General features: G+C 39.1%; 4 protein-coding genes, 4 non-coding genes and 1 pseudogene across 30 annotated transcripts; 5 read left to right on the top strand and 4 right to left on the bottom strand.

Moving 5' to 3' along the window:
• Positions 1 to 17120: 17120 nt before the first annotated feature.
• On the bottom strand, positions 17121 to 606268 carry MAPK10 (mitogen-activated protein kinase 10). Of its 9 annotated transcripts, none has more exons than XM_020902101.2 (15): positions 605925 to 606268; positions 364138 to 364252; positions 202122 to 202198; positions 188551 to 188622; positions 154146 to 154315; positions 109570 to 109699; positions 104870 to 104928; positions 103903 to 104041; positions 103039 to 103204; positions 100462 to 100533; positions 79148 to 79330; positions 74233 to 74357; positions 34119 to 34182; positions 32159 to 32236; positions 17121 to 18014 (listed from the first exon to the last, which is right to left on the bottom strand). In XM_020902101.2, exons 2-15 carry the CDS (start codon positions 364157 to 364159, stop codon positions 17872 to 17874), a joined length of 1500 nt encoding a protein of 499 aa, XP_020757760.1. In that variant the 5' UTR covers positions 364160 to 364252; positions 605925 to 606268; the 3' UTR covers positions 17121 to 17871. The 9 variants fall into 9 exon arrangements, with proteins under 9 accessions (XP_020757760.1, XP_020757761.1, XP_020757759.1 ...); XM_020902102.2 differs by lacking the exons at positions 100462 to 100533; positions 605925 to 606268 and adding exons at positions 90729 to 90800; positions 369591 to 370037; XM_020902100.2 differs by lacking the exon at positions 605925 to 606268 and adding an exon at positions 369591 to 370035.
• On the bottom strand, positions 493352 to 494091 carry LOC110142761 (ragulator complex protein LAMTOR5 pseudogene; annotated as a pseudogene).
• LOC139032073 (U6 spliceosomal RNA) lies at positions 558154 to 558260 on the top strand. The gene has a single exon (XR_011484622.1). It is a non-coding gene; the product is annotated as a U6 spliceosomal RNA (small nuclear RNA).
• Positions 561491 to 561600, top strand: LOC139032086 (U6 spliceosomal RNA). The gene has a single exon (XR_011484634.1). It is a non-coding gene; the product is annotated as a U6 spliceosomal RNA (small nuclear RNA).
• A 272-nt stretch (positions 606269 to 606540) lies between the features above and the next one.
• On the top strand, positions 606541 to 825307 carry PTPN13 (protein tyrosine phosphatase non-receptor type 13). Of its 10 annotated transcripts, none has more exons than XM_070458176.1 (48): positions 606541 to 607003; positions 660149 to 660268; positions 685844 to 686022; positions 699946 to 700011; positions 702977 to 703162; positions 708295 to 708382; positions 719610 to 720176; positions 735390 to 735485; positions 736391 to 736484; positions 743834 to 744053; positions 747428 to 747502; positions 747620 to 747794; positions 749963 to 750116; positions 750400 to 750538; positions 751257 to 751409; positions 754990 to 755172; positions 758073 to 758235; positions 762852 to 763269; positions 763406 to 763503; positions 765110 to 765166; positions 779162 to 779251; positions 779785 to 779892; positions 780292 to 780423; positions 781476 to 781939; positions 783002 to 783133; positions 784377 to 784470; positions 785303 to 785388; positions 786299 to 786452; positions 787815 to 788029; positions 788135 to 788233; positions 789568 to 789932; positions 790828 to 791011; positions 792720 to 792878; positions 793854 to 794025; positions 794127 to 794337; positions 796256 to 796326; positions 799130 to 799191; positions 802526 to 802619; positions 803310 to 803447; positions 803544 to 803632; positions 811335 to 811390; positions 812628 to 812731; positions 815905 to 816053; positions 816690 to 816780; positions 819008 to 819345; positions 821552 to 821767; positions 822720 to 822782; positions 824635 to 825307. In XM_070458176.1, exons 2-48 carry the CDS (start codon positions 660154 to 660156, stop codon positions 824728 to 824730), a joined length of 7458 nt encoding a protein of 2485 aa, XP_070314277.1. In that variant the 5' UTR covers positions 606541 to 607003; positions 660149 to 660153; the 3' UTR covers positions 824731 to 825307. The 10 variants fall into 10 exon arrangements, with proteins under 10 accessions (XP_070314277.1, XP_070314275.1, XP_070314276.1 ...); XM_070458174.1 differs by having other exon boundaries at positions 783002 to 783148; XM_070458175.1 differs by having other exon boundaries at positions 685841 to 686022.
• On the top strand, positions 796876 to 796982 carry LOC139032075 (U6 spliceosomal RNA). Its single transcript, XR_011484624.1, has one exon. It is a non-coding gene; the product is annotated as a U6 spliceosomal RNA (small nuclear RNA).
• On the top strand, positions 817957 to 818063 carry LOC139032081 (U6 spliceosomal RNA). Its single transcript, XR_011484630.1, has one exon. It is a non-coding gene; the product is annotated as a U6 spliceosomal RNA (small nuclear RNA).
• A 6899-nt stretch (positions 825308 to 832206) lies between the features above and the next one.
• Positions 832207 to 858711, bottom strand: SLC10A6 (solute carrier family 10 member 6). Its single transcript, XM_070458183.1, has 8 exons — positions 858622 to 858711; positions 857955 to 858399; positions 846292 to 846410; positions 844632 to 844720; positions 841347 to 841522; positions 835518 to 835675; positions 834042 to 834249; positions 832207 to 833797 (listed from the first exon to the last, which is right to left on the bottom strand). Exons 2-8 carry the CDS (start codon positions 858329 to 858331, stop codon positions 833788 to 833790), a joined length of 1137 nt encoding a protein of 378 aa, XP_070314284.1. The 5' UTR covers positions 858332 to 858399; positions 858622 to 858711; the 3' UTR covers positions 832207 to 833787.
• Positions 858712 to 892428: 33717 nt separating this feature from the next.
• C29H4orf36 (chromosome 29 C4orf36 homolog) lies at positions 892429 to 907883 on the bottom strand. 6 transcript variants are annotated; one of them, XM_020869533.2, is made up of 6 exons: positions 907707 to 907883; positions 899912 to 900275; positions 898783 to 898899; positions 897249 to 897406; positions 892794 to 892948; positions 892429 to 892563 (listed from the first exon to the last, which is right to left on the bottom strand). In XM_020869533.2, exons 4-6 carry the CDS (start codon positions 897311 to 897313, stop codon positions 892430 to 892432), a joined length of 354 nt encoding a protein of 117 aa, XP_020725192.1. In that variant the 5' UTR covers positions 897314 to 897406; positions 898783 to 898899; positions 899912 to 900275; positions 907707 to 907883; the 3' UTR covers position 892429. The 6 variants fall into 6 exon arrangements, with proteins under 6 accessions (XP_020725192.1, XP_020725191.1, XP_020725193.1 ...); XM_020869532.2 differs by having other exon boundaries at positions 897249 to 897386; XM_020869534.2 differs by lacking the exon at positions 907707 to 907883 and having other exon boundaries at positions 897249 to 897386; positions 899912 to 900289.
• Between the last annotated feature and the right edge of the window lie 31228 nt (positions 907884 to 939111).

Raw genomic sequence — 939111 nt, 5'->3', positions numbered from 1 at the left:
TGCAGTTTCATTCTCAGATCCTGCCACTTCCCCCCATACCTGCAATGCTGTCTCATGCACCTGGAACTTTCCACCTTCTTTTTCTTTAAGATTCTTTTTTTTATGGACCATTTTTAAAGCCTTTATTGAGGTTTTACAATATTGTTTGTTTTTGTTTTGGTTTCTTGGCCATAAGGCAGATGGGATCTTAGACTCCTCACCAAGGCTCAAACCTGCTCCCCCTGCATTGAAAGGCAAAGTCTTAATACTGGACCACCCACAAAGTCCCTCCACCTTCTATCATTGTGCCCATCGTGACTGCCACCCTTCTATCTGGCACACATCAACCATGTGTTTTTTCGTTTTTGTTTTTTTGTGGGGTTTTTTTTTTTTGCCAAATCAAATGTCAGTTCAGTTCAGTTCAGTCTCTCAGTTGTGTCCCACCCTTTGTGACCCCATGGACTGCAGCACACCAAGCCTCCCTGTCCATCACCAACTCCCGGTGTTTACTCAAATTCATGTCTACTGAGTTGGTGATGCCATCCAACCATCTCATCCTCTGTCATCCTCTTCTCTTCCTGTCTTCAAACTTTCCCAGCATCAGGATCTTTTCAAATGAGTCAGTTCATCAGATCAGGTAGCCAAAGTATTGGAGTTTCAGCTTTAGCATCCATCCTTCTAATGAATATTCAGGACTGATTTCCTTTCTGATGGACTGGTTTGATCTCCTTGCAGTCCAAGGGACTCTCAAGAGTCTTCTCCAACACCACAGTTCAAAAGAATCAGTTCTTTGGCACTCAGCTCTCTTTATGGTCTAACTCAAACATCCGTACATGACATAGCCTTGACTAGACAGACCTTTGTTGACAAAGTAATGTCTCTGCTTTTTAATATGCTATCTAGGTTGGTCATAACTTTTCTTCCAAGGAGTAATTGTCTTTTAATTTCATGGCTGCAGTCACCATCTGCAGTGATTTTGGAACCTCCCAAAATAAAGTCTGCCACTGTTTCCACTGTTTCCCCATCTATTTGCCATGAAGTGATGGGACCGGATGCCATGATCTTAGTTTTCTGAATCTTGAGTTTTAAGCCAACTTTTTCATTCTCCCTGTTGACTTTCATCAAGAGGCTCTTTAGTTCTTCTTCGCTTTCTACCATAAGGGTGGTGTCATCTGCATATCTGAGGTTATTGATATTTCTCCTGGCAATCTTGATTCCAGCTTGTGCTTCATCCAGCCCAGCATTTCTCATCAAATGTCAGCTCCCCTCTAAAGCTTCCTAAGATCTCAATGCAGGGTTAGTTATCTTTGCACTCCCAATTTGTATATATCTCTTTTACCCTTTTCCATCTCTGATTGTTTTCTTCACCAAGTTAAAAAGCACTTAAGGAAGCAGCAAAGTGGAATGGTAATTGCAGGAAACTGAGAACCAGACAAAAGTAAACATTAACAGCTAGAACTGAACATGGAACAATGTACTGGTTGGAAATTGGGAAAGGAGTACTTCAAGTCTGTATATTGTTTGTCACCCTGCTTATTTAACTTATATGCAGAGTACATCATGCGAAATGCCAGGCTGAATGAAGCACAAGCTGGAATCAAGATTGCTGGGAGAAATATCACTAACCTCAGATATGCAGATGACACCACCCTTATGGCAGAAAGCAAAGGGAAACAAAAGAGCCTCTTGATGAAGGTGAAAGAGGAGAATGAAAAAGCTGGCTTAAAACTCAATATTCAAAAAATGAAGGTCATGGCATCTGGTCCCATCACTTCATGGCTAATAGATGGGGAAACAATGGAGACTGGGCTGTTTCCTTGGGCTCCAAAATCATTGCAGATGGTGACTGCAGTCATGAAATTAAAAGATGCCTGTTCCTTGGAAGAAAAGCTGTGACCAAATTAGACAGCATATTAAAAAGCAGAGACATTACTTTGCCAAAAAAAGTCCCTCTAGTCAAAGCTATGGTTTTTCCAGTAGTCATGTATGGATGTGAGAGTTGGACCATAAAGAGAGCTGAGCACCAAAGAATTGATGCTTTTGAATGGTGGTGTTGGAGCAGACTCTTGTGACTCCCTTGGACTGCAAGGAGATCCAACCAGTCCATCCTAAAAGAAATCAGTCCTCGATATTCATTGGAGGGACTGATGCCGAAGCTGAAGCTCCAATACTTTGGCCACCTGATGCAAAGAACTGACTATTTAGAAAAGACCCTGATGCTGGGAAAGGTTGAAATCAGGAGGAGAAGGGGACGGCAGAGGATGAGATGGTTGGATGTCATCACTGACTCTATGAACATGAGTTTGAGCAAGCTCCAGGAGTTGGTGATGAACAAGGAAGCCTGGTGAGCTCCAGTCCATGGGGTTGCAAAGAGGCAGATGTGACTGAGCAACTGAACTGAACTGGACTGACTATGCCTTAGGCAAGATGCAAAATAATGAAAAGTCATTTAACCTTTGAGCCTTAGTTTTTTCATCTATAAAGTGGAGACAATAACTCTCTTACTTTGAGGTGATGTGCCCTGTGCCTACCCAAGTGCCTGCCACATACCTTGATTGATAGCTCTATTGATAAATGGAATTTCTTAAGGCAGCAGAAAGATATCGTATTGATTTTAAGTGCCTCTCCCTCCATCGTCACTGGACTTCCCAGGTGACACAATGGTAAAGAATTCTGCCTGCCAATGCAGAAGATGCAAGAGATGTAGATTTGATCCCTGGGTTGGGAAGATCCCCTAGAGTAGGAAATGGCAAACCACTCCGGTATTCTTGCCTGGAAAATTTCATGCACAGAGGAGCCTGGTGGGCTACAGTCCATGGGGTCTAGAAGCTCAGTGCAACTGAGCACACACACTCACCACCATTATTATGCCACGGAGTACCAGCATGGAGAGTTAGCAATAAATTTGGTCTTTGCTTTATAAGGGATACTGTTATTAATTTTAATTATAAATCTCTGTAATGACAATCTTCAGTCAATGCATGCCATGAGCAGCTTGTTCATCTGGATTTCTATTGGTTCTTATATTAATTCAGCTGAAAGCCTAGAAAGATATCAATGGCAAATTGACATAAGAATAAATTGGAAATAAACAGGAAGTATTTGCTACATTCTGCAGACACTTCTTTAAAACTCTTTAGACAGCTGTGATGAGTTTTACATTATGAGCTCAGGAAAAAAGATTTTCTTCCAAGTGTTGAGTCTATAGTATTGATTTTACTCATCAAACTATATGGCTGTGTATCCTTTAGTGAACATTTAAAATAGAAATGCCCATGCCATCAAGCTAACTAAAGTGTAGATTTTATATGTAAATTTATCATGAAGTGACTAAAAACTCCACATGGAATTTAAATAATGTCATTTCAATTTATCCACAAGCTGAGGATTCCTTTTACAAAATTAGATCAATGTTAGGTAAGAGAGTTTAAATCTCTTTTTAAAGATATAATTAATATGATGTTATAAAATTAATATAATTAATACTGCCATAATTTTAATGATATAATTATCTCTCATTGGAAATGCAGGTGCGGATTAAAGACTGTGGTTATTGTTCAGTTGATTTCCTTTAGAACTGTTTGGTTTGATCTACTTGCAGTCCTAGGAACTCTCAAGAGTCTTTTCCAGCACCACAGTTCGAAAGCATCCATTCTTCAGTGCTCAGCCTAGATTGAGGTGGTTGTTTAGTTGTTAAGTAATGTCCAACTGTTTCCAACCCATGAACTGTAGCCCGCCAGGCTCCTCTGTTCATGGGATTCTCCAGGCAAGAATATTGGGATGGGCTATCATTTCCTTCTCCAGGGCACCTTTTGGACCCAGGGATCAAACCCATGCCTCCTGCATTGGCAGGTGGGTTCTTTACCGCTGAGCCACCAGTGAACCCCAAGGAGCCGAACACAAACCCCAGTGTTCCTCACATTGCAGATGTGTGCCCTCTTGGTGTAGCATCCTAGAAGAGAAAATGCATGAACTTTTGCATTCAGAGACCTGGATCATAATCCCAGCTCTGCAGCTTATAAGCTTAAAGGAAGTTGCATCAAGTCTGTAAGCCTGTTTGTTTTTATGTAAAACAGGGATAATAATAGTGTCTTTTCCTTATTGGATATTTTTGAGGCATGAATAAGTGATTAGTACAGTATTTGGCATGTAGTAAGTGTTCTATAAACAGTAGCTGTCAGCCCCCAAATTACTCCAAATTGTTGAAAGGATGCTTCTGGAGCTCATAGCTGGATTCTGGCCTTGGGAAACTGACCAGCAATGAAACACTAGCATGCACAGCAGCAGAGGGTGTAATTGTGCCCCTGTCTCAAGGACTCTAAATTTTACCTTTTCTCGGATGGTCTGCCAGAGACTGATGACAAGAGAGAGGCAAGCTAAAAGCATCCTTTCTATTCAGAATTATATATATATCCATGTTATATCCATGATCTGGGAATAATATCTAAATAACCACCTGTAACTGTCCTGCATCAGTTTTGTCTATGTGGACACTGAGGAAGACAATAAGCATTAAATGTATTAGGTAAAATACAGCAAAAGTGCCTAGGGATGTGGGCCAGTGAACATGCCTACAGTCATATCAGCATCACCGTTAGCGAATATTCATTGAAGGATTCCACATTCTAGCCTAGCAGGAGGCTAGGTGCCCTGGGATACCTTGTTGCTTTTCAATTGTTAAGTCAGGTCCGATTCTTCGTGACTCCATGGACTGCAGCATGCCAGGCCCCTCTGTCTTCACTATCTCCCAGAGTTTGCTCAGAGTCACATGAATCTGAGCAAACCCCAGGAGATACTGAAGGACAGGAAAGCCTGCCGCGTTGCAGTTCATGGGGTCGCAAAGAGTCAGACGCAACTTAGTGACTGAACAACAACATGTCCATTGAGTCAGTGATGCTGCCTAACCATCTCATCTTCTGCCACCCGCTTCTCCTTTTACCTTCAATCTTTCCCAGCATCAGGGTCTTTTCCAGTGAATCGGCTCTTTGCATCAGGTGGCTAAAGTATCGGAGCTTCAGCAACAGCCCTTCTAAATGACTATTCAGGGTTGATTTCCTTTAGGACTGATTAGTTTGATCTACTTGCAACTCTCAAGAGTCTTTTCCAGCACCACAGTTCAAAAGCATCATTTCTTCATTGCTCAGCCTAGTTTACAATAATTACCACATGAGATGTATTGCAGATGTTAAAAGATCACAGAGATGAGGCTGGACAAGGCATTGCAGAGCCATGGCTTTGACATGAGCCCTGAAGGATGAGTTGGAGGTAATCAGACAGGGAGGCAGTTTGGGGCCAAGATCTCCCTGGAGCACATGTGAAATAGCATGTACAAAGGTGCTTGTGTTATAGACTCTAGGGAGGGAGCCTTTTCAAAGACACAAGATGACCTATCCAGCCTGTGCCATCAAGGTGGCCATCAACCTAACAACCTACTTGCACCCTGGGAGACTTAAAAACACACTTAGGTCCCGGGCGGCTTCTACTCTTTTATTCAAAGGAAGCAGCCAGGGTGTGTGAAGTGTTTTGCCTTGTTTGAATTCACAAACCACAGGGAAAGAGTGCTGGATCAGTGGTTCCCATGGGTCTCTTTCATTATTCTCTTTATAGTCTTCTTAATGGCACCAGTGGGAAATGAGCCAAGGGTTAGCACTGCCCAGCTGAAGGGCCTCTTGTTGCCAAGTGACTTGGATAACGAACAGTTTCCCGGGCAGCCTGACTTGACTGGGCCTACTCTAGAGCTTTAAGGGGAAAGTTTAGCCAATGAAAAGTGTGTTGTTTAACATCCCATTTATGGCTCAGGTCCAGGGCTGAACAACATTTTTTCATTTATGGACTATGTGTACCTGCTATCATCATAGACCCTCGAGGGTCAAGTCCAGGTGAGACCAGCCCACACAGGTAGGAGTCCTTTTGTTTTATATTAGGGGGTCCCTTTCTTAAGTGGAGAGTACAGGTAACAGGATAATAATGAATTGTTTGAGTGAGGAGTCAGATTGGACTATTTTCTTGGAGCAAAGCTATCTCTTGGCTCTGAGGGGAGCCCTTAAAGAATCTGTGAAAACACCAAGTCCATCCTAGCCCTCTCCTCCCAACAAACACGTTTCCTGCCTCCACAAGAATCATTAGAATTGATTATGTACCACACACCAAAGTCATCCCCAGGTCAGGCCACCACACTCACCCTCTGTTGTTGTTTAGTTTCCCAGTCATGTCTGACTCTTTCGTGACCCTATGGACTATAGCCTGCCAGGTTCCTCTGTCCATGGGATTTCCCAGGCAAGAATTCTTGGAGGGGGTTGCCATTTCCTTCTTCAGGGGATCTTCCTGACCCAGGGATTGAACCCACAACTCCTGCATTGGCAGGTGGATACTGATGGGCCACCTAGGAAGCCCTCACCCTTGTAACTTTTTGTCAAAGTATCTAATGGTCCATGTCGCTTGTCTCCACCTGTGAGCTCATCCCCATCTTGCTCAGCACATTCCCACATTTGCTTCAAACTCTGATCCCTCCCCCATTTCCCAACCTTTCCATTACACCTTCTAGATCTGCCAGCATCTCCTCTACATCTTTCCTGAAGCAGTTATATCCTAAAGACATGGCTGTTCTGCAGCCCTCTCCAGGATGGCCTAGTTTTCCTTTACATAACACAATTCAGCACAAATGATAATTCCCACAATTATCATTAGCCTGACGGAGAGGAAGGTCTCTCTTTGCTTTTTATTGCTACTTTCAGAGCGTCAATCTTCTCACCTCCCTAAGAACCTCCTTGGAAGCACATGTCACATGAAAGAGTATTTTTAGCATCTAATCAGTTGTTTGTGCTCACTTCTACTTCTCTGTCATACACCAACCTGGCCATGCAGCTCCTTGACCTACTTGGTCCTGAAAAATCTTACTCTCCTTTGCCCAAACATCAGCCACCTGTGCCCAAGGTTGACCTCACACCATGGCATTACAAAAAATTGTTGCTGTTCTTGGGTAGCTGAGTCATGTCTGACACAGTGACCCCATGAACTTCAGCATGCCAGGCTTCCTTGTCCTTCACTATCTCCCAGGGTTTGATCAAATTAAGTTCATTGACTCAATGATGCTACCTAATCATCTCTTCCTCTGTGATCCCCTTCTTCTCCTGCCCTCAATCTTTCCTAGCATCAGGGTCATTTCTAATGAGTTAGCTCTTCACATCAGATGGTCAAATTATTGGAGCTTCAGCTTCAGCATCAGTCTTTCCAGTGAATATTCAGAGTGATTTCCTTAGGATTTACTGGTTTGATCTCGTTGCAGTTCAAGGGACTCTCAACCTAGCATTTCATATGATGTACTCTGCATACAAGTTAAATAAATGAGGTGATAATATACAGTCTAACAATAGCTGCACCATCACCAAAATATCTATACCAAGCATCCACTCTCTGAACATCACCTCTTTTCTTTCTAGGTAGCTCCTTTTAGCACTATCACTCCAATAGTTCTTGAATACTTCCAAAGTATTCACAGACATGGACTTGCCTAAACTTTCACAGATTATTATCCCTTCATGTCATCCCTCATGTCATTGCTTCCCTCCTTGACCAACTTAGCTTCTGTGGTTCTCCATCATATTTATTTCTTGGAGTAGGAAATGGCCACCTATCCCAGTATTCCTGCCTGGGAAATTCCATGGACCAAGGATCCTGGTGGGCTACAGCTCATGGGGTGCCAAAGAGTCGGACATGACTGAGCATGCGCTCACACACACTCCACTCTCAAATTCCTTCATCTTCCCTTCCACCACTCCACTCATCTGGGAAGAAAAGAAAATAACTCAACTTTGGCTAAATCCAATTCCTGCTTCCTCCTAACCTTCATCTAAAAAACTAAACATGGCTGAAGGGCAGAAGGCCACTGATTGACTTGTCTACCTTATATAAAAATGGCTCATTTGTCTCTCATTGCTGCCCAGTAACTTATCTTTGTAATTTTTAAGGTCTATTTCACACTTCATAAGCCCCATAAGCTCTTTCTATCCTCATATTCAGCTGATAATCTTACTTATATAACCTTACTTACTGATAGCCTCTTTTTACTGAGGAAAAAAAAAAATCCACAAGGCACGTGAGATCCTAGCTCCCCGCAACCAGAGATCAAACCCATACCCCCTGCATTGGAAGGTGAAGTTTTTACCTCTTATGACTAGGAAGTCCCCATTTTAATGCTTCGTCATCATATCTACCAGAGAACTTACACCTGCAATGTACACACCATCTTAGCTCTTGTTCCAAAAACCATGCTGCCTGCTCCACCCAGGCCAATGATTCCTCTTTGAGAGCACACCTCTCCTTTTCCAGAATATTGCTCCTTCAAATAGATATTCTTCCTCTCTTGCATTAGATATTTTGCTCTTAAATATTAAGCCCACACACACACACTTACACTTTAGTAACTTTAAAAAATCCTTTCACCTTATCTTTAGGTCTAATTTCAACATCACTCTTTTGCTTCTACTTTTCAGGAAAAAAAAAACTTGAATTTTCTGACCTCATTTCTAATTTCTCACTTCCCATGTTCTCTTGAACTCAGTGGAATCATGCTTTCTTGCTCAAAATTGCAGAGAAACTGCAGTAGTCAAGGTCAGCCATGACCTTCATAAAATCAAGTCCAATTGTCAGTCTTCCATCTCCATCTCAGCTGCTCAGTGGCACTGTCCATGGTGCCCACTCCCTCATTTTTGAAACACTTTCTTTGGCTTCCAGGACAGCACGTGTTCCTGGTTTTCCCTCTGCTTCACTAGACATTCCTTAGAACACACTCCTGTTCCTGATTTCTGTATGCTGGAACAAGAGGTGCATTCATCTTTGGACTCTTCTTCTTTATCTATTTTCAGCCTCTTAAGGGTCTCATATAATCTCTTTCTTTCAATGAACACTTATAAACTGGTGACTCTCAAATTTATGTTTCAGCTCAACTTCTTCCCTACCTGCAACCTCATAGATACTCCAGCTATTTCACATGAACATCGAATCATAAACTGATATTTCCAACAGCAAACGTGAATTTCTTCACAAATATGCTTCTAACCCATCGTTCTCAGTCAACTGCACCATCACTTACCTTGTGGTTTAGATTTCTTAAAAATACAGTCATTCCTTGATCTCTTTCTTCCATATCACATTTCAATCCATCAGCAGATCAGATCTTGTCAACTATACCTTAACAATGTATCCTTAATTAGATTCTGACTCCAACTGCTTCTCAGCACCAGCTCTTCTTAGCCCAAGCTCCATCATGTCGTTTGGGATTCCTGATACACCTTACAATGGATTCTTTGTTTCCATTCTTATCTTTTTTCTTGACCTCCTCTCTCTACTCAGTAGCAAGGGAGATCCTTTTTAAAAAGAAATGGTATGGCATTTCCTTGCTCCAATCTATCCATCATCTTCCCATGATAGAATCAAATCCCAAGATCTTGCCAAGCTCTGACTCTTTCTACCTCTCCAATTTCATTTATTATCACACTTCTCTTGTCCATTCTGCTTTATTCATAAAAGGCAGTGTGTGCTCAATTTTGTCCGACACTTTGAGACTCCCTAGACTGCAGTCCACCAGGCTCCTCTGTCCATGGAGTTTTCCTGGTGAGAATACTGGAGTGGGCTGCCACTTCCTCCTCCTAGAGATCTTCGTGATCCAGGGATCAAACCCACATCTCCCCAGTCTCCTGAATTGGCCAGGCAGATTCTTTACCACTGAGTCACCGGGGAAGCCCTTTATTCACAAGACTGTCGTTCTTTATATACACAAAAGCTCTTACTCCAAGGCCTCTGAACTTGCTTGTCCCTCAGATATTAATATGACTCATTCCCTCACTTTATTCAGGTCTTTGCTTAAATATCACCTCTTCTGAGAACCTTGCCCTGATCACCTCATCCAAATGATACTCCTTATCGCACCTTATCCTTTTAACTACTCTGTCTGTTTTCTTAATGCTATCCAAGACCTTGAGCTTCCCTCCTAGCTCAGTTGGTAAAGAATCCACCTGCAATGCCGGAGACCCCAGTTCAATCCCTGGGTTAGAAAGATCCGCAGGAGAAGGGACAGGCTGCCCACTCCAGTATTCCTGGGCTTCCCTTGTGGCTCAGCGAGTAAAGAATCTGTCCACAATGTGGGAGACCTGGGTTCAATCCCTGGACTGGGAAGATCCCCTGGAGAAGGGAAAGGCTACCCACTCCAGTATTCTGGACTGGAGAATTCCATGGACTGTATAGTTCATGGGGTTGCAAAGAGTCAGACACGACTGAATGACTTTCATTTTCACTTTTGCAGTGTGCATAGAGCAGTCATGGGAAGACTGAAGTACTTAATCAATATCTGTGGCAGTGATTGAATGTTCAGAATTCAATGTCAAGTTCCTGGTTCACATATTCAGTGATGTTCTGAGTTGGAGTTTCTAACAGAAAATAACAAATGACTAAAATCTACCTTAACTTATTTTAGGGCTCCAACAACCCCCACAGACTGAACAAATTTCAAAGATTTGGCTTCCTATGAGAGCATCACTGCAGAGAGACTCCAGTATCTGCTGTGATGTTATTTACTCATTTGGATATTTTGAAATATGAGCCTCAACCTCAGCATTCAGGCCCAATAGCTCTAGGAAGAAACATGTATCAAAATGAATTTTATATTATGTAGCAAAAAGCATCCATGCTATTTTTGTTGTTGTTTTTTAGCCTCTGAACTTCTTATCTATTTCCCCCCAGGATACAAATATTATAAGTCATTGGCAAGGTGTCAAAATGCCATCACATTTCTCCCTTTTTCTGGAGACTGAAATTTGTTTGTTGTTGTTGTTTAGTTGCTAAGTCCTGTCCAACTTTTTGACACCCCATGGACTGTGCCCAGGCTCCTCTGTCCATGGGATTTCCCAGGCAAGAATGCTGGAGTGGGTTGACATTTCCTTCTCCAGGAGATCTTCCCAACCCGGGGATCCAACCCACATCTCCTGCATTGGTAGGCAGAATTCTTTACAGCTGAGTCACCAGGGAAGTCCTTCATTAATTGTACTTGTGTACAATTAGACAAAATGATAACATCAAAAGAAGCAGATTCAGTGTTTCATTGCTTTAAGAGAATAATAAAAATGGAATCATTCAAATCATGCCACTAATTTGAACACATTATTATTTTAAAAGAAAGTAATAGATGAGTTAAAGATTTTTTGTTTTAACCACTTATTTTTAAACTGTTAAGCTTTATTTACTCTGAAGTTGTGAAGATAAGAGCTATGTTGTATTTATCTCCTACCAAGGACACACAGAGAGATGTTCAACAAATGGCTTTGGACTGAATGAATGTGCCACATGAGAATGTAACTCAGAATTTAAATTAGAAATTTAGAGCAATTTTCTGAGAGCTTGATTTGCACCAAATCCAAGTTTGCAGAGTATTAACATTAAAAAAGAAGCAATTGCTTTTTGAAAGTCTTCCTTTTACAAAGGAAGCACTTTAATATCAATAGTTTCCTTAGTCCATGTAAAATATTATTGGTTTATAAAAATTGATTTTGTGTATAGTGGTTCATAAATAATCCTTTGACAAATGCAAATATAAAAGTGTTCATGAAAAGTAAATTGTGAGAGATACACTTTAATAGGAAGAATGTGGAGAGTTTTTAAGATGAATAACATTTTATATCTACTTTTGAGTTGCAGACAATGTGGATCATTGGGCAAAAAGAAGGAATATAGACAAGGATCCAGGGAAGGACAGAACTGGAAGTTCAGTGTCAAGGAAGTGAACCATGGAGTAAAATTTGAATCTTCTAAATTGCATTTCAGACTTATTTTACATTGGGTTTTATACTATGATAAACAGATCTTTAATATGTGACAAGAGAGGATGGGAAATTCCAAAGTGGGGTTTGATTCTTGTGTATGTACCATCACGCTTCATGTGCTTAGGAACTGTACATGTCTACAGTTTGTTTCAGTAACAAAAGAGAAGACAGTGATCTAAAAGGATGAGCAGATCGAATTCAGTCTGGACCTGCGGAGATGACATGCCATGTTCAGTGGTCACTGGCGTGAACTGATCTGAGACAATAGCATTTTCAGTGTGTTTTACTACTTGCAAATGTCTTCCAGGCATGCCTTTCAAAATTCGGGGATGAAAGACATGCAACAAATAGCTTTCTGATAAATCCCTAAGGTCAAAAACCTCTGCCTTGAGTATAACCGAGTGCAACTGCTGAGCAGACAGAATCCTCCTTCTAGGGTGGTTGCTGCACAAGCAAGAAAGGTAATTTTCAAGATATCTTTACTCTCACTGTAAATGTGGGCAAAACGACCCACATATTTGGTAACTTTTCATGGCACCTGGTATGCACCAATAACTCCTTTTGATCCTTTCTATAAGCAGTCTTATGGAATGTGATTCCCCTTCTGAATATTGTATTTTCAGGTACCTATACTCGGCCACTTTTAAACTTATTTTATTAACAGAGTAAAGATCTCTGATTTAAAATAGAAGCTATGCCAGAGATAACAAATGGCTTTTGGTTTCTATTTTTCTCCTATATCAAAGGTTAAATTGTGTTAACTCAAAAGAATAAGTAAGTTTATCTTCCAGATTTTCTTTGTAATAGTTAGCTGGTTAAATAAAACATTTTATTTACAGAAATAGAAGGCCATTCCTCAACTTTTTCAGATGTTTCCAGCTTAACATGGGTTTGGTGACCTTATCAAGACATAAAATCATAAATTCACCAAGGAGTAAGGTTGACTACTGTGTAGACACACACATACACACACAAAACAACTTTGACCTCTCTCTTGAGTAGTGACTAAACTGATCAGGACTTCTGATAAGTTAACCTGATATTTAACCCTGTTTTACTCACCTAATACCCTCAGAAAATTATTTTTTCCCTCTTCACCAATTTTATACCTTAAAGGAAACTTAGATGAGTTGTAGATGTACAACCAACATCTCCAGACAGAAATGAAGGCTATTTTTAGAAGAAACTAATCTCAAATGAAAGTAGAGCTTTCTACATGATCACACATGTATTACACACTCATTACCCAAAGTGAGAAAGTAGGTCACTCCTCATTTCTTATTTATTCCCTGGCACAATCAGACTGCACAATGAAATCATGTGATATGCATCAGAGCTACTGTCAGGACATAAAACCCAAGACAATGAGCAGCACAACAACAGTTAGCAACAGGCAAACTCCAACAAAGTCTGGGTTTGGATTTGGTTTTATGTTACTAGAAGCAGATTTGCTCTGTTTTTTAATAGTTCATAAGAAACAGAAATCACAATATTATTGACTTCATATCCACCTACAAAGAGTTCAAAAAAGCCAAAGCTCTCCCCCCATTCACCCTCTTGTTCCACCAACATTTTGAAAATAAAAAAGGAAAAAAAAACACAAAATGAAAAAGAGTGAGAAAGGACACAAATGATTTCAATAATTTCAATCCTTATTAAACATCACTGAAGTGCATTTGATCTATCAGGCTGACTTTCAGTTCTCACCACTAAGACCTTGCAAAGAAACTGGATGTGCGTTAGTTTTGCTTTCCAGGGTTGATCTAGAACTGTAAACATGAGATGTGTATGAATGTGTTTTAAGTCCATTTCATAAACAGGGACACAGGACAATTCTCATCATTTGTAATAGTCTTTGGAGTCCAATCATGCAGAGTTAACAGGCAGGTGTAAGTTAGGTCTTGTTGCAAGATATACATGGCAAGGTGAACATTTCAGTGCTAACTAGGGGTGGGAGATTTCTGTCCATTAGGATATACTGGCCATTGGTCCCACATAATCAAAAGTTAGATGTATAGGAGTTCATATACAGAGGTCTTCCATTTCAGCTTGCTGACCAAGGAAATGAGTCAAAGTGAGCCATTTCAGACAGCAAAAGAACTGTCCAAGTGCTAAAAGAGATAAAATCTTATATTTTAACCACATGGAAAATAATTAGTGTAACTATGTACATTATAAGTTGATTGTTGTTCTTAGAGAAAGGAGTTTCCATTCTGGGTTCAATAATCTCTGTGGAAAATACGCATGTTGGGTATTGTGAGCAGGGTAGAGGGTGGAGATTTCTCTTCAGACCCAAAGTGGTTAGAATCAAAGATTACTCAGGCTATTTAATCCCTTTCTCTGAGCTATACAAGATAAATTCTCTTCAGCTAACCTGGTTGATAGCATTCAACACAGAGCATAATGCTTCTAAGATTTAGATTATCATATGTTGAGAATTACATAGAAATAGATCTGGAATAATTTAGATTTTGCAATGACTGTTTACAATTTAAAGTCCGTTTTGCTTATTCTGCATCCCTCCTCCCTGGCAAGTCATAAAAGGATTTATCTAATCTCACCTATTCTACTTATTCTATTTGTCAAGACCTATTTTCTGATTTACCAGTCAGCTGCTATCAGTATCCTTAGGTAATATTTTTCTGATAATGATAACAGATTGAGAAAAAAACTATCCAGCTCCCTGGCCTTCAATTAAATAATTTACTTCAAGTGAAGGGAACAGACCAGGCCCTGGTCCACTTATGGGGTACATTCTCTCGAAGCTCAGTCATCAGATTCTTGAAGATGCAAGATTATTATCAGTTTTTATTCCACAAGAAGAAATTTGGTTATCAGGTCAGTGTATCTTTTTTTAACACATTGGCCAACAGAATACATATAGAAATATCAAAGTGGTGGTGGTGGTTTTGCCAAGCTCTCTCAAAAATCTAGTTCCTCCTGCACATGGACACGTAACTATCCCTCCTATAAAATACTACAAAACATTTCTTGAAGGATCACTATGAAACTACTTGCCCTTTAAGGAAAGTCAGGCTAACTTCATATTCCAAAAGGAACCCCAACCATAGGCAGGAACTTCACTTTTCCCTCGAGTGACCTGACATTTCCATACCTGAAAAGCAGGAGAGACCTTTTGAAGGAACGGTGACTGTACCAGAAATATTTGTTTTTTCAAGAAAATAAGACTCAGTACAGAACATGGTATGTTCTGTGGATCTGGTAACAAATAATCACGTCCTGAAGAGACTCCAATAGAATGGACCCAAGATTGTGAAGGGCAGGTGGACTTTTGCAATGATGGTTCTCTTTGTTGGCCTATCTCCTGTTGCTTTGATAATGTAGGACAATTAATTGTAGAAGCTGTCAAGAAGCTAACCCTTAGCTTGCTTTGTAATACGTGATATCTCAATATAAAGGTTGTTCCATTTTTCCTTGGCTGGAGGGAGTTCTGGCTAGAGGTAACCTGTTTCCAAGAGACAACAGGAGAGGCCAGACTAGTCAAGTTTAGAGAAGGAAGTAGCAAGTGGAAGTAGCAGGTATTGGGAGGGACTTTGGGTAGTTCTTGCCTGGTTTCATCTGAGTGGGAAAAAAAAATCACTTCCACATACATGAGAGAGAGTCTCACTGTTGAGTGGTTTGAAGATGCTGGCTGGAGATTTCCTTTTGTCTCCTGATGTCGTTTGGTGGCTGATGAAATTCTTCCTGGATTCTCTCTCTTTCAGCAGCTTCGTGCACTCTGCACTTAATCCCATGGGGTTAAAGAGTCAGGAGGGGAGAGGCCGCAGGGATAGCAAGAGAAGAGCACAGACAAAGGAGATAAGCAAAGAAATAGAAATGCAAAGAAGAGAAACTTCAAAGGGGGTGGGGGCGTGAGGGGGAGAGTTGAGAGAGAGTGACAGAAAGAAAACTGACTGAACTCATGTGAACGTGGAAGCTTTTTCTGATCAGATTGTCTGCAGTATTAACCAAAAACAAGGGCGGCAAGACAGAGACACTGGGCCACTTCTGTTCCAGGGGACGAGCTGCACAGTCTAATATTTTTTCTCTCCGTTTTGAACAAATGATCTCTTGTCATGAAATCTATGGTATAAAGCAATCCCTTATAAATGGCAGCATTGCTCCTGTAGCGATGGTGGGAGTTGATTCTATTGCTTAGGAAGAGATATGGCTCCCCTATCATTGTGTTTAAGGCAGTTTTCAGAGCACTGGCATTCTGGTCTGCTCTGTTTTCAGAGGGATTCCATTTGCCCGTCATCTCACACTCAACCAACCATCCTGTGTGTTTCACTTCTTCTTCAGGTGAAATACCACCACATTGGTGAGCACCAAAATGGTCAGAGTGCAAAGAGTTGTGATGGATACTTCACTAGAGTGAATAAGGGGAGAAGGGTTGACCTGGTCCTGTTATTGCTGAGAAGTTACCCTGGTCTCACCTTGTATGGAACCAGGATGTTTCACAGTGCCTCCTTCAAGTGCCTGGGAAAGCACTTTCATTTATTTTTGAGCTAAATTCAGGAGATTTTGCTCAACATTGACATCAATGCTTCATGGCTTTTAAGACACTCTATTGCTAAAGATATTTAGCAGCAGTAACTTATGGGCAGAGTTATTGCTGTCATGTCAACTTGTGGTACAAAACTCAGATGATCAGCCCTTCTTGCATTGTTGAAATTTATGAAAAAATAAATAAACATGAGACATTGGCCACGTTAAGGAGTCGGGGAAACCCCTGAGGAATGTCTGTGGATGTTTTCAAATACTAACCTGAGGATCGCCCTGGGATTTGGGTATTTTTTTTTTTTTAAGTAATCTTTTTTTTTTTATTTCCAGAAGAGGGAAGTAATATTTCTTCTCAAAATAAAACCTTGACAAGATATAAACCTGGAAAATAGCACAGTCATGGAAAACACAACCCACAATCTAAAAATAGCCTAGGCAAACTCATTTTTTGTTTGGGATACCATGTAGAGGCAGCCCCACTCTTTTTCAGAGAAGGGTTCCCATCAGATATGGACACACTAACCCTGCCTCCCTAAGCTGCCAATCTCTTCTCAGTTGTGACACATAATTTGCAAACGACAAATGAGGGTCTCCTTTCTAAAACAGGAATGTCGGTGTCCCCTAGAATCTGGGTCACACCTCCTTTAGTTCTTCCTCCCACATAGCCACACTACCCTAGTCTCTCCTACCCACTCACTACCGAGAAAAGACCCTCAGCTGTTATGCCTACCTTCCTTCTAAAGGCCAAACCATTCAGTACCTGGAAACTGTCACCCTCTCCCACCCCGCACTGTACATAAGCATCACATATGTTCTTTCTACAAATTGGTTTACAGGTGCCATTTAATCAGTTCAGATTTGGAAGCTACATCTTCAAGGGTCCAAGAGAACTCACTCCCTCCCCATATTCCACCCTTTACACATTTTCTTATAAGACATACAGCTTAATCAATTAACAAACTAAATAGCTTATATACTGGCAATATATTACAGATGGGTTTATGTCAGAGTAATAGATCACATGAAATGGACCATGTGGTACCCCAGTGCGTGATGTCTTGGGAGAGCCCTGAGGACACTGACAGTAGCATCTCTAAGTAAGTGGTGCTGTATGAATACAGACACATGCGGATCTGTATCTACATCCATCTGACTAGGCCAATAGGAGCAGGTAGATGCAAGATAGAGACACACATGCTGGATGGGGCCACTGCACACCTTGTCATGCCATTTGAAAGGGCAGTTACAGGTCACTGGTTCTGCAGCCATTAAAATTACACTTTACGGAGAAGGCTTCTCTAATTGTGTTTGATTTGCTTTCCATAGTAAAAGCATCATTGGAAGAATACCAAAGCAAGAGCAACTAGGAGTTAAATATACATTTGGCTTAGCTGCAATACAGAACTCTGCAGAAGAAGCAGGCTGAAAGATGTGTTTCAATTTTAGGCTTGGATTCTCTCCCTTGCCACATTCTTGTCATTGCGTGTCTGCGTTTGCGTGTGTGCGTGAGTGTCTGCGTGTGTGTTCCATCACATCATCTCCTGAAGAACGCTGGGTTTCGCAGGCAGGCGGCTAGTCACCTGCAACAACCCAGGGGTCCTGCCGAGGCTTCCAGGCTGCTGTCAGTGTCAGATGCCAGGGTCTGGTCAGTGGACATGGAGGAGATGTCGTTGACGGATGAGGAAGGAGGGAGACTCTCACTGCTGTTCACGGCTGCACCTGTGCTAAGAAAACGAAGACCAACATGACTAAACCTGGAACTAGACTCAGCTGGATATCACTCAGGATACAAGTGTGTGCACATACGATAAGGCAGTGGTCCCCAACCTTTCTGGCACAAGGGACCAGTTTCACGGAAGACAATTTTCCCACAGAGTGGTAAGGGGGGGTGGTTTGGGGATGATTCAAGTGCCTTATCTTTACTGTGTGTTTTATTTCTACTGTTATTATATCAGCTCCACCTCAGATCATCAGGCGTTATTAGATCCCGAAGGGTGGGGACCCTAGATAGGGGATGTCTGCCCCATCATTCTTTCGACAAGTCCTCATAGAATCACTAATCCAGAGCACTACATTAGACAGGTGAATGTGAGGGTAATAACACAGTGTCCCTGATCACAAGTTATTCAAGGGTTAATGCAGTAATTCCAAATTGAGACAGAAGTACGTCAAGGCTGTATATTGTCACCCTGCTTATTTAACTTATAATGTGTGGAGTACATCATGAGGAATGCTGGGCTGGAAGAAGCACAAGCTGGAATCAGTGTTGCTGGGAAAAATATCAATAACCTCAGATATGCAGATGACACCACCCTTATGGCAGAAAGCGAACAGAAACTAAAGAGCCTCCTGATGAAGGTGAAAGAGGAGAGTGAACAAGTTGGCTTAAAACTCAACATTCAAAAAATGAAGATCATGGCATCTGGTCCCATCATTTCATGGCAAATAGATGGGGAAAGAATGGAAACAGTGATAGACTTTATTTTTTGGGTCCCAAAGTCACTGAAGATTGTGACTGCAGCATGAAAATAAAAGACACTTGCCCCTTGGAAGAAAAACTATGGCCAACCTAGACAGCATATTAAAACGTAGAGACATTACCTTGTCCACAGAGGTCTGTCTAGTCAAAGTTATGGTTTTTCCAGTAGTCATGTATGATGGTAAAAGTTGGACTATAAAGAAGGCTAAGCGCCAAATTATTGATGCTTTTGAACTGTGGTGCTGGAGAAGACTCTTGAGAGTCCCTTGGACTGTAAGAAGATCAAACCAGTCAATCCTAAAGGAAATCAACCCTGAATATTCATTGGAAGGACTGATGCTGAAGCTGAAGCTCCAATACTTTGGCCACCTGATGGGAAGAACTGACTCATCAGAAAAGACCCTGATGCTGGGAAAGATTGAGGGCAGGAGGAGAAGGGGATGACAGAGTATGCAATGGTTGGATGGCATCACGGACATGAGCTCGAGCAAGCTCTGGGAGATCACGAAGGACAGGGAAGCCTGGCATGCTGCAGTCCATGGTGTTGCAAAGAGTGGGACAGACTGAGTGACTAAATAACAACAATGCAGTAACTGTCGAATTCTGCTCTACCCTAGAAATCACCTGTAATGCTTCTAAAAGAAAACAAAAAACTCCACTAAACACCCCATTCACCCTTTGCACCTCCCATATTATAATGCATCTGGCCTTGGGTAAAGTCAAGGCATTTGCATTTTTCAAAAGCTCCCCAGAGACTGATGTTAAAGGCTGAAGACCACTGTTCTATGAAGAGGGCAAATAAGTGAACACCTTTAAAGTAATCACCTGAACCTGGATGTTTTCAATTCAGGGAGGTGGTTCCCCCCCGCATAAGGCAGCAGGCTGGATTTTAGTTACTGACCAGGGATCAAACCCACACTCCATGAACTGGAATCACAGAGTCTTAACCACTAGACTGGCAGGGAAGTCCCACAGGCAACTTTTAAAATAAACACATATAAGCCCCTTATCCCAGAAATATAGGCTGACGTAGTTGCCAGAGATCAGAATTACTTTGAGGCTACAGTTATAAGAAAGGAAGGTATATGAAGTAAATATTATTACACCATCATTAATTTGACATCAAACTTAAAATCCAATCAGAAAAGCCAGGTAGGACTGTGGATGAAAGTTACCATAGACCAAAAAAAGAACAGAAGTCAGAACCACAGTCAGCTTCTTGAGTGTATGTTTACTTTTCATCAGGCTTGCTTACCTGGGAATCTCCAAATAAGAACTCTGAATTATTAACTACAAAAATTTTTTAATTGATCTGCTATGTAGGAATACAAAGATTTTGAAACTCTGAGGAGAAACTTGCTCATGGTAATCACTCAATAAATACTTATGAGCTACAGTTGTTTTAAGAACCACACAGGGGAGATTGTAAAACTGAATTAAACCACAGCACCCCGGAAAGCCCAATCACTTTTTCTCTTTATAGATCCTTTATATTCAAGTGATATGGGTGGTAAAATGTATGTTTTGTGAAATAGTTCACTATTAAAAATATATGAAGTATAAGCATCTAATAAAGTGAGACATATTTGGTGAAAATCATATATCCATGTGAATAAGTCACAGTAGTATTATCAAATACATCTAATAAGTTAGGGAAAAAAATCTAATGAAGTGGAGAACTTAATACAATCTCCTTGTTCCTGGAGTAGGTAGGTGATTAAAATGTGATAGTAACTGGAGACGATACACACACACTTAAACTAAGACAAATTATATGAATCCTTTTTAAATTGTTCTTTGTTAATTATAACCATATTTGTGCAACTTATATAAAAAATAGAGGAAAAAAAGACAGCAATATGCAACGATCCTCAAATTAATGATAAGAACTATTAAACATTTGATATATTACTTTCTAGTGTTTTTGCTAGGAATTCTAAGTATAATCATTTCATATATACCCTTTTGCATTCTGTATTTTCTTATCCAAAAAACCTATGCAATATTTCATGTTCTTTAAACTCTTAAAAGTATCAGTACCCCCCAATCTTAAATGTCTCTAGATTTTTAAATCTGTCTTATTAACATCTTCTTGTAAATAATTTTACTCTTATTATCATAAAAATATATAATGTAAAGTTCAGTTCAGTCCAGCTCAGCCGCTCAATCACGTCCAACTCTTTGAGACCCCATGGACTGCAACACGCCAGGCCTCCCTATCTATCACCAACTCTCAGAGCTTGCTCAAACTCATGTCCATCGAGTCGGTGATGCCATCCAACCATCTCATCCTCTGTCATCCCCTTCTCCTCCTGCCTTCAATTTTGCCCGGCACCAGGGTCTTTTCAATGAATCAATACTTTGCCTCAGGTGGCGATACTTTGGCCACCTGATGTGTATTTATTTAGTTGCTCAGTAAGCACACAAGTAATGTAAAGTTATCTGGCTTCAATTCGTTCCAGCTATATTTGATTATCTCCTTTACAGATATGGTGCAGAGCTAGTTCATTTCCTCTCGTGACATATACTAGTAGATTTCATAGGCCGACAGACAACCCTTGATTAAACAGCCCAACTGCCCAGTGCTGTTTTTTCCCTTTGATTTTAGATTCCATTATACCAACATCCTCATATTCTTTCATCAGCTTTGGTCTCTAATAATTGAGCATTACCATGATGGGCTTCTCAGAAACATCTTCAATTTTTCCACATCATTATTAAAGGGTAGAGATTAAAACTAGATGCAGGATTTTAATAAAGTCTTGATTAAATTATGGGCCGACAGAGTGAGATTACTGTCTGTTCATCTCCTGAATGATATATTCGTATACTACGGGTGGTTTTCAAATCACAGTACTAGAGTTTAGATTTAGTTTTACTTTGAAATATAAAATATTGCCCATATACCTTTTGTAACAGCTTCACTGAGACATAATTCACAAAGCTAGTTTGTATAATTCAATTTTTTTTAGGATATTCACAAAGTTGTACAATCATTACAACAATCAGTTTTGTAGAGTTTTTATCACCACAAAAGAAAATCCTATAATCTATTTCTTACCACCCAGCCCTAGGCCATGACTAAGTTACTTTCTGTCTCTATAAAATTGTCTGTTCTGAATATATCAGATAAATGGAATTATACAAAACATGTCTTTTTGGGACTAGTTTCTTTCACATAGCTTAATATTTTCAAAAGATTCATTTGTATCAATGCTTCATTTCTTTTTATGACAATAATATTCTACTGTATGAATATATCACTTTTGTTTATCTATTTATTAGATAATATCATATGATATTTGTCTTTGTCTGACTTACTCCACTTAGTATGATAATCTCCAGGTCCATCCAGGTTGCTGCAAATGGCATTATTTCATTCTTTTTAGTGGCTGAGTAACATTCTATTGTATATGTGTACCAAATCTTCTTAATGCATCCATCTGTAGATGGATCTTTATGTTGCTTCCTGTCTTGGCTATTGTAAATAGTGCTGCAATGAACATTGGCATGCATGTATCCTTTCAAACCATGTTTTTCTCTAGATATATGCCCAGGATTGGGATTGCTAGATCTTATGGTAGTTGTATTTTTAGTTTTTAAGGAGCCTCCATACTGTTCTCCATAGTAGTTGTACCAATTTATATTCCCACCAACAGTGTTGGAAGGTTCCGTTTAACCCATAACCTCACCAGCCCTTATTGTTTGTAGGTTTTTTTACGATGGCCACTCTGACTGGTGTGAGGCGATATCTCACTGTAGTTTTGATTTTCATTTCTCAGAATCTTTATCAACCGTATTTCTAGGGTTCCATAAGTTGCTGTTCCTGACTCTGTATAGCACAAATGCATTAGAAAGAGGCTCTCTCTTCTAACAGCCCCTCTATGAAATCCCCATTGCATTCTCATGTTGTATGGAAACAGCTTCTCTATATAGTGCATTCTCATGTTGTATGGAAAGAGTCTGTCTATATAGTGCTATGGGGAACGGGAATCTTGTGTCCTGTCTAGTGGCGTGCTGCCGTGGATTTAGTGCCTTTTGAGAGTCAATTATTAGCATTTCTTTCCAATTTTGCCCTCATCGATGACATATCAGTAGCTTGAAATTGATCACAGTAAGACTATTTACACAATAGAAATTAGTAATTGCTGCAATCACTCCATCTTTTCCAAAGAGATAGTTGCATGCATGCATGCTCATTTGCTCAGTCATGTTTAACTCTTTGCAACCCCATGGACTGTAGCCAGCCAGACTCCTCTGTCTATGGAACTCTCCAAGCAAGAATACTGGAGTGGGTAGCCATTCCCTTCTCCAGGGGATCTACCTAACTTAGGGATCAAACCCTATTGTTATTAAAAATTAAATCCCACAGTGTAATTTAAAAAAAAAACAACTTTTGCTTCTGTACGATTTTTTCTATTGCACTATACTATATGCCTTCTCAACTGTAGCCACCTCTGGCTTTACTGAATGATCCTCTCAAGTCTGTTTTTTATGTAGACAATAAATAAACTTTTAAACCATAAAACCAAACAAAATTAGAAGGTTCCAGACAAATATTTTGGCTTCAAGTTGTTAGTTTACTGCTAAACAGTTTAAGGCAATATGTTAAAAGTAGAATTGAACTGAATTGAACTTATCATTTCCCCACATATCCTAACAATGTGATAAATACCCCCTTCTTCCCATATTGTTTTCAAAGAAACCAGTAAAATACATACTTTTTAATAAAACTTTTCTTGTTAGTAAGTTCAGTCACTCAGTCGTATCTGACTCATTGTGACCCCATGAATTGCAGCACACCAGGCCTCCCTGTCCATCACCAACTCCCGGAGTTTACTCAAACTCATGTCTGTCCAGTCAGTGATGCCATCCAGCCATCTCATCCTCTGTTGTCCCCTTCTCCTCCTGCCCCCAACCCCTCCCAGCATCAGGGTTTTTTCCAATGAGTCAACTCTTCACATGAGGTGGCCAAAGTATTAAAGCTTTAGCTTCAGCATCAGTCCTTCCAATGAACACCCAGGACTGATCTCCTTTAGGATGGACTGGTTGGATCTCCTTGCAGTCCAAGGGACTCTCAAGAGTCTTCTCCAACACCACAGTTCAAAAGCATAAATTTTTTGGTGCTCAGCTTTCTTCACAGTCCAAATCTCACATCCATACATGACCACTGGAAAAACCATAGCCTTGACTAGACAGACCTTTGTTGACAAAGTAATGTCTCTGCTTTTTAATATGCTATCTAGGTTGATCATAACTTTCCTTCCAAGGAGTAACCATCTTTTAATTTCATGGCTGCAATCACCATCTGCAGTGATTTTGGAGCCCCCCCTAAATAAAGTCTGACAGTGTTTTCACTGTTTCCCCATCTATCTGCCATGAAGTTGATGGGACCAGATGCCATGATCTTAGTTTTCTGAATGTTGAGCTTTAAGCCAACTTTTCCCTCTCCTCTTTCACTTTCATCAAGAGGCTTTTTAGTTCCTCTTCACTTTCTGCCATAAGGGTTAGTAAAGCATTATAAATTTTTGTCAATAAATATGTCATTTAAATTAACTGAAAATACTAGTAGAGTTACACATAAAAAAATACTAGTTACTTTCAAAATTACCTGAAAAAAATTAGGTTTTATGGAAACACATAATAACCTCAGATATGCAGATGACACCACCCTTATGGCAGAAAGTGAAGAACTAAAGAGACTCTTGATGAAAGTGAAAAGGAGAGTGAAACAGCTGGCTTAAAACTCAACATTCAGAAAATAAAGGTCATGGCATCTGGCCCCATCACTTCATGGCAAATAGATGGGGAAACAATGGAAACAGTGACAGATTTTATTTTCTTGGGCTCCAAAATCACTGCAGATGGTGACTGCAGCCATGAAATTAAAAGACACTTGCTCCTTGGAAGAAAAGCTATGACCAATCTAGACAGCATATTAAAAAGCAGAGACATTACTTTACCAACAAAGGTCCGTCTCATCAAAGCTATGGTTTTTCCAATAGTTACGTATGGATGTGAGAGTTGGATTATAAAGAAAGCTGAGCACTGAAGAAATGATACTTTTAAACTGTGGTGTTGGAGACAACTCTTGAGAGTCCCTTGGACTACAAGGAGATCAAACCAGTCAATCCTAAAGGAAATCAGTCCTGAATATTCATTGGAAGGACTGATGCTGAAGCTGAAGCTCCAATACTTTGGCCACCTAATGGGAAGAACTGACTCATTCGAAAAGACCCTGTTGCTGGGCAAGATTGAAGGCAGGAGGAAAAGGGATGACAGAGGATGAGATGGCTGGATGGCATCACTGACTCAATGGATACGAGTCTGAGCAAGCTCTGGGAGTTGGTGATGGACAGGGAACCCTGGCGTGCTGCAGTCCTTGGAGTCTCAAAGGATTAGACATGACTGAGTGACTGAACTGAACTGACAAAAATTTACCAGCTAAAAGTTGCGTGTGTGTTTCTGCATGCACACTCAGTCACTCAGTTGTGTCCGACTCTTTGCAACCCCATGGACTGTAGTCCACCAGGTTCCTTTGTCCATGGGATTTTCCAGGCAAGAATACTGGGGTGGGTTGCCATTCCCTTCTCCAGGGAACCTTCCCAACCCAGGGATCAAACCCACATCTCCTGCATCTCCTGCACCAGCAGGCAGATTCTTTACCACTGAGCCACCTGGGAAGCCTAGAAGTTATCTAGCCAAAGGCATTCACAGTCTCAAAGGAAAATATTGTTCTGCTTTTTAAAATAAAATTATTTTCCTAACTCATCCAAACATAAAAAGAGACACAAAATATTATGAGAACCACTAGATTTTTTTTAATCACTGAAACATATTACTTCTCTGTATTCATGGCCATCAGCTTCAGTTGGTTTAGGGGCTGAGGTTTTTAAATAGAAAAGGTTATTGGGATAGATCTGTAACTAATTGGGAGAAATACACTCCCATGAGGTGTAGAGGAGAAGGAGAGGCTATATATTAAAATCACCAGAAAAGCTTTATCTTCCATTTAGAGATTCTAAGAAATCTCTGCCCATCTTGATGCTAAGCATCCCTATCTTAGTGAGTTACGGATGTAAACCCTAACTTCCAGGAGGTTTACTTCTCAGGCAACAGGGTGGTGAACAGGCTGAGAGTCTTTGTATTAGATGACCTTCTAGTTTGTTCTTGCTCTAACATTCTATAGTAAATGCTTTTAGAGGAAAATTAATTTCTATTCATGGGCTGTTATTCCCTCAGCAGTCTTTACCAATCAATTCAGAAAGCAAGCACCCATGCTATTCTTGAAAATAAATCACTATGCAAGTGAAATCAGATAGTAGAAGGGAATACAATTATTTATTTAGAAGTGTATCGGGGTTTAGATTTATTTCTTATTGATACACGACAATTCCATCAGTAAATTTCAAGCTTCTGTATTATTCTGCAAATGCACAATTTAACTTTCTATTTACATTTTAAAAGCATCACTAAAACATGAGTTTGGGTATTAGAACAATTTTGTCACTGAAAAACTGCATTAACTTATTGCCTTGCTGCTGGGTTTCCAGTGTTGCTGTGACTGAATATTAAGGGAGTCTATGTCATAATATTATTTCATCTCAACTATTTACAAAATAAAATGTGATATGCAACATTCCTGAGAAAAGGTGAATATAATGAAGAATGCAATAAGGCTGAATTTCCAAAGTTTTCTAAGTAATTGATTTCTCTTTCCAGCATAGTTTACTGCATACGTGTGTGTGCGTGTGTTAATTGCTCAGTCGTGTTCGACACTTTGCAACCCCATGAACTATAGCCCAGACAGGCTCCTCTGTCCATGGATTCTCCAGGCAAGAATACCGGAGTGGCTGTATACACACACACACACACACACATATATACTATGCACACATACACACACACACATGCACACACACACAGTGGTGTGCCAATAAAAATTTAGCAATTGGCACTTCGGGGGGTTTAAGAATGCCTTGATTTGTAGAGTCAGCCAATTTCTATATCTTACATCCTGCATGGTGGATTTCAAGCTACAATGTGAGGTCAGAAAACTCAGATGTACGCCAGTGGCTCTCATGAGCTAGAAGAATTGCTCCAGCACATGGCTGTCCTATGTCTCTGCATAATGCACAGAAATATATCAAACACAGGACTTCCCTGGTGGTCCAGTGGTTAACAATCTGCCTGCCAATGCAGGGGACACAGGTTCTATCCCTGGTCCAGGAAGATTCCACATGCCTCGGAGCAACTAAGCCCATGTGCCACAACTACTGAGCACTCCTATCGCAATTAATGAAGCCCATGCACCCTAGAATCCACACTGCTCAACAAGAGAAGCCACCTCAACGAAAATTCCATGCACTGCAAGTAGAGAACAGTCCCCTACTCACTGCAAATGGAGAAAGCCCACGGGCAGCAATGAAGACCCACTGCAGCCAAAAATACATAATAACTAGCTAAATAAATAAAAGAATAAAAAACGCCAAACACAAATATGTCACATAATAGGTATCCCACATACGATTTCTCAAAATCAAGCTGGGAAAATTTTCCTTTAAAATCATGTAGTGAGATTGAATCCACAACCATTTTAACTATAAACTGCTTAAACCAGTCCACTATAGTTTAGAGCAGGTGTAGAAGGTAGATAATTTAGTATTGTTACAGGTAGTTGGAATGGGTAAAAAATACTTTTGCCTTCTTGTGTGCACAAAGAACCTAAGGGGAATATTTTATGATTAATCGCTAGCATATTAAGCTAAACGGACATGCAAAAAAATTCAGGAATATATATTTCCCAAAGTGAATAAATCAAAAAACCAGCTGAAAACATGAGCAAAGCTTTATCTGAAGCATGAGCAAATGCCAGAAGCAACAATTTGTGTACTTGATACTCAGCTCATTTACCTTCGTGATAATTAATAGCTGAATAAATATTAACCAGCATAAGAACATACTGAATTGCATACTGCCTCAAAACTATATTCCTGTCTTGAATTCTGTCTTTGGGAGAGCACCAAGAAACATGTTGAAGAAAGACCTGAGCACCAATTTTCAAATTAATAAATATTTAACAAGCTACTATTATGTGTACGGGACAATACTCTGGTACCGCGTGGTACACAAAGATGAGTATATACAATCTTTTTCTCAATGAATTTATAATCAATAAGGGTAGTAAGACAATGTGTAAAATACAAGTACTAGTTGGACCAATAGGAAAAAAAGATCTTATTCTTTGGGAAGATATGAAAAGTCTTTTGGAACAGATTATGAAAAATATTTGGGGACAAGGTGGTAATAAAAGAACACTGTTGAAGGGGCAGCATTTCAAAACACAGGGAGCCAGTCAAGTAAGGCAGTGACAATGCAGGACCCTAGGATGGGTATAGTATCAAAATGTGGAAAATGTGGAATGTATTTCAGAGGGCTGTCTGTGTCAGTGAGAGGTTACTAGGCTTAAATTATAAGTGATGCAAAGCTATTGGAGGCACTGATCAGTAAAATTATTGCTCGACCTATAGTTTTCAAAGATCAGCTTAGGTCAAGACTGAAGTATGAAAAATTACTTCAAGAAAACTTTATTCATAATTGTGTTAATATCAAGAGACAGTAGCAACTAGATATAAGACATCTAGCAAGCAAAATGTTAAGGATGCAAAAAGTGACTGTCAGTCATAATGTGGGTATGGAATGAAAGGTCATTTATGGGTTTCAGGCTGGGAGGCTGAGAAAAACAGAGTTGCCATTAATAGAAATGGGAAAGTTGAGTCAAAATTTACTGCTGAGTGGGTGAATCTAAATGGAGAGGATGTGTTTGGTTTTAAACAAATGGAATATAAATTGGCAGCATCTCACGCATCCTGGCCCAGTATCCTAATTTCTTCATGACTAGGTTATACTCATCCTTAAATAATTTGGTGGAAAGAATTTATTTCACAGTCATTCCAAAAATAACAAACTATTCTGTAAACTAGGATTCGGTTTTATTCACCTTAGATATATTTCCTACAAACTTAAAAGTAATTACTTGGCCAAGACTCAGGTTCATCTATTCAGAGCATGTAGAAATTATGTCAATAACCTTAAATACTGTTCAAGAAAATGATCCAACACTTGGGATTAGTGTAGAATATCATACTTGAGCATTTTTTAATAGGCCCCCTCCTAAGGGTCATTTGACTGTTTTGTGGAACATAACTTTTTGACAATATTCTCAATAGATTAGGATCCAGATGTTTTATAACACTGTAAACTTGTAGAAAACTGATAAAGTAAAACTCTTTTCTTTTTCTGCCTAGTAGAAAAGATAAACATAAAGATAGGTTTGGTTGCTATGTAGGACATTTGCAGGTTTTGATTTAATTTGGTAATCTTATCTCAGTGTTCCTTTTTCCATAGACTACCTAATCTTAATTTCTCATATCTTCACTGAACTTTGTCATCCTGTCATTTCCCTCATTAAGAAGCTAAAAGAAACTTTGCATGTACTCACTTGCTTTTTGCAATAAGAAAAATGGCTTTAGTGATTAAAGAATTACGCTTCGATTATATACAAACTTTGTTCTTTTACCAAACGCGCAAGCCTTTCTTATGGCAGACCACTGATCCCATTCCTTTAAAGACTCGTTGATCTCACTTGTACCATCGCTAATTCCATTCTGCCTTCCCTGAGCTGTACAGCTTGCCTTAAAGGAATCATGGGAATACGAAGATTTTTGTAGAAGTGTTGTGAAAGTATTGAAAAGCAAATTTTGTATTTTTATGCCATCACAGATTAGCTGTTGTGAAGACCCGGCTGGGGTTGAGGGGAACGTAGAGGAAAGAAGCAGGAGATGGGGTATCCTGGAGTGGATAGCATGATTCTGAGCTCTTTGCAAAAAAGAAAGGAGATAAATGAACTTCCCTGGTGGTCCAGTGGTTAAGAATCGGGCTTGCTATGCAGGGGGTAGGGGTTTGATCCCTGGTTGGGGAACTAAGATCGAACATTGCCGCGGGGCAATTAAACCCACGTGCCACTACTGCTAGTCCATGTAGCACAACTAGAGGGTTCTTCTGCAGCAACAAAAGATTCTGCATGAGGCAATGAAGATCCTGCGTGCTGCAAATAAGACCTGATGCAGAAATAAACAATTTTTTTTAAAAAAAGATAAATAGAAGAAACTATGAAATTTGTCCTGTCCCATCTTGAAATGGGGCTTCCCTGGTGGCTCAGTGGTAAAGAATCTGCCTACAATTCAGGAGACCCAGGTTTGAGCCCTGGCTTGGGAAAATCCTCTGGAGAAGGAAATGGCAACCCACTCCAGTATTCTTGCCTGGAGAATTCCATGGACAGAGAAGCCTAGAGGGCTACACAGTCGTGGGATTGCAAACAGTAGCACATGACTAAGTGACTAACACTTTCTCTCTTACATCTTGAAATAGGGCTTCTTAGGTGGTGCTAGAGGTAAAGAAAGAATCTGAATCTGCTTGCAATACAGGAGAAACGGGTTAAATCCCTGGGTCAGGAAGATCCCCTGGAGAAGAGAATGGCAACCCACTCCAGTATTTTTGCCTGGAGAATTCCATGGATAAAGAGGCCTGGAGGGCTACAGTCCATAGGATTGCAAAGAGTCGGACACAACTGAGCAACCAACACTTTCACTTTCAACACTTCCTAAAATGATGTCACCCTTCATTGGATTCTGGAATTTCAACTTCTTAATGATTACAGGAAAAAGTATTCTGTTATGATAATTAAGTCAGGGAGTCTTTCTGCTTTAGCAGGTGTTATCTTGCTGTTGGATTCAATCTCTGGGCTCTTTAATCAGCAGCAGATAGAACAGGCATGTAAGTAAGAAACAGCTTCTACAGATTTGTATCAATATAGAGGCTGGGTTGAATAAATAGGGCGGCAAACAACCAACTCCGATGATTCCTTTAACCTTCTTTGATGAAAGGAAAGACTTGACATAGAATTGGACACTTCCCTAAGTCTAGAGGTGAGAAAAACATGTCATAACTGAACAGCATCTGTTTGGGTATCATGGTAGTTTAGGTTGCAAACTTGTTAAAAAGTAATATCAGCAGGAGGAATTGATTCACTCACCCTATTTTGTTTCCTGAAATGATTTAAATTGCATGGGAAAAATTATATATCAAAAGTAGGACACCAAATCTACTTTTCTCTAAGGTAATAATTTGCAGCCTACAGTTTTGTCAGCATGATCTGAGTGTTGTTTAAAGCTAATGATAAGTCATTACATTTTCTAAAACTATTTCTATATTCTCTTTCTATTCAGAACATCGGTCTTTGGAAAAATATATTGGCATTAATAAGTGTAAGTAAATTATCTCAAGTCATTCTAAAGTTCATTGGTGAGCTCAGTAAAATATGTGTATTACCTGTGTGTGTGCTAAGTTGCTTCAGTTGTGTCCAACTTTTTGTAACCCTATGGACTGTGACCCACCAGGCTCCCCTGTCAATGGGATTCTCCAGGCAAGAATAGGGAGTGGGTTGCCATGCCCTCCTCCAGGGGATCTTCCCGATCCAGGGATTGAACCCGTGTCTCTTATGTCTCCTGTGTTGGCAGGCAGGTTCTTTACCACTGGGAAGCCCATGTATATGTACCAATGTGTGTTATATTTTGTAGATTGCAAATGGAAAGATTTTTCTGTTCTGAGTTTGATTGGACCCCATTGTGGTTCAGGCTTCAACTACTGTCACATCAACCTTAGGAAGAGTAAACATTAGAGTGAATGAAGGAAAAGGTTTGGCTAGAGGGTTTCCTGAACTCCACACTGATTTGGTGGTCAAGAGGGCATTATGGCTCTGAATTTTGATGAGGAGCAGCCGCCCTTTAATCAGCTTATGCTAATATTTCTTCAAGATTCCTTGTCATTTTAAAGTTCTGAAAGAACTCATGCTAAATCATTATAGGCAGAATAAATGCCACACTAACCATCAAAAGTAATGAGACTGAAATCATTAGACGGAAACAGGTGATACTGGTTCATATGCTTGCTGCTGCTGCTGCTAAGTCACTTCAGTCGTGTCTGACTCTGTGCGACCCCATAGACGGCAGCCCACCAGGCTCCCCCGTCCCTGGGATCCTCCAGGCAAGAACACTGGAGTGGGTTGCCATTTCCTTCTCCAATGCATGAAAGTGAAAAGTGAAGGTGAAGTTGCTCAGTCATGTCTGACTCTTAGTGACCCCATGGATTGCAGCCTACCAGACTCCTCCATCCATGGGATTTTCCAGGCAAGAGTACTGGAGTGGGTTGCCAGTGCTTTCTCCGTCATATGCTTGATAAGCAATATTATTGACTGCAATCTCTTCTTAAGACCAAGAAAAATATGCAAGGACTAGTTTATTGGTTATTCATTGAGAGTGAGTACCTGAAGGAGAAGGCTGTCCTTTCACAACGCCATTCTTCGTCTTTTCTTCCGAGTTCATTACTTCCTTATAGATAAGTTCTGTAAGAAACAGTTACCAGTGTTATAAAAATCAGTTTTCTCCTTAACCCAAAGAAAAAGTCATTAATAACAAATAATAACATTTTGATGAGACTGAGTCAATTACAAATCAAGTGGAATTTTTTACTCTTCTATTGTTATGTGCTCAGTCATGTCCAACTCCTTGCGACCCCATGAACTGTAGCCTGCCAGGCTCCTCTGTCCGTGGAATTTTCCAGGCAAGAGTACTGAAGCGGATTGCCCTTTCCTCCTCTAAGGAATCTTTCCAACCCAGGAACTGAACCTGAGTCCCCTGCACTGGCAGGTAGATTCCTCACCACTGAGCCACCTAGGAAGCCCTATTTTCTTGCAAAAGGACACAGCCTGGCAAACGTAGGTGCTTAACAATGCATTCGACCAAATCAATGTGTGTAGAATACACATTACTTGTTTTCTGAATTCTTTGGGGATTTTCTGATGCATTTGACTTTATCTCTTATGGATTTTAATGGCTTAGTTTTGAACATCCATTTCTCTTTTATGTTCTCTCCCTAAGAGATGCACATATTCTCGTGACTTGAAATTATTACTTTCTATCCATTTCCAACTCTTACTTCATCTTTTTTCCAGACTAAAATTTTGGATTTGTAAAACTAAACTTGCCTAAAATCCAACATTAAAAAAAATTATTACCCTCATTTCCAAACTGGCATCCATTTCTGGCTTTCTCACTGCTATAGATAAAAATGTGTATATATTCATTTCTTTTTACTTTATCCCTTTTAGCTAAAAATTACTCTGTGCAATTCATTCCTGCTTTGCAATGGCTTACAATTAACACAATCACCATCCTTTACAGGTTTATTTCTCCAGTTTTTCAGAATTGAGTATATCCTCCTTGAGTGATATTTACACCCTATGACTTACCTAATCATGAACACTTGAGTACATTCTGATCCTTATTTAGATCAAGTCTTTTTCTGTCTATCATGCTCATCTTTTTAAAAATTTGATCTACTGTTTATATGAGCTTATTTTTCCATACTCTCCAATATGATCTCTTGAACAGCAGATTCTCCTAACTATCTTTATAGCACATTTTGCTCATTCTTACTCTTTGGTTTCCTCTTATATTTTCATTCTAGTATTTTCCTCTATTTTTTATTTTCCAAACTTAGAATTACTAATTCTTTCAAGGTAGCTCAAACATTTCTTTCCTTCTGATGTACCCTTTCTCTTCCTCCTCATTTTGAGCTAATCATTTGTTACAAACTGCATTTGGTTTTTTTCATATTTATTCTACTCTGTGGTTATTTATATTAGTTTAGCAATTCTTCTCTGCTTTTTTCATCCTGAGTATGATCTTGACCATATAGTATGTGTTTGGAAAAGTTTTGTTGAAAAAAAAAGATAATTAATATATTCACTCACTGTTTTCTTACTTTAAATGAGAAATAAGCTGCTTGGATGCATAAATTTTCATTTAAATTCTCAAGTCCTATATATTGAGTGAGTGAATTCAGATATTCACTCTTTTACTTTATAATGCCTAAAACCATCTCAGGCATAACATTATTCATTTAATGTGATAATTTTATGCACCAACTTAGAATGTTTAATTCTGATATTTTGAATTAAAGCTTAACTTTCACCATGATAAATATTTTGACAATCAGTACTATTTTTTTAATGTGTCAGTAATTAATTCCTTTCATTCTTGAGTAAGTGTAATAGTGCTATTAGTATGAAAAGACAGATGAAGTTAAGGAGTTTTGAAAATGGTCTAAGAGGATAGCCCTTAGAAAACCATCTGTTACTAAAGCATTTTAAAAGGAAAAGACTTAAAAATATTTTCTGAGTTTAAATAAAAGAAAAAGCAAACTTAATTAAGCAGCAGAATCACCTTTCCATTCTTCAATGGTGTGCTCTCTTTCATCCAGCTGTTTGTCGTATATCTGAGGTGGGGGCTGCAGGGGAAAAAAACAGACAATAAGCTTTCTATAGTAGCCTAAAAATAAACTCTTACAGTGCAGGAGAATATCTTGCTATTCACTGATTTTAGGGGTGATCAGAACCTCATATAAATTGTGGAGTAACTACAGTGGTGGAGGAGTTTAAACTGCCCCAACAAACTTATGAAGGATTCGTTTATATGCCAATATTTGCTGCTAACAAATAAGGCAGCAGAATCTAAAACCCGAGAGCTCACCTTCCAAAATCTTCTGAGTCAGACTGAAGTGTTACCAATTAAAGTTCAGTTTGGAAATGGCAACCTGCTCCAGTATCTTGCCGGGATAATCCCCTTTACAGAGGAGCCTCATGGGGTTGCAAAGAGTTGGAAACAACTGAGCGTGCATGCACTCACTCTCTTTAGAAGGCAAACAAGACACTTGATAACAAGGACCCAGAAGCTGCATTTTGTCCATTCACTAGCCCTCTAACAGAACCCTACTAAAACTATCCCAGACTGATGAGATTCTGTCCCACTTTTAGACCCCTGTGAAGAAGAGTCTCCAACGCCTCTCAACAGACCATAGTACTAGCCTCCAGTGTAAAGGAATTATTTAGACCTAATCAATTTTTATTTTTTTGAAGCATCATAAGACATTTTACACATAGCTGGGTGCCATATATTTAAATGGTTTAAGATATTTCCTCCCCTCAGGCAGAAGCAACTGCCAGTTCTCTAGAGGGGTTCAAGGTTCACTCACCTTGGACCCCTGAGTAGCCCCAGAGTTAACCCTCTCTAGGAAAAGGATGTGACAGAACTTTCAGCCTAACATATGGAATCTGCATTCCTCTTGCTCTGAGGAATTTGGATGGAAAAGAAGAAATTTTCACAAATTGAGGAGCCTTCCAGGAAGGAGGATCTCAGACAGATTCCCTAACCTCCTCCTCCCAAAGCTTGGACCTAGGGAATTCTATCATGGTGACATGGTAGCTCCAATTCAGCTCAAGGAACAGAGAAAGAAAAAAGATCTCCTGGAGAAAGAAAGAGGTAAGGGAGAAGGAGGTATATTGGCCAACAATGGCTTCAGTGGAAAAAAAAAAGAGCTACAAAACGTCTGGTGTCATGAGACAGGGGCCCCAGAATTCACGTTGTCCAATGCTCCAAAAGCAGCAATTTTTTATAAGAAACTAACAGTTGCTCAATAAAGTGACTCAGGTCTGTTAGGATGTGTGTACACATTCAATCACTCAGTTGTATCTCTTTAGGATCCCATGGACTGTAGCCCACTAGGCTTCTCTGTTCATGGAATTTTCCAGGTAAGAATACTTGAATGGGTTACTATTTCCTACTCAAGGGTATCTTCTCGACCTAGGGTTTGAACGCACATCTCCTGCATCTCCTGCGTTGACAGGCAGATTCTTTACTGCTCAGCCACCTGGGAAGCCTATTCACTTTGAGGACAGCCTTCCTCACAAGGGCTATCATAGGAAGACTTTGGACAAGATCTTCAGAGAAAGTTTCTGGCTTCGGTGGGAGGGTCTCTGACCTGTGGGCAGCACCCTAGTATCACAGGGTTCTTCTTTACTGTGTGCAGAATCTCTGGCAGCCTGCATCATAACAGACAGGAACATTCCCCTTAGTCTTAGTATGCTGGGCCGGTGTCACATATCATAGAAGGAGTTGGATATGAAAATGAAAGGCTTTGACCAGCTGTCGTGGAGCAGTTTAACACCATATGGAATTACTGAGAAGCAACTACTGATGAGGTCCGGCATTCCTTCAAAGTCTACGATTGCTACTGAGACAGAAGGTTTTAAACCAGCTACTGTGATTCCTCGGTGGCTCACACGGTAAAGAATGCTCTTGCAATACGAGAGACCTGGGTTTGATCCCTGGGTTGGGAAGATCCCCTGGAGGAGGGCATGGCAACCCACTCCAGTGTTCTTGCCTGGAGAATCCCCATGGACAGAGAACACTGTTGGGCTACAGTCCATGGGGTCGCAAAGAGTAGGACACCACTGAGCGACTAAGCACACACACCAGTTATAGAAATACGATGATTCAATGAGTGCATGAGTAAAATAAGGTTATCTTTGATAATTTGTGAAAATGTCATCTAAGTAAGCTAACGCAAAGCCGAACTCTGGTTATGTAAAGACACTTTTCCCAAGCGGCAGATTTTCTGCTTTGCCTCTTACTGAGCTTACAGATAGCCATGGTGAGGTCTTCTCTAAGTGAGCCCTGCCCAAGCCCCCAGCAGGGATGCACACAAGCTCTCAGAGCCCCCCCACTCCCTCCCCACCCACACCCCCGAGCTCTGGGCATTGTTGGTGCCTCTTCTAACAATAGACTCAGCTCAGGATCCTTTGCAGCTGACTTCTCCAAGCAGTGGATTTTTCAAGTTTCAAAACTGAACATGGCTCAAGAGTGTATTTCCTGCCAAAGCTCATGAATGCCATACTCTCTTTGCAACTAAACTGTTTGAGAGAGGTTTTCCTTGGAGCTTCAGCAGATCGCTGTTGCTGATGTAGAAAGCACGAAGTATCACACTCTGACTGCAAACTACAAAGAGAGAAAGCAGAGTACTGAGTCCAAGATGTTACCTTTCAACAAATCAAAAGGACTGCTTTCAACACACCTGCATTAGTGCTATGGTTGAAAGGGCAACATGTTTGTCTGTTTTAAAAGATGGGGTTTGATCACCTGCGATGGAAGGGTACTCCACATAAAGATGTTTCTGCATAGCAATATAAAATAGTAATTGACCAATAGTCCAAAAAGAGTAATGTCATACTCCAACATACATATGCACATGCTCAGACTGCTATCGTCAGCATGCAGCGGTCCATACACCGCCTGCCTTTCCCTGTTAAATGAAGCTAGGAGTCTATTGCTCTGTTGTTTCCTTTCCCCATCTTACGAAACAGGAAGGATTCTCTCTTGCCAGGTAACATTCTAAATAAAAAGGAAATGAGGAGTGGGTATCATGAGAAGTACCCCAGAGAATATTTTAAGAAAGTTTAGTAGATTTGAACAAATTGAGATGTGAGAAAATTAAGGATGAGAAGAAATTAAGAATAATCTATGAAGAATTATTAGAGCTTATATCTTGCATGCTTTTGCATATTCTTCAAGAGACTGATGATTTCTTTCCTCTTGAAGATTTGAACTCTGCTTATCTGTTTTAAATTCTTTGAGGAATTCATATAGATTGCATGTGAAAACTTCATATGGATTAGGTGTGTTTTATATCAAGGATACCACATATACATGTATAAATGGTTTCAGTTAAATTAGATAAACACATGGCCAAATACAAGTAACTATGAGTTAGTAGATATTGGAATTAACTTACTCATTTATTAAATTCATTCATTCAATAAAGGTTGGGGCACCCAGTATATGTATGCTAGGCTATATTAGAAATCGATTATTTTGAAAGTGAATAATGTGACTGCTGACTTCAGGGAACTCAGAATTCAGCAGGATAAGACTTATGCAAAACAGGTAATTAACATACAACATGAAAAATAAAAGAAATATGTAGGTGGTATATGGGAGCAGAGTGAAGAAACCCTAAGCAAAATCTTTCACTTCTTGGAGTAGATGACACTTGTACTAGTTCGGTGAGCAAAAAAAAAATATCTTGGCTATTGACAAGGAAAAGAAAAAGATGACTCTAGGCCACAGAATCTAGAAAACAGAATGATGATGGTGGTGAGGATGGTGGTGGTGCTGAGAATGGTGGTGGTGGTGAGGATGGTGGTGTGGTGATGATGGTGATGGTGGTGGTAAGGATGGTGAGGATGGTGGTGTGGTGATGATGGTGATGGTGGTGGTAAGGATGGTGAGGATGGTGGTGTGGTGATGATGGTGATGGTGGTGTGGTGATGATGGTGATGGTGGTGTGGTGATGATGGTGATGGTGGTGGTAAGGATGGTGAGGATGGTGGTGGTGAGGATGGTGGTGTTGAGGATGGTGGTGCTAAGAATGGTGGTGTGGTGATGATGGTGGTGGTGATTTGGTAGTGGTGGTGCTGAGAATGGTGGTGGTGGTGGTGTGGTGATGGTGGTGGTGGTGAGGATGGTGATGATGATGGTGGTGTGGTGATGATGGTGATGGTTGTGGTGGTGGTGAAGATGGTGATGATGATGGTGGTGCTGAGAATGGTGGTGTGGTGATGATGGTGGTGGGGATTTGGCAGTGGTGGTGGTGGCGTGTGTATGCTTTTCTGCTCAGGTGCACATACACACCAAGAGAACCAGAAGCATCTGTGATCATAAACTATAACTTATGTGGTCAGAAGGGACAAGAGGGTCATGTCTAGAGAAACAGATGGGTCAGAGAAAGGCTGGATCAAGAATGGTTTCAGTTACCATAACTGAAATGAAGACATCTTTCTAATGGGGGAGAACCCACTGAAGAATGAAAGACAACAGCATGGCCAAATCTATGGCCAGAGTAGAGAAAGACATAACTAGAATCACAGAGAAGAGTCAGGGAGCTGCTGCACCATCTAGAAAAAACACTAAAAGGTCTGGCTGGGGTGGAGAAGGTAAAAATAGATAGAAAACATGGATTTAAGAATCTTTAATTCTGGGGTGGGATGGGGAGGGAGATGGGAGGGAGGTTCAAAAGGGAGGCGATATATGTATATATATGACTGATTGCACTGAACTGAACTGAACTGATGGCTGATTCAAGTTGAGGTTTGACAGTAAACAAAATTCTATAAATCAGATTTTTTTTTAAAATCCTTAATAAATATTAATAAATCAAACTGCTAGAATTTTGTTTTTGATGGAATATGTGTGATGGGAAAGAGTGACTCCTAGATTTCTAAGCACAGTGCCTAGACAATGGCAATACTGGTGGAGTCAACTAAAACTATAGAGAGTAAAAAGATGGAAAATGAGATGGGTAGAAAAACGAGCCTTAGTGTTATGTGGGCAGAGATGCTTATTTGATAATCAAACATATAATATGACGGTCACAGAAATGCCGTTGGCTAGAGACACATTTATTTGAGACTATCAGCAAGAAGTGTTTGCTGAAATCAAAGCAGGGAGAAAGAGTAAAGGGCCAAAATGTCAGGCACCAAAATTTAAAGGTGAGCTAAAGAGGCAGGAAGTGGAGGGAACAAGAAGAGGGGAAAGGAACATTTACAGAAATACATGGAGAATGAGAATATTGCTACAGAGGTGAAGTGATCAGTGAGTTTCAAAAAAAAAAAAAAAATAGAAGTAACTGGAAGTTTCTTGTAAATAAAGGTTTTGGCTTTGAAAACACCAGAAAGGCATGATGCAAAGTATGCCTCTGAAACCCATAAAGGGTTCCAAACTTCAAAATTGCCATCATGCCCAGAAAGATCCAGATAGATTCTTGGTGGGGAACATTAATACAAGCTAGCACCTAAAAGACAGGAACAATATAGAAGAAATATCCTCAATGCTAACATGGATATGGTATACGAATAAAACAAAAAGGAACTGCAGAATAGATTGTGACATTGTGACACTAAAATAAAAAAAAGTTACAATGCTCTTAGATCTGCTCCCCTAACTATCTTTGTGTGTGCTAAGTTGCTTTAGCCATGTCCAACTCTTTGCAAAGCCATGGACTGTATGTAGCCTGCCAGGCTCCTCTGTCCATGGGATTCTCCAGGCAAGAATAGTGAGGTGGGTTGCTATGCCCTTCTCCAGGGGATCTTCCCAACTCAGGGATCGAACCTGCGTCTCTTATGTCTCTTACATTGGCAAACGGGTTCTCTTCCATTAGCACCACCTGGGAAGCAGAGCTTCATAAATGGAGATCACTCTTTTATATCTAATTCTATTTCTTCCATAACTAAATAAGGGAAGCCATACTGTTTTCTGAGAAGATACTATACACTAGGCTTTTATGTCCAGTATAATAATCCTCAGATCAGGAAACTAGGATCCAAAGAATTTTTTAAAAATATCTTGAAATTACAAAGTTAATTAATGATAGACTTTTGATTAAAAGTTTGAGAATATGAAGAATGATTCAGAGCACATAGTAATTGAGATGAACCTAAAATAAGGGATAATGAAACAATATCTAAACAATATTTAAATTAAGATCTTTGTAAAACAAGAAATGGAAACATAAGTATAGAGGTTTTTTGTATAAAGCATACATAGGATTGTACGTCTCATCTTGCCCAACACAGTCACCATGTAGGCTTGCTGTCCTCACAGTTATTAATAGACTTCAGGTCCTTCACTCTCATAAGTGCTTGGAGGACAATTATGTGAGCAGCCTACTTGGCAATGCTGAAATATGCCTATTAGGGATGTCAAGGATACTGCAATTGGGAGGGTGGAGAAAATAACTGAACTGCAACGTTTTTCTACCACTGGAGTCTCAACAGTTGCAGCTGTATCCTTTCCCGCTCAAGGACAACATGTCAGCATTTTCTCCCATTTTCTGCATTTTGGGCAATGTAAAATTCAGATTTAAAATGTCACTCTCACCAGACAGTACATAAAAGAGTACCTTTCTACATAATAGGATTGACATTAAAGAATATGGATTTGGGTGGCAATCTCTTGAGTTCTTATGACTGGGCATGATTTCTTGCTGAAGAGATCTTTTTAATCAGCATCTATTTAAATTCCTAGTTGATTCTCCTAAGATACAAGTTGCTCTCTCTTGCAACTTCATTTTTTTAATTGGAGTATAATTGCTTTATAATGTTTCCTTGGTTTCTGCTGTACAACAATGTGAATCAGCTATCAGTACAGGCCAGTTCAGTTGCTCAGTTGTGTCCGACTCCTTGTGACCCCATGGACTGCAGCACACCAGGCTTCCCTGTCCGTCACCAACTCCCAGAGCTTGCTCAAACTCATGTCCATTGAGTCGGTAATGCCATCCAACCATCTCCTCCTCTGTCGTCCCTTTCTCCTTCCACCTTCAATCTTTCCCAGCATCAGGGTCTTTTCCAATGGGTCAGTTCTTTGCATCAGGTGGCCAAAGGATTGGAGTTTCAGCTTCAGCATCAGTCCTTCCAATTAATATTTAGGACTGATTTCCTTTAGGATTGACTGGTTTGATCTCCTTGCAGTCCAAGGGACTCTCAAGAGTCTTCTCAACACCACAGTTCAAAAGAATCAGCTATAAGTATACATATACCCCCTCCCTCTTGAATCTCCCCCCTGACACCCCAGTTCCTACCCATCATCTCAGGGCACCAAGCTGAGCGCCCCGTGCTACACAGCAGCTTCCCACAAGCTACCTATTTCACACATCGCAGTATATATATGTCAATCTTACTCTCCCAATTCCTCTCAGGCCTCACTTCCCCCTCTGTGCCCACATGTCCATTTTCTACATCTGTGTCTCTATTCCTGGCATGCAAACAAATCCATCTGTACATCTGTACCATCCTTCTAGATTCTATATGCCACTGTGGCTGCTAAATACATGATTTAGTTGCTAAATCATGCCTGACCCTTTGTAGCCCCATGAACTGTAGCCCGCCAGGCTCCTCTGTCTTTGGCATTTCCCAGGCAAGAATACTGGAGGGAGTTGCCATTTCCTTCTCTAGGGTTTCTTCCTGGCCAAGGGATTGAACCTACGTCTCCTGCATTGCAGGGGGATTCTTTACCACTGAGCTACCTGGGAAGCCCTCAGATCCCCTATATATGTGCTAATATACAATATTTGTTTTCCTTTTTCTGACTTACTTCACTCTGTGTGACAGACTCAAGGTTTTATATCATATGTTTAGGTAATATTTCTTAACTGAGTAGGGCTCCCCTGATAGCTCAGTTGGTAAAGAATCCGCCTGCAATGCAGGAGACCTGGGTTTGATCCCTGGGTTGAGAAGATCCCCTGAAGAAGGGAAAGGCTACCCACTCCAGTATTCTGGCCTATAAAATTCGTGGATAGTCCATGGGGGTCCCTAAGAGTCGGACACAAATGAGTGACTTTCATTTTTCTTAACTGAGTAAAATGTATGAATTCTTCTTTCCTTAATCTTCAAGATAATCCCATTAGCAGCAGCATCGTACAAGGCTAGTGATGGAAGAGAATTGAGAGATTATCTAGTGCCACCTTCATTTAATTTGCAAATGAGAATATGAAAACTTGGTGGTCATAAGTGATTTGTCCACAGTCATAGAGTTAACAGAGGATGTCATAAAGTTAACAGAGGATGAGATGGTTGGATGGACTGACTCGAGGGACATGAGTTTGAGCAAGCTCCTGGAGTTGGTGATGGATAGGGAAGCCTGGTGTGCTGCAGTCCCTTGCTGTTGCAAAGAATTGGACCCGACTGAGGGACTGAACTGAACTGAATAGAGTTAATTAGCGGCAGAGTTACGAATAAAACATATTATCTCTTATGAGAAAAAATGGCATGAAGAATTCTTAGGGTTGAGGAAATGTTAAACAGAATAATTCAACAGTCACAAAAGATTTTCATTAATGACAAATTTAAGGATGCCACTCTGATTTCTGTTTCCATTTTCTGTCAGTCTATACATGGAACTGGATCTGGAAGTTACCACCTGAGTAGTCAATACATATTCCAAAAGGTTTTTTGTCACAATACCCTGGCCAACATCAGGATCTCTCCACACATGAATCCAGATGTGAAAGATCTAAATTGCACTAACTTGTTCTTTGTATTCATCTTTAAGCCCTGAATTAACATTTTTTTCATATCAGTCATGTTTCAACCGTATGACAATCATGAAGATGCTGATGTTTGCTTTCTGCTTATTTTATCCTAAATTAGCATACAGGATGATTTTGTTCTACCTTTTTTCTTGGTGTGTGTTTGCTCTCTTGTTGAAAATCCCAGTGAAAGCTTTAAATAGCATTGTCTTTCTATGTGTGCATTCTCTATTAATTCAGTAGCTGGATCAAAGAAAGTTATATTATGTCCTAGTGAAATATGCTTTGTTTTTTCGTATTAACCTTTGCAGTCTGAGCGCTACCAAAGCATGCATGATTTATGGTAAGGCTTCAACCAAGATAAGTGAATTTTAGTACAAAATGAAATCAGAAAACCTGTTAAAGGAAATGTGAAAACTTTGATTTTAAATGTCCTTGACTCAACACATACAGAGGTAAGTTTTCCAAATGTACTTAAAATTTTTGAGGAATATAACTTCTTACAATTTTAGCCTCCTGACTTGAAAATAAACATTTATATTGAATAATTTTTACACAGCACTAAATGATATGTTTGTTTCTTTGGCTAATGACACTGTTTGATATGTTCTATGAGCCTTGGGTTCGATTCCTGGGTCAGAAAGATCCCCTGGAGAAGGAAATGGCAACCCACTCCAGTATTCTTGTCTTAAAAGTCCCATGGGCAGAGGAGCCTGGTGGGCTACAGTGAATGGGGTCTCAAAAATCCAGACATGACTTAGCAACTAAACAACAAATTTTTTTCTGAAATCTTTATATTCCCTGTAGTACCAAGAACAGTTCATTATCCACAATGAGATTCAATGTCCCTCTTAACAGTCTTACAAAATTTACCACATTAATAACAGTATAACAGCACCATGACAACTATTAAAAATTGACTAAACATGGTTATTTGTGACAGTCACAATGTTTCTCTATTTTATGAACTTACTATGCAATAAACACTGACGTAGTGTCCAATCACCAAAAATATAATTGCCTCCAAAAGTAGACAACCCAGTGGCTTAGCGGTAAGGAATCTGCCTGCAATGTAGGAGATGGAGGAGGAAGTGACACGGATTCAATCCCTGGGTTAGGAAGATCCCCTGGAGAAGGAAATGGCTACCCACTCCCATATTCTTGCTGAGAAAAACCGCATGGACAGAGGAGCCTGGTGGGCTACAGTCCACAGGGGTGCAAAGAGTCAGATATGACTGAGCATAGTACTTGACCTTTGAAAAGTAGACAAATGGAGTGAAGTGAAAGTGTTAGTCACTTAGTCATGTCCAACTCTTTTCAACCCCACATACTGTAGCCCACCAGGCTTCTCTGTCCATGGAATTCTCTAGCCAAGAATACTAGGATGGTTAGCCACTCCCTTCTCCAGGGGATCTTCCCAGCCCAGGGATCCAACCCGGGTCTCCTGCGTTGCAGGCAGATTCTTCACTGTCTGAGCCTCCAGAAAGCCCAAGTAGACAAATGGCAGCTTGTAATACTTACCAGTTGATTTTTTTTTAAATTGCTTAGACAAGCTTGAGGAAGTACGTCTGTGCTCTTAAATAGAAATTAAACATTCTAATACTACAGATGAAGTAAATGCCCTTTAAAAGTCTGATGAGTTGAAAGTACTCTACAGTGAGGGAAGAAAGGTTAATAAAATCTGTCTCTGGAAACCAATCTGATTAATTCTTCTTTTTTAAGTCATGTGGCACTGGCTCCTCAGGGAGGAGCTGAGAAGGAGATTCATGAGAAGATGATCATTTGAAGATGTGCTCTCAGAAGGCATCCTATAAGGGAGGGAAGGAGGATGAACAGGGAAGAATGAACAACATAACAGTTAGTGACCTTAACAAGCGTTGTGTTGGTGCAGAAGTCAGACTGATCTGTGTGAAAGCATTAAGTGTGAAGTAAGAAATGAAGACTTCTGAGAGGGAACAACACTGTTGCAAAGTATTTTGCAGGAGGTGATGAAAAACTGAGAAACTTTTGACAATTTGGATTTGAAGAGGGAGACATGTAGAGTGACTCCTAGGGATTTGGTTCAATCACCTGGGTGGAAAGTAATGCCATGCATGGATTGAAAGGTGTGAAGTCAGGAAGAAAGAGGAATCAGTTTGGGGTGACAGGGGCTATGTCCAGCTCAAAATTCAACATGTGAATTTTGTGTTGCCAGTTAAATGCCAATCTAAATCTACGGCTAGATTTACAGATCTGGAATTCAGGACAGCCATGTGTAACAATGCATAGATTTGAAAGTCATTCGCAGTAACTAAAATTCATGTGGTGGGCAAGGAAGCCAAAGATTCCCTTGGAGAAAAGAAGTTAGGGCTATGGGAGAGGACTCCTGGGACCCCCCGTTCTAAGGGAAGAGAAACAACTCAGACAGCAGTGGTGACTAGAGAACAGGAAAGGTGTCATCACAGTGATCAGTGGGGAATGTATCAGGAAGGAGGGTGTTTATAGTCTATTCAAATGTCGAAGATGCACAAGCTGCCAATTTTCTTTGGACTTGGCCCTTAGGAAGTCACTGGTGATCTCCAGTTCACTTGCTCAGTCCTGTCCGACTCTTTGCGACCCCATGGCCTGCAGCACTCTAGGCCTCCCTGTCTATCACCAACACCCTGAGCTTGTTCAAACTCATGTCCATCGAGTTGGTGATGCCATCCAACCATCTCACCCTCTGTCATCCCCTTCTCCTCTTGCCTTCAATCTTTCCCAGCATCAGGGTCTTTTCAGATGAGTCAGTTCTTTGCATCAGGTGGCCAACATATTGGAGCTTCAGCTTCAGCATCAGTCCTTCCAATGAATATTCAGGACTGATTTCCTTTCGGATTGACCGGTTTGATCTCCTTGCTGTCCAAGGGACTCTCGAGAGTCTTCTCTAACACCACAGTTCAAAACCATCAATTTCAAGGTTTGAGACATGAACTAGAGTAATTGTGAATAAAGTCTAATTTTTTACAGAAACTTGACTATAAATTGGTGAAAGATACTTCCATTGCTAATGGGGTATTTAAAAAACATAACGACTGATTCTTTAGTCTTTAAATGAAGGCAGCCAGAGCATGTTTATTTGTATTAGTATAATTACCAGAGGAAACTGAAAGATGGGACACACACCACAAAAGAAGAAATGCCCATGCAGAAAAAGACGATACATGAGAAAGTACCATATCCTGAGCTTTCCTGGACTTTCTGTAACTGTCTCTATCTCAGCTTTCTCATTGTCATCCCGACATCATCCCCATTCTAGTCCCAATCACACTGAGTTGATTTTCACATATTACCTCATTTTGTCCAACTAACAATCCTCCTCTTCTAGGCATACAATTAAAGCACAAGGAGATTAAACAGTCTATCGGTAAGTAGCACAGGCAGCATTAAACCCAAATCTATCTGAATGTAAAATCTGTTGGTTTGTTTGTTTGTTTTTGCATTTTCCACTCAACTATAGCTTATTGTATGGAGCTTCCCTGGTAGCTCAGACGGTAAAGTTCCTGCTAATTTAACCTGTTGAAATACAGTTTTCTGTTTAAAAGTTTTCTTAACCAACCAAAGCAAGAGAGAACAACAGGGGGAAAAAGTCAATGCTGGCTCTAGCTGGAGGAACCCTCAAAATGCTATTACTTAGCATTACTGATACAAATCTCTAAGTCCCTGCGACAGACGGGCCAGTGTGTGCACTGTATTGTCATACTGCCACCTTGTGGTTGTAAAAAAACAAAAAGCAAACATTAAAAGCCCGAATTCACCATTTTTATCAAATTGCTCTCACCCAGGGGCTCTCAACTTTGGTTGCACGTTGAAATCAACTGGGAACTTTAAAAATGCTGATGCCTTAATCCCACCCCCAGAGATTTTCATATGATTGGCCTGGAGTGAGATCTCAGTACCAGGATATTTCAAAGCTCCTGGAGTAATTCTAATATGTAACGAAGATTAGGACCCTGTTCTAACTCCTTACACAGCAATCAAGGCAAGTTTTGTTATTTGCCTAAGTGTGCCTCATTTGTATAGATGCAAGAGTCCCTTGGACTGCAAGGAGATCCAACCAGTCAATCCTAAAATAAATCAGTCCTGAATATTCATTGGAAGGACTGATGTCGAAGCTGAAACTCCAATACATTGGCGACCTGATGCAAAATGCTGATTCATTTGAAAAGACCATGATGCTGGGAAAGATTGAAGGTGGGAGGAGAAGGGGACAACAGAGGGTGAGATGGTTGGATGGCATCACCGACTCAATGGACACGAGTTTGAGTAAACTCTGGGAGTTGGTGATGGACAGGGAGGCCTGGCATGCTGCAGTCCATGGGGTTGCAAAGGGTCAGACAGGACTGAGTGACTCAACTGAAGAGAAAATATTCAAGTGCTTTCCTCTTAGCCTTTAAAGATATCTATTTCTTGAGAGAGAAAAAATGTTTTGTGAACAGAAATCATCACGTGCTATGGTTTTGAAGAACAGGAACAGAGGTTTGTGGATTGTAATCAAAGTGGACCCCAGATGTGTATCTTTAATCAGATTCAGTCTTTGCTGAAAGTCAGAGAACTCACAGGAACAATGGAAAGCGCACAGGGCTCAGAGCAACCTTGACTCTGACACTAGGAAGACAAGCGACCTTGGGCAAATACCTAGCTTACCATGTCTTAATTGTCTGTAAAGACTTTCATATGCTGCTTTATTCAAGAGGAAACTACTTTCACATGCATAACACGTAATTCAACACACCTCTCTTGAGAACTTGCACTGTGCAAAGCTTGGTATTATATATAATGTGTTACATATGGAGAGCATGGATGTTGTTTAGAGACACCAGAGCACTAAGTGACCAGAGGAAATATTAAAAGCTAATAATGCAAACTATAATTATAATGCAAACTGAGTGTAACTTTGAAACTCAATTTAACAACATTCCAGTGGTTTGATAACGAAGTTAAATTCAGTTTTTTTTTTTTTTATTCTATATCTTTCTCAGATGTTAGGTCACAAATTTATTAGCTTTACACCATTAAAAAGTTTAATCATGTCTTGAAATTGGAAATTCTCTTTACTGTTCCTTGGAAGCTAAATTTTTGTGTGGTTCTTTAATCATAAAGACCAAGTCATTGCACAATGAATCACTCAGTATCCAAGTCATAAATTATTTTCATTCATTCATTTAACATGTATTTATTAATCAACTACTATATGTATGTCATATTGAATCCTACCATCCTATGCCTCAAATCAAATCATTTATAAGTCATGTTTATTGTTAGCTTCTAAAAGTGTCTTGAATGTTTTGCCCGGGGAATACACAGAGAAAACTGTGATTCAAAAAGATACATGCAGCTCAGTGTTCATTGACGCACTGTTTACAACAGCGAGGACACGAAAGCACTCTAAGTGTCCACTAACAGAGGAGTGGATGGAGAAGACATGACACATATTTACAATGAATATGAGCTGTGGATGGACCTAACGACTTCCATACAGACTGAAATAAGTCAGAGAAAAACAAACATCATATATGACCACATCTATGTGGAGGAGAAAGGGACAACAGAGGATGAGATGGCTGGATGGCATCGTCGATACAATGGACATGAGTTTGAGTAGGCTCCAGGAGTTGGTGATGGACAGGGAGACCTGGCATGCTGCAGTCCATGGGGTCGCAAGGATTTGGACATGACTGAGTGACTGAACTGAACTGATGTATAAAACAGGTAACTAACTGTGCAGCACAGGGAACTCTACTCTGCTCTGTGGCGACCTAAATGGGAAGGACATTCAAAAAAGAGGGAATATGTGTATATGCACAACTGACTCACATTGCTTACAGCAGAAACTAACACAACATACAGCAACTAGACTTCAACAAATTTGTTTTAAATAAAATTAAAAAAATATTTTGCTCATGTCTATTCTCAGGCTGCCATTAGTTCTAACCTATGTCTCTACAGATTTGTCTTCCAACCTTCTATCTCTCTTTTCTCTACTCGAATCTCACATTGTGTACCCAGGGACTTGTGGTTCACTTGCCAAGTCCTATTCGACCCCATAGACTGCAGCACGCCAGGCTTCCCTGTTCCTCACCACCTCCTGAAATTTACCTGAGTTCATGTCTGTTGAATTGGTGATGCCATCCAACCATCTCATCCTCTGGGAATGACCTTGCAGAAGTTCAGATCAGATAATGCTATTGTTCTGCTTGCTAGCTTTTTTTTTTTTTAAGAGTAGTTGATTTACAATGTTATATTCGTTTCAGGTGTACAACATGGTGATTCATAATTTTTATTGATTATACTCCATTTAAAGTTTTATAAAATATTGGCTATATTCCCTGGTGCTGTACAATACATCCTTGTAGCTTATTTATTTGATACATAGTAGTTTTGAATGGCTTCCCTTCATCGTTAGGATAGAGTACAAGCTCCACCATGTTTTTCTTCCTTGTCTGGTCCCTGTTTACCAGCCCCAATTGTTTCTCAACCTTCTCCACTGAGTCACCCCCAAAGATCTGCAGTTCTCCCAACCCTCTCTTGACTCAAGTATTTTGCCAACCCTTTCATCTACCTTTCTTTCATTTGGATGACCCCTGCTTTATTTTTCATCTATTTAGATATTAATCATCTAAATTTCATCTAAAATTCATCCAAAGAGCCATCTCTAATTCACATTACTGAGTTGAGTTTTTTTAATGTGCTTCAGTAAGCTTAAAATTTGGACTACTTGTGACAATGTTTATTGGTTTTACTTCTCACTAGATTGTGGGGACAAAGTCTGAAGGACGAAGATTATATATTCATTCATCAGAGCCAAACATTGTACTAAACACATAATAGATATGCAACAAGGCTTCTTTGAGAAGATAACATTTGAGCAAAGAACTAAATTAAATAATGGAGGAAGCCATGTGGATTTATATTTTATGATGTAAAAAAAAAAAATCTGCTGTCTCTTCAGATTTCCCTGGAAGTAAAAGAAACAGACAAAGAATGATGCTATATCTTATCAATAAATACATGTAATGTGTGTAACTGGTGGTACACATCTGGACTACATTTAAATGTTCCATCACATGCCCAGTCCTTATATTTCACCAAACCATCTAAGTCAGATTCCATGCCAAATACCCAAATTCAATCTACATCACATTCTCTACTATCAGATAGCAAAAAAAATTTCACCATTTTCAGGAAACTTACAATCATTGTGAATCAGGTAACCATTTAGGGATGGAGAGAGATGGAAGGATCTTGATTCTTCCTTTGCCTCCAACTCCATATGGAGGAAATATGGCACAATAAATTTGGTTAAGATAGCATTAGAGAACAAATTGTTTTATCTGAATCAGCTAAATAATTGGTGATCAATGCTCTCAAAGACTTTTGTGAATTACTAGTCACTTCTTTTATGTTACCTGTAACTGGCACTGAAATCAAATTGTCAAACCAAACTATCAACCATCTGTTTTACCTTTGGTGGCAAAGTTAGCTTACAGCCATAAATGGCTGTAAGTACATGACAAAAACACAAGACAGAAACACTTAGTAGGTAAAGTGAAAAGTCTGCTCACAACGAACATTAGAGCTGTGGAGTTGGGGAGACAGATCTAAAAATGGATCATTTCAGCATTGTACATGATATGATGATGGCATGTGGAAGGTTCTAAAGAAATAAAGTGTTAACTTAAAATTCTGAGAAGCAACAGCTTTTACTGCAAGTCTTGCCACAGGCAAAAGGCCATATTAGCCTCCATCACACGTTACAGGATAAAATTAAGGAGCTAGGAAAAACATCCTGGTTGAAAAGTCAACACATCAAACATAAATATAAAGAGTCAGCCTATTAAGACCATGTGCCCTTTGCACCTCTGTTGGACAGTCACAAAGCAGAAGCAAAAGGAACGAGGGGATAAAAGCCCTTCAGCCCTTCACTCCATTATCAGTAACACGACTCAATAGCGATTTATTCTAGAGACATTAACCAGAGAAAACCACACTCCTCTAGTTAGCATAAGTGAGTACAGTAGCCCAGATAGGAATCCATGATGAATACAGAAACATAGTTACAGAGTTAGAAACTCTATTAAGGAAAACTCATGTGCCTATTCTTTACTTCCATTAAAGGAAGGTTATTGTATTTTAACATAAAAATCCATCTTTTTCCTATTACAAAATAGTGTTACTAATTTAAAGTATACATTTTTTAAATTATGAGTTTCTACTTTTTTGTCTCGCCTAGTAGTGATCTCTCTGAAAAATCTTGGTGGTGGTGGTTTAGTTGCTAAGTCCGTGTCCAACTCTTGTGACCCCATGGACTATGAACCTACCAGGCTCCTCTGTCCATGGGATTTTCCAGGCAAGAATACTAGAGAGGGTTGCCATTTCCTTCTCCAAGGGATCTTCCTGACCCAGGAATTGAGCCTGTGTCTCCTGCACGCAGGCAAACTCTTTACTGACTGAGCTACAAGAGGAACCCAAGAACATGACATAAAGATTTGGGATTAGTGAAATTTTTCAATTTTCTGTGTAAAGACTTGTGCTAATCTAGTAATTACTGTTCCTTCTACCTAACTTGGGTTTCCCTGGTGGCTCACTGGTACAAAATCTGCCTGCAGTGCAGGAGATGCAGCTTTGATCCCTAGGTAGGGAAGATCCCCTGGAGAAGGGAATGGCAACCTACTCCAGTATTCTCGCCTGGAGAATTCCATGAACAGAGGAGCTTGGTGGGCTATAGTCCATAGGGTCACAAAGAGTTGAACGTCTGAGCAACTAACACACATGCATCCTACCTACCTAGATTCAATACACTTGGCACATTATATAAGTAAATGTTCATGCACCATTTTATAAACACAAGATGGTTATCAGGAAAAAAGTAGCAAATATTGTAACTTCATTTCTATTCTAAATTTCATCAATACAAACATTATTAAAGAATTTCCTTTATGAAGAATAATAGATGTTTTTAAGGAAAATCATGACATAGTGCAACAACCACTGGTTTAGAACCAAGGTTTTTAGCTGTGGACTGTGTAAAAGTCATTTTTAAATTTTATCAAGTGGGAATAATGGTACCTAGAAATAGTGGTAGGGGTTCTTCTTCCAGGGATAACAGGAATATAGATGGGAAGATTAAATAAAGTAGTCAATACGAAGGTGATTAAAACATTTCCTTAATTAATTATTCTGAGAACTTGCAGTGTGCTAAGAACAAGTAGTTACACAGATGATGCAATTGAATGAGACAAAACCATTGTCTTCAAATTGTTCCTAGAGCAATTATTTCTAATGTATATACATACGGTGGGAACAGAATGCTGGGGTGGGTGAGTGGATGATTGGATAAGGAACAGAATCACCTAATGATGAAGGATTATTTCCTATTGATTTGCTCACAAGATTCTAGCATACCACACACATTCCATCAAGAATTATTGCCCTGGGATTTCCCTGACCTAGTGGTTAGGTTTTCTCTGCTGTGACCTGAGTTCAATCCTTGGTCAGGGAACTGAGATCCTCCAAGTCTTAGAGCACAGATAAGAAAATGATAATAATTGCCTTAATGTGTGTTGATGACTTGATCATTGTTTCTCAGGTACACTGTGGAAGATACAGGTTGAGAATCACAAGTTTCCTCCTTGTAAACACAATCATAGAGAACTATGACCTAATGTAAGGCATAACTATTGTCCCTATTTTTCCTCTTAAAACATTTCATATAATAGATTTCCTTTTTTAAAAAGAGCATGCCTTTTCATTCAGTAATGAGATATGAAAAAGAAAATAATTCTAATTGAGATTTTTGTTAATAAGACACAAATAAACAGCATTTTCACTTCCCTTATGTCATAAAGGTTAAGACCATTAGGTTGAAACTATTTCAACTACACTCACAAACTAAACAGTCCCTCTTTAGTAACACCATGTATTTTCAAATTTATTGAGCATTTTCACATATAATATCTTATCTATTAAGACATTGTTAGATAGGAAAATTCATAGATAAAGATCAGCTGTGACAATTATACCACCAAAACATCCAGAATCTATCATTCTTTTTTCATCCCCACTGCCACTGAAGTTCATTTTATCATCATCTTTTATATCAACTACTTCACCAGCTTCCTAACTGCTCTTTCTGATAATAGTCACCATCTCACCAGTCAGAAAGAATGGTCAACCTCAACAGACATCTCTGATCAATATTCCTACAGGCATTCATTCTGTTTTCAGTGTGGGTTCTCTCTGAAAATGACTTAAAGGTGCTTCCTGACCTGGTCCCTTCCTTGGTCACACTGAACTACCTCAGAAGAACTGCAAGATGTTTTTTCTCTCTTGGTCTTTGAACATGTTGATTCCTTTAAATAGAAGATTCTATGCTTCAATCTGTTTCATTTGGCTAACACTTCCCCATCCTTTTTGATCCATTTAAGACTTTCTTTCCTTCTGAAAGTCTCACAAACTGGAGTCAAGATTGCTGTGAGAAATATCAACAGTCTCAGATATGCAGATGATACAACTCTAATGGCAGAAAGTAAAGAGGAATTAAAGAGCCCCTTGATGAGGGTGAAAAAGGAGAGTGAATAAGCTGGCTTAAAACTCAACATTCAAAAAACTAAGACCAAGGCATCCAGTCCCATCACTTCATGGCAAATAGAAGAGAAAAAAGTGGAAACAGTGACAGATTTTATTTTGGGGGGCTCCAAAACCACTGCAGACGGTGAAGTGCAGCCACAAAATTAAAGATGCTAGCTCCTTGGAAGGAGAACTATGAGAAACCTAGACAGTGTATTAAAAAACGGAGATATTACTTTACCAACAAAGGTGCATATAGTCAAAGCTGTGGATCTCACAGTAGTCATGTACAGATACACGAGTTGGACCATAAAGAAGGCTGAGTGCCAAGGAATTGATGCTTTTGAATTGCGTTGCTGGAGAAGTCTCTTGAGAGTCCCTTGGAGAGCAAGGAGATCAAACCAGTCCATCCTAAAGGAAATCAACCCTGAATATTCATTGGAAGGACTGATACTGAAGCTGAAGCCTCAATACTTTAGCCACCTGATGCCAAAAGCCAACTCACTGGAAAAGACCCTGATGCAGGGAAAGATTGAAAGCAAAAGGAGAAGGGGGCAGCAGAGGATGAGATGGCTAGATAGCATCTAATGGACATGAATTTGAGCAAACTCCAGGAGAGAATGGAGGACAGAGGAGCCTGGTATACTACAGTCCATGGGGTCCCAGAGAGTCAGACACAACTTAGCAACTGAACAAAAACAAACATTATTCTTTTGGCTTCTGTAGCACTTTGTCTTTCCTTTTAATATAATTTACTGGAGAGGTCAAAATTTCTCATTTACTTGTCTATCAACACTGCTATATTATAAGAAACTAAGTAATAAGAATTAAGCAATTTTATAATCATAATTAATGAATCCTCAATGACTAATTGTGATTGAAACTAAATGAAAACTTAGGGAATTAAAGGTAACATAAATCTTGAGCCCAGGTCTGACTGTGGACTGTGAGTGGTCTCCACTGGGCTCTGCCATCCCCCAGATAATGACTGTGGTCTCCAGACTCTGTAGCTCCCTGTTTTCTCCCATTGCCTAGAACCCCTTGGTTTGAGGAAGCTAGGTTATATGCCTCAATATTATAAATTAACTCATTGCAAATCTTTTTTTTTTTTTGCTTATATTTTTGCTAAGCTTTCTATTTGGGGGTGGAGGGGCTGCCCAGATAGCTCACCCCACTCCAGTACTCTTGTCTGGAAAATCCCATGGACGGAGGAGCCTGGTAGGCTGCAGTCCATGGGGTCGCGAAGAGTCGGACACAACTGAGCGACTTCACTTTCATTTTTCACTTTCATGCATTGGAGAAGGAAAAGGCAACCCACTCCAGTGTTCTTGCCTGGAGAATCCCAGGGACGGGGAAGCCTGGTGGGCTGCCGTCTATGGGGTCGCACAGAGTCAGACACAACTGAAGTGACTTAGCAGCAGCAGCAGCAGCCCAGATAGCTCAGTTTGTAAAGAATCCACCTGTAATGCAAGGGGCCCCAGTTCAATTCCCAGGTTGGGAAGATCTGCTGGAGAAAGGATATGCTACCCACTTCAGTATTCTTGGGCTGCCCTGTGGCTCACCTGGTAAAGGATTTGGCTGCAATGTGAGAGAACTGGGCTCGATCCCTGGGTTGGGAAGATCCCCTGGAAAAGTGAAAGACTAGTATTTCAGCCTGGAGAATTCCATGGACTATACAGCCCATGGGGTCACAAAGAGTCAGACAGGACTGAGTGACTTTCACTTTCACTTTTCTATTTGTGGGGAAGCGGCTCAATACTTAAGAACTCTGTGAGTGTATGTGTAAGAATTCTGGCCAGGGATAAACTTTTCTTTGAAATTATATAGGAGTCCCAAGGCAATGAAGCAGGGAACATGAGCAAGCTTGCTTCAGAAAAAGAAGTGGTAACAGATTGCTATAACATGATAACAGCATTCTGGTGCATATGTCATGAAAAGAAGTCACCAAAAATGCTTTTTGCTAGACTTAGTCCATAGTAACAAACATCTTAAAATAAGAAATTTTCAGAAAAAGTGCCCAAAGCGTAGCTATTTTATCCCTTGCTACTTTCAGAGGAGCATGAGGAGTTCAGTTTTCAAAAAGTACATAAAGATGGAAATCATATCCTCCCTGGAATTAGAAACTGTGGGGAATGTCTCTTGGTTATCAATTAAAAACATTTGCATAAACAATAAATTTCATCCTTTTACAACATGTTGTGGGTGAATATTCCACAAATGACACTGTAAATCCCAAATTAAACCTGCAGCAAGTAATAGAAGTGGTTTTTATCATTCTTAAGACTGCCTTGCCATTAGAAAGGGACATAATAATTTTATTATACTACATACTCTGTGAAAGACCATAAACTTTTAATAGACTTATAAAAAGGGAGTGTAACCTTTTCAATATTCTGTGTCATCGTTGGGTGAATCCATTCCACCCTCTCCTCATGCAAGATGGATGCCCCAGGGCCTAAGCAATGGTTCCACACTCATGAAGAGAATGTTCGGATCCAGCCTTTTCCCTGAATTTAAAGGTTACCATGATTTAGCACTCAAGAGCGCTTCCCTGCCACCCTTTTTCTGATTCTACAGCTCCTCAGATTTCCAGACTATAGACTTCTGGTCTTAGAAGAGTTCTGCTGACTTCATCTCTGTAGCTTTCGTTTGGGGCTAAAAAAAGTCAAACTAAACATCATTCAGGTTTAATAGCTTTGTTCTCACAGGACCACACATTTGTTTTCAGCACCATTAAGGATTATAGTTTCTTATTATTTCCCTAGAACGTGAAATTTCTCAATTTATTTCCTAACCTTGATAGCATGAGGTGTTGTTTAGTCTCTACGTCATGTCTGACTCTTGTGATCCCATGGACCGTAGCCCGACAGGCTCCTCTGTTCATAGGATTTTCCAGGCAAGAATACCGGAGTGGGTTGCTATGGGTTTCCTTTTCCTTCTCCAGGGGATCTTCCTGACCCAGGGATTGAACTTGAATCTCCTGCATTTCAGGAGATCTGCACTGCAGGCATATTCTTTACCACTGAGTCACCAGGGAAGTCCATTACCTTGATAGCCTATCCAAATTTAAGCATGAATTTAAAACAAGATGACTAAGTTGACCCTATGGTCCTCCCTGCATAGTGAAGAAATTAGGCCTTTTTATGTGTTTTAGCTGTTCATTTGTTTGTTTCTCTTTTATGTTGCAATAAACATATCCACTTTCTTAGAAAACAGGCAAAATTCCAAAAATCTTTGGAGAAAAACACGGTAGGAAAAAAATGGATAGTGCAAAGGAAGCAAGTCTTTTAACTAGGAGGAAAAAAATGGAAGCCAAGTATGCAGAAAACTGAACAGTTCATTCTCAGGAAATCTGTTCTTCATTGCAGAACAATGCCATCATGCAGCTATACACCAACCTGCTAACTGAACCCCTGAAAGTTCCATAGCACAAGAAAAGAGCTAGCTACTTGAAAAGTAGATATTGACTATTAATTCTACTTAGAAAAAAAAAAGTGCCATTTTTAACTTGCTTAAAAACACAGAAAACCTTTTCATATCTTCAATAAACTTTAAAATCATAATGAAATATGGAAGCATAGTACTTATATTTACCTATCCTTTGTCCCAAGAACACCCACCTAAAAAAAGTAGAACTTTTGTAGATGAAGGACCTTTCCATGCAAATAAAAATTACCTCAAGGGCACAACCTGAGATTTTTAAAGCAGGACATTAACTCTTTTGGCTACAGCTATGACTGATAGCCAAATCTAATAGTCAATTACACATGTTTTTGTAGCTTCCTCATCCAAAACTTTCTGAATCAGACTAATGTTTTTTAAAATATTGATATTAAGAATTGAATTTTAAGGTAAAAACTCTAAAATCTCATAAAACTCATGAACTATATCCCTAGGAAGATGTGCACACATAATTATAGGCATATAATTTCAGTACGTTTGCACCAGCCCTCAGAGGCTCATCCAAGGAAACTCTAGGGATAAATGAATGCCCAAATAAGAGAGCTTAGTGCTAGATCATGAGCTCAGCAGAGTAGGAAAGTGTTTCCCTCATTTCTGCACCTTTAACTATGGAATGGTGCTTAACAAAGTAGACATGCACAAATAATTTGTTACATTGAATTGTGCATGCTGGCATGTGCATATTAAGGGATTTTTTTTTTAAGGAGAATATACTTTTTAAAAGTTTATCATACAAATAAACTTCCTTGAATCTGGTAGACATAGGACAAAGAAAAGGTTTTTTTAAGTAGCAAACAAGAGCAGGTTTAGAAACTTGAACAGAGCTACCCACCAAATGGACTTCCCTGGTGGCTCAGTGGTGAAGAACTTGCTTGCCAATGCAGGAGATGTGGGTTCAATCCCTGGGTTGGGAAGATTCCCTGGAGAAAGAAATAGCAGCCCACTCCAGTATTCTTGCCTCAGAAATCCCATGGACAGAAGAGCCTGGTAGGCTACAGTCCATGGGGTCACAAAAGTCGGACATGACTTAGCAACAAACAACCCACCAAATAAGCATTACTGCTAGAAATAGAACAGAAAGTGAAAGTGAAAATCGTTCAGTTGTGTCCAATTCTTTGGAGACCCCATAGACTATACAGTCCATGGAATTCTCCAGGCCAGAATACTGGAGTGGGTAGCATTTCCCTTCTCCAGGGGATCTTTCCAACCCAGGGATCGAACCCAGGTCTCCTGCATTGCAGGCGGATTCTTTACCAGCTGAGCCACAAGGGAAGCCCAGAAATACTGGAGTGGGTAGCCTATCCCTTCTCCAGCAGATCTTCCTGACTCAGGAATCGAACCGGGGTCTCCTGAATTGCAGGTGGATTCTTTACCACCTGAGCCATCAGGGAAGCCCAAATATGACAGAGGTGGCCTTTAAATTACATGCATACTGATTTATACATGTAATTTAATTTATATGTAGTTCAGATGTATAATAATTCATATATGTTTTATATAATCATTAATATGTGTGCCTTGCAGAAAATATCCCCACCTCTGCAGAGCACTAGCAGTTTCTTTATCAATAAAGGTTCTATATTAAAAGCACCCATAATGATATGAGGGTGGGCAGGAATGCCTTACGGCTACACTTGAACTTATAAACACAGTAGTTTAGAGGATATTCTTTTAGGACAGACAAAAAACGGTGGAGAGGGAACAGCTTAGTTTGACTATTTCAGTAACACAGTGGGTAGTCAAACAAAGCCGGAATGCAAATTACCAAGTAAGTTAGGTTTCCTAGAGATGGGTGATTTTTATGACTTCTACTTATCTCAAGGCAAAGCTGTCCAGCAGAGACTCTCTCTTCTGACTGGCCTTTCTTTTTTCCTCTTTAGTCTTCCTCTTACTATAAAATTTGGTAAGTTTTCATTGACAGAAAACCTTACAAGTTCCAATATTAACTTCTTTGCTTATCTCTTAGAGGCAGTTCTGAAAGGGGAAAAAATTCACTTTTTTTATTTTCTCTCTCACAGCTTGTGGATTATACTACCTTGTGGCATCTCTTAGTCAGATGCCACAGTGAATAATCGTTCTTTCTAGGATGAAAATATTAAGAAAATAAAATGTGCTCTCACAAATGCCTACTCCTGTGAGTAAAGTGGGTGGATCTCACAATAACTAAAGTCATCTGGGAGAAAAGAAACAAACAAACAAACAAAAAAGATTTGGGAGAAGCTGACAGGGACATTGTAACTCAGGCTTTCAGAGATCACCAGCTGTGGAATGTTCTAGAAAGATAATTTCCATTCCCTTCCCATATTTTTAAAAGAATTCTCCTCTAGTGGTCTATTCAAGAGATTAAAAATATTCACTGCCTATAGGGTCCAACAGAGGAGCCACAAAGGATGAGATGGTTGGATGGGATCACTCATTCAATGAACATGAGTTTCAGCAAACTCTGGGAGATAGTGCAGGACAGAGGATGCTGGCATGCATCAGCATGCTGCAATCTGTGGGGGGTCACAAAGAGTCAGACACGACAGAGGCAGAACAACAATGGTAATATATGAAAAGAAAAGCCTGATCCCAGACTCTACCAGTCAGCAAAACAGGTATCTCCTGAGAATAAACTCTCCAACCACTCCACTTTTGACACCTGAGAAGTATATACATTCACTGAAGTCTGAATCTCCCAATGATTTGAAGTCAAGAAGGCTTTTCTTCTGTAGAACAATTTGCTAAAATTAGAGACGAATGAATTAGTGTTTGAGCGAAGTATATGTTCTTCTTGTAAGTTATGTAGGGAGAGGGGCCGCTAAGAGCAGGTGGCTAAATCTATCTACAACAAACATTTTGACAAGCTCCCGCCAGCATGGCATCAAAACAACCCCGATGTGATTCAAAAGATATCTTCACTCTAGCAGCTGAGGCACTGGGTACATGAACTGTAAGTTATATTTTTCTCTAGCAGGCAATTAGTAAACTGCTCACATTTTGCTGCTGAAAAGACTCCACCAGCATGAAGAGATGGAAATGCAGAATTCCACAAATGGCAGATATTAGGAATTAGAGACGTTGATTTAACTTTCACCAAGCAAACGAGAATCCAAAAATACACGTCACTCTTTTCTATAATTAAATATATCATCAGAGTACATCAGATTCATATCCATTGTAAGCTCATGTTTCTTCCTCCTTATTTCTAAATTTATATACATTCTGTGTATAACAGACCTACTCAGAGTTCAACTCCACAACAAAAGGGTCTTCTGTGACAGATAGATGGCACTAAACTATTTCTCAAAATAAGCTTGCAGAGAGTCGCACTAGCTTTTTCCCAGCATGATGCCTGCTGCAATAATAAGAAATCATAAGACTGAAAGAGGTAGTCCTGTGTCAGGACAGATGGAGAGAACAGCTGAGAGAAGGATTCAGCCAATTTAATAACTCCCTGTGAGTAGAATAAATCATATTGAAAAGAATTCAGAGGAACATTTAGTCTGGAAAAAAAAAAGAATTTAAATGATGGCAATTTTAGAATGGAATGAATAGAATAAAAATGTTTCACCTTACAACATCACACGGTAGAAACAAAAAAACAAGTGACCTGAACCCCAATTATAGACCAGACTAGTGACAAACGCTTGGGAAGCATTTAGACTGATTGTCACCTTTAAAACACATAATGCATGCTAACATACTAAGGAAATGAAATCCATGATGTTAAGTATTTGAGGAACCATTGTTAATTATTCTTCCCTCCCTCTGAAATGGCAGTTTATCCTACTTATGAAAATATTTAAGAGAACTTATAATTTTTTATATTCTTACAATGCTAGAAACAATGTGGAAAATCTTTTTTGAGAACAATTTCCTTGATACAATCTCCCAGGACTTTCCTGGGAAAACTCAATTTATATTCTTTATTACACATAGCAATATGTCTAGTTGCAAATATGGAAATAAAAAACTATTTATAAGTTTTCCAAATTTTAATCCAAGCAGAGATGACAATGTGATTGAAATTATCTAAAGACAAGTAAAAGGATTTTTTTTTTTCCTTACCAAAAGTGAGTGCACCTAACATCAAGAAGCAAACTAGTAATAATATCCCTGGTAAAATCCCAGGTCATAGCCAGAGACATAGTGTCATGTAGCTTTTTGCTTTAAAGAAAAGCACTGAAGGCTTTTTATCCATTAAATGTTAAAAGACACTAGTTATCTTACTACACTGGTGAAATAGAGTTTTTCTTCCCCAATAAAAATTTTAGATTACACCAGAAAACTCTTAAATAGCATAAAGATTGCAGGTTATTTTACTTAAGGGCTTCCCAGGTGGCTCAGTGGGTAAAGAATCTGCCTGCAATGCAGGAGATGCAGGAGATGCAGGAGATGTGGGTTTGAAAACTGGGTCAGGAAGATCCCCTGGAGGAGGGCATGGCAACCCACTCCAGTATTCTTGCCTGGACAAATCAATGGACAGAGGAGCCTGGTGGGCTACAGTCCATAGGGTTGCAAAGAATCAAACACTACTGAAGCAACTGAACATGCACACATGTTTACTTATATATGTAAAAGTTTTTTCTTTCTATTAATAGTTGAGAGTTTCTATTAAATTTTCTATCACAAACTTCATATTCAAACTGGCTCTTTCTCAGGCACACTAAAGGCAAAAAAAAAAAAAAAGTAACACCCATTAACCCTTTAAGCATGTGTCTATATTCCCCAGGCAAAATCAGGAAACAAAAAACAGTGGCTTGTGAATTTTAGATTGATTACTTATTCAGAAGCTGTCTTGAGGAGATGGCCTAACCTTTTGATATTACTCACCAAAGAGAAATGTCAGTTACAAAGACTTTAATCTCCTTTCCCCTCAATAGGAGAGACACAGCCTATATAGAGAGCTGTTTTCATTTATAACTCTTTTATATCATCTCTTATAGATACTTCATGTTTAATGGTGTTAGACTCATTGAATTAATAAAGAGATTGTAAAATTTTGAAGCAAGAACATTCACCTCTTATCCAGTGGTTTATCACCAAAATGTAAACTGCTGAGGCTCTTTGAATGTGAGGGGCATCGAGTTCATATTCACAGTGGCTCATATTTTTCTCATTCCTAAATTTACATTCATTCTGAGTCTAGCAGAATGCATTTAATGCATTTATAATTGAAAATATTTATAAGCCTATTCTTTACCACATTGTTTTAGGAACTTCTTATGGACTCAAGAGAATTTGGTAGAAGATAGCTGGTTAAACCATAGTTAGTGAAGATAAAGATAATATGAACAACAACTCATTCATGAAGTAAGTAATAGAACAAGTTAATACATGATATTTGTAATCAAATAATATTAGCTTTTACTATATATTCAGGAGAATTAGAGGTAGAAAAGGAGAATAATTTCCCACCATCATCCTCAATAACTTGAATTATTTGGAAGGCCCCAGAGAGTCAATATATTTATAGATGAACCTTTAAACTACACATGAAGTCTTTACTTAGTATGCCAACTTTAGGATTCTTTGATTATTCATTAATAATCTATGTGTTACAGTTACTAAAACATACATAGGACACTGATTTGTATTGAAAGTCAAATAGTTTTTTCAATATCATAGCTAGAGATAGACTATCATAATTTGTTAAACAGGTTTCAAAGTAATTGATGCACATCAGGTCAAGGATTGGAAGATGGTCATTGCTATCTAGTTATACCTGGTTAATGTTGAGGGACAATTACTACAGATTCTTCTTACATTCAGAATCTTACATATTAAACAAGTTAAATAGTCAAGTAAGGTAGATAACCCACATTTGGAGTCATTTAGGTCCAGGGATGATAAGTTATAAAATTCCCAATCAATAAAAATCTTCATTAGCTATTAACTGAATATTCAAGACATATTCAAGAGAATTAGAAGATCAGTAAAAGCAGGCACTATTTTTGTTTTGTTTTGTTTTTAATTCACTGCTGAATCACCAGAAGCTAGGTCAGTGTGGGACACACAGTTTGGGTTTAAAAAACATTTGCAGAGTGAATAAATACTAAATTGTTAATAAATAATCAAAACAAATGTGAATAACTCTGTAGAAGCTGGATAAAGAAAAAGGGCCAATAAGAGAAGGAAAGACAAAGAACAAAGAACGAACCAAGAAGTGAACGAGAAGAAAAAAATGACAAAGTGGTCTTTTTTGGTGTGTTTTACCTACTTGGCAACAAAAAAGTAGGATGAGAACAACCTAAAGGAAAACAGATAGCTGAGTCCCTCATGTCCCCATGCATGGGCCGTCCAGCATTGGCTCCACAAGCTGTAGGCTCCTCATCAGCCATACAAAAAACAACTGAAAAAGTGATACCAACATACACAAGGAAGTACACATATTCCATTGAAAATCCAATGAGAAATGCTCTCTTGCCAAGACACTCAGGTTGGCATAGTATTTGTGATTTCCTGGTAAGAAATCACAAGACAATTGGGAAAATGAAATAATTATTAGGAGTATCTAGGGGTAATGTTTATTTCACTTTTACCCAGTGAGATCCTCTCCCAACTGCCAGAGTCTTCTCTGCAGATTAAGTGTGCCTAATCAAAGAAATGCAAAAGAGCGTCTGATGAGATCTTACAAGTAGCTGAGAAAAGAAAAGAAGTTGAAGGCACAGGAGAAAAGGAAAAGGATTCCCATCTGAATGCAAAGTTCCAGAGAACAGCAAGGAGAGATAAGAAAGCCTTCCTAAGTGATCAATGCAAAGAAATAGAGAAAACAATAGAATAGGAAAGACTAGAGATCTCTTCAAGAAAATTAGAGATACCAAGGGAGTATTTCATGCAGAGATGGGCAAAATAAATGACAGAAATGATACGGACCTAACAGAAGCAGAAGATATTAAGAAGAGGTGTCAAGAATACACAGTAGAACTATACAAAAAAGATCTTAATGGCCCAGATAACCACAATGGTGTGATCACTCACCTAGAGCCAGACATCCTAGAGTGTGAAGTCAAGTGAGCCTTGGGAAGCATCATTATTAACAAAGCTGGTGGAGATGATGGAATTCCAGTTGAGCTATTTCAAATCCTGAAAGATGATGCTATGAAAGTGCTGTGCTCAATATGCCAGCAAATCTGGAAAACTCAACACTGGCCACAAGTCTGGAAAAAGTCAGTTTTCATTCCAATCCCAGAGAAAGGCAATGTCAAAAAATGTTCAAACTACTGGACAACTGCAATCGTTTCACATGGTAGCAAGGTAATGCTCAAAATCTCTCAAGTTAACCCCTAGTGAGCTGAGAACTTCCAGACTTACAAGCTAGATTTAGAAAAGGAAGAGGAACCAGAGATCAAATTGCAACAAATGTTGGATCATAGGAAAAGTAAGAGAGTTCCAGAAAAACATGTACTTCTGCTTCATTGACTATGCTAAAGCCTTTCACTGTATGGATCACAACAAACTGCAAAATTCTTTAAGAGATTAGGTAATACCAGACCCCCTTACCTGCCTCCTGAGAAAACTGTATGCAGGTCAAGAAGCAACAGTTAGAACCAGACATGGAACCATGGACTGGTTCCAAATTGGGAAAGGAGTGTGTCAATGTTGCATAGTGTCACCTTGCTTATTTAACTTATATGGAGAGTACATAATGTGAAACGCCCGACTGGATGAAGCACAAGCTGGAATCAAGATTGCCGGGAGAAATATCAGTAACTTCAGATATGCAGATGACACCATCCTAATGGCAGTAAATGAAAAGGAACTGAAGAGCCTCTTGATGAAAGTGAAAGAGAGAGTGAAAAAGCTGGCTTAAAACTCAACATTCAAAAAACGAAAATCATGGCATCCAGTCCCATCACTTCGTGGCAAATTGATGGGGAAACAATGGAAACAGTGACAGACTTTATTTTCTTGGGCTCCAAAATCACTGTGTACAGTGATTACAGCCATGAAATTAAAAGATGCTTGCTCCTTGGAAGAAAAGCTATGACAAACACAGACAGTATATTAAAAAACAGAGAGGTTACTTTGCTGACAAAGGTGTATATTTGTATATCAAAGCTATGGTTTTTCCAGTGGTCTTGTATGGATGTGAGAGTTGGACCATAATAAGGAAGGCTGAGTGTTGAAGAATTGATGCCTTCAAATTATATAGTGCTGGAAAAAACTCTTGAGTGTCCCTTGGACTGCAAGGAGATCAAGCCAGTCAATCCTAAAGGCAATCAACTCTGAACATTCATTGGAAGGACTGATGCTGAAGCTGAAGCTCCAATAATTTGGCCACCTGATGCGAAGAGTCGACTCATTGGAAAAGACCCTGATGCTGGGAAATATTGAAGGCAGAAGGAGAAGGGAATGACAGAGGATGAGATGGTTGGATGGCATCACCGACTCAATGGACACATTCAGCTCAATTCAGTTCAGTTGCTCAGTCATGTCTGACTCTTTGCAACCCCATGGACTGCAGGTGCCAAGCTTCCCTGTCCATCACCAACTCCTGGAGCTTGCTCATACTCACGTCCATCGAGTCAGTGATGCCATCCATCATGACATGAGTTTGAGAAAACTCTGGGACATGGTGAAGGACATGGAAGCATGGAGTGCTGCCATCCATGGGATCGTAAAAAGTCGGACATGACTAAGTGACTGAACAACAACAGGATAGTCAAATTTAGAGAGTCAGAAAGTACACTGGTAGATGCCAGGGACCAGAAGGTGGAGTTGGAGTGGGGAGGGCAACGGAGGTAAGCAGTTAATGTTTAATGGAGACAGAGTTTCAGTGTAGGAAGTTGAAAAATTCGGGAGATAGATGATGGTGAGAATTGCACAACAATGTGAACATTCTTGGTGCCACTGAGCTGTACAGTTAAATATGGTTAAAATTTAAAAGGAGAGAGAGAGAGAGAAAAGCATATCTGCTCTTGACTTTTGCCCTGTGATCAGAAAAATGTTCTTAGCTTTGCCTCTGTATACATGCCCTGTAGGGTGGTATCTGCTCAGACCTCTGACCTTAGAGTACATGTTTCTCCTGAACTGGTCCGATGTGCCCGCCCTGCCCTATGTGATTTGTTCACATCTGAGTCAGCCCTCACTCTGGATTGCTCAGACCAAGCTCTGGAATCTGTGCTATTTTAACACAGGCTTCTGATTCTCTTTTCGATGCTTTCTGATTCCACACCTAGCCCTATTCGACTCTCCTCCTCATGGTTTCTGATCTGTGTGTCTGTCGCTGTTCATAATTGTAGAGTTGATATTCTGGATGCTGATATTGGATGAACTGTAGCACGAAAACATTCTACATTGATCTTTAAGCTCTCATTTAAGATTTACGTTGAACAAATTTCTAGACATACGCAACATTAAAATTTACATATCCATGTCACAAAAAGATTAAAAATAGTGCATATTTCCTGTATGGTTGGTCATCTCTTCCATGTGCTCACTATGGTAATGACCAATAAGATACAAAGGCAGACAAGATAAATAAAATAATGTCAGAGAGTAACACTGCTCAAAGAACATGAAATCTATGATGGCCTTGCAGTAAACAGTTTGTAATAGTCAGGTTAGCTTGTTCCTATACTTTCACTGCTCACAGAAATAACATAATCCCTAGAGCAATGTAATGGTAAATATTAATAAAACATTTAAGGCTCTATTAATTACCTTATGTTATAAATAGGCAGTAAATTTGTAACATTACTGACTATTCTGGGCTTACATTTTCTCCATGCTTATTTTAATTGAACTTCGGCACTAATACATGTAAGTGTACTCTTGTTTCCCAGGTTAGTCTCTCACTGGGGAGCTGACAACCAGGTTGTTTAATTTAGGGTCTATATGGTAGATTAAATTCCCACACAGCCTTGTCCCAATTCCCAAATTAATCTTGAATTGGCTAAGAAATAACAAATAAGTTCAGCACTGGCTTTGCTTCCCTAATCACACTCCGTTGAAACTGGATTGGATAAGCCACATCTCTTCCCTTGATCTCTATATGGATGGCATGTATACTTATATTCCCAACTTCTCTCTCTAGTCCATCCTCAGCTGAGGCCCATGTTTCAAGCCTCTCTTCTAGCATTCTCTCCTGTCACTTTGACTCAGTCACCAGGCAGAAGGTTTGGGTTGCCTGCCACACCTCCTCTATATTTTCAAGTATCTGTGGCTTGCCAACTGGAGGGCAGAATTCTCAGATACCAGCTGCCTGACTGGTTCAACCTGTCCCTCTGTCCAGTTTCCCAGAGTGATGTTTTGACCATTTAGGACTGTATCTGGGCTTCTCAGAGACAGAGCCTTCCAACAGTGGACCTGGTCACTGTTGGCCATGAGCATGGCCCCCAGGAGCAGTGCCTCCTGAGACAATGGTTCTAGTGTCAGGTCAGAAGCCTTCCTTTTTATCATGAATTGAGAAATGAATGTCCTTCTCTAACATGGTAAGTTCCTAATTGAGATCCTCATGATGATTACCTTGAGTATTTATTTACTTGGCTACTCTGGGATCTTTGTTGTGGCATATGAACTCTTAGTTGCGGCATGTGGGATCTAGGTCCCCGGCCAGTGATCGAACCTGGGCCCCCTGCATTGTGAACATGGAGTCTTAGCCACTGGACCACCAGGGAAGTCCCATGATGATGCCTTTGAGTTTGGATGTCTTTGGTTTGGTGGCCAAGCATTTCTCCCTCCCTTCCTCCTCCCCTCCATCTCCCTCCCCCATCTCCAACACAGAAGAATTACAGATGCCCTTAGTAAGTTTCCTATAATCATGAGCTTTCATAGGGTGCTCAGAAGTTTCTGAAAAAGCTAAAACTATGTTTTAAAAAAAGGTCACATTTCATACTCTTCTTAAGTTCCTTTTTTATATGCCCTGAGACAGAGTTAATTGACTCCTCCTTAGCTTGCAGTTCACAAAAATCCTCCTAAAGTGTATCCATATGCTTATTCTCAGGGGTTGCAAGGTGACAGTCACCCTGTATCCTAGCAGGGTCTCTAAACTCAAGAATATGATAACAAACAAGGCAGCTGATCCCTACTGTCTCTGTATTTCCCTCCAACAGAGCACAGAGAAAATGTCAAGCTGATTCCCTAAAATTGTCCTGACTATGCACTAGTTTCTTAAAGATATCAATAGTTATAATGAAGATTTGTGAACAATATAATTTATCTTTGCATGCATGCTTGCATTCTCAGTTGTGTCTGACTCTTTGTGACCCCATAGACTCTAGCCCACCAGGTTCCTCTGTCCATGGAATTTTCCACCAGTGTCTCCAGCAATGGCAGGTGAGTTCTTTATCACCGAGTCACCTGGGAAGCCCCATAATTTGTCTTTATGTTGGCTTAATTTAATGGCACTGGATTTTCTTATACGTGGAGGGTCTACATCAGCAAAATAAATAAATAAATAAAAGCCAACTGTTTAAAATTTTATAGGAACTAGATGGATTTTAGTGATTTTTTAAAAAATATAGAGTATTTCTATAGTTTCTTGACCAGCTCCTCTTTTTCAACAAATATATCCATTTTTCTGAACATCAAAAGGTAGCAAAGGCTTAAGCAGGCTTCCCTGATGCCTCAGTCAGTAAAGAATCTGCCTGCAGTGCAGGAGACCTGGGTTCGATCCCTGAGTCGGGAAGATCCCCTGGAGAAGGAAATGGCAACTCACTCCAGTGTTCTTGCCTGGAGAATCCCATGGACAGAGGAGTTTGATAGGCTACAGTCTATGGGGCGGTAGAGTCAGATACGACTGACTAACACACACACAGCAAAGGCATGCAAGTAAAAATCATGATAGTAATAGTAATGATAATGAGAATAAGAATTTGTGTGATATTTTCTGGTTACCAAGCACTGTACAAAGTACTTCATCTACATTAACTCTAAATTCCTGAAGTACACTCTACAATATGTATGATTATTCTCCATTTCTAGTTAAGAAAACAGAGCTGAGACAAGAAACTTGAATTAGGCCAGCTTGTAAGTGACAGAACAGGAATTCAAACCTAATGCATCTTTCCACATCTGTGATGATGCAAACAACTCAATAAATGGCATTTATGTCTGATATCGAACTCTTCTTAACGAATACTGAAACAGTGAGAATACCTCCCAATCATTTCATGAAAAAGTATTGACAGTAAACGTGGCCTTTGTGTTTGAGAAACATATTTCTGTTGTTCTGAACATTGCTTGAATAAGAACTTCCTAATAATCTGAACAGTTCTAACTTCAAATTTGATGTGCTGTTACACAAAGAGATGAATATTAACCTTGACATTCAACTTTTTACACTTTCAACTTCATTGTTACATGAATAATTTTCTCTCTTAGCGTTATGACAGCATTCATATGCTCTTCTCATTTCAGTTTGGTAGTTTGGCACTTTTGGAAATGTGATAAGATAGCTTGTAGTATGATTAACTGATTAATACACATAGCATTTCTCTACCCTCTATTTTTCCTGAAGACATCATATTCTTTTGCACTTTCTCCTTTATTTCCCTCTATTTGCCCCTCTTTTCCTCCAAAGAAGCTTACTTTGGCAATATTGAAATGACTGAGAAAAAGATTCTAGCCTTATAAGTACCCTAAATTTGATCTTTCTATACTTGAGAGGAATTTTTCATAAGAAGTTAAAATTAATTTAAAAACCCATTGAAACTATTCATTAATATGATGTTATAGATTCTAAGCAACTGTCTCTTTTATAGGCAACATAATTACCAGTGAATTACAAATACAGACTTTATGACTCCAATTAAACTCTAGGCCACAATCCATTAAAAACATATTATACACATTACATTACATGTAAGGAAATATATGCAACATGATTCCAGCTATCAAAATAACTGAGCAGTAATTTCAAATAATTTATGTTTATCTAAAATTTCATCAGCATAACCTCAAAAATCATCAGAGAAAAAAACTCATGCTTAATTTTCAGATATATCTACATCATACTTTTTCTTACTTATTTCATTATTTCACTCTACCCCAGGAATATATTTGAAGTATTTCCCAAGAATGAGAGATTGGAAGAGATTCTAGTTTTTAGTTGTAAGAACACTAGTTTTTCCAGTTTTAAGAGCATTAGAATTAAACTAAGAATATTTAATTTTAGGGATTTTATTTAGAAAAGGCAGAAGAACCAGAGATAAAATTGCCAATAACCGTTGGGTCATAGAAAAAGCAAGAGAATTCCATAAAAAATCTACTTCTGTTTTATTGACTATGCTAAAGCCTTTGACTGTGTGGGTTACAACAAACTGTGGAAAATTCTTAAAGAGATGGGAATACCAGACCCCATACCTGCCTACTGCAAAACCTGTATGCAGGTCAAGAAGCAACAGTTAGAACTAGACATGGAAACGTGGACTGGTTCAAAACTGGGAAAGGACTGTCAAGGCTGTATATTAACCCTCTGCTTATTTAACTTATATGTGGAGTACATCATGAGAAATGCCAGGCTGGATGAAGCATAAGTTGAAATCAAGATTGCCGGGAGGAATATCAATAACCTCAGCTATGCAGATGACACCACCTTAATGGCAGAAAGCAAACAAGAACTAAAGAGCCTCTTAATGAAGGTGAGAGAGGAGAGTGAAAAAGTTGGCTTAAAACTCAACAATCAAAAAATGATGATTATGGTATCTGGTCCCATCATTTCATGGCAAATAGATGGGGAAACAATGGAAACAGTGAGAGACTTTATTTTCTTGGGTTCCACAATCACTGCAGATGGTGACTGCAACCATGAAATTAAAAGATGCTTGCTCCTTGGAAGAAAAGCTATGACCAACCTAGACAGCATATTAAAAAGCATAGACATTACTTTGCCAACAAAGGTCTGTCTAGTCAAAGCTATGGTTTCTCCAGTCATGTATGGATGTGAGAGTTGGACCATAAAGAAAGCTGAGCACTGAAGAATTGATGCTTCTGAACTGTGGTGTTGAAAAAGACTCTTGAGAGTCCCTTGGACTGCAAGAAGAACAAACTAGTCAATCCCAAAGAAAATCAGTCCTGAATATGCATTAGAAGGACTGATCTGAAGCTGAAGCTCCAATACTTTGGCCACCTGATGCAAAGAACTGACTCCTTAGAAAAGACCCTGATACTGGGGAAGGTTGAAATCAGGAGGTGAAGGGGATGACAGAGGACAAGATGGTTGGATGCCATCACCAACTTGATGGACATGAGTTTGAGCAAACTCCAGGAGTAGGTTATAGACAGGGAAGCCTGGTGTGCTGCAGCTCACGGGGTCGCAAAGAGTCAGAGATGACTATGCAACTGAACTGAACTGAACTAAACTGAGTTGAAAGTCTAGAAAAAAATCAACTGCAAATTCACATAAGAATACATTGGAAATAAATAAGTAGTATCAAGGGTTCACTTGCTACATTCTGTGTACACTTCTTAAAAACTCTTAAGGCAACTGCAATGATTCTTACATTATGAGTTCAGGAGAAAAGATTTGCTTCCAAGTGTTGAGTCTATAGTATTGGTTTTACTCATCAAACTGTATAGCTGTGTATCCTTTGTGCTGTGCTGTGCTTAGCCGTTCAGTCATGTCCAACTCTTTGCAACCCCATTGACTGTAGCCTGCCAGACTCCTCTGTTCATAGGGACTCTCCAGACAAGAATACTGGAGTGGGTAACCTTGCCCTCCTCCAGGGGATCTTCCAAACCCAGGAATCAAACCAGGGTCTTCTGCATTGCAGGTGGATTCTTTACCAGCTGAACTATGAGGGAAGCTCATGCATCCTTTAGAAAACATATAAAATAGAAATACAGGCAGGAGGAGAAGGGGACGACAGAGGATGAGCTGATTGGATAGGCATCACTGATTCAATGGACATGAGTTGGAGCAAGCTCCGGGAGAAGGTGAAGGACAGGGAAGCCTGGTGTGCTGCAGTCCATAGGGTTGCAAAGAGTCAGACACAGCTGATTGACTGAAGAACAAAATTTTGTAAAAATCAAGTCAAGTGACTAAAATTAATTTGAAGCAAATTAAAATTTCATCGTCATTGTAAAGCTGCTTAAGAAAGAAGGTCTTAAGAAAATGTTAGAATGTTATACCTCAGTTTCCACATAGGAAAGTCATTTATCACTGAATTATTTTCTCAGAAATTTTGTAATGCTTAAGAACTGGGTAACTATGAAAAATTGCTTTTTTAATATTATGTCCATAAAGTTTGATTCTACCTGATCTTTATTATCGTCCTTTAGCTCTCAATTGCCCAGTAAAGAAGGGATGAGAATTAATGCCAGCTTGAACCTAGCATCTCTGACACAGTGAAGCAGAACAAAAAAGCCAAAAAAAAAGTAAGCTTTGGTTGGGCCGGAATATCTTGGTATATAGTGAAGTTCACAAGAAAACAAATAGAAAGAGTATTTCAAATAGAAAATTCATGACCAATTCAAACAAAGTAATTTGAAGGTACTATGAAAGGTACTAAAGGAAAATGAGATCATTTAGCACAGGTTTTCAAAGAATGTGAGATTTTGATGGGAGAAGGTAACACTGTTGATAGTAACGTTTAAAAGAGGGACAGAAGGACATTCCTATTGGGAGGCCTATTGAACACATATGTGCAAAACAATAGCCCTGTTTCCTGAGCAGCCCTGGATCTACTCAGAGAAAAGGAGATAGGCAAAAAATTAAAAAGTTATGCTTCTGAGAAGCTTCTTATACTATGTCTCGATGGAAAATATGGAGATATACCTTCCTATGGCAGTCAACTTAGAACCAACCTGAGACAGTGGCCTTATTGAAATACCCAATTTTTATTATCTAATTTATGCAAAGCTTCACGAAGGCACCAAGAGCCTAGTAAAAGCTTTACAATCTAAATGTTCTGCTTTTGCACAATGAAGGAAACTATAGGCAAGGTGAAAAGACAGCCTTCAGAATGGGAGAAAACAACAGCAAATGAAACAACTGACAAAGAATTAATCTCCAAAACATACAAGGTGCTTGTGCAGCTCAATACCAGAAAATCGAACAACCCAATCAAAAAGTGGGCAAAAGACTTAAACAGACATATCCAAAGGAGATATGCAGATGGCTAATAAACAGATGAAACAGCATCTTTTGATGCTCAATATCACTCATTATTAGAGAAATACAAATCAAAACCACAATGAGGTATCATCTCATGCCAGTCAGAAAGGCCATCATGGAAAAGGCTACAAACAGTAAATGCTGGAGAGGATGTGGAGAAAAGGGAACCCTCTTACACTGTTGGTGGGAATGCAATCTGGTACAGCCACTTGAGAGAATAGTGAGGAGATTCCTTAAAAAACTGGGAATAGAACTGCCACACAATCCAGCAATCCCACTGTTGGGCATATACCCTGAGGAAACCAGGATTGAAAGAGACACATGTACCCCACTGTTCACTGCAGCACTATTTATAATAGCTAGGACATGGAAGCAACCTACATGTCCATCAGCAGATGAATGGATAAGGAAGTTGCGGTACATATACACAATGGAGTATTACTCAGCTATAAAAAGGAATCTATTAGAATCAGTTCAAATAAGGTGGATGAAACTGGAGTCTATTATACAGAGTGAAGTCAGGCGGAAGGAGAAAGACAAATACTGTATATTAACACATATATATGAAATTTAGAAAGACAGTAATGATGATCCATACAAGGCAGCAAAGAAGACACAGATTTTCAGAACAGACTTTTCAACTCAGTGGGTGAAGGGAAGGGTGGGATGATTTGAGAGAACAGCACTGAAACATGTACATTTCCATATGTAAAACAGATGACGAGTACAAGTTCGATGCATGAAGCCAGTGCTCTGGGACAACCCAGAGGGATAGGGTGGGGAGAGATGTGGGGGGCAGGGGGGTTCAAGATGGGGGGACACGTATACCTGTGACTGATTCAAGTGGATGTATGGCAAAAACCATCATGGTATTGTAAAGTAATTATCCTTCAATTAAAATAAATAAGTTAATTAAAAAGAATAAATGTTCTTAGTACCACAGTTTATTAAAACCAGGCACCTGATCGCAACAGAGGCAAAGAGACTTAACCTCTAATACATTTTTTGTTACTTAGTTTGCATCAAGAGAGACTGATTATTAAACACAAGGAAGAGATACTAGTGGGGTTAATAATTTAACAAAAACTAGTGGAAGCATGTCATGAATAGCCAAGGTGTTGGACTGAATCACCGTCTCACATAGGAAATCCTGAAAAAGAAATGCAACTCAAAACATAGGTTGAAGAAAATAACTTTTAGAAGGGAAGATAGTTTTGTGACTTAGGAATTTTATGAGAATTCTTTTGGATTCTAACTCTCTTTCATTGCACACGTGGAGCACCAGTTACAATGATTTGCTTGTGGAAAGAAAATAAAACAAGCCTAAACCTTACCGCCTCCACTTCAGCAGGGTCGTACCAGACATTGATGTATGGATGTTGTAAGGCGTCATCCACTGATATCCTTTTTGCTGGGTCAATCACTAGCATCTTTGACAGCAAGTCTCTGGCTTGGCTGGCTGAAAAAAAATGAACGAAGAAAAAAATTTGTTAAATTTTGATTTTGGCAAGGACATTTTTTGGAGGGAAAAATATTTTTTAAAAAGTCAATTAGCACCTTCCTTCCAAACATCAGCTAATTTCACCAAGTGTTTAGGGAAATGCAAAATGAAATAATGAAATATTTTTTATCCATCAAATATGCACAAATAAAACATGGCATAATATTCAATAATCTCATTCATGTTAGTTGCAGTGTAAATGGATAAAGATTTTTTTAGAGGGCACATTTGGGAGTACTTTTTGAAATTTTAAATGTGAATACCTTATGACCCAACAGTTGTACTTGTAGGTATACAGTCTAGAGAAACAATTGCACATGCTCAGGAAAAGCATCCAGAAAAGATGTTCACTGAATCATTGTCAAGGATTAAACATTTTAAACAATCTAAATGCTGCTGTTCTCAGTATCTAAGTCATGTTCAACTCTTTGCAACCCCATGGACTGCAGCACACCAGACTTCCCTGTCCTTCACTATCGCCTGGAGTTTGCTCAAATTCATGTCCATTGAGTTGGTGATGCTATCTAACTATCTCATCCTCTGCCACCCCCTTCTCCTCCTGCCTTCTATCTTTCCCAGCATCAGGGTCTTTTCCAATGAGTCAGCTCTTCTTGCCAGGTGGTCAAAGTATTGGAGCTTCAGCATCAGTCCTTCCAATGAATGTTTGGGGCTGCTTTCCTTTAGGATCGACTGGTTTGATCTCCTTGCAGTCCAAAGGACTCTCAAGAGTCATCCACCTGTACCAATTAGCTTTGGCAGTTTTAAGCCTGGCAGGCTACAGTCCATGGGTTCGCAAAGTGTCAGACATGACTGAGCAACTTTCACTTTTATATGCATTTACATGGACATGGTATTAAGTGAAAAAATAACTGCAGAATGACCCATAGATCCTGATGCTACTGTATAAATCTGCCTCTCCCCAATAAAACAACAAACATTTCTCTCTCTTTATTTATGGATGTAAATGCATAGAAAAATTCTGCAAGGATCAAAGACAAATTGAAAATCATAGATACTTCTGAGAGGAAGAAAATTTGTACCTGTATTGCTTACATAATTAAAAATAAACTTAAAAGAATTGTTTTTTAAAAGGAAACAAAGTGAGTGTACACCACTCATTTTAAAAACTTCAGAGCTGCATAAAAGGACAAAGCAGTATCTAGAAGGAGGCAAGGAAGTTACAGGTGACTTTTTGAGAATGGGAGAGATAATGAGGACTTTAATGGGAGCAGAAGCTTCAAGGACAGAGAAAGTGGGGCAAAACTGAGAGAAAAAATCCATAAGACTTAGTAACCAAATTGATGCAGGGAATCTTATTTATTTTATTATTCAATTTATTCAATATACATTGTCTACTCTGTGCCATGTACAGTTTCAGATGCTAGGGATACAAAAAAATTGCACAGTGATAATCAGTAAATGTATTTATTTAATAACATTGTTGAGTGAAGTGTATTAGTTGCTCAGTCATGTATGACTGTGTGTGTGTGACCCCATGGACTGTAGCCATCAGGTTTCTCTGACCATGGGATTTTCCAGGCAAGAATACTGGAGTGGGTAGCCATTCCCTTCTCCAGGGGATCTTCCCAATCCAGGGATCAAACCATGGTCTCCTGCATCGCAGGTAGATTCTTTACCATCTAAGCCACCAGGGAAGTCCCTAATTCTTCTAAAGGATGCTCTAAACATATCTGAAAATACATTAAATGTTTCAGAAAATAGGATCCAAACTGATTTGGAAATTTTTATGATGAAAATATTCAATTTATTCCAAACATGGTAAAACTTCAAATTAAAGAAAGTAAAATCTAAACTGGTTTGCTAAATTAGGAAAAAGGCAGTGTGTTTGAATTCATGAATATGTACCAACTTTTAATTAGCAATTGTTTATTATTAATGAAATATGGTTAATTATAAAGTTTTGAAATTACATAAAACATAAAATCCAACCTTCCCCACCATCTGGAAGCAATCATTCTTATTATTAATGTATTCCCTTCTAGTTTTATGTACTTCTTCATAATTTTTATTATATTAGATTTAAAATGTGGCAATCTATTTTTCACATCTACAGCATTTGGATTTCTTGTGTTATTACATTTTAATAAAATATTCACATTCACTTATACTAATTATATATTTTTAAAAATCACTAGTTAAATTACTGGAAGATTTTTTATTTCTGTTAGTCATTTTTCTGGGGATCGCAATTCTAAACACTTAATTTCTGCTACTTCCAAATTGACACTTTGAAGTTCATAAGAATGACAAAAGTACAGAAATATACAATGATTTTCAGTATTAGTTTCTCTGATTGTTAACCTAACAGTTATTTAGGTTATAACTAACATTATAACATACATAACATATATAACATATAACATTATAACATATTATAACCTATAATTTAGGTTATGTTAGGTTCCTATAACATAGGAAATAACCTATGTCTATTTCATTAATTCAAGACCTCTTTGATTTGTAACTGATTTTATACCCAGACTCACACACTCCACAGGTTCTCATATCACCTACGTTTCTGCTCTTGGAACAGTAGGGGTTGGGGTGGTCTCCTCATCAATGGGAGAATGAACTACTGGAACACCAAACCATCTCACTAAGAAACGATCATCAATGCTGCTTGTAAAGGACAAACTGAGGAAGAGGAAAAGATTTTAATTCTTCATCTTTCATTCTTTTGTTTGCAAGTAAATGTCTTACGCTCTTTAATAATGGTAGAATAAATCCTTCCCTTTGATTATTTGTGTAATTCTTTATAATTTGTTTATTTTGTATTACAATTATAATTTAATATTATAAAATTCAGAGTGTGGCAGAGGTAGCTGAAGGAAGAAACCCAACTGTACAACAAAAGTGTCACAAACACAGGAACAACACTGTACATAATTTAAAAGCCACCAGATGAAAGTCTGGAGAAGATAATATGACCCTGGGAAGTTGTAACACTATATTTCGGTTTCTCCATCTCATTTAATTCTATATTAACCATAAATTAAGTCTGTACATTTAATCTGTAACTAATTGTCCACTGAACATTTGCAATAAAATTTCACAATTGTGTGTCCTTTTGGGGGGGATTCCCTAACAGCTCAGTTGGTAAAGAATCCACCTGCAGTGCAGGAGACCCCGGTTCAATTCCTGGGTCAGGAAGATCCTTTGGAGAAGGGATAGGCTACCCACTCCAGTATTCTTGGGCTTCCCTTGTGACTCAGCTGGTAAAGAATCCGCCTGCAATGCGGGAGACCTGGGTTTGATCCCTGGGTTGAGAAGATCCCCTGGAGAAGGGAAAGGCTACCCACTCCAGTATTCTGGCCTGGAGGATTCCATGCACTGTAAAGTCCATGGGGTTGCCGGGGAAGCTGAAGTTCCAATACTTTGACCACCTGATGTGAAGAGCCAACTCATTGAAAAAGACCCTGATACTGTGAAAGATTGAAGGCAAAAGGAGAAGAGGGTAGAAGAGGATAAGATAGATAGCATCACTGACTCAATGGATGTGAATTTGAGCAAATTCCAGGAGATAGAAAACAGAGGAGCCTGGTGTGCTGCAGAACATGGGGTCACAAAGAGTCAGAGACAACATAGCAACTGAACAACGATATAGATCCACTGGAAATAATAATTTTATAATTAATAAGTGTTAATTATTATTTTTATATCTAACAGTTACTGAGCATTTAGTATGAGACAGGCAGTGTTCTAAGCACTTGACAAACTATTCAACTAATCCTCCCAATGATCCTATAAGTTAGACACTTTCTGCTTTAGTTTGTTAAAGAAGGTACAGAAAAATTAGATAACTTGCTCAGGTTCACAGAGATTTTAAGGGATAGGATTCCTTTTCCCAGCAAAGGAAAAAAATCAAATTTGCTTCATATCCCAAATTTCTGAAATGTCCTAAGTTAGAATAAGAATTAAAATATTAAACTATTACTTATATTATACTTTATACCTTCCCAAATTTATTGTCTTCAGTCCTATAAAGAAGTCGTTATGATTCCCGTTTTGTGGGTAAGAAATTAAGATTCATTACTAAAGTTCATAATGGCAGACATAGTAGTAGAAAAAATTACTTATTAATGAAAGTCTTTATGTTGAAAACAAAATGTGAAAGTAAAAATCTCATTTGTCACTCTAAAATAAAAAATGGTGGTTAAGCATTTAGTAAAATATAAACAAAACTCAAACATCTATAGTTTCAAGATTTACAATGAAAATCTTGTGTTTAAAATATTTTCCAGAATATAAAAGTAACTGGAACAATTACTTCAATGTATATATAATGTTGTTCTTTTAGCGTTAACATTGCAAGATAATTTTAGATTCTAAATAAGCCCATGAATAGTTAACCCATACCACTGTCACACACTTTATTGCTAGTCTTCTCTCTAGATAACCAGAAAATTTTAAAATCCGTGATTACTCTCCCTTTGTAAGGAGGATCTTTTAAAAATACCTCCTCTTAAATTGAGGTTGTTGTTCAGTTGCTCAGTCATGTCCGACTCTTTGCCACCCCATGGATTGAAGCATGACAGGCATTTCTATCATTCACCATCTCCCTAAATTTGCTCAAACCCATGTCCATTGAGTCAGTGATGCCATCCAACCATCTCATCCGCTGTCGCCTCCTTCTCCTCCTGCGCTCAATTTCCCCAGCATCGGGAGAGGTGTCTCTACGGTCTGCATCACCCACGCAGTGGTGCTGATGTTATCCCTGAAGGGCTTACCTTTGAGTTTGTTGTGCTCAGAGTCCGCTGGGAAGAGGGAATCTGGAAAGAGCTTGGGGAAGGTGAGTCCTGCATACTTGGGCCGATTCTCCACATAGTTTCTTACAGTGGGTTGCAATTTCTTCATGAATTCTGGACATGGTGTTCCTAGTTGCTCAATAACCTTATTCCACTGGTCAATATCTGAGAATTGAATAGTTAAGGGCAAAAACAAGTGCAGGCCACCAGCTCTTGCCTTTCACTAGTTGGGAGACTAACTGCTTCTCAGAATTCTGAACAGTCAATAACACAAGTGAAGTTTTAAAAAAAACAACAAAGGACAAAAATATAAAATCAGATTGTCAGGCAGTGAATCCTCTTGGAATTTTAAATTCACTTTGAGAACACATACACTTTTGAGAAATTAGCATTACATAACAAAATATAATATCATTAAAGAGACTTTGGGTTGTGTCAATGGAAAGGTATGTAAATAACACAAGAATTTCTTTTATTGAGTTAAACTTCTATATAGCCATGTTATTTGGAAGAGAAAAATTATAATGACACATAATAATATTATCATGAAATTATTCCAATCATTTATTTTCTAAAAATGACAGATGAATAAATATTTTATAAGATTCATCTATATTTTTCTTAAATTCTTTATAAGATTCTTTTTTCCTCCTGTTCTCTAGAAAATGGGAAATTTCCTTGTCTGTTAATTTTTTTGACTCATGCACATTACAAATAGAATCAGTATGATAATAACTCATTAACTCTTCATCAAAGACTTAAAAGATTCTGTTTATCAAAGCAGTTGCAGTTTCATACCCATTTTCTTACTTCTGATAATAGTGCCTTGTATCCTGAATATTATAATATTCAATGAAATATGAAGGTAAACATAGGATGTTCAATTCAAGGCAGATTTCATCCAAGTGCCTGTGTTTCAAACGCATGTTAAACATGGGGAATTTTACAAGAAAAACATTACCTCTCTATGAAAACTAATACTTCCAAAACTGGGGGTCTTTGACAGGCACACCCACTAACTGAGATTTTCTTTTTCATCTTTCATAGATATTTTATATATCAGAGCTTGGGAATGATAAATACCACTCATGAAAACTCTGAACAGTCAACTGGAAGAAGTTGATTTCAAATAGATTTCCTTGCCATGTGTCAATGAAAGACAGAGGCCTTAGAAATTCTGAAATCCAATGCCACAGGCAGAGTTCTCTCCAATGTTGCTAATTCTATAACTCTATCTTTAAAGTTAATTCATTTCTGCTAATGCAATTTGTGACAGGTCAGGGAATGTTACTATAATATTATTTAATTAAGATTTATAAAACTGTTACCCCCAGTTTTTCTATAGCATTGAACTAAAAAAGATGGACAGTCCTGACAAAAGACAAAATTAATTATATTTAACAAAAATAAATATGTAATGCAATGTAGATAGGTGACTGAACAAAGGGAAAACCAAGCTAATTTGCAAATGCTCTTTTATTTCTCTTATAATCTAGCTGAATAAAATTTAAATTATATATCCTCTCAGTTATTAGGATGAAAAAAAGTATGATTGTGGAGTATCAAGAAATGAAGTAAAGGAGGGGAAAACTGAAGAATATTCCTTTACAAAATGATAGAAATAATTAAACAAGAACATCTCTCAAAAATTCATCTCCGCTTCCATGTGTATGAGAATATATAGTAGTAAATGAGAATCATTAGGAATAAAGTAAAAAAAAATGCAAAAAATTAAAGATTACTCTTAGACAAAAACTTGTTAATACTATAGATAATAGGTAAGCTAGAATTACTTAGATAAATTTTAAATAGAAAACATTAATACAGTTAAATAAACCTCAATGCTTATACTGTAAATTATGAAAAGAAATCTACTGTTTAATACAGTTCAGTTATCATGTACTAACAGGAGATTATTTAATCAGTGGTCAAGCTTCTTGAGAATTCTAAAGATTTGATCAGGGCAAAGAAGTTATCAGATTTTCTGTAAAGGAATCTTCTAACAAAGTTAGCAAAACATTCCCAACACACTAGTATAGTTATATTTAGCTAGCGGTATGGTGGCTCAGATGGTGAATAATTTGCCTATCATGCAGGAGACCCAGGTTTGATCCCTGGGTAGGAAGATCCCCTGGAGAAGGGAATGGTTACCCACTCCAGTATTCTTGCCTGGAGAATTCCGTGAACAGAGGAGCCTAACAGGTTACAGTCCATGGGGTCACAAAGAGTCAGACACTACTGAGTAACTAATACTTGAAACAGTTATTTAATTAAAAAGTGAATTGTTTTTAAAGTAACATTTCCAAAACAATTGCATGGTTTTTTCACAGTAATGTTTCAGAAAGAGTGAAAGTCATTCAATCGTGTCCGACTTTTTGCAACCCAATGGATGATATAGTCCACGGAATTCTCCAGGCCAGAATACTGCCGTTCCCTTCTCCAAGGGATCTTCCCAACCCATGGATTGAACCCATGTCTCCCACATTGCAGGCAGATTCTTTACCAGCTGAGCCACAGGGGAAGTTTAAGGAGAGTCAAACGTTCTGGAATTAATTAAACAAGAACTATTAAAATGTTTCTTATTTAAAGTTATAATTAAAGTCTCTAGAAGCATTCAGCATATCTTCCTACCTTAGATTGTCTTTAGATGAAACACTGTTATGGTCCTTGATGTAATGGTTTACCAAAAAGAAACATTAATCTCTTTATTATTGGCAATGAAATACTTGATTGTTCTAACTGTAAATATGTGGTATAGTCATCTCTAAAATTGGGTGCCTTTATTTTAACCAATCCATTTCAAGCTCTTTCTTCCCAAAAACATGACTAGTACATTTAAGCGCTAAGAACTCATTTTACAGGCATTCACAGGATTGCATCATTAACAACTATGTACTGAGTTAACCATGTCAGTTTTCTCTATAATCATAGTTAAACAAATACAATCCAATACTAGAAATAATATTTCCTGGCTCTAAACCCAGGACTTGTTCCAAGGATTCCAGTAAGAAAAAAGAGCAAGTCTGGAACTGATGTAGTAAATATTACTTTAATTTTGCCATAAAATTGATCGTATGCTTGTCAGAGGCAATCCCTCTTAAAGAATGCCTCTGAAACTGCTTCCTTAATCTATTAGGCCAACTTTTTCACATAAAACAACTAATTTTATTAACATTTAAATAGAAAATAAAGTGATACATTTTAAAAGAATTTTTTAATCATCAGATTTCCACAATGATTATACCTTTAAAAGTACAGAAAATTTTAACTAGGTTTTTATGATTTTATGTTAATTTAAAATAGTAAGTATTTTTTAAAAGAATAACCAAAATTATTTTTGTAAAACAATTTCTCTGCTTTAGAACACTAATAAGTCATCATTTTTCTACTATATGAGTAAGGATATGAATACCTACAGATTCCAGCATGTGCAGTCATCAAGAAAGCAAAAATGTATATTTTTGATCTACTAGTTCAGAAATCATCATACAACATAATTATCAAATGTATTTAATAAAAACTAAAATGTCATCTAGCAGAAATTACTTGACAATTTTCTCATCTAGTTCTAAATTCACTACATAAAGATAGTCATAAAAAGTTTGGTTTCTCAAATAGAGTATGATAAGATAATGCACAACTATTTACTATAACATCTTCAATAAGTAGCATTGTAATAGATGAAAGAAACAAAGTATGGATTATAAAACTGATTATTTGAAATCCTAAGACTGGAAATCATTCCAGCTAATTTTTGCCAGTTAGCCAAGAACTTACATTTAATGTCCTCCTTTTACATTAACTTCCTTGGTTAAGAAACTTTCTAAAATATATAACAAACTGCCTTGAGCCTAATGTATGAATAATGCCTGACTATTTTCTGGATATTTGGGGTCATAATCTACACCACGTACATTTAAGCTTTCAGAGGCTACCAAGTGGAATGAAGTGGCTTCCCTGGGGGCTCAAATGGTAAAGCATCTGCCTGCAATGCAGGAGACCCGGGTTCAATCCCTGGGTTGGGAAGCTTCCCTGGAGAAGGAAACAGCAACCCACTCCAGTACTCTTGCCTGGAAAATCCCATGGACAGAGGAGGCTGGTAGGCTACAGTCCATGGGGTCGCAAAAAGTCGGATGTGACTGAGCGACTTCACTTTCAAGTGGGATCATAAAGTGTTGTTTAGTGGCTTCATTTTACTATTAATTATTTTATCTCTGCTTTGTTTTTCCATTGATTACTTTTTCTTACGATGAATATGGTTCCAAGAGTTGACACCTTTGTGAATTCAGATTTGCTTTTTACTCTGCTCTATGCCTTATATTTAATATTCAGTGCAAAAATGTTGACATCTATTCACAACCTAAAGAATATCAGTGTTTGTCCCTAAATTCTTAACTATGCTTTTAAAGGCAATATTCTTTAAGAGTACTGTCTTTAGAAAAGTTCCAGGAGTGACTACTTTATCTTGCAAGCCAAGCAGCTACCTGGTTGGCACTGTGTTGAGTATTATCTGGTGACTTTATGTTAGCCCTGTATTTATATCTGCAACAAATATGCAATAGGAGGTGGAGGTATGCATGCCATGTGTTAGGCATCATGATAAAAAAAAACTGCAGTTCCCAAACTGAATATTCATAACTTATGGAACTTATAAAAATACAGATTGTTCCCCTCTCCCCATTGATCTGCAAGATTCTGATTGCATATGCTTGAGATGATATCATTAAGAAACATCACGGTAATTGCAATCCAGGTGGCCCCTGGTATATTTGAGAAATACTGACAATATCTTGTGAAAAAATAAGTCCAGATATAAGAATAAAGTACTAACCTGTTTCAGTTTTATGACACAGATTAGTTTAGGGTCAATTTCACCAAAAGATTATTCCACACCTTTTGCTATGGAAAACTTAGGGGGTTGTTCACATGGAAATATGACAGGGAAAGAAATCCTAATATTTGTTCCTTCTCCCCATGTCACTTTCCTGAAAATACCATGGGAAATGATGACAAGTGTCACACATAAGCTCCATGCAGAGAAAAAGGGGTTCTACTCATCAATACCTATAGAAGGATTGAAATTACATGTTGCCATCATAAAAATACAGGTTGATATCATGTTATATGGAGTGCTACTCATGGGAAGCATAAAAGCTATTCAGTATAAGTTCAAACTATTTGACTATTTTCCAGTAATTACTCCATATGCCTGTATGATAAAATTTGTTCTCAAAGAACTCTCACTTCTGAGGACATTGTAAAATTCAGGCTAGAACTATATCTATATTCATATGACAAACGTCTGGATTCAGCTTTTCATGGTTATGTCTTGAGTTTTTTGTTACTTTAAAAACATTTTTACTTTTTTTCATTTGAAAAGTGTTATTTTCATCTTGAAAGTCCCCCTCAAATTCTAGAAATATGAATAAGTGACAATGAAAGATTATAACAACTGTTTTCATTATAAATGAGCACAGGAAGGGGAAATATTATAAGCTAATAACACTTGGAAAAAGTCAAAGCTGACAGTTTGAGTAAAAGGCTATTTGTTCACTGGCAGCTGATTGCTCATGGAATACTGTGGAACATGAAATATCCAGAGGCTGATATTTCAAAGCAAAAAATATTGAAGAGACATTTCACATATAAGCAAATTCAATATATGTTAATATGTATCACAGAGTAGAATTTTCATTAAACTATTGAGGGTTAATCTTTAGGGCCACTCATTTGTACAGGTCCTTTACAAAATTCTGTGCCTAGTTTTGTATTTGTAATATTAATTTTTTCTTTATATAACACCTTCCTCCAACTGCATTATATTCTGGCCTCATAAAGACTAGATCTGACTCTACCTGCATTTTGAAACTGGAAGATGTCTTGGAAATTATTTAAATTGACATCTGTACTTTGTAACTGAAAAATGTTGACATCTTTTAAAATTGGTAAGTAAAATGACTTTAAGCAAAGTAACTGATACAAACAGCTCCTAACACTAAAAGAAATACAAAATTCTATTGAACAGTTTTGGTAACTCTCTACTCTGTTCAGTGAAAACCTCTCTGAAAGATTATACTCATTTCTAGATATAACACTATGTAAGAAAAAGGTTTAGAAGGGACAATGAAGTTTATATGAGGTAAAGAAAACATGTCATATGAGGCATACTTGACAAAACTTTTTATGTTTCAATTCAAAAAGAAAGGAGAAAATCCCTGCCTCTTCCACCCTAGCACTTTGATCCCTCTTTTCCCTTAGTTGTTAAGACCTTCTAATATACCATGCCTTTTATTTTAAATTTCATGATGACAAGGATTTTTGTCAGTTTTCTTTATATGTATATCCCTAGATATAAGCACATAGCAAGTGCTCAAAATATTTGTTGAATAAATAAATGTATATTTTATTCTCAATTAGAGTTTTTCAAGGAGATAACTTGAAGAATAGGGAGAGAAAGTATTCAAAGAAACAAAAATTGAGAAATTCCAGGAATTGGAGAAAGATTGAAATTTAGGTAACAAAGGGAATCCTGAGAGGTAAATAAAAAGAAATCCAGACCTAGTCACATGGGAGAGAAACAGCAACTAACCAAAGATCAAGAAAAAAATTACTAAATGAAAGAAGGGAAAAAAGACAGAATATGTCCAAAGATGACTATCACACTGACAGATAATTATTCAACAGTAATACTAAAAAGAAAAAAACAGTGGAAAAATACTTCTAAAATGCTGGAAGAAATAACTCTCAATCTAAAATTCTATATCCAACAAAATTATCTTTCTAGTAGAGAATACAGATCAGAAAATAGCTTTATCATCAAAGACTTCTAAAGAACTTCTAAAGGATATGCTTCAGAAGGAAAGAAAATAATCCCAAAGTAAAGGATTAAATTGCAAGAAATACTGATAAGCCAAGAAAATTATAATCATAAGGGTAAATCTAAACAAACTCTACCTTTACATAATCAAATGATAATGTTGACTTATGAGGTTCAAAGAAAACAACTAAAATACTGAGCATAGATAGCATATTTAAATTGGTACAGTAATGATCTGAATTATTAGTATGTGGTAAGATCCTTGTGTGTTCAGGAAAGAGATAAAAATTATCTGAATTAAAACAGAAATTCTCCACAAACTGAACTATAGATTCAATACAATTCCAAAATAAATGCAAATAGGGATCATTTTATAGAAGTTAGCAAGCCAATTCTAAAATATTTGAGGAAAAGCAATAGCTCATTAATAGCTAAGGTACTTCTAAAGAAGACAAAGAAGGAAGATACTTATCTGATATGTGTGTAGTATACACTTGTATTCATTAAGAAAGTGTAGTTGTGGTATAGAGATAGACAAAACAAAACAACTCATAATGAAACAGAATACAGAGCCAAGAATCTAACACCCTTTCCCCCTAAATGTGAAAACTTATGACAAAGACAGCATTACAGAACAATGAAAGAATTAGCTATTCTTCCTCAGTCAGTAACTGGAAATTAAATTCCTCTTTCACACCATACACTAAAATCATTTCTAAGTGAAGTAGAAGCTTAAATATAAAAGATTAAACTTTAAAACATTCACACCAAAACTAAAAGAGAATATAAACTCTTCAAAGCATTCTTAAGAAAGACAAATAAATACATGAACTATAAAAAAAGCAAATTGCAAATTCCAAAATCAATATAAAATAAAATGGCAAAATATTCTAAATAAGGGAAAGGATATTTACAACACATAAAATGGACAAAAGTTAGGTACCAGAATAAAGAAAGAACTCCTACAAATTAGTTTTTAAAAATACAATTTAAAAATTTGTTGTAAAAAACAAAAGATATATTACCAGGAGGAAATACTAAATGCCAGTAAATAGGAAAAGATGCTTGTAGAGAAAATATAAATAAAAGCTCCAATGAATAGGATTTTACATCCAAGAGATTGCTAACAAATTTAAAAACAAATCTGATGATATCAAGAGTTGGTTTGAATGTGGAGTAGACAGTTACTTTTATATATATACTGTTACTCTGGAAATCAATCTGATGTTATCAACACATAGTCAAACTTAAAATGTGCACACCTATGAGTTCTGGTGTGACTTCCCAGATAGTTCAGTGGTAAAGAATCCGCCTGCCAAGTAGGAGACTCAGGTTCAACTCGTGGGTGGAAAAGATAGCCTGGAGAAGGAAATGGCAACCTACTCTTATTGTTGCATGGAAAATCCTAGAGTGGCATGGTACATGACTTAGCAACTAAACAATAACAATGATCCCAGGCATTTATCATAAAGAATCTTGCCCATGTGCTCCTAGAAACATACATTCATTGTTTATAAAAGTAAAAACAAAAACTCAATATATTCCAAAGTCTATTTATAGAAGAACAGATTTATTGTATTAATTGAACATTCATATACTGGAATACTATACAGCAATGAAAATGAATGAACAATTTCTGATGTATCAACATGGATAAATCTTAAAAATATAATGCTAACTTCAAAAAAAGCTTGCTTTCCAAATAAAAAGCAAGTCACAAAATAATAATAGCACAATACAAAAAATGGATAAAACTAAATGATATGTTGCTTAGGGATAAATTTGTATGTGGTAAAAATATAAGGAAAGTCCAAGAGGTTGTAAAAACATGATTTAGGAATGCGGTAACCTCTGGGGAAGAGAGGGGATATAACTAAGCAGGAGCACACACAGAAAGTTCATAGGTATTGATAATGTTCTACTTTTTTAACCTGAGTGGTAATATATGTGTGCTCATTTTATTGATCTTTTCAAAAGCTATAAATTTAATATTCTTCTAATTCACTTGCATAATATATTTTGTAATTTTAAAGTAAAAGTGTCTGCCAGGGTGAAATTCATTAGGAGACCTCCCAATAGAAAAGTATCTCAGTAGTTGAATTCTGATTTTTCTGTAGAAAGTTAAACACATTTGCTTTGAATAAAAATTTAATTAAAATATATCAAAGTACAGCTACTAATAAAGGGCTTCCCTGGTGACTTAGACAGTAAAAAATCCACCTCCAATGCAGGAAACTTGGGTTCAATCTCTGGGCTGAGAAGATCCCCTGGAGAAGGATATGGCAACCCACTGCAGTATTCTTGCCTGGAGAATCCCATGGACAGCAGAGCCTGGTGGGCTACAGTTCATGGAGTCACAAAAAATCGGGCATGACTATGTGACTAAGCACACAGCACAGAAATACAGCTATGAATAAAGTAGCATAAAAATGAATTAAATTTTAAGAACTGTTTTTGGTTAGCTAAATCTCTCAAGGCTAAAAATAATGTGAATTTGTTTAGGTATAAAAAATAAAGGGTATAAGACCATACTTTTAAGTTTTGTTGTTATTTTATGTATTAAGAAGATATGTATAGCTCATATTGCACTGACTTTTATCAATCATTTATTTTGAGAATGTCTTAATATAAATGATTTGTTAAATAAAAATAATAATAAGACTGAATAATTACCTTTTCCCCTTCCCAAAATTTACAAATATATCCCTATACAAGAGCTCCATAAATAACCAAAAATAAAAATACCAAGCTCAAGTATTAAAAGTACAATCTGAGACTTCTTAACATTAGCAGCAACCCAAAGGTTTACTTATAAAGGATTTTGGTATCAAGTTAAGAAATGATAACCAAGCAACTTTAAAAAATAAAATGGATTCTAAGAAATGCCAATCTGTTTTAATAACTCAGTTGTGGAAATCTGATTTGATTTTAACAATTTTAAGAAAAGTAATGAAAATTAATCATTTTAATTTATAGGTGGCAAATAATTCATTTCAATCATCAATTATTCAAGCAAAATGAACTTCTAAAATATCAAAGAGTACAAAGTTAATATATTGAGTCTGTTTTTACCAAATGTCTAAAAATTAGGCAAAACTTAACTGTTTCATATTCATGTTCAAAGTACAAATTCAAGTTTATAATCCACAGGCCATCAGAGAAATCTTGTTTGTTTTTTTTCAATCTGAAGGAATTTAGTTTTTATCATGCTAACATACTTTTAAACAGTATTAACATAAACATGAATGTGGTAAATTTATAGATACTATTTAGTAAAACGTATATACAGAAGACAATACTGCAAAACAGGCATAAATTTTTTAGAAATAAATGTGTGTCATATAAAACTTTTAAAAATATTTTTAGTAAGAATAGAGTTAAAAGTAGTGCAGCTTTATTTTTAACTAAATAAAACTTTTCATATTAAGATTCTTATTCACAAAAACTGAGTGCCTAATTCAGTCAGTTTGTAAATTCGCAATACAGAGAATATATGCATGCATTTAATATATGTTACATATTAATCCCCAAAGTAAATGGCTAATTACATGGTTAAGCTACAATATTATTAATTAGATTTACTTTATACATTAAAACCCCATTATTATACGCTCTATTTTGTTTTCGAACGGTGATCATTTAAGTAATGATCGTTTTATCTTTAGTATGATAATGACATAATATTTTTGTAAGTGACTGTGAGTAGGATAATTAACTGACTAAATAAAATGTTATTATAAACCCATACACTAAATCACACTGTTCATATCTGTTTAATACTGCAAAGCCTATAGAATCTTTACTTGCTAATTATTAGCTGCTTAAGAGATCACTTTTACTTAACCAAGTGATATACATTTGTTTCCTTTGGATATTTCATGGAATCATTATTAATTAATGAGGTTTTAATCATTGTACTTGTTAATAATGTGGAGAGAATAAACACAGTAATGAAGCTATTATTCCTAGAAATTAAGGAAATGAGAAATATTATTTTATTTTATTTATTATTTTTTTTCATTTATTTTGATTAGTTGGAGGCTAATTACTTTACAATATTGTAGTGGTTTTTGCCATACATTGACGTGAATCAGCCATGGATTTACATGTGTTCCCCATCCCGATCCCCGCTCCTGCCTCCCTCCCCATCCCATCCCTCTGGGTCTTCCCAGTGCACCAGCCTTGAGCACTTTGTCTCATGAGAAAAATTATTTTAGAAGATCATTTTTTAAAGGAAATTCATTTGAATGCTCTCTGAATATGTGATAATAATAAACTGATTGCATTTATGAGTGAACATAAATTTAACTAATAAGATTTCCATGCCAAATGAATATTTCTTATGGTATAAAAGCATAAATTTTTAGTCTTAAACTAAAAGATTTTGTCATTTATTATCTAGCTATGGATATAACAACTGACACAACTGAACTAACACTTTTACAACAAAAAACAGTAAAACATAATAGAGTATATAATTGTTATTAGTTTCATAAGACTGAATTAAGGCAGATCTTTTGATAGCATTTGAATGTTTCATATGTGTTACAATATTATCTACATACAATCTTTCTAGGAGACAAGGTTACTCTACCATGATGCCAGCTGGTAAATGTTTGACATTGGAGTTTCATAGAACCCCTCTAAGGGCAGTGAGGATATACCATCAATAGTATTATATTGGAGACCTAATGGAATTGATTGAAAATATTACCCATAGAGACCACTGGCTTCTAAGAAGGATACGATCAGTGCCAGGAAACAGCACTGCACCTTTTATCATTTCTCCCATGATGCACCCTACTGACCACATGTCAACTGAAAACAAAAATGAAATGAAGATAAACAAGAAGACAGGAATAGAACAGCAAATAAACAAAAACACTTCACTACCCAGGCCTTGGAGCAATGGTCTGACCTTTTACTGACTGGATAACAGTGCTTTAAAACACTTAACAGTGCTTTAAGACAGTGGGGTGGGAAGAACACAAGAATGTCAGGGCCCTTTCTGCTATGCAACTGAACTAACCATGCCATTCAATGCCACCTAGTGTATGATAATATTACTTTGCAATTATAATGCAATGATTAATTTAGGTTCTGATTTAAAAGGTCTAATTTGCATTCATCTCCTAGAATCCTACTGATTTGTATTGTAAATTATTCTAGATTGTGTTAATGTGGGAAACATGCAAATTGGTTTCTCTTTCATTCTTTTGTATACCATACTTGGAGAAAGAAAAAAAAAGAAAGACTGAGCTGCCTGCAACCTCAGAAGAAAGGGTTTCTTTTACAAAACACACTTACTCTTATTTATAAATAAGAATAAATTTCCGGAAGTGAAATGCCAGTTCAAGAATGAGTGTTTTGGAATATGCTGGTTCAGTTTCATTGACTCTCACCAAAGAATTATGTTTTTAAACAGGAAGCTTTGTCTTATTCTCACAAAAACAATTGCTTTCTAACTGTCCTTGGTTACTCACGTGTTCCTACTGAAAACTCAGAAAGAAAGATAGGTCATTCTTATGAGGAAAATTAACCTAGAAGAATAAGGGAAGTTGAGGGGGAACAAATAGGGAAAGACATTAAGATAGCACACTAGAATTTTGCTCCACTTATTCTTCCAGTTATATATTGCAATTTGGCAGTGACTTTACAGAATTCCTTGAGATTCTTTCCCAGGTGAAGGTCTCACTCAGGTTAAACGCAAACTTTGACCAAATACCTAAACAGAGTTACCACTGCAAAGAAACGGTTATAGCTATGAAGGTGACAAGCATACCCAGAGAAGCAAATTTGTCTTGCTTCCATTTTAGGAAAGCAAGTGACATGCAAAAAGATCAGGAAAAGATAGAGCAAACAGTTGTGCATCCCTTTATTATTAATGCATTTGGAATTCAAGATAATATCTGTCTCACAAGAGGTTGGTATTGTGAGCACTTTGATTAAAGGGCAAAAAAATTCTCTAAAACAAAATTTGCTTTTGAATTGCAAATAGTCTTATCATCAAAGTGACCAGTCTAAGTTGTTATTTACTATGTATCTATTTTTTAGAGATACTGTGGGAGAGAGAGATTTTTTTTTTTTAAAGAGAGAGAACTAAAGGCTTAATAAGCAAGGTTTTCTCTTTTTTTTTTTTTTTTTTGCAAGGTTTTCTCTTGCCTGCATCAATTTAAACATTTGGGGATAGGTTATTTCTGCCACAAACCTATCTGCTAGTTAAAAAACATCTATTTCTATATTTTATTTAATGAAAAAATATCTTTCATGTTATGTCTGGCAGATATTCATTTTTTTTCTGCTGCAGAACCAACACCATTGCTTTCTAACTGTATGTGTGTGTGTTAGTCACTTAGCCGTGTACAATTTTTCGTGACCCCATAGATTGTAGCCTGCCAGGCTCCTCTGTCCATGGAATTCTCCAGGCAAGAATACTGGAGTGGGTTGCCATTTCCTCCTCCAGCAGATCTTCCTGACCCAGGAAACAAACCCAGATCTTCTGCATTGTGTCTGTCTGAGCCAGCAGGGAAGCCCAGGCTTCTAAATGTATCAACTTGGCCAAGTTACTGCATCTTTCTTTTCATCCTCTGAAACCTGGATGATAGATAGCATTTATCATGTAAAAAATTTTTTAAGACTTAAAAGGATTATGCCTGGTAAAGATCCTTCCACATTGCCTGGCATATTAAGTTCTCAATAAACGTCTGTTATGTATCATGTATTTTGTATATATGTATATTAGAATTAAATATACATAGAGAAGGCTTATTCATTTAATATTTATATACTATTATACTATATCCTATATTAATGTCTATAATTAAGAAATTTTTCCAATAAGGGAAGCTTACCACTCACTAAGCAATCCTTTTCACTGTTGAAACCACTTTGAAAGGCACTCCACGTATTAAATCACAGTTGACTCCACAGAATTTCTCTCCATTATCTAAATCGGAATTATCTTGTTCTCTAATACAAATAATAATCTTAAAATAGAATCTATGACCCCTGACCACTCTTGCAAAACTGACAAATTTTCCTCTTTCAGAATAGAATCCCTTGTGTTTTCTTCCCCCTCATCTATGCCTTTAAACAGCAAGAGTAACAGCAGATGACCTACAAGAAGTCTTAGTTCTGGGGTTACTTCAATCTCACTTGCTGGTTTAATAACTGCTGTGTCTCCCAGTTCTCACTTATGTGACTCTGCAGGATACAGATATTCCAAAGTAACAGCAGATCATTTTTGGAAATATATCTTCATGATAGAAGCTACAATTTTAGACTTAATAGATCACAAAGCTTTTGTGTGAAAATAATGCAGAGAGATACAAACTCAAGATCTGAACTACTAATGAAAATACTGAATTCCATTTTCTTTATTTAATGTACCTTTTTTGAGTTATAATACCCTGGAGACCTCTCCAAATTCCAATTTCCATTTAACTTTCCTCACAGTTCACTATTCCTACAGACTCCCCATGCTGTGCCACAGAAATGCTAAGCCTTATGCCTGGCCTGGAAGCTAAATTGGTAAAGAATCTGCCTGCAATGCAGGAAACCACCTGCAATGCAGCAGACCCGGGTTCAGGGTTCAAGCCCTGGGTCAGGAAGATCCCCTGGAGGAGGAAATGGCAACCAACTCCAGTATTCTTGTCTGGGAAACCCCATGGAGAGGAGCCTGGTGGATTAGAGTACATGGGGTCGCAAGAGTTGGACGTGACTTAGTGACTAAACCACCACCACCATTATAAATTACAAAAGGGGGAGTAGATGCACATGAGTCTATATAGATTTTTATTACTCAAGACAGGATGAAATGTCAAGAGAACGTCATTGCAACAGCTACCAGTGAGGGATTTTATTAATTAGTCATCACAACTAAAATAAGAAATAGGTAATAAAAGAATTTGGTACTAGATCTTTTTAAATCTTTTGGGGATGAGGGGTGATAGTCCTCCCTCAACTAATACATCTATATGCTTATCAAGCTGAGACCAGATTATTTTATGAAAATTTCAAGATATTCCAATGAATACTGACTGTGCATAGACCTTAGAAGAAATTGGCAAATTCAGTCACAGTTGGAAACTGGATTTTGTTGCTCTCTGAGACAGTCTGATATGGTATCTGAGTCTCCATAAGATGTTTGTACACTAATGCCACCCAGGCAGAATTCTAGTTCCCTCCATGATTCTGATCATTACATTCCTCTCATCATCAGTATTTCCAGAGAAAGCAGATTCATTTGCAATTGTGGCACACAGAAACTGATTTGCTTTCCTTTAAAGGAATGTTTAGTAAAGTTTTGATGTTACTAAAATATGGTTATCAGTCTTCTAAGGGAGAAAATCTCAAGTGTATCATTTGTCAGGCATTAGGTTATGCTAAATTATCATTTTTCTACTCTAGTCGAGAGATAGAAATAAAATAGCATAGGTCGTGACAGTTTAAATCTAAATATTTATTGTTGTTTAGTCGTGTCTGGCTCTTTTGCAACCCCATGGGCTGTAACCCACCCGGCTCCTCTGTCCATGGGATTTCCCAGGCAAGAATACTGCAGTGGGTTTCCATTTCCTTCTCAAGGGGATCTTCCTGACCCAGGGATCAAACCTGCATCTACTGCATTTGCAGGCAATTCTTTACCACTGATCTACCAGGGAAGCCACTGGTGAAGAAAATGGCAACCCACTCCAGTATTCTTGGTTGGGAAATCCCATAGACAAGAGGAGCCTGGTGGGCTACGGTCCATGGGGTTGCAAAGCCTAAGACTTGACTTAACAACAACAAGGTTGTGTCAGTTTAAATCTAAATATAGAAAGCACTTTATTGCTACTTCCACACCCCAGTGGCTTGTTTTGTGATTTATGATGAAATATTTTTTGGACTATGTGAGCTTCTATCCAGCAAGCTGACAAATGTTTCCTGTCTAGGAGATTATGCGGTTCTGATAACACAATTATGAGCCCACACTGCTTTTCTCCTTAACCTAATTATATCTTCATTTAGCATAGGATTCAGACAATGGGTTTTGATAAATCTTTCAACAAGCACTTCAAAGTACAATAGAAGAAGATTTAATATGGTTTTCTAAAATCAAAACACCACTTCTTTAAAATGTTTGCTTTAAAAGTTCAAAATTTAATTAGATATTTTACAAAAACACATTGTTTTAAACTTTAGTGCAAAGATAGAATTATGAAAAACTACAGATATGCATAAATAAACTGTGAATGTACATATTTTGCACCTGTGGATCTAACTAAGAAAAAGAAACAACACTCATGGAACACAATGCTAAATATTCTAGTTCCAAGAAACAGAGGAAGATTTTTCTCCTTGGGTCTACCTATTCAACTTGGTTTTCTTTCTTTATAACTTTTATGGCATCATATTAATTTTTAACCTTCATTTTATAGATGTTATACCATTGATTTTCTTTTTTAACAAAACAGAATAAAATCCATTGAAACTTACTATAAAGAAGAAAATCTTTAGCTTTATGTTAAACTATAAATAAAACTGTAGACTAATAATTTTCAAAATACTCTGCCATAAAAAGGCTTAAGTCATTTTTTATTGCACCAAAATATTTTAAATTGTTATCTTTAAAATCTCTATAATTCTGCAGTGTGTATAAATAGGGAATCTGAAGAAATCCTAATGTTGGAAAAAAATTTTTTTTTCTTTAAACTTTTCATGTTTTGATGAACACACAGTAAACGCTTGGCTCTGAATGTTTCACATTATCACCAAATTAAATACAAGCTCCCTGAAGATTGGGGTAATTATCCTCATTTCATTTTACACATCAACTTGCAGAAGTGCTTCAGTAAGTGACGAACTACTCATTTTCTTTCCTTTCACTGTCTAATTCACAGATAATTTTGATTTCTCATCACTTGAGAATTTTTTTTCTAGGTGGTCTTTTGGTTATTTCTATTTTTTAATAGTTTATCTAATTCAATTTGAAGGTTATATTTGGGCTAAGGTGCCCCCAAACTAATTCCATGCCATAAAAATTGGAGTTCTTTATATTTTAAAGTTATTTATAGGTATGTGTATGTTTGTAAGTGGCTTCCCAGGTGGTGCTAGTGGTAAAGAACACACCTACCAGTGCAGGAAACATAAGGGACGCAGGTTCAATCCCTGGGTCAGGACGATCCCCTCAAGGAGGCATGGCAACCAACTCCAGTATTCTTGCCTAGAGAATTCCATGGACTGAGACTGGCGGGCTACAGTCCATAGAGTCGCAAAGAGTCAGACATGACTGAAGCAACTTAGCACACAAAACACGTATGTTTGTAACCATCTAAACATCTAATGATGATACTATATATATATATATATATATATTATATCATCACAGCAATTCTGTAAGGCTGGCAAAGGAGGTATTATACAAAATACATTGAAACTCCTAGGAGATGATTTATGACTAAAATGAAGAGGACCAGAGCCAGTTCTTGGAACCGTTATGCTCTGGAGTCTCATCTGACTGCTGAAGGGAGAGAGTCCCGCAATAGGTTACCACTGTTCGTGGACTTCATCCTAAGAGCTAATCAGGCCAAGGGCAGTTGGAATGGAATAGCACAGTAACGACTAAAGAATCTGTTTTGTTGTTTATAGTTTTACCCTCTCAATTAGTTCAGTTTATTTTTAAAGATCTTCCAGTATTCTGTCTACAGAACTATAGACGGATAAGGAAAAGCAATATGCTTTTAAACCTTTCTATATCTATTTTTCGGGGACAGGGGCTCCTGGGGGAATTGACAGTCCTGGTGGAGCTATGTGCATGGTCACCCAAATGCTTCTGCAAGGCATTGAGGTCCATTATCTCAATTTATTTTTTTCTGTTCCACCACCAAAGCTGGTTCTCTGTGTCCTCCCTCACTTTCTGCCCCCTCTCAATATACCCTTCTGACCTTTTATCCCAGTTATGCCTTATCCTGCCCTCTAGTACAGTGGCCCAAACCTTACTGGCACCAGAGACCAGTTTCATGGCAGACAATTTTTCCATGGACCAGGGATGGGGAGGAGGATGGTTTCAGGATGATTCAAGCACATTACATTTATTATGCACTTCATTTCTATTATTATTACACTAGCTCCACCTGAGATCATCAGGCTTTAGATCTTGGAGGTTTGGGACCCCCCACTCTAGTATACTCTGGCCTCCTCTAAATTTCCTGGGAGAGGAATTTTCCTCTTAACTCCGTACTTCTTCCATCTGCTCAAATCATCTCAGAATCTTCAGCTTACTCAGATTTTCTTAAAGTAATAAAGGGAAGAAAATTAACAAATTCATGGTGAAAAATATTCTCTTAAGCAAATACACTGAAAAAGAAGTTAAGTCTTATTTTTTCAAGTGTTTGTGATTATTGGCAGTTTGCTTATGGGTGTGAAAGAATGACTATTTTAAAATCCTGACTTTATTTAAAGTTATAAAGTATGTATTATTTGAGATAATGTTTTATTACTGTAATATTAGGTAGAAGACTCAGACTATAACAAAATGTATTAGTTGCAAAAGATTATTAGGAAATAAGCGAAGTTATTTCAAAGACGGAAGAAGGATTAAAACTATCTGTACTAGATAGATATAATAATCCACAACCTCCAATTTTTGTTCACCTTACTTTGATTATCCCTAATTTTCATTTCGTCAAGCTTAGAAAGATGTGATATTTAGTTAATCTGAGGATGTTTTCTTTATTTCTTCAAATATATAATATTTTGGCAAATCATTCCCTATCCCTTAATAACTTGTTTTCTTGGAAAGATTATAAGTGCATTCTTTTCTTTCTAACTGAAATTTCTCATGTCCTCAGAGGGAAAGCAAGAAACAGTGTTTTAGCAGCTCAGTTGTCAGCTTTGATTAGAAATAATATGCCTGAGGTCCAGAAGTTTCAAATGAATATGGTGTGCCTATTTATATCATTCTCCAGATCCAGAGAACTCTAGCCAGAATTCAAAATAAAGGAATACCACCTGACCTTGTTCAAAAAAGGTGCAACTATTTGAAGTAGAATAGAAATAAAAAGGTAGAAACAGTATATCTATTTAAAATGGATAACCAACAAGGTCCTTCTGTATAGCAGAGGGAATTCTGCTCAGGGTTATGTGGCAGCCTGGATGGGAGGGGAGTTTGGTGGAGAATGGCCATATGTATATATATGGCTGAGTCCCAATTTTTCGGAACAGTCCCACCTGAAACTATCACAACATTGTTAATCAGCTATACTCCAACACGAAATAAAAAGTTTAATTTAAAAAAAGATGCAGGTTTAAAGAAAGAACTGATATTACAGTATATACAAACTATACTGATACTATATGAGACTTTGGTAATCAAGAAAACACCATGCCCTGGTTAGGCTGTGGAAGGAGTCAGTGACTAAATAGTTCTTAAAAAAAAACCAAACAAACTTCCAAGAAAGTATCATAAAACTTCTGTACTATAAGTTATTATTAAAAGAAACAAGATCTTAATGAAATGTAGTCTTTGATGCCTCTTATATGATCATTGGACTATGTAAAGAAAATAGAAAATAAGAACCTGGCATATTTATTGTTCTCTAACTTGAAATTCATCATAGACTGAAGAATTATTAGTAATACTATTATTATGTCAACATATATGCTATGAAACAGGTTTTAATCATAAAACCATAATGAAAATTGAGTGTATAATTGTACATGTTTATATAATTAAGATACATAAAAACAAATACTTTCTAAATGTTCCTTTGGATATTACAAAAGCTAGCAAACTAATGAATGGAAAAGTAAATACGTATGTATGTATTTTGCCAACACTTTAATTTAATCAAGAAACTACCTTGTGATATCATCTGGGTCATGTCAATAGCCAAGAAACCCACACGATGTTCTTCAAAGTGAAAAGACAATTTTAACACAAGACAATAGCTAAAACTTCAGTTATCAATAATAATTTCTTAGGAGCTCCCAATTTTTCAAGGTGTTTTACTATTTTTACTTAGAATCCAGATTTTTTAATAGGAACATTAAAAAGTTCTGTTCAGAGAGAAGAATAACTTTAATTATGATGACTGAGTACTATAACATCGTTTTTCAGCCTCAGAGAAATTCAACAGAAATCACTCTGAATAATTCTAAGTGAATTATTCACTTAGATTGTTTTTTTTGTTTTTGCTTTGTCTGTGAAGAATCTTGGAAGTAGTCAAGGTATAAATTAGCATATACTGAACTCTGATATTACTTCCAGTAAATGCTGAAATCATTTCTTTATGCTAAAATATCGGTATGAGTCTTCTTCCCATAAATAAGCTCTATCAGGCCCCAAACTTGTGTCTGATCATCATGGTCTAGTGAGGTTACTTTAGTGTTCTGATCCCTTTATTACTGGTAGTAAGCTCTAATTACAAAATGATAATAACTTCATATAAAGATTAATGAAACAATTTCACCCAAAAATACAGCATGTAATAATCCATTGTTCAATAAGGATTTCTATGGTTTAGTTCAATTTTTAAATATGGTCATGACTAAGACATTAAATTATAATTTTAATTATAGGAAAATGAATTAATTTCAATATATTTAATGTGGAAATTATTTACCCATATTTAAGTAAAATTTAACTTAAGCAAGACATACTATCTTTACATAGCTTCCCCACTGACTTTTACATCTGCACTCGGGCTCCTTATCATATTTCATATCACCAGCTCATTTAATAATTCCAAATCAGAGCTATCTGTTCAAACAACTCCTGATGAAATCTAGCTAAAGACTCCGTGGTAGAAGGCAAATCAACACAGCTTTTTAAAAATTTACTACATCCCCCACATTGTTCATTTCATTTCTTTAATTCTAAATTTCATTGGAAAAGCAATTATCTATGTCTAAGTCACATCGCCAAGTCAAATAAGGAAAGCCTATTTTAAACCTATCTGACCTCCAGCAAGTTGACTATTAATTATGATTTTTAAATTGTGGAAGTTCATGTTTTAAGGAAGATGTGCCTTAAGACTGTATATAGTGTCAAGAGTAATTCAAATCAATATAGGTGTGGACAGAAGCTTAAGATGTTGGCAAGAAGAGAAATGATTATGCCTAAATTTGTCAAAGCATAAAATGGATTTAGAAAAAAGATGGGTAATACTTGCAAATAGTGACTTCTTTTGCTAATTCAAAATATATTTTAATCACTTGAGATACATTGGCCTTTCTTATTTATGAAAAAGAGCACTGCTATTCTGAGTTATAGATAAGAAAATAATTTAAGAAAAAAAACATCAAAAATGTAATTAAACTATTGAGATACGTAATCTTCAGTACTGGTCAGATTATAGAAATAATCACTTTTTTTTTAAATTGCAGTTACACCACTTACCCAACTTTTTGCTTCTATCTTTACTCTCCTGGTAAAATCATTATGTGTTTAAAGGGAGAGAGAACAAAACAGGTAAGGCTGCAGCAAAAGGTACAAGGATACAGTCCCTTCCTGGAAACAGGATTTTGTGGCGAACCATTTCTCCCATAATGCATCCCACAGACCATATATCCACTAGAACAGGAGAGAGGGAGGTGAAGAAAAGGGAGGAAAGTAAAGTTAACTAAGATAATTGGTCTCTGAAGGAGGAGGAAAAAGAACAGTTTTGATTAGAAGGTACAAATTTTTGTCTCCCACCAAAAGTTGGCCAGAAAGGTGAACTAAAACCAGCACTGTAATAGGACATAAATGATGTCTAGTAGAAGAACTCAAGTTTTAAAAATGACTTTGCGAGTGCCTTCGATTATCCTTTAGTGCCATAAAGTGGTAACGTGGACAAGCACCAGTTTAACCAAACTTATCTCCCAGTCAGGTGACAGCTCAAAGCCACCACAGGGTTTTCAATGTCATTCGCTGGAGGGAGAGAAAATAATCTTAATCAACTCTTAGGGGTGGCTATTTCCATTTTCTATTCTACCCAATTACATGAATAAGGCAACTAGAGACCATCTTTGTTTTGTCCAAAATAAGGTATATGCTGCCAAATCCAAGAAAATAGGAAATGGCTGAAACTATGGTTTAAAGGCAGAAGTATTAGTGACTTCTTTTACTAATTTGAAATATATTTTAATCACTTGAGAAATGTTGGCCTCTCTTATTTATGAAAAACAACACTGCTATTTTGAATTATAGATAAAAAAAATAATTTAAGAATAAAAAAAACACTGAAAATTTAATTAAGTCCTGATATTCAGGACTTAGTTTTTCCCTCAGAAGTTATTCTTATAAATATCAGTTTGAGTTACTTTTTGAAATACTTCAAGAAAAAAGATGTATAATTAATTTGCACATGTATAAAGGAGTCATGAAGGAAACAGTATTAATGGTGTTAAAAAGTTGTTATGCACATATGTTGCTTTCCCAGTTGCCATGCTTGTTAACGAAACATACTTCACCTTCTCCCACTAATCTTTACCTTCTTCCAACTCGCTTTTTAGTAAGGATGAAGGGAACTGGGCAAAAACGTTAGGCTAAAATGCTCCTTGAGGAAGGAAGGCAGGGTTCGGGGCATAGGAGAGCTGGCATGCCTGATGTGGGAGCAAGCGGGTTTTTGTGCGTGATAACCCTCATCCCACACGTGGGTGAGAGCAGCACAAGGGTGGTAGGTATGCTTTCTCCACGGATCCAGAGAAGCCAAAAAACGGAGGCAGAGACTTGCAATCCTTTCTAGTGAGGGAAGGACAAGGGATGCAATCACATGCCATTTGGGTTCAGCAAAGATCTGAAAACCATTAACAGCAAATTCAGACTCCCATACAGATTTTTGTAGATTCTTGAATTTTTTAAATTGGTTCCCACTTTGATTTTTTTTTTTTAATATGAAGAATGTATACAACTATGTGCTTTTCCAGAAAAGTTAGATGTAGTATTGCCTTGGAACAGGATTAGTTTTTTTTCCTCTTCCAAGTCAAAAGGAAACAGAACTCTGCCACTGTTCACCACAGTAGGCCTGACCTTCCTAAGAACTTTTTCGCTTCCTCTGCACAAATGCACAAAAGTACTGGCTTTCCTCTAATCTGAAAGGAACACAAGAAATTTTTCAAAATTTTGGTGGCCAGGGAATTTTCATAAAAGTACTGTGTAGCACCTACACATAAAAATACAATTATAATGATTTCTATAGAACTTATAGCTACTCAATAACTCAATAGAATAAAGCATCAAAATAAGTATGAAAGGTATATTAAGTATACATATACAATTCTGAATATATATCCTGAATATACTGGATACTTTTTAATACACCTCATTACTTGTTAGGGCTATTCTTTCAAAATAATACATTGCAGTGCTTTCTAAGAAGTATTTTTATAAATCCTCATTTTAATAAAATCAAATTGTAATATATTTTGAAGATTTTTTCCACCTTTTCTTTGCAAGTGTTCATGAATACTAGATTTTTCTTTATGAAAGCAGCAGTGTAAAATTTAAGATTTTTCTCTCTGTATGGTTTTGGAATTTATAAAAGCTTACCAGATAATTACTACCTTAACTATTACTTACAGAACAGTACGCATCCAACTTGAACAATTTGGATTATTCTAAAACGACTATGCATTGAGCATGTGTGAAGATTCTTGCTCCAAGGATTTGTGGTATCTTTTTGTTTATCTTTTCCTAGGACTAGAGACATCAGTTTAAGACATGACATGAAGCCAAATGGTAAAATGCAATAGATGGATTTCTTCCTGTTTATATTCACTGTGAGTTGAGCTGCCTTCTAAATATCAGTGTTTCTGAATATCTACAGCACATGTGCTCAACAGTATCCATATGACTGTTTAATCAGACTCTATCTATAATTCTTTTGAGTTATAACATTCCAGTGTTCTTCTAGCTATGCGTGCTTCTCAGAAGCATCCTTCATGTTGATTCTTCTTAGTAGTAATTTTTGAAAATCTCTGACTATGAAGGCTGTAGCCCTATTTTAAAAAATTCATAGACATGAGAGAGAACACTGCTCTTGACATACTTAGTTTCTTTACAGTTTCTGTGGCTGCTACTCAGAGGCATCCTTACCGTTCTCCTTGTAGCCCATTCCCAGAATGACCTCAGGGGCCCGGTAATAACGTGTTACCACATAGGGAGTCATCATGAAGCTTGTGCCTGCTGTTCTGGCCAGCCCAAAGTCTAGGATTTTCAATGTACAATCAGACTTGACTACAATGTTACTTGGTTTTAAGTCCTGATAATAAGAACAGAGAAGAAATTAAAAACTAACATCAAATGGCACATGTGATGTCCATCTACTCAATCAACATGGCATCTTGCAATAGCACTGATGGGCCTCCCCTCTGGCTGTAGAACCCTACATAAAGCCAAAGAGTATTGCCCCAAGGAAGCTTAAAATTAGGTTTGGGATTTTTTGTTTTAATATCCTCAGAAAGCTTTTTAAACCCAGAAGATAACTGCATCATTTTTACAATTTTTGGCTCATCTTGGGAAGAGGTTTTTAGGAAAAAAAAGAATCATTGATTGTCATCTGTTAGGTTTCTCTTTACAGCAACATAAGCCTTTTAGTTTATATTTCATTTCTAGGCCTGACAGAATAGCAGATCAGGGCAGCTGTCTTTATGGGACCAGAAACAAACAATGGAAATGAGTTGTCTTGTTTCAGCTGCACGTATGACCTCTGTCAATCAGAATTTCTGAGAAGCCTCGTAAGCTGACTTTCAGTGAGCTGAAACAAAACATTAAACAAAATCAGCTATGGTGTGCTAAAGTTTCCTCCTACACATTAGTGAGCTATGTGCCTATTCTATAGTAAAATAAATGAGGAAGTACATTATATTTAACCAAGCTCCCCTACATAAAGAATGTAATCTACAGTTGCTCTTTATTCTCCACAAGCAACTTAATTATAATTCTGGGCTGTGTTCTTACCCTGTGAATAATCCCAGCAGAGTGAAGGTGCTTGATGCCACACAACATTTGGTATAGTAGGTAAGACATTCGCTCGTGGTCTAACTCCATCTGAATCACCTGACACAAGTTAGCATCCATCAGTTCCATTACTAAGTAACTGCAAGGTAAATCCACATTGTTAGTTTCAAATCACAAGACCCATGAAGTCCTTCAAACAAGTCAGAATCCTCTTCTAAATCTCTAAGTCTTCCAAACTTTCCAGCTCAACCTCTAAGTGAATTAAGAATATGAAAAACTAAAAAAAAAAAAAAAAAGAATATGAAAAACTTGCAAGTATTGCATGCGTGATAGCCATGGTAACTCTACCACAAAGGTCCTAATAGAAGTAGCATTTACATGTGTGTAGTTTCTATTTGTGTAGTTTCTACCTTCATTTTGTTCTCAACTTTACCCTGAATTCCCTGAACTCTTTCCTGAGTATTAACATTACAAATAAGAAAAAAAAATTCAGAATAGAATTTTCCATTAAATCCAGTGTACCTGTGTTAAAAAAGACAACATGCTGTGATTCACTTATAATCACTATATTCCTGGTAATTTTTTTGCACAAAATCCAAGACACCACAAAAATAGATTAAGGATGATTTTTTTTTATCATGGCCACCATTAATATTTCTCAAAGTGAACTGACTCATTCTAGAAAGCTCACAAAATACATTAAAAATAAATAAAAATAAAGAATAAATAGCAAGCCTTCCTTGATTCTGATTGAACCAAGAGCATGGGACAACAAAACACAAAGAATCAGAAGGCCAGAAAATAGCAGAACTGTCTTTCCAGGAAGAAACATCAAAAAATGAGACTTCCGGGATCCCTTTCATTTGCTGCCAGTTCTTAAGGAATTTCATTCATTTGACTCTTGTCAACGTCACTTGTGTTACTTGAATGTTATACTCCCGCTTCCTTCATGAGTTGTGTTACTTACACATCTTGGAACTCCTCCAGTGTTTTCTGGGGTGTGAAGACATTTAATAAACTAATAATCTGAGAAGAGACAGTGGGATGGGAGGAGAGAAAGAAAAAAGGAGAAAAATAATTATTTGAAAAGCATATTTAAATAAGTACTTATTCCGCTCAAAGTCACATATTAGTACAATGATGGAAATAGAAAAGTTGGAAAATTTTTCTAGAACTGTCTCATAGAAGAATGTACTCAGAAGGAGTACGTGATCTATCTTCGGTTAAAATGCAATTATAAAGCTCAAATTCTTAGGCAGAAGAGTCAGAGAAGGTACATAATTGTGATTTTTCTATAGAGGGTGGTTCTCCTTGGTAAATATAAGGTGATAATATAATTAAACAAAAAAGGAGGAAAAAACATGTAAGGAAAGTTAAGCATCAGTGAAATATCGAGCAGGACTTGGCAAGGCTATATGAGGGTGTTGTGCGTGCTAAATTGTTTCAGTGGTGTCTGACTCTCTGTGACCCCATGGCCTGTAGCCTGCCAGGCTCCTCTGTCCATGGGATTCTTCAGGCAAGAATACTGGAGTGGGCGGCCATCCTACTCCAGGGGATCTTCCCAAACCAGGGATTGAACCAGCATCTCTTACGGGTTCTTCACCACTAGTGCTACCTGGGAAGCCCATGTCTTCCTCCAAATGAAAAGTTTGCTTTCTGTGTCAAGGAGATGTTCTAAGTCAAGGAGATATTCTAAGTCAAGAATTTTTCTATGTTGTTACTTTAGTTTCTTTTGCTCCTACTTCATTCACACTCCAATACTATTTAAACTAAAACTCCAATGGTATGTATGGGGAAAGGTATGTCTTACATGATATCGATGATGAGCTTAAAGGCAAATGTATTGTAAAAGTTATTAAAATTCTGGTTTTTGAACTTTTTTGTTCTCCTGCTTTAGTTATTTAATATACTAGGCAGTAAACAGAATAAGTAAACTTTAAAAGGAAGAAACCTTTGTCTTATGCAACTCAATTGCATATATAAGTTACTCAAAATTTTCTTTCAGCTAAATATTCTTTATTAATGTGCCAGTGGGAAATAAAAATAAAAACATAGAAAGCAATACTCTACTCATGAAATGGATGCAACCGTTTCACAAAAACAAGTGGAAGATTTATACATCTTTAAAACATGAACTAATGAATTTCAATAAAGTTCATAAGTGGTACACAAACAAGAAGTAATAAACAAGACAAAATGATTTTCAACATCTGAGGAACACAGTCAATTTAGGGAATGATTTAGGTCTTCAGTAGTTTTCATTTGTTGATAAATTACTGAAAAAAAATCACAATACTATCCAATGCTTATATACATATATATGTAGAGCCTGATGGTCTACAGTCCATGGGGTTGCAAAGAGTCGGACATGACTGAAGTGACTTAGCACACATGTACAGGTATATATACATGGCAATGGTTGTATCAAAAACCAAGACTATCTATTCTGAAGCAACCTTGCAGTATGGAATATGCATATAGAAATAAAACTGTCAAAATATTTTCAAACTTGTGATTAAAGTGCTTTGTTATTCTGTATACTTAGTTATGGTGTGTGTTGAAAAATATCTCCAGATCTCATTGGAACATATATTATGAGCCTGTTTTTATATTACCTCATTAATCTTAGAAAGTGATTTATTTTGCGTGTGTGCCAAGTTGCTTCAGTCGTGTCAGACTCTTTGTGACCCTATGGACTGTAGCTCACCAGGTTCCTCTGTCCATGGGATTCTCCAGGCAAGGATCCTGGAGTGGCTTGCCATGCCCTCCTCCAAGGGAGCTTTCTAATCAAGCAATTAATTTTGATATTTGTTCAAATGAAAACATCAGAAACTATGTATAGGACACACACATACACAATCCATACAAACAACTCTTAAAGATGAAAAAGTGCTAATCGATATTACCTGGTGAATAGATAATCTAGGTAATCTAAACTTATCTAGAAAATAGCATTACAATTTTAAATAAATCAAAGTTTATTACTTTAAAAGGTAAATTCCCAACTACACATTGTATGCCTTTTTACCATGTCCTTCTTGTAATACCTTCATTGTCTTTGATTTTCCTTTGAGAATTTCTCCTCTGTTCTTCCTTTGATCCCTTGTAAATCCTAATTCTTATTAATAACCAATTAAAAATCTTGTCTTTAGAAACAGATCATCACAGGTATTTCCACTTTAGTTCAACAATTTTCAGGCAGGAATCTGGATTCAGTTCCCTTTTATTCTAGCATCTTAAACGGCACAGCTATGAATCAATGACCCCACTATCATATCAGCTATCACTTCCTAGACAGGTGTGCATTTTCTAAACAGATTGTCTTCTTTATTATTAAAAATTTAATTGGCATAATTGCAATATTTTACATTACTTTAACAGCATTAACAGAATTCTGCATTCTGACTACTTTTAGTTAGTATTACAAGCACTAATGTGGAATTTACATTTAGTTGTAAGTGAACCTCCTCTCTATTAGCAAGTTCTAGAAATTTATTTCCATTGACTTATATATATATATGTATACAAACCTATGTACATACACAGATAAATGGAGTAGCATATCGGATGCCATTTAAAATTATTATTTCAACTTGGAAATCCTTTCAGGTATCATGAACATGAACCCCCATAGTCCAGTCAAGATTGGGGAATATGAGTCCTTCATATTGGCAAAGTAAGCAGGACTTTGTCCACAATGCCTTTATTGCATTACAGGGGCTGGAAGAAGGGTTAGGGAAATATAAATGTATGAAAACAAAAACTATAAAAAATTCCCATGTAGTTGCTTCATCATTTGTGTCCATCCATCTTCCACTGCCTATGATATTTCTCATCCTCTTTGTTATCATAAAAATAGATTGCATTGGTCATGTGGTTAATCTTGCTCCTGGCTTTATTTATCATACTCAAAGAACAAATTACTTTAGTAGAATGATTTTTCTTAGGAATCATCCTTTCTGTCATTTCTGTATTCCTTCCTAGAAGTATCATGTTCCTTGCTGGGCCAGACTAGAGATGGGTTCACACTTCATAAAATTTCTCTTTCTTAGTAAGGCCTTTCCTGCTCAACCTATTTATAAAAGAGTTACCTTATCCGTTCTGCACTGACCAGTAGCTTTTATCTTCCTTCTTTGCCTTGTTTTACTTGATAGACATTCTATACATAGATATGCCTATTTTGCAGACTGCCTTTCTCTCCTCAGTAGAATATGAGCATCACTTGGGCAGTGACTGGTCTCTCTTATCTTCATTGCTGTATTGTTAGCATCTAGAGCGCAATCTATACCTGGCACTTTTATTCAGTTAACAAGTATTTGCCAAGTGACTGAACTAAAAACTCATTAAAGTAGAGTAATAGAGGAGAAAAGAAACACTCTCATTTGGCCTAAATCCACATATTTTTATTTCAAATATCTTTCAACTACACACTCATATATTTGCTTCTACTTAGTGCCTTACGACAAATTCACCTATTTATAAAAGTGTACTCATAATTTCATATATTCTGTGAACTGACTCATATTCGAGAAAGACTTTGTAAGCAGTTAATATTACAGTTTTATAGTAATAATCTACTTTATTACATGTTTATATGTAACAAAATATATACTATATTTATTATGATTTATTTATTATTGTCTTTATTACAAGAAGAATTATCTCCCATTTATCCTTACTAAGAAGAACAAGAGCACAGAAAGAATTCTAGAGGCCTTCACCGGTGGTTGAAGATTATACTCTGAAGTGAAGAAAGCTCTGTAATGGTGCTCCCTACTGAGTTTCAATGCAAAATGCTTTTCTTTTTTGTGGCTGCACTGCAAGACATGTGGGATCTTAGTTCTCCACTGCAGTGAAAGCACAGCGTCTTACCCACTTGACCTCCAAGGAAGTCCCCGAGCAACGTTCCTGACAAACCTGCTCTGAATGCTCTGCAGATACGTCTCTGCACCTTTGCCCCATCCTACCAAAAGCAAGATGCCAGAGCGCAGTATGTACACTGAATAGCTGGAGGCCACTGCCAGACTATAACCAAAAGTAAAAGGAGATAAAAATCTTCACCTGCTAATAATTAAATTTAAATTACTATAAAGAAATATAGCATATTGTTCTTTAAGATATTTGGGGTTTTTGTTTGGTTTTTTTGGAGGGTTTTTTTTTTTTTTTGGAAATGCATGAAGTTTTTTTGTTAATCTGGAGTAAGAAAACCAAATATGGTTAATTTTTTTAATTATTTAATTTATTTTAATTGGAGGCTAACTACAATATTGTGGTGGTTTTTGCCATACATTGACATGAATCAGCCATGGGTATACATGTGTTCCCTGTCCGGAACCCCACCCCACCTCCCTCTCCATCCCATCCCTCTGGATTTTCCCAGTGCACCGGCTTTGAGTGCCCTGTTTCACGCATCCAATGGTTAATTTCTTAACAGGGAAATATCTATCCAATTTAGTCCCTCCATGCCATATGGTTTTTCAGATGATTTTTAAGCAGAAAGCTACCGTGAGGACAATGAAAGCAAATGTAGCATATGGGCAGGATAAACAATCTTAAGAGGCAAAAATTGCAAAGTAAAGAAAGCTTTTCCCACTCAAGTTGGCATACTGATCTTCTTTTCCCAATCTCACCACCTCCCACCACCAGCAGTTTAAAATACCAACTCACGTTTTTATGATTCACACACTTCATGAGGACCAGCTCCCGGTAGGCTCTCTTGGCATGCGTTTGGTTCTGAAAGGGTCTGCTGAGCTTCTTAATGGCCACATTTCTGTCAAGAACAGCATCATACGCAGCGCTGCAGAGACCCAAGAGCAATCCGGAATTAATAACAAAGGAGCCCTTACAATTCCTGCCTACCGAGCTAAGAGAAATACTAATACTAGTTTGAAATCCTACTCACATACCTGCTTCTCAAGACACATGTCAATCAACTGTAAATAAAGATGTAAGAGTGACTAGTATAGAAACCTTCTACTTGCTAGGAAAAGTAAAAGGGTATCTTGTCAAGAAAACAGCATGTAATTGCATCAGTGAGTAGGGGACAAAAGAAGAAAGAAAAGTGCTCGAATTTGCCACTAGCCATGTGACTGTGGCAAGGCATTTAATCTCGAGGGGCTTGAATTTCTCATCTATTAATATGTGATATTTAGCTATAAAACTTTATTGGTCTTTGATTATTTTAAGTAGACATTCATTCTTTCCCCATTCAGAGGAACCAGTTTTTAAGGCATGATGTTAATTGCCTTGAATGCACAGGTGGACTGATGTTCCAAGTGCATTCATTTAACGGTAACAGAGCTTGAAATACAGAATGTAATCAGAGAGAATTTCAGAAGCATAAATAACTGCATTTAAATACAAAGACAGAAATGAATGTTACTAACATTTTAAGCTTTCAAACCATTTGAGAATAATTTACCATGCTTTATGTTTCTGCCATACTCAAAGTACATGGGTCTAGGGGTCAATGAGGAAGTCAGTCTCTTCTTGCTATTACGTCTAATTAGCCCACTTGCAGTTTTTTCCATTCCTACAAATTTGGATTGTACTAGATTTTGTCTTAGTTGCCAGGAAGGAAGGCAGCAACCAGTATCCTACTGATTTATTGTGCTGGAAGTGACATTAACCATGTAGAGCTCCAGTCTCTACACTAAAAGATAAAGAAAATGATTGCTGCATTGCAGGATGACAGACTTACAAGATAAGTTTAGACACAGCCTTAGAGTTCATCTGGTCCATGCCTGCATTTATACTTATTCCTCTCCAAAATATCTTCATCAAGTTTTGCTCAATCTCTGCTTGAGCAGCTTCAAAAACCTGGGCTCCTGGACAAAAAGGCAACCAACTCTGTCGTTGGACAATTTCAAGGGCTAGAAATGTCATCATTCTAATGAACAGAATTGTCTCCGTGATTTCTATTAACTACGCTCAGCCTAGCCTTCCAGGGCAACTCAAAATAATGTCCTTTTTCATCATGCTCCGCTGTTGTGCCTAGTCGCTCAGTTGTTCCCGACTCTTTGAGACCCCATGGACTATTGCCCACCAGGCTCCTCCTGTCCATGGAATTCTCCAGGCAAGGACACTGGAGTGGGTTGCCATGCTTTCCTCCAGGACTTTTCATCATGACAGACCTATAATGATTGAAATCCACTAAAGACCCTGGTCAATCTCTGGCCTAATCTATAAGCACTCAGTAAGCACTCAATAACTCTTAGCTTTCTTTACTCCCCGCCCCCAGGTATTTTCTTTTGTGAGCTAAATATCACCAATGTCCTACTCCATTTGTCAGAATGTGATTTCAAGTTCTACTGCCATCTGGTCAGTTTCTGCTGAATATATTCCAGTCTGTGATCTCTGAAAGTGATGTTGTTCCTCTAATCATGGCATATCAGTGAAGAGTAGAGAAAGGCTATCAACTCCTTCATTCATTTACTTACTCATTCATTCTGTTGACAGTTAATACAGCTGAGTCTGCCCTAGCTCCTTTGATAAATGCATCTCACACTATTGATTCACAGTGAACCTATGCTAATTAGAAACACTGTCTTTTTAAAATCTTACACTGCTATTTGACTCTGTCTTTCAACACTGATACTTCTATTCTTGCGTTTGTTCTTGTTAACCTACCAATGGCAGCACAAGGAAAGGAAAGAGTCAAATGGGCCTTCATCTTTTAGGTAGTGTATAAGGGTAACAATGAGACAGGAAATAGAGGAACTGAACTTGTTTCCTGGAGATAACAAATTATATCAGCAGGAAACTGATCAGAACTGTCACCTTAAAGAGAAAGACTAAATTTAAAGCCAAATAACTAATGTCAAGTCATTAAAATATCTAAAGAAAGAATAGCAATTAGTCATGTCAGCCTAGGAAGGAGTAAGAGAGGCAAATTCTGGTACGACCTGGCAAAATAAATGCTTCTGATGTAGGGTTCTGGTGGCTCAGATGCTAAAGATTCTCCCTGCGGTGCGGGAGACTGGGGTTTGAAATCTGGGTTGGGAAGATTCCCCTGGAGAAGGAAAGGGCAAGCCACTCCAGTATTCTTGCCTGGAGAATTCCATGGACAGGGCAGCCTAGTGGGCTATAGTCCATGGGGTCACAAAGAGTCAGACATGACTGAGCGACTAACAGTGATTGACTGATGTTGGTCCAGGCATCCAGTCAGCCAGGTGGACATCCCTACTGTGGTAGTCACAGACCTAGGCCAGTTAGCAATCTAGTCTGTGTCTCCTTAGGCTGGTTCTACCCTCTGCAGTTGAAATTCTGCTCATCAGGCTCTCCTTCAGAATCCTGCATGCAAGAAATCTGCCCATATTTGATTAGCTTGACTACTGAATTTCTCGTAATTAAAAAATTTGGCATCTGGTTTTATGTGTGAGCCTTTAGTGAAGCTCATCAATGTGCATTTGAGTCCCTGAGATACTGAACAGATCCTGCAACACTGTAGGCCCATGTGGGATGACCGAGAAAATGTCACCTTCTGGGTATCTGGGCAGGTTCTGGCCAGTTTCTCCTAGAAGTGTTGTAAAGTTCTCTCTCCCTCTGGTACCTCTTTCTGAAACAATTCTAGGTCTGAATCAGCACTACTGCTTAATAGATGTGAAGTTATGAGCAAGTCACTTACACTTTCTGGCATCAATGTCCTCATACTTAAAAATGGAGATAATAACAAGATTATAACAATCTGACAAGATTGTTATAAGGAATAAATGAGGTAGTGATGTATCTACAGTGCCTCGCCTAGAGTGTGCACTCAATAAACAATGACTATTACTATTTTTCAAGTCAATGTCTTTGTTTCAGGGAAGAACAAAATCTGACTCCATGTTGGATCTGTTTCTTTTACTTTAACCTTTGTTTCCCATTGCTTTTATTTACTAAAAGGAAACTGTCCATACATAATGGCCTGCCTTGGGGAACCCTGCCCCTCTGCCTGAAGGTTAAACCAAAGTGTCTATGAATAGCTGACCCATTCCTGACCTGTGAATGGCTACAGGAAAGAAGAAATTAACACATCCCCTCCCCAAGGCTGGCTATTCCAGGAGATATTTAAAAGACTTTTGGCCTTTTTACTTTACTTCCTAACCTCCTCCACCTTTCCATTCTATAAAAGAAACTGGCATCCAGACCCCTGACAAGACAGTTATTTATTTTGAGACACTAGTCTCCCATCTTCTCAGTCTGCTTGCTTTCTGAATAAAATCGCTATTCCTTGCCTCAACACCTCATCTCCCAATTTTATTAGCCTGTCCTGTGGTGAGCAGAGTGAGCTTGGAATTGGTAATATCCTTGCTGGAGTCATTGTGTGATGTAGGGCAGGATTAAATATATATATATATATATATATATATATATATATATATAAACACACATATATATATGTATGTCATTCTTTTTTATATTTATGTGCTATAATTGGACAGGTATAATATCTACTAATTAGCAATTTTTAATCTTTCTACTAATTACAAATCAGTTATACTGCCATCTTGACCACATTTCACAAGTCCCACGATATAAAAGTCTGGGACAAAATCTTTATTAAAATCCAGATACATCATAGCCATACAGTTCTATTACCTACCACTTTAATAAGCTATTTGCTATGATTTATTTCTAATGAAACCCCTATTCTCAATGATCACTACATTCTTTCTTAATGGCTCACAGGTTTTCTTTTCTAACTAATGCTAGGGCCAATGTCAAGTTCAGCAGATGTCTCTTATGCGTTCTTTCTTCCTTCTAGAGAAATAAGAATGTTTGCCTATCTATGGTTGTATGGAACATGGTAGTTTGGCTCACTGAACTTCCACTTAACCCCATGTATCATGCCTTCCTATACTGAAGAGACTTGAAAGACATTCATACAATTCCCAGATGCTTTTACAGCTGGTATTCTGGATTCCAATATGGTTCTGCCATGCAGATGCAATCATGGGAGATTTGTAAGGCAAAAGCAAGGGTGGCCATCTTTTAACATCTCTCAGTTGACAGGCCTGGTCTCAAGAAGACCTGAAATTTACTTCTGAAGCAGTGAAAATTCATGCCATGCACCAGATTCCTGGGTGAGGGGAGCATCTGAAGAAAAGGCATTAATGGTCTTCAGGGACCAGCCATCAGGCCAGTGGTTTCCAGTCACCAGCATGATGGAGTAGCAATGATGGTAATAATGAGCACACAGTTCCAGCTCTGTGATTTTCAAATCTTGGTTACAATTATGTATTCTGGAAGTTCAGGTTTTCTAGGATAATCTCAGAGGTTGGAGCTCCCCTGGTGATTTGGCTCTCTTGTGTCTGGGAGCCATTCCAGGAAGCCCAGACTAGAGTCCACTTCTCCAGGCTTTCCAATGCACCCAATTTACCGAATTAAATCTTTGCTTATTTACAGTATTTCCGTCTCCTGCTATGAACCCTGGCTGACACTACTATCTTTCCCATTTTCTGTAATTTCTCAGTGATTACTGGCAGCAGTTTAGCAAATACATCTGCAAGTTGGCATCACTGATGCTGCATAGTCACAAATTAATGTCTCAAAGTTTTCCATTACTCTTAAGTTCTTCTTTTTTTGAATCTTGGTCTATAGAATATTACTTTATTTCTTTCAGCAGTTTTTCTTTTTTATTCATGTAGGTGAAAAAGAGATAAATCTTTATGAAGGTTTTCCAACAACTTATAGCAACTTTCTGGCAACTTTACTGAAAATTTTTGAGAAATTTCTTGACATACAGTACTAACTCACCTCCACTTCTACCAGGTTTATTCATAAAAGAAAGATATAGCCTTCTGTTGTTATGCTCCTGTTATTTAATCCAGTTTTATAATGCAATAAAGTTATGTTTACCGCCTTGAATAAATATATATTTATATAAACACTACACACACACACACATACACATCCTTGTAGGAAAGTCTGTTCTCAACATAAAATCAGCTTTCTGTCTAGCAACTGTAGACAACCTCTTGCAAAATTTTCTTCTTCCTAAGTCATTATTTATTTGATAATTTCTCTTGTTCCCCTTCCCTATCACATTTAAAATGTTGTTGATCAATATTAACATGTTAGTGCACAGAAAATAAAAAAGAATAAACCAAAAATCCCTAGGCGGGATGAAAAGAGCTTTATGTCTTAAAATAAAAATTTAAAAAACCTTATCATTGGAGCACCTTAAGATTCTCAAACCACAGATGGGAAGCCAAATTCTGTCCCAGAATACACACTGCACCCTTCACTGCTCTGTACCCATGTTACTACTATGTTCTCACTTTGGCTTTTATCAAAGGCCTGGACTTTTATTGAAAATGATCAAAAAGACTCTACCCAGTACCCTCAAATATCTTTTACGCCCAAGCTTTAGAGTTCCTAGCCATGCTATCAAGACACTGATTCCACCACAGAGAAACGCGTAGACCAGCCCACAAAATCACCTGCATCAGGGCTTTTGTTCTTTCGGCCAGAAATGCTCTTCCCACATCCCCACTGGCCTGACTCCATCTTATGATTCAGGTTTCAGCCTAAACATCATCTCCTCAGTAAAGTCTCTCCCTAAACCTCTTCTCAAAAGTCAGCAGTTGATCATTTTTGATTGACTAATTTGTCATTGAATGGCTTGGCTATATCACTTTGATTATATTTTGTTAGACACTTTTTTTCTTCCTGCTCATGGTCATTTTGGTTTATTTGCATTCATATCTTAATGCACACAAACACACAGACAAAAATATATAAATAAAATGAAGTTTTAAAAAGTTTTAAACTCATAGAAGTATTTTTTTAAAACATTTTATTGACATATAGTTGCTTTACAATGCTGTGTTAGTTTCTAATGCACAGCAAAGTGAATTAGCTATGTATAAATATATATTCCCTCTTTTTTTGTTTTCCTTCCCATTTAGGTCACCACAGAGCACTGAGAAGAGTCCCCTGCTTTATATTAGGTTCTCATTAGTTATCTATTTTATACACAGTATCAACAGTATATGTATGTCAGTTCCAAGCTCCCAATTCATCTCATTGCCCTCCTTTTCCCATTGGTAGTCATACATTTGTTCTCTACCTCTATTTCTGTTTTATAAATAAGATTGTATCACCACTTTAGATGGCAAGTAATAGAATTATGACTAAACAGTGACTTAATTATTAAAGGTATTCATTATATCATGTAACAGAAAGTCTAGAAATAGGCATGTCCAGGTTTCAGGAATACATTATAACTCTCATGGGCCACAGACACTTTGGGTTTCTGATTTTCTGCAAATTGTTTCTAAACATGTTAAAAAAAAAGCCAGTAACAGAAATCCATTAGTGCTTCCAAGGGAAGTGTAGGTGCTGCCATGAGCCACTAAGATGCCCCTTCAGGAACAAAGGACTTTGTTTATATCCAACTGCTGGGAACGCTGCTGGCACAGAGCCCCTCATCTCTCAGTCCTCTCTGGTTATAACCTCAGCTGAAAACAGCTGCCCAATCAAAGTAACACTCTCCTCTTGGGCAGCCTTCAATCAGCAACTAACAAATCCAGGATTATGAAAGCCTGGCCATCCTGCATCAACTCAGGAGAACGAGGAAGGCTCGTTCCCTCTTCAGAATTTCCAGTGGAGTCATCAGAGGCTTCCAGTGAGTTTCCACTGCAGCTGAACTTCTGCTTCTGCTTCTTTCCCTTCCTTTCCACTGCTATAAATCCCCAAAACACTCACGAATAAATCTTCTGCATGTGATCACCATCTCAAAGTTTATTTTCTGGGGAACATAACATTTGACAAGCAGTAACTTGTAGACAAATAGAGCAGTAAGCTGTGGCATTTGCCAGGATCTTTTTCTAAGCAAAAGGCAGTGTCCCATTATAGAGGAAGGTGGCTGGGCTCAGAGCTCAACACCAAGAAAGCCATTGATGTGCAACAAATGAACCTAGATGACCAAGCCTTATTATCTAGATGGGTTGTTTGCAGAGATGTGGGTGGACCTAAAGAGTGTCATATGGAGCGAAGTAAGTCAGAAAGAGAAAAATGAATATTGTATATTAACACATACATGAACCTAGAAAATGGTACAGATGATGCTATCTGCAAAGCAGAAATAGAGACACACACATAGAGAACAAATATATGGACACCAAGGGGTGAACAAGGGGTGGGAGAAATAGGGACACTGGGATTGACACCCACACAGTTTTGATACTATATATAAAACTTCCCTGATAGCTCAGTTGGTAAAGAATCTGCCTGCAATGCAGGAGACCCCAGTTTGATTCCTGGGTTGGGAAGATCCCCTGGAAAAAGGATAGGCTACCCACTCCAGTATTCTTGGGCTTCCCTTGTGGTTCAGCTGGTAAAGGATCCACCTGCAATGTGGGAGACCTGGGTTCGATCCCTGGGTTAGGAAGATCCCCTGGAGAAGGGAAAGGCTACCCACTCCAGTATTCTGGCCTGGAGAATTCCATGGACTGTATAGTCCATGAGGTCGCAAAGAGTTGGGCAAGACTGAGTGACTTTCACTTTCACTTTTTTCCCCCCCATAAAATAGATAATGAGAACTGACTGTATAGCACAGGGAACTCTACTTAATGCACTGTGATAACCTGTATGGGATGGAAGTTCAAAAAGGAAGAAATACATGTATATGGATGGCTGATTCATTTTACTGTACAGCAGAGGATGAGATGGTTAGGTAGCATCACCGACTCAGTGGACATGAATTTGAGGAAACTCCAGGAAATAGTGAAGGACAGGGAAGCTTGGAATGCTGCAGCCCATGGGGTTGCAAAGAGTCTGATACAACTGGGCAACTGAACAACGATGGCTGGTTCATTTCGCTGTATAGTAGAAACTACGACGTTGTAAGGCAGTTCAGTTCAGTTGCTCAGTCGTGTCCAACTCTTTGCAACACCATGAATCGCAGCACACCAGGCCTCCCTGTCCATCACCAACTCCCAGAGCTTGCTCAAACTCATGTCCATTGAGTCAGTGATGCCTTCCAACCATCTCATCCTCTGTCGTCCCCTTCTCCTCCTGCCCTCAATCTTTCCCAGCATCAGGGTCTTTTCAAATGAGTCAGCTCTTCGCATCAGGTGGCCAAAGTCTTGGAGTTTCAGCTTCAGCATCAGTCCTTCCAATGAATATTCAGGACTGATTTCCTTTAGTATTGACAGGTTGGATCTCCTTGCAGGCAACCGTGCGCCAATAAAAACTAATGTAAAAGATCCACTTTGCACTTGATGGATGACAGAGCTGAAGCATGAACAGCAAGGGGCTGAGAAGCCAAACCCTCTAAGACAGGACCAAAAGCAGCAGCTCTTCCAACACTAGATACTGAGCTAGAACTTTACAGCCCTCCAGCAAACGAGTGCTGTGGGAGATCACATGAAGACTGACCACATGGATGAAGAATGGGGGACTAGCTAAACAAACTCATCACCAGCGAAAATAGATGAAAGTGAGGAAGATGACTGTCTTAAGCACAAGGCAGCAATATTCTCGGAAATCGGGATGCTGGCATTGGGGAAGGACTGAAGGCTCCCGGTTAGAAGCTGCTTCATCTCAGTGAGATGGAATGATAAGTGCTGCTTCTCTTGCTTTTTCTTTTGTCTTTGTGACAGGTTGTCTCATGCCCACTCTGCGGCCCTTAGTCACCACTAAGTGTACCACCATGTATGATCCAGTCCATGATTTAACCTACAAAATTCACGGAGCTACCGGGCCGCTCCTTGATAGACTCAGTAGGAAAGAGTTTAGTTTAAAATTACAGTTTCGCTTGATAAGAAATATCTAGGGGTAAAAAGGCTGGTCAGACTGCTATAAAGCCTATAATGTGGTTAAAGAGATTAGTCAGAATAACAGTGCTACATTGATTTTGCCATGTGTGTGGCATCAATTTATAATTACTTATCTTTTAGTGTTTACTGAAAACTTTTTTTAACTTTTCAATAAAACCCTTTTGACAAAAATAAATAAAATTGAGACTGCATATTTAATTAAAATACCACATGCTGAATTTTCATTTCTCATGTTTTCTTGGGCATAACTAAATGAAAGCCAGAAAATAATTCTCCTCAAGAAACATCAGTATCTATTTCAAAAATTAGTAATTATTTTAAGACCATGCCCAAAGACAATGATTTAACACATGCATCTACATTGACTTAACACATGCACCTAAAATGCATTTGAACTATGACTTGTCATTTAGGTCAAATGACGATTCTAAATTAATTTTGCTTATTTTCTGTATCAAGGTGTATTTTTGGATATATACAAAAAGTTAAGCAAAAGTTTATATTAATGTGTTGCCACAGAAGAATAATTCTGAAGGCATTTAAACTATGTCTGTTTTACATCATTCTATCTGCTCTATGCCAAATTCTTCAAATATAAAATCAGAACTTTTCAATAATAATTGGATTTTACATAGTATATTAGAAACTATACTACAGTTTAGCTTGATTTTCTATAGTACAGTGGTTGTGATGCAAAAATAATTCACATTTGAGTCCAAGCAAATTGAAATATTCTACAAATCAAAATAAAATGTGCATATGTGCCAAGATTTACAAATAGAATATATACATGGTTAAAATAACTTTATTACAAAATTTTGGAGAAAAAGCTGATGTTGAACAAAAAATACAGATGCTTCTGGAAGGCAGTCGGCATTTTCTTAGCACCCCTCATGATTCTGGTTGAAGAACAACTTTTTGTAAATAAATCTTAAATTTCATACTGTTTTTCAAAATCACTTAGAAATCTTTAACAATAGTATCCAGTAAATGGAGCATCCCTATATACGTCAACTCTTGAAATTTTGGAAACAGCTATTAATATAAACAAATAATACTTGCAAATAGAAGCATGCTGAAATGTGGTGAAAGGAATTGATGCAAGAAAGAAACTGAACAAATCAAATAATAAAATCCTGTTTGAAAAAAGTTTCCTTCAGAAAGATACCAGTGAAATTGTATAAGAGACAGAGAGGGCAATGAATTTTCAATTGATAAAAATACATGAGGATAAATGAAGAATAATCATTTTTCTCATGTTATTTTTTTAATATTTAAGTAATCAATATAAACACATCTTAAATTTTTATTTGTATTATTTTAAGTAATTTAGAACAAACAGCTCTAATTTTAAAGTTGTTATTCGTCACTAAGTTGTGTCTAACTCTTTGCGATCTCATAGACTGCAGCATACCAGGCTTCCCTGTCCTTCAACATCTCCCAGAGTTTGCTCAAACTCATGTCCATTGAGTCGGTGATGCCATCCAACCATCTCATCCTCTGCCACCCCATTCTTCTTTTGCCTTCACTCTTTCTCAGCATCAGGGTCTATTCCAATGAGTCAGTTCTTTGTATCAGGTAGCCAAAGTACTGGAGCTTCAGTTTCAGCATCAGCCCTTCCAATGATATTCAGGACTGATTTCCTTTAGGACTGACTAGTTTGATCTCCTGCTATCCAAGGGACTCTTAGGAGTCTTCAGCAACCACAATTCTTTGACACCCACCAGTGTATTACAGTGAGCCCTTTCACTGCCAAGATTTTCCCAACTTACAGATACATGATATGATCCCCTGCTACTGAAGGCCAACTGTGCTTCCTGTTGAACAGGCTTTTGCAGGTTGTTCCCACAAGATGGAAGAGGCAGAAGCAAGGAATTGCTCTTCCAGGATTATTGCTACATTCTTACCTTTGGCCGTTTCCTGGCAATAAAATTCAAAGTCTGATTTCTATTTAATAGTTTTAAGTGCATATAGGTGAGGTGAGTGTCAAAGCCTGGATGATGGCAGAGTTAGCTAAGGACTGAACACTGAGCACATCATTTTTATTTGTGCAAGTAACTCTACTCTGAAGTGGCACCTCTCGAATTGGCCTTATAATAAAAAATGTGCTGTGTCTAAAATTAATGTAACTAAAGACAGTAGGATGTTCCTGTGGCTTAGAGGTTGCTACTATTTCTTGACACCTACCAGCTTAATGAGATCCATTAAGTGACCCACAGGAATCGCAAATGGTTCCTGCACACAGGACATATAATCATGTCAGGAATAAGCCTCATTGCCCAGCCCATGGGCCTACTCTCTCTTCTGCGCCTGGCCCAGCACAGTTTCTGGCTTTATGACCGCCCTCCATTAGTCTGACAGTTGATGCGGCACTGTCAACTACGGATGACCCCCAGCATCTCTTGACTCTGAAAATGTGTATTAGCTGTTGTTTACGGCCCCTGGACTTCTTTCCTTTGTTATTGTCCTGTTCCTCTTTGTCTACTGTTTATCTTTTTTTGTTCACTTCCCTGACTCTGGTATTTGGGCTGATCTTTATGAAATTGACTTCTATATCTACAACAGTTTATTTGTATGATTATTATGGTATAATTATCATATATTACCTTCTACTACATTTCTTGCTATCCTCAGAGTTGTGCTTCTTAGTGGTCAAAATCCTGAGGGATTTAGCTCTGTATACCCTACATGTTTGTTTCATGGAATTATATTTGCTGTTGCTAATTTTTTATGTCTAGAGGTTTAAAGATGTTAGGAAGATAGTATTGTATAAGTTAAGAACAAAAGTTCAAATAAACCAAGCAGCATATTTTGACTTAATGCTGGGTTACTCAAGATGCCAAGATATTATCCCTAGCTAAGATGTCTGTCTCAAAGCTCCTGACTCACATATATAACTACCTACTGCACACCCCTAATTAAATGTCTAAGAATTATCTGAAAATTAATATGCCTGTAACTGAAGAAACCCCTGATTTCTCTCTTCATCTATTTCTCTCTTAAACACCATTTGTTCAAAACAGAAGTCATCTTGATTGTTTTCTTCTCATCTCCTCCCTATACCCAATTCATGAAAGTCTGTATTTAATTCCAACATAAGTTTTCAAATTAATCCACTTAACTCTAACTCCATTTCCACTATCATGTGCTACATGTAGAGCAGAGACTCCCCTTAAACAGTCTCCTTACATTAACTCTTGCTTCTGAACAATCCACAACTCCCCATCCTCATAATCTCACTACTTTGTGTCTGAGAATTCTGCTTGTTTTTAGTGCTTATCAAGAAAATGAATAAAGTAACACAGAATTAAGAAAATAACTGATAGAACCTCACAAATTCTTACAAAAATTAAGTTAGCTTGACTTAAAAAAAAAAATCTGCCACACTGCTTGATTGTAAGTCCAGTGAGGGCAGGAGCCACCTGAATCTTGACCACCTTTTTTCTCCAGTTTTACTGGGATATAAATGACAGATAACATTGTATTAGGCCAAAGTATACAGCAAAATAACTCGATACAGGTATATATTGCAAAATGATCACCACAATAAGTTTAGCTGACATTCATTTCACCACCTGACTTAGTTACAAATTTTTCTTATGGTGAGACTTACTCTCAACCACTTGCAAAAATGTAACACAGTATTGTTACCTACACATACCATGCTGTGTGTTACATCTCCATGACTTGACTTATAGCTGGAAGTTTATACCCTTAGACCACCTTCAACAATCCCTCTCCCCACCCTCATTCCTATCTCTGGCAACCATCAATCTGTTTCTGAATCTATAAGTTCAATTTTTTTTTAGATTCCACATATAAGTGTGATCATACAGTATGCATTTTTCTCCAACCTTGTTAACAAGGTCCATCCATGTTGACAAAATGGCAGAATTCCCTTCTTTTTATGGATGGATATTATTCCATTGTGTGTGTATATGTGTGTATAGATACCACATTTTCTTTATCAATTCATCCATCAATGGGCACTTAGGTGCTGTGTGTTTAGTCACTCAGTCATGTCCAATTCTTTGTGACCCCATGGACTATAGCCCACCAGGCTCCTCTGTCCATGGGGATTCTCTAGGCAAGAATACTGGAGCGGGTTGCCAAGCCCTCCTCCAGAGGAATCATCCCAACTTAGGGATCGAACCCAGGTCTCCTGCATTGCAGGTGTATTCTTTATCACCAGAGCCATATGGGCACTTAGGTATTTGGTAAATAAGGCTGCAATGAGACTCGCTCACCTTTGTTTGCATTGAGAGCATAGCACAGTGTCTGGCATGTATTTTTAAACAAGTAATCTAATTGCTGATTGAAACATTCCTAATAGTAGAGCAAAATGAATTATCGATCTCAGATTTATAAAAACAAGAGTCAGCTAACTTTTAAATATTTTTGAAGTCATATGTTTCATCTTTAAAATTTATGTAAAATTTTTATTTTAATCACATATATATCCATATTTAATATAAAATTTCACCTCTTCATCAATACTTCAGTCTACATGAAATGTGAGTTCAAGGCAGGCCAGCCATATTTATCATGTGGCTCTGAGCATTCCTGCCAAGCTGCATCAGAACCCCTTCCCAACCAGCCTCTTACCCTGAACCACAAAGAATCCAGTTAGAAAAATGGGAGAGTAACATACAGGCTGTTTTCTTTCCACCACAATTTGATTACCATTTCTAGACAGTAATGTGACTGAAGTTTCTTCCACCAGTAAACGTTGTCCTAATATAAAATAATTTACCAGATGCACTTTAGGAAAGATCATCTAGGTTCATCCTCACATTGACAGATACTGATGGGAAGCCTAGGTAAACCGGAAATGTGAAGACTTGATGTAACTGTTAACTCTAGGTAAAAAAATAAAAAACAAACTATGCATAGGCAATTTTATTTTAGGGGGATGTTATTTAAGTAATCATGGAAACTCAAATGGGGTTTCTTACAATAAGAAGCCTTATTATCTATAAAGCACAGGTTGTCATTAACTTAGGCAGAAAAAAACCCCAGGTTGCTAAGTTTTATGCATGTAATAATCTTTTAAGATAGGCACTCTTACTATCACCATTGTTAAGGAGACAAAACTGAAACTTAATGATAACAACTGGTGTTTATCAGCTTCAAGCAGTTTTCCTCCCAATTCATTTTCTTCTAAAGTTCTTAAAACTTTCTATATATTAGCACATTTGATCCTCACCAAAATTTTATGAAATAAGTATTATTATGATTTTGTCATGGTTATTTTTGCTATTCCTGTAACTTTAAAATTATTTGAAAATAAAAATTCGACATCTTTATTATAAATATATAGAAATACTACACACATTTGAAAAATGAAAATGTAGCTAATATTACATGACCACGACATTGTGAGATCTCTTAATTTTCCTCCAGTTTTTATTATTAGAATTTTCTGTTTCCTTTACTATCTCTATTGTTAAAGTCAAAATTACAAATATTTGCAAGCCATTACACCAAGATGTCAGCCTTTCTGATTACTTCACAATTAGTTCATTCTTCATTCATGTATACATTCAATCACAGATAGTTAAATAATATTTATTTAGATAATTGAAAGAACTTAGAAAAATCACTTCATGATAATAACTAAAATTTACATTTCTCATCTGGACAGATGTTAGTGAACTTGCTGTATTTTTACAGAAAACTGGCAAACTAGTGGAGCTAAGGAAACAGACTCAGAATGGTTAAATAGCTTGCTCATAAAATAATTAGTACATGAGTGATCTGGGGATAAACTGCTCTCCCATTAAAGCTTTACTCCTTATGTTTATAAAAGAAACAAAAACTGAGCTTCCAGGAAATACCAAAAGCATATTTTTAAATAACAAATTTTCGATGTGATCAATTCCTTTGAGAAACATGGTAAAATCAGATAAATGGCTGGCAAATTCTGCTGGGGTTAGTCGTTTTTGTTTGCTTTAAACAAACAAGAAGATTGTTCAGCATAGGTTTGGTCTATAAAGTATTCTTCTCACAAAACCTATCTTCCTAAAAGCTTTAAACAGTGATAGGAACTTGGCACTTTAAGACTCTACATTGGAATTTCTTTGCAGAACTACCTAAAAAGGACCACACCCATCAAGTAAAAGTATTGATTTTACTCCTAAATGAGCGCCTGCCTCTTGCCGCCTCCACCTTCTTCCTGTCGGTTGGGATCATTAGCAACCTGCTTACTGACCCCAAATGGGCTTCCTGCTGAGCTGGTGTTAACAGCACTCCCACTGCATCCTGCTTTTATGGTTTGATGTGTGCTCAGTTTAGGAACCCAAGACACCCAACACTCATAAGCACCAAAATGGAAAAGAGATTTATTTATGTACGCTTTTTGTGATGCAGTCTGAGTTCAGAATGTACAAGAGTCACTTTAACAATAACAAAAATTCTCTTCTTGCAAAGGTTCTTTCTGTGTCACAGGTAAAGATTAAAGCATTGCGTGTGTATATATGCGTGTGTGCGCGCATGTATATACAAGCACATACACATGCATATGCATTTGTACTAATCATCTATTCTGGGACACCTTAATACAGATGAAACTATGTGAACACAAATTCTACGTCCTCTAGGATCATAGAAACAATACCTCTCTTTGTCCTTCGGCTACACATGACAAGGAAATGGAATTCCATCGTAACGTTTCTTTTTAATTTGAACTAATACTCAGTTTTTAAAATCAAGTTCATTTAAAATTGTTGCATGACTATCTCTTTATTCACTCAACAAAAAGTTACTGATCTGTCAAGGGTCTGTTTTTATTTATTAGATATTTTTATTTGGATAAAATAAAAAACTTCATAGAAGGTTAAATTCTGCCAGGTAGAAAATTAAGCAAAATCTTGCAATTATTTATTGAGATATATACAAAAAAAATATACAAGTTCAGTTTCTTATACTCAAAGCACTGTGACATATTAGGGATGACCTAACACAGGAATAAAATACAAACTGAAAAGAAAGAAAGAAAGAAAGTTACGTCGCTCAGTCGTGTCCGACTCTTTGAGACCCTGTGGACTGTAGCCCACCAGGTTCCTCCGTCCATGGGATTCTCCAGGCAAGAATACTGGAGTGGGTTGCCATTTCCTTCTCCAGGGGATCTTCCTGACCCAGGGATCGAACCAGGTCTCTCACATTGCAGGCAGACACTTTAACCTCTCCACCAGGGAAGCCCATACAAACTGAAAATATTAGCTAAAAAATGAGAGAAGAAAATACATTGCACTGATGGAAAAGTCTAGTTTTAAGGAGGATGGCAAATAGGACAATCGCTAAAGGTGATAAAATGATGTGGGATCTAGTTACAAGTGTAGGGATTAATTTTTATAGGAAAAATGCTATACTGTATCACCCAGAAAAGTAGCCTGAATAGGTTTAGATGACAGTACATACATAGGGATGGTGGTGGTGAAGAGCTTGCCAATGTTCCTTTCTCCTGGCTTCTAATTTTGAAGTGAAAAAGGAAGCAAGATCATCTGCTAAAAGAAAGAATGGGCAAAGCGGTATTCGAGTTTTGAGGGCAGAGAAAAGGGATAAAATTGTCACCTATAATGGTAGAAATGTAATGGACTAGAGTTCCTGAGTGCTGAGTGCTAAGTCACTTCAGTCATGTCCAACTCTGTGTGACCTTATGGACTGCAGCCTGCCAGTCTCCTCTGTCCACGGGATTCTCCAGGCAAGAATACTGGAATGGGTTGCCATGCCCTCTTCCAGGGGATCTTCCCAACTCAAGGAGGGAGCTCACATCTCCTGAGTCTCTTGCATTGGCAGGCAGATTCTTTACCAGTAGCGCCACCTGAGAAGCCCCAATAAGTAAAACTCAGAAAGCTTGAGTCACAGCCCATGTGTGTGTTAGTCTCTCAGTCATGTCCAACTCGTTGCGACCCCATGGACTGTAGCTCACGAGGCTCCTCTGTCCATGGAATTCTCCAGGCAAGAATACTGGAGTGGGTTGCCATTCCCTTCTCCAGGGGATCTTCCTGACCCAGGGAACAAACCCAACTCTCCCGCATTACAGGCAGATTCTTCACTGTCTGAGTCACAAGGGAAGGCCAAATGTGGAAAGTTTTGATACTTTTTGTTTTATTTTTTGGCTGCATAACATGCAGATCTTCCCCAACCAGGGATTGAACCTATGCCCCCTGCACTGGGAACTAAGAGCCTCAACCAATGGGCCCCTGGGGAAGTCTGGGCAGTAATAAAGAGATTCTGGGTGGGCAGAATAAAGTCCCACTTCATCTTTTGGTCTTGAATTTAGGAGCAGACAGTCAATATGACTAAATGTTTTTCTCCAGCCATGTTTGGTGGGGAGGAGTTAGATTAAACCAGCATTTGAGTTTTGCCAGGAAGGAAGAGAGGAGGATAGTTGAGTTTACGTATGGGATAGATTATAATATCAGCCACAATATCTCAGCTATGGAAGGAGGAAAATGGAGGTTATCAGGAGCAGAGAAATGAGGACAGATAGTAGATTGTAGGTCCTTGTAAAACTGGAAATAGGGTGCTAGTGTCAAATGTACTGGGCTTCCGTGGTGGCTCAGCGGTAAAGATTCCACCTGCCAATGTAGGTGGTGGGCTACAAACCATGGCGAAGCAAAGAGCTGGACACGACTGAGCAACTAACACTTCACTTTCACTTTCCCCCAAATTCATATGTTAAGATCCTAATGCCTAGTGTGATGCTGATTGGAAGTGGGGCCTTTGGGAGGCAATTGTGTCCTGAAAGCAGAGCCCTCATACACTGGATTAATGCTTTTATAAAAGAGGCCCCAGAGAGATTTCCTCTGCCATCTGCCATGTAAGGCTGCCACTAAAAGACACCAGCTATGAACCAGAAGACAAACCTCCACCAGACACAAAATCCTCTGGCATCTTAATTTTGAAATTTCCATGAGTTTGCATGTATGCTCAGTCGTGTATGCTCTTTGCAACCCGATGGACGGTAGACCCCCCAGGATCCTCTATTGATGGGATTTTTCAGTCAACAGTACTGGAGTGGGTTGCCTTATCCTTCTCCAGGGGATCTTCCCCACCCTGCCTTCCAGGCAGATTCTTTACCACGGAGCCATCGGGCAAGCTGAACTTCCCACAACTGTGAGAAGTAAATTTCTGTTGTGTGTAAGCCACACAGTTTATGGTATTTTGTTACACCAGCTGGAAAAAACTGAAACATGTGTCTACAGTTCTGCATTTGAGAAAATCTGAATAAGTAATTCTTTCTGTGGGTGTTAAACATATGAATCTAACATCCTGGATGGAATTTTAGGTTCAGACTTTGGGTGTAGAGTGAAGACATCTTCACTGCAACTCAATCCAATATTCAGCCATTACCAACAATGTGGCGCACGAAGTGAGGAGATACCCGGCTCCAAAGCTAAACATAGCACTACCTTAATCACCTTCCAGGAGCAGATTCTCTACTTAAAAACATTGATAGCTTACAAATAATGTCTCTAAGGCAACAAAAAATCTACACAAACTTAGAATGGGAAGAAAACTAATCCACTTAATCCAACATTCCACCAAAAGAAGAAATTTTATGTAAAATACAATATCATTAAGAAATAGTCCTCCAAAGAGCATAGTGCGTGATTGTATGCTCGCTCAGTCACGTCTGTGTCCAACTCCTTGAAACCTTATGGACTATAGACTGCCAGGCCCCCTCCATGGAATTTTCCAGGCAAGAATACTGCAGTGGGTTGCCATTTTCTCTTCCAAATAGCATGGTATTGGCGCAAAAGTAGAATTATAGATTAAAAACAGAATAGGGAGCCCAGAAATAAAACCATGCCCTTATAGTCAATTAGTCTACAACAAAAGAGACAAGAATACACAATGGAGAAAAGATAATCTCTTCAATAACTGGTGCTAGGAAAGGTGGACAGCTCTTGATACATGTAAAAAGTGAGATTAGGACATTTCCTCACACCACATACAAAAATAAGCTCAATATGGATTAAGGACCAACTGCAAGCTGAACACCATAAAAAATTAACCATAAAACCTAGAAGAGAACTTAAGTAGAGCATTCTGACATGAACTGTAGAAATTTTTTAAAAATCTATCTCCTAAGGCAAAGGAAATAAAAGCAAAAATAAACAAATCCAGAACAAAAAGACAACTTACTGAATGGGATAAAATATTTGTAAATGATATGATCTATAAGATGTTAATATCCAAAATATACAAACATCTCATATAATGCAATATCAAAGAAAAAAATCAATCCAACTAAATATGAGAGCAGAAGAACTGAATAGACATTTTTCCAAAGAAGATATAGAAGTGACCAACAGGTACAAGAAACAAATGCTCAAAATCATTAATCAGAGAATGCAAGTCAAAATCAAAATGAATATCACCTCATACCTGTCAGAATGGCTATTATAAAAAAAGAAATAACAAATGTTGGTGAGGATATGGAGCAAAAGGAACCCTAGTACATCATTTAGAGAAGGCAATGGCAACCCACTCCAGTACTCTTGCCTGGAAAATCCCATGGCCAGAGGAGCCTGGTAGGCTGCAGTCCATGGGGTTGCTAAGAGTCGGACACGACTGAGCGACTTCACTTTCACTTTTCACTTTCATGCATTGGAGAAGGAGATGGCAACCCACTCCAGTGTTCTTGCCTGGAGAATCCCAGGGATGGGGGAGGCTGGTGGGCTGTCTATGGGGTCACACAGAGTCGGACACGACTGAAGTGACTTAGCAGCAGCAGCAGCAGTACATCATTGGTGGTGTGGAGCCCTATACCAAGAACACAGGTTCAGAGCCCTGCCCCAATGTCATCTATGGAACTGACCAAGCACCATAGCAACCATTGCTATGAGCACCCCTGATCTAAACCGGCCAGATCCATAACCCCATGTTAGGTAAAAACACCCACCCTAACCAATCACCTAATGCCACTCTTCCAGCAGGAATTTCCCTAGTCTCGAGATTATAAAGATTGGCTACTGACCCATGAAAGGGTCAGCTCTCCCCGCAGCCAGCCCACTGTTCTAACAGTCAGCTCTCCCTTGAGCCTGTCCACTGTTCTAACAGTGTCTCTCATTCTAATAAACTCTCCTCTGCTCTCAATATGCCTCATGTCTGGAAATTATTTTCCAACCCACACACAGACCAAGAGAGGCAGAATTATAAGTTGGTGCAGTCACTATGAAAAACAGAATGGAGATTTTTCAAAAAAGCTAAAAGTAGAACTACCATATGATCCAACAACTCCACTGCTGGGTATATATCTGAAAAACAAAATGAAAACACTAACTTGAAAAGAAATATGCATTGTAACATTCATAACAGCATTATTTACAATAGTCAAGATATGGAACCAACCCAAATGCCCATCAACAGATGAATGAATAAATAAAATGGGAGATATATATATATATATATATGAATATTACTTAGCCATAATAAATGAAATTCTACCATTTGCAACAATGTGAATGAACCTACAGAGTATTATGCTTAGTGAAATGTCAGAAAGATAAATATTGTATGATATTACTTATATATGGAATCTAAAAAATACAACAAAGTAGTGAATATAACAAAAAAGAAGTAGACTCACAGACAGGGAAAACAAACCAGTGATTACCAGGAGGGAGAGGGGACAGAGGCAGAGTGAGATAGGGATATGGGATTAAGAGACACAAACTACTATGTATAAAATAAATAAGCTATAAAGACATGATGTATAGCACAGAAAAAAATAGCCATTAGTTTATAATAACTTTAAATGAAGTATAATCTATAAAATATTAAATCACTATATTCATACCAGAAACTAATATATTGTAAAAACAATTACACTTCAATAAAAAGAGAGAGGTTCATCCTGCCAGCTTTTGCTTAAAAACTATCAGCAACCAACTGCTTACATCTTCACAAAGAAGACCATTGATGAATGGTTCTGACTCTGATAAAGTTCTTTCTTAAAGCCAAATTCAACTCCTATTAATCCCTATATATGCCCTCTGGAGTCAAATGGAGTACATTTACTGATTTATTGACACAGGTATCTTCAAATATTTGAAGATATTTTCCATCTCCCTGAAAAGTCAACCTCTTGCCAAATTAAGTATCTCTAGCTCTAGATTCAACAACCATACCCTTCCTATGTGTAAGAGAGAAAAAAAGTGAAAGTCGTCCAGTCATGTCCAACTCTTTGTGACCACACAGACTATACAATCCATGGAAATCTCCAGGCAGGAATACTGGAGTGGGCAGCCTTTCCCTTCTCCAGAGGATCTTCCCAACCCAGGGATCGAACTCTCGTCTCCTTCATTGCAGTTGGATTCTTTACTTTCTGAGCCATCAGGGAAGCCTCTTAGTTAATAGAAATTCGTAATCAAATGTTGCAAAACATCAGTGTCTACTCCACCCCCTCTATCCCACGGCCATCACACACACATGCACACACACACACACATACATTATTTTCATCTATTACTTGCATTTGATCTGCAAGCTGATAATAACATTCGGGTGTTTCAAATTTTCCAAAGAAACAGAAGCCATGAAAATGAAAGAAATATTACCTTTGGCAATAAGAACTATAATTCTACTCATCATTTAAAGGAAAAGAAATTTATGTACACCTTCAGATTCCTACTGGCTGCAATGTACATACACACATGGGCATGAGTGTGTGCAGACAGATACACACTCACACACACACACATAGACACAAACTGCTGCTGCAGAGGCTTGAGACTTGGCAATTACTTCTCACGCTCCCAGGCCAAGGCTCCTAACAGATGCACAAGACATACTTCGCTAGGTGCTGAAAGCACTGTGCTTGTCAGCAGCAGTTTTCAAAAGGAGAGAAAAAGCATATTGTACATTTCCATAAATAGCAAATGGGCTACATAGCAAGGCTTAATTTTTAGCTAGCAAGACTTCTAATCATTGAATCCATTTTGTTTATAAAGAGGAAATCGAGGTCTAAGGAAGACAACCGACTTACCCAAAGATACACGGCTTATTTGCAACATCAGTTCTACAAGATTCTGTCTTATGTTCTAAAGATTCAGCTGCACTAAAACATACAAGTCAAGCTCAGCATGGTTAATGACCAAGACTGACTTAAAGAACCATGAAACCATCTTATAAAAAAGATACCATTTACAAAAAATGATGCTAGTACCCAACTCTGTGCGACCCCATGGACTGTAGACCACCTGGCTCCTCTGTCCATGAAATTTTCCAGGCAAGAATACTGCAATGGGTTGCTACTTCCTACTCCAGGGGATCTTCCTGACCCAAGGATTGAACCTGTGTCTCTTGCATTGACAAGGGGATTCTTTACCACTAGCGCCACCTAGGAAGCCTTGCTAGTATCTTCCAAAAAATTGTTAAGTCCACGGTGAACATGAGATACTTGACCACTGAACAAGATGCTAAGAAGTAAAGTACACACCACAGGTGTTGTGACACAAGATAATCGATCCCTGAACATGAGGAAACTGTGTCATTAGGTCCATCTCTTCGTTGGGAGTAAGGGCAGGGAGAATTCTGTGTTCAATATAAACAAAACAAATCTCTTGCAGAATTTACTGAAATAGATTAGACTTTTTAAAATGCACTTTGAACAATCTGATAGGGCAATGCTAAAGAAAATAATCTTTTAATTTTGGGGGTTCCAACATCACTGCAGATGGTGACCGAAGCCACGAAATTAAAAGATGCTTGCTTATAGGGTTATCGTTACCATCTTTCTAAAGTCCATATATATGTGTTAGTATACTGTAATGGTCTTTATCTTTCTGGCTTACTTCGCTCTGTATAATGGGCTCCAGTTTCATCCATCTCATTAGAACTGATTCAAATGAATTCTTTCTAATGGCTGAGTAATATTCCATGGTGTATATGTACCACAGCTTCCTCATCCATTCCTCTGCTGATGGGCATCTGGGGGGACCGGGATGGGGAATACATGTAAATCCATGGCTAATTCATTTCAATGTATGACAAAAACTACTGTAATGATGTGAAGTAATTAGCCTCCAACTAATAAAAATAAATGGAAAAAAAAATAAATAAAAGATATTTTAATTACTGTTTAAAAAAAAATAAAATAAAAGATGCTTGCTCCTTAGAAGAAAAGTTATGACCACCTAGACAGCGTATTAAGAAGCAGAGACATTACTTTGCCAACAAAGGTCTGTCTAGTCAAGGCTATGATTTTTCCAGTAGTCATGTATGGATGTGAGAATTGGACTAGAAAGAAAGCTGAGAGCTGAAGAATTGATGTTTTTGAACTGTGGTGTTGGAGAAGACTTGAGAGTCCCTTCGACTGCAAGGAGATCCAACCAGTCCATCCTAAAGGAGATCAGTCCTGAGTGTTCATTGAAAGGACTGATGTTGAAGCTGAAACTCCAATACTTTGCCACCTGATGCAAACAGCTGACTCATTTGAAAAACCCTGATTCTGGGAAAGATTGTGGGCAGGAGGAGAAGGGGATGACAGAGGATGAGATGGTTGGATGGCATCACGGACTCAATGGACATGAATTTGAGTAAACTCCAGGAGTTGGTGATGGATAGGGAGGCCTGGCGTGCTGCAGTCCATGGGGTCTCAAAGAGTCGGACACGATTGAGCTGAACTGAATATAACATTGATGTAATAAAAACAGATAAGCACAATTCACATTTAGTAAGACAAAAAGAAGTATCAAGATCTGGCCAGAATAGAAAATAATCTTCAATCCAGATCAAAGAATTTTTACTAGTTCTTTTATGTGTCTGTGGAGTGGGTATGCACATGTTTGTGAGTTGAAGTGTGTGTGTGTGTGTGTGTGTGTGCGCGCGCGCGTGTGTGTGTATGTGTATGTGTATGTGTGTATGTGTGTGTGTGTGTCAGTTTGGGCCTAGGAAGGGACAGAACCAGAATTTGTTGAGCATCTGTGTCACATACTGCATGTTGCATTTTACTTATAAATGTTAATCCTTACACACCCTCACATAATCCTGTGAGGTAGGTATTATGATCTCATTTTGCAAATAAGGAAAGAAGCTCTGGGGCTTCAGGTCATATTGGTAAGAAATGGCAGTGGCTAGGCTGAAATCTATGTATGCTGAATATTAAAATCTATAATCATTCAATTGATGTTATGTTAATTATATACTGAAGTACTTATCTATTTTTTCACAGTGTGGACTTGGTCACCCTCATTTAGTTATATACAACCATCAGAGCATCCCATAACAAACCAACAGTTCTGTTACATCTAAATATCTTCACTGAGAAGAACCCCCAAGTAGTTAGAGGAAGGTCAAAACCAGGTACTCAGTATTTGGAAAACTCTGTCAGACAAGGCTTATTTCTTTTTAAACAGGCTCTTTGTAAGTAGTGACTCCTGGTGGTTCAGACTGTACAAAATCTCGCTGTAATACAGGAGACCCAGGTTTGATCTCTAGGTCAGGAAGATCCCCTGGAGAAGGAAATGGCAACCTACTCCAGTATTCTTGCCTGGAGAAATCCATGGATGGAGAAGTCTGGCAGGCTACAGTCCAAGGGGCTGGACAAGACTGAGTGACTAACACTTTCACTTTCCTCCACATTAACCTGTAAGGTGCATATTTAAGTAAAACAGCTGTAGAATTCCTGATTGTGGCAAAGTTTAACAGCGCAAAACCTACTTCCAGCACTAGAAAATGAATGACTCAGTAGCCATTAGGTGTAAATCTGTGTAAAATCCTCCACACGTGGGAATGTAGGTATGTTTGATGCATTTCTAAGATATCATCCTTCCAAGAATCTCATCCACTTATGAGGATTAACTGAATAATCTTCAGAGGGCAAATGAGATAACTTTGAATTAGTTTCCCATGCTGCACAATTACCCCAAACTTAATGGTTTAAAATAACAAAAATTTATCATCTCAGTGGTTTCATGGGTCAGGATTCCAGGCATGCATAGCCTAGCTGGACCCTTTGCTCAGGATCTCACAAAGCTGAAATCAAGGTATCGGATAGCTGAAGGAATTTTCTAGATCTCAAGGTTGTCTTCTGAGCTCACATAGTTTTTGGAAGAACTCAGTCTCCTGTGGCTCTAAGACAGAGGTCCTTCACTTTCTTGCTAGCTGTCAGCCAGAGGCTCCTATCAGCTTCTGGATGCCACCTCCAAGTCAGAGGCTCATTACCCACTTACCACATAATGGCTCACTCCTTCAAAGCCAGCAGGAAAACATCTCATCAGTCTCCTAAGAGTGTCTTACAACCTAAGCAAGGAAGCGATGATCTTATTTATCACCATTGTCACACTTAACTGACTAGATGTAAGACACAGGTTCCATCGCACCCAAGAGGAGAAGGTTATACAAAGGTTTGACTCACTGGGGGTTACAACAGTATGTACCCACCACAGACTTGCTATGCCTGAATGTTTGGTGTCCCCCAAATCCATGCATTGAAACCCTACCCCCTAATGTGAGAGTTAAGAAGTGAGATTTTAGGGAGGTAATGACAATTCAATGAAACCATGAGGAATAATTTCATAAATGGGATTACTGTCCTCCCAAGAGTCCGGAGGGACCTTGCTACCTCTTCCGTCAGGTGATAACACTGGGGAGAGAACCATCTGTGAACTAGGAAATAGGGTCTCACAAGACACTGCTGCTGCTGCTGCTGCTAAGTTGATTCAGTCGTGTCCGACTCTGTGCGACCCCATAGACCGCAGCCCACCAGGCTCCGCTGTCCCTGGGACTCTCCAGGCAAGAACACTGGACTGGTTGCCATTTCCATCTCCAGTGCATGAAAGTGAAAAGTGAAAGTGAAGTCGTTCAGTCGTGTCTGACTCTTCGCGACCCCATGGACTGCAGCCCACCAGGCTCCTCCGTCCATGGGATTCTCCAGGCAAGAGCACCGGAGTGGGTTGCCATTGCCTTCTCTTATAAGGCACTGATCCCTCACCAATGCAGACAACCTGACCTTGGACTTCCAGCCTCCAGAACTGTGGGAAATAAATTCCTGGTGTTTGTAAGCCAGCCAGTTTATGGTATTTTGTGATAGCAGCCTGAGATGACCAAGACAGACCTCAAATCAGAAAGTTTTAGCAGTGAATTTAATCATCCAGATCTTCTTGCTCATCAACAAGTTTTCACTTCATTCTAAATCAGTTGCAGTTTCTGACACAGAACAAGGACAAAGGGAAGTTAACCAGCTGGGATTTAATTGTCCCATGGGAAAAACCAAAACTCAATTATGAAAGGGTTGCAAGCAAGCTATCAAGAAAACAGCACAAACTTCATCCTTTTGATGACCCAGATAATGTAGCTAGATTATCTGCTTTGCTCTTTGTTTCAGAACTCTTAATGAGGTCAGTGTTTTGAAGCACCAATAGGCGGACACAAATATAAATATAAACTGCCCAGATTTGGCAGTTCAGTTGCTTCCAGAGCCTCTGTAACCAATCCTGCCCTTTTGAAGCCCAAGGATAGGTCAAGCCTGAAATATACTACTGGAAGTGTTTTTTCTCCATCTGTTTCAGTTATCAAAAATAAAGATTCCAACCAAAAAAGTCAATTAACATGATAAATGACATATTTGCTACTGTTAATTACTTCATTGAATATCATTGTTTTCTCAAATTCAGCTGTAGGATTTTTCTTTTCCTGGCAGAGAAAAAAAATGAAAAATAGGGCTAGTTCCTTTAGTTTTTAGAGGAAGTTCATTTTCTTTCTCATAATTTTTTGCCATAGTTAAGGATGGAATTTCAGGAATTAACTATCTACTATTCATCCAAAGATTGTGCTGGGTACTTTTTATGCTCCACTACTGACCCTGAAAACAAGGATCAGAGATTGTAAGTAATCTACATGCAGTCACTCAGCTAATATATATGGGGATGGTGTTGTGCCAGTTCAGGCAGGTTTTAAACCCAGATTCCTTTGGTGTTTGCTTTTTATCTAAAAACTGTCATTCAAAAAGAAGAGAACTTCAGGTGGGTGATAAAAGGAACTCGAATTATGATGCTAAAGAAATATGTGAGCTTGGAGGGAACAATTTTTTCAAGCACAGACCTTGAAAATTATAAAGTAAATAAATAGAGACATCCCAAGAAAAATGTGTTTTTATTTCAAAGCAAGTGAAAATCAGAACCATCCTTTTACATTCCAAAGGACTGTTAAATAGAGACCTTTCCTTTCTCTTCCCGGAGAAGATTCTTCATATTATGGACATTAGATCTCTCACTCTCTTTCTTCCCACCCTCTGTCTTAGAAGGAACAGATTGCAGCTGTGTCGCATTTCCTATATAAACTCTAAGATTCATAACTTCTTCTTGTCTTCAAAACCCCATCTGCATATACAGGATAATATTTGGCTTTTATAGCTTAACCCTGAAAGGGGACATTGGTAACCGATGCAGTTGTTGCTATAAGTAATATTCCGCATCAGATCTAGAAACGTCTTGTTTGCTTTCAGGACAAAATTAATTAATATAGATATTAAAAACTTAGAAACAGCTGTAAAAGAAGCAGAGATCTTTGAACATCATTAGATAAGTCATCTGCTATGGACATGGTAGCAGAGTCTGTTTCCATTCCCTACCTGTTATCCTATTCACCAAAAGAAAAGATGTTAATCATAAAGCACTTCAACTAATAAGCTTCATCCCCCTCAAAGGGCAAAGAAACCGTTGTTCAGTCGTTAAGTTGTGTCCTGCTCTTTGAGACTCCATGGACTGCAGCATGCTAGGCTTCCCTGTCCTTCACTATCTCCCCTGGAGTTTGCTCAGATTCATGTCCATTGAGTCAGTGGCAATTTTATAAGAACTGCTTTGTGACTAATGCTATTCTCTTTTGTCCCACTTTTTCTTTCAATTGCCTTTTCATATGTAGCTGCATGGTCAAAAGACTTCTTTGTCCATTCAGATCTCTACCTCTGTTTGAGAGTAAAGCAACATTAGTGAAGAAATGTTACACAATGTATTGAAGACGCTTCTCTATAAACTAAAGAAATAAAGCATTTTTCTCAATCTTGCTCTTTCATGAAGAATTATTCTGTTTAAAGCTAATCCCATTAGCATCTTCTTGTTTCCTCAAATCATTCTCTAACAGATGTTTTCACTTTCTGGTCTCTTCAGGCTCTCTGCCTCTCTCTGTTCTCTGGGTGTCTCTCAGCCACCTCTTGTGCCCCTACATCTCTCCATCTTCACTCTTCTTCCTTTTGTGCATCTGTTGCTGGTTTCTCTCTCGCTATTTCTGTTTCTACATCTCTGTCTCTATCTTCTCTTACTTCTCTAGACTTGTCTCTCTGCTACCCACCTTCGTCTCCACACACCCAATCTCCAGCATCCAGCATTTCCCATGAGACGGGGTACACAGACTTTCCTGTCTTTAAAAATACACTCTTCCCTTGATCTGTGTAAAGCAAGCATTGAACACTCAAGAGTGCTCCTTTGCAAGCAAATTTTAGGGGAAAGGAATCCACATATGAATTGAGAAGGTAAAGCTGAAAATCTCAAAGATAAACCTTATATAGGAGAGTGCCAAAATGAAGTAGCAAGTGCCAAACCAAAGAGGAAGAGACCCACGAGTACTTGCCGTCTTTGTCACTTGGTTCCTGGGAACTTAGGAAACTCAGTTCCCACAAAGCAGTGTGCACAGAAGTGGATTCCAGTGAGCTGGGGAGTGAACAGGAGATGAAGAAGAGAAAATAGCAATAAATACTTCTTAAGTGTCTACTCTAAGCCAGGGCTGTGCTAAGCTTTAGAAATACAGTTGGGATCAAGTTTGACAGTCTCTGACTGCAAGAGCTTTTATAGTCAAGTGGGAAATGAAACACTACAAAGAAACAACATAAAAATGGCATGATGATGATTTGATAAAAGAAACATGGAGTTGTGTGGAAGCATATCAGAGAGGTACTGACATTGGATTCAGGTGGGTGATAGACATTTAGGATGGGAGGCAGGGGGCCTGATGAGAAATGTTCCTCCTTCTGTCTTTAGATAAAATGATCTGCAGATACAATTTATGGAGCTATGGCAGCCATCTTGTGACCACAAGGGACAACTCCGAGAATGAAAACCTACATGCTATGGATGGTAAAGGGAAAAGGCAGAAAGCACCTAGGTTGGGCGCTTGATGACATTTGTTGGGCCTCTGAATTAATCAGTCTTGGAAATGATACACCCAGTGATAATATATCTTATTGTTTAAGCTATATTTATATTTTTAAAAAATAATAATAAAAATAAATAAATAAAATAGGGCAAAGACTCCAAATCCTAGTCCCCCTCCTCTTCTTGGTCACATGGCTAGATGATATTTTCAGCCTCCTAAACAGCCATATAACTGAGTTCTGGTCACTGGACTGCAAACAGAGGAAAGCACACCATTTCTGGGACTGTGCAGTAAGAATAACTCCATGCTTTATCCCCCTGCTGTTGTCTGGAGACCTTAGATGCCACAAGATGAATATGACAGCGCCTTCACCAGCCTGGCTCCTCAGAGTACTGAATAGATGACTCACATTTTTAACTAGAGTTAGTAATACTGTATTGCATATTTGAAAGTTGCTGAGAGTAGATCTTATAAGTCCTCATCACAAGAAAAAAAATTTTTGTAACAATGAATGGTGACATATTAACTAGACTTACTGTGATGATCATTGCTAAATATATACAAATATAGAATCACTATGCTATATACCTGAAACTAATGGCAATTATACCTCGATAAAAATGTACATTTGAAGTAGATGACTAAATATACATTATATCAATAAAAAAGAAACAAGGTGTAGCCAGAACAATATAAACATGGAAAACATTAGGGATTGAACTGTGAAAGGAAATGAAAAGCCAAGATTAGACGAACATTTAAAGGATACAAATATTTGAAGAGTAGAGAAAAATTACTCATAAAAGAGAGAGATAATTCTTGGTTAGAGAAGCAGGAAGGGACCAGGAAACAGTTGGCCTCAACTCAGTTTAACATCACAACCACTCACCCACCAGCCAATAATATGCATGACACTTGTTCTAGATTCATTCCACTGCTCCCAAACTTCTCCCATTTTGACCCAGCTTCATACTGGTTTTTGACATTTGCCTCCATTCCCCATTTAGAATCTCCCTCTCCACAGGATTAAGTATTAATACCTACCTTTTTGCTCATTTTGCTCTGGCTCCTGATTCCAATCTGCCTTCAGGAACTTTGGTTTGATTTTTCTTTTACTATCTTTCTGAGCATTACGCTATCAAACGCAGTTCTCCATCCAGCCAGTCCCTTAGAACCTGGCCATGACCCAGACCAGCCAACACTAATGGAAACCAACATATATTGGCTACTTACTAACGTCAAACACTATATTAACTAATTTAATTTGTTTTAACAACAGCCCTGTACATGCAAATTTCTACTAGCCCCATCTTCAGATGAAGTAACTGAGGTCACACATGTGTAAGACTGAGCCGAGACCCCAATCAGGCTGTCTGACTCCAGAATCTGCTTCCTTAACCACCATGCTATGCAGCACCTCATGTGCTGCTTGGTTCATCCGATTCCAAAGGGCAGATTTTGAAAATTCCCAGCTTGACAAGCAAAGTAAGACAACATTTAAGAAGAATTAAATGAATAATTAATATCTCCAAACATTCAGTTCAGTTCAGTTCAGTCGCTCAGTCGTGTCCGACTAAAGAGACATAAAAAAAAAAATGAGGGCTGATAAAGAAGTCGGTGGCTTATTAACTATTTAGGGGTCAATGGTAGCCTTCTCTATAGCATCCTACTCCATCCGAGGGGGTGATGGTACTACAACTACGGCTGTCTGTGGCATGAGAATTTAAACAGTATGTGAGGCCCTAAACGTAGACTATTTTATCCAGAAGTTTGATGATGAAGAAAAGAGAGGCAAGAGGCAGGAATCAGGCACATTCTAGATAACATTTTTTACACAAGAATCAAGTGGGAGGTCTTCAAGGGTCTGGGCAGAAGAAGCTACTGGAGAAGATAGTTGAAGCGAGACAGAGAACTATTGACAGACCTCAGAGGCAAGGAATGAAATGAAGAACCCTGGTGGGCACCCACCTCCAGAGCTCCTCGCGGAGGAAGTAATTGGGAGAGAAGACTGCAGACAGAGTTAGGAGGTGGAAGGGGAAATTGAGAGCTCACATGCCTGACGGAGGCCATCTGTTTTCTCCAGGAAGTAGGAGGCAAGCCTTCCACCAAGAACAGCGTGGGTGAAGTGGAAGCAGGAGCTTGCAATAACGGTCATAAAAGGCTTGTAAGGGCCACCATGGGAAATAGGATAGGGGGCTGATGAGACACGTAAGTAAAAGGATTGCTAAGCAGCATCAAGGGCCCAGCTGAGGATGAAGCTCATAAACTTATAATGGAGGAAATCAGCATGCTTATGTGTTTTCTCCAGCTGGGCTCACGCTTTGGCAGGAGGAAACAGCTCGTGGGGCTGCCCAGGATGAGGGTTTGGAAAACAGAGAGCTGCAGGATACAGAGAGGTAAGAAAATAGACAGTCTTGGAAATTATTTTCATGGCTCCAGACTTAAAAGGAAAAATGTTAATCCAGCAGGAGGATGACAGACTCAGAGAACAGGGAAACCTTGAAAGACTGACATCCTAAGAACATACAGGGAGAGAAAGGAGGTGCAAGAAGAACAGCATCCGTGTGTGACAACAATTTGACTTTTAATTTCCCTCTGCTCCCTATTTCTCTCCATTTTCTTATATTTCCCCACCAGGGAATTATTTAACCTCCTAAATTTACTAGATTTCCACTACATACTACTCACTCATCAACTTCTATTTTTGCTAGGTAAATTGAGCCTCTCTCCTTTATTGCTGTTTAGTCACTAAGTCATGTCCAACTCTGCAATCCCAAGCACTGCAGCACACCAGACTTCCTTGTCCTTCACGATCTCCCAAGGTTTGCTCAAACTCATGTCCGCAGAGTCAATGATGCCATCCAACTGTCTCATCTTCTCTCACCCCCTTCTCCTCTTGCCCTCAATCTTTCCCTCTTGCCCTCAGTCTTTCAAAGTTTCTCTCATGGAGCACCTGAAATCCAAAGTTCATTCATTCAATAGCAGCTCAGGTGTGGTGTGTGAATTAGGAGCTGGCAACTCCTTGGGGTACAGGGGACCTCCCCCCCAGGGCACACTGCTGGGAGGGTGAAGGGCAGCCTGGGTTTCAGCCCCTCCACTTTTCCCTCATACATGTGCGCTTGTGCAGGGCATCCTTCCTGGCTATATTTTCCAGTCCCAAGTGAGCCCAGTGAAAAAATGTTTAAAATATATTCAGCATTGTAGCTCTCTGGATTGGGAGTACAATCTTGATTTTATGAATAAGATATATGAAAATCTTCTGTGGAAAACATTTTTAATGATAAAAAGTAAAGGTGAATATAGACAAAGAAGTGCATAGCTAAGAAGTCTCTAAAGTACATGTCTTTAAACAAAAGAAGCCCCATGTCAGATGAAGTGGCTAAATTCCCTCTCTGATGGTGACTGACGACCCCATCATATCAAGAAGCTTAAAATTCAATGGTTCAGTGCTGGATTCAAAATGTTGGACACATAAAGTGCAATTCACTTGACGAGGTCAAGTGTTTCAAATACATTTAACGAGTCCTGGAATAGAGAGCGGAACCAGGGAATGACAGCGCTGTCTCTCAAACTTCTAAAAGACATCTTCCTTTGTCCTCAGCTTCCACATTCAAAGCCGTGATTAGCAAGACAGCTCAGACTCTATAAACAGAATAGGAAGCTGGAATGGACCAGAAGCATGACTCTGCAGGAGAAAGGGGGCCAAGTACCTTCCCTTGGAGCTTTATATAAAGCTCCTTGAAACCTTAGCATTTTTATTTACCAAATTTATAACACCTACCCGCTCTCCTTTTTTTTAAAAGTCATATTAATCTACAGATAGAATGGAAAGATCTCTAAGACTAGTAACTCAGCATAATCTATGGAATCTGAGGAACAGCAATTGCCATCTGTTAATAGTTGTTCAGTCCGTAAATCGTGTCCGACTCCTTGCAACCCCATGGACTGCAGCCCACCAGGCTCCCCTGTCCATGAGGTTTCTCAGGCAAGAATATGGGAGTGGATTGTCTTTCCTTCCCCCAGGTGATTCTCCTGACCCAGGGATCAAACCTGTGTCTCCTGGTAGCAGGCAGATTCTTTACCACTGAGCCACCTGGGAAGCCCATCTATATTGAGCATAATTTAATTTAACTGAAGACATTGTCTCCTTTCAGTGAAGAATGATTTTTTTTCCTGAACATGCAGGATAGTACAAGATTAATCTTTTAGGGATTTCCTGGTGGCTCAGACAGTAAAGAGTCTGCGTCCAATGCAGGAGACTGGGGTCTGATCCCTGGGTTGGGAAGATCTGCTGGAGAAGGAAATGGCAACCCATTCTAGTATTCTTGCCTGGAAAATCCCATCCTGGAGGAGCCTGACAGGCAACAGTCCATGGGGTCACAAAGAGTTGGACATGACACCTTCACTTTTTTGTTTATATTTAGGTTATAGTTTTTTTTTTTAATATAACCATGAATGCCCATAAATACAAACAATCAGAATGTATCTAGCAAAAGAGGACATGAACCATAAACTAATTTTCCTTTTGCAATGAAAATACCTATTGATGCCCTAGAAGACAGATCCTAAAAGAAATAAGAATTAGTGTCACTTAAACTCTTAATCTTTGAAATTGAAGAAGAAGCTGAAAAAAGAAATAGTTCATTTGTTTATTATTAATAGTTCTCCTGATAAGGACATTAGCGTTTATGTCAATAACTGATTTACAAAAAAGACTCAGTCATGCATAAGTGAATAAATAGCTATGGAATTTAAATGACTACTTATCCCTTCTGCTAACAAAAATGCTTCTCGGCTACAAACTCTCACTGTGCATTTTAACAATAGGGATATAAATTAATTGCAAGCTTATTAAAGAAAGATAGGATTCAGAATAAATGTCCATAATACATTGCAAAAACAAATATAGTTTTAAGATTATATATAAGCTATGCCATCTGTCATTGCACTGGCAATTATATATTTACAAGTATGAACACATATGTACTTTGTGGTTAACACATAGAAATATGGAACTTGTATAATGTTTTCCATAAAAGCATACTGCTACAAAACTCCTCATGGTCCACCTTTTCTCAGTGAAGGGAAAAAAGGTAATGTGTATAAGTCTTAATCACCAGTTGAGTAATAGAGCAAGTAAATATTTGGGGTTTATGCTAGGTAACAAGGCCAAGAAAAACAGTGAAATATAGAAGGAGAATACAGCGTCCAATTCTGTCCTATTGCACCATCACAACCTCAACTGTCTTACCAATACAAAAGGCAATATTTGAAGCTTAATGCTCCTTATACCAAGAAGGTTGTGATTTAAAAAAAAAGAAAAACCACTACACACAGGTGACTATATTCAGTATCCTGTAATAAACTATAATGAAAAAATTTTAATTAAAAAAAATAAAGAAGAAGTTTGCAATTAAGGGTCTAAATTGTAAAAATAATGGAAAATAACAGGGATGCAAAAGTGTGCTGATATTCCAGATGTGGATCAGAAGGCAATCATGTCCCCTAGTCAGAGGCTAAATGGAAATGTGTGAGTAACGCTGCATTGTTTAGTATAATGGCTCATTAGGAACTCTAAGAAGAAAAATGCACTGCAGGATCAAAAGTGATGTTTCCAGAAGCAAAATAAAATCATCATTTGGGACCCACTGATCAGGCCTCTTTTGTGTTATTCAGGAAGCCTGATCCCTCTGGATGGTCTCACTTCATACCATCAACCTAATTACCATAAAACACTTCTATCCAAATTCCGTGCTTCAAGATGGTTAGCTGGCTGTGTTACCATGTTGCAAATTTTAAAACTAATATTTAAATTTGTGTACATATTGTAAATATCCTTGGTTAACTGAAACTCAGATTGAAAGAAAGGAATGAAAAGCTTCAGAGGCTTTTCTTGACTCAATTATGGAGCATTATGTAAGTAATTTTTTGCATCCCATATTCTCAACTACAATATGCAAACAATATGCACAGTCTAAGCAACTGTTATGGTCAGGCATCTTGGGTTATATGTGCTGACCTTCTGCAATTTTCCATTGACAGAAGAGTAGCATTGTATACCTTCCTTGAAATCTACTGAATTTATGACAACATCAGATTTATAAAGCAATCTCATATATCAGGTTTGTTTTATGCTATTTGAGTCCTGCGAGATACCAATGTCTCCATTTCACAGTTGAGTACAGATGAGTTCTGAAAGACTGAATGATAAATACTATCACTGATAAAGCACAATGGGAAATTCAATTATTCTGAAGTGTAAGTGTATTTATAATTATAATAACTGAGCATGATAATATAAGGTATCTTAAAATATATATAGGGCTTCCTGGGTGGCTGAGCAGTAAACAGTTCACCTGCAATGCAGGAGATGCAGGAAATAAGGGTTCAATCCCTGGGTCCGGAAGATCCCCTGGAGAAGAAAATAGCAACCCACTCCAATATTCTTGCCTGGAAAATTCAATGGACAGAGGAGCCTAGCTGGCTACAGTCCCTGGGGTCGCAAAGAGTTGGAATCAGACATGGCTGAGCACACACATACACAAACAAACAAAAAAATCTGTAATTGAATCAATAGTATGTAAATGTGTAAATATTTTACAGAATTCAGATAATTTACTTAACTTCCATCCCGAATCTCAATCAGCAATAAACATATATTGAGTATCTTTCCATCATACAGCCTAACATTGCCAAGGTTGCATCTCCTTTGTTTTGGTGTATATCTACAGATATTCCTTAATCTTTACCAGTCATTGTGTAAATTTGTGTCATTATTTCAAGGGTGATTAAATCAGAATCTAGATAAAAGAGCTCCAATTCATCACCAAGATGAGAAAAGCTGCTAAAAGCATCAGTGAGTCAATAATATGTTTTTAAATAAAATTGAGCACATTGAAAGGGGGAGACTTTCCATAACTCACTTTTTAAAGCACATAGAAGTTACTATACTTTGAAGAAAATTTCAAGGATTCTGATGCTCTAATAATGTGATTTGATGATTATAAGTAATTATTTTGAGCATTTGAACAAATTCAGAAATTCTGGAGGCTGGTTCTTGGTTGTCTTGATTTGGTTTTTGATGAGAGCTCTGGCCTACCCACAGTAATTCTACTTACTAGCAGTTTCCCAGGTAGCACCTGTCAATGCAGGAGGCACAGATTCAATCCCTGGGGGTTGGTAAGACTCTCTGGAGGAGGAAATGACAACCCACTCCAGTATTCTTGCCTGGAGAATTCCACAGACAGAGGAGCCTGGTGGGCTACAGTTCATGCAGTCACAAAGAGTTGGACATGCTGAGCACTGAGGATATAACTCATTATTATTATTATTTATTATTATTATTATTATAAGTACTATGTAGAAATAGGAAGGCAAAGATTCAAACTGTGTTCCACAATTAAAAAAACAAGCCATGAAGAAAACCATCTAAACAAACTATGGTCCCACAATTAAAAAAACAAACCATGAAGAAAACTCCTTTTCCTTTTATCCCTACTAAAGCACAGGGGAGGTCTTCAATCAACTTAGGTTGTACGCCTTATTATATCATCACTCTTAAGGAGATTCTACTTTGAGGCATATGGGAACCATCTTCCCTAAAAGTTAGATGGATACTAAGTCACATCTATCTTTTCCATCACTTTTTTTCTTTTTAAATTAATTTTTATTGGAATATAGTTGCTTCACAATGCTGTGTTAATTTCTACAGTACAGCAAGATGAATCAGCCAACATATACATACATCTCCTATTTTGGATTTCCTTCCCACTCAGATCACCACATTACATTAAGTAGATCTTCCTGTGCTATAGTATGGTCTCATCACTTTAAACCTATTTGAGGGTAAACAAGGTTCCAACACATATGTATCTGTATACGGGTATCAAGATAATATAACTACAGTTTCAGATGATGAGTCAAGAATGGGCCCATGAGATAAAATGCTGTAACTAACTTACTTTTATGCATCACAGTGTTTCTTACAGAACGTTTTCTATTCCTGTCCTCCTTCCATGTAGATCACACCCATATTAAATAGATTAAAAAAGCCACAAGTACAGGAACTCTAGACATTTTTTTCAGTCTCCACTCAGCTCAGTCACACAGTTGTGTTTGACTCTTTGCGATCCCGTGGCCGGCAGCACCCCAGGCTTCCCTGGACTTCACCATCTCCCAGACCCTTAATCTGACCAGGGTGATAGGACATTGCTAGGCAGGCTCACTGTACTCACCAGTATCCACTTATCAAAGGAAGGTGATGAAATAAAAATACATGAACACACGATGTTCTGCTGACCATGTTTGGCAACTTAAATCTTAGATTGTTTATCTGCATGGGAACTTATTGCTATAGACCACTGATTGAAGGACAATCACCAGAAATGATTTTTTACATTTTCGTAAATTATGTAAGTTATATTAACATATACATATGCAATATGTTATAAATTATGTATTTGTTATATATTCATTTTGTATATACACATATGGATATGTATCTAATTTAAAATAGATTAACCCACTGCATTATTACCAGGGCATCTTATGACTACAATTACTTTTATTTCTATGTCTTCCTGTTCTAATTGGAATTTTAGGAAAGTTTAGTTAATACACAGTGTATAATAAATATTTAATTTTCTAAGTACATATTTTTTGTAATAAGCCACTGTAAGTCTACACTGTTTAAGCATTCAGCTTACATCTTTGACACAAATATCCTGTAAAAGATCACCTTGCAAAATTGCATTGGGACTGCTTACAAGTTGATTACATGTAGATAATAAAGAGGGGCTTCCCAGGTGGCACTAGTGGTAAAGAACCCACCTGCCAATGCAAGAAGTGTGGGTTCAGTCCCTGAGTTGGGAAGATCCCCTGGAGAAGGGAATGGCAACCCACTCCAGTATTCTTGCCTGAAGTTTTCCATGGACAGAGGAGCCTGGTGGGTTACAATCCGTGGGGTCACAGAGAGTCAGACACAACTGAAGTGACTTAGCACATGTGCACAGATGATAAAGAAAACAACCTCAAGAAGGAAAGAAAATGTCATTTAAAATACTTCCTGTCATTTAAAACTGTACAATCAATTCTTTTCGATTAAGGGGCAGATCAAACTTGGCAAGTCTTCTCTGCTGAACTTGATTGATCTGAATTTTGCCACCATTTCACTGTCACTTTAAATCATCTTTGCAGAATGAACTGAGAAAATAGAATGTTTTCTGGGTTTGACAAGCAACAGCAGAACTGAAGTAAGAGAAGACAATGAATTCCCTGCTGTTGATTTCTTCCTACGTTCAGTTTTTGTTCTGGAGCTGGTAGTAGACACAATGCTAATGAGATCCTCTTCTGATGATTGAAAAGATGTTCTGAAATGATTTGTTCATCTGGCTCCTGACTACTGTTGTCAAAAACACATTTTATAGATCACTTTGTGATTCCCCACCTAGGAAGCTACAGAGGACTTCTTTGTTCACATGGAGAAGGAAAGTCATCAGTTTCTTTTTGTTTCAATGGGTAATATAATTTCCTCAGTGGTAGAAATAAAATTTTCATTTATTCTAAAGATTTTATATTAGATTTTATTTAATGATTCTAAATAATGACATATTTGGTCTATTATGGATGGTGAATGAAAAAAATAGCATGGTAATGGTGAATTCCTTTTGAAAATACTTTAGTATCACCTATTTATTTTCCTGATACAACGAAGCCATTCAAAGAGAGGAAAAAACATATAAGAAACCAATAAAAAGTTTAAGGTAACAGGAACAGGAGAAAGGATAATCCATTTTAAACAAGTTAGGAGAATGGAGATTCTGTGACATAAGTACTAATATATCACAATTCACTTGAAAAGCAAAATCCTTCTTGTACATATACACAGAATTTTATAGTGATGTATGCCAGAATAAAAAAATTGATGATGAATTTCCCACTTGGAGGAGGAGGAGGAATTGGTTCTTCCATGGTCTTATTCCTGTTCTAAATAAAATAAAATAAAATAAATCATCTGCTTCACATTGTCTGCTCTCCACCTCCTTCTGGGGATCAAAGACACTCCCAGTCTCCAATTTCTCCCGGTTACTTTACTCAGGATCGTGCATGTGTGTGTGCTAAGTCTCTTCAGTCACTTCCAACTCTTTGCAACCCTACTTGAGGCATTCAAAATACGCAAATCTGAGTTTTCATGAACAGAGAAAAGGTGTGGATTTTACAAGCATGTTGGGAAAATGTGTTTTTGGTGTAGAGAGGTGGATGAACTCACCATTGACAAAATGAAACAGGAAAAAAATTAAATATAAGGCAGGTAGATAGGACAAATTAATACAAAAGTAGATCTTCCAGAAAAGAGTACATCACAAACTCAAATTATAATAAGCAAACAGATAACTCAAAGTTAGGTTGAGGAAGAGGGACAAGGAAGAGACAGCTATATACATATACAGAAGGTAATGTGCTGGAATTGTGCTGTCTGTGCATGTGGTAGAATGGTATTGGAAGACGATGGAGAGGAATACATAATCCCATTTCTGCCCCTTCATCTTCGTCTTTGCTACTTTTATTTTCCTCTAATCTCAGGAAATTCCAAGGCTAATATTTTGGAATTCAGGTGTCGTTTTATTGACAAGTTTGCTGATAAAACTATCATTAATTTTACTGATTTTACTGGAGTAAAAATTGTACTCAAGGACATTTTATTTATTGAGATTTGTTTCAATTACTATACTTAAGACCTTGTATAATTTCATTTCTGTACAAGGAGAAACAGGCCCCATGTATCCTATAAGGGGCTTCCCGGGTGGTTCAGATGATAAAGAATCTGCCTGCAATGTAGGGAACCCAGGTTCAATCCCTGGGTAGGGAAGATCTTCTGGAGAAGGGTATGGCTACCCACTCCTGTATTCTTGCCTGGAGAATTCCATGGACAGTGGAGCCTGGTAGACTACAGTCCATGGGGTTGCAAAGAGTTGGATACGACTGAGTGACTAACTCTAGCAATTAGCTAGTGCCCTATAAAAAATGCTACAAAACTATTAGCTCTAGTAGATATTCAAGTGTTTCTGGGACAATCTGTTAACTTCTTAAGCAAAATGATGCTTTAGGTCTACTTTTTAATTTTTAAAAATCTATTAACTTCCTCTTAATACCACTCCTGATTTTTGTGGTAGTTTTATTTGAAAGAAAGTTAAATGGTTCCAATGAAGATTGAAGCATCTAGACTGAGAGTCTTGGAAAAATTTTCTCATGTTCTACAACTTTTCATTTTAAAAAGTTATCCATGAATCATTTTACTTTCTTCACCTGTAATCTCTCCTCCTTCACAGGAATTTTTGTTTCTGTCTTATTTTCTATTTTGCTTTGAAAATTCCTCATGAATGTAGTGACCTCTTAAATGGGGTTCCTATTCTCCAAATCACACAGTATCCAAATCACACAGTAGAATGCAGAAGAAAACATAAACATGTAATCTAGAAAATGAATTAAACCTTGTGATGCTACATTGCTTTAGTCATGTCTGACTCTCTGCAATCCAACGAACCATAACCCACCAGGATGACCTGTCCATGGGATTGTCCAGGCAAGAATACTGGAGTGGGTTGCCACACCCCTCTCCAGAGGATCTTCCCGACCCAAGGATCGAACCCACATCTCCTGTGGCTCCTGCATTCCAAGTGGATTCTTTACTGCTGAACCACAGGGAAGCCCAAATTAAGCCTACTAATAATTAATATTGGTCTCTCCCAAGCGCATTTTATCTTCCTCACATTGGTCATATATAATCTAGGGTAAAAGATGCAACTTGGAAGGAAAAAGGGAATGTCACAGTTTGGGGACAGTTGACAGAGGCACTCTGAACTCCTTCCTTTGAAAATAATACAGTTCAGTGTGTCTGCTTTTTAGGAGACTTATAGCAATCATCTTAATAGTAGACTATTATACTGTATGTATTCATGCTAATGCCACAACAAATCACCACCAACTTAGCTGCTCAAACAACATAAATTTATTATCTTACAGTTCTTCAGGTCAGAGGTCCTACATGAGTCTCGCAGGGATAAAGTCAGGGTGTCAGCAGGCTGAGTTCCTTTCTGGAGGTACTGTAGAACAACCCGTTTCCTTGCTCATTTGGGTATTGCTGGCGAATTTCAGTTCCTCGTGGTTGTATGACTGTGATCTCCATTGTCTTGCTAATTGGCAACTGAGGGCTATTTCCAGCTTCCAGAAGCTGCCCTACTCCTTGTCTCATGACACTTTTCCCCTGTCTTCAAAACCAGCAACAATAGGGCAAGCCCCTCTCATGTTTTGCATCTCTGTTCCCTTCTCTCTCCTTGCATCTCTCTTATCCATTCTATCTTCCATTTCCATTTTTAAGAATTCATGTGATTACAATGGTCCCACCTTGACATTCTAGGATAATCAATCCCCCCATTTTAAGGCCCTTCATCTTAAAGTTATTTGGCAAAAGTTCCTTCTGCCAAATAAGATACCATACCAAGAATTCTGGGGGTTATTTGAGGGACCATTATTCTGTTTACCACACCTTGAAATTGTTTTGTGTAATACAGAAGTTCACCTGCAGCCTTGTGTGTGTGTGTGTGCTCAGTCACTCAGTTGTGTCCAACTCTTCGTAACTTCATGGTGGCTCCTCTGCCCATGGGATTTTCCAGGCAAGAATACTGAGCCATTTGCTCATCCAGGAAACCTTCCTGACTCAGGGATCAAATGCACGTCTCTTATATCTCCTGCATTGGCAGGTGTTTCTTTACCACTGTGCCACCTTTGACATTTTGTGTCACAAAGATGTTGACCTGCAACCTTGCACCATAATAAATAAACATTAAAAATAAAAATTTACCTAGCTTTTAAAATATCTACACAATGAAGTTTTGACCCATTATTTTAAAATATTAAAATATTCCATCTTCAAATTGCAAAAACAGCTACTGATTGACATTGGCAAAGACTGAAATTCCCTGGGTGAATTTCAATAAAAACCTTGGTATATTTGATAAATGAAGTTTGCTGCTGCTAAGTCACTTCAGTCGTGTCCGACTCTGTGCGACCCCATAGACGGCAGCCCACCAGGCTCCCCCATCCCTGGGATTCTCCAGGCAAGAACACTGGAGTGGGTTGCCATTTCCTTCTCCAATGCATGAGAGTGAAAAGTGAAAGTGAAGTTGCTCAGTTGTGTCTGACTCTTAGTGACCCCATGGACCGCAGCCTACCAGGCTCCTCCATCCATGGGATTTTCCAGGCAAGAGTACTGGAGTGGGGTGCCATTGCCTTCTCCAAAATGAGGTTTAAGTGCTAGTAAATGATTTAGTAGTATACCAGCCAGGCACTTCTGTCATTTGCATTGACTAAGCATTGAGAGTGAGCTTAAAATGAGTTGTCAACATGAAGTGAACTATTAAAACTTATATCCACATGAAAATTGCACACAAATGTTTAAAGCAGCTTTACTTATAATTGCTAAAACAAAAGCAACCAAGATGTCTTAAGAGTAGGTGATTGGATAAATAAAGTATGGTACACCCAGACAATGGAATATTATTTACTGCTAAAAATAAATGAGATTTCAATCCATAAAAAGACATGAGAGAAACTTAAGTGCATATTACTAAGTGAAAGAAGAAAATCTGAATAGCCAACCCAATATTCGGTTGGATTCCAACTACACATTCTGAAAAAGGCAAACTATGAAAATAATAAAAGGATCAACTGTTGCCAGTGGTTGAGGATATAGAGAGAAATAAATAGGTGGAGTATATTGGATTGGCAGGGCAGTGGAAATACTCTATATGATACCATAAAAATGGATACATATCATTTTACGTTTATCCAAAGCCATAGCATGTATGACACCAAGAGTGAACCCTGCTGCAAACTATGGCTTTGGTGATTATGATGTGTGAGTGTAGGTTCATCAGTTGTCATAAATGTACCACTCTTGTGGAGGATGTTGATACAGGGGGATACTATGCATGTGTATGAGCTAGGGATTTATGGGAAATATCTGAATCATCCTCTTGATTTTGCTGTGAATCTAAAACCACTCTTAAAAAATAGTCTTAAAAAAACATTTCTTAAAAAGTGAAGTGAACCAAATTTTAGGATCATCTTATGAAATATGAAAAACATATATATATCAAATGAGAGGGGAAAAAGGATTTTTAAAACAAAATTGAGAGTTTCCTGGTGGCTCTATGGTAAAGAATCCTCCTGCCAATTCAGGAGACACAGTTTCAATCCCTGATTAAGGAAGATCCTACATGCTGTGGAGCATCTAAGCCTGTGTGCCACAAATATTGAGCCTATGCTCAAGAGCACGTGCTCCACAACAAAGACAAGCCACACAGTGAGAAGCCCGCACACCACTAATACAGAGTAGCCCCTACTCACTGCAAAGAGGGAAAAGCCTCTATAGCAACAAAGACACAGCACAGCCAAAGATAAATAGTAAAATAAATAAAATTATTTTTTTAAAAGTCTATTTTAAAATAATGTTTATTTCATCTTCATCTCATCTCTTAAAAGGGATATTTGTGTTTTGAAACAGATATCCCTAATATAGCTTTAATTCATACAACAAATAAATATACTGTTGTAAGTAAATATTTATAAATAAATATCAACATACATGTATACTTATAGTGCACGTCCTAAATTTTTACTTTATAGTTGTGAGCCACAAAATTGAAAATTACACTAAATATATCTGGATGCTAAATTACAAGTTAAAACTACAAAATAAAAATGCTTACCAATCTGGTATCATCACTTTTGTAAGTTTTATAACCAGCAAGTTACATCCTGATTTGTCCTCGTTTCAATTTGCCACTCAAAATGTCACAAAAAGAAACAGTTACCAAGGAGTCCAAAATCTTTCCATTTTGGAAATACTCAACAAACATTTTTTTAATACCTCTTTTCTAATAGGCAACTGAATTTTAAACATTAAACTTTAAAAGTCACTGAAACATTTGAGATCTCATTTATACTTCTTCAGAGTAGAGAACTTTATTTTCTGGTTATCTGAACACATATTTCCTCATTTCTTGCTGATAAAACATCCAAATAAGATTTTTGAAATGCTTTAGCAAAACCTCTGGTTTTCTTGGTTCCTCTATGGTTGTTGTGTAATGGATTTTTTTTTTAAACTAGGAAAAAGCTAGTCACAAGCAAAGATGTACATATTGTTAACCAATTGGTCAATGAATTTCTAATAATGTTCATAAATTTATTTTTCTTTGGTAGAATGGATATTTCCCATCTCAAGTCATATTGTATATTTGTATACATATGTTTGTGGCTAGTCAACATATACAGCTTATTCCCTTTAAAAATAGAAGTTAAATCCATCCTACTTACCAGACTATTCCCTGAGCCCCAGAGCCAATAGGCTTTAGATTCTGGTAGCGTTTGAGAACCGTGAACGTTGAGTCTCCCACTTCCACGCTATAGAACTGGTTGTCAACTTTGCTTTTGCTCATGTTGTAATGTTTGGCAATATATGACACATCCACTTGTTTATCGAATCCCTGTGGAAAAGAACAACAAAAACATGAAACAAGTGAACAGCCAGAATGGCAATGAGCTGCAGAGAAGCCTGTTCTTTCAATGATTACTAATACTTTGTCATCTGTGATCATTATATAAACCTGCATTTCACACAGGAAAAAATATCTATTAGCCCATACATGATAACCTAGAGTAAAAGAGCTTAGAAATGTGCAAAGAAAAATTTGTTTTCAATATTAAAACTATTTATGATAATATTCTTAGATCTGCATCATCTTTTCTGAAATGTTTCGCTGAGACCATTTATTTATGCAGCAAACACCTACCAAACATATACTGGCCCTAGAAACCATGTTAGATATTAATACTTCAAAGATGATCCCTGATCATCTGTTGTAACAGCCATATGAAGAAGAATAAAAGAATGTATTTAGGTCTTCCCTAGTGGTCCAGTGGCTAAGACTGGTTCAATCCCTGGTCAGGGAACTGCTCTCAGATGCTGCAACAAACAGTTGGCATGCTGCAAGTAAAGATCTCACATGTCACAACTAAGACCTTGCACAGCCAAATAAATAAACTAAATTTTTAGAAAAAGAGCAATGAGGGCTAATTTGCCTTTAAAAAAAAAAAAGGTTGTATCTACATCCTTTTCTCAGAAAGAAATGAGATACAAAATAATGCATAATTTTAATTTGGAAAATTTGAATTAAATAGTGTTGATTTCTTTTGCTCTCAATAATACCAAAAGTGCTACTATCCTGCATTGAAAGATTTTAGTCACTAACACTGTTCTAATAATACCACATGACAGCGTTTTTATTCATTTCAAGCTTAGATTTTAAGTATCTCAATTGCTATATCTTTCATTTATCATTAAGAGAAATTTTATTAATTATATTTAGCAATTGAAGAAATTGCTATTTTGAATCATGATTTATGAATATAAAATGTAAATATCCATTATCCATGATCATTGTTTACGCATAAATGATCTTACATTGCTTTCTAGGACATTAAGTAGTTTGGAATCTGTAGTGAGAAGGGACATTACAGAATATTATCCAGCCTTTTCCTTGAGGCACACATTGGTGGATGCCTACCCAAAAAGTCATTCATTTCCTTTTTGCTGATGTCATTCAGGTTTTGAGCACACAGACATTCCTTGGGTTCCTTCCAAGTTGCAGCACTTGACAATTGAACAGTCTAAACCAGTGGTTCTCTTTAGAGGTGGTGCCAACCCTTAGCAGGCATTTGGGAGACCTGTGGGCATGTTTTAGTTGCCACAATAATAGTTGATGTGGCTTATCAACCAGTGCTAGCGGTCTATGAGTGGGACATTCCCCACTCATAATGAATGGGACATTCCCGCACAGTGAATAATTTTCTATGTACCTTACCATTTTTGAGCATGCCAAAGTTTTAACTAGCAAAAAATAAAACAAAACTGGCTTTAATGTTCTGAGCCAGAATCTAAACTAAATGTCTTTGTATGGTTTTAACATACACTGAGCTCAGAAAATCTAATTCTCACATAATATGAAAGAAAAGTTAAACCTTGTCAGGCTCTGAAGTTCTAGTTGATAATGAAACCATTTCCCTAGACATTTAAAAAATATTTTTAAATTGGAGGATAAAAAATAAATAAATAAATAAATTGGAGGATAATTGCTTTACAATATTGTGTTGACCTCCACCATACATCAACATGAATCATCCATAAGTATCCATATGTCCCCTCCTTTGGCACCTCTCCCCCACTCCTGCCCCATCCCTCTCCTCTCAATTGTCACAGAGCCCTGGGTTGTACAAAACTTCCCACCAGTTATCTATTTTCCATATGGTAGTGTATATATGTCAATGCTACTCTGTTGATCTGTCCCACCCTCTCCTTCCCCCGCTGGGTCTAAAATCTGTTCTCTATGTCTGTGTCTCTATTCCTGCCTTGTAAATAGGTTCATCAGTGTCATTTTTCTAGACTCCATATATATGTCTTAATATACCAAATTTGTTTTTCTCTTTCTGACTTTCTTCACTCTGTTTAACAGGCTCTAGATTCATCCATCTCACTAGAACTGACTCAAATGCATTCCTTTTTGTGGCTGAGTAATATTCCATTGCATATATCCTTAGACATTTTTGGCATTTCATTTCTAACTAAAAAACTGAAATGGAAATACAAACTAATTTGCCCTGGTATGCTCTTGGAAGAGGGGCAAGCAGCATCAATGATGTAAATGAGGAGAATACAATGGGGACTGTGTGGACATGGTGGCAAAATCTACGAATCTAGTGCAAGAATTTTAAGACCGCAGACAGACTTGAGACCAGAATACTCGTGACAGTTACAGTCTATGATTGGGACGCATATGCTAGCAACAATCCAGTACCAATGCACACAGACAACAAAGAACAGAGTGGACTATATTAGGAATCTAGGTTGTTTGGACAGAGACTGAAAATTCAAGTCATTTACAAATATAGTGATGAGAGATTTGAAATTCAGGAGACAGTCTATGAAGCACAGAACAGAAAATTAAACAAGACTATTAAGAATCAGGGCATCGTAAGCCCATTCAGGGGAGACAAAACGGAGTTTATAATTTAGACAATGGGTGTGGACAATAGCAGAAACAAGGACATTATAACAATCCTTTATTTCAACAACAGTATCAGGAACTGTTCTCCACATCTATAACCCATTTCTACTCTAGATTTTTTTTTTACATATTGGTAAAGTAACCCTAATAAAGTCATTTTTCCTCTCAACTAGGAAAGGTTAAATAAATCATAGTTAGACTAACAAATAAATTTCATCTGTCATGGTTGTACACGCATGCTACATCATTTCAGTCACGTCAACTCTTTGTGACCCTATGCACCATATCCCGCCAGGTTTCTCTGTCCATGGGACTCTCCAGGCAAGAATACTGGAGTGGATTGCCATTCCCTCCTCCACGGGATCTTCCCGATCTAGGGATCAAACCCACCTCTCTTATGTCTCCTGTATTGGCAGGCGGATTCTTTATCGCTGAGCCACAGGGGAAGCACCCCCCACCAAAGTTAATTTGGGAAGAAATGCCTGACTTGCCATTTGCCATGTTCTGACTCTTCTTTACATTCTTTACTATTCTATTTCTGATCACCCACAAAATTCCTAGCACACACTAGTCTCATCAAACCTAAGTAATCTATTTTCTTTCCCCCCCACATATTCTCTTCACCTCTGGAATGTCACTTATTCCAACTGCACTCCATGTGTTTAGTGATCCTATGTAATGACCCTTTCGTTCCAGACCTCTGACACTGGAGACAGAACAAAAGGATAAGGTCCCCGTCTAGATGGAGACAAAGAAGCAGGGAGTTAAAATATGGATGATGTCAGTTAGAGCAGAATAAAGAAAAGATGCTGGGAGCAAACAGAGTAGCGATTAATTGGCTACCTACATTCATTATCATTAATTCATTCAACTACTACGTATAAAACAACCAGAGATGACAAGCCATGGTTTAAAATTGGTTATGTTGAAACGAAGATCTGATTTGTGTTTTGTCTGGCTAACCTTATGCCCAGTCCTCCCCCTCTAACTGGTTCTCAGATGTGAATGTGCGTCTGGACCACCTGGGGAGCTTGATCAAATACAAATCACTGACATAACCCCTCAGAGATTTGAATTCAGGCCATCAGGATACATTCTGAGAGTCAGGAGATTAGTAGGCAGTCCAAGTGGTTCTGATTTGAGGATCTGACTTTGAGAAAGGCAGCATTAGAACATCATTCTCACAGTGTGCCCCTTGGAGCACCCACATTGGCATCACCTGCAGACTTGTTTAAAACTACGACTGCCTCACTCTCACCCCAATCCTATTGAATCCGGAACTCTGGGGTCCAACATCTTACTTTAATAAGCCCTTTAAGTGTTCTGATGGATATTGAGAATCACACCCTGGAGTGAAGGACTGCCTGAAGCCTCTGAAACAGATCATACAGCTCTGCCTGAGATATTGGCAAAGTGAAACACTTATTACACAGCAGAAATAATATTTCTGCATCTACATCAGGGAACACACTCTGTGTCTTTACATATTACCAAATTCCATTGTCCATGGCAAACTCAAACTGGCAACCAGAAGGCCTAGTTAGGACAAGGATTTATCCTGTATCTCAGATTCAAGTATTTGAAAGAGACCCACTGCTCCACACTCAAGGACTAACAAAGTCTTGGTACTCAGACAGGTCACCAGCTGGCCAAGTACTATGTAATGAAGTATATTATTTCATCCTAGCAATAGACCCACCTGAGAAGTACTCTGTAATTTTTCCCAGTGCATGCCTGGAGCAGGACTTTTCACATAAAGGGGAAGCTAGAAATAGACTTGGTAGTTTGGCAAAATGTTTAAAACAATCACAGAGCTTAGACTAAGAGCAAAATTTTAGCTACAAAAGAATTCCTTGTCAAAAAGAAAAAAATAAAAGCTACTCAAATGAAATATCTAATGCTCTGACACATTTTCTAAAATAAAAATTACTCAGTGATCTTTTTTATCCATTTCAGAGAATATAATTTCTTACAATAAAATTGAAAATCATCATTGTGAAGTTTGTGAATTCACACACACACACACACACACACACACACTTTCCTTCCTTAATTTCCATGCAGTCTCTCTTGTCATGACTATAAAGGTCAAATACAAACTCTTCTCTAAAAATGTGCCTATGACAATATGCTGTTAAGCACACTATAGAATATATGATCAGTGATGAAGAGATTTTTCACCAGTTGCATATTTTAATATATTCTTGGTTCATATCCCAGAACTGATGATTTGAACCCAAGAAGGGAAGAACCAAAAATTCATATTAAAAAGGCATGAATGTGTGTTCAGTCATATTTGACTCTTTGTGACCCCATGGACTGTAGCCCACCAGGCTCCTCTGTCCATGGGATTTCTCAGGCAAGAATACTGGAGTGGATTGCCATTTCCTACTCCAGGGGATCTTCCTGAGCCAGTGATAGCACCCACATCTCCTGAGTCTCCTGCATTGGCAGGCAGATTCTTTAGCACTGCACCACCCAGAAAGCCCATTGGAAAGGTATGACTTTAGTTTAAGGCAGATAGGTTAAGGCAGAGATTCTGATGTTTTAATATAGATCAGAACTTCCTGAGGCACCTATAAAACAGATTGCTGAGCCCCACTGAAAAGTTTCTGATTCAGTGGGACTAAGACAAGACCAAGAGTTTGTATTTCTAACAGCCTTCACAAACTTCAAGACCACTATTTCGAAGAACAGTAGATGTAAGAGATCTCACCACTCAAAAAGGGCTAGTTGGAGTGGCCAAAACACAGAGAAATGCAGATTAAACCAAGTGAACAAAGGATGTGGAAGTTAAAAATAATGCCAAGATGACTTTCCTTGGTACCAGCACCCCTATAACAGGCCCAGATGTTGTATTCCCTAGGACATGTTCTCCTACCTCACAGCTGCAATATAGTGCCCAGTCAACTTTACCTCATTTATCTCATGGAAATAAACATTCCATGACATATTTATATTAAATTTATATAAAACATGGGGGGAATGTATGAAATTCACAAGTATTCATAAATGCTCATCAAAATGAAAAGTCTCCAGAGAAGAAGCTGTTGATGAAATTTATTATAAATAAGAAATATTACATTAAAAATGATAAACATCACAGTGGTAACATTTGGAGATCAATATGGCTCAAAATAACTACAGGTTTAGAAGAGTCTATTCTATTATTGACTCAAATTATTTTTAAAAGTATTTAACTCATTCTTCCACCAAATACTAATCTTATATTTAAATGACTTGACAATTTACTTGATACAGACATAATAGAATTTTCTTTAAAAAATTCAAAATAAACTCATTTCCTCCCTGTCCCCCATCTGCCAAAAAAAAAATGATCAAATTGCCAACATCCGCTGGATCATCAAAAAAGCAAGAATTTCAGAAAAACATCTATTTCTGCTTTATTGACTATGCCAAAGTCTTTGACCGTGTGGATCACAATAAACTGTGGAAGATTCTGAAGGAAATGGGAATACCAGATCACCTGACCTGCCTCTTGAGAAACCTGTATGCAGGTCAGGAAGCAACAGCTAGAACTGGACATAGAACAGACTGGTTTCAAATAAGAAAAGGAGTAAGTCAAGGCTGTATATTGTCACCCTGCTTATTTAACTTACATGCAGAGTAAATCATGAGAAATGCTGGGCTGGAGGAAGCACAAGCTGGAATCAAGATTGCTAGGGGAAATACCAGTAACCTCAGATAGGCAGATGATACCATCCTTATGGCAGAAAGTGAAGAACTAAAGAGTCTCCTGACGAAAGTGAAAGAGGAGAGTGAAAAAGTTGGCTTAAAGCTCAACATTCAGAAAACTAAGATCATGGCATCCGGTCCCATCACTTCATGGCAAATAGATGGGGAAACAGTGGAAACAGTGACAGACTTTATTTTGGGGGGCTCCAAAATCACTGCAGATGGTGACTGCAGCCATGAAATTAAAAGACGCTTACTCCTTGGAAGGAAAGTTATGACCAACCTAGACAGCATGTTAAAAAGCAGACATCACTTTGCCAACAAAGGTCCATCTAATCAAGGCTATGGTTTTTCCAGTAGTCACGTATAGATGTGAGAGTTGGACTATAAAGAAAGCTGAGCACCAAAGAATTGATGCCTTTGAAGTGTGGTGTTGGAGAAGACTCTTGAGAGTCCCTTGGGCTGCAAGAAGATCCAACCAGTCCATCCTGAAGGAGATCAGTCCTGGGTGTTCATTGGAAGGACTGATGTTAAAGCTGAAACTCCAATATTTTGGCCACCTGATGCGAAGAGCTGACTCATTTGAAAAGACCCTGATGCTGTGAAAGATTGAGGGCAGGAGGAGAAGGGGACGACAGAGGATGAGATGGTTGGAAGGCATCACCTAATTCAATGGACATGGGTTTGGGTAGACTCTGGCAGTTGGTGATGAATAGGGAGGCCTGGTGTGCTGCAGTTCATGGGGTCGCAAAGACTCAGACACGACTGAGCGAATGAACTGAACTGAACTGAAATGAAGACTTTACTGTTGCTAGCAGTTTGGTAGGCAGAAAGGAAATCTGAAAAGAACCTGTTCTGTGAAAAGACTGCATATTACAGAGACCAATAAAAAAAAAAGAGGCCTTGTTTCATGATTGCCCATCATCAGTTCAGTGGCTAGCACATTGCTTCAGAGTTTGCAAAGAAAAATGTTCCATGTTACTGATCCTATCTTGCAAATGTCCAAAGCCTTGGTTGCATTTTTCTCAAATTTAGTAACCTGTATGCCATCCCCTCCCCATTTTCATTTGTGCATGGCTGGCCAATGTTACTGCCAGGCAGTTCCTTAACAGGAAGCATTAAGGTTTAAGAATTTTTAAATGTAAAGTTTCTTTAGTTTCTCTTGAATGATATAACTGAAAAGATCATCAGGCCTGGATTAGTTCTGCACTTAATATCTATAATACCAAGCAATTTTCTTCTTTCATTCATTTATTATTTATATTCTGTGTGGTTTCAAAAAGGATTTGTACAGTTCACCATAAAAGGTATAGAAACAATAAAACCATGAAATCCGGGTTTAAGAACAAATGTCAAATAAAGCAGGCTGAGAGATGACAATTTACCAGAAGACTTAAGTTACAAATGCCTACTGTCTGGAACACGAAAGTTAGTGTCATGCTTACAGCAAGCCAAAGAAAAGCATGACAACAACAAAACCAGTGAGTGGCAAGTTTTGATTTGCTAATTTCATGAAGTATATCATACAATAGTTCATAGGAAAAGCAAAATTTCTCCAGCACTCAACCCTAAGGGAAAAAAATATTCAACAGTTCTTTATATAAACCTGGAATCAACAAATAGGCAGTAGATACAGCATTTTTCATCAAAGACATAGAACTCTGCTTCATACAGGTCGTATGATATCAGTTCTCAATAAGGCAGGGGGAGAAAGATGAACCAGCATTAATCACTTGCCAAGTAAAGGTGAACTTCATATTCCATTAAATACTATATTCAACACTAACAACAGGAAGGGGAAGTGGCATTAGAGTTGTTAATTGGCTCAAAGTCTTATAACTATTAATTATTAATAGCTGTACCAATTAATATGAATTGAAGTTTGTGCAACTCCAAAACATGCGCTTTTCTTTTACTAAACTATTCATTTGTTCAGCTAAAATAACTTAGAATGGTGATGTCATTTTCTTATGAAAAACTGAGCTGTAGGAATAGAGCTTAAGAGAGATGAATGAGTAACACATTCTACTCTTTCACTGATCGATTGTCTCAGTCTGGAGTTTGAAGTTCATTGAACAGTTCAGGATTGAAGTAGACAGTCTTGTGTTGGTGATGGAAATCTGGATTTTCAGAGATGCTCAGAAAATGTATTTGTTAAATGCTTGAAGTGAAAGTGAAAGTTGCTCAACCACATACGAATCTTTGCGACCCCATGGACTATACAGTCCATGGAATTCTCCAGGCCAAAATATTGGAGTGGGTAGCCTTTCCCTTCTCCAGGGGATCTTCCCAACCCGGGGATCAAACCCAGGTCTCCTACATTGCAGGCAGATTCTTTACCTGCTGAGCCACAAGGGAAGCCCAAGAATCCTGGAGTGGGTGTTAAATGCTTACTGAGCACCTACCATGTGGCAGGCACTATTGAAGATGCTCTGGATGTGATGTTGATCTAGCTCAACAGGATAGCCAAGATGAATTCACTACAAAACACATCTTCAGAAAATGAACTGGTCAATCTGTTGGATAGTATTTTAACATTGATATTTGAATACTGAAATTGAGTGAAGTCACTCAGTTGTGTTTGACTCTTTGCGACCGTGTGGACCGTAGCCCACCAGGCTCCTCCATCCATGGGATTCTCCAGGCAAGAATACTGGAGTGGGTTGCCATTTCCTTCTCCAGGGGATCTTCCCGACCCAGGGATCAAACCTGGGTTTCTTGCATTAGAGGCAGATGCTTTAACCTCTGAGCCACCAGGGAAGCCCTGAAAACTATCTGCCAAAAGTGATGATTCTGCTTTTGACACAGTGATAATGAGCTCTTCAGTCTTGTAGTTATGACCAATATATTGAATTGCTCATGATGTCCCTCCATGATTGAAATATAAAGTCAGCAGGAACAATGCCTGCTACTCTGTTTGTTATGCCAGGAAGGCCTGTGTTGAATCCATTTAAAATCTGAATCACATAGTCTACATATGAGTTTTAAAGGAGAGATTTGAGACAATCTTTAATGACATTAAGGATGATTAAGGTTGCTGAAAAAGTAATTGGTGATTTCAGACCATGAATTTTAAATCATTAAAACTAGGCTCAAAAACCTCTTTATTAGTCAAAATAGGAACCACTACAATCAACATATTTCTGCCAACAAGAAATACGTTTGCTTATTCCTGTAGCATAAAAATCCTTGCTTTGGGATTCAACGAACTCTTAGAAAGCATTTGCTGCATCCTGCTGGTTATGGAGGCATTTTCCCTGCAAAAAGTTCTCAAGATGCTTGAAGAAGTGGTAGTCAGTTGGCAAGAGGTCAGGTGAATATGGTGGATGAGGCAAAACTTCAAAGCCCAATTCAATCAACTTTTGAAGCATTGGTGTGTGACATGCGGTCGGGCATTGTTGTGGAGAAAAATCAGGCATTTTCTGTTGACCAATGCCAGCTGCAAGAGTTGCAGTTTTTGGTGCATCTCATTAATTTGCTGAGCATACTTCAAAGATGTAGTGGCTTCATCGAGATTCAGAAAGCTGTAGTGGATTGGACAGACAACAGACCACCAAACAGTGACGGTGACCTTTTTTCAGGGGGTGCAAGTTTGGCTTTGGGAAGTGCTTTAGAGATTCTTCTTGGTCCAATCACTGAACTGGTCATTGCCAGTTGTCATGTAAAATCCACTTTTAGTGGCATGTCACAATCTGATCAAGAAACAGTTCATTGCTTTTGCATAGGATAAGAAAAGATGACACTTCAAGAGAACAATTTTTTGATTTTCAGTCAGCAATGATTGAAGACAGGAGGAGAAGGGGATGACAGATAATGAGAGGGTTGGATGACTCTTTGGATATGAATTTGAACAAAATCTCTGGGAGGTGGTGAAGGACAGGGAAGCCTGGAGTGCTGCAGTCCATGGCACCACAAAAACTCAGACACAACTTAGCGACTGAGCAACAACATGAGGCCCCCACTTATTGAGGTTTTACACCTTTTCAATTTGCTTCAAATGCTGAATGACCAGTCAACAGTGAGTTCTTCAGCAACTTCTTGTGGAATTGTAAGAGGATCAGATTCAATGATCCTCTCAGTTGGTTGCTGTCACCTTCCGATGGCCAGCCAATGCACTCCTCATCTTCAAGGTGTTCATCTCTTTTGCAAAACTTCTTGAAGTCCCACTGCACTGTACTTTCATTAGCAGTTCCTGGGCCAAATGCGTTATGGATGTTGCAAGTTGGCTTTGCTGCTTTATAACCCATTTTGAATTCGAACAAGAAAATCACTTGAATTTGCTTTTGTCCTAACATCATTCCCCTAGTTAAAAATAAATATAACATAAACAGCAAGTAATAAGTCATTAGCAAAAAACAAAAAACAAAACAAAGTGAAAAATGCACATTAAAATGATGTACAGCATAACATTTATTTAAGAATGTATTCCAGTATCTAACAGCAAAGTTCAACAGTGTAAAAACAGAATTATTTTTGCATCAACCTAAATAGATTTTGTTCTTTCCTGAACATATTTTCCCCATTCAACTTCTTGAAGTGTTTCCACTTTAAGAGGAAAACTGCAGTATGAAATCTTTATCACTTTTATGCTGGTTGGCCCAGAGACTCTTACTCTGTGGAATCAATGGCTTGTTGTCAGTAATGCAGTAAAAACTCTTAAGACATAAATTTTGTTTAATTACTATTTTCACTTAAGTGAGAAACCATATAACAGTAATCAATAACAGGATAGGCATGGCCACTGCCTGCCTGTTCTTTGTATATAAAGGAAGATAACTAATACTGCTTGAATACCTACTAAGTACTATGCTTATATTAGAACCAGATGCTGTGTAGAATGTGTAATAAATCAGCACAAAACACACACAAAAGACTTAAGTATTTTCATTTTGCACTTGAGAAATCCTAGATTGAGTACTTCAGCAAAGGGTAACAGTACAACTTTTATCTAAGAATCATTACCATGAGGCCTTAGGCAAGCTTTTAACAATCTTAGTCTTAGTCCTTTTATATGGAATGCCAGCAACACATGCATATCTTGGAAATAGTGTGAGTTTCATTTCAGTTCACCATAATGGGAAAATAAAAAAAGAGTCACATGGATTTTCTGGCTTCCCAGTGCATATAAAAGTGTTTATACTATACTGTAGTCTCTTAAGTGTGCGATATATTGTGTCTGAAACTAAATATCTCAATTGTAAAATATTTTAGTGCTAAAAAAGTGCTAACTCCAATGAGTGTGAAGTGAATCATAGTCTTTTAGCTGGTGGAAGCTCTTGCCTTGACATTGATGACTGCTAACTGATCAGGGTGGTGGCTGCTGAAAATTGAGGGGCTGTGAAAATTTCTCAAAGTAAGACAACAATGAAGTTTGCCACATCAACTGACTTCCTTTCACAAATGATTTATTCATAACATGCAAACCAGTTTCATAACATTTAACCCACAGTAAAACTTCTTTCAGAATTGGAGTCAGTCCTCTCAAACATTGCCGCTACCTTATCAACTGTGTTTACACTTCAGTTCAGTCACTCAATCATGTCCACCTCTTTGCGACCCCACGGACTGTAGCACACCAGGCTTCCTTGTCCATCACCAACTCCCAAAGCTTGCTCAAACTCATGTCCATCAACTCAGTGATGCCATCCAACCATCTCATCTTCTGTCATCCCCTTCTCGTCCTGCCTTCAATCTTTCCCAGCATTAGGGTTTTTTCCAAGGAGTCAGTTCTTCACATCAGATGGCCAAAGTATTGGATTTTAACCTTCAGCATCAGTCCTTCCAATGAATATTCAGGAATGATTTCCTTTTGGATTGACTGGTTAGGTCTTCTTATAGTCCAAGGGACAACACCACAGTTCAAAAGCATCAATTCTTTGACACTCATCTTTCATTATAATCCAACTCTCACATCCATACATGACTACTTGAGAAACCATAGCTTTGACTAGACAAACCTTTGTCGGCAGTAATGTTTTTGCTTTTTAATATGCTGTCTAGGTTGGTCATAGCTTTTCTTCCATGGAGCAAGCGTCTTTTAATTTCATGGCCACAGTCACTATCTGCAGTGATTTTGGAGCCCCCCAAAATAAAGTCTGCCACTGTTTCCATTGTTTCCCCATCTATTTGCCATGAAGCGATGGGACCAGAGGCCATGATCTTAGTTTTCTGAATGTTGAGTTTTAAGCCAACTTTTTCACTCTCCTCTTTCATTTTCATTAAGAGGCTCTTTAGTTCTCTGCTTTCTGCAATAAGGGTGGTGTCATCTACATATCTGAGGTTATTGATATTTTTCCCAGCAATCTTGATTACAGCTTGTGCCTGTCATTTCGCATGATATATTCTGCATATAATTTAAATAAGCAGAGTGACAATATACAACCTCGACATACTCCTTTTCCTATTTGGAACCAGTCTGTTGTTCCACGTCCAGTTCTAACTGTTGCTTCCTGACCTGCATACAGATTTCTCAGGAGGCAGGTCAGGTGGTCCAGTATTCCTATCACCTGAAGAATTTTCCACACTTGCTGTGATCCACACAGTCAAATACTTTGGTATAGTCAATAAAGCAGAAGTAGATGTTTTTCTGAAACTCTCTTGCTTTTTCTATGATTCAGTGGATGTTGGCAATTTGATCTCTGGTTCCTGTGCCTTTTGTAAATCCAGCTTGAACATCTGGAAGTTCACGGTTCACATACTATTGAAGTCTGACTTGGAGAATTTTGAGCATTACTTCGCTACCACGTGAGATGAATGCAATTGTGCGGTAGTCTAAGCATTCTTTGGCATTGCCTTTCTTTGGGATTGGAATGAAAACTGACCTTTTCCAGTCCTGTGGCCACTGCTGAGTTTTCCACATTTGCTGGCATATTGAGTGCAGCACTTTCACAGCATCATCTTTGAGGATTTGAAATAGCTCAACTGGAATTCTATCACCTCCACTAGCTTTGTTCGTCGTGATGCTTCCTAAGGCCCACTTGACTTTGCATTCTAGGATGTCTGGCACTAGTCCAGTGAGCACACCATCGTGGTTATCTGGGTCATGAAGATCTTTTTTGTATAGTTCTTCTATGTATTCTTGCTACCTCTTCTTAATATCTTCCGCTTCTGTTAGGTCCATACCATTTCTGTCCTTTATTGTGCCCATCTTTGCATGAAAGTGACTCCCTTGGTATCAGTGATTTTCTTGAAGAGATCTCTAATCTTTCCCATTGTATTGTTTTCCTCTACTTCTTTCCATTGGTCACTGAGGAAGGCTTTCTCACCTCTCCTTGCTATTCTTTGGAACTCTGCATTCAAATGGCTATATCTTTCCTTTTCTCCTTTGCCTTTCATTTCTTTTCTTTTATCAGCTATTTGTAAGGCCTCCTCAGACAACCATCTTTCCTTTTTGCATTTCTTTTTCCTGGGGATGGTCTTGATCCATGTCTCCTGTACAATGTCACGAACCTCCACCCATAGTTCTTCAGGCATTCTGTCTATCAGATCTAATATCTTGAATCTATTTGTCACTCTACTATATAACATAAGGGACTTGATTTAGGTCATACCTGAATGGCCTAGTGGTTTTCCCCACTTTCTTCAATTTAAGTCTGAATTTGACAATAAGGAGTTCATGATCTGAGCCACAGTCAGCTCCCAGTCTTGTTTTTGCTGACTATATAGAGTTTCTCCACCTTTGGCTGCAAAGAATATAATCAATCTGATTTTGGTATTGACCATCTGGTGATGTCCATGTATAGTCTTCTCATGCATTGTTGGAAGAGGGTGTTTGCTATGACCAGTGTGTTCTCTTGGCAAAACTCTATTAGCCTTTGTCCTGCTTCATTTTGTACTCCAAAGCCAAATTTTTCTGTTACTCCAGATGTTTCTTGACTTCCCACCATTGCATTCCAGTCCCCTATAATGAAAAGGAAACCTTTTTTGGGTGTTAGTTCTAGAAGATCTTATAGGTCTTCATAGAACCATTCAATTTCAGCTTCTTCAGCATTACTGGTTGGGGCATAGACTTGTATTACTGTGATACTGAAATGTAAACTATTTTTACATTATATTCTAAATCCTTTGTTGCCATTTCAACATTCTTCAAAGAAAATCACCAGGAATAGCTGCCTTCTCAAGAAACTACTTTTTTGCTCATCCCTAAGAAGCAATTCCTCATCTGTTAAAGTTTTATCATGAGATGGTAGCAATTCAGTCACATCTTCAGGCTTCACTTCTAATTCTAGTTCTCCTGCTTTTCCACCACATCTGCAGTTCCTCCCTCCATGGAAGTCTCAAACCCTTCAAAGTTATCCAGAAGGGTTAAAATCAACTTCCTCTAAACTCCTGTTTAATTGATAGTCTGACCTTGTCCCAAGAATCACAAATATTCTTAATGACAACTAGAATAGTGAATCCTTTCCAGAAGGTTTTCAATCTACTTTTCCCAGATCCATCAGAAAAATCACTGTTTATGGCAGCTCTGTCCTTTCAAAATGTCTTAAATAATAAGACTTGAAACTGGAAATCATTCCTTGGTCCATGACCTCCATAATGGATGCTGTGCTAGCTGGCATGAAAACAACATTAATCTCACTGTACATCTCCATCAGAGCTCTTAGGTGACCAGATGCATTGTCAATGAGCAGTAATATGTCAAAAGGAATCTTTTTTTGAGCAGTAGGTCTCAACAGTGGGCTTAAATTATTTAGTAAACCATATCATGAATAGACGTGCTGCCATCTAGGCTTTGTTTTTCCATTTAGAGAGCACAAGCAGAATAGATTTAGCATCATTCTTAAGGGCCCTTGGGGGCTTCTCTGGAAGCTCAGATGGTAAAGCGTCTGCGTACAATGCAGGAAACCTGGGTTTGATCCCTGGGTCAGGAAGATCCCCTGGAGAAGGAAATGGCAACCCACTCTAGTATTCATGCCTGGAAAATCCCATGGACCGAGGAGCCTGGGGAGCTACAGTCCATGGGGTCACAAAAAGTCAGACACAACTGAGTGACACCACTTCACCTTCACTTAAGGGCCCTAGGATTTCCAGAATGGTAAACAAGCATTGGTTTCAACTTAGAGTCACTGGGTATATTAACCCCTAACAAGAAAGTCAGGCTGTCCTTTGAAGCTTTGAAGTCAGGCATTGACTTCTTCTCTACAGCTATGAAAGTCCTAAATGGAATCCTCTTCTAATAGAAGGCTGCTTTGACAATGCTGAAAATCTGTTGCTCAGTGTCACTGCATTCATTAATCATCTTAGTTACATCATCTGGATAACTTTCTGCAGCTTCTACATCACACTTGCTACTTCACCTTGCACTTTTATGTTAAGATCATGGCATCTTTTCTTAAATCTCATGAACCTACCTCTGCTAGTATCAAACTATTTAACTTATATAGAGTACATCATGCGAAATGCCGAGCTAGATGAAGCAGAAGCTGGAAGCAGGATTGCTGGGAGAAATATCAATAACTTCAGATATGCAGATGATACCATCCTTATGGCAGAAAGCAAAGAAGAACTAAAAAGCCTCTTGATGAAAGTGACAGAGGAGAGTGAAAAAGTTGGCTTAAAGCTCAACATTCAGAAAACTAAAATCATGGCATCTGGCCCCATCACTTCATGGCAAATAGATGGGGAAACAGTGGCAGACTTTATTTTTGGGGGTTCCAAAATCACTGTAGATGGTGACTGTGGCCATGAAATTAAAAGACGTTTGCTCTTTGGAAGAAAAGCTATGACCAACCTAGACAGCATATTAAAAAACAGAGACAGGGGGAGGAGGCAAGATGGCGGAGGAATTGGACGGGGAGACCACTTTCTCCCCTACAAATTCATCGAAAGAACATTTGAACACTGAGCAAATTTCACAGAACAACTTCTGATCGCTAGCAGAGGACATCAGGTGCCCAGAAAAGCAGCCCATTGTCTTCGAAGGGAGGTAGGACAAAATATAAAAGATAAAAAGGGAGTCAAAAGAGCTACGGATGGAGACCCGTCCCGGGAAGGGAGTCTTAATAGAGGAAGTTTCCAATCACCAGGAAACCCTTGCACTGGTGGGACTGGGGGAAGTTTTCGGCAATCTAACTGGGAGGAAAAATTAAACAACAAGGCCCACAGATTACGTGCCTAAAAGCAACTCCCAGCAGAAAAGTACCCCAGATGCCCGTACCCGCCAGCAGCAAGCGGGGGCGGAACGGAGAGGAGCGGGCAGCATTGCTTAGGATAAGGACCAGCCCGAAGACCCTGAGAGCAATCGGAGGGAACTTTTTTAAACTGTGGGATAGCAAGGGACAAAATTAACCGGCTGGAACACACTGTCAGCAGTTTGCAAAACAAAGGGACTGAGAAACTCCTGAGAAGAGCAGGCCCACCCCCGCTGGAGGTAGGAGGCAGGGGGGAGGGGAAAAGGGCAAACTTAGCCCCTGAGAAGCCACCCCCTCCCACACTGCAAACAGGCACCCGGTTCCTATCTAAAGACTTCCTGAGACCCGACTGGCGGTGCGTGCTGGGGCCGCGGAGGGAAAAAGCGCGCCATACCGGGGAGATTACGCCCAAGCCTCTGGCTGCCTGGGCCGCTCGACGCGGAGGGAAAAGGTGCTGCACCCGGGGAGAGTACGCCCAAGCCCCTGGCTGCCTGAACCGCTCAGGCCGGGAAAGGCACAAAACGCAGGCGCAACCGAATCCGCGCTTTTGTGGAGTACCCGAAAACTGGAACCGCACTCAACGCAGGGCCCGCTCCATATAGAGCAGCCGGGAGCCTGAGCAGTGTAGACGGGGAAAGCACAGACACCCGTGAGCGGGGCAAACCCAGTGTGGCCGGAACACGGTGAGCGCTATCCACACAGAGCAGTATCTGTCTGCAGCGCCCCACCCTCCCCGTAGCAGGACTGAACTGAACTAGAGAACCTAAATAAGAGATCACCTCCGCCCGCCTGTGTCAGGGCAGAAATTAGACACCGAAGAGACGGCAAATAGAAGCCAAATAAACAAAGGGAACCGCTTCAGAAAGGACCGGTGCAACAGATTAAAATCCCTAAAGGTAACACCGACTACACCGGAAGGGGCCTATAGATATCGAGAAGTGTAAGCTGGAAAGAGGAGCTATCTGAAATTGAACTGAACCTACACTGACCGCAACAACTCCAGAGAAATTCCTAGATATATATGTATATATTTTTTTTAATTAAAAAAAAATTTTTTTTTCTTTCCTTTTTTTTATTTTTTATTTTTTCTCTTTTATTTTCTTTTAAAATTCCCTATTACTCCCCCATTACTCCTCAACTTTCATTTTCATATATTTTTATGATTTTTTAATTAGGAACAAAATTTTTTTTCTTTTTTTTTCTTCTTTCTCTCCTATTTCCTTTTAAAGTCCTCTAATACTCCTCTATTATTCCTTAATTTTCATTTTCATTTCACTATAACCTTGCCAAAAAAAAAAAGAGAGAGAAACCCTATTTTTAAACTGAACTTCATATACATTTCTAAATTTTTTGTGTGTTTTTGTTTCTAAATATTGTATTTCAAAGAGTCTAACCTCTACACTAGATTTTTAATCTTTGTTTTTCAGTATGTGATATAAATTTTGGACATTTAAGAATCCAATATTCAGTTCCCATTAGTCCCAGAAGAAGAAGACAAAAAGAAAGGCCATGAGAAGTTACTCGAGGAGATAATAGCTGAAAACTTCCCTAAAATGGGGAAGGAAATAGCCATCCAAGTCCAAGAAACCCAGAGAGTCCCAAACAGGATAAACTCAAGGCGAAACACTCCAAGACACATATTAATCAAATTAACAAAGATCAAACACAAAGAACAAATATTAAAAGCAGCAAGGGAGAAACAACAAATAACACACAAAGGGATTCCCATAAGGATCACAGCTGATCTATCAATAGAAGCCCTTCAGGCCAGAAGGGAATGGCAGGACATACTTAAAGTAATGAAATAGAATAACCTACAACCTAGAATACTCTACCCAGCAAGGATCTCCTTCAGATATGAAGGAGAACTCAAAAGCTTTACAGACAAGAAAAGCTGAGAGAATTCAGCACCACCAAACCAGCTCTTCAACAAATACTAAAGGCTCTTCTCTAGACAGGAAACACAGAAAGGTGGTATAAACGTGAACCCCAAACAACAAAATAAATGGCAACGGGACCATACCTATCAATAATTACCTTAAATGTAAATGGGTTGAATGCCCCAACCAAAAGACAAAGGCTGGCTGAATAGATACAAAAGCAAGACCCCTATATATGCTGTCTACAAGAGACCCACCTCAAAGCAAAGGGACACATACAGACTAAAAGTGAAGGGCTGGAAAAAAATATTCCACGCAAACAGAGACCAAAAGAAAGCAGGAGTTGCAATACTCATATCAGATAAAATAGACTTTCAAATAAAGGCTGTGAAAAGACACAAAGATGGACACTACATAATGATCAAAGGATCAATCCAAGAAGAAGATATAACAATTATAAATATATATGCACCCAACATAGGAGCACCGCAATATGTAAGGCAAACACTAATGAGTATGAAAGAGGAAATTAATAGTAACACATTAATAGTGGGAGACTTTAATACCCCACTCACAACTATGGATAGATCAACTAAACAGAAAATGAACAAGGAAACACAAACTTTAACGGACACAATGGACCAGCTAGACCTAATTGACATCTATAGGACGTTTCACCCCAAAACAATCAACTTCACCTTTTTCTCAAGTGCACACGGAACCTTCTCCAGAATAGATCACATCCTGGGCCATAAATCTAGTCTTGGTAAATTCAAAAAAATTGAAATTGAAATCATTCAAGTAATCTTTTCTGACCACAGTGCAGTAAGATTAGATCTCAATTACAGGAAAAAAATTATTAAAACTTCAAACATATGGAGGCTAAACAACACGCTTCTGAATAACCAACAAATCATAGAAGAAATCAAAAAAGAAATCAAAATATGCATAGAAATGAACGAAAATGAAAACACAACAACCCAAAACCTATGGGACACTGTAAAAGCAGTGCTAAGGGGAAGATTCATAGCATTACAGGCCTACCTCAAGAAACAAGAAAAAAGTCAAATAAATAACCTAACTCTACACCTAAAGCAACTAGAGAAGGAAGAAATGAACCCCAGGGTTAGTAGAAGGAAAGAAATCTTAAAAATTAGGGCAGAAATAAATGCAAAAGAAACTAAAGAGACCATAGCAAAAATCAACAAAGCTAAAAGCTGGTTTTTTGAGAAAATAAACAAAATTGACAAACCATTAGCAAGACTCATTAAGAAACAAAGGGAGAAGAACCAAATTAACAAAATTAGAAACGAAAATGGAGAGATCACAACAGACAACACTGAAATACAAAAGATCATAAGAGACTACTACCAGCAGCTCTATGCCAATAAAATGGACAACTTGGAAGAAAAAGACAAGTTCTTAGAGAAGTATAACTTTCCAAAACTGAACCAGGAAGAAATAGAAGATCTTAACAAACCCATCACAAGCAAGGAAATTGAAACTGTAATCAGAAATCTTCCAGCAAACAAAAGCCCAGGACCAGATGGCTTCACAGCTAAATTCTACCAAAAATTTAGAGAAGAGCTAACACCTATCTTACTCAAACGCTTCCAGAAAATTGCAGAAGAAGGTAAACTTCCAAACTCATTCTATGAGACCACCATCACCCTAATTCCAAAACCAAAGATGCCACAAAAAAAAGAAAACTACAGGCCAATATCACTGATGAACATAGATGCAAAAATCCTTAACAAAATTCTAGCAAACAGAATCCAACAACATATTAAAAAAAATCATACACCATGACCAAGTGGGCTTTATCCCAGGAATGCAAGGATTCTTTAATATCCACAAATCAATCAATGTAATACACCACATTAACAAATTGAAAGATAAAAACCATATGATTATCTCAATAGATGCAGAAAAAGCCTTTGACAAAATTCAACATCCATTTATGATTAAAACTCTCCAGAAAGCAGGAATAGAAGGAACATACCTCAACATAATAAAAGCTATATATGACAAACCCACAGCAAGCATCACCCTCAATGGTGAAAAATTGAAAGCATTTCCCCTGAAATCAGGAACAAGACAAGGGTGCCCACTCTCACCACTACTATTCAACATAGTTTTGGAAGTGTTGGCCACAGCAATCAAGGCAGAAAAAGAAGTAAAAGGAATCCAGATAGGAAAAGAAGAAGTGAAACTCTCTCTGTTTGCAGATGACATGATCCTCTACATAGAAAACCCTAAAGACTCTACCAAAAAATTACTAGAGCTAATCAATGAATACAGTAAAATTGCAGGATATAAAATTAACACACAGAAATCTCTTGCATTCCTATACACTAACAATGAGAAAACAGAAAGAGAAATTAAGGAAACAATACCATTCACCATTGCAACAAAAAGAATAAAATACTTAGGAGTATATCTACCTAAAGAAACAAAAGACCTATACATAGAAAACTATAAAACACTGATGAAAGAAATCAAAGAGGACACAAACAGATGGAGAAATATACCATGTTCATGGATTGGAAGAATCAATATTGTCAAAATGTCTATACTACCCAAAGCAATCTATAGATTCAATGCAATCCCTATCAAACTACCAACAGTATTTTTCACAGAACTAGAACAAATAATTTCACAATTTGTAGGGAAATACAAAAAACCTCGAATAGCCAAAGTAACCTTGAGAAAGAAGAATGGAACTGGAGGAATCAACCTGCCTGACTTCAGACTATACTACAAAGCCACAGTCATCAAGACAGTATGGTACTGGCACAAAGACAGAAATATAGATCAATGGAACAGAATAGAAAGCCCAGAGATAAATCCACGAACCTATGGTCACCTTATCTTCGACAAAGGAGGCAAGGATATACAATGGAAAAAAGATAACCTCTTTAACAAGTGGTGCTGGGAAAACTGGTCAACCACCTGTAAAAGAATGAAACTAGAACACTTTCTAACACCATACACAAAAATAAACTCAAAATAGATTAAAGATCTAAATGTAAGACCAGAAACTATAAAACTCCTAGAGGAGAACATAGGCAAAGCATTCTCCGACATAAATCACAGCAGGATCCTCTATGACCCACATCCCAGAATTTTAGAAACAAAAGCAAAAATAAACAAATGGGACCTAATGAAACTTAAAAGCTTTTGCACAACAAAGGAAACTATAAGCAAGGTGAAAAGACAGCCCTCAGATTGGGAGAAAATAATAGCAAACGAAGCAACAAAGGATTAATCTCAAAAATATACAAGCAACTCCTCCAGCTCAACTCCAGAAAAATAAATGACCCAATCAAAAAATGGGCCAAAGAACTAAACAGACATTTCTCCAAGGAAGACATACAGATGGCCAACAAACACATGAAAAGATGCTCAACATCACTCATTATCAGAGAAATGCAAATCAAAACCACAATGAGGTACCATTACACGCCAGTCAGGATGGCTGCTATCCAAAAGTCTACAAGCAATAAATGCTGGAGAGGGTGTGAAGAAAAGGGAACCCTCTTACACTGTTGGTGGGAATGCAAATTAGTACAGCCACTATGGAAAACAGTGTGGAGATTTCTTAAAAAGCTGGAAATAGAACTGCCATATGACCCAGCAATTCCACTTCTGGGCATACACACCAAAGAAACCAGATCTGAAAGAGACACGTGCACCCCAATGTTCATCGCAGCACTGTTTATAATAGGCAGGACATGGAAGCAACCTAGATGCCCATCAGCAGACGAATGGATGAGGAAGCTGTGGTACATATACACCATGGAATATTACTCAGCCATTAAAAAGAATTCATTTGAATCAGTTCTAATGAGATGGATGAAACTGGAGCCCATTATACAGAGCGAAGTAAGCCAGAAAGATAAAGACCATTACAGTATACTAACACATATATATGGAATTTAGAAAGATGGTAACGACAACCCTATATGCAAAACAGAAAAAGAGACTCAGATGTATAGAACAGACTTGTGGACTCTGTGGGAGAAGGCGAGGGTGGGATGTTTCAAGAGAACAGCATTGAAACATGTATATTATCTAGGGTGAAACAGATCACCAGCCCAGGTTGGGTGCATGAGACAAGTGCTCCGGCCTGGTGCAATGGGAAGACCCAGAGGGATCAGGTGGAGAGGGAGGTGGGAGGGGGGACCAGGATGGGGAATACATGTAAATCCATGGCTAATTCATTTCAATGTATGACAAAAACCAGTGCAATGCTGTAAAGTAATTAGCCTCCAACTAATAAAAATAAATGGAAAAATAAATAAATAAATAAAAGCCACACACACACACACACACACAAAAGAAGAATTTGGAAAACAGTGTTGATGAGATTAAAAATGAAAAAAAAAATTAAAAAATTAAAAAAATAAAAAACAGAGACATTACTTTGCCAACAAAGGTCCATCTAGTCAAAGCTATGGTTTTTTGAGTAGTCATGTATGGATGTGAGAGTTGGACCATAAAGAAAGCGTAGCGTGAAAGAATTGATGTTTTTGAAGTGTGGTGTTGGAGAGGACTCTTGAGAGTTCTTTGGACTGCAAGGAGAACAAGCCAGTCAATCCAAAAGGAAATCAGTCCTGAATATTCATTGGAAGGACTGATGCTGAAGGTTAAAATCCAATACTTTGGCCACCTGATATGAAGAACTGACTCCTTGGAAAAGACTGATGCTGGAAAAGATTGAAGGCAGGAGGAGAAGGGGATAACAGAAGATGAGATGGTTGGATGGCATCACTCACTTGATGGACATGAGTTTGAGCAAGTTTTGTGAGTTGGTGATGGACAGGAAAGCCTGGTGTGCTTCAGTCCATGAAGCAAAGACTTAGACATGACTGAGTGACTGAACTGAGTTGATGGATTCTTTGGCAGTTTCCTAATTTGTCTCAGCCTTCGTAGAATTGAAGGAACTTAAGACCTTGCTCTGGATTAGGTTTTGGCTTCAGGGAATGTTGTGACTGGCTAAATCTTCTATCCAGGCCTGTAAAACTTCTTCCATACCACAAATAAGGATGTTTCATTTTCTGATCATTCATGAGTTCACTGGAGTAGTAATTTTAATTTCCTTCAAGAACTTTTCCTTTTCATTCACAACTTGACTAACGTTTTGGCAAAAGAGGCCTAAATTTTGGCTGATCTCAGCTTATAATAGGCTTCCCTCATAGTTCAGTTGGTAAAGAATCTGCCTGCAATGCAGAAGACCCTGGTTCGATTCCTGGGTCAGGAAGATCCCTGGAGAAGGGATAGGCTACCCACTCCAGTATTCTTGGCCTTCCCTTGTGGCTCAGCTGGTAAAGAATCTGCCTGAAATGAGGGAGACCTGGGTTCTGTCCTTGGGTTGGGAAGATCCCCTGGAGAAGAGAAAGGCTACCCACTCCAGTATTTTGACCTGGAGAATTCCATGGACTATACAGTCCATGGGGTCGTGAAGAGTTGGACACGACCGAGCGACTTCCACTGTCACTTTCAGCTTATAATGACTTCCTCACCAAGCTTTATCATTTCTAGCTTTTAATTAAAAAGTGTCTCAAGACACTGCTATAAAATCAGTGTACAGCCAACAGGTGTCAGAATGGCCAGGTAACAACATATTATTCTGTCATTTGTGGTGGAGACAGTTCAGTTCTCTGTGGATACTCGTGTGTTCTGCTACATTTCCCAGCCTCCCTTGCAGGTCTGTTGGGGCATCTCTGGCCAAGGGATTACAGACAGAAGTGGCAGGTGCCACCTAATGCACGTCGTAGGTATCTTGACCTTTTTCAGAATGAGTTAGAGATGTATTGAGTATATAACTAGATAAATATTTACCTTTAGAGAAGATAAACAACAGAAGAGTTGAATGACACATTGCTGATTAGTAGTGGTTTTAGAACTCAGAACAAAAGTGGACATTACTCTTCTTCATCTACTGAAAAATTTCACCTTTGCTAAAATGTTAGCCTTTGAACTCCAACCTCAGAAAATAGCTTTGCAGAAGACCAAAATTATCACTTAATATATTTTTTAAAGTCTTACACCAGAAGGGTAATGAAATTAAAAATGTATTTAAGGAATTGGGCTTCCATGGTGGCTCAGATGGTAAAGAATCTACCTGCAATGCAAGAGCCCCAGGTTCAATCCCTGGGTTGGGAAGATCCCCTGGAGAAGGGAATAGTGAAGTGAAGTCTCTCAGTCGTGTCCGACTCTTTGCGACCCCATGGACTGTAGCCTACCAGGCTTCTCCGTCCATGGGATTTTCCAGGCAAGAATACTGGAGTGGGTTACCATTTCCTTCTCCAGGAGATTTTCCCAACCCAGGGATTGAACCCAGGTCTCCCTCATTGTAGGCAAAAGCTTTACCGTCTGAGCCACCGGGGAAGTCTCTGCCCACTAATTAGTCAATATCTTAGGAACACTTATATAGATTAAAGTGGAATTCACAAGTTGGTGCTTTTCTGACAGAGCATTATTAACCATACACTGAAAACCACAGATAATTCTGGGATCTTTTACAGCACAATTATTTTGACAGATATAAGCAATAACTTCATTTAATTTGATCACTATCTCAACCATAATTGCTCTTATAATATTGAGCTACATATACATTCAGGTTAAAATCATTCAACAAGAAGTCAAGCCTGAACTTTTACGTGCTTCAAGCAAACCAAACACATACTCACATAAACCAATAGAGAAGTTTATCATTACAGAGCCAAATCTTAGGTAGGATCTATACATTTTTGTTAGATAATATTTAGTAACATAACTGAATCTACTTACTAACTGGAAATAATTATTTAATAAATCTCTAGAAAAAGCCTGCCCAAGGTATAAGACATAAATGTAACACAAAGTCACTCTTTTGAAATCTGTTTAAAAGTTAAGTTTTCATTTATTTAGAACAGCCACCATCTGTGGCTAGGAAAATTATTATTACTATATATACACACATAGTGTATTTGTTATCCAGACATTAGAGTAGCAAAATAAAATTTAGTTACCTAGTCATCTAGTAATATTTTATATCTATTAAGAAAAGCATTGCTTTAACTAGAAAATTCAGCATGCTCAGTCTTGGCCATTATATCTAACAAGGAGCTATACCAAAAAACACGAAATTCTGAAGACACTGAAGAACAATTTTGACATTAAGAACTCTATAGAAAGACGTCTTTACCCAGTAATATTTTAGACCTTATACATCACCACTATCGTTTGGAATTTATATAAAAGTCTCCCCTACTGGTGACCAATAGAATCTTAGGCTTCTTTGCATTTAATTATAGTATTTTGGTTCTGAGTCCTATTTAGTTGCTATTTAGTTCAGTTAAAATTCTGTATAACCAATAGAAGATGTCAAAATTCCATGATGAGACTGGATAAAGACATTCTAGTAAAATGGTTCAGGTTTCCAACCCCAGAATAAAACATAATTGAATTCTGTCTTGGTAGTTAATGGCATTGTAAAGATTAAATAAGATAAAGTCTTAATGAAGTCCTCACAGATAGAAAGCACCTGTTAAGTATTGAGGTGTTTCCTTTTTTGACTTGTTATTATTTAGTCCATGGTTATCACTGAGGTTTTAACTCAAAGTGGAAGAAGTTTTCTTTATGTTTTAAGCCAAGCTACTCTCTACTGTGCTTTAGACTAGATGGTGTGTTATTTGAGGAGAGTAACCATACCCGCCCTGTACCCCTAATTTCTACAAGTTACAGGCACATATTAGAGGTACTCAGTAAAGAAGTGTGTTAGTCGCTTAGTTGTGTCCAACCCTTTACAACCCCATGGACTGTGGCCCTCCAGGTTCCTCTGTCCATGGAATTCTCCAGGTTCCTCTGTCCATGGAATTCTCCAGGCAAGAAATACTAGAGTGGGTAGCTATTCCCTTCTCCAGAAGATCTTCCTGACCCAGTGATCAAACACGGGTCTCCTGCATTGCAGGCAGATTCTTTACCATCTGAGCCACCAGGGAACCCCACTCAGTAAAGATGTGTTGAATAAATGAATGATGGAGCCAATAATCAATAATCATTCCATGTGTAGATGCCTCCACGCAAAGAAGGCCCAAAGAGTTTCTGCGTCACAGCAAAAAAAGCAGATCACTGAGCTCAGTCTCTTTATTTCTAGTGTTACATAAACCCATAATTGTTGACTCACTAACATGAACCTCCTGTCTCTTAAGGCTTTCTGAAAATTAAGAAATCATTTTAAATGATTTGTAACCAACTCGAGCATCAATAACAGGATAGGACAATAAATTCTTAGATAAATGTTCGATTAACACTTGTGATTAACAAATTAACCAAAATATAAATTAAATATATCCCAGACCCATCACTTCAGGGCAAATAGATGGGGAAACAATGGAAACAGTGGCTGACTTTATTTTTCTGGGCTCCAAAATCACTCCAGATGGTGACTGCAGCCATGAAATTAAAAGACGCTTACTCCTTGGAAGGAAAGTTATGACCAACCTAGACAGCATATTAAAAAGCAGAGACATTACTTTGTCAACAAAGGTCTGTCTAGTCAAGGCTATGGTTTTTCCAGTGGTCATGTATGGATGTGAGAGTTGGACTATAAAGAAAGCTGAGTGCTGAAGAATTGATGCTTTTGAACTGTGGTGTTGGAGAAGACTCTTGAGAGTCCTTTGGACTGCAAGGAGATCCAACCAGTCCATCCTAACGGAGATCAGTCCTGGGTGTTCATTGGAAGGACTGATGTTGAAGCTGAAACCAATACTTTGGGCACCGGATGCAAAGAGCTGGCTCATTTGAAAAGACCCTGATGCTGGGAGGGATTGGGGGCAGGAGGAGAAGAGGACGACAGAGGATGAGATGGCTGGATGGCATCAACGACTCAATGACCTGGGTTTGGGTGGACTCTGGGAGTTGGTGATGGACAGGGAGGCCTGGCGTGCCTCGGTTCATGGGGTTGCAAAGAGTCAGACACAATGGAGCGACTGAACTCAACTGAATTGATACCCACTTATTAAGGATGTTAAGATGTTGAGAAATTGACTTGATTTTCAAAGGTGAGCAAATTTCTACTAGTACTTTTCTGAGTTTTTATTTACCCTCTTTTATTCAAAAAGCACTTATTGAGTGTTTCCTGAATTAAGGTAGAATTCTGAGCTTGGAAGACAAGGATGAGGATGCCCTGGCCCTACCCCAGAGGCCATCACCATTGAGCTGGGAAAGCATAAACCTGTACAACCAATGGTAACACAAACTGGGATGTGGTAAATGCTGTAGACACCAGTGGGTGTGCATGTGGTTTCCAACATACATTATCTCTCTGTGCATATATTTCTTGGTTAAAACCATGACTCATCTATTCAGTACAGCACAATTCCAAAAACAGCAATTTTCACAGATTTTTTTCTGAATTCATAGAGTGAAACTTAACAGTTCTTCACTTTTCTATTCAATTGAGAAAAGAAGGCTAAGAAGGCTTACCTACATCTCTGGAGAATCAAGAGTCCTGGCACTTTCAATTCCCTGTTGGTCTATATTTTGTAAATGATTTATATAAGGGCAAACTTAAGATTGTTTTTTTATCCTCTATGACAAATTTCTCCCCATAATAAGAGCAAAAAACCTCCTGCCTGCAAAAGCTGCTTGATATTTTTAAAGAAAATTTTAAAAATGAAATGAATAGGAGTAGCTAAAAAATTCAATGAATCTCATGTTCTTCAAATAATTCAATGAAGAAATAAGGTTAATATTACTACAGTTAACTGACATATTTACTGTTGATAAGTAACTACCTGGGCAATTTTATTTTCTATATTTTCTGTGATTTCTTCCTTATAACAATGAAAAACCTGGAAATATGATATAACTTTTTAAAGCCAGAGATTAAGATTCAAGAGACCTAGATTCTGGATATTGTTGTTGTTTAGTCACTAAGCTGCATCCGACTTTTCGTGACCCCATGAACTGTAGCCTGCCAGGCTCCTCTATCTGTGAGATTTCCCGGGCAAGAATACTGGAGTGTGTTGTCATTTCCTTCTCCAGGGACTCTTCCCCACTTAGGGATGGAGTTCATGTCTCCTGCATTGGCAGGCAGATTCTTTTACCACTGAGCCACCAGGGAAGCCCTCCATTTTGGATATACTCAATCCCTAATTGTTGACAAGTTACTTAAAGGTCTTTGCATACCATCTGTGAGGCAAGAAGTTGGGAACAACCTAACCCTACTGTCGATGGTATTAAATGCCACTGCATACCAGGGATCCAAGAGATGTCTCATGAAATGAGAAGCTTTCAATGCACATAGTTTGAAAGAAAACTCAAGCAAATAAATAAATAGAACTCAAATAAATAAATTCTGTATTCATTTAGAGAAAACAAATACACCATTTTCTTTAAATTGCTAGAATAGTAAATGAGGCACAGGGCTACAAGAAAGAAAAAAAAAATCATCAAATTAAAATTCTACATGGAAAGTAAATTAAGCCCTCTGAGTCACAACTAGAAATATCCTGCTTGCTATGATATTTTTAGGGTTTGTTTTAAGTTATAGAATATACATGTATATTTTCTAGGTATTAAAAGCTCATAGTAAGCAAAAAAGAAAAAAGTCAGAGCCATTAAGAAAGTTCATGCTTCATTTCTTCTCTTTATTCCTTTGCTTTAAACTCTTTAAGAACTCTTCCTAGAAACAGACATTCTGAATCTGTACCAAAATTTGGGGAGATGATTTAAAAATAACTTCAACCTACATAGAAACTTTTTGGAGTAAAAATAACAGCTGAAGTTTTAAGATTTTTTTTGATACTTTCTTAAATTCAGACTAGTCTCAAAATATGTAAAAAGTAAACTTTTGTTTGTTTGCTTTTGGTTTGGTTCTTAAGGGCTAATGCCCATGGTAAATGACTAGGATCATGGACACTAAGGAAATGGCTTACAATCATAAAGGTTGCAAATGGTCCAGATATTCTAACCAGAAATTCAGGCCTGCTCGTTTTGCACCAGGACACTATCACAGCTGCAACTGACTGCATTAACCAAATACGTATCATTCACTCATTCATTCATTCATTATGCAAATATTTGGTGAGCGCCCACCAAATGCCAGATACTCTTGTTAGTACTACAACACAGCTGTGTGCAGAAGAGAAAAAATCCCAACCATGTGCTGCTAGTAATTCAACAACTGGCTGGGGGTGGGGGAGGGAAGAGGACTTATCTGCACCAATTGTTTATGTACATAATGTACATATTCCTGCCCTGACAGAGTTCAACCTACCAACCCAACATCACTGAACTTCAAGCGGGGAAGAGGTGTGCACACTCAACGCTTGTGAGCCTTGCCAGCCTGTGGGAGCTCACAGCACATCACTGAAAAACTTCCATGCCCAAGTGAAAAATGTATTCCAGCAGAGAGAAACAACATGCTAGTCACATATATCAAAAGCTGTCATGGAGGGGACAAAAGAGAAAGACAGAAGAGTTGGGTAGGAAGTGTGAGATAGGCAGTGTGGAGTAGGAAGGGGCAATTTTATAGATAAGCAGGAAAGACTCCTTTAAAAATGAATATTTGAGCCAAGTTCTGAAGGTAGTGCATGAGTGAGCCAAGCGGGTAATAAAGGAAGCGCGTTTTAAGGAAGCGTGTCTAAGTGGCAATGCCCAAGGCAAAGGCTTAGGTATTTATTTAAGAATTTTTACCATTAGTGAGGTGGGAAGACATCTCACTGACAGAATGGTTTTTCTGTTTTGTTTGTTTTGTTCCAAGGAGTGACGTGATCTCACTTATATTTTTCAAATATCTCTCTTGCCGATGTTTTGAGAGTAAACCCCTTGGGGGTGAACGAGGTGGAAGCTCCTGCAATAACCCAGGCTTGGATAAGAATCAGTTCAGTTCAGCTGAGTCACTCAGTCATGTCCAACTTTTTGCAAACCCATGAACCACAGCACACCAGGTCTCCCTGTCCATCAGCAACTCCCGTAGTTTACCCAAACTCATGTCCATTGAGTCGATGATGCCACCCAACCATCTCATCCTCTGTTGTCCCCTTCTCTTACTGCCTTCAATCTTTCCCAGTATCAGGGTCTTTTCAAATGAGTCAGTTCTCCACATCAGGTGGCCAAAGTACTGGAGTTTCAGCTTCAACATCAGTCCTTCCAATGAACACCCAGGACTGATCTCCTTTAGGATGAACTGGTTGGATCTCCTTGCTATCCAAGGGATTCTCAAGAGTCTTGTCCAACACCACAGTGCAAAAGCATCAATTCTTCATCACTCAGGTTTCTTTCTAGTCCAGTTTCACATGCATACCACACCATACTAGAAAAACCATAGCCTTGACTAGATGGAACTTTGTTGGCAAAGTAATGTCTCTGCTTTTTAATATGCTGTCTAGGTTGGTCATAACTTTCCTTCCAAGGAGTAAGTGTCTCTTAATTTCATGGCTGCAATCACCATCTGCAGTGATTTTGGAGCCCCAAAAAATAAAGTCAGCCACTGTTTCTTCTGTTTCCCCATCTATTTGCCATGAAGTGATGGGACTGGATGCCATGATCTTAGTTTTCTGAATGTTGAACTTGAAATCAGCTTTTCCACTCTCCTCTTTCACTTTCATCAAGAGTCTCTTTAGTTCTTCACTTTCTGCCATAAGGGTGGTGTCATCTGTATATCTGAGGGTAATTATATTTCTCCCGGCAATCTTGATTCCAGCTTGTGCTTCTTCCAGACCAGCGTTTCTCATGATGTACTCTGCATATAAGTTAAATAAGCAGGGTGACAGTATACAGCCTTGACGTACTCCTTTTCCTATTTGGAACCAGTCTGTTGTTCCATGTCCAGTTCTAACTGTTTCTTCCTGACCTGCATACAGGTTTCTCAAGAGGCAGGTCAGGGGGCCTGGTGTTCCCATCACTTGAAGAATTTTCCACACTTTGCTGTGATCCACACAGTCAAAGGCTTTGGCATAGTCAATAAAGCAGAAATAGATGTTTTTCTGGAACTCTCTTGCTTTTTCGATGATCCAGCGGATGCTGGCAATTTGATCTCTGCTTCCTCTGCCTTTTCTAAAACCAGCTTGAACATCTGAATGTTCATGGTTCACATATTGCTGAAGCCTGGCTTGGAGAATTTTGAGCATTACTTTACTAGCATGTGAGATGACTGCAATTGTGCGGTAGTTTGAGCATTCTTTGGGATTCCCTTTCTTTGGGATTGGAATGAAAACTGACCTTTTCCAGTCCTGTGGCCACTGCTGAGTTTTCCACATTTGCTGGCATATTGAGTGCAGCACTTTCACAGCATCATCTTTGAGGATTTGAAATAGCTCAACTGGAATTCCATCACCTCCACTAGCTTTGTTCATTGTGATGCTTCCTAAGGCCCACTTGACTTTGCATTCCAGGATGTCTGGCTCTAGGTGAGCGATCACACCATTGTGATTATCTGGGTCATGAAGATCTTTTTGTATAGTTCTTCTGTGTATTCTTGCAACCTCTTCTTAATATCTTCTGTTTCTGTTAGGTCCATACCATTTCTGTCCTTTATTGAGCCTATCATTGCATGAAATGTATCTCTAATTTTCTTGAAGAGCTCTCTAGTCTTACCATCAGAATGGATCAGAATGGTAATGGAGAAATTGGTGAGATTCTAGATATACTTTTAAAGGGGAGCCAGAATTTGCTGACAGATTGGATGCAAAGTGTCGTCCAAAAGATGATTCTGAAGATTTTGTTATAAGCAACTGGAAAGAGGGTTTTAGCATTTACTGAATTAGAGCAGAGCAATTTTGAAGGGAAGGTCAAAGATTTGGTTTGGTATATGTATCATTTGCTACATCTATTAGACATCTAAGCTGAGATGTAGAACAAGCAATTGGGTATGTGAGCTGGGTTTCAGGGAAAGGTTTTGCTAGAGGTGTAATTGGGGAGTATTCACGGTATCGATAATATTTAAAACACTAGGACTCAAATGAGAGCCCCATAAGAGAGAACATGAACTTAGTGACTTAGTTAGCTACTTAACAAAAACATATTCTCAGTGCTCTGCAAGTATCAACTCACTTGATTCTCATAAACCTACTACCTTTTCCCTTTTTACTAATTAACCAAGGCACAGTAAGGCTAACTAACTTGCCCAAGCTCACAAGTAAATGGCTAAGTAAGTGGCAGATTCAGAATTTCTAACCCAGGCTGTTCAGATCGAGTTCTTTTTTTTTAATTTTAATTAAAGGAGGATAAGTACTTTACAAGATTGTGGTGGTTTTTGCCATACATCGACATGAATCAGTCATGGGTACACATGTGTCCAACCATCCTGAACCCCTCTCCCACCTCCCTCCAAACCCCATCCCCCTGGGTTGTCCTAGACCACCAGCTGAGTGCTCAGCTTCATGCATGGAACTTGCGTTGGTCATGTTTTACATATGATAATATACATGTTTCAATGCTATTCTCTCAAATCATCCCACCCTCATCTCCCACAGAGTCCAAAAGTCTGTTCTTTACATCTGTGTCTCTTTTGCTGCCTCGCATATAGGATCGTCATTACTGTCTCTCTAAATTCCATAGATAGATAGATAGATAGATAGATAGATAGATAGATAGATAGATACACTGTATTGTTTTTTCTCTTTCTGACCTATTTCACTGCAGATCCAGAGTTCTTATTAGAGAAATTATCTGAAAGCCTGGAAATTTTTGGCACCACAACAATTTAGAGGCCAGGGAAATAAAATAGATCAGAAAATCCTATTCATAGAACATAATACATTTTATTTTTCCATAGAAATTCTAACTACTCTCAGTGTAGAGAGTAGATTTACCAATGTTTTGTTTCCTTTGTACTTTCCTATATCTTCTATAATAAGCATGTTACTTCTAGAATTAGAAAATACTATATTAAAATAATATTATTTTGAGTTGTTTTTTAAACCTCATTTCAAGGGACATATGTCATTCTGTGTATACAACCCATCTCAATGAGAAAATACAGCAAAAATCATTACAGAAAAAATGGAAGTGCTCTCTGCTTGGAGTATGATTAGAGATACTATAAAATTTACCAGCCACATAACAATTCCTAGGGTAAAACTGAGCTCTATTAATGATACAAAGACCACAGACTTAAGTCAGAATGACCTAAACAGACTGGGTACCAGTGCCTCAGGTAGACTTTTTCTTAAGGCTATCATTTGTATGAATACAAGAGTGCAGACCCTTCTATTGTCCATGTACACTACCTTCTCACTAGAGATACCTTTATTTGTCATCATTGCTGCTGGTCTTATTGTTTCCCAGCTGCTGGCTAGAACAGGGCACTGAAAAACAAGCTGAGGACAGTGTGTGTGCTCAGCTGTGTCTGACTCTTTGCGGCCCCGTGGACTGTAGCCCACCGGGGCTCCTCTTTCCATGGAATTCTCCAGGCAAGAATACTGGAATGGGTTGCCATTCCCTTCTCTAGGGGATCTTCCCAACTCAGGAACCAAAACCCTGTCTCTTGCTTCATCTGCATTGGCAGGTGGATTCTTTACCACTAGCGCCACCTGGGAAGCCCAAACTAAGCACTACCTACATGCTGTGATATTTGAGTACTGAAGAGACTGTACTTGGGGCTCATTAGTACTTGGATGAAAAATAATATCATCTATTTCAGCTATTTGGATTATTTAAACTGCACTTTAAGGATTTGAAAAAGACATTAATGATGTCAAATATAGTAATCACTTTCTACAGTGATTAAGTACAATATTTACAATCATTAAAAAGAATTATCTTTAAAAAAAAGGAATTATCTTCATTCCTATTCTAAGATAAATGAACTGGGGGGAAAAAATCTAGGCATCCAACTCTACTCCCTAGGCTACTTTTAATTCTACACTTTAGTGTGAAACGTGCAAGATGGAATGGCAAAATGGAAATACAAGGGAATATACTGTACCTTGTTTTACCTGTAAGGAACACACACCTGACAAAAGGCAATTTTCACATCCAAGGTTGGTTCACTGCAGTAGTACAATAAATGGAGGCTCATAAATACCTACAGAAAAAAAGGGGGGCATGAATTGCTAACTCACCTAATCATTCATTATTTAATAGCTATAAACTTTAGTATAATTTGAATTATACACAAGGTGTCATGCACAACATATATTTGGCATAATCCTTTTCAGACCAGTGCTAGGTACTTTTCACAAATTTCAAATATTAAATAAAATAGGGTAAAAAAAAGGTCTTATCATCTATAATGATGGATGTTATCACAATCATAAAGACTAGATATAAGAAATTGAATATACCTAATATGTTAAAGTTAATTACATCCTATCACAGAGCACTTTCATTTCTGGGCTTTTCTGGTGGCTCAGTTGGTAAAGAATCTGCCTGCAATGCAGGAGACCCAGGTTAGATCCTTGGGTCAGGAAGATTCCCCTGGAGAAATGAATGGCTACCTGCTGCAGTAGTCTTGCCTGGAGAATCCCATGGACAGAGGAGCCTGGCAGGCTATAGTCCATGGGGTCAAAGTTAAGTACATCTTATCACATAGCACTTTTCAATTCTAGGCATCTAATTCTTAAAAATATCAAATATATGCTCAAGAAGATATATATAAGAATATTTATTGTAGAATTAAGGGATATTAAATAAAATTTAGGGCTTTCCCAGTGGTTCAGCAGTAGAGAATCTGCCTGCAATGCAGAAGAGGCAGGAGACTCTGGTTCAGTACCTGGGTCCGGAAGATCCCCTGGAGAAGGAAAAGACAACCCACTCCAGTTTTTTTACCTAGATAATCCCATGGACAGAAGAACCTGGTAGGCTATAGTCCATGCAGTCGCAAAGAGTCAGACAGGACTAAAGCAACTGAGTACACACTCAAATAAAATTTAATTTATAATAAAATTACAGACAGGACTTGGAGTAATTGAATCAGAGCTTAGGGTATCAGTATAGATAAATGATGCTGATGCTGAATGGGGAAAAAGCAGCTTTCAAAAAAGTATCAATATCATTAGTAGTATAAAATTTTGAAGTATATAAAATAATATAAATAGCTTTGTTATCTAACCATATAACCAGAGAGTAAAGAAGATACTATATTAACACATGTTTAGTCATGGTTGTAAGAAAAGATTTCAAGTATATTATTTTCTGTATGTTGTAAATATTTTTAACTTTGTAAAGTTTCAAGGAGAGGATAATAATCTAATGGTGGAAATGCCAAATTAGGTACTAGGTTATTTGGAAATGATGAGGCAGCATCAGAAAAATCCAACTGAAATCTTATTCAGTTCAACTAAACATACTTTATTGAATATTTATTATGCAAAAGATACAATTCTGTGAGATTAAACAATTTTAAAACCACTATTGACAGAGACTTCTGTGTCAGGCAATATGAATGGCTAGATAGGCTGAAAACAGCTTTCAGTGCAAAATTGCTAAAAAGGTTAGATGAAAGAGACAAAATATCTTTTAAAATGCATAGCTGAGCTGCTCAAAAAAAAAAAAAATGGTAAGAAAAATTCTGAGAGACTGAAAACAAAGTGAAAGGATCCATGCAGAGAAGTAAATGAGCTGAACCTGTCACTTGTGCTCAGACCATCTGCTGATGTCTTAAGATCAAAACTTTAGCTTTTAAAGGGCAGCAGGCAAGAAGCCAAAGCTTGGAACTGATCTGTGATGGGTAGTCACACTGGAAACACCTGCATAACATTTACTACAAGAAGTTTCAAACAAAACTCTGGAACAAGCAAAATAATTCCAGAAGGTCAGAATTGCAAATATATATACACATATATATTTTTTACATTAGAATGTATGTAGATTTTTTAAATACAAAGAAAAATGGAAGGAGTAGAATATATAAGACATCTGAAGAACAAGGCAGATATTTTGGGGGGTTGGGGAGAAAATTGCTCTACCAGACAATAAGATTTAATATAAAGCTGTAGTATGTAAAGCTACAAGGTATTGATGCTGAGATAGTTGCTCATTCATGTCTGACTCTTTGTGGCCCCATGGACTGTAGCCCACCAGGCTCTTCTGTCCATGGAATTCTCCAGGCAATAATACAGGAGTGGTTAGCCATTCTCTTCTCTGGGGGATTTAGCTGACCCAGAGATGGAACCAGGGCCTCCTGCATTATAGGCAGCTTCTTTAGCATCTGAGCCACCAGGGAAAGAAAGTGAAAGTCTCAGTCTCGTCTCTTTGCAACCCCATGGACTGACTGTACAGTCCATGGAATTCTCCAGACCAGATCACTGGAGTGGGTAGTTGTTCCCTTCTCCAGCGGATCTTCCCAACCCAGGAATGGAGTGGCGGTTGCCTATATTGTGGGCTGATTCTTTGTTAGCTGAGCCAACCAGGGAAGCCCAAGAATAATGGAATGGGCAGCATAACCCTTCTCCAGGGGATCTTCCCAACCCAGGAATCGAACCAGGGTCTCCTGCATTGCAGGTGGATTCTTTACCAGCTGAGCTACCAGGGAAGTCTGATTAATAGATCAGAGAGCCCAGAAACAGATGCTCACATACAGGGAATCAAACAGATAATGTTATGTTAACGTAAACGTTTAAACCTGGTTATATTAACAATACCTGGGGAAAGATTAAACTGTGCATTAAACCATGCAGAGACAATTGGTCATGAATATTGGTGCAAGGGGAGAAAGGACATACACCCTTTGCTAAGAGACAGTTGCTTCTCCTATTTGTGCAAGTCTTATAGGCAGAGGTGCTGGCTGTCTTTATTCCGGACTATGTTCTCAAGGATAGTTATAGAAAAAACAGCCTTGGAAGGGAAAGATGCCACTCTCTGGAGTATAATGCAGGTTTTATTACTATTTATTATCCAATATAATATAGACAAGGTGCCCCTCTGGGTTAAAGGTCAAGCATGCTAACCTCCTACTACAAGAGATTTGGGTAACCCTCTTCTGTAACACAACTCACTGTATGCGCGGTAGTCATCTGACCTTCCTTGAGTCACCCTGTGGGAACTGGGTTTGAGAAACTGGCATGAATTCCGACACTGTAGCTCCTGCTATTAATGTGAGTAGTAAAGAACTTTCCACCTGACTCAGGAATTGCCCGAGTCTTCTTCTACCCCAGCATCTATAAAACTCTGGTAGGCTACCGTGTTAGCTTGCAGGTAGAGTAACATCTTAGACTGTTAAAAGTTCTTGACAATCTCTACCTCACATTGTATACAAAACACAATTCCAGATGGATAAAGTTGTTCAAGAAAGGCCAAACTTTAAATAACATGGAAGGAAATGTAGTTGAATGTCTGAAAAATACATCATAAATAATATGTTGGGAGGGAGGTTCCAGAGGGAGGGCATATATATATACCTGTGGCTGATTCAGGTTGATGTATAGCAGAAACCATCACACTACTGTACAGTAATTATCCTCCAATTGAAATAAAATTTTTAAAAAATATGTAAGTTGCTAACTTATAACAGAAACTGTTGACAAAACTGACTACTTAAAATGAATCATGTCTGTTTATGAAAAAATGTGACAGGGTAAAAAAGTAGGCCATAAATTCAGAAAAGATATTTGACAGACACATAACCAGAGGAAGATTTATCCAGAATCTATAAAGAGCTCCTAAAATATAAGAATAAAAAGGCAAAGAATGCACAAGAAGAATGGACAATAAAACATGGATTACATTTCATAGAAAAACAATTGTAAAAGCTTTCATAAATATATATGTAATTTTAAGCCACATTGAGATACTATTTTATACCTATCAAATTGATAAAAACTGAAAAGTATGATAATGTTTAGTTTTTACAAAGCAGTTGCTCAGATGGGGATGTTTATACACTGCTGATAGTTATACACAACTGGCAGTTGGAATAACCAAATTTAGGGGCAAAATAGCACAATGAAATAAACTTCTGCATACCCTACCACCCAGCAATTCTATTTCTACACATATTTCCAGAGACACTCCTGTGTTTTGCTACCAGGATACATATAAAAGGCAGTTCATTAGAATACTTTTGTAATGGTAAAATAAATAATAAAAACTAATACTAGGAAAAAACAAATAATCATAGCAAGACCAATGAATAAACAAACTATGGTACATTCATTGAGTACAAAGCAATGAAATGGTTGTTCAAAGAAATGAGCATCAAGGTAACACAATATCATAAACATGTTAAACAAATGAAAAGAAATCCTACAGTATGTAGTTTCTTTTTTCTTTGATTGGGCTTCTTTTGATCAGCAAAATGCTTTTAAATGTATCCATGTTGGCATAAATATCAGTAATTGTTCTATTTGTTGCTGAGTAAAATGTATCAGTTCATTTATCTATTCTGCTTTTATACTTTAGAGGTGTTTCTATTTTTTGGATATCAACAATGTTGCATGAACATTTATGTTCATGTATTTTTGCACAAATACGTTTTTATTTATTTGGGGAAAATATCTAAAGAAGGAATTGTTGGGTCATTGGATAAGGATATATTTAACTTATTAAAAACTGTTAGACATATTGTCTACCCACTGTAGCAATGCATAAAAATTCAGTTGCTTCACATCCTTGCCAATAATTGGTGTTATCAGTTTTCTAAATTTTAATCATTCTAGTGAGTGTTTAGTAATATTTCATTATAGTTTTATTTTTTACTTCCCTGATGACTAATAGTGTTAACAACTTTTTCATGTATTTATTGGCCATTTATTTATCTTATTTGGTGAAGCACCTTTTCATGTACTTTGTCCATTTGGTGGGACTGTAGATAGGGGAAGGGAGTTGTCTTTTTATAGAAATTTTAGAAATTCTCTGTTTCAGATAAAAGCTTACTATTACTTACATGTATTATGAATATTTTCTTTCAGTCTGTAGCTTACATATTCAGGTTATTAATGCCATTTTTCACTGAATAATAATTTTATGAAATTTACAATTTATTTTCCTTTAATTATTAGTGTTTTCTTGGTTTTGTCAGGGTTCTTTGCCCACCCCAAGTTCATTAGGATTTTCCTGCACATTTTCTTCATGAAGCTTGACATTGTTTATTATTTTTAGGTCTGTGATACCTCTCCAATAAATTTCAATTCATGCGATGATGTATATGTTGAGATTCACATTTATTTCCTTAATGATACCCAGTGGCTCAAACATTCTTGGTGAAAAGACTTTTCTTTCCATATTGAGTTGCCTTACTGCCTTGGTTCAATTGACTGTACCAGTGCAAGTCTATTTCAGCACTCCATTCCATTCCATTTATTGTTATCTATCTTTAACCCAACATTATCCTGTCTTGAAAACTGTAGATTTATTACTGTCTTAAAATTAGGTAAATACTTCAAATTTTTCTTTGTTTTTATTTGGGAGACTAGTTGAGGTCTCTGCATTTCCACGTTAATTTTAAAATCAGCCTAGTGTTTCAAAATATTAATAAATTAAAAAAGAAAAACTTCTAAAATTTTGTTTGGGATTGCATTAGAACAATCGACTACATTGGGAAGAACAGATATCTTAATGTTGAGTGTTCCATCCACCACAATCATAGTATATTTTTCCATTTACTTGAGTACTCTTTAATTTATCTTGATAATGTTTTGTAGTTTATAGTATATAAATATACCTTATATGTTTTTAAAGTTTACTCTTAAATATTTAAATTTTTGATGCAATTATAAATGACATTTTCATTTTCATTTCCTAAACACTCATTTCTAAAAATAAAGTCAATTTTTGTAAGTGGCCTTATATTTAGAGGCTTGCTAAATTCACTTTTATGTGTATGTTAGTCACTAGGTCGTGTCTGACTCTTTGGTACCCCACGGACTATAGCCCACCAGGCTCTTCAGTCCATGGAATTTTCTAGCAAGAATACTGGAGTGGGTTGCCATTCCCTTCTTCATGGGACTTTCTTGATCCAGGGATTGAACTCAAGTCTCCTGCATTGCAGGTGAATTCTTTCCTGGCTGAGCCACCTAAATCTAGTAAACATTTTGCTGATAGTTTAGGAGTTGCTTTATGCACAAAAATGTCTTCAGTGAAGACAGTTTTTGCTTTTTCCTTTCCAGTATGCCTTTTTTTTTTCCATCTAATTGTCCTGCCTCTGAAACAACATTGAATAGAAGTGATGACTTGCTGATAATCTTTGTCTTTTAACAGATCCACGTATCCATTTTCACTTAAAGTAATTATGAATGTTAAGTCCATCATCATACAATTAGCTTTGAATGTGTGCGTGCTAAGTTGTTTCAATCGGGTTCAGCTCTGAGACTCTATGGACCGTAGCCTGTCAGTCTCCACTGTCCATGAAATTCTCCAGGCAAGGATACTGGACTGGATAGTAATGCCTTCCTCCAGGTGAATCTTCCCGGGGATCAAAACCACATCTCTTATGTCTCCCACATTGGCAGGTGGGTTCTTTACCACTAGCGCCACCTGGGAAGCCATTAGTTTTGTATTTATTCTTTTACCCCAATATTCTGGAAGATCCTTTCTGTAAGAATTGAGTATTGTTTTGTTTCCCATTTTATTTTACGTAATAAGTTATCAGTTATACTTCTTTTTCTTTTTTCATCAGTGTTGTCCTAAGAGTTTGCAATCTTCATTTTTAATTTTTAGTAAATTAGATTCAAATATTATTCTACTCTACATGTGTAGTTTTAAAAACTTACAATAGTATGCTTCAATTTTCACCTCTAATCCTTTAAGGTATTATTATCATATATTTTATTTACACATATTTTATAAACCCTACAGCACATTCCTATTATTTTTCCTTTGCTTAAGTCATTCTATTTTAAAGAAATTAAGAATTTACAAAGAAAAGTATTTTATATTTAATCATGTATTCTATATGTGTAGTCCTTTCATACCTCTGTTTATTCTTAAACACTTATATTCTTATATTTTCATGTTATTATAAATGGCATTTTTATTTCATTTCCATTTTCCAAACGCTCATTTTTAGCATTTAAAATATGATTTTCCAAGACTTTCCTAGTGGTCCAGTGGTTAAGACTTCACTTTCCAATGCAGGGGGTGTGGGTTCGATCCTTGGTCAGGGAGATAAGATCCCACATGTCTTGGGGCCAAAAAACCAAAACATAAAACAGAAGTAATATTGTAACAAATTCAATAAAGACTTTAAAAACACTCTACATCCAAAAAAAAAAAAAGGTTGTTCCATCACTGTTTCACTACCTCATGTGTGCGTGCGTGTTCAGTCACTCGGTCATGTCCAACTCTTTGTGACCTTATGGACTGTAGCCTGACCGGCTCCTCTGTCCATGGGATTTTCCAGACACAAATACTGGAGCAAGTTGCCATTTCCTCCTCCAGGGGATCTTCCCGTAGAATGCATTAAATGGGAAAATGTTCTCCCAGCCACTCTTAGTCTTTTCCTTCTTCTCACAGCACTTTGTTCATACTTTTTATGATGAGTATCTTATAATACTGTAACTGTATATATGTTTGCTCCATACTATATTATGACCTTCGGGGAAAATGGTTATGTTCTATTCATGCTCACAACACCAGGACAGAGCACTGCTTTCAGTGTATAGTTAATGTCAAGTAAATGTTTATTGAATAAAAAAAGAATCAAAGGGAAAAAGCTTCTTTCCTTCTCTACCATAAATCTAAGTATTTTCACTATCTTCTCATATTGAGATCTGTGAATTTTCAGGAAATTTGATGCAAAGAGATTAGTAATTAGGAGTCTGCAGGAGTGAAAGTATGAAAGAGGTAACTCAGAAATGTTACCAAGCAGGAATGTTTTTGTTCTGTTCTGCTGAACTGGACATGTGGAAAATAATAACATCCAGCCCACCCACCTGAAATGAACAATGTATTTTAATTTTTAATGAATGAATAATCTTTCTATGAAAAGCAAGCATCTTGACCTTTCCTGGTTTCCATTATAAAGATTCCAAATGTATTAATAGCACCTATGACCAAGGCACTAAATCAAGGCAGAAGCTTCTTGTTCTACAAAGGGACATTAAAGGAAAAAGGACACTCAGTATGATAATTCTGGTGAATTACAGAAAGCTAGTCTGGTAATTATATTTCCTGATAGCATGGTAGAGAACATCTGGCACCATTACATAGAAACAGCATAAATGGCCAGGGCATTATCCTGACATTAGTCTGCAGTGGAATTAGTGAGAGCATCTTGGTATCTATGAATAGCTTGAAAAGGGAGGGAATGATGACTGGGGGAGTTTAGTGCTTTCAATCACTGGTCCTTCTTTTGGGAAAAGCCCCATATGTTCATTTCTTGCCATGTACTCTACTGAGCTCCTCCTCACTACATGCCTATAGAAGTTAATGGCCACTCTGAGCAGAACAGTAGGCCAAATTGTATGAATGAGATACACTTGAGAATTCATTAGGCTAAACTGGTGCACAGCAGTTGCTATAAAAGAATGTAACTATGATGTGTTTTAATAGCTTAGATCAATACTTAAATTCTTTTGTATGTGAGATATGCCAGCTAAACCACAGGAAGCTCGAGAATCTTCACAGATGAAAAAATCAAATTGTTCTGGGCAGCTCCAGGCTCCCATGGTTTGTCACTGAAATGCAATATCCACAGGGGAAAACCAAATGAACTATGGATTCCAAAAATAGCCTAAGGTCCAGCAGTTGCCAAGTGGAGTTGGTACACAACAAATTCATTGTCTGTAAATAATTTTTGTATTTCAAACATCTCACACTTATTATAAATGACTAATAGCCTGCAAGCATATATACACTATTAAAATACAAAGTCACTGTTAATTACACAAAACACTGCCTCTTCTATGCCCAAAACAATTCTTCCAACTATGTGCAGAAAAAAAGTAATTATATCTTAAAACTAGTAATTATCTTTCCAAGTGCTGATATAGAAAATGAAATGAAATTTAATTTTCTATTAACAACTGTTTATATGTTCACTTTAAAATATTATCAAGTCTTTACATCCATGGACTATCATTTAGAGCGGGGCTACGCAAGCTGTAGTCCATGGACCAAATTCAACTCACTACCTGCTTGTAAATAAAGTTTTATTGGAACACAGCCCATTGATTCATTTACATATATCTAAGGCCGCTTTCACACTATAGTGGCAGAGTTGAGTAATTGGTGGAGGTAATATATGGCCTGTAAAGTCTAAAATATTTACCATCTCACCATCTAGCACTCTTCCCACAAATATCTAGGAGAACATAATTAGCATCAGAAAATACACTATCTCCTTTCAAGGAATCAGTGTTTGTCTACCTCTAAAAGCTACGTATCTCTTAAGATACTATTTATATAACAAGATGATTCTTTCCACAGAAGTCCTCTGATAAGCTTACTTAGCAGAAATAAAGCAATAGAGACCGAAATGTAAGAGATGGGTTGTTGTATTTTGTTGTTATTTAGTCATAAGTCATGCCTGACTGTTTTGCAAACAGAGATGGGGAAAGAGGCAAATGAAGAAGAAAGGGAGTGGACTGTTAAGAGATAGAACATATCAAATAAAAGATGTAGAAATGGTGAAATTCACTAACTCAAGAATTATAACACGTACAAACATTTTTAAGCTTTCTGAATTTTGGACGTAGAGCATTGCTTCCAGTCCTGGAAACCTGGTAAAGTTAGCTAACTGAAACTCTTATATCATAAAACTCTACATGTGCTGGGTAAAATATAACAAAAAATTAACAGACAGCTGAATTTATAGTAAAAAAGGAAACCTGCCAGTGATGTTGAAGTTAATAAGCTTATAAAATCTGAGTGTGCACATCTCTTCCCACCTCCATGCTCAATGACGCTACTTCAGTTGTTTAAAATTGGCTATGCTGGGGATATGCTACAAACCCAAGCACTTTTCTCAGAGAGCTTATAATTAAACATTTACTAACACACCACTGGAAATTACCAGGTACCAAAAATGAGAGAAAAAAGAAAAACACGAAAAGATGAATCATATATTTTCTGTAAGTATCATGAGAAAGCAAACATCACCAGTGAGAATCGTTAGATACTATGAAAGAAATATTACCACCACAAGAATTTCAGACATGACAGAAAAAACCAGAAAGACCATATGTAGGAATGAGCAAAATAATTAGAGTCAAAATAAATGTCATAAGAAATAAGCAATTGATGTGATAAAAGGAAAAATGGATTGATTTGAAAATGAACTAAACAGAAATTGTGAAAAACATAGCTTTTAAATTAAAAGCCTAATAGGTTAAACAGGTTAAATTGAAACAGTTGAGCTAATGAGCTGGTAGGACATTCACAGGAATTTGTGACAGAATAATAAAGAGTTGAAAAATATAAAAGACTGAGAGACATATGCGATACAAGGTCAAAAATAAATATAATGGGAGTTCCAGAAAGAACAAAGCAAATAAATAGAAAATGCAAAGGGGCAATATCTGAAGTAATAAAATTAAGTAATAACCTGAATTTAATTCTTAAAAGCTGAAAAACATAATGAAGTGCTTAGCAGAATAGTAGTGATAGTAGATAGTGAAGTAGCTCAGTCGTGTCCAACTCTTTGTGACCCTGTGGACTGTAGCCCACCAATCTCCTCCGTCCATGGGATTCTCCAGCTAAGAGTACTGGAGTGGGTTGCCATTTCCTTCTCCAGGGGATCTTCCCGACCCAAGGATCAAACCCAGGTCTCCCGCATTGCAGGCAGATGCTTTAACCTCTGAGCCACCAGGAAAGCCTGGCAGGATAGATAAGAATAGCTTAGCTTAGCAGGATAGATAAGAATAAATCCATGCCTAGAAATATCATGACCAACTGTAGAACAGCCAACACAGTGATAAAATCTTAAAAACAACTAGAGAAAGGAGTCAGAATCCCCGGAAAATAATGATTGGACTGAAGGAAGACTGATGGACATAAAATAAAGTGGGTAGGAAAAATTATGTTTTAGAAATAAACCAACTAAAACACACTACAGAACTAACAAAATGAGAGCAATAAAAAGTACAAACAAGAAAGATCAGTTTATCACCAACATATAATAGAAAGAAAAGTGTTCTAATGTTGATAAGAAAAATTCTAATTTTGATGACAAGACATAGTATGATTAGCAACCAGTTGAAAGAAAACTAATTAACATTGGAGATCACCTTCCTCCTTCAGCAAAGAGAGATACAGACACTAAGCAAGGTAGTCAGTACAACAAAAAATCCCAATACAAAAACGGCTATCAAAGTAATTTATTTACGGGTTTTGATCTTCATAGCAAAGAAACAAAAAATAAGATTGCATTTTATTCACCAAGGGCTTCCCTGGTGGCTCAGATCATAAAGAATCTACCCGCAAAGCTGGAGTCCTAGGTTCAATCTCTAGGTTGGGAATATCCCCCAGAAAAAGCAATGTCTACCCACTCCAGTATTCTTGCCTGGAGAATCCCATGGATAGAGGAGCCTGGCAGACTGCAGTCTGTGGGGTCTCAAAGAGTCAGACACAACTGAGTGACTAACACTTTCACTTTTCACTTTTTACTCACCAAATAGAGGAATTTTTTTGATGAAACAACATTCAATGCAGAGAAACAGACCTATCCTGCTCTCCTCCTCCCAAACATTCATTTTTCTCAATACTTCACTCATGTTTACCCAATATAAAATAAGCACTAAATAAATATTTGTTGAATGAATCAATAGGTGTTGCAAATAAATATCCATTCACTATGGGGGTAGCTTGACAACAAGGTATTCAATTGCTTAAAAATGCATTTAAGACAAGTAATTCCATACCTAAGAATTTGTGCTAGAGATATAATCAAATATCTTACAAATATTAATCTCTAAGAATGTTCACCACAGCATTATATATAGTAAAATAATTGCAAAATGAAGTGTTCAGTAAAATGGATTAATAAAATAATTATTGTAAAAGCATATATCATAATTCCATTTAAGCATTTATAAATTATAAGATGGATAAATATTCACAATATATTATAAAGTAGAAAAACATTACAGAAATATATTACAATATGTCCTTGGTCTTCTGGGCATCCCTGATGGCCCAGTGGTAAATAATGCGCCTGACAATGCTGGAGACACAGGTTCGATCCCTGGGTCGGGAAGGTCCCCAGTGGGAGGAAAAGGCAACCCACTCCAGTATTCCTGCCTCAGAAATCCCATGAACAAAGGAGCCTGGTAGGCTACAGTCCGTGGGGTCGCAAAAAGTCAGACACTATTTGGTGACTAAACAGCAACAACTTCAATCTTTTAAAAACTAAATGGATATGGATAGATATGAATATAATTTTACAGAGGTAGAAATGTGCTTTGTGCTTTTATGTATTTTCCAGTTTTTACAATGAAGACAGTCTGTTTTTAATAAGGAAAAATGTTATTACAGGATATGGTAAAATAACAGATGCAAAGCTTTTTGAAGTGAAATAAAACATAGCAAGCATCTAAGCAACTTCTTTTCACAGATGAGAAACTTGATGCCTAATGGTTAAACAGTTAGGAAATCTTCCAAATTCATATACCTCATCAGTGAGGCAATAAGGACTCTAATTCAAATGTCCCAAATACTATGCAGTAAACACAGGTTAAGATTCCTCAAGATGTTGGCTAGCAAACATTTTAAATATACCAGCAATGGCCTCTGCGGCTTCTGAGATGGCTCAACGGTAAAGAACATATCTGCCAATGTAGGAGATGTGGGTTTGATCCCTGGGTCAGGAAGATCCCCTGGAGAAGGAAATGGCAGCCCACTCCAGTATTCTTGCCTGGAGAATTCCATGGATGGAGGAGCCTGGCGGGCAAAAGTCCATAGGGTTGCAAAAGAGTTGGACACAGCTAAACAACAACAAAAATAACCTCTGAGCAACTGATTTTTTTTTTTCCTCTTCTAAATGTTCCTAAAATTCATGTATGTGGGGCTTGCACCCAGACACAAGTGTTTTACTTATTTTTCTAGAATATCCTGTATACAATTACATTAACATAGAGAAACAGGATTTTTCATCATTTTTATAATTTATAAATCTAACAAAATATTTCTTGAATTGGTTCTAGTGGGTTTAACAGATACCTCCATTTCAGATCACATTATCACAAAAATTATTTTGTCTAGGTGTGAGATCTAAACTACTATTTTTTTTGCCTGGTTATATCTTTTTCGTCATGACATTTTACCATCTAAATATCAAGAAGTATAAAGCTCGGCTACTCAGTACCACAGGAAATTCTATGTACCTCCCACCACCACAGCCATCATCATATTCACAGAAAACTCAGCATGTGACATCTGCATGCTCCATTCACCCACAGTCATTTGTAGGTTTGTGTGTGTGTACACTTGTGATTACATATGGTTTTTTTTTTTTTTTTTTCTAAATAGTTACCTGAGGTAACGAGAAAAGAAAGTTGTGTCTGACTCTGAAATTCCATGGACTACAGCCTGCCAGGCTCCTCTGTCCAAGGAATCCTCCAGGCAAGAATACTGGAGTGGGTAGCCATTCCCTTCTCCAAGACATCTTCCCGACCCAGGGAGTGAATCCTGCATTGCAGGCAGATTCCTTACCTTCTGAGCCACCAGGGAAGACCCAGGTAAGGGAAAAGATGATTTCTTTTTCCTTAGCAATTCCACATTAACAATATCTGTAAAGCATGGAGCAGAATGTTTTTTATATAGTAAGAGTTAACTATGTATCTTTATATATACATTTGATTAGATAAGTAAATAACATTTCACACCACAGAGGATAAGTACATACAGACTGCAAGTCCCAAAGAGTAAAATTAAAAACAATGCCAACAAATAAATAAAGAAAAACAATGTCTGTAGTTTTATTTTAATTTTTAGTCAGAATTACTTATGATATATATAACCATTTTTATACTAACTTCACTTTAAAAGGAAAATTTGAATTCTTAGCACATGAAGTCAATGAACAATATATGTATATATCCAGTATCCACTCTGTCAGGTGCTACAGAGGGGACTCCAAGTATGAAAGTGAACAATTCAAAGATAAAAGGTAAAAATTACTGCCTTTAATGGAAACAGTGTCAGACTTTATCTTGGGGGGCTCCAAAATCATTGCAGATGGTGACTGCAGCCATGAAATTAAAAGACGCTTACTCCTTGGAAGGAAAGTTATGACCAATCTAGATAGCATATTAAAAAGCAGAGACATTACTTTGCCAACAAAGGTCCATCTGGTCAAGGCTATGGTTTTTCCAGAGGTCATGTATGGATGTGAGAGTTGGACTATGAAGAAAGCTGAGTGCCAAAGAATTGATGCTTTTGAACTGTGGTGTTGGAGAAGACTCTTGAGAGTCCCTTGCCCTGCAAGGAGATTCAGCCAGTCCATCCTAAAGGAGATCAGTCCTGGGTGTTCATTGGAAGGACTGATGCTGAAGCTGAAACTCCAGTAATTTGGCCACCTGATGCGAAGAGTTGACTCATCGGAGAAGACCCTGATGCTGGGAGGGATTGGCGGCAGGAGGAGCAGGGGGCGACAAAGGATGAGATGGCTGGATGGCATCACCAACTTGATGGGCATGAGTTTGAGTAAACTCCGGGAGTTGGCGATGGACAGGGAGGCCTGGCGTGCTGCGATTCATGGGGTCACAAAGAGTTGGACACGACTGAGCGACTGAACTGAACTGAACTGAATGAGTTCCCATAAAATTAAAATACTGTACATATATATGGGTTTTTTTTTTATCCTCAGAGTTCAAATGTTTCTATTAGAGTAATTTTTTAAATTTTTCCTGAGGATGGAAAATTTTTTAAATTTTCTAAGGATGTTTATTTTAACACAGATGGGCATGATAATATGCGTTAAGCCAGAAAAAGCAATAAACCTTTGGGCAATCCATTTAAAAGGCAAAATAAAATACAATTCCACTGAAAAAGTAGCATTATTGCCTTAATTATGCATCCCCAGAATAACTAGGCCAACAGAGGCTATTAATTAGGTGAAATGTCAACTTGAATCTTTGAGAGGTGTTGAACTTACAACGAACAAATCCATCCTTTAAGTGATGTGGAAAAAAATCTAACAATGTAATGAGAAGAATAAATTCAGAGGTCACTTTATCTTCCAGTCACTTAGCAACTGAATTGGAGTGAAGAGGGCAAGAGGGAAATGATTTGTAAAAATAATTAACCATAAACTCTAAAGCAGAGATTACTACAGAGGAAGCAGCTTTTCCCCAGGGCTTCAAGCCAACTCTCCTAGTAGGAGCATATTTATTTATCGTCACACAAAGCCCCAGAGACAAGGCTCACCGCCCTTTCTTTTAAGCCATACATCCCTCTGCCCCGTCAACTTCCTCTTTCTACTGCTCTACTTCACACACACACACACACACACACACACACACACACACACACATACACACACACACACACACATGCGCGCGCGGGCAAAACTAAAACCATGTTCTTTGTCTTGTTCATGCCTTCTTTCCACCTCGGGTTTGCAGGACAGATTCCTCTGACTAGCCTCTTGCTGCAGGCATAATTAGCACACATCCTATCTTGCACAGCCAAATCTTTTTAAATTCTAAAGTAAAGCACAGCGCAGATGGACTTAGTGTCAAACAGAGTAAAGTCAGAAAGAGAAAAATAAATACCATATACTAAGTTGCTCCAGGAGTGTCCAACTCTTTGAGACCCTATGGACCTTAGCCCACTAGGCTCTTAGCTAGGGCCTATAGCCCTTTGTCCATGGGATTTCCTAAGCAAGAATACTGGGGTGGGTTGCCATTTCCTTCTCCAGGGGATCTTCTCAACCCAGAGCTCAAACCCACATCTCTTATGTCTCCGGCATTGGCCACCTAGGAAGCACATACGTGGAATCTAGAAAAATGATGCAGACACAGACGTAGAGAACAAATATATGGATACCAAGGTGGTGAGAGGAATTGGGAGATTTGGATTGACAGATATACACTTTTGATACTATGCACAAAATAAAAAACTAATGAGAAGTACTGTGTAGCACAGGGAACTCTACTTAATGCACTGTGGTGACCTAAATGTGAAGGAAATCCAAAAAAAAAAGGAATACATATATACCTATAGCTGATTTACTTTGCAGTACAGTAAAAACACAACATTTTAAAGCAACTATACTGCAACTATACTTTGGCCACCTGATGCAAAGAACTGACTCATTGGAAAAGACCCTGATGCCAGGCAAGATTGAAGGCAGGAGGAGAAGGGGACAAAAGAGGATGAGATGGTTAGATGGCATCACCAACTCGATGGACATGAGTTTGAGCAAGTTTCAGGAGTTGGGGGTGGATAGGGAAGCCTGGCATGCTGCAGTCCATGGGATCGCAAAGAGTCAGACATGACTGAGCAACTGAACTGACTGACAGTCCAATGAAAATTAATTTAAAATATAAAGCACAAATTTCAGAAATCAAAAATGTAAACAGCTATTCATTTCATTTAGTAACAGATTTCTTTATATTAAAGAAAGAAAAGGAGGATACTTGGAATATGACCAACACAAACTAGTATCACAACCCAAAGCTTCCAACAGAATAAATCATAAATTCACATGAGATCAAATGTTCCCTCAATTTATTCTTTTAAATTAATTTTTAAAGTGGATATTTTAAAAGTATGTTTCTTGAGGTGGGAGGGGGAATTGGGATGGGGAATACATGTAAATCCATGGCTGATTCATGTCAATGTATGACAAAAACCACTACAATATTGTAAAGTAATTAGCCTCCAACTAATAAAAATAAATGAAAAAAAAAAAAAGAATAATGTGTGTGCTTAGTCATTCAGTTGTGCCTGACTCTTGCAACCCCATGACTGTAGCCTGTCAGGCTCCTCGGTCCATGGGATTTTTCAGGCAAGACTGCTGGAGTGGATTGCTATGTCCTCCTCCAGGTATAAGAATAATATGTCTGCTATTTTAGAAAATGTAGTAATATACAGTAATATTGTTTTGTGGTTATTACAAAGATTGTAACAGGTTTAATCAAGTAATCCTTAACCTTTTAGGAAAAAGTATTTTCTTTAATAATAATTAAATTAGGAGACAATTTGAAGATTGTTTTCTTTAGATAATTATTTCATAGAAAAATATTTTATATTCTTTAAGTAGAATATTTATTTTCTTGCATTCAAACTGTTTTATTTACCTGCTGGGGTAACCCATAGATTATGAAATGAAGTTAGGAGAAGGCAAAAAACATCTACTGAAAATCATCTACAGAGTTCTCTGCTAAGTGCTTTTTACAATAATTAATTGTTTAATATTTTTTCAGAAATATATATATATGAACAACAGCATATCACCTAATCCTACAGCATAAACCTGCATGTACTTCTGCAAAGCTTATGTTTAGAAATCTTATCTCTATCCAACCTAAATAAAGTGCGATATACTAAGTTGCACAGAAAAAACTATTTTAAAATGTACACTACATAAATGCCAACAAACTACTTGTTTTAAAAATGTGTAATCAAACAAAAAGTTACTTTAATATGACTCATGACAAAATAAAATGTTATGCCATATACATTTAGTTTGCCTTAATTTCATCTATGATATTTCATGATTAGTTGAAATGTCACAACAACAAAAAATAAAGTTCAAAAAACACCATTAGAAAGCTGACCTGTATTTAGCCATCCCTTGCAAAAGCTGTGTGTGTGCTTAGTCATGTCCAACTGTCTGCAGCCCCATGGACAGGGGCAATAGCTGGCCAGGCTCCTCTGTCCATGGAATTTTCCAGACAAGAAAACTTGAGTGGGTTGCCAGTTCCTACTGTAGGGGATCTTCTAGACTCTGAGATAGAACCTGTGTCTTGAGTCTCCTGTATTGGCAGGCAGGTTCTTTACCACTAGCACCACCTGGGAAGTCCCCCTTATAAAAGCTCCTCAAGTCAAATGTTTCATCCACAGTTAAATAAAAAGAACAAAAACAAAAATTAAAGTTTCACAAGATACTAACATTTTGAACCTATATGTTTTTTAATTGAACAATAGGAGTAATATGATTTCAAAAGAAGATATGAATCATGAATTATATCCACTCTTTTTCTGAAAATAATAACATTTTGAGAAGTGGATGGGTGGAGTCAGGAAAGAAAAGGCAGTGGTGGCCATGAATGCTCCTTATGTTCTGTTTAGTCTTAACATATAAAAAGTGACAGAGGAATATGTTATTTCCTTCTTTTATATACATTGATCATATAATTAATTGGTTAGTATTTAGAAGCAAATGTATGTATACATATTAAACTCCATTTGTGTTTAAAGTTAGAAAAGCAAGTTCAAAATTTTACAGTTAGTTCTGAATAAAAAACAGTAATTAATGTTTCTTCTAGTGACATTTTCAGCCTAGCATATTGTATTTGTTATGGCATTTCTATATAGCATTCTAATGTTTGGATCAAAGCAAATATCTCTCTGTTTATTTTACCTAATTTATTTCTGTCTTAATCTCCAGGCTCTCTATAACCTTTGAATATGTTCATAGATCCAGTTGTATCTTAATTATCTGACAATATAAGGTACTTTTGAAGGAACAATTTGATATGCCTAAGGATTAGCATTTTATACCACTTTCCTCTTGATTGAATATTTTTAAGAAAGTTCTCCCTTTACTTGATTTAAAAGCAGACTTTGGCTAGCTCTGCTGGGATGGAGACCACTGAGGAAAAGACAGGAAGATGCCAACTGCCTGCAAGAGTCAGGGTTCACACTCCAAGGAAAAGTCTAGAACATTCTTGATAATTTATTGCTATGTGGATAATGAGATACTATTATTTGCACAGAGAATTTGCATTTATTTCAGATAAATTTAAAGACTTTGTAGACAGTCATTTTATCTAAACTATCTCATAAATCAAAGTTGAAAAGACAGGGTAAAAAAAACTTGGTAGAGAAATTCAGCCAAAATGACTTATCAAGTTTCTTACTGCATAATGTATCACTCCAAAGTCAACTGCGTGAGCCTGTCCTTGTAAGTAACTCAATGGGAGACACTTCAAAGCTTGCCTTAATCATGCCCATTCAGAAAAAACGGTATTATGTGTAAAAATACACATGCATGCTGTTCTGTTCACTTATGCATAGCTACTGGGTTGGCCAAAAAGTTTTTCTATGTTATAGAAAAACCCAGTGGAACTTCTTGGCCAATCCAATACAAACTTCGGGGTTTCCCTAGTGGTTCAGGGGGAAAGAATCTGCCTACAATGTAGGAGATGTAGGTCTGGGTCTGGAAGATCCCTGGAGTAGAAAATGGGTCCAACTTTTCCTACTAAAGTAGAAAAAGGAAAAATATTTATTTTGCCTGCCTCCTGTAAGATGGAATGTGGTCAGTGATCTAAGCACAGTCATCTTAAGGAAGTAATTCAGAGCTATACAACAGATGGAAATTATTGCTGAGCAGTATCGGAAATGAGAGAGGGCAGTGGTAGCAAGTGTTCAGAAGCACCAGAGTCTAGAAACATCCCTTTCTTTGGGTTTTTGCCTCTGATCATCACCCTTGGTTCTTGACTGGTCCTCCAGTCATCCAGAAGATTTATAAATCACCTAATGCCCTTTTACCAAATTCTTCTGCTTAACCTAGCAAGAGCAAAAAAGATATCTTTGCAGGGTAGAAACTGTACAGGAAAAAAAAAACAAAACTACATGGTACCCAGGAAAGTTACAATTAGGTCCAATACAAGGACTTTCTCAGTCAATGGTTAAAAAGGTTAAAAATTATCACCAGCTGCTTAATGGGAAGGAAGTGGAGATTACTGCCGGAACCTATTTACTTCTTTATATTCAATTATATGTTAATCTCATTAGGGAAATTGGTTTGACATTCTCAACAAACTTTATCATCGTTCTCATAACATTCTGAGTTGAAGACTTCTGGTTTTTTGGTTTTTTTTTTTTTTCCACATATCAATACCTGGACTGGATGATTAAATCTAATAATATGTTATCCAGATGAATAGAACTAGAAAAGTACAAGAGAAGAGATTCTTTACTTATCTTGAGAAAATTTTAATTCAAATTAAAGTAGATAGTCCTGGTACTAAGAAGTATTACACTAAGCTACAAACACATGGAAATATTCAGCTGCAAAGTACAAACAGAATAAAATTGCCATAAAAATGTATTTTATCAAAGACACAACAGTTAAAGACAGCAACATTAGCCTGAATTGGCAAAACAAGTCTAAGATATTCACACCCTCTTTATCTTAAGCCACATTTAATCTCTTTTCAATTTTTCTTTTTATTTGTTAAAATCTGTATGTCAACGAATTAGTTGCATAAATAAATATAAAAATATTCCCAAATAAGTCTCAACCTCTATTAATATAAATACTTTAAATGAAATACTTTAAATGAAATACTTTAAAAATCAAATGGATTAAGTATTCCCAAATGTGGCAAAAAACACAATTTTTTTACATAAACCAATTGTATAAATATATTTTACATCATTAATCATAATTTCCATTAATAAAATGGTTTAATTGATATTATATATTTTATCCAGGCAATTATTTAAAAACAAGTAGCACATATACATGAGTATTTGTAGATGTGTATAATGGCATATGTGTTACTACACTACCTGTGTTGGTCCTTAGGTCCATAGTTCCTGTCTAAGCAGCCATATTTTGCACCTTTTTGGGCCAACCCTGCCATCACAGCTGACTGGACCGGGCTGACCTAGGATAGAAAGCTACATCAAACCTCTTGTGTTCTGGCTCAAAATTGCGATTTGGGTCAACTATATTTTTCCTTGAAGTTTGGAACTGGAAAATTAAGAGACTGTATAAATTAAATGAAAGAATAAGTTGGCTTTAAAATGAGACTATCGAAGTGTAAGAAGAAAGCACATGCTACTATAACAATACACGTCAGTTATCATTAACATGTAGTAGGAGGTAGGACAAAATACAAAAGACAAAAAGAGACACAAAAAAGTTAGGGATGGAGACCTCTCCTGAGGAGGGAGTTGTGAAGGAGAAGTTTCCACACAGTAGGAAACCCTCTCACAGGCGGGTCTGTGGGGAATTTCTGAATCTCAGAAGGCAACATAAAACAAAAAAACAAACAAACAAGAAAAAAGACCCATAGAATACACACCTAACTGTGGAAAGAGAACTGTCCCTCTATAGGCTCTAACCCACTCACAGAACAAAGGATTGAGCAAATACCAAAGGAGAGCTGCATACCGGCCCCTCCCTGCCTGGAGGCAGAGAGGCAGCCCAGAGCCAGAAAGCAAGAGGCTGCTGCAATCTCAGCCACAGAAATGGCGCCTTCCCCCACACTGTGAGCAGGCTTCCAGCTGCTAACCAGGACTTCCTGAGATCCTGGATGGTTGACATCCGCCAGGAGGGTCACAGTCTGAGATCAACTCTCCAGAAGAGACGTACAGTGTACCTGAGATGCTGCCCTCATGATGCACCCAGGAAACTGTGTGGCCTGGACCAGGGAGGTGATTAAGACACATGGTCCACCTGGGACAGTGTGCTCACCAAGAACCTGGTCAACTCAGCTGCTCAGACCTGGGAAAGGCACAGAACGCACACCCAACCCACAGAGACTGAGCCAGGACTATGTCTGAGTGTCTCCTGTGAAGATAAGGGTCAGCAGTGACATGCCACAGGGGCAGGGGCTCTGGGAGCAGCAGACCTGAGTATGGTGTAAGCCTTCTTGGAGGAGGTCGCCATTAACCCTACCATAGAACCACCAGGACTTACACAGGACTGGGGGAAACAGACTCTTGGAGGGCACAAACAAAACCTTGTGTGCACCAGGACCCAGGAGAAAGGAGCAGTGGACCCACAAGAAACTGACCTAGACATGACCATGAGTGTCCAGGAGTCTCCAGCAGAGACATGTGTTGGCAGTGGCCTGCTTCAGGGTCAGTCACTGAGTGCAGTAATGTGTGCATGGGACCTTTTGAAGAAGGTCACCATTATCTTCATTACCTCCATCAGTCTGGCCTCAGGTCAAGCTACAGAGAAGGAACACAGGCCTGCCCATCAACAGAAAATTGGATTAAAGATTTACTGAACATGGCCCTGCCCATCAGAATAAGACCCAGTTTCCCACTAAGTCAGTCTCTCCCATCAGGAAGCTTCCATAAGCCTCTTATCCTTATCCATCAGAGGGCAGACAGACTGAAAACCACAATCACAGTAAACTAACCAAACTGATCACAAGGACCACAGCCTTGTCTAGCTCAATGAAACTATTAGCCATGCCACATAGGGCCACTCAAGACAGACACAGGTCATGGTGGAGAGTTCTGACAAAACGTGGTCCACTGGAGAAGGGAATGGATGCCACTTCAGAATTCTTGCCTTGGGAACCCCATGAACAGTATGAAAAGGCAAAAAGATAGGACACTGAAAGATGAACTCCCCAGGTCAGTAGGTGCCCAATACACTACTGGAGATCAGTGGAAAAATAACTCCAGAAAGAATGAAGAGATGGAGCCATAGCAAAAACAGCAACCAGTGTGGATGTGACTGGTGATAGAAGCAAAGTCTGATGTTGTAAAAAGCAATATTGCATAGGAACCCCAAATGTTAGGTCTATGAATCAAGGCAAAGTGAAAGTGGTCAAACAGGAGATGGCAAGAGTAAACATCGACATTTTAGGAATCAGTGAACTGAAATGGACTGGAATGGGCGAATTTAACTCAGATGACCATTATATCTACTACTGTGGGCAAGAGTCCCTTAGAAGAAATGGAGTAGCTGTCATAGTCAACAGAAGAGTCTGAAATGCAGTACTTGGATGCAATCTCAAAAATGACAGAATGATCTCTGTTCATTTCCAAGAAAACCGTTCAATATCACAGTAATCCAAATCTATGCCATGACCAGTAATGATGAAGAAGCTGGAGTTAAATGGTTCTACAAAGACTTACAGAGCTTCTAGAACTATTACCCAAAAAAGACGTCCTTTTCACTATAGGGGACTGGAATGGAAAAGTGGGACATCAAGAAATACCTGGAATAACAGGCAAATTTGGCCTTGGAGTACAGAATGGAGCAGGGCAAAGGCTAATAGAGTTTTGCCAAGAGAATGCACTGGTCATAGCAAACACTCTCTTCCAACAACACAAGAGAAGACTTGTAGAGACACATGGACATCACCAGATGGCCAACACTGAAATCAGATTGATTGCATTCTTTGCAGCCAAAGATGGAGAAGCTCTATACAGTCAGCAAAAACAAGACCAGGAGCTGACTGTAACTCAGATCATAAACTCTTTACTGCCAAATTCACACTTAAATTGAAGAAAGTATGGAAAACCACTAGACCATTGGGATATGACCTATATCAAATCCCTTATGATTATACAGTGGAAGTGACAAATAGATTCAAGGGATTAGATCTGATAGACAGAGTGCCTGAAGAACTATGGACAGAGGTTGGTGACATTGTACAGGAGGCAGATATCAAGACCAACCCCAAGAAAAAGAAACACAAGCACACAAAATGGTTGTCTGAGGAGGCCTTACAAACAGCTATGACAAGAAGAGAAGTGAAAGGCAAGGAAGAAAAGGAAAAATATTCCCATTTGAAATGCAGAGTTCCAAAGAAGAGCACAGAGAGATAAGAAAGCCTTCCTCAGTGATCAGTGCAAAGAAGTAGAGGAAAACAATAAAATGGGAAAGACTAGAGATCTCTTCAAGAAAATTAGAGATACCAAGGGAATATTTCATGCAAAGATAGGCACAATAAAGGACACAAATGGTATGCATCTAACAGAAGCAGAAGATATTAAGAAGAGGTGGCAAGAATACACATAAGAACTATACAAAAAAGATCTTCATGACCCAGATAACCACAATGGTGTGGTCACTCACCTAGAGCCAGATATCCTGGAATGCAAAGTCAAGCGGGCTTTAGGAAGCATCACTACAAACAAAGCTAGTGGAGGTGATGGAATTCCAGTTGAGCTATTTCAAATCCTAAAGAATGCAGTTAAAGTGCTGTACTCAATATGCCAGCAAATATGGAAAACTCAGAGGTGGCCCCAGGGCTGGAAAAGGTCAGTTTTCATTCCAATCCCAAAGAAAGGCAATGCCAAAGAAAGTTCAAACTACCACACAATTGCACTCATCTCACATGCTAGTAAAGTAATGCTCAAAATTCTCCAAGCCAGGCTTCAACAGTACAACATTATGTGAACCGTGAACTTCCAGATGTTCAAGCTGGATTTACCAAAGGCAGAGGAACCAGAGATCAAATTGCCAACATCCATTAGATCATCAAAAAAGCAAGAGTTCCAGAATAACATCTACTTTTGGTTTATTGACTATGCCAAAGCCTTTGACTGTGTGGATCACAACAAACTGTGAAAATTCTTCAAGAGATGGGAATACCAGACCACCTGACCTGCCTCCTGAGAAACCTGTATGCAGGTCAGGAAGCAACAGTTAGAACTGGACATGGAACAACAGACTGGTTCCAAATAGGAAAAGGAGTACATCAAGGCTGTATACTGTCACCCTGCTTATTTAACTTATATGCAGAGTACATCATGAGAAATGCTGGGCTGGATGAAGCACAAGCTAGAATCAAGATTGCCAGGAGAAATTCCAATAATCTCAGATACACAGATGACATCACCTTTAAGACAGAAAGTGAAGAAGAACTAAAGAGCCTCTTGATGACGTGAAAGAGGAGAGTGAAAAAGTAGACTTAAAGCTCAACATTCAGAAAACTAAGATCATGGCATCAGGTCCCATCACTTCATGGCAAATAGATGGGGAAACAGTGGAAACAGTAGCAGACTTTATTTGGGGGGGGGAGGGGCTCCAAAATCACTGCAGATGGTGACTGCAGCCATGAAATTAAAAGACTCTTGCTCCTTGGAAGAAAAGCTATGACCAACCCAGACAGCATATTAAAAAGCAGCTGCTGCTGCTGCGTCGCTTCAGTTATGTCCTACTCTGTGCAATCCCATAGACAGTAGCCCACCAGGCTCCCACATCCCTGCAATTCTCTAGGCAAGAATACTGGAGTGGGTTGCCATTTCCTTCTCCAATGCATGAAAGTGAAAAGTGAAAGTGAAGTCGCTCAGTCGTGTCTGACTCCTAGCGCCCCCAGGGACTGCAGCTACCAGGCTCCCCTGTCCATGGGATTTTCCAGGCAAGAGTACTGGAGTGAGTTGCCATTGCCTTCTCCTATTAAAAAGCAGAGACATTACTCTACCAACAAAGGTTTGTCTAGTCAAAGCTATGGTTTTACCAGTAGTCATGTATGGATGTGAGAGTTGGACTATAAATAAAGCTGAGTGCTGAAGAATTGATGCTTTAGAACTGTGGTGTTAGAGAAGACTCTTGAGAGTCCCTTGGACTGCAAGGAGGTCCAACCAGTCCATCCTAAAGGAAATCAGTTCTGAATAATCATTGGAAGGACTGATGCTGAAGCTGAAAATCCAGTACCTTGGCCTTCTGATGCAAAGAACCGACTCACTGGAAAATACTCTAAAGTTGTGAAAGATTGAAGGTGGGAGGAGAAGGGGACAACAGAAGATGAGATGTTTGAATGTCATCACCGACTCAATGGACATGAGTTTGAGTATGCTTCGGGAGTTGGCGATGGACAGGGAAGCCTGACGTGCTGCAGTCCATGCGATTGCAAAGAGTCAAACATGACTGAGCAACTGAAATGAACTGAACTGAGTGTTTATCCTATGTGCCCAAAACTATGTTAAATATGTTACATGCATGATCTCATTTAATCTCAGTAATAACCCTATGAAACAGATACTCTTTAGTCACAATTTAGAGTAGGAAACTGAGTCACAGAGAGGGTAAGTAATTTGCCCAAAGTCAAATATTATGCAAAACCAGAATCTGTATAGAACGTATCTGAATCCATATTTCTTATACTTATCCACTGTACAATCCTGCCAGTTATATGAGAAAATGGCAGCTAAAAAACCATAAGAAAAGATCATGTCCTTTCCCGAAAAGAAAGACAATCTAAAGCAAGAATCTTATATATCTAGTTCCCCAAAAGACTGACTACAATATACATCCTATCCTTGTGCTCACGTAAGATTTCCATATCCTCAAAGTCAAATGTGCCAAGTAAACATAATTGATACATACACTGCTATATGCTCAACAAATTGTTCTATGATTCCTTCTACCCTGTCTTAATATATATAAATTTAAACAATCACCAAAAAAATTACTTTGCATTTTTAAAAAATTATCATTGTACTCTTGGTTTGAGGAACACCATGATGTTGAACTTGAAACTGAGTTTGTAATTTACCAAAATCACAATTAAGCATTTTTAATTATCAAAGAGGGACAGAGTGCTTATCAAGGAACTCAATTATAAATATTCATTCAGTAGCTATTATTGCACTGTTATAGGCACTGAGGATGTAACAATGAACCAATCAAACAATAAAAGAATTCCTGCCTTCATTGAATTTGCATTCTATTTGTACAAGACAATTGAAAAAAATAAATGTGGTATAGTATAAGATCCATACCAATAGACAGCTTCTAGAAGAATGATGCCAAACCACAACTTCAAATTGCATGGCCAGAGCTGACCAAGTTCATCCACATAATTGAAAAAGAGAACACTCATTTTGAGAACTCTCCCTAACGTGCCCACTGTTGGAGTTCTACATTTGACTTTTTAAGAGCTATTTACATAGTGTGGGCATAGATAAGTCTTAAATTATAATGACTGTCCAAAATGAGAAACTTATTTGCACATGCCCATTCTGGTTGGCTGACTTCCCAGATGAATTCTGTATGAGAATATAATAAAATTCAGATGGAATTCATGATTTTGAACTGGACTTACAGAATAGTAATTAAAGTCTGCAGTGCTAATAACAGACTTAGCAGATCAGTATTATTAAATTTCTATATCAGATAATATAAAATTTGAGGGTTAAAAAAGAGCAAGAAAGGTTATCTCAGCATGGTTTTGAACAAAAGTAAAAGTAGCATTTACATAAAAATGACACACCCAACATTTCCTTATAAAGATACATACTTCTAATACTAAAACAGGCCACTCAGAAATATATACGCAGCTCTTCCCCATGCATGTAACAGAGTCTGATTCCATCTTTGATGCTTGATTGCTGACACTTATCCAGTTTTACCCTTTCCCCTCCCCTCCTGCCCCACATGTAGGAAAACTGAGAAGAATGCTCAGATGCCCCCTCTCTTGGTGATGTCAGGAAGTTCAAAATACTCAAGTTCTGGTCTATAGGGTTACAAAGAGCTGGACACAACTGAAGCAACTTAGCATGCACAGAAAACTTTGCATAGCTTTTTGAAGCAAGTATGGTATCATCAGTCTTAACATCTGAAGCAAGTATCAGGTGAGAGAGATCCATCTCTCCTCTTCAGGGTGACCAGAACAACTGACCCAGCAGGCGTGTCCAAATGACAATAGAACAACTGACCCAGCAGGCGTGTCCAAATGACAATCAACCAGCACTGGTGGGATCAGGAAGGGTGGGAGAGGTCTTTCTCCTCTTGCTTAGGCTTGCTAACTAGCTCTGCTGCCTGTGGACTAGCTTGTGCTTTGAGCCGTGCCTCTCTGTGCTGCATTTGCTGAGTCCCTGGTCAAGCTTCTGTTACGGATTCAACTGACTTGCACCAGAAGTTTCGCTCTTTGGCATTTAGGACAGGAGTATGGAATTGGGGCCCACCTTAAGATGGCCGTGGATCACGCATCTCGACTTGGACCTATCTGTGAGTCACATGTCTTGATTCCAGCACACACTGCCACTGATGCTAGACTCAGAGTATGTGTTTCACTGAGGAATTGGCCCTTTCTGTAGAGCAGCGGTCCTCAGTCTTTTTGGCACCAGAGGCCAGTATCGTGGAAGACAATTTTTTGTTTTTAACTAACGGGACAAGGGGTATGGTTTGGGAAGGATTCAAGCACATTTACGGTTCATGCTCTTGTGATAATCTAACGTTGCTGCTCATCGGAAAGAAGGTGGAGCTCAGGTGGTCAAGCGAGTGAAGAGGAGCAGCTGTCAGTACAGATGAAGCTTCACTCACTCACCCGCCGTTCACCCACTGGGGTGCAACCCAGTTCCTAACAAGTACATGTGGTACTGACCTGGTGTTTGGGGACCCCTGCTGTAGAGTGCTCAGGAGAAAGACCAATATCCTGTCCAGTGGGTGGGTCCACTGGTTGATTTCTTGTGTGGAGGAAAAGCAGTTACTATGTGGCATGCTAGGGTCCCACTCTAAGAATAGATGGCTGATACTAGGACACTATCAACTGCCTTTGCTAATGCTGCTGCGTATACCTCTGTCAACAATAAAGGCCTTAGGATTACCAAGAAAAACAGCCACACACACCCTCCTCCGCCCCATGACACAGCCAAGGGTTAAGCCAAACACAACATCAACCTGGATTTCTCAGATTCTACAAAGTAACCATTAACATGGAGAAGAACCCTAATCTTTCAGATACTGATTTGAGGCTTCTGAAAGAAGAAACATAAATATGAACAGTGTAGAGAGGACCGCCTTTTCATTGAGGTGTACTGAACAAAACAACCATAAACAGAAAACTAATACAGGAGATGGAAACAAAATAAATGAAACAGAGGTCCACACCTTGACTAACTGGAAAACCAAATTTTACTAAAAAAATACTTATACAACAAAAAGATTCCATTCAGTTCAGTTCAGTCGCTCAGTTGTGTAAAACTCTTCGCAATGCCATGGACCACAGCACACCAGGCCTCCCTGTCCATCACCAATTCTCGGAGTTTACTCAAACTCATCTCCATTGAGTCGGTGATGCCATCCGACCATCTCATCCTCTGTCGTCCCCTTCTTCTCCTGCCCTCAATCTTTCCCAGCATCAGGGCCTTTTCAAATGAGTCAGCTCTTCACATCAGGTGGCCAAAGTATTGGAGTTTCAGCTTCAGCATCAATCCTTCCAATGAACACTAAGGACTGATCTCCTCTAGGATGGACTGGTTGGAGCTCCTTGCAGTCCAAGGGACTTTCAAGAGTCTTCTTCAACACCACAGGGAACTAATTGGTTTTCATGCCTTTATAATGTTGGTTCTGAATCAAGTTTAACATATATTGAAATGCACCAACTGCCAAACTCTCATGTTGTTCAACCACTAAGTTGTATCTGACTCTTAACAACCTCATGGACTGCAACACACCTGGATCCCCTGTCCTTCACTATCTCCAAAATTTGCTCAATCTCATGTTCATTGAGTCGGTGATACCATTCAACCATTTCATCCTCTATCACCCCTTCTCCTCCTGACCTCAATCTTTCCCAGCATCAAGGTCTTTTCCAATGAGTCAGCTCTTCACATCAGGTGGCCAAAGTATTGGAGTTTCAGTTTCAGCATCAGTCCTTGCAATGAATACTCAGGGTTGATTTCCTTTAGGATTGGCTGGTTTCATTTCCTTGTTGTTCAAAGAGTCTCATGCCCTCCATCAATTTGGGGACTTAAGTTAAACTAGGGCATCATACTAAACTTATACAAAGTGTTTTTTATACCCACAGGAAAGTTACAAGATATAAAATAGAGATAAAATCCATGCTCTTCTTAACCACCAGAACTATTCTTTCCCTAAATTTCACACAGCCATGAAGATCCCATGGAGGAAGGCATGGCAACCCATTCTAGTATTCTTGCTGGGAGAACCCCATAGACAGAGGAGCCTGGTGGGCTACAGTCTGTAGCGTCACAAAGAGTCGGACACAACTGAAGCAACTTAGCACAAATGCACACATGATGTCCATTGCTCTAAAATATCTTCCAGTGGTCATGGATACTCTGACCCAAAGAGTAATCAATTAAAATTAAATTAAGTCTTTGGTACTCGCAACTGGCTTGTTAAAAAGGAATTCCATGGACCTTCCCCTTCAAGGAGTATTACAACACCTATTTAGGAAAAGGGTGATAATGACCACTATTCTTTATCTACAGCCAAATTTGGGTTTTTCTTAAATCTGAATGAATAAATGGCACCTCAGGGTGGATTACTAATATTCACTATTACTATTACCTAATACCATGGTCTCACCCATTTAAGGTCTCCCCGCCCAATACTATTAAAATTATTGTTTGGATGGATCCAATCAGCCTTTGGTGTGTGTGTTGTAGTGTTACAGCTTTGGTTAATATGCTCTCTTCAGGGCCTCTATTTCAATAGCCTCTCAGTCACAGTTAACAGCTTGCCTTCACCTTTGAAGGGACAGAACATATAACCTGGCTACCCATGGATGAATACTTCAACTGCCCTGCCATGACACACAGTGTTTGTGGCAAAGTCTAAACTTCATCCAGCTTTCTCCAGGGGCAAGTATTATATCACACTGATGACATCTTGCTCCAAAGAGATTCAGTTGAAACACTTAGTCAAGACACACAAACATTCACAAACAAGCTCACAGAAAAATGGGATAGGCATCGCCCCACACCAAGTAGAAGTTCCCACCATCTCAGTTAAATTCCTGAAAATTATTTGGTAAGCAACATGTCACTATATCTCTATCAAGAAATAGTTGTTAACCCTCAGCACTCAGTGTTAAAACAGTCCAGCATCTTTTATGCCTTTCTGGGTTCAGGACACACCATATGCCTCATTTACAAATTTTACTTAAGCCCATTTAGGGACTCTCCTAAAGAATCTGCCTGCAATGCAGGAGTCCTGGGTTCAATTCCTGGGTTGGGAAGATCCCCTGGAGAAGGGAATGGCAACCCACTCCAGTATTCTTCCCTGGAGAATTCCATAGACAGAGGAGCCTGGCAGCCACAGGGTTGCAAAGAGTCAGACATGACTGAGCAACTAACACTTTCACTTTCAAACCCATTTATGCTGTTGTTTACAAATAAGCCCATCTAGAACAACAAAAGGCTCTAAAATCTGTCCAAATTGCAATACAGAAGGTCCTCCCACGAGTGCCCCCTGCTTTCTTGAGATGTCTTCAGTGCAAAGACTTTAGCAATTTTTTCTCTCATTTCCTGGAATCTCTGGACCACCTGCGATGGACAGAAACTGCCCATGGACTGTGGCACAAGAAACCGCCATCCTCAGGTGCATTCCATCAGAATGGCATTTGCCGCATGCGTTCAGTACTCTTCTGAAAAGAGAAGCCCTCAAAGGGCCTGTGAGAGTCCAAGATCCTCCACACTCAGCTGCCTTGAGTCCTGGAAGAGCAACCTGCAAGAATCGCACCACCACTGAGGCCTCCTTGCTACAGAATTACATCAAACCTGGGCACCTTATCAAACCTGCAGGAGGAAGTAGTCCACCCTATTCCACCCTCACCCCTCGCCCCCTTTCTACTTCTGGGCAAGCTGATAAGAAAGCAACAGATATTCCCTGATTTGGCACCAGCAGGACATTTGGATCACACAGTCTCTGTACCATGAATAAAGAAACTCTCACCCCCAACCATAAAGAAACTCCAAGCCAGTCTCTTTCCCTTGCTTTCTCATGCCAGTTTTGGACCTGCTTAGGAACATACCCTGCTGTCCCCCAACAGTTCCATTATATGAGCAATAAGCCTTTTCGTACCCTCTCAGTATATGTGTAGCATCATTACTCAACATAAGAACCAAATTTGGGGTGGGTGTCCAGCCTCCCTCTGCAGGCTGAGCACAACACCCCTCTACATTAATGGGTTAAACATGCCACAGTTTTTATTTTAAAACTTTTTTGAACTATGGCTTATTTTTGTAGTACCCAAAATTCCATTTGTAAGAGTTTGATCTCTACCTCAATTCTGCTGAGCTTTCCTGGTGGCTCAGATGGTAAAGTATCTGCAGGAAACCTGGGTTTGATCCCTGGGTTGGGAAGATGCCCTGAAGAAGGGAATGGCAACCCATTCCACCATCCTTGCCTGGAAAATCCAATGGATGGAGGAGCCTGGTGGGCTATAATCCATGGGATTGCAAAGAGTCAACACAAATGAGACAAACACTTTCACTTTTAATTTTTCAATTCTGATGATCTGAGTACGTACAGAAACAAAGTTTTCCCTGAACTTTCATGTAACAAACATTTATGGGACTTCCCTGGTGGTCCAGTGGTTAAGAATCCACCTTGAGATGCAGGGAATGCTAGTTCAGTCCCTGTTCAGGGGACCTAGGGATCCCACGTCAGTGGGGCAACTATGCCCATGCACCGTTGTGCTGCAAAGGAGGATCCCACACAAGAAATGAAGACCCCATGTGCCACAACTAAGATCTGAGGTAGCCAAATGAACAAATATTAAAGAAAAAAACAACACACACATTTATTGAGTACGTACTACAAAACATTTATTGAATATATACTACATAGACAGATCAAAACCATTTCAGGAAATGCCAATTTTCAATTGTGACAAGTTCCAGGGAAGAAAAGTCTATGATACTGTGTGGCCCTATCTGTTACAATGGGATCAGTCCTAGACAGGAAGTTTAAGGAACTGATATCTATGCTGAAGGCTGAGGAATGAGAAGTGAACTAGTAGATAGTGATGATGAGAATTCCAGGCAGGACTAACACAGGACAGGGAGAGCTTAGGGAAATCTGAGGGACCAAAACTCAGAGCAATCAAAGCCATCAGATGGGTTCAGGGTAAGCAAAACATGAGCAGACTTGGGTTTTTTAATGATCACTCTGAGTCAGTATGAAGAATGAATTGAAGAAGGTTGAGGAGTTGAAGATCAAGTGTCAATAACCAAATATCAGGACTGTTGACTGAAATTAGGAACCTGAGTGTTTTCTTCCCTTTCTTTACCCCTCACCTTTAGGAGGACAGTCACTGCAGAGGATTGTGTATACCTCAGTTTGTGTTTTCTTCTAAATTTAGGATAAGTTCAGAGAACTTTATCTTCTGAAATGGACATTTAAAGAAAAATTATTCACATTTAATGCCTTCACCATTTATAGAAGTAATATCTTAAATATGACTCTCTATAGCAATGAAAATTAAGCCTCATTTATTTTGCAGTAATCTAAAACTTATAGACAGCAGATGTTTAGTTGGCCTAAAGAAACCTTGAAGCTGACTGTTTCCAATTAGTGTGGAAATTCAACTGCTAAAGTATATTAATACCCTAGAAGGAAAAACAGTTTCAATACCCACACCAGAATCAAGATAGTTTAATATATTTGGTTTCTGTGCAGAAAACAGTCAATAGCAGGCCATATGTGCATACTAAGTCACTTCGGTCATGTCTGACTCTTAGCGATCCTATGAACCAAAGCCTGCCCAGCTCCTCTGTCCATGGGATTCTCCAGGCAAGAATACTGGAGTGGGTTGCCATGCCATCTTCCAGGGGATCTTCCTGACCCAGGGATCAAACCCATGTCTTTTATGTCTCCTGCATTGGCAAGTGGGTTCTTTACCACTAATGCCAACTGGGAATCCAATAGCAGGCCTGAGATTGCTAATTCGAAAAAGGCTTGCTTGAAAGTTGGGCCATTGGCTGAATTATGGGAACTTGTATTTGCAGCACATTTCCACCATTACTAGAACTGACCATGCCAAAATTGTGTGCACACACTATGTGGTTTTTGTCAAACATGTGCTTTCCTTCTGAGACTCTCAATATTGGTACATACCAGGCAAACAAGACAATGTGGCTAGGCTCCTCGGGCAGTGAGTCTCCAGTGAGCTTCCCCAGTAGCCATGTTGAGTTTTTTGCTGGAGGGATTAGGCAGGTCCTCTGAAACTCTGCTGGGAGAAGCGAGACTCTAGGGAGCTGGAATGTGATTCCCCTCAGACCTCAGCCCACCTGTCTGTTTCTTTTGCTGGCTGTGCCTTGCATCCTTTCACTGTAATAAATCTTGGCTGTGAGTATGGCTATACGCAGTCCTGTGAGTCCCCAAATCCATCTCCAAACCTGGCAATGGTCTTGGTGACCCTGACACAGTTTCCATATTTATCAGTAAAATAATAGGAGTGAGCAAATACATCATTTATTCCTATTTTAGAATTCTTATACTTAATAATTATTAATAAAATATTAACATATTGTTTGCCTAGTCATAGTTAAAAGTAATAGGCATTTCTAGAAGATACTGTATTCCTGGTGCCCACTGATCTGAGCATCATAGTTAAGTTTCTCTCCTATATATTCTCTACAAATTTTTCCATGGATATATACTCTGTTGGTCTTCCCAAGTGACACAGTGGGTAAAGAATCTGCCTGCAATGCAGGAGACACAAATTCAATTCCTAGATCTGGAAGCTTCCCTGGAGGAAGGCATGACAATTCACTCCACTGTTGGAGTCTGGAGAATCCCATGGACCGAGGAGCCTGGTGGGCCACAGTCCATAGGTGGCAAAGAGTCAGACAGGACTGAAGCAGCTGAGCATACATATACAGTCCGTTAGATATATGTACACATAGGGGGTGCCCTGGTGGCTCAGCAGTAAAAATTGCCTGCAATGCAGAAGACACAGTTGATGCAGGTTCAATTCCTGGATCAGGAAGATTCCCTGGAATATGAAATGGCAATCCACTCCAGCATTATTGCTTGGAAAACTCCACGGACAGAGGAACCTGGCAGGCTACAGTCCATGGGATCACAAAAGGTCAGCCACTATTGAGCAACTGAACATGCAAACACAGATATATGTGGATACAAATATAGATCTAGATAAGACAGGTGTACATATATATATATATATATATATATATATGTATGTATATTTCAAAAGAGAAAGAAGAGAGACTTATAACAACAGATTTCTCTGAGAGTAGATCAAGAAAAACCTTTTGATTATGACAGTGTAATGCAAGTGGTCCTTATACCACACTAAATAAACATGGAATTTCATATTTTTAAGGTTAAAAATATTTTTCACTACCTGGGACTTTCTGGCTTTCAGCTTGTCTCACACATTTTCTTCTAACTGAGGTGAGCTTGGCAAACAGGCATGGTTTTATGAAAAAAGAATCTAAGTTTGTAGGGGTCCACATGATAATTAACAGGCAAGTTTCTATCACTCGGGTGTCTAAATATCCAAGGCTTACTCCCCATGTAAAGCCAGACTTTACCAGACTTTCAGAGAGCAGTTTTAAGATCATAGTACATTTTAGAGTCCTTAGATGCTGTCAGATACAATGGGGAGAAATGTAATTAAAAATTGTAATTTTTAAAATGTAAAATGTAATTTTTAAAAATGTAATTTTTAAAATTGATTTTTTATTGAGCTATAGTTGATTTACAATGTGGTGTTCATTTCAGGTATAATTAAATCTTAAAATAGAAGAAAAACAGCATATTATTAGTGACAGGTTAAAAGATTATTGTTTTAGCACCCATCATTATATTAATAGTACATTATACCAGAATTTAAAGATATTTTGAAACTTCTTTATTGGACACATAGGTTAGTAAAGAACATGAAATCTTATATTTTTATTTTAAGATTTTAATTCAGTCCTGTAATTGAATATTATTTCAGTCAGTTTAAGAATGAGTGATCCTTGATGGAAGAATCCAGGAGGAAGCCATCACTTTAATTTCTCCTCAAGAATTTCAAAAATAGTTCCAGAAAACAAGAAATGACAGATGTGCCAGGTGTTTAATTTTCTATTTCATGTTAGGACAATATATTTGAGAATTCTGTGTTTTATATTATAAGTATAACTGAAGACCATTTCCATATTGAGAAGTAATTCCTTAAGAGTCTGATATGGCTGTCCTTTAACTTTTACCAATATCGTGTCAAATGAGCATAAGTCCTACATGTGAGAAATGTACACTCACAAGGCTTTGTAAATTCAATTTATCTGGCTAAACTTGGTAACATGTTTTCAATGTATTTGATGCATTATTTTACCTGATTTTTGGAAAAAAAAATTTTATGTCCCATAATAACACATTGTGAATGTCACAATTTATCTCATCAGTCATGATAATATAAAACCCACAATAAAAAATTGAGAAAGGGCCTTTCTCACACTGTTCCTCCCATATTTGTTCTGGTGGTAGCAAAATGTAAATATCTTCTTTGCAGAACACCAAAAACTATTTCAAAAAAGACATGTAGATGGTATTATTCTCAGGTTTTTAAGATTTTCCCATCTGTCAGCAAAATTGATTGTAAAATAGGGGTTGTCCTAAAAGACACTTAGACCAGCCTTGGAGATTATGTATGGCCAAACCAAAAATCATCAAAGACTCTCAAAAACTGTTATTCTTACATGAATAGGGAGAAAAGAAACAAAAAGTAATATTGATATGGATCTTCCCACCTTCCCTTCTCTGATCCTCTGGCTGGACACCATCCACCTTTGTAGACATACTTCCTTCCCATCCTCACCTCACATTTTGCTTTAACAACCTTAAACTGCTTATGATATCACATCATACCATGTTCTGTCTCCCTTCTCGTTTCCTCATGCAATTTCTTCTGCCTGAAATCCTTCTCTCACACACTTCTGTTTTATTTTTATACTTTGTTTCACTGAAGATATAAATTCATCTTAGAAGCCTCATCAGACCACTCCTACCAGATCTAGACTAGGAAAACTGTGCTCCCAAGGTACCTGGAAAATCCCATGGACAGAGGAGGAGCCTGGCAGGCTATACTCCATGGGACTACAAAAGAATCAGACACAAGTTAGTGACTAAACCACAACAACAAAATACCACAGGTATATTTCTACCACTCTCCTTACCTTAGAATTACAATGTCTGCTACCCACTGTACAATGGAATGTGGAAAAAGAGGATATCTGTAATTCATGTTTGTATACCTAGCACCTTACACAGTACCAGACACGATGGTAGACACAGAATACATATTTGCTGAATAAATGAACACTGACTCCCAGTAAGCTATGGTTTCAGTCAACTTATCTTCATGTCTTAATTTGAGTCCTTCATGAATAACAATGACTACAAATTACAGCTTGAGTCCATGCTTCAGTGATACTCATTTTATTAAGAAACAAGACTATGCATGGTTCTAAATATGTAGCAATTAAAATTCTACAGCACCTCTAAATTTGCTTTCTGAGAGAAAGCAAAAATCAAGAATTTAAATAAATTCTCCATATATTGAAATTTTCAACCTCCCTTATGAGTTTGTAAGGCAGCTAAAGATTGCCCACCAACACCTCATTGAACTTCTGTTAAGTTTAAACATAAAAGTCCCAATTAAATCCTAATGGGAAGAACAAAGGACCCATTCACATTCCAGCAGTCATGTGAAGTCTAATTTGTTCATCTCTACTGCCTATACTCCCAGATATATTAATTATGGATCATTAAAATATCTTCAATGAGCTAAAATTTGGTTATGATAAAATAATAAACTAGTCACTGTGAAAAGATCATATGGCAGCAATATGCATGCAGAGCCATCAAGATTAATCTACCTAATACCCACACCTAAAAGGGAAAGCCCTAGCATATTAGTCAATGTTTATCAAGGATTAATCATATAGAAATGACTTACAAAACTCTTTTCTCCAGCACTTGTCTTTGTAGGTAAACACTATCCAACGCTATCCATCAGGAGAAACTAATATATTGTTGTGAAGGAAATTATTCATATCTTGATATTCATAAAAAATTCAGTGACTTCAGCCATGAAATTAAAAGACGCTTGCGCCTTGATAGAAAAGCTATGACAAACCCACACAGCATATTAAAAAACAAAGACATCACTTTGCCGACAAAGGCCCATCTAGTCAAAGCTATGGTTTTTCCTATAGTCATGTAGGGATGTGAGAGTTGGACCATAAAGAAGGCCAAGTGCTGAAGAATTGATGCTTTTGAACTACGGTACTGAAGAAGACTCTTGAGAGACCCTTGGACAGCAAGGAGATCAAACCAGTCAATCCTAAAGGAAACTAACCCTGAATGTTTATTGGAAGGATTGATGCTGAAGTGGAAGCTCCAAGACTTTGGCCATCTGATGCGAAGAGCTGACTCATTGGAAAAAGACCCTGATGCTGGGAAAGACTGAGGGCAAGAGGAGAAGGGGGCAACAGAGGATGAGGTGGTTGAATGGCATCATCAGTTCAATGGACATGAGTTTGAGCAAACTCTAGAAGACAGTGAAGGACAAGGAAGCCCGTGTGTTGCAATCCATGGGGTCACAAAGAGTCGGACACGACTGAGCAACTGAACAACAAAAATACAGGGACGGGACTTCCCTGGTGGTCCAGTGATTAAGACTTCGCCTTCCAATGCAGGGGGTGCAGGTTTGATCCCTGGTCAGGAATCTAAGATCCCACAAGACTTAGGACCAAAAAAACCCCATAAAACACAAGTAATATTGCAACAAATTCAATAAAGGCTTTTAAAATGGTCCACACCAAAAAATATTAGTTTTTAAAAATGCAGAGAAACAAATGGCTTTTCATTGCAGACCAGATCAAAAACATGAAATATATAGGAACGTTATTACTTTGTAAGATGATAAATGCAACTTTTGGGGGTTTTATTTTATGAAAAACCACATGCATAATATAATTTTTTGGCAAAAATTAAAAGGACATGTTCAGAGAATAATTCTGAATTGTCAGAACTGAAAATAATCAATCACGGTTTGGGAAAAGCTATTTCTCAGTTTTTATATCTAAGTGATTACTAAAAAAACTAAAATAGTACAGTTTGGTTGATTCCAAAATAAATTTCCCATTGAGGACTGTATTTCTTTTTGAAGGTTATTAATTTCTTTCTTAAATGTGAGATTAAGCATGTGAAATGTCACTGCATGAATTACCATATGATTTTAAATTTTACCACTTAAAGAAAGTAACATGTAACATATAAAGAGAGTTTCCCTTACTCATTTCTAAGAAAATATTCAAAAAAACTATGAAGTACCTTTGCATATTATGATAGCCTACTGTTTGCTGCTAATTTTTAAAATAAACTATCTCTACTAATTTTATCTCAGGATTATTTTTGTGAATATTCTACTTTCTAGGCAAGTGAGGAATCAAGAGGATTATTGAAATTATTGATTCATATCACTTATCAGCCTAATATTTAAATATATCAAAGTTAATACATTACCTCTGTACTAAGGAAATTGTACTCATACAAGATCACCTTACTAACTCCCTACTATAGAACTAATTTATAAATTATTTCTTTAAAACCACCCTTGATTTATTCACCTTTATTTTTGTACAATTTGAATTTCAGCAAAATGTTACTACCACAATGATTTTAATCCTAAAATACTGCATAACATCTAGTCAACATTTTTATCATCTCTAGTTTTATTGGAAATTTTAAAGTCTTGGCACTTTTAAATACTTGTTCAGGCTACTTTTTGTTTTATTAATGACCTTTCTTATCTGCTCAGATACAAAAGGCAATTTAACAGTCCTGGAAAAAGTGGTCACTGAAGCATGTATATTACCATATGCAAAATAGATGACCAGTGCAAGTTCGATGCATGAAGCAGAACACTCAAAGCTGGTGTTCTGGGACAACCCAGGGGGATGGGGTGGGGAGGGAGGTGGGGGGGGGTTCAGGCTGTGGGGACACACGTACACTCATGACTGATTCATGTCAATACATGGCAAAAACCACCACGATATTGTAAAGTAATTAGCCTCCAATTAAAATAAATTAATTTAAAAAATCTAAAGCTGAGATAACTAGAAAAGACGCATTGAAGGAATATTACAATTTTAGTTCCAGCTGAATATTTTGTCAGAAAAGATGAATTGATAAGCACTAGAATCTTCAACCAAGACTAATGATGACAAGAAAGTCAAAATGCAAGGAGGGGACTTTTAATAGCCTAATGTATTACCCTGGTTATTAAAATGATTTCTGTAGTATATCCTGTAATTGCACAGCAGATATTTGAGATACATATTTATTATCATCCCTAGAGAGCTTTTACCAGTTGTGTAGAAGCTGAACATCCAAATAAAATACCTGCAATATTTGAGGCACACTTATACTAAAAAGCTTATTTATTGGTCGTTATTTGAAATTCTAATTTAATTGGGCATTTGTATTTTTATTAGCTAAATCTTGCAGCTTCTGTAGAAGTAATTAGAGGGATGTGCTCAGTCACTCAGTCATGTCCGACTCTTTGCAATCCCATGGACTGTAGCCTGCCAGGTTCTTCTGTCCAAGGGATTTTTTAGGCAAGAATACTGGAATGTTGCCATTCCCTCCTGCAGGGAATCTTCCCAATTCAGGGATCAAACCAGCGTCTCCTGCGTGTCCTGCATTGGCAGGTGGATTCTTTACCCCAGAGCCACCTGGAACCCCAAGTAGAGAGATACTAATCATTTCCTCTCACATGTCAACTGAAGAAAGTTTTGACTCTAAATGTTATAAAAATACATGTTCTTAGACAGGACTAGCTACATGAGGTGTGGGGCTCCCTTCAAAATGCAAACACAGGCCCCCTTTCAACAATTATTATTTCAAGATGGCAGCAGTAGAGTCTTAAGCCAAGTATCCATGAAGCCAGTCCCATTCTTAGAAGTTTAGCATCCCAGACATTAGGTTACTTCTGAATCAACTACTCTTACATTACAGAGAAACAAATGGGGCCATTTTTAACTGGAACTGGTCTACACCAGGGGTCACTAAACTTCATCTATAAAGGGTCACAAAGTATTAATAAATATTTTAGGCTTTTAGGCCAGGCAGTTTTTGTCACAACTATTAACTCTGCTGTACATAAACAAAAGTGCATAGGCTATATTCCAATAAAGCTTTTTTTAAAAACAAAGGAGCTGTGGACCAAATTGACGCATGGTCTATTGTTTGCTGACCCCTAGACTATACTACAAACATGAGCAAAATTATCAGTTAGATCTGTTCACAGTCTACACAAATATAACCCCTAAGGTAGACATTTGGATTATACTCATTTCCACAAGACATTAAAACCATTTTGCAAAAATAGATAACAGAGTTTATTAAGTATGTATCTTCACACTGAATGCAACCATGTAATTTACTCAAACCACTGCCTCAGTCTTCTAGATACTCTAAAAATGTGTACCAGGGAATGCATAATGAGAAATGTAATAAACGTTCCTTTTATCTTCCTCTACCATTTATTTACTTTCATATGCCTTTTTATTGGTTAAAAAAAGAGTCAAAGGAAAAACCATGAAGAAAAGCGTAGACAAGTGACTCTCGGTCTGTCCTTCCTGGACATGACAGGGCATCCGGGGCTGAAAACCGTTCATGTCCACGAGCCTCCAAGACCTTCTTGGGGTTCCAAGAGTTTTCTTTTCACATAATGCAAGCCCCTTAATAGTAAATAGGTGAAAGAGTTATTACTCCCATTTTGAAGCTAAGGAAACTAAGACCCAGAGAGGTTAAATATCTTCTGAGAATCTTGTCAGAAATAGAAAGGTCAGGCTTATGTTCCAATCTTCTGAGCTCTTGGTATCACAGAAACTGCAGAAAGAAGTCTCAGCCCTTGTTTTTGAGCAGCCAGTAGTCAAATATAGACAAAGAACCAAGCACAAAGACCCAAGGAACAAAACCATACATTCAACTAATTTGGGTAACTCAGAAATACATATATTATAATACAGAATCTAAGTACTCAGTGAAGTCAGAATAACTGATGGTTATATAAGGCCTAGCTAGTTATAGGAATAATTGGAAGTTCAAGCTACCCACCCCAGTATTCTTGGGCTTTCCTTGTGGCTCAGCTGGTAAAGAATCTGCCTGCAATGCAGGAGACCTGGCTTTGATCCCTGGGTTTGGAAGATACCCTGGAGAAGGGAAAGGCTACCCACTCCAGTATTCTGGCCTGGAAAATTCCATGGACTCTATAGACTGTGGGGTTGCAGAGTCAGACATGACTGAACGCCTTTCACTTTCATCTTTCACTTTCATAGTATGGGGAAGAACTAGTTTAAAAACATTCTAGGGAAAAATAAATTTTCTGAGTGACTGCCACAAAGATTTGGCTGAATAGGTATGTCTCAGCTATTTTGCTTCTTCCAGGCATGAATCTCCCTCCCCAGAGAGCATCCTTTGAAAGTAGACACATCAGTGACAAGCAAGTGCTTGGCAGTCTTTAGAATCATTATACACAATCTTTGAAATTCTCCTTTCACTCAACATTATACTCCCCAAATTCATCCATGCTGGTGCATGCCACTCAATGCATCATTTTTACTATTGTAAAAAGATTTCATTGAGTAAATAAACCACAGTTTATCCTTCTACTATTAATGGGAATAAAAGAGCATGATGTTATTCAGTGCTCAATTTCTTCTAACTAACATTTTGGCGGTGGGTTTTCAAGCTTATCCTTACCCCCTGAGTCTGAAAAAAAAGTGGAGAGGTACCACCTTGTACAGCAGGCTGGAAAGAACTATTTCCCACCCACTTGGTTTAGCACCTTTCTACCCTGGGCACCTTCTAGAGCAACAACAGATTTTTCTGACCATTTCACTTTGATCAGGTTTTCTTAACCTACCCATCTTTGTGGCAGTCATTGCAAGAACCAAAAAGAAATGCTCAGAACCCCTGGATATGGTATTGTGTTTCCCAAGGTGTGTGCTTTCCAAGATATGCATTCCAGGTGACACTGATTTTAGATGAAAGAAGGGGAAAAAAGATAATATGCCAGGGCTTTCCCTTTAAAACCAAGAATAATATGTAAAACGACTGTCCTCTCAATCGTAATATGTATCAGAGTGAAGCTGCCTGGCATGAAGAAAAAAAAAAGAAACTAAAAAGTCAGTGTATCTGCACTAAAATGCAGGGCTCACAGTGAACTAACTACACGACCTTGAATTTGATCTTTCGGTGCTTCCATTAACTTATACATAAAATGGGAAAAATAGTTTCTCTGTTTCAGGGTTGACATATGGAGTCATAAAAATAAGAAATTAATGTAAACATACTGATATATATTATTTGTTCAATAAGTAGTATTTTTTCTATCATCCTTTGAATAATAGACAACAATATTCTTACAAAAATATATTCCAAAGTTCAGGGTAGGTTATATTCAAAATTCTGAATTGAATTTGATGTATATTAAAATGCTACTTACAAAATAAGAACCACTTCTTTTTTATGTCTTTATTAGATATTTGGTTTTCACTTTCATTCTCTTTAAAATAATATCTTCAATACTTTCATTTAAACCATGAATACCTAGCCCAAAACTTCAACATGAAACACTTTATTAAAATAAATGAGTGAGCCTCTGACAAATGTATTAACAAGAGAATTTGTTTTCTTTTCTAAACAATTGAACAGATCAACTTCTCTATTTAAAATCATCATTGTCGGTTTCCTTATTAACATGGATTTTTACTCACCGACCCCAGAGTTAATCCTCTAGCTCTCAAAGTTTATAATACTCTAGAAACACTGTCTTGTAAATTAAGGGGGGAGTTATAATATTAGACTGAAATCAGCAATCTCTAAGACCTTTTCAGGAAGTCCATCTCTTTGTAAGAAAAATTTCAGCCATCTTATTTACTTAATAAAGTAGGCAGATGCCTTCACGCATTTACTGAAAGCATGCAACAGCAGATTAGGAGGAAAGAGAGGAATCAAGAAAAATAAAAAACATAACCAGTCACTGCTCCTCTACTCTGGGGCTACATTCATTTTCCAGGTAAAGAATCTGGATTATATCATACTACTCCTATAATTTAAATTAATAACATACAAGCTTTAATTATAAAATCCAATTTTCCTGCATTATCAAATTCAACCAGACATCACAGAAACCAATTCTTAGACTCACACACGGAAATGAACTGAGATTACTGGGCACCTCCTTGCTTTCTAGATGAAGAAATTGAGGCCTAAGAAGGAAAGATTTTTATCTGCGTCTCAAGCATTCCTGTTGATCACCCTTACCTGATCAAAAGGGAAATTCATTTTGAAATTCAATATTCCTAATTCCTATCAAAAATATGTTTTGTTTGCATAGACTCCCTGGTGTTAGAGGTCAGGACAGGAGTGGGATGCAAGGAGGGATCCTGGGTGCCCACGATGTTTCATTTCTTGATCTGGCTAATGATGTGGATATGTTCACCTCATGAAAATCCATCATATTGCACACTTGGGCTCTGTATACTTCTCAGTATACTTGTTATATTTCATTAAAATGTAGTAAGATGCATTTCTACTCTCTGTTCAATGGTAATTGACAAAGATCACATAGTAGTGAAAAGTCACTCATCTTTTATTGAATATCCACTGTTTGCCAAGTCCAGTGATTTGTACTGAAAATATAAAGATAAATGAGGTTAAAAAAACAAAAACAAAAAAACGCTGCCCTCAAGCATCTCACAGTCGAGGGAAAGACAGACAAGTAAACAGTTGCGATGCTGTGAGCAAAGTGCTGACAGCTGAGTCGACGAGGAGCTGCAGACTCCAGCACCTGAGTCAGCAGGGGTGGAGGTGAGCAATGTGCTCTGGACAAGTTTCAGAAAGCTAAGGTGCCCCTCCCACCCCAGGTGAGCACTGGAGCTCATTCTCTGCAGACAGAAATTCCAAAGTATCAATAGGAGGACAACTGAGAGAGGAGGCTGGGCCCTGTCCAGCAAAGAGACCACACGTTTCTCATTCTCAAAGTCGGGGAGACCTTCCTGACTTGAAAGCTCCTTGGAGGTCAAAAGGGGAGTGATGCCAAAGCTACCCATAGGCCTCTTTGCTGGAATCCATCTTGGCTGAGCAGCGCATGTCTGCACATGGGAGGATCCTGAGATAAGCCCAACGCAGACTCTGAACCAGCCAAATCAACATGACTGGCCAAAGGAATCCCAGAAAAATTCCCCACATAGGTGATTCAAACAGCCATGAGGATGCAACTCTCTCTCTGAGAACACCTGCATGTCTAGTCACATGTATAGTACTCTTTTCCCTCCTAATAAACACTTTATTTCACTACAAAAAAAAGAGAGAGAGAGAGAGAAGATTTGTGTCCCCTATTAATTTCTCACTGCTGCTGCAACAAATTATTACATGCATAATACCTTAAAGACTGCCAGCAGAAATATCAATATCCTCTGATATGCAGATGACACTACCCTAATGGCAGGAAGCAAAGAGGATCTAAACAGCCTCTTGATGAAAGTGAAAGAGAAGAGTGAAAAATCTGGCTTAAAACCCAACATTCAAAAAACAAAGACCATGGCATCTGGCCCCATCACGTCATGGCAAATAAATGAGGGGAAAAAATGTAAACAGTGACAGATTTTATTTTCTTGGGCTCCAAAATCACTGTGGGCAGTGACTGCAGCCATGAAATTAAAAGACACTTGCTCCTTGGAAGAAAAGCTATGACCTACCTAGACAGCATATTAAAAAGCAGAGACATTACTTTGCCAACAAAGGTCTTTATGGTCAAAGCTATGGTTTTTCCAGTAATCATGTATGGATGTGAAAGTCGGACCACAAAGAAGGCTGAGTGTTGAAGAATTTATGCTTTCACATTGTGGTGCTACAGAAGACTCTTGAGAGTCCCTTGGACAGCAAGGAGATCAAACCAGTCAATCCTAAAGGAAATCAACCCTGAGTATTTGCTGAAAGGACTGATGCTGAAGCTCCAATACTTTGGCCACCTGATGCAAAGAGGCAACTCATTGGAAAAGACCCTGATGCTGGAAAAGATTAGGAGCAGGAGGAGAAGGGGACAACAGAGGATGAGATGGTTGGATGGCATCATCAACTCAGTGGACAAGACTTTGAACAAAATCCGGGAGACAGTGTAAGACAGGGAAGGCTGGCGTGCTGCTGTCCACAGGGTTGAAAAGAGTCAAACACGACTGAGCTACTGAAAAACAGTTCCTGGAGGTCAAGTCCACAGTCAGTCCCCCCAGGCTAAAGTCAAGGTTGGCTGGGATGGCTTCTCTTGGAGGCTCTGAGGGAGCATCAGCTGCCTTGACCAGCTTCTAGGGCTTCCTACACTCCTTGGCTTGTGACCACCTTCCTGCATCTTCAAAGTCGATAGCAATGTAGGACTTTCAAATCTCTTTCCTTCTGACCTCTGCTTCAGTTACCAAACCTCTTTCTCCTGACTCTGATCCTCCTCCCCAAATTCATAGGGACTCTTATGGTTACACTGAGTCCACCTGAGTAATACAGGGTAACAGCCTCATGGCAAGATTCTTAATTCAATCACACCTGCAAAGTGTTTTACCATGTAAGGTATCATAGTCATGGGTTGTGGGAATTTGGATGTAGATATCTGGAGTGGGGGGACATTATTCAGTCTACCACATGTCCTGAAGGGTGAGTAGATGTGAGCCAACTGGAAAAGAGAGAAAAGAATATGCCTGGAAAAGGGAGTCAGATTTTGAGTCCTTTGACAAGGCCAGATAGAAACCTACGTCAGATTATAATGTGATTAATACTGCCAAGGTCAGTCAGTTCAGTTCAGTAGCTCAGTCATGCCCGATTCTTTGCAACCCCATGGACTGCAGCACACCAGGCCTTGCTGTCCATCACCAACTCCCAGAGTTTACTCAAACTCATGTCCATTGAATCGGTGATGCCATCCAACCATCTCATCCTCTGTCATCCCCTTCTCCTCCTGCCTTCAATCTTTCCCAGCATCAGGGTCTTTTCCAATGAGTCAGTTCTTCACATCAAGTGGCCAAAGTATTGGGAGTTTCAGCTTCAGCATTAGTCCTTCCAGTGAATATTCAGGACTGATTTCCTTTAGGATGGACTGGTTGAATATCCTTGTAGTCTAAGGGAAAGACTTAGACTTAGACTTCTCAAGAGTCTTCTCCAATAACACACTTCAAAAGCATCAATTCTTCAGTGCTCAGCTTTCTTTATAGTCCAACTCTCACAACAATACATGACTACTGGAAAAACCATAGCTTAGACCAGATGGACCTTTGTTGGCAAAGTAATGTCTCTGCTTTTTAATATGCTGTCTAGGTCGGTCATAGCTTTTCTTCCAAGGAGCAAGCATCTTTTAATTTCACGACTGCAGTCACCATCTGCAGTGATTTTGGAGCCCCCAAAAATAGTCACTGTTTCCACTGTTTCCCCATCTATTTTCCATGAAGTGATGGGACCCGATGCTATGATCTTTGTTTTTTGAATGTTGAATTTTAAGCCAACTTTTTCACTCTCCTCTTTCACTTTCAACAAGAGGCTCTTTAGCTCTTCTTCACTTCCTGCCATAAGGGTCTTACCCTTCTCTATCAGAGGACAGACAGACTGAAAACCACAAGCATAGAAAACTAACAAATCTGATCACATGGACCACAGCCTTGTCTAACTCAATGAAACTATTAGCCATGCCATGTAGGGCCACCCAAGACAGACAGGTCATGGTGGAGAGTTCTAACAAAAAGTGCTCCACTGGAGAAGGGAATGGCAAACCACTTCTGTATTCTTGCCTTGAGAACACCATGAACAGTATGAAAAAGCAAAATAATAGGACACTGAAAGATGAACTCCCCAGGTCAGTAGGTAACAATATACTACTGGAGAGCAGTGGAGAAATAACTCCAGAAAGAATGAAGAGAAACACCCAGTTGTGTATATGACTGGTGATGGAAGTAAAGTCCAATGCATTAAAGACCAATATTGCATAGGAACCTGGAATGTTAGATCCATTATTGGGGCAAAATGGAAGTGGTCAAACAGGAGATGGCAAGAGAAAACACCAACATTTTATGAATCAGTGAACTAAAATGGACTGGAATGGGTAAATTTAACTCAGATGACCATTATATCTACTACTGTGGGCAAGGATCCCTTAGAAGAAATGGAATAGCCATCATAGTCAACTGCCAAGGTAGAAAGTTCATATCACAAAATGAAACATAGAAGAATTTCAAGCAGAAGAGTGAGGTGATCTGATGTGTATTTTTAAAACATTTTAACAGCTCTGCATAACCTCAGGCTTTCCAGGTGGCTCAGTGGTAAAGAATCTACCTACTAATACAGGAGACACATGTTTGATCCCTGGGTTGGGAAGATCCCCTGGGGGACGGCATGGCAACCCACTGCAGTATTCTTGCCTGGAGAATCCCATGGACAGAGAAGCCTGGATGACAAAGAGTTGGACACAACGGAAGCAACTTAGCATACACATTTGGTCTATTCAATACACAGTCACCAGAGAAACCATGGTCTCCTCCCTGGTCAAAACCCCAAATGACTCCAGATGCATTCAGAATAAAATCCCAAATCCTCTCAACAGTCTATCAGGGTAGACAATCTGGCACCCTCACTGTCTCTAAGCTTGTTCTCTGCTCTTCCTTACCTCACCTGTTTCACTCCAGACACTCATGGTAGCTCCCCAGATACCTTAGGCACACTCCCACCACAGGACCTTTGCACACATTCTTCGCTCCACCTGAAATTCTCTTCTTCCAGATACCCATGTATCTCCTGCCTTGGGCTGCTTCCAGTCTTGATTCAAACATCACCACTGACATCTTCCCTGATCACCTAGCTAATAAGTGATTACCCTGCCAACCCCAGTACTCTGAATCCCTGTTTCTTTCTTTGCTCAGTCCATGGCACTGTTCTTTGTAAACTGACAATTTATTTCTTTGTTTGTTTACTGTCTGTCCTCCCCTGTAAGCCTAACCTCCTCCTGAACCCACTAGAATGTAATAAGTTTCACAACAGCAGGTGTGACTTTTGATTCATTGCTATATGTGGAACACAACCTGGCACGTAGTAGCAACTCAATAAATATTCATTTCCTGATTAATGCTGGAGTGCAAGGAAGAAGATCAGATGGAAGCACTTATTTAAGAGTCACATAAGTGGGGACTTCCCTGGTGGTCTAGTGGTTAAGAATCCACTTTCCAATGCAGAGGATGTAGGTTCGATGCCTGGTCAGGGAACTAATATCCATGTGCCATGCCGTGGGACATCTAAGCCCATACTCTGCAACTACTGAGCCAGCGCACCACCACAAAAGATCCCATGTGACACAACTAAGACCCAACACAGCCAAATAAATATATATATTTTATAAAGTCACATAAAGTAGAGACCGATACTAGCACATCCACAGTGCTACACAGATACACATGAATTTTCCAGGTGTTTTTTTTTTTTTTATAATTCTTAGGTTACAACTAAAGAAGCATAAAACTTAGGGGAGAAAATCTGTATGAAAAAGAAAAGTATTACATACTTTTTTAAAACACTTAGAAAAATAATACCAATTATTTTGTGCATCTTAATAATCTGTGACACTACAACACAGCCACATAGAATCATTTTTAATGAAGGGCAACATGAAATCGGAGAAGACACTGCAACAAAGGTTATGCAAATGGCAAAGTTTCTTATATTTGAGACACCTGCAATTTCCAAAATGATTTTAAATACATTATTGCTCATTAATGCTTACTGGATCTTATGCTTCTCTTTTAATTATGCATCAAACAAAAGATCATTTCTGGGGCTGCTCAATTCACAATAGTCCTTAATAATATCTTTCAGCATTAATAAGTGAAGTGCCAGCTTAGAAGCAACTCTAATAAACACAGTGTCCTGTAAGAATTGTAACGTGGCTTATGACACTTCCTGCGAACATCCAGGAAGGGCTATCAAGTACCACACGGACTACACATGTGCGTTTTGTGGTTCCCAGAAGACATGCTGGAGAGGCAATAAAATGTCAGCAACCAGTTTAAAAGGTAACTTTCAGAGGGATAATCAAAGGGCTGAGCTTAAGTGTCCCTAGCTTTTCTATTTTGAATGGCATCATGTGGTGTCTTTAAGCCTAAGAAATTTTCTTGTCAAACTTAACACTGAAATTTGGGAAACTCTAGAAGACTCCCTAATCCTTGAACACTGACACAATCTTTTTCACCAGAACATTTTCCAATATCTAATATTTAGGAATTTTACCCAATATGTATCTTAGATGTACATTTTTCCTCTTTATAAACACTAGTAAAGCTCTCTCCCGGAAATCTACTTGACATTCTAAGTCATTGTGCATGCATGCTAAGTCACTCCAGTTGTGTCTTGACTCTTTGTGACTCTATGGACTATAGCCTGCCAAACTCCTCTGCCCATGGGATTCTCCAGGCACAGTATACTGGAGTAGGTTGCCATGCCCTCCCCCAGGGGATCCTCCTGACCCAGGGATCAAATTATGTCTCCTGCATTGGCAGCAGGGTTCTTTACCACTAGCGCCACCTAGAAAGCCATTCTAAATCATCACATATTCTAAAATCTCAAGCTAGTATTTACAACCAATTTCCTGAAAAATACGACAAATAAATCATATCCAATTGCTCGCATAACCTATCTCTTTCAATCTGGTGTGTATGACATAATATTAACTGTAAGAGCTCTTTAATATTTTTATTTACTTATTTGGCTGCATCGGGTCTTAGCTGAAACACGTGGAATCCTTGTCACGTCATTTGGGATCTTTTGTCGCAGCACATGGACTCTTTAGTTGTAAGTGTGTAGGTTCAGTAGTTGGGGTTCACAAGCTTAATTGCTCTGTCATTTGTGGGATCTTTGTTGCCTGACCCGGGATTGAATTTGAGTCCCCTGCATTGCAAGATGGATTCTTAACCACTGGACTACCAGGGAAGTCCCTATAAGAGTTCTTTATACATCGTATATTCGAGTTGCTTTGAAGACACTGATTTTCTCAGTATAACTGTGTCCATGGCTCTAAACTACAAATTACAGAACACACACTGGCACAACAGCTAACTTGATTGAAGGACCATATGTCTAGGTTTAATTACTTAGAAGTGTGGGTCTAACACTCAAGAGGAATGTTTTACGGACCAGTGAAATAATATGTGAGTGAAACCTAAAGCCTTTGATCAGTCAGGCCACAAATTGTGCGATCTTGGGCAAGTTCACCTGATTCATTGTGGTTCATTCACTTAATTCATTTTATTTGCAAAATGCAAGGGTAAAGTAGATGATGTTTAAGGATGTGTTTAAGCCCTAAGAATACAATCATCTAAATTATTTTAGGTATTTTGTCTATAGTTGGTTTATATGGCCACAAGATTGGCAGAACGTACACTCAGACTAAACAAGCAGATATTCTTTCTTACTTTTCAGACATGTTAATAGACAGATAGGCAAATACTTTTTCCCATGTGATTATCCTTCTGTTTAAATTTGAAACTCATCATTACATAGTAATAAACACTTAAAAATAAATGGGCTAATCCTAAAGTCGAGTTGTTAAGGAAAACAAAAACTTATGTAATGACCATTGTTGCTTGCCTACATAGAATCTATTCATTGCTTTTATCTTTTTAATATAACACCAATTTTGGTTAAATAATCAAAAAGTGAGAGCTAACACTTCAATAGTGCCTTCTCTGTTTCTTAATAATTTACATCTAATAACACACTAAACCTCACAGTAACTTAATGAAGTAAGTACTGTTATCACTCCTACTAAAAATGAAGAATCTGTGTTAGAGTTAGCTTGTGCTAATTCACAGAGCAGGTAAACAGAGGAGGCGGAAATCTGAAAGCAGGCAGTGGGGCTGTCTGTGCTCTTAACCTTCACACCTTCCCACGCTCAGCCTGCTTGGCTGGGGGAAGTTAATTTCCTACAATTTCAAGAGTCTCCTGACTAGTAAGCCAATCACAGTCATTTCAACTATCTTGCACACATACAAGTCACTTCAGTCGTGTCCAACTCTTTGTGACCCCATGGACTGTAGCCCAACAGGCTCCTCTGTCCAAGGGATTTTCCAGGCAAGGATACTGGGGTGGGTTGCCATCACCTCCTCCAGGGGCTCTTCCTGACCCAGGGATAAAACCTATGTCTATTATGTCTCCTGCACTGGCAGTTGGGTGCTACCACGAGTGCCACCTGGGTTCTTAAATGGCTTTCCTTGCCAATCATAATAGTCAGGGCTAATGCACAACTTAAGTGGGACTTAAGCACTTCCCTGGTGGCTCAGAGGGTAAAGCATCTGCCTGCAATGCAGGAGACCCGGGTTCAATCCCTGAGTTGGGATGATCCCCTGGAGAAGGAAATGGCAACCCACTCCAGTATTCTTGCCTGGAAAATCCCATGGACAGAGGAGCCTGGTGGGCTGCAGTCCATGGGGTCACAAAGAGTCAGACACGACTGAGCAACTTCACTTTCTTTCACTTTAAGTGGAACCAATCAGCCTAAAGGGAGGAATATTTGCTCTGTGGTAAGAAAGGAGGTCTACTCCAGAAAAGGATGTACGTTACTGCCCATGCTGCTGGCAGCCACCTGCCAATCATGAAGGAAGCCAGTCTGAGGTCAAAGCCCGGAGGAAGGAAGAGGGAGGAGCCAAAAGAAGCCTGAAGTCATGAAGCTGGAGTCCTGGCTTCACTCCACTCTGAGCCTGCTCTGCCTCGGTACTTTCTTTTGTTTGGACAAGTTCCCTTATTGTCTGAGCCAACTTGAATCAAGATGTCTCTTTCTTACACCTGAAGGTATCTGATAAATATTGGCATGATTAAGCACCTTATACACAAATTCTAGGGGCTTCTTTGATGGCTCAGCAGATAAAGAATCTGCCTTTAGTGCAGAAGACACAGGGTTTCGATCCCTGAGTCGGTGAAGATCCGCTGGAAGAGGAAATGGCAATCCATTCCAGTATTCTTACCTGAGAGATCCCATGGACAGAGGAGCCTGGTTGGCTACAGTCCATGGGGTCGCAAAGAGTCAGACACAACTGAGTGACTAAGTATGCACACACACAAGTTCTAAATTGCTAAAAATCATTGTTTAATCTGAACTGAGTTTTCCCCCCACCCTGATCCTAAGACCTGTGGTAATACAACGTTTATGATACCGCCACTGAACTTACTGCTGAGTCATTCCCTTTCTAGGACACTAGTCGACTTGACAAAGATTTATTGCGCACTTACTCTGTCTCAGGCATTGTGAGGTCCTGGTTTAGGGAGATAAATGAGTCACAGCTCCTACCCTCACAGAATTAATGTCTAGGAAGGGAGAAAGACATATAAATCAACAAATTACCATAATATGTGATGGTGTTAGAATATATAAACTCTGCTTGTGTGCACATGTTGTGCAGGTGTTCTGAGAGCATACAGAGTAGAAACTAAGATGTTTTGAAGTCTTTACGAATGTTTTGTAGAAGACTTAACATTTTATCCTTGACTAGGAGTTTTACAGCAGAGAAAAGGACTTCTAGGCAGTGGGAAGCAGCTGATCAGAAGCATATAACTACAGAAGTGCTGAGAAGGTTTGAGAATGGCAGAAAGTTCCAAGTGATGCTGTGCTTCAAAAAAGTAAGAAAAGGGACAAGTTCTAGGGCTCCAGGCCTGGCTTAGTCTCAAAAGTCTTTCTGGTTTTTTGTTCTTATAGTTTAGCTTTCCACTTTCCTTCACCTCAGTCACATTATCCCCAGTTGAATCAACAGAGCCAAACAAAGGGTCAAGCTCCAATACTTTGGGCACCTGATGTGAAGAGCCGACTCATTGGAAAAGACCCTAATGCTGAGAAAGATTGAGGGCAGGAACAGAATTGGGAGACAGAGGATGGGGTGTTTGGATGGCATCATTGACTCAATGGACATGAATTTGAGCAATGCCCGGGAAATAGTGAAGGACAGGGAAGGCTGGCATGCTGCAGTCCACGGGCTTGCAAATAGTAATACACGACCAAGTGACTGAACAACAAAAAAGTCAAACCTGTGTTTCTCTGGCTTTGCCAGTTCTCCACCAAAACCAGAGGCAAAAAGTTCAAGAGATGTATTTAATTACCCGTAGAGCATTTGTCAGACCCTAATAGTGATTTGTAAAACTCTGGTATTACTTTCTTGACAATCATAATTTGTTAGTGCTTCATGTTGCTTTATTAATTTTCCTAAACTTTTCTTCCACAAATAGTTTTGATGTATTCTTGGAAATTTCCTGGCTATTTCAATTACAATATTAATTTGCACACTTTTTCCTGTAAAGCTGACTTACAACCTTAACTTAGATACAAACTGTATTCTAAGTGAGTCAAGAGAATCAAACAAGAGAAATCAATAAAGTTTCTTTTAATCTCAATTTGTCACTTAGCATATAAATACTATATTTTTACTGGGCAGCTAGTAAATGCATGATAAGCACTGCAGATTTTTATTCAAATGTAGCTTTAGAATTAAGTCCACAGGAAATGGTTAAATAATAAAATCTCAAGTGGCTGTAGCCAGAAAATATTCTTGATGGTACCACAGAGGAAATTTCATAGAGTGCATGACCCCACCAAGCAACTCTCCTTTCCTACCTAGGTTGAGAATTGGGACCCAGGATCTCCATCTAGTGTAATTTGGGGTCAACTGGGAAGATTCACTCTCACAGTGAGAGGCAACAGTGAAGCAGACTAGTGACCTCCCCCCCAACCCCGCCACAAGCAGCAATGCCATTATTTTTAGACGAAAGAGCAGCTGAATTGTCAATCTTATTAAATATTTCAAAGAACAAATCATAAATTTCAGTATCACAATGGTGAAGAGACAGAAATGCTGTCAATAAAGATTCTGTTGGAAATCTAATTTTTGAATTAATTCTGAAAGACTTAGAATGCTCTGAAATTGTTTTAAAAAGTAGAATTTAGCACAGGCAATTATGACACTAATTTGAGTCAGCAAACAAAAAATAACAAAAGAGAAGAAATCTGACTGGGTCCAAGAAAACTCTCTTCGCCATTTCAACCTCCAGCTTCTTATCAGATCCCTAGTGAGGATAAACTGATAGCTAAAATCAGAACTTTGTTATATTTATACATTTTATATATGTGTGTGTGTGTGTATATATATATATATATGTATGTATATGTATACATACACCGTATGCTTTCAGGTACATATAATGAAACAGTGGCTTAAATTAAATAGAAATTTATTTTTGTCATTTAAAAAGCCATCTGGAGGTAGGTGGTTGCTGGCATGGATCTAGAACCTCAGTTATGTAACATCCTTGTTTCTGTGATTCCCCTGTGCTGGGTGGAATGGAACCATCCCAAAATGGTTGCTGTAACTCTAGGCTCATCCTCGTTAGCTGCTAAAACAAGTAGTGGAGGACCAGATTCACCAAGTCAGTCCCTGTTAACTTAGAAAGTGACATTTTCTGAGACACAGTCTCAGCAGACTTCCACTTTGGCAGACTATGTCCCAGGGGTGGCCCCTTTTAGCAAAAGAAGCGGGAGAGATAATTTCTTAGAAACTTTTTCCAGCCTCTATAGTGAAAGATGAAAGCAAGAGAGAAGAAGGATTGGAAAGGCCTGCAGGTCAATCTGAACCAGGTCAGCCTGCAAATGCAGGAACTCATTGATCAGTATGGTGAGATACAGTTTTTTGGCCATATAGTGGGTTCGACGAATGCCAACAAATCACTGGCACTGAATCCCACATTAAAGAGTCTTTTCAAATATTTTTAAGAGAGATTTCTTGACCAAGTGGGCACCCTAATGACAACTTCAGCCAAGAGGTTTATACCTGAGGGAATAATCTGGGAAAACATCAAGATTATACAATGAAGCCTTAACAAACTCACTCCTGACTGTATAGCCTACACATCACTGAACCCTAATGGGAATGTTAAATAAGGATATTAAGTGAATGTACTAAAAAAAGCTTCATGTCTAAAACGGAAGAAATCACATGAAGTGAGGTCGGATCACATACACAAAAGTAGGGCAGCTAAAAATAGTATCTTTGACTATTTCTTATCGTCTGTCTTTATCCAAAAGCAGGAAGATTGGCTAACTGACCTTCTAAGGTCTTTCCAGAGTAAACTGTGGGCTTCCTCCGTGACTCAGCAAGTAAAGAATCCGCCTGCCATGCAGGAGCCACAGGAGACTTGGGTTCAATCCTCGGTTCGGGAAGATCCCCTGGAGGAGGAAATAGCAACACACTCCAGTATTCTTGCCTGGAGAATCCCATGGACAGAGGAGCCTGGTGGGCTACAGTCCATGGACTTGCAAAGAGTCAGACATGACTAAGCACACAGAAGCACGTAGTAAACTACCCAGCTACACTCACAGGAATGATGATCTTGACAAACTTTCTGCAAGGAATTTGCCAAACCCATGGAGCTGTGGTCACTAGTTAAATATATTTGTTTGTCTATCCTACAGAGTTTTGAAATAAATATTTCTGTCCAATAATCACAGAGGCTTCCCTGGTGATTCAGACAGTAAAGAATCTGCCTGTAATGCAGGAGACCAGGGTTCAATTCCTGCATCAGGAAGATCTCCTGAAGAAGGGAATGGCAACCCACTCCAGTATGCTTGCCTGGAAAACCCCAAGGACAGAAGAGCCTGGAGGGCTACGGTCCATGGGGTCACACAGAGTTGGACATGACTGAAGAACTATACTCACTCACTCAATCACAGAGGCAAGCGGCTGATTTCCTAGCAATCCTTGTACTGTACTTGTGGTCATCTTAAGTACACTCATCAGAGGTTTTAAAAGATCTCAGACAGACGAGCTCCATTCTATGTTCTATTTTAAACAACGTTAGCAGAAGGAGATTATACAGTCTCAAGATAAGTGTATCATAAAAATAGCTGTTATTCCTAGTGAACCATGTTTCTGCTGTTAAAACTGACTGAAATCCTAGAGACTTTCAGGGTGAAAAAAAATTAGAACGAGGCAATTTTACCCAATTTTGAAGTAAAGAATCAAGTTTATTTCTTAAATTTTAATTAAATTAAGTCTAAATTTTATAGATGAGCCATTTGACACCCCCTGTCTTTAAATTTCCTTATTATGGAATAGAGAAAGTAGCAAAGAAAAAATAAATAGTCAATTACACAATTTCTGGAAACACAGTCACTGCTGTAAACAAGTCATGGACAAGCTTCCTGGGGCCTTAACGATGTACTAGTGTCCAGGAAACATGTTTTCAAAGAACCAAGCTGATTAATTTCACCAGCGGTCATGAGCCACAACACAGCCAGGGGACATGACAGATTGACTGTTGGAGGAAACTATTATTTTTCCTCTGTGACCAATGCTGTAACTGTTGAAATCATAGCTGGGAAGAAGTAAGCTCAATCATGCAGTTAAAGTGTTGTTTTCAACCAACTGGCCAATAATTTTCTCACTGAAATAAAACTTCCAGGAGCAACCCTTAGAAGTGAAGGAGTTACCCATCACAACAAATAATTGCTCCCACATTCAAAGTCTAAAAAGGATTCTGGTTCTTCAAATCACTGAGCAAAGACGGCAATCTACAGTTCTCGATGTTAAGTAAACATCATTTTAAAAAAACTTTACAATAAACATAAAATTTAAAAAATAAAATATTTTCCCCAAAGTATCATAGTGCTTAAGATAATGCTTATTTTTCAAAAGAAGATAAACTAACATACACACGCAGCTCCTCTGCAAGGATGCAATATATGAGTGATATCACTGAGTCGACCAATCTGCTTAAATATGATATGATTAATATGTTAATCAGAGTAATGCATTTTTGAAATCCTATTTTCTGAAGATAAACAATGATAAAGAGACTCTCATTACAGGGAAAAAAGAAAAATGACTAAGATGGAAGGCTGAGTAGGATAGAGGATGGAAGTGGGTGAGGAGATAGGAAATAGAAAAGGTGTTCTGGTTTGGCTTCACCTGGGACTATCATTACTTTCCAGTTTAAAAAATTAGAAAAATTAGTGCACCTGCTTTTTTAATGTATAATTTTTCAAAATGCATTTCTTGGTGTCAGTGAATGAAGAACATGAACGGAATTTGATGTTGAGGTTCTCAGTCTGTAACATGTCTCACTCTTCCTGACTTCTTCCTCAGTGCATGTAACATTTTTACTTTTAGTCTGTATGTACTTTAGTTTTTATTTGAGTATGATTGCTTTAGAATGTTGTGTTGGTTTCTGCTGTAGAACAACTTGAATCAGCCGTATGTATACATACATCCCTCCCTCGTGAGCCGCCCTCCCAATTCCCCCATCCCACCCCTCGAGGTCATCACAGGGCAGCAGGCTGAGCCCCCTATGGTATGCAGAAGCTCCCCACGAGCTATCTAAGTTATTCACGGCAGTGTGCATATGTCAATGCTACTCTCAACTCGTCCTGCCCTCTTCTTCCCCCACTGTGTCCATATGTCCGTTCTCCACCTCTTCGTCTCTATTCCTGCCCTGCATAATAGGCCCATCTAGATAGGATGCTGCGGCAGAGGGAGATAGTCTCAAATGGAAGAACTCCCTTCCTTTCTCAACACAAAAATGCTGCCCTGATAAGACATTTTCCACTGCATCTGCTCTTATATGCAGCAGGCAAAGGACTTTGGAGACCTGCGTTTGGATCTAATTAAAACTACAATCTGGTCTTGAATTACGGCTTTTACATCTGAATACTGAAATATTTTAGAAATCACGATTCTCTCTGCTTTTTTTGATTGTAAAATTTGGGAGAAGTTGATCCAAACTGAATTTTCTTTTTCTGGGGGAAGCGATGGGGGGGTTGTGGCCCACGAGTCTCCTCTGTCCATGGGATTCTCCAGGCAAGAATACTGGAGTGGGTTGCCATGCCATCTTCCAGGGGATCTTCCTGACCCAGGGATCAAACCCATGTCTTTTCTGTCTCCTGCATTGGCAAGTGGGTTCTTTACCACTAGCACCACCTGGGAACCCCAGCATATACTTAGCACGTGATCTACACCAGGCTTCCCTGGTAGCTCAGCTGGTAAAGAATTCACCTGCAATGCAGGTGATCCCAATTCCATTCCTGGTTCAGGAAGATCTGCTTGAGAAGGGATACTGGAATATACTGGACCCAGTCCAGTATTCTTGGGCTTCCCTGGTAAAGAATCTGCCTGCCATGCACAAGACCTGGGTTTGATCCCTGGGTTGGGAAGATCCCCTAGAGAAGGGAAAGGCTACCCACTCCAGTACTCCGGCCTGGAGAATTCCATACACTGAATAGCCCATGGAGTTGCAAAGAGTCTGACACAACTAAGTGACTTTTACAATATATAATCACTCAACAGAAAATTTGCCAGAAGATACAAAGAAAGAGAATGGAGAAGACAAATTGAAAAGAGAGAGGCTAGGTATCGGGTAAGTATAGCTGAGTTACACATTTATAGCTAGTGGACAAAAGTTTCTGCATCTGGGAACCTCATGTACAGCAAGCACATAAGAGCCAAGAAACTGTCCCCATTCTTTCTCAAAAATAATTCTTACTGTGCTTTATTTAACATTATCAATGGCTTTCATCTCTACTATCAACCAATGTCCCTACATAGAGACAGACTGATCTGGTACCTTCAAAAAGCCATGACTGTGTCCACAGCTTGCATATCCTCTCCAGAGGAGAGTGGAAATACACTTTTAACTAAAATCTGCCTATTTATTTTAAATGCCAATAGTCAGAAACTTAGGGAGTTAGTTACAATGAGGAAATTATAGTTGTAAAACCATGTTATAAAAGTTTCCACTCCTGTTTTGAAATTGGCCAAAATTACATTATGTTTCTGTTTTGCTTATTCTGAGAACTGAATATTTCCATAAAATTAGATAATTTTCCTTTTTTAATTTCATAGGAACAGGATATATATTGCAAAATGAACAAATATTTCAATTTATTTAATAATTATCTATATTTCTTCTCAGCAAATAACCACTTTCTTTAAAATATATATCATTGGATATCTGAAGCTTTATGTACTATATTCTACTGATAATGGTTGCACTAGGTCTTTATAACAGGTAACTGGCCATGCTCTATATTACTCTGCCTTTATTGTGAATATCTTGTCTCACAGTACTATTTTAAAGAATTACAGAAAAGATAGGATGCAAGCATGAATATATTCTCAACTATACATGACTAATAAATTGGCATTTTTATTAACCCTAATAAAAATTTATTTTCTTATGATTTTATCTCACCCAAAATGGAAGAAGCAAAGCCCAGCTAATTAATGGATCATTTTAGGTTGGTTTGGCTTATGATCAATTGAGGCTTAATTTGCTATTAAAAAGGACAGATACTGAATCTACATATCATACCCACTGAAAGTGAATTTCCCAGGCAGTCTTTCTGAGTCCCACAGAATGTCTTAAATCTCATTAACTCATCCTACAGGGCTCATGTGATCCATATATCACCTCCCTCTTTTTTATTGATTGCAATTTTCCACTGAGTCAGCAATAACTTCATACAGGTTCACAGACTCCCTCTTAACCCCTGCAATTGTGCTGGGTGAATTTGATCCTCACACTACTAACCATCCAATAGTCTTGCCTCCCAGTTCTTTGTCCTTCTCAGTTCCATTTACTGCCCACCTCCACTTTGCTTTAGGCATATTCATCTGAAGCATTTATATCAGTCAAAACTGCCCCATTTTCCGATGTCAATGAATTGAACCACATCCTCTCATATCTCCAGTTCTTTCACACCACTCCATCTTTTCTGCCCTTTAATCTCTCCAGTTGGTCCTAATTCATCAGTCTACTCCTATTTATTTTCTCTCTTCTCTCTGAGTAACCTAAGCATCATTTTAAATTCAATCTCACCAAACCCCTTAACTCCCATTCTCTCAATCAATTCATCACACGTACCAAGCAAAACCTCAAGCCTGGATCAATTCGGCTGTCTATTTATTCCTCCTCTATGCCTAGACTGATAAGGCGTACTACAGAAAAGACAGAATGCACAATCAGTAAGATGAATGGTATGAAAAATTCATGGGTGTCAGCTTCAACTGTACCCTCAAAGCTGTTCTGCAGTCCTTGTCATAGTATTCCTTGTCCCACAGTCGCTGTGTGAAATCATCCCATGCTTCTACCCTACTTTATCAATTTTAACAAACAGCATCGATTCCCTGCTTCACAGAAAAAACCAAAGTCATCATTTGCCTCCCCTCAACACTAAATTATTTATAAGCAACTCAATATTTCCTTGGGGTTGCGGAGTTGGACACAACTTAGTGATTGAACAACATTTCCTTATTCATTTTTGTCCCAGCAGAAGAGATCTTTCTCCATGTATTGGGTGGGAAATGTGTTGGTTTGGGGTTTTCCATACCATCTTACAGAGGATGAGATGATCGGATGGCATTAATGGCTCAATGAACATGAGTTCGAGCAAACTCCAGGACATGGGAAAGGACAGAGAAGCCTGGCATGCTATGGTTCATGGGGTCACAAAGAATTGGACATGACTTAGCGACCAAATAATAACATAGTATCTTATAGAAAAACTCAAACAAACGTTTTGGCCAACCCATTAGAGTCCACTGTCTTTCCCTCATTTCCTATATCCTTAGATATCTCTTCCTATAAATTCACATCATCTTGCCCAACTGGATTTTTATCATCTTGCCCAACTGGATTTTTAATCTCTTCAATGCTGGTTTCACCCTCTCTTTGTCTATAATTATGTTCAACTCTTTCCTCTAATAACACAACAAGATTTTTCTTAAACAAAATATTTACTAACCTGCATGTCTGAATACCACATTGTCTTTCCTTTTCCCTTCGTAATTATACCACTAGAAAGAGAGGATCACGTGCTTTCCTTCTTTGCCTTACATTTATTCTACCAAGGCGATCTACCTTCTACCTTCTCCCCATGCTTCCACACTTTCTTTTGTCCAAGTAACACTGACTCCAAAAATCAAATGGAAACTTTAAAGCTACTATCTTACTTAAGCTTCTGAAACATATGGACTACTGTATCCTTTTTGAAATTACGTCTCTCTCCCTTAACTTCCTTCAAGTCTTTACTCAGATGCCACTTTCTTGTCTACCTACCTACCTTACCTGATTTTAAAATGCAACACTGACCCCTGCACTCTCGGTCCCCCTTACATTTTGCTTTATTATGTTTTATTGCATTTTCATCTTTCAACAAAATATAGAATTTACTTATTTATTATATTTTTGTCTATCTCTCCCTAGCAACAAAGAAGTTTATCTGCTGTGTTCCCTGATTTATCTCAACATCTCACACAAAGTAATAGCTCAAAAAACATTTGTCAAAAGAATGGGTCTCTTGCTTTCCAGGACAAAAGTCTCTCTCAGTTTTTCTCATGAATTTTGGACTTGTCTTTCTCTGTCTTCTTTGCAACCTCCTCTATATACTCTTTAACTTTTAGCCTTCCATCCATAGGCCCTTTTTTCATATTCCCCTGAGAGATCTCAGCCACTATTAGGATTTGAGCTACTTCCTTTATGTTAGAGATGAAATACCTATATTTTGAGTCCAAATCTTTCTCCTGAATTCAGACCCATGTATCTCACTTCTTCCTACACATCTACACTTAAAGTTCCTACAGGGAACTCAAACTCAACATGTCCAAACTCCAACCTACTACAACCCTTCACTAGCTATGTATTTACACATCTTCTGTAAAGTATCATTTCTCAGTTAAGTACAATATTTTACCTAAAATCTCATGGTGAAGGTGAATGATACTGTGGATGTGAAATTGAACCTATGTTTTATTTAATCAGAAGGCACTCAAACCACATCTAGAGATTTAGAATTCTAATTGTATTAAAGGGAAATATTTATGGGTAGATCAAGGAAACCTTTGGTCTCAACCCTCAGTGATATTTTATCTATAATTCTGATAATCAGGGAAGTAATGACTTAGTATACTGAATTTTCTGTTACAAGTACATATGGAGAAAAAATCTTTTTTAATTTACCCTCCAAGTCATTTGCATCTACAAATGAAAGCCATAAACTAGCAACCATTATCTAATAAATTTAACCAAGATGATTTCATTTCAGAAGCAAAACATATAATTAAAACTATGTAGCATGATCTCCAAACACCAGAAAAGTGACATGGGCAAAGCATACCCTCTTCTAAATAAATTTTAAATAAATAACATACATACAATGAGGACTGGGGGAAAGAATACTAAAGTTAAAAATTGATGACTTAGGTTCAAATTTTACTTCTACTTAATTGTTTGGCTTCAAGCAAGTTAGTAATAGTCAATACATACTGAGTACTTACTATCTGCTGTTTTCTTTTCTAGTAGTTTTGCATTTTTCAATTTTAATGCCACCCCTACACAACAGACACCATCATGCTTCTCTTTCCAGATGCAGAAACCAAGGAATGGAGAAGTAATTTATTCAAGATCAGAGTTTGTAGCTGGTATTTGTGTTTCAAATCCAGGTTGTTTAGTTCCTGGGCCCAAATTGTGTTTTGAGGGTTTTCCATTTATAAAATTGAGGTTTCATATCAAAAATCAAGGTTTATTTAAGATAGTATGTAAAAATGCCTTTTTTGCATATTTTAAAATACTATCAAATGTAAGATAAAAAATTACTAGTCTATAGAGACACAGATGTAAAGAACAAGTGTACAGACACCAAGGGGAAAGGAGGGCGTGGGATGAATTGGAAGAGTGAGATCGATACATATACACTATTGATACTATGTATAAAATAGATAACTATTGCAAACCTACCGTATAACACAGGGAACTCTACTCAATGCTCTGCGGTGACCTAAACAGGAAGGAAATCTAAAAAAGAGGGGATATATGTAAACATAGAGCTTATAAAGCTAGACAGCATATTAAAAAGCAGAGACATCACTTTGCCAACAAAGGTCTGTATGGTCAAAGCTATGGTTTTTCCAGTAGTCATGTACAGATGTGAAGGTTGGACCATAAAGCAGGATGAGAGCCAAAGAATGATGCTTTTGAATTGTGGTGCTGGAGAAGACTCTTGAGAGTCCTTGGATTGCAAGGAGATAAAATCAGTCAGTTCTAAAGAAAATCAACCCTGAATATTCATTGGAAGGACTGTTGCTGAAGCTCCAATACTTTGGTCACATCATGCAAAGACTAGACTCATTGGAAAAGACCCTGATGCTGGGAAAGACTGAAGACAGGAAGAGAAGGAAACAACAGAGGATGAGATGGTTGGATGGCATCATCAACTCAATGGACATGAGTCTGAGCAAACTCCAGGAGATGGTGAAGAACAGGGAAGCCTGGCGTGCTGCAGTCCATGGGGTCACAAAGAGTCAGACACAACTTAGCAACTGAACAACAACAGATAGATGATTCACTTCACTGTACAGCATGAATTAACATTGCAAAGCAACTATAGTCCAATAAAAATTAGCAAAAATAAAATAAAATTATTAGTCTAGTAAATAATAAACTCCAAGAAGTGGTTTCTTTCTTTAGTTAGGATTTGTACTGCATCACTGCCTAAATGGATTTGAGAGGCTATTTCCTTCATGTAGTGGATTCTCTGATTTGAATTTCATTGTTGAATCTTAAGAGTTACTCTGCAGGGACCTTAAAGATTAGCATTAAAAGTCTACTAAAATTCAGAAGAGAGCTCTCGGGCATCCTGAAAAATATTCTTATAGTAGTTCACTAAAGAAAAACACACAGCTCAAAACTTATTTGCATTCTTCACCAATGTAATGGATAAATTTTCATCTGTCATCCTTAAAAGGAAATAGATATGACTGCCTCTCTGTAAAAAAAAAAAAAAAAAAATCTACAAAAGTCAAGTTTTAATGCCATTTAACAAAGGCACTTGCCCTTAAGAAAAATTTGATCCAAAGTTTGAATCCACTATAGTATGCATTTTAGTTGTGTTCTTTCATTTATTCACTCATCCATTCAACAAACTTTACTGAGTATTTACCATGCAGGCCACTGCATTAGATGTTACAGATGCAATGATAAGACAGATAAGACTATTGTCCTCACAGAGGAGCCTGCTGAGCTACAATCCATGGGGTCACGGACACAACTAAGCAACTAACTAACATACACATTTTGCAAACTAAGCATTACAATATCAACTAATTCAAGGGGCTGCCTGAATACAGAACTAGCTCTCACTCAGTGCTCTTCATATAATAATAGTCAAAACAACAATTCATCATGTTCCTTCATGAACCATCTCCTTGGAAGATCCTGTTGGCTCACTGGCTATTTAAAATCATCTGCTGGTACAAAATGGAATGTGGGCTTTCTTTTTTGTAACAGGAGCTGAATTGGTCTTCTGATGTCTGAAACCTTAGCCCATTTAAGAACCTTGTCTCCTGCCCTTTTTCATGTTTTCTCTGTTTCTATACAGGAAATCCAGCAAATACTAATTAGAATCCTAATAGTGGGGGCAAAGGGTTAACAAAATCTTTTTTCCTTTCTCTCTTAGAATTTGACATTCAATTCACTTTTTAGATCTGTTACCTTGGCAACCTGATAGAGGAGATATATCAACTAAGTTACCAGGTAGCATTGCTTATGGTAAAAATCATCTATGCTTGGTCAGTTGCATCTGGATTGGGAAAAACTATGAATGATAAATACCTGACAGTTTTAGACTCTTGTAACTGGGCATGTCTTTTGCAAAGGGTGTAGGAGCCCTGCCCAAGGAGCTGTTACTAGAGATATTGGCTCCTGTGGAACAGGGGGCTTTAAAGCCAAGGGAACTTTTACACCTGCTCCATCTGAGAGTCATTCTTTCAAACCTGAGCTGTCACTTGGGAAACCAAATGGTACAGCTCAAACTGCTGTACAGACTTCAGGAATTTCTGCAAGGGCTGGTCTCACAGAAGAGCAATATCTGATGTTGCCCTGCTGCCCAGCTGGGGTTTCCGTCCCGTGTCCTTCTAAGTGAATTTGATGCCATGGATGACTTATGGTCATCTTGTGAATCTGATTCTTTAGTGGAACTTAAAAGAAAAAGCCCTGACCTTGCATTCAGAACTTAGAGGAAAGTAATGGCGCATAACAGAACAACACATAAATAATGAATAAACACACCAGGAAGATGCTTCTGATTGCCCTTTTTAACACACTTCATTAACTGGACTCATACTGTGTACTCTACCTAACACAATAACCAGATGCCTGGCATCTAATAGAAACTGAAGATTGTGAGTAAGTAAATAAATAAATAAATGAATGAGTGAATGAATTAATGATTCTCACCAATGCAATGACTGAAAGAAATTAGAGCCTCAGCTCTCAAGCCCCATTTGATCCTAACTCAGTTTTCCTAACTGAGGAAACTAACTGAGTGATCCTAACTCAGTTGTCATAGCTCGACTCCCTCTTTGATTTTCAATCCACTTATTGATTCTCTGCCTGACGTCCTGCACTGGGGAACTTCTACGTGCACTTCTGTAGCTCCTCTCCAGTTTTCTCCATCTGCCCTGTGTCCAGGAGGATGGCCAGCAAGCACTTCATTCACTGCCTTGCCCAGTTGCTTCCTGTTGAACCACTAAGGAGCCCCACGGAGATTAGAGGGAGGGTAGAGCTGGCTTCCCTCGTGGCTCTGTGCAGGTTCAAGTTGATGCAGGTTCAGTTCCTGGGTTGAGAAGATTCCCTGGAGAAGGAAATGGCAACCCACTCCAGAAGTCTTGCTCGGGAAATCCCATGAACAGAGGAGCCTGGTGGGCTACAATCCATGGGGTCGCAAAAGAGTTAGACATGACTTATCGACTGAGCACATTCGCAAAACAGGAGGTTAGGATATTTGTTTCACCAACTCCTTCCTTGTGGAACACATCATAAGGAGGCCATCATCACAGTCATCATCTGGTGGTTGTAAAAGTCACAGCTACTATGAAGCTACTACTGTAAAGGTCACATCTCCAGGTTTCAGGAACCACCAACCCCTAACCCCTTTAGTAGAGAGTGAGTTGGACTATAAAGAAAGCTGAGCACCAAAGAATTGATGCTTTTGAACTATGGTGTTGGAGAAGACTCTTGAGAGTCCCTTGGACTGCAAGGAAATCCAACCAGTCCATCTTAAAGGAAATCAGTCCTGAATATTCATTTGAAGGACTGATGCTGAAGCTGAAACTCCAATACTTTGGCCACCTGATGCGAAGAGCTGACTTTTTAGCAAAGACCCTGATGTTGAGAAAGACTGAAGGCAGGAGGAGAAGGGGACGACAGAGGATGAGATGGTTGGATGGTATCACGGACTCAGTGGACATGAGTTTGAGTAGGATCCAGGAGTTGGTGATGGATAAGGAAGCCTAGCGTGCTACAGTCCATGGGGTCACAAAGAGTCAGACACAACTGAGTGACTGAAGTGAACTGAACTGAACCCCTTTAGGCTTAGGCATGGTCATAGCTTTCTGTTTATTTTCCTCAGGAGATCATACCATCTCATTATTTTTCTACACCATGTCCATAGGTTTAAATTAGTCCCTACATTAAATATCCACAAAACACCAAATGTGAGTACACTGTCTTGCAGGACTCTGACTGAATCACCATTGCTTCTGCTATTTTTCAGATTTCTTATTTCTATTTTTATTTCTTATAATAATTTTCCTGTTCCTAATATATCCACCTGCTTCAGCCACCAGTCATGACCTACCTTGAGCGCTCCCATATTTCCAAACTTGGTCTAATCTATCTGCAATCTAATGATCTGCAATCACTGCTAACGCTTGATGTTTACTTACCCAACCCTTCAAGACCTCGCTGTATTTTTCTTTGAACAAACTAACTGCCCATGCCCTTATAGCCACTCCCCCTTATATATTGTTATGACAAGTAGTCAGGGATTAATTTTTGCTTTGGAGACATAGCTGGATATAGTTGAAAGAGCAAAGGATTTAGGTCCAGACAGACGAAGGTTTGAATATTAATTGTGGCACTTCACTGGTGCCTGAGCAAGTCAAGAGAACTATCTGAGCTCCCATTTCTTTTGGAAATCAGAGAGAATGCGACCTATTCTGCAAGATTTGAATAAACACTGAAGATGACGTACATTGATATTAGAAGGTAACATGCACTGAAAAAATGGGGTAGATTATGTTATTATTGCAACATATTTAAAACCCAAGACCCATTATAAAGCTCATTCCCACAAAGGGGTCATTTTCAAAGGTCCATTCAGCTATATTTGCTGTTGTTCCATTGTTAAGTCTTGTCTGACTCTTTGCAACTCCATGGACTACAGCACCTCATGTTCCTGTCCTCCACTCTCTCTTGAGTTTGCTCAAATTCATGTCCGTTGAGTCAGTGATGCTATCTAACCATTTCATCCTCTGCCACCCCCTTCTTCTGCTTTCAATCTTTTTCAGCATCAAGGACTTTTCCAATGAGTAAACTCTTCACATCACGTGGGCAAAGTATTGAAGCTTCAGCATCAGTCCTCCCAATGAATACTCAGGGTTGTTTCCTTTAGGATTGACTGATGTGATCTCCTTGCAGTCCAAGGGACCCTCAAGAGTCTTCTCTAGCACCACAATTTGAAAGCATCACTTCTTCATAGATTTTGAAATTCTGCTTTTAGGTACAAAAATCCTTCACTGTCTATTTCTCTCGTATAAACTCACAATATCGAACAACTACAATTACTGATTATAATTGTTGCTTAGAGATAAGGTAAATATTCTATTCTCTCTAGTTGCTCCAGACATAAACAGAAGAAAAGTTATGTATCAAAGACTTCTATTTCTGGCTTATAATAGAAAAAAAAAATTGAAATTTGAAGTTAACAAGAAATGCCATATTAATTCCATTTTCCCCTATCAGTGTAACATATTATGACAGGCTTCATCGTGTATGATTTTCCTTTAACATTAAAGCTTTTTTTTTGTAAAGTTGCCAAGATGTTTGGCATAGTTGCCAGTCCAAATTAAGAATATGGTCTTTCAAAGTGCAAACATTCAAAGAGTAAAAAATTTTCCAAGCCAAATGAGTTTCACACCACACAAGAACATGAGGAAACAAGATACTTCTCTTCAACTTCTCGGTCTGCATTAGGAAAAGCTTCTAAAAGTCCCACTACTATATCAGCCTTAAAGTCAAAAAAGCTAGTAGGTTGCAAATTGTAATTTTAAGGCTGCCAAAAGGATTTTTAAAGATCCTCTGCCCTTCATTCTAATCCCCTGTCTGAAATTCCTCTGACAATAAAGAAGTCTATCCTCTCATAACTAGAGATAAATTTAAAATTCAAAAAGTTATTAAATTGAAATGTCCAGCTATACTTGCTTTTGTTTTTTTCCTGATTCTGATAAAGATTTACAGCAAGGAAGGAACTGAATGGTTGAGAGGAGGGGGCTGGGAGCACTGAAAATAAACATCACCTAATTCACATATGTGCCTCAGGCTGGCCCTACACCCAGCTCTTCAAGAGTTGAATAGAATTCCTTACTGTGCTTCTTTCTTCTTAAGTAAGTCCCCCTTCTCTTAGTTTTTGATGGTCTTGGAATTAGGGGTCATGGAGATTCTGAGCCCGTTCAGAAGCATTCTTTAACCCAATAACCTAAAAAATATTCTGTTATGAAGTAAGGGAATTCCAAGCCCCTTCTATGCCCAACTGACTCATTGGAAAAGACCCTGATGCTGGGAAAGATTGAAGGCAGGAGGAGAAGAAGACCGACAGAGGATGAGATGGTTGGATGGCATCACCAACTCAACAGACATGAGTTTGAGCAAGCTCTGAGAATTGATGGACAGGAAAGCCTGGCATGCTGCAGTCCATGGAGTCACAAAGAGTTGGACACTACTGAGCAACTGAGCTGACTGCCCAAAGGTGGCCTGACAGGCTGTGGAATTCATGGGCTACTCCCTTGAGTATCCACTGATACAATCTAAAAAATGGATTGGCTTTGGTGACGGAAAACAACATGCATCGGTTATCATTTAATTTTGTTTTCCTTTGTTTCTGATACATGGGCACTGAAGGAGGATATATGTAAATAGATTAGGAGAATGCTTGAATTCTCTTTCCACCCCTTACCTGAAGCACAAATGGAGAGATACATTAGAGATAGATACTGAAGAAACTATTTTCAAGAGATACACAGGAACACTACTGTTTTCCTTATCTAAAGCAGACTTTACTAGATTCCAACATAATATATTTTATAAACCTATAACTATTGTTAATACAGCTTTATTTGTTTTAAATTTTTTAAACTTGCCACAAGGAGATACCTTGACAACAACAGAAATACATTTCAAGGAATTGAAGGACACTTCTCTTCCTCTGCCCATTTGGTATCAAGACGGGTTCAATAAACAATGGAAATCTGGGAAATTAATCTACAGGGAAAGGGGTATGCTTGTATTTCCCCAGATGGATCCAACGAACTCACAAGGCTTCCTTTTTGGAAGATTAGACACAAGGGAGCCCCCAGCATTCAAAATGGAGATGAAACAACAAAAACCCCAGGAGGAAGAAATTCTAATACGGACCAAGTTGGCTCTAAAGATCTCCAGGAAGACCGCCCTCGGTGACATCAATCTTACAATCTCCCCACTTGGGGACAAATAAAAACCCTTACTAATCAAGTTAAAAATCTGGTTTCTCAACAGGGAATGCCTCAGAGTCCTGAAAACCTTCTTATCACTATGCTTGCTGTTGGCCTGAGCGACCCCTACTCGAGCTGGATTAACAAATCAGATTTAACTGGGCTTACTTACCCAACCCCCCTTTATTACAGGTCATAAAATGGATGGAGAAAAGACAGATCACATCGACCAATGACTCCACCCATATGCCCCCTCCCTGGATCCCTCACACCCTAGGGAGGAAAGAAAACTAATTAACATTTCTTTAGGCTATGAAGTCCTTCCATTGTGCCTGGGTCCAGGAAAATTATGCATAAACGTCAGCCGTCAGCCAACAAATTTGGGCTTTCATCCTGCCTCCAAAAGAAGACTTTCAGACATTGCTTGGATTATTTACTGCCCTTTCTATGTCTGTGAACCATATTTACACTACTGAAACTTTAGGGAAGGAGTTAGGGAAAGAACAAAAAACATTATGTATTATGCTACTTAAGTGGCTTAAAAGGTTACTAACACAACGATGAAACATTACCATGACAAAGGGCTTCTTGGCTGGCTTGACGGTGGAATGGCATCCCCTCATCCTAGAATCATCATGGGCCTAAACAATGGGACATCTGGAAACTTGCTGCCAGCATTGAAGAACTTGGGACTTGGACTGGACATTTCACAGGGACCAGTCGTGGTCATAGTAACTCTTTCTTTCACTATAATCAGTCATATTTTATACAGGCCTGTGTTCCATTTTCTTTTGCTATAGCCATAGGAAATTTACAATTTAATACGACTTTACGTTCTGTAACTTGTATTAATTGCCAATTTTGTGTTACTTCTGTTCATGTCAATCATAGTGCCTACAACTGGGAACAAATCAAATTTCATTTACAAAACTTACATGATAATGCCTCTCTGAATGTACAATTACTGCAAAAGGAAATCTTTGAAACTTTTTCTAAACGTCTGCCCTCTTCCACTAATTTGGAAACTTTAGCTGAACAATTTGCTGATTGATTATCTGGGCTAGACCCACGAAAACACACCCACAGCATCAGGTCTGGAACTGTAACTCTGGCGATTGTCTTGGTAATTATATTTGTTGTTTACCATTGCCTTTCTGCAGAAATTGTTAAAACTAAGCAAACTCATTTGGTCAGGACCTTTTTTACAAATCTAATAAAATAGGGGGAATTGTCAGGGAATGTTTAACAGGAGGTTTCCTGTGTGCTGTTTCCTATCTCTCTTGAGCCCTCTGTTCCTTATCAGTCCTTGTCGGGTGAGAGGAGCAAGCAAGCCTCTCCCAGCACGGAGATCAAAGAGATGGGATGCTTGCATAGGATTTCCTTCATTAGCTTTTCCATTTGGTGAAATGGGTTATTTACGACTCTCTTTTGATTTTGTACCCTCTTTTGACCTTATGGCCTCTATTGCTCCTTGCTTCCTTGGTAACTTGTAAAGTCTGGTCTCTTGATCTTTATCTGAAGAAGCTACCTTGTATTACGGTATATATACTCCTAGAGAATTCAATAAAGCACCCTTGTTCCATCAGAGCTTGGGTCCCGGTGTCTCTCTCTCTCTCTCTCTTTCTGGCTGATTCCCTGGAGCACGAAGGCCGGCTGCATAACCCAGGGAATATTATCCTCTTTCCTTCTTTCACTTTCTCATTGTCGACTCCAGACCACCACGTTCCGGTCCATTAAAGGACCTCAACAGAGATCTTTTGTTTTTGTTTTTAGTGATGTCCACAAGCAGTGATGTTTTACTGTCAATGTGACAATGTGCCACCCAGAGTTGAGGCAAGGTTCATTACCCCTTCTGCATGAATGCCAAGCTTGCTTTGACCTTGAGGATTGACGGTTTCCTGAGCAGCAAGGGATAGCATCTTTAACTCAGCATTTTCACATTTGAAAACAGGACTGCTTCATAAATAAAGAGAAGGTGGAAATTAAAAAAAGAAATGTTATAAAAAGTGTTGGCAGATTGGTTCAAGAGAACATCTGAGGAACTTTGTGGAGCTTCCCTTAACATTGGCTGGGCATACAAAACACCCAAAGAAAAGAGGAGAGATGTCTAGTAACTAGAAGATGGGGTCTTCTTTCAGCAGATACCAAGCTGAGAGCTGCCATGGTATGTGAAATAATACAGCACTGTAATAAGATGCTGAGCTCTGCAATCAGCCCCCAGGTTTAAATGCTGGCCTAGCACTTACAGTTGTATGACCTTGGGCATGTTATTTAATAAACAGTGCTTTGGTTTCCTCATGAGTAAAATGGACATCATAACAGTCCCCACTTCACGTTACTGCTGTGAGATTTCAACATGCAGATGGTTAGAATAGTAACAACAATAATGACAAACATTTGAGTGTTTGAATTTTATCTCATTTGTACCCATTGGTTGATGATGTCAGAAACATCTGGAAACAGATTTAAGTAGCATTCTGTAAGCCTAATAGACATCTTCCTCCTTTCTCTACCATCCCAAAACGATTAGAGTAGCAATTGGCATATATCATATAAATATCTATTCAAATTATGTAAAAAATAATAAAAGAAGCTTTCATATTTGCTTCCTGATGGACTAGTGTGCGTTAATAACATCTTCGTGAATCATAAATGAACCAGGACTTTGAGAAGCTTCATTCTGTTTGCAACTCTGAAAATCACTTAATCCTCTAGAGTTTTAATTGATTACTGTCTGCCTCTATACAATCAGACCTAGATAACACAAAATACTAAAAGCACAAAGTAAAAAGTAGCGTGTTCCCCCCCTCCCAAAGTATAAATTTTTTTTATTTCAATCCTGATCAGATCCATCATTGGTGATGTGGGTACGTATTATGTACCGCATTTTCTTTATATCAAAATTCAGATTTCTGTGAGCAACCAAGTTGTTTGGACCATTTTAGTCTCCAACCCCAGGCTGCTCTGCTGAGTATTAGATGAAACAAATTAACAGGTGTGTAATTCAAGTGTAAATGGGTGCAATCAACCAGAAATGGATTCATAACTACAAGAAAAACGCTGTCCTGAATGAAAAAGCCCATAGAAGTTACTATTTTAGTATAGATTTTCCCCTCAAATGCTGTAATTTGCTTCTTCAAGGATAAAATTGCCCTCTGACTTTTGATAGGTAGACAAAAGAAAAATTCTAACAGAGCACCTAAATCTAAAGCCACATAAATGTAATTATTCCATCACATCCTTTTTCTTCTTGCCACTGTCTCAAGATGTCCTGAGATCCTAATTCTCTGAGTACTCCTGTCAGCTACTTCTTTTCCTCAAGGAAGAGGTTTCCAAATACCACTTGCTTTGAGGCTTGCAGGACAAATCGTATCATGTCCCTGTTTCCTTCAGTAACCACTGGAATTCCCAGCATTCTTTCTCTCAAGGAGGTTGATCCCCATACTGCTCTGGACACGCCCTAACCTGTCCTTACACTCCTATGCCCTTCCACCCTGCCTTCTACAATTCAATCTTTCATCTCCCTCCTGTGTCCTCAGACAATTTTCCACCTTCCTGCTATGACTGATCTCGGGGTTTCCCTTACAGTGCTCTCAAGTGTTAGCTGCAGTTTGTTTCACAGCTCATGTTTCTCAAAGATTTCAAGTAAAGTTAGTTTGCTCCTTCCTTCCCAGCATTTTTTCTAAGTATTTTCCCTCTTTGTCCTTCAAAATCTTAAGTCTTTGACATCTGTTTCATTATAGTCTACCTTTCATTTCTTTTTGGTGGCACAAATCCAACTCTCAATCATTCTCTTCTATTTACTAGTTATCTTTTTAACTCATTGTTTCACTCTTGTCCACTGTTTTATCACCATTTCCCAGTGACTTCAGCATCCACCAATCTCTGGTCTCTCAGTTCCTGACTCCCTTAGCTCCAATGACTTTTTCTCCACCAACCGCACATAGCTCTCCTCTCAAGGACTGAATGCATGTGTGCTCAGTCGTGTCTGACTCTGCGACCCCATGGACTCTGTAGCCTGTCAGGCTTCTCTGTCCATGGAATTTTCCAGGCAAGAATACTAGAGTGGGTTGCCATTTCCTACTCCAGGGATCTTCCTGACTCAAGAATTGAACTCACATTTCCTGCAGGCAGATTCTTTTACCACTGACCCACAGATTAACCATCATCAATAATTATAGAACTTCCAAATCTCAATTTCAAAGTATCACTTTTGCATCCAAACCACTCATCTAGTAATCCTTACCAGTACTTTCCCATTCTCACTCAGGATCTCCAATCCATTACCCCCTCTGGCGTTTCATTTCCAACCCCTCCAGCATAATCTTGGCTCCCCCTTTATTCAGCATCTCATCCATGGTCCAGCACCATAATCCCTCTCTGATAGGATCTGCTGACAGATTGGATTTGGAATGGAAAAGAAAGAGAGGAGAATCAACAATGGCTCCAAAGTTAGGCAAGGATAGAGTTGCTGTTTACTGAAATTGGGAAGACTCTTCCTTTATCACATCTGCATGGAGAAACCTTGGCCTCTGTTAAACACAACTATCCAATTGTTCTTGCCAGAACCTGAGAAAAATGAACACTTTTGGAGAAAATCCTGACCATCTTGATTAGCCACACTTCAAACTGGAATCCACATTTCTTGGCATTGCCAGAAATAATTCACAATTCTTCTCTTAAAAACTCAATTTCCATTCTCCTGGATGATTTTCAGTCCTTCTTCTTATTCTTCTGAAATCTTAAAAAAAAAAAAAAAAAAAAAAAAAACCTCTTCTGCCCCACTCTCACCTGGTAATCTTATATCATAATTCAAGAAAACAAATGTAATCAAAGACCTACCCCATCTTTCCATCAAAAATTCTTGCTCATTGTCTCTGCCTTTCCTCCTGCTCTGCTGCCAGAAGAATTGCTGCTCAGATCTTTGCCAACCCTTCCTCTTGTGTTCCAACACTTGCTCTATTATGCTCTCATTTTCTCAAAGGTCTTTCCAATGGTGATTTCTCATGCTCTGCTGAATCCTTTCACAGGCATACAAATGTGTGTTAATATTTCCCAACTTAAAAACAGAACAAGACAAAAGCTTCTGTTGAACTCATGTCCCCTTCTAGCTCACATCCCATTTCTCTGTGTACTTTCACAACAAAAATCCTTGAAAGTCTCCATTTCTTGTCTTCAAATTCCTTTTCTCCTTTCCTCTTGAACCAATACCAGTTGGGCTTTTGCCCTTACCACCCACTGAAACAGATCTTGTCAACTCTTAATGATTCCATGTTGCCACATCTAATGCTAAAATATCAGACCCCAAATTTGCCTGATCTATCAGCATCATTTGACACAGTTGACCATTTTCTCCTTCTTGAAAGAATTCTTCATTTGGCTTCTTTGTTCTCTGCCTAACTGGTGTCTCTTCAGTTTCCTCACCTCCTGACTTCCAGACACTGAAGTGCCTGGTCCCCAGTCCTCAGATCTTTTCTCTCCTCCCTAAGGCACCTCATTTTCTTTCTTCTTTAAGTATCATCTAATGCTGATCACTCCCACATTTGGATCTATAGTTAAAGTCAGGATTTCTCCACTGAAGTCTAGAGTATGTGTGTGTACATGTGTGTTTGTATACACACACTCCACATCACCATTTACATGTTTAAAGATGTCTCAAAATCAAAGTCCAGAAAACTGATATTTGCATTTCTTCTAAAAATTTACCCACCCTGAGGTCTTTCCTATTTCTGTAAATAATTCCATTTTTCCAAAACCTTGCAGCCATTGATTCTTCTCTTCCTTACCCAAATCCAGTCTGTCAGCAAATACTATCTGCTCTGCTTTTCCATAATTTAATCATCTGTCATCATCCTCCCTATTACCATCCTAATCCTATGTTTCAGGCCTAAATGATCAAAATAGCCTCTTAGCTAGTCTCTCTGCCTCAGTCCTTGCCTACCCAGGCACTGCATACAACATGACAACCAAAGTGGTGCTTTTAAAGAATATGCATTCCTCTGCTCAAAATCCACCATTAGCTTCTCACTCAGAGTCAAAAGCAAATTCCTTACAATGGTCCACGTCCCCCACATCCTGGGGTGCCCAGCCTCTCCTGGCAGCATCAGCTACTATCCTCCCCTCCCCACTTCATTCCACATTGCCTTCAATGCCATTTCTCTAAGAAGTCAAAACACACCTGTTTCATGGCCTCTGTATTTTCTGTTCTCTCTGCCTGAAACTCTTTTTCCCTAGATATCCACATGGCTGGTGCCCTCAACTTTCTTAAAATGTCTGGTCAAATATCACCGTTTTAAAATGAACTTCCATGATCACACTAAAAAATTGCAAGGCTACCTCCACTTTCAGCGCTGTCATCCCCATTCTGTTTTTATATATATCCATATTTATCAATATCTTGGACTTCCGTGTAGCTCAAACAGTAAAGAATCTGCCTGCGATGCAGGAGACCAGGGTTGGATCCCTGGGTTGGGAAGATCCTCTAGAGAAGGGAATGGCAATCCACTCCAGTATTCTTGCCTGGAGAATTCCATGGACAGAGAAGCCTGGTGGGCTACAGTTCATGGGGTCACAGAGTCAGACACGACTGAGCAACTAACACATACACACATCAATATCTTACAATGTAAGCTCTACAGAAGACAGTCTTTACTTTTCTCCTGGCTCTTTTCCCAGCATCTGGAATGGAGAATGGAATCTATAACAGGCTCAGAAAATGTTCATTGGAATTAACTCATTGAAACAGCAACAGAGCCAAAATAGAACCAGTCTCACACACACACACACACACACACACACACACACACACATACTCCCTCCACCAAATTTGCTATCTCTCTAAACAGCTCCATTATTCCCCCAACTGCTCAAGTGAAGAACCTAAGTTGTCATCTTTAGTCCTGCCTTGCCCTTAAATCCCACACACAATTCTTCAGGAAGTCATGACCACATTTGGCCATCATAAAAATCAATTCCACCTTGGGCCACTTTCTCATCATATTTACTGCCATAGTTCTATCCCAGGCCTTTAGGAACTTCGATCTGAACTACTACAACAGCTTTCTGTCCCAGTCTTGATGTCTGCCCAACAACCAAAGTGATAGTTCTGAAGCGTAAGTTCAGAGTACATCCCTTCCCCACCTCTCTGGCTTCTCATTACAGCTGGAAGAAAACCTAATGTCCTCACTGCAGCCCACAGGCACTGCATTAATGCCTGGGCTGCCTCTTGGATCTGATTCCCTCCATCCTCCACTACACTCCTATCAGGTAGTCTTTCTTTCCCTTTCTTAAACATGCAAAGATCATCTCTGCCTTTGTTTATTTGCTTTTGATATTCCTTCTCCTTGAATAACTCTTTCTCCAGGTCTTCATTATGGCTGCTTTTCCCTTACATTTCAGGTCTTAGCTGAAATAGTTCATCCTCGCATGATCTTTCCCTGCCAGCTCTAGACAGAGTTACTGGCCAATCCCTCCCATTTTCTATACATTACCCAATTATTTAATGTTTTGTAGAAATTATCAGTATGTGAATGAATGAATTACATGTCATTTTCTCCTCTATTGTCTTATTCCCAGTAGGATGTAAACTCTTCGAGGGATCTGACTACTTCTATGTTGTTCTCCATTATATTTGCAGTGTCTACAATAGTGAGTGGTATGTGGTATTATACACACAGTCATGATTTAATTACTGACTTCATGTCTACCAGAATTTGTTGTTTTTTAGTCTCTCAATCATGTGCAACTCTTTGGCAACCCCATGGACTACAGCCCACCAGATTCCTCTGTCTGGGATTCCCCAGGCTAAAATATTGAAGTGAGTTGCCATTTCCTTCTCCAAGGGATCTTCCTGACCCAGGGATCAAACCTGCATCTCCTGCATTGCAGGTGGGTTCTTAATCACTGAGCCACCCACACTTCTTTACCCAATAGCTACAGTGTACTTTTCTCTGTTCAAAATATGGAGGCTATACAAAGGTGAAAGTAATAAAATACCCATATTATGAGAGAAAAAGATAGATAAATAAATGTTAGCAATGCAATGTGACATTCTCTGCATTTCTCACCAAACTTCCTAAATATAAACTACATGAATTATTTTAACCCAGCGTGAGCTGTCAGGCTTTGCAGTGAGTACACTGCTCTGTCATTATGACATATGCCTGCACTGCCTAATGTTTTTGGTTCCTGTCATTCTGATAAATTCAACTTTCTCTTTGCTAGTTTCAATGCTTCAAATCTCTTCTTCCAGTTAATTCAAATTTGGTCTTTTAAAACCTTCCCTTTTTATCACCATGACTACCTCACTGCACTCAAGTTCTTCCTCTCACTTCCCAGGTCTTAATAATTCAATTCAGAAAGTGCTTGAGTGCTTACGAGCACACTGAGTCTGTACATCCTATCTCAGCACTCAAGGCCCTGTATCTCAGTTCCTACTTTCTTGCCTCTATGCAGCCCATTTATTAATTCATATTCTTTCTTCTCCATGTGTCTACTCCTATCCAGAGAGCACTTTTCCTTCAAGTACTACATTCCTTGCCAACACCTGCTCAGCCAAACCCAGGCTCAGTCTGACTAATAACAAAATCCTCAATAACAAAATACGGATTATAAGAAAGCAATTAAAGCTCATTTTCATACAGTTGCTATGACATGAGCAAAATTCAATATCTGGTGTCCTTAAGGTCATATAATAGCAAGAATCCTGTAAAGTAGTAGTAAAAATATTAATAAGGAAGCTCAAATTAAAAGATATTTATATATCAATGTAGTGTAAATGTTAAAGTAAAATATGTTACTCTGAAACTGTTTTATGAATAATTGTATACTATAATTCAAAGATCATGAAGAGTATTATGAAGATATTATTATATCAATTTATAAGAGAAAGCTTACAACTTTAAATAAGAAAAATGCAGTTATTATAAAATACCTTAAAATGTATTTAAGAAAATCAAAATATTTTAAAAGCATTATATGGACCAATTTATATAGCACCCATTTGGGTACAGAAATGGAAAGTAAACATAATATAGAAAAATTCCAACTAGAAATTTAGGATCTTACTGTTCAAAAGTTGCTCAGCATTCTGACTCATAAAATGAAAAGACTTTGGATTCTCAACATTTTAGTATATTTCTTAAGAGATAATTTTTTATTTACTTTTTGCCTAAAACAAGAAAAGATGAAGCAAAGTAAGACATGAGCCAAAATAAGAGAGCACTATTTGCAGTTGCAATTTAAATTTAGGTAACTAGAATGTCGTGTGCAGAAGAATATGGAAATGCTGACTAAAAATTTCTAGAATCCAGATAGTTGTAAAATACGTGAAATTAAGAGGGAAAAGCCAGGTCCTACCAAGTCCCAAAGGCTTATACTCCTTGACTCATACTGATAAAGCAGAAGATTAAATCAAATGCCTTTTACGTACCTTTGACTTTAAGACCAGATATTATTCATACTAATTCCTTTGACCCATTTTCCTGTACAACTTAGGAAACACTATAATAATTAAGAATTAAAATCTTAATTGAGAAAAAAATTGATGCTTTTGAACTTTGGTGTTGGAGAAGACTCTTGAAAGTCCCTGGGACTGCAAGGAGATCCAACCAGTCCATCCTAAAGGAGATCAGTCCTGGCTGTTCATTGGAGGGACTGATGTTGAAGCTGAAACTCCAATACTTGGGCCACCTCATGTGAAGAGTTGACTCATTTGAAAAGACCCTGATGCTGGGAGGGATTGGGGGCAGGAGGAGAAGGGAACAACAGAGGATGAGATGTCATGGCATCACCGACTCGATGGACATGAGTTTGGGTAAACTCCAGGAGCTGGTGATAGACAGGGGAGGCCTGACGTGCTGTGGTTCACGGGGTCATAAAGAGTCAGACACGACTGAGGGACTGAACTGAACTGAACTGAACTGAGATAAAAATGACAGTGAGATTGAGATTGATATATATACACTATCATATGTAAAATAGATAGCTCATGAGAACATGTTGTGTAGCATAGGGAACTCAGCTCAGTGCTCTGTGATGACCTAGCAGGGTGGGATAGGGTGAGGTGAGAGGGAGGTCCAGGGAAGGGATAAATGCACACATATGTGACTAAACAACAGAGCTGGCTCACTTGATTATCCAGCAAAGACTAACACCATATTGTGAAACAACTATACTTCAATTAAAAAAAATTTATGTAAGTGCATAATTTAATGATTTTGGATACATATTTACATCCTGCAACCACTCAGTTCAGTTCAGTAGCTCAGTCATCTCCGACTCTTTGCGACCCCATGAATCGCAGCTCACCAGGCCTCCCTGTCCATCACCAAATCCCAGAGTCCACCCAAACTCAAGTCCATCAAGTCGGTGATGCCATCCAGCCATCTCATCCTCTGTCATCCCCTTCTCCTCCTGCCCTCAATCTTTCCCAGCACCAGGGTCTTTTCAAATGAGTCAGCTCTTCACATCAGGTGGCCAAAGTATTAGAGTTTCAGCTTCAGTGTCAGTCCTTCCAATGGATATTCAGGACTGATCTCCTTTAGGATGGTCTGGGTGGATCTCCTTGCAGTCCAAGGGACTCTCAAGAGTCTTCTCCAACACCACAGTTCAAAAGCATCAATTCTTCTGCACTCAGCTTTCTTTATAGTCCAACTCTCACATCCATACATGACCACTGGAAAAACCATAGCCTTGACTAAATGGACCTTTGTTGGCAAAATAATGTCTCTGCTTTTTAATATGCTGTCTAGGTTGGTCATAACTTTCCTTCCAAGGAGTAAGTGTCTTTTAATTTCATGGCTGCAGTCACCATCTGCAGTGATTTTGGAGCCCAGAAAAATAAACTCAGCCACTGTTTCCCTATCTATTTTCCATGAAGTGATGGGACCAGATGCCATGATCTTAGTTTTCTGAATGTTGAGCTTTAAGCCAACTTTTTCACTCTCCCCTTTCACTTTCATCAAGAGGCTCTTTAGTTCTTCTTCACTTTCTGTCATAAGGGTGGTGTCATCTGCATATCTGAGGTTATTGATAATTCTCCCAGCAATCTTGATTCCAGCTTGTGCTTCCTCCAGCCCAGCGTTTCTCATGATGTACTCTGCATATAAGTTAAATAAGCAGGGTGACAATATACAGCCTTATGTACTCCTTTTCCTATTTGCAACCAGTCTGTTGTTCCATGTCCAGTTCTAACTGTTGCTTCCTGACTTGCATACAGATTTCTCAAGAGGCAGGTCAGGTGGTCTAGTATTCCCATCTCTTTCAGAATTTTCCACAGTTTATAATGATCTACACAGTCAAAGGCTTTGGCATAGTCAATAAAGCAGAAACAGATGTTTTTCTGGAATTCTCTTGCTTTTTTGACAGTGGATGTTAGCAATTTGATCTCTGGTTCCTCTGCCTTTTCTAAAACCAGCTTGAACATCTGGAAGTTCACGGTTCACGTATTGCTGAAGTCTGGCTTGGAGAATTTTGAGCATCACTTTACTAGCATGTGAGATGAGGGCAATTGTGTGGTAGTTTGAGTATTCTTTGGCACTGCCTTTCTTTGGGATTGGAATGAAAACTGACCTTTTCCAGTCCTGTGGCCACTGCTGAGTTTTCCAAATTTGCTGGTATATTGAGTGCAGCACTTTCACAGCATCATCTTTCAGGATTTGAAATAGCTCAACTGGAATTTCATCACCTCCACTAGCTTTGTTCATAGTGATGCTTCCTAAAGCCCACTTGACTTCACATTCCAGGATGTCTGGCTCTAGGTGAGTGATCACACCATCTTGATTATCTGGGCTGAGAAGATCTTTTTTTGTACAGTTCTTCTGTGTATTCTTGCCACCTCTTCTTAATATCTTCTGCTTCTGTTAGGTCCCTACCATTTCTGTCCTTTATTGAGTCCATCTTTGCATAAAATGTTCCCTTGAGATCTCTAGTCTTTCCCATTCTATTGTTTTCCTCTATTTCTTTGCATTGATCGCTGAGGAAGGCTTTCTTATCTCTCCTTGCTATTCTTTGTAACTCTGCATTCAAATGGGTATATCTTTCCTTTGCAACCACTTCTCCAATAAAAGTACAGAATGTCTCTAATATCCCATAAAGTTCCATCATCTAATTTCTAGACCACCCCTCATCTTATCAGCAACCACTGTCTTGAATTCTATCACCATAGATGAGTGTTGTCTGTTCTTGTGTTTCAGAATATGAAAACATGTAGTGTATAATGTTTTGTGCCTGGTAGATACTTCTCAGAATTATGTTTTTAAGATTTATGCCTGTTGTGATATGCATCAATAGTCGATTCTTTTTTATTCACGGGTATTATTCCTCTGAATGAATAAATCACCATTTGTTTATCTATTCAAATTGTTGTTGAAATTCCAAGGTTGTTTCCAGGTTGGAGCAATTATGAATAAAGCTGCTTTGAACACTTCAGTACAAATCTTTTTGTGGAAAAGTGTTCTATGTTTCTTTGTTAAAAAACATCTAGGAGGGGAATAACTGGTTAATAGATAGATATATCTATGTTAACTTTTTAAGAAACTAACCAACTGCTTTCCAAAGATATCCCATTTGGTGTAGTCAGCTTTTTTGTGGACCAAATGGTCCACATAACCCATTTGGTGTAGTCAGCTTTTCAGTGATAGATATTCAAGCAGACATAATACGGTATTTCATTGTGGTTTAATTTGCATTCACCTGATGACCAAAAATGTTAACACCTTTTCAAGTGCTTCTTGGCCCTTCCTATATCTTTTTCTGTCTATTCCAATTTTTGCCCAATTTCTTCAACTGATCTGTCATTTTATTATTGATTCATAGTAATTTTTAAAAATATACTCTGGGAACAAGCTGTTTGTCAGATTTTGTATTGCAAGTATTTCCTTCCAGTATGTGGGCTACTTACCCTTTCATTTTCCTAGCCATTGTCTAGGAGCAAGCAGAATTTATCCTCTTTTTTTTTTACCATTTTTTTTTATCATTAATGCTTTCTGATACCTATCTAAGAAGCTACATCTATCCACAAGGTGTAAAATGTATTTTTAAATTTTTTTGCAGAAGTTTTATGGCTTTAGCTTATTGTTTAAATCTACAATCCATCTCAAATTAATGTCTATATGATGTGAAATAGAGTTTGAGATTTATTTTTTCCATACATTTATATTCATTATTAAATTTTAAGTTAAAATTTTGGGTGAGAAACATAAAAACACAATATACCTAACATCAGCACTTTTTTTTTCCCCTTTTACATTTTGCCAGCTTTCTTTTTAATGTTGTTGTTGCTTTTAATATAGCTTCTGTCTACACAAGAATAGTCCAAACAGAAGCGGACTAAGACGGTTCACAGGTCTGGAGAGGGCAAACTGCTTTTGCCATTTGTTTCTGGCCAAATTCTACCTTTTCTGAGGACATTTTCTGGATGACTCAAGCTCAGGAGGTTTCTTAGAAGGTCTCACATATCCTTAGTCAACATGCATATTGAGTGGATTACATCAGCTGCTGTTCTTATGAAATGCACTGACATTGACAAATGATTTGAACTTCTACCCAGAAATCTACCAAAACATGCAGTCATGCAGTCCCTACCTGGCCATGGAACTAAGGACTAAGTTAACTGCCAGATCTCTTTTTAATAAAGATAACACAATGCTATTCAAATGGGCTTTTAAAAATTCTACAAAATAAAATAACCAAGTAAAACCTAACACTTCAACATATCTAATTATGAGATCATTATTTTATTAAAATTTTTATTTAATTGGAGGATAATTACTTTAAAATATTGTGTTGGTTTCTGCCATACATCACTCTGATTTTTTGCGACCCCAAGGACTATGGAATTCTCCAGGCCAGAGTACCGGAGTGGGTAGCTGTTCCCTTCTCCAGGGGATCTTCCCAACCCAAGAATCTAACCTAGGTCTCCCGCATTGTAGGCGGATTCTTTACCAGCTGAGCCAGAAGGGAAGCCCAAAAAAACTGGAGTGGGTAGCCTATCCCTTTTCCAGGAATTTAACTAGGGTCTCCTGCATTGCAGGCAGATTCTTTACTAACTGAGCTGTTAGGGAAGCCCACCATGAATCAGCCACAGGTATACAAAATATGCCATTTCTATTTACAATAAGGTACACACCAGCAATCTCGCCTTAGGAAAACCACAGCTCTACTGTAATAAAAAGAAAATAAAAGCTATAGGAGCACAAAATTAGTTTGCCTAAGGACAAACAAAAGTAAGACAGTTGCTTCTGAGGTGTTAACAAAGCCAAGACATAAGCTGAACCTATTAAGAGTTCCAAAATCTCTCAGAATAACAGTTCATATTTCTTCCTTTTCCAAAATCCTGTTAATAAAGTCAACCAAGGGAAAAGAGTTAACATGTTTCACTTGTACTTTCATAGCACAGATATTAACTAGTTCATGGTCACTAAGTCCAGAAACCACTCTAGCAGAAACTAACACAATTTTGTAGTGGTGTCTATGATCTCCAGAGAATCTGACTTATTGCCAACAGTCACCAAGTCTGACTCTCTGAGCAACCAGATATTAATACTGTATAAAAATTTTTGCCTTCACCCTATTTGATTTTGATATAGCACTCTCCTAAAGTATTTCAAAATAAGAACCTAGCTTATAACTTCTGTGATTCTTATATAAAATTCAAATACCTGGGTGGTGTTGTTTTAGTTGCTAAGTAGTGTCTGACTCCTTTGCAGCCCCATGGAATGTAACCTGCCAGGCTCCTCTGTCCACGGGATTTTCCAGGTAAGAATACTGGAGCAGGTTGCCATTTCCTTCTCCAGGGGATCTTCCTGACCCAGGGATCGAACCGGTGTCTTCTGCATCGCCTGCATTGGCAGGCAGATTCTTTTTTGCCAAACCACCAGGGAAGCCCTCAAACACCTGGTACAAAGTGTCATATTCAAAGAAAGAAAAAGCAGCAACCAAAAGTAATTAAAAGTAACTTCAATTCCCAGCTGGACCCCTTGAAAACTATTAAAAGGGATTCAATTTACAACCCATTTTCTTAAAATCTTTTTTTTTTCTCATTCCTGCTAATTGTCCCTTTCTCCCACTCCTAAACTCTCCCTACACTCACTTTCTACTCTTTTTCCTAAACCTCCTTCCCTTTCTGTCTCCTGATGGGAGCTTCCCTTTCCTTTCCCCGCTTCCTTGCTATCCCCTGCTATTCTCTTTTTTTCTCAAGGCAATATCTTCATGCAAATACTCATCCCTAATTCTATTGTTCAGCCTCTAAAGATTATGCCAATGTGCACAGTAAATTGGTGAGGCAGGGGAATAGAGAAACACATGTCTCCTCACACACTGATACTTTCTGTCCCTGTTACACACACATCACCTCTTTTTGAGAAGTCTCAAGGTATTTTAAGGTACTCAGCATTCCAGGGCATCTCCAGCTAGTAGTTGTCAATCAAACTTGACAGAAAGACTGAGGTTAAGCAATTTTCTCAATTAAATTGACGATAATAAGGAATTTGGCTTAGGGCTCTGTCTCCCAAATTAAAACATGTTCCCAGGGTACACCAAGCCTGTCTAAAGCTTTACATGTACAGACATGTCTTACTCATCTTCAAAACTTACTTTACTGGCATTATAAAGTTTCTCCACTTTTCCAAAACAAAGGATCTTGATTAAAAAAAAGAAAATTAAACTAATGGTAATCGTTTGGCACAGTTACTAGGTGAACATGGACCAGCTTTTTCACAAAATAAACATAAAATTCTGATCTAGTGGATGCTTAAAGAGATCACTTTCAATTATACTGCAATAAATATAAAAACCCTTATCTCCATATCTATTGGGTCGGTCAAAAAGTTTGTTTGGGTTTTCCCATAGACCGTTATGGAAAAACTAACATTTTGGCCAACCCAATATTTAGAGAATAAGAGTCTAGCTAATTTTGTGTAAAACATAGGGCTACTAGGTTTATAACCCTTGCAAGAATATTTTAAAAGTCACAACTTAAAATAATCTACGTAACTTTTCAGATAAGATAATAGTGAAACCTGTGACCAAAAAAATGATAGAGTCTACTTCTAATGAGTAACTCCATATACTTAATTGTACATGGGCCATACTGGGACCACACTTAAAATCACATTTTATTAGATGTGGAAGGCCCAAAAGACAGTAAATACCCAAGAAAGTTTCATTAACTTATGAAAGACCCCCGCCATGCTATATACATCCAGGCCTAAAAGATCCTGAAGTCAAATATGATTTTACTACCTCTAGAAAAGACGTATGAGAAGTGTAGAATAAAAATATGTGCTCTGGTTTCCAAAGTATAAAGATATATGAATTTTGAGTTTTAACTAAAAAGCCATCCCCTTCAGGAAACTTCTCGTGATAAGGTTAAAGCATTTCCATCTCACTTAATTTCAACTCTCCTAACACCTCATTCATAATTGATTTGGCATTTAAATGTCACTAGTACTCAAGGCCTGTTTGACTTCTTCAATGTCAAGCAAGCCTATCAGTGATATCTGTATAGGTTTGTTCAATGAGTATTGTTAACACTGGAAACATACTTTTGATATTTTGTTTTCATGAAATATTTTTTTAAGTCTTGTGAACCTTTCTGATAGGAATTTGGGGCCTATATGAAAACTCTTTGTAAGAGTTTTTCCCCTGTTTTGTTCAGTTATTTAATTAACCTGTATTTTCCCATAATCAATGATCTTCTAGTTTCTCAAGATTACCAGGCAATGTTTCAATATTTTCCTAGTACCTGTCTCTTTTATTCCATCTCCCACTTGCCATTATTTCAAACTAATTTCATTCTTTTCAAACTTCATGCCCTTTCCCATCAATTCTTCATTCTTAGAAAATAACGTCATCTTATTCACAAAGAATATAGAATTTGTATCTGCAACAGTATATGTTGCTACAACCAAGGATCAGCTGTAAAACTCAGTATTTCAATAAGACAAATGCTTATTTGCTTCTGACATAATATGCAAAGGTAAATAGGCAGGCAATCTAGGTTCTGCTCAGGATAACAGCCAGGACCCCAAATGTTGACTCATGACCTTACATGATGAAAATCTCCAAGACTAACTTCCATTTTAACCAGGTGGAGGTGAGTAGAAAGAGATAAGCCCCTTTATCTTTCCCAGAAGATGCACACATTGTCCCAGTCACATTCAACTAGCCCAAATATGATCACAAAACACAATTAGCTGCAAGGGAGGATATGTGCCTTGCTAAAATTAAGGAGGATTCTATTATTAATAAGAATACAAGGAAAATTAATACCAGAGGCAATTTCAGTTCAGTTCAATTTAGCATCCATCAAACCAATAGATAGGAATTTTTCAAATTAGCTCCACAAATCATAACTATAACCCTAATCAAAAGCCACAAAAAAAATGTACCTGGATCCACACTCATTCCTTCTGATGTCCTTTGTTAGTGGAGGATCTAACCAGCCTCCTTTCATCTTGAATCTATCCTATTTCATTGTCCAGGAGCTTCCTCTATCATTTACTCTCTTCTGCAACTTCAAAAATACCCTGTGTCTGCTCACTTCTCCCCATCAGAATTACATGTTTAGATCTCTCCTGTTTTCATTCTTCAATTTCCTTGAGCTATTTTCTTCTATAATACCCTTTATAAATTTAAATTCTTGAAATATTCCTCTAAAGTAGAGAGATATGCTGTTCTGTGAACTGCCTTCATCAGAATCATCTCAGGAACACTCTAAAAATTCAGATACCTAGGTCTTATCTTGGAGAATGTCAATTCAGAAAACCTAGCATGGTGTAGAATCTATAGTCATAAAGCCCCAGATGATCTTAAACTTACCCAGTTTGGAACTCCCTAGAATGTACTTCCTCATCTCCTATTTATACACCCAATTCTGTTTCCATCCTTAGTAGTCCACTTGGGAGATTATGGAAATTACATCTCTATCTACCTATTTGAACAGACTAGAAAACTATAAGTCAATCCTGACTCCTCTTTCTCCTTTTGCCCACAAACCAACACAATACTCATTACTTACCAATATCTCCTCTATTGCTAAAGATAAACTTTATTGATCAAAGATCACATTTACTGATTGAAGCACTTCATGTGTCCTGACTCTATTATTCTTCTTAATAACCCAAAGTATCTGGTACTATCACTATCACAATTTTTCAATGAGACACTGAAACTCGGAGTGGCTAGGATGACTAGCATCACAGAGCAAGTTCAGGGCAATGACCAGGATTTGGACTGGAAATTTGGTTCTTAGTCTATGCCTTAACCCTCAGCCATTCCTCTAAACTGCATCCTTATCCCTTAAAAATTTCTCCAAACTGCTCAGATCTCACCAACATACAGTCTCGACCACATAATCTGCCAGGTTTAATACAGTGGCCTCTAACTAGTCTCTAAACCTCAACTCTGTCTTCTCCAGCCAGAGATATTCTCATATCAAATCACTAGAGAACCTGCTTGTATCAGTCCATTAGGGCAACCTGTTTATTGCTTCTTATCTTCACGTTTAGTGACATCATGTGTGCTAAGTCACTTCAGTCGTTTCTGACTCTTTGCAACCCTATGGACTGTAGACAGTCCTCTTTCCATGGGATTCTCCAGGCAAGAATACTGGAGTGGATTGCCATGCCTTCCTCCAGGGGATCTTCCTGATCCAGGGATCAAACCTGTGTCTCACATGTCCTGCATTGGCAGGCAGGTTCTTTACCACTAGTGCCACTTGAGAAGCCCAGTAACATCCTAGGGTAGCTTTCAAATTAGCATAGTAGAAATATGTACACCACAGAAATGGACAAGCACCACACATCTGGGGTTTTCATTCCTCTGAAGAGCCACTTCTCAAGCATTTGTTAGCACACCACCATCTCCAATCTATGTTCATATAGAAAAGACTTTGTAATCCATAGTGCTACTCATGATCATGGGATCAACTTCAAAGACTTTATAAATCTGGGCTAATTGGTTCTTTTCTGTGCTCTTCAAAGGCTTTGAACTTGATCACCCTAGCACTGATCACACAGGTCTGTTTACCTGACTGCCCCCTGAGTTTGAGAATAGAAAGTGTTTGTTTCATTGTATCCCTAGCAACCTAAAACACCGCCTGACACAAAATCAGCGCTTAAAAACTATTCGTGGTATAAATGAAGGAAATAACAAATAAAAGGTCTTTGCCCAAATATTTGCCAATCTTCACACCACTCCTCTTAGCAACAGCTTACCCTTTCTTCCTCAGTTTATGAACCAAATGTTCCAGGACATTATGGATTGCTGAGAGGTTATCCATCTCCAGGTCACACTTTTTAAAAGTCAGCAATTAACTTGACTGGGCTCTAAAATATTAGAAATAGCTACCATCATCAAAGTCACTGAAAATGCTCTTTTGCATTTTATTTGTTCATTTTATACGAAGTTCAGCTTGTAATAGAATTGCAGCCTCAGCTTCCACCTCACAAAAGTCTTCTGGGAAAGAAAAGAGTTCTTGACAGCTAGCTTCTGGAGCTGGAGAAATGCCACAAAGAATCTGAATATGCTGCTGTTCCCTAAAATAAAACCCTCTCTCATTCATGTAATTAGTGTTGCTTTGGAAGCATTATTTCTGTGGATAAGTACAGCATAATTAATGCAATATTCAAACTCCATCTCCAACTAGAATTTTAACACGCTGTGCTGTGTACTGTGCTTAGCCATTCAATCGTGTCTGACTCTTTGCGACCCCATGGACTGCAGCCCACCAGGCTCCTCTGTCCATGGAATCGTCCAGGCCAGAATACTGGAATGGGTTGCATGCCCTTCTCCAGGGCATCTTCCCTACCCAGGTCTCCCGCATTGCAGGTGGATTCTTTACTATCTGAGCCACCATGGAAGCCCCAGAATTTTAACATAATCTATCCCTACATTCTATCCCCAAAGAAACATAACAGAAGTTAAATATTTTCAACTTATATAAAAAGATACCCCAAAAACAACTGTGCTTGTTCAGAATAGCTCATCTCATCATTTTAGGGCCTTTTTTTTTCAAGCGGTAATATTTTGACTTCCCAGATGGGTCAGATGCTAAAGAATCTGCCTGCCAATGCAGCAGATGTGGGTTCAATCCCTGGGTCAGGAAGATCCCCTGAAGAAGGAAATAGCAAACCTTGCTATTTATAATACTTGTAATAGTATTCTTGCCAGGAGAATTCCATGGACAGAGGAGCCTGGCAGGCTACAGTCCATGGGGTCACAAAGAGTCAGACTGACTCGACTGAGTGACGGAGTACGCACAATACTTTGACTAATTTCATTTTACTTCATATTCAAATATCATTCTATTTCCCAATCCTTATCTTAATTTAGATGACTTTTACTGATATAGTCTATTCAAATCTTAAATTATTTTTAAAAAACAAAAATGTACTGGTCATTTACTGTGTATTCAGTCCTGTTTTAGGCATTGAAAATCAGAAATAAAAGGATCATAGAAGATTCCTCCCCTTAAGTAGCTTATATTATAGTAAGGGAGAAAAACAGTAAACAAAGTACTTAGCAAAAGTAGTAAAAGTTTTAACAAAAATAGAGACAGGGTGATGAAATAGCAAATGTGTCCAGTCAAGGGGTAGACAGGACAAGGTGGGCTATTGTAGATAGGATAATCAGATAAAGTCTTTCTGAAGAGACAACATATAAATTCAGAAGGGAAAAAGAGACAAGGGTATATTCGAGGGGAAAGTATTCCGGGTAGAAAAAACACAACAGCAAACTCAAATACCCTGAGAAAAATATGAGTATAGCATGCCTTGACTGGTAGGAAAAAAGTCAGTAATAATAGGAGAAGGGTGTGGTCTTCAAATCACATGGTCTTCCAGTATATTTCATTTTATTTTCTTTATGAAAGTACATCACCTATTGAATGGACATGAACTTGGGTAAACTCTGGAAGATAGTTAGGGACAGGGAGGCCGGGCATGCTGCAGTCCATGGAGTCGCAAACAGTCGGACATGACTGGGCAAACAACAATGAAAGTATATACTCATATTGTTAATCATGAGCTTATCAAACTACCAACGCGAACTCCCTGTATACGGAGCTGGGCAGAGATGTTCAGTGCCACAGTATTAGAGAGTATTTCAAAGTTAAATAACCTCAAGAACACCAAAAACACAATAATAGTAAAAAGTAATTTTAGAAACCAGGAAATGAGGTCTTGAATTTTTAATCTTTGTTTTGAATAGTACATTTTGTGAGTTTATACAATTTAATTTTTAATAATGACTGTTTAATAACTGGATGACAAAACTCCTTAGAATTTAACAACTGGTTCTTAGAACCAGCTGAAGCTGGTACAAGGCAACTTCAACACACCACTACTGCACGCTCTGAGTCAGGGCTCTTTAATCTGCCCAGAAACCTAAAATGATCTACATGGACATTTAATTTTGGGTCTAGTTCCCTGTTGCCAAATGGCTTTTCCTACTTCCCCATCACTCACTGAAAAGAAAAAGGAAAAGGAAATAATGGTTTTAGGTATATCATCTGTGGCAAATCCTGCGAAGTAAACTGTTATTTTTTTAAGATTTCTCAAACATTAATGTTAAGATTGAAAGCCAGTTTTCTGGGGATCCTAAGTCTTAGTAGTAACAAACTAATAAAATTGTTTGAAAGAAATCATATGACAAACTTAAATTTAATACTAAGATTACTAACACGCTTTTAAAAGTACTTGAGCATCGAAATAAAAGCTAGTGATTATGCTATTAGATGACACAGCAGAATGTAACTTTTAAAAATGCTAAGTTTTTGGGGGGACACATAGTTTTCAAGGGCAGAAGCCTCTATACTCCCCTTTGCCTGGCAAAGCAATAAAGCTATTCTTTTCTACCTAACAACAAAAAATGCTAACTTTTTTTGCAAAAGCAATGTATACCAGAATGCAGTGCTGAATAACCAACCTTCCTGTGTTCTGAGTTGATAAATATAAGAGCATTGCTAGAATGACAGCGTACTAAATAGTGGCTTATAACAAATATATAATTTTATTTTTTCTACATTTAGCCATACCTGCACTATCACTCATCTAAATATAATTGGCAGGAGATAGTTTACCAAACATCAAAAATTTTCTGTATCTGTTGGAGGACTGGAGCAGATATCACCATTTATTTTTAAGAGGAAACAAACACATACAAATGACATATAATAATACTCCTAAGGTTGCAAAAAATTAAGGAGTGCTTAAAAATTGGTTCTCTAACATGAGAAAAACTTACATATGTAAAAATTTATTATATATATTAAACACAAAAGTATAAAATTATGATGGTTTTTAAATGGGTACTTTTAAAATTATAAGCAAAATTATTTTCTTTCAGAATAATTTATATCACTCTTTTGGCACATGTTTTACTCATATCAAAAGACAGATGCACAATTTTACGTATGGAGGATTGTTTTAATGAGCTATACACAGTATCATAAAACTTAGGCTAATAGCCAAATTGGCCCGAAGGCCTTACTAATAAATGTAGCTTTCAAAAACAGCAAAAGAAATGGCTTGGATACCCATCAAATGGACAGATTTGACTATAATTCACTAACTCCCTAGTGTGGTACTACATTTTGTTTCAGAACAAAGATTACCTTTGGCTATGGCATCTACTCCAAAGTATGGACAGAGCAGACTGCTCATCTTTCACTTAGCTTATTGCACATCAGATGGAGCATTTAGTTACATGTGGCTTAAGGAACAGATTATGTTTTATATCACAGAAACTTAGACACTGACAGACAAGAATGCATTATTGATCCAGGAATCCATATGGTTAGAGGTGCATCAGTATAACAAAACCTAATAGTAAAAATAAATAAAATTCACTAAAATTGAAAATGTTAATCCAGCCAAAGTTCCAAACAAAATAGTTAATTTAGCAGTTTATTAAAAGGAAAAGAAACTTATGATTAAAAAGTTAAATATAGTCACCTTGTTGTCACTGTTCAGCCTCTAAGTCATGTCTCTTTGCAACCCCACAGACTGCAGCACGCCAGGCTTCCCTGTCCTTCACTGTCTCCCAGAGTTTGCTCAAATTCATGTCACCTTAACTGACCAATAGTGAACATCACTAGTAGCAAGGAACACACTGACATCACAAACTCCCTGAATGAAAACACTGAAAGAGGCATTCTTTCTCTAAGTGCATCACTTCAGTTTACTTATAAGAATGATCACACAAGATCCAAAACAATAAGAAAAAAAAAAAAAAGACAAAGTCACTGGGGCAGATTGAAAGTGATTAAAGAAATATTGTAAGTAAATGCCATGTAGGCTCCTAGGATTAGCTTTTGGAGCAGAGAAGCAACGTTAGTGGAAAGGCTAAGAAAATAAAATTAAAGTCTGTGGTTCTTTTTTTAAGCATTTTTTAAAAATTGAAATATAGTTCATTTATAATATGATGTTAGTTTCAGGTGTAATGCAAAATGATCTAGCTATACAGATTCTTTTCCATTATAGGTTATTACAACATATTGAGTATAGCTCCCTAAGCTATATATTAATAATTGTCATTTACCTATATTTTATATAGTAGTGTATATATATTAACGCCAAACTCCTAATTTATCCCCCTGCCTGCCCCAAAGTCTATAGTTTGTTAATAGTGATGTGTCAATGCTAATTTCTTTGCTTGTCTCATTGCACCATGGTTATGTGACATGTTAACCTTAGAGAGGCTAAGACTATACATGGGAACTGTTTGTACTATCTTTGCAAATCTTCTGTAAAATATAACATTATATAAACATTACAAGTTTTAAAAGTTACATGGAATTACAATATACAAAATAGAGAAAAAATAGAAATCATATATTTTATCATCAAATAAGAGAGACATTTGTTGATTGCTGATCTGTCATTTTTCTTTCTTTTTAATACTAAGTCTCTGAACACTTGTCTTTGCAAGACTGAGGAACATGGAAACAGACATGTATTCAGATTCTATCTCTATCATTTACTGTGTGATTTGGGGCAAATAAATGAATTTCCTGTGCCCAGTTCTTTTGTTACACAGATAGGAAGAATAATATCTGCCAAATCAAGTTGTGAGAATGAATGAAATAATGTGCAAAGCACAGAACAGTGTGTGCAAAAGTAAGCACCATTCGACAGAAACATCAAAACAGTCTGGAAGCACTGATGTCTCCCACTCTGGAAAGTGAAGGGTTCAGAATGGTCCATAAAATGTATCACCTTGGCAAGTAGATTATTTTGAGCTAAAAGCAATCCAGACCCTGTGGACTCAAGAAAGAATTCTGTTCCTCCCTAACTATCTAAAGAATTTAAATTGGGGGGGGGGGGTCTTTCCCCAGAATGGAAATTATTGCCAGAGATTAATTTTTTCTGAGTGACCCATCTGCATGGCAGTTCAGTTCAGTTCAGTCGTTCAGTTGTGTCTGACACTTTGCGACTACATGGACTGCAGCACGCCAGGCTTCCCTGTCCATCACCAACCCCCAGAGTTTATTCAAACTCATGTCCATTGAGTCGGTGATACCGTTCAACCATCTCATCCTCTGTCATCCCCTTCTCCTCCTGCCTTCGATCTTTCCCAGCATCAGGGAGCAAACATTTAATTACCAAACATCTCCTCTTTTTCTTCTTCCAGTTGAAACCTTAGTCCTTTTCGCATTTCTTAGCTCAAGATGGCACATATACCTCTTTTAACCCTGTCTTTAAACCCCTCATATATTTGGAGGCTTCTATACATACAAAATTAAATTTGTTTTTCTCCTGTTAATCTGTCTTACATCAATTTGATTATTATACCAGCCAAAAGAACCCATGAAGAATAAAGGCAAATTCCTTCTCCCAACAAAAGCAAAATGGAATAACTTTCCCTCCCTTTTCTCCCTTGCTCGAATACAGCCGATATTACTAGAATTTGACTCATCTAACTGAATATTGCTGACTGGAATTTTCACTTCAGAAAGAACAACATGGTTAAAGGACAGAAAGCTCCCAGTTGTGGCATCTAAACAAACCGTCCCTAGATGGACTCTCAACTGACTACCTTTTGGCTTCCTGGTCATCTTCCCACCCTGGTTCTCCAAAGCACCTGTTTCTCTGTGAGCCATCCCAAGCCCTTCCCTCCACTGCTCAACTTGGCAAATGTTGTTTTCTATTACTTGCAGCCAACCACAAACATGTGTGCATGCCCTGGTACTGTGTGTGTGTTTGGATACTGTTATCCAATTCCTAAGCTGTGGGAGGAGAAGTGCCCTTAAATATCAAATGTTCTTAAATCATACTTTGAAAAGAAATGAACTTCGTCGAGTTGGTGTTGAGACAATAAATTGAAGAGGAAATCCCACTAGAATGTAGGCTCCTTGAGTAAAGGCACAGTGTTTCAGTCATTTCCAACTCTTTGCTACCCCCATGGAAGGTAGCCCACCAGGGTTCTCTGCCCATGGAGTTTTTCCAGGCAAGAATACTGGAGCAGGTTGCCATTTCCTACTCCAAGGGATCTTTCTGATCTAGGGGTCGAACCTGCATGGTCTCTTGCATCAACAGGTGGGTTCTTTACCACTAGCGCCACTAGGAAGCCCTAAGCAGAAGAACCAGAGGTCAAATTGTCAATATTCGTTGAATCACAGAGAAAGTGAGGGAATTCCAGAAAAACATCTACTTCCTGCTTCATTCACTACACTAAAGCCTTTAATTCTGTGGATCACAACAAACTGTAGAAAATTCTTAAAGAGATGGAAATATCAGACCACCTTAACTGTATCCTGAGAAACCTGTATGCAGGTCAAAAAGTAATAGTTAGAACCAGGACATGGAACAGTGGACTGGTTCCAAATTGGGAAAAGAGTATGACAAGGCTGTACATTGTCACCCTGCTTACTTAACTTATATGGAGAGCACATCTTGGAAAATGCCAGGCTGGATGAATCACAGGCTGGAATCAAGACTGCCAGGAGAAATATCAACAACCTCAGATATGCGGATGATACCACTCTAATGGCAGAAAGCAAAGAGGAACTAAAGAACCTCTTGATGAGGGTGAAAGAGGAGAGTGAAAAAGCTGGCTTAAAACTAAATATTCAAAAAAACGAAGATCATGGCATCTGGTTCCATAACTTCATGGCAAATAGAAAGGGGAAAAAGTGGAAGCAGTGACAGATTTTATTTTGGGGGCTCCAAAATCACTGTGGACAGTGACTACTCAGGAAATCAAAGGACGCTTGCTTCTTGGGAGGAAAGTTATGACAAACCTAGACAGCATACTAAAAAGCAGAGACATTACTTTGCCAAAAAAGGTCCATATAGTCAAAACTATGGTTTTACCAGTATTCATGTACAGATGTGAGAGTTGGACCATAAAGAAGGCTAAGCACCAAAGAACTGATGCTTTTGAAATGTGATGCTGGGGAAGACTCTTGAGAGTCCCTTGGACTGAAAGGAGACCAAACCAGTCAATCCTAAAGGAAATCAATCCTGAATATTCATTGGAAGGACTGATGCTAAAGCTGAAGCTCCAATACTTTGACCACCGGATGCGAAAAGCCAACTCAGTAGAAAAGACCCTGAAGCTGGGAAAGACTGAAGACAAAGAAGAAGAGGGTGGCAGAGGATGAGATGATTAGATAGCATCTCTGACTCAGTGGACATGAGTTTGAGCAAACTCTAGGAGATAGTGAAGGACAGGGCAGCCTGGCATGCTGCAATCCATGGGGTAGCAAAGAGTCAGACACAACCTAGCAACTGAAGAACAACAACAAATAAGGATACAACTATTGATTGAATCAATAGAGGAAATGACCCCTAGGCTTGAGTTTGTTCTCTAGACAACTCATTATATATGAAACAGTAAAATTTCAACCTGTATCTTTAGTGGATGGTTCATAAGAAAACTTTGTACTAGAGAGTGGCCATGGCTATCATCATGTTTTGCATGTGGGAAAAGTTATTTGAGAAGATGGAATAATTACTGAAGGGCCTAGATGTAAATGCAATGTTACTTAAGTGATTGATAAGAACTCAAAAGAAACATATTTGTCTTACAAAAAAACTATTAATTAAAATTTTAGAATATCCAATTAGTGGCTCAGCTGGTAAAGAATCTGCCTGCAATGCAGGAGACCTGAGTTCAATCCCTGGTTCCTGAAGATTCCCTGGAGAAGGGAAGGGCTTCCAACTCCAGTATCCTTTCCTGGAGAATTCCATGGACAGGCGAGCCTGGTGGACTACAGTTCATGGGGTCACAAAGAGTCAGACATGACTGAACGACTAACAATTTCATGCACTTTTAGGCTCAGATTGGGTAATACTTCACAAGAAACTCAAAATAACACTTAATTAGTTAATCGTTTGAAAGTACAAATGAGTCTCCACAATGGTTTGTGGATAAATGTATAACAAGAATGTTACATATTGCTAATTAAGAATCAGAAAGTAGAACTGCCATATGACCCAGCAATCCCACTTCTGGGCATACACACCAAGGAAACCAGATCTGAAAGAGACACGTGCACCCCAATGTTCATCGCAGCACTGTTTATAATAGCCAGGACATGGAAGCAACCTAGATGCCCATCAGCAGACGAATGGATGAGGAAGCTGTGGTACATATACACCATGGAATATTACTCAGCCATTAAAAAGAATTCATTTGAATCAGTTCTAATGAGATGGATGAAACTGGAGCCCATTATACAGAGCGAAGTAAGCCAGAAAGATAAAGACCATTACAGTATACTAACACATATATATGGAATTTAGAAAGATGGTAACGATAACCCTATATGTAAAACAGAAAAAGAGACTCAGATGTATAGAACAGACTTGTGGACTCTTGGAGAAGGTGAGGGTGGGATGTTTCAAGAGAACAGCATTGAAACATGTATATTATCTAGGGTGAAACAGATCACCAGCCCAGGTTGGGTGCATGAGACAAGTGCTCGGGCCTGGTGCACTGGGAAGACACAGAGGGATCGGGTGGAGAGGGAGGTGGGAGGGGGAACGGGGATGGGGAATACATGTAAATCCATGGCTAATTCATTTCAATGTATGACAAAAACTACTGTAATGATGTAAAGTAATTAGCCTCCAACTAATAAAAATAAATGGAAAAAAAAAGAAAATATAAAAAAAATTAAAAAAAAGAATCAGAAAGTCTAATCAAGAATCATACCATTAATATGAAATATTTCAAGATATTCCCTCAAGGTGAATATTGTATTAATTTTTTTTTTAATTCATTCTATCGTAATTCTAACAATTGCATGGTTTGGCATTTTACTGTAGCCTTGCTTCATATTTATACAACTGCAGGAAAGTAGAAACAGTCATGGAGATAATTTTAAAACTGTACTGCAACTATAAAATAGTAACAAAATGGGAAATTGCGATGGTAAATATAGATCTAAAAAAACACTTTATTTTAAATTTTCTCTAGTGCCAAAAAGGAAGAGTACTTCTCCCTCTCCCTTTAGCATCTTCCTTAGAAAACTTGAAATTGAAACTGCTTTCTCTGTCTTCTAGAGATGTATATAAATCTTTTAAAAAGCTTGAAAAGTCTTCTGTCAGTTCTGCATCTCAGGAATGTATTTCTTAGAGGGCTCAGAAGCATTTCTTTGAAATGTGAACTTCTAGGAGGATGGATAGCACTTGGCTCCCTGCCTCTGAGGGAATTTAAGCCTAGGTGTTCACTTTCATGATGGTACTGTTACCGAGTCCAAGTTCATTTTGCTCACCGCATGACAGGCCAATGAATCGAAGACAAGAAATAGGTGTTGAGGCAAGAAATAGGACTTTATTCGGAAAGCCAGCTGACTGAGAAAACGAAAGACTGAAGTCTCACAAAAAAACCATCTTCTCAGAGTCTGCACACCAGGTTCTTTTATAGAACAGAGATTGGGGGGAGGGGGGAAGGTGAGGAAACAAAGCAAAAAGGACATTAATCTTGCAAATATCTCTTAGAATGGCAACACTCTGGTAGGGGATATGTTAATTTCTTCCTTCCTGCCTTCTAAAGGTGGGCAGGATTCTGAACAAAGGCACTTTAGTTTAACACTCAGGCAGAGGGGCAGGATTCTCTGAGGCAGGCCATTATGTATGATTATAATAACAAAAGCCACGGAAAGCATGTCAAAGAAATAATTCCAACAGGGAGTCACAATTAACTTTTCCCTGCAACACTACTTCCTGCTTGTCATAAAGATACAAGAAATTTGGGGTTTTATTTTTCCTAAAGACAATTAACATGTATGAAATGGATTGTATCTGCCTAGCTGTATAACAGGGTGAGGTTTGTTTCTCCATTTGCAGTCTCCTTAGCAGATTGCCTGTGATGTGCATCTCAGCCTGATTTAATGTTTATTCAATAATAAAACTGTTTCCTTCTTTTCTACATAGAGAAGCTTCATTGGAATGTCAGGAAATTTCATTTCTAATTATATTTCCCCAATCCAGATTAGTCATAATAGGGTACAGTGGGAATAATTCCTATAGAAACTAGTTGACTTCTCTCTGAATGAACCCATGCCCAGCTCTTGAAAGCCATGTAAGATATGCCATCAGATACAGAAACACTAATAAAACACCAACTGATCGATATAAGCTGCTAGCAATTCTGGGGGGAAAAAATAAAATAAGACTTTTGAATAATGTGGTTTTTTGATGTTAATATAAAGCAGAGTGCACTAGAGAAATGTAATTCCAACATATAAGGGAATAGTGTCCTTATGACATGATAATGAACAATGGACCACAAACACTTTAAGGGAATTATAATAGGGTAATACCTCTGGGCTTCCCAGGTGGTGTTAGTGGTAAAGAATCCACCTGCAATGCAAGAGATATACAGGATATGGGTTCGAATCCTGGTCAGGAAGATCCCCTGGAGTAAGGCATGGCAACCCACTCTAGTATTCTTGCCTGGAGAATCCCATGGACTGTCCATAAAGTCACAAAGAGTAAGACATGACTGAAGCGACTTAGCATGCACTCACAAAATAAACCTCCAGACTGGAGATGGCTGGAGCCATGCCAATTTTGACACATTTTTTACAATGTTCTGTAAATCTGCCAAGAAAACTTTCAGTGTTAAAGGTGATGATGTTACTAACGTTTGAGAGCTTAGATACATGGTTTTGTACACTGGATAAAGGAGGGTATTCACGGTGCTTCATAAATCGTAAAAGGCCTTTCATGGCTAGTTGTTGACAATGCAGGAGATCACTGAAAGACATTCTCTCCTCTGTTTTTCTATTCTTCTGTATAGTAAGTATGAAATAAAGAAAATTGGGTTTCCAATTGGGCTATCCAAATAGTGGCTCAGACAGTAAATAAACTGCCTGCAATGCAGAAGACTCAGGTTCAATCCCTGGGTCAGAAAAATCCCCCAGAGGAGGAAATGGCAACCCACTCCAGTATTCTTGCCTGGAGAATCCCATGGAGAGAGGAACCTGGCAGGCTGCAGTCCATGGGATGGCAAAGAGCCAGACACAACTGAGTGACTAACATTTTCACTGTTCACTTTCACTTTCAGAGAAAATTTCCTAGACTGGTCTGTATAACACCAATCTCCCACAAGACAGCATTTATACTGCATGATAAAAAGGGGGCGGGGGGGAAGGGGTAAGAGGTTCTGTGATCAAATAACTCAGAAAATCCCCCTCTTGAAGTTTTAAGATCTAGGTAAGCATATGAAAGGCTACTAGGAGACCTGCAGTGCATGCATGCTAAGTCACTTCGGTTGTGTCTGACTCTTTGCAACCCTATGGACTGTAGACTGCCAGGCTCCTCTGTCCATGGGATTTTCAATATTGTAAAGTAATTAGCCTCTAACTAATAAAAATAAATCAAAAAAAAAAAGAATACTGGAGTGCCTTTCCACGCCCTCCTCCAGGGACTCTTCCCCACCCAGAGATCAAACACTGGTCTCTTTTGTCTCCTGCATTGACAGGCGGGTTCTTTACCACCAGTGGCACCTGGGGAGCCCCAGACAAGCAGTAAACAAACCCAATTAATGAGAACTCCCAAATCATTTGACTGTGGATTCTCCTCCCTTTCGTTTTTACTCATTCCGTAATAATGATGATGATGAGAGCTCTCACTTATTGGAGACTTACTCTGTGTCACAGTTTTGCGTACTGCTTTACATTAAGATTCATCTAATCTTCATAGAAACCATATGAGGAACGTGCTATCATTATCATCTCCACTTTAGAAATGAAGAAACTGAAGCTTAGAAGGGCTGAGTAACTGGCCCAAGATTACCCAGCCTGTGGCAGAGGAAGAACTTGAATCTAGAGAGCCTGCCCCCAGTGACTTGGCTCAGCTGCCTCTCCTTCCTTCGCAGAAAGCTATGCCTGCTCAGAGCATTTATTACCAGGGAAAGTTACTGCTTCCATTTTGACTGTTCCAAGAAATGGAATATTTCCTGCCATATCAGTAAACAAAGGATATCATAAGTGAAGTGAAGTCACTCAGTCGTGTCCAACTCTTTGCAACCCCATGGACTGTAGCCTACCAGGATCCTCAGTCCATGGGATTTTCCAGGCAAGAATACTGGAGATATCATAGTCACCAGCAATTGCCATCACCAAAGATGGTGAGCTGGTGAGCACTGAGGGAACTCAGGAAGGAAAGACTACCCACCATCTAGTAGCCATCAGACGATAGCCACTCCCCACGGTGAGCCCTGAGGAAGCTCAGGATGTGAAAACACAGGACATTGGCCCCAGACAGCTGAGACGCATATTAAAGGAATGATTTCAGGGAGCCCAGATTCTTGCATCTTCCCATAAATAGAAAAGTGCTAAATGCTTTAACTTGGGATAACTGCTTTTCTTTAATTTACAATAAGCATTTGATGTTCAGACTGCCTACCCTTTGTTGCAAAACTTTTCTATAACCCTGGCTCCCCCATCTCGCCTCCTCAGAGTAGTTCTCTCAGAGTTACTTCAGATGTTGCCTCTCAGGCTTAAGTCCTAAAAATTCCCACCGAATAAAAGATAACTCTCAACTTTCAGGCTGTGAATATGATTTAAGTCTGCAGGTCTCATTCACTCCTCTGAATGTCTTCTACTCCATGGATGGTTAGTTATGGTCCCTGGTTTCCATGTCCATCAGCTGTGCAGTTGTGATTTCATGGCCGCTTCCCTCTGCATTTTGTCAGTGGTTCTCAAGTTTGTCTTCCACGGCACTCTGTGCCTCTGGTTACTCACCTAGGGAACAGGAATAACACTACCTGCCTCACAGGTTATTGTGGGGCGTAAACAAAGACCGGAAGTGAACAATCTATTAAGCAGCAGCCTGTGCAGCAAGAGTTTCGTGAATACTAACCATGATGATCACCATCATTATTTATATTATTGTCACTGTTTTCCTCATTGATTCAGACACAGAGTCAGCTTCCATGTGGGTACAGAGAACATCATATGGATAACAGATGGAAAATGGCATTCAACTACTTAGGGTATGAAGTGACTAAGACACAAAGAGTCTTCACACCTTCTTTCAGAAGAGCAAGCTTTTTTCTCTCTTGCAATGGAGACTATCCAGTCTAGTCTCTATGGCCTTGCAATAAGTAGAAAGTCCCTTGGAATCTAGAAAAAATAAACTGCCAATCCTTGTTTTCTTTCCCATTGTGATTTTTTGTGTTTTCATGTTTTTATAGACATTTAAGTTAGAAGATGGAAATGAATGTATTAGAGAAAGTCAATGAGATGTTATTTTAAACCAAATCATGGAATTTTGCTTTTAAAAGATAGTCTTCAACAAAGTTTGCATCCTCTAAAAACACTGAGATTTCTTTCCAGTTTTTCACTTAAAACTCAAGGAAATTGTCTTATTTGAAGAGAGTGGTTATATAAGTTCAGTCTCATTCCCATTCATGAGTTTCAGAGAAGCTTAATATTTGTAGTTACGTGGACTTTGAAAGAATTGCATGGGCTGATAAATCATATCACTGTTAGCATGCATCCCTTGATCCATAGAGCAGTAGATGGTAACTGGACTGCTTTCCACACTTTCCATCTGAAGCTGACTTTGAAAGAATTGCATGGGCTGATAAATTATATCACTGTTAGTATGCATCCCTTGATCCATAGAGCAGTAGATGGTAACTGGACTGCTTTCCACGCTTTCCATCTGAAGCTGACTTTCAGTGCCTGGGCAGCACTGGCCTTCCAACCTAAAGCAGTGTCTCTCAACAGGGCTTTGGTGACACAGTCTTACCACCTCATTCTCATAGAGATTATATTATTGTTCTTTCCCATCACTGCCCAGAGAAGTAGTATTACTGAAAAGTAATAAATAATAACAATTGCAAAAACCAACACTTATAGTGCTTACTCTGTATCAGGCAGTGTTTTAAGCACTTCAAGTGTGTGTGTGCTGTGAGTTCAGTTGCCCTGTCCTGTCTGACTCTCTGTGGCCCCATGGACTGTAGCCCACCAGGCTCCTCTGTCCATGGAATTTTCCAGGCAAGAATACTGGAGTGGGTTGCCACTTCCTCCTCCAAGGGATCTTCCTGACACAGGGATCAAATCCGTGTCTCCTGCATCCCCTGTATTGGCAGAGATTCATTACTGTTGACCCACTTGGGAAGACCTTCATATATATATACCTTTAGATATGTATGTGTATTGGAGAAGGAAATGGAAACCCACTCCAGTATTTCTTGCCTGGAAAATCCATGGACAGAGGAGTCTGTCAGGCTACAGTCCATGGAGTCACATAGAGTCAGATGTGACTTGTGACTCAACAAGAACAACAAATATGTGTGTGTGTGTGTGTCTGTGTGTGTGTGTGCAAACTCATTTAACTTCATCCTTCATAGCAATTATATGAGTTAAGATTATTATTATCTTCATTTTACAGATAAGGAAACTGAGGCAGAGAGAAGTGAAGAAATTCACCCAAAATCACAGAGCTGATAAGTGGCAGAGCTAGTAAATGACACAGCAGAGATTCAAATCCAGGTGGCCTGGCTCCAGAGCTCTTGCTCTTAATCTCAGGCTGTGCAGAATGAGGGTGCTGTGGATTTTCTTAGGTCCATGAGAGATGGGGTGGGCAGGAAGGTTGTCATCTCTAGAGCCTGCTCCCCCTTCGAGCTACCCACCTAAGAGTAGCCTTAGGCAGCATAACTAGATTTGCTGGTTGATGACACTTTTCAGTGTCAGAAAAGACTGGTGGGAAAGAGATCTTAAAGGCTGAACCAACAGGATTTGCAAACTGATGGATAGAGATCGAGTTAGAGCCTGTTTGGTAGAATGTACTGTTAACAGAAATAGAGAATCAGATCTGCCTTCAGGGACCTTCAGTTGCATTCATGAAAGACCGGAGTATAAACGCACCATTTCAATTCAATGAGGAAAGTCGTATGATTTGCTCCAGGTGTTCAGAAGGACAAAGGAGGAGCACTTACCCAGCTGGGTGAGGAAAAAGGATCATCGAGGAAAGCTTAAAATAGTCAAATCCATTTTCTAGGATTACAGACCCATAAATCCAGTATTTCCTCTTATAATCCATCAATAAAAAATTTTTTAATGTTGTCTATATTTATCACAGTTAAACAGAAACACTGTAGACTGTACTAGAGTGATTCTAGTTTTCAGTTTTCTAAGAATCTATTAATCATGAACTATTTCTACATAATGTCTTATCCACGAACATTTGTGGGTTTTGCTTTTTGTTGTTTTGTGGATTTGGGGTTTGGGCGTTTCTTTTTTTACCAAAAATGGGCCATATGAACTCTACAGGCTGTCTAAATATACTCTCGCCCTTTTCTATATTTTAATCTTAAGAATATGCATCACGAAATAGGAAACACAGATGCTATCCTTTCAGAAAAGCGTCATGAGTAACAGTTTATTCTACATCTCTCAGCATCAGGTGTTCTAAAAAATCTCAAGAAAGTCAAGTTATTTTTATTGCCCCTAAATATTTGAGGCATAATGCAATTTTCATTGCTTAAATGCTTTACATTAAAATTACCCCCATTAATCCATAAATTGTACACCACTGTATAAATCTACCTAATATCTTTTTAAAAGAAAGCCTAATCACTACCAGATGTTGATGCTGAAGCTGAAGCTCCAATACTCTGGCCACCTGATGAGAAGAGCCCACTCATTGGAAAAGACCTTGATGCTGGGAAAGATTGAGGGCAGGAAGAGAACAGGGCAACAAAGGACGAGATGGTTGGACGGCATCACCAACTCAGTGGGTGTGAGCTCAAGCAAACTCTGGGAGATGGTGAAGGATAGGGAAGCCTGGCATGCTGCAGTCCCTGGGGTTGCAAAAACATGACTAAGCAGCTGAACAGCAATCACTACCAGAAATAATTCAAGCTAAGAATGGTCTTCAATAATATCAACAGTATCTAGAACCAAGCTGTAGCTTGGAATTTATCTAAAAATCGGTGTCTGCATTGTTCATATTCTTGTGATAAAAAGTTTGAGTCACTGAGTTGGGTCACTGGGGTTCCTATAAATATGAAAAAATAAAAACCAGTAGAATGAAGATGCTGGATATATGTGGGTTTCTGAGGTTACCACTGGAGATGTGAGCACCAAGATCAAGGACATTAAGGATGGAAGAATAGCACAGTGAGGAAAGAACTGGACTATGACCCAGATATCCCAACTATAGCTTCAGGCTTAGTTTTGTCACCTCCCGAGTCTGGCCTTCAGCTTCATCATGTACAAAATGAGGCATTGGATTAGATGATCACCATGTTGAATTCTACAAAATCAGAGATTCTTAACTCTGCATTTGCTGCCTTAATGTTGTCAAACTCTGCATTTTTGTCATGTGGAAAACTGCATGCATTTAAAAGTTATAATCTAAAATTTCATATAGTTTCAGAACATCATTTAACCATTTTCTAAACCAGAAATGGGCTGCATTTTACCCAGTGCAAGACTGTTGATCATAACAATGCTACTAGTCTAATGTTTGGAGGAAACACCAGAGGTTCTCTGAATTGCTTCTTTAGGAAACAATGATACCAAGTAATCATTAATTCATCAATAAACTTTTGGAACCCCTATGTGCCCAGTTCTTTTCTGAACATTGGCAAACCAGAGATGAATGTTAATGCCATTTCCTTCCAAGAGCTTACAGTCCAATAAATGAAAAAAATTACTTCCAATTAAGATACAGTTGTTAAAATGCTATGATAGGGCTGTAAACAGGGGGCTATGGAAGCTAAAATTCAAAATAAATTAAAAATTCAAATAAATATGTACTATATTGTCATATACTTCCCTTGTGGCTCAGCTGGTAAAGAATCTGCCTGCAAGGTGGGAGACCTGGATTCGATCCCTGGGTTGGGAAGATCCCCTGGAGAAGGGAAAGGCTACCCACTCCAGTATCCTGGACTGGAGAATTTCATGGACTACATAGTCAATGGGGTCGCAAAGAGTCGGACACTACTGAGCAACTTTCACTTTCATATTGCCATATAATGATGAAAGTTATTTGTTGTTGAATCACTAATTCATGTCCGACTCTTTGCAACTCCACGAACTGTAGCATGCCAGGCTTTCCTGTCCTTCACTGTCTCCCTGAGCTTGTTCAGACTCATGTCCATTGAGTCAGTGATGCCATCCAACCATCTCATCCTCTGTTGCCCACTTCTTCTCTTGCCTTCAATCTTTCCCACCATCAGGGTCTTTTTCAGGGAGTCAGCTCTTCACATCAGATGGTTAAAATACTGGAGCTTCAGCTTCAGCATCAGTCCTTCCAAAGAAGGTTACAAAGAACAGTAAAATAAGACATGGGAATACAGACTGGTGGAGGATTCCACCAGAGTGTTCCATGTTTAGTTAGTGTCAGGGATAGTCTCTGTGTTGATGTGACATTTAGGCAGGCTTGAATGAAGTGAAAGGGCACTTAGCATATTCAAGTGAATGTTCCAGGCAAAGGGAGCATCCACAGAAAAGCAGAAAGTGACAGGAAGGTTACAAAGATGAAAGGCTGCTGAGGACTAAATTATGCAGAGCCAGTTGGATATGATAAGGAGGCTGGATTTGCTTCTGGGAGGATGGAAAGCCACTGAAGGTTTTTGAGCCAAAGATTGACATGATCACATTTTTAGTTTTTAAGGATGATTCTAGATGCTGTATAGAGAATCCACTATGAAGAGGCAGAGGCGGAGAACAAGAGTTGAAGCCGAGAGAAAAGAATTAGAAAATAATTTTTATATTCATGTTATTATACACACACATATGTGCTTATGTCACTATATCATGGGTTATATTAATAAATAATGTCAAAAATTATATTTCCATATTTATATTATAATAATTATATAAATCACATATATGCCACAATGTATTATTTTATAATGATACAAATAAAAAACATTCTTACATACCAAAAGTATCAGTAAATCAAACATATTTTATATATTTTCATACAGAGTTAGATCCAACGGGACCTGCCTGTAGATTTTCTATGAGAGGTGAGAGAAGAAAAGGCTTGTGGAAGACTCTTAAGTTTTGGCTTGAGCAACAATATGAGCAATGATCCCATTTACTGAGAAGGCAAAAAAAAAAAAAAAGGTGAAGGTTTGGGAAGCAGGGCTGAGAATCAAAAGTTTTATTTTGGACATACTAAGTTTGGGATGAATGTAGATGAGATGTCAAGTAAGCAGTGAGATATCACAGTCTGGATAAAGTGGTCAGAGAAGTCAGGGTTGGAAATACAAATCTAGATGTTTCGTGAGTAGTAAGCCACAGGAGTGGATCAGCTGATACAAGAAGTGGAAAAAGAAGAAAAGAATTATGATGACTGAGCTACAAATTACCCCAACATTTCCAAGTCATGAGGAGAAACCAGCAAAGGAGATATTAAGAGGAGAGTGGCTCATGGTAGCAGAGTGGTCAACTACAAGGAGTGCCGCTAAGAAGTCATAAGAACTAAAGAACTGCTCATTGGATGTAACAAGCTGTTCTTCTTCCAAGAACACTGTTCCAGATGGCCACACTGCTGTCAACCTCTTCAGGCCTTTACCCAAAAGTTACCTTTTTGATGATGTTGGCAATGGCCACACAATTAGTAATGTCAACCCACTCTCCCAGTTACTTGTATCCCCTTACTCAGCTTTATTTCTTTTCCTTAGCACTTTTTCACTATGTAATAGACTAGATGTTTTACTTATTGTCCATTTCCTTCCTTGAATTTTAAAGAACAAGCAATAGACATAAAATAGAGTCACTTACGCCAAGCCCCAGGCCACCAAACTGAGACTTTACTAAATTACAGTTTCAGCTGTCCCAGAAATAAAATCTCAAACCCAGTCCATCAGGAACAGGCTGATTAGCACTAGGTAGGTGATCTGCCTGATAGACCCCTGCCATCCCCTAAAGGCAAGTAACCCAGCCACTTTTCACCTAGGATAACTTCCTTGTTCCCATTCCCTTCTGCTGATAAGTCTTTCACTTTGTACAGCTCCTGGGAGCTCCCTGGCTTCCAAGTTGGCTCAGCAGTAAGAATCTACCCGCCAATGCAAGAGACGTGGTTTGATCCCTGGGTCATGAAGATCCCCTAAAGGAGGAGATGGCAACCCACTCCTGTATTCTTGCCTGGGAAATTCCACGGACAGAGGAGCCTGGCAGGCTATAGTCCATAGAATCACAAAAGAACCGGACACAACTTAGGTACCAGGCATTTTTAGAAGCTCCTTTCTATCTACTAGATCAGATGTTGCCCAAATAAAATCAATTTTTTGTTTAAATAAGTGCTTACAATTTTTAACATGGGTAGTTTATCTTTCAACAAGAATAAATCCATTAGAAAAGACAGGAATTTCTGTCTTTTTTATTCATTGCTGTTTCCTTAGCATATAGAACAGTGCCTGGTATCCAGCTGACACTAAGCACTTAATAAATATTGATTGAATGAATGAACAAATCCATCAAGTACTACATCAGATCTAGGAGCTCTACAAATTTGGCCTTTTTTCCTTTCTTTTCAAATCAAAGCTTACCTTTGGGCATGGACCTATCTTCCTTTAGTGAAAAGCAAATACATAAAGGAAGAGATACTTGCATATTTCTTGAAAATGTTGAAAGACTAGCTTGTTAAAAGTTTAACAGATACTATTTAAACCATTGTATAGACTTGATAATGAAAGGATATATAAGGCAGTGTGGCCACTCTCAAGGGACATTCAGTATGATGGTGAATGAAGACTTGTAAACAGGAAAATTATGAACAATAATGCCGTAAGTACAAACACAGGTAAAACCAATGAAAAAACGAAAGTGAAAGTCGTTCAGTCATGTACGACTCTGCGAGACCTCATGGACTATACAGTCCATGGAATTCTCCAGGCCAGAATACTGGAGTGGGTAGCCTTTCCCTTCTCCAGGGGATTATCCCAACCCAGGGATCAAACCCATGTCTTCCACATTGCACCAGCTGAGCCACAGGGAAGCCCAAGAATACTGGAGTGGATAGCCTAGCCCTTCTCCAGAGGATCTTCCTGACTCTTTGCTTTTATTAAGCCTCTGTTTGTTTTACCTGTTTTTGCACTGTGTCTCCAGACAGCTGGAATTTTGGGTCAGATTCTACCTGTGCATGAATGATGGGGAGCACAATGCCAGAAAAAGTCTGACACTTAAGTCATCTGTTCACTGAATATTCATCAGCATCTCAGCACCATGTTAGACACCGGGGATACAATAAGCAAAAGAAACACAGCCACTTCCTTTAAAGAATTTGATCTAGCAGGGGTTATGATCTATCTGTGTGAAGGCAGTGCTTCAAAAAATCAGCTGTTAAAATGCTTTTAAGGTCCTCAGTCAACCAATTCTAAGTAGCTGAATTACACATCTCACCAGCCTACACTGAAGAAGCAGATGCGATGGTCTGATGAATGGTTCTTAGTGAAAACATCCAAGCACACCTCATCGCTGGCCCAGTAGTTACAGAAAAGGTACAAGGTTTTATTTGAGCAAAGGGGGGCAATGGAGCCATATACATTTTTTTTTTTTTAAGAAATGCATTTAGCATTTGGCATTTCACACTGAGATGTGGTGCTGGAAAGCTAGATGCTGGGATGAAAAACATATAAATTATAACATTTCAGCGTATTTTCTTTAGTTTTTCAGATAATTTATTTCTAAGTACTGGCCACCTTCTGTATGATATTCCATTGCACTTGCCAACTTCCAAACTGAAAAGATTCCAAGGAACCCAATGCCCTGGCTTACAGCAGGAGGAGGGAAAACAAATTAATTTTCAAGGGTTAATGCTACAAACTCTTATAACAGTTGGAAGTCAAATGCAAGTAAGTATTTATATGGTTGTGTAATTTTTATTAATAATTTTATACTTATAGTATAAGCTTTTTATAAGTATAAATGTCTATACATTGCTGCTGCTGCTAAGTCACTTCAGTCGTGTCCAACTCTATGTGACCCCATAGATGGCAGCCCACCAGGCTCCCCCCATCCCTGGGATTCTTCAGGCAAGAACACTATACATTAGTGGGGGAAAAAAACTTCAGGCAATCATGCTTCCTTCAGAGAAGACCACCATTACATCAGATCATTTCTCAAATCTTCCTAAGCCACCATGTCCTTTCACTAACAGCCATGAAGAGAGAAACTTACTTAGATTTAACAAGGTTTCTGAGTCTGAAAAGTGTTTATAAGGAAGCTGACTAATCAATCAGGAACCACGCAAGGTTTTCAATATTTTCTAATGATTAAAGTTAGAATTCTTTTTTTAAAACTGGCATCTAGTAATCTATTTCTAATAAAAAATTTAGAAGAATAGACAGAAACGTGTGCAACTGTTGTCCAAGAAAAGTGTAATATGACATTGACTTCCATGACTATTAAAAAATATAACACTTCCCTCCACACCTCCAGCACAAATTCTTAAAATGTCAAAGCATAATCCTCATTTAATTCTGTTAATAACATATTGGAGGAAAAAGCATTTGAGTAAATGAATGGAGAGATTCCCGGGGTCAAGTGTGTTTGTGGTGTAGCAGTAATAATAGACGTGTTGAACAGTGCTGACAAGCCAGAGGGTGGAGACAAAGGGGATAATTTAGGGGTGGGAGAGTAATGAGACCACCTCAGAGAAGGCTATGGTATTGGTGATCTCATAACTATTTTTTACATAACTCACTAGTATTGTTTTCCTGTCGGGGGGACAAGCTATACCCCTCCTCTCATGAGAAAGGTACAAACGCATAAAACTAAGTTGGCATGATAATGTTCTGTCAAAAAAGCCACTTCATAGGTTCCCATCTGTTTCCTTCTCTCCACACCTACAAAGGCAACGATGTCTATGATTTCAATATATGACATTCCTTCTGGCCACGGGGAATGTGCTGAACCGAATGAAGAAAAAACTGGGCGTGCAATCAACACCCACAGAAGTGCTTCTCAACAAATGATGGATGAGGAGTCCAGAGAAATATACCCAGCTTTCTTTCTCCCCGGCTTTGATAGCTCTGAGGCGTGATGTATCTATTCCACTTCTGCAGGCCTGAGTCCATCGCCAAATCTGGTGAGTGAGTTGATAACACCCCATTTAGTGTCTTTTTCCCCATCCCCAACTCTTCCATGTGTGTTTCTTGGGGTCACCTCCCAAACGAACCACTCTGCATGCAAATCGCTATCTCTGGGTTTATTCTGAGATAACCCAATCTGAAATACATGGCAGAATTGATGCTTCCGCTGTACACAGGTTTTCTTTATTTATTTTAATTGAAGGATAATTGCTTTACAATATTATGTGGGTTTCAGTCATATCAGCATGAATCAGCCACAGGTATACACGTGTCCCCTCCCTCTTGACCCTCCCTCCCACCTCCCACCCCATCCCAGTCCTCTAGGTTGTCACAGAGCACCGGATTTGAGCTCCCTGCAAATTCCCACTGGCTATCTAATTTCACATATGGTAACATATATGTTTCAATGCTACTCTCTCACACAGGTTTTTAAGCATGGGTCAGAGTTCACATTATAAATATATAAACAGGTTAGACTCTGAGAAGCTTTTAATTAGCCCATGTGTTGGGCAATGAGAAGTTATACTGGGACTTCATATAACTTTCTCCCTGTGAGGGATTAAGAGCCAAGAAGATTGCTCTCCTGCCTTAAAAAAAAATTAGATTTATGTGTGAAAATAAGTTTTTATATTTTCTCACATTGGACAACAGCCAGAGCAAGGCTGTGACCTGTAAGAGAAGAAAAACAAATGAAGTGATCTTTACACTTTCTCCAAGTTATTGCCTAGAGGCAGCTCTAGAGCCACAGGGAAGGAGAAGCCTAAGGAAGCTCCCTAGGGCTTCCCAGGTGGCACAAGTGCTAAAGAATCCACCTGCCTACCCAGGAGATGCAGAAGACATGGGTTCGATCCCTGGGTTGGGAAGATCCCCTGGAGGAGGAAATGGCAACCCACTCCGGTATTCTTGCCTGGAGGATTCTATGGACAGAGAAGCCTGGTGGGCTACAGTCCAAGGGGTTGCAAAGAGTCAGACGCGACTGAGCAACTGAGCACTCAGGCACAAGGACGCTCAGGGTCTGTCTCCTGCAGCAGGTTCAAGAGGGCTGGGGCAGCCAGAATTCTGGAAGTAGGGTACCAGGAAGGGGCGAGCTGCAGAGAAAGAGCTTCCGAAATCCGAAGAGAAGGCCTTCTGAGATTTTGCAGGATGCTGATCAACACTCCACACCACCATGGGAACATCCTCCTGAGGAAACTCTCAGAGATCAAATCAGATTAAGAGGAGTTTGCCTCTTCATGAACCAGAGAGGAAAACGTTGATAATCCATGGAACGTGGATAGAGTCCTCAGAAAGCTGTCACCTGAGTAATCAGTTAAACGAGCCCTAGGTGAAAAGCTGCTGTGGTGGTGATGGTTTAGTCTCTAGGGCGTGTCTGACTCTTGTGACCCCATGGACTGCAGCCCACCAGGCTCCTCTGTCCCTGGGAGTTCCTAGGCAAGAATACTGAAGTGGGGTGTCATCTCCTCCTCAAGGGGATTTTCCCAACCCAAGGACTGAACCCGGGTCTCCTGCACTGCAGGCAGATTTTTTACCAACTGACCCACCAGAGAAGCCCCCAAAGCTGCCGTGGACCTGCCAAAATAAAGCATAAAAGCAAGATTTGAAAAGGTCAATGTCATCCTAAGTAGCTTAACTGTGCACTAAAACCAAGCCCAACACTTCTATCCCCTTAACTTTCATGCCTACACCATCAAAGAATAAAACAGCACAATGTTCAGAGAATTCTACATCCAGTAAAACTTACCAGGTTTGTAAAGCAGCAGAAAAAGTATGACTCCTAAGCAGGAGGGGAATATAGCAGTTAACAGAAACAGACCCCAGAATGGCAGAAAAGGTGAAAGGAACAGACAAGGACTTTAAAGCAGAACTTGATAAATGGGCTCAAGAGTGTAGGTACATACATAATGGGGAGGGAAATGGGAGACATTAAAAGATCCAAATGGAACTTCTGATTATGAATGTCTGAATGAATGAAACTGAATGTCTGAATGATGAAACTGGATGTCTGAATGTCTGAAAGGAGAAATTGCAAAGAATGACAGAGACTTCACTGAGCCAGTAGGATTTCACCCACTACATCCCCCTCTGGCCCAGGCCTCGGGGACTTTGCACGGGCTGCTGCCTCCTCCAGGAGCCCAGATTGTGTCTGACTTGCTCCCTCTCTCCCGAAGGTCTGTGCTCTGATGTCCCCATCTCTGGGAGGGCGTCCCTGCCTATCCCATTTAAACCCCTATTCTCCAACTTACTTCTCAACCTCTTTCACTGATTTATTTTTCTCCAGAGAATGCTGTGCTTAGTCACTCAGTTGTGTCTGACTCTTTGTGACTCCATGGACTATAACCCACCAGGCTCCTCTGTCCATGAAATTCTCCAGGCAAGAATACTGGAGTTGCCATTTCCTCCTCCAGGGGATGTTCCTGACCCAGGGATTGAGCCCACGTCTTCTGTGTCTCCTGCATTGCAGACTGATTCTTTACCCACTGAGCCGTTGGAGAACCTCTCCATAGAATATTTCACCATATACCTTGCTTCCACTTGTAGTAAAGAACTCGCCTGCCAATGAAGAAGATGTAAGAGACACAGTTTCCATCCCTGGGTCAGGAAGATCCCCTGGAGAAGAGAATGGCAACCCACTCCAGTATTCTTGCCTGGAGAATCCCATGGACAGAGGAGCCTGGTGGGCCCAGTCCACAGGGTCAAAAAGAGTCGGACATGATGGAAGCAACTTAGCATGCATTAGCGTATGTGGTCTTTCTTCTGGTGGGGTTCGGTCACTTTTCCTCACTAAACTATAACTTTCATAAGGGCAGAGACTTTTTTTCCCCTGTGTTCACTGTCTCCGTAACAAGTACTTCAGTTCCTGGCACATCATAAGTGGTCAAAGAATATATGTCAAGTGAATATTTTAGAAAAATAACTCTGGTTCCAAGGTACATGGACAGTCTATCACAACACAAAAGAAATAGAAAACAAAGTTTTATAAAATTGTGACACAACATCTTTTGGTATTATATCTTCTGACATCACTATATATCTTCATATTCGTAATTGTATGTTCTCAGCATTTCCCTGCTCCTTTTCTCTCTTGTTAATAAACCAAAGACTGTTTTTTCCCTCCCCTGATCAACACAGAAACTGAAACACTCAAAGGTTCTAAAAGAAATGCAAAACAGAAAAATTTGGTAGCAATGCAAACTTTTTTAATTTCCTTTGCTTAAAGATTAGGCGCCACATTAGGAGCCCTAACATAGATGAGTTAAGGCCATGTTGGAGAGGAGAGGAAAGTTCAGTGGTGACTAACTGAAAAAGAAGGTAGGGCTAAGGTCTCAGGAGTGGGAGGGGAGAACAGGACTATCTGAGGAGCATCAACAAACCAAACTTGAGTGGTCCCTACACTGGACACTGAGCCCTTAATGAAGAGATGGACACTTTTCGTGAGTCAGGATGTGAAGAAAAGCTTCACCCTTCAGATAAAGTAGAGCCAGACAGAACCAGGTAAGAATTTCCCTATTAGATGAGATTTTTCTTTAAATGAGAAGAAATTATTTTAAAAAAAGAGCAGTGCTGACTGGCGAACCTAGGACTGGAATGCACACGTGATTTTCTTTGCCTATAAACTATTTAATGGCACAAGGAATCACATGCCAAAGACTTGGGTAAGAGAAGTGACCTAATCCACTCTAAGAAGAAAAGCACAGTCAAATTCTCATTAAAGTTAGAATTTTTAATAGTTTCTACTACGAGTTCTTCTTTAATAATTAGAATTTCTTACATCTTAGTCAGTTGATGACCCTGCATATGCAATTCTAATTATCTCTTAAGACATTCTTTGTAAATATTATTCCTAGGACCTCTGCCTTTAGAAAAAATGACCCCTTGTATCCTTAGTATTGACAGAGATCAATCTCAACCTGCCAAAGCCTTGGTTATCAACCTTCGGTGAGCATGGGAATCCGTTAGAGGGCTTGTTAAAGACTGAATGTGGACCCCACTCTGGGAGGTTCTGACTCACAAGCCTGAGAGGAGGCCTGAGCATCTGCAGTTTTAACAAACTCCTAGATGACGTTGATGCTGCTGGTGCAGGTACTACAGTTTAAGAGCCACTGGCGGATCGTTTTAACTAAAGGGTTAAAGTGTCTCTGGCTTCCGGCATCTGCTTTGTCTCTTGTACAACTTGCAATGCAACTTGCTGGCACACAGTGGGATCTCGCTACATCTTTGTTGAATGAATGCGATTGGCTTGTTTCCAAAGTCCTATGAAAGCCATCAGGTATTATTATATCCATATGAATTTTTTTTACCAGTTATAAAGGCATACTTCTACTTTATGAACATAGCTTGTAAATGAAATAGGCATTATAGAATAAGACTTAGCTTTCTGTGTTATTTAATAAGTTGAGGCTTTTATTTGACATCATAAAAAACACAGGTTTTAAAATACTTTATCTTGACCTAATGGGAAAGTTGAACTGATAGACAAATCAGTAACTCAAGTCAATGAAAGGCTAAATGATATCATGTTTCTGGTATCAACTCAAGTTTCACAGTAGTTCAAAAACCAAAAAAGGAAAGTGGGGTGCAAATACTTAAGACTTCACATCACATACAGCAACATAATAAACACTGAAAAAAAAAATCCTGGGCTGGATCATCATCAAGCATTTGTCGTAAGCTAATGTTTTTGAGCAGATGCCATATTTGTATGCAATAGTTGGTCAATAATAAGAATATGCAGTGAAGAATATGTCATATTAAGCAGTACGTTTAACTTTTTAGTATTATACTTTGTGAGACACTATTACATTTTGGGGTTATCAAAATAAGAGATTGTCATTTAAAAATGATTTGTTTCTAAAAGAGGAAAAAGAAACCAGTAACTATAATGACGACTCAAATAATGGTGCATCATACTCAAAGAATCATGTAAACAAGCAAAACACAGAAATTTAAAAAAAAAAAAAAACTTCCTATCCTAACACTTAATACCAGGGATCTATTTTCAGCAAAATCACACCATCTGTCTTGTTAATTTAATGTTGCTCATTCAAAGCTTAATATTTTTTAATTTGGTTCATATTTAATTTGTAAATCTGCTGGCTTTATAGTTATATATATAGTTAAAAACTGTAAACACATAAAAGTTATATAGAGTTTTATATGTGTACACATTTGAATAGCTTTGCCTGCAATAGTCTGCCTGCATTGCAGCAGATGCGGATTGGATCCCTGGGTTAGATCCCCGGAGAAGGAAACGGCAACCTGCTGCAGTATTCCTGCCTGGGAAATTCCAGATAGAGGAGATTGGTGGGATACAGTCTATGGGGTCGCAAGAGTTGGACACGACTTAGCAACTAAAACACCACCACACATATGAATAATTTTATTAAAAAATGTTTACTGATGAGAACTTTGTTTCTGTAATTGTTTCCATAGACATTATCCAATATTATCACTGTCTTAAGCACCTTTCTTTTTTTTTTTTTTTTTCCAGGTAAACTGATATATTTATTAATTGTCTCCCAAGTAAGTTGGTACTACTTTGTATGCCCCTCTGTTCACTTTTTATACACCTTCTTTCTTGATTGTCTAAATCCTTCTTTTCCCTGCAGGAACAACTTAAATCATAACACAATGAATTCTCTCTTAACCATCCTAGATTTTCTTCTTAAATCTCTCTACTATCACTTTTTTTTTCCAGTTTTTTTTTTTATTATTATTAGTTGGAGGCTAATTACTTTACATCATTACAGTAGTTTTTGTTATACACTGAAATGAATTAGCCATGGATTTACATGTATTCCCCATCCCAGTCCCCCCTCCCACCTCCCTCTCCAGCCGATCCCTCTGGGTCTTCCCAGTGCACCAGGCCCAAGCACTTGTCTCATGTACCCAACCTGGGCTGGTTATCTGTTTCACCCTAGATAATATACATGTTTCAATGCTGTTCTCTTGAAACATCCCACCCTCGCCTTCTCCCAGAGTCCACAAGTCTGTTCTATACATCTGAGTCTCTTTTTCTGTTTTGCATATAGGGTTATCATTACCATACTTCTAAAGTCCATATATATGTGTTAGTATACTGTAATGGTCTTTATCTTTCTGGCTTACTTCGCTCTGTATAATGGGCTCCAGTTTCATCCATCTCATTAGAACTGATTCAAATGAATTCTTTTTAATGGCTGAGTAATATTCCATGGTGATTACCTCAATAGATGCAGAAAAAGCCTTTGACAAAATTCAACATCCATTTATGATTAAAACTCTCCAGAAAGCAGGAATAGAAGGAACATACCTCAACATAATAAAAGCTATATATGACAAACCCACAGCAAGCACCACCCTCAATGGTGAAAAATTGAAAGCATTTCCCCTGAAATCAGGAACAAGACAAGGGTGCCCACTCTCACCACTACTATTCAACATAGTTTTGGAAGTTTTGGCCACAGCAATCAGGGCAGAAAAAGAAGTAAAAGGAATCCAGATAGGAAAAGAAGAAGTGAAACTCTCTCTGTTTGCAGATGACATGATCCTCTACGTAGAAAACCCTAAAGACTCTACCAGAAAATTACTAGAGCTAATCAATGAATACAGTCAAGTTGCAGGATATAAAATTAACACACAGAAATCTCTTGCATTCCTATACACTAACAATGAGAAAACAGAAAGAGAAATTAAGGAAACAATACCATTCACCATTGCAACAAAAAGAATAAAATACTTAGGAGTATATCTACCTAAAGAAACAAAAGACTTATACATAGAAAACTATAAAACACTGATGAAAGAAATCAAAGAGGACACAAACAGATGGAGAAATATACCGTGTTCATGGATTGGAAGGATCAATATTGTCAAAATGGCTATACTACCCAAAGCAATCTATAGATTCAATGCAATCCCTATCAAACTACCAACGGTATTTTTCACAGAACTAGAACAAATAATTTCACAATTTGTATGGAAATACAAAAAACCTCGAATAGCCAAAGTAATCCTGAGAAAGAAGAATGGAACTGGAGGAATCAATCTGCCTGACTTCAGACTCTACTACAAAGCCACAGTCATCAAGACAGTATGGTACTGGCACAAAGACAGAAATATAGATCAATGGAACAGAATAGAAAGCCCAGAGATAAATCCACGAACCTATGGTCACCTTATCTTTGACAAAGGAGGCAAGGATATACAATGGAAAAAAGATAACCTCTTTAACAAGTGGTGCTGGGAAAACTGGTCAACCACCTGTAAAAGAATGAAACTAGAACACTTTCTAACACCATACACAAAAAGAAACTCAAAATGGATTAAAGATCTAAATGTAAGACCAGAAACTATCAAACTCCTAGAGGAGAACATAGGCAAAACACTCTCCGACATAAATCACAGCAGGATCCTCTATGACCCACATCCCAGAATTTTAGAAATAAAAGCAAAAATAAACAAATGGGACCTAAAAAATGGGACTGAAAAGCTTTTGCACAACAAAGGAAACTAGAAGCAAGGTGAAAAGACAGCCCTCAGACTGGGAGAAAATAATAGCAAATGAAGCAACACACAAAGGATTAAACTCAAAAATATACAAGCAACTCCTCCAGCTCAACTCCAGAAAAATGAATGACCCAATCAAAAAATGGGCCAAAGAACTCAACAGACATTTCTCCAAGGAAGACATACAGATGGCTAACAAACACATGAAAAGATGCTCAACATCACTCATTATCAGAGAAATGCAAATCAAAACCACAATGAGGTACCATTATACGCCAGTCAGGATGGCTGCTATCCAAAAGACTACAAGCAATAAATGCTGGAGAGGGTGTGGAGAAAAGGGAACCCTCTTACACTGTTGGTGGGAATGCAAACTAGTACAGCCACTATGGAAAACAGTGTGGAGATTTCTTAAAAAGCTGGAAATAGAACTGCCATATGACCCAGCAATCCCACTTCTGGGCATACACACCAAGGAAACCAGATCTGAAAGAGACACGTGCACCCCAATGTTCATCGCAGTACTGTTTATAATAGCCAGGACATGGAAGCAATCCAGATGCCCATCAGCAGACGAATGGATGAGGAAGCTGTGGTTAAGCACCTTTCTTATATCTAATCTTCCCTCAAATATAAATCCTATAATGACCCTTCCCTCTGATACACTTTCCGATGGCTCTCTCTTTTCATCTGGATAAACTCTAAGTTCCCTAAGATGACACAGAATGTCTTCATGTCCTGCCCCTTCTTATCTCTCCAGACTCGAGGCTGACATCTCCTTGCCTCTACACATAGTCACTTGAACCACTAGTGATTCTCTGTGTTTGTTCTTACTTGAATCAAATGTTTGTTCTCATTTGTCTCATTTGTCTGAGCTGTTCCATCTGCCCAAAATGCTATACCCATAATTTCACTGGACTTACTTAACTCCATATTTTTGTAAGATTCAGCTTAGATATCAATTCCTCTCTAAGTTTTTTGCTGACCTCTTCCAGAGCACTCTAGATTACCCATAGCAATATGCATCATAGTCACACTCAATTATCATATTCTATTTTCTTGTTTGCATTCTGCCAAGAGTTTGCAGACTTTTCCAGAGGTGTGTCAACATTAATATTACTGAATTCCTCCCAAAACTTTGGTGTACAGAATGGACTGAGCAAACTTTCTAAAACATAAGACTGAAACTCAATGATAGAATAAATAGGTCTGAATTTTAATAAACCAAGCCACTGTCCCATTAACCGCCACTTAGGCCCTTCTCCAGCCAGCAGGAAGACTGGAATGCTGAGCTGTCAAAAATATCTGAAGCCCTTCCCTGATCATGCCTTTGCTCCTTGCAGATACTAAATACCCACATTCTTGAACTAAGAATAGCTCCACTATCTCCTATTCTGGATGCTCCGCAAAGGTAGAAACTGCCCCACTGCATCCCAGTGCCAAGTACGTGGTAAATGCTTCGTAAACATTAGGTTGCTTATTGTCACCTAATCATGGTTACTGACTAGCCTTATTCCCAGTCATTGTTGTTGGTTAGTCACTAGTCCTACGACCTCTTGGACTGTAGCCCACCAGGCTCCTCTGTTCATGGGATTTCCTAGGCAAGAGTACTGGAGTGGATTGCCATTTCCTTCTCCAGGGGATCTTCCCAACCCAGGGATCAAACCCACATCTCCTGCCTTGGCAGGCAGATTCCTTACTACTGAGCCACCAGGGAAACCCATGTCTGGTCATTAGTATATGATCAAAGTTAATTCAGACAGCCAATTAGATATTTCCTGAATGCTCAGTGACTGACTCAAATAGACTTTCACTCCACATCACTTTCCTTTTTGTTTTTGTTGTCTTCTTCTTTAGTACTCAACTTTAAAAAACAAGGCAGATGATGAGCAGAATGGTTTTGATTTAGTTCTCTGTTTTTCTTTATGGAGAGAAGAGGTAGGAAACATGAGGAATGGATTTGGACAACGAAGACAGGAAAAGTAGAAAGATATCTTCTGATTTTTTTACCCCTTTGTAGCCAAAATTAATAGTCAGTGCTAACGTAACTGCTAAATTTCTACTTATGAAAAAGAAATCTGAAGGGCCTACCATTCGTTTGAGTACTTGTGAGATATGACCTCCTTGTTATGTATCATAACTTGAATCAATTTATTAGTGCAATAAACAGTAATTAGCCTAAAATAAGAAAATTAGTTTTTCAGAATAGAAGTTGTAATAATAAAACCGTATTCACTGTGCAACTTTAAGTATGTGAATCTTTATGAAAGAAAACTGTTTAAGTATTTTAAATAAAAACCAAAAGGAGAAGAGTTTACAGACTTGATTTTGGCAGCAAATAGATATGATAGTATAATATTAATATTAATTTATCTAAGTACTTTATAAATTTATTTTCCAGATTTCCTTTCTTTTAAACCATCAAGACTAGGTGGTTAAAGACAAAAACTAGAAATTACTATGTTATACTATTTACAAAGAAAGCATCTGGAAAAGGGATTTAATTATAGTATTTGAGAGCAGAAACACTACCCTTAATCACTGTTCATGGATTTGCTAAACTAGAATATTATATGGTAAATAGTGTTCAAATCTTTCAAGAGAGAAATTATATATTTCTTATTATAAGAAGGTTGTGAGGATTAAATAGTTAACACACATAAAGAATTTTAAAATGAAAAGCTTCCTTCCCTTTAAATGTCACTGAAATCACTAAACAATGACAATCAATATCCCCTTCTTAAACTTTGGAAAGGTTTATCCAGTACTCAGCAATTATCTAACTTTTCCATGTTAGAACCGAAATTTGAACGCCATGCATCTGTGCCAAGTTGCTTCAGTCGTGTCTCACTCTTTGCAACCCTGTGGACTGTAGCCCACCAGGCTTCTCCTTCCACGGGATTCTCCAGGCAAGAATTCTGGAGTGGGTTGCCAGGCCCTCCCAGAGGGGATCTTCCCAACCCAGGGATTGAACTCAGGTCTCCTGCATTGGCAGGTGGGTTCTTTACCACTAGCACCACCTGAGAAGTCCTTTAGCCCCATATCCATGAATAAAAGTGTTCAGCTCTTTTTAAAAAAAGAAGCAACAGTTAAAAAAAAAAAAAAGAATAAGAAGAAGCAACAGTTAGAACCGAACATGGAGCAACAGACTGGTTCCAAATTGGAAAAGGAGTAGGTCAAGGTTGTATATTGTCACCCTGCTTATTTAACTTATATGCACAGTACATCATGCAAAAAGCCAGGGTGGATGAAGCACAAGCTGGAATCAAGATGGCCAGGAGAAATATCAATATCCTCAAATATGAAGATGACACCACCCTCACAGCAGAAAACAAAGAGGAACTAAAGAGCCTCTTGATGAAAGTAAAAGAGGAGTGTGAAAAAGTTGGCTTAAAATTCAACATTCAAAAAACAAAGATCATAGCATCCGGTCCCATCACTTCATGGCAAATAGATGGGGGAAATAATGGAAACAGTGACAGACTTTATTTTCTTGGGCTCCAAAATCACTGCAGATGGTGACTGCAACCATGAAATTAAAAGATGCTTGCTCCTTGGAAGAAAAGCTATGACCAACCTAGACAGCATATTAAAAAGCAGAGATATTACGTTGCTGACTAAAGTCCATCTAGTCAAAGCTATGGTTTTTCCAGTGGTCATGTATGGATGTGAGAGTTGGACTATAAAGAAAACTGAGCACCAAAGAATTGATGCTTCTGAACTGTGGTGTTGGAGAAGACTCTTGAGAGTCCCTTGGACTGCAAGGAGATCAAACCAGTCCTTCCTAAAGGAAATCAGTTATGAATATTCATTGGAAGGACTGATGCTGAAGCTGAAGCTCCAATATTTTGGCCACCTGATGCAAAGAGCTGACTTTTTAGCAAAGACCCTGATGCTAGGAAAGACTGAAGGCAGGAGGAGAAGGGGATGACAGAATGAGATGGTTGGTTGGCATCACTGACTCAATGGATGTGAGTTTGAGCAAACTCTGGGAGATGGTGAAGGATAGGGAAGCCTGGCATGCTGCAGTCCATGGGGTTGCAAAGAGTCAGACATGACTGAGTGACTTAACAATAATATCATTCAGTTCAATTTAGTTTTCAAAGACAAAAAGTGCCCAACCTAAAAATGATATTATTAACATTGCTGAACCACATTTATTTTTCAGAATTTGATGTAATACACAAATGCCCAATTTCAAATTTTTCTGCAATGAGAAAAGATTTAGAACAATATAAAATATTTATTATTGATAGAGCAGCTTCAAAACTCTATGTGGTATATTTGTAGAGTTTTGTTTTTTATGTTTCTCTTAAAAGCAATGGGATATTCAGGATTGATTATTCCTGGCACTCAATTTGCTTATTTGCCTTTTTACTCTCTGGAATTTGGAGCTACTGGTAAGATAACCACATATCTGAGTTTAGACTCTGGTAGCAAACAAGAGTCTCTGTAAGAGTCTCTGTTTCCATGGTAATCTCTTGAGGTAAAGAAAAAATTTTTAAGTATAAGAAAATAAGCCCAAGAGAATTAGAATTAGTACAGAACTTAAGAATATCTGACAGTATGTTGCCACTCATTTTTTCTGAAAGAAGAGATGTTAAAAAAATGCCCAGTAAATGTGATTATCACCCACATCTATAAAAATTATTCAAGATTTAAATCCCAGGATAACTAATTCAGCCTAATGTTTTATTAAATCCTTAGTCCTATTTGTCCTCCCCTGAAAGAATCTGTACACAAGTGAGACTCCACAAACAATGTTAACAGTTGCTTGTTGCAATATTTATTTTTTTTTAATAGGCCCTGAAGAAAGTACATCACGTATTTTTATTCAATAGTGGGGAGCAGGTAGATTTAGTAAAGAATCAAGGATATTAAAGAATTGAGGCTGTTATAATGTTTGTAATAAATTATTGCAATAAATTTGGTATTCTAAAGAAAAAGAAAATAAGCCAGACTTAAGGGGGAAAAGCTTCCTGAGTGGCACAGTGGTAAAGAATATGTCTGCCAATGCAGGAGATGTGACTTCGATCCCTGGGTTGGGAAGATCCCCTGGAGAAGGAAACGGCAACCCACTCCAATATTTTTGCCTGGAAAATTCCATGGATAGAGGAGCCTGGCGGGCTACAGTCCATGAGGTCACAAAGAGTCTGACACAACCAAGTATGGATGCTCAAGACGGGGAAAAAACATGCGGGAGGGGGATGGAGATGAAGAAGGCATAATTCTGAAGGGTTCTGAACAAGTTCCATGAAAGAGCTTGAAGCATCAGAGCAGGATTTCCCAGCCTTGGCAATACTGACATTTCGTGCCCAAAAGGTCTGGGTTTGGAGAGCTGTCCTGAGCATTGTAGGATGCCCAGCAGCATCATTGCTGCTGCTGCTTCTAAGTCACTTCAGTCGTGTCCGACTCTGTGTGATCCCATAGACGCCAGCCCACCAGGCTCCCCTGTCCCTGGGATTCTCCAGGCAAGAACACTGGAGTGGGTTGCCATTTCCTTTTCCAATGTGTGAAAGTGAAAAGTGAAAGTGAAGTTGCTCAGTTGTGTCCGACTCTTAGCGACCCCATGGACCGCAGCCTACCAGGCTCCTCCATCCATGGGATTTTTCAGGCAAGAGTACTGGAGTGGGGTGCCATTGCCTTCTCCAAGCAGCATTGTTAGCCTCCGCTTATTAAATACTTGTAGCTCTCCTCATCCGACCTCATCCTCTGCCAGATGGGACAACCAGAAAACAACTCCAGATATCGCCCAAAGTCCCCAGGGCAGTGGGGCTTGAGGAGGGGTGCGGGGGACTAAGGGAAAGGATGCATAGACAAAATCATCTCCGGTGGAAAACCAGGGACAGAATTTGACACAAAAACACCCTTGGAAGTGCCTGTATAAAACAACCCCTGGGAGCTCTGTGATAAGAAGAGGTGGCCAAAGAGTCAGAAATGACAGGTGATGGCACCAAAAGCTGTGACTAATTGGCTCCTATAACTGGAGGCGGGCAGGGGGCAGAGAGAGTGCTGATGGTAAGAGCTGCCTTTGAGTGGTGTGTGTTGGGAACAGATGCTTGGGCCACAGCCCTAAGTAACTGCCTACGGAAGCACCACAGCTGATACCCGAAAGTGAGGATCCTGGTAGTCGGCTGTAGGCTCTTTAATGAAAGGAAGAGTCTAATAGCATCTTCTAGGAAACTTGACCAGCTTAAATAGCTTTCTTGCAGGGGGTTCACTGAGTTTCATTTAACTCATTAAATATTTATTGAGCACTCCGTGTGTGCTGTGGATTTCCCAAATGGCTCGGCGTAAAAAAAAATTTGCCTGCCAACCTAGGAAACTCAGGAGATACAGGTTCGATCCCTGGGTCGGGACAATCCCCTGGAATAGGAAATGGTAACCCACTTCAATATTCTTGCCTGGAGAATCCCATGGACAGAGGAGCCTGGCATGCTACAGTCTTCGGGGTCACAAGAGAATCAGACACAACTGAGTGACTGAGCATACACGAATGCACGCACAGTGCGTGTCAGGCCCTGTGCTGACCATCAGGAATGCAGTGATGAAAACAGCCTACCCTCAAGGAAATTAGGCTCTAGAGAGAAACACAATTACAACAAATCTGGTCTTCAGATTCCCAGTATAGGTTCAGTTCAGTTCATTCAGTTCAGTCGCTCAGTCATATCCGACTCTTTGCAACCCCATGAATCGCAGCACGCCAGGCCTCCCTGTCCATCACCAACTCCCAGAGTTTACTCAAACTCATGCCCATCGAGTCGGTGATGCCATCCAGCCATCTCATCCTCTGTTGTCCCATTCTCTTTCTGCCCCCAATCCCTCCCAGCATCAGGGTCTTTTCCATGAGTAAATTCTTCGCATGAGGTGGCCAAAGGATTGGAGTTTCAGCTTCAGCATCAGTCCTTCCAATGAACACCCAGGACTGATCTTTAGGATGGACAGGTTGGATCTCCTTGCAGTCCAAGGGACTCTCAAAAGTCTTCTCCAACACATGCAGTTCAAAAGCATCAATTCTTCTGTGCTCAGCTTTCTTTATAGTCCAACTCTCACATCCATGCATGACCACTGGAAAAACCATAGCCTGGACTAGACGGACCTTTGTTGGCAAAGTAATGTCTCTGCTTTTTAATATGCTGTCTACGTTGGTCATAACTTTCCTTCCAAGGAGTAAGCGTCTTTTAATTTCATGGTTGCAATCACCATCTGCAGTGATTTTGGAGCCCAAAAAAATAAAGTCTGACACTGTTTCTACTGTTTCCCCATCTATTTCCCATGAAGTGATGGGAAGTACAGGGTTAGGGTTAGTCAAAAAGGAGTTCAGTTCTCTACACTGATAACCACAACATAACTAAAATTTCAAAATCATAGTGTGCTTCATTTTTAAAGAGCAAAAACTGCTTAGCTTGTTTCTCTATTCAAAAATGCTCTATTTTTTTCCCTCTCATTTTAAATTTCTCAACCATTTCACTGGCATTTCAGGCAGCTGCTATTTCTCCATTTCAGAGCAATCAATATATGAACATGTGAAATAGCAAAAAAAAAAAAAAAAAAAAGCACTTCAGTTGCAAATGTATTTTTCCACTGGCAACCATGTGCACAATCATTTGGATTCACATGACGATGCTGGCCAGCCCAGGTCTGCGAACCTTCCTGAAAACGTCTTTGACACAATGATGACTGATGTGCTGTCATTTCTCATTTAGGCCCAGCTGCCTAATAATAGCAAGGTACCATTATTAATAAATTACTTGCATAGCTGGTGTGGAAACATACAATCCAATTACATACAGTATTTAATCCACTACAGGCAAAAAGCTCACTACTTGTCCACATATCCTCACAGGCCCATCTTCAGGGGAATTGAACCACATAGCCTTTATAGACAAGTCATTAGTATTCAGAATAAGAAATAATTGCTTGGAACAGGAAACACAGAAGCCAGACATTTGGCAGCGTCACACAGAGTTCACGGCGGAAGTCAATCGTCAGAGAGACTGGGCTGACAGCAACGGGCCTCCGTTGCTATGGCAACAGCAGTGAGCTGTGTTAGTAAATAGTTTGGGTTCTCTTACCTGCCAGGACATAAAGTCAGAATTTACTGCTGGATTTTAAGTCTACTATTTGTAAGTGAACTACTTATGAAGTAAATAAGAGAAATCACTCTATGCTTCAGAGGAAATATCCAAACATTCATAAAAATATCTTAAGGTATCCAAACACAATTAAATTCAATTATGCACAATATCTGACCAAAAAAAGTCTCTCTTAATTCTCATGGTTGCTTATTTGGCCAAAAACTGGTTCCTAAAAATGCAAAAATGGGAAGCCTAAAGACTTTTCCAAATTTAGGATAAAGAACCAAGTCACTTTTTAGTTTTATTCAACCCATAGCTTCATATTTCAAATTGTAAAAAAAAAAAAGTCATATTTATCTTAAGTTTCTTTCATTCTCACTTATAAGAAATGAGCTTAGACTGCCTCTTGCCCACTTTTCACTCAAATATCCCCTTCTGGAAATTCCTCTCTCTTGATAATTATGATAATTATTATCCCTAGTTTACAGATATATAAAGTATGACAGAAAAAAAAAGTCTGGACTGCAGCAATCCAGGAAAAAAGCCATAATGCAAGCCTCTGAGATCCATGTTTCTTCTAGATCATTCTGGCTTCATTAAGCATCTTCTTTCAAGTCTTTTCAATTTCATGCTGAATTATATTTTCACACAAAATCTACAAGTAAAAGAGTTATTTGGGACTTTGCCTTGAGAAGCCCATTCCTCCTCATCAACAAATGCTAAAACATGCCCATCATCCTCTTCTGTGATTTCTATTTTCATTCATCAATAAACATTTACCAAGCAAATGTCTATATGTTGTATGTTATATGCTTGGCAAAAAAGTAGATGATACAAAGATGAATAAAGCATGCTTTTTGCTTTTGAAGAGCTAGTCTAGTGGGGAAAACAGAAATATAGATGGATATACTCCAATTTGGGAAGAGCTGTGGTAGAAGTAGATTAAAATAGATTTAAGTAAATTAAAAGTGCAATGGGAGCATTATGAGGCAAAAATGCTAATTTTGCTAACAGAAATAGACAAGGACCTACTATGAAGGCATTTTCATCATATTGTAAAGAACTGTTGTGTTGTTTAGTCGCTCAGTCCCTTATAACTCTTTGGAATACCATGGACGCTAGCTCACCAGGCCCTTCTCTCCATGAGATTTCCTAGGCAAGAATACTGGAGTGATGAAAAGATGCTCAACACCGCTCATTATTAGAGAAATGCAAATCAAAACTGCAATGAGAAATCACCTCACACTGGTCAGAATGGCCATTATCAAAGTCTTCAAACAACAAATGCTGGAGACAGTGTGGAGAAAAGGGAACCCTCTTGCATTGTTGGTGGGAATGTAAACTGATACAGCCACTATGGAAGAAAGTATGGAGATTCCTTAAAAAACTAGGAATAAAACCACCGTATGACCCAGCAATCCCACTCCTAGGCATATACCCTGAGGAAACCCAAATTGAAAAACATGTGTCCCATTGTTCACTGTAGCACTATTTACAATCGCCAGAACATGGAGACAAGCTAGATATCCATCGACAGATGAATGGATAAAGAAGTTCTGGTACATATACACAATGGAATATTACTCAGCCATAAAAAGGAACTCATTTGAGTCAGTTCTAACGAGGTGGATGAAACTAGAACCTATTATACAGAGTAAATTAAGACAGAAAAAGAAAGATAAATATTGTATTCTAACACATATATATGGAATCCAGAAAAATGATACTGAACAATTTATTTTATTTGCAATAAACAATTTATTTAAAACAACTTCTTTACAAATGGAGAAACAGACATAGAGAACAGACTCAGGGACATGGGGAGAGGGGAGGTGAGGGTGAGATGTATGGAAAGAGTAACATGGAAACTCACATTACCATATGTAAAACAGATAGCCAACAGGAATTTGCTGTATGGCTCAGGAAACTCAAACAGGGGCTCTGCATCCACCCAGAGGGGTGGGATGGGGAGGAAGATGGGAGGGAACACCATCAAAAGGGAGGGGATATATGTATACCTATGGCTGATTCATGTTGAGGTTTGACAGAAAACAACAAAATTCTGTAAAGCAATTATCCTTTAAAAAATAAGTAAATTTTTAAAAAAGAAGAAGAATACTGGCTTGGGTTAACATTTTCTTCTCCAGGGGATCTTCCCAACCCAGAGATGGAATCAGAGTCTCCTGGGCTGGAGGGTGGATTCTTTACCACTGAGCCACCACAGAAGCCCATCTTAAAGAATAATTAGGAGTTTATACATAGAAGCTGAAGGGGCAGATGCTAAAATATACTTTTCAAAAAGTTAAAAACATTACTCCCAGTCATATATAAAATTCATATATGCAAGCTCAGTCACTCAGTTGTTTCTGACTCTTTGCAACCCCATGGACTATAGCCCACCAGGTTTCTCTGCCCGTAGAACTTTCCAGGTAGCCATTCCCTTCTCCAAGGGATCCTCCCAACCCATGAATCAAACCCGGGTCTCCCGCACTGCAGGCAGATTCTTCACCGTCTGAGCCATGAGGGAAAGACCCACACTGGAACTGGGATCTTGGAGTCAAATTATGAAGGATCTCACAAGCCTTGCTAAAGAGTTTAGACTTTGCTCTCAAACGGTGGAAAGCCACTGAAGGATTTGACACAAAGTGTTAAATTAAAAGATGTTTTCTGTTTCCTCACTCCTGATTCTAAATTTATTCCTATCTGCAATTTCTGCATGCGTGGCTTATTTTGGAGTGTTTCTTAATCCAATATTTAATTTTTTCCTGTTTTCTAAATTTTAAAAATGTCTCCCAAAAAAGTCTCTATTTCTATCCGTATTTCCTTCCATAAATGCTACCTTAGGAAAAAGCCATGCAGACTCTGGAACTTAAGAAATTATCACTGAATTATTTTAAGATTACTCCCTCGAGAAAGCTTATGCTTCCATTATATAAGAATATAAAGATCATTTTCAGTAACTAAATGATAGTCACATACTAAAATTAAAATAATTAAGAATTAAAGAAAAGGTAATTCTGAAATATAATGGTAAAGCAAGAGGACAAATACATGATTTTATTGTTATTTATTTAGGGTTTAAATAAAAATTAAAATAAAATAAAATCTGACACCATCATTTTCTTTTTAAGGCAAGAAAGAGTCTCTATTAATACCCATTACTTTTAAAAATCAAGGAAGTGAAATCAGTTTTCACGCCTAATATTATCACAATTTAAAATACAGTTGACCCTTGACCAACATGGATTAGGGTTACCCACCCTCAGCACACTGGAAATTCCACATATAACTGTATACTTGGCTCTCCATATCCATGGTTTTCATTTGTGGATTCAACCACAGATTCTATGGCACTGAATTTATTGAAGAAAAGCCACATAAAAGTGGACCCATGCAGTTCAAATCCTTGTGATTCAAAGGTCAATGTAATAGTTATCATACACAAAAACAATCTGCTTGATAATATTGGGACTTTATTTTATATACATGAATGTAATAATTATCAAACTTTTTCTCCAGACCCTCTTAAAAATAATTGAGAACTCCAAGAAACTTCTGTTTATGACCATTAGGTCTATCAGATTTACCAGTTTAAAAAGAAAAGCTAATAAATGTTTTATATGTCTATTAGTTCAAATACCCATAATAAAGCCATTACATATTCATACAAATAATGCATTTTCACAAGATAACTGTATTTTCCTCCAAGATGCATGAAAAGAATGGCAGTGTTTTTGCTGCTCTGTGATGACCGAGAAGGGCTGGACGAGAAGGTGGAAGGGAGGCTCATGAGGGAGGGGTATATGTATGGGGCACGCGTGTGCACTTAGTCATGTCTGACTCTTTCTGACCCCCACGGACTGTTGCCTGCCAGGCTCTGCTGTCTGTGGAATTTTCCAGGCCAGAATATTGGAGTGGGTTGTCATTTCCTCCTCCAGGGGATCATCCCAATTCAGGGACTGAAGCCATGTCTCCAACATTGGCAAGTGGATTCTTTACCACTGAGCCACCTTCAAGTCTATCATTCAAGCATGGGTCTAATAACCTCCTGAGTCTGTGCAGTCATTCCACTCATAAACCATGTGCCATAAGGATGGCCAGAAAAGAAAATGAAGCATACCTAGCGTCATCTACTAGGGCAAAAAAAATCTCCAGCTGACCTACAATGGTATAAATCAAGCTAAGTTTCAAGAAAAGTTTCAGCAGTTCCATTAATTAGAAAATAAATATATCCTTACATCATCTACCTTGTGACAGAAAGAGTCCATGGGTTCACACTGCACACAGTTTCAGAGTGTTTTTTCAATAGGTTGAATGCAGATCTTTGAGTCTTACCAACATGTAACTGAGAGCTATCTAGGGTGATATTACCCCAGTTCCATTCAAATGGCCTAATATTTTTTATAAGGAACCCTTACACATATGAATGAGTGTGGGACTAGGGAGTTGGAAATGTGTTGGGAAACGTAGCATTGATTATAATATAAAGAATTTTAAGAGAAGTACAGAGGGCCATGGGCTTCCCTGGTGGCTCAGCTGGTAAAGAATCCGCCTGCAATGTGGGAGACCTGGGTTCAATCCCTGGGTTGGGAAGATCCCCTGGAGAAGGGAAAGGCCACCCACTCCAGTATTCTAGTCTGGAGAATTCCATGGACTGTATAGTTCATGGGGTTGCAAAGAGTCAGACACGACTGAGCAACTTTCACTTCCCTTTCACTTTCACAGAGGACTGTGGAGATTCAGAGAGAGAAGGGAGGACTTTAGATTGGGAAAATGAGAGAGAGTTGGAGGTGATGGACACAGACACACAGAGGCAGATATGACTTCAAAAAGTAGACATGGAAGAGAGGTTAAAGACAGGAAATAGAAGCATGATTCACATTCATGAAATGGTGAAGAGCCTAGTTTGGTTGGAGGATAGACTTGTTGGGCAAATAAGAGAAGTTAAACAGGAGCAGTAGAATGATGGTGCCTTATTCCAATGATCTGGTCCAAGAGTTTATAGTTCATTCTGAGGGAAGAGGAAATAATTTTAAAAATATTTTAAGTAGTAATCGGAGAGTAATGCCTCAGGTGGATTGGAGAAGAGAGATAAGACATCAGTAACTATCTGTTAGGGCTTCCTCAGTGGCTCAGTGATAAAGAATTCACTTGCAATGCAGGAGACTTGCAGGAGATGTGGGTTTGATCCCTGGGTTGGAAAGATAGTCTGGAAAGGAAGTGGCAACCCACTCCAGTATTCTTGCCTGGGAAATCCCATGGACAGAGGAGCCTGGCAGGCTACAGTCTGTGGGGTCACAAAGAGTTGGACATTACTGAGCAACTAAACAACAACAACAAACTTTCTGCTATTCCATTTGAGGCAAGAAGCAAAGAACGAATGAGTCGTAAACTGGAGTTACAGAGGCATGAGTCATTTTCCAGGTAAGAGTCTATATGACATACCAACGGGTGAATATAATGCTTAAGAGAGAAAGACCTCTCAGAAATGACTCTGATTCTGCCCCTAAACCATTAGGGAAATAGTGATACTATTAATATTAATAGGAAAGTACAAAGAAAAAATGAATTGATTTGGAAGAAAGAAGTTGTTCTACATTGTGAATTTCAGACTAGAGGTCAAGTAGGCATTAGAATAGGATCTAAGTCTCATCTACTGTGATCTTGAGATATCTCTTTAACATGTTAAACCTCAAGGGGGAAAAAAAAGATAAGAATGAGTTTCTTTTTTTTTTCCCCCCCAATTATTTTTATTAGTTGGAGGCTAATCACTTTACAATATTGTAGTGGTTTTTGCCATACATTGACATGGATCAGCCATGGATTTACATGTGTTCCCCATGTTGAACACCCCTCCCACTTCCCTCCCCATCCGATCCCTCTGGGTCATCCCAGTGCACCAGCCCCGAGCACTTGTCTCATGCATCCAACCTGGACTGGCGATCTGTTTCACACTTAAGAATGAGTTTCTTATGGGAAAGAAAACAGATTGATTTTATCATTACACTTTATTCCAAAAAGATGAAATATCTGACATTAGTATCCTATATTTCTGCATACAGCTTCAAATGAGTAGTCTTCTTTCTTTGCTGAATTGCTGTCTTAACTTGAAGATTACAGAGAGAAAAGGGAAAAAAGGAGGAGAAAGAAAATAGACTTGTAAGAGGACATGGTAGTATTCAATATAATACTTCTGTACCTCTATTCTTGCATGAATTCCTAGAGGTCATTCCCCTTTTTGTAAGTGAGGATATGTCTCACGGCATGATTTAGTTAAATTATAAATAGCCTGTTTAGGTGATCTATCCAAAAATAATACTCACGAGCTACTTACCTGACGAGCTGTCAAGCCTTTAGCTTACTTTAGAATAGACAGGAGAATAATGCACCTGCTGCCCTGACCAAGGAGAAAGGAGATTTTTCAAAGCTATCTGGTATTGGAAAGAAAACATACCACTGAAGAAATGAAACACCATCTACCTTCTCTGCTAATTTTGCTAAAATAACTGCCATTTAATTAAAGAATATTTATACTGTACTCAGTGGACTTCATTTCATAACACTGGAAACACTCAATATGATGATGATTGAGTTAGCATATGTAAAGTCCTTAGAACACTGCCTGCCATAGTCAGGTGCTATTTAAGCACTGGTATGGTCATTAGCTGCTGCAGCAGCCATATAACACTGAGCAGTAGCTGAAAACGTTGGATATTAAAATTTCTTCCATGTATAAAATTGAAAAAAATTACTATACTCCTCATGTTAAAGTGAAAAAGAATCATTTCAAATTCAAAACCTTACAGGTGAGTATTCTCTGTTGGCACTGGAATCTGGCTTCTAATTCAGTTTTTTGCTGTTTATTTTGTAACTTGCTTCCTAATTTAGAAACTCTGTAACTAAAATGAAAAATAATTGAGGCTCAAGTGCAGTCCCACACTCTCCACTGATGCTAGTCAATGGCCACATCTCCACCATTGCCATCGGCAAATTATGGTCAGATGAACACTGGCTTGCAGATATCTTGTCGCCTCCGTGCACACACATCGCATCGGTGTCACAGGTGAAGGGGGCTTTTGCTCAGAAGTCAAGGACCAGGGGCCACAGTGCCTTCAGACACCTGCCATCTGCATTCAACAGTCTGTGGGAGAGCTTCGTAAAGGAGATTCTTCGAGCCACACGGATGTAAATTTAAACCCAACCACTGGGACCGTCCCTTTCCTGGCCATGAGCTGGAAATCATTTGTAATGGTTAAAACCGGACCCAGAGACAGTTGGTCTGTATTCAAATCCCAGTAAAATCCAAATGTGAGACCTTGGGCAAGTTCCCAACCTCTCTCCCTGCCAGTGACTATGTGATACTGATAGAATCTTCTTCATGAAACTGTTAAGAGCCAATGAGTTAAGACACGTGGAGAGATCTGAGCAGTGCCTGGGTGCCTGGCACACACTAAGTGCTTACTAGATGGAACTTAAGCTGGCAAGGCTGTGTGCCAGGCCATGTGCTGGCCTTGGGATTCACTGCTACACCACTCAACTCTGAACTGTTGGAGTCTGCTGGTAACACCCTGAGCACATCCATTAATATCCTCTGTTTTGGCTTCCATTCAAAAATACAGGGAATATATTTAAGTATGGGGCTCTATTTATTATTGTTGTCTAGTTGCTAAGCTGTGTCCAACTCTTTGCAATCCCATGGACTGCAGCCCACCAGGCCCCACTGTCCTTGGGATTTCCCAGGAAAGAAAACTGGAGTGGGTCACCATTTCCTTCTCCAGGGGATCTCCCCTACCCAGGCAGCAGATCGTGTCTCCTACATTGCAGGCAGACTCTACCACGGAGCCATCAGGGAAGCCCCTCCATTTTTATACCAAGTAATGTATGACTACTGAAGTGAAAGTGTTAGTCGCTCAGTTGTGTCCGATTCCTTGCGATCCCATGGACTCTCCAGACAAGAATACTGACCTGAGTTGTTGTTTCCTCCTTCAGGGGATCTTCCTGATCCAGGGATCGAACCTGCGACTCTTGTCTCCTGCATTGGCAAGTGGATTCTTCACCACTAGTACCACCTGGGAAGCCCAATATATGACTAAGTGACTTAATAAAGTGTGAAGGCTTCTGATAGCCATGGGCTCCTCTATTACTAACTTCCTTACAAGCAACATAAATATGATGCCAATATAATGTCAAGGGAGTTGATTCTAAAATTGCTGGCAACCCAAAAATCCACCGAAATGTTTTCAGCTCCCTAAGCTTGAGTCCTGTTTTTAAAACATTGTTCACTTCCTCGAGGCACTATTTATGATGGCTTGCTCTCTGTTGGTGTTTGTTTCCCTAATTTCTCACTGTGTGATTTAGTGCTTTTCTTCACAAAGAAGATTCTTCACCCTTTCCTGCTGTGGGATGCTTTTCCTGAAAGCAGCTTTAATTATTTACTCCATACCTCCTACTGTGGCACAAGTCACATTACTTTTAAGACAGGCTGTTACATAGGTTTCTTGTGAGATCTCAAGTCAGAAAGAGGCCCAGAAACACACAGTATCAGGAAGTCAATTCCCAAGCACTATACGATATACCTGTGGCTCAGTTGGTAAAGAATCCGCCTGCAATGTGGGAGACCTGGGTTTGATCCCTGGGTTGGGAAGATCCCCTGGAGAAGGGAAAGGCTACCCACTCCAGTATTCTGGCCTGGAGAATTCCATGGGCTGTATAGTCCATGGGGTCACAAAGAGTCGGACATGACTGAGCGACCTTCACCTATCACTTTCATATGATACACAGTTTTAAGTTACACATACATACACACAATAACAAACACTTCACATATTTGTCCTCAAAAGCAAACAGTTCTGCTAACGTGATAGCAAATACAACATGTTTTTAATGCTTGCATAGTATAAATGTGTTAAGAACAACAAAAATGTCTCAGCATCAAGAAGCTTAAAGATATAATATTAAGCAGAAAAAAGTTATAAGATGGAAATCTTAGTCTCACTATTATCTTACATATTGGTTTTTATAACTTCCCCGTAGCTCAAATGGTAGATTCTGCCTGCGAGGCAGGAGACCAGAGTTCAATCCCTGGGTTGGTAAGTTCCTCTGGAGCAGGGAATGTCAATCCACTCCAGTATTCTTGCCTGGAGAATTCCATGGACAGAGCAGCCTGGCAGGCTACAGTCCGTGGGATTGCAAAGAGTTGGACATGACTAAGCGACTTACACATACACACTGGTTTTTATAGGTAATCCCAGGTGAATTGCTATCTTTCCTATGCTCATGGCTACAAGCATTTTTTAAATGGCGCTGGCCTTACATTATAGGACCTTCAGGATAATTCTTGCATGGAGTTTGAGGACCTCCATCTCCAACACTGCCACTAAGAATGTTTTTATCTTGCAGAGAGCACATGAGACTTTAAAAGACTGTGACTACATTTTTTCACTAAACGATGCCAACTTCTCCTCTCCCCTTTTGCAAAGAGATCCAATAGTCCAGAGTTTCTTCCATACATATACCAATAAACACACTGAGGCTCTTAACTTCCTACTAGGCTGCTCATAACCTTTGCTATTTTAAATTACACTGAATGAATATCCTTATATAGTTTTTGACTATACACATACATTCTAGAAGTGAATTACTAAATCTCACAGTGTAAACTTTACACTGTTAACTTGCTAAATACCACACTGTCATTATCAAATTACCTTCCAAGAATGTTATACCAGAATATTTTTTGCCTGTTAGTTTTATTTATGTTTATGTATAAAATTGCTTTCTAAGGTAAGTAGAGAAATTGTCTAACTTTGGTAAAGTCATACATTCTTGATGCTGAGACAGATCATATCAAATAACCAAAATGAAGTGGACAGAAATCATTCAGCCTCAAATACAGAGTTGTATTAAAGCATCTTCATCTAGATTTATTTTAAAAAATTAAAATAAAAAAATAATAATTTCAAATATATATAAAAGACAAAATAAAATATCAGTTTCTTCCCCGCGGAAGCTGCATACTTAAGACTTCTGTGCAGGTACCTACTCCTTGTTTTTAATGTTTGTATTTGTTGTTGCCTTAATGCCTTCTGAGAAGTTGATCACATGATCATGAGTAGCCCTGTAGATTATAAAGTCTTTGAAGGGTATGTGAACATAGATTAGAGATAGTGGTGTGCTAACAAATACTTGAAAACTGGCTCTTCAGGGGAAACAAAATCCCCTGATGTGTGATTTTTGCTCATTTCTGTGGTGTAGGTGCGTGCATTCATAAGTTGCTTCAGTGGTGTCTGATTCTTAGTAACCCCATGGACTATAGCCCACCAGGCTCCTCTGTCCCTGGGATTTTTCAGGCAAGAATACTGGAGTGGGTTGCCATTTCCTCTTCCAGGGGATCTTTCTGACCCAGGGATCAAACCTGTGTCTCTTATGTCTACCTGCACTGCCAAGAGGTTTCTTTACCACTAGCGCCACCTGGGAAACCCATAGTCTATTATTACATGTCAAACTTTAATGAGAAGCTGCAGTGATTTAATTTGATTCACATTTTCAGGGCTGATACTTATTTCTGTTCCAAGTTCCCACATGGTCTAATATCAAATCAAGTAGAAAATCTATATTTGTTGCCAGAAAGAACAGCACCATTGCCATAGAGTTTTGGGTAATAAAGAGTCTATACGGGTTGGTTTACTAAGCATTCTAATCGTAAACTTGTTCTGTAATTCTAAAACAGGTATGTTCTGTCTCACTTATAATTTATCCTTTTCAGAGGAAACTCTGTAAAGAGTTATCAGATAAATTTTAAATTCTACTGGAAGTCAAATGTTCATAATTCCATAAAATCATCTGTCTTGATCCATAATAGCTAAAATATAGCCTCAAACTACTGCACATGTTTAAATGGTGCTACATGTTTTGAGTCATGAGAAACTATTTAAGGAACAGCTTCTGACAATTTTTGTTTACAGATCAGAAAAATCACAGAAAAAGTTGCATCTGTTTGTCCTTGAAATTTCTGTATCAGCTTCTCACGTCTCAGGAGAATACGTCCCTTATATGTGAAACATTTCAGAACATAATCTAGTCAGGCACCACACATTCTGCAGAGCTTCTATTTATGGAACTCAGAGAACAAGGCAGCTCCAAAAAGATGTGAAGTTATGAATTCTAACACAAATTAATTGGCAGGGAGGAGGCAAACCAACCTGAATGATGCCTATGCAGAAGTCTAAGAGCCTTCTACTCGAGTCTGACCTCCTTACAGAGCTTAAAAGGAAAGAAAAGTCAGTAACTGGGAATCACTCCTATGGCAGAATTCAAGTCCACACGTGCTCATATGACTGACTACCTTGTTCTGAGATAGCAGCTCCAGCCACGGGTTATTGCTTGTCACAGAAAGTTTATATCAGATAAGAATTACCCCCAGTACAACCACAGCACCTCATTAGAGACTTTTCCTTGGACCCAGAGAAGTCCCATTCTCTTTCCTGGGGAATTTAAAAAGTCAGTAATTATGGCTTGAATGCTCCCCAAGCTCATTCAAACTCTGAAATATTCAGGTCAGGAAAAGAGGCAAATTTTAATTTTCAGATTTCAGAAGAAAAAATGAGTTCATTTTGAAAAATAGCATTTATTTATAGCAGGAAGTGGACTTGATGGCTCAAGGCGTAAAGAATCTCCCTGAAATGCAGGAGACACAGGAGGATGCTGGTTCAATCCTTGGGTTTGGAAAGATCTCCTGGAGAAGGAAATGGCAACCCACTCCAGAATTCTTGCCTGAAAAATCCCAGGGACAGAGGAGCCTGCTGGGCTACAGTTCAAGGTTTGCAAAGAGTTGGACATGACTGAGCAACTAAGCACCTATAGTGGGAGAAACGGCAGAAATCCACCATGCATGTTGCAGAGGAAATGCTGGTGATGAAAGGCACACTTGCTCCCTTCTCTCTTCTTTATGACCCCTCAGGATCAAATCTGGGTAATCCCTTAACCTCGCAACGTGGTCTCATGCTTCATTGTTACTATGAATTCAGGGCAGGCCAGACATGGCACAAATCAAAATAAACCAGAAATAATGCGCGCCAACACTGTGTTGGACATTAAACTAAGTGTTTTATGTATGTAATCACATTTAAACCTCACCAAATCATCCTGAGTGCCTTGGAAAACTAACTTGTCCAAGACTATACAATAAGTGTCAGAATCAAAGTTGAAACCAGATCTATCAGAGTTTGCAATCACAATCTCTCCTATAGCAGACTAAACATAACTGAAAACTCGAGGGAGAATAATAGAAAAGAATTCTAATAACATATAAAGTTCCCTCTCAGAGTCTGTGGCATCGGTGCCTGGTCAGAAGGTGCAACACAATAAAATTATAAAAAAATATTTTACCATTACATTCAGTAGTGTATTCTTTGTTAGGTACAGAATGCATAAGTTGATTTAGGGATGATCAAGATAGTCTAACCACCAAAGACAATATACATTGAAAAACCTGCATGAAAATAATGCTTATCTTAATGTAAAGAGAAATAATCTCCCTTCTAAGAAATCCAAGTGAGGTTACAGGGGTATTTCTTTGCCATCACTGGATTGCAGGATTGAACTATTACATAGTCTTTTATAGACCAATTCTAAGTGATAAAATGGAAAATATTATACAGCTTCTCTTCGTTTGAGGTGGAAAGTTCCAAGCAAAGATTTAGAAGAAACAGTATCAACACCTGGGCCTGAAAGAACACATTACCCATTGGATATGAAAAGTGAAAGTGTTAGTAGCTCAGGTGTGTGTCCGACTCTGCGACCCCATGGACTATTGCCCGCTAGGCTCCTCTGTCCATGGCATTTTCCAGGCAAGAATACTGGAGTGGGTTGCCATTTCCTTCTCCAGAAGATCTTCCAGACCCAGGGATCAAACCTGGGTCTCCTGCATGGCAGGCGGATTCTTTACTCTCTGAGGCACCTGGGAGGCTCCTCAGGACCAAATAACTAATATTTTTGATCACTTGTGTGCCAAATACTAGAACCACACATTCATCATCTCTGTCCTCACGACAACACTGTCTCTTATGTACTATTAATATTATCTCCATTTCATAGAGGAAGTGGAGGTCTGATATGGTCAAACCACAGCCAAATCACAAAACTCGTAAAAGGCAGAATCAGGATTTGAACACAGCCTTCCCTGGTGTCTCAGTGGTGAAGAATTTGCCTTCCAAAGCAGGAGACACAGGTTTGATCCCTGGAAGAGCCCAGGGCTTCCCCGGTGGCTCAGAGGTTAAAGCGTCTGCCTGCAATGCAGGAGACCCAGGTTTGATCCCTGAGTCGAGAAGATCCCTGGGAGGAGTAAATGGCAACCCACTCCAGTATTCTTGCCTGGAGAATCCCATAGAGGGAGGAGCCTGGTAGGCTACAGTCCATGGGTTTGCAAAGAGTCAGACACAACTGAGCAGCTTCACTTCACTTTCACTTTTCACTTTCACTTTCAGGAAGAGCCCACGTTGATCAGAGCAGCTAAGCCTGCATGCCACAGCTGTCGAGCCTGTGCTTTGGAGCCCAGAGTCACGACTGCTGAGTGGATGTGTCACAGCAACTGAAGACAGAATACTATAGAATCTGTGCTCCGCAACAAGGGAAGCCACTGCAGTGAGAAGCCTGAACACCACCAGCTAAAGAGTAGCCCCTACTCGCCACAACTAGAAAAGAGCCCACACAGCCAAAAATAAATACATACATAAATGAACCTTTTTTTAAAAAACTGAAATGCTTTAAAAGATTTGAACACAAGTAGCAGTTTGTTTTCAGATTCCTTACACAACATCCTCTTCATAATATTTGGTTCCCCGGTGGCCTGAGTGGTAAGGAATCTGCCTGCCAATGCAGGAGACGCAAGAGACACAGGTTCGATCCCTGGGTCAGGAAGATCCCCTGGAGAAGGAAATGGCAACCCACTCCAGTATTCTTGCCTGGAAAATCCCATGGACAGAGGAGCCTGATGGGCTACAGTCCATGGAGTGGCAAAGAGTCGGACATGACTGAGCCTGCATTCGTGCCTTTCAGATAGTTACTAAAAAGAGATATTCAGTAAAGAAGATGACGTTTAGGCAAAGGTATGACTCAAGATGGGAAAATACTGAGTGTCATTTATATGAGTTTATCTCTCCTTCCTCTGAGGAATTATCTTCTGTTCATTTTGTGCATTTAATAGCCAAATAAATTGTTATAGATAGAAGAATATATTCCATCTCTATAAATGAAAGAAATTCACATTGCCTATAAAATCTACTGCAAAAATTCCATCATAAAGAGCATCACTAATGGGCCTGTATTCCCCTCATTTTAGTCACTCCCCTTTTGAGGAATTCTCATCTATGAATTTCTTCTACCTACTCATAAATCTGAGTACCCCCTAAAACATATATCTTTATTCACACATACACACATTCACAGAGTCTACAAAATTTGCTCTTCATAGCAAAAACTGTGCATTTTAAAATTCTTTTTTTAGTTTATAGCCTACATAAACTCTCACACTTTAGCCTCTGTACTCTGGGCATAGTCTTCTAAACTGCATATTGTTTTGGACAACATTTACACAAAGGAAATGAGGAGTTCGATTTAGTTTCTAATTCCTAACTCTCCCTTTGCTGTCATTTTAGTGCAACCTTCTGTACCTGTAAGTTTCCAACTAACAGTTGAAATTTGAAATGGAAAATACTCCTAAATACACCCTAAACCAATAATTAAATAAGTGAGGTTCAGCAGAGCACAGAGCAAAAGCAGGTGGTGAAGTAATTGAGAAATATTAATAATAATAACAGCTAACACTTATTGACCTGTACCTGGAGCCTAGTTACTTTTAAATGAAATAACTCACTTAATTCATAAAATCATCATATAAGGAAAGTTACCAATTGTTGTTGTTGTTCAGTTGCTAAGTTGTTTCTAACTTTTTGGGACCCCATGGACTCAGCATGCCAAGCTCCCCTGTTCCTCACTATCTCCTGGAGTTTGCTCAAACTCATGTCTACTGAGTCAGTGATACTATGTAACCATCTCATTCTCTGCTGCCCCCTTCTCCTCCTGCCTTCAATCTTTCTCAGCATCAGTGTCTTTTCCAATGAGTCAGCTCCTCACCTCAGGTGGCCAAAGTATTGGAATTTCAGCTTCAGCATCAGTCCTTCCAATGAATATTCAGGACTGATTTCCTTTAGGATTGACTGGTTTGATCTCCTTGCAGTCCAAGGGACTCTCAAGAGTCTTCTCCAACACCACAGTTCAGAAGCATCAATTCTGCAGTGCTCAGCCTTCTTTATGGTCCAACTCTCAAAGTCGTACATGATTACTGGAAAAACCATAGCTTTATCTATACAGACCTTTGTCGGCAAAGTGATGTCTCACCAATATTGTCTCCATTTAAAGGAAAACGAAATTTAAGCACAGTAACATCTTAAAGTTATTCAAGTAGTAATTGGTGGAGCCAATATTTCGACAGTTTGCCTCTAAGGTTACTTTGCTTAACCACTATACTATGCTGTTTTTCATACTTCATTTATTGAATTAACATTATCAACAAATAGTACTACTAAACAACCTTAGACGTGAGTGTGGTGTAAGAAACATCTTAAATTTTATCAGACACAGCCTTCATTGCTTATGAGTGTTTATTATTAAAAACTGCACATGGTTAGATCTAGGAACTCAAATAGATTTCAAAAAGATGTGATTGTATCCTAATGTTTAAATAACATTTAGGGGGCAGTCCAAGATGGTGACATAGGAAGATCCTGAACTCATCTCCTCTCATGTACACACCAAACCTCCAGCTATGTATGGAACAACTTCCTCTGAAAAAGACCTGAAAAGTAAAACTGAACAGCTTCTTCACAGTTGGTTAAAGGGCCACATTGAGAGGAGTAGGAGAGGCAAAGACATGGTCTCTCACAAAAGAGAACCCCACCCCCAGCACAGCAACTCAGGATCAGAAGGGGTCTCACAAATCCAGAGCCCCTCCCGGAAGAGAAAGGGGTTTGGGCCCCATATCAAGAATCCTAACCACTGGGATCTGCAACAGAGAAACAAGCCCTCAAATCATCTGGCTTTGAAAACCAATAAGGTTCACGTCCGGGTGACCTAAAGGGATGGAGGGAACTGAGATACTCCTCCTAAAGGGCGTGCATGAAGACTCACTCACCACAGGGACCAATGAAAATGCAGTGGTTTGAGAAGCACCTGGACTCTATGTGAAAGAGATTTACTTGCTAATCTTTGTGTCTGCCAGAGGGTTGGGGGCCTGCTGGGACCCTCTCTGGGGACAAATGTATCACAAGGGATCACTTTTGCATTCTCTGTCTACACTGATATTGCCAGAAGGCAGGCAGCCCTGCACCTTCCCATGGCCTGGCAAGAACCAGTGGGCACTGGGTAGCCCTGCACTCTCCCAGCAACCCACAACATCCAGGAGGTGCGCCCCAGTCCTATGCTCTCCTGCTGCCTTGCCAAAGCTGGCAGGAACACACAGGCCACAAAGAAGAGGCTCCTTGATCATTTGGCTCTGGTGACTGGGGGACTTCTGTGCCTGGGTCCTACAGGGATAAAATAACTGGAGAGACAGTTCTTAGCAGGCTACCACTCCCAGGGCACTGCACAAACTACAGACTGAAATACATCCTCAGTCTTTCTGTGAAAAAAAGCCTACCTACTTGTCTTGGAGCTTCAGCCTGAGGGGCAGACTTCAGGCAAGCCACACATCTGCTGCTGCTAAGTCACTTCAGTTGTGTCCAAGTCTATGCGACCCCATAGATGGCAGCCCACCAGGCTGCCCTGTCCCTGGGATTCTCCAGGCAAGAACACTGCAGTGGGTTGCCATTTCCTTCTCCAATGCATGCAAGTGAAAAGTGAAAGTGAAGTCGCTCAGTCGTGTCCGACTCTTATCGACCCCATGGACTGCAGCCCACCAGGCTCCTCCATCCATGGGATTCTCCAGGTAAGAGCACTGGAGTGGGGTGCCATTGCCTTCTCCGTGCCACACATCTAGAGGGTACAGAAATGCTCTTAGGGAATGTGGGCCAGGTGACAAGCATCTTTGCACTCTTCCTCTACCTCACTAGAACTCACCAGAAAGAGAGTTCTCAGAAGTTCACTAGAACATCTCAGAAAGGAGTGGAGACACTCATCCGAAACCCCAAGTTCTGCAGCTGTTGCCCAGGGGTCACCCTCTAGATCACTTGGTCTGGAGCAAACAGGGTTTATAACTGTAATCCCATGCAAGTGTGAAAGTCTTAGTCCCTCGGTCGAGTCCGACTCTTTGTGAACCTGTGGACTGCAAACTGTAGTCCGCCAGGCTCCTCTGTCCATGGAATTCTCCAGGCAAGAATACTGGAGTGGGTTGCCATTCCCGTCTCAAGGGGATCTACTCTACCCAGGGATCAAACCCAGGTCTCCTGCATTGTAGGCAGATTTTTTTTTTAGCCACCAGGGAAGCCCCCTAAATGGAACTGTATATGTTTGCACACTTTAAAAGCCAGGCTTCCAAACAGCCTGAAACTAGGTGCAAACTGTCATCCCTGCCTTGGGAATACCGACAGGCCTTGGCTCACCTTCAACAACTGAGACCTCTCAGGAATAAGTCAGGCTGCTCAGACAATCACAAAGGATCAAGAGACAATCAGGAGCTAGTTCAAGGTTGAAAGATAAGCTTCGTCTCCTATACAGAGCCACTCTGTTAAGACGAGGAGAGGAAGCTCACCTAACACACAAGGACAAACACAGAAAGTCAAGCAAAATAAGGAAACAGGGGAATATCTTCCAAGTAAAAAACAAAATAAAACCTCAGGGGAGAAAATCTTAATGAGACAGAGATAAGCAATTTACCTGATAAACAGCTCAAAGTAATAGTCACAAGCAGAAGTCACAGCGCTGAGGAATACAGTAACTGAACTGAGAAATACACCAGAAGGGTTCAACAGCAGACTCTACTAGATGAATCTGAAGACAGGATTAGTGATCTAGAAGACAGAGCAGTGAAATTTATACAGAGAGCAGAAAAAAGAAGAAAGGAAGTTTTAGAAATGAAGATAGCTTAAGGGACATGTGGAACAACATCAAGCAGATAACATTTGTATTATAGGAGTTCCAGAAGGTAAAAAGAGAGAAGAGGGCAGAAAACATATTTGAAGAAATAACAGCTGTGGATTCCATAGTGTAATTGTTAGCACTCTGGACTCTGAAGAAATAACGGCTGAAAACTTCTCCAAGCTGGGGCACAAAACAGACATCCAATTTCAGGAAATCTAGAAATATCTAAGTAGGATGAATCCCAAAAGATCCACACCAAGACACATTAAAATGTCGACAGTTAAAAATAGAGAGAGAGAGAAAAAAAAATAGAGAATCTTTAAAGCATCAAGAGAAAAACAGCTTGTTACGTACAAGGGAACCCCCATGAGACTACCAGCAGATTTTTCAGCAAAAACTTTGCAGGCCAAAAGAGAGTAGAAGAATATTTTTAAAGTGCTGAACAGAAAAAATACTAACCAAAAATATTCTAGCTAGCAAGGTTATCATTTAAAACTGAAAGAAAAGTAAAGCATTTTCCAGACAAGTAAAAGCTGAAAGAATTCATTGCCACTAAACTGGCCTTACAAAAAATGTTTGAGGAACTTCTTTAAATTAAAAGAGAAGAACATTAATTAGTTGACAACAAATGACAGTATAAATCTCATTGGTAGAGGTCAATATATACAGTAAAGTTAGTGAATTAATCACTTAGGAAGATAGTACAAAGGTTAAAAGACAAAAAATACTAAAAATAATTATAACTAAAATAATTAGTTAAGTGATACACAAGATAAAAAGGAGGTAAAATGTGACTTCAAAAACATAAAAGATGGGGGAAGAGTAAGCTGGTGCTGCAACTATGAAAAACAGTTAAAAAAAAAAAAGAAAAACAGTTTGAGGGTTCCTCATAAAATTAAAATGAGAACTATCATATGATCCAGAAATTCCATTTCTGGATATTAATCTGAAGAAAATGGAAATACTAATTTGAAAACATATACACAGCCCATGTTCACTGCAGCAAAATTTATAATAACTAAGATGTGAAATCAACCTAAGTGCCCATTGATGGATGAATAAAGAATATGTGGTACATACATACACAGTGGAATACTACTAGCCATATAAAAGGAGGAAATATTGCCATGTGCAGTAACATGGCTAGACCTTGAGATATTATGCTAAGTGAAAGACAAATACCATATGATCTCACCTCTGTATGAAATGTAAAGAAAAAATACTAGCAAAATAAAACTCACAGAAGATGAAAGGGCGGTCGCCAGCAGGAAAAAGGTTTGGTTGGGGCAGCGAAATGGATGGAGATCAAGAGATCAATCTTCCAGTTATAAAATAAATAGAGGGATGTACCATATAGCCTGGTGACTACAGTCAATAATATTATAGTATATATTTTAAAGTTGCAAAATACATATATAAGAACATTGTAATTTTTATTATAGTTGCAATGTAAAGAAGTGCTAAGTAAAAAGTAATTTAATGCAAAATGCTGCACATTAATTCATTTCACCTTGTTTCCTTAGCTTAAACAATTGTTTGATTAAGATTCCTAATACATATCTAACCAGTATCAAATGGGTTAGAGAAAATCATTGCTGAGAAAAGAATACATAAAGAATTTATAAAGCAAAAAGTCTATATAGAATTTATTCACTTGTCAACCAGATTAATTGAGCACTTAGCATGTTCATATAGCATGCCCAGAGGACTGTAAGAAGAAAACAGCCCTGTCTCTGAGGATGTCTCCCTCAAAAGAGCTATGAGGAACAAGAAAAGGGAGCATTATTTTTACTGGGTGTAAAAATGCCTGGAAAGGCCTTCACAGAGTTAGGGACACTGCAAAATAAATGTGACTTACCCAGTCAGAGACTGAAATTAGCTGCACAGAAGACTGCAGGCAAAAGGAAATGCAGGAAAGGGCATGGCAACAAGAAAAAAAGACAGGGGACTTCCCTATCTGTCCAGGGGTTAAGACTCCTTGTTTCCAATGCAGGGGCATGGGTTTGACCCCTGGTCAGGGAATAAGGATCCAACACATGCTGTGTGGCACAGCCAAAAAAAGAAAGAGAGGATATGACTTGTTCAGGGAACAACCAGAGTTAGATTCACAAATGCCAGGAAATCAGGAAATGTGGCAGGCAAGAATATAAAGAGACTTGGTTACTGTGGTAAGAAAGTTGGACTTTATGGGAGAACCTCTGGATACATGTCAGCAGGGATGAGACATGTCTAATCTTTTTTCAAAAATTCACTCTGACAGAGCTGAGGCAGAGTCTGGGAGGGGGTAATTGCAGTGGTTTGTGGCTGAGCTGAGGCAGTCGTGGTTAAGAGGAGATTTAATGGAGAGATGGCTTCTCGTAGCTTCTCCCTTCCCCCTGCTACTCCTCCTAAACACTGAAAAAGGAAGCCCACTACACAGTAGCCTAACTTCCTTTTAGAGTAATACACCTCTGGAGTTAAACGCGGTCAGCTTACACTAGACTTTTTAAACAAAATAGCTGAAAAATCTACCAAGCACAAGTCTATAGCTCTCTTCGCCACTGGAAAAGAAATTAAGCAATAACAAATAAGAGAACTAAAAGTCAACCGCATTCAGTAGGGAGATAAAATCACTGATGAAATATGGAGTAAACTATTTATGCTAACAATTATGTAAGTGCGCCTAGGAGCACAGGAAATATATACAGTTACTTGATTTTAAATCTGCACCGTGTAAGTATTTAACCACCTTGTTCCTTATTATATTACTTTCAGCATTCTTAAATCTATTTTAAGAACCTTTTTATAACTGTGCAGAGGGAGTAGATGTACAAGGAGGCATCTTTTTATTTCACATGGTATCTAATCCATCTGGTTGAAAGTCAAATACTTTATTAAATTTTACAAATCTTGGAAACCTTGGGTATTCCAAGAGAAGTTTACCAAATACACAGTACCATGATTTTTGTTTGACTGTCACATAGATTATCCTTGCTCAGGGTTTAAAAAATGATCTCACACTGAAGTTTAAAAAATATAATTTTTTTCCTTTAGTCAGTGCCAACATACCACTTTAACCACTAAAATCCTAAGGAATTCTACTTTATAGTGTTTGACACTTTTCCCTGAGTTACTTATAGCCCTATTTTCTTTTGCAAATGCTTAAATATTTACAAACTTCACTCTTGCATTGAATACTGTCCTTTGAAGGACAACATGATTGCAATGTCTTACATAATGCTTCATTAAGTAGCATAACACTACACATTTTTAAATGCTACTTTTTCTAAACTCTCAATATTTATTTAGTGTTTATTAAGTGTTATAAACACTATTTGCAATCAAACACACTCCACAAATATAAACATAGTTAAACATATCATAACCAGCTGGATAAATGAATATAAGTTTTTAATTCACTGATCTCAGCTCTACCCCTTTTCAGATTATTACTACTACAGAGATTTTTAAGAATGCAATTAATCTCGATACTAAACTGCATTGTTATATTACAATTTTATTTAAGCAGGAAACCAGTACTGTGTAATAAAGAGGAAGATGCCTTTTAATATCCACGGCCTGTTACCATGGGCAAGGACAGGCTCAGCAAAAAGAGATCCCTGTCTGGGGCTTACGACAGTGTGACTTCTCTCCTCCAGGCCTGCTCTCATCACTTCATTCTTCACTGCACCTCCAGTCAGACCCCTCTGCAAAGATCCCAACTCATCAATTTGTTTATTCTTCCCCTAGTTTTGCTGGATAATCTCCCTCTCTGGTCTCTACAGGTCACCTCATTTCTACCTGCCCAAAATGAATGAATGAAGAAAAGAAGGAAGGAAGGGGAGGAGGAAACGGAGAGGGAGGGAGGAAGAGAGGGAGGAAGACTGAACCTGTTTGGAAAAACTCCGATTTTAAGAAAGTCTTCTACTGTTTTCAAATGCAGCTGTGTCCAAGGTGGTAAATCTAATAAGCAATGAAGAGAGTAAAACAAATCTTACTTGGATAAGGACTGACAGAGGCAACTATTTTCTAGACTTTCCATTTGGTAGGATTTTACATCACTAATTCAGGAAAGTTCAGTTATGAGGGGCCACCAGAGACAGCACAGAGGAACATATGTGTACCCTGCTGTGTGTATGTGTGCACAGGTGTCCTTCTGCCTGAAAATGAGCATCTACATATATGAGGATGCACATGAATGTGTATTGTCCTGTGTTGCTCAGAATAATCAGTATCTTTCTATGAGAACTGATACAATAATAATATGGCACTTATTTCAGTTTCTTTGTATTCAAGCAGAAGTTCATGAGAACCTCAGGCACCTGATAGCTAAACTCCTTGCCCTAATGGGATTCACAAGCTACTCACAAGTGAATCAAAAACAGATGCAAGCAGGAGGCTCTCAAGATAAACTTCATCTTTGTCACTGTGTTTCTCTATCCGCTCTTCCACACCTGGGAGAAACTCTAGTATCAACTCAGAGAAGCTACAGGGATCACTACTAAGTGGGCTGCTTCCATTTCTATGTTGACTCAACATGGTCAATAATGACGGGTAGAAGTTTGAATTTTTTGTCAAAATATTAAGCTAATTAAATATGTTAAACACACTTGTTGGTGTTCTTTCTGGGTACCAAGAGATCATGTGTAGAAACAGTATACTGTTCATTTTCATCCTAGAGTTATAGCACAATGTCTAGCTACTCAATAAGTATTTGTTAAATTTTAAAAAAAGGTTTGAAAAAAATTACCAAAGAGAAAACAGAAATACTGGCAAGCAGTTTACCAATGCTATGAATGGCTTGCAAATAAATCTACAAACTCAGAGAGTTCAGGTCACTATGAAAGTGAAAGAAAGAAAGAAAGTGTAAATCCTTCAGTCGTGTCCAACTCTTTGCAGCCCCATGGTCTGTAGCCCACCAGGGTTCTCTGTCCACGGATTCTCCAAGCAAGAATACCAGAGTGGGTTGCCATTTTCTTCTCCAGGGGATCTTCCCAACCCAGGGATCAAACCCAGGTATCCCACATCACAGGCGGATTCTTTACCATCTGAATCACCAGGGAAGCCCTGGTCAGCATATATAAAATGTATGTGTGTGTGTGTGTGTGTGTGTGTGTATATATATACAAATATATACACATATATATGTATACATATATAATATACAATAGTTCAGCTGGCAAAGAATCCACCTGCAATGCAGGAGACCTGGGTTCAATCCCTGGGTTGGGAAGATCCACTGGAGAAAGGAATGGCTTACCCACTCCAGTATTCTGGCCTGGAGAATTCCATGGACTTTATAGTCCATGGGGTTGCAAAGAGCTGGACATGACTGAGCAATTTTCACTTTCACATATATATATATACATGTATATATATATATATATATATATAAACACCTGAGCTAAAAACTCATCTTTACAAGGAAGCTAGAAAATGAAGTGTGAAGACAATAGGAACAATGCCTTCCTCTCTCAAGGCTGACTTAACCCAGGAAAGTTCTTAAAATCAAAGACAATCTATAGCTTTCCTCAAGTTCATCAAAGCAGGAGCCAGAAAAACAGGCTTTTGCAAAGGTGTAGATAACTCCATACAACGCAGACAGCAGCAGAAGCAGAGAAGGAATGCCGTTCCCCTCGCCTAACAGCACACGGGCAAGACGCAGAACACGGGGCAGACTCCGTACTTTCCTCTGAATACAGGAAATTTCTCAAACATGATGCGTGGCCAAGTTCCAGTTTGAATGTGATTACAGAGTCCCCTCTGGACCCTTCTATCAGCCTGTAAACTCAAGAACAGAGTCTCATCAGAACAAACCAAACAAGGGAGAAAAGGGTCACTTCTGTTTATGACTCTCAGAAAAGGACTCTAAGAGGCGCCACCTGAAAGGACAGGTGCTCCTTCCTTCTCAGGACCTCGCTGGACTGAAAAGAAATGTGTTCTCAACTGGCTTCATCGCTGTTTTTCCTTCAACAAAGACTCTGTACCAAGAATTTCCTCAAGCAAACAGTCACTGAAGGCTTTTCAACAGGGAAAGGCTCAGGCATTTTTTTCTTAAGAGCAACAAATCAATCATGAAATGGACCTCATGAAATACATTTCTTAGTTATGAGGAAATGCGCAGTGTGACAAATGATTCAGCAAGTATAATTATCTACAAAGCCTGTTCGGAAGGAAAAAAATACTACCTACTACTAAAGAAAAGAGGACTCTTTAACTGGTTTTGCCTATGCTTTTCCTGGGTTTATAACTGAAATTCACTTAATCGTTAACTGTCTTTCTGTCATTAATCTTACTTTCTTTTTCCCTTGGAACCCATTTTAGCATCTGAAATAATTAACTGATAACCTTACATTTTTTCCTAAAAAGGTACGCCCATGTAGCAAGACTCTATTTATGGCACACTATTTTTTTCTTTAAGTAATATGCAAATATACTATAGATGTTTAAAACAACAGAAACTAATATAACAAAATTAAAGTGTTAAGATAATAAAACCACTCTTAAACACATTTTACATTTAAATTATTAAAAAAAAAAAAACTTAAATAATTGCCAGTCCAGGTTGGATGCATGAGACAAGTGCTCAGGGCTGGTACACTGGGATGACCCAGAGGGATGGGATGGGAAGGGAGGTGGGAGGGGGGTTCAGGATGGGGAACATATGTAAATCCATGGCTGATTCATGTCAATGTATGGCAAAAGCCACTACAATATTGTAAAGTAATTAGCCTCCAACCAATAAAAATGATTGGAAAAAAAAAACCTTAAATAAGCTTTATTTTAAATAAAACTTTACATTAAATACAACTGTATACTGAAATGCTCGTGCTGGTACTTAATCACTCAGTTGTGTCCAACTCTTTGCAATCCCTTGGACAGTATCCCTTCACACTCCTCTGTCCGCTGGATTACCTCAGCAAGAATACTGGAGTGGGTTGCCATTTCCTCCTGCAGGGGATCTTCTGGACCAAGGGATTAAGCCCATGTCTCTTGTGTCTCATGCTTTGGCAGGCAGATTCTTTACCCCTGTGCCACCAGGGAAGCCCTCCACTTAAATGCATCATTTTATAAATCATTCTCCCCCATTGGGAAGGTTTTTATATATATATATATATTCTAAAGTTTCACAGACTCATCAAACTCATGTTGTGGATTTTAGATAGGGGAAAAGCTTGTAGAACAAATACATCTTTGAGAATCAGTAAGAAAAAAGAAAGAAAGAAAGAAAGAAATCTGTAATTCAGCTCTCTATCATGGAAAAGAGCTTCCAAGGTAGTGGCAGTGGTAAAGAACACACCTGCCAATGCAGGAGACATAAGAGATGCATGTTCGATCCCTGGGTTGGGAAGATTGCCTGGAGAAGAGCATGGCAACCCACTCCAGTATTCTTGCCTGGAGAATCCCATGGACAGAGGAGCCTGGCAGGCTACAATCCATAGGGTTGCAAAGAATTGGACATGACTGAAGTGACTTAGCATGCATGCACAATGGAATAAGGAAAGAATGCCACCCATAAAATTCCATAGAACATTAAAGAACACGTTCCATCCTACCTTTATTATGAAGGCACTGGTGTGGTTTGACACAACATAGTACCACTCTGGCATTTGTGACATTTCTCTGTGCCCTAATCTCCCATAGACAAATAGGCCACTTCATCCTGTAACTTTCCCCAAAATCTTTCACAAGAGCTCCGTAATAGTCTGGAGGTCATAGCAGAGATGATGGTCCAACTGACCTTCAAAGACAAAAGCCTAGGGTCAAAACCAAACCTGATTTGAAGCTGTAAGGAAAAGCGATTTTTAGGGAAACTTCCTCAAGGCAATTCTTGCCATCTGTAATAAATGAAAGAAGCAAGCAAGTGGAGTGAAATGCATTAAAATATAATTGTCATTTGTCCTAGGTGAGAGCATTCTATTTATGTCCGGTTACAATTTTATCCTGTATTTGTTCCCAAGGTTCTCAAGAGAGAAGGCCATAGATTTAGCATCCAAATTTAATGCTGCCAACTGATGGATAACGGCAATCAACTAATTACTGTGTGGCTGTGGAGATTTTTAAAAAGCAGCAGAACTCTAATTTATAATCAAGGATTGCCTGATGATTATTTTAGGTCATACCTGCCTCCTTCTAGAAAAAGCATGCGCATAAAGTCACGTCCATCTCTTTGTGACCCTATGGACTGCAGACTGCCAGACCCCTCTATCCATGGAATTTTCTAGGCAAGGATACTGGAATGGGTTGCCATTTCCTCCTCCAGGGGATCTTCCTGACCCAGGGATTGATCCCGAGTCCCCTGCATCTCCTGCATTGGCAGGCAGATTCTTCACCACTGAGCCACCTGAGAAGCCTTCTAGAAAAAGCAATGCTTCTCAAATGTATGCCCATCATAAAGACCCCTCGCTGCTCTACTCCAAAATCAAGCTGTTTCTGTGACTTCTTTTCCTATTCCAAGTCTGCCGTCTAGAATTTCCCAACACCTCTCTCTTCACCTTCCCTGTCAAACTGCAGAACAACACCCTCCACATTAGCTGTCTTTGCCCCCTCATCTCCCACTAGATCCTCAGCCTTTGATCTGTCTTCTTAGGCCATCTCAACAGTAAACAAGTTCTTGTTAGTGACAAATGTCATTAAATGTAATGGACAACTTTCAGCCCTGATCTTCCTTGGCCTCTAGGCAGTGACGTGGCTCTAGATTCCCTCTCTGCCCAGAGTTTCTGTGCAACACAACTCCACAGCTTTCAGAAGAACATAAAGACCCAGGGAAAGAGCCCACATCTCTGAAGTCAGATCACCCATGCTTAAATCAACTCTGACAGACACCAGCTCTGTGACAATCTGTAAGGCACACAACCTCATTTAGACTCCACACATATTTTTCATCCATAAAATGAGGGATAGCAGTAGCACCAAACTGTCAAGATGACTAAATTGATTTAATATATGAAAAAGCACATAAAATAGTGCCTGGCTCACAGTAACTACGGGGTTTTCCTGATGGCTCAGACGGTAAAGAAACTGCCTGCAATTTGGGAGACCTGGGTTCAATCCCTAGATCAGAAAGATCCCCTGAAAAAGGGAACGGCTACCCACTCCAGTACTCTGGCCTGGGGGATCCCATGGGCAGAGGAGCCTGACAGGCTTCAGTCCATGGCGTTGCAAAGAATAGGACATGACTGAGTGACTAACACACATACACACACACACACAGGAACTGCCATATACATTTTAGATTTTGTCATTTTTTTATTAGAGTTTTCTTCCTACTTCTCTGGTCCCTCTTTGTTTGTGTTTATCAAGGTTTGTTCCTAGATTCTCTCCCTCCCCCTACCAGCTACCAGGTCCTGCTACTTGCTGATAAAGCCTGAAAGTCATCTCCAGCCCACACCTAGTTCTTAAACTTTAAACGTCCATATGCAGCTGCCTACCGGATATCTCAAATTCAACACATCCACAAATGAATTCATATTTCTTCCAGGCCTGTTCCTCCTCCAGTGTTCCCATTCTCTAAAACAGCAACCACCACCTACACAGTCATTCAAGCCAGAAACCAGGGATCGTGTCTGACTCTGTCATTCCCTCATCTTCCAAATGAAGACAAGTCCTGCAAATTCTATCTTCCTCCTAAATATCCCTTGAACACAACCATTCTCTTGTCTTCTAACTCGGCAGCAGTGAGTCCAGAGTGCTGCTATGCTTCTCTGGACCATTGCAACAGCCTTCTTGTCTCTTCACCATTGAACTCACCCTTCTCTAAACATTTTCCATATGGCAAAGGTGGCATTCTTCTAACACTCAAATCTGATCATGCCTCCAACCCTTCACTTCCAGCTCTTCTACATCATAATGAATATGGCACGTAAGGCTCTTCATGATGGAACCTGGACCCTGCATGTTTCTTAAGTCTCATCTGTATTCTTCTCTCTCTTCAAATCTTTGTCACCTCTAGACTCTCACGGATGCTGTTTCCTCAGTCTAAAACCTTCTTCCACTACACCAACCTCCTTCCTTTATCTGGATAATTCCTACCCAGCCAACTTTACTCAAGGAGATGTTCTCTGACACCTAAACTATATGCAGTACTCTTGTAATATGCTCACAAAAAAATGCTTCAGCCCTTCTCTCAGTAATATTTCTTATGTTTATTTAAATATTTAAAGTTAATATTAAAATAAATTATATAATTACAAAAGGTGATACATGCTATGAAAGGGAACTGTTTGTGTGCCTCACAAACTCTGATCTTACAAGGACAAGACCTTCTCTGAGCTCAATGTCTAGAATAACAGACATTCAAATGTATATGAGTATATGTATATATGTATAGATATATATGTGTATGTTGGTCATTCAGTCATGTCTGACTCTACGTGACCCCAAGGACTGTAGCCCACCAGGTTTCTCTGCCCATGGAATTCTCCAGGCAAGAATACTGGAGTGGGTTGCCATTTCCTTCTCCAGGGGATCTTACCAACCAAGGGATTGAACCTGGGTCTCCTGCATTGGCAGGCAGATTCTTTACCATCTGAGCCACCAGGGAAGCCCGTATATACACACAGAGATAATCAACACTAGCAGAAAGAAGTGAGAGGGAAGAGGAGGAAAGATAAGTTAGTCTGACTTTCTACCTGCACTCATCTGTACAGGTAGAAAATCAGATTCTCTACAGCACTTACTGTCACTGCCCATCTCCACACATCAGCCCTGCATCTCCAATGTCATCTCAATAACTCTGACCCAGTGAAAGGTAACTCAATGGCTCGGATAAAATTTGATACATGCTTTGATTTGATCGTGCATGCTCAGTTGCTGAGTCGTGTCCACCTCTTTGTGAGTCCACCAGGCTCCTCTGTCCATGGAATTTTCCAGGCAAGAATACTGGAGTGGGTTGCCAATTCCTACTCCAGGACATCTTCCTGACCCAAGGATCGAACCTGTGTCTCTTGTGTCTCCTACAGTGACAGTCAGATTCTTTGCCACTAGCGCCACCTGGGAAGCCCTTAAACCAATATTCATAATTTGTTGTATGTGTCAGACTATCTTAAGTGTAGAAGTCTATTCAAATTAAAAGATCACAAAACTGTTAGAAGCTAAAGCGGAAAGCCATTTGTGGCAAATATGTTGAAGACAATGGCATACAAACACTATGTGAAAAATGATTTTTCAAATTTTAAACCTACCCATAATGATCCTGCCCTAGAGTATAAGGTAACAGAAAACCAGATAGTATTCCTACAGATAGAAGTGACAGGCTAAAAATAAGTTGGGATTTTAAAAATCATTTTGCTTTTAATCTTCTTGCTTTCTTTTCTTCTCACTCTCTCCTTTTTCTTCTCTATCTTTGTCTCTCTCTGCAAGAGATAATACATTACACAACTCATAAAATGTCAGAGATGACCCCTGAGTTGGAAATTTGTCAAAAGAAATCAAACGTGTATCAAAAAATTTCTAACATAAGAAGACAAGCATAATTCCTGTTGAAACCAGTGTAAGAGCAAATAATTAATGTATGAACAAAAAAGTGCCATACAATAACCTTTAGAAAACAACTAGAACATGAAATTACTTTTATAAATTAATGTCAGATAATTTCTAAGTCAGGGCAGAATCAATTTCATGGAAGAAAGATAATTTTTAAAGTTTAAATTGCTATCTTTCAGTGATCTGTGTATTTTGGGAGAGCAAAACCATTGTGACTAACTCTAGAACTTGGTCTTAACTGTTTGAGACCCAGTTTTAAGCAGAACTGAATGTTTTAACTGAAGTTTGACAACTCTACTTTCTCCTATAAGAGATTCTTGAGAATTTGTCTGGAGGGTCTATCAGAAAATTAGAGGCACCCACAAACCTTTGACAGACGGTATTACCCAGGAAGATAAGATGTAGAAAACTTACCCAGGAAATGCTTCCACTTTTATCAAGTATACAGTTTTGGAAGGGACAAATATAGAATCACGCAGAGAGACAAAATATGCTCATGCAGACATATCAAAAGAAGTCTGTGTTCAATAACATTCCAGGGAGCCTTCTCTAGTCACCCTGTCTAAAATTGTAACCCTCCACCACACTATCCAATCCATTTCCCTGCTTTAATGTTCTCCTTGACCATTTCCAACATGTGATATACAATACACTTTACTTATTCTTCTGGTTTACTGTCTGTCTCCTTCAACCAGAACATAAGTTCATAAAGTCAGAGGTGATTTTTTAGTCCACTGCATTCATCATTGTATCCCCACATCTAGAAGAGGACCTGGCACATAGTAGTGCTCAGCAAATGTTTGTTGAGTGAATAAATGTAATCAACCTTATCCTATGGTAACTTATGGTAAATCATAGGGCAATTTATGGTGTATCCAGATTACCTTTACCTCAACATGGTAAGTTTAATGTAGCAAGAAGTTTCAGTTAAGTTCAGTCACTCAGTCGTGTCCAACTCTTTGTGACCCCATGGACTGCAGCATGCCAGGCCTCCCTGTCCTCCAACTCCCAGAGATTACTCAAACTCATGTCCATTGAGTTGGTGATGCCATCCAACCATCTCATCCTCTGTCATCCCCTTCTCCTCCTGCCTTCAATCTTTCCCAGCATCAGGGTCCTTTGCAATGAGACAGTTCTTCTCATCAGGTGGCCAAAGTATTGGAGTTTCAGCTTCAACATCAGTCCTACCAATGAATATTCAGGACTGATTTCATTTAGGAAGGACTGGTTGGATCTCCTTGCAGTCCAAGGGACCCTCAAGAATCTTCTTCAATAACACAGTTCAAAAGCATCAATTTTACGGTGCTCAGCTTTCTTTATAGTCCAACTCTCACATCCATACATGACTACTGAAAAGCCCATAGCTTTGACTAGATGGACCTTTGTTGGCAAAGTCATGTCTCTGCTTTTTAATATGCTAAGTTAGTCATAGCTTTTCTTCCAAGGAGCAAGCATCTTTTAATTTCATGTCTGCAATCACCATTAGCACTGATTTTGGAGCCCCCCAAAACTACAAAGTCTTTCACTGTTTCCATTGTTTCCCCATATATTTGCCATGAAGTGATGGGAACAGATGTCATGATCCTAGTTTTCAGAATGTTGAGTTTTAAGCCACCTTTTTCACTCTCCTCTTTCACTTTCACCAAGAGGCTCTTTAGTTCTTCTTCGCTTTCTGCCATTAGGGTGATGTCACCTGCATATCTGAGGTTATTGATATTTCTCCTGACAATCTTGATTCCAGCTTGTGCTTCATCCAGCCCAGCATTTTGCATATATTCTGCATATAAGTTAAACAAACAGGGTGACAGTATATATCCTTGATGTACTCCTTTCCCCATTTGGAACCAGTCTGTTGTTCCATGTTCCGACCTGCATACAGATTGCTCAGGAGGCAGGTCAGGTGGTCTAGTATTCCCATCTCTTTCAGAATTTCCCCCAGTTTGTTGTGATCCACACAGTCAAAGGCTTTGGTGTAGTCAATAAAGCAGAAGTAGATGTTTTACTGGAACTCTCTTGCTTTTTCAATGATCCAACGGATGTTGGCAATTTGATCTCTGGTTCCTCTGCCTTTTCTAAATCCAGCTTGAACATCTGAAAGTTCATAGATTAAATTTGGAAGCAGTTTTCTGCACTTGTGATAGAGGTTGATAATTAATTTGATCACCCCAGAAAGGCAAACCATACCTGAATCACTTCAGATGGATACTTCAGGCACTGCTCAAGGTCTCTGTCTACACTTGCATGAGTGGTTGTCTAGAACAAGGTGGGTTATAAGCCCCTCTGTGTTTGAGAATCAGAAAAAAGAAACTGCCTCACACCACAGAGAGAATGGGGAAATGGAAAGTGGTAAAAATTCTGAGTCCATAAGATGGTGAACATCTGTATCAGACATGATTGTATAATCCAGCAAGTTTGCAACCCAAGAAGAGGGACTATTGCACTAGTCATTATATCAGCACACCAATCAGGAGCTGGCACAGAAGACAGAGAGAATGTACATGTGGACACAGAGTAGGTGAGGAAAGGAAGGGTGAGACAAATTGGGAGAGCAGCATTAACATACACACACTACCACATGTAAAACAGATAGCTATTGGGAAGCTGCTGTATACAACACAGTGAGCGCAGCTCAGTGCCCTGTGATGACCTAGGCGGGTGGAATGGAGGGGGAGGCGGGAGGAGGCTCAAGAGGGAGGGGTGTGTGTATGCATACAACTGATCCACTTTGTTGTACAGCGGAAACACACAACATTGTAAATCAATTATCCTCCAGTTGAAAAAAAAAAGAGAGAGAGAGCTGATGCAGAGCACCCACTTTATCTGCAATTGTCAGTCCACATATAATAAAAGAAAATGTTGCTCTCTACTTCCCTCAATCACCAGGTGAATCAGTCTGTGGGACCAAGCACTGATGCTGGGAATGCACTGAGGCTGAAACATCATCCAGAATCCTCTCCCTAGCATGCAAGCTCCCATTCATCTGCCCAAATATTCAAATACTAACAGACCAGTTAGTTTTATGCTTATCATATATGCTTTCTCAAGATTTACCTATTTGCCTTTTTCTATGGGTCAGAAGATACCCTGGAGAAGGAAATGGCAGCCCACTCCAGTATTCTTGCTGGGAAAATCCCATGGACAAGAGGAGCCTGGTGGGCTGCAGTCCATAGGTCGCAAAAGAGTCACACATAACTTAGTGACTAAACAACAGCAACAAGAGTCCAACTGCTCAAATTCTGGTTTCCTTGAACTGTGGTGCTGGAGAAGACTCCTGAGAGTCCCTTGGACTGCAAGGAGATCCAACCAGTCCTTCCTAAAGGAAATCAGTCCTGAATAGTCACTGGAAGAACTGATACTGAAGCTGAAACTCCAATACTTTGGCCACCTGATGAGAAGAACTGATTCATTTTAAAAGACCCTGATGCTGGGAAAGATTGACGGCAGGAGAAGGGGATGACAGAGGATGAAATGGTTTAATGGCATCACCAACTCAGTGGACAGGAGTTTGAATAATCTCTGGGAGTTGGTGATAGACAGGGAGGCCTGGTGTGCTGCAGTCCATGGGGTCGCAAAGAGTCAGACATGACTAAGCAACTGAACTGAACTGAATCTTATTTTCCTTAACATATAATTTAAGATCTCCTCTTCTCCCTGCCTTCTTTGGCTAATTAATTACATTTTTCTCTTCTTGTTAGAATTCCTATGGAAATTATTTTTTAATCTTATATTTGTAAAGGATTTAAGAATCTGCAAAATGTGTCTGTATACATTATTTCACTTAGATAAATAAACAGCAGAGTATTATTTTATAGACTCACTATTTTCTTACACTTTACAATCCTAAACCCTTTTCACAGCTTACTTTTCCCAAGCCTAATAGGGTCACCCAGAGCATTTATGCTAATAAGGATGAAAATAAAATTATTTTATTGTATTGAAAGTACCTCAGGGCATTTGCCATGATAACAACTGAGTTTCTTTAGCTATTTCAATAATGAAACTGCTTGGCAATGATCCAAAGCAAGCCAATCTTTTTCAAAGTTTTAGTGTTATAATAGCAATAACAAAATGCAATTCTATGCTGTGGCAAGACATCATACTAAAAATGTTTTACATTCAGTCCTCTCAAAACCTATGGAATATGTAAAACATAACCATTTTATAGATGAGGAAAGTCAGTTTTAAGATTGTTAACTAATTGCCCAGTGTCAGATTGGAAATGTGGACCATATCTATAGAACTTGAAAGCCAAAGCCCTTTGGCTCACACTCTGCACTCAGGCATTATTCTGTTATAAAGAGTTTAAGGGCAGTCTACAGCACAGGGCAAAGTCACTTCAACCATCACCAGGAACATACAGAGGACAAAGGACAATAAATAATATTGATTTTTCTTATCAATAAATATATAGGAAATGTATGTGATTGCCTGGGGCTTCAGACAATCGTGCAGTGACTAAGGCAGCAGCAGAAAAAGGGGAGAAGTTGGAACTAAACAAGATGAGAAGTCTTGAGTAAACCTGCCCTCTCACCTCACCTCAGGACAGGAAGAGTTTATCTGGGGCACAGAGGTCTGGAGGCTTTGCTTCTAGATTCAACCACAGAGACTTCAGGTCCCCCTTTTATGAACTGCCTCACCTTCTCTTCTTGTGTGTGTGTGTGTGTGTGTGCTCAGTCACTCGGTCATGTAAAACTCTTTTGCAACCCCATGGACTGTAGCCCGCAAGGTTCCTCTGTCCATGGGATTTCCCAGGCAAGAATACTGGAGTGGGTTGCCATTTCCTCCTCCATGGGATCTTCCCAACCCAAAGATCAAGCCCACAATTCTTGAGTCTCCTGCATTGACAGGCAGATTCTTTACCAATGTGCCTCCGGGGAAGCCCCTTTTCTTCGTAGTGCTACTTATGAATCTTCATTTTAATCTGGTCTATCTGACCATATGAATAGATGTAGGGTTTGAAAGAGGGGAGGACACAGTGAGAGCCTCAATCGTTAGCCTAACAGTGTAATTTCACTCTCCAGACACTGTAGTCAACTTGTTTCTTTACTGTCATAAGTAAAGAGGCAATAAAGTGGGATGCATAGTGCTCAGATTGTGCTCCACTACCAACAACTATGGGATCTTGAACATCAACAACTATGGGTTGCTTGATCTCTCTGTGCCACAATTTATTCTGTAAAAGGAGCACAGTCATAGTGCCTGCCTCACTCTAAGGTACTGCGAAGAATAAATGAGATAATACATGTGGTGCACTTAAGATGTTGCCTGGCTCAGAGTAAGTGCTCTATGAGCATCTACTATTATAACTACTATATAATGCATGTGTCATAAGAATTACAAAAATGATGCCTAATATTCAATGAAAGATGCAATGCGATTTCTGTCTATTCCTCCCATGAATCTTGTGAAGTAGATGCTACCACTGTCCCAATTATAAATGAAACAGAGACTCAGAGAGGTTATAGAGGAGTCCAGAATTAAACAAAATTAACTTTATTTTGGGGGCTCCAAAATCACTGCTAATGGTGACAGCACCCATGAAATTAAAAGATGCTTGCTCCTTGGGAAAAAAAAGCAGAACCATTACTTGGCCAACAAAGGTCCGTCTAGTCAAAGCTATGGTTTTTCCAGTAGTCATGTATGGATGTGAGAGTTGGACTATGAAAAAAGCTGAGCACCAAAGAATTGACTCTTTTGAGCTGTGGTGTTGGAGAAGACTCTTGAGAGTCCCTTGGACTGCAAGGAGATCCAACCAGTCCATCCTAATGGAAATCAGTCTCGAATATTCATTGGAAGGACTGATGCTGAAGCTGGAACTCCAATACTTTGGCCACCTGATGTGAAGAACTGACTCATTTGAAAAGACCCTGATGCTGGGAAAGATTGAAGGCAGGAGGAGAAGGGGATGACAGAGGACGAGATGGTTGAATGGATTTATCGACTCAATGCATATGAGTGTGAGTAAACTCTGGGAGTTGGTGATGGACAGAGAGGCCTGGCATGCTGCAGTCCATGGGGTCGCAGAGTCGGACATGACTGAGCGACTAAACTGAACTGAACTGAAAATTAACCAAGGAGTAAGTGACAGGGTTGGGACTCAAGTCCAGCAAGTCTGATTCCAGAATTAAGTTCTAAACCACCATGTTATTCCAGATGGGTAATAATAATAATTGCTAATAGCTACTGAAGTTTTGCTCTGTGCCAGGCTTTGTTCTAATAACTTTAAATCTCTTACAGAATACCTTATATCTCTTGTTAAAATTAAGCAAAATTCTTAAAACTATCTTACGGGACAGATGCATTTATTGCTCCTATTTTACAAACGAGAAAACCAAGAGGTTACGTGGCCAAGATCACACAACTGGCAGATGGCTAAAGTAAGTGCACCTCATACTGAAAGGTGGGGAAAGCTGAGATGCTAAATTTAAATTTCACTGATGTATAGTCCATGGAATCACAAAGAGTCAGACACAATTTAGTGACTGAACAACAACAATATCAGATTAAGCATCACAATTTTCAAAAAGAAAACTCCTTCCTAGTATATCCATCTGAACAATTTCTGAGCCAAAACGATTAAGATAGATACTCAATGTTGGAACCATAAAAGAAGGAATTGATTAAATGCTAATTTATTCTGATTTGCCTTACTACTCAATCATCTTCCCACCTCTAATAGCAGCTATTTTCAGTAGTCATTTTCATTCTATCCTCTACAATTTGAATAGATTCACTATTAGTGAATAAGGATCAACTTTTCATAGGAAGAAAGACCATTACCTTCATGCATTTCCTGTCCCATAGAAGTTAAGAGGCAATCTAGAGAGAGATAGTGGATGAATATTCAATCTACACAACTATGACAAGAGGAGAATTGATAAGCATCAGTTGTAATGGATAACAACTGATTGGGTGCTGAGCAGGACCACAGTAGTCCTATAACTCTTGAATTATTTAAGCAAATTATAAAAATAAGCCCTGGTTTGGTGAGCAGAGCACAGGTTTCGTGGTAGCCCAAACAACTCACTGAGCCTCAACAGTATGAACCAAGGGTCTGGTGTATGTTTCAAATGGATCTCAGTGGATGTGAGCTCATGTGGGAAGGTGCCTTTAGAAGTCCCGAGAGACACGATGCGCAGCAAGGACAGAAACATACTGTTACAGATCTTGGGAACAGAATGAATAAGATACAAGAGTTAAGGAGGAGGATGGTTAACAAATTTTTTTATAGAAAGATTGTGTAGGAAGACAACAGTGTGCCAAGAGAAATAATACCAGTCAGGTGATTAGAACAAGTCATCAGATCTCTTTATTCACTGCACAATTAAACACACCTGATTTTCTAGCAAAAGAAAGCCCAGTATGAATCTATTTATATATTATACATATATAATATATAGAGAGAATTAAGATTTGGGGCATTCTTCAGAACATTATTCTCAGTAAAGAAAAGGTTGATGATCAATTGTGTGGTCACAAATTAACTTGGTAAACAAATAATGATTAACAAAACATACAACAAGAACCTGATTAAGAAAGAAGACATGTTGATGATAATAGTAATAAATTTGACCAAAACCAAAACAGAATCCAGTAGTTCCTGAGCACTGCATGTATTTTACATACATTACCCTTACAATAACCATATGAGATCAGTAGCATTATTATTAATAGAACCATTTTACAGATAAGAAAACTGAAGCTTAAGAGATTATGTGATTTAACCAGGATCACTCACATGAGGTGATAGAATTTGGCTTTAAAACCAGATGGCTTAACTTTGGAGTTTACATGCTTGAGCACCATGCTATACAGCTAAGTGTTAAATTAATGGAAGTAGCCACAATTAACAAGAGCACAGATGCAAGTACCAGACACATCAAATGTTGTACATCTCTATGTGCATAGAGAAAATTCAGGATAATGAGGCTCCTGATAGCGATAAGAAACCTGACCAGAATAGAGTGATGGAAATAATGAGACACAATGAAATTCAAATGCTCTTAAAAGGATGTCTCCCCTAACCAGGAAAATAGTTTACAATGAGCAAGATTCATAATCACCAAAACAGAATGGACTTCAATGCCTGGCGGCGTCGTCTCACTTTGGAATTGACAGAGAATCAGTTTGCTGTGTAGGCATTTCACGGTAATGACTTTACTGTTATTAACAATGACAATAGTTCCAGGCAATATTTCATATTTGCATAGCAAGCCTTCAACAGAGGAGCAAAAGCACCTGGCAAACTTTCTCATTTTTATTATTGATGGCTTAGATTAGTGGAGCACTTTTCTGTCAAGGAGTTCACTAATGCTTCCATGGACTCTGGTGACACAGATAGACAAGCAATCCATTTCCGTGTTTTTACATATGGAGAAACCAAAGCCCAAAGACCTTTTTATAACTGCTTAGTAACACTGTGGCTGTGTCTACAATGACATCAAAAGGAACCTGGCATTCCCCTTCCTTACTGATGGAAGCCCTTCTTACTCCAAATTATCTGAACGTGGGCACCTTCTCTATCTACTGGGTCCTTCCCTACCCATTCTTACCACCACTTCAATTCTCCTTCCCTCCCTGTAACAGCTCAGCTCACCTCCATCCTCTCTCCTCAAACCACTCTCAGTCTTGCTGCCAGATTCCTTTTCTCCACTCTGCTCAGAAAACAGCAGTAGCTCTCCTTTTCTATGGGAAACAGACCCAAATTCACAACCTCCCTTAATCTGGCCCCAAGCTTTTTCCCGGCCATATCTCTGACTGCAATCCCCTCTGTGCCTCTCCACGCAAGTCTGAACTTAAGAACCCCAAGCCTACTCTTCTCTTTACTCATTCTATTCCCTCTTCTAGAAGTAACCTTTCTAACTCCAACGCTGACTGCTAAAATTACCTTCCCAGTTCCACTCTGATGCCAGCTCCTCGTGAATCCCTTCTAACAACACTTTAGTTAAAAACGGCTGCTCCCTCCAACTCCGCAATACCCATTTAACCTTTATTTGTTGCACTTGCTGAATTCTACCTGGGGCTACTGTGACTTATAAAGGTATACATCTATATCTTAGAATGTTCTATCACTGAGATTCACAGAGTCAACAAGGTGTTGGGCCCTGTGACAGCTAATAGGTGAAACAAGAGACACAGATCTCTGCCTTTACAGAGGTTACAATCTTACAGAATTTCTCATCTCTGAGTTTCTCCTTTGAAGAACCAAACACACTATAGCCTCTGTTTCTCCACGAATGATGCCATTCTAGGTCATAAAAGAGACGTTAATTCATTGCATACAATAGATGCTTTTTAGAAGTGGTTCTCCAGATTTCCGTGGTGGTTCAGTGTTTAAGGATATGCCTGCCAATGCAGGGGGCACGGGTTCAATCCCTGGTCTGGGAAGATTCCATATGCCGTGTGGGCAACTAAACTGGTGTATGGTAACTACTGAGCTGACACTCTAGAGCCCTTGAGCCGCAACTATTGGGCCCGTGTGCTACATCTACTGAAGCCCACACACCCTCGAGCTTGGGCTCTGCAACAACAGAAGCCACCTCAACAGAAAGCCCCCACTCACAGCAACTAGAGAAAGCCTGCATGCAGCAATGAAGATGCAGCACAGCCAAATGTAAATAAATGAATACTTTTTTTAAAAAGTAGCCCTCCAAGTATCATACATGTGTTCAGTCACACAGTCATGTCCAACTCTTTGCGGCCCCATGGATTGTAGCCCGCCAGGCTTCTCTGTCCATGGGATTTTCCAGGCAAGAACACTGGAGTGGGTTGATACTCTAGGAAAGCATCCTGAAGGTCCTCAAGACTTTTTCAGAGGGGCCCCTGAGGTCAAAACTAACTCCAAATAATATTAAGACACAGTTTGCCATTTCACTCTCATTTTTCTCTCAGATTTGTAATACGGTCCTCCAGAGACTACAGGGTGTGTGATATAACATCAGATTGAAGGCATAGGTAGATAGGAGAATTCAGCTGTCTTCCATTAAGCCAGTCATTAAACAGATATACAAAAATGCAATACCAAGCTTGTCGCTCACATTTTTGGTTTGTAAAAGGCAGTTTTCATTAAAAGATACATTATTTTTATTTAACATATCTAACAGTTTGCTGTTAATTTTTAATTACCTATTTCAAACTGATACCTTAATTTCTGATACTGTAAATACCAATGGTCAGGGGAGGCTTCCCAGGTGGTTCAGCGGTAAAGAATCCACCTGCCAATGCAGGAGCCACAGGAGATGTGGGTTCAATCTCTGGGTCGGGAGATCCCTTGGGGAAAGAAATGGCAACCTACCCCAAATATTCTTGCCTGAGAAACCCCATGGACAGAGGAGCCTGGCTGGCTACTGTCCATGGGGTCACAGAGTCAGACACGACTGAGTGACTGGGCACGCAGGCAAATACTAATGGACATAATGCACATGAACAAAACTTCTTCGGGTTTCTCAAAGATTTTCGAGTGTATAAAGGAATCCTGAGGCCACAAAGTTTGAGAATGGCTACCTTAGAGAGCAGGGACTCATGTGTTTCTGTGGAGCCCCAGTCAAGAATGTCTGAGTGATTAGTTGAGTGGTTTGTAATTGCACTGTTCCCCGAACTTGTCCTCTGTTAAAACAACTATCCATCCTACATGTGAGATGAATTTATTATTGATGCTGCTGCGCCTCACACAGAGGAGGCAGACAATAAATACTTGAGAGAGAAAGGAAAGAAGGAAGGAAGGAGGGGAGGAGAGGATGGGATGGAGAGAGGAAGGAAAAAAGGAAGGAGGGAGGGAAAAGAAGCAGATGTGTCTCCTTCATTCGTCAGAAATTCTACCACAGTAATCTGTCCACTGAAATTATTACCTTCAAGTAAATGTGTCACATTTATATGATTTCTAAGGTGATTAAGATGTCAGTAGTCTTATCTGATGTGTTGGTACATCCCAAATACAGCTTAGAAACCATGATTTTAAAGACAAAGTTTTAAAGAATCTTCTCATAAAGAAATGAACAAACATTTACACACATTAATCCTTCAATATCAGAGGATAATTTTAAGATAAAGAAAGATACAAATTAGGAAAACAGATGCAGTCAATTTGGTTGTGGATGCATAAGTTATCTTCCTTATGGATAATAAAATCTCAACAATTAGAGGTGACTTCCTATAGTTAAAATACTTTATCCCAGATTTAGAGTGAGAATGGATAGAATTAAGCCAAAGATAATAAAAGGGGGTGGGTCAAAGCAAAACTGGGCACAGGCAGAGTCTATCTTCAAGATCCTCTAAATCTCTATCTGGCCTATTCTTTCCCTTCAGCTGCCCATGACGCTGCTTGTCATCCATATGAAGTCCCTTCACTGGCCAAGGCCACCCTCATCAAGGTACTCCACTTGGCCTGGCCTTTGGGGCATTAATCTATGCTTTAATTCAATCTGTACAATTTAACCCATATAATTTTTACAGTCAAAAAGAAAGTTAAACATCATCTATCACAACTCCCTCATACACAACTGAAACTCAACTAGGTTAAGACTTGCCCCAACAGGTATTAATTCATGACAAAGCTGCAGTGAGAATCTAACAATAAGTTCTCTTCCTTTTCCAGAAATAATATAATGAAAATTTTAAAATAATCTGTTAAACCCCTTACAAAGCACTCTCAGACCACTCTTAATTCCCTCTTCATGTAATGACTTTTCCTATATATTCCATTTCCTTAGTCTCCTATGTTAATGCAGTAAGGCATTTAACCAACCATGGATGTTATCTCTATTCAAAATCCATTAAAGTCAATTCATACTTTAACTGAGGTTAGTTTATCAGGTTTGTTATCCAACCACTTTACCTCATAATATTTTGGGGGGTCTCACAGCATAGATTGTGGGATCTTAGTTCTCCAACTAGTTCTCTAGACCCTCAGCAGTGAAAACACCAAGTCCTAACCACTGGACCACCAGGGAATTCTCATAAGATTTCTATTGTAATATGAACACTCTTCAACCAAAGGAGTAAGTGGGAATCTCACACATTATATCAGGGTCAGAAACAAGAGAACTGAGAACCAGAGGACATTCTGGCTCCTTAAATCATGACACAAAGTAAGAGAGAAATATACATACATCGTGCATGCATGCTCAGTAGCTTCGGTCATGTACGACTCTTTGCAACCATGTGGGTTGCAGCCTGCCAGGCTCCTCTGTCCATGGGGCTCATCAGGCAAAAATACTGGAGTGGGTTGCTATGCCCTCCTCTAGGGGATCTTCCCAATCCAGGGATCAACACAGCATCTCCTGCATCTCCTGCAATGCAGGCGGATTCTTTACCACTGAGCCGCCTGGGAAGAGAAGCTCTCTCTATAAATGTATACATATATATACGGATATGGATAGATATATAAATAGAAAGAAAGAAAAAGAAACAGAGGAAGGAGAAAGAAAATAACAAGGAGAAAAAAACAGCCAAAGGGACTTTGTAGAAAAATAACTAGACTACCAAAAAATGCATCAAAAATTGTACCTCTGGATACAATTTGAAAATTATACAATCGGGAAAGCAGCCTAACAATCTTCTTTGTTTTATCAATCAGTCAACATATATTCATGCAGTACTAACAAGTATCAGGCACTGTGCTAGGCATAGACAAGTCAAAGGTAATTCGATCTGGCTCAAATTCGATTTGGCTCAAATTACTCACAGGCTAAGGTTGTGAAGAAAGCTGAGCGCTGAAAAATTGATGCTTTTGAACTGTGGTGTTGGGGAAGACTCTTCAGAGCCCCTTGGACTGCAAGGAGATCCAGCCAGTCCATCCTAAAGGAGATCAGTCCTGGGTCTTCATTGGAAGGACTGATGCTGAAGCTGAAACTCCAATACTTTGGCCACCTCATGTGAAGAGTTGACTCACTGGAAAAGCCCCTGATGCTGGGAGGGACTGGGGGCAGGAGGAGAAGGGGACAACAGAGGATGAGATGGCTGGATGGCACCACCGACTCGATGGACAGGAGTTTGAGTAAACTCCAGGAGTTGGTGATGGACAGGGAGGCCTGGCGTTCTGCGATTCATGGGGTTGCAAAGAGTCGAACACTACTGAGCGACTAAGCTGAACTAAGGTGGAGAGGTAGACATACAAACAGCTAATAAAACACTGTAGTAATTCAGTGAGAAGCTCCAATGCTTTGGCCACCTGATGGGAAGAGCCAACTCATTGGAAAAAACCCTGATGCTAGGGAAGACTGAAGGCAGGAAGAGAAGGGGGAGACAGAGGATGAGATGGCTGGATGACATTACCAACTCCACAGACATGAGTTGAGCAAACTCTGGGACATAGTGAAGGACAGGGAAGCCTGGTGTGCTGCTGTTCATGGGGTCACAAAGAGGAGGACGCGGCTGAGCAACTGAACACCAAAATGGAGTAGATAGACATGCACAGGCTGAGGTGAGAACACCAGGAAAGAACACCTTATAGAAAGATTCAGAAAGGGTTTCTGGAAGGAGATAACATCTGATAAAGTCTAATGTGAGTCTAAGCAGCGCCTCTTGAACACTAAATCACCTGAGAATCTTATGGGGAAAATTCTGAATCAGTAGATCTAGGAGGGACTTGAGATGCTGCGATTCTAATCAAGCTCCAGAAAATGTCGGAGATGTTGGTCCCCAGATCATTCTTTGAATTCCAAAGGTCTTAAAAGATGGCCAGTGACTAAGTAAAGGATGGAGAGGGTGAATACAGGCAGAAGAGACAGTGTGAAGCAAATTCCAGAAGAAACACTTGCGTGTGTGATGAAACTGAAGCACGTTGGTGTCCCCAGGTAACTGGAGAGATACTCACTGCTAAATTGGAGGTAGATGGGAGTATGGTATATTTTAAGTAGAAGGGAATTTATTACCTAGACAATGGAGCATATCTAAGTAAGCTGGGTGGTTACGCAGTAATAACTGCACCTCGAATCTGGAGGTTTCATTGGTAGAATCATGAGCAAGAAGATAATATGTTAGACTACTTTAAATAAAACTGCTCACAGTGATGATGAGGGCCTAATTTGGGCTGTTAGCAATAGATTTATTTCAAAGGGAACTGATGTGAGAAATGTTTAGGAGATAAAGTAGGTCAATTTATTTTAACTTATTAATTTAAAAAAAATCAAAAACATTGCTATTTCTTTTCATTCTTTGTCATCCAGGTGTCTATTCTTAATCTGACAATAACATGTGATCTTGAAAAAGACACCTAACTTCTTTTCACACTAGGTTTCACATTTTAAAACAGCAAAGAGTTGACCCAAATAAACACTGTGGTCTCTTTAAACCCTAAACTTTATAATCCTATGAACTAAATTCATCTCGCATTGAATAGTACAACCATAAAATATATTCTAAAAGCCTACCACAAGACCTGGAATATATTTAAATATACATTGTGTTACTAACTTTAAAGCTACCTAGCCAGCAGGTCTGAAAATTTGAGACTTTTAAAATCCTCCTTCTTCTTCACCCACGGCATTCATTACTGGGTCCAGTTACTTTGCACTTATGTCCTACTGACGATTCTTTGGTTTATGCCCTTATTGTTTTTTAGCTGAGCTCCTGCAATAGTAGTTGGTGAGTCCCCTGGCTCTAATCTAAACCCCCTTCAAACATGATTCAAGAAACTGCTTGGTGACTCAGTGGTAAAGAATCTGCCTGCCATGTAGAAGTTCAACCCCCGATCCTGGAAAATCCCACCCGCATGGAGGAAGTAAGCCCGTGCACCACAACAGCTGAGTGCTCACCCTCGAGCCCACCAGCCTCAACAACTGAGCCCACATACTGCAACTCCTGAAGCCCGGGTACCTAGAGTCTGTGCTGCATAACAAGAGAAGACCGCTCCCACGAGAAACCCACAGTAACACAACTAGACAGCAGCCCCCGCTCACCACAACTGGAGAAAGTGAAGCAACTCGCAGCAATGAAGATCCAGAACAACCAAAAATAAATAAATAAAATAATAAATTTAAAAAAAAAGAAACTGAAGAACTCTGGAGTCAGGAAGACCTGGGCTTAAATGCTAAATCCTCTGCTTCTTAGTTATGTGACTGCTAGCAAGTTATTTGACCTCTCTAAACCTGAGTTTCCTTATCTATACATCATACAGATGATAGGAGGATTAAATGTTTGTAAAGTGCTTAGCACAGTGCTTATTACACAGCAAGAACTCCATAAGTGCTAGTTGTCATTCTGAAAGACTAGTCTCATAAAGACTTGCGCAGGCACTTCACAATAGAAGATCAAATGGCCAATAAAAATTTAAAAAAAATTCTTCCTCCTTAGTAGTCAGCAAATGCAAACTACTACTTCCATGAGTATAATTAGGTATCCACCTGATCAGCAAATTCTGAGAACTTAAAAACGAAACGTTGGTGAGAATATAGAGCTTCTTATATACTGCAGGTGGGAATGTAAATTCATGCAATCAATTGAGGAAAATATTTAGCAATATTTAGAAAAACAATGTGCACATACCCCAAAATCAAGAGTTCCTTTCCTTGATATGTATCCTGAGAAGTTCTTATACATGTACTACAGAATCTATGAGCAATACTATATATGCATAAAGAACCATATGTATACTTAATGTTACTATATATAAATATATGTACTTATTTAAAATTTATCAGGTTAATAATCAGGGTTGACTTCCTTTTGGACTGACAGAAGGAAATCAACCCTGAGTATTCATTGGAAGGACTGATGCTGAAGCTGAAGCTCCAATACTTTGGCCACCTGATGAAAAGAGCTGACTCATTGGAAAAGACCCTGTTGCTGGGAAAGACTGAAGGCAAAAGGAGAAGAAAATGACAGAGGATGAGATGGTTAGATAGCATCATGGACACAATGGACATGAATTTAAGCAAACTGCAGGAGACAGTGAAGGACAGGGAAGCCTTGGCATGCAGCAGCTCATAGGGTTGCAAATAGTTGGACACGACTTAGTGACTGAACAACAACAATACACTCATACAGACACACATAAGTAATATAGGAACAATCCAAATGTCTATCCATGGTGAAATGGATAAGTAAACTCTGATGTTTTCACAGAGTAAAATACTACATAAGTGACTTGAATAAACTACATACATTAACATGAGTCTTACAGTGTTTCACAGGCTTCCCTGATAGCTCAGTTGGTAAAGAATCCATCTGCAATGCAAGAGACCCCAGTTCAATTCCTGGGTTGGGAAGATCTGCTGGAGAAGGGATCGGCTACCAGTATTCTGGCCTGGACAATTCCAAGGACTGTATAGTCCATGGAATCTCAAAGAGTTGGACACAACTGAGCAACTTTCGCTTTCACTAGAGTGTTTCATAAAATCAAGTGATTAAGAATATATATACTACCATGGCTCCCCTGGTGGCTCAGAGAGTAAAGAATCTGCCTGCAGTGCAGGAGACCCAGGTTCAATCCCTGGGTCAGGAAGATACCCTGGAGAAGGGAACGGCAACCCACTCCAGCATTCTTGCCCAAAGAATTCCATGGACAGAGGAACCTGATGGGCTATAGTCCATGGGGTCGCAAAGTTGCTCAGACACGACTAAGAAACTGTCACTTTCTTTCACCATGATTACAAGACTGAAAACCTACAAAGAAAGGCAAGGGGATCAGTGACAAAAGGCAGAGTAGTGGTTTCCTCTAGCGGGGAAGGAAAAGCATGTGGTCTTAAAGGAGCACAAAGGGCTTACTGGGAGTCTACTTGGTGGTTATACAAGGTTTGCTCTGTAATTATTCTTTAAACTGAATTTGTTTTATGTACTCTTCAAGGTACATGGTATTTTCTAAAAAACAAGTTTCATCACATCATTCTACTTAAAATCTTTCAGAGGTTCTTTATTTTGGAATAAAATACAAACTCCTTAGCCTGTCTTAAAAACCTTTTCATGCTATATCTCCTCTACCTTTCTTCAGCTTTATCTTCACCACCCCCACTTATGCCCCAGCACAGTAAATGACATCTAGTTCCCCGCATCAATCATGCTCCCTCAAGTCTCTAGGCCCTTGAAAAATGTTCTCACTATTCCCCTTCTTCTAGCTAACCTCTTATTGTCCTTAACATTCAGCTAAAACCTCGTTCCCTCCGGGAAGCCTTCCCTACCAAGCCCCCATCCCATCTGTCTTAGACTCTCCTCTGCGGCACTTCCTTCAGCACTGGATGGCTACCCATTTAACAGCAGTGGATAAGCACCCCACCCCTTAGAAATCACTCCCTTTTTTAATGACACACTTTATCATAAGTGTCACTTTAAACACAGCTCCTTTAAAGCAGGTGCTGTCTTTTTCATCTATCCCAAGTGCAAAGGATGCTATCTATACTACAGATCCGCAGTCAATGTTTACTGAATGAATACATGTTTAAGAGGGGGCAATATATATTTTTGACATCCCTGGGAGTGACCCATAACTCAAAAGATTAAGTTCAGCCATAAAAAAATCACTCTTGTTTGAAATCAAAATGGTTGATTACTGGCAATTACATATGTTCCTCATTCCTAACAAACATTCATTTAACACATATTGATTAAGTACAGCATAGTGATGACTATTATATCTGCTTCCTCAGTGTAATCGTAATCAGACTGTAATGAGAATCATGACGTGAAATAAGTACAAGGTTAATTTCATCAATCCTCCACAGTTATGGGTTATGCATTGATTCATAGGGCGGCCTATATACCCAGAGTTATATAAGCCACTAAACAAATGAAAGAGAGATACCGCTCACTAGTTCAAAACAGCTTCTTTTGGAGTCTTACAAGCATCACTGTCATAATCTGTTTCTCAGAGATGTTGTTTGACAGATTATACCCGGTTCATCTCTGCTGGAGTCTATTGATTATTGACATTGGCAACTATGAAGCATCAAGTATTTGATTAAAATATATATTTTCCCTATGTGAACTGACATTTTTATAAAGTAATAAGATTTTAAAATGATTCCAACTAGGATCTATTTTTAATACTATCTTTATTAAGCAAAGAATTTGTAGGCTAAAATGTCCACAAATCGAGTTTTATAAAACTATGATAAGGTTTCTCTTCCCTTATGTCTAAAGAGCTAAATGCTATTTAAATATATATCACATATATCTTACACACATATATATGTACATGCATGCTGTGGGTATGCTAAGTCGCTTCAGTCGTGTCTGACTCTTTGCGAACCTATATGGGCTGTAGCCCGCCAGGTTCCTCTGTCCATGGGATTCTCCAGGCAAGAATACTGGAGTGGGTTGCTATGCCCACCTCCAGGGGAGCTTCCCGACCCAGAGATCGAATCAGCGTCTCCTGTGTCTTCAGCATCTCCTGTGTCTCCTGCATTAGCAGGTGGGTGGGTTCTTTACCACCAGCACCACCTGGGAAGCCCCATATACAAGCATATATGTTCCTAAAAGGAATTAAGTGTTAGAATTTAGCTCAGAACCAGTATTCTACTAGAGATGAAGAAGCAGTAAAACGTACAATTATGTTGCAGATAATAAAAGCCACCGAAAAATACTGTTATGTAAATACCCAACTGTTATGCAGCCACAGGAAATTGCTCACTGCAACCATCTTACTTAGACTAGTATCATCCAGGGTGGTAGCATCATAGTGCTGTATGAGGCACTTATGCACCTAAAGACCTCAAGCTCCTTCACGTGGTATTAATAGCACCACACCATCAGTTGAACATTGATTTTCACCTCTTTAGTTGACAGGATTTGGAAGCAGTATTTCTTCAGATCCACACACTAAATCATATGCAACATTGAAATTGGTTATATAGATCACATGTTTCCTGCTAAGGAATGTTTTTAAGTTTGCAACTCACCACTGCTTGTATGGTTTCTCATCTACAGGAAATGGGTCTAATTCAACAGCTTCTTGCCTGAGTTGCCATAACAGAGATCTGAGATGGTGTTTCCGTTGGTGTTTCTCACGCTAGCCTAAAATCAAAGCAAAATCACAATCAAGTTTGATTTCAACATTTCAGTGGGGATTTCACCTGCATTTAGAAAAATCAAAAGACTAACAAAGACGTTGGGGGATGGGTAGTGAGCACACAGGGGAGGGAATAAAATCTCAAGGTAGTTCACTCTGTTCAAATTTATCAAACACTAGAACTTTGGTGTTACCATCACCAGAGTAGCTGGATATTTTATTTTGGATATTTTAAAATATGAACATAAGCCAAATTAGTAATTGTTACTTTGGTTGACATGGATTTGAGTTTGTGATAGGAGGCACCCTATTCAGCTTTTACTATAAGCTCCCTGTTACATGTTTGCACAGTCTGCTCCTTATACAAGAACAATGGGTTCATATGGAAAAATGCGTTAGAGTCATCGATAAAGGAGAAGTTGGAAAATTTTCTGAACTACGTGAAATAAAATGAAACTAAACTGAATTTGAGCAACCATATGCCAACAAAAATTATTTAATAAAGAAGGCAAAAAATAAATTAAAATGTTAAAAGCTGAAGTTGGTGTAAAGCTAGAAAGAGACGCGTATGTATATTTTTCCATAATCTGATCCAGTTACAAAAGTAGGTTTGTAACTTCAGTCTTGTTACTGTTACTTTTTGACATTATATTGGGAAAAAATCTCCAGGACTGTGCCAGTTCTCCATGTTCTAGGCTTCCCTGGTGGCTCAGTGGTAAGGAACCCACCTGCCAATGCAGGAGATGCAGGTTAAGTCCCTGAATCAGGAAGAACCCCTGGAGGAGGAAATGGCAACCCACTCCAGTATTCTTGCCTGGAAAATCCCATGGACAGAGGAGCCTGGTGGGCTACAGTCCATGGGGTTGCAAAAAGTCAGACACGACTGAGCATATACATAGTTGTTCCAAGCAAGAGCTCCCTTCCAGGCCAAGTGCTTACAACTGTTATTAGACTTCTCCCCCGCCACATCTTCCTGCCCTCCCCATCCCAACGTGGCCTACCACCATTTCAGAAGGGGTGAATTTCTTCCTCCTGTGAATCCCCATTGCATTTGTTGAATAGGGACATTTGATCATATACCACGTTTATTATTTAACCTCATCTCCCTAAATGACTATAAGCTCCCTGACGGCAGAAGCTGTGCTGTATGCGTGTGTGTTAGGTGCTCAGTCATGTCCGACTCTTTGAGACTCCATGATGCATGTGTTATATCCCAAGGGAGAATACTGGAACTGGTAACCATTCCCTTCTCCAAGGGATCTTCCTGACCTGGGGCTCAAACCCGGGTCCCCTGCATGGCAGACAGATGCTTTACCATCTGAGCCACCAGGGAAGCCCAGAAACTGTGTTACAGTTCCCCAAACTCTATCACCCACACTACTTAGATAACTGTGCATGGGATACCTTCATTCATGGAATATTGATTGTGCCCCTACTATGCACCAGGCAGACACAGTCAGTGTCACAGTGTCACAGTGTCACAGTCAGTGACAGAGATTATAACTGAGTAGCAAATACATGAAGCCCAGGAAGAGGCAATTACTGTGCTGCAGGATAAGTGCTATGACAGAGGAAGCACAGACGCCGAATGAACATTGCCAAATAACAGACACACCAGCCTGACTTTACTATCTGGGCTTTCAGATCCTATTTCCAATGTATGAGAAGAGGATGATTACTTTAAGAAATCATTTTCTCGAAGCACGTGGAGCACCCAGGCAGGTTAACATCCAAAACCCAGGAGGCGGTTTTACATCTATGAAGACAAGTCAGTACTGGGTTATGCGTGTGTTTTTGTGCTTACACACACACACACACACACACACACACACAATGTAGCAGAAGTCTTGTTTGTTATTATACAGGCCTCTCTGCAAATGCCTAATTGCCCTGGAGGAGAATTTCATTTTATACCTGTGTGCCGTGTGAGGTTTTAGAGCAACTATGGGTTAGGAATGCTTCTAAGGAAACTTCAGTTCTTTCTTTTTCACTCAAAATTTAATTTCCATCCCTAGGAGCATTAGTTCTATAAGCCTAGGAGTTTCACATCTCACAGTCACCAGGGATAAGATCAGTGAGAAAGGCTTGTTATAAATCTAAAATGTCAATTCAACTGGAAAATCCTTTATCAAAAACAATTAGAAATTTACAGTCCACTTTTCAAACTAAAAAATGTTTCTTTTGATTTAAGAATATTCAAATATCACCTGAAGTCTCCATTTAGAGTTTCTACCAAGATTCACAATTAAGAAATGGAGTTCTCTTTCATTAAATAGTGGGGGGAAACAGAACCTGAAACATACAGGCTTTCCACTTTTCCCTCTTTGCCTTGATTTTCTTATAAGGATAAAATGTACTCAAACTAAAATATCTTTCGTCAAAACCCTTACAAGTCTGCTATGAAAATATGTACAGATAGGTACATTTCTGAAAATCCAGGCTCCAGATCCAAATTAAATTTTCAATCAATATGCAGCATGATCTTGTATCTGAATCAGCAGCAGTGTCTCATTTCAGACTTATGCAATGCAATAAATATCTCTCATATGCTAAAGAAGCAAATGGATTCTGTTCTTTATCAATAAGCATCTCTCCCTGTAGTCTATGGACCCAACTTTTCCCACAAGTCCTTGATCCTCAGAAGAAGCTGTAACAGATGCAAGTATGGTAGGAAGGAAGCCCTCAGCCTGTGGCAAATAAGGCACTGTACCCCTTTTGTGTCATCCTTGGACACTTTGTCCCTCTTTTAGCATAAGGGCTGCAGTGTCCAACCAGAAGCATAAAAGAGACTACAAGACAAAACAGGGGCAATGGAGAAAGAATTCAAAATGTCAATTTATCACTTCTTATTCTAAGTGAAGCAAGTCTCTCTTGCCTTGAGTTCATTATTCTCACTAGCAACTAAGCCATCATTTGATTTGGGCACACCAATCCTATGTAAAGTCTTATAGCTACAAATAGGACCTGCAGCCAGAACTAGATCAGGAAGGGAGAATATCTGCCCTCGTGCTTAACAAGAGAAACCCAATTTGCCTTCTTTCCCTTATCATCTGTATTCAAAGACTATTACACTAAGATTCACTTACATAAAGTCACACACACAAAAAAAAAACAAACAAAAAGCCCTCCCTTTAAATATGGGAGGCTTTATCACATTACTTAAAAATTAGGCAGATTCCTTTTGCTTATGATATTCCTATAGGATATACTAACAAGGGAAAGCCTATGAATTTTTCTGTAATTTTAAAATATACATATATTTTAGGGCATCCACCATTCATTCTCAGTTCATTTTAGTCTTGAAAAATATTGACCACACACTATGAAACCATTAAACACTAATAGCTGCAGACATACCAGACAATGACAGCAAAAACACACTTGGTCCCTCTGGGATCCGTTCATGAACATCCCTTTCCAGCCTGGCAAACACGCTCCTCCCCACAGCAGATGCTGTTCTGGGGCAGACAAGCAGGAAGCTAGAGGCAGCACCTGGTCTTTCCCACTGGACGTATCATTTCTTACTGTCTCATCATCAAGTCTTTTCACCCACACTGTGAAGATTTTATAACACCAGGAGACTGTCGGATTAAAGACACCTTGCAACAGCGAGAGGGAGTGATGCGCAAATGAGGAAGCAAGAAAGACTCTTTTAATATCTAAGGTCATACCACCTTTGTCATTGGATTTTCAGTTCCGTTGTCAGCACGAGAAAATCCAGTGTGCTTGTGTGATCAAATAAGCTAACTTAGTACTTTGTGTCAATTTTAAAAGTGAGATCAAGGTAGTGGAAGGAATACATACCACAGAAAGCAAAACTGCTACATCCAAACTGTCTGACCCCTATAATCCAATGGCTCCAAAGTGGAGTCGGAAGCTGGCGAGCTCATCCATGAGCATGAGCATCACTGTCTAGATGTACAACACAAACACTCACCTAAGGCAGAAAATTTACAGAAGCCTCTCTTGAGAGTCATGGCCCTTCCTGCAACCATTTTAACACATGCATCAGCATTCTGTGAGATCTTCCGGGGTCTGACAACTGGCAGACGAGGGGCAGAGGGAGAAATCAGACCTCGGACTGGCAATGCCTGGTGCACTTAGACCCAATTTCCTTCCGTCTAAACTGTGGCCTGTCCCATAGGACTTAGCCTGCCTCTGTCAAGTCCTTTCATAAAAGTTACTGTCAACACATCAAGGCAGGGAGGGCGGCTGGACAGACGCTGTGGATCTCTGCAGCAAAGACAGCCCATGTAAACAACCTTGTGACTGCTTCAGCACCAACTGCCATGGGATAAGCCATTCTTTTGCTGTGGTTAAATTGCAGTACCCTAGGAATTTATGCATTTAAGGGGGTGAAAGCAGAAACTCAGTCTCTAGATTTAAATGAAGAGAAGAGGGGGAGAAAAAAAAGAAATATGCATGTAATTTTCTTGAAATGGCTCTCGTCTTGATTTACTTGAAGATTTTCCAATAAATCACATTTATTTTGCTGCAGGCACAAAGACATCAATTCTGCTAAATATACTGCCCTGGTCCTTTCTGATGATAGATCTTTTTCTCCCAAATGAGCTCTGACATTTCTAGGGGACACGGTATCCCAGTACAGAGTACCTGGGAACCATGCCATAAAGAAAAAAATGCTGCCTGCTGTTGACTAGATCACTTTCTTAAAGGGACCCTTTACCCGTACGACTGCAGTGCCAATGTTGCCTCTTATCTTTAACCTGACCCTCCCCACTGCCCGTTCTATGTTCCTCTCCCCAGCTCAGATTTAGCCTTGGGTCTCTCTGCAAGAGTAATGCTGTTAGTTTTACAACTACAATATAAAAAATACCATTCCCTAACTAAAATATGTAAATATGCCCCCAAATATCTCTTTAAGCACAACATCTCATGAAGTAAACATAAATGCATAACTTAAAGAGGTGATTTTTTAAATGTTTTATGGAACCCACAGCATTTCTGAAATATGGGACTGAGGCAAGCACTTCTAACAAGCACAGCTGTTTCACTCTCTAATTTTCTCTTCTTTTTTGCAGCTCTGCCTTGGTCTAAAAAACCCCTGGTCACAATAAAAATGTTCCCTCCCACCCTCTGCCAACCCTCACTCCAAACAGAAAGGTTTCAACACGCCCAAGTCCTGGGAGAGATGCTCGGCGCAGAAGGAAAGGCTGGTGGCTTCTCGCCTCAGAGGTAGTTCACTTCATTAATCTCCTATCCACCCCATCTCTGCCCCGCTCTCCCATGCTCACTCTCCCGCCCCACCAGGAGCAATCAATAGACATCACACCACCCTCCAAAAAACCGGTTAGAACCCAGAATGAGCAAAGAGCCACCTACCATTCCGTGCTTGAGAACTACGATCCTGATCCAGCAGTGTTTGCCCCAGAAATCCTCCCTACTTGTCTCTCATTAACCACATTCCAAACTAATAAGGAATAGATTCTTTGGAGGTGGGGAAATTGTTTAAAATTAATGATGGACAGGTGATTGCCAAGAAAACCCAAACGTAAAGTCACTCAAGCCCCTAGGAATTGAGGGGTGAGGAGAAAAATGGAATACTGTAAAAACGAAAAAGAAAAGAAAAAAGGTAAGCTCAGAACAAGCACCAACCACCCCCATAAAAATAAAAAGAGAAGGGGAGGTTTAAAAAAAAAGAAGATGAAGAAGAAGACGAAGAGTGGCTTGCTGAATCACCCTCTTTCACTGCCTGGAAACCATTGTGCAGCGCGATGCTGCCTGTACCATTGTGGAACCTACCAGAGGAGACGGACAGAGGGCTTGGGGAATGGGGTTGCTATGGCAACCAAAAGGAGCACACGTGACGTCAAAGCCCAGAGAGGTCTAGGGAGGGGGGGAGAAGGGGGAAAGGAGAAGAGGAAAAAGTCTCTGTGCGTCTGCTGCTACCGAGTTTTCCGATGAAATGAGGACCTGGCGAAATGAAAAGGAGCAGGGTTCGCTGGCGGCCGTTCTCAGCACCTAGGACATCAGGCAGCCGGTCTGCGCAACGGAAACCGCTCTCTCTCCACGCAGCCCTGGCCCTGCACACGGCAGCGCTCAAAAAACAAATGCTTGCAGACCCAAACACCATTGAAAATGTACTCAATCTATGCTTTTCAACTCGCTCAGATTTTTGCAAACAGCACAAAGGCATGTCGTGCCTCTAACTGTCAAAGCAAACAAGGATGGTAATAACCTCGGAGGCCAAGGGAGCATTTGGGTCCCACCTGGACCCCAGAGGTCATTTGAAATGTCACAATCCTTCTTGTCTGTTTCCTTATCTTTCAGAAAAATCCTAAATAAATGCCTACTAAACCAAAGTCAGCAAACTAATTCTGAGATTGCAGCTTGGATTTAGAAAGAAAATACTGATAATTTGAGTTAACAAATCTAGATTCTTTTTTTTTTAATTGGGTAATTCTTTAGAAAATGGATACAAGTTGCATTATTACTATTTGGGCTAGATATCTCAATTTTATTTAAGTAATTTGTCCTATCTTTGACTGTCAGAGTATATTTTTGTCTCCATGTATTAATAGTTTGTTAAATGTTAAATATAGGTGCTTAAATATAGATGTCATAGATTACTAAATCTAGAGTATTAACTATAAATATTAGGTTTCTAGAGTGAGAGTTCAGAATAATGGAATACTCCCACAATTTTTTTAATTATCTTTTTTTTTAACCTGTTAATATTTTTTAAATAAGGAAATTTCTCAATACATATTTGGCCTAACCAGGCTCAACCCTTGGGCATCTCAGGTTACATAATTGAATCAAATTCCTTTTTTTGCTTAAATGACTTTGAGGTGAGCTTCTGTGTATTGCAACCAAGTAAGACTGAGTTTTATACCACTTAACACTATGTTTTAGAACTAGCATACATACATGAATAAGGAACTTCTTCCACATGTTAACAGAAAAGATAACAACTTGCAACAGATACAAACCAAGCAATGATTGATTCACTGAAACACATCATAAAACCATATGGGACCACATCAGATTACCTCATTTTATGAGGGAAACTAGGGGGGAAAAAGTCTTGTGTGTTTTCTTTTTCATCCTCTGGAGAAGATTTTGCACATATTGCTTTGTTCTAATGTCAAGTTCAGCAAGAAGCAGTTGATTATTAATTTTTAGTCTTGGCAAAGGACCTACCTTACAAGACAAGTTTGTCTCAAGGGAAAATATATATTGACAAGCCAAATGACTTTATAGCACAATATAATTGGCATTCCAGCTTTTAATTTACTTTATTCTAAGTTTTGATATCAAAAGTCAACTCTTAATAATTGGATATCAATGAGGGAAAAATGAACTTCAACTCCTACCACACACTGCAAACATAAAAATTAATTCAAGGTAAATTTACACTGAAACATGAATGCCAAAATATATAAAGCTATTAGAATAAAATGTATCTTTCAGAAGAAAAAAAATAGCTTTCTGTTCTCAGAGCAGGCAAAGATTTCTTAGGACACAGAAAGTACTCACCATAATAGGAGAAAAAAAAAAAAATAGACTCGATCAAAATCAAAAGCTTCCAAAATAACCATTAAGAAAATGAAGAGACAGCCTCAGGCTAGAAGAGAATATTCTTGATAAACATGTCTGAAAATACTCTTGATAGTCACAATTTCTAGATTTTTTAAAAAATATCCCACAACTCAACAATAAAAAAATTTTGCTCAATGGGCAAAAGTCTTGAGCAGGCATTTGACAAAGAAAGATATATGTATGGTCAATAAGTACATTAAAAAGTATTCAACAGTATTAAAAATAGTATTAATAACAATATTAAAGAGTATTAAAAAGTTTAAAAAAAAGTATTCAACAGAATTGGTCATCAGAGAAATGCAAATTAAAACTGCATAAATGCCATTTCACACTCACAAAAAAAATTGACTAAAACTGGAAAAACTAACAGCACTAAGTACTGAGGAGGATATGGAGAAATCAGAACTCTCCTACATCACTTGTGGGAGTATTAAATGGTAAAACTACTTTGGGAAATGATTTGGTGGTTTCTAAGATAAGTATATACCTACAGTATGACTCAACAACTCTATTCATGGTCACCTAAGAGAATAGAAATATTTGTCTATCAAAAAAAGTTATACATAAATGTTTATGCCAGCTTTATTTATAATTGGTGAAAACTGGAAACAACTCAAAGTATATCAACGGAAGAATGGGTAAGCAAACTATGGTATATTCATATAATAACACACTGTATCAGCAATGAAGAAAGAATGTTAACTATGAACATGTTAAAAACAATATATCTTCTAGTAGGTGTTCATTCTTGATTTCACAAATGACAGTGGTAGATGCCAACACTGCACTGGGGTATATTTTACTAGGGCTTTAATACTCCACCTACTCATTTCAGTAATATTTAGATGATTAAAATGTTCTTTTAAGTCTATTTTATATAGCATAGAAAAAATAATCTCCTAAAATTAGATCATCTAATACAAGCTAATTTTTAACACTTAAATATATTTCATTCCTTATTGGATAAAACCAAAACTCTCCATTTAAAGTCCTCAGTAAGAGAATATACACTTTGAGAATGAACTATGGAAATATGCAACAATATAAATAAATCTCAAAAACATGCTATGTTAAAAAAAATAAAAGAAAAGAGTGTTTAGTATATAAATCCATTTATATAAAGCTCTAGGACAGACAGAAATATTCTATGGTGATAGAAATCAGAACTATGATTGAGGGAGTCACACAGCTGAGGGAAATTTATGTAGTGATGAAAATATTCGACATCTCGATAGAGGTGTGAGTTATTACGTAGATGTAAGCATTTGTCAAAACTCTTCAAATTCTAACTCTTAAGATCAGTGCATTCACTCAGTGTAAATTAAGTTGCTGTTTTCAAAAAATTAAAGTCAATTCCCAAGAAGAAAATTGCTGAGAGAACAAGTTAGAGCTCCTAAACCTACAAATCTGGTCCTATACCTGAGTCCTGACTTTACAAACCCAAGCAAACCAATAGAAGAAAACAAGAGAATGGAAAATACTAGAGATCCTTCAAGAAAATTAGAGATACCAAGGGAACATTTCATGCAAAGATGGGCACAATAAAGGACAAAAATAGTATGGACCTAACAGCAGCAGAAGATATTAAGAAGAGGTGGCAAGAATACACAGATCTACACAAAAATGATCTTAATGACCCAGATAACCACGATGGTATGATCACTCACCTAGAGCCAGACGTCTCTGAGTGTGAAGTCAGGTGGGCCTTAGGAAGCATCACAACAAACAAAGCTAGTGGAGGTGATGGAATTCCAGCTGAGCTATTTCAAATCCTAAAAGATGATGCTGTGAAAGTGCTGCACTCAATATGCCAGCAAATTTGGAAAACTCAGCAGTGGCCACAGGAGTGGAAAAGGTCAGTTTTCATTCCAGTGCCAAAGAAAGGCAGTGCCAAAGAATATTCAAACTACCAAACAATTGTGCTCATTTCACATGCTAGCAAAGTAATTAATGCTCAAGATTCTCCAAGCAAGGCTTCAACAGCACGTGAACCAAGAACTTCCAGATGTTCAAGCTGGATTTAGAAAAGGCAGAGGAACCAGAGATCAAATTGCCAATATCCATTGGATCATAGAAAAAGCAAGAGAATTGCAGAAAAACTTCTGCTTCATTGACTACCCTAAAGCCTTTGACTGTGTGGATCACAACAAACTGTGGAACATCCTTAAAGAGATGGGAATACCAGAACACCTTACCTGCCTCCTGCTAAATCTGTATGCAGCAACAGTTAGAACTAAACATGGAACAATGGACTGGTTCCAAATAGGGAAAGGAGTATGTCAAGGCTGTATGTTGTCACCTTGCTTATTTAACTCATATGCAGAGTACATCATGAGAAATGCTGGGCTGGATGAAGCACAAGCTGGAATCAAGATTATAGGGAGAAATATCAGTAACCTCAGATATGCAGATGACACCACCCTTATGACAGAAAGTGAACAGGAACTAAAGAGCCTCTCTAAGGTGAAAGGGAGAGTGAAAAAGCTGACTTAAACCTCAACATTCAGAAAACAAAGATCATGACATCTGGTCCCATCACTTCATGCAAATAGGTGGGGAAACAAAGGAAATAGTGACAAACTTTATTTTCTTGAGCTCCAAAATAGCTGCAGATGGTGACAGAAGCCATGAAATTAAAGGAAGCTTACTCCATGGGGAAAAAAGCTATGACAAACCTAGACAGCATATTAAAAAATAGAGACGTTACTTTGCCAACGAAGGTCCATATAGTCAAAGCTGTGGTTTTTTCAGTAGTCATGTATGTATGGATGTGACAACTAGACAGTAAAAAGGGCTGAGTGACAAAGAACTGATGCCTTCGAACTGTGGTGTTGGAGAAGACTCTTGAGAGTCCCTTGGACTGCAAGGAGATCAAACCGGTCAATCCTAAAAGAAATCAATCTTAAATATTCACTTGAAGGACTGATGCTAAAGCTGAAGCTCCGATACTTTGGCCACCTGATGAGAAGAGTCGACTCACTGGAAAAGACTCTGAGGCTGGGAAAGATTGAGGGCAGGAGGAGAAGGGAACAGCAGAGGATGAGATGGTTGGATGGCATCACTGACTCAATGGACATGAATTTGAGGAAGCTTAGGGAGGTGGTGAAGAACAGGGCAGCCTGATGTGCTGCAGTCAACGAGGTTGCAAAGAATCAGACATGATTGAGCAACTGGACAACACAACAAAGCAGACCAGGAAATAGAAACAGCTAGACTCCAGGTCACCAGGATCTTAACACATGGAGCAATCCCTCTGCAGTGAGGAAGACAGTTGATGGAGATTTGCCTAACAAACAAGAAATGAGATGTTTAAAAAGAGATTTTTAAGGACGCCTGGCAAGAGCTAAATTCCCAGCTTCCTCTATAAGGATTATTATTCAGCTACAGGACTAAAACTGAAGGAAATGAAGGTGATCAATACCTGGTTTTCCAAACAATAAATGGCCAAGACCTCAGGGATTGGAGAACATAAAGGAATTAAGTCAGTGAGATTGGACTTCCAAGTAGGAATTTAATTTCTAAATCTAAGTCTCAAGTACATTCATGGAGGCTAACTGTAAAACCAATTTCTGTAGTAAGGTCTTTGGGGCTTCCCTTGTGGATCAGCTGTTAAAGAATCCGGCTGCAATACGGGAGATGTGAGTTCAATCCCTGGGTTGGGAAGATCCCCTGAAGAAGGGAAAGGCTACCTCCTCCAGTATTGTGGCCTGGAGAATTCCATGGATTATATAGTCCATGGGGTCACAAAGAGTCGGACACAACTGAGCGACTTTCAAGGAAGGAAGGTCTCTTACCAAAACTGGTCCCAGAGCAGAGAGATCAACTAGTTCTCATTTGCCAGGGATTTCCCAGGTTTTAGCAAGTCCACATGCCAGGAAATGCCTCCGGCTTAGGCAAACAGGGAAGGCTGACTGCCCTATTCCAGAGAATAGAATGGACTTGAACCCTCAGAGGAGAATTAAAGGTCTGACCTGCAAAGAAATGATACAAATGAACTTACTTACAAAACAGAAGCAGATTCATAGATTTAGGGAATGGATTTATGGTTGCTGGGGGAAGGGCAGGGGGGAAGGGATAGTTAGGGAGTTTGGGAGAGACATGTACACACTGCTGTATTTTAAATGGATAACCAACAAGGACCTACGGTACAGCACATGGAACTCTGCTCAATGTTATATGGCAGCCTGGATGAGAGGGGAGTTTGGGGGAGGATGGATACATATCTATTTATGGATGAGGCCCTTTGCTGTTCACCTGACTATCACGACATCGTTAACCAGCTATTAACCAGTTAACCCCAAAACAAAATAAAAATTTAAATAAAATATAACAAAAGCACTGAGAAAAATTGAGGTTAAAAACAACTATCTAAATTTCTTAAAATTACATCAAAATTTATATCTCAAAATAACTTTTTGAAAGTGATTTTTAATTAATATATTTTATCATTCTACTTGGATAGGAAACACATGGCCAACAGCTTACCATGGCCATAATAATCTTCAGTGGAACATAACACATTATTGACCAGAGATATACTAATGCCATGGCTGTTAATTTCTGCAAAAATTCCCCAGTCAATACTGTGTTAAAGTATTAATGGTCCTTCATATGATCCAATTTCGTTTCTGGGTATTTTCCTGAAAGAAACAAAAATATTAAATTGAAAATACACATGCACCCCCATATTCATTGCAGCATTATTTACAACAGCCAAGATATGGAAGCAACTTAAGTGTCCATTGATAGATAAATGTATAAAGAAGATATGGTGTATACATAGTGTGCATATACATATATATATATATACACACACACACACATATATTTACTGGTGGATCAGATGGTATGAGTCTGCCTGTAATGCAGGAGACCTGGGTTTGATTCCAGAGGTGGGAAGATCCCCTGGAGAAGGAAATGGCAACACATTCCAGTATTCTTGCCTAGAGAATTCCACTGACAGAGGAGCCTGGCAGGCTACAGTCTGTGGGGGTCTCAAAGAGTCAGGTACAACTGAGCAACTAACACACACATATATATAGTGTACATATATATATATATATATATATACATATATATAAAATCACATACAATGGAATATTATTCAGCCATAAAAAATGAAATATTGCCATTTTTGACAGCATGGATGGACCTTGAAGGTATCATGCTAAGTGAAATAAGAAAGAAAATACATATGATCTCACTTATATGTGTAATCTAAAATAAACAAGTGACAAAACAAAAAACAGCTCATAGGTACAGAGACTAGATTGCCAAAGGCAGGGGCCATGCCCTCTGTGCTCAGCTGTGTCTGAGTCTTTTGCAACCTCATGGACTACAGCACCAGGCTCCTCTGTCCATGGAATTTTCCAGGAAGGAATACTGAAGTGGGTTACCATCATTTCTTTGTTGTTGTTGTCCAGTCACTCAGTTGTTTCTGACTATCTGTGACCCCATGGACTGCAGCATGCCAGTCTTCACTGTCCTTCACCATCCCCTGGAGCTTGTTCAAACTCATGTCCATTGAGTCAGGGATGCCATCCAACCATCTCATCCTCAGTTGTCCCCTTCTCCTCCTGCCTTCAGTCTTTCCCAGCATCAGGGTCTTTTCTAAGGAGTCAGTTTGTCACATCAGGTGGCCAAAGTATTGCAGTTTCAGCTTCAGTCCTTCCAATGAATATTCAGGATTGATTTCCTTTAGGATGGACTGGTTAGATCTCCTTGCAGTCCAAGGGACTCTCAAGAGTCTTCTCCAACACCACAGTTCAAAAGCATCAATTCTTTGGCATTCTGCTTTCTTTATGGCCCAACTCTCACATCCATACATGACTACTGGGAAAACCATAACCTTGACTAGAAGGACCTTTGTTGGTAATGTAATGTCTCTACTTTTTAATATGCTCTCTAGGTTGGTCATAGCTTTTCTTCCGAGGAGTAAGCATCTCTTGAGTTCATGGCTGCAGTCACCATCTGCAGTGATTTTGGAGCCCAAGAAGTAAAGTCTGCCACTGTTTCCACAGTTTCCCCATCTATCTGCCATGAAATGATGGGACCGGATGCCATTATCTTCATTTTCTGAATGTTGAGGTTTAAGCCATCTTTGTCACTCTCCTCTTCCACCTTCATCAAGAGGCTCCTCAGTTTCTGTTCATTTTCTGCCATAAGGGTGGTGTCATCTGCATATCTGAGGTTATTGATATTTCTCCCTGCAATGTTGATTCCAGCTTGTGCTTCATCCAGCCTGGCATTTCACATGATGTACTCTGCATAGAAGTTAAATAAGCAGGGTGACAATATACAGCCTTGACATACTCCTTTCCCAATTTGGAGGCAGTCCACTGTTACATGTTTTGTTCTAACTGTTGCTTCTTGACCTGAATACAGGTTTCTCTGGAGGCAGGTAAGGGGTTCTGATACTCCCATCTCTTTAAGAATTTTCCACAGTTTGTCATGATTCACACAGTCAAAGGCTTTAGGGTAGTCAATGAAGCAGAAGTACATGTTTTTCTGCAATTCTCTTGCTTTTTCTATGATCCAATGGATGTTGGCAATTTGATCTCTGGTTCCTCTGCCTTTTCTAAATCCAGCTTGAACATCTGGAAGTTCTTGGTTCACGTGCTGTTGAAGCCTTGCTTGAAGAATCTTGAGCATTACTTTGCTAGCATGTGAAATGAGTACAGTTGAGTGGTAGTTTGAATATTCTTTGGCACTGCCTTTCTTTGGGATTCGAATGAAAACTGACCTTTTCCACTCCTGTGGCCACTGCTGAGTTTTCCAAATTTGCTGGCATATTGAGTGCAGCACTTTCACAGCATCATCTTTTAGGATTTGAAATAGCTCAGCTGGAATTCCATCACCTCCACTAGCTTTGTTCGTAGTGATACTTCCTAAGGACCACCTGACTTCGCATTCCAGGATGTCTGGCTCTAGGTGAGTGATCACACCATTCTGGTTATCAGGGTCATTAAGATCTTTTTTGTATAGTTCTGTGTATTCTTGCCACCCCTTTCTAATATCTAAAAAAATTAAATTAAACACTAACTTATTTTAAAAGAGTAAATTTTGTGATTTTTCAATGTCAGGAAAGAGAAAGAATCTACCTGTGAATGCCTTTTTCTTCTTAATGAACAGATTTTACTATTTTAAAGTAGTTTTAGGTTTATAAGAACATTGTGCAGAGAAATACAGAGAATCCCATATACCCTGCTTCCCTCTTCATGCAGTTTCCCCCATTATTAACATCTTGCATCAGTGCAGTAAATTTGTTACAGCTGATGAACCAATATTAATACATTATCACTCACAGAACCCATAGTTTATATCAGAGTTCACTCTTTGCCTCATGGGCTTCCAGATGGCTCAGCAAGTAAAGAATATGCATGCAATGCAGGAGACACAAGTTCGATCCCTGGGTTAGGAAGATGCCCTGGAGGAGGAAATGGCAGCCCACTCTGCTATTCTTACTTGAAGAATCCCATGGACACAGGAGTCTGGCGGTCTACAGTTTCAGAGTCGCAAAGAGTTGGACACAACTGAGCAATTCTACAGATTGCACTCACTTTTAATTTTCTTCCTGCTTAGGAGTCAATTTTACATTCAGGAAACAACTGTTTTCACATCAAAAGGAAGTAGATATTGGTCTGCTGAAAGTTTTTCCTAGTGGACAGGGCATTATTGTAAGACTTTAGTGGCAGGAAATGTACCTTGAACCAATTTTTATTAAGCTTATAAAAGCACTGATTTTTTTTTTTCAGTGGCAACACCCATAACTAGCCAAATTATGTCCCTTTGTGGTTAAACACACTTTGATTATAAATGCAGAATACCTGCTGCTTGGAAAATAGTAGTTATAGGCCGCTTTTGCCTGATAGACTTTTTCAAACATCTGGATTTAGTTTACAATAATTATGGGTGTTGGGATTCTATTTTTAAAAAATAGCAAACTAGCTTAACTTCCTCAGGTAGTTTTAAGCAACAGCTTTAAAAATCTAATTACAGTGTTTGTCTTTTGAACAATAATGCTAATAGAAAATTGCCCTTCCTTAGATCCCAACAGAAGCTGGTGTGCGAGATAAAGAGCGAGCTATTCTTCCCAGACATCCTCAGGTTTATCCACACTCCCATCCGTGCACATCTGCAGCAATTTCAATTTTCCTCATCCCTGCCTTACTGCAGCGCCACCAAAGCACAGCAAAAGCATGGAGACAGCATGGATTATATTCGAGTCTGGCCTAGAAATTGAACTTCTTACAACTCTGTCGCAATTCATATCTTTATTAAAAGGACTCTTTTTTTCCAGCTTCATTGAGGTATAATTGACAAATAAAATTGTAAGATATTTAAGATGTACAATGTGCAGATTTGACATATGTGTACATTGTAGAAAGATTCTCCCCGCTGAGTTAATTATCATATCTATCACCTAACGCAACATATTTATGTTTTATTTTTAATAAGAACATTTAAGATCTAGTCTCTTAGCAAATTTCAACTCTACAATATAGCGTTCTCCCCTGCAGTCAGCATGTTATCCATGAGATCCTCAGAACTTATTCATCTTATTTTTGAAAGTGCATACTCTTTTACCAAGCTCTGCCTATTTCCCCCAGCCTCCAGTCCCTGGAAATCACTTTTCTATTCTGTTTCTGTAAGTTCAATTTTTTTCAGGTTCCACATATAAGTACTATCATGCAGTATTTGTCTTTCTCTGTCTGGTTTACTTCACTGAGCATAATGCCTTCAAGGTCCATCCTTGTTGTCATAAATGGCAAGCTTTCTACAGAGGCTGTTCTCACCACTGACTCTGACTTGCCCCCACAGCACTCAAAAAGCAAACAGTCATTGACACAGGCCAAGAGACAAAGTGCAAACCCAAATTTTTGTAATCAAATTTAAGATAAAAGGTTAGCATATCCTTTTTATAAATACACATCTTCTATCACCACCAAATGAAATTTCCTAATATTAGAGAGCCTATTTTTAAACACTGATGTAAGAAGACTTTTTAAAATCACCAGATTAGTGAGTAAATTCTGGGTCTGTGAGATAGAGCAACAGGCTACATAATAGTAATGCATGGTGAGAGTTTCCTAGCAATCAAAAGAATAGTAACCAGAGTTAGTAATATAATACAGGATTTGATCTCCTTGGTCTTATATTTTTAAACCAATAGTCACCAGCATTAACTTATATGTACAGCTTACACTTGCTAGATTTTCAAATTATTAACCAAAAAAAAAAAAGTCTGTGTATCCTAAAGATGCCATTAAACCTTTATTGAAATGCTATATTCAAGAGAAAGGGGGGGGAAATAAGAATCCAATTTTGCAAATTATCTAAATTCACAAAGAGCAATGATGACAGTATAAATTCAATGAACGTCCTGTGTATCTATGCTGAAAGTCTTATGGATCTATGCTGAAGACATTTTTTTAATTACAAAATAAAGTGTAAATACTTTTTAAAGTTCACTTGGAATACTGGATAGTGAAAAGAGTATTGGATTCACTAACAGATTTTGCTTTAATCTGTTGTTCAAATAGCCATCCTGTGTGAGTTACACAGACCACACAGCCTCTCTATTTCTTAATTTAAGCATTGACATAATGTGTGCAATAACATTGCCTCCACAGAATTTTTGTGATAATCAAATTAATTAATGCATATTACAGCGCCTGGCAGAACCCTTGGTACATGATAGTCAAGAAATAGTCAACTGAATCTATTCGCAATAAGAAATATGTAACCCACAGTTAAATTTAAATTTCCTGGTATGCAACAAGGACCTACTGCATAGCACAGGTAAATCCGCTCAATGTTATGTGGCAGCCTGGATGGGAGGGGAGTCTGGGGGAGAATGGATACATGTGTGTATGGCTGAGTCACTTAGCTGTGCACCTGAAGCCATCACAACATTGTTATCAGTTATGTGTGTGCACGCTCAGTCATGTCCAACGTTTTCCAACCCCCTGGACTGTCAGCCGCCAGGCTCCTCCATCCATGGAATTTTCCAGGCAAGAATACTGGAGTGGGTTGCCATTTTCTATGACTGAGTCACTTTGCTGGGCACCTGAAACCATCACAGTATTTTTAATTGGCTATATTCCAATATAAAAGAAAAAGTTAAAAAAAAATTCCTGGTATGACTTTGGAAGTTATGAACACTGTCCAGCGCCCCAGGAGCATTTGTCTTCTATTGCTTGATAATGTTCTTAAAGCAGATACACATGAGGAGGTGCAGTTGATCATATGCTACTTGGCAGTATTGAAGCAGCACTATGGAACTAATAATAAACTTGAAGGAATTTGAGCCTACCTGCCAGTCTACACTTGAGAAGCTATTCAGGACATCAGCAATTCTCCCTGGAAATTTCCCAGAGAAAATTCAACTACTTGTTCAGCAGATATTCAGAGATAAACTCTTTCATGAGAAATAGAGAACCAGATCAAGAAAACTAAGCAAAAAAATAGAACAGCTGTTGGAACCGCTTGACATTTCTATAATTTAATTAAAGTCCATTCAATTAGCAAATCACTGAGTAGCATACAAATACAAAACCCTGAGTTGGAGATTTGGAAAAGAAGTGCAAGACGAGGTACCCGTTAAAAAGAGACTCATGATCTTATTGCAGAGTCAAGACAAAAGAAGTGCAAGACGTGGTACCCATTAAAAAGAAACTCATGATCTTATTGCAGAGTCAAGACTGACCCACTAGATTAAAAAAAAAACTCCTTAAATGTAAAAATATAAAATTATATATATATATATAAAATATAAAAAGATTAAAAAGTTCTTAAATATAGGATAAAACAGTGGAGTGTCTTGTTAGAAGAGGGAAAACCTTAACGTGGGGATCTATGCTGAAAGCATGGACCTCAAACCCTGTGTGTATTCAGAAGGAGCATGTTCCAATAAAAACAGAGATCTGAGTTCTAATTCCACTATGATGAACCATCTAGAAGTTGTTGGGCAGACAGATGCTCTCCAGATTTCAGTTTCCTCTTCTATTAAAATATGATAATTATAGTTCTGCAGCAAAATGGAAGAAAGAGCCTTAAGATGATTCTTGAGCAATGGATAGAATTTGGACAGTTGGGGACTTAAGGACAGTGAGCTTAAAAGTGAAGAAAAACATATCACATTTATTTGTTTTTTTTTTTAAACATATCACATTTAGACAAGAGTAAAGATATAATACTTCCCTGGTTGAAGAGAGTAGGAAAGTGGTGGGAGAAATGGAAAATCTTCAATCAGATGGTCTTATGAGGCAAAAGATGAAAACCAAACGTTTATATTACAAATGAAAATGTAAGGCAGAGACAACAGGATCCATGGCTGAAGTCAGTTCTGGCTTTTTGAGTCACTTAAAAAACATTATTTGACAATAATAATTCATAGTTGTTATCATTTGTATCACTAATACCTTCATAAACATTTTTACAGTTATTTTTGCTACTATCTTTTAAGAACATACTCTGTCTCAAGAGCTAGGCTAAATTTACAGACAACAGTTCCAATCACACAGCATTTCTTGATCACTCTCTCACTAACAGGTACTTCCCAGGTGGTGCTAGTGATAAAGGATCTGCCTGCCAACACAGGGGATGCAAGAGACACAGGTTCTATCCCTGGATTGGGAAGATCCCCTGGAGAAGGGAATAGCAACCCCCTCCAGTATTTTTGCCTAGAGAATCCCATGGACAGAGGAGCTACAGTTCATGGCATTGCAAAAAGTCAGACATGACTGAGCAGACATCTCACTAATATTTATCGATAAACCACTATGTGCTTGAGTCCACACTCCAAGACCACAGTCATCACTATTATCCCATCAGTAGGTAGGATTATTGCCCCTACTTTATAGACAAGAAAACCAAGACTTGAAGTCATTAGTCCAGGATCACACAGCTAATAACTAGATGCATCAGGATTTAAATACATGTCTATCTGATTGAAGTTCCTACATTGAGAGAGTAAGAAGGGAAATGCTAATGAGCTTAAATTATAAAAGTAGTATCCTTCAAAGAGAGTCTTGGCACACACTCAGAATGGGAGCACTAATCATGGCCTGTTGTTACTGTTGCCTTGTATGGTTTGTTGTCGTTCAATTGCTAAGTCATGTCCAACTCTTTGCAATCCCATGGACTGCAGCAGGGCAGGCTTAATTGTCCTTCACCATCTCCCAGAGTTTGCTCAAACTCATGTCCATTGAGTCAGTGATGCCATCCAACCATCTCATCCTCTTTCGTCCCCTTCTCCTCCTGCCTTCAGTCTTTCCCAGCATCAGGGTCTTTTGCAATGAGTTGTCTCTTCACATCAGGAAGACAAAGTATTGGAGCTTCAGCTTCAGCATCAGGCCTTCCAATGAACATTCAGGGTTTATTTCCTTTAAGATTGACTAGTTTGATCTTCTTGCTGCCCAAGGGACTCTCAAGAGTCTTCTCCAGCACCACAGTTTGAAAGCATCAATTCTTCGGCCTCTCGTGGTACACATGGAAAATTGTCAGGGCAGTACAACCTTGTGAGCAGAAGCAGAGAAACCCCTAAAGAGGAAGACAGAAGAAGCCCTTCAAAGATGCAGTGTAAATGGGCAAAAACAGCTTTTTAAAAATATAATATGGCTGTGAACTGCTGAGAAACAGCAGTAGCTAATAGAACACCTGGTGTTCCTCTGCAAGGAAGGTGACAGGCTCTTTTTTCAGCAAAGGTTTTAGGCAAGAGCCACACATTATCAGAAGTGACACCAGTGCCACACTGGTTAGAGACACAGAGTTACACTGGGGATTCACAAAGTGTGGGGAGCATCTGCGGAGGAAAACAGAGGTAAGTTTTCCTTCATACACACCTGCGCACAACACACACAGAACAGTCAGCAATGTAGTTTGTGGGACATTTGTAGGGATATAGAGAAGAAACTAGCTTAGAGTAATGAAGAGACTGCTGACTGAAGATATATAGAACACAAGGAGGAATGCTTGAAACGCAGAAATGGGCTAGGTTACCCACTGTCACAAACAATACCAAGAGACTGCAACAGCTTCTAGTGAGGCATTTGGGAGAGATAAACCAGAAATGAAGTTCAAGTTACCAAGACCAATAAAGATTCAGTGGAAACAAGATTCAATTTGCAAGAAATTTAACAGTCCAGTAGAAAACACTCTCTCAATCCAGTGTGTTAAGTATTCCCTTACCTCCTGTGTGAACCTCAGACGATTTTCTGAGGGATGAATTCTGTGAACATATTGTCATTCGAATGCAATAGATATAAGGACAAATTAATTCCCTCAATCCCACAACAGTTTAGCACAAAATAGCGTCTGCAGTATGCCAAGCATTGTACTATGGGCTTTCACACTTATTCCTCTATCCTGGGCCTTATCTCACCCCCTCTATTTATCATTATTATTGTTGCTGTTATTATTATTACTAACTGCACTGGTCTTCATCGCTGCTCAGGCTTTCTCTGGCTACGGCAAGCAGGGGTTACTCTTTCTAGCCGCAGCGCGCTTCTCACTGTGGCGGCGCCTCTTCTTGTGGAGCACGGGTTCTAGAGCGCACCGGCTTTAGTGGATGCAGCATGCAGCCTCAGTAGTTGTGACTCTTGAGCTTTGTTGCCCGGAGGCAGGTGGAATCTTCCTGGACAAGGGATCGAACCCACATCCCCCGCTTTGACAAATGGATTCTTAAGCCCTGGACTACCAGGGAAATCCTGCCTTATCCTATCCTACTGACAAAACATAATTCACACTCACTTGGTAGGAAGGATTGAGATTTGCCTACTCACACTCCAGTAAGCATTCAAAATAAAGGCAAACATTCCAAAATCAAAGAAGTTATTCCCTTCTTTTCCTCCTTAGATAGTCTCAGGACTTCATCTTTCAGTCTAGTCAGATAGTGTTACACAAAATGTTTTTAACTTTTTACTGCTAACTCAAAATCTGGTCAAAATATATTCCATAATATCAAAAACACACATGCAACACCCCTAAATAAGTCGTTATTTTAGCTAAGTGAATAACATAAGAGAAACCTGACTTTTACAGCTGGAAATGCAGACATCAAAAAATGGAGGCCTAAAGCTAAGCAAACACTGTAAAACCCAACAGAAAGCTTCCTAAAAAATGAGGAATCCAATTCATCATATTCAGACTTCATGAGAAAGGCACTATGACAGTCCAAAATTTTTGCCTAAAGTACATGTGTAAGTCTGCTGTTAAGATTACATCCTCAGCTAGACTGAATGCTTGTTGAGACCATGTCCCAACCATCCCATCATCCCCAGTAGCTAATACAGTGCTTGATAGGAAAAAAAAAAGGGGGAGAAATCATATTTACGTAAGGACTTAAATAATTAAGACAGTTGCCTAAAGTCCCTAGCATCCAATATGCTAAGAACCAACCATGCCCTTTCCCAAGACTAATGCAGAATCTCTCAAACAAATATTTTGTGGAACACATTCTGCCATGTCTTTTGAAAACAGAGAAAATAATTTAAATTCAACCTAAGTGAACCACTAGAGCGAAGATGACTTCCGAGACAAATTTTCCTATGGGAAATTCTTCTCTTAGGTTCCTTCTGACCCTTGCTGGGGGTTTCTGCTCCAGAGTAGCCCATCAAAGGTGATGAGAAATATGATGGCTTTATAAGCAGGAACCCATTTCCAAGGCTGAGTGTCCATATCATAAATAACTAAAGCCCACAGACTCTTCAGAATTCTTTGGCAGCCAGTCATTCCCTGTAAAGTAGCTATCTTAAAGAGATTGGGGAGGTCTTTGATGAAGCTTCTCCACTTCCTAAGAACTGTCTTCCCGTTGGGTTGGCACTACCACTCTGAAGATGAAGGCCATCCAGATTCTCCTTGACTTAAGGCCAGTCTTAAACAGATCTCTGAAGACAGATGTTCACAATTGGAATAACTCCCAGCAGAGTTTTATTTATTCCATAGCTCAGAAGACTCAGCTTTCCAGAAGAAGAGAAGGTGATTCTCCCAAGTCCTAGAGAGAAGTTGACCTAACAATGAGAATAGTGATCAACTACAGCTACCTACAGAGCCTCCCAAAGAGCTTCTGCTATCAGGAGCTGGCAACTGAGCTGCAGGCCTTGGAGAGACAGGGATCAGAACCAAGGGCTAGATGACCTAAACTCTTACTGGGAGGAGGAGGGAACATGTATCTTAGAGTGCACATTTCATGAGGGCAAGAATGTTTTCTATTTATGGCTATATCCATCATAGCTAGAGGAGTTCCTGGGAAACACTTAATGTGACTCTTTTAAAGTGAATGACCCTTTTAAAGTGAATGAAAAATAATGAATCAGTGAATCAGTGAAACAATCATGTATGAACAGTATAAGGAGCAAATGTTTTATTTTATTTTTCTTTTATATTTATTCATTTATTTGGCTGCACCAGGTCTAAGTTGCAGCATGTGGGATCTAGTTCCCTGACCAGGGATCGAACCTGGGCCCCCTGCATTGGGAGCTCAGAGTCTTAACCACTGGGCCAGGAGGGAAGTCCCAGGAGCAAATGTTTTAAAGTTTCTATCATGGATTGAATTGTGCCCCTCTCAAAAAAGATGCATTGAAATCTTAACCCCCCAGTACCTTAGAATGTGATCTTATATTTGGAAATACAGTCCAGATAATTTGCAGATACAGTTAGTTAAGATGCGATCGGGGACTTCCTGGTGGTCCTGTGGCTAAGATGCCACACTCCCAGTGCAGAATCTGCCTGCAATGCAGAAGACCTGAGTTTGATCCCTGGGTCAGGGAGGGCCCCTGGAGAAGGGAATGGTTACTCACTCCAATATTCTTGCTTGGAGATTTCCATGGACAGAGGAGCCTGGTCCATGGGGTTGCAAAGAGTTGGATATGACTGAGCAACTAACACTTTTATCCATTAAAGACAAGATGTCCTTATAAAGAGGGGAAATCCATACACAAATGGACATGCATTGAATGAAGATGGTATGAACTGGCCCCAGGAAAAGAGAGCTATCTGCAAGTCGAGGAGGGAGGCGTGGGACAGATTGCTTCCTCACAGCCTCAGAAGGAACCAGCCCACACCTTGACCTTGGACTTGAAGCCTCCGAAACTGTGAGACAGTACATTTCCACGGTTTAAGCCACCCACCTGGTGGTATTTTGCTTTAGCAGCCCTAGCAAACTAAATAATCCTCCAGCTTCTCCCTGCTCCTGCACTGTCTGTCCTCCCCAGAGCAACCACGGTGATCAATTATACCACGTCTCTTCGCCACACAAAATACACAATAGCTTCCCCCATGCTGAGAACACAATGCAAATTCCTTATCGTGGTCCACCAGGCTCTGACTCCTGGCTCCCAAACTGACTTCATTCTCTACCCCTTCTCTCCTTCCCTCCCTTCTCCCTCCAGCCTCTTTACTGTATCTCAAAATAGTCAAGAATGCTTCCATCTCATAACTTTCCCACTTGCTGTTCATCCTCTCTAAGACTCAATTCCTTAATGTGTGTATTATCTGTACCTGAGTTCATTCAAACCTCGTGGGAAGGGCTTCTAGAGAGGACTTTTGGATAAATCTGTCTAAAATAGCAAACCACAGCACCTTTATCCCTTATTCTGTGGCTGTAAAACAGTTACTGCTACCTGTTATATTCAATGTTTACATGTCCATTTTCTGTCTTCTCCTTTAAAATGTATGAGGATGGAGACAATGTTTTATTTACATTTGAGGATACATTTGTATCCTCAGCACCTCAGAACAATGCCTGACACATAGTAGGTGCACTCAATAATTATGTGGTGAAAGACTGAGTGCAACAGTCTGACACACTTGCTCTGACATCCTTGAAAATTCTATAAAAAGAAGATATCACTCAGTCACTAAACATCTACTTGGCACTTCTTTTGCAGCTGGGACTGGAATAGACACAGGAGAGATATATACACATCTGTCATGGACCGAGCCCTCAAGAAGCTTGGAGAGAAATATAAGCATGTTCCATGAATTACAAAGGAGAAAATGGTCAGTCCTACCTGGTAGGTAGGAAAGGCTTCTTGGAATAAGTAACAAGTGAATGTAGGCTTAAAAGAACTTTCAATATAAAAGAGGCCCCATAATCATGCCCAAGATAGCATGGGACAGACTGGAGGATTTGGATGACAGAAAGTACTAGTTGGAACACAAGAGCTTATGGGCACAAGAGCCCAGTGCTGATGTGGTTAGAGTTAAGGTTCAGTGGAACAGCAGGGAACACATAGCTTATTTCCCATTTTAAGAAACTAGGAGTTTATCCTAGAGCCCAAAGGATTTTCCTAAGACCCAGCCCAGAGGACACATTACTAGTTTAAAGTCTGAAAGGGATTACAGCTCTACTACCAGCATTCGTTGTTGTTGTTGCTTAGTCGCTAAGTCGTGTCTGACTGTTTGCAACCCCAAGGACTGTGGCCCACCAGGCTCCTCTGTCCGTGGGATTTTCCAGGCAAGAAACCTAAATCTCTAACAACACGTATCACAACTCTAACTACCAGCATCTGTTGTTGTTGTTCAGTCACTAAGTCATGTCCAGCTCTTTGCGACCCCATGGACTGCTGCATGCCAGGCTTCCCTGTCCATCACCAACTCCCAGAGCTTGCTCAAACTCATCTCCATCAAGTCAGTGATGCCATCCAACCATCTCATCCTCTGTCATCCCCTTTTCCTTCTGCCGTCAATTTTTCCCAACATCAGGGTCTTTTCCATTGAGTCAGTTCTTTACATCAGGTAGCCAAGGTATTGGAGCTTTAGCTTCAGCAACAGTCTTTTCAATGAGTACTCAGGGTTGATTTCCTTTAGGATGGACTGGTTGGATCTCCTTGCAGTCCAATGGACTCTGAAGAGTCTTCTCCAGCACCACAGTTCAAAAGCATCAATTCTCCAGTACTCAGCCTTCTTTAGGTCCAACTCTCACATCTGTACATGACTACTGGTCCAGCATTTACCATATTGCAAAAAATTGCTTTGGAATAACAGCTAAAAAGGAACACAAATACATGAGGGCAATTTGATTTGTTAGAGATGAGAACTTTGGTTGTTGGTTTCTTTTTATTTTCTATTAAAGTGTGGTTTGGTCAAGGTCTATTACCTGTTGGCTTAGAGTCTCCAGTTTTATAATTGCTACTTCTCTATGTAGGTCTGATTTCCCTGGCATCAACACATCTCTGGAGACAGCATGTCACAATTATTTGTTGATTTTGCTTGGAGTAATTTAGCCCTCAACAGTGTGTTAGTCCCAGTTTTAACAAAGAGAACAGGCCAGTCATACATAAGGACTGCCGCTAACAAATTGGTTTTTCTAACCATTTCAGTCCTGAGCTTCAGTTTTCCAATCACAAACCCTTAGTGCATTTATCTAGTCTAATTTGTTTTCGATTTTCTTAATGAAATCCTTTTTTCTTTTCCTAAGCAAAATCTCACACAGAGTCCAGTGTATAAAATCTGTACGTCAATGTTTAATTCATTACAAATACATTATGCAGATTTAAGTTTGTACCACTTGTTTATAGTAAAAATGATCAGTGAATGCAACACAGCTTTTTTGATGAATCAGAAATTTTCAATCCTGACTGATGGAAGACAGCCGTGGACCTGTTATTACCACCAGGACATCTGGTTCTATGTATATATTATTATTTTTGAAATAATTTCTTTTCTGAAACTCACTCGTAGATTCCGAGAGCCATCAAAGCAGAGCTAGAAACTTTATCCTATGTCTCATTTGTTGAATACAATTAGTTTATGTAAGTTGTATGTTGGATGTTGTAAACTCATCACTCTAGACTCCAGTTTAGTTCTGTTTAGTTCATAGTATGTTTTCTAACTAATTGTCATTGTTTACAAATTGAAAGATTTTACCTAAAAATCTGGATTTCTTGCTGGAGAGGAGAGGGTGTGGAGAAAAGGGAACCCTCTTACACTGCTGGTGGGAATGCAAACTAGTACAGCCACTATGGAGAACAGTGTGGAGATTCCTTAGAAAACTGGAAATAGAACTGCCATATGACCCAGCAATCCCACTGCTGGGCATACACACCAAGGAAACCAGATCTGAAAGAGACACATGTACCCCAATGTTCATTGTAGCACTGTTTACAATAGCTAGGACATGGAAGCAACCTAGATGTCCATCTGCAGACAAATGGATAAGGAAGTTGTGGTACATATACAAAATGGAAAATTACTCAGTTATAAAAAAGGATGCATTTGAGTCAGTTCTAATGAGTTGGGTGAAACTGGAACCTATTATACAGTGAAATAAGTCAGAAAGAAAAACACCAATACAGTATATTAATGCATATATGTGGAATTTAGAAAGACGGTAATGATGGTGCTATGTGCAAGGCAGCAAAAGAGACATAGATGTAACGAACAGACTTTTGGACTCTGTGGGAAAAGGCAAGGGTGGGATGACTTGAGATAACAGCATTGAAACATGTATATTACCATGTGCAAAGTAGACAACCAGTGTATAAGTTCGATGCATGAGGCAGGGCACCCAAAATCATCGCTCTGGGACAACCCAGAGGGATGGGGTGGGGAGGAAGGTGGGAGGGGGGTTCAGGATGGGGGGACACATGTGCACCTGTGGCTGATTCATGTCGATATGTGGCAAAAACCACCACAACATTGTAAAGAAATTATCCTCCAATTAAGATAATTGGTTAAAAAATAAAAAACAAAAATAAGAATTAGAGAGCATTAGGGTAGGTCACTTAAAGTATGGTTAAAAATCTGCTGCATTTCTTAGATGGCACAAAATCTTAAGTGTGCCGCTTCAGAGCTCACTTACAATTATATCTTATGTTTATTTGTGTATTTTCTTGTGCTCTTATATTGACATTATTTCAGAACCACTTGTCCATTTAGTTTGTATTCATGGCATTGGAGAGCTATTTTTTTTCCCTGAAATTGTTGCTGTGTAAGAAAATTTTATCTATTGTTCTCTAAAACCTTTACAAAATTCTGGTAGATTTAAGGAAGCATGCTATTTATTAATTTATGAAATAAAAAATATTTTTTGTAGATATAAAAATATCTGGATTTCTGATTTCTCTTGAAATCTCTGAGAATCTGCAAATACTGGGACTGTATTCCTGCCTACAACTACTTCTTTAGATGGTTTGCTGTTTCCAGATAGCCTTACACACACTCTCACAATATCTTCCACTCTATACCCTCATGGGTCCTATAGCAATTACATTTGTGCTTCCTGAAATATACATCCAAAGATGTTGGGAGAAGCTGTATTCCCTTCTCTCTGTCTCTCCTCTATCACCCTTCCCCATTACCCCAATCCAGGATACCATCAGGCTCCCTGTGGACCACTGCAGTAAGCTCCTACATTCTTATTCTGGGGCTACCCTCCCTGTGCAAGCCTATTTGTGATGTATTTGCCCTGGATCCATCCTTGTCCTTCCCTGCCTCATGTAGCCTGCGTTTTCCAGACACTCCTGTTATTAGCTGTCTTCTGATTGGGTTCAGCCAAGTGGGCGGCACTACAGAAGGTCAGTTCAGTTCACTCACTCAGTCATGTCCAACTCTTTGCGACCCCATGAACCGCAGCACGCCAGGCCTCCCTGTCCATCACCAACTCCCAGAGTCCACCCAAACCCATGTCCATCGAGTTGGTGATGCCATCCAGCCATCTCATCCTCTGTCATCCCCTTCTCCTCCTGCCCCCAATCCTTCCCAGCATCAGGGTCTTTTCCAGTGAGTCAGCTCTTCACATGAGGTGGCCAAAGTATTGGAGTTTTAGCTTCAGCATCAGTCCTTCCAATGAACACTCAGGACTGATCTCCTTTAGGATGGACTGGTTGGATCTCCTTGCAGTCTAAGGGACTCTCAAGAGTCTTCTCCAACACCACAGTTCAAAAGCATTAATTCTTCAGTGCTCAGCTTTCTTCACAGTCCAAATCTCACATCCATATGTGACCACTGGAAAAACCATAGCCTTGACTAGATGGACCTTTGTTGGCAAAGTAATGTCTCTGCTTTTTTTTTTTTTTTTGTCTCTGCTTTTTAATATGCTGTCTAGGTTGGTCATAACTTTCCTTCCAAGGAGTAAGTGTCTTTTAATTTAACAGCTGCAATCACCATCCACAGTGATTTTGGAGCCCAGAAAAATAAACTCAGCCACTGTTTCCACTGTTTCCCCATCTATTTGCCATGAAGTGATGGGACCGGATGCCATGATCTCAGTCTTCTGAATGTTGAGCTTTAAGCCAACTTTTTCACTCTCCTCTTTCACCTTCATCAAGAGGCTCTTTTGTTCTTCTTCACTTTTTGCCATAAGGGTGGTATCATCTGCATATCTGAGGTTGTTGATATTTCTCCTGGCAATCTTGATTCCAGCTTGCGCTTCTTCCAGACCAGCATTTCTCATGATGTTCTCTGCAGAAGGTCAGGTGAGGGACAAAAGGAAAAGTCAGCACATGCATGTCCCTCCTCTCTGCCTTGTGCAGCATCTCTAACAGGAGCATCTCCCTCCCATGACTCTATCTCCTGAAGTCTTCACACAGGTCATTTCTTCTATTAGGAATAGCCTTGGGGTCCCAACAAGAAGGAGATGGCCCAGTTGAAAAGGATAATTCAAAGTGGGTTTACTTGCAAAGGGTACCATATAGATACAGAGGAACTTGGAGAAGGAAATGGTAACCCACTCCAGTATTCTCGCCTGGAATATCCCATGGACAGAGGCTCCTGGCAGGCTACAGTCCACGGGGTCACAAAGAGTTGGACAGGACTGAGCAACTAAACCACAGAGGAACCACAGTGGTTAGCGCTTAGCCCTCCCAGACTCAGTGACAAGGAGAGGGTCAGGCAGAGGTTCGCCTTTGTGAGGAGCAGGTACCTTCAGGCGAGAGATACAGCCAACTGAAGACAACTCCGCAGGAAGGAGCGAGGGGAACAAAATCCCTCGGAATAAAAAATTACTCTCCCCCTTCCCCTGGGTTTCTCTACCATGGAACTATGAACATCATTTTGGGCCAGTAATTCTACATGGAGAAGCAGGGCCGTCTTGTGCATTGCTGGGTGCTTAGCAGCGTTCCGTGAGATACTGCAACAACTGAAGATGTCTCCAGGCACTGTCTACTGTTCCCTGGGGATCAAAATCACTCCCCAGGTGAGTACCACTGAAGTTCAACTACCTGTTGTCGTCCATTCAGGTCAGCCGCCCAGAGCAAGGAGAGAGGTAGAGAAAGGGGGAGGATGGATCTGGAAGGGCAAACAAAAGATAGTTGGCCCAACTCTTTGCTCTTCATTAACCTGGCCTGGTACTGAACCCCCACTTTTACCTGGTGCCTACTGAGAAAGCCCCTTCCTAGCCAGCCCCCAACTTATTAAATAAAACTCTCACTCATCATTCTAACTTAGCTCTTCCCTGTTCTTTCCCCTCAGACCTTATCACAGCTTGCAATAACGTATTTTATGTGTCTGTTTATTTTTAATATATGTCTCACCTATGGACCAACGCCCTTCTGAGGGTATGGGCCATGACCGCTAATTCACCTGCCAGCTAGCACAGCGGTGGCGTAAAGTTGGAGCTCAATAAACACATGATAAATAACTGAATTATGATGAGTGAGCTAACTTGACAGCGTATGTTAATGTGCTGGAGGTTTTTGTTAGGTTAAATTTGCTTTGGATCACATTTGAGTGTTCTCATAATTAAATAAACAAAATATATTTTAAATACAGTCAAGAAATAAAATCTGACTCAAGTATTCACACAACTCTTACCTCAAGTTCATGAAAAACATAAAAATCTCTTACCTGGTAGAGCTTCCTTATTTCATACATGAAACTAAGTTAAACTAATGAGACAGACAAAACCAGGCAAATTAATAATAAGAGTATTCACAAAAACAATGCAGGATTTCTGTAACAAATGTAATTTGGTCTATAAAAATATTTTAAATAGAGAAAAACTTAAAAGGTAGAAATAAAAGGTAGTTATTGAGAGCAGTAACCTAGTTAATAAAAGTGAAAACAAGGTTTAAAATGAATAAACTCAGTTGTATATTCACATTCATAGAAGCATGAATCACAGTAGTCAGAAGATGCAAGGAAGTCACAGGTCTATCAACAAACTAATGGATCAACAAAATGTGGCATAGCTTCCCTGGTGGCTAAGCTGGTAAAGAATCCACCTGCAATGCAGGAGACCTGGATTTGATCCCTGCGTTGGGAAGAGCCCCTGGAGAAGGGAATGGCTACCCACTCCAGTATTCTGGCCTGGAGAATTCTATGGACTGTGTAGTCCATGGGATCACAAAGACTCAGACAAGAGTGAGCAACTTTCACTTTTATATACATATGATGAATACTATTCAGTCTTACAAGGGAAGAAAATTCTGACACATGTTACATTATGGATGACTCTTGAGGACATTATGCTAAGTGAAACAAGCCAGTCACAAAAGGGCAAATTCTATATGGTTCTATTTATATGAGGCACCTAGATTAATCACATTCATAGAGACACAAAGTACCATGGTGGTTGCCAGGGCTTGGAGGAAGTGGGTGACGGGGAGTTCTTTCACAGGCAAAGAGGTTCAGTTTTGCAAAATGAAAAAGTTCTGGAGATTGACTGCACAGCAAAGTAAATATACTTAATACTATTGAACTTTAAATGGTTAAACTGGTACATTTTATGTTAGGCATATTTTACCACAAAAATAAAAGTTTAAAAAGGCAAAAAGTAAGTAAATATATAAATAAGTAAGATCACTCAAAATACGAAAATAAAAATAAGCAGTATCTATAGCAGTACACGGAGAAGGCAATGGCAACCCACTCCAGTGTTCTTGCCTGGAGAATCCCAGGGACGGGGGAGCCTGGTGGGCTGCCGTCGATGGGGTCGCACAGAGTCGGACACGGCTGAAGCGACTTAGCAGAAGCAGCAGCAGTACAAGGAAAGCCATGACAAACCTAGACAGTGTGTTAAAAAGCAGAGACATTACTTTGCTGACAAAGGTGTGTATAGTAAAGGCTATGGTCTTCCCAGTGGTCATGTATGGTTGTGAGAGCTGGACTGTGAAGAAGGCAAAGTGCCAAAGAATTGATGCCTTCAAACTGTGGTGCTGGAGAAGATTCCTGAAAGTTCCTTGGACAGCAAGGAGATCAAGCGAATCAGTCTTAAGCGAAATGAATGCTCAGTACTCACTGGAAGGACTGATGCTGAATCTGAAGCTCCAATATTTTGGTCACCTGATGCAAAGAGCCAACTCATTGGTAAAGTCCCTGATGCTGGGAAAGATTGAAGGATAAGACGGCATCCGAGGATGAGATGGCTGGATGGCATCACCAGTGCAATGGACATGAACTCAGGCAAACTCTGAGAGATGGTGAGGGACAGGGAGGCCTGGCGTACTGCAGTCTATGCTGTCGCAAAGAGTCAGACATGACTGGGGGACTGAACAACAACAGCAACTTAGCGGTACAAAGTCCTTGGGTTATCACTACCAAAAGACAGGCATAAGTTCCATCTGAGACTGTGACCCATTTGATTTCTGCCTGGTGATTCTGCTGCTGGCTGATGTCAGAGAACCACACATTAGGTCAGTGTGGGAAGCAGCAGAAAGTAGCATTAAGGGCATGAATGCAGAGACAGATGGCCTCGGCTCAAATCCCTGCTTCTTCTACTTCTTACTTGCTGCGTGACCTTGAGCAGACTGCTTAACTTCTTTGTGCTTTCTCATCAGTAAAATAAGAATAATGATACTCATACTTATGGCGAACAGTGTCAGATTCCTGATATCCAAAGAAGATTTAGCTTCGGGACCAGAGACCAGGCTTGATTACTCAAGAGCTTTTGTGTAGCAGAGTTTTATTAAAATGAAAAAGGGGCAGAGAACGCTTCTGACATCGACATCAGAAGGGGGACGGAGAGTGACTCCCTCGCTAGTGTTAGCAAGGGAGTTAAATAATTTTTTAATTCAGTTCAGTTCAGTCGCTCAGTTGTGTCCGACTCTTTGCGACCCCATGAACCACAGCACATCAGGCTTTCCTGTCCATCACCAACTCCTGGAGCCTACCCAAACCCATGTCCATCGAGTCGGTGATGCCATCCAGCCATCTCATCCTCTGTCATCCCCTTCTCCTCCTGCCCCCAATCCTTCCCAGCATCAGGGTCTTTTCCAATGAGTCAGCTCTTCGTATCTGGTGGCCAAAGTACCGGAGTTTCAGCTTCAACATCAGTCCTTCCAATGAACACCCAGGACTGATCTCCTTTAGGATGCACTGGTTGAATCTTCTTGCAGTCCAAGGGACTCTCAAAAGTCTTCTCCAACACCACAGTTCAAAAGCATCAATTCTTCAGTGCTCAGCTTTCTTCACAGTCAAATTCTCACATCCATACATGACTACTGGAAAAAGCATAGCCTTGACTAGACAGACCTTTGTTGGCAAAGTAATGCCTCTGCTTTTTAATATGCTGTCTAGGTTGGTCATAACTTTCCTTCCAAGGAGTAAGCGTCTTTTAATTTTCTGGCTGCAATCACCATCTGCAGTGATTTTGGAGCCCCCAAAAATAAAGTCAGCCACTGTTTCCCCATCTATTTGCCATGAAGTGATGGGACCGGATGCCATGATCTTAGTCTTCTGAATGTTGAGCTTTAAGCCAACTTTTTCACTCTCCTCTTTCAATTTCATCAAGAGGCTTTTTAGTTCCTCTTCACTTTCTGCCATAAGGGTTATGTCGTCTGCATATCTGAGGTTATTGATATTTTTCCCAGCAATCTTGATTCCAGCTGTGCTTCATCCAGCCCTGTGTTTTTCATGACGTTCTCCTTTTCTTATTTGGAACCAGTCTGTTGTTCCATGCCCAGTTCTAACTGTTGCTTCCTGACCTGCATACAGGTTTCTCAAGAGGCAGGTCAGGTGGTCTGGTATTCCCATCTCTTTCAGAATTTTCCACAGTTTATTGTGATACACACAGTCAAAGGCTTTGGCATAGTCAATAAAGCAGAAATAGATGTTTTTCTGGAACTCTCTTGCTTTTTCAATGATCCAGCAGATGTTGGCAATTTGATCTCTGGTTCCTCTGCCTTTTCTAAATCCAGCTTAAATATCTGGAAGTTCATGGTTCACATATTGCTGAAGCCTAGCTTGGAGAATTTTCGGCATTACTTTACTATCGTGTGAGATGAGTGCAATTGTGCAGTAGTTTGAGCATTCTTTGGCATTGCCTTTCTTTGGGAACTTTTTAAATTAGTTATTAAAATAAATCAAAAGAATGTCTCAAGGTTGTAAAGATCTTACTAGACCCACTCCCATAATTTACATTTTAAGATAACAGGATTAGCCAGAAGGTTTTCAGGAAGGAGAAACTGTCCTCAAGCAGGCTATATATATATATATTATATATATATTGTTATATAATTCTTAGTACAGAGTTTAAACTGAGTTGTTTGTTGTTTAATCATCAGTTTGGGCTTAAAGAAAAAAACGTTTTATGTGACTAAGATTAAGGAATGTAGAGGGAAAAAAAAGACGTTTGTCCTTTCCTCCTCCTTGAGAATTCCAGACCCCTATCTCCACTTTGAGTGCCCCAGACCCCTTTCTCCTCCTCAGGGACCCCGGACTTCTTATCAACCTGCCTAGGAATTGACTCTCTCAATACTACATACTTCATAAAATCATTGAAAAATTTTTATGGTTATAAGAATTAAGATTTTTTTAAGTGCTTAGAAGATATATATATATATATATATATACACACATATATATATACATATATATATACATGTATACATAGATATGTGGATATATTATAAATAAAAGAAATGTAGTCTCAGACATACCTTCGGCTTCCTTTCCATGAAATCTTCTTCTTTTACTTTTCTTCCCTTTGGGTATAAGACTGAAAGAGTCCATCCTTCTTCCAACAAACTGCTCCCTTAAAAGGTATTGTGTATTTACTGTAGGCCGAGTGGCCAGCAAGTGGCAAATCCTCTAGTCTTCCAAAGGTCTGTCTGTGCATTGTGGCAACAATGGCTGTCAGGATCTCCCTGCTGTCCGAGGGAGCAAGCTTTGTCTAGGCAAGGCTAGAACCTCCCACCTCTTCTCTTACTAACCCTTTGAGCCTTCTTTTTCTTCTTGACATAAGATGGGCAGGTTGATCAATAATTTATAAACTCAACTCCCTTTCTGGTTTTTTAATCATACATTTTTCCATAGAACATCTTAATGTTGGAAAGCCAACATTTATTAATTTCAGAAGAATATGACCTATATGTGACCCAATAAACATTGTACTTTTATGTCAACTCAAGATGAACCATTAACCACAAATAAATGAGTTTAAACACCTATATATGACTTCAAAACCATGAAATTTTGCTTGCATTCCATAAAGAATAAAATAATAAATATTCCCTTCTTCAACTGTATGTTATCCTTTAAACAAAGATTTAATATAGGAAGAAGATACAGAAAATTTACTTTTAAAAAAAATTTAAATACCATTACAAAGAGTTGGGGGAAGTACCAAGAACACAAATTATTTTTAAAAAGAAAACTTAGACAACCATAAATAGAGATGACATATTGTACCTTACATAGAGTTGAAAGGCAAAAGAGGGAATACCTATGACTAAAGTGTATGATAATTGTAAAGAACTAAATGGCCTGGTTTCCCTTCTTTGATTAATTTTTCATCTTCACATTTCTTTGCTCTCATTTCTAAACAACCTAAAAGACATCATTTCTTTCATCGTTATCTCCCAAAGCTTTGTGGACTATTTAGTACTCACTAGCTTCTACCGTACATTTAAACATTACAAGCATTGAAGAACACGAAAGCTCTCCTTACACATCACCATTACTGTCTTTTATCTGGGCCATCTCTAAAATATAGAATGTTGGCTTTGATTTTGTCATCAGCCTGTTTATCCATTTAGCAATTTTTATTGAGTGCCTCCTATACCAGGAGCTGGGAAACAGCAAGAAGTTCCTGCTACATAAAGGCTATAGTCCAACTACAGTGACAGAACAGACAGGCCTTTAAGCAAAGAACTTTGCATATTCAAGGCAGAAAGAATAACCAGTGGAAGAACCATAAGGTAGGACAGAACTCGGTATATTCAAAAAACAGCAAGAAAGCCTGGAAGGAAAGGGAGAACAGTAGGAAATAAGGCCAGAGGGGTAGCCAGAAGGTGTGGTAGGGACTTTGAATTGTATTCTGTGTAATAGGAAGCACTGGAGAACTGAAAACTGTTTTTCCTTCTCTTTAGGTGGATATTGTTAAAACTTTAGTGTTTTCTTTTAGTACAGGTGTGCATGACAATTTCTTGATCCACATAAACTTTGCAAGATGAAATGTCGGAATTTTATGAAACATTTGTAAATAAAAAGCAAGATTTCCAAATAATTACATCTAAATTGATTTCTTATGCATGTAATGCTTTTGGGCATAGCACTGGCATAGTAGAATTTATTGAGGATTTTAAAGTACATAAAAACAAAATTGTTCATAGTTTGATCTTCATGCACTTTACTACTTATCTTTTTCAACTTTAGATTAAAAAATGTTTCAGTGTAACATAAAATAAACATTTCTGTAATTAATGAATGGAAGTATCATCAAATATTCTGCTGATTAGCCACTGCAGAAACAACTGGCAAATTCCTAATTGAAATGACAACCCTCTCCAGTATTCTTGCCTGGGAAATCCCATGGATGGAGGAACCTAATAGGCTCCATTGGGTCTCAAAGAATCACACACAGATTAGCAACTAAAAAACAACATTCAACCATTTTAATCTACCAATCACTGCTGATCATTTTTACCATTCTAACAACTATTGTTAATCTACCATTTTAAAATCACTCAGTATCAGAAATGACACAAGCTTTCCAAAGGAATTCCTCACACTGAGTGAAATTTTTTTTAAAAAATTTAAAAAGCCCTGTGATTGACTTCAGCAGTGTCACTTCCTTCAACTTACAGCTTTGATAGCATTTCCTAGGTGCCTTGTCTTTCTTTACAGTAAAAATCATTTAATCATTGATCCTTTACAAATTAATCACATATGTTCAATACAAACTGATAAAGATTAGTTATTTCTGAAAATCTACTTTGTTTCCATGATGGGCTGCCCACAAATTTTAAACTAAAGAAAACAAATCTATGATTTAAACTTGTAAACACCCACACACAATGAATATGATGAGCTCCCAAAATTAAGGGGGAATTAAGAGATTGGAAATACGAGACTGAGAAGTTTGGAACACACAGCACTCCGGGGTATAATCTCCAGGATGTCAGAAAAGTGGTTACACATGTGTGCTGTGTTGCTTCAGTCGTGTCCAACTCTTTGTGACCCTATGGACCATAGCCCACCAAGCTCCTCTGTCCCTGGAATTCTCCAGGCAAGAATATTGCAGTGGGTTGCCATATCCTCATCCAGGGGATCTTCCCGACCCAGGGATTGAACCCATGTCTCTTACATCTGCTGCACTGGCAGGTGGGTTCTTTACCACTAGCACCACCTGGAAAAGTGTCTATAATTTAGTAAAATGAGACAGTCAGTTGCACTGTGTCTAATGTAACGAAAGACTATGAATAGCAACCAGATGTTTAGACTAAAGAACACAAAAGAAAACCTTAGGGTTGGAGTATTTACCCAGTCTTAACCAGATAAAGAGAGACAAAAGGATTGGTAAAGGAAAAAAATATTCCATCCTACTTCATTATTTGTAATTGCATGTTTAATATCTGCCTTCCCCCACTGGATCATAAACTCCATGAGGGGAGGGACCACATCTGTACACCACTGTATTCATAGTGCATTTGGTCAGAAGGGAATTCCATCACTCCACTCCTGGATGACATAGAGATATAGCTCCCCAAACACAATTATGGCATCTCTCTGTCCCTTCACACATCCCTCATGCAAGAGAGGACTTTCCCAGGTTGCTCAGCAGTAAAGAATCAGCCTGCAATTCAGAAGACATGGATTTGATGCCTGGGTTGGGAAGATCCCCTAGAGAAGGAAATGACTACCCACTCCAGTATTCTTGCCTGGGAAAGCACATGGATAGAGGAACCTGGCAGGCTACAGTCTATGAGGTCGAAAGAGTCAGACATGACTTAGTGACTGAGTGTGCACTTGTGTAAGAGAAATGAAAACTGGGAAGAACAATTGGGCATTCTCAGTTGCACTGCTTTCTCTCTTGGGAGCTGCCTGCCTGCAAGAGGGCATTTTTCACTTTCCCTCTAGGACCTAAGTTCCTGAGCAGGAAAACTCTGTCCTGGTCTAGGACTGGAGGGACCATGAGAATAGTTATTTCTCATTCTGAGATTCAGTTCATCAGCTCACTTGATCCTCTCACAAATCTATGCCATCATTCCTGCTCTATGAGCAACAGAGGTGATATTTTTATTTCTATCTGCTGTGCTGGTTTTTTTCTTAAATTATTCAGAATTCAGGCAGGGAGGGAAAAGTTCTTATTTATTTGGCTCTCTTGAATTTCTACGCATCACACAATATCTGACTTACTGTAGTTACTTAGCAAATATTTGTTGATTGACTGTAGAGATTAGTACAAAAGGTTGGTTCTGCAACTGAAGTCCTCTGCCAACAAGAAGAATTAGTGTACTACAGGTTGAAACTTCAAGGCTTAAGGCCTGGCAGCTGAAAGCCCATTTTTCAGATAAAATAACAGAATGGGCTGGAGTCCTGAGACCTAGGTTGGGCTGGGATATCCTGTTGGTGTCTAGGGAGATATCTACTGACATATCTCCTAGGATATCCTAGGAGATCCTTTTAGGCTAGGAGACTGGGCTGAATATGGAACATCAGTCGACTTAGGACTTCAATAGAGGAGAGAAGTGGGCTGACTATTCAATGAAAAGGAGGTACAGAAATTTAAAAATCTAGATATGAAGCCAAAAGGATAAAAACCAGGGACATGCAAAACAGAAAAAGAGACTCAGATGTATAGAACAGACTTGTGGACTCTGTGGGAGAAGGCGAGGGTGGGATGTTTCAAGAGTACAGCATCAAAACATGTATACTATCAAGGGTGAAACAGATCACCAGCCCAGGTTGGATGCATGAGACAAGTGCTCAGACCTGGTGCACTGGGAAGACCCAGAGGGATCGGGTGGAGAGGGAGGTGGGAGGGGAGACTGGGATGGGGAATACATGTAAATCCATGGCTAATTCATTTCAATGTATGACAAAAACCACTGCAATGTTGTAAAGTAATTAGCCTCCAACTAATAAATGAAAAAAAAAAAACAGGGACATAACACACACATGCAATTCATTCTAAATGGATTAGAATAAAGGCTTGTGGAGGGGAGAAGTTCTGGAGAAATACTCCGATCAGACTTGCAGACAGCTGCAGTGTGTTTTATCATAAATTCTGTCACTGGAGCTGGGGTAGGGAGGAAGCAGAGGGGAGTAGGTTAAGCTGGACTTGTTCGGCTGGCTTTGAGGGGACAGCAGTCATGTTCTGAGACAGGGAAGATATCCCTCAAGCTTAAACAAAGGTCTAAATTGCATTTTACTTGAACAAGAAAAAAGATCATATCTGGCCTATTTCAACTTAATTTTGCCAATGATTTTCTGCTCCTGGGTATTATTACCAAAATGTACTCATTAAAACATCTTGTATTAAACTTGAAACAATAAATTAGGGTTTCCTTTCACAATGCACGACTACGTAGGTGCAAGCCTTTACCAAATCACACAATACTTAATTTTATCCATACAACCAGAATCTTGACATTAAAAAAGCATTTCCTGATATTTATTCTCAAGGTTCAGGTTTGGACCAGAGTGAGTCTCTGAGCACCTATCTCTGGGCAGCTGGCAGTCACTGTGGTCACTGCCCCAGTGTTCTATTCAATCTCTTGAACAGAGAAAAGGAAGGGAAGGGAAAACCTTGGTCACCTTGTTTGGAAGCTATTATTTTTACTATCCTCAAATGGTAGAAGAAAAGTAAAAGGGAAAAACAGCCGCATAGTTCATGTTGACATGAAAAGAGTAAACTGAACCTTCTCCAATTAGTGTTTTCTGAGTTATTTTTTAGGGCTCTCATCATATCAGACTCCCCAAGCAGCACAAGTGGTAAAGAATCTGACTGCAATGCAAGAGATGCAAGAGATGTGGGTTTGATTCCTGGGTCGAGAAGATCCCCTGGAGAGGAAATGGCAACCCACTCCAGTATTTCTAACCTGGAAAATTCCACAGACAGAGGAACCTGGTGGACTGCAGTCCATAGGGTCACAAAGAGCTGACACAACAGAACACATATGCCAAATGCCTCCTAACATCAGTTATTTCTTTTAACTGAATCTAGTTGGTTCTTATTTACATAAAATACAATATGCTACTTGAATATAAATAATGCTTAAGGCAGTTACTTAATATAATGAGAAAGTTCTTTTATTTAAAAATTATTTTAAATATACACACATAAATATGCAAGAAATGTTTAAGATCAAAATTAATAAAATTACTAAACAAACGGTAGATTATCAACATAAATTTGTGAACTGGATAACTGTTTTGTAATCATGTTAGAAAATTCACAATATTAAAAGAGCCATAATGTATAATGTAACTTGTAATTTACTTCATACAGTTCAGAAAAAAAAGTGTGTTTACAGAATATACATGTGATTTACATAAAACATGCCACCGCTCCCATGGGGCATTATACGTTACTTATTTTTGTCAGTTAATGTGTATTCTCATTATAGCTATGACCAAGGGTATAAAAATGTATACGAGTATTTATATCCGACTCTTTGTGACCCCCATGGACTCTAGCCTGCCAGGTTCCTCTGTATATGGAATTCTCCAGGCAAGAATACTGGAGTTGGTTACTGTGCCCTACTCCAGAGGGTCTTCCTGACCCAGGGATTTAACCCGCATCTGTTGCGGCTCCTGCATTGGCAGGTGGGTTATTCACCACTAGCACCGCCTGGGAAGCCCCTAATATAGTATTAATTTTTCCATACATCTCTAAAATTAATAACTAGCAAATATTAACACCAAACACTACAAATTAAAAAATAAACACAAGAAGAATCAAGCAGATTATCACAGAGCCAATTCAGTTATTTGCCAAATGATATATGAGGTGAACTTTATCCATTGGTCTTTATGGGAATTCGGATTAAAAGAGCAGGAAACACAGTGTCTGTGGCTTGCTGCCCCTGGAAATCCTGGCCACCAACTTAATGTCACAAAAATTTGTCTGGCTTTCTTTGTGTTTCCTGTATATAACAAGTCAATCCAACAATGGCAACAGAATTCATGTAACAAAACAACATTCATATTGTTTCTAGTTTTGTAACGGCTCCATGGTAAAGAATCCACCTGCCAGTGCAGGAGACACAGAAGACGCAAGTTCGACCCCTAGGTGGGGAAGATCCTCTAGAGAAGAAAATGGCAAACTCCAATATTCAATATTCTCCAATATTCTTGCCTGGGAAATCCCATGGACAGGCTACGGTTGCAATCCATGGGGTTGCAAAGAGTCAGACACAACTTAGCGACTAACAACAACTTTAACATAAGCATAAATATAAACACATACAAAGATAAATAATAATAAATCATATGAATTATACCCATGGCATTTCTGTTTTCAAAAGGAGACCTAGATGAGTGAAATTTATTCAATACCACAGCTCATCATTTTATTTCTAGCCTCAAGAAACTCTGCCTGGCACAAAATAGACACATAATAAAATTTTGTTAAATGATGTAATGAATGAATAAAATGATACAATATATGTAATATTCTTGGTAAAATAATTAAAATACAGAACTCAATATGCTAGTCCTTAACAACAAACATCTACTTGTTTATTAATAATACTATATTGTGGTTGTATGCACTATATTAAATAGATATTTGTTCCCTTATGAATGTAGTCTGAATATGAACTCATCTTCAAACAATGAGAATAGTTTCAAAATTGCCAGAGGCATATATATGCCCGTATGTACGTATATCACATGCACAAACACACACACGCAAGCACAACTCTTCCAAGCTTTAAAAGTATTAAGCTTATACTGTTAAAATATTGATGCTGGAAAGTGCAAGCAAAGCCTTGAATTGTAAGGGAATAGTGATACCCCTCACTTCCTTTAAACTTTTACTTTATTCTAGGTATTTATAAAAGAAAGAAATAGTAATACTAACTAATATTTATAAAGTACTTAAAGTGATTCCTATATTTAAAGTAAACCTGTAAGGTAGACACTGTAAGTCTCCTGATTTTACAAATTAAAAAATCAGGGCAAATTACTCAGGATCACACAGCTGGAATGCAGCAGAATCAGCCTAGAGTCCAAGTTTGTAACTGCTATGCCATCTGCGTCTCAGTGGCAAATGAGATTCAGGTGATATGATGGTAAGAGACAAAGGATTATAGCACTATGCGAAATCTGCAATGAAACCTCAAAGTTAAATGTATTGCTTATGGAGAGCTATTCTGCCTATGCACAGAACAGACCACTGACCCTGCAGGCTTTCAGGAAGCACAGAGTTCAGAGATGGGCAGATTTACAGAAGCAGAAGTGAGTTGACAGTAAGTGCATAAGCAAGGCTACTTGAGTCACACTGTTGCTCAGAGTTTGATCGTCCAAAGCAAGTTCATTGGAGTGAGTCTGGCTGACTTTCAGAAGTTAGAAGCTCTTACTCTGCTTGGCTGGCCCACAGAAGTATATTCACTCAGGTCAGTTGTCATTGATTCTGTCACCAGTTCTGGCACTTACTTGTTTCCATGCTAAAAAATAACTAGTCTTTTACTAGTAGTGTGGAAACTATCATTCTTAAACCTCCCTTTCAGTCCTCCCTGAGCCAAAGCTGCACATGAAACCACCAAGAATTGTCCCGATCTTCATCACTGTTATTGGTGCACCTTAAAAACAACTTTCCTTGGTAGAGATGTGGTTTCAATTTGAGAGTAAATCAGCATGATTTCTTTTTGTTTTTTCTTTGACTCATCTAAGAGGACACTGGCTGCATAGAAAGCGTTTAAGGCACTAAGAGATATGGAACAAAAGTGAAACAAACAAAAATTGAAAGTACAATATCATAAGAAGAAACTAGAAGGTATTCTGAAAACATAAGCCTAGATTTCCTAGATTTCCAAGGCTTAACCAAGTAAACAAGTTCTTCCTGTGGGAAGTTGCCAGGGGAAACAACCTGTAAATTTCAGCACTGGAACTTCCAACCCCACCCACAAGCACTTCCACCTCCCGCAAAGGGGAGAGAGGCGGACTGGTTGTTGCTGTTCAGTTGCTAAGTCATATCCAACTCTGCGACCCCATGGGCTTCAGCACGCCAGGCTCCCCTGTCCTCCACTATCTCCTGGAGTTTGCTCAAATTCACGTCTATTGAGTCAGTGATGATATCCAACCATCTCATCCTCTATCACCCTCTTCTCCTCCTGCCTTCAGTCTTTCCCAGCCTCAGGGTCTTTTCCTATGAGTCAGCTCTTTGCATCAGGTGGCCAAAGTATTGGAGCTTCAGCATCAGTCCTTCCAATGAATATTCAAGACGCTTTCTACCCTGGGCCTAAAGGAGAGGCAGCCTCCTACCCAAGTCACCCAAAGTAAGGGAGTGGGGACCTAAAGGCTATACTTCTCTTCAAAGACATTTTTATAAACAAATTCTCTCTCCCTTCTCCACTTTCTGATTCTTTTTATTTTTTTTATTAAACTTAATTTTTTTGTAATATAGCCGATTAACAATGTTGTGATAGCTTCTGGTGGACAGCAGAGGGACTCAGCCATACATAAACCTGTATCTATTCTCCCCCAAACTCCCCTCTCATCCAGGCTGCCACATAACACTGAGCAGAGTTCCCTGTATTATATAGTAGGTCCTTGTTGGTTATCCATGTTAAATATAGCAGTGTGGACATTTCCATTCCTGGAGAAGGTAATGGCAACCCACTCCAGTATTCTTGCCTGGAAAATCCCATGGACAGAGGAGCCTGGTCGGCTACAGTCCATGGTGTCTTGAAGATTTGGACACAACTTAATGACTGAACAACAACCACTGCTTTATTTTCTTTGGAATCTTAACTCTATAATTACGGTAAATATTATCTGCCTTTATTAAAATTTTTCTCTGAGAATAGTCAGGAGGTTACAAACTCAGAGCCAACTGAAGGAAGTGTAGTCTTGGGAGTTTCTGCCTGTGCATTGCAGCTTCACAGCACGCTGGGAAGAAGTGGTGTCAGCCGCTTTGGAGACACAGAAACTCCAGCAGCAAGAGGAGAGCCCACAGATTTCACAGGAAACAAAAGCTTGCCCCAGTGAGGCCAGCTGAGAGGTTCACTCACTGCAGATACAGTGCATGGCTTTTAAACTGAGGACAAGAAGCTCTCCAAGAAAGATCACTAGTCCAAAGATCCCTGCTTGTGGGTGGGATCTCACTCTGCATAGGAGATAATCCTTTAAGAAAGTGTTCTCTGAGAATAAGGAGGTTAGGGCTTCCCAGGGCTTCCCTTGTGGCTCAGCTGGTAAAGAATCCACCTGCAATGTGGGAGACCTGGGTTCAATCCCTGGGTTGGGAAGATCCCCTGGAGAAGGGAAAGGTTACCCACCCCAGTATTCTGGCCTAGAGAATTCCATGGACTGTATAGTCCATGGAGTCACAAAGAGTCAGACATGACTGAGCGACTTTCACTAGGGCTTCCCAGGTGGGGCTAATGGTAAAGAACCCACCTGCCAATGCAAGACAGGTAAGAGATGCAGGTTAGATCCCTGGGTCAGGAAGATCCCCTGGAGGAGATCATGGCAATACTCCACTATTCTTGCCTGGAGATTTCCATGGATAGAGGAGCCTGGTGGGCTACAGTCCATAGGATTGCAAAGAGTCAGGCACAACTGAATGAACTAGCACGCAACACATGTCCATCCCCAACTCTCTAACTCTCTCCACCACCACCCCCCATTCTTCCCCCCTCACCCTTTCAGCAACCATAAGTTCACTCTCTAACTCTGTAAATCTCCTTCTATTTTGCAAATAAGTTCATTTGTATCTAATTAAATTTTTCATTTTAAATTCTTGCAATGACAAAGGTGTCAAAAAGTGTTACAAATCTTTATTTTCTTTGAAAATTCTTCATCTTTTTGGCTTATCACTTTAACAGGCAGATCTATTGCAATGGTTTTCAATCCTATCCAACCCAATACACACTTTTAATAACAAAGCTTTTTATCTCCCTCTCTTACTACCATGGAGTAAAATTTGTAAATAACACAACCTATCTTTGTAAATAACACAACATATACAATATCAAAGAATCAATATAATTCATCAACTGTGAAGTAAAAAATAGATAATATTTTACATATGCACACACTAAAATCATATACATTTCAGTATTTAAATGTTCAGGTATGCCTCTACCAGAAAAGAAAACGAAGAAGCCAGATGTTTGCCCTCACATCAGTGAATAAACTTGTATTTAAGAAAAGGCAATATTCAATTGAATACTGTCAACCTTTCTTCTACATATTTGTCATTTTAAAGTAGGGGATAAATAAATATATTCAGAGCTGGACAGACAAGAGAAAAAGGCTCTTTCAACATGGATTCAAGAGCTATAAATGCAAAATGATCCACTTTAACAATTCAAATTCCACAAGTGATACTGCCTTCAGTGACATATTGTGAATTCCTTGCCAACTCTTAGGAACTCTGAGAACATAAAAAGATTGTATAAAATCTTTCCTCCACTTACACAGTAATTGCATTCCTAGAAAATTCAGGGCATATGAAAATCAAACAAAATATAAAGGTTTGTCCCATGTGATATATTCAAAAGTCTCACAGAATATGGGACAGTTTCTCATTGTGTGGGGCTGTCCCACACACTGCAAAACATCCAGCCCCCTTCTACCCTGTGAGTTAAAGGCCAATTGAACCCCTAAACACTGGAAGACCCAACAAAGACCAAGAAATCCACAACCTCCAAAACTTCTCCTGGGTAAGTGTGACATATATTTTCCCATCAGGAATCACTCATCTACTGTCTCAAGATGCCTAGAACAAAACTTATATGTTACATCTCTTACATCCTGATGGGAGTGAAGGAAGTATAAAATCTTTTGGGAAGAGTACAGAAAAATAAAAGGTCTTGACCCAGAGTATAATTTTGTGTCATTCAGTGTGACTAAATGCTACTACCAGAGAAGTGAAAGTGAAAGTCGCTCAGTTGTGTCCAACTCTTTGGGACCCCTGGACTATACAGCCCAAGGAGTTTTCCAGGCCAGAATACTGGAGTGGGTAGTCTTTCCCTTCTCCAGGAGATCTACCCAACCTAAGGAATGAACCCAGGTCTCCCACATTGTTGGCAGATTCTTTACCATCTGAGCTACCAGGGAAGCCCAAGAATACTGAAGTGTGTAGCCTATGCCTTCTCCAGTGGATCTTCCCCATTTAGGGATTGAACCAGGGACTCCAGCATTACAGGCAGATTCTTTACCAGCTGAGCTAACAGAAGCCCCTACTTACCAGAAGTTTACAGCTAAATCAAGATGCCAATAATTTCCTCTTAGCATATACCTATTTCCTACTTGAACTTCAACATTTTACAATGGTTAGCAGTGATGATTAGGCTGATGAGAAAAAAGCAACTTTTTTTATAAAAGGTTTTTATAAATTTTATAATTCTTATAATTTTATAAAATTTTAGTTTTTAAAGGTTTTATAACTTAAAAATATATAAATGTTTAGTAAATTTTATTTAAAAATTATAAAATGATGCTTTGATAATATTTCTTTACAACCTAATGTGGCCAAAATTGCTAAATATCTGAATTAACAATACCTGTGCTATTGATTTTCATATATTAGAATGTACCCTGGCCAGATTTCCAAATATTAACTTTCATCCTCTATTAACAGATGAAATGCCGAGACAGGCACTCAAAACTGAAAGTGAAAGTCACTGAGTCATGTCCGCGACTCTTTACGACTCCAGGGACTGAATTCTCCAGACCAGAATACTGGAGTGGGTAGCCGTTCCCTTCCCCAGGGAATCTTCCCAACCCAGGGGTCAAAACCAGGTCTCCCGCACTACAGGCAGATTCTTTACCAGCTGAGCTGCCAGGGAAGCCCTTAAAGATGAAGGCATCTTTATAAACAGGGATACCCGTTGTCAGGGTATCACTAACCTAGCCCAGGTGGCTCAGGGTGGAATCCGAGACGGGGTTTCATCCTTGGGTCAGGAAGATGCCCTGGAGAAGGAAATGTGCCCGTGGGGCCACAAAGAGCTGGACCTGACTGAATAACTAAACAGCAGTCACAGCAGCACCCGTGGTTAGGAGAGAAAAAAACCATACTCCTTCGTGGAAGTGTTTTGTGCAGTTGGGTCTTACTCAGAAAAGCAAAGTAAATACAATTGTAAGCATTTATGAATGATTTGACTGACATTCCGCAAATAGAAATATATATTTCAGCGTATCCTTAGCCGCACATTATAAGGCAAACAGGCACATGTCTCTTACAACTGTCCTCTCTCCACCAATCAGCTACTGTGAGCTATTTTTCAAGAAGCTACATCATGGCTGAACAGAGAAAACCTCATCTCTGCCCTTAGATAAATTTCCTCCAGTGTGAAGGCAAGGGTTAAAACAGAGAAAAAAGAGAAAGAAAAGAGAAAGGTTCAAAAGAGAAAAAAAAAAAACAGTGTTTCCTACAGAATTATCCATGGACCTAGTTCTTTATTTTCACCTTTAAGTCAGTATAACCCTAGGGAAATCATTCACTCTCTTGGTTCCATCTGAAACAAGTGATCTGAAACAAAGACTTAACTTTGTTATTCAAGAGTAGCATGGAAACATACACATTATCATCTGTGAAAAAAAAAAAAAAAAAATAGCCATTGGGAATTTGCTGCTTGATACAGGGAGCTCAATTCAGTGCTCAGTGACAACCTGAATGGGTGGGACGGGGTGGGAAATGGGAGGGCGGATTAAGAGGGAGGGGACATAATGTATACCTGTGGCTGATTCATGTTGATGTATGGCAGAAACTAGATTGTAAAGTAATTATCCTGCAATTAAAAAAAAATTTTTTTACAAGAGTTAACTGTAAAGAAAAACAAACTACTTAGCAACTCAGCATTGTTCAATATACATGAATAGTAGCTGTTATATCTGTGTTAAGGCCCCTATTACCTTCTCCCAAGTAGTCCAATATTAAGTGCCTTCCAAAACACTTAGGGCCAGAAAATCAAGCTACCAATCTCTGTCCATGTTGAAATTAACCTTGATATTTTCCTGGGTTTGCCTCTTTTAGAAACTGGCTCTCAAAGTAATGTGCCACACAGTTGCTATCACAGAGGTTTCATTATTTTAACTATTTATATTACCAGTGCACCCTTTTTGAAAATATCACAATAATTTTTAGGAAAAACCCCTTTTTTCCACATTTGGCTTCATCTCACACATGAAAGCCTATATACAAAATCAGATATGAATTTGAGAAAGATGAAACTAGACACGCATAATTTACATCCAAGCCATTTGTATATTTAATGGCATCTCCCTTAAGCATGGTTTTAGTCTATGAAATTATATGAGAATTTCTCAAACTGCATGTCATCAGAATGCAAGGCTCTATAAATATTATCATAGATCATCACTTTAATTATTGTAAAAAAAACTCTGCTTGAATAATTATCCTTTCAGATAAGACCAAATGGAAACAATTTACATTTTTATTTTCTGGTCATATTAACCAGAGTTTAATCTTTAGCAATACCATGCATATGTCTACATGCAAGTTATTCAAGTATATTATGATTGAAGAATAATATAACTATCCACTGTAAGTAGTCACAACTATTTTTGCAATGCCACATCAAGCCAAGTATGAAGTGCAAAATGAGCAGAGGCCCAATTCCATACCTTAGAGTCCAGCTCAGTTCAGTTAAGTTCAATTCAGTCACTCAGTCGTGTCCAACTCTTTGCAACCCCATGAACCGCAGCATGCCAGGCCTCCCTGTCCATCACCAACTCCTGGAGTTTACCCAAACTCATGTTCATTGAATCAGTGATGCCATCCAACCATCTCATCCTCTGTCGTCCCCTTCTCCTCCTGCCCTCAATCTTTCCCAACATCAGGCTCTTTTCAAATGATTCAGCCCTTCGCATCAGATGGCCAAAGTATTGGAGTTTCAATTTCAACATCAGTCCTTCCAATGAACATCCAGGACTGATCTGCTTTAGGATGGACTGGTTGGACCTCCTTGCAATCCAAGGGACTCTCAAGAGTCTTCTCCAACACCACAGTTCAAAAGCATCAATTCTTGAGCATTCAGCTTTCTTTATAGACCAACTTTCACATCCATACATGACTATTGGAAAAACCATAGCCTTGACTAGACAGACCTTTGTTAACAAAGTAATGTCTCTGCTTTTTAATATGCTATCTACGTTGGTCATAACTTTCCTTCCAAGGAGTAAGCTAGCTCTCTAGTCAGTCAATTCCCTCTCTGGTGATTCAGAGATTTCATATATGAGTATGGCACTTGGGGAGATGGAGAGAGCTATAAAAAGAACTTTTAGGAAGTTATGCTCTAAGATAAGCTACATGGAAGATTCCTATACAAAGGAAACATAACCTAAGTTTCTGTAGTCCATTGTTCAAGACTTTGGGAGTTAGACTTATGTCTTTGACCAAGAGCTCTTACAGAGGCTGACTTCAAGACAGAGCACATTTGCCAGGTTTAATGAGCATTACCCATATGTAATCCTCAGGGCTTCCCAGGTGGCACCAGTGGTAAAGAAACTACCTGCCAATGCAGGAGATGTAAGAGATGCCAATTCAATTCCTGGGTCAGGAAAATCCCCTGGAGGAGGAAATGGCAACCCACTCCAGTATTTTTACCTGGAGAATCCCATGGACAGAGGAGCCTGGCAGGCTACAGTCCATAAGGTCTCACAGAGTCAGACATGACTGAAACAACTTAGCACACACCCGTATGTATTTCAATTCTTTAAGTAGAAGTCAAATTCAAATGTGTTGATAAAAATAGGCATATTTTTATCAGAGAAAATAGACATTTTATCAGAGAAAAAAATAAAAGAAACTTTTTTTCCCTTCAAGAACAGTTTTGATTGGAAAATTAAGATCATTTAATAAGATAATTCCAAATGTGCACCCAATAAGCCTATGGTTATTTACTTCAACAAATTCAACTTAAATTTTTGGCCATCTAAGTTCATTTCTTATAGGTTCCTCTTTTATATCAAGCTTACTCCTTTTTTTTTTTCTTTGTGCCACACCACGGATCTTAGTTCCCTGATTGGGGATAGATCCTTGGCCCCCAGAGTGGAAGCATGGAGTCCCAACCATTGGGCAACCAGGGAATTCTTTGCTTCTTTTCTTAAAAGAATAATTTACTAAACTTTGTTAATAATAAAAAGAAAAGGTAGGACTTCCCTGGAGGTCCAGTGGTTGAGACTCCATGCTTCCATTGCAAGGGGCATGGGTTCAATCCCTGGCTGGGGAACTAAGATCCCACATGTCATGGGGTGTGGCCGAAAACAAATAAATAAAGCATTCCTTTTTGTAAAAAAAAAAAAAAAAAAAAAGAGTTAAATTAGAGAATAAAAAAATGTTACTATTATGTAAATTGACAGTCCTACAATTTTCATAATTGAAAAAATATTCATGGTTACCTACAACTCAATAATGTTTATGACCAAAAATAATGCTTCTAATAGAATTACTACCAGGCAAACATTAACAAGCTGAATATTATTATTTTAATATTTTATATTAAATATATATTGAATATTTTAAATACTGCCATTATAGCTTTTGTTCCATTAAGTTACTTTTTTCCACAGTCATCAAGGAATATTTTTAGCTTTTTAAGAAAGAACCAATCTATGTTGTAATGCTAATACAAGCATCCTTTACTTAATCTCAGTAAGACACTATCTTTAAATCTATGGGTCTGTTCATACTCAAAGACTTTAAGCAGAATGGCAGAAAATGGAAACAGAACTGAAAGCTCTCCATGACCCCAGGGATAACAATAGAAACATGATTCTAAGTTCCATAGCAACTCTCTCTGTGACCTTAAATATCTTTCTTGCTCTCTTTATGTCTCACTGACTTGCATAGGTTAAGGTCTTCCTTAAGGGTATTAAAGATCCACTCTGTTGTGGCAACTTTAAGAGCATAACATTTAAAACATGTTAGTGAAAATGAGAACATCAGATAACTAATAAGAAATAGGAACTGATAATATTTTAAATTGTTTCTCTTTGAGCAAATAATAATATGCCATTTTTTCAAGCCTGCTTTATCAATATTTGAAAATTATTTTTAGTTATTTATTTTTTTAGAGAGGATATATCCCAGAAGAATATATCAAAATTGGAAAATGTATAAGTTTGAAAATAAAATAACTACTTACCCTTTATTTTGACTACTTTTTTTTTTACTTCTAAAATGCTTGCAAATAATATTTTTAAACATTTTAAATTACTAACAGTATATGATATGGTTGGATGTCATCACCAATTCGATGGATGTGAGTTTGAGTAAGCTCCAGGAATTGGTGATGGACAGGGAAGCCTGGTGTGCTGCAGTCCGTGGGGTCACAAAGAGTCAGAAATGACTGAGCAACTGAACTGAACTGATATGATTTTTACAGGTTGGGATATGATTTTTACAGGAGAATCAAAAAGTAAAGCAAACTTCACTTGGAAGCATGAAAGGAGTTCAAGGAGGCACAATTACCTATGGAAAGGGATAATGGGGGGAAATACTATATTTCTTTAACATCCAAACACATTTTCTTTTTGTTCCCCAGATTTCTCAACTTTAGTACTGTTTTTTTTTTCCATTTATTTTTATTAGTTGGAGGCTAATTACTTTACATCATTACAGTAGTTTTTGTCATACATTGAAATGAATTAGCCATGGATTTACATCACCATCTTATCTCTAAATGTCTTTTTTTTAAATTGGAACATAATTGCTTTACAATGTCATGTTGCTTACTGCCATGCAACAACTGTGAATCAGCAATAAGTATACATATGTCCCCTACCTCTTGAACCTCCCTCCCACCTTCCACCCCATCCCACCCAAGTTGTCACAGAACACCGGGTTAAACTTCCACTTAACATGTTTTCTACCTTAAATAGATTCTCATGTACTTTTGAAATTGAAGTGACATTTAGATCTACTATGGCAGTTTCCCAACCTTAACCAAATCTTGGCTCACATACTAAACAAAAAGAAAACAGTATTTACACAATGCCCTGGGATTATGGATGAGGTTGCTGCAAGCTGAGATGACAGCCAAAGGCTTTGGGTCACCCCCAGGCACAAGCCAGCAGTTCGAATGGCTGAGCGGATCAATATCTCTGCACATCCGTATCCACTGTTCTATCATCTGTAGGGAAAGTTCACTCTCCAAAATGAGAGGTCTTATAAATCTTCTACCACTTCTGTAAAACAGTGCAAAGTGCACCATTCACAACATGAGTCAGTAAAAATCCACTACTTTATTGCAGCATTAAAAATTCCATACAAGCTATTTTTGAGGGCCAAAGTATACTATAAGCTCAAGACTTGCATACAAAAACAAGGGCAATTATCTTCATTTCATAATCATACAAAAAAAGAAGCACTCAATATTTCAGATCAGTCACTCGGTCGTGTCTGACTATTTGTGACCCCATGGACTGCAGCATCCCAGGCTTCCCTGTCCATCACCAACTCCTGAGGCTTGCTCAAACTCATGCCCATTGAGTTGGTGATGCCATCCAACCATCTCATCCTCTGTAGTTCCCTTCTCCTCCCGCCTTCAATCTTTCCCAGCATCAGGGTCTCTTCCAATGAATCAGTTCTTCACATCTGGTGGCCAAAGTATTGCAGTTTCAGCTTCAGCATCAGTCCTTCCAATGAATATTCAGGACAGATCTCCTTTAGGATAGACTGGCTGGATCTCCTTGCAGTCCAAGGGACTCTCAAGAGTCTTCTTCAACACCAACAGCATCAGTTCTTCAGTGTTCAGCTTTCCTTATACTCCAAATCTCACATCCATACATGACTACTGGAAAAATCATAGCCTTGACTAGACGGACCTTTGTTGGCAAAGTAATGTCTCTGCTTTTTAATATGCTGTCCAAGTTGGTTATAACTTTTCTTCCAAGGAGAAAACATCTTTTAATTTCATGGCTGCAGTCACCATTTGCAGTGATTTTGGAGCCCAAGAAAAGAAAGTCTGTCACTGTTTCCATTGTATCCCCATCTATTTGCCATGAAGTGTTGGGACTGGATGCCATGATCTTAGTTTTCTGAATGTTGAGTTTTAGGCCAACTTTTTCACTCTCCTCTTTCACTTTCATCAAGAGGCTCTTTAGTTCCTCTTCACTTTCTGCTATAAGGTTGGTATCATCTGCGTATCTGAGGTTATTGACATTTTTTTCCAACAATCTTGATTCCAGCTTGTGCTTCATCCAGCCCGGCATTTCACATGATGTACTCTGCATATAAGTTAAATAAGCAGGGTGACAATACACAGCCTTGATGTACTCTTTTCCCGATCTGGAACCAGTCTATTGTTCCATGTCCAGTTCTAACTGTTGCTTCTTGACTTGCAAACAGATTTCTCAGGAGGCAGATAAAGCGGTCTGGTATTGCCATCTCTTTCAGAATTTTCCACAGTTTGTTGTGATCTACACAGTCAAAGGCTTTGACATAATCAATAAAGCAGAAGTAGATGTTTTTCTGGAATTCTCTTGCTTTTCTATGACCCAGTGGATGTTGGCAATTTGATCTCTGGTTCCTCTGTCTTTTCTAAAACCAGCTGGAACACTTGGAAGTTAACAGTTCATGTACTGTTGAAGCCTAGCTTGGGGAATTTTGATCATTATTTTGCTAGTGTGTGAGATGAGTGCAACTGTGTGGTAGTTTGAACATTATTTGATATTGCCTTTCTTTGGGGTTGGAATGAAAACTGATCTTTTCCAGTCCTATGGCCACTGCTGAGTTTTCCAAATTTCCTGGCATATTGAGTATAGCACTTTCACAGCATCATCTTTTAGGATTTGAAACAGCTCAACTGGAATTCCATTACCTCCACTAGCTTTGTTCTTAGTGATACTTCCTAAGGTCCACTTGACTTTGCATTCCAGGATGTCTGGCTCTAGGTGAGTGATCACACCATCGTGGTTATCTGGGTCATGATGATCTTTTTTTTTGTATAATTCTGTGTATTCTTGCCATCTCTTCTTAAATCGTCTGCTTTTGTTAGGTCCCTACCATTTTTGTCCTTTATTGTGCCCATCTTTCCATGAAATGTTCCCTTGGTATCTCTAATTTTCTTGAAGAGATCTCTAGTCTTTCCCATCCTATTGTTTTCCTCTATTTCTTTGCATTGATCACTGAGGAAGGCTTTCTTATCTCTCCTTGCTATTCTTTGGAACTCTGCATTCAAATGCATATATCTTTCCTTTTCTCCTTTGCCTTTTAAATCCATATTTTTGATTCATAGCCAATGTATTTAAAAAATTCACCTATCTCATATTTGGACTGGGCTTCCTAGGTGGCCCTAGTGGTAAAGAATCTGCCTGCCAATGCAGGAGACGCAAGAGACTCAAATTTGATCCCTGGGTCTGGAAAATTCCCCAGAGTAGGAAATGGCACCCCATTCCAATAGTCTTGCCTGGAAAATTCCATGGACAGAGGAGTCTGGCAGGCTACAGTCCATGGGCCATAAAAAGTCAGACACAACTGAGTGACTGAGCACACACAATATTTGGACAATTAACCAAAATTAATCTCTAGCTATAAAGTAGATGCTTTCTCTTTATCACTTCCATTTTTCTGCTAGCTATTTCAACTAGTATAATTACTAACTAACATGTCAACATTTTCTGAAATCACACTCTCATGTAGCAACCAAGGATTAAGTGTTAATATAAAAAAATGCCAACAGAAGGAACAAAAGAATACAAGATGTGACCAAGTCATTATGAAGAAGGTGGTTAGACATTAAATCACAAAAAACGGTAGTTGTAGAGGTTGGAGAAGATATAGCTGGAGAGAGATGAAGGTGCCAGAGAGTAGAGTTAATGTTTCACTGTATGCATTATATTCTTTATATCTGTACATTGCAAGCATTTTTAGGGCAAACCTAAGTAAGCAATCCTTAACAACATGGAAGGCCTGGAGCTCCCTGACCCAAAACAGTAGCCATGAAATGTGGTTAGGCCAAATTGTGATGAACTATATAAGTGTAAAATACACATTATATTTTAAAGACCTAGTGCCAACAAATATCAAGTATCTCATTAATATTATATTGATTATAAACTGAAATTAAAACATTTTGGTTTACTCACTAAGTTGTGTCCAGCTCTTACAACCGCATAGACTGTAGCCCGCCAGGTTCCTCTGCCCATGGGATATCCCAGCCAAGTTACTGGAGTGGGTTGACATTTCCTTCTCCAAGGGATCTTCCCAACCCAGGTATTGAACCCAGGTGTCCTGAACTGTAGGCAGCTTCCTGCATTGCAGGCAGATTCTTTACTAACTAAGCCATCAGGGAAGCCCATAACTGAGTTAAATAAAATATACTATTAAAATTAATTTCACCTCATTATTTTTTAATATGGCTTCAAGAAAATTTAAAATTATCTATGTGGCTCACATTATACTTGCACTATATAGTACTGGTCTAGAGCACAAACTATGTACGAGAGAAAAGAAAGATGAAATGAACACAGAGATAGAAAAAGAAGATGCTCTGGAATAGGTCAGGAAACAGACATTTCTAATAAGCATACCGAGAAAGTTTCTATTAATTTCTCAGTAAGAAGAAATTACAAATTAGGTCGCCCACTGTGTTTGGCCTAACTAACTTAACTGTGCATGGTTCTCAGGCTGTAACATGAATTTAGTCATTATGAAGTCTTTTGTTATCACCTTTATAAATTCCTCCCTCAAGTATTTTGATAGATATTTAGATGACAGATAGATAGATAGATATCTTTTCTTCATGGAATAAGTGACACCTGCAAAAAAGATCCTCAAGAAAACTCCACCACATTACAACTGTATAATTAATGTAGATTTGCCAAGGTCTAGAAAGCCAACTCCTCCAAATATGTTTTCAGGGAAAGTGAACAGATCATCGCTCAAGACAGATGGTGAACTCTCCTATTTTAAAGATCTCCAAACATTTTTGAAGAAGACAGTAATAGTCTTTGACATCTTCACCCCTTCTCAAGACATCAGGAACTTTCAGGGGGACGTCTCTATCTGCTCTGGACTCCCCAGTATGAGATAATATCATTACCCTATGGATCAGCTACACCTGCTATCACCCTCCCTGGGTAAATGCTCTCATTTCTTTTTTATTTAGAGTCCTATCTCATCGATTGCCATTCATTTGACAGTTAGTCCTGGCATTCAGGTCCACTCTGTTTAAATTTACTCTGATAGCCAAAGATAAGGGAAGAAAAGATGGAAATAGACTGTGACAAATGAATTTCACAGATAGTTACATAAGCTCTGAATCTGCTATTCAAAATAGATAAATTTTCAGGCTTTTCTGATTTCAATTAAACACCATGTGGAGAAAATTATTCTTTTTCAAGAAGCAAGCACAAAAAGCTGTCTACTTTCCACTCTTTTTCCATGTGCCCAGATATTATCATCCGTAATAATAATCTTCACTTCAGTCCTAGAGAGAGAGAGGGTAGGTAGATATATACAAGTTAGATAGATAAGTAAACAAAAACAAAAACTGTGCTCTTCAGGTAATTTAAAAAAAAAAGAAATACACAAAACACTGAAGTTTAATTAGGAAGAAAAATGCCGAAGGCATATTACTTCTGAAGACTTTTTTTTAGAAGCCCAAAGATCTCAAGGCTTATTATGACTATTTATTATATGCCAGATGCTGTTCTCACCACACTGGGAGAGCAAACTCATTTAAATTCGTTAACAACTCTATGCCGCTTCCCAGGTCGTACTAGTAGCAAAGAACCTGCCTGCCAATGGAGGTAGACATAAGAGATGCGGGTTCAGTCCCTTTGTTCGGAAGATCCCCTGAAAGAGGGCATGGCAACCCACCCCAGTACTCTTGCCTGGAGAATCCCATGGACAGAGGAGCCTGGCGGGCTGCAATCCATAGGGTCGCATAGAGTCGGACACAGTTACCAACAAGCCCCTTTAAGATGGGAGACTAAAACTCAGAAAGTTCATTCACTTTATCAGCTGGCCAGGCTATTTGTTAGCAAATAGCAGAGCTGAGACTCAACTCAGATAACGTCTGCAGAATATATGCTCCCAGTCCCTGCACCGTTCTGCCTCTTTTAAGGATGAATTCAAAACTAAGTCAAGATTCTTACTTAGCACACAGCTGTTCTCCCAATATTAATGCCCCTTGTTATTAACAAGTAACATACAATCTCTATTTCCATATTACGAGTAGCCTGAGGGCAAGAATCACTTGGAGTTGCAACCCTGCCTCAAAGTGGTTTTATCAATTCAGTTGTTCAACAAATCCAATACTGAGCACCTAACATGCACTAGGTGCTCAAACGGGGATGAGGGTATACGCTGGGCAAGACAGGCTCTGCTCATGTCCTCCCAGTTGGAGGTGGCTCCTTGGCTCTAATACATTTTGACAAATGCTCTCCCAGTAGTACGCCAGCAGTACAAAGAGCAGGAAACAATCCATTCGACTTAGCGATATTATAGAAGGGTGAAAACTTGATAACTTAGAGATATTTATTTGAAGTTGTCCATAATACGTATGGCTTCCCTGGGGGCTCAGACAGTCAAGAATCTGCCTGAAATGCAGGAGACCCAGGTTTGATCCCTGGGTCAGAAAGATCCGCTGGAGGAAGACAGGCAACCCACTCCAGTATTCTTGCCTGGAGAATTCCACGGACAGAGGAGCCTGGCTGGCTACAGTCCAGTCCAGGGGGTCGCAAAAAGTTGAACATGACTGAGTGACTAACATTTTCACTTTCATTTTCATGGTACATATAAAACTGTATGGTAGTGGTGGCTTACACACCAAGTTGTGTCCAACTCTGGCAACCCCACAGAAGAGTTTCTACCGAGAAAATCACTTAGATGTAATGAGTATGGGAAACTGTAACATTGAAAAACATGATGCAGCTAAAGAATTCTTTTGTGGTATATATTGCTAATACATAAATATATAAATACACTCTCATGCAGACATATAAATATACTTCTCACATCTTACAACACACCATGTACAAAGTTTCTGCTAAACTATTATTATTTTTGCCACTGTGTTAGAAATTTTAATGATATGCCTTAGGGTTAGATAAGTTTCTGACAAAAGCTCACCTCTTCTCTGATATTATTTACACTATATTTTTTTCTCTGACTTATTTAGTGTTATTTATTTTGCCCTTCTGCTAATGCTTTTCGTTTCCACATCCATGTTTAGCGCAGTTTCTTATGACAAAAAAAAAAGTCATATTAAAAGAGAACAGACATCTTTCAAGCCCTGAGAACATTACTGTGGTAATGCACATGGAAGATAAGCAAGGGATATCAATGACTTCCTCCCTCCTTCTCTCTTTCCTTCCCTCTTTCCTTCCTTCGCTCTCTCTTACTCTCTCTCCCCCCTTTCTCTCTCCTTCTCTTCTTTCCTTCCTTCATTCCTTTCTTTCTTTATTCTTTCTCTTTCCTTTCCTTTCTTTCAAGTTGAAGAGAGATTTAACTACTAGGAATAGTCAGTTACCACAAAGATGTGACAGCACAACAGAAAATATCCTTTTTATTCCAAAGCCCATATGAATGTATTCAAATCGGGATAGTGTTAACAGTTGACTTAATTTCTATAATAAATTTGCTTGAATCAATTCACTCTTTCACCAAAAAATTATAATGAGCTTTCTAATTGTATAAGCTGTCACTCACATGTAACAGATGGTACCCTCAAGAGAACAGCATCAAAACATGTATATTATCTAGGGTGAAACAGATCACCAGCCCAGGTTGGATGCATGAGACAAGTGCTCGGGCCTGGTGCACTGGGAAGACCCAGAGGGATCGGGTGGAGAGGGAGGTGGGGGGGGGACCGGGATGGGGAATACATGTAAATCCATGGCTAATTCATTTCAATGTATGACAAAAACCAGTGCAATGATGTAAAGTAATTAGCCTCCAACTAATAAAAATAAATGGAAAAAAAAAAAAAAGAAGAGTTTAGTGGTGGTATTTGCTTCCTTGCTCCCCTGTGTTTTCTTTGGAAGCTACTTCCTTCTAATTCAACGACATTTTGGTTGACAGTTCAGAGGTCTTACCATAAATATACTCATGAACTAATCCCTCCATAAGTTATAATTGACCATTATTACTTTTATTTTTTTTTTTTGCTGGAGGTGGGGGGTGCGGCTTCCCTGATATCTCAGTTGGTAAAGAATCCCCCTGTAATGCAGGAGGCCCCGGTTCAATTTGTGGGTCAGGAAGATCCCCTGGAGAAGGGGTAGGCTGCCCAGTGCAGTATTCTTGGGCTTCCCTGGTGGCTCAGCTGGTAAAGAATCCACCTGCAACGTGGGAGACCTGAGTTCAATCCCTGGGTTGGGAAGATCCACTGGAGAAGAGAACGGCTGCCCACTCCAGTGGCCTGGAGAATTCCATGGACTACAGTCCATGGGGTCACAAAGAGCCGGACACAACTGAGCAACTTTCAATTTATTTTTTAAAGAGTTTTGTCGATCCGGTAAATACAAGCTCTGATTATGTGCTTACATATACATGAATAGTGAATATAGATTAAAAAATCAAATGTAGGTCACTAAGTCAACTTCTTCACAGTTAATAAATTATAATGTACAGAACTATAAATTAAGGGAATTAGTATATCTGGTTTAATGCTTTATTAACGGAATTTTATTTCCGATTTGTCTCTATTTCTTTAACAGGTTTATAAATGTATTTGAAGTGATGTACTGCAGGAAAGGCACTAAAGTTCAAGTCAAAAATGAATATGAAATATTGAAGTGAACAAAGAAGTTATCATTCAGTTCAGATCAGTTCAGTCCCTCAGTCGTGTCCAACTCTTTGCGACCCCATGAATCGCAGCACGCCAGGCCTCCCTGTCCATCACCAACTCCCAGAGTTTACCCAAACCCATGTCCATTGAGCCAGTGATGCCATCCAACCATCTCATCCTCTGTCATCCGCTTCTCCTCCTGCCCCCAATCCCTCCCAGCATCACGGTCTTTTCAAATGAGTCAACTCTTTGCATGAGGTGGCCAAAGTATTGGAGTTTCAGCTTCAGCATCAGTCCTTCCAATGAACACCCAGGACTGATCTCCTTTAGGATGGACTGGTTGGATCTCCTTGCAGTCCAAGAGACTCTCAAGAGTCTTCTTCAACACCATAGTTCAAAAGCATCAATTTTTCAGTGCTCAGCTTTCGTCACAGTCCAACTCTCACATCCATACATGACCACTGGAAAAACCATAGCCTGGACTAGACGGACCTTTGTTGGCAAAGTAATGTCTCTGCTTTTTAATATGCTGTCTAGGTTGGTCATAACTTTCCTTCCAAGGAGTAAGCATCTTTTAATTTCATGGCTGCAATCACCATCTGCAGTGATTTGGGGCTATCATTAGCTTCCCATATATTAGAGGAGAAATGCAATTCATGTTTTGTCCATCCTTTATGTCTGTGAGTATATGATGTGGTAAGGAAGTATGCATTAGCCTGTCCTGTAACAACAGCTTTTACTGATTTGAACTTTGGCTCTAGACTGTTGGCTTCCACTGAAAGCAAGGTAAGAACTAGCATTAAAATTGCAACAGCTGGAGGGAAGCTGTTGAGATTGTAACTCACTAGAGAATCCTATATAAAGTGCCACCTGATAAACATGGCAAACATGATTTATTCTCAAGGAATCCCTTTAGTTTTTACATTTTGGTTCAGTTCAGTTCAATTCAGTCGCTCAGTCATGTCCGACTCTTTGCGACCCCATAAATTGCAGCGTGCCAGGCTTCCCTGTCCATCACCAACTCCCAGAGTTTAGCCAAACCCATGTCCATCGAGTCGGTGATGCCATCCAGCCATCTCATCCTCTGTTGTCCCCTTCTCCTTCTGCCCCCAATCCCTCCCAGCATCAGGATCTTTTCAAATGAGTCAACTCTTCACATGAGGTGGACAAAGTATTGGAGTTTCAGCTTCAGCATCAGTCCTTCCAATGAACACCCAGGACTGATCTCCTTTAGGATGGACTGGTTGGATTTCCTTGCAGCCCAAGGGACTCTCAAGTGTCTTCTCCAATGCCATAGTTCAAAAGCATCAATTCTTCTGTGCTCAGCTTTCTTCACAGTCCAACTCTCAGATTTTGGTTAGGGTCCAATAAAAAGAGAATTTGTGAATATAATAGCTTGGTTATCATTCTACTAACCATTCTACCCTTCATCCCTGATGTTATACCCATATGATTCTAGAAAATTTGATTTACTCTCAGACCAAGGATAGAAGTACAAAACCTAGCATAAGGTAATCATTGCACTCCACACTCTGAGCACTATTATTGGCTCATTCATGACATGAAATCTAGACTAATATAATCAGAGAAGGTATCAGACCTTACGCTGCAAATTCTGGCATAAAGATAATCTCCACTTTTCAGGAGTATGTGATGTGCAGGTACAATAAGTGGAATTGTTGCTGCCACTTTACTACCATGAAAAAAAGTAACCTGAAGAAGCAGATACACAGAGGAGGGTAGAACCAGAGTACCTGCATTACAACTGTCTTGATCAAACTGTTTGAAGTCCATTATTACTGCTGGTTGTTCAATTTTTAGTTAAGTTTCCTGTTATTTTGGTCAGTCTGTGCTGATTTTTTCCTTTAATGCAAGCTAATACTTTCTGATCTTAACAGAACTCATAATATATCCCAGCTTCTGCGTCATTTCTCTTTTAACAATTAGAAGCCTATGTATGTTAACTAATGTCTTAACCCTTCCTATGAACTCTAGAAAGCTTTATATTAAACAGCAGAAATCTCATTGCCTTAACCCCAAACTCTTAAGACCCAGGACCAGTCACTTTTGCCTATCCAACTCTGAACTAGTGCCCAAATCTGAAACCTTCTACCCTTTCTGACAACTGAATCTCTTGTGCCTTGTTTTCTTAATCTTTCTAACTATAGTCAATAGGAAACAGTTGCTAAGTAAACATCTTATTTTGGGCAAAATATGCCTACTGTAATCTGACAAGAAAAGATTTTATACCATTTCAGAGTCAGTTATTTCTAACCATATAAAATATACTTGAGATCAGAAGTTAGCTAGTCCAAATGGCTCAAAATCATTTACAAGTCACTAATTCAATTTCTCTCATCTTCCCACAAAAACACTAAGAAGACAGAAAGGAGTAATAAAAATTTAAAACAACCTTGAAAACTAAAACTGAAAGACAGCCTAATGCCAGAATCTTAAATTAAGTAGTTAGAGTGTAAAATGAAGCTAGACGGAGGAAAATATCCCTAAATTGCATCTCACAGCAATATAGCATAGTGGTCAAGAACATGCAATCCAAATCACACAAAGGTGGGTTGAATTTCATCATTATCTAGCTAGGTGAACCTGGTAAATTAAAATTTATGAATTTTATTGTCTATAAAATGGGGATAATAATAGTACCACTACTAGGGACTGGACTGTGACATTCATCCCCCCAAAAAAATCATATGTTGAAGTCATAACCCCAATGTGACCGTACTTTGAGATAGTATCTTTAAATAAGTAATTAAGATTTTAAAAAAGTCATAAAGGTGGAGTCCTCATCCAACTGAACTGCTGTCCTTATGAGAAGACAAGATCCCTGAGGAACAACACAAGAAGAGGATATTGCACTTATTAACATATATGTACCTAATACAAGAGTACAGAAATATATAAAACAAATGTTAAAGGCATAAAAGGAGAAATTGACAATACTGAAATAATAGTAGGACTTCCCTGGTATTCCAGTGGTTAAGACTCTGCGCTTCCACTACAGGAGGCATGGGTTCAATCACTGAAGGAGATCCAACCAGTCCATCCTAAAGATCAGTCCTGGGTTTTCATTGGAAGGACTGATGCTGAAGCTGAAACTCCAATACTTTGGCCACCTCATGCGAAGAGTTGACTCATTGGAAAAGACCCTGATGCTGGGAGGGATTGGGTGCAGGAGGAGAAGGGGACGACAAAGGATGAGATGGCTGGATGGCATCACTGACTTGATGGACATAGGTTTGAGTAAACTCTGGGAGTTGGTGATGGACAGGGAGGCCTGGCGTGCTGCGATTCATGGGGTCACAAAGAGTCGGACACGACTGAGCAACTGAACTGAACTGAAAATAATAGGGAACTTAGGTTAAGTATGTGACACCACACATATATCAATGGACAAATGGACAAATATCAATGGACAAATCATCCAGACATAAAATCAATAAGGAAACACTAACCTTAAATGATAAAATAGATCAGTTGGATGTACTAGATATCAAAAGAACACTCTATCCAAAAACAGCAGAATAAACATTCTTTTCAAGTGCACATGGAGCAATCTCCAGGATAGATCACATACTAGGACAAAAAACAAATCTCAACAAATTTAAGAGGACAGAAATTATAGCAAGCATTTTTTCCCCCACAACAACAGTATGAAGCTAGAAATCAACACAGGAAGAAAATGGTAAAGCTGAAATACATGGAAACTAAATAACACACTACAAAAAAATTAACTTCATGCAGCCATGTTAAAAGACACTTGCTCCTTGGAAGAAAGGCTATCACAAGCCTAGACAGCATATTAAAAAGCAGAGACATCATTTTGCTAACAAAGGTCCATACAGTCAAAGCTATGGTTTTTCCACTAGTCATGTTCTGATGTGAGAGTTGGACCATAAAGAAGGCTGAGCACCAAAGAATTGATGCCTTTGAACTGTGGTGTTGGAGAAGACTTTTGAGAGTCCCTTGGATGGTAAGGAGATCAAACCGGTCAATCCTCAAAGAAATCAACTGAATATTCGTTGGAAGGGCTGATGCTAAAGCTGAAGCTCCAATACTCTGGCCTCCTGATGCAAAGAGCCAACTCACTGAAAAGACACTGATGCTGGGAAAAACTGAGGGCAGGAGGAGAATGGGGTGACAGAGAATGAGATGGTTAGATGGCATCACCGACTCAATGGACTTGAGTTTGAGCAAACTCTGGGAGATAGTGAAGGACAGAGGAGCCTGGCATGCTGCAGCCCAGGCAGTCACAAAGAGTCAGACATGACTTAGCAACTGAACAACAACAACAAAGATAGAACCAGAAAAATAATAGATATGATCCAGCATTTCCACCATAGGGTGTATATCCAAAGAAAATGAAAACACTTATTCAAAAAATACATGCAATGTTCATAGCAACATTATTTACAATAGTCAAGATATGGAAGCAACATAAATATCCATCAACTGAAGAACAGACAAAGAAGTTATTATACACACACACACACACACACACACACACACACACACACACCGTGGAATATTACTTAGCCATAAAAAAGAATGAAATTCTGCCATTTGCAAGAACATGGATGGACCTAGAGGTTACTATGCTTAGTGAAATAAGTCAGACAGAGAAAGACAAATACTTTGTTATCATTTACCTGTGAAATATGAAAAATAAAACAAATGTATATTTAAAAAAACAGAATTAGACTCAGATACAGAGAGCAAACTAATGGCTACCAGTGGGGAGAGAGAAGGGAGAAAGACAAGATAGGGTTATAAAATTAAGAGATACAAACTACTAGGACTTCCCTGGTGGCCCAAGGGTTAACATTGGGAGCATGAGTTCAAGCCCTGGTTGGGGAACTAAGATCCTACATGCCACAAGACATGGACAAAAAAGGAGAGAGATACAAATTACTAGGTATAAAATAAGTAGCATGGGTATACTGTATAATACAGTATCCATTATTTTGTCATAACTTTAAATGAAGTGTAATATATAAAAATACTAAAGCACTATATTTTACAACTGAAACTAATATGACATTGTCAACCAGCTATGTGATAAGACACTTCAGGCATGTCCAAATTTTTGCAACCCTATGGACTATAGTCTGCCAGGCTCCTCTGTCCATGGGATTCTCCAGGCAAGAATACAGAATGGGTTGTCATGCCCTCCTCCACGGGATCTTTCTGACCCAGGGATCAAACCTGCATCTCTTATGTCTCCTGCATTAACAGGTGGATTTCTTACCACTAGCACCACCTGGGAAGCCCAAACCAACTATACTTTAATTTTAAAAAGTGAAAAAGAAGAGACTCCAAGGATGTATATTCAGAGAAAAGGTCATGTGAGCACACAGTGAGAAGTCAGCCATCTCTAAGTCAAGGAGAGAGGTCTCAGGAGAAACCAACCCTACTGATACCTTGATCTTGGTTCTAGAACTGTGAGAAATAAATTTCTGATGTTAAGTCACTTGATCTGTGGTATTTTCTTAATGCAGTCCTAGAAAACAAATTGGAGAAGGCAATGGCACCCCACTCCAGTACTCTTGCCTGGAAAATCCCATGGACAAAGGAGCCTGGTAGGCTGCAGTCCATGGGCTCGCTAAGAGTTGGACACGACTGAGTGACTTCATTTTCACATTTCACTTTCATGCGTTGGAGGAGGAAATGGCAACCCACTCCAGTGTTCTTGCCTGGGGAATCCCAAGGACAGGGCTGCCTGGCGGGCTGCCGTCTATGGGGTCACACAGAGTCAGACACGACTGAAGTGACTTAGCAGCAGCGGCAGCAGAAAACAAATACAGCTACCCTCATAGACTGTTGTGAGAGTTAAATCAGTTAATGGGTGATTAATCTTCCCTGGCTAACTTCCCAAAGGAATTTTGGGACAGATAATGAGGGATATAGAAAGTGTTCTTCCACCCTTTCCCACATGGTCTTGTTTATTAATTAATTACAATTATTTAATTAATTTATTGGGACTTCCCTGGTGGTTCAGAGGGTAAAGAATCCACCTGCAATGCAGGAGACTTGGGTTTGATCCCTGGGTTGGGAAGATCCCCTGGAGGAGGGCATGACAACCCACTCCAATATTCTTGCCTGGAGAATCCCATGAACAGAGGAGCCTAGCGAGCTACAGTCCATGGGGTCTCAAAGTGTCAAACACGACTGAGCGACCAAGCACAGCACAATTCATTCATTCATTGTTTATGAATTAATAAAAACAACAGGAAGAAACATTCATGAGCATTTCCATGTCCTAGCCTCTATACTCATTAACTGATTTGGCGCACAGCAAAGAAGCTATCTTCACACACACCTTCCTTTTTCAGGTGACACTGGGATCCAAACTGCATTCCTCATTTCCTAACACATGCAACAAATGAGGGTCCAGCAGTAGCTAAACCATAGTCCAGAGGGTGTAACCTATATTAATCCACCATCAGTCATATTCTCCCAAGAGACAAATTTCTGACATCTAATAAATATCCAGTTCTCGAACCATGGGAAGAATGGAAGGTCAAAACCAAGGGTGGAATCAGTTTTCTCCCCCATCCCCCACTGTATTAAGGGTCTCTCTCTCAAGAACCTTCTAGTGGAATCGCTCTTACAGGTAGGTTATATGTAGGATAAACTGTCCACCTCCACATTGCCCAAACACTCCCCTTCTCTTCATTTCTCTAACTCAGGGAAAACATGCCTCATCTATTTATGTCCACATGCACACACAGATAGAAGTACATAAACACATCAAAATATTAACAGTGACTTCCTAACACTTACTAGATTATTAAAGCTTCTTTATAAAATTTTTCTTCTTTTTTGGACTTTTATATCTGTTAATTTTGTATGACAGATGTGTGTTTTTTCCATAATTTTTGAAGTTATTTTAAAAGTGGAAGTGAAGTTAGTCACTCAGTCACGTCCAACTCTTTGCAACTCCATGGACTGTAGCTCATCAGGCTCCTCTGTCCATGGAACTCTCCAGGCAAGAATACTGGAATGGGTTGCCATTTCCTTCTCCTGGGGATTTTCTTGATCCAGGGATCTAACCCATGTCTCCAGCATTACAGGCAGATTCTTATCAACTGAGCCACCAGGGAAGCCATTCTAAAGCTTTTATAAAAGATTCATATTCCCCTGAAAAAATAAAACCCTTCAATATTGATTATTTGAATAACTAAAGAATTGTAGTGGAGGGGTTTTTTAATATTGTTATTTATTTGCATTTAATTATTCAAAAAAAGCTGTTGTGCTTCTCCATGATATTTTGTGCATGTGGATTCAATTTTTAAAACTTAGATTCTTAAGTTCTTAAATAAACCATTTCCCAAATCTATGTCTTCTTCAGTCTTTCTGCTTATAACTCAAAATAACGCTTGAACGACTTGTTTAAAGCTAGCCCCAGGCTATTATAGTTATTTCAGCATGAGCCACTTAATCACAGAAACTGATTTTTGATGGAGTTGAACAAGGATGACATGAGGTATTATGTTTAATATCCCCTTACAGATGATTTTTGAGATTATTTTAATCAATCTGGAGATCCTCCTCTAGAGTCTGCTTATCTCTTGAGAGAGCCTACTGTATTCTCAGCATGCCCAAGGCTGTTCTTGCTGCACTACCCAGAGGATCTCTAGTCTCCGATCTTTTGCAAATCCTCTTCTCTCTTTTCAAGACTTTCCTTGTGTGGGGTCTTATCCCACAAATTCTTGCTTTTCTGAAGAAATAGTAAAAAATCATTCATACTGTAGTCATGAATTATCTCGATGGCAGATAAGTAATGAATGCATTTTATATATGGATAATATGTTTTATTGATCTTTTTACTCACATAATGCATTGCATATGTATATACAGTACACAGTTTGTCTTTGTGACCCCATGGACTATAGCACACTATGCCCCTCAGTCCATGGAATTCTCCAGGCAAGAATACCGGAGTGGGTTGCCATTCCCTTCTCCAGGGGATCTTCCCAACCCAAGGATTGAATCTGGGTCTCCCACCTTGCAGGCAGATTCTTTACCATCTGAGCTACCAGGGAAGCCTTAATATGTTTTATTGATCTTTTTACTCACATAATACATTGAATATGTATATATGGTACACAGTAAGCATACAAGAGGTAGAGTGAAGAATTTTAGAGAAATATACATAAGATATCTTTCCCAAAATTTGACCTAAAATGTAGAAATTTTTCTTCACTCCATAGTTACTTCCTTGTTTCAAATGATCTTAAAGCAACCTTTTTCTATGAACATACTGCAGCTTTCCCCATGAACCATTAAGCCCCAAACAACATAAAGCAGAGCCTGGCTCTACGGCAAATGAACAAACTATTAATAATTTCAAACTACTAGCTCCCTTTAGTACAGTAATTTACACACAGTACACACTCAATAAATGTTACTGGAGATTATGATAAATAATATGAACATTAAAGGCACACAGTAGTCAGTAAACACTCATTAAGTAACTCAATTTAACAGCAAATTGAGTGTTTGGCTAAGAAAAAATGATTTTTGTTCTTTTAATCTGGAGTTATTTTCTCAATGTGCGGTGTTTGCCATTTCTAAATCACCAACTCAAATGTGTTTTCACTTTAAACCCTACATTTAAAAAATTCATATACTTTTATCCAAATTCATAGAAAGTGTTTTACTTTCACACATCAGTTAAAGATTATAATTAAAATAACAGATTATTATAGACCTATTGCTAAATCATTTGCTGTGAAATGTACCAAGGCAGTAACCTGAAAGTCATCAAGAAGACTTAATAAATTATAAACTATCAATAAAAATTAACAACTGCAGACTATTCAAAACATTCTAGTATAAAATACTCCTTTTGTTTTTAACAATCTTTTCTAAAGGCTAGATCAATCAATCCTATTTATCAAATAATAGTAATGGTAGAATATTTGCAAGGGTTTACATCTAAGAAGTTTTCACAAATTTAAAAATACATCTCTTTTACTGGCTTTGGAAATGCAGCCTGGACTATTAATATAGATCTTTTTCTAAATGAAAAATTATTTCTTTATCATAATTTCTTTATGCTTTTATCAGTTTTACTGGTTTTTGTTTTACTTCTCCCCTTGACAGTGGTAAAATAATTGAAACATCAATTCCACAAATTAAATACAATATGAAAAATACTGCTATTCATATACATTTAACAACTGATCTCTACTGCACATATTTGTGAACACAAAAATCAGATATATAACAATTTACCATACAACATGATATTATCTAATTACTCTATAGGACTCAAATCAAATATACTGTACCATCAAATTGGAGATCACATTTTAAATCAATTCATTTCTATAAAATTTGTGTGGTCATAAGCAGTAAAACCAAATTGCATAATAATCACTTAGTATTTTGTAATACACCTGACTTGAATTTCAAGTTCATAGATTTTGATGAGTGAATCTTCAATGAAAATGAAATAATGTTTCATACAAGAGTACTCACTGAGATTAGAGAAAAACCCCTAAAACTTCAAATCACTTGTGTTTCATCTTCTAGTTTATTTCTTCTTATACCCCTTCTTAAAATTCTTAAGATTTTATTAAAATTCTTAATTCTCCAAGCTAGGCTTCAGCAATACATGAACTGTGAACTTCCAGATGTTCAAGCTGGTTTTAGAAAAGTTAGAGGAACCAGAGATTAAATTGCCAAGAGCTGCTGGATCATCGAAAAAGCAAGAGAGTTCCAGAAAAATATCTATTTCTGCTTTACTGACTATGCCAAAGCCTTTGACTGTGTGGATCACAATAAACTGCGGAAAATTCTGAAAGAGATGGAAATACCAGAGCACCTGACCTGCCTCTTGAGAAACCTGTATGCAGGTCAGGAAGCAACAGTTAGAACTGGACATGGAACAACAGACTGGTTCCAAATAGGAAAAGGAGTACATCAAGGCTGTATATTGTCACCCTGATTATTTAACTTATATGCAGAGTACATCATGAGAAATGCTGGCTGGAGGAAGCATAAGCTGGAATCCAGACTGCTGGAAGAAATATCAATAACCTCAGATATGCAGATGACACCACCCTTACGGCAGAAAGTGAAGAAGAACTAAAGAGCCTGTTGATGAAAGTGAAAGAGGAGAGTGAAAAAGTTGGCTTAAAATTCAACATTCAGAAAACTAAGATCATGGCATCCAGTCCCATCACTTCATGGCAAATAGATGGGGAAACAGTGGCTGACTTTATTTTTATGGGCTCCAAAATCACTGCAGATGGTGATTGTAGCCATGAAATAAAAAGACGCTTGCTCCTTTGGAAGGAAAGTTATGACCAATCTAGACAGCATATTGAAAAGCAGAGACATTACTTTGCCAACAAAGGTCCATCTAGTCAAGGCTATGGTTTTTCCAGTGGTCATGTATGGATGTGAGAGTTGGACTATAAAGAAAGCTGAGCACCGAAGAATTAATGCTTTTGAACTGTGGTGTTGGAGAAGGCTCTTGAGAATCCCTTGGACTGCAAAGAGATCCAACAAGTCCATCCAAAAGGAAAACAGTCCTGGATGTTCATTGGAAGGACTGATGCTGAAGCTGAAACTCCAATATCTGGGCCACCTGATGTGAAGAGCTGACTCATTGGAAAAGACCCTGATGCTGGGAAAGACTGAGGGCAGGAGGAGAAGGGGACAACAGAGGATGAGATGGTTGGATGGCATCACTGACTCAATGGACATGGGTTTGGGTGGACTCCAGGAGTTGGTGATGGACAGGGAGGCCTGGTGTGTTACGGTTCATGGGGTTGCAGGGTCGGACACTGAACTGAACTGAACTGAACTGATACCCTTTCTTAGGAATCTGACTTAATGGCATCAGATAACATCCAGGATAATAAGTTTTCACTGAATTTTTATAGAAAGTCTTGGAAGTAAAGATGTGAGGACCCAAAGAAGAAGTTCTAACTGCATCTTGGTCATCATGGTGGCTCCTGTATCTCCTAACATGATGCTTTCAGTGGGATTGTACTCACTCATTCATTCCATCACAATTCTGAATGCCAGCAAATATGTGCAAGTTCTGTACCAGCACTGGGGTAAACAAAGAATAAGACCAAGTTCCTTTTCCTAAGGAGGCTATAGGCTACCAAGGGAAATGGGTCATACAGGTGATTACAGTGAGTATACCATGAATATTTGGTAAGGGACTGCCATTCGCTTGAAAGGGAATGTGATGAGGTAATCTAGTGTGTTACGTGTGCATGTATGGGTGTGCATCTGATTAATTTAAATGTGAAATAAGAATTCTTATCTTCTGGGTCATTTCATGAAGTTCTATTTCCCTTTTTGGCTTCTTGATGCACCTATAGTAGTTATTGGACTACTGATTCACATTGTTCTGGATTAGGCAGTACCGTGACTCTAATTACATTTGTGTTCTTACATTTAAGAGAAGCAAATTATTCTCTTCAGAACATGTTAAATTCCCAGTTTTAAAGAAGAACATGTAACAACATAAGCCTTTCTGACTTTTTATCTTGACCTATTCTAACCATTATTATATTTTGAATAATTCTAGATATACTAAGTTTTATTTTAATTTTTAGCTGTGTGCATGATTACAATTCTAAGCAAATTACAAAAATTTAATTTTCAGCTGTATGGTTAAAATTCTAAGCAAATTTACAAAGCAAAACAGCACTAAGCAAAAAATAATAAATAGTCACTATTTAATTTAGCTAAAAATATTAGTGCTCCTAGGTAGTAACTGAATAAACATTTGCACTTGTTTCATATTTTGAGAAACGATTCTTCTAATTACTTTGGTATTTACATGATAGTACACTGATATCTCAGGTTCAATCTCTGGGTTGGGAAAATCCCCAGAGGAGGAAATGGCAACCCAGTGCAGTATTCTTTCCTGGAAAATTCATGGACAGAGGAGCCTGGCAAATTACAGTCCATGGTGTCTCAAAGACGCAGACATAACTGAGCCACTGAGCACACACACCTACACACATATTTCTATTTATTCTCACCATGGTCAAATCAGACCTTTGCATAATAGTCAAGAAATCAAGTGAACAGATTCTGATTCTCTCTCTGTGACTCAAGAAATACACTTATCTTTCTTCTTTCACATGTAAAAAGTGGAGTGGGGACATTTTTGTTTTTTAATCTCTAAGTCATCTTTCATCTTTTCTGCATTTTTTGTCATTTTTCAAAAATTATTTGTACACTATGCACTGGGCTGTAAACCAAGAGTACAAAGGTGAATAAATAATACATGGTCTCTGCCCTAAGTTGCTCAGAGTCTATTAGGGGAGAGAGAACTGTAAACATAATTGTAATCCTATTTGAAAAAGACAATAATAGTTAATATTTAATGAATCTTAAGTATGTGCCAGGTTCCGTGCTAAGTATTCTGCATGTATTATTTAATTTTTTTCTCCACAATAAAATAATCATTAAGGAAACACCATCATCACCTGCATTAAACAAATGAAGACACTGAAATCTGGAGAGTTTGTGGAACTTGACCAAAGTCACACAGCTCAATGTGAGCAGGGGGTGGAGCTGAGATGTGAATTCTGGTGGCCTGACTTCAGGGCCCATGGTCTTAACCATTGGGTATACAGCATCTAAGAGGAGAAATAATAGTATGGAATGCTGTGATGATGTAGGTAAAAGCAACAGGGGGTCAGAGAGAGTCATTCATTCTTGCTTGGCACACTTTATTTTACTCATGTTTTCCTAGGATAATTTTTAACAGTGCCCCTCAAAATATCTCAAGAGGATAATAATTATACAGTCATCCTATTCACAGAGAAGGTTGCATTTGGGCTTACATTTTAAAAAGCAAATGGGAAGGAAATCCAAAGATTACTTATAGCTGACTCACTTCACTGTAGAGCAAAAACTAACACAACATTGTAAAGCAACTAGACACCAATTAAAAAAAAAAAAAAGCAAATGTGAAGTGGCCAGCTGGAGAATGGGTGGTTCAGGAAGAAGCCCACTCCAGGAAAAAGGAACACAAAACACCAGCTCAGGAGTCCAGCTCAGGAAAGAAGGACCTGGGCACTGGGAAAGAAAACCTGCAGACAGATCTCAGCCAGCCACTAAAGTTAGTAGTTGGTGTTAATTACTCAGTCGTGTCCTACTCTTTGCAACCCCATGGACTGTAGCTCGCCAGGCTCCTCTATCCATGGGATTCTCCTGGCAAGAATACTGGAATGGGTAGCCATTCCCTTCTCCAGGGGATCTTCCCAACCCAGGTCTCCCACACTACAGGCAGATTCTTACTGTCTGAGTCACCAGAGGTCAGTTTTTATTCCAATCCCAAAGAAAGGCAATGCCAAAGAACACTCAAACTACCACAAAATCACACTCATCTCACACGTTAGCAAAGTAATGATCAAAATTCTCCAAGCCAGGCTTCAACAGTTGGTGAACTGTGAATTTCCAGATGTTCAAGCTGGGTTTAGAAAAGGCAGAGGAAGCAGAGATCAAATTGCCAAGAGCTGCTGGATCATCGAAAAAGCAAGAGAGTTCCAGAAAAACATCTACTTTTGCTTTATTGACTATGACAAAGCCTTTGACTGTGTGGATCACAATAAACTATGGAAAATTCTGAAAGAGATGGGAATAACAGACCACCTTACCTGCTCCCTGAGACATCTGTATGCAGGTCAAGAAGCAACAGTTAGAACTGGACATGGAACAACAGACTGGTTCCAAATAGGAAAAGGAGTACATCAAGGCTGTATATTGTCACCCTGCTTATTTAACTTATATGCAGAGTACATCATGAGAAATGCTGGACTGGATGAAGCACAAACTGGAATCAAGATTGCTTGGAGAAATATCAATAACCTCAGATATGCAGATGACACCACCCTTATGGCAGAAAGTGAAGAAGAACTAAAGAGCCTGTTGATGAAAGTGAAAGAGGAGAGTGAAAAATTCGGCTTAAAACTCAACATCCAGAAAACTAAGATCATGGCATCTGGTCCTATCATTTCATGGCAAATAGATGGGGAAACAGTGGAAACAATGAGAGTATTTTGGGGGGCTCCAAAATCACTGCAGATGATGACTGCAGTCATGAAATTAAAAGATGCTTGCTCCTTGGAAGAAAAGCTATGACCAACCTAGACAGCATACTGAAAAGCAGAGATGTTACCAACAAATGTTCGTAGTAGCTATGGTTTTCCCAGTGGTCATGTATGGATGTGAGAGTTGGACTATAAAGAAAGCTGAGCACTGAAGAATTGATGCTTTTGAACTGTAGTGTTGGAAAAGACTCTTGAGAGTCCCTAGGACTGCAAGGAGATCCAACCAGTCCATCCTAAAGGAAATCAGTCCTAATATTCCTTGAAAGGACTGATGCTAAAGCTGAAACTCCAAGACTTTGGCCACCTGATGAGAAGAACCGACTCATTGGAAAAGACCCTGATGCTGGAAAAGATTGAAGGCCAGAGGAGAAGGGGATGACAGAGGATGAGATGGTTAGATGATGTCACCAATGCAATGGACATGAGTTTGAGTAGGCTCCGGGAGTTGGTGATGGACAAGGAAGCCTGGTGTGCTGCAGTCCATGGGGTTGCAAAGAGTCAGACACGACTGAGCGACTGAACTGAACTGAACTGAACCAGTTGCAAATATTCCCTACACCGCAACAAGAAGGAGCTTTCAAAAGCAAAGTGATACTAGGCCAGCCCTCTGACAAAATCCTGTCAGTGGTCTTCCATTGCTCCTAGAATAAAGCCTGAATTCCTTACTATGACCTCAAAGGCCACATGGGATCAGCTTTTCCCCTGTCTCCGTCCCCATGCTCACTTCAGCCTCACTCTCTCCTCTATGGCCAACTTCAAGTTTTATATCTTTTCCCAATTTCTCGGGGACTTTCCTACTTAAAAGTCCTCCCCACCCCCAGCTCTACCAAATAATCTATTCCAGCACCCGGCTTAGGTCCCTTATAGCTTCATCCCCTCAGTTAACTATTTTGGGTATTTATGCTGTATATTTATTGGTCATCTGGCTCTAATATTAGAATACCAGCCCTCAAAGGCATGAGCCTTAACTGTAATGTTCACAGGTATATTGCTCTTACCAGCAAAGTAACCTGCAAAATACAGGTGTTTTATGAATTATAGCTGAATGAGTGAAGTGTTAGGTATAAAAGCAAAAGCAACATGGAGTTGCTAAGAGGACTCTCGAAGATGGAGCTTGGAGGCCACGAGCACTCTGACTTATGCACATCTCAGTCTGGACAGAATCTGACCTTTGACCGCTAACTGTCTTAAAAAAGGCATTCAGAACATCTGCCAGAAACTCAAGATACTTAGTCGCTCAATTCTGTCTGACTCTTTTGCAATCCCAGAAACTGTAGCCCACCAGGTTCCTCTGTCCATGGGATTTCCCAGGCAGGAATAATGCAGTGGGTTGCCATTTCCTTCTCCAGGGGGATCTTTCCGATCCAGGGATTGAACTCAGGCCTCCTGCATTGGGAAGCAGATTCTTTACCACTGAGCCACCAGGGAAGCCCTGCAAGATCCTTACCAGACCCTAAAATAACACATGATAGTCTATCTATTTATCAGACCCTACCCTAACACAATTTGTGATTCCTTAAAGACAAATATTTTCTTATTCGCATCAGTCAATCACAGTTCTCGTCAGGCAACTTTTCACAACTTTCTAGCTTTTTATTTTTATAAACCTCTAACCCCTTTTCTTCCCCAAATCGTCTTTCAAAGTTACCTGAATCTGTGCCTCTCAAGTTGCAATTCTTAACACAATCAATCTTTTCTTATTTGCAGCCTCCTAACTTATTTTTTTGTTAGACAAGGTACTATACTGTATGTACTACACTCCAAGAATACTTGCATTTTTAAAGAAGATAAAAACAGAAGGCAATGTTTAACATGTGGAAATAATCTTCTAATGTTAGACTGGAAGCACTGGTTTGAAAGAGACTCTTTCAAATACTTCAGTCTTTACCTGAAGATATATTCAATTCTGCTGATCACTTAACTGCCATGGCTTTAGTAAGGACAATCACAACAGCGAAAACAATCACTGTCATCATCTGTTGAATTATAGTATCATATGCCAAGTACTTTATATACATTATTGGTCAGTTTTTTATTTGATTTAGGGTAATGATATCTTTCTTGCCCTCCACTCCACTATACTTACCAAAGATGTGAATAATGAAATTTTTTAAATGACTATCTATTTGGTTCCTAGTGCTTATAAAAATACTTTAGAAAATCAGAATAGCTTATTTCTTTTTTGCAAAGTGATTATTACACATTTTTAAACACCACATATATTAATTTCATTGGCACTCTTGGTAAACCAATCAGGACATAGATTTCTTTAGGGTACTTTAAGTGTACATTTCCCTAATAGCTCAGTTGGTAAAGAATCGCCTGCAATGCAGAAGGACCCAGTTCAATACCTGAATTGGGAAGATCCACTGGAGAAGGGATAGACTACCCACTCCAGTATTCTTGGGCTTCTCTTGTGGCTCAGCTGGTAAAGAATCCTCCTGCAATGGGACTGTACTGTCCATGGGATCAAAAAGATTCGGACACAACTGAGCGGCTTTCACTTTCACTGACTCACTCAAGGTAGGATTTTTTTAACACTCACTAAGTAAATTTCAAAAGAGACTGGCAGGCATATAAATGAAAGGGTGGGAAGTTTTAAGGGTATATGATACAGCGGAGGTTATATGAAACTCAACTGGGAGTGTTATCAAAATGAGAACAGCCTGTGCAGACTATGAAAATTGGAAAATCTTAGCAAACAGGAATTATACTAGGAAGAGAAACACATTAAGGCAAGCATAAGAGACTTTTTTGTAATGAATTTTAATTCTTTCCTGAGCCTTTGTTGTTATTTGCTAATGTACTTTCCAAAGGTAGAAAACTACAATTTATTTTCTCATTAGCTTTATTCTTTTCCACAGGCAGATATCAACTCTTTGTAGACCCTCACTTCAGAAATACATACAGCTAAAGTTAATACAGTCTATATTTCCCCTTGCAGTACTTACAAACACATTTGTATCACAATGAAATCAAAATTGCTTAGGGTAAAATGTATTTTACCTACAGAAGCAATGTAAAGAGAAAAGCATTCTGGGATAGGAATGTTCTAAGAACTTTCCTCATTATTATCATATAAACTGTTGTATTAAAAAAACTCAGGTGGGACAAAATAATTTAAATAGCCAACCTTCAATTGCTTTTTCATTCTGGAAATAATGTAGCATCAACAAACAGCAATGAATAATGACTGAGCACCTGTTGATCCTAGGACACTCTCTTTAAACTCTGAGGACACAGAATTTTAGGCAGAAGCCTTGCTGTCAGATGAGTGAAATATCCTGGTAAGTACACAAAACATACACGTGCCTGCAGTCAATCGCAAATCAACCATAGGATTTAGAGGATGAAAGAATTAAGGCATAAAAGGAAAGAGTGAAGGCAGGCCAAGCTTAGATTTACTAGCAGGATGATCTTGGATAGGTTGCTTATTCTCTATTAATATGATGTTAGTAAGTAATAACAGGCTTTCCTGGTGGCTCAGACAGTAAAGAATCTGCCTGCAATGTGGGAGACCTGGGTTTGATCCCTGGGTTGAGAAGATCCTCTGGAGAAGGAAATGGCAACTCCAGTATTCTTGCCTGGAGAATTCCATGGACAGAGGAGCCTGGCAGGCTACAGCCAATGGGTCGCAAAGAGTCAGACACGACTGAGCGACTATCACTCAGTAAGTAATAAAAAACAGGATTAAATAAGAATTAAGCCAGTTAACATATTTAAAGTATTTAGCATATTATAAAAATCAACAAATGTCAACAAGGGCAGTGGACATCCTTGCTCATGGTTATGACAGTTAGGTGGTAGGTTACTGAAGGTGTAGATAGTTTTTATGGTCTAGAAAATCTGGAGACATCGTACCTGTCACATATGACATGATGACAGCATCCCACATCGGTCATCCCACACTAGGTCCCCAGTGCATATATGCGGTGTCCCCAGGTTGTGCTGAAATATGTCAGTATCACACATATGTCACACAGGGTTCCCTCCAGGTCGGCACCTGTGTGTCTCCAGGCAATGCTGGAGTGACATCGTCAAGCACCCTCAAGTGTGCGGCTGTGTGCTGTAAAAACACACTCACCCTGTGTGTTTCCAGATGAGTCAAATACAAAGTTTTCAAAAAGAGGCTTCATTCTCCCTGTTGAAAATTGGGAAAGAATCTCTCTGTTGTTCTCAGAGTATATGCCTTAGAAGGCTTCTGAGTGCTTTCTCATCTCTTTAAATATATCCCGCTAAACTTCCATGGTGGTGCACTGGATAAGAATCTGCCTGCCAATGAAGGGGACACAGGTTCGATCCCTGGTGCAGGAAGATCCCACATGCCATGGAGCAACTAAGCCTGTGAGCCACAACTACTGAGCCTGTGCAGAACAACTACTGAAGCCCAGACACCTAGAGCCGGGGCTCCACAACGAGAGAAACCACCACAATGAGAAGCCTGCGTTCCGCAATGAAGACTAGCGCCCACTCCGCACAACTAGAGAAAATCTGGGCAAATCAGTGAAGACCCAGCACCCCAGCACAGCCAAGAATAAATTTTAAAAATTTAAAGAAAAAAAAATGTATCCCGCTAAACACTAAAATACATCTTTTGTCAGCCAGTCTTTTTTTTTTTTTCTTCAATTTTATGACGTAGGAATGGCTCAACATCCTGAGAGCCATCTTTTTGAAATATCCATGTCAAGGAAAGAGCGCCTTCCTCTTCCATTTGCTGAGGGACTGTAGGAGCCAGACCTCAGGAGAGAGTTTGTTCCAGCTTGCAAACTCTCACCTGCCGATGCAGGAGACGTAAGAGACAGTTTCCACCCCTGGCTGGGGAAGATCCCCTGGAGATGGAAATGGCTACCCACTTTAGTATTCTTGCCTGGAGAATCCTAGGGACAGAGAAGCCTGGCAGGCTATAGTCCATAGGGTTGCAAAGAGTTGGACACAACTGAAGTGACTAAGCACACTCCTCATAAAGATATGAGAACATTGTTCTTCCTCTGGATGATGCCCATAGGCTAACAGATAGCTGCCCCAGTCACCGGGTGAAGTTAGGATGAACTATGTCTGATGAAGGGTGCTATCAGGTCCTCTTGAGTATTAGTCACTGTTTATCTTGAAAACATATATGTAATGGGTCCTATCTCCTTGGTTACTTAAAAGGGAGAGAGGGTTTGTTTGTTTGTTTGTTTTTCTATTTTGCAATGCCTTAGTGTATTACCTGCAATGCACGTCACTTTCTAGTTTAACATTTATTCAATAATACAGGTGTTTCTTCTCCAGTTTTAAAACAGAATATCTGGAGGCTTAGATTCATGAAAAAAAAAATTGCAGATTTTATTTTGTATGAAGGGAATCACAGAGGGAGAATGGGAGAGTGGTGTGGGGCTTCACCTGTTGTGGAGAATGAGTATTAAGTAGCCTGGTTTTCCTGGAATGCAGACCCCATATAAGAAACAGGTAAGTCTGAGAGACTTCCATTGCCAGGCAAAACATTCTATCCCATGGGAAAAGGAGAGTCCATCAAATTTTGAGCTTGGAAGATGCATGGGTAAAGAGATCATTTTAAGGAAAATAACCTAAAAGGACTTCCCTAGTGGTGGCTCAAATGGTAAAGAACCTGCCTGAAACGTAGGAGACCTGTGTTCGATCCCTGGGTGGTAAAGATTCCCTGAAGAAAGGAATGGCTACCCACTCCAGTATTCCTGCCTGGAGAATTCCATGAACAGAGGAGCCTGGCAGACTACAGTCTATGGGGTTGTAAAGAGTCACACATGACTGATTGCCTAACAATTACATGTATATTAATCTGAAAGTAGTATACTGAGAGAAAAGGTGAATGGAAAAGGTGATGGAAAAGGTGAATACTTGAGAGATCCACAAACCAATGGGGAGACTTGTAATATTCATATAAAGGAAGTGCATTTTAGACAACTTGCCCTTTACAAAATTGAATATGCCTTATGAAAATGTCTATGGTGATATTCTGACAGCTGGTGGAATTCCATCAAACTTTGCTTCCCACCCTCCACTTCAGACCCTCTCTTCAGGTCTTACATCTCTTGTTTTCACTGCTTTGCTTCAACTTAGATGCTCATACTATGTCTAGCATCTTTGTGAAGGAGCCCTTGGCAGGCTGGCTGTCTGTGCTCACTCAGAGACTCCCTGCAGGAAGCTGCCTATTGAATCATGCCTGGCCACCTGCCCTGGCCCATCTTATCCTTCTCTTTAAGAAAAAAAAAGAGAAACCCAGAGTCCAGAGCTCTGGACTCCTGCTAATCCAAAAAGATGAATCAGAAGACAGAAACTGTGACTCATTTGATTTGGAGACGAGGGAGAGAGAAAAGCTAATGGTGACTTCAGTGACTCAACCATAGCTGGCTATAAGAAGTATGCCCAGCTGGCAGATGGAGGTGAAGAAATAAATCTCAGGGGAAAGCATCAAGGCCAGAAGATTGAGGAGCATCTCAGTGAGCCTCGTAAGGAGAGACTGGTGAGGAAATAGCAGAGTGTCAAGGACGAAGCCCACATTCAGTGTCAGGAGGAAGAGGCATCATCAGCAAGAGGACAGAGGCAGTGGGCATTTAGATAGTGAAAGCCAAGAAAAGAATGAATCAAAACTTAGAGGCTCTGAAAATAGCAAAGAGGGCAACAAGAGTAAGAACAGATAGAGATTTCACTGGTGGTCCAGTGGCTAGGACTCCATGCTCCCAATGCAGGGGGCTTGGGTTTGATCCCTGGTCAGTTCAGTTCAGTTTAGTTGCTCAGTCATGTCCGACTCTTTGCAACCCCATGGACTGCAGCATGCCAGGCCTCCCTGTCCATCACCAACTCCTGGAGTTTACTCAAACTCACGTCCATCAAGTCAGTGATGCCATCCAGCCATCTCATCCTCTGTTGTCCCCTTCTCCTCCTGCCCCTAATCCCTCCCAGCATCACGGTCTTTTCCAGTGAGTCAACTCTTCGCATGAGGTGGCCAAAGTATTGGAGTTTCAGCTTCAGCATCAGTCCTTCCAATGAACATCCAGGACTGATCTCCTTTAGGATGGACTGGTTGGATCTCCTTGCAGTCCAAGGGACTCTCAAGAGTCTTTTCCAATACCACAGTTCAAAAGCATCAATTTTTTGGTGCTCAGCTTTCTTTATAGTCCACCTCTCACATCCATACGTGACCCCTGGAAAAACTATAGCCTTGACTAGACAGACCCTTGCTGGCAAAGTAATGTCTCTCCTTTTTAATCTGCTGTCTAGATTGGTCATAACTTTCCTTCCAAAGGAGCAAGCATCTTTCTATTTCATGGCTGCAATCACCATCTGCAGGGATTTTGGAGCCCAAAAAATAAAGTCAGCCACTGTTTCCACTGTTTCCCCATCTATTTGCCATGAAGTGATGGGACCAGATGCCATGGTCTTAGTTGTCTGAATGTTGAGCTTTAAGCCAAGTTTTTCACTCTCGTCTTTCACTTTCATCAACAGGCTCTTTAGTTCTTCTTCGTTTTCTGCCATAAGGGTGGTGTCATCTGCATACCTGAGATTATTGATATTTCTCCCAGCAATCTTGATTCCAATTTGTGCTTCATCCAGCCCAGCATTTCTCATGATGAACTCTGCATATAAGTTAAGTAAGCAGGGTGACAATATACAGCCTTGACGTACTCCTTTTCCTATTTGGAACCAGTCTGTTGTTCCATGTCCAGTTCTAATTGTTGCTTCCTGACCTGTATACAGATTTCTCAGGAGGCAGGTCAGGTCATCTGCTATTCCCATCTCTTTCAGAATTTTCCACAGAGGGAACTAAGATTCTGTATGCTACAACTAAGACCCAGATCAGCCAAATAAATTTTTTTTTAAAAAGATTAAGGACTGATAAAATCCCTCTTTTTCCTAATAGAGTTTAACTTCCCACAACAATGCCTGCTGGGTTTAATGGTAGATAATACAGTGGTAGTCCTAAAACAAAATGACTATAAGTTCAAACATGACTTCTAATATAGAAATGTGTTTCTGGAAGCTGCATGTATTGGTTTAGTTCATTTTTTAAAAGTTTATACATATATAAAAGTTTATATACACATATATACTATATATACCAAATAACTCCAAATATTTTCCTACTTTCCAAATGAAAAGAAATTTTCACTAAACTACTAAAAATATATCTGTTATGTCTGTTTGAGATTTCAGCTTTTCTAAGACCTTCTTCAAATGACCCAGTTTTATGACTCAAGCACTGGGCCCAACCTATGGCTTTCCTTCTCAAACTCATTTCTTCCACAGCAATGTCCCACATAGACATCCCACAGAGAGTTGTATTTTAAATCTATGTCACAGGTAAAAATTTTTTCCTAGACTCAGTCTAAACTAAGCCATGCTAAAAATTCCTATGTTTCAAATATTTCTTTCAAAAAGTCTTTGTATTTCTTTTCTTGTCAGCATCCCTTGTTGTTTTGTTGTTTGATTTTGGTTGGTGAGGGGTGTTGGGGGTGTTTTATTTTGTTTGTTTTTGCCTTTCTGTGTAGCATGCAGCATCTTGGTTCCCCCACCAGGCACTGAACTCGGGTCCTGCAGTGAAAGCACTGAGAACTAACCACTGATTTCCTAACTAACCAGGAATTCCTACATTCTCGTCCTTAAATGTACTTTTTTATTACAATCAACATTCAGAAAACTAAGATCTTGGCATCCGGTCCCATCACTTCATGGCAAATAGATGGGGAAACAATGGAATAAGTGAAAGACTTTATTTTGGGGGTCTCCAAAATCCCTGCAGATGGTGACTACAGCCTATGAAATTAAAAGACGCTTGCTCCTTGGAAGAAAAGCTATGGCCAACCTAGACAGCATTTTAAAAATCAGAGACATTACTTTACCAACAAAAGTCTGTCTAGTCAAAGCTATAGTTTTTCCAGTAGTCATGTATGGATGTGAGAGTCGGACTATAAAGAAAGTGGAGTGCCAAAGAATTGATGCTTTTGAACTGTGGTCTTGGAGAAGACTCTTGAGAGTCCCTTGGACTACAAGGAGATCCAACCAGTCCATCCTAAGGCAGATCAGCCCTGAGTGTTTGTTGGTAGGACTGATGTTGAAGCTGAAACTCCAATATTTTGGCCACCTGATACAAAGAACTGACTCATTGGAAAAGACCCTGATGCTGGGAAAGATTGAAGATGGGAGAAGGGGACAACAGAGGATGAGATGGTTGGATGGCATCACCGACTCAACGGATATGAGTTGAGTAAACTCCAGGAGTTGGTGATGGACAGGGAGGCCCGGCGTGCTGCAGTCCACAGTGTAGCAAAGAGTTAGACACAACTGAGTGACTGAACTGAACTGAACTGATTACGATCAAAGCACTTGTATTCAGAATAACTGATCAGCCACCGGATTTTTAAGTCTTTTTCAGAGTACACATGCAGGCAGAGTATGAACTTTGCTCAACACCCAAAAGCCCACTTTCTCTAAAGAATGCTCTTAAAACCTCAGACAGATATGAAGTCAGAACAATACATCAAATTCTACACTGCCTATTGGTAAATAACAAGAATAACTACCATTTGTTATGACCACTGTGTGCCAGGAAATGGGCAAGGGCTTTAAATAGGCTATGTTATTTAATCCTCACTACTTCTTAACAGAGTGGGTAACATCATCCTTACTTTATAGAAAAAGTAGCTAAAGCTCAAAGAGGTTAACATGAACTCAATTATACCACTAGTTATTAATGAAATCAATATTCAGCCTAGCTTTGCCTGACTTCAGAGTTCAGGCTTTCAACTATACACATACCCTCCCCTGCAAATCACTCTATAACTTGAAAAATAGTTATAAATATCCAATGTAAATGTTTGAACTTTGTTATAGTTTTAAAGTATCAAATTACATTGGTGGATGATACTAAAATGGCAACGACTATCCACCTGAATTCACCTAAGTAGACATTTTAAATAAACAGTGTTAAAAACTGTATAGTTTATAAGATCCTCAAAGATGCTATTTAAATATTTGAACTAATATTTCAAATTGCTTATTTAAAAAAAAAATTGTTCTACCATCCAGTTAAGCAGATATTTTCATTATATTTGCTATCTTATCCTCTCTAGGAAATGAGATTACAGAACCACTTAAAGACCACCTATGCCCTACTGTAATTTCATGAAGTTCTGCTCAATGTTGGCATTCTGTTAATATTTCATAATAAAGGGATTTAAACCATAGAAACAAGCAGAGAGAACTAACTAGCATTCAAACTAGAATAACCCAAAAAGGATTCAGCAGAAAATTAGTGCCTGAGAATAGTTCAAGAAAAAATGTGGAGGATGGATGAACCAAGAGGCAGGTTCAGTGAAGATAATCAGAAGTCAACTTTATGATTTCAAAATATTCTTTCCCACAGGGAGATTTCTCTACATGTCATCAGTTGGAGCACTCATTTCTCTCACCTTGTAACATTTCTGAAATTAGATGTTTTAAACTTGATTTCATATCATAATCCTCAACATTTTTTTTTTCTTTTCTAGTGGCCTATAAAATAAATGGTGGGTTTACAACAGACAGTATGGTTGCCAGTATTCAATGGCTCCCAGTGAGCCCTACGTCCTGGCACTCACAGACTTGACCCCTCCAACACCATACCAGGGCGGTCTGTGTATCCAACAGGACAGAGTAGAAGTGATAGTTTGCCATCCCCAAGACGAGGTTATAAAGGATGCTGGTGCTTTTGTCTTGGTATCTCTGTCTCACATCACTCACTTTCCACTCTGAGAGAGTCAGCTGCTATGTTGTGAACAAAGCTGTGGAGAGTTCATATGGCAAGGAAGTAAGGCCTTTTGTTAACAGTCAGCCAGGAACTGAAACCTCTCGTTAGCAACCTTCTGAGTAAGTCCTCTTGGAAGCAGATCTTCCAGCCCTGGTGAAGGTGACAGGTCACTGCTGCATGGGTGACACCGTGACTACCACCTCACAATAGACCCTGAACCAGAATCTTATGTTGTTCCAGGTTTCCTGACCTTTTGACACCGTGTGTGTTAATAAATGTCTGCTAATTTGGGGAATAATTTATTATGCAGCCATAAGTAACTAACATTAATGGTCTCTTAGATTCAATAAAATAGAATAAAGAAGATTCATGAGAAGCATTTATTTCAAGAGACCCTCTAGGGTAGGGGTCCCCAAACTTCAGGATCAAATGCCTGATGATCTGAGGTAGAGCGGATGGAATAACAGTGGAAATAAAGTGCACAATTAATGCACTTGAATCATCCCCAAACCATCCCCTGCCCCTCCGTCCATGGAAAAAATGTCCTCCATGAAATCATCATCACCAAAGAGAACCGAAAAGGATGGAGAGGTGCTTGCGCTTCATTTCAAGTCTATGAAAGTGGTTTTAACATTACCAGTCAGAGGGCATGTCACTACTGTAGTTGGGCACACAGTTAACCAGAGGGTGATTCCCACTTGAATAAACAATAAGCATGAAGCTGCCGTGGCAGGGAAGAGGGACAAGTGACTACCTTGGCTTGATCTCAAGACCTCAAGTTTGTCAAGCCAAAGGGTAGGTTGATATACTTCAATGGGTAAATGAATTCCAGAAGTGAGCCACCTGGAAAAAAAAAAAAAGTGGCCTGCAGCCAATTAAACTCGGTAAGAGGACCACCTGCAAGAGTGATAGGCCTCAACAGAGTGAGTTTACATAAAGCAGATCAGCAGAAACCAAGGCTGAGAGGGGAAACCGCAGCAGGAAAAATAGAACATCACTGTCTGTTTCAGAAAAGGTGCAGGGAAGCCTCCAGAGTCCCAGAGAGAAAGATCTAGCTTCAGACACCTGCCAAACTCAGCAGAAAGCCCTGCTAGGGCAATGTAAATTAAGAGTTTTCTATCCCCCTTTGAAGTGATAGTCAGGGAGTTTGGGATGGACATGTACACACTGCTACATTTAAAATGGATAACTAACAAGGGCTTGCTGTATGGCATAGGGAATTCTGCTCAATGTTAGGTGGCAGCCTGGATGGGAGGGGAGTTTGAGGGAGAATGGATATGTGTATAATTATGGCTGAGTCCCTTTGCTGCTGAAACTATCACAACATCGCTAATTAGCTATACTCCATAGAAAATTAAAAGTTTAAAAAAAGAATTTTGCCCCTCTTCCACTCCATCCTTGCCTCTTTCTGCTCATACTGAAGACCTTGTAAAAGTAGCGAGGAGGGGGACAGAGAGATACTGCCCCACGGTTAGCTCAAGCTGGGGGAGGAGGAAAGATTTTAATAACTGGCCTAAGATGCTGCATCCAGCTTAAAGTAAATAAATTTTTTTTTTAACTAAGAGACCAGAAAATCTAGCCCTGTCAAGTTTCCATCCCCTGTGAAAAAAAATTGTAGAGAGATGGTAGGAGACAAAAATAAATTTGCATTTGGATTGTATCCCATAGGTTGTGCTGGTCAAACACACCAGGTCCACGAGTTTGGGAAATGGTGCATACTGTGTGTCAGTTATTTGCTCAGGAATCAAACCTGAATTTCCTGTATGGCAAGCATATTCTTCACCATCTGAGCCACCAAGAAAGTCCACAGCTTCCCTTTGTGCTGCACTTAGTCGCTCAGTCGTGTCTGACCCTCTGTGACCCATTGGACTGTGCCCCACCAGGCTCCTCTGTCCATAGGATTCTCCAAGCAAGAATACTGGAGTGGGTTGCCATTTCCTCCTCCAGGGGATCTTGCCAACCCAGGGATCAAACCCTAGTCTCCTGTGTCTCCTGCATTGCAGGCAGATTCTTTACCTGCTGAGTCATGGGGGAATTTTAGGGACATATAAAACATCTGAAAAACACAGCAGGAAAGTTTCATGCTTAGCTTTCCTTAATCCTATACATCCCAAACTTGTTTGAGCATATCTTCCTTTCTGTTCACTTACGATCTATGTTTTAGAATCAGTTCTTGTGCAAGTCACTTTGCCCAGTCAAGCCTGGATTTCTCCATCTTTGAAATAGAGACAATAACTGTTCAGTTCAGTCAGTCACTCAGTCGTGTCCGACTCTTTGAGACCCCATGGACTGCAGCAGGCCAGGCTTCCCTGTCCATCACCAACTCCTGGAGCCTACTCAAACTCATGTCCATAGCATCAGTGATACAATCTAACCATCTCATCCTCTCCCCTTCTCCTGCCTTCAATCTTTCCCAGCATCAGGGTCTTTTCTAATAAGCCAGTTCTTAACACCAGGTGGCCAAAGTATTGGAGTTTCAGGTTCAGCATCAGTCCTTCCAATGAATATTCAGGACTGATCTCCTTTAGCATTGACTGGTTGGATCTCCTTGCAGTGCAAGAGACTCTCAAGAGTCTTCTCCCACACCACAGTTCAAAAGCATCAACTCTTCAGTGCTCAGCTTTCTTTGTAGTCCAACTCTCACATCCATACACGACTACTGGAAAACCATAGCTTTCACTAGATGGACATTTGTTGGTAAAGTCAAGTCTCTGCTTTTTAGTATGCTGTCTAGGTTGGTCATAGCTTTTCTTAAAGGAGCAAGCATCTTTTAATTTCATGACTGCAGTCACCATCTGCAGGGATTTTGGAGCCCAAAAAAATAAAGTCAGCCACTGTTTCCACTGTTTCCCCATCTATTTGCCATGAAGTGATGAGACCAGATGCCATGATCTTAGTTTTCTGAATGTTGAGCTTTAAGCCAAGTTTTTCACTCTCCTCTTTCACTTTGATCAAGAGGCTCTTTAGTTCTTCACTTTCTGCCATAAGGGTGGTTTCATCTGTGTATCTGAGGTTATTGATATTTCTCCTGACAATCTTGATTCCAGCTTGTGCTTCATCCAGCCCGGCATTTCACATGATGTACTCTGCATATAAGTTAAATAAGCAGGGTGACAATAGCTGTACCTACCTCATATATTATTTGAGAGCATGAAATAGCTCAAAGTACTTAGCATATAATAAAGTGAATGTGAAGTCGCTTCAGTCGGTCCAACTCTTTGCGACCCCGTGGACTGTAACCCACCAGGCTCTTCTGTCCATGGGATTCTCCAGCCAAGAATACTGGAATGGGTTGCCATTTCCTTCTCCAGGGGATCTTCCCGACCCAGGGATCGAACCCAGGTCTCTCGCATTGCGGGCAGATGCTTTAACCTCTGAGTCACATATAATAAGTATTCTACAAATCCTAGGGAGGGGAAAATCCACAGAAAGTTGGTACCTAGTTCTTTCATTTTTTCAACTTGATCACTCTTTAAAAGGAAAATATTAAAGTTGTATTAAATGCTCAAACGTGGTTTCCAGGGGTTTCCCTGGTGGTCTAGAGGCTAAGACTCTGCATTTCTAATGCACGGGGCACCCAGGTTCAATCCCAGGTCAGGAAAAATAGATCTTGTATGCCACAACTAAAGGTCCCACATCTGCAACTAACACTTAGAAAAGCCAAATAAATATATATATATAAATATTTAAAATAATAAGAAAATTTTAAATGTGGTTTCCAGGTCAATACATACTATCTATATCACTCTCATAACTGCAGCTCAGAGCTATTTTGGTAGCTCTGGGTCCTGTATCATCCTAATCTTCTCTTCTTTCTCATAGTTGCCCTCTTTGTAGCTACACTCATTCCCATGGATCAAAACTATTTCTTCTTTGTTTCATCAGAGAGTAGGAGGGCATTGAACTGCTGAAAACAAAGGCTTTGTCTTATTTATCACTGAATTCACAGCATCTACTTAAACCCTACTACATATAAGATACCCAAAGAATAATTAAGGAGAGAAAAAAGAAAAGGAGAGAGGAAAAGACAGAAGAAGAGAAAGAGGGTTAGATAAAATATTTTGCTTTAATGTGTGAAAAACAGACTGTGCAAAGTACTCAGTGTACTGACAGCTTAAATGAATTGACCGAATTTACATAAGCATAGCTCTCATTTCATATTTCTTCTTGAATATGTGGGAAATTTAATGCTCTAATTCTGTTATTTTAGTGATTACCCTAAAATACAAAATGGATATTTATCTTAATATCAGATGATATAATACTCTTCCCCTCCTCTCAGTTATTGTAAGGACTATAACTACTTTACCCTGGAGAAGGAAATGACTACTGACGCCAGAATACGTGCCAGAGAAATCCCATGGACAGAGGAGCCTGATGGGCTACAGTTTGTGGGGTTGCAAAAGGAGTCAGACACAACTTAACAACTAAACAATGACTATTTTAATTCAAGCTATGCCTGCTCATCTTGAAAGCTACAGTTTCCCGGTATTTTAACTTAGCTTTATCTTTCTTATCCCACAAATTAAATATAGTTATTGATGTTTAATATATTTAATGGTTATTTAGATTTCATGGTCACCATGTTCTTTGCTCACCTTTACCTCTCAGCTCTTCCTTCTGAGATTTTGCTTCCTCTTGAAGTAAATATCTTCAATAATTTACTCTAATAAGCGTCTATTATACAATTGTTCTTGAGAGAGTTTCACATGGCAGCGAATTCTAGATCAAGATTAACTTTATTGTTTTATTTTTTGGCCATGCTGCACAGCATAAGGAATCTTAGCTCCCAAACCAAGGATGGAACCCCTGCTCCCTGAAGTGGAAGCATGGAGTCTTAACCACTGGACTGTTAGGGAAGTCCCACAGATTAACAGCGATTTTATCTCAGTTATTCAAAGTTTTATTACAATGTCTTCTGGCTCCTATTGTTACTATATAGAAATTAACTGTAAACAATTACCTTGCAGCTTTTAAGAACTTCATTTGTCTTTGAGGTTCTGCAATTGCACTAGGGTAGATTTCAGTGTGGATTTAATTTTACAGATTCTTCTAGGGGTTCATTGGGCCTCTAGAATTTGAGTATCATATTTTCATCATTTTGTATAATCCTCACTACTTTTTCTTCAGAATATTGTCTCTTCCTCCTTTTCTCTAGTCCCCTTCATGCACTCCAATTAGATAGAGATAATGCCTTCTTACTCTGTCTTACATATCATGCACCTCTCTTTCATATTTCCAACTTTACACCTCAATTACTCAAGACATGTTACATTCATTCTTCCTTTCCTTATCATGTCAAGTCTGCTGTGTAAATGGTCCTTTGGGTTTCTCATATTTATATATATATATATATATATATATCTCATTTCCAAAAGTCCTTGTAGTTCTTTTTTAAAATCTGATTATTTTTGGTAGACTATTGTCTTCTGTGGTATTTATGATAGTATCCTGCATCTTCTTTAAAAATATTAAATATTCTTTCTTACGTTTGGCATCTGATAAATTCCAATGCCCAGTTTTTGCTTGTCTGACTCTGTAGTTTATTTTTACTGGCCTTTGCTCATGGTTCTGGACTTCCCAGTTGGCACTAGTGGTAAAAAAAAAAAAAAAAAAAAATCCACCTGCTAATGCAAGAGATCTTAGAGATGTGGTTTTTGACCCCTGGGTCAGGAAGATCCCCTGAAGGAGGGCACAGCAACCCACTTCACTATTCTTGCCTGGAGAACCCCATGGACAGAGGAGCCTGGTGGGCTATGGTCCATAGGGTCACAAAGAGTCAGACACGACTGAAGCGACTTAGCATGCATGTGCATGGTTCTATGTATATTTTATGATTTTTATTATCTGCTTACATACATAGGAATTCCATCTGAACGACTGCACTGAAGCTTGAGTTTGTAATGAATTCCTCTAGATAGATTTGCCTTTGATTTTGCTTAGTGCATAAGAAAACCCAAAACCCGAGAGCACTTAAGTTTTCAAAGGCTTTTCAATCCATAGTAGTATGGATTTGGACCCTCCCCCCAACAATAAAGGAAAAAACTTTGGTAGGGTGGGCCTCATAGAGACTTCTCAGGAGACATGTTTTCTTCTGCTTTTCAAGAGCCATGGCAGAGATAGGCAAGAATCCGTGCATCACCCTCCAGGAGACAGGGATTTTTCTGGTCTACCCACCGAGGATATGGAGGATTTAGCTTTATGGCCCAATCTTTCACTTTGTGCAAGTCCCAAGACTGGTCTCCTTGGTCCTCTCACAGCTCATGAAAGTGACACTGACTGTCCTTTGCCTTCTGATTCATGCCTTCTTGTCCTTTCTCCAGTAATTTCCCTTATTTTCCTAGTGGCTCATCTAAACATTAATTTTAAAAAATATTATACTGGACTTGTAGATGTCCTTTACAAGAAGAGTTATTCCAGATATCTGGTACACCATATTACCAGAAATAGAAGTTCCTGAATCTATAAATAGGGATATTTCTGGCACTTTTGCACAGTATCAGGCAGTGTTGAAGGAACTGTTCTCACTGAACTAAAATACCATCAACCCTCCTTTTCTATTTTTGAGTGGGGATGGCCTTTCTTCTGAATACAGTGGAACACTGCATTGAGAAAATAATAGATAGATCGATAGAGAAAGTTTTCTCATTTTTCCACTAATGGTTAGGACTTGTCTCTCCACCATGAAAAAAAGAGGGAAAGTACTATGTCTATTTAAGAAATAGAAATGACATATCTATCAGAGGCCTTCCACAATGCAAGGCTAAAGAATTACTTTCTAACAACATTTTATCATTTATTTTCAAACACACATTCTCCTCACAAAAAATTTATTCATGAAGAAGGTGTATTAATAGCAACCAGAATGCAGCCCAATACTACTAATATGAAAGTGAAGAAAAGTGAAAGTTGGTCAGTCATGTCCGATTCTTTGTGACTCCATGAACTATACACTCTGTGGAATTCTCCAGGCCAGAATACTGGAGTGGGTGGCCTTTCCTTCTCCAGGGGATCTTCCCAACCCAGGGATCAAAATCAGGTCTCCCACATTGCAGGCAGATTCTTTATCAACTGGGCCACAAGGGAAGCCCAAGAATACTGGAGTGGGTGGCCTTTCCCTTCTCCAGGGGATCTTCCCAACCCAGGGATGGAACCCAGGTCTCCCGCATTGCAGGAGAATTCTTTACCAGCTGAGCTATGAGGGAAGCCACTACCACTCTGTATGTACCAAATGATAAGGAAATGGCTGTGCATCATTGTTATCTCCAAATAGACTGTGGCTTCTTTTGCACTTGTCAAGATGCAAATTCAACATCTCATTGCATTGATTCTGTACATTAAACAGCATTTACCAAGCTTTGTGTGGTTTGGGGTTTTTGTTTTTGTTTCAGCTTTAGAGAACTTCTGAGGAAGAAAACACCATGTATGAATAATAATATTATCATTCAACAGGAATGAAAAACTGCTCTCCTCTGTTTTGAATATTACCAGTATTTTTTTTTTTTTTAGAAGATTATCTGGGCCTGCCACTTGCTTCCTCAGCACAATTGAACACATAATTAACTATGTAAATGTGGATTTCCACATGCTTCCAAAGGAACATAGACCATTTGGTACTGGAGATTTTTGAAACATTAATCACTTGGAATATGGTACATTTGACTTAATCTGTAAAATGAAAATACTCCTTATCTGCTTTGCATGGTCTAGTAGTAAGATTAATTACTTAATTTTGGATAAGTAATTTGAACATGAAAAGCATTACACAGATGAAAGTAGGTACTAATATTAAAACAGAAATTACTGAGCTACTCTGTAAAGAAGCACAGAGACACAGTTTCTGCTTATTATTTTTGTCTTTATTTTTATTATTATCATGTATATTATTAGATCATTATCTAATAATTTATAGATTTAAAAATGTAAGACAACAAATAAATTTTTTTCTTTAAGACCCGACACTCACATAGGGGTTTTCCCTCTTTCACAAAAGTAGCGCTGAGCATGTTGTTCTTTAGTTGCTAAGTCGTATCCAACACTTTTGTGACTCCGTGGACTGTAGGCCGCCAAGCTCCTCTGTCCATGGGACTTCCCAGGGAAGAATACTGGAGTGGGTTGCCATTTCCTTCTACAGGGGATCTTCCCAACCTAAGGATCAAACCACATCTCCTGCATTGGTGGAGGGGTTCTTTACCACGGAGCCACCAAGGAAGCCCACCGAGTATGTTGCTGTGCTGTGTTTAGTCGCTCAGTCATGTCTGAGTCTTTTTGACCCCATGGACTGTAGCCTTCCAGACACCTCTGTCCATGGGGATTCTCCAGGCAAGAATACTAGAGTAAGTTGCCAAGCCCTTCTTATTACCACTCAAATCTGATTCCTAACCCAGTGATGTTGACCTGTTTCATAAACACTGCTGTATGACTTGGACCACTGCATGTGTTTTGATTGGGTGAGTATTGAGAAGAAACAGCAAGTCTCTTTTTAAAATTACTTGCAGAAAATAAAATTTAAAAGTCAGATATATAGAGATATTGCTCTAACTTTAAAGTCCATTCCCTAAACCAATGGAGAAAAAACACATTTCATTTTAATTAAAGAATTACAGATGCCCCACTTGTACTCATGCAGATTCCTGGTCATATGAAAAAAAGAATCCAAGAAATAATTATTGATTGAAAATCCAGCATTCCGTAAGAAGAGAGGGAAGAACAGAGCAAACATAAACCTATCTCTGTTATTAAATGTTTCAATGACTCTTCTTTTTCCCTAGCATACAGTATAAATTTATCCACATAGTACAAAAATCTTTATCATTTTATTCTACTGCCTAATTCTCAAACCTTTCAATAGTTTTTAACCAATTATTTACTGAGCATCCACTCTGTGCCAGGTTCTTTGTTAAGTGCTAGGAATGCAAACAGAGGGTGAGAGGGAGAGAGAGAGAATTTCTGACAGCACAGAGATTAGACTCTAGCAGGAGATGCAAAAAGTTAACTAAGCAAATGGTTAATTATGTATACTGGGTAGTTGGGTCAGAGATTACAAAGGTTATCAACACGAGCATAAGACAGAGGCCTAATCTGAGGGGTAGAAAAGCTGTCCCTCCAGTGGTGTCATTTAAGCTTCGATCTGAAGAACAGGAAATTATGGCAGAATTCAGTTCAGTTCAGTCGCTCAGTTGTGTCCGACTCTGCAACCCCCAGAACCGCAGCACGCCAGGCCTCCCATCCAGGCAGAGTTAAAGAGACATGAAGAGGAGCAAGTGCCTATGTGTGAAGGCCCTGAGGGGAACCGGGCCTGACAATGAGAGGAAAGAGGGGGATGTGGCTACAGCTGGGGCTACAGGAGCCGGTGGGGCCCAGGTTAGAGAAGACTTGTGAGCAGCTTAGCGCCTCATCTTAAGAGCAACTAGAAACCACTGACGTACTTGAAGCAGTGGGTGTGAAATATTCACAAGTGTGCTTTTTAAAAAACCATTCTCTCTGCCGTATGAAGAAAAAACCTGCCAGGGACAGGGATGAAAGCCAGGCTGTTATTGTTAGAGGGTTATTGCAGTGGCTTAGGATAGAAAAGATGACAGGAAATAAAGAAAGAAAGGAGGGGGAAAGGCTGAAATCTGAGGAAAGGAGGGAGGAAAAAGAAGACTCTTAACTTCAAATGTCAAATAACAATAAAGAAAAAGTATTTTCTACCATATTAGGCAAAAAAATCAATTTCCACCACATATACAGAACTACAAATCAACAAAAGACTAGCAACGCAATATTTAAGAAAACAATGAGCACTTTATAGAAAAGAAAATATAAATATTATAAAAGTCATATAAAATGTTCATAATTAGAGAATTAAAAGTTAAAATAATAACATTTTGAGATCTTTTTCACCTATATTACTAGTAACATTGAAGACCCCAGTGAAGGTCAGTTTGGGAGTTTAAGAAGTGCTGCATAACAAAATTATTAAATAGACTTTTTACTCAAAATGTTATCCACTATTGGTGAAAATTCACATTTTACTCCCACATAGCAGACAGTTAAAAACCCTTCAGTAAAGAAATTACATTTACTTTGGCTTAACCCGACGCTGCAGGCTGAGTCTTCAGAGAAAGCTCTCAGCGGAGATCTGCATGTCTAGGCAGCTTACTAGCGACTGGTTGCCTTCCAAGAGGGCTAGAGCTGATAACAGAAATGATGCTACAGAACTCATTCTTTCTTTCTGGGAGATGACAGGATCCCGGAAGAGCAAGAGTCTGAGGGCAGCACTTAACCCTCAGATGCAAGAAAGGCTTAATTACCATGATGAGCAGTGAGGACTGAATGGCCTGACTCGAAAGGATCAATGAAAATGGAAATAAAACACAGGGCTCCCAGGGGGAAACAAATGGACTGCCAAATAAGGATAATCCTTAATTTATATGACCAAAGGGATCGTAAATGGGTGAGCAGAAAGCTGAAGTCAGACCTCCAATAGGAAAGTCATGATCCTTTCCCTAATTTCCAGACCTGAGCCAATTCTCAGACCCAGAGCTCCCTACCATAAGTAGAGGCTGGGATTACATTAGAAAAGATTGTCAAAGAGCATGGAAAATGTATGCAGTAATTCCCTGTTCTTTCCCCCAGGGAACCATAGCAATTCACTCAGTTCATGATACACTAGAAGAAGAAAAATCCAGATCTTTTGAAGGCTGTTGTACACGGGGTCTGAGCTGATGCTGATATTTTGTGTCATTATGGAAATGAGACAATAAATGGATTTCTGGCCAAGTCTGTCTCATGGTTATCATTCATGTGAGACAGACAATATCAATTCAATGTCTTGACGTAAGGCTATAAACCTCCTGCTCCCTGTTATAATGAAAGCACCTGGACCATCTGGACATTCTATAGAGCATCACATTAATTCACTATATTGATGATATCATATAAATCAGGCCTGATTAGCCAGAAGTAGCTAGTATTCTGGGTGCCATAGTGAAACTAATGTGCTCTAGAGGGTAGAAGATAAACCTTGCAAAGATTCAAGGGCCTATCTCATCAGCAAAATATTTAAGGGTCCACTGGTCTGGGTCATACTCAAGTATCTTCTTCAAATTAAAGAACAAGTTATTCACCTTGCACATTTTACTTACTTATTCACCTTGCACACTTTGCCAGCAAAGATCTGTATAGTCAAAGCTATGACTTTCAGTAGTCATATATGGATGTAAGAGTTGGACCATAAAGAATGCTGAGTGCCGAAGAATTGATGCTTTCAAACTGTTGTCCTGGAGAAGACTCTTAACAGTCCTTTGGACAGGAAGGAGATCAAACCAGTCAATCCTAAAGGAAATTTACCCTGAATATTCACTAGAAGGACTGATGCTGAAGCTGAAGCTCCAGTACTTGGGCCATTTGACGCAAAGAGCTGATTCATTGGAAAAGACTCTGATGCTAGGAGAGGTTGAGGGCAAGAGAAGGGGGCAACAGAGGATGAGATGGTTGGATGGCATCACTGACTCAGTAGACATGAGTTTGAACAAACTCTGGGAGATAGTGAAGGACAGGGAAGCCTAGTGTGCTGGGTTCATGGGGTCACAAAAAGTCAGACATGACTTAGCAACTGCACAACAACAACTTCTATTGGGCTCAAAGAAAAGAATCTACCTTAATGGTTTCTCAGAGGGAGATTTAAAAATTGCTCATCTATGGATCCTGAACACTGTTCAGTATAGACCTATCCCCAAGTACTAGCTCTGATATTGGCATGCAATTTAGCCAACATGTATTTCTATGTAAAAGTGAAAGTCACTCAGTCACATCTGACTCTGCAACCCCAGGGACTATACAGTCCATGGAATTCTCCAGGCCAGAATACCGGAGTAGGTAGCCTTTCCCTTCTCCAGGGGATCTTCTCAACCCAGGGATCAAACCCAGGTCTGCATTGCAGGAAAATTCTTTAACAGCTGAGCCACCAGCAACCATTCTATGTAAGGACCCTAATTAATCAAGGGCAAAATTTCCTCATGATTTACAAATTTTCAACAAACTCAATTTTGTCTTAAATAGTTCTTGTCTAAATATACAAAAATTCCATAGACAGAGGATCCTGGTGAGCACAAAGAGTCAGATACAACTGGGCAATTGAGCTTCACACACTGGTCTGGAAATGGATAAACACACAATCAGAGCAATAATAAGCCAAATGACTTTCTAAAATACTGTCCACCTAATCCTAAGAAATAAATCTCAATACTTTAAAAGGATTACCTTTGAAACTGTGATTCAAAATTAAATCTACCCTTCACTCAAGAGGCAAGGGCTTCCCAGGTGGCTCAGTGCTAAAAAAAAAAAATCTGATTGCCACTGCAAGAGATGCTGGAGACATGGGTTCGATCCTGGGTTGGGAAGATCCCCCCAGAGAAGGAAATGGCAACCCACTGAAGTATTCTTGCCAGGAAAATCCCATGGACAGAGGAGCCTGGTGGACTGGGCTACAGTCCATGCGGTCACAAAGAGTCGGACATAACTCAGTGATTGAGTACACAAAAGGCAAGTATTTATGTCCATTTACTGAACACTCATTACAAATCTATCATTTATCTAAGCCATGATCATAAACTATTCCAAATTAGGGTAGCTTAAAATAACACCCCAACATGTTTTGTGATTCTGTGGATCAGCAGCTTCTGCTGTATTCAGCCGAGTCTCACATGGGGGTCCCTCTGTGGCTACAGGAACAGACAGGTTTGACTATCTGTTGTCTGAGCTGCTTTAACAAAATATCATAGGCTGAGTGACTTGAACAACATACATTTCTCATAGTTCTAGAGGCTGGAAGTCCAAGATCTGGACTTACCTGCAGATATGATATCTGGTGGTACCTTGCTTCCTGATTAATGGATGGACTGTCTTCTCACTGTGTCCTCACATAGCAGAAGAGGCAAGGGATCTCTCTGGAGCCAGGCCACCAATCCCATTCATGAGGGTCCCAGCCTCATGACCTAATCACCTGCTAAATGCCCCACTTCCAAATACCATTATATTGGGTATTAGGATTTAACATATGAATTGGGGGGGAGCATAAAATTCAGTCTATAGCAACTGGGTTGGGTGGGATAGCATGGCCCCCTCCCATGTTTGGTGACTGGTATGGGCTATCAAACCTCTCTCTACCTGGTCTCTCATATTCAAGGAGCCTTCTTCACATGGAAGTCAAGGAGTTTCAAGAAGATAAGAATAAAAACACAGTCTCCTGTTACCTAAGCACAGAAGCACTACAACATCACTTCAACTACATTTTATTAGTCAAAAGTCAAAATTCAGCCCAAACTCCAGTGGGAGTTGGTGAAGCAGATGGATGGGGAAAATGGACTTCTTCTCTTAGAATAAATAGAAAATCATGCTACAAAGGGGCAAGAAGACAGGGATGGAAAAATTTGTTTGGCTATCTTTACAAACAATCATTCACCCTAGGGTCTATGGACCTATTTTACACATACTCATCAGGTCATTTATCCTTATAACAATGGCGTAGGAAAAAGATTTTCAGTCCCACTTCACAAATTCTGGATCAAGGTTGCATTCTCATTTTTGTCTCTGGATCATTTTATTAGAATTTTCTCAAGCCTACCCATAGGTTACAATAAAATTTACCTTTTTTTTTACATTAATCACTTTAGAAGTAGAAAGTAGACTAATAAATAGGGCTTTGTGAACAGAGAAAGATGTAGCACTAACTATGCATCATCTCATTTCCCCATCTGTAGTGCAGGGTGAAAATATTTTCAAAGCCTGAGCTTTCTATTATAGAAATGTATGGTTGATGGAGTTGAGAATTGATAACTAGCAGACCATGAGTGAGCAGGGCTGGACCCAGTGCCAAGGCTCCACTTCAACGGAGCGTTGAAAGAATAAGATACTTCTTGGTGTCATTTAAATTAGTGTTCTTCAAATTAAAGTTCATAAGCAATGAAATCAATTTAGGGAACTACCACCAGTATCTCTTAAATGAAATGAACAAATTACAGTAGAATAGAAGATATTCGTAACATCACCACAGCACCCACAGGCTATAACTAGAGATCAAATAATTCATTATATAGCCAGTCCCACTAGCTCCTGTCAAGCAGAGGAGACTAAATCTTTACTAGTCCCTTTTGCTCCATCTGTTAAATTAGCTACAGAGATTCGATGCTTATTGGATTACACTTTTCCAAAATCCAATTTTTGGAGTGGGGTCCTGATGGTATAATGCCTTATTTGGTTAAGAGTATTTTTTAGGCTCTAATCTTACTAAGCTGAGCCAAATTCAACTAATACTAGAAACAAAGCCTTCTTAAAGCCAATACCACATATCTAAGAGTTGTGCTTTTTAAATCACATCGGAGCCAATAACTAATCTCAAACTTAGTGATAAGATTTATACCAAATTCTTAGGCTTCTTCGGTAGCTCAGATATTAAAGAATCTGCCTGCAAGGTGGAAGACCCAGGTTCAATCCCTGGGTTGGGAAGATTCCCTGGAAAAGGGAATGGCAACCCACTCCAGTATTCTTGCCTGGAAAGTTCCATGTACTGAGGGGCCTGGGGTCCATGAGGTCACAAAGCGTGGGATGCGACTGAGTGACTAACACATACCAAATTCTTACCTTAAGGGAAATAATCAAAATATTTTATTTAAAATTCCTATACAGAAGTTGAAACCAACTTTCCTTTTTCTTTACCTTTCAAGCTGAAATGATCTCACAGAACACTTTAAAAAATGTCCTATTCACGTAAGGAACTACAGAGTTTATCAGTCCCCTCTACCATCTAAAGAAATATGGATACAGAATAACATCCCTCTTCCCTGGAGTTTGCACTTCTGGCAATCCAAGTCACTTTGAGCAAAATTAGACCTTGAATATAAGTGTAAAAGTCTCTGAGCAACTCCTAGAGAGTAAAAATAAAAGTCACATAGTCTAGGTGCCAAAATCCTTGCAGTTTATTAAAAGAATTTTTACTCATTTTACATTGTTATTGATTTTCCAATCATAGCACACTTAAGGCAGAAAATTACTAAAAGATGTTTCAGTTAGATATAAGGATAGTGATAGCAATAAAAATGATAGCTAACAACTCACTAAGTTGAGAAATAGGAAAACTGTCAAAACTCTGACAAGAGGACACCAAAACAGCAGTTTATAGTTCTTCAGTATAAGTACCGATGTAGCCTTACATACACAGCCTACATACATACCATCATGAGTGATTCTCACAAACACAATAATAATTGAAAGGAACGCTAGTGGTAAAGAACTCGCCTGCCAATGCAGGAAACATAAGAGACACGGGTCCAATCCCTGGGTCTGAAAGATCCCCTGGAGGTGGGCATGGCAACCCACTCCAGTATTCTTGGCCAGAGAATCCCATGGACAGAGGAGCCTGGCTGGCTGCAGTCCATAGGGTCACAAAGACTTGGACACAACTAAAGTGACTTAGCACCCACACACAGACCAAAATAAAAGTATATGTTGAGTGATTCTACTTATTTAAAATTCAAAAATATGCAAAACAGATCTATGGTGTTAGGAATTCAGCCCACTGATTGCCTTTGCGATGGAATCAATCAGCAGAAGAGGGCATTTGTTGGGGAGTGAGAAGGGTTGCTTCTGAATTACTAGTAATGTTCTTATTCTTGATCTGTGTGATATTTCCACTTTGTGAAAACTCATAGAGTGGTACACTTGCATTTTATATATTTTTCTTTATGTATACTATATTCAATAATTTATAAAAAAGATTAATTAGGTAAAATTAAAATGTGATTGTGCATTTTATTTCTGTCGTGACCATATTATAGAGCATAAAATTGGAGGTTGTGTCAGTTCAGGTCTTACAATAAGCAGTTGCCAAGACAGGATTAAATACGCAAGGGTTTTATTCAGGCTAACACTCATGTGGGAGACACTGAGAAGACAGCCAGTGGGGCTGGGAGGGCCACAGCCGCTGTGCAAGTCTGCAGTGAGTGAAGAAGGAAAGGAGGTTGAGTGGAAGGGTCCTTCACTGCGGTGTAGCCTACAGAAGGTTCAACAAGGCCGTTGGGGAGACCCCCGACCCTCAAGAATAGGCCTGCCTTGGTGCCTCTGCCACGCTCAGTCATTGACAAATGCAGCGAAGTATTCCAAGCACAGTAGCAGACCCTTTGTTCCATCAGGCTCCCTGTGTTGGAATGTGTGCCATGCATATTCTTGTGGACACTACAGACACTTTGGCAAGGTATTCTCTTTTTTATTAAAAGATATTTTTTTAGTTTCTACATTTTTATCCACTTTTTAAATTTATATACAGCAAAACTGACTTACTTTAGGGACAGTTCTATGAGCTTTGACAAGTGCATAGTCATATCGCCACAACCGCTGTCAAGCGGTTTTTTTTTTATCAGTTCCATCACCCTAAAAATTCCTCACCCTATCCCCAGGCCCTGGCCACAATTGCCCGTAAAATTTTTTCCTTTTCTAGACTATAAGTGAAATCACATGTTATGTAGCCTGTTGAGTCTTAATGCAGTTGAAACTAATCCATATTCTTACATGCATCAGCATTTTTTATTTCTTTTTTAATATTTACTTCTGATCAGTATTCCACTGTATTGATATACAACCCTTTTTTTAATCCATCCATCAATTGAGAATGTTTAGTTTGTTTCCCATTTGAGATACTTATGGATAAAGCCACTGTAAGTATTTGCAAATATGTTTTGGGGTAGACAGAGTGTTGTGCCTCACGTCAGAGGGAAAGTGCACACAATGGAAATCTATTTACCATCACATTCAAGTAACAGTGAGGGATAGGAGGGAGAACTCTAAAAGGCATATCTACATATGCAATCAAGATCACAGAAAAACATTAGAGGCCATCTGAAGCATTATGTCATCTTCAAAGGTTTGGCAACAAATATACAACAACCTGGTCAGGATGTCTTGGGAATGTTGTCTCATCAGATGCTGTCTACTCCAATCCCAGTTCAGTTCAGTTCAGTTCAGTCGCTCAGTCGTGTCCGACTCTTTGTGACCCCATGAATCACACCACACTAGGCCTCCCATATATTTTCAGGTTACCAGATGATGTTCAGGTGCAGTCAGAATTTGACACTTTCTTTAGGTATGTCACATGGATCCAAGAGTCAACTCCTTGGAGTTTCTCAGCACAAAGGTTAGTTAGCAGTACTTAGTTGGTCCTTTCCAGTGAGGCTGATGAGGGTTCTTCTGCAGTTGTCTTTTCCAGCAGATGAAATCTCCAAGATGCAAAGTAAAATGCTTAAGGTCTTTGTTTCCCAAAAACACACAGTGAAAAGACTACTCTACCAAAACATGGTTATTTTTAATAGAAGCAGTTAGGCCCTCCAATATTGGAGTATCTCTCCTTTAGTCAGTTGTGAATCAAAAGAAGGAGTCAAGCACAATGGGCATCCAGTGACTATCTCAAAGGATGAGCGTTTATGAGTTCCAAAAAGGGTGGATGTGAGATTTAGAGGAACTGATGACAATGTTTCTGGCAACTTTATTTGCAGGACCTCTATCAATTTTGCTAAATGAGTCTTAATTATGCCATTACTTAATAATGCCATTAGTGCATGTGATTAAACCAGAGGTTTGAGGATGGTAAGCACAGTGACACTGTTGTAAAATGAACCAAACAGCACAGACTTGTTGAAGCACTGGGTTAGTTGGGTTCCTCAATTAACATGAAGTTTGACAGGAGTGCTCCAGGTAGAGATAATATTTCCCAAAAGGATTTTAGCCATAAAAGAAGCAGTAGCAGCCTGTCTGAAAGGGAAGGCTTCAATTCAGTGTGAAAACATACAGATGATTGCTCAAATATATTCATATCCATTAGATGGAGGGATGCATTTGCCAGACATAACCATTTAGTTAGAAATGCATATGAGGAAGGACTGTGGTTTTTAAACATAAAATCAGACGGAGTTCTCTGGGGATGGAAGTGCCCTCAGAATACCTAGATAACTGGGATCCCATTTCCTAAAGGTTTTTCCTCTAGAGTAAAGAACAATTTTCAAAAGCTCAAACAACGTACAACACAACAGCTCAATGTAAACAGCTTCCAAGCCCTTCCTAGCCAGTCTTAAGGAGGCAGCTTGGTCTAGAGGATCCAGTTTGAAGGGTTTTCTAAGCCAGTCTCCAGAAGACAGAAGCCTTCCAAAAGAATAGGCTAACGGCTGAAAAAACTGACATCACTTCAGAGAAATAACTTCTGTTCCTGAAGGAATGAATGAATTCTTTGAACTATAAACTCTGTATCTAACAATTGGGTTTCCCTGGTGGCTCAGATAGTAAAGAATCTGCCTGCAACGCAGGAGACCTGGGTTCGATCCCAAAATTGGGAAGATCCCCTGGAGAAGGGCATGGCTACCCACACCAGTATTCTTGCCTGGAGAATCCCCATAGACAGAGGAGCCTGGCGGGCTACAGTCCATGGGGCGGCAAAGAGTCAGACACGACTGGGCAACTTAGCACAGGAAGGAAATAATTAAGAATATACATAAAGATATATATAGGTACATGTATACACACCAACACACACTTGTGCATTCACTACAGTGTCATCTATGATATGAGAACATTGAACGTAATCTAATTTCAACAATACAGAATTGTTGAAATAAATATATCTATACAATGAAGTATCATACAGTCATTTAAAATGATGTTTCAGGTACAGATCTACAGATATAAAAAAAGTATTCATGATAAATTACTATGAGAAAAAGGCAGGTCATGAAAGATATTACTGTATGTTCCTATTTGTTTTAGTATATGTGTGCCTCTAAGTGCGCATTTGAATATACTTACACAAGAGTGAGCATTGGTTATCTTTGGATAACTGTAATAACTGATGCTTTCCTTCGTGTATTTCTGATTTTATGTAATGAGTATCGCTTTAGTAATGGGGAAGGGGTAGGGAAGGAAAGCAAAGCATTACAGAGATATAAGAACATCATATTTAATTATTAATAGTGGTGGATGAATCATCAAGAAAAAGTTTAAATGTGTTTGATATACTTATTAAGGAAGGCAGATTCATATTAAATATTAAAATATTCTATTGAGTAGAGTATGTTTCATTTGTATAGAGAAAACCTCATTCTTATGAAGAAGGAGATGAGGTATATTTTTGTGTGCATATTTGTGTGCATATGCCATGAAAGTGTGTGTGTCTGTATATTCTATAAAGTAAGACTGGGACTCCCTAGTCTTTTTCACTTAGTCATAGAGAATATTTGACCTGGAGGGCAACGTTCTGATTCATCCCAAAGCCTGAACCGGAACTGCTGAAATATTTTTTATTCTTATTTTGCCACAAGAATTGAGTTCACAGAGTAACTCACACTTCAACAGTTTCCCTCAGATTGGGCCAAAGAGACTTACTTTTGCATTACATAGTTCCAGAAACTATAGGAACCTTTCAGCCACAAAGTATGTGTCACAAAGACATGATATTTCACAATAGAAATTTCAGGCTTTCATAGCCCATACAGCCGTGTAGATTTCTTTTTGGTTAAAGTTAGAAAGATGATTCCCAGAGGACTTTATCTTCTTCATTTTTTAAAAATAACCTCAGCCTACTGACATCCAGAACACAAATGTTTTTCCAAACAGAAAGTAGTTCCCAAGTCACTCAAAAACACTGTACTCCTTAAAGCAATCTCAATGAAGGTGATAGTAATCTGATACACCATGAAGCTGTAGTGACTTAGAAAACATCAACCAAAATGTCAGTCAGAACACCACCCACACTAGAGAACCAGGAGGAAGACACATAAGCAGCACATTCTAGGATGATTCCAGTTCCCTCTACTACACCCATTGATGCTCTCCTGTTCTTTTCTGGTATTTTGTTAATGAATAGAAGAGGAGTAAATTCCACTAGGAGCTTGAAAATATCTTTTATTTCATTCTAGGGACACAAAAGGAGGTATCTTTGTGTGTTATTAAACTATGGAGACAAAAATCAAGTGAGCTCAGAAAAGTTTTTCTCATTCCCCAGGAAAAGATGATGGAAACCAAATCAGTCTCTGATTCCTGAAGAACAAGTAAAACTAATGCTTTGTTTTTCCATTTAACCCTTGATCACCAAAGGCAGGAGTATCGGTGGCATTTTTAAAATAAAACCACTGCTCTAATAAGGAATGCTGATAGATGTACATGTTCTAATTTGAGTCAAATGTGGTAGAACTCGTTACGATAATAATCCAATCATTTTAAAAAATGCATACAAATTCTTAAATATTTCAATCTTCTTTCATCATAACTTTTCTTTACATTTTTATTATAAAAAATTTTGATATATTAGAAATACATGCATGCAATCAATTCAACCCTCACAACTGCCTCTAGGTCAAAGAAAGAAAACTAAAGTACTTGGAGGTTAATTAACTTTCCTAAGGTCATACATAATTAACAGTTGTTAAGACTTTGTTGCATTTGCTTTAAATCTTATCCATTTTAGAAATAAAATACTACACACATAGATGAAGTCCCTGTTTCAGTCCTCAGTGATTCTGTTTCTTCTTACATCCTAGAAGAAATCACTGTCCTAAAGATATGTATCATTTGTTACATTATTATACTTTTATTACATATGTATTTATCCATAATATGTAGGATTGTTTCCTGCATTTGCTCTTTTTTACTGTATGTTTTTGTGATATAGCCACTTTAAATCATATAAATCCACTGCATTCACTTAGCTGCAATATAGTAGTCCATTATATGAGTATATCACAATCTAACTATTATTTCTCCTAATGACAGATATTTAGGAAGTTTTAAACTTTTCAATACTAAAAACAACAGCACTGAGCAGATTTCTCGTTCTCAGTAAGTCCTTCCAAGGAGCTTGGACATTGGCAGTCTACTCTAACAAAGTTAAAAATCAACAACTCTCCTGAGATCCATCAAAGAAGTGAGGTCACAGGGCAAACTGCTACCCTCAAAAATTGGAGAAATGCATACAGAGAGTCACAATTTACCAGAACAGAAATCCATGAGCAGAAACCTTCATGGGAACACATGCTGGAGTAGGAAAATCTGAACTGTGTAATTGAAGAATGGCTAGAGGCTCCGTGTGGACAAGCCAACAGTTAAAATTTCCAGGGAGTCTCATCTTCCAGTTCTCCACATTTTTGTGAGCTTTACCATCAGGATGTCTACCAGGTTCTCACAGTGAAGACTGAAGGGAAAAAAAACCCTTGCTTCTTGTTGGGGGGAAGGAGAAAAGTAACCATTTTTAGCTCACTAAAGCATTCTGTTCTTAACAAGTCTTGCCCTCAAAAAACTGTTTTACAAGACTCTATAGTACCGGAGTTTTATCAGAGCCTAATCTACTTGGAGAAAATGAACACCAGCCATTTAACCCCAACTCCAGCCCCCTCTAGCCATTCTGTCCCACCTAAGCCAGGGGAAAATAGTGAAAGGCACTTGCGAAGTTCTCAGAGCAGGGGTGTAGACTCATTAAACGACTGAGACCAAATCATAGGACTACAGAACACTCCCCCTCCCCTGACACTCTACCACCGCACCACTAAAGGCTGTGTACAGAAGTTCCTTTTACCCCACACATCATATCTGGTTTTAATAAAAAGTGATAAGGTGTACTAAAAGGCAAAAAACACAGTTTAAAGAGAATGAACTAGCACCAGAACCAGACTCAGATATGGCAGGTCAGTTGGAATTATCAGACCATTAATTTGAAACAAACTATGAATAACATGCTAAGAGGCCTAATGAGAAAGACAGACAATAGGCAAGAACAGATAGGCAATATAAGCAGAAATGGAAGTTCTAAGACAGTACCGAAAAGAAGTGCTAGAAATCCAAAATACTATAACAAAAATAAAGAATGTCTTCAATAGGCTCAAAAGTAGACTAGATACAGCTAAGGAAAGAATCTCTGAACTTGAGGATATGTCAGTATAATCTGAAAAGGAAAAATAAAAAGACTGAAAAAGACAGAAGAGAATATCCAAGTACTATGGAACAACTACAAAAGATGTAACATAACTACACCATGGACTACCAGCAGGAGAACAAAAGCCATATCTGAAGCAACATGACTGAGGATTTTTCCAATTTAATGGCTGACACCAAAGCACAGATCCAAGAAGTCAGAAAACACTAAGCAAGGTAAATGCCAAAAAAAAAAAAAAAAAAAACCCACTACACCTAGGCATATTGTATTCAAATTGAAAAAAATCAAAATAAAGAAAAAAATCTTAAAATGTCAATTACATGTCAATTTTTTTTAAAAAAAAAAGTAAATAAAAATATCCTGAAAGAAACCAGAAGAAAAAGTACCTCGTCTATAGAGGGCTTCCCAAGTGACACAGTGCTAAATAATTTGCCTGCCAATGTGCAGGAGACACCAAAGTTGTGGGCTCCATCCCTGGGTGGGGGAAAATCCCCTAGAGTAGGAAGTGGCAACCCAATCCAGCATTCTTGCCTGGAAAATTTCATGGACAGAGGAGCCTGGAGGGCTATAGTCCATGGGGTTGCAAAGATTCAGACATGACTGAGTGGGCACACACATAGAGGAACAAAGATAAGAATTACATCTGACTTCTCTTCAGAAATCATACAATCAAGAAGAAAATTAAGTGAAATATGTCAAGCATTGAGAGAAGCAAGAACACCAAAATAGAATTCTGTATCCTCTGAAATTATCCTTCAAAAGTAAAGGAGAAAAAAAGACTTTCTCAGACAAACAAAAATTAAGACAGTAGATCTGCTTTGCAAGATATTTTTTAGAAAGTTCTTCAGAGAGAAGGAAACTAATACAAGGTCAGAAACTCAGATCTACATAAAGAAAGGAAGAAGATTAGAGGGGATGAATAAGTGAAGGTATATAGAAACTTTTATTTTTTTATTCTTAGTTGCTCTAACAGATAACAGTGTGTTCAAAATAATAACAGCAACAATATATTTGGTGATTATTGCTTATGTATAAGTGAAATGAATACCAGCAGTGATACAAGGGATGAGAGGGAGAAATTAGGAATACTTGGTGTATTAGTCAGGGTTCTCCAGAAACAGAATGAATAGAGAGTGTTTGTGTGTGTATGTATCTATTAGTTTATTGTTCAGTCATGTCTGACTCTTTGTGACCTGATAGACTGTAGCCCACCAGGCTCCTTTGTCCATGGAATTCTCCAGGCAAGAATACTGGAATAGATAGCCATTCCCATTTCCAGGGGTTCTTCCCCACCCAGAGATCGAACCTGGGTCTCCTTCATTGCAGGCAGATTCTTCGCCAACTGAGCCACCAGGGAACTCCAATTGTGTATATACACATATAATGAGGAATTGACTTATACAATTATGGAGGCTGAGAAATCCCGAGACCTCTTATCTGTAAGCTGGAGACTCCCAAGAACCAGTGGTGCAATTCACTCTGAGTCCTTAAGGTCTGAGAATTAGTGGAGGTGTTTGTGTAAATCCCAGTCAAAGGCAGAAAAAAATATGATGGGTTGTCCTAGTCCAAACGGTGAGGGAGGGATAAGAAGGGGCCAATACCTCCTTCCTCTACCTTTTGTTCAGTTCAAGCCCTCAAGGGATTGGATGATACCCACTCATACTGGGGAGGGAAATAACTTCTTTGAGCCACAAATTCAAATGTTAATCTCATCCAGAAACACCTTCACAGACACACTAAGAAAATATGTTTAGTCTGGCTCTCTCTTGGCCAATCAAGCTGACACAAAAGTAATCATCAGTTTGGTTACAATAAAGTACTTTAAGTACTGAGGAAGCAGCACAATGTTGTTTGAAAATATACTTGGACTGGTTGTCAATGTGTATGGCAAATTCTAGAGCAACCACTGTTGTTATTGATCATTAAGTCCTGTCCAACTCTTTTGTGACCCGCATGGACTACAGTCCACCAGCATCCTCTGTCCATGGGATTCTCAGATAAGAATACTGGAGTGAGCTGCCATTTCCTTCTCCAGGGGATTTTCCTGACCCAGGGATCAAACCCACATCTCCTGCCTTAGCTCATTACCACTGAGCCACCTGGGAAGCCCAGGGCAAACACTAAAGGAAGTAAAAGCATGTAGCGATGCCAATTTCATAGATGTCATAGGCATTAATTGTCAAGTGCTTTAGAAATTCTGAGACAAAATATTTGAGAAGTGCATTATCTAACACATCCAATAAAAATTTTATTTAAAAGAAAACGTTACTGTGAACATCCTTGCATGGTTTTCCCTGAGCAGAGCCAGGGAACCACAAGGTCTTCAGGAGCATCTTCCACTCTGCGAGGCAGCACCCAAAGCACTTGAGCCAATTTACACTCCACCAGGGGTTCTTGCTATTGCTCTCCATCCCTGTAGATACTCCACAGTGTTAAACTTTTAAATTTGGGGTATGGCATGGTCGTTTTAACTTGCCTTCTACAATTATTGGGCTTCCCTGGTGGCTCAGAGGGTAAAGCATCTGCCCTCAAGGCAGGAAACCTGGGTTTGATCCCCGGGTCAGGAAGATCCCCTGGAGAAGGAAATGGCAAACCACTCCAGTACTCTTGCCTGAAAATGCCATGGACAGAGGAGCCTGGTGGGCTACAGTCAATGGGATCACAAAGAGTCCTACACAACTGGGCAACGTCACTTCTACAATTATAAATGTGATTGATCATCTTTTCATGTGCTTGTTAACCTGAACTTCCTCTTCTATGAATTAGCTGCTCATTTCTTTGCTCATTTTTTCTATTAGTTTGTTTGTCTTTTTCTTATTGAGTCCTGTATATGTCCTAGCTAAGAATCCTTTGTTGGTTCTATGTGTTATAAATAAATATCTCTTCTCAGTTTTTGGAACTCATCTTTTCACTTATTTATGTTGCACATTAAATTTTTATAACATAAACTATCCTTATAAGTGGAAGTAAGATACTTGCAGAAACAGGGTATATAAATGAGACCTCTTCCTTGTGTTTACTGCTTTTGTTATTGTTATTTATTTTTCTTTAATAAATAGCATATGTGCCAAGCACAAAATTCAAAATACACAAAATGATAAATATAAACAATAAATCTTTTTCCTTTCTCTGTTCCCCCCAAGATACTTAGTTCCTCTCCCCTGAGGCAAATACTAGTGCTAACTTTTTGTGTCTGTGAAGACAGACCATGTACTTATGAACATTTATCAATACAGTCTTTTTCCCATAAAATGATAATATTCTACACCATTCTATTCCTTGCAGTTTTCCCATAAAATATATGCCTTAGAAATACAAAATGCTTGTATTTCTAGACAGTCTAGGATAATAGGAAAGAACAAAGAGTGGCTTCCTTCTTTTTCAAACCATCCTAGAATTCCACATTTATGGGAGAAACTATAGCCTAGTTAAGAATACGTCAGCTTGAGAGCCTCAATTTGAGTTCCAGCTCCTCTGTTAGAAGCAAGTCAGTTGTTCTGTGTCTCAGTTTCCCATTTTTGCAAAAAGAGAATAATGATTCCTAACTCATATGGTTCTTAGGAGAGTTAAATTAGATTGTATAAGTGCATACTACGGTACTTTGTTGTTATTTAGTCACTAAATTGTGTCCAACTCTGTGATCTCATGGATTGTAGCCTGCCAGTCTTCTCTGTGGGATTTCCTAGGCAAGAATCCTGGAGTGGGTTACCATTTCCTTCTCCGGGGAATCTTTCCAACCCAGGGATTGAACCCATGTCTCCTGCCTGGCCAGGCATATTCTTTACTGTGAGCCACCATGGAAGCCCACAATGGTGTTGGCACACACTGAACATTCAGGAAAACTCTTGTTATCCTCATAAATCATATTTGACTTAAACAATATCCTATTAAAGGGAATTTAAGTGGCTTCCAAATGCTCCCATTATAAACAAACAATACTACCATGAATATCTTTGTGCACATTCCTTTTGCCCACATATGAATATTCTTTAGGATCAATACCTTAAAAATATATAGCAAAATGAAAGGCTATATGAATTTCTCAGTTAGCAAGATATGGCTAAGTTATTCTCCAAGGAGTTTGTATCAAATTACATTCTCATCAGTAATCAGCAGGAAAGTAAGTTTCCCTATGTCTTGCTAACCATGTATTATCAAAATTTTCTTTGGCAACTTAATATAGTGAAAATAAGTGCTATAAAATATGTCGCTGTTCAATCGCTCATCTTTTCTCCATTGATATGAAACACCACTTTTACATTAAAATTCTATATATATATTTGAGTCTATTTCACAACTTTCTATCTCCATTGATATGAAATACTTTTACATTAAAATTCTATATATATACTTGAGTCTATTTCACAACTTTCTATTCTTTCTATCCATAAAGCAGTACTACACTTAAATTATGTGGATTCATTGTAGCATATACATATTAATATGAGATGAGCAAGTCCTACCAAAATCATCTTTTCAGTTCAGTTGCTTAGTTGTGTCTGACTCTTTGTGACCCCATGGACTGCAGCACGCCAGTCTTCCTCTTTTAGTGTATTACACTTTTCCAGGCTATAGTTTCTTGGTCATTTTTCCACATGAGTTTCAGAGTAAACCAGCCTGTTAAAACAAAAATCCTGGTAGTATTTTAGCTTAGATTTATAGATTAATTTAGGAAGAAATATCAGCCTAATAATATTAAATCCTCCTTTCCTTGAACATGATATGCCTTGTTGTTTCCCCAAGTCTTCTTTGTGTTCTTTAGCAATATTTTAATTTTTTCATGTAGATCTTGTAAACGTTTCTTAATTTTATTTCTAGGTATTTCATCTTTTATCACTATTATAAATGAGCATTTTTCTATTGCATCTTCTAACTGGCTGCTGTTTATCTATTGTGCTTGGGGTCTTATTTTCTTGCTTCCAGATCTAGCCCTCTATGAAAGTTTTCTACCCCTGTAATCCATCAAAATCGTCTGAAGCTCTGGGCTGACCAGTAAGTACTAATCAAAAGGCAGTACAAATCTCACCATGGTCATGAAGGTAACACAGACCTCTTATTTATTTTTATGAAATTAAAATACAAATTCAAGCTAAAGAATGCTTTACTCAAGACCACCAGTGGTTTCAGTGAACTCATGGGCTTCCATAATATAATATTTTTTTATTGTATTTCAATTTACCATACTATGACATGAGATGGAAAAACTAGCAGACCCTAGCTCAATTTTAAAGTGCTATATGACCTATTGGTAGAGTTTTGGTATACCAAGAACAGTGGGTTCTCCCAAACATGACCTCCAATGAGTGATACATGCCTTTACATAATCCCCTTCAGGGCAGAAGAAACTAGGACCTGCCTCTTAGTCAACAGAATACAGTACAGGTAATAGGATAAGTACTCCCTTGGTTAGGTTACATTTTAAGGCAAAAACGCTAGCAGCCACTCCTGTGACTATGTTACATTATGTAAGAATGTCTTTCAGAAAGGAGGGAGAGATTCTCCCGCCAGCTTAAAGAAGATTGCTGCCATGTTGTAAGAGGGCCACGTGCCAAGCAGTATATGAGATCTCTAGGAGCTAAAAGTTGCCTTGGTTAATCACCAGCAAGAAATGAGGCCCTCAGTCCTATAGCCTCATGGACTTGAACTCTGCCAGTAATCACAGAGCTTGAAAAAGGATCTCAAACATCCCTGGTGGTCCAGGGGTTAAGAATCCACCTGCCAGTGCAGGGGACCTGGGTTCCGTACCTGGTCAGGGAAGAGTCCACATGGCCCAGAGCAACTCAGCCCATGTGCTACCACTACTGAAGCCCGTGCATCTACAGCCTGTGCTCTGAAACCAGAGAAGCCAACGCAATGAGAAGCCCGCACACAGCAACTAGAGAATAGCCCCTGCTCCCACAACTAGAGAAAGCCTGTGCACCAACAAAGACCCAGTACAGCCAAAAATAAACGTTTAATTTAAATTTTAAATTTAAAAAGAAGACCCTGAGCTCCAGAGAGAAATGCAGCCCAGCTGGCACTCTGACTGTGATCTTGTGAAGCTCTGAGAAAAGGACCTGGCTAAGTTATACCTGAACGACTAATCTATAGAAACTGTGAGACAATAAGTGAATGTTGTTGTAAGCTTCCAGGTTTGTGGTAATTGGTTACAGCAGCAATAAAAAGCTATTAACACTGTGTCAATTCCTACCCCTAATGTTATAGCTACAAACAGCAGATATCTCTTATAGATTTCCAAATTTGTGGTGAAGTTACTTCTGAGTGAAAAATCAGTATAATATAGTTTCGTTCTCTTCCTAAATTTAGATCTGTGTAAAGAATTCCAGGCTATTCCCTGACACTCCCAAACTCAAAACTTTGACGTAACTCTCTCATACCACATACTTCAAGACCTAAGCTAAATGTTACTCACCAGCATTTAGAACTTGTCTAAACTGAAATATGTATGGATGTGAGAGTTGGACTATAAAGAAATCTGAGCACCGAAGAACTGATGCTTTTGAACTGTGGTGTTGGAGAAGACTCTTGAGAGTCCCTTGGACTCTCAAGGAGATCAAACCAGTCAATCCTGAAGGAAATCAGCCCCAAATATTCATTGGAAGGACTAATGCTGAAGCTGAAGCTCCAATACTTTGGCCACTTGATGCAAAGAATTGACTCACTAGAAAACACCCAGATGCTGGGAAAGACTGAAGGCAGGAGGAATAGGGGATGACAGAGGATGAGATGGTTGGATGGCATCACTGACTCAATGGACTTGAGTTTGAGCAAGCTCCAGGAGTTGGTGATGGACAGGGAAGCCTGGCGTGCTGCAGTCCGTGGGGTCGCAAAGAGTCGGACATGACTGAGTGACTGAACTGACCTGACTGAAACTGAAATCTTTTATATGGGCAAGAGTCTGTTTGAAAAATCAAAGTATTATATTAATTTATAACTGACAATGGGGAGAGCAGAGTCTTATTTTAGAATAAATTGAAATGCTTCATTTATCTCTGCCTTTGCTTCTTCAGTGAACCCCTGGGGTATAAATTTTAGTGCCTTTTTTATGGTCAGAAACAAAACCACAATAGCCTAGCCATAGTTATAACTACAATAACATTTCCATGGCAAACCCAGTTTTCTAGTTTTGCATAATACAGCTATTTGAACACTTACAATCCAGCATATGGGCTCAAACTTGACATTTAATGTCTCAAGGCTTAAAGCAAACTGTTTCATCTCTTTAAAAAAAAAAAAAACATTAAAATGTTGGCTTACAAAACAATATGTTGGCTGACCAAGTCCTTTTAATGCTTGCAGTCCTTGAATTCAAAACTACTTTTTTTATTAAAAGTTTTTTCTTTTTCTTCTCCAAGTATTGTAAAAGGCTATGAAATTAGCATCTGACATTCTACTTGGATGTAAATCCTTCAATCACTCAAAGAAAAGGATCATATCTAAAGTCATATTTTGGAAAGACCCTGGAGTAGATGGAATTTCTCAAGAGGATGGGGATTAATACCACAAAGACTTCAAGGAGTCACCACTCAAGGTCAGAGAGAAGCACAGACAACCAGAGAAGAAGGCAAGGCCAGACTCTATTTATTTGTAAAGTCCTCTTAACAAATAAGTTATATTCATCATCCAGTTTTAAATTTTTATATCTTACACTGTTATTTCCAAACTTTCTGGAAAGCTGGTACATAACAGCTTTATGTGGGCTTCCCTGGTAGCTCAGCAGTAAAGAATCTACCTACAATGCAGGAGACCCAGGTTTGATCCTGGGTGGGGAAGGTCCCCTGGGGGAGGGCACAGCAACCCACTCCAGTATTCTTGCCTGGGAGTCCATGGACAGAGGAGCCTGGTGGGCTACAGTCCATGGGGTCACAAAGAGTCGGACACGACTGAGCAACAAAGAACAGCGCAGCACACAGCCTTATGTTAGCAGTTCTCTTATGAATTTGCTGTTGTTGTTGTTCAGTTGTTACATTATGTCCAACTCTTTATGACCCCACAGAGTGTAGCCCACCAAGCTCCTCTGACCATAGGATTTCCCAGGCAAGGATACTGCAGTGGGTTTCCCTTTCCTTCTCCAGGGGATCTTCCTGACCCAGGGATCGAATCTGTGTCTCCTGCATTGCAGGCAGTTTCTGTACCATTGAGCCACCATGGAGTGAAAGTGAAAGTCACTCAGTTGTGTCCAACTCTTTGTGACCCCATATACAGTTCATGGAATTCTCCAGGCCAGAATACTGGAGTGGGTAGCCTTTCCCTTCGCCAGGGGATCTTCCCAACCCAGGGATTGAACCCATGTCTCCCACATTGCAGGTGGATTCTTTACCAGCTGAGCCACAGGGGAAGCCCAAGCCCCTATTTATACTCTGCAAACCATTTAATCCATCATTGATTAAAAGGCTGGAGGAGAGTGGGAGGGGATTTGGGACCACAGACATAAATTCCCAAATAGTTTCAGGAATTCCCAAGAACTTTACAAAGCAGATTCCAACAGTCAAGGGCAGTTGACAGTAAAGACACCCAGTGCTGGCTCTGGAATGACAGCTCATTTAGAACATGCATGCACAGAAATGGAAACAAAATCTGAAGATACTGGGCAATCCACTTACTACATAACCCTCACAACAACTCCAAGAGATAGCTACTTATTTTATTTCCATTTTATAGGCGAGGAGTCTGAAATACAGAAAGAGTAAGTGAGATACCCAAGATTCTACAGCTGGTAAGTGTCAAGCTGGGACCTGACACCAGATCGTCTGCCTCCAGAGTCTGTACATATCATATGATTAAGTCAAGCGCCAGAGCAGAATGCACAGAGACCAAAGGCAGAACAAAATCATGGCTAGGAACTGAGCAATAATAGAGAACAGGGAGAACCAGAAAAGACTAAGATGCAGCCCAAATACACCTGAGCAAGATGATCCTTGTTTGGGGGAAAATGGTAATGAGATCTTTCTACTAAATGGTTAGAGCCCATAAGGGCATCAGACCCTTGAGTTACACATAACATTCACTTTCACTCTAAGCATGCAGGGGAGAGAAATTATCTCAGGCAGAAAAGTAGCTGCGGGGAGAGGGAAGAAACACAAGACAACCTTCCCTCCCACTTCCCTTTCCCTAACTCCCCACCTTCTCCTTCTGTACACATTGTCATGCATGTGTGCATGTACACACACACACACACACACACTGAAATCTGAAAGCTTCCTGCAGTTTGTTTCTGATATTTACTGAAAATAATTAGAGAAAATTAGCTGAGACATTAAATTCAACACACCATAGCAAGGAACCGTGTCGAGAGAATTTCCTATAAGCTAAGCCCGCCTATCAAAATACCTTAGGTAACAGATAGCTTTTTAATTAATTTTAAAAGTTAGTTGCTTCAATACATAATTTGAGACTCCCTGGGAAGACTTGTGATCCAGAAAATATTTCTTTTGTCAATCAAGTTATTAAATCTACCATTAGATTTTCCCTCATTTGAATACTTTCAACTTTTAAAGAGTCTCCTATGAGTTTCAGCAAGGAGATAGACTCAGCAGTACAGACTCTGCTCATGTTACCAAGAAACAAAACAATGGATACAATATAACCCCTGGGGACTTCTCCAGTGGTCCAGCGGCTAAGACTCAGCCTCTAAGTGGGGCAACTAAGCCCTGGCGCCACAACTACTGAGCCCCTGTGCCCCAGCTTCTGAAGCCCTCACACCCTGGAGCCCAGGCTCCACGAGAGAAACCACTGCAATGAAAAGGCTGAGCATGCAACTGGAAAGTAGCCCTCACAGCCACGAAGACCCAGCACAGACAGAAACAAATAAAATAAGACTGGGTGTTTTCAGTGCAGGGGTCGCAGGTTCAATCCCTGATCAGGAATCGAATATGTATTCAATTCCTGGATAGATAGATAGATATATCAGCTCAGTTCAGTTCAGTTGCTCAGTCATGTCCAACTCTTTGCGGCCCCATGGACTGCAGCACACCAGGCTTCCCTGTCCATCACCAACTCCCGGAACTTGCTCAAACTCATGCCAACATCCGTTGGATCATTGAAAAAGTAAGAGAGTTCCAGAAAAACATATATATATAAGTGAAAGTGAAAGTCGCTCAGTCGTGTCCGACTCTTTGCAACCCCATGGACTATGGTCCATGGAATTCTCCAGGCCAGAATATTGGAGTGGGTAGTCATTCCCTTCTCCAGTGGATCTTCCCACCCCAGGGATCCAACCCAGGTCTCCCGCATTGCAGGCAGATTCTTAACCAGCTGAGCCACAAGGGAAGCCCATATATGTATATATATCCCTAAATTAGTTTACAAAGTTGGGTAATAATAATAAATAAGAAAGGTAAATCTTAAGGGCCAGAAATTAAGCTGGAACTCAAAACCAGAGGTGTGACAATAGAAGTGGATATCATGGATCTGGAGGGCAGAACCAGGAGAGAAGGCAAGAAAACCAAGCCCTGGAAGAGGCTGTCTCCAAGATAGGAAACCTAAGGGGTGAAAAATAACTCCACCTCAGTAAATTAAAACCCCAAGGCTGAAGCATGCTTGGATATATTTCTAAATTTAAAAATATCTATCTAAATATATGGAGAGACAGAGAGTAATTAGCATAGGTGTACACAAATAGACAAACAGAACGTAACTGGAGACACCAGAAAGGGCCCACACATACATGGGAACTGGATACATGGCACAGATCCCATTAAAAACATCAGAGGAAAAAGGCCAGAATGGCTGATGGAAAGGCTGATAGGCATGTTTCACTATCCATAAAAACAAATAAAAACATCCATATAAATATCCATATCCATAGAAACAAGCTAAACTTAGATATCTAACTCACACCACACCCCAAGTATATTCAGATAGATCAAAAATATAAATGTAAAAATCAAGACCTCCAAAGAACATATAGAATATCTTTATGACCTTCAGTAGGGAATTATTTCAACAGGGCATGAAACACACAGACCATAGAGAAAAGGACCAGGGTCTTGGTGACAGACTGTATCATTCTGAACACAATTGCACTGCCCCCTCCAACTACACCCTCACCCCGTGCTATTTGCTTTGGCCAATGAAATGTGGGTGTAAAGTGACAGGTACCACTGGCAAACGGAAGCTTTAAGAGCCTTCCTGTGGGTCTGTAATCTCTCCTCTGTGCTGCAAGACTGACATGTCTAAGATAAGAGCCACATCTTCAACTCTGATCTCTGGAGTGAAAAATATGTGGAGCAGGGCCTGTCAACCCACACGAAAATGTGAGTAAAAGTGGAACTTTTGCTGCAATAAACCCTGAGATCTGGGAGTTCTGTTACCATCGCATGCTTTACCTTAAGCTGACTGAAACAGCAACATTCAAACATAAAAACTATGAAAGCAAGAGTTCCCTCGTGGTCCAGCGGCTAAGACTCTGCACTCCCAATGCAGGGGGCCTGGGTTCAGTCACTGGAGAACTAGATCCCACATGCCTGAGCTAAAACTCCCACATGCTGCAATGAAGACTGAAGATCCTGCAGACAGCAACTAAGATCCAACACAGTCAAATAAACAAATAAAAATAAATATATTTCTTTTTTAAAAAACAATGAGAGCAAACAGATCAGGTACAGATCTTTTCAAAGGATATGATCAACAAAGAAACTAGTATACAGAAAACAGGAAGAACATCTAGAAATCAGTAAGAAAAGAAAAACAACTCAAGGAAAATGGGCAAAGACTACGAATAGCTGTATCACAAAAATAAAAATAAAATGATCTATAAACATAAAAATAAATTCAACCTCATTACTAATCAGGAACTAAAAATTAACACAAAACAATACCATAGTTCATGCCTAGCAATATGGCAAGAATTTTATTCTGACACTAAAATATATTATAAGAATGTGGAGCAGAAGGAATTGTCACAGAATGCTAGAGAAGAAAGGGGGGTATAAATTTGTACAACTACTTTAGAGAAAAATTTGATAGTATCTGCTAATAGTAAAGTTTCAGAAACTCCACTCCTAGGTTCACCACCTGAAGAAGCTTTTTAACACGTACACAAGTTTAAAGACACACACAAAAAAGAGCTATTATTGTTTGTAATAAGGGAAAAATTAAAACAATTTAAGTGCCTATCTACAGAAGAATGGATTTTTAAAAATTAAATATTCCAATAGGGTACTGCCATACAGTAATTAAATAGGTAAAATATATGAAATAGAAAGACATATATCAAGATGTCCAGATCTCAAATACTCACCACTGACTGAGAAAAAGTAAGACATAGACAAAGAAATAGAGATAGAGGATAGGTTAGAGATTGACAGGTATGGATATATTGTATGAAACCATTTAGTAAACTGAAAACATAACAAACAGTACTCTGAGCATGTGTGTGTGTGTCTGTCTGTCTGTCTGTCTGATATATCATACATAAGCAGCAACATCTAAAGAGAAGAGGATCATGGTAAACTCTGGGGAGAAAAATAAGGAAATTAAGTAGGTTGCATGGGTTCACTGTATCTGTAGTAAAGATTTCTTTTTTTTTTTCAAATGTTTTTAGAGCAAATATGGCCCCAAATGTTGACATCTGTGAAGTCCAGCAGTGGATAGTAACAATGTTGAGCTTCATCAGAGCCCTGTGATCCTGGAAGACAGCAATGTTTAAATAAATCTCCCCCACTCACTCTTTTGTGTACCAGAAAACGGCTTAGCTCAAACAACCCCTGGTCCCCACGTAAACTAGATAAGACTCACAGAGAGTGCCCTGGCTTACCTTCAATGTGGCCAGATACAGACTCTCCAAATTCCCATTCTCCACCTCAGAAATGATGCACTGAACTGCTTGTCCCCACTAATCCAGCAGAAGAAAGTACTTGTTAACCTGTGATTAACTTCTCTCCTACCCCAAGGTCCCTTGACTCTGGCCAGCACTCAGCTCCTCCCTTAGAGGTCCCTGGAGAACAGACCGTCCTTAGGGTAGAAGAGTCTCTAATCTTCTATCCCATCTGGCTACCCTTCCAGCCTACTTCCGCACACCATTCCCTCTCACCTTCCTATTCTTCCTATTAAAGAAGATCCCTTTTTGTATAATGCTTGCAGATCCGATGGTCAAACTCTTCTACCTAATTGCAACAGTCTCTTTCCCCGTTGTGCAATCATCCCCTCAACTAAAGTCCTTCTCAGGCTACCCTGGTGGTTCAGTGGTAAAGAATCCACTTGCCAGTGTGGGAGACACAGGTTCAATCCCTGGTCCAGGAAGATTTCACATGCTACAGAGCAACTAAGCCCAAGTGCCATTAACTATTGAGTCTCTGCTCTTCAGCCCAGGAGCGCCAACTACTGAGTCCATGTGCCAACTACTGGAGCTCACACACCCAGCTGCAGAGTAGCCCCTACCCACCGCAACTAGAGAAAATCCCACGTAGCAACAAAGACCCAGCACAGAGAAAAGCAAAACAAATAAATCAAATAAAAATTTTTAAATTAAAATAAAATAAATAAAGTCTTTACTAAGTCTGGATTTGTATTTTATTTGACAACCCAGGTACTTCTACTTTCTTACATACTGGTTATTTCATAATATAAAAGAGAGTTTAAAGAGGGCCTTATTAAATAGAAAAAAATAATTGTTCAAAAAGAATAGTTTTCAAAATGTCTTGATGAAAACAGCGACAGAACTCAAGTTGTATCACCCTTCTAGCAGAAGTAGGATGAGAATTTCTGACTGGCCAGGCCGGTCAGGGGACCCCTATGATATACAAGTGAAGGGACTGGGAAAGTTAAATCTGGGAAATTAAGACTCAAGTGGGCAAAACAGCTGCCTTCAGATATGTAATGGGTTAATTTCATGAGAAATGGAAGGAAGTTTCTATACATTGCCATTAGGTAGAATTGTGATCAATAAATGGAAGCTTCAGGAAAACCTCAGCACAATCTACTGAACAACTGTCTGACAGCATTGTCTGAAGGTGGAATGGGCTCCTCACAAGTGCCAAGGTCCAGACATTATGTGTATGAACCGCTAGGCCAAGAGCGTTAGACAGGTTGTTGGACCAGGTAACCCACTAGCTTCTGGATTCCATGTTCTATCTACCGGATAATGCAGAGAGCATCTGAGTAAACTTTAATAACCAGGCAGTCACTTAGTGCCAATGTTTCCCAATTGCCAATAGTTTCCAATTTGTTAGACATAAGTAGCTGAAAAAAGTAAATGCCACCCATTTGAAGATACACGCATTAAGAATTTTTTTTAAGAGGGGAAAGAATAAAATCAGAATAATCAATAAGCAAAAAGTCATTCTTTCATTAGAGTGTCCACATGAGAAACATACAAAAAGAACTCTAACTCCCAAACACCAGATGTAGCTTATGCTTCTTACTACATCCATCTTAGAGCATTTATGAGACCAAAAAAAATGTAAATTCTCCACCAATTTGATTGCTGAACATTGGATAGAGCAATGAGAGACTTCTCTGAAAGCCATAACAGGAAACTCTGAATGGATACATCAATCAATCTAACATAACCGAGACAATAACAAGGTTCTGGAACAGCCAAAAAAAAAATGACAGCTGATTAGATTTAAACAACTTCTTAGAGAAAAAAAAAATTGCTTTGCAGATCTGTTTGTCAGTAACTTTCATATTCTAGCCTCCATGACCATGAAAGCCACACAAAAGGTATAATTATATTTCACAGAAGCTGTTCTTGTTTTAAATCTGCCCCTAATATAAAGCAGCCAACAGAGGAAATTGTATTTAATAAGACATCTGGCTTCTAAATGAAGATACCCATTTTTCTTCTAAAATAATGTTAATTTGGTTTGTAATTGAAACATGTAGTTGATGTCATTTAGAGTTTCCTGTCCCAGAAAATTGTTTACAAAAGCAATACATCAGAATACTTTCAAGATGCAAGATTATGCTTTTATCTAAAGTATGACAAGGCTGAATAGATATTTTGACATTAACATCTTCCAAGAGAATTTAATTTATTTTTATGCAGGAGATAATATTTTCTTTCACTAAAATGAATAACACAGGATATTTGTTTTGCTATTTGCTTTATTCTATGCTATCTTTTTATTTTAATATTTATCTATTCATTCATCCATTCATTCTATCCATTCATTTTCTCCAGAATTAAATGTTTTTACTTACACCTCCCTGTGTTGAACAAAATTCTTCACCTGCTTCCATTGTATTTCCTTTATTTTTCCACTGCTTTCCTTTTCTCTTATCCCCTATCTTCCTCCTCCTTTACTCTACCTTTGCAACCAAAAGGATTCCTAATTGTTCACTACAAAGGGAAAGAACTGAATGCCAGTGGGGGGAATTACTTTGCATACAGAAGACCCTCCTATAAGAAAGACACTTCTAAAAAGTGTCATCATAGAAGACAGTCAAATGTGAAGTAAAAAAGTAATAAAAGATGGCCCAAATAACCCAAAAGTCAAACTACTCCAATCCAGAAATTAAGATTAGTGGTTATTACAGTAACCAAAGCAAAAGTTCTATTCTTCCTAAAATAGCTATTGACATTTTATTACTAATTAAGAATTAAAATATTTAGTTCTTATAGCATATTGGCAATAAAATTGGATATGGAGAATTCATCAAGAAAAAAAACTTACTTCATAAGTGTTCTACTAATCTCTTATTGCAAAATAAAAAATAAATCCATGAAAAGTGAATAGAGTGGAAGCCTGCACCCAAATCCATCTCTTCTCAAAATAATTGGCCTCTCGTGTCTTTTTTAAATTATACATACAGGTATTCCTGAGTTAATCTTAAAATAGAAATTTACAATTTAAAATAAAGTTGATGATATGAAAAAGACTGTTTCTTTAAAATGTAAATCATTGTTTCTGTCATTATGCATGTCATAATATGCATTTTTTGAAGATAAAATGGAGTATATTTGCTAGCATGCTGCAACACCCCTGGCTTAATTAAAATGCCTGAAAGATGCTTTTAGCCTGCAGCAGAAATTGTTATATAATTACTCTAATGCATCTGCTATGTTTTCACTTTTATTTTTTTAACAAAGATGAACCCAGGTGATTTCTGGGTAACTCTAATATGAATCAAGAAGGATAATTGTAGCAAATGAAAGTGTATATAACATATGTCAAATTCAGAGTAATTCTAGAACTTTGCCTTTGAATACAATTACAGTCATTTGCTTTTTAAGAGTTTAGGGGGTCTCCAAAATCACTGCAGATGGTGACTGCAGCCATGAAATTAAAAGACACTTACTCCTTGGAAGGAAAGTTATGACCAACCTAGACTGCATATTAAAGAGCAGAGATATTACTTTGCCAACAAAGGTCCATCTAGTCAAGGGCTATGGTTTTTCCAGTGGTCATGTATGGATGTGAGACTTGGACTATAAAGAAAGCTGAGCACTGAAGAATTGATGCTTTTGAACTGTGGTGTTGGAGAAGACTCTTGAGAGTCCCTTGGACTGCAAGGAGATCCAACCAGTCCATCCTAAAGGAGCTCAGTCCTGAGTGTTCATTGGAAGGACTGATGTTGAAGCTGAAACTCCAATACTTTGGTCAGCTGATGCAGAGAGCAGACTCATCTGAAAAGACCCTGATTCTGGGAAAGATGGAAGGCAGGAGGAGAAGGGGACGACAGAGGCTGAGATGGTTGGATGGCATAACCGACACAATGGACATGGGTTTGGGTAAACTCCGGGAGTTGGTGATGGACAGGGAGGCCTGGCATGCTGTGGTTCATGGAGTTGCAAAGAGTAGGACAGGACTGAGCAACTGAACTGAACTGAACTGAGGGGGTCTGTTATAGTTATGAAGAAATTTTCCTTGCAATATTCATCAGAAATAAACCAATTGTCACAATAAACTTGTATGTGTCAAACTGAGTTACAGGACAAGAAGCTGAGTGCATTATATAGCAAATTCTAATCTCAGCTATTTTTAATTTTTAAATTGATGAATGTTCCAATGGCTACATGTGTGTGCTTAGTTATGTCCAACTCTTTGCAACACATGAACTGTAGCCTGCCAGGCCCCTCTGTTCATGGAATTTTCCAGGCAAGAATACTGGAGTGGGTTGCCATTTCCTTCTCCATCCAATGGCTAAGACGGTAACAAATCTGCCTGCAATGTAGGAGACCTGGGTTCAATCTCTGAGTCAGAAAGATCCTTTAGAAAAGGGAATGGCAACCCACTCCAGTATTCTTGCCTGAAAAAATCCCATGGACAGACCTGCCTGGCAGGCTACAGTAAGTACATGGGGTCACAAAGAGTCAGACATGACTGAGTGACTAACACTTTCACTTTCACCAAATTCAAGAGCTCTCCTTTTTAGAAAACTAGAACTCTGCGAACACAAACTTAGTCATCAATAGTTCACTTTCAGTTCAGTTCAGTTCAGTTCAGTTGCTTAGTCGTGTCCGACTCTTTGCGACCCCATGAATCGCAGCACGCCAGGCCTCCCTGTCCATTACCAACTCTCGGAGTTTACTCAAACTCATGTCCATCGAGTCAGTGATGCCATCCGGTCATCTCATCCTCTGTCGTCCCCTTCTCCTCCTGCCCCCAGTCCCTCCCAGCATCAGGGTCTTTTCCAATGAGTCAACTCTTCCCATGAGGTGGCCAAAGTACTGGAGTTTCAGCTTCAGCATCAGTCCTTCCAATGAACATCCATAGTTCACTTTAGTTTGTTTAAATACATTTTTTTCAGTAGACTAATAGTATGTCTCCTACAATTTTTTCTCACAATATTTTTAAACTAGTAAAAGTAATTCTTAATGATATTTATGGATTTTAAGAAATCAAGTATTTATGGCTTAATAGTTTTATTCAGTTATCGATATGTACACATCTGAGAGGAGTAGTTTGGCATTGTACTTATAAAAGATTTTTTTTAAGTGTAGAATATAGATAGAAGATACAGTTGCAGAATTTAAACACAAGGTGAGATTCAGAAATATGTAAGAGCATGATACAGACAACCATATACAGAGAAAATATTCCTGGCATTTTTCAGGGGAAATTATGTCATTTCTGATTCACTTATATTTGGCAAAGAAACTGCTGTTTCTTCAGATGTTCTGTCCAGAGTCTGTGAAAACTGAAGTCTTTCCAAAATTTTTACCCAGAAATAATGATCTTATTTTATTTTGAGACCATAAATGTTATGTTTCTCTTTGGAGGGGGGTCAAAATCAGCCATATTTAAACAGATACCATATACTGAGGCAGGAGATAGATGGGCCCCAGCCTAAGCAGCCAGAGCCTGTCCTTGTGGATAAATAGCCCAGATGCAGAGCAAGAGAAGAGCTGAACCCTGCTCAGATAAGAGATTAAAGACCACATATTCCTCATTCTCAAAGTCAAGGAGAACTTCCCTACTACATACACACAGAGAATTCTAAAAGATGATGCTGTTAAAGTGCTACACTCCAAATGCCTGCAAATTTGAAAAACTCAGCAGTGGCCACAGGACTGGAAAAGGTCAGTTTTGATTCCAATCCCAAAGAAGGGCAATGCCAAAGAATGTTTACCCTACTGCAAAATTGCACTCATTTCACACACTAGCACAGTAATGCTCAAAATCCTTCAAGCCAGGCTTCAACAGTGTCTGAACTGAGGACTTCCAGATATTCAAGCTAGATTTAGAAAAGGCAGAGGAACCAGAGATCAAACTGCCAACATCCAGGGATCACAGAAAAAGCAAGAGAATTCCAGAAAAACATCTTCTTCTGCTTCATTGACTACGCCAAAGCCTTTGACTGTGTGGATCACAACCAACCAGAAAAATCTTAAAGAGATGGGAATAACAGACCACCTGACCTGCCTTCTGAGAAATCTGTATGCAGGTCAAGAAGCAACAGTTAGAACCGGACATGGAACAACACACTGGTTTCAAGTCAGGAAAGGAGTACGTCAAGGTTATATATTGTCACCCTGCTTATTTAACTTATATGCAGAGTTCATCATGCAAAATGCTGGGCTGGAAGAAGCACAAGCTGGAATCAAGATTGCCAGGAGAAATATCAATAACCTCAGATATGCAGAGGACACCACCCTTACGGCAGAAAGTGAAGAGGAACTAAGGAGCCTCTTGATGAAGGTGAAAGAGGAGAGCAAAAAAGCTTGCTTAAACTCAACATTCAAAAAATGATTATTATGGCATCCGGTCCCATCACTTTATGGCAAATAGATGAGTAAACAATTTCAACAGTGACAAATTTTATTTTCTTGGGCTCCAAAATCACTGTGGATGGTGACTGCAGTCATGAAATTAAAAGACACTTGCTCCTTGGAAGAAAAGCTATGACAAATCTAGACAGCATATTAAAAAGCAGAGACATTACTTTGCTAACAAAGGTCTGTCTAGTCAAAGCTCTGGTTTTTCCAGTAGTCATGTAAGGATGTGAGAGTTTGACTGTAAAGAAAGCTGAGCATCAAAGAATTGATGCTTTTGAACTGTGGTGTTGGAGAAGACTCTTGAGAGTCCCTTGGACTGCAAGGAGATGAAACTAGTCAATCCTAAAAAAAATCAATCCTGAATATTCATTGAAGGACTGATGAGGAAGCTAAAACTCCAATACTTGGACACATTCTGCAAAGAGCCGACTCATTGGAAAAGACCCTGATGCTGGGAAAGATTGAACGCAGGAGGAGAAGGGGATGACAGAGGATGAGATGGTTGGATGGCATCACCAACTCAATGGACATGAGTTTGAGCAAACTCCAGAAGATGGTGAAGGACAGTGAAGCCTGGCATGCTGCAGTCCATGGGGTCTCAAAGAGTCCAACACAACTGAGCGACTGATGAACAAGCACAAAAAGGCTCCTTGAAGGTCAAAAAGACAGGAGGTGTCACCTCAGTGTAATGATGCCAACCTGCTCTTAGGCATCTTCACTAGAATCCATCTTGAATGCACAGAGGAGAGGACATTGATATTGATATATACCAAATACAGATTCAGAACCAGGGAAAGCAAGATGACTGGTCAAAGGAAACCTGGAAGAAATTCCCCATAAACATGGTTCAAAGTGATTCACCTTAGAGCAGTGGGATTGAGTTTTTCAAAAAGAAGAAATGGAAAAGGGAGGAGATCTATGTATATGTAGGCTTCCTGGATGGCTCAGCAAGTAAAGAATCCACCTGCAATGCAGGAGATGCAGGAGACATGGATTCAATCCCTGGGTCAGGAAGATCTCCTGCAGACAGGCATGGCAACTCATTCCAGTACTCTTGCCTGGAAAATCGCATGGACAGAAGACCTTGATGGGCTACAGTCCATGGGGTCACAGAGAGTCGGACACAACTAAGGGACTGAGCACACATGCCTCTTTGAAAGTTTTCGGTGTATCACTGAAATCCAGTTATGATTTGTTAGAGATGAATGAAGTAGCTATACAAAACAACTGTTGGTAGATAAACTGAGGCATATTTTAAATGCTAAGCAAGTGAGCAAAAATTATTTTATATATATATATATTTACCATATATATATAGTAAGATATGTATATATATTAGAAGGTCAACAGTTTTTGTATATTTTAGTAAAAATGACATGAAATTATCCTGGAAGTTGTTTTCATTAAAAGTAAGAACTTTTTTTATTTATTTTTTTAATTTTTATTTTTTTATTTTTCCATTTCTTTTTATTAGTTGGAGGCTAATTACTTTACAATATTGTAGTGGTTTTTGCCATACATTGACATGAATCAGCCATGGATTTACATGTGTTCCCCATCCCGATCCCCCCTTCCGCCTCCCTCCCCAGCCCATCCCTCTGGGTATTCCCAGTGCACCAGCCCTGAGCACTTGTCTCATGCATCCAACCTGGGCTGGTGATCTGTTTCACCCTTGATAGTATACTTGTTTCAATGCTATTCTCTCAGAATATCCCACCCTTGCCTTCTCCCACAGAGTCCACAAGTCTGTTCTGTACATCTGTGTCTCTTTTTCTGTTTTGCATATAGGGTTATCGTTACCATCTTTCTAAATTCCATATATATGCGTTAGTATACTGTATTGGTCTTTATCTTTCTGGCTTACTTCACTCTGTATAATGGGCTCCAGTTTCATCCATCTCATTAGAACTGATTCAAATGAATTCTTTTTAATGGCTGAGTAATATTCCATAGTGTATATGTACCACAGCTTCCTTATCCATTCATCTGCTGATGGGCATCTAGGTTGCTTCCATGTCCTGGCTATCATAAACAGTGCTGCAATGAACATTGGGGTGCACGTGTCTCTTTCGATTCTGGTTTCCTCAGTGTGTATGCCTAGGAGTGGGATTGCTGGGTCATATGGCAGTTCTATTTCCAGCTTTTTAAGGAATCTCCACACTGTTCTCCATACTGGCTGTACTAGTTTGCATTCCCACCAACAGTGTAAGAGGGTTCCCTTTTCTCCACACCCTCTCCAGCATTTATTGCTTGTAGACTTTTGGATAGCAGCCATCCTGACTGGCGTGTAATGGTACCTCATTGAGGTTTTGATTTGCATTTCTCTGATAATGAGTGACGTTGAGCATCTTTTCATGTGTTTGTTAGCCATCTGTATGTCTTTTTTGGAGAAATGTCTGTTTAGATCTTTGGCCCGTTTTTTGATTGGGTCATTTATTTTTCTGGAATTGAGCTGGAGGAGTTGCTTGTATATTTTTGAGATTAATCCTTTGTCTGTTGCTTCATTTGCTATTATTTTCTCCCATTCTGAAGGCTGTCTTTTCATCTTGCTTATAGTTTCCTTTGTTGTGCAAAAGCTTTTAAGTTTCATTAGGTCCCATTTGTTTACTTTTGCTTTTATTTCCAATATTCTGGGAGGTGGGTCATAGAGGATCTTGCCGTGATTATGTCGGAGAGTGTTTTGCCTATGTTCTCCTCTAGGAGTTTTATAGTTTCTGGTCTTACGTTTAGATCTTTAATCCATTTTGAGTTTATTTTTGTGTATGGTGTTAGAAAGTGTTCTAGTTTCATTCTTTTACAAGTGGTTGACCAGTTTTCCCAGCACCAGCAAGTGAGCAAAAATTAATTCAAATGAGGCAGCACCAAACAGGAAATGGTTAAGAGTCCTCTTAGACAGATTCTTGGCAGATAGGAGCCAGGGGAAATACAGAGAAAGCATAGATATAAAGAAAGGAAGTTTTTGATTGGCTACAGCTTAAAGCCTAAATTGTTTGTGATTGGTCGTCCCTACATTTTCGATTTTGTGACCTTGAGGCATTTGCAGGCTAAGATTTTGTTTTGCTTACATAAGCGACCATGGCATTAGAGCCACCAAAGTGTAATGGTCTTTCATTCAATTAATTTATCACTACATTTGGTCATTTCTCTGATTGATATGGAAAGTTCTACAAACTGTTGGCAGAGGTCAATCAGTGTTAAAATAGCTTTCATATACAATAATTGAGACATCCCAAGATTGAATCTATAATGTTGGAATCAATAAACTGCTTTTTTTCCTCCCACCACATTTATTAAACATAACAAAATTCTATATACAAGGTGACCTAAAACTGCTGTTTCAAAATGTGGTACTTTTCTTAACTGGTATTTGATAAGTCAAGACACAGAGGGTCAAAAGACAACTTCCTCTAAAATTAATAGGAAAGTGTCCAGTGCCTATTACACGAATGGTCTAATTACTGGAACTCTAGCATATTATATTATCTATAAGGTAATTAACACAAGGTACCACTGAGTGCCTATGACAGGCTTCGGAGCACTGATAGAAGACCTCAGGAGGCCATTTTGCACACTGCCACTGGTACGCCATCGTGTTTCTGCAGCATCACATTCCCATTATCTGATTCTAGACACATCGCAGAAATATCGGTGGGGTATGAGGTTAGCTTAGCTGCTTGCTGGGCAAGAACAGATATCACCCCGCATGCTCATTTGACTGGGTTCGGTGACAGCCCAGATTGAGTCCTTGTAAATCTGTGCACAGGACTCCAACAATGGATGGATTCACCATCGTGTCCTCCAAGTGCTGTTGCGAGGTAGCCTGCATCCCGCCATGTGTCGCCTCCTTCTACGCCACACTGGGGTGCCCCTCAGTCACATGGCACGAGCGGTCAATATATTGCTTTTAAAAACAACACGATTTAATTTAGCTATGATTATATAATGAAATGGAACCCAAACAAAGTACTGAAATTAGAGTTACTATTAACGGAGATGCAACAGCTGTCCACAATTTCTATTACATATCATCTCCGGCAGAATATCCTGCGAATATTCTCTTCCACCCAATGTCATACTGGTCCTTGAAACTACTTTTTTTTTCTTCCTTCATCATCACCGCTGACCACCTCACCCCACTGCACCGCAGTTAATCTCACAAAGCTGCAAAGCGTGCTGAAGACAAAGTATTGATGAATCCAGTACTTGACATAAAGTGAGCATTCCACCAAAGCCTGACCAGACATATAAATGAAGGGATAGATAAGTGAGTGAACACATTTTGACAGAGATTCAGGAGCCTCTGTCTGTAAATACTCCCTTCTACTCTGACACGGGATGAAGAAAACAAACGTTTGGAAACGCAAGTGATCAAATGTGTAGCCACAGGCATCAACATCCAGTCGCCCTAATTCCTGCCAGAGTTCAATTTGTGGGAGACAGCTTTAAAGCCAGAGACTCTTTACCATGAAAGTTATGGAAGTGGAGGAAGAAAAACTTTTACCGCGATGATTCCCACCTCTAAATTTCTGTTTCTACAACTCGCAGCTGAATTTCCTCTTGTGTATCCCCTAATTAGTCTCCTTTAAAATAATTGGTGTTGTTCTCGCCTGTTGTTTGAGTGTTGTCCCTAACTGTGACACAAAATGAACCTTTCTGGAAGTGTCTCCCCAGGAGGGATTTAAGTGCTTAAGGAGGCTTATTTATTCTCAAGGCTGAGCAGCCACTTAGTCCATTACAATGGAAACAGCGATTTCAAGGCAAGTGTGTACTGCTAAAAACAGGTGCATAAGAATGTGGCTGTCTTACAGCTTTAAGAAGGCAAGAAATTCAAATTAACCCATGAAGTCTTCTGCTGGAAACCACCACTCAGACAAGCAAAACAATAGCACTTTCTGCTGAACTCTGGACAACTTGCTTCTCTAGGTTCTTGGCACTTTCAGTTATTTTCTTTTACTATTTTAAAGTCAAGAGGAAGTAAATCATGAAGCCTTAGTAATTCTAAACGAAAAGCCACAGGAAAGAAAAACAGCAACGAAAGAGAAGAAGGAAATACTGCAGGTTATTAGAAATCAAACTTTACCCAAAATTTAAAATTCATTTCACAGTACAGTGGGTACAATGTTTCAATCTAGGAGAAAATTCATTTTAAATGATTTAATGCTGGCCTTGCTTATTCACAAAAACTCATTAGCTTAATAAAACAGAGGCTCTTTTTGCCAAGTCGCACACTTCTGCCTGGTTCATTTACAGGGCTAGACGGCAGCCTGACACTGTTTTGTTGCTCTTAAAGTCTCCCATGTGCCTAACACGGTGATAGGTGACTGTGACTGGGGAGTTGAAATTTAATAGCACCACCCAAAACCTAGGCTACTGCATTTCATTTCAAACAATAGTCAGTCCAACAACATAAATCCTGCTTGTAGAATGAAATGCTTTATGAAGTCACGTCTCAAACACCACATTCCTCTTTTCCTTTATGCCTATTCCCCGATGTCTATTGAACAAAAATGCACAACCTGAAAGCTGAGAGTTATGTTTTATTCAAGGGACAAAACCGAGGACTTAAGCTTGGAATACAGCCTCTGAAATACTGCTCCGAAGAGGTATGGGAGGAGCTGGGATACAGGGGAGTTTCTGCAACAAAGACCAGGTAGTCAGAACATCAAAAGATTACTATTAATTCAAGAAAACCAGCTATCTCAATTTAAGGAATTTAGTGCTTTTCTATGCATGGAAAGATGCAAGAGTCTGGGCTCACTGAAATCATTCCTTTGATATGCACCTCAGCTCTCTGGGGTCAGAATATCCTGTGCTTTCTCATCCTGAGTCTCCCCAGGGTGCATGATGGAAGAGGGGCAGACACATCCTTTGTTTACTGACACGGCAGGCAATGTGTATTCAGTGACACCCATTCATTTCTAGCTATGTGCCACAGTATGTGTGTGTGTGTGAAGTGGGGGGAGGAAGAGAAAGACACAGAGCAAAGTTTCTGCTATCCTAGAAGACCACGCCTTCTCCCAATAATGAGAAATGTATTGTGGATTGACTTGCCTCTTCTGATAAGCATTGTTTAGACAAAAGAAATGACCTGAATGAGGCATCTTTGAATTACAATGGACTGACTCAATCAACTTTGGAACTAAATCGTAGTGAACTTTTTATTTTTAATTCCTCACCACTAAACCTGTTCATGCTGCCAGGATGTGTTGAAATTTTGCACATGGGACCCAAGAGAAAAAAAACACAGTGCTCTGGCACTCTTGGTTCTATCTGGGATAAAAATCTAATGAAAAATGAACATGAGAAAATTAAAATCCAGTTAATTACTGTCATTTAACAGAGACTTGAGTGTATTCAGTTTCTTGCTTACCTGATATTTTTCACTTTTTCTTTTGTGCATGTGTGTGTAGCAGTCAGGAGACAGTTTTCCAAACAGCCAATTCTTGGATTTAGACCGTGCAATAAGAATTCTAACTGTTACAGCTGGGGTTAAAGTGTGCAAATGCCTGCAGCACATCATTCTCTAAGCTGTCAAAACATTTAAATTGTGTCCCTGTCGTTCCTCCCTCCCTCCCTCCTCCACGTTCTCCCCAGCAGGGGCCCCCAGCACTGAATTTTTGTCAAAAGAGAAGACAGAGTCAAATTGGCAAACTGTAGCTTTCTAAAAGGATTTCCAACCTTCTTTGTGTTGCTTGTCATGTTTATTTCGGTATGTCATTTTTGCATTAACCCTTGCTGATTCTTTCCAGTTTGATTTCATGGAAATGCTCTTATTTTAGGTCAACTAACAACTTAATGAAAGACATCACATTTGGTTAACAGGTGTGCTTTAAAAAGAGACTTTCACCGTGTCTGGACAATGAGGAAGTAGTTTGCAGAAACACTTTTTAATTACTTCAACTGATAATAGGATAAACTGTAGAAGAAAGACTTTCCTAAATATGTTGTTTAAATTCTGAAATGTGTACAAGGGAACAAAGAGACAAACATCACCCTCACATTATAAATAATTAAATAAATATTAATAGATATTTATGACTGTAACCAATATTAAAAATTATTAAAATTTCGTAAAATATTTATTGTTAAATACCTGCCAAGACCCAAGCTCTATACTTCCAAGCATTGCATCTAATCCTCACACATCAGGCATTCAACCTTGTACCCACACGGTGCTAAGTCTTGTCATACAGATGAGAAAGACACAATATTTACCCCTCTGATAGCTCATGGTCTAGTGAGGAAAAATGACTGGCAAAAAATTGTGAAATGAGATTCAGTGGATGCATGTCCACTTACAAAGTCATCTGAGAAAGGTCATTCAACTATAATTGAGGGAGTTGAAGATGTTAAGCAAATACAGATTTGTTAAAAATAAAAGGGAGGGGGGAGGGAGAGGTGATTCAAGTACTGAAAATTTTAAGTTAGCCAGAAGGGAAAATATTGGGGTGGGAGCAAGAGAAGGAGGCACAGTTTTTTAGGTCAAGAAAGCAGGCTTTAAAAAGGTAGAGAGAGAATTCACTGCTGGTCCAGTGGTTAAGACTCTAAGCTCTCAATGCAGGGGGCATGGGTTCGATCTTTAGTCAGGGAACTAAGATCTCACAGCCAAACAAAGGCAGGGAGTTCTATGAAAGCAACGCATGTTTAGAAGAACAGCAAATGGTCATTATTAAACCTCAAAATGGAAGACAAGGTAAAGAGACCTTAATACACAGGTTAGTGGACTTAGCTAAAGATAGTGGGCTTTATGCAGACCCCACAGAGGGAGAGCAATGTAATTTTTAAACAGAGTAGCTTAAAAACTGTATTTCTAGTCTAGAAATAATGACAGTCACAGATAGTCTTTATTAATATTTCATGTCTTTTACCTTTTACATTAATTCTATGTAACTCTCTATACAATATTGTATGTATTATATCCCCATTTTACAGATAAAATAACTGATGCTCAAAATCCTTAAGAAACTTGTCCAAGTTCATCTAGCAGCTAAGTTTCACAATGTTCTCAGTTTCCCACTCTCGCTGATAATAGCTATAGTTATGTGGTGAAGAGCAGGTGTTTTGGAGGCTAACTGAGCATGAATTCTTCACCACTTTATTTGCTATGTGACTTTGTGCAAATTTTTCATCTTCTGGAAAAGATAAATGTGATAGTGCACATAAAACAGTTAGCACAGTGCCCACCCCACAGTTTAATGCTAACCGTTAGTATGATAGCAGGTCACGCTTGAGCATATTTTACTTACAAGAACCAAGTATGGGTATTATTATCTTCATTTCACAGATTTTATTTAAATGCTTAAACTTAAAGAAATTAAGTCACTCACAGAAAGACATATAACTATTAGTATATGGGGGAGCTTGTTCTGCTCCGAAGACCACACTTGTTCTTTTAATGTAGAATATAGTGAATCAGAGACTGTCCCTGATGCCCTATAAAAGATAAATTAAAAGGAGATAAGACAGGAGGCAAGGAGTGGAATATTTAAACAGGTTTTTGTAGAAATGTAAGAGAGAGATGGCAAGAGTCTGAAACAAGTAGAGTAAAAAAAAAAAAAGATACTTAAAAGATATCAACAAGTTTGAATGAACAAGAGTGGACGACAAGTTGGATGTTGGAAAGTCAGGGAGCTAGAGAGACAGCACCAAGCTCCCCAGCATATGGGGTGATTAGTATTTAGGATGTTCTCATGTAACAGCTTCTATTTGTTTTGTGTTAGGAAAATTCATTCATGGGATATAACGGGCAAGGTTGCTCAAGGAAACCTGGCCAGGTTTGAATTAGCTTTTGAGCAGCAACAATGATAGCTCAGTTGGTAAAGAATCCGCCTGCAATGCAGGAGACCCCAGTTTGATTCCTGGGTCAGGAAGATTTGCTGGTGAAGGGATACACACAGTATTCTTGGGCTTCCCTTGTGGCTCAGCTGGTAAAGAATCTGCCTGCAATCCAGGAGACCTGGGTTCAATCCCTGGATTGAGAAGATCCCCTGGAGAAGGGAAAGGCTACCCACTCCAGTATTCTGGCCTGGAGAATTCCATGAATATTACAGTCCATAGGGCCACAAAGAGTCAGACACGACTGAGCAACTTTCACTTTCACGTTCAAGAGAAAGAGAATTGCCCAGAAACACAGAAACATCAGCAAACTATAATAGTAAAGGCTACAATTACTGCAGGTAATGAATCTGCAGTGGAACTAATACACATAGAGGTATGCCTTATAGCAACATTATCCTCTAGATGGTTGAACTAATACTCTGTTGGAGATGGGAAAAGTGGCCAATGAAGGACTATTGGCAAAGAATTTGACAGTAGTGGTGCAGATTATTAAAATGATAGTCCTTAGGGTATTCTGTTCCTCTGCTGGAACCATCAGTTCCCTGTTAGACCACCTCCCCTTCTCCTTTATTTCTCTTTCTCCAGTGAACTCTTGGCCTTCCAGTAGATGCAGCATAGGTATCATTTTACTGGAGATGCCTTCCCTGATTACACCAAATATGTCAGTTCCCTCCTCTTACACTTTCTTATGGGCTTCCCTGGTGGCTCAGATGGTAAAGAATCTGCCTACAATGTGGGAGACCTGGGTTCGATCCCTGGGTCAGAAAGATCCCCTGGAGAAGGGAAAGGCAACCCCCTCCAGTATTCTTGCCTGGGAAACCCCATGGACAGAAAAGCCTGTTGGGCTACAATCCATGGGGCCACAAAGAGTCGGACACATTTGAGTGACTAACACTTTCACTTTTACACTTTCTTACACAATTCTTTGGAGCACAGTTGCATTGTCATCTTACATGTTTAAGAAATTAAAAATGCAATTATTATTTGGATTACACTTTGATCAATTTACTGTAAACTCTTTACAGTCAACCCAGTTGACTATAAACTCTTGGAATTTATCTTTTTTCTGTTTTCCTCCTCACCATTATATCTCCTATATCTAGCAAAGAGCCTATGCTTAGCAGGTGTTCAAGAAATAGTTTTCTGAATGAGTAAATTACTAGCGCTTCTCAAGTCTGGATTAAGAAAAGTGAAAATTGCTCAGTCATGTCCAACACTTTACAACCCCATGAACTCTACAGTCCATGGAATTCTTCAGGCCAGAATACTGGAGTGGGTAACAATTTCCTTCTCCAGGGGATCTTCCCAACCCAGGGATCGAACCCAGGTCTCCCGCATTGCAGGCGGATTCTTTACCAGCTGAGCCACCAAGGAAGCCCACAGGTATCAGCCCAATTTGGTGATGTATGCTCTGTTACTTCTCTCTGTTGCTTCTATTTCTTTTCTTTTAATGACTGCATATTAAAATTAAGTTAAATAATCTATTAAAAATTGAAACTGTTTATGTGTAACAAGTAGTTTCATTTGTTAATTAATCTTCCAAACCTTAAACGAAAGTAAAACTTTCAACAAAACACAACTGTGGGAAAAGAAGGATAAAATTATATCGTGAGATAGGGAAAAAAACACTCTAAAACTCTCATAATAATGATTCACTCACTGCATCCTAGTGAGAAAAGCTCAATGAGAAGAAGGATATGTGCATAATCCCAAAGTGTCTCCCCACAGATGACTTAGCATTGGAAGAAAAAAATAATTATAATAACCATACATGGAGAAACCAGAACATCTTGGTTAGGCGACCAAATTAGCATCACCAGTAAGGGCAAACAGATGATGTGGTACTCTGACAGGGAAAATACATTGATGTTGTAGATGGGTAGGCACATATGATCTAAGTCTAATCACCAGGAAACACCAGACAAACCCAAAGTGATGAACATCCTATCCTGTATTCTTTGAAAATATCAATCATCTGTTATTAAAGAACTTTTTAAAAAGCTGAAGAAATCAATTTGGACACAATAGGGAAAGGACAACCAACTGCAATACAGGAACCTGAATTGGATCCTGTATTAGAGAGAAAAAAAGACATTACTAGGATAATTGACAAATTGGATTATGAATTGTAGATGGGGGAAAAAGTATTGTGTCAATTTCCTAAACTTGACAACCATATTATGATAATGTTAAAAAAAATCATTTTTCTCAGGAAATACATAATAAAATATTAAGAGGTCAAAGGGAATAATACTGTAATATGTGCTCAAATGATTTGATATATATTTATGGGGGGAGGGTGGAGGGAGAATACAAAAAAGCAAATGTGGCAAAATATTAAGAATTATTAAATCTGTATAAAGGGTATATAGGCACCTCTATTATTCTTTCAACCTTTCTATGTTTAAAACTGTTTCAAAATAACAAAGTTTTTTGCTTTTGTTTTTGTTCTTTTCCATTTATTTTTATTAGTTGGAGGCTAATTACTTTACAATATTGCAGTGGTTTTTGTCATACACTGACATGAATAAACCATGGATTTACATGTATTCCCCATCCCGGTCCCCCCTCCCACCACCCTCTCCACCCGATCCCTCTGGGTCTTCCCAGTGCACCAGCCCCGAGCACTTGTCTCATGCATCCAACCTGGGCTGGTGATCTGTTTCACCCTTGATAATATACATGTTTCAATGCTGTTCTCTTGAAACATCCCACCCTCACCTTCTCCCACAGAGTCCAAATAAATCAAACAAATGTAGACTCTGATAGGCGATGTTGAAACTGGGGGAGGCTTTGCATAAGCGAAAGCAGGTGGTATATGGAAAATCTCCACACTGTCCCCTCAATTTTGCTGTGAGCCGAACTTCTCTAAAAAAAGATATCAATTAGAAAAAATCATACATGTATATGTATGACTAAGTCCTTTTGCTGCTCACCTGAAACCATCACAACATTGTTAATCAGCTATATCCCAACACAAAAGAAAAAGGTTTTTCAAGAAAATATCAGATGAATAAACACAAAGACAAGATGTAGAGGAGCTAGGATGTTGTAAAGTCCAAGCCTTGATTTTAAGATAGATTCCTGAATAGTCTAAGACACAAATCACAACCTCACTTTACTAAGACAAAGTTGGGACTTCAAGAGGCCTCAAGATCTGAGGCTAACTGAAGAAGACAAGACCCAGATGAGGAGAAAATGAGCCAAGTTCTTTCCTTGGCTCTACTTCCTTTCTTAATTTAGTCCCTTGACAGATGAGCTCACTGAAGGGAAGAAAGCAGCTTCTTCACACCATTCCCCACCTCCTCCCATTTCTGAAATGATGCTCTGCTCAGATCATTAATTGTCTCATTAAAGCTCCAGCGTGCACAGTTCAGTGATACTGGCCTTTTATTTCCTGACACAGCTGATAATAAAGAAACTGTGGTAAGATGTCTACCCTTACCTCAGGTTTTCACAGCAATAAAGGAAAAGATACATTTTCATCAATGTCAGGTTCAGGTTTAATAAGTATGATTCTGTTTTGTTTTGTTTTTTTTTTTCAAGCTTCTTATACACAATTTTATGAGTTGGGTAATATCCTATAATCCAGTTTTCCTATCCAGATAAAGGCAGGGTAATGCCAGATCTAGATTACTGGACTGAGTAATAGGGAAGTAATATGGAAGTATTACCTAAGAAATAGCTAGTATATAAGTAATATCTAATAATATTCAAGGCTGAGTTTCGTGCAACATTTAAAAATAATTTTGAAATTCATTACTGTTTAGTCATTAAGTCATGCTGACTCATGACCCCATGGACTATAGCCCATCAGGTTCCTCTGTCCATGGGATTGTCCCAGCAAGAATACTGGATTGGGTTGCCATTCCCTTCTCCAGGGGATCTTCCCAACCCGGGGATCAAACCCACATTTCCTGTGTCTCCTGCATTGAAGGCAGATTCTTCACCTGCTGAGCCACTGGAAAAATTTTGGTTGTAATTGGATATGATCTTTAAAGGGTTTCTGGGCACAATAAAGGACAGAAATGGTATGGACCAAACAGAATCAGAAGATATTAAGAAGAGGTGGCAAGAATACACAGAAAAACTGTACAAAAAAGATCTTCACAACCCAGATAATCATGGTGGAATGATCACTCACCTAGAACCAGATATCCTGGAATGCAAAGTCAAGTGGGCTTTAGGAAGCATCACTATGAGCAAAGTTAGTGGAGGTGATGGAATTCCAGTTGAGCTATTTCAAATTCTAAAAGATGATGCTGTGAAAGTGCTGCACTCAATATGCCAGCAAATTTGGAAGACTCAACAGTGGCCACAGGACTGGAAAAGGTCAAGTTGTCATTCTAATCCCAAAGAAAGGCAATGCCAAAGAGTGGTCAAAGTACCGCACAATTGCACTCATCTCACACACTAGTAAAGTAATACTCAAAATTCTCCAAGCCAGGCTTCAACAGTACGTGAACCATGAACTTCTAGATGTTCAAGCTGGATTTAGAAGAACCAGAGATCAAATTGCCAACATCCATTGGATCATCGAAAAAGCAAGAGAGTTCAAGAAAAACATCTATTTCTGCTTTATTGACCATGCCAAAACCTTTGACAGTGTGGATCACAACAAACTGAAAAATTCTTAAAAGAGATGGGAATACCAGACCACCTGACCTGCCTCTTGAGAAACCTGTATGCAGGTCAGGAAGCAACAGTTAGAACTGGACATGGAACAACAGATTGGTTCCAAATAGGAACAGGCTGTATATTGTCACCCTGCTTATTTAACTTATATGCACAGTACATCACGAGAAACCCTGGGCTGGATGAAGCACAAGCTGGAATCAAGATTGCCGGGAGAAATATCAATAACCTCAGATATACAGATGACACCACCCTTATGGCCGAAAGTGAAGAACTAAAGAGCCTGTTGATGAAAGTGAAAGAGGAGAGTGAAAAAGTTGTCTTGAAACAGCATTCAGAAAACTAAGATCACTTCACGGCAAATAAATGGGGAAACAGTGAAAACAGTAACAGACTTTATTTTGGGGGGCTCCAAAATCACTGCAGCTGGTGACTGCAGCCATAAAATTAAAAAACACTTACTCTTTGGAAGGATGTCCTCTGAGCAGCATGATGACATGATGAGTCACAGGAGGAGCATCTGATGTCATCATGAAGGGATTTTAGTGCTTTTCTAGATATCAGAAGATGCAAAGATTGGGATCATGAAGACAGTTCCTGACAATATCTAACTCTCTAAATCTGTTCCGCCAGGTTCCCTGGAGCACAGAATGCCTCAGCCTCCACCCTGAACTCGCTCAGGGCATGTTGAAGGTCAAGAGCTGCAGCAGCACAGGCAGATGGCAAACGCCCCTGGCAAGTGCCAATCTGTAGCTGACACTAAGCTGGAAAGACCACTAAGGGGGAAAGACCCTGATGCTGGGAAAGCCTGAGGGCAGGAAGAGAAGGGGGAGACAGAGGATGAGACGGTTGGTGGTATCGTCAACTCAACGGACATGAGTTTGACCAAGTCCATGAGACGGTGAAGGACAGGGAAGCCAGGCGTGCTGCAGTCCATGGGCCACACAGAGTCGGACACAACTGGGAGACTGAACAGCACCTAAGCTGACAAACTAGTATGAATTAAATAACTTATAATATGAATTAACCCCAATTAGTGTAATTTGAGGATAAGAAATAAGATAACATATAGAGTACTCACAGAAGGTACAGCGTAAGCCTTCACACTTCTTCCGTCAGGTATCTCCTTCTGAAGCAGCAACTTGAGAATTCATAGGTCTATCTCTTTTTTTTCCCCTTCCAAGGAGTAAAAGTTAACTCTTGTTTTATCCACTAGAGATAAAGTCTGTTTAAATATACCCAAGTTAAGAAACCATTGCTCTCATTCCTTATCTCCCCTCGCTAGTCAGATTTGAATGGTTTCCAAGTGAGTTGATTAATCGTTCTCCACTAAAATGGACATATCTTGAGCACTTTCCAACTCACTCTCTGAACAATTAAGCCCTTCAAAAGGCCCTTTTTTGTTCCTTTATCAGTAATCAATCCCCCCACCTCCAACGTCAAAGGTTAATAAAGCCCTCCAGATAAAAAGTCAAGTAAGGTTTACGTATCCCTGATATATGAGCAAGTCACAAAACATTCATTTAGGCCACCAAACTTGCCTCCTAACTGTTCTACCATTGTTCATTCTTAGCTATGTTTATACAGTAAATTCCATATCTGCCTCCTCTTAAAACGTATTCACTCATTCAGGAAACACTATCTACTATGTTACTGAGAACCTCCTTTCTCCTGGCCTCATGATTCCAAGAGTTAGAACTTCTACAACAATAATTTCCATGGCTTCTTTCCCACTGGCTCACTCACTCCAACCAAGACAGAAAAGGGCAGTATACTATCGCAGACTGTGGGAGAAAGTGTTACCAAACCACACTTGGGTCTGCTTGGACCCAGCAAAGTCACTCTAAACTACAGCGTCTATTGCAAAGAGAATGGGCAGCTCATGCTCAAAGGCCCCAACGCCTCGATGACTTCCAAAGCAGGGTTTTAAAGACGATGTGAGGTAGAGGGTCACAGGGTATATCATCAGCTTGTACTCAATTCTATGATTGGTCAACGGTGAGGTAACAGACCTTAGTTTCTGCTTGCGAGACCATAGTTTCCCAACCAGAGATTGAACTGGGCACTGGTCAATGAAAGTGCGGAGACCTAACCACAGGGCCACCAGGGAATTCCCAATGATAGATTATTATCTATCTATTATATCTATTATTATCTATGCAATATGCTCTAGTTCAATTTTTATTATTAAAAAAAAAATATATATATATATATAAAACATCCTTCTGCTTTGATCTCCAGAGGCACCTGCACAAAGGTACTGGCCCTGAGGACAAGCAAGGACTAAATCCAGCCCAACTCCTGCACACCGAGCCAGCTCCCCACAGCTTTCTTCTAACTTATCCACCCAGAGAGGCAGTCTGTCTTCAAATCATCTTCCTGCAGTGGAAGTTTTCTTCTACTTCATTTGTTCAAAAAAAGAAAAAAAAAAATGCCTTTTTCTAATCTGAACAAAGGCAGTTTATGAGCTAGCAGCAGACGGTTGATTTCCAGCTATCTGACTCCTTTGTCTATTTCTCGATTGGTTCCCAACTTAAGAAGGAAAGCAAGTGTCATTAATTTAGCTCCTAAAATTCCAGTACCACTGCTAAGCAGGTGGTATTGGATCAGGTATTGTGCTAGGCACTGGAAGGAGTGGAGGGAGAACATGAGTGAGATAGAGTCCTTGACTGCTAAAAGCTCATTGTTATACATAAATGTATGACAAAAACCCTACAATATTGTAAAGTAAGTAGCCTCCAACTAATAAAAATAAATGGGGGGGGGGGGGAGCTCATTGTTTAGCTGAATTTTCTAGGTTCTCAAAACCACTGAGTATTTGTTTGTTTTTATAGAGAGAGAAAGTTCAATGGCCTGGAGTAGGCCTGTCCCTATGAGTGTCTGCATTCTTGGCTCCCCACTCAGGGTCTCGAGGGACCTCCCAGGCATGAGTTGAGTTGTGTGAACCAGGGACTGGAACGGTGTACAGAGGTCACAAGGGTGACAGAGCTGTGATTGATGTGAATGGACACAAGTTCCTCAAATAGAAGTGCATGAACGCTCCTGGTGGTTCAGCGTTTATGAGTCCACCCGCCAGCACAGGGGATGCAGGTTCAATCCCTGCTCCAGGAAGATCCCATGTGCCATGGGGCATCTAAGCTGGTACCGCAACTAACGAGCCTGTGCTCTAGAGCCCAGGAGCTGCAGCTACTGAAGCTCCTGCCCCTAGACCCTGTGCTCCACAAGAGAAGCCACTGCAATGAGAAGCCTGCACACTGCAAGGAAAAGCGGCCCCAGCTCCACAACTAGAGAAAGCCCACAGAGCAATGAAGACCCAGCTTAGCCAAAACTAAAATCAATAAAATTATTTTAAAAATCATGAAAAGAAACAAAACAAGAAAATGTAGGTGCATGACAAAGTTTACTTTACACACTAACAGCAACTCAGGGCATCAGAGACAGTGGCACAACCAGAGTGAGGAGCACACATCCCCGCCAGACAGAGGCGCCCACTTGATTGATGCTCACTAAGCACCTGCTCAGGAAAAGATCTTCTGTGTCCCTCAGGAAGCTTCTTTTCTGCTTCCCTGTGGCTCAGACAGTAAAGGATCTGCCTGCAATCGGGAGACCCAGGTTTGATCCCTGGGCTGGGAAGATCCCCTGGAGGAGGGAAAAGCAACCCATCCCATGGTCAGAGGAGTCTGGCGGGCTGCAGTACATGGGGTCACAAAGAGTTAGACACAACTGAGTGACTTTCGTTCATTCATTCATTCATGGAGCTTTTTCATATCCGCTGACTCCACCCCAGTTCTGGAGACTCAAAGAATCTGACTGCCCACCAGGGTAACCAGCCCCAGACATAGCTGCTTAGTGCCAGGCTGGGTGAACCAAAGGTCCATGTCCCAGGAGAGGGTTTCCCAGCAGCTCTGGCTCAGGACCACCAAGGTCTACTCCTGCAATGAGGAAGACCCTATAACCAAAAAGATGAGAAGAGCTGAGACATGGTGGGGATGCTAAGGCCCAAAATGGCAGGAAGGCTGTCTTGAAGGTTATCAAATCTGAAACAGCCAGAAGCAAATTTCAAAGTGGTGTCATATCCTTGAATTCAGGATCAGGCAAAGGGAGCCCAGCTACAATCTGGGAACAATGAATGGGGAGAAAGAAATGCAAGAGAGGTGAGGATTCTTGAGCAACTCCCTAGAATATGAAGAGATTACAAAGAGAGGTTTTTTTGTTTTGTTTTGTTTTAACCTGTTTGTTTGTTTGTTTTGCAGAAATATGTTGATCCAGTGTAAGAAGTTAAGATCAACTGAACAATAAGAACTTATTTTGACACCCCTCATAGATAACATTCCTTTTAAAACTGCAATTATCACGTTCTTTCATTTTGGAAGTAACAGAATTCCTGAACCAAAAAAAACAAAACATGATTTTACAGTGTGTCTAAATTTCTTAAAAATCAAGTCATCTTGAGAAAGTTGACTCCCGTAGTAATTTTGTATATACGGAGAGTGAAAGTGTTAGTCGGTCAGTCGTGTCTGACTCTTTGAAACCCCATGGACTGTAGCCCGTCGAGCTACTTCCTCTGTCCAGGGAATTTTCTAGGCAAGAATACTGAAATAAATTGCCATTTCCTTCTCCAGAGGATCTTCCTGACCCAGGTATCAAACCTGCATCTCTTGTGTCTCCTGCACTGGCAGGCAGATTCTTACCACCAGTGCCACCTTGGAAGCCGTGTCCAAATATAAGAGAAGTGAATTTTTTAAAATGCATTAGCTATTAACCAAAAATACGGATTTAGACTTTGGCTGTAATACTGACTGCTTCTTTTTTGGTATGATTATGAAATGATCAGCCCTCATCGTTCCTTCTCAGCACCTACCATCAGGGTAATTTACATGCCTAGAATCTGCTAGGGGGCTTCCCTCGTGGCTCAGAGCATAAAGCATCTGCTCGAAATGCGGGAGACCTGGCTTCAATCCCTGGGTCGGGAAGATCCCCTGGAGGAGGAAATGACAACCCCCTCCAGGACTCTTGCCTGGAAAATGCCATGGACAGAGGAGCCTGGTAGGCTACAGTCCATGGGATCACAAAGAATCATACACCACTGAATAACTTCACTTCTCAGAATCTGCTAAAGTATTCTGACTACTCTTACCCTCAGAAATAAGCTCACATACTATGACTTCGTGATCAATTTCATATCTGAAAGCCTAAATAAAACTTATCTGCTGTTAAGAAAAAACAGCAAGTGCACTATTTACAATAGCCAGGACAGGGAGGCAACCTAGATGTCCACTGACAGATGAACAGATAAAGATGTAGTATATACATACAATGAAGTCACAAAAAGGAATGAATTTGAATCAGTTCTACTGAGTTGGGTGAACCTAGAACCTATTATATAGAGTGAAGTAACTCAGAAAGAGAAAAATAAATATTGTATATTAAAGCATATATATGGAATCTAGAAAAATAGCACTGATGAATCTATTTGCAGGGAAGGAATGGAGACACAGACATAGAGAATGGACTTGTGGACTCAGCAAGGGAAGGAAAGGATGGGAAGAATTGAGAAAGTAGCATTAACATACATACACCATCATGTGTAAAACAGATAGCTAGTGGGAAGTTGCTATATAACACAGGGAGCCCACCCTGACACTCTGTGATGACCTAGAGGGTTGGAATAGAGGCGGGGAGCGAGGCTCAAGAGAGAGGAACTATATATATATATAATTATGACTGATCTGCATTGTTGTATGGCAGAAACCAACACATTATAAAGCAATTTTCCTCCAATTAAAAAAATAAGGAAAGAAAAAACAAGAGCTGCCTGCTATTAACAAATGAGTGTGCAAAAAATTAAAATAACTTATTTATTGAGACTACATTACTTTTTCTCTCTGCTCTTAAGAATCCTGGCTGGAAAGAAAGTAGCTAGAAAACGAAATTAGAAGCTGGAGAGGACATTCACACCTAGTCACAGTCCCTAACCACACGCTATGTGCAAGGTAAAAAACAGACCATTTCTCACCTTTAAGAGAAACTAAAAATACTTGTACATGCTTGAAAAATACAGAATAAAATTACAAGGAGTCAGCATAAACAAAAACCTACAAAAAGCTTTTTAAAGTCTAAGCATTAAAGTGACACACCTTCCTACCATGAAATAAAAATGGATTATTAACTAATCTATATGCATCTACAAGCTTCATTTAGGGTCGCTCTTGTCAGATAACAAGGTCTGAGGGGAAAGAATGCCATATTAAAGCTCTGCTCATTCTCCCACTTCACTCCAACCCTTCCCAGAGGGAAACCATGGTTAGGAAACCCCATCTGCTCATGACTTCCCCTTCGGTACTGACCTGTGATGGTTGCTATGGATTTATGAAGATGGCTTTTTGGGTTATGCTGCTTGACTGGAGATGTTGAAATGGTTGAAAAGGGAACATGTACATGTGATGTAGTCCCTTCTCCCTCTCTTTCTCAACACCCAAGAGACATGAAGGTATGGTCTCAGCCCATCCTTCCTGAGACAGCCCACCACCCACCACAACACCCTCTGTGATTTCCACTGGCAGGCTCATGCTGTGTCTCTCTCTGGGTTCTCGGGCTCCTTTCCCCATGGGGCTTGGTGGTGGACAGGCACCCTAGACCAGTTCTCCACTGGATTTTGAGACCAACACCCTCTAGTTCCTTCCCTTCTATCTTGTGCTCACTTTAGCCTCTTGTTGGCATACGTGGAGTTACAAGAATAAGATTCTGATCCAGGCTGTGGAGTAGAAGCAAGCAGAACAGGTAATTAACCCCTTTTATAGCCCTCAGCTTCTCAGGCTTATGTAGAGTTCCTGGTGGTGTCCTTCCTAGCTCACTGAAATTCTTCACTGGGGATACACACACACATCTGTGGAAAGCACATGTATTTTCTTACAATTTTAAAAAATTCTTTCCCATTATGGTTTATTACAGGATATTGAATAGTTTCCTGTGCTATATGTGTACGTGTGTGCTAAGTCACTTCAGTCGTGTCTGACTCTTTGTGTCTCTATGGACTGTAGCCTGCCAGGCTCTCTGTCCATGGGTACTTCCAGGTAAAAATACTGGAGTGGGTTGCCCTGCCCTCCTCCAGGGTATCTTCCCAACCCAGGGATTGAACCTGCATCTCTCATGTCTCCTGCATTGGCAGGTGGGTTCTTTACCACTAGCACCACCTGGGAAGCCCATGCTATACAGTGGGATCTTATTGTTTATCTAGTTTATGAAAAGTAGTTTATATGTGCTAATCCCAAACTTCTAATTTATCCCTTCCCCGCCCTTCTCCCCTTCAGTCACCACAAATTTGTTTTCCATGTCTGCAAGTCTGTTTCTGTTTCTTATTATTTTCTTCACACTCTTTTTTTTTTTTTTCAAGCTCTGGTAAAGAAAATTGCTAGTGGGAGGCTGAACCCAGGTTTTCCAGGATTTCAAATCTAATATGGTCAAAATACCATCTGAATCACAACTCAGAAACCAAACATCCAAATTCAATAGGAAATTTTAAGAGCTGGTAAACAATGTTCATTTTCTCTTACTCCCTCAACCATGGTAGCTGGCAAAGTTTTAGATGGGGGCTATTCCATCAGCATAGAAAAAGGAAGGGAATTCTAAGAAAACATTTACTTCTGCTTCATTGACTACGCTAAAGTTGGATGGTATCAACTCAATGGACATGAGTTTGAGCAAGTCTGGGAGACAGTGAAGGACAGGGAAGTCTGGCGGGCTGCATTCCACAGGGTCTCAAACAGTTGGACATGACTGAGCAACTGAACAAGGAACAACAAATTTCATCAGCATGGATTCCAGTAGGAGGAGACTTGAGCAGAACTTCAGCCAATCTGTACTGAGCACGTAGAGTATAGTGCAAAGCAAATTTTGTCATAGGTCACTAGGATTTCACAGTTGTTTGTTACCCAGCATTATTTAACACAGTGGTTGGTGGTGGTAGTGGCGGTGGCTGTGTTTCAAGAGGATCTAGACCTAAGCAGTACATCAAATTTGATGTGTCAAACTCTATAACTGGCAACACAGCCAGGACCATCCCCTTGAGAATGGCCTATGAGATGACTCAAACTATCTTAGATGTCTTCGGACCCCCCAGAAGATAGCAACACTTTGGAAGATGCAGGAAAAAAAACAAAAATGCTCTCCATAAAGATTCTGCTCAAGTCTCTATTGAGAATGTAGGACCTGTGATAGATGGGTTTATCACTGCTCCCACAGTCTAGGACTGGTACCCTACCTACTGACACATATGGCAATCCTGATGCCTAAACTTTTGTCTATACTCATCCTACATATGCGCTTCCTTGGTGGATCAGTGGTAAAGAATCTGCCTGTCAATGCAGGAGATACGGGTTCAATCCCTGGGTTGGGAAGATCCCCTGGAGAAGGAAATGGCAAACCACTCCAGTATTCTTGCCTGGAGAATCCCATGAACAGAGAAGCCTGGTGGGCTACAGTCCATGGGGTCACAAAAGAGTCACTAGTCACACGACCTAGTGACTAAAAACAACAACACAACATCTTACATATAAGCTAAAAAAACACCTCTGCCCTGATGTTCCTCTCCTTTCCAGATATTATAGTGCCTTCAATATTCCCACTTTCACTGTTCAAAGAAATTTTTAGCAATTAAACAGGAGCTTTCACAGCCTTGACAAAACAGTCATCCTACCTGTTTACACTTCCAAGGACAACATCACAGGGTGACTCCCTTCATTTTGAACATGAAAAATTGTTAGAAAATTCTTTCTTACAAAAGGTTGAGACTTGCCTCCACATGCAAGTGGAGGAGGAACCTGATGGGCTACAGTCCATGGGGTCACAAGAGTTGGACACAACTTAGCAACTAAACCACCACTACCACACAAAGGGAACTAGACCAAGAGAGGCAGAAGTAGGAAGCTAGCCTGAGCTGGTATGGAAGATATTTTCTGCCTACTGCTCTCTCCCCTGTATGTTTCTACCTTCATTAAACACTTCAGCTGGTAAAGAATCCACCTGCAGTGCAGGAGACCCTGGTTCGATTCCTGGGTGAGGAAGATCCCCTGGAGAAGGGACAGACTATCCATGCCAGTATTCTTGGGCTTCCCTTGTGGCTCAGCTGGTAAAGAATCTGCCTGCAATGCGGAAGACCTGAGTTTTATCCCTGGATTGGGAAGATCCCCTGGAGAAGAGAAAGGCTACCCACTCAAGTATTCTGGCCTGGAGAATTCCATGGACTGTATAATCCATGGGGTCACAAAGAGTTGGACATGACTGAGCGACTCTCAGTAAACACTTAGATCATTAAAACTCATTAGTCTGCAAACTCAGTGAAGACAAGGACCTGTTCTCTCTTCTTTTTTTGCTTAGCTTTCTATCTGCATTGCCTAGCTCTGAGCCTAACATATATTAGGCATTCAGTGGTCTATTTGTTGAATGAATTATGAAATCACTAGGTGGGAAATTAGGAAGTGGTCTGGGCTTACCTTGGGGTTTCCAGGAGGAAATAATTTAACTTAAAATGTGCAAGGGATCGTGCTTTATTGCAGACTGACCTTAGAGTGCAGTGAAGCTCAGTCCTGTGTGTTTGTGGGCAGGGAGACGGAACATTCCATCAGAAGAGCAGCAATGCAAGCCTAGTGGGATGGCAGAGTCCTGGGTCTACACGAATGTGTGTTCAAAGCAAGAATCCAGGGAAACAGTAGGTAGGCAAGCTGTACTCAGCCTCCTTGGAACAAGAAGGGGAGGGGTTCCCCATGTGTGCTGAGGTTAGGTTCAGGTGGGAGGAGGAGGAAGATGGCTGGGGGGTATGTGTGTGTGTCTGTTAGTTGCTCAGTTGTGTCCAACTCTGGCAACCCCATGGACTGTAGCCCACCAGACTCCCGTCCATGGGATTCTCCAGGCAGGAATATTGGAGTGGGTTGCCATTCCCTTCTCCAGGAGATCTTCCTGACCCAGGGATCAAACCTATCAGAACTGCAGGCAGCAGGCAGATTCTATACCATCTAAGCCACCAAGGAAACCTGACAGATATATAGGCAAATCTTAAACCCTGAGCAAAGTGAAAGTCACTCAGTCGTGTCCGACTCTTTGCAACCCCACGGACTATACAGTCAATGGAAGTCTCCAGGCCAGAATACTGGAGTAGGTAGCCTTTCCTTTCTCCAGGGGGCCTTCCCAACCCAGGGATCGAACCCAGGTCTCCTGCATTGCGGGAGGATTCTTTACCAGCTGAGCCACCAGAGAAGCCCAAAAATACTGGAGTGGGCAGCCTCTCCCTTCTCCAGGGGATCTTCCTGACCCAGGAACCGAACCAGGGTCTCCTGCATTGCAGGAAGATTCTTTACCAACTGAGCTATGAGGGAAGGCCCTCTTACACCCTGAAGCTAAGTGGAATTTGAACACCACAGTTAGTCAGTGCCATTCTTTATCACCCCAACCTGCCACTACTCTAATTTTAAAATGCCTGACATGTTTCAGGTGTAATAACAACTTATAAAACCTTTGCTTGCAAATCCTTAATTATCTTGCTTCTGTCTCAAGGAATTGGGTAGTATGAGATTACCGCATTGTCTCTTCCCAAAGGATACCCACCCTTGACCTTCAGCATAAGGTCCCCTTTGACTTAATTTGGAATTAGGGTCCAGATAAAACTAACCCAATTTCCTAGTAGTTCAAGAACTCAAGGCTCAGTTTGGTCTGAGCCTGACTTCTCAGGGCTGCCCTAAGAAGTTTAGGGTGTACCGTCAATACAAAATGAAGTTCCAGGTGAGCCTATGTTGGGTTGAGGAGGGTGAAGGGAATGGTTTTAGTAGTCTGACAGCCTGTATTCATTTACATAGCTGTTACTAAAGGCACTGTATCAATATAATTGTTTTATTACAGAGAGTTTCAAATGTAGACAGAATGATACAGTGAGTTCCCAGGTATTCATCTCATGCCAACAACTATAAGCCCAAGACCAATTCTGCCATATCCCTGTCTCCATCCGTTCCTTCCCTTCCACTATATTGAAGCAGGTCCCAGATATCATGTGATTTCATCTTTAAATATTTCAGTAGGAATTCCTAAAAGACAACAACTTGTCTTTAAACAGAACTCTAATACTATTATCACACCTAAAAATAATTCCTTAATAATATCAAACACGTTCTGTCAACTATTTGTCTCATAAATTTGACAAATAGGTTTTCTTTGCCAGGGTCATTTTAATCAGGATCCAAATAAGAACCAGATATGATGATAGCCTTTTGAGTCTCTTTTAATGTTGAAGTTTCACCTTCATCTTTTTCTTTTTTCCTCTTGCAATTTATTTGTTGAAGAATTGTGCTTTAATGCCCTATAGAATTTCTCACAGTATGAATTTGATTACATCTCCTCGGTACAGTCTAACATGCTCTTCTGTCCTATATTGTTGCTGTTTAGCTGTTAGGTGACCCCATGGACTGTAGCCCACCAGGCTCCTCTGCGCAAGGGATTTCCCAGGCAATACTGGGATGGTTTGCCTTTTCCTTCTCCAGGGGATCTTCCCGACCCAGGGATCAAACTTGCATCTCCCGTGTCTCCTACATAGCAGGGGGATTCTTTACTGCTGAACCACCAGTAAGCCCTCTGTCCTGTGGATTGCCTGTAAATTGGTAGTCAGATCTAGAAGTTTGATCAGAATGAAGTTTAGTAAAATTTTTTGCAATATATTAATTTCTACCAAAAAAAAAAACGTCCACCAGGGTAATCTCAGGTTTTGGCCAAATACTTAGCCAAAATCTTTGCAGAATGTATACTAGAAGATAATACATAAAGCACCAAGAACTTATAATTTATAAATAGACATATGACTTTGCATCTCATGGAAGAGTATAACAAACATACACACGACCACCACCAAAAGTAAACACAAGAAAAATTCAAGTAACAACAACAACACTTAGCATCTAAGAAATGCCCAAACCTGGATTAACGACACACTTTCTAGCCCTTTAAATTGAAGGCTTAGATGTTCGAAACTGTTTTTGATTCAAAGAATGGAGTTTTCATCCCCCAGGTTTTGGTTCAGTTTACCTCAGCTACCAGTAGAGGGAGATCAAGATACATCTAAAAAACTACTTAGAAACCAGGCCTCAAACCTGATTTCAAGCTTCTCTCACATGTCAAAATTCAACATTAAGAATTATTTATTTTGCATTTTGGGCTTCCCTGATAACTCAGTTGGTAAAGAATCTGCCTGCAAAGAGGGAGACCTGGGTTTTATCCCTGGGTTGGGAAGATCCTCTGGAGAAGGGAACAGCTACCCACTGCAGTATTCTGGCCTGGAGAATTCCATGGACTGTACAGTTTATGGGATCACAGAGTCAGACACGACTGAGCGACTTTCAGGTTTTCACATTTTGCATTTTACGAGGAAACATTGCACTAAAGTCATTTTATATCTGATATCTGCCTGTATTGTGAAGAAAAAAAAAAATAGCCCTTACGAGTTCTGTACAAAGTGTTTGATGCAAAATGCACCTTTAAATGTTTCCTTCACCCCAGTCCTTTTCAAGACAAGAAGAGTATAAGAACCTAAGTAGAATCTATTTCATGTGAGTTTTTCTTAAAGAAATTCTAAGCACTTTTAAAGAATGCAATACTCCCAACTCCCTTTCAAATTATAATTTTAAAACATTCGGCTGTAAAAGAAGCATAAGGAAATTCAACAAATTTATATTTTTCCAATGATGACTGATTTATTTTGGAGGGACTGGGGGAGATATCGAATTCTTTCCCTCCAAAAAATAAGTCAATACTCCTTTGTTTGAGGGCTAAGGCATAAGGAGAAGAGGGCAACAGAGGATAAGATAGTTAGATAGCATCATTGACTCAATGGACATGAATTTGAGCAGACTCAGAGAGAGTAAAAGACAGAGGAGCCTGGCATGCTGCAGGCCATGGGGTCTCAAAGAGTCAGACTTGACTGAGCAACAACAGCAAGCTTGTGCTTCATCAACTTTGGGATAAGCCTGCTGTGTTTCCTATCCTGCAAATAACTAGCTAAAAATGTCAGAACTCACTTACCTCTCCTTTTACGACAAAACATGCACTCTCCTTATTATGCTATGCATTAACATAGCTCTTGAAGCTTTATAACTCTTTTTCACGAGCTATTTCATTTATCCTCCAAACTTTATAATCAAAAACTCTTATTCCCACTTCAAGACAAACAAACACTGCAAGCAGTGAAATATTTTTTTGCGAAGTTCCACAGCTGTAGTCTACATAAACAGGACTCAAATCCAGAACTTCAAACTTCTAAAACTCACTTACTTTGTGACTCCACTGAAAAAAACCACTGCCAACAATTTCAGTTCCCCCACACACTGCTTCTTTCCTGTATCAATGCCTGTAAGAGTCTTAAAAGCATCAAAGTGCCTCTGACGGCTTCCACCCCAGTGCACTTGGCAAGGGCCTACAGAAGCCTGTACTGAATGGCCAGTCTTGGTGCCAACGGAAGGCACAGTCCAGGCTCCTTGGCTCTGTCAGTACGGAGGACTCAGGGCACAGACTGCCCTGCAACTATTTAGGCCCTGGGGCAGACCCAATGGACTACATCTCTAGCGGCCTTCAGATGGTGTAAAGGCTGGAGTTTTTCACGGCCATCATAAATGTGCCTTTACTCACCAATCATTAACACTTCCATGGGGTCACAAAGAGTTGGGCATGACTGAGCAACTGAGAACGCGCACACAAGTGTATTTATGTTAGCTACTGTCGGAGGGACCTGCTCATCTCCAAGCATCATTTTTCCTCAACCTTCGCTGCTCTTTTGCCCTGCAAATAAACTCCACTTTCCTCAGCCCCGTACCTGTGCATCTACACAGATGAAGTTGTGGAACACCCAAGTGGCACTCGGAGTAAAATCACAAAGCTCTGCATATTTGTGAAGCACTTAAAAACGTACTATTTCAGAATTACATCTAGACTACCTTCTCATCTTAAATCAAAGTCCACCTGACCAAACATTGAGTTCAAATATGGAATTGAATACTTACTTTTTAAAGATCACTCTTGTTTGCAACCCCATGGACTGTAGCCCACCAGGCTCCTCCTGTCCGTGGGATTTTCCAGGCAAGAATACTGAAGCGGGTTGCCACTTCCTTCTTCAAGGAATCTTGCCCACCCAAGGATGGAACCCATGTCTCCTGCATTGGCAGGCAGATTCTTTACCACTGAGCTACCTGGGAGGCCCTTTAAAGATCACACCCAACTACAAAGAATCACAACTGACTCATACAGCTCAACAGCAAGAAAATAAAGAGCCCAATTTAAAAACGAACAAATGACCTGACTAAACATTCCAAAAAAGATACATGAATGGCAAGCAGGTATATGAAAAAGTACTCAACATCACTAATCATCAAGGAAATGAAAATCAAAATCACAATGAGATATTACAGCACAACTGTTAGGATGTCTGTCATCTTTATAAAACTAGTAAAAAATTCAGTTAAGTTTCAGCATACAAAAATCAGTTACATACATTTTATTACACTAGTAATAAACTATCAAAAAGAGAAATTAAGAAAACAATCTTATTAATAATTGTATCAAGAACAAAATACTTAGGATTAAACTTAGCTAACAATGTGAAAGATCTGTATGCAGAAATCTATCAGATGCTGATGAAAGAATTTCTTTCATCAAAGAAGACGCAGATGGAAAGATATCCCATGCCTGTGGATTGAAAGAATTAATATTTCTTTTAAATATCCCTACCCACTGAAACTGATCGACAGGTTCAATGCAATCCTATCAAAATTCCAATGTCTGCATAACACATGGAACTCTACTCAGTACACTGTAATGGTACATATGGGAAAAGAATCTTAGAAAGAATAGATACAGTATTTGCATATGTATATACATAACAAATTCACTTTGTTGTATATCTGAAACTAACACAACACTGTAAAACGACTATATTCCAATAAAATCTTTTTAATTCCAATGTCATTTTCTTTTTAAGAAAAAGAAAAAATAATCCTAAAATTTGTATGGACATGCAAAAGACCCCAAACAGACAAAGCAATCTTGAGGCAGAAGAACAAAGCTGGAAGCATCATACTTACTGATTCCAAACTATATTACAAAGCTATAATAATCATAATGGTACGGTATTGTCATAAAAATAGACACATAGGTCAATGGAACAGAATAGAGAGCCCAGAAATAAAATCATGCATATCTGGTCAATTAAATCATGACAAAGGAGATAAGAATATATAAAGGACAAAGGATAATCTCTTCAACAAATGGTGTTGGGAAAAGGGGACAGCTTCATGCAAAAGAAAAAACTACACCAGTGTCTTCTACCATACACCAGAATAGACTCAAAATGAATTAAAGATTTAAATTTAAGGCTTGAAACTGTAAAACTCCCAAAAGAAAACACAGAGGGTAAGCTCCTCAACATGGGTCTTGGCAATGATTTTTTTTTGGATTTGACACCAAAAGCAAATGTTACAAAAGCAAAAATGAGCAAGTGGGACTATATCAAACTAAAAAGCTTCTACACAGCAAAGAAAACCACCAAGAAAATGAAAAGACAACCTATGGATGACAGGAACTATTTTCAAATCATATATCTGATCAGGGGTTAATATTCTAAATACATAAAGATCTCACACAGCTCCGTGGCAAAAAAAAAAAAAAAAGATGGGCAAGGGACTGAGTAGACATTTTCCAAAGATACACAAGTGGCCAAATGATACATAGAAAGATGCTCCAACTCACTGACCATCAGAGAAATGCAAATGAAGACCACAATGAGATATCATCTCACACTTGTCAGAATGGCTATATTAAAAGGACCACAAATAAGAAGTGTTGCTGGGGATTCAGAGGAAAGAGAATCCTTGTGCACCTGTTGCAGGAATGCAAATTGGTGCAACCACTAAGGTAAACAACACGGATTTCCTCAAAAAATTAGGAATAGAACTACCATGTGATGAGCAACCCCACTTCTGAGTGTATATACAAAGGAAATGGGAACAGAATATTGAAGAGAGTATCTGTACTCACATGTTCATTGTAGCATTATTCACTATGGCGCTGTGATATGGAAACAACTTAAGTGTCCATCAGTGAATGAATGAATAAATCAGATGTGGGATACACACACACACACACACACACTTCCCAGGAGGCACTAGTGGTAAAGAACTTGGTTGCCAGTGCAGGAGACATAAGAGACCAATCCCTGGATCAGGAAGATCCCCTGGAGGAGACTATGGCAACCCATTTCAGTGTTCTTGCCTAGAGAATCCCTTGGGGTGAAACAGATCACCAGCCCAGGCTGGATACATGAGACAAGTGCTCAGGGCTGGTGCACTGGGAAGACCCAGAGGGATGGGATGGGGAGGGAGGTGGGAGGGGGGATCGGGGTGGGGAACACATGTAAATACATGGCTGATTCATGTCAATGTATGGCAAAAACCACTACGATAATGTAAAGTAATTAGCCTCCAACTAATAAAAATAAACGGGGGGAAAAAAAAAAGAGAGAGAATCCCTTGGATGGAGAAGCCTGGTGGACTACAGTCCACGGGGTTGCAAAGAGTCAGACATGACAGAAGCTATTTAGCAAGCATGCACGATAACACACACACACACACACACACACACACACACACTGCAATACTAATTGACCTTAAAAAAAAAATCAAAAGAGATCCTGTCATTTGCAACATCATGGATGGTCTTGGAGGGCATCATGCTAAATAAAATAAGTCAAAGAATGACAAAGTGAAATAAGCCAAATAGCACGGTATCACTTACATGCGGAATCTTTTTCTTTTAAGTCAAATTCATAGAAACAAAGAGTAGAATACTAGCTACCAGGAGCGAGGGGAATTGCAGGAAATGGGGAGAAATTGGTAAAAGAGCACAAACTTTCAGCTATAAGATGAGGGAGTTCTAAGCACAGCCTGGCCATTCTAGTCAATAATACTGTATTGCATAACTGAAATTTGCTTGGAAAGTAGCTCTGAAGCATTCTCAGAGAGGCAGCAAGGAAGGAAGGAAAGAAAAGAGAAGGGGAGACAAAGAGGAAAGAAAGGAAGGAGAAAGGGATGGAGAAAAAGTTACTACTGGATGGCCACACCCTTTGGGTGCTCAGTGGTAAAGAATCTGCCTGCAATGCAGGAGACACAGGAGACGTGGGTTTGATCCCTGGGTCGGGAAGATCCTCTGAAGGAGGAAACAGCAACACTTTCCAGTATCTTGCCTGAAAAATCCCACGGATAGAGGAGCCTAGTGGGCTACAGTCCAACAGGTCACAAAGAATCCTTCACGACAGCAACTGAGCACGTCCACACCCTTTTGGAATTAGAATTTGAAGTGAAACATTCCTTTCCAGCAAGTTAGCTGCCACCTGTGCTTTCGAACTCCTCCCAACCAGTGTCTGGAGAGTGTGGAATAGCTGGACCTCAGGATAACACACACAGAGACAGACACACTCTCATAGAAAGCACAGTGCAGAAAGCTGCACAAAAGGAAAAGTGGCTCTGTATCTCAGGTGATCGTAATCAAACATAAAGGGGAGATTTACTCTACGCTGGCTCGGCCTAACTTGGATCAGCAGCAGCTGAGTTATAAGCACACCGGGAACCCAGTTCATGACCAAAGGGAGGGTGGGGAGGAATTCAGCAAGAACATTTGCAAACGATTCTGCTGATGCATTGGTTGGTTCAGTTATTTTCTTGCCAGGGCCGTACATACACACCCATAGGCGGTGTCCCCAGATCACGAAATGCAGTGAAAATGGGTAGGTTGTTCAGAGGATATGAGCTAGACAAAAGGCTACCCAGATAATTTGTTTTCCTTTTAATAATTGAGTTTGGTTTCTTGCTATAAAACACTTGTCACCTATCTAACATACGTGCTTAGTCGCTCAGCTGTGTCCGACTCTTTGTGATCCCATGGACTGTAGACCACCAGGCTCCTCTATCCATGGGGATTCTCCAGGCAAGAACACTGAAGTGGGTTGCCATGCCCTTCACCAGGGGATCTTCCCAACGCAGGGGTCGAATCCAGGTCTTCCACATTGCAGGCAGATTCTTTACCGTCTGAGCCACAAGGGGCTCCTTAATAACAGAACTTTGACTTTATTCCAAGCAGTGGTGTGTCCAGCTAAAAGACTGTATTTGCTGACGTCTCCTGCAGCTTGGGATGGTTGAAGAACAATAAGTGGGACTTTAGAGAAAAATCCTTAAGGCAGAGAGCTAGAGTGTGCCTTTTTGTCCTTCCTGATTCCTTCTTAGAAGATACATGTGATGTCTCAAACCCTAGCAACTATCTTAGACCTGAAGACAACCTTGGGGATGGGAACCACACACTGTCGACAGTGGAGAAATAACAGAAAGAGCCTGGTCCTTGCTCCCCCACTTTAGATGCCCCATTTAAAGCCTGGGGTATCTCTCTTCAGCCTTCCTTTATAAAAGAGAAAAAAAGACAAAAGCCCATCTTGTTAAATTCCTATCTGTGTTACCAGCAATTGAATGAAATTTACAACTAATATGCCAGCTCTATAAATCACCCAAGTTACCTGGAAACTTCCCCAATACCCATTTAAATCATTTTGGGATACAGAAACAAAGCTTTCAAACTAACCATGATAGTTATGGGTGATTTGATTCTCAAGCCAAAAATTAGGTCACACAATAAGAATAGTTTGAATCTACTTATGGGAGAAGCAGATCATCAGCTCATTTGAAAGCCGGGCTGTGCTAGAACACCCAGATCCTGTGATTCTACTTGTGTTATTAAGTTCAAGCATGCTGCAGTAATCCTGACCTGATTTTCCACTTCATCAGAAAAAGATAAGTCTAGGTACCAGGTGATACACACCATTCTAACCAGGAGCTTTAGTTTAATACGTAATCTCCGAAAGTAATTTCACAAAGGGTTCTGGGCTTCCAGAAACTCACATTCTCCTCCCCCATAAACTTTGGTAACTGTGTGGTAATTACACCCATGCTTCTCTCTGTATCCACCAAGAAGCTTTACTGGCGCCTTATCCTATAGAACTCAGTTCTATATACTTAATATTGGCCTCACCTAAGCCCTCTCTATCTGTTTCCACATAGAAGGATAATAATACTTACCTTTCCTCCAAGGTGTGTTGTGATGTTTAATTAATGTTTACAAAGTATATAGTAAGCTGCAGATGAAAGATGCTAAAGAAGCATAAAGTCGTATCATTAGTCTGACTCATCACTTACCCTTATTAGGTATGCAAAATGAAAGTCATGTTGCTACAGCTAAAATAGTTATGAATACACATTAGGTCAAATATAAATCCCAGAGAGATTTAAATCTGTATGCCAGGTCCACAAAGCCAACACCTGAAGCTCCTTATTATTAGAGCAACTTTTTTGTTTCCCCTTCTAACAAGTATTTACTTGAAACCCCTTAACTTTTAAGAATAGAAACTGATTAGAAGGTTAAGGTTACAATGAAAACATGATATATTTGGGAAACATCTGAAGTTCTTTATACTTTAATATGAAGATAAAGATTCAATCTGTAGTGATGTGAAACCCCATAAAACTTTGAAAAACTTTTGATTCTTCCACAATTGAAACTAGCAAGAAAATTCCAGGACTTTCCTGGTGGTCTAATGGTTAAGATCCCATGCTCCAATGCAGGGGGCCTGGGTTCAATCCCAGGTCAAGGAACTAGATCCCACATGACACGACTAAAAGACCCCAGCATGCCTCAACTAAGACCCAGGGCAGCCAAATAAATACATAAACAAATATATGTATATATTTATATATATATATAATATTTTTTTAAAAGAATATTCTGAATTTCATAGGAAATTAAAAAAATAAACTGATAACCTTGAAAGTTTTGAGTTCAAATGTGCATTATGTTGAGATATATACATACTATTTTATATACAGTCTTCAACAATTTTCAACTAAATATACAACTATATTTAGATAATAAGTACATGTTAAGATTTTACATATTTCTGAACCAAGGAATCATTTACACTATATGCTCTATTCTGGCATATAAAACTAAAATATCACTTTATTGTGCAACATGGAGCTCTTTTTCAAGCTCTGCATACTAATGCTCCCCTTGCTGTGTACCAGAAAGAGAATTCGGAAATTGAAAGAGCCCTGCTGACAAGAAGGGCTCATTCTCCTGCAATTAGTTGGGGTAAGTCCATATTATCCATCCATTGCTTACCCTGGATGTACAGTTTCAAAGAGAACTAATAGTCTCAAGAGTGAAAATACAACACACACACAAACCCACACAATGAATATGCACAATATATTATCTGCACAAAGGATGAATCCCACATGGTTCTAAAAGACATTGCAATGGGATTCATCATTACACTGTCTCAGAGAATGAGATGATGACTGCCCTTCTCTTCCAACTTCCACAAAATTTGGTCTGTTTGGAAACTTACGATCTAGTTGGGTTTACATGGAAGATAAAAAGACACATTCATTTCATCCCCCAAAAGCACAAAGTCAACATTCTTCTGAGTTGAAAGGAAAAGCTTTCTGGAGACAATTAACTTCTTATAAAATTTTTTCTAAAGAGAGAAAAGAGAGACAGGGAGTAGGTAATTATATTACAGGACAAGAGCAACTTTGTTTTTTAATTTCAAAGTTTTTATTTTCTTTTTATTTTTTAATTTTTTGTCCATTTATTTTTATTAGTTGGAGGTTAACTGCTTTACAATATTGTAGTGGTTTTTGCCTTACATTGACATGTAAGAGCAACTTTAAAGGTCAAAGGATTTGATGACATCTTAACCAGTCCAGACTTAGTCACTGAAGTGGTAGAAATAATCTAAAATTTTCTTCTACCCCTTCGATGATTATTTTTCTTATCTCCATTTCTTCTTTTCTTCTTTAAGTGTGTTGTGACCCGTATGTTTACAAGCTGGATGTTCCCAAAACAGACACCACCTCCTTCTATTTCCACATATGTTTATATACATTATGTGAATTAAAATGGAAAGAATCCCTATCCTGTGTACGATGGAAAACCCACCTCATCCCTAACACTTTCATGAACAATAAAGGAACTTCATTACTCTGAGTCATTTCCTCAGATTTCTTGCTCCTGCCGAATTCTTAAGTGGCATCTTTGTCTTTCCTTAGGTTTAATCCATGTTGACTCAGTATAGAATATATTCCAAAACACTAATTTCCCCAAAACACTAATCCCTTAAGATCTAACCACATTATAGCTGTGATCATATATCTTTACTGAAGTTTCAATAACAACATGAGGTAAGAGGGTGTGCTGTATCACAGCACAACATACCAAAAAATTTAAAAATGAATTCAGTATTCCTGCTATTCAAAGACACATTCTCTCCACTTTAATGGGCTTGGAATTTTGATATATCTTACAATCAATCTGTACAATTAAAGTGCTGTCATAGTCTCTCTTGAAAAGATTTTATTAAATTGACAGTATATCACATTATCCATAGTATCCTAAAATCAAAGGGATTTGATTAAAAAAGAAAAAAAGCCACCTGTGGTCTTAAAAGTCCAAAGCCACACCCACAATCAGGAACTTCTCACTGATCTCTTCATCCCTGTTCACTCCAACATCCACTCCATCCCCTCCCATTGTTTCCTGTTTCCCAATTTTTCCCAGTTCTTGGAGTTCTTCACATTCTTCCTCTATATTGATTCTGTAGGCCTCACAAACCTTATTTGTCTCTATATCTTCCCTATACCACTATTATGCTCTGAATTTTATTTTCTACTACAGCAAGTCCCATCAAGGTGACTGACAAAAGAAAACATTTTCTTTTTCGAGAAATTTTTTTAATGGCTTTTGTTTTTACTCCTTGCTTTCTCTTTTTTTTCCATTTTTTTAAACATGTTTTAAATTGAGATATAGTTGACATGTTACATTGTATAAGTTTAAGGTATATAACATGTTGATTTGATAAATTTATATATTGCAAGATGATTACCATCATAGTATATTAGCTAACACCTCTACCACATAAGTATTTATCATTTCTAGTTTTGGAAGTGTTGGCCACAGCAATCAGGGCAGAAAAAGAAGTAAAAGGAATCCAGATAGGAAAAGAAGAAGTGAAACTCTCTCTGTTTGCAGATGACATGATCCTCTACATAGAAAACCCTAAAGACTCTACCAGAAAATTACTAGAGCTAATCAACAAATATAGTAAAGTTGCAGGATATAAAATTAACACACAGAAATCTCTTGCATTCCTATACACTAACAATGAGAAAACAGAAAGAGAAATTAAGGAAACAATACCATTCACCATTGCAACAAAAAGAATAAAATACTTAGGAGTATATCTACCTAAAGAAACAAAAGACTTATACATAGAAAACTATAAATCACTGATGAAAGAAATCAAAGAGGATACAAACAGATGGAGAAATATACCGTTTTCATGGATTGGAAGAATCAATATTGTCAAAATGGCTATACTACCCAAAGCAATCGATAGATTCAATGCAATCCCTATCATGCTACCAACGGTATTTTTCACAGAACTAGAACAAATAATTTCACAATATGTATGGAAATACAAAAAACCTCGAATAGCCAAAGTAATCTTGAGAAAGAAGAATGGAACTGGAGGAATCAACCTGCCTGACTTCAGACTCTACTACAAAGCCACAGTCATCAAGACAGTATGGTACTGGCACAAAGACAGAAATATAGATCAATGGAACAGAATAGAAAGCCCAGAGATAAATCCACGAACCTATGGTCACCTTATCTTCGACAAAGGAGGCAAGGATATACAATGGAAAAAAGACAACCTCTTTAACAAGTGGTGCTGGGAAAACTGGTCAACCACCTGTAAAAGAATGAAACTGGAACACTTTCTAACACCATACACAAAAATAAACTCAAAATGGATTAAAGATCTAAATGTAAGACCAGAAACTATAAAACTCCTAGAGGAGAACATAGGCAAAACACTCTCCGACATAAATCACAACAGGATCCTCTATGACCCACATCCCAGAATATTGGAAACAAAAGCAAAAATAAACAAATGGGACCTAATGAAACTTAAAAGCTTTTGCACAACAAAGGAAACTAGAAGCAAGGTGAAAAGACAGCCCTCAGATTGGGAGAAAATAATAGCAAACGAAGCAACAGACAAAGGATTAATCTCAAAAATATACAAGCAACTCCTCCAGCTCAACTCTAGAAAAATAAATGACCCAATCAAAAAATGGGCCAAAGAACTAAACAGACATTTCTCCAAGGAAGACATACAGAAGGCTAAAAAACACATGAAAAGATGCTCAACATCACTCATTATCAGAGAAATGCAAATCAAAACCACAATGAGGTACCATTACACGCCAGTCAGGATGGCTGCTATCCAAAAGTCTACAAGCAATAAATGCTGGAGAGGGTGTGGAGAAAAGGGAACCCTCTTACACTGTTGGTGGGAATGCAAACTAGTACAGCCACTATGGAAAACAGTGTGGAGATTTCTTTAAAAACTGGAAATAGAACTGCCATGTAACCCAGCAATCCCACTTCTGGGCATACACACCAAGGAAACCAGATCTGAAAGAGACACGTGCACCCCAATGTTCATCGCAGCACTGTTTATAATAGCCAGGACATGGAAGCAACCTAGATGCCCATCAGCAGACGAATGGATAAGGAAGCTGTGGTACATATACACCATGGAATATTACTCAGCCATTAAAAAGAATTCATTTGAATCTGTTCTAATGAGATGGATGAAACTGGAGCCCATTATACAGAGCGAAGTAAGCCAGAAAGATAAAGACCATCACAGTATACTAACACATATATATGGAATTTAGAAAGATGGTAACAATAACCCTATATGCAAAACAGAAAAAGAGACTCAGATGTATAGAACAGACTTTTGGACTCTGTGGGAGAAGGCGAGGGTGGGATGTTTCAAGAGAACAGCATTGAAACATGTATATTATCTAGGGTGAAACAGATCACCAGCCCAGGTTGGGTGCATGAGACAAGTGCTCAGGGCTGGTGCACTGGGAAGACCCAGAGGGATCGGGTGGAGAGGGAGGTGGGAGGGGGGACCGGGATGGGGAATACATGTAAATCCATGGCTAATTCATTTCAATGTATGACAAAAACCACTGCAATGTTGTAAAGCAATTAGCCTCCAACTAATAAAAATAAATGAAAAAAAAAGTATTTATCATTTCTTTCTTATTGTGAGAACATTTTAGATATCAACAGTTTGGGGACTTCCCTGGTGGTCCAGTGGCTAAGACTCTGCACTCCAATGCAGGGTGTCCAGGTTCGATCCCTGGTCAGGGAACTAGATCCTACAGGCCACAACTAAGAGTTCGCATGCTGCAACTACAGATACTGCATGTCGAAACTAAAAGATCCTTCATGTCACAAGGAAGACTGAAGATATGCATGCCTCACTAAGATCTAGCATGGCCAAATAAATAAGTCTTCTCAAAGTCATTTTTTTAAAAAAGGTCTCAATAGCTTTTAAATGTACATCTCCTCCTACCATCCCATCAATTTTTCAATGTAACTTTCTTTCTACATAGATTTCTTTCAGCATCTGTAATGAACAATCTTCTCTTTTCACATTCTCTCTCTTGGAATTCTTATCCAGTTGGATAGCAGATGGCTCCCACCTTTCAATCTTCAAGTTTTATCTCTCTTTTATATTCTGGACTGACTTTCCATTCTGAAGGATATCTTCACCAAAATTTATCACACAGACAGACTTCAAAATTAGCACATAATCCAAGGGAAATAAGGCATATTCTTCAAGGCTCCTATTCCATGCGAATCAACAATATGGACTACAGAGTAAAGTAACAAAGGTTTACACTAGGAAGAAGAGTGGGATTCAATTGCCAAGGCCCCCAAGGATGTGAAATGACCTGCCTGTCAGAAGATAATGGTTTACCAGATGCCTCTGAAGTCTCAAAGGTCACTGTAAAACAATTCAAAGTTGAATACTGAGGGATTTCCCTGGTGATCCAATGGCTAAGACCCAGCACCACCGAATAAATAAATGTGTGCTCAGTCATGTCCACTCTTTGCAGCCCCACAGACTGTAGCCCACCAAGCTCCTCTGTCCATGGAATCTTTCAGGCAAGAATACGGGAGTGGATTGCCATGCCCTCCTCCAGGGAATCTTTCCAACCCAGGGATCAACCCAGGTCTGCTGCATGTCCTGCATTGGCAGGCAGATTCTTTACTACTCGTGCCACCTGGGAAGCCCAAATAAACAACTATAAGTAAACAATAAACGTAAACATTGAAATGAGCCTAGATGTGTAGAACTTCAAAGTCATAATACATGAAATTAAAAGCATCATCTTCCCTTCCTGACAATCCAACCTCTGTTAATGGAACTCTGAATTTTCTAGTCCGCAATTTCAAAAAATTTACCTTTGACTTTTCTGTCTTAATCCTACCTTGTATTCCTTCAATTGTCTAGTTCTTTCATTTCAGACTCTAAAATATCCTTTCTCTTTGCTACCCCACAATCTTTCAATAAAATGGACAGCTAAAATGTCTCTCTATCCTCAGATTTTTTTTTCATTTAATCCAAACCTTCCCATCTACCAATCAACAGATTTTCATAAAGTACAGTGCTGGTGATATCACTTCCCTATAAAATCTTCAAAGGCTCTTTATTACCTGTTAAATTGAGTACACACTCCACAGTAAACTCCCCACTGCCAAATCCAGGGATCAATTCTCAGTCTTTATTTTATTAACCAATCAAGAGCATTTGACAATTAATCTCTAACTTGAATTTCTGCAGTTAGTCTCATTTCAGTCCTTACTTGATAACTGATTTCATAAGCAGCTATGGTGATACTTTTAAAACATAAATCAGAGAATGTCACTATTCTCATTAAAGTCCTCCAATGGCGTCTTTCTATCTCACTTGGGGTAAAATTCAGAGCACGTGCAATGGCCTGCAAGACCCTGTATGATGTGGGTCTGCCTCTCTGACCTCATCCTCTACCACAAGCCTCCATCTTATTAACCCCACTCTAGCTACACCTGTCATCTTGGTGGTACTAAAGGACAAAACCTTTAGTACCCTCACCTTGGAGGTTTTGCAATGGCAGTTCCCTTGACCTGAGCACTGCATGGCTCTCTCTGACCCATTCAAATGTCTATTCAATATCACCACAAGGAAGGGCTCTTCTCTCTCCACTCTGTGTAACTAACATTCCCCCCAGCCTACCCAGCCACTGCCTGTTCTCCATAACACTTGGCATCATTTGAAATATTTTATTTGTGTAACATTCTATATCTTCTGTTTCTTCCCACTAGAATATAAATGCCCTGATAGGGAGGTCTTGGTTTCTTTTGCAGCTTTATTGTCAGGAACTAAAAGAGCTCTTTATACTGAAGCGACTGAGCACGCACTCATGCATGCACGAGAATATAGAAAAAATACATATCAGGAAAAGATTGCTGATTCAGATTGATAAATAAAAACTTGAAAGTCATGGTCAGTAGTATCCAACTCTCTGAAACACCTTGGACTGTAGCCTGCCAGGCTCCTCTATCCATAGGATTCTCCAGGCAAGAATACTGGAGTGGGTTGCCATCTCATTCTCCAGAGGATCTTCCTGACCCAGGGATCAAACCCAGGTCTTCTGCATGGCAGGTGGATTCTTTACCGTCTGAGCCAGCAAAGAAGCCAAAATAAAAATGTATGCATTATAAATAATACCACTGGCAATGTTTTTAAAAGGAATACAATGAAATATTACTCAACTATAAAAAAGAATGAAATCTTGCCATTTGCGACAATATGGATGGAGCTAGTGAAATAAGTCAGACAGAAAAAGACAAAAACTATATGTATAACTTATATGTGTAATATAAAAAACAGAACAAATGAACAAGCAAAGCAAAACAGAAACAGACTCATACATACAGAGAGCAAACTGGTGGTTGTCACAAGGAAGGAAGGCATGGAGGAATAGACAAATAGGTGAAGGAGATTAACAGGTACAAACTTCCAATCATAAAGCAAGTAAGTCAAAGGGATGTAATATACAGCATAGAGAATATAGCCAATAATACTGTAATAACTTTGGATGATGACAGATGGTAACTAGATTCATAGTGGTGACCATTTCACAATGTAAGTAAGTGTCAAGCCACTATGTTGTACACCTGAAACTAACATGATATTGTGTGTCAACTATTTGTTGTTGTTCAGCTGCTAAGTTGTGCCCCACTCTTTATGACCCCATGAACTGCAGCATGCCAGTCTTCCCTATCCTTCACTAACTCCCTGAATTTGCTCAAAATCATGTCCGTTGAGTCAGTGGTGCCATCTATGCTTTCATAAAAAATAAAATAAAATGAAATAAAGGGGCAATAATACAGAAAAAATTCCACATATATAGCAAACAATAATCCTTAATATACCAAAAATTCCTATATATTCAACATACAGAAAACAGTCCAGTAAAAATGGGTAATGGATAGAAGCACAGAAAGAGTAAAATGCTATTCCCAGAAGAAAATACCAAATGGTCAATAAGCATTAAAGGATGAACAAGCAGAAAATAAAAGTGAAAACAATAATAAAATACCAGTGCTTAGCTATCAGAATGACCAAAAAGATAAAGAGTTTGACTATATCAAGTGTCGGCAGGTGTACGGACAGAGAAATGTGGGAAAACAGCCCTTTCATTACAACTGCCACTTCAGAAGACAATGATCAGTGTCTATCAAACCAAACACAGACATACCCCATGTCCCAATAATCCCACTTCTCAGTATCTCCTCTAGAGAAACACCCATGTGTGTAAGAATCTTTGTAAGCACTGCTTATAATTCTATAGACAAGCCCTCAAAGGAGACAGGCTAAATATTATGAAATGTTATGTGTTGCATCTTGGGGTAACAGGCAACTGCATACAGAGGGACAGTGTTTTACTATATTTTGTATTAAAAAAAAAAAAAACAAAACACTCATGCACACATCTGTCCTTACTCAAATTCACAAGAAGTACCAAACGATCATTTACATATCTATCACAGCTTAAACAGCATCCACAAACCTACAACTGTGGTTGCTGGGGGGAGGAAGAGTGGATTATGTCTGGGGTGCCAGTCAGAGGAAAACTGAGCCATTTCTGGCAAATTTTAATTTTGGGAGAGAAGCATTATCCATGTACTCTTGGTGGAGTTTACACTACTTGTGAAATAGCCAGTGTGTTTTTTGATGGCATGTAAATAAAAGAATCGTCCCTTAAGCAGGTGTCAAGACTGAAGACTGATAGTTTGGCACTTCCCACAGAGTTCAGTACTGATTATCTAGTAGACTCAAGTACATGCTTGTTAAAGTGGATGAATAAGTGGGGATGAAACAGGAAGTCGGAGCCAGATCATAAAGAACCTTAATTTCTGAGTTCATGAGCTTGTCATTTGTTTGACATAACAGATAAATGAGACAATACATTTAGCACAGTTCCTATTGATACATTTTAGCTTTTATGATCAACATCACATTTCAGGGCTTCCCTGGTGGCTCAGCTGGTAAAGAATACACCTGCAATGTGAGAGACCTGGGTTCGATCCCTGGGTTGGGAAGATCCCCTGGAGAAGGGAACAGCTACCTACTCCAGTATTCTGGCCTGGAGAATTCCATGGACTGTATAGTCCATAGGGTCGCAAAGAGTTGGACACAACTGAGCAACTTTCACTTCACTTCACATTTCAATTTTATCTTATTTCATGACCAGAAGATGGAGCTCCAAACATTTAAACCTTTTTTTTTCCTCTTCGTAGAGGTTGTGGTTTTGTTTCTTTAGTTCTGGTTCCCATTTCAACTCTTCCATTTGTATTTAGCTCTCAGATGATCAAAATCTAACTGCTGACAGAGAGCAGATAGGAGGAGTAACTATAGGGGAAGTTCACCCATTAGTCAGATTTTTCTACCACTGGGGACTTTCTTGTTCCATGCACTAGGTTCATACATTTTTATCCAACTCTTCCCATCTGGAACTCCTCAGAATAGAAAAGCCCACTCTAAACGGGTGCCAACATCTCATGCTGTCCTCTTGGAAGGGAAAATTCCAACCCTGCTACACCCAGACTTTGTCACGTGGGTATCCAGGAACTGGAGCACTGTGGGAAGAGGACCTGGAAGAGCTGGAATCAATACTTGGGACAGTTCTCCAGCTTCTGTGATTTTCTAGCATAAAACCACAGCAGTCTTCCTTGAGACCTCTAAAGACTCACTGAAAACAATGAATTTTCTAAATTTCCATAATATCCACTCTATTACCATTATGCTGATGTTACTAATACAGTGGTATCTCTGCCTATTAATTGATGATTCATTCATTTATTGACTCTCTTTTTTCAATAAATATTTATTGATCACCACTGCAAAATTGCAGAAACGTTATGGTGACACACGTGCACACGCATACACACCTCCTACTCTAAGTTCTTAGTAAATTTATTGAAGAATACACAACCTAAGAAAGCCAGGAGAGACTCAAGCAGAAACAGCATCACCTATTAGGACTCTTCCTTGGCCTTTGTTCCTTACACTGAGGACAAAGTTGTCAGTGATTCTGTTAAGGTTCAGCAAGAAAAATTTCTTGCTTCACCAACTGCCTTATTATATTCAGGCTGACATCATTGTTTTGAAAACAAACACCAATATATACACCATCGCTTAATGGAATGTTTAAATACATTTGGCTCCTCTGTTTCTTGATCAAATTCAGCATCAAGAGACACGTGTCTTCACCCTGATCCACAACCAGGTATCCTCCAGTAAAACTTTTTCTACCCATTGCTTCTTGGAATTCTTCTTAAAAGGCTCTTGTGTCTGAACCTACCAAACTTCTGCCTAGTTCTAAATCAGTATTTCTAAACATCTTCTGGTCATTTCCAACTGTAAATTCAAAAAAGGTTTCAATCTAATTTATTTTCTTTCTTGATCCTTTTCCTCTCCCCACCCAAACCTGGTCACCTCTCAGTTTTCTGGAGATCACTTTTCTGCAGTGATCAACTCATAGTCTAGACTTAAACCCTTGCAGAAATGACTTGGACTTCACTTCTCCTTCACCTCCCACATGCAGTCAGAAAGTCCTGCTCATTCTACTTCCACAGTGTGCCCCAAATCCAATCCTTGCATATCCACTGTCAGCAGGCAACCTCCTCACCCACAATAATCTCAATAGTCCCCTCAAAGTGTTAATCACTCAGGCATGTCTGACTCTTTGTTACCCCATGGACTCTAGCCCACAAGGCTCTTCTGTCCATTGAATTCTCCAGGCAAGAATACTGGAGTGGGTTGCCTTTCCCTTCCCAGGGGATCTTCCCCACCCAGGGATTGAACCTGGGTCTCCTGCATTGCAGGTAGATTCTTTACTGTCCAAGCTACCAGGGAATCCCATTCTCTTTCTACTGAATCTTTGCATGCATGTGTGCTAAGCTGCTTCAGTCCTGTCTGACTCTTTGAGACCCCATGGACTGTAGCCCGCCAGGCTCCCCTGTCCATGGGGAAGAATCCTGGAGGGGTTGCCATGCCCTCCTCCAGGGGATCTTCGCAACTCAGGGAATGAACTCAAGTCTCTTAGGTCTCCTGCATTGGAAGGCAGGTTCTTTACCACTAGTGCCACCTGGGAAGCCCACTCAATCTATACAGACTATATTAACACCCTACCAGAGATGTGAGGTAAAATGCAGGACATCCTGTATTTTATTTGCTAAATCTGGTAACCATGTACCATACTCACCTATCTAAACACAATTCTGGTTGTGTAATGCTCCTGTTTAAATTCTCTCCCTTTCTATTACTGAATTTTTTATTTTTAGTTTTCATGTTGTTTTAGCTCTCTATCCATTACTGAATTAAAGCTAAACTCTTCAGCCCATCACTCTACAAATATTTTATCCATTACTCCAGTGCATAAAATGCTCTGATTGTGTTGTCAAGTATGCAAAATAAATAATTTACAGTCTCTATAAGGAGCTTGCATGCTAAAGAATGATTATTGACTTGAAGAAACAAGCAAACATAGAGTGATAAAATCCAATTTAGTTTGAGGGATGAGAGTTGAGGAGATTCCTAACTTTATAATCTTGTTACCTAAATTTGAATTTTTTTTTTTTTAATGGAATTTTCTTTTTTTTTTCCATTTATTTTTATTAGTTGGAGGCTAATTACTTTACATCATTGCAGTGATTTTTGTCATACATTGAAATGAATTAGCCATGGATTTACATGTATTCCCCATGAATTTGGCCTTCGGCCAGTGAAAGCTTTCTTAACCCCACTCACACACTAATCCTAAAAAAAAAAGTCACTTACGTCAATTTCTTGACATTCACCTTTAGCCTGTGACAAAGCCAGCTAACAAAGCTTTTCCCCAGCACATAAAGCAGAAGAAAGCAAGATGTCTTTATTCAATTCCAAAGCTGAGGAAACCAAGTATATAGTTCTCATAATTTACACATAAACCTGAGTGATTAGAAGAGGCAGAAGGTACATTTAGCGTTCCTTCTGAAGCTATATAGGACTACAAATCTTTGAAGAGGGACTTCCCTGGTGGCCCAGTGGCTAAGACTCTGCCCAATTCAGGGAGCCTGGGTTCGACCCCAGGTCAGGGAACTAGATCCCACATGTTGCAACTAAGAGTTTGCAAGCCACAACTAAAAGTCCTGCATGCTGCCACAAAAACTGAAGATTCTGCATGCCACAACTAAGACCTAGTGCAGCCAAATAAATATATAAAAATAAATCCTTTAATGAATAAAGTGATTTTATTTGAATAAGAAACATATAGTGAGTGACATAGGAATAAGCAAATCAATAAGACATAATTAATATGGAATAGCTGTTTCAAAGATACAAAATTTAAAAGCAAACCCCTGAGGATATTCTGAATATCTGCTTCTGGGGAATTTCAAACACTGAGACTAACTGGGTCACGAAGAAATCATGAGAACAAGATGGTGCTCTCTGAGAGAATTTTCCAAAAACTAACCCTAGAGTGTAGAAATGTATCTAGCCCACATATTTATTATTTATATTTATCAGTGCTATAGACGAATTATATGACTATAATTTTATTTTAAAAATACTATTTTTGGAAAGTTTGTGGGAGAAGGTGAGGGTGGGATGATTTGAGAGAATAGCATTGAAACATGTACAATATCATATGTGAAATAGATCACCAGGTTCAGTGCCTGAGACAAGGTGCTCAGGGCTGGTGCGATGGGATGGGGAGGGAGGTGGGAAGGGGGTTCAGGATGGGGAACACATGTGCACCCATGTGTTCATGTGAATGGCAAAAACCACCACAATATTGTAAAGTAATTAGGCTCCAATTAAAATTTTTTTAAAAAAGAAAAAATACTATTTTTGGAAATTTTAATATAAAGCAGTTCTGTGGTATTTTAAGAAAGAAATATAAGAACTGCATGGTTGAGGGAGAGGAAATGGGAGAAAGCATATCTTCTATTCTTAGCTTTTCATAGTTTTTAAATTCTGTCACACAAATATATATAAGTATTCAAAAATTTTTTAAACAAAAACACTGTTAAAGAATATCAGCTCATTATAGACATATAGTGGGGCTTCCCCGGTGGCTTTCCCAGGAGGTGAAGAATCTGCCTGCAGTGCGGGAGACCCAGGTTTGATCCCTGAGTCGGGAGGATCTGCTGGAGGAGGAAATGGCAACCCACTCCAGTGTCCTTGCCTTGGGAATCCCATGGACAGAGGATTCAGTCCATGGGTTCACAAAGAGTTGGACACAACTGGGCGACTAACACCTTCACTTTCACATGGATATATGATGGCTTTTAGTTTTCCCAAACCCACACCATTTTCCTGTTGAAGAGCAGCTCCCCAAACACATCATGTGCTTTTCAAATAAATGCAGTTATTACATATTTGAGAATGAGAAACTGTCTGATTCAACTATTTCAAACTGTGCCGTTCACTCCAACACTTCAATTGCATTTTCTGTCAAAACTCAGCTTGCCGCATGACCCAGAAGAGGTCAGACTTTCAGTTTTGGACTAAAAGCTGAGGAAATTGGCAGGGTGGCAGGGGGAGGGGGTGATCACGGGGTAGAATTCTGGCTCTGCACCCCTGCACCCCTCCCTCCTTCTCAGTGGGAGCGCCTTTGGAGTTGGGTCAGGGAGCAAGCAACGAGCATCTCCTCTTGTGACCAAGCAAACCATCATCCTCTCTTCGGCGGACTATAACTTCTCGCTAGTCTATCATCTATGGACTCAGGAAGGACCAGTGGCAACTCCAGGCCTCCCCTCTGGAGAGAGGTTTGGTTACATCCTTTAGCAGATGCTGCCCTGGAGGCTTCCCCCACACGTGGGTCCCTCTTTGCCCTAACACTGCATCAATCTTGGGACAACTGCAGCTCCCAGGCTCATATATAATTATTTCTCAGAGCCCACTTCCAGGTCTGCAGGCATGTGAGAGCTCCCTCATCTGCACTTTGAAGAAGGAGGATCCCTCATCTGGATTTTGTTCCACTCATGCCATTTCCACTCAGGTCTCTTTCCCCACATCCTCATCACGCACAACCTGCATCAGCAAGTCTGTTGCTGGAGAAGGTCGTGCCGTCAGGAAATAATATGCCTGTTTACTTTCCAGGTGATTTGCTTGAGCTCCCCTCCTTCACACACTTGACTTGAGAGAAGGAATGACTTTGTACATCCACTCCCTGAAAGGCTGTCTTTCTCTCCCCCAAAGTTCCCTGGGGGTCATGGATGGTTGGGTCCTTTCTCTAACTCTGGGCCTCTCATAGACTTGAGTCCTCCAGGAGGGGAGCTGACCTCAACTGCTAGTAACTTTGTAAATTTAGGAAATGAACCACATTTCACTTTGGGCTTCAGTTTGGGCCTTAACAGTAGTTCCATGGCAAAAAGCAAATTCCTACTTGGCATCCTATAATATTTGTCAATGGCTTCTATCATCGCTGTATGGTTAAGATACCACCACAATTTTAGTTCTAAATGATCAGAAGGTCTTGGTAATAACGGTTCTCAAATCTAGATCACATCAAACAACCTAGAAGGCTTTTTTTTTTTTAATACATATATCTATCTTAGAGCCACTTGATCAGAATGTCCGGGGCTAGGATCAGGGAATTTGCAACTGAATCAAATGTAAGCAGCCTGATGTTTAGAACTCGTAATTAAGAACTCAAAAAAAAAAAAAAAAAAAATAGAAGAGAAAAGAAAGAGAGTGATTTTGACAAAAAGTCAAGAAATTAACTGGGTTAAATATAAGCCCCATGGACAGAAACCATATCTATCTGATTCATTTTTGTAGCCCCATACCTAGAACAGTGCCTAGCATACACTAGAATTCCAGTAAATATTTATTGCATGAATGAGTGGGTGAGTGCAACATTTCCTTTTCATGGGAAAAGCAATTACCAGTCTCACAAACATGTACCACAACACACAGTAGGAAAACAAAAGTCTAACCAAAAGTAAATGTATTTTTTTCTGTAGTTGTCGTAATATAAACAAAGAAGGTTTTTTTTGAGTTTGGATGTAGCTAAATTGGGTGAGATGAGAAACGCTACTTAGGCTGACTGGCCACTGGGGTGAGAGTTCTCAGAGCTGCCTGACACCATGACAAGATCTCAGCCTTGCAAGACCTAGAACTGACAGGAGGGAAGAAATCCGAACAAACGTAGAGTTAGAAGAGCTCCATGATTGCTGAGCTATTGATAACATCGCTTGGTGCACCCCTTCCCACCATAACAAAACAAATACGTAATGTAACCTGCCAAACATGATTAAGCCATCTAAATTAAAGAGTGCTGGAGATTTACTAAAAAAAATTCTCTCACTGGCTACCTTTTCTCTAGACTCCATTCTGTTTATCAAACTCAGTAGTTAAACACTTTGTCTAAGCAAGTTATAAAGCAAATGATTCTATTTGCACCTTTATATTAGAGTCATGTGTAAGATCCCTGACTCTGAGAATATATTCAGATCCCCTTGATTACCAATGTGTATTGTTCAATCAGATGAGTTAATAAGAGGGAAAAAAATAATAACTGATGCCTTGGGATTGTTTTGAGGTGGTACTTGTTGCTGTTATGGGATATTTTTGTATAGTTGCAGATATTACTATTATTGCTATGGACCCACCAAGGAAAGATAACAATTTCTTTTCCCTACCCCACTGCAGGAAGCACTGCTTTCTAAAGTTGAACCCCTTGGGAGTGACATGTATACACTACTGATACTATGTATAAAATAGAGCTTCCCGGGTGGCCCAGCAGTAAAGAATCCACTTGCAATGCAGGAAATACAGGAGGCACAGTTGGATCCCTCCAGTTGGGAAGATCCCCTGGAGGAGGGCATGGCAATCCATCCCAAAATTCTTGCGTGAAGAATCCCATGGACAGAGGAGCCTGGCAGGCAACAGTCCATTCAGTTCAGTTCAGTCGCTCAGTCGTATCCGACTCTATGCGACCCCATGAACCACAGCACGCCAGGCCTCCCTGTCCATCAACAACTGCTGGAGTCCACCCAAGCCCATGTCCATTGAGTCGGTGATGCCATCCAACCATCTCATCCTCTATCATCCACTTCTCCTCCTGCCCTCAATCTTTCCCAGCATCAGGGTCTTTTCCAATGAGTCAGCTCTTCGCATCAGGTAGCCAAAGTATTGGAGCTTCAGCTTCAGCATCAGTCCTTCCAATGAACACCCAGGACTGACCTCCTTTAAGATGGACTGGTTGAATCTCCTTGCAGTCCAAGGGACTCTCAAGAGTCTTCTCCAACACCACAAAAGCATCAATTCTTCGGCGCTCAGCTTTCTAGTCCAACTCTCACATCCATACATGACTAGTGGAAAAATCATAGTCTTGACTAGACGGAACTTTGTTGACAAAGTAATGTCTCTGCTTTTTAATCTGCTGTCTAGGTTGGTATTAACTTTCCTTCCAAGGAGTAAGCGTCTTTTAATCTCATAGCTGCAATCACCATCTGCAGTGATTTTGGAGCCCAGAAAGGTAAAGTCAGCCACTGTTTCCACTGTTTCTCCATCTATTTTCCATGAAGTGATGGGACCAGATGCCATGATCTTAGTTTTCTGAATGTTGAGATTTAAGCCAACTTTTTCACTCTTCTCTTTCACTTTCAAGAGTCTCTTTAGTTCCTCTTCACTTTCTGCCATAAGGGTGGTGTCATCTGCATATCAGAGGTTATTGATATTTCTCCCAGCATATCTGGATTCCAGCTTATGCTTCCTCCAGCCCAGCATTTCTCATGATGTACTCTGCATAGAAGTTAAATAAGCAGGGTGACAATATACAGCCTTGACGTACTCCTTTGCCAATTTGGAACCACTCTGTTGTTCTGTGTCCAGTTCTAACTGTTGCTTCCTGCCCTGCATATTGGTTTCTCAAGAGGCAGGTCAGGTGGTCTGGTATTCCCATCTCTTTCAGAATTTTTCACAGATTATTGTGATCCACACAGTCAAAGGATTTGGCATGGTCAATAAAGCAGAAATAGATGTTTTTCTGGAGTTCTCTTACTTTTTTGATGATCCAGCGGATGTTGGCAATTTGATCTCTGGTTCCTCTGCCTTTTCTAAAACCAGCTTGAACATCTGGAAGGTCATGATTCACATATTGCTGAAACCTGGCTTGGAGAATTTTGAGCATTACTTTACTAGAGTGTGAGATGAGGGCAATTGTGTGGTAGTCTGAACATTCTTTAGGATTGCCTTTCTTTGGTATTGGAATGAAAACTGACCTTTTCCAGTCCTGTGGCCAGTGCTGAGTTTTCCAAATTTGCTGGCATATTGAGTGCAGCACTTTCACAGCATCATCTTTCAGGATTTGAAATAGCTCAACTGGAATTCCATCACCTCCACTAGCTTTGTTCGCAGTGATACTTCCTAAAGGCCACTTGACTTCACATTCCAGGATGTCTGCCTCTAGGCGAGTGATCACACCATCGTGATTATCTGGGTCATGAAGATCTTTTTTGTATAGTTCTTCTGTGTATTCTTGCCACTCTTTCTTAATATCTTCTGCTTCTGTTAGGTCCATACCATTTCTGTCCTTTATTGACCAGTAACACTGGAGAAACTGCAGTTGAACAGTTCTATAAAGACTTATAGACCTCTTAGAACTAACACCCAAAAAAGATGTCCTTTTCATTATAGGGGACAGGATGCAAAAGTAGGAAGTCAATAAATACCTGGAGTAACAGGCAAATTTGGCCTTGGAGTACAGAATGAAGCAGGGCAAAGGCCTGCTTTGCCAAGAAAACACACTGGTCATAGCAAACACCCTCTTCCAACAACACAAGAGAAGACTCTACACATGGACATCACCAGATGGTCAATACCGAAATCAGACTGATTATATTCTTTGCAGCCAAAGATGGAGAAGCTCTATACAGTCAGCAAAAACAAGACCAGGAGCTGACTGTGGCTCATATCATGAACTCCTTATTGCCAAATTTAGACTTAAATTGAAGAAAGTGGAGAAAACCACTAGACCATTCAGGTATGACCTAAATCAAATCCCTTATGATTATACAGTGGAAGTTAGGAATAGATTGAAGGGACTAGATCTGATAGAGTGCCTTGTGAATTATGGACGGAGGTTCGTGACATTGTACAGGAGACAGGAATCAAGACCATAACCAAGAAAAAGAAATGCAAAAAAGCAAAATGGCTGTCTAAGGAGGCCTTACAAATAGCTGTGAAAAGAAGAGAAGTAAAAAGCAAAGGAGAAAAGAAAAGATATACCCATTTGAATGCAGAGTTCCAAAGAATAGCAAGGAGAGATAAGAAAGCCTTCCTCAGCGATCAATGCAAAGAAATAGAGGAAAACAATAGAATAGGAAAGGCTAGAGATCTCTTTAAGAAAATTAGAGATACCAAGGGAACATTTCATGTAAAGACGGGCTCAATAAAGGACAGAAATGGTAGGGACCTAACAGAAGCAGAAGATGTTAATAAGAGGTGGCAAGAATACACAGAACTGTACAAAAAAGAAATGGTCCTTTGGTGTCTCTAATTTTCTTGAAGAGATCTCTAGTCTTTCCCGTTCTATTGTTTTCCTCTGTTTCTTTGCATTGATTGATGAGGAAGGCTTTCTTATCTCTCATTGCTGTTCTTTGGAACTCTGCATTTGCCGCAAAGAGTCGATACAATGGAAGCAAGCGAGCACACATGCACATAAGATAGAAACTAACGAGAACCTGCTGTAGGGCGCAGGCAACTCCCCTCGGCGCTTGGTGGGGACCAGAATGGGGTGGGAATCCATAAAAGATGGGCTATATGTCTATGTGTAACTCATTTACTTTGATGTCCAGTAGAAAGTAAACCAACACTGTAAAACAATGAAACTCCAATGAAAATTTTTTTAAAAGTTGAGCTCCCTGCCTCCCTCATCAGGAAGGAAGTAAACAGCTTATGTGTTTGAGGTAGACTGGAGGAGATCCCGCTTAATTCCCCAGTGGAGGCGGTGTGGAGGAGAGAAGGCAGAAGATGCCACTGGGGAGAGGGAGCATTTCCAGCAGGGAATGGAAACAGTATTGGGGGCATCACTGCTGCCAAGCCACGGTCGCTTCTGGCCCAAAGAGCCCAGGGTTAGGGGGAGGCTGGAACTACACGGAGTGAGAAGGAGGCTGGACAACAGGCCAAGGAACCTCAGCAAAAGATCCCGGCAACCAGCGAGAGAGAGTGAGAGGAGGCATTCGTCTTTGAAAAGGATCCCAGGGGCTTCGATGACAAGCTTCTGGACAGTTACTAAATATCAGCCCTTAGGAAAGGGGAGGAACCCTCAACACTGATTGATATTTGGCATCTCACTGAGTCAGGGAGATCCCCTGCAGGAGGGCATCGTAACCCACTCCAGTATTCTTGCCTAGAGAATCCCATGGACAGAGGAATCTGGTGGGTTACCGTCCATGGGGTCACAAAGAGTCAGACAGGACTGAAGTGACTTAGCACGCTTGCAAGCATCTCACTGCCAGCCCCACCTCGTGAGAGGGTGCTTGGAGCCAGGTTTTATTAGATTTGGAAAATTAAGTGTTGTGATTTTTCTTGTGCCAAAGCATTGCAGGGAAACATGTAAGCCCTAAAGTTTGTCCACACTCTTTAGATCCAGATTTACAGGCAATCTCTCTGGTTTACTTGTACAGGTGGCTAATCTACTGCTTGTGGGTGAATTTTATAGGCTTAACTCTCAGCAAGTAATCTTATTTCTATATAACTAGGAAACACTTCACTGTGCTTCCATGTGCCAACAAAAATCTCCTCAAATATAATGTGTTTTTTTTTTTATACTGTTCACAGACAGACGGGAGGCAACACATTTGTAAAGAACCCACAAAGTCACTAACTAGTCAGACAAGTCTCAATAGAAAACGAGAAGAAGTAAATTAATTTTACTTTCTGACTAATAGAGTTTTCCATGGAAGCACCAGCTCCTGTGATTTCCGAGAAAAGGAAATGATATTTGTTAAGCAACTTGTTCAGGATTCCACAGGAGAAAATATGCAGCAGGAGTAACTGATGATTCATCTCTCAGCTTTTTTTTTTTTAACTTTCTTTCTTCCTAACCTTTGTTTTGAGCTGCCACTGAAAGGCGTGTGGCATATGAAGACTGGGTTACCTGGTAATGGATTTCTCCTTAATCCTTTCCTTCTTGTCCAGGTCTGGAAGAGAAATGCCTTCAGTTACCTCCTCAGTCCACTGCTGTTACGGCTCCTCCATCAGTCAACCTGTCCAGTTTCTCTAGACACTCTCATTAGATTAATCTTCCTAAGTCAGAACCTTGGCCATTTTATCCAAGTGAGTGAAATTGCTCAGTCGTGTCCGACTCTTTGCGATCCCATGGACTGTCGCCCACCAGGCTCCTCAGTCCATGGAATTTTCCAGGCAAGAGTACTGGAGTGAGTTGCCATTTCCTTCTCCAAAACCCCCTAATCTAATACCAGTCCATTCAAAGAATGCTGAACGAGGAATTAGGAAGTTAAACACATTGTGCGTAATACTCTGAGACTAGACCTTGAACAAGATAGCTCTGCCTTCAGGCAGTTTACATTCTCAAAGGAAATGCAGACATCTTCCAATTTACTACAGGGCAAAGTATGCTAACTTACTATAAGGCGGTGCTTAGTTGCTCAGTGTTTCAAAATATTAATAAGTTAAAAAAGAAAAACTTCTAAAGTTTTGTTTGAGGTTGCATTAGAACTATAGATCATATTGGGAAGAATGGATATCTTAATGCTGAATGTTTTATCCACAACCATAGTATATTTGTCCGTTCACTTTCATGTGAAAGTGTTATTCACTTAGTCGTGTCTGACTCTTTGCAACCCCATGAACTACAGCCTGCCAGGCTCCTCTGTCCATAGGGATTCTCCAGGCAAGAATACTAGAATGGGTTGCCATGCCCTCTTCCAGGGGATCTTCCCAACCCAGGGATCAAACCCAGGTATTCCGCTTTGCAGGCAGATTCTTTACTGTCTGAACCACCAGGGAAGCCCTATTATAAGGCTAAAGTATTCTAATTAAGGTTAAGATTAAGGCTACGGCAGTCAAGGCAAAGGAAAGAAGGAAGCTGGTTCCCCTTCTGATGATTGCCATGGCTTACAAAAGAATCTGAATCATGTATCCAGGGCACTTCATAAACAGGCATCATCAACTTACTCCTCAGAGAAGGCAATGGCACCCCACTCCAGTACTCTTGCCCAGAAAATCCCATGGATGGAGGAGCCTGGTGGGCTGCAGTCCATGGGGTCGCTAAGAGTCAGACACAACTGAGCAACTTCATTTTCACTTTTCACTTTCATGTGTTGTAGAAGGAAATGGCAACCCACTCCAGTGTTCTTGCCTGGAGAATCCCAGGGACAGGGGAGCCTGGTGGGCTGCCATCTATGGGGTGGCACAGAGTCGGACACGACTGAAGTGACTTAGTCGCAGCAGCAGCAACTTACTCCTGCCTCCTGCACTCTTTAAATACTCGCTGCAGACTCAGTTGAATTGGTCTGTTCAGCTCCAAAAGCCTCTTGCTGTGTCCACCCCCTTCTCTGTCTTGATGCCACGTTTTCTGAGGAGATCATCAGCTCAGGCCTCTCTGCCTGTCCAGATTCTACCCACTTTATATACCAACTTGTCTAGGAAGACTGTCCTGCATCAACCACCCAGAGTGGCCTTCCCCTCCTCAGCACCTGAGTCACTTGCCGGAGTCTTTCCCTGTGTCCACAGTCACCTCCACATGCGCTCCGTCTCCAGAACTCACAGGATTCTGGGTCCTTCCCATCTAATATCTCTGCCCCAGTCCAGCGTCCTAGCCTTCCATCACCAGCTTCAGCCTGGTGATTCAGTGCTTCATGGTCTACCTCCCCAGTGCTATGCCTGGTCTTCAATCTCCAGCTCTGTCTCTCAGAACTCAGGGACCCGGGGCCTCAACATCCCACCCCTACTATGGAGGCCACACGCTCTTCCCCTCCAACACCTGTTTCAAGTGTCTTCCTATTTACCTCAGGCTATGACACTGCCTCAGGAAAAAAAGCAAAAACTCAGCAGAATTTGATTGGGACGACTTTAGGAATGAAAGTATAGTGTGATGACATGGATGAAACTTGAAAGACATTATGCTAAGTGAAATAAGCCATACAACTAAAGGACAGATAGTATATTATTCGGCTTAGATGAAGTACCAAAAGTAGTCAGATACCTAGAGACAGAAGGTGAAGTGAAGTGAAGTGGCTCAGTCATGTCCAACTCTTTGCAACCCCATGGACTGTAGCCTACCAGGCTCCTCAGTCCATAGAATTTTCCAGGCAAGAATACTGGAGTGGGTTGCCATTTCCTTCTCCAGGGGATGAGACAGAAGGTAGAATAGTGGTTACCAAGGGCTGGAGGGAGAGAGGAATGGGAGGTAATTGTTTGATGGGTACAGGTTTCCAGAATGGAATGAAGAATAAGTTCTAGAGATGGTGGCACAACAATGTGAATATACTTAGTGCTACTCAACTGTATACTTAAAAATGACCAAAATGGTAGGACTTCCCTGGTGGTCCAGTGGCTAAGACTCTGTGCTTCCAATGTAGGGGGCCCAGGTTTGATCCCTGGTCGGGGAACTAGATCCCACATGTTCAAGTGCTGCAACTAAAGAACCCGCCTGTCCCAACCAAGACCCAGCACAGTCAAATATATAAATATTTTTTAAAGGTGACTAAAATGGTAACTTTTATGCTATATACATTTTACCGTGATAAAATAAATAAAATTTTAAAATGAATTATTCACAACATGAAGAGAAAAAGTAAGGCACTGAGAGTTTGGTGGAAAATCAAAATAGAGAACTGTATCTGCACTCATTCTTTTGAGATTCCTAACTAGCTGGCTAAGTATCTCCCCTACAAAGATTTCATAAGACTGAATATCTGCCCTGGATATACCTTTGTTCTTTCTAGTTCTTGGCTCTAGTTTCTTCTGAGCCACTTTGTGGCCTGACTCTGAATAATACATTTTATTATTATTTTTTTTTAATAATACACTTTAAAATAAAGTGTGTGAGCAGTTTAGAGCCAAGGGTTTCTAAACAAATAGAGTTCACCAAGGTATGACTTCCTGCTCATGGTCCTACTGTTTGATTTTCCCACCCTCTTCAGACTTCATGTCCTGTGGACTCAACCTCATTTGCTCCCTAACTAGTGAGCATATTTCTCACATGAGAAAGAGAGGAACCAATCTCTTTCACTATCTCAGTTTCCCTCCCCCTCTCACAGACACACCACAACCATCTGCTTAGAATCACGGCTTCTAAAGATACAGCCTTATACTGCCCCCACAGGGATCCTGTTGCCATAACCACTGAATTTATTTACCATACAGCTCCCAAGACACTTCATTAATACTTGTCTTTTCCACCACATAGTGTTTCCTTATAATATTTACCTCCCTGGAAGGCAGAAGTACTTTCTCATATGTCTTTATATACTTTGTAATGACTTTGACTATGCATGCCACATTTGAAAGATATATATATATATATATAACTAGAATGTCAGACACTTTAAGGAATCATATCATGATTATTGATCCAGAAAAAAAATTTTTTAATTAACCACAGAATTTCTTTTAAGCATGAATCTATGAATTACTTTTAGATTTTGCTCCTGTCCTCCTTAACTCCCACAGAGTTCATGCAGGCTATTCTCAGAGTCCACTGAATTCCATTGCAACATCCCTCAGGTATGAATCATAGAGATTTAATATATGTCAGTCTGATAAATCCTACTCACTCTAATGAAAATTTCCAAGATGATATAATTTGAGTACTGTTCTTCAATCCTATAATTCACTTAAATGCCTTTTCATAAAAATCCTCAGCAGGGTGGTTTCCGGTAAAATTCCTAGACTTTGGATCATGCCTTTGATCACTATTGTGAAAATTGTCTGAGCTCTGTCTAGGCTATAACCCATTAGAAAATTTCACCCAAATATCATTCTCCAGCAAAGGAATGAGAACTTATTAGAGAAATGCTGATTCTAAGACTAGAGTAGAACAAATATATGAGGAGCCCAGAGCATCTTATGGTGCCAGAAAGCTCAAACACAAAAAGATAGAGGAATGTCAAAGGTACTCAGAAGCCAATCTGAAAGAGTTCCCAATGACAAAACTAGAAAAATTTAAGCAACAAAATAAAAAACATGGCAAGGAATTACAATCCAAAGTACAAAATAAATGCAGATGAGTCCACACTAACATAAATGAATGAATGAATGAATGAACAAATAAGAGAGAGCAAATAAAATTTTCTTACAAATGACTTCCAAACATAGATATAGACAGAAAAATAGATAGATACTCCCCCTTCCAGGAAGTGAAAATTAATTCCCCATACACCCTCTTCCTCTTGGGTGTGAGCTAGACTTAGGGACTTGCTTCCAAAGAATAGGGTTCAGAAATGGAAAAATAGTAAACTTCCAATGGGAAAACCTGGTAAACAAAAACTGACACGGTTAACATCACCAGGAATAGTCATGTTGATAGCATGTACTCCTAATATGAAGAGAAGGGTGCTTCACCCCTGAGATTTTCTTCCCAAAACTTGTAACCTCACTCTACACACGAGAAAAACATTAGACAAACCAAAGTTAATGAACATTCTACAAAATACCTGACCAGTACACCACAGAACTGTCCAGGTCATGAAAAACAAGAAATAATTGAGAAACTATCACAAACTAGAAGAGATTAATGAGATATGATGACTGACTGTGGTATCCCAGAGTGGATCCTGGAACAGAAAAAGGATGTATTGGAAGAACGAGAAAAATCCAAATAAAGTACGAAGGTCAATGAGTAGGAATGTGCCAATGCTAATGTTTTAGTTAGGACAAATGTACGATGGTAACGTAAGGATATCATTCAGGGAAACTGATGAGGAATACGCAGAAATTCTGCACTATCTTTGCAACTTTCTGTGAAAAAATTTTTCCAAAATAAAAAGTTAATTTTGAAAAATCCATTAATACTTTCTCCAGTCATCTTTAGAAGCAAATAGAGAAATATTCCGCTGTTCATGGAAAAGGCTCCTTTTCTATCCTGAGACTTAAAAAAATCACTACCATAGACTTATGTCCCTCTGTGTAAATGGCTTAACATGGCTTAATGCTTTTTCTCAACCTTGTCATGACTGGATTGGGGGTCTTACTTCCACTTCGAGTTTTGTTGGTGAAAAGAAAGAAACAGCCCCTTGAACTCCATTTCTAAGAAGTGAGTACCCAAGATTCTTCTGCCAAGACAGTGAATTCCAGGTGAATTTATAAAATTCTAAAATTTACTAGAAAATAATTCAAGTTAATTACTGCTGAAACAGATTTGGCAATTTATTCAAAACCAAGAACCCAAGAATCATATGAAGACACAACCCAAATTAACTATACTCTCTTCTATCAGCAACTATATACTTAATTAAGGGGAATTACCTGGTGGTCCAGTGGTTATGACTCCGTGCTCTCACTACCAAGGGCCCAGGTTCAATCCCCCTTGCTTAAATATACTTAATTACAAGAATATATTTAAATGTATGTACTCTTTATGTCACCCTGCTTATTTAACTTATATGCAGAGTACATCATGAGAAATGCTGGGCTGGAAGAAGCACAAGCTGGAATCAAGATTGCAGGGAGAAATATCAATAACCTCAGATATGCAGATGACACCACCCTTATGGCAGAAAGTGAAGAGGAACTAAAAAGCCTTTTGATGAAAGTGAAAGAGGAGAATGAAAAAGTTGGCTTAAATCTCAACATTCAGAAAACTAAGATCATGGCATCTGGTCCCATCACCTCATGGGAAATAGATGAGGAGACAGTGGAAACAGTGTTAGACTTTATTTTGGGGGGCTCCAAAATCACTGCAGATTGTGACTGCAGCCATGAAATTAAAAGACGCTTACTCCTTGGAAGGAAAGTTATGACCAAACTAGATAGCAACATTAAAAAGCAGAGACATTACTTTGCCAACAAAGGTCCGTCTGGTGAAAGCTATGGTTTTTCCAGTGGTCATGTATGGATGTGAGAGTTGGACTGTGAAGAAAGTTGAGCGCAGAAAAATTGATGCTTTTGAACTGTGGTGTTGGAAAAGACTCTTGACAGTCCCTTGAACTGCAAGGAGATCCAACCAGTCCATCCTAAAGGAGATCAGTCCTGGGTGTTCATTGGAAGGACTGATGCTGAAGCTGAAACTCCAGTACTTTGGCCACCTCATGCGAAGAGTTGACTCATTGGAAAAGACCGTGATGCTGGGAGGGACTGGGGGCAGGAGGAGAAGGGACGACAGAGGATGAGATGGCTGGATGGCATCACCGACTCGATGGGCATGAGTTTGAGTAAACTCTGGGAGTTGGTGATGGACAGGGAGGCCTGGTGTGCTGCAATTCATGGGGTTGCAAAGAGTCAGACACGACTGAGCAACTGAACTGAACTGAACTCTTTATGCTATGAGATAGCTATGTCTTCATAAACTCCTTAATCTACTTTAGTAGTTAGCCAATTCTGAAAGGGAATAATCAAAACAAGCTGAGTTAAAACAATCTGATCCACCAAATTTCCAGGGTTGAAATTTTGAGACGTTTGCTTGTCTATTATAAAAAAGTACTGAAGGACACTTCAAAGCATGGTATCAACTGTGATGCAAATAATCCCACAAAATTTCTATCAAGTCTATGGCCATTGTACTCTTAAGGATTAAATAGATCCAAGAGAATTATGGGATGTATCCCAGAGAAAATTCACAGCGAAACTGAAAGTGAAAGTGTTAGTTGCTCAATCATGTCCAACTCTTTGCAACCCCATGGACTACAGCCCCCCAAGCTCCTCTGTCCATGGAATTCTCCAGGTAAGAATACTGGAGTAGATAGCTATTCCCTTCTCCAGGGTATCTTCCCAATCCAGGTATCAAACCCAGGTCTCCTGCATTGCAGACAGATTCTTTACTGTCTAAGCCACCAGGGAAGCCCAGAGGAAATTCCCAAAGGAAAATCCTAGAGGAAGTTCATAGTATATCTACAGTAATATCATAAGGAAAAAATGTAATGAGGACATTTTATTTCTCTATGTCCCCAGATATTGACAACTGTGAGGTTCTAGTCAACTGAAAAACTGATGTAGGAAAACTAGAAAAAGACAGTCTAATTCAGGGCAAAATTGAAGTAATAACAGAATCTATCTACTAAAGAATTTAGTGATAGATAGAAGAGGATAATCTACACTAAAAACCCTCAGCAGGCAGTCTTTTACAATAATACCTATAAGAGTAAATAGGCTTACATAAATCCATGCTTTCTTTGGACAGTTTTTGGTTTTCAGTGTTTAATTTTACTTGACATAATTCAAAGAAGTGGAGCCAAGGGTAAGAAAGGGCTTTTTTGTTTGTTTTTCTAGATGGAAACAGATGTGTATTAGAGAACAATCCGTCATGAGTAACTAATGTACTGCAGTCACACAGCCCAGACAATATTACATCCATTCATCCCGAGGTTTCAGATTTTAGGAAATAGCTTTCTCTATTTAATTTTAAAACTCTCCTGAGTTGTACTTTACATACCATCTTCTTAAAATAAAAACTCAACCTTGCTAAAATTCAACTTCAGTTTTCTTCTTTTAGTTGTAGACAAAACCTTGCTTGCTTTGTTGCTCCCAGTGTTGCCTTTCTACCACTTTCTTCAGAAATAAAGAATGTAACTTATTTCAACATTGCATATTATGCTAATAAAAAATATTTATAGGAGGATATAAATAACTATTTAGTAAATATTTGTTCAGGTTTTTCATAAGATGGTATGGAAGAATTCGAATGAACATTCTGGCCAACACAATTTAAAACAGAAAGAAAAGAAAACCATAGAAATCTACAGAGAGCTCTTCCTTTCCACTTTCTCTTTTTTTTTTCCAAAACAATTAAGTCCTAAAGTCATTAGGTGGAGACAAGCAGGATAGGCATTCATGCCAGGATAGGGAAAGTCATGGAGACCCTGAGTGAGGTTATATGAGCACCTATCTGCATAGAAGGAAGACCCAGCAAGGATGCTGGAGACAAAGCAAGAAGAGGAAGATGTCCATGCATGAGGGTGCCTGGCTCAGGGTACGGGAGACTGGGTAGGGTGAAAAGGGGTCAGCTTGGTGGTGTCCAGCTACAGCTGCAGGACCCCTGCAGTCACTGAGAGCACTGTCCCCCTTCCTGGGTAGACATTTAAGATGGAGACTTGAGCTCCAAACAGGTTCAAGATCTGAGAAGAGCAGACACTTTTGCTCCACTTCCTCCGTGAGATCAGGAAGGAGCCGCTTTCAGAAGCGCCTCTGACAACCTAAGACGGCTGCAGAGGGGCATGAAAGGCAGCAGGTCAGGACTAGAGAGGGAGAGAGCGGCCAGCCTGCACAGCCTCCGTCATTCTGCACAAGGAGAATGGAAGGGAGCTGGGAATAACGAGACAGCTAGCTTGCAGGCAGGTGGGGAGTGGGGAGTGACGACCTCAGAGGATAAGGAGGCCCCATACTAAAGCTTGGGGCAGGCGGTTTTCAGCAGCAGCAGGGAAGATGCTAAGACTCCCGGCAGCAATTGCTCTGTACTGCACTGCCCATGCCCAGAATGTAAAGAACGTGCCTCATCCTTAGCACATCAATGGGGCAGGGACCCATGGACAGCATTTACAGAAGGCAGGACGCAGCCCGAAAGGACTGGAGGGTAACACAAGGACTGGATACCCATCCCCTACCAGCAGGACAGTACCATGAGCTTCCTCTATTCCCAGAGGCCATTGCCTGGGTGGAGGAAGGTGGGAGGAAGGAGAAATACTGAATGGAAGGCTGAAATTTGAATGCTGTGATGACCTGGAAGAGAATTACTCTGAACTAGTAACAGACTTCAGTTACAAAGAAAGTTAAAGTCATTCATGTATTCATCCAAGATGTGACTATAAATTTCAAAACTAGGACCTCTATATCCAATGTTATTTTGGCCTATCCAGTATTTATTCTCTCTTCTGATAAAAGGAGCTGGGCTTCCCTGGGTACTTTTTTTCCAAGGCCTGGGTGTTTCTTTGATTTTGTAGCCTGCCAAGAAATTCCTTTCCTTCCTTTAAATTTGAAAGTAGGTCAGTTTGTTATTTGCAACTAAAGGATACCAGCTGATACAAACCTCAGGTTTGTGACTGCACAAGAGCAAGCGCACACACACACACACCTACACACACATCGACACAAGGAAAAGATGAGAAAGAAATCAATGAAATGTTAATAGTGATCATCTCTGGGTAACAGGATTATAAAATATCATTAGTTTCTTCTCCCTTTGTTTCTAAATTTTTCATTCTCCATAATGAGTACACATTACACTTTTATTCAGAATATGGAAAGATAGAGAAGTACTTGGTGGCTCAGATGGTTAAAGAATCTGCCTGCAATGCGGGAGACCAGAGTTCATTCCCTGGGTCGGGAAGATCCCCTGGAGAAGGGAATGGCTACTCACTCAGTATCCTTGCCTGGTGAATCCCATGGATGGAGGAGCCTGGTGGGCTACAGTCCATGGGGTCACAAAGAGTCAGACACAACTGAGCTACTAACACTTTCACCTTCAGAGAAGGATTATTCATAATGTTCTGGAAAATAACATTAGGAACTCCAGTTTAAGACATGCTATCGGTCTTTGTCTCTTGGCATCCTGGGCCAGTCAGCAGCTACAAGCCTGAGACCTGAAGGGCAGCACCAGAGAGCTACAGACCTGAGCTTTAGCTCTCGCTCTGTCACTGACAGGCTGTGGACCTTCGATAAGTCTTTCAGCCTCCCTGAGCCCCAAGCATCTTCATCTGTGAAATGAAGGATTGAACTGCCTGTAAGACCATAGAGGTCACTGACCAGTCAAGCAGACCCAGGCTCAGGTTCCAACTCCCAACATTTCTAAGATACACGTGAGACAGGACAAGATGTCCCTGTCATGCCAGCCAAGTTTTATCTTTCAGAATACTCATAAGAGAACTCTACAGACGCCACCTGTTTTGCTTCTGAGACCAAAACCTAACAGTGTCACTTGGATGTTTTCCATCTGGTGTTCAAGTCATCTGTTAGAAGAGAGATCGACAGCCCCGCGTCGCCTGCCACCAGCGTGAAGTGAGAGCATAGTGAGCACCTGGCCCCGACATCAGCCCCAGATGAGCCAGCGAACCCAGATGGCGCCATCTGTCTCCCTAGCCTTAGCACACTGCCTCGTCCTGCGGTCCGTGACCAGAGGCACAGACGGCAGGAAAGGGCTTATGGAGGGAGGGACCCAGGGAGGGGCAGGTTTGCTTCTGCTGTTTCAATCCCGGGAAATCACGATGCGAAGGAAGCCCACAGGAATGTGGTGCTCCGTCTCACACCATATCCTCCGTTGGCAGGGAGGGGGTGTGCGGCGGGCGAGTGCGACCGGGCGGGGGACCTGGATGAAGCCCAGATGAAGAACATGCACAAAGAGGACAGCAGGCATCAAGGACCTCCTGCGCAGCCGGGGAATTCTGCTCAACGTTGTGTGGCAGCCTGGACGGGAGGGGAGTCTGGGGGAGAAAGGATACATGTGTATATGTACGGCTGAGTCCCTTCGCTGTCACCTGAAACTATCACAGTGCTGTTAATCAGCTATACCCCAACACAAAATAAAAAGTTTTTTTAAAAAAAAAAAAAGAAAAGGAAGAGGGCAGCAGGCATGAAGCTGTAAGGATGTCAAAGATCAAACTAGTTAACTTTTACATCTGTTGCAAACAAACCATAACTTCACAAAACTAATTTCTTAGCTATTTTTTTTCTTCTTCCATTCTCATATCTATATTTGGCAACTTCCTCTGGGAATCTGCTCCCTCTTTTTACACACATCTAAAAGTCCTCTTTGGCTTCCTGGGGACAAACTCCCCATGTGGCAGAGTGATGCATGGTCGCAGGCTCTCCACCACATCCCAGGAGACACCAAACTCTGAGGTCTCCAAGAAAAATAGAAGCCCTGAAGCCCTTTAATTCTCTACAGTAAACACCAACTGCCCAGTTTTCTGTACATCTTCATTTCTAATCTGAGGGGAGAAAATAGAATGGAAATGGACTGGGTAACCTTTTTTAAGAAAAAGTTGAATTTGTTAAAGTCTTAAAAAGGGAAGAAGTAAAATTTGAATGCAGAAAAGATACAATAAAGCATGCTTGCAACCTTGGCAGGAACCTTAAGGGGAGCATAAAGGGGATTCGGCTGCGTGGGAGTCAGGCTCAGTCCAAAGAAGACAAGCCCGGGAATGTTTCAAGATGGGATCTAAAGAGATGGAGTGAGGCAAGGAGTGAAGAAGGGAAAGAGCAGAAAACACCAGAAGACACGGTCATTCCAGCAAAGGAAACCCTCGAACCAGCAATGAGGAAGTTTTAAGGGTAGAAATGCTATTTAAACTAAAACTGAAGAAAAGCAAAGAGGGAGGGAAAAAAAATAGCCATTTGTCTCTTTGCCAGTTCAGCGTTGCCAACGGGGAGGGAACGGAATGAGGAATGTGGGAGGGACTGAAGAATTCCAATAAGGAGGTTATCTCCCCCAAAGAATGCCTGAGAAAGGTTTTTTCCACAAAAGATTAAGTCATTATTCTTAAATAACCCAAGAGGTCATACATTGTCTTTCTGGGGCTTACTAATATAATTGCTGAGCAGGAAAAAAAAAAAAATCTAATATGAAGGAGGGGAGCAGGAAAGGATAAAGATCCTTCAAATTAAAAATATGAGGGCACTGATCATTATGTTGCAATGTTAGGAGCAAACTCAAAGGAGAATGTGTACGAAGGTTTTAATATCTTCATAAAGATCCCCTCTTCAATTCCTCAAAAAAGGAGGGCACTTCAATGGTTTATGGTTTAAAAAAAATGGGGGGGTGGTGTGTAGAAAAAGTCCTGACTCTGCAGACAAGGCTGACATTATAGACTGCATCATAGTTAACTGCCTACCAACTATTCTCATTAAAAATGCTGCAGGACAGAAAGCACAAACAACTTCTAAATCATCCTTTATCTCTCTCTCTTGTAAGTTGCTTCAAGTCACAAATATAGCTTTAATTCAGTGAATCAGTGTCACCTACTCACATTCTCTACTTTCAAACCCATAACCAAAATTGGTGAACAGTGCAAGCTAATTTAGTAAACAAAGAAAGTATAAAAATTGTAGCCACTTTGAGAGAACTCTAGTTTCTTGATTATACATATTAAAAAAATCATTTCTATTCTGTTGTCAATGGAAATTTCTGGTAGTGGGTCTATCTGATAAGCTTCAAAAACAATAGTTGTATTGAGCTCTTGGAAAGGAAGTTGTTATGACCAGATTGCTTCCTGTGGTGAACAAAGGGCTTTTGCTGACATGGCAACTTCATGGTTACAGAGACAAGCCTGCAAATTTTGTCCTTTAGAAGTGAAAGTTGTTGATGATGTTGTTTAATTTCACTATTTCAAGAGGTAACAAAAATCTTTAGACTTACTTCCTAAGCTACAAATGTTACAAAGTCCATGTGGGTATCATCTTAAGGCTAAGAATAAAGGGCAAAGCCCACACCTGATCAACGATGCAGGGTTTGGAAATGAATGCAAGGATTTGTTCACCTGAAGACGTTTTAAGAAGTAGAATGGATGTTTCAGGTTAAAAGGCTGAGTCTTGGGAATGAATGCATGAAAAAACAGGATATTTTCTCTTTCACATCCTTCCTTTCTCTTTTGTCCTTGGTGTTGAGGGCATCGCTGGTAGACAAAATAAAATGGGTCACTGTTGTGATGATTAGGCAGTCCTAAAGCAGGTGTGCTCTTACCAAGCACTTTCTCTGTGACAGACCCCTTTCCCAGAGTGGTTAAAACCATGATGAAAAAACTCCAGAGAAATTACTATGGATCACCAGAGGCTACTTTTCAATGGCACAGCCTAGATCTGTATGGTACTGGAAGAGAAAGCAAGTATGTCTTGATAGGTATGTCTATAAGTGAAAAATATAGATGCTTGTTGCATTTTTCATGATGAGACATCAGGGAGAATACCTGATGGAAGTCCAGGAAGGAGCACAGAAGAAGAGAGGTGTTAATGAGAAGAGAGAATTCAGTTTAGTACTTCAGGCATTCGTTTTGCTTCAACTCCTACTGGGGACATTTTGCCTTAGTACCTAAATAGAATACACACTAGCTTCGGGTTTATATAAAAGAAATTAGTCATATATTAGACATACATTGGAGAGTAACTATATCATTCTTCCTTTGAAAATAGAAGCAAATCACTGCAACAGAACTGGTTATGTAATTTGCAAGGTTCAGTGCAAAATGAAAATGCAGGGCTCAAAACAAAGAATTCTAAGAGGGCAACAGCAGAGCATTAAACCAGGCAAGGGGCCCTTCTGAGCCCCTAGCACACAGTCTAGGGTCCTGTGTGACTGCCCTAGACATACACCCAAGAAACCAATGCTGCCCAACAGTTAAGATTTGGATGGATTCAATAAAGCATTGAGGGCGTGGGGGAAAATCCCAGATGTCAACTTCCACTGTAAAAGTTCAAGAGGGAGAGCTTGAGCTTGACTGTTGAAATCAGACCCAGTTACCCTCTGCTTTTATCTGAGCTTCAATAGGTCAGGATGATGCCCTCGATTCTACTTCCAGTCCTAGTATTTTACCATTCTGACAGACCACAGTCTGCTCACTATGAACAATGAGAGCTTGGAAAGACATCATATACAGCTCTCAAACCCAGAAAAGGCTGAAAATGTGTTCTACATAGTTTCGGCTCTCTTTAAATACTTTTACTGCACTGTGAGTCCCAAGTAAATCTATGCTTTCATTGTTATGAATTAGTAGTTTTGGTTCTAGAGTAAAGTGAAAATACTACTGATAATTCACTCTTCATTTCAAGTATTGCTAAAACACCAGTATAAATGCTATCATTTTATTTTAAAGGTTAAAAATTGGCAAAACTAAATATTTAATACTTTTAAAATATAAAAGTTTATAGATTTATTAGACATCAAATAAAAATGAAAATTTGTAAAAATATAAATGTTAAACATTCATTATTGATGTGATGAAAATTTTCCATAGATAAATTATTCAAAATATTTTTAAATATATTAAATACTATATTTGAATTAAGATAATTGAATTAAGGGTGGTCCAGTGGCTAAGAATCTGTACTCGAAATGCAGGGGGGCATGGGTTTGACCCCTGGTCGGGAAACTAGATCCCACATGCCACAGTTAAGAATTTGCATGCTGCAACAAAGATCAACGAGCCCACGTGCCACAATTAAGACCCAGTGCAGTCAAATAAATAAATATTTTTTAAAGATAAATGAATTAACCATGAGAAGTCAGAAATAAAGTATACACTTTTTTCTCTTTTTTTATCATTTTATTGAAGGATAATTGCTTTACAGAATTTTGTTGTTTTCTATCAAACCTCAACGTGAATCAGCCAAAGGTATACATATACCCCCTCCCTTTTGAACTTCCCTCCCATCTCCCTCTAGGTTGCATCCTACCCCTCTAGGTTGGTACAGAGCCCCTATTTGAGTTTCCTGAGCCATACAGCAAATTCCCGTTGGCCATCTATTTTACATGCAGCAATGTAAGTTTCTATGTTACTCTTTCCATATATCTCACCCTCTCCTCCCTCTTCTCTATGTCTGTTTCCCCACTGTTGTCCTGTAAATAAATTCTTCAGTGCCACTTTTTTAGATTCCATATATGTGTGTTAGAATACGATATTTATCTTTCTCTTTCTGACTCACTTCATTCTGTATAACAGGTTCTAGGTTCATCCACCTCATCAGAACTGACTCGAATGTGTTCCTTTTAATGACTAATATTCCATTGTGTATATGTACCACAACTTCTTTATCCCTTCATCTGTCGATGGACATCTAAGTTACCTCCATGTTCTAGCTACTGTAAATAGTGCTGCAATGAACAATGGCATACTTGTGTCTTTTCCAGTTTTGGTTTCCTCAGGATATATGCCTAGGAGTGGGATTGCTGTTTCATATGGTGGTTTTATTCCTAGTTTTTTAAGGAATCTCCATACCATCTTCCATAGTGATTGTATCAATTTATATTCCCACCAACAGTGCAAGAGTGTTCCCTTTTCTCCACACCCTCTCCAGCATTCATTGTTTGTAGACTTTTTTATGATGGCCGCTCTCACCAGGGTGAGGGGATATCTCATTGTAGTTTTGATTTGCATTTCTCTAATAATGAGTGATATTGAGCATCTTTTAATATGTTTGTTAGCCATCTATATGTCTTCTTTAAGAAATGTCTGTTTGTGCTCACTTCGGCAGCACATATACTAAAATTGGAACGATACAGAGAAGATTAGCATGGCCCCTGCACAAGGATGACACGCAAATTCGTGAAGCATTCCATATTTTTTAAATCCATGGCTGATTCATGTCAATGTATGACAAAACCCACTACAATATTGTAAAGTAATTAGCCTCCAACTAAAAAAAAAAAAAAAAAAGAAATGTCTGTTTAAGTCTTTTTCCCACTTTTTGATTGGGTTGTTCTTTTTCTAGCATTGAGTTACATGAGCTGCTTGGATATTTTGGAAATTAATCCTTTGTCAGCTGTTTCATTTGCTATTATTTTCTCCCATTCTGACGGTTGTCTTTTCTCCTTACTTATAGTTTCCTTTGCTGTGCAAAAGCTTTTAAGTTTAATCAGGTTCCACTTGTTTACTTCTGTTTTTATTTCCATTACTCTAGGAGATGAGTCATAGAGGATCTTGCTTTGATTTATGTCATCGAGTGTTCTACCTATTTTCCTCTAAGAGTTTTATAATTTCTGGTCTTACATTTAGGTCTTTAATCCATTTTGAGTTTATCTTTGTGTATGGTGTTAGGAAGTGCTCTAATTTCATTTTTTTACATGTAGCTGTCCAGTTTTCCCAGCACCATTTATTGAAAAGGCTGTCTTTGTCCCATTGTATATTCTTGCTTCCTTTGTCAAAAACAAGGTACCCATAGGGGCATGGATGCCTTTATTTCTGGGCTTTTTATCTTGTTCCTTTGGTCTATATTTCTGTTTTTGTGCCAGTACCATACTGTCCTGACGACTGCAGCTTTGTAGTATAATCTAAAGTCAGGAAGGTTGAATCCTTCAACTCCATTCTTCTTTGTCAAGACTGTGCTGGCTATTTGGGGTCTTTTGTGTTTCCATATGAATTGTGAAAAATGCCATTGGCAATTTATAGGGATTGCATTGAACCTGTAGATTGCGTTTGGTGGTAATAGTCATTTTCACAATATTGATTTTCCTACCCAGGAACATGGAACATCTCTCCATCTGTTTTTGTCATCTTTGATTTCTTTCATTAGTGTCTTATAATTTTCTGTGTACAGTTCTTTTGTCTCCTTAGGTAAGTTTATTCCTAGATATTTAATTATTTTTGTTGCAATGGTGAATGGGAGTGATTCCTTAATTTCTCTTTCTGATTTTTCATCGTTAGTCTATAGAAATGCAAGTGATTTCTGTGTATTGATTTTGTATCCTTCAACTTTGCTAAATTCACTGATCAGCTCTAGTAATTTTCTATGCACAGTATTGGAGAAGGCAACGGCACCCCACTCCAGTACTCTTGCTTGGAAAATCCCACAGATCATGGTAGGCTGCAGTCCATGGGGTCACTAAGAGTTGGACATGACTGAGCGACTTCATTTTCACTTTTCACTTTCACGCACTGGAGAAGTAAATGGCAACCCAGTGTTCTTGCCTGGAGAATCCCAGGGATGGGGGAGCCTTGTGGGTCCATCTATGCACAGAGTTGGACACGACTGAAGTGACTTGGCAGCATGTACAGTATCATGTCATCTGCAAACACTACGAGCTCTACTTCTTCTTTTCCAATCGGATCCCTTTTAAGAAATAAAGCATACACTTTTAGTAAAAATGCTTTATGGGAACAATGTGCATGCGTGCTAAGCTGCTTCAGTCGTGTCTGACTCTTTGTGACCCTAAGGACCACAGCCCACCAGGCTCTTCTGTCCATGGGATTTTCCAGGCAAGAATACTGGAGTGGGTTGCCGTGCCCCAGGGATTGAACTCACATCTCTTATGTCTCCTGCATTTGCGGCTGGTTCTTTACCACTAGCACCACCTGGGAAGCCATAAGAAGGAAGGCTTCAATTATTTGTCACGATTAATCCTTGAACAAAATTTTCTAAAGTTTTTTCCAGCTGCTGAAAAAGTGTTCTGACTATATATTCATTGGAAGAAATGGAAAGGAATAATTACATGTGTCATCTCCAAATAATTTTCTCTGGCCCTTCATTTTCAATTAACTCTGTTTATTATTTGATGACTTTGAGATGAACTTTGGAAGCAATTTTTTGTTTCAGAGACTACAATGTTTTGATTGATAATGATTGTCTTGTTTTACTGATATTTTAAAGGAAAATATTTCAAGTTCATCTTCATTTTCTTGAATTTTATTATGTGTAAATGAAGATTCCCAAATAGAGCTGTATCAGTTTCAAAATTAGTATTTTTACATTCCATTTGTACAGAAAATCTTTGCACTGGGGGTAAAAATTAATTTTTAAATAGAAGTTTTCCACTTCTACATTACAGTTACTCCTCATTGAGACTCTCATAAACACAAACCTGTTTGGAGTAGTTATCTTTCTGTATAAATTGAGTTTTTGGGGTCATTGTTCTTGATCTCAAATCATAAGTGATTCAATAATTTTTTTTGAGTTAAATTTTTTGAAAAACAATAATTTTTCCAAAACAATAGAACACTGCTATCACACAAGCAAAAAAAAAAAATCAATATGTAGGGGGTTCAGTCCATGGGGTCACAAAGAGTTGGACATGACTGAGCGGCTGTAAAACAACAAGAGGGTTACAGATATCATTACACAGAAGAGCGGCAGTTACCAAACACCAGGTTTGCCATCATTGTTATGTTCATTTGCTGTGGTGACCCAATCTCTCACGTATATACAAAAGTTAGCTTTATTTTGAGAATTCAAAGGTTATCCTTGAGAAAAGTAGAAACATACTGCAGTATCAAAAACCTGAGGTTAGAATTATAATAATTAAATTTCTGATCAATGAGCAATCAAGAACTATTTCCAAGTTAAGACCAGGCAACAGTATGACAAACAGCATAACACCATCCACAAAGCATCTCCATCATCAACTCATGTTTCACACTCTGAGAGCAGCCAGCTCGGGTCATGAAGTAACCTTGGGGATGGAGGTTCACCCTCAACAGAACAAGATAAAAGGGCCTTGGATCCCTGACACAGGGGACTGCCAAACCAGCCTTGAACTGACTACTTCAAGACATTTACAAGAGAGAAAAAACTTTTTTTCTAGGTCATTGTTATTGAGATTTTCTGCCACACACAGTCAAGGTAATAAGACAAAATTCTGTGTACCAAGTATGCTGCTTCAAACACAGAACCTGAACTACGTGGCACTGGTTTTTAGTGAAAGTAGTTGGAACACTTTCTATGGGCTGGAAAGGTAGCAACCCTTCTTAGGGCTTTTGTTGTTGTTCGGTTGCTAAGTCATGGCTCTTTTGTGATCCCATGGACTGTGGCCCACCAGACTCCTCTGTCCTTGGGATTTCCCAGTCAAGAATACTGGAGTGGGTGCTCGCTTCGGCAGCACATATACTAAAAAAATTGGAACGATACAGAGAAGATTAGCATGGCCCCTGCGCAAGGATGACACGCAAATTCGTGAAGCGTTAAAAAAAAAAAAAAAAAAAAAAAGAATACTGGAGTGGGTTGCCATTTCCTTCTCCCAACCCAGGGATCTTCCTGACCCACATCTCCTGCATTGGCAGGCAGATTCTTTACCACTGAGCCTTCAAAGAAGCCTCTTTGGTCTTAGAAATATTTAATAAAACTGTTACTTACAATAACTCAGAATGTAGACCACTTGCTAATGAAGAATGTGGTACTTGGAAAATGGTCAGAAAATATAAGAATCCTTGTTGGCTATGTCTAATTCTTACAAGCTTCAGTTACAGCTAGCCAGATTTCAAGCAAAGCTGAAAAGGACTTCAGTTCTGCTGAGAGAGAGCTACTCTGCTGATAGCCTGCAAACAAAGGGAACTGAAAATCTGATCAATTAGGGCTTCCCTGGTGGCTCAGTGGGTAAAGAGTTGGCCTGCAGTGTGGGAGAACCATGTTCGATCCCTCACTTGGGAAGATCCCCTGGAGTAGGAAATGGCAACCCCCTCCAGTATTCTTGTTTGGGTAAGTCTATGGACAGAGGAGCCTAGTGGGCTACAGCCCATGGGGTCACAAAGAGTCGGACACGACTGAGCGACTAATGTGATGTGTGGAGATTTAAAAAGCCAAGTCTTCTCTCCCCTAAATGAAATAGTTTTAAGCAGTGCCTTACAAACCACAGGAGACCTGGGTTCGATCCCTGGGTTGGGAAGATCCCCTGGAGAAGGGAAAGGCAACCCACTCCAGTATTCTTGCCTGGAGAATTCCAAAGAGGAGCCTGGAGGGCTACAGTCCATGGGATCACAAAGAGTCAGACACGACTGGGCAACTAACACTTTCACTGCCTGGAAATCACAATCTTAACAGTACATATACCCTATCTTACCAAAGTTCCTAAAGAGATGGATTTAAGACTTCTGCCTTCTCCAACCTGTCCATTGCTTTAGTTGACTCCCTAGTTACCATTAGCTGAGTGATGGGAAATGAACAGAACTCAAAGGCTACCAAGAGGTACCAGAATTTTCATGCAAAAAAAATTATGTCTAGACAAATATTTTGGCTGTCACTACTTACATATGCAACTGATCAGTGGCAAATAGACTGGAAGCGTACTAGATTACAGAGCACTCTATTGCCAAAGAATTCCCACAAGACCAGGTTGCAAAAGGCTGAGACTGTTCAATTCCAATAACACACTGGGCATCTAAATCTGAACCAACAGAAAGTAATGGATACAGTTGCCTCTCCAACGGCCACCTCACTGGAAGATAATGAACAATGAAGAATCTCCCAGAGGGCAGTGGCAGGGCTAAAGAGGATGATGGGCAAGGGAGTTCCTCCAGGGAAGCAGAACCAGGAATTGCAAAGGGGGTGGGGTGAGGAGGGGCTAATCCAGAACTTACCCTCCTCCCAGAGAAGACAGTCTTTCCTATTTCTGTATATTGGAATTTGGGGGTTACTTGTTCTTCCCTTTACCAAATGGGTGCTTCTATTTTAGCTATCTTGTTCCTATACCACCATGGTATAAGGTAAGAGAAGCCAATAACTTATCCTTCAGTTGGTAGCTCATTGAACCAAGAGGAGCCACATTTAGAACTGGTAGAAAAGATCGTACATCATTCAGATCCTAGACTTTGGGCCTTTGATCTGACTGAGACTTTGAAATTATCTCTCTTAGAAGACAGCAGCGAATGTATTATTTACACAGCAAGAAGGATGTACAGAGCAGACACTGGCAAAGACTGATGGTTGTTCCCCAACAGGTTCTGTAGCAAGAGAACTCTTGATTTGTATCTACTCATTCAGCCACCTGAAATAAAAGCTACATTTTCCAGACTTCCCTGTAGTTAAGCACAGGGTCTTTAAGCCATGTGACTACATTCTTATCAAAAAGATGCAGATAAAAGTGGTATACACAGTTCTAAGATGCAACCTTAAAGGGAAAAGACATACTCTTCTCTTTCCTTGTCTTCCTCCCCGTTAGTGGAATGCAGACCTTGTGAATGGAACTGCATCAGCTCTTCTGGAAGAAGAAGTGACCTTGTGAATGGAGGTCATACAGAAGAAGTCTGGGTCTCCAACACTGCCAAGTGTTACATCACGCCTGGACCTCCTGCCTCTAGACCTGCAATGTCCCATACACTACTCTTCAACCATGTGTGGCCATCAAGCATTTGAAATACAGCAAATTCAAGCTGAGCTGAAAATGGAAAATGCATATCAGACTCCTATTTAAAAAATGTAAAATATCTCAATAATTTTATATTGGTTACATGTCTAGCTATAATATTTTGTACATATTGAGTGACTAAAATATATCACTCAAATTAATTACACCTGTTTCTTTTTACCTTTTTAACATGGCTGCTAGAGAATTTTCAATTACATATGTGATTTGCACTGTACTTCTATTGAACAGCCTTGTACTAAACTTCTATGAGGGAAACACCTGCTTTCTTAAGCCCTTGTTATCTCGGATTTTCTGTCACTCACTATTGAACTCCATCATAACAAATTATCTACAAATACCTTTATAAAAATTCTGTCTCATGTCTCAGACCTCTCATCTGAATTCCAGATATATATTCTCAAACATCTACTTAACATTTCACCATGGCTATCTCAAAGGCATTTGAAACCTACAGGTCTCACATCGCATTTGTGATCCTTTCCTACGTACACCCACATTCAAACCAGTTTCTCTTCCACTATGTTCTCAGTGAAATCACTACCATCCATCCAGTTATACAAGCCGGGGAACTATGTATTGTATTCTTTGACATTCACCTTTTCCCTCACCCAGAATGCTCAATTCATCATGAAGTTCTAGAAAGTGAATCTGAAGTATCTCTCTACTAGTCCACTTTACTCCACCACTATGACCACTCTCTAGTCTTAACCATCTTCCTTTCCAGAATATTCCCAGGTGGCACAGTGGTAAAGAATCTGTCTGTCAATGCAGGAGATGCAGGTTCAATCCCTGGGTTAGGAAGATCCCCCAGAGAAGGAAACGCCAACCGGCTCCAGTATTCTGGCCTGGAAAGTTCCATGGAAAAAGGAGCCTGGTGGGCTACAGTCCATGGGACTGCAAAGAGTCAGACAAACCAGAACACACACATACCCCTTCCTTTCTACTCTGATCTGCTATGACAGTCTCATCCAGCCTCTTCATCCCAGGACCTTTCTCATGCTGCCAACAGAATGTTCTTTTCCGAAACTTAATCTGGTCACATAAGCCTCAGGTTTAAAAACTCTGGATGGCTTCTTATTGCTCTTAAGATAAAAGCCAGTCTCCATTTAAAGGGCCATAATACTCTACATTGTCTAGCCCACTCATCCCTTACTCTCTGCATTCCTGCCACATGCAATGTGCCATGCTCTCTCGTGCCAGGGGGCCTTTGCTTATGCGGTTCTCCCCGTCTGTGTTTCAGGGCCTTCCCTTCATCCTCTCTTTGCCCAGTTGACTCCCATTCATACTCTGGAAACTAGGAAAGTTTTTTCTGACCTCCTGTATATTATATATGAACATTATATATTCTCACGGAATTATATTTCTCTCTCTTAGACGACAGTCTTACCTTATAACTATATATTCACTTTATGTCTGTCTGTGAAAATTGCAACAGTGTCTGTTTTGGTTTTGTATTGTATTCTCAGTGCTTAGCACAATTCTTGGCTAAAAATAACAATCCCAAAGAAGGGCAATGCCAAGAATGTTCAAACTCCTGCACAATTGCCCTCACCTCTCATTATAGCAAAGTGAAAGTGAAGTCGCTCAGTCGTGTCTGACTCTGTGCAACCCCACGGACTGTGGCCTACCAGGATCCTCTGTCCATGGGATTTTCCAGGCAAGGGTACTAGAGTGGGTTGCCATTTCCTTCTCCAGGGGATCTTTCAGATCCCAGGATTGAACCTGGGTCTCCTGCATCTGATACAGATGCTTTCCACCTGAGCCACCAGGGAAGCCCATTCTAGCAAGGTAACGCTCAAAATCCCCCAAGCTAGGCTTCAACAGTACATGAAGTGAGAACTTGCAGATGTATAAGCTGGATTTAGAAAAGGGAGAGGAACCAAAAATCAAATTACCAACATCAGTTGGATCAAAGAAAAAGCAAGAGAATTCCAGAAAAACATCTTCTTCGGCTTTATCAACTACGCTAAAGCCTTGTACAGTGTGGATCACAACAAACTGCGGAAAATTCTTCAAGACATGGGAATACCAGATCACCTGACCTGCCTCCTGAGAAATCTGTATGCAGGTCAAGAAGCAACAGTTAGAACTGGACTTGGAACAACAGACTAGTTCAAAACTGGGAAAGGAATATCAAGGCTGTACATTGTTACCCTGCTTATTTAACTTATATGCAGAGTACATCATGCAAAATGCTGGGCTGAATGAAGCACAAGCTGGAATCAAGATTTCAGGAAAAAATAACAATAACCTCAGATACACAGATAACACCACCCTTACAGCAGAAAGCAAAGAGGATCTAGAAAGCCTCTTGACAAAAGTGAAAGACAGTGAGAAAGCGGCTTAAAGCTCAACATTCAGAAAACTAAGATCATGGCAACCAGTCCCATCACTTCACGGCAAATAGATGGGGGAAACAATGGAAACAGTGACAGATATTTTCTTGGACTGCAAAGCCACTGCGGATGGTGACTGCAGCCATTAAATTAAAAGACACTTGCTCCTTGGAAGAAAAGCTATGACAAACCTAGACAGCATATTAAAAAGCAGAGAAATCACTTTGCTGACAAAAGTGCATGTGGTCAATGCTATGGTTTTTGTAGTAGTCATGTAAGGATGTGAGAGTTAGGCCATCAAGAAGGCTAAGTGCTGAAGAATTTATGCTTTCGAACTATGGTATTGGAGGAGACTCTTGAGACTCCCTTGGACGGCCAGAAGATCAAACCAGTCAATTCTAAAGGAAATCAACCCTGAATATTCATTGGAAGGACTAATACTGAAGCTGAAGCTCCAATACTTTGGCCAACTGATGGGGAGAACTGACTCACTGGAAAAGACTCTGATGCTGGGAAAGATTGAAGGGAGGAGGAGAAGAAGATGACAGAGGATGAAATGGCTGCATGACATCACTGACTCAATGGACATGAGTTTGAGCAAACTCTGGGAGACAGTGAAGGACAGAGAAGCCTGGCGGGCTACAGTGCATGGGGTTACAAAGAGTCGGACATGACCAAGCAACTGAACACTAAGAAGGACTCAGTAAAGATTAGGGAAAAGAGTTAATGAATTTGTATCTATTTTTTTCATTTATAAATATTCTATTTGAAATACTTAGGATACAAAAGAATCAGAAGCAATATAACATGGCATTTTAAGTTCATTTAGGTTTATTTAAATAAAATAATTTCCTTGAAAACTATATTCTACCAAAGAAGAGCACATTAAAAAAAAAAAAAAAGGCATAAGACACATTATACTGTAAAAGTCAGGCATCTCAGAACTTCTCAGGGAAGAAAATAAGTAAATCTCAGAAGTAATCTATAGGTTATTATGTATTATTATCAGTACCTTTCAAGGATTGCATTTAAGTCACCACAGTGGCCTGGTGTATAGATTTACCATCTACTTCAAGGACAAAAGCTTTTCCATATAGACATACACTAAGAGACATCTTTCTCACAAACATTCTGAGCTTGGGCCCAGAGTGAACTAGTTCATTCAGGACTCAGAAGCGGAAACATACATAGCCAGTATCCATACCACTGAGTGTGGATCTCACAGTAAAATCCAGTGGCATTAAAATATGACAGTGGACAATTAGGGGGGCAGGGGGAACAGGCATGGATGCATTAGATCTACAAGGCTCTTAGATCATTCAATATGCATCAGAATTCAGAATTAAAAAAAATTCAGTAGCATCATTATAAAGTAGATATTCAGCCAAGAAGAAAGAAAAAGAAAAACAAAACCTCAAATGTCAGAGCTTTAGTTGAATTAAAGTTTAATTCTTACCCACATGAAATCCTCTGAGGCTTGCTTTACTTTGTGGTCCACTTTCTAGACTCTGCTTTGGTATTACGACACCTCCTTATCAGCACATGCTTCCACAATACTGGTGATAAACGTCTCCTCCTGAGAGTAACATACAATCACTTCTACACACAGTTACGTAAGTCAAAGCTAATCACATGGCTACACCTCATCTCAAGGAGGTAGGTGAGCACAATGCTCTTGCTTGCCTAAAAATAGAGGAGATGAATAACTAAATGAATAGCAATAATGCTATCCACAGTGCAATACAGTCATCCAGATTTGGGACAGTTTGTAGTTTGACCCTAATCTTTTAATATTTACAGTGAAAATTATGTGTGTGTGTCCATCAAGTAAAACTAATACATTGACATTATCTTATAGAAATTTATGACTTGTACTATTAATGACCACATCACGTATTATTAAATTCAGTAATAATTATTTTATTTTGTTTTGAATATGAATTTTCAAAATATGAATAAAATATGAATTTTATTAATTTGCCTATGAATTTTGTAACTAAGGCAAAATCAAATAAAATTATTTTGTTGTGATTTTATTTTTTATTTTTTGTAATACTCATTTTATTATTGGCAATTACTTAAGAGTGTCACAATAACACAAATCAGCCACAACAATAATATTAACAAGTACACTTGAGCATCTATGGGCTTCCATGGTGGCTCAGCTAGTAAAGAAACTGCCTGCAACATTCAGTCCCTGGGTTTAGGAAGATCCGCTGGAGAAGGGAACTTCTACCCACTCCAGTATTATGGCTTGGAGAATCCCATGGACTGTAGAACCCATGGGGCCGCAAAGAGTCGGACACGACTGAGTGACTATCACTTTCACTTGAGCATCTACTGTGTGGCAGACTTTTATACCTATTATTTACACTCATTTTTAAAGTTTATTTAGTAATTTAATTAATGAATATTTTTATTGAAGTATAGTTGACTTACAACATTATATTAGTTTCAAGTGTATAACATAGTGGTTCACTATTTTTATAGATTATACTCCTCTAAATATTGGCAGTATTCTCTGTGATGTACAATATATCCCCGTAGATTATTTATTTTATACGTTGTAGTTTGTATCTCTAAGTTCCCTACATCTACTTCCCCCTCCTTCCCCCATCCCACTGGTAACCACTAGTTTGTTTTCTCCGTGTATGAGTCTGTTTCTGTTTTGTTATATTTATCCATTTGTTTTAATGTTTAGATTCCAGATTTAGACTTAGATAAATGATAGGTACAGTATTTGTCTTTCTGTGTCTGACATTTCACTAAGCATAATATTGTTGTAATTTTAGAAATTGCCTTTACTCAAAGCATAACTGTAATTAAGCTTAATCATAAACAGTGGATGAGATTTTGTCACGAAGATCGTTCCTGGACTTCCCTAATGGTCGAGTGGTTAAGACTCCACCTGCTAATGCAGGGGACACAGGTTTGATCCCTGGTCCAGGAAGATTCCACATGGGACAACTAAGCCCATGTGCCACAACTACTGACCCTGGCACTCCAGAGTCACGCTCTGCAACAAGAGAAGCCACAGCAATGAGAAGTCCACGCACCGCAACTAGAGAGCAGCCCCAGCTCTTGGCAACCAGAGAAAGTCCACTGGAGCAGCAAAGACTCAGCGCAGCCAAAAATAAATTAAATAAACAAAAATGTTAAAAGCAGATCACTCCTGATGTTGAATTTTTATTAAAGACAGTGAAGTATCTACTTCAATAGTGCATTCAAAAACTACTTCTTTTGCAACCCTTTGCTGCCATAGCACTTCGGGGCCTGAATTTTTATTTTCATAGGTTTAAAGATATATTTTTTATTTCTACTGAATTTTGTCACTAGAGATACCTATTACTAAAAAATACTTCTGGTGGATTAAATCATACCTTAAAAGCGAATAAAGAGGAGACAATAAGAAACACAAAAAGGAAGGGTTTAGGGACTTCCCTGGTGGTTCTTTGGTTAAGACTCTGCATTTCCAACCCAGGGGCACGGGGTGGATCCCTGGTCAGCTCGCCACGAAGTGTGGCCAAGGAAAGGGGAAAAAAAAAAAAAAAACAGTTGCAGGGAAGGTTTAAGAGAGACAGGAAGAAAAGAATACTTAGAAACTACTTGTTGGGAAACTGTCCTCCATGGATCTCTCACATTTCTGCCTATCGTGCAAGCAAAGGAACTGACTCCCCTGACCCACACACCACCGGATAACCTTTTCAAGGATGTTTGTAAGAGAACAACCTTGAAAGACTGAAGGAGTATGTCTCTTTAGAGCAGAGGGCACATTTGTTAACAAACAAATTAAGATAATGTTGGGCAAAGGTTGCAGTTCCCTTATAATTGATTGGGGGTTCCTAAACTCAGGGTCCCTCCGCTGTGATGGAACCCCTCCTGCTTGTGTAGTATTCGCCTGGACCACGGCACATCAGCTCCCTAAGGCTTGCGGGCGCACAAATGACCTGAACACAAAGCTTGTGCTGCCTGATATGCTATACGTAATAGTCTTCCTTCTCTGACCTAGGAGTTTCCTGTCTTTTGCCAGCTTCTACACTTTTAGATATATGATTTCATCCACATTCTAGAAGCCATTTTAGATGCTCATGGTTCCCAAGTCTGTATCTCCGGTTCTACCCTGTCTTCAAGTCCCAGACCAGTTTTTTTCAAATGCCTGCCAACTTGGCTATTTCAACAAGCACTTAAAAAAAAACCTGAAATAAGCATATCTTTTCATTCCTAACTTGGGCTTCCCAGGTGGCTCAGCGGTAAAGAATCCACCTGCCAATGCAGGGGTCTTGGGCTCAATCCCTAGATTCCCCAGAGAGGGAAATGGCAACCCACTCCAGTATTCTTACCTGGAAATCCCATGGACAGAGGAGCCCGGGAGACTATGGTCCATGGGGTCACAGAGCCCGACATGATTGAGTAACTAAATGAAAACATTCCCTCCTTTCTTTTCATGGTTAATGGAATCAACATCCTCAAATCTCTCAAGCAAAAAACTGATTCTGGAGTCCCTCCTCTTCTTAACCATCTACACCAAAATCCTACCTATTTTCTTTCAGAAATACATTCAAAGTATGACCATTAGCCCCCATTTCTACTGCCACTAATTAATACAGGCTTTTCTGATTTCTATCCCAAATTAATGACACGGTGCTCTATCTGGTCTCTCAGTCCCACCTCAATCTCACCTCCACTCCATTTTCCTGCCACAATTATCTTCTTAGCAAATGCGATTACATCCTTCCTTTTTTAACAGTTTCCCTTGATTTCCCACTAGCTGCTCTATAAAGGCCCAGATTCTTTTGTCTGGGTACAATGCCCTTCATGGTGTAACCAATATGCTGTTCCAATTTCATTTCCCACTCCCTACCACAACCTCAAGGTCCAAGCCACAATGAACTTCTCACATATCTTTTCAAAACGCAATGCCTTTGCACATTTTGTTCTCTTTGCCTGAAATGCCCTTTCTCCCTCTGCTACATACAGCAAATTTCCATTCTATCTTCAAGAATATCAAGAGCTCACCTCCCACACAGATGTAGAGAATGGACTTTTGGACACAGCGGGGGAAGGAGCGGGTAGGACGAACTGAGAAAGTAGCCCTGACATATATACATGATCATGTGTAAAACAGATAGCTAGTGGAAAGCTGCTATATAACACAGGGAGCCCAGCGTGGCATTCTGTGATGACCGAAAGGGATGGGATGGGGGGTTGGGAAGGAATAGATTATCTAATTATGACTGATTTGTGTTGTTATACAGCAGAAACCAACACACCATTGTAAAGCAGTGACTCTCCAATTAAAACATAAATTTTAAAAAGAGAAATAAAATAAGAAATGGAAAACAATTTTTTCTAAAAAGGACTCACCTCCTCTATCAAGCCATCCCTGATGTTCTCAGCATCTACCACAGCACTTATTTTTGTGTATTCAATTTATTTCCTCATTCATTTACCTCTTCCACTAGACTGAATTCTTTAAGAGTAAGGATCATAGTTTTCATTTTTTGAGTCCTAAACACCTATGCATAAGGTCTTGAATGTGGCTCAAAAAATGCTCATTAGCTTAATAACAATTTCTTATGTTAAACCAGAGTTCAATGAATGCCTTAGCTTGCAGCCAATTCTTGAGCAATTAAATGCTGCTATTTTATATATTTTACATATTCTATATTACATAAATTTTATTCTTGGAACCCTTTATTCTTTAGGTTACTTCATGCTCCTGCTCAGTTGCTCAGTTGTGTCTGACTCTTTGTGATCCCATAGAATGTAGTTTGCCAGGCTCCTCTGTCCATGGGATTTTTCAGGCAAGAATACTGGAGTTGGTTGCCATTTCCTACTCCAAGGGATCTTCCCAACCCAGGGATCAAACCCACATCTCTCACGTCTCCTGCACTGGCAGGCTGATTCTTTACCACCTAAACAAACATAGTAACTATCACATAGGGGAAAAAATACATTTAAATTTTATTCATTATTAAAAGTTTAAGAAGTTTGGGAAGGGAAAATACAGATTAGCTAAATTAAGGATGAGGAGTATGTATGAATTATCTTAGCATCCCTTGGGGTCATGAAAAATCAAGAATGTGACCATTTGACTAGATACAAATGTATTACTGATCACATCATTACTTATAATATCTGGAATTTCATTAATAAAATAAAAGAATTTAATTTGAAGATCCCAAGAGATTATTCTGTATACAAAATTATATTCTGTTCTGAGTGTGGATTTCATTGGTTTGGGCCATAGCATTTTACAGTCTACAGCAATAATTAGCTTGTCATTTTTTCAAACTGAACAAATACCTCCTGTGCTATCTCAGAAACACATCAAGGTCCTTGAGGACAGAGAACTTTTACTTATCCCTCCTCCTCTCAGGATGAATCATTCTGAATACACCTTTGCTGAACTGTATTAAACGGAATGCTTCAGTCTTTCTTTACAAAATTCTAGATGATATTCTAATAAGGCATACTCATCAACTATCTGATATAATAAAACACATGTGCATCAAAAAGAATGAAAAGATCTGCTTTTACTCTTGTATATTATTTAGCAGAAATAAATAGAGGAGTGTTTTTAAGCACTTTTTGGGCAGAGGGACCTGCAGAATAATTGCTGACTCAGTCACTGGAGATAAAAACAGTTTACTTCTGTCAACTAAAAGAGATAGTACATAACAGACCCAGGGAAAGGAGAAACATTTTTGCTTCACAGACTACAGAACTGTGAATACAAAAAGAGCTAGATGCTGGGCAAAGCAAAAATAGGGTACCTATTTATTATGGAGCCTTTTAAAGTTTTGGGTATGCAAAACAAATAACTAAACCAAAAGATAACTTTGACAATATTTCCTAATGCCTGAAAAATCTTTAAAAAATTTAAATTTAACAATGTGAAAAATGAAAAACCATTTTAATAACACTGGCAAAATCATCAAGTTATAAGATGTCCCTCCAATGTCATTTCGGTCAGTATTCAGCCGTAACCTCCATGAGTTTTATTTTTTTCTGAATGGGCTGGGCAGTGAAACCCACAAGATTTGCCCTCTGGGAGAGAGCCACTTAAAATACAGAGCTCTGCGCACTCATCACACACAAGAAAGCAGCGAATCATTCATCTTCTAGCCAAAATTAAGCTGGGTAATTGCATGGCTATCAACCTTGACAGTTAATGTTTACATTCAGAATTTGGGGTAAAGGATAAATAAGTTTTTAACAACAATGGCAAAAATTATATGAAGTGAATTATTAATGACATTCTAACTGGAAAGAAACTAAATTTTTTTTTTCTTTTTGATGGCAATAGTAAATGTTTTTAAAGGTATATTACTTGTTTTTCAGCCTGTCTTTTTCTTGACCACAACCAACACAGGATATAATAATTCTAAAATAACAACCTCCTAAGTTATGTTATTGTAGAGTAGTTTTACAGCCCAACCCAAAGCAAAATAAACATCAGTAAGAAATTCTTCCCATGAATCAACCCAAGGAAAGATTGTCACTAAAGGCTCATACTAATTTTTAAATGCCTAAGAAAGGTAGAACTCTGAGGTATGACAGTTTCATTACTAATTTATGTCAACCAAGGTTTCATCCAGTTGAGCAATTATTTAATTAGGAAATAATATCTTGAGAGTCTTATTGGCTGTAGTTGTAATCATTTACAAACTACTGATAAACTTAAGGATATTTCAAAGGGTAAAACTGTTCATTTACTTAGTGCTACTGGTTGAAATTAAATGAAACCAAAATGCAATTTCGGTTTCATTTAAAATAGGTGACAAGTATTTTTTTCTTAATATAGAACATAGAGGTAACTGATTCATCATAGTCTTTGTTTTCACATTAGCCATTTAGCATCCAAGAAACTTAATATATCATGCGAGGTGGTGCAATAGGAGCCATATTTCTGAAAATGAAAAATGCTGTTTTCACATACTCTTTCTAAATTGGCTCTTAAATTCAAACATTTAGAGAAAATATATTTTCCTTGATTAAATGTCCTGACTCAGGCAGAATTTAATAACAACTTTATTCCAAGCTGAATCATTGTTGTCTTGATGCTACATGATGGCAACACATTAAATGTTTCATTCTTCCAGGTACCCTACCCCCACCACCACCAAAGATGTTCCTCTCGACTTGGTCATTCTTTGGAAACGAATAACTGATTAACTTACTGATGAATATACAGGGCTTCCCTGGTGACTAAGTGGTAAAGAGTCCACCTGCAATGTAGGAGAGGCATGTTCTATCCCTGGGTCAGGAGATACCCTGGAGATGGAAATGGCAACCCACTTCAGTATTCTTGCCTGGGAAATGCCATGGACAGAGGAACCTGGGGGGGCTACTGTCCATGGGGTTGCAAAGAGTCAGATGTGACTTAGCAACTAAATAATAAACAACAACATACAGAGGTGAAACAAAAAATGAATAAAACATATTTTAAAAATTCTAACTGGTTATAATTGCTATTTTCAAACCAGTCTTCTAGTCTTTGATTAGCCTAGGTTGAGAAATTAAATAGAGAGCACTTAAATAAATCACACTTATGAATCAATTCATATATTTAAGTCACATAGGTTCGGGAAAGTATACTCTTATCTCAGAATTCTTACTTGAAAATTTAGATGCTTCATAATTTTGTCAACATTAAATGAGTTTTTATATTCCATCAACTGCAGGGCCAAGAACAAGGCTTTGTACTTAGCATGGTGTCTTTCATCTTTGGCCTTTGAAACACTTTATGGGCCTTAATTGATTCCCACCACACCCCTCTGAAGCAGACTGGCATTATTATCCCCTTTTTATAGCTGAGGAAATGAAGACAAAAAGAGATTAGTATGAGATTTGCCCAGTGACATAGGAAAAACCAGGGACTCACTCGGGGTGATTACAAAACTCCTCAACAGATAACCAAGCCGTTGGCTCTTCATTTTTCCTTCCTATCAGCATCAGTGGTTTAACCTGCACAGAAAAAGTTTCTCATTTATCAGAGTTAAACTGAACCACTTTCTCATTCTGAAAAATTTACATCGCCTCTTAGAAGATTTATTTTACTGCTTTCTTTTTGTTATAAAGTATATTTTTGATATTTTGCAACTAAATGTACAACTTGATACCCTGAGAAAATTATAGAGCATGCCTTACTTTCAAGGAGATATAAAACTTTCAGGAAATGTCTAGCATACAGTTTTTGATCATTTATAGGGATATTTTAGAGTCCACAGGGGCCATTCACCAGAAACCTTTATGTAATACTAGGATACGACCTCATGAGGTGACTCATCTTGGCTTGTTCAGGCTTGTGCATTTTGTGAACTGAAGGTCTGCCATAAACCCAGTTATGACTAGTTTCTCTGTCTATTGCATTATGTCTCACATTGACTATGAAAGTAAAATGTGTGTATCCACTTTTCTATCAGAGCCCAATGGCACACGTCTGCTACTGAAGCGAAATGAAAAAGAAAATGAACACTTTTTTCCCTTCCTTTTTCCATTGAGACATTCCAAAAAGTTTATCTTCAGGCTTAACCAAATCCAGCAGCTTTGCTTTTCTAGCTCTTCCATGACTAGCATGTCTTATTAAGAGAGATTATGCCCATCTTTCAAAACAAAAATGTCTTGTCTAGATGGAAATGCTTATTGGGAGATATCTCTTTTATTAGATTTATTCCAAGTTTGGTTTTCTTGTGCTGTCCTACCAGCCCATTAAATCATACCAGAGCCTCATGCTTCCAACAAATGGTCTCTCTTCAGATTGAACTCTTCTTTTCCCTGCTCAGCTTTGAATCATTTGTGTAAAATATAATGCAGTGTTTACCGTTGAGGAAAAAGTAAATAGAGGAATGGGAAAAACACACCATTTTAATTTTGACACTTTTGAAACTACACTATTCAAACATGTTCTACTCTTTGCCTTTCATGCCCACTCACTTTCCTTATATAATACCACCAGTTTTTAAGTTTAGGACATTATTAATCATATGATAAAGCTTCCCTGGTGGCTCGAAGGTAAAGAATCTGCCTGCCATGTGGGAGACCCAGGTTCCATCCCTGGGCTGGAAGATCCCCTAGAGAAGGGAATGGCAACCGACTCCAGTATTCTGGCCTGGAGAATTCTATGGACAGAGGAGCCTGGCAGGCTATCATCCGTGGGGAAGCAAACAGCTGGACATGACTGAGTGACTAACACACACACACAATCTTGTGTTACCAGCAGTAAACATTTTGTTTCAAAATTCTGCTATACTACACAGGGAACTCTGCTTAATATTCTGTAATAACCTAAGTGAGAAAAGAATTTGAAATAAATACATGTATAACTGAATCACCCTGCTACGTGCGTGAAACACAACATTGTTAATCAACTGTACTCCAGTATAAAATAAAAATATTTTAAAAGAGTAAAAAATTCTGCTCTACTAAATTATAATAAATTAAAGATCACCATATTGTGTATAAAACATGCATATATACACATATGTATATCATATATTTTTGTTGCTGTTTAGTTGCTAAGTTGTGTCCAACTCTTTTGTGACCCCATGGACGATAACCTGCCAGACTCCTCTGTCCATGGGCTTTCCCAGGCAAGAATACTGGAGTGGGTTGCCATTTCCTTAACCAGGGGATCTTCTCGACCCAGGAATTAAAACCTGCATCTCCTGCACTGCAAGCGGATTCTTTACCCTGAGCCACCTGGGAAACTCCTGTAAATATATATACATACATTTCAAGAAGAATAGCAGAACTTTTAAATATGAATGAATAATTTACTCTAAGTCTCAGTTTTGATAGAACCCTGTAGTTAGCAAATCTCAATTGCTAGATATTTTAAATATTTTCCAAAGTCCACCAGTGTGTACCTATTCAGTTTAGATATGTTATAAAATAATCTTTCCCTCTTAAAATAGAAATACATTCTATTTTCCTTAAATGAAATATTTCAATTGAAGGACACATCTTCTTTCAATATTTATTGCAACTTATAATGGAATTGTTATTGTAAGGTTTGGATAGAATCAGTTATACCTACTTGTCAAATACTCCTAAATATTTACTTTAGGGAATACCTGATAAATCCGCCTGTTCTATTTGGTAGCTTAAATGAGGTCAATTTCACCATTTGGAGCTAAGCACCATTCAGCACCCTTATCTTGCTAACAGCTAATCTGAAGTAGTTAAGTAGTAATTTATTGACATTCCTCTTTTTAACTGATGCAGCAAGCATTACAAAACAGAAGAGAAAAAAAAAAAAAACCCAATAACATGCAATAATTCTCAATGATTTCATGGTAGAAAGCTTGGCATACTATTTTCAATTCAAAATAAACTTAAAACCATTTTCATAGTGTTAGTGGATTCTTTCCTGTGCTGGACTAAAACATCATGGAGTATACTTAATGAACTGTGCAAGGAATGAAGGGTGCTTCCCAGGTGGCTCAGTGGTAAAGAATCTGCCTGCCGATGTAGGAGACACAGGTTTGATTCCTGGGCTGGGAAGATCCCTGGCGAAGGAAATGGCAACCCATTCCAGTATTCTTGCCTGGGAAATCCCTCGGACTGAGGAACGTGGTGGGCTACAGTCCATGGGGTCACAAGAGTCGGACTCAACTTAGCAACTAAAGAGCAACAAGAAGGAATGAAACCTTTTTGCTCTTACAGAGTTCACATCAGAAATAGAGCAAAGCACATTACATTCTTCTCTCATTGTAGTAAAAACCCTGTTCAATCTCCTAGGTGACTCTCTGTTGCTGCATATCATGACTTTTAAGGATATAATGTGAATAACATGACACTTATTATTAGTAGTGGTAGTCTTTCTAATAATCATTCTATCATGCCTTAATAAACCAGACTCACATGTGCTCCAGGCAAATGAGTTCAGTTTCAAAAGCGCTTTCATTATTTTTACTGAGAACAGTTCACCAAAACCTCTGCCCTCTTTTCCAGAATCGGCTCTTCATTGTTGTTTCTCTTTTGATTTACAGTGAATGAAAAGCTGCTCTAACATTATGGAGTTCTGTTCTTTACAGAAAACTAGCTTTGCTGGGGGGAAAAGTACATATATATTAATTAGTAGCTTATGAAGACATAATTATTTGAAAGCAGACAATATGAAATTTGATGAAGTAGATAATAAAGGAGGATATCTATTCACCATAAAACATTTCTCTGGATCAAGCCATGTACTGGGCACTGGGGAGACAAAATGCAGACACAATCCTTGCTATCAGGAACTGACAATCTGGTTAGAGTAAGTAGAAATTGCTTCTTCCTTTGCAGTTCATGATGGATCACTCATCCCCGCCACCCCAATTCTAATATTTATCATTCTAGTTTCAGCACTTATCACTTCCTGCTTAGATCACCACAATGGTCTCAAAAAAGAGGCTAAACTGATTTAGCCTTTGGTAAATCCCCCTATTTGATCCTTCCTGGATTGCCTATTCATTCTACCTCTCCTTTTAAAAAAAAAATAATAATAATAATATTAATGCAGGATGGTGTAATCCTGCTTGAAAAGCTTAAGAATTAATGTCTTTGGAATAAAGTTCTAATTTCTTAACACTTCTAAAATCTGATGCCAATCTACTCACCAGTCCTAACTGCTGTAATATGCCCATACTATAAGTTAAACTATACAGCGAATCATTCCCTATGTATGACACATTTTTTCCCATGTTTCCATATTGCTACCTTGGATAACACTGTTCCTTTGTTTAGAAATCCCTCTGTTGAAATCCTACCCATCTAAGGTTAAGTTCATGTTCCACTTCTACCATAAAGCCTGCCCAGAATTCCTCTAGGTGAAACTACTCATGCAGGCACCCCCAAGCCACTCCTACTTCTGTGTGTGTGTGTGTGTGTGTGTGTGTGTGTGCGCGCGCGCACGTATGTATGAGATCTAAATGCTTTGACCTCTTTGTATCACTCTTATGGCACCAGTCAAACACTACCTTGTACTATTATGTTTCTTTCTTTCTTCCTCTCAAACATATTAAAGACCCCCACATAACTCCTGGCATGTGTCACATACTCTGAGCGATTAGTAAATAATGGTGAGGTGCTGAACAGATACAGTGAGAGGAACAAGTGAACCAGACCTGAGAGCAAATACATTGGTGGAGACCAATGTCATGGGAAGCTCTGTAAAAAGTAAAAGAAGTGGAGCTTAATACTGAAGAAAGGAATTTTATTCACAATTGTGTCGATTTACTGTTTCCTTACAAGAAAGTTCCAGCTTCTCACAGAAGCATTTCATTCATTTATAAGATACAGGGGAGGTACAAAATGTGTGGAAGTCGCTAGGTGAAATTATTGTGAAAATTTCAGGAAAGAGGAAATTCAGAATACCTGAAAGAAAATGGTAGCAGCATTGTTTGTAGTCCAGGCAATTAAGTGACCAGATTGTACATGCTAAAATATGTTTGCTTTTTTGTTTTCTGTATTCATGGTGTCAGGACTTCCCTGGTGGCTCAGATGGTAAAGAATCTGCCTACAGTGTGGAGACCCGGGTTTGATCCCTGGGTTGGGAAGATCCCCTGGAGGAAGGCATGGCAACCCACTCCAGTGTTCTTGCCTAGAGAATCCCCATGGACAGAGGAACCTGGCAGGCTACAGTCCACGGGGTGGCAAAGAGTCGGACACAAACTGAGCAACTAACAGTTTCATTTCACATGGTAAGTAGGTCCATTTGGGACTGGAGTGACTTTTCTGATTATTTGATACATGTAACCTACTTCCTTCTGGCTCATTTAGCAGTTTTGTTTTATAATATTTATTGATTTATTTGGCTGCGTTGGGTTTTAGTTGCAACACATGGGATCTTCAGTGTGTTATGCGGGATGGGATCTTTCGCTGGGGCGCACAGACTCTCCAGTTGTGGAGGAGGGCTCGGCAATTTCAGCATAGAGGATTGGTTGCTCCAAATCATGTGGGATCCTAGTTCCCAACTAGGGATTGAACCCGTGGCCTCTGGATTGCGAGGCCCATTCTTAATCACTGGACCACCAGGGTAAGTCCCTGATTCTCATAGTTTTAAGGTGAAGAGTCTCCTGACCATTAGAAGGTATTAGATGCATAGTGGTTTTTTATATTTTTTTTATAGTTTTTTTTTAATTAGAGGAAGAGAAAGGCAAATATCATATATTAACGCATACATAAGCAATCTAGAAAGATGCACAGTGTTTTGAAAAAGAAATAAACACAAAAAGAGAAGAGGAAAGGGACTGCAATTGTCAGAAGTAGGATAGGAGTTGCCTTCCCTCAAAGCAGCTGGTTTCAGAGCCCCTTGCTTGCTTCTCCATGGCATCTTTCTCCCCTCCCTTAAGATATAGCACTTGATTCAAAAGGAATGTCAGCAGACCACAGAAAGAAGGAAAGAAATTATTGTATAAAGTGTTTATTTTTCTATGGATGCAAATAAGAAGTGCTGAATGAATCCTGTCCTCTCTACTCTGCAGGACCCCACGTGGGCCTGGAGCTTGTGTGTGTGTGGGGTGACCCTTTCCCCTCTTCTACCACCACCTTAAGAGGAGATGAAACGGGGTGCACGTTCTTCAGGCTTGATTCAGGCCTCAAAGTTCTGAAAAGGGTGAATTTCCGGGAGGGCAAGAAAGTCTTGGGGAGGAATTCTTCAAGTGTACAAGGTCAAACTACTCTGGAGAATAACACAATGCAGTATTTGCCTAGGCTTGCGGAACAATCTGAATTTATTCAAGCCAGCGAGAGTGGGGGAAGTTCAAGGGCCTCCCACACTGGAAAGTGTGCTTAATGATCTGGCATCCTGAGAACTTCTCCACACTAGCGGGAGGAAGTCGAACTCTACAAGTGTGCTTCTGGGAGAATTCTTACATTTCCCACTCCTGTTGAGAACGCAACTGGCCACACATGTGGCAGCCAGATGGCTCCCCAGTTAACTCAGAATATGAGGTGGTGGGGACAGAGGGAAGATGGGTCAGCCTCCGACTGGACACCCACAGCACCTTCATCAAATCAAGCTCATCTGTACACAACTTTGTCTTCTAATAGCTCAGAGCAACATTTTTACTGAGTAAATCCAGAGTATATTTTCAAAGTACACATATAACTTATTTCTCACTTTGCTCAGGAAAACAAATCCACGTTAAAATAAACTGAAAGCTTTAATTCCCAGGAATTCTATTAAAATATTGCTTTGCAATGATATTTAAAAAGTGAACAGGATGCAAAAATCTTAAATGCAGAAGATGTCATATATCTCCTAACATTATGATGAGCTATTAAAATGCTCTCAGTCACACAAATTTTCTCTAAAGCTGTACTTCAGCTCATCCACAGTATCATAATTGATCCCAAAATGGGACACAGAGCTGAAGCACTTGAAAGATCTTCAAGTTCCTCTTGAATCATTGCAGATAAAATTGTGTTTTTTTCGAAAACCAACTCTGTTGGATAAAAAGCACAATGAAAAAGCAAAGACATGAATGTTGCATTTTTATGTAGCACATGCTACAACAAAAATAATCCAGTATTCAGTGCTCCAGTCCAGGAAGAGATAAGATTCAGCTTGCTTACAATGCTTGTTGCCTATGACATCTCCATTTTCTTGTTTATACTTCTTTGACAGCTCACCATTTCCTCCGATAAACTTTCTAATTCTTTTATTTGGCCTTTCTCCTCACATTCCTAACACTTCAAATGTGTTCCAGTTACTTCCTTACATAAACCTCTGCTCAAGATAAACTGATCTATTTATTGTTTCCTGAACACATCATTCACATTCTTTCTACCTTTGTGGTTTTGCTCAAGCCATTCTCCATGAGTTTTATCCCTTCTCCATTTTTTTTTTTTTAATTTTTAGTATCTTGTCCAAGCTGTTGCAGGAAGGGGGACCCCTTCCAGGGCCCGGAAGTGGACTCTTGTCTAACACTCGGACTTGAATTGTCCGAGGAGACACATGTGCTGAAAAAGCAAGAGATTTTATTGGGAAAGGGCACCCGGGTGGAGAGCAGTAAAGTAAGGGAACCCAGGAGGACCGCTCTGCCACTTGGCTTGCAGTCTCGGGTTTTATGTTGATAGGATCAGTTTACCAGTTGTCTTTAGCCAATCATTTTGACTCAGAGTCTTTCCTGGTGGTGCACGCATCACTCAGCCAAGATGGATGCCAGCAAGAAGGGTTCTGAGAGGTGGTCGGATACGTGGTGTCTCCTTTCGACCTTTCCCGAACTCTTCTGGTTGGTGGTGGCTTATTGGTTCCCTGTTCCTTACCAGGACCTCCTGTCGTAAAACAACTCACACAAATGGTTACTAGGGTGCCTGGCCAGGGTAGGCAACTTCAGTCGGTGTGCTAACAAAACTACACAGCATGTGGGATCTTAAGTTCCCCAACCAGGGATCAAACCTGTGTACGTCGCCAGCTCACCCCCCACCCCCCACCTCACCTTGGAAAGCATGGATTCTAAACCACTGGACTGCAGGGAAGTCCCTCCATTATCTTTCTGGAAGACCCAGTTTAAGTGCTCCCTCTTCCAGGAAGCCTTTCCCCACCCTCTCGCTACCAACCAATCCACACACATTCACACCCTTGCGGAACATCCTCTTGCCTGTACTCCTCTGACAAGTACTATTGAACTACCTTTTGGTCTTTACTTCATGCCTCCATCTATTGCTATGTTGCCTATATTTATTCCCTCTTCCCGAGATCAAGGATCAGGTCAACTATTTTTACCCCCAGAAATTAGAACTAAAAAGTACTCAATAATATTGTTGGACTAAATGTCCATCAACAGGGGAATGGATAAAGAAGATGGAGTACATATATATAATGGAATATTACTCAGCCATAAAAGGGATGAAATCTGGTCATTTGCAGAGGCTTGGATGGACCAACAGGGTCAAACAGAGTGAAGTCAGTCAGGAAGAGAAAAACAAATATTGCATATTAATGCACATATGTGGGATCCAAATAGAAAAATTATATAGATGGACTTATTTGCAAAACAGAAATAGAGACACAGATGGGAAGAACAAATATATGGACACCAAGAGAGGAGGTGGGGTGGGAGGAATTGGGAGATTGGGATTGATTTATATACACTATTGATATGTATAAAATAGGTAAATAATGAGACCAACAAAGCTCCGTCTAGTCAAGGCTATGGTTTTTCCAGTAGACATGTATGGATGTGAGAGTTGGACTATAAAGAAAGCTGAGTGCTGAAGAATAGATGCTTTTGAACCGTGGTGTTGGAAAAGACTCTTGAGATTCCCTTGGACTGCAAGGAGATCCAACCAGTCCATCCTAAAGGAGATCAGTCCTGGGTGTTCGTTGGAAGGAGTGGTGTTAAAGCTGAAACTCCAATACTTTGGCCACCTGAAGCGAAGAGCTGACTCATTTGAAAAGACCCTGATGCTGGGAAAGATTGAGGGCAGGAGGAGAAGGGGATGACAGGGGATGAGATGGTTGGATGGCATCACCAACTCAATGGACATGGGTTTGGGTGGACTCCAGGAGTTGGTGATGGACAGGGAGGCCTGGCGTGCTGCGGTTCATGGGGTTGCAAGGAGTCGGACACGACTGAGCAACTGAACTGAACTGGACTGAATGAGAACTTACTGTATAGCTCAGGGAACTCAACTCAGCGCTCTGTGATGACCTAAATGGGAAGGAACCCCCAGAAAGTGGGGATGTATGAATATGTATGGCTGATTCACTTTGCTGTACAGTAGAAACTAACAAAACATTGTAAAGCTACTCCAATAAAAAAACAAATCTTTTAAAGGAAAAAAATAATAAAAATACTGTTACAGATAACAATGTTCCACATCCTCTTTATCCATTTCTATTGATAGACATTTAGGTTGCTTCTATGTCCTGGTAATTGTGAACAGTGCTGTGATGAACATGAGGTACATGAATCTTTTCAAATTTGGGGTTTATTCCTGGATATATGCCCAGGAGTGGGATTACTGGATCACACTGTAGCTCTATTTACAATTTTCTGGGGCACCCCCATACTGTTCTCCATTGTGGATGTATCAGTTTGCAATCCCACCAACAGTGTAGGAGGGTTCCCTATAATAATGTTGATGTGATGATAATGAACTTATGGCAAACAAAGATTAGGGTGGAATTTCTTAGGAAATTACTGACCACAAAAACATGAAAACACCCTATTCCTTTGCTAAATTCACCAGATATAAAAGTAACCTATACCATGTTTTGACTAATAATCACATGTTTGCTCATTTCTTCATGGTAATTACACTCATTTTGGTATATCTCTTTTAAGGCTGCATTTCAAAATTATATATTATACATAAAAATATTATTCAAAAATATGATATCTCCCACTTGAAAACTCAGCACAGAACATTATTTCTAGGAATTTTAAGTTATAGTCAGATTTTTAGTGCTTTCCCCCTGCTAAATGCTATAGTAATTTCCTTGTCTATACCAGCCCATAGGGTTTACTTACACTTCTGAATTTTCTGATAATTGATAATTCTTGAAATAGACAAGAGACATATACACCTGAGAATGTACTGTAATCCTTTGAAAACCTTCTATAGCTGAGACTAGAATTTGTTAATTCTAGTCTTGGCTATACTTCTGTGTCACTTTTCCATCAGTAAAATAGGAACAATAAAACCAATCTTTTTCTTATTGCATATTAGATAATAGATAGGAGACAATAGATCTGAAAATTCTTACATGAAAGGTAACACATAAAGTCAAAGTATTGTCCATTAAGATAAAAAGCAAATCTCTTCACTACTTGAAAGAAAATTTTAAGTTACTAAGCACCTATAATGTGTCAGGTAGTTCACTACTTTGGAATTCAAAGATAAATATGACCAAGGTTCTGGATCTCAAAATAGAGACAAAGAGTTAAACAAATAGAGCAGAGGTCAGGAAACTTCACTGCCTGTTTTTGCAAGCTTACAAGCTAAGAATGATCTTTACAGAAAAACACCTGCCATCAATTTGATAAATGAGAACACTAAGTTTGAACCATAATTAAGAGAAACGTTATCCCTTCGAAAAGAATTCTATTCTGTTAAGTTTATCTGTATCACCAAAACTGTACTCAATCGTTATTTTTTCGGTAAAAGTCATTAAAATTTGTTTTCTCTCTTATATATAAGTACCTACATCATATCTTAGAGTTTGTCTCTTGATCTGAACCTTAAAAATATTTACCAAACATAAACTTTACAGAAGCAGTGTGCTGACTTCTGAAATAATGAAACATATAATGTGGTAGATACAGTGATAGAGACTGCAATTTGAGAATTTAAGTTATTGAGAAAACACCTAAGTTAGCTTTTGTTTTCAGTCGCCAAGTCATATCCAACTCTTTGAAACCCCATGGACTGCAGCATGCCAGGCTTCTCTATCCTTCACTATCTCCTGGAGTTTGCTCACACTCATGTCCATTGAGTCAGTGATGCCATCCAACCATCTCATCCTCTGTTGCCCCCTTCTATTTCCCTCAATCTTTCCCCGCATCAGGGTCTCTTCCAGTGAGTTGGCTCTTCTCATCAGGTAGCCAAACTACTGGAGCTTCAGCTTCAGCATCAGTCCTTCCACTGAATATTCAGGGTTGATTTCCTTGAGGATTGACTGGTGTGACCTTTCAGTCCAAGGGACTCTCAAGAGTCTTCTCCAGCACCACAGTTTGAAAGTATTTCTGCAGCACTCAGTTTTCTTTATGGTCCAACTCTCACATCCATACATGACTACTGGAAAAATCATAGCTTTGACTAGATGGACCTTTGTTGGCAAAGTGATATCTCTGACTTTTAATATGCTGCTTTGGTTGGTCAACCCATGGTTTCGGGGTAGACGTCTGGGAGTAGAAGCAATAGGACTGAATCTGAAAAAGTAAGTAAAAGTAAACAAGAGTGGTGAGCAGAAGGGTCATCAAGGTGTATTGGTGGGTTAGTTCAGGTCCTCAGATAAGCTGATGCCCAGATGGGATTTCATGGGATTAGTTTAGGTGTTCATGGTGCTTAACTCTATGCCCTACCATGGACTAGATTTCAGTTATAACCAGCTGCTTGATGGTGCATATAACCAGCTGTGAAAGAGCTCTTTGAGTGGGAGCAGGGATCTCTACTGAGAAGACACCAGTCTTTATTCCTCCTATGGATATGGTACATGTTATATGTTCTCTTATCCCTTTAGTATGTTCACTGTTCATTTTTAAAAGTTGCATTGTTTTATACAAAAACTAAAATAATTAAAATTTTTAGTGACAAAGGTCTGTAGAGAATAAAATGAACTGGAAAAATAGTCTTTACGGTGACCTCCAAATTTTACTTATTTTCAGTAACGCATTGTGCATAGAACACATGTATATATTTATCCAGGGCTTCCCGAGTGGCTCAGTGGTAAAGAACCCACCTGACAATGCAGGAGATGTGGGTTGATAAATAGGTCGGCAAGATCTTCTGGAGAAGAAAACAGCAACCCACTCCAGCATTCTTGCCTGGGAAAATCCCATGAACAGAGGAGCCTGGTGGGCTACAGCCCATGGGGTCTCAGAGTGAGACACAACTTAGCGATTAAACAGTAACATATACTTATCCTTTCTCTCTCAAAAAATATCACAAAAATAATGGCAGGAGAGCAGTGTTTGAAGAGACAAATCCTCAAACAAAATAAGAACTGAAGAGAAAATAGCAGAGAGAACTGTCAAAAAATAGGTTAGAATCTGGAAATCATATGATCAGGTAAGTGGTAACTGACTTCTTAGCAGACCAGAGGAAGCTGAAAGCTAAGGGCCTGTAGCTGGGAACATTAAGAAAAAAACTCATTCATTTGGCAAAACCTTGGAAGGCCTCAGGAATTGGAGGCACCAGCAGGAGTCACAAACTGGAGGTTTGGTTTAAAGTTCAAACAAGGAACAGGCCCCTTCCTTCTGTTCCCCATCTCTTGACCACCTTCTGAAGCAATCTGACCACATTCCCCTACTCAGCAGAAGACTAGAGGTTTTCCCTCTGAAGATTTTGAGCCAGAGGGACTCTGGACTTGAGGTTACTTAACACAGATAGTAGGGCTAGTGTGCCATACTAAAAGCAGGTGAATTAAATTTAAAAATCTGTATTCTGATTGATGAGGATTTACCTGTTCTCCTACTTAGCTCCAAGAGCACTGTTGGTAGCATTCTGGGATATCTCTCTGGTTATCTCCTGATAACTCTTCACTGAAGCCCCAGAAAATGATTTCTTGGTCATACACTAAATGTATAATTTAATTTATAAATTTTTAAATGTACAACTTAAATGCATACTTTTTACATGGTCAGCTATATAATGTGTCAGGTACGAAAAAAGAGTCACTAAAAATACTAAAATATAAAACTTTTTCCTATCTTTCTCAGTCTCTCTGTCAACTTGCTATGGTGTTTTGGTATGATGGTTGTGATGGTCGCTAATGTGTCTGACTCTTTGTGACCCCATGGACTGTAGCCCACCAGGCTCCTCTGTCCATGAGATTTCCCAGGCAAAAATACTGTCATGGATTGCCATTTCCTTCTCCAGACGATATTCCTGACCCAGGGGTCGAACCTGTGTCCCCTGCATTGGCAGGCAGATTCTTTTACTGCTGAGCCACCAGCAAAGTAGTATGGTGTTTTTATTTGCTATTTAATACTTTTTAAGGAAAGAAAACTCTTTAATTTAAATTGCTAGCTTGATTTTCACCATTCATCTTTACATTGTACAGTGCCAGTTTTAAATCCAAATATGAGAACATTTAATTCATACAGAGAATTATCAAAATTATTTAATTTGTATTTTGTAGCTTATACATGCATCTGTAGTTTGCTCTTATGAAAACAGTGAAACCAATACATAAAACTAATTCAATTACTTACTTCAAGTCTTTTTTTTTTTCATTTATTTTTATTAGTTGGAGGCTAATTACTTTACAATATTGTAGTGGTTTTTACTTCAAGTCTTGATATGCATACATGCTACCAACATTCTACCACCTCTCTGCTTTTGGCTTATTAGTATCATCAATTTCACCATTAGTATTTTACTGATACTAGAAAGTAACAGGAGTAAGAAAGGGTATGACAAGGTTTTTTTCTCATTCCTGTTTCTTAGAATGCCATTGCCCTCCTTCTGCATTAGAAAAAATTCTGGTTCAAAGAGAAAATGTGACTTCTAGGGGATATCTGTCCCCTAGATAGTCATAGATGTGACTTGCTTACTTCTACCACATTTGAGTCTAACTAAACTTTCATGCAGGGCATTATATGTGTTTACAAGGTATCCTGAACACTATATGTGAATGGGACAGCAGGTAATGGCAGATATATTGCACATGTTCCAGTGTTTCAACAGACTTTAATTATAAAACACAAGTTCTGAGATAAAATTATTAAGAATTTCAAGATAGCCACAGTAGAACATTAAACCAAGTGAACAATTATGTTAATTATTCATTAATCAGTAAATTATTGTAATTCATGAATAATTATGCACTTGTTTGTCTCCTAGATATCTTCCTTAGTGAACTGTTTGTTAAAAAACTTCTGCTCATTTGTCCCTGGGGTAGGGAGTGGCAACCCATTCCAGTATTTTTGCCTGGGTCATCCCATGGACAGAGGAGCCTGCCAAGTTGCAATCCATGGAGTCGCAAAAGAGTCGGACATGACTAAGCATACACAAACACCTACACATATGTAATGTAGTTTTGTAGATGTATGGCTTTAAGTGGTCTGACTTGCAAATAGACCCACTATTTACCCTTATCTATAAAAATCTAACTGCCAAAAAACACTTGCTCATTTTTAAAAGTTGTTTTTTTCTCATTTTTGAATTTTAAGTGTTCTGTATATATTCTGAATATAAATTCTTAGTCAGATGTGTTTTTAACAAATATCTTCTCCTAAAATGCTGGGCTGGAGGAAGCACAAGCTGGAATCAAGATTGTAGGGAGAAATATCAACAACCTCAAATATGCAGATGACACCACCCTTATGGCAGAAAGTGAAGAAGAACTAAAGAGCCTCTTGATGAAAGTGAAAGAGGAGAGTGAAAAAGTTAGCTTAATGAACAACATTCAGAAAACTAAGATCATGGCATCTGGTCCCACCACTTCGTGGCAAATAGATGGGGAAACAGTGGCTGACTTTATTTTTTGGGGAGTCCAAAATCACTGTCGATGGTGACTGCAGCCATGAAATTAAAAGACACCTACTCCTTGGAAGGAAAGTTATGACCAACCTAGATAGCATATTAAAAAGCAGAGACATTACTTTGCCAACAAAGGTCCATCTAGACAAGACTATGGCTTTTCCAGTGGTCATATATGGATGTGAGAGTTGGACTGTGAAGAAAGTTGAGCGCCAAAGAATTGATGCTTTTGAACTGTAGTATTGGAGAAGACTCTTGAGAGTCCCTTGGACTGCAAGGAGATCCAACCAGTCCATCCTAAATATCAGTCCTGGGTGTTCATTGGAAGGACTGATGCTGAAGCTGAAACTCCAATCAATACTTTGGCCACCTCATGTGAAGAGTTGACTCATTGGAAAAGACCCTGATGTTGGGAGGGACTGGGGGCAGGAGGAGAAGGGGATGACAGAGGATGAGATGGCTGGATGGCATCACTGACTCGATGAACATGGGTTTGGGTAAACTCTGGGAGTTGGTGATGGACAGAAAGGCCTGGCGTGCTGCGGTTCATGGGGTCGCAAAGAGTCGGACACGACTGAGCAACTTAACTGAACTGAATCTGTGGCCTGTTTTTTTTATTTTTGAATTCATTTTTGCAAGAATATTTTTGAAGAACATGAGGTTTTAATATTGATGAGATTTATCAATTTTTTTGTTTATGGTTCATGCTTTCTATGTCCTAAGAAATCTTTGCTAACCAAAGGTCACAAGAATTTTCTTCTAGATATTTTATAGGTTTCACATTTTGTTCTATGATCCATTTCAACTTAACTTTTTTATATCAGTCAGTTCAGTTCAATCGCTCAGTCGTGTCCGACTCTTTGTGATCCTGTGGACTGCAGCACACCAGGCTTCCCTGTCCATCACCAACTCCTGGAGTTTACTCAAACTCATGTCCATTGAGGCAGTGATGCCATCCAACCATCTCATCCTCTGTCGTCCCCTTTTTTATATAGTGGAAGTAAATTTCAGGTTTAATTTTTTGCATATTATGTTCTACTGTGCCAGCACCATTTGTGGAAAATCTTTTGCATCATTAAATCATCCTGTCATCTTTGTTAAAACCATTTGACCACAGATATGTGGGTACCTTTTTGTGCCTGCAATGTAGGAAACAGGTTTTATCCCTGGGTCGTGAGATCCCCTGGAGTAGGAAATGACAACCTACTTGAGTATTCTTGCCTGAAAAATCCCATGGATAGAGGAGCCAGGCAGGCTACAGTCCATGGGGTCCCAAGAGTTGGTCACAGCTTAGTGACTAAACCACCACCACCACAGACTACTTACTATATGCTAGGAAATAAATGCTTCACAAATGCCATTCATTTAATCCTCATATTGGCTTTATGAGTTGGTATTATTATTAATTACAATTTTCTGATGAGGGAACCAAGTGACAGAAAACTTAGTTAACTTTCCCAAGATTGGTGGTTCTTAACTGGGGGTGATTTTGTCCCTCTCAGGAGACATTTGCCAATGCCTGAAGATAGTTTTAGTTATTATAGGTGAGGGGGAGAGTGCTGCTGAAATCTAATGAGTAGAGACCAACAACACTGCTCCATAACCTACAATGCAAGGATAGCTCCTCGCAACAAAGGTGACAGAAGCCATGAAATTAAAAGACACTTGCTCCTTGGAAGGAAAGTTATGACAAATCTAAGCAGCATGTTAAAAATCAGAGACATCACTTTGCCAACAAAGGTTCATCTAGTTAAAGCTATGGTTTTTCCAGTAGTCATGTACAGATGTGAAAGTGGGACCATAAAGAAGGCAGAGTGCGAAGAATTGATGCTTTCAAACTGTGGTGCTAGAGATGACTCTTGAGAGGCCCTTGGAGAGCAAGATCAAACCAGTCAATCTTCAAGGAAATCAACCCTGATTATTCATTGGAAGGGCTGATACTGAAGCTAAAGCTTCAGTACTTTGGCCACCTGATGCGAAGAGCTGACTCACTGGAAAAGACCCTGATGCTGGGAAAGACTCAGGGCAGGAGGAGAAGAGGGTGATAGAGAATGAGATGGTTGGATAGCATCATCAACTCAATGGACATGAGTTTGAACAAACTCTGGGAGATGGTGAAGGACAGAGAAGCCTAGTGTGCTGCAGTCCATGGGGTGGCAAAGAGTCGGACAGGACTGTGCAGCTGAACAACAGCAACAGCAACAACAAAATCAGAAGAAAGAGCTGGAAAAATTGAAAGTTGTTGCTTCTATAGAGGTATAACATCGGGTGGGAAAAAAGGTCAGTAGAATATTTTTGTGCATGTTTTTTGCTGTTGGTTTCTGGTTTTTGTGGTTCTTTAAGAAGACCCGAAGAAGTACTTGAATTGTATTTATTTTTAAATGTTCAAATGATTAATAATATTCAAATCATAGACAAATTTTAGCTTGACCATTGTTTCTTGTATTTTTGAAATATTTAGTAATACGCAGTTTATAAGAGTTTTCTCTCAGTGAATTTTAGTTGAATGAAAGAAAAGAAGTAAAAATATTTATGAAGGACAGAATATACAAAAAGAGAACTTCCATCTTGATTGACATCTTGCATATCAGGCTCCAACTTGCAACATAATGAAGCATTTCAGACAGAAAAACCTGAAGGTCCAGATTCCTAACGGAAAAGCTATTTCAAACCTAATTATAAGCAATCAAGAAAAAATAGCTTTATTAGATAATGATAGATTATCAACTCTATCATTACATATATAAAAGCATCCATAATAGAAGAAGAATGAAGTTTTTTTTTTTAATTGAAAAGTAGGTGAAATAAAGATGACTGTTACTCTCTTTATTTTCCTTTCAGTTGTATGACATGGCTTATGGTATCTTAGTTCCCTGACCAAGGATTGAACCCAGGTCCCAGCAGAGAAAGTGCTGAAAGACAATTGTTTTTCTTAATAACTATTTTTAAACTCATAAATGTGCAATCTTTAAAAATCTGTACAGAACATACAAATCTAACTTGGAAACTCATCTACCCCCAGTAGCTTGTACTGGTGACAATAGATTTTTAACTTAAGAAGATATACTGCAGAGAAAAAACAGATGCCAAGTTCATGTCACTACCAGAGCAATAGACTGGATCAACAGATTATCTCACTCTATTCTCAGAGAAAACAAAAGCAAGACTCTTCCCCATCTCTATTTTCTCACCACATCTCTATTTTCTTTCTTTGGCTATCCCTGTTTGAGGTTCTCTATCTGTGCTTCCCCTACTCCCCGACCATATAATTTCACATTTTCAAAAAATAAAAAGACATCAAAATGTGTGCAGTAAGAAGTCTTATTCCTGCTGCTGTCCATTGAATGCTGCTGGATGACTGAAGGTCATTCAGTCCATTCCTCCCTGTCCCCGAGAGGTAACTGTTTGTAACAGCATGGGTCTTCTTAGCATTTCTTTATGTAAATACAAGCAAATCAATGTATGTACATATATGCATATATTTCTCATATGCCTTGTTCTATTTCTTGCTTTTTTTTCACATAGCAAGACTTTAAATAAAATTTAATATGTTAAAGTCTGGCCATCTTAGAAACACTCATCCTATAACAAATGAGAAAATGTAAGTCCAAGAAGATTACATCTCTATTAAAGAGATGTAATTATATTTAACAATTATTTAACAACTACTAAATAATTATTTAACAATCTTAAAATGTTTCTCAGTTCTCTGGTACACTAAAAGAAAAATATTTGTAAAATCAAATATATACTGTCTATGTTTTTAGGCTGCCTTTAAAAGTTTTAAAGAGTTACTAGTTAAGCCAACTCAATAAAAATTTGTACTTTAACAAATAGTGTGCTTGGAAATGAAGTCATCATAAGATCTAACAATATTCCTTCTATAAAAATAAGTCAGTGCTTTTAAATTAGCTATACTTTGTAGCATTTTCTGTACTGCTAAATAGTAATTACTTAAAATTTCAAAAATGTGCTGCTTTATCACAGATTTTAATTTCTTATATTAAAAAACCACTTGGTATAGTCAAAGATCATAAAATATATGCTGAAAGCTTAAGTAAATACACTGAATTCAAATATTATTCAATAATATTTTAATGGGAAGCTAAAGGTCTTAGAACTGTGTAAATAATTAAACACTTCCACTTTTCTTTCTACCAATATTTCCCATCTCACAACTCCATGCAACCTGGACTGCTCAGTTGGAAACGTATTTCTTTGAGTGGAGCTCAGAATAGAGACTTGGTAGAGAAGAGAAAGAAAACTGCAGGATATAACAACCATCCACCAAGTTAATTCAGGGCTTCCCAGGTGGTGCTACTGGTAAAGAACCTGACTGCCAATGCAGGAGACATAAGAGACACAGGTTCAATCCCTGGGTTAGGAAGATTCCCTGGAGGAGGAAAATCGCAACCCACTCCAATATTCTTGCCTGGAGAACTCCTCGGAGAGAGGAGCCTGGCATGCTACAGTACATAGGGTCACAAAAAGTCGGACAGAACTGAAGCAACTTAGCAAGCAAATTAATTCAAGAATATGCCTCTTCACATTGCTTCAGTCAGGCAGATTTAGCCTGGAATTGTGAAATAAGGAGCGTGCGAGTTTCTCTGTGGCCTTTCCAAGATTCTTTCCAAGAGCAGTCTATTCCATATTCACCAGAAAAATCACTCTTCTATGGTGAGTGGTATTTGAATAAATGGTTGTCTATTCCAATGCAAATTAATACTATTTTTGGAATATATACTAAATTCATGGTCCCCTTTTATTTCGAGTGAGAAAAAAAATTATTTTGAAAATAGAGAGGTGACCTAGCAGACAGTCAGAAGTTATTACATCACATCTGTTTGAATTTCTTAAGGCATATGGACATACGCTTGTTTCAAATAAAAGAGTACAGAAAGAAAGGAGGTCAGCTCCATGCCTTAAAACAGAGAAAGAAAAAATGTCAACATATGTAAAACAATTAAAAGAAATGAAACATGATTGAATCACTACTATAAGCAAAGAAGGCATTTGCCCCTTACAACTTCCCAGAGGTTAAAAAAAAAAAAATCCTATCAAAAATATGACAAAACTGTCAAATATAGATTTTATCAGCTCTATATTTAAGAAAATTAAATCCATTAAAAATTGTGTATATTCACAAGCAGGACATTTAAAACAAAGAAAACAGTAAGAACTTTATCAAAACTCCATCAATGATATTTCAATTGCATCAAATTCTCCAAGTGGGTGTTCCATCTGAACAAATATGTATGTTCACTCTTGTTCAGTTTAGCACAGTCAACTTATCTTTCTTTGAGTTGTTTGTTAGTATGTGTACTTTATTGTTGAAGATTGAGATGTAAGAATTTGAAATTCTTTATATAATCTACAAACCTGAAGCTCTGAAGAGATCATTTTTTATAGGAATCATTATAGGATCATTATTAATAGGAATAAAGGCATAACTTAACAATTGAACTGAATGTTCTTGCATGTTACTAGCTGGTATTGATAAGCTTCTAGAAATTATGAAAATATAATGAATCATTCTTCAAACATTGAAGTAGCATGTGAACCAAATGATTTTCACAACTGATGCCAAAATAGGAACTAATTCTATTAAAATATCATTAATCGGGCATCCAGTATAATAGGAATTCTCAGAAATGTCATAGTAAATGGACAATTTTTTCCTTTCTCGTCAAAAGTATAAGAAATATTTATCATCTGTGAAGGTAATAGCAAACATGAAATCCATTTATGAAAAAATAAGCCAAAAGTAATCTTCAGCTCTTTCAAAGTCAAAAGCAGTCTTTATTGGGAAGAAGAGACTTAAATGTCCAAGGCAAAATAGCTAACTTGAATGCATATTTATGTCCTTAGAAGTATATTATAAAGTTTATATTATTTTCAAGGGCTACATGTTGTTATATTCGTTGGAAGGACTGATGCTGAAGTTGAAACTCCAATACTTTGGCCACCTGATGCAAAGAACTGACTCATTGCAAAAGACCCTGATGCTAGGAAAGATTGAAGGCAAGAGGAGAAGGGGACAACAGAGGATAAGATGGTTGGATGACATCACCGACTCAATGGACATGAGTTTGAGGAGGCTCTGGGAGTTGGTGATGGACAGGGAGGCCTGGCGTGCTGCAGTCCATGGGGTCGCAAAGAGTCAGACACAACTGAGCAACTGAACCGAACATGCTGTTATTACTAATATAAATATATGATTTTCAGAGAATGATTACAGTAGTAGTGTGGAACAGGCAACAGTAGTAACAGAGTAGTTACTGCAATAGTAACTACTCTTGTAGTTAAGCAATAGTAGTAAGCAACAGGTTTTTGCATATATAATGCAAATATTATGTCAAGACTTTGGTTTTACCGAAACTATACAAGTGTTAATTTCATTCATGATCATATATCTAAATAACTACCTTGGCTCTTTGTTTTCCCCTCTAAAACAGGCCTCTTGTGTCTCAAAGTTATTATATTTTACTTAGTTTAATCTATATCTATAGCAAGACTGAAATAATCATGTATGTTATCTTAAAAAGGGCTTCCCTGATAGCTCAGTTGGTAAAGAATCTGCCTGCAATGCAGGAGACCCCGGTTCGATTCCTTGGTCGGGAAGATCCTCTGGAGAAGGGATAGGCTACCCACTCCAGTATTCTTGGGCTTCCCTTGTGGCTCAACTGGTAAAGAATTCGCCTGCAATGCAGGAGACCTGGGTTTGATCCCTGGGTTGGGAAGATCCCCTGGAGAAGGGAAAGGCTACCCACTCCAGTATTCTGGCCTGGAGAATTCCATGGACTGTATAGTCCGTGGGGTCACAAACAGTCGCACATGACTGAGGGACTTTAACTTTATCTTTTAAAAAAACCATTTATATGACACTGTGGGGGAAGAGAGAGGCAGTTACCTGTCACTGAAAGTGAAAGTGACGTCGCTCAGCCGTGTCCGATTCTTTGCTACCCCATAGACTGTAGCCTACCAGGCTCCTCCGTCCATGGGATTTTCCAGGCAAGAGTACTGGAGTGGGTTGCCATTTCCTTCTACAGAGGATCTTCCCAAGGGATTGAACCCAGGTCTCCTGCATTGTAGGCAGACACTTTACCATCTGAGCTACCTTGGGAACTAAACCAGTGGACCCTGAAAGACTAGTAATTTGATAGGAAATTTTTCACAGTAACAAAGAAAATAAACAAACAAAGACAAACTAAGGATACTTTAAAACTCTTTTAAAACCAAAAATTAAAATAATCTCTTTTATAAGATTTTCACATTTTAGTTGATAATTTACATGTACATTTTAATTTTACTACTGTAGTTAGAGTTGAACATGTTATTAATACAACTGTTGAGGTGATACAAAAATTCATATTTTATGAAATATTGCATTATTAAAACACAGATAATTCATTTATAATTTGTTTTACATTGAAATAGCTCATAAAGTTCTTGCTTGTTTACTGAAAGAGTCGTGGAAAAACTCATTGTTACTACAGCTGTATGCTTGTTCACCCTTTTCTCACCACCCACTGGCTGTTTGCTGAAAGGGAGGGCTGGTGATCTTTCAAAGCATCTCCTTGAATGAGTTTTTGCACAAAAGTGCTTTTACTTTCCGTTGAAGGGAAAGAGTAGTATGTGTGTGAGTGTAGGTAGGGTGATGGCAGTAAAGAGAAAGGCATGGCATGGTGACTGCCTCTCTTTACCTCCATCCACATGAAATAATTTCATCAGAGGCCTTGTGATGTAATGAACATAAGCAGTGTCAAGAACCAGGTGGCAAAGTATGGCACAGAGGTGGTCTTGCCCCTGCAATTGAGCTCAGTCCCACTCTTACTCTTGGTGAGCAGCTTCGGAAGCACTGAGAGATAAGCCCTTTGACCCGGCATGGGTTCCCTCATGGAGGAGATTAGCAGCAGTTGCAAGTGGCAACCTCCCTAATGCAAGTGATAGTCAGCACTAGACTTCCAGGAGAAGGTTGGAGGACAAGAACAAAGACAAGCATTACAACATTACAGAGCACACAGGATCTGTCTCTTGGAGAATCCTGGAAATATGGGAAAGAGGTGAGACATTTTCAGGAGTCTAGGGGCCCAGCGGAAGCAGAAGGGGCTAAGTTTGTATTACATATACCTGGAATTCAGTTCATACCCTAGGCTGGTGAGAGTTTTAAAGAATGATTTTTGGCTATTCGGTTGTTAGCTAACAGATACTCCATGTAATTCAAATTGCCAGTGGTGGGACTGAGAAGACTTTCCCATTAAGAGAACTGGACAAGAGAAAGGAAGATCATTCAAAGTACAATGAAGTAAGAGAATGCTTATGGAAACCTGAGTAACAGGAGTATATTCTCTGATCAAAGGCAACAGGGGTCCTTCTTCCATGTAACTGTTTTGAGAAAGGAGAAAAGTCCCTTTTCCCTCCACACGCCAACACTATACATGGAATATTAATATCTCTGCTATTTGTCCTTTCCCCTTTTCCCCTCTCCCTCCCTCAATAGACTGACAAGAATAAATGTATCAACCAACAATCAACAAAGATTAATATTTTCTGAATACTTTTGGTGTATAAGATACTGTGCTAAGCACTATACCAGGATTTTTCAAAATAAAATAGGAGCACTATTAAATGACCTTCAGTTAGTCAAACTGTAAGATTAACTAATGTTCTCCATTTCCTCTATAAGACACATAGACTGATACCCACTGCCTTTGAAAGTTTACTAATGAGCCAAATCATGGGATGTAAACATTTGTCCTTCCTCCAGCTGAGTTAAAACAACCAAAAGCCATTCATTCATTCCCTTCACAGTATCTGAGTGCCTATTATGTGACAGGCACTGTTGTAGGAGCTAGGGACATAGCAATGAATAAAACAGACAAAAATCCTACTTGAATCAAGCTTACATAAAAATCAATTGCTTTAGTTTTCCAAACTCTTAATGTAAGTTATTCTTACTAATATAACTAGGTAATTTAATTTTTATATACTTAAGTGTAAAAGACATTTTCCTATTGAAAATCAAGTTGAAATTTTAAAATGGTTAAAACGGTTAATTTTACATTATGTCTATTTTACCAAACTTTTTTTAAAAAAGGAAGTTGAATGCTACAGAAAGACAAATTGTTGCCACAAATTACCAGAAGCAAAAAAACTGGAATATACTAGACAAATATAGAAGTACTCTTAAAGTCATATTACTGTGCTAGTGTCCTTAGGTTCCATGTTTCCTGTAACATAAAACAAAACAGAAAATTGTAGCTTTTGCATTTGGAAAGAGTTTATGTAAAAAAGGCAACCTGGAACTCAGGGTCAGAATCAAAGCAGCAGGCTCACGGTCAGAATCAAAGACTGGCCCAGCATCAAAAGATTTGCTAATGAATGTATAATGACAGATTTTTTTAGTAAAAGTAAAGCACTTAAATTATATATGTATAATTTTTTTTACACTTTCCTACTTTAACTTTGTAGATGAACTAAAGGACTGCTCAGCTTCAACTCTCTTAAGATAAACTTCCTCTCTTCGTGTGGTTGTCAAGTGTGGCAGGTTCAATGTTTCTCCCACTACATGATATTCTAAGTTGTGAGAGGGCCCTAAACTGGTAACCAGTTTCCATAAATTAGATCATTTTCCTCTTACTTTTTCTTTTAAACATTACAGAAGAGAATGCAAAAATCCAGGCAATCAACTTTTGAGGAATTTCTTACAAAGTGATGCTTTGTTTCATTAAACATTCTGATTCCACCTAACAAAGCCTTTAGTGATCAACTTTCCTGTACAGTGGCGCACTCTCACTAGACTTTAGTTTATGTTCTTTGAGACAGAGCATAAACTAGGAAGCTTAACTTCTGATTTGGTTTCCCTTTCTGGGAACACTTAAAAAAAAAAAAATCAAGATTAACAGTCATGAACCCTAAGGAAAGCCCTTTAGGTCAGATTTAGATGACAGCATATTCATATTAAATTACCTTGTGTGTGTTTAGACATGGCCAAGTTTCAAAAAGCAGAAGGGCTATGCTTATTTGCCATACTCCCTTCAACCAAAGTGAAGAGGTGGTTCCAAAACTTGCCAGGACAAGTAGTAGAAATGAGTCAGAGAGGACTGGCCCTGGTAAAAACTGTGAATTAGGCAGCTTGACTTCAGCGCCACACCCCTTGAGTACTATATTCTTCTCTGCCCCTCCCTTGGTATCAATAGCCCTGAGGGTCACCCTCACACCGCTTACCTCTTCCCACCAAATTCCTCTCTCACCATTCCTCTTCTACTCACACTGAAACTAGCTTCCCCTCATTCCTCTTTCCCCTTCACTAATTAAAACTTACCTCCCCAGTCTCTCTCACCCTCAGGGTTTAAAGTGACAGCTATCTGATCTGATAAATCAATCACAGGAATGCCAGAAGAGAGAAAGTTGGAAGGGAAAGCAAATTTAACTTTACACTTCTGAAGTTAACACCTTGCAGTTTAACTCATTAGTGACTAAAAGTGAGAATTACCAGCTGAGGCATTCAGGGGAGAGAAATATTCTGAGTCAGGTGGAGCACCTGGCAAATCAAGTAGGAGGAAGTGAATGCTTTTAGCCTAACATGGTACCATTCTTCATCTGAGTGGCTAATAAGTCGCGGTCAAGTTTCGGGGCCAGGGTTTCCCTGGTAGCTCGGTTGGTAAAGAATCTGCTGGTAAAGAGACCCTGGTTAGATTTCTGGGTCGGAAAAATCCCCTGGAGAAGGGATAGGCTGCCCGCTCCAATATTCTTGGGCTTCCCTTGTGGCTCAGATGGTAAAGAATCTGCCTGCAATGCAGGAGACCTGGGTTCGATCCCTCAGTTGGGAAGATACCCTGGAGGAGGGCATGGCAACCTACTCCAATATTCTTGCCTGAAGAATCCCCATGGACAGAGAAGTTTGGCATGCCGTTGGCATGAATGTTGAGTTTTAAGCCAGCTTTTTCACTCTCCTCTTTCACTTTCATCAAAGCCTCTCTAGATCCTCTTTGTTTTCTACCACAAGGGTGGTGTCATCTGCATATCTGAGGTTATTGATACTTCTCCCGGCAATCTTGATTCCAGCTACAACCAAACAGTACAGGGGGAAATTAGAAAAGAACCAAGAATCTGGTTGGCGAAGAAAAGCAGAAGTTACAGGAGCACCACAATTACATTTTTCTGACAATCCTTCATAGGACTACCTGACCCTAGCACCTAATAAATACTTTAGAGATTATTTATAATTTCTGTCTCATTAAGTTTAACACTACTTGCAAATATGTGTACAGTTTTGGTTGTTGCTGTTATTTGATTTTTTAAAACAGTGCTGTAAAGTTTACAAATAGCTTTCATACACGTATTTCATTTACTTCAATTGAACATTGAAAGAACATTACAGGCTAGTACTCAATGGACATGGGTTTGACCAAATTCCGGGAGATAGTGAAGGACAGGGAAGCCTGGCATGCTGCAGTCCATGGGGTTGTAAATAGTCAGACATGACCTAGCAACTGAACAACATGTGGAACACATCAGCTATTCTTATTTCCTTCGCTTTCAAGAGGAAGAAAATCAGGCTCAAATGAGTTCGGTAACTTGCCAAGATTTGTACTTGAGTCTTCCAAGTGCAAATGTTGTGCTCTTCTGTTGTACTGAGCTACCAGGCTGCCTCCCAATGCTTAGTTACCTTTGCCGTTGCTGTCATGTAACTCCTCATCCTAGGGGAATTCTCACATTTTAAAGAGAGTTCAGCTACCACCAAAAGAAAACAACCTGCTTATTCAATGGAGCTGAGGGTAATTGTAGTCTTATCTGGTTTCCATCACTGCATTTTCTTGCTAGCTAATTCTTGGTTCACTTGGAGGTGTTAGTACTGCCTCACAAAGTCTTCCTTAAACACTGTCAGAGTTTGTGCTCCAATTACCTGCTCATGTTTTGGTGGATTACTTATCTTGCTTCTGCTTCTTACCTGAGCAAAGTTCCCATCACAGTCCTTACTTTGTAAGCAAGAAAGGATAATATGTTCCTGGGCTTAAAGGGGGCAAAAACACTAACACAGTTGGTACAAGCCAGAACACAAATATTTCATACTGAGATGAACACAAGAAGTCAGCTGGGAAAACACTGCTACTTACAGATTTTGATTAGCCTAGAATTCATTTCAACCTTTTCAATTCATTTCAACCTTTAAAAGGTGATATTTTAAAATCACTGGCATTTAAAGCACACAATAGCAAAATTTTGGAGAGATATATATCCTTTTCTGAATTTGTTGAAATGTTTATTAGATACTTTCCCAAATAAACAAAACACATATTCTTGGAATACAGTCTCAAGGAGACTGTTATGGGGTGATCCCTGGGTCCCACAGAAATTATTTCTTAGGATGGTCCTCAAAGTAATGAACATTCTGAGGCTCACGGACCATGTTGTCCTTGTTCAGTTGCTAAGTTGTGACCGAACCTTTGTGACTCCATGTACTGCAGCATGCCAGGCACCCCTGTCCTTCACTATTTCCCTGAGTTTACTCAGATTCATGTCCATTGAGTTGGTGATGCTAAGAATCTCATCCTCTGTCGTCCCCTTCTCCTCCTGCCCTCAATCCTTCTCAGCAACAGGGCCTTTTCCAGTGAGTCAGTTCTTTGCATCAGGTGGCCAAAGTTTTAGAGCTTCAACTTCAGCATCAGTTCTTCCAATGAATATTCAGGGTTGGACCATGTGGGAGCCCAATTAAATCTGTGTTATGGCCAGCTATCTAATTTCTTTATTGTTAGTAGTGATAAACTATGTTAACCATTTTGTTTATAAGTTTTAATAGAAACTAGCAAAAGAGAGATTTTCTTTCATCTTTTAGAGAAAAATCAGGTATGCTAGCCTCTGAATTACCACTGTCCTATAGGACTTCTCCGGGAATTGGTGATGGACAGGGAAGTCTGGCGTGCTGCAGTCCATGGGGTCGCAAAGAGTCTGACATAACTGAGCGACTCAACTGAATAGGACTTCTCGCCATGATTGAAATGTTCTGTGTCTCTACTGCTCTGTATCTGTGCTATGCTTGAAACACCACTAGTTCGACTGAGGAATTGAATTTTTAATTTAATTAAAATTTACAAAAAATTTTTTTTCATGATGAAAACTTTTAAGATCTACTCTCTTAGCAACTTTCAAATATACAATAGAGTGTTATTAACTATAGTACCTTTGCCATACATTATATCCCCATGAATTTATATATCCCCATTACTTATTTTATAGTGGACAGTTTGCCTTTTTTAACCCGTTTGGCCTTCTATACAAAAGTAAACAATCTTGTGAAGATTTTAAATTAAAACATTTCAGAAATGCAATTTTTTTCTGGATTTCTAATTCTTGTAGAAACCATTGGTAACAGTATAAATATTGCCATATATCAATACATAGATATATGTACTTTTGAACAGAAATAAGATCATTTTGTATGGCCACTTGATTTTGTCACCAGGTAATATACCTGAGTAACCATAGTTAACTTAATCATTCCACCATTATGGACTTTTATTTTGTTTTTAAATTTTATGACTATCAACAATACTAAAAAGAATATTCTTTTTTTTTTTCTTTTTGCCACACAGCATGTGGGATCTTCACTCCCTCCCTGACCAAGGATCATGATTCCTGCATTGGAAACCTGAAATCTGAACCACTGAGCCACCAGGTAGGTCCCACAAAGAGATCATATCTCTGGTCATGGGTATAAATATTTTTATAGGATAAATTTCAAAAAAATAAGTAAAAGGATATAAACATCATAAATTATGAAAGACAATGCAACTGCACTCCCAAATGGAATAACCCAATTTATAATCCTACCAACAATGATGAGACAGTACCTATTTCCCGTGTTTTCACCAATACCAGACATTACATCTTTAAAAATATTTTTCCAATTCAATAATTGCAAATATTTAATTTTTAGTTTTACTTCTCTATACAGTTGTTTTATTTTAAAATATTTATTGCTTTTTAAAATTTCTTTTGTAAATTTTCTATTTATTGCATTTTTACTCTATAGAAGCTTTACATGGTTATGTAGTAAAATTTACAAATTCTTTTAAGGTTTTGGGGGACAAATAGGTAGTTACTGCTACCACCAAAATAAATTCCATATGGATCAAAGAATAAACTGTGAAGGCTATAAAAGTTCTAGAAGAAAATATGGGATAATATCTTTGGTAACAGAAAATAGACTGGCTTGTAGACATACAAAAAGATGCTCATAAGAGAATCAAAAGTACAGATGTAATGTGATAGCATTTTGTATCTATTAGATTGGCAAAGTTCAAAAAAGTTTAATGATGAGGATGTTAAGAAACAGAGTGCACTCTCAAAATTTCCATCTGTATTAGGATGACTGTAACTTGTACCACTTCTTGGCTTTGTCCATCAAAATGTAAAAATGTTACTCTAACTCATCTTTTATTGCTTCTGAAAGTTTTTCTATTAGTCCTTAGAGTTTGCATATAATTTGCAAACAGATGACAATCCTAACATTTTCAGTGTTTAATTTCTTGTTTCTGTTCCACACCAGTGGATAAAGAATCCACCTGCATTGTAGGAGATACAGAAGACTCAGATTAGATCCCTAGTCCAGGAAGATCCCCTGGAGGAGGAAAATGGCAACCCACCTCAGTATTCTTGCTTGAAAAACCCCATGGACTGAAAAGCTTGGTGGACTATAGTCCAAAGAATGGGAAAGAGTAGTTCACAACTGAGTGACTAAGTCCATTCCATGTCTAATTTCATTGGCTATCATTTCCTTACATAGACTGATGGTGGGCATTCTTGGCCTTGCTCCTGACTCCAGCAGGAATTAGCATAGTGGTTCATTATTCAGTTTCTGACTTTGATATAAAATATACATTCTTCAAAACTGTTTATTAAGGAACAATGCTGGATTTTACAAAATCCTTTGCAGTATCAATTAAAGCACACAATTTCTCTCCTTTGACTTAATATAGTCAACTATATAAATAAGTCTTCTATTACAGAATCATTCTTATATACTTGGCATAATTCTTAACTTTGGCATGCATTTGTAATATAGTGCTAGTTCTATTAATATTGTACTTTAATTTTACATTATATCCAAAAAGAAGATTAAACTATAGATTTCTCTTTTGTGTACTCTATCAGGTTCTGGCGTCACAGTCATTTATTTTTAAAACCAGCCTTTCAGCTCATATAAAACACAAGGATCACTGGGAAAAAGCCTGGAGGGCAACCACCTGAAAAGGCCTTAATGCATACACACACAGACACCCACAACACTTTAGTTTTTCTAACTACTTTTGTGAAAATTTCCAAACCATACTCTTTATACCTTCTTTCTGACATGAATGCATAAGTTATCCCAAGTATTATGGATATCGCTTTTCTTTCTAATAAATGCAAGAACTTTTCTTTCAGTAGCAAAACAGAGGAAGGTGTTCCATGAAAGCTTTTATTCTCACAAAACGACCTCTCCCACTCGACCTTCCCAGCCCATACTTAGACCAGAACATTTAAAACCTCCTATTTCAGAAAATGAGGGAAGGGCTAGGGAATTGCTCCAATCCTTCATTTCCGTCTCTAAGTCAACTGGCCTGATCTTCTCATTGTTATTTACTTTCATCACTCTATTCCCGCTGTTGCATTTTGGTTTTACATTTTTCCTGCAAATAAATGTCTTTCCTCAGCTTTGCTTCCTTCATCCCACTCCCTACCCTTCCAAGTCCAATTTAAATTCCTTTCCTCCTTAATCTGACTAATCCAGCCCATTCTACATACCACAGACTTGCTCTCGTTGACTACTGTACTGCATTCAGTGTCCGGCTGCACATTCTGGCTATAATCTCAAATTGTTTCAAGAATGCTAGTTTTCTTTCTTAGGCTTTGCGTTTATCTCCCTAAGGGCAGGGTCCTTATCTTAAAATTCTGCTGTGCATTTTCTATTGTGTTTAGTGCTGTAAGTAATCACACTCAGCCCACATTTGCAAGGCATATTCGACTGAATACATCCACCACAGTTATTCATTTAGTAAATGAGATAATGAAAACGCAAGTGCTCGCCAAAGGTAAATCATTATTATTAATTCCCTCATTCATCATACATGTACAGCAGCCTCAGGGGCTAAGGAGCCTAAAGATTGCAGCTCTTATTTTGCTTCAGATCTCTCCACTTTGGAACCAGCCAAGAAGTTCAGATTCATCTAGGGCTTAACACCGGGGGTCCAAGAATAACTTAACCTTCAGTTCCAATAGTACCGGGTTTACCTTATACTTCTGAGAGTAAACCCAAATTTTTGAAACTCAAATGATGAGATATCCTTTGCTCATGAATTCAGTAAGACTTCCTGGTTAAACTGTGGACATCTAAATCTTTTAGCTTTCAGGAGGGTCATAGCTGCTAGGACATACTTTTACCAAGCTGTAATATGTAGTTCTATAGAAAAATGGGTGTCTTTATTTTATTCCATTATGTCAAACTTTTTACTTCATTTTTTTTAACTTTAGGATTATCTGAACTTCAGAAGGAAAATAACAAGATTTTACATACTTGTTATTATTATTATTATTTCAAAAATATGAGAATGTGAGTTTTCCTGAGGGCATCTGGGGTTGACCAAGTGTTCCAACTCATCTCTGAGGATCACTTTACAACTGTGGGGAAACTCACCGAGCTGTTTTCGTCGACCCCGCCATTTCCAAGTTGCAATATTGCTGCAGGGAACTGGCACAGCCCCGCTCTTTCTCGCATTCTTCTCCTCACCCTTTCAAAGCCCAAATCCGCCCGGTGAGAATATGGAAACAAGGCTGGAGACAGGGGAGGGCAAAGAGAGGGGGAGGGGTTTATTTAGTTTCACAGAGGAAGAGCAAGGCATTTTCCCATTCTCCCTCGCATTCCCCAGGGCCATAAAGTTCTGTTTCCGAAGCTGGAAGTGTGGCGGCGGTCGGCGACACTTTCAACTTGGCCTGAAATTAGGAGTCCACCCCGGAGGGGCTAGGAACTTTTCCTGCGGGGCTATCAACCTGAGCTTCTGGCAAGACAGAAGTTCACGAAAAGCCAGGCCCAAGGCACCGGTTGTCATAGGAACCTGGGCGCCGGTCTCCTCGGCGACCTCGTCTCTAGGGAGGGGGCGGGGCTGAGGGGCCGTCGGGCCAATGAGGTCGAGGGGACGGCGGGATCGGAGATCCGCGGGGCTCCAGGAGTCAGAGAAGGGTTGATTGACAGGGACTGGGGCGGAACCGGGCGAGCGCTAGAGGTGGAGCCCGAGTAGAGCCGGGAGCTCCCGCAGCCGCGGCGCGGCCGGGGTGACACACCGGGATTACCGCCCCGAGAGACAGTCGTGGCGGGCGAGCAGCGCTCCCCGGCTTCCCTGTTTGCCTCAGGCGTATCTCGGCAGCGCTCGGAGCCGGCGGCCGGGGTTAAGCAGCCCCGCTCCGGAGGGTTTGGGGAAGCCCTTGGAGGCGCGCGGGGCAGCCTAGGTTGCGCTAGCGCTCCGGGGTCTGGCGGTCGGCCGGGGTCGCCGCCGGAGCGGTGTTTCGGAGGCGTGGAGGAGGAGGAGATGCTGCTTCTCTTCCCCCCCTCCCCAGGCTCCTTCTCCAGCTTCTTCGGCCCACGCCCGCAGCCGCTTGGGGGAGAGGAGGTGGTGGCTCTCGGCGCCCGCGGCGGCTGCCCGCGGCCCGCCCCGACGCCGCGTCCCGGCTGCCCTTGCCCCGTGCGCCAGTAGCCGGACCGCGTCTCCGGACGAGCGGGTAAGGACGCGCGCTGCCCTGGGCGCTGGGCTGGAGGGGCGCAAACTGCCAAACAAAGTGCGCCGCGATCTCTCTTCCTCCTCTCTCTGTTTTGTTTTTTTTGTTTTTTTGCTCCAGCTCCTCAAAATCAACCTCTCTGTGGCCCTGGTGGAAGGAACTTTTCTTTGGTGGGCCTGGTGGGGGTAGGAAGGATGAGATGCTGTTTGCTTGTGAACTAGGTAGATCCGCCTTCTTGGCGGAGGAAAGCCGGATCCTTGGGAATTAAACCCCAGAGGGGATGAGTACAGAGATTGTGGGGCAGCCGAGAGTGACATTACCCGCATCGTGCTACGCCAGCTCTGTGCGTGCCGAGGGAAGGGCTCCCGGAGTCTGTTTCTCATTTCTGTAAATGATTGTGGACGTGGTGTGGTTAGAGGCCGCCCAGAAGAATGTGTATATGTGAGGGTTCGAAGAAGAGGGGGTGGGGTGGTGGGGAACAGAGAGCAGAGGGACGGACACTGCCTGATGCAAGCTCTTTTATTGCTCTTCTGTGCGTTCTGGAGTTAGCCACCCCTCTCCTCGCCGCCACCCCCCCCCCCCCCTCCTCCCCGCCTGTGCTCTTTGCAAGATGCTGTAGTACCGAAAGCTAAAGTTTGGTAGAGGCAAGAAAGTTTTTACGAAGTTTAATTTCCCTGTATTGTAAGTATATTGAAGAAGGAGGAACTGGGAGAAATATTACCACTAAAATAGATTTACAGCAATACAGTTTTCGTTGGCCTTACGCAGAGATGATCGACTCCTCCACGCACTTGGGCAGCTCATCTGTTCGACAGCCTGTGTCATTTTCGTTTAATTGCATCTTTGAAACAACAAACGCGGTGACTTCATAGGGAGCTTCCTGGAGCTGAGTTTACCTCTCAGAAAATGGGGCAATCGGGTTTGTTTTCAAGGTGGGGACCTAAACAAAATGTAGGACACCTGATCTGTGGGTTGACGGGCACAGGTAACTAATTAAAACGATTTTAAAATTTAGATCTACAGAGGCTACTAAAGAATTGGGGGGACGGGGTGGGGGGAGGAAAGAAGTTATTGCATTATGAAACAAGCCTTGGTATTTTCCCAAATTCTTGATGACTGGGTTGGCAGGGTCAACGTGAAAACTTGCTTCATGCTCATTGCTCGCTTGTGTTGTGCTGTGGTACAGATTATTTCTTGTGTTATCATCAGCATCAGTAAGTTCTTGTATGTATTGATTCAGTAAATTCGCACAGAGGCGAATGGACTGCTTTACGATCCAGTTTTAAGTTTAGTTTACCTTTTTCATAATAACTTTGTGTTCTAACTTTGATGTTCTAGCGGCTTTGTGGGAGTATGTGTGGGGGAGATGGCAGAATGGAAGCAGGAGTTAAATAGAAAAAACATCTAGGTTAGTTATTAAGAAAAGGAACTAATTTGTAGTGTGTTTCACTTTACAAGAACTTATTTTTTAGCTCTTATGTAGTTTGTCTTGGATTAACATTTGTTCCGCCAAAACTTTTACTTGCATGAGAAGCCCACTTATTTTTAGGAGAGTGATTACCATCATTTAAAAATATTTATAAATGGCTTTTCATGTCACAAGTAGCGCACATACGCAAACCATAAAAATCAGTGTCAATTGCAAGGATGGACTTTGATACTATAATGGGATCAAAAGTTTTAAAACCTACATTATTTTTTCTGGAGGCATGCCTCAAATGAAAAGTGAATGTGAGAATTAACTAATCAGTTATTTTCAGTAAATGATAGGTATCAGTCTTGAATGGAATTTATGTTGTTTTTTTTTTAATTAAGAAGAACAGGCCAAATCCTTGCTTTGTTCTACTTTAGTAGGTCAAGGATGGAATGAGGAACATTGTAACTTCTCCTGTATCAGTTGAGTGTGTATTTTTTCAGCTCATCTTATGGCCCAGCCCAGACTTAACTAGAGAAAGGGATTGCTGGGGATAAGCCTCTGCTGCTGCTCCCTTTTTATTTTTTATTTATTTGGACAAGATTTTGTAATTTTTAAATAAACTACAAAACACTTTTGTGGTGCAACTAAGTTGTAATTAATACCATTGAAATCAAAAGGAAACAGTGTCATACCTCAAGCCTGTGAATCTAGAAGTTAACTCCTGTCAACATTTTCTTATTTTTGGAATATGCTTTGGGAGAAGTCTGTGCCATGAATTAGAAGAGTGGGTTGAAGGTTTTCTCTTGTCAGGCCTCTGATGTAACCAAGTGTGACTCATTTGAGTTGATGTCCCTTTGCAAGGCTGGGGCCTGAAAAAGGAGAAGGGATATTGGGTCTCAGGACTGAAGAGTTAGTGCTGATGGGGAAGGGTGAGGGTCTCTGCGCTCTTTCCCATTTTTTCCACTGACAGCTTTTCTTAATTTGAAACTTAAGAACAACCCAGGAACTGCATTTAAAAAGCTTTTAATAAGCAAATTATTATAGAACGTTTAATGGTCTAAGTTAAATTAAAAGTAACATAGTCAGTGTAAATTTGTTTATTGTTGCCCAGGAAATCCTATGGACAGACTCACTGTAGGTATGTCACATCAAAACTGTGGTCTGTAATTGACAGAACTTACAGGTTGCAGGGGGAAGGATGAGGGAAGGGGTGGTTAGGGAGTTTGGGATGGACATGTACACATGCTATATTTAAACTGGACAACCAACATGGTTCTACTGGGTAGCACAGGGAATTCTGCTCAATGTTATGTGGCAGCCTGGAGAGGAGGGGAGTTTGGGGGAGAATGGATACATGTATTTGTATGGCTGAGTCCCTTTGCTTTCCACCTGAAACTATCACAACATATTGGCTATACTCCAATACAAAATAAAAAGTTAAAAGAAAACAAAAAACTGGTCTGTAAACTGCTCTATCAGGAAAAGTTCCAGTAATCCTGTGAGTCTAGGGGGCAAAATGAAAACCCCTGTCTTATTACTGTTTAGTGTCAGGCCCTGTGACTACGCAGCCTGTACGAAGGCTGGATGACAGTAGCTAATCGCTTGTGAGGCAGTAGGAGACCAATTATTTAACTTCTTAAGGTAGAAGGACAGCAACTCCTATATGGCCTAGTGCAAAGGCTGGTGGAGATGTGAACCACAGATGAATGTGGTTTTTCCCCCCAGGGTTTGCTTAGGAAATACAGGAACTGGTTTAAGCACCTGTTTAAGGATGTTTGCCTTAGCCTGTGCTCCACCACTGAATCCTGCTTTTTCTTCATTTTTCTTTCTTTGATTCCAGTATGAGAATTTATTGAAACAGACTTCCTGAGAGAGAATTCTGCTGTAGTGTAAAGAATGTGGACTTTACTGTTTGAGAAACATGTGCCCAAATCCTAGGGAACATCTTTATCTTTATTTTCCACATCTATAATTTAATAATACCTACCTCTCATAGTATTTTGAGAATGAAATTAATAATATATATAAAAGTGGCAAGTACAAATTGACAGTAGTTTATTTCCTCCTTTTTTAATCTCTTTTACATATTTGAACAACATTCAGTAATAACAAAAACTTATGCTGGTACACCCAAATTATTCCTGAATGTTTAGAACATGTAACTCACCATGGTCCTCAGGGTGAACTTGAATCTGGATTGCTGAAAGGCCCTCTTGCCTACCAGCAAAAAAATATCTTTGGTTGTATACTGCATCTGTGCTTATTAAACAGTTTCTTATTTTCTTTCTAGTTTAGTGATACTCTGGTTGCATGATAGAATCACCTGGGTGGCTTTTAAAAATCTTAATGCTCAGGACTCAATTCAGACCAATTAAACTAGAATCTTTGGGGTTAATACCCAGACATACATATTTTTGGAAGCTCCCTAAGAAATTACAATGTGGAGCCAACTTGTGAACCAATATTCTAGTCCTCTCTAGAAGGTTAGCATAGAAAATTCGATTCTCACAAATGTAGCACCAGTATTGTTATATTATGTACTTTCCTCTACATAAATCACAAGAATTTAAAGAAAATAAACTTACGTCTCTGTGTATATACCCATCTACAGGCTTTTTACTATTTGAATCAGAATGTAAGGTATAAATATTTCCCTCCAGTTCCTTAAAGCTGCACATGTTAAATTTAAATTAATTTAATTAGATATCATTTAAAGTTCAATTCCTTATTTCACTGAACAATTTTTTTAAACCATATTATTGAGGTATAGTTGATTTACAATGTTGTGTTTAGTTTCTGACTCAATTGTATATATATTTTTCATTTTTTTTCCATTATGGTTTATCACGAATATTAAGTATCATTCCTTGTTGTTTATGCATCCTATAATAGTTTGCATCTGCTAATCCTAAACTCCCTCCCCTCACTAACCAAATTTTAAGGGCTCAGTAGCTACTTTTGGCTAGTAGCCCCTGTAGCGAACAGTTCGGCTATGGAACATTTCTGTCACCACAGAAAGTTCTGTATTACTTAGAGATTTTGAAATTTGTATTCCAATTTCTCCGTTGAAATGAGATATATGTGACATATATATAGTCTTTCTGTCAGATTTATAATTAAAAGTATATATAGTATTATTTTTGAGAGTTTTTTTAAGGAGCAATGCCACATTTTTTGATGCTAATATTTCCTTTCTTCAGGTTCTTGTACCTAGTTGTGAGGTTTTCTTTCGCCAAGTTAACTGAAAGGAGGAACTTGAGTGTCCTTGTTTGTCATTTATATCAGTATGCTCTGAATCTAAACAGTTTCAGGAAACAGAGAAATTCATCAATTCAGCCTAAGTGCTGGAATTTGATTCAAGGTTTTTCTTTCTGGAGAAGGTTCTTTTTTTCCTTTGGCAAATGAAGTCTCTTAGTTGTCATATATGATATGATTGAATTTTCCAACAGAAAATCATCTTTAGTTTTAACATGACCATGCATGAGAGACTTTTTCTTCCCAAAAGAAAAAAATCCCCTTTAACAAAAACGAGGTTCCTAAACAGTTTGAGATGTTTGAAAGCTAACGCTATGTCATCAGTTTTAGTGGTATTTGTCACTTGTTAACTACTGAGGCACAACTTAGAGGAAACTGTACATGTAGTTCATCTCAGCTGCACACTCCCCTCCCACCCTCCCACCCCCCGCACCAAAAAAAGTCAGTTTTCCTTATTGGCTTAGGGTTTTAGGCACTTTTTCTAGAAAAATGTAATTTCTAAAATAAGCATTTAAACTATTAAGGGATTATTTATTTTAGGTCTTAGTGTAGTAAAATACCTCTCTGGAATATATAGTGTTGAAGTGAAGAAATAATCAGTATTTTGACCCAGGAGTTTACCTGATTGTAAGATTTTGAATGATAAATTTATTCCCTCAGAGTCTTTCATATTCTTGACTTGGAGGTATGATTTCTTAGGATTATTTGAATGCAATATTGATTAAAGTCATTCCTCACACAGTCTATTTTGATTTTACTCTTACGGCTAGTTTCTAGAAGTGAAGGAATGAACTTCAGACAATGATTCAGATGTAACATATATCAGTTTTCTAGGTACTGTGTGAAAATTTACAAAAGCTAAAATGTATCCTTGTAGCTGTACTTCATGAAAGCTGAAATAGATGTTTCGTTAAAAAAAAACCTGATCAGCTATATTTGAGTTAAAAAAAATAAAAACATTTTAGATTAAAAAAACTGATAAAAAATTTTAAATATAATTTAGAAATATTTGATTATCAAATGTAAGCTATCTAAAACTGTTTTGTGGTTATATACCGTTTAATTGAGTTCAGTCAGAACTTTGAAATTCTGGCAGTGCTTTGAGGTATATAAAAATAAATAATAACTAGGATGTGTTATTACTTGATACATGGCAGTATTGCTATTTCAGTTATAATTCAAGTCAACACATACTTCAATGTTCATTGTTACATAATTCTTACACTTACAGAGAAATCTAGACTGTATTGTTTTCCATTATTAAAATTTAATGGAAAATTTCAGTTTTTAAATAAAAGAAAATACATTTATGTGATCACATATACTTGTGTAACTGAAGACAAAGCAGAGCCATATTTTTTAAAAAAAGAATTCATCTAAATCTTTCTGTTTGTGCTTAAAGACTTTGTCTAATTCAAAGGTATTTTAAAGCTGTATTGAGGTCCTGAGGTTTAATTTAAAAATATATGATACTGTTCTTACACCTAAAGGGATTTTAAAGAGTCACTGTTGATGGACCAAGCCAGTTGAGTGTTTTTCTAGTAGTAACAGTGATGACTCTGGAGTGATACCCTTATTGTGATGACCTGCTCCCTTTTTAGTTTTTCTGTATTCAGTAAGTATACATTGAGTACAATAAGTGTACATTACATTAAGTTCAGTAAATGCCTCTGCCAGGCGCTCTGCTAGCCACTGGTGATACACAGAGGTCACATTTCCAAGCCTGCAGATAAATGGAATAATCTGTGCCCACAGATATTTAATCATCTGAGATCATGCCAAGTAAACCAGCCTGTTGACAGGATTGACAGGATATATTGACACAGAAGAGTTGTGAAGATAAAAATGAAATGATATGTGAAAACCTTACAAACATCTGGGTTGAATAGGATTGAAATCAGTTGAAAACTGATTTGAATAGACATAAATTGTTTTTAGATGCAGTTGTGCATGGTGTTGACCATTCCTCTTTGATTTAGAGATAGTATAGCACAGAATTTCGACCATGGACTCTGGAGCCAAGCTGCCTGGGTATTAATTTCTGTCTCTGATATACAGGCTCTATGGCCTTGTGCAAATTTTCGCCTTTTTTCCATCTACAAAATAAGGATTATAGCTAAGCCTCTTTTATAGGTTTGTGGTAAGGATTAAATGATTAATTTATTAAAACATGTAAAGCAACAAAGCAGTACCTAATACATGTTGTTGTTCAGCCGCTAAGTCATGTCCGACTCTGCAGCCTCAGGGACTGCAGCGCAGCAGGCTCCATGGGGTTCTCACCTAATGCCTATGGGTATTTAATAAATGTTAGATTATTATTTTTGATATACTTACATTTTACTTATAGCAGTTTGTTTTTTTAAACATTGGGTAAAGGTAATATATGAACTTAAATGTATTTTTTTGTTTCAGAGTTCATGGCCCTGCTTGTTCCTTGGGTTACATGTTTGTTTCTTCCACTCATTACTTGGACTTATTTGTTACCTGTTATATGTTATGTTATATGTTATATATATGTTATATATAATATATATATTATATAATATATGTTATATATATATATGTTATATGTTATGTGTTACTTCGTGGTGAAAATAAATGTTATTCTCTTCAAACTACTCTTTTTTTTTTTTTTGCCATGTCTTGTAGCTTGTGAGATCTTAGTTTCTTGACCAGAGATTGAACTTGGGCCATGCAAGTGAAAGCACAGAGTCCTAATCACTGGACCACCTTGGAAGTCTGTAAACTACTCACTTTTAGAATCCTACATCTGTTTTGAAGTTACTTTTTAGATCATGTGACATGTGGCATATATCTTCTCTGAGAACGGATCTGATTCAGCTAAATAATACATTCATATTCTAGTAAGGTGAATGATTAAGGAGGATTTACTAATTTCAATTAAATTGGAAAATGATTATAAAGTAAAAAGCAATTTTTAAAATGAAACTGTGAACATGATTAGAAAGGAGAGTCCTAGAAATGTCTCTGATAATGTGTGTGTTGGTCCCTTAGTCATGTCCGACTCTTTGTGTCCCCATGGACTGTAACCCGCCAGGCTCTCCTGTCCGTGAGATTCTCTGGGCAAGAATACTGGAGTGAGTGCCGTTTCCTTCTCCAGGGGATCTTCCTGACCCAGGGATCGAACCTGGGTCTCCTGCATTGCAGGCGGATTCTTTACCATCTGAGCTATAGGAAAGTCCAGAAAGGAGAGTCCCAGAAATGTCGCTGATAATACTGTATTTGAAACCAAAGGTATCTATCCTCCCAAAGTGTCTATTTTGAAAGTTAACACTCTCAAGATATGTAAATTGTTCGCAGTCACACAAACAGAGATATTGCTGCAGTCCGTGGAGTCACAAAGAGTTGAAAACAACTTAGCAACTGAGGAACATGTTGTTATGCACTTAGGAGTAAGCATTTTGTAACATAATGTAAAATTCTTGAGTAAGTATTACTGGATATTTATCCTGTTACTGTGTGCGCTTTTAGACCCTTTAATATTCTAATATACCTTATGAATCTCCAATATAATAACATATACAGTTGTCCCTTACTATTCTCCAGGGGATTGATTCCAGGACCCATAGGGATATAAAAGCTGTGGCTAGTCAAGTCCCTTATGTAAAATGGCATAGTATTTGCAAATTACCAATGCAAATCCCCCCATATGCTCTAAATCATCTCTAAATTACTCATCATATCTAATACAGTGTAAGTACTGTGTAAATCATTGTAAATTCTATATAAATCCTATGTGAATACTTGCCAGCATGCTGCAAATTCAAATTTTGCTTTTTGGAACTTTCTGAAATGTTTTTCCCCCAAAATATTTTCCATTTGAGGTTGGTTGAATCTGTGGTTGTGGAACCTGTGGTTACAGATGGTCAACTGTTTATCATTTTCATTTCTTTGACAATTTAACTGCAGAATTCATAATGCATCTCTCATAACAGGGGCACTGACTTGGGAAATATTCTGTGTGTTTGCCCTATCCAAGACCACTGCAATGATTTGTTTTGCTTCTTCCAACTAGAAATTGCATTGGGTTGCTAGTACAGAGACCTGGTATCACAGTGACCTAAAGAAGATTGGGATTTTTTTTTTCCTGTAACATAAAATCTTGGCATAGTACTCCAGAGCTGCTGGATGACTTGTTTCAAGAAATGGCAATGAACACAGACATCTTTTTTTTCTTCTTTACCTCCTTATAATATGGCTTTCACCCTCACGATGCCCTCATGGTGACAGAATGGCTGCTAGCATTCTATTAAAAATGTTGTCCTTCTAGTTAGACAAAATATGGAAGAAATGGAGGAAGTGGCAAAAATAACAAAAGGGGAGTGTGCCTGCCAGCTGAGTCAGATCTTCTCAAAAAATTTTCTTGAATTCCTTACCCAGTGCTGTACATCATGGGATGCTGGAAATTGTTTTTTGCTGGGCACTTGGTTGTCCCCAACCTGACAACTGAAGAGAGTAGATATTGGGGATTCAGTTATTGTTTTCTACAGATTTCCTGACACCTGATCTCCATTTGTTTCCAGCTTATGGAATTTGGTTGTAGTAGGTATGGATAAATTATAGGTCCTATGCTGGGTTTGGGGGTGAATACCGGACTTGGTTTTACTGACTTATTGCTTGATAGCTAACACATCTATTATGCTAATTAAAGTGCCTTGACCTAGAAAATAATTAAAAACTGGGTTTACTGTCTGTGGAGTCTAGTTCACAGAGATTGTTTAGTATTTTATACTTTGTGTGGTTTGGTACTTAATTCCTTGTAATAAATATGAATCATTCATACAATTTTTCTTATTTAACCTACCATTGAAATATTAAACTGAGATACCACTAACCTTTAACAGGACAAAGTTAATATATTTATGTCCATTCTTAAATGTTTAGCTTTTGTGAAAACTAAATATAGGCTGTGTCATAATTTGCTATTCACATTCAAACAAGTTTGGAAGCATAGTATAGTAGAAAGAACACAGATTTTAAGTTTAGATAGTCATTGGTATGTATTTTAGATCTTTTAGTAATTAGAGTCATTTTGGGTAAGTGATTTATCCAATCTGTTTGATCTATAAAATGGAAATAATATCTCCCTCAGAAAGTTCCATGAGGTTTATTCCTGAGTCATTACATACATAAAATGCCTGGGCACAACCCGTTGATTCAGTTAATAAGAATTCTTTACCTTTCACCACCCTTTTCATCTGTATATATTGGACAAAATAGCAAACTAAGAAATATGACTAATTATACTGAGAAAAAAGCATGGCTTATCTCTTTCTCCACGCAGATTTTAGCCTCAGAAGTATGTTTTGATTCGGTCACTGACTATGCTTTGGTTATCAGATGTTTTCCAAGTAAGATCTTTTTAGACATAGTAGCTACACACTGGTCACTTTAAAGCTAAAATGGTTGACATCTTAAGGGAAATAAAATGGGCAAATCTGCCATGTCTCCTTGAATATGTGAAAACTATGGAAACTGGTAGAAAAAAATACCCACAGAATTATTTGGCAATAGTTAAAATAGCAGCAATTTAAAATGTTTTACAAGTAGTATAAATTTTTATTGTAATGGATTTTTGTTTCTTAACTAATTATACAGCTGTGAAACATTTGACTGACCATTCTGTGTTCAGAATTGTTTTTGGCATATTGAGGAATGGGCTTCCCTGGTGGCTTAGTGGTAAAGAATCTTCCTGCCAGTGCAGGAGACACAGGTTTGATCCCTGGATTGGGAAGAACCCCTGGAGAAGAAAGTGGCAACCCCCTCCAGTATTCTTGGCTGGGAAATACCTTGGACAGAGGAGCCTGGTGGGCTGCAGTCTCGAAAGAGTCAGCCATGACTTAGCGACTGAACAACAACAGCATTGAGAAATACTAAAAAACGAAAGGAAAATGGTTCCTACCAAAAAAATTTAAAATCTAGGTTTAAACAAAAAAGCAAATAATAAAGATAGGAAACCATTATATTACAAAACAAGCAATACAGTACAAGTTTTAAGAAAGTGTGGCTCAGTCAAAGGATTCACTTGGGTAGAGATTGATCTGTCTTGGAGACATTATTATTATCTGGGTGCAAGCGTGGTGTATCATTTGTTGTTGTTAAGTTGCTAAGTCATATCCGACTCTTGTGACCCCATGGATTGTAGCCTACCAGGCTTCTCTGTCCATGGGATTCTCCAGGCAAGAATACTGGAGTGAGTTGCCATTTCCTCTTCCAGGGGATCTTCCTGACCCACTCACTAGATAATTTTAATAGTGAAGATCATTTGTAACTTTTAGTTTAAGGTTAGAAGTAATGATCTTATTAAGGTGTGGTCATTAAGAATAGTTTATGACCCACTCTCCGTTCCATTCTTAGTGCATTTAAAAATTGTCCTTTGGTTTGGTTGACAACTGTGTTTATAGAGCCCCAAACTCTTGGTGACTACTAACAAAGTTTCTTTTCTTCTCCTTTGAATTGACTCTTTCAGTAGGCTTGCGTGCCTTGTATGTGGTGCTGTAGAAGGGAGATAAGAGAACTCCAAAATTTCTAAATTTTCATTTATCATACAGTTTTAAAATTCATTTGCAATATAAACTGATTGACATTTGCTTTATTTGGAGAAGTGGAATTTATATTCTGGAGTTCTTTGAAACATAAAATCTCTATTCACCCTTTCCCTTAACTGTTTTCACAGCTTTTTTTTTTCCACTTAAGAATTGCATGGCATTCTCATGCAAATAGATGATCATACAGTTTTTCACTCAGTGAAAAGTTTTGTTGCTCCACAAGCTTTAATTACGGTAGCAGGTAAAGTGTGCTTTATTACTTTTAGGTATCTTATTTTTCCAAGAGGCAAAACATGTGTATTGAACACGATTGAAAAGTACAAACAGTAAAAAGTCAATCATCTTTCTTGTCCTGTCTCCAGGTCCCCTCTTGGGGTGCTTTGCTGTAACCTTCATTTTCAGTAATGTCATCAGAGCCAGGAGGAAACATTAATGAATGATATACCAAACAGATGGTTTAGTTTTCCTTAACGGGAAGCTTTACGTGTGCCCTCTTAGTACGCTAAAAAGTTCTGTGCTTTTGAAAATAATTTATAGAAAGTCTTCCTTTTTTATATATTTAACAGTTCATTTTATTTTTTAAATTTTCTCCCTGCCCCCAATTACCTCATTAGTCAAACATGTCTCATATTTTTGACCTGTTTATCTCCATTCTTTTGTTACCAGTTAGAAATCTGTTAGTAGTAAAAGCAAAGTTGAATGTTTTACTGTTAACATACCATTTTGTTTGTTAAGTTGAACATTTTCTTTTAACTGAGGTTGATAAATATTTGGTACAGCTGAAGTTGGATCGTTTTGCAGTTGAAAGGGCAACTTAAATGTATTTCAGTTCTTTTATGGAGCATTGAGTTACAAAGAAACCCTGGTATATAGAAATATTTGGTATATAGAAATTTGCTTATTCTTCTGGTTTTCTTGGTTGATGCATGAAAACTGAAGACTATATATGTACTATTACTTTATACCCAAAGTTCAAATTTATTACCTGCTTAGAGTGCATTGGCAGAAAAAGAGCATACTTTTCTGATAACATTGTTTTAGCTCTTTGTAATTGTGCTGTCTTTTATGTGTACCTTTTGAAACAGGCAAAAGATAGGGTAGATTGTAGTTTCTAAATGCAAGCTGTATCTGAATTATCTTATGAATTGGTTAAAATAAACATTTTGTGATGCTTCATAGACCCCCAGAAATTTATAGTTTAAAAATGTACTCCACATACAGCTTTCCTAAAATTGGTAGAAAATAAATATGCTTTTTATTGTATCTTTTTAGGAATCTTATCTTCCCCCTTTAAAAAAAAAAAAACATTTTCACCATGCTTTTATACATTTGTTTAATAAGTTAAAAAATATAAGTTAATTTGTTGGGATAATGTTATACATACCCTTCAGTAGGTATCACTAGCCTCCATACCTGTAGGGCCAAGAAGGGTCAGAGATAGTTGAGGGGGAGAGGAAGACAATAATGAATGATAGATATTGTGATGAACGAAAGGGTTCAGACTGTAGCTAACATAGACATCTGCTCCCCACCTGGAGTCCTGCCCCATCTCCTTTTCTCCCAAGATTTCTATATGACATTTCTCTAATTTGTGAAGTTTTCCAGTTTATAAATACTGACACAGTTTCACACTTTGGAAAATATGGCCTGGGCCATTGCTTTCCAGGAGAAACACAAGTCTGCAGGCCAAATAAAGCCCACAGTATGCCACCCGTGCCCTGGATTCTTTTAACTACCTTACACTTGTATGAACTTGCCATATTTTGTTTTGACATTTATTAAGGGATAATCATGATGATAATGCTTCCAGCTCTCTGCCTTGATTAATATTTCACTTTAGCATATTAGTTATATAAACATTGGATTTTTGCGTTAGAAGAAAGAAAAGAATAAGACCGCTTTCTAAAATGTGTCAAGGACAGTGTCTGTGTAAATATATCAGAGACTTGGTTCCATGATGTTTCTTAGCAAAATTTAGTTCTCAATCCCTTTCTTTCTCAAAGGCTGTCCTTCTTCCTTTTGCCTGCCTGCACATCCAGTATCTTCATGCTCTTCCCATGAATGTTCTTTTCATTTGCAAGAATTATGAAAGAAATTCTTGGTATAGAAACTCTGCAGAAAGAAAATCATTCTGTGACTGACTTAAGCTGTACAAACTTCTAGACATTCTTCACTATAGCATTAAAATTCCATAGCCTTAGTACTATTCCTTTCAAATGTGCTTTTTAAACAGAAGAATGACTGCCTTTAAGGCAGCTGGTGAAAAGACTCACACAGAATCAGTCTAGAGGGGCAGGCTCATAACCATGAAAGATTTGACCCCAAGCCATCAGGAGGGATGGTTGAACTGAGATGGCATTTACAGTGGCTCAGTACAGAGAAATAAGCATAATAAAGCAGCAGAACTTCCGCTTCTAGCCCAGATGGAGTAACAGGGACAAGATTCTGTCCACAACAGCTAAAACACGAACAAAATGTTGGAAACAACCATTTTTAAGCCACTGGACATCAGGCAGTGAAAGACAGTGATATCCACGAGAGAGAGAACTAAGGTGAACCTTCGGATTGCTCAGGTCACTGACTTGAGAGCGTTTCTAGGCTGTGGTGCAGGGGTGGGAAACCAGGTGGAAAATGGTATACACCCTGAATTCAGCACTTACTTGGAAAGTCTGGAGAGACTAAAGCAACCAGAGTTACCAGGACAGAGTGACAGAGCAGAGAGAAGCCCAGAGGGGTTCCTACAGCAGGCCCTGCGGCGGGTCCTCTTTGAGTGTTCACCTGAGTGCTCTAAACACACGCATGTGAGAAAACTTAGGGACTGTCGAGGAGCCACACAGAAGGAAAAAAAGGAACAGTACTTGTGGATGCTGGCAGGGCTGGGAATGGTGCCTGTTCCCACAGGCCAGGCCGGAAGCCCTCAGGGTCCACAGGGTGTTAGATAGGGGACACAGAAGAACTCACCCCGCCCAACGAGCCCCAGACCTGCATTGCTCTGGGCCAGACTAACACATCTTAAACATTAGACCTGAAAGGATCAGACTCACAAGTTTCCAAGTAATTTAACTTCATCCCTAAGCAAAACTCAAGAATGTGTATAAATACATTCAGTATCCAACAAGATGAAATTCACAGTATTTCGCATTCAGTCAAAAATTTCCAGGCTTTGTAAAGAAGCAGGAAAATATGACTTGTAATGACAAAGAAAATAGACTGCACACAGAGGTTAGAATAGCCGAAAAGTACTTTAAAATAGTTTTTTTTTTTTTTGTATTCTGCTAAAACTTTATGTCCACAGAAATTTGAATTCCATGTAACTAAAATAGTTTTTATAACTGTATTCCATATGTGCAAAAATTAGTAGGAACACACTGAACTTCTCAATATGAAAACTAGAATGTCTGAGATGAAAAATACATGGGATGGGGTTAATGGCAGAGTAAACATTACAGAAGAAAAGATTAGTAAACTTGAAGACATACCAGTATAAAAATGATTCGAAGTGAAATACAAAAAGGGAAGTAGTTTTTAAATTAACTGAGCATCAGTTGTGAGATAACTTGAGGTGGCCTAGTATACATTGAATTTGAGTCCCTAAAGGAGAGAAGGCCATGATGAAAAAAACACTTGAATAAATAATGGCTGAAACTTCCAAATTTGATGAAAGCTATATGCATGCAGGTTCAGAATCTTAATGAAGCCCAAGCATAAGGAACATGAAGAAAATTGCACCAAGGCACATCATATTCAAACTGTTCAAAACGTGATAAAGAGGCAGTCTTAAAAGCAGCCAGAGAAACAAAGAGGAATAAGAATAAGTGTGACAATATATTTCTTGTCAGAGACAATGCAGGCAAGAAGACACTGTAGCAACATCTTTAAAGTACCGGAAGAAACTGCCAATCTAGTATTCCCTACTCAATGAAAATCTTTCAAAATTGAGGTTAAATAAAGACTTTTTCAGAGATAAAATAGCGGAAAGAATTCATTACCAGCAGATCAAAGAATGAAGTTCCTCAGGCAGAGGGCAAGTGATACCAAATGGATAGAAAATAAAATGCTAACTACATTGGTAAATATATATGATATTTTTCCTGTTATTTAAATATGTTTTAAAGGTAATCTATAAAAGGCTGAGAAAAGTAGATTCGTAGGCCCATTCTACATAAGAATCCCAAAATGCAAAAATGAAATAATAATGGCTAACATATTTTGGCCACTTACTATGGACAAGAAGTTTTATATCATTTTTCTTTTAATCCATCTAACAGTCCTTTAATTAAGTACCATTGTTGTTACCTTGAGGAAAGTAGATTGTTAGGAGGCTGAAATAACTTGTCCAGGATCACACAGCTGTTAAATGAATGAGCAGGAACTTAAATTCATTCTGACTCTAAAGCCTAGATACTTCACCGTTTTCCTACACTGCCTTCCCAGGGAAGGAGCAAAGAGTATAGAACATGTGATCATAGGTCAAAGAGGATGAGGAAGGAGTCAAGGAGGAAGGAATAAAGAGGAGCAGGCAGACAGTTTGGCAGATATCACCAATTCCTTATGTATGTATCACCAGTTATTTCTAGTTAGATGGTCAAGGCCACTCAAGGTGGCACTTTTCTTAAATTTTATTTACTTATTCACTTGGCTGCATCATGTCTTCGTTGCAGCAGGCAGGTTCTTTATTGTGACCCACAGGCTTCTCTCTAGCTGTGGCAGGCAGGCTGAGTAGTCGTGGTGTGCTGGACTAGTTGCTTCAAAGCGTGTGGGATCTTAGTTCCCTGAGCAGGGATTGAACCTGGGTCTCCTGCATTGTCAGGAGGATTCTTAACCACTGGACCATTAGGGAAACCCTAAGGTGACACTTTTAACTCTAATATTTTTTTAATGTAAAATTTACACAGATGTGGGGAGCCAGTGAATTCAGATGTCTTTTGTTTTTAGCTTCACATAGTTCAGAATGTGCCCTCTGGAGTTATGGAAGGGAGGTGATGAACCTCTCTGTTCAGGCAGCCAGCTGTTGTATCCCTTCAAGTAGTTCTCACCAGTTGGCTGGGTTACAGGCCCAAGATATTTAATATATTTTCTCTTTCATTTTTAAATAACAGTTGTAATATTTTAACACTTTACTTAACAAGGTTAGCTGCTGCTGCTGCTAAGTTGCTTCAATCGTGTCCGAATCTGTGCGACCCCATAGACGGCAGCCCACCAGGCTCCCCCGTCCCTGGGATTCTCCAGGCAAGAATACTGGAGTGGGTTGCCATTTCCTTCTCCAGCGTGTGAAAGTGAAGTCGCTCAGTTGAGTCTGACTCTTAGCAACCCCGTGACTGCAGCCTACCAAGCTCCTCCGTCCATGGGATTTTCCAGGCAAGAGTACTGGAGTGGGGTGCCATTGTCTTCTGCAGCAAGGTCAACTAGCCAGAAGAAAAGCTAATTTGACTTGTGCTAGTAATAATAGTGATTAAATCAGAGGGGAATGGTTTAAAAATACCTATGGATAAAGATCGGTACTTTTTAATGTACTTTTATTATGAGTAGTAAACTTCTTTTTTTAAGAGGTAATTTATTTTAAACAAAATAACAATATAGTATGGAGGTTGTAGTATGAGATTCCCCTGGTGGCTCAGACAGTTAGGAATCTGCCTGCTATGTGGGAGCCCTGGGTTCGATCCCTGGGTTGAGATGATACCCTGGAGAAGGGACTGGCTACCCACTCTGGTATTCTTGCCTGGAGAATTCCATGAACACAGGAGCCTGGCCAGCTGCAGTTCATGAGGTTGCAAAGAGTTGGACATGACTGAGCAACTAACATTTTCTTTTTTTCACTGTGGAAGTTAAATATATGTAAAAGTAAAATGCATGGCTTTGGCCCACAGGTTGAGAGTGGAACAATAAAAGACAGTTGACCCTTGAATAACACAAGTTTGAACTGCATGGGTCTACTTATATGCAGATTTTTTTTCAGTAATAAATATTATAGAACTATGTGATCTGTGGTTGGTTGAGTCCATAGATATGGGGGAACCACATATATGAAGGGTTGACTGTAAGTTATACACTGATTTTCAACTGCACAAAAGATCAGCCCCTAACCCCTGTGTTGCTTGAGAGTCAGCTGTGTACATTGTGGCTTCTTATGAAATGGTGTAATATCATGTGAGGATAGACTGGGATAAGTCAAAGATGTGTGCTATAAAATGTATAGCAGAGGTTAAAATAACAAAAAGTCATAGCTAAAAGCTAACAAAAGAGATAAAATGGAATCATGAAAACTGTTGTTAATCCAAAGGCAAGAAAAGAAAAAAAAAAAGGTGAGAAGAAAAACAAATGGGACAAATTTTAAAAAAAGAGCAAAACAATAAATCCAACTATATTAATAATCACATTGAATGTAAATAGTTAAAACACCCCAGTTAAAAGGCAGAGCTTGTCACATTGCTTACAATTTGGTCTTGATTTTTAAATCCAATCTTAATTGATTCAGTTCAGTTCAGTCTCTCAGTCATGTCTGACTCTTTGCAACCCCATGAACCGCAGCACGCCAGGCCTCCCTGTCCATCAGCAACTCCTGGAGTCCACCCAAACCCATGTCCATCGAGTCAGTGATGCCATCCAACCATCTCATCCTCTGTCATCCCCTTCTCATGCTCTCAATCTTTCCTAGCATCAGGGTCTTTTCAAATGAGTCAGCTCTTCGAATCAGGTGGCCAAAGTATTGTAGCTTCAGCTTCAGTATCAGTCCTTCCAATGAACACCCAGAACTGATCTCCTTTAGGATGGACTGGTTGAATCTCTTTGCAGTCCAAGGAACTCTCAAGAGTCTTCTCCAATACCACAGTTCAAAAGCATCAATTCTTCGGTGCTCAGCTTTCTTTACAGTCCAACTCTCACATCCATGCATGACCACTGGAAAAACCATAGCCTTGACTAGACAAACCTTTGTTGGCAAAATAGTGTCTCTGCTTTTCAATATGCTGTCTAGGTTGGTCATAACTTCCCTTCCAAGGAGTAAGCGTCTTTTAATTTCATGGCTGCAATCACCATCTGCAGTGATTTTGGAGCCCAGAAAAATAAAGTTAGTCACTGTTTCCATTGTTTCCCCATCTATCTGCCATGAAGTGATGGGACCGGATGCCATGATCTTAGTTTTCTGAATGTTGAGCTTTAAGCCAACTTCTTCACTCTCCTCCTTCACTTTCATCAAGAGGCTCTTTAGTTCTTCTTCACTTTCTGCCATGAGGGTGGTGTCATCTGCATATCTGAGGTTATTGATATTTCTCCCAGCAATCTTGATTCCAGCTTGTGCTTCCTCCAGCCCAGTGTTTCTCATGATGTACTCTGCATATAAGTTAAATAAGCAGGGTGACAATATACAGCCTTGACGTACTCCTTTTCCTATTTGGAACTAGTCTGTTGTTCCATGTCCAGTTCTAACTGTTGCTTCCTGACCTGCATACAGGTTTCTCAAGAGGCAGGTCAGGTGGTCTGGTATTTCCATCTCTTTCAGAATTTTCCGTAGTTTATTGTGACCCACACAGTCAAAGGCTTTGGCATAGTCAATAAAGCAGAAATAGATGTTTTTCTGGAGTTCTCTTACTTTTTTGATGATCCAGCGGATGTTGGCAATTTGATCTCTGGTTCCTCTGCCTTTTCTAAAACCAGCTTGAACATCTGGAAGTTCACGGTTCACGTGTTAAAGAATGGAAATTAAAAAAAAAAAAAAAAGGAAATTCCCTGAGGGGTCAGTGATTAGGACTTAGCACATTCACTGCTATGGCCTGGGTTCAATCCATAGTCAGGAAACTAAGATCCTGTAAGTTGTGCAGTGTAGCCAAAAAAAAAAAGAAAAGTAAAAGGATGGGAAAGATATACCATGCTAATACTGATTAAAAGAAAATTGGCTATATTAGTATCAGACAGAGTACATCTCAGGACAAAGAATGTTACCAGGTTGAAAAAATACTATTTTATAATGACAACAGGGTCCATTCATTAAGAAGATATAACACTTCTCAACATTTATGTACCTAATAACAGAGCTTCCAAATACTCGAAGCAAAACCAGAACTAGTGAAAATTGACAAACCCACAACTGTAGCTGCAGATCAATATGTCTCCTTCAGAAGCTGACAAAATAAGTACAAGTTACCTTGGAGCTATTGTGGACTCAGTTTCAGAGCACCACAATAAAGTGATCCACGCAAATTGTTTGGTTTTCTAGTACTTATAAAAGTTATGTTTACACTAACTATTAAGTAAGCAATAGTATTATGTCTTTAAAAACAATGTACTTATCTTAATTAAAAAGTAATGAACTTGCTTGATACAGGATTGCCACAAACTTTCAATTTGTAAAATTCAAAATCTGAAGTTTAATAAATAAAGCAGGGCTCAATAAAATGAGGTGTGCCTGTAAAAAATCAAGAAATAGAAGCTTTAACAAAACAGTCAACTAACAACATTTATAGAGCACACCACCCAACAACAGGAGAACCAACACATTCTTTTCTAGTGCGCATAGAATAATCACCAAGACAGTTCATATTCTGGGCCACAAAACAAGTTTTAATGCATTTAAATGTATTCAAGTAAAAAAAAAATGTTTGGGAAATTCTCAAGAAGTTGAAAACTAACACACTTCTAGATAATCCATGGCTCAGAGAGGAAATAAGAAAGTATATTATTTGGGATAAAAATGATGACACAGTATATAAAAATGCATGGCATGTAAGCTCCTAAAGCAAAACTTGGGGGAAATTTTATAGCATTAAATACCAACCACAGAAAAGACAATATGTCTCAGACCAGCTTTCTCATAGAAAAAGAAGTAAAGTAGTAAATGGTAGTAAGCTAAGTAGAAGAAAGGAAAGTATGAAGGTCAGAGGAAAAATCAGACAAAACAAAGGAAAAAAAGGATTGAAAACCATTGAAACTTAAGGTTGATTCTTTGAAAAAACCAAGTAAATGTATAAACTTCTAGCCAGACTGATCAGGAAAAAGAGAAGACACTAACTACTGATGTAAGTAATGAGAGAGGTGACATTCCAACAGATTCTGCTCTTAATGAAAGAATAATAGATGAATATTATCAATGATTTTATGCCAGAAAATTAAACAACTTGAAATGGACAATGAAATCTACTGAAATACAGGCCCTCTCAAACCTTGCTATTGGATTGGCCCAGAAAAAAAATCACCACTTTGATGCATTTCTTTTGTGCTTTCCTAGAGAAATTAAAATTTAAAACCTCCCAAGAGTAATGTCTTCAGATAACTCTATTTTACTTTTACCTAAGCAGTTCTTTAGAAACCTTGGAATAGTACTTACATAGATTCTTTCCCTTACAAATGATGATTTATTTTAAAATACTAAACATGAGGTGGGGGCTTCCCAGGTGACTCAGTGGGTAAAGAATTCCCTGCAGTGCAGGAGATGTGGGTTCCATCCCTGGGTCAGGAAGATCCCCCCTGGAGGAGGAAATGGCAATCCACTCCAGTATTCTTGCCTGGAGAATCCCATGGACAGAGGAGCCTGGCTGGCTACAGTCCATGGGGTCACAAAAGAGTCAAACACGACTGAAGTGACTGAGCATGCATGCAAACCTAAGGTAGAAGGTTCAAAGGTTTGTTCAGTGGCTCAGTCGTGCATTTTATAAGGTTCTTGGGGTTGTTTTGTTTTTTTCAGCCTGCTGTTGAATATTATCTCGAATCCTTAAGGCTTATACTCCAGTAGTTGCCATAAATATAGCTGCCACAATTCCAGATATTACCTGTAGACACCTCACTGGCTAATGTGTTGGGGGCTCCCACGATCAACCCAAGTTCCATGCTGTGTTCAGACAGCTCACAGGACTCGACAGAATAGATTGATCACAGCAAAAGGGTGCGAAGCAAAATCCACAAACGGGAAAAAGGCAATGAGACAAAGCCTGGAGGAAACCAGGGGCAAACTGCTGAGAGTCCTCTCCCATGGGACTCACACAGGATCCATTAGTTTAAAGGAGTTGCTTATGGTTGTAATATTGCAAATTTCTTTTCACGCAAGAGTCTTTGTCTATACTATTATATGGTTGATTTTCCAAATTGACACTCTTTCAAAAAGGATCACCTTAAATACCATACGAACTTTCATCTTTATCGGTGAAGTTACTATTTTTTGGTTTGACATTTATGAATTTCCTTCATGTTTGGCAGAATACTTCTGTCATGGTTAATTAGTCAATTCAAGTGAAAAACCAGTTGGAATTATCAGATAAATGTAATCACTTTGGGATTTTACAGTGGAACAAAAGTCATCATAATTCACTTCCTGATATGATGGTTGTAGTACGTTGTTAGATGCTCAGTCGTGTCCAGCTCTTTGCAGCCCCGTGGACTATAGCCCTCCAGGCACCTCTTTCTGTGGGATTTTCCAGGCAAGAATACTGGAGTGTGTTGCCACTCTCTTCTCTGGGGTATTTTCCCGACCCTGAGATTGAACTCAAGTCTCCTGCATTGCAGGCAGATTCTTCACTGTCTGAGCCACCATTCCTAACCATGTGCTATGTTGGCCATGGATTAAAACAGAATAGTCCTTTAATGAAGAATGAAATTCCAACAAGGGATTGTTGATTTTGGAAATGCCTCTGAGAATAGACTGCTAAAATGTAGGTGTAGGTTTAAGAAAGTTGAAATGTTCTTTGTAAACAGACTTTAAAATTATTCTTCATTTTTGAATGAAGAAAGAAATCTGTTAGGAATATAATTGCACTGCTTAGTTAAGATTTAATTACTTGTGGAAGTAAGAGATTGTCATCCAGTTTCTTATTCACCAACAAGCTTGAATATCCTACTGAACTACATGTTAATGCTAACATATATTTTAGTTGTTGTTCAGTCACCAAGTTGTGTCCAACTCTTTGCAACCCCATGGACTGCAGCCCGCCAGTCTTCCCGATCCTTCACTATCTTCCAGAGTTTGCTCAAACTCATGTTCATTGAGTCAGTGATGCCATCCAACCGTCTCATCCTCTGTCGCCTGCTTTTCCTTCTGCCCTCAATCTTTTCCAATGAATTGGCTTTTTACATCAGGTGACCAAAGTATTGGAACTTCAGCATCAGTCCTTCCAATGACTATTCAGGGTTGATTTCCTTTAGGGTTGATTGGTTTGCTCTCCTTGCTGTCCAAAGGACTGGTCCACATCAAAAAATTTTATTAATATCAGTTAGTGACATGATTAATAATAAAAGTTAGTAAACTTACCTAAATAGGAGAAATTCTAAAAGCAGAATGGCAAATACTTACTTTAAAAATAAATAAATAAAAACTCAGTTCCACTTGTGCACTGGCCACATTTCAAGGGCTCAGTGGTCATGTGTGGCAGTTGACTTTATCATACTGGAAAGCACAAATACAAGAAATAGCCATCATCACAGAAAGTTCTGCTGGACAGCACTGTTCTAAACAATATAGAGGAAACTTATCAGATATATTCAAGATATATTTTGAAAGAAGGCTAACAGGATTTTCTAACTGATTGGATATGGGATATGAGGGAAAGATTGAAGTCAGGTGACTCCAAAGTTTGTGGCCTGAGTAATTGGCTCAGTTCCATTTCAAAATGGAGAGTGTTGGAGAAGAGGGATAGTAGATGAAATTCAGTTTTTGATTTGATAAATGACATGGCTATATAAGAGTCAGACACTACTGAGCGACTGAACTGATGCCTATTAGAGAGAGTATAAGATGAGGATCATTGAATTTGGCAACATGGACATTAATGCCCTTAAAATTTTTTTTCAAAATACTTTCTTATTCTTTGCCCTGTGATAATTGCCTGTGTACTTTTCCTAAAATGAGAATACAATTGTTTATGTGTGAATTACATTCAGTTTAAGAAGGTTGAACATATTTATCAACTTAATATCTTAAGTCTCTGCTTAAATGACAGTAAAGAAATTACAATATTAAAGGGCTTTCCTAGGTGGTGCTAGTGGTAAAGAACCTGATGTAAGAGACATGGGTTCCATCCCTGGGTTGGGCAGATCCCCTGAAGGAGGGCACAGCAACCCACTCCAGTGTTCTTGCCTGGAGAATCCCATGGACAGAGGAGCCTGGTGGGCTACAGTCCATAGGGTTCCAAAGAGTTGGACATGACTAAAGCAGCTGAGCATGTATGCACAACAAAGAGGAGAACAGATGAGGGGGCATCTGTTTCTAGAAAAAGTCAAAATTTTTAAAAATAATCCTTGGAGCAAAGGCACCTGAGGAAGCAAAGTAGAAGAAATCAAACTCAGAAAATGAGCAGTAGGATAGAAAAGTGAAAGTGAAAGTCATGTCCAACTCTTTGCGACCCCATGGACTATACAGTCCATGGAATTCTGTAGGCCAGAATACTGGAGTGGGTAGCCTTTTCCTTATCCAGGGGATCTTCCCAACCCAGGGGTCAAACCCAGGTCTCCTACATGGCGTGTAGATTCTTTACCAGCTGAGCCACAAGGGAAGCCCAAGAATACTAGAGAGGGTAGCCTATCCCTTCTCCAAGATCTTCCCGACCCAGGAATTGAACCAGGGTCTCCTGCGTTGCAGGCGGATCCTTTACCAACTGAGCTATGTAGATAGAAATATAGAAAAGAGTAGACCCATTTTGTCCCAGTGAACCCTGGAGAGACCTAGGCTCTGAAACATCAGGCGTGAAGGGAAGCAGGAGTGCAATGTGTGATAGAAACAAAGATGGGAACTGAAAGATTTAATATGTGTTATTAGTGCTTCAGGTTATGTAATTCTGTAATTACTATTTGAATCAATGATTCAAAGTGTACACAGTATATCATTTTTTTCTGCCTGTAGTTTCCAAAGCATTAAATGAAAATTCAATGGGGCACGCCCCATTGCCTTGGCTGTGCACTCCTTCTATGGCTGAACCCCTATTTGTCTTTAATTTTGAGGAGGGAAACCCAGATACATGTCTTACATAATTAGAAAGGAGTGGCAGGAATTCCAGTGTAACATTAAATATGGAAGAGCCACTTTCAGGTTCTTCCTCTCCCATTTCTTTACTTTTGCCTTGGACACAAGGGGTAATTAGGAAGAATTACCTCTTACCTACACGATAAGGCCAATTCAGTTACAGTGAGATTCAACATCTCTCTCTCTTGTGAGCCTCACCTCAGTTCTTTCTGTAATTCCCAGAAGTGAAACTGCTCTGCCTGGATTTGGACCCTCTAAAGAGGACAGAGTTATGCATTGATTTAGGGGAAAGCATCTTGTAAAAATTCTATTGTATAGGGAAACATAAAATGTATATAAAGAGCTATTTTGTGATGTAATTGTAATATTGAATTTAATTGAGGTATAGTTTATGTTTCATAATGTCAGCAATGTTGACTGTTTAGACAGGAGGTTCTGAAGTTTAGTTATGAGTCATGAAATCTGGAGAAAGAGGTTCTGGAATGTTTTTGCTCTGTTCTCCTACACAGATAACCCATAAATGTTAATGAGCCCATTAACGGAACCATCTAAGTCATCAATTTTTCCTTAAGAACAGAATTTGTTTAAGCTTGTGTTTCCTGTGCTTTATTCATTTGAGTACTACCATCAAAATCTTTGTCATATCCTAACTGACTGAATGCTCTTGACTTAATATTTTTAAATATCTCATTTTTATGTTTGAATTTGTTTTAAAAAAGAAATCTTAAATCTGTATTATTTTCTTAAATGAAAATCCAGTAAAATGTCCTGCCAATAGAGACTAAGTGGAAAAGTCAATATCATTTTGAAACATGAAAACATAATAATGTCATTAAATGCAAGCTATAATAGAGTGGCCTGCCAGTGCAGCAGTGCTCCATGCTTAGGACATGTCTGTATATGTTGAAAGGGGAGATTAGCAAATAAAACAAACTAACTAGTACTAAACTGGAACTTTCTCCATGACATAATCTGGAACATTGAAAGAGAATTTAAAACAGCCCTGATGAGGGTGAAAGAGGAAAGTGAAAAAGCTGGCTTGAAACTCAACATTTGATAAAGCTAAGATCATGGCAGCTGGTCCCATCATTTCATACCAAATAAAAGCGGAGAAAGTGGAAGCAGTGACAGATCTTCTTTTCTTGGGCTCCAAAATCACTGCGGACAGTGACTGTGGACAGTGACTGCAGCCATAAAAGACACTTGCTCCATGGAAGAAAAGCTATGACAAATGGAGACAGCATATTAAAAAGCGGACACATCACTTTGCTGACAGAGGTCTATGTAGTCAAAGCTATGGTTTTTCCAATAGTCACGTATGGATATGAGAGTCAGACCATAAAGAAGGCTGAGTGCTGAAGAATTGATGCTTTTAAATTGTGTTGGAGAAGACTCCTGAGAGTCCTTGGACTGCAAGGAAATCAAACCAGTCAGTCCTAAAGAAAATCAATCCTGAATACTCACTGGAAGGACTGAGGCTGAAGCTGAAGCTGAAGCTGGGGGTGGTTTAGTCACTAAGTCGTGTCCAACTCTTGTGACCCCATGGAGTGTAGTCTGCCAGGTGCCTCTGTCCATGGAGATTCTCCAGGCAGGAATACTAGAGGGGGTTGCCATTTCCTTCTCCAGGGGATCCTCCCGACCCAGGAATCGAACCCAGGTCTCCTGCACTGCCAGCAGACTCTTTTACCAACTGAGCTACGAGGGAAGCCCTTTTAGGGAAAGTGGTGGTAGGTGAAGCTGAAGCTAGATGCTAGGAAAAGACTGAAGGCCAAAGGAGAAAGGAGGTGGCAGAAGATGAGATGGTTAGATAGCATTGCAGACTCGATTGACATGCATTTGAACAAGCTCTGGAAAACAGTAGAGGACAGAGGAGCCTGGCGTGCTGCAGTCTGTGAAACCCCCGAGATCTGAGCATGACTTAGCAGGCGATGCTGGTGGCAAAGAATCTGCCTGCCAGTGCAGGAGACAGAAGGGATGCGGGTTCAGTCCTAGGTCAGGAAGATCCCCTGCAGGAAAGCATAGCTGCCAGTAGAATACCATAGAATACCAGCATTCTTGCCTGGAGAATCCCACGGACAGAGGAGCCGGGTGGGCTGCGGTCCATAGGGTCACAAAGAGTCAGACAGGATTGAAGCGATTTAGCGTGTGTAGCAACTGAGCAGCCAGAACAACTTACTTGCTGTGAAATTCAGTTTTCTAAAATTCAGCTGCAAACTTTCTCTCACCACTAGCATTACTCTTAGAAAAGCTCTGCTTCATCCAAATGTAGTAATCAGAGATGTTAGAAAAGATGTTTAGGGATATATTGATAGAAATGTGATATGGTGACAGAAAGAGAATCTTGGGTTTTTTCCTATTGCCAGTCTTTCCACTTCTCCTAAGAAATGAAGGCCATTAGGATATGGAAGGCTTCCAGAATTGTCTCTTCCTTATCTGAATTTTAAGGGCGTTTCAGCATGTTTACTTACCCAAAGCAGCAAGCATTGCCTTTTCCCTCTTTCAGGTTAAATTTTTCCTTAGTATTAGATATTTAAAAGATCAAAGAACTTGAATTTTCTTTCTTCATCTGTAGGGTAAGCCCATCTCAGGCTAGTGGCTAGTATACTTGTAAATGCAGCATATATTCTCCTTTTCTTTATGAAATTTCCATCCATGAGCTGTCAGAAAGACTGAAAAATCCAGCTCAGTTTTTTGTATTTCTTTCAATGGAATCTCTCACTAATCTAACGTTTGATACTAATAAGTAACATTTATTAAGCAGTTATTATGTGCCAGGCACATGTTCAAAGACTGTTTCATGCATGTTAACTCGGCAACTCCCATTTTCAGATGAAATCATAGCACTTGAGTTCACATCCCAACTTGACAATTTACTGGCTGTATGATCTGCAGCAATTTATTTAATCTCTGTTCTGCAGATCCTCATATGTAACATGGAATAGTCATAGTATCTACCTCACAGAATTGTTGCAGCAATAGTAATTTCCTGTGCTACCCAACAGAATTGTTAAAGGGCTAAGTGGCTCTTGCTTAATATATTCAGTCTGTCCATTCACTCATTTCAGAAGCCAAATCTTTACTGGTCTGATTTTTGTTTTGTTTTTTAAGTTTTTGTCTTATTTTGTTTTTGGGGGGTGATTTTTTTTGTGTGGTTTTTTTTTTTTTTTTTTTTTTTTTTGAATTAGAGAAAAAAACTTGTAAAGTTTGTACAACAGGACTGACAGGATTAAAGATTATTCTCTTTTCCTGTTTTTGGAGATATTGAAAAAAGTTTTCTTATTGGGCATTTTGACAGGTTCCTTATTCTGTAGAGTTATAAGTAGAAAGAACCAAAATTTAGTGATTGTTATGAGTATGTAATACTCATAGCTCTTATGAGTATAGCCAAAATTCTTATGAATATGTAATATTTGAGATTTGAGTTGATATATGTATTTTTTTTTAAAACAGTGTCAGTAATTTACTGTGTGTTCTTAGATAAACCATTTCATAAAATGTACTCTTTAACCTCCCTGGTATGCATTAGCCATCCCTGTGGAGTTACTTTCCTCTATAACTTTTATAGCTATATGCTTTTCTGTTTACTTATTGTCTCTCCCCTAATATTAATATTCTAACTCCATGGGACTTGATGTTTTTGTCTGTTGTGTTCACTGCTGTTTCTTTAGTGTCTCAAAGAATATCTGGCTTATAGAGGGGACTCAATAAATATTTGTTGATTTAATGAATGAAAATATAGCACCTACCAATGAATAGCACATAATAGTTTAATAAATATTTAAATAAATGAATGAATGAGTGGTTAAATAATCTAGTTGATAAATCATCTCATTCTCTCCCAATATATTTGACTCTCTTCTAGCTTTTTTTTTTAAAAATTGAGGTTTGTTGATATACAGTATTTTACAAGTTTCAGGTGTACAACCATAGTGGTTCACAGTTTCCAAAAGTTGTATTCCAAACTTTTGGCTCTAGAACCTGTGTTGTATGGTATATCCTTGTAGCTTATTTATTTTATGCATAGTAGTTTGTACCTCTTAATCTCCTACCCTTGTCATGTCCCCTCCCCCTTCCCTCGCCCCACTGGTAGCCATGAGTTTATTCTCTGTATCTGTATGTCTGTTTCTTTTTTGTGGTATTCACTAGTTTATTGAGAAGCTGACTTCTGACTCCAGGGATAACCATGGAAGAGACACCTGGGGACCCCTATTCATGTTATGATGTGATGTGTGGTCCTATATTCTGAGACTGCAACTCCTGCAGTCCCTTTGATTTGATTTGCTAATTTTCTACACTGAAAGGGTCCCACCAAAATAGCCCTTTGTCATTAGTTAGTTAAAGAGCTCTAATTGCTAGAAATCAAGGATTAGCTTGACAAGGAAGTACTCCACTGGCTGATCTTTGATTCATCAGGAAAGCCTGACACTGACTGCTCCTCTTTTAAAACTGATTAATTTCAGGATGATCATAGGAGTTATTGGAACTGTGAGTTAAAGCTTTATCTGAAGATGTTTAGTGCAGTGATTCTTTAATATTATTACATATGAGAATTACCAGGGGAGTTACAGACTCCTGAAACACCCTGAAAGAAAGTCACTTTTTGCAGCATGTAAGCAAATGGACATGTGTACCAAGCGTTTTGAAACAAGTCACAGGGAGTGCATCACTCAGCCCAGGAGGCCCTTAGGCAGGAAGTCTTCCTCATGACTTTCCTGTCTGCTTACATGCTACTTTCCGTTTGACTTCGGTGGACCTGATGAAACATCTAAAGGATAATCAGTTCCTTTGTGACCTTGCCTACTACTCACGCACCTCCTCTTATATCTTCAGCCTCTTAACTGGTTCTTTCCCTCAACCTATACACAGGGTCCCTTATAATTTAAAGTCAAAGCAAACATCCATCCTCACCTTCAAATTTATCATCCTAACTTTACTTCTGTCACCAACCAAGTTTCTAGAAATTTGACTACATTTAAAATTCAGCATCAATTGCTTCCTATCCTACTGAACTAAAACTTCTTAAGATAAAGTTACCTATGACATCCAGAGAGCCAAATATGTATGTTCTCGCATTGCATGATTTTACTGTGTGGTTTGAGAAGGACAATGATGAAGGGCAGTTATTAATGCTGCATACTAGGTCCTGAGCCTTATGTTTCTCATTTAACTCTGGGCCAATTTCCCTTAAGATAGGAGTTGTTTATAACTTGCTTAAGAAGAAAATTGATCTTATTTGCAAAGCAGAATGAGAAACAGAGACCTAGAGAATCGATGTATGGATACCAAGGGGGGAAGGGAGGGGAGGAATTCGGAGATTGGGATTGACATATATATACTATTGATACTGTATATAAAATAGATAACTAATGAGAACCTACTGTATGGCACAGGAAACTCAACTGAATGCTCTGTGGCGACCTCAATGGGAAGGAAATCCCAAAAAGAGATCTATGTATACACATAGCTGATTTACTTTGCTGTACAATGGAAACTAATGCAACATTGCAAAGCAGCTATAGTTCAATAAAAATTAACAAAAAAAAAAAAGAAAGAAAAGAAAAGTGAGCCTGTAAATACTTAATTTGCCGAAAGTTACAGATCCAGTGATCTGAATCCAGACAACATGGCACAAAACTTCGCATTCTTAATCTTGCATTCTGCCAAGCTCCTGTTTGAAGACTTCTCTTTCATCCTCCCTAACATAATCATCTTTTGATTCTCTTATTATTTCTCTGGCTGTTTCTTTTACAGGTACGTTTGCGAGCTCTTTTCCCTCCTATAATTTTTAAATGCTAGTGCCTTCCAGGTCTCTGTACTTGCCTCTTTTTCTTCTTAATAAGAAGTCCCATTCCTGGGTGACTTTATCCAAACTCATGATTTTGTCTGTCATTTACATACTAACCATTTCCCAACCTATAGTTCAAGACCTCTGTTGGTTCGACTCTCTAATTAAAATGATCCTTTGAGAATTCAAATTTTGTCACTTTACACCTTGTCCTGATATTTGCCATTGCCTCTTCATAGGCTGCAGTGTAAAATTCAAGCCGCTTAGCCAAACCACACAGCGCCTTCCGTGATCTGGCTCCTACTCACTGCTGTTGCCTCATGTCTCGCCTCCCCATCCTCTAGATGATCTACGGAATTTGAACACCACCTCTGTTTCTTATCTGTTTTCAGGTTTACAGGGTGTTCCTCTGCCTGGAAGATCTTAACTCTAACTCTTGTATCTTCTTCATCTGCCTTCCTCCACTTTATGATACTTGAAAGAAGGATTAATTTGAGAGAGATTGAGAATGAATAAGCAGCAGTTCTTAGTGAGGAGACAAAGGTGAAAGAGAGGAAAAAAAAGTCAAAGAAGAGAGACTTGGAGCCTGCTAGCTAGAGGAATACTGCTAGTCTTAATCTGCTTGGAATAATGAGATTGACTGATTTGGAGGAAAAGATTATTTTATTTTAGGGGTTTTTGGCCACTCTGTTTGCAGCATCTCAGTTCCCTGACCAGGGATTGAACCTGGTCCATGGCAGTGAAAGAATAACTACTAGGTCACCAGGGGACTCCCTAAATGTATTGAATTTGATACAAGAGTACCCAGGCCAAAAAAAAAAGTACAGTACATAGTTAAATTTAAAAATCTAGAATTTGGAACAGGGCTTTCTCAAGGCTGGAGATAGATTTAGGAATAATCTGCCCTGAGGTGATTAGGTGAAGTCTTGGCAGCAGATGCATTCTTCAATAAAAACTGGATGTAGAGAACACTTCTAGAGAATAGAAGGAGATTAGATGAGAATAGATGGAGATTATATGAGTTAAAATTAATTTTGATGTTGAGTGGCATTGACTAGTGTTAAAGGAGATGGTGTGATGTAATCTGAAATTAAACTCAGAATTTTGACAAGTGACTTGTAGAAGGGAGTACATTATTCTAGGTTATTTTAACCTGTAACACATTGGTATTCAATTTGAATAATTTACCCAAAATGATTTTACCATTATTTGTCTATAAGCATGAATTCCTTTATCTTCTCTTGTGAAAAAGGCTCCACTGCATTTGCATATTAGTGATCCTTTTTTATGACAGTTGCACAAGGGCACTGTATAGTTAATTAAAATAAAAATTAAATATGGAAACTACACCTTGAGATACACATCTTTATGGAGTTAGTTGGATTGCCACAAAATAAGGGAATAGTCTAAACCACATGGGATTGGGTTGATAAGTATGTCATTATTTCAGTTATAAGCAATAATCTCATTTAGTTGTCACATGATATTAGATAAAATAAAAATGGCATAATAAACAGCAGTACTCAACATGAATGTCTCTTGTGTCACGGCTTAGTATTTTAGATTTGGTTTTTAGATTTATTGAATTTATTGTTTAGGTAATTAGATGTTTTATATACCACATTTCAATTTTTTAAATGTTTCAAAATGGAAATTGGTAATGTCAAAGTCACTTTTAGGATGGAGCAATTTGAATAGAATTTTGACTGTCTCCAAACATCAAGTTGAAATTACTTTTGTAATTACTGGAGCGTGCGTAGGTTTATTATGCTTCATCTGTAACTTGTGCAGTTATTTGAGCTTACTCTTATTTCATTTGTTTTTATCTAGAGTCAAAGTTGACTTGTCCATGTTAATACAGAATGACATCTACTGCTTTATTTCATACTGTAGTATAAATTTACCTCCCGATTTTTAGATGCAGTAGATTTGGATAGATCTGTAAGAAAGGTCAGGAGGAGAAGACAAACATCACTTTCTCCTTCAGTGTTCAACTTTTAATAATGAGGTTGCTTGGATTTTCCATAAGATCATAGGGGAAAACCCAAAAGAACTTTTTGGCCAACCTATTATTTGCCAATTAGGTAGAGTTTGTTGCCTTCTGCCTTCTAACACCTCTAATAGCTGACTTCTCGCTGCTCATTTATATTGTAACTAGAAGTATTTCCTGATCTTGAGAATGCTAACTAGTGGAAAATCAGGAAAATATTATAGCAAGAACCTCTTTAATAAACTGGCACTATTTGTCTTGCTTATATTAGTCATTCACTTCTGAGTCGGGTGAGCTTTGGTCCACTTTTCTGGATCACCTAACATCGTCTCCCCAACAGTGTATGATAAAGGCACCTCAGTGCACATTGCTTTGTCAATTAAAGCATGAAGTAACAGGTTTGTATAAACCGTGATGGCTAGAAAGACAAGCTTAATTTACTCAGCATGTTCCCTCTCTTATAAGATCCACTTTAATGGTCTGAAAGCATTATCCTGAAAACTTTAGAAGTATAATAAGGGGACTTACTTTTTTATATTTTCTTCAACATCTGTACCCTGGTTGTATTTGTTTCCTGTTGTTTCTATCGTATAACAAATTACCCTAGAGTTAGTAGCTTCAAACAGCACATTTATTTATAGTCTAACTTTATTTATTTATCTTTGGCTGTGCTTGGGTCGTCACTGCTATGAGGACTTTTCTGTGATTGCAGCCAGTGGGGGCTCCTCTCTTGTGGATCATGAGCTCTAGGGCGCACAGGCGTCAGTATTTGCAGCATATGGGCTCAGCAGTTGCAGCTCTCGGGCTCAGTAGTTCTGTCTCAGGGGCTTCGTTGCTCTGAGTCATGTGGGATCTTCCGAGATCAAGGCTCAAACCCATGTCTTCTGCATGGGCGAGCAGACACTTGACCATTGAGCCACCAGGGAAGCCCCAAACGGCACATTTATTTTATTTTATTTTTTTTTTTAATTTTTTATTAGTTGGAGGCTAATTACTTTACATCATTACAGTAGTTTTTGTTATACATTGATATGAATTAGCCATGGATTTACATGTACTCCCCATCCCGGTCCCCCCTCCCACCTCCCTCTCCACCCGATCCCTCTGGGTCTTCCCAGTGCACCAGGCCCGAGCACTTGTCTCATGCACCCAACCTGGGCTGGTGATCTGTTTCACCCTAGATAATATACATGTTTCGATGCTGTTCTCTTGAAACATCCCACCCTCGCCTTCTCCCAGAGTCCACAAGTCTGTTCCATACATCTGAGTCTCTTTTTCTGTTTTGCATATAGGGTTATCGTTACCATCTTTCTAAAGTCCATATATATGTGTTAGTATACTGTAATGGTCTTTATCTTTCTGGTTTACTTCGCTCTGTATAATGGGCTCCAGTTTCATCCATCTCATTAGAACTGATTCAAATGAATTCTTTTTAATGGCTGAGTAATATTCCATGGTGTATATGTACCACAGCTTCCTCATCCATTCGTCTGCTGATGGGCATCTGGGTTGCTTCCATGTCCTGGCTATTATAAACAGTGCTGCGATGAACATTGGGGTGCATGTGTCTCTTTCAGATCTGGTTTCCTTGGTGTGTATGCCCAGAAGTGGGATTGCTGGGTCATACGGCAGTTCTATTTCCAGCTTTTTAAGAAATCTCCACACTGTTTTCCATAGTGGCTGTACTAATTTGCATTCCCACCAACAGTGTAAGAGGGTTCCCTTTTCTCCACACCCTCTCCAGCATTTATTGCTTGTAGACTTTTGGATAGCAGCCATCCTGACTGGCGTATAATGGTACCTCATTGTGGTTTTGATTTGCATTTCTCTGATAATGAGTGATGTTGAGCATCTTTTCATGTGTTTGTTAGCCATCTGTATGTCTTCCTTGGAGAAATGTCTGTTGAGTTCTTTGGCCCATTTTTTGATTGGGTCATTTATTTTTCTGGAGTTGAGCTGGAGGAGTTGCTTGTATATTTTTGAGATTAATCCTTTGTCTGTTGCTTCGTTTGCTATTATTTTCTCCCAATCTGAGGGCTGTCTTTTCACCTTGCTTATAGTGTCCTTTGTTGTGCAAAAGCTTTTAAGTTTCATTAGGTCCCATTTGTTTATTTTTGCTTTTATTTCTGAAATTCTGGGATGTGGGTCATAGAGGATCCTGCTGTGATTTATGTCGGAGAGTGTTTTGCCTATGTTCTCCTCTAGGAGTTTGATAGTTTCTGGTCTTACATTTAGATCTTTAATCCATTTTGAGTTTATTTTTGTGTATGGTGTTAGAAAGTGTTCTAGTTTCATTCTTTTACAGGTGGTTGACCAGTTTTCCCAGCACCACTTGTTAAAGAGGTTATCTTTTTTCCATTGTATATCCTTGCCTCCTTTGTCGAAGATAAGGTGACCATAGGTTCGTGGACTTATCTCTGGGCTTTCTATTCTGTTCCATTGATCTATATTTCTGTCTTTGTGCCAGTACCATACTGTCTTGATGACTGTGGCTTTGTAGTAGAGTCTGAAGTCAGGCAGATTGATTCCTCCAGTTCCATTCTTCTTTCTCAGGATTACTTTGGCTATTCGAGGTTTTTTGTATTTCCATACAAATTGTGAAATTATTTGTTCTAGTTCTGTGAAAAATACTGTTGGTAGTTTGATAGGGATTGCATTGAATCTATAGATTACTTTGGGTAGTATAGCCATTTTGACAATATTGATTCTTCCAATCCATGAACACGGTATATTTCTCCATCTGCTTGTGTCCTCTTTGATTTCTTTCATCAGTGTTTTATAGTTTTCTATGTATAGGTCTTTTGTTTCTTTAGGTAGATATACTCCTAAGTATTTTATTCTTTTTGTTGCAATGGTGAATGGTATTGTTTCCTTAATTTCTCTTTCTGTTTTCTCATTGTTAGTGTATAGGAATGCAAGAGATTTCTGTGTGTTAATTTTATATCCTGCAACTTGACTGTATTCGTTGATTAGCTCTAGTAATTTTCTGGTAGAGTCTTTAGGGTTTTCTATGTAGAGGATCATGTCATCTGCAAACAGCGAGAGTTTCACTTCTTCTTTTCCTATCTGGATTCCTTTTACTTCTTTTTCTGCCCTGATTGCTGTGGCCAAAACTTCCAAAACTATGTTGAATAGTAGTGGTGAGAGTGGGCACCCTTGTCTTGTTCCTGATTTCAGGGGAAATGCTTTCAATTTTTCACCATTGAGGGTGATGCTTGCTGTGGGTTTGTCATATATAGCTTTTATTATGTTGAGGTATGTTCCTTCTATTCCTGCTTTCTGGAGAGTTTTAATCATAAATGGATGTTGAATTTTGTCAAAGGCTTTTTCTGCATCTATTGAGATAATCATATGGTTTTTATCTTTCAATTTGTTAATGTGGTGTATTACATTGATTGATTTGCGGATATTAAAGAATCCTTGCATTCCTGGGATAAAGCCCACTTGGTCATGATGAATGATTTTTTTAATATGTTGTTGGATTCTGTTTGCTAGAATTTTGTTAAGGATTTTTGCATCTATGTTCATCAGTGATATTGGCCTGTAGTTTTCTTTTTTTGTGGCATCTTTGTCTGGTTTTGGAATTAGGGTGATGGTGGCCTCATAGAATGAGTTTGGAAGTCTACCTTCTTCTGCAATTTTCTGGAAGAGTTTGAGTAAGATAGGTGTTAGCTCTTCCCTAAATTTTTGGTAGAATTCAGCTGTGAAGCCATCTGGCCCTGGGCTTTTGTTTGCTGGAAGATTTCTGATTACAGTTTCGATTTCCTTGCTTGTGATCGTTTTGTTAAGATCTTCTATTTCTTCCTGGTTCAGTTTTGGAAAGTTATACTTCTCTAAGAACTTGTCCATTTCTTCCAAGTTGTCCATTTTATTGGCATAGAGCTGCTGGTAGTAGTCTCTTATGATCCTTTGTATTTCAGTGTTGTCTGTTGTGATCTCTCCATTTTCATTTCTAATTTTGTTAATTTGGTTCTTCTCCCTTTGTTTCTTAATGAGTCTTGCTAATGGTTTGTCAATTTTGTTAATTTTTTCAAAAAACCAGCTTTTAGCTTTGTTAATTTTTGCTATTGTCTCTTTAGTTTCTTTTGCATTTATTTCTGCCCTAATTTTTAAGATTTCTTTCCTTCTACTAACCCTGGGGTTCTTCATTTCTTCTTCCTCTAGTTGCTTTAGGTGTAGAGTTAGGTTATTTATTTGACTTTTTTCTTGTTTCTTGAGGTAGGCCTGTAATGCTATGAATCTTCCCCTTAGCACTGCTTTTACAGTGTCCCATAGGTTTTGGGTTGTTGTCAAACGGCACATTTATTGTCTTGAGCTCCTGTGGGTCAGGGACCCAGGTGCAGGTTAGCTGGGTCCTCTGCTCAAGGTCACACCAGGCTGGAATATCAACTGAGGCTTGGAGGTCTTCTTCTGAGCTCTCTAATTATTTGGTAGGACTCAATTCCCTGCAACTGTAAGGTCTAAATTTATCATTTTCTTGCTGGCTGTCAGCTGAGGTCTGCTTTCGGCTCAGTACCTTGCCATGTGGTACCCTCCATAGGCAGTTGATGGCATGATTGTTGGCTTCATCAGGGTGAGCAAGGGAAAGCTCCCTGTCTTTGAATTCCTTTCTGGTTTGCTCCAACAGAGTCTTCTATATCAGGGGTCCCCAACCTCTAGAATCTAATGCCTGATGATCTGAGGTGGACCTGATGTTATAATAATAGAAATAAAGTGCACAATAAATGTAATATGCTCAAATCATCCCAGAACCATCCCCCCAACCCCATCCGTGGAAAAATTGTCTCCCAGGAAACTGGTCCCTGATGCCAAAAAGGTTGGGGACCACTGTTCTATATCACAACTGAGTCAGTTGGGCTGCTATCCCTTGATATTTATTGGACCCACCCACATGCAAAGGATGATTATATACACTAAGATATATGCCAAGGTTTACCAAGGGGGCAGGAATTTAGGGAGCTATATCATAATTCTGCCTACCATAGTTTTGCCTCTGAGCCCATACACTCACTCACAAGCAAAATACACTCCCTCCCCTGGTTCCCGAGCTTCCCTGGTGGCTCAGAGGGTAAAGCGTCTGCCTATAATGCGGGAGACCCGGGTTCAATCCCTGGTCGGGAAGATCTCCTGGAGAAGGAAATGGCAACCCACTCCAGTATTCTTGCCTGGAAAATCCCATGGACGGAGGAACCTGGTAGGCTACAATCCGTGGGGTCACAAAGAGTTGGACACGACTGAGCGACTTCATATCATATATATACCCCTGATTCCCAGAGTTCTTATCCTATTAAAACATCAGCTCCAAGGCCAAAGGCTCATCTAAATCATCCACATTAGGTGTAGATGAGGCTCTGTGTGTCCCTTATCCGTGAACCTGTGAAACTATGAAACTAAAGAGACTGTTCCAAACATTCCCAGCATAAAATGGTGGGACACGCCTGGGATAACTATTGCAGACATTCTGGTCCAGAAGGGAGAACGGCAGGATGGAAGGTCAAAAAGGAGTCTTTGTCCATCACTGTCCCCACTGTCCCACTGTCCATAACAGCTCTGAGATTCAGATGGGCAGATTGGCTTTTTTTTTTTTTTTTGGTTGGGTTTCAAAGCCTGGGAATAATCCTTCAAGGCTCTCGACTCTGCCCTCCGAGTCTCAATTCTGCCTTCGGAATCAGTCTTCCTTTTTCTAGGACGGTAGTGTGTATTTGCAGCTGAGTGGTTTCTTCCAACCAGCCTTTGTCCTGGCAGTAGAACTGAGGTTGCATCCAGCGGCCTCCTTCATTTTGTATTCTTTCTTTTAGTCCAACCTGGCAGTGTTTATGCTGAAACCATTTTCTCAGGAACTTTGGGTTTTATGTGGATTTCACAGGGATTCGCTACATTAGACAGAAGTTACACCTGTGAATTTTTATTTTTTTTTCTTTTCAAAATAATCCTTTTTCTGTCTTTGCCTCCTCCTGAGATGGCTAAGGGAAAACTCTAAAGCTTACCAGAGACCCTTAAAATCTTGACAGGGCCCTCTCTGTGACTGAATCCTCTGACCTTTTGACCTTTCTGAAATTTTAGTAGAAGGTCATTTTTTGCCTATTGTATTTTTGGCAACCATTTCTGGTTTTTGGCATCTTTTGCTATCTGGAAAGGCTGGGTCCTTTCAGTCCTGCTTGCTTCCTCTTTAACAGGACTTTCCCCTATTTCTCTCTCTCTCTTCTTGCATTTTACTGTAAAGAGCAAGAGTAAACCAGACAGCATATTTAACACTTCTCTTGGAAATCTCCTTCATATCATATGTCCAGTTTTGCCACTTGGAAGTTCTGCTTTCCATATAACTGTAGGACACAATGTCATAAGATTTCTGCTACTATGTAATAAGGATTCCCCTTCCAGTTTCCAATAACGTGTTCCTTGTTTCTTTCTGAGCCCTCACCAACAATATTCAGGTTGAAGTCCAGTCATCTATTAAAAATCTGTTTGAGGCAAATTAGACTTTCTCAAAGTTCTTCCAGCTTCTGCTCACTACAGTTCCAAAGCTTCTCCTCCGTTTTTAGTCGCTGCTGTAGTGGAATCCCAGGGTCCCCTGGTGACTCAGATGGTAAAAATTCTGCCTGCAACACAGGAGACCTGGGTAGAGAAGATCCCCTGGAGAAGGGCATGGCTACCCACTCCAGTATTCTTGCCTGGAGAATCCCATGGACAGAAGAGCCTGGCGGGCTACAGTCCACGGGGTTGCAGAGTTGGACACAACTAAGCGACCAACACTTCCATTCATAGTGGAATCCCACTTTCAGTTGCTACAAATTTAGCTCACACTTATTACCTTGCACTTCCTGTTTGTCAGGATTCTGGGTATACATGATCCTGTTCCCTTTTTCAGGATTTCACCAGATTGAAATCAGAGTGTCAGCTTGGGAATATGGTATCATCTGAGACTCACAGTCCCATGACACATTCACTGGTTGGTGGTAGAATTCAGTTTCTTGTGATCCTAGGACCATTGTCTTGCTGGTTGTTGGCTGGAGTATCCCATCAGCTCCTGGAGGCCACTCCCAGCTCCTGGTCTTGTACCTCCCCATAGGCAATTCACAACGTGAAAAGAATGTTGAGGACAAGCTCCGAATTCTGCCTGCAGCATTGATTTGTTTATTACAATATAAAAAGCAAATAGGAATTTTTTTTCTTGGACTTCTGTGCCTTATCGTATTTGTTTCCTTTCCTGGCTTCCTGGCTGTTTATCCTGAGGCGTTTGAAGTCTACATTTCTTTTTTCTAAAATTATTTATTTATTTATGTTGGCTGTGCTGGGTCTTTGCCATTACTCAGGCTTTTCACTCATTGCAGAGAGCAGGCTTCGCATCGCTGTGGCTTCTCTCATTGCAGAGCATGGGCTCTAGGTTCAGGCGTCAGTAGCAGCACTTGGGCTCAGGGGTCGCGGCTCCTGGGCTCTAGAGCACAGCTCAATAGTTGTGATGCATGAGCTTAGTTGCTCTTGGCATGTGGGATCTTACCCCATCAGGGATGGAACCCTTGTCTCCTGCATTGGCAGGCAGATTCTTGACCACTGAGCTACCAGGGAAGCCCCGAAGTCTACATTTCTTGAAGACAACCAACCAGTAGGTATTCTAAAGCAGTGATCATAACGAAAGTCAGTGGGTGGAGAGGAGAGGTGATGTAGAAAAACCAAACTTCACAAAACTAAAGTTCTGCCATTACATTGTTTTCTGTTGGTACACCCCAGTTGGTGAGGAAAAATATAACACATGTGAAACTAGAGATTTTCTCCTCAATTTACTTTTCTCCTAGATTTAAATGATCCAGAGAGATGAAAGAATTTCAGAATTTTTCTTTTGGTTTTTTGAAGCTGTCCTTTGAAAAACAGGGAATAGGCATATATGATTTCTATTTAGATAAGTAGTTGACTTGAGCCAGAGGCCCAGAAAGGCAATTTAGACGTGTGTTTGTTTTACTTTCTCTTCTCTCACTGGAAAAGTATAATGGAAAAGTTGACAAATATTAAGCTTTCCTCTAACATCAATAAAAATGTTTAGACACATGCTGTTTTCTACCTTGAGGCAATGTCCAATGAAAACTTCACTGACATTTATCTCTTTTTCTCCTTAAAATCTCAATTTTTTCTTAGTCTTTTTCTAATTACGCTGAGCGGTAACATTTTTCTCTACTATTTGGTCTGTACATACGCTCTAATGGAAGAGAAGTATTCTGGTTTGCTTTTTTCTAATTAGGGAGATTAGCTTTAAGTCTTTAAGAGATCTAGTTGTCTTTTGTTGTTTCTGCTTTGTGTACATCTGGCTTGGTGTTGACCATTTTTTTGGGGATTGACAGATAAAAGGTAGAAATATCACATTATTTCAAATGGCCTATAATTTTCATAATTATACTTTCAGGTCTAAATGCTTTAGGAAATTAGAAGTTAAGAGAAAAACAAGAGCTTGCTATCTTGAATAAAGGTTTTTACAAAATTATTGTGTTATATTCTAGCTTAAATAATATAAGCTACACAGCATCTTAGATATGCTTTGGCCGTTTAAGGAGGGGAAAATCTTAGATTTAGCCTAGCCGTGGAATTTGATTTCTTTATCTAACAGATTTTATTTTAATGGGAGAAATTAACTTTAAGATTCCTTCCGCAGGGGATCTTCCCGACCCAGGGATCGAACCCAGATCTTCTGCGTATCTGAGCCACCAGGGCTTCCTAACTTTTTGAATAGCAGTCGTTTAGAATAGCAAACGTTTTGGCACCAGGGACCTGTTTTATGGAAGACAGTTGTGAGGGAGAGGGTGGTAAGGCAAGTGATGGGGAGTGGCAGATGAAACCTTTACTCTCTGGCCTGCCACTCACCTCCTGCTGTGTGACCCAGGACCTGTTTTAGAAAAAAAAGTTTTTTCTTTTTAAAGCATGTGTTGCTTGTTGTCAGGGCTTGGTTTCTTCTGGGGAAAAAAATGCAGTTAGCTTCCCAGGACAAAGAAAAGGAATGCTGTCCCGGCTTTGGTCAGGTTTAGCTTGCTTTCTCTTTTTAACAGCTTTATTGAGGCATAACTGACATATAATAGACTATACGTACTGTGTACAGTTTGCTGAGTTTTTGACTTATGTGTGCACCTACCTGTAACCCATCATCACAGTCAGGATAGGGAATGTATCCATAATACCCGAATGTTTTCTCACCCTGCCTCTTCATGGGGCAGTGCCATCCTTAGGCAACTGAGCTATTTGTCATAACTATAGTTGTCACTTTCTATAATTTTGTACAAGTGTAATTATAAAGCACATATTCTCTCTTTCTTTTTTTTTCCTTGATCTAGCTTCCTTTACTCAGTATAATTATCCTGAGATTCATGTTGTTGCATGCATCAATATTAGTTCATTCCTTTTATTGCTGATTAATATTACATTGTGAGAATGTACTAAGATCAATTTATCCATTCACTTGTTGACAGTTGCTTGTTTCCAGTTTTTGGCTGTTACAGATAAAGCTGTTATGAACATTTGTATATAAGTCTTTTTATTTTTATTTTTTTAAAGAAATTGAATGTTTTAAGACGAATTTGAGGGTTATAACCTGGAAAGAGCACCTCAGAAAGTTTTGAGAACTGTTCCCTGAGAACTGTGTAGATATAAGCTTTCATTTCTTTGGAGTAAATACTTAGGAGTGGAATGGCTGGATCACATAGTAAGTAGGCTTAAATTAAACTTTTTATGAAACTGTTAAGTTTTCCCAATGGTACCATTTTACATTAGCACGAGTGGTGTGTGAGTTCTGGTTTCTCCACATCCTTGACTACACTTAGTATGGTCAATTATATGGTCAGTTGTTTTTGTTTTAGTCATTCTGATAGCTGTGTGGCAGTAGCTCATTGTTTTAATTTTCATTTTCCTGATGACTATTGAAGTTGAGCATCTTTTTGTGCTCATTTGCCATCCATGTATTTTCTTTCTTCAGTGAAACACCTGTCCAAATCTTTTGCGAATTCGATGTTAAAAAATTTGCATTTTTTGTTTTCCTATTTTATTTTGATAGTTTATATATTCTGGGTTATAAATCTTTTATCAATTATGTGATCTGTAAATGTTTTCCTTTAATTTGTGACTTTTCTTTTTATTCTGCTCTTATTCAAAGAGCAGAAGTTTTCATTTTGAGGAAGTCTTAACATTTTTTTTTAACTCTTGCCTGAGAGCAACATGTACAGGCTGCTATATTTACTTTGTATTTATGTGTTTTTGGCTGAGCTGGGTCTTCACTGCTACACAGTGGCTTTCTCTAGCTGTGGAGAGCAAGGGCTACTCTCGAGTCAGTGGTGCATGCTTCTCATTGGAGTTGTCATTTCTTGCGCAGCACAGGCTCTGGGAGCATGGGCTTCAGTAGATGCGGATGTGGATTAGGGATTGGACTCCTGTCCCCTCCGTTGGCAGGCAGACTCTTCTTATCCACCGTGCTACCAGGGAAGTTCAAACTTGTATTTTTTAATTGTAATTTTGATGTATCTAAGAAAAATTTGTCTGATCCAGAATCACAATGGTTTTTCTGCTAACTTAAAAGAAATACATACTGTATATAGCCAAGCTTATTGAAAATTATTTTTAATGAATATTCTTATTAAATTTCAAATTCTAAAACCTAGTTGTTAAGTTTCTAAGGTCAGTTATTTTATTTTACTTGTAGAAAAGATTATAGTCACTTTTAGGGGAACTTTTCATTGAGTATATAATCCTATTTTTAAACTTAATTCATTAAAATGCCTCAGTTGTTTTAAACTGCATTGATACAGTTAAAAATTGACTTCTAGAGACTTCCCTGGTTGTCCAGGGGTTAAGGCTTGGAGCTTCCACTGCAGAGGGCATGGATTCAATCCCTGAAAATTTCATTTAAAAAATTTTGACTTCTAAAAGTATTTCAGTTGTCTGACTGACCCCCCCACCAAAAAAAAAATTCTTCTTGAGTACTTAAACAAGTCTCTAATGAATGGAAACTTGTAAACATGCTAAGATTTAAGTTTTTTTTTTATGTTCCAGTGGTATTTGTGGTATTTTATATAAGCCTGAACTCATTTTCTCAGTTACATTATTTAAATTGGAATCACAAGCAAATCTGTTATTCTGACCTATTTTTCTTAAACATTATAAACAGCTGAAATACCAAATATGTACAGATACTAATATATGGGCTTTCTTCTCTTAAAATTTTATGAAATTCATTGTAAATTTTCCTGAATTAAAGATGTTTGTAACTTTGGGGATTGCTTTCTCAACTCGCTGTGATTTCTTAATGACCTTAGCTGGTCCTTAGACACAACGGTGAGTGTCTCTATGCTCCAAACCAGTGGCACACACAGACCTTTGTTTTATAGCTGCTTTGTTCTTGAAACAGGTACTCTGACAGTCCTGTTTCTTTTTTTCTTCCCCCAAACTTTGAACTTTTTATTTTGTATTGGAGTATAGCCAGTTAACAATGTTGTGGTAGTTTCGGGTGAACAGCAAAGGGACTCAGCCATACATACACATGTATCTGTTCTCCCCCAAACTCCCCTCCCATCTCCAGGCTGGCACATAAGGTTGAGGAAAGTTCCATGTGCTATAGACTAGGTCTTTGTTGGTTATCCATTTTAAATATAGCAGTGTGTACATGACCTTCCCAGAGTCCCTAACTATCCCTTCCCCCCAGCAACCATAACTTCGTTTTCCAAATTTGTGAGGCTCTTTCTGTTTTTAAGTACGTTCATTTGTATCATTTCTTTTTAGAGCCTGCATATAAAGGATGTCATATGGTATTTCTCCTCCTTTGTCTGACTTACTGCACTCAATATGACACACTCTAGGTCTATCCATGTTGCTGCAAATGGCATTATTCCCTTCTTTTTAATGGCTGAGTAATATTCCACTGTATATATGGACTACATCTTCTTTATCCATTCCTCTGTTGATGAACATTTAGGTTGCTTCCATGTCTTGGCTATTGTAAACAGTGCTGCAGTGATCATTGGGGTGCAAGTATTCTTTCAGATCATGTTCTTCTCTGGATATATGCCCAGGAGTAGAATTTCATGGTCATATGGTAGCTCAATTTTTAGTTTTTTAAAGAACCTCTGTACTGTTCTCCATAGTGGCTGTACTAATTTACATTCCCATCAACAGTGTAGGAGGGTTCCCTTCTTTCCACATTGCTCCAGCATTTGTTGCTTGTGGATTTCCCTCATGGCTCAGCTGGTAAAGAATCCGCCTGCAACTTGGGAGGCCTGGGTTCAATCCCTGGGTTGGGAAGATCCCCTGAAGAAAGGAACGGCTACCCACTCCAGTGTTCTGGCCTGGAGAATTTCAGGGACTGTATAGCCCCTGGAGTCACAAAGAGCAGGACATGACTGACTTTCACTTTCATTTCATTCTGATTGTTGTGAGGTGATATCTCATTGTAGTCTTGATTTCCATTTCTCTAATAACTCGTTATGTGGAACAGCTTTTCATGTGCCTATTGGCCATCTGTATATCCTCTTTGGAGAAATGTTTATTCATATCTTCTGCCCATTTTTTGAGTCATTGTTTTGGTATTATTGTGCAGTTTGTGGGTCACCCACCTGATGGGTATAGGATTTGATTTTATCATGATTGCACCCCTCCTACCATTTTTATGCAGCTTCTTCTTTGTCTTTGGACATGGGGTTTCTTTTTTTGGTGGGTTCCTGTGTCCTCCTTTCGATGGTTGTTTGACAGCTAGTTGCAATTTTGCTCTCACAGGAGATGAGCACACATCCTTCTCCTCTGCCATCTGAGTGGATTGTTTGTTTGATGCTATTAAGTGTCATAAACTGTTTGTAAATTTTGGAAACTAATCCCTTATCAGTCACATCATTTGCAAATATTTTCTCCCAATCTGTGGGTTGTCTTTTCATTTTATTTATTGTTTCTTTTGGTGTACAAAACTTTTTGAGTTTAAATGGGTCCCATTTGTTCATATTTGCTTTTATTTCCATTATTCTGGGAGATGGATTGCTGTGATTTACATCATAGAGTGTTATGCCTATGTTTTTCTCTAGGAGTTTTATAGTGTCTGGTCTCACACTTAGGTCTTTAATCCATTTTGAGCTTATTTTTGTGTATGGAGTTAAGAAATGGTCTAATTTCATTTTCTTTTACTTGTGGCTGTCTACTTTGCCCAGCAGAGTTTGTTGAAGAGACTGTCTTTCCAGCATTGAGTAGTCTTGCCTCCTTTGTCATAGATTAATTGACTGTAGGTGCTTGGGCTTATTTATGGATTTTCTATCCTGTTCCATTGATCTATATTTTTGTTTTTGTGCTGGTATCACACTGTTTTGATGACTGTGGCTTTGTAGTACAGTTTGAAGTTAGGGAGCCTGATTCCTCCGGCTCTGTTATTCTTTTTGGAGATTGCTTTGGCTATTCAGTGTCCTTTGTGTCTCCATATAAGTGTTGAGATTTTTTTTTTTTGTTCTAGTTCTGTGAAAAACGTCATTGGTAATTTGATAGGGATTGCATTGAATCTGTAGATTGTCTTGGGTAATATAGTCATTTTGACCATATTGATTCATCCAATCCACGAACGTGGTATATCTTTCCATCTGTTTATGTCTTCTTCAATTTCTTTCATCAGCATCTTACAGTTTTTAGAGTACAGGTCTTTTGTCTTCTTTGGTAAGTTTATTCTTAGGTATTTTACTCTTTTTAATGCAGTGGTAAATAGGATTGCTTCTTGAATTTCTCTTTCTGATTTTTGATTGTTAATGTATAGGAATGCAACAGACCTCTGTGTATTAACTTTACCAAATTCTTTGATGAGTTCTAGTAGTTTTCTGGTAGCATCTTTAGGATCTTCTGTGTATAGTATCATGTCATCTGCAGCGGCAATTTAACTTCTTTTCCAATTTGGGTTCCCTTTAGTTCCTTTTCTTCTCTGATTCCTTGTGTCTAGGACTTCCAAAACTATGTTGAATAAAACTGGTAAGAGTGGACATTCTAATCTTGTTCCTGATCTTAATGGGAGTGCTTTCAGCTTTTCACTGTTGATATGACCTAGTTGTAGGTTTGTCAATTATGGCCTTTATTGTGTTGAGGTATGTACCCTCTATGCCCACTTTCTGGAGAGTTTTAATCATAAATGGGTGTCAAATTTTGTCAAAAGCTTTTTCTGCATCTATTGAGATGATCATATGGTTTTTATTCTTCAATTTGTTGATGTAGTGTATCATACTGATTGATTTGTAGATGTTGAAAAATCCTTGCATCCCTGGGATGAATCCTACTTGATCATGGTATATGATCTTTTTAATGTATCATTGGATACAAATTGCTAATATTTTGTTGAGGATTTTTGCATCTATGTTCATCAGTGACATTGGCCTGTAATTTTCTTTTTTGTGGTATCTTTCTCTGGTTTTGATATCAGGGTGATGGTGGCCTCATAAAATGAGTTTGGAAGTTTTTCTTCCTCTGCAACTTTCTAAAACAGTTTCAGAGTAAGTGTTAACTCTTCTCTAAATGTTTGATAAAATTCACTTGTGAAGCCATCAGGTCCTGGACTTTGTTGGAAGGTTTTTAGTCATGGTTTCACTTCAGTGCTTGTGATTTGTCTGTTCATATTTTTTATTTCTTCCTGGTTCAATATGGAGACTATCCCTCTCTAAGAATTTGTCCATTTCTTCCAGGTTGGCTGTTTTACTGGCATACAGTTGTTCATAGTAGTCTCTTATGATCCTTGGTGTTTCTGTGTAGTCAGTTGTAACTTCTTTTTCATTTCTAATTTTACTGATTTGGGTCCTCTTCCTTTTTTCTTGAAGGTTCATCAATTTTATCTTTTCAAACAACCAGCTTTTAGTTTCATTGATCTTTGTGAATGTTTTCTTTGTCTCTATTTCATTTATTTCTGTTCTCATCTTTATGATTCTACTTCTGCCTTCTACTAACTGCCTAAGTTTTGTTTGTTATTTGTTCTCTAGTTGTTTTAGGTGTGAGGTTAGGTTGTTTACTTGAGATTTTTCTTGTTTCTTGAGGTAAGATTGTATTGCTATTAACTTCCCTCTTAGAATTGCTTTTGCTGCATCCCTTAAGTTTTGGACTATTGAGCTTTTGTTTTCATTTGTCTCCGGGTAATGTACTCTTATAGTTCTGTTTCTTTAGAATCTATTTAAATGGTCCTAGTTCATCAGTCAATCCCCAGACAAGTTGTCATATCACTTGAGTGGATTCAAATCTGTTTACTCTTTCATTCTTTTTGGAATGTTTGTATGCTTTTATATGTTTCCTATTTGCTGAGTGCCACAAATCCTTCAGGATTAAAATGACATCATTAGAATCTTCCTGTGGCTTTATCCAACTCTGTGGGCACAGTATTAAGGTCATGGCAATAATACCTATGTGAACCAAAAACATAATGATGATTTCGATTATTTATTTGATAGTCTTTCCAACAATGTGGTTCTCATGTAGCCTACCACTTTCAAGGATATAAAAGTGAATTTTATGCTTATGTGTATTGTAAAGCAAGACCTTTTTGATAGTAAAATAATGCCAGTCATTTATTCGCACCCCAAGTTATCTCATATTGTGTCCAAAGGAAGCAATTAAAGTAGTAAACTCTTTAGAATGTTCGTAACTTTTCCCCTCTTAATATTTTTTTTTTCTATACTTCCTTTTTGTTGCATCCGTCTTCCACTTCTGCATCTCTTTCATTCCCTTTCTTCTCTTTCCTTTCAGAGCTACTGATCTGGAGAGCTATAGTAAAGGTGAATAAAAATAACAGAGAGAAATTGTGATGATATGCAGTTGCCAAACTTGGTGATGGTAGACAATTTATAAGCTATAGTTATGTGTTATTTGTTTGAATTTTAGAAAACCACTTTAACATTACGTTATCTTGAGACTGGGTGATTAGAGGGTTGAGGTAGTTTTTTAAAACAGTAAACCTCTTTTCTAGCAAAGTTAATGCATTTAAAGTATCTAATCTCTTGTGTTAGAAGGAATATATGTCTTTAGATGTAATATCTAGCTATGTTTTGGTGGATTAATAAATTCCCACCAGAGATACATACAGCTCTTACACTAAGTAGGCAAATTTAAAAAATTTAAAATTTAAAAATTAAAAGAGGATTAATAACATATAAATCAGACCTCACTGAATCAAGCAATAAAGGTATGATTTTTGTAGACAGAAAAAATGTTGTTGTCTGATAGTTACTTTTAATTTTTCTTGATCTTATTTATGGGAAAATTTTATTTTAAAAACCAATTTCTTTATACCTAGAATAGTTAAATTCATACAGTCAGAAAGTACATTGGTAAATGCCAGGATCTGGGAGAGGGAGTTAGAAGGGAGAATGAGGAGCTAGTGTTTAACGGGGACAGAGTCTCCGTTCAGGACAGTGAAAAATTCGGAGATGGCTGATGTGAGAGCTGCATAGCAGCGTGGCTGTGCCTGGGGCCCCTAAACTGTACAGCTGCTGCCGCTGCTGGGTTGCTTCAGGCGTGCCCGACGCTGTGCGATCCCACAGACGGCGGCCCACCGGGCCCCGCTGGCCCTGGGATTCTCCAGGCAAGAGTACTGGAGTGGGGTGCCATTGCCTTCTCCAGTGAACTGTACAGTTAGATATGCTTAAATTACTATGTTTTATATTAGGTGACTTTTTACCACAATAAAAAATATATTTTATAAACCTATCTCTAAACTTCCCAGGTGGCTCCGTGGTGAAGAATCCAGCTGCCAATGCAGGGGACATGGGTTCCATCCCTGGGTGGGGAAGAGCCCCTGGAGAAGGAAATGGCACCCCACTCCAGTGTTCTTGCCTGGAGCATCCCATGGACAGAGGAGCCTGGTGGGCTACAGTCCATAGGGGTCACAAAGAGTCGGACCCAACTTTGTGACTAAACAACAAAAACCAGTATCTTAATATTTAACACGGTGTGTGTGAGAATATAGCATTTGCTTTACAATAGATGATCATAGCATCGTGCTTTGCCCTCACTTCTCTTTCTCTCTGCCTTCCCTCCTCCTTCCCCTCCCCCCTTCCTGTCTTTCTGTCTCTTTTACCTTCGTGAGGGGAAGTTATTCTTTATATGAAACTCAAGTTCACGCTTCTCTATTCATCCTTTGAGAATAATAACTGCAGTCACTTATGTTGAAAATATAATGTTATTTCTTTAACTAAAAGTCTGAAAGAAAGAAAGTGTTAGTCACTCAGTCATGTCCAACTCTTTGCGACCCCATGGTCTGCAGCCCACCAGGCTCCTCTGTCCATGGAATTCTCCAGGCAAGAATACTGGAGTGGGTCGCCATTCCCTTCTCCAATAATTAGGGCTTCCCTGGTGGTTCAGATGGTAAAGCATCTGGCTGCAATGTGGAAGACCTGGATTCGATCCCTGGGTCAGGAAGATCCCCTGGAGGAGGTCATGGCAACCCACTCCAGTATTCTTGCCTGGAGAATCCCATGGACAGAGGAGCCTGGCAGGCTACAGTCCATGGGGTCACAAAGAGGCAGACGTGACTGAGTTACTTCCCTTTCACTTTCTCCAATAGTTAAAAGTCTAGTCTATACATTAAGTAACATTTCAGTCTTCATTCAAAGATGAACCACTTCCTTCCTCCAGCTGGGATTAGCAGTAAGTGGGAAGCAGTGTGACTGGCTTCCCTTCTTGTTGTTCATCTCCTCATCCATTTGCCAGTTGCTGTATCTGATTCCATTGGGGTTTAAACTGGGGGTATGCAGAAAGGTAGAGAGGCAAACGATTTTTTACTAGCCTTTTGTTATAAAATGGCTTCGTGCTCTCTGATTCATTGTGTGCTTAAGGCTGACCTTTTTCCTTGTGTTTTCATGGGCTTCCTCCACTGGAGCGATCCTTCATGTGACACTTGGGAAAGCTTTTCCTTCTAGCCAATACCCAATTCTCCTTCCTCTCCCTCTGCTCCCTCCCCGCTCACACTTCCTTTTCTGATGCTTCCTCGTTTCCTCCTCCTTCTGGTTGGTACTCTGGGAACCTCAGGCCGTACTCCAGGTAGAATTTTTTTTAACAGCTTTGTAATTACTTAGTTAAATTTTATTTTGGCTGCGCCGGGTCTTCTTTCTTTGAGCCGGTTTTCTCTAGCTTGCGTCCAGCAGGGGCTGCTTCCAGTTACTTCTCAGCGCAGAGTCTGCTCTTGTGGAGCACAGACTCTAGGCGCGTGGACGGCAGTAGTTGTGGCACGTGGGCTCTGTAGTTGCAGTTTGCGGGCTCACGGGCTTAGTTGCTCCACAGCGTGTGGGATCTTCCTGGACCAGGGATCAAACCCGTGTCCCCTGCATTGGCAGGCGGATTCTTTACCACTGAACCACCAGGGAAGGTTCTTTTTTTTTTTTTTTAAACATTCATTTTATAAAATACCTTAAAAGAACAGATAAAACTGTACTGGAGTTTACATAATAACCAGAATTGAAAAAGGATGAATAAAATATAAATTAATTGAACACATAGCTATTTTGCCACATTAAGCAAGTTTTAAAAAGTCATTAAAAATAAAATAGTAATTGAGAAGAAAGTCCATTGTTTTAAACAGCTTTACTGAGATATAATTGACATACCATTAAGAGAATTCGCCCTTTTAAAATATACCTTCAGAGTTCTTCAGCCATTACCACAACCTAAAGTTGGGGACATTTTCATCATCTGGGTGGGATTTCATTAACGCAGAGCTATGTGTTCCTGCTTCTCGCCCCTCTTCCCCTCCCCTACCCGGCCAATATTAGAGTTGCGCGCTCCAAACAGAGCTTGCCTCCTCCCCCAGCTCTCCTCTGTGCCCTCTGCTCCCTCTGACTGCTGTCTGAATGATCGCCTAAGCCTTCAGATTCCTGAAGTGTCAAGCTCAAGTCCATGGTGTCCTCCCTACCTCCAGGGAACACATACCAAACACCAAAATGCCCCTTCTCACCCCCTTCCACTCGAAGAGGCATGAGAATCAGTACAGCTGTCTTCAAAGAAATTCTCTTTATGCAATTTTCTCCCTTCTGTTTATACCCTGTGTGTAGGCTTTAGAGCTATCTAACTGGTTCTCATTCATATTGCTTTGGAACTTTGCTAGTTCCAAAGACTAGTCTTTCTCACAAGTCACGTTGGTATCTGGTGGCTAATAGTGTCTTCAGTTGAAATTTCCAATTTAGTATAGTGTTTTATGTAGAAGATTATTCAGATACCTTTTAGAAAGGAATGAAGCTTCTATTTTTTTAATTCAATAACTGTGCCATTACTGTGCTATCATATAATAAAGTACATGAGAAACTTTGAGAGTTGGAGGGGAGGGGATCTGAATAAATTGTCCCTTTCTTGTTCAAGCTGGATAAAACCCCTGTGACTTTTTCAAAGCCTTGTTTTACATCTTCCCTTTAACCACCACATTGCTCATTTAAGTAGACACCCCTCAAGGCAGACTCTAAGAATTAAATGCTATAGTAAACATGTGAAAAGGAAAGTAATAGGACAAAGCTGGCCTCATGTATAGAACTGTAGTTGATGTTTTTCCATCTGGGTTAAAGTATCATAAATGTAAATTAAAAGAAAATATTAGGTTTTCTTGATAGCTGAGTAAGCAAAGTCAACTTTTATCAGAAAAAGATGTTTATTTTTAAAATGTCTCTTAAAGTTTAATGAAGGATATAATTAAAAAAAAGAAGTATTTAACATTTTCTACTCCTTCTAGTTTCTTTTCCAAACCCACTGCTTCTGCCTATCAATAGATATACATTATTCTTAATTTGGTTTGGTTAGTGTAGAAATCTCAGTGATCATTACAAAGAGCAACTTTCTTTTCAAGGAAAGTTAATTTAGGAAAACTCATAAAGGAAGATTTTGACTAGCAGCATTTCCCTCTTCCAAAGTGAAAGGATTATTGAGCCCCATGGAAAATCTTGTTTCATCAGTATATTGCCTACACATTGAGTGCTTTAAAAAAAACTTGACCTTACAAAAATGTCACAACAGAGGCACCTTTCTGATTTTCTGTTAATTCAACTTCTATAGTGTTTTAGATTACAAAGCGTGATTACAGGCATAGCTTCTTTGCTTGCCACAGCCACCTCAAAATGGCAGTATTGTTACTGTTTTGTTATTATTCCCATGTCACATATGGAAAACTGAAGTTTAGATATAAAATGACTTTCCCAGGGGCAAATGGTATGTTGGCAGCAAAAGCTGAGTCTAGAAATATTTAAGTTTATTTAGTGCAAAATTATAGTATATTTTTAGAAATATAGAAATCAGTGAATGGAAAATAATGTGTCCATCTTATTTCTGACTTTTTCCACCATGGTCATTGGTTCTCCTCTCTATTCTTTTTACCTGGGATGGATAGAATGAACCCTGGAACTCCAGTCTGGTTGCTTTGATTTAATTGTCTGTACTTTTGGTGTCTCTGGTACTTTGAGTCTCTCTTCTCCCATGAAGTAGTCACCTCTGTCACCAAATCAGTCTTGGTCTGCTTGCCACATGACAGGCCAGTAAATCAGGAGAGGAGAAATAGCGACTTTATTTGGGAAGCCAGGTGTCTGAAAAGATGGCAAACCTGCGTCCTCCAGTACCATCTTATCAGGATCTGATTGCCAGTTTCTTTTATAAGAGAGGGGGAGGAGGTGAGGAAGTAAAATTAGAAAGCCATAATTCTTGCAAAATATCTGCTGGGTTGGCCAGCATCAGAGAGGAGATGTGTTAATTTCTTTTGTGCAGCCTTTTACAGGTGGGCAGGGTCAGAATGTCTCCCTGTGAACTGAACAAAGGCACTTTAGTTTAACATTCAGTCAGAGGGGCGGGACTCCTCGAGGCAGGTCATTGTGTATGCTATTAGCTATAGACAGCATCCTTCTAGTGATTATAGTAACAAACATAACAAAAAGCAAAGGTTAAAGTTAAAGAAACAGATCCAACACGGAGTCAGAGTTTGTTCTTCCCTGTTACACCACTATGGCCATTCTCCAGGTCTGTCTCTGAAGTTGACAGTTTTGGGCTAGGGCATATGGTTGTTTTGAGAGTTCTTTTCCTCTTCACTCCTTTCTGTCTGCTACTTGAAGCTGCAGGACTATGTAGTATATATACTGAAGGCCATATTGAGAACTTAGATGGACAAGGGCTTCATAGACTCATTACCGATAGAGAACTTTCACTACTGCAAGTGCGGTGAAGTGGCTGATGTGTAGACCACCTGTTGCCTTTGTTTTGTAGGTAATATGCACGTGTCACTAGCCGAGGCCCTGGAAGTTCGGGGTGGGCCACTGCAGGAGGAAGAAATATGGGCTGTATTAAATCAAAGTGCCGAAAGCCTCCAAGAGCTATTCAGAAAAGGTAAGTGTGTGTGTGTGTGTGTGTGTGTGTAGGGTCGCAGAAAAGCAGCTACTGTGGCAGACTGTAGAAAACAGTGCTTTCTTTTATCTCTCTTAGAACTGAAAAAGCTCAGATCTTCTCTGCTTTCACTGGAACATCTGTATGCTAAGCACTGAAAATATCATAGTGATTAAAACTGAAAATCTTGCCTATCTCTCTAGAACTTACAGTCCATTGTGGAAAATACCTGTTAATAAAATACTTATATAAACAAATGTAAAAAATGCAATCTTGACAAGGACTGCCAGGGAGGGAAGTCAGTTGACTGTGAGAGCCCAGAGTAGGAGGTTTTGACCTGGTGAAGAGGAAGCAAAACAAGACTTCCCTATAAAAGTCACCCCTGAGCTTAGACCTGAAAAAGAAAAGTTAACCAGGCAAGAGGGAGGGAAAAACATTCCTGGCAGGAAGAATTATATGTGCATCCCCGAAATAATGAAAACTGAATAACTAGTATAATGCTGCCTGATGAGGTGGTTACCTGGTGCAAATGGTTGTGTGACATTTTGGAACTAAAAAATTTACAGAGTGAGTCACTGTTTATTTCTTCAAAACCATTTGATACTGTGTTGAAAAGCTCCACACGAAGATGGTGTTTGCCATTTATACCTTATGTCCAACTCTAGTTTAGAATAGTAGGTAAAGAAACCAAACTTCATCTAAACTTCATCTAAAGAAAGAATTCTGCAACTCCTGCAGCTTAATTCCAGAAAAATGAATGACCCAATCAAAAAATGGGCCAAAGAACTAAACAGATGTTTCTCCAAAGAAGACATACAGATGGCTAACAAACACATGAAAAGATGCTCAACATCACTCATTATCAGAGAAATGCAAATCAAAACCTCAGTGAGGTACCATTACACGCCAGTCAGGATGGCTGCTATCCAAAAGTCTACAAGCAATAAATGCTGGAGAGGGTGTGGAGAAAAGGAAACCCTCTTACACTGTTGGTGGGAATGCAAACTAGTACAGCCGCTATGGAAAACAGTGTGGAGATTTCTTAAAAAGCTGGAAATTGAACTGCCATATGACCCAGCAATACCACTTCTGGGCATACACACCGAGGAAACCAGATCTGAAAGAGACATGTGCATCCCAGTGTTCATCGCAGCACTGTTTATAACAGCCAGGACATGGAAGCAACCTAGATGCCCATCAGCAGACGAATGGATAAGGAAGCTGTGGTACATATACACCATGGAATACTACTCAGCCGTTAAAAAGAATTCATCTGAATCAGTTCTAATGAGATGGATGAAACTGGAGCCCATTATACAGAGTGAAGTAAGCCAGAAAGATAGAGACCAATACAGTATACTAACGCATATATGTGGAATTTAGAAAGATGGTAACGATAACCCTATATGCAAGACAGAAAAAGAGACACAGATGTGTAGAACAGTCTTTTGGACTCTGTGGGAGAAGGCGAGAGTGGGATGTTTCAAGAGAACAGCATCGAAACATGTATATTACCAAGGGTGAAACAGATCACCAGCGCAGGTTGGATGCATGAGACAAGTGCTCAGGGCTGGTACACTGGGAAGACCCAGAGGGATCGGATGGAGAGGGAGGTGGGAGGGGGGATTGGAATGGGGGATACATGTAAATCCATGGCTGATTCATATCAATGTATGGCACAAACCACTACAATATTGTAAAGTAATTAGCCTCCAACTAATAAAAATAAATGGAAAAGAAAAAGAAAGCAACTTTAAAATTTATTTTAATTAATTGATCTGAAGTTAAATGGTTCTATGAAGACCTACAAGACCTTCTAGAATTAACACCAAAAAATAGATGTTCTTTTCATTACATGGGACTGGAATGCAAAATTAGGAAGTTAAGAGATAGCTGAAGTAACAGGCAAGTTTAGCCTTGGAGTATAAAATTAAGTGGGGCAAAGGCTAACAGAATTTTGCCGGGAGAACACACTGGTCATAGCAAACACCCTCTTCCAACAACACAAGTGACGACTCTACACATGGACATCACCAGATGGTCACTACCAAAATCAGATTGATTATGTTCTTTGCAGTTTAAGATGGAAAAACTCTATAAAGTCAGCAGAAACAAGACTGGGAGCAGACTGTGGCTCAGATCATGAACTCCTTATTGCAAATTTCAGACTTAAATTGAAATAGGGAAAACCACTAGGCCATTCAGGTATGACCTAAATGAAATCCCTTACATTATACCGTGGAAGTGACAAATAAATTCGAGGGATTAGATCTGATAGAGTGCCTGAAGAACTATGGATGGAGGTTCATAACACTGTACAGGAGATGGTGATCAAAACCATCCCCAAGAAAAGGAAATGTGGAAAGGCAAAATGGTTGTCTGAGGAAGCCTTACAAGTAGCTGAGAAAAGAAGAGAAGCGAAAGATAAAGGAGAAAAGTAAAGATTTACCCATCTGAGTGCAGAGTTCCCAAGAATAACAAGGAGAGATAAGAAAGCCTTCCTAAGTGATCAGTGCAAAGAAATAGAGGAAAGCAATAGAATGGGAAAGACTAGAGATCTCTTCGAGAAAATTAGAGATACCAAGGGAACATTTCATGCAAAGATGAGCACAATAAAGGACAGAAATGGTATGAACCTAACAGAAGCAGAAGTTATTAAGAGGACCTGGCAAGAATACACAGAAGAACTATACGAAAAAGATCTCAATGAGCCAGATAACCAATATGGTGTGACCACTAACCTAGAGCCAGACATCCTAGAATGCAAAGTCAAGTGGGCTTTAGGAAGCATCACTGCAAACAAAGCTAGTGAAAGTGATGGAATTCCAGCCGAGCTATTTCAAATCCTAAAAGATGATGCTGTGAACGTGCTGCAGTCAATATGCCAGCAAATTTGGAAAATTCAGCAGTGGCCACAGGGCTGGAAAAAGTCAGTTTTCATTCCAATCCCAAAGAAAGGCAATGCCAAAGAATGTTCAAACTACTGCATAGTTGCACTCATCTTATATGCTAGCAAAGTAATGTTCAAAATTCTCCAAGCAAGTCTTCAGCAGTACATGGGCCAAGAACTTCCAGATGTTCAAGCTGGATTTACAAAAGGCAAAGGAACCAGAGATCAAATTGCCAAAATCCATTGGATGATAGTAAAAGCAAGTGAACTCCAGAAAAACATCTACTTCTGCTTCATTGACTATGCCATACCCTTTGTGTGCATCTAGGCAAACTGTGGAAAATTCTTTAAGAGATGGGAATACCAGACCACCTGACCTGCATCCTGAGAAATCTGTATGCAGGTCAAGAAGCAACAGTTAGAACCAGACATGGAACAACAGACTGGTTGCAAATTTCAGAAAGGAGTATGTCAAGTCTATATGTTGTCACCTTGCTTATTTAACTCATATGCAGAGTACATCATGTGAAATGCTGGGCTGGATGAAGCACAAGCTGGAATCAAGATTGCTGGGAGAAATATCAATAACCTCAGATATGCAGATGACACCACCCTTATGGTGGTGAAAGTGAAGAGAAACTAAAGAGCCTCTTGATGAAAGTGAAATAGGAGAGTGAAAAAAGCTGGCTTAAAACTCAACATTCAAAAAGCAAAGATCATGTCATTCAGTCCCATCACTTCATGGCAAATAGATGGAGAAACAATGAAAACAGTGACAGACTTTATTTTCCTGGGCTCCAAAATCACCTCACATGGTGACTGCAGCCATGAAATTAAAAGATGCTTGCTCCTTGAAAGAAAAGCTGTGACCAGCCTAACAGCATATTAAAAAGCAGAGACATTACTTTGCTGACAAAGGTGTGTGTAGTCAAAGCTATGATTTTTCCAGTAGTCATGTATGGATGTGAGAGTTGGGACTATAAAGAAACCTGAGCACTGAAGAATTGATGCTTTTGAACTGTGGTGTTGGAGAAGACTCTTGAGAGTCCCTTGGACTGTAAGGAGATCCAACCAGTCCATCCTAAAGGAAATCAGTCCTGAATATTCATTGGAAGGACTGATGTTGAAGCTGAAGCTCCAATACTTTGGCCACCTGATGCGAAGAGCTGACTCACTGGAAAAGACCCTGATGCTGGGAAGGATTCAGGGCAGGAGGAGAAAAGGGTGATAGAGAATGAGATGGTTGGACAGCATACCGACTTGAGGACATGAGTATGAGCAAGCTCCGGGGGATAGAGTAGGACAGGGAAGCTTGGCATCCTATGGTCCATGGGGTAGCAAAGAGTCAGACATGACTGAGAGACTGAACAACAAAAACAATTAATTAAGCACAAAAATCATAACAGAAATAGGGGAAGATTTGAGGATAGTCAAAGTTCTCGAAGTGGATCCCTGGAGGGGTAACAGCCGTGTCACCTGAAGCCTTGTTAGATATGCAGATACTTAGGCTCACCCTAGACCCACTGAACACTCCTCTGGGTGGAGGCCCGCCTTTTGTGTTTTAGCAAATCTTTAAGGATGTTCTGATGCATGTTAAAGTTTGAGGGCCATTATACAGTTGACTTGCTGAAGACTAGGAGCCATGGGAACCTTTTGAAAGGTCTGGAGGTTAGGTGGCTGCTGATTGAGTTAGGAAAGTCAGGAGCGCAGAGAAAGAGTGAGGGTTGATGGTGATGCTTTGGTTTTGCTGCTGTCGTTTTCCAATCAGAGGCAGGAACTTAAAACAAGGTTAGGACCCACCCCATTCTTTATCCCCTGGAGTAGGAAATGGCAACTCACCCCAGTATTCTTGCCTGGAAAATTTAGTGGGTAGATAAAGGAGCTTAGCAGGTTACAGTCCATGGGTTTCAAAGAGTCAGACAACAGCTGAGCGACTAAGCACAGAAGGACGATTCTTCTATAACCTAGAGATTTGACAATCTTTGATTAGAGTTAGGATTCATTTAAAGGAAATTTATTCCTTTTATCTAACACGACTTACTTAGAACCTGGTTATTTTCAGTGGACCTTGTTTGCCTCATTTTAATTTTTCAGAGAATTTTGAGAAAAGTATTGGCCCTCCGGAGTACAGAGCAGGTAGCTCTGCTACAAAGGTGTTTTTGAAGGAAGGCTATGTTGGTGGCATTACTCAGCTAATTAACAACAGTCCATCAATGTTGAAAAAGCATCTCCTACTTGTGAGGTATTGTTTGGAAGATTCCAGGAAGTAGAAGGTGTTGCTTGCCCTTAAGGGATATGCACCAAGTAGCCAGGTGCACGTGGAAAGTTTACTAATTCAAAAGCAGTGTGCCAGATGTGTGCTGGAGACAGGAGGTACTAGGGATGTTCAGAGGAGGGAGAAATCATGCCTTTTTTCATTATGCTAATGGGGAGATCGCTGCCCTGCCCATGACTCAGAATATAAAGCATCTGGCGCACTGTGAGTACCTAAAGGTTTCCTTCTTTCAAATTTTGTAACATTAATAGAGATTGAAACTTCCCCAGTGGCTCAGACAGTAAAGAATCTGCCTGCGCTGCAGGAGATCTGGGTTCGATCCCTGGGTCGGGAAGATCCCCTGGAGGAGGGAATGGCTCCCCACTCCAGTATTCTTGCCTGGAGAATCCCATGGACAGAGGAGCCTGGTGGGCTACTGTCCTTAGGTTGCAAAGAGTCAGACACGACTGAGTAACTAACACTTGCACTTTCAATAGAGATCAAACATCTGAATATTAAGTCCTTGTCATAGAGATGCAGTTATTGTGTAACATATTGGCCCATTACAATAAAGAGATTTATTGGATGTGTTCATAAAATTAATTGTGAGGCAGCTATATCTTAAACACTGCCCAGTGGGATTTGGTTATCATAAAGCCTTCTGTTCAACTCACAGAATAACATCAGTTATACAGAGAAATTGAATTTGTATTCTTTGGCAGTCTGGAGATTACCAACTCTTATGATTGCCAGTTGGAATTTTCTATTTATTTGGAGGAAACTCATGCTTATTTGATTTAGTTTATCTGAAATCTAAGGGTTTCCCAGATAGCCCTGTAGTTAAGAATCCATTTGCAATATAGGAGACATGGGTTTGATCCCTGCGTTGGAAAGATCTCCTGGAGTTAGAAATGGCAACCCCCTCCAGCATTCTTGCCTGGGAAATCCCATGAACAGAGGAGCCTGACAGGCTACAGGTCCATGGGATCTCAAAGAGTTGGACACGGCTGAGTGACTCAGCACAGCACATCTGAAATCTCTGGTTTTTTCATTCCTTTTATTTGATAGCACACTGTCTTTTTTTTTTTTCTTTTTAGCAGTGTCTTCTTGCCACAAGTTCTTCTCCTAACTGTTTTAAAAAACTGAAATAAAAATAACTACTTTGTTTGCTTATTTTGTGGATGAATGGTGTTTGTCTTGGTAGACACACTTATGAATAATACTGAGAACATTATGGGGAACAGAGCAGGTAAAATACAATGGTCTCCAAGAAATTTGTTTTTTTATAGTGTTTTCTCCTCTAGATTTTCTTTGTCCTTTTGTGTCTGTTATGTAATCTCTTAGTTCTTATGGATTTTTTTTTTCCTTTATTTTCTTGAGCTTGTAAATTGCTACTGTGTCTTTTTCAGTGCAAATTGACATTCCTATTAGTATAAATAAAGGCTGAAAATAAGCATTTCTACTGGGGGATTATTGAACATAAGGTCAAGAAAATTATTTCTTCATGTTCTTGAGACTCCTAGTAATTTGAGTCCTTTTTAAAAACAAAACTGTTGTGGTAAATATTTCTAGAATAATGATATCTAAGCATGACCTTGTTGAGAGATATCATATTCAAATGTGATTCCAAACATCTTGATGATGGTGATGATGATAAGTGGTTCTTTTGTTATAAGTTCCTTAGTGTTACTGTCTTGTGAATATTAAAACAAGATCAGTGTGATTACTTTTTAGAGTTTTTTGAGATTTTTGTCACAGCCTTGTCACATGATCTAGTTTTTGTAATATCCTATAGGATATTTGTGGGAATTTGAAAGAATGTGTTTTTTCTATTTCTAAGGTATAACTTAAGCTTGTTAGATGTTTGTGCTTTTGAATTTTTTTCTATATCCTTATTGCTTGGCATTCTTACTCTGTCAAATTCTTAGGGAAAGTTTAAAATTTTCACTATAATGATGTTTTTGTCTGTCTTCTTATTTCATGTTTTTGTGCTATTTTATGATACATATAATGGCTGATGACTAATTTAAATGGACTGGATCTTTTTTCACTGTAAAATAAACTTCCCCCTCTCCCATTTTTACTACTCATCGCCTAAAATCCTATCCCTCTGCTCTTAATATTGTCACCTCTGCTTCCTTGCGATTTACCTAGTATGTTTTTTATCCTTCCTTAATTTTCAAATAATTTGTATTGTAACTTAGATAGCACTTGTAAATAATAAGATAGCTGAATTTTACCTTTTTGCCTCACTAATTTCTTAATTAGGAAATTAAATGTGGCCATGGAGATAAAAGTTCTGGAGGAATTTCATAATCAGAGGTCCACTTGTGTCGTGACTTCTAATTATATATATATTTCTCAGTTCATCTTATTAATTGATTAGGAAAGCTTATATCCAAAAATGTATACATACTTAAGATTTTAGCTTTTACATCATGGATGAACTCATGTAGGGGCTCATGATAATTAAGTTCTGGATAATTTTTTTAAAAAATACTGTTCTCACATGCGTTCTGGATAATCTTTAGAAATGAAATTGTTGCTGTGTTGGAAGTTTTAGCTTACAGTTACAAATTCTGATAAAGATGGCTTATCCTTTTTTCTTTTATGAATCATACATTCAATATCATACCTAAGAAATCTTTGTCCAACTCAGAGTCACAATTAGTGTCTCCTATACTTTCTTTGGGTTTCCCTGGCGGCTCAGTGGTAAATAACTCATCTGCCAATTCAGGAGGCCCGGGTTTGATCCCTGGATCAGCAAGATCCCTTGGGGAAAAAATGTCAACCCCCTCCATGTATAGCCTGGGAAATCCCATGGACAGAAGAGCCTGGAGGGCTGCAGTCGATGGCGTCACAATAGAGTCAGATATAACAGCGACTAAACAACATGCTTTCTTCTAGAACTTTTATACTTCTAAGAATCAAAAATTTTTTCTGCATCTACTGAAACATATGGCTTTGATTCTTTAGTGTGTAGCAAAGAAATAAAGACAAAAATAAGCAAAAGGGACATAATCAAATATTCATACGCTTTTGCAAAACAAGGGAAGTAATAAATAAAAGTAAAAGACAACCTTTGGACTGAGAAAATATTTGCAAATGATGTGACTGACAAGAGCTTAATTTCCAAAATACACAAACAGCTTATACAACCTAATTTTAAAATGGCAAACCTAAATAGACATTTCTCCAAAAAAGACATTCAGTTCAGTTCTATTCAGTCACTCAGTCATGTCTGACTCTTTGCAACCCCATGGACTGCAGCATGCCAGGCTTCCCTGTCCATCACCAACTCCTGGAGCTTTCTCAAACTCATGTCCATCGAGTCAGTGATGCCATCCAACCATCTCTTACTCTATTGTCCCCTTCTCCTCCTGCCTTCAATCTTTCCCAGTATCAGGGTCTTTTCAGTTCTTCACATCAGGTGGCCAAAGTACTGGAGTTTCAGCTTCAGCATTAGGCCTTCCAGTGAATATTCAGTAGTAATTTCCTTTAGGATTGACTGGTTGGATCTTTTTGCAGGTCAAGGGACTCTCAAGAGTCTTCTCTAACACCACGGTTCGAAAGCATCAATTCTTCGGTGCTCAGCTTTCTTTATAGTCCAACTCTCACATCCATACATGACTCCTGGAAAAACCATAGCTTTGACTAGATGGACCTTTGTTGGCAATGTCTCAGCTTTTTAATGCTGTCTACATTTGTCACAGCTTTTCTTTCAAGGAGCAAGTGTCTTTTAATTTCATGTCTGCAGTCATCATCTGCAGTGATTTTGGAGCCGCCAAAAATAAAGTCTCTCACTGTTTCCACTGTTTCCCCATCTATTTGCCATGAAGTGATGGGGCCAGATGCCATGATCTTAGTTTTCTGAATGTTGAGTTTTAAGCCAGCTGTGTCACTCTCCTTTTTCACTTTCATCAAGAGGCTCTTTAGTTCCTCTTTGCTTTTTGCCATAAGTGGTTTCATCTGCGTATCTGATATTTCTCCCAGCAATCTTAATTCCAGCTTATGCTTCATCCAGCCTGGCATTTTGTATGATGTATCTGCATATAAGTTAAGTAAGCAGGGTGACAATATGTAGCCTTGATGTATTCCTTTCCTAATTTGGAACCAGCCTGTTCAATGTCCAGTTCTAATTGTTGCTTCTTGACCTGCATACAGATTGTTCAGGAGGCAAGTCAAGTGGTTTGCTATTTCCATCTCTTTAAGAATTTTCCCCAGTTTGTTGTGATCCACACAGTCAAAGGCTCTGGCATAGTCAATAAGGCAGAAGACATACAGATGGCCAAAGACATATGAAAGCATGCTCAACATCACTAATTATTAAGAAACACAAGTCAAAACTACAATGAGATACCACCTCATACCAGTCAGAATGGCTATGATTAAAAATTCTATAAGTAGCAACTGATGGAGAAAGTATGGAGTATAGGGAACACTTTGGACTGTTGGTGGGACTGTGAATTGGTACAGCCACTATCAGAACAGTATGGAGGTTCCTCAAAAAACTAAAAATTGCCATATGATCCTGCAATCCCAGTCCTGGGCATATGTCTGGAGGAAGCGCTGATTCAAAAAAATACACATGCTCCAATGTTCATAGCTGTACTATTTACAATAGCCAAGCAACCTCTGTGTCCATTGACAGATGAATGGGTAAAAAATGTGATACATGTGTATACATGCATACAAATACACAATGAAATATTACTCAGCCATAAAAGAAGAATGAAATAATGCCATTTACAGCTTCATGGATGGACCTGGAGATGATCCATCTTAATCACCTGGGGATGATTTAGCAAAGTGAGTCAGAAAGAAAAAGACAAATGCCATACGATATGACTTTTATACGGAACCTAAAATCTGACACAGACTTGTCTATGAAACAGAAACAGATCCACAGACATGGAGAACAGACTTGTGGTTGCCAAAGAGGAGCAAGGAGGTGGAGGGCTTGGATGGGGAGTTTGGGACTAGCAGGTGTAAAGTGCTGTATATAGAATGGATGCACTATATATAGAAGGTCTTACTGTGTAGCACAGGGAACTATATTCAATATCTTGTAATAAACCATAATGGAAAAGAATGTATACATATATATATATAGTAATGAATCACTTTGTTATACCGCAAAAACTAACATAACATTGTAAATCAACTATATTTCAATAAAAAATAAATAGATAATGCTCTAAATTTGAAACTTAATCCCTCAGTTATGTTAGTCACATTTAAGTTCTTAAAAGCCATTTGTGGCTGTGCATGCCTGCTCAGTTGCTTACTCATGTCCAACTCTTTGCAACCCTATGGACTGTAGCCCACCAGGTTTCTCTGTCTACGGGATTTTTCCAGCAAGAATGATGAAAGTGTTTCCTCCTCTAGGGGATCTTCCCAACCCAGAGTTCAGATCCACCTCTCCTGCATCGCGGGTGGATTCTTTACCACTGAGCCAGCAGGGCTTACAGTGAGTCACCTGGAAGACCCAGGTTTGATCCCTGTGTTAGGAAGAGCCCCTGGAGAAGGCAGTGGCAACCTGCTCTGGTATTCTGGTGTGGATAACTCCATGGACAGAGGAACCTAATGGGCTACAGTCCATGGGGTTGCAAAAGAGTTGAAGATGACTTAGTGACTGAACAGCAACAGCAGTGATATGTGGCTGTCAGTTCAGTTCAGTTGCTCAGCTGTGTGCTATTCTGTGCAACCCTGTGGCTAGTGGCTACTAAAATATGCAGTTAGAATTTAATGTCCTACTAAACTGAGGTTCAAGAAAAGGGAATTCGCTAGTGGTCCAGTAGTTGAGAGTCGGGTTGGGGAACTCATGTGGCGTGAGTCCACATGCCACAACTACTGAGCCCTTGTGCCACAGCTAAGACCTAACGCAGCCAAATAAATAAATATTTTTTTTAAAAGAGAAATATGTCTCTCCTTTTTGTGTGCATTTTCAGGCAAAAACTCAAGTGTGTTTACCATCAGCAAACCCTCACTGAGCAAACTGCTAAAAGGTGTATTTCAGGATGTAAGAAATTTAATTCAGAGGGAAGAAGAAAGCTTCAAGAAGGAATGAAAGCAAATTAGTCAACTTGATAATAAATCTAAATAAACATTGGCTGTATGAAATGTCCATCATGATGTCAAATTTGACATTATAAATAAATTAGTAAGACTTAGACTTGGATAGATGGTAGGAGTAAAACAGCGTACAGGTTTGATTCTATTTATGAGAATGGTTGGTTTCTTGACCTTAAAGTTTGTAGTGGTAATCACAAAACAAAAATAGAGAAAATGTGGAACTTCCAATCTGGTGGAATCAAAGGAGAGTAAGTAACTCATTGCTTGAAAAGGGGGACAAAGTACTGAGCTTCAAACTGACTTACTGGTTGGGTTTGTTTCTTTAAGCCTTTATAAGAAATATGGAAAGTTTTGTGGATTAAAAGCTTTTGAGTAAATCTTTATGTAGTCTCTGCAGCTTTTAAAAGACCAAAGGCTAACTTGTCTCTCTATATTACATTCCTAATTATTTACAATCATAATTTTCTTGATTAACAGGGTTTCCTAGTTGTCTTTGACATGCTATGTCTTGTCCTGCCTTCATAAAGCCAGAATGAACAGGTTCTTCAAGTTAAATGTGTTTGAACCAGATATAATTACCCCATATGTTCCCTGGAAACAAACTATTAAAACCTGAAATTAATTTAGTATCTAGCATTCTTAAAATGAATAATGTGGGTTAACAAGTGTATAAGGCCCTTGTAGTAAATCATCCCTCCTCCACAACTATTGTCAATATACTGTGTTTGATTTGAAATTCTTTTGACTCTAGATGTGAAAAACAGGCCATTTTATGAACTTAAAGAGTCGTACATTTAGGATGAAATCAGCTACAGGTCATGCTCTCTAGCCCCCTCTTTGCTGACAAATATAAATTTACTATATTTTTTGTTTTAATTTAATAAAAGAATTTTTTCAGTCAGGTATAGTTGGCAGCATTATTCTTAATTGTGCTGTCTAATGAATTTTATAAATGTGCATAGTCGTGTAACCACAGCCTCGATTGTTTCTAGCACCCCAGGAGGTTTCTCTCCTGCTTCCTCTTAATCAATTCTTGGTTACCAAGAGTAATCACCATTATGACATATATAAGTTTTTAAAAGTCTGATTTTAAGCATCCTATAAATAGAATCATGCAGTGTGGACTCTTTTATGTCTGACTTCTTTCACTCAATATTTTGACAGCTTTTTCTACATTATGTACTAAATTTTTGGATGAAAACATTTTGCAATTCTCACATTTCTTTTCTCAAATAAAGCAATTAGGAGGCTTTATGCTTGTATCATTTAGTGACAAGTAAAGATTTTTTCTGTGTTGGGGTGATGTGTACCAGTCATGATTAATATTTTTATAAGAAATAGATTCTAATATTTCTTTTCGAAAAATAGATGTTTACCATTTAAATAAGCCTCCTCCCTCCTTTCCCTTTGAAAAGGAAAATTTCTTTCAGATAGGAGGGTGATCATCTAAAGAGCCACAGAGAATAGCATTAGTGAGCATAAAATATTTTTTATAAGTATCTCCAGATCATGCTTGTATGGAATCATGTCACCATAAATAAAGCCAGTTCCTCTCTGGAACACTATATATTTCCTTCCACTGCAGACTGAAAATATACAGTAATCTTCATTGACCTTTTCATCTAGTTCTTCAAAAATAAAATAAATGACAGTCACCCTTGAAATTTTTGGTTTTTCAGTCTTTGTATAAATTCTGGGTCCTTCAAACCTAAAGAGAAGTTGCAGAGTTCTTCCTTTAAATTTTGTGTTCTTTTTTCCTCCTGGCTTTGTGCAAATAGCAAGGGTAGAAGATCTTTAACCTGAAACTTTGTATTGGCTGGAAACCCCAAAACCTGCTGCTGTGTAAAGGGCCTTTACTGTATAACTTAACATCTATTGCTAATTTCTTCAGTTATAGTTTATTTTGTCTGGCAAAACAATGCAGCAGTTGTGTGATCTACAAAGGCTGCCGTGAAGTTGTTAGGTGGCAGCATAAGCGCCAGCGCTTTAAGCAGCTTAGCACTTAGTTCCAAGATTGCATAGACAAAATTGCTAAACTCGCAATAAAAATCAAGTTTTTAAATAGATTTTACCATTCAGGATTAACATTTTTACTACTGTTGAATGGAATATTCAAATAAGATATGACTTCTGCATTTTAAGGAAGAAACCACCTTCACACAAATGTGTCTCTTGGAAGTCTACAGCCTAAAATAACACAGACATAAGAAATAGTTTTGCTCTCAAAGTTTAAACTCTCCTTGGGGAAATAAAAATTGGTATTAATCCCAGGATCTTTTCCATGTACTGGTTGTGTGCTTAATACCACATTGACATTTCAGACAGGGTAGAAGAGATCAAAGTGGCTCACCCCAAGCCTTGAACAGATACAACATAGATATTCATTGGCTGTAAGCAAGTATCAGAAAAGAAGCAAAGTGCATCAGAAGTTCATTTGTAGTTTGCTTTCCTTTGGGAACAAGATAGAAAAAAAAGTCAAATAAAGATAATTTTATTAGCTGCATAAGACAATTTATTTCTAAGTTCTCAATGACATCCTCAGTTCCGTGCCATTTATTCAGCTTCCTCCTTATAAATAGAGAAGAGCTATTTAAGCCTCACTTCTAGTCTAAAATTATTTCTGATAGTCATTATGCCTTTCTAAATCAAAGTGACTTTATTATAATTTGATAAAAATAGTTACTTGTAAAACTTTCTGGCTTACCATATCTCCTATTAAATGCCTCATTTGTGGCTTAGGAGAAGGCAATGGCAACCCACTCCAGTACTCTTGCCTGGAAAATCCCATGGACGGGGGAGCCTGGTAGGCTGCAGTCCCTGGGGTCACTAAGAGTCAGACACGGCTGAGCGACTTCACTTTCATGCGTTGGAGAAGGAAATGGCACCCCACTCCAGTGTTCTTGCCTAGAGAATTCCCAGGGATGGAGGAGCCTGGTGGGCTGCCGTCTGTGGGGTCACGCAGAGTCGGACACAACCGAAGCAACTTAGCAGCAGCAGCAGCAAGTGAAAAAAAAATTTGAACATTAAGGAAGGATATAAAGTCATATATATTCTATCCCATGGTATCCTTAGTAATAGTTAATTGACATAAAAATGGAGCCATGTGCAAGGTCAAGTTGCAACTTACTTGAGCTATGATACCATTTTATTGACTCTAATAAGGTCTTTGGTTCTTATTTGTCTGTTGGGTAGATTGATGAGCCCATCTGAATCCCCAGGAAGCTTTTGGAAGGTACTGTGTAGAATCCTGTGCCCAGTCTCCAGAATTCACACAAAAATCCTGTGTATTAGGAAAGAGAAGGCCTCTGTGATTTCTCAGTTACCCCAAAGCCCTCAAAATCAAGACTTTGTGACTGTTTGTCAAAAAAGCTGACACTTTGTTTCCTCACACTTGAAAATGTAACTGCAAGTAATAAAGATTGGAGAATAAAAAGAAGATGCAGAGTTAGAGTTCTTGATGTTCAAAAGTTGAAAGAAAACTTTTCTTTATAATAGTCAAAATAATTTTTATTTTTGTGATCTGCAAAATATAAATTGTTAAGTTGTTGTCAGAGAGCAGGGCAGAAGAGTGTTTTTAAGACGTTGGACTGGTGGTCTAGAGTTAGCATTGTAAACAAATTCATATTAAGTATTGCAATTATCTTATCATAATGTTATTATACCTGATTTTTTGGAAATTCATATTTCCTATTCTTAAGCCTCTTATATTCTAGAAGAAGTATGTGAAACAGTTACAAAAGCATTATGTTGAGTATTCTGGCATATAATTTTGAGGTGTGCAGTTTTTATTGATAAGGATAAAGAAGGTTGGTGAGAAAGGTGAACACTGAAGAAAAATGAGAGAGGGGAAAGTTAATATGTTAAAGGAACAGCATGGGCAGTTTCTTCAGAATATGATAAGAATGCAGTGGAAAAATGTTTATGCAGCTGTTTCCTTAATGCTGATCAGGTGGCCAAGGAGATTTGCTGAAAAGGAGGACAAATCCTTTGATACTCGCTGCCTTCTTTTCATATTGTTCAGTCATTTAAGCCCTGTTGCTTTTAATGTTTATAACCAATATAGTTTTACTAATATAAGATTATATGTATATCTTATATGTATGTGCACATGTGTTGTTGTTGTCCATTCACTAAGTTGTGTCCAACTCTTTGCGACCCCATGGACTGTAGCACACCAGGCTCCTCAGTCCTCCACTATCTCCAGGAATTTGTTCAAATTCACATCTACAGAGTCGGTAATGCCATCCAACCATCTCATCCTCTGCCCCTCCTTCTCCTTTTGCCCTCAGTCTTTCCCAGCATCAAGGTCTTTTCCAGTGAGTCAATTCCACATCAGGTGGCCAAAGTAATCACAAAAGTGATTTTATATATAAATCTTTTTTTTTAATTGGAATATAGTTAATTTAGTATTATGTTGGTTTTCAGTGTACAGCAGAGTTTTCAGTTACACATATACATATGTTCATTATCTTTTTAAGATTCTTTCCTCATATAGGTATCTCAGAATATTGAATAGAGCTCAGTATTCTGGCCTGGAGAATTCCATGGACTGTATAGTCTATGGGGTCACAGAGAGTCGGACATGACTGAGCAACTTTCGCTTTCACTTTTCCTGTGCTATAGAGTAGATTCTTGTACTATCTGTCTTTTATATAGTAGTATGTTTGTGTGTTCATCCCAGGCTTCTGATTTATCCCTCCCCTACCCATGTGTCCCCTTTGATGACCATAAGTTTCTTTTTGATATCTCTGTTTCTGTTTCTTTTTTAAGCAAATTCGACTCCACATATGAATGATATCATATGAGATTTTGTCCTTCACTCTCTGACTTTGCTTAGTGTGGCAATCTCTGGGTTCATCCTTGCTGCTGCAAATGGCATTATTTCATTCTTTTTTATGGCTGAGTAATATTCCATTATATATATATGTACCACATCTTCTTTATCCATTTCTCTGTTGATGAACATTTAGGTTGCTTCCATGCCCTGGCTATTGTAAATAGTGCTGCAGTGAGCATCAGGGTATGTGCATCCTTTCAAATTACAGTTTTCTCCGGATACATGCCCAGAAGTGAAATTGCTGGGTCATATGGTGAAACTCCAATACTTTGGCCACCAGATGCAAAGAGCTGACTCATTTGAAAAGACCCTGATGCTGGGAAGGATTGAAGGCAGGAGGAGAAGGGGACAACAGAGGATGAGATGGTTGGATGGCATCACCGACTCAATGGACATGTGTTTGAGTAAACTCCGGGAGTTGGTGATGGACATGGAGGCCTGGAGTGCTGCAGTCCATAGGGTTGCAAAGAGTCAGACATGACTGAGCAACTGAACTGAACTGAACTGATAGTAACTGTATTTTTAATTTTTGAAGGAACTTCCATATTGTTCTCTACAGTGGCTCTACCAATTTATATTCCCTCCAGCGTTGTAGGAGGGATCCATTTTCTCCACATCCTCTCCAGCATTTATGGTTTCTAGGTTTTGTTATGATGACCATTCTGACTGGTGTGAGGTGATAACCTCGTTGCCGTTTTGATTTTCATTTCTGTAATAATTAGTGATGTTAAGCATCTTTTCATGTATTTGTTGGCCATCTGAATATTGCCTTTGGGGAAATGTCTATTTAGATCTTCCACCCATTTTTTGATTGGGTTGCTTGTTTTTTTTTTTTTTACCTAGAACTGCATGGGCTGTTTGTATATTTTGGAAATTAATCCCTTGTCTGTTGCTTCATTTGCAAATATTTTCTCCCATTCTGAGGGTTATCTGCCCTTTTGTTTATGGTTTCCTTTGATGTGCAGAATCTTTTAAGTTTAATTAGATCCCATTTACTTATTTTTGTTTTTTTTTTCCCCATTACTTTAGGAAGTGGCTCAAAAAAGATAATGCTGCAATTTATGTCAAAGAGTGAGTGTTCTGCCTGTTTTCCTCTTACAGTTTTACAGTAACCAGCCTTACATTTAGGTCTTTGATCCATTTTGAGTTTATTTTTGTATGCATGGTGATAGAGAGTGTTCTGATTTCATTTTTTTACATGTAATTACCCACTTATTGAAGAGACTGTTTTTTCTCTATTGTGTATTTTTGCATCCTTTGTTATAGATTAATTGACCATAGGTGCAGGAGCTTATTTCTGGGCTTTCTATTCTGTTTCATTGATCTGCACTTTTGTTTATGTGCCAGCACCATAATGTTTGGATTGCTGTAGCTTTGTAGTATAGTCTTCAGTCAGGGAGTCTGATTCCCCCAGCTCTGTTTGTTTCTCAGGGTTGCTTTGGCTCTTTGGGGTCTTTTATGTTTCCATATAAATTTTAGAACTTTTTGTTCTCATTATGTGAATTTTTTGTTCTCATTGTGTCATTGGTAAATTTGATAGGGATTGCTTTGAATCTGTAGATTGCCTTGGATACTATAACCATTTTGACAATATTGATTCTTCCAACCCAAGAACAAGGTATATTCTTCCATCTGTGTTGTCTCCAATTTCTTTTATCAGCACCTTATAGTTTTTAGAGGAGAAGTCTTTTGTCTCTTTAGGGAGGTTTATTCCTAGGTATTTTATTCTTTTTGATGCAGTGGTAAATGGGATTATGTCTTTAATTTCTTTTTCTTATCTTCTGATGTTAGTGTGTAAGCATACAAGAGATTTGTGTATATTAATTTTGTATCCTGAAACATTGTTGAATTTATTGATGAGCTCTGATAGTTTTCTGGAACTATTTTTAGGATTTTCTATGTGTAATATCATGTCATCTGCAAACAATAGCAGTTATACTTCTTTTCCGATTTGGATTCCTTTTATTTCTTTTTCTTCTTTAATTGCTGTGGCTAGGACTTCCAAAACTATGTTGAATGAAAGTGATGACAATGGACATCCTTGCCTTGTTCCTAATCTTAAAGGAAGATTTCTAAACAGCTTTTCACTGTTGAGAATGATGTTAGCTGTGGGTTTGTCACATGTGGCCTTTATTATGTTGAGGTTCGTGCATGCAGTCACTTCAGTTGTGTCTCTTTGTGATCCTATGGACCGTAGCCTGCCAGGCTCCTCTGTCCATGGGATTCTCCAGGCAAGAATACTGGAGTGGGTTGCCATTTCCTTCTCCAATTACATTGAGGTAAGTTTCCTCTATGCCCACTTTCTGGAGTGATTTTATCTTAAATGTATTGAATTTTGTTAAAAACTTTCTGCATCTGTTGAGTTGATCATATGGTTTTTTATTCAGTTTATTAATGTATTTCACTGATTGATCCACAGATATTGAAGTATCTTTGCATACCTGGGGTTAATTATATTTGGTCATGGTGTACAATTCTTTTAACATGTTGTTGGCTTTGTTTTGCGAGTATTTTGTTGAATATTTTTGCATCTGTGTTCATCAGTGATACTGGCCTGTAGTTTTCTTTTTTGGTGGTATCTTTTTCTGGTTTAGGTAACAGGGTGATGGTGGCCTCATAGAATGAGCTTGGGAGTCTTCCTCTGCAATTTTTTGGAAGAGTTTCAGAAGTATAGATGTTAACTCTTCTTGAAATGCTTAATAGAATTTGCCTGTGACGTCCTCTTGTCCTGGACTTCAGCTTGTTGGAAGTTTTCTAATTACTGTTTCAATTTCAGTACTTGTTATTGGTCTGTTCATTTTCTATTTCTTGCTGGTTCAGTCTTAGAAAGTTGTCTCTCTCTAAGAATTTGTCCATTTCTTTTTGATTGTCCAATTTATTGGACTAGTTGTTTATGATCCTTTATATTTCTGTGGTATCAATTGCAACTTCTTTTTCATACCTAATTTTAGTTATTTGAATCCTCTGCCCCATCCTTTTTTTTTTTTTGGTTCCAGTGAATCTTAAATGATTTAATCACAAAGCTTTACTATGAAGAAAATGTTAAAATATGGGGGATTTATTCTAACCTATGTATTTTTCTGTTTGTGCATTGTTACACCAGACCATTGACTTAACACTGTGTGTCTGTTTTTAATGCATGTATGAACTGAGTTTATGAGTGAATTCTGTGTGATAGAATGACTTCATCAGACCCTTCAGAGTTTGAAACAGTGGACTCTGCATAGATTTTTGCCATGTACTGTAATAGAACATGTATGTGTGTTCTCAGTTGCTCACTCATGTCTGACTCTGTGACCCCATGGACTGTAGCCTGCCAAGTTCTTCTGTCCATGGAATTTTTCAGGCAAGAATACTGGGACGGGTTGACATTTCCTACTCCAAAGGATCTTCCAGAGCCGAGGATCCTACTTGCATCTCTTGTGTCCCCTGCATTGGCAGGGGACTTCTTTACCACTGAGTAACCAGGGAAACTCGTAATATGTGCTTAAATAGACCAAAGGACTTTTCAGGTCAAAATGGTTTCATTGTTATTCTGAGTTTTTAGATGATTTCCTGATACTTTCAGTTTTTTTGCCTAATCATGTTTGTTGCCCAGTTATGATCATTTCTTTAATTTTATACTGTAATTGGAAGGCCAAAAAATAAAATGAAGTGGACGATCTAAAGGAAATGAGAAGTTCCCTCGGTGCAGGAAAAATGTGTAGACATGTCTTAGTTTAAAGGCACATCAGAAAGAAGTGCTAAGATATTTCTTTGCATATCAGATTTCTGCTTATTTCTAAGTTTGCCTCTAACTGCATAATATTTTGAGTAAGCAACTTTTTCGGTGGAATGTTGGCGAAAGTCTTTAAATAGAATCATTTGCGTACTGAAATCGATTCACATCAGGTTTACTCTTTCATAACAGAAGCATTCTTGAGGACAGTCATCACACAACTAAAACATTATGGAACACCAAATTACAAGCCTCTGGAATTCTGTTTTTATATCTTCTTTTGTTCGCATTCTTTGAGGGATTTTGAATACGTTTGCTTTAAATTCTTCTCTTTTAGTTAAACAAGGAGGGTGAATTAGATTTTAGCCAGGACTCTAAATTTCCTCACACGAAGGTTTGCATAACCCTTTAAATTATTGAAAAATATATTTTGTGGTCTGTTTTCTAAAGAACGTAGCACTTAGATGCTGTGTGTGTGTTTTGGGAATTTGACAACAGTGTAGTTTGTTGTCACAGCTGCTTTAACTTTTTTACCAGACATTTAAAAATTGCACTTGAGAACAGTGATAATATTTGTGTCATTTCTTTGCATGTGTGTTTTTTAACAAATAAAAATATGACCCAGCTTGGTAATTGTGTTTCTCACTGCTCTCTACCATACCTCTGCTCCACGTTCTTGCTGTTCCTTGTACAAATTTAATAATTTCCTGACCACATGCTTTTGCTTTGGCTGCCTCTTTTTTGAATCTCCCCCTTAGCCAAGGTCAAATTGTACTCATTTTAAAGGCACATATAAAAAAATTAATTCTCTCTTCATTGTTACTGAAGTAATTTCCTCTAAATCCTCTTTTATATTCTTTTTTCCCTTTTAGATACTTTATACTTTCAATCTTATTTTTATTTTTTTAATACCTTTTATCTTTCCAATAATACTGTGGACTCTGTCAGCAATGGACATGAATTGGTGCAAACTCTGGAAGATAGTGGAGGACAGAGGAGCCTGGTGTGCTGCAGTCTATGGGATCACAAAGTCGGACACAACTTGCTGACTAAACAACAGCAACTATGAGCAAATGACTTGAAATTTTGAGAATATTATGTTTAGATATAAAAAGTGAAAGTGAAGTTGCTCAGTCATGTCCGACTCTTTGCAATCCCGTGGACTGTAGCTTACCAGGCTCCTCCATCCATGGGATTCTCCAGACAAGAATACTGGAGTGGGTTGCCATTTCCTTCTTCCCGACCCAGGGATTGAACCCAGTTCTCCTGCACTGCAGGCAGACGCTTTACCCTCTGAGCTGTTTAGATATATATACTACTTAAAATGATGGTATACTTTAGATGTTCTGTAAAAACTAACAAAAATCTATTGTTTAAAGCAAAAATTGAAAGGCGCATTTCTTGTCAGTGTGGTTTTTTTGACCTTCATTGTGCTGATAAGTGAATAAAGAAACCTCTTAATTTCAAAGCTATAAGCAATTGTAGATAACTGCTACCTGCAGCAGTTTCTGTGGTGTACCACCCTGTAGAGAAGAGGGTAGGGTCAGTCTGTTGCCTGGGGCAGGGAGGAAGAGTGTGGTGGAGGTTTAGTCTCTAAGTCATGTCAAACTTTCAGTCCTACGGACTGTAACCCGCTAGTCTTTTCTCTACATGCAATTTCCCAGGCAAGAATACTGGAGTGGGTTGCCGTGCCCTCCTCCAGGGGATCCTCCTGACCCAGGGATTAAACCCATGTCTCTTGCATTGCAGGCAGGCTCCTACATTGTAGGTAGATTCTTTTACCACTGAGCCACCAGAGGTCTGAGTGGATACCGACACCAAGAATGGCGGGACAGGACAGAGCATTTAGACTTCTGGATGGCACTCCTCCTTCTCTATTAGCCCTGATCCCTAATAGTTTATAAATTCAAATGGCAATAAGTATACCAGGAATCATAATTCTGTCCCCAGATAAGGCTTACAGGAACTCCACAAGAGAGTTGGAATTTCAATTTCCTCTCTTAGGTTCAGGATTGGATGCTGGGCCAGTTGATAGAAAGACTGTTAAATAAAATATTAAAGTGGTGAAGTGGAGCTTGACAGTGATACACGAAAGAATTGTAAGAGAGAAAGTGTGACACCATACTTGAGTGGATGCCCCAGAAAAGAACAGCAAGCTGGAAGGAAAGACAGAAGGAGCAGTTGGTCTCAATGTTGGAGTAGCCCAGGGTGCAGTCTTTGTTCTTGATTTCTTTTCAATCTTAACTCACTTTTTGTTCATCTCATCCAGTTACAGGGTTTTCAGTACCATCTCTTAGGGCAGTGACTCCCAAAATGTACCTCCAGTTCAGGTCTTTCTCCTAGACTTGAGACCCAACTGCCTACTTGACACCTCCATTTGAATATGTAATGGATATCTTCAACTTAATAGGTCCCAAAGTAAAGTTGAATTCCTACCACTGTCTCCCAGCCCCTGCCCCAGAAACTGTGCTATTCCTATAGTCTCCTCAATCTCAGTGGATGACACACTATCCTTCCTGTTACTGAGACCAAAGTCCTGGAGTCATTCTGATTCTCCTCTTTCTCTCACTGCACATCCAGTCTGTCAAGAAATTCTTGTTGTAAGTGTCTTTGAAATACACTCGCGTCCTAACAGGTTCTCACTACCACTGTGGTTCCAGGCCAGCATCATATTACACCAGGTATCAGTACACCGCCTTCGGAATTGTTCTCCTGTTTGTTCCTTTAGGGCTTTCCTGGTGGCTTCCCTGGTAAAGAACCCACTTGCAGTGTGGGAGACCCAGGTTCGATCCCTGGGTCGGGAAGATCCCCTGGAGAAGGAATGGCCTTTAGTTGCTAATTTGAAAAGAATTGATCATAGGCTACTTTATTATGTCTGTGACACACATGAAATCTCAGTATCATGAATAGCAACGTTTGGCAAAGAAAATATTGTTCTGCCTGGTTTGAGTTCTTCTCTGGCTGGATTTTGTGATATTTGTGCATGAGATACCCAAGAAGAAGCTTTAAAAAGAAAATGTGTAAAGTGGCTGAAAAGCAACAGTATACCTGGGCCTAACAGCCATGATGATTCATTGAAACTTATTTTGCTATGAGAATTGTGAGTCTTGTTCTTAGCAACCTGATGTGTGATTGAGTTGGAATATGAGGGCCACTGATCTGTAACTGGGCTTCGGGGCAATACGAGGTACATTGACTGAATAAAGATGCATTGAAACACTTCTTTTCCTTGACGCAATTATAAAAGACATGTTTCAAATTCATAAGAATGCAGGAGAATGTGTAGTTGCCTTTTTAACCTTCAAAGAGAAATGAATTTTAATAGTTTACTTTTTTATCAACATAAGTCAAATTCTGATGATTAGAATCTTGACCACAGGTAGAGGTTTAAAAGTCAGAAAAGATCAATGATTCTCTTCTAATAGAAGTTTTTAGGAAAGTATATTTATTGTATATTTGATAAACTATTCCATAGGTTTCTGTCAGTTTCTTATGATTTGAGTTAGATAGCAGTATAACCCATTCAGATCGAATAATAACGTCACTGTCAGAGACCTTCTGTGACTTTCCTATAGAGATTTCTTGAGTCTGTAACTCAGTTTCATTTAGCAGTTACCTTAAAACCTGTACTAATTTCCTTTTGAGAGGTCAACAGAAACTATAAAACTCCTAGAGGAGAACATAGGCAAAACACTCTCCGACATAAATCACAGCAGGATCCTCTATGACCCACATCCCAGAATTTTAGAAACAAAAGCAAAAATAAACAAATGGGACCTAATGAAACTTAAAAGCTTTTGCACAACAAAGGAAACTATAAGCAAGGTGAAAAGACAGCCCTCAGATTGGGAGAAAATAATAGCAAACGAAGCAACAGACAAAGGATTAATCTCAAAAATATACAAGCAACTCCTCCAGCTCAACTCCAGAAAAATAAATGACCCAATCAAAAAATGGGCCAAAGAACTAAACAGACATTTCTCCAAGGAAGACATACAGATGGCAAAAAAACACATGAAAAGATGCTCAACATCACTCATTATCAGAGAAATGCAAATCAAAACCACAATGAAGTACCATGACACACCAGTCAGGATGGCTGCTATCCAAAAGTCTACAAGCAATAAATGCTGGAGAGGGTGTGGAGAAAAGGGAACCCTCTTACACTGTTGGTGGGAATGCAAATTAGTACAGCCACTATGGAAAACAGTGTGGAGATTTCTTAAAAAGCTGGAAATAGAACTGCCATATGACCCAGCAATCCCACTTCTGGGCATACACACCAAGGAAACCAGATCTGAAAGAGACACGTGCACCCCAATGTTCATCGCAACACTGTTTATCATAGCCAGGACATGGAAGCAACCTAGATGCCCATCAGCAGACGAATGGATGAGGAAGCTGTGGTACATATACACCATGGAATATTACTCAGCCATTAAAAAGAATTCATTTGAATCAGTTCTAATGAGATGGATGAAACTGGAGCCCATTATACAGAGCGAAGTAAGCCAGAAAGATAAAGACCAATACAGTATACTAACACATATATATATGGACTTTAGAAAGATAGTAACGATAACCCTATATGCAAAACAGAAAAAGAGACTCAGATGTATAGAACAGACTTGTGGACTCTGTGGGAGAAGGCGAGGGTGGGATGTTCCAAGAGAACAGCATCGAAACATGTATATTATCTAGGGTGAAACAGATCACCAGCCCAGGTTGGATGCATGAGACAAGTGCTCGGGCCTGGTGCACTGGGAAGACCCAGAGGGATAGGGTGGAGAGGGAGGTGGGAGGGGGGACTGGGATGGGGAATACATGTAAATCCATGGCTAATTCATTTCAATGTATGACAAAAACCACTGCAATGTTGTAAAGTAATTAGCCTCCAACTAATAAAAATAAATGGGGAAAAAAATGAAATGAGAGGTCAAAAATAAAATTCCCTGTAATAAGTCTGTTTTATTGAGCCTAATGTATATAGTTTTACTTTTAGAGGAGGCCTGCTAAAATCTAAGGATTTTTAAAAAAATACTCTTACACTGAACTCTTAGGTGCCAATATAAACAAACATCTAAACAAAACAAAATTAGCAACCCCATTGATCCCATTTGGTAGCATAAAAGCTACCTGAAATTCTCCTGAAGTGATGAACAAATGGAAACTAGACAAATATACATATTGATGCAAAAAAGAGATTTTCATTTTAGCTGGAAACTTTGCTATTTGTAAATCTGATGAATTATCAAGGGAATTATTTTCTGTCAGTTTCAGGGCTCTATACTGTAAATCAGAGGCTCAACCTGGGGTTCATAAATGGGCTCTAAGGAGAGCCATGAACACCTTTTGTTTACAGGGTTTTATATTTATGGGCAGTTTCCTTAAAAGGGTTTCTTGATCATAGTTTTCACCAAATCCTCAAAGGAATCCATGATCCCTTCCCCTACCACCAACATGTAAGGACTATTGATTCTTATTCATATCTCTGTATCACTGTGACGGAGTATTTGAACCAAGTTCAATCTTAGACTAACAATGAATGTTCTCTAGTTTCTAAAATCTGCCCTCTAGTCTAAGTTTGAAAGGCGAAGTCAAATCCAGATCCATGGTTGTTGATAATGCTAACAGTAGTAGATGCATGAAACCTTGTCTCTTTTTATAGCATGTTGATTTAGTGTATGTAACTGCACGTATCTATGACTATGCTGGAATATTCATTTAAGTGACCTATAATTGCTTAATTTTAAACATCTATCTTTTTTTTTTTTTTCTTTTCATTCTGTGCGGTTACAAAGCAGTAAGCATAGCTGACCCTGCTGCTCTTGGCTTCATCATCTCTCCGTGGTCTCTGCTGCTGCTGCCATCTGGCAGCGTGTCATTTACAGATGAAAATATTTCCAATCAGGATCTTCGTGCATTCACTGCACCAGAGGTTCTTCAGAGTCAATCACTCACTTCTCTCTCCGATGTTGAAAAGGTAACATTAAGTGTTTTTTTTTTCTTTTTGGCTTGATTTTGTTTTGGTGGGTGTAGGAAAAATAGACCCTGGAGCACCCTACATCAACCCTCTGAAAACTCATTGAATTTTAAATAATCATGAAGTCACTTATATATGGAATCTAAAAAATACAACAAACTAGTGAATAAAACAAAAAAGAAATAGACTCACACATGCAGAGAATAAAGTAGTGGTTACCAGTGGGGAGAGGGAAGTGGGGCGGGATAAGAAAAGGGGAGAGGAGTAAGAGGTACAAAGTATTAGGTATAGAACAAGCTATAAGGGTATACCGTACAACATGGGGAATATAGCCAAATATTTTATAGTAATTATAGATGGAGCATAACCTTGAAAAACTGAATCACTGTATTGCACACCTGTAACTTACATAATATGGTGTAGTATTATAAGTGAAAGTGAAAGTCGTTCAGTTGTATCTGACTCTTTGTGACCCTATGGACTATACAATCCATGGAATTCTCTAGACCAGGATACTGGAATGGGTAGCCTTCTTCTCCAGGGGATCTTCCCAATTGAGCGATCGAATCCAGGTCTCCCGCACTGCAGGCAGATTCTTTACCAGCTGAGCCACAAGAGAAGTCCAAGAATCCTGGAGTGGGCAGCCTCTCCCTTCTCCAGGGATCTTCCTGACCCAGGAATTGAACCGGGGTCTCCTGCATTGCAGGCGGATTCTTTACCAGGGAAGCCCTGGTAAAGGGCTTTGAGCTACCAGGGAAGCCCCCTGGTATTATAGTATGCTTCAACTAAAAAATAAAATGGCCGTGTATTTCAATAAGTTCATATTTAAGAATTTAAAGTAATTTTATAAAAATGTATAGATCTAAGAAAAAACATGAAAAAAATGTGAGCCTTTATTAATTCAAGGTTTAAAATACTTATTAAATGCCTGCTATGTATAAAACACTGGGCTTGTGAGGAAGATACAAAAATAACTAGAAGATGGATCCTGATCCTTGTATGTAGAACAATAAGGTAAATACGAATAAATGCTGTATAGAGGGATAGAGTTTAGAAGAGGAGCAATTTCCTGTTTCGAATGGTACAGCAGAGAAGATAGCATTTCTGTTGGCATATGAAGTGTGACTAGAATTTAGAAGTCCGTCCTAAAGGAAATCAGTCCCGAATATTCATTGGAGGGACTGATGCTGAAACTCCAATACTTTGGCCACCTGATGAGAAGAACTGACTCATTTGAAAAGACCCTGATGCTGGGAAAAATTGAAGGCAGGAGGAGAAGGGGATGACAGAGGATGAGATGGCTGGATAGCATCACAGACTCAATGGACATGAATTTGAGTAAACTCTGGGAGTTGGTGATGGACAGGGAGGCCTGGCATGCTGCAGTCTGTGGGGTCGCAAAGAGTCAGACATGACTGAGCAACTGAACTGAACTGAGAATTTAGAAAATTGAAAATAGGTAGGAATGGGGATTCCACTCAGGGTTGCTGTGCTGAGAGCAGGAGATTGTGCCCTCTGATGGGGAGTGTTTGGTCAGACTGGTTAGACTCGAGCATCTGCTCCATGGAAGGCTGTGTTTAAAGGGAGACAACAGGTCAGAATGAACAAGACAGTGAATACTAGAACCTAAAACTTTCTTCTGGGACATATTTTCAGGAGAGTGATGTGATGTGATTTGTTACCTCCAAGTTTGATGAAAGTGGATAAATGAGATGAAAAACTGTGTAGGAATCTAACTGGGGCATTTTAATAATCTGAGGGAAAGAACTAAAAATTGTATAAGGCCTTGGGGATATACAGGTGGGGATGATCGGGTTATAGTGGAAGCAAAGCTAAAAGAGTTTCACAGTTGATTTGATGAAACAATGAAGAAGGAAATGTTTATGATAGGAATATCCAGTCTGAGGACAGCAGTGAGTGCCATTGATATTTGAAGATCTAATTTCATTGTCAAGGCTCCGAAAAGAAAATTTTGGAATAAATATGTGTATTATGTGTAGAAAGCTGTGATAATTTTTATTTATTTTCGGCCATACCATGTGGCTTGTGAGATCTTCCTTCCCTGGCTAGGGATTGAACCAAGGCCCTTGGCAGTGAAGGCGCAGCGTCCAAACCACTGGAGCACCAAGGAATTCCCAAGCTGTGATAAAGTAGATAGGGAACTTTGGAGAATCCAGAATTGGCTATGGATTTCATTTCTCATACATCAGTGCTTGTGAGTGCAAAAACTAACCTAATAGTTTCCGAGTAGTAAAACTGTTAAATCAGAGTATGTGCGTTTAAAATTTTGGCATGTAGTTGACCCTTGAACAACTCTGATTTGAACTGTATTCACCCATGTGAATATTCTTCTCAATAGTAAGTACTCCAGTTGGTTGAATCTGCAGATGCAGAACCACTGATCCAGAAAACCAAGCCTGCCTTTTACACAGATTTTCTAATGTGAGGAAGACCTCTTGATTTGAGCCACTGATTATATATCTGAAATAAGACTAATGAGAATTAGTAGAGGATCCAGTTTTATCTACCTTTTATATTCCGTGAGCTGCTTAAGAATTTGGGAAGGTACATGCAAAGCAGTCAGTGAATAGAAACTGTAACTATGAGGTGGAGGTAATGCTTAAGGCATTAACCCTAAGAAATTTCCCATTACTTGCAAAGAGGACTTTATTTGTTGCAAAGGACTTTATTTAACACAGTATATGCAGTGTTGGTAGTTTTATATCATGAATGTATTTATACTGGTAGTGTTTTATTAAACTAGATAGCATATATATAGCTATGTTTAAATAATGTACATTCATTCTGTATACTCTGTGATTCCTTTACTAATAAGATTTTTAAAGATAGAAGTTAACTGGAATATTGGAGATAGGTATGATGTGTGTGTAAATTATTTAACCCTTGAGATTTCTGAATCTTAACTGAGCTTCAGGATATCTACAAACCAATGAAATGATGTACTAAGTTTGATGTGTCTGAGCACTTTGGGGGTTGGGTGTCCTTCAAACTGGGTTATCAGTCTCTCAGGTGGGTCTGGTGACCTAAGAATCACTTCAGTAGAGTCACAAGTGTCTTAGTTTTAAAAACTGCTGCTGAATTATAAGTAAGCTTTCTCTAGTTAAGAAAAAATTTTGCGCAAGTGTTTATGAATTCTTTCTGCAAGGTATTTAAAATCTACAATTGAAAAACCGCTTAATAGGTGCACGAGTGCTTTCCTGACTTGCTGAGGGCTCTCCCAGTTTGCCCTGCGATATCAGAATACCCAGACAGTAAACCTCCCATGTATTTAGGTACAACTATTAGATCCTGAGTTTGGGAAAGTGATTGAAGCCTCCCTATTATTAGGCTAGATGTTCAGAATCAAGTGTTTGGGATGCGATGAGCATTGTTCCATTCCTACAAAGTTGCCAACTATATTCTGACATCTTGAGAAAGAAGATGGTAAAGGCATTTCATCGTTTCCTGAGTTAAGGATATGCCATTTTTAACTTGTTCTCAGCAAATGCTTGCTATTGATAGTATATGAAATTGTTTTTTAAATATATGATACTTAAAGTCTAGCTTATGGATAATAATGAATACTTAGTAAGATCTTGACCCATGAAAATGTTTCCTTCATTCAATGAAACTTGTTTTGTAAACTGTATATATTCAGTTGTATGAAAAAAAGTTTACCTTACCACCAGCTGTATAATATAGACAATTTGTGTTTATTTGCCCTAAAATTTTACTTTTCCAGATAGCATGCCCCTTTATTTAAATAACTAGACAAGTTTATACAAGTCACATGAAGCTTTTTGATTCTCTGGCTTTTCCCTTCAGTGAGTAATTGTTTACTTCCTACTTGCTTGGCACATGGTTAATTTGGCAGTTCTTTTGAAATCATTTTTTTTAGGACTAGAACCTGAATCAAATTCTCATCTTGAAGAGGAAAATCTCTTCAAGATTATTGGACATGCACCAGGAATTTGTACTATGTTCCTGGTAAACTAAAGGGATCTTAGGTTAAGTTTTTATTGTGACAAACTTACAGTGTAAGTATCAGTAATTGTGTTTCCTACCAGACAGTAAAGAATCCACCTGCAGTGCAGGAGACACAGGAGACCTGGGTTGGATCCCAGGGTTGGGAAAATCCCCTGGAGAAGGGGATGGCTACCCACTGCAGTATTTTTGCCTGGAGAATTCCGTGGACAGAGGGGCCTGGCAGGCTCCAGTCCATGGGGTCGCAAAGAGTCAGACACAACTGAACTACTAACACTTTCACCATATCTGTATTTCTTTAGAGTCATCTTTAGAAGGATAATGAGGAAACTTAGCAGAAACCTCAAATGAACTAGTTTTAAAGACCAAAAATAAATAAATAAATAAATAAATAAAGACCAAATGCCTTTAACCACACTATACTACATTTATTCTATATTAATCCTTATTAATCCATCCTCTCTCCCCTCCTTCCCATTTGTTCCCATTTATCCTTAAATTTGACAAGTATAGTTATTATACACAGGTATTTGAAGAAACTCCAGGGCTGTCTAGTAGCAGAGTCCAACATTTAATGACAGAATTAAATTAAAAATTTAAATGCTAAGGTTGTAGAGATATCATCTTGCACCCACTAAGCTGACCACTATCAGAAGAACAGAAAATAGCGCGTGTTGGTAAGGATATAGAGAAACTGGAACTTCTGTTTACATTTCTGGGAATGTAAAATGGTACAGTCATTATGAAAAACAGCATGGCAGCTCCTCAGAAAAGTTAAAAATAGAACTACTGTGTGATACAGCATCTCACTTTTGGGTATATATCCAAAAGAACTTGAAGCAAGGTGTAGATGGCAGGTATGGCATAGAACAGTGGTTCTCACACTTTATCCTGCATCAGAATCACAGGAAGGACTTGATGAAACACAGACTGCAGGGCTTACCTCCAGGATCTCTGATTCAGTAGGTCTGGGGCAGGGTCTGAGAACTCGCTTTTCTACCAAGTTCCCAGGAGATGCTGATGCTGCTGATTGGGGAATAACTCTTTGAGAACCACTGGTATAGAGCCGAAAGCTAAATATAATGATACCTGTTTACTGCTTAGAACAGTGCCCAGCATAGAGTAAGCACCCGCTGAGCATTATCAATCACTGTTATGTTAAGTGCTGTCCTAGGTCCTGGGATAAAATGATGGATAGGACAAAGTCGTTTCATTCACAGAGTTCATATTCCAGCCCATTATAACTGTAAAGACAAAAAACATATTTCTCTTTCCCCAGCTCTGCTGTGTGGTGTTTTTTGTTTGTTTGTTTTTTTAATGTCACATTTTCTTGTATCTTTATCTCTGACTCCTGCATTTCCACAAATCCACTTAATTGCCTAAATTTCTCAAGTCATCTTCTTAAGTCCAGCCATTCTATCCTCTCCTCTTCAGCCCTATTGCCAGGGCTGTGGTAGGTCCCCATTTCCTTTTTCTTGAACTTTTATCATAATCTCCTAACTTATTTCTGCTTCTTGGCTATTTGCCCAACTGCTATCAGATTAACCTCTCTGATCATGTCTTTTTTTTTTTCTTCAAAAACCTGCTTTTTTTACCCAATTAAGTACAGATTCCTTTGCAAAACCTCGAAAACTTCTCCAGAGTTTGATTCCAACTATATTTCAATTACTCCCTTTCATATGCGCAAGTTGTAGTCAGTGATTATTAGACAGGTTCTATGCTCTGTGGCTTCACTCTTATGTATGAGTGCCCTTCCCCTCTGCATACTCACATCCTATGTACCAACCGTTCTTTCAATGACCGTCTCGTGAGGACTTAGATATTCAACTCTATATTAGGCCATAGGTTTACGGAGATATTGAATAAGAAATAGTCTTTGTCCTCAAAGGGCAAGTAGTAATGTAAGTCTCAGTAATGGAGAGACAGACAAAAAGCAATTAATAATAATGAAAATACAAGGAGAGTAGGTCTGTACAAAATATTAAGAAAACACAAAAAGAGGACACATAACCTGTATTCAAGCCTCAGCTCAAACTCCCCCTACTTTAAATTTCTTCCCTAATCAGAAATAATCTTGTCTTTTTTGAATTTCCCTAGTACACATTTACCACTTCTTTGTTTAATTGATTCACACATATATATTCCTATGTCTTTCCTCTTAGATTTCTGATTCTAGGACCAGTAATACAGACTAAAGCTGTGGTTTTCAATCAAAGGCAGTTTTACCTCCCAGGAGACATTTGGCAATTTCTGGAGACGTTTTTAGTTGTCATAGCTAGTGGGGGCTGGTGGGAGGGGGAGGAAGGTAGTATACTGGCATCTAGTGAGTAAAGGCCAAGGATGCTGCTGTTATCTACACAGAATAAATATCCACAGTACCACTCTCCACAGCAAAGATCCCAAATGTCAGTAGTGCTGTGGATGGTCAGACCTGGTTTAGAGAGTAAGAGTATGGCTCAGGAGCTAGAATTTTAATCCTGTCTCTAGCATTTAACTAGCTGTGTGACCTTGGACAAAATACTTTACTTCTCTGTAACACTGAGTGAACTAAAATGTAAGCTTGACACACAGTAAACATTATGTTCAGTTCAGTTCAGTCGCTTAGTTGTGTCCGACTCTTTGCAACCCCATGAACCGCAGCACTCCAGGCCTCCCTGTCCATCACCAACTCCCGGAGTCCACCCAAACCGATGTCCACTGAATCGGTGCTGCCATCCAACCATCTCATCCCCTATCATCCCCTTCTCCTCCTTCCCTCAATCTTTCCCAGCATCAGGGTCTTTTCAAATGAGTAAGCTCTTTGCACCAGCTGGCCAAAGTATTGGAGTTTCAAGCTTCAACATCAGTTCTTCCAATGAACACCCAGGACTGATCTCCTTTAGGATGGGCTGATTGGATCTCCTTGCAGTCCAAGGGACTCTCAAGAGTCTTCTCCAACACCACAGTTCAAAAGCATCAATTTGTCGGCACTCAGCTTTCTTTATAGTCCAACTCTCACATCCATATGTGACCACTGGAAAAACCATAGCCTTGACTAGACGGACCTTTGTTGGCAAAGTAATCTCTCTGCTTTTTAATGTGCTGTCTAGGTTGGTCATAACTTCCCTTCCAAGGAGTAAGTGTCTTTTAATTTCATGGCTGCAATCACCATCTGCAGTGATTTTGGAGCCCAGAAAAATAAAGTTATCCACTGTTTCCCCATCTATTTGCCATGAAGTGGTGGGACTGGATGCCATGATCTTAGTTTTCTGAATGTTGAGTTTTAAGCCAACTTTTTCACTCTCCTCCTTCACTTTCATCAAGAGGCTCTTTAGTTCTTCTTCACTTTCTGCCATGAGGGTGGTGTCATCTGCATATCTGAGGTTATTGATATTTCTCCCAGCAATCTTGATTCCAGCTTGTGCTTCCTCCAGCCCAGCATTTCTCATGATGTACTCTGCATATAAGTTAAATAAGCAGAGTGACAATATACAGCCTTGAAGTACTCCTTTTCCTATTTGGAACAAGTCTGTTGTTCCATGTCCAGTTCTAGCTGTTGCTTCTTGACCTGCATACAGGTTTCTCAAGAGGCAGGTCGAGTGGTCTAGTATTCCCATCTCTTTCAGAGTTTTTCACAGGTTATTGTGATCCACACAGTCAAAGGCTTTGGCCTAGTCAATAAAGCAGAAACAGATGTTTTTCTGGAACTCTCTTGCTTTTTTGATGATCCAGCGGATGTTGGCAATTGATCTCTGGTTCCTCTGCCTTTTCTAAAACCAGCTTGAACATTTGGAAGTTCATGGCTCATGTACTGCTGAAGACTTGCTTGGAGAATTTTAAGCATCACTTTACTAGCGTGTGAGATGAGTGCAATTGTATGGTAGTTTGAGCATTCTTTGGCATTGCCTTTCTTTGGGATTGGAATGTAAACTGACCTTCTCCAGCCCTGTGGCCACTGCTGAGTTTTCCAAACTTGCTGGCATATTGAGTGCAGCACTTTCACAGCAGCATCTTCCAAGATTTGAAATAGCTCAACTGGAATTCCATCACCTCCACTAGCTTTGTTCGTAGTGATGCTTCCTAAGGCCCACTTGATTTCACATTCCAGGATATCTGGCTCTAGGTGAGTGATCACACCATTGTGATTATTTGGATCGTGAAGATGTTTTTTGTATAGTTCTTCTGTGTATTCTTGCCACCTCTTCTTAATATCTTCTGCTTCTATTATGTCCCTACCATTTCTGTTCTTTATTGAGCCCATCTTTGCATGAAATGTTCCCTTGGTATCTCTAATTTTCTTGAAGAGATCTCTATAGTCTTTCCCATTCTGTTGTTTTCCTCTATTTCTTTGCATTGATCACTGAGGAAGGCTTTCTTGTCTCTCCTTGCTATTCTTTGGAACTCTGCATTCAAATGGATATATCTTTCCTTTTCTCCTTTGCTTTTCGCTTCTCTTCTTTTCACAGCTATTTGTAAGGCCTCCTCAGACAGCCATTTTGCTTTTTTGCGTTTCTTTTTCTTGGGGATGGTCTTGATTCCTGTCTTCTGTACAATGTCATGAACCTCCGTCCATAGTTCATCAGGCACTCTGTCTGTCAGATCTAGTTCCTTAAATCTATTTCTCACTTCCACTGTATAGTCATAAGGGATTTGATTTAGGTCATACCTGAATGGTCTAGTGATTTTCTCCACTTTCTTCAATTTCAGTCTGAATTTGGCAATAAGGAGTTAATGATCTGAGCCACAGTCAGCTTCCAGTCTTGTTTTTGCTGACTGTATAGAGCTTCTCCATCTTTGGCTGCAAAGAATATAATCAGTCTGATTTCGGTGTTGACCATCTGGTGATGTCCATGTGTAGTGTCTTCTCTTCTGTTATTGGAAGAGGGTGTTTGCTATGGCCAGTGTATTCTCTTGACAGAACTCTATTAGCCTTTGCCCTGCTTCATTCTATACTCCAAGGCCAAATTTGCTTGTTACTCCGGGTGTTTCTTGACTTCCTACTTTTGCATTCCAGTCCCCTATAATGAAAATGACGTACCTGCCTATTAGTATTCTTATATATTAGTATATGGTAGTAGTATTACTGATACCGGGATGAGATACTTGTATCTTTCCACAATCCCTAGCTTAGTGACTTTCAGAAAAAATGTTGAATGACCAAATGGATAGTTAATTAGCTCTTCTATAAATGCTATCTTCTAGAACCAGTTCCTTTATCTTTTCGTGGAACCTTGTGTGTGAAACATCATGATCAAAAGCACCCACTTCTATAAGAAAATCCTGGCTTGCTGTTGTACTAAGGGAGGGGAATAGATGTTCTCTGCATTATCCACAAGAAACAGATAGATACCAAGATCTTGGATACAAATAGGGCCTAAGCAAAGATCAGAAAACCAAAAATTCCCTTGGAAGCTAAATAAATATGCAGTAGAAATAAGAGACAGATCAAAATCTGTTTTGGTGGGGGTTTTTTAGACTTTTAATTCCTGACCTCTTTTAGTCACTGGACTTGCTGATCTTTAATAGAAGGTATATGTTAATTGGACTCTGTAGGCTATCATATTCTTTTTTTTCTGCTAAAGTAAAAACCAGAGACAATTATGAAGGCCAAATACCTTTTAATAATCATTCCTTCTATGACCTTCTCCCTTCTATTCAATGACTGTAACTAAACTAGAACTTATTTATTGCTATTTATCAACCAAGTGAACTAAGTGCTCTTAGCAATATGGCTGTGTTATTATATTAATTTAATTACACCTTGGTATCACTGGTCTTTCTGCTTGTGTCATTTCTGGTTGTATAAGCAGTAGAAACTCAAGGCTTATGAATAATATATATGGAAATATTATCCACTTTTATCCTATAGACATTTGGAATAAATGTAAAAGTGATACATTTTTGTTTGTATTATGTAAGAACTTTCCCTGCAATACTAGTAATATTTCTCCAATATTAGATACCAAATATTATACATTATTTTAACAAGATCTGATGTACCTGGAGTTATTTATAACAATTTTAACTGATTTAAAAAATACTAGAAGTTTCAAACCCATAATGCACTATCCTAATAAAATAGCAATTAACCATTTTTGCATGTTTTCTCTCTCTCTCTATGTATATATATCTCATATTTAGATATTTATTAAGCAAGAGTCTCCAGAGAAACCAGATCAGTCGGGGCTGTGTGTGTGTCTGTGAAGAGAGACTTACTAGCTCATGTGATTATGGATACTGACAAGTCCCAGGATCTGTAAGATGAGCTGGCAGGCTGGAAACCAGGAGAGCAACGTTGTAGTTCTGGTCTGAGAACCAGGAGAACCAGGGGGTAGTTCTACTCTGAAGGCCAGAAGGCTCGGGGCCCAGGAAGAGCTGATATTTTGGATCAAGTCCAAAGGCAATAAAAAGCTGATGTCCTAGTTTTAAGGCAGTCAGGCAGAAAGAATTCTTTCTTACCTGGGGGTGGGTAAACCATTTTGTTCTATACAGGCCTTCCAATGATTGAATGAGGACAACCCCTATTGAAGAGACCAATCTGTCTTGCCCACTTTACCAATTTAAATGTCACTTTCATCCAAAACACTCTCCCAGAAATACCCAATATAGGGTTTGCCCAAATATCTAGGCATCCAGTCAAATTGACACATAAAAGTAACCAATACTATACAGATGATCAGCAAATGTATTAAGTTTATAATCTATTTTTTAATGTCATTAATCTTATATAGTTTTATATAAGTTGTTAGAATAAGTAACTCAATTTGCATACTGACAAGTAAATATAATAAAGGATCATACAGTACTACCAGCATCTCAAAGAACCACAAATCAAAATTAATATATTAAGAGACATATATTTGAGTATGCAATTAGTCATTTCTGCTAAAGGTATGAAAAATGTTTTTCACATATGAGGCTCTTTGAAAAGATGTTCCCATATGAGGTTCCTTGAATTCTAAATAGAAATGTGATACAAATAGTCTGCAACATGTTGCCTTGAACTTCATGCACATTTAATTGAATTCACCAGACATGTATTGAATATCTACTGTGTCCAAGCTGTGTCAGTTGCTAAGGGGGATATTAAGATATATAAAAAATGAGGCTCCCTCAAGTAAGACAAACAAGCAAACATCCTAACTATGTTGTAGGTAGTATTAGTTAACTGTTTCATTAGAGATGCAAATGAAATGAAAACTGTATCATATAAGAGAGAATGCTTTATACCACTGGAAAAGACTTATATAGCATTCGTAATAGATAACACCATCTCTGGGCTATCAATAATGGGTAGAACTCTTATTGACAGATGAAAAAAGAAATTCTTGGTAGGGGGAACTGTTCAAAAAAAGCTGGTAAAGAGAAAGAATGGTTTGCCAGCAGAGAATTATCTTTTAGTTCTGAAGTGTTTAGGTGTGATAGAGAAAGGAGTGAGAAGAGAAGGAAGACGGAAAAATCTGTTTGGAAAATGGAGATGTAGGCAAGTCAGAGTGAGCCTTGTGTATCATAAAGAATTCGGAATTTTGAAAATTTGGGAGCCATGAAAATATTTAAAAAGAGGAACAAACTTTTTCTAATCTGTAATTTAAATGCTGTGAAATTCTAAGGATATCCAGTTTTATATGGATTTATCTCACGTATATCTAAAGAGGTTTGAGACAGTTTGTATAATTAAAAAATACAGATGAGAAAATGACAGCAAAATGGAAAAAAAAAAAAAGACATGAGATGACACTGCAGTAAGATGGCTGCAAACAAAATGTTTATTTTGTTTGCAAAGATTATTCAGTACTGGGAGAGCTGGCTGAAAGTTTAGCTTTGAATCTCTTAACAGGAGAACTGAAAAAGGATTAACTGTCCACTCTTTAGGTCCATAATCTTGCTTCCTGTTTCACCAGGGGGAGAAAAGTAGAAGTAATCAGGAGACTTCTCCCAAGATCTCATGACCAGATCACCCACATAAACTTTCATATTCTTTGCTTCCCTGCTTCATAAGAACTGACTGTGCTCCTGTGAAGCCAACTCCTTCATCTGTGCTTTAGCCTCCACTTCCTCCTGCTTACTCATCAGTGCTCTGCCAGCTGTCTCCTCTCTCCTGCAATTCCAGTTTTCCCTCTTTTATCCATACTACCAGCATAAAAATATGTTGTCATTTTTCCAATCTTTAAGAAGCAAACAGACAATGAAAAAGGAACCTTTTCTGACCCAGCTTTTTTCTCCATGTGCTACTACCCCACCCATTCTTGGTAAGAAAAGTGCTAATCAAACTGTAATGAGATTTTTTTTCTCTTTTCAGTTCAGCAAACATCTTCATAACACATTCTATGGATAAGGCTTGTAGAAGAAAAGTCTCATATGTTGCTGTAGAAATGCAAAAGGATAAAATGTTGTGGGGGGAAATCAGACAAAAATGTGTCAAAACTACAGATGATTTGCTCATAATGTTAGAGTCAATTCAAGAGGAATACTTGCATGTACAAAATGACATATCCAAAACTGATTGCTAAAACTTTATTTATGATAGCAAAAGTTTAGGAAATTTCTAATTGCTGGTTAGCGACAGATCAGTTAAGTAAACAATACAGTAACCATAAAATATAGTTCTATGCAGCAGTGAAAAGAGTTAAAAGATTCAAAGCTAAAGAGATTCAGTGCCATCTCTAAATATTCATAACCTGTCTTGTTAAATTAAAACTGCAAAGTCTCGAGTAATTTTTTTTAAATTTCTGACCTTTTATAAAAGAAATGGAAAGTCAAACTGTTTATTCATAGTTTCTTGAGTTTGCCTAAAGAAACTTTACATAAGAAATGGGGGGAGAATGGATACATGTAATGTATGGCTGAGTCCCTTAGCTGTTCACCTGAAACCATCACAACATGTTAATTGGTTAACCTCGATACAAAATAAAAAGTTTAGAGTTAAAAAAAAAAAAAGAACTGATAAAAATGATTATTCATAGCAGACAGGCTGAGGAGTTGGAAAATGAAATCTGTTCTGATCATTTCCAGTCTTATTTTCTGTTTTAAGCTCTCACATACATATTTAATTTAAATTTTTTTTCCATTTATTTTTATTAGTTGGAGGCTAATTACTTTACGGTATTGTAGTGGTTTTTGCCATACATTGACATGAATCAGCTATGGATTTACATGTGTTCCCCATCCCGATCCCACCTCCCACCTCCCTCCCCATCCCATCCCTCTGGGTCATCCCAGTGCACCAGCCCTGAGCACTTGTCTCATGCATCCAACCTGGGCTGGTGATCTGTTTCACCCTTGATAGTATACTTGTTTCAATGCTGTTCTCTCTGAACATCCCACCCTCGCCTTCTCCCACAGAGTCCAAAAATCTGTTCTGTACATCTGTGTCTCTTTTTCTGTTTTGCATATAGGGTTATCGTCACCATCTCTTTAAATTCCGTATATATGCGTTAGTATACAGTATTGGTGTTTATCTTTCTGGCTTACATCACTCTGCATAATGGGCTCCAGTTTCATCCACCTCATTAGAACTGATTCAAATGAATTTCTTTTTAATGGCTGAGTAATATTCCATAGTGTGTATGTACCACAGCTTCCTCATCCATTCGTCTGCTTTTATTTTTAATTGGAGGATAACTGCTTTCCAACACTGTGTTGGTTTCTGCCATACACTAGCATGAACCAGCCATAGGTATACAGATGTCCCCTCTCTCTTGAACCTCCCACCCCATCCCACCCCAGAGGTTGTCACAGAGCACCAGATTTGAGCTCCCTGAGACATACAGCAGATTCCCACTAACTATCTGTTTTACATATGGTAATGGAAGCTCTCACATTCTTTTGTGCAAAATATGAAATGGCGGTTTTCTCAAATCATGTGTCGCATTTGCTTTGGAGCAAAAAGTAATGAATATATAGTACTTGCTAGATTAACTTTTTACCATAAAATGATTTTTTTTTAAATTCTATTCCTAGATCCATATTTATTCTCTCGGAATGACATTGTATTGGGGAGCTGATCATGAAGTACCTCAGAGCCAAGTAAGTCAAGTCATGGCATTTGTACAATATTATATTTTTTAAGAAGCTCTTCTGTGTATTTATGTGTTCCACAGTGTGTTGTCAGGCACACCAGCATTTCTATACTGGTTGTTCACGTTAATAATGTCTACTCTCAGAATGAAATAATAAAGTACTAAAGAAATTATTTTTCTGAGAATGTGCTTAGAAATATAGAAGTCACTGGAAGACGGTATGGCAACCCACTTCAGTTTTCTTGCCTGGAGAATCCCCAGGGACAGTGGAGCCTGGCCGGCCCATACAGTCCATGGGGTTGGACACAGCTGAGTGACTAAGCACAAATACACACCTGTGTTTCAACAACTCAGTGAAATATAGTAGCCTCTTCAAAATTATAGCAAGAGAAATAGGAGTCCCCTTCATTTCTTCTAATTTAATGACTGATAAAGGGGAATTGTAAATGTCTTTGACGATTCATTCTTGAACAGAAAGCGATAGCCTTTTCTGATACAAAAACTATAGGAAGAGTAGTAGCTCTAACTACATCTCAGAGTTTCTACTTCGTTAGTTTTTTCTCTTGTAACTTCAAAATCATGCCTCACTACCCCTGCAGCAGCAGACACAGATATTAAAGTAACACTTTCTGGGGTCTTAGACTCTGATGACCATTGGGCTGCTTCTGGTCTTTATTTTCTAAAATAACTGATTTCCTGAAGATATAATACATAGTAGTAAATGTAATTAAAAATTTTTTTAAATAGCTATATTTCATCAAAGATATGGCATGTAGAATTGTTTTATTTTAGATATTTAGAACTCAAAATGAAAATAACTAGGTGTGTCTTTTTTTAATCAAACTAAGAAGCAGTAAGCATTTTAGGCTTTTATTCTAAAATTCAGACATCTTAAGGTCCATGAAAGACAAATGCTAGTCTTCAACTTCTTTTGGTTTTCATTTTTACATCATGAAAAATACTGAATATTTACTTTCTCTCCTCATTTCAACTCTATAAATATAAATAAGAAAGTTAAATTATTACTGGAAATAATAGTGTCATATTTTATTCAACCTAACTTACATGTAAAATGTGATCATATCCTATAATTTAACACTTTCTCTTTTCTGGTAACTGAAAATAAAGTCAGCATCTATAATGTATAAATTGGAAGGGAAGCATATATATAAACTTTTACCTCTATTTTACTGTCAGATATCATTAATTGTTTTGGAGAAATATTTAATATTAATTCAAAAGTATTTACTAAGCACGTACCTTATGACAGACACTGTCCCAGACACCAGGAAAATAATGTCCCATGCCTGTGGAGTCCTATCATGGGTATGGACAACCAGTTAACCAGTTACAATGCAATGTGATAAATGCTGTATTAAGGGAAATGAAACTGCCTGCCGTGCAGGAGACCGGAATTCCATCCCTGAGTTGGGAAGAGCCCCTGGAGAAGAGGGTACTGGAGAGTACTACCCACTCCAGTGTTCTTGCCTGGAGAATCCCATGGACAGAGGAGCCTGGCAGGCTACAGTCCGTGGGGTCACAAAGAGTCGGACACAACTGAGCGACTAACACACACACATGTAAAAGCAGATGTGGAGCATCTAACTAGACCTGGAGAGCTAGGATAGGTTTATTAAAGGTAGCTGTTGCTAAGCTGAGCTCTAAAGGATGACGTATTATATCCAAATGGATGAGAAGTGGAAGGGAAGGATCACAGGGAAAGCATCCGTTGAAACAAAAGCAGGTGTGCTAGTTCAGACTCCGGTCAGCGATGCTCTTCTCCTCACCACCTTCGCATTCTCAGTGTTTTTATTTTTTAACCATGCTACTGAGTGTGCAGTGGCTTATCTTTGTGATTTTATTTTGCATTTCTTGGTATAATCTTTTGACATTTAGATATAATATTCTATAAATTATGTCAACTAATTTAATAAAATTTTCACATTCCAGCTTCTGTTTCACCAGCAAAATGAGAACTTAAATTAAAATGACCTTGAGTCATTTGCAATATTTGAAATCTCTTCTAAGTTATCATGAGAGTGTAAAATTATATTTATTATTACTTTTTATGAAACGTTAGGACATTGTTTATTCCTCCCCGAATAGTGTGTGTATATGTGTTTGTGGGTTTTCCCAGGGGGTCAGTGGTAAAGAATCTGCCTGCTGAGGTAGGAGATGCTGTTTCGGTCACTGGGTGGGAAAGATCCCCTGGAGGAGGAAACAGCAACCACTCCAATATTCTTGCCTGGAAAATCCCATGGACAGAGGAGCCTGGTGGCCACAGTCCAAAGGATCACAGTCAGACATGGCTGAGCCACTGAGCACACTTGTGTTTCTGTGTGTGTGTGAAATGAAATGTGTATGCAATGAAATGTTTATATATATGTGTAAGTGAAGTGAAACTGAAAGTGAAGTTGCCCAGTTGTGTCTGACTCTTTGCAACCCCATGGACTGGGCTCCTCCGTCCATGGAATTTTCCAGGAAAGAGTACTGGATTGGGTTGCCATTTCCTTCTCCAGAAGATCTTCCCAATCCAGGGACCAAACTCGGGTCTCCCACATTGTAGGCAGACACTTTACCATCTGAGCCACCAGGGAAGCCCATATATATGTATACAAGCCGTTTATGTGTGTGTGTATACATGTATATGCATATATATAAACTGCTTACCAAAACTCTTGGTTAATCAAAACATTCCATTTCTTAAGCATGCCAAAAAAACCCAGGTTTTTTTTTTTTCTAATAACTCATATTCTTAGGAGATGCATGTCAACCATCCTCCACTAATACAATTTTTATGTTATAAAAAGGTAAAATGCAGTCAAACATTTGTGCTACTACATAAGGAATTCACTTCTGCAAGTATTTGAAGTGTATTTGGTATGGTTCCTGTGACTCTGAAAATGGTTTGTCTCCCATTCGTTCAATTTACCCTCACTGATCAACATGACCTTTTCTTTCTTTGTATTCAGCCTATCAAGCTTGGAGATCATCTCAACAGTATACTACTTGGAATGTGCGAGGATGTGATTTATGCTCGGGTTTCTGTTCGGACTGTCCTGGATGCTTGCAGTGCCCACATTAGGAATAGCAATTGTGCACCTTCATTTTCCTACGTGAAGCAGTTGGTAAAACTGGTTCTGGGAAATCTTTCTGGGGTAAGCCACAGTTCCAACTGGTACATATACTCATACTTTAAACTTTAGTAGCATTTCACCAGATTTTCTTTAAATATGGATAGCGTTTCTCTGTGAAGACTAGGAACAGGAGACTGAATTTCTTGTTCTAATGTTAGTTGTTTATTTGAAACAGTACTTAAAAGCCCAGTGCAATAATTTAGTCACCTAGATTTTATGAGAATTTGTCTTTTTTTATTTTTTATAATTAAAAAATTTTTTTAATTGGAGGATAATTGCTTTACAATGTTGTGTTTGTTTCTGTAGTACAACAATGCAAATCAGTCGTAACTATATATACATATAGTGAGGGAATATATACCTATTCCTTCCCTCTTGAGCCTCCCTCCCACACACCCCGCTAACCTATCCCACCTCTCTAGTTCATCACAGAGCACTAGTCTGGGTTCCTTGTGTTATGTAACTATAATACTAGCTATCTGTTTTATACATGGTGGTATATATAACGTCAGTGCTCTTTCTCAATTGATCACACCCGCTCCTTCCCCCCCAGTGTCCACAAGTCCTTTCTCTACATCAGTGCCTTTATTCCTGCCCTGCAAACAGTTTCATCAGTACCATTTTTCTAGATACTATATATGTATATTAATATACAGTATTTGTTTTTCTCTTTCTGTCTTACTCCACTCTGTATAACAAGGTGTAGGTTCGTCCACCTTAGTTCAGCTGATTCACATTTGTTCCTTTTTATGGCAGAGTAATATCCCATTGTATAATGTACCGCAACTGCTTTAACCACTCATCTGTTGGTGGACATCTAATTTGCTTTCATGTTCTGGTTATTGTGAATAGTGCTGCAGTGAACAGTAGGGTGTGTGTCTTTTTTAATAGTCTTTTTTTAGAACTTTATTCTAGTAAGTATTATAGACTCACAGCATGTTAAAGCTAAAAGTGTCTTCTTGCTTCTTTTCTTACTTTTTTCCCCATGGAGCTTTCAGTAAGTGAGTCTGTCTACTGTGAAAGCCATATGGACATGCAACATGGGTTTTAAAGTCCTTTATATGCATTTTCTGTTGCTTTAGACCTCTTTCTTGCCCACTTAGTCTAGACCTCTTAAGTATTTCTACACGCTCCCCACCATATTTGGACATTGGCTTCTGGTGTGTGAGGGGAGATACATGCTTGTATTCCTACTAGATTAATCCAAAACTGGGACTCCTTTATTTTCTCGCTTGTCTTAGATATGAAGAATCCCAAGAATAACAGTTTGTATATCTAAAAATCCCTCTACTGTATTTCTTAAGCTGTATTCTATCCTATTTGCCATAGATTGGACATCCTTTGTTGTTGTTGTTTAAGAAAATTCTTTTCTCTCTCTTTTAAAAATGATTTTATTTATTTATTCATTTATTTTTGGCTGTGATGGATCTTTGTTGCTGTGCAGGTTTTTCTCTAGTTGTGGCAAGCATCAGCTCCTCTCCACTTGTGGTGCACGGACTTCTCATTGCGATGGCCTCCCTTGTTGCTGAGCACGGGCTCTAGGACATGTGGATTTCAATAGTTATGACTCAGGGACTTGGTTGTTCCACGGCATGTGATCAGGGGTCAAACCCATGTCCCCTGCATTGGCAGGTGGATTCTTTATCACTGAGCCACCAGGGAAGCCTTCTTTTGGTTTTTGGTATTTGATCTGGATTTGAACTTTATCTGCTCTTACCCCTTCAATCATGGAACCTCGAGTTCCTCTCTTTTATGTAGACTTTGGATAGGCTGGTCACTGCCACACAGTTTTCGCTGGCTTCCTCTTAATTTCTCATCCCTAGGGATTTAGTTCTGCTAACCTTAACCAAGATGTTGTATGGCTGGCAGGATATATCCAAATTCCACATGCTTTGCCAGTTGATAAGAAACAGGTTCATAAAGTCTTCTAGGCAAATGGTTTATAAACTGGACTCCAAGGAGCCTTTGTGATTCTGTAGTGAGAGGGATGGAGGTAGTAGAGACTAAGTGAAGAGGGTTCTCGGCTGTGTATTTCTCCTTCTTAACTGGGGCTGATTTATTTGTTTATATTTCTATGTGTGATTTTTTTTTTTTTAATAAGGATACTAAAAACTTATGCGCACCCTCAACTCCACAGGTCCCCGGCCTTTTTGGCACCAGGTTTTGTGGAAGACAGGCTTTTCCACAGACTCGGGCAGTAGGGAGAGTGATGGTTTGGGGGTGATTCAAGTGCACTGCGTTCATTGTGCACTTTATTATTGTTGCATCAGCTCCATCTCAGATCATCAGGAATTAGATCCTAGAGTCTGGGGACCCCCACTCCATTCAGACCAAACTTCCCTACATATTTTGAAATACATTTTTGTTTAAAAAAATTTCTCTATACTCAAATAGAGTTGAGGGAAAACTCTTTAAGGAACAGTAAATGTATATTCACTGGAGAACTTCTCAGAGCCTTTAATACAGTAGGTTGTATTAACTAACCCTCAAGAGGGATAGGTACATAGGTGAAACCTTCCCCAAACTTATTTGAGCCTTCTTTCACAGATCTTCTCATAATATCAGTGTTCTGTGAAAACTCCGAGGAACAATCTGTACTACCTTCCTCACTTTATAATTTACCTATTTCTATTTTTGTTTTGTTTTTTTAAAAAACATTTAGAAGATGTATTTTTATGTTTTGGGCTGTGCTGGGTCTTTGTTGCTGTGTGGACTTTTCTCTGGCCTTGGGGCCAGAAGGTGGCAACTCTTTGTTATTGTTGCGCTGCGGGGGCTTCTCATTGGGGTGACTTCCCTTGTTGCAAAGCATGGGCTTTAGGCACGAAGGTTCAGTGGTTGTGGCACATGGGCTTACTTGCCCCACAGCATGTGGGATCTGCCCGGACCAGGAATGGAACTCATGTCTCCTGTATTGACAGACAGGTTCCTATCTGTTGGACGCCCAGGGGCATCCTATGTATTTCTTAAAGAAATTGAGACTCACAAAGCTTATGGGACTTCTGTTTTCTATTAATCAGTCAGAGATTTAAGAGCTATCAGAGTTTGAGGGGAAAGGATACAAGTAATGACGATGTTGAAGAAGAGGGCTGTAAACTAGATCCTAGAGACTGGATAGAAAGGAAGGGTAATCCAGGCAGAGGGAGGTAAACTTGGACCCATGCCCTGAGATGGGAAAGAGCAGGAGGTTCAAGGAACAGCGCTAAGTCTGACACAGGATTTGCTATGGGACCTTTTAGTGGGAGAGGAGCGTAGAGCGGTCAGCTGGAGTCAGCAGGCAGAGAACTCGCCTTTCCAGAGGCAGATTTCAAAGTGGAAATAATAACTCCCCCTCATGCACTGCCCTTGAGAGTCTCCTGGACGTCACCGGGCAGAAGTGAATCTCACAGCCACTGCTTTTAAATGTTTAGTGTGTTTTATGCTGCATGACTTATGTGCTTTTTCACATTTATTCACCAAAATAGCCCCAAGTCACAAGAGAGGATTTCATCCTCCTTTTAGAGAAAAGAAACTGAGGCGCAAATAGATGAAATAACTTGCCGTGGCCACACACATGGCCAATGACAGAGACACAATTGGAATCTGGATCTCTCTGACCCTGGAGCCCACGCTGTTAGCCAGCATGCCCCTCTGAGACTGTCATTCTCCCCAGTAGCTGTCCTTTATCGAGCCCATCTTTGCATGAAATGTTCCCTTGGTATCTCTAATTTTCTTGAAGTGATCTCTAGTCTTTCCCATTCTGTTGTTTTCCTCTATTTCTTTGCATTGATCGCTGAGGAAGGCTAGAGTAAAAGTCAGTAGGCCAGCTTGCTTGTCAGCGTTCTCCCACTGATTTAATCTTATAACATGTTTGAATGCAGTTTTACTTACCTGTAAAATAGTAGTAGTAGTGCATACCATCCACCCATATTAGTAGTTGTAAAGATAATTATTTCAATATTGATGAGCTGCTTCAAGGTCTTTAGAAATTTGCTATTTCTCCCTTTATTGTCATGTGAAGTTAATAATAATATATACCACGTGAGGTTTTTTGATAGTTAAATAGCATTAAGTGTGTAGAGCACTTATGGTGGTACCTGCCTTGTAGTAATTGCTCAGTCAGTGTCAACTGTTATTAATAGCAGTGTTCATGCAGGACCCAAAGATGGTACAGGATATTGTCTCTTCTGTTACTGATAATACAGTACAATGTGAACTAATATATAATTGAAACAACACCATCATTTCAAAAATATTTCCATTTAAGTCTTCTTATAGGTAGGAAGCACAATGCCTTTAATGTACTACCTTAAATGGATTTTTAATTCATATTTAAACAAGTTCCACTCATGGAGAAATATTAAAATGTATTGTGTGTGTGTAAACAGATAAGTCTGCATGCTCTTGGTGCCAGAGTTAAGTAATTTTTCTTTACCATTCTCTCTTCGTACATTTATTTCTTGAAGTTTCTATTCTAATTGATGATCTGAATAAACTGTAGTAGTCTTAACATTTCAGCCCTTGTAATGTGGAATTTGATCTAATTTGACGTGCCTTATTTTAAACAGGTGCCCTCGGTTGAAGTTATTAAAGTTTAAGACTACTTAAACATTTAGTTCTAAAAGAGTATCAAAAGAGCATTGATTTAAATTTAATTGTTATCCCTCAATGTATCCACTTAGTTTAAAATGTAGTTCAAATGTAACTTCTGGCAGGCAAAATCTAGAAAATTATTTTCAAAAATAATTTAAATCAGCACCCTCAATGCATAGTTACAATCAGGAGAAAGCTTTATTATACCAGAGTTAATGTGGTTTTAAAATTTTAATCACACTTGAGAGATAAAAGTAGTTTGGGGAAAAAAGAATACTTCAAGTTTATTGCTTTGAAATGGAACTCATTTTAACCACTTTAGTTTGGCTAACTTTGTTCCCTGGTTAGCAGATTAGGCTTTGATAGATGTTTCTTGGCTTGTATTTCCTGAAGATGAATTGGCCAGAACTAAGCTATATAAATCTTATCCAAGGAATATATATTAACAATAGCATATGTGGAGTGTTTTTACTCAAATATTACAGCTTCCAAAAACTATCTAGCTGGTGTCATTCTGTAGACACTTACCATAAACAAAAGGGAGATTCTTTTGTCAAACTTGACTTTTGATTACCTGTGTACAGACGGATCAGCTTTCCCGTAGCAGCGAGCAAAAGCCTGACCGAAGCCAGGCTATCCGAGACCGATTGAGAGGAAAAGGATTACCAACAGGTAAGAGTGTGTTAACAGAAAATTTTTAGACTTTACAATTGTTATTTCCTTTACAAAATCTTAGTTAACCTAGCTTGGAAATCGGTAATTATGATCATAATCATAAGTGTGCAAAGTGGAGGCATTAAACAGGTATGAACATTGGTGGTATTAATATATAAATCCTTGATTGTTATGCAGAAAATGTTAATACAGTCAGGACACCCACAGTGTATCATTTCTTTCCCGATATTGTTATTATAGCAATAATATCTTTATTTACTTTATCATGATATTTTATATTAAAAATACATTTTAAAGGATGATAAAACACAAATTTATGAACATAAATGTTACTAAAACAAAAGTTTCAGAAAAGAACATTATTTTTGTTGTGTACTATTATTTTCTACTTCTTTTTTTAAATGCTAATCTCAGCCCACTAAATTGATTTCATGACCAATGAATTTCACGACTTGCAGTTACCAAATAGTGTCTTAGGTTATACAATGCTTAGTAAGTAAAAACTGATGAGGAGTGGTTTTGCTATTTGCCAATAGCATTAGATAATTATAGGGTCTACATAGTTATTACATTTATTTTTTTAAGGAAATGAATGCAAAATCAGATTCAAAACACATGAAGTAAAAGTAGAAAAAATACATTTTTTACATGAAAGTTTATTTTTCAGTGTTAAGTTTCAAGCGTGATTTATTTATAAAATGAAATTTTGTTTTTGCTGATTATCTTTGTTCTCTTTACTTCCCATCAAGCAATATTGATAATCATGGTCATTTAAACACTAACAAAAATGTTTTGTGAGTGAAATATTTTGTCTTAAGTCTAGGAGCTGGGGTAAAGTAAATGTAAATATTGCTTAAATATATTCTACTATAACATACTAATTGATATAGTCAGATTAAAAATTAAGATGTTTAACTATTTAATTAGATCATCAGAGCTCAGCTGTCTTACTTAAAACCTATGAGAAACTCTCACTATGAAAACCAAAAACAGGCATTTGATTATCTGGATTAAGCGTTCTGCAGAATTCGGAACTCTCGTGTCCAAGAGGGACAGATATGCGCTAAGCAAGTGTACTGCTTACCTTAAGTCAAGAAAAGCAATACAATTGTTTCTAATGTTAGTTGGTGATAGATACGGAGGCCTGGCCTGCTGCAGTCCATGGGGTCGCAAAGAGTCGGACACGACTGAGCAACTGAACTAACTGAATGGAGTGATTCTGTCATAGTGCTGTCAGTTACATGTCTATTTTGGTGCTTTAATTTTACTTATTGTGAATAGGGATTGTTTTTCTGAAAAGGCACCAAGCTTTCATGTCATCAATATAATTAATTTACTTTGAGTTGCATAAAGTTTTGTTTCTAATACACACATTATTAGTTTATGCACAGGTCAGAAAAGAAGGCCGACTTTAAATTTTAACAAGTATTTTTAACCCTTTTTCTGTTTTCTTACTATACTTACATCCTCAAATATATGTATATATAATATAAATATTTACATAAGTATAAATAAATACTCCTCAAATATGTGTGTGTGTGTGTATAGATATATAGACACACCTTCCTCTCATAGGCAAAAGTCTGTTTTCTTTTGTCTTAAAGGATACTAGGATTTGAGATACAGTGTGAACCTTGGTTCTAAAAATGGCAACACTTTGTTAGTCCATCAAATTTTCAATCAGTACCCTGTTTTAGGAATAAATGAGTCCTTTCTGAAGGGTCATGATGAATACTTTGATAAGTGAACATTAGATTTAAAAGAAATGATTTTTTTATTTATTATCTTTCTATTTCTTACTCCTTCCTTCTCTCTTCTCTTACGTTCCTTTCTCCCTTGCTCCTTGCTTTCTTATTTCTCTTTTATGTACTTTCTCTTTTTGTAGTTCCCTTCATCTCCTGCTTCAAAGTGGCCATGTTATAAAATTGAAGTTTGTATGCTTGGATATTGCTTGTTGATTTAGTAATTTTAATGCTATATTATTGATGATTAATTTTTAAAGATAGTTTTTTAAACTAAAACAAGTTTAGTTTCTTTAAGAATAAAAAATGTTCCTATAAATATGAGACCCCTCATTCTCTCTCTATACATCATGAATTTATTGAGTCTAAAGAAAAAGGTCACTCTGTCATATTTAGTTTATCAAATTTTGAAAACTAACAAATGTTAATATAATTTAGTTTATATTTCTATGATTCAGTTTTATTTTTTCAGACATTAATTATTACATAATATTTTAGAAGTAGCAATAGAGATTGAATTGAATCTATACCTACTCTACAATATACTTTTTTCTCTGGTTGCTGCTAAGTTGATTCAGTTGTGTCCGACTCTGTGCGAACCCATAGACAGCAGCCCACCAGGCTCCGCCGTCCCTGGGATTCTCCAGGCAAGAACACTGGAGTGGGTTGCCGTTTCCTTCTCCAGTGCAGGAAAGTGAAAAGTGAAAGTGCAGTCACTCAGTCGTGACCGACTCTTCGCGACCCCATGGACTGCAGCCCACCAGGCTCCTCTGTCCATGGGATTTTCCAGGCAAGAGGACTGGAGTGGAGTGCTATTGCCTTCTCCTTTTCTGGTTAACTGTTTTTTAAATTTTTATTTCATATTGGAGTATAGTTGATTTGCAATATGTTACTTTCAGATGTACAGCAAAGTGATTCAAAGGTATACATATACATGTATCTCTTCTTTTTCAAATTCTTTGCCCATTTAGGTTCTTCCCATTAGGTTAGATTACAGAGTGTTGAGTAGAGTTCCCTGTGCTGTACAGTAGGTCTTTGCTGGCTCTCTGTTTTATTTATAACATATTCGGTTAGCCAAAATGTTCATTCAGACTTTTCCACATTACAGAAAAACCTGGACAAACTTTCTGGCCAACCCAATACTTTATTTATTTATTTATTTATTTATTTTTACTGCCAACCCAATACTTTATTTTTTTTTCTTTTTTTTCCATTTATTTTTATTAGTTGGAGGCTAATTACTTTACATCATTGCAGTGGTTTTTGTCATACATTGAAATGAATTAGCCATGGGTTTACATGTGTTCCCCATCCTGATCCCCCCTCCCACCTCCCCCTCCACCCGATCCCTCTGGGTCTTCCCAGTGCACCAGGCCCGAGCACTTGTCTCATGCACCCAACCTGGGCTGGTGATCTGTTTCACCCTAGATAATAACCCAATACTTTAAATAGCCAATTATTTACTTATCTTAGATAACTCACTCGGTTGTGTCTGACTCTTTGCGACCCATGGACTGTATAGTCCACGGATTTCTCCAGTGGGTCTTCCCAACCCAGGGATCAAACCCAGGTCTCCCACATTGCAGGCAGATTCTTTACCAGCTGAGCCACACTGTTTATGAAAGCCATATACAAAATTAAGTTTTCTAGACATGTATATACTAGAGATGAGGAAAATCTACCAAATTAAGCATGTTATTTTTTGTAGATGTTAAATAAATATTTGTTGATTGAATGAGTATGAGAAAGATATAATAACGTTTATAATATAATTTTAATGGTTCCAAAAATAAATATATGAGACTCTGATTTTTTTTTAGATAACTTATTTTAAACATTAAGTTGCATTCAAAGTAAAAAGTAAACTGTAGTTCACCATTTTAGTTACAATATTAAAACTTAGTATTATTGTCTAATAGTGCTTTAGAATTATTATGACTAATAGACTGTTGAATGCAGGTAATCTAGAATTGGCTGTAATAACTTAAGAAAATTTACAGAGAAATCTTTAAATAGCCTGCCCATTGATTTTAATTCTCTTATAATCCTGTCTCCTTATTGGAAAATAAAATGTCCCCAATATCAAAACTCAAGAGAATTTGTAAGGAATTACAGTTTGTCACACAGAATAAACCTGAATGAGTTCCTCTAATTTAGGGTAGAATTGGAGGTTCTTGTATTTAAAGAAACATTAGCCTTTTTTGGGACTGTGTGTGTGCAAGCTCAGTCGGGTCCGACTCTTTGCCACCCCGTGGACTGTAGCCTGCTGGGCTCCTCTGTCTGTGGAATTTTCCAGGCAAGAATACTAGAGGGAGTTGCCATCTCCTACTCCAGGGAATCTTCCCAACTCGGATCGAACCCTCTGGAGTCTCCTGCATTGGCAGGTGGGTTCTTTTACCACTGAGCCACCTGTGGATAGCTCACTTTGTTGGATCAGCTATAATGGGAGAGGATTCCTCAGTTCATCTTAGCCATTGCTTACCACACTAGTAATAATGCTCAAAGGCTCTATTAATTTATCCTTAAAAATTTATAAAACCACATCTCAAGGACAGAATTAATATAGTATCCTAATTTATAGGCATTATCAGACAGAAGAAGTTAGGAGCTAATAGTGGCATAAACTTATATAAATCTTTTTTAAAAATTAACTCATAAATAAGAAATATTATTCTATGATAGAGGTATTACTTTGGGGCAGTAACAGTTCTTAACTGTCAGTGGTCACTTGGGCAAAGCAACATTGTCATATTACATTAGTAGTAAGGCATTCACTTTGATGTAGATGAACCTCAAACCTTCATGTAGTGATAACTGTAGTTTATTCAGTTCCTGACCACTGTTCTCGATAAATAAAATGTTAAGATTTGACATTTTCCAGTGAGACATAGAATTAGATTAAAAGAAGTGGACAATTTTAGAGCTAATGCCTCATACCTAAGTGATTTGATTGTTCATTTAAAACATAGCAATAAAATTTTTCATCTATGAGTAAATGAACTTAAAAAGTCTCTCCTTATATCTCACCTCTGAGATCTGTTACAGAAGCTAAGGCCTAAACTAGTGGGCCATGTATCCCTACTTTGTTATTTAATACTGCCACTCACTAGGTAAAATGGCTGCACTAAGCAGAAAGAAATCAAACATTTCCTGCCAAGCAAGCTTAAGGTAGAAACCTACACCTTGATCAGATCAGCACGATAGTGCTCCAGAACTCAGGCATATTGATAATATCATGTTTCTTTTTTTATTTTTTTTTCGTACCTGATCACTTTTGTGAGGACAGATGGGGAATCAGGGAGCTTCTTTTAATACTGAAATGTCATTTTGTAGTTAGCTTCTAAGAGGTGCTGTGAATTTGAGTCTATGTGTGAGGGGAAAGATAAATGATGCTATCCACCTAAGGATAATGTTAATCATAAATAACAAAAATAGTTAAAACAGTGTACCTTACAAGGAAGGTTTTTTTAATTTAATAAGTGGAATATGTTATATTATGAATACTCTTTGTGATCTTAAAATCTTTTATTCATAACTCTTCAAAGTTTATTTTTGCTCTTTACTTTTTATCAAACTGCATACTCTCTGAAAGGAAAATGTTTGTGGTTTCATTTTAAATTTGAATACTTATAATTGTGTGTAATCTAATGTTGTCCGTAAATTCTCTGAACTCAAAACATCCTTAAGAAATGGAAAAATCTACGTATAGTGACTACTTGATCTGAATAACTTTATTTTTTACTATAGAATCAAAAACTTTTCTAGGAGATATTTTGATTTCTGTTTTTATGATTTTTCTTTCAAAAGGACCTTAAATTCTCCCTCAGTAGATAATTATATGCTGAGAAAAATAAAGCAGAAGCAAAAAAAAAAAAAGAGGCAAAATTTAGAATTTTATGCTGCTACTTGTTCAGAAGAGCTTATAATCGTTCAAATGGGTTCGTTTATTTGTCCTATCATCTTTAAGAAGGCATAGCAAATTATATCCACATTTTCATAGATGATGAAGGAAGTGAGAAACAGAAATTAAGTAGCTTGCCCAAGCTCATGGATTGAATGATAAAGCCAAAATTAAAACCCCATCTTTTGACAGTAATCTTTCTGGTAGATTGTGCTACCTAAGTTGGCTTAAAAAGATTTCATAAGTTATATATTCATTCTATTCTACAGACGTTCTTTTGAAATTTCTTTTATCAGAAACTGGAAATACAAAAACAAGTAAGACGTGGTCCCTTATGTTATTATTCTAGTTAGGGGTGGAGGTGAGAAAATGAGTAGGAATGATGGCAAATACAGAATATGATGTATAATTTTAATATAGCAAGAAAAATGTCTTCATAGAGGTCCAGCATGCTCTGTGAGTTTAAGTGAAGGAACTTGTAACTCTACCAGAATGGGAAAATACCACAGAAAGCTCCTCTTGAAATCTTTTAAGAGTAGCTACAATGGGTATTCCTTTCAGAAATACCATTAGTTAAGTTTCCTGTGATCAAAATGAGTAGTAAGGATAGCTATTGAAAGTGAAAGTCACTCAGTTCGGTTGGACTCTTTGCAACCCAATGGACTATATAGTCCATGGAATTCTCCAGGCCAGAATGCTGGGGTTGGTAGCCTTTCCCTTCTCCAGGGGATCATCCCAACCCAGGGATCAAACCCAGGTCTTCCGCATTGCCGACAGATTCCTTACCAGCTGGGCCACAAGGGAAGCCCGAGGATCGCTATTAGGTGTACTTACTTAATGATTTCAGTGCTGTTCATTGCTTGTCGATAAAGTAATTATAATAGCTTGGGCACATGTTTAGAAAGCTCTGGAAAGCAGCTGAAGAAACTGCATTTTCTATAGTATCAGATATGGGAGGTGGCACTGGTATTAACAGTTGATGGTTTTCACTGGTGTGGTAGACTTAAGCATCTAATACACGGGCCTAGGATGCCATGATTCTCCTCATTTATATGGCCAGATTCTATATTTAAGCTCTAATTTTGAGTTCTCAGATTAATGAAAACTTTTCACTAAGTACTTTAGCATCACAACAGCCATGATGCTATTCTGCTATGTGTGATGCCATATGTATTTTATCTACCTGTGAAGTGTTAATAAGGCAATTACATATCTCGTGTGGTTGAAGATAGCAAACATCATTGACATAACAAGACGCATCAAGACTCCTGCCCATTGGGGAATATGTGATTAAAGACTAGTATGTTTGTAACCAGCTGAAACCCACTTTTCTGTGTCCTTACCTAAAGATGTATTTCCTTTTTCTTCCAAAAAGCAAACAGAAGCTGTCCTAGGCTAGAAGGTTCACTGGAGAAACCACTTAGCTCAAAACATCTCTTTCCTACCACTTCTTATCTCTTCCTTCAACAGGTCACCCACACTGTTTCTCCCTTTAATAATTTTTATAGCTCATAGCTCTTACAATTTTACTTTAGATCATCTGTAACAAGTATATATGGATCACTTTGGACCTTATTTCACACCCCCACAACTTTTTGCATGTTTTCCTGAAGAGTGGTCAATGCCTTCTCCCTCCCCTTCCCACCATCTTACTTTCTCATTCCACTTCCTGTATCATCATGCCTTTCTTTGTCCTCTTGGCTACTAAAAGAGACCTTAACTGTGGTTCAGAATCATCCTTTATAAGTAATAGTCATGAGATCTTAGGTTAGCTATAATATGATTTTCAAACATATAGAGCAAAATGAGTCTTATTTTATAGAAACAAAGTAGGAAGTTAATGTGAACTTTTTAAAAAATAAATCAAAGATTGATATTTGTGTAAACGTTTAAGTGAATTATATTCATTGTAATTTTGTACTACCCTACAGAATTTAAAATGATGACTTTCTGAATTTTTTAATAAACATGAATGGAAATATTTCTATATCTACTAATTTTCATAAGGGCTTCCCTTGTGGCTCAGCTGGTAGAAAAATCCACCTGCAATGTGGAAGACATGGGTTCTATCCCTGGGTTGGGAAGATCCCCTGGAGAAAAAAAACACTACCCACTCCAGTATTCTGGCCTGGAGAATTCTATGCACTGTATAATCCATGGGGTTGCAAAGAGTTGGATACAGCTGAGCAACTTTCACTTTCATTTTCAATTTTCATGAAGACAATAAAAGTTAGCATTTATAAAGTAGTAATCTGAGAGCCATCTTATTAGCTTTTAGTTTTAAACTTCATATGGCTAGTGAGAAGACATGGTTCTTTTAGAATACCATGGCCCTTTTATATATTACTAATAAATACTAATGTCCTAAAAGGGGATGATAATTTACTTGTTATAAATAGTCTCATGATATGTCAGTAGTGGTCAGGATATCTTCACTGAAGAAGTCATAAGTAAATCTTTAGAATGGGAAACAACTAACCACAAAAAAAGGTCTAGAAGAGACCACTCAGGGAAGATAAAATGGTATATACAAAGGCCCTAACATAGGAGAGACCTTAACAGAGAAAAACCTGTGCCCTGGATGGAATAAAGAAAGTGGAGATGGATCCCTAAAAAAGATTCAAGTTGCATACCCAGAAGGAGTCTAAATTGTATTTGGAGTGCAATAATTATGCCTTTGAGATTTATTAAGAATAGTGACATCATGGAATGCACTTTTAAAAGATGGTTCTGGCTGTTGAGTGGAGTATAGTGGATGCAAAAAGAAGCAGGGTGACCACTGCAGTTATCTAGTCAAGTGGTAATGTTAATTGGGAGTAAGGGGATTTCAGCAGAATTGGAAATAATCACATGGAGTAACATATCTGAGAATTTAGGTAGCCAGACTTTCTGATGAATTTAATATGGGAAATGAGGAAGATGCAGGGTTTCAGGAGGGTGCCCATATTTGTGTTTCGAGCAATCAGTTGAATAATGGCACCACTGATCCAAGTTGCAAAGAGTGGGGTAACGGACATCTCTGGGTGTGGGAGGCATAAGGTTAGTTTTAAGCATGTTCATTTTGAGGTGCTTCTGAGATACACGGGTAGAAGTTCCAGTTTCTGTTTCAGATTGGAGCTCCCAGAAGTCAGTGCCACGACTATAAATTTGGGAGTTGTCAATATGTGGATAGTATTTAAAGCCTTGTTATAGAGTGAAAACATAAAGATTCTAAAAGCAACACCTGAGGAAAACCAACAATTGGATATCCAGTAGAGGAGGAAAAAAAAGACTTAGAAGGAGCGGTCTGAGTAGGAAACCAGGCTTGTAAAGAGAGGAAAGTGATTCCTCAAGGGATTGTTCTCACTGTTAGTTGTCACCGAGAAGTAAAATATGAATACAAAAGTGTCTACTGAACTTGGTATTATGGATGCCATTAGTGATAACATGATGGGAGCTACCAGGTAGGAGAGGAGCTGGAAGTTGACTGAAGTGGGTAGAATAATGAATGGGGAGTGAGGAATTGGAGACAGCAGTAACTAGAGGGGAATGTGGTCAGAGGGGAGAGGGTTTGTTTTGTGATAGAGATATAAGGGAACATTTGTATACTAATGAGAGTGACTCAGTAGAAATGGGAGACGAGGAGGATGGAAGCAGAGCAGGCAGAAGTTAACCAAAGGGGCAAAATCATTGATTAAAGAAAGAGGAGGGGGGACTAGAGCACATACTGGGAATTGGCCTTCAACTGGTAGGAAATTTCACCCTTTGAGACAGTAGGGAAAAGATTGCCGACACAAATAGATATATAGAATTAGTCATGGAATAGTGAAAAAGCTCTCTTCTGACAACTTCTTTTTTCTTGGTGGAATATGAGACAAGAGCATCAGATAGAGAGTTAAGGTGGGAAAGAATGAGGAAAAGTGAATCCGTCATTGTGAAAAGTGAGTGATGTTGTGTCCATCATGGTTGACCATGAATTCATGTTGCTGCCAGAATACTTGTTTGATTTTCTCCAAGGTTTGGCTCAGCTTGGTAGCCAAGATAGTAAAAGGAGGCAGATTGTTGAGCTCATGTATGCTTCTATGATTCTTAAATCCTTTCAATTCCTATTTTTTATCTGTTGTATTGTATAAACTTTTAAGAATATCTTTGTTCTCTATTTTTAATACACTTTTAAATAACTCAATTTCAATATGTGATTTAAGAATGTAATTCACCATTGAAGTACTGTAACATAGACATATGTTTATCAGTTTTAAATTATTTTATGTTAGGATCCAAACTGTGTGGCAATCTATACATCCAGATGTGGGATGGTTTATTCCCAGTATCCTGAGCCCCAGCTACATGATGTATCCTTACTTGCACTCGAGTGGATTCATGTTCAGGGGAAGATGAGTTCCACAAAAAGCAAAACACTTGAATCTAATTTTCAAGCAATTATGTGTTGCCATTCTGAAATTAATTTTGACTATGGTGTTTAAGGTAAAATGTGTGGTGAGGGAAGAAAGCTAATAGTTGTTACCCCGAAGAGGCAATTGACATTCAAATATGTTAAAAAATAATTTATTGTTACTGGGAAGGATTTTAGTTATCATTTTTATATTATATCCATAGCAAATAGCGTATCAAAGAGGGATCACAGATGGTCATTCAGGAAATCTTCAGTGTTTATGGGTTATTGATGTTACTAACTATAAAGTATTTTTCTACATTTCTCTTTTAGATAGTGGAGCCATATTTGTGTGTGATTTTTTGTTATTGAATCTGTGAATTCAAAAAATTTCTGGCTGGGCATTTTTGCTCCTCTTCAATGCATTTATAGACTGCTGCCTTAAAAAAACATTAGAATGGCTTACTGGTTTTAACAATGTCAAGGACCAAAGCATAAATAAGAATGGGTAATTTATTCCAGTTGACAAATATTGATACATAATGTTTGAGAGGAAAAACTATTTCAGGACATGATGGTCTGCTATAGAAAAATTAAGTTTCTTACATAATTTAAACACAATCAAATTGTCTGGATTTTAAACATAATCAAATTTTCTGGAAACATATATGGCCTTAATAAAACTTTGATACTCAATAATTCCAAATACTACAGCAGGAATTTTTTGTTTTTTCTTGGAGCACATTTATTTGAATGACCAGAAAATGGCAGGGCTTTATATTGAAATAATACATATTTGAATTGTATCTTTAGCCATTAAAAGAGTATACTATGTATTCTATTATTAACTCCAAATCATTTTATGAATAATTAATATCTACCAAACTGGATAGTATCAGAAACTCTTATCTATTTTTTTAAAACCAAATAATTCACCTTTGAATATAAAACAATGTTACTTTAAAAACCAAGTTCTATATGTTACTGATAATATTTGGTAAGAAACATTGGACTCTGAAACATAGCATCCAACTAACAAACATAGTGTTTTTTTTCCAGTTCCCTTATCATCATCACCATCCCATTTCATCTCTGATCCTCCATTTGGAGAACTGGAAAATGCCACCACTTTCATTGTCAATAGTAAGGTTACATTCCAGTTATTTTCTAAAAATTCTGTGCATACATGATAGATTCTTATCATTCCAGGAAGAAGCTCTACTTCCGATGTTCTAGACACATACAAGTCTCCATTCTGTCATCAGGCCTTTCTTAACAAAGGGCTTAGTAAATCCATGGGATTTCTATCTATCAAAGACACACAAGATGAGGAAGATTATTTCAAGGACCTTTCATCAGATAATAACTCTGGACAAGAAGATTCAGAAAATTCCTGCTCCCCTTACCCTTTCAAATCTAGTGGCCCAGAAAAAAAAGCTGTCCCTGGCGTTGATGTGCTTCCCAAAAAGAAGATCTGGGCTTCGTCCATGGACTTGCTTCGCACAGGTGACAGAGACTTCTCTTCTGGGGAGACTGACAGATACCAACACTGTCTTCCTGAGGCGGTTACAGTGCGGACTTCAACCACTCCTAGGAAAAAGGAGGCAAGATACTCAGATGGAAGCCTCGCCTTGGATATCTTCGGCCCTCAGAAAATGGACCCAGCATTTCACCCACGGGAATTGCCCACCTCCTCGGCAATATCAAGTGCTTTGGACCGAATCCGAGAAAGACAAAAGAAACTTCAGGTTCTGAGAGAAGCCATGAATGTAGAAGGTTAGTAATTTTGTGTGTGTTTGAGAGAGAATTGAATTGTTTGCAATTGTGTTTGGAAATAAAGGGTTATGAAACCATTCCATAAGTCTTATTTCCACTGCCAAACCTTTGTACCCAAGTCAGGCTCTTTCTTCTTTGTCAGCTTATGTTCTTCCTCCCACGAAAACCCTGACTAAAGTACACTGTTTGCAAAAGTCGTCTCTGCTAAACATACCCGGTTCAGCCACCTTATGGTCTCTCAGTATTTTAGGTAGGCAGGGGCCATGTTTTCAACTACTTTTTAATCCTCCAGAGCATCATCTTTCATGCACCATCTTGTGGGAGGCTTCTGTAAAGGACTGGTTCATGGAAATGAGATACAGTTAATCAAAATCCGTTATCCAAGTGCAGCTTAGTCTGGTGATAGTGCAGTGGCCTGGAATGACGCTTAGATCCATGTTTTTATTTATTTTTGTTTAGATCTCTGTTTTTTGAAATCATAGTATTTAGGTTTATCAGTTTAGAGTCAGGTAGCCTAGGCTTGAATTATTTACTCTGTTCAGCAGTTACATGATCCTTACTTTAGCAGTGGGGCTTAATCATGCCAGGTCTTAGGTTAGATTCTGTATGTGTGTGTGTGCTTAATCACTCAATTGTGTCCAACTCTTTGTGGCCACATGGACTGTAGCCCACCAGGCTCCTCTGTCCATGAGATTCTCCAGGCAAGAATACTGGAGCGGGTTTTCATTCCCTTCCCCAGGGGATCTTCCCAACCTAGGGACTGAACCCAGGTCCTACATGGTAGGCAGATTCTTTACTGTCTGAGCCAGCAGGAAGCCCATGTATATAAAATGGGCTTAATAAAAATAAATTAATTTGGTAATGAATGTAACCTGATTAATAAATTATTATGAAATTACTATGGGAGCATAAAATGACCTTATAAATTACCAATTCTTACTATTTATAGGGGAATGCTCTTTCAAAAATACCTGATTGATGCACAAAGCACAGTGTATTGAATAGAATAAAACTGTGTTCTAGTCATATGGATAGAGGCTACTTTTAGTACAGATGGATGGAACAGAAAGCAAAATAAGTGTCTTCAATCTCATCCTCTACATTTTTGAAGATTAAAGTTTTATATATGCCCCTTGATCACTGAACCCCTGGGACATAACTGATTAAGGGGCTTTAAGGTGCTTCTAGTTCAGTGAGAGTAGTAACATAATGCAGGGTCATATTCGTTCAGTATTTTTAAAGTCAATGTCCTAGTTGAATGTTTTTAACTCATAGGTTGCCCTTAAAATACTCTGCTAAAGGTTTGTCCTGTTACTTAAGTTTCAAGCATAGTTCTAGAGCTGAAAATACATTCCACATTGTGCCTTAATTCTCACAAATGAAGCCTTGCATTTTTTTCAACATAGGAATTGCATATTAGTGAGGAAATTGGAATTATGGAGGAAATTATTGAACACATAATACTATAGGTTTGTATATAATTGTACTTTTATAAGCATTAGCCAGCATTATGAGATAGTCGAGTATAACCTAGATCTAAAAATTTTCAAAATCAGGGACCTGCCTGGTCATCCAGTGGCTAAGACTCTTGAGATCCCAATGCAGGGGCCCGAGATTCAATACCTGGTCAGGGAACTAGATCCTGCATGCCTCAACTAAGACTCTGTCAAGTTAAGTAAATAAATATTTTAAAGCTTTCAAAGACAGAAAATGAAAACTTAGAAATTTATTTTATGCATGATTTCACGGTTTAAGTCTTAGAGTTGTGACAGCAAAAAGTAGTCACTTTGTAGCTTAAAATAAAGTCTCTCTTTTCAGAAGTTGTATTTTATGACTATTTAATGTTACACCACAGCTAACATATGAATATAATTTAGCTTCACATTCTTATGAGCATTCCCTCATGGAAACATTTATGTAAATAAATTCTGCCCATTGTTGCGGGGGCCGGGGGCGGGGGGAACAATCTTTCAGTGATTCAAACAGATAAAACCATGATCATCTCAGAATATAGAATGAATATACACACCAATTTAGATGGCTTTCTAACATTTAAGAGGTTCAGTGGTATCTTTTCTTAACATGTGAATTATTAAAATTGTTGCTGTTATTGTTCAGTAGCTAAGTCATGTCCCGTTCTTTGTGACCCCATGGACTGCAGCACACCAGGCTCCGCTGTCCTTCACTATCTCGTGGAGTTTGCTCAAATCCATGTCCATTGAGTTGGTGATGCTAGCTAACCATTTGCCGCCCCCTTCTGCAAGTAGTAGTTTGGATATGTGAAGTCTGAGAGAAGTGTTTTTACATTTGAACCTTGGTTGAGAGTTAAATAGTAAAAAAATTAAAACTTTGGTGAAAATATTTTTTTAAATTATATTACAGTAAATAGTCTGTTTAACATGTTTTGTTTGAATATGTAATTTATAGGAATTCCCTATAAGCAAAACTTTGTCATGGTTTGCATGTGCATACATGTATGTGTAAGTGTAAAGAAACTCAAATAGATCAACTTGTTTTCAGATATGCATATATATCTGTAAAGATAATATATTGAGTTGGCCATAAGGTTACAACCCAAATGAAATTTTTGGCCAACCCAATATAATCTGTATAGACCCTTATTTGTTCAAAATACTAACTTGTTACCCCCCTCAAAAAAAAAATTTCTGAATTGAAAAATTTTAGGTTTATTATAAGAGATATAAGAAAAGGAAAAGATTTCCTTTTAAAACTAAGATAAAATATGCTTTTAATTATTTGATGTAGGACAATTTTTATCCTGAAATCTATCTTTAGCATTAAAAGAGTTTTCAGAAGCATTTGCTCCCACAAAATATCTACCAATTTTTTCCCTAGAGTATATTTCATAACCAAATTTAAGTAAACAAAATAGAACACCTTAAAAATGTTGGTTTATTATGGAAATACTTGTACCATGTTAAATAAGCTCCATTATTATATAGTAACCTGCAAGTAGTAATAAATTATGTTTGCTTTTGACTAAAAGCATTGTTTGAAAGGAATGTTTGAAGTTTGGAATTCAAAAGCAATAACTCTTACTAGATATTTAGTTGAGTAACTTGCTGGTTTTATGCTGTGCTGTCTTTTTTGTAAAGGTAAAATAATTGATGTTGGCTGTGCAAAGTACAGATTGTTAATATGAAGAGTTTAGCTAGTATACTAAGAAGAAAAAAGAGTGGAAAATAACAAATCACTTATTTATTTCTTATGAAAAGTAGGCTTCCTGGATCCCTTTTGTGTGTGACAGATCAAGCCGAACGGTGGATATTATTCATATACCCATTTTCTTGTACACCTTTCTTTTGAAACATTCCTATTTTAAAGCATTTAAAAGTTATAATACTCCATGCAGTTTTTGTGATCTTTACAATTGGAAGTTGCTACTGAGGATTAGATGAGGTTTAATTAGAATTAGATGAGGTTTTAGAGCGCATGTGCTTGGGCATGTGAAGATTTAATAGCATACCCAGGATCACATAACTGGTTAATGATAAAGTTTCCATCATTATGGGAGATTGTAAATTTCCATCACAGATTTGGCATTCCAGTCTAAGGATTTCCCACTACATGTTACCTCCTAATTTTTAAAAAAGATGTATTACAGTGTCCAGTGGGATAATAAACAATCAGAAGAAAAGAAATTACTAAATTTCAGTTCATTCTTTGGGGCACATGAACATCATGAACTGATGGAAAAGACTGTTGTCTCCTTCAATCTCAAATGGATAGCTGTTTCCTTTAGCCCAGGCCCCATCCTCTTGAAAGGAACCTGTACCTAAATCACCTCCACAGCATCTCGTCAGCTGACAAAACCAACCAGCCAACTAGCACAAGGGAGACCAGACTTTAAAATCATGGAGTGGTGCTGGAAGGAATTTGGGTACCATTTTAAACATCTCATTTTCAGGCATCATCAGACCCCTTAGGTCTCTTCTTAATAACATTATATAATTTTTAATATAATAAAACAATATTTTGTTATGAAATAAAGGCTCGTTTGGGTCTTCCTTCAGTAAACCATACTGGGTGAGGGGTTGAGATGGAGCTCCATTTAACCATGTAGCAGACAGAGGGGTTATTTTCCTTTTTTGGGGTAGTGTTTTGATGGGGCTTTTTTATTGCAGGATCTGTAAAATGGTTATCCAGTACCTGATGAGATAAGAGAGTAAGCTATCAAAAAGCAACGGTTAGTATTAAGTGCTCTGATTTCTTTGGGAACAAAATAAAGAATAAGAAAGATTCCAAGGAATAAATTGTAGTTGAAAGTTAAAAATTATAAATGAAAGATTATTACTAAGATTATTAGTCATTTTCTACATTCATAAAGCCATTTCATACTGTTCATGGGGTTCTCAAGGCAAAAATACTGAAGTGGTTTGCCATTCCCTTCTCCAGCGGACCATGTTTTGTCAGAACTCTCCACCATGACCCGTCTGTCTTGGGGGGCCCTGCAGAAGATAGTGAGGGAAAGGGAAGGCTGGCATACCGCAGCACATGGGGTCACAAAGAGTCAGACACAACTTAGCAAGTGAACAACAGCATTCATATAGTAGAGGAGAGGCAGAAAGGAACATAACAGCTTTCTCGCATAGAAACTAGTTTTAAAATTTGATGTCATTCCCTATTTTTTTTTTCTTTATTCTTTTCATTTCACTCTTTCCACCTCAGCTTAGGACTGTCCTATTCTACTCTTTTCTTTCTTTGTTTCCAGGCTTTTCTTTTCCACCTCTCTCTGTTCTATCTCAAGAGCTGAGAAATCATCTGCTTTCTAATGAGAGTTTCTGTCCCTGTGCTGTTTGTGGGGTAATTACCACACACTCCCTGTCCATAGCTCTGTGGGTTGGCAGCACATTCCTGATTATGAGAGATTGGCTTGGAACCGGTACTGTGAGTATAGTATGAACAGCACTCCACACCCTGGGTGGGGACTGTGAATAGCATTTTGCTTACAACAGTCAAAACTCCCCTGCATTCTGAGTGATACTAGAAGGGAGAGTGTAAACAACAGATATAATTAAATTCTGTAAAAGTGACTATGGATAAATAGGATAAAGTCAACCCATTGTACATCATGTCTAAATTAGGTGTCAGCTCCTTTCTTGCAATGCTGTGCCTTCTGGTCTGGCCTAGTTTTGCTCGTTTATGACGGCTCTGTGAATGCAGCTTAAACTCTCTTGTGCAACTCGAGTATGTAAACACTCAAGTATGTGAGGCTGTTCTCATTATTGAAGCTTCGTAATACTTCCTTTCCATTCATGTTCATTCCATTGAACTTGAAAGCGCATGTATTTTTATAGTTAACATTTCAGAAAAGCAAGAGGGTGGATTCATAAATGTTATAGTTCATCATATTGGATGCTACTAATGACACTTTATAGGCTTCCCTGGGTGGCTCAGATGGTAAAGAATCCATCTACAGTGCGGGAGACCTGAGTTTGATCCCTGGGTTAGGAAGATCTAGAGGAGGGCATGGCAACCCATTCCAGTACTCTCAGCCTGGAGAATCCCCATGGACAGAGGAGCCTGGTGGGCTGCAGTGCATGGGGTCACAAAGAGTTGGACACGACTGAGTGACTAAGTACAATGACATTTTATGGAGAGAAATGCTTTCAAGTTCAATTTTTCAGTTTCAATATTTTAAATTTTTATCTTTCTTTTCTAAGAGCCTGAACTGGTAAAGATGAACTACTCAGTTTTTTATTTCCTTCACTGTATTTCCCTCTGGATAGCACCCCTCCCCTCAAAAAAAAAAAAAATTGTTATTTGAATTACTCCCTGAACTTAAATAATTTAAATAATTAGTTTCCATAGAAGTAAATATGAATAAACAGGGATTTTATTATATTAGTCAAATATCATGTATTTAAGTATTAATGACTGAATAATTATACTGAGATACAAATACATTAAGCATCTCTGAAGAGCACTTACAGATGGATTCAGCGACTTAACCAGAAAAAATCAAGTGTCCACTGTGTTTCCAGGGCTGATGAAATTTATATTTTATTTATTTATTTATGGCTGCACCCCATGGCATGTGAGATATTAGTTCCCCAACCAGGGATCGAACTTGCCATTCCTTCATTGGAAGCACAAAGTCTTAAACACTGAACTGAAGGGAAGTCCTGAGATTTATATTTTAAACCGGCATTGTTCAGTAGAACTTCTTCAGTGTAGGAGATGTCCTACATCTACAAATTCCAGCTAAGTAGACCGGACTTGTAACTTGAAGTTACAAGTCACAGGTTACTGTTGAGCATGTGCTTTCTAGCTAATGCAACTAAGGAAATGAATATTTTAAATTACATAGCAACATAGGGCAGCTTCAAACCATTCTTATTTAGAATTTGTCCAGTAAAAAATACCAGTGTTCAAAGGAGGAAAAATCGATTTGAGAAGCATTTGAGAAGAGATACAGTAAGTTATTCTTTAGCTTAAAAACAACAGAGAATAGACATTTGCTTTTTTGATTTATCCAAGTGGAAAAATGAAATTGCGTTTTTAAACACTAAGGAAAGTTAAAAATGAAACCAAAACAAGTTTTCCAGTGTCTATATTCATAGTAACATAATACTGATTTTGGAGTCCGCAGAAATCCCTGGCTACTTTATCAGAAATTAGAGATATAATTCAAATCTAACTCATACTTAGTTAACATAGACCCAGTTTGGCTTTGATATAGAAACCTTCTGAAAAGCATGGACTGGTATGTAATAAGGGAGATTTAAAATAGATCTTACTGGTAATGAGTATCTACACAAGTTTTAAGACCCAACAGTTTGGGGGTTTTTTGGCCACACCTTATGTCATGCGAGGTCTTAGTTCCCCAACCAGGGATCTGTGGGCTCAGAATCTTAACCACTGGGCAACTAGGAAAGTCCCAAATGCAGGGTTTTTATTTTTGTTTTTTCTTTGTTGTTGTTATTTTTGGTCACATAGCATGTGGTAAATCTTAGTACCCTGACCAAGAAGTAAACCTGCACTCCTTGCATTGGAAGCATGAAGTCTTAACCTCTACACCACCAAGACAGTCCCCCAACAGTTTTAACCTCCAAAATATTTCTTCACTTCATCCCAGTCTCTCAGTTCCTTCTATTGTCCATGGACTATAGAACTAGCTTTCTAAATTGATCTCTCAGCTATAATTTGTCCTCCGTTTCCCTGCCGTGAAGATTTGAATACATTTCTTCTCTGCCTTCAGCCAGTTAATAACTTTTCATCAGTTGAGCAGGATAAAATTCAAGCTCCTTAGATTATGGCATTTAAGGCTTTCCATTATCTCCATTATCATTTCTCTCCAGTCTTACCCTTTGGCATTTCCCATCTCACAAGTTGCTCCAGCAATATATGTGTTCTCTCTCCTTCCTTCCCCCGCTTCCTCCCCCAATATGTGCCATTTTATATGATCATGATTTTATTCATGCAGCTTTCTGCCTTAAGACTTTAAGCTTTCTCTCATCTTCACACTTCAGGATGATGGCCTGTATTCTTCACTGAAATTACTTGTTTTGAGGAGCTTGTTTCTCCTCTTGTAGACACCAGAATTTTGCCCTGGTCTAATTCATGGCTATATCCTTAGTGTCCACCACTCTGCCTGACATATAATAGATACTCAGTTAATCTAAGCTGAATATTGCAACACGGCTCTTAACACTAAATGTTTAATATATTCGATGGTGCTATTTCCGATACAGAATGCAATAATATTCTCTGATTTATACTATATAGTGAGGAGAAATCTCACCTTCCTCTCCTGTTTTGTCCAGCTCTAAGAGAAAATCACAAGTCACAGCCTGACCAATCAACAGCAAATGCAATCACTTTTCTTTAGAGCTCTGTACTGTTCGAAAGCTTTAGAGGGGGCAGTTGAAGTCATGACAACAAAGGATGCTAGAGGATGCTAGAAGAGTGGTATAGCTGGAATTGTGGCTACGATGTTACACAAAACCCTTGTGGAGGAACTGTTCACTCTTGTAACAGTCCTGCCCTGCACAGATGTTCCATCTATAAAGTCATTTATATTTCACAGAATATTCCTCTCTTACCTTCCTTGTTTATATATATATAAACAAATATATATATATAAACAAATATATATATATATATATATATATATTCATACTTACATGAGTTCTGTTCCTCCTTGTTAAAAATTTTATTGATCATGTCTAGCTCTCAAAGAATTTTAGGATATGGTATCTTCTTGTATCATGCAATGTGATGTAATATAGAATACACTGGACTCTATTGATCATAAAGTAGGTACAGTCTCTAATCTCCAGAAGTTAACCCTCTAAAAAGAAAGCATAGAGAAAAACACTTGGCATGTGAATACACAGTGTTCTTACTTTTGTTTGTCTGCTTATTTGAATATTGAAATATTTTATTTGTTAGGAACCATAGTTATAAAAATGCAGGGATTTAATTTTTTTTTCCCCAACAATTCTAGCAACAAAACCAGCCATCTTAGTGCATTTCTGTTTGAAACTTTTTTCTGTAATTTGGGCCATGTATTAAAGGAGGTAAAGACATGCCAGGTTTAAAGTGCTTATTTAATTCCTGATGTTGCAACTGCCTGAGTCTGTTTCTTGGTGTTACTTGTCTGAGCTTGAATATGTGTCACTTGTAAATGGTTCTTTTCAATTACACGTTGTGCTGGCTTCGGTTCATTTTAATGTGAAGATTGTAGATTTTAGTGTTTCATCTAAAACAGCTTTTCGTAAGCGCTGTGTATCATGCAAGTCTTCATAACCCTGTGCTACAACTTTGTATGTTTAAAGTGTTAAGTGTGTTAAGAGTTGGTGGAAATTGTGGCTTTTAAGTGTCAAGAATTTATGATAGAATGCTAACCTATTGAAAAGCTGCCTTTTAATGTTGCTATGTAAAAGTGGAGTCAGTGGTCTATTAGAGTTGGAGTTTAGAGAATCCAGATTAAAGGACAGTAAAATATTTGTCAGATTTCTATACATTGTAATCTGGCAAAAACATGGTATACTCTTAATTATGGTAAATTAATACTAGAAATACTAGAAATAAAAAAATATTGTCAGAGAATATATGATTACAGAATCTCTATAACTAGGCTTTTATCCAGATTTTTTTAATTGAAATATAATTGCTTTACAATGTTGTATTAGTTTCTCCTGGACAATGACATAAATCAGCCATATGTATAAATATATCTCCTCCCTCTTGGACATTCCTCCCACCTCCATCCCACCCCTGTAAGTAATCACAGAGCACCAAGGTGAATGTCCTGTGCTTTATAGCAGGTTCCCACTAGCTGTCTATTTTACACATCAGTTCAGTTCAGTCACTCAGTCGTGTCCAACTCTTTGCGACCCCATGGACTGTAGCCTACCAGGTTCCTCCATCCATAGGATTTTCCAGGCAATAGTACTGAAGTGGGTTGCCATTTCCTTCTCCAGGGGGTCTTCCCGACCCAGGGATCGGACCCGGGTCTCCCACATTGTAGACAGACGCTTTACCATCCAAGCCACCAGGGAAGTCCTATATATGCTCAGTCCTAATCTCCCAATTCATCCCACCCTCCCTTTCGTACCCCCACATCCACATGTCTGTTCTCTACATTCATTCTTTAAGCCATTCTTCTGCAGTCCCTATTTTTCTTATCCTCTCACCACCATTCAACAAATTGCTTTCTGTCGACACTATTCTTCTGTGTTTATGTACCTACATTACACACACACGCGCGCGCGCACGCACGCACACGCAGGCGCACGCACACAGGTGCGTGCCCACACTGAATTTGGTGCTGCCTTTTTGGTGACATGTATCCAGGCTAATTTTATTCTCCCATTTTTTTCTTTTGCACTCATTATTATTTCTACATTAAGATTCTTAATTCCAATTTCAAATTCCATGTCTAAAACTATCCTTGTAGGAAGTCAAAGAGACGGAGATCATGTAGTGAAATGAGGAATAATCATGATCCTAAATGAATTCTAGTACACTGATTTCTACAATGTAGATTTCATTTAAATATTCACTAGCTGAGAAGTTTGCAAACCAAAAATTAGATACTGAATCTAATTTTACCCTAAAGTCAAATAAATTCAGTTCTCCCTTTGTAATAGAGACAGTTTAAAATTTTGCTGTTACAGTTTTAGCACTGCTATGAAAGTAGCTACATGTGTATTTTATAAAATGGGTGTTTGAATATTCTTAACAGGTTCATTGCACATGACTTAAGAATTTTGGCATTCAGAAAACTTTGTAATGATCTATAAATACTTAGGAGCATCTCTCTCTTTTTTTTTTTTGAGAATTCTAAAACTTTCTAATTGAAATAACAATTATTAGATTTTGTTGATGCTGGGAGATGGGCACATATGAAGACTTACTGTATACTCTTTGTTTTCATGTCTATTAAGTTTTCATAATAAAAAGTTGTGTTTGTTTTTTTCTTAATCACTTGGCTAATACCACATTCCTTGGATCTGGACCAAACCTAATTGCTAATATTATACATCTAAGTGTAGACAGAAAACATATCTGTGTTGTTTGGATCCTCCGTAAAGAAGTTATTAATAATGTTAGGATCTTGTGAAAAATTAGAGATTACCCTTCTTTTGCTGACTAGATCAGAGGAATAAAACCTGTATCTGTCTAGTTAGTATCTTTTAGTATTAGTCGCTCAGTCGTGTCCGACTCTTTGCGACCCCATCAACTGTAGCCCGCCAGGTTCCTCTGTCCATGGAATTCTCCAGGCAAGATCACTGGAGTGGGCAACATTCCCTGCTCCAGAGGATCTTCCCTACCTGGGACTGAAGCCACACTCTGCCGCACTGCAGGCAGAGTCTTTACCGTCTGAGCCACCAGGAAAGCCCAAGTTAGTGTCTACTGGGTGCCTTTTGTGTAGGCCATCGGAAAGCCAAGAAGTGTTTCTTTCCAGATGATCTGGAAAATATGCCACTCCATATGCACCAACGCAGATGATCTTGGTAAAGGAGATGTAATTTATTAATAATTTATGAAACTGTTACACTTACTGTTCAGAAATGGAAAGCTTGGAAGGCTAACCTTTCTCATAAGCACAACTGAGCAGTAAATTTTGACTGAAGACTGAAATCTGATTATAGCCTTCTTATAAGCATGACTGAGTAATAAATGTTGCCTGGGAACTTTAATATCGTTAGATCTGCCATGCCGTTGCATGAAAGGAACATGGCTAACGTTTTTTTTTTTAAAGGTACATTCCAGAATACAAGAAGCTCACAAAAGATCCCTACCACTTAATTAACATAGATCACCACTCCTGTCCTGTTTTGTTTTGTTTTTTAATCTGAGTTTAATGTTTTTTTGTAATTTATTTTTTTAATTGGAGGAAATTTGCTTTACAGTGGTGTTGATTTCTTCCATACAACAATGCAAATTAGTCATAATTATATATGTATGCCCTCCCTCTTGAGCCTCTTTCCTTTCCCGTCATCACACCCCTCCTGATTTAGAAGAGGGAAAAACAGGTCTTCCTACCCTCGGTTGTCCTGCCAAGCTAGTCTTCCAGTTCATGTTTCTGGAGTGCTGGAGCCCAGTTACTCTGAAGTGGTAAATTAGCGTAAGGCAATGTCCTCCCTCCCCCAGGTGTGGTACTGAGAACGTTTAAAGACCAACAGTTCATCTAGGGAAGATGATTTACTGTTATATTTTCAAGAGGGTTTGTCAAAGTTACATTAATTTGTCTTACAGAGGAACCCAAGAGTTGAAAACAGTTTGCTAGTGTTGTCAATAAAGGAAACAAGGAGGGAAAAGGAAACAAAATATAGGCAAGCTGTGAAATAATGCAAGAACAATTATAAAGCACCACCAAAGAATAGAAATTGAAATTAAAATTTACTCTCTTACAGCCACTTTGCAGAAATAGTTATGAAACAGTGAATTCATTTAATGAAATTGTTGTTGCATAGCATAGATTCAGGTGACTGAGGTTCTCTACTCTGTCTATTGAATAGGTTTATTGTAACTTTCTACTTTTCTTTGTGAGGTAAAACTATATTGCCTCCATCCATTTGGGTCTTCTCTTTGGCCTTGTTGGTTTTACTGTCCTATACATTACAATGCCAGGTTTGGCATTTGGTCAAGTTATCGTGGGAAAATCCCTCAAAACTTTTCCATGGAAGTTCTGTACAACAAAAGAAAAAGTTCTTTGGTGCTTCTTGAAAATAGAGGTTCTTCTTACATAATCATTTAACTATGTTCATTAAATTTAAGTAGTATTAAATAAAGCTATTATTTGACATCTTCTATAATCCTTTCAAATCATGTTCATCTTATACCAGAGGAATTTTTTTTTTTTTTTTTTTTAACCATGTCACTTTCCTGTGGTAGCATGGAATTCTTTTAAGTGCTGGTCACTATCTGTATTTTCAATTCCAAAGCTCTTTTAATAGTTTTATTTGACACTTACATTCACTGTATACAAAGCTGGACAAAGTAGGAGTCACCCATATTATACCTGCCTCTCTGGGTAAACATTGTTGTAAGAACAATACACAATATCCTCTCCATCAAATCCATGGCCATTTATCCTCCCACTCCTCCCGGCATGACGTCTACCCTTTGCCTCAGCATGACCTCCCAATTTGTCCAGCCCATCATTTCCATCCTGGTTCTACAAGCCTGGTTTCTGTGGTGCCATTTAATTATTTCATTCATTCATCTCTTTTTCTTTTTAATAAGCTCTCTTAAAATACCTTCTAGCACAAGGGAATAATTCATTTTGTGAAATACCTGCCCTCAAGTTTACAACCCTCTAGTAAAAAAGAAGCCCTCACCTACATTGATCATCTGTTACCTTGCATCCCACACCACTCCTCGGGTATTTCCCATGGTCTGCTTTCTCTAGTGCCGAGAAAAAGCCACACAAGCATTCTGATTGGCTTCAGTAAAATTCATGCATTCTAGCCTCATCTAAACTCTCATTGCTACATAAAAGCTTTCATGTGTATTTGCTGACTCTTGTCACATTCTTCATAGTAGAATTTCTTCAGTCTTCTTGGGAAGTGGTTTACTTTCCTTGCCAGGAGTAAGGCATGTTTCTAATACAGGTTTCTTAGGAGTCCCTCTGGTTTTTTGCTCTTTTCTTTGTTTCCTTCCTCCTACATTAGCCATCTTATGTATGGTGGGTCTTTTCCCATCTCCTGTTTTTCCTTCACATTTTTCCATCTGTATTCCCCACCGTCATTTGCAGTCTCCTCCAACCTACAGGCTTATTATCCCCTGCTTAAAAACATTCTCAAACATTTCTCGCTGCCAAAAAGACCCTAATAACTCATTTAGTCTCATTTAGTTTATTTCTTTTTAAATCTTTTTCCTTTCTCAAACCTTCGAACTTCTTGAAAGAACAGTGTTACTCGTTTTCTCAATTTCCTGCCTTCCAGCCTGATTTGGCCTCTCGCCTGTCTGTGCAATGGAAATAGTCCTCTTTAAAGATCATCAGCGACCTTTGTGTATCACTTATATTCTTCCGTTCATTCATTTATTCATATCCACACAGAAAATATTTATTTTGTGTTTGCTATGCATCAGACACAGTGCTTTTTGCCGAAGTTTGTGATTTAGGTCGAGGAAAACAAGCAGGTAGGGAAAGAACTATAAAGCAGTGAAGAGTCACAATTATTAAGCCTAGGCAATATGAAAGTATCAGAAATGGTGTATAACTCAGTCTTCAGGTGGTCATGAAAGCTTTTGTGAACAGAAAAGGTTTTTTTCCTTTCAGTCTTCTCTTAAAGGAAAAAGAAAAAGTATTCAAAAGAAAAGAGGAGAAACAGCATTCTAGCAGGAAGAGTATGTGAGGAAGGAATTTCGAAGTTTATATGCTTTGGGTTATTTGTGAATTCAGTAGCAAGAGTGGAAAATTTGGAGAACTGGGTGGTGATGATGCCCTGAAACAAGGGTTCTCCCTGGATTGAGTTTTTCAAGTTCTCTGTCAATGTTTGTGTGCCCGTGTGTTTTAGGGCCGCGGGGGGAGAGAGGTCTATGCTTTTCATCTGATTCTAAGTCAGAACCTGTATCTTCACAGCGTGTAGCGCTATAGCTGTAAATGTCGTCGTGGATCAACTTACGAAAGGCTGTGAGTGCTAAGGAGACACTAAACTGTATCTTAAAAACTCTAGTTTGAAGAGGTTTAAGAAATACAGCAGTGTGCTCAGATTTTCGTTTCTGGACAGCTCACTCTCTCTCATGTGCATTATAATATGAGACAAGCAAGACTGCAGAAAGGGGAATCTAGAACAGTTAAGCAATCCAGGCATGAGACTTATCTTAGAGTTATCATCTATGGTAGTGATCATAGAAGTGTGAAGATGAGGGGCTGAGGCAGAAACATTGAGAAGGTAGAAATCAGACTTCAGTGGAGTTCTCCCCCCTCATTCCGAGCACACACTGCACAGACCCCCACCCACTCCCCGTGCTTACTCATCCCATTCTGGTGGGACTAAATGTCCCATCTTGAGTATTTTGTATTTCTACATTTTTTTAAAAATAAACTTTATATTGTATTGGTGTATAGCCAATTAACAATGGTGATTAACAGTGTTGTGATAGTCTCAGGTGGACAGCAAAGGGACTCAGCCATACATTTATATGCATCCATTCCCCCCAGTCTCTCCTCCCATCCAGGCTACCACGTACCATTGAGCAGAGTTCTTTGTGCTGCACAGTACGTCCTTGTTAATTATCCATTTTAAATATAGCAGCGTTGTACTTCTGCATTTTAAATTATTTGAGCTTGGGGCTATGCCTCTGGATTTTTCTGTCCCTCATAGCACCTGAAACAGAGAGTGATGTTTATATAGCATCTGCTGTGTTCTAAGAGCTTTGCATATGAGTTCAGTTAATGCTACAATAACCTTAGGAAATGCTCATTTCTCTTATACCCTCTTTTCAATTGAAGAAGAGTCACAGGAAAGTTAAATACCGTCCCAAAATCATGCAATTGGTGAGTAGTAGACCTGAGATTCAAACCCAGGCAATCTGGCTTCAGAGTCCAGGCCCCTAACCAGGATGCCAAACCACTTCAAAATTGTAGTCACATTTTTAAATGACTGTCCAGTGATTAGTAAATTTAAAGCAATAGATGTTCTGGTCTCACAAGAATAAATGTAGTGCTTTGTATGATTGTGGAACAACTAATGAGACTGCTTTCTAATGTTTTTGTTTTAATCCTTTCAGAACCAGTTCAAAGATACAAAACTTACCACAGTGATCTCTTTAGTACGTCCAGTGAAACTCCATCTATTATTTCCTCTGAATCGGATTTCAGGCAAGGTGAGAAGCATCTGAACAAGCAAAACATTCATAAGAAACCATGATTGTGCTGTTCATTCCACTTATACCAGATACCTAGAATAGTCAAATTAAGACTGTCAGAAAGTTCTTTTGTAGATGCCGGGGAGGGGAATGGACAGTTAGTGCTTGATGGGGACAGAGTTTCGGTTTAGGAAGGTGAAAATTTTGGGAGATGTATGATGGTGAGTGTTGCAAAACAATGGGAATGTCCTTAGTGCCAATGAGCTGTACAGTTAAATATGGTTAAAAATAGTACATTTTATATTATTTGTGACTTTTTCCACAATTAAAAAAGACATTTAAAAAAGAAGCTATGATTTTTGTTCTCTTTCAGTAGTGTTGAGATACAAGGTGTGAAAAGAATAATTCTATATAAAAATTTTAAATTACAAAAAGCTTCCAATTACTCATTTTAACACTGTTATAGGTACTTAAGTGCTTCCCTCATAGCTCAGTCAGTAAAGAATCAGCCTGCAGTGCAGGAGACCCGGGTTCAATTCCTGGATCAGCAAGATCCCCTGGAGAAGGAATGGCAATCCACTCCAGTATTCTTGCCTGGAGAATCCCTTGGACAGAGGAGCCTGGCAGGCTCCAGTCCATGGGGTCACAGAGTCAGACGTGATTTAGTAACTGAAGCCACCGTAGGAGCTTCATATCAGGTTCATCAAATAGCGGTGTAGTCATTTTCATATCAGAGGACGTAATTCATTGTTTTGAAAAATAAAATGGCCGCCACTAAAGAGTTTAATGACATTATATCATTGATTTGATTATATGAATATGATATGTGAAAATTATCTTATGTGTCTTCTGAGTGCTTATGTTTTAAATAAGACTATTTCATATTTTTATGACTTGTGCTGTTCCTTTTCATTCACAATTAGTGAGAAAAAGTGAAACTTCAAAGAGATTTGAATCCAACAGTGGTCTCCCAGGTGTAGATGAAACCCCAAGTCAAGGCCAGTCACAGAGACCAAGGTATGTAATATGAAAAAATGGTAATATATTTCCAGTTGCATGTGGTTTTTTTCTTCATTAGAATCAAGAAATATTTTTTTTTATTCTCTTCCCTCTGTTTTCTCCATTTTCCTTTTCTTCCCTCCTCTTTAAAGTTCTTGCAAATTCAATTATGTAAAAGATGTTACGGTTGTTTGAGTTATTGGAATCTTTTAAAATTAGAATTGGCCCTGATTATTTATAGTTTGTGCTTGATTTTTTTTAATTGCCAATATGAATATAAAATAACTAACAGTAAGGAAGTTCTGAAGGTATAGCATTAAACATCTATGAGAAAATATAAACTTTGATTTCTAAAAGAATAATGCTTTTTTCAAAAGGTTACATGGGCTCAACAAGTAGGCTTTCAGTACTATTTGTTGAATGAATAATTAGTAGGTTACTACTAAGTAACCTATCATGTGAAATCTATTATATAAAAAGTTAAGTTTTCACTACATCTTCCTGGATTAAAAGAAGCTATCTTGTACTTAAACTTATTTTTAAGCCCAGTTTGGACTGTTTAGAGTTCATTTTCATACTGAAACACTCAGTGTACTTATAAGATGGCAGTTATTCTTGTGCTTGGGTTAGGATGGTGGTATTATAACTATGGGTTGATTTAATTTGTTTGAGATGAAATGTGTCAACTCAGTACTGAATATATTAATGTGTGTCTTCTTCATGTGTGCACAGGTCCCTTACATGAACAGAAGCATGTTGTTAAAGTTAAGCATTAATTTGAAGTTCATAATGTAATATTAGAGAATCAGAGGTTGTTTCAGAATTTACTACCAAACTATAGTAATACTTTTAAATTTCATATCTCAGTTTATTTGATTTAGGTACCATTATATACAAAAGGATCATTTGGAAATTAACAAAAACCTGCCCGTTAGCTGATTAATTCTGGCAAGCAAATGTTTCATACCCATAAACTATTAATAGTCGAGGTAACCCTACCCATATGATTAAAACAGACAGTTTAATCAGGGTTAACACTCCAAGTAATTACATACATTGCACTAAAATTATTCTGTAATATTCCAGTTTTTATAAAATTTATGTCTTTTTCTCATGTTCCTTTTTAAAATGTCCGTGATACTTTCTATGAGGAAAGTTCTAATCAGTATTCATTTGCCTAAAGTGATGCAATCTTTATATAATAGCATTGTATATTACTGTAACCCCATTGTGGGAATAGTAATTGCAATGACCCTATTTTGGTAATTTTGATCAAAGAGGTTAGAGACAAAGATAGATCTATGCTTGATAGTAGATAGTTTTATTAAAGAAGTAAAACTGTTTGGAGATGACCAGCAATAAGAAGCAAATGTTGAATTGCACTAAGGTCTGTGTTGAATTGAGGAAGTCACTCCTCTCTATATATGTAATTTGGAGAAAGCTCATAGTTAATATGATGCCTTTTTAGCTTAATCAGAAGAAGGAATAGAGAGCAATGGAAGAATTGTTGGAATTATATGTTAAAATTGATTGATTTTATAGTCAGTTTGCTAGTTATTTAGAAAACATATTCCTCCAAAGTTAAATCATTTTGTGAGACTTACTTCAGTTTTCTTGATAAGGTAACTCAAAAGCATGGGGATTATAAGCGAATCTTAGTTTCGACTGTTTCCAGTTTTTGATTTTTCTTTTTTTCGGAGAAGGCAATGGCAACCCACTCCAGTACTCTTGCTTAGAAAATCCCATGGATGGAGGAGCCTGGTAGGCTGCAGTCCATGGGGTCACAAAGAGTCGTACTCGACTGAGCAATGACTTTTGACTTTTCACTTTCATGCATTGGAGAAAGAAATGGCAACCCACTCCAGTGTTCTTGCCTGGAGAATCCCAGGGACTGCAGTGCCTGGTGGGCTGCCGTCTATGGGGTCGCACAGAGTCGGACACGACTGAAGCAACTTAGCAGCAGCAGCAGCAGTTTATTTTTAGGAAACAATAACATTAAAGTGTTAGCTCATCAGATCATAATTTAGTGATAAGCTGCTTTTATTTCACACTTTAAGATGATAAAAAACACAAGTTGATGTTCATAGCATCTGCACTAGATATAGATGAAACAAAAATATTTCTTTCAAGGAGAAGTTGACTGTTATTGTTGTTTAGTCACTAACTTGTGTCCAATTCTTTGCAACCCCTTGGACTTCAGCACACCAGGCTTCCCTGTCCTTCACTGTCTCCCAGAGTTCACTCGAACTCATGTCCATACAGTTGGTGATGCCATCCAGCCATCTCATCCTCAGTTGCCCCCTTCTCCTCCTGCCCTCAGTCTTCTCAGCATCGGGGTCTTTTCCACTGAGTTGACTCTTCACATCAGGTGGCCAGAGTATTGGAGCATGCAGCTTCCAGTGAATATTCAGGGTTGATTTCCTGTAGGATTGAATGGATTGCTCTCCTTGAAGTCCAAGGGACTCTCAAGAGTCTTCTCTAGTACCACAGTTCAAAAGCATCAATTTTTTGGCACTCAGCCTTCTTTATGATCCAACTCTCACATGACTACTGGAAAAGCCATAGCTTTGACTTTGTTGGCAAAGTGACGTCTCTGCTTTTTAATATTCTGTCTAGGTTGGTCATAGCTTTTCTTCCAAGGAGCAAGTGTCTTTTAGTTTCATGGCTGCAGTCACCATCCACAGTGATTTTGGAGCCCAAGAAAATTAAATCTGTCACTGTTCCGCTTTTCCCCTATCTACTTGCCATGAAGTAATGAGACAGGATGTCATGATCTTAGTTTTTGAATGTTGAATTTTAAGTGAACTTTTTCACTCTCCTCTTTGCTTTCTGCCATTGGAATGATATCATCTGCATATCTGAGGTTGCTGATATTTCTCCCAGCCATCTTGATTCCAGATTTGTGTATTTGTTACATTTAATGTAAGATGCTAAAGTATACTTCTTTTAGACTACCCCATCTCTTCCTGTCCAAGGAAAAACACATTAACTGAGGTATTGTCTAAATTCTTTATTCAAGTGCAGAGTTTTCTGTATGTGTATAGTCTTCTGATAATATCTTTAACATGCCAGTACACAATCAGGATGTTCTGTTTGTTCTTTAGGTCACATATTTGTGAGATCTATAAATAGTTCTGTATTTAGATATGTTGCATGCTTCTTTATAAAAATTTCCATTCCTTTATCTAGAATGAAATGGAAAAACAGATCCACACAATGCTATTGATTTGTATCATAGTGGGTGGGAGGAGATTAACAGGAAGTTATGAGTCAGATCCAGCAGACTGAGTAATTTTGGATTTTGAACTATCAAAAGTGTCTTTCAGTAACCAAAAAAAGACATTCAAAGTTATTTTCCGAAAAGCATCTCTAAATTTTTGTGTGTGTGTCAACTTTTGAAGTACGGTTTTACATAGTGCTATTCCTACTGCTTCTATGCTTATCTGTTTAATGATGTAATCTTTTTTTGTCTTGAAAGAACCTGTTTATTCATTCCTAAATCATCTAGGTTTTGTGAGTTTCTTGTTTATTTGCATGTGTTTTGTCTATATTTTGTTCATTTTTGTTTAGCCTGTCAAATGTTGCAGTCAGATATTGTGATGGGACACAAAATGTGTGGGTTAAAATGTATGGATTCAAAGTTTTATCATTTTCCTTGACCCCCCATTAAGTGAGAGTAAGCCATAAAATCATGTTCAATCATTGGCTCAATAAGTGATTATTGAATACCTACCTTGCAGTGGATACTTCTATGTACCAGAAATGAGATTATGAACAAGACCAAAAAATTCCCTCCAGAGATTTTATAGGGCTGAATGATATCCAGTAAACCACTGAAAAAAAAGTAAGTAATGCACCATCAGAATGTGATGGTACTTGGAAGAAAAATAAGTCACGCTGAAGAGATAGAGAGTACAAGGGTATGATGTCCAAGTTCTAGTTTACTTAGGTAGGCTGGTCAGAGGAGGCCTCTCCTAAGGGTTAGGTTTAGGGTTAACTATTTTGAATATAATGGGAATCCACTGGATGGTTGAGAGCATAGAGAGCTATGATCATATTTACATTTTAATGGGCTTACTCTGATCTGTTAAGACCAGTTTGGAGGCGATTACAGTGCTCCATTTGAGATGCATACAGTGCAGACTAGGCTGTTAGTGATAGAGAAAAGTTGGAAATAGATTTCTTCAAGATTATGCCCTTAAGGATTTACTGCTCATTCAGATGTTGGATTTGTAAGGAATCAAAATGACTTCAGATTGTGTCCTAAGCAACCAGTGAATGATTGAGAGAAGATTGCACGTAAGGAACAAGTATCAAGAGTTTGGTTTTAGACATCTTAGGCTAAAGATGCATGTTCACATCCAGGTAGAACACTCACCTAAGCAGGTGACTAGAATCAATCCAAGGGAGAGCCTGGAGTTATAAAAATATGAGGTAATTGAGGCCAGTGACTACATGAGACCAGGTAAGTGTGAACTGTATATGGAGATTAGAAAAATCTGGAGATCTGAGCACTGTTGTAGTCTAACGTTGTTGTTGTTCAGTCACTAAGTTGTGTCTGATTCTTTGTGACCCCATGGAATGCAGCACACCAGGCCTCCGTGTCCTTTACCATCTCCCGGAGTTTGCTCAAACTCATGTCCATTGAGTCAGTGATGCCATCCAACCATCTCATCCTCTGTCGCCCCCTTCTCCCCGTGCCCTCAGTCTTTGCCAGCATCAGAATCTTTTCCAATGAGTCAGCTGTTCAGATCAGATGGCCAGTGTTTGGAGCTTCAGCTTCAGCATCAGTCCTTCCAATGAATACTCAGGGTTGATTTCCTTTAAGATTGACTGGTTTGATCTCCTTGCTATCCAAGGAACTCTCAAGAGTCTTCTCCAGCAATGCAATTTGAAAGCATCAATTCTTCGGTGCTCAGTCTAACATTAAGAGATTAGAAATGAAGATCCAGAAAAAAAGACTAAGTAGGAGCCAGTGACTATTTATTTTTGGCTGTGCTGGGTCCGTGGCTGTGCAGGCTTTTCTCTAGTTGCAGCAGCGGGTTGGGCAAGGGTGGCGGCTACTCTCTGGTTGTGGTGCACAGGCTTCTCACTGCAGTGGCTTCTCTTGTTGCTTAGCACAGGCTCCTGGGTGCTTGGGTTTCAGTAGTTGTGGCTTGTGGGCTCAGTAGCTGTGGCACACGATATTAGGTTCCCCATAGCATGTGAGATCTTCCCGCATCAGGAATCGAACCCATGTCTCCTGCATTGGCAGGATTCTTAACCACTGAGCCAGAAGCCTCAGAAGTCAGATGTTTAATGACTGAAAAACTATGTTATATGATGCTTGGAGGTCAAGTAACATGCAAACTAAGAATTATCCTTTGACTTCGATGACACTGAAGGCAATCTTTTCTGTGACTGGTTTTGGTGAACTGGTAAGGAGTCAAACTATGGGTCTGAATCCAAGAGAAAGTGGAAGATGAAGTGGAGATAAAATTTAAAGGACAGTTTTGAAGAAACTTACTCTAAAAGACAGCAGAAAAATGAAATAGAATTTAAAAGGGGATATGGAACCAAAGGAGACTTTTTTTGTTTTAGTAGAAAATAGTACAGCATGTTTGTATAACATGAATAACCTGGTGGACGAGATGGGTGATGCATGTGAGAGGGTGACTGCAGGAGCAAAGTCTCTGGATAGGGAAGACGGTTGGAACTCCATGCACAATAAAGGTTTGAGGCCTGTGTAAGTGTGCAGGAGATCTATCCATTGTAACAGAAAAGAGCAGAACATAGATCTGGAAAGTCTGGTGGTAGAAGGATAAGGAAGTTGTTTCCTGTTTGCTTCTTATTTCACCAAAAAAAATTTGAAGAGAAGTCATCTGTTGAGAGAGAATGAGGGAGGAAGTTTTGAAAGAACTTTGATAAAAAAAAGAAAAGGAAAAAAATATGAAACAGTTCTCTAAGAAAATGAATCACCATGAAGTACTGAGAACCCAGTGAGATTAGTCAGCATGGTTCTGCAGTTTCATGAGAGTTCAGGTCGTATGCCAAGAAATTATTTTCATGGTGGGCTATACAACTTCAGCAATGTGAGGGCTAGAGGGGGTTAATAGAATTAATGTATAACAGGTATAGAAAATTTAACATCTTATGGAAAACCTCTGACTTCGGCCTATCCAGTACTAACTGGTTTTATGACAGAAGTGGAATGACATCTTTCAGATGAATTACTGAAGACTGTAGTGTACCCTGAACCATAATACTTTTAATACCAATACGTGATAAAGCAGTATGGTCTAGATGATAAACATGTCTAATTTCAGATCATAAACTAATCCATTAGTTAACATGACATTAAAAGTGTAAACTCTAAGTCAAGATGCCTAAAGCATTAATATATCACATTTATAGAAAGTAAAAAATTTTGAAAAGTAAAAGTTTTAACAGAGAGGAAGTGGTCAAGTCAGTGAACTAAAATTCCTGATAGAGTCAATGAATGGTTTGATGGAAAGCGTTAGAGGAAGTGAGCTAGAAAAAAAATAAGGAGATTAGATGGAGAGGGTTTTGGAAGATAGAAATAGGACATTCTAGAGGCTGCACAGTTATTATGACTTGTCATGGGAGCAGAATTCTGGCTGAGATGGAGGAAGCCAGGGTGTTGGAAGTCTCCCCAGTCTCTGTAACACCACCATGAATGATGACCGCAGTGGTGTTAGAGAAGACCACTGCGTCAGGCACTTACATCTGTAATGCATAGAGGAGAGTTCGCCAACAGAACCAAGTCTAGAGCACAGCAGATCAGTGAATGGTTTGATTTCATAGCTCATATTTCAAGGAAAGGGAAAAGACCCGGGTTTGATGCCTGGGTTGGGAAGATCCACTGGAGAAGGAAATGGCAGCCCAATCCAGTATTCTTGCCTGGAAAATCCCACGGACAGAAGAGCCTGGTGGGCTACAGTCAGAGTCGGATGCGACTGAGCAGCTAACACTTTGAATTCAAGGAAGCTGGGGGCTCTTGGGGGAGGAGTCAGTAATGATCTGGAAGCTGCAATAAAAATCCAAGGAAATCTCTGTCTCATATCCAGGCCCACTGGTGCAGGATTGAGCATAAAACAGCCCCCATCTGAGATAGCCACAGCAGGAACAGTTCCAGACGTTGAGCTGTTCAGAGAAGAGGTAGAGGATATAGGTCTACCCACTGAAAATGAGACACCACAGTATACTAATACATTAAAAATAGGACTGAGGTGTTACTGCAAAGGTGCTTTTGAAATGAAAAGATAAAATTCATCTAAGTTCTTGATACTTTGCTTTACATGATTTTTTTTCTTGGTTAGACTTAATATGTTTTTTTCTCAATCCACTTTCTCTTTTCTATATGGCAGACAATATGAAACACCCCTTGAAGGCAACTTAATTAATCAAGAGATCATGCTAAAACGGCAAGAAGAAGAAATGATGCAGCTGCAAGCCAGAATGGCCCTTAGACAGTCTCGGTTGAGCCTGTATCCAGGGGACACTATCAAAGCTTCCATGCTTGACATCACCAGGGATCCCTTAAGAGAAATAGCCCTAGAAACAGCCATGACCCAAAGAAAACTGAGAGTAAGTTGATTCTCAGGTTACTGCATCTAAACTTGGTCTTACAGGGAAATGTTATGCAAAGTACTTTAAAAAATTGTATAATTCTGAAATCTCATATTTAAGTTTCCATTGATGTTAAATATCTTGTTGGTTGACATTAAAATATTTAGCTCTTTTCATGGTTTCATTTTTACAATAACATGAGATGGATTTACAATATCTTAACTGTATATTTTAAAAAGTATATTTGTAATCCTTAAGTCAACTGACTTTATTCAGTATTATGGTGGGTTACTTTTTAATATTTATTATCCCACAAACCAATAAAATCAGAGATAGAGAGTTCAAGGTTGGTTCAGAAGCTCAAGAATTCTAACAAGTACATTCCATCTTTCTGCTCTGCCATTCTCAGAATTTCGACAGTAATTCTCTTTATAGTTAAAAGATGACTGCATTAGCTCCAAGTATCATATCCTTGTATTACAGTATTCAAAGATAAGAAAAAACAAATCTTGTTATCTGTGGAGGAGTGTTCTTTTATGTGTTTAGTTGGTTTATTTTTCTTTCATCATATGTCCTCTGTATTTTTAAAAACATAAGCTCAAAATGAACATAGTCTTTTCTCATATAAAATATCATAAACATTTTACAACTTTTATAATATTATTGTTAAGGGCTGTGAGGTACTCTATTATATGAACTTATCATGTAATTTATACATGATAATTTATTTAATCGTTTTCCAGATACTGAACATTTAAAATCCTCTAATTTGTAGTTACTGTACATCCTGATAACTAAATCTTTGCAGATAGCTTCCTCCAAGTAGAATAGCCAAGTCAAAGGCAAATACCTTTTTAGACATTTTATACATATTGTCAAATTGCCCTTTAAAAACTTCTTCCAATTTATGTTTCCTCTGATCGTGCCTGTTTCACCATATTCTTACTGACTCTCATAGTATCATTCTTTTTTTTATCATCACCAATTTGATAGATGAGGCAATATCTCATTTGTACCGTTGCTTTACAAATAATTCTTCGAAAGCAAAGTAAATAATAGTAAAAGTGATAAATCTAAAGTGATTTTTTTCCTCTCTAGTCCTATGCTAAGAAAGTATATTATCCTATTCCATTTTGGGTTTTGTTGCTTATTTCAAACAATCTTCTTAAAAGCAAATTTGTATACCATGAAATTGACAGAATTCAAATTTTTCCTCCTAGTTTTCTAAGAAGAAAAGTGTTGCGTGGTGAAAATTACACTGAACTACAAATTAAGAGACTTGGATTCAATTTCTAATCATTTAATTTCTAATATGATATCTTTATGCATATTTTAAAACTGTTTTGTGTCTCACTATGCCAGTTTTTAAAATGTGGAATTGAGTTGTAATTCATAAGACAGATTCCAGTTTTAAAGTTATTAGATTTCAATAAAATATAACTCAAATTTATTTTAAGCCGAGAGAAAGAAATTCCATAAGACTTCATCAATTTATCATTATAACCAATACATTTGTCAAAATTAATCAGTAGTCAGGATAGCATGGGTTACCAATAATTAAAGGCACACATAAAGCATAAGGGGCACACATATATACACATCTTTTTCCTAAATCATAGTTTCAGAGAACTAATACAGAATTTTGTTACATTAAAGAGTCATAAGTAATATTCTGTACCTTTATATTATACCACTGTTATGTGTCATCTCACTAAAAACTTGTGTTTCCTTTTAGGCAGTGCTGTCTGGCTATTTTAAAAAATACATACTTTTTTTTCAGTTTCTAGAGAATTTGAACTGCTGATCATTGAAGAACCACATAGTATTTTTCTTAAAAAGAAAAAGAAAAAAATGAACAAAAAGGGAAAATTCCCTAGCGGTCCAGTGATTGGGACTCCACACTTCAACTGCAGAGTGTGGCCAAATAAATAAAGGAGGAAGGATACATTTCTGAGGCTGAAAAAAGAGTTATAGTATTCAGAGGAACGATTTCACAATTAACATTCTTTTCTAAAACATAACTTTTTATTTTTTCTAGATTATTTTTGGTGTAGACACATTTTAGTGTTCATACTCAGTTCCCTTGTTGATCTGTATCAGATTCTGCCTTTAACATGGCAGACCATTGTCATTTCTTCTATTCTATTTCTATTCCTATTTAAAATGTGTCCTGCTGGTTTACTGAAAATTAACAAATGCTTAAGGTTAAACTTTTACCTAAGTGGTATCGGTCACATGTTCCACACTCTGTTGATTGGATAGAATTCCCATGTCAAGTAACCAAATGAATTGTGCAGAGAAAATACAAAGAAGAAACCAACAAAAATAAATCTCCATATATTTATGGGTGCACACACACAAACACACAGACCACCTGCCTTTGGCCTCAAGATTAGCCCTGTGTTCATTCTGCTTTTTCTCCCCTTTGATGTCATGTTTCAGTCTATTTAAATCCTGCTCCCCGCTTGGAGTCCAGCTTGTTTTAAGTTATATTTTCAACCAGTTCTTCCCTCTAGGCAGAAACCCCTGGATGTACAAGACATAAAGGGAAAGAGTAGATTGGAAAGCAGTAAGTGCAGAGTGTGGAGCCTACTTCTTCCAGCTCCCGAGATGTTATTTTTGTAGTAGAGGCAGCAGTGCGGAGCAGAGACCATGGCACCCATAATAACCCTGCATGCGTGCTAAGTCACTCCGTCATGTCCGACTTTTTTGCAACCCCATGGACTGTAGCCCACCAGTATCCTCTGTCCATGGGATTTCCCAGGCAAGAATACTGGAGTCGGTTGCCGCTTCCTTTTCCAGGGATAATATCCCTAATTGCCACTACTTAGAACAAAAAAATACAGGGTTCTGAGAACTTGGTTACAGGTGAATGTGTCTTCTGTAGTCACATAGCAGATGTGGCCCAATAGAAGACTTGTTTTAGGACAAATTGAATGTCACTCTCTGAAATGATAAGATTCTATTCAATTACTTTTCACATTAGCAATAGAAAATCAAATCCTTATATAAACTTGATAACCCCTATATTACTTCAATAAATGAGACTGCCTTTTTTTTTTGAGAGAGAGAGAGTTTGGGTCTACCTGGAGTCCAAAACATGAAAACCTTTATTTATGTAAAACAGTATAAAGCCGGGCTTTATATTTTACACCTCTGGTAGAATTCGAAGCTGATAAAATTTCTATTTACAGTGTAAAGCACATTCCAGCCTTGTTTTGATAATTCCACTGTACTTCTTTATTGAAAGTTATACATTTGTTTCCGATCTCTAGTTCTAATATGATGACCTTACATGTAGTTTGCTATTATTATTATTACATTATTTTCCTTTCAAGGAAAGAGCTAGAATAAGTGATAATAACTATTGATTCCTCTTCTATGATTCACAGAATTTTTTTGGTCCTGAGTTTGTGAAAATGACAATTGAACCATTTATATCTTTGGATTTGCCACGGTCTATCCTCGTAAGTAATAAAACCACTTTGTCACTCTGAGAAAATAATTTTGGTAATGATTTTTAAGCAGTTAAAATTCTTATAATGTTTACACTGATAACTGCCATTCATTTTTTTCAATTGTAGACCAAGAAAGGGAAGAATGAAGATAACCGAAGAAAAGTAAACATAATGCTTCTAAGTGGACAGAGGCTGGAACTGACTTGTGATACCAAAACAATTTGTAAAGATGTGTTTGATATGGTTGTGGCCCATATTGGCTTAGTGGAACATCATTTGTTTGCCTTAGCTACCCTCAAAGGTACCAAGACATTTTAAATTCAGGGTAGAATATGGAAACCTGTCAACAGTGACCTCCTGTACCTGTTCAACCTCACCTTCTTTGGGGAAATGTTGGTGGTGGTTTAGTCGCTAAGTCATGTCCACCTGTTTGCAATTCCGTGGACTATAGCTCTCCAGACTCCTCCGCCCATGGGATTTTCTAGGCAAGAATACTGAAGTGAGCTGCCATTTCCTTCTCCAGAGGATCTTCCTGCCCCAGGGATCAAACTCAGGTCTCCTGCAGTGCACACGGATTCTTTACCAGCTGAGCCACCGGGGAAGCCCTGGGGAAATACTAACTACATGGATATGTCAGCATTGAGAAGTAGGAGTTAGGAACTCTCTTTTCCTAACTTGGCGCATTGTCTTAATAGCTGTGTCTTTTTAGCATCTTCTGTACCCAGCCGTGAAGACTTTTCTCTGGCATTGGCTATATAATATATTTTAATTGTTGTATTTTGGGGATCATTATTTTACCCATATATGTACTTTAGAAATCAGCATGCTGCTAATATGAGTTTGAATGTATAGCAAGACCCTATTTCCGAATCTCCAGGTCAAATCCTTCAGCTTACTCTCCAAGGAACACACAGTGCCTTTCTTATTTTCTTTTTTGGCACAAATTTAAGTATTTGTTAGAAATAACTAATTTATTCACACAAAGACAGCATTAAAATTTTTTGTTATTATTACAGAATTTCACATGGAGAAAGATTTTCAAGAATAGTCAAAAAATTCCCCAGTACTCTTTATTCAGATTCCACCAGTGTTAATAATTTATTACATTTGCTTTTTCACTGCTCTCACTCTTGCTCCCTGTGGAGACAGTCTCTTTTTTAAATGTTATCAGTTGATGACTGAAACTAACTCTTTTCATATTTTTTAAACATTACGTCTGCTAACCTTTGACATTCACAACCACTGTGGTCTCAGTACACAGATTCGGTAGAAGCTGCTGCTATTTGTCAATTAGAATTGCCATAGCAATAAGAAACCCTTTGGAGTTGGGTTTTACTAAATATTTCTTTAATAAGTTACTATATTTATAAATTTCTCTTCAATATTTCAGATTCCTGTTTACCTCAAAATAAAAAGCTTGACAACAAAGTACAATAAATTACAATTGAAGGGTCAAATCACCCTGAAACCCTTTAAGATCAGGATAACACTATCTTCTTCATACAAGATATGTCTTTCAACTTAGTTTATTGAATTCTTGTTTCTTAAAAACAAATAATTGATTTTGTAAAATCGTCCAGTAAATATTCAGTTAGTGTGTACTGATATTCCCTCACTTTACTAATTACAGTTTTAGACTAATCATGTAAAAAGTGCTCAATCGCTCAGTCGAGTCCAGCTCTCTGCAGCTCCATGGACTATTAACTGCCAGGCTCCTCTGTCCATGGAGTTTTCCAGGCAGGAATATTGGAGTGGGTTGCCATTTCCTACTCCAGGGAATCTTTCCCGTCCAGGGTTCGAATCCACGTCTCTTGCATCTCCTGCAATGGCAGGCAGATTCTTTACCACTAGTGTCACCTGGAAAGCACATAAACATGTGATACTATCTATATAAAAATATTCAAGTAGTCAGAATTTTTATTTAAATTGTACCTAATTTCTTAAACATGCTGGATAAATCAGATTTTGCTGACTAATCTGTTATTAGGAGAGTCAAGCTAAAGGATGAGATGAAAGCTAAAAATAAAATGATGGTTATTGTTCCTCCTCGGTTTCAATGGTAGCTCAAGTATAACAGATATTAGCTAATATTTATTGAATGCTTGCCACTTGCCACATGCTTTAAACTACCAAGTGTTTTATATCCATTATGTCATTTGATCTCTAGAATAACCCTAAAAAGCAGAAATTAGCACTATCCTGATTTTACAGACAAGAACACTGATGTCTGGATAGGTTATATAATTTACTTAGTATTTCACAGGATGTGGCCAGGAGTTGAATCCAAGTCTCTCTGTCTTCAAGAGAGCCATACCGCCTGCCATCTGTAGCAGTGTATCAGAATTTCCTGCTACACTTCTTAACAATCCTGTTAACTTGTTTTGTACAAGTCTGACCACAAAATGAAGAAAGTAAAAGGCAACATGAAACTGTTTTTATTTTATCTGAGTATTTCTCATTCTGTTCTAGATAATGAATATTTCTTTGTTGATTCTGATCTAAAATTAACCAAAGTGGCCCCAGAGGGATGGAAAGAAGAACCAAAGAAAAAGAGCAAAGCCTCCGTTAACTTTACTTTGTTTTTCCGAATTAAATTTTTCATGGATGATGTTAGTCTGATACAGTGAGTACACAGGAGTTTCTCTGTTTCTCTTTTGGCCCCTGGTCTTTTGACCCTTGAATTTACTGATACTGAATTATTTGCTTCTGACCAATGATGAAGTCTTCTTTATCATAAAAGAAATATTTCCACATCATTTATTAAGAAATATTTCCACATCATTTATTCATTTCTCATGCTTAATCATAAGCCATCTTGGCAACTAAACTTATATGCCAATAAAAAAAGTCACCCAGGCTTCAAGATCAATAGCCTGGATGTTTTGTGTGTGTATTTATTTTCCCAGACACACTCTGACCTGTCATCAGTATTATCTTCAGCTGCGAAAAGACATCTTGGAGGAGAGGATACACTGTGATGATGAGACTTCTTTATTGCTAGCATCCTTGGCTCTCCAAGCTGAGTACGGGGATTATCAACCGGAGGTACGATTTATTTTTTTCTGTGGGACAAATATTTTGCATTGGTGTTCTTCTCCTTAGCATGGTTAAAGACTCAATGGTTGAGTGTTTATTGTTTAGATCCGGAGATTTTTGAGGCTAGTCCAGTGCCTCAGAATGACAAAGTTCCCCATGTATATTGGTTAATTAAAATCATATAGTGTGGGATTTCTTTCTTTCTTTCCTTCTTTCTTTTTAAAATTATCCCGTTTCAGAGTTTTGGGATATCTAGTACTTGCCTTCCTAGCTCCCTATTTCTAACTCACAGATACTAGACATAAGGGTTTCCAGCCAAATCTGGATCAGAGGGGTCTTCTGCTTTGCCCGTGGATCCTTGTGGCTGAGAATCTAGCAGAGCTCTCTGTACGGAAACACATGCTCCAGGCCAAGTGCACCTGAATGTACATGGACCTGCGAGGAAGCAGGGAATTGGAAGAGACTGTGCCACTCCAGTAGCACCCGTCACAACAGTAACCCTTAACTTTAGGGACATTTGGTCAGGCTTTCCTCAAGCTTACCAGTCAGTTCAGCCTTTCTATTCTGCCTCACTGAATAAAAGAGAAAGACCACTGTACTTTTTCTAAAACTCACTCCTCAGAGAGAAGTGTGAATATGCGTACCTGCTTTCTTGGTTGAGGCAAGAGCTTTAAGACTAGAGGAAGCGAGCAAAGAGGCTTTCTTACCAAACCACTCTCCTTTCTAGGTTCATGGTGTGTCGTATTTTAGACTGGAGCATTACTTGCCTCCACGAGTGATGGAGAAACTTGATTTGTCCTATATTAAAGAAGAGCTACCCAAATTGCACAATACCTACATGGGAGCCTCTGAAAAAGAGACAGAGTTAGAATTTTTAAAGGTAAGCATGCCAGATTACAAATGATAAAACTGTATTTTTTCAAAGTAAACAAGAAATGTTGGAGGCCATATATCTAGAAACTCAGGTGCCAATAACTGAGGCTGTGTGCTTCATCTCCTCTTATTTATTCCTGGCTAAAACCATAGTATTTTAATTCTCATTTTGTTAAAAAGGGACCTGAAGGTCAGAGAAGAGACATAGTGTTCCCAAAGTCAGTGGCTGGAATGTGGATCACAACTGTGATTTGAACCCATGTCTATCTATAGGGATTATATTCTTTTATCCTTTTTTATACTCTCAAAATCAAAATATATATTGTAATAAATAGTGAAACTATGTGTAACTTTGTTAGGTATCTTCCAAGTCTCCTGTAAATGTGTTATCATACTTTCATAATTTAAAAAATAAAAAAAAAATCAAGATACGTTGTAAAGAATAAACAATTTTGTGACTACCTGAATAAGAGGGACAAGTTCAAATGAATTCTAGAGTTGTTTTCCTTTTTTGAAAAAAAAAAAAAAAAAAGCTTAAGAGTCAATTAAATCTTCTAAAAAAATAGCCTTTCCATTAATGCCAACTAATTCATGCAGGGTACTGGGGGTTAGAAAGAGTGATTTATATCTCTAGTTCTGCCACCAGCTACCTATAAGACCTCAGATGCATGTGTGTTTGTGTGTGCTCAGTCACTTCAGTCGTGTCCAACTCTTTGCAACCCCGTGGACTGTAGCCTGCCAGGTTTCTCTGTCCCTGGTATTCTCCAGACAAGAATACTGGAGTGGGCTGCCAAGCCCTCCTCCAAGGGATCTTCCTGACCCAGGGATGGAACCATCATCTCCTGCATTGCAGGTGAATTCTTTTACTGCTGAGCCATGGAGAAATCAGATGTATAATAGTGCATTTATGATTAGAAAAGATAGTGCTTCCAATATGAATAACAGATACGTGATAATATTCTATTAGGAAGAGAAATTTCAGAGCATTCTTGTTTTACTGCTCCCCAGGATGTAACAGTGTTCCTTAACCTTGCTGCTCTGTGATAAGGGAGCCAGGTTTCCCAGCCCTACAAATACCTGTGAAAGGGTTTCATTCACAGACTCACACCACATTTAATCTAGGATTCATGGTTTGTTTTGTTTAAGGTGAGTCTGCTTTTAAAGACTTTACATTATGTGCTTATTTTTTTTTCCTCAGTTATTACATTTTTTACACTTGCAGGAAATAAATATCAAGTTAGATTTTTGTCAACAAAGGTAGAAGACATTAGCACAGTGGAACGATTTTGCGTGGGGATTTTCAGACAGTCTTTCATTTGAATTTTTATTTCAGCCAGCTGGGTGAATGTGGACAATGTACTGAAAACCTCTCTGAGTTTCCGTTGTCTCCCTCTAAGTAGGGTGCTTAGTGCATAGTAGGTTGCCCTTCTCCTTCTAATAATGTATCCTGTTCCTCCTTTTCTCTTTAGCTTGAGCATGCTTCTTCTAACATAAGAATTTTTTTAATCTCATTAATATACCCTTCCAAGGTTACCCTTCTGTTACATATCATATTGCCTTTGAAAAACTTTTTCTTTTTGTAAATCTGCTTTATTGAGGTATAATTTACATATAATAAAACTGACCACTTTTAAATGTTCGATTCAGTGAGTTTTGAAGATACACGTACAGTTAGTTGGTCAGGGCTTTCCTGGCTGAGCGGTAAAGAACCCACCTGCCAATGCAGGAGACACAGGTTCAATCCCTGGGTCAGGAAGATTCCCTAGAGAAGGAAATGGCAACCCACTCCAGTATTCTTGCCTGGAGAATCCCATGGACAGAGGAGTCTGGCGGGCTACAGTCCATGAGGTTGCCAAAGAGTTGGACACGACTTAGCGACTAAACAACAACAACACACAGTTGAGCAGCCACTCCTCAATCGTGATGAAGAGCATGGGTTAGCAAACTGTGGCCTGCCTGTTTTGTAAGTAAAGCTTTATTGGAACTTGGCCAAACTTATTTGTTTCCATATGGCCTGTATCTGCTCTCACACTGCAACAGCAGAGTTAAGTATCTACAGCAGATATCATATGACCCACAAAGCCTAAAATATTTGGCCCGTTAAATAAAAAGTTTGCCAGCCCCCAACATAACACATTTCCAACACCAGAAAGTTCCCTCATGTTGCTTTCTAGTCAGTCCCTTCCCCCACTCCTAACCCCTGGCAACTCCTGATTTGTGTTCTATCACCATCATTTTTTCTTTTCTAGGATTTCACTGAAAGAATCATGTATCACCTGGTCTTCTGTGTGCCTCTTTTTACTTAACATAATGTTTTTGACATTCATCTATGGTGTGGTGTGTCTGGTGTTCAGTCACTTGGTTGTGTCTGACCCTTTTGCGACCCCGTGGACTGTAGCCCACCAGGCTCCTCTGTCCATGGGATTCTCCAGGCAAGGATACTGGAGTGGGTTGCCATGCCCTCCTCCAGGGGATCTTCCTGACCCAGAGATCAAACCCAAGTCTCCAGCATCTCCTGCACTGGCAGGCAGATTCTTTACCACTAGCGCCACCACCCATGGTGTATATAGTAGTTTGCTTATTTGTGACTGAGTAGTTTTCTGTTATACAGATAAGCAGCAATTTTTGTTTACCGTTTCTTTAGTTAACGGATAAAAAGCTGATGTCAATACTCATAGACTGATTTTTGCATGAACATATGGTTTTGTTTTGTTTTTTTTCTCTCGAGTGAATACTTAGCATTAGGTTTGATGGGATCTATGGTAAGTGTGTATTCAACTTCTACAAAATTACCGAATTGTTCTCAAGTGGTTTTACAGTTTTGCACTACAGCCAGTAACGTATGGAATTTCCAGTTGCTCTGTACCCTGAATAGCACTTGGTATGTTCAGGTTTTTTTTTTTCTTTTTAGCTATTAAAGTAGGTGAGTAGAGGTATATGATTGTGGTTTTAATTTGTATTTCCCTAATTACTGTTATTTTCAGCATCATTTTATGTGTTTATTTGTTGTTCATATATATTCCTTGTTGAAGTGTCTAATAAAATCTGTTGCACATTTTTGTATCTGGATATGTGTTTTTTGGTTGAGAAGTACATGTTCTTTGTATACTATAGATGCAATTTCTTTATCAGATGTATATTCTACATATATATATTCCTGGTCTGTGACTTACCTTTGTTTTCTTATCTATGACTTTTGAAGAGCAGAAGCTTCTAATGTTAATGAAGTTTCAGTTTACCAATTTTTTCTTCTATGGTTCCTACTTTTTATGCCCCATCTAAGAAATCTTTGTCTAATTCACAGCCATGAAGATTTTCTAAATTTTATGGTTTTTAGCTATAAATTATAAATTATAACTAATATATAAATTTTATCATATATTTAAGTCTCATCCTTTTGGGGGTAATTTTCATGTATTGGTAAAGTAAGGGTCAAGATTCATTTTCTTGGCATGTGAATTTCCAATTCCAGCAACATTTGTTTAGGATGCTACCCTTTCCATATTAAACAACACTAATACAACTACTGATTCTTTCCGTCACCTTTTGCCAAGGTGCATTGCTATGTTATGGTATTGTTCCAACAGGTCTGCCAAAGACTGACAGAATATGGAGTTCATTTTCACCGGGTACACCCTGAGAAAAAGTCACAAACAGGAATACTGCTTGGAGTCTGCTCTAAAGGTGTCCTCGTGTTTGAGGTTCACAATGGAGTTCGCACACTGGTCCTTCGCTTTCCGTGGCGGGAAACCAGGAAGATTTCTTTTTCTGTATGTCCATTTTAACCTCTTTTGATTCTACTTTAAATAGGTGTTGCTGATTTCCAATGTAACATATTAATTGACTTTCCTTAAATGACTTTAGCATTCAGTAGGGCTTATCTTTATGTCTTAATAATATTTAACTCTTCTTTCTTGGTTGTAGGAAGTATTATTGAGATTTTGTTTTTGGTTTCCTCAGGAGGTGATTTTTAAAAGAATTCTTAACTGGTTATATGCTCAGTTAACTTTAGTTAAATTACAACCAAGTTGACTTCTCTGTTAATTCAGAACTTCTCACATGGAGAAAACCTACTAATGTATTTAAGATTGATAATTACCTCAACTGCAGTGAACTTGGTCTAGCTCAGTAATAGGCCCCTCACATCAACTGTATTTGAGTCTCAGTGGTCCAGAGGTTTACTGACTTTTAAAATTAGCCTCAGGATTTTCTACAGTTTTCAGTTTTAGGGTATAGTCTCTGGAGATAAAGTTAGGAAAGTGGTTTTTAGAAAAACATGTTTATGAAAGATAGTGAGGCATATTTGGTTTGGGGTGTAGATGGAAAATCTGAACGTTGATGTGCCATTAGTAAACCCCAGAAGTAAACCAAAAATCTGTTCAGGTATTTGTTTCCTTGAGAGTGTTCAGGGACTACTGACATCTTTAGTATATATTTGGGCTGAGGTCTCAGGCTCAGAGGAGCCTGGTGTGCTGCAGTCCACGGGGTCACAAAGAGTCAGACACAACTTAGGAACAACAATGGTCTCAGCAGAACAATGTTTATAAGGATGCAATATGAAGGTCCCAACTGACTCTGGATAATCTTCAAACTAGAACTTTGAAATCAGTTCTAGATTTCAGTCTGGTTAGTTGGTTGATTTCCTATGAAACCCAGAGTTACCACTAAGATAACCAGATAATAATGCATTCACTCAGGAAAGCCGAGATCATCCTTATCTTCCCAAGATTGTCAAGACCAGGAAATTACCTTGGTTTAAGTTACCTTCCCCAGTGGCTGGCAGAGCAAGTGCCTAGAAGAAACTGTAGATTAATTAAAAATAAATCTAATTTGGACCAGTTTTGAAAAGGCAACAAATCAAATAATCATCCAGCATTCAGCACTCTGTCATTTCCCAGCTGTCACATCAGCCCTGCAATAAAAATAGAATAAACTCTGATGAGCTCATTTTTAAAGATCTCTAGTAATAAAGAATAAGCCACATTTCCCCACAAACTATTCCCATCTTCAACAGCTCTTGTTTATCATGAAGTTCTCGCTAGCACAGAGCTCTCTTTTTAAACTCTCCTTTTTTTCTTCCACTGGCCTTTGGAGAGATGGAAAAGTCACCCTTTTCCCTTCTCATCTCTTACCATTGAATTCCCCTAGGCACATTTCTTGTCCATCCATCAGTTAACATTTAGAACCCGTACTCTTAGGATTTGTTTCAAACCCGTACAGCAGTGGAGTTCAGCATCCTTGGAAATTACTTGGCAGTGGTAAAGGGCAATGTTTGTTAGGGAGAAAATTCCCCAGCTATTTGAAGAGCTACTACGTAGACTTCTGGTAGTCGGCGTGCTGGTTTGGTGCTACTGCGGCTTGAACTCCTCTCTAAGACTTGCTGACCTCCTTTTTTTCTTTTTAACAGAGTAAACAGGGTCCCCCAGATCTCATTGGTAACAACATCTAGCAAGAATTTAATAGTCTTATTTTATTTTTAAGACCCGGGAATCATGGAGATGACACTTGCCATCTCTTCATAACAGAGTTTGAGTAATACTCTGTTACATCTTTTGTGAGCCTGTGAAATTTGACTTGTCTGAACATATTTATGCATTTGGCATAAAGACAAAGGACATGAAATAGAGGGAATAATTTATAGAGTAGAAGAAGTCAGGAGCTACAGCAGAATCTAACTGGACTCAAGCCATTCTCCAGAGACATTAGTCTTAGATCCCTGACATGATGAATGCTCATCTTTACAGCATCTTTTAAGGCATATGGATCGCTGCAAGCCAGCATATAGGTCACAGTATTAAGATGTCCTCTTATATGAGTGACATCCATTTTTTAAGAAACAGGGAGGTACAAATGATTTGTGGTTCTCTTCCTTTCCCTGAATTTGGCAAGAATCACTGTCTCTAAATATTGATGTGTTTCATCTCTGAGCCCAGTAGTTACATTATCTGCTTTTGTATTCCAACATTTTCCATAATTTCCCACATCTTCCAGCCCAGCCTTTATGCCACCACGATTTTTCTTGACTAAATCACAGTTCTTATTGTTGGATATTATACCAGTTTTTGATGAACTTCATTTTCTTTATCCAAAGGATTAGAACATATATTTCTTGTCATTTCTTTTTCAAACAGTTCTGGTGTTTTTAAACATTGCAGTAAACTCAAAATATCGATAGTCTTTAAAGGAATCTGTTTCCCTTGCTCATGACTTCATGCATGCGTGCTAAGTCACTCAGTTGTGTCCAACTCTTTGCGTCCCCATGGAGTAGCCTGCCGGGCTCCTCTGTCTGTGAAACTTTCCAGCAAGAATACTGGAGTGGGTGGCCACTTCCTCCTCCAGGGGACCTTCCCAAGCCAGGGATCAACCCGCATATCTCCATCCCCTGCAGTGGCAAGCAGGTCCTCTACCACCGCACCGCCTGGGGAGCCCTTTGTTGATGGCTGGCATACAGTTTATAATAGTGGCAAACTATATTAATTTCATTTATTTTCTGAATTTCTAACAGTACAGGATTATCTTTTTCTGTATTTATATTAGATAGAGGTCAATGAATATGCATGCCTAATGATGTCAAATAAAAATAACATCTCAACTTATTCATTATTGTTTCTAGAATTGTTTTTAGATAGGGAAATACCCTAATTTTTAACACCCCTGATTAATATTGTAGAAAAAGAAAATCACGTTGCAGAATACTTCAGATGGAATAAAGCACGCCTTCCAGACAGACAACAGTAAGATATGCCAGTACCTGCTGCACCTCTGCTCTTCCCAGCACAAGTTCCAGCTGCAACTGAGAGCAAGACAGAGCAACCAAGATGCCCAGGATATTGGTAAGGAGGCGCAAACTGTGTCAGATGACTCAGGGTAAATGCATGATTTTTGCCACAAACTTTAAAAGGACTTCCATGTTTAGGATGAAAATGACAAGGTACGTAGATGTCAAATGACTGAGTCGAATTCATAACGGTGTCATAAATGAAGCCGAGGCATCAATTTCATGGATAGTTTGAAAACAAACAGCCCTGATGAGTCAGGGAGTACCTGTTGAACTATTTTGTGCTTAATAGGCTAGCCGATGTATCAATATCGTTAGGCTAGCCATGTATCAATAAATACTGTAAAAATTTCAGTCATATTCTCTACCCGTAGTAAGCTTACACACTGGGAAGATGAGATCAATATACATGAAACAGCAATACACATGAGAGAGTCAGAGTTTTAAGAACAGGTTGTATCGCACAGCCTCTGTGACCTACATTACAGGAGGAGAGGGAGCTCAAAGGAGAGAGTATGAGAGTAGTCGCACTTGAATTGAAATTTGAAGGACAAAGATAGTTAGGTAGATCGAAAATAAATGGAAGGACTCTCCAGATGAGGAAAAAACGTAGGAAACAAGGCAGGGAGCAAGGGGAGCTACGTACCATAACAGCTTTAGGGATGATCAATTTCCGTTGAACTTGGTCACATCCCTGTTCTGAGACTGACATGAATAACTCACAGTGCCCAAGGTGAGCACTCAGGAGAGTGATTTCACTTCCTTTTGAAAATGAACCAACAGAAGAAACTAGTTTAGCTCTGAAAATAATCAGAGCTGAAATATTTAAAGCTTACTCTCCAAGACCACGTGTAGAGATTAAGGTTATAGAAAGTCTAGTTCTTCACAGTCAGTTCTTAGAGACTTTAGTGAAGCATTCTGAATAATTTGATTAAAAAATTAAATATGCAGTAGAGCCCGATGAATTCTTTATCCAAACTTTCTCCTGTCCTAAAATCTTACAGAAAGATATATTCCCTGTAGGGTCAGACTTGGGTGATGGCAACCTATGACTAGATGTTTCTCATCTTTTCAGAATCAAGATGGTAGGGACTGTATACTTATTAAACATGAAGATTCCAGAAACCAACCTGAAACTTAGTGAATTGCAATCTTTGGGCATTTGGTTCCTGGAATCTGCATTTTAACAGGCTTTCCTCTGTAATGATTTTTATGCATGCTAAAATATGATAACTACTACTACTGTGATCTTATTGTTCCTTTTCTTTCCCTACTTTGCTCTGCTAAAAAGTGTGTATGCGCTTATGTATTTTCAAAGGATAGTAAAATATCAAACTTACCAGAGCTACCCGTATTCCTACGTGGACTAATATTCTATTCAATACAAATCAGACTTGCAACAGTTGAGGGCTGCATCATAATAGATGGTGGTACAGTGTGCTGTAGTGAAGAGTCAAAACCGTAAAGCCAGCCTTCCACCCTCAACATTTCAGCGATAGAGTGTAGTAGTTAAGAGCATGGACTATGGCGCAAACCCAGTGTTCAAACCACATCTATAAACTTGCAAGCTCTGAAACCATGGTCAGGCCACTCAGACTCTCTGCCTTAGTTCCCCATCTGTAAAATGATTATCATAATGGTAATACCGGCATCAAAAGGTTATTGTGAAGATGAAATGAATTCATACATGTAAAAGTGCCTGGCACAGGATAATAAGTATGGAATAAATGTTATCATTATTTCATCACCATCTTCATTGTTTTACCACAGCTACCACTAGTAAAGGAGCTTCCCTGGAGGCTCAGATGGTAAAGAATCTGCCCGCGATGCGGGAGACCTGGGTTCAGTCCCTGTGTTGAGAAGATTCGCCTGGAGAAGGGAACAGCTACCCACTCCAGTATTCTGGCCTGGAGAATTCCATGGACAGAGGGGTCTGGCAGGCTACAGACATGGCAGTCCATGGGGTTGCAGAGAGTCAGACACAACTGAGTGACTTTCACTTCACCACTAGTAATAGTAGTGGTGCTGGTAGTAATAGCAATAGTAGTAGTAGAATGACCTTAGGAAAGTAACTGACTTTTTAAAGTCTTGTTTTCTTCAACCGTGAAGTATGTTCAATGAATCTGTTTTGCCCCTTGGAACACAAACTGTGTATCCCTAACTCAAATGTTAAAGGACTTTAAGGTGGTATTCGCTACATCTATTCCCTGATTTTGGTAAGCTTTCAAAGGAATTATTTTCTGTTTGGAATCAGCTTAGAAGTAACTATCTGCCTACTTAACTGTCTGTACTAGACAAATGAAAATAACTGGTGTAAACTAGTGTTTACAAGTAGGGGCTCACAACTGTATGTTGCTTTTTTAGCATCATAGAATATGGGTTCTTTCTAGAACCTCACAAACCATTAAGCCCAAACTTTTACTGCTGAGGAAACAGGTTCAGAGAAAACAGTGTCTCACTTCACCTCATAGTTAGAGGTCAAAGAAGACTGGACCCTGATCTCTTAATTCCTAATCCAGTGTTCTTTCTTTTTGATAACTTTCCAAAGAACTAATTTGCATGGAATTAAGTTAAGATTAATAATCACTTACTGAGCACTTAACTACTTATAAGACTGTATGCTAGATGCTATGGGTTAACAAAAATAAATGAAGCCTGTCTCTTCCAGAGAGCATACTATTAAGCTGATGATATAAGTAAATGCAAAACAAGTACAAGAGGCAATAGAATCATGTAGATTGCAGACTGAATGTGGCCTTTGAGTTCAAATTTGAAACGTAAGTAATAGGATGTAGGTTCATTCTAATGTCCTTCCCATTCTGGCGATGCTTGTTGGAGTCTATTCCAGATGAAAAGCAGTAGGACAGTAGATAAGTGGTTGGTTTATTATTCTGTTCCATGAATATGTGCCATATTCTGCCCAGGAATATGCTATGAATGGATTTGAATAGCATCATCCTTGGTATGTTTACAAAACAGACATAACCTAAGCTGAACTGTCTAATCCTATTCCTGCTAAAATTTGTCTACATTTCTTTCAGGGTAAGGAAATGTATTTGGTAGAGAGGGATTTCCCAGCAGCTGAATCTGTATAAGACTCAGTTTTGTATTTTTGAATAAACTCTGCTTTCAAAGAAAATAGAATTAATGTTATCTGTTCTAAGGGAAAAAAAGCTTAAGATTATTCTGGTAATTTTAAAACCAGCCTTTTTTTTTATTATCATGTTTTAACTTGCTGTTCACTTCTACTTCAGAGAAAAAATGATGAATTTTCCCAGTGACAGTGAGACATGTTTATTTAAACTTCATTCTGATGCATGAACATGAAAGAATTTCAGTGTTTTTCCTGTCTGTTTATGCCTGAGATGAAATACTGATTATTAATTTTCCTAGGAATTAGAAGATAAATGAAACAGAATCTAAAGATCCAAATCAACAGCATTTGACATTTTCTTTTTAAAAACAAGTTTTTGCGACTGTTTACATAGTGGTCAAGCTGTAAATTCCCTGTAGGGTGCAAAGCAGGATTGGTACTTTCCATGGGGGGACCAGTGTGTGTGCCTTGTGATATGGATTACTAATGCATGAACAACCAAATCATTTGAAATTCTGTGCTCCTGATCCTTTATATACATGAAAGGATTTTGACGCCAGAATTCTGTGATTCATTGCTTTCATTTATAGCCTCAAATGTTCAACTACTAACATGACGTTGGCTCTCACAAGAGAATGGTCAGTTACTTGTTAGGAAGTATCCGTAAATTTAGCCCCAAAAAGAAGACTTGGATATGTATTTAAGACTGAAAGGAATTTAAGCATAAAGAGAATCCCAGCTCATTGATGTGTTAATTAACAGAAACATAACCTGTGAGGAAAAAAGTCAACAAGAGGGGAAGGTGGTATTGACATTGAAATGAAATGACAGAAAATTTGCCATAAAAGGTTTTTGTTCTGTTTTGGGTGGTTTTTTGTCTTGGGGTTTTTTTTTGTTTTTGGGGTTTTGTTTTGTTTTTTTTTAGTAGTAGTTCTATTGAGATCTAATTTGCATACCATGCAATTTACCCACTTAAAGTGCACAATTTAGTGATTTTCTCATATATCCACATAGTTAACCAAGTTGTGCAAGTATCACCACAATCTGCCATAAGCTTTTAAAATTATAATAAGAATGTTTTCTCTGGGCAAAACTCTCCTCTGCACAACTTTTTTCAGGCATGAACGCACCATATCGGCATGTCCAGGTTTGATCTCTCCCTCTCCCCATCCTTGGTTCCCTGGTGTTTTAGCAGAGGCACTCCCAGGGTTAAATGCCATTCTCTGTCAAATGTCATTTTCTTTTCTAAATGAGCACTATAATTGGAAACTCAGGGTCAACGAGCCTGAATGAACCCCAAACATTAGTAAATCCGAGATCACTAGCTGAAGTTGGAAAGGCTGACCAGGCCCCTCCCTGGCTGTGAGAAAGCTACAGGGATGGAGAGATGGTTTGGAAATCGGGATCTTCCCACCTGCTTTTTAAAACCCTCGATTGCCACTCTCAAAGCTGCCTACTTCCGCAGGCAGTCAAAATGAGTAAAAACTGCATGCTGTTTTTTCTATTTCTTAAAATAGCTCTTCTCCTAAAGGTTCTATGGTGTTTCCATCACGTAAAGCAATCCTGTTTCCTTGTAGAGAGAGCTTCGTTTAGGAGCCTGAACCTCCAAGCAGAGTCCGTTAGAGGATTCAGTATGGGACGAGCAGTCAGCACTGGTAGTCTGGCCAGCAGCACCCTGAACAAACTTGCCGTTCGACCTCTGTCGGTTCAAGCTGAGATTCTGAAGAGGCTCTCCTGCTCAGAGCTGTCGCTTTACCAGCCATTGCAGAACAGTGCAAAAGAGAAGAGTGGCAAAACTGCATGGGAGGAGAAGCCTAGAGGGATGAGTAAATCATACCACGATCTCAGTCAGGCCTCTCTCTACCCTCACCGGAAAAATGTCAGTGTTAACACGGAACCCCCACCACAAACCATGGCGGAGCTGGTAGGAAAACCGCTTCACCAGATGGCGAGATCTGATACAGAATCTCTGGCAGGAGTCACAAAACTCAATAAGTAAGGACATAATTAAGCCAAACTACCTACTTGTAAATTCTACATTTCATACTTTTGTTTTTGATGATTTATTTTCACCATTTTTTTTTTTACATTGACACTTCCCTCCTTCCCACCTTTGCTTTTCCCTCTTTAGTTCAAAGTCTGTTGCAAGTTTAAATAGAAGTCCTGAGAGGAGGAAACAGGAATCAGACTCCTCATCCTTTGAAGACCTTGGTCAAGCATATGTTCTAGGTCAGCACAAACCAGCTTACCTTCTTTCTCCTGTACCCCTTGCTCATGGTGAAGGGAATGAGACAATGTTAATTACCAGGAAATCAGAATTTGGGGTCCTGTTTCCTAATTGTCTAAACTTTTTGGGAATATAAAATTTCAGACTACCTAAGAAGTACCCAAACAAAAATAAAAAGCACCAAGTCAAATCAAAAAGTTGATTTAACAGGTGATTGCCTCACAGCATGGGCTGTTTGCTTTCTCTTGGTTGCAGTTCAAAGTCGTGACAGTCTTACCGAGAGAACCCAGTCTGGAGCCATGGCTCTGGCTAGCCTTTGAGTTTGCCCTACAGCCTGTGAGTGTAGACTCCACCAATGCTACATGTCTTAAAGAGCAGTTTATTTAGGGTGCTTTCTGAATGGAGACAATGGACAAAAGTTTATTTAGGGTACCTTCTGAATGGAATTGTCCCTAAAAAGAGATAAGTTTTATTAACTGTGCTATGGTTGTTAGGTAGAAATTCCTAGTTGATTTAAGTTTTCTCAGATTCTCCCAGCTAGCTATGAACTGTTTTAGACAAAAGCCATTTGTGTTGCTGATACATATGCACACTACCTTATAAATAGTTAAGGATTCCCATTGTTCTGTGCATCTTAAAAGGGAAAAAAACGTGGGAATCCATCTTCCAGAAGACTGGATATTTAAGCATAAATAACTAGGGAGACAAGAGATCAACAGGGATGCCCTCTGCAGTTGTTTTACTAAATAATACTGATTAACTCCCCCTTAGAACTGAATTTGATTGGTTAGCCCTAAGCACACAGAGTTTAAAAAGTATTTTCTCACCCTGTAATTGGATTGGGGATAAGTGCAATAAATGAAGTCAAAGAGAACTGTACACTATAGTTGTTAAATATTTATAGAAAGTCACATTACTTCATTAATATAGATTTCTGCAACTTTCAGAGATTATACTATCAATAATTTAAATTGAATTGGTTAAAAAAAAACTTTAAATAGCTGAAAGACAAGACTCCATCTTATAGGTTACCCTATGCATTGAAAATAGGCTAAAAAGCCACCAATTCAATCTTTTAGAAAGTAATTTTCAAAGTGTATTCATGTATAATGAGATCTCTTACAGACTCTTCTTTTCTTTAGGAAGGCTTTGTTCATCATAAAAATTCATCACATATCAGGTGCTGAGTAGTAAATATTCCATAGAAAAGCGCAAGTAAAATTCAACCATGAAAGAAAATTGCTCTATTTGTTTTTGATTGATTATTCATTCTTTTTGAATATTGAACTTCCTTTTAAAATTTGAACAGACACCTTTAAAAATCATTTTAGTTTCATCATTTCATATATGACATATCAAAATGTCATTGTCAGATACATTTGTGTTTCAATTTATTCTGCAGAACAAGTTGATATGCTTAACTTGGACATTAAAAGTAGTTTTTTTAAAAAAGTTCATTGTGGGAAGATATGTTTTTCGAGTGTAAATAACAGAAATTGTTGTTGCCTTGATGTTTTATTGATTTTTATTATTTTATCAGAAGAAATTTCTTCTATATATAATATCTGACCATTTTTAAACTGTCTAATAATTTAATTTATGCTACAGGAATGACTTTGCATAGTTCTGGAAATTCTTCATCCCAAGTACCCTTAAAAGAAAATGGTAGGTTTACAAAATGTTTTTCCCCTCATTTCCATCATATTTTTTCTCTTGTACCTTGTAAGAGCATCATGGACCTACTAATAAATAGTTTTCAATTCCCTGCCAAGGATCTTAGGCCTTGCCTTACATTGAGGTCAAAGGAGAGTTTTGGTTTTCAGCATTTTGATGATGTGAAGGGACCTCTAATGTAGACGACTATGAAGTGACAAATTCGAGATAAGGACACTAATTGGGGAGCTAAGATAGCTTAGATGGGAGATAATTTTGATTGAAAAGAGCTTTAACTGAGGTAGTTATTTGAAAGGGATACTTCTACTGAATCTTGAAATAAAAGGAGTATTTATTCAGGCAGAATGATATAGATAAGTATTTCAGACCAAGGACATAGTGTGATCAAAGACATGCAGACATGGGAGAAGATAACCAGATTCAAGAAAATGTACTAATCTCAGACTGGGGGTGTGTTGGGGTCAAGGTGAAGGTCAAGAACTAAATGTGGACTGTCCTTGAATCTTACCATAAATCTTTTGGGAAGAATCTGAAGACTTTAAATATTGAGGTAAAGAGTTTAGAAAGAATCTGAGAAGAAACAGAATTATAGGGAAAAAAAACTTTGTGCAGCTATTTGAAAGTCATTCAGAATTCAGGTTCAGAATGTTTAGAATTTAGCTTACTTTCGTGTACATTATTTTTATTTTTCTAACATCTTTCATGGGTCTAAAGAATATTATCACTATGTATACACTATATTTTCTCCAAAAATGTTTACGTTTTACCCTTAAATTCTTAAAGTTGAAATAATCAGAAGCCTGATGAGAAGGAAGCAAATATGCTAATCAAAAGTGTTAATATAAAAAAAAAGTGTTAATATAGTTAAACTTGATGAAACTTTTAAGTTTTGTTCTCATTTTCCTGAGAGCCAAGGCAAAAATAAAAGCATGAATATTGGTTGAACCATTATGAAACGTGTTTTTGTAGGCCAAAATTGTCAGACCCCAGTAAATTATTTTGTATAATTCTCATTCTCTAATAGAAATACAAATACACATGCAAGAGAACATTTTTCTTGGAAGCAAAATTGTGTCCCAAAGTAGATCTTTTTACTTTTATAATATCTTAAATACTCAGAACAAATAAAGTTTTTTTTATTTCATAGTTTTTAATGTATCAATCCTCAAAAAATCTGAGGGCATACGATTAAAGAAAAAGTTAGTCAACTTATACTTGGGCCTAAGTTACTAAGACCTTGTTGTATAGCTTTTTGGTAACCAAGCTATTATATAGCTTTTCTGGTTTGTTTTTCATGGACTGAAGTTAGAATACCTCTATACCTAAAAGAGCTCAATTATTAACATGTCCGTAATGGTTGTACTTATTGTCTGACAGTTCCCTAGTGCTTACTATGTGCCAAACACTTTTCTAAGTGTGTTATGTTTAGCTCTCAGTCCCCACAACAGTCCTGTGAGGTGGGTCTAATGTTATTTTCTTTTCACATATGAGACGCCAAAGAACAAAGAGGTTGAGGTGCACAGTATGTCACGGAGCTGGCAAAAGCTGGTGCTGTGATGAGAATGCAGGGTTTCTGTTTCCAGAGCCCACACTCTAAGCCACCCTTTAGACTGTCTCCTAGAAAAATAATGCCTAATTATTTGTAGGTATTATTTTTCCCAGCTAAACTTTTGAAAGAAGCTGGATAATAATCTATTCAAGGATGAGAACCTGAAATGTGTTCTTTACTTAGATTCTAACAGAAAAGAATGTGAACTTACATTCTGAATACCAAATGAACAACCTGTGGACAGTAGGGTCTATGTTTAAAGCTCTGGGCACCTTTATTTTCCCACCTGCCCTCTATAGCAGGGCCAATCCACCTTCCATGGAGGCGTTCCCATGTTGGCTTACAGACAAGTTTGTATTTTCTTTAAGATTCTCCTTGAATCTCTCCAAGTAGCCCTGAATTAATTAATGTCAAGAATTGAGTTTTTACATAAAGATAAAGACCATTACAGTATACTAACACATATATATGGAATTTAGAAAGATGGTAACGATAACCCTATATGCAAAACAGAAAAAGAGACACAGATGTATAGAACAGACTTTTGGACTCTGTGGGAGAAGGCAAGGGTGGGATGTTTCAAGAGAACAGCATCCAAACATGTATATTATCTAGGGTGAAACAGATCACCAGCCCAGGTTGGATGCATGAGACAAGAGCTCGGGGCTGGTACACTGGGAAGACCCAGAGGGATCTGGTGGAGAGAGAGGTGGGAGGGGGGATCAGGATGGGGAACACATGTAAATCCATGGCTAATTCATGTCAATGTATGAGAAAAACCACTACCATATTGTAAAGTAATTAGCCTCCAACTAATAAAAATAAATGAAAAAAAAATAAAAAAATAGAGCATGGCAAACGTGTTTTTCCAAATAAGGTAACTGAAGATTAAGAAGTTACTTGCCCATTGGTCAAATATAGGACTTTTTGATTCTAATTTCAGTGTTTTTCTTTGCTCGTCAAGACTATTAGGAGAAAATTAGAAATGAGCATTAACTAATACTGAATTATTTATTACTTAATATAAGGACCAATGAATAAAATTTAATCTTAACCTTTCACAACTTTCAGAGACCCATAAAGAGTGTGAAACTTAGAGGACAAAAGAAAATAGGCAAGAGTCCTCCAATCTCATGAAACAAATATGGAAAGGATTCTAGTCGTTTGATTAACTGTAATTTCTACCCCCTCCCCAAAAGAAGGTTGCTTAACCTGTCAAAAAGATACACCATACAATAGCCCTTTTTTTCTTTTTTAAAAACTACAGTTGATTTATAATATATTAGTTTCTAGAGTACAACATAGTAAAGAGTATTTTATATTTCATTAAAAGTTATTATGAAGCAATGTCTATTGTTATTACAAGGCAATAATTCCCTGTACTGCACAGTATATATTGTTGCTTATCTACTTTATACATGATAGTTTGTGTTTCTTAATCCCATACCCCAACAACCCTCCCTGATTCCATCTTCCCACTGGTGACCACTGGTTTGTTTCCTATACCTGTGAATCTGTTTTGCTATGTATATCCATTTGTTTTATATTTTAGATTCCACATATAACTGATAACATATAGTATATGTATTTTCCATCAGACTTATTTCCCTAAACCCAGTATTCTTATTCTCCAGGTTCATCCACATTGCTGCAAATAAAAGAATTTCATTCCTTTTTATAACTGAGTGATATTCCATTGTGTATTCCTCTGTGTGTGTGTGTATGTGTGTGTGTGTGTGTGTGTGTGTGTATCACATCTTCTTTATCCATTCATTCTATTGATGGACACTTGGGTTGCTTCTGAATCTTAAGATATTTGTAAATTGTGCTGCTATGAACTTTGGGGTACATGTGTATTTTTGAATTAGTGATTTTGTTTTTCCTGGATATATACCCAGGAGTGGAATTGCTGGGTCATGTGGTAGTTCTGTTTTTAGGTTTTTGAGAAACATCCATACTGTTTTCCATAGTGGCTGCACCATTTTACATTCCCACCAACAGTGTACAAGAATTCTCTTTTCTCCACACCCCCAACAGCATTTGATTTTTGTAGACTTTTATTGCATGTAGCCATTCTGACAGGTGTGAGGTGATAGCTCATTGTGGTTTTAGTCTGGATTTCTGATGATTACTGATTTCAAGTATCTTTTTATGTGCCTGTTGACCATTTGTATGTCTTCTTTGGAAAAATGTCTTTTCAGGCCTTTGGGTCATTTTTTTTTTTTTTTTGGTTGTGTTTTTTATATTGAGTTGTATGAGTTATATATTTTGGATATTATCCCTTGATGGTCATATTTACAGAATACTTTCTCTCATTCAGTAGATTATCTTTTCATTTTGTCAGTGGTTTCCTTTGCAGAAGTTTTAAAATTTAATTAGGTCTTATTTGTTCATTTTTGCTTTTATGTCATTTGCCTGAGAAGACATATCCCAAAAAAATATTACTACAGTTTATGTCAAAGTGTGGTTCTGCCTGTGTTCTCATCCAGGACTTTTATGGTTTTGGGTTTTGTATCCATTTGGGATTTATTTTTGTACATAGTATGAGGAAATGTTCTAATCTCATTATCTGACATGTACTATTCCAGTTTTTTTAAGCATCAGTTATTGAAGAGACTGACTTTTCTCAATTGTATATTTTACTTCCTTTGCTCTACAATAATTGACATGCTCTTGTTCGGCCGCTCAGTTGTGTCCCCCTCTTTGCGACCCCATGGACTGCAGCATGCCAGGGCACCCTGTCCTTCGCCAACTCCTAGAACTTGCTCAAACTCATCTTCATTGAGTCAATGATGCCATCCAACCATCTCATCCTCTGTCGTCCCCTTCCCCCCTGCCTTCAATCTTTCCCAGCATCAGGGTCATTTCTAATGAGTTGGCTCTTCTCATCAGGTGGCCAAAGTATTGCACCTGCAGCTTCAGTATCAGTCCTTCCAATGAATATTCAGGATTGATTTCCTTTAGGATGGGCTGGTTGGATCTCCTTGTAGTCCAAGGGACTATCACTAGTCTTCTCCAACACCACAGTTCAAAAGCATCAATACTTCAGCACTCAGCCTTCTTTATGGTCCAACTTTCATACCCATACATGACTAATGGAAAAACCGTAGCTTTGACTAGACAGATCTTTGTCGCCAAAGTAATGTCTCTGATATTTAATATGCTGTCTAGGTTTGTCATAGCTTTTCTTCAAAGGAGCAAGCATCTTTTAGTTTCATGGCTGCAGTCACCATCTGCAGTGATTTTGAAGCACAAGAAAATAAAGTCTCTCACTGTTTCTCTTGTTTCCCCATCTATTTGGCATGAAGTGATGGAACCAGAAGCCATGATCTTCGTTTTCTGAATGTTGAGTTTTCAGCCAGCTTTTTACTCTCCTCTTTCACCTTCATCAAGAGGTTCTTTAGTTACTCTTCCCTTTCTGCCATAAGGGTGATGTCATCTGCATCTCTGAGCTTACTGTTATTTCTCCTGGCAATCTTGATTCCAGTTTGTGCTTCCTCCAGCCAAGCGTTTCTCATGATGTACTCTGCATATAAGTTAAATAAGCAGGGTGACAATATACAGCCTTGATGCACTCCTTTTCCTATTTGGAACCAGTCTGATGTTCCATGTCCAGTTCTAACTGTTGCTTCTTGACCTGCATACAGGTTTCTCAAGAGGCAGGTCAGGTGTTCTGGTATTCCCATCTCTTTCAGATTTTTCCACAGTTTGTTGTGATCCACACAGTCAAAGGCTTTAGCATAGTCAATGCAACAGAAGCAGATGTTTTTCTGGAATTCTGTAACTTTTTCTGTGATCCAACAGGTGTCAGCAATTTGATCTCTTATTCCTCTGCCTTTTCTAAATCCAGCTTGTACATCTGGAAGTTCTCAGTTCACAAACTGTTGAAGTCTAGCTTGGAGAGTTTTGAGCATTACTTTGCTAGTGTTTAGCAAGGGCTTCCCTGCTAGCTCAGTTGGTAAAGAAACCACCTGCAATGCAGGAGGCCCCGGTTCATTTCCTGGGTCGGGAAGATCCGCTGAAGGAGGGACAGGCTACCCACTCCAGTATTCTTGGGCTTCCCTTGTGACTCAGTTGGTAAAGAATCCGCCTGTAATGTGGGAGACCTAAGTTCGATCCCTGGGTTGGGATGATCCCCTGGAGAAGGGAAATGTGACCCTCTCCAGTATTCTGGCCTGGAGAATTCCATGGACTGTATAGCCCATGGGGTTGCAAAGAGTTGGACACTGCTAAGCGACTTTCACTTGCTAGTGTGTGAAATTAGTGCAATTGTGTGGTAGTTTGAACATTCTTTGGCATTGCCTTTCATTGGGATTGGAATGAAAACTGACCTTTTCCAGTTCTGTGGCCACTGCTGAGTTTGCAAATTTGCTGGCATATTGAGTGCTGCACTTCAACAGCGTCATCTTTTAGGATTCGAAATAGCTCAACTGGAATTCCATCACCTCCACTAGCTTTGTTTTTAGTGATGCTTCCTAAGGCTCACTTAACTTCACATTCCAGGATGTCTAGCTCTAGGTGAGTGATCACACCATTGTGGCTATCTGAGTCATTAAGATCTTTTTTGTATGGTTCTTCTGTGTATTTTTGCCACCTCTTCTTTATATCTTCTGCTTCTGTTAGGGCCATACCACTCTGTCCTTTATTGTTCCCATCTTTGCATGAAATGTTCCCTTAGTATCTCTGATTTTCTTGAAGAGATCTCTAGTCTTTCCCATTCTACTGTTTTCCTCTATTTCTTTGCATTGATCACTTAGGAAGGCTTTCTTATCTCTCCTTGCTGTTCTTTGGAACTGCAGATGGGTGTATCTTTCCCTTTCTCCTTTGCCTTTATCTTCTCTTCTTTTCTCAGCTATTTGTAAGGCCTCCTCAGACAACCCTTTTGCCTTTTTGCATTTCTTTTTCTTGGGGATGGTTTTGATTACCACCTCCTGTATGTTATAAATCTCCATCCATAGTTCTTCAGGTAGTCTGTCAGATCTAATCCCTTGACTCTATTTGTCATTTCCACTGTATAATTATAAGGGATTTTATTTAGGTCCTACCTGAATGATCTAATGGTTTTCTCTACTTTCTTCGTTTTCAGTCTGAATTTTTCTGTAAGAAGTTCATGATCTGAGCCACAGTCAGCTCCTGGTCTTGTTTTTGCTGACTGTATAGAGCTTCTCCGTCTTTGGCTGCAAAGAATATAATCAATCAGGTTTTGGTATTGACCATCTGGTGATCCATGTGTAGAGTCATCTCTTGTGTTGTTGAAAAAGTGTGTTTGCTATGCCCAGTGTGTTCTCTTGGCAAAACTCTGTTAGCCTTTGCCCTAAGTAACCATAGGTGCATAAATTTATTTCTAGGTTCTCTGTCCCATTGATATATGTGTCTGCTTTTGTGCCAGTACCATGGTGTTTTTATTACTGTAGCTTTGTAATATAATCTGAAGTCTGAGATGATGATAGCTTTATCCTTTTTTTCCAAAATTGCTTTGGCAATTCAGGGTCTTGCAATTCCATATAAATTTTAAGATTATTTCTTCTAGTTCTGTGAAAAATGTCATGCATATTTTTACATTAAATCTGTAAAGTGCTTTGAGCAGTATGGCCACTGTAGTTTTCAGAGTGAAGATCTTTTACATCCTTGGTTAAGCTTGTTCCTAGGTATTTTATTCTTTTTGATGTGATTTTAAGGAGAATTTTGTTGTTGTTTGCATGCTTTCTTTTTAACTTTCTCTTTCTGATAGTTCCTTAGTAGTATATAGAAAAGCAAAATTTTTTCTTGTTTTTTTTGCTGCTGCACTAGGTCTTCATTGCTGTGTGCAGGCTTTCTCTGGTTGCAGCAATCAAGGGATACTCTTGGATTCAGTTCCCAGTCTTATTGTGGTGGCTTTTCTTGTTGCAGAACACAGGTTCTGGGGCACCCGAGCTTCAGTAGTTGTGACACACAGGCCTTCTATTTCCGGCTCACAGGGTCTAGAGCGTGGGCACAACATTTGTGGCACACAGGCTTAGTTGCTCCACAGCATGTGGAATCTTCTCAGACCAGAGAGCAAACCCGTGTCTCTTGCTTTGGCAGGCAGATTCTTATCCACTTTGCCACCAGGGAAGTCCACAACAGATTTATAGATGTTAATCTCATATCCTGCAACTTTACTGACTTCAGTACTATGTTGAATAGAAGTAGAAAGATTTGGGCTTCCTTGTCTTGTTCCTGAATTTAGAGGAAAGGGTTTCAGCTTTTCACTGTTGAATATGGTGTTAGCTGTGACCAGCATGTTGGTCACACACTTTATTATGTTGAGATATGTTCTTTCTATACCCACTTTCTGGAGAGTTTTTATCATGAATAGATGTTGAATTTTGTCAAATGCTTTTCTGTGTCTATTGAGGTGATCATGTGCTTTTTATCCTTCTTTTTGTTTATGTGGTATATCACAGACTGTTTTGTGAAAGTTGAACAATCCCTGTGTCCCTGGAATAAATCATGGTGTATGATCCTTTTATAGTTTTGCATTTGACTTGCTAATGTTTTGTTGAGGATTCTTGCATCTATATTTATAAAAGATATTGGCTTGTAATTTTCTCTATTTTATAGTGTCTTTGTCTGGTTCATACCATAATAATGCGTAGTAGCCTCCTAGAATGAATTTGCGAATATTTTGTTATCTTCATTTTGAGGGAATCCTTTGAAAAGCATAGATGTAGTTTCTTCTTTATATGTTTGATAGAATTTTCCTGTGAACTCTCCAGTTCACTTGACTTTTTTTGCTGGGAATTTTTTAATGACAAATTCAATTTTCCTGCTAGTGGTAGGTCTCCTCAAAGTATCCATTTCTTCTTGACTCAATTTTGGCAGGCTGTATGTTTCTAGAAATTGCTCCATTTATTCTAGGTTGTCTAGCTTGTTGGCATGTAGCTGTAATCTTGCCTTCTGATTTTTTGTATCTCTCTGGTGGGCTTCCCAGATGGCATGTGGTAAAGAATCCACCTCCCAAAGCAGGAGGCACATTAAGGAATGCAGGTTCAGTCCCTGGATCAGGACGATGCCCTGAAGGGTCGTCCAGTCTCCCACTCCAGCATTCTTGCCTGGAGAATCCCATGGACAGAGGAGCCTGGCAGGCTGCAGTCCATAGGACCGTAGATTCAGATACTACCAGAGTCAGACCCAGCTGAGCATGCACAGTGTTCGTTGTTTCTCCTCTTTTAACTTCCTCTCTGATCATTATTATTTTCTTCCTTAGGCTTTGTTCCTTCCTTTGGGCTTTGCTATTTGCGGGCTTTGTTATTTTTCTGTTCCCTTTAGCTAGTAGGTTAGGGGAATTTTTTTTTTTAATCTGGTAGATTGCATTGTTTTTTTGAGATTAAAAGGTTACTTTTTAGTCAGATATCAAGGACCAGTATAATTTAAATGCTAGGTTTTTTTTTCCCCACCTAAAGTTTAATTAGGATACGTACATAGTTGAAGATTATGAAAAATAAAAGTCCAAAGTGCTCACAGAGAATTCAGCAGATAGGAGAATTAACCAGAAACAAAATATAGAGTCAGATAAATTGAGAACTGAAAGGAACTTAAAAGTTTATCTGAAAAAAAAAATAAAAAGTTTCATCTAAACCAAGCCTTTCAGTCTGTGAATGGGTTAAATATGTCCCTGAAATGTTATGTGGCTCCATTTCACATAGCTAATTTGTGCTGTCACAGAAACAAAACACCAAAGTTTCCATCATGATTTTCTGCTTCTGCCACCAGAGCAGTTAGTGTATACGGTGATATAACAATGAATAATACCCCTCTCTGTCTTTATACCAACGTAGTGCTGCTGGTCCGTCACCTCTGGGTTTGAAATGGGTCTTTTTTCCCTAGAGTGAGTGATGAGTTCATCAGGAGCCTCCTCTGCCTGTTGTCCGTTTCCTCTTAGAACCAGTTTTGTGGAGCTCCTTGATAATTGACAAGGGTCTGTATCTGTAACCAGAAAAAAATAATTTTCCTTAGAAAAAGAATTATTGATTCACTTAAATCAATTAGATGGCCTTGGCCTTATCTGAAAAGTGTTTTTACTAGGAAATTCAGATAGCTTACTCATATATGTATCTATCATTAGTATCTACAATTATTCTACTTGGGAACTAATAGATCCTCATGAACCTTTTGAGAGATGAGAAAGGCAACACTGAAACAGTCTCTAATGCAGAGAGTGTACCTTTAATTTATAAATTATACATGTATCAGTTCTTAAGATATTTCACAGGTAAACATTATTGGGAATAACACCAGCATGTATTACTTAAAGAAGTGGAAATTTCTATTTGAGCCTCTTTTTCACACCTTAAAATATTTGCAGAATTTGCTGTGGCCACAGAAAAAGAAAATTATTTTAAAGATATAAAAAATATTTACCTTGAATATTAATGCTTATTTCCATACAGTAATTAAAATAACTCAGAAATGTCTTGGTACTTGAAATGTCTTGAAATGTCTGGCTCTTCACTTTCAGTGATTCATAAATTCTATTTAATCCTCGTTGAATTCTGTATCTTTAAATTTAGTTGGGTTCTTATGTACTATATACCTCCAGATACTTGTCTTTTTATTTCTAAGCCAACAGAAAATTATTTTGAACATCTATGTGAATAGAATACAAGATAAATATAAATTCAGTATGTGCATAGTACTGCTACTAACATGTAGCTCTACACCAACATCCTTCCTCTGTCCCCATGTTAATAAGTCAGGATGATGGGGGTGGTTCCCTTTTATAAAGAGTAGGTTAGCAAAGCTTCACTTTCCAAAATAATACTCAACTCCACCTGACTCATCTTGTATTTTAGCCAAGCTGATCTGTGCCATCTTCCCAGAAGCTTTTCCACCTTTTATCCATCTCAGCTTTTGTTAATGCCTTACCTGATTGTCCAGGGTGGCTCAGAAGGTAAAGCATCTGCCTACCATGCGGGAGACCCAGGTTCAATCCTCAGGTCAGGAAGATCTCCTGGAGAAGGAAATGGCAACCCACTCCAGTATTCTTGCCAGGAGAACCCCATGGACGGAGAAGCCTGGTAGGTTACAGTCCATGGGGTTGCAAAGAGTTGGACACGACTGCAGCTTCACTTTCTTTTCTTTCTCCATGGTGTACATGTGTACCATCCACATAATCCACTTGTTAAATTGTACCTCATGTCCTTGAGGAGCTTCCCAGATGGCACAGTAGTAAAGAAACTGCCTTCTACCGCAGAAGATGCGAGAGACATGGGTTTGATCCCCAGGTTGGGAAGATCCCCTGGAGAAGGAAATGGCAGCCTGCTCCAGTATTTTTCCTAGAAAATTCCGTGGACGGAGGAGCCTGGCGGGCTACAGCCCATGGGATCATGAAGAGTCGGCACGACTGTGCACATGCACACACTTGTCCCTGAAGTCTTTTATTTCTGGCGGGAAGAAATCTCTCTGCTCTTACTGGTCCGACTCATACTTTTGTGATACAAATATTTCTTTGAGTGGTTAACATTCTGTTAATCAATCAGACTAAATCTTTGTTCTTCTAGCCTGATCACACTGAGCTCTGATCTGAGCCAAGTTTATTACGCTAGCAGTTTTCATATATATAATCACTTTTTTATATTATCTTTTTTTATTTTCTCCAGTTGCCTAATGAGGGACTTTTACAGGAATATTATTCAGCAGATGTTGGGCTAGCCAAAAAGTTCACTCGGGTTTTTCTGTTAAGATGTTTTGGAAAACCCCAAACGAACTTTTTGGCCAACACAATATTTGAAATTTGAAAGTATAACTGAGTGAATGAATATTCAAATCTCATTGATGAATCCTTGAATATAGAGAGCCTAATCTGTTGCTTCTAGTTAGAGAAAAAAATACCAAAAAAATTTCATAATTAGTGTATGTATGTGTGTAGTTATATCCCAATATTGTTTACCTAGGAAATGTTTTATATACATGCACACACATATTTTTAGCCAAATAAGTAGCATAAATAACCAATCTTGTAAGTACATACTGTTAGAAATGAAAATAAAGAAATGACATTTTTATTCTTTGAATCAGTATCTTTGACTTGTAGCAGATACTCCTTAAAAACATTCAGAATATTGATCACTTTTATAATCAAAGGCAGAAACACTCTGCATAAAGGAAATGGACTCTGTCTTCACAATGGTGATGATAAAAGTTTACATTTAATACCTAACATGACTTCATCCCTTATTTGTTTCATTTTATCAGTTTCATTCTGTTGTATTTTTTATTCAACTCTAGCTGAAAATTAATCATCTATTTTAGTATGAAAGTACAGTCAGACACAACTAAAGCGACTTAGCCGCAGTAGCTGCATATCAGCCACTTAGATAATATTAATTAAGACAATAACTAGTTCATGAACTTTATTTGTATAAACCCAATATATAAGGCTCTTCACACCGTTGTCCAGGGATCTTTTTCCTTTTTTTGATATCTCATTAGTTAGAAATATTGAACTACTACTACTTCTGTCGATTATAGCTGAATTTATAACTAAGTTTTGGTCAAAAAGAAACAACACAATAGAGACATGTATACTAGAGGAAGCTATCAAGCTTGCACTAGTCCTTGGTGTTTAAGGGACAAGATTAATTCACTTCAGAGAACTTCTGATGGTGGTGGTTGTTTTCTGAAATTAAAGGAGTCTATTTCTAGAATATGAACTACCACATGTGCATCGTTTAAGCATTAGTACATGTTGTGTAACATGTTATTATTAATAACATAATAATGCAATTTGAAATCCATGGGTAGTCATATGTTGGCAGATAACCTCTAATTTTCAAAAAGTTTCAATATGCCTAAAAACTATTTAGAGATAAATTTGCAGATTTAAACAGATGTCTTTCTGAGTGTGTTGAACTCATTTGCTGCCACTACCACCTCCTCACACACAGACAAGTGTCAACTATTAAATTGCAGTTGATGTTAAGAAATGTACTGATTTACTCGAGCTGCCATAACACATTCCCACAGATTGGGAGGCTTAAACAACATGGATTTTTTCTCATACTTCTGGAGGTTAGAAGTCTGAGATCAAAGTGTCAGCAGCATTGATTTCTTGAGACCACTGCTTGACTTTGTAGGTGGAGGTATTCTGTCTTCACATGCTTTTCTCTCTGTGCACACATGTCTATATCCATATTCCCTCTTTTATAAAGTGAAGTCGCTCAGTCGTGTCTAACTCTTTGCGACCCTGTGGACTGTAGCCCACCAGGCTCCTCCATCCATGGAGTTTTCCAGGCAAGAGTACTAGAAATGGGTTGCCATTTCCTTCTCCAGGGCATCTTTCCAACCCAGCGATCAAACCCAGGTCTCCCTCATTGCAGGCGGGTGCTTTACCGTCTGAGCCGCCAGGGAAGGCCCCCTCTTTAGAAGGAAGAAGTCATATTGCATTAGGCCACCCTAAACACCTCATTTTAACTTAATTATCTTTTTAAAAACCTGTCTCTAAATATGGTTATGAATTCTGCAGTACTAGGAGTTATTGCTTCAGCACATTTATTTGTGGAAAGGGTGGAGGAACACATTTTAATTCATAACAAGAAGTGTGTGTGTGTATTTCTGTGTTTTCACATGCTCTGATTGCTAACTAAATGAAGTAATTTTAATAATATGACAGTTATGTGGCATGTTTATTGGTTTAATTTAGGAGATACTTTTCAGTGATCCACTTGCTTAAAAAAAAGGTGGAAATAAGAAACAATAAATTTTAGTTTTGATGCCAACATTCACTCAGTGTATTTAGCATTTATCAAATCCCTAAGGTGTTTTGCTGGGCAGTGATGCCCGCTATAATCTTGAGCAAGTCATGAACTATTATTCCTTATCTGCTAAAAAGTGACTAAAAATCTCTTTGCCTACCTCATGAGATTGTTCCATAAATAAAATAAGAAATAAATTGAAGCCCTTTGAGAATATGAATGTGCCAGCCAAGTCATTAGAATTTAAAAGAATTAATCCTGTCTCTTCGTAAACCTTAGAGTTTACCATGAATGTTTTTTACTCATACAAGTAGAAATGCCAGCCACTTAATAGTAGAAGATTTTTATAACATATTGAGCATTGTCAATTTCAGGAGGTCAGCTATTATGTGACAGAAAGACATAGAGTGTAACAACCTAAGTTTGTTAGTACTAACCGAGTAAACCTGCTCAAATCATTAAATTTCTTGAGATCTATTTATACGTTTGTAACTGAAATATACTGATTTCACAGGGAACCATTTATAAGGAATAAATGAATAACATAATCATTTGGTAAACTATAACTCATTATCAGCAGATAGATAATAGCATCTTATTTAAAATATGATTTTAAAGTGACTGAGCAATCTAATAGTGAGCTTTATTATTTAAATTGGAACAAGCAGACAGTCTCAATGCCTAATCATGTTATGTTAATTGTATCTTAAAATTTCCCCATAGATGTGCTACACAAAAGATGGAGCATAGCATCTTCACCAGAAAGGGAGATCACCCTGGTTAACCTGAAAAAAGATGCACAGTATGGCTTAGGTAAGTCACTGAGATTCTTCAAGTTCTGTGAGAATTCAGAATGAAAAGGTCGATTACATAACCTTGGCACTGAGGAACCTGCCCACCTGAGTCCCCTTCTCCCACTTGCCCAGTCAGGAAATGCCAAAGATGAAATGCTTACAAGCAATGTTTCCACCAAATTTAAGTCCCGTCTCACATGTGTTACCTATTAAGTCATATTCAGTATGAGTCTGTACACTTCTGTGTGTCAAGCAGACTCATCATTAGTCCTTGAAAGCACCAATATCATGAGACATTTTCATTTTTACTTTTTTATTGAGACAGTTGATTTATAATGCTGTGTAAGTTTCAGGTGTACAACATAGTGATTCACAATTTTTAAAGGTTATATTCCTTTTATAGTTATTACAAAATATTGGCTATATTCCTGTGCTATGTAATATATTCTTATAGCTTAATTATTTTATACATAGTAGTTTATACCTTTTAGTCTCCTAATCCGTATCTTGCCCCTCCCCATGAACATTTTATTTTAATGTGATGATTCACAGGATTTCAGATTATTGGTGGAGAAAAGATGGGAAGACTGGATCTAGGTGTATTTATTAGTTCAGTTACTCCTGGAGGACCAGCTGACTTGGATGGATGCTTAAAGCCAGGTATTTATTTTTAGGTAATTTAGGGAATTTTGTAAGTATTTACTGGCTTCCCTAGTGGCTCAGATGGTAAAGCTGCCTGCAATGTGGGAGATCCAGATTCAATCCCTGGGTCGGGAAGATCCCCTGGAGAAGGGAATGGCTACCCACTCCAGTATTCTTGCCTGGAGAACTCCATGGACAGAGGAGCCTGGCAGGCTACAGTCCATGGGGTCACAAAGAGTCAGACACACAACTGGGCGACTAACACTTTCACTTTGAAGTATTTATTGACAGTGAATTTGCACAGATGGCAAAAGTAGAAATTGGGTAAAACAAAAATAATGAGGGGGAGGTAACATTTCTAAGATTTAGCCTGAATTTCTCTTTGCTGTAGAAGACCTGGGTTGTCTGTTTTTACAGGAGACCGTTTGATATCTGTGAATAGTGTCAGTCTGGAGGGGGTCAGCCACCATGCTGCAGTTGAAATTCTGCAAAATGCACCTGAAGATGTGACCCTCGTTATCTCTCAGCCAAAGGAAAAGCTATCCAAAGGTAACACTGTGGATGTCTCTGAGCTGTGGATTCTGTTCCAGTTCCCACAAAAATTCAGAACCTTGACATATAAAGTAGATTTAAGCTTTTATTTCCTTTCTGGAAATTTAGTATGTGTAGTTCTGATTGCTTTATGCATCAGTACAAGTCTTTCATTCATCACTTCTAAGATTTTCTGTCTCATTCCTGTCTACATGCATAAAAATGATTTGTTGTGCAAAATCAGTATCACTTGAGTAAATTCCAAGTACTTGGTGTGTTCTATCACATCTTAGGCCAAATCAGAAATAAAATTCTTAATCATTGCCCAATTAATATATTTATATAACAGTTATCTATGAAATCGTGTCTTGAACCTGTTTATAAAAGGGAAAGGGTGCCAACATATCAGAAATGTAAAAGACATATGTATGTAAAAGGCACATATGTAAAAGACATATGTATGTAAAAGACACATATATGTTAAAGACTGTATAGTTTTGTACCATTTTTCTAGATTCCACGTAAATGTATTATCTATAATTCTTCTACACATGTCACCTGTGATTTTTGTCTTAGGAAAGCTTTCCTAAGTGGCTTTTTAAAAGAATTATGTATATAAGGAGTATGGAATTACCTTCTTTGATAATGACTTGGAGTCTAAAACATGCAGTTTGTTAAGACAGTATAAAACAAGTATATCAATAACCATTCAACAAGGATCAAGGATTTTTGGAGATTCAAGTTATCTTTGGATAGGGAATTAAGAAAGTCTTCACAGAGGAGACTTACTTGAAACAGGTCTTGGGGAATGGAAATGAGTTGAGATGAAGTGGGTATACATTCCCGTAGAAGTTGCCCAAAGAACGACCAAAAGAGGAGGCAAAGGAAGCAGAAAGCATCTTCAGTGTTTGTTGGGACCTTGTCATGGTTCCAAGTCCTGGGTCAGGTGTTGTGCACATGTTATCCTGCGTAAAAGCCTCCCAGCAGCTACAGGGAACATCATACATGTATGTAAGCCCAGGCGTGTGTCACTAACCTGTCATTCTCACGGACGGATTTTGACTTTTCAGTGCCTTCTTCTCCTGTGCACGTGGCCAATGGCATGAAAAGCTACATGAAAAAGCCTTCCCACCTGCAAGATAACGCTGCAAATTCTTCTGAGGATCACTGCTGGCCACGGGGCACCCCGAGGCACATCTCAGAGAGCTCTTTTGGGCTGTCTGGGGGCCTGCGGGAGGGAAGCCTGAGCTCTCAGGATTCCAGGACTGAGAGTGCCAGCTTGTCACAGAGCCAGGTCAATGGGTTCTTTGCCAGCCATGCAGGTGACCGCAGCTGGCAGGACTCACAGCGTGGCAGCCCTTCCCCATCTGTGATATCCAAAGCCACCGAGAAAAAGTGGACTTCTCCTGACAGTAACCGAAGCAAAGCTAAAAACACAGGCATTTCTGATGCACCAGATTACTCTGACCGTGGAGATTCAGACATGGATGAAGCCACTTATTCCAGCAGTCAGGATCATCACATACCAAAAAAGGCACCGTTTAATTTGAATCTTGGTTTTTATTTTTTTTTCCCCCACTTAACAAAACAAACAACAGCAAATGTATTATAGAGCAGAATAATATACTATGAACAGAGTACATTATTCTGGAAAGGAGAAATCGTTTATGTATGATGCTACTAACTGCTACTGCATTTGATGCTAACTTTCAGAGAAATTAGCAGCTTTGAATACTAATTCCAAAATGGCTATTATTCTGGAAACTTGCTTCATGATTACACAAAAGAATGAATAACCAGATTATGATTGTTTTCTATAAATTGTTTCTCTCTTGCATACTTAATATTTATATTAATAAGAGAACTTAATATCTGAAAAAATTGTTCCCAAGTAATTCATATAATGGACAGTTGACTTTACTATTAACAGCCTAAATTACTCTGAAGTTCTGAATGTATGATAATAAGAACAATAACATAGAAAATTGACCGTTTCCTAGAAATATTAGACATGATATAATTTAGACCTGTTTTCACAAGTGGTTTCAGAAAAGAACCTTAAGCCCTTTGTTCACTGAAAAACATTCCTCATTAATGCCTCCAGTATTCCTCCTGAGAGAGTTATGTTCCTATAGATTGGGTTTAGCTCTTGTGCCTGTGTTTGTATTGGATTTAAACATCAGCAAAATAAACTTGAGGCCTACTCATCTAAAGGCCCAAGTTAAAAGCTATTATATGATATATATGGATTTTTTTTTAAAGGAAATAGAAATGCTTTCTAAGTTTGAGTGTATAAAAAGCACTGGATAAGGATTATTTAAAAGCCTAGGTTTGAACTGGATTCTGGGCTTCCCTCAGCCATGTCTTTTTACCTGAAGCCAGCCCTTTAAGCTCTAGGTCTCAATTTCCTCAGTTTTAAACTCTGAAGGCACTGGATTAGATGACTCTTAAGATCTTTTCCAGCCTTCATCATTTTTGAGTCTACTCTGTCCTTTAATATCTTGCTTTTACTTAATTTTTCAAACAGAAAGATCTTCCATTAATAATTCAGTTTGACTCTAACAAGAAATGCTTTTGTTTGTTTTTCTTTGTTAAGGAATCTTCCTCCTCCATGAATACATCCAACAAAATGAATTTTAAAACTTTTCCTTCATCACCTCCTAAACCTGGAGATATCTTTGAGGTTGAACTGGCTAAAAATGATAACAGCTTGGGGATAAGTGTCACGGTACTGTTTGACAAGGTTTTCAAATGTTTTCTCTTCTCCATTTCCAGCAGCCTATCGTATGCCAATTTATTTTGAATTATTTTGCTTTAAAAGGGAGACTTGTCAAATATTTGCAGAATTTTAAATTGAATTATATCTTAAGACTTTTTTAAAAAACTTACACGTGTTCTAGTCACTTTTTCCTGTGGTTTAAAAGAAATTAGACAAATGCTGTTTTCCCCCAGAGATTTCATATTTGTTTAATCTGAATACAAGACTTGAAAAATATAAAATTGAGAAGTATGTCTTGTATATACTTGGTAGCTTCTTCATCAGCATGGAATAATTTTAACCTACATCATAAATAATTAAAGTCTAATATATATTTATATGCCCTTCACTTCATAATACATCTTGGCATGTAAATATGATTAGTAGCTTAATATTAGAAGTTCCCAAAAATATGTGTAATACTTTTAAAGAAGTTAAAATATAAGCATACACTATTTGATGAAACTGCTTTAGAATTCTGTTAATATACTGTACCTTAAACTGTAATATTATCATTTATATTTGAAGGATGTTTTTTGTTATGAAAAGCCATTTAGAAATAAGGTAGAAATAGCACTCTAAACATATAGAGATCCAAAAGAAAACCTGATTTTCTATCAGTTCTCAATACTGTAACCCTTTTTATCTTGTCCATAACTTCTTTAGAATTTTATTATCTTCCTACTGTGAAGGGAAATAAAAGCTGGATATACACAAGAGATGGAGCATCTACTCATTAGATCTCACCTACTCTGTAGCACAACCTCTATACCAAAACCTTTTAAAATGAGAAGAAAATTTTCCATTGACTCATGAGATTTGCTTTCAGATTAGCAAATATGATCTGAAGTATATTACTTCATATGCTGTTTATTTCTGACAGTTATATTCTCACACTAATATCGCACAGCTGGATTTTGCTTGCCATTTGTACCTAATGCATGGTATAGACCTCTAAAAGGAAGAGTACCTGCTCATCCAGGCAAAGATCTGGCATGTCATTATTTTCTGTATAAAGAATGTTTCTAAAAAGTAGCTGCATTCACATTTGGAAAACTTACTAGAAATATTCTTGGGTGTTGAAGTAATTGCATGTGCTAATGTGGTGCTGCTGCTTTGGCTGATGAATGAAATGCTTTCTAGGTCTCAGACCTGAAAGACGGAGTGCAACATTTTTCATGTGACAAAATGTTATTTGTCTTTTTCCACTTAGGGAGGTGTGAATACCAGTGTCAGACATGGTGGCATTTATGTGAAAGCCGTTATTCCCAAGGGAGCAGCAGAGTCTGATGGCAGAATTCACAAAGGTAGAGTGTTTGTGGGTATGGGAATTACATAAGGATTATCATGTCAACAAATAAAGAAGAAATGGGAAAGTTGATGAAGACATTCAAATTATTCGTAATATAAAATAAGAACATATTATTTTAAGACTGCAACATGAAAAAGCTCCTTGATATGATTCCAAAAACTCTTATTTCCAGCTTATCGTCTCTGCTGGGCTTGGTCGCTCAGTCGTTTCTGTCTCTTGGCAATCCCATGGACTGTAACCCACCAGGCTCCTCTGTCCATGGGGATTCTTCAGGCCAGAATACTGGAGTGGGTTGCCTTGGCCTCCTCCAAGGGATCTTCCTAACCCCGGGATCAAACCCAGGTCTCAGGCACTGCAGGCAGATTCTTTACCATCTGAGCTACCAGGAAAGCCCGTCCTCTATTTAGTATCAGAAAATATTTTGTTTTAGTTCATGCTTTGTACTTTTTAAGAAGCGAATTTCCAGAGAATTGGAAAGGGGTAGTGCCCTTCTAAAAACAATGCCATCTGCATTTCTAATACGAGCTAAGGAGGGTAGTTTCCTCCCGTCTCTCTACATTTGTAGCTCAGTGTGTCTTTTTTTTCATAATTAAAATTGATTTTATAGTGCATATAATATCCAGTTTGAAAATATATCTAAAATTAGCTGTAGAATAGCGAAAGGAATTAAGTACATGTTAAAGAAACTCTGTGACAGACTTTTGTCCAGAATTTGTCTGAGTCTCTCTCAAGCAAATTACTACAAAACAAGACCTTAAGGTATTAAAGAACATGTAGAATCCTCATTTTATGACTTGCTTCTTTCATCTTTACTGCCTAATTTGTAGGTGATCGTGTCCTCGCTGTGAATGGAGTTAGTCTAGAAGGGGCTACCCACAAGCAAGCTGTGGAAACACTGAGAAATACAGGACAGGTAAGAGATCATTATACCAGCGTTTTCTAGATACCTTGGAAGAACATAATAATGTGTGAATAATACCAATTTCACTGAGATCTCCAAATTTATTAGTCAAGAAACAAAGCCTAATTAATGTAAGTAAACATACTCGTATTTTTTTCCTTACAAATTGGGAAGCAAATATTATGACAAAGATTTTTATTGTGGAAGCAGGCTTTCTATATCACGTTTAGCCTTAATATCACCAGAGATCTACCAGGGGGAAGGGGAGAAATTGCCTTAACATTTTTTTTTTCATAAACATCCACAGATACCTAGTGGTTTTCACTTCTAGGTATCTTTCAGCCCAAAGGATAAATTCACGTTGTTCTAATACATTTTTAAGTCAGGGAGTTTACCAAATTACTTATAATGGTCTTTATATTATTAGGATAATAATGATTTTTTTCCATCTTTAATTGGAGGATAATTGCTTCACAATATTGTGTTGGCTTCTGCCGTACAACATCCTGAATCGGTCACAAGTACACGTGTGTCCCTCCCTCCCACCTCCCACCCCATCCCACCCTCTAGGTTGTCACAGAGCTCTGGGTTAAGCTCCCTGTGCCCATACAGCAGCTTCCAATGGCTATCTGATTTTATACTAGTATCTGTATTTTCTAAAATGTGTTTATATTATTTTTATAATGGAATTTTTTCTTTCTAGTCATTTATCTTCTTTATACAGAAAATAATAAAAAACTTGATTTTGACATTTTCAGTCCCTTGCTTTTGTCTGTTTTTTCCTGCCTCTACTTGTATTTTGGTAGACCAGAGAGTGACTTTAAATGATTTTATACCACCAACTGTACAAAGTCCTAAAAACTTATTTATTTTCTTATGTAACTTTCTTCTCAGTTAATAAGGCACTCTTCTATTCATACAGGTGGTTCATCTGTTGTTAGAAAAAGGACAGTCTCCAGCATCCAAAGAACATGTCCCCCAGTGTACCCTCTCAGATCCGGATACCCAAGGTCAAGCCCCAGAAAAAATGATGAAGAAAATGACTCATGTCAAAGACTACAGCTTTGTTACTGAAGGTCAGACCTTGGGGAGGCTGTCATCTCACTTTAAACTTATTCCTGGATTATTCAAAATTTGATCTTTACATGTTGGATCATAATTCATACTGGATCTCTTTATTCTTGTCAAGTATAAATAATAATGTAAGGCAGCACTGTACTGAATTTAGGGGGGAAAAAACACACACAGTTGTAGCTCTTGAAGTCTGAAAGGCTTTGGCTAATGAAACCAGGCACAAAACGGATAATGGTCATTTAGTGGTGCCTAAAATAGTTGTAAAATTCAAAATAAAATTTGTAAGAGAAAAAAGTAAATATAAATAATTGCTGAGAATGACTTCAAACACATATGAAACCTTGACTCATATTTTCTATTTTTCTGTTTGATTTTATGGACTTGTGAAGCTAAGTCTGAATAGAAAGTCACTAACAGTTCCCAGATACTGGTTTTCCTTACAAACTTTGCCAGCTAACTGGTAGTAAAATTGGGTATGTCACTAACTCATAATGAAAAAAGGAAATCAAGACTAATGTAGTGAGTTTTTCATAAGGTTAAATGTATTCATAATACAGAAGTACTCTTCATTCTAAGTTTATTTGTCTTCCTTTTGATGGGTATAAATGTCCTTTATAAATGGTGGTGGTGGTACATAAGCATTGTTTTGTCTTTATTTTAGATTTTTCTTTGCTTATACAACTTTCAGCAACACTGAATTAATCCCCAAAATAAGAAGAAAATATTAGCCCAACCTATATCATCTTTCCTGATTATGAAAATAAGATTAGCATATCCACTTAATCTTACTGCCTTCTGTTCTTCCATTATTTCTTCCATTACTTTGTCTTTAAATATGTTTCTTCATGCTTTCCTGGTTATTTTTCTGTTGATGAGAATTTTATCATCATGCCTTACAGTTTTACTGAATTAAATTATATCTCACCTAAATACTAGGTCACCTATCCACTTCCCCATAACCCTTCTCTGTCATTTGTTCTTCTTATCATACCTGTCCCTTTTATGCCTGAATTTCTCTGTCTCCTTTCTTGGATTTTTTCCTCTTTTTCTCTGTCATTCTGCAGTCTTATAAAAGATATAGAATTAAGACACAGTTTCATTTTTAGAACCTTCTTTTCAGAACCCACTTTTCTAATCAAGCGGCCTATTAGTTTATGCAGCTCAGTTTAATAAGTTAAATTTTCATAATAACAGAGTGTGAATTAGGATTTGAATATAGAATAAGGGTGCAATAAGTACATAAAAAGCTGTGAGTGTGGAAATGGGCTTTTTAAAAATGTATTCAAAAGTATATATGTTTATACATGCATATATAGAGAGAGCCTGTTAAGAATATTTACATTTTTTGATACCTTTTTTTCCAGAGAATACATTTGAGGTGAAATTGCTGAAAAATAGCTCAGGCCTAGGATTCAGTTTTTCTCGAGAGGATAATCTTATACCCGAGCAAATGAACACCAGCATAGTAAGGGTTAAAAAGCTCTTTCCTGGACAGCCAGCAGCAGAAAGTGGACAAATTGATGTGGGAGATGTTATCTTGAAAGTGAATGGAGCCTCTCTGAAAGGACTGTCTCAACAGGTGAGCCCCCAACATGTGGAGTGCAGCATTTTTAATGAGACAGATCAACCTTTCAGAATGAAATGGTTTAACCGTGTCTTCATTTCTCATTCATGGTTCCCCCAGGAGGTCATATCTGCTCTCAGGGGAACGTCTCCAGAAGTATCCTTGCTCCTCTGTAGACCTCCACCTGGGGTGCTTCCAGAAATTGACCCTGCTCTTTCGGTGAGACTGAGGAAAAGTATTTCACACTATTATAGCATGTCAACAGAGTGATTAACTCAGTTGTAGTGGTTTCATTGTTGATTAATCTCCTCGGTTTCATCCTAGTTCATTCTTTAGCTAGGAGTATTATCTTACATGGGTCACATAACCTGTGAGTGTATTTGGTGTTTATAATATAAAGTAATTCACTTTCTCTTCTTTCTCTTCTGATTCTAGGATTTGGGGAATTAATTTTCCAAACATAAGTAGAAAAAGGCATAAAATATTGGTTACAAAAACCTTTTGTCCATTTCTTTGAATTGAATTTTAAAATATAATCCTCATTCTAAGTTTAGATGAAAATGAAAATTATTTAAGATTTTTTTGCCTTAATTTTTAATACTGGGAATACAGAGTAGGCAATATGTTTATCCATTTCCCTCTCTTGTGTGAAGGAATAGCTAAAAGGCCCAAAAATCTATTTTGATGGTTATTTATAAATTGCGTACTGGTAGTTAGGAACCCAGACATAAGTGAATAATAATCTAATTGAAAGCCTTTGGCCTGTCTACTAAAAATAGTGTTCCATTACCAATGAACATGATCACTGGGTGTCAAAGACAGTAGTGTCTGGCCCCAGAAACTTTAACCCTTATATTGGGGAGAAGGAGGGAGTATTATAAAGACATTAACAGGAAACTAACATTTCTGTAAGGTGCATTGCCAATAGCATTTTAAGAGACTGCATTGGTTTTAGGCATCAAATAGGAAGAACAGAGAAATTCTTTCAGTTCTTGAGGATATAAGTTGATACAATCTTTCTGAAAAGCAATCGGAACTATTTAACAAGGCTTTTAAAAACATCTTATGTTCTGAATATAGAAAATTCTATTTCTGTTACAGAAAATTGGAAGGAAATAATGAGAAACTCAGGTGAAAACCTACATACAAAGAAGTTCTAGATTTCTATTAATAGTGAAAAGCTAGAAAGAAATCTGTATCCAATAAAAACCTGTAGCCAATTGTAAGATTATTATACAGTTTATGCAGCTGTTTGCAAAGCATGTTTAAGGATCTCAGAAAATACTCATGGTAGAAACCTAAATTTTGAAAGCAAGATACAAAGTACAATATATACTATGACTCTAATTCTGAATGAAAGTACAAGTTGTACAATATAAATAGTTGTTACTTTTACATACGATTTTTTTTTCTCTAATGAGCATAAATTACTTCTATCAAAAAATTGAATATTTTAACAGGAAGTACTGATGTTTAATTTTTTCATTTCCACCTAAATGAAAATATGTTAATATAAGTTGTCACTCTGATCTTTCTAAATGTGTCTGTTACAGACCCCCCTGCACTCTCCAGCCCAAGTACCTCTGAACAACAGCAAAGACCCTCCTCAGACAGCGTGTGCTGAGCAAGGCACCAGCTCAGATGAAAATGAGATGTCAGACAAGAACAGGAACCCATGCACGTCCGCATCCAGGAGAGACAGTTACAGTGACAGCAGTGGGAGTGGAGAAGATGACTTAGCGAAAGCTCCGGCAAAAATCCCAAATATTAGCTGGAGCTCAGCTTTGCATCAGACCCTAAGCAGCATGATGTCACAGGCACAACGTCATCGTGACACACTCGGGAGTCAAGAAGACCCCATTTGTGCCATGTTTTACTATCCTCAGAAAATACCTAATGAGTCAGAACATGAGGGCAGGTATTGTCAATATTGGGCTTCCCTGGTAGCTCAGCTGGTAAAGAATCTGCCTGCAATGCAGGAGACCCCGGTTCAATTCCTGGGTTGGGAAGATCCCATGGAGAAAGGATAGGCTACCCACTCCAGTATTCTTGGGCTTCCCTGGTAGCTCAGCTGGTAAAGAATCTGCCTGCAATGCAGGAGACCCCGGTTCAATTCCTGGGTTGGGAAGATCCCATGGAGAAGGGATAGGCTCACCACTCCAGTATTCTTGGGCTTCCCTGGTAGCTCAGCTGGTAAAGAATCTGCCTCCAATGCAGGAGACCCCGGTTCAATTCCTGGGTTGGGAAGATCCCCTGGAAAAGGGCATGGCAATCCACCCAGTATTCTTGCCTGGAGTATCCCCATGGACAGAGGAGCCTGGCGGGCTACAGTCATGGGGTCGCAGAGAGTTGGACACAGCTGAGCGACTTTCACTTTCTTTCACTTTGTGTATATTCAGGTCCAACTGTATTTGTTCAAGTTTTTTATTGTTTGTGTATTTTTTTCTATGATGTCATCCAAAATAACTACAAGAGTAAGGCTCCTTATTTCTTTTTTCTTATTATGTTGAAACACACATTAAGCTTCTGATAATATTAGCTTCAGCCTCAGCTCCAAAATTAACAACTGGGATTCAAAAATATATTTAACTTTTTTCACTGATTTGTGCAGCTTAAAGAGATCGACAGAGAATAAAAATCAGTAATATTAGCATATAACAGATGTGAAGTAAATTTATAGTCCAGAATCAGACTAAAAATGACCTCACTAAAAAGCAGATGTAAATGTTTGTTAAGCATTGTCTATCTGTGGTACAAACTTACTATACTGGCATTGCAATGTGTTTGAAAATTGTCTTGCTTTGTCTCTGTAGTAACCCTCCTTCCCCTCAACCACTGGATGTAACTCCTGGGCAGAGCTGTCAATCTCAATCAGAATCTGTTTCCATAAACGCAATGGATAAATATCATACACATCACACTTCTGAACCAACTAGACGAGAAAGCTTGACATCTTTGAAAAATGACTTGGAAAACCACCTTGAAGACTTTGAACTGGTGAGTTATTTCCTTTGTATGAAGAACATTCTATATTTTCTCAAGTAAAATGTAGTTATACACAGCTTCCTTTAGGGAAATTGCTGTCCTTTAGATCAGCCTCATACTCAGTAAATAGACAACATATCTGCCATGTTTCTCTGCTAAGAATTCAGGGAAAAGACAAAAAGACCTGGGTACACGTCCTGACTCTCCCAGTGACTTGCTGTAATTTGGCAGATGCTATGAATAAATTACTTAATTCTTCTGAGTTTTAGTAGTTTTAGCTGTAAAATGGGACCAGTAACCTCATGGTATTGTGGTTAGGATTAAATGAAATAACATATTAGAGCACCTAACCCAGTACCTATTATTTCCCAAATTGACAAGTTACCTGTTTACTCTTTAATCAAGTTTGAATGTAACTTTGTTCTCTTCCACACTGTTTTGTGGGTGCCTAAATGGAATCACTGATGCTGAAGCTAAAACTCCAATACTTTGGCCACCTCATGAGAAGAGTTGACTCATTGGAAAAGACCCTGATGCTGGGAGGGGTTGGGGGCGGGAAGAGAAGGGGATGACAGAGGATGAGATGGCTGGATGGCATCACCGCCTCGATGGACATGAGTTTGAGTAAACTCTGGGAGTTGGTGATGGACAGGGAGGCCTGGCGTGCTGCGGTTCATGGGGTTGCAAAGAGTCAGACACGGCTGAGCGACTGAACTGAACTGAACTGAGATGGAATCCTTTTCATTGTATTATACTAATAACTCTAGAACACCCAAACTTACAAATTCACTTTGGAAGCCACGTTTCTAATAAAACTAATATCCCTTGGACATAAACAGTGATAGCACAGTCATCTGAAGAAAAAGAGAATCTGAGTTTTGTCATTTCTGTCATTCTGTCTGACCACTTGGAATTTTTAATTTCAAATGTAAAAGGTGAAAAAAAATTGTTTGAAAAAAAATTTATGAATTCTAAATTTTTTGGTAGTTCCAATTTTTGATAAATATAGTATTTTTTTGAATTTGAAGAAAAAGAATAATATCCTTAACACTGATTCAGTCACCCTTTTAATACTTTTTTTTGTTATCTAAGTAATAAATACTTATTACAGAAAAGTTAGAAAACAAAGGAACAGATTAAAACCATCACCAGTCAAAACCCATAAACACTTTAATCTTTCCAGGCACTTTGTTTCCCTATAATTGTGTGTGTGTGTAGCATCTACATCTTCAATTTCATTCTCAGCAGTAGAGTGAAAATAATCTTTGGATGATTTCCTTAGAAATCTGTCATCGTGCCTTGTGCCTCAGTTGAAATCTTAAAGAAAAATTTTCCATATAACTGAATACATCAAGTTGTGATACTTAATCACCCAGACTTCATGTTTTTACCCAAGGAAAGCTTTCTTCTGTTGCTCTTGGCATGGGTGTTTGTTCTTGTTTATTCTGAAAATATAAGAATTGAAGCTTAAGTAAGTTCTGGGTCAGCCATCACCAGACAAGCACCTAATGTTGAATTTAAGCCCAACTTTTGTTTTACATTGGCAGGCAGGAGGTTGGAGGGGTACCTTCTGTCTAGAACTGGACATACTTACCTGCATTCTTCACTTGGGCAAGTTAAGCAACCTTTTAAGGTTTTGTTTTCTCCTGTGTTAATCAATGGAAAGAATAGTTGTCTTTGTCTTTGTACAGCAAAGCAGAATCACTGTTTCTTCCCTTAGGAGGTGGAACTCCTGATTACCCTAAATAAGTCGGAAAAAGGAAGCCTGGGCTTCACAGTGACCAAAGGCAGTCAGAGTGCTGGTTGCTACGTTCACGATGTCGTTCAGGATCCAGCCAAAAGTGACGGGAGGCTGAGGCCTGGGGACCGGCTCATCAGGGTAAGGCGTTTAAGCAGACTGTGTTTGCGCCAGTGCGGCCAGACAGGTGGTGCTAGTGCTAAAGAACCCACCCGCCAATGCAGGTGACGCACATTCACGATCCCTGGGTGGGGAAGACCCCCTGGAGGAGGGCATGGCAACCCACTCCAGTACTCTTGCCTGGAGAATCCCATGGACACAAGAGCCTGATGGGCTCCAGTCCATAGGGTCACAAGGAGTCAGACACGACTGAAGTGACAGCTTTGCAGCAGGGCCAGAGATCAAGCCAGTGCTGCAGAAGGAAAAGCTGGAAGGTTGAGTTGATACAATGCTCTGTTTCTCCATTTAGTTTATGTTTTCCTTCTCCACCTCTTAAAAATAAATGCCTTATACAGTCATGGTTTGCAAAGACTTTAAACAAGCAATCTTGAGTCTCAGAAAGAGAAAATTTCTTAAATTGCTCTAAGAGTAAATTTTCTATATTAGCAAAGTAATAACGTCTGTATTAGCGATAGTAATAACATTATTATTTCATTTATAATTACGTGGTCATTGTGCTCATGATTTCCACTGTAAAGAAGATTATTAGTAAACGAGAGACTAGCCTCTTTTTTTTTTTGGCTGCACTGGGGTGTTTGTTGCAGCACATGTGGGGCTTTGTTCAGTGCAGTGTGCAGGCTTCTCATGTTGTGGCACACGGGCTTCTTCTCATTGCAGTGTGCAGGTTCTCTAGTGGCAGTGCATGGATTTCGTTGCCCCACGGCATGTGGGATCTTAGTTCCCCCACCAGGGATCAAACCCATGTCCCCTACATTGCAAGGCAGATTCTTAACCACTGGACCACCAGGGAAGTGTCCCTAGAGACCACTCTTCATTGTGAATCTCCTACTGGCTAAAATAGATTGTATGAAAAGTTAGAGAAATTACTGTATTTTGTCGGCAACTCCTGTGTTCCCAAAACTGTAATCCCACTTTGGCCCTTTCTCGTTTCTGTAGGTTAATGATACAGATGTTACAAACATGACCCACACAGATGCAGTGAACCTACTCCGAGCTGCGCCCAGGACAGTCAGATTAGTTCTTGGCCGAGTTCTGGAATTACCCAGGATGCCAGTGCTCCCTCATCTGCTACCTGATGTCACATTTACGTGCAACCAAGAGGAGCTGGGTAATGCAAATTCAGACTTTGGGCACGGTGACTTTTCTTGGATAGATTAAAAATACATACTGTTAAGCCTAAGGGAACAAATATTTTTCTATTTCCTGAAGGTTTTTCCTTATCTGGAGGTCGTGACAGTCTTCATCAAGTGGTGTATGTTAATGATATCAATCCAAGGTCAGTTGCAGCCACGGAGGGTAATCTCCAGCTCTTAGACATCATCCACTATGTGAACGGAGTCAGCACACAAGGCATGTCTCTGGAGGAAGCTAAGCGAACATTGGACCTGTCACTTCCTTCGGTGGTACTGAAAGCTACAAGGTACACCATAGTTATTCATGGATTTTTCTGCACACATGCATTTCAGGCCATTAGATTCTCTTAAAGGTATTCCTGAATTAGTAATTCAGAGACTAATTAGATGGGGAATTAGTAAAGATTACATGTTTCCTTCATGATAGTCAAATGGCTGTGTCAGTGTCGTGACTCATGTGCATCCCACACTGTCCAGACCAATCTTCAGACAAGTCTAACTGATCATAGTAGTAAAGCAAGGACTGCATGTCAATTGCCTTAGACCTAAATTCAGGCGAGTCCTGATGAGCCAAAGGAATGAGAATATATTGATTGGCCCTGGCCAATCCTGGCCGATTCCCAGAGTTGGAACACGGCCCGTCCTACCAGAACCTCATGTCTACAACCAATGGGGCATAGACTGTCGCATCCACTATACCTCCTGACCATTTCCCATTACAAGAAATGCTAATAGCAACTTTTCTTTCACTTAATAATGGAAATATTTTTTTTTAATGTATGTATTAGTGTCTTGCTATCAAATGACTACAAATTTAGTGGCTTAAACCAATACAAGTTAATTATCTTAACAGTTCTGGAAGCCAGAAATACAAAATAGTCTCATTGGGTTAAAAATCGAAGTGTTAGCAGAGCTGCATCCCTTCCAAAGGAGAAGATCATCTCCTTGCCTTTTCCTCCTTTTAGACATTAGCCATCCTTCTTGGCTCATAACCCTCAGTCATCTTTAAAGCCAGCGATCACAGCACCCTTGGGCATCGTATCTGTCTGACTCTGACATTCCTACCTTCCTGTTTAATTTATAAGGACACTTGTGATTACGTTAGATAATCCAGGATAATCTCTTCATCTCTAGGTCATTAATTTACTCACTCCTGCAAAATTCCTTTTGCCATGCAAGATAACATATTCAAAAGTTCTGGGGATTATAATGCAGATATCTTTTGAGCCGTTACTCTGCTTTCCACATGCACATGAACCCAGGCTTTCTAGATTACGGTCTTACATTACATAAGAGAAAACTTCTCATTTGTGCTTGTGACACAGGGTGAACTTTACATAGTATGTATTCCACCATGTACGAACAGTTAATAAATCATTTTATCATAAGCCTATTTCTCCTCTGAACCTTTAAGTTAGATTGTATACTTTTCCCCTTGAACATAATTCCTGACCAGTTTCCCTCAATATTTATAAAAATTTGATTGCCTAATGTTATTTTCATAAATATAGCTGAATGTTAATTAATGAAGGAGAGAAATGTTCAGACAACTTGGGAAAATGTTTTTCTGATTCTGGAATTTTTTGCCTCCAAATTTCTAGAGTATCTCTTGAAAAAGAAAGTGGAAGTGTTGGTCACTCTGTTGTGTCCAACTCTTTGCGACCCCATGGACTGTAGCCTGCCAGGCTCCTCTGTCCACAGAGTTCTCCAGGCAAGAATACTGGAGTAGGTTGCCATTTCCTGCTCTAAGGGATCTTCCCAACCCAGGGATCAAACCCAGGTCTCCCGCATTGCAGATAGATTCTTTACCATCTGCACCACCAGAAAATCCCTTTCCCCAGATCTAATATCAGTTTTTTTCATCTTTCTACTTTCATCTTTGCTGAAGTCACTAAAGATATAGTAGAAGTCCCAATTACCTTCCCCTTCATCCTACTTCCAGCTACAAACTAGCCAGTTATTATTTTATTATTTAAAGAAGTGATTCTTAATCTTTTTTCAGTCATGAATATCTCCTTCCAGCATATATAGATGAAGACTGATAAAATCTTGTCTACAGCTTCAGAAAGTACCTAAACCCCTGAAGCCCATCCAAAATAAAACTCGAGGCTAAATGGTTAACAGATAGTTTGAAGGATACTTAAGCAAATATCTTAAATAATTTGCAATATTGTTTTCTTTCTTTTTCTGTTTTAAACAACACAGAGATGGTCATCCGGTGGTTTCCAGTTCCAAGAGGTCTTCTCTTTCAGCTTCAAAGTCAGCCAAAGCCAATGGTAAGGATACAGTGATTTTTTTTTTTTTTTTTTTTAATGATACAAGTAGTTTTGGAGAGGTAACTATCTTTTCCCAAAAGCAAATTTGGGTACTATCACTAAAGTGTTCTGTTGCCCTTCCAGACTATTTTGCAGGATCTAAGTGAAAAAGTGTCATTTAAATAAAAGCTTGTCTAAAATTCAGTGCATAATAGGAAAGAGTGGAACGGCATGGACCCTGGGATTTAAAGCCAGACAGACCTGAGTTCATTAGGTCCCGTGTAACCTTAGCAAGTTACTTGATCCATATCTAACCCTCTATTTTCTACCAGAGAGATGAAAAGATTATTATATAAGTATCTACCTTATAAGGTTATAATGAGGCATAAATACAATAATATGTCAATTTATTACAATGATTGTCACATAGTAATTTATTCAGGCAATTACTGAATTTCTTTTCTGTGCCAGGCAAAGTTCTGGGCACTGTGAGTATAGCAATGAGTAAACAAAGTATCTGTCTTATAATCTAGCCTAGTAGTAGAAATTATAGTATTAATAGTGGTGGCTGTGCTCGCTTCGGCAGCACATATACTAAAGTTGGAACGATACAGAGAAGATTAGCATGGCCCCTGCGCAAGGATGACATGCAAATTCATGAAGCGTTCCATATTTTTTAAAAAGAAAAATAAAAAAAAAGAAAAGAAAAAAAAAATAGTGGTGGCAGCGGTTAAGATTAATTTAATGCTTTTTCTGAACTAAGCATTCTTCCAGGTGCTCAGATACTCACAACAACTCTGTGAGACTGTTATATCCTCCTTTTATAGAAGCAAAAACCGAGGGACTGCAAAGTCTGATAGCTTGCCCAAGCTCAAAGGGTAAATAAATAGTCAAAGCAGAATTTAAACCTAGGATGTCTGACTCCATGCTCTTATTTACATAATCAGGCTTGGTAAATGTAGCTTTTATTGGCAGTATTCATATCATATAAGAATGTCAGGCACAGGGGAACGTGGTCAAACTTAGAGTGTTTGAAATGTAAATCCAGTACTTTTTAATAGAGCTAGACTTTTACGGTATTTGGTCACCACTATGCTCAGAAGCTCAGTCGTGTCCAACTCTTTGCAACCCCATGGACTGTAGCCCACCAGGCTCCTCTGTCCATGGGATTGTCCAGACAAGAATACTGGAGTGCATTGCCATTTCGTTCTCCAGGGTGACTTCCCTACCCAAGGATCGAATCTGGGCCTCGTGCTTTGCAGGCAGATTCTCTACCACCTAGCCACCAGGGAAGCCCAGTATATCTTAGTACCAAAACAGATGGTTTGATTATCTTCTGAAAGCTGAAGCACAGCTGTTTCTCTCCTCCTCCGTTGTTATCTTGAATGCCTTAGGGGTTCTTCCTGCTGCTCTCTGATAATTCTGGTTCACAGCAGAGTCAGGCTACTTCACACAACAGTCAGGAGAGCACTTGTCTAGTGACCTCTGAGACTAGTGACTCGTTCATAACTTTCAAGACTGAGGAAAGTAGCTGTGCCCTGCCCTCCTTGTAGAAACTGCCTAGTAATCTGTCTTTATGGGATTCTCTGACCTAATTTCTTTATGAATTCTGAAAAATCATATAGTATCATTCATAGGAATATTCTTGCAGTGATGAATATGTAAAATGGTACAACCATTTTGGAAAGCAGTTTGCCAATTTCTTAAAAATTTAAACATATCTACTGTGTGATCCAGCCATTCCTCTTCTTTGTTTCCTCAGAAGAAAATAAAGCATATTTCAGACACAAAAACTTGTCCAGGAATTTTTTTTACATCTTTCTTCGTAACTACCAAAATCAGAAACCACTCAAATGACCAAGAACTTTTGAATGAATAACCATTTGTATAAGCAGCCTATGGAAAAACCCTAATGAACTTTTAGGCCAACCCAATAATATATTCAAACAGTAGAATATTACTCAGCAATAAAAATGAATAGACTGTTGATACATGCAACAACAAAATTAAAATAAACTCAAAATAGGTATGCTGAATTAAAGAATCCAGACAAAAAGAATTCATATTGTATTATTCAGTTTATAAAAAATTGTACAAAAATGCAAGTTTGTCTGTAAGTGACAAAGCAGATCATTGGTTGACTGAGGACAGAGGGCGTGAGAGCGAATAAACTGTTTGTTTCTTACTATTGCAATATGATTCCTTTGAATGAGCGGTTCAATTTTGGTACCCTGTTTAATTATTTTTCCTGGCAGTTTAATAAAGTATCTCCCAGAAATAATGAATCTAATTTTTTAAAATATGTACATTTTTAACCATAAAGGAAACAATCTCATTTATAATATATGTATTGAATTTTTGTGCTGAGGGCTAAGAGTTAAAATCAACATTTGGTTTAGAAACATAGTCTCCAGTTGTATCTGTACTTATTTCCCTGTGTTAAATCCATAGTCTTTGTGAAATGAGATAAAGGATCTGCTATCTTTCTGGTGACTGTACTTTAGCACCTATGATTTCTCTCCCATTTAGTTGGGAAAATCTATTTTCAGTTTCAAATACTAGAAACATTTACACCAAACTGAGCTTTTATACCAGCTTTTTTTTTTTTTTTTTTTTTTTTTTTAAGAAAAATAGTTGACTTTGTCCTTGGGCTAAACCCTCCTCTAACATTTGATCCCATCTAGTTGATTTTAAATCACATGGTATTATGACCTCTCAGTATATTAGTAAAAGTAAACATGCATAGAAATTGTGGGTCTTCTTTCACTATTGTCCCTAATGTGGTTCTGAGTGGCTCATCTTTTTCTTTCTGTTCTTCCTTCAGGCCCTCACATTGTGGAGCCTTGTGGCAAACCTTCACTCACACCTAAAAACTCATTCTCCAAGGTAAGTGAAAGACCACCTTCTTTAGATACATGTATTGATTTTAGATACATGTACTTAGTAAGCAGATTTTATTTTCTTGGGCCCCCAAATCACTGCAGATGGTGACCGCAGCCATGAAATTAAAAGACACTTGCTCCTTGGAAAGAAAGCTAGACAAACCTAGACAGTGTGTTAAAAAGCAGAGACATCACTTAGCTGACAAAGGTCCGTGTTGTCAAAGCTGTGGTTATTCCAGTAATTGTCTATGGATGTTAGAAAGTGAAAGTCGCTCAATCGTGTCCAACTCTTTGCAACCCCATGGACTGTACAGTCCATGGAATTTTCCAGGCCAGAATACTGGAGTGGGTAGCCTTTCCCTTCTCCAGGGGATCTTCCTAACCCAGGGATCGAACCCAGGTCTCCTGCATTACAGGCAGATTCTTTACCAGCTGAGCTACAAGGGAAGCCTGTGGATGTGACAGTTGTATCGTATAGAAGGCTGAACACCAAAGAATTAATGATTTCAAATTGTGGTGCTAGAGAAGACTCTTGAGAGTCTCTTGGAATGCAAGGAGATCAAACCAGTCAATCCTAAAGGAAACAACCCTGAATATTCATTAGAAGGACTGATGCTGAAGCTCCAATACTTTGGCCACCTGATGTGAAGAGCCAACTCATTGGAAAAGACCCTGATGCTGGGAAAGATTGAGGGCAGGAGGAAAAGGGGGCAGGAGAAGATGAGATAGATAGCATTACCAATTCAATGGACATGAACTTGGAAACTCCAGAAGATAGTGAAGAACAGGGAAGCCTGGCGTGCTGCAGTCCTTGTGGTCACAAAGAGTCAGACATGACTTAGCGACTGAACAACAACAATAGGATTTAGTAAGTAACTCACACAGTGGAAACCCACACACAAGTAATCCTTCATCATCAGGCACACATTCAGCTCTTAAATAGGCTAATTACTTATATATAGCTTTAGTGCTGGGATTTTTTTATTAATGTGCACAATTCTTTTGGTTGTCTCCTAGATATCCAGAAGAGAAGAATGTAGTTAACAGTGGGTTAACGTTGACCAGCAGTTACTCTCAAATGACAAATCTCTGCTACTAATGAGGCAAAACTTGCTTTTTGAAAGACATAGAAAATGCTTCACTACATAATAAAATGAAAGAACCTAAATCATTTAAGATTAGGATAGAGAAATCTGGAGGTGATTTAACAAAATGTTTTAATATGTAATTAAATTCCACTTTCCAGCTCTTTATTTAAGGCTACATGTATGCCCATTTGTCTGGTTAACATTTCTTTTGACTTTCTGGCATGTAATGTATGGGACTTCCTGGGTGGTGTGGTAAAGAATCCACCTGCTCTTGCAGGAGATGCAAGAGATGTGGATTCAAACCCTGGGTAGGGAAGATCCTCTGGAGTAGGAAATGGCAACCTGCTTCAGTATTCTTGCCTGGGAACTTCCATGTACAGAAGAACCTGGCAGGCTATAGTCCATGGGGTCACAAAGGGTCAAGACATGACTAAGCAGGCACGCACTCGTGTAATGTACACAGCTCACAGCTGCATCCTTTTTTTGTGGAATTGTTTTATCTCAGACACATCTGGTACAGTCTCTTCTGAACCTCAGTACTTGAATGTTTTTCCTTGTAAAATCCAGACCTGAGGCATTTCCCTCCTAGTAATCTGAAAATCTTATCAGTTCGACAAGATTTCTGGCAGTGAGCTGGGTTTTGTGCAGGAAGAGAAAATGAATTTACTGACCAGAAGCCCCAAATTCCATGCCTTTCATCTCACTATGTTGTCTCGAACTTATGACATGGTTTAGCTTGTCATATGATTAGGACACAAAAGTAAAACTTTCTTAGTGTCTGTATATTGGTAGATTAAGACATGACTACACATTATGTTCTGTTTATTCAGAAGGTCTCCAATTTCACATAGCTGAAGCAACTGAATTTCCACGTATTTCTAGTGTTAATCATGCCGTGTAGTGCTTATTTTCTTTGTAAATATCACCATGTTGTTGAAAGGGAGAAAGGGTAGAGTTTGTTTAAATTAACATAAAACTCTAGAAATTAGAACTTTTGTTATTTGTGATTGCAGACATTCTTGTTGGAATTAAAATCTTCCAGGAAGGCTCCCAAACAATATTCTGTCCTTGCATACTAACATTTGTACTGTGAATTTCTTATGTGGAACAGAGTTTTACAATCCAATGAAATTTTTGACTTTATGTAACCACTATTTGAGGCTTCTCATATGGCTCAGTAGTAAAGAATCTGCCTGCCAAGCAGGAGATGAGGGTTCAGTGCCTGGATTGGGAAAATCCCCTGGAGGAAGAAATGGCAACCCACTCCAGTATTCTTGCCTGACTAAGGCAAGAATCCAGCTGACTAAGGAACCTACCAGGCTACTGTCCATGGGGTTGCCAAGAGTCCAGCACATCTGGGTGACTAAAGAACAACAGCAGCAACCACTATTTTTAGGAATAACTTTATCCTTGCATCTACTATCCTTTTCATTTTAATTTAAAAGGTAAAATCTTTAGAGCAAACCACCTTTTATTTGTATAAATTATTTTCATTTATTCAAATTACTTAATTTTGCATTTTTTCCCCTAATCATCTTTCTTTCTTATAGGTTGCATGCCATGAAGTGCTTCACAATTAACCATCAAATTTAAAAAGTTACATTCCATTTAATAATTACTTTATAGTTACAAATCCGTTGCTCTTTTCCTGGAGCCAAGATGAGATTTAGATTAGATTTGAAAATCTTTACAGCCAACAGTTGATCAAGTCACTAAATCGAAGACTGTGTCCATGAAACAACTTCACAGATACTTAAAAGATTGACTTTTTTTTCCATTTCCCTCAACTTCTAAGTTTAGTAGTACTATTAACTTTTTTTTTTTTTTTTTTACTATTTAACTTTTCTGAAAAATTCTATGGAAGATAAGTCCCATAAAATATGCTTTAAAAAGAGATTTCTGTAGTCAAGTAAGTTTAGGAAATAGTATACAATGCATTTATCTTTTGACAACTCACAGTTTATATTAGTAAGCATTATGAGAATTCGTGAAATAAAAATGTTGATTTAATGTTGTTTAATCTAGTGTTTCTAGACATATTTGATGATGGAAAGGCCCATCCCCTTTGCATGTATCATTGCATTGGTATTTCCTAGAAGCACTGATGCAATGTGGGGAGATAGAAGAAGGATTTTCTACTGAGAAAGACGGGAAGAAGGACATGGAGGGGCAATGTGCAGTCTCTACCTAATCCTGGAAGTTAGTAAAATAGTAAACTAATGATTGCTTTGTTTTTTTTTTATACTTTAGGTTAATGGAGAAGAAATCATTGAAATTTTGTACCCTGAAGGAAAATGTTCTACTTATCAGACAAAGGAATCAGCAAACCTGATTCTGTACAAAGGTAGTTTTCCAAATCAGCCACCCAATTACTCTAAATGCCCTAATAATTTAAGTGTTAAAGAAATATTGGTAGCCTTTCTTATTTGCCTTACATGCTCCTGTATTTTACAAGGAAAGATTGTTGTTCAAAGAAATAAAAAAATAGCATAAAATTAATATTATTAGCTATACTACTGTACAAATTTCCAGTATTCATTCTCACCTCTAAGATTAAAGCAATTTTTAATTGCTTGAAGAGAGAGCAGCTTTATTTGATAATGCTTCTTTGAAGCAGCAATTCACAAGCTACCTAATAACTGAGAAATTTTTTCTTAAAGATGTTTGGGCTGCCCTATTATTATATATTATGTATCCATAATCTTTGTAACTTCTTTAGTTGAACTTCTTTAGTTTCTTTTATAAATTAATAATTTAGGACTAGTTTAGGGAAATAAAACATTAACTTATTAATATTTCATGAAAAGGTATATCACACACATTGATTTTGGTTTATTCAGTTGCATTTTTGTGGCCTTTTGTCTTAAGAGTCAGAATAGTTCTAGAAGTAAAAAATGCTTTCCCTGTCATTGCTGCTTTTTCAGAGTAAATGCTTAAAATATGAAGTACCTGGCATGTTATATGTGCCACATGGTCTCTTTCTCCTATCAGTATTTTTTAAAGTAAAACCCCATGTTGATTACTGTTTTTCAAGAATCTGATGGACAAGAAGATGAGAACTATGATGATCCCCAAGAAGCTGAAGTTATCCAGTCTTTACTGGATGTTGTGGATGAGGAAGCTCAGAATCTTTTAAACCAAAATAACGCAGCAGGAGATGCCTATGTTCCAGGTAGATGAACCAGAATGAATAAGTTGGTACCCTAAAGGATACCGTGAAGCCTCTACAGAGCATTTTAATTCCTCTTGGCCCATTTCTCTTGCCCAGGTGCATTGAAAGCCAATGGGAAGTTATCTGAAGAGAGAGCAGAAGATACATACTGTGATGGTTCCCCTTTACCTGAAGATTTTACAGAGGTAAGGATAATACCTAGGTAGACACTCTGTTATGCTGTATCTTGTTAGAATTCTCTGATAAGGTCTTACCTCTCCCAGCCTACCAGTTTCCCTTCTAAATATTAGAGATAATATCCTGATGGCTGGTTACCTTAGTAACCTCAATCAGAGTTAGAACTGATATCTTTTACTCATTTTGCAGAAAGAACTTACCTTTAAATCATTTAACCTCTTTTGGTGAAGGTTTCCATTCAGGAAAAAAGTGCCCGAAAATCTTGATTTTTTTTTTTTTTTTGGTATCTTTATTATTGTTGCACCAAATAAAAGTTGGTAATTCCAAGACCCCATTCCAGTTAATACCTAACCTATATAGAAAATTTGATTTTTATCCTTGAATGCTTGTTTTCTTCTGTCTTTCTTGAATTCTTGGTCTTAATTATCATGAAAACATATTTTTTCAGTTATTCATGGCTTTTGCTGTGATTGGCCTGCAATTTCAGTTGAAACATGTTTTAATAGATTTGGGCTGCTGGCTCATTCATAATACATTAGATTAGTTTGATCCAAACTAATAAAAATAAGCTGTCCAAGAATTAGTGTTCAACATATATAAATTTGTTAAAATTTTTAAGAAAATAAAACTCAAAAGTTGGAATCATCTTAAATTCATTTTCTTGTTGCATTTGAGAATCATCCTATGCCAAACAATTACATTTAGAATGAATAAACAACAGGGTCCTAATGTGTAGGACAGGGAATTGTTTTCAATATCCTGTAACCATACTGGAAAAGAATATTTAAAAAAAGAATGTTTCAAACAAAAGGTCATCCCATTCCAGAGAATGTATTACTATTCAAATTTCCTTAAGCCAAAAGAAGAAAAAGAGAAAGAAACAATGTTCAAAATGTAATGATAAACTTAAGACTAAGGCTTCATATCTTCTAGGATATTGAGCTAAGAAAAAAGCATGAAATAGTGGATAAATAATATGTTGTTCAGTCTCTCAGTTGTGTCTGACTCTTTGCAACCCCATGGACTGCAGCATGATAGGCTTTCCTGTCCTTCACCATCTCCCAGAGCTTGCTCAAATGTCCATTGAGTGGATGATGCCATCCAACCATCTCATCCTATGTTACCCCCTTCTCCTTCTGCCCTCAATCTTTCCCAGCCTCAAGGTCTTTTCCAATGAGTTGGCTCTTCACATCGGGTGGCCAGAGTATTGGAGCTTCAGCATCAGTCCTTCCAATGAATATTCAGGGTTGATTTCCTTTAGGATTGGCTGGTTTGATCTCCTTGCAGTCCAAGGGACTCTCAATAGTCTTCTCCAGCACCACAATTTGAAAGCATCAGTTCTTCAGTGCTTAGCCTTCTTTGTGGTCCAACTCTCACATCCATACATGACTACTGGAAAAACCATAGCTTTGACCATACGGACCTTTGTTGGCAAAGTGATGTCTCTGCTTTTTAATATGCTGCCTAGGTTTGTGATAGCTTTTCTTCCAAGGTGCAAGTGTCTTTTAATTTCATGGCTGCAGTCACCATCTACAGTGATTGTGGAGCCCAAGAAAATAAAGTCTTTCATGGTTGCAGTTGTCTCCCCATCTGTTTGCCATGAAGTAATGGAACTGGATGCCATGACCTTCGTTTTTTGAATGTTAAGTTTTAAGCCAGCTTTTTCACTCTCCTCTTTCACTTTCATCAAGAGGCTCTTTAGTTCCTCTTCTCTTTCTGCCATAAGGATGGTGTCACCTGCATCTGAGGTTATTGCTACTTCTCCCGGCAATCTTGATTCCAGCTTGTGCTTCACCCATCCTGGCATTTCACATGATGTACTCTGCATAAAAGTTAAATAAGCAGGGTGACAGTATACTGCCTTGACATACTCTTTTCCCAATTTGGAACCAGTCCATTGTTCCATGCCCAATTCTAACTTGCTTCTTGACCTGCATACAGATTTCTCAGAAGGCAGGTCAGGTGGCCTGGTATTCCTGTCTCTTGAAGAATTTTCCAGTTTGTTGTGATCCATACAGTCAAAGGCTTTAGCATAGTCAAAATAATACGTAAGTCTGCTCAAATTAGGCATCATTTTATCTATATGAATCTGATCTTGCTCATTGTTTGAGGATAATTTCCCTCACAGGTCTTCTTAATCTTCCTAATGAGCACCTTCAAAATTGTCAAAACCAAGCTGCTTTGGATTCTTATCATGCATGTACCCACACACAGTCTCATAGACACTTGATTATTTTCATGAAAAACTTACAAATAATTAATGTGTGTAAATAAAAGGAAGCATTTATCTGTTTGGTATGTATTTCCTAACCTTAAAAAAATGGCTACACAAATATTGAATAGCTTACAATATATCATGCTGTAGTGTTTTTTACGTAAGATGCTGTTCTTTTGTACTATCAAAAGATTAATAATTACAGCAATAAGCTCTTTGTAAAAGGTTTTCTGAATATTTTAAATCATACTGACTTTAATCATATTTTATTAATAATGCTATTTAAAATACGCCTTGCAATGTATGTTCTGAAGTCTCTTAACTAAGGCCATAATGACATATCTCTCTAGACAGAATATTAAAAAGCAGAGACACTACTTTACTGACAAAGCTCCTGTAGTCAGTTATGGTTTTTATGGTTTTTCCAGTAGTCATGTATGGATGTGAGAGTTGGGCCATAAAGAAGGCTGAAGACTGAAGATGTTTTCAAATTGTGGTGCTAGAGAAGATTCTTAAGAGTCCCTTCGACTGCAGGGAGATCAAACCAGTCAATTCCAAAAGAAGTCAACCCTGAACATTCATTGGAAGGACTGATGGTGAAGCTCCAATACTTTGGCCACCTGTTGCAAAGAGATGATTCATTGGAACAGACCCTGATGCTGGGAAACATTGAGGGCAGGAGGAGAAGGGGGCAACAGAGGATGAGATGGTTGGATGGCATTACTGAATCAATGGCCTTGAGTTTGAGCAAACTCTGGGAAATAGTGAAGGACAGGGGAGCCTGGCATATTGCAGTCTATGGGGTCACAAAGAGTCGAACACCAGTTACTGACAGAACAAAAACAACCCTTGACTACAGTAGTCTCTCCCTGTCCCCCATCCACAGTTCCACTTTCAGAGGTTTCAGTTACCCACAGGCAACCTCAGTTAGAAAATGTTAAATGGAAAATTCCAGAAATAAGCAACTCATAAATTTTAAACTGCACGCCGTTTTAAGTAGTGAGATGAAATTTTGCACATTCTTGCTCCAACCCACCCAGAACACAAATCATCACTTTGCCCATAAGTCAGTTAGTAGCCATCTCAGTTATTTAATGGCCTTGAAGTGCCAGAGTAGTGATGCTGGCAGTTTGAATTCACCAAAAAGAAATCATAAGTGCTTCCTTTAAGATGAAAGTTCTCTCTTCATAAAGGAAGAAAAAAATCATATGCCAAGGTTAGTTCTATAGTACAGACAAATCTGTGAAATTGTGAAGAAGGAAAAAGAAATTTGTGCTAGTTCTGTTCTTGCACTTCAGACTGCAAATGTTATGGCGACAGTGCATGAAAAGTGCTTAGTTAAGATGGAAAAGGCATTCAGTTTGTGAGTGAAAGACGTGAACAGAAGACAGTGTTGAGTACTGTCTGCAGTTTCCGTCATTCACTGGAGTCTTTGGAACAAATCCCGCTCAGATGAGGTGGGGATTACTGCAACTCTTAGTAAAATACTTCAGGCCAGCGTCTGTCTTATTTATGAAAGAAGGAATGAATGCCAGTCATAAGCGTCACTGTAAATTATCATCTAATGTTTCAAAACTCTTCACTTCAGCTGTGGCTGAACTTGTTGGATTATTTGGGGGATAGAAGGGTTAGAAGGGATGTCAGGGCTTCTGTCAGTTTTTGCTTGTACAGTCTAGCGGTCAGCTTGGGTACACATGCAGGTGGCTCGGGGTAAAGAATCCGCCTGCCAGTGCAGGAGACGCAGGTTTAACCCCTGGGTCAGGAAGATTCCCTGGAGGAGGAAATGCCAGCCTACTCTAGTGTTCTTGCCGAGATAATCCCATGGACAGAGGAGCCTGGAGGGCTACAGTCCACGGGGTCGCTCAGTCAGACACGACTGAACAGGCACACATGCACACACAAACATACATAGGTGAACTTTGCAAAATTAGTGAGAAATCGGTTAATACAAGTATCAATATAGTGTATGTCAAATTGGGCTTTATCTAGTTATTTTAATGTTGATAATAACACTTTACTCTTACAAGACTTTATACTTTGCAAAATGATTGCACACATGGTAGATTCCTAGATCAGGATTATAGTAAGGAATAAGAAATCCAAATGACTTTATTTGGAAATACAAGTTTTAGACCAGACTAAAATTTTCAACTCTTAAAAACAGGTAAGATCTAAGAAGCTTTGTTTTTTTTAGTTGTCAGTGGATTTAAAACAACCTACTCTTTTTTTCCTCCATAGAAGTTCTGTGTTTCCCTGAGATCAATTGAAAGTGATATCAGAGTAACTTTATTATAGATACTTTTTAACTCTACAATGTCTATATAACTAACAGGGCAAATAAACATGCAACTACAAGTTGTGATACAGTCTATGAAGTTTAAAAAAGGAAGTGCTTGATAAGAGAGTAACCGAGGAGAACTATGTTTAGCCTGGGTGGTAGGAAACATCCTCAGAAGATAAAGACACATTAGTAAGGAAAAAGTAAAAAAAGATGAGTGATTTTGAAGAGCTGAAGAAAGGCCCATCAGCTTAAAGTCTAGTTAGGGAAGGCGAGAGTAAAACCAGATGGAATGTAGAGGTAGACAGAAGTCAGATAATTCAGTCTTGAAATGAAAGGAATTTCCCGTTTAAGATAATTTGTTCTGATGAAGATTGAGATGTAAGATTAACCATGTAAAAATGCCACTTGGCATCTTCTTCTGAGTGTAGCAAAATGCTTCTTCAAGACTTGGGTCTCTGGGACTCCGCTATGAACTAATTGTGTTCCCTAGAGAGATACCCCTTACTTTAAAACTAAAAGGGCGAATGTGGTATCACTTATGTGTGCAATCTGAAGTATGATACAAGTGAACTTACTTACAAAATAGAAACAAACTCACAGATTAAGAAAACAAATTTATGGTTACCAGAGGAGAAAGGGGTTGAGAGTTGGGATTACTTAAAGATGGACAGATACTGACTTTTATATATAGAATATATAACAACAAAGACCTACTATATAGCACAAGGAACTATATTCAGTATCATGTAATAAACTATAATGGAAAATAATTTGTAAAAGTGTAGTTTTGTATGTGTTTATAGATATATATATACTTTGATATGTATATAACTGAATCACTTTGTTATACACCAAAAACTAACACAACATTGTAAATCAACTGAACTTCAATTTAAAAAATATTTTTAAATAAATAAATGGGCAAGGTAATTTAACACATTGGAAATTTTAGACTTTAAATTGTTGTTCAGTTGCTAAGTTGTGTCTAACTCTGAAGCTGCATAGACTGCAGCATGCCAGGCTCCTCTGTCCTCCACTGTCTCCCAGAGTTTGCTCAAACTCATGTCCATTTAGTTAGTGATGCTATCCAACGATCTCATCCTCTGTCATCCCCTTCTCGTCCTGCCTTCAATCTTTGCCAGCATCAGGGTGTTTTCCAGTGAGTCGGCTCTTCGCGTCAAGTGGCCAAAGTATTGGAGCTTCAACTTCAGCATCAGTCCTTCTAATGTATATTCAGGGTTGATTTCCTTTAAGATTGACTAGTTTGATCTCCTTGCAGTCCAAAGGACTCTCAAGAATCTTCTCCAGCACCACAATTTGAAAGCATCAGTTCTTCGGCACTTTGCTTTCTTTATGGTCCAACTCTTACATCCGTACATGACTGCTGGAAAAAACATAGCTTTGACTATATAGACCTTTGTCGGCGAAGTGATGTCCCTGCTTTTTAATATGCTGCCTAGGTTTGTCATAGCTTTCCTCCCATGGAGCAAGCATCTTTTAATTTCATGGCTGCAGTCACCATCTACAGTGATTTTAGAGCCCAAGAAAATAAAGTCTGTCACTGTTTCCACTCTTTCCCATTCTATTTGCCATGAAGTGAACTCTTAGAGTGTTGAATGTTGAGTTTCAAGTCAGTTTTCACTCCTCTTTCACCCTCATCAAGAGGCTCTCTGGTTCCTCTTTACTTTCCGCCATTAGAGTGGTATCATCTGCACGTCTGAAGTTGTTGATATTTCCCCAGGCAGTCTTGATTCTGATTGTAATCCATCCATCCTGGCATTTCTCATAATGTGCTCTGCATATAAGTTAAATAAGCAGGGTGGCAGTATACAGCCTTGACATACTGCTTTCCCAATTTGGAACCGGTCTGTTGTTCACTTCTGGTTCTAACTGTTGCTTCTTGACCCACATACAGGTTTCTCAGGAGACAGATAAAGTGATCTGGTATTCCCATCTCTTCAAGAATATTCCACAGTTTGTTTTGATCCAGACAGTTAAAGGCTTTCACGTAGTCAGTGAAGCAGAAGTAGGTGTTTTTCTGGAATTCTCTTGCTTTCGCTGTGATCCAAAATGTTGCCAGTTTGATCTCTGGCTCTCTGCCTTTTCTAAATCCAACCTGTACATCTGGAAGAGCTCAGTTCACATACTGCTGAAGCCTAGTTTGAAGGATTTTAAGCATAACCTTACTAGCATGTGAAATGAGCACAATAGTACAGTAGTTCAAACGTTCTTTGGCGTTGCCTTTCTTTGGGATTAGAATGAAAATTGACCTTTTCTAGTCCTGTGGCCACTGCTGAGTTTTCCATATTTGCTGAGTATTGAGTACAGCATGTAAACAGCATCATCTTTTAGAATTTTAAATAGCTCAGCTGAAATCCCATCACCTCCACTAGCTTTATTCATAGTAATGCTTCCTAAGGCCCACTTGACGTCACACTCCAGGAGGTCTGTCTGTTAGGTGAGTGACCACACCATGGTGCTTATCTGGGTCATTAAGATCTTTTTTGTATAGTTCTTCTGTGTATTCTTATCATCTCTTCTTAATCTCTTCTGCTTCTGTTAGGTCCTTACTGTTTCTGTTCTTTATCATGCCCATCCTTGCATGAAATGTTTCCTTGATGTCTCGTTTTCTTGAGAGATCTCTAATCTTTCCCATTTGATTGTTTTCCTCTGTTTCTTTGTATTGTTCATTTAAGAACACCTTCTTATCTCTCCTTGCTGTCCTCTAGAACTCTACATTCAGGTGGTTATATCTTTCCTTTTCTCCCTTGCCTTTCACTTTTCTCCTTTCCTAAGCTGTTTGTAAAGAAAGCAAGTTCTCCTTAGACAACCCCTTTGCCTTCTTGCATTTCTCTTTCTTTAGGATAGTTTTGGTCACTGTTTAAAAACATGTCACAAGTGCACATGTAAACAATCATTACCTTAGGTTTTGCTTTTTCTTTTTCCTTACCTCTGTACATTCATATCGCCCATGTAAGAAATGAAAAACCAAAATGAATGTGAATATGGGTAAATAGAACCAGTAATAATTCTTGAGCCACTGTGGATGCCTCAGCCACAGTTTGGCATGTATTAACTGAATATCATGTTGTCTTTGTAACATGAGGATGAACAATAACAGGAAACATTGGAAATAATAGGAAAAAATTGATCATTATATAGGATAGTTTTTTTTATAGTAGGCTATTTTGATATTGATTTCTCTTTATCGTAGTCTACCAAAATGAATGGCTGTGAAGAACATTGTGAAGAAAAAGGTAAAAGTGAAAGGTAAGAAAATAATTTTTCAAGTATCTATAACAATTTCATTCTTTTTCTAGAAGCACTCTGAAGATTTCCATTTAGATGTTGATTTTTAAGTTAATTTATCTTCTATAAAATGAGACTTGTTGAATAAATTATGAAACTACAGTTGAAAATTTTTAATGTTTTTAAAATGTTACAAGCTGGTTGTAGTGATATGTGACAATGTGTTTATTATAGCATTGCTCAAAAAAAAAAAACAATATATTCTCTTCACCATCTGAAAGAATTCAAGAAGGATCTACAGGAAGATACAGTGATAATAGTGTCTTCTCCTGTTATATTTATAGGCAGCTTATTTTTCTACTTCTCTATTTTTCTATACCTCACAAATTTCATTCCTTAATAAAACCAGAGCAGGTAAGAAAATAAAATAAGTAACCCCCGCAAATGTTTTTCCTGTTGAAAACAGTTTCTAATGTAAGATTTTTTTTTTGTAACACTAAATGATGTATCAGGATGTATATGTATGTATTGTTGGCCAGCAGAGTGGTTGTATGTGAATTTTATTTCCTGTTAAATGATAACCAAGCAGTCGAAGGGAGTTATTTGCAAATTGACAGTGAATTTTTCGCTAAGTAAAGTTAGTGCTTTGCTAAGTCACTTCAGTGGTACCCGACTCTTGACCCTATTAATGTAGAAGTGCATGGTTTTATACTTAAAAGATTAGCAAATATCTGGACCAACTACCAGTATTTAGAAGACACAGGCTTTTCCCTGTTTGGCAGGGAAGGGGGAAGGACAGTAAATTAGTATATAATTTCTTCAAGTGGCAACTGAAAACATTGTTAACATATAGATTTTTTAAACATGTTCCCAATTCTTGGAAACACTTTTGAAATTTTAAAATCTCTGAAATCATGAAGGGTTATAAAATCATAGTCACTGATATTATTTCTTTCTTAATGTAAACTAAGTAATAGTGAAAAGTAAAGTCGCTCAGTCGTGTCCAACTCCTTGTGACTCCATGGACTGTAGCCCACCAGGCTCCTCCATCCATGGGGTTTTCTAGGCAAGAGTCCTGGAGTGGGTTGCCATTTCCTTCTCCAGGGGATCTTCCCAACGCAGGGATAATTTTTAATTATTAAAATTATTAAATACAGTAATAATTGTGGTGGAAATGTGTGGTTCAAGGACATAGTATTTAAATTTATTTTGGTGCGAGAACTGAAGAATATATTATAAATTTCTTTTGTTGTCATAGCTTAATTCAAAAGTCAGAAGAAAAGAAGACTGAGGATGATGAAATAACATGGGGAAGTGATGAATTGCCAATAGAAACAACAGAACATGAAGATTCCAATAAAGGCAAGAAATTTATTAGCAACTTTTAATCAAAAACAATAGATAGAAAAAATAAGTGTTTGAGAATTACAGTTTTCAGAATATATAGATATTTCACCATAGGTCTACATTATTAGATTCTATACATAAAGTTAAGTCACATACACAAACATCAACGTTCATTTATATGACCAGATTTTTTGCACAGTTATTAGAATAAAATTGTCAGTGGCTTGAAATAATACATGTAAATAGATGTTTCAGTTCAGTTCAGTCACTCAGTCGTGTCCAACTCTTTGCGACCCCATGAACCGCAGCATGCCAGGCCTCCCTGTCCATCACAAACTCCCGGAGTTTACTCAAACTCATGTCCTTCGAGTCAGTGATGCCATCCAGCCATCTCATCCTCTGTCGTCCCCTTCTCCTCCTGCCCTCAGTCCCTCCCAGCATCAGGGTCTTTTCCAATGAGTCAACTCTTCTCATGAGGTGGCCAAAGTATTGGAGTTTCAGCTTCAGCATCAGTCCTTCCAATGAACACCCAGGACTGATCTCCTTTAGGATGGACTAGTTGGATCTCCTTGCAGTCAAAGGGATCACCAGTCCAGGTTGGATGCACGAGACAAGTGCTCAGGGCTGGTGCACTGAGAAGACCCAGAGGGATGGGGTGGGGAGAGAGGTGGTAGGGAGGATTGGGATGGGGAATACATGTAAATCCATGGCTGATTCATGTCAATGTATGGCAAAAACCACTATAATATTGTAAAGTAATTAGCCTCCAACTAATAAAAAATAAATGGGAAAAAAAAAAAAAAGAGTCTTCTCCAACACCACAGTTCAAAAGCATCAATTTTTCGGCTCTAAGCTTTCTTTACTGTCCAACTCTCACATCCATACATGAACACTGGAAAAACCACAGCCTTGACCAGACAGACCTTTGTTGGCAAAGTAATGTCTCTGCTTTTTAACATGCTATCTAGGTTGGTCATAACTTTCCTTCCAAGGAGTAAGCATCTTTTAATTTCATGGCTGCAATCACCATCTGCAGTGATTTTGGAGCACAAAAAAATAAAGTCTGACACTGCTTCCACTGTTTCCCCATCTATTTCCCATGAAGTGATGGGACCAGATGCCATGATCTTAGTTTTCTGAATGTTGAGCTTTAAGCCAACTTTTTCACTCTCCTCTTGCATTTTCATCAAGAAGCTTTTTAGTTCCTCTTCACTTTCTGCCATAAGGGTTGTGTCATCTGCATATCTGAGGTTATTGATATTTCTCCTGGCAATCTTGATTCCAGCTTGTGCTTCTTCCAGCCCAGCATTTCTCATGGTGTACTCTGCATATAAGTTAAATAAGCAGAGTGACAATATACAGCCTTGATGTACTCCTTTTCCTATTTGGAGCTAGTCTGTTGTTCCATGTCCAGTTCTAACTCTTGCTTCCTGACTTGCATACAGGTTTCTCAAGAGGCAGGTCAGGTGGTCTGGTATTCCCATCTCTTTCAGAATTTTCCACAGTTTATTGTGATCCACACAGTCAAAGGCTTTGGCATAGTCAATAAAGCAGACATAGATGTTTTTCTGGAACTCTCTTGCTTTTTCAGTGATCCAGTGGATGTTGGCAATTTGATCTCTCTGGTTCCTCTGCCTTTTCTAAAACCAGCTTGAACGTCTGGAAGTTCACAGTTCACGTATTGCTGAAGCCTAGCTTGGAGAATTTTGAGCATTACTTTACTAGCGTGTGAGATGAGTGCAATTGTGAGGTAGTTTGAGCATTCTTTCGGATTGCCTTTCTTTGGGATTGGAATGAAAACTGACTTTTTGTATAGACACATAGAAATACAAAATCAAAATTTTGCCATCTTGGAATAAGAAGTCAAGGAGCACCTTTTATTTATAGCAAGTAGGAAGAACAGCTGAAAGACAGGAAAATGTTTAAGAGCAAAAATCAATTGGTCTGTCCCCACTCTTACTGCCTCTTTCTTTTAATCTGAGCTAACAGAGCAATAAAGTTTCATCTAGTGTTAAACTTCTCTTTTCTCGTGTAAGGAAATGTTATAACAGCATGGTTTTGTAACTTGAAGTCATTGTTGAAAGAAGCCAAAGAAGTTGAATTAATACTTTTTTGATTTAGGCAGATTGTTGGTATCAAAGGAAACGCTAAAATCCTGTAGCACAGGTTCATCCCTCCAGCCTCTGAGCTCCTGTTGCATTCACACTCAGTCGTGTAAAAGTTCGCAGTTATTTCGTATGATTGAATTTTGTATTCACAACTAGCCTTCACCCTAGACAGACGTTAAGCTTCTCAAGTATCCCCCAGCAGTGCCTGGAATTACTGTTGCTTGCATAGTAGCTGCATCATCAAAATCCTCCTATCAACTGATTGATGTAATTAAAGCTACACTTGTGCAGACTATAGCAAGAAGTCTCTCCTACATTTTTTCCCGGATAACAGTTGTCTTCTGTTATCAGCAGTTTCCATAGACAGTGCAGATACTAAATTAGACACACACCACTTCCTTAGACGCTGATATCACTTGTTTGATAAACTTCTAAAGACCCTAAGGATTTCATTTGCATGGAGAACACTATCAAATGCCAGAGATAGTGGCACCGAGTACCAGGGATGGGTAGAGAGAGGAAAAATCAGTGTTTCCAGGGCAGTGTTCCCTTGTAAGGAATTTCTGGAGCATCCCTTCTTCATTTTTCCTCCATGTGCTTGGAAGGCAATTTATTTATTTTTTTTCCATTTATTTTTATTAGTTGGAGGCTAATTACTTTACAACATTGCAGTGGTTTTTGTCATACATTGAAATGAATTAGCCATGGATTTAAATGCAAAGTAAAAACAGGACTAAATACATTTTTATCAAGTAAACAGTGCCATTTGAATCCAGAGAAACAGAAACAGTTTAAACTCCTTTAGAAACGTTTAAGTAATTGAGAGTCAAGAGCCCTGAAGAACTCCAAACATTCAGCAAGAAGTTCCCTTGAAAGTTGGGTACAAGGATCTTGCTATGGCCAGGATTTCCCTTTGTTGATTGTAGATATCTGCCTACCTATTAATTCTATTGCCTTATTAATTCCAATACTCTCAACTTTTGTAAAAACCAGATAAGGTGAGGATAAGCTCAAATTAGTTCTCTTATTGGCTAAGTTAGTTCTGGGGGAATTTTTTTTAATTAACTGGTGTCTTTTTAGAGCATCCCTTTCTGACAAACGAGGAACTCACCACACTCCCCATCGTCAAAGTGCTTCCCTCTGGGAAATACACTGGTGCCAAGCTGAAGTCAGTCATTCGAATGTTGCGGGGTTTACTTGATCAAGGAATCCCATCTAAGGAGCTGGAGGTAACGAGCTTCTGACAGTGGTTCTTTCTCAGATGACGTTTTATGCAAGGTTAAGAGAAATTTTGAAAAATTTGGAAATGTCTGCTTCTTTACAACGTCCAACTATAAAACACCATCTAGTCATTTCTAGCATCCTCAGTCACTCAGTCATGTCTGAATCTTTGCGACCGCATGAACTGTAACCCTGCCAAGCTCCTCTGTCCATGGGATTTTCCAGGCAAGAATACTGGAGTGGGTTGCCATTCATTTCTAGCAGTAAATTAATTTTTCTGATTAGAATCCTAATAGAATAATTTAAAGGAATCTCTTTAGACATTTTGGAGCTTGATAAATCTACTTGAAGAATATCCTTATATTAAGATGAAGAGTTTTTTTAAAAAGCCAAGTATCAATTCCAACCATCCACTAAACTTCATAGTTAATACACTATAGATGTGATGTGTCATTTGCAACAGTTTATTGATTTAGTATTGGGATTTTAGGCTGATTTGTATTAACAGGACATAACTATTTCTAAACAAAGTTTGCCCTAATCAATAGTTAGTTTTGCTGCCTGTACATTTAAAGCATTTGCAGTCATTACAATGAATTACTATTTATCTCAAATTTAATTTTATTTCTATTTTTACTTAACAGAATCTTCAAGAATTAAAACCTTTGGATCAATGTCTAATTGGACAGACGAAGGAAAACAGAAGGAAGAACCGATATAAAAATATACTGCCCTGTAAGTTCCAATTTGGTTTCAAATCAAATGTATGTTTAATATAATTTTAACCAGTTTAAAACTTAACGTGCTAGTTTATCACTCACGTAAGTGTGCACACACACAGAGACATACATCCAGAGATTTACATCAGTGACAAATAAATTTATATATATAGTGTGAACTCTTTTCAAAGTTTCTATGTATTCTGAAAATTGATTAGGGGAATCTTAAATGTATCTTCAGACATTCATGAATTTTTAAGGTCTTTCTAAAAATATTAAATGACTTCTGGATAAGCAATTTATTAGTTCATGTGTCATAGTCAGATCTATATATTCCACATTTCAATCACAGAGAAATGTCTATGTTTGTGCATGTGGCCAGTGTGGGACTACCACGTTGCATTGTCCTTTGAATTCTTTCAGATACCACATGGAAAAACTAGTGATCCTTTTTTACCCATCCCATTTCACCAATCAACATGTGACTTTTTAAAAATATATATGAATATGTGCATATAACTAAAATACTAACATCTAGCAACTTCTTATAATAATCATGAGTCATATTTACATATATTGGCATATTGAATTATATCACATGACACATTGACCTTATCTTTGCCAGGAAGTTATAACTTCAATGACCTTATCTTTGCCAGGAAGTTATAACTTCAAAGATAAATAACAGAACCAATCATGACAAACATGCAATAAAGATAACACAATTGAATTTTTTCAGTCAGGGTAGAAGATACAAAATTCATTTAGAAAAACCTCCTTTAAGAGTTTAATTTCTTATAAATCAAATGCATTTCAAGAAAATTTTTTTAAAAAGAATTGAATCTTAGACAAAATTTTTAAATGGAATAAATAAAATAAAAATGGAATAGAGCATGGTTTGACATAAAGTACATGATGATTATTTTAGGAATATGAAAAAATGGCCAGACTAGTATCTCAAAGCATAATGGGATAAATCAAGGATTACTGAGTGGATTTGCTTCTGTGGAACAAGAAACAGAAGTCAAGTAATAGAAAGGCAATTGATAGAGGATTTTGAAATCTATTACTAAACATCATAATTTGGCAATCACAAAAATAACCAGTTAAATTTGTGAATATTTAAACTAGAAATTACTTCCAATGTATAAGTCCATACAAATTAATTCTCTTAGATAAGATGGCTTATATAGTGCTCACTTCGGCAGCACATATACTAAAATTGGAAGAATACAGAGAAGATTGGCATGGCCCCTGCGCAAGGATGACATGCAAATTCATGAAGCGTTCCATGTTTTTAATGGACTATTACTCAGCCATAACAAGGAACGCATTTGAGTCTGTTCTAATGAGGTGGATGAAATTGAACCTATTATACAGAGTGAGGTGAGTCAGAAAGAGAAAGATAAATACTGTTTTCTAACACATACAAACGGAAGCTAGAAAAATGGTACTGAAGAAGTTATTTACAGGGCAACAATAGAGAAACAGACATAGAGAATAGACTTATGGACATGGGGAGAGGGCAGGAGAGGGTGAGATGTATGCAAAAAGTAACATGGAAACTTACATTACCATATGTAAAATAGATGGCCAAACAGGAGTTTGCTGTATGGCTCAGGAAACTCAAACAGGGGCTCTGTATCAACCTAGGCGGTGGGATGGGGAGGGAGATGGGAGGGAGTTCAAAACGGAGGGGATATATGTATACCTATGGCTGCTTCATGATGAGGTTTGACAGAAAACAGCAAAATTCTGCAAAGCAATTATCCTTCAATAAAAAATTAATTTTAAAAAAAAAATGGCTTATATAAACTTTTCACTGGGGAACCTGCTTTGAAAATTTATGTTTTGACTATATGAAATTACAATGCCTGGAGAATGAAGCAACCTACCTTTTTTATTTATTGCATTAGTTTATTATTTTGGCTGCTTATTTAAAGGAATAAAATTAGATAAGCAAGCATTAATTGTGCCAATCATATTTGTAATAAGTACTTTAGTAGTTTCCCAACTTGGGGGGAACTCTCTGAGTTACATCTTAAATATACTTGCAACATGAGGGAAATGTACAAAATTATTTCATTGTACTACACCTCGAAAACATGCCTTTAGTAAAATATGTTTGTGATTTCATCTGTGGTTATGAGGAAAGTCTCAATCTTTGACTAACCTAGTCTGTGAGGATCTTGTTTAAAAATGCATGATATAGATAACTGTGTATTGTGATGGGAAATTCACAGATGATGCTACCAGAGTGCCTCTGGGAGATGAAGGTGGATATATCAACGCCAGCTTCATCAAGATACCAGTGGGGAGAGAAGAGTTTGTCTACATCGCCTGCCAAGGACCTCTCCCCACAACCGTTGGAGATTTCTGGCAGATGATTTGGGAACAAAACTCCACAGTGATAGCCATGATGACCCAAGAAGTAGAAGGGGAAAAAATCAAATGCCAGCGCTATTGGCCTAACGTCCTAGGCAAATCGACCATGGTCAGCGACAGACTTCGACTGGCTCTGGTGCGAGCGCAGCAGCTGAAGGGCTTTGTGGTGAGGGCAATGACCCTGGAAGACATTCAGGTGCGTGCGCTCAGTCTTTCCATGATTACATCAGTGTCTTTCTCTGAATAAAAGCTAATGATTTGAGTCCCATTTCAGTGGAACTAATTCCCCCTATTTTTAATCTAATAGAAACTTTACTGTGACCCTCATCATGAATTCTGCAAGTTTCCTCCAGTATGTTGTTTAGTGACTAAATCATCTCCAACTCTTTTGCAAGCCCTTGGACTGTAGCCTGCCAGACTCCTCTGTCCATGGGATTTCCCAGGAAGGAATACCGCAGACGGTTGCCATTTCCTTCACCAGGGGATCTTCCTAACCCAAGGATCAAACTCGCATGTCCTGCATTGGCAGGTGGATTCTTTACCACTGAACCACCAGGGAAGCCCTTCCTCCAGTATATACTGTATTAAAATGAAAATGGAAATGCAGGACTTTTACAGAATCAACCATCATCCTTTGCTTGGTGTGATAGTGCAGAACAGCTCAGAAACTATGTGCTGGAAACTCTTTTCTTTTTTTAAAGGTCAAACCTCTAAGTATGCTCAAGAAAACTTTTTTTTTTAAATCTCCACATGGGAAATAATCCCCTACAAAGACAACATATTTTAATATAGGGACAATTGTAGCATACATGTCTGTTAATCAGGTAATTCTGATTGCTCCACCTAAGCACTGAACAAATTATCTTGAATTAGATAAGTGGTTATACCTGAAGTTAAGCTTCTACTGTTTCTTCACCTCCACACACCCTCACATTTTTTCCTTCCTCCACCCAGTAATGCTAACTTGGTTTGAGTAATTTGTTTCCTATTGGAGTTTTAACTTTGTTAAAGAATAATTTTATTTTCATAGAAACAAAGCTTATTGACTCATGTTGGTGGCATGTAAACAGAGCCTGAGAATTTCCTTCATGATTTCTAATTTGTGATTTTACAAAGATTATACCTCTGTATTCATTTACACCAGCCTATTTCATTAGAAGGACTGATGTTGAAGCTGAAACTCCAATACTTTGGCCACCTCATGCAAAGAGTTGACTCATTGGAAAAGACCCTGATGCTTGGAGGGATTGGGGGCAGGAGGAGAAGGGGACGACAGAGGATGAGATGGCTGGATGGCATCACAGACTCGATGGGCATGAGTTTGAGTAAACTCCGGGAGTTTGTGATGGACAGGGAGGCCTGGCGTGCTGCGGTTCATGGGGTCGCAAGGAGTCGGACACGACTGAGCAACTGAACTGACTGAATGCATTACTTGGGGTAATGCCTGGTGCCTCAGATGGTAAAGAACCTGCCTGCCGTGTGGGAGACCCAGGTTTGATCCCTGGGTCGGGAAGATCCCCTGGAGAAGGGAATCACTCGCTATCCACTCCAGTTCAGTTCAGTCTCTCAGTCATGTCTGACTCTTTGCAACTCCATGGACTGCAGCACACCAGGCTTCCACTCCAGTATGCTAGCACAATTGTTCGATATTTCTTAAACGACTTATTTAATCAACACGTTTATAGAGCTTAGACTTTTTTATAGAATCTGGGGATTCAGAAGTTAATCATACAACCAAAGGAAATTGCCGACCTCATGGAAAGTAATTTCTAATAAGATACTGGTGTTATGATACTGATACTGATGCTATGAGAAAAACACCATCACGGGGACATTGTGGGGAATGAAGCATTTCAGTCAGAAAGAGCAAGTGCAAAGGCCCTGAGACGAGACGGTGCCTAGTGTTTTGAAAGAACCGAGAGGGCCCTGTGCTGGAGCAAAGTGGCCAGGAGGAGAGGCTAGGTGTGAGAGGAAGCCGGGCCACATCTGCAGGGCTTTAAGCCCCTGCAGTGACTGTGGCTTTTACCTGAGTGAGTTTGAGAAGGGGTCATTTTTTTTAAAAAAAAAGGTTGTTATTCATAACAAAACATAATTTGCTTTTAGGGTTTCCAAAAAGTAGTTTTTACCAATATTTAAAGTATGGATCTAGTAACCTTTTTTATTTTTCATTGGAGGATAATTGCTTTACAATGTTGTGTGGGTTTCTGCCATACCGCAATCTAGTAATCTCCTTTATAAAGGTCCTCCATGTGTTGTCTGATGGAGTCTCTTTGTCTCTTCCATTTTTATCTGGATCTAATCCAACAGACCGGGCAAAATTTAAAAGGACAAAATAATAAGAATTAATTATATGTGAATGACATGGTACACCTTTATCTACTTATTCTGTTGTACAATTTCAGACAGGAGAGGTACGACATATATCTCATCTGAATTTTACTGCCTGGCCAGACCATGATACACCTTCCCAGCCAGACGACTTGTTGACGTTTATCTCCTACATGAGACATGTTCACAGATCGGGCCCAATCATCACACACTGCAGCGCGGGCATTGGACGTTCAGGAACCCTGATATGCATAGATGTGGTTCTAGGATTAATCAGTCAAGATCTTGAAGTGAGTACAGGCTGTGTTGTGATCTCAGAATTTTTTATTCATTAGTTTGTATGAATGACAGTTTTCTTACTACATAGAATTGTATTTTAGTAAACTTTCAAAACTGCATAGGGCATAATCAAGAAGAAAATAATATTCCAAACTTACATTTGTTTTACTGGGATTTTTTAACCATGTATTTAAAGCCCCTTATGTGGTATTGCATTTTTACTCTGTATAGTCTTTAGAATTGTGTAAGATAGAGACAGAAATACTGAAGCACCAAAGAAAGTGTATCTTTGAAATGAAAAAGTTTTATTTTGTTGCTGTTATTGTTACCTATAGGTGAGAAACACACACTTTATTATACAAATTGATACTGAAGTGTCTATTTATAAGCAATTACTCCTGATTTTTCAATTTACTACTAAATAAGCAAAGTTAATAAGTATAATCTTACTTAAAACCGAAATTAGTATAAGTCGTGCTTAAAATGTTATGATATCTTACTCTACGTAATATGTAACTAATCATTATCTCTTAAAGAATTTGCCAAGAACCGTACTATCTTGCTCTTCACACTCTCATGATAATTTAAGTAGGACAAAACAAAATAGTCTGTTTCTCCCTTGGGAATATAAAAAGATCAGGTATTTTATTCTGAGCAGCAAAATATAGGAAAAATAGTTAATGGAGACACTAGAAATTAACGTTCCAAAGGAAAGAGAATTCCTATTGGGAATTTTCTAATAGAATAAACTTCCTAATTCTTAGAAAGATCATAAATAAAATTATCAAGTGATGGCAAAGTCAGTTCACCAACTTATTTTGTCTGGCAGAGTTTCTCAAGACTAATAGAAGGGAAAGGAGATTGGGGTGAAGAAATCTATATAAGCCACTCCTTGGTGAATCTTTGGGGTTCAAAGTCAATTATCATTTTTATATAACATACAGACACTGTTTCCTTTGGCAGTTCGACATCTCTGACTTAGTGCGCTGCATGAGACTACAGAGACACGGAATGGTTCAGACAGAGGTGAGTGTCATCTCATAACTTCTGATGAAGATTTTTGCGGAAGTATTTCTAGGGCTGTCTTTTTTCAATGTTGCCTTTTAGCTTAAAAAACAAGAAAATGCAATACCAACAATGAATAGATTACAGAGAATAGGATGGCACATTGGGGGGCAAAAATTTGAGGTGGGACAAAATAGCATGTAATTAGTGGCAGTTCCTCCCCAATTCCAACCTAAAAAAGAGAGAGAAGGTAATATTTTTGCTACAGAATTTTCCTGAGGGAATAGATTCAGCAACATTGACTTGAAGGCAGAAAGGGGGTCTGGAGTTCTTAGCTTGGAAAAGAGTTCATTTATCCTGTGCTTTGGTCATTTTCATTTCTCTTACCTAAAGTCAAAAGATAGGTTATATCACCCACTGACCTGCAGACATGGGTCCTTCCCGGGGACTACATGATGTAGAGTGTCTGTCCACTCTTTGTAGTTCCACTATCCTTTTTGTTTATATTGGGAGGGGAATACATTGCACAATTCTGTATCCCATGTCTTACATTCAACCCTATAACCATTTTTCCATATTTTCAAAATTGCTCAAACATCACTTCCAGCAGTGGTGAAGCTATATATATCAGCATATATTCACACTATACATCTGGTCTTCTCTTCCTCTCTCTCTTTTTCCTCTTTTTTTTGTCTGGTATGGAAGCTGTGTTCATATATCTAATAATTTATATTTCTCTACCTCCCAAAGAATACAAAAGTTTACTATTTTTAAAATTAAAACTTGCCACCTTTCCTTTTATATACCTTTTAAATTCAAATTAGGTCTTCTAAATATTAAGCTGATTCATAGCCAATTTTTTTAGGTAAAGAAAACGTACTAAAAAAATTCATCTTTAGATCCAGGAAGTTCAATTGTTCAGCAGATATTTATTAAGTGCCTACTGTATGCCAGGCACTCTTCTAGGTGCTTGGAGCATGTCAGTGAATAAGATGAATAACAAAGATCTTCTGCCAGAATAAAAGATCTTCTAGTGGATGGTGATGAACAAGGCAGATAATAAATCCATTAACTGTACTCAGTTAAGATATAAGTTATGATATAAGATCTTTGAAAGTGATAAGTGCTTTAGAAGGAGAAAGGGTGGAGTGGAGCATGAGGCATGGCAGGCTGGGTGATATTTTACATAGAGTGGTACCACTGAGGATGTAACCCCTTGAGCAAAGATGTGAAGGACGTGAAGCAGGCGGTCATGCGGATGTCTGGGAGAAAAAACCTTGCAGGCAGACAGAATCACCTTCCAGGAGGTCCACGATAGGAGCGTGTCTTCTGTGTTCAAGAGTAGTCACAACCCGTGTGGCTGAGGCAGAGGGAGCAGGAGGGGAGGTGTGAGAGGAGGTGATGGGGCCAGAGCTTGGGGCTTCCGTCTGAGTGAGATGGAGGCATCACCGGATTGTCAGTATGGAATGATGTGAGTTAACTCCCATCTTAAAGGACCACTCCGGCTGCTGTGCTGAAACAAGACGCAGTTCGGGAAGGAGGGTGCAGGGCTAGAAACCAGAGGACCGCAAGTGTCACCAAAGCACAAAAATAGAGGTGGCCCACCCATCAGAGACAGCGTCAGTTAGCACTCACCCAGCCCACCCCCAGGCTTCTTCCTTCCACATTTTGTCAATTGGGTTTCTGTTCCTTGGCATTTTCATGACACCGCACAATTCTGTATCCTGCTTTTACTTTCAACCTTATAACACAGCTTTTCCATATTTTCAAAATTACACAAACATCGCTTCCAACAGTGGTGAAGCTATGTATCATATATTCACACTATTTAGCTAAAGTCTGCTCTCTTTTTTTTTTTTTTTTTTGGCTCTAGGATCAATATATTTTCTGCTATCAAGTCATCCTTTATGTCCTGACACGTCTTCAAGCTGAAGAAGAGCAAAAAGAGCAGCCCCAGCCTCTGAAATGACATGAGAAGAACAGCCTTCTGGATATCTGTCCATTTCTTTGCTCTCTACTTAAAGGTCACAGGTCAGCAAGTCCATGAAACCTCATTATGCCTATTCTCCTCTACCTTAGAGGGGTGTTCTTAATAACAGTAAATAATGGTGACATGCTGTATTTTTACAGCTGCTTCAACCTGTGATAAGTATCAGAGTTTTTTTTAACACTAACTAAATAATGCAGATCTTAGGGATGATTAAGGCAGCATTTGATTATAGACATATCGAGTCTATTTTTCATGCACCAATCTTGTTTATAGAAAAATTATTTTCCAGTATTTTTTTAAAAACTAGAGCTATTTTATAGGGGATACTTGAAGCCAGTATTTAAGCTTTAAATGACAGTAATATTGGCATAGACAAAAAAAGGTAGCAAATGTTTACTGTATCAATTTCTAATGTTTACTATCTAGAACTTCCTGTAATATATTTATATACTTTTCCATGAATATAGAGATACCAAATATGTTTGTAACTGCATCATGTTATACGTCAGCTCACTTTGTAAATAAAAATACACCTTAAAACATGAACAAGCCAAAAGTGTGTGTGGACAAGTTTAACATTTTCAGTGTGCTGTGTTTTAACAACATCTAGGACCCTGTGAAGGCAGGAACTTCTGGACTCCCAACTTCCCATCTCCCCATTTGGTCCCAGTCATTCCAACCACAGAGACTGGGAGTATTGTTGGAACCCTTGGAGATCTTCCGCAGACTCTGATTTGAGGGTCAGGTATTGACTAACAGTGGCTAAGAAATTCAGTCTCCCTTCCTGCCTCCTCCCCATAAGCCTAACTGATACCTGAATCAGAATTTTCAAGTCCTAGTTGTTGCAAAACTCAGAATATCTCGCTGACAAGGGGTAATGAAAGAAAACAGTATCACGCTTCTTGGGAGGTTGATATTGATTCTGCCTGAAGGAAGCAGCTACCCAGGAGGCGCTAGTGGAAAAGAACCTGTCTGCCAGTGCAGGAGACGGAAGACTCGGGTTTGACCCAAGTGGGGAAGATCCCCCTGAAGGGACGGCATAGCAACCCACTCCAGTATTCTTGCCTGAAGAATCCCATGGACAGAGAAGCCTGGCAGGCTACAGTCCACAGGGTCGCAGAGAGTCAGACATGCCTGAAGCGACTTCGCGTGCAGCACAAAGGAAAGAGACTGGCTTTGAAGGACCCACTTCCGATTCTCGGTACCGAACGTGTTTCACTAACTCCTAGTTCTGACAGCACTCCTCCACTCTGCCATGAGTGATGCCATCCCAAGACCCCGGAAACTGTTTGGTTCCTCCTCATAGGATTGACCGATTCTGAGCTAATTAACTGGAATGTCTGATCTTCCCCAAGATCTACTGGGAACTAATCCTGAAGAGCTGAGGCTATTTAAAGGCAGAAGACAAGATCAGGAGATGCACAAAAGTCCACAGGGATATGGCTGAGTCCTCACCAGGCAGCAGGCTTGAGTCCTACCTCACAAGTGGCAGGACTATCCTGGTGACTCAGAAGGTAAAGAATCTGCCTGCAATGCAGGAGATCCAGGTTCTAGCCTTGGGTCAGGAAGATCCCCTGGAGAAGGGAATGCAACCCATTCCAGTGTTCGTCCCTGGAGAATCCCATGGACAGTGGAGCCTGGTGGGCTGCAGTCCGTGGGGTCACAAAGAGTCCTGAAAGTGAACACTTTCAGCTCACTTTCACTTTTTGGAAGTAGCTCTGAATCTAGCAAGAGAAGCATACTTCATCACCATCATTCCCACTTCCATCAGAACAGTTTCTACAGATTGGGTCGTAGTAAAAGATTTGAAGCGGGGGAGCGGGGGGGTGTTTCTATTGCTTTAAAAGCTATTTGGAAACTCCTGCGTGGGCTGGAATCATGAGACCTTGTTTTCCGGTCATAAGCACAGGAAATGAGGCCAGCGGCATCCGGGAGCCAGTACAGCTGGAGGTGATTAGCTCCCATCCGAAGTCCACAGAGATGGGCGGGGGAAAGCTGGAGAAGGATGCTTTTTCTGGAAAGAACGTAGCTAGGAAATGCAAACTGGGGGAAGAAAATGTGAGTTTCGCTTTAGAAAGCACGCTGAGGCCACAGAGCCGGGGCGGCACGTGGAAGCACTCAGTAAACAAATGAATAAATACAACTCGGCTCCTAAGACACGTTAGATAGCTGAGTACCAGAACACATACACCCGAACAGAATGGCTCAGACACAACCGAAGTTTATCTAAGAGTTCTGGGTAGGCGAAGAGCTCGGCAGACTACCTCTCCTCCCTCCAGTTGGTAGGAGCCCAGGCTGATGGGAGTTTCTGTAATCCACACAGAGTTTCCAAGGTCATCGTGAGAATCATCTCCATACCCCCAGCCAGAAAAGGGGGAAAGGCTATGGAGGGACGCCTATGGGGGATCTTTTGAGCTGGGCAGCCTGGAAGCAAAGCACATTTCTGCCACTCATTCTATCAGCAAAAACTGGTCAAACAGCATCCCTGAGCACAAAGAAGCTGGGAAATGAGTTGGCTGAGCAGCTGATCCCAGTGACAGGACAACTCTACACAAAAGAAGGAGAAGCATAAGTAGTGATGGAATCTATAAAACTGAACTAAAGTTGCATGTTCTAAAAATATATCTTAGTATGTGCACTGAGCACTGTAAGATTGAATGTATCATTTTCATCTGCAAGTTTGCTATATGTATTAGTAGAAATATTTCTGTATTATGATAAAATGGAGAGAAACGGTTATTGAGAAAAGGACAAGTGTTCACATCTGTGGTTCCAGGTTGCCTGTTAGATTCTTGGTTTTAAAATGTCTAGTTATCTAAATACAATGCGATACATCCAAGAAATTAACAACTTACAAAAGCTTCCCTTCAGTCACTATCTTGATAGTGAAAGAATGTATTCCCATCTTACATAATTCAAGATACTTTGTTATGGTCAAGATAAATGTAACATTATGCATTGACCTGCATAATATTTTAAAGTCAATTTAAATCTTAATATATCAATTTGGAGTTGCACTTGACTGCAACCAACCAAAAACTAAATCAACAGGCTTAACACAATTTAGAGATTTCTTTCTTTAAGAAAACAAGTTCAGAAGTAGGCAGTTGCCAGGATTGATTGTAAAGTGTGATAATGTCAGATGTAGTCCCATTTGTGTATTTTTGGTTTTGTTTCCCTTTCCTGAGGAGACATATCCAAAACATTATTGCTAAGACCAGTGTCAAAAAACATACCACCTATGATTTCTTCTAGAAGCTTTATGATTTCAGGTCTTATTTGTTGTTGTTGTTCAGTCACTAAGTCGTGTCTGACTCTTTGTGACCCCATGAAGTGCAGCATGCCTATCCAGATTCCCTGTCCTTCACTATCTCCCGGAGTTTGCTCAGGTTCATGTCCATTGAGTTGGTGATACTATCTAACCATCTCATCCTCTGCCTCCCTTTCTTCTCCTGCCTTCAGTCTTCCCCAGCATCAGGGTCTTTCCCAGAGTCAGCTGTTCACATCAGGAGGCCAAAGTATTGAAGCTTCAGCTTCAGCATCAGTCCTTCAAGTGAATATTCAGGGTTTATATACTTTAGGATTGTCTGGTTTGATTTCCTTGCAGTCCAAGGGACTCTAGAGTCTTCTCCAGCACCACAATTTGAAAGCATCAGTTCTCTGGCACTCACCCTTCTTTATGGTCCAACTCTCACATCCATACATGACTACTGGGAAAACCATAACTTTGACTAGACGGACCTTTGTCAGCAATGTCTCTTCTTTTTAATATGCTGTCTAGGTTTGTCATAGCTTTTCTTCCAAGGAGCAAGCGTCTTTTAATTTCATGGCTGCAGTCACTGTCTGCAGTAATTTTGGAGCCCAAGAAAATAAGATGTTACTGTTTCCACTTTTTCCCCTTCTCTTTGCCATGAAGTGATGGGACCGGATGCCATGATCTTAGTTTTAGAATGTTGAGTTTTAAGCCAGCTTTTTCACTCTCCTCTTTCACCCTCAAGAGGCTCTTCGTTCCTCTTCACTTTCTGCCACTATGTTGGGTGCGTATATATTTACAATTGTTTTATCTTTATGTTGGATTGATATCTTATGTAATCATTATGTAATGTCCTTCTCTTGTTACAATCTTTGTTTTAAAGTCTATCCTGTTTGATGTAAATACTGGTGCCCCAGCTTTCTGTTGTTTTCCACCCCTCACTTTCAGTCTGTGTGTGTCTTTAGATCTGAAGTGAGTCTCGTGTAGGCAGCATATACGTGTGTCTTTTTTTTTTTATCCATTTAGTCACTTCGTGGTAATTAGTAATAGGTATATACTTATTGGCATTTTTTTCGTTGTTTCCTGGTTGTTTTGAAGCTCTATTTTTTGTTTGTTTGTTTGTTTGTTTTTACTGTGCTGTGCAAATGTGGAATCCTAGTTCCCCAGTCAGGCATTGAACCATGTCCCCCTGCAGTGAAAGTGTGGAGTCTTAAGCACTGAGGTGTTCCCACCAGGGAAGTCCTGTTCCTTCATCTTTTGCTCTCCTCCCTTATGATTTGATGATTATCTTTAGTGTTATGTTTGAACTCCTTTCTCTCTTGTATGTGGATATTTAAATTGATTTCTTAAGTTCAAGTGCATTTGTAACAACCCTGCATTTTTGTTTCCTCTCCCCACATTTCATGTGTTTGACATACTTTACATCTTTTTGTTTTGTCTATCCTTAACCGATTATTTCAGATATAGATGATTTTACTACTTTTGTCTTTTACCTTTCCTACTAGCTTTATAACTAAACTTGATCTTTTTAAGTTTTTCAAACTTAGATCTACTACCTTTATGTATATTTGCCTTTACCAATGAGACTTCTTTCACAATTTTCATACTTCTACTGTTGGCCTTTTCTTTTCCACTTAGAGACATCTCTTTAACATTTCTTATACAGTTAATTTAGTTGTGCTGAACTCTCTTAGCTTTTGCTTCTCTGTAAAATTCTCTCTCTCCTTCAAACCTGAATGATAGCCTTGTTGGGCAGGGTATTGGTGTACATTTTTTTCTATCACTCTGAATATATCATGCTACTCCCGTCTGGCCTGCAGCCCACTAAAAAGTCAGCTGATAATCTTATGGGAACTTCCTTGTACATAACCAGTTGCTTTTCCCTTGCCTCTTTTAAATTCTCGCTTTATTTTGAATTTTTGCCATTTTAACTACAGTGTGTCTTAATGTGATTCTCTTTAGTAGGTTTATCTTGTTTGGGACTCTGTGATTCCTGGACCTGAATGTCGGTTTCTTTTCCCAGGTTAGGGAAATACTCAGCTATTATGTCTTCAAGTATGTTCGCTGCCCCTTCTCGCTCTCCTTCTGTGACACCTATACTGTAAATGTTAGTATGCCTGATGTTTCCTGGAGCTCTCTTACGCTGATTTTTGTTTTTTTCAGCTTGAGTGATTTCCTCTGCTGTCTTCTAGTTCACTGATCCATTCCTCCATATCATCTAATCTACTGTTGATTCCTTCTAGTGTATATGTTTATTTCTTTTATTGTAGTTTTCAGCTCTGGTTCTTTATATTTTCTAGCTCTCTGTTAAACTTCTCACTGTGTTCATCCATTTTTCTTTTTTTTTTTTTAATATTTATTTATTTGGCTGTGCCAGGTCTTAGTCTCAGTATGTGGGTCTTTGATATTCATTGAGGCATGTGAAACCTTTAGTGACAGCATGTGGGATCCAGTTCTCTGACCAGGGATTGAACCCAGGCCCCCTGCATTGGGAGCAGAGTATGACATCTTAGCCACTGGACCACCAGGGAAGTCCCCATCCATTTTTCTCTTGAATTTGTTTTGCATCTTTATGATCATTACCTTAAACTCTGTTGGGTAAATTGCTTATCTCCACTTAGATTTTCTGAGATTTTGGTCTTGTTCCTCATTTGGAACTTATTCCTCTGTCTTTTCATTGACTTAATTCTCTCATTTGCATTAGGTAGGTAGGTTATGTTTCCCAATCTTAGAAAAGTGCCTTATGTAGGAGACACATCATGGGCCTCAGCAGTACACACCCTCTGGTCACCAGAGCTATATGCTCTAGGCATTCACCTTATGTTGGCTGCATGGGCCCTTTTTAATGGCAGGGCTGACTACAGTGGGCACATTGTTGGGCACGGCTAGTCCTGGCCCTGTTCCTGCCAGGCCCTGCCTAGTGCAGTGGCTTCAGGCCCACTGGTGGGCACCACTGGGTCCCAGTGTAGTTGACTGCACAGCCAAAGGAGGTCAGCCAGTGCCAACCCACTGGTGGACTGGTCAGGGTCTCAGGGCAGCCCGCTGCAGAACCCAGGGGGTGCCAGGGGTGATTCCAACCCACTGGTGGGTAGGATAACATCCTTTTTAAGAAAGGAGACTGAACCTTGCTCAAGATTGTCCAAATAACGGCTGGGATTCAATTCTAGGACTGCCTGACAACAGCCCATCTAGCTCTTCAAGTGTATCACAACAAATAGTCCCGGTAAAGCCCGTGTTCTTTCCGCTACACTCTGCTGTCCCAGCTGCCCACCGGGGTCTTTTCCAGATGCAAAGCTGACTCATTCTGCTTAACATTGCTCTGCACTCCCCACTTCTGAGCTTCATAGAGGCCCTGCTTTTATGAACAGGTGATTATTTAGATCAGTTAGAATACAATTTATTCAGTTAGAGCTTTTGTTTACATTCTTTTTAAAGATAATGCCTGACCTCTTGGACAACCTTTTTTTTTTTTTTTTCTTATTTATTTATTTGGCTGTGTTGGGTCTTAGCTGTAGCACGCAGGATCTTTCAGTTGCCACGTGCAAGCTCTTAGCTGCAGCATGTGGAATGTAGTTCCCTGACCAGGGATCAAACCCCCAGCCTCCTGCATTGGGAGCACAATCTTGGCCGCTGGACCACCAGGGAAGTCTCAACTTGACTATTTCTGTTTCCTCTCAATAACACATTTACATACCATCTCTGAAGATGGCAATCGTCCAGTGTGACTACTTTCAAACCCTTACCTTGATTTGTGTTGTTTCTGTCTTAAAGGATGGCTTTTGGTGTACTTGTCACCAGACCTGTCCTGATGGGGGTAAACACTGATCATGCAATTAATACTTTGAGAATAGAACATGGGAATTTAACATTTTCTGTTAGGTGCCTATGTAGACAAATGATTTAATCCCTTTCTTGTGGATCCTTTCAAACTCATGGTAATGCTCATTTTGGAACTGAGGATCTCTGAACATCCAATTCTACTATATTAACTGCAGCAGTTGAGAATTAACAATCATGTCACACATGTGTGTACTTCCTTTCCATATAAATATACTTGTGATACCTAATATGTCTCTGTACTACCATGAAGATGTCCTTAATTGGGAAAATACCATAATAACCATTGACATTATATATATAACCTATAAGTCCCTGGGTATAGTTACAAAATAAAATTGTAAAGCACTAAATCTCAGACAATATGCTTTTACACATTTTACAATTTACAAATAATTTAAAAATGGAACCAAACAGAGCCCAAGAAAACACAGTAATAGAAAGTTACATGATACAAGTGGCATTTCATATCAGTAAAGATGACTGATACAGTATATGATGTTAGGACAATTAATTAGATTTTTAACATAGCATAGAAAAAATAAATTCAAAATAAATATGTACATATTTAGTCAATCAAAGTAATGGAAAATACAGGAAATAAATAATGTTAGAGGAGAAGGATGGGTTTTATCTACTGCCAGACAGTATACACGGCAGCTAGTAAATATGTTGACCCCAAAAAGAACTCCTTGAAAAGAGTCCACATGCATTCACGAAAAAGGGATCCTTTTACAATTCATGATCCACACAAAGATATAAATATTCTAACATTTGATAGATATTAACATCAAAAAACAATTTTGAAAGACTAATAAAGTTGAATATGTGAAAGTTACATACAGCAAAAGACATTATACAAAACTAAGAGACGAGAGAGGTAAAATATTGACAAAACATAGAGCAAAGAGTCACTGTCCAGCATGTGTTAAAATGTATCAATCAAAAAGGAAAAAATACAATAGAAAAGCGGGCAAAGGACATGAACACGCACTCATGAAAAATACTCTGCTTCACTCAATTTTAACAATGCAATTTTAAATGAGATTTTCACAAAGCAGAACGATCATTCTTAAGATGAATGTGGCTGTGGGAAGCCAGACACTCTCAGGCACTGCTGTACAACATTGCCAGAGAGCTCTCTGCCCAGCATTTTAATGTGCAATCAGCCTGGCAATTCAAGTCTAGAGAATGATCCTACAGAAACACTGGCATGGAGGCACAGGTGTTTGTAACAGCACTGTAATACCAAGAAGTTGGAAGCTATCTAAATGTCCTTGAATAAGAAATGGTGAAGTGAATTACAGTCCTTCCATACACTGGAATACTTCTATGAAGCCACTGTTGCGAAGAATGAGGTAGGTCAACACAGACTGACATGTAAAGATGCTCTGTAATATGTTGTTGGTTTTTGTTGTTCAGTCGCTAAGTCAAGTCCAACTCTTTGCAATCCCATGGACTGCAGCACCCCAGGCTCCCCTGTTCGTCACCATCTCCTGGAGTTTGCTCAAACTCGTGTCCATTGAGTCAGTGATTAATCATTTAGTGATTTATGAAACAGTATACATGGAATGCACTTTTTAAATTATATAACAAATCTACATATGAGAAGAATAAATGTGCCTGTTTCTAGGGAGTAAAAATATTACCTTCAAGGGTTCATTAGATTCCCTCTAGGGAATGTAATGTAATCCCCTGTATTACATCTATAAATCTAAGAAGATTTTCAAGCCCTTAAAGACCAATCTTCATTTGAGAAAAGACCCATTTTTATGAGAGTTGTATGCTTTCTCCCCACTACCCCAAAGCACTTGCCCAAAGTCAAGAAATCAAGTGGGTCCAGACTGTCCTTGCCCTGCAGTGTGAGGTGACATCTCCTCTACCCAGAGTCCTAACTCTTGTGAGATTAAAATTCACAGCTTGACGACTTCATGTAATGATGGGGATCACGCTTCACTGTACGGAAGACAAGAACACACATAGCAACTAGTAAACATGTGTAAACCCGCAAAGGAAGAACCAGAAATAGGAGAACATATTCTCCAAGGGGATCCTATGACAACTCCAAACAATCCACACATAAATATGTTAACATCACACACTCAAACATTCCCTACCAACAAGATTCACTCATCAGCTCTGTGCTGTCTCTACTGGCCGCTTAGGAAGGCAAGGAGTAGTCAAGCCAACAAGCCCCTACTTGGCACGTGAGATGTCATCAGTTGGCGTGGGAGCCCCGTGGAGATCCTTGGGTCCTGAGGGCCCAGGACTCAGCGTGGCTTCTTCATTCACCTCCAAGAAAGCAATGGCCTCTTTGGGAGAAGTGGATTTCTTCCTATGACGGGCTTGACAGCCTGGCTTCTTGTTTCCATGTTTGTTCTTCAATCTCCTCTTATACATCTTATATGCTAAATGTTAAAACACACCAGTTAAAAATCACTTTGGCAAAGAATATAATTTGATAACATTGTACATTGGTCAAAACTTTGGGGGGTTGTTTGCTTTGGATCACGTATGTATAAACACATGGGGAAATAAAGAAGAAGAGAAAACTAGAACAAAATAATTCAGTGTATCAGGATGGCTATTTCTGTCTGGAATGAACCTTCTGTGATTGAGACGCTCATCAGATTGCTGACAACTCATCCATTTATCCAGTCATTCATTCAGTTAGTCAGCAACTCCTGCGGATTGCTTACTATGGATCAGGTGCCCCCCTGGTACTTCTGTGACTGGGAATGAACCAAGCATATTCCTTCAAAAACAGTCTCACCATGAGAAGGTATTAAAATTTGGATCTAAGACCAGGGTTTTACTCTCCTAGAATATATCTTGTGGGAAAATTAAACCCTGGTGTTCCTTATACTGATTGTTCGATCAGTAATCAGTATATAATCAGTTATATCAGTAATCTTTGAGTCTTAGTCGAATCTGTTCTGTGACAACAATAAAAAAATTCACAATGGCTAAGACTAATCTATCAATCTATATATTTTAAATTTAATTTCTGTGAACCTGCATAATGATAGGGATAGGTAAGTACACATGTGCTGCGCTGTGCGTAGTTGCTCAATCATGTCCAACTCTTTGTGACCTCTGGACTGTAGCCCACCAGGCTCCTCTGTCCATGGATTCTCCAGGCAAGAATATTGGAGTGGGTTGCCATGCCTTCCTCCAGGGGATCTTCTCAACCCAGAGATCAAATCCAGGTTTCCCACATTGCAGGCAGATTCTTTACCATCTGAGCCATCAGGGAACCAAGGACATATATATGTATGTTTTTAAATATATGTGTATGCATTATATTTCACAGCCATTCAGCACAATTCCTAGTCACAGAAGTACTGTGAAATAACATTTGGAATATTTCTTAATAAAACATAGCAAATGTCATTTTTGAGATTAAATAATTGCTCATGGACAGTTCTGAGAGTGCATTGTTTTTTGCAAAGCATATTGGTTTATAAGCTCACTTTCACAGTTGTTTTTTTTTATATTTTTCTGTGAAACTTCCACTTGTGGCACAGGATCTTGTTTATACATTTTATGTTCCCTAGAAATGTCATGCTAAAAATGTTATCACAAGGGCAGTCCATGTAGATTCATGTTGAAAAAGGAGTTTGTGAACTGGGTGAACAATTTTCAGTCAAGCCTACTCACTGGGGGCTTTACGTACCAGCCACCATGAGAAACCCATCCAGCACCTGGAAAAGTCCATAGGCCAATGTGAAGTTAAGAATCTGGACCAGTTGCTCGGCAGTGAAGGATAACTGCAGCATGGTGAAGCACATCTGAACATTCTGAGTCCCGGTTTCTAAGGAAATTGTCCTGCACCTACCAAGACAAAAATGTTATGCACCAGCAATAAGGACTATACAAAAATCTTCTCTTATGTTTAGTATTAAGTGCAAGCCATGACCTGAGACTACTAAAACTGCTTCAACGATTATTTGCTGAGGACCTATCTGTAGCGGTCTCTTAAGAAGCACCTCTTGAATAGGGCTCTAACAACCTTCCCCTGGGAATCTGGGTGAAAAGACAAGATACACAGGAACAACACATGACCAAATATGATCACGGGTCAGGGATGTGGGGGAGAAATTCAGGAAAGTGGCATTTATGCCACTTTTAGAGAAGGCTTCACAGAGGAAGGGTGGGATAAAGGATGGAAAGAGTGAAAGAGGCATTTAATGTGGGAAAATGCTTGTCTGGGGACAGGTATGAGTGTGGCCTGGTCAGTAAGCATTGCTTATGCTCTAAGCCAGCCTGTGGGAAGTGAAGGACTGGAGGAGGTGAGAATGGAAAATTGAGTCAGAGACAAAACAGTGTAAACTAAAGAATCTGCCTGCCAATGCAGGAGACTCAGCTTCCATCCCTGGGAGGGGGAGAGCCCTTGGAGAAGGAAATGGCAACCCGCTCCAGTATTCTTGCTGGGAGAATTCTAGCCTTGTCCTGTGGACAGAGGAGCCTGGTGGGCTACAGCCTACCAGGTTGCAAAAAGTTGGACACAACTTAGCAACTAAATAACGAACTAAATGACACTTGAAAATAAACAGGGTTTCCCTAGTGGCTCAGTGATGAAGAATCTGCCTGCCAGTGCAGGAGACGTGGGTTCGATCCCTGGGTCAGGAAGATCCCACATGCTGCAGGACAACCAAGCCTGTGAGTCATGACTACTGAACCTGGGCTCTAGTCACAACTGCTGAATCGCACACGCCCTAGAGCCCGTGCTCCACAACAGGAGAAGCCACTGCACTGAGAAGCCTGTGCACGGCAACGACAGGGTAGCCCTCACGGCAACGAAGACCCAAATAAATAAAATTATTTTTTAAAAAAAGAAACATAAAAATCCTATGTGAAAACAAAATGTCTGCAATGAAGTCTTTGGCGAAAGGGTTTAGTAATATGTTTTGTCTACTTTTCTCTGTTTTATTTGTTTTCAAAGGAAGAGAGGAAGGGAAGAAGGAAGAAAGAGCAGGAGGGAGAAAAAGGAAAACCTAGGCAGGACCTTGGAGACTGGGTTAGGCAGTTTCATCTTTTCCAATTTCCAGAGGGCGTCTCGAGGTTTTCACAGATGGCAGGAGAGAGGATAGAGGCATTTGATAAGGCAGCTCTTCTACACAAACTGGCTTCCCAGGTGGCGCTAGTAAAGAACCTGCCTACCAATTCAGGAGACTTAGAGACAAGGGTTCGATCCCTGGGTTGGGAAGATCCCCTGAAGAAGGGCATGGCAACCCACTCCAGTATTCTTGTCTGGAGAATCCCATGGACAGAGGAGCCTGGTGGGCTGTGGTCCATAGGGTTGCAAAGAATCGAACATGATGGAAGCAACTTAGCACGCTATGCAACCTGGACTGAGATGTGAAGGTAACAAGGGTGTGTAAAGTGGGAGTAAACATATTATCACTAGTACAGGGCAAATTCGGTGGCTCTGATTTTATTTCTAATTATCCTGTTCCTTGTTTTGCTTTCTGCAGATTACTCTCACTTCTTTCAGAGACCTTGTCCATAACTTAACATGATTAAGCTAACAGCTGTACCTCACACCTGGACCATTCACAAAGCAAATGCAGTATCTCAGTCCTGATATTTCTCAAGCCATCAGGTGTGGAAAAAAACAAGACTGTTGACTACACTCTGCCATAGGAATCCTCCTCTCCCGACTCAATTATATTTCAAATCCTCAACAGTCTGTGTTCCTCAGGACAGTCAGCCCATGGATTCAACCCACCTCAGATCAAAAATATTTTGGAAAAGAAAAATTCTGCAAGGTTTCTAAAGCAAAACTTGAACTTGCCTTGCAGGCAACTATTTATATATCATTTACATTGTATTAGGTACTATAAGTAATCTAGAGACAATTTAAGTATATGGAAGATGTGCATGCATGCTCAGTCACTAAGTTGTGTCCAAGTCTTTTGCAGTCTCATGGACTGTAACCCGCCAGGCTCCTCTGTCCATGGGATTTCCCAGGCCAAAACACTGGAGGGGTTGCCATGCCCTCCTCCAGGGGATATTTCTGAGCCAGGAATTGGACCCGCATGTCCTGTACTGCAGGCGGATTCCTTATCATTGAGCCACCTGGGAAGACCTATGGAAGATGTGCATACACTAAACACAAATACTACGTCATTTTATATAAGGAAGTTGAACATCCTTGGAGTCTGCTATCTTCAGGGGATCCTGGAACCAGCCCCCTGCAGATAGGGCTGTACTGACATTGTAAAAAAAGTGAAAGTGAAGTTGCTCAGTCGTGTCTGACTCAGCCTACCAGGCTCCTCCATCCATGCGATTCTCCAGACAAGAATACTGGAGTGGGTAGCCATTTCCTTCTCCAGGGGATCTTCCCGACCCAGGGATCAAACCCAGGTCTTCCGCATTGGAGGCAGACGCTTTAACCTCTGAGCCACCAGGGAAGACCAAATCTTAACTCCACCACATTCTGGTTCTATGAACTTGGTCACGTTACTTCTCCAAAGGGTTTGCTCATCTGTAGAATGGGTAACCAAGAGTATCTACCTCTTAGACTTGCAGTAAGAAGTAAATGAGGGACACTTGGCAGAGCCTCACCAAGTATTTGGTACCATCCTGAATATTTCCCAAGTAGACAAAAATGTAAAGCTGATTAAAAATCTCCCGCTTCATGTTTTTAAATACATATATGTGTCTATTCTGTTTCTTGGATAAAATTGTACCAAGGATCAAAAGAAGAAACCTTAGAATTTAAACTTAAATGAGGAGATCTACATATCACAGTGGATTTCTTCTCAAACTGACAATGTTTGTGCTGTGCTAACTTCCAAAGAATAACAAGGAGAGATAAGAAAGCCTTCCTCAGGGATCAATGCAAAGAAATAGAGGAAAACAATAGAATGGGAAAGACTAGAGATCCCTTCAAGAAAATTAGAGATACCAAGGGAATATTTCATGCAAAGATGGGCTCAATAAAGGACAGAAATGGTAGGGACCTAACAGAAGCAGAAGATATAAGAAGAGGTGGCAAGAATACACAGAAAAACTGTACAAAAAGATCTTCATGACCCAGAAAATCACGATGGTGTGATCACTCACCTAGAGCCAGACATCCTGGAATGTGAAGTCAAGTGGGCCTTACGAAGCATCACTATGAACAAAGCTAGTGGAGGTGATGGAATTCCAGTTGAACTATTTCAAATCCTGAAAGATGATGCTGTGAAAAGTGCTGCACTCAAAATGTCAGCAAATTTGGAGAACTCAGCAGTGACCACAGGACTGGAAAAGGTCAGTTTCCATTCCAATCCCAAAGAAAGGCAGTGCCAAAGAATGCTCAAACTACCTCACAATTGCACTCATCTTACACGCTAGTAAAGTAATGCTCAAAATTCTCCAAGTCAGGCTTCAGCAATACGTGAACCATGAACTTCCAGATGTTCAAGCTGGTTTTAGAAAAGGCAGAGGAACCAGAGATCAAATTGCCAACATCTGCGGGATCATCTAAAAAGCAAGAGAGTTCCAGAAAAACATCTATGTCTGCTTTATTGACTATGCCAAAGCCTTTGACTGTGTGGATCACAATAATCTGTGGAAAATTCTGAAAGAGATGGGAATACCAGACCACCTGACCTGCCTCCTGAGAAACCTGTATGCAGGTCAAGAAGCAACAGTTAGAACTGGACATGGAACATCAGACTGGTTCCAAATAGGAAAAGGAGTACGTCAAGGCTGTATACTGTCACCCTGCTTATTTAACTTATATGCAGAGTACATCATGAGAAATGCTGGGCTGGAGGAAGCACAAGCTGGAATCAAGATTGCCAGGAGAAATATCAATAACCTCAGATATGCAGATGACACCACCCTTATGGCAGAAAGTGAAAAGGAACTAAAAAGCCTCTTGATGAAAGTGAAAGAGGAGAGTGAAAAAGTTGGCTTAAAACTCAACATTCAGAAAACTAAGATCATGGCATCTGGTCCCATCACTTCATGGCAAATAGATGGGGAAACAGTGGAAACAGTGGCAGACTTTATTTTTTTGGGCTCCAAAATCACCGTAGATGGTGATTACAGCCATGAAATTAAAAGACGCTTACTCCTTGGAAGGAAAGTTATGACCAACCTAGACAGCATATTGAAAAGCAGAGACATTACTTTGTCAACAAAGGTCCATCTAGTCAAGGCTATGGTTTTTCCAGTAGTCATGTATGGATGTGAGAGTTGGACTATAAAGAAAGCTGAGTGCCAAAGAATTGATGCTTTTGAACTGTGGTGTTAAAGACTCTTGAGAATCCCTTGGACTGTAAGGAGATCCAACCAGTCCATCCTAAAGGAGATCAGTCCTAAATATTCATTAGAAGGACTGATGCTGAAGCTGAAACTCCAATACTTTGGCCACCTGATGTGAAGAACTGATTCATTTGAAAAGACCCTGATGCTGGGAAAGATTGAGGGCAGGAGGAGAAGGGGATGACAGAGGTGAGATGGTTGGATGGTATCACCGACTCAATGGACATGGGTTTGGGTGAACTCCAGGAATTGGTGACGGACAGGGAGGCCTGGCGTGCTGTGGTTCATGGGGTCACAAAGAGTCGGACAAGACTGAGTGGCTGAACTGAACTGAACTGATGCTGAAGTTCCAATACTCTGGCCACCCAATGCGAAGAGCTGATTGATTTGAAAAGACCCTGATGCTGAGAAAGGTTGAGGGCAGGAGGAGGAGATGACAGAGGATGAGATGGTTAGACGGCATCACTGATTCAATGGCACATGAGTTTGAGCAAACTCTGTGAGATAGTGGAGGACAGGGAAGCCTGACATGGTGCAGTCCATTAGGTTGCAAAGAATCAGACAGGACTTAGTGAATGAACAAAAACAACAGTATTTATGTATTATATACCCCACATTGTAATGATAATATTTAAGATAAATTTCTATTGTATTTCTCGAATTTGTCCTATCTCCTGTTGCCCTTTACAATTAGCACTTTTTAAAAATTTGGCACAAACAATAGATAAATGCTTAGTCTTTGAATCCTTGCTCATCCTCTAGAATGATCTCTATATTTAGTGAAACCATCTCACCCATCCTCTTAAACTATTAGACTAAGAAGAGAAGTGTGTCCAGATTGCAACAAGTGGTTTGAAACCAAGGCCAAATTGATGGGAAGTTGTAATTTGTGAAATTAGGATTGGGATATTGACACCATTAATGAATGATCCCTGGGTTGGGATGATCCCCTGGAGAAGAGAAAGGCTACCCACTCCAGTATTCTGGCCTGGAGAATTACATGGACTGTATAGTCCATGGGGTCGCAGAGTTGGACACAGCTGAGCGACTTTCACTTTCACTTTTTCATTTATGTGAAGAATTACTATGAACTTTCCACTCTCTTTATGATGAGTTGTCCTGTTCCACCCACTTTATAAGGCAAAACTCTATGTGCTTCCAGACACAGACAGGCAGCAAAGTCTGCCAACAGCAGTGTGTTTAATTTGTCCTCTTTAAAAGTTTATGGATAATTTAACTGTACCTCTGCCAAGATTGGTGGGTAAGCAGTGCCAGGAGAAAGCCTATGACATGGCCAATCAAAGGAAAGATGAAACTGATCATCAGAAGAATGATGTCTGAATTCCAAGATCCTTTCATCAGCACCATACCAGCCACTGCGATGACCAAGAAGAGGAGTCCGCCAGCAATGGCCCCGATCTAAGACAAATCAATGAAAGAGGTATGCGTGAACATCACGGCCTTTTTGCAAAGTCCGTCACTGCTCTAAAAGCCTTGAAACCTAGAAGAAAGGAACAAAGAGAGGACTTAGAGAACCACCAAATCCTATGTCATTTTACAGAGATCCAATGTGGTCAAGTGACTTAGCTGAGGAGCTAGAATTCAATGAAGCTCAACACAAACCTAAGTCTTATTTTATGATCGGTACCTTTTTCCTTTCAAGTGGAGGATTTTGCCAGAAGAATTGGATGGTGAAATTTTTCATGGGTAGGACAAATTTGTGAAATAAGGGGAAAATCTGTTAATAAGCATCCAATACCTCTACACACAGGGCTTCCCTGGTGGCACTAGCAGTAAAGAATCTGCCTGCAATGCAGGAGACGTGAGAGATGTTCAATCCCTGGGTTGGGAAGATCCCCTGGAGGAGGAAATGGTAACCCACTCCAGTATTCTTGCCTGAAGAATTCCATGGACAGATGAGCCTGGCAGGCTACAGTCCATAGGGTCACAAAGAGTTGAACACAGCTGAATTCCTCTGCACACAACCTCTCGGACCCCACCCTGGAATCTGTTGTCTGAGATCTGCCCTGCCTGACCATCCACCACTGTTTTCCCACCACCCTCAACTGCCTGAGACTTCTTACAGCATTGATTCCTGCGATTCTCTCCACCAAATGAAATTTACCGATGCTTCATTAGACTACCTGAGCTAATGTAATATGAGAGGTACTGACAGATATCTCTGTCCTCTCCCAAATGAATACTCTCATACTTTTGTTGTTCAACAGAAATAAAAATTCAACAAAATTTTTTTCCAAGAAAGGAAGCGAGACCCAAAATATTGGCGGAAAATCAGGATCTTGGCAAGTTCCCACTCACATCGTGTACACAGCAAACTGCACCCAGCGACAGCATCAACCTTGATTTTAAATGATTCAGGGTGTGGAGAACCAAAACAAAATAAAAACAACCCAGTGTACCTTAGGTGTGTCCTGGGGTCAAAATCAGGGAAACACTGGGCCTCCGCCTAACTGAAGATGCTGCAATATACAAAGGCCTCTGAACTTTCTACCAAGAGAGGGATCTCAGAGTTTAAACTTTACCAAAAGCAACTTGTTCAGAAAATGAATCAGATCTATGTTGATGTCTGGCAGAAACCAACACAATTCTATAAAGCAATTATCCTTCAATTAAAAAATAAATTAATTAAAAAATAAATTATTTTAAAATTTAAAAAAAGAAAATGAATCAGATCTACAATGAAAAGAGGGCTAGGAACAAAGAAGGAAGACATCCTAAAATAATGATTAAAGTATCCTAATTTTAATGAAGATACTCTAAAATATAATTATGCACAGTATTAAATATTTTCTGCCACAACTCCTATGGAATAGCCAAAGGGTTTTGAATTTGCTCTTTACAAACATATAGAAAATATTTCTCCAATGACACTGATGAACTAGTAGAGGATTTGGAAACGCCAAAATCATTATTTTTTTTGTTAGGTACTCTTTTAAGGAAGTAATTCAAAATAGAGTACTTGAAAAGTAAGAGGTTCCTGGAACTTCTCTGCTGGTCCACTGGTTAAGAATCTGCCTTCCAATGCAGGGGACACAGGTTTGACACCCTGGTCAGGGAACTAAGATCCTACATTCCACGGAGCAACTGCGGAGCCTGTGTGCCACAACTAGAGAGCAACCCATGTGTCGCAACTAAGAACCGACATAGCCAGAAATAAATAAAAAGCAAGAGGTTCCTGTGATCATACTCTTCCCTGTTGTTTTGTAAACAAAATTATAACCACCCACTGCCACCCTGGAAATTTCCTCCTACTGAAACAACAGTAAAGTCACCATGTGCAATCCACACGCATACCATTTAATCCTTCCCCCAGTTCCCTGTGCCTGACTCATCTGTCTGCCTCTCAGCCTCTCTTCTCTCATTCTCCACCCCACTGGAGGAAGGGTGGGAGTGGTTCAGTCTCACGCCAAGGTGGAGAAGCAGCATCCATGCAGGCGAATGGAATGGCATGTTCTGCCAGCTACAGCAAAACCCCCAGAGCTTAAGCTGAACCAAGGTATAATCCTCAAACTAAAAGGAACTGAGATTTTATGTGCTGAAATTCCAGTTAGCTCCAAATGTTTCTTTATAAATACAAAATATAACTAAAACACTTTTTTAAATCTTCATGAAAGCAGCACACATTGAAAGGGGAAAAGCATATATCTTCTAAAACAATACACACTTGGGATCCTAGGAGATGGACACCATTGTTGAGAATGCCTTCTTTCAAGCCAGATAATTTTTAAAAGCCATTTAACGAGGACATGTGCTTGTTTCTCCAATAAACTAAAGACAGCCCTGAGGAACTATATTTAATGTCCTGGAATAACCCATAATGAAAAAGAATATAAAAATGAATACATATATATGTGTGTGTGTGTATGTAAAACTGAGTCATTCTGTGGTACACTAGAAATTAACACAACGTTGTAAATCAACTATACTTCAATTAAAAAAACAAAAAAAGACAACGCTGGAAAGTCAAGAGGAGGTAAGAAGTCCCAGTTCCCATCATGCCTCAACACATTCTGGATGATTTCATTTTGACAGCGATTTGTGTGGTCAGAAGTCCTTGCTTCTTGCTGGAGTACGTACAAACTCCATCTTTAAAGGCTCCCCCAGGAATACTTCTGAAAGACAGCGCTGCTCCCTGCTCTTCCAGGAAAGCAGCCACATCCTAAACACTGGGCCCCATTTCATGCAGCCTTGACCAGCCTTCACCGGACAGCACCATGTGAAGCCTTGTGAGAGAACGGGCACTCTCTGTCCTCACGCAGACCTAAGCTTTTCTGCCCCTGAAACGTGAGTTCCACGCTTTGCAGGATGTCATAAGCCTCAATGTAGCGGCCCACGGAAGTGATAAGGCAAGCCTTAGACTGGAGGAAATCGGGCAATTGGATACAAAAATGCAGGGCATGTAAAGAAACTTGCTGGGTGTGGACTCTATTCTACTGGGCTGTTCTGGTCACTGCCTACATCTGCTTGGCACATCTCAGTGTCTGAAATGTCCCATGGAATTCCTTACCTTAAGAATAATTTTGGATTGTTTTGGCCACCGATAATTCACATAGATACCAAAGGCCACAGGAATGATCAGGCACACAAGGGTGATTCCTGAAGAGAAGAAACATCTGTCAGACAGTAGGTATCCTTTCTCTATCCTTACCTCCCAGTCCTCAACAATTTATGTCTATTTCATGTAGATAAAAGCTTTAATTAAAGCAACATTTTATTTCTGCATCCCACCTCCAAAAAATGTTTTTAATCTTTGAAAGACAGTCTTTGAAGGGTAAATGGTAGCACTGAATGCCATCACATATTTCTCTCAGAATCCTTCAACAATCATATGGAATTTTAGAGATAATTGAAAAAGTAAAGGTTAGAAAATAGATGGACCCTTTTGTGTCTTTGAAATTCTTTGGTTGCTATGTATGGGGCCACCACCAGCTATTATTTCTCTATTTGAAGCCAATGAGTGATTTGCTTTGCAAAGAATCCCTATTGCAAAACAAACAGACCATCTGTTTTAGAAACCAAAGCAAGTTCTCAAGGTTTCACTTGTAACCAGGTAACCCATAGGCAGGTAGAGAAACACATCAATACATCGTTTAGTGAGCACAAGTAAATGAAGACACTGAAGGCAAGCTCAGCACAGCAGAGGTCTACTTGCCCAACAGGAGCCATACACTGACATTTTCCAGTGCCATGTTCCAAATCTGCTCACTTGAAATACTAGCCAAAGTCATATAAGTTGCTTATAATATTTGGGGCTTAAATTGTATACAAGTGCCTCTTATTATATATTGTCAAAACAGAATATATTAAACTCTTAGTAATATGAAGAAGTTGCACATAAAATTATGATTTCTAAATTAAGATTTCAGTCAAATTTTACAAATTCAATGGGCTTCAGCTGTTATCAGGATGTGGCTCTGTTCACAGTTTTGAATTATGGGCCATGGGTTGTAAGCCCTCCAAGTGATAACTTGGAACTCCAGACTGACACTTTGGAGTTCAAGAACCACAGTTTCTATCAATGCTTCAAAGACGCTGATCAAACCAGGATAGACATATCATCCCACCAAGTTTTTCCTCCAAGCTGAGTAAGATCACAGAGCTCTCTTAAAAAAGGACAGAGTTTAAGGAGATGATGAAGGAGATATGGGTGTGGTTGTGATGTGTAGATATGCTTTAACAGTTGGTAAGAATCATTTGTGTTGATCAGTGAAGCAGTCAAGGCTCACGGGCAATGTGACAGATGAAACTGGGGGGACCAAGGTCTCATAAGAGTCACTGAGATGCAGTCAACCTGTGGGTCACAAGGGGTCCAGCTACTTTCTAGTGAGTTATATAAGGAGAGTTTGTTTGTTTTTAATAAGTGAGTTTTCTGACTTCATTTTCAAAACTGAACACTTGTAGGCGTTAAGAACTCGGACTTTGCAGTCAGATTCCAGAGTCAGAAATCAAGTTCTGCACTTACCAGGTGCACAACCTTGGTCAAGTGACTTCACCTATTTCTGAAAATACAAGAAATGGAACTGGTAATAGAATCTATACTGTTGGGTTATGTGGAGAATTAAAATAGATATATGTAGAATCCTCTGTATAAAGCAGACACATACTAAAAAACAGCTGTTATTATTACCATCACTATTACTATTTCATGTCACAAGCCGAATACAGACCGATGTTCTGATATGGAATGGTGAGATTCTGTTCGAGATTCCAGGGCAAGGTGTAGAGATAAAGGCAGAGTGGCATCATTCCCAGGGCAGCCACTGTGGAACAGGTTGTCATACTGATGCTGAAAGTAAAATTAAAGTCATGCTTACAAGGGAGGTTTTTTAAATAAAGAATTTAATCCTTAACCAAAACAACTTCTGGGGCACAACTTCTTACACATGACATAAGGTAATTTACTTGAAACTCCCTCCTGTCTTATTATTCAACAAATGATGGCTGGATTTGTGGTCTAGAGAAAGATTTCCGGCAGTTCTTATCATCTATCAATTAATTCATATTTTATGAACATTTTCTTGTCCTAAATGTTCTGATAGTCACTGTAAGGATTCATATTTTTCCTTATACAGTTCTTCTTTATTGATACATAACCCATAGACAATAAGATTTCATTTTAAAGTATCTTTAGTGGGGAATCCCCTGGTGGTATACCAGCTAAGACTGAGCTCCCAATGCACAGGCCCCACGTTTGATCCCTGGACAAGGAACTAATTCCCATGTGTCACAACTATAGATCCCATCTACCGTAACTAAGACCCAACATAGCCAATAAAAAAAAAGAAAAAGTATCTTTAGTAAATGTGACTATGCTATTCTATTTCCAGAATATTTTCATCACCTCCAAAAGAAGCTCCCCCCATTAGCAGTCCCTCCCCATTCCTTTCTTCTTCCATCCCTGACAACCAGGAATCTACTTTCTAATCTATGGTTTAAGACATCAAAATTTTCCCACTTTTATATCAATTCAGAGAGGGAGCCAAGAAATCTTATCTGGGTCCTGAAGTCTTATAATGTTTCAAAAAAACAGGGACTGAACCAAAGGATGCCAGGCTATAATCGAGATTGCTTATTCCCTCTGACCAACAGTCTTCTCACTGGCTTACTGTTTCTGTCTATAGGATTTTGTCCCTATCTGGGTGATAAAATCAACAAGAAAATGAATCAGTAAAATTAGAGGTGTCTGTGCTAAGTCACATCCGACCCTTTGTGACCGCATGGACTGTAGCCTGCCAGGCTCCTCTGACCATGGGATTCTCCAGACAAGAATACTGGAGTGGGTTGCCATGCCCTCCTCCAGGGGATCTTCCCAACTCAGGGATCGAACCCACGTCTCTTACATCTCCTGCATTGGCAGGCGGGTTCCTTACCACTAGCGCCACTTGGGAAGCTCAAAGTTAGGGGAAATAAGATAAATGGAAGGGCCTCCCAGGTGGCATCTATGGTAAAAGAAACTGCCTGCCGATGCAGGAGTCATAAGAGACACGGGTTTGATTCCTGGGTGGGGAAGATCCCCTGGAGGAGGGCATGGCAACCCACTCCAGTGTTCTTGCCTGGAGAATCCCATGGACAGAGGAACCTGACGGGTTACATTCCACAGCATTGCAAAGAGTTGGACACGACTGACGCGACTTGGCATGGATGCAAGGTAACTGGAAATGAGATATCCTTCAGGTCAACAAAATACTTCATCTTTAAAATTGCTAGAAAAACTACACAATCTGTTTACAAACATACAAACTGTCTATAGACACGAATACTGCTGCTCTACTGCTTAATTGAGGCACAGAAAACAGCATACAACACAAACCAGGGGTAAAGCAAGAGTTTGTTCACTTTAATGCTAGCCCTTGAGAGTCAGAGAATGTTTTAATATTCACTATATAGGTTCTCAGAGCAACCTGCCTTGCATGGAGTATATATGCCCAACCTGTGTCTGTGGTGCAGATGGCTGAGAGACTGAGGCTTACTACCTCCCACCCCACCAAGGAGAGGGGGAGGAGACCCTTTGCATGGCTAAGGTAAGCTGCAGAGAGCAGCAAGGGTCCTCAGAACTAGATCAGGCCAGCAAGTCAACCATCATTCTTCCCCATACTATGAATCACCAATGTTTCCATTTAATTAAGTACCCTGCCTATAAAATAATCTGCCTGTGATGACTTTGACATTTTCTATCAAAAGAACAGTTGTGAGAGCCGGATGGTAAAGAAGGAATAGTGCTGAAGAATTGATGCTTTCGAACTGTGGTGCTGGAGAAGACTCTTGAGAGTTCCTTGGACAGCAAGGAGATCAAACCAGTCAATCTTAAAGGAAATGAACCCTGAATACTCATCGGAAGGATGCTGAAGCTCCAATACTTTGGTCACCTGCTGCAAACTCCATTGGAAAAGACCCTGATGCTGAGAAAGACTGAAGGCAGAAGGAGAAGAGAGAATCAGAGGATGAGATGGCTGGATGACATCACCGATGCAATGGACATGAACAAACTCCAGAAGATGGTGAGGGACAGGCAGGCCTGGCGTGCTGCAGTTCATGGGGTCGCAAAGAGTTGGACACGACTGGGTGACTGAACAACAACAATCAGAAGAATGCTTATACTCCCAGAAAAGCAGCAATCATTATACTTCAGTGATATTAAAAATACTCCTCTGGGAACTTCCCTGATGGTCCAGTGGTTATGACGCCATGCTTCTAATGCAGGGTGCCTGGTTCAAGCTCTGGTCAGGGAACTAAGATCCCACATGCCATGTGGCATGGCGAAAATAATACTCCTATACTCTCAAATCATTGCCAGTAAAAATGCAAAATGGCACAAAATCTGGAAGGAGTTTGACAACATCTAGCAAAACTTTGGCCACCTGTTTTTGGCCACCTGCAAAGAGCTGACTTATTGGGAAAGACCCTGATGCTGGGAAAGATTGAGGGCAAGAGGAGAAGGGGACAGAGGATGAGAGGGTTGGATGGCATCACCAACTCAATGGACATGAGTTTGAGCAAACTCCGGGAGATAGTGAAGGACAGAGAAGCCGGGCGTGCTGTAGTTCATAGGGTTGCAAAGAGTCGGATACAACTTAGCGACTGAATAACAGCAGCAAGCAAAATTACACATGTGTTTACACTTTGATTCAACAATCCCCCATCTGGGAATCTAACCCAAAGATGCACCGTCAAATATTTAGCTGACTGATGACCCTTTCAGAAAACTAGACTTAGGTAATTCACAAGTATTTGTATATATCATCCTTCTCCTGTCTGTTTTCATTTAAACATTCCTATTTCATGGTTGCTTGTTCACTGAATAGAGGTTTATTCTTTTTTCTTTTTAGAGCAATCACACAATACAACTTACTCTGTAGCTTGCTTGCTTTTGCATTCTTTTCCACTTAATACAACAGTCATTTTCAGGACAACAGATATAAGAAACTCATTTTTTTTCCAAAAGAACTGCAACATAAACATGCCAAAATTTCCTCAATTACTCCATTAATAATGAAAAGTTGCTTTGAGTTTTCTTCTGTTATAAACAATGTTATAATAAGCACTCTTACACATATTTCACTTGAACAATTCTTTTCCGTCTGTAGAATAGATTCTCCAAAGTTGAATCACTATGTCAAAAGCCTTTTTTTCATTTTAATAGGTACTTCCAGATTACTTTCAAAAAATTTTATTATATTTCACAATCTTCCCTACACTGGAGGTGATCGTTTCCTTTTACCTCACTCTTCTTTTTTTATACATCTGATTCTCTACGAGATTGTGCTTTCCGATGTTTATTAGCCTCTTGGAAACCCCCTCACAAGAGCCTTGCTTGTCTGATTTTTCTTTTCTCAACTTGCAGGAGCTATTTTAAAAGTAGGGTTGTTGTTGTTCAGTCGCTAAGCCATGTTCGACTCTTTGCGACCCCATGGACTGCAGTACATCAGGCTTCCTGGTCCTGCACTATTTCCCTGAGTTTGCCCAGATTCATGTCCATGGAGTCAGTGATGCCATCCAACTGTCTCATCCTCTGTCGTCCCCTTCTCCTCCTGCCCACAATCTTTCCCAGCATCAGGGTCTTTTCCAATGAGTCTGCTCTTCGCATCAGGTGGCCAAAGTACTGGAGCTTCAGCTTCAGCATCAGTCTTTCCAATGAATATTCAGGGTTGGTTTCATATCATCAAATGTGATACAAACATTTTTCCAAGCTTATATTTTAACTATGCTTATGACTTTTGCCACAATAAATAACGAACACAGAGGTAGTCAAATCTGTCCAGTTTTTCCCCCTGGCTTCAGTGTTCCCTGTTTTATTAGAGATCTCCCCTTCTCCTGAGGTTTTTCAAATATTACCCCCACTTTTTACTTTTTCATAGGTTTATATTCTACATTTAAATTTTCAGCTCATCTAAAATTTATATTTTATATTGTATAAGGTATGAAACTGATCAGTTGTTTTCTTTTATTTACTTGGCTGTGCCAGGCCTCATTTGCAGCACTCAGGATCTTTGCACTAGGGCCCGTTCGCCACAAGAAGCCGCCACAGTGAGAAGCCTATGCCCTGCAATTAGAGAGTAGCCCCACTTGCCACAACTAGAAAAAAACCTTCGCAGCAATGAAGACCCAGCACAGCCTAAATAAATTAATAAAATTAAAACAACAACAACAAATGTTGAGTTGGGCAAAGTCTTCTTCCTAACTAAAGAGCAAATTAAGGAAGAAAAGCAATTTGCCACAGCTTTCAAATCTTTGTGTCCATGAAGAGTATGTCTGGGGCACTTCCTAATTCCTAGTCTATGACAGTGCTACATTTCTGGCTCTTCATACCACCACGTGCTGAAAGGAAGTCGATACTATATCACTTTGATCTTGAACCTCTGGAGGACTAGCACAGCATTTGCCTCCAGTATGACTTTGGATCAAACCCCAGAAAGGTGGGTTTCCCAGGTGGTGCAGTAGGTAAAGAATCTGTCTGTAAGGCAGAAGACACAGGTTCTATCCCTGAGTTGCGAAGATCCCCTGGAGAAGGGAATGGCAACCCACTCCAGTACTTTTGCCTGGAGAATCCCACGGACCACGGATGGGGCTACAGTCCATGGGGTCGCAAAGAGTCAGGCATAGCTGAAGAGACTAAGCATGATGCACGGACCAGAAAGGTAGGATTCATGACAGTGGGAAGCAAACCGCGAGATTCTATCAGACTCATTCTATACCCTTGATTACACAGGTGACAATTTCCACCCTTTACACAACTCATGCCCATCACATGCACAGTAATGGTCAAGGATGGATAGCGATCCATGACCCTGGTGCTCTGCCAACAATTACAAACGCCAACAAAGCTTGGAAAAGCACACAGTGAATGTTTATGAGTGTGATGGATAGTCACACCTTTTGTTTTACTGCCATGAAATTCCAATGCAGCATAAACAGAGGATGTGGCCAACTGGGTCTCTTGGCTATTCACTGAGGAAAATTGTTGGCAAAATCTGACTTCCGTATAACAAGATTCCGCTTGCACTAAGCAGAATGGCCTCACAGTCCACAAACTATTGTAGAGAATAATGAGACAGATTCAACAAGTCTGGACAAACAGGTAAACCCTGAACCTCCTTTAAAACATGGAAATTACATATATGTGCACTATACTAAAGTGTAGTGTCCATGGGTATACTATTTTACAATGGGTTTAAATTATTCAATGGTTTTTAGCTTGAAACCAATAAACTCTGGAATGCTGACACTCAAAAGTATGAAAGAATACATTTGCTTTCCCACTGAAACAAAGAAAAAAACCACTTATAAAATTATCTATCTAGCCAGAAGGACATGGAATACACTATAAGATCAGATCAATAGACTTGGCCCTAGAGATAGGTTTTTCATCCCCAAATATACACATTACTCCTGTCTGCTGCTTCTCAAGAACAGTAATCAGCATTTATTGAGCACCATGTGTTAAGTAGCAGACTTCATTACATACATTGTCCTCTTTTCATCTATAAAACAACTCTGTGTGTGGGTATTATTTTCATTAGGGAAAAAATAGTAATTATGTAGCATTACAGACAGAAACTTAACACGAGGTCACGTGAATTCAGTCTCAGTTCTGTCTCTCTTCTCTTCAGTTCTCCACCAGGCCCTGTTAAGCAAACCTGAAGAATCTGAAGTCCTATTTTCAGGGTCTCTGCTGAAGGATCAAGAGCTTCTTTAAAGTCAAAATTGGCCACTGACTCTCTCAGGCTCTAGCACCATGAGTGCCCAGAATTCTTTCTTTGCTGCTGATGACAAAAACATGTCCTCAGGGAAGAACAGACTTCATACATCAAAAGTTATCAAACTTGAGTTCCCAGGTGGCCTAGTGGTTAGAATCCCAGGCTATTGATGCCAGGGGCCAGATTCAGTCCCTGGTTGAGGAACAGATCCTGCAGTATCCTGAATGTGCTTAATGCCACTGCCTGTACACTGAAAAATGTTAAAACGGTAACCGCTATGTTATCTATATTTACCACAATGAATAAAAGGACCTCATATGACACAAATGAACTTACCTATGAAACAGAAGCCGACTCACAGACATAGAGAACAGACCTGTGGTTGCCAAGGGGGAGGTAGGCAGGGAAGGGATGGATTGGAAGTTCGGGATTAGCAGATGCAAACTATTACATACAGAATGGATCAACAGGGTCCTACTGTATAGAACAGGGAACTATATTCAATATCCTGTAATAAACTACAATGAAAAGAAAAGAAAAAGGGACCTCAGAGAGTCTAACCCGTTGCTTTTACAAATGAGGAAACAGTCCAGAAAGGCAAATTGCTCAAAGACACACAACTCCTTGAGCAAGAACTAAAACACAGACCTCTGACACAGTGCTCTTTTGCCTAACCTATATGATAATAATAATAATAACTTTATGTATATATACATATACATGTGTGTGTGTGTGTATATTACCTCATTCAATCCTTGCAACAACCAGTGAGGTAGCTCATGTTTTTCCCTATTTTAGGAGTGGGCTTCCCTGGTGGCTCAGACAGTAAAGCGTCTGTCCACAATGCGAGAGACCCAGGTTCGATCCCTGGGTCGGGAAGATCCCCTGGAGAAGGAAATGGCAACCCATTCCAGTATTCTTGCCTGAAGAATTCCATGGACAGATGAGCCTGGCAGGCTATAGTCCATGGGATCACAAAGAGTCAGACACGACTGAGAAACTTCACTTCACTTCCCTGATGAAATTAAAGCATACAGAATTTACATGACCTGCGAAGATGACCCAGTTAGTAAGTGACTAGGACTTGAAGCTCCCAACGTAGAGGGCCCAGATTCAATCCCGGGTTGGAGAACTGGAAGGAAAGCTACGACCAACCTAGACAGCATATTAAAAAGCAGAGACATTACTTTACCAACAAAAGTCCATCTAGTCAAGGCTATGGTTTTTCCAGTGGTCACGTATGGATGTGAGAGTTGGACTATAAAGAAAGCTGAGCGCCAAAGAATTGATGCTTTTGAACTGTGGTGTTAAAGAAGACTCTTGAGAGTCGCTTGGACTACAAGGAGATCCAACCAGTCCATCCTAAAGGAGATCAGTCCTGGGTGTTCATTGGAAGGACTGATGTTGACGACTCCAATACTTCGGCTACCTGATGCGAAGAGCTGACTCATTTGAAAAGACCCTGATGCTGGGAAAGATTGAGGGCAGGTGGAGAAGGGGATGACAGAGGATGAGATGGTTGGACGGCATCACCAACTCAACGGACCTGGGTTTGGGTGGACTCCGGGAGTTGGTGATGGACAGGGAGGCCTGGCGTGCTGTGGTTCATGGGGTCACAAAGAGTTGGACATGACTGAGCGACTGAATTGAACTGAACTGGAGAAATGGATCCCACATGCTTCAACTAAAGATCCCACATGCTACAAAAGGACCAGGCACAGCTAAACAAATAAATTTTAAAAAAAGTTTTAAAGTGTGGGATATGTTTCAATAACAGTTAGTAGTCCATTCTTACTACAGGCCATCTGTGCTTAAGGGGTTAATGGGAAATAAACCTACAGAAGTCCATTAGACTTGAATTAGGTTCTATTCAACTTAGCAGGTGTCGAAAAGACTTTATATGTATATAATTCCTTTTCTCCTCACAATACCACAAAGGAACTACTATGATTTCTAGTTACAAAAAAAGAGGTCCCAAATCAGGATATAAAGACACGCAGTCAAATCTTAGAGCCTACCTTAACCACTTACCACAAAACCATGATGGAGAGATGGAAGGCAGAGAGTACATCATGAAGATGCTGCAACTGGCCAAGAAAGGAACTGTGGGGCCTAAACAGAGGTGATGACAGTGGAGAGATAGGAAGCCAAGCCACAGGACTGAACGGAGGAAGAGAAGGATGGACGGAGTCACAGGGGACTGCCAAGATGATGAGCCCAAGCGATTGGGAGGAGGCCTGGGTCAGCAACAGACACTCAGAATACAGAAACTAGTTCAGACATGTTGATTCTAAAACACCTTGTTTGGAGTGACCACATGGAGAACCACAAGTAGACTGAATGAAGCAGAGAGTTAAGACATGTGAAACACAGCTGGGGTCATCTCCAGAGCACTAAATCTAAATTTCATTTATAAAATGAAGTGAAAGTGAAACTGTTACTCGCTCAGTCGTGTCTGACTCTTTGCAACCTCACAGACTGCAGCCCACCAGGCTCCTCTGTCCACGGAATTCTCCAGACAAGAAGACTGGAGTGGGTAGCCATGCTCTTCAAGGGATCTTCCCAACCAAGGGATCAAACCTGGGTCTCCTTCATTGCAGGTGGAGTCTTTACCATCTGAGCTACCAGATGCTGAACTAAATGCTCTTGGATTTCATCCAGTATGAAAAGCAGAATTCCTATCAATGATTGTCTACTGGGTTTTGCCTAAAAGTTATTTTTGTTGGTAATCAAGTAAGAAAAGCAATGAACTTGGATACTGTTTCAGTCAATAATACTGAGTTTCCAATATACAATTTTTACAGAAAATTAAGATTTGTTACTCTTGTATCTATAAGCTTTTGAAAATCTAATATTTAGTCCCCATTTAAAAATTTCATTTCTTGGAATTTAAATTTTTTTACTTGATTTTTGTTTTGTTTTGTTTGTGAGCTTTGAAATCAAAATTTTATAAGAAAAAGGGGAAAGTAGCTAATATTTACTGTGTACCTACTATGTGCCTGGCACCCTGCATATATAATTCCTCCTTAAAATACAGTCTCATGGGGAATAGGTAATTTTAACCCCATTTTACAAATGAGGCTTATAGGTTAAATAATTTGACCAAAGTTAAAAGCTAATTAAGCAAAGTAAAATGAGCTTTACCTTTAACAGACTTCCTATTATTGGCGCTTTTATTACAATGTCAGCTAATAAGAGATGAAGGTAAATGTTCTCTTTCCCAGAGGTATTTAAGAACACTGTTTAAAGACGTATGCGCCTACCTAAATGTCCATCAACAGAGGAATGGATAAAGAAGATGTGGTACATATATACTATGGAATACTACTCGGCCACAAAAAGGAACAAAAGGGTGCCATTTGCAGAGAGATGGATGGACCTAGAGACAGTCACACAGGGTGAAGTAAGTCGGAAAGAGAAAAAACAAATCCTGTGTATCAACACATATATGTGGAATGTAGCAAAGGAGTACAGGTGAACTTATCTGCAAAGCAGACAGAGAGACACAGAGGTGTACGGATACCAAGCTGGAAAGAAGGGGGCTTAGGACGGATGGGAGATTGGGACTGATATTCACTACTTACTATGTATAAAACAGATAACTGATGAGGACGAACTGTAGACAACAGGAACGCGAGTCAAGGCTCTAAGTGACCTAGAGTGCTCTAAGTGACCTAGAGTGCTCTAAGCGACCTAGAGTGCTCTAAGCGACCCAAATGGGAAGGAAATTCAGAAAAGTGGCGACTGAGGTAAACACAGAGCTGATTCACTTTGCTGTAGAGCAGACTCGAACACAGCATCACAGAGGAACTATACTTCAATAAAAAAAAATTTTTTAAAGAGGTATGCTCACACTCAGAAGATCTAGTTGTGCTAACAAATAGCATGGAAGAAGGTGCCCACATTGCAGTCTGATGAGAACCAGCTGTGACTTTAAATCTGAATTTTGCCATATTCAATTTGTAGCATTTGGCAATCTACTTAACCAATCTGAGACACAATTTTCTCAGCTATAAAATTCAGAATTGTAAACGGTCATTTACAAGGTTATTTTGAGGGTCAAGAAAGAAGAGAAAGCGCATCCATGAAAGCATCAATCCCATGCCTGTTCAGGGTACTTAATAAATACATTTCCTTTTTCTTTCCAAAAACTTTCAGTCCCTGGAATTTATCACTGCTATATAGGCTTTGTGTAAAGAATATTTATCATTTCTCAATTATTATGTTAATGGTCAGCTTTATTGAATTTGAATTAGCAGTGCACATTGAGGGGGGAGGGTTTAAATGAGCGAGGCAAGTGACTCATTTTAAATCTTTGATAAGTGGGCAACTAAAAACATAACCATATGAAAATTAATTATTGGTCTGCTCGGCATGAACCCATTAAAATTTATAGGTGAAATAAGTTCCATATGCTAAACATTGAGCACATGCAGGAAACTGGAAACCCATACCTGCAGCTGACTCACTAACGTCAACTCCCAGCAAAGCCAGCACCTCTGATTCATTCATTCATTGCACAATAAATTTCAACTAAATGGCATACATATCGAACAAAGATTTAAATTTATAAGTAGGTCTTTCCTGGGGCAAAAGGTGAAACAGCTTGTTCATAAGTAAGCAAAGATTCTAGAAAGAGCACTGCTTTGTAGCCCTTTCATTTTTATAATTGTGACTCCATTCTTTCCTCAAATGCCCTTTTTTTTCCCTCATCAAAAAAAGTACTCCAAAATATATGTGATTAATTCATTTTCATTAAAATGTAAATTTTAAATGATAAAGCTTAATGTCTCCCAGGGGTATTCAACTACACTGTAACTGGGAACCAGATCATTGGCCTAAATGAAAGGAATGAGATTCTAGTAGTGAATGCTAAGCATCTGCAAAGCCACAAAAAAGTTTTTGTCATAAGAGTCTTTGTGTTACTCCCCAAGTCAACTCAATAGGTCTCTTAAAACAGGATACCCCTGAAGCGCCCTTATCCAGTCCCCCAAAATACTCATCTCATAAAGAAGGTGCTCATTAGGGTCACAAGGCCCTCATTCTGCTTGTGCGGACACCACCATCACCACCACTACAATAGCAACCAACTAGCCTTAGCTTCCTGGGATTCTGATCCTATTGTGAAATTAGGACTGTTGTTAAAGCCTCGGCGTGGGTGAGAATGAGTTCACGCCCAGGAAGGGCCACTGGGTGAGGAGGAGCCGTGACTTCACTACTGTGTATGAACCCAACCCCTTTACTCAGAAAAGAGTAACAGCTGCCAGTAAAACAGAGGACAGTCACAGCAAAGTTAATTTTAAGTTCAAAAAGGAAACTCCTGGGGACTTCCCTGGTGACTTAGGGGCTTAGACTCCCCACTTCCACTGGGGACTTCCCTGGTGATTTAGGGGCTTAGACTCCCCACTTCCACTGCAGGGGGTGTGGGTTCGATCTCAGGTCTGGGAACTAAGATCCCACACATGCTGTGTGGTGCGCCAGAAAATGAAAGTCCTTCTGGGACTGAACAAGTCTCTGTAAAATGTTTCCCACTAGAAATTCTATCTAGACTGGCAGAGTTTTTAACACAAACGTGTAAGCCTCCCACACCCACCCCAGGCAGAGGAAGACAGCTGAGCTTCCCTCATGTAACTTACCTGAGATCCATATCTCCATCCACCCAGAAGGTGAAAATGTTTGAGACGGTTCCCCCTGGGCAACACCCCATGATGAGGACAGCCATAGCTTGGAGGGGCTTCAGAGAGAAGCTGATGATCAGGAGGTAGGCGATAAGAGGCATGAGCCCAAACTGGCAGAGCAGTCCCACAGCGATGCCCCAGGGTCTCCTGATGTGCCCCCAGAGCTTCTGGACCTCCACAGAGCATCCCAAGGAGAACATCAGTAGGCCGATCATCAGGGCCGACACCACCGTGAACACCACTTCCAGGTTCCCGTACGCCTTCAGGCCCTCTGGCAGCTCCTCCGCCGAACTGTTGGCCGGGCAGGCCGAGCCGCTGGAACAATTTGCTCTCATCTCCTTATCTCCTTAAGGCAGCATCACAAATGAACGTCCTGCTCTGATGGCTGGGCAGGTCTATCCTGCTGTATTTTGTAATAATGCCACCAAGTCACACGAGGAGGATCATTCCAGGAACCAAGGGCCAGCCAGGTGATTCACCCTAATTTGGTCAATTTATTCACAAGTGGTATTATAAAAGTAATTATCATGGCCAAGAAACATAATAAACTGTGGTAAGGAAGGCTCTCCACATCTACTGATACTCACCGGTGAACATTTAAGTGAAACGAGACAGGCAAACTTACTGTCAAGTGGAGCAACTGGTGCGCCATCAGCAGTCACGGTGGATCCCAGGAAAGGAGGCTGGTTGGCAAGACATAATTTCTCCAGATTCAGGAGGGATTTCCAAGAGCCAGGATGCAATGTTTTGCAGAGAGAAAGGCTAACTCTGGGGGGAAAGAAAAAAACAAAGGCAGCTAAGCCAAAGCCACACTTCATAGCATGAGCAAAACACTTCAGCCTAGAGAATTCTATGAGGAGCACAGAGGAGCCTGGCGGGCTACAGTCCATGGAGTCACAAAGAGGCGGGCACAACTGAGTGACTAACACTTTCCCTTTCTGTTGAAGAAATTAAAACAAAAGAAGGCCAGTTAAAGAAATGTCAGGAGGGAATAAGGATCATTTCAAGAGAGCTTTGGAATTAGTCTCACTTTTTCTTCTTTCTATTTCTATTAGAATGTGTGTCTAAAACCAATGATTAAAGGCCTGTAAGAGTAATACGGAGTTAAGGACCCGGTGCATCTCGTGAAACATGTGGAAACTCGTTTCTGATCTGAACCCAAAATAACTCAAGAGAAAGGTCACTTTCCTTCAGAGAACAGAGTCAGCTTTGAGATGCCCCACCCCTGGGTCTTGAGGTGAGGTCTGGGAATTCAGCAATGAGATGTGATAAAGGGCTTGTCTGGGGAAGGCTCAGGACAGAGGCTGAGGTCAGCCTGTGACCACAATGGCCTGGGGCCTCTCTGCGTGTCTTAACCACACAATCACATGTTTTGTTGGCAAAACCAGGCGATAAAAGAACGGTCCCATGAAACTAAGGCTCCAAAACAATAGACACCACACCCGTTCTCATTGAAAGCAGGAAGGATATTTGTGGCACAGAGGCTGAGGACAGGGAACACTTTATAAATGGTCCCACGTGTCTTCAGAGTGACACTAGCTCTGCACTGTTTATTTCTGGATTAGCAAATTACTTTCCATGACAAAATGCTCTGGGCATGCTTGCTGTATACAAAAACAAGCTGAATTTTACAATGCGAAATGAAATCTCACTATTTGCAGGAAGTATAAACTGACTCAGGCAACCTACACCCCCAAAAGCAGCTCCAAAGGGAGAACCTTGCTGGAAGCCATTCACAAGTCTTGTTTTATGCCCAAGAACAAAGTAACGTCTACAGCAAGCTTGGTGAGCTTGTCAGGAGACAACCCAGAACCATTTGCATTGTGTCTATGCAGAGTCAAGCAAAGAAATGGGCTTCCCTTGTGGCTCAGCTGGTAAAGAATCCGCTGCAATGAGGGAGACCTGGGTTCGATCCCTGGGTTGGGAAGATCCCCTGGAGAAGGGAAAGGCTGCCCACTCCATTATTCTGGCCTGGAGAATGGAGAATTCCGTGGACTGTATAGTCCATGGGGTCGCAAAAGAGTCAGACACGCTGAGTGACTAAACGACAAAGCGAGAGAGACATGCTAGGTTATTTGCACATATGTGGCTGAGTCTGGTGAAGCAGAACATTTTTTTAACCTTATTTAGTAAGAAAGTATCAGATTATTTCTGTTTGGGTAATGTCAAAAAGTCCCTTGGGAGATCTTTGTTACTGAAAGAATCACTTGAACAACTCTTGGTGATACAAATGTAAGTTTACTAAGCCATACCCAATAGATGACCAAGTAAAAGAAACTATGGTGATTTGGTTTTGCCACTCAGCTCTAATAGCTGGAAAATGAAATGAAATGTTAGTTGCTCAGTCATGTCTGACTCTTTGCCACCCCCTGGAGTGTAGCCTGCCAGGTTCCTCTGCCCATGGAATTCTCCAGGCAAGAATACTGGAGTGGGTTGCCACTCCCTTCTCAACCCAAGGATTGAGCTCAAGTCTCCTGAATTGCAGGCAGATTCTTTACCGTCTTAGCCACAAGGGAAGCCCTGAGGAGGGCGCTAAATTTGCAAAGTAAACTTAGGTAGTCTCCGAAGACGAAGTTGACCTTGGCCACTTGCCTTTTAAAATATAGTGTTATCAGAATTTCTCAAATGAAGTAGGATGATTCCAGCTGAGGTCCATTGACAGGAATAGTTATTATTAAAGTCTAATTAGACACCAAGAAAGGGATGTCTGGACTGGGTGACAAGTTCCTCTGGACCCAGTTGTCTTGGGAGAGATGTCACAGGGTGATAAGACATGGTGACTGAGTACATGGACGTAGCTGGAAAAGAAGTAACCTTGAGAGATCAAGCTTGGGCACCACCATGATGTGTGCAAGGCAGCAGTGAGAGCAGACCCACTGGCCTTGGTAGAACCAATTTACTCAAAACATCCTGAGGCAGGAAGCAGATGGGCCCCTCCACCCCCGGCCCCAGGATAGACACTCCAAGATGAAAATAGCAGGACAATCAGGGAGGAGGCTGAGCCCTGCCCAGACATAAGATAAGAGACCACATATTTCTCCTTCTCAAAGTCAGGAGACCTCCCTGACTACACATGCACAGAAAGACTCCTTGGAGGTCAAAAGGGGCGTGATGCTAAGTGATGCTAACTACACATAGACCTCTTTGGTGGAATCCATTGTGGCCAAGATATATGTGAGGACTCTGAGACGTACCAAATATGGACTGTGATCCAGGCAAATCAAAGTGACTGGCCAAAGAAAAAGTCAGAAGAAATGCCCCATAAAAGTGACTCAAACTACCACAAGGGCTCAACCCTCTCTCTGAGTCCACCCAAGTCTATCTACAGGTACTGGACTCTTTTTCCTCCTAAATAAACACTTTTCTTGTTTCACTACTTCTGTCTTTGTGGGAATTCTTTTCTGCAAAGCCAAGGAGAAAAGGAAAGATAGACCCATTTGAATGCAGAGTTCCAAAGAACAGCAAGGAGAGATAAGAAACCCTTCCTAAGTGATCAATGCAAAGAAATAGAGAAAAACAATAGAATGGGAAAGACTAGAGATCTCTTCAAGAAAATTAGAGATACCAAGGGAACATTTCATGCAAAGATGGGCACAATAAAGGACAGAAATGGTATGGACCTAACAGAAGCAGAAGATATTAAGAAGAGGTGGCAAGAATACACAGAAGAGCTGTACAAAAAAGATCTTCACAACCCAGATAACCACGATGGTGTGATCACTCACCTAGAGCCAGACATCCTGGAATGTGAAGTCAAGTGAGCCTTAGGAAGCATCACTACAAACAAAGCTAGTGGAGGTGATGGAATTCCAGTTGAGCTATTTCAAATCCTAAAAGATGATGTTGTGAAAGTGATGCACTCAATATGCCAGCAAATTTGGAAAACTCAGCAGTGGCCACACAACTGGAAAATGTCAGTTTTCATTCCAATCCCAAAGAAAGGCAATGCCAAAAAATGTTCAAACTATTGTACAATTGCACTCATCTCACACGCTAGCAAAGTAATGCTCAAAATTCTCCAAGACAGGCTTCAACAGTGTGTAAACCATGAACTTCCAGATATTAAAGCTGGATTTAGAAAAAGCAGAGGAACCAGAGGTCAAATTGCCAACAGCTGCTGGATCATCAAAAAAGCAAGAGAGTTCCAGAAAAACATCTATTTCTGCTTTATTGACTATGCCAAAGTTTTGACTGTGTGGATCACAACAAACTGGAAAATTCTTAAAGAGATGGCAATACCAGACCACCTGACATGCCTCCTGAGAACTCTGTATGCAGGTCAAGAAGCAACAGTTAGAACTGGACATGGAACAACAGAATGGTTTCAAATCAGGAAAGGAGTACGTCAAGGCTGTATATTGTTCCCCTGCTTGTTTAACTTATATGCAGAGTACATCATGAGAAATGCCAGGCTGGATGAAGCACAGGCTAGAATCAAGATTGCCAGAAGGAATATCAATAACCTCAGATAAGCAGATGACACCACCCTTATGGCAGAAAGCAAAGAAGAACTAAAGAGCCTCTTGATGAAAGTAAAAGAGGAGAGTAAAAAAGTTGGCTTAAAACTCAACATTCAGAAAATTAAGATCATGGCATCCAGTCCCATCACTTCATGGGAAACAGATGGGGAAACAATGAAAACAGGAACAGACTTTATTTTCTTTGGCTCCAAAATAACTGCAGATGGTGACTGCAGCCATAAAATTAAAAGACGCTTGCTCCTTGGAAGAAACATCGTGACCAACCTAGGCAGCATATTAAAAAGCAGAGACATTACATTGCCAACAAAGGTCCATCTAGTCAAAGCTATGGTTTTTCCAGTAGTCATGTATGGATGTGAGAGTTGGACTATAAAGAAGGCTGAGTGCTGAAGAATTAATGCTTTTGAACTGCGGTGTTGGAGAAGACTCTTGAGAGTCCCTTGGACTGCAAAGAGACCTAACCAGTCCATCCTGAAGGAAATCAGTCCTGAATATTCACTGGAAGGACTGATGCTGAAGCTGAAACTCCAATACTTTGGCCACCTGATGCGAAGAACTGACTCATTGGAAACTACCCTGATGCTGAGCAAGATTGAAAGTGGGAGGAGAAAGGGACAGAGGATGAGATGTTAGGATGGCATCACCGACTTGATGGACATGAGTCTGAGCAAGCTCCGGGAGTTGGTGATGGACACGGAAGCCTGGCGTGCTGCCATCCATGGGTTTGCAAAGAGTCAGACATGACTGAGTGACTGAACTGAAAGTCAAGGAGCCAGGCCCTTGTCACTGACCACAGATCTAATGGCTAGGACCTGGTGCTTTCACTGCCGTGACCCAGCCTCAGTCTCTGGTGGGGAAACCCAGCCCCGCTTCCAGCCGCTGCAGGACGAGACCACCTGAGATCACATTTGGTACCAAAATCTGGGAATTCAGAATTCAAGGTAAACCACAGACATTGCCCAGCTGCAGCTTGAGGCCCCCAATTTTTGCTCTTGCTTTCTGTCTCTCACTCTCCAGTTTGCTGTCAAGACCCAAGGGCATAATCTCTGCCCATTCACAACATTACGAGTACCCCCCAACATTGGGGTGGCAGGCTCATCCCCCAGGCCATGCTGATTCCAATAATGCTTGGGTGATGGGTGACGCTGTCCTCTGAGACATGGTGGAAACATGATTTCCGGCAGTATAGGAGCCCGAGGGGTCTCTCTCTCACTGTCCCATACGGAACCCTTCACTACAGTTTTCTTTTCCACTTTACTCCCACAACAAGGTCTCTTTCTCACTCCTCTTTCTGTGCCCTTCTAGGGAAGGATTTCCTAGATATCATTCCTAAACCGCATCCCCACCAGAGTCACAACTGGTGCTATGTCAGACAAAATCATCAGATGATTCTCAATCGTTATCTCAGCTGCCAGGAAGACAGAGCAAAGGATTTGGGGTTCTTCTGTTGTCTCGTCTCTCACCTCACTCAACACCCAGAAATCTACTTTGAGAATTTCTCTGCCTTTCAGCCCTCAAGCCTTGAAACCTGCTGCCATCTTCCATTGCACCCAACTCCAATTTCCTCAAGGGTTCTCCTTCGCATCTATCAGGTCCCTTCACTCCAGGCCTTGGCAGTCTACATATCCTATGATGGACAGCCTATCAGACTGGCTGCTACCCAGAATCCCAAATCATAAACATCACAGATGCTAGTCAGTCATGAGAAATACACCCCAGCACAGGAAGACTTATCACGGGACATAAACTCTATAGATGATGGATCCTTCCTAAGGAAAGCCCGGGCAACCAGTCTGCACTGGTTCAAAAGCCCTTCTCTGGCCATGCCGGGGGAGGAGCCTTGCACAAAGTCACAAGGAAGGCCAAACACGTCTGGTCGGCAATCAGCGGGAGAGCCTGAACCCCCATCAAGTTCAAAGGGAATTTGAGGGACAGCCGGACTCCCTCCAGGTTAAAGCCTCCTGTTAAATGTTTCTGGGATGCTGGACTCCATCCTCAGAGCGCTCTCTCATTCTTTGTTGTAGGTTTCTCAACATGGGAGAATCCCCCTCCAAGCCAGAAGAGACACCTCTGCAGTATATCCTTAAGAATTGGAAGTATTTTAATAGATGGGCCAAAAAAGGGAAAACTTAAATTCTACAGTAACAGGGCTTGGCCTTGTGTAAGTTGGGAAATGTAGAAAAATGGCCTGAAAGTTGGTCTCTCAATTACAATACCATTCTGCAACTGGATCTTTGCCACAGGATGGGAAAATGGGATGAGGTCAGGTTCTCTATAAAGGCTTTCATGGTCCTTTACCCAAACCCTGCCCTATACAACTCTTGTAATTCAAAGCCTGGGGACCAGCAGAAGACTCTCTTGACATATTAGATGATCTTCTTCTCAGCTCTCTTATCTTTCAGGGGGAAAACTGAGCTCCTCCTACTTCTAACAGTATCTCTGCATCTCCGGAGCCACATACTTCTCCTGGTCCCTCTGACTGACCCAAACTCCACCTTCCCAATGTCCCTCCATATATTGTTACCCCAAGAAAGAGAGACTAGGCCCTCTGGGGTAACTCACAGTGGAGCTTTCTATCACCCAGGATCAGGGAAAGGATGTCCTCTTAGGAAAGTGGCGAATGGCAAAGGGACAATCAGACTACATGTGCCTTTCTCTTTAACTGACTTAGTCCAATGCACACAGAAACTGAAGACTCTAGTAAGTTTGTTGAAGGGTTTCATGTCCTAAGGCTGGTCTATGATTTAACGTGGAAGGATGTTCGGGTAGTCCTATCTACCTGCTTGTACCCTTGAGGGAAAATGGAGAATCTGGAAGCAGCCCAGGGGTAGGCTGACCAGCTTGCCAAAGACCAACCTGAACATTATGCTTTGGGTGAAGAAGCAGTCCCGAATCAGGAAAGCTTTTGAATTTTTTTTTTTTCCAGAAACTGTTTATTTTCCATCAACTGAATTTTCATTTTAAGAGTTTGTATAAGAACAGCTTAAGATCAGTCAGTGGCTCTTCCCACCCATGCAGTGGCCTCAGCAGTGGGAGCTGCAAACTAGTCTTCAGTGGCAGGCCGAGGAAGTCAAGGCTGGTGCCACCTAAGGCGCTTCCTGCTGCAAGGAATTTGAGGGACACCCTGGTCCTCTATTCACAGGACATCAAGGGTTCTGGACGCGGTGAATGTTTCCCTTGTAAGTTACGATCGGAATCCAGAACAAGGCCGTATATATCCCTGTCTGGGTAACCCTGAAAAGCCTCTCTTGTAATTATAATTCCCAGGAGGAAGTAGAAGCCAGGAGGTATGTGATCCAGTGTGCATTAGAAAGGATGAGAAAGCGTATTAAAAAGTCAGTTAACTATGAAAAGGTTAAAGAAGTGACCTAAGAAAAAAAGAGAAAAGCCAGCCCTCTTTCACGGGTGGCTTGCGGAGCCATTTAAGGAAATATACAAACACAGACCCCCTCCTCTGCTGAAGGTCAGTCCTTGCTGGGCCAGGCCGCCCCTGATATTAGGCAGAAGCTCCAAAAGTTACAGTTTGGCCCACAAACGCCTGTCCCCCAGCTCTTAGGTGTGGCCTTTGGGTTTTTAATAATCAAGATCAAGCTCAGAGGATAAAACCCAAGATGAAGAAAGACAGGACAGGATTCATGCAAAATTGATCGTTGTAGCTGTCAGTCACGCCTTGTGACCTCAGAACAACCCAAGGAGGGCTAAGAAAGTCCGACTATCCATCTGCAGATAAGACCAACAAGGAAGAATGCTAAAATGCAAGTCAACAGGCCACTGAGATTGCCAGAAAGAACTCCCGGGGCCACACCCAACATGCAAACAAACAGATCACTGGAAGAGGGAGTGCCCCCAGTCATGAAGGGGAAGCGGGGTGCTCCCGATCCCGAGATGGCCATGCTACAGGGCTGAGTGGCCTGGGGATTCTGGCAGTTCCCCCCAACGAGACATCTATATCCACTGAGGAGCCCTGGGTAGTCCTTGACATGACAGATACAAAAGTCGATTTCCTAGTTGATATGGAAGCCACTTACTCTGTCTTAATTTCTCACACTGGACCTTTTTGCTCCAAAAGCTATACTGTGACTGGTGTCGACAGAAAGCTGGGAACTCATGACTTTACTGGGCCTCTCACTTGCCAACCTGAGCAGCAAAGACTAGAGATCTCTTCAAGAAAATGAGAGATACCAAGGGAACATTTCATGCAAAGATGGGTTCGATAAAGGACAGAAATGGTCTGGACCTAACAGAAGCAGAAGATATTAAGAAGAGGTGGCAAGAATACACAGAAGAGCTGTACAAAAAAGATCTTCACAACCCAGATAATCACGATGTGTGATCACTCACCTAGAGCCAGACATCCTGGAATGTGAAGTCAAGTGGACCTTAGGAAGCATCACTACAAACAAAGCTAGTGGAGGTGATGGAATTCCAGTTGAACTATTTCAAATCCTGAAAGATGATGCTGTGAAAGTGCTGCACTCAATATGCCAGCAAATGTGGAAAACTCTTCTGTGGCCACAGGACTGGAAAAGGTCAGTTTTCATTCCAATCCCAAAGAATGCTCAAACTACTGCATAATTGCACTCATCTCACACGCTAGTAAAGTAATGCTCAAAATTCTCCAAGTCAGGCTTCAGCAATACGTGAACCATGACCTTCCAGATGTTCAAGCTGGTTTTAGGAAAGGCAGAGGAACCAGAGATCAAATTGCCAACATCTGCAGGATCATCGAAAAAGCAAGAGAGTTCCAGAAAAACATCTATTTCTGCTTTATTGACTATGCCAAAGCCACTGACTGTGTGATCACAACAAACTGTGAGAAATTCTGAAAGAGACAGGAATACCAGACCACCTGACCTGCCTCTTGAGAAACCTATATGCAGGTCAGGAAGCAATAGTTAGAATTGGACATGGAACATCAGACTGGTTCCAAATAGGAAAAGGAGTACGTCAAGACTGTATATTGTCATCCTGCTTATTTAACTTCTATGCAGAGTACATCATGAGAAACGCTGGGCTGGAAGAAGCACAAGCTGGAATCAAGATTGCCAGGAGAAATATCAATAACCTCAGATATGCAGATGACACCACCCTTATGGCCGAAAGTGAAGAGGAACTGAAAAGCCTCTTGATGAAAGTGAGAGAGGAGAGTGAAAAAGTTGGCTTAAAACTCAACATTCAGAAAACTAAGATCATGGCAACTGGTCCCATCACCTCATGGGAAATAGATGGGGAGACAGTGTCAGACTTTATTTTTTTGTGCTCCAAAATCACTGCAAATGGTGATTGCAGCCATGAAATCAAAAGATGGAAAGTTATGACCAGCCTAGATAGCATATTAAAAAGCAGAGACATTACTTTGTCAACAAAGGTCCATCTAGTCAAGGCTATGGTTTTTCCAGTGGTCATGTATGGATGTGAGAGTTGGACTGTGAAGAAAACTGAGCGCCAAAGAATTGATGCTTTTGAACTGTGGTGTTGGAGAAGACTCTTGAGAGTCCCTTGAACTGCAAGGAGATCCAACCAATCCATCCTAAAGGAGATCAGTCCTGGGTGTTCACTGGAAGGACTGATGCTGAAGCTGAAATTCCAATACTTTGGCCACCTCATGCGAAGAGTTGACTCATTGAAAAAGACTCTGATGCTGGGAGGGATTGGGGGCAGGAGGAGAAGGGGACGACAGAGGATGACATGACTGTATGGCATCACCAACTCGACAGACATGAGTTTGGGTAAACTCTGGGAGTTGGTGATGGACAGGGAGGCCTGCTGTGCTGCAATTCATGGCATCGCAAAGAGTCGGACACGACTGAGCGACTGAACTGAACTGAACTGAACTGATTCTGCATGACTTTCCAGTTGTGCCTCAGTGTCCTACCCCACTCCTGGGGAAGGACCTTCTGAGCTCCCTTGGGGTCATTCTCTGGTTAAAAGGTCCTAAGCAGCCCCTTATCTTGACTCTAAGACACACCAGCCAGAAGAGCAAGATTCTGCTTCCAGCCATATACTATAGGCAGTAGACGGTTTGGTATGGGACAAAGGAACCCCTGGAAGGGCCATAAACACCCAACCTGTAAGAATTAACCTTAGGCCAGAAACTGCCTATCCTAACAAGAGACAATATCCTATAAAGTTGGAAATGAAGAAGGGTTTACAAGCCCTCATAGATAACTTCCCAAGGCATGGCCTCTTGGTGCTCTGCCGTCTCTGTACAACACTGCCAGTCTACCAGTCATTGAGCCGAATGGGGAACATAGGATGGCACAGGCCTGAGAGCAGTAAGCGAAGCGGTGGTCCCTATAATCCTTCGTGACCAATCCCTATATTAACGCAAATCCCTAAGGACGCCAAATGGTTTATTGTACTTGACCTTAAGGATGCCTTCTTCTGCATTCAAGTTCATTCCTCCTCTTACTATCTGTTTGCCTACAAGTGGACTAACCCCAACTCAGGCCAAACACCACAATATACCTAGACAGTATTGCTTCAGGGGTTTCAGGACAGCCCGCACTTGTTCACCTAGGCCCTAGAAAAGGCAATAAGGAAACAGATGGCTGGCGGCACATAGATCAGAAATCACTCATACCTCTCTCTGACCAAAGGAAAATTATTAAAGGGCTACATGATTCTCTCCATCTGGAGGACATGCAAGGCCTATGATTGTTTTCCAACATTTTACAGGAAAGGGCTGCTGGTGACAACGGTAACAGTTACTCAAGCCTATGCCCTTTGTGCCACCCATAATTCAGGAAGTATTCTCAAGCCTCCCCTTCTTGCTAGCCCAGTCCAGTGATGAGAGACTCACCCAGGAGAGGACAGCAATTAGATTTCACTCAGACGCCCTCTTTGAAGGGCTTCACATACTTACTAGTCTTTATGGATGCCTTTACTAGATGGATAGAGGCTGTCCCCATTAGAACAGAGAAGGAAATTGAAGTGGCTAAGTTGCTCCTACAGGAAATTATTCCTAGAGTCGGGTTGCCTCATCACCTTCAGAGCGACAGTGAACCTTCATTTGTAACAAAGGTCACGCAAGAGCTTTCACAGGTTTTAGGAATTAAATACCACCTCCATTTCTCCTGGAGACCCCAGTCCTCAGGAAAAGTAGAATAGGTTAATCAAACACTAAAGAAAACCTTGGGCAAACTCTGTCAAGATATGTCACAATTGTGGTATCACCTGCTGCCAACAGCCCACTTAAGGATCAGGGCAGCTCCCAGAAACACCACCAAGTTAAGCCCTTTCGAAATGACCAACAGAAGGCCATTCCTTACTCTGGACATGCTAACTGATCAAGAAACCCAGGCTCATTTTAAACATTAACACATTATAAATCTGGACCAGGTCCAGAAGGCCACACAAGAATACGGCAACAGAGTACAGCCTGCTCCACATGACCGTCTGAGTTATCCTGTTGTAAAACCTGGAGACTGGGTACTCATAGACCTGGAAAAATGAGTCCTCCAGCGACTAGCTACTCCCAAAATGGAAAGGTCCTTACCAAGCCCTGTTGTGTGCTCCTATGACAGTCAAACTCCAGGGGCTTCCAGCCGGGCTCATCTGTCCAGGATTACACCTGTTCTCCACTGATATATTACAGGAACCTGAAGACCCACATTCCAACTATCTCTGTGAATCCACCCCATTCTCCAAGGATCCAGAGGACCCAGAACAGCCTGAAAATTCCGGGTGCATGACCTGAAGCTACTGTTCAAAAAGGACAATAGAAAAAAGAAAACAACACCTTAAGACCCTAGGCTAAGTGTCCATAGCTACTATCTTCTTTTGCCTCCCAGTACTCCCATCCACTTACAGAACATCTGACATGCTCTGGTAGATTTAGATAATTATTCTCTTCTTTGCTCTGACCCTTGCTCTTAGAGTTCACTTAGCTCCTCTGTCCATGCTGGGTGATTTAAATATGACTCTGACTGGTGCTACTATGAAGCTACTGATTGCCTTGGTTTTTCTATGCCTTGTTGTTGTTCAGTCACTAAGTCATGTCCAACTCTTTGCAACCTCATGAACTGCAGCAAGCCAGGCTTCCCTCTTCTTCACTATCTCCTACAGTTTGCTCAAACTTATGTCCATTAAGTCGGTAATGCCATCCAACCATCTCATCCTCTGTTGCCCACTTCTCCTCCTGCCCTCAATCTTTCCTACCATGAGAGTCTTTTCAAATGAGTCAGCTCTTCGCATCAGGTGGCCAAAGTATTGGCGCTTCAGCTTCAGCATCAGTCCTTCCAATGAAAATTCAGGGTTGACTTCCTTTAGAATTGATTGGTTGATCTCCTTGCAGTTCAAGAAACTCTCAAGACTCTTCTCCAGCACCACAGTTCAAAAGCATCAACTCTTCAGTGCTCAGTCTTCTTAACGGTCCAACTCTCATATCCATACAAGACTACTGGAAAAATCACAGCTTTGACTATATGGACCTTTGTCAACAAAGTTATGTCTCTGCTTTTTAATACACTAACTTATCTTACATTTTGCCTAGTGCTCTTCTGTCTTCCATACTTGTTGCAAATCTGCAACTAAGACCTTTCAGTCCAAGAAGAAGGCCTGGGACCAACAGGATCAGACCTTCCATTTTAGAAATAGAGAATTATAGAGAAATAGAAAAACACTAAAATTTTAAGCCTGAGATTAACAAAAATATGCTGAACTTGTACAACCAGATTTCTACCCTTGTTTGAGTCTCCGATTATAATAATCTTCTACAAGTCTTTAGCTCCTGCCTCTCTAATCCAACTATTTATTTTGTTTTCTCTTGGGCATCATAGGACAATGGTGATATAGGGACTCCAGATAATCCCCAGAGCAGAACTTGTCAAAATAACAATGGAATTCACACTGGGGCCCTTTAATGAGACAGGGAAAGAGTTCCATGACCCTCAACTAGGTAGGGTCTAAAGCCCCTTGCCAGCCTGAAGAAGCTACAGAAAACAGACCTTTTGTCTTCCCAATAAAGATTTCTCAGGGTTTAAGTCTCTAAGAGATTTGAGGCAGGAGGTAGATAGGCCCCCTCAGTGTAGACAACCCAAGATGAAAATAGGATGATTAGGGAGGAGGCTGCACCCTACCGAGATGGGAGATCACATATTTCTCATTCTTTAAGTCAGGAGACCTCCCTGACTACATACGTGCAGAACTGCTCCTTGGAGGTGAAAAGAGGAGTGATGCTAAATGATGCTAACTACCCATAGGCCTCTTTGGTGGAATTCATCTTGGCTGAGAGATGTGCATGCAGACATGGAAGAATCCTGAGATACACAACATTGTAAATCAACTGTACTTTAATAAAATCAGTTTTACAGATAATCCTACAGAGAGTTCCCTGGTGGCCTAGTGGTTAGGATTCCAGGCTTTCACTTCTGTGGCCTGGGTTCAGTCCCTGGTCAGGGGACTAAGATCCCACAAGCCACATTATACGACCAAAAAAAAAAAAAAAAAACTTTTAAAATAAAAATACCATCACCTCGTGTTGTGTGTATGAGCACATAGGGCCAGAAATACACCAGCTGTCAGGCAGGCAGGGAGGAGGCCACAGCTGCAGTTTGAGGAGGTCCAAGGTCCTCTGTGCCTGTGTCTGGCGGAGCCAGTGAGATGAAGAGACAACCCTAGCACCCAGATAATCAAGAGTTTGGGCCAGACCTTTGAGCAGACACTGAGATAGGAGGAGACACTGTCAGACACTGACACTGAGGAGCCAGACAAAAAGCACAGGCGAAGGTGATGAATTAATCAGGAACTTAGTGATTTGGGGGCTTCCCTCGTGGCTCAGATGGTAAAGAATGTGCCTGCAATGCAGGAGACTTGGATTTAATCCCTGGGTTGGGAAGATCCCCTGGAGAAGGGAACAGCTACCCACTCTGTTATTCTTGTCTGGAGAATCACATGGACACTGGAGCCTGGGGGCTACAGACATGGGGTTGCAAAGAGCAGGACATGACTGAGCAACTTTCCCTTTAGTGATCTGGCCCATGCCCTCCAGCACAATGTTCTGCAGGTCAAGCTGGGGATAATGTTTCATTGGCAAGCCACAATTAAGAGACCTAATAACAGCCCATATCAAGGTGGTATATTCTTTTTGACAATTCATTTTCCTAACACTACCTCTTCAAACCACCTAAGGCTACATTTACCCTAAGAATTTATCATCGAGGTCTTCCCTGGTGATCCAGTGGTTGAGGATCCACCTTTCAATATAGGGGACGCATGTTTGATTCCTGGTCAGAGAACTAAGATCCCACATGTCATAGAGCAACAGAGTCCATGAACTCTGGAGCCCGCAAGCCCCAACGAGAGAGCCCGCGTGCCACAACCACTGAACGCTGGGCACTCTGGAGTCTGCGTACCACAACTAGAGAGCCTGCACACCGCAACAGAGGATACACATGACGTAGCAAGGAACCCGAGAGCTGCAACTATTGATAAAACTAAGGTAGCCAAAAGAATAAATATGTTTTCAAAAAAAGACTTTATCATCCAAACATCAACAGGAATGGCAGCCCTTGTCTCAAAATCCTAAGATTACAGTGGTCACCTGCTTTAACTATTCTTAAGTTCTTTTACTCACTTGTTCACAGCTCTGAGATCAAAACCCAGATGATCCCTGAGTACTAATATCCTGAGTACTAATCCCCGATGCCAAAGAATGCTCAAACTACTGTACAGTTCTACTCATGTCACAGGCGAGCAAAGTAATGCTCAAAATTCTCCAAGCCAGGCTTCAACAGTACATGAACCATGACCTTCCAGATGTTCAAGCTGGATTTGGAAAAGGCAGAGGAAACAGAGATCAAATTGCCAACATCCATTTGATCATCAAAAAAGCAAGAGAGTTCCAGAAAAACATCTACTTCTGCTTTATTGACTATGCCAAAGCCTTTCATTGTGTGGATCACGAAAAATTATGGAAAATTCTTAAAGAGATGGTAATACCAGACCACCTGACCTGTCTCCTGAGAAATCCATATGCAGGTCAAGAAGCAACAGTTAAAACTGGATGTGGAACAACAGACTGGTTCCAAATACATCAAGGTTGTATATTGTCACCCTGCTTATTTAACTGATATACAGAGTACATCATGAGAAATGCCAGGCTGGATGAAGCACAAGCTGGAATCAAGATTGCCAGCAGAAATATCAATAATCTCAGATAAGCAGATGACACCACCCTTATGGCAGAAAGCAAAGAAGAACTAAAGAGCCTCTTGATGAAAGTGAAAGAGGAGAGTGAAAAAGTTGGCATAAAACTCAACATTCAGAAAACTAAGATCATGGCATGTGATCCCACCACTTCATGGCAAATAGATGGGGAAACAATGGAAACAGTGACAGACTTTATTTTGGGGGGCTCCAAAATCACTGCAGAAGGTGACTGCAGCCATAAAATTAAAAGACGCTTGCTCCTTGGAAGAAAAACTATGACCAACCTAGACAGCATATTAAAAAGCAGAGACATTACTTTGCCAACAAAAGTTCATCTAGTCAAAGCTGTGGTTTTTCCAGTAGTCATGTGTGGATGTGAGGGTTGGACTATAAAGAAAGCTGAGCGCCAAAGAACTGATGCTTTTGAACTGTGGTGTTGGAGAAGACTCTTGAGAGTCCCTTGGACTGCAAGGAGATCAAATCAGTCGATCCTAAAGGAAATCAGTCCTGAATATTCACTGGAAGGACTGATGCTGAAGCTGAAACTCCAATACTTTAGCCACCTGATGCGAAGAACTGACTCATTTGAAAATACGCTGATGCTGGGAAAGTTTGAAGGCAGGAGGAGAAGGGGATGACAGAGGATGAGATGGTTGGATGGCATCACCGACTCAATGGACATGAGTTTGAGTAAACTCTGGGAGTTGGTGATGGACAGGGAGGCCTGGCGTGCTGCAGTCCATGGGGTCACAAAGAGTCAAACATGACTGAGCGACTGAACTGAATTGAACTGAACCCCTGAGTACTACAGATCCCTGAATGGATCTATAACAAGAGATAAGCACAACAGAGTATCTCAGGAATGGACTCAGAAGTATGCCATGTGATGCTGCCTTAAGGTCAGAATAAGCCACATGATAGATGGAACAAATTTAAGTTACTTTTTTTTTTAATTTTCTTATCGGGCTGCTCCCCTCTCAGACCTTGTCTTTTTTCATTTTATTTTTTGTTTATCTCCCTCCATTCATTCACAAACTCATTTGAGAAAACTTATAAGTTCTTCCAGCTTTGGATAATAACTGCTCTTAGAAACTGCGAAGTAATTACAAGAGAACACTTGCCCAAGAGTGGGAGTTTTTTTAAAAAATGGAAGATGCATATTATATGGCCAAAGTCTTCACTCTAGTGTGGTTATGAGGCTAAAACCATTCTTCACAGCCCCAACATGCTGAAGAAACAGCTGAGGGAGAGAGGGATGGAGGCTTGGTTTTCACATCAAATGGAGCAGCATTATCCCAGCAGCATCCTTGGCGTCCTTATTTAAGCCTTCCACTGTTAGAGATTTGCAATTACATGATATACTTTATGCTCATCACAGATGTGGCTGGAAAACTGGTATTGAGCTGGCAGCATCAGCAGAACAGAAAATGAGATGTATTTTATATGTGTCAATAAAGGAATGACCTGTTTTTATTCTACAGACAGTGCAAATTGGAAGTCAAACACCCTTTGGATTCCAAAATAGGGCCTCAAACATCTTGCAATTTTCATTTAAATTGTAGGACACTTGATGCTATTAATCTATTCTTCCAATAATATACTGTTTAATATAGCCCAGAATAAATGATGCAAGTTGTCAATGGATGAGTGATCAACTAAGGGCTTTGCTAGTAATTGATTTATTTTTCTTCAATAAAGTTGCAGAAACCAGTGGAAAAACATACTAGCACCTCACAGAAAAAAAGAACCCAATACATGAACAGAGAATTCACAAAAGAGTTAACAAGCATAGCAATCACTAATAATTTTTTAAGTACATTAAATTAACATGTAGGGACTTCCCTGGTGATCCAGTGATTAAGATTTCCTGCTGGACGTACAGGATGCAAGGGTTTGATCCCTGGTCAGGGAACTAAGATCCTACATGACATGCAGTGTGGCTGAAAAAAAAAGAAAGAGAACTTTGTGTTTCCTAAAAAAACAAAACTATTTTAAAATGAATGTCACTAAGTAAATAAGAGTTGAGTGAAAAAGACATTCTCATATGCTGCAGGCAGGAGTGAAAACTCATACAATCTTTCAGGAAAATGTCTGGCAATAATGTACTGACAGCCTCGTCACTGTAAGTCTAAGGAGTTGTCATAAATGAAACAGAAAGAAAATAATAGCAAAGATCAATGAAACTAAATGCTGTTTCTTTGAGAAGACTGACAAAATTGATAAACTTTTAGTCAGATTCATCAAGGAAACAAAGGGAGAGGACTCAAATCAATAAAAATAGAAATGAAATAGAAGAAGTTACAACACCACAAAAATACAAAGGATCATAAGAGACTACTACAAACAACTATATGCCAATAAAATGGACAACTTGGAAGAAATGGACAAATTCTTAGAAAGGTATAAGCTTCTAAGACTGACCTAGGAAGAAAAAGGAAGTATGAATAGACCAATCAGAAATAATGAAATTGAAACTGTGATTTAAAGTCTTCCAACAAACAAAACAAAAGCAGGCATTGTAATAAATAAGCTGAAATACTGGCAAAAATTTATTATTATTATAAATGTTCCTGTTTATAATAGCACTGTTATTTATAAATACATTCTTATTTATAATAGCATTATTATTTATAAAAGCAGAAAACTGAGATCTTAAATGCCCAAAGTGAGTCTAATTTAAGTAAGTTTCCAGCACAATGAGATACGACAGAGTTCTTAAAATGTAAACATTTTAACAGTGAGAAATGTTTATGTTAGTAGGTTAAGCAAAACAAGTCTAGATCAAGTGACATAGATAGAATCCTCCCAGCCATGTTAAACAGCACCAAAAGAGACCAAATGGAAAGGCTCTAAAATCTTCACAGTGATTGCTTCTATATGTAAGATCTTTCTTCTTCTTTATTTTTCTACTATCTAATCTTTGAAATAACTATGAATTACTATTTGTATAATCAAGAGAAAAGGAACTAAAAGGAGTAAAAAAAGAGTAAGTTGTGGTTGTTTCTTTTTTTTTTAAGAAGACATTCTTTGTTTTAGAAACAGAGCAGGTAGGTGAATTACAGAGAATCTAGAAAGGCACACATAATGTTTACATGGAGATTATTTTAATCAATAATTAATCTAATCAGTCCTTGTGTAAAAAAATTCCAGAAAATCTATTATATGAGAGGGAAGGAGCAGTATGATTTTCTTTTTTTTTTAATTTACTTTTTATCAACCTAAAGTTGTGATAAGTACTGCGGCACAACAAAGTGACTCAGTAATACATATATATACATTCTTCTGCATATTCTTTTCCACTGTGGTTTATCACAGGATACTGAATATAGTTTCCTATGCTATACAGTAGAACTTTGTTGTTTATCCATACATGCCAGTTTGCATCTGCTAATCCCAAACTCCCAATCCAACCCTCTCCCAACCTCCCCACTTTATAAAAATAATTTTTATTGAAGTATAGTTGCTTTACTATGTCATGTTTGTTTCCGCTGTACAATAAAGTGAATCCACTATATGTATACATAGATACCCTCTTTTTTTGGATTTCCTTCCCCTTTACGTCACCACAGATCACTGCATAGAGTTCCCAGGGCTATACAGTCGATTCTCATTAGTTATCTATTTTACTGGGTTGGGAAGATCCCCTGGAGAAGGGAACAGCTACCCACTCCAATACTCTGGCCTGGAGAATTCCATGGACTATTCCATGGGATCTCAAAGAGTCGGACACTGAGCGACTTCCACTTACACACAGTAGCGTGTGTACGTCAATCCCAGTCTCTCAGTACATCCACCTTCCCTTCCCCACTTGGTAACCCTAAGTTTGTTCCCTATATATGAAGTTGTGGTTATTTCAAACAGCTTTCTAAAAGTTGATGACTCCATGAGGAGCCAGATTGTTGAGATGACTCAACCATTGTCTTCGTTCATAGGTTTTTATAAGAAAACCTAACAAATACCAAAGCTTCCAGGTAAGAGATACCTGCAGAAAATGGAATGCAAGGGTGTGGGAAGGACTGATGGGCAGAGTCAGGACCTAGAGAAGGGTGGTAATGGGGTTAGCCTGAAACAGCACCTGCTCCACCTTCAGGATAAAACAACCCAAAGGGAAAATGAAGCACCTCAAAACCAACTGGAAATACCTGTTTACCCTGCACTGGTGCCCTGCTATTTATAATAGTACTGACGGTCCTTTTCCCAGGATCTTTTCTGGCCTCAGCTCATCAAACCAGATGTAGTTAAGATTATAACCATACATTTTTTTTTTTTTTTTTTTTAATTTTTATTAGTTGGAGGCTAATTACTTTACATCATTACAGTAATATAACCATACATTCTTGTAGCCAGTCTAAACCCTAGACTTATAAGAAGAAAATCCACAAACTGTAACAAATGTGATTAATGGAGTTTGTCAGCCATGAAAGCAAGTGACTGATTCTGATTTTCTATGATAATAACAGTAAAAATAGCTACCATTTAGCTCTTCCTGTAAGTGTCAGGCCTTATGATAGGTCCTTTCTATATGAAGGTGAACAGAATCTGACACCCCCAAATATACCACTTTGGCATAAAGATTATTTTGAGCAGAAGTCAATTAAGAAGCAGATACAAGAAGAGTTCCTTACCCTCCTCTTAATTTGCCTAAAAGTAGGACATAAAGTTATAAAAGTGTTTCCTCTCCCCTCTCTACCAGGAGGACAGGAGTTAATTGCTGGAGACAACTCTAGACCCTTTTAAGCCTAGAGGAAACCTACCTAACAAACCTTAGCTACCACTGGTTTCCGCATATGTTTGCCTTTCACCTCTAGAAGCTAAAAGTCCTTTTCCTTTGTTTTGTCATGTCTCTAACAATGTATTGTTCCTTTAAGGTGGTATGTAAGGTGAAGTTCTAACCACCTCTTTGAGTCACTAATTTCTGAGTACTCCCATGTATACGTGTGACACATGTTAATAAACTTGTTTTTCTCTTGTTAGTCTTTCCTTAGTCTAATTTACAAGGTCCCAGCTGGAGAACTCAAGATGGGGAGAGGAAAAGATAATTTTTTTCCTCCCCTATACATCTCATTTAGTCTTTTCAACACTCCTGTCATGTAGGTACCATTTTTTAGTCTCATTTACCCATGAATATGAAGAGATGTAAAGAAGTTAAACAACCTACCATGGGCTAAGCTAATAAATGACAAGGCAAGATGATGGGAATTGACTACAGGGTCCATACTAGATACGAAAAATAAAATAATAAATGTTCATGAACTTCCCTTGTACAAAATATTATTCTTCCAACTGAAACAAAATATCATATCCTGGGGACTTTCCTGGTGGTCCAGTGATTAAGAATCCACCTTCCAATGCAGGGTACCTGGACTCAATCCCTGGTCAGGAAACAGACCCCACATGCTGTGGGGCAACCAAGCCCGACCACCACAAGCTACTACTAAGCAAGCCCAGTCTGCAGTCCACATGCCACAACCAGAGAGAAGCCTGCCCGCTGCAACAAAAGATCCCGCATGCCGCAACTAGACCCAATGCAGCCAAAAAAATAAAAGAGAAAAATTTAAATAAAAAAATCACATCCTGGTTGCTGTTATTCACCTTCCTAAACCTTTAATTCAGGTGCTGAAATACAGGTGCACTGTAAACATCTGCTAACTCATGTAACTGTTTATGAAAAGGTAATGATATAAATGATACAAATGTTACTAGAAAGGTAATGTCCTAATTTACATGTCTGAATAACTCCTTTGTTTTGAAGAAATTACATGATTCAAACATTCATGATCTTAACTATAAAGAATATTTCCTAGCACTCACTGTAGGTTGTAAATTATAGAGGTCTTCCTAAAAAAATACGTAAACAAAACTCAGCAATCAACTACCAAAAATGGGTGGAAGCAGGAAAGTCAGACATTTTACAGTCAAGATGAAAGTGGCCATTTATCTTTTCCTTCGACATTTTTAGCAGAGGTTAAACCCTAAAGCCATGGCTATTTTTTCTCTACCTTTAACTGCTCAACCAGGAGCTCATATACCTAGTACAGTAGCCAAAATTAATAAAAATATAGTCTGCCACTGAGTTCTAGTATTTTGTAGGAAAACCAGGGATCAATCTCAAGCATTTGGTATAAATTTCTAGGTTTTCTGATCAGACCATTTCTAGCTACCGTGCCTGGGACATGTAAGTGCTCATTAAATATTAGCTTTTGTGTTGTCATTATTATTAGTTATTATTATTACTAACATCTGTTATATCTGAGAAAAATAACTATGTCAGTACCAAAAATAAGTAGTTCTTTGCTCCTGCTAACAATTTTCTGATTTGCTTTTCAAAGACTTTTGTTAATAAAATTTAGTAATTTCTTTCAAATGCTAAAGAGTCATGTAATTCCATGATGAAAGGAGACCACCATTATGAAACTACCTGCCTTTTCTCTTGAATGAAATGAAGTCAGCTATGTATGTAAAGTAATTTTAATGTAATGTATGTAAAGTAATTCAGATATTGTTAAACTGCAGTGCATTCAATTGGGTGTATCTTTCCCTTTCTCCTTTGCCTTTTACTTTTCTTTTCTCAGCTATTTGTAAAGCCTCCATCAGACAACCAACTTTGCCTTCCTGCATTTCTTTTTCTTTGGGACGATTTTAGTCACTGCATCTTGTACAATGCTATGAATTCCACCCATAGTTCTTTAGGCACTCTGTCTACCAGACATAATCCCCTGAATCTAGATGGTTAGAGCATCTCTGACTCAATGGACATCAATGTGAACAAACTCCAGGAGATAGTGGAGGACAGAGGAGCCTGTTGTACTGCCACGGGATCACAAAGAGCTGGACACGACTTAGCAACTGAACAATAACAACAAAACTGCAGTGCTCGAGTTCTGACAGTCACTCTCATGGGAACACCCAAAGTTTGATGCAACAGAGCTCCTGGGGAAGGAGGTGGTTCAGGTAATAGAGCTCAGGAAATGTTTGGTTATCTGTTGGGTTCAGGTTATTCTCTTCTCAGCTGTTCTACATATGTGGTGAGAGCAAGAGACTAAATTCCAATGGAAATATCCATTTGGTGAGCAATCTCTAAAACGATGAGAGGGAGTTTGTTTCTGGCACTTGGAAGAAGTTGTTTTGACAGAGTTGATTTGATGTAGGAAAAATGGCACCTACGGTACTGCAGTGTATGAAGGAGGCTACACCTACATTCCAATACTGTCAAAGTCTCGAGGTGAAAAACAAGTCTTTAGACTGAAGGTAGATGACTTGAAGAGGAGAGAGACTGAAACTGGAAAGGAGCACAAGAATGGAGGAAATGAGCCTATTAGTAGAAAATCCAAAACAGACTGAGATGCCTGATACACTGGCAACTTTCTCCTTCTCTAAGACAGTGCTAAGTCATGTCTGACTCTTGGCAACCCCATGGACTGTAGCCTGCCAGGCTCTTCTGTCCATGGGATTCTCCAGGCAGGAATACTAGAGTGGGCTGCCATTTCCTTCTCCAGGGGATCTTCCCAATCCAGGAATCGAACCCAGGTCTCCAGCATTGCAGGCAGATTCTTCACTAAGCTACATGGGAAGAATATGCACGATTAAAAATAAAATAAACCATGGTCACTAGGTTCTTTTCATAGGTTATATCTGTTCTGAGAAACAATGAAGACATCACTAAGCCTCCCTGTCAGTGCCTCTGTTGTCTGTTTCCTGCCTCTTTAACTCCCAAGTGAAGCACAAAAAAATTGTAATTCAGTTTCACCTTGGGCTCCATAATGGTGGACTGGTGGCTCAGTGAAGTCTGAAAAGATTCAGCAACTCCTCTGCTATCTGCCCCCAAACACCAAAGAGGAATGGCAGTGCTGTGACCCAAGACCGTCTATCTGTAGGATGAAAGATGGTCTTATATGTTTCCATCCTGTTCTCTTTCCATCATGATGTAACAATTGTGTTAGAGCTAATGGCCATATTACTTGACTGTTGGTCACAATATCCACACTAAAGAGAATGACTGTGTATTACTCTGAAATCCCAGACTTGGAACTAGTTATGATTTTGAGGACTAAGTGAGTGGGTTTATATGTAAAAAGAAGGGTGTAAATGAACGGGAGTGGTCAAAACGGTAACTGGAGACATCTATTCACCGCTGCCCAGCTGTCATTCTCCTCCTGCCATGGTAAAATAGCATGGCATTTCTTTTGGGGAAATAGCCCACCTCATAATTCTCAGTCACGCAATTTGACCCAAACTGCTATTCCTGTATTCAGAATAGCTTAAACCAATGAGCCAGATCAGGGGTTTAGCCTTAAAACTATTGACATTTGGAGCTCTATATTATGTGTGGGGGTTCGGGGCGGGGGTGCTGTACTGTATATTGTAGAATATTTAGCAGCATCACTGAACTCTACCCACGAGAGGCCTTTGTAATACCCTTCAGTTAAAGTAAACAAAAATGTTTCTAGGCATTGCCAAACATCCCCAGAGGGGGAGAGGGAGGAGGAAAAAAATCACCCCTCATAAGGAACCACTGAGCTAAATTTACTCTTCATCTTACTAATCAGAGTTCTTGATTTCAAAAAATTTAATAACAGGTATACCTTATTTATAAATTATTGAGGCTTTCCTAGTGTCTCAGACAGTGCTGCAATGTGGGAGACCCAAGTTAGATCCCTGGGTTGGGCAGATCCCTAGAAGGGAATGGCTACCCACTCCAGTATGCTTGCCTGGAAAATTCCATGGACAGAGAAGGCTGGCAGGCTATATAGTCCATGGGGTTGCAAAGAGTCAGACACGACTGAGCGACTAACACTTTGACTTTAACCATACTTAGTACTTATTATACATGAGGAATTGCTCAAATAATCCTCAGTAGCTCCATGAGATAGTGTACTAGTTGGGGTAAAGACAATATTTATACAACAAAAAGAACTCAAAATGCAATGGGTTAGAAAACAAAGACATTTCTCTCATATTCAATAATCTTGATGTGAGTGGCAAACATTGGAAAATTCAAAGACCCAGGTCCCCTCCGTTTTGTTGTCTATTTGGTCTACATCATCACTGTCTGCATGGCCAAACCTGGATGACAACCACATCAGGGTTCCACCCACCAAGAAAGGGAAAGGGTAATGGAGGAGGTATACACAATGCCTTTCAAGGTTCAGATGTGAAAATGGTACATATTCCATTGGCAAGAACTCAGCTGCATCCCCACACTTAGTACAAGTCAACTAGCAAATATGGCCTACCTGCAAGTCATGTGCTCAGCTATAACCCAACTATGGATTGAATGTTTGTGTCCCCCCAAATTCATGCTGAAGGAGGATTCCCCACTATGGTATTATTTGGAGGTGAGGCCTTTGGGTGGTATTTAGGTCATGATGGTGGAGCCCTCATGAATAGGATTAGTACCCTTAAGAGATACAAGAGAGCTGATCTCTTTCTCTATCATGTGAGACAGAACAAAAGGCAACCATCTGTAAACCAGAACATGGGCACTCACCAAGAATCTGACAATGCTGGCACCCTGATCTTGGACTTCCAGCCTCCAGAACTGTGAGAAACAAATGCTTGTTTTTTAAGCCACCCAGTCTTTGGTATCCTCTTGCAGCAGCTTGAACTGACTTTCAAAAAAATACCATAGCTTTGAAAAAAGGGGAGAATAATTTTTCTAGAAAACTAGCAGTCTCTGAATACTACCAGTTTACAAATCAGGACAGTAAAGTACAGAACTAAAGTAACTTGCCCAATGCCATATGGCTGGCAAGTCAATTCCAAAGCTCATGATCTTAAACACTAGACCACTATTTTTCAAATCTCTGAATGATAACCTAAAATAAGAAAAGCGTTTTACTTAGCAACTTAGGACACATATGTGCATGTTTATATGTGTGTATGTTTCATGAAACAATCCCTACCCTTATCACAGTCAATGAACACCAATATTTCTAATCTATAGTGTTTCATTTTTAAAATGTTGCTAAGACCCACTATATTGCTTTCACAAGCCTCAATGTATTGAGATTAACAGTTAGAAAACAGTGCACCACACTCAATTCTGGTAGGAGAGCTGGAATTTGTTGACAGACTATTGGAGAGCTCACAGTATGAACTACATGAGTAAGAAGGCTGAAGAATAAAATTCAGAAAACAGGTCGGTCCAGCGACTTCAAGAAACCCAGAGTCACAGCAAAAATAATATCATGGGAAGGGTCTGTTAAGATGAACCTGATACCATCAATATTACTTCCATCTCTGCCTCTGGACACTGGATGCTATGACACTGTCACTGATACCAATGCCAAACCAGCTTGGCTTCTGTGCCTCTCTCGCTCCAGATTAAATGTCCCAGGAGGAAGCATTCAGTTGGTATATTTTGGCCACATGCCTATGCCCAGGCTCTTGGGATCAGGCAGAGCAAGAATCTAGCTTTTCAGCTCACAAAACCATAGACATGAGATTATGGTTCTGGGCAGCCCCAAAAATGAACAAACAAACAAAAAGGCAAATGTCCAATATACTCATAAACCACTAGAAGTATATATTGGTACAGCCATTTGGAGAGCAATTTGGTGTTATTTTGCAGAACAAAAATGTGCATCCTATAATGTAGAAATTCCATTTATAGGCATAGAATTGGATTGAAACTGGATTGAAATTCCCACACAACTGCATAAAGAGACTTGTTTAAGTATGTTTACAGAAGCATTATCTGTAATAATGAAAACTGGAAAAAAATTAAAGGTTTATTACTTAACAAATGGATAAAACTGGGTCTTGTTCTTCTTTAAATCCTAGTACCAAGCACTGCTGAAAAGTTATCAGAACCAAATAAATACTTGTTGAAACGAACAGCAATTGAATGAATTACCAATCAGAAATTATCCAGGGAGTAACACACAGGTTTGTTGCTCAGTCTCTCAGTTCTGTCCGACTCTTCGTGACCCCACGGACTGCAGCACTCCAGGCTGCCCTGTCCTTCAGCATCTCTCGGAGCTTGCTAAAACTCATGTCCATTGAGTCAGTAATGCCATTCAACCATCTTGTCCTCTGTCATCCCCTTCTTCTCCTGCCTCCAATCTTTCCCAGCATCAGGGTCTTTTCTAATGAGTCAGCTGTTTGCATCAAGTGGCCAATGTATTGGAGTTTCCACTTCAGCATCAGGCCTTCCAATGAATATTCAGGATTGATTCCTTTCGGATTGACTAGTTGGATCTCCTTGCAGTCCAAGGGACTCTCAAGAGTCTCTTCTTGAGAGTAGTTTAAAAGCTAAAGTATACACAGGACTGGACCAAAATATCCAAAGAACCTTTAGAAGAAAGGTCGTATGGGGGCTTCCCTGGCAGCTCAGAAGGTAAAGAATCCACCTGCCAATGCAGGAGACCCAGGTTCGATCCCTGGGTCGGGAAGACCCCCTGGAGAAGAGAATGGCTACCCACTCCAATATTCTTGTCTGGAGAATTCCATGGACAGAGAAGCGTGGCGGGCTACAGCCCATGGTGTCGCAAAGAGTCAGACACAACTGAGCAAATAAAACTTTCACTTTTCACTTTCAGGGTCATATGAGATCTAAAACACTGTGCTTCTTACCAGTTCTCCTGTAAGTGGCTCTCCTAAAAGTCCCAAAGGATTTAAGAATGGCCTCAATATATTCTTCACATAGAAGACCATCTGGGAACTCTACAAATATACACAACAAAAGTCAAGGGATCTTACCTGCTAAACTTCACCTTGACGCTGACCATCTTTTTACCTATTCTGTCTTGAGAAGACCTTATCTGTCTTGTATGTTATCACACATAAAGGTATTAAGAAGGAACACCTCTATCCCGGGTGTTTCCTTCCATGTGAAGGGAGTTCCAACAGCATTACACTCCTGGCCTCTTTCTGCCCCTTTATTCACTTCACTTCAAGGGAAGTGGAGCTAACTGAAAAGTCTGGAAGGATAAAGTGGGTACATGTGATCCAACTCTTTCCTTCTTTCTTCCCCTTGGAAGCTAACATCCTAGAAAATATGTATTCTTAACTCAGCACACTTATTGGAAATCATCCTGCTACCCAGAAGGCCTGCTGTGGTCCAGGGCTGCCATAATAAGATGAGGCAGGGATCAAATCTGTCTCACTCCATTCCGTCTCATTCGCTCCTGTCTCATTCCAAATTGCCCCAAACCAGCCATATTCTCTGATCTCAGCTTTCTCAATAGGTCAAACAGTCATCCAGGCCAAACTGGACCAAACAAGTGGCTGAACAGCATAGGTTTCTGGAAGATGTTGGACTTTGAATTCCATTCCTTTAAAAGCTGTGTCACTTTGGGGAAGTTACAAATCCGTCATCTAGCCTTCGGAACTAAAGTAGGGACTTGAAAATGTGCCAGGTTAAACATACACCTACTATACAATCCGGGCATTCCTCTCCTTGAAGTTTCCACCCAAGAGAAATTAAAACATATGCCCACACAATGCTCAAAGCAGCTTCATGTGTAAGCACGCAAAACTGGAAACAACCCACACATTTATCAATGAATTCACGGATAAACACAGGGGTATATTCATACAACAGAACACCACTCAGCAATAAAAAGGAATATATACACAACAACATGGATGAATCTCAACATAATTATGCTGAGCAAAAGAATCCAGACTAAAAAAATATTACATATGGTATTTAGCATGTATAGGAAATTTTCAAAAACACAAATCAATTTATAGTACTGGAAAGCAGTTAGATCAGTGGTTTCCTGGGGCTAGAGATGGGAAGTGAGCAGTGAGAAAGAATGCATTATAAGGCACATGAGAAAACTCTAGAGGAGGTGGATATGTTCATTTTCTTAATTGTGATGATTCTACAAGTGTCAAAACTCAAATTGTATTTTAAATATATACAGTTTCTGGTATAGCCTTTGACACACCAATAAAAGTGCCAAATATGTATGTCAAAGTATATACAGAGAAGAAACAACTGGTATCAAATCCCCTGATCACTCTCCAAAAGTGGCAACTTTTCAACCAAATATACTTAAATAAAAAATTTTTTTTGATCAACAAACTTCTGTCCAGGCTCAACAAGAAGAAAAAAGAGAGGACCCAAATAACTAAAATAAGAAATAAGAGAGGAGAAATAGGGAGTTCCCTGGTGGTCCAGTGGTTAAGACTCCCCACTTCCACTGCAGGGGAGGTGGGTTCGATCCCTGGGTCAGGGGACTAAGATCTTGCATGCTATGGGTCATGACCAAAAGTAAGAAATAAAAAATACAGAAACTGAAAATATGGCCAATACCAACTGACTTATTTGATGTTTGACAGAAACCAACAAAATACTGTAAAGCAATTAGCCTTCAACTAAAAACAAATTTTAAAAAGAAAAAAAATCTCTAAAAAAAATAAAAAAGAAAATGAAAAGGTGGAACTACCCACGAAATAATTTAATTTCCCAGAACTGAGGGCCATGAATTTCCAGCTTGGAAAGACCTGTGGAGTGCCAAGCACAGTGAGTTCTGGTAAGAGTATTGATAGCTAATGCTGTCAGTGTTAGTGCTTACTCATGCCAGGCACTGGTCTAAGTGCCTTACATATTAACTCATTTACTTGCCTCAACTGTCACTAAAGGACAGAGAAGTTAAATAATTTGCCTGAATCCACACTTCCAAAATCCCTGGTCAGGAAACAAAGAAGGAGCTGAGACCCCACGTGCCCTGGGGTGCAGTCAACAAGAAGAAAACAAAATTGTCTGAGATGACACAGCTAATGGGTGATGGAGCTGGCATTCAAACCCATTTGACCCATGCTCCACATTCAGTGCTCAAATATCTATGCTACATTGTATATAAATAGTCTTCCACCATGATTCCTATCAGAATGCTGGGATCTAGGAGGAGATGCCATAGTTTCCAGAGAGAGAGGGAAAAAAAAAAAAGCAGGTTCTAAGGAATGGATCTGGAGTAAAACCAGCTTTAGAAATGCTCACTAACAATATTAAAAACTAAACAGAATTAAACAAGGCCTTCAAAATGTAAGAGCCCTGGGTTTGATCCCTGGGTAAGGAAGATCGCCTGGAGGAGGCAATGGCAATCCACTCCAGTGTTCTCACCTGGGGAATTCCATGGACAGATGAGCCAGGCAGGCTACAGTCTACGGCATCCCAAAGAGTCAGACATAAATGAGCACGCTCAGAATATTACAGGAACATATTTGCAACCTAGAATTCCATACCCAGCCAATCTATCAATGAAGTCTGAGTAAAATAAAGACTTTGGACAATAAGACCTTAAATTTTTTGCCCATATGCACCCTTTCCCAGGTTACCACTGGGGGACATATTCCATGATAATAAAGGAATAAAGCAAGAAAGAAGATGATGAGGCATAGAGGAAACAGAAGCACCCCCACTAAAGAGTATGAAATGGATCCCCCTGATGGTAATGTAGAAACCACAGAAGAGCCAGTTCTGAGTGTACAAATTAACAGCTCAGGTTACAGCAAGTCTTTCTCAGAGGACTTCTCAGGAGGATGAAATGATAGACTATATAGGAATGTTCTAAGAACACTAACAACTGGCAAAGAGCTTGGGGTTGACTGAGTGATAAACACATTGAAAAGCAATTCCCAGGTGGCTTAGTGGTAAAGAACCTGCCTGCCAATGCAGGAGATGCAGGTTCAATCCCTGAGTCGGGAAGATCCCCTGGAGAAGGAAATGGCTACCTAGTCCAGCATTCTTGCCTGGGAATCCCATGGACAGAGGAGCCTGGCGGGCCCAGCCCATGTGGTCGCTAAAGAGCCGGACACAACTCTCTAAATTGGAAGTGGTCCAACAAGAGATGGCAAGAGTGAATTTCAGCATTTTAGGAATCAACTGCAATGGGTGAACTTTATTCAGATGATCATTATATCTACTACTGTGGGCAAGAATGCCTTAGAAGAAATGGAGTAACCCTCATAGTCAACAAAAGAGTCCAAAATGCAGTACTTGGATGCAATCTCAAAAATGACAGAATGATTCCTGTTCATTTCCAGGGCAGATAATTCAGTATCACAGTAATCCAAGTCTATGCCCCAACGACTAATGCTGAAGAAGCTGAAGTTGAATGGTTCTATGAAATCCTAAAAAACCTTCTAGAACTAACACCCAAACAAGATGTCTTTTTCATTATAGGGTACTGGAATGCAAAAGTAGGAAGTCAAGAGATACCTGAAGTTACAGGCGAGTTTGACATTAGAGTACAAAATGAAGCAGGCCAAAAGCTAACAGAGTTTTGCCAAGAGAACGCCACTGGTCATAGCAAACACCCTCTTCCAACAACACAAGAGAAAACTCTATACATAAACATCACCAGATGGTCAACACCAAAATCAGACTGATTACATTCTTTGCAGCCAAAGATGGAGAAGATCTATACAGTCAGCAGAAACAAGACCGAGAGCTGACTGTGGTTCAGATCATGAACCCCATAATGCCAAAGTCAGACTCAAACTGAAGAAAGTAAGGAAAATCACTAGATCATTCAGGCATGACCTAAATCAAATCCCTTACAATTATACAGTGGAAGTTACAAATAGATTCAAGGGATTAGATTTGATAGACAGAGTGCCTGAAGATCTATGGATGGAGGTTCATGACATCATACAGGAGGTAGTAATCAAGACCAACCCCAAGAAAAAGAAATGGAAAAAGGCAAAACGGTTGTCTGAGGAAGCCTTACAAATAGCTGAGAAATGAAGAGAAGTGAAAGGCAAAGGAGAAAAGGAAAGATATAAGCATCTGAATGCAGAGTTCCAAAGAATAGCAAGGAGAGATAAGAAAGCCTTCCTAAGTGATCAATGCAAAGAAATAGGAGAAAAACAATAGACTGGGAAAGACTAGAGATCTCTTCAAGAAAATTAGAGATACCAAGAAAACATTTCATGCAAAGATGGTCACAATAAAGGACAGAAATGGTATGGACCTAACAGAAGCAGAAGATATTAAGAAGAGGTGGCAAGAATACACAAAATTATACAAAAAAGATATTAATTACCCAGATAACCACGATTGTGTGATCACTCACCTAGAGCCAGACATCCTGGAATGCGAAGTCAAGTGGGCCTTAGGAACCATCCCTATGAACAAAGTTAGTGGAGGTGATGGAATTCCAATTGAGCTTTTTCAAATCCTACAAGATGATGCTGTGAAAGTGATGCACTCAATATGCCAGCAAATTTGGAAAACTCGGCAGTGGCCACAGGAATGGAAAAGGTCAGTTTTCAGTCCAATCCCAAAGAAAGGCAATGCCAAAGGATGTTCAAACTACTGCACAATTGCACTCCTCTCACATGCTAGCAAAGCAATGCTCAAAATTCTCCAAGCAAGTCTTCAACAGTACACAAATCAAGAACTTCCAATGGTCAAGCTGGATTTAGGAAAGGCAGAGGACCCAGAGATCAAATCGCCAACATTTGTTGGATCACAGAAACAGCAAGAGAGTTCTGGAAAAACATCTACATCTGCTTCATTGAGTACGCTAAAGTCTTTGACTGTGTGGATCATAACAAACTGTGGGAAATTCTTAAAGAGATGGGAATACCAGACCACCTTACCTGCCTCCTGAGATCACTGTATGCAGGTCAGGAAGTAACAGTTAGAACTGGACATGGAAGAATGGACTGGTTCCAAATTAGGAAAGGAGTACGTCAAGGCTGCATATTGTCACCTTGCTTATTTAACTTATATGCAGAGTACATCATGAGAAATGCTGGGCTGGAAGAAGCACAAGCTGGAATCAAGATTGCCAGCAGAAATATCAATAACCTCAGATATGCAGATGACACCATCCTTATGGCATAAAGTGAAGAGGAACTAAAGAGTCTCTAGATGAAAGTGAAAGAGAAGAGTGAAAAAGCTGGCTTAAAACTCAACATTTAAAAAAACAAAGATCATGGCATCCGGTCCAATAATTTCATGGCAAATAGATGGGGAAACAATAGAAACAATGACAGACTTTCTTTTCTGGGCTCCTAAATCACTGAGGATGGTGATTGCAGCCATAAAATGAAAAGATGCTTGCTCCTCAGAAGAAAAACTATGACCAACTTAGACAGTATTTTAAAAAGCAGAGACATTACTTTGCCAACAAAGGTCCGTCTAGTCAAGGCTATGGTTTTTCCAGTAGTCATGTATGGATATGAAATGTGGACCGTAAAGAAAGCTGAGCACCAAAGAATTGATGCTTTTGAACTGTGGTGTTGGAGAAGACTCTTGAGAGTCCCTTGGACTGCAAGGATATCAAACCAGTAATCCTAAAGGAAATCAGTCCTGAATGTTCGTTGGAAGGGCTGATGCTGAAGCTGAGGCTCCAATACTTTGGCCACTGATGCAAAGAACTGACTCACTGGAAAAGACCCTGATGCTGTGAAAGACTGAAGGCAGGAGGAGAAGGGGACCACAGAGGACGAGATGGTTGGATGGCATTACTGACTGGACATGAGTTTGATCAAGCTCCAGGAGTTGGTGATGGACAGGAAAGACTGGCATGCTGCAGTCCATGGGGTTGCAGAGTCGGACACGACTGAGCGACTAGACTGAACTCAGTTGCTAAATACTGCACACACTGTTGTTGAGTCGCTAAGTCGTGTCTGACTCATCCACAACCCCATGGACTGTAGCCCCCCAGGCTCCTCTGTCCATGGCATTTCCCTGCAAGAACACTGGAGTGGGTTGCCATTTCCTTCTCCGGGGGATATACCTGACCCAGGGATCAAACCAAGGTCTCCTGCAGTGGCAGGAAGTTTCTCTACTGCTGAGCCACCTGAGAAGCCCACAATAAACACTTAATTGTGCTTAAATATAGCCTTCCTATCCAAGTATACTTTACTGGACTCAAACTCTAGGAAAATTGGTTCATGCAAATCCATTTCTTTCCAGTTAATCAATTCCCCATTCTCCAACCACTCTGTACAAGTGAGTTTTCCTCACAGATGCTGTCTTTGTATTTTCATGTCATTTTCACATGTGTATGTGCATTCCACATGCTCCAGAGGGCATCCTAGAGAGACAGTATGAAAACAGGCAAAAGGAAAAAGATGATTTTTTGGAGAACAAAACTTTAAACTTGCCACTTTAAAGTTCCACATGAGAGGGACTTCCCTGGTGGTCCGGTGGCCAGGACTCCATGCTCCATTCAATGCAGGGGGGGCCACGTTTGACCCCTGGTCGGGGAATTATTAATAGATCCCACATGCCACAACTAAAAGATCCCACATGCTGCAACTAAGACCTGGTACAATCAAATAAATACTCTTTAAAAAATAAAGTACCACATGAGAATAATAAATGATGTTTCACTGAAAACTGGAAACTAGGTTACTAAAATGAAACCCACAATTTTTAACAAATTTTTTTAGATTTTAAAAGTAATTTGTCTCTCTCCTTTTTTGGCACCTCCTTGGGGGTCTCAAAGATGAAAATTCAAAATAGCCTTCAAAATAATGTCTCTTGCGGGCAGGGGGCAATGCCTCTGACAAGGAGTTTCCCCTTACCTTGGCGCAATTTTACAAAAATCAAAATGAATAGCACAAGCGATTCAATGCCAGCAACATTTTCATCTACTTACAGTGCTGTTGCCTGTGATACAACGGTACAAATACGTGGCTGGGACACAGATCTTTCAGAGCTGTCAGCTAAGAGCTGTCGGCTAAGAGCTGTCCGATAACCCACAGGAGCTGGCTCATCCACCAGGGGGCATTTGGACATATGCATCCGACTGCACACAGGGAAAGGTCAGAGTCCTTCATCCTCTTTGGATGCAAAAACCACAGAGAACAGATTCAACAGTGAGATGACAGTCACTTAGGTGGAAGAGGTCTTCTCAAACCAATTGGCCTTTCCCTTAGGGAAAACTGAATTTTCTTGACTTCATTTTCCTGACATTTCAGGTTATTCAAGCGCTTCATTTCATACTCCCTTTCACATCGGATGGCTGAAAAATAAAATACACGAAGCAATCCAACTGACATTTTTTACCAGGCATAGCTTAGTCCAAGATGAATATTTATCACACAGAAAAATCCACATTCTTGAATACTAAACAAGAAGAGAGGGCTACATAGATAGGGAGCATGGGTGTGAATGAGCATATTTAAACACATGTCTAATAATCAAAATAACACAAAATTTGCAATTTATTAAAGTAGTTCCTACAGTACTTACATTCTGCTGAAGGGAGCAGACCATCCTTAATGGTTTTACATTTTTTGAGGTGTACACAGCTACCAAATGCAATTTCTTCCAAGAAAGGCAACTTGATGTTGGCTAGTTTCGTGTACCATGTCTTTGTGAGTAGTGCAAGTTCCCAGGGTTCCTGTCTGAGGCAAAAATTAACTCATTCAATAAACATTTATTGACATCGATAACAGGATATAGATAAGACATGTGGATTCTCAGTTCCATTTTCCACTAGAGATTTTGGTTTGCAGAAGAGTATTCAGGATTTTCCAGAGTTGCAAATCTAGCCAGGAGAAGGAGCCTTAAACCAACATCTTATAAACTTTCAGTGTAGAAATATTAATACATTGAAAAATAACCATAAATTATAATGATAGGAACTTTAGCTCAAAAAACAGCCTCCATGAAGTCAATCCAATCTTTCCATGTCTTTAAAGAGGATGTAGTTTAAAACTATAAGCTCCAAGTCTTTCATGGTTGATCAAAAATATGATCACATTAGGGAAGGAACAAATGGAATATACTGAATATGGTGCTTGGCCCACAATAAAGCTTTGAGTGTGTGATCTGATGTTTTTTTAATTTTTTAGAAGTATTTATTTATTTGGCTGTGCTGGATCTTAGTTGCAGCATGCAAACTCTTAGTTTTGGCATGTGGGATCTAGTTCGCTGACCAGGAATCAAATCCATACCCCCTGCATTGGGAGCATGGAGTCTTAGCCACTGGACCACCAGGGAAGTCCATGATCTGATTTTAATTTTTACAACACCCAGAGGTAAGACAAGGGAACAAAGACTCAGAAGTTAACTGAGAACCAGAGCTGAGATGTAACCCAGGTGAACTTAGAAGTATCAACAGAATCCTTAGAAAACAGGAGAAAGGAGCGAAATCCCAAACTACAGTATTTAAAAATAATCACAATGAAATTTTAATGGATTGTTTTATGCATCCTACTTCGGAAATTTTAAGTATCAGCTACGTTTCTCAGCTACAGTCAATGTGAATTCATATGTATGAGGAAAGGGGAAAGACCTGTTTTGGTATAGGTAGGCGAAATGAGCTTATTATATACATGCCATCTGTCTTCCTCCACCAGCTTCCTTGTTACTTTATCATCTAACCTTAAGGAGTGACTTGAAGTCTACAATTACTATAAATGCACTTGAACAAATACACAAAGATGTATTTACAAGAATCTTCAATGAAGCATTGCTTATCCCAAAAACCTCACAAAGTAGTCTTAATGTCTACAAAGAGGAGCCTGGCTAAACTGCAGTACACATATGTAATGAAAGAACGAGGTTTATCCTTATCTATGGATTTGGAAAGATGAGCAATCAAACAGTTAATGTTTATCTAGCACCTACTACATGCTAGATACTCTTTTAATCAGTTTACATATATAAACACATTTAATTGCCACAGTAATCTATGAAGTAGGTAAAGTGCTATTATGCTTATTTTACAGGTTGGGAAGCAGGAGCAGAGAAAAATTTACTCAAGGTCACAAGGCTTGGGTTTGAAATTTTAATGCATGTACAAATATATCTATGTATACCTATATAGAGGTGTGTATATACATATATGTATGCACATATGCATAATACAGGTTTATATAAATGATGTGAATACAGGTAAAACACTGATGGCAATATGGACTAAAAGAACAAAAGTGTTCTAAAATCTAAGACGTAAATATCTAAAATCTACAATTTACTCAAGATCACAAGGCTTGGGTTTGAAATTTCAACTCGGAAAATCAGATTCTAGAATCTATGCTCTTAACCACTAGGCTACACAAGATAAAATAGGGGAGGGAGTAAAGTTCAGTATAATCCCATGTGCAAAAATGTGTGTGTGTACATATATGTGTATATATGTGTATCACATACAAGAGACAGAAGTTGTAGGAAAACATAAAACATTTTACCTGAGTGGGATTGGGCAGGTAGGATAGGGGTGGGAATGGAGATATGAGAAATAACATTTTATTCTCCTTTCAAAGCATTTGAAAATAAAAATTTCAAATGGTTTTGATCTTCTAAAATCACTTAACCAAAAAAAAAGCCCAAAGTGAAAAACTGCCTGAGCAAATGAAAGAATCTGCCTGTAATACAGGAGACCCCAGTTCGATTCCTGGGTCAGGAAGATCCCCTGGACAAGGGATAGGCTACACACTCCAATGTTCTTGGGCCTCCTGGTGGCTCAGATGGGAAAGAATTGGCATATAATGCCGGAGACCTGCGTTCGATCCCTGGGTTGGGAAGATCCCCTGGAGGAGTGCATGGAAATCCACTCCAGTATTCTTGCCCGGAGAATCCCCAAGGACAGAGGTGCCTTGGGAGGCTACAATCCATGGAGTCGCAGAGTCGGACACGACTGAGTGACAAACACCATTCTATTCCTCTTAATTTAGTTGCTCTTATAAACAGAATGATATCAAATACTTTCTTGTGAGATTGACAGAGAAGACACTGGTTTTGCAGACATTATGCATGATATAAAATGCTATATAGCCAAAACCACAGAATCAGTGAGTCGGACACAACTGAGCGACTTAACTGAACTGATTCATGATACAAAATGCTATATAGTTAAAACCACAGAATCAGTGCTTTAAATCATTCTCGAAATACAGGAATATCTTTGTTATAAAAATCATGCTTGCAACAATGACTGTAGTGGTTATTTGCCTATAGTTCAAGGTCTAAAGTCATACTGAACTAACAGATCTAAGCAGAGTGCAATAATGAGTTTTTCCGTAACTCTAGTTTTATAACCTCGTGAAATGTCTCCATTTCCTTCTTAGAATATTGTCAAAAAGTAAAATTCAATTGACTCACAATGATAAATATGTCATAGATTGTGGCAGAGGGGTTAAAAAAAGACAACAATTTAAAATAAGGTAGCACAACAGTAGTATAGAGTGAAACTCTCATGTAGTAGCAACCCAAGTTCACTATGGGTTTACTATTATTTCAGACAACATACAAGTACCTTACCTACATTACTGCATTTGTATTCCATACCATGTGGGTCGATATTGATCTGTCCATTTCACAGATGTGGAAGCCAAGGCACAGAGAAGTTAAGTAATTTACTCAAGGCAGCATGGGCAGCCAGGGGCAGAGCCAGGCTTTGAGCCCTGGTTTTCTTTATGGGTTTTTTTGTTTGTTTGTTTGAGCAGAGTTCCTTTTGCTAACAGTGGGTCCTTGTTGGTTATCCATTTTAAATACAGCAGTGTATACATGAAGTATTTCCTAAAGTTCTTAACTATCCCTTCCCCCCTCAATTTCCCTACCCCAGCAACCATAAGTTCATTTTCTAAGTCTGTGAGTCTCTGTTTTGTAAGTTTATTTCTTTTTAGATTCCATGTATAAGGATAGTCATACACATTTCTCCTCTGTCTGACTTCACTCAGCATGATACTCTCTAGGTCCATCCATGGTGTTGCAAAAGGCATTATTTCATTCTTTTTAATGGCTGAGTATATATGGACCACATCTTCTTTATCCATTCCTCTTTCAATGGATATTTAGATTGTTTCCATGTCTTGGCTATTGTAAACAGTGCTACAGTGAACACTGAAGTGCACGTATCCTTTCAGATCATGTTTTTCTCTGGCTGTATACCCAGGAGTCAGACTGCAGGATTATACGGTAGCCTTATTTTTTGTTTTTTTTATGGAACCTCTACTGTTCTCCACAGTGACTGTACCAATTTACATTTCTAGAGCCCAGTCTTCTTGATTGGAAAGCCCATATTGTCCACTTGTGGTGGTGATGGTGGTTTAGTCGCCAGGTTGTGTCTGACTCTTGCGACCCCATGGACCTGCCAGGCTCCACTATCCATGGGATTCTCCAAGCAAGTATACTGGAGTGGGCTGCCATTTCCTTCTGCAGGGGAATCTTCCCAACCCAGGACTCGAACCCGGGTCTCCTGCACTACAGGCAGATTCTTTACTGCCTGCCAAATACACAGGATGCAAAACTGACTGTCTGTGCCAGTTAATCAAGTGTTCTGTTAAGATGTGTCAGACACCAAGGCATTTTTAGTTAGGTTTACACTATCTAAAGAGCTATTTAGAGGTTGTTGTCAGTAGTAGAAAACGTTGCTTTGGAGTAAGAAAACTCAGACTTCTATCCTTGTCACTTCCTTACTACATGACTTTGATCATATTACCATTTGAAATTTTTTTTGTTCTAAAAAACCAAGTAAGAATACTTAACAATCCTTATAAAAGCATTTTCCTAAAAAAAAAAAAAAAAAGGCATTTTCCTTTTAAAAAATCAGTATTAAAAAAAAATCAGTATCCAGGCACCAGAAAATGCCTCATACAGTCCAGTATCTCAGGGGAACATAAGGATGTCCAGTACTTTTATTTTAACAAGGACACCCCCCCCACCCTGAGTCAGTGCTTACCTGATAAAAATACTTACACTTGATAACAATTGCAGCGCAAAAGCTTTTCTACTCCATTCTTTCTTTGCAAGCCATAAGCCATGGTGAATTATTACAGTCCGATTTCCTAACACAGGTGCCTGATGTAATGACTCAGATATTCTTGTTCACTTTGCCTGAAATGATTGCAACGCACCTAATTAAGATAAAATTTTCACTTGAGTATTTTAATATCCAAATAATAAAAAGATCCAGAAAAAAAAAAGTCTGATTCTAAGCACCTCCCTAACCGATGTTCATGAACTGAACCTCTATCTTCTATTTTCCACAAACTCATTTTATCACTTCTTGCCACGTTAGGAGAAAATGAAAGGTAAACAGCATCAGCATTCTGGCCCCGTATTCCGTTCTTGCCTAAAGGCTGCCAAATGGGCTCAAAAAACCTCAACACCAAAACGTGTCTCAAACGTGACAGTGTTAAGCCACAAAGCACGGGCGGGCACGGGGACTTTCCGTCCTCCATCCGCGAGCCCTCTTAAAGAATGCAGACCTTCGTCCCAGGTTTTCCCTTTTGCAAAAATCTGCGCTTAAACTATGACCCACTTCATGCACCACTCCCATGCCTCCTCCAGCTCAGGCTTCGGGATGGGTGTCCTCCCCGCTGGATGCGCAGATCCCGGGAGGACCCGGGTCCTCCCGAGCCCAAGCTGGGGAGGAGAGATGAAGAAGGGAGGGAAGAGGGGATGAAGAGGAAGGAAGAGAGGAGAGCCGGGAAACGGGACGGAAGATTGCGGGGAGGGGGCGGGGCCGACCCTCCGCGCGCCATCCCCACCCACGCCTAACCCCGCCCCTCCTCCCACCCACGCCACACACGCGGCGGGCGCGGCCACTCCGCCTAGGCCTCGCGAGAGTGGTGCCCGCGAGAGGACGCCGGCGCCCGATTACCCGCGCTGGAGTGTGGGAGGGTCGCGGGGACCCCGTGGGTCTAGGGCCGAGCGCGCGCCCGTCTAGTCGCCCATGGCCGCGGGCACGGGCCTCCTTCCTGCTCGCGCCTGGAGGTGCGGGCGGCCCCGCGTCAGGCCAGAGCCTCCATAAAGGGCTTTGTGGTGCCGGCCCCGCCCGCGAGAGGTCCCGTCGGGGCCCGGGGTTAGCGTCCCACAGCCGACGGCCCCCTCACGCTTGACGGAACCCAGCCCACAGCGGACGAGAGCGCTTGTAACCGAGGCCTTTACCTGAAGACGACGCTTCTGACCGGGAGGGGGTTGAGTGCAGCGACCTTGGTTTGGGGGCAGCACTTAGAGAAACGCGCCGGGTTCCGACGTGTGGACGTGCGTGAGCCTCCCGCGTTCCCTGAGAGCGCGGAAGCCGCGTTAGTTCCCGCACGCCTCATATGTCAGGGCAGCTTCAAATAGTGATGCTCCAGACATCTGCTGAGCGTTATGGGCAAAGTAGGCTTGCGAAAACGTGGTCTGAAGGACACGTTTCTGAAGTCCTTACAGGGTGGTGACTTGGGACGAATCTATTTTACTACGTCAGATGGTCACCGCTTAACATCAAACGAAAATAGGTTACCTCTATTTTGCGCGCAGGTTTTGGAGTCAGAACTGGGTTGGACTCCTAGTTCCGCCACTTGATAACTTTTAAGTTAATCTTGCCTACGAAAGTTGTCTAAGCCGCAATTTCTTTCACCTGTAAAACAAGTATAATATTCTGTATCTTACAGGGTTGTTGTGATGATCAAAGGTCGGGTCTGTAAATTCTCCGCTACAGGGTAAATGCCCAATTACCTAATTTTGAGCCTATTAACAACTTTATGGGATGGGTGAGAGATTAGCATTCCAGTTGTAAAGAGGCGATTGAACTAAGATTGAAGGACTGCCTAGGGTGCGATAGCTAAGTGAGTTTCAGGGCCAACTTTTGAAGCTAAGGGCTTCCCTTTTGGCTCAGCTGGTAATGAATCCGCCTGCAATGTGGAAGATCTGGGTTCGATCCCTGGGTTGGGAAGATCCCCTGGAGCATGGAAAGGCTACCCACTCCAGTATTCTCGCCTGGAAAATTCCATGGACTGTATAGCCCTTGGGGTCACAAAGAGTCGGACACCACTGAGCGAGTTTCACTTTGAAGCCAAACCCAGTACCGTTTTCATCTTGACAAGCTACTTCTGATACTGTGCTAAGCCCTGTCCGACTCTTTGGGACCCTGTGGACTATAGCCCATGTGGCTCCTCTGTCCATGGGATTCTCCAGGCAGTAATACTGAAGTAGATTGCCATGCGATCCTCCAGGGGATCTTCTTAACCCAGGGATGGAACCAGCGTCTCTTAAATCTCCTCATTGGGGAAAAAAAAAAAATCTCCTTCATTGGCAAGCAGGTTCTTTATCACTTGGGCCACCTGGGAAGCCCACTTCTGGTACTAGCTCCTGCCTTAATTAGAACAGGCTGGTAGGGTTGACACATTGGTAGAGGACCAGGTTGTTAACTAAGGTCACACCCAGATGGGACAGGGATAGACTACCTTCGAGTTGAAGTGGCCATGGTTTCCTGGCCTGTTTTCTTTTTATAGATGAACAAATCAAGAGGCAGGGAGAGGATGTGGTCACACTGAGAGAGATCATTCTGTGATTTCTCCATGTGGGAACCCCCATTTCTTTTATACATGCATAGATTGCTGACAATTGTAGTTATTTTCTGTGTGACTCACTTTGAACAAATATGGTGGAAGTTAGAGCGTGACTTCTGAAACCAGGTCATAAAAGCTGTTGTGGCTTCCTTCTTGTGGTCTCTGTTGGATCACTAACCCTGGAAGAGGTCGGCTGCGTGTTGGAAGGATGCCCAAGCCAACTTTCGGAGAAATTCATATGCAGTGGGATGAAGGCCTCTAGCCAACAATTGGTGAGGAGCTGAGGCCTCTTGACACCAACCATGTGAGTAAAACATCTTGGGAGCAGGTCCTCCAAGGCTCAGGCAGGTCTTCAGATGACTGTAGCCTCACATGTCTTCACTGAAATTTCATGGGAGAGCCTAAGCCAGAACCACTTCACTAAGTCACTTCGGGATTCCTGGCCCTCAGAAAAAAATGAGATAATAAATCATCATTTTAAGCCTCCAACCTTACAGATATCTGTTACAGAGCAATAGATAACGAATGTACCATTAAGTTTCTTAATATAGAAGGAATATTTTGCAAAGAGGAAAATAGCCATATTTTTATAATTGGGGTTAATGATTTAATTAAAATGAACAGTAAAACACATTATGCTTAACTGACATTTACTGGGCAACTAATATTGCTAAATCTCTTTAGGACCATGGTAGTGGTCCTAGTTGCTAAGTCTTGTCGGACTCTTGAGACTTCATAGATTGTAGCCCACCAGGTTCCTCTGTCCATGTTTTCCAGGCAGGAATACTGGAGTGGGTTGTCATTTCCTTCTCCAGGGGATCTTCCAAACCCAGGGATTGAACCCAGGTCTCCTGCATTGCAGGTGGATTCTTTACCAGCTGATCCACAAGGGTATTGGATAAGCCTTCACGAATTTCAACTCCTCCAGAAAGTTATTCCTTTTTTCATTTAAATTGGTTAAGGGAGCATTGCCGCCATCTAGTGATAAAATACAAGGAGGACTGTAAAGGAGACAATCCTAACGGACTTCCGTAATGGTGCAGTGGTTAAGACTGCATTTCCAATGCAGAGGGCACAGGGTTCAATCCGTGGTTGGGGAACTAAGATCTCACTTGGCGTGGTCAAAAAAAATCATAACACGAAAACATTATTAGTGTGATAACATTGACTATGTTTTGGTTACTGTTCTAGGTACTTCATATGTGTATGCATGCATGCAAAGTCGCTTCAGTCATGTCTAACTCTTTTCGACCCTATGTACTGTAGCCCACCAGGCTCCTTTTTCCATGGGATTCTCCAGGCAAGAATACTGGAGTGGATTGCCACGCCCTCCTCCAGGGAATCTTTCCAACCCAGGGATCAAACCAAAGTCTCTTAAGTCTCCTGCATTGGCAGACAGTTTCTTTACCACTAGCACCACCTAGGAAGCACCAGGTACTTCATATACTTTATTTCAGTTAACTATCACAATAGATGCTATAATTTAGTGATGTGATTTTCCAGCTATTGAGAAGATAAAACAGGTACCTCAAGCAGGTCACAGGGTTTGACCCAAGACTATCTGATTCTGGTTTTCTGCTCTCTCTACCACACTATACATTCTCCCAGGATTGTAACTAGGGCAAGGCTTCCCTGGTGGCTCAGATGGTAAAGAATCTGCCTGCAATGCAGGAGATGTGGGTTTGATCGCTAGGTCTGGAAGATCCCCTGGAGGAAGGAATGGCTACCCACTCCAGTATTCTTGCCTGGGAAATCCCATAGACAGAGGAGCCTCATGGGGGACTACAGCCCATGGGGTTGCAAAGAATCAGACACAACTGAGTGACTAACACTTTAGCATGTATACTTGTAAATGTTTTTGCAACTGCCCTTTTCGAAGACAGTTAACTTCTCATCATATATATAGTGTATATATGTATATATATATATCCATATATATATATATATATATATATGTATATATATCCCTGCTACTTTCAAGGAGCAATGTTTTGTTTCTTTTAACTTAATATGTAAATTACACTTAATATGTAAATTACAGCCTACACTTTTTTCATGCTACACCCAAAACTTCTCAAGGAATGATACCAATTAGAATGATAAAGTAATTCATCTGAAAAACTTTAAAATCACCAAAGAACTTAACAGCACTGAAAACCCTATATGTATTTCTGTACTTGCTCTTTAGTTGCTCAGTTGTGTTGGACTCCTTCACACCACCACCAAGCTACTCTGTCCATGGGATTTTCTGGGCAAGATTACTGGAGTGGGTTGCCATTTTCTCCTCCAGGGGATCTTCCTGACCCAGGGATCAAACCCATTACCTCCTGCATTGCAGACCTCCTGCATTGCAGGTGGATTCTTTACTGCTGAGCCACCAGGGGAGCCTTCTGTACTAGCACCTTCCTAATTCTCTCACTTCTCTATCCACTCCTTCCCGTGTTTCCCTTTCTTCCTCCCCTGAAGTTTGTGTGTGCCCATAACTGAGATGCTCTTCTTCTGTTTGTTCTATCCCAGCACTCAGTGGCTATACTCTCACTAATGTAATTATCACTTCTCTTTGGATTGGCCCCACATCTGATTCTCTAGCCAGCTTTGCCTTCTTCCTGAATTCATATCCTGCATTTCCACTGATTTGTGGGATCTTCCTACCTGAATATCCTGTCCAGTTGAAAATTTCAGCATATCCAAAATGTAATCCATCGTCTACTCATTCAGCCGTCTCTTTTGCTTCTACTTCTAGGAATGGTGATGCCCTGTGAGTGTCCCATGAGTCACACTTAAAGTATTGAGCCAATTTAAAGCATACTGTTGGGAAGCTACTCCACGCCAGCCAACATTCTTGGCCATCTTCCATGACATTGGGTCCTCACAGGTTAGGAGGGAAGAAGACAGTAGTTTCCCTGGTGCAATATAGCAGGGAAGGAGTTTCCAGGGTTACAAAATGACTTACAGTTAAACGACTAGTAAGTTGCAGAGCCAGACTTAACCCAGGTCAGTTTCACTCCTGACCTCCTTTGAGTTCTCCAGGTCACCTGCCTTGACTGTGTCCCTTTGTACATGAGATTTTCATTGCATGCTTACAACATTAACTACCCACTCATTTTATTTGAGGTCAACGGATTATGTTTCTGTACCTTAAACACATAATTTTCTGACCAAAACAAAGAACAAGAGCCTCAACTAGGGTCCAGGCTTCTCTGCTCTGCTTAAAGGCAGAAGTTACAATTTCCTAGGTACCCAGTTCTCCTGTTCTTTAGGAGGCAAAACAGATAAGAATGCATTTTCCTGATCCAAGACTATGAGACATGATTCACAGACTAGGATTCTCCCCAGGACAAAATCTGGAGCCGCAGGGATCCCTGACTGGCTTTAAGAGGGCACCCCACACTGCACCAACCATGTAGCTGTGGACACCAGGAGACCTCAGTGGCACTTGAATGCCTCCACTGCACAAGCATACAGCATTTGTTGTAAGAGCAGGAAGAAAGTCTTTCTTTACTCAGCATAATAAATGAGGTCTTTGGGCTGTTACAGGATCATCCTATTAAGTTCAAATTAAAAGGTTTATCTGCTTCAGTCCAATTGACATTGCAACTTTATGCTAATTTATAATGTCACTTTAAAAAAAGTAGGGGACTTCCCTGGTGGCACAGTGGATAAGAATCCACCTGCCAGTGCAGGGGACACGAGTTCGATCCCTGGTCCAGAAAGATTCCACATGCTGCAGAGCACCTAAGCCCACATGCTGCAACTCCGGGAGCCGCCCGAGCTCCGGGACTCACAAGCTGCAACTGCTGAGCCCGTGTGCCGCAGCTCCTGACGTCTGCGTGTCTAGAGTGCGTGCTCTGAAACGTGAGAAGCCACCGCGATGAGAACCCCGTGAATCGCAAGAAGAGTAGCCCCTGCTCGCCACAACTGGAGAAAGCCTGCACGAGCAACAAAGACCCAGCGCAACCAAAATATATTAAAAAATCATTTTTAAAAAAGAACTTCGTCTTTAAAAAAAAAGGTGGGAAAGTAGAAGCAATCAAAATAATAGATGAGATCTCTATTCATTAAATACTAAAATGATTCATTTTTGGTTGATTTTTCAAACATAAATCTAATCAATTGAGCTTTCCTGAGGAGGTTTGCTCTGATAAAAAGGGTCTAACAAGGAATCGAGAACACTTGGATTATAGACTTCATAAATATGAATGATTCTAAGCCTGTGTGTCATTTGTGAAACCAAAAATCTCAGAAATATTTTTATGACTGATTCCATGAATCCTTCACATAAATGTTACAGTGCTAAATCCTTAATAACTTAGTAAAGGACAATAATTTACCTATTTTATATTTTGGTATATTTTTGTAAAGAATAAAAGGACATAAATTCTGCTTGTCCTGAAACTTTAGAAGATTTATATCCCCTGGTTTACTGTATCCATAAACTTTTTGATTCATTTCAGTGATTCATATTTCATTGTAAGTTCTAATTCAATTAAATTTAAGCCAATTTAACACATCTATTGAGCACTTTCTATATGCATAGTTCTGTGATCAGCCCCTGCAGTCTAAACCATGTCCTCCCTTTCCTTCCTCCTCTAAATGTGTAAGAAAAGCTCTCTTTTCCCTTCAGGATTTAAGTTGATTATGGAAAGTATACCTTCTCAGCTTGGAGAAATATGGAAAAATTATTGCCTTTCTCTGTCAGCTGTGAAAGTTGTCTTGAAACAGGATTCCTTTTTTAGGCCAGAATCTAAAATTAGAATGCATATAAGCCCCCAAAGGCAATAAATATCAAATTACTTAAATTCTGGATTTTAAAAAGATTATTTCAAAGCGTAGAATGTCTTACACTTGCTGAAGCACTGATTTCCTAATGTTAAACTTGTTTGTGAATATTACTCTTTGATTTTTTGTTTTCCATTTGAACCACAAGACAAATTCTTTTTAAAAAAACTTTAAGGGATAATTTACAAATATAATTGGATGTATTTAAGGTGTACAAAGTGATGATTTTGATATGCATATACATTATAAAATGATTGCCAAGATCAAGATAACTAACACAGCCATCACCTAACAGTTAACACAGTTCACTGTGTGTGTGACTGGCGAGATTGCTGAAGATCTAGTCAGCAACTTTCAAGTATACAATTCTGTATTACTGACTATAGCCACCAATTCTTATATTTTTTATTGAAGTATAGTTAAATTACAATGTTGGGCTCGTTACTGCTGTCCAGCAAACAGATTCAGTTATACATGCATATGTATTTTTAAAAATACTCTTTTCCATTATAGTTTGTCATAGGATATTGAATACAGTTCTGTATTTACACAGTAAGACCTTGAGGTTTATCCATTCTCTACATAATGTAGAGAATGTACATAAGCTTACATCTGCTAACCACAACCTCCCACTCCAACCACCACCCCACCCAACTTCAGCCACCAGTCTGTTCTCTATGTCAGAAGTCACCAATTAATTCTTAATTGTTTCTCAGCTCCCATTTCTGCTGTCAAGGTACCATCAGTAAATCAAAGGACACCCCCTGCAGCTCATTAGTAGGCATTGCAACCTAACATGCTTTTAATTTTTAAGGTTTATTTCATATATACTATATATTTGAGAAAGGAAATAACAGAGGTAAAATAATGCTAGAACAAACTCAAATTTTATGCAAAAGTTAAGCAAATTCTCTCAAACATATATAAGTAAGTTTATAGTTTCCTCAAATACCTAAAATAAGTATTCTATTCTAAATCTCAGAAATTGGCAATGTTCAGAATAATACTTCTTATTCCAGGGAGTGCTTTATATTTTGTAAGTTGTGAGTCTTTCAAAGAAGACTTGAAATTCCATAGCAGAGTGACAATAACTTTATAGTAACTTTTATAAGAGCCAATGTTGACCTTAAAACTCTAGCCAAAATCTATGTAGAGGTGGCAGAATTCTAAAATGATCCCTGTAATGGGCTGAATTATATTCCTCCCAAATGTATATGTTGAAGTTCTAACACCTAGTACCTTAGAATGACTGTATTTAGAGAGAGGGCCTTTAAAAAGATGATTACAGTAAAATGTGATGTGGGTCACCCCTAATCCCATGTGACCAGTATCCTTATAAGAAGAGGATATGAGGACATAGACATGCATAGTCTATGTGGACACAGGGAGGAGAAGATGGCCACCTTTAAGCAAAGGAGGAAAAGCTCAGAAGGAAACCAATCCTGCTGATAGCTTGATCTCAGAATTCTAGCTTCTAGAAATGGCAAGAAAGTAAATTTCTCTTCCTTAAGCCACATAAGCTGTGATGCTTTATTATGGCAGACCTAGCAAACCCATACAGCTCCCAAAGTTCTCACCTACCTATGTACACACCCTCTATAAGCTGCTGTGGAAGTCAGCTGTTATGTTGTGGCTAGAGCATGAGACTAGCCTCTCAGAGCCAAGAGCAACCACTGCTGCCAGCCAGCAAGATAACAGGGACCCCAATCTTAAAACCAAAAGGAACTGAACTCTGCCAGCAGCTTTCAAGAGGCTCTGAATAGACAGTGTGCTCTGATAGAGTCTAGTCTATCAGATGAGAATGCAGCCCAGCTGACACCTCATTTCAGTCTTTTGAGGTTCTAAGCAGAGAACCAGCTGTACCAGGCCCAAACTTGTGATTTGTGAGATGATAATTGAGTGGTCTTATAGACTGTTAAAAGTTTGTGGTACTGATTTACAGCACAGAAAACTAACATAGTATGAACACCCAAGAGTTGGGTGATCACTGTGTGTGATGCAAGGTCACTTACTTTATAATACCTCAAAGAAAACATAGTGCCCAGGGGGGTCTCCCCTTTTCCTATCGTGTCTTAATAAGTCCCTGAAAAGTGAAAGTGGAAGTGACTCAGTCGTGTCCGACTCTTTGTGACCCCATGGACTATACAGTCCATGGAATTCTCCAGGCCAGAATACTGGAGTGGGTAGCCTTTCCCTTCTCCAGGGGATCTTCCCAACCCAGGGATCAAACCCAGGTCTCCCACATTGCAGGGGGATTCTTTACCAGCTGAGCCACAAGGGAAGCCCTAAGTCCCTAGTATTTTTTTTTTTTTCCTCAGCTCATTTTATTGAACAACTGAGCATATAAAAACCACATAGAGCACATTACTAGAAAAAGTATTTTATTTTTCAAATACATGATGGATTCTTTACCCTCATTTCTTTTATCTTTTTATTAAGACTAAATACATATAAATATTAATAATTTCATCTTTTCTCAAATTAATGACAATGGTATAATTGTGATTATCTTTTAGCAACCAAAGTCTATTTCCAGAGGTTTGAACTTGATATGAGAAAAACACTGTATCAAGTCCATTGTACCTGATTTGGTGCTGAGGTTGAACTGGTGTAATGGTTTGCTCCAGGATCCAGAGGCTATTGTAAGCTTGAAAGCAAAGTGAAACGCTTAGGTTGACCTTGGCTGCTTAAAGGATCCTCTGGATGGGGGTGAGGGGTGCCTGGTTCTGTTTTGCACAGGACGGCTCGTCCTCAGGCTAAGCTGGAATCTCTGGGAACGGTGTGTGTGTGTTAGTTGCTCAGTCGTGCCTGACTCTTCGCCATCTCATGGACTATAGCCCACCAGACTTCTCTGTCCATGGGATTCTCTGGGCAAGAATACTGGAGTAGCTTGCCATTTCCTTCTCCATCTAGTATTTTTTAATTAGAATTCTAAGTTGAAATTTCCCATTCCCTTTTCAAGTACTACACTGTTCATTCAGAATTAATAGTGGACAGTTTTCTTTTTTCTTTATGGCCATCCAATGCCATCCAAGATCTGCTCTGCTTCCTTTATTGAAGAGTGCCTGTGTGAGTTTTGAGGGAAAACAGGACTTACCTCGCACAACAACAAGACCAGACTCCTCTTGCTCTGGCCCCATTGGTTAGGACACCACCTCTCCTCCTGTTCTTGGCTCCCTCCTGGGTTTCAGAATCTAAAGCAGGTAATATATATAGATGTGGAACTTAATTTCCCTCTCTTTGAGTGTGGGCTAGACTTACTGACCCTCTTCTAACAAATAGAATAGAGAGGTGACTATGTATGACTCGGAGACTCCATCATAAAGGGTACCGTGGCTACATACATGTTCTTCCTCTCAGATCACTTGCTTTGGGGGAGGTCAGCCACCCTGTTGAGCAGTCCTATGAAGAGGCCATGGAGTGAAAAACAGGCCTCACATCAACAGCAATATGAGTGAACCGTCTTAGAAGTGGATCCTCCGGCCCCAGTCAAGCTTTCCAATGACTACACCCCTTGCTGGCATCTTGACTGCAACCTCATGAAAGATCCCGGGCCAGAAACATCCAAATAAGTTGCTCTCAAATTCATGACCCACAGCAGCTGTCAGATCACATGTCTATTTAAAGCACTAAATTTGGAGTACCTTCTTACTCCAGTAGATAATTAACATAATGGACTAGATTAAATCTCTTACATGAAAAAGAAACACAGAAAGAAAGATCCAGGAATCAGGAGGAGTTAGGGAGAAAGAAGTAGAAAGAGGGTGTAGTGAGGAGAATTTCAAAGTTGTTCATTCTTTTGGAAAGACAGGGTGAGATTAAAGCAACTGATATAGAAAGTGGGACTTTGGGGACAAAAAGATGTTAAAAGGTATACTTAGGAAACTTTTTGCCTGGCTATGTGGTATAAATCTCTCCCCTGTATCCCAGGAAAACTTTAAGATCTCTATATTTTAAAATAATAAATAATCTTAACATTGCCCAGTGATTTAATGTGTCCCCAGGCTCATGAACCACTTATTTAAGTCTACCCTGGTCATTTTCTCCTAATCCTCAACTCCCCAACTTTTCTTGTAACTCATGTGGCCATAGTCAAAGCTCTGGCCAATGAGACAAAGAAGTAAGTGTGTTGGGAGTTTCTGGGAAATACTTTGTTTCCTGCTGAGGAGAGAAACACAATTTGCTAGCACTGCCCCTGACTTTCCTTCCTACCTTAAGTATCATGAAAGATTGTGTGAGGCCCACATCTTGTGCCAAGGAGAAGACAAGCCTAAAGATGGAAAGGTATCCAGCTGAGGGTGGCTAAGCATCAGAACAGAAGGCGACTGGAATCCTGGAGCCAATGACTGAGCAGCTGCATCCAACCTGAATTGCCTCCTGCTCACCTTCTCCTAAGAAGAGAGTAGTAACATTCTTTATTGCTTAAGCCAGACATCGTGTCTGACTCTGCAACCCCATGAACTGTGTCCATGGAATTCTCCAGGTCAGAATACTGGAGTGGTTAGACTTTCCCTTCTCCAGGTGATCTTCCCAACTCAGGGATCGAACCCACATTGTGGGCAGATTCTTTACCAACTGGGCCACAAGGGAAGCCCAAGAATATTGGAGTGAGTAGCCTATCCCTTCTCCAGTGGATCTTCCTGACCCAGGAATTGAACCGGGATCTCCTGCACTGCAGGCAAATTGTTTACCAACTGAGCTATCAGGGAAGCCCCCAAGCCACACAAGCTATGGTTTTCTGTTATAAGTGGTAAAACCATTCTTGATACTGAGATGAATATTTGCTTATAGGTGGTGCCGCCGTCAAGCGATTCAACATAACATGTGTCCACATGAGACCAAATGAGTTCAAAATCGCCTCCGACAGCAGTGAGGAGTCCTCCAGTTAGGAAGGTACCTCAGCACCTTAGTGTTCTATCCACAAAATGGATATAATTATACTTCCATCACACAACTGTCAGGGTCAGTAGTTGAGAACACATATTACTCAAAAGACTGCATAGCCCATATTATATAATAGGTATAAATTCCCATTATGTTGAGAGTTTAAAAAGCAAAAACTTAGTTTTCAAAATCTTGAAAACCAAGAGAATTGTCACAAAATTTGAAGCTTATCAACTATCAATTTAGGGTCTACAGATAATCTGCTGCTGTAATTAGTAGATCTTGCAGAGACTAGAGTGAATTTGGTTCTTAACTCTTCATTCAGTGAAGGAAATTTCCAACAAATACAAAAGCAAAGAGATTCATATACTGAACCTCCGTCTACCCATTTTTTACCCGATGTAAGCAGCTACCAGGGCTTCCCAGGTGCCTCAGTCAGTAAAGAATCTGCCTACCAATGCAGGGGACACAGGTTTGATCCCTGGGTGGGGAAAATCCCCTGGAGAAGGAAATGGCAACCCACTCCAGTATTCTTGCCTGGAGAATTCCATGGACAGAGGAGCCTGGTGGACTATATAGTTCATAGGGTCACAAACAGTCAGACACAACTGAGTGACTAACACACATACAAACAGCTGTCAATACACCTCTGGTCTGGTTTAACCTGTCACTCTCCCCATAAATGTTGTTGTTGTTTCATCGCTAAGTTGTGTCTGACTCTTGTGATGTCATGGACTGTAGCCCTGTATATATATCTCTAGAACTAACTGTGTGTGTGTGTGTGTGTGTGTGTGTGAGTCACTCAGTGACGTCTGACTCTTTGTGACCCCATGGACTGTAGCCCACCAGGCTCCTCTGTCCTTAGTATTCAGGCAAGAATACTAGAGTGGGTAGCCATTCCCTTCTCCACTCCCTTCTGCCATTCCCAACCCAGGGATCAAACCTAAGTCTCCTTCACTGCAGGCAGATTCTTTAACATCTGAGCCACCCCATTTTTTTCACCTGCAAAAAGGAACAGATTAGCAGTCAGGATCCAATCTCTAGGGTCACTGTGAGAAATAAATAGCAAAACAATGGTGAATAATAGCTGTAATGACTAAATCAGCCAAGCACTTCCCTAAGCACTTTTCCTGCAGTATCTTTAATCCTCAGCATTTGGCACATTCCCAGTGCTCAGCAAATGTTCCCTTCCAGGCCCAGAAGCAGGCTTTATAGCGATAAAGATGACGGAGTGGCGGCCCTGGTTAGGAGAGGTCGGTGAGAAAAAGTAGTACCTTATGAGGCAGAGTCCTCCACAAAGTGGGGAGGGGAACAGGGGTGGCTCAAGAAAACCTTCTCAAATTTGCAGCTGAGTCCTGGAGCCTGGAGAGTGAAGAGTGGTGTGAGGAGATGGGAACCAGGTTAAGAGGAAATGAGGAGTCAGGAAGAGAGGAAAGTACCCTGAGGCCTCTCAGCCTCTGGAGCGCGCTCCAGATTCACACAGCACCTCCCAGCAGTTAGCAGTCTGCACATACCCTTGGGTTCTGAGCTGGTCCAGACCCAGGCTAGGAGGAGATGAGGTCAAGAGTCAAACCTACAGCCATCTCAGAATGATTGTTGTGTTCCACACAACCACAACATGCCCTTTGAAAACTATCGTTTTATTTATTTTTGGTTGCTCTGGGTCTTTGTTGCTGTCCAAGGGCTTTCTCTAGTTGCCACGAGCAGAGGTCACTCTATAGCTGCAGTAAGCAGGCTTCTCATTACATTGGCTTCCCTTGTTGTGGAGCTTGGAGATCGAACCTGTCTCTCCTGCACTGGCAGGCAGATTCTTACCCACTGCACCACCAGAGAAGTCCCATCACGCCCTTTGCAAATGATCTGAATGAGAGTTATTTTTTACAAGACTGGCTTGTGACCCAGCTTTGGGAATGAGGGATACCATGGAGGGTAGGAGGCTGACCTGAGCTTGGCCCCAGAAAGACCATCACCCCCATTATCCGGGAAGGCAGTTCCCAGCACCCACTAAGCTTCTGAGGTTCCCATTGCTGTTTGACGGGCCTGCAGAGAATATCTGGTCTGCAAATCAGGGCTGGCTGGGATGGACCCATCAGCAATCCTGACCACCCCAGCAGTCCTGACCACTCCATCTGACCTTGAGAGCCCAACCATTCCCCAGGAGAGGCTCCAGTCAGCAATAAGCTGGGAACGGAGTCTAAGAGTTAAGAAAGGATGAATCCAAAATCAATGTCTATTAGAGAGGAAGGTCTTCCCATGTTTCTGTTTCTCTCTTCAGAGGGCTTTGTGTCTAACCTGGGCTTTAAACTTGGTCCCACAATACTTCTCAAAGGGGGAATCTGTGAACCCAAAAGAATTAAGTGGAGAATTAATTTAACATGCATAGTCTCAGGCCTTGCTACCAAGCATTCAGATGCTCCGGGGGTTAGGAATCAAGAATTCACTTTTCAAAAATAAGTCCCCAGGTGATTCTCCTTTGGGTGCTTTTGGACATTTCTCCAAAACTGGCCTGAAGATCATTGTGTCAGATAAGCACCTGGTGTCTTGGGAAAAAATACAAATTTTGTGGATATCCTGAATGTTCAATCTGCAGGGGCAGAGTTAGAGGGGGAAAGTGAGAAAGGAAACCCAGCCATTTGCATTTTAAAGAGGCTTCCCAGTTGAAGGTGTACTGGCAGATTTTAAGAACCACCGGCCCAGGGAATAACAAAATGTTCTCTTAGAGGGGCCACGGGCTGGAAAACCTATTTCTGCTGAATCTTCTTAAGGCTACTTTGGGTGTATTTTCATAAAACCACAGCCCCAAGGTTCAAATAATGAATGAGAAAAAGACACGGTACTGAGGATAAGAATTAAGTAAACCAACAATGAAAGTGTTAGTTGCTCAATCATGTCCAACTCTTTGTAACATCGTGAACTGAAACCTGCCAGGCTCCTCCATCCATGGAATTCTCCAGGCAAGAATACTGGTGTGGGTAGCCATTCCTTTCTCCAGGGGATCTTCCCAACCCAGGGATCCAACCCGGTTTCCTGCATTGCAGGCAGATTCTTTACCATCTGAGCCACCGGGGAAGCCCCCAAACCAAGAATGTTTCCACGTCAAAGATTTTTTTGTCCAGTTTCTCCAGCAGGAACATCACACTGTATTTGCCCTCTTATTCATCATACTTTGCCTGCAGAAGAAGTTTTCTTATATCAAGATGCTCAATAAATACCCATTGACTTGAATGTATTCCCCTTTGGAGAGCAATACATTCAACAAGTGTTAGGTTGGCCAAAAAATTCATTTGAGTTTTTTGTACCAGTGTATGGAAAAACCCGAACAAGCTTTTCAGCTAACATAATACTATATTATTTAGTGCTGGTGTTTGGATGAGTTCACATGTGTACATGAGCAAGGGGCAGAAGTGGTGGTGAACAAAAGCGGGTCTGATAAAGAAAGGGAGATAAAACTCAATGGGTTGCTAAGTAGACTTAAGTTGTAGTTAGGGAGAACATAAATACAAGTTCTAATTTTGGCCTACTTCCTCTCTTGCCCTGGGATCTTAAGCAAGCTACTTTCATTTCGCTATTTCAACCATGACTTTTTTTTCTTTTTTTAAAGGAATATTCCTGTGGAATTATTTTAAGAAGTAAGAAAGAAGAGATTGGAAAGCACCTTTTCCTCTTGGCCAAAATTATGCAGAAGAGAATTGGAACAGTTTGATGTCAGAAATAGTTTCCTCCTTCTTTTTCTTTCTTTTTTTAAATTTTGTATTCTTCTAAAAAAAATTTTAGGCCACACTGTGCAGCATACAGGATCTTAGCTCCCCCAAAAGGGGTCAAACCTGCATTGGGAGGGGGGCAGAGTCTTAACCACTGAACCACTAGAGAAGTCTTTGTTTTCTTTTCTTTCCATAAACTAAAAATAATTCATTTAGTAAATATCTACTAAGGATTCATTATAGAAGGTATAATGACTTCTATGGGCTTCCCAGGTAATGCTAGTGCTAAAGAACCCGCCTGCCAATGGAGGAGACATAAGAGACGTGGGTTCAATCCCTGGTTTGGGAAGATCCCCTAGAGGAGGGCATGGCAACCGACTCTAGTTTTCTTGCCTGGAGAGTCCCATGGACAGAAGAGTCTGGTGCGCTACAGTCCATGGAATCACAGAGAGTTGGATATGAGATAAGAAAGCCTTCCTAAGTGATCAATACAAAAAAATAGAGGTAAAAGATAGAATGGGAAAGACTAGAGATCTCTTCAAGAAAATTAGAGATACCAAGGGAACATTTCATGCAAAGATGGGCTCAATAAAGGGCAGAAACAGTATGGACCTAACAGAAGCAGAAGATGTTAAGAAGAGATGGCAAGTATACACAGAAGAACTATACAATATGACCCAGATAATCATGATGGTGTGATCACTCACCTAGAGCCAGACATTTTGGAGTTTGAGGTCAGGTGGGCCTTAGGAAGCATCCCTATGAACAAAGCTAGTGGAGGTGATGGAATTCCAGTTGAGCTATTTCAAATCCTAAAAGATGATGCTGTGAAAGTGATGCACTCAATATGCCAGCAAATTTGGAAAACTCAGCAGTGGCCACAGGACTGGAAAATGTTAGTTTTCATCCCAATCCCAAAGAAAAGCAATGCCAAAGAATGTTCAAACTACCACACAATTGCATTCATCTCCACATGCTAGCAAAGTAATGCTCAAAATTCTCCAAGTGAGACTTCAACTGTATGTGAACCAAGAACTTCCAGGTGTTCAAGCTGGATTTAGAAAAGGCAGAAAAACCAGAGATCAAATTGCCAACATCTGTTGGATAATAGAAAAAGCAAGAGAATTCCAGGAAAACATCTACTTCTGCCTCATTTACTATACTAAAGCCTTTGACTATGTGGGTCACAACAAACTGTGGAAAATTCTTCAAGAGATGGGAATACCAGACCACCTGACCTGTCTCCTGAGAAATCTGTATGCAGGTCAAGAAGCAACAGTTAGAGCCAGATATGGAACAACAGACTGATTCCAGATTGGGAAAGGAGTACATCAAGGCTGTATATTGTCACCCTGCTTGTTTAACTCATATGCAAAGTACATCATGCGAAATGCCGGGCTGGAAGAAGCACAAGCTGGAATCAAGATTGCCAGGAGAAATAATAACCTCAGATATGCAGATGACACCACCCTTATGGCAGAAAGCAAAAAGGAACTAAAGAGCCTCTAGATGAAAGAGGAGAGTGAAAAAGCTGGTTTAAAATTCAACATTCAAAAAGTGAAGATTGTGGTATCTGGTCCCATCACTTCATGGCAAATAGATGGGGAAACAGTGGAAACAGTGAGAGACTTTATATTCTTGGGCTCCAAAATCACTGAGGACAGTGACTACAGCTGTGAGATTAAAAGACACTTGCTCCTTGGAAGACAAGCTATGGCCAACCTAGACAGCATATTAAGATGCAGAGACATTACTTTGTCAACAAAGGTCCGTCTAGTCAAAGCTATGGTTTATCCAGTGGTCATGTATGGATGTGAGAGTTGGACCATAAAGAAGGCTGAGCACCGAAGAATTGGTGCTTTTGAACTGTGGTGTTGGAGAAGACTCTTGAGATCACTTGGACTGCAAGGAGATCAAACCAGTCCATCCTAAAGGAAATCAGTCCTGAATATTCACTGGAAGGACTGATGCTGAACCTGAAGCTCCAGTACTTTGGCTACCTGATGGAAAGAACTGACTCATTGGAAAAGACCCTGATGCTGGGAAAGATTGAAGGTGGGAAGAGAAGGGGATGACAGAGGACGAGATAGTTGGATGGCATCACCAACTCAATGGATGTGAGTTTGAGCAAGTTCTGGGAGTTAGTGATGGACAGGGAAGCCTAGCGCGCTGCAGTCCATGGGGTCACAAAGAGTCAGACACGACTGAGCAACTGAACTGAACTGCTGAGTTTTTATATGGTGTTTAATAGCAGCAGTTATTAAGAATCACTTTAAAATTTAATCTCATATTAGATTTAGATTTATGAGGTGTCAGAATGCTCATCTGTTCAAATATTTACTAATGTTTATTGTATGCCACATGAAAGAACAGTGAAACATCCTACTAGTCTCTGCATGACTAACACACACCCTCTCTGCCAGCTCTTGCTTACAACAGCTCAGATCCTCTCCCCAACCCCACCAGATTCCCCATAAAGTACATGCATGCATGCATGTGTGCTCAGTAGCATCTGACTCTTTGTGACCCCCATGGACTATAGCCTGCCAGGCTTCTCCATCCATGGGCTTTCCCAGGCAAGAATACTGGAGTAGGTTGCCATTTTCTCCTCCAGGGGATCTTCCCAACCTGGGGATCAAACCCCCGTCTCCTGCATCTCCTGCATTGGCAGCCAGATTCTTTACCTACTGAGTCACCTGGGAAGCCCCACAAGGTACACCAATAAATAAAACCTGGTGATAAGACAGAGAAAGAGGCCCTGAGTCACGTGATAAAGTCACAAGTCTGAAATTGTCTAGCCTTAGTCCAGAACACTGGTCATAATCCCTTTAGTGGTAATTTGGTTAAAAATAGCAGAACTTCCAAGGAACCAGATTAAATTGAAAGAGCATGGTGATACTGGTTTATCTCATGAGACCTCAGGGTAGGAATGCAGCCAGCCCTCAGGCAGGGACTGAAATCAAGCAGTGGAAAGCCAGGAGCACTGCACTCTATCTCATTTCTGCTTCTCTCTGTATTTGCACTCTTTCCTGCAAGATGATTTTTCTAGTCCTCAAAGCACAAGATGGAATACAGCTGCCACTCTTGAGTTTGAAGTTAAAGTTGGAAGCAAATGGAGGCTGTCTTTCTTTCAGCTCTAATACCAAATACAGAGAGAATCTGATGGGTTTAACTTAGGTTCAGTGTCCTTTCCTTGGACTGATTAGCCTTGGTGGTGATGGAAGTAGGTGAGGGGAGCTTCAGCACAAACCTGCAGCCAGGGCCCTGTCTGAATGAACAGCAGAGCATCACATTCTCACTTTAGTGATAGGGGATACAAGGTTAATCTGATGCCAGTCAAGGATACGGAGATAAATGACTTCCTAGGAAGACTTCAAAAATCAAGGCAACTCTTCAACATTCTATAGACAGTGACAGAAACAGCAGAAGCCAATTCGAAGTCAGAGCCTAAAAATACAAGCATTGAAGGAACTGTAGTAAAGTCAGGATCGATGTAGCAACGTATGTCCAGGAGTGCAGTAGATGTAGATGAACTTCTAAAACTGTTTCTCCTTCTTCATTGCTATTACAGCTCCAGTTCTGTTCAGGCATCTACCCTCCTCCACTTGGTCATGTGCTTCTGTGGATGTTGCTGCTATTTAGTGACTAAGTCATGTCGGACTCTTTTGCAACCCCAGGGATGGTAGCCCACCAGGCTCCTCTGTCCATGGGATTTCCCAAGCAAGAATACTGGAGTGAGTTGCCATTTCCCTCTTCGGGGGATCTTCTGACCCAGGAATGGAACCCATGTCTCCTTCTTGGCAGGCTGATTCTTTACCACTGAGCCACCTGGGAAGCCCCCGCATGGATGCTGGCTGCTCCCTAATCCTGAGGGTGAAAGTGAAAGTGAAGTTGCTCAGTCATGTCCAACTCTTTGCGACCCCATGGACTGTAAACCTACCAGGCTCCTCCGTCCATGGGATTTTCCAGGCAAGAGTACTGGACTGGGTTGCCATTTCCTTCTCCAGGGGATCTTCCCAACCCAGGGATTGAACCCTGGGTCTCCCACATTGCAGACAGACGCCACCAGGGAAGCCACCAATCCAGGTAATACCATTCCCTTTGTTACTGATAGATTTAGGCTTGAGTAGGTGAGCATTCTCACCAATGAAACATGAAGTAAAATGGACTAGGAGTTTCTGGAAAAGGTCTCTTTGCTCCTAGAAAAGATACATTATGAAGAGATTACCTTATTCTCCATTAACCCTTTGGTGTCTGGATGTTTGATACACTGAGAATTGCCGCAGCCATCTCATAACCCTGAGTGTAAATGTCAGGCGAGTGTCTGCTCCTCGGTTCTTTGTCTCGTCACAACAAAGATTTGGAGTGACGGACATTAAAGCCCCCTCAGCGGGTCACAGCTCTCGGGTCTTGGACAGACCATGTTACAGCTCTCAGGTCTCGAACGGACCGTGTGTTATAGCTCTTAGATAAATCAGTGTTACAGCTCCATGTTATTTAGAAGATAGCAGGAAAATCCATCTTCAGGGTGTGAGGGCACATCGATCCAAAGACACGAAGAGAAGAGCACCCCATCGTGTGGGGGCGGGGTGGGGGAAGAGAGAGAAGAGAGAGAGAGAGAAAGAGCATACGCACCTGTGGGAGAGAGAGAGAGCCCTTTGGCTCCTCTTTTTATATGTTTTTTTTTCTTCCCCCTGGGCCTGCCCTATGCAAATTGGGCTTAGGCAGGAGTGCTGTTCTACCTGAAGTCCTCACTCCAGGCCTCGGACCTTCCTTTGACCTTCTGCAGGCTTTTCCCTTCCTTGTCTTTTAGCCACCGCCATTTTGGACTCCTTTTCCCTATTCTAACTACCTAACAGTAAATAATATAAGGAAAATAGAAAAAAGGGAAAAGCTAGAAAGTGGAAAGATTCATAATAATGCCACTTATCACTGAATTAACTATCCTGGGAGCCATCCAACTTTGGACTTCTTATACGAGATAAACTTTCTTATTTTTTTAAGCCACCTGGAGTTGATTTTCATTCTCTTGCTGCTGAAGGCATCCTAACTGAAGCAGAGGATATGGTGAGAATTAAGGCTTCAAAGGCAAGTAAATTGATCCTACATTCAGAATCAAGAGTCAGAATGGAATCAGACTTCTCAGCAACAACCCTGAAAGCCAGATGATGAGATTGTGAAGGAAAATATTTTTCAGTACAAAATTTTCTGCTCAGCCAAATTATCATTCAAGTATGAAAGCAGAATGAGAATATTTTAGTACACACAAGGTCTCAAAAAATATATGTACACTGAATTCTCTCTAGGAAACTAGAAAGACTGTGCTTTTCCAAAATGAGGGAGTAAACCAGAAAAGAAGATAACATGCGATCCAGTAGATAAGACCTCCGTCTTGAGAAGTGAAGAGAGAGCCCATAATAACTGTGGGCAAATTTTGAAGGCACCTCCAAAGTAGGGAAAGTGTTAGTCACTTGGTCGTATCCAACTCTTTGCAAACCCTATGGGCTATAGCCCTACCGGCTCCTCTGTCCATGGGATTCTCCAGGCAAGAATACTGTAGTGGGTAGCCATTTCCTTCTCCATCGGATTTTCCCAGCCCAGGGATCGAACCCAGGTCTCCTACATCATACATGGACTCTTTACCATCTGAGCACTAGAGAAGCCCGAGGGCACCTCTACAAGACGCACAGCAGAAGGAGATGAAATGCTTTTTTTTTAAGTGATGCCTCTGAATATGGTGCGAGGAGTTTTATAAAACTGACAGAAAATTGAGGAAATGGGGGAATTAAGCAGAAAAGGGAAAATTGTTATACTACATGTCTCAGATTGGATTAGTATTTGCATGAACATTTATTTGTGCAAAGTTATGGTATGCTGGCAAGATGGGTGCACAGGAAAGATGTGTGAGTATGTGTGTGTGTATGAAAGAGCAACATTTCAGGACTGGAGAGTTTAAATTTTAAAATTGAGTAGTAACATAAGCATTGTGTTTAGAGATATGAGGAATATGTGGAAATAATCAAGAGTGAAAGTTGTAACCTCTGAGAAGAGGGAAATGGCAGGGGACTAATATTTACAGAGCAATCTTTTAGACTGTTTTTCTTTTTGGCTTTTTTTTAGACTCTTGTTTTTCTTCTATGGGCATTTTAAACTGTGATTTAAAATATTTTAATAGGTAAAAAGAAACAATTATTGCAAAAAAGAAAAGGAAGGCTTAGGTAAAAAGTTTAGGTAGAAATGTGAAAACACATCCCAAGGGATTGGGAGTATATTGCCTCTATTCGCTTTTGCTGATTGTATGACAGGAGGTCCTTAAATGATATCTAAGGTATACAAAATTTTATCCTGGAAGAAATAGGATTCGGGGAGTTTTGTGGGCATGACATAATCATGCCCATGGAAATCACTACATGGCAGAATGGAGAATGGTTTGGAGAATATCAAAACTAGGGGCAAAGGGGCTTTTCTGCCAATCCAGTGATTAAGAATCTGGGCTTCCACTGCACGCAGTGTAGGTTCAATTCCTGGTTAGGGAATGAAAATCCCACATGCCACACAATGCAGCCAAAAAAAAAAATGGGGCAGGAAGACCAGTTAGAAACTTTTTCTCCAGTTAACCAAGTCAGAACTGAGGACTGGAACCAAAGAGGGGAGGTGAAGAGAAACAGAACAGCTGTGGGAAAATTGGGAAGGAAGTCTTGGTGACTCATCGGATGTAAGCGCTGTTGAGAGAGGGAGGAAATTTCGAAGACTGGTTTAAGCAGGAGTGAGATCCCAGTGGCAGCCTATTTTCATAGGAATTTCCTCAGCTCATTAGTTTTGTGGAACAAAATCAAAGTGGCATAATTCCTCTCGTGCCACCCCGTCCAACCCCACTCTTGGCACAATCCAACACCCATGTCAGATCTCTTAGCACAGATTTTATTAATAGGCTTAATTAACACGAAAACGTTACATATTAATTTCAAGGCTGGTCTATGGGGGACTGGAAAGCCCCTGGAACTCCACCAAGTTCCTGGTCTTCTGAGATGAGATGAAGATTTTGGAAAGTTTTCACAGAGTTTTTATTTTTGTTTATTCCTTTGATTTTTGCTGCCGCAACGTGCCTCGCTGTGTTCCCAGAAAGAATACTGAGTGCTCAGAATACCGAGTGCTCATAACATGCCAAGTATTTGACTCAATTGTCCCTTTCTACCCTTGTGCATGTGTCAGTCACTCAGCTGTGTCCGACTCTGCGACGCCCAGACTGTAGCCCACCAGGCTCCTCCATCCATGGGATTTTCCAGGCAAGAATACTGGAGTGGGTTGCCATTTCCTTCTCCAGAGGATCTTCCCAACCCAGGGATCAAACCAGTATCTCCTGTGTCTCCTGCATTGCAGGCGGATTCTTTACCGCTGAGCCACGAGGGAAACCCTTGTACTGCCCTGTTTACAAATGAACTGAGGCTCAGAAATGTTAAGGAAACTGATTCTGATACATTGCTTAGTTGGCAAATCTTAGTCACTCTTGGTGTAGACCCACAGCTTGGTTCTCCAAACCACTACACACCCCTGTGCTCTCACTCAAAGTGGCTCCTCTCTCTGCCCTCCAGGAATGGACAGGTCTCCCAACAGTCAATGCCTCCCTTCATCTATGACCCGGATGCTTTGGCTGCTCTCAAAACTGTATTTAGAGTTCACTGTCTGGTACCAGTTTTGCTCAATGCTATTAAGATGTCTCTGCTCCCAGTTTCTTTCAGAGGACAGAGCTAATCAATACTTGTGTGTATATGTGCATTTATGTATATATGGACCTATATGTATGAACACATACTCGTAAATGTGTGTGTTACTGGGTACACCACATCTGCATGTCTATATCTCTCTACATTAAAAACCATGCATTCTTACCAATACTTTGAATCCTAATCCATCACCATAAGGTTCAGCCTAGTTTAATATAATTTAATCCTTTCTATTAATATAATTTAATCCTTTCTCCAATAGTGAGAAAACTGGCCCTCATTAGCCCTAACACCCGATCATTCCTTCTGATTACAGTCACGTCTGCCGTCTCCTTCCCTGTGCAGAAACCCTTCTCGGTGCACTTAGATCCCAGTACTTTAGGCCAGGCCACCCCACCCGCTGTGTCAGAGCCCTCTCACTCCATCTGGGCTCTCCCCTGCGCAGAGCTGCCTGCTCTGTGAGCTCACAGCTCATTCAGGTTCTGACTCCCCATCCCTGCTCCCGCGCACGGATCTCTTCCTCCCATTTTGGACTCAGACACCCAGAGCTGGGCCACTCTCATGCATGGATGTCCTCCTAGCCCCATGTGAGTTCTGATCCTCCATATCACATCACTCCCAAGTGCTGTCCTCCTCACCTTATTCAGGCTCTGGAAAATGGATAAATTGGATTTCATCAAAATTTAAAAATTTTTGTTCCAAAGGACACCACCAGGAAAATAAAAAGACAATGCACAGAGTGGGAAAAAATATTTGCAAATCATAGATATCTGAAAAGACTTTCTTCCAATGGAGATAAATGGCCAATAAGTACATGAAAAGACACTCAACATTAGCCATTAGAGAAATACAAATCAAAACCATGAAATACTACCTAACATTTACTAAGATGGCTGTAATTTTTAAAAAGACAGATGATAAAAAGGTCTGGCTAGGATGTGAAGAATCAAAACCTTCATACACCCTTACTGTGAGTGTTAAGTTGTACAACCCACTTTGGAAAACAGTCTAGCAGTTCCTCAGAAAGTTAAACATGGAGTTTCCATTTGACCCAGAAATTCCACCCTTAGGTATGTACCCAAGAAAAATGAAAAACATATTTCCACTCAAAAACAATAATCCAAAGGTGGAAACAACCTGCTTGTTCATAAACTAATGAATGAGATTTTTTTAAACTTTTTTTTTTATTTGGTCACACAGCATGTGTGATCTTAGTTCTCTGACCAGGAATTGAACATGGGCTCTCAGCAGTGAAAGCAGGGAGTTCTAACCACTTGACTGCCATAAATGAAAGACCTAATCACAAAAATTACATATTATGTTATTCCATTTATATTAAATATCCAGAATAGGAAAATCTATAGGGAAACAAAAAGTAGACTAACATTTGCTAAGGCTGGTTGCTTTGGCTGTCATTGTGTCAAGAAATGATAGCCAAAGGGCATGTGGATGATTCTAAAATTGATTGTGAATTACAAAACACTATTGTGCATTGTAAATGAATTGTGAACTATATCTCAATAAAGTTCTTTTTTTTTTAAGCCCTCTGATTGTGTGATAAGTAGATGAGAAAGTGGCTTTTCCAATTTCCAAGTTACTCTTCCTACACAACTCAATGTCTTATATACCCAGCCATCCTTGAATTCAGGTCAAGGACTTCCCCAAGGGCTAACCACCAGGTCTCTGGTTCCTGTAACAGTTTCAGGATGTAAGTATGTTTCATAATGTAAATATGTTCTCTTGACAGAACAAATAATAAAGACAAAGGAAAGGGAAGAGTTATCATAATAAGTGTCTATTGTTTTTCTCTGTCAGGCACCTCCTCTTCTATTACAGAACCCCATGATTCCTTGGGAAACTACCCCAACTCACTTTCAGTCCTCATAGTGGGTGCACCTGTTCAGTTCAGTTCAGTTGCTCAGTCGTGTCCAACTCTATGTGACCCCATGGACTGCAGCACGCCAGGCTTCTCTGTCCATCATCAACTTTCGGAGCTTGCTCAAACTCATGTCCATTGAATCAGTGATGCCATCCAACCATCTCATCTCTGTCGTCCCCTTCTCCCCCAGCCTTCAGTCTCTCCCAGCATCAGGGTCTTTTCCAATGAGTCAGTTCTTCACATCACATGGCCAAAGTATTGGAGTTTCAGCTTCAGCATCTGTCCTTTCAATGAATATTCAGCACTGATTTCCTTTACCATTGACTTGTTGGATCTCCTTGCAGTCTAAGGGACTCTCAAGAGTCTTCTCCAATACCACAGTTCAAAAGCATCAATTCTTTGGTGCTCAGCTTTCTTTATAGTCTAACTCTCACATCTATACATGACTACTGGGAAAACCATGGCTTTTGACTAGACGGACCTTTGTTGGTGAAGTAACGTCTCTGCTTTTTAATATGCCATCTAGGTTGGTCATCAGAGAAGGCAATGGCACCCCACTCCAGTACTCTTGCCTGGAAAATTCTATGGACGGAGGAGCCTGATGGGCTGCAGTCCATGGGGTCGCTAAGAGTCGGACATGACTGAGCAGCTTCACTTTCACTTTTCACTTTCATGCATTGGAGAAGGAAATGGCAAACCACTCCAGTGTTCTTGCCTGGAGAACCCCAGGGATGGGGGAGCCTGGTGGGCTGCCGTCTATGGGGTAGCATAGAGTCGGACACGACTGAAGCGACTTAGCAGCAGCAGCAGCAGCAGGTTGGTCATAGCTTTTCTTCCAAGGAGCGGGGTCGGAAGACATGATCTTTGTTTTTTGAATGTTGAGTTTTAAGCCAACTTCTTCACTCTCCTCTTTCACTTTCATCAAGAGGCTCTTTAGTTCCTCTTCACTTTCTGCCATAAGAGTGGTGTCATCTGCATATCTGATGTTACTGATATTTCTCCTGGCAATCTTGATTCCAGCTTGTGCTTCATCCAGCCTGGCATTTTGCATGATGTACTCTGCATATAAGTTAAATAAGCAGGGTGACAATATATAACCTTGATGTACTCCTTTCCCAGTTTGGAACCAGTCTGTTGTTCCATGTCCGGTTTTAACTGTTGCTTCTTGACCTGCATACAGATTTCTCAGGAGGCAGGTAAGGTGGGTGCACCTGACCCTGCTCCAAATTCTAAGAATGATCATGTGCTTCACTGGCTTCAGCTAATCAAAGCAAGTGGCCACTTCTGTACATACAGATTAGAGTGATTGGCTCAAAGATGAGAAAAGGAAGCAAGTTAACCCAGCCAGCATATATATCCCTGAACGTTTGTGAGAGTTCACAACAAAAGAAGCTCTTCTTGAAACTGTGACACTATAAGCATGAAGGCTTCCTGGTGGCTCAGACAGTAAAGGATCTGCCTGCAATATGGGAGACCTGGGTTTGATGCCAGGGTTGGGAAGATCCCCTAGAGAAGGAAATGGCTACCCACTCCACTGTTATTGCCTGGAGAATTCCACGGATAGAGGAGCCTGGCGGGGTACAGTTGATGGGATCACAAAGAGTCGGACACGACTAAGTGACCAATACACACACACAAGCGTGAAACCACTGGGGACACCAGACAAGCCACACCTGATCCATGATGAACCAAGCCAGGAGATGGAGAAAAGACAGCTTTCTGCAACATGTTTTTGAGCACCTGAGTTCAGCCATGCTAGAAGTTAGATCTATTCATGGGCTTCACATCCTTTTTTGTTGTTCACTTGATAAGTCAACAAGAGCTAATAAGTCTCCCTCCTCTTTTTTTTTTTTTTTTTTTGTTTGTTTGGTTGATCTAATCCTGTTTGAGTTGGCCTAACTATAATGTGTGATGAAAGAATACTATCAGGTACAGACATAAACCAAAGACCAACTGTAACAGGAAGGAGGCTGTGCAAGTGGAAAAAAAGTGTATCGTGGTAGGGTTGAGCTCTATATTTAGTAACTGTACATTGCAAGTTTTATCTTTTTTGACCATGTGCTCTATGGAGATTAAAAAAACTAAGGCTTATGGTCCCACTTAGTAAGTGAAAGAGTCATGACTTAAACTCAGGTCTTCAGACTCCAAATTTTATCCCCTTTATAAGACTGTGCCATGAAACTATCATAAGTGACTGCATAGTATAAAGCAATGTATGTGCATTTTATACACACTTTACCTAGCTCCTCTGAACTTTGGGGCTTCCCTTGTGGCTCAACTGGTAAAGAATCCACCTGCAATGTGGGAGTCATGGGTTCAATCCTTGGGTTGGGAAGATCCTCTGGAGAAGGGAAAAGCTACCCACTCCAGTATTCTGGCCTAGAGGATTCCATGGACTGTATGGATTCCATGGGGGATTTCCATGGGGTCATAAAGAGTCAAACACAACTGATCGACTTTCACTTTCTTTCTGAACTTTAAGATAGCAGTACATGAGCAAGTTAACTGCCTAAATATCTTCCATCTGACCCTTTCATCCTTACTGTCACTGGTTATGTTTAGCTTTCACCCTTTAACACCCACACTCAAAAAAATTTTTTTTCCTACATTTTTCTCTATTAAGACAGAGTTTTGCCTTTCACACTTATGTTCTTCAATCATATGTAAATTTGTACATAACATTAGGAAGGGATCTAGTTTTATTGTCTCTATATGGCAATCCAGCTTCCCATTTATCTATTTTGGGGCAACAACATACAGTATTTTTTACTATATTTTTGTAATATGCCCTAATATCTGATGAGGCAAGACATACTTTTTATTCTACTTTTCCAAGGTTAACTTAGCTATTTACAGAATTTTACTCCTCTCTATGAGTTTGTCAAGCCCCTTAAATTTTTCACCAAAATTTTGATTGGGCTTATATCAAATTTATAGATTAATTTGAGAAAATTTATCTTTGTAGTACTAAGTTATCTCACCCCAAAGAATGGGGTGTCCTCTCATTTGTTCAGATAATGCTTTATGCTCTCTATTACAGTTTTATGTTTTCCTTTGTACATGTATTACTACTTTAAATGGTGTCTTTTCTTAAATTCCATTTTCCAGTTCATTATTGCCAATGGGGAGAAAAGCAGTTTATTTGTGTGAACACCATGCTGGTATCAAAACTAGTATTCAACTTTCTTATTAGTTCTAATAAGTTTATGATTTAACTTTTGGGTAGTTTTCTATAGATGATCGTATCTGGAAAAATCACAGTATAATCGTTGCTCTTATATCCCTTCAGATTTCAGAAATTTCCTAATAGCATTGGCCAAGACCAGTGATTCTGTACTAAATAACACTAGTAATATTGCACATTCTTATCCTGATCTCAAAGGAATACATTTAGGATTTCTCCATTTGCTTTCATGTGCACTGCTGAGAATATAATACCCATTAATTATACCTTAAAACTTGGATAGAAATTGTTTGCATAATCATCTAGGCCTGGAGGGGTTTTTATTTTGTTTAATCTTTATTAGTCTGTTCAAGTTCTTCCTCCTTGCAATATTTTTGTTGTTTTGTGTTTCTTCTTTAGGTTTTGTTCATTTAATTTTGGTTTTCAGTTTTATTTACACACATATTCATAATTCTGTTTGGAAAGTTTTACTTTCTATTGAGACTGTGGTTAATTTCCCTTTTTCATATTCTTGTTTTATTTGTGTTTTCTCTCATCTTTTCATAAATCTTGCCATGGATTTGCCTTTCTTATCATTTCATTATATTTTCTATCTTTTAAAAATATTTCTGCTTTTATTTCTTCCTTTTATTTAGGACTCCAAAATCACTGCAGATTGTGACTGCAGCCTTGATATTAAATGACGCTTGCTCCTTGGAAGAAAAGCTATAACCAACATAGATAGCATATTAAAAAGCAGAGACATTACTTTGCCAACAAAGGTCTATCAAGTCAAAGCTATAGTTTTTCCAGTAGTCATGTATGGATGTAGAGTTGGACCATAAAGAAGGTTGAGGGCCGAAGAACTGATGCTTTTGAACTGTGGTGTTGGAGAAGACTCTTGAGAGTCCTTTGGACAAAAATGAGATCAAACCAGTCAGTCCTAAAGGAAATCAGTGCTGAATATTCATTGGAAGAACTGATGCTGAAGCTGAAACTCCAATACTTTCGCTACCTGATGTGAAGAACTGACTCATTGGAAAATACCTTGATGCTGGCAGAGATTGAAGGTGGGAGGAGAAGGGGACGACAGAGGATTAAATGATTGGATCACATCACCAACTCAATGGACATGAGTTTGAGCAAGCTCTGGGAGTTGATGATGGACAGGGAAGCCTGGCGTGCTGCAGTCCATGGGGTCACAAAGAGTCAGACACGACTGATCGACTGAACTGAACTGATGTTTGTCTTTTGCTTCCTTCTTGTTTCTTTGGATATTTCTTTTATTCCGGTAGCATAGTTAAGTGCTTGACTGCTTTGTTTTCAAATTACCTTGTTTCTTAATGAATATATGTATTTATAGGTATTGGTTTTCATTGCTATTTATAAGTAGCCATTTACTTTGCACCTTCCTCTTTTCTTTTTTTCTTGCACTTTCCTTTTCTTTTTATTATGTATTTATTTATTTTTGGCTGCACTGGGTCTTCATTGCTTTTTGAGGTCTTTCTATAGTTGCAGTGAGCGGGGGCCACGCTTCACTGTGATGCCTGAGCTTCTCATTGTGATGGCTTCTCTGGTGGGCACAGGCTCTAGGCATGGGCTAGAGTTACACAGCATGGGCTCAGTAGCTGTGGCACCCGGACTTAGCTGCACTGAGGCATGTGGGATCCTGGACCAGGGTTGGCACCTGTGTCCCTGCATTGACAGGCAGATTCCTATGCACTGCGCCACCAGGGAAGTCCTGCACTTTCCTTTTCAACTTAAAGGTTATTCAGTAGTACATACCTTAATTTTTGAATAGATGGAATTGTATCTATCCTTTTGTAATTAAATTTTAGCTTCATTGCAGTGGGTAAGGGCCAAAAATGACCCTAATGGAAGGCGGCAAAGGGAGATCTTCCCAGGAGGCTTACCTGCTGTCCTGGCTTGAACAATGTTCTCCCCCAAATGCATGTCTCTCCGGGACCAGGGTGTGTGACTCTATTTGGAAATGGCATCTTTGCAAATGTAGCCAAGTTAAGAAGGTCATATTGGATTAAGGTAGGTCCTCGCCCACGATTGGTGTCCTTATAGGAGGGAAACTTGGGCACAGTACACAGGGAAAACACTTTGCGATGACAGAGGCAGAGATTGGAATGATACGTCTACAAGTCGAGGAACACCGAGGATCACCAGCAGCAAGGGAGAGGCAAGAAATAATCCTGCCCTGCCGGCTCAGTGGTGAAGAACCCGCTGGTCAATGCAGGATGTGCGGTTTCTTCCCTGGGTCCGCAAGATCGCTGGGAGGAAGAAGTGGCAACCCATCCGGTGTTCTTGCCTGGGAAACCCACGGACAGAGGCGCCATTTGGGCAACAGTCCATGGGGGCTGAAAAGAGTCGGACACAACTGAGTGGCTAAACAACAGAGCTTTCAGAGGGAGAGCCCTGCTGGCATTTTGATTTCAGACTTCTCGCCTCCAGAACTATGAGACAGCTTCTATTGTTCTAAGGCACCTAATTTATAGTGATCTGTTTCTGCAGTCCTAGGAAACCAATATATCTATTTTATCTGATGGGAGAAGACAGATGTGTGTACACTAATTCTTGTGCTGTTGGTTAGGGAAGCAAGCAGACTGGAAAGTGGGTGACAGAGATGTACAGAGAAGAATCTTGATGAACTTCTTGGAAAGGACACAAACTGTAAAGATATTTGTGTCTACCTATATGAATGTTCCCCAGAAGGGATTCTCTGCAGAGGAGGCGCTTAATAATCCAGTGGACAAACGACATGCTCTGTGGATGTCAACCTCTTTCAGACACCCAGTGCTTATTCATGGGCCAGTGAACAAAACGGTCCTGTCAGGGTTGGAGCGTAGCCATGAACATCACAACACAGACTTCTCCTTACCAAGGCTGATCTATCTGGCTAATGCTATCACCGAGTGCCTTATCTGCCAACAGCAGAGACCAGCAGCAGCCCCACACACCCCGCACCCCCACCCCACCGCCGATAAGACACCATTGCCCAGGGTGATCAGCAGCCAGCTGGTAGCAAGCTGATTACATTGGAACTTTTCCATTGTCAAGAGGGCAGAGAAGTCTTCCTCACTAGAATAGACACATAGTCTGAGTAGAGCTGGCTTCTCTACTTGTAACCATTCTGCCAGGACTTCTTACCAGTAGATTCACAGAATGCCTTATGCACCATCAGCATTGCTCCTGATCAAGAAATTCATCTCACAGCAGTAGACAGGCAGCAGTGAACTTACCAACCTAGACAGCAGATTAAAAAGCTTTGCCAACAAAGGTCCATCTAGTCAAGGCTATGGTTTTTCCAGTGGTCATGTATGGATGTGAGAGTTGGACTATAAAGAAAGCTGAGTACAGAAGAATTGATGCTTTTGAACTGTGGTGTTGGAGAAGACTCTTGAAAGTTCCTTGGACTGCAAGAAGATCCAACCAGTCAATCCTAAAGAAAATCAGTGCTGAATATTCATTGGAAGGACTGATGCTGAAGCTGAAATTCCAATACTTTGGCCACCTGATGCAAAGAACTGACTCATTGGAAAAGACCCTGATGCTGGGAAAGATTGAAGGCGGGGGGTGAACGGGATGACAGAGGATGAGATGGTTGGATGGCATCACCGACTCAATGGAGATGAGTTTGAGTAAACTCCAGGAGTTGCTGATGGACAGGGAGGCCTGGTGTGCTGCAGTCCATGGGGTCGCAAAGAGTTGGACATGACTGAGTGACTGAACTGAACTGAGAGAACTTATACCAGTAAATTAACAGTTCTTACCATATATTCCATCATCTAGAAGAGGCTGCTCTAGGTTCACAGTGAAATTGCTTACTGGAAACTCAGTTCTGGTGTCAGTTGTGAGACAACACCTTTAAAGACAGGATTGTGTCTTGCAAGATGCTGTATACGCTTTGAATCAGGGATAACGCTGTAGCAATATTGTGTCCACATCCCAGAACACATAGATTCAGGAATCACAGGGGGTAAGTGGGAGTGGCTTCTCCCACTATTGTATTCAGTAACCCACTCATAAATTTTTGCTTCTAATCCTGACAACTCTGAGATTTGTTGCTTTGAATGTCTTTGTTCTGGCAGGGGTGGGAGGTCAGAGGGAGGCTCAAGAGGAACGGTTTGTATGTATACTCACAGCTGATTCAGGAGAATCAAACCAGTCAATCCTAAAGAAAATCAACCCTGAATATTCATTGCAAGGACCGATGCTGAAGCTGAAACTCCAATACTTTAGCCACCTGATGCAAAGAGCCGACTCATTGGAAAGGACCCTGATGCTGGGAAAGATTAAGGGCAAGAGGAGAAGGGCACGACAGAGGATGAGGTGGTTGGCTGGCATCACTGACTCCAAGGATATGAGTTTGAGCAAACTCCGGGAGATTGTGAAGGAAAGAAAAGTCTGGTGTGCTGCAGTCCATGGGGTCTCAAAGAGTCGCTGCGACTTAGTGACTGAACAACAACAGTGGCTGATTCACACTGTTGTACCACAAAAACCAACACAACATTGCAAAGCAATTATACTCCTATTTTAAAAAATTAAGTTACAAAAATATTTTAAAAAATTAAAAGATCTTTGTTCTCAAAGGATAAATGCTTCCACATAACAGCACATGCACTGAATTGGAAAGTGAGGCTGCCACCTGGCCTCCCCCTTGGATTTGTTGTGTCTCCCTCCGAGTGACAGGCAGTAAAAAAGGTCTCTGCTGCTGCACCGATTGATCCTAACTCCCAAGAGGAAAAAGATTGCTGCTAGCCACTCAGTATGAACAGGACTATATCTGGAACCCCGGGCATCTCCTGGCACATCTCTTAACATTTCCTTGCTCAATAGTAAGTATGAATTAAGGAAATATAACCAAAAAGAGGCAGGAGTATAAAAAACTGATATGCTTCCAAATGAATTCACTCTGCTAGGAAACTAACCAACTAAGCTTGTTATTGTTGTTCAGTCACTCCAGTCATGTCCGACTCTTTGTGACCCCATGGACTGCAGCACACCAGGCTTCCCTGCCCTTCACCATCTCCCGGAGTCTGCGCAAACTCATATCCATTGTGTCGGTGATGCCATCCAACCATCTCATCCTCTGTTGCCCACTTCTCCTCCTGCCTTCAATCTTTTCAAGCATCAGGGTCTTGTCCAATGAGTCAGTTCTTCCCATCAGGTGGCCAAAGTATTGAAGCTTAAGCTTCATCATCAGTCCTTCCAATGAGTATTCAGGGTTGATCTCCTTTAAGATGGACTGGTTGGATCTCCTTGTAGTCCAAGGGACTCTCAAGAGTCTTCTCCAACACCCCAGTTCAAAAACATCAATTCTTCGGTGCTCAGCCTTCTTTATGGTCCAACTTTCACATCCACACATGACTATTGGAAAAACTATAGCTTTGACTATATGCACGTTTGTTGGCAAAGGGATGTCTCTGCTTTTTAATACGCTGTCTAGGTTGGTCATAACTTTTCTTCCAAGTGGCAGACATCTTTTAATTTCATGGCTGCAGTCACTGTCCTCAGTGATTTTGGAGCCCAAGAAAGTAAAGTCTCTGACGGTTTCCATTGTATCCCCATCTATTTGTCATAAAGTGATGGGACCAGATGCCATGATCTTAGTTTTTGAATGTTGAGGGTTGTTTTTTTTTTTTTTTAATATTGAGTTTCAAGCCAGCTTTTTCACTCTCCTCTTTCACCTTCATTAAGAGGTTTTTAGTTCCTCATCACTTTCTACCATTAGGGGTTGCTGATATTTCTCCTGGCAATCTTGATTCCAGCTTGTGAGTCATCCAGGCTGGTATTTTGTATGATGTACTCTGCATATAAGTTAAATAAGCAGGGTGATGATATACAGCCTTGACATACTCCTTTCCCAGTTCTGAACCAGTCTGTTGTTCCATGTACGGTTCTAACTGTTACTTCTTGTCCTGTGCACAGGTTTCTTGGGAGACAGATAAGGCAGCCTGGTATCCCCAGCTCTCAGCTGAGAGCAAAGGAAATATGGACTAGGTTATGAAAGAAGGGCGTCATGAATACCATCTATGGCTCATGACCAGGTATAAAAACAAGGATGAGAGAAACTTTGGGTGTTTCCTCTTTGCTTGTTATGTGTGTGTGTTTATTTGTTAATGTTAAATATTTTCTTCTTTTTCCTATGCTTTTCCATACAAGTTTCTGGAGGTTAACTTTACAATTGCCTTTGGTCTTTAGGTAATATTGGGTCGGCAAAGAAAAGGTCCATTTGGGTTTTTCATTGGGATGTTATGGAAAAACTCTTAAGGAATTTTTGGCCAACCCAATAGAATATTTATTAGGATTGTGACTGATTTTGAGCTAGTGTTAAAATACAATTTTTACCTTTTGAAATTGTGGTAAAATATGCATAACACAGAATTCATCATTTTAACCATTTTAAAAGGTACAGTTCAGTGGCATCAAACACATTCACATTTTTTGTGCAACCCTCACCACCATCGATCTTGAGGACTTTTTTCATCTTCTCCAACTGACACTTGGTACCCATTCAATAATAACTCTCCATGCCCTCCTTCCCCCAGCCATGACAACCACTATGCTACTTTCTATCTCTATGAGCTTGACTGCTTAAGATACAATTTTTTTGAAAGTTAAGATTATAACTCTCATACAAATATAAAAAGGTTATGTGTCAGAGGTTTTACTTACCTCATTAATTAACAAGGAAACCAGTAAGATGTTACAGTGAGATCACAGAAGAACTCAACAAAGCACACAGATAGGCAACTAAGAATGCTAGAATGAATTTACAAAAAGATACAAAATGGTGTAACCACAGGAAAACAATCAATTGTATTTCACTGGACACAATTCCATTTCCATTTCTAAAGTTGTTTGCATTATTATTCATTTTCTACAACTTACATAATAAGTGAAACAGTCCAAAAACAATGAAAGGAAAAGAATGTTGTTACTGTTTAGTTGCCAAGTCATGTCCAAGTCTTTTGTAACGCCATGGACTGTATGTAGCCTGCCAGTCTCCTCTGTCTGTGAGATTTCCCAGGCAGGAATACTGGGATGGGTTGCCATTCCCTTCTCCAGGGGACCTTCCCAACCCAGGGATCAAACCCATGTCTTCTGCACTGGCAGGCAGGTTCTTTAGTACTGAGCCACCAGGGAAGCCCCCTTAAGGAAACGGTAACGAGGAAGAATATTCAGTAACTACACACATAAACGTGAATGAGCATTAACAATATAGCACTGAGTGGGGGAAAAAATGGCGGAGGACTGTGCCAGGTATCCATGTCTTGTTGGCCAACTCCAGCGCCTCCTGGAGACGGACATGTTGTGGACACTGTGATTTGCCAGCTGGTACAATGTTAGGCCTTATCAACAGGGGGCGCTGGAGAGGCACCGCGAGGCCCGGCAGAGGAGGTGGCTGCCCTTTCCGGATCTTCCGGTTTCTGTCGCGTCTCCTCTGAAGACCCAGTGGCACTCATTCTCCAGCAGGTCTCACCACTACCCCAGTGGACAGCTTCCAGCTGACCACCGCGGTCCGCGGGCCACACCCCGGCTCGGAGCTGCGGCTCTCCAGTGAAATTCTGCCGTCTAGTGAACTGCAACCTGCCCTCTCCAAGGAGGCCTAAATCACTGTTGGGGACAGGGCCTGTTCAGAGTTTGTTCTTCCTCAGCCTCAGAGCTAGTAGTGTTGCTTGCATTTTCTATTCCACAGTTGTCTTTTCCCTCTCTCAGCAGTCTTATTAACTTTGTTAAAAGTTGAACCACCTTCCTTAGTTCCTGTTACATTAAATGTTCCCTGATAAATCATTAGTGTGGTTTCTGTGTCCTGACCGATACAACCATAACCATAGTTATTTTCTCCCTACTTATTTATTAAATGCATCACATCTATATAATTACCCTAACAAAAGAAGCATATATTAGTATGGTCTCCTGTCCCTTTCATTTTCTCCCAGAGCATCTATCATATTAATAATATCCAGGATTTTAGTTTTGCATTGTAGTGGATATATTTTTTCTCTTTTCTTTGGCCCTAGTTGCTTTGTCTTTTTTAAGTTTACAAGAGGCTTTACTAAAGTACATAACAGTCTTTTTAAAAAATGGTTTATTTATTTTTGGTTGCACTGTGACTTTGCTGATGTTCGCAGGCTTTCTCTAGTTGCAGTGAGTGGGGACTACTTTTCCTTGCTGCTCACGGGCCTCTCATTGCAGTGGCTTCTCTAGTCCTGGAGCACAGAGGTGTGGGCTTCAATAGTTGTGGTCCACGGGCTTAGCTGCTCCACAGCTATCTTCCTGGATCAGGGATCAAACCTATGTGCCCTGCACTGGCAGGTGGATTCTTATCCATCGTACCACCAGGGGACTCCTATAATACTCTTAATACTCTTACTTCTGCTATCTCTTTTTAATTCATTAATTTAGGCTGCATGATTTGGATTGTGGGATGTTAGTTCATTGAACCCAGGTGCTTGGCAGTAAGCACTCAGAGTCCTTACCACTCAGCCACCAAGGAATTCCACTGATATCTCATAAAACACACCAGTTTTCTTTTTTTCCTTCTCATTTCTGCACTTCCTCAAGTATATTTTCAATGTGGATCTTTGTGTGGCATATTTTCTGAGAACTTGTTTGCCTGAGGCTAATATCACTTTTCCTATGCTTTCATTTTTGAATGACACTTTGGCTGAATGCAAGACTCCAAGCTCACAATTTTTTCAGTACTTGGTATATATTACTTCTTTGTCTTCCTGCAGCCACTGTGCTGTTGAGAGGTCTAATGTCAATATGACTCTTGTTCCTTTGTAGATCACATGTCCTCTCTTTCTAGAGAGTTTCAGGGTTTTCTCATTATGCCTAGGTCTGGTTTTTTCCTTATCTCCTCTCTTTGGCATTTTATGAGCTGAAAGCATTCATCTTTTCATTAGTTATGAGAAATTTAACTTTTTTTCCCTTCAAATATATCTCCCTCTTCCTTGTTTTTTTTTAATTTTGTCATTTGAAACTCCTCTTACATAGATGCTGGCACTTTGTACTTCTTTTCTTCACATCTCTTTTCTGTGTTTTGTTCTTTATCACTTCCTGCTAGCTTTTCCATTTGTGAGTTTCTAGAAGAAGCCTGCAAACTGCAGTCCATGAGCCAAATCCAGTTTGCCATGTGCTTTTTTGTGAATAAAGTTTTATTGGAACAGCCAGACTCAGTCATTTATGTACATTTATGTACTATCTTTTGTGCTACAATGGCAGAATTAAGTAGTTGCAGTGGAGGCCACGTGACCAACAAAGTTTAAAATATTTACCATCTGGCTTCTTACAGAAAACATTTGGCAACACATAATCTAAAGGGCAAGGATAATTTTGTTCTTTCTGTCCTGAAGACCTAAATGTTCCTTGCCCAGTTTTGGTAAATGAATGAATAGATGAATAACCTTTGAAAGGCAGATTATTATTTCAAAAGGTGGAACAAAAAGATTATTTTCGAAAGGTAGAAGCTGAGCATTCTAGCTGAAGAGAACAGAAAGAGAATAAGCAAAGAGAAAGAAGTGAAAATCAGGGGTAGATTTTCAGTAGAGCAAAATATTTAACACAAGTGAAGCCAAAAAGACTGCCTTAAGAATTATTCCAGGGAGTCTTGAGTCTAGAATGGGGAACTGGTGCATAATTCTCATTGCAATTGCCAGACATGTCACGTGACCAGAGATATGCTTACAGAGGACCCATGTGGCGGCACTGTGGATAGCAGATCAGAGAGATTAGAGGAGAGGTGGAAGACGGCTCAGAGGCTATGGAGAAGTGAAATGAAAAGAAGCTGCCTCAAGCCAGGGATGGTAAGTTCGGAGAGAAAAGGCAGCTTGTCAGAAAGCCATCCATTTCAGAATCACAGACCTGGTCGACACGGAGTCCCACAATATTCTAACTGAAAATTATTGGGCAAGTTGTTCAGTCCCTCTGAGTTCCCTCATATGTAAAACATGGTGATTGAGTCTGGATGAAACTAGGAAACGAACCCTCCTGCCGGGTGGTAATTCAGTAGAGAGAATTTAATAGGGGAGACTGGAGCGCCAGCTGTTAGACCCAACTAGGGAAGGTGAGACTGCTGAGGAATTCCGCAACTGCAGGAAACAGCAAGCAGCCACACCCACGGCTGGGACGAGGGGGAAGACCTGGCATTATTGGAGCCCAGGAGGCAGGGTCATGCTTCTGGGTCTGCGGGAGCTGGCGGTAGGGAGGAGGAGCAGCCTCTGCGCCAGGAGGAAGAGCGACACCCTGGAGTCTCCTCTCTTCCTGCCTCCAGGCTCCTCCGAGTGCCGTCCAGTGGCTCGACCCAACCGAAAGCCCGTCTCCCAGCAGGAAGTCTGCAAAAGGGGGAAGAATCAACCCCCTGTGATTCACAGCACATAGAGGAGAAACAGGGGCTGGATGAGGCAAAAGAGCAACTCACCAGCACACACAGGGTTACTGCGGCCACCTCGGTTGAGATTACACCCTCAACTACTGCACAGTATACAATCAGTAAATGGTAGGTGTTACTTTTTAAATTACCATATCTCACTTTTCTATCATCATCTTTTACTCTTCTTCCTTTCATTTCAGACGTGTTGAAGTATTTCTGGTTTCTACAACTTACCAGGAACTCTGTCAAATCTGGGACTTGTACATGTTTAGCTCCCTCCGCGTACACAGCATGGCATCCTACCCAGTCACTCACATTCTCCAACTCCCTCTTTCCCTTTATGATCATCCTAGGTTCTACCTCTGGCAGGATGCCTTCCCTGAGTCCACCGGTTTTTGTTAGGTGCCCCTGTCTAGACTCTGAGAGCATCCTTCTGCTTGCCTGTCCTATAGCATTGAGCAGTCTCTCTGACAATGATCTACTTATCCTTTTATGGCTCTGTATTAGTTTTCTGTTGCTGCATAACGAATTATCACAAACCTAGAAGTCTAAAACAATACCTGTTATTACCTTACAGCTTCTGTAAATCAGAAGGCCAGTATACTTGACCTGGGTCACTGCTCACAATCTTATTGGCTGAAGTCAAGATGTCCAGGTGTATCCTCATTTGGGCTTCCCAGGCAGCGGTAGTGGTAAAGAGCTTGTCTTCCAGTGCAGGAGACATAAGAGACATGGGTTTGATCCCTGAGTCAGGAAGATACCCTGGAGGAGGGCATGGCAAGCCTCTTCTGTATTCCTGTCTGAAGAATCTCATAGACAGAGAAGGCTGGCTGTCTATGGTCCATAGGATCACAGAGTTGGACACAACTGAAGTGAATTTGCATGCATGCACGCATCCTCATTTGGAGGCCCAACTAGGGAAAGATCCCTTCCCAAGTTCCTTGGCAGAATTCATTTCCTTGCAGTTGTATGACAGAGTCCTTTTTTTTTTTTTTTTTTTTTGCCACCTGGAGGCCAAAGACCACTCCCAGAGACCTCTCTCAGGTCCTTGTTTTATGGCCTTCTCCACAACATAGCAGGCTTCCCAGGTAAAGAATCTGCCTGCAGTGCAGGAAATCTGGTTTCATTCCCTGGGTTGGGAAGATCCCCTGGAGAAGGAAATGGCAACCCATTCCAGTATTCTTGCCTGGAAAATCCCATAGACAGAGGAGCCTGGTGGGCTGTAGTCCATTGGGTCACAAAGAGCTGGGCTTGTTCCTTAGAGACTGAAGAAAAGCATCTGCTATAATTTTTAATCTCTCTGACTTCCTTCTTTAACCCTTATTTTTTTAAAGAGCTGCCTGATTAGATCAGACTTAGCCACACTCCAAGAGAAGAAATTAAACAACAGATACACAACAGGAGAGGGAATCTTCAGAGCCATGTTAGAATTCCACCATCGGGGACTTCCTTGGTGGTCCAGTGGCTAAGACTTGGTACTCCCAATGCAGAGGGCCCAAGTTTGATCCTTAGTCAGGGAACTAAATTCCACATGCCTCACCAAAAAGACCCTGTGTACAGCAAATAAGACAAGTAAATTTTTTTTTTTTTAAATTCTGCCTTCTACACTCTTCTTTGAGATGTGAACTGTCCAAGAACAAGGATAGTCTCTCATTTGTCTTTGTATCCCTGTGACTGAACAGAATTAGTACCTGACACTTAGTGGTGGTGGTTTATTCACTCAGTCGTGTCCAACTCTTGAGACCCCCATGGACTGTAGCCCACCAGGCTCCTCTGTCTCTGGGATTTTCCAGGCAAGAATATTGGAGTGGGTTGCCACTTTCTTCCCCAGAGTATCTTCCCAACCCAGGGATTGAATCCTGATCTCCTGCATGGCAGGCAAACTCTTTTATTTTTTTTAATAATTTTATTTATTTCTATTTGGCTGAGCTGGGTCTTCGTTGTCTGTGGGCTTTCCGTAGTTGTGGGGGCTGCTGCCCAGCTGTGATGTGAGGGCTCCTCATGGTGGGGGCTTCTCTTGTGGCTGGTGGGCTCTGGGGCACACGGGCTTCAGCAATTGTGGCGCATGGGCTTCATTGCTCTGCAGCATGTGGGATCTTCCTGGACCGGGAATCAAACTCGTGTCCCCTGCAAGGGCAGGTGGATGCTTAACCCCTGGACCACCAAGGAAGCCCTGCAGCCAGACTCACACTTAGTAGCCATTCAGTAAAAGAAAGGAGAAATGAAACAGAAACAGGAAGGGAACTTGTAGGGAAGGGAGATACTTAGAAGGAAAGTTAAATATGACTTGGTGGGTAATGGACTTTTTTTGGTAACTAGTAAACTTTAATTTTATTAATATAGTAAAGTCAGTTTTCTACAATTTGTATTTGTGTGTGTTTATTTTTATTTATTTTTAAATTGAAGTATAGTTTATTTCTGATGTATTAGTTTCAGGTATACAGCAAAGTGATTCAGTTATATATGTATACGTTCTTTTTCAATTTCTTTTCCATTATAGGTTTTTACAAGATATTGAATATATGGTTCCCTGTGCTACTTCTTGTTGTTTATCTATTTTGTATATAGTAATGTATATCTGTTTATCCCAAATTCCTAATTTATTCCTCCCTCCCCCCACTTTCCCTTTTGGTAGCCATAAGTTTGTTTTCTATGTCTGTGAGTTTATTTCTGTTTTGTAAATAAGTTCATTTGTATCAGTTTTTCAGATTCTACATGTAAGTGATATCATGTGATGTCATATGATATTTGTCTTTCTCTGTCT

The sequence above is a fragment of the Odocoileus virginianus genome, chromosome 29, assembly GCF_023699985.2.
Source record: "Odocoileus virginianus isolate 20LAN1187 ecotype Illinois chromosome 29, Ovbor_1.2, whole genome shotgun sequence".
NCBI classification, from domain to species: domain Eukaryota; kingdom Metazoa; phylum Chordata; class Mammalia; order Artiodactyla; family Cervidae; genus Odocoileus; species Odocoileus virginianus.
Note: the sequence above shows the minus strand (reverse complement) of the source record. Positions and strands in the feature narration are given on the sequence as shown.

Coding starts and splice junctions, on each gene's coding strand:
- MAPK10 (XM_020902101.2), bottom strand. CDS start 364,159: ATGAGAAACCATACAAGCAGTG. Junction 79,331..100,461: donor CCTGTTTCCAGGAAGGGACT/GTATCCTTGTAC, acceptor TTCAATTCTCAG/ATATTGACCAGTGGAATAAG. Junction 34,183..74,232: donor ACCCTGCTGAAGTGGAGGCG/GTAAGGTTTAGG, acceptor TTTCCCCTGCAG/CCCCCACCTCAGATATACGA.
- C29H4orf36 (XM_020869533.2), bottom strand. CDS start 897,313: ATGGCTTATGGCTTGCAAAGAAAGAATGGAGTAGAAAAGCTTTTGCGC. Junction 892,949..897,248: donor CGCTGCAATTGTTATCAAGT/GTAAGTATTTTT, acceptor TTTTTGCCTCAG/ACAGGAACCCTGGGAACTTG. Junction 892,564..892,793: donor TCTGCTCCCTTCAGCAGAAT/GTAAGTACTGTA, acceptor TTTATTTTTCAG/CCATCCGATGTGAAAGGGAG.
- PTPN13 (XM_070458173.1), top strand. CDS start 660,154: ATGCACGTGTCACTAGCCGAGGCCCTGGAAGTTCGGGGTGGGCCACTG. Junction 755,173..758,072: donor CCAGGAAGATTTCTTTTTCT/GTATGTCCATTT, acceptor TTAATATTGTAG/AAAAAGAAAATCACGTTGCA. Junction 765,167..779,161: donor AGTACCCTTAAAAGAAAATG/GTAGGTTTACAA, acceptor ATTTCCCCATAG/ATGTGCTACACAAAAGATGG.
- SLC10A6 (XM_070458183.1), bottom strand. CDS start 858,331: ATGAGAGCAAATTGTTCCAGCGGCTCGGCCTGCCCGGCCAACAGTTCG. Junction 835,676..841,346: donor ACCCACCAATCTTGGCAGAG/GTACAGTTAAAT, acceptor TTGTCTTGGTAG/GTGCAGGACAATTTCCTTAG. Junction 834,250..835,517: donor TGGGTTTCTCATGGTGGCTG/GTACGTAAAGCC, acceptor TTTAACATTTAG/CATATAAGATGTATAAGAGG.